The sequence below is a fragment of the Geotrypetes seraphini genome, chromosome 1 (assembly GCF_902459505.1).
Source record: "Geotrypetes seraphini chromosome 1, aGeoSer1.1, whole genome shotgun sequence".
NCBI lineage: Eukaryota > Metazoa > Chordata > Amphibia > Gymnophiona > Dermophiidae > Geotrypetes > Geotrypetes seraphini.
The window spans coordinates 39,767,379-40,699,563 of NC_047084.1; the positions used below are offsets into that span (position 1 = coordinate 39,767,379).

A 932,185-nucleotide genomic window follows, 5' to 3' on the forward strand; every position below is an offset into this window, starting at 1 on the left:
GGTGGGTTATGGTGATGTGATTACCAATTTCTTCATTGATTAATTTGTATATGAGTATGGTCAATACCATTACTTGGAATGTTTTAAGAAAGCAAAACCTTTGGAAAAATGTGTTGTCCAGTAATTACTGTGTTACTCAGTTTGTTAGCCTCCATTATTTATGATACCATTTCAGCAACTGTCGTTTATCCTGTTCAGGCAGACAGTAGTACACTCCTATCACTATCCCTTTCCTCTTACACACGGAATTTCTAAACTAAACTAAAACTTAATTTTATAGACTGGGTCTTCAACCAAAAGGTGCTCGACTTGGTTTACAATAATGTAAGTATAGTACATAAATATAGAAGAAGAATGTAATCTAGAATGGCTTAGTTTCCAAAGTGTTTAGTAAACAAGAAAGTTTTCAGAGCTTTCCGAAATAAAACAAAGGGACCTAGACTTCTAAGTGAAAGCAGTAACTCATTCCAGAGCTCAGTTAGTTTGAAAATGAAAGAGTGGCTGAATCTCTTGAAAGTTCTATTTTTACCCCTGTGGGAAGGAAATGTAAGTTTTAATTTATTTGAACTCCTAGTGAGATGAGATCTGTGTACATTCCAATCTAAAGGAACCAAAGTAATAAAAATGCCAGAGAGAATTTTAAATGCAATACAAACGCATTTAAATTGAACTCTAATGTACACTGGAAGCCAATGTACTTCTACCCATAGGGATTCCAAAGTGTATTTCTGATCCTGTAGAATTTTGAGTTCATTTGATTCAAGGCCCTCCTTAACATATAACACTAAACCTCCACTGATTCGATCCACCCTATCACTAAGATATAACTTGCATCTTGGTATGACAGTGTCCCATTGGTTATCTTCCTTCCACCAGGTTTCAGAGATGCATATTATATGCATCTTTTCATTTAGTGCAATATTTTCTAACTCTCCCATCTTATTTCTTGGGCTTCTAGCATTTGCATACAGACATTTCAAACAGTGTTTGTCATTATCTATTTACAATTTGCTCAGCAGTTGGCATAGATAATTTGCAATCTTTAAAATCAGCCTGCTCTAAATATAAGGAAACCTGGTCTACTGTGGCCTGTATTGCAATCTCACTATCAGAATGCTCTGTTTTCCCTTTTATTCCCTATAATGAAATCTACTTTGCAGTCCTTATGGTTAAACTCCAAGATTCAGATAGGCGGTGCTGGGATTGCTTGGAAGAACTGGATGCACAGGAATTCGGACATTAGATGATGTTATATCTAATAGAAATCTGCTTGATTTTTCACAACTGCAACAATCATTTGGAATTTTAAAATCTCAACAATATAGGTGGTTGCAGTTGAAGCAGGGCTATTCAGTGTGGGTTCCCTGAATGGAAAAACTTTAAAACTTATTTTAGCCTGCAGATCCTTTGCTACCAAACTGATTTAGTAGGACATCAGGCTGCCCAGTGGAACAAATTGATTTCTGGATTTTTAAACAATAAACCAAAAAACAGTCTTAGAGACAGCTGGAGCATCGAGATAAAACAGTATATTTCTGTGTCTTGTTGGCCACGAATTTGGACTTGGAGAATGAAATGTACAGCGTCAGCATCTATGAGGCAAACATGGTTATTTTTGTTGCATAGGATTTTTTGGACCCCGGTTCGCTTAAATAAAATAGATAGTTCTAAGTCTAATAGATGCTGGCATTGTCATATTGATATAGGGACTTTGGATCATCTGCTATATTTTTGTCCGTTTATAATTATATTTTGGAAGTCAATTTGGGGACAAATAAATTTAGTTTTAGATTCAAACATTCCACTATCCTAAGAGGTTATAATTTGTGGAACGACATCTATTTATGATCATGATGGGCATAGCCATGCAATTGATCACGAGTAATTGGAAAAACCATGACAGAATAAGCTACACTTTTTGGTGGGTGAATGTATGTACTACATACAAATATGAAAGAATAAATGCAGAATGTAGGGGATTTAGTGGTATATTTAATAAAGTTTGGAGCCCATTGACAAAATTTATGGAGGTATGATAATATTTCATTTATTCATTTCCTATACACATCCATGGGGGGAGGAGGGAAGGGAGGGAAATAAATAAATACTGATGGTGACATTTAGGTAATTTTATGAATTATTTAAATCATATATTATGTTAAAATATATTATTATTTAATATATGATATTTGAAAATCTTGAATGATATATAAGTTGCCTGTACAGATAATAGTGCATTGTATGTAATACCTTCTGTTCTTTATTTGTTTGGCACTGTTTTTAGTTTTAAAATCAATAAAGATTTTAAAAAAAAAATTGATATCTTTTAAAGATTCAGTACCTTGTCCTGTACCATGCTCTTTTGAGTGACTGCCGGCCTTCCCCCAGTTTAAAAGCTGCTCTATCTCCTTTTTAAATGTTGACACCGGCAGCCTGGTTACACCCTGGTTAAGATGGAGTTCATCTTTGTGAAATAGGCTCCCCCTTCCCCAGTATGTTGCCCAGTTCCTAACATATCTAAAACCTTCCTCCTTGTACCATTTCTCATCCAAGCATTGAGACTCCAGAGCTCTGCCTGTCCTTTGGAACCTGCGCGTGGAACAGGGAGCACTTCTGAAAATGCTACCCTGGAGGTTCTGGATTTTAAACTTCCTACCTAAGAGCCTAAATTTGGCTTCCGGAACTTCCCTACTGCATTTCCCTATGTCATTGGTACCCACATGTACCAAGACAGCAGGTTCATCCCCAGCACTGTCTAAAATCTTATCTAGGTGATGCATGAGGTCCGCCACCTTCACACCAGGCAGGCACCCAGCTATCTACATACCTAATGATCGAATCTCCCACTATAACCGTTGTCCTAACCCTTCCCTGGTGCCTAACTTGAGTGTTTTAATTGGTTTTAAGTGGCGTTAATTCATTACATTTTTGTAGTTGTTGGTATTTTGAAACTTGTTGTATAAATTACATTTTGGTTCTTTGGAAAGGCAATCTGGAAAGACCTCCATTAGTTCCCTCTAACTGTATCCATGGCATCCTATTTGTCTGTCTTGTCTGTTTAGATTGTAAGCTCCTTTGAGCAGGGACTGTCTCCTTCGTGACTCTGTACAGTGCTGCATATGTCTGGCAGTGCTATAGAAATAATTAATAGTAGTAGTAAAAACCAATTAAAAACTCATTAAAAAAAAATTAGGCACTACTAGGTGGCCTCCGGGACCGGTGCCTGGTGACACCGAAGTCCAGCACCGCCCCTAAACATGACAACTTCCAGGCTTTGGCGTCACTAGGTGCTACTACGCACCATGGATCGACGTGCTGGTCCTGGAGGCCATCTAGCAGTGTCTAATTTTTTTAAATTAGTTTTTAATTGGGTTTTAATGGTGTGATCAATTATTGCACCGCCTAAAACCAATTAAAACACTTAAGTTAGGCGCCAGTAGGGATGATCTAGCTGCCTACTGGTGCCTAAGTTTCGGCAACTTTTTTTCAGAATCTGGTCTCTCATGCCCAGGTTCATCAAGCCCGGTATCCTGTTTCCAACAATGGCCAGCCCAAGTCGCAAGTACCTGGCAAGATCCCAAGAAATAAAACAGATTTTATGCTGCTTATTCCAAGAATAAACAGTAGATTTTTCCAAACCATCTTAATAATAGTTTATGGACTTCTCTTTTAGGAAATTAGCCAAACCTTTTTTAAGCCCTGCTAAGCTAACTGCTTTCACTACATTCTCTAGCAACAAATTCCAGCATTTAATTACCCATTGAGTGAATAAATATTTTCTGTGGCTTGTTTTAAATCTATTACTTAGTAGTTTCATCGCATACCCCCTAGTCCTAGTATTTTTGGAAAGAGTAAACAAGCGATTCACATCTATTCGTTCCACTCCACTCAGTATTTTAAAGACCTCTATAATATCTCCCTTGAACCATCTCTTCTTCAGGATGAAGAGCCCTAGCCGCTTTAGCCTTTCCTCATATTGAAGTCATCCCATCCCTTTTGTCATTTTTCGCACCCTTCTCTGTAGATAGGTTCCTAAAGGATAAGGGGATTGAGGGGTACAGATAGAAGTAGAGGTAGGTTATAGGAATAGTCAGGGACCACTTCACAGGTCATAGGCCTGATGGGTCGCCGCGGGAGCAGACCGCTGGGCATGATGGACCTCTGGTCTGACCCAGTGGAGGCAACTTCTTATGTTCTTACCTTTTCTAATTCCGCCACAGTAAATGAATGAATAAACAGGTACATCTTCCTTAGTACAAAACATGCCTGGTATAACTATTTCAGAGAAAACAGTAGTTAATTGTCATATCTGTTCAAATGTTTCTGAAATGCAACCCACTTTTGAGAACATTTGTTTTCTTAGTTAATCATCTTGAAGACAACAGTCAAAAGTTCAGTTTCTATGGTTTTATCTCAAATGCCGCTGTTCATATTTGCAATTCATATTTGCAACCTGGTTTTTGTATCACATGAGATCTGCTCAGCCTTACTCACATAAATCAGACTCAAGAGGCCCTAAATCTTGCCCTGATCGTCATTATGTAAGATATTTTTGCCAAGCTCTCAAAAATCTATCTTCACAGACCTGATGCAGACCAGACTGCTGACACAGACAAGGAACTTTGACCCACGTTAAACACTTTGTTATGGTTCTCTGCACTGTCAGCTACAAAATATATCAACTATATAATCTTAGGAGTTTTATACAAGTGACTTGACAACCCAAGTTGCTCTCTATAGTAAGAAATTAATCCAACCATGCATTCTTCTTCAAGGGCAATGAAGTGTCTGGAAAACCACTTATATTTCTGTCATATATACATTCTTTATAAGATGGAATATTTTCTTTATAAATTTCTATAGGAAGGGAAGGTTCATGGATTTGATATACTGCTTTTCTGTGGGTACGACCAAAGTGGTTTACATATATTATATGCAGGCACTTTTCTCTGTTCCTACACTACATACCTTCATATGCTATTTTTAGTGTAATTATTTTTTAATAAAGCCATATAACTTAGCCATATAATCCGTTCTGTACTTGGGAGGAGAGTGTGGCATAGTGGTTAGAGCTACAGCCTCAGTACCCTGAGGTTGTAGGTTCAAACCCTGTGCTGCTCATTGGGACTCTGGGTACTTATTCTTCCACTGTTCCAGGTACATAGATTGTGAGTCCACCAGGATAGAGAGGCTACAGAAAGGCAGCATACAAGTCCCAATCCCTTTTTCTATACTGAGGGAGAATGATAAAAGCAGTTCAAATGTGCTTTGCCCACTGAGATAAAGCAGCATGAAATTATCACAGTGAGAGAACTTGTGCTACAACAATAGCAGAAAAGCGGTATGTGAAAAAGCAAGCACCCGTGCTGGTTTTGCACCTAAAACTGCCAAAAGGATCCTGTGCAGAAGAGCTGACCAGATCAGCTCTAGTGACCAACTTGAGTCTGACCTCCCTTGTCCATGTTATAAAAGCAGTGGTGATCTGGATCTGGAGCAGGCAGAATCACAGCATTTTCACCCTGTCAGTACATTAGCTAGGGCAGCTAAACCCAAAGTAGCTGTGCCTATGAGATTGAGGCAGAACAGACAGGGTAAGCTGGAGCTTAGACAGCCTGCTGAGAAACCAAAGCCCATCTCCCTCTACAGGCTGCAGGGGAGTGGCTTTGGGCTGGTTAAAAGCAGGCTGAAGCAAGCAGTAAGGGAAGTGGAGAGCAATGTGGCAGAAACACTCCAGCAGGATGAAGCAAGGCAGGAGCCTTGGAAAGAGAAGGCATCCTCTCCAAAGTAGGGAGAACGAGAGGGCACTCTCTAAAGTTGGAAGGGGATAGATTCCATACAAACGTAAGGAAGTTCTTCTTCAACCAGAGAATGGTGGAAAACTGGAATGCTCTTCCAGAGTCTGTCATAGGGGAAAACACCCTCCAAGGATTCAAGACAAAGTTAGACAAGTTCCTGCTGAACAAGGACGTACGCTGATAGGGATAGTCTCAGTCAGAGCGCTGGTCTTTGACCAGAGGGCCGCCGCGTTAGCAGACTGCTGGGCATGATGGTCTGGTTTGACCCAGTAGCGGCAGTTCATATGTTCTTATGACTCTGAGATATTCGATTGGCCAATGCAGGAAGTAGAAGAAAGTTGCTCTACTTTCAACTTTCATGGTCCAGAGGATTTTATGGAAGTGGAAATCCAGGGAACCTGCCCTACCTCAGAAGTTCCAGCAGAGCTCATGGAAATTAACTGAGGGCGTGAGTAGCTATGAGTCTGCTGGTGTTTTTTTCCTTTCAATATATGCTTTGTGTTTTGGTGGCCCTTATTTCTGACTAAGAAGTAATTACTTACCTGGATTTTCTAATTTGCTAACTTGTATGTTTAGCTGGTGCCAAAGAGCACTGAGGCAAAGTGAATGTTTTGAATACTGGATAAAACTCACTGTGTTTGCCGTTGCTGAGAAGCAATCGCAGAAACTCGTTCAGCTGTGCTGCCTGCCACTGAGTGTTACAGGGACTAGAGAGCCTTATGCTGAGCTTACCTACTACTATAGCTTGGTGCCTCAGGGATTGTTATGAAAACTGTCTGCTGCTGAATTATAAAACTCCTGTATACCTTTTTCTGTGAATATCGTTTTCCGTCTGGAAATTACTGCCATAGAGAAGGAGTTCTGTTTTAGTTAAAACAGCTTTAAATTGCATGCTATGCCAGAGTGTATGGACTCATGCAGGTCCAGTTCATTTGTTTTTTGGTTTTCTTCAAAATGCTTTTTGTTATAATTACTGCAAGACTGGACTGAAGCTAGTTAAAGCTCACAACAATATTGGTGCTGTTGACCAGAAGTATCTATGTTCTTTTGCCTTTATTTTTGAAAACTGGTTTTGCAGGCTGAATGTTATTTTTGCTATCCATTTGACCGCTGGGGTCAGAATAAAAGCCATTCTGATTCATGACTTGGTGTCTGCGCTTGCATTTTGTGACCAAAGCAAATATGTACCTGTGCTCCCCATGAGCCAGGCAGGCGCCTAGGGCCAAGTGGAAATCCCCTGGTTGTAGGGGACATGCCAGAACATAGTTTTTGTCACTTATCAACTCTGCTCTGAGGAGTGTTTGTGACAGGTAGTTTTGAACAATATAAAGGCCAAGCTATAATTCTGAACAAAAGGTATGTACAGAAACAGCCCTACCTACTTGAACAATCGACTAACTCATTCCACCTTAAACAGACACATGAGAACCCACACAATATTCACACACCCATCAACCAAAAATGTCAAAAGAAGAAAAATGTATGATAACCTACTGGCCACCAGAGCAGTGAAACTGGACCGACAGCTCACCAATCTGCTGACTTCGACCAAAGACTACAAAACCTTCAAAAAAGAAACAAAAACCCTACTCTTCAAAAAATACATAAAACCAATATAACACAACCAATAATGTTCCGAACTCCTCCTGCATTACCAACTACTCCTTAGCAAATTAGAAAATGTTCAAACTATTCCTTAAGTACTTCTTATCTTATCAATATGTACTTCTTAATATCATAACAATTCTTATGTAACCCACCTTGAACCGCAAGGTAAAGGTGGAATAGAAATCACTAATGTAATGTAATATTGCAGTTCATCAGCAATTAGGGTACAAAGAAATTGGCTAACTCACCTGATCCTTGGGGTGAAAAAGTCTAAGGAGATGGGGCAAATCTACAGATTAGTAAATAAATAATGGACATCAGTATGAGCCCTTCGTACATAAACGAACGTAAACCTCTGGCTCAGGCAATATCTCAAGAGGTGACCAGCACCAGACCGCAGTCTAATTGAGAATAGCCTCATACATCATATAGTCCATATGTGTCTAAAAATGCAAACTGCATTACACCACCTCCCAAGACTAAATAGACTTTTTTACACCAAGGAAAAGGGGTTTAGATGGGCAACACATACATACTGTCCCTGAATACACACCTTATGTATGGACCCCCATATCGCTACCTTTCGGGATTTGGTCCTCAAAGATCTTGCCAAGCTGGAATCCAAACATCCCAAAAAGACTTTTATCAACATGACTTCCATGGAATCTCGAGCTCTACAGGTTCTTAAACAAGATCATCGTTTGATCATCAAACCAGCAGATAAAGGGGGTTCCATTGTTATACAAAATAGACAGCAATATCAATCTGAGATTCTCCGTCAACTCAGTGACACTCAATGTTATGTTTTATTGCATCAAGACCCCATCAAAGACCTCCGAATCGAGATAGGCAAGTTGATCTCTGAAGCTTTCCAATCTGGCATTATCACCAAAGCAGAAAGCCGTTTTCTTCAGAATCCTCATCCCTGAACCCCTGTGTTCTACACGGTGCCTAAAATCCATAAATCCCTCATCAGTCCTCCAGGGAGACCTATCGTCTCCCTGAAAAACACTATATTGGAACCTTTATCCCAATTTTTGGACAACTTCCTCCAACCTCATGTATGCAATGCTAAGTCTTTCATTAAGGATACCACGGACTTCCTGTGTAAACTTCAGTCTTTGGAACTTACGGCATCTCAGATTTTTCTGGTTTCCCTGGATGTCGTGGCTCTTTACACCAGCATTCCCCAAGATCAGGCCCTGAATGTAGTCAAAAAGACTCTTGATTTACGTGAGGGCCCTTGCAGAGTTCCTACAACTTTTCTTATGAGCATGGCGTCCCTGGTTCTTACTAGAAACTATTTCAGGTTTGATAGCTTGTTTTACCAACAGATCCAGGGAGTTGCCATGGGCACCACTGCAGTTCCCAGCATCGCCAACCTTTTCATGAGTCAATTCGAGGAAGACTACTTATATTCCAGTCCCCCATTTTTAAATGTACAGGGGTGGATGTGTTTCATAGACGATATTTTTTTCGTCTGGACTAATTCTGAAGAACAACTTTTGGGATTTGTGGATTGGCTTAATTCTCTCACTCAATACTTACGTTTTACTTTGACCTATCATAAACAATCCATCAACTTTTTAGTTACGGTGGTTTCTCTTGAAAATGGTAGATTAGTGACCAAGGTTCATCACAAATCAACTGAGAGGAATAACTTTTTGTCTTTCTCCAGTTGCCATCCCAAGCGTTTAAAGGCAGCTATTCCCATTGGACAATTCTTACGCATCAGACGTATCTGCACTACTGAAGAGGACTTCAGGAAAGAAGCGTCTATCCTTAGAAAGAAATTTTTAGCGAGGGGTTATCCCACCAATGTCATCCATAAAGCTTACTTAAGAGCTAAACATGCAAACCGGGACCTTATGCTCAAGGGTAGTAGGAAGGAAAGTTCCTCTAACCAAATTTGCATTCTATCTCACTCCATGCAGTCTGCGGCTACAGCTGCCAGTATCAGATCCCATTGGCATGTTTTACAACTTCATAAGATCTTTCAAGAGAGCCCTTGCATAGCTTTTTCGAGGGGCAAAAATTTGGCTGAACATCTCGTGTCCTCGGATTTTCACCCTAGACCTCTATACAGTAGAGGTTTAGGGCATCATTCTCCCTGTGGCAAGTGCTCCGTTTGTAACATGTCTACGACTGGAAATCAATGGGTGCATCCTAGGACAAAGAAAGTTTATCATCTAACCTCGTGCACCACTTGTGATTCTAAATTCGTGGTCTATGTGATCACTTGTCCTTGCAGCCTTACTTATGTGGGTTGCACCTCTCGCAATTTAAGGACAAGGCTTATTGAACACCGTAGCTGCTTAAAAACTGGCAAAACTACTGCTCCCATGGTGCCCCATAACATGATGTATCAGCATGATTTTGCTCAGCTTCGTTGGTGTATTTTAGAACAGATTCCTGAAAATTTTGACGGGGATAAACAGTCTTACCTCTTCAAACGTGAACATTTCTGGATTTTTTATCTCAGATCCTATCCTCCAATGGGACTGAATGAAAACGTGGACAGATGTTTTATTGTGTGATGGTGCTGGTGACCAACGGGTACATGATCGTTTTCATTTGTTATTGGACATTTCCCTATATATTGAGTTTTTTCACATTTATCTTCCCCCCCTTTTTTGGTTTTTTCATTTATCTTTTTATTCGTTTTATTATACATTCTCCCCTTAGGATTTTTTTGTTTTCTCAACCTTTTGACGTCATTACGTCTTCACGTTGTTACGTGTTTGGGCGTCGGCCATGCAGGATCTTCAGGGCGTCTTTAAAGCCCGAAGCCGCCATGTTTCTTTTTCGGTCCCAGCGTTTTTGATTGCAACACGCTTGGGAACCGCAGGATTTTTTCCACCGACAAACGAAACAGTTTATGTTGGGCTCTTCATTTACTTTATATAGATATACTTATTTAAACCTGTCTCCGCTCCTGACGAAGTGGCGAAACGGAGCCCTGTCGAGTGGTGATATTCATGAGTGATTTCTTAAGTAGTGATACATTTGTTTGATTGGGCTCTATCTGAGCCGGTGTATGAGTAAGTGTACTTGTGTATTTGTGTGGCACATGTGTGAATGTTTAGCATTTGCCAGTTAAGTATCCATCATTTATTATTTTTGCTTGGTGCGTGTGTGTGTGTGTTTGTGGTGCTTATAACTTATAGTTAGTGAGAAACTGCACTTGCATTCTAAACGGTAGGATCTGTATTTGTACTTTATATTTAGATTCCTCTTCGTATGTATAAGTGTTTATTTGGTGCTATAGACTATATTTGCACTTTATGTTCCATTCTTGCCATATTATTTTTTGCACTTTATATATATTTTTGTGACATCTATTGACCAGGTATTTTTCATTATGGTGCTATAGGTTGCATTTGCACTTTATGTCTTATTCTAGCCACACACTTTGTACTTTATGAAGCACCTTGCACTTTGCATCATTATTTATTAATTATTTATTGAGTACTAGCTGATGCCCCGGCGTTGCACGGGTATTTAATTATAGCAATAACACTGTAAATGGATTCAAAAAAAGATACTTTATAGTGGTGAAATAAATTATTTTTTTACAGCTTTATAAAAAGTACAATATTCAAATAATAATGTGAAATATTACTAACACAAAACTTGATTATAAACAACATTTTTAGTTTCACCTCCAGGAGCAAGAACATATACATTCTTGGGTGAACCCACCCTTGAGCAAGCAACATAGAGTTGTCCATGGGAAAAACAGGGGGATCCTAAATCCACTCCACAGTATGTAATAGTCTGTCCTTGTGATTTGTTGATTGTGATAGAGAATGCAAGTCTCACTGGAATTTGCAATCTCTTAAACTGAAAAGGAAGATCTGTTGGAATAAGTGGTATCCGCGGGATAAATACGGTTTCACCTTGTCCCTTTCCGGTTAAGATAGTCGCTTCAATTACATTGGACAGTAACCTCTTTACACAAAGCCTTGTGCCATTGCAAAGTTTTGGTGGGTCAAGGTTGCTAAGTAAAATAACTGGCGATCCCACAGCTTTTTACATTTTTTCCATTGACATGAATGGGTGAAATATGATTTTATGTTTGTAGCTCCGCCCACATGTGCAGGTGGGCCGCGAGACCCCCAGAACATATCACCCCAGATAGTGAGGGATCTGCATATCAAGTTTCGTTCAAATCGGTCCCACAGCTTTTTACATTTTTTCTATTGACTTGAATGGGTGAAATCAGATTTTCTGTTTGTAGCTCCGCCCACATGTGCAGGTGGGCCGCGAGACCCCCAGAACATATCACCCCAGATAGTGAGGGATCTGCATATCAAGTTTCGTTCAAATCGGTCCCACAGCTTTTTACATTTTTTCCATTGACTTAAATGGGTGAAATCTGATTTTCTGTTTGTAGCTCCGCCCACGTGTGCAGGTGGGCAGTGAGACCCCCAGAACATATCACCCCAGGTAGTGAGGGATCTGCATACCAAGTTTCGTTCAAATCGGTCCCACAGCTTTTTACATTTTTTGCATTGACGTGAATGGGTGAAATCTGATTTTCTGTTTGTAGCTCTGCCCACGTGTGCAGGTGGGCCGCGAGACCCCCAGAACATATCACCCCAGGTAGTGAGGGATCTGCATACCAATTTGCGTTCAAATCGGTCCCACAGCTTTTTACATTTTTTGCATTGACTTGAATGGGTGAAATCTGATTTTCTGTTTGTAGCTCCGCCCACGTGTGCAGGTGGACTGCGAGACCCCCAGAACATATCATCCCAGGTAGTGAGGGATCTGCATACCAAGTTTCGTTCAAATCGGTCAAGCCGTTTTTGCGTGATCGCGGCACATACACACATACACACACACATACACACATACATACCTCCGATTTTATATATATAGATTTATGTATTTATCTTTCTCATTCGCACTTTACACACAGACACTGTTACATCTCTCATATATTCTTTTATATGAATATTTATAGTATTTATTATATTTATTGTTGTGTGTATATGCTTTTTCACAAGGTGTGTATTCAGGGACAGTATGTATGTGTTGCCCATCTAAACCCCTTTTCCTTGGTGTAAAAAAGTCTATTTAGTCTTGGGAGGTGGTGTAATGCAGTTTGCATTTTTAGACACATATGGACTATATGATGTATGAGGCTATTCTCAATTAGACTGCGGTCTGGTGCTGGTCACCTCTTGAGATATTGCCTGAGCCAGAGGTTTACGTTCGTTTATGTACGAAAGGCTCATACTGATGTCCATTATTTATTTACTAATCTGTAGATTTGCCCCATCTCCTTAGACTTTTTCACCCCAAGGATCAGGTGAGTTAGCCAATTTCTTTGTACCCTAATTACTTCTTGGATTTTATTGGCTACGATCCAGTTAGGGTTTCTTACTAGTGCTGTTCATCAGCAAGCCATGAATAGATGAACAAACAGCTCTTCTAAATGTAAGAGCCATTGACGCACTTTCATTACATTACATTACATTAGTGATTTCTATTCCGCCTGTGCCTTGCGGTTCTAAGCGGATTACAAATTAGTAGACTGGACATTTCCAGGAGCATTACAAAACAAAGAAGCATGCTTACAAATTAGTAGTCATTTGTAGAATACTGCCGGTCCACATGTAAGTGTACACTGATGCATATCAATGGCAGTAGCGTACCTAATCGCTATTCTGTATTTAAATGTTCAAATGGCTTAGTGTGTAAATGCAAGGTGGAATTTTTAGGGGCTGGGAATGGGCAAGGCCAACATTTGCTTGCTTACTGGGGCATTCAGTAAATAATACTGAAAGTTAGATGCTGGGTAGTGACCTGGATTGGTCACCATGAGAACAGGCTACTGGGCTTGATGAACCATTGGTCTGACCCAGTAAGTCTATTCTTATGTTCTTATGAATGACACTAGTTTTTTAGCCCGTTACATTAACGGGTGCTAGCAGCCCTTCTCCCTTACTTTTATATCCTCCCTGTCCAGCAGCACCCCCCATTCCCTGCTCCCCCTGTCCAGCAGTAGCCCTTCTCCCTTACTTGTACCTTCCCCACTGTCCATTAGGAGCCCTTCTCCCTTACCTGCAAACCATGCAACCTTGGGGCTTTTGGTAGGTCGGGTCACCTTACATTTTAGAAGTCCCCCACCCCATTCCCTGTGCAGCAGGGCAGCAGCATTTATTTTCTTTTCTGGCCGGCTCCCTTGCCAAATTTCAAAGCTGCGGGCAGCGGCGGCTCCTCAACCGATCCACGCTTACAATGGCCCCACACTCGTGGTCTGGCTGGCTCCCTTACTAAAACTTTTCACGGTGGCGGCTCCTCTTGCATCCGGTCCTGTGTCCTAAGCTTCTCCGAAGGCTGGCTCCCATGAAAATATTATTTTTCTGTTTAAAGCCATGGCGACAGCTTCTCTCAAGAGGCACACCAGCATCGTAAGCCTTGTCTCTGACATTGTGACATCAGAGACACGGAGATGTCAGAGATCACGGAACACGCAGGTAAGAGTGCGCATGCGTGGCTAGGGTTTTATTATAGTAGATGAGGACAAATTTTTCCCCCATCCCCCGCAGGAACTCAATTTCCCCATCCCGTCCTCACGAGTTTTATCACTGTTCCTGTTCCTGCCCCAGTCCTATAAGCTCTGCTTTAACTGCACAAGCCTCGAACACTTATGATTTTTAAGTGTTTGAGGCTTGTGCAGATGAGGACAGAGCTTGCAGGATGGGGCAGGGACAGGAAAAGAACTCACAGGGATGGGACAGGAAAATGAGTTCCCGCAGGGATGGGGAAAAATTTTTCCCCGTGTCATTCTCTAGTGCTGGGTCCTAGTATGGCAACTCATGTTCTTATAGGGTGTTGTAATATAATAAAACAATCCACATTCTTCAAATGTCTAAACTGTTCAAAATATCTAGCCAAGTACCTGATTTTCCATCCCCATCCTAATGCAGAGAAGAATTTGAGGCATTGCAATAGAAAACTTATTGGTTAAGGATGTGCACAAAGGTTTTCATTTATTTTCAGGTCAATTTTGAACTTTTTCCCTGATTTTCAGACTTTTATTTTCATTTGTTTTGCACAATCATTTTAATAAATGCATTTGAATGGAATGTAAAAACATTTTGTATTAATTAGCTTAAAATATTAATTTGTAGGTTAGCTTTAATAAATTGATTTAGCATACACTTAGGGCCTTTTTTACAAAGCTGTGCTAGCGGCTGCTGTGCGGTAATGGCCCCAAAGCCCATAGAGATTTAAAGGGCTTTGGGGCTGTTGCCACACGGCAGCCGCTAGCGCGGTTTTGTAAAACAGGCTGTAAAACTTTGAAGGCATGCTAGCTAACAAACACCCATCACTAATATTAGTAGCAAGGATGGCAAGGTCGGGGTCAGACCAAGGGTCCATCCTGTTCAGTATCCTGATTCTAACAGTGGCCAGTCCAGGTCACAAGAACCTGGCAGGGTCCCAAAAATTAGCAAGATTCTGTGTTACTTAACCCCAGTGGTAAACTGTGGCTTTCCCCAGGGCTATCTTAATCAGTTTATGGACTTATAATGTCCTTGTATTGCTCTATGATATGGCCGCAACTTGAATATTGTGTGCAATTCTGGTCTTCGTATCTCAAAAAAGATATAGCAGAATTAGAAAATGTACAGAGAAGGGCGACGAAAATAATAAAAGGCTTAGGATGACTTACCTTTGAGGAGAGGCTAAAATGGCTAGGGCTTTTCAGCTTGCAGAAGAGATGGCTCAGGGGTAATATGATAGAGGTCTATAAAATACTAAGTGGAGTGGAAAGGGTGGATGTGAATTGCTTGTTCACTCTCCAAAAATACTAGATCTAGGGGGCATGCGATGAAGCTACCAAACAGTAGATTTAAAACAAACCAGAGAAAATATTTCTTCACACAACATGTAATTAAACTCTGGAATTCGTTGCTGGAGAACATGATAAAATCAGTTAGCTTAGTGGGGTTTAAAAAAGAACACAAAAATTGCCGCTGCTGGGTCAGGCCAGCGGTTCATCCCGCGGCGGCCCCCTAGGTCAAAGACCAGTATTCTAACTGAGACCAGCCCTACCTGCGTACGTTCCTGTTCAGCAGGAACTTGTCTAACTTTGTCTTGAATCCCTGGAGGCTTGGATAATTTCCTAAAAGAGAAGTCCATAGGCCATTATTGAGATGGTTTAAGGAAATTCACTGTTTATTCCTAGGACAAGCAACATAAAATCTGTTTTACTACTTGGGATCTAGCTAGGTACTTGTGACTTGGGTTGGCCACTGCTGGAAACAGGATACTGGGCTTGATGGACCTTTGGTCTGCCCCAGTATGTCCAAACTTGTTTTAAATCCAGCTACGTTAACTGCTTTTATCACTTGTTCCAGCAATGAGTTACAGAGCTTAATTATAAGCTGAATGATAAAAAAATTTCCTATTTGTTTTAAATGCGCTACTATGTACTTTCATTGAGTGTGTCCCTTAGTCTTTGTACTGTTTGATTTACCTTTACCTGTTCTACTGCGTTCAGGATTTTATAGACTTCTATCATATCTCCCCTCACCCATCTCTTCTCTAAGCTGAAGAGCCCTAACTTCTTTAACCTTTCCTCATATGAGAATTGATCCATCCTCTTAATCATTAAATTGCACACAATATTTAAGGGGCTGTCTTACCATATACCGTAATACAGAGGCATTTATAATATTATTTGTTTTATTTTCTCTATTCCTTTCCTAACGTTATGGTTGCTGTGTAACTGAACTGAAGATTTCAACATATTGCCCACAATGACACCTAAATCCTTCTCTTCGGTGGTGTCTCCTGATGTTGTCACCCCTAGGAGCCAAACTCCTGTGGTTAGGGTGCTTTGGCTGTGACAAACACTCCCCAGTGTGACCTCTGTAGCCAGAGGACCCCTTCAGGACTTTAATCAGAACTAGGCAACTGCCTAGTTGTGCATCTACTGGTAAATATGGGTTTCCCCAAGCAATGACCAATTCACACATCAGAATGACTGAACAAAAATAAAGGTTTATTAAGGCCACTAGCCAAATCAGATTTTTCACACTGTATTAATGTTCCTGGCACACAGCACAGATAATTCTCCTGAGTATTGCCAAAACAGTTCAAAATGCAATACACGGTTCAGTCTCTAAAAAAATGAAAACTTGACAAAACTGTCCCAGTTGGCTTCACTGGGAAATCCAGATGAGAGTCCAAAAGTAACACAATAATGCAAAGTAAATGCTTTTACCAAAATTAATATGTTCTGGTTTGTAAATTCCAGCCTGAGATTGTTGCTGAGCTGGTTTACACAAAACATGCTCCAGGCAGTCTCTGCTAGCTCTTCTTATTGGCACCTCCCCCACACTAAGTCAGTGAAACGGGAGTGCTCAAGGCTTTTAGCCACAGTTCTTAATTTGCTGTCAAATGCAGGCAGTATAGTTCTCAGGAGTGTTATGATATCCTTATAGTTCTTAAGCAGCTCTAAACATCACATAGACTGGCTCATACAGAGAATGGCAGAAAACGTTAGCAGCAAGCAGGACAGTATACAGCTCACAGCCTGCAGATCTCAGTCTGCTCCAGGTCTCTGTGGCAACCTCACTGAGCAGCCACAGCTGAACGGAGCACATTCATCAGCACAGACAGGAGAAGCCAAACTGTTTCAAATATGAGTCACATTCAAAAACTCCCTCCCTTTTGTTAATAGCTTTACCCAAAACATTGCTATCTCAGAACACAAAACCCCTTCTCAATGAGCAGGTAAGTAGAGAAAGAGAGCGAAAACTCATAGATTCAATTCACTTGCATAGCTTCAGGGATTAAAGGCATGGCTTCCCCAATTTCCATGGCTTCTGGCAGTGAAGTAAACTCAGTAGCTGAGCTAGGAGGAATTTCACCTACCTCCTGCATATCCCATTCCAAAGGTTCAGCACTGGTAACCATGTCCAGCTGGCTCCTAGTTGGGCACTTGGTCTGTCTGCTTTCAGATCTACTCTTTCTGAAGCTCTCCTTCTCTCTGTAGGTTCGGTCCCTGCTCTGTAACCTGATCCTGTCTTTAAGGAGCTCTAAGCCATGCTCCCTAAGCCAGGGTAGGAAAACAGATCAGGCACTTCATACTGTGAAGCAGGCAACATGTCCCTGCCTCTAGAATCTGTCTCCCTCAAACATTCCATAGTGCAAATCCTGGCTATTCAAGGGAGAAAATCCTGAACTAGCCCTGAATTTGTCACAATGTGGAACCCAGTATCACGTAATTACTGTATAATGTGAGTTATTTTTCCCAATGTGCATCATTTTGCACTTGTTCACATTAAAGGGTCCTTTTATTAAGGTGTGCTAACTGATTTAGCGTGCGCTAATTGATTTAGCGTGCACTAAAGATTAGCATGTGCTAAATGATAAGACGCCCATAGAATATAATGGATGCCTTAGCATTTAGCATGCACTAAATCGGTTAGCGCGCCTTAATAAAAGGACCCTTATTTCTCATTTGCTATTTGGATGTCCAGTCTTTCAAGGTCCTCCTGCAGTTTCTCACAGTCTGCATATTATTTAACAACTTTGAATAGTTTTGTGTCATCTGCAAATTTCATCACCTCACTGTCTTACTTTCCTCTGTGAATAGGAACAGAAAATGTAGGTATTCAATCTGCCCAACAAGGTGGCCAGACTTTTATCTCACTCTGCACAGGCTCCACATCTTCATGATTAAACAGTGGCATACTAAAATCTTTCTCCCTGAAACATGAAGGCAGATAAAGGCCAAATGGCCTGTCATGTCTCTCCTCCTACTAGGCTGCACATTTTGAGCTGTGATAACCAGTTTTCCCATGCTGAATATTCACTTTTAGGGAGGAATTCATTATTCACGTTAGCGTCACTGATTGGTGCATGCTAAATGCTAAAGATTCCCATGGGAATATAATAGGCATCTTTATCTCTTAGCATATGCTAATTATTAGCGCCCATTGATGAATTCCCTCTTAAATGGTTAAATGCTATTTAACCATTCAACACCATTCTGGATGGTTAAATAGTGTTGAATATTTTTGGGTGCCACTCTCAGATCAAAAATGTTCAGATACATATTATTGTTGGAATAAAATTGACTTAAGAAATTTTCAGAAAGCATAGTAAGACATCATAAAAAACTATTCAACAAAGAGTAATTTGCTTCACTGAGCCAAAAAAATGTAGACTGTGGACAGGGAGGGTTTGATGTGTGGTCAAAATTAAGTGGATGACACATAACAGCAAAAGGCAAGTCTCACATGTGAAAGTTTGACAGACTCATAAATGAAGAGCAGAGGATCACTGAAAACATTACATTTGAACCCTGAAAACTTTGAAAGAATGACTGAGAAGAGTTTGGAAGCACAAGAAGGAAATTTTTTACATAGCAAAGTTAGGTCTTACACAGCATGAGACACTACAAAGGCAATTGTGAAGATGGATCTCACAGTCTTACCCCATCTGCCTTGGCACTATCAATTTCCATCTTTTTCCAAAATTAAAGGAATACTTTCAGGGTTATCTGTTCAACTTGAATAAAGAGGCAGAAAAGACTGTGAGTAAGTTGTTGAAGAGACAAGATATACAGTTCTTTTGTATTGGCAGAAATATGTGGTAAATTGTGGTGACTATGCAGAAAGTAAAAAAAAGAGCAGATTTCAAGCATATTTTTTATTCATTACAATATCTTCATTTGAATATATTTCATGAAGGTGGAGTTGTTACTTTTCATTTAATCCTTGTATAATGCAAATATCAGGATTTCAAAAGTGTTACTTTTATGTTTTAATGAAAGCAATTCTAAATTAGGTTACTTTATGAAGGGGTGCTGAAATGTTCTAGTCCAACCAACTTCCTAAATTCTGAGCTTTATTTTGCCACTGTAACTGAAAAGAGTGGTGTTTTAGTTTGCAAAGTGCCAATTTGCAGAATCATAATGCTATGTTTTTGACATTGTTTCAGATCATTGATTGAACCATGTCAATGAAAAGTGTGGAATTTTCAAGTGTGGAAGTCTGAGCCTTCATGAAGTTCCTATTCCTGCAGAAGAAAGCTCCAAAAGAAATCCATGAATATATCATGCAAACATTAAGTGACAAATGCCCATCATATAACCAACAATGAAGAAGTGGTGTACAAACTTTCAGAATAGAGATATTGAGACCGAAGATGCAGCAAGGTCTGGGAAGCTTCAAATGGTGTCAACTCCTGAAATTTTTGACCATGTCTATGACCTGAATTTGGCAGATCAGTAAATATCGGCTAAAACAATTTCTGAGACACTATAGATATCCAGGGAATGTGTTGGGTGTATAATCCATGAGCAGCTGTCAGCCAAGTGGATGCCCACATGTTTGAATGCTGATGAGAAACAACATCGAGTAGACACTTCCAAGTTGATTTTGCAGCATTTTCAATGAGCTGATGCCAACTTTTTGGAATGATTAGTTACTGTTGATGAAACGTGCCAGACTTTAAGAATAAATGGGATACCTATGTGGGATCCCTGCAAGGGTCAAGATAAGGAAACTGGGTCATTAGGGCTTAGACAGGGGATGGGTAAGCAGAGTGGGCAGACTTGATGGGCTGTAGCTTTTTTCTGCTGTCATCTTCTATGTTTCTATACTGAGACAAAACAACAGTCATAATAAATGATGGCAGTCTAAATGATCCATCCAGTCTGTCCTGTAATCACATGCATTACAATTTAATTTTTAAATTAAAATATATTTTTTCTTTGTTATTTCTGGGTCATAGACCTTAGGAATCTACCCAGTACTGTCCTTAGATTCCAACTACTGGAGTTGCCGCTGAAGCTCACTACAGCCCTCCAAATCATCTTCTTTGCTGGATTCAGACTGTGAAAGTTTGCTCAGTTATATTCTAATTAGCAATCCTCTGTGTTCATCGCACACTTTTTTGAATTCCATCACAGTTTTCCTCTCCACCATCTCCCTTGGGAGGGCGTTTCTTGCATCTACCACCCTCTCCATGAAAAAGAATTTCCTAACATTACTCCTAAGTCTGCCACCCCTCAACCTCAATGTATGTCCTCTAGTTTTACCAATTTCCCTTCTCTGGAAAAGATTTGGTCCTATATTAATACCTTTCAAATATTTAAATGTCTGTATCATATCACCCCTGTCCGTCCTCTCCTCTAGAGTATACATGTTGAGGTCTTCTAGTCTCTTCTTGTACTTCTTTTGGTGCAAACCTCTTACCATTTTAGTTGCTTTCCTCTGGACCACTTCAAGTCTTTTTATATCCTTGGCCATGTACAGCCTCCAAAACTGAACCCAATACTCTAAGTGGGGCTTCACCAATGACCTGTTCAGAGGCATCAACACCTCCTTTCTTCTGCTGTTTAAGCCTCTCTCTAGCATTCTCCTAGCTACAGCCATTCTCTTGTCACACTGCTTCGTCACTTTCTGATCCTCAGACACTATCACCTCAAGGTCCCTCTCCCTATCTGTGCATATCAGCCTTTTGCCTCGCAGCATATACATCTCCCTTGGATTTCTGCTCCCCAAATACATCACTCTGCACTTCTTTGCATTGAATTTTAGTCCATGCAATGGCAGTACTCAGGTTCGCTAAGACCATGGAAATTCAAGACCCAAAGGTCAGCAGGAAAGTTCATGGCCACAGTGTTTTGGGATCAGGAAGGTGTTGTAATGATTGACTATCTTTCAACGGGGTTAAACAGTTAATACACAATACTACTGTAGCTTGCTGTGCCAATTAAAGGGGGCATTGAAAGAAAAAAAGGAGAGGGAAGCTGCAGAAAGGAATTCTCTTTTTGCAAGACAATGCACCTGCTCACAAGGTTGGCAATATGATGAATGTTTTGACGCAGTTGGGGTTTCAGTGCATAGACCATCCACCCTACTCACCAGATCTTGCTCCATCTGACTATTTTCTGTTTCCAAACTTTAAAAAGAGTTTGAAAGGGTGACAATTCTCGAGTGATTCAGAGGTGATTGCAGCAGTGGAGCAATATTTCAGTAACCAGACGGAGCATTTTTTGGAAGGGTTACAGAAACTTCAGACACGATGTGCCAAGTGTTTGAACTTTGGGTTGAATATGTGGAATAATTTCATGGCTCCATGTCATTCCCTTCTTGGTTGAACATAAGAATAGCCTTACTGGGTCAGACCAATGCTCCATCAGACCAATAGTCCATCAAGTCCAGTAGCCCGTTCTCACGGTGGCCAATCCCTCGTAGCATATAAATATATATATATATATATATATATATATATATTTAAATAATTATGAACAAAATTAAATTTGTCATATAAAGGCAAACAAAATTAATATAATAAAGATAAATGGAACCAGTGATAACAAAATTTGGGAGTTATGATATATACTCAGTTGTCTTTTCAAGACCAAGTATGTAAAGTTGTGTAGTTTTGCTTTTATTACCTAAGGTTGATAGTGAAACTGAAATTGATATTGAAACCTTATGATTTTAACAAGGTAGTACAATGCCTGTTTGTGACAAAAATAGATTATTGTAATGTCAATTTAGGAAAAAAGTGCTGTAGTATACATGATTTATGGGATGGAAAAATTTGAGCATGTTTCATCAGTGTTAAAACAACTACATATGCTACCAGTAAAGTATCAAATTCAGTATAAGGTTTTAGTTTTGATGTTTCAAAGTCTATTTTGTAATGCTCCTATGTATTTTGAAAAATGCAAATGAAAGAAGGGAAGCAGAGATAACCAAGTGTAACAACATACATTATACCCAAGGAATCAAACACAGCATGACTGCCTGCATTATGGGTTCATCAAAATCTATAAAGTAAAAATTTAATAAGACTTTTTTTTAGCGCATAAAGGATAATGATGTCAATATGCAGTTTGCCATAGTTTTGGGTGGTAATATATGTTCAATTAGCTTGGCAAATCTTTACTTTTATCTTAAAACTTGTTAATTTTTGGAGTTATATTTTCATTTGACAGATCGTATAGTGGTTGCAATTTTAAGGTCTAGGATGGTTATGTACATTCTCACAATTCACTTGTGCATGGGAGGGCCTTAGGTACCTTCCCGGTATATCCTGGGATGTACTGGAAGGGGCCTTAGACCAATCAGGGACGTAGGCCCCTTCTAGTGTATCCTAGGATGTACCAGGAAGGGGAAGGCTCACATTTTGAAAAGGCGGGCCAGCCAGCAGGAGGGAATGGGCATCCCTCTTGCCAGTCTTCCAGTAAAGGTATGGGGGCTGTTGGGGGGGGGGGGGGTCGTTCAGGCAGAAGGAGCCTAAAGTTAGCTGTTTTTCTCTGCCCAATTAATATAAGCTGTTCAAATCTATTAGACCTATCAAGCTGATAACTTTTAACACACATCAGCATTTGCAAATGATCTTCTAACAATTCCATTTATTTTCTAAGGTATTCACAAGGTTAAATTCATGTTCATAGTCTATACCGGATGACATTAATGTTCTTCCCATGTTCATCAGCTGTGCAAGACCTTTAAACTGTTTTGAAGAGCAAATGCCACCATATCCTGAAAACAATCTGCGATTGTTATTGCATATCCTCTGGATTGAACCCAGGCAGCCAACTGAGCAGAGTGCCAGTTGAAGTTAAGTAGTTGTGCTCAGCTGCTAAGATCAGAGAGATGCAAACAGTTTGGTTTCTCTGTGCTGCAGTGCTATAGAACATTTAATTACAATCTGTCACAGTATTATATTTCTTCTGCGTGCTTTATTCTGCCATGTCTGCAAGGTTCACATGAGCACAGCTTAGAAGGAACACTGCCTGCTTCTCACCACCTTTTGCCACATGCTTTTGCACCTGCTGACATCGGCTTACTGCAGAGTATTTGTGGACCTGCATAAACCATGGGAGGTTGACTGGCACCATGAAATCACATCAAAAACATTAATGCTTTTGTACTGAATTTTCTGTTTCTTGAAGAGGTTCCAAAGCACTGAAAAAGAAATCTTGTCAGCATTTAAACCAGTTTAAACATTATGCCAGGCACAAGAAGGTTTTGTCCACTCTTGTCTTCTTTATTCTTATAGCTATGGTAAGACACAACAGATAAAATGCAGATTAAAGTTTTATACTGAGTTTTGATGACATCCAGGTTAATATTTTTTTTATTAAAACTGTTTATATCACTTCTCATGTTTTAGAAGAATACCATAACAAACTTTAAAAAACAAACACCTCAAACTAACAAACTTATTTAAAAATAAATAAATAAATATAATAAAATTACCAAGTAGCACAGCTACCCCTTTCTTATTCAGTTTAACAGTCTCCCCAAGCAAAATCAGAGCTACAGATCATTAACTTAGAACTAGAATAACCAGAACCATTATACTATTAATAGTCAAGCCTCAACAACTGAACCATAATAATGCAGAAGTGGGTGAGAATGCCCTTGGATGTACTGCTACTTTTGACAAGATTTGCAATTTGTGGATATATTTGCATTGTTAGCAGCTTACAAAGCATTACAATAATCACTGATAATGCTCACTACTAAAGGAGCATCATTAATTGTAATATCTGCTGATCCAAATATTGTCCTCAGCTTTTACCAGCCTGAATTTTACATTTGCCTATTGTAAAGTCAGAATAATAAGAATAAGAACCTAAGAATAGCCTTATTGGGTCAGACCAATAATCCATCTAGCCCGGTATCCCATTTTCACAATGGCCAATATAGGTCAGAAGTACCTGGCAAAAACCCAAAGAGCAGCAACATTCCTTGCTACCAATCCCAAAGCAAGCAGTGGTTTCCCCCATGTCTGTCTCAAGAGCAGCCTTCTCCCACCGGTGACTATGGACTTTTTCTCCAGGAACTTGTCCAAATCTTCTTAAAAACCAGCTATGTTAATTGCTCTCACCACATCCTTTAGCAATGTATTCCAGAGCTCAACTATTCTCAGAGTGAAAAAATATTTCCTCCTATTGGTTTTAAAAGTATTTCCCTGTAACTTCATTGAGTTGTCCCTTAGTCTTTGTAATTTTTGAGAGTGAAAAATCAGTCAACTTGTACCCGTTCTACATCACTCAGGATTTTGTAGTCTTCAATCATATCTCCTCTCAGCCATCTCTTTTCCAAGCTGAAGAGTCCTAACCTTTTTAGTCTTTCCTCATACGAGAGGAGTTCTATCCCTGTAATTATCTTGGTCACCATCCCCGCAAACCATCTGATCCCATCCCCACAAGCCTCAAATAGATTTATAATGAACTTATTTTATTAAAATATAAAAAGAAACAATATTCTGTATAATTGTCATTTTATAAATCAAAGTTCTGGCTGCTGAACTAGAGAAAGAGATCTTCAGCTGGCAGGGCTTTGTTTATAAATGTTTATCAACACAACTAATATACTACTTTATCCTAAAACAAAAAAAAAGAAAAGAAATAGAAATTTTTTTTTTCTACCTTTGTTGTCTGGTTTCTGCTTTGCTCATCTTCTCCTCATTCAATTCCTTCCATCCACTGTCTGCCTTCTCTCTGCCTCTTCCTTATGCTCTATTACTATGCTTCTCCCTTCCATCTCTCCCTCCACCCACACCCCTATTGGTTTGGCACCCATCTTCTTTCCTCCACTCCCCCCATAGTCTGGCATCTCTGTCTTCTTCCCTTCCATCTTTCCTTCCCCCCCCCCCAGGTGGTTTTTTAGCATTTCTCTCCTCCTTTCCTCCCCTCAGATCTGGTATCTGTCTCTCCAATCCAGAATGTGCTTTTTTTTTTTCTTTATCCCCTCCTTCCATCCAGTTCCCTTCAGTGTCTGTTCCACTCTCCTACCCACTTTCCTTCAGCGTCTTCTCCCCACTCTCTCTTCCCCATTTCCGTCTTCTCTCCACTCTCTCTTCCCCATTTCTCTTCAGCATCTTCTCCCCACTCTCTCTTCCCTATTTTCCTTCAGCGTCTGTTCCTCTCATCCCCACCTCCTCTCTCCACTTCCTTTCAGTACCCTTAGCATGGTCCAGAAGCCCTTTCCCGCTCTTCGTGGTCCGAGCATCTCCCTCCCTTCCTTCCCCTTACCTTCGCTGGCAATTTTTAATTTTCTCTCAACAAGCAACCAGAGCCTTGAAGTCGCATGCGGCTGCCGGAAACTTCTCCTCTGATGCAACTTCTTGTTTCTGGTTGCGTCAGAGGAGAACTTTACGGCAGCCACAAGCAACTTCAAGGCTCCGGCTGCTTGTTGAGAGAAAGTTAAAAATCGTCATGAAGGTGAGGGGAAGGGAGGGAGGGAGATATCCAGATGGCGGCGATCGTTAGGAAGGAGGGAGGGGGCTGCTGGACCGCATGATCGGTGACCGCATGCGTTCTCTCCCATAACTGCGGAGACAAGGCCATTCACCGCTCCAAGGGGCGATGAATAGCCTTGTCCCCGTACCCGTGGCGACCACTGTTTTATCCCACCGTTTTGGCAGGTTACCCGTGGCTAGCCGCGGATAACAGCCACCATGTCATTCTCTATAAGCCATCACTTTTAAATAATTCCTAGCATCTTATTTGCTTTTTAGGCTGCCTCCACATATTGGATAAGGTTTAATCATATTGTCTACAATGACACACAGATCTTTTTCTTGGGCGCTAACCTCCAAGGTAGACCCTAGCATTTGGTAACTGTGATTTGGGTTATTCTTCCCAATGTGCATCACTTTGCATTTGTCCACATTAAATTTCATCTGCCACTTGGACAACCAGTCTTCCAATTTTCTAAGGTCTGCCTGCAATTTTTCACAATCTACATGCATTTTAACAACTTTGAACAGTTTAGTGTCTTCTGCAAATTTAATAACCTCACTCATCGTTCCAGTTTCCAGATCATTTATAAATAAGTTAAATAACACCATTCCTAGTACAAATCCCTGCGATACTCCACTGTTTACTATCCTCCATTTAGAAAAATTACCATTTAACCCTACCCTCTATTTTCTATCCAATAACCAATTCCTAATCCACAACTGAACTATGCCACCTATTCCAAGACTCTTTAATTTTCTCAGGTGCCTCTCATGAGAACATAAGAATAGCCTTACTGGATCAGACCAATGGTCCAACAAGCCCAGCAGTCCATTCTCACAGTGGCCAATCCAGGTCCCTAGTACCTAGCCAAACCCAAGGAGCAGCAACATTCTATACCACTGATCCAGGGTAAGCAGTGGCTTCCCCATGTCTTTTTCAATAACAGACTATGGACTTTTCCTCCAGGAAATTGTCCAAACCTTTGTCAAAAACTTTCAGAAAATCTATATACACAAAATCAACTGGATCACCTTTATTCACATGCCACGGCAGAGGAGCACCCAGATGTGAGGACAGGCCGCGATGCAGCCTTTGCTGCTGACGCTGCCATTTGTTACCAGGTATTTTGGCTCGCGGTCGGGGTTCTTATGAGAGGGACAGATGAAAGGGTCAGTAGGGGGTGCAGGGTGTGCAACGGCGGGGAGGGGGATGGGAGGGATAGAAAGATGCTGCATAGGGGGTTGGGAGGAAGGGAGGGAAAGAAGCTTCAAGGGTTCTGCTGCACAAGGGGAGGGATAGAAGCTGCAAGGGTTCTGCTGCACAAGGGGAGGGATAGAAGCTGCAAGGGTTCTGCTGCACAAGGGGCGGGATAGAAGCTGCAAGGGTTTTGCTGCACAGGGGGATGGGACGGAGAGAGGAATAGAAAGATACTGCACAAGGGGATGGGGGAGAGGGAAGATGCTGCATATGTGAGGGATAGAAAGAGGAAGAATTGGGATGGAGGAGAGGAAGGGAGAGATGATTACTGCACATGAAAAAAATAAGACATTACCCGAAAATAAGCCCTAGTGTGTTTCTTGAACCTAAAATTAATATGACACTGTCTTATTTTTGGGGAAACATGGTATTATCTTGCAAGTGGTGCTCAGCCCAAAGCTTCCCCTCTGACGCAGCTTCCTGTTTCCTCCTTGGCGGCTCGCATCAGAGGGGAAGCTTTGGGCTGAGCACCGCTTCCAAGATAATATTTGCTGGCGATGCTGGGGCCCGTTTGACAAAGAAAACATTGGAAATGTGACCCGCGAAGGTGAGGGGGTGGGAGATGGGCCAACTAGGGGAAGAGGTTAAGTGGGTAGATGATGGAAGTGGGGAGAAGGGAGAGAGAGAGAGAAGAGGGCAGATGATGGGAGTGGGGATAAGGGAGAGAGAGAGAGAAGGGGCAGATGATGGAAGTGGGGAGAACTTGTGCCGTCAGCAACAGGAGCATGTGGGAAAGTAGTGGTAAGGGGGCAGTTTAACGCGATGGACTTGGGATGGAGGAAGGTAAGGAGGCAGATGATGGAAGCAGGGAGCAGGGAGAGAGAGAAGAGGGAAGATGGGTGTCAGTTGAGAGGGAAGAGCAGATGCTGAATGGAAGTGGAGAAAGAGAATATATACTTCACTGGATGGAAGGAGGGATAAAGGAAAAGCGGGATTTGCTAGATGTGGGGAAGAAGAGAGTTAGTGAGATAATGGAGGGGTGAAAGAAAGGGGTGGCAATCTGTGGACAGACACAGTGAAAAATGGGAAACTGAATAGTAAGAGAGAATTTAATTTAGACAGAAGCAGAAAATAGAGAAGAGAGAGATACCAGAGCATGGGGGGGGGGGGGGGGGGAAAGGAGGAAGGAAACAGAAATATCAGATCTGAGTGGTGGAAAGAAGAGAGAGGGGGAGGGCAGGAGAGAGATGCCAGACCATGAGGGGAACAGAGGGAAAAAGATGGATGCCAGACCAAGGGGGCAAGGGGAGAGCAGGAAGAGAAATGGAAAGATGGAAGGGGGTTAGCAGACAATTTTTGGAATGGGTAGAAAGTGGATGGAAGGAAGAAAATGACAAGATGAGGAAAGCAGAAACCGGGCAACAAAGGTTGTTAGGTGCCATCAACCCGTACTTGAGTCCTAGTCCAATTTTAGATGAATATTGGAGAAGAGCAATGAATACCAAAAACCCCTATACCTTTGCTTTATTGACTACAGCAAAGCTTTTGACTGTGTGGATTACAATAAACTAAGGAGAACTCTAGTGAAAATGGGAATACTCAAACACATAATTCAGCTGATAGAGAGCCAAAAATCAAGATGACAAAGATAGAAAAAAAAATTCTATTTTTTTAATTTTTTTTGCTTTAGGATAAAGTAGCTGTGCTGATAAATATTTATAAATAGAAAATGGAAATACAGTGATCATTTTATTGGGCTAATTTTAATACATTTTTGACTAACTTTCAGAGACCAAATTTTCCATTCTCAGGTCCGAACAGGATACTGTAACAGCAGTATACTTTACTGACCTAAGAGTGTTTGACCTCTGAAAGCTAATTAAAAACTGGTTTAGTCCAATAAAATGGTATTATCTTATTTTCCATTTTTTTGTTTTATTTTTATTTGTTAATTTGTAAAGTGATTTGTTATTTCTCTTTTTTCAAATTTACATCTGCTGTATTTATATTTTGTTTAGTTTTGGGAGATATTCACCACTGTTTCTTCACCCCTAAACTGTACTGTTCCTTCTGTGCACCTTGAGTAGAGGTTAAAATTCCTGTAGGAACTAGCTTTACTTTAGAAGATTGCTTTCAATAATTAACTCAATATGCTGATTTTCTAACAAGCCTATTTTCCACTATCACCTCTGTTTGTCTCTGCATTAAAACAGAATGGTCAAGCACATGACTATTTCCCAAGAAAGAACATTGCTTACTTCTAAATACGTGATGAGGAGAATTACAGGAATTAACTGTTCATTGCCAGTCCCTCCCCCTGACAACATCACAATTAATAGGAGAAAATTAAACAGGAACCAATGCATTTTCATGTTGAAAAGCTACTTATAGTAGTTAAGACATGTAAACTAATTAATTCTGAATAATATTGGAATTTTAAAATAAAAAGATAAAATCCTATACACTGTCAGATCTGTGTGGCATTGTTCTATCTCAAAATTGATAACTCTTTAATATAAGATATCCATAAAGTACCTCTTGGACACCAAACCAAGCTTCTCGTTGTAGCAGTCTAGAAGAGCCAGGCCCAATTCAGGCACACTTAAAAGGCCATGTAGCTCATAAGCAGGGACCTTAGCAGAAAGACCCACCTAGAGGGCAGCACTCTTGAGTCAGCTTTGCAGAGTGTCCAATGATGTGCCCTGTTTAGGGGGTAGAGCTCTGGATCTCTCAACATCAGTGCCTGTAAGTAACTTCTCATTGACAGCATCTTTGGAGCAGTAAGAGTGAACAAGGTGGTCAGTTCTAGCTCATGGGGAAACATGCGGTCCCTGAAGTTCTCCCTCAGTGGCAGATGGAACATAAGAACATGAGAATTGCCATTCTGGGTTACACCAATGGTCCATTTAGCCCGGTATACTGCTTCCAACAGTGGTTAATACCGACCCAGATCACTAGTACCTGGCAAAATCTGAGAGAGTAGCAATATTCCATGCTACCAATCTCAGGGACTTGCTCTGTAGGTCCTAGAGTACCGTCCCCTCATTGGATCAGCATAGGGTGGTGGTACAAGAGGGCAGAACTCTGACCCTTTAAACACTGGTGTCTATCAAGTCCCAAGTTAAACAGTTCCTTAGTAAAAAAGCCCTTAAGTATCTAAACTCTGGAAAATAAGGCATGCCTCAGGGCTTCCCTTTGTTTCTCTCTTTTTTTAATTTAATGTTTTTCTTAGTTCTTTTGGAGAAGGCTTACAGGACTTGTTTTTATTATTTTATGCTTATACTTGGGGTTACCCTATGGCTTCAGAAAAAAAAGAGGATGAATTGAGACATCCGGGTTTTACTTCTGGAGCCATATGGTAACCCTACTTATACTTATTGTTGCTTGTTCTGGCTCAGGATACACTGGAGCAAAGATATCTGGTTTTAAATGAGATTTTTATTAGTGCAAGTTTGGATATGGATTCATTGTCTTCAGTTACGTGGAGATAAGATCAATCTGTGGTTGGGAAGACTAGCTGATAATATGCCAAAGGAAAATCCTATGGTAGCAGGATTAATATTCCATTAGTTTCTTCTCTGAAACTCCTGGGGGTCGTACTACATTCTGTACCAAATATGGAATCTTAAGAATCACATATTGTGAGAAACATTTTCTTTAAATTATGTCGCATAAAGATTAAATCATGCCTTCAGGAGGAGCCACTGAGCTTAGTGATGCAGGCATTAGTTTACTGCAATATTTTACATATATTTAGGACTGTCAGTGAAGCAAAGATCTAGATTTCAACTGTTACAGAATACAGCTGCTAAGTTAATTCTAAGAAGAATAGAGATAGGGCAATTCCTATATTATACCAACTACATTGGCTGCCGGCTGCCTATTCAGGATATGGTTATTTTTAAATTGTTGTGTTTGGTCTTCAAAATTATTCCTGGTTATAACTCAGTCTAAAGGCTCCTTTTGCTAAGCTATGGCACAAGAGTATCCTTAGTGCACCCTTACTCGGATCTTTCCAATATGCTACAGCAATTTTTAGCACAGCTGTTAAATGGTCACTTTTCCATTTTCCAAATGATTAGCCATGCACTAATGTTGCCATTAGCATGAGGTCATTAAAAATTACTGACAACTGTTTTGTAGGCAACAAGATCTCATATGCTAATCCTGTGCTAACTTAATGCCCGGTGAAGTAGTTGCGCTGATTAGCGCACAAATGACCACTCTCCACCCCATAGACATGCCCCTTCTGCAGAAAAATATAAATTATTTTTTAGCAAGTGGTCTGTGTGCACATTGAAAAATTATTGTAGGACTCCTCAGTGTGTTCTGTGGCAAGCCCTTTTAAGCTGTCATAGGTACTGTATGCACTAATGCTTAGCACAGCTTAGTACAAGGAGCTCTATATGTTAAAGATCTTATAGTGTCAATAGAAAATTGTATTCTAGCGAATATTAAACAGTTTAGCCAATGGTAAAAGACAACTTTGTGTCATTGCTATGTTGTGTCCTTGCTGTCCTCAAAGACTAGGTAACACTTGATGAAGTTACAGGGAAATACTTTTAAAACCAATAGGAAGAAATATTTTTTCATTCAGAGAATAGTTAAGCTCTGGAATGCCAGAGGATATGGTAACAGCGATTAACATAGCTGGTTTTAAAAAAGGTTTGGAAAATCCATAGTCTGCTATTGAGACAGACAAGAGGGAAGCCACTGCTTGCCCTGGAATCGGTAGCATGGAATGTTGCTGTTTAGGTTTTTGCCAAATACTTGTGACCTGGATTGGCTATTTTTATGTTCTTATTATTATTGTAAACTATTTAGGTTCGACGCGGGTGAGAAATTTTAAAAATAAACAATTTTTTAAAAAAGATTTTGGATAATGATTCTGATACTCTGCTGCTACAAGATTGGAATTATGTGTTAGAAATTATTTGGAAATTTAAGCCCTGAGTCTATAAATGGTGCCTACCGGTAGGCCTAGATTGGGATACCTACCGATGTAGGCGCCTAACTTAATTTTTAAAATCAGCACTGCTAATTTTCGGGTAGGCGCCTAACATTATGACACCTACAAGTCAAGTTAAGTACCACTAGCTGTGATTCTACAAATGGCGCCTGGCAGTTGATTGACATATAGGCATCGGAACAGGGGAGGCCATCGGGGCCTGGCCTCCTCAAAAATTGGTAGTCATTAGATTCAGTTATAGCTCTACTCCCCCATCTACCGCCTCCCAGCCACTGTAATTATAAATCTTTGGGCAGCCACCGCTCAGCATCAATGAGTAGGCCTGCCCCCGGAACCCTTCATTCTGCAGTATCCCTATGCGGGAACAGGAAGTCACTGCAGAATGAAGACTTCCAGGGCAGGCCTCCTTGTTGATGCTGTGCGGCAGCTGCTTTAAGATTTAAAATTACAGCAACTTGGGAAGGTAGTTGGGGGAGTTGAGAGCTGGAGAGAGAGGTCATGCCACAGAATCCTGCTGGGGCTAGGACAGAGCTTTTGCTGCTGCCTATGGATTGACAACCACGCTGAGCAGCATCTAGCCGCTAGACATCATTTATAGAATTATGGTCTTAGTGCTTAATTAAAACTTTTGTTTTTAAAAAATGTTTAAATAATAAAGATTTTGAATTTGATAGGAATATTTATGGAAAACTTACTTGTGCATTGACTATTTAATGTAGTTTGTTTATGATGGCTGGGGGTGATATGACAGTGGGTTGTGTTTTTACAGAAATGAATGATTGATTAAGGGATAGAATGGATTAATTGTAGACATGTGATTGTTCTAATTTTATTATAATCTGCTCTGATATTATAAAGGCAAAAGTTGAATATATAAACCAATATTAAATTTAATCTCTGTGTATACACCATCGAAGCCAGCTGCTTTCATGACCTCTGTGGCTATAAGCCCTTTGGAATACTGAATTAAGATGCCATACCTCTTTCTAAGCATGTATTCATTTTAGAGTAGCAATTGAAAATTTTGGAGTTCTGTTCTTAAAGGCCTTGAAGATGAAAGAGAGTAAATCTTTAATTTATTCTCTGAGTTACCGGTAGACAATGTACTGTCTCCGATGTGGGAATAACATGATTCTTGATGAAACAACTTGACAAGCTGCATTCAAGCTAGAAGCTCCATACAGAGTTATAACACATCAAGACCTCCTAAAAGCATTGATGACCGAATACTCCTAAAATTTACAGGTTTCAGTCTATAAACTAACCTCCCCTATGAGCGTAGGGAGAAGCGCGGAGCATTCAGCGCGGCTCCGTGCGCTAATAACCGCTATCGCAGTTTAGTAAAATGGGGGGGGGCGGGAGGGAAGGGTGGAATGTAAGTTGTAGAAAACCATTGCCTGTGGTACATTCACTTGATATTTAAATGTTAGGATGCACATCCAAATGTAGGCCTACATGATATACTACAGGAGAGATTTGAGTTTCAGTAGTAGATATGGTTGGAGGCTCATTGACCTGCAGTTTATCTAACCCAAAACAATTTGTTTTCACATAAGTTTGTGTTATCCACCACAAGCCAGCCAATTATTAACTAGCTGAAGCCATTAAGATGGCCTTGGGAAAATCCACTACTTATTTCTAGGATAAGCAGCATAAAATCTGTTGTACTCTCAGAATTTTGCTAGGAACTTGTGACCTAGATTGATCGCTGTAGGAAACAGGATACTGGGCTGGATGGTCCTTCTGTCTGTCCCAGTATGGCAATGCTTATTATTTTATGACTTTGATCAAAGCATTGTGGGCCGGATTAGGTAAATGATGCTATCGGCATACACCAAAAAAAAAAATCCACCGATCACATGTCAATCACACAACAGCACCGTTTACAGAATCACAGCTTTTGCCAAAGGTAGGCACCGGAAATGTAGACCAGGTTTAAAGACCTACATTTCCGGCATCCACCTTTGATGAGAATTGCACCTATGGAGGCGCCTTAGAATGCCTAAAATTTGCAGTTACCAATTTTTTTTACATGAAAGTCTTGAGTTAATTTGTGATTGACTATTTCAAAAAGAATGCTAGATGTTGAATAGTATGTGAATGACAGGGCTGGACTCTGCGGAACTTGATACTTCCAAGATGACATCTGCAACCCAATGAGCAAACTTTTGGGAATGATGTGCCAAAATATTTTAAACCAATTAAGAACTTGTTCATTGATGCCTAGAGCCTGCAGCCACCATAGAAGAATGCTGTGCATGACCATGTTGAATATTGTTGATACATTAAATAAAATAAAAAGCAAAGTGCCACCATTGTCCAGATAGGTCCAAAGGGAATCAAGCACTGAAGTTAAAAAGTCTTGGGGCTCCTTTTACTAAGATGTGCTAGCGTTTGTAGCGCACGTTAACCCCGCGCTACATTGCTAGAACTAATGCCAGCTAAATGCTAGCATTAGCGTCTAGTGTGCGCGGCATTGTAGTGCACGCTATTTTCGTCGCGTTAATGCCCTAATGCAGCTTAGTAAAAGGAGCCCTTGGCGATATGACCTTTCCTACAATTGCAATAATAAAGGTCAAGAATAGACTGGAAATGTAACTGTAATTAACTGTTTCTAAAATTTGAAAAAGGTTTTTGAGAATTATTTTTCTTATAGCTTACTTCAGTACTGAACTTAAAGAAGCAGTAAAGATTTTAGTAATGATTAGAACAGTCACACTTGGCTTTGCACAAAAGAGGAATTGAGCAGGTATTGAGAGAAGATCTCTTAAATCTCATCTGAGATTAAAAAATGCAGGGTCATGCATTTGGGCTGCAACAGTATGAGGGAATGGTACAGTTTAGGTCAGGGGTCTCAAAATCCCTCCTTGAGGGCCACAATCCAGTCGGGTTTTCAGGATTTCCCCAATGAATATGCATGAGATCTATGTGCATGCACTGCTTTCAATGCATATTCATTGGGGAAATCCTGAAAACCCGACTGGATTGTGGCCCTTAAGGAGGGACTTTGAGATCCCTGGTTTAGGAGAAGAAGAACCTTTATGCATGAAAGAGGAGTGGACCTGGGTGTGATTGGTATATGATAATAATAATAATAACTTTATTCTTCTATACCGCCACAATCTTGCGACTTCTAGGCGGTTTACATTCAAGAGAGCTGGACATTCAGCGATTTACAATATGTAGAAGGAGTACAGAGTACAGAGACTTTAAGAAATCGAAATTACAAAATATACTGTTTGCTAAGAAAAAACAGCAAAAATTACAATATATAGTTTGTTTAGAGATTCAGACGTATTAGAAGAATGGTCCTGAAATTACAAATGCTGCTCGATTAGGATTTCAGAGGGCATTTTGAAAAGAAACAGAGTGTTTGGTGAGGTTCTGTTTAGGTGATATATCTGTCGAATAAGGTAGTTTTTATGAGTTTTCTAAAAGCATTGTAGGTCAGTTCAGCTTTATTAATGTAACTGTCTAGCCAATGTTGTTGTTTGTTTGCTTGGTGCATGAAAGTTCTGTCTAGAAAGGTTTTGTATTTACAATTGGTTATGCTTGGGTATGCAAAAAGATAGCTGTTTCTGGTTTGTCTTATTGGGCTGTAGAATACAAAGTGTGTTTGCAGGTACGTAGGAGCTTTTCCCCAAACCAGCTTGAAACATATGATGATCTTAAGGTGGACAAACAGGTAGAAAAAGCATTGATGAAAGCTAGGATGCTTGGATGTATAGGGAGAGGAATGACCAGTAGGGATAAGGAGGTGATGATGCCCCTGGATAAGACTCCAATGAGACCTCATTTAGAATATTGTGTAGAATTCTGGAGACCATACCTTCATAAAGAGATAAAACAGGATGGAGTTGGTCCAGAGCTGCTAAAATGGTTAGTGGTTTTTGAGATAAAGTGTATGCTTTGGAAGAAAGGCAGGAGAAGGGAGATATAATAGAGAAATTTAAATCCAATCTAAAAAAATATATCAATGTTATTAGCCTAGTGGTGAAGATATCCACTGAAGCACATTTACTAATAATGGAGAAAAAGCCTCAACTGCATTAAAAAAATGCTTTCAATATCAGATGGCAACCCAGCGGGTTATAAGCCAGTCAAATTCTGTCTCATAGGCAAAAAACTCCACCAAGTACAAAATGCTGTTTTTAGAAATGGGTTAACCCACACAACTGTGCACAAGAAAACGACAGAAGATGTATTGCATGTACCTTGATGAATGAAGGAGATCAGATATACATTGCGGGACGACCAGCGTGGATGGTGAAGTGTTCTGCCACCTGTGAAACTGTGGGCATTGTTTATGCCATAGTCTGTCCATGTAGGTTGTACTATATTGGACATACGGCGCGGAGTTTGAAGACTCGGCTGTTTGAACATCGCTTGAATATTGCTTACAAAAGACAGGTGGATGTGCTGATGCGGCACTGCGTGGGGCAGTGTCATGTGTTGGAAGAGTTCTGTTTTGTATTGGATCACATGCCTGTGACGCAACAGAGGGGTGATGTAAAAATCAGACTCTACCAGAGTGAGCAACGGTTCATTTTCTTTTGGTCACTATTTGGCCTAAAGGATTGAATCAAAGAATTGAATGGTGTGCATTTTATTAGAGCTTTTTTTCCTCTTTATTTGAGTGCAAATTTATCTAACCAGAAGTGATGTCAGGAGGACCTTAGCTGTAAATCCAGGCGTCAGCGTGGAGCCTTCAGTGCACGGAGCTGGAGGCAGAGAGAACATTGGATATTTCCCTGATGCAGCCACTAGATGGCGAAACAAGAGCCTTGTTGGAATAATTGCTGCTTTTCTTCACCAGTGTTGTGGATTAGTTGAAACATGATTTCAACATGAACAGCTGTGGGCCCAATTGCAATGGTCTGTGAGCAAGGATACCAGCTAGGGAAGATAAGTTAAGCATTTTTCCTGTTCTTTTTGCTGTTTTTCTAGGAGCATGAACTGAACATGCTTGGGCAGGGCAGGATTAATTCGTCGAGGGCCCCTAGGCACACAAGTACACTGGGCCCCCTGCCCCACCCCACCCCACCCCACCCTGCGCCCAGGCGAAAATAGGAAGCTGCGTCAGAGGGAAGCTTTGGGCAAGCAGCACCGCTTGCAAAATTACAGTTCCCGTTGCCTTTTTTGCCCGTGTTGCTTGCTTGTCTTACCTTCCGTCAATGGGGGGGGGGGGGGGGGGCACGCGTTGTCGATCGATGCTGGAGGGGCCCATCACCGTTTGGAAAAACCAATGTTGATGTTTTCCTTCATCGGGCCCCCCTAACCATTTCGGGCCCTAAGCACGTGCCTACTGGGCCTATTGGTTAATCCTGTCTAGAGAGTTGCGCGGGGACAGAAATCCCACCCGTCCCCACCCGTCCCCGCCAAAGTCCCACCCGTCCCCACCCGTCCCCGCGAGGAATCCCTCCGTCCCCACCCGTCCCCGCGAGGAATCCCCTCCGTCCCCACCCGTCCCCGCGAGGAATCCCCTACGTCCCCGCCTGTCCCTATAAACTACAGAAATAGTTATTTCATTTAATTATGCTACTGAATTAAAGGCTCTGGTAGAAACCCATTTAAAAATAAGCAAAAAGACTTTATTAATTTGGAAATATTAATTGGGAAGAATACATATTTTGTAAACGGGTTTCTACCAGAGCCTCTAATGTTTATAAATTTTTATCAACACAACTAATATACTACTTTATCCTTAAGCAAAAAAAAAAAAAAATAATAATTTTTTTCCTACCTTTATTGCCTGGTTTCTGCTTTCTTCATGTTCTCATTCAATTCCTTCCATCCACTGCCTCTCTTCTCTCTGTGTCTTCCATTTGCTCTGTTACTGTGCCTCTCCCTTTCTCCCCCCTCCCAAATTGGTCTGGCACCCATCTTTTTCCCTCCGCTCCCCCCATAGTCTGGCACCTCTGTCTTCTTCTCTGCCAGCGTCTTCTTCCCATTCCCTCTTCCCCATTTCCTTTCAGTGTCCTTCTCCCCCACCATCTTTCCCATGTCCTGTCAGGCAGCATCCTTCTCCCCTCTCTGCCTTCCCCATGTCCTTTCAGCGGCCTTCTCCCCTCTCTGCCTTCCCCATGTCCTTTCAGTGGCATTCTCCACCCCTTTGTCTTCCCCAGTGCTTTCAGGGTCCTTCCCCCCCCTTCCTCCCGTTTACCCCATGTCCTTTCAGCGGCCTTCTCCACCCCTGTTTTCCCCATGTCCTTTCAGCGGCCTTCTCCACCCCTGTTTTCCCCATGTCCTTTCAGCGGCCTTCTCCACCCCTGTTTTCCCCATGTCCTTTCAGTGGCATTCTCCACCCCTTTGTCTTCCCCAGTGCTTTCAGCGGCCTTCTCCCCCCTTAAGCGTCTTTTCTTCTCCACTCCACCTTTCCTCCCTCCCTGCCTCCACCTTTGTGGCGCTTTTGCACCCGACCGACAACAGAACAGGCCCGGTCGGACAAATCTCCCTGTCCTGTAGCCACGAATCTAAATTACCTTCTTACAGCAGCTGGAGTAGTGAAGCTGCTGTAAGAGGTAATTTAGATTCGCGGCTACAGGGCAGGGAGATTTGTCGGCCGGGCCTGTTGTCGGTCGATCGGGGGACCTGACCGGCTGTGCACATTCTCCGGGGCGGACCGCCCCATCCCCCCTCTTTCGTACGCCATTGCCTTCTTCCTACCTGCCCTGCCGCACACAGCAGACCGGAAGTCTTCCTGATGTCAGCGCTGACGTCGGAGGAAGGGAGGGCTTTGCTTAAGCCCTCCCTCCGACGTCAGCGCTGACATCGGGAAGATTTCCGTTCGGATGTGTGCTGCGACAAGGCAGGTAAGGAGAAGGAGACTACCCTCGCGGCTCGACCAACCCCGCTGCGATCCAACCCCGCAGGAACCCCGCGACCCTAGGGGGCGTCCCCACGGGATCCCCGTGACCCAAAGGGGGAACCCGCGGGATCCCCGCGGGATTCCCGTCATCCCCGTTCCCGTGCAGCTCTCTAATCCTGTCCTGTGCTTGGGGTGTTCAGGGAGTCTAGTCATATATGAAAATTCCCCTTCTGAAAAGGGAAATATACATGTAGATTTTGGTCTCACCCTAGTCATGCCCCTTTGCCATATACACATAGGGAGCAATTCGATGAGGGGGGGCTGAAAAGTTCTCAGCTCAACCAACTTCCTAAATTCTGAGTGTTATTTTGCCACTGTAGCTGAAGAGTATTATCCTATTTTGTTAAATGTCAATATGCAAAAATGAAATTCTATGTTTAGACATTGTTTCAGATCACTGATTGAACCATATTCACGTCATTCTCTTCTTGGTTGGGCTGAGATTTTTTCAGCATCCCTTCATATAAAGCCCCAATGCTCAAAGCTCTGACAACATGGTAATAAATACCATGCTGGGAGTGATTTTTTTTTTTTTAAATTGGGTGATGCTCAGCATAATAGCATGTAAATTGTATGCATGCTATTTGTGTGGAACAGCCCCGGTAAAAGAAGAGGAACAGTGCCTGGCACCTGCTCATAAGAGGACCGCTAGACATAACTCCTCCTTCTGACTGCAGCCACCATTCTCTACCTCTGCTCAGCTGATGGCAGTTCTGGAGCCATGATCAGCTGAGAGTTGGCAAAGGGAAGAGTGGTGGCTGCTGGCTCAGTTGATTCACGGCTTCCCCTGCTGGCTCCTTGTAATACATTTACATAAGGTTCTTGGTGGTTGCTACGAGGATTGGTAGTAGCTACAGAGAAACCTTTTGTGCATCAGAAGAAGAGCTTCTGTGCCAGTATGACTTCTTTAATGAATCTTACCAGCAAGGAAAGCTTTTGAGTACTGGGGCCTAAGTGGTTGCCTCTGCTTAGGACCAGATTCTCAAAATAGACCCTGTCTATTTAACCGTGCCTTTAACGAGGGTCACTAAACCGGTTCCAGCCGGTTTAGCATACCATCATTTTACTGGCCAATTATCAGAATGGTTCACCATGAGCTTCCTAGCAGAGTCTGACTCTGCCATGCAAATGTAGAACAACGAGGACATTAATATTAAAATGGTATTACAATGTTGTCATTAACATTAAAATAGCACTCTAGGTGATTCTCTAACCTTGTTGTACTATATTTGCAGGCAAAATTTTCCGGCAGAGTCTGAGCTACTGTACCCTTACTTTCTGGTCAGTGCCTAAGCACTGATTGAGTCAGGCACTGTCAGGAAAGTAAGGCTCGACAGCTCAGACCACACCACAAAAAATCCCCGCCTGCCCCTGGGCCAATCGGAGTCTTAGGCCTCCTTCCCGGTACATCCTGGGATGCAGTGGGTGTAGTCTACAAGTCCAATTGACCAGATACCTAAGGCACCTCCCTTGGATGCACCGGGAAGGAAGCTGGAATCCATTATTAGAATCACCGATGATGAAAGAGAGAGGATTCAATCTTCAGACCAAGCTGTGATGGGCCTTTGCTGACCAAGGAAGCTGCTGGTGCAATGGATCCCTCTGTGGGTACCATCGGGAAAGGAGCACCTCTGGAGCGGGCATAAGTGCGCCCTTACCCAGGGGACTACATCCACGGTTGCAACCATTGGCTCTAGAACCTGTAAGTACTGTCACACCTGTAAGTACTGTCAGAATGGGAAGCTCCGAAACTCCCGTATCTGATGTAGAAGCTTTATCCTGTGCACCTCTGGGAGGAATACTTTGCTCCCATTTTGAACTGGACTCCCAGGTATTCCAGGCTCTGCATCGGTTGAAGGTGGCTCCTCCAGAAGTTAACCACCCAGCTGAGATTCTGTAGCAATTGGATCACTCGGCAAACCACTAGTCTGCCCTCAGATTTGAACCAGGCTCTGATCAGCCAAACATCCAGGATGCCCATCCTGCGATCATCACTATCACCTCAGTGAAGATCTGAGGCGCTGTGGCCAGCCCAAAGGGCAAAGCTGCGAACTGGAAGTGTTGCTTCAACACATGGAACCGTAAATACTTCCTGTGTTCTGGAAAGATGGGCATGTGCAGATAGGCCTCCATCAAATTCAGGGAGGCAAGGAACTCCCCTGGTCCACTGAAACAATCACCAATCTCATCATCTCTAAGCGGAAACGCAGTATCTTGAGGGCCACATTCACCACCTTGAGGTCTAGTATCAGCCTCCGGTCTTTGGAGCCTCTTTTGTGCACAGTGAAATAAACTGAGTATCTGCCTGAGTCCGAGTCTTCCTCTGGCTTCTAAAGCCAGCAGTCTGTGCAGTGTCGCTCTGACTTTGCCCACTTTATCTGTCCTTCCTGCAGGGGAGTCTATAAAAAGATCCAGGAGGTATGTGATCGCAGTATTGTTATGCAGCTGGGATACAGGTTGGCTGCCAACCAATAGCATTTATTATATTGTAAAATTGATGTTGATCATTTCTTCCTTGGTATGTACATCCTCTGTATCTTGTTTGAGTTTCTTTTTTCTTTAAATTCTTTATTTATGCATTTTTAAACTTTTGACAATAACATCCGTCAAAAATAAGAAAATATACAATGAACAGAAAATATCTAAACAATAAGAACTAATGTTCTCAATTCATAGTTTTCCAAGAAACATATTAATTAAATCAGAGTATAATAAAGATGAACTGAACTACATTATTCCATAAAACTCTTAAGGAAATAAAGATGAAGCTTGATGACCCCCCAAATCTATTTCCCATTGAGCTGTTCTACTTGGGTACCTTTATAGATAGGTGGAAGTTACTTGGCCTTTAACAGAAATAAATTTAGATAGTTGCTGCGGCTCGTAAAAACATATCTATTTTCTTTATAAATCATATATTTACAGGGATATCTCAATGTGAAGGTTGCTTCCAACTGTAGGACCTGTGGTCTCAAAATTAAGAACTGTTTTCTTCTTTTCTGGTTGGCTCTAGATTAGAGAATGACACCAAAATGGGGGGAGGGAAGTGCTCACTGCGGGTACGGGGATAAGGCCATCCACCGCCCCATGGAGTGGTGAATGGCCTTGTCCCTGCAGTTAAGGGAGGGAACGCGTGCGGTTGCGTCTGTGGGTGGAAGCTTCTCCTCCGATGCAACTTCCGGTTGCGTCAGAGGAGAAGCTTCTGCCTACAGATGCCCGTGACTGCAGGCAGGCTCCGGCAGCTTGAGCAAGTTACTCTGTAAACTTAAAATGCGGCGCTAAGGTAAGGGAGAGGGAGTCGATAGCAAGGCAAACTAATAGTGTTGTGGGGATCTGAGCTTTTACATCTGACCTCTCAAGGAAATTAGTCAGGTCCAAACTATCAGCAGAGAGATTCTGCTGGTTAAGATTCTGATTTTACCTTAGTAGGCAGGTAATAAATTTTAGAGATAGGTGGATAAGATGACTCAGGTACCTTTAGAACCTCATTCAAATATTTTTAAAACATTCCCATTGGTGTAATAGGCAATACTTTTTGGAAAATTAATAATCCTAAGGTTACATTTTCTGGTAGCATTTTCTAACATTTCATATTTAAAATGTAAGCTCCCGCTATCTTTAACCTAGATCAGGGGTAGGCAATTCCAGTCCTTGAGAGCTGGAGCCAGGTCAGGTTTTCAGGATATCCACAATAAATATGCATGAGATCGATTTGCATCTCAAGGAGGCAGTGCATGCAAATCCATCTCATACAATTCTCGAGGACCAGAATTGCCTACCCCTGACCTAGATCAAAGCTTGTGTCGCCAAAGTTTTTTGTCTGGTTTCATAGTCCAAAGACTTGTTTTCCAGACTAGATATTCTGTTCTTTATCTTCACATGTTCTGATAGTACAGCTATACACCGATTAGAAAGTTGCTGGATTTGGCTACCCAAAGAGAACTGTAAGCTAGCTATTGTCTCCCATATAGTCTCCATATTGAACACCCTAAGTCTCTGCAAGGGTGCTAGATCCACACTGAATTCCCCTGTAATGCCAGTCCCTAGAGCTGCTGCTGCCAAAGAAATCTGCACACAGACCTCTTTCTCCTGACTTGCATTCAAGTCCTCCACTCAGATTCGGATTCCTGGCTCTGGCCATGAGTCAAGGGAGTGTCTCGGGTGTGCTCAGCATCCAACACTGATTCTGTAGCAACAGGACGCTTTGGTGGGCTCTGCTCATCCGAAAATAAGGTGGCACCCTCACTGGAGTGTTCGCACGCCTCAGTCTGCATGCCTCCTTCCGCCGAGGATTCATCAGGATTCTGCATTCGGGGGGGTATGTTGCACGAAAGCGTCCATCGGCCTGGTATGCAATACAAGTTCTTCCAGGAAAACCTGAACTTTAGATTTATGTTTCACCATGAGTTGGGAAAAGCAGAAAAGGATTTTCTCCCGGGGCAGCGTCTCCGTGCTCCCTTCAAGCCCCCATCTTAGATTAGCTCTGCCCGCACTCAATTAACTCCTCCCCACTCAATTAGCCCCGCCTACATGCTCTTGTTTGATTTTTCTATTGTTCAACTAACCAATTTCTGTATTGTATGCTTTCAATCATCATCAATAAAATAGTTTAAATCTAAAAAGATCCAGGAGGGGGATGAAAAAACTTGAGTTTGTACTCTTCCTGTATTATATACAGCAGCCAGTGTTCTGTGGTGATCTCCATCCAAGATCCCAAATAGGCCAATAACCTCCTCCTGATGCGAGGAAGCTGTTTCTTTGGGGCTGGGGTGGAGCAGGATCCAGAGGACTGAGGATGCCTGGCCCCTCTAAATCTGTGCCTAGAGGATTGAAATGCCCTTTGGTCCATAGGCCCCCCAGAGTACTTATGGTAACTCCTGGAGGTCTGAAAATGCCCAGTTCCCCTTGGGGCTCAAGGTCTGCTATCTGGCAAGGATTCTGGTTTAGGGTCTTGCTCGCTCGTCATAAGATCATCTGGGGCTTTCCAAAAAAGTAACTCTCCCTAGAATGGCAGTTTACTCAGGGTCGCCTTGGAGGAGGAATTTCTCACCCATTGTCTGATCCAGAACATTCTGCAGGCAGAAATAGAGTAGGCGGACATCTTGCTTACTACTCTGAAAGGTCATACAGGGCATCAGCCACATAATCCACCCCAGTCATTAAAAACTGGAGATCCTTGTCCACTATCATGTCCCGACCGTGACACAACTTGGAGTGACAAGCTTGGGCGACAAAAGATGCCACTGCTGCTTTCAATCCTGAGACCACGGTCTTAAAGAGCCTTTTGTGCACAAAATCCAATCTGTGCTCCTGAGTATCCTTTAATATCACACCGTCTTCATTGGGAAAGGAGGTACATTTGGTAACCTGTGCAACCAGTGAATCCACCTTTGGGGAAACAAAAAGCTGATTAAATGCAGCACCATTGGACAGAGCTTTGACATAGCTTAGGCCACCTGAAGGGGCCCAACATCCCAATGATCCGTAAGCATTTTTATAATGTCCTGATGTGAGGGAAAGCAAGAGGTCTGTGCCTTGGTGCTGCTCATAAGCGAACACTGCATGGTAGAGGACTGAGAAGCCTCTAATTTCAATTCTTGGATGGATTCAATGATCATCCCTATAAGTACTGAAGGTTTAAATGGCGAACCGTGGGTTTCTTGCTAAGATCTAAAGCATCCCTCAAATCTGGGTCTTGACCGTCCAGGGATGAAGGAGTATCACCTGCCACAGAGGACCCAGATTGGGAGAGTAAAGGCATGAAAATAGAGCCATTATCCTCCGAATCACCATCTGACCCAGCATCCCCGACCTGTGCATGGCACTGCTGTTGAGGAGTTGCACTGTTGGGGGAGACCTCCCTGGCATGATTAGGGCTGAAATTCCAGAGGGATCCATGTGGCCCTGTTTAATCACATAGACCTCAAACATCATATTAATAAATTCAGAGAGAAATCCCAGCCCTTGCTGTTCAGATGGCTCCTGTGGAGGCTGCTTAGCATCTTCCTTGGCTTTTCCCACCTTACTATGGCTGTGCTTTGCTGGGGATGAACTTGCGTTGCTTCCCAGGTCAAATTTGGACTTTTCCCTGCTCCTCGGAACAACTGGGCACTAATATCCCCCAAGGAGAGGAGGCTAAGCCAGTGACTCATGCCCCCTCCTCACATGCCTTGCGGCACGTGGAACATGGATGCTCCTTGGACTTCCATCCACCACAAATGGGGCATGAATCGAAGTAGTCCATGCCATTTTTAAGTGAAAACAAAGTGTTTTGAGGCTTTTAAATTCAAATCAGGAAATCCAAGATGGCCACTGTGGCAGTGATTTTAGCACCAAAAATGGCCCGGCGAGCTACACCAAAACTAATCCCCCCCCCAGCAATTTTAGCAGTGAAGAAACCTGGCTCTCTAACCCCAGAAACAAAGAAAAAAGTTTTAAAGACTCCCCCAATTTAGTTTACCAGGCTGTCATCCTATTACTCACTGTGCCGTGCTAGGAACTGCAAGTGTGGAAGCTATAAACAGCTTACAGGAAGAATCTCTGCCTCAACAAGCTTGGAACTCGGACTGCTTGTGTCTTTTGACTGTCTCTTGGGCCTGACTCACTGGCCAGAGAGCTCATCCCCTCCACTGACCTCATGCACGCCAATCGGGGGAAGAAAGCAATCATCCCCAATCCTGGAAAACCACCATGAAGCTTCACAGCCAGAGCTCAAACCAACTGCAAATGAACCTGGGGCGAGCAGTACTCCCATGGGAATGGTCCCTGAGGCTGTCCAAATGGGTGCACTGAAGAGCAGCCTGCCCCTTGGAAGAAGACTTTAGCCCTCAGAGTCTGCGCTCTCTTTCAGCCAGAGCTGTTTCACTAAGGGGATCCTCTGCAGCACCGAAAGTCTCGCAAATGAAGAGTGAAAAAAACTCAAATTTAGAGAAAATAAACAGGAGCAGAAAAGACAAGCTCCTACTGTCTTGCTTGTATGAAGACAATTGAGGAATTGAAGGACAGCACAGAGGTAAGAGAGGAGGAGCAAAAAGTATGCAAATGAAGTTTCCTAGAAATGTTCTGGCCAGAAGGAATTGACTACCTGAAGGTTCAGGAATGGAGTATCTGTGTACTAGTTCTTATCCGAATGGAGAAGTTGGAGTTGTTCTTAATTTCTAATAAGAAAAAGTGAACACCTGTACCCAATTTGTGAGTCAAGATATTGTGATGCAAGTAGTAAAGGGGGTAAAATTCATTTGTTTACTGTGTGGAGTTGAACTTTCTTTCCAGCCATATTTAACAATGTTCTATGTATCAGTGCCAAATATATACAAATATTTGTCACAGACTGGTGAGCCTTTTACCTTATTACTATTATTGGTGAATGGGAAGAAAACGATAAACATCAGCACTACATAAAACTGATCTTTATCCTTGCTTTCCCATTCGCTATCATAACACGCATTTCTATTACTTGTGTTAAAAAGTTCATATTAAGTGATATCATTTTTTCTAGCACCTGTAAAAATAATGACACTTTTACCAACCTCAAACGCAGGGTGGCGCTCTCTGAATAAGCAATTATAGTAAAAGGTAATCTTGCAAGATTACTGCTCCCAACAGTTATCTTCTGGAGTTTGCTGGATGGGGCTGCAAAGACTAATTTACGCTAATACAGTGAACATTCTAACATACCGTTCTACCCTGATCGTGACCCCAAATGCAGAGAAAATGGCGTTATTCAAGCTCCCATGCGAGAGACAACAAATGTAACTTACGCTTTAAATGTTTTACTTATTGATTAATCAGTCTTTGAAAGCCAAGCTAATGCAGTCGAAATCTAGAAGTCCACTTCTTTTATAATAGATATTTATGTTTTTAAAAAAATAGGATGTGCCTCAAACGTGTCTTTGCTGAGTTACAGCCATCTATTCCAAACACAAGCCGTATTTGTACATATGTAACGCGGCAGGAAGCCGAATTCTGATTAAGATCACGGCGAGGACCGGAGACTCTCTAGGCAGGTCGCTCGCTCTAAGAACTGGAGAAACTTTTCAGTTTCCAGGATCTCGATAAGTCTTTTTTTTTTTTTTTTTTTCTTCTTCTTCAGATTATCTGCCCCCATTCATGGATTCGGCAGAACTACACCTACTATCTCCGGCGTGGGACGGTTAAAAAAAAAAATGAAATGGGAAATAATGTTAGCAGAAAGAATGAAACCTTATAGCTTATACGTAGGAATCTTTCTTCTTCGGGCCATCGGAAATTGACTTAACTGTTGAGTAATTGTTGAAATTTTACCGTGCCAGTTTAAAAAAAATAAAAAAATCCCCATCATCGGCTCTGCGGATAAATGATGCAGCAGATTACAGTTTTTGGACTGCAATCCATTTAAACGTTTGCCAGAGGAATAAGAGCGCTTCTTACAGTTTCCAAAATCGGATCTCGCCGTGGTTTCCTCCGTGCATGCACAAGAAAGCGAAACAGGCCGCCGCGAGCACGCCGAGACACCTGCCAGGTGCCGTCTTGTGGACAATTACTCAACAGGGCTCCAGCACGAGGTAAAAGAACATTAAAAAAAAATAATAATAATGCAAACGAATCCAAACGTTTTGAGCTAAAGCAGTAGCATCCGGTGACTGATGACCTGACAGCAAAGCAAAAGTGTCTGCGGCGAAGGGGGGGTGGGGTCGGGGAGAAGCAGTGAGCGGATCTGCAAGCGTTTCACCCTTCAGAAGCTGGCTGCTAGTGAAAGATATATATATATATATATATATATATATATATATATATATATATATATATATATATATATATATATATACATATATATTTTTTATTTTTTTTTTAAACTGTTCTCCCACCCGGGGCTTCGTGAAAAGTTCGCTCTCCGATCCCGAGAGCAAGCCCGGCAAGAGGGCAACTTTCAGCCTCCTGTTCACCAGGCAAGAACAGCGCCGCGCTAGGGGCATCCGAGCCTGGCAGCGATAGCGCCAACAGCTCTCGTTACGTTATTGCACTCCACCCTTTCTTAATAGGGAGCAACAAACAAGCAAAAGGCTACACACGTGTGCAATCAATGTAAATCGTGTGCAAATGTTCTTTGCAACTATATGGCGGAGAAAGCAGGAAGGTAGAATTTTCTAGCCGTTTTCCAGGAAGTATGAAATGTTAACACACCTATATGTCTGCCTGTAGGTCCATATATAACCACACATATATAGAGATGTATACATACACGTGTGTATATACTATATATATATATAGAGAGAGAGAGAGAGATGGATGTATACATACACCGTGTATATATACATCTCTTTATATGTATGGTTATATATGGGCATATAGAGAGATTATATATATCTATATCTAGGCCGTGTGTATGTGTGTGCAGCTTTTCAAAGCTGTTCTGCCTCCGGGGCGAATCCCTGGCTGGGTTCTGCGTGTTACCCTGAAGGGACCCCTCAACGGCTCCCCATCCCCCTACACGTAAAGGGCGGCGCCTGCGCAGCTCGCGCGCCCTGGCACACACTGCCGTTTGACGTCAGAACTCTGTGCCTGCCCCTCTCCTTCCCCGCCCCCCTCCCCCTCGCTGCGAGTCTGCGGCGCTAAACTCTTGGCCGCGGGCCGGCGCTGAGATTTGAGGCTGCTGCTGCTGCCACTACGAAAAACTTTGCAGCGCTCCTCCTGCTCTCAGCTTGCTGTGAACATCCACATGCACTTGCATGCAAAAGGGCTGGCTGAGATGAGCTTGCACAAACCAAACCGAAATTAAATCCCTTTGTTTTTATTTCGGAAAGACAAAAAAAAAACCCTAAACCCACCCCAAAATTAAGATAGCATGTGTTGCTAGCTTGGTGAATTGATAGCAAGCTTTTCTTGCTGGCTTGGTGTGTTTTGCAGAGACCCCACAAATGAAAGGTTAGCAGTGTATCCATTGTGACTTCACGAACTGCTGGTGCAATCTCTATTGTTTGGAACTTACTGGTACTTTATGTCTGAAACTGAAGATGAACACGGTAAGGAAGACTTTGTGCTTCTCAATGAAACCCTTCTTTTTCCTTTTCTTGTCCTCCATAGAAAGCTTTTGAGCAGCGCTGTGTCTCTAAGCGTTTCTGGATTAAAAAAAAATCACTCTTACCTACATGTTGCAGTAGGAACTTTTGTCTCCAGTATATCCATCCTTGCAACAATGCTGAAAATAGAAAACTAGCACCTATAATTTGTATAATAAAAGAAGAATTTCTGTGATCAGGGTTGACCTGGTCTCTGTTACACTTACCTTTTGGTTCCAGGAAACAATTGTGGGGGAAATACAGGAAAGCTACTGAATCCAAAAGCAGTTGGAAAAGAAGCAGAGTTTTAAAAAAGCTGCAAGTGAAACTGCCTGTATTAGGAGTCAGACAAGTGCACATACAACGTCTGGGCTCAGACTGCTAGCAGTAACGGGATCTCTCAGTCTGATGCTCCTGGATATGTCAAGCTCTTAATGGGCTAATCAAAGAGATGCGAGCGTGTGTTTTTCATTTACTTGTGGCCACTTGGGATTCTCTAGACTCAGGGTTGAGAAACCTCATTTCTCGGTGTGTGTGTGTGTGTGTGGATGTGCAGTATAGGGTACAGAGAATCTCCCCTGCGTTCTTTGATTGAAGCTCGCTTTCTCCTGATGTGTGTAAAAATGTGCTCTTTGCTACTTTCTCTTATTATTGAAGGCTCACGGGAGAGAGAGAGAGAGAGAGAGACTTGTTTTTATTTGAGCTGCCGGTGCAACGCATTTGGGCCAGATGCCAAATGTCTGGGTCACACACTTGTTTTATCCAAATAGATGTAATGCTGATGTCTGGAAATGGATTGCTGAATGTTAACTTTAGGATCAACTGAGTCAGAGCTAGACACTGCTTCCCTTCCAGCTGTGACTTGCAAGGGTTTCTTTTTTATTATTAAATTCATTGAATGTTCTCTCTGTTCGCTATCTACCTGTCTTTATCTATATGGTATTTTTTCTCCTCTACCTTAACAGGAGAATATATTTTTTAGTCTTTACCGAGAAACATTTTAAGGTCATCCCAGCTTATTTTGATTGGTCTGGCTTTTGCTAATAAAACTGACAGCTCCTAGAAATCTGAGGAAGATAGGGGTAATAGTAAAAAAAAAAAAAAAAAAAATGGATCAGGAGATAAATTTTTTTTTTTTTTTCATGCAAAACAAAGTTGTATTTTTTTCGGGAGTATGGGGCAGATTTCTTTATGGTTTTCCCTATAGCAATATAGTTTTTGCTTCTGCTCAATATGTTAAAAGTTTAAGTGGAGAATCTCTTTTGTATGTAGACTTGTATAACGGAAGGGCTGCAACCACTCTTCCAAGCCCATGCTGTGAACTTCTAGGCTCCATATAAATTTTGGGGGCGGGGGAGGGGTTTACTCCTTGGCCCTTTTCATGTCTAGTCAGTACCTGTAATTGAATTTGTTTTGATGTATTTCCGTCTCCTTTCCTGGATCCTTCCTCTCTATTTCCTTAGCAACTCCTCATAACACTTGTCTCTAAAGTCTGAGCGAAGGGGAAGGCAAACTTGTGCTTCACTCCAGTGAGAAAGATGTGGGGGAGAGATTTTGTTCATTATATTTGAGCATGGATGATAGGAGATAGGAAAAAAGAAGAGATTTTCAAGTTTCAGTTTATGTTTAAAGGCATAGCTGACAGCCACCCTTGTGTGTCTAACCTGGTGATTGTTTCTATGGTCTATGGAAGACACCCGTGACAGGAAAATGTTTAACTGTGTTTTAAGTACCTTAGAATTGTGGATTATTGGGGTCTTTTTTTTAAAATTCTGAATTCTGATCTCCGCCTCTGAACAGTGGTTCTTCAGGTACCATGCATAATTTACAAGTTAGCATATCCACAGACAAGATCTAAGTATGCATTTGATCAATGATGTATGGGATATCCTGATGGCATGTCCTGACTTGCACACTCCTGGGGGTGGCAGCCTCACATAAAGTTTCAGTTAGTCTAATCACAGCTGCCCAGATAACACAAAGTTTAAAGATGAAATCCATTTAAAGGGAAATTCTATAACTGGGTGTCCACATTTACTTCGCCATTTACTAGTAAATGTACAGAGACACCCACAAAAGTGGCAGCAAAGTGACAGTGCTATTCTGTAAGGGTTCACTTTAGTGGTATAGGGCTAGATTCAGTAAATGGTGCCCAAAATGTAGGCAACAAAAAAAAATGCACACTGAGCACTAAGCTGTAAGTGGTGCTTCAAGTTGGTCACCATATATAGAACAGAACCAGGGCAGGATTAACCAATAGGCCAAGTAGGCACGTGCCCAGGGCCCGAAATGGTCAGGGGGGCCCGATGAAGGAGGGCATCAACATTGTTTTTTCCAAAAGGCGATGGCCCCTCCAGCATCGATCAGCAACGCGGGCCCCACCCCAGTTGGCAACGCAGCCCCCCCCCCCCCCCATCGACGGAAAGTAAGACAAGCAAGCAACGTGGATAAGAAAGGCAACGGGAACTGTAATTGTGCAAGCGGAGCTGCTTGCCCAAAGCTTCCCTCTGACGCAGCTTCCTGTTTCCGCCTGGGCGCATGGTGGGGCGGAGTGGGGCAGGGGGCCCAGTGTACTTGTGCGCCTAGGGGCCCTCGACTAATTAATCCTGCCCTGAACAGAACGTAACTCCGGGATCCTCTTCCTTGCTGGACATGAGGATTTACACCAACTCCCTGGTGTAAATTCTTGCACATAAGTTAGGCGTAGATCCCATAAATTTTATAATAACTGTGCACATGATCATCCTATGGCTATGCCCCCCTTTCAATTGCACGCTAAAAGATTTGCATGCACATTTTTATAGAATAGCGCAAGTAGGATGTTGCATGCACATCCAAATTGTTGCTAATTAACACCGATAATTGGTATCCAGTTATTGGCATTAATTGGCTCATTACTCAATTTGGGTGCATGTCCACATTTTCACATGCAGCTTTGAGCACCATATATGGAATCTTGGGGTAGGGTGTAAATGCAAGGGGCATTCACATGGGTGGAGAATAGAAGGCACATGGGCGAGGCTGCCACATATATACGCAATTTATAGAACACTGAAAGTTGCACACGCTATTGCCACATTTACAGAACTGCATTTATGTCCGGTCTTTGGCTGGTATAATTATAGGCATGTAAATGTTAGGTGCAGCCATGCAAGATTACACTAGTATTCTATAATGGAATCTAGGTGCCCATATAGCCTTTACAGAATAGGCTGTCACTGCACAGCATCGGAATGCCTAAAAAGGGGCACCCAATTATAGAACTGCCCAAACAGGTAGTAGGCTCTGAAAGTCAAACAATTATCTATTTTTCTTTAATAATTTATATTCTGCATAGCCTACAATTCTATGTGGTTTACAAATTATTCAGGCACTCAAGCATTTTTCCCTAACTGTCCCGGCGGGCTCCCACTCTATCTAATGTACCTGGAGCAATGGGGATTAAGTGACTTACCCAGGGTCACAAGGTGCAGTGCGGGATTTGAACCCACAACCTCAGGGTGCCAAGGCTATAGCTCTAACCACTGCACCACACACTCCCGTATGAGAAATAATTAAATTGTGGGGCCTACGAATTGCATGCATGCAGCTGTCACCTCTTCCGGTCCCCGCCCCCTTCAACATCAACTTCCTGTTCCAGGGCAGGGGATTGGTAGAGCTGACATTCACATATGCAGACTGTGGCCTTATGACTGCTCCAAGCAACCCTCTACTGTCTGGAGGAGGGGGTGCTCCATCCAAGGTAGCCAGCAAGCTGGTTTTGCCACTGATTTTAATGAAATTTCTTTCTTTTTCCCTGATAAATGGGATCTGTTGTTGAGCTGCTGTTTATTCCCAGTATAAAAAGAAAAAAAAAGGCACATTTGAAGGACCCAAGACTCAGCTTTTAAAACTCATTTCCCTCCTCCTAGCCCCCCACCTCCAATCTCCTTATCACCTGAATAATTTGTAATCCGCATAGAATTGTAGGATATGTGGAATATAAATTATTATTTTTTTTAAAAAAACACCACATCTTCCACATCATCCCCATCCTATCTCTCTTAGCACAATACCACTGTAAGATATTTTATGATTGGCTTGCATTTTCTGGTAACATCATAGCTCATTCCGTTCTGATCTGATGAAGGGAGCGTAACTCCTCTGAGCTAGCCTAATAGAAAGGTAACACCTTATAATATTTATCTTTGTTCATCAACTTTTATTTCTGGTCTGTTAGAAATGGGTTTTAAATGCTCCTGCTTTGTGCTGTCCCTTTTACTTAACAAAAGATACAAACAGGTTTTGATGATTATCAGCATAACCTCACCAAAGCTTGAATATGTTTTGAAACATGATATCAATGTGTTTGTGTGCTTTGACTCTACCCTAAGCATGAAAATGACTGGTTGGAAACACTAAAGTTTTATTACATCCCAGAAGCAGGGGTGTGTGATACAGTATCTGAAGCCTAACAGAGTCATATAAACAGTGTCCCCTTACATCATTTCAAAATACTTTGCAGTTGTTTTAAACATTCAGTTTGATCTTTGAAAATGCATTAGTCCAACCGTTTTATTAGGAAACTCCCTTAGTGAATTCTTTGCACAGTATCTTCTTTGCTAACTGACTTTTTGCTAAAATGAATCTTAATATTTATGATATTACATTAAAATAAATTTTTAGACCGCAAGACCTTCCAGATCAACACAGTTTACATAGTCAAGAAACTACATAACAGCGAATTACAAAAATATTGCACATTCCTTAATTTCCCAGAAATCTTACAAATAGTTTTCAAAAGTGCATACAGTGGTGCCTCACACAACGAACTTAATTCGTTCCAGGAGCAAGTTTGTTATGCGAAAAGTTCGTTATGTGAAACGCGTTTTCCCATAACAATACATGTAAAAAAAAATAATTCGTTCTGTAGCATAAAATATGCTAAGATGACATAAAAAAAGATAAATTTATCTTGTTAGAGCTGTTAGCATGATATAGAGGGGATATATGTGAAGGGGAGGGGAGACAGGGGTTTTGTTGATCCTTGCTGTGTATTATAATCACCCCCCACATACTCCCCAGTACCTTTTTTAATTCCTCCCATCTTTCCCAGCCAGTGGCGTACAGGCCAGAAGCGCAGAGATCAAGTGCAATTCCTCTGCACGCCTGTGTGGGCCCATGCCGATCTCCGAATGGCTGCAGTTAGTTCTTGTGAGTCCCGCGAGAGCTGGCTGCAGTTAGTTCTTGTGAGTCCCGCGAGAGCTGACTGCAGCCATTCAGAGATCAGCGCAGGCCCAGGCAGCGGGGGGAGGTTTAAAAATATGCGGTGGCGGCGGGGGAGGTTTAAAAATATGCGGTGGCGGCGGGGGGAGGTTTAAAAATATGCGGTGGCGGCGGGGGGAGGTTTAAAATATGTAGCGCCACTGCACAGGGAGCCAGGCGGAGAGAGGGCAGTTAAGCGATGCAGCTCGGGCGACTTCGTTGTGTGAAACGAAGTCCGTTGTACGAATCAAGACAAGAAGTTCGTTGTGCGCAGCGTTCGCTGTGCGAGGCGTCCGTTATGCGAGGCACCACTGTATATGAGACTGAGGAAACAAACAAAATATGCTGCTCTGTGTCCCAACTAGGAGCCTGGTTTGCAGTTGTTCGATGCAAAAATTTCTTATAATGACAGCCCCGCATGAAGGAAATGCAAACAAAAAAGTTATCCGTAGCGGACGATCTACCTTGAAAAGCGTAAATTGATCCAGTAAATATCTGGGTGCCTAGCCATGTAGGGCCTTATAACAAAGAGTCCCAAATTTAAACAACACCTAGGCCTCAAATGGTAACCAATGGAGCTGTCTGTAGTAGGGAGTAACGTGATTCATTTTTTTTTTAAGTAAAATATCAAACGTACAGCTGCATTCTGAATCTTATGCAATCTACTATAGTGATTGTGTAAAAAGAACCAGGAAATTTTAGATTGATTCACAGTTTATCATATCTGGATGGGAGCTCAGTTATCACTCTCCTATACATGGATGCTCACTCTGCCCATTGCACTTCTGATCTGACATTGAGTGACCTTTTCAATTAATCCTGGTCCATCCAAAGAGTAGTCGAAACCTACCTTAAGATTTTACAGTATGTCCTGGGGCATGTGCACAGATTATTATGTATTTGTGCTTATTATTATGTATTCATGCTTTATTACCTTTCTTTCCTGGGTACCATTCTGAGTCTCAGATAAGGACATTGTGCACCGCTTGGGTGATTCTTTCAAGTGTTTTAGCACCTGTCAGTCCCTTCTTCACCATTTCAGGTTTGTAGTAGGACACCTTCGGCATTCCAGTGGCCCATGATAAGATTGTTGGCCTCTCAACATGCTTGTTTTGACATTTAAGTATTGAAATTGATTCCAGTGAGATGGTATCTGGTTGACACAGGATAAATCTTGGCAGGTGCAGAGTTTTGTTGAGAGTGAACAACCCAGGCTCCCAGGAAGAACAAATTACATCAAGGGCAATGCAGTATTAATTGGCAACTTCTACTTTGTCTGTAGTGTGATCACCATGGGACAAAGCTTCCCTGCAGAATTGTCACCTGCGACAGATAATGCTCATATTTATTTATTATTTATTTAATCAAATTTCTAGCCCGTTCTCCCAGAACGGGTTACAAGTTTACATACACAGTAGAAGGTTTAGCAACAAGGTTACAACTTCACATACAACAGATATACAGAACAACAGATTAAGAGGATGAAGAGCAGTAGTAGAAATTCATATGTACAGTACATGTTTTAGGTACTGAGCATGGTAGCATGGCAAACAATGGGCAACAAGGATGAAATTCACATATAATATTCAGAACAACAGATTAAAGGAAAGAACAGCAGCAGAGGGATAATTCTTATGAACTGCATGGACAGCAATAGAGGGTTCTTGGAAAGTTTGATTTTATGTAATACTATATGTGTGTCTGTGTGTTTTAGAGTAGTAGAACTCCTCATGAAAATATTCTTAATGATTTTGTGTTCAATAGAGGCAATGAATGCCTCTAGTTTCTTAGCCAGATGAGCATCTCTTTTTACAATGTTCTGTTTCTTCTTTCATTGGAGAGGTGACATGGGGGATGTGGCTTTTGAGTTTTGCAGTGAAGGTGCTCATTATTTGTCAGAATATTGGTCATGTTCTCTCTCTTTGGAGGAGAGTATAGCATGTGCAGAGAATATTCATGATTATTCAACTTTTTATTTTGTTCTGTAGAGTATAATATCCTGAACCTAAACTGGGCTTTGTTGTATGACTTGTGATATGCAGAATTGCTGATTTTGGAAATAAGTGAAAACTGGGGACAGTCTCTCCTGTCTGAGAATGCAGCGCTCTGCATCATGGTGAAGGAGACTTGACTAGCTAAGCAAGATTCAGATATGCTGCCTAAAGGAGGAACACTAAGACCAAGTCTAAGAGGGAAATACCCATCCAGCCTTCCTGGCTAGGAAAGACACTTGGCACCAAGATATGTCATCTGAGATGTCATCTGAAATTGAACAAGCCCAAAACAAAAATGATTGTTTTTGGGAATGAGAACATGCGAGTAGGAGATGTAAAACTGGATATGGGAGAGGTTCTGAGGGTAGAGGACTCTTCAAAAATTTTGGACATTGACCTAGATTCTAAATTAGAATTTAATTATAATCTAAGAAGTCCTTTTTTCACCTCAGGCAGCTGAGATTTATTAGGTCAGATGTTAATACAATCTAGTATCAGAGTACTTTCTCAAGTTATACTGTTGCCATGTTTAGATTACTGCAACTCTATCTTCTATGGGGCTTCTGAAAAGTTGCTATCAAGATTACAGCCATTTCAAAATACTTCTGCCTGACTGATTTTTTTCCCCCAGCTAGATGCTAAGAGAGGGTGATACCATTGTTGCAGAGATTGCACTGGCTCCTGATAAAATTTTGAATCATGTTCAAAATTGTTTGCTTAGTTTATAAAGAATTATATGGAAATTCTTCTGAGCGGATGACATCTTTCTTGCGTATTCCTACTAAGGCTCGGATGCACTAAAAATGGTCGGTCAAGCCAAGTGGATCGCTGTGGGCAGAAACATTGTCCAATTTTAAAATGGCGATCGATTTTCTAATGACTTTGCATGCAAATTAGTTTTGCAGAGGTCTGCCTTAATCCTAGCCCTTCAGTCATTGATAAACTGACTTTGACACATGCGCAGAGATGATAGCGAAAGCCTGAACAGTTGAGCTGCAGGGAAAGACTTTTTATTAACGAGCAAAGATATTGTGCATGTGCTACACACGCATAATACCTGTCCCCATTAAAAATAAAGTTGTGCTAGCCTCCCTAACAATGTTTACACCCCTCCCAACAACAGCTCCTGAAAAAAAAGAGAGGCAGGAGGGATGCCTACTTCCTCCTGCCTTGGCCACCTATACCCCTCCACACTCCCAACCCTCCACCCGTAAAGATCGCAGGCCCTCCCTCCACCTGGACACATTCCACACTGCCGACTTTTCCCCCCACAAAAATCGCAGCCACCTGGACACCCTCCCCCCCATCGTGCATATCCTCAGCAGAAGGGATACCCACTCTTTCCTGCCTCTTCCACTCGGCTCCCCTTACGTCCCCCCCAACCTGCCCCCATACCTTATATGGGAGAAGAGAGCAGGAGGGATGCCCAGCCCCTCCTGCCTGCAGACCCACCTTCTAAAATGGCATCCCACACTGTGTTAACCAGTTATTAGTAACTAAAGGGGGGAAGATATAAAAGTGGGCTACCGTTAATAGGGTTATTTTACTGTTAACCGTAGCTATTAGTGAATAAGTCTCATTGCATAAAATGTGATCTTGTGCTAAAACAGTATGACTTGTGGTAAAATAACCCGTCTTAATAGTAGCCCACATTAATAATCCTTCCCCCTTAGGCATCTGTGGGGCTCATAATCAAAACTTAAACACTTCTAAAGACCTGCCCAAGTCGGCACTTGGACGACCTAAAAGACAGGTTGTCCAAGTACCAATAATCAAACCTATTTTTTGGACATTTCCAGGGACTTTTTAGGCCTCTGAATGCTGATGTATGCCCAGAGCTGAAAAGAGCGTATTTGGAGGAGTGGTGAGGGTGGGATGTGGGCAGACCTAGACTTAGTCATCCTGCAGGGATAATCAAATGTTTTACTAGACTTCCTGGATGGAACTTATACGTTGTGACTTAGACAATGTAAAAACAGGTATAAATGCCCAAAAAGTATTCAAAGTGACCAGATACCCACTGCAGAATCAAAGTAAAAACTCCCACACACTCCCCCAGTGTTTACTGATCCCCTCCCCCCCCCAAGATTGGAATAAAAACGTGCATACCTGTCTCCAGAACATCAACAACTAGTATAGGAAAGCTTAGTAGAGCTGCATAGAGGTCTCTTAAATAGCCTGGGGGTGGGGGGTGGGCAAGTGAACCATAGAGAGGAGGACCCAGGCCCATAAGCCACTCTAACCATAGGATGTGGGTGGAACATATGCACCCACCAAACCCCCCCCAACCCTACTGTACTGCCATATAGGTGGTACCTGCAAACATAAGAGCTACAGGGGGTTGTAGATAGGTGGGTATAGTGGGTTTTGGGGGGTTCACCATAACCTATAAGGGAGATCTGGTGAGATGTTTATGTGGCACCCTTTCTGTGAAGTTCACAGCATTGCCCTGTAAGGTACCCCACTGCTCTGTTGCCATGTCTGGGTAGCAGTCCATCACAATGCTGGCCCCTCCCACCTCTAAAAGATCTTGTTCTGGGTGTTTGGGACTGGGATGAAATTTTGGTTGAGAATGTGGTATAAAGATAGACCTGGCGGTCTGGATGAACAATAGCCTGGATGTCCAGATAGACGATTCTCCCCTCCCCCAAAAAAATTTTTAGACCTATTTTTCGAGAGAGGATATTTTCCCACTGCTAACTTTGGGCGTCTAGTACCATACATCTAAATCGGACTTATTTTTTGATTATGCCTCTCCATGTGTATAATTACCCATGAGAATGTCATTTGGAGGCTACAGTTAAGATATAATATTTTACCACTCGTACTATTTTAGCATAGGTTCAATTTTATACAATGAAACCTAGGTACTAGTAACGGATTAATAGGAAAATAACACTTCTTAATGTTAACCCATAAACGGTATACTACAAATGAGCACTCAAAAAATATGTGGTAGTGCGTTGTTAGTGTCTCTGCCATTTCTGCTGCTGCTTATACAGGCAATTCCCGGTTTAAGAACATTGAACTTGTGTCGGACTCATACTTACGAACCGGGATCCTGTTTCTCCCTTCATGTGCCAACGCGGCCCTCTTCCTCCCTTCCTGTCCCAATGTGCTACTCTTCCTCCCTTCCATGTACAGCAGGAAGGAAGGAGCCAGCCAGAGGAAGTAAAACCTCATGGGAGGGAGGCCAGTGAGAAGGAGGATGAGGGAGCTAATTGGGACACGGAAGGGAGGAAGAGGGGCGCATTGGGAGAGGAAGGGAAGGCTTCCGAGTCAGCAGTGGGCTGCATGTAGAGAACCATGGTTGCAGCTTTGAGAAGAGAAGTACTGTGGGGAGGAGGGAGCCAGCCACAAGAGGTAACACCCTTGGGAGGGAGGCTGGCAAGTTCGAAGGAAGACGAGGGTCGCTTTGGGACACAGAAGGAAGGGAGGAAACTTCAGACAAAGGATGGAAGGAAGGAGGGAAGGAGGGTGCATGAACTTGGGACACAGAAGGGAGGGGAGCGTGAACTTGGGACATAGGATAGAAGAATGGAGGGAGTGAGGGAAAGAGATGCTGAGGTGGGAGCAGGAATAGAAAAGGAGAATTGTTGGGTATGGGAGTCTGAGTGAGAGGGAAAGAGAGATGGTGCACATGGGGAAATGAAAGAGGAGAATTATTGGACATAGGGAGGGAGAGAGAAATATTGGGCTTGGTGGGAGATGCATGAGTTACAGATGCATGGAGAAGAGAGAGATGAGAGGGAGAAATGTTGGATGTGGTGGTGGAGAGGGAGCAGTGGGATGGATGAAAAACAAAAGCACGTGTAAACCTCCTGTCTTTTTTTTCTATTTAAACTTCAGTACTTTATTTTGAGGATTGTTTCTTTAATGTTTAATGTTCTTTAATGTTTTTGTAGACTGTGCACTATACAGGGTCCAAGTTATATACAAATTTAACTTAAGAACGGTTTAAAAAACGGAACCCATTCTTAACCCTGTATATGTTTATGAATAGTTCCATCAAAATTAGCTGAATCCTGAAGCAGGTGCTTTGCACCAAAACGCAGTTCTGCAGCAAGTCTTTTTTAGTGGATGCATAATAAACGTTACCCTCTTTTTCTCTTTTATTAGTTTCAAGTTTTATTAAAATTTTGATGTATCGCAATATCAAGTTTCAAGTTTATTGATTTTTGATATCCCGATCATAAAACAAATATCTGACCGGTTAACAATAAAAAAAAAAGAAAAAATTTAAAATAAGAGAGTAAGAACTAGTTATTGGTGTGTTGGAAAAATTAGCGAAAACATATTAGACATATAATAACAAACATGACTGTGAGGAAAAATGGGAAGGAGGGGAAAAGTTACATAAAAGTAGAAGAAATGAGATAGAGGGAAGGGATAGAACATGAAGGACAAGGGTGCATGGTATAAGAGATATGCGCAGAAATAAAGGAGAACTATTGAGACAAGGATGAGAAGAAAGTGGATATAAAAGATTAAGATTTATTAAAGGCATCCTTGAATAGGAAAGTTTTAAGATTAGTTTAATTCAAAGCGATTTACAATTAAAAACAGGGTCTTAATTATTAACTACAACTGACACACACAAACATGACATACCAATACATAAGGGAAGTAGGGAGAACTACAATAAGCATATCAAAGGACACATGAAAGGAAAGTACAGAAGGAGGGTAAGAAATTTTAAAAGTAATGATAAAGTGGAATAGAAAATTAAGAACTTTTTTCCCCCAATTTCTCGGAGCCTAAAGACAGAGTACATGTGAGTTTTAGCAACGAATGGGATCAAAAGAGACTGATGATTAGGATTCAAAAGCATCCTTGTAGAACCAGCATTTTAACAATCCTTTAAATTATTTAGTGATTTTTCTTCCTTAATAAATGCTGGTAAGGAGTTCCATATTCTGGGCGCTGTCACCGCAAAGATCGTATCTTGTCTTGTATTATTAGAAAGTTTTTATCCTCTGATCTCAAACTTCTAATTGGAATATATGGAATAATGTACCTTTCAAGGAATGATGGAGTTTAGTTGTTAATATTTTGAATGTTAATACTGTTAATTTGTAGGAGATTTTGTGAACAATTGGAAGCCAATGAGCTTCTTTAAGAAGAGGAGTCACATGATCAAATTTTTTCTTATTTGTTATAATCTTAATTGCGGTGTTTTGAATTAGTTGTAATCGATGGATTTCTTTAAGAGCTACTTCTTTGTAGAGTGAGTTGCAATAGTCTAACTTTGAAATGATCAGTGAGTGTATAAGGATATTCAGTGAAGATGAGTCCAGGAAGGAGGCGATTGATCTAATCATTTGAACCTCTGAAAACAGCCTCTTACTACTATCTGAAAAACCAGTATAGCCCATATCAATGGGAGAAAAAAGGAAAGAAAATCCATACAAAAGAAAACATACTGATACAAGCAAAAGTTGATCACTACTTGCTAAAGTTTCATGACAATAGATATTATATATTATATATCCACCTATGCTGGAATAACATTTGCTTCCCTTTCCTTAATTGTTTAATTATCGATTGATTCATCCAAGTGTATACCTATCTGTAAAATACATACTTTGTAAGATGTGTATGCATTTATGTGCACATACGAGTACATAGTTGCCAAAATCCAACCCCCTGAGTGTTTTTTACTTGTCCTCGGAAGTTTACCAGTTCTTATGGTGCTTACAACAGGATTCCTTCTTCCCCACCATGACTTGGATCTCAGTAAGCTTCAGTCATGTGGTGCCAGAAGTTTGGATTGATCTTGTGGTTTCAAGTTTCATGAGACTTGAAACTGCCAAGATCATCCGGAACTTCTGGCATCATGTGACTCAAACTTGCAGAGAGCTGTGTCACAATGGAGAAGCACCAATTATGCTTCTCCAGCCTTTTACTGTTGGGAGCCATATTTTATATTTTGTAATACTTGGAGGGCCAAAACACATACCCTCGTATTTTGCCACATGTTTCAACAGATAGTGGCAAAATATGATGGTGTGTTGTCCCCTCCCTGGCCTTCACCCAGTCTCCTTCTCTTTCATGTACCCCCTCCCCCACTCAGCTTTCATGCAGTCTGCTCTTGCTCTTTCATGGATACCACCCACCCAGCAGGATCCCTGCATAACCTTTCATGTGCACTTTATAGAAACCCCTTGTTACTTTGTGTTCCATTTTGGTTTATTTTATTTATAGACCAATTAAAGGTGGACCTTCTTTTTCTTTAATTTAGCTATGTTGATCCTAGATATGCAAATCAATTCAGAGAGGCTATTCTGCAATTTTAGCTCACTGTCCAGAAGACTGGTAATCTGCAGAGTTGAGCATGCTTACTTCACCCTCTAGTCAGCAGTTCTCAGCTTCTCTTAATTTCTTGGCATAATCCCCTTCCTCAGCCCCTTCCCCGCGTAATGAAAATATATACATATTTTCAGAAAATATCTTTCCTCTTTGTTCAGCCCCCCAAGGCTCACTGTTTAGTGAGTTTATTTCTCTCTAGCAAAATGAGGAGACGAGAAACAAGCTAATAAGTCTGCAGGGAATGTTACGTTTTATAAAAACAATTGGCTGTATATGGATTTCTGTTGGCTCTGGTAATCACTATTCGCTCAGCATCAACTCCTTTTGTAACTTGTCAGTGTAGACAGGCCTCTTAGCCTAGCTTTACCTTTGAGCTGTCTGGCTTCCTATCTCAACTACGCAGAAGCATTTTAGAAGAGTCTTTTGTGTTGGTGTATTGGATTATAAAATCCTACCTTCAGTGATTCTATCTGGGGGCAGTTGCTAAACCAAGTGAAGTAAGTGATTTTAAAAGTGCTTTATAGCAAAGGAATAGGAGTGGTTTTCATAAAGCAGTTTTTATTTGTGTTTGAGACTCATTCACTTCTTAATTGTGAGTACAGCTTAAACAAAAATTGTTTCTTTGGAGTGACTTTAAATAATTTCTAAAGGGGTCCTTTTTCTAAGCTGTATTGCACACCTAACACACCAAAAATGGCCTAATAGAGGACACATTAAACAAGCAGTCTCCAACCTTTTTCATATAAAGGGCTGCAGTGTGAAGATGAGAACTCTTTGAGAGCCACCAAAAAATTTCAAGCTTATACATATTACTAATTTTGTAAACTACCTTAATCTGCTTGTTTGGACTGGGTATTAAACATTAAAAATCAATACTAATATTGATTCTCCAACACTTTAGGGATATATTTTTAAAATTCGCTTTATTTTTGGATTTTCAACACAAGAGATGTTTGAAGTTACTATATTAAGTGGACAAGATTGAAATTTACGTATTGTGACATGTCATGTCAGGAGAAACCCTGCAGTGTTCTAAAACTGCCCTTAAACCTGCTCTTAGAAGCAAGCAGGTTAGGAAAACAGCTCTGCAGAGTAAACCCTAAGTGAAAGGTAGCACTGCCTTGATCCGATTATACATGCCTAGCTCTAGTTTAGGAATTGCTAAGGGCAAAAAACTACAAGTTCCATCAAGCACTGGGTAGGTGGTAGCAAAACCCAAAAGTGGATTATCTCCTGCATTCAGCCCAGCTGGGGGCAGGGCTAATCAGTAGGGAAGCTACGAAGGCTCAGCAGCAAAGTGCCAGAGAAGCTTAGCTGAACCTAGAGGCAATCAGCCCAAAGTTAGAGAAAAGGGTGTGGTCTCTAGGCAGTGGAGGCAGCCACAAACTTTCAGTCTTCCTGAATCCTTGGAAAGAGGCAGACCTGGGCAAGCCAGGATTCAGAAGCCAGGAGAAAACCTCAAGGCTGAAACCTCTAATCATTCGTCTGAAGGTAATGATGAATATATATAGAAATGCCAGAAGAAATGTTTGCAAATGATGTTGAAATGGAGCCTGAGGAGTCATGCTTGTTTGAAGGCATTATTACAGAGTAAAGTTTGGGGAAAGCGAAAATGCTGTTTCTGATAAGGTGATGTTGCCTCACAAAACTAATGATAACAGAAGGGTCAAGCAATACTAATTCTGATTGAATTAAAGAGAACAGAATAGTTGGAGTTACGAATTTGCATAATCGCAGGAGTACTGTGGGAGAACCTGGCTGAGCAGAGCAAGCCAGTTCTAGAACTTTAAAATTGAAAAGTTTGGTTTTTTGATTTAAAGACTGGCAGAGCATCGCTGGGTGAAAGCACCTTTTTGTGGAGTTTTGATTTGCCATCAATTGTTGGGATTGTTGGGCAGGGGATCTAAACAACCCCAGATCTAAACAACCCCAGATCTATTAAGGGTAGGAAGAATCCCATGCTCAGGGTGATAAAGCTGAGTGCACTCTGAGAATTGCTCCAGAGACAAGCTGTGGAAAAATTACCAGATTGTTTTGGAACTGTAAAGCTGATGAAGCCTGGTGGGCTAACAGGCTTTTTAACCACCAATGAGAATTTTTTGCTTGTATTTAAAGAAGAAATTAAAGAGAATAATTCACACTGAACACTTTTCCTTGATTTTTATTTGATGTAGACACCCCTCTATCCTCCAAACCTCGCTTTAACTGCTCAGCCGAGGTTTGGATGACCCAGGTCATGGCTCTGGTCTAGCCCAGTCCAGGCCTTATACGGTCACAATACTTACAGGATTTGAAGAACATTTCTATCAACTGTTTGAGGGCCGTAATGGAGGTCTTTGAGGGACACACGTTGGAGACCACTACATTAAGTGTTTTGTGTTAGTTTTAGCATCTTTACACACTAAGGGGCCAATTCTATAAATGGCGCCTAAATTGGTCAGTGCCCAGAAAAATGGTGCCAGTCACAAGTCAATCATACTTAGGCGCCGTTTACAGAATCACAGCTAGCGCACCTGAAATGTAAACCTAGGCACCTGAAAGGTAAGCCAGGGTTTTAAGAACCTACATTTCAGGTGCCTAAGGTTTTGGAGAATCATGCTTAGCGGTGCCTAAGTCATGCTCAACTCATAGAAATGCCCACTTAAGCATTAGGCGCCGCCAAGCATCATGCAATAGGCTCCTTCAATCGGATATGTGCCTGTTGCCCAATTAACCCCCTTTTTACAAAACTGTAGCACGGTTTTTAGCGCTGGTCATGGTGGTAACAGCTCTGATGCTGATAGGAATTCTATGAGTGTCGGAGCTGTTACCGCCGTGGCTGGTGCTTAAAACTGCACTACAGTTTTTGTAAAATGGGGGGAGGGTAAATATTTCCCCTCCCCCAATTATTGAGGCTATTAAAGATATTTTGCCAATTAAGTTAGGCACCCTTTATAGAATCAGCCCCTAAGCGTGAAGTATTTTTTTTTTTTTTGAGTTGTGTCAGAAGAGGAGAATGGTTGTGGATGTGCTGATCGGCTAGTGCATTGATATTATTGCTGCACTGTTTAGCATGAACCCTTTATTGGTAAATTCTATACAGTCTGCCTAAAGTTAGGCGCCTATATAGTTTTAATTTATTTAATACCGCAACCACTAAGATCACTGTGTTCCGAAAGTGCCGCATTGCTGAAAACAAAGTCTAACCCTAAATATGTGGAAACGAATGCCATGACTTTCACATGTGCAGCAGTCAAGCTATGGAATGGCCTTGTTGGCCAGATTCGAAAATGTGGAGAGAGGAACTCATTTAGGAAAATGTTAAAGGCTCAACTATTTGTGGATGCATTTCTTTGAGCAATTGATTTCATGTAAGATTGAATATGTCTGCTTTTGTTCTTATTTTGTATAGACTTTTAATATTTTATGTATGTAACTCCCTGTAAACCTTTTTGGAAAAACTGGTATAGAAATTTTAAAAATGAATAAAATAAATAAATATAAAAATTAAAAATCTAAGTGGTATACAATAAAAAGATATGAGGGGAAGGGAAATAAATAAATAGGACATAAACATAGACAACATTAAACAGACTGGAACATGAGGAAGAAATATAAGGATTGCTTACAATAATTCAAAGGTTGCAGGGGGAGGATGGTAGAAAACATGAGGAAAAGGGAATTAGTTCTGCCTAGAAGCCAACAGAGAAAAATAAAAATTAAATTAAACCATAAAGAAAAGAGTCTAGGTATTGAAAGCTTGAGAGAAATAATAAGCTTTTAACTGGGCTTTAAATCTTAAGAATGAAGTTTCTGTTCTGAGATAATAGGGAAGGGAATTCCATAAAATTGGTGTCATAACTGAAAAGGTTGAGTTTCTATAAGTATCAAGAAATAGTTGCCAAAAAGAAGGAACAGTTGCTTCTGAGATGAGTGAAGAGTTGTTGATGGGGCATATTGAACCAGAAAGTTAAATAAAAAAGAAGGAAGACCCAATAACTGGATCAGAAAATTATATTGTATTTGTAGGGAATTTGAAATGTGACTGGAAGAATATGCTCTGCTTTAAAGAGAGGGGTAACATGATCAAATTTTGAATGGTTGTACAAAGTTTCACTGCAGTGTTTTGCACAAGTTGTAATGTTTGAAGCTGATAATTTGGAAGACCTATAAGAATAGAATTATAATAATCAACTCTGGAAAATACCAAAGAATGGGGAAGAATAAGAAGGGAACCTCTATGAAGAAATTAACAAATAGAACGAATGTGATGGAGAGCAAAAAAATGAAGAAACCACTTTAGAAATATGGAAGTAAAAGGATAAAGTACTATCCAATGCCACTCCACAAATCTTAGTAGATGCAGTGAATTGAAACTTGGTGGATTTTGAAATGGCTTACCAAAAGAAAAAAGCATTACTGCTGTTTTTTGTGAATAGATTTTTAATTTATTTGCTGTCAGCCAGTTGGCCACACTATCTGTTGTTTTGGAGATAAGGGAATAACTGCTCCTACCCACCCCTAATATATGTCCTTGCTATCTGGACAAACTTCAATGTCAGGTTTTTTTCTTTTCCTTTCTGCCTTTACAAAATTGCTATTTGGACGTTTTTGGCACATGATCGTTTCTTGGGGTATTTTGAGATGTCTCTGTGCTTTTAAAATGAGCACCATGGCAAACAGGCCCCTTAGTCTGAACTGCAAACCCCAATACCAGTTTATTCTACCCAGAATTCTTAAGACAGGAAGTAGGTGCACATTTTCATACAAATGTTCTTATGTGTGTATGCAGTAGTGAAATTTTATAAAAGCTCTTTTCTGTATATAAAACATGCTTTGCACACAGATAAAGCTTTATAAATGTATAAATGATGGTATAAACCACATTAGATTGCTATACTTAGACGATGCAGGTGCAAGCAAGCTGTGCAGGACTCCAGGAAACCTGATGGTCCCTAGCAATTGAAAACACAATATTGTAACACCACCCTCACTGGCAGCAATGTAGTTGGAGGACTCCTGCTCAGTTTGGAGGGAACAGTGCAGCCAAGTGCTTCCATTCTGCTCTTCTGGGTGTTTGAGATCCTTGGGGTAACAGAAATCCTGCTGTGTAAGATAACTAAGAATCTTGTTTGCCAGCTGTTAAAAAGGATAAGAACATAACATAAGAATAGCCTTATTGGGTCAGGCTAATGGTCCATCTAGCCCAGTAGCTTGTCCTCATGGTGGCCAATCCAGTATTTCCATCTGGCTGGGGTACTCATTTCAAAGCACAGAGACTTACAAAGTTCTATAGTAACATATGGAACTTGTTAGTCAGTGTGTTTTTGAAAATTAGCCTCAATACCTGCATAGACTGCTGTGCACCTTAGTAGGTTTCAAGAACCTGTAACGAGAAGAGAACCCAATATTTCCACAGTAAGACAATAAACCAAAGCAAAAGAAACTATGAAAACCGATATTCCTGGTGCAGGCTTTTATTCAGTCTATAAAAAAATAGAACAACAATCCGCATGTGCATAAGATGAGGGGGACATAACATGGCCCGTGTTTCGACTAACATGTCTTCCTCAGGGGTCCTTTGGATATGAATGTAAGTGTAAATATAAGGAGCTAAAGATGATGAAATGCCAAGAATAAAAGTGTGAATAAAATACACAGTGACTTTAGTAGGTAGTAGATAAATAGTGTCATGTGGATATAAATTTGACTAAAATGAATGTGATAAATGGTGCTTAGGTAAAATGTGAAAGTACCAAACTAGAGTGAGAGGGCATTGGACCAGAAGAAAGAGATTCAGGCCAACAATGAAGCGAATGGAACAGTTGTATGAAGTTGACTAGAATGTGTCTTAGTGAAAAGGAGGAAATGTAATGTAATGTAATTTATTTCTTATATACCGCTACATCATACATACCCAATATTAGCTGTTATTTCAAAAGAACAGATGTGGATGTTGTAACATAAGCCCTTGGGAAAATAAAAATAAAACCAATATAAATAATTTTATTAATAATTGCAAATAGGAGATTTCAAATCACACCTGCGATGGAGGATGCCAAGAGGTGTTCTCAGAGCCCCATAAAAATGTGGCAGTACAAGTCTAATAAATATATGTAAACAACCATAGTGGAGACAGCACAAAAAAAACGTGGCCATCAAACCATGTTGGTATGGAAAAGAAATGATGCTTGCCTAGGGCATGCCGAAACATAATAAAACGGGCAGATATTTTAAAAGTTTAAAATATTTAAGATAGACTCCAAATACACGATGTGAAAACAAAAGTATAAAACATATATAAAATATATAAAACAGCCCCCATGTGGCTAGAGAATGTGTCACAATACAGTCTATAAGCTAAAGATATAAAGTAAAAATATGATCATGTGAGAGTACTGGAAGCAGCAGGGAAGAAACTACTCGAAACCAGAGCCAACACTAAAGAAAAAGCACAATGGACAAAAACTAATAAATTCAGTTCATGATGCCTGAGCGTATATGTGGCAAGATAATGTACACAAAATAGACATGTTAAACTAGACAACAGATACCAAAGGTTGACTGACTACATACCATTGTGCAATAAAAAAAAAACCCTCACAGGAAAACACAAGCTATAAATTTGTAAATATGATGAGTTAAAACGCTCTAGGAAAACAACCTGGAACGGAGCAAAACAGAGTAAACCACCAGCTTGAAAAATGTGTAAATAAACCTTCAAACTTACCAGATACTTGGATAGTGCTCAAAAGTCTGTGCTCCGATAAAACGCTGGTGTCACGCAACCTGAGCATGGACTTTATGTGGGTGGAAAAGTGACATGAGGCAACGGGCCCCTAATGTTCTTGTAAAAAGGAATAATGAATGGTGCTGTAAGAGCTGCATAGGAACAAGTTAGGACAAAACTTTTTATGAGAGAAGCACAAAATAAACAACGGATGTTAATGCTGGGGCATGTAAATTGGAAGCTTTATATAAATACTAATGTTTTAGCTCGTTACATTCGTTACAGTAACGGGTGCTAAAATAACCCCACCTATACCCTGACCCAGACCCCACCCAAGCCCCACCTCTACCATGCCTGGACCCTGCCACCACCTCACCTTTCACCATTTCCTTAGTCCTCTGTACCCTTTTGGCCCTCATCAATCCTCCACTGCATTTATCACCCTTTCAGTCCCAGCTCCATTCCTATCTATCCTTCCTTCCATTGCCTCCAAGGCCATTCTTCCTGTCCCTATATTCCATCCCCACCCAGCTTCTCTTCCTTTTTTACCCTTTCTCTTGTACCCCACCTCAGGACCAATTTCTCTGTCATCTCTCCCCTGACCCTTCCCATGGTACTGCAACTGTCCCCCTCCCCATTCCAACATCTGCCACTTTGACCCTCTTCACCCGAATGCACCCCAACACCAGAGCCTGCACCAATTCAAACCCCACCCCCCAATAGTATCCTCAGACCACTCTGTCCAGCTCCTGACTCCCCCACCTACCTTCTCTACGGCCACTGCACTGAATCTTTGGTCAGGCTTGCAGTGGCTTGCCCCAAAAGCTGCAAAAAAACCCCTTGAATATTCTCTAAATACAGTAGACTCTCAGTTATCTGGCATCCATGGGGATTGGTAGATACTGGATAACAGTTGCTTGAGAGTTACTATAAAAATAGTTTTGTCTCCTTTCCCACCTCAATCTCTTCTTCTTCCTCTCCTTATCACCCCCATCCCCGTTTGTAGGTTCAATATCTGTTCCTCCCTTCCCACCCTCATTTCTGGTCTAGGTCACATCTCAACCCTCACCCTCCACACTTATGGGTCTAACATCCATGCATCTCCTCTCCCCAGCCCTTAACCCTGATGGACCCTCCACACACACACACACACCTGGTCCACTGCCCCACAGGTATGCTCTCCCTCCCTCCATATGGGTCTGGCCTGGACCCCCATTACTTACCCGAGGCAGCAGCAGCGGTCCTGACCTACCAACCCCTCCTCCCTCTATGCCCCAAAGCAGAAGTGGTCCTGATCTGCCAACCTTCTTCCCTCGCTCCAGCCCCAAAGCAGTAGTAGCGGCAGCAGTCCTGACCCGCCAACTCCCTATTTCTTACCTAAAGTAGCAGTGGCAGTGCTGTAAACAGGTTGTTCGCGGCCAGCCCCAACAGGGCCTTTCCTCTACCTCATCCGAAGTGATTCGGCAGAGGAAAGGCCTGCCAGGGTTTGCCATGAGCAGCCTGTTTACAGCGCTGCCACTTCTGCTTTGGGTAAGGAATTGGGGGGAGGGGGGTTTGGCAGGTCAGGACTGCTGACACTGCACTGAGATGCTTCCCTGCTTGGCGGTGTACTGTGCATATGGAGGCACACAGGCATGGAGTTTATCATAGTGCACATGTGCTACTAAGGGTTTTATTATTATTGATTAATGTTGAAAGAGCCTGGGGTTACAATCATGGAGTGAAAAGGATTGAAAGCATAAAATGTGAACACTGTGAGATATTGATTTGAATAACAATGGATTAGATAAGTATTAATATAGGGGTCCTTTTATTAAGGTGCGCAAACTGATTTATCGCGCACTAAAGATTAGTGCATGTTAAATGCTAAGACATCCATTAGATTCCTATGAGCATCTTAGCATTTACCATGCACTAATCTTTAGTATTTATCAATCTTGACTTTCCGGATGTCAGTTGATGTGGAATAAAATTCTTATCATTAAGAACATAAGAATAGCCTTACTGGGTCAGACCAATGGTCCATCAAGCCCAGTAGCTTGTTCTCACGGTGACCAATCCAGGTCACTAGTACCTCTCCAAAACCTAAAGAGTAGCAACATTCCATGCTACCAATCCAAGGCAAGTAGTGGCTTCCCCTATGTCTTTCTCAATAACAGACTTTTAGATTTTTTTCCTTCAGGAAATTGTCCAAACCCTTCTTAAAACCAGCTACACTATCCGCTCTTACCACAACCTCTGACAATGCATTCCAGAGCTTAACTATTCTCTGAGTGAAAAAATATTTCCTCCTATTGATTTTAAAAGTATTTTTCATAACTTCATAGAGCTACTCTTGTGCTCTGACCTTCCAGCTAAATCTAAGGTGCTTCAGATTGTGCATTCATGTAGTGAGTTTTGAGATCTGATGAGCATTTCTCCCCGTAAGTAATTTACATCTCCATCAGCTACTTTTGAGCACACAGGCCTTGATTGAGGGAAGGAAATACTGGACTGTATGGCAATTCAACCCCGCATTTGAGACAATGACACATTTTCAATTCTCTGATTTCACCGACATCATATACTTTCACTGGTATTCAGTGTGGGTATGAAATGTTATCATTTTCACACATACACTGGGTGATGAAAGTGGCATGCCTAAAATTTAGATTAACACTGAAGGGTTTTAAGTTTCTTGCACTGCTGAGTTTCAGTTTTATCAGCTTGTGAGATCAGATTTCCTGCCTTCACAAGAGAAATGCCCAGCTAGGTTTCTTTTCTGGCTAGCACCAAAGCTGTCTTGTAGGATATATTATTTAGGTTTAGAATAGTATGTTTAGTCTTGTGAATATTTATTTAGGCTATGAAGAACAACACTTGTCTAATTGAGGTACTGGGTATTTACAATGTTCGTAATCCTGTCTCCTTACAGCTTGCTGAGTTTATCTTTTGCTCCAGAAAATTTGCTTTAATTTCCCAATTTGTTTCTTTCAGGTGAAAAGATGTCCATTGATTAGTGCATATCCCATTTAAAAAGCTGAGATGTGAAGGATTTTTTTTAAAGCTGCTATATTTTTTTTGTTGTTTTTTTTTGGATTGAGAAAATGAGTTCCAACTTGAAAGAAGGCACTGATTGTCAGAAGAGAGTACTTGTAAAAAGTAGCCCATTTAAATAACTATTTTGGAAGACACCAAAAATAAATGGACTTGTTATGCTGCGATTCTGGAGTAGAGTTAACTCTCTAGCTCAAAGGTAGCTCTCCAAAAAAAGTTTTCATTTTTAAATTATGGAAATTTTTTGGAAGACGTTGACCTGGATTTTGGGCCTAGTCATGGCTTCATCGGAATTTCACAGTGACAACAGACTGTCTTATAGTTCTCAAGGTAGGAATCCACTGTTTTAGCTGACAAGACATCTGCATTTCACCTATTACAGGACTGTTCCTAGGCATGCTTCATGGCTTTTGGTGGCTGAGTCCAGACTTTTTTGAGGGGGTGGTGAGAAAGAGAATTAGAGGAGGTGGAGGAGGAGTTTATTAGAATTATATCTTGAATCAGGTTAGCTGACAGTCAAAAGCAGTGTAGCGTTAATCACCAAATAATAGTTATGATAATAATTTGTATAACTTCTGTGTTAAACCCAGTTTTCATGTCCCTTTCCATTTTTTTTTTCATGGAGTGGTAAGAGTAGAGTTTTAAGATCAGTGGTTACCTTCTTCAGTTCATTGTAAATAATCTTTTATCTGGCTATAAAATCATTTGGTCCCCTTTTACTGAGCTGTGTTAAAAATATTGCTGGTACTTACCACACATATGGTCCCTTTTACTAAACTGTGCTAAGCAGCTAACAAAGCGTTTCCTGCTACTGTTTCCTATGGTAAAAAGTCATTTGCTGTGGGAAAATTTCTGCATTAGCTATTTAATGCAGGAGTAGGCAGGATCCGGGTGTGCATTGGACAGGCAGAGGTATCGTTGACCATGACAGTTAGCATATCGGTCATATCATTTAGACCAGAGCTTTCCAAACCTGTTGGATTTTTAGGATATCTATCGACAATAAATAGGCATGAAATCAGGGCTAAATTCTATATGTGAAACCCCCCAAAAACCACCAAAAGAAGTGCTATTCTACGCTTAAAGTTAGATATTGTTTATAGAATAGCATTTACACCTGGGAATCACGACTAAATTCAGATGCAGTCATTTGTCCTAAAGAAAACGTGGTGCAAATGTCTGGCTTGCACCTAAATTTAGGTGCTGATACCCGTATTCTATAATTTATGCATATAACTAAAAGTAACGCCCCCCCCAATCTGCCCATGACCCATCCGTTTCTATACCTCCTTTTTTGACTCGCATGCAAATTTAGGCATGCGACATGTAATTGATTTTGATTTACAGCAATATTTCCTTGTTAAGAAGCCAATTATTTAATTAAATTGCACATGCAATTTGGGTACATAACCAAACTTTTAGCACTTTTTATAGAATTTGGAGGATAGTGGGGCTTCCTTGCATGCAAGTTGATCTCATGCATATTCCTTGTGGATATCCTTAAAACACATCTGGATGTGGGTTCCCCAGAACAGTTTTAAAGAGCCTTCATTTAGGCACAATAGATTTGTTGGTTTTTTTTTATCTGGATACAAAATTTCTCATGTAGTTGGAACTGTTGGATTTGGTCATATACTGTATTATCTATATACTACAAGTGATTTTTCAAGGCCCCCATAAAGAACTCTGTCATATCTTGTGCCTGATTTGCTAAGCTTTTTCCATTGACATGAAATGAAAGAAAAACACAGTATCATAGTAAATGACAGCAGATAAGGACCTGCTTGTCCGATATTGCTGCTTGGATGTCTCACTGCCATCTAAAACTGAATATGGCTAAAACTGAACTCCTATCTTTTTGCCTAAACCCAACCCACCCCCTTCCTTCCAGTCTCTATTTCTGTCCTCCCTGTCTTGTCAGCTCACAACCTTGGGGGTAATCTTCTCTGCTCAGATCCAACAACCACTAAAACCTGTCACTTCCTCCTCCTATAATATTACCAAAATCCGACCTCTTCTCTCCAAGCACATTACAAGTACACTACCAAAACCCTTATCCATGCTCTCATCACCTCTTGCTTAGACTACTGCAACATACTTCTCTTAGGTCTTCTGCTTAACCGTCTCTCTCCCCTTCGATCCATTCAAAATGCCACTGCCAATCCAATCCAAACCTTAGTCTTATATACCAAGTCATCCTGACTATGGGCTCGATCTGGTTCACAAATTGGATGGACAAGGAAAGCGAATAATTGGACAAGAAAGTCATCAATTGCAATCCCTTATTTATCATTTAAAAATTTCTGAAATAGATAAGTCTTTAAAGTTTTACGAAAGAGTATCAGAGAAGGAAGGAGTCTAATTTCTGTAGAAAGATCATTCCAAATTTTTACAAGGGAAAATGCCAAAGAATGATGGATCCTACCTAAAGCTTTGATTCCCTTAATAGAAGGGAAGGCTAATTTAAATTTGTGAATTCCCCTAGAGCAGGGCTGCTCAAGTCCAGTCCTCGAGGTCTACTGGCAGGCCAGGTTTCTGGATATCCACAATGAATATGCATGAGAAAGATTTGCCTGCACTGCCTTCTTGGTATGCAAATTTCTCTCATGCATGTTCATTGTGGATATCCAGAAAACCTGGCCTGCCAGTAGATCTCGAGGACCGGATTTGGGCAGCTCTGCCCTAGAGGATAAAGGCTGTTGGGAGTTGAATGAAAAAATAATCAATGGGGAAAAAAAATCCCATATAGAATTTTGAATATAACACTGGCACATTTGAATTGGACTCTTCAAAAGACTGGAAGCCAATGCAAGGCTTTCAACAAAGGAGTAACATGATCGTATTTGCTCTTACCAAATATTAATTTGGCTGCCGTGTTTTGAATAAGTTGCAACCTCTTCAGGTTACAGTTACTTAAACTGATATAAACAGAGTTTACATAATCCAAATGAGCCAGTGTAATAGCCTTAACCAAAGTAGCAAGGTGTTGTTGATGGAAAAAGTGGCAAACCCTTGTCAACATCTGAAGGCCAAAAAAAACATACTCATACTCATAATTCATGAGAGCTGCCACGCTTACATAATCCCTCTCCTCATTTCACTTCATTGGTTCCACATCCATTTCTGAATACAGTTCAAACTCCTCCTGCTGACTTACAAGTGCGTTCACTTTGTAGCCCCTCAATATCTCTCCTCACTTATTTCCCCCTATGCTCCTCTCCATGAACTCTGTTCATTGGGTAAGTTCCTCTTATGTGTACCCTTCTCCACCACTAGCTACAGACTCCGTCCCTTCTTTCTTGCCACGCTGTATGCCTGGAACAGGCTGCCAGAGTCAGTACACCATGCTCCGTCTCTAGCAGTATTATATACTCATTTTTTTGAAGCTGCTTTCATCTTTTAACTCCCACTCACTGTCAGATACCTATACCCATTGTATCATTTCTTCTGCCAGAAACTCCCCAACCCTGAGATGTCCTGTCTGTCCAAATTAAATTGTAAACTCTGTCTGTCCAAATTAAATTGTAAACACTATAAATGTATAGTGCTGCATACACCTTTCAGTATTATAGAAATGATTAGTAGTAGTGAATGATCCATCCAGTCTGCCCATTAGGTACATGCTTTATAAATTCATGATTAAATTGTCTTTTTTTTTTCTTTGATATTTCTGGGTCATAGGCCGTAGAAGTCTGCCTGGTACTGTCCTTAGGTTCCAATTACAGGGTTGCTATTGAAGCTCTTTCCAGCCTATCTAAACCATCCCAAATTATTGGAGTTCCCAACTTCCCATCGAAGCCTTCTCCAGTACATCCTAAACCGAATAGTCATATATGGAACATAGACCGTGCAAGTCTGCCCAATTCTGGCCCTAGTTCTTCAATTTATACCCTTCATTTTCTAATTAGAGATCTTCTGTGTTCGTACCATGCTTTTATGAATTCCGTCACTGTTTTGCTCTCCAACACCTCTGTTGGAAAGGCATTCCAGGCACTAACCACCCTCTTTGTAAAAAAGAATTACCTAACGTTACTCCTAAGTCTACTACCCTGCAACCTCAATTTATGCCCTCTCGTTTTACCATTTACCATTCTCTGGAAAAGATTGGTTCTATACTAGCGATCCTTTTACTAAACTGCAGTGAAATGTTTTAGTTATTTTGCAGCATCTACAAAGCCTCTTCAGTAACTGTTGGGGGTGTTCCGAACATCTTCCCATGCATATAATACAGAGAACAGTATATCAAACTTGTTCCCCTTTTAGAAACTAGTCATAAAGAATGTCAGCTAGATCCTTAGATGCACCACTCCACGTTCAAACAGTTTTCATCACGTTAAGCTTGATGTGCATTATCTTCACCGGATCCACTATTATGAATAATCATTTTTAAATTCATTTATAATCAATAACTTAAGTATTTTATAAAAATATAAATATATTAACTTAGCTTTTAAATCATGGTCTCTCTCTCTCACTTAGGGACTTTCTTTTGCCAACATGTTTCGCTGCAGAAAGCTTTTTCAAGGCTGGGTCCCTAGTAATCATACGCCATCAATCTTGACCACGCTTCTCTGGTGGTCAAGCGTGGTCAAGATTGATGGCGTAGCATGGGGAGGAGCATGGGTGAATTGTATGCGTTAGGTGCACTGTTATGGAATATGCCTAATTCAAGCACAACTCAGGCACATGTGTTTAGGCCTGCTTCTTATTGGCCTAAATTGGTATGCCTAAATGTTAGTCACTCGTACAGGTGCCAAGCATGATTCTACCAGATATATTTAGTGGGTGCCTTTTATAGAATTGCGTTAAGCGCTATTTTGGTCAGCACTGATTTTTTTAGGAGCAATATCTAGAATTTGGGGGTGTACGTTAATCTGAAAGGTACATTTCCTACCCCTTTCCACACTATGAAATTAACAGATGAGTTAGTTTGTGCTAGTATCAAACCACTGCATTAATGTGAATTAATTCATGTGTTATCTGCTTAACACACTTTAGTAAAGGTTTCTCCCCCGTATTGAACAAGATCCTTTAGGCTTAGTCTTTGTTACGGTATTTAGGAAGAAGTTCTTGAAGCTGTTTCTTATAAATGATAGTCAATAATGTCACAGCACTGCATTTGATATACCAAAAAAATTTAGAGTAGTTAAATTCACAGCTACAAAATATAGTTTTTCTGCACACTTTAAATATTTTAGAATGTTAAAGAAATTGATATTGTTTTGCAATAATAAGTAAAAAAATGCAGTAAGTACTTTATATTTTAATTTTTTTCGGACCTGCAGTTTTCTCCAGTTCCTATGGGTTTCCTGCTTTATCAAAACCAGGTCAGGATCTGGCACCATAAGCCCTTCATTGGCAACTGCACAGTGGGTCCTTATCTCCCAACTTGCAGCCTAGCCCTTGTAACAGCAGTCCTCAGGGGGGGCACTCTATGCCAGGGCTCCTTCTAGAACTCTGCAGTCGTGAGCCCTAAATCTGGCCAAAAGTTTGCATAGTAGGTATTTCCCCAAAAAGCGACTCTGAGCACTGCCTCTCCAACCACTGAACACAGTTCCTTTGCATGGTACTACATACACACTATCAAACAACTGAGCCATCCCTTTTATTTTTAAATTTAAAAAATGCTAGAAATGTGCCCACAAACCAATAGACTAAAGTTTCAAAATATCTTGATGCAGGCTTTGTTTTAGGTCATCAAAGGTTTCTCATTGTTAATGGGACCGAGATTCAATTTAGCCGGGCTGACTCCCGTGATAGGCACTGAGCCCGAATAGTCAATTCCAAGCCGTTTTCGGTGATCAGTATTGAATATGTGATCTATTTTTGACCAGTATAAACTTAGCTGGTTAAGTTGGTATTCTGTGCTGGCCGGCTAAGTTTATAGTGGCCAAAGATAGACGTAGCTATTTAAGTGGCCCAATTTTGCAGCTAAACTTAGCCAGCTAGTCATTTAAATTTCATGGATAGCCAGTTTTCTGCTAAGGCCTGGATTCTCTAAACGGAGCTGTTGGAAAATGCCAAAACTCAGTAAAAGAAAATGCTGTTGAAATGACGTTCTTAACTGAGTTCAAGGCGCCTACTGGAAGTGTCATTAGATGGCCTGAAGCACCTACGGAGGGGCGATTCACATCATAGGTAGGCGTCAGAAATGTAGGCCAGGAAAACCCTGGCCTATATTTCCAGTGCTCACCTTTACTGAAGGTGCGATTCTGCACCCGGCACTGTCACGTGATTGACTTGCAATTGGCAGCCGCTTTTAAGGAAGCTGCTTACAACGGCGCTGGTTACAGAATCCGAGCCTAAGCGCTAATATTCAGCGGCCTTTTCATGCTGAATATCTCGTAGCACTTAGCCAACTTCACCCTATTCAACCTGCCAGAAGCTGTTCCTGGCCGCTTGAATAGCACTGAGTATCAGGCAGAATATCTCTAGCCAGACTGTTCTTTTTAAAACTTATAAATCTAAAGCGAAAGATAATTTTATTTATTGTAGATAAGACTGAGATGAGATGTTATGATTGAATAAGCATAAAGTTGGTGATTTACAAAAGACAAATTATTTTTGAGGGCAGCTTATATATTCTTTTACATCTATTGTGGGGCCATAAAGGTAGTCATGCATGAAGCATGAGCAATTTATTCCTTTGAAAACTTTTGGTAAGATAGGGAAAGACTGAATTGAACTACAAAGGATCTGACCTGTTGCTCATTGATGGCGCTGTTCATTAGCTGGGCCAGCCCTATGCTCTTTGTGGACCAGCCAGGTGTGGGATACGGTGAAGTCAGCCCGCTCAGGCACTGCTTAATGATGACAACTAACATCCAAACTCAAGGTTCATGCTACCATATTTCAGTGGGAGAAACACTTTGTGGCTCCTGGTCTTGAACTGTTGCTATATAAAATGGGGGAAAACAAGTCCAAGTAGTTGTGAATGAAGGCTTGAAACACCATAGCCCCATAGAAGCCAGTATTCATCTGAACTGGAAATCCAAAGGGGCAGGAGAAAACTGGCAGGCAAAAAACAAGGCACTGGAGTTTAGGAGATAAGAGAAAAGTGAATGTGTTTCTGGTCAAAAACATTACTGCGAACACTGAAAAGTCTTTTTATTAAGCCATGTCAAGGTTTTGCAGTTCAGGCAAGCTAACTGCAAAAGCGAAGTAACTGAAAGAGCTGTGCAATAACTGCTGGGGGCATTTCTGCCATTCAGAGGCATCTTGCTATTCACTGTGCATTCACATGGAGAGAGAAATAACTGAATGGAGTTATTGGTTAACACATGGAACTGTATGTTAATTGAAAAATGTAGGCTGTGCTCACTATCCCCTGATCCAAATTTTCAGATTATATGTTTATTTTTGCAATTAGTGCCTGCTGTTAATGCATAGTAAATTCCATGTTAAACATCTAATGCAGTTCAATATATACATAAACCTCTTTAACGATTAGATTCTTGTGATAGCTTAGTCAGGATAAGCCTCTTCTGGTGTTTGGGTAAAAATGTAAATAAGAGAAATAGTCCTGGAATCTCCATTTTCCCCTTTGTTTTATCTTTTCTTATTCCAGTCATAAACAAGTTAATGTAGATATATCTGCTAAAGCTGATTCAGATCTGATGGCCTCTATTTGTTATAATGATCAACATTATTTCTACTGGTTGGTCATGGAGATAAAGCAGAATTTGGATCCATTCAAAGGACAGTTCTCCAGTGGATCTATGATTTTTTTTGTTGTTAAATCTAACACTTATTTTTAGGTGGATCGGATTGTATTATTTTTCTTATGTAGACAATAAAAATTGACTATATAGAGGGTAATTAAACAGGGCACCTAGCAAACGAGGATAAGCAGGTGCCTATTTCAAGCCTATTCTATAAATAAAAATAGGTGCCTAGTTTTCTTTATAGAATACTAACACAAGTGGCAGAAATAGCACCCACATTTAAGGTGTGATTACTTATATTTGCCTTATGGTTGGGATAAATGCTCCCACCTACATATTATTGGGGGGAGGAGTGGGAGGGGTATGGGGTGTATATATACACTTGCAAACCGAGGTTTGACTGTACACATACACACACACATATATATATATGTGTATGTGTACAGTCAAACCTTGGTTTGCAAGTGTTTTGCAAGACGAGAATTTTGAAACAGAAGAGGGCAACTTTGAACTGAATTCTGAGAGAGAGAGAGAGAGAGAGAATGAAGTTCCATGAACATTGGAGTGATGTGATCCTTATTTTTGGAACAGGCAAGAAGTAAGCAGCAATATTGTGGCATACTGAAAGAGATTTAGGACTTGAAAAGGCTGTAGAAAAGAGAACTGCTATAATTTAAATCCTGGAGAAAAGAAAGCAAGAATGGATACAGGCATTATTGTTGGGCTGGAGTTAGGTACTCTGGAGTCTAGAACAGAAAGTAAGGATTGGACTTAGCTGATGCTAGGTACCCTGAAGCTGTGCCTCAGTGAAACAGTCAGCTTTGAGAAGGAGCCACCTTATAGAGCAATTTGATGCCCTCTAAAACTGATCTTGGAATCAAGGGTTTTGTGCAGAGAAGGGGGAGAATTAACCATATAAAAATCATTTTCAATAGATGGGCCTGAATGCTAAATTTGGTTAAAAATGGTTTTGTACTTTGTAAAATCAAATGTATAAGAACGTAAGCCATTCAAAATGTAGATGAGTAACAAAGCATGTCACTTTTGTCAAGAATTTGGTCATCTGTTCGTTATGTTCTATTTTCTTTTCTTTTTCACTCACTTTCTGGACTACCTACTGACCTACATACGAAGAGGAATTCCTATCTTATCTTAAACACTATCAACTGACAGTGCCAGTAAGGGTTGATCAACATGGAGCCTTCCTCAGCTTTACTGTGAAAAATGATCAGCACCCAAGGAGGAGGAGAAGGAGTACAGACCCCACTGATCAAGAACAGGCCACTTCTAAATTATTTTTTAAACTCTCTGCCTATGGCAAGCACTTTTATTTAAACCTCACTCTGAACACGGATTTGGTTTCCAAACACTTTACAGTAGAATACTGGGGGAGAGGTGGACCGGAATGGAAACACAATTTTATAAACAATTGTCATTACACAGGATACTTGCAGGACCAAGATAGGACGACTAGAGTGGCTTTGAGCAACTGTAATGGCTTGGTGAGTATACCTTCTGTTTTTATATTGTATGAGAATAAAATTATCTGGTGTTTTATGCCACATTCTCTGGAATTTTCCTCAGAGTGCCTCAAAACAAATTTTGTGTTGATTTGAGATCTACAGAAGGGATTGCAATATAAATACAAGTACAGTGGTGCCTCACACAACGAACTTAATTGGTTCCAGGAGCAAGTTTGTTATGCGAAAAGTTCGTTATGTGAAACGCGTTTTCCCATAACAATACATGTAAAAAAAAATAATTCGTTCTGTAGCATAAAATATGCTAAGATGACATAAAAAAAGATAAATTTTTTGTTATTATTTTTATTTAGATACATCTAAAAACATACATCTCCCTGTCCTTTTACTTCCACTATCTTCCTATCCCATCTCTATTCCCTTTTGTCCCTCTCCCCATGATCAATCATCTCACCACCTCTCTCTTCCCTCACCCTCAGGGTTCAAGATTGCTTCCACTCTTTTTCCTGTTGTTCTCTCTGCCTGTCACCCTATGATTTAGCATCCCTTCTGCCCTTGTCCAATATTTCCCCTTCTCTCCCTCCCTCTCATCCCCTGCTCCAACATACCGTATTTCGACTGCCCATCCATCCCCAGGCCTGCCAATGTCCACTCATTTACTGCTTTCTCCCACCTCTGCCAAAGCCCGCCCCCCCCCCCCGCAGTGATCGGCAACACCAGGCACCCCCCCTCAATCGGTGAAATAGGGCCCCCCCTCGATCGGTGAAACAGGGCCCCCCCTCGATCGGCGAAACAGGGCCCCCCCTCGATCGGCGAAACAGGGCCCCCCCTCGATCGGCGAAACAGGGCCCCCCCTCGATCGGCGAAACAGGGCCGGCGACTGCTTTCTCCCGCTGCTGTTGAAGTCTGTAAACAACTTTAACACAAGCCACGGGGCTCTAACAGTGCGTATGCTGCCAACGGCTTCCTTCCTCCTTCCTCTCCCCTCATGATGTAACTTCCCATTTGGTTGATGGAGGAGGAGGATGGTAGCCGGTAGCGTCACGCACACTGCGCGGAAGGATGCAGCTCGGGCGACTTCGTTGTGTGAAACGAAGTCCGTTGTACGAATCAAGACAAGAAGTTTGTTGTGCGCAGCGTTCGCTGTGCGAGGCGTCTGTTATGCGAGGCACCACTGTACTTGAAATATAATAAACTGTTAGATGGAAATTCTGTGAGCAGCTGTGGTGAACACCTATTTTGTAATGGCCTCTGGATGCTCAGAGACCATTACAGAAGAATAATATAACCCGGCATCAGTAAGGCCTTACAATTAGGCCTCTACAATTACACCAGCCATAGGAGGGGGGGAATGGAGGCTAGGAGGGGGGAAACCACAACACAGATATGCATAATTAACTAATTATCCCAGGACAAGCAGGCAGCATATTCTTAACACATGGGTGACGTCACCGACGGAGCCCTCGGTACGGACCTTTTAACTAGAAGTTTCTAGTTGGCCGCACCGCGCGTGCGCGAGTGCCTTCCCGCCCGACGGAGGAGTGCGTGGTCCCCAGTTTCTTCGTTTCCGCGGAGCGAAGAAGACGCGTGTGTTTTTTCAACGGCCGTTGAAACCACTTTTTTGCCTTCCCGCTCGCGCTTTTTTCCTTATTTTTTCTTCTTTACCTTCGGGTTTATTTTTTCTTTGATTTGCAAAAAAAAAAAAAAAAAAAAACTTTAAATTTTCCCTTTTTTCTTTCGTTTTGCCCCGGCGGGGCCTGTTGCCAGTATACAGGCCTCGGGCTTCGATTTTGCGGAGGCTGTCTTCCCCTTCATGCCCCCGCAGGTCGGTTTTAAGAAGTGCCAGCGGTGTGCACGCCCGATCTCCATTACTGACCCACACAATTGGTGTTTGCAGTGTCTGGGTCCGGAGCATCGGGCGGATTCCTGCACCCGCTGTGCCACTCTTAAAAAGAGAACTCTTAAAAACCGAAGAATTCAACAAACTCTTCTCTTCGGCACCGAGTCGGCGATGGACTCCTCACCTTCAACGGCGGTACCTCAAAAATCGGCACCGTCGTCCTCGACACCGACCGACCCCGCATCGGCGTCGCTAGCGCCAGGTAAGCCGGCTAAGAAGCCTTCCTCTTCCCTCGAGCGCCCTCCAGCTACGGTGGCGACACCGTCCTTACCGGCATCGAACCGGTCCCGCAAACGCTCCGCCCCGATCTCGGTGAGTGCCTCGTCATCGGCCTCCTCATCGCCGGGGCGTGGAGCGGCATCTAAGGAACCGAAGAAAAAGAAAGCGGTTCCGATGCCACCCCTCGATGACCGTATCTCGGCCATCTTAAAGGCTCAACTCCAGGAGCAGTTGAAGAAACAGCTTGAACAACTGCTGCCCACTATCCTGGCACCGCTCCTTCCGGTACCAGACCGGCCCGAGCCCCGTACCGAGCCCCCGGTGTCCACTCCTTCGGTACCGGTGAACACCTCCATGCCGATCCTTTCGGCCCAACAACTTCATAGCGATCCCGTGGTTCTTTCTCAAGCCACATTGGATCCTCCTCGGCACCAGGTGGTGCGGCACTCTTCTCGGGACCGAGATAGACGCCGATCCTCCTCCCCTGGTACCGTTTCGGTGCGCTCTGGAAAATCTTTGTCCAAGACTCGCCATACCGCGCCCTCCACCCCGGTGTCTCGACATGCACCAGAGGTCCGGGACCCTGACTTATGGGAGGAAACTCCTCTCGGTACCGAGGAGGATCCCTCCTCATCTGATGAGGAACCATCGGCACCCGATGCCACCTCCAAACCAGAGCAGTCCTCTTTTACAAAATTTCTGAGAGAAATGTCTGCTGCCCTGTCACTTCCTCTAGAATCTGACTCAAAAAAGTCTCAAGCCTTTCTAGAGGCCTTAGACTTTGAGCAACCTCCTAAGGAGTTCCTCAAGCTTCCCGTGCATGACATCCTACGGGAAACATTCTATAAAAACTTAGAAAATCCCCTCACGGTACCGGGAGCTCCCCGTAAACTGGACAACCTTTACCGTGTCATTCCTATCCCTGGATTCGACAAATCCCAATTGCCTCATGAGTCCCTTCTGGTGGAATCCACCTTGAAAAAGACTCAGGGCTCCAGTGTCTATGCCTCTACCCCTCCTGGCAGAGAAGGTAAAACCATGGACAAGTTTGGCAAGAGGCTTTACCAGAATGCCATGCTTGCCAACAGGGCAAACAACTATTCCTTCCATTTCTCTTTCTATCTGAAACATTTGGTCCAACAATTGTCTGCCCTCCAGAAGTACCTTCCTGAGCGCAAGGTCCCATTATTCCAACAACACATCTCTGGCCTTCTCCAGATGCGTAAATACATGGTCCGCTCAATATACGACTCCTTCGAGCTCACCTCTCGGGCCTCTGCCATGGCCGTAGCCATGCGTCGTTTAGCCTGGCTCAGAGTCTCCGACCTGGACATCAACCACCAGGATCGTTTGGCCAACGCCCCCTGTCTCGGGGATGAACTCTTTGGAGAGTCACTGGATTCCACCACCCAGAAACTCTCGGCCCATGAGACCAGATGGGACACCCTAATCAAGCCGAAGAAGAAGGCTCCGCCTACTCGACCCTATCGGCCTCAATCATCTTACCAGAGGAGGTTCTCAGCCAGGCCTCTCAATCCGCCTCCTCAACAATCTCGACGACCCCGTCAACAGCAGCACCATGCCCAGGCTCGATCTCAGGCCACTCAACCCTCCAAGCCTTCTCAGCCTGCTAAACAATCTCAGCCCTTTTGACTCTTCTCTCCAGGGCATAGCCAGTCATCCACCCTCGCTGCCTCTTCCACAGCCTATAGGGGGTCGTCTCACCATTTTCTCAAGCCGTTGGGAAGTCATCACGTCAGACCAGTGGGTCCTCAACATCATCCGCCACGGCTACTCTCTCAACTTCCAGACTCTTCCTCCGGACAACCTTCCCGTAGAGTCTGCTTCACACTCCTCTCAAACCCCCCTCCTCCTGAGGGAGGTTCAATCCCTCCTCCTTCTCAATGCCATCGAAGAAGTACCTCCAGATCAAAGGGGTCAGGGATTCTACTCCCGCTACTTCCTGGTTCCCAAAAAGACGGGAGACCTCCGTCCCATTCTCGATCTCAGGGACCTCAACAAGTGTCTGGTCAAGGAGAAGTTCAGAATGCTCTCCCTTGCCACGCTTTACCCTCTTCTTTCTCAACACGACTGGCTATGTTCCCTGGACCTCAAAGAGGCCTACACTCACATCCCCATCAATCAGAACTCTCGCCGCTATCTGCGGTTCCAGGTACTACACCACCACTACCAGTACAAAGTACTACCATTTGGCCTCGCTTCCTCCCCCAGAGTCTTCACCAAATGCCTGATAGTGGTGGCGGCCTTCCTCAGGTCTCACAACCTCCAGATGTTCCCCTACTTGGACGATTGGTTGGTGAAAGCACCTTCATCTCAACTCGTGCTACAAGCCACTCATCACACCATATCTCTCCTCCACCTCCTGGGGTTCGAGATCAACTACCCCAAGTCGCACTTGCTTCCCACCCAGCGACTTCAATTCATTGGAGCAGTTCTGGACACCACGCTAATGAGGGCCTTTCTCCCCTCCGATCGCAAGCAGACCCTGCTCCATCTCTGCCGTCAGGTACTCATGCATCCCTCCATTCCTGCCCGACAGATGATGGTCCTCCTAGGTCACATGGCCTCAACGGTGCATGTCCTTCCTCTGGCACGTCTCCACCTTCGTACACCTCAGTGGACTCTCGCCAACCAGTGGTCACAGACTACGGATCTTCTTTCTCATCCCATCTCTGTGACATCATCTCTTCAGCAATCTCTCCAATGGTGGTTGAACTCCTCAAATCTTTCCAGGGGTCTACTTTTTCATCTGCCCCCCCACTCTATGATCATCACCACGGATGCGTCCCCCTACGCGTGGGGAGCTCACCTGGGAGATCTACGCACCCAGGGACTTTGGACCCCACAGGAGCGTCGTCATCACATCAATTTCCTGGAACTCAGAGCCATGTTCTACGCCCTCAAGGCTTTCCAACATCTTCTCTGTCCTCAAGTCCTCCTCCTCTGCACAGACAATCAAGTCGCCATGTACTACATAAACAAGCAAGGCGGCACCGGATCTCGCCCCCTTTGTCTGGAAGCTCTGCGCATCTGGACCTGGGCCACGGACCGCAATCTCTTTCTCAGGGCGGTCTATATCCAGGGCGAACAGAACTCTCTGGCCGACAATCTCAGCCGCATCCTTCAACCTCACGAGTGGACGTTGGACCCTCCGACTCTGCTCTCCATCTTTGCTCGATGGGGCACTCCGCAGGTGGACCTCTTTGCAGCACCTCACAACCATCAGCTGCCCCAATTCTGTTCCAGACTCTTCTCTCCTCACCGTCTGGCTCCGGATGCATTCCTGCTCGACTGGAGGGATCGGTTCCTCTATGCCTTCCCTCCTCTTCCTCTGATGTTGCGGACCTTGTCCAAACTCCGCAAGGACAATGCCACCATGATCCTCATCGCCCCTCGGTGGCCTCGTCAACACTGGTTCTCCCTCCTGCTTCAACTCAGCTCCAGGGAGCCCATTCCTCTTCCTGTGTTTCCTACTCTACTTACACAGCAGAGTCAGTCTCTACTGCATCCCAATCTGTCTTCCCTCCACCTGACAGCTTGGTTTCTCTCGGGCTGACCTCTCCGGAGAATCTATCTCAACCGGTCCGCCTCATTTTGGACGCCTCCAGGAAACCGGCCACTCTCCAATGTTACCATCAGAAGTGGACCAGATTCTCCTCGTGGTGTCTCCGGCATCATCAAGAACCCACCTCTTTGGCGGTGGAAACTGTCTTGGAATATTTGCTCTCGCTGTCCAATGCTGGCCTCAAAACCACCTCCATCAGAGTCCACCTCAGTGCCATCACTGCGTTTCACGAGCCTATTCTCGGAAAACCCCTCACGGCTCATCCTCTAGTTTCCAGATTTATGAGAGGGCTCTTCAACATCAAACCGCCTCTCAAACCTCCTCCTGTCGTCTGGGACCTGAATGTGGTTCTCTCTGCTCTCATGAAACCTCCGTTTGAGCCTCTTGCCACAGCTTCACTCAGGCTTCTTACCTGGAAGGTGCTTTTCCTAATTGCCATCACCTCTGCCAGGAGGGTTAGCGAACTGCATGCACTGGTTGCCGACCCACCTTTCACTGTTTTTCACCATGACAAGGTTGTTCTGCGTACCCACCCTAAATTCCTTCCCAAGGTGGTCTCAGCTTTTCACCTCAACCAGTCCATTGTGCTTCCCGTCTTCTTCCCTAAGCCTCACTCGCATCCTGGGGAACAGGCGTTGCACACGCTGGATTGTAAGCGTGCCCTTGCTTACTATCTTGATCGTACCAGAGCTCACCGAACAGCCCCTCAGCTCTTTTTGTCTTTCGACCCCAACCGTTTGGGTCGTCCTGTCTCCAAACGGACACTTTCAAATTGGCTTGCTGCCTGTATTGCCTTCTGTTATGCTCGGGCCGGTCTCTCACTGGAAGGAGCTGTCACGGCCCACAGAGTCCGAGCTATGGCTGCTTCTGTAGCTTTCCTCCGTTCCACGCCCATCGAGGAAATCTGCAAGGCAGCCACTTGGTCCTCAGTTCACACGTTCACTACTCACTACTGTCTGGATGCGTTCTCCAGACGGGATGGACACTTCGGCCAATCTGTGTTACAAAATTTATTTTCCTAATGGCCAACCATCCCTCCTCCCTCTTTGTTAGCTTGGAGGTCACCCATGTGTTAAGAATATGCTGCCTGCTTGTCCTGGGATAAAGCACAGTTACTTACCGTAACAGGTGTTATCCAGGGACAGCAGGCAGATATTCTTAAGTCCCACCCACCTCCCCGGGTTGGCTTCTTAGCTGGCTTATCCTAACTGGGGACCACGCACTCCTCCGTCGGGCGGGAAGGCACTCGCGCACGCGCGGTGCGGCCAACTAGAAACTTCTAGTTAAAAGGTCCGTACCGAGGGCTCCGTCGGTGACGTCACCCATGTGTTAAGAATATCTGCCTGCTGTCCCTGGATAACACCTGTTACGGTAAGTAACTGTGCTTTCTTTGAATTATACATACGTAAATATTTTTGATACAGCAGTGTTTGCAATTATAGTTCAATCACACTTTCTTTGATGGATTATTGTAATATAGTATACTTGGGAAGTACAAAGGGGTTGTTGGACAGTACAGACAGTACAGAATACTGCAATTAAGGTGATCTTTTCAGTTTCTAAATACTTTATCAAATTATTTTGGTTGCCAATATACGTAAGGATAAATTTTAAGCTTTGTGTGATGGTTTTTAATATTTTATATGGCCAAGGATGAATGTATCTGCAGAAATTAGTCTATTAGCAGATAGATCAGGATATGTTTTGAGGAATCAGTTTTACCCTCAATTTCACTTCCCAAAACATAAGAGGTCACTTACTCAATGGAATGCATCTTTTTATTATCAGGCACCTCTAATCTGGAATGATTTGCCATTTTTAATTAGATCAGAAGTTAATTATATGTTTTTTAGGAAGCTTTTAAAAACATTTTTATTTAAGACATTTTTATCTTGAAATTTGATTATGATTTGTGTTTGTTGCATTTAAGGATTTCTTGCCATTGCACTATGTTTAACTAGGTCTGTTTCCAGTAGTTAATTTATTGTGATCCGCCTTGAACTCATAAGTGCTTTGGCGGAATACAGATGGAAATGTAATATAATGATTGTGCCTTTATTACTGTTTTAAGGGAATTTCTTTTTTTTGTAGTCTTTTTAATTTCATTATAAATCGCCCTTATCATTTATCGTTAAAGCAAAGCAAGCATAATTTACTGTATTCTGTAAGTTACATGCATCATTTGGAGTCCTGCCCAAGTTCCACCCATAATTTGCCCATATGTTCACATATCGATGTCAAATCTTTTTTTTTTATCTCTGGAAAAGAAAGTGATGTAATTGTAGGTAAACAACAAATATTTTCCTTCATTTCCTTCATTTATCTACAAAAAATGTGTTCTAACTGAGGAATAAATTAGGACACCCCCACATATCCTCCCACTGAGAATTCATGCTAAAGAGCAATTACCTGATGTAAAGGGCTAATTCTTCTGCATAGGTCATTTAATCCAGCCAAGGTATAAGGGATTGTTGTGCCACTGGGGCTTGTGCGCATCTGTGAAGCTGAAAGCTATGTCGTTGGTAGTTTCACTACCAGCAGGGCTTCTCAAGGTGGACAATTTTCAGTGGAGATGTCAGACTAATTCGCGGGAGCCAGTAAGGAAGCCACTCAGCACCGAGAAGCAGCGACAAACCGCGCTGCTGCTCGTGCCGCTCAGATGAAGAAATTGGATCCGCGCAGCAGGTTAGCAGCGGGGCAGGAGTTTGGAAAGCTTGCTCCTGCTCGCTGCACCTCCACCAGGGATCGGCAGAGATATGATAGGGCAGGGAGGAGGAGGGGGGACAGAGCCTGGCGGCAGCCTTAAAAAATTCTGGGAGGGGGCATTGACCTGAATATAAACCAGGACCCCCATTTTTTGGCCAATTTTTTGGCCCCCAAATCCCGGTTTATATTCAAGTATATAAGGTAGGTAAGAAAAGGGACTGCCAGATCTGGACATTCACAATTTGTAGAGAGTATATTACAAAAGCTTCATTGAACCAGGAATATTTGGTAAAATATGTAGAGCACTGGTTCTCAACCCAGCCCTCAGTGTACACTTAGCTAGTTGGGCTTTTAGGATCCCCCACAACGAATAGGTATGAGAGATCTCCATGCAGTGCAGGCAAACATTTTACAAAGAAACTGTTAAAAGAAAACAGCAGCATTCAGGGCACTGCGCATGTAATTTCTGGCACTTAGACGAGCACATGGCAGATTTTACGAATCTGCATGACTTGGAGGAGCCAGTTAAAATGTCAAGTTCTAGAATTCAAAACTTTTGGCTTTTGAGGTGGTTTTGAATACCAGACAGGTGAGTACAATTGCTAGCTAAACCATCTTTGCAAACCTCAGGTGCAGATGAATAGTTGGCTTATACTTATTCTTGCACGAGAGCAGGTATAAGTGGCAACATTTCAATTGTTTTAGGAAATACATATATATTTAGAAGGGTCATACAAACCATGGCTAGAACAGGTCCCCTTGAAATCGCTCTTTTCAACAGGTATATTTGTGTAAATAGTGACTTTTCTAAATTGCTATTTACTGTATATGTGTATGGCTATTTACATGTGTAAATCAGTTTCTTACAATGCAAAGATCACCCAGTCTTTAAGACCTCCAAAATGTGTCGCCCACAAATTATTTGTTGACCTTTATTTCTCTAGTATCACAGATAAACTAGAAGCCAACTCTAATGCCTTTTTGTTGCCTTCACATCAAAAATCTTTTCTTTTTCTTTTTCAACAAGCATGGTGTTATTGCTACAGAAGACGAGGAATATTTTATTGAGCCTTTAGACAACACAACTGACAATTCCAATTATTTCAGTAATGAAAATGGTCATCCTCATGTTATTTACAAAAAGTCCACAGTGCATCAAAGATACTCAACTAGTCTCTCCCATTGTGATGTTACAGGTAAATATGTTTTTACTCTTTTTAAATAGCATTACAAAGTTTTGCATCATTTTACATATATAATATGCAATTAAGGATGGGTCTGTATCAAGCATATGATATGACTGCTGGAACTCTTTTCAGATGATTTTTTTTTCTACATTTGTTTATTGCCATTTTGGGTGTTCTGAGATGCAATCTGATCAAACTTCTGATGTGTTCTATATCTAGAAAAGTTCAGAATTTTGCATAACTGCTAATGGATAATTAACTGAAAATTATTCATTAGTAAATGACTATGAAGCACAATTTTCTTTTTTAAATTATTATTTATTTATTGAATTTACAAATAATGTAAAAGATAATTCTTGCAAAAGAAATACCGAAGGAAAAATCAAAATGAGGTATATTTAAACAGGTAGCAAAAAGAAATATCTTCCTTAGACCACAATAAGTCCATCCAGAGAAAGGAATCGGAAAATGGTCAAGAGAACTCTCTAAAGCAAACATACAGGTATTGGCTTCACAGAAAATTCCAACCTTTTACATTGTTATAAACACTAAACTCCCCCTGTCGACAATTTCTTCATATCTATGAAAGCATGTAATTGTTCAGGTGAAAACACAATTTTCATATACGCACTGAGGCATCAAAAATGTGGGCATTAAGCTAGAGCTCTATAATGGCATATTTGTGCACCAAATCTGTTATAGAATACAACGAATGTAATTACCCAGTTACACCCCAAATTTTAGACGTAACCATTTATGCCAAATCTATGGCTGGTGTAAATGGTCACACCTAAATGTGGCAGTTGTATGCATAAATACAGGAATTCTATAAAATGTGGGCAAGAATAGTGGGAGCACCCGTGACCCCCCTCCCCCCCAGGTGAATGCCCCTTTGCAGTTATGTGGGAGAACACTTAAGTGCCCATTTATAGAAAAGCACTGAAGAGCATTTTCATGCCTACATGCTGTTTCACTTTCATTTTGGTGTTTTCATACCTAACTTATTATTACTCATTGGGATTTATTAACTGCCTTTTCATGATGAGATTCACCCCATGTGGTTTACAATACATTGAATAATAATTAGATACTCTTAAGTATTTTCCATATCTGTGGCAGGCTTACAATCTAACTGTGGTACCTGGAGCAATGGAGGGTTAAGTGACTTGCTCAGAGTCGCAAAGAGCAGGTCTTGGAATCAAATTCTAACCACTAGGCCACTCCTCCCCTGCTGTTGGGCAGTAATTCTGTACAGGTCACCTAAAGTTAGGCACCTGAAGTATGTGGGCTAAGTACAAATTCAATAAAAGCAATTATGCCATTATAGAATATTAGAATAAGGCTGCATTTAGGTGTTTAGCTTTAGATATACAAGGGTCATTTCATAAATAATGCACACTATTATTTTTTTATTTTTTTCCATTTATATGTTTTATTTTTTTTTTTCAAGTATTTCTTTACAATCCTTCAATATAGTCTCCCTACTTTGCAATGACCAAGTCCCAACGTCTGGGAAGCTTCATTATTCAATCCAAGACACCGTTTTTGTTCAGTTACTGAATGGCTTGGGTACCAGAGATGCAAAATGATATCCACGCATAGGTTGTTTCAACTTTGGAAAAAGGTCGAAGTCTGGTGGACTCATGTCTGGACTGTAGGGAGCATGAGGTAACACCTCCCAGCCGTATTTGCGTAGATTTTCATAGATGAGTGGAGAGCTCCATCTTCCCCACGGCCAAATAAATTTTGACGCGCTCAATCAAAAGTCAAACAAATGATGATGGCATCATCATTACAGATAAAGTTCCATGTGGAAGAAGTGTCACAGCAGTTTATTATCATGATTTTTTGCAAAAAATGCAAAGAAAAATGCACAAAACCCGACTTCGGTTGCTCTTGGCTGGGCCACTCATTCTTCACGACAATGCTCGCCCGCACATAGGGAATGTTGTCATTGCAGAACTACGCAAATACAGCTGGAAGGTGTTACCTCAAGCTCCCAGCAGTCCAGACATGAGTCCACCAGACTTTGACCTTTTTCCAAAGTTGAAACAACCTATACGTGGACATCGTTTTGCATCTCTGGAAGAGCTTCTTTCCACCGGTACCCAAGCTATTTGGCAACTGAACAAAAACAGTGTCTTAGATGGAATAATGAAGCTTCCCGATTGTTGGGACTCAGTCATTGCAAGGCAGGGAGACTGTATTGAAGGATTGCAAAGAAATACTTGAAAAAAAATAAAACATGTAAATTAAAAAAATAATGTGCATTATTTATGAAATGACCCTCGTATGATATGATCCTTACAACTTACCTCTTCGCACAAGTGTTTTTCATCTAATGCTATTAGTTCGAATTGTATGCCCCTTTCTATGATGAATATGGCATAATGTCTTTGAACTTCGCCCCACCTTTGTCCGTTTTATATTTTGTTTTAATTGTATACGATTAACCTATGCATGTAAATTGTGAGCCGCTTTGGTCGAAAGTGGATTATAAATGTTTTAAATAAATAAATGATGCCATATCAAAGACTGGTGTAAATAATCTTGCCTAAATGTTGACAGTTACTCTTGTACCTGGCCTGACAATATTCTATAAACTTACCGCCCAATATTCAACGATACTTAGCTGGCCAGGAATGGTTCTGGCTGTCAAAGTACCGCTAAGCTGGCTAGTCGCCAGTATTCAGTGGGAGACAGCTGGCTATCTTCCCTTGCATATCCTATTCAGTGGATTAGAACTTAAGAACATAAAGAGTTGCCGTATTGGGACAGGCCAAAGGTCCATCAAGGCCAGTATCCTATTTCCAACCTGGCAAAATACAGAGTGATAGATGTGTGGAATAGTCTCCCAGTAGAGGTGATGGAGACAAAGACTGTCTGAATTCAAGAAAGCATGGGACAGCCACTGTGGGATATCTTAGGGAGAGGAGGAAATAATGATTGATGTGAATGGGCAGACTGGATGGGCCACTTGGCCTTTATCTGCTGTCATATTTCTATGTTTCTGTCCCAAAGAATCACCACCAATACTTGTCAGCTTGCCAGCTAAGGTGCATGGCCAGTTAGACCCACTTAAAAGCAGGTCTGGTCTGTCTTTAGCTTCTAGGCCTTAGCTGGCCAGCTGATGAATATCGGCTTGGCTAAGTCTGTAGTGGCTATTTTTAACCTGGAAATTCACTGCTGGCCAGTTACAGCCCCAGCATTGAATATCCAGGATCACCACTGACCGCGGGAGGTAGCTGGGCTGCCTTCTGGGGTCTGAATATCGGGCCATTAGTGTGTAAGTTCTGGGCATGCCCCTGACCCATCAATGCCCCTCTGACATCTACACCCATTAGCACTTACACACCAAGATCATAGAAATACCACTAACTTTGATTCTGCATGTTAACTCCAGTTCTAGCTGTTATTGGTATTAAGTTACATGCTAAGTGGCACTATTCTGTAATCTTCGCAAGCAAGACAGCATGCTAACTGCAAAAATGTGAGCACAAGATTATAGAATGAAGGGGTTATAAGGGGTAGAATTACCAAGCTATATCAGGCTCAATTGGCCCATCTTCCCCCCCTTTGAAATATAGGAACCGTTGGGAAGTGATATTGGGTAAGAGGTATTCCGATCAGGAATGGGGACTTATTTTTCGCTCTCTGTTAGGGGCTTTGATTGCCAGTAATATGATTGAAAATGGGTATAAGCTTTATTATTGCTGGCATTATACCCCTGTGCACCTTTGGGTGATTTTTGGGTCTCGGTTAGAAGCATGTTGGCGTAACTGTGTGTGTGTGTGTGGGGGGGGTACTTTTGAACACATTTGCTGGTCCTGTCCTGTAGCTCTCTCTTATTGGGATACTGTGTGGCAATTTCTGGGGGCAGTGGTGGTTGGGATATCCCTAAATCCATTGAATGCTGTCTTTTGCATGTTGGGCCAGCAAGGTTGCCTGGCCGGCAGCGGAAATGGGTCCATTTGGTTTTGACAGCAGGAAGGCTGTTATTGGCTGCTTCTTGGAAACAATTGACCCTTCCTCCAGTTTGGACCTTGGTGGCCAAGGTGACTTATATACAGCAAATGTTGAAATTGACTGCTCTTTGGCGCAACCAGTTGCAGAATTATAGTAAAATTTGGTCAGCTTTTGATCAGTGGACACTTGCGCAGACTGCTGCTGGACACTTACTTACCTTCTTAAATGGACTTCTTGAAATGCTACTGTGAAGCGCTTATGACACACATCCTTCTTGGGGCGGGGTGGGGGTGGGGTTTGAAGGGGGAATTCGATGGGGGGGGCTTAGTCTTCTTGTGTTCCTTGAGTATGTACCTAAGATTCCAGGTATATCAGTGTTTGCTGTAATGGCACCTCCTGCTGAGTGGAGGAGTGGAGGGGGGGGGGGTTATTGCTCTGTTTTTTCTGGCTCTTATATGGCTTTTTTTTTTTGTTTGGTATGGTTTGCGATAACTGATTCTGATATTGTGCTTTTGCCTAAGCAAACTGGAAGAGTGGGCAAACAAATGGCAAATGTGCTTTAACATAGAAAAATGTAAGGTCATGCATATAGGGAAAAGGAACCCGAGGTACAGCTACAAAATGGGGGGAACATTGCTGGGGGAAAGTAATCTTGAAAAAGACTTGGGTGTGCTGGTAGATACAACCATGAAATCATCAGCGCAATGTGCAGCAGCCTCGAAGAAAGCTAACAGAATGCTGGGCATCATTAAGAAGGGAATTACAACCAGGACGAAGGAAGTCATCATGCCACTGTATCGTGCAATGGTGCGCCCGTATCTAGAGTACTGCGTCCAATATTCTGGACAAGCTGGGGCTCTTCTCCCTGGAAAAGAGGAGGCTTAGGGGAGACATGATAGAAACTTTCAAGATCATGAAGGGCATGGAGAAGGTAGACAAGGATAGATTCTTCAAACTACGGGGAACCACAGGCACAAGAGGGCACTCGGAGAAACTGGAAGGGGACAAGTTTAGAACCAATGCCAAGAGGTTCTTCTTCACACAGAGAGTTGTGGACACATGGAACATGCTCCCAGAGGAAGTGGTCGGGCAGAGTACGCTACGGGGATTCAAAGAGGGATTGGATAGATTCCTGAAGGTTAGGGGGATTGAGGAATACAGATAAGGGTAGATAAGAGTATGGAAAGAGTATAGATAAAAACAAGGGGGCTATAGGGCTAAATCAAGATAACATGACAGGTCATGGACCTGATGGGCCGTCGCGGGTGTGGACTGCTGGGCATGATGGTCTGACCCAGCGGAGGCAAATTCTTATGTTCTTATGTTCTGTTCTTGTTTTTGCATTTATTTTATAAACTATTTTGAAACTTAAAAAAAAAAAAGAATGAGGGGGTTAGGAGGTAATTTTACAAGGAAACTTTCATGTAAACGTCACTTTAAATGCAGAAATGACTTTTTTTCTGGATATAGGTGGTTAACCTTATCCACAGAAGTTTGCTAAACATGTTTGGAAGTCTAATCTAATCTAATCTTTGGTTTATATACTGGGTCATCTCCCAGTGTAGCTCGACTCGGTTCACATGTAATTAAGACTAGAGTACAAAGCAGAAAACATAGGAGAAGGAAGAACTAGTTAAAATCTAAAGTTTATAATAAAAGTATAAGAAAAATAACTATAATATTATCATTTCGTTGAGACTGTATTTAAACCATTTAAAAATTGTGAGAACAACAAAGTTTTCAGGAATTTACGAAATAATTGCAGCTGGCCTAAAAGCCTAATGGAATCAGGAAGTTCATTCCAGATCTCTACAAACTTGAAAACAAAAAGTCGACTGAGCTTCCCATCAGATTTAATTCCCTTAAAGGAAGAGAAGGCTAACTTATATCTTTGTGTGGTTCTCAAATGGCAAAGTCTAAGGGTATTCCAACATAAAGGAACAAAAGGATCAAATATTCCATAGAGAAGCTTGAAGATTATGCATGCGCATTTAAACTGGATCCTAAAGTGAACTGGGAGCCAGTGAAGCTTTATCAACAAAGGGGAAACATGATCATACTTTCGTTTCCCAAAAATGAGCTTAGCTGCAGTATTCTGTATTAACTGAAGTCGTTTTAGATTGCTCTGCTTAATGCCCAGATAAACTGAGTTACAATAATCTAGCTGAGAAAGCACAGTGGATTGTACCAACACTGAGAAATGTTCTTGATCGAATAGTGATCTGACCTTCCTCAACATGCGCAGACTAAAAAAACACTTGTCAAAGAATTTATCTGTTCATGAAATGTAAGTGATCTATATGTAGTGAGATACCTGTTTTCAATGTGACAGAGGAAGGGAGGTTTTCTAATCTTGGCACAATTCAAAGCAATTTGGTTTTGGCAGCGTTCAGTTTAATTTGAATAGACAAAGCCCACAGTTGAAGTTTAGAAATGCAGCAGTCTGGGTGGGTCAGGGTTAGTACTTCTGTCCATAAGGGCATAAAATAGAGCAGCAAATCTGTGCATTTTTGAGAGCAGGAGTAAATGTGTATGAATCCTTTCCACTGGATACTTTTGAAAAAGGAAAAGTATGAATTTATTTTCCCTTTTTATAACTGATGTAACTTATATGAATGCCTGCCTCTCAAGATAGGCAACCTGTTATAAAATCACCTTCTCGTGTATTACACATGCTTACCGGTAATTAACAGATATTGTGTAAGGGAGGTTTATCATTAATGCTGGTGAAAGCAACTAATAGAAATGAAAATATAGCTGTTGGGGGAGGAGCTAAAATGGTGGCATGAGAGAAGTGTTTGATTGAAACCTTATTTTTGTTTCTTTTTATTAACTACCATATTTTTTGCTCCATAAGATGCACTTTTTCCACCCCCAAAAAGGGGGTGCATCTTATGGAGTGAATACATCTCCCCCCACCCGGCGCTCTGCTGCTGCTTGTCACGCCCCCCTCGCCGCTGCTGGTGGAGAGAAGGTCCGGGCTAGCCAATCACTGGGTTCAGAAGCACAATTTGATTCAGAATATTTTTTTTCTTGTCTTTTCCTCCTCTAAATCTAGGGTGTGTCTTATGGAGAGAAAAATACGGTAAATTGCTTTTATATTGAAATGCAAGGGAAAACTTTGCAATGTTCCTCCCTGCCTGCTGGTGAATATTCCACCATCAAACTTCTATAGTGGAGTATTTGTTACGTTGCAGTTCTGTGAAGTCTGACCCGTTCTGAGCTCTCTAGGGAGGAGGGGATATAAAACCAAATAAATTAAAATGTATTCACTGGTCTAGCAGATGGACGCAGACCCTCCTGAACTGAGGTTGATGTTTTCTTGAGCCCAGATATGAGGATCAAGTTAATGGCAAGAATCTTGGTGCTCTCACTGACCATAGAGGGAACTGCTTTTGGCTCATCAAAGGAGGGAGAGTAGTATTGGAGAAGGCTTTCTAATAGCTGGTAGTGTGGTTGCTGGTTTGGTGCAGAAAGCTGCTGGGAATACAGGGTGGCAAATTTCTTGTGGTTCTGTAGTAAATACTCCTTTGGACATTAATAAACGTTTCTATAGTATCCTTTTGTTTGGAAAGTCCATTGTCTCATCCCACTGTCTTCTTTGTTCTACTTTGCCTGCCTGGGTCTGCTTTCCTGCTGGACTTTTTGTAATGTTTATAAGTACTCCTTTGACATTTCCGGCAGTTGCTACTTTAAAAGTTATTGTTGAGAAAGCCCCCATGGAATGTTCTTGCCAGACTTCATTTGGTCTGTGTTGGCCTCCCTTAAGAAATTGGTTATTTATTTGGTAGCAGTTTGCTTTGGAACATGTCAAAATTGCGCCTGCTTGATCCATAGGGAAATGCAAGAAGCAGATCAAGAATCTGAAACAGGGGTTACTATGATATCATTTGTCTAAGCGACTTTGATTCAAGATAAAGTGATTATACATAGAAAATTGAAAGAATGTGGATAATCAGTTGCATGCTTTAAAAATTTGCACGTGTTGAGTTCTCCCAAGGTTCCTTTGACTTCTCCACTTAAGATATTTAAATTTCAAGCTTATTCAGCTCTTGATATAATAACCATCATATGTACATCTAAACAGTTTACAAGTACTTAAAGTAAAATCAGTAAAAGAGAAAGATTATAAATTAGAAAAAGAGAGAGACAAAGGTATGTAATCTGATATAGGAGACTGGAAAAAGAAGAAACAAGTTTCCTGTAGCCACTGTTTCAATCCCAATCTCCCATCAGCACTAGTAGAATTTCTCTACCGTTTTTTTTTTTTTTTTTAAATCCAAAAAAGCCTTTATGGGTCCAGTGCTTTAGTAGAGGGAGACATTTTTAAGCCCAATTCAAGAAGGACATCGCCTTTCTTAGATGTATGGGCAAACGATTCAATAAAGTTGGGGTTGTTACACTAAAGATGGGTTTTCTTAGAGTCTAAATCAGGGGTGTCAAAGTCCCTCCTCGAGGGCCGTAATCCAGTCGGGTTTTCAGGATTTCCCCAATGAATATGCATTGAAAGCAGTGCATGCACATAGATCTCATGCATATTCATTGGGGAAATCCTGAAAACCCGACTGGATTCCGGCCCTCGAGGACCGACTTTGACACCTGTGGTCTAAATGGATGTTTCCAAATGAGGAATCCTTAATATGTTCTATTGAGTGGATGTAATGGTCAGAGAGTTTTATAGGGAATTATCAGCTAGGATAAAAATAATGGCAGTCTTGGGAATATATTTTATGTACTAACATCAAAATTTGGAATTTTTATTAATTATCAGTAAATAACAACAATATAAAAAGAACAATATCCATGCAACTGTAAACTCTACAGTCTCTTACATTTTTGTTCTTTTTTTAGTTTGATGACCCTACCCCCATCCCAACCTGAATCATTCCAAAAATCCCCCAGCCTTGATTGACTCTCTTATCCAAGTGGATCAAGAATCAATCAACAGTTTAAAATCCAACTGCAAGTAACCTCAGAATTTTATGTCAAATCATCTTTATTAAGAAAATGTTGACATCTACAATAATAACCAAAGATCAGAAAATCACTGACTGGTCACCTTGATGTGGGGACACTGTTTTATTGTCCCTTGATACTCAATTTCTGGAAATCAATATGGGGACAAATTAATATGATACTGGAAGCATCGATTCCATTGTCCTACGATGTGGTCATCTGTGGGACATTGTTGAAAGCTAAACTTCCATTAGATAGATATAAAAGCAATTCTTTATCATTATGACAGGGATTACCATGCAAATGATTACCAAAAATTGGAAAAACTGGGACTGGTTTAATTTTTCCTTTCGGTGGGAAACCTTATGTCTATGTTATAGATATGAAAAAATGAATTCAGAAATATTGGGTCATAATAAATTATTTAAACATAGGGTCCATTAACGAATTTTATTAACTCTGACTAGTTGTATAATGCCTTTATTTCCTATTTGATTTGCACACACATCCAGGTAGGGTGGGAGGGAGGGAAATAAATTTTGTATAATTCTTTGATTGAGTGTAGTGCTGTTCATGATATTAATTGTATGTAAAATTTATTGCACTTTGTACTCTAATTGAAAATCAATAAAGAATAAAAAGAAAAGAAAACAGACCAACATTTTAAACCAACTCCTCTCTCCGTTCCATAGCCACAATTCTGTTGATCTGAAGAGAATTTAAGAATGGACTGCTTAGTGCATAAATGTATGGTAAGAGAATTCAAAATGAGTTCACTGATGAACTTATAAATGGCCTTCTTTTGGCTTGACATGCAGTCAGACGTTCCGTCTGGGCATGCATTTGATTTCTCCATATGGTGTCTTCAGCATCTCTGCATGAACCCAATGTCAAGATCCATTTCTTAGCAATAAAACAAGTTGTGTGACCAAAAGCCACATGGGCTGCTGGATAGTACTAGTGCTGCCCGATTCAGGGAACATTTTTTTGATTCGATTTGGTCTATATTTCCCGCCCAATCAGGTATTTTTTCCAAATGGCCTGATGCGTTTATTTTTGTACTAAACACTTCACCTCGGGACCAGTGTCGGTAAACTCCACTATTCTACTCTAATCAGAACCCCATATGGAAACAGACACCCACTCTGCAATACTAAAAAGCCTTAATCACATACAACAATCATACAACACGAAACAGCAGGAAAACAAAAAGAAAAAAGAAGTGGAGAAAAAGCCTCAGTTCTGCTTCATCTGGCAAAAAACTCCACTTCTTCAAAATAAACACTCCTGCTCACCACCAAAAAAATATAGAAAAAAGCACTGTGATAGCCTGCAGAGTGATATCAAAACAGCACGCCGGGGCCCACAGCCCCAAATCGTGATAATGTGGACAAATGAGCACTACAGCAATATGGTCCAGGATCTTGCATAAGAGGCAGGTAAAGAAAGAAACAACTTAGCTGCTACTGGCATCCAGAAATTTCTCAGTCCAACGCTTCACCTCCTGGGCCTTGCAGCCACTAAACCCAACGGGGAACCCTCCGTTTCGCTTCATTCACTGCGTCAGGGGTATCCATTCCACTGCATCACATGCATACTTTCCAGACCCACCATGCTCCTCGGGCTCTCATTCCACTTCACAGATCACTACTGGCGCCGCAAGAGGCATGTCCTGTAGGCAGTCAGCTGGCGTGGATGACTCTCCTCCATTTGAAATCTCAGGGCAATACACTGCTCTATGGCATCAGAATCTCCCAGAAGCCACTTGATCCAATGCTAAGGGCCTGATTCTGCAAACAAGTGTCCCGATTGTAGGCAGCAGTAGGTGTCAAACCGCCAACTGGCAGCCAATTGGGACGTATGTTTATTTAAAAAAACAAAAACCTCCCTGAGGCAGGATGCCTACACTGAAGTCATTTGTTGTGGTTCTAGGGAGATGCGTAGGGACACTTAAGCTTGCTCAAAGCTGGGCATGGGCTTGGTTTGCCCGGAAGTGGTCTTGGGTGAGTCTAAGTGTCCCTGCATGTCTCCCTAGAGCCACTACAGAAGCCTGAAATGTAGGCAAGCAAAATGATGGCCTACATTTCAAGCCTAAAAGTAGATACCGCTGCCAGCTCAGCTGATCGCGGCAAGGGAATCCTTGATCACGGCTTCAGGCAGTCCTGCTGGCTCAGCTGATTGGGGGGGGGGGGCAAAATACCCATGCCACGATCAGCCAAGGTGGCAGTGGATCCTCCGACACCCACTTCCGCACAGCAGGAGGGATGCCCACTCCCTCCTGCCTGATACCTCCCAAACATGGACACTCCCCAGAGATCGCCCTATGGAGGGCCCTTAGGGATCTGGCCTGGTCAGGGCCTTAGGCCCCTCCCTGGTGCATTGGGGGGGGGGAATGGGGTAAGGCGTCTGTTTTTAAGAAAGATACGATTCTGTATAGAACGCCAGTGTGCGATTCTCAGCCACTTAAGCAGCGGCTGAGACTGGCATCCTATACAGAATCAGCTCCTAAGTGCTGTTTATAGAATAGCACTTAGCGCCAGGATGCATGCCCAGTTGCGGGCATGAGGATTTACACTAACTGAAATCTGGTATACTTTCTCAGGCCTAAATTAGGCACAGATTTCCCATACGCCATAACATTGTATGCAAATTTTAAGAATGCCACACCCCTTTTTCAGATCCACAAATAAAAATTTTTGTGCACATCTTTTTATAATATCAACTAAAAAGATGCACACATAAATTCAAATTATTGCAATTAGTCCCAGTAATTCATGCCCAATTATTGGTGCTAATTGACTTTCTAATCAATTAAATTGTGCATCCAAATTGGGTACCCCCAAATGTGTATACACAGTTTTGAGCACTGTAATCTGAGGACTGAGGACTATAATCAGTATTTATGTAATGATTAAGTTCTGTTATGGAAATTTTTAGTTGTATGTATTAGTTATAGTTTATTGAGATTTGATTGTTTTACTGTTTTATTATTAGAATTGTTATTATTGAGATATTGATTGTTATAGTATTTTATGAAAAAACCCCAAAACTTTTGCTTTTATTCTTTCCTTTCCTATTTTTAAATGGAGTTCTTTTCTTAATGAATGTGAACTATACATTGTAAACCGCTTGGATCCTTTTTAAGCTGTTATGCGGTTTATAAAGTTTTTAATATTGAGCAACATATGTAAAATTCAAAGCCTTATTCAAAAATCCAAAGCCTTATTCTTTCCATGGAAAAAAGACATAACTTTAAGTACCCCATTCATCTTAGATAACATTCATCTAAAGTTAGTAAAATCCTTAAAAATACTAAGCATTATAATTGATGATAAGCTTTCATATCACAAACACATCAGTAAAACTGTCAAATCCTGCTTCTATAAGTTGCGTATGATTCGTTCTATTTCTACATTTTTAGAGCCAAAATCTCTCAACATACTGATTCATTTACTAATTATTACAAAACTAGATTACTGCAATTCTTTATTAATAAATATCACCCAAAAAGAAAAGAGGCGTCTCCAGATAGTGCAAAATACTGCCATTAAACTAATACATAACCGAAAAAAATACGATCACGTTACACCACTTTTGATAGAATCTCATTGGCTCCCTGTCAGTCATCGCATTACCTTTAAAATCTTACTTTTAGTCTTTAAAACTCTATCTTCAAATGAACCTCAATTCATTAATAAACTACTTATTCCGCATAGGATATCTTGTTCCCTTAGGTCCATTAGCCAAAAACTTTTAGCAGTTCCCTCACTGAAAATTATTGGAACCCATTGTCATGACATTTTTTCTGTAATGGCTCCACAATTATGGAATGCCGTACCCCAATATCTTAGAAATGAAAATGACTTAAACCGTTTTAAAGGCAATCTGAAGAGCTTTCTTTTTAAAGACGCTTTTAACTTATAAATATATTTAACGTTCATTTTTCTTTTTAAAAAAAACCCCAACAAAAAAACCCTCTTTATTCCCCCTTCCCTATTGTTTTTACCGTTTATGTCTTCTTCTATACCTAATAATAATACTTGTAGTTCAGCCCTTCTTCTCCTTATGTATCTGTAAGTTTGTATGTCAGTCTGTTTAACCCATGTTATTTACTGATTAAATTGATATAAATTGATATTTTATTTGTTTTAATTTGTACATCACTTAGTAAAATTTAATAAGCGATTCATTAAGTTAAAAATAAACTTGAAAAAAATATAAAAAAATAAACTTAAAATTTACTCAGTAATGTCCACAGAGAGTACCACCTCGGGGAATTATTTGAATAACCACTGCTGTTACTTTTTAAATAGCTGCAAAGATACCAACAGCATAAACTTCAAAATAACACCCTACCCATACCTAGAGTTTTTATAGAACAATTGGGTAAAAAAACAAAATTATCCTTTACTAATTTTACTGTTTACTTGCTAGTAAATGCTGTAACTTTCTAACAAATTCTGACTTACTAACAAATCCAACTTGAATTTATAGATAAAGTTCTTTCAGTCACCATTTACATCGAATGTACGCATCAAACACATATTTAAACGGAGGGTGAGCATATCATAATGTAATAGGCAGTCAGTTCATAGGACCTCATATAACCTATTTTACCACCTTTTGACTAGCTGGCACTTTAGTTTTCCAAATGAAAAAGAGCTGCAAATGTTTGGATAAGCCACTAGCATATAGGGAGGTCAACTGGCCTTTGTTTGAGGGATAGCTCTTTGTTCTGAGTAAAAACAATTTTCAGGTGCTTTTACTGTCCTGTAAAATAAGAAATTACCCATTTATTCCAATGGGTCTTTAATACATGACCTTTCTCTTGACCTGTGTTCCAAACAGCATTTGAAAGTTGACCATCTTATTGACACAAGATCTGTTTTTGAAACACTTTCCAAACCTTGATTCCAAACTCTGATTTCTTCTTTCTTTATTTCCCCTCTTTATTGCTCTCTGTGCTCTGTTTTTCTGTTTATTCTGCTGTCATTCTATTTTATGGTTTGCTAATTCTTATTTTCTTCTCTCTGATCATCTCAACCTTCCTTTAACAATTTTTCTTTTGTGCTGTCCCTTTTGTTTGTCTCTTGTCTGTGTCCCATTTACTTTTCTTTGAAAATGTCTTTCTCTGCCCTTTAGTTTTTTTTTTTTTTTTTTTACTTCCTGCTTCCCTCCCTCTAGTCTCTCTGTATCCACATAATCTGTTTTTCTTCCTACAAATCCTTTTCTAGCCACAGTCATAGTAACATGGTAGATGTTGCCAGATAAGGACAATTTGGCTTATTCAGCCTGATGCTGCTCTGCTACTCTAGCTAAGGATATAATTCAGCTGTCAACAGTTCAGATTTGACTGCGTATGAGTTGTTATTTACTTGTACTAGTTATATTAGGAATATCTCTCTACTTGCATGGTATCATTCCTTTACCATGTTTCCTTAGCTGGGAAGTGTAGTAAAGTTAGCCTGTAGCCCATGCTGGGTAGAGTTGTCAGCTGAATCTAGGTTCACCTGATAAGGTTGATCCAGTCCTGGTTTTACCCCATTGCAAGCAGGGACTTGTAGTTCTGATTTCCTCATTATGTTTCTTAAGAAAAACAAGATTACAAGTCTCTGCTTACTGTAGAGCAAACATAGGACTGGATCAACCCTGTTAGACAAATCTGGATCCAGTTGAGAATTTTAATGATAGGAGAATTGTCACCTCCCCCTGATTTTATCCCTTTTCTACTATTTGGCCAGGCATTCTTAGTACATGACGGAACATGTGATGATATGGCTCATTGACAGAATTAGAGGAAAATATAGAAATTGATATAGTAATGAAAATCTGCTTGAAACCAAATAAAAATATTCCTAGAAGATCAGGCATAGTGAAGGTAAGTGTAAAAAGTTGAAAATGGTGCTGAACATAAAGACCCTGTTTTACTAAGCCACAGTAGAGGTTTTTACCTTGGCCCGGGGCACCATAGAATCTTCTACCGTGGCATAGTAAAAGGGGGAGAGGGGTGTTAGGTTAATTTTAGAGAACTTTTAGAGAAACATTTTTTTGTTATAAGTCTAGAATTGCTGAACTCCTTTTCTCCATACTTAGTGGACTCCAGATTTACCAATTATGCATTCTAGAAGGACAAATGACCTAGATCAGGGGTGGGCAAAATTAGTCCTTGAAAGCTACAAACTGGTTGCATTTTCAGGATATGCACAATGACTATATATGAAATCCCCTGTATGAAGATAGATCTTATCTCTCTATTCATTGTGGCAATGTATATACTATGAATCTCTTAAAAAATGGCATAAAAATATAAGAACCACCATACTGGGTCAGACTAAGGGTCCATCAAGCCTGGCATTCTGTTTCCAATAGTGGCCAATTATGTTGCATGTACTTGGCAGGATCCAAAAATGTAGCTTGATTCCATACTGCTTACCTCCAGGAATAAACAGTGGATTTCTCCAAGTCTATCTTTATTGTATTTGGACTTTTCCTTCAGAAACATGCCCAAATCTTTCTTAAACTCAGCTATTCTAACTGCTTTTACTATATCCTCTGGCAACTAATACCTGATCTTAATTATACGCTGAGTGAAAAAGTATTTTCTATTAGTAACGTCATAGCTTATTCCCTATTATTTGGGCATTTTGAAAGAGCAAAAAACAACTGATTTGCATTTACTCGTTTGACTCTATTCAAAATTTTAGACTTCCATCATAGGCTCCCTCAGTGTTCTCTTCTCCAAGCGGACAAGCCCTAACCTTTTTAATTATTTTCTCATAGTGTTTTCTGCCCTTTTTTCTTAATCTAAGGAAATACTTTTTTACAGAAAGGGTAATAGATGCATGGCACAGTCTCCTGGAAGAGGTGGTGGAGACAGAGACTGTGTCTGAATTCAAGAAAGCCTGGAATAGGCATGAAGGATCTCTTAGAGAGAGGAAGAGATAATGATTACTGCGGATGGGCAGACTAGATGGGCCGTTTGGCCTTTATCTGCCATCATGTTTCTATGTTTCTGTGTCATGATATCTTTTCTAATTCTGCTATGTCTATGTGCAGCTCTGGGGGGGTTTGAAGCAACAAGTTTATCACACAAGAGACACAGGGTGCTTCATACAGATTTGTCCACCTGCAGAGCCACTGAAAAATTATACAAGATCTAAGAAGTTCTGCTGGGGTACTGTAGTACCTAGTCAAATGTTATGCTCATAATTGAGAAAAATAATAAAAAAAATTAATTGTGTGATAGGCACCTGTCTTCCTAGGCGCAATTCTACAAAAGATAGGTGCCTATCACATGATGCCTAGTGGCGCCTAACACCAAAGTAGGCTTGGTTTTGCTGTGGAGAGCGACTTAAGCGCGGCTAGGAGCAATTCTCTAAAGGACTTAGGGCTACATTCACTAAGGGCACAGATCGGATCTGATCCGTGTCCGGGGAACTGATTCACGAATTGTCCTCATGCAAATGAGGGCGATCGGAATCACGCCCCCAACTGACTGTACGGATTGCTCTCCAGAGATCCCGACACATGCGCTGGCTCTCTGTGCCCGGCAGAGCTGAAAAGAAAACTTTTTTTTGTACTTTTGTTTTTTATTTTTTCACAAGCCTGTGGTTTTAACCTGCTTTAAACCCGTGGGTTAAAACTACGGGCTTGCAATGCGGGGAAGGGCAGGAGAGTCGGGGCAGAGGGCAGGAGAATTGCGGCAGGGTGGCCAGAGCAGGAGAATCAAGGCAGAGAGCAGGGTTTTTACACAACGACTGGTCCTCACCAGTCACTTGTTTTTGGATCGGCTAACTCAGTGCCTGCATTTGTTTAGTGAACCGCATACTTCCTACTTTGTATGCCGTTTCCCCTCAGTTGCATGCACGGATCGGATTGGATGGGAGGATGATTGGCCACGAAGTTAGTGAATCAGGTCAGAGGGAAATCGGGTCGCAAAGGGGTCACTAATTGGTTGGGACTTGATCGGTGGGCTTAGTGAATCTAGTCCTTAGGCACCTACTGGCCTATATTACATGCACCTGAGTTTTAAGTTAAGTGTGATTCTGTAAAAGGCGCTTAAGTGTGATTGACACGTGATAAGTGCCTATCTTTTTAGATTCTATTTACAGAGTTTCTCCTCATAGTTTATAGAATATATGTAAATTGAAATTATTGACATTTCTGAGGCACTGAAGAGTTACTATCCTAAAAAGCTATGCACAAACTTGGTGTTTAATAGTTGGCACCGGGTGAAAGAGCAATGGTGAGCGCTGGTGGGGCGGGATGGAGAGTACCACTGGGGTGGGGGGGCCTTGGGAACGGGTGTGTGTGTTTCGAACGGTTCTGGCACTTAGTCACAGGTATACTCTTTGGGGTTGAGTGGGGAGAGGGAGGTGGGGTTGTTTCTTCGGGGCTCATCAGAGTCCAGGGCCTTGGAGTGCCATTCCGTCGACTCTGGCCTCGCTTGCCATGAGTAAATTTGAGGGGGGGGGGGGGTTTGTTGCTAGGTTTTTTCCTGTTACTGCTTGATATAGTGTTGAATATGATGCATCATTGTTTGTGCTGTGAACCCTTTGTGTTCCATTGTTTTGTTTATTCTGTTGATTGCATCAATAAAAATTGTTCGAACCTAATAGTTGGCACCAAGTTATAGAGGGGCCATTTTACTAAGCTTACTGCAGGTTAAAATGCATTACCATGGGGTCGCACTCAAGCGTCCTGTGATAGTTTTTGCATTTACACATGCTACAGCACTGGGGGCGTGTTTGGGTCACAGAGTGGGCGTAGCTATGCTAATTGGTTAGCACATGGGCATTGCCACGTGCTAAGTGATTAGCATAGGATTAACACGTAAGCCTTTGCCGCCTACACAATAAGTGCCAGCATAAGTGCTCGCATGTAATGGTCACATGCTAATGAGAAAATTAGCATGTGGCCTTTATTGCAGAAATAGGAAAATCAGCCATTTACTGGTAGCACTTAGGTGCATGGAAAGACCTGCAGTGGGGATAGAGCAGGCGACTTTTTAGCACTGCTTAGTAAAAGGACCCCAGAATGAGGGGGTTAATGATTAAAATGCGAAAAGTTTTCAAGAATGTTCAATCATCTTTGTAATATAACCTTTATGTCGTAAGTACTTTAAGAGAATCCTGTCTACAAAGCAGCTGTATTTGAAGAAGATTAACTGGCAATCCATCTAAAGTGGTTAATTATTTTGATTCCTAGAAGACCTCACAAGAAGCAGGAGATTTTGGAAGCTGAACGATACACCTGCATCTCCAACGTCACTAGCAATTAATGAGACGCTTACTAGTCCCCACCGGCAGAAGAGATCAGTAAGCATTGAGCGATTTGTGGAGACGCTGGTAGTGGCAGACAAAATGATGGTGGGATACCATGGCCGTAAAGACATCGAGCATTACATTTTGAGCGTAATGAATATTGTAAGTTTGACACCTCATCCTAATGTTGAAATAAAGAGCTTTCCTCTTAGTGTAAACAATGAAAAACTCCTAGATATTTTTCAGTTAAGATAGCAACTTCACCTTGTTTTCTTTTGCACAGCCTGCAAAGTTGATGGTGCTGAAATGCAAATATTGATTAAATAGAAAAATGAAAAGTACCCAATGGGTTTTTTCAGAGTTAATGAATGTGTTATCACAATTTTAAACAGTGCATTAATTCTTTCTTTATTACTATGTTACATAGTCACTTCCGTCCCCTTTTTAGGATCACTAAGCATTTTTTTTACCTTAGTTTTTATTAAATGTTAATGCTGTTAAAAGTACATCAGCATTGCAAAGTAGCAGCATAGGATAACAGCATTTGGAACACCCATCTTTTGATGTTCAGACTTGCTCTCTGATATGAACAAAATAAAAGATTCTTCAGGAGATGGTTCACTGACTCACTGTAGACCATGGTCATTGCACAAGGATAATGCATTTAAAGAAGCATTGCCTTCTGCTTAGTCTATAATCGGGCATGGAGTGTGAGGCAATTGCCATATGATTGTGAAGTCACATTGGGCCTAGGCATGCATGCATAGTAAAGACCGTTTTTGTACAGTAAAAATACGATACTATACAAGAAAGCCTTATCTTATATGCTTTAGTGAATTAGTGACTACCTTCATGCAAATGGGGGAACATTCCATGCAGGGCCTTGAGAAATAATGTGGTATGCTCTCTATGCTCGCTATTTACATGGTTGTGATAATGGGTAAATATTTAACATTTGCCACCAACTAGTTGTAAAATTTTTATTATGTATAACATGGCCCAAAATTCCTTATGCTAAGCAGCCCTTTGACTTTTATCTGGTTACTCCAAGGGAATATCTCTTTACTTAAATGGTGGCACAGAGAAAAAGATTTTCTCCTGATCTCTCCTCCTGAACATAACCAGAGTTACTCACATCAAATGAAATCCCCCCAGCACTGCATCACCCACTTTTCTTGATAGCTTTATCAGAGCTGGTTTAACCAGTTATAGGGCCCTGGACAAACTTTTATGGGTTGTCGTCCCCCCTCTGGTCCAGGGCACTACTTCCTCAGTCCCCTGCCAGCCAAGCTACTTCCTGCCCAAATAAATGTGGCATAAGGCACAGAGCTACTAGGCCATACTATGGATAGCTTTGCTGGTTTTGCACCTCAAAAATAGGAAGTCCATGTCAGAAGGGGCGGGACTAGCAGAGCCATCAGCTGTGCAGCCCAGACAGCAACTCACATTTATCCTGTTTTTTTGGCTGACAGCAGTGGGTCTGGGGGGAGGGATGGGGGTGGGTTTAAAGCTCCTAGGTCAGAAGAATGGAGGAGAGGGAAAATGCTGGATCAGAGTATAAAAATGCTAAGAGTGAGATTTTTCTATTGGTGCAAATTTTGGTATAGTGATGAAGGGACTGTGGGTGGAGGCAGGGCTGATGGCTCTTTATTGATGCTTTCATGTGAACCTAAAATTTGCTTTCTGTGTCATGGCTTGTTACATATGTTTAAACTCAATCATTTCAAACACCTATATCAGCGCTAAACTACATTCACATCTATAGAATAATTTATATGTACAGTATTTAAATAACCCTCAAAAGGCAGTGTCAGTGTTTTGATGTAATCTCCATAAGGCCAACACTGCAAAACATCATGTACAAAACTAAGCAAAAACTCAGAAACTTACCATATCCTATCATCATCAGGACTCGGAGAAACAAAGTGATTCATGGAGAGGCCCTAAAATTTAAATACACCACCTAGTGAGAAAACAGGACTTGAGGTGGGATCAAGTGAGGTAGGGAGGGGAGGGAAGAGGCATGCAGGAAGAATCTGAATATGGAGAGAGATAAGGACATAGAGAAGAGATGCTGGATAGGGAGGGACAGGGACACTGGATGCTGGATAGGGAGGGTCCGTGGTGGACAGGGAGAGGGTAGGGATAAAATAAAATAGTTCTCCAAGCTACTTCAGCAAATATGGATTTAGATACCAAAGGTTCCTATAGGCTTTGTTAGAAAAGGTAGGATGTTAATAGGATTCATGAATGTGTTTGTATGGTTTTATATATGTTTGCTTGTATCCTTCTCAGGTGAAAAGTGGATTATAAATTTTCTAAATAAAATGTTGTAGGAGGTACTGTATATAGGAAAAGGACAAGGAAAAATGTAAAAAGAAGAGAGGCCAGTGAGGAGAGATACCAGCACACACTTATTTATTTAAAAAACTTTTATCCTACATGTCACACCAATCTATGCAGGTTACAGTATACACACAAACCTATCATAATAAAACCCTAAGCGTGCATGCGCCATGATCCCTGACTCCGTAATCCGTGCTTCTGTGGCACCACATGCGCAGTAGGACCCTGCGGCGGTTTCTCTATTGGCCTCCGTTCTCATGCGCATACGCGCCAGTGGCTTCCCCCCCCTCCTACACCCCAGCCAGCCTGTGCCTCGACAAACGGAGCACAGACAGGGACTAGCGGCATTTCTCCAGCCTGAGGCCGGACCAGCAGCACAAGCAGCTGCAGTTTCATCAAGCAGCCGCGGGCCATTTGCTAGGCCGGCCCACTTCGATAATGTGGGTTGGCCTAGCAAAAGCCCCAAGGCTGCCCAGGCTAGCGGATGCTGGACAGGGGGCAGGGGGAGCAGGTAAGGGAGAAGGGGTACTATTGGACATGGGGGAGGTAAAAGGGGAGCAGGGAAGGGATGCTGCTGGACAGGGGGGAAGGTAAAAGTAAGGGAGAAGGGCTGCTAGCACCAGTTAATGTAACGGGCTAAAAAACTAGTAAATTAATAAACAAGAAATACGTATCAAATCTAGACAGTAAAAATTACTTAGAAACATGATGGCAGATAAAGGCCAAATGGCCCATCTAGTTTGCCCATCTATAGTAATCATTATCTCTTTCTCTCTCCAAGAAATCCCATGTGCCTAGCCCAGACCCTTTTGTTTTTTTTATTTTTTATTTATTTATCAATTTTAAACATTATCATTTATACAACTAATAATACAAGGAACATAATAACACAATCTTTGAAAATAAAAGTTAATCTTACATTACTATCATTGTCCTCTAGTCCTCATTACGGGAGATTATCCTGATCTTAACTTCAACTATAAACTAAAAATATAATCAAGATCTTTAAACTAAGATCAATTTTACAGTGCACAATTCTACTGAACTCATATTACAATTAAATCAAGTGGCAATTACTTGTGTTTCATGAAGCTTTAGAAACTGTTCCAACTGTATAGAATCCCAAAATATATAATCACTTTCCTTAAATTTCACTAAACATTTGCATGGGAATTTTAAATAAAAAGTAGCTCCTAAGGCTAATAATCTTGATTTTAGATTAAAAAATGCCTTTCTTCTCAATTGTGTTGCCTGGGCTACATCTGGAAATATTAATACATTATATCCACAAAACTTTGCTTGCTTATTTTGAAAATAAGCTTTCATGATTAAAGATTTATCTAATTCCCTAGCACAAGTTATTAATAGAGTAGACCTAGTTTGGATTACATCTTGTGAGTCTTCCAAAAAACCTGTTAAATCAAATTCTATCTGTTCCAACTGGTCTACTCCCAATTCTGCCAAAACTTTCTTTCTCTGCGGGATATAATACATATTTGTTATGGGCAAGGAATCTGGATCTGACAACCCCAAAACTTCTTTAAAATATTTACGAATCAAAATTTCTGGGATCAATAAATGAGTTTTTGGAAAGTTGACCAGTCTCAGATTCTTTGCCCGAAGTATATTCTCCATCTTTTCAAATTTTGTATAGGTAATATGTGAATCTTTAAGGACAGAAGATGATAAAGTTTGTAATGTTGATATTTGGGATTCCATAGTCAAGGAACGTTTCTCAATAGTTTTCAAATTTAAATCAATATTTTCTAACTTAATGACTACTTCTTTTGAAAATTTCACATTTTGTGTTACCACTGATGTTAATAACTCCTCTACCCTAACATTTATTGACCATAAACCTTTAAGGGAAATTTCCTGTGGCTCATTCCGGGCTTCTAATGGAGCAAAAGCTTCTCTTTGAAAGGAGATAGCTTTAGGCATCTCCTCATAAAATAATGAGGAAGATACCTCCTGCTCCTTAAGAACCACAGTTTGAGAATTGGAACCTCTTTGGGAATCCAAACCAACAGCAATTTTTGGTAAAGGAGGGGGAGTTCTTTCTAGAAGGCTAAGCGATGCCCCCGATAAGGATTCAGCATCCTGATTACCTCCTCTAACCTCGGAAGACATAAAATGTCTATCTATAGGACCAACTACTACTGGAGTCGATACTTTGGGTTTAGCTTTCCTTTTCCCCATTTGATTTTAAATAACCAACTTACTAGCAGTCCAACAGTCCTTATTATCCAGTGTCTCCCAATGTTTCCAAAGGGGCTCCTAAGGGGCCTAACGTGCCCCTTAGGGCACGCCCCTTTGGCCACGCCCTGCGGCCGTGCCGCAGTAGCGGCGTCCTTTTCACTGTCTAGTGTAGGACCCGGCTGACGTCAGGGCTGTTGTCTCCGCGGGTGCCCGCCGAGATTCGGCACCCGAAGTCACCGGCTCTAGATGTAATCAGAGCGCTGCTGTTATCCGGGGCACGGGAACACCTCCAAAAACGCTGCACCTCTCACAGGTAACCTCCACAGATAGTCAGTAGCGGCGTCCTTTTCACTGTCTAGTGTAGGACCCGGCTGACGTCAGGGCTGTTGTCTCTGCGGGTGCCCGCCGAGATTCGGCACCCGAAGTCACCGGCTCTAGATGTAATCAGAGCGCTGCTGTTATCCGGGGCACGGGAACACCTCCAAAAACGCTGCACCTCTCACAGGTAACCTGCACAGATAGTCAGTAGCGGTGTCCTTTTCACTGTCTAGTGTAGGACCCGGCTGACGTCAGGGCTGTTGGAGATTCGGCACCCGAAGTCACCGGCTCTAGATGTAATCAGAGCGCTGCTGTTATCCGGGGCACGGGACCACCTCCAAAAACGCTGCACCTCTCACAGGTAACCTCCACAGATAGTCAGTAGCGGCGTCCTTTTCACTGTCTAGTGTAGGACCCGGCTGACGTCAGGGCTGTTGTCTCCGCGGGTGCCCGCTGAGATTCGGCACCCGAAGTCACCGGCTCTAGATGTAATCAGAGCACTGCTGTTATCCGGGGCATGGGAACACCTCCAAAAACGCTGCACCTCTCACAGGTAACCTCCCCCCAGACCCTTTTGAATTCAGACATATCATAGAAACATGATGGCAGATAAAACAATAACAAATGCAATACAAAATACTTAATGTAACCCCCTCCTTCTCAGACTGATGTAAAAGGTATCCCTCTTGAAATAAGATTTATTTTGTAGTCGTGAACACCGAGGGTTAAATTTTTACCTTTCCCCAGGAGAAGGAATGAATTACATAAAAAATAATAATATATAATACTAAAATTTAATGTAAACTGGAAATAAAAATGTTAATTAAACCATAAACAAAATAGATATAAAGAAGCACTAAGGATTCAAAATTTAAAATAGAAATAAAATTTAATAAACAAATGCTGTATATCAAATCTAGACAATGAAATTCTACTTCCCCTCTGTACAGTTCTTCTTTTTGCCAGATTAGGGTATTTGAGGCTTTCTGTCCTTTCTGTGTAGGGGTACCACGTTGGCGCGCTGTTGCTAGCAGACTCTCTCTTCCTGAAACCAACCCACTACTCTAACCAAATCAATAAGAAAAACCTTATCCTAAATCTAATAACCTCACAGTTGCCTAAAATACTTTCTAAGCTCGGAAAAAACCCCATATAATTGATGTTCCTTATACTATTTCCCTCCCCCAAATTTCCTGTATATAATCACAAAACTCATCCTTCCTCTAAACATTTCATGCATATAAATCTTTTCCCAAATTCCCAAAAATCTTTACAGAAATTATTCCCAGAAAAAGATTTCCAAGGCAGTTTCACAACTTTGCTTCACTAATAGTCTCCTACAACATTCCACAGAAATCTGTCACAGGACATCTCATAAAATCTTCTCCAAAAATCAGCACCACAGATTTGTCACTTAGAGAATCTCTCAAAACACTTCCCAGAAGATTCTCACAGACTATTTCTAGCATCAAATAGTTTCACAGATAAAATAATTCTTCACATCAGCCAGAAAGAAATGTTTTCACCCTTGGATAAATAACAGAATCTATATATCAAATGTGAACTTCAACCAAAATCTCCAATTCCTATTCAAAATTCAATAAAACCAGGCATAATTATGTTCTCACAAGGCACAGAAACCAAACTACCTGCACATAGATCCAAGTCACCTTCCCAACTGTCAAATCTGACAGAATGTTCAAGCAGCTGATGCTGATCTCTGCACTAGGACAGCAAACTTATGCAGGAGATCAGCAACAGAATACCAAAATTGCACCAATACAAAAAAAAAAAAATAAAAATAAAGTACACAAACCAAACTTCTCCAAATAGGAAAAAAACCACAGGTCTTACATTCCAGATTTTCTTTGCTTTAAAAACCCTTTAAAATCTTCTTTAAGCCCTGTTTTTCTCACTCAGGTAACTTTTAAACTTTTAACCCTGGTTACATTAATAACACATGAATATTTACTTACCAATGCCACATTTTGTTTTGACAAGGCAATATATTCTAAATCAAAGGTTTGTTTGTTTATTTCTCACCCACCCTCATCCAGGGCGAGTTACATATTAACATACACTGATGTTCACTGATGGCAGCTGTTTTTTGATATTCTTTTATACGGGTTATTGTGTAAGGCACAATATTTTAACTATTGCAAAGAATAGACCATTCCAAAAGTTCCAAATAGATGCCATGATTGGGCTGAAACACAGGCACAATATTTTAACTATTGCAAAGAATAGACCATCCCAAAAGTTCCAAATAGATGCCATGATTGGGCTGAAACACAGGCACAATATTTTAACTATTGCAAAGAATAGACCATCCCAAAAGTTCCAAATAGATGCCATGATTGGGCTGAAACACTACACTTAACATGTGTTCTATGTCTTTAAGGGTCTCAGGTGGTACAAACATTCTGCAAAGCTGATGTTGAAAGCAGGGGGCTTAACCACTAGGCAGACTTAGTCCTTTAGGACAGCAATTTCGGGGGAGAGAGGGGTAAGCAAGAGCAGCTGTAATTAAAGCAAAACAATAGCTTTTGACAGACCCACTCATTTTGTCCTTTTCCCCAAAACTTATTTACTCAGGTAAATGACTTTTGGAAATTGCCTTTGTTTAGTTTTTACAAGAATGCTTTCAAATTATGCATTTTTATAGGAGGTGGAAGTGATCATAACTGATGAGTTTCATTAGCAAAACCTCAAGGGGGAGGGGGAGGCTTATAGACATGAAATTTGATTGCGGGAGTAGAATGCAAGGCTGAAGTTCTACCTATGGTACCTGGGCTGCAGCAGTTGTAAGCTCCTCACAGAAGACATCAAATGGAATTAGAAGGCATACTCTCTGATATGGCAGCTTTAAGCCAAGTACCCCCTAAATCTAACAAATATCGATCGAGAACCCCTGCGCTGCCCCAGACCCACCCAGGTTCCACCCCAGACCTGCCTAGGCTCCGCCCCCCCACCCCCATAATAATAGTACTAATTGTAATGCAATTTCTTCCATCCATTTTTCATTTACACACAATATAATCTTAATACATAAGGCTTTCCTCTGATGTCGGCTCTGACTTTAGAGGGAAGCCTTGTGGGTTGACTTTGTGAAGGAGGAGGGGGTGGCGGGCAGGGATCCCAGGCAGTGGCTTCAGTGGCTAGGGCAGGCAGCAAGGAGGGATCCCTGGCTTCGACGGGCAGGCAGGGAATATTCTCTATGCCACGCACCACCAACAAGCAGCCTGCGTACCCCCAGAGGTACACATACCGCGTGTTGAGAAACACTGGTTTAGATTTAGGTGGACAATGCAGAAGAGAAGAGTAAGAAGTATTTGAAGAGGATTGGACACACAGCTGTGGTGTCATTCTTCTACATAGTAACATAGTAAATGACAGCAGATAAAAACCTGAATGGTCCATCCAGTCTACCTAATAGTTACATGCATTATAAATTAATGATTAAATTAAATTTTCTTGTTTTTTTGATATTTCTGGGCCATAGACCATGGAAGTCCGCTTGGTACTGTCCTTAAGTTCCAAATACTGGCATTTTCGTCAGAGCCCTCCCCAGCCCATCCTAAACCAAATTGCCATATATAGGATATAGACCATTCAGGTGTGCCCAGTACTGGACATAGTTCTTTCATTTATACAATTAATCTTTTAAGTCTGTGTTCATCCAATGCTTTTTTGACTTCCATCACCGTTTTCATATCCACCACCTTGTGGGTCAACGAGGTGCAATCGCTGGAGTTGCTGCAGCAGTGGTAATTTAAATGGAGTGGGCAAATGGCGGCGGGCGATCAGCCCATGTATCCCTTAGGGTACGGATACTGCAGGTTGAGAAACCTTGGCTTAGAGCACCTTCATAGAATAGTACCGAGTGCTGATTTTTATCAGTGCTGAATTGAAGCCTTTTGTGGCATGTGATAAAATATTTGATGCATTGCATTTGAATGTGCATATTAAATTTTCTAGTTCATATATACTAAAAATATTTTAGTGTGACTTTAGCACATAGGCCACTTAATGTAGTGGTTCTCAACTCACTCCTTGGGGTACACCCCACCAGGTGGATTTTCAGGATAACCATGATGAATATGCATGAGAGAGATTTGCATTTGAAGGAGTCAGTACATGCAAATCTATTTCATGGATATTCACTATGGATATCCTGAAAACTTAATTAGCTTCTTGTGCCCTAAGGACTGGGTTGAGAACCACTGCCTAGTGTATCTTTTATCTTTCCAGACTCCAGCCTAAGTGACTCCCCTCTCACCTTAGAAACAGCCTAAAGCCTTTGAACCCAAACCATTTAACAACTCTCCTACACTCATATAAATCTAGCTAATTCCACCTGGACTGCACCTCTCATCTCCTGCCATTTCTGGCTCTCTTCAGGGATACTTCTGAAAAATGCCCATAATTAAAGTATAAGCTACCTCTAGGAGATAGTCTACACAGCCACACCACTCACCCCAGCCTAGATCTACCCACCACCAATCATCCTCCACCTGTTGCCCAACCTAATCCAACCAATAGAATAAAAGTAACTATATATATAATTCAACAACCCAAGGACTCCTTACTTCAACAACACCAATTCCTCTTACTGCTACTGACCTTCCCCATCCCTTCTCCCTCTCCTAAACCACTTAACCTCCAACCACCACACCAATCACGCTCCAGCTTTACCATCTCACCCTCTCTCTTCTTCCCCACCCTTTTCTCAGCCTTATAGCTACTACACTCTCATACAGAGATCCCCACTCTGCTTATATGCATCTCCACCACAGTGTAGCCCCATGCCTCTCCCACACACTCTTGTATTCTCCTACTCCTTCTCTTGCTCTCTGCTGGGGACATCGATCTTAATCCCGGTCCTCCCAATCATCCCTAAGCCTACTCATGGGGATCACATCGCAATCTAACAAATCTTATTTCTGTCCCTCTCCTCCCTCGTTCCTCCCTGCCCTTCTCTTGTGCCCTGTGGAACGCCCGCTCTGTATCCAACAAACTTACATTCATCCATGACCTCTTTATCTCTAAAAAGCTCCACCTGCTAGCACTAACTGAAACATGGATCTGCCCTGAATACTCTTCTTCAGCTGCTGCCCTTTGTCATGGAGGGTACCCTTTCTCACACATGCCTCACCCAGATGGTCATGGAGGTGGTGTTAGACTTACTCTCACCATCTTATAAATATCAACCCCTTCTTCTGCTTCAATCTCGCTGTTCTCCTTCCTTTGAAGTTCATTCCATCTGTCTATTCGTCCCCCTGTCTCTCAGAGTAGCGGTCATTTACCGACCCCTCTGACAAATCCTTCTCCTCCTTCTTCACTAAATTTGATTCCTGGATCTCCTTTTTTGAACCCTCATCTCCCTCCCTTATCCTTGGCGACTTCTACATCTATGCCGATGACCCTTCCGATTCCTATACGTCCAGGTTTCTCACTCTAACGTCCTCATATGACCTCCAGCTTTGCTCCACCGCCCCTACTCAACAGAAAAGCCACTGCCTTGACCTTGTCCTCAACGCCAACTGCTCTATCACCAAATTCTGCACCTCGAATCTTACCATCTCCAACCATCAGCTGTTAACCTTCACAACTCATCACCCTCCTCCCCAACCCCGACCGATCACTACCCATACATTTAGGAACCTTCAGGCTATTGACCCTGACCCGCTCTCTACCACTGTCTCACCTCTCCTTTCTACTATTATGTCAAACAAGTCTACTGATGAAGCTGTCCTCTCCTATAACTCCATTCTCTCATCTTCTATCGATGTCCTTGCCCCTCTCATTTCCCGTCCTGTAATACGTGCCAAACCTCAGCCCTGGTTGACCCCAAAATCCATTACCTGCGCTCCTGTGCCTGAGCCGCTGAATGTCTTTGGCTTAAATCCCGTATGCTTGCTGACTTAGTTCATTGGAAATTCATGCTAATGTCCTTCCAATCTACCCTCTCGCTTGCCAAACCGGACTACTACAACCATTTAAATAACTCTCTTAATGCCAACCCTCGCCGTCTCTTTGCCACGCTCAACTCTCTACTCAAAGTGCCCCTGCCTCCCATCCCAGAGTTCTTCCATGACAAGATTCACAAGATCCACCTTGAATTCTCAACAATGTCACCTCCCCTTCCGATTATCCACTCTGTCAACCTCTCTTCAACAACCCTTACGACCCTTTCTTCCTTTTCTGAAGTTACGGAAGAGGAAACTGCTCACCTTTTCTCCTCCTCCAAACCCACCACCTGTTCCTCTGATCTGATTCCTACCTGTCAACTCAGATCCATTGCTCCCGCTGTAATCCTCCCATCTGTCACATCCTCAGCTTTTCGCTCTCCACTGCTACAGTTCCTGTTGTCTTCAAACATGCTATAGTTACATCCTTCCTTAAAAAGCCCTCACTAGACCCTACATTCCTCTCCAACTACTGCCCTATCTCCCTCCTCCCCTTCCTATCCAAACTACTCGAACATTCTGTTCACTGCCATTGCCTGGACTTCCTTTCTTCTCATAATATTCTTGACCTGTTTCAATTGGGCTTTCGCCCTCTCCACTCTACAGAAACTGTCCTTGCCAAAGTCTCTAACAACCTGTTCCTGGCCAGATCCAATGGACTCTACTCTATCCTCATTCTTCTTGATCTGTCTGCTGCCTTCGACACTGTTGATCACCACCTCCTTCTTGACATGTTGACCTCGCTGGGATTCCAGGGTTCTGCTCTCTCCTGGTTTTCTTCCTATCTCTCTCATTTTACCTTCAGCATATGTTGCGGTGGATTCTCCTCCGCTGCCATTCCGCTGTCTATTGGTGTATCCCAAGGCTCTGTCTTGGGCCCTCTCCTCTTTTCCATATATACCCGCTCTCTTGGTACACTGATCTCCTCTCATGGTTTTCAATATCACCTCTATGCTGACGACTCCCAGATCTGCCTCTCCACACCAGATATCTCTACAGTAGTTCAGGTCCGAATTTCAGCCTGTCTGTCCAACATTGCCGCTTGGATGTCTCACCGCCATCTCAAACTGAATATGGCTAAAACTTAACTCCTTATCTTTCCGCCTAAACTCATCTCCCTCCTCTAGCCATTCTCTATTTCTGTGAATAACACTATCCTCCTCCCTGTCTCGTCAGCTCACAACCTTGGGGTGATCTTTGACTCCTCTCTCTTGTTCTCTGCTCAAATTCAACAAACTGCAAATCCTGTTGCTTCCTCCTCTATAATATTACCAGAATCCGCCCTCTTCTCTCTAAACATACTACCAAACATACACCTTATCCATGCTCTCATCACCTCATGCTTAGACTACTGCAACACACTTCTCTCAGGCCTCCTGTGCACCCATCTCTCACCTCTTCAATCCGTTCAAAATTCTGCTGCACGACTCATATTCCATGAGAGCCTCTATTCTCACATTACCCCTCTCCTCAAGTCACTTCATTAGCTCCCCATCCATTTCCAAATATAGTTTGAACTCCTCTTGCTGACTTACAAGTACATTCACTCAAAAAACCCCAATATCTCTCCTCACTTATTTCCCCCTATGCTCCCCCCCTGTGATCTCCGCTCATCCGACAAGCCCCTCTTATCTGTACTCTTCTCTTCCACTGCCAACTCCAGACTCCGTCCCTTCTTTCTTGCGGCACCGTATGCCTGGAACAGGCTGCCTGAATCAGTATGTCATGCTCCATCCCTGGCAGTGTTCAAATCCAAGCTAAAGGCCCACTCTTTTGAAACTGCTTTCAACTCTTAACTCCCACTTACTGCTGTCAGATACCTATACCCACTGTATCATTTCCTCTACTATAATCTCTCTTGTAATGTCCTAACTGTAATGTCCTGTCTAAATTAGATTGTAAGCTCTTCTGAGCAGGGACTGTCTATGCTATGTTAAAATGTACAGTTCTGTGTACATCTTTTCATCGCTATAGAAATAATAAATAGTAGTAGTGTATGCCATTATGAATTGCAACGTGATGCCTTCCATGCCAGGTGCAATTTCCTATTTGAACCAGGAAGCATGGAGCATAATGGAATTTGCTTGTAAGACTATGTTGCCATGGACATCAGTATTCCTCAGTCCTATATAGTAATGTTACCGTTGTCTCCCTCCAGCACATGACTATAACTTGACTATGCTATAGCTAGGATCAATTCTGCTTTAAAAGAATACTGGAAGTGCACATACCTTTTTTGAAAACAATTTTAACAAACAGACCTAAACAGATCATGAAATGTTGACTTACAATGCTCAAAGCAAAGAATATAGGTGTCAAGAAAAGAAAGACTTTTAAGTTAGATTTTATTAATAAAATGGCCAAAGTTTGATGCTTCTTGTCTGACTTTGTGTCTTTTCTTATTTTCTGGAGGTCAGGTTGCCAAACTTTATCGTGATTCCAGTCTAGGAAACGTTGTGAATATCATAGTGACTCGTTTAATTGTTCTCACTGAAGATCAGGTAAGACCGAGCTGTAATGCAAGAATTCTTAAATTCTTAAAAATAATGTTATGCGCTGATTATAAAGCCCAACTAATTATTACTTGGAGGGACTGAATTTGAGTATATAACCTTTAACACCCCCTCCCCCCACACTTTTACTAAGCTGTGGTAGAGGTTTCTGCTGCAGCCCAGAGCACTAAGTGCTCCAACGCTGTTCCAACGCTCATAGGAATTCTATGATCATCAGAGCATTTAGCGCTCCGCGCCGCGTTAGAAACCTCTACCGTGGCTTAGTAAAAGGGTGGGGATTGGTGTAAATATTTTAGTATATCAAATAACATTAAACTAACCTAACAAATAATTTATATTATGGGTTCCTTTTACTAAGGTACGCTAGTGTTTTCAGCGCAGGCAGGAAATTACTGCGTGCTACACCGCATGCTACACTTCTAGAACTAACTCAATGCTGGCGTTAAGGTCTAGCGTGCACTATTCCGCGCATTAAAGCCCTAACGCGGCTTAGTAAAAGGAGCCCTATATGTCTTCTTGAAGATACACTTGTTTATATCTATATATGTCTAATACTGACTTGGTAATATCAGCATGATTTAGAAGATTTGTCATTTTACAATTATGGTTTTATTTCTGTTATTCTATGATGATAACCTAAAAATTGTTACATTGACATAATCATTATTTCAGTTGGAACAGAAATAATGTCTCTTAAGTAATATGCTGACTGAACTCTGGGTCAGATTTTATAGAGATAAAAATTGGCAAGAAGACATTATTCCTAGAAACCACTGCTTCTAATTATAGTCCCATTTTAGTCTTAAAAAAAACAACAACAAAGCTTAACAAACTGACCGTAGTAATTTCTTTGGAATATTTCTGGTATGCATGTTGTATTGCAGCCAAACTTGGAGATAAACCACCATGCAGACAAGTCCCTCGATAGCTTCTGTAAGTGGCAGAAATCCATTCTCTCCCACCAAAGTGATGGAAACAGCATTCCAGAAAATGGGATTGCCCACCATGATAACGCAGTACTTATTACTAGGTATGCTATGTGTCTATTCCCCTTTCCCCTTTGTTATATTTCCTTGCTTTTTCTCTTGTATCTTATTTGTTAAACTCATGGCTAAGGTGCTCTGGAGGGATAGTAGATCATTGGGGCTCAGCTATTTGTGCTCTGATGTGCTTGTGGGGTGTCTTTGTTATTTAATTTTGATAAATGTTAGTGAAGAATTTAAACTTAAAAATATGCCATATATAATAATAATACTTTATTTATAGACTGCTAAAGCTGTGAAGTTCTAAGTGTTTACAATAAGAAGACCAGCACATTAACTGGGATATTACACTGATTGAGATGTGACATTGGAAAGATGGAGAGAAACAATTAGATAAAAAGAAAGATGGAAAGTTGTAATCAGATGAAAGAAAGTCATTCGATTATAGGTTGTCGAGTTAACCACTTCTTTGAATAATCCATGTCCTGAATAAATATGTTTTTAGCTGATGTCTGAATGACAGGTGGGGTTTTGTATGAGTGCAGTGTCTGGAGACGTCCTTCCAGAGTGGCACTGCTTGGTAAGCCATTAATTTCCAGTGATAGTTGGAAAAGCAAAAAGTTTTGTGTTGCGGGTTTCTCGTTGTGGATTGGTGAGGGTGAATCTCTGAGTCAGATATAAAGGATCTAATCCAAGTAGCTTGATATTCAGAATAAATCACGTGTTGACCTCCAAGCCAATGCATAACTCCCCTAGCCGTAGATTTTTGGAAATTATGGGGCCCCCTTAATAAAGCTTGGCACATGATAATTTACGTTAGTAAATGCTGGGTGCTAAGAATCCCCTCGTATATCTGTAGGCTTCTTAGAATTTAGTGCACTCTGATTCTGTTAGCACATGCTAAGCTGAAATGAAAGTGCCCTTATATGAATAGTATCGGGCCAATTAGGGGCCTTTTTACTAAGTTGTGCTAAAAAGTGACCGAAATTGTTAGCAGTGTGGGGGTTTCTTGTGCGCTGAACCCATTTTTAGCATAGCTGTAAAATGGCCACAATTCCTATCTTTTTCGATAATTTCCAAATTAGCGTGTGGCCATTGCCACTTGAGCCCTTACTGCCACCTATTTTGTAGATAGTCATGGCTCCCATGCTAATCACGCACTAATCAGTTAGCATGTAGCAAAGAAGCAGCACTAACTGATTAGCGCTGGGCACGCCTACTCTCCGCCCCCAAACATGCTCCCAGATCTAAGATATAAAAAGTATTTTTTAGTGCATGGGAAGCGCATGCAGACCCAAAAAGTACTGCAGGATGCCTGAGTGCACCCCGCAGTAGTGGATTTTAACCTGTGGTAAGTACAGTCATGATGCATAGGCTTGTTGTGCCACTGGGGCTTACATGCATCTGTGAAGCTGAAAGCTATGCCGTGGGTAGTTTCACTACCAATAGGGCCTCCCAAGGTGGACAGGTTTCAGTGGAGATGTCAGACTAACGATGTACCACCCATCCGGGCAGCAGCAGATGGGCAGTGTTGGAGGCGGAGGATCGCCTTTGATGCGACAACGGTGACAACATCGAATTTACACTGCGCAGAATAAAGGCCTGGCAATCTACTTTTGTATTCTGCCATGAAAACTTTATTACATTACATTACATTAGTGATTTTTATTCTGCCATTACCTTGCGGTTCAAGGTGGATTACAGAAACACAAGTCAATGGCACCTAACCAAAATACACGCCACTGCTTACCACAGCTTAGTTAAATGCCCTGATTCTATCCTCAGAATTGTGGGTCAAGTTAGGGGAGAAGCAAAGACTATTCCATGCAACTACCACCCTTTCCGTAAAAAAGTGTTTCCTTAGATTACTCCTCGTAACTTACAAAATACTGAAAATTATTTACTTTTGTTCCACATTTAGACACTTGCAGTTACCCTAGATCTGTGTTTGGTGTAATTGAGGCACATAAATGTAAGGCATGTGGATTCCGGATTACACTAATGGTCTATAATGGGAATCCAGATACCATCATAGTATATAGACTCTCACTATGCACTCTAGAGCAGCGGTCTCAAACTCTCGGCCCTCCAGGTGCTATTTTGTGGCCTGCGGTCTGGACGCGATGATCAACTGCTCCCTTGCTGCAGTTGATTGTTCCGGTCAAAGCTGCGGCCGGTGGCGGCTCCTCGCACCATCCACACCAACATTTTTCTTCCCCCTTCCCTTCCTTGTGGAGCAGCAGCGTGTCTGGCCAGCTCCCTTGCTCAGTCGATCATTCTGTTCAAGGCTGCGGGTGGTGGCTCCTCGCGCTATCCACTCCTGCATCGGAAGCCTCTCTGACGTCACAACATCAGAGAGGCTTCTGATGCAGGCGCGGATCTCGCGAGGAGCCGCCACCCGCGGCTTTGAACGGAATGATCGACTGAGCAAGGGAGCCGGCCAGACATGCTGCTGCTCCACAAGGAAGGGAACGGATGGGGAGGGGAAAGAGAAATGCTTCTGCTGCATAGGAAAGGGGGACCTTAGGGAAATGCTGCTGCTGCTGCACAGGGAAAGGGAGAGGGAGGGAAGGGGGAAGAGAAATGCCTCTGCTGCACAGGAAAGGGGGAAGGGAAATGCTTCTGCTGCTGAGGGAAAGGGAGGGGGAGGGAAATGGGAAGAGAAATGCTTCTGCTGCGCTGGAAAGGAGGAAGAGAAATGCTGCTTCTGTTGCTGCTGCTCCCAATTGGGGAAAGAGAGGGAAGGAAGGAGAAGGAAGACAAGGGAGAGGAGAGGAACAAGAGATGCCAAATTCATGGGAGGGAGGGAAGGAAAGGAGATAACAGACCATGGAGGGGGAGGGAGAGATGCCAGGGCATGAGGGGGAGGGAAGGAGACAGATGCCAGACCAGGGGAAAGGAAGGAAAGAGATGTCAGACCATGGAAATAGGACTGAAGAAGAGAGAGATAGGAAGGGAAGGGAAGACATGGAAATGTAGATTTTGAAAAGAAAGCAGAAAAATTGAATATTAAGTTAAAGCTAAAGATGGATGCAAGGCAGAAAGTGAAGACGGAGAGAAAAACAGTCAAAGGACAAGAAGGCCCTGGAAACATAGTTAAAAGCACAGAAAAATAACCACCAACAAAGGTAGGGAAAATGATTTTATTTTCAATATAGTGATTGAAATGTGTCAGTTTTGAGAAAGAAAAGATATTAAACTTTAATTGTGAGGGCTGCAGAAAAAATAGAGTATTTGGAGGGCCGCAGAAAAAATAGTTAATGTCTTATTAAAGAAATGACAATTTTGCATGAGGTAAAACTCTTTATAGTTTATATATCTTTCTTTTTAACTGTTAAAAGAAAGTTTTATAAACTATAAAGAGTTTTACCTCATGCAAAATTGTCATTTCTTTAATAAGACATTAACTATTTTTTTCTGCGGCCCTCCAAGTACCTACAAATCCAAAATATGGCCCCACAAAGGGTTTGAGTTTGAGACCACTGCTCTAGAGGCACTTAAATGAAGGCATTCAGTTATAAACCTCATAAACCTCAGTGGATAGTGCTGGGGCAGCCATGTCAATCTTTATATTCAGTGCCTCCATCTATATGAAAATAGATCATTAACTTAATAAGGTGATTTGCTGGCTGAAAATCCAGCCCATATTTTCTTTCTGTGAAAGAAGAGCTGACATTTAGAGAACTTAGCAAGTGTGAAAGAACTATTCCATTTGGTTAATTTTTTCATTATTTTTTTTCTTGACTGGGTTAGGCAATCATCTTGATTGTTTATTTAAAGTGACCCTCTAGATATAAGGGATTTTTTTGGGAAATTGTGTTACCTATCTGAGCCTGTTGCATGTCTTACATTTCCACTCTGATCAACTCAGTGGTTTCCAAATTGTTTTTCACTGTTCTGTAAGAATGCATAGAAAGGCTCCGTTTGATAATTCCAGGAACCGCCATCATTAGACAGTACCCTTCCTATTGTCAGCTCATGCAGAGATTTGTTGGAGCTTGGCATTCATTGGGCAGCCACTTTGGTTAGCTCTGGAGAGCCTCCTTAATAAAACTAAACTTATTTTTTTCCACAAAGGCAATTTCCAGAAAAACCTTTGTTCAGAATAAGAAGTGTGGCCATCTAAATTAACAAGGAGCCACTTGATGAAATTGATATGTGCAAACTGCAACATGAGCAAGATGTAAAAACAGTAGAAGAAATGTGACATGTTTTGCTGTAGTATTTACTTAGCAGACTCTTGCCATTTTTCCTTTCTTTTTATTTTAATGTTAACTTTTATTTGGATGGTGCTTTTGAAGGTTTTTAAGATAGTGTGCTTTTGGATATCTAGCATTGATATAAGCCATTTGTTTATTAGTATTGATGCTTTAAGAGGGAGAATGGAAGTACCCCCACACTTATCTGTAATGTTTAGTGAGGACCTCATGAGCAATGGTGTAGCAATGGAAGGAAGCCCTGGGCGGTGCACTCCCGACCACACACACCTTTCCACGTGTGCTTCCCTCCCACATACCTCTTGAAATCTTGGCCAGAAGTGAGCAGCACCTCATTCCCGCTACTTATGCCAGCCTTGGCTCTCTCTCTCTCTCTGATGTCACTTCCTGGTCCCCTGACCAGGAAGTGACTTCAGAAGTAGAACCAATGCCGGCGCAAGCAGCAGGGAGGAGGTGCTGTTCAGAGTCGGAGAAGATTTCAGGAGGTGGTGGGCAGAGAGGATGAGAGGTGCCAGTGCTGGCGCCCCTGCCCAGACAGCACCCGGGGTGGTCCTCCCCATCCTTACTATACCACTGCTCATGAGAGCTAATATTTGTCTTAGGGGACCTCATCAATGCAAATATTCATCATATGGCTGTGAATCTGGGCCACTGTAGAAGGTAGCTTAGAGAGGAAGAGATCTTTATTGGTGCTGCATTCCCCTGTTCCTTGGCTCTGCATTTGTCTCTGATTACAGACTCTGTGGAATACTTCATCAATCAGAATTGCTTTCAGATAAGATTTGGCACCCACACTTGTAAACGAGTTTTCCAGCTTTTGCTGTTGGTGTTTTAAACAATGCTATCAGTGTGGCTCTTTTGACAAGATAAGGGTTGTTAAAACTCCAGGCTTAAACAACTGGAAGCTGTTTCCCCTCTCATTGCTTCTGCTGTGACATTTCTGTCTGAAACATTGTGCTCCACAAGGCCTCTGTCCCAGACTGAGGTCTGTTTGTGTGGCCACATGCTCCTGCGGATGAAAAGTTTGCAGTGCATCCCATTTGCTTCCAGCTTGCTGTTTTCCTTACCAGATGTACTGTTGAAAATATTGCAGTCTGAATTCTGTAGTTGAATGTTACCAAATGTCCGTCAAACCGCAAATTGCCTGTATTTGTAAATATTTGGAGCCTAGCGGCAGAGCAGAGTGCAAGCCAGACAGGCAATGTGTCTCTTCATAGGCTGACACTAGCCACCTAACAGAAAGTAAAATGTAACTTCACAACAATCCTGCGCCCTTGGGTGGTTCGCTCAGTCTCCATTCGCTAGTTGTCCTAGGCCAGTGTTTCTCAACTTGGTCCTGGAGTACCCTCTTGCCAGTCAGGCTTTCAGGATATCCACAGTGAACATGCATAAATTTCATTTGCATACATTGCCTCCTTTATGTTTAAATCATTTTTATTGATATTTCCAAATACAACAAATGCAACTCCAATATAAGCAATCTCAACTAATATAACATCAGCCAACCCCTCCATCCCACTCGACCACCCCACCCACCCACCCAAGGAACAGAAGCCAATTATACAAAGGATTCCAGCAGTTATGACGAACAACAGAAAAAGTACATCAATACAAAATTTTTTTCCTAAAGTAAGGAGTCAACGTTACACAAAATGGTGTCCAACATTGTTCAAACAAATGGCCCTCTCGAGTATCTAAATCAGGAATGTCCTGTCTCTCCAGTAATACTTGTTGTAACATTAGTGACCGCCAATGAGAGATTGTAGGCGGCTGAGCAGTGAGCCAGCAGGTCAGTATACTATTCCTGCCCAGCATAATAGTCTTCCTAAGAAAGGCTTTATAACCAAGTCAAATAGGATGCAAACAAGCATTCAGAGTAAAAAGAAAGCTAGGATGCAATCTCCATATGCATTCTCATAGGCCCGCCACATACGCCAAGAGTTGTGGTTCAGAACTGAGATATGTAAGGGCGTAGCCAAAACATGTGACCTACAGTAGCATGAGTCTGTAGACACTTAAGACAGTGATCGCCCTCACAAAGTCCCATTCTATAAGCCCTATTGGGAGCATAGTATGCTCTCAGCAAAAATTTGTAATTCCGTTCTTGTTCTGTAGCTTGTGAGATATGCTTATATCCTAGTCAGATACCGTTTTATCAGATTCGATGTGATGGAGATCTGCAGATGCTGTGTCCACTTTTGAGCCACTGCTGTATAATCCAATTCTCCCACCAATTCCTGCAAAAATTTACGATGGAAGCGCAATGGGATTTGGACTTGGGCTGTACGTCATATTGCTTCCGACATCTTTTCCTGGATCTTCTCATTCAACACAGTTGGCAATAATTCCTATAGGTAATGATGTAATTGCGGATAGGCATACCAATCAGCGAGGGAGAGTTGATGTGCTGTGCGTAAATCCTCAAAATCACGCGGGAGTCCCTCAGACGTCACCGCCTGTGATACGTAAATTAATCCTCGCTGGGCCTAGGAGGAGAAGGATGGTTGAAGGAGGCTTGGACAAAAATTCCCATTGCCTACCAGTAGCAAACACGGAGTCACCTGTGGCGATATTTTTAAAAGTTTGCATAATCGCCTCTAAGTCAGCCGCATAGCGGGCAAAAAGGGATCACTGTGTATCTGAGGTAAGTCAGGCAATTTTTTCAGCATGTAACAAATAACTAAAATGATACGGGCAATAAGATGTACACTCCACTTCAGGCACAGAGAAATATACAGTATTACAAAACCAGTCATTAATATGCCTAATTTGACATGCAAGTTTAAACCTTGTAATACTCAGCAGCCCCAGCCCTCCTTGATCTTTAGGTAAGAGCAATGTATACATTGGTATACGAGCTCACCCACCCTGCCATATAAAGGCTGACAGGGAAGCGGTATGGTGTGCAACATGTTGTTGTGTTAGCATGATCGGTAGCATCTGCAATACGTAGAGCCATTGAGGCACCACCATCATATTATATAGTGCTATACGTCCTAGCAAAGAAAGGGGGTAAGCACCCCATGCTTTCAATTTATTATCTGTACTATCAAGCAAAGGAATAATGTTGAGCTTATACAATGTAGTTAAGTCCTGTGGTATTTTAACCCCCAAGTAAACCAAATGTTCGGCTGCCCACTGTAAAGGAAAGGTGCCTACCCACCCATCTCGTATAGAGGAGTCTGTGGGAAGTACTAAGGATTTCTGTTTATTCAGAGTGAGGCCTGAGTAAATGTGGAATTCATCTAAAATGTCCAATGCCCTAGACAAAGAGGCTCCCCAGTGTAAGAAGATCATCAGCAAAAGCCAAAACATGAAGCTGGGAGTTCCCTTCCGGCAATCTCTCAAGCTTATCGTCTTGCAACATTGTATGAATAAGAGGGTCAAGGTATAATATAAATAAGAGTGGTAACACAGGGCACCCCTGCTGCATTCCCCGGCCAATGGGAAAACTAGCAGTGCGCACTCCATTAACCAATTCCGAGGCCTCAGGTGTTGTATACAAAGCCTGTAAGGCATTATAATACCACTCCTGGAACCCTAAATTTTGCAATAATTGAAATAAGTAATGCAAATTGACTTTGTCAAAGGCTTTAGCAGCATCAAGCCCCACTAATAAGCCTGGTTGTCATAGTCTCTGGGCATGAGAGAAGGCCAATAGCACCCTACACACATTGAGTACTGAGTGTCTGTCTCTAACAAACCCCACCTGCTCTGGTGTCACAATGGTGGGCAGAATTGGAGCCAGACAATCCGCCAGTATCCAAGCAAAAATTTTTAGTAGGGATATTGGCCGGTAGGACTCAACTTCATTTCTCGGTTTAGACCGTTTTGGGATCAAGGATATCAAAGCTTCATTGGCATAGCGTGGCAAAGCTTGCTGTGCTTGAATCTGTTCATAGCACGCCAAATGAGGACCACCAATGGAAAAAGATAACATCTTATAAAACTCAGGCGAGTATCCATCGGGCCCTGGAGCTGTGTGTGATCGCTGAGCCTTTATTGCCGTTAGCACCTCTTTTATGCGTAAAGGTCGATTCAAGTTAGCAATCTGTAAGTCCGACAATTTAGGCATTCCTGCATCTTCTAAATTGTCTGAGACTTCTGGGTCATTGTATGGGCCTGGGGCCGCATAAAAAGCCTCAAAATAATAGTAAAACAATCAGAAATTGCGGCTGAACTGGTCAAGATGTTACCCTGACCATCCTGCAAATTAGAAACATATCTAGTCCCTTGCCAATTTTTTGTGATAGTAGCAAGTAATTTCCCTGCCTAATTACCATATTTGTAATACTGATATTTATGGTAAAACAAAGACTTTTTTGTGCGTTCATGTATCAAAGAATTAAGGGCCGTTTGTGCCGTCAAATAAGCTTCGTGATGTAAATTAGTGAGGTGTAACATAACATAACATCATGCTTTTTAACCATGTAACCATAAGTTCTATATGGTTTACAAAAGATTATAAACTAGAGACAATTTAAGAATGACAGAAAGAAATTATTTAACTAGCAGCATAGACAATTGATAACCTAGAATCAGAACCTAGCAGCAATAACAAAGTGAGAAAAGGCGGAGAGAAGATTATAAACTAGAGACAATTTAAAAATGACAGAAATAAATTATTTAACCAAGTATTTTGAAAAGAGATAAGTTTTCAGTTGAGTGTTGCATATAAATACCCTTTAGGTGAGCACATTGTTGCTCTAGGTGAATAATACCCTGTGCCATTTTCTTTTTTTGAGTAGATACATAAGCGATTATATCTCCTCGAAGTATAGCCTTTGCTGCATCCCAAAATAATGTAGGATCAGTGGCGTACCAAGGGGGGGGCGGGAGGGGCGGTCCGCCCCGGGTGCCAGCCCTGAAGGAGTGCTCCCGGCCTTGCCGTTCAGTCCCCCCACACCCCGAAGGACCGCTCGCCCCACTGACCTTCCTGCACCACCTGTGAAGCAGCAAGCAGCAGGATCACGAGGTCAGCTATCCCTGAGCTGCTTGGGCGCTGCTTCCTGCGCTGCAGTCCCGCCCCTCCTCTGACGTCAGAGGAGGGGCGGGAATGCGGCGTAGGAAGCAGCGCCTAAGCAGCGCAGGGATAGCTGACGTCGCGATCCTGCTGCGGCTGCTTCATAGGTGGTGCAGGAAGGTCAGTGGGGTGAGCGGTCCTTCGGGGGTGGTGGTGGTGGTGGGGACTGAACGGCAAGGCCGGGAGCATAGGTAGTGCTGCTTCATAGGTGGTGCGGGGAGGCCAGGGGGGCGAGCGGTCCTTCGGGGTGGGGCGGGTGGGCAGGCAGGCAGGCATTCAAGGGGGAGGGGGGTGACAGGCAGGCAGGCCTTCAAGGGGGGGGGACAGGCCTTTGGGGGGGGTGCAGACCTTCAAGGGGGAGGGACAGGCCTTCAAGGGGGGGGCAGGCAGGCCTTCAAGGGGGGACAGGTCTACAAGGGGGGACAGGTCTACAAGGGGGTGGGCAGGCCTACAAGGGGGTGGGACAGGCCTTCAGGGGGGGGTGCAGGACTTCGGGGGGGTGCAGGCCTTCAAGGGGGGGACAGGCCTTCAAGGGGGGGACAGGCAGGCAGGCCTTCAAGGGGGGGACAGGCCTACAAGGGGGGGGACAAGCCTACAAGGGGTGGAACAGGCCTTCAAGGGGGGGACAGGCCTTCAGGGGGGTGCAGGCCTTCAGGGGGGTGCAGACCTTCAAGGGGGGGACAGGCCTTCAAGGGGGGGACAGGCAGGCAGGTCTTCAAGGTGGGGGGACAGGCCTACAAGGGGAGGGACAGGCCTTCAAGGGGGGTGCAGGCCTTCAAGGGGGGACAGGCAGACCTTTAAGGGGGGGCAGGCCTTTGGGGGGGACCCTGGTTTAGAAGTACACGGAGGGAAGGGGGTGTTCAAAGAGACATGCATATGCCAAACTTTGGGGGGGGGGGAAGAAATAATGGGTCTGAAAATAGAGGAGAGGGAGAGAGATGATGGACCATGGGATTTAGGGAGGGAAGGAACAGAAAGGGAGAGAAATTGGACACAAGGGATGGTGTGGAGGAGGGATAGAGATACTGGATAGGAGGGTAATTAGGAAAAGAAACGGAGAGATGGTGGACTCTGGGATGGTGGGGAAGGAGGGAGAGATGCCGGATGAAAGGGTATTTAAGAAAAGGTGGATCTGTGGAGGGAGATGAAAAAAAGGAAAGATACCAGACTTCCTGGGAAGGGAAGGGAAATGGAAAGGGAGGACAGAGTTGGCAGATGGATGGTTAGCATGCAGAAAGAAGGAGACCCTGGCAAGCAAGTTATCAGAAGAAAACCAGAGCCTTGGACCAACAAGATTTGAAATATAACCAGACAATAAAAGGTAGAAAAATTAATTTTATTTTCTGTTTTGTGATTATAATATGTCAGATTTGAAATGTGTATCCTGACAGAGCTGGTGTTGGACTGCAAACGTGAGCTAGGATTTAACAGAGAGAGGAAAAGTCCTTTTTGTTTCTTTATTTTATTTACACCACAGCGCCAGTGTGGTTAGGAGAAGCCAAAGGGGGTAAAAAAGCTATAAAACCCACCAGGAGTTTTGAAAAAAATCACCCAACTGGGCAGGAAAATCGAATTGAAAAACCAATTCAATAGGCTGAATCAAATCGAAATTTTTTTTCCTGAATCTGGCAGCATTAGTTTGCGCTACTGTCTTAGACTTTAGGACCTGGGATTGGGGAGAGATGGCATCCTCAGTACTTTATAATGCAAGTGAAATGAGGATTTGGTCAGACTTTTGAAGGGTCTGCAGAAAAAAAATATTGTATAGGCCGGGGACATGAAACAGCAGGAAATGGGAACTTTTCTTCCTTCTATTTTTGTGAATGGAAAGGCTGAGGATGTCAGAGAGTTCAGTTAAAATATGTGCTTTATAAGAAAATATAATAATGTGTTTTATAAAGTTTATAGCATAGCTGGCCTACCCAGTGAGGTGTTTCTAGTGGTGGTGGTGGCAGCGTGTCAATGTGTTGAGAGGAAGAGGTGGTCTGGGAAATTCTGCTTAGCAAACTCCGGGCCCATTTCCACCCCCCAGTTAGTCCACTCCACTCAACTGGTTCACACACTGAGTGGGTCTTTGGGTGTTGTGTTGGGATCTCTTCCAGTCCAAGGAAGGAAACTTTGTTATCCTTAGCATTGACCTACAGAATATGTTTGTAACAGTGCTGCTTGTGTGGCATTAGGCTATGTAGTGATCGAAAGAAAAAAAACAGACCTTTGCACATTTTTGCACTATATGGTGGGTGTATGAGGAGATTCACATTTCCTGCACAGCTAAGTCCATGTGAAGTTACCTTGTGCTGTATTTGACATCTAGCAAGGTCTCTGTTTGAAAGGAAAGATCTAAACTTAAAAATGAAGTGGCCAGAAGTTATGGTAAAAGCAGATAGTGTAGCTGGTTTTAAGAAAGAATTGGACAAATTCCTGGAGGAAAAGTTCATAATCTGTTATTAAGACATGGGGGAAGTGTCTGCTTGCTCTGGATCGGTAGCATGGAATGTTGCTACTCTTTGGGTTTTGACCAGGTATTAGTATCCTGGATTGGCTACCATGAGAATGGGCTACTGGGCATGATGGACCATTGGTCTGACCCAGTTAGGCTATTCTTATGTTATGTTCTCATCTGTAGGGGCCTTTGTTTTCACTTCTTATTTTAATGTATTTTTTTTATGGGAACTTATCAGTGTTTTTTTATAATGGGAACAAAAATGGAAGAGAATTAATGTGTGTGGGATGAGGGGGTAACTAATTTCTTCAGCTAAATAATTCAATCCACTTCAAACAGACATAGGAGAACTCACGCACCATTCACACACCCTCCAACCAAAAACGTCAAAAGAAAAAAACTGTTCGACAACCTCCTAGCCATTCGAGCTGCAACACTTGACCCCCAACCCTACAACCAATTGACATCGACCACATACTGCAAAACCTTCAAAAAGAAATAAAAACCCTTCTATTCAAAAAACACATAAAACCGAACTAACACAATCAGAACTGTCCCAAGCATCACCTGCAACTACTCCATATGTACTTCTGATGTCATGACAATTCAGACATAATTTATGTTATGTTATGTTTGGAATATAAGAAAATTTTTACTGCCTGTTTCTATTCTGACCATTTATTCCGTTTCATGGTCATTACAAAAAATATTTTTTTACATGGGGGGGTGTCAAAAAATGATGGGCCCCGGGTGCCACATACCCTAGGTACGCCACTGTGTAGGATCCTTCAAATTTTGAGAATTAAATTGAAGGTATTCCTCCCACTTAGTCGATAGGTATTTAACAAATCTGGTGTCATTCTTCAAATAAGCAGGAAACCTCCATCCAGTCCCCATCCCTGACAGTCCTCCTCATGAGAGATCTATCCAAATTAAATTGTGGTCAGAGGCATCTAAGGGCCCAATCTGTGCCCCTTCCACCTGTGAGAACAGAGACTGACACTAGTGTGAAGTCAATCCTTGAAAATGTACGATGGGCTTTGGATTGGTGAGTGTAATCCCGTTCTGATGAATATAAAAGCCACCATGGATCTACCAATCAATAAGCGATAAAAATAGGTGAGTCCCTTGGTTCTCTTCTGCGAGGGGACACCACTCAAATGAGACCTATCAGTAGCAGAGTCAAGAACTTGGTTAAAGTCCCCCGCTACCAGTAAAGGTAGCTCGGGGTCTTTTATACAAATGTTTACTAGATTCTGAAAAAAAAACATGAGAATAGGCATTGGGGCCTTATACAATAAGAAGTCAAAAATTTTTACCTCGAATCGTAATATAGGCCAGCAAAAATCTACCATTGGGTCTTTATGTTGTACAACAACCTCACAAGCCATTCCCTTACGAATAAGTAAAGTGGCCCCAGCTTTTTTCCCCGAAGCTGAAACATAAAATAACTCCCCCACCCAATTCCGCCGCAACTTTTTGTGTTCCGTGTCAGTGAGGCGAGTCTCTTGTAGACAAGCTAGGTCTACCCGATGGTGTTTGAGTCAAGATTTTTGTTTTCTTAACCGGGGACGTTATTCCAGAGATATTCCACGATATTATACGTAGAGGTCAATCAGTCAATGACTATCCCAATGTGTCCTGTAGGCCTTTTATCATTAATAAAAATAACCCAGGCACCCAGCCCCGCCTAGGGGAATGAACAGTGAGTAATAGGAAAAGGGAGCCCCCATCACTTTCCACACAATAATATGTTCCCCAACCAACAGTTATCCCCAAATCCCCAAATGCAATAAAATACATATCAATGCTGTTGTTCCCAAAGAAAAATGACATACCCCAACCTCGCACCAGTTTCCCCACAGATCCTCACCTCAGAGGATATCGAACAAGTCACGATCTGACGTGGAGAAAGTGGGGCATCCCCTGTCATTCACAAAATATCCCTCAGTGCAAACCCTCTAGAGCCATATCAAAGAGCCTAAGACAACAGCATGTTTATCTCAACCAGGAATCAGTGCAGCATAATCCCCTAACCGTCCATTGATCCAGGCAAACCAGACGTAGAGGCTCCCAGTGTGTTAATAAAGTCTCCAGCTGCCTCCGGTGTATCAAAGGTTTTCCAAACTCCCTAATATTGTATCGTCAATATTGTTGGATACAAAAATTTAAACCAATGCTTTAAATCAACCAATTTAGTGTAGAGTGAGTAATAAGGCTTCCGCTTTTCCGTCAGCATGACAGAAAAGTCTTGGCTGAGTTGAATAGGTGTTCCATCATACTTACTTTAACTCGTCTTTTGTTACCCGATATTGCCGGAGCAGTTCAACTTTGTGGCAGTAATTGAAGACTTTCACAATGACCACACGAGGATGGGTATCCCAGCCAGATTTAGGGCCAATACGATGGGCACACTCTAGACGAACCAGGCCCAATGAAGATGAGGATGGTAATGGTAGTTCATCTTCCAGCCAGCGCTATAAAAGCTCCAATAAAGTGTGCTCTGGGATGGTTTCCGGCAGGCCCAATATTCTCAGATTCCAGTGATGGGAGCGATTCTCAAGATCTTCTAATTTCTCTGTTTGCGCTTGAACCAAATTTTGCAAGGCACTCAGATCCATCGCATGAGAAGCTGCATTGCCTTCAATCGTAGACATCCGTTGCTCCAATTCCGCAGTGCGTGCCGCAGCTTCCAAATAAAATATGTTCCAGGTGAGTAATTTGTGAGGATAAATATTCAAGCTTCAGCTCAAGCACTTGAGCGACTACTACTTTTATATTGCACAAGGCTGCCTCAGTGAATTGAGCCACTGCTGCTGACGAGGCCTCTGCCATTTTGTTTTCTTTGACAGACATCGTATCTTGAGATCGGGTGATATATCTGTCCATATAATCTAGAGGCAAGCCCGGCAGAGCTCCACCAAAAAGAGGGTTAAATTGTCCAGTATATTTAGCAGTTAGGACAGGGTAGCCCCGGAACAGGCAAAGAACCTGTCCTTACTCGCTTATTGTGTCATGTGACCCCCCACATTGCCTCCTTTATATGCAAATTCCTTGTGAATATCCTGAAAATCTGAGTGGCAAGACGGTACTCCCGGACTGAGTTGAGAAACACTGTCCTAGGCAATCCAAGCGTCAGACTTGTCCATCACAAACAGTGCAAAATTACAATTCTCAAACTGATATACTCGCTGAAAAAATATGACCATCTTACCACCACTTTCTGAGACTCATACTGGCTCCCAGTACAAGCACGCATACAATACAAATTCTACTGTACCCTTTTTGAAGCCCTAAATGGAAACGGACCTAGCTACCTAACAACCACCTAATCGGGAAAAACACATCCAGACCAAGGAGCACACAGGCACTCTTCACCCACCCTCCAGTCAAATGCATACAAAGCAAAAAAATATATGGCAAACTAACTATCCACCAAAACAGTGAGATAGACCGCCACCTCTCCAACCTACTGACCACCATGACCAGCTACAAAACACATTCAGGAAAGAATAAAATTTAAAACATCATGCATCATTTACCAAATACTTCATGGAAACTCAGCAGCTCCACTCATCCAACTCTTCTCAAAGGTATAGTCTACTTCTCGCAGAACCCTCAACAGGACACTACTAAACCTCCCATCAACAAAGAACCTCTAATACAAACGTGTTTTTCACTCCATGCTAACCTTCCTAGGAGTGAAAACCTGGAATGACCTCACTGAAACAACCAGAACGGAATCCAGCTACACCACATTCTGGAAAAAATTGAAAACCATCTTCTTTGATACTCGAACACTCAGATTTTCCTCCTTCCACATTCCTGCCTAAATATCTCCCCTCTCTCTTCCCCTCCCTGCCCCTCTCCCTTTCCCTTTCCCTCTCTTCTCTATGTAAGTCGCCTTGAGCCTGCATAGGTATGTGCGACTCAGAAATAGAAGATTAGAATTGAAAACTATGCTTTTCAAGAAATTTGTCAAATGATCTAACTAAACCTTATCGACCCTTCCCCCAGATCCCAACGCTTATTCTTGTGTCAACCTTGTAAGTTTCCGGGAAAATCCCAGACCAATTCTTTTTGTAAACTGCCTAGAACTGAAAGGTATTGGTGGAATAGAAAACACTAATGTAATGGACAAGTAGGCTTTTCTGCTTGGTCTGCTATTATCAGTTGTCTGCACTTAACACACAGCTGTGTTAACTGCTAGTGCAAAAACACATTAAAAGGCTTTGCGATATATTTGCCTGTAACAGGCATTAACTGCACATTAAGTGCATTTGGTGTCAGAGGGCATGACCTGAGCAGAGAATGGATATGGAAAGCATTTGGCAGTTAAAAGTGCTTAGTGCAGAATTAGTGTGGGACCACGTACCACTTCCTAAATAGGAGGCAGTAAATACTCCTGTGTTAGCTCATGGCAGGTAGCACACATTGACAACATTAATGCATGACTTGCAATAAAATACTGGTGAAAAGTGCTGCATAAAATTTGCAGTTGGCGTGTGTTAAAAACCTGTATCAAGCTGCCATAACTGCAGATTTACTGCATTTTAATAGAAGGGTCATTAATTCCATTCTGTGTATAAATGACATACATTTTAAGATAAAATAATGTGGAGAAAAGACCTCAGGACTTCTCAAGCCAATCACTTAATAATAATAATAATAATAATAATAACAGCTTATATACCGCAATACCGTGAAGTTCTATGCGGTTTACAAAGATTAAGCAAAGGTACAAATTGATTGACTTTAAGAGGGGAGGAAGAAAGAGGGTTAATAGGACAGGAAATCCATTTTTGAGGAGAGAGTGATCAATAGAACAAGTTAATCGCTATAGAGGGGAGAGAGAAGAGAGGATCAGTTGTCTAGATACTTTAGGAACAGGTGTGTTTTCAATAGCTTATAGGATTGAAGATTATAATCGCCGGTCATAACAACTCCTCGTTAAAGCATCTAAACAGCAAAACTGCTTATCAGTTTATTCAGTTTTTCTTGACTATATTAAGTTACATCTATAGAAACCCAGCAAGGGTCTTATTTGGAAAACTCACTTGGGCTGCCTCCCAACTTAAAGTTGAGCAGGGAGAGAGATGAGAAGCCTGGGAGGATGACACACTTGGGCCACTGGAACATTTGTGAGGTAAAGGTGGGGGATGGGCAGTTAGGAGGGGGGGGAGGGGCTCACGGGCCACCAGGGATGGTTTCTGGGATTGGGGTTCAGGAGTCTGGGAGCCCAGTTGGACCACTAGAGATGTGAGTTTCAGGAATGTTGGGGGTGGGGGAGATTGGGCAGCATGTACTAGCATCAAATGGATGCTTTGGGAAAGACCTCTAGTTGACATTCATGCAGATGTGTGCGTGCGTCTGATGCACTTTCCCATGTTAGCACACATTTATTGCGTACTACTTGGTTACTACATTGGAGAGCTAAATTTTTTCAGTAAGAAGTTGTGTGCTAAGTGTTAGTATAACTCTAAAGCATACTGCATCAACCCCATAGATTGTAAGCCCTCCAGGGACAGAAAATTACCTAGTATACTTGAAAATAACTCACCTTGAGCTACAGCTGAAAAAAAAAGGTGTAAGCTACATCCCGAATTCCTTCCCATCCCCATTTAGGCAGTCATGGCGTTTGTTCTGTAAAGATGACATATGTACTCATGTGCCTCTCTAAAACTTCCTTCCTGAGAGCTCCGTTCAAAGTGATTCTGGTATGAGGCAGGAGTAGGTCTGTGTGTGCATGTGCCAGCAAGCATTGTCGCATAAACACACGTTTTATCAAATCTGAGCTTAGGTGCCAATCCCTTTCTTTCTCCTCTGCTCCAGGAATATCTTGAGGTATTGGAGAAAACGTAAGCACCTGTTAACACTTATAAAAATAGGATTTCCACATGTGAATTGTCATATACATGCAAGAAATGATAGAAGCGATACTACTTATGTGTATATATCAGTGGTCTCAAACTCAAACCCTTTGCAGGGCCACATTTTGGATTTGTAGGTACTTGGCCTCAGAAAAAAATAGTTAATGTCTTATTAAAGAAATGACAATTTTGCATGAGGTAAAACTCTTTATAGTTTATAAATCTTTCCTTTTGGCTAAGTCTTAATAATAATATTGTCATTTATAGCTAAAAAGTCATATGAGCAAGAAACTGTTTTATTTTACTTTTGTGATTGTGATAAACATACCGAGGGCCTCAAAATAGTACCTGGCAGGCTGCATGTGGCGGGTTTGAGACCACATGTCTATATGGTAACACACAGAAACTTACTGGAGGCATGTTCTGGATGTAGTTTCTGCTGTCTTTCGAGTATTTGTGTATTGTAGAATGGCAGGACCCATATCCAGTGGCTTAGTAAGGGGGGGTGGGTCTGCCTGGGCACTGTGGGGGGCACTGGCACCCTTCCTCCTCTTTCCCCACCCCTGTACCTCTAATTGTTCACTGTCACAAACAACAACTTCAACGTGCTCCTCACAACTGTGTTGTCTCTCCTGCTGACATCACTTCTGGGTGCCGCGCATAGGAAGTGACTTCAGAAGGAGAGCCGACAAGGGGGAGGGAGGAGTGATACCGCCCCGAGTGCTGTCACCCTCGCTATGCTATTGCCTGTATCCCTCTGAATACTTCCCTTTGGCATTTATACCTACTTAACCCCTGACTAGCTTCATGTTTGGATCTTGGGAGATCTTGAGGAGGCGGACTGTACTTACATCTCCACCTCACTGGACAGAAAGTTCAGAAAATGGTTCCCTCATTAGATAGTGCTGTATATGTGTGCTTATAAAATCCACTTATATGTGTAAGTGATGGCATATATAGGTATAAGGTAATTTTATAGAGGCATTTTATTTATTCATTTCAAAACTTATACCCCTCTTAAACCTAAGCGGTTCACAAGATACATACACAGTTTTTATATGACAGTATATACAGTACATGTAAAATGCATGCTTACATATACTGTGCGTACTTTATTAATGAATCTTAACACTTGTGCATCTGCAATTTCATGTTAGCTGCACTTTGTGCAGCTTTTCTGGAATAATTCTTTTTTTTTTTTTTTTAAGACAAATGGTACTTAAGTGTCGTTATATAAGAAAAAAAATAAGCACATGCTTGACTTTAAACATAGGCAACCTGTTATAAAATTACTTTCATAAGCAGTGCAGTTGTGTCTTACGTTTCAATCTTTTTTTATTGAACAAGAATTAGTCAAAGGCATATCCAACATAAAAGAATACAAACCAAAACACAGAGTAAACTGAAAAATCATATTACATATCAGTCTGATCATACCTCCCCACCCACCCTTCCCCCTCCCTTTCCAGAATAGTAGTCATGGATATCGGTGTACCAATAATCTAATCTAATCTAAGGCTTGGTTTTATATACTGAGTCATCATTCTAAGAAAGCTCAACTCGGTTTACAATAGTTAACTTAACAGAAAAAAACCATAAGGAATAATGACATAATTTCAAGAAAATTAATTTTCAAAATGTTTAGCAAATAAAGTGATTTTTAAAGATTTACAAAAAAATTGAAGTGAACCAGAACTCCTTAAAAGAAGTGGAAGATCATTCCAAAGTTGAGAAAATTTAAAAATCAAAGATTGATTAAAAATCTTGACTCCTTTAGTTCCTTTCCTGGAAGGAAGGGATAACTTAAATTGTTGGATGCCTCTTGCAAAAGAGAATCTGTAGACATTCCAAGATAAAGGAATAAGTTGAGTAAAGATACCATATAGGATCTTGAAAACAACACAAGCACATTTAAATTGAACTCTAAAATAAACCGGGAGCCAATGAAGACTCTGAAATGTTCAATTGTTGATTGCCTATTATGGGAGAAAGGATAATCCAAAATGGTTCCCAGGTCCATTGAAACAATTTTCCTTGCATCACGGAGAAATTGTGGATGTCTAGTCACCTCAGCTGCAGCAGTACAATCTTATGCAAGTGCTGCAGTTGAAAAGTGGGTCCTGCATGTGATATCCAGAACATCAGCATCAATCTTTGCGCTATCAACACTGCCTGTTTTAAAAATCATGCAAAACTACGAGGTGTAGGAGTAGTTAGCAAAAATTTATTGAACAATATCCTGGAGTCCAGAAGCACCCGACAAGACCACTAATTAGAAACAGCATAGAGCAACTGCTACTAAAAACATTGGATCACCGGGCATTGCCAGAATATATGACTGGGTGTGGCATCTGTAATCCAGTATTGCCCAAACCCACTATTTTGGCATGGTGTGGTGAAATGTATAATCTCGAAGTACATTTATATTGCAGTTCCCAGCAACAAGCATTAGTCGTCGTTTTGAGAAGGCCAGTAACAAAGGCTTGAATTGGGCTCTTGTGAGAGTTAACACCCAGCTCCTGACTCCATTGCGACGCAAATCTAGCAAAATCATATTTCCACTGTTGCCTCTTGAAAATAAACATGGTGAAATGCCTGGGGGACTCTCATTTGTGAAGAGAGTAAAAGTTTCACATAAGGCGTCCTGCACATCCTCACACAAGTCTTCCCACAGCTAACTAATGGCAAATGGCATAACTGCATATAAGCTGATTTAGCAGAGCCCAACAAGGAAAAATTGCTCCTTAAATCTGAAGAGGATTTCATTTTACCTTCCTCAATCATCACATACTATATAGTAAATATCAGATCCCTTTCTGAACCCATTGCCAAAACATTTTGTGATCTATACCAGGAGGAAATGCTGGATTATTGCAAATAGGTAGATAGGGTGTCACCTTAGTTGAAAAATGATGATGTCTGCATATCCATCTTGGCAGACAGGTAAAAGAAGAACATCTCGCCTTGGAATATAAACAGTCTAGCAGAAGGCAAGGGAGACGTCTTTTCAATCAATGATAAAGTCTTTATTCAAAACTGTGGTCCCAACAAGGATCCAAGTTTCGGCATGTACAAGACACCTCCCTCAGGGGACACTCGTGCAAGGAATGCACTGCAGTAAAAACACTCTTGAAGTGGCATGAAGCGACGCTCAAGAGTAACTCAAATGAAAGTAAAAAAAGTAGTATCCATCTCCAGACTGCTTTACCCGTTTTCAGCAGCATAGAATTTTGTAGCACGGTATGTGAGACACCAGCCACTGAATGAAGTATACAGCTAAAATAATCTTTGGTTTCGCTCCACAAATGATTTTTCTGTTATACGCATGGAGACGCACATAATTCCCAGTCAATGATATGATACATTGTGCAAGCAACAAGTCATGTGGAGGAACATTTTCATTGTCTAAATCCGATTTTTGTCATTTTGGGAAAAGCATCCAAAAATCCAGTTGAGAAAATGATCATTTTCAAACCAGAAAAACATTTTTTTTTAAAAATGGCCATTTCTTAGATGTGTTTATTTTCAGTAGTGCCTATCTCTTTGAACCATAAAAAAAAAAATAAAGTTCAAATGAAAACTGCACAAAAACCTACCATTGGGACATAGGAGAGGTTTCCCCGCGGTTATCTGCGGGGACGGGAACGGTGATGAATTTTGTCACCGTGTCATTCTCTAGCCAGCATTCTTAGCAGACTGGCCACACAGTCATCCCAACAGAGTAGTGGGGCACCCAGGGAGGAAAACTGGAGTGCAGTTCACATAAAAGGTTTCAGGTACATATCTCACCATAATCCTCTCTCATTGTATGATAAGCCCTCCAAAAACCACCCAAAAACTACGTTTTCCAACTGTATATCACTGTTGTACAGTAGGTTTTGGGTGGGTTTTGAAGGGCTCACAAGTGTGCTAGTTAAGAGTCTAGTGAAGATCCTCCTCTTCAACTAAAAATCCAGCTGCAATCAACACCCCTTCCCCCACTTAAATTTCCCCTTCCTTTCTGCACTTTCTTAACATGTACTTAAGTTTCTGTATAGTCATTGTACTGTCCAAATGTGTTCCACTGTGAATGCTGGCTTGTAACCTGTTCTGAGCTACTGGGAGGATGGATAAAAATCGAATTAAATAAATAAACTAAATAAATAAAGAGTCAGCTATAGACCTGGGTCTCCTCTGCAGCCCACTGCATCGACTACTATGCTATTCTAGAGACCTGCTTGCTGCTGTAATAGGACAGGCCCATAATATCTGAAGCTGTCATACAGGCTGGTATGTACTGTTTCATTCACATCTTTGGGGGGTGGAAGGGATTCATTGACTACTGGTGGAGTAAAGGGAGCCATTCCTTTATGCCCCCAGTGGTCATTTGTTCAATTTGGCCACATTTTTAGCACTTATTCATTTATTGAAACAGGTCAAGTATCGCTGGACACTTTCTGCAATGTTCCATTATTGGAGAAAAACACCTAAATCATAAGTCCACCCTAATCCTGCCCAAAACACACCTTCGAAACGCCCCATTGAGATTTAGATGCACTGCAAACAGCATAGAAAATTGTGTTTTAACATCCAAAGGCCATTTTATGCCATTTCATGGACATTTTTCTCTTTTGAAAATGAGCCCCCTAGCGTAACAAACCTAGCTCTCCCTGAGCAACAGGTGCCTGCAAAGTGGTAATGCTAATCTATGCTCGCTTCCCAGGCCATAAATACAGTTATAAAATTCATGGGGTATTATTAATATGCATTAACTTTGAAGTGAGGGTGCTGTTTTTCTGAATGTGTACATTTATAAAATTGCTTTCCTTTTGGCATGTATCTCTAAATACATGAGCTTCTTTGACAGTTTAATAAAAGGCCCAGCAAATATCTATTTTCTTGTTTCAGGTTTATTTAAAAATTTGGTATACCGCCTTATTAAAAATTCAAAGCAGTTTTACATAATATAAAAACAAAGTATAATAAGAACGTACATTAAAAACAAATTACAAACAATGCTACAAACAATCAAACACACTGACAAACATTAATTTTTCCGAATACAAGATGGAGAAGGGCAGAAATACAATTTGTATAAAGAGAAAGAGAGGGGAAGAGGGAACAAGACAAAAGGAAGGGGAACAAAGTATAAAAAGTCTAGAATAATGTAAAATAAGCTAAAATAATTAAAAGATGGCAAGGAACAGATTTCCATTACCGTCCTTAAAAGGAATATTATACACCATATGCGTCTTAAAAAAAAAAAGCCTTCAAGTTACTTTTAAATTTATCAAGGGATGTAATTTCTCTTATATAATTTGGTGCTGAATTCCAGATGGTAGGGCCGTGACAGAAAAAATGCTAGTGCGCATAGTGTTAATGTATCTTAAAGAGGGGATGGAAAGCAAGTTTTGATTAGATGAATGCAATGCACGATGGGGGGTACAGGGGATTAATAGCCTGTTAATGAAATCAGGTTGGCCGGATGTTTTGGTCTTGTAAGTTAGCAATATTATTTTATAGGAAATTCGATGATCTATAGGAAGCCAGTGAGCATTGATCAAAAGAGGTGTGACATGATCGTATTTACTTGCTTTTGGAATAATTTTAATGGCAGTCTTTTGAATAATTTGAAGATGTTTTATTTCTTTCTTAGTGATTCCTTTGTGTAGTGCATTACTGTAATCCAAGCATGAAATAACGAGCGAATGAATAAGAATATTTAATGATGATTGATCTAATAGGGTGGCAAGAGATCTAATCATTCAAAGACGATAGAAACATTTCTTAACTACTGAGCTTATTTGTTCGTGGAAAGAGAGATTTCCGTTGAAAGTAACACCGAGGAGTTTAATGGAAGTGACTGTCTGAACAGAGACTGATTTTATTGTTATGGGACAGGGAAGGGTAAGACCTTCCTTGACTAGGAAAATCATAACTTTGGTTTTGCTGATGTTGAGAGCTAGCATATTTGTGCTTAACCAATGGCTGATTTGTTCTAGTTTCAAGTTAATAGACGAGATATCTGCAGGGTTGGCCAGATCGACAGGGTGAGTGAGTTGAATATCATCTGCGTAGGCGAAGATAGAGAATCCAATGGATTGCCCTAATGTAATAAGAGGAGTGAGGAAGACATTAAACAGCATAGGAGAAAGAATGGAACCTTGTGGGATCCCATACTCGTTAGAGAAAGTGTCTGAGGTAGAACCACTGAACTGGAGTTTCGAAGAATGATCTTTAAAATATGATTTAAACTAGTCTAACACTTGATCAGAGATCCCTATGTCGCAAAGCCTATGGATTAACAATTGATGATCTATAGTATCGAAGGCTGATGAGAAATCCAATGAAATGTATTAATGTCTAATGTATTAATGACTAATAGTATTCTATGTGATGTATGTGGATTTTATTATTTTTATCTGATTTGTTATTTATTGTAAATCGCATTGAAATAAGATTTTGCGATCAAATCAAAGAATCTATTAAACTTGAAACTTGAAACTTGATGATCTAATTGATAAATGGTTAACTCTATCAAGGATAATTCAGTTGAATGGTGTTTACGGAAACCTGTCTGATTAGGGTGAAGAACATTTGTTTGTTCAATGAAAGAAAGTTGATTAAAGACAATTTTTTCTGTAAGTTTAGCCAGAAATGGAATATTGGAAATAGGACAGTAGTTAGAAATCTCTGCCGCACTGACTTTGTTGTCTTTAATAATGGGAAAGATGATTGCTTCTTTCCACTGTTTAGGAACGGTGCTCGTAGTGAGACTAGTTTTGATAAAATCGAGTATTTGAGGGCCAAATATTGAAAGTAATACTTGAGAATAAGAGGGGGAATGGTTTCAGCAAAGGAACCCTTACTATTCAGAGTATTGATGGTTTGTTGTATCTCTAATAATGAGGGAATCCTGAACCTAGAACATTTTGAACTCCATGTATTTGAAGTGAAATTTAAGGAAGATAAGCTGTCAAAATGTGAATAGGCTGAAGTCTGAATGGATGATCTAATTTTTAAAATTTTCCCTAAGAAAAACTCAGCCAAAGATTGGGCTGATGGTAACTGAGAGACATTGGGTTTGTCGTGTCGTTTTGTAGTCAGAAAACTGACAATCTTGAAGAGTGTTGCTGAGTTTTTAACCATGGATATTTTTTTAGAGTAATAATTGGATTTTGCCTCAATTATTTTAGTTTTATAGAAAATTGTATGCTCCTTGTAAAGATTGAAGTTATTTAAAGATTTGTCACGCCTCCATTGCCTTTCCAAAGACCGCAATTGTTTGTCTAGATGATCTACATAAAGTTAACCTCATATCCTAGAAAAGTTGATACTATGTTTTCTGAGTATTTATGTTATTTATTTGGATTTATTTATTTAAAACATTTATTATCTGTCTAAAAACTAGGCAGCTTATAATAAAAAAACATTCTCAATCACCAATGGACATATACAAAATTCTAAAACCATCAGTTACATAATAAAATTAACAGAGCATCTTTAAGACTGATCTACTACACAAGTTTTAGATTCAATCAACCCTTCAACGAAATGCCTGGACATAAAGATATGTCTTCAATAATTTCCTGAAACTAAGCACATTCTCACAGAAAGGCAAGTTTCCAGGAATACCATTCCATAAAATCGGACCAGCAATAGAGAAAGAAGATTTTGCTGTATTCACATAGGGCTCCTTTTACTAAGCTGTGATAGCAATTTTAGTGTGCGCTAAATTGCCGCGCACTAGACGCTAACGTCAGCATTGAGTTGGCATTAGTTCTAGTCGTGTAGCGCGGGTTTAGCACACGTTAAAATTCTGCGCGCGTTAAAAACGCTATCGCAGCTTAGTAAAAGGAGCCCATAGTGTGCAATACCCAATATTTAACACCCAATACAATACTTTTTTCAGATCTGTAAAATTTCACTAAAACACCTGGGGAATTTCCCATAAATACCCTGCTGAACCAATTTCAAAATCTTATAATGAATACAAAATTGCACTGGAAGCCAATACAATTTCTTCAATATAGGGGTAATATGATCAAAATGTGATACTCCTATAAACATATGAACAGCAGAATTTTGGACAATCTGCAATGCCTGTACCCGAGTAGCCGCTGTACCTAGGTACAAGCCATTGCAGTAGTCCAATGTCGATTTGTTAACTACCTTTATGAAGAGATTCACCCATCTACTTTCATGCATACACTGTATACCCAGTTCATAGTCAGTCGCGCGCGAGACACCAGCGCGCTGACAATTCGACGCAAGACACCAGCGCGCCGCGAAAAAACTTAGTTTTAAAGAGCTCACTCCCCCACCTTACTGCATAGTGTTCGCGCTGCTATGGGTGGAGTGGGTTTGGGGGGTTGGAACCCTCCATTATAGAGAAAACGGAACTTTTTCTGTAGTAAAGTGGGGGGGGTTCCCCTAACCCCCCCCCCTGTCGGAGCTCTTTAAAACTAAGTTTTCCCGTGGTGCGCTTGTGTCATGCGCCGAATTGTCAGCGCTCCGTTGTCGGCGCGCTGGTGTCTGGCACGCGATTGTCCCGTCACCGCATACCCAGGTCAATTTTATAAACAACTGCTGGAGCATGCAGAATACTGTTGCATCTGCTCAAATCGTTTATAAAATTACCCCATTAAGAACTGGATGTGATAAGTATGAAAAATAGGCAAATTATTACAAGTTTGAAAATAGAAAGCTGTGAACTTTTATTTATTGCAGTCTGCTTAACTCGCTGGTATTTGGGTTTGGAAGTGCTGACTGTGAAGGGTGAAGAGTGGTGAAAGACCATCAGCTGATAGCAACCAAGCTGAAAACCTGATGTGGCACAGCTGCATGCAGATGTCACAGCTGTGCTAATTCAGACACATTCTACAGCTTTAGACACATGTAAATGATTAGCAGTACAAAATGTTAGTCTGCCATTTACAATAAAGCAGAGGCACAAGAGGGAGAAATTACCATTCCAAGGAATAGCAAATATTACTCCTTTAAAAGAAATGGGGGAAAAAAAGTAGAATGCCATATCCCCTAAGCAGAACAACATCTTAAGCTTTACATAAACATTTTTAACTGAAAGGAAATCTACATTACAACTGTAGGAAGACAAAAGACACTCTGAAAACAGTCTTAGTGTTATAGCAGGAAAGCATTGTAGTTCTTTTGTCAGTGCTCACATGGATCATATGTTTTCACGAGTAGACTGAATATTTGTTAGTGTCTGGACACCAAATTTTGTGGAGCAGTTTCCAAACATCCAGCAATGATATGATTGTGCTTTGAATGCTTTTGTATACATCTGATGCTCTGTCTTGGTTTCTTATCTAAACTTTGAACTCCTCCAAATCTTCAAAGCTTCACAGATTTTCCATGATACCCTCAGGTTATTTACTCCCAGAGTAATGAAGCGCAGCACCAGAAGAAGGAGGGAAGAGGGTGCTTCCTTAAGTTCATACTAGCACCATAAACCTGCCAAACAGCAGAGGCTAGCCCTTAGTACCCATGAAGTTAAATATTTTCCATTCTGTTAGTAGTAGCCCAGCCCTAAATTTAATTACATAATTTGGCTTGTCTTTTCATGTACTGATCACTTTGCCACTGTTTTTGAAAGGGTTTCAGACTTTCTGTGATGAAGTGTGAATATTTGGGTTACATAGCGAAATTCTATTGGAAAGTTATTTATTTTAAAAATTTATATTCTGCATAGCCCTAAGCAGATTACATCATTACACACATAATAAAGGCGAGCTCTTTGATATAGTTTATCTTGATTTCCAGAAAGCTTTTGACAAAGTTCCACATGAGAGGCTCCTGAGAAAATTGAAGAGTCATGTGATAGAAGGCAAAGTTCAATTATGGATTAAGAATTGGTTATCAGACAGAAAACAAAGGGTAAGATTAAATGGCCATTTTTCTCAGTTGAGGAGGGTAAATACTGGTGTGCCACAGGGATCTGTAGTACTGGGACCAGTGCTATTTAACTTATTTATAAATGATCTGGAAATTGAAACTACGAGTGAGGTGATTCAATTTGTGGATGACACTAAAATGTTCAAAGTTGTTAAATCGAATGCGGACTGTGAAAAACTGCAGGAAGACCTTAGGAAATTGGAAGACTGGACGACCAAATGGCAGATGAAATTTAATGTGGACAAAGGCAAAGTGATGCAAATTGGAAAGAATAATCCAAATCATAGTTACTGGATTCTTGGGTCCACTTTGGGGGACAGCGCTCAAGAAAAAGATCTGGGTGTCATCATGGCCAATACACTGAAACCTTCCGCCCAATGTGCGGCAGCAGCCAAGAAAGCAAACAAGGGATGTGCATATCGGGGCCATCTCTCACCATAGAAGAGCTGTTGCGCTGGAATAATAATTAAATAGGAGTATATGGTGCCCCTCTTATTCTAGCGCTTCTGTTTTTCAATAGGTATGCAAGATCTGCTCTTTATCCCTCCAGTTCAAATATTGGGCAATAGCAGATCTGCTGCGCATATCTCCCTCTCTTTGCGGCCCAATGCGATGAGCGGTTTCACAGACAAAACTGGCAGACCCACCTGCTAGGCCCAGCTGTTCAGGGAACCAGGATTGGCAGAACCAGTATAAAGCATTGTCCTTCACTGATTCCAGTAATCCCACCACTCTCAGATTATTCCTCCTTTGACGGTTTTCTTGATCTTCCAGCTATTCTGTAAGGTGGGAAACCTGTTTCTGAAGTCCAAGCTGAGTGTGCACGTGTTTTTTGTCGTCTACCCGCTCCGATATTCTGTGTTCTACTTCTGTGAGTCTTTGAGATTGAGTCAAGTTTATCACTGATGCCCTCCACCATAGATTGCAGTTTATTTATCCGATCTTCCAACGCTGTGGACACCATGTGGGACACCTCCCGCGCCCAGGCGCTCATAGTTGCAGATTCTGGAAGAGGGCTCTCCGCCATTTTGGTAATAGAAAGTTTTCCCTTTTCACAAGTGGACTTCAGGGGTTTAGCAGACATTCCCGTCTCTCCGTTCTGCAGAAAAATGCTGTGGGATGCCCCTTGGATGCAAAATATCCAGGAATCAAGCAGAATTAACAGGGAAAACGAAGATTAATAGCAGAGAATCCATAGAGCCTAAGTGAAGCACATCTTACCAGGCAGTGTGCATCACGTGACCTCCCCCCTTTTAATTTTTAAATTATTTTTATATGGTAGAAATGCCATCAAGCAATAAAAAATATATTGAACTTATGTTTTTGATTTGAGACTAACAAGGAGTTTATGCCTTCCTGAATCATTAATTATAGGGACTTTAGAAGAGTACTTTTAGATAGGTTTATCTTTTCCTTCCACTAGTTTTGTCTCAGTGCAAAATCTCTTATTTCATGTTTACTACTACTAATTTCTATAGCCCTACTAGACTTAAGCTGTGCTGTACATCGAAACATAGAAGAGATAGTCTCCCTAAAAGAGCTTACAGTCTAGCCAAGACAGACAAACTGGACAAGAAGGTGCATCAATATACAGTGTTCAGGTGGGGGAATAATATGTTGAATGATAAGACATAGAAACATAGAAACATGATGGCAGATAAAGGCCAAATGGCCCATCTAGTCTGCCCATCCACAGTAACCATTATCTCTTTCTGATTACAGTGCATGCGAAGACCATGACATTGGTTATGTTTTGCAGATCCCTTTTGATGCTGTGGGCCCTGTTTACTACTAAAATGTGTTAACAGTATTGGCTTGTAAGCACAATAACACACTTTAGTAAATCTAGTCCTAAGGGTGTGCAGGGGCAAACTTTTCATTGATTTGTTTATTATTTTTTGTTTTGTAGTGACCCTTTTGGTTTTAGTGCATACTATTTCATTTTAACAATGCAAACAAAATAACGAGCAAAAGTAAAATAATGTATTCTAACACACAATAACAATGCATCGGAGGAAATCACTCTTCAAATCCACCTTCGAGTTTCAAGGCCCCAAAATTTTGGAACTGCCTCCCAACCTGCTTACGTCAGACCTCCTCCTATCTTCAATTTAGGAAGGTGCTAAAAATGCATCTGTTTTCATTATATTCTTGCTATGATTCATAATAGTAGAAACCTTGATATTCTTCAAAAGTGTCTACTAAAAATTAATAGATGATTGGACGTGAATAAACTTCCACTGAACAACAGTAAATGCCAAGCATGTTGGATAACAGGGTTGGGTCCAGATATAGATATACCGATATCTTATAAGGGTACATCTATTAATGTAGTAACAAAATTTAAATATTTAGGAGTTTGGGTCGATTCTCATCTTACTTTTAATGAACAAATATCAGAAATCATGAGGAGGGTTTTTATGCCCTTAGATCACTTTGTTAGGCATTTTTGTGAGAATAAGAATTTTTCATACATTGATTCATGCATTTATAATTTCTAAGATTGATTATTGCAATATAGCTTATGCTGGTTTATCAAAATTTAATATTAGGCACCTTCAAACGCTCCAAAATACAGCCCTGAAATTGTTGGCTCAAAAGGGTAAATTTGATCATGTAACACCATTATATCTTTTTTATTATTGGTTGACAATATCATATAGAATTCAGTTTAAAATTTTGATGTTAACACATAAATCATTACATTTGCAGCAACCAGTTTATCTAAATTCTCTTATTATCCCATATGCTCCATTAAGAATGTTGAGATTGTTACAGGATAATAGGTTTGTTACACCGTCAATTAAAAGAACAAAGTGGGAATTTACTAGATTTAGAGCTTTTTTTTTGTTTAGCGCCAAGTTTATGGAATCAATTGCCAAGACAGATCCGTTTGGAATTAATTTTAAATCCTTTAAGAAACTTTTGAAAACATATTTGTTTAATTTAGCATTTGGACACCAAGTTCCACAGAATGATCATATTTATTGAATTACCGGGAGATGATCAAAGATTGACTTGGAAAAACAGTAAAACAAAATTGTATTTTAAGATTGTTTAAATTTTAGATAGATCTGTTTCTATATATCATGGAGTTCTTTTCTATGCTGTATTTTATTGTAAACTGTTGTGAACAGTTGTTTGCTAGGGCGGTATATCACATTTTAATAAACGTGGAGGGGCATAATCGAAAGGGATGTCTAAGTCTGTTTACGTCCATCTCGCAAGTCGTCCAAAGTTAAAAAGAGCCTAAGGCACATTTTCGAAAGAGACGTCCAAGTTTTTTTTACTTTCGAAAATCGTCTAATTATACGTCCTGCCGATCTGATTGTCCAAGCCGCTAAATCGTCCATCTTTATACCACATTTCCGTCCAACTTTCCGTCCAAGTCCAAAACGCCTAGAACAAGCCCTGTTGGATGTGGGAGAGGTCTTCAAAGTGATGGATTGAACACCCAGACATGCCACCTAAATAGTGGGGTACCTTACAGGGCACTGCTGTGAACTTCACAAAAAGGGTGCCATGGGTTCTCCTCCCTACAGCTCCCTTAAAGGTCATGGTGAGCCCCCCAAACCACCTCCAGAATCTCCTAGACCCACTTATCTACCACCCCAATAGCCCTTATAGCTTCAGGAGCCACTTATATGCCAGTAAAAAAGAGTTTTGGGGGTGTATAGGGGAGTGCACATGTATAAGTATCAATGCAGTGATTACAGGGGCTTATGGGCATGGGTCCTCCTCTCTAAGGGTCCCTAACCCACTCCCAAGACGGCTTAAACTGCCTCTGGGCTGGACGACTAGGCTTTCCTATGCCAGGCGGCCAGGTGATGATGGTCTGGAGGCTGAAATTTAAAGTTGTGAATAAAATTTTTATGGGGGGGGAGGTTGGTGATCACAGGGGTAGTGTGTGGGGGTCTGTGTTATGTGTTTGAAGTGCTTATCTGGTGAGTTTAGGCGGATTTTTGTGACTTAGACCATGTTTTACATGGTCTAAGTCACAACGTCCAAGTTCCGTCTAAGCTCTGTTGTAAAACTTTCGGTTTTACATGCTATACAACTAAGTCTAAGCCGGTCCATGTCCCTCCCAACTCCCGCCTTCGACACACCTCCCGAAACGCCCCGTTTAGCTTTGGATGTTGAGCGGCACTATGAAGGCCTAGGTCGTTTTTAAATACGTCCAAAACCCGGTTTTATTATCGGCGCTTGGACGTTTTTGAGAAATGTTCGTCCAAGTGCTGACTTAGGCCGGTTTTTGGATGTTTTTCTCTTTCGATTATGAGCCCCATAAAAACATGATGGCAGATAAAGGCCAAATGACCCATCCAGTCTGCCCATCTGCAGTAACCATTATCTCTTCCTCTCTCTAAGAGATCCCATGTGACTATCCCAGGCTTTCTTGAATTCAGACACAGGGGCCCTTTTACTAAGGCGCGCTAGCTGTTTTAGTGCATGCTAGCGCGTCCATAGAGTATAATGGACGTGTTAGCGTTTAGCACGCTCTAAGATGGCTAGTGTGCCTTAATAAAAGGACCCCACAGTCTCCACCACCTCTTCCAGGAGACTGTTCCACGCATCTACCACCCTTTCTGTAAAAAAGTATTTCCTTAGATTACTCCTGAGCCTATCATTTGTTAACTTCATCCTTTGCCCTCTCATTCCAGAGCTTTCTTTCAAATGAAAGAGACTCGCCTCATGCGCATTTATGCCATATAGGTATTTAAACATCTCTATGATATCTCCCCTCTCCCACTTTTCCTCTAAAGTATACATTTTGAGATCTTTAAGTCAGTCCCCATATGCTTTATGACGAAGATCACGCACCATTTTAGTAGCTTTCCTCTGGACTGACTCCATCCTTTATATATCTTCTTGAAGATGCGGTCTCCAGAATTGTACACAATTTTCTAAATGAGGTCTCACCAGAGTCTTATACAGGGGCATAAATACCTCCTTTTTCCTACTGGCCATACCTCTTCCTATGCACCTGATTGACAATCTTAAGATCGTCACATACAATCACACCCAAGTCCTGCTAACCTTATTACTCTTATGTAGGCCGCAATGATTCCCAGTTGACATTTACGGGGTATAAGAAACAATATGGTATGGTATTTAGTATACCCTCAATGAAACTTGATAAGATGAAAATGCCCTTCTCTAGAAAACACCATTACAGTTTTTACATTCGAGCTGAACAGTAGCAAAATATGATAAATCTTTCCTCTTTGGTTTTTTTCTTTTCTTTCCAAAGGTTTGCAATTGTGTTTCCAAACTTCTAATCGCTAGACATTCTAATTTAATGTCACAGGAGAGTCTCCTTTTCTCTTCTGTAATGTGCCATTAGGGAGGTAATATTATAAAGAGAAATGTCTAGATCTCATTTTGGACGTTTTGAGAAAAAGTCTAAAAATCCAGGAGAGAGAAAGATAATTTTTAAACCAGAAAAATGTCTTATCACTTGTTTCTGAAAATGGCCTTTCCTAGATGTATTTGTCCTCAGTGTGTCTATCTTTTTGAACCCCCCCCCCCCAACATCCAAATGAAAAATGCACAAAACCCAATCATTGGCATTCTTAGCAGACTGGCTATACAGACATCCCAACAGAGTAGTGAGGCACCCTAGGGGGCACTGCAGTGAACTTCACATAAAAGGTCCTAGGTACACCTCTCACGATAACCCCCTTACATTGTATGGCTAGCCCTCAAAACTCACTGAAAGCCTACCATCCCAACAGCCCTTACAGCAGGTGTCACCTAAATGTTAGTACAGTAGGTTTTGGGTGGGTATTGGAGGGCTTACACTTTTCACCACAAGTGTACTAGTTAGAGTGGGATATGGGCCTGGTTTTCTTCTCTACAGTCCACTGCATTGACCACTAGGCTACTCCAGAGACCTGCTTGCTGCTCTAAGAGGATTAGCCATACAGGCTGGTATGAACTGTTTCATTTACATCTTTGGGAGTTGGAAGGGGGACAGTGATCACTAGGGGAGTAAGGGGGGGCTATGCCTTCATGCCTCCAATGGGTCATTTAATCATTTTGGTCACCATTTTGGCACTTACTTGTTGCTGAAACAGGTCTAGTCTCCAATGTTCAAGTTTTGTTCTGGACGTTTTCTACAATGCTCCATTATAAGTCTGCCCTAATCCCATAGGAATAAATTGGGCCCTGTTATATATAGATAACATGCACTAACCTTTTGTAAAGACCACCTTAGAGTGCAAATAAAGCTGACTTCCAGAGTAGAAGCAAAGAAAATATGACTGGTTTGCCATGCTTAGTCAATTAACTTTTATGACACTGCGAATCTCACAGATAGTCAGAAGAAGGATTGAAATATTAATTTTCCAGGAAATGTGTTTTCTAGTAGAATAACAGTTTAGGACAGGGGTGTCAAAGTCCCTCCTCGAGGGCCGGAATCCAGTCGGGTTTTCTGGATTTCCACAATGAATATGCATTGAAAGCAGTGCATGCAAATAGATCTCATGCAGATTCATTGGGGAAATCCTGAAAACCCGACTGGATTCTGGCCCTCGAGGACCGACTTTGACACCTGTGGTTTAGGATATCTGTGAAAACATTCACCTAAAACAAGGCCAAGTATCCAAAGGAGAACCGTTTAGTAGGGAAAAAATGCCATATTTTGCCTTATGCAAAATTCTTGCTGATGGCATATAATAAATGTCCTTGCTGTGTTTACTGTTTTTAATACCTTGCACAGATATTCTTCCTATACTCTGCATTTATCACATTCCATTTCTATTTTCCATCTGCCTTTGTTGGCCTGGTCTTTGCTGCCCCCTTTATCTCTCTTCACTGTTAAAAAGCCATGCATAAAGATGAACATGTCACCTGTTTCCAAAAAGCCCCTATCTCTTCTGCAATTTGCTATACCACCAGTTCTGCCTATCATATACCCCTTGCACTGTCCTTTTAAATTACAGGATCTTTGGAAGAAGAACCTTCCCTACATACTGTGGTCCACTGTGACATAGGCTTACCAGCCACTGTATTACTTACTGGGCTTATGTATTCATGCTTAAGTTATCCCCCACTACATATTCGATGCCAGAGGATGTGGTGACAGCAGTTAGTATAGCTGGGTTTAAAAGTTCCTAGAGGAAAAGTTCCTGGAGGAAAAGTCTATAGTCTGCTATTGAGACAGACATGTAGAAACCACTGCTTGCCCTGTGATTGGTAGCATGGAATGCTGCTACTATTTGAGTTTCTGACAGGTACTTGTGACCTTGATTGGCCATTGTGGAAACAGGATACTGGGCTAGATGGACCCAGTATGGCTATTAACTTAATATGTTCTACTTTTTGTCATTGGCTGTATATGGGGTTGCATTTTACAACCAGCCAGAAATCAAGTTCTAAAAACCTTGTGCCCTATAACATGGCACACCTAATCTTAAAAGTCATGTTGAAAATGCAAAACAGATTTCATATTTAATTTCCTGGTTCGTAAATAATAGAAGTAACATTTGTTTGTGAGTAATGTGGGCTTAATAGCTACCAGGTGGATTAAGGGACTCATGTCCACTTGTCCCAACCTATAAATGTTTACTGCTATATAAATGACCCATAAGCAACATTTTGGAAAACAGTAACTGACTATTAACAGTCTCCTTTTGCCTTTTCGGCTTAATAACTCAGTGCCTGAAAAATATTACCAAAATATAGACAAAGAAGTTGATTCATAAATTTGTACTTCATACATACAGATGATCCAAGTGTCTCAGCAGTAGAGGAGCAATGTACCAAGTTTGGCATCTATTTATTAAAAGTTAAATATCTGCTCAGAATACCAAACTTCTCTTTGTAATGACAGGGGTTGCCATACAACTTATTTTGAAGAATTGGAAGAACTGGGATAAGTTAAATTACTCTTTCTGGTGGGAATCCCTTTGTTATACTTTTAAAATAGAACGTCTGATGGCTATACAGCAGGGAAGGTACAGGAAATTTATGGATGTTTGGGAGCCGTTGACTAAATTTTGTAAGGAATGATAACTGACTTTATTTTACTGACCTTTAAACATACACATCTGGGGTGGGAGGGAGGGGGAGGGGTTTGTACTGGAATTATTTTTAGATAGTTTCTTGTGGGTATTTATTTTCTTGATTAATAGGTGGGAGGGTGGGGGAAAATAATTGCTTATTACTAAAAGTAAGTTTATTGTGCTTTTCTTGTAATATTATATGTATATGAATTATTTGTATGCACAATTGTAGTTGGAAAATTTAATAAAGATTATAAAAAAAAAAGACATATAATTCTATCAATGTAAGAGATTTCCTTCCTCTTTGAAGCCTAACAGTTGGACCCTAACAGTTGAATAAAGCATATCATGCTAATGCAGGTACGCCCTTGAACAAGAAAGATGGGGTTAATTTTCATTGATGCAGTTTTATAATTACAAAATGACTTGGCTGATAACTTGTCAGGTGGAGGCTCATAGAGGGCCACGTTAGCTGTATATTTACATTTAGACATGTAATGCTTGCAGCAGGTGGCAGCATAGTTTCTAAAAATTTCCCCAGACCATTTTTGCCTTCTTATATTTGGCAGCAAGATTCATAATGTCCAAACTTTTTATTCATGTTAGAGTCTACTATTATAGTTTAATTTGTGCTTACATTATGGGCCTGGTCTTAATGGTTTTTACCTGACATCAAGTAATATTCAAGATTACTTTTCTGATACACAGAATAACATCTGTAAAAGATATCATATTGTGAAACCAAAGGAAGGGATTTTGATTCCCAGTAAGAGATGTTTTGAGTTAGTTCTTCTCATTGAAAGAGTTCTATCTAGACATATAGTCAAAGGAAGTTGTAGATTCACCAGTCACCTGGGAGCATGTCACTTCCTTATCTGTTGGTTTTCGTCCATTGAATGGATAATATTGAGCCAAAAGTCCCTCTAATGGGCCATTATAATCCCAAAACAGGGGAAATCTAGCAGGCCATAAAACATTTCTGGATAATATTGATATTCAGCTACTGTCTGAATAATCTATGCATTTAGTTTAAGCTTGTTGAGTAGTAGGCCTTAACTAAATGGGATACCAGCCACATCAGTCACCACACAATCTCCCCTCATTCTATATACTTGTGAGCCCAACTCAAAGCTTAGCGTGAGATTTGCACATCCAAGTTATAGAATAAAGTCAGTTATGTGCGTAACTTAATTGAATATTTATATGCTAATTGGCTTTTATAACCAACTAGTCTTTAAGCCCGTTAAATTAACTGGTGCTAGAATAGATGTGTGTGTCTGTCTTTCTTTATTTCTTTCTCTCTCTCTCCTTGGCTGCTGTCTGTCTTTTTTTCTTTGCCTCTCTCTCCTTGGACGCTGTCTGTCTGTCTTCCTTTCTGTCTGTCTCTCTGGCTTCCTGTCTGTCATTCTGTCTGTGTCTTTCCTTAGCCCCCTGTCTGTCTGTTATTCCCCTTTCTCTCTCCTCCTGGCCCCCTGTTGTGCCATGCCTACCTGCTCCTTGGCCCCCTTCTGTTTCTCCCCCCTCCCAGAGCAAAGCATGATTGCTGTCTGGCCCACAGCACAGGGGTCCAGACTGCTCTATGCAACAGGAAGAACCATGTTTGTCTCATAGATGCAGACATTGTACTTCTTATCCTCTAAGACCAAATATGTGGCCATTGAGAAGCAGAAATTTGATGCTTAATCTCAATGCTCCAAATGTCTCTAAGACCTGTCTTTGGTTTTTTATTCATGAATCCAGATATTAATTTGTACCACTGCACAGCCTGGTGTCCCAGAAAGTCTGCTGCCAATGGAGCAGTGTTATCTTATTGTTTGGAATGCGTCCTGGAACAAAAAGGTTTTAAGATTGGTTTTCAGTTTGAGAAAATTTTCATGGCGGAGGTGGGATGGCATGGCATTCCAGAGTGTAGGAGCTGTGACAGAGAAATTTGTGTTTCTGGTATAATAGAGATCTTTAATTGAGGGAATGGTTAACAGGTTCTGGTCAGCAGATCTAAGGGTCCTGGATGAAGAGTAAGGAATGATGTATTTATTGAGGAAAACTGAAGAACGGGTAAGTTTGATTTTGAAAACAAGCAAAAGAATTTTATATATCGTACGGTGTGAGATTGGTAACCAGTGGACTTCTCAAAGGAGAGGGGTGACATGATCATACTTTCTGGTTTTTCTCCCAGATCTCCTGTCTTTAACTGACTGTTGCTTATATGATGGCTTCATAGTTTTTTGTTTTTGTTTTGGGGGGGTTTGCATTGATTTGGTAAAGGACAATTTATTGCTTTATTTTAGACTGAGATATGATGGGATAATTTCATTTTACTTTCCAAATCCTGACAGGTGGAAATCTGAAATATATCTCAATTACAAAAATAAAAAAAACATTCTCCTTTAACATGCCAGAACAATGTCAAAACTGACATTAGGTAGTTAATTTCTAAAAGACAGGCACCCCCCCTCATTATTAGGGTTAATAGATGTCCAGGAAAACCTGGACATGTCCTCTTTTTTGAGGATTGTCCAGGTATCCAGACAGTTTTTGAAAAATGGGGGTCTGTCCGGGTTTAGCTGGCTCTCCTGACTCCCCCACCTGTTTTTTTCAGCCTCCCTCCCTACCACCATGCTGTTTCTCCAGCCCCCCCCTCCCTCCCTTTTCTGACTTCTGATGCTTCTTCTCCTTGTGATCTCTCTATCTCCTGACTCCCTCTCTTACCTTCTTCCCGGCTGGCCACTTTAATTTAATCTTCGGACAGCTGGCGGCAGCAGTAATGAGGTGAGCCTGCTACTGCAGACCTGTCCCAGAAGCCGCCTCTGTTGCTGCATAGGCGGGACTTGCAGAAAGGTGGCTTTCAGGGCAAGCCAGTGGTAGCAGGCTCACCTCGTTACTGCTTCTGCTGCTGGCTGCCTGAAGATTAAGCTACAACGGCTAGCCAGGGAGAAAGGAGAGGGCGTTGGGGATAGAGAGATTACGAGGGTTAGCAGCATTGGAGAGGGAGAGGAGGCAGAGAAACAGCATGGAGGGAAGCTGGAGAAACAGCATAGTGAGAAGGAGGGAGAGGGGCTGGAAGAACAGGAGGGAGGTAACTGAAGAAACAGCATGGAGAGAGGGACCTGAAGAAACAGCATGGAGGGAGGAAGAGGGGCTGGAGAAATAGCATGGAGTGAGGGATGGTTAGAGAAACATTATAGAAAGGAGAGAGTGCAGGAGAAAAGAGCATAGAGTAGGGTAGTACTGGATGAGAGGGGAGAGACAAAGAGCAGGAGAGGAGTTTGGAAGGAGAGAGAGGTGCACCCATGGGGAGAGTAAGGAGAGAGAGAGAGAGAGAAAGAAAGAAATAAACATCCACAGGAGATAGGGGTTAGAAGGAGAGAGAGAGAGAAGTACCCTGTGGGGGAGGAGGGTTGGAGGAAGAGAGAGAGAGACAGAGAGAAGCACTTAAAGGGTACAGAGGATAGGAAGGGGGAAACAAGGAAAAGGGTGGAGTGTGGCGGGGCTGTGGGTAGAGTGTGGTCGAGGTAGCGTATGTCATCTTTTTTATCTTCACAAATATGGTAGCCCTACTCATTCTATAATCTTGCATGCACATTTTCATGCTTATGTAGCCCCGGGCAGAGGAGTGGGAAGAAGCGGAGAGAAGGAGGGGTGCTGGCATCCTCACCAAGATGGCGCCCAGGGTAGACCACCCCGCCACTGCCACTATGTGTGTATTTAGAGGGGGGCTGCCACTGCTTATCTCTGTGTGTTTCTATCTTATAGTATTTGTGTCCCTCTGTTTGTGTATGTGTGTGTGTGTCCCTATGGTGTAGCTGGTGATGGGTACTGGGTGTTGGTGGTGGGTGCTAGTTGCTGGGGGCAGGGGATAACAAGCGCGAGTGGAAGTGAGGTGTTGCTTTTGTAGGCACTGGTTCACAGAAGAAAGGCAAAAGAGAAGGAAGAGGCTTTACTCAGGAGAGACACTCAATATATTCTCCTCTACAAAAGTAGCAGCAACACCAAATTATGACCTCTTCCCACATAACCCTGGTCCTCACAAAGAAGCAGACCTGCAAATACCCATAGAAATGCTTAGTTCCCAACTTGTATTTATCCAGAATTCCATCTCCAAGGCCTTCTTAAACAACTGACCCAAACTAATCAAACTTTTAGCTTCCCAAAACCTTAAAATCTTCCTCACTAGCCTTTGTTGAAATTCTAAATTCCGAGTTGTATCTAATCAGAGTAAAGGTTATTGACAGTCTGCTAGCAGCAATTTCCTGTGCCTCCTTCAGACTTTGTTACTTGGAGAAATTCCAGAGGGGACCTTCAGGAAAATCCATAAAGATGCATCCTTTAATATTTTTCTTTAAAATATGTTCTCTTGATTTCCTGATTACTATTGTAATTTTATTATTGAAAATTATAATAAAAGAAGATAATCTGTTAAAAAAAGTTTTATTTGGAATAGAAGACTCTCAAGAGTAGCACAGGCAGTATTAACTTGGCCCGAGAAGGAGGGAGAAATAGTATTCCCAAACTTTGTTGATTCCGTTTTCTATACTGTTCTCCCAAGGGAGCTCAGAACGGTTTACATTAATTTATTCAGGCACTCAGGTGTCCCAGTGGACTCACAATATATCTAATGTACCTGGGGCAATGGGGGGATTAAGAGACTTGCCCAGGGTCACAAGGGTGCTGAGACTGTAGCGTTAACCAGTGCGCCACATACTCCCACACACTTCAGACAGTATTATGAGGTGGCTCAGTTAAAGAGGGTTCTAGACTGAATGGCCCACCTTCAAAACAGTAGATCACAAAGTACTGATAGGTGGATGGATGCCCCTAAAATTTGTGCCATGGGTACAACCTCCAAACTCTTTTTCAAGCTAACCATCAATGTATGCTCTCAAATCATGGTTCTCATCTGTAGCTGATCTTTAGAGACTTCATACCTACAATATTCTTAAGAACTCTGTGGGGAAATAGGTGCTGGATAGCTAATGGACCAGTTAAGGAGTCGATACCCACAATCGTTCGATGGTTATTTCCAATTCTGACTTTAATAAGTTCCATTCTCTAATATGTCCGCTTACATATAGAGAATGACACATGGACAAATTGTCCCCGCAGGACCTATCTCCATCTTTGTCCCGTCTCCACAAGTTCTGTCCCTGCCCCATCCCTGCAAGCTCTGTCATCATCTGCACATGCATAAGAACATAAGCAATGCCTCCGCTGGGTCAGACCTGAGGTCTATCGTGCCCAGCAGTCCGCTCACGCGGCGGCCCAACAGGTCCAGGACCTGTGCAGTAATCCTCTATCTATACCCCTCTATCTCCTTTTCCAACAGGAAATTGTCCAATCCTTTCTTGAACCCCAGTACCATACTCTGCCCTATTACGCCCTCTGGAAGCGCATTCCAGGTGTCCACCACACGTTGGGTGAAGAAAAACTTTCTAGCATTCGTTTTGAATCTGTCCCCTTTCAACTTTTCCGAATGCCCACTTGTTCTTTTATTTTCCAAAAGTTTGAAGAATCTGTCCCTCTCCACTCTCTCTGTGCCCTTCATGATCTTACATAGTAACATAGTAGATGACGGCAGATAAAGACCCGAATGGTCCATCCAGTCTGCCCAACCTGATTCAAATTAAATTTTTTAAATTTTTTCTTCTTAGCTATTTCTGGGCAAGAATCCAAAGCTCTGCCCAGTACTGTGCTTGGGTTCCAACTGCCAAAATCTCCGTTAAAACCTACTCCAGCCCATCTACACTCTCCCAGCCATTGAAGCCCTCTCCAACCCATCCTCCCCCAAACAGTCATATACAGACACAGGCCATGCAAGTCTGCCCTTGTAAGTCTCTATCATATCCCCTCTAAGTCTCCTCTTCTCCAGGGAAAAGAGTCCCAGTTTCTCCAATCTCTCAGCGTATGAAAGGTTTTCCATACTTTTTATCAAACGTGTCGCTCTCCTCTGAACCCTCTCGAGTATCGCCATATCCTTCTTAAGGTACGGCGACCAATATTGGATGCAGTACTCCAGATGCGGATGCACCCTCGCCCGATACAACGGCAAGATAACTTCTTTCGTTTTGGTTGTAATACCCTTCTTGATTATACCTAGCTTTCTATTCGCTCTTTTAGTGGCCGCTGTGCCGTCGGCTTCATTGTCATGTCCACCATTACCCCCAGGTCCCTTTCTTGGGTACTCTCATTCAATAACATCCCTCCCATCGTATAGCTGTACATCGGGTTTCTGTTTCCCACATGTAGTACTTTACATTTCTCAACGTTGAACTTCATCTGCCATCTCGTTGCCCATTCCCCAGTTTGTTCAAGTCCCATTGTAATTCTTCACGGTCCACTTTAGTCTGAGCTCCACTAAATAGTTTGGTGTCATCCGCGAATTTTATTATCTCGCACTTCGTCCCTGTTTCTAGATCATTTATAAATATATTAAATAGCAGCGGTCCGAGCATCGAGCCCTGTGGAACATCACTTGTAACCCTCCTCCAGTCTGAGTAGTGGCCCTTCACTCCTACCCTCTGTTTCCTACCCGCCAACCAATTCCTGATCCATCTATGTACGTCTCCTTCCACCCCATGGTTCTTCAGTTTCCAAAGTAGGCGTTCATGGGGTACCTTGTCAAAGGCTTTTTGGAAATCTAGATATATGATGTCTATGGGGTCTCCTCTGTCCATCCATCTGTTAATTCCTTCGAAGAAGTGCAATAAGTTCGTTAGGCACAATCTCCCCTTGCAGAATCCATATTGGCTGGTTATCAGAAGTTTGTTTCTTTCAAAATGTTCATCGATGTTGTCTTTTATAAGTACTTCCGCCATTTTCCCCGGAACTGAGGTCAGACTCTAGTTTCCCGGGTCACCTCTTGATCCCTTTTTAAAGATGGGCGTAACATTAACTATCTTCCAATCCTCTTGGATCTCGCCTGTTTTCAGGGATAGATTGCAAATTTGCTGAAGTAGTTCTGCTATTTTTTCCTTTAGTTCCTTCAGAACCTTGGGTGGATTCCGTCTGGACCTGGGGATTTGTCAGTTTTTAATTTTTCTATCTGCCTGCATTCGTCTTCAAGGCTCACTTCCATGGATGTTAATTTTCTGCTTGATCCCCATTGAAGATTTGCTCAGGTTCCAGTATGTTGGATGTGTCTTCATTTGTAAATACAGACAAGAAGAAAATGTTAAGTCTTTCTGCCACTTCTTTCTCCTCCTTCACCACTCCCTTCCTGTCTCCATCGTCCAGCGGTCCCACCTCCTCCCTAGCCGGCTGTTTCCCTTTAACATATCTAAAGAACAGTTTGAAATTTCGTGCTTCCCTGGCTAGCCTCTCTACATACTCTCTTTTGGCTTTTTGAACCACACGGTGACATTCTTTTTGATACTTCCTGTGCTCTTTCCAGTTCTCCTCAGTTTTGTCCTTTTTCCATTTCCTGAATGAAATTTTATTATTGCCTATCGCTTCCTTCACTACTTTAGTTATCCATGCCGGGTCTTTTGTTTGACTCTTTTTGCACTGCTTTCTGAATCTGAGGATATGCAGATTTTGCGCCTTGCTCACCGTGTCCCTCCCCCAGTATGATGATAAATTTTATATTTCAATTTCATGGCAGACCTTTTGGTAGTTTCGGGTCGTTAGAAGTCAGCGCTACATTTTGTGCATCGTGAAATGATGTTAGGGCATTGATCGGTGTGCTGGTTTTATAATATTAATGAGATCGTTTTAATACAAATTAGCTCATTATCCTACATTTTCATAGAGTAGGAGGTTGCAATGAACCGACAGACAAGCCCTCGGTGAGCTATTATGTGCATCGGTCGATAAATTACTTTGACACTAAACCGGTTCAAACTGGTTTAGCGACAGTAGTTAGATGCACAGTGAGTTTAATGCATCTGGGTATCACTCAAGTATAGACACTTTGGAGGAAATTATATAAACGGTGTCCTACCGCTGTTTCACCAGTCAATTGGGATGCACGTTTAAAAAAAAAACTCACCACGAGGCAGCCTAAATTGTAGGCATTTTTGCGAGCCTAGGGAGGTGTATAGGGCTCTCTAAGCTCGTCCTAGGCTAGGCGTGGGCATGGTTTCACCCAGAAATGGCCTTAGGCGAGCTTAGGCAGCCCTAGGTGTATCCCTAGGGCTGCGATAGGCGCATGAAATGTAGGCCAGCAAAATGCTGGTCTACATTTCAAATAGACACGGCTGCTGAACCATTTGTGGCAAGGGAATCTCCCTGTCGCGATCAGTTTAGCAGCCAAGACAGGGAACCCGTCCGTCCCCTCCATGATGACCGGCAGGAGGGATGCCCACTCGCTGCTGCCAGAACCCCCGAAGCCCCCCACTCCTGAATGTCTGCGGCAGGAGGAATGCTGAATTCCTCCTGCCACCACCTCCCTGATATATCCTCCGGTAGGAGGGATGCACTATCCCTCCTGCTGCCACCCCCCTGAGACATCCCCCGGCAGGAGTGATGCCCACTCCCTCTTGCCGGAACCCCCCACCCCCCCAAAGAACAACGGCAGGAAGGATGCCCAGTTCCTCCTGCTGGAAACACCCCCCCGAAGGTATGCCCTCACCCTGACCTCCCCCAAACCCACCTGGATCCCACCAGTACCTAGTTTTCATTGACCAGTCGGAGGGATGCTTAGTCCCTCCGGCCAGCAGGCCTTCCTCCACAGAATGGCGGGCCTCCCCCTTCGCATGATGTACCGGGGAGGGACCTAAGGCTCTGATTGGCCCAGGCAGCTAAGGCCCGTCCTATACCTCCCCCTCCTCCTGCTGGGGGAGGTATTAGAGTGGTAGCAGCAAGAGGAATTCAGCATTCTTCCCGCTGCAGGCATTTGGGGCTGGAGTTTTGGGGGTTCTGGTCCTGCTGGTCATCTTCGCGATCAGCTCAGCGGCAACGCGATTGTCTAATTGACGCCTGTGACATGGACGCTTGTCAGAGAATTGGGGTGACAGACAGATGCAATTCTATGTAGGACGCCCGTGTGCGATTCTCAAAATCCGCTTAGGTGGTTGCTGAGACCAGGAGTCCTATACAGAATCCGGCCCTTTCCATTTAAATTGTCCTGTACAGAGGATGACTAATTTTGTAAAAGCCCATTTCTATAAGTGAAGAACTATGAAAATGACCTTAAACATTATCCTCAGACGATGTAGCTTTTTGTCTTAACTAAATGAGTGTGTTTTGCCTCAGTACAACTGACTCTCTCACCTGTGGCTTCTCCCTTTGTTATTGTTCTTAGTGGTATAACATTAGTAAGCATACTTAGCACTCTGCAGACACACATGTAGACAGAAACTTACAACCTAATATAGAGTCAGACAAGAGGCACAGACAAAACATCTGTGCTCAGAGTGGGGGTGAGTTTGCCTGAGTTAAAACAGCAGGCACAGCTGCAAGGAATGAGGCCTCTGGAGGTATCTATATGAGGAAATAGCCCCTGGGTAAGTTAAAGAGACCATGTGCAGGAACAATTATATACTTTTTTTTTTTTTTTTAAAGAGAACTCAAATAGATATGTTCCTAAGCAGGATTTGAATCAGGCAATCACCAGGAAAATATTTGCTTTAGAAATCTGCATGAGAAATACAGAGCAGACAGTAGATGGGAGAGGGGAAAGCAGGGAATGAAGTGGGATAGATATAGATTTTCAAAATACTGTTTTAATTACTACTACTAGTACTACTGCTGCTAAATAGCCACACAGATCTACAAAGTGTCTGCAGTGCTGCACAGACACATACAAGCGAGTTGCCCTATTCCATAGAGCTCACCATCCAGATCAGACAGAGAGCACAAGTGTTTGAAGAATGAGGGAAGACATTTAAAACCTCAGGGTGGCTTAGTCATCTAACAGGAAGAATTTAGAAGCCATGCAGAGAGTTACTACGGGTAAAACTTTGTGGGGTTAATGTGAGATATGCACACACGTTATGAATTACACAGTGCAGAAAAACAGTGTGAAACTTAGCTCGTGTGGTAGATATTAGCACACTGAATATGAAGATCAGGCTATTAGCTATTCTGCTGTGATACAGAGATGGACCCTGCTTATTTTAAAGTGAACAGCCGAATACAAAAATTTTACTGCCAGGTCTGAGGCAGCACAGAAGGATTAACACCCTTCTATTTTGAGACAGAAAAGCTAATTCCCTTTCCCCCATGTCCCCCAGCTCCCTGGTTGCCTCCAAGATGACCTCTGACCCCCCCCATTTCTGTACCCTGATCCCCCTGAGATAATCCATTGACCCTCCCAAATACCCTCATAATTTTAGCACTGTTATCCCCCTAGGAGATGACCCCCATGACCTCCCCAAATATCCCTGCTGTTGTGGCACCCCACCTCCACCCAATCCCTTAGACTCCCTACATGTATCCTCTACCTAGGCTACCAAATAATTAAAAATGTCTCTTATTTGGCAGGCTGGGGCACATTGTGTGGTGTCAGGATGTACCATGTGAAGTCAGGTACTGCCATTTTACAAGAAGGCAGCATGGCGGCAGAATCGAGTGGGCATTACTCTTACCTTTTGAAGGAACATGTTGGGGAGAAGTCTTTGGGGGGACCAATGAGGTCATGGACAATGAGGAGTGCTGCTAAACACCAAGAATTTGAGGGTTGGAGATATCTTGCAGAAGTTGAATCAAGGTGCCAAAATTTTGGGAGGGAATTTGGGCATCATGGTGCTAAAATATTCTGGATGACTGGGGAGTAGGGTTGTCTCAGGTGCATGGATCGCAGTCCAAACTCACAAAAGATCTCCAGTTAAGTGTCTGTTAACGTGAATGTTAGTTGAACCTTAAATTCTCATACACTCAGAATTGTGTAATTCAGCCAAGGACCAAAGTCCCTTTAGCCAAACCCACCACCCAATCACTGTGTATGGAATATTTTATAATAGTTTATATCAAACTGTGAATTTTTCAAGTTATAAATATCATAACTTCATGTAGAAACTTAAAAAAAATCACTTTAAGACTTAGCTCATCGAGTCTTACAGGTCATTCTTCTTTTAAGAACATAAGAATTGCCACTGCTTGGTCAGACCAGTGGTCCATCGTGCCCAGCAGTCTGCTCACGCGATGGCCCTTAGGTCAAAGACTTGCATGGATCGTAATGCTAGAATTTTTGGGAGGGATCAGGTCAGGTCAGGGGGAATGCTAGACTACGAGAAATTTGAGGGCTGATGCAGGCCTGATGCTTTTTTTTTTTTTTTTTTTGCAATGTCCCCTATGTGATTTCTGCACGGGTACGAGTGTGAACCTCTTTTACAACAAAGTGTTCACTGAAAGTACATTCCTTCATCCAGTTCATTCTGAAGGTACCTGTTATTATTCCTACACCCTCAGATGCACTGGACTGACTAACGTTCCAGATGTTGCCTAGCTGGGCACATTTTTAAAAATTTTTTCTGATCCCTGGTTGGCCTTCCAGGCACACATGGAAAGGGGACCATCTAAATCCATTTTTAAATCATCTTTCTTTTAAAAGCCAAATTAATTTTGGGTAACCCTAACAAATTTTGTTAGAACCACAAGTTTATACTTGGACACTAGAATTGTTATAGGCACAGCAACGCTCACTGGACAGTCTTAACAACATAGGCTAAGGTAAATTACACAGCATTTCTTCCATTTGAAATGCATACAGACAGGATGGACAGTTATTCATAAATCACTCAACTTAGCATCATTAACTGTCAAATCACTGCTCCTGTTTGGTGCATAAACAAAGACTGGAGACATTTGGCTATGAGTTGCAAGAAATACAGCAGTAATTTGCATGCTCATTGATTACGGAATCGCCATGGTATTTTTTTTTTCCGATGATTTCTTGGTACAAGCTGTGCTTTAAGCCATCAGTGCTTGGCTCTACCTCATGACTTTCTGAATCAGCCCATAAATCTACCCCAGGAAACAATATCTGTGAGTGTGAGTATATGTGTGTGTGTGTATGTGTCTATCTATCTAGAGTGCTATACAGATTAATTTATTAGGCTTCATATTAGATAGAATAAACTGCAAAAAGGTGGTGTTAGAGGCTCAGTTTTGAAATCACTAGTAACTAGTAGCTAGTATGCTTGTGGTGAAAAGTGTAGATGGTATTTCTGCTGCCTTACCATCAAAGAGGGGAGTGTCACAGGGATCAGCACTTTCAGCTCTATTGTTTAATGTGTACATTGCATCACTGGGACAGGTCTTGAAGGAATTGGAAGTTCATTCTAGAATTTATGCAGATGATATTTGTTTCTTTTTTCCCTGCAGAAACAGGAATTGATTATGCATGGAAAAAACTGACAGATTGTATGGAGAAAATTAAGAAATGGATGGATGAAAATATGCTGAAGTTAAATTTACAGAAAATGGAATTTTTAAAAAAAATTCTTTATTCAATTTTTAAACTACAGAAGTTCATAATAATTAATACACTTACATAGAATATTAAAATTAAAGCACATTAAACTTACAAAAATTTATAAAGAGGAAAATTATTTCCCCCCACCCTTCCACCTATTAATCAATAAATAAATGCCTACAAGAACAATCAATACATACCCCTTAAACCAATTCCAAAACGTACCCCCCTCCCCCACTCTCCCACCCTGGATGTGTATGTTTAAAGGGACATCTGAAGAAATCAATCCTTACAGTATTTAGTTAATGGTTCCCAAACATCCATATATTTTCTGTAATTTCCCTGCTGAATGGCCATAAATCGCTTCATTTTAAAAATATAACAAAAGGATTCCCACCAGAATGTGTAATTTAGTCTAGCCCAATTTTTCAAAATAAGCTGCATGGCAACCCCTGTCATTATAAAGAGAAGTTTGTTATTTCTCACAGATAGTTGATTCTTCGCTCTCATAAATGTACCAAATAAAATGGTATCATATGATAGTGCCACTGGATTCTCCAATAAATTATTAACTTGAACCCAAATAGATCTCCAAAATTTCAGTATCAAGGGACAATAGTATAACAAAACGGAATTGATGTTTGCTGGTAATGAGTGTTTATTGTGAGTGAAAGTTGTGAAATACAAAATATAAAATGGACATTTACCTCATGTATGAGACTATTAGGTGTCTATTTAGATAGTCATCTATCAATGGAAAATCATATGCATGTTATCAAGGATGCATTTATGCAGATAAGGGTTCTTTCTAGAGTGAGACCAATGTTATCAGCATTAGATCTTCAAATTGTGGTCCAAAATCTTGTCATTAGCAAAATAGATTTCTGTAATGCACTGTTTCTAGGTAAGATTTGAGAAAATACATGCCAGATCGGGCTCTATGATCAGAATCTGCAATGAGACTAAGTATGGAAAATAATCATGATGTACACTACTGAAAAACGTGTATGGCAGCTGTTTCTGTGGCAGGTCCAAGGCTATGGAATAGAGAATGACACGGTGACAAAATTCATCACCGTTCCCGTTCCCGCGGATAACCGCGGGAAACCATTTTCATGTCATTCTTTAAGGAGAGAGGGAAGAATCAGAGTATGAATGGCCACAACCACTGACCCGCAAGCTTTGCTTTGAAGAATGCTGGTGTAGAAGGACTGAGGTTGAAACAGACACTACAGGATGACAGTCTCTGGTATCCAGAGCAGATATTGTGATGTCATAATGCCTCATTCCACCGGTGCCTAAGAGCTAATCACATCAGTGATGTCACAATGGCTTCATTATCCTTGGCTCACATAAGCACAGCCACTGACCCGCAAGCTTTGCTCTGAAGAATGCTGGTGTAGAAGGACTGAGGTTGAAATAGACACTAGAAAATGACATGGGATTATATCCGCGGGGACGGGAACGGTGCTGAATTTTGTCACCGTGTCATTTTCTACTATGGAACTCAATGAAAAGTTCACTAAGATTGTGCACAGCCTTTAAGGACTAGATTCACTAAATTTACCGATCTGGATCGTTGTTGGGCGATTCGCGGCCGATTTTTGCCAAGTGACCAATTCACTACAGATTCTTCATGCAAATGATCTGATCGGATGCACGCCCTACGGCGATCCCCCTGTTGGTTGTAGATGTAATTTGCGCTTGCACTTGCTCTTCACACAAGCGAGGTCAAAATAAAGGGGGAGGGATGGCTGCAGTTTACTGGCCCTTCGAGTGGACATTTCAATTTGTGCAGCCAGATTATGGAACAGAACACGCTTTAAACCCGTGGGTCAGAACCGTGGGTTAAAACCACGAGATCGCACTGCACTTTTTGTAGAATATATAAAAAGGGAGTTTGTATGCATATATACAGTTTTATTTTTTATTTTGATGGTTATTTTGTAACCTCGATACTGGGATTTCAGGGCAGCAGAGAGCAGGAGAGTCGGCAAGGACAGTAAGCGACTAGTCCTCAGCAGTCGCTTCATTTCGGATCGGTAAACCCAATCGGTGTTTCTTCTTCTGCTTAGTGAATCGATGGCTTCCTACTTATGCATAAAATAAACAAATGGCAAAAAACATTCACAGAACTCAATATCCAACAAGGCCTTTGTTTTGCGGGTCAGAACTGTAGCACCCGATGCATCAGGGAAGTGACTTAGGCAACGCTGCTTCAGCCCAGCCGCCTCCCGATTCTCCTGGCTGCCTCCGAAGCAAGCATGCCATTTCCCCTCATTTGCATGGGCGAATCGGATCGGCTAGGAGATTGATTGGGCAGAAGGTTAGTGAATCGAGTCAGGGTCAGGGAACGATCGCAAACTGATCGGGACACGATTGGTGAGTTTAGTGAATTTAGGCCTTAGTCTTTTAAAAAAAATCTTTAAAGAGACATCAGTTTGTAAGAGCATTCCAGATATGAGCGTTCTATAATTGAGCAGATATCATTACCTTTCCTATGAAGATTGAATCTGAGATGGTAGTTTGATGTAGTTTAGTGTGTAATATGTTTGTTTGACTTGTAGTCTGATAAATTTTATGGATTTGTTGTTTTTATTCTTATGTATGCGGATACTGTAACTCGCTTAGTATATAAGTGGGAGAGAAATTTTTTAAATAAATCCTTTTGATACTTTGTTCAAGAATTGTTGATTGTTTCTTTTGAACATTTGATTTTTATTTTTTTTTGCAAGATTCTGCTTGATAGATTAATACTTGTTTTTCCTGGAGTAGGGATGGCAACCTGTGGCCTGCCATTGCATTTTATGCGGCCCATGTGACCATGGGAATTATACATTCGATGTTCAAAGAGCAAGAACACTGCAAGAGCAATGCTTATTTGCTTCATAATGTACTGTACATGTAGACAGTAAATCTGGTTTGCATGAATGTAAATATGAGTCTCTGAAAAAAAGTAATTTACAACCAAAGCTAATTCCAATAAGCCTTGTGTTTTTACACCAAACAGATATTTTGGGATTGGCCTTTTTATGCCTCTTCATAGCCTAAATGTACTGTGTGCAGTTTACTCCACCCCATTTTACAAAACCGCAATAGCGTTTTTTAGCGCAGGCTGGCACGCTAAATGATCTGCGCTGCTCCTTACGCTCATAGGAACTCTATGAGTGTCGAGTGCAGCACAGAGCATTCAATGCGCCGGCCTAAGCTAAAAACCGCTATCACAGTTTTCTAGAAGGCAGGGGGGGGGGTTAATGATGTGATTCATAATGGTATTAGAAGATAGTTTGAATATTGTTGGAAACAAGATAAAGCTAAGTAACTCCCTTACTTCAAAACGCTCATTGGCTTCCTGTGTCTCATCATATTCTATATAAATTATATTTACTTACTTTTAAATCTCTATTATTTAAAACTCCAGCGTTTATTTATAAAGCACTGATACCTTATAATTCTTCTAAATTACTGAGATCAAATGACCAACATTTATTGGTCATCCCCTCGAAGGCAATTTATCTTTACTATTGCGGCGCCTCAGACTTGGAACTCACTCCCGCTATACTTAAGAGAGGAGAAGAACTTGGACAAGTTTAAGAGCAAACTTAAGAGTTTTCTTTTTAAAGATGCATTCAATATTTAATTGAATTGTCAACTGCTCTTTTGTTTATTTTTAACTTACCTATTTAGTTGTCTTTCCAATCCTGTTGTGCTTAACCTTTAATTGTTGACTCTTTCCTTTCTAAGATTGTATTTCTTTCCTGCCTTCCCTATTGTGTCAGGTATTGCGTTAATCAGTTTATTATTATTAAAAAAACCCCCAAAAAAACCAACTTATCTCTTTAATTATGTATGTTTATTTCATGTATATTTTAAATATGTATTTTGCTGATTTGTACATCGCTTAGAATTTGGAATAGGCGATTAATCAAATAATAAATAAACTTGAAACTTAAGTGAGAATTATCTGGCAAGATCCTAAAAAGTAGCTAGATTTTGTGCTCCTTACCCTTAGGGGTAAACAGTTAATTTCCTGAAATGTATCTTAACAGTCTATAGACTTAGGGCAGGATGCACAAATGTTCCGACATCACAGTAAAAAATACCATGGTGGGAGCAATTTGTTTTTTACCGGGTGATGCTCAGCACAATAGCATGCAAATTACATGCATGCTATTCTGCTGGAGCAGCATCGTTAAAAAGGGGGAGGAACTGTGTCTGGTGCTTGCTCAGAAGAGCAATTGCTAGGCACAGCTCTTTCCCCCAATCCCTCCTGTCAAATTTCTTCCACCCCGCTGCTGCTCTCCTGCTGGTTCAACCGATTGCGGCAGCTTCGGGGAGTCCTGTCGGCTCAGCTGATCGGGAATTCCACTGCTATGATCACTCAGCCGGCAGAAGAACAGGGAGTGATCCCCATCCCCCCTCCTGCCGAGCCCCCCACCGAAAAAAACACCTGGTGGAAATCTGATAGAGACGTTTAAATACCTATGTGGCATAAATATGCATGAGGCGAATCTCTTTCAAATGAAAGGAAACTCCAGAGAGAGAGGGCATAGAATGAGGTTAAGAGGTGACTCCAGACTCCAGCAGATACAGAATGCCGCGGCTAAACTTATTTTCGCAAAAAAGTAAAATTTGATCACGTCTCACCACTTCTGTCTAAGCTTCACTGGCTTCCAGTAATTTCCAGGGTCCACTTCAAGTGTACCTGCCTAACTTTCAAGATCCTTCACGGCATTCTTTCTCCCGTTATTCCACTATCTTGGAATTCCTCTAATCCTAATTCCACCAGATCCTCCACAAAATTAAAACTATCCTTCCCTTCTATAAAAGGTATATCCCATGTTGGAAAACTAGAGACATCCCTCCCCTTTAGAATCCCCTTTAGAGCTCTGGAACAACCTTACATCCGCTCTCCGAAACTCGAGCTCCCTCCAACTCTTCCGAAAACATCTGAAAACTTGGCTTTTCTCAAAAATGTAACATCCCCCCCCTCTCTGGTACCCTAACACCCCCTTTATCTTCCTTACACTTAATCCTATGACCCTCCTTTGGAGTTCCTTTTTATCTTAACCCTGTAAACCAGGGGTGCCCAACGCGTCGATCGCGATTGACAGGTCGTTCACTCAGGCGACCCCAGTCGATCGCACAGCAGGTTCCCTTCTCTTTTTTTTCCCTCCTGACTGGCCCGCCTCTTAAAGAACGCTGGCCAATCAGAGTGCTGGAAGGGCGGGGTGAAGGTCGGTGGGGGACGGAGTTCAGCGCATCACAAGAAATAGAAGCGCCTGTAATGATTGAGGTAAGAGCGAGGCCTAATGCTGCCCGATATACAATTTTAAAAACCCCAAAATCGGCCTCCCAATCAGTGGCGTACTGAGGTGGGGCGGTCCGTCCCCGCCCCGGGTGCATGGTTTGGAGGGATGCACAGCTGTCCGGGTCCTCCTGCCCTTCCTTTCCACCGGTCTGCGCACAGGGCTTGCACCCGCCGCCCAAATGGTGCTGTTGGTTATCGCGAGACTCACGGGAGTTGACGGCACCATTCGAGCGTCGGCGTGGGACCAGGCAGGCGCAAGCCCCGAGCGCGGACCGGGGGAAAAGAAAGGCAGGATGACCCGGACCTGGCCGGCTGTGTACCCCTCCAAGCCGTGCACCCGGGCGGATCGTCCCCCTTCTAAATCCATTGTACTTGTCTTTTATTCAGTTCCACTAATGAGCATTGTGACAGGCAGTTCTTGGAAGTATTTCTTTGTTTTTCTGTGCCTAAGTATTCTATTAATTTAACTTCCTTATTCCTGTGGGGATCTCCAAAGGGGACGAATGGGAGACGGCCAGTGGCAGGTGGTACTTTAGCAATTCTTACAGGTTGCCATAGGCCTCAGGAGCTGTCTTCCCTCTGCCGTGGTCCTGCCCCTCCTCTAAGTCAGAGACAGGCTTGGGGCAGAGGGAAGACAGCTCCTGAGGCCTATGGCAACCTGCAAGGATCGCTAAAGTACCAGTGATCCTCTCTGCAGACTGCTCCCTGCTGGAATTAGGTAAATGGATGTGGGGAGGGTAGGCCTTCGGGGGGGAGGGGGTCCTTCAAAGGGTAGTGCAGGCCTTCAGGGGGGGAGTCAACCTTTGAGGGGGAATGTGCAGACCTTCAGGGGGGGTCAGGCCTTCGGGGGAGGGGGGCTGTATAATAAAAAAATATTTGAACATAAATACAAAGTACACTCAGTGTGTATATATATATATATATATATATATATATATATATATAAATAAATAAATATATATATGTTTAGCATTTTTATTGTTGGTAGATCATTTTGACTTGGTCATTTTAAAAGTAGCTCGCAAGCCCAAAAAGTGTGGGCACCCCTGCTGTAAACCGTGCCGAGCTCTACGATTGTGGAGAAGATGCGGTATACAAACCTAAGGTTTAGTTTAGTTTAGTGATAGGCTCAGGAGTAATCTAAGGAAATACTTTTTTATAGAAAGGATGGTAGATGCATAGAATAGGCTCCCAGTAGAGGTAGTGGAGGCAAAGACTGTGTCTGAATTCAAAAAAGCATGGGACATACATGTAGAATCTATTTGGGAGATGAGGAGATAGTGGATGCTGCAGAAGGGCAGACTGGATGGGCCATTTGGCCTTTATTTGCTGTCATGCTTCTATGTTTCTAGGTCTGCAGTTTCATTTTTTTATTCTTTCAATATCTGAGTTGTAATCTACCAGTTAATTTACTGCTCTTTACATTTTGCACCCTGTTACATGCACCCTAATACAACTTCCCAGTTTGCTGAAATTTGTTCCAGCCCCTCTACATCATTACCATTGGCATTTCTTTTACATTTTTCTTATTAAAGATCAAAGATGAGAATTAATTTAGGGGGTCTTTTACTAAGGCGCGCTAGCGGGCTTAGCGTGCATTAAATGCTAACGCATCTATAGAATATGGTAATTTAAATGGTAATTTGATATATCGCCTATCATAATAGAAACGATATATCAAATTACTATTAAAATTACCATAGGGGGGTCTTTTACTAAGATGCACTAGCCAATTTAGTGCGGGCTAAATGCTAACGCATCCATAGAATATAATGGGTGCATTAGCATTTAGCATGCGCTAATATTTAGCGCGCATTAAATCAGCTAGTGCGCCTTTGTAAAAGACCCCCTTAGTCTCTCCGCTATGACTTTGAGTTCCCTGGGCGATCCTTTTGCCCCTTGATCAATTAATGGTCCAACTGATTTTCTTACAATATCAACATGATTCTTTTTTTTATCATTTTATCCCACTTTCAGGATTCAAAACAGTTCACAAAAGCAAAATAAAACATGACATTACACCACCAGCAAAAATATAACAACAATCTAGCCTGTCAAATTAATATATATCAAATAAAAAAACCACCTTTTTGAGATAGCTTTCAACTCATAATCCTAAACCCCACTGCCGTCTGCTCACCACCCTAGCCAGTAGTTTAACCATCCCCGCTAACTATAATCCCTACCCTCGCATCCTGTTTGTCTCTCTTGATTGATTAGATTGTAAGCTCATTTGAGCAGGGATTGTCTTCTTTGTGACTCTGTACCGCGCTGTATACACCTGGTAGCACTCTAGAAATAATTAGTAGTAGTAGAAACCTGCAACATTTGTAAACATGTGGCCCTCCCTTTAGGAAATTTGTATGTATGTTGCTGAAAAGTTTATGGAATATATATATTTATTTATTTTAAAAACTTATAGCCCACCTAAAATCTAAGCAGGTTACAAAATACATACATAAAATACAAAGTAAAATCAACTGCATAAAATAACAAACAGTAATAACAAAACATAAGAATTTCTTGACTCGGTTAACAAAATATTAATAAAGTTATACAGGAGATTAGAACAGAAACTATAACTTTTAGGCCAGAATTTTATCTTTTATGATTGATTATTTGAAAAAGAAGGATCATTAGTAAATTTCTGAAATAAATATGTCTTCAGTACTTTACGAAAAGTGAGTAGATGAGAGAGAACTCTAATTATAGAAGGAAGGTCATTCCAAAATTTTACGAATAAAAAAGAAAATGATCGACAAAAATTGGCCATAGTTTTTCCCCTTGCAGATCAATATGGAGGCAAAAAGGTCAGCCAGATTAACATAAGGAGTTGCATGGAAGAAGGCACCTCGTAAGGAAACATCCAGGACCCTCCCCTTTTTTTCTCAATATAGCTTCCACCATGAGTCTGAATTCCACAGACTAAGGAGTGAAAGACCTACCATTGTTTTAGAATCTATTTTTTACAATGTGGTGTAATCACATCTTAGCAACTGGGATAATCAACAATTGTTATGCTGTCATAGCTCATACTTTCTCCTCTGTGTTCTAGACCAATTCAGGATTTAAAATGAGTAACAGCTGCTTTTTTTCTTTGCATATTGTTTTGAATGGCTGCTAGAGTCATTCAGCCGTATTGTTAAAGTAAGACTGTTACATCCTGTTGCATGTAGGCAAGGCGTCATAGACATTTCTTTTTATTTTAATCGTAGCTGTTTTGGCTGTGTTACTGCAATACCTCATCAACCATGCCTTTCCTTTATGCTACTGTTTGGCTTCAAGTCTCTACCTTTATATTATGATTTCTAAGCGTTTTAGCTAGATTACACTCTTTTTACATGTGAATGCATTAAAGGTGTGGTGGGCTTTTATTTTAAGCTGTTGATAGAGCAGGAACTAGAAAGCCAAGATTTATTTCATTCAAGGAATTTAGCTGAGGTATGAAAATTCCTACAGTTACCTGCTGGTAAATATTAAAGGTCTCTCCCAAGCACTTTTCTGGCTCTCCTGGTTCCTTCGTTAAGGAATATATTCTATTGTGTCCAAAAACTCCAAGTTACCAGAATAAAGGTCGATATTACTTCCATTGTTGGAAAGAGGTGACTGGGCCAGGTAGACTTTTGGTCTGACCCATTTTTACAATTGTATTTCCTTTGCAGTCCAAATATCGCTGATCCTTTTCTGAATTTTAGAACTTTAAATAAATCAGTTATTTTATTCTATGTTAAAAGAGCATCTTTATTAGATTTTGCTAAGAAGTTTCTCCCAGAGGATTCATTTAGGAAACATCCTTACCCTATGGTAAGGTAAAGAGTATAGAGGAGAGGGTGTTTAAAAATGATTGGCCCTGGGTGTCAAATATGCTAGGTATGCCACTGATGGATGGACTCGGGGTTCCAGACCTGATGCTGCAGCAGTCAGCGCCAATGGTTATCATATATGCACAGCATGCACCAGTAGAGGTCAGCTCAGGTCACACCGTTCACCTTATCTTCTGGTGCGTGTTGTGTGGCAAGCAAAAAGAGCCTCCTTTCTCTTCTGATCTTTTGCACTGCACGTAGCTGACAGCCGCCAAGATCCGAGGAGAGGAAGAAAGATTCAAGAAGCCAGCCGGGACCCGGGAGAGACTTACTGCACGGACAGTGCAGGTGCACCAGTGTTCTGCTAAGTTAGCCTAATGTTGGGTCAAAATAAAATAAAGCTCTCTGTCTTAAGATTGGGGGCAACCAAAAGGAGGATGTATCAGGAAGTTCCTCCCAATTGTCTGTTCCTAGGGAAAGAGAAAAAGGAAAGGCTATAAGTAGAGGATTTCTTTTTTTTTGGGGGGGGGGGGGGGTGACAGTATGTAACTTGTGCACTGCATGTGTTACTGAGACATCTGGGGCTGTTTGCTATATGTGACCATTTGCTGAATGTTTTTAAAAAGTTGGGAGAGAGAGAGTTTCCCTGGTTAGGCATTGAAATAAAGCCCACAGAGCCTGATGTTTTGGTGTTTGGTTGGCGTTTTCAATTGCCCCTGATGTTTTGGATCTGTTGTAGCTGGAGTACTGCTTAATGTTGTTTCCACATTGTTATCAACTCAAGGGTTGGTTCAATCCACTCCAGTCAGTATTTTATAGTCTCACAATGGAAAGTCGGATATATCATGGGCACAGCACAAGAAAGGATGGGGGCGCCATGGAGGGCAAGTTGCATAGAATGCAATTATATTTTGCTATGACTCTGACTGTACACAGCAGGCAGCTATCTAGGTGAGGGGAGGAGCAAGGGGTGGTGCCATGTATCCTCTTTTTTGCCTTCACAAATATGGTAAACCTACCTAACACCCATGTACAGCGCATGTTATTTACATATGCTTTTATGTCGGAGTAATTGTGTTAAAAGCACTATTTTTACTTAATGCCACAGCTGGCAGGTGAGAACCTGATTTTTCCTGCTGACAAAGAATCTGGACATGTCTGGAGGTCTAAGAGTAATTTGGGGATGGGGAGCCAACTTTTTATTTGGAAGCTGAGTGAAGTGGAGGGGGGTTGAAGGTTGAATTATTGTTTTAGGAAAGCAGAGTTGTTGGCCAGAGTTTGGGTATTTTTGGGCTTGGAAATCCATCATTGTCTTTAAGGTGAGAAAGATTATGGGAAGGCCCGGAAGCCTGTCATTATTTGGATCTTGGCCAGATTTTTGTGTGTAGTGGTGATGGTGGAAGAGGGGAAAGTAGCTGGTAACTGACCAGGAAATTAAAATTTTGTTTAGGGTTAGGAAGGTACTCATAGGCCAGATTATTTTTGGGTTAGGAAGGGACTCGTAGGCCAGATTATTTTTGTGAGGGCAAGAGTGTTCTTCACATGGAGGCCTATGACTGTGAGGTGAAGGCCTGGAGGCCTATTATTTTCTGTGGAACATCAACGGAATTGTGAAGACTCATTTGAGTTTGGAAGCTTCCCTAATCAAATTAGAACTTTCACTACTGGCATTAAACTTTAAGGAAATGTTTATTATCATGTTATATTCAAGGCTATAAAATTTAATAGGGTTTTCTCACAAATTTTTCCTTTTAGACATCTAAATTATATATAGCTATGACAATGAATTATACTGTTTTTCGGTTTCTTAGTATGACAACTTTGTTTTAAAAATATGTATTGTCTAAATCATTGATTGTTATGATGTGTTTTTGGGCTATAGAAGATATATTTTTAAAATTGTTCTTAACTTCTTGATTGGTTGTAATTCCCAGATAGTTTAATTCTGGCTTCTTTTTTTGTAATCTGCCCTAAACTTTAATCAGTATGGTGCGGAAAAGAAATATCAGTTAATATAATGTAATGCTATTTTTAATTTGGTTGGCCTTTCCAACGGTCAGACAATTAAGGCTGAAAGTAACTAAAGAGAGAGCATTGTTTTCATGAATAGGCCCCTGAGAATGGAATGAAATCCCTTTGTATATATATCAGCAGGAAACTGAGTAATTTAAAAAGATTATTAAAAAGATTGCTATTTTGTAGGATTAGGATTACCAGATGTCCGAATTTCCCTGTGCGGCTTTTCAAAATCCGGTACTTTGTCTGGGATTTGAAAAGCTTCCTGTCAAAATCGCGTTGAGAAGGGGCATGCGTGGTACACGCACCTGTGACATCAGGACACGCGCACCTGTGACATGCAGGGCATGCGCACCTTTGACATCATTGTGTTGCGTCCGCGCATGTGCGGATGCCTTCTGGGGGCGGGGCTGAACAGGGTGTGACACAGACGGAACTGGGTGGGCCTGGGGGGTGGGCCATGGGTCCGTATTTTCCTTTGGGAAAATCTGGTAACCCTATATAGGATGACGTATGGGAACTGAGTGTCCTGCTGTTTAGTTGCGTGCTGGACGCTAACCTGTTTTGTTATTGGCTCTGGTTATTTTACTGTATATGTATTGCTGTTTTATTATGTATGTACTTGTTGTGACCCGCTTTTTATAAAGCAGGAAACAAATGAATAAACTATAAACTATTGAATGTGTGACTTGGTGTCATTTAAACATACAAAAGAATAAGGGCTGTAGTGAGCTATGTGTGGGCAGTCCGGCTGCACAGGACATAAGGAAGATGGGGGGCTCCAAAATTGTGTCCTGTACATTGCCTTCCCTGCTTGGCTGTGATGCAGTGCGCAGGATAGGAATTCTAAGGGGCATGTTGCCGAGGGTGCATTTCAGGCTCCGGACAGTCCTGAAAAGAATGTTTCATGGTTCCTTTTCAGTATGGCTTTGAAACAGTGGCACAGCCTTTCCGCCATGGAAGAAAGAGACAACATTCTCTACTGCTGTAAATAAAAACTGCCATGAGCTTAAAGCTTGCTAAGCCCTTCCATGCTTGAGCAAAAGACTTTACAGATTAAAGGGGCCAAAGAAGCAGGGTTTTGTTAAGACTCTGAAATGTGTATTTGTGCTCAAAGCAAACAGCTTGTTTAAGTTATGTTTAGATCACTGTAATTAGTTCCATTTTGATCCCTTTTCAGGAGAAACGCTCAGAACGAAAAGAGTGGAAGCCTTCCCCAACTGTTCAAACAAATAATGGGGCCCTTTTACTAAGCTGCACTAAAAAGTGGCCTGCAGTATTACACTTCCCCCTCAATATTCGCGGGGGTTAGGGGCAGAGCCGGCCCGCAAATATTAAAAAAACGCGAACAACTTTTAGGGCCGACTCTGACTCACCCCCGCCTCCCTCCTGCCTCCTGGACCTCTATACAGCTTAACTGGTGGTCTAGCGGTGAAGCGGGGCAGCAGCGCTCTTCCTACGCTCCTGTCCCATGCAGAGCCGTCCACAAAAATGGCTGCCATGAGTTCCCGCTGTAGTCTTGTGAGACCACGGGAACTCATAGCAGCCATTTTTGTGGACGGCTCTGCACGGTGCAGGAGCGTAGGAAGAGCGCTGCTGCCCCGCTTCACCGCTAGACCACCAGGTAAGCTGTATAGAGGTCAGGGAGGTGGTGGTGCTTCTGGGTTTACAAAAAAACTCATGAATAACCAAAGTTTCGAATCAGGAGGGTTAAGTGTAGTAGCGTGGGGCTTTTCTGCGCGCTGAGGCCACTTTAGTGCTGCTATAAAATGGGCGCATTTCCTATTTCTCCCATTAATGGCCATGTACTAATTTCCTAATTAGCAATAGGGTTTAGAGAAACTCCTGATTATGGGCTCCTTTTACGAAGGTGCACTAGCATTTTTAGCGCGCGCTGAAGATTAGTGCGCGCTAACCCTGCACTTCACAAAAAATACTAACACAAGCTCTATGGAGGTGTTAGCGTGTAGTGCACAGGGGAATGTAGCGCATGCTAAAAACGCTAACGCACCTTCGTAAAAGGAGCCCTATATGCCACATCTCGTTAAATTTTCTAATAATCCATCTTTGAACCTAAGAAACAATGATACTTTTCGGTATCCAGTTATTAGGGACATTAGATACAATAAACTTTTAACTTCACGTGGGCATATCAAGCAGCAAAACTATGGAAAGCATTACCAACTAATATTAACCAGCAATCTAATTTTAAATGTTTCAAGAAAAGACCTAAAGACCTATCTATTTCATGAATTTGTTACTAATAATTCTTAAATATTGTAACACTAGTTTTTAATTTGTATCACCATAATTACTTAAGTAAACCGCTGTGAACTTCTTGGCGGTATCGGCGGTATACAAATAAAAATTGTATTGTATTGAAGACAACTGCTCTCTCTCTGGGGGAGTGGGTATTGGGAGCTCAGGTCAATGTGGCGCTGGGGCAGTGGATGAAGGAATATCCGGATATGTGATTGCAAATGCATGCTTGCTAGGTTGACGTTTGGAAGGGTTCATCTTGCAGGAGTAGCAGTTGCTTGAGTGGTCAGTGAGTTCATGCCAAATTGCTGTGCGCAATACCATACCACACCTTAGTGAAAGGTTCCTTATGTTTACTCAGCTTGTAATCAATCTGGAATGTTCTGCAAAAAAGATACATTTCAAAATAGCAATGTTCTGGTCACAGAAGCAAAGTTAGAGGCTATTTTCTATATTTTTGTGGCACAGGCAATTAAAAAAGAACACATATTACCCAGGGGGAAAAAAAAGAATCAGGCACAGATTTTAAAGATATTTTTACTTTAAAAAGTTTTATTCTTTACTAGTTGATTCTTTAATATTCAACTGATAACTTGGCTCATTATGGAGTCCTTTTACAAAGGTGTGCTAACTCATTTAGTGTGTGCTAAATGCTAAGGCACTCATTATATTCTATGGGTGCTGTGGAGGGGCATAATCGAAAGGGAGGTCTAAGTCCATTTACATCCATCTCGTAAGTCGTCCAAAGTTAAAAAGAGCCTACGATACATTTTTGAAAGAGACGTCCAACTTTTTTTTACTTTTGAAAATCGTCTATTATACGTCCTGCTGATCTGATCGTCCAAGCCGCTAAATCATCCATCTTTGTACCACATTTCCGTCCAAGTCCAAAATGCCTAGAACAAGCCCTGTTGGACGTGGGAGGGGTCTGCAAAGTGATGGACTGCACACCCAGACATGCAACCTAAATAGTGGAGTACCTTACAGGGCACTGCTGTGAACTTCACAAAAAGGGTGCCATGGCTTCTCCTCACTATGTGTTGCTAAGAAGAAAAAATTTAAAAATTTAAATTGAATCAGGTTGGGCAGACTGGACATGTCTTTATCTGCCGTCATCTACTATGTTACTATGGCTCTTATGGGGAGTAGGATGGAGAGAAAGACTATGTTACTATGTCACTACCGCTCCCTTATAGGTGACGGGGAGTCCCCCAAACCACCTCCAGAATCCCCTAGACCCACTTATCTACCACCCCAATAGCCCTTATGGCTTCAGGAGCCACTTATATGCCAGTAAAAAAGGGTTTTGGGGGTGTATAGGGGAGTGCACATGTATAAGTAACAATGCAGTGATTATAGGGGCTTATGGGCATGGATCCTCTTCTCTATGGGTCCCTAATCCACCCCCAAGATGCCTCTGGGCTGGATGACTAGGCTTTCCTATGCCAGGTGGCCAGGTGATGATGGTCTGGAGGCTGAAATTTAAAGTTGTGAATAAAATTTTTATGGGGGGGGGGTTGCTGATCACTGGGCTAGTGTGTGGGGGTCTGTGTTATGTGTTTTCAGTGCTTATCTGGTGACTTTAGGTGGTTTTTTGTGACTTAGACCATGTTTTACATGGTCTAAGTCACAACGTCCAAGTTCCGTCTAAGCTGTGTTGTAAAACTTTCAATTTTACATGCTGTACGACTAAGTCTAAGCCGGCCCACGTCCCGCCCAACTCCCGCCTTCGACACGTCTCCCGAAACGCCCTGTTTAGCTTTGGATGTTGAGTGGCACTATGAAGGCCTAGGTCGTTTAGAAATACGTCCAAAACCCGGTTTTATTTTCGGCGCTTGGACATTTTTGAGAAATGTTCGTCCAAGTGCCGACTTAGGCCGGTTTTTGGATGTTTTTCTCTTTTGATTATGAGCCCCATAGCATTTAGTGTGCGCTAAATCAGTGCACACTAAATTGATTAGCGCGCCTTAGTAAAAGGACCCCTATATATAGACAAGGAGCGGAGGCATAGCCTAGTGGTTACTGCAGCAGGTTCAAATCCCATGGCAGTTCCTTGTAGCCTTGGGCAAGCCACTTAACCTTCCATACCCTGGGAGAAGGCACTCCTGTATCATGCCAAGAAAACCATAAAAAGAAGGGGGGAGGTGGGGCGCGGGTTCCTGACTGTGTGGTCACCAGGAGTCAGATTGACTCGAGATCACGTCTGGATATAGAAAAGAAGAGCAAGATGATGTGTCTACTGCATAAATGGTTGAAAAATGATCACAGACCCATTTACAGGGGAGAAATTTTTTAAAATTGAGTACCTTAGGACTCAGTTCTTTTAAAGGGTACTTTTCAAACCCATTTACATAGTTATATAAGATGAAATTATATTTATGTTTAAATCTATTTTATTAAGCAACAGTAAGTACAACTACAATAATAACCATGGTATGCATTTTCAGCAAACACCCGCGGAGGACTGGACTCATATGTCCTCCCTGGACCTACCTTACCCCCACCCCCAACAAAGAAAAACCCTACCCCCCACCCACCCCTCCCCATCCCCCCGTAGAGACAGAAAAACTCGTAAGCAGGGAACAGCAGAGACATCTAGAAACACAGTTTCAGAGGTGGAGTCTATTCAAGACCCGGCTACGACTCTCAGGAGGCAAAATGTTCAAATATGGAGTCCAAGTGTGAACAAAGTCTCTGCTCCGGCGTCGGGAAGAACGTGCCAAACAAACTAGTCCAGATAACCTAGATGATGAATGAAACTGCTTTTTTTATTCTTTGTCAAAACTTAATCCAGGTTTTCTATAGCATTACCTTCACCAGCTAATGAGTCATGCTTTTGAGTAACATATTTTTATGCTCAGCTTTGTGCCATTTTTTATACCTGTTTATATATATTTATATACAGTACATATATACTGCATATATATATATATATATATATATATATATATATATATGTATAACACATAGGGCTCCTTTTACTAAGGTGCGCTAGCGTTTTTAGCGCACGCTAGCTGAAAAATTACTGCCTGCTTAAAAGGAGGCGGAAGCAGCTAGTGCGCACGCTAAAACCGCAAACGCGCCTTTGTAAAAGGAGCCCATAGTTCAGGCTAATTCAAAATTTTTATGGAAAAACAAACCCCCGATGATTAGTTTAAAGAAATTAAGGGGTGATAAATGTTGGGGTGGGGCCAAGTTTCCCAGGTTTAATGAGTATCATTTGGCCTTTATACTTAGGCAAAGTTCAACATGGTTATTTTCTGACCAACTGTTATTGTTGCCAGCATGGTTCAGGTTTGAAGAATTTGTATCTGTTGGTGTGCCTTTATGGGCTATCCATTTCACTAATTCTAAGAATGAGCAAAATAATATCTTTTTGGCTACCAAAACTGCTTTTCAGGAATTTTATTAACGTATGAAGCCATTATATGTGGTACTATATTATCTGTTAAACCTCCATTAGATAAATATAAATGTCGTCTCTTTTTGATTTTTACTGGAATAGCTGTTCAAATGATAACAAAAAATTGGAAAAATTATGATAGGTTAAATTATACATTTTGGTGGTCATATGTTTGCAATACATATAAATTTGAAAAAATGAATGCTGAATGTTTGGGACATAGTGCATTTTTCAACAAAATTTGGGGTCCATTGGCTTTGTTGATTCACACTGAGAATTTTTTTGTTTTTTTTTGTTTATTGATTTTGTCACTACACATCCGGGAGGGTGGGAGATAATTGAAGATAATATATATGTATATCAAATTTTTCTTATTCAGTATATTACGGTAAGTTATTTTATATTGTTATTTATTGACAAGAAGGGTGGGTGGATAAAACAATATTTTTATTAATTAACTAGTCTTTAAGCCCGTTACATTAACGGGTGCTAGAACATATGTGTGTGTGTCTGTCTTTCTTTCTTTCTCTCTCTCTCCTTAGCCGCTGTCTTTCTTTCTGCCTTTCTTTTTCCTTGGCTGTCCATCACCACCCCTTGCCTGCTCCCCCTGTCCATTTTCCCTTCCTTTTACCTCCACTGTGTCCACCACCACCCCTTCACTGCTCTCCTTATGCAGCAGCAGCCCTTCTCCCTTTGTTTTACCTCCCCCCCTGTCCAGCAGCACCTCTTTCCTTCTCCCCCTGTCCAACATTAGTCCTCTGTTCCTTTTTCTTCACCTCCCCTGTCCATCAGCATCTCTTTCCTTCTCCCCCTGTCCAGCAGTAGGCATCCCTTCCTTTTTTATTCCCCCATCTCCTTCTTATCCCTATGATACTCTTACCTTGCTCTGCCCCTGATCAGAGGTTCCGGACAGCCGCCCAATTGCACCCATTGGAAAAGTTCCCATTGCCGCATCCCGTACCCCTCCTGACGCGGCTCCCGCTGTCCTTTCTGTCTGTCTCTGTCCCTGGCCCCCTTTGCCTGTCTGTCTTTCTGTGTATCTCCCTGGCCCTGTGTCTTTCTTCTTTTCTTTCTGTCTCCCTTCCTCCCTCTGTCTGTCTGTCCAAAGCAACATTCCATCCCCTGCCATTTCCCTTCCCCCACACCAGTTCCCTGTGCACCTGCCCCTGTGTCTTTCTTATTTTCTTTGTGTTTCCCTTCCTCTCTCTGTCTGTCTGTCCAAAGCAGCATTCCCTCCCCCTCCATTTCCCTCTCCCCCCACCAGTTCCCTGTGCAGCAGTATTAGCGTTTCCTCTACCCCCCTATCCCTTCTCGCGGTCCGGATTACAAAGGTGGTGATTCCAGCAGCGCTTGCATCAGTCTCCACACGCTGCTTCGGGCCCTTCTACTGCCCTAATTTACTCTGGCATGTCTCTGATGACATCATTAGAGAAGCGGCAGAGCAAATCAGGGCAGTAGAAGGGCCCGAAGCAGCATGTGAAGACTAATGCACACGCTGCTGGAATCGCCATTCGGGCCCGCGGGAAGAGAAGGGGGTGAGCGGCAAAGGAGGAACGGAGATTGGCGGCGGCAGAAGGAACAGAGATCGTCGTCTGGCTGCGGTCTGGCTTGTGGAGGCGATAGGCTGGTGACGTATTAGCGCGCATGCGCACTCCTTCGGCCACAGACCTACACGCACAGAACACGCAAATAGGAGTGCGCATGCACGGCTAGCTCTTTATTATATTAGATTGTATGAATTGGTGTATTCTATGAAAATAATTTTATAATATCTGTTTTGTAACAAATGTAATACACTTTTGTAGTTTATAAAATAATAAAATTTAGTAAACTAGAAAAGGGTGTTAATCATCAATGGAATGATACGTTTTGGGATCCCATTTGAAATAACCCTATTTTTAAAATACAAGGTATGACTATTGACTGGAAAATGTGGAAAAATGCTGGTAGGTTTACGAGCATAAATCGTTCCAGAAGCATGCTCGTAATCCAAAGTATTCATGTATCAAAGCAAAGTTCCGTATAGAAAAAAAATGGCAAAGCTGACTCATCGTTCTGCAACCCAAAAGGTGCTAAAAAACTGGGAGGAAGTGGCGAGGGGTGGCCCAGGGGTGTGTACCTGCCGGGTGCTGGGTGCTGCAGTTTGTAGGTGGCCAGACAAACGCAACCATCGGGGTCCCTGTACAGCTGCAGGCAGCGTCGCTTCAAGGAGATGCCTCTTCCGTCCGCCAGCCAGCTAATCAATTTAGTGCGCACTGATTTAGCGCACACTAAATGCTATGGGGGCTCATAATCAAAAGAGAAAAACATCCAAAAACCGGCCTAAGTCGGCACTTGGATGAACATTTCTCAAAAATGTCCAAGCGCCGAAAACAAAACCGGGTTTTGGATGTATTTCTAAACAACCTAGGCCTTCATAGTGCCGCTCAACGTCCAAAGCTAAACAGGGCATTTCGGGAGGCGTGTCAAAGGCGGGAATTGGGCACCGAGTGCCTTCCACACCATGTTGGAGAACCCCCGAGCCCATGTAGCTGAGCGCCATCCCACATGCGCATTATGTATAAACACGCACAACGTCGATGATCGACATAACGCGGAAGGCACTTGGTGCGGAAGGCTGGCTGGCGGATGGAAGAGGCACCTCCTTGAAATGGCGCTGCCTGCAGCTATAAGTGCTCATGTATCGGGGCGATGCTCAATTTGTGAGACAAAAAGTTTGCTGAGTATTTTGCTCGTCTTACAAAGCACTCGCAAACCGCGTTACTCGCAAACCAAGGTTTGACTATATTTGGCAGGTTAAACAATTAATAGAAAATAGGAATTGAATGGGCTTTGGACCATGGCTTTTTAAAAGGAGCCCTAAGTTAACATACGGTAACAATCTCTAATTAACTTTAAGGCATAGTCTCTATCCTTTCTTTGTTTGCATTTAACTTGGGCTGTACCAAATATTTGTATTGGATTTGATTTGATTCAGCCCCAAATACAATATTTGCATTCTGCTGAATACTACTGCTGCTACTTATCATTTCCTGTAGTGCAGTGGTCTCAAATTCGCAGCCTGCCAGGTACTATTTTAAGGCCCTCGGTATGTTACCATTGTTCTGGAACGTTGCCCGCCTCACACAAGTGCTTTACTGCATCTGTATGCAATTGTGATGTGGAGTGGAGAGGACAGTCGTGTACAGATGCAGGAATGCGCTTGCGTGAGGTTACAGCAGTGAGGCGGGCAACGTTCCAGAACATAAGATAACCATTGGAGGCAGTGCAGCTAGTGTGTGTGTATGTAATCTCGTGGACTCTCGCAAAGTTTGGCACCTCTCCTGGCGGTGATTGCTTGATGTAAGATGGCAGTTGTGTCCAGTGCTGGAGGAGGTGAGAGCTGAAGGCGGTTGCGGATCCGCCCACCGGGCACTTAAGGCACAAGTTTTCCAGGTACAAGTCAGATATTGATTCTCCCATCTACAAAAAAGCCTAGAGGACTACACCAAATCTTATCTCTTGCAGTTGATACTTTAGAATCTAAATTACAATTTTGCATGAGGTAAAAACTCTTTATGGTTTATAAATCTTTCCTTAATTGCTTCTGATAATTTCAGCTATACACAGCTGAAAGCAGTGTAACATACAGAAAGTGAAAAACTATCTAAACTTAACTTTCTGCATGTTGCACTGCTTTCAGCTTTGTATAGCTGAAATTATCAGAAGCAATTAAGGAAAGATTTATAAACTATAACGAGTTCTACCTCATGCAAAGTTGTCATTTCTTTAATAAGACATTAACTATTTTTTCTGCAGCCCTCCAAGTATCTACAAATCCAAAATATGGCCCTGGAAAGGGTTTGAGTTTGAGACCGCTGCTGTAGTGCTACCAGATGCACACAGCACTTTAAATTCAAGCCCAGACTAGATGTATTCCACATATCAGCAAAGATAGAAAGAAGAGGAAACGAGAGCCAGCATGGTTAAAAGGTGAAGTAAAAGAGGTTATTAGAGCCAAAAAAAATCCTTTAAAGAATGGAAAAAGGATTGAATAAAGAAAATAAAATGAGACACAAGCACTGGCAAATTAGATGCAAAGCATTGATAAAAAAGCCAAGAAAGAATATGAAGAGAAACTTGCAAAAACGCATAACAATTTTTATAGGTACACCAGAAGCAGAAAACCTGCTGGATGATCAAGGAGAAAAGGGACACTAAGGGAGGATAAAGGCCATAGCGGGGAGACTGAATGAATTCTTTGCTTTGGTCTTTAAGGAAGAAGATATAAGAGATCTACCTGAACCGGAAATGGTTTTCAAGGGTGATGATGCAGAGGAACTGAAAGAAACCTTGTGAATCTTGGAGATATATTAAGCCAAATCAACAAGTTAAAAAGTGATAAATCACCTGGATCAGATGGTATACATCCCAGGGTAGTAGAAGAATTCAAACATGAAATTGCTGACCTGCTGTTAGTGATCTGTAACCTGTTGCTAAAATTGTCTGTAATATCTGAAGATTGGAGGGTAGCCAATGCTATGCTGATTTTTTAAAAGGGTCCAAGAGAGTTCTGGGAAATTACAATTGCTGCCTGGCTGGCCCAGAACTTCCTCTCCAATATCAGAATTGACTTCGGAGGAGGGGGGAAGGCTTGTGGGCCCGGCACTTGTATGTGCCTCCCTGGCATTGGGGAAGCAGGGAGAAATCAGCGGCAGTGGCTTGGGGGGGGCATGGAGAGAGAAAGAAAGAAAGGGGGGCAGGGAGAGAGAAAGAAAGACAAAGAAAGAAAGGGGGCAGGAAGAGAGAAAGAAAGACAGACAGAAAGAAAGGGGGCAGAAAGAGAGAAAGAAAGACAGAAAGAAGAGCAGAGAGAGAGAAAGAGAGAAAGAAAGGGGAGGGGCAGGGAGAGAGGAAGAAAAACTTGGACTCATGGAGGGACAGAGAGATGTTGGTTGGGGAATGGAATGAAGTCTGGAGGAGAGGAAACATGCAGGAGGCAGAAAGAAAGAAATATTGGATTTACAGTCAGAAGAAGGAAGTGCAACCAGAGACTCATGAAATGACCAGACAGCAAAGGTAGGAAAAATGATTTTATTTTAAATTTAGTGATCAAAATGTGTCCAAATTTATATCTGCTGTCTATATTTTGCACTATGGCCCCCCTTTTACTACACTGCGATAGCGTTTTTTAGCACAGGGAGCTGTGCTGAATGCTCCGCGCTGCTCCTGATGCTCATATGCTCCCTGCATTTAAAAACGCTATCGTGGTTTACTAAAAGGGGAGGGGGTATATTTGTCTATTTTTGTATAGTTGTTACTGAGGTGACATTTCATATTTTAAAGTCATCTTCCTTGACCTCTTTGAAAAAACCCCAAACATAAATGATAATTAACATTTTCTCTGCGTACAGTGCGCTTTGTCATTTTAAAAGTAGCTTGCAAGCCAAAAAAGTGTGGGCACCCCTGATGTAGACAAACATGATTTAATGAGACAGAGTCAGCATGGGTTCAGCTGAGGGAGATCTTGCATGACTTCTTTAAAGGTGTGAATAAATGTGGATAAATGTGAGCTGGTTGATGTAGTGTATCTAGATTTTCAGAAAGCTTTTGACAATGTTCAGTTGTGGATTAAGAATTTGTTATTGGATAGAAAACAGAGGGTAGGGTTAAATGGTAATTTTTCTCAAAGGAAGAAAGTAAACAGTGAACTGGGTCCGGTGCTATTTAACTTATAAATGATCTGGAAATTGGAACGATGAGTGAGGTGATTAAATTTGCAGATGACCACATGTCTTTGTCATGATGTACTTTGTTATGCGGATCTTCTGCCCATGTTCATTGTTTTCAGTAACCTGTTGTTTTCCTCTGATTCTGCTGGTTTTTCATGTCAATAAAAATTGTTTACAATCTAAATTTGCAGATGACCCTAAACTGTTCAAAGTTGTTAAAACCCATGCAGATTGTGAAAAATTGCAGACAGACCTTAGGAAATTGGAAGACTGGGCGTCCAAGTGGCAGATGAAATTTAATGTGAACAAATGCAAAGTGATGCACATTTGGAAGAATAACCCGAATCACAGTTACCGGATGCTAGGGTCCACCTTGGAGGTTAGTGCCCAAGAAAAAGATCTGGGTGTCATCATAGACAATACGATGAAACCTTCTGCCCAATGTGTGGTGGCAGCCAAAAAATCAAACAGGATGCTAGGAATTATTAAAAAAGGGATGATTGGGGGCGCTAGCGAGCCGGTGAAGAGATGGCAGCATAACTTTTGAGCTCCAGCCACATCATTACAGAATCGAGCTTTAATCCTATTTCTACTAATAATTTTGAGGACCTCTTATTGCACGAATCCTTTATAAAGATATGGCAACTTCCAAAGTGGGAAAAAGGCACAAACCTGATCCACCATCTCCCAAAAAGTCGGCTGAAGAAGCCAAGGAAGAAGATAGCTCCCAGAACATCATGGCTGAGCTTATAGCACTGAGATCCATGCTTGCCGATGTTGGAGTTGATGTTACTGAAATAAAATCTGAGTTAGCCGACATGAGAGAGGATGTTACTCAATTCCAGCAACGCTTAAATGCTGTTGAGGATAAGCAAACAAATCAACAAACAGCCATTAAGGAACTCCAGGTACAAGTTAAAAAAATTGCCAATTTAGAGCGTGAGCTTGAGGATGCAAATCTCTGCTCTCGGCGTAATAACCTTAGAATTTTGGGAATACCAGAAGGGACTGAATCAACAGATATGGTTAAATATCTGGAAAGTTTCATTCCGAAAATATTGGATCTTAAATTTGACAAACCGCTAGAAATAGACAGGGCACACCGGGTCCCTTCGCACAAGTTAACCAATGCCCGTTACCCGCGCCCGATTGTGTTCCGTCTACTAAGATACAGTCAGATACCAGAAATAATGGCAAGAGCAAGGCTAAAATCGCCTTTGAAACTTGATGGATACACCATTTTATTTGTCCCGGATTTAAGCAAGAAAACGGCACAGCTTCGGAAACAACTGTTAGCCTACCGGCCTAAACTGAAAGAGTTAAACGCAAAATATGGGATGATGTATCCAGCGAGGATGTGTGTAATGCTTAATAATAACACCAAAGATTTTACGGAACCGGCTGCACTAGCGGATTACATCGAGGAAATGAGCCCTTCAACTATTGATGCAGTATGATTGAAGCAATTGAAGTTGTTTTCCCTTTATATGATTTCTGCTATTCAATGAATAAGTGTTCGGTTAAAGACAATGGTGGAACATGATATCCTGCTTACTATGATCAGTAAATGTGACAACAATCGGATAAAGACACAGTAAGTTCTTTTACAACGAGGAAGTAACCTCTCAATTTCATCAAAAGGAAACTTATTTAAAGTCATTTCAAGTTCTTAATTTAACAAATATGGCGCTACCTCCTTCTTCCTGAAGACGAACCATGTGACTATTGGCACGAAATTTTCACGCCATACAAAGATAACAGCGTCATTGCGTCATGAGAGTCTGCAGTACAACGCCATAACTTTTGTTGCCTAATCCTGCGATCAAAAAAATCTAGTGGCATAAGAGAATCCTGATAAGATCTCAAAAATTGCTTAATGCCTTTACTACCTTCTATTGCTGCCTGTATTTCCTTGTGCCTTCTGTTACAGCATTCGGATGGTTTGCACAGTCAATTCCGGGTTGACTCATTTGATGACAAACCGATCTTACGATGTTGTGTGGAAGGCTAACAAGAGTACAAATAATAGCTGATATTTAGTGATTTTTTTTATTATTTATTATTTTTTATTTATGATGCTTATGGTTTTTTTCTGATATTGTTTGCAATATATTATCAGATAGAAATCGTCAATATGCTTTTATGCATTCTTGGGTATTCTCAATAGATCTGATAAGGTGATGGAACTAGCTAGACTTGTCTATATCCATCTGCTTTTGGTTTATGCTCACTAATCTGCAATTTAGCCCTTACTGGTAATTAACAACATCCCCCTGGTTAAATTATTGTCATTCATACTACCATACGCAATTGCATTGAGCTGATGTTATAAGTTTATTCGGGTCATGCTTTACTGTTTTGTAAATTGACATATTTTATATTATCCATTACCTGCTTGATTAATTAGTACCATACATTTCATTTTACTTACTTATAGTGAACTGATGTTATTTGGTTTATTCGGTTCCTACTTCACTAACCTGTAACCTGTTTTAACCAGTAAGTATCATTACTCCCTTGGCTAAATTATTGACATACATGCACATAACACACCGACATTGAACTGATATCGTAAGTTTTGTTTGGTTTCTGTTCACTAATCTGCAAATTTGTCCCTGCTGGTTGTTATCATCACTCCCTTGGTTAAATCAATGCCATTCATACTACCACACACACTAGCATTGAACTGATGTCATAAGTTTATTCGGTTAATGCTTTACTGAATATAAATTGGCATATTCTATGCTATCCATAGCCTGCTTGATTAATCAATATCATACATCCCATCTTATACACTTACAGCGAACTGATGTTATTTGGTTTATTCGGTTCCTGCTTCAATAACCTATAATCTGTTCCTACCAGAATTTATCAACATTCCCCTGGTCGACTTAATGACAGACATGCCAACAAACACATTGACATTGAACTGATATTATAAGATTTTTTCTTTCTTGATTTTTGCTCACTAATCTGCAAATCTGTCCTTGATGGTAAATATCACCACTCCCTTGGTTAAGTCATTGTCATTCATACTATCACATACACTTGCATTGAACTGATGTTATAAGTTTATTCGGTTCATGCTCTGCTTCACTAACCTATAATTTGTTTTCACCAGTAATTATCATCATTCCTGTGGTTAAATTATTGACATTCACACATACAAGCACACTGACATAGATTTGTTTGGTTTCTGCTCATTACCGTATTTTCGCGGATATAACGCGCACCATTGTAAAACGCGCACAGGGGTATAGCGCGCAGAAATCACGATGATATGTACAAAAACTTTTCTATACCGCGCTCAGGCATATAACGCGCATGCTGCCCGACTCTCCTTTCGCCCGCCCTGACTTTCCGTGCGCTGTCCCGACTCTCCGTTCACCCCCCTGACTTCCGTGCACTGTCCTCCCTTGAAGTCCTGTCCCCCCTTGAAGGTCTGTCCCCATCCTGAAAGCCTGATGCCCCCCCCGACGTCCGATACATCCCCCCCCCCCCGGCAGGACCACTCGCACCCTCACCCCGAAGGACCGCCGACTCCCCAACAATATCGGGCCAGGAGGGAGCCCAAACCCTCCTGGCCACGGCGACCCCCTAACCCCACCCCGCACTACATTACGGGCAGGAGGGATCCCAGGCCCTCCTGCCCTCGACGCAAACCCCCTCCCCCCAACGACCGCCCCCCCCCCAAGAACCTCCGCCCGTCCCCCAGCCGACCCGCGACCCCCCTGGCCGACCCCCACGACACCCCCATCCGCCTTCCCCGTACCTTTGTGTAGTTGGGCCAGAAGGGAGCCCAAACCCTCCTGGCCACGGCGATCCCCTAACCCCACCCCGCACTACATTACGGGCAGGAGGGATCCCAGGCCCTCCTGCCCTCGACGCAAACCCCCCCCCCCCCCAGCCGACCCGCGACCCCCCTGGCCGACCCCCACGACCCCCCCACCCCCCTTCCCCGTACCTTTGGAAGTTGGCCGGACAGACGGGAGCCAAACCCGTCTGTCCGGCAGGCAGCCAACGAAGGAATGAGGCCGGATTGGCCCATCCGTCCTAAAGCTCCGCCTACTGGTGGGGCCTAAGGCGCGTGGGCCAATCAGAATAGGCCCTGGAGCCTTAGGTCCCACCTGGGGGCGCGGCCTGAGGCACATGGGCCAAACCCGACCATGTGTCTCAGGCCGCGCCCCCAGGTGGGACCTAAGGCTCCAGGGCCTATTCTGATTGGCCCACGCGCCTTAGGCCCCACCAGTAGGCGGAGCTTTAGGACGGATGGGCCAATCCGGCCTCATTCCTTCGTTGGCTGCCTGCCGGACAGGCGGGTTTGGCTCCCGTCTGTCCGGCCAACTTCCAAAGGTACGGGGAAGGGGGGTGGGGGGGTTGTGGGGGTCGGCCAGGGGGGTCGCGGGTCGGCTGGGTGGGAGGGGGGTTTGCGTCGAGGGCAGGAGGGCCTGGGATCCCTCCTGCCCGTAATGTAGTGCGGGGTGGGGTTAGGGGGTCGCCGTGGCCAGGAGGGTTTGGGCTCCCTTCTGGCCCAACTACACAAAGGTACGGGGAAGGCGGGTGGGGGTGTCGTGGGGGTCGGCCAGGGGGGTCGCGGGTCGGCTGGGGGACGGGCGGAGGTTCTTGGGGGGGGGGGCGGTCGTTGGAGGGAGGGGGGTTTGCGTCGAGGGCAGGAGGGCCTGGGATCCCTCCTGCCCGTAATGTAGTGCGGGGTGGGGTTAGGGGGTCGCCGTGGCCAGGAGGGTTTGGGCTCCCTCCTGGCCCGATATTGTTGGGGAGTCGGCGGTCCTTCGGGGTGAGGGTGCGAGTGGTCCTGCCGGGGGGGGGGGATGTATCGGACGTCGGGGAGTCGGCCGGGCAAGAGGGCTTGGGCTCCCTCTTGCTCCGATCGTGGATGCGGGTGCGGGTGGGAGCGCGTGCGAGCGGTCGTTCGGGGTGGGGGTGCGAGCGGTCCTGCTGGGGGGGTGAATCGGGCGTCGGGCGGGGTGGGAACTATGTTTAAAAACTTTTGTATACCGCGCTCAGGCATATAACGCGCGAGGGGTATGCGCGGTACGTAAAATCACGTATAACGCGCGCGTTATATCCGCGAAAATACGGTAATCTATTCATACTACCACACACACTTGCATTGAACTGATGTTATAAGTTTATTTGTTCAATGCTATACTGCTATGTAAATTGATATATCCTATGCTATCCATTACCTGCTTGATTAATCAGTACCATATATCTCATCTCATACACTTACAGAGAACTGATGCCATATCGGTTATTCGGTTCCTGCCTCACTAACCTGTAATTGGTTCTTACCAGTAATTATCATCATTCCCTTGGTTAAATTATTGTCATTCACATTACTATACACACTTGCACTGAACTGTTGTTATAAGTATATTTAGTTCATGTTTGGATGTTATGTAAAATGACATTTGATATATTATATATTACCTGCTTGGTTAATCAGTATCATACATTTCATTTCATACATTTACAGTGAACTGAATTTTATTTGGTTTATTTGGTTCCTGCTTCAATAACCTATAATCTGTTCCTACCAGAAATTATCATCATTCCCTGGGTCGACTTATTGACAGACATGCCAACAAACACACTGACATTGAACTGATATTATAAGATTTTTTTTCTTTTTTTCTTCCCTGATTTTTGCTCACTAATCTGCAAATCTGTCCTTGCTGGTAAATATCACCACTCCCTAGGTTAAGTCACTGTCATTCATACTACCACATACACTTGCATTGAACTGATGTTATAAGTTTATTCGGTTCATGCTCTGCTGTTATGCAAATTGACAATTTCCTATATTATAATTCATTACCTCCTTGATTAAATTATTACTGTACATGCTACCTTATATACATACAGTGAAATGTTACAATCCTATACGGCTCATGCTTCATTGATCTAAAATCAGTCAGTGTGTATATTACACATCACTCTCTAAATATAATCGTAGCTATATCTAAAAATACTTATGTTTAAGGGAAATAGATGTTATAAATCTATATGGCCCATGCTTTATTGGGCTGATATCTATCATTTATTATATTTTAAATCACTTATGTAAATAATTCGCTACTATTTATATAATCACACATGCTCGCACTGAACTAATAGTATAAATCTAATAGGGGCATATTGTATTATTTTGAATATTATCATTTTTCATATTACATGTCACTTCATTAACCAAATCATTCCAATATAATCAACCACATAAGATTATACTGAACTGTTGTTATGGACCTATACGGATTGTACTTCACTGTTCTAGAATGAGGTTTCTTATGTTACACATCTATTTGGGGATTAAATCATTAATATTCGTTCAAACATATACACTTGCATTGAACCGATGTTCTATGTTTATTCGGCTCCTGTTTTACTGACCTGTAAAGTATCACAGCTTATGGAATAATATTCCTGGATTATTAAGGGTTATTATAGAGTAATAGAACATGACATTTCACGTCATTCCATATAACATTATCTAGTGCTTTATTAGTTAAATCATTGATATATGTGGCACTATAGACTCTTAAAGAGTACAAAACACGAACCCAACAAATGTAAGGGAGGAAAAAATATCACAAAAGCAAAAACCTCCCCAACCCCAAGAAAAACAAACCGACAAGGGGGAGAGACAAGAGAACTCTGACCTTGACCTGAATAAACCTGCAATAGGTATAATGTGAAACAGGAGAACCCTCAGTAACACAGCCGCCCACTTGGGGAAAGGCTGTCACCGGCTAACACTCAGAAAGAGTGTAAACTGTGAAACATCCCCGGGTTCTTCCTGTTATATTGTGAGAATAAATCAAGTGCACCCCCAAGAAGTGCTATGTGTGAAAAAAGATATAAACGAATCAAAAAAACACACAAATATATATAGTCAAGAAAACTCTTGTCTCTACTCCTTGTCAGGGGGGCCAAACAAGGAAGGAAAGTGTCCAAATCTGTCCAAATCTGTACCAAGCCAATCAATGAAAGGAAGTACTTAGCTTCTCTGAACAATAGAACAGCCAGCCGATGTGAGACATCATCCGTCCAACGGGACTCCGTTTCGGGGGTGCACACCCCCTTCCTCAGGAACAACTGGACTGTATTGAGACTGGTGATTCCTCCGACGTAGCTTGGAAAGTAAGGCAGAAAATGGAGGAATCACCAGTCTCAATACAGTCCAGTTGTTCCTGAGGAAGGGGGTGTGCACCCCCGAAACGGAGTCCCGTTGGACGGATGATGTCTCACATCGGCTGGCTGTTCTATTGTTCAGAGAAGCTAAGTACTTCCTTTCATTGATTGGCTTGGTACAGATTTGGACAGATTTGGACACTTTCCTTCCTTGTTTGGCCCCCCTGACAAGGAGTAGAGACAAGAGTTTTCTTGACTATATATATTTGTGTGTTTTTTTGATTCGTTTATATCTTTTTTCACACATAGCACTTCTTGGGGGTGCACTTGATTTATTCTCACAATATAACAGGAAGAACCCGGGGATGTTTCACAGTTTACACTCTTTCTGAGTGTTAGCTGGTGACAGCCTTTCCCCAAGTGGGCGGCTGTGTTACTGAGGGTTCTCCTGTTTCACATTATACCTATTGCAGGTTTATTCAGGTCAAGGTCAGAGTTCTCTTGTCTCTCCCCCTTGTCGGTTTGTTTTTCTTGGGGTTGGGGAGGTTTTTGCTTTTGCACTATAGACTCTGGCATTGTACTGACAATATGGGTTTTTCTTATTCATACTGCCCTGAGTGGTAATATCAGCGATTATCACAACATATGAGAGAGAGTGGATAGGTAATGTTCTTCTATATTTTTTCTTCTGTTTTGATTCATGCTCCATACATATATACTTGAAGGACTTTAAAACATGTTATTGATCAGAGGGTACATGTTGGAGTTTATCTTCCATCATATGACTTTTTTGCTATCTATTATAATAACACTATTGTCTTTGTAATAGGTTTTCCTATAGAGGTTAGTGATAGGATTTTATAGGTTACATTTAGTGGCTGGGAAGAGTTGTGCTGCTTCTCACCTGTTCGCTTCCCATAGATATTTATACCATATTTTTGTCCATTCTTTAGTTATGTTGACGCAAGTATGGTATTTTGGTACAGACGTGTGGTACTTTAGTGATATACATTACATGGAGTTGGGACTTGGTCTGGCTCGCAGGGGCTACAGCAGCCTAAAACAACAGATACTTCCACCCTTATGTCATTGAGAATATTTTCTCTAAATGTAAAGGGTTTTAATAATCCAATTAAGAGAAAGAAGATACTTACATATGCTTCTCGCAAATCTCAGGATATACTATTATTTCAAGAAACACATTTAACAGATATTGAAAGTCAAAAATTAAAAGTTCCTTGGGCAAAAGATGTTTATTATTCACCAGCGGTAAACAAGAAAAATGGAACTGCAATGTTGATTAGGTCATGTCAAAATCTAAATATCCTCGCCCATAAAAATGATTTGGAGGGAAGATGGAATATGGTAAAGATTCAAGTGGTACAATACACTATTGCAATATTCAATATTTATGCCCCGAACATTGATGACCCGCTATTCTTTGATACTCTCGCTTCACTAGCCCTAGCAGAGCATGCCCAAGCTTACGTTATAGCTGGGGATTTTAATTTAGCTTTAGAACCATCACTTGATTGGAAATCCACTGTACCTTATAGAATTACAAAGGCTTGGCATAGTTTACACAATATGTTGTCTCAGTTAAATTTAATAGATTCTTGGAGATTTCTACATCAGATGGAGATGCAGTACTCTTTCTATTCTCCTCCCATAACTCCTACTCTCGAATAGATTATTTTCTCATCAGTAAGTGTTTAGCTCCATGTTTAATAAGTGCAGTGATTAATGAGATATCGATTTCAGATCACGCTGCTATAGAAATACACTTGGATAATCTATTACCTAGACAGACTTCATCTACATGGAGATTTAATAATGCATTGCTAGAAGACCCACAGTTCACCCCTTACATAAGGACTGCTTTAATTGAATATTTTGAGTTGAATGATACTGTACAAGTTGATAGAGTAACATTATGGGACGCATGTAAAGCATATATCAGAGGCTGTATAATTGCCTATCAAGCAAGAGTAAAAAAAACCACCCAAAAATCCCTTACTGATCAAACATCTGAGATTAGAAAATTAGAGATATTACACCAATTGAATCCAACAAATATGCAGCTGTTACAACAACTTCGGGAAAGTAGGTTAAAATATAATTTAACATTAAGTACTCATGCTGGGAATACGTTATTCATGCAATCCGCGTCTTATCATAGTTCAAACAACAGAAGCGGACATTTATTAGCTCAATATTTGAAGATGCGCGAGGAGAAATCCTATATTTATGCTATTTTAGATGAATACGGCACTAAATATACTGACCCCAAATTAATTATTCAGCACTTTAAATTATTTTACGAAGCTTTATACTCTACAGAAATGTCTCACTCTGACCTGAAAGAATTTTTGAAACCGTCACTTCAAAGACCACAATTAAACTCGGAACATAACAATCACTTAGAAGTTGAGATCACGGGTCACGACATTATAGCGTCTCTGTCTTCGATGGCTAAGAAAAAATCCCCAGGACCAGATGGGTACACAGTTCAATTTTATTCTACCTTTCAAGATATATTAGCACCCCAGCTATGTCAGCTGTTTAACTATTACTTTGACACGGAGGATATTAGGGGAACTTTTACTGAAGCGTCCATAATAGTCTTACCCAAGCCAGGGAAGGATCCGTTGAAAATACAGAATTATAGACCACTCTACCTAATTAATGTAGACGCAAAAATATATGCAAAAATTTTAGCTAATAGAATTCAAAAAGTATTACCTGTATTGATAAGTAAAGAACAGAATGGATTCATGCAAGGTAGACTTGCCAGTGATAATACCAGACTGTTCACCTCAATTATTCAAATTGCCCAGCATTCATCTCATCCCTTCCTGGCTTTGGCGCTAGATGCTGAAAAAGCATTTGATCGGGTTGAATGGGATTTCTTATTTCAAACAATGTCTTGGTTTGGGTTTTCTGATAAATTTATATCAATGGTATGGATATTATACACTAAACCCTCTACTACTGTTAGAATAAATGGATTAAATTCGGAAATGCTTTACCCCACACGTGGTACCCGACAAGGATGTCCATTATCCCCGTTACTATTTAATTTGGCGCTAGAGCCTTTACTCATTAGCATTCGTCAATCTCCTGAAATAATGGGTGTTCGTTGTGGATCAATTGAACTAAAACTTTCTGCGTACGCGGATGACGTGCTAATTTATACTGATCCTAACTCGATGTCAAGTTTGTTGCGCTTGATAAGTTCTTATTCCCAAAACTCAGGTTACAAACTCAACACTTCCAAGACAGAATTGCTTCTGCTAAATAAACATGTATTACAACATACTATTGCAGATCATAATTTTCAGTGGACTCAAGTAAAACTTAAATATTTAGGTATACATTTCGGACCTACGATAGAGGACACCATTAAGTTTGCAATGGAAGATATAATACATATGATTACTACGCTTACTGCTAGGTGGAGTCCCTTAAATTTGTCATGGTGGGGTCGAATGGAAACGATCAAGATGATGATAGCTCCAAAAATCCTATATCCCCTAAATATGTTACCAGTTTTATTTCCCCCATCATTTTATAAAAGAGTAGATCAATTACTAACTAAATTTCTGTGGAATAATAAGACACCCAGAATAGCACTAAGCAGATTAAAATTGCCCAAATCCGAGGGTGGTACTAATTTTCCTAATTTTTTGGATTACCACTATGCCTTCCTACTTAGGCAAGGGGCTAAATGGATTTTGCATGATACTAGTGGGATGTCTGATAGTACTTGGATAACATTTGATGTAGAAAAATATAAGTGGACTTCACTTCCATCATTGGCCTTTGTCTCATCTTCGGGATTTTTGACCCATAAAGATTTTGTGTTAGAGGCCACTACGGTTGCTATACATACAATGAATAAACTTTTACCTCATAAATGGGACAATTCATTACATATTCTGATTTGGAACAATCCCTCTATACAAATTCAGAACAACACAGTAAATTGGAAACACTGGAAATCTGCGGGTGTACAATCTTTGGGGCATTTATACGATGGTAGCAATTGGATACCTTATGACATCTTAAGAACTCGGTATTGTCTTCCCTCGTCTACATTTTTTCAGTGGCTACAACTTAAACACGCTTTTCGTGACCTTATACGTAATAAATCAGAACAATGGAAAGACCCTGACCTTTTGAAATATTGCACATTATTTGCTTTCAAAAAAAAGGAAGCTTCTAACTGGTATAAACTGATCCAATCGTACAGGACCACTTCCCAACATACTACACAATCAAAATGGAGAGAAGAATTAGGGATACCCATAGAGGAGGTAGATTGGACTCAAATGTGGAATGTGATCTATAAGATGACCAGTTCGGCAGCATTGTATCAGTCTTTTTTCTTTTTGATATATCGAGCTTTTTTGGACACCAAGTAAACTTTCGAAATTACAAACAGAAAAGATTGATGGAGTATGTTGGTCCTGTAAACTTTCAATAGGGACGTTACAACATATGCTTTATGATTGCCCCTTATTACATGATTATTGGCATTCAGTGTGGTCACAAATTTGCTCTTTCCTAGGGATTAAGGAGCAATTGTCATATCCAAAATTGCTTATTAGTTTAACTAGTTCACACATGACGATCCCATTAGATAAAGTTCCATTGCTTCAGTTTCTCTTATTAGTAGCATTGCGCATCATACTCACTAACTGGAAAGACTTCTCCAATGTATCCCACATTGAATGGTGGAACACTGTATGTCTTTATGCAAAATATGAGAGAGTGGCTGCTACTCGGAGGGGCTATATATCCAGATTTGAATCAATGTGGTCATCATTACTTACATTTACGGAGTATGTGTTGTGATTCACGTGCTGCTGTGGCCCCTGCGGACCTAGAGACCCTAACCATACTAATGGCACTAATGATTATATTGAAGGCAACGATAATACTGCTGTGACTACTGTGATGCTAGGACTATGAGGTTAATATGCTGAATATTACTCTTCACACTAGACTCTGAGATGACATATACAGCATTTTATGTAAAATATTATTATACATTCACCACCACGTCTGACCAGTACTTTTAGTTCTGGTTTTGTTAGTTGTTCCTGTTATATCATTATTACTATGATATCATATTGTAGCATGAATGTCAATGTATATGCTTTTTGTTGTCACTGTCAAAGATACTGTTATTCATGCTTTTGGATGTATACTTTAAAATATTAATAAACATGATTGAACTTAAAAAAAAAAAAAGGGATGGTTAACAAGACTAATAATGTTATAACGCCTCTTTATCGTTCCATGGTGCAACCTCACCTGGAGTATTACATTCAGTTCTGGTCTTCTTATCTCAACTAGTATCTCAACTTCTTATCTCAACTAGAAAAGGTTCAAGAAGAGCAACCAAGATGATAAAGGGGATGGAACTCCTCTCATATGAGGAAAGACTAAAAAGGTCAGGGCTCTTCAGTTTGGAAAAGAGATGGCTGAGTGGAGATATGACTGAAGTCTGCAAAACCCTGAGTAGAGTAGGATGGGTACAAGTGAATTGATTTTTCACTCCATCAAAAATTACAAAGACTAGTGAACACTCGAGGAAGTTACAGGGAAATACTTTAAAAACCAATAGGAGGAAATATTTTTTCACTCAGAGAATAGTTAAACTCTGGAGCATATTGCCAGAGGGTGTGGTATGAGCGTTTTAAGAGTTTGGACAATTTATTGGAGGAAAAGTCCATAGTCTGTTATTGAGAAAGACATGTGGGAAGCCACTGCTTGCCCTGGATCAGTAGCATGGAATGTTGCTACTCTTTGGGTTTTGGCCACCATGAGAACGGGCTACTGGACTTGATGGATCTTTGGTCTGACCCAGTAAGGCTATTCTTATGTTCTTATGTACTGTGCTAAATCATAGTGAACAATCATTTCATTTCTGATGTCACATTGCTTCTTATTAATTGTATTCCATTATTTGTATTCCATTATTTGTATTCCATATTCATATTTGGCCAAATAGTAAAATACGCTGTTTGGTACAGATCTACATTTAACATGGAATTACCACACACAAACTTTTAAAGCACTGCATTATCAATTAGTGTACAGTACCTAAACAACTAATACAGCTTAATAAATGCACCCCAGAATATATAATTTGCTTTGTACAGAAGCATAATGTTTGTTGCACAGCTATATTATGCTGCTATGGTACTATTCCAAATATATATTTTTTTAAGTCTATTGCCTGATTAAAAACACATTTCTCAGAAAGTTAATTGAAGAAACAAATACTGGTTTCTTTTTATGCCAAGCTCTTTTTTTAAAATTATGAACCACTGTGTTTATAATATTTTCTGTATTAGCACATGTGTACTTAATGGAACTGATTTACCAAAATATTTATTCACTCATGGCATTGACTATGCTCTGTGTTGAGAAGCTCCTCTGTGGTGAAGCTGGTGACTCAAACTGCCAGTGGGTCAGATGTAATTTTACTTTTTTCATGTTGGAAGTGAGAGCAAGAAACTAGACTGTAGAAACTGTGAAACGCGCTGTTTAAAAACTATGAGATCAATATTCAAAATCCTGAGTTGTGTAGAACGGGAAAAGTAGATCAATTTTTCACTGTCAAAAATTACGAAGACTAGGGGACACTCGAAGTTACAGGGAAATACTTTTAAAACCAATAGGAGGAAATTTTTTTTCACTCATGGAATAGTTAATTTCTGGAATGGATTGCCAAAGGTTGTGGTAAGAGCGGTTGACATCACTATTTTTAAGAAAGGTTTGGACAATTTCCTGGAGGAAAAGTCCATAGTCTGCTATTGAGTCAGACAGGGGAGAAGCCTCTGGTTGCCCTTGATCGGTAGCATGGAATGGTTCTACTATTTGGGTTTTTGCCAGGTACTAGTAACCTAGATTGGCCACTGTGAAGATGGGCTACTGGGCTATTTGGACCATTAGTCTGATCCAGTAAGACTATTCTTATGTTGTTATGATTTACTGTATATAGACTAAGAACCAGAATCCCCTTTTCTATAACTTTACCTAAATTTAAGCACCATTTATGCACTTAGTGGTCAATATTCAAAGCGATTTAACCTGCTAGAAATAGCCCTAAATAGAGGATTTAACTGGCCAGGAGCCAAGAGCTAATATTCAAAGGTACTTAACTAGTTAGTGCTGCTGAGCATAAACCAGCTAGTGCTGAACTGAAAACTGTCCATTTTGGGGGCATTCTAGGGGCGGAGCCAGCACTTAACTGGCCAGATTAACAGCATAAATAGGATCACATAAAAATCAGTCCTATCTTTAGGTGGTAACCCATAGCCAATTGAGTGCTGAATATTGCAAACCCACCACCCCGGACCCACTCCCACACTAACTTTTAACGTTGGCCGGCCGGGTTCCCGGTCCGTCTGGCTGGCAGGCCTGCCATCCTCGGAATGGCGGGCCTGCCTCTTCCCGGTGCATTGTGGGATGCACCAGGGAAGGGCCTGGGGCCTGATTGGCCCAGTCACTTAAGGCCTGCCCATAGGAGGGGGCCTTAGGCAACTGGAATTGGCCCAGTTGCCTTAGGCCCCTCCTATGGGCGGGTCCTTAGGCACATTGGCCAACCCATCCCACGTAATTCTGGAAGCGATGCCGGTCTGTGATTGACATGCAGCAAGCACCTTCTTTATAGATGCCTGCTATGGCAGATGCCACTTACAATATCAGCCCCTTAGTATGCCACTACATGTAGGCTGTACCTGTTGGCAGAGCATGAATGTGTCGAGGATGTGCCTAATGATGTTCACCTCTTATAGAATACTATGAGTTATATGTGCTTCAAGGTGCACATAAGTGCGGCATCATATGCCCACACCTACTATTGACATGACAAAAGCAGTCATGCCTAGATCTTGGTGTGCTAAGATAGCTTTATGTTAGTATTTTATATGGGATTACGCCTGCTTTAACTAGAGCGTCCCTTTGTGGTGCCTATATTATAGTCTCAGTTAGGGCGCTGGTCTTTGAGCAAGGGCCGCCGCTTGAGCAGACTGCTGGGCACGATGGACCACTGGTCTGACCCAACAGCGGCAATTCATATGTTCTTATGGTGCAACTTTATAGTGTTCAGGTATTGAGGGCAGTGATGATGAAGACAATTAATTTAGTTTTTCTACTGTTACCTTGTCTTACTTGAGAAATACTTTTATCCCTTGATTGTTTGGTGGTACTGCTGATTCTCTCATGTACCTTAGAAAGCTATTACATGTTTTTTCTTGTATGGCATTTTTGTCTATATATGGAAGCTGTGGTTTTATCACCAGAGGACTTGGTGGCTATTTTGACAGAACAAGGAGGGGCTGTGCATCCACCCCACTAGACTCTGTGACCCATGATAAGCCTAGAAAGTGGGTTGGGGATGGAAGTGTGCACCATGGGTGGCTGAATCTTGGCATCTTACACCCTAGGGTGGGCTAGGGTTTTGATAGGGGAGGAGGGAAGGAGGGTAACACGTGGTGGGTGGTTAGAAACATGACAGCAGCTACAGGCCAAATGGCCCATCCTGTCTATTCATATGTAGGGGGAGGTGGTATCAGAGGGAGTTGCTGCAAGGAGATTGGCATGGAGGGGAATTGCCATCAGGAAGATTTGTGAATGGGGGATGTCATTGTATGTGTAGTTGGGAAGAAGTTGTTGTCATGAGAGTAGTCTAGATTAGGGGTAGGCAATTCCGGTCCTCAAGAGCCACAGGCAGGTCAGGTTTTCAGGATATCCACAATGAATATGTATGAGATGGATTTGCATGAGCTGCCTCTTTCAGATTCAAATCTATCTCATGCATATTTATTGTGGATATCCTGAAAACCTGACCTGCCTGTGGCTCTCGAGAACCGGAATTGCCTACTCCTGGTCTAGATGCCTTGGGGCAACAGTGTGTGATTGTGGGAAGGGCAGCCATTGGGGGTATTGATGGAGAGGCTCAGACATAGATATTTGCAGCTGCCTCTTACATCAGGCACTTATACATGCTTTGGGGTAGTTGTAAATACCAACGTCTCTCTCAGGATTGTCCAACGTCTCTCTCAGGATTTCCCCAATGAATGTGCATGAGATCTATTTGCATGCACTGCTTCCATTGTATACAAATAGATCTCCAGCACATTCATTTGGAAAATCCTGAAAACCTGACCTGGCCGAGCTTGGACAACCCTAATTTATCTTTTCTGTTACAGACATGGATTCCCAATATGAATTGGGCAATCAACATCTGTATTGTAGGCCTGCCCAGGACACTCCCTCTCTCCACCCTACCAGTTCCACTTTGACTTCTCTACATGCTTCGCTTCTCCACCTATGAATGGCAGCTTTTCTGAAATGGCATTTATACCTCTGGACTATAGTAGACATTTAAATGCCGCCGTTTACACTTTGGAATGTTTCTAAAATAAGAATCTTAACCCTTTAATTGGCAGATGGTGAAACGACTGCTTTATGTAACTTGACGTTGAACAAGCGTGACAGTTCCAAGGTAACAGGCATTTGGAGAAGCAGATTTCCCATAAGAGCCATAAAAAACACATGTTGTTTCTGAGCAACAATGCCAAATAAAGGGTTAATTTTGTAGCATACACTGAATCAAAGTATTGTGCATTAAGTTATTTTAGCATACAATAAAAAAAGAATTAGTACAAGTTAAAAAGAATGACAGTCCCTGCTCCTTGAAACAAACCACAAAATGAAAAAATATGAACGCTTTTGGCAGCACACACCTAGAGAGGTTAGCCTTTTTCTGCCATCATCTATTATATTGTATTGATAGTAAATGTAAATTATGGCTAGCTCAATGAATTTTAACAGCCTGAGCAAACATTTGCTTTAGTGTCCCCATCTTGGGGCCTGTATCAGCTCTCTTCCAGCCAATTTCCTCCCCTGCCTGCTCACCTGCATCTGCTCACCTATAGCCAGCTCTTCCCTACCACTCACAGCCATCACCCTAGCATCCCACTTCCCTGAGCCCTGACTTGCCTCAGGTGTCTCAGGGTGTGAGCAATCCTTAGTCACTCCTGCCCCATCAGTTGCCTTCTTCAAAATGGTGCTTCTGACCACTAGTGGTAATCTTACTACTGCTAGGAAGTTCAAACTCAAAGCAACAGAATTCAAGCAAGCACAAAGCAAAACACATATACTTGTCCTCATATTATCAGTACTTTTTAGTAATTTATAGTTTATGGTCACAAAGATCATCTGGTTGTTTTACCTTTATTATTTGTTATCTTTTTACCTTCATTATCATTATATCTGTTTATAATATTGTATTTTTAATATTATGTTTTATGTTATATCTGTACCTAATAGGACCCCTGATGAAGGGTGTCCGAAACACGGACCGTGTTGGATCCCCTGTTTGGTAAAAAGGTTTTAATATATAGTTTGGTTGTCACAATAAATTTTGCCTACATCGTTGTACACATCTGCAGTTTTGGCTTGTTTTTTCCAGGAAGTTCAAACTGCCAGATAAGAGTTTATCACTTACGAGGCAGCTTGAAGTTCCTAGCATTAGTACTACAAGACTACTGGTAGGGATTAGCAGTGCTATTTGGCAGCCTCTGGGTCAGGAGTAAGTAGGAATTACTCCTACTGCTGTTGCTTATAAGAACCCTGGAGTGAGTCAGCTTCCAAGGGGATGTTAGGGTGATCCAGGGGGTGAGGTAGGGGAATAACCAGTCATTTGGTATGCAAATAGGTGAGGTTTTCAAAACAGAGGGGGTTTGGGGGTGGGATTATACTTTAGCCCAGGGTAGGCAATCACGGTCCTTGAGGGCTTCAACTCAGTCGGGTTTTCAAGAGCATGAGATTGATTTGCACACAATGGAAACAGTCCATGCAAATTAATCTTGTGCATGTTCATTGTGGAAATCTTGAAAATCTAAGTGGGGCTTACGGGGTCATATTGGTCTCAGTGGGCCATGAGAGATTTGATGTCCTCTAAGGACCTCCATTTCCTTGCATTGCCACTAGCACTGCTGCAGGATTACCATAGATGTATGAACAAGAAGTATCTGTTCTCACATTTAAATTTGTAATTTTGTTAGCAGTAGTGCAGAGAGGAGAGCACAATGACAAGAGCAGACTGCTGAGAAAGGTTAGCCAGCAAAGGAGGCTTGTGTTTTGGTGCCCTGAGCCAATGCCTCACATATCTCGAGCCTTAAGCTAGTAGCTCTGATGTAAATATTTATGTTAGAACTATTGAGTGAATATGATATTAATTTACCTTTTATAGCCTGTATTATAAGTGTTCTATAGCATGAATAGGGCTTAACTCAAATGCTTTACTTTGCATGATGTTGACATGATATGCTTTCTGTAGAAGAAATGGAGACAATTTCTTTCTTATACAAAAAGAACTGTTCCTGTGCCATTATACCAATATTTATAAAGCAATTGACTGCAATATTAGTCATTTTTTGCTTTTAGTAAATCATTGTAAATTTATTCATAATTTCATTATTTTGATCTTTATATTTCATTCTACAGTATAAATAGAATAAAATTATTATACTTAATTTATTTATAAGTTATAGACCATTTTACTGATGAAATTTCATCATTTGAAATGGTTCACAAAGGATGGTTTCTACTATAATTGGTAGTTTATATTAATACAATCCCAGTTTAAGATTTGATTTAAATGATTTAAAGTAGTTTAAGAATTAATTATAGGCAAGGCTTAGTGCTTTATCATGTCTTCATACTAACATCTGGTTTTATAAATGATTTGGGGATTTCTATTTCTTCATCTCTGTGGATTAGCACTGATTGCTTTCCCAGAAGAAACCAAGCACTACTTAGGTTTATTGTAAAGTGGGATTTGCAGCTGGGAGAGCAAATATTGGAAAGTAATTTGTGATGCTTTAATATGAAAGATATAGAAACATAGATGATAACTGCAGGGGTGGAAGAAGACAGCCGTTCTCAATAGTTGCCTGTAAACTTGATCTCAAAACAATCTGGAAGGAAAGAGGAGAGGAACTGAATCACTGACCCTACACATAAGGAACATCAGATCTGGGGTAGAAAGGCTTGTTTGCTGGGCACACAGGAAGTGACATAAAAAGATAAAAACAGAAGAGAGAGCGGAGAGGAACTGAAGTGCTGACCCGCACCCCTGGTCAACTCCAGATATGGAGTTTGGTGAGCATGAAGGAAGTGAAATTAGTTAGGCACACTGATCGGCTGATAAAAGCTGAAGGCTGCTATTGCGAGTGGCATTGAGTATATGTCCAAAGGGCACTGCTCTAGAGGTATGCCCCTGGGACACTCATGCCGTTGCTATGTTTTCCAAAGTGAGTTGATCTTGACTATATGTATTGTAAGAAGATCTATGCAGACCATTATAGGGAAGCATAAAACTAAGAAAATCATTGTTTCAATTCCTCAAGTAACTGGTCCAATGGCCAACCATGTACAACTAGTATTTTGTGGTCCAGGTGTATGTAACATGTTGCACTCTTTCTGGTCAGAGTCATGTCCTTCACTTAGCCCTGATGGAGAGCCCCTCTCTACAACCTCCGGAAGAAGGTTCTCTTTTGGGAGGGTTGGATGTCTGCTGTGTGTTAGCTACCTAGGAATACAAGTCAAGGAACCTAAAATAGTGAAGTGTCTCCCTGGATCCTCAGCTACCAGGAGTACCAAACAAATACTGTTAGAGAGGAAACTTAAGAATTCAAAAGCTGTTGTTGTCCACTTGAGAACAAATGACCTAGCCAGCAATAAGAACATAAGAATTGCTGCTGCTGGGTCAGACCATGTTCCATCGTGCCCAGCAGTCCGCTCCCGTGGCGGCCCTTAGGTCAAAAACCAGTGCCCTAACTGAGACTAGTCTTACCTGTGTACATTCTGGTTCAGCAGGAACTTATCTAATCCTTTCATGAATCCCTGGAGGGTGCTTTCCCCTATAACAGCCTCCGGAAGAGAGTTCTAGATTTCTACCACTCTCTGAGTGAAGAACTTTCTTACATTTGTACGGAGTCTATCCCCTTTTAACTTTAGAGAGGGTTTGTTATTCCTGGTTCTGCATATTGAAATCATTGAATCCAGAATGGATCAGGATGCAGCTGGCAGAAATCCAGGACTGGCCTCAAATCTCCCTTCTGTAACTGGATAACTTGGAAGCTCTGTATCCTCACCCCCAATACCCCACTTGCTGCATGGAAAGCTTTTTGGGAGTTGGGGAAGGGATTAAAACCTTTTGTAAAGACTGTAGCTTTTATGAAAGTACTGCCCACATATGGAAAAGGAGATGAAAGAGTACTAAATACTGAGATTTTCAACAGGTGGCTCAGAGCCTGGTGTCATCAAGAAGGCCTTAAGTACATAGGAGGATGGGGAAATACATGAACATAAGAATTGCCATACTGGTACAGACCGAAGGTCCATCAAGCCTAGTATCCTGTTTCCAACAGTGGCCAACCCAGGCCCCAAGTGCCTAGCTAGATCCTAAGTAGCAAAACAGATTCTATGCTGCTTAACCTTGGAATAAGCAGTGGATTTCCACAAGCTATCTCAATAATGGCCTATGGACTTCTATTATAGCAAATTATCTAAACCTTTTTTAAAACCTCATATGCTGGATTTCACCACATTCTCTGGCAATGAATTCCAAAGTTTAATTGTACACAATATTCTAAATGAGGTCTCATCAGAGTCTTATACAGGGGCATGAATACCTCCTTTTTCCAACTGGCCATACCTATTCCTAGCATCCTTCTAGCTTTTGCCGTCAGCTTTTCAACCTGTTTTGCCACCTTAAGATCATCATATACAATCACACCCAAATCCTGCTCTTTTGTCATGCACATAAGTTCTTCACCCCCTAAATTGTACCGTTCCTTTGGATTTTTCTAAATGCATGACCTTGCATTTCTTAGCATTAAATTTTAGCTGACAAATTTCAGACCATTCTTCAAGCTTCACCAAGTCTTTCTTCATGTTATTCACACCATCCAGTGTGTCTACTCTATTTAAGATTTTGGTATCATCCTCAAAGATGCAAATCTTATCTGACAACCCTTCGGCAATATCACTTATAAAATGTTAAAAAGAACAGGCCCTAGATCAGAACCTTGAGGCACACCACTGGCAACATCCCTTTCATCAGAGTGATCTCCTTTAACAACTACCCTCTGTCGTCTTCCACTCAACCAGTTCTTGACACACCTTGAGGCCCATCCCGAGGGCACTCAGTTTATTTATTAGACATCTGTGTGGAACACTGTCAAAGGCTTTCCTAAAATTTAAATACACTACATCTTCACACTCCCTCTATCCAGTTCTCTGGTCATCCAGTCAAAGAAATTGATCCGATTTGTTTGACAAAACCTACCTGTAATCTACTGGATTCCAGAAACTTGACCATTCTCTGTTTTAAAAGTGTTTCCATTAATTTGCTTACCACAGAAATCAGACTTATAGACCTGTAATTCCCTTCTTCTTCCTTACTTACACCTTTACTGTAGAGGGACCACATCTGCTCTTCTCCAGTCCTCCGGTACCGCTCCTGACTTTAAAGAAGCATTGAAAAGGTCAGTCAGCGAAGTCACCAGAAACATGAGTGGATGGGTGTACAGCCAGAGGCTGTCACCTGCACACGGTGATCTAGAAGCTGTAGCGACATGGCTCCAGATCCCGCCAAACTGCGCTCGCCACCCTGCTTCTGCTCCAGAGCGGCTGAACTAGGCATCCATCAAGCCCAGCACAGAAACCAAACCCCGAACCTCTCGGCTCTCTCTCTATCTATGCTGGAGCCTTGAAGTCTCATGCATCTGCGGGAAAGTCCTCCTCTAATGCAACCGGAAACAGGATGTTGCGTCAAAGGTGGATCTTCGGCAGCCGCACGTGACTTCAAGGCTCCAGCAGCTTGTTAAGATGAAAATTTAAGTAAGCCGGGGAAGGGAAGGAGGGAGGGGGATGCCTGGATTGCGATTGGGAGGAAGGAGGGAGGGGGCTGCTGGACCGCACAATCCTCAGTTAACTGTAGGGACTTGGCCATTCACCGCTCCACGGGGTGGTGAATGGCCTTCTCCCTGTCCCCGCAGCGACCAATTTTTTTTTTCATCACCATTTCGGCAGGTACCTGTGGCTACCCGCAGGTAACACCGTGTCATTCTCTATACTGAAGGAATGTCGCAGGCAAGTTCATCATGAACCCAAAGAACAAATTAAGAATTGTTCTTTTGGGTTTTGGAGTCGGCGAGGAGGGAGGTGGGTTATAAAGATTAATTTTGTTATCATTCTAAACCTAGGGTTGTGGCTAGAAATATTATCTGGGTTTAAGAAGGTTGAATAGATGTTTACACAAATATTTTTGGTTCTTGTTTACTAGTACTGCTTTTTCACTTTTCAAAGCTGTGTGCATCATAAATATCCAGAGAAAACAAAAAAAACTCTGTGGAGTGACGATGTTCCTAAATGGACTTTATTTGAAAGTGTCAAAGTTCCAAAAGTACACCAAAATCATCCACATAAAAATAAATTCATCCACATAAAAATAGGTTATCCACATAAAAGCCTTAAAGGGATCTAGGGATACAGGACCCAACATGCAAGCAGTGTCTCACTTCCGGCTCACCACACAATTGTTTTCCATGTATTCATCTTTATGGGACTCCTATGGACCCCTGAAGAAGACTTTTTGTTGAAACGCAGACTGTGTTGGGTCCTATATCCCTAGCGGACTAGGCCCTTTAAGGTTTTTATGTGGATAACCTATTTTTATGTGGATGAATTAATTTTTTATTATTATTATTATTTTTATGTAGATGAAATTATTTTATGTGGATGATTTTGATGTACCTTTGGAACTTTGACACTTTCAAATAAAGTCCATTTAGGAACATCTTCACTCCACAGAGTTTTTTTGGTTTTCTCTGGATTTTCTTCTCTGTGGATATCTTGGGGTCAATTCCTTTTGTTTTTTTGCATCATAAATATACCTAAATTATGATAGTTGTATTAATTTGTGCTAAGGGGCCCATAATAAAAAACATAGACGTCCAAAAAGCATCCTAAATCAGCACTTGGATGTCCTAATTGCCATGATATCCAAGTGTCGATAATCAAAATCATTTTTCTGTACATCTAGCAAGGTGTTCCAGTCTCTGTACATTCAGAGCATGATATGGGCGTGGTGGAGATGTGTTATGGGCAGGCTTTGGGCAGTCTCAAGGGAGGGTTAGACATGGACATCTTGCAGTAATAATCAAACCTTTTTCAAGATATCATGGACGGAACTTATGCGTTTGGAACTAGACCTGTTTTAGAAGGGTCTAAGTGCCACAAAGGTGCCCAAACTGACCAGATGACTACTGCATGCATCAAGGTAAGACATCCGCACACTCCCCCAGTGCTCATAAACCCTCTCACACCAAGGAAGATCAGAATGCAAACGTACATACCTGTCTCCAGAACATCATCATGTGGTATAAGAAAGCCTGGTAGAGTTGCATACAGGTGTCTTAAGTAGCCTGGTGGATGGGCTAGGAGAGGGGAGTAGCAAGCCCCATAAGCCAATCTAACCACTACATTTATGGTGGAAAATGTGAACCTACCAAAAACCAACTCTACTGTCATATAGGTGTCACTTGCAGCCTTAAGGACTATTCGGGTTGTAGATAGGTGGGTATAGTAGGTTTTGGGGGGCTCACCATAAACTATAAGGGCGTTCTGGTGAGATGTTTATGTGGCACCCTTTATGTGAACCTCTCAGCAGTACCCTCAGTGGGGCACCCACTGCTCTGTTGCCATGTTTGGGTGGCCAATCCATTACAGGACTGGCCCCTCTCATGTCCAAATGGTCTTGTTTTGGGCATTTGGGACTTGGACAAAATTTTGTTTGAAAATGTGATATAAAGATAAGCATCCTGGTGGTCTGGGTATCCCAATGGCCTTGGCATCCAGATAGAGGATTAAAAAAAGAATAAAATTTCTAGATGCATGGCGGTTTGCCTTTCAAAAATAGGCATTTTCTTACTGCTGACTTTGGAGTCTAGCACCATATGTCCAAATCGGACTTAGACATATGTTTTGGAAATGCCCTTCCACATGTTTAAAATAATTTTCTGATATCTGTATATATTGCTCAAGGCTAATAAATTTTTTGTGTGCCTTTTTAACAATGAAACCTAAGCTTCTTATTTAAATTTTAAAACATATAGGGCTCCTTTTACAAAGGTGTGTTAGGGTCTTAACACGCGGAATAGCGAATGCTAGCTGCTACCGCCTCCTCTTGAGCAGGCGGTAGTTTTTTGGGTGTGTGCGCTAAAAACACTAGCACACCTTTGTAAAAGGAGCCCATAGTTTATAAAGAAAAATCCCACGAAACTCATGAATTCAAAAAGTAGTTCAGCTAAAATATTCAGGTTAACAAGCACATATAAAATAAAAAAAGGTGAAGAATTGCTATTTGGCAAGCAAACACAATTTAATGAAGATTTTAGCTACAGTTCAGCAGTTTTACAGCAAAGGTAAAACAAGCTGTTTTAGAACAAAGGTTACGTGCTGTCTTCAGCTCAAGTGGTATGCCTCTCTTGGGCTGACAAACCTATAACTTGTGTTCTTAAATAGCTCTCATAGCTGATTCTACTACACATAGGAGACACAACTTCCCACTGAAAATAAATGAAGGCTCACAGATGTTGACATCAGCCAGTCTGGTAATTCTGCATGGCACCAAGACCCAAGAAGATTCATCGTCATGACTTTTGTGTCCAAACTGTCTGCGTTTACATACCATAGCTTGGTAATCAGTTAATTAACTGAGAACCTATGTTTTTATATAAAAGGGAATGACTTCAAACATCTTAAATGCTAGTTTATGAAACAGTAAATATGTTTGTATCATTATATAATAGGATTGGAAAAACTACATGAATGTGATTTTAGTGGATTGTTTAGCTGTAGTTATGTTGCAGCATCAACGTTGCAAGATTCAGCTACCGCTCGGTGTTTCTTAAGACATTGCGACAGTTTTGAGAATTTATATCTGCTGTGTATATTGTGTGTGTATATAAAAAATGAATGGAAAAAATTGCATTACAATTAGTAAAGGATGCGGGATCTGGGAAAGAGCTTGGGTGGGTCTAGGGTGGAGCTTGGGAGGTCTGTGGTTGGGGATACTTAGTTGATATTTGTTAGACTTCCCTGATGGCAGGCCCTAGTGGCATTTCAGGGCCTGTCTGGAGGGCCTCTGCGCATGCGTGGATGTTGATGTGATGATGTCACGCATGCACGTGATGTCATCCCGGCGACGTCGCGCAGTTCCGGGTGCCTCGAGCCATGGCCACTACCTTTAGTGTGCCCCTGCTTGAGAAAGTTTGAGAGACACTGCTGTAAATGTATTTTACTTTATTAGGGTAAACAATTTATAACTTTTGATCATTCTCATTTGGAGAAATTTCTATTCTAACATGAAAAAAGGGGTAATTAAAACAAAATGTGTATAGTTAGAATACTAACTGGATTTCCATCAGGAATTATTTATTTTGAGTTTATCCTTGCAAATCTCATCTTGAAGTGGACTTTAGAATTAATTTCTTTCTATTTGTAATATTTCTTGTAAAATATGTTTCACCAATGTTATTCTTTTCTTGTATATCTATACTAGATATGTATAATTGAAATTACTAAATAATAAAAAAGTGCCAGTTCTATAAAAGTAGCTTAGCACTAATCAACCTTTATAGAATGGCACTTAGCATAGACTCCCCTGTCAAACTGTGGAGACAAGGACTTAACGCTTGCTAAAACCTGGTATAAATCCTCCTTCCCAACTGCTGGCAGTTGGGTACTGTGATGGAGCCAGGTGTAAGCCTAGCACTGACAACCCGGCTCCCGCCCCAGGCGCAAGTATTAGCGCTCTTTTGAGGACCTCTCTGGAATAAGAACAGCAGAGGGAAAAAAAACAACTTTCCACCAATAATTTACAGTTCCAAGTTTTATTATCCAGTTCAGTTTGCACTGGTTCTTATACAGCTACACTGGCTGATGGTGCTTGGAGGAGAATTGTCACAAACAAAATTCTCCTTACAGCCACTTTTGTATCAATCAGAAAAAAGAAAAAAATCAAAACAAGTCTCTTTTAATCTGGGTTTCTTTCTCATAGTTCGACTGCCATACTTTGCACAGTTCTGGGAAGCATTCTGGTTTCAAGAACTTATATACAAGAACCCCTGTGAACCAGCCGGCCCTGGGCTTTAGATCCACTCTTTTTTAGGCTTGGCACAATTATTGTATTGAGCCCCCTGTTTCTTCAGGAAGTTCTACCCACCTGACTACCTGAAGTATAAATACCCCCTACTACCCTTCATATTTCTGGGCTGGGAGCTGGGAACCATCCATCCTTGGAGCGGATTTGCATGCCTCTCACTTCCATTATATGCAAATCTCTCTCATGCATATTCATTAGGTCTAGCCTGAAAACCCGACTGGCCTGGTGGTCCTCCAGGACAGGGTTAGGAACCATTGCTTTAGACCATTGTTATAGAACTAACTTTCATTCCCTTCCCCCACATAGTACCTTACTGACTCATGTTGCACTCAGACATATAGTCTAAGGCAGTGGTTCTTAACCTGGGTTCGACAGAACCCCAGGGGTTCGGTGAGTCAGTCTCGCGGGTTCGGCGGAGGTCAAAACACACCTCCGACTCATACAGCGCTTCGGTCACGTTCAATCATCTATCAGTTATTCAGTGATTTTGATCAAGACTGATCGTGTACTCTGTTTCTTGATCTATCAATCTGTAACTAACGCCTTATATACATCAATCAATTCCTGATCAAAATTTGTGATTTAACTGATAGATGATTGAACGTGACCGAAGCGCTTATGATTCGTGATGATACACCCCGCTTGTCCATAATTGGCTGCAGGTGATCACGCAACATCGCTTGGCCTATCTGCTGCAGGGGATTTGATGCGCACAGTAGTCGAATTGTAACTGTTGTGATGGTACGTCGTGTGATACCTATCTTAATATTTTAATCCCTTACTAACTATGTCGAGCAAAAAAGTGGTCGGACGAATATGTACAATATGGATTCACATGTATAATGGAACGTGATGGGAGTCAGCGTCCTAATTGCATGATTTGCAATGCCAAGTTGAGTAATTCTAGTCTAGCTCCGGCAAAACTAAGCGAATAAAAAGGGTTCAGTGAACACGCATATGAAACTGGTGGGGTTCAGTACCTCCAACAAGGTTAAGAACCACTGGTCTAAGGCTTCTGGGCTGCAGTCCATTTCATTCTCCTCAGAGATATAGCCCTCTTCTTCTTTAAGGGACTCATCACTCTGAAGCTGGGTACAAGCTATCCTCTGGAGCAGCATTGGGCCAGCCCTGCTCATGGAGCTTTTCCCTTCCAATTAGCCTCTACTTGGAAAGCAAAGTTTTTTTAGCATGGCAGTGCTGTGGGACAGGGAGTTTCTTAGCAGAAGACAGTAAGAAAGAGCTCATAGCCTTCAGTTCCTTGTTCTGTGAGGAACGTCCTTCCCTCCAGATTCCTGATTGCCTGCCTCTGTTCTCAGCTGGCCTTGATTTATTCTGCTGTGTAACTTTCACTGGTGCTCTAGCTACGTTCTGCCTGTCAGCTCCACCCCTTTCCTTAACCCTTGCTGTGTCAGATTGCCTGACCAGAGGTTTAGCTAGAGAATTAACAGATGATTTATAAAAGGGATTATAGTGACTTGGAACAGGTATTCTGTTCTTCTCTGCCATCCCTTCCCTGTTCTGCCCTGCCTGTCTGATCTTAGCCCTGGGAACAGAGTTAATGGGCAATTGCCTTGGCTTAAGAATAGGCACATTTGTTTTAGTGGCAGGGTTTAAAGCAGGTCTATTGTTAAGGAGAAGTAAAGTACTTAGGCCCTCTTTTACTAAGGTGCGCTAACTGATTAGCGCGCGCTAATCGATTTAGCATGCACTAAACACTAACACATGCATGTGTTAGAGTTTAGCGTGCGCTAATTTGATTAGCGCACGCTAATCGGTTAGTGCACCTTAGTAAAAGAGGGGGTTAGTTTTCTTAATTTATTTTGTAGAAAAATATTTTAGCACTTACCTGCTTCATGATATCGGTTGGGGACTAAGATCCAATATGTTTCATTATCTAGTTGCATCAAGGATGTCTCCTATAATACAAAAATATGTTCAGAATATTTCCATCTTCACATCTGAATCGAATGCTTTAAAAATCTAACCCGTGCTCTTTTTTCAATCCCAATATCCCTGTATACTCATTAAAAGAAACATAAATGTACCATATAGTCCCGCCGCCAATCTTTAACTGAACTCTTCCTTCTTGTTAAACTGCTGGCAGCATTTTTCTGTGTAACTTATATACTTCTTGCATGCATGTTATAGAATAATGCCTCATGCATATTCATTAGGGATATTTTGAAAACCCAACTGGCTGGGGGGTCCCCCTGGACAGGTTTAAGAACACTGAAATAGGATAATTCCTAACTACTGCCAATTAACTCCAATAATTGATTACTGGTGCCTAATTTGACTAATTAATGTCTGCATCTGGGATCCATGCCCAAATTTGGGTGACTTATAAAGAATCTAGGGATGAGATTCCGGATCTTGGCTGCAACAGAAATGACTGTGTAGCTGCTGAGCTCCTCCCTTGGGCACACAAACTGAATATTTATTACACTCTGTTTCCCTTCAGACTGACTTTTTTTTTTTTTTTTTTAAATCTCTGATGGCCTCAGGAAAACAACAAATCTTGAAATCTGCATTTGCTTCTCAGGGGAAAAGCAAAAGATTGAAACCAACTCCTCTGACTCCTTCAAAAGTGCCTTTACCAGGTGATTCTATGGAAGTACTTGAACAACTGGTGGAAGGAATGAAAAATATGCAAATGATGTTGCAGGATCTCTCAAAAGTTACAGGATAACTCTCTAAAGTTAACCTCACTTCAGAAATATCCAATTCTAGATTGAATAGTTGCGAGCAGCGAATTTCAGCCTGTGAGACACAGCTGGTCCAGTCTCAGCTGGATCATAAATCTATCATTACCTTAACAACAAAACTGGAAGATTTGGAAAATCGGGAAAGAGGAAATAATATCAGAATTCTGGGACTTCCTGAAAATATTGAGGGGCAAGATATGGTAGGTTTCCTGAAGTTTTCTCCATCTCTAGAATTTGAGAGGGCTCATAGAATCCCTTCCAAGAAAAATAACATTATTACTGGCCCCAGACCCGTGGAGGGGCATAATCAAAAAAAGCGTCTAAGTCCCCTTTTGGCCTAAGTCCCTAAACGTTCAACCCAGAAGCAGGGAAAGTGTCCATAACCAAAACAAATGTCCATGTTTTGATTATGGCCTTCCTCTGCCTAAACGCCCAGTTTCCACTACGTCTAAAAGTACCCCCACAGCACGTCTACACTTTTTAGCCATAATGAAACAAAAACACACCTAGGCCACAAACGTCCAACAAAAGGGCTTTTAGGCGAAGGAGGAGCCAGTCCTTCGCCTAAAAGCTGGATTCTGTAACCGGTGCCTGTCAAAAACAACACCGGTTACAGAATCCCCCCTCCCCAATGATCCAGGCAGGAGGGTGCCCAAGCCCTCCTGCCATGTCAAACCGCGACCCCCACCTCCCGACAATATCAGGGCAAGAGGGAGCTCAAGCCCTCTTGCCCCCCCGACTCACCGACACGATCGGGGCAAGAGGGAGCTCAAGCCCTCTTGCCCCAGCCAACCGTGGCACCCCCGACACGATCGGGGCAAGAGGGAGCTCAAGCCCTCTTGCCCCCCCGACTCCCCGACACGATCGGGCCAGGAGGGAGCCCAAGCCCTCCTGGCCCTGGCGACCCCCCCGCTAGTTGTTCGGGCCAGGAGGGAGCCCAAACCCTCCTGGCCCAGCCGATCCTGCCCCCCCGATAATATTGGGCCAGGAGGGAGCCCAAACCCTCCTGACCATGGCGACCCCCTACCCCCACCCCGCACTACATTACGGGCAGGAGAGATCCCAGGCCCTCCTGCCCTCAACGCAAACCCCCCTTCCCCCAACGATCGCCCCCCCAAGAACCTCCAACCGCCCCCCCAGCCAACCCGTGACCCCCCTGGCCGACCCCCACGATACCCCCACCCCCCTTCCCCGTACCTTTGGTTTAGTTGGCCGGACAGACGGGAGCCAAACCCGCCTGTCCGGTAGGCAACCAACGACGGAATGAGGCCGGATTGGCCCATCCGTCCCAAAGCCCCGCCTACTGGTGGGGCCTAAGGCGCCTGGGCCAATCAGAATAGGCCCGGGAGCCTTAGGCCCCTCCTGGGGGTGGGGCCTGAGGCACATGGGCCCAACCCGACCATGGGCCTAAGGCTCCCGGGCCTATTCTGATTGGTCCAGGCGCCTTAGGCCCCACCAGTAGGCGGGGATTTGGGACGGATGGGCCAATCCAGCTTCATTCCGTCGTTGGCTGCCTGCCGGATAGGCGGGTTTGGCTCCCGTCTGTCCGGCCAACTAAACCAAAGGTACGGGGAAGGGGGGTGGGGGTATCGTGGGGGTCGGCCAGGGGGGTCACGGGTTGGCTGGGGGGGCGGTTGGGGCCGCGGGTCGCAGCAGTTCGGGTAGAAGACTGATGGCATCGCGGTAGGGGAGATGAGGCATCTCTCCTGCCGCGATGGTTAGGTTGCCGGGCCGCTGAACTGATGGCGCCAGTGGCCATCAGCTCAGTGGCCCGTTTTTCGGCACTTAGACCTGGTTTTATTTCGTCTAAGTGAAAAAGGTCTAAGTGCCAACTAAACTGTTTTGGTTATAGGGGTTGTACGCCTAGTTGTAGGTCGGCCCACCTCCCGCCCACTGCCCGCCCTTTCCCCTCCTCTAAACACACCTCTTTTCTCTCTGTGCGTTTAGAGGCAGGGGAAAGGCCTAAGTTGGTTTTAGATACTTCTAAAAACCAGCTTTGGTTATGGGTACTTGGACGATCAGGCTTTTTGATCGTCCAAGTAGCCATTTAGGACACTTTTTAGACTTTTTTTTTTTAATTATTACCCCCATAATTTTTAAGTTACTGAGATTCACACAAGTGATGGAAATTTTAAAAGTAGCCAAGGAGGAAAAGAGCATAAAGTGGCATTATTCTAAACTGTTTTTTTTCCTGATTATGCCAAGGCCACGGCTTACAAAAGAAAACAATTTTTGGCATTTCGCTCCCAGCTGAAACAAATGGGGGCGTTGTATGGATTATTTTTACCTGCAAAGATGAAGGTCACTCACTGCAACAAAACAATATGCTACGAGGATCCATTAAGGTTACAAGAATACATTAGTCAACATGAAGATGGAATATCCTAAGAATAAGAATAGAGATGTGACTTTCAATAATTATTTATTTTCCTTCTTTTTTTTTATTTTAAGTTGGCAATATTTCTTTTAGATAAAGTTAGTTTTTGGTTGGGTTTTTTTTTTTTTTTTTTGCTGTTTTGGTCTTAAATGGCTTAGTCAGTTGCAACTTGAATTAAGTTCTTTTTACTCTGAACACTCTAAAGAACTGAACTGAACACTCTAAAGAACACTGAACACTCTAAAGAATGACTGATTATCAGAAAGAGGCTTGGAACACTGGGAGGCTATACCACTTACCTCTGCTATCTCAAACTGTTTTTGTCCTGCTGCTGGATCCGTTGGTGTTCTGCTCTCCTCTGCAGGAGATTTTCATGGATTTGGATTTTCCTGGCTCACAGAGATTTTGCCTCAGTGGTGCTTTTTTCTATATGCTGGGGCTCTCCTTCTTTAAGGGCTGAATTCTGAACACTGCGCAGACAAAACCCAGACTTAGCACAGATGATCGAGAACAATCCTCTCTTTCCTGGGATCAGTCAGCTCTAGGAGCAGCTTCAGCTACCAGCATTTCTGCAGCAGATGCAGAACCCGGAGGTTCTTTTGATACAAATCCAGCAGGGACTTCAGACGCAGCAAACAGGGCTGGTTCCCAGCCTCAGTTCATTTGGGTTGCCTGGAATGCCTCTCTCCACTGGAGGAAGCACAGACCCTGAGAGTCCACCATCTTCCACCTCCGTGCCAGAAGTGGGCAGCAGCTCTCAGCAGCAGCAACTCATGCAGCAGATAATTCTGATGCTGGCTAATAGTGATTCTCAGGTGCAGAATCCAAAAGTGCACTGGAGCAGCTGAACATGGACTTTATCAACCAGGAGGCCAACATGCAGGCCCTGATAGCCACCGGTGGCAACATCAATGCAGCCATCGAGAAACTGCTAGGCTCCCAGCTTTCCTAAAGCCATAATCTGCCTCACTGGATATGCACACAACCACCTCAATCCATCTGCCAGCAGCTATTACTCGTGTTTCAGGCTTCAGCCCTTGTTGCCAAATCTCTTAAGTTAAGACTGCAGTCCTGTGGGGCGTCAACAGGACCAGTGGTGCTGCTCATATCACAATGAGGAAGTGGAAGATTTGTTACATAATGCCTGTAAAACTTTGGCAGCCAAGATGAACGGAGTAGAGTTGGGAGGATTGTTGAAGAACACATTTGGTGGTCAAGTTTAACCAATATGGTGAAGTTGATGACTCATTGCTATTCACTCCCTGTAGCTGCATATTCAGATGTCTACCCCTGTATCTGACTTGGCTATGTTAAACAATTAATTTAGCGAGAGTAACTTAAGGAAGTATGAATGGGTGAAATGGGTGGTAGTGGTAATTGGAAGATTGGAAAATTGAATGAATAATAGGTGTACGGTCGATAGGGGCGAGTATGGATGAGAATTAACTGATTGAATGAGTAAGAGGGTTGATTATTCTGATTTTAATATTTTTAGTTTGCTGTACGTATATAAATTTGATAGGTTTCAATTAATTAATATCAGATTTGTTTGTACTGTCAATTTATATATTCAAGGAGGAAGGGGTGGAAAAGGATAGGGAAAAGAGATAAGAGAGAAAGGGAAGGAAAAAAACCAAAAAAGGATAAGGGGGGAAAAGTAAATTTTAGTAGTTCTAATTCTAATTTATTTATATAAAACTGACATAATTTACTAATCTATTGTTTTTAAGGAAGGAGAAATAGAGAGGAGAAAGAAGGGAAAGGAAAAAGGGAAGGGGAAAGGAAAATAAAAAAAGTATAGTTTTTGTAGTTCTTTATGTTATAGTGAGGTTCTACTTTTATGTATTCAATAAGTTTGACTTATTAATTAAGGTTGATATGGGGTTGCTTAGGAATATCCTTTTTTCATAGGGGCATTTTGAGCCTGTAAACATTTAGGGCTTCTTTTACTAAGGTGTGCTAAATACTAAGGTGCGTTAGTATTTTTCGTTTAGCGCATGGTTAGCACACATTAATCTTTAGCGCACATTAAAATGCTAGCGCACCTTAGTAAAAGGAGCCCATAGCTACTTAAGAAGTTAATTTACATGAAATATATATTGAATATGGTACTTACTATAAGATTACAATGGAATATTGTTAAACAAATCATTTTATTTATATTATATACTGTTCAGCTGGTTGGTTTAGGCTTAATAGTATTTTAAGTGTAATTCTGATAGATAATTATAATTGAATTAATTTTATGTGTCAAATGGGGGGATATCTAGGGGCAGACGGTGGTTGCTAGTTGCTATGGGTGCATCCAAATTTAAGCAATACTTATTGGGTTGGGGTTGGGGAGGATTTTGTTTGGGTTCCTGGATGTGGGGGAAAGGGAAATTTTCCCTTTCTGTGTTCAAAGGGAAATTAAAAGTTTATTTGGTAGTAGGTCACTATCACTTAACATGGCTTTAAAAATATTTTCACTGAATGTCAACGGGCTCAAACATCCAATTAAGAGGAAAAAAACACTCAATTTCTTAAAACAGCAGGAGGTGGATATATGTTTTATCCAGGAAACTCATTTATTTGCTAGTGAATTGGCCAAGTTAGAAGGGGGATGGGTCAAACATAGTTTTTTCACTCCTGCAGTGGGAAAGAAGGCTGGGGGTGGCTATCCTAGTGAATAAAAGATGCTCAGCTGCATTTAATGGGAAGGTGGATTCAGGTACACATGAGCTCGGGAAAAGATACTCTGAAGATTTTTAATATTTATGCCCCTAATTCAAATGAGGCTGAATTTTTCAAAACTCTTCAACAGTTGATTCTCCCACTGGCTTCTTCTAATTTGTTAGTAGCTGGAGACTTTAATGCTGTTATGGACCCATTGTTGGACAAACAACCCAATAAGCTAATAAAATCCATGGGTTTAGATAATTTAGTACAGTCCTGTGGTTTGAAAGATATTTGGTGAATTCATCATTTTAATGCTCGGGAATTTTCTTTTTGCTTCCATGTACATAAATGCTTTTCAGGAATAGATTACATTTTTATTTCAGACCCATTAATTCAACAGGTTACAAAAGCCAGCATAGACCCAATTATTTTATCAGATCATGCTGGAGTTCGGATTGAATTTAAATTTGCTGAACAAGATTGTAATAGACCTGTTTGGAGATTCAATAATACATTGCTTGCAGATTCAAATTTTTTTGAGGAATTTCAATTAAAAATGAATAAATATTTCCAACTTAATACCTCAGAGGAAATCTCTTTAGAAACATTGTGGGATGCTTTCAAAGCTACTATGAGAGGGCAAATCATTTCGTATTCGGCACATATTAGGAAACAGCTTAAAATGGAATTTTCTGCATTGGAACAAAATATTAAGGATTTGGAGTCACAATTGGCCTTGAAATGGGAACAAATTACTTTACAGGCCCTCTTAAAAGCTAAATATAAATTTAGTGAGATTTCCTCTCAACTGGCTAGGAAAGATTTGTTTTCTCAGCAGTCTCTGTATTATGGAAACTCGAATAAAGCGGGAAGATTATTGGCTAATTATTTCAGAGCCAAAAAAGAAAAGTAAAGATTGCTGCTATAAAAGATGAGAAAGGTGAAACTCATTCTCAAATTGGAAATATTTTAAAACAATTTTTGAAATATTATAAAGCTTTATATTCTTCTGAGCTTTATTCAAATAAAGAACTTGAGGGTTTAGAGTTTTTAAAGTTAATAAAGGGGCCAAAAATCCCTGAAAATATAAAGGGAGATCTTGAGGTGCCTATATCATTGAAAGAACTGAAGTTCAGACAGCATTGGAAGTCCCTTAGAGTTGGATCCGCTCTAGGTGGTGATGGGTTCACTGTAGAGTTTTACAAATCATTCCAAATTATATTATTACCTCATCTTTTAAATTTATATCAGGCTCAACTAACTACAGGTTGTATTTCGGGTACTATGGCAGAATCTTTAACTATTGTTTTACCGAAGCCAAATAAAGATCCCATGTTGGTTTCAAATTACAGGCCTATTAATGTAGATTAATGTAGATGGAAAACTTCTGGCTAAGTTATTGGCTTTACGCTTGGCCAAGGATCTCCCTTATATTATTGGTATGCACCAAATGGGTTTCGTTGCTCAAAGACATTCATCAAACAACACCAGACTGGCTTTTCATATGTTAAATTTAACAAAAGCTATAGAAGATTCGGCCTTCTCTGTATCTTTGGAAGCAGAGAAGGCCTTTGATCATGTGGCATGGACCTTTATGTATCAAGCAATGAATTGGTTTGGTATTGGTTTAGGATTTATACAAATGATTCAAACCTTGTATAGTCCCCCTTCTGCCAGATTATATATTAATAATACTTTTTTAGAATGTTTTCGACTAGAGAGGGGAGTTAGACAAGGATGTCCATTATCTCCTTTGCTTTTTGATATTGTTTTGGAACCCTTGTTATTAGCTATTCATCAGGCAAGGGAGATTCAGGGTATTCCTTATGCAGGTCGGGAATATAAGGTCTCTGCTTATGGAGATGACATTTTGCTTTATTTGAGGAATCCTGGATCTACCATCCCGCATTTACTGGATTTGATTGACCGATTAGTGAAATTTTTTGGATATAAAATAAATTGGAGTAAATCGGAGGTTCTTCTGCTAAATGTACACTTTCCGAAAGGATTATTTGACTCATTCCCTTTTCTTTGGAAAGATGGTATAAAATATTTAGGTATTTGGATTCAAAAAACATTGGAAGACACAATAAAAGTAAATAAAAAACTTTTATTGCTAAAGGTCTTAGAAATGTGTGAGCAATGGAACCCCTTACATCTATCTTGGTGGGGGAGAGTTCAAACAGTTAAAATGATGATTTTGCCTGTGGTTTGCTACTAAATGGGTATGTTGCCAGTTTATTTTCAGGGGTCCTTATATAAGAAATTCTCACTAAATTTATTTGATTGGGTAAAACTGCTTGAGTTGTTTTAGTATCTTTACAAAAACCAATTGCAGCAGATAGGTTAAATTTCCCAAACTTTTATAGGTACCATCAGGCCTATATACTGCATCAGGGTATATATTGGATCCTTCCTGAGCTCATGGAACATCTCCCTGGTTGGCTTTACTTAGAATGGCAACTCCTGTCTCCATTGAGATTATGTCATATTTTAAGTATCAAGTTACCTAGGATTTATAAAGACAATAGAATTTTAGTTTCCACATGGCAAACATTAAAATTTATTAATAACCTAATACTTATTCCGATTCATCAATCCACGTGTCAGTCCTTATGGTTGAACTCCAAGATTCAAATTGGCGGGTTTAAGATCATCTAGAAGCATTGGATGCAGGCAGGTATACGTACACTGGATGATGTGTTATCAAATGGGAGACTGCTTGAATTTTCACAACTGCAGCTATCATTTGGCATTGCAAAGTCTCAAAAATATAAATGGTTGCAGTTGAAGCAGGCCATTCAGAAGGGGTTCCCTGATTGGTGAAACTTGAAAACTCAGTATAGCTTGCCGGGCCTTTGCTTCCAGATAGATTTCTTAGGGCATTAGGCCACCAAGTGGTACAAATTAATATCAGAATATTTGAATAAGAAATAAAAAACGGGCTTAAAAGATATTTGGAGCATTGAGATTAAGCAGCAGATTTCTGCATCTCAATGGTCACAAATTTGGACTTGGAGGATGAGATGTACAGCATCAGCATCTATGAGACAAACATGGTTTTTTTTGTTGCATAGAAGTTTTTGGACCCTTGTTAGATTACAAAAATTAGATAGTTCTAAGTCAAATAGATGCTGGCACTGTCATCTCGATTTAGGGACACTGGATCATCTGCTTTTCTTTTGTCCCTTGATACTTAAATTTTGGCAATCCATTTGGAGTCAAATCAATAGAATACTGGAAAATCCAGTGGCATTGATATATGATACAGTGCTGTTTGGCACGTTAATTAGGACCAAGAGCAAAATAACTTCCCATAACAACAAATTACTTTTCATCATGATGGGAGTTGCTATATAACTTATTCTGAAAAACAAAAAATTTGGGTAGATTAAACTATATTTTTTGGTGGGAATCCTTGTACCAAACTTATAAATTTGAACATATGAGAACAATACAATTGGGACATTATAAAAAATTTAAGGATGTTTGGGACCCATTGACAAAATTTTGTAAAGATTGATTATTGGATTTAGCCCTTTGATTATATGCGTCCAGGATGGGTGGGTGGGAGGGGGGTATATAATTAATTTATTATTAGATTGCAAGGTTGTTTATCTTGTTCATTTGCATTATATTAAATGTTTTTACACTTTTAGGAAGGATGGATGGGGATGGGGATGGGGAAGGGGTTATGTATTTATTGTATCATTAGAAGGAATTGAGTGCTGTCTATTGAATTAATTGATTGATAATATGTTGCACTTTATGCTGGTTTTAAAATGAATAAAGAAGAATCTAGGGATGAGGGCTTAATGCTCTTTAGTAAAAGGGTCTGTAAATTAGTACATTTCTCAACTTGCTGTCAGGAATTAAAACACCTTTTTTGTCAGGTCTCAAAAATGTAATAAGCTGAAAATAATAATGCTAGAAATCCAAATGATTCATGAAGTATATTTCAACAGTAGTGTGAAGGGGACCTGATGCACTGTATAGTTCAGAAAATGAAAGGCAATAAGATTTTATACTTCACAGTGAATAAAAGGCCAAGTCTTGTTAAGTCCTTTTTTATCAGTTCCAAAGTGTCTGGTCATTGTAGCTTCAAATATCTTGTTTTTCCTGAATTAGTAATAAGGTCATTGTTGTGGTTTTGGTCCTGAAAAGTGTTCCTTCACATGAGTGTTGCAAGTGTTGCTTTGGTCTTTAGGCTGGATTCACTAAGCAAACCGATTGTGTACCGATCGGTTTGCGAGCCATTTGCGACAAGATTTCCTTCCAACCCCATTCACTAACGCCTGTAGCGATCCGATCCCGATCCTCCCATGCAAATTAGTAAAACCCCATGCAAAATAGCCAAGCAATTGATTCATAACAACTGCTTGGCTATTTTGACTCAGGTTTTACTATTGGCAAACCCAACTGCTGCAGACCTGTCAGTAACTGAGTTACCGACAGGTCTGCAGGTTTTTTGACAGGCTTGCCTGTCTTTTTTATTCATTTTTTTTCCATGGCACAGATATTTTGCGTGTGTTACATACGCAAAATATCTGCCCCATAAAAAAAAATAATGAAAAGACAGGCAGACCTGTCAAAAAACGGCCGAGGGCCCCCCCGACAAATGCGATCCCCTCACCCCCCCCCCGACCGGCAGGGCCTACCCCCACCGGCCCAAAAACTGCCTGTATCTAAAAGTTGGGAGCAGGAGAAGTGCTCAGTCCCTCCTGCTCCGTAGGCTTCCCACCCCTCCCCAACTGACCTGACCGGCACGGCATGGCCCACCCCCTGCATGGCACGGCCCATCTCAGTCCCTCCTGCTCCTCCCGATTCCAGCGACGCGTCTGCCTAGGCCTTAGGCCCCACCCTGGTGCATCATGTGATGCACAGGGAGGAGCCTAAGGCCTTGATTGGCTCAGGCGCCTCAGGCTCCTCCCCCCTTGGGAGGGGCATGAGGCGCCTGAGCCAATCGGGGACTTCCTTAGGCTCGAGTACCTGAAAAAATTCATGTAAACCATTCTGCGCTCCCCTGGGAGAACAGTACAGAAAATTGAATATATAAATAAAATTTTAAAAAGTTGTAATTTCTATTACCTATCTTTGACTTATTCTTACTTTATAATGCCTTGGGTTTATATTTTTTTCACAAAGGTGATAAATACATTTTAATAAATACAGAAATAAAATAAATACTAATTGACTTGAGTAATTAACTTGGTTTAAGTTGAATAAGTTATATTTTTAATTTCATGTTCCAAACTCCTACCCCTACCTCAAGGGAATCAACTGAATTGTTAATAATTGCAATACAGGGAGGTGATGTTTTATAACCTCTCCCACTGCTGGGAAAACTTCTTTTAGAAAGAGGGAGTACCAGATATAAATTGAAAAGTGGTTGCCAAGAGAGTTAAGGGAAACCTGACAACAGCTGATCGTCTGTGGGGGTCTGAGGCACTTATCCCTAACATTCATTTCTGCAGAGCACCTTGGAATTCTGCTGTGGTGTGGATTGTGAAGGAGACAGTTCTGGGCCATTGAAGACAGTAGATTTTAGTGGATTCCTCTGTTTGGATATGTTTGCATCCTGTGTGAAGCAGGCAGCAGCTCCTTTAATACTTGTACTTAGTGCCCTCTAAACTACCAACTCGGTTAGACTTCTTCAACTTTGGTGATCTTGTAATATTTTGGATGTATGTATTTATAATATTTCTACTCTGCTTGTCTGATACCATCCCAGGTGTTTTTACAACATATCATAAAACAATAACACAGAAATCCAATGAAAAGTCCAAGCAATCATAAATATCACATAGACCACATGCCATGAAGTACCTAATCATAAATACTAAACAGCTAAATCACATTTACAAAACAACAGATATTTTTAAAATCCAAACTGGGACTCAATTTACACATGTCACTTAATTGCAAATGGTAACAACAAACAAAGAATCCAATGAAACTGCAGTGAAATATTGAATCGAAGAACAAAACCAAAAACTGCAGTGATGCCAAGTCTTTAATGAACAATCATAAAAATAAAATCATGAAACAGTTTGTATCCAAAAGGACAGATAAGGCCGGACCAGACACAGTCAGTGTTTCGAAGAAACACTCCTTCCTCAGGGGTCCTAGAATGTGTCAATACAAGAAAACCTTTTGAAAGACAACTGGATAAAAACTGGAATCGGCCAGGGATAGCTGAGCAGACATGAAAGCTCCTACGTGGTGCATGAAGGCCTGTAATTTGAAACCAACGTGGGATCTTTATTTGGTTTTTGGAAAACAATTGTTAAAGATTTTGCCATAGTACCTGTAATGGAACCTTTAGACATTTGAGCTTGATATAAATTTAATAGATGAGGTAATAGGGTAATTTGAAATGATTTATAAAACTCTACAGTGAAACCATCACTACCCGGAGCGGATCCAACTCTAAGGGACTTCAATGCTGTTTGTAATTCTCCCATTGATAAAGGAGTTTCCAAATTTTCTTTTATAAACTCAGGAATTTTAGGACCCTTAATCAAGTTTAAAAATTCTAAACCTTCAAGTTCTTTAAAAATAAAGCTCAGAAGAATATAATGTTCTGTAAAAGTCCAAAAATTGTTTTATAATACTTCCAGTTTGAGAATGAGTATCATCTTTTTCATCTTTAATTGCACCAATCTTAACTTTTCTTTTTTTAGCTTTAAGATAATTTGCTAATATTCTTCTTGCTTTATTCGAGGTTCCATAATACAATGCTTGCTGAGAAAATAACTCTTTTCTAGCCATTTGAGAAGAAATCTCATATATATATATTTAGCTCTTAAAAGGGCCTGTAAAGAAGAATGCTCCCATTTCCTAACCAATTGCGACTCTAAATCTTTAATTTTCTGTTCAAAAGTAATAACACAAGATAAACTAGATCAGTGGTCTTAGATAAATTTTAAATGAGGGCCATTTTGGTTTCAAAAGGGCTGAAGGAGAACCGACAAATATTTTCCTATTTGGGGCTGTGACACCAATATTGCTTCTTGACATTCATTCCTACCACAAGATCAAGTTTATCAAGTTTATCAAGTTTATTATGATATTTGATTAAATGCTTTTCAGATTACAAAGCGTTTTACAAAGGCAATAAAATCACAAATACATTAAAATTAAAAATGACTACTTTAAAAAGTAAAAAACAAACTGGGGTGACATGCCACATGAAACGGTAGGAAAGAAAGAAAAAATACAATTTTAAAATAAAATAACCAAAATGGGGTAGTACATTAGGAAGGTGAGGGGAAAAAATTTAGAACAGAAGAAAAGTTAAAAGGGAAGGGGATGGGGATCTTAATTTGATGAAGGGTGATGAAAATAGGAAATAACCAGCAAAAAAAAAAAAAAAAAAAGCTTTTAGTTAAAGGCTTCTTTAAAAAGAAGACACTTTAAGCTATTCTTAAATTTTTGCAAGTCTGGTTCAAGTCTTAAATAAAGAGGGAGTGAGTTCCAAATTGTTGGAGCAGTAACCGAGAAAATCAAGTCACGGCGAGTACCAATGATTTTTAAAGAGGGAACGTATAGGGTAGATTGTGAGGATGATCTGAGAACTCTAGGCGAATTGTATGGAATCAGATGTCTATCTATAAATGCTGGAGTATTATTTTTTAATGTCTTAAAGACTAAAAGAGCTATTTTAAATGTTATCCTATATGAAATGGGAAGCCAATGGGCATGTTGGAGTAGAGGCGTGACGTGGTCGAATTTTTTAGAACCTGAAATTACCTTTATTGCGGTGTTTTGTAAAATTTGGAGGCGCCTAATATCCTTATGATAAGCCCCCTTTAATAAGGAGTTACAATAGTCTAATTTTGAGATCACTAGGGAGTGAATTAGAGTATTGAGAGATGGAGAATCAAGAAGGGGGACCAGCGAACGAATCATTCTTAGTCTATAGAAGCAATTTTTAACCAAAGAGCTAATGTGTGGTCGAAAGGTGAGATTATTGTCTATTATGACACCCAAGATTTTTGTATTAGTAGTGTGATTAAGGGGTTTGTTATCGATTATGATTGGATTAATGAGTTGAACGCCTTCTTTCCCTGAGAAAAGCACAGTTGTGGATTTATTGATACTTAAAGAAAGTTGATTAATATTCAACCACTTATGGATTTTAGCCAGTTTATGGTTAATTTCGAATATGTCCTGGGAACTAGAGGGATCAATGGGGTGCAAAAGTTGGAAATCATCAGCATAGGCGTACACAGTGAATCCTATGGATTGACATAGGGTTAAAAGAGGGGCCAAATAGATGTTAAACAGTAGAGGTGACAATATGGACCCTTGTGGTATTCCATAATTAGTATGATATGTTTTTGAAATAGAGTTGTTAAAATACACAGAAGAAGATCTATCTGTAAAATAAGAACGAAACCATTCTAATACATGATCTTTTATACCAATGGAAGAAAGGCGGTGGAGTAATAAATGATGATCAATTGTGTCAAAGGCTGCCGCTAAATCTAAGGAAATGAGAACAACAGGTTTATGTTGATCCAAATAGTAGTGGATAGTTGTGACAAGACCTAATAAGGAATGTTCTGTTGAATGATTCTTACGAAATCCTGCCTGGTGGGATGTAAGACCTGAGTTTTATCTACGAAATCTGATAACTGTTGAAATACTATCTTTTCAGTAATTTTTGCTAGAAATGGAAGACTCGCTATTGGACGATAATTTGCACAATCACGGAGACTAGTTTTGGAATCCTTGATAATTGGAAGAAGAGCAGAGTGTTTCCAATCTGTTGGGATTGATGATGTGGACAGACTTTTGTGAATAATTTGAAGAATGACTGGACCGAAAATTGAAAAATAGCGTTTTAGAAGAAAAGGAGGAAATGAGTCAGTTTTAGAACCTTTAAGTTTTATAGCTTGAAATAACTGTTTTAATTCAGTTAAAGTTGGAAGGGTAAAGCTAGAACAAGTAGCTTGTAATGATGTGTAGTTAATTTGATCTTCATCTGGGTTAGTAGAGGAGTTGTTAGATATATTTGCTCTGATTGATGTAATTTTTGTGTAGAAAAAATTTGCTAAACAGTTGGCAGTAGGAGAGTCTTCTGTAGCAATATCTGGTTTATGTTTAAAGATAGTTAGTTGTTTTAACATTTTGAAAAGAGATGAGGAATTCTTAGTCATAGAAATTTTTTTATTATAAAATTTCTTTTTAGTATCGTTGATCATTTGGCGATAATATTGAGAATGTTTTTTGTAATTGTCCAGATTGTCCATAAGATCTAGCCTTGGTCACACATGAAGAACACAGATAAACCCTATGCAAATGCAGGACCACAAACTAAAAGTACTAAAGTGCACAAATTAAACCCATAAGATGCCAGACTTTGCTTGCAGTATAACACCAAAGAAATAGAAAGAAATGCATTTCTTCCTGAATAGTACAAAATATAGACAGCAAATGTAAATTCTCAAAGCTGACATAGTTCAATCACTAAATTGAAAATCATTTTTCCTACCTTTGTTTTCTGGTGATTTTATTTTTCTAATCATCTTTTCCCAGTCTCTGTTTGTACTTTCTTCTGTCTGTGCTCTTAACTCTGTTTCCGGGGCTGCTTTATCCATTTGCTGTTTTTCTTTCCTTCTCCATTTTCTGCCCTACATCCATCTTTATAGAACAAAACACAAGAAACCCCCTCTCATCAATACTGGGCAAGTTTCTCAAATAGTGTCTTCATATAACATTTAAAGACTTTTAAATATTTAAATGTGCTCATAAGCTCTTCAGCAAGGCGCCACAGCAGGAAAGGTGCTTGAATTTTAATCATAACACATTGGATGAGCAAGGATACTTGCTTCTACTGGAGTGGCAAATGTTATGGCTCTACAAAAGTTGTTTAACAGTAGACCACTTATCTGAAAAGGTCAGTTCACGACTCTGTGAACTGACCTTTTCAGAAAAGTGGTCAACTTTTGTGGCACCTTGCTGAAGAGGTTATGAGTACATTTAAATATTTAAAAGCCTTTAAATGTTATATGAAGATACTATTTGAGAAACTTGCCCAGTATTGATGAGAGGGGGTTTCTTGTGTTTTGTTTTATTTTGAAAGTATTGCCCCCTCAAGTGGACTGTAATTTAAAATCCCCGGTCTGTTTGGATCAAACCTACATCCATCTTTGGCATTAACTTTTAACATTCAACCTTCTTCCATTTTTCTTCTTCCTTCTAAATTCTATGTACTTTTCCATGTCTTCCCTTCCCATCTATTCATGCATACTATCTCCTCCCTCTCTATTCCCCCCCTCCCGTGGTCTAACATCTGTCTTCCCCCCTCCTATGACCTAGTATCTTTCTCATCTCCTTCCCTTCCATTATCTTGTCTGGCATCTCTCTCTCCTTCCCTTCCTCCTTCACTCCTAGGTCTAGCGTCTTTCTCCTCTGCTTCCTACAGTTTGGCATCTCTCTCCCCTCCTTCCCTTCCCTCCCTTCTCCTCCCTTTCTGGTCTGGCATTTTTCTATCCTTCCCTTCCCTTCTCTTCTCCTCTCCCTCCCCTTACCTTAGCCTGGAATATCTCATCCTTCCCTTCTCTAGTCTGGTATCTCTGTCTACATCTCTCCTCCTTCCAGTAGTATGGTATCTCTCTTTCTCCATCCCTTCTCCCCTTTCCATGGTCTGGCATATCTTTCTCCTCTCCTTCCTGCAGTCTGGTAATACTCCCATTGTAGTGTGTGTATATATCTCTCCCCTCCATCCCTTTCATTACTTGTCTGTCATCTTTCCCTCCTTCTCTTCCCCCTCCCTCCCCCCATGGTCTGACATCTTTCTCCTTTCCTTCCCACAGTGTGGCATCTTCCTTCCTCCTCACTTTGTGGACTGGCATTTCTCTGTCCTTCCCTTCCCGCTTTCCCTATATTAGTCTGGAATCTCTCCAGACACTTTTGTCCCATAGACCACATTGTGCTCCCTTTAGGCCTTATGAAGTATTTTGCATTGCACTTCTTGCAGAACAGCTGATTTAGCCAATCCAAAGATATTAGTGAAGTCCTCTAGAAACCGAGGGTGGTCATAGTCAGTCCCCAATTCTCTGTTCCATTTACACCTGAGCTGATCTATGTTATTTAAGGGAGCATTCATATGCAGTATCTTATACCATGTGGATAGTTTATAAGATAATTATTTAGCTTTCTCCACTGTCAGACATTTCCACACTGACATGGTAGTGCACTCCAGTAATGTTTAGTGTATAGAAAACTGTGTGTGTTGGATAACTGCCACTTGTTTGTATCTCAACAAAAGAAGGAAACTGTATCCCCCCTAATTCCATCAAGTGACCCACATTTCTGCAACCCCTCACATCCCACTCTCTGAAAGAAGAAACTACAAAATCGAAGGGGAAATTCACATTACCCACCAACCATATGAAGGGGGAAGTCTCTGCCATCTTTTGGTATGTTTTACACCACCAGCTCCATACCAACCTCACTGGTCTCAAAAAGTGCAACTTATGAGCTGCGATTTTGATAGATTTCAAATGTAAGAGATTAATAAAGCCACAAAAAGGGAGGAATGGAAGGAAGTATAATACAAGATCATACTTATGTTCAGTGGTTTTTACCATTAATCATTCTTGGCTATTTTTTTGCTCCCACCTGCTAACTTTAAACTTGTGCGAAAGTTTTTTGCCTATAATGCTTGGGTGGAAGAGTGTGGGTACACCTCTCCGATTATCTGAGGCTTTTCTTTCGCTTAAGTAATAAGCTAGCTTTCTTGGCTTGTGTGGTGCTTTTGTTTTGGAGTGATATTTTTGAATTTTTGTAGAGCTTAATAAAGAATATAAAAATTGCCATACTGGGATAAACCAAAGGTCCCTCAAGCCCAGTATCCTGTTTCCAACAGTGGCTAACCCGGGCCCCAAGTATCTAAATGGTAAAACAAATTTTATGCTGCTTATCCTAGGACCAAGCCATCTCAATAAAGGCCTATGGAATTCTCTTTTAGGAAAGTATCCAAATCTTTTTTTTTAACCCTGCTAAGCTAAGCAAAGCTGAATTAAAATTTAAGAGTGCAATAAATTTTACCTTGCGCTTGAATTGTGTTATTGTGGTAAGAATTGGTTCTCATTTAGCCTAATACATTGTAGTGTAAGGAACCTGTGTCCTAGGTTTAGAGAAAATTTTAATTATTTTTGATGATGAAAAGTAATAGGGTTGGTACATTTTAGGGCGGTTTAATTAGAAAGTTTTGTTTCCAGGTCAAAACCCAAGCTTTATAGTAACTACAAGATAGAAGAACTGCAGAGACAAATTCTTGAACTGAAAAGACATTTTAAAGAGATGGGTCAGCAGCAGCAAGCACAGCTGCAATTTTTGGGGCCTCAGCATGCAGTCAGAACTGTGATGCGTTCGGGGAGAGAATCCTTCAAGATTTTTATGGGTTTCTGAGTAAGCTGGAGGAGCTAAGTATTAAAGAATGGATTGACAATACCTGTGCAACCCTGCAGATTCACCATGTGCCTCCTTAAGATCAGCTAGATATGGTAAAATGTTACATCAAAGGGGGAGCCAAAGAAACAATTATTCATTGCCACATTTTGGACATACTCTTGAGATGCTGTTTGACACTCTTCAGCAACCTGATGGTGATAGGGTACACTTCGAATTGTGCATAAAATAATTCTATGAGTGAAGACAAAAACTGGGTGAATTGGTTAATGAATATTCATACCAACTTCAGGACAAGTTATTTGCTATAAGAGACAGAAATCTTGAGAGGATAAATAATCCTGAGAGTACACTAAAGGAACAATTTGCCTTTGGTTTAAAGCAGGGGTGCCCAATACGTCGATCGCGATCGACCGGTAGCTCAGGAAGGCAACGTGAGTCGATCGCGAAGCCCATCCCGGGCTCCGGGATAGACTCGTGTTGCCGTCCTGATCTACCGGGCCGATCAGCCTTCCTCTCCAATGTTCTCCCTAGGGCCTATTAGCTGGGCGGTCCACCCAGCTGTCATCTGCTGCTGCTGAACATTAAAAAAAAACACAAAAAAACCCGGCTTGGAGATTTCAGCCCGCAGCGAACTTATGCTCCGGGCTCTAATGTGTGCGTGTCAGCTTCCCTTTTCGTCCCTCCAAAACCGGAAGTTATGTCCGGGGGTGGGGGGGAGAAGGGAAGCCGGCGCGCACATGTTGAGAGCCCTGAAGCAAGCGTTCGCTACGGGCTAAGGCGGGAGACAGGTTAGTGAGGCATTTGCTCTTCTTGCTGCCGGGTCCTGCCTACTTTCTGTTTCCGCGAAGGCAGGACCCGGCAGCATTTCCCCCAATAGGTCGATCGCGATCTTGGGCCGATCAGCCTTCCTCTCCCCGACGGCAGAATTGACGTCGGGGAGAGGAGTGCTGGTCGGCCGAAGCAGGGAGAGCTTGGGGTGGCGTCGGCTTTCGAGCCTGTTATTGGTGGTGGTTTGGGGCCTGTTATTGGTGGCGGTTTGGGTCCTGGTCCCCAATGGCAGTGGCAGTGGCTTGGGGGAGGGCAGGGAGAAAGAAAGAAAAAGGGCAGGCAGGGAGACAGAAGGAAGGAAGAGAAACAGAAAAAAAAAAGAAAGGGAGGCAGAGAGAAAGAAAGGGCAGGGAGAGAGGAAGGAAAAGTTGGGGGAGGGAATGAGGTCTGGAGGAGAGGAAGCATACAGGCTAAAAGAAGGGAAGAAAGATTGGATGCACAGTCAGAAGAAGAAAGTGCAACCAGAGACTCATGAAATCACCAGACAAGGTAGGAAAAATGATTTTATTTTAAATTTAGTGATCAAAATGTGTCTGAATTTATATCTGCTGCCTATATTTTACACTAAGGTCCCCTTTTACTAAACCGCAATAGAGGTTTTTAGCGCAGGGAGCCTATGAGCGTCGAGAGCAGCGCTGGGCATTCAGCGCAGCTCCCTGCGCTAAAAACTGCTATTATGGTTTAGTAAAAAGGGAGGGGGTGGGTATTTGTCTATTTTTGTACGGTTGTTACTGAGGTAACAGTGCATAGAATCATCTTTGAAAAAACCCCGGAATAGGAATGATAATTTTTTTAAAAAAAAATTATTTATTTATGCAATTTCAAATAAACATACAATATAAAAATGCATTAAGAAATAGAAAGCATATTGCTAATTACAAAACAAATCACTAAATATTATTAATAATAATAATAACTTTATTCTTATATACCGCCAGCAATCTTGCGACTTCTAGACGGTTTACATTAAATAGAAACTGTAAATACAATAAATAATAGCTGTAGATACAATGAATAGAGCTGTACATACAACGAATTGAAGAGAATAACAGTGTGCATCTGATAATGTCATCATTAATAATAGTACCAACAGTTTGTGTGTAGGGTTAGGGTTAACATTTTACAAGTTCTGGTATATGATGATGTTACAAGGGGGGTTGATGGCCTGGTTCGTTGTCTAGGTATTTCAGGAACAGGTAAGTTTTTAGGTGTTTCCTAAATTCTCCATAATTGTTCGTGTGTGCAATTAGTTTTTCTAGGTCTTTACCCCATGTTGCTGTTTGATACGATAGCAGTTGTTGATGATATCTTTTATATTTGCATCCTCTGGCCGGTGGGGAGACAAATTTCAGGTGTGTTTTTCTTTCGTGTCTGTTGGTTGGGAATGAGAAGAGGTCTGTGATGTATTTAGGGGTTAGCCCATTTAGTACTTTGAAGCAGAGACATCCTAGTTTGAACTTCGTGCGTGCCTCCATCGGCAGCCAGTGTAGGAGTCTGTAGGAAGGGGTTATGTGGTCGGATTTTTTTAGCCCGAAAATCATCCTGACTGCTGCATTTTGTATCAGTTGTAGTCTTTTCTTTTGCTTCTGGGGGATTGTCAGATGGGTGATGTTACAATAATCCAGATGGCTCAGTATTAGGGATTGTACTAGAATTCTGAAAGCTGAAGTGTGGAAGTACGCCTTGATGGACCTAAGTTTCCAGAGAGTGAAAAACCCTCTTTTGATTAGGGAGTTTATATGGTCTTTCATGGTTAGACTTTGGTCTAGTATTACTCCTAGGACCTTCATCGTTGATTGAATGGGGTAGTCAAGATTGTTAATGTGTAGAGATTTTGTCATGTTATGCGTTTGTGGCGAGGCTATAAAGAATTTAGTTTTATCCGAATTGAGCTTCAATTTGTAATCTGTGGTCCATTGTTCCATCATGTTTAGCGCTTCAGTTGCTTTGGGGGTGATTTCGGAGGGAGACGCAATGAATGGGATGATGATTGTGAAGTCATCTGCGTAACTGAATACTTTGATACCTCGTTGGGACAGCTGCGTACCTAGTGAAGCTATATAGACATTGAAGAGTAGTGGGGATTATTTCCCATTGAAATTCAAAAAGCAAATATATTATAGCAACTTTCTCTATAAGTCCTCAATTAAAGCTGGGGAGAGGATAAGGAAAAAGAGGCACATCTCAGAAAAAAGAAAATAACTTAATTAAATCAATAACATCAACAATGACAACGTCTCGCCAGTTAAACTACTACAATCTTCCACTTACTAATAATTATTATAATAATTATACTCTTCCCCCTGACCCGATACCTGTACCTGTATTTTACGCTTATTCTCAAGAAAAGCCTCCAATTGTTTAGGATCAAAGAAAAGATATCTATTTGACTCATATAATATTAAACATTTACAAGGAAAACGCAAAAAGAAATGAGCACCCAGGGCTATCACCTGAGATCGTAGAGCCAAAAATTGCTTCCTTTTCTCCTGAGTGTCTACACAGACATCAGGGAAAACCTAAATTTTACCTCCCAAAAACAATTTATCAGAGTTACGAAAAAACATTCTCATCACCAAGTCCTTGTCAGATTCAAAAACAAATGTAACTAGGAGTGTAGCTCTTATACACTCTTCTTCCAAAGATGTTTCTAATAGTTGTGTTACATTTAAACTGTCAATCGATAATTCTCCTTGGGAAGAAGATTGTCGTTTCTTCCCCGGCATAGAATAGACTTGAGAGAATGGAGGCACAGTTTCCTTTGGGACCCCCAGAACTTCCATCAGATATTTCTTAAGCAGTTCAATGGGGGCTACAGTCCTGGATTGAGGAAAATTGATAAAACGCAGATTCAACCTACGGATATAATTCTCCATTTTCTCCATTTTATTCCTCAGTCCAGTCATACCTTGTCCATATATCAAGATATTAGATTTTAAATCCTTAAGACTTTGTTGAACTTCCTCTACTTTTTTCTCAAGCTCAAAATTCTTTGCCTCCTGGATGACAATACGTGTTTTACAGTCTTGCAAGGAATTGTCCACCAAGACCTTATTTCCAATGAAAATCTTCTCTAAACGAGCTACAGCGTCCCAGATAGAGTCTAAAGTAACATGGGGAGGTTTAACCAGAGGTGTAATTTGCTGCTCACCAATATCCTGCCGCTGACCAAGATTCTCAGACCTGGAACTCTCTCCGTGCCTCTCCTCTACGCCTCCTACGGCACCTTCAGAAACCAGGTGGAGCTCAGAACTCGCTCCCATATTGTCTCCCAGCGAACTGGTTTCTCCTCTCATGCTCCGGATACCGCCCTCCTCCGTTGAGAAATCCACAGCGCCAATCATAGCCTGCGTGCTCAACGCTTGTTCCGGCAGCGTCACCATGCCTGGGTCAGAGGGTGGAAGTCGCTCCTGCGGGCTCAGCGTGACATTGAGCTCGGGTAAGGCCGCCCCTTCGCCAGCACCCGCTCCGGGGATATTCGCTGTTTGGACCACGAATCTCTCCATGGTGGAAAGGGGAAGAGGAGAGGACTCGGAGGGGTAAGTCCTTACTTTCCCCTTTCTCTTACCCATGTTGGTGTAATTCAAAACGCTTAAACAGCAGAAGAAAAGTAAACTCCAACAGTAGCCTTCCTCAGCGTGGTTACCGGCGAGACGCTATCTTAACTCCTCTCGCACAGGTATTCTATCAGCTAGGAATGATAATTAACAATTCTATGCATACAGTGTGCTTTGTGTTTTTTTAAAATTTTATTGTTGGTAGATCATTTTGACTTGGTCATTTTAAAAGTAGCTCGCAAGCCCAAAAAGTGTGGGCACCCCTGGTTTAAAGGATGATATTCTGCATAATATGATGAATCATAGAAGGAAGATGTCATTTGGAGAGTTACTTCAGGCAGCTTTCAGATGGTCTGAAGAGGAAAAGGAAATACCAAAATGAGAAGGAAATTTGAGATATCAGAGATCTAGAACTTATGATCTTGATAGTTCAAGGGGATCGCAAGGATTTATAGAAAATAAGATTCAAGGTACTGCAGGAAGCATATTATTAAGAGACATTTCTAGGAGATTAGCTTGCATGGAGCAGACTCAAGAAATATTTTTGGAATCAAGCAGAAGAGAATCAGAAGAGTTGCACACAGTATTCGAGGGAAAGCTTTGAGGTCTCATTTCAGAATTTGGGCATGGCTAAAACCCAAAGAGTAGCAACATTTTATGCTACATATCCAGGGCAAGCAGTGGCTTCCCCCATGTCTTTCTCAATAACAGACTATGGACTTTTCCTCCAGGAAATTGCTGAAACCTTTCTTAAAACTAGCTACGCTATCCGCTCTTACCACAACTTCTGGCAATGCGTTCTAGAGCTTAACTATTCTGAGTGAAAAAAATATTTCCTCCTATTGGATTGTGATATCTTTGATTGATTCTGAAAAACCTTCAAAACATTTCATACTTTCTGGTCTAAAGTGTGGCAACAAATACAATTGATAACTAGTATTAATATACCCCTGGAATATTCAAATGTTATTTTAAACAGATTTGATGCAAAAATATGTCTGTCACAAAAGCCTTGAGTTCCATACTTACTGCTATTGCCTTACGCAACTAGAAACATTTTCAAATGCTTAATTTTCAATTTTGGTGGCAATTGGTTTGTATCATTTATCAAGTTTCAAGTTTATTAGGATTTTATATACCGCCTATCAAGGTTATCTAAGCGGTTTTTACAATCAGGTACTCAAGCATTTTCCCTCTCTGTCCCGGTGGGCTCACAATCTATGTAATGTATTTATAAATATTAAGCCACTATAAATTCACAGTCTGTGCACAAATCCTGATTTAGTAAAATTTGGGAACCTATCAAACTCTGTGTTAATGCCTAATGTCTGAATTACCGTACGTGTCTTTCTTATTTATGCCATGGGATGGGTAGGTTTGATAGAATATTACTGTACTAAATTATGTTTATAGACAGTTTGTATTCTCCTATAGTTGGAGGGTTGGTTGTGTACTATGTTACATGAATGTGTATTGATTTATGTTTTTGTATTCTAAAAAATCAATATAAAATTGATGAACTTAAAACACACAAACAAAAAACCCCTGCCACTGCAGCACTTCCAGCCCTGGTTCCTAGAGGATCAGAAGCTCTGCTCTTGAATCAAATCCAGGTCTTCTGCATGGCTGATTCATTGCTCTGGCCTCTAAACCAAATTTTTTTTTAAATACAGAAAGATTCTGTAAAACACCATAATTAAGACAGTGGTTTCTATAATCTAGCATGGAACCAGATTTTTGTTGTTGGTAAGCTTCATAAGTCATGAGAGAACTAACAATAGAAAATGTTATTTCTATGTTGAAGAGATGCATAAAATGTACGATGTGTTTTTCCTTCTGTGATTGAAATAACTTCTCTAAGGTTTTTGAGGAAGAAAACAACAGTTTTATTTCAAGGCAAAGTGCTGTGTGGTGTACCACTCTGGTAAGAGGAAGCAGAGTACAGTTTTTGATAGTAAGCAGAGGTTTTTTTGATGTTGTGAAATGTATTGTATTACGAGTCTGAAGTATACTGTTATTAAAGTGTGGTGAAAAATTGTGGACTGTTTGTATGGGGCTTATAAAACCATCACTTGGCGTCCTGTCAGAAAACTAATGTGTATTCTAGTGCAATAGGTGAGACATTCTAGACAGATGGGTTGTGTCCCCATGGCTGCGTTCTGTCTGCAGAAGGAATCCACTACAGATTTTTTCTCTGTGCTTCTGCTGTACTTCACTATGTTCCTTAGCTCCACCTAAAGTTGTTCCCTTCTGCCTGTGTGCTAGCAGGAGTGTGTTTATTCTGTTCTCTCCATTTTATTATTTTATTTTGGTGTTTTTTCATCCCTTTTGTGGGGATTTCTTGTGCTCGGAGCAATTCTTCAGCTCTGCCTGCATTGAGATCACACAGACATTGATCTTCAGCTGACAGGCCAATCCCTTGTGGTACCTGTCAGCCAGCCTGCATTTGCTTCACAGGAGTCTGGGGCCATCCCCATCTTTCTCCTTCTGCCGAACAATGGTTCGAGCGCAGGCTATTGGGCATCCCTAGGAGACTTGGCAGTGTCTCCCAGGGTGCCGACTGTGTTTTCTCACCCCCACCCATCCCTGAGTATGTCCGTTGTTCCACAGGGGTGGAGGTGCAGTCAGAATTTATAAAACATTTGTGGAATGAGTTTCAAAGCTGGCGCTCTTCCGCTGCGCAGCCCTGCTTTGCCTCTGATACGTCTCTCAATGGCATTGCTTCTGTGAGCATGTCCTAATCTCAGTCAGCCACTGTTCTTTCGCTGCCTGATCCTGATCTAGGAGATCCTTATGATGATGACCAGCTTGCTGACCCCTTATTTACAGGTGCAGTGCTTCCCAGGATGGGGGTCCAGGGACTGACAGCCAAATCTTTGGATCCCTCTGGGGTTTTGGAACCTGGGGTCGATCCCACAGTTCTGCATTTATTTAAGTCTGCGGCTTTGCCAGATCTTATTTCAGAGTCTAAGCAGGAGTTGAATTTAGTCACTCAGCCTTCTTTCTCCTGATTTTGTGGTGTGTGCTCACAGTCTGTTACCTTCTCTGGCATCCTGATGTGAATGTTCTAATCTTGGAGCAATATGACTCTCCAGAAAGTACTCTTAAGATAGCAAGGGCCATGTCTCGCTCATATCCTCTGGCACAGGAGTGCCAGCAGCTTGGATGGATTCGTTGATCGTGCAGGTGATTAAGCACACCTCTCTATCCAATGAAAGTGGTGTAGTGCTTATAGATATGCAGGACCTCCATGTGGATGGGTGGTCCTCTCTACATATGTTTGCCAAGTTTTACAGAGTGGATGTGGCAGCGAGATAGAACTCTGCCTTTGGGTCCTTGGTCTTATGGGCCAGCGCAGCAAGCCTGCCCTAGCTTTTTGGAGACTGCTTTTGTATGTCCCATCTGTCTAGAATGTCTCACCTATTGCACTGGAAAAAGAGATTATGTATTTACCCTGGTAAGTTCTTTGTATTCACCAAATTTTAAAAAACAATGGAGAAACTGGAGTATCCATTGTCACCACCTGTGCTTCCGCCGAGCGCCTTAGGCAGCCTGGCAGTGACATATGCCTTAAATACTGGCGTGAGCCCCTTTGAAGTTGAGGAACCTTTCAAATGGAACACCCCTAGGTTATTACCTAGCACAGCCTGTGTGTGTTTCTTTATAGAAAATCCATTAGTCGGAATGGCTTCAGTGAAAATTATAAGCTTTATTAAGCCACTGGCCTCAGCAACACAATGCAATCCCGGTTCCACCGGTGGCATGAAATTTTACAAACTAGCAAAGAATTCTTCAAAACAAAATATAATTCAATCTGCTCTGGGCTTTATCAAATGCAACACAGTCCTAGCATTTCTCTTCACCAGAGTCTTATAATTGTGTAGGCTACCTGCCATCAGAGTCCAAAGTTCTTTCAGCTTTAATAATGTCCTGCTGAAAATGGCTAGCTGAAAAATACTCACTAAGCTTGATCTGTAGTTACCAAGCAAAAAATGAAGCAGTCTTCTAGTCAGAGTTTTAACTAAACTTTTAAGGCAGGCAGGACTAATTGCCTTTCACAGGTTGCTATAGCAAACAGATAACAGCTGTAAGCATGCACGCAGGTTTGGTAACAAGAAACCAGAGCATTTCCAGGCTGTCTTTCTGCTTAGTGTTTGATTCAGCTTAGCTAAGGTTTGTACAGTAAAATATATAGGCTCTTGTGCTTTACCCAGCTATGTCTTCAGGAAGCAAACTTGGCAGTTTCCAATATTACAACTTCTGCCATAACACTTTCCCCATTTATCAGCGAGACAGCAGTGAAACAGCAAGGTAAAAGAATCTTTCCCTTTGGACTCACAGTTCTTTTTTTTTTTTTTTTTAATCTTTATTTTCATTTTATAGTATTGACATAATATTAGTCAAAACAAGAAAATAATACAAGTCAGTTCAAAGATTAAAATGAGACAATAGGTAATAATAAACATTTACAATTGAAATAAAGGAATCAAGGCAAAATTTTCCCTTTCTCATACGGCATAACATTAAACACAAAATAAATTTTTACTGGTTTGTATCGTTAGACCTCAATCCATGGGGGAGAAAGCTTTAAAATTGCTGAAATCTTAATCAAATAGTACAAAGAAAAATGAAAATGGTAGCGGGAGAGAACATAACCAAAAACCTTATACTTGAGCAGGTTGAGATTAAACTTATCTCAAGAATTTAAGTTTGCTCTTTAGCAGAAATAAATTTTGTCAACTGCTGAGGTTCAAAGAAAATAAATCTGTTCCCTTGATAGGTCATTACACATTTACAGGGGAATCTGAGTATAAACGTCGCACCTAACTGCAGAACCCTTGGTCTCAAAATAAGAAATTGTTTTCTTCTCTTTTGGGTCATTCGTGACACGTCTGGATACATTCTCACTATTTTAGTCATAAATGGAACATCTTTAAACTTGAAAAACAATTTAAGCATCCATTCCCTGTCAGCATCTATAGCAAATTGTACAAATAGCGTAGCAGTTGCCGGTATCTCTTCACCTGACCTCTCCAGGAAATTTGTCAAATCCAAACTATCAGCAGACAAATTCTGCTGGTTTGGTTTTTGAACAGATGCTCTAGTTGGTAAATAATAAATTTTAGTGAGAGGCGGATAGGAGATTTCGGAAACTTTCAAAACTTCTTTCAAATATTTTTTAAATGTATCCTGCGCTGAAATAAGTGGTAATTTTGGGAAGTTAATAATCCGAAGATTACTTCTTCTAGTCATATTTTCCAACATTTCCACCTTAAAATTAAGGTTTCCACTGTCTTTTACCCAGACCGAAGCCTGGGACTCCACTGTTTTTAATCTAGTTTCATATCCATCCACTTTATTTTCAACGCTGGATATCCTATTTTTCATTTCCAAATTTTCAGACACAACAGAGGTATAACGTGTAGTAAGTTGCTGCATTTGAGTTCCCAAAGAGATTTGCAAAGTAGATATTGCTTCCCAAATTGTCTCTATATTGAAAACCTTGGGCCTCTGCATTGTGTCAGTGCAGCACCCAGAACCTCTGGTGTAAAAGTACCTGGAACTTTAGCAGGTGATGAAGTTAATGTAAGGAAATCCTGAGGAAGTTTCTGTCCCAGCTCCTCCGAATGCACAGATAATAGTGGCTTCACTCCTCCTCCTACTGAGCCGACTTCCGAACTCAACATGCCTGGAGAGCAAACACCCTGGTGCATTTCTTCCACCGTCGACTGGCCAAACGCCCCCGAGCAACTCGGAGGACTTGGAGGACTTTGATCTTCAGTCAATCGGACAAACGCCCCCGGGCGACTCGGAGGACTCCGCTCTTCCGGGGTCAGAGATGTTGCCTTGAGGGAGAGCTGCGACGCTTCAGCCAGCGTGTCTCTCCCAGCCGAGAAAGCCTCCGGCTGTGTTGGCGTCCCTCGCTGAAGGAAGGCGTCCATCGGGCCTGTTGCTGCTGGTAAGGATTCGTCAGGGAAAATCTGAATCTTGGATTTTCGTTTCACCATTTCTCCACTTTAGAAAAAGAAACAGCAGTCAGGGAACATCCGTGGCGTCTAGCTCCAGACTCCCGCAGCCATCTTCCTTAGGCCACTCCCCTTTGTTCTCATCAATCTGGACTCACAGTTCTTATGCTATCTCCATTTGTTCTGGCTGGCTTTCAAACGGAGCACTACTCTCCTCAATCACCATAGGCTCAGGAATATAGGATTCTGTAGGAGAGTTCACCATCTATTCCTCCTTCATGTCCCAATCGGACTCAGCAAGCTGCCCTGGCTGCTTCCAGGCAAGGACAGTCTCACGCTGGGCTCCCTGCCTCTGCACTGCTCCTGCCTCCAGAGCTCCCCTGGTTCCTTCCTCCCCCCCCAGCTCTCTACAGAGCCTCGCTTTAAGCTGAGGGAAGAAACCACTCCCCTGTAGCTGCAGAGGGGGGGGGGGGAAGGGTTTCCTTCCCTCTGCTTGTATCGTTTCTCTCAGGGAAAATTGCTTGTCTGCCTTCTGCTTCCCAGACACTGGATAATGAGAGAGCAGAGATTTCTGCTTTTGCTTAGACACTAACTTAGGTAAAGCAAAGCTTTCTTGGTCTTCTCCATGTCTTCCTCACTGCTTGAAGGGTAGTCAGCTGACTTACTCTATTGGGCACTGACTTGGTCAGCCCTTCTGCACCGGGGTTTGTATGTTTTATTATATTTCTCTGTGATAAACTTCGGGGATGCAGTAGGTTTGTCACAACATACACTATCAACAACAACTAACCTCCAGTATTATATACCGAGTGTCTCACCTTTAATTTATTTGTCTCTTATGAAACGTTTCTAAAAGGAGGAAAAAGGCCCCAGGAGCCACGGAGAGCAAATGCTACATTGCAGCTATGAAGGGAAGAGCCTTACACCTTTTACTGGCTCCCCTCCAACCTTCTATCATAGGCCATAAAATTGAAAACGTAAATTAGAAATGCAGATTGCATACGTAGTATCTGAGCATAGATTTTTATATATTTCTACTTCAAACAGGTAGGCAAAACAGCAGGTAAGCAAATAAAAATAATAAGTGCTTATCTTAACAGTTCCTGACAAAATGTGTCCTCACTCGCTGTCCTCGTAATTTCAAATTGGATTTCTACAAATCCAAATGTAGCTGTAGCCGATGGTGGCCATTGTTTCACAATCAAATCGCTGCTTCAGGACTCTATATGAGTTCTTGTCAGGAACCCTGGTAAGCTCTTTTGCAGTAGATAGGTGAGACATTCTAGACTCCTGCCCAAAAATCAGAGTTTATATTCGAGTGTATACGATACTGAGGTACTGAGGGCAAAAGCACTGGACATTCTTCAGTTCTCAACCCCCCTCAACCAGGAAGCTGTGACAGTGCCTGTTTATAGAATGTTTAAGAATGTAGAAAATCCTCCTCTCTGTACCTGTTATCAACAAGAAAGTTGACTCTACATATAGAGTCCAGAAGGCTCCCAGATTCAAAAAGTAGCAACTTCTTCACCATTCCATGGTGATCAAATCTGCTTTCGGAAGAACTTAGCCAGTGTTCTAGTATCCATGTTGGACAACTTAATGATAGAAGGTATGCTTATGTTTTTTGCAGTTAGGTTTAATCATTGTCCATTTAGGGTTATTGTCTGCATCTATTTGAAATACCACTGAATTGCCCCAAGAAAGCATCTTACTAAAGCTCTCAGGATCAGGCAATTTTAAGCCAATCAGGGCCCTCGGTCCCTCCTACTACATCCCAAAGTGCATTGGGAGGGGGAAGCCCCGTCATTTGCAGCACGTGGCCCTGTAGGCCTCCTGCCATTTTCTTATCCAAAGGTACATGGGGGTCCAGGGATGTGGGAGGGGAATGTTGGGAGGGATGTCGGGGAGGGGGGTGCAGAGATGTTGGGGGATGTCGTGGATGTCAGAGGGAGATCTGGAAATGACAGGGGAGGGGTGTAGGGCTCTGTGATTCAGCTGATCCTGGTAAGGGGAATCCCCAGCTGAGCCACCAGAAATCTCTGAAACCAGCTCAGCTGATGGAGATTCCTTCTGCCGCGATCAGACAAGGTAGTTGGTGGGTACGTCTATAAAACTTGCTTGTGAGCAAAGAAGGGTAGACATCCTAAGGACTAAACTTATACCTAGCTCATTTTCAAAAATAAAAAATAGAGGTTTGGCAGCTTTGAAAATGGACATTTTTCCTACTGGGTTTGTGAACATCTTGCATAAAACATCTAACCTAAGACTTAGGCATACTTTTGATTATGCCCCTCCATATGTGTAGGACCTCGCAGTCTCTTCTCATATGTCTTATGTTGGAAATCTCTTACCATTTTGGTCACTGTTCTTTTTATTAACTCTAATCTCTTTATGCAGTTAAGGTGATACAGCCTCCAAAACTGAACACAGTACAGTACTTCAAAGTGAGGCCTCACCAGTGTTCTCTATTGAGGTATTGATACCTCTTCCTTTTTGCTTGTTATATGTTGGAAGACTGTCAGAATGTGAAACTGGGCCATTTCTTATTGCATGATCCTAGGAGCCATATTCCTTGTGGGCACAGACAATATCCCAGCAGACAGGCTTTGTCATTTTCTTCAACCACATGAGTGGTCCCTGGATGTAAGAGTAATTCAGATGTTTTTTTAAGAATGGGGCATCCCTTCAGTAGATCTATTCGGTTCTTCTAAGAATAGCAAAGTACATAATTTCTGTTCCAGGAAAGGGGCAAATGGCAAACTTGCTTCAAATGTCTTCATCCTAGATTCAGGCTTGGGTTGCTTTTCTGTGCACTTCCAATATCCCTGATAGTAAAACCTCATCTGGAACTCATACAGTAATGTGGCGCATGGAAGACCCTGATGAGAGAAGGCCGCGAAGCAGCCTGTTTAGAGTGCTGCTGGCCTGATGCTGCTCTGGAGGGAGGCATGTAGGGCTCGCGGTCGGCGGGGTTCCGATGGGAGGGAAGGATGGAGGGTCAGTGGGGGTTCAGCTGCGCGGTGGGGGCATATGCTCAAGGGTTAAGCTGCACAAGTGATGGGAGGGAGGGATAGAAAGATGCTGAAGAGGGAAAGCACAAGGGGATGGGCGAGAAGGGAGGAAAGATACTGCACATGTTGGGGAGAGAAAGGAAAGAGGAAGAATTGGGGTGAAAGAGAGGAAGGGAGAGATGATCATGTACATTCGTTTTGTACAATAAGCCTTACGTTTTCATGCTTTGCTGCCTTTTAAAGACCAAAACCTTTTATGTTATGACATTTACATTTAATTTATAGTAGTTCACATAAACACTCCATCCATCTGCTCTTGGTTCAGCCCCTCTGTCAAATTTAAGAACCCATTGTGGCCCACAAGTCAAAAGGTTTGCCCACCCCTGAGCTAAACCCATCTCTTTATAGCCTTTAGTTATTCAATATAAGCAGGGTTTCTTCTTTTGAAACCTTTCATTAAGCTCCAGGGTTATGAGACTTTAGCATTGTCTTAACCCAGTAGAACAAACTGAAAATGAGGTGATATCTTTTTATTGGACTAAATAATTTTTTTTTTCAAAAGAAAAATGTCTTTATTTTTAGGATTACAATAATGTAAATACAAGTAACTTTCAATTTACTTAACAACTATGAACTGAAGTACTTGGCCTGGAAGGACCTGTTTTTGGTGACAGTAATTTCAGCACGTGAGTCAACTGCAGGCACTGATAACTGATCCACTTTGCACTAAATTTTACAATATAGAAACAGAGAAACATAGAATATGACGGCAGAAAAGGGCCATCTGCCCAACAAGTCTGCCCACTCAAGAACCCTCCCCCTTAAGCACTTCTTCGAAGTGAACCCACATTTTATCCCATCTTTTCTTAAAATCAAGCACGTTGCTGGCCTCAACTACCTGAAATGGAAGATCATTCCAATGATCAACCACCCTTTTAGTGAAGAAATACTTCCTAATATCACCATGAAATCTCCCACCCTTGATTTTTAACGGATGCCCTCTTGTTACCATAGGTCCTGTAAGGAAAAAGATGTCTTCTTCCACCTCACTACGGCCAGTAACATATTTGAACATCTCTATCATGTCTCCCCTCTCTCTGCGTTCCTCGAGAGAGTATAGCTGCAACTTACCTAGACGTTCTTCATAGGAGAGATCCTTGAGCCCTGAGACCATCCTAGTGGCCATTCGCTGAACCGACTCTATTCTCAGCTCATCCTTTTGATAATGTGGCCTCCAAAATTGAACACAATATTCCAGATGAGGTCTCACCATGGACCTGTACAACGGCATCACAACTTCAGGCTTTTGGCTGACAAAACTTCTCCGGATGCAACCCAGCATTTGTCTAGCCTTGGATGAAGCTTTCTCCACTTGATTAGCAGCCTTCATATCTTCACTAATGATTACTCCCAGGTCCCATTCTCTAACAGTTCTAGTTAAGGTGTCACTGTTCAGAGTGTAGGTTCTGCAAGGGTTTCCGCTACCAAGGTTCATAACTTTATATTTCTTGGCATTAAAGCTCAGCTGCCAAATAGTAGACCATTGCTCCAGTAAAAGTAGGTCCTGTGTCATAATGTCGGGTATGGTACCTCCGCCCACTACATTGCATAATTTAGCGTCATCGGCAAATAATGCAATTTTACCCTGAAGTCCCTGAGGCTGATCCCGTACGAAGATATTAGATAGGATTGGACCCAGGACCGAGCCCTGCGGTACTCCAGCAAACAGGAAAGTACCCTTCGAAAGCCCCTTACAAAAAACACCACCCAGGCTGGCACAGTCACAGCTCACCCACACAGGCAGGCACCCCCCACTCCCAGTGCAGTTCAGGTAGGTCCCGATGAGGTAGAGGCCACTGCTGGAGAGGGGGATCCACCTCCACCACGGCCCCCTCGAATACCACGCTCCACTCGCTGCCATCTAGAAGAGGCCAAAACCTGGCTGGGGCTGGTCCTGCTCCCTGGCTCCGGGCCCGAAGCCTCTGGCACCTCAATGCCTGCATTCAACAGCAGGGCACTGGCCTCCCGCACAGAGGTGACCCTCGTGTGTACTCCATTGATGGTGATAACCACTCCGAAAGGATAAGTCCAGCGGTAACGAAAATTGCTCCGCTGAAGAGCCTTAGTGACCTCCCGAAAGGAGCGCCTCTTCTGCAAAGTGCTGGCTGCCAGGTCTTGGTAGAATTCCAGGCGATTGCCCACACAGTTCACTGTGCTCAGATTCCTGGCCCTCTGCAAGGCCCACTCCTTGACCACAAAGCTCTACAAGCAAATCACCATTTCCTTCGGCTGGTCAAAGAGCCGAGGGCCCAAAGCTCGATGCGCCCATTCTATACTCAGATCCTAAGAGTCATCCTGGAGCAGCCATCGTAGCAGACGCAGTACATCATCTCTAACATCCCTGTACTCAGGCACCTCAGGAGCCCCCTCACCCGCAAATTATTCCTACGGGTGCGGTTCTCCAGATCCTCAACCTTGTCCAGCAGGAGTTGGTATTTAGCTCCGGCATCCTCCAATTTCCGCTGCACCCCAGTTACGGTCACCTCACACGTGTCCAGCCGGGTCTCTACAACATCCACTCAAGAGCCCACCTCAATGAGATCCAACCTCAATTCCTGCACCATCTCCCGAACCTGCACCGCCACAGCCGCGATTTCAGATTTCAACTCCTGAATCCAGCGCTGCATGTCAGTCTTGGTCAGCAGCTCCACAGACCCCATGTCAGATCCCGATGCAGCCGGGGAAGACGGGCCCACCGCTGATAACACAGCCCCGCCGCCGCCATATTCCATGGTTGAGCCACATTCCATGGCTGAGCCACCACGTGCACCTCTGCCAAGCGTCTGTTCTAAAGTGTGCTGCCCCACTTTTTCTCCGGGGAGCTGTTTGCGGGTCGCCATAACTGGAGCACTCTCCCGGAGCACTGCAGGAACCCGGCAAGAGAGAGTGCAGGCACAATTTCACTACCAACAAGGGGATTTTAGATTGGGCCCGAATGGAGCTCACCTAGCAAGTGTCCATTCATGCTGGTGACTTCACTTCCTCCTCAGCATTACATCTTAACCAGTCGATATTTTTCCTAGGCTTCATACCTACAAAGGTGAAAGCACACTGCAAATATTGGATTGCAAGAGATCGCTAACTTTCTACTTGAATTGGATTAACCTTTGGAAAGAGATGGGTTGGCATCCGCAAATGTACTCTATCTAATTAGCTAGTTAGTAGACTGCATTTCCTTTACTATGTCCAGGCAAGCTTGACTCTTGAGGGATATGTCAGAGCTATGGCACTGTTGGTAGCTTTCTTGAGGTCACCACCATCTAGGGCACATGCATTTGGTGATTCAGATGTTTTGGGAGGTTAAGGTGGCGTAGGGCCGGTGTGGGGCTAGTTGAAATCCTTAGGATGGGTGAAAACACCTATATCAGAAGTAAAGGGACAGTTAAGGTGCTTTTCAATACTGATGATATTTTGAACATACCAGGGAACTACAGTGTGTGCCAAAAAAGTCAAAATAATGCACATTAACATAATATGTTAAAATATTATTTGCAGTATTCTGGAAATATATGAAAGAACATTGACACTTGGCTCCCAGTTCATCCTAGCCCCAAGTTTTCCAAGTTTTATTTAATATTTGATAAAATGCTTAGAAACATTTCTAAGCGATTTACAATTAAAAGAACCAGGGTAAAAAAACACTTAAATCATACCAAACCAAAACAAGACAGTCACTAACAGGAACAAAAAAGAAGGAGGTGAGAACTACAAATATAATAGAAAGGTAACATTAAATAGGTAAACACGATTTGGCATCTTCTTGTGAACAGTGAATAATGTGAATGGAGTGTAATGGTTACTGGCAACCATGAACATATTTGTCTATCAGTTTTTTGGGTCGGTTGGCCATCAAGCTTGAGATGTGCTGACCTTTCGTTTACTGCTGAGTTACCAAACGTTTGAAATACGTGTTATTTGAATTAATTGTACCTACTGGCTAGAGCAATGAGGTGAAAACCAAGGAAGACAGGGCTCAAATCCCACTTCTGCTCCTTGAGATCTTGGACAAGCCACAACGCTCTATGATTATACAGTACCTACTGTACCAAAATGTAACATCTTGAGCTACTACTTAGAAAGGCTTGAGCTAAATCCAAAATCCAGTACCAGGCTATAAGATAAATTTGCAGTTCTTTCTCCATTCTAGACGTATATTAGCCTCAGCCCTAGTGGCATGTTATAAGTTTATACAACTAAAACTGTTTTCCATCTTTACATATGCGATGATTGGGCGGTGAGGTTATGGTACTGGGTGTTCTCTCCCCAGTTCCTGCCTCCATGATTCTGAGCGATAAATTTAGTAAAGTCTCATGAATTACTAATATAGTAAATCCACAAGTAATAGAAGAGTGATTTCTTGTATTTTTGCATATTCTTCTTCATCACTCGTTTTGTGATATATCTAAGGAATTTGCCCCTGCTTTTGTATACTATCTAAGTTTATGGCACGCCTTTTCCTTTTTAATGATTATGTTTTTAATGTAAACCACCTAAATCCGTGTTGATTTGACGGTATATCAAGTTTTAATAAACTGTAAACTGTAATACAAAATCCTTCAAAAGTCAACACCAGAGAAATAGAAACAATAAAGCACATCCCCCTGTACTGTGCAAAACAAGGAAAGCAGCTAAAAATCTTCAAAACAGATACATTCCAGTCACTACATAAAAAATGTACAAATAAAAATAAAGCAAAGGCAGAAAATAAGGTGATATCTTTTTATTGGACTAACAACACATTTTTCTTTCTTAAACATTTTTTTTTATGTAGAGGATTACAATAATGTAAATAGAAGCATAACACTTGAGCCCTGGATAACAAAGAATATATCATGTGGCACTCAGAAAAGTCTACAAAAAGAAGGGGGGGGAAAGAGTTTTTTATTAAGGAGAAAAATGCTGAAACCATCAAACGCTAATAATACTTGGACTGTACAAGGCTCAAGTTAGACATTCCAAAAAAAACAGACCTTCAAGATGGCTTTGAAACGAGGAGCAGAAATAGTTGTCTTCTTTTCTGAGTTACTTTTGCCACACCTGGGCAAACCCAAATCCGAGTGTCACAAAAGTGATGGGTTCTATGCCTGAAGTACAGTTTCAAAATGAAATCCCAATATGATTACAAAACAAATGAGACAAAGTATTTGACGACGCAAGCTCTCCTTCCACAGTAGAAATATTCAAACTGTCAGCTAGAACTGATGAATCTTTCAAGTGATTGCCTGGAAACAAAACAAGGAACATAATAAATCTCGTTAAATTGAGGAAGTGAATCGTCTGACAACTTAAATATCTTTGCCATATAAGTAATTAAGATGTCATTAGGAGAATATCCAATCAACTTTGGAAAATTTATGAAATGAAGTTATTTACTTCAAGAAACATTTTCTGGTGCTTCCAGTTTTATTTGTATAATTGAATTGGCCTTAACTAAAGCCAGTTCTGTTGATTCCACTTTAATCCCTCTTAAATCCATCATTTCTATTTTTTTCTCTCAAGATGTTAATTTGCCAGCATGATCTGAAACTATACCAGGAAGTTTAGCAACTTGATGGTTAGATTGCTTAAACTGCTGAGATGGGTTTAAAAAGGGTTTGGACAAGTTCCTCAATGAAAAGTCCTTAGTCTGCTGTTGAGACAGACATGGGGGAAGCCACTGCTTGCCATGGAATGCTGCTACTATTTGGGTTTTTTCCACATTAAACTTCATCTGCCATTTCTCTGCCCATCTCTCTAACTGGCTCAAATCTCTCTGTAGTTCCTCGCTGTCCTTTTGTGATCAGATTGCCTGACATAACTTCGTGTCGTCTGCAAACTTGATGATTTCACTGGACGTTCCTTCTTCTAGGTCGTTGATGAAAATATTAAATAAGATGGGCCCAAGAACCGAGCCCTGGGGCACACCGCTAGTCACTTTCTCCCAATCTGAGAGCTTCCCATTTATACCCACTCTCTGCATTCTGTTTTCCAGCCATTTGCCTATCCACCTTAGTATGTCTCCCTCTATTCCGTGGCTTTGTAATTTCCTGAGAAGTCTTTCGTGTATTATGTCCACTGGTTCCCCGTTATCGATTTGTTTGTTCACTGTTTCAAAGAATTGTAGTAAATTTGTCAAGCATGACTTCCCTTTCCTGAAGCCATGTTGACTGGCTCTCATCAGGTCGCGTGTATTCAAGTGCCGGACTATGCTATCTTTAATCAGTGCTTCAACCATCTTTCCAGGGACAGACGTAAGACTCACCAGTCTGTAGTTGCCCGGTTCTCCTCTGGATCCTTTTTTAAATATCGGCGTGACGTTCGCTATCTTCCAGTCATCTGGTATCTGTCCAGTTCTAATTGAGAGGTTAGCAAGGTTTTGCAGTAGTTCTCCGATTTCTACCTTCAGTTCCTTTAATACTCTCGGGTGAATTCCATCCGGTCCAGGGGATTTGTCACTTTTAAGTTTGTCAATCTGGTAGTATATCTGGTCTGAGAACTGAAATGATTATCCTGCCAGTGCTGGTGTTTGCATGGGTAGAGCCCAGGGCAGAAATTGGGGAGGGGTTCCTAAAGCCCACTAATAGCCTGTACCATCTTCAACTCAAAACAGGCTTAGGGGCTTTCTCTAGCCAGGGGGCAGTTGGCCTAACACCATCCCTGACATGTGTGATCGTTATATTTTGCACAGTATAGGAGGAAATGGATCTTTCTATTTCTTTGGTGGTGTACTATACGGAAGGTGTGGCTTTTTGGGATTTTGGTTTATGTTTATCATTTTTGGTCAGTTATTATGTATTCGGCATTTGTGTTCTTGTGTGTAACTGAAATATTCTGTTAGGATGAATTTTCTATGTAGCATTTGGTTTTAGTTTGACAAATTGCAACTTATTGGGTAATAAGTAGTGTCAGTTTCCAGACATAGGAGCCAACTTTTCAAAATGACTAGGGGTGCCAAACAGAATAGAAATTAGCCCTTCCTGGATGCAGTCAAGGAGTTTGCATAATATTGGGGTGCTCAAGTACCCTTAGCACTCAAAATTGGCTCCTTTATTTAGGGTTACCATATTTTTTCGTAGAAATCCCTGATGCCTGGCCCCGCCCCATTCTGCCCTCCAGCCACACCCCATTCCACCTTTGGTCCACCCCAAGCCTTGCCCCATTCTGCCCCAAGTCCCACCCCAAAAGTCTCATCTCTTTAGTTTTTACCTCCGGGCCATGTCTGGGGGCCTCTGAGCATGCGTGGACGCGTAATATCATCCGCACATGTTCAGAGGCCCTCCATACATGCCCAGCGCTTTCCAAAACCTAGACAACTGCTGGGTTTTGGAAAGTACGGGCATCCAGACAGTCCTCTATACATGAATGTCAGTTCTTTCCCTAACAGGCTGCAACATTGTGAAATATTGGAACTGGAAATGCACAGAGCTCCATCAACCTTTTGTGATAAGTAAAAATTTAACTAAAAACAATGGAAACAAACTGCTAGGATGGCTAGTCTGAAAATATTTATGAAATACTGTATTTAAGAACATAAGAATAGCCTTACTGGGTCAGACCAATGGTCCACCTAGCCCAGTAGCCTGTCCTCACGGTGGCCAACCCAGGTCTGTCTCTTGTTAATGAAATTTTCTATATATACTTCCTGTGGGCTCACAAGCCACAAGTTGTCCACCCCTGCTACAGAGAGCTATCAATCAGGTTTCTTCAACATTTATTTTCTTATAACCTGATTTTATACAAAGAGAAAGATCAAAGTCTACAATATTCTTAGCAGAGCTTGCTGGGTTTTACACCCCTCCTAAATTTCCTAGCAATCGTGTTTGTTAATAAAATTCTGTGAAGCTTTTTAAGGTAGACTTGTTTGCTTTCAGTTAATGTAAGATTAGTGCAGGCTGGCTTAACCATTCTGTCATCATAAGAATGCAACCTGCTTTATTTGTGTAGGGCTTTATAGGCCTCTCCAGCTGTTCTTTAGATGTTGGACTACTCAGCTTCATTTTGCAGTTCTTGCAGCTGAAGGATGCAGACAAGGCTGTATAGATATAAAACAATCTCCTTTAATTTCCTTTACTACTCAAGTTTATAATTATTTGCATGTGTTTCTGTAGTCATTGATCAGTGAATATAGTCAAGAAATGGGAGAAAAGGTAGGACAGTAAGTAGTTATAAGAATGGTTTGGAACAGTGGAAAAGGAAGAATACAGCAATGAATGACAATTCACAGATGAGGATTTTGGGAACTGTAACAGCCAGACACAAGCAGCAATGGGAACTGTGAACACACAAGCAGCAATAGTGCAAAAAAAGTTCTTTATTAACTCAAAACAAACTCCCTGAATTCTGTTACCTCATAGGTTCAGGCACACAGGAAAACAGTCTCTCAGGTTTGACAAAGTCCTGAACTGAGCCTGGAGCTGGTACTGTCATGCCCCAAACACAGACTTCAAAAAGTCTTCCTCAAAACAGGTAGTGAGATCTGGTCTTAGCCAAACCTTAGAACAAGGCTCATGTGTAATTATCACAAGAAATTTGGCTTGCCTCAGCCAAGCAGAATGCGAGTAGTTTGCTGGTGCCACTTCTCTGGGAAGTCTCTTGCTGTGGAACCTCTTCCACTGGGACCTACCGGAACGATACCATTTTGAAGCAGATATACTCCTCCCTGCCCGAACCTGCCCCTCTTGACTCAGCAGTGTTGTATTCTTTAATGTCTCTCAGCACTGAGCTGCAAAAACTCAGTGCATTGTGGGACTGGTAGTTTCCTCACATTCTTCTAGTGCCCCCTGCAACTCAGTGGCAGAACTGTAGCATTGGTGAGGAAAAATCCCTTAATCCCTCATAGGGACGTTTTATCAAACTGTGGTAAAAAGTGCTCTTAATGTGTCCTTATGCAGGTAATTCCCATGTGCTTAGGCCATTTTTACTGTTGGGGAAAATGGCCCATTTTTTAATATTCTCTACTAGCTGATGCCCCGGCGTTGCACGGGTATTTAATTATAGCAATAACACTGTAAATGGATTCAAATAAAGATACTTTATAGTGGTGAATGAAATTATTTTTTTACAGCTTTATAAAAAGTACAATATTCAAATTATAATGTGAAATATTTGACAAAATGAATACAATACAACTAACACAAAACTTGATTATAAACAACATTTTTAGTTTCACCTCCAGGAGCAAGAACATATAAATTCTTGGGTGAACCCACCCTTGAGCAAGCAACATAGAGTTGTCCATGGGAAAAACAGGGGGATCTTAAATTCATCCATAGTATGTAATAGTCTGTCCCTGTGATTTGTTGATTGTGATAGAGAATGCAAGTCTCACTGGAATTTGCAATCTCTTAAAGTGAAAAGGAAGATGTGTTGCAAGTTTCGTTCAAATTGGGCAAGCCGTTTTTGCGTTGGCAGCTTTTTACATTTTTTCCATTGACATGAATGGGTGAAATCTGATTTTCTGTTTGTAGCTCCGCCCATGTGTGCAGGTGGGCCGTGAGACCCCCAGAACATATCACCCCAGGTAGTGAGGGATCTGCATACAAAGTTTCGTTCAAATCGGGCAAGCCGTTTTTGCGTTGGCAGCTTTTTACATTTTTTCCATTGACATGAATGGGTGAAATCTGATTTTCAGTTTGCAGCTCCACCCACGTGTGCAGGTGGGCCGCGAGACCCCCAGAACATATCACCCCAGGTAGTGAGGGATCTGCATACCAAGTTTCGTTCAAATCGGTCAAGCCGGTTTTGAATTACAGTGAGAATGGCAGGTTTTTACATTTTTTCCATTGACATGAATGGGTGAAATCCGATTTTATGTTTGTAGCTCTGCCCACGTGTGCAGGTGGGCCGCGAGACCCCCAGAACATATCACCCCAGGTAGTGAGGGATCTGCATACCAAGTTTCGTTCAAATCGGTCAAGCCGTTTTTGAATTACTGTGAGAATGGCATCTTTTTACATTTTTTCCATTGACATGAATGGGTGAAATGTGAATTTCTGTTTGTAGCTCCGCCCACGTGTGCAAGTGGGCCGCGAGACCCCCAGAACATATCACCCCAGGTAGTGAGGGATCTGCATACCAAGTTCCGTTCAAATCGGTCAAGCCGTTTTTGAATTACTGTGAGAATGGCAGCTTTTTACATTTTTTCCATTGACATGAATGGGTGAAATGTGAATTTCTGTTTGTAGCTCCACCCACGTGTGCAGGTGGGCCGTGAGACCCCCAGAACATATCACCCCAGGTAGTGAGGGATCTGCATACCAAGTTCCGTTCAAATCGGTCAAGCCGTTTTTGAATTACTGTGAGAATGGCAGCTTTTTACATTTTTTCCATTGACATGAATGGGTGAAATGTGAATTTCTGTTTGTAGCTCCACCCACGTGTGCAGGTGGGCCGTGAGACCCCCAGAACATATCATCCCAGGTAGTGAGGGATCAGCATACCAAGTTTCGTTCAAATCGGTCAAGCCGTTTTTGCGTGATCGCGGCACATACACACACACATACATACATACATACACACATACATACCTCCGATTTTATATATATAGATTAATTAATGGCCATGCACTAATTTTCCCACTAGCACATGGCTATTATCAGTTGAGCCCCTAAAACCATCCATTATGTAGACAATAAGGGCACATGCTGATCAGCACATGGCAATGTAGCTGCACTGATTAGCGTAAAACACACCCACTCTCTGCCCTAAGACCCGCCCCAAGTGCTAAAAACTAAACTTTATTTGTTAGGGTTTGCACATGTAAAAATTACCATGGGACCACCCCATGGTAAGCCATCGTTTGCTGTGGTAAGCACACATTAGTGCTTACGGCAGCTTAGTAAAAGGGCCTTTTTATTTACTAAATGTACCTGTGTAACTGGCGCTTTTAGAAACCGATAATACTGATTTTGGCAGTACTGCATTTTAAAATAGTTTATTCTATCATACCTACAGATCCCTCTTTCCTCCACTGTTTGTTGTGAAGAAAAAAAAAATATCCCAACACAAGGAAAGGAAATCACGTTCTGTCTCCATTGAAAAGTTCTCCCATACTGATGTCTCTGTCTCTTGTGTCACAAAACAATTGGTCTTATTTAGAGACTTCAAACACTGGAATTTCTATCCTGGGGACTGGTATGGATTCTTCTTATTTTAGTGTTTTGAAAACCCAAAGTGAGCTTTTGATGTTTTTTCCATTAGGTATGAAAATAGCATTGATTCATGTATGAAGACAGTGACAGGAAGTCCCTTAGGTATCTGTGCATGCAATCATAGGATGACTCTTGAACCTGAAGATCACCACTGAAATGGAAATCTCTGACCTGCCTGAGCAAATATTGTTATAAAACTCTCATGGATAGTAGTATTTGCAAACCAATACCAGCTACTGTACTTCATAAGAACTTGAGTGACCAGAAGCCATGAATATATGAGAAATAGCTAAAATGTTATCAATTCCACTACCAGATAATGTTCACAAGGGTTCAGTCAGCAGTATCAATGGTCAAACAGCCAAATACATGAATGACATATTTCACTTCTTAGAGTTCTGAGATACATTTCATGTCTCACGTTTCCTTTGATTTCCCTTGATGATTAGACTTAGTTTTGATACTTTAGATCGGTGTCTCTCAAACTTTAAACAGAGCAAATGTTTTTCACAGCACATTATAATTGAAATTATAAAATTGCAAAACCAACAAAAAATTAAATTTGAGAGTTATTTATATAAAGTTATTTAAGCTATGTATGGGTAATTGTAACAACAGTGAAACTGAAAGTGGATAGAATAGAATTGCTAATCAATGCAATGGATGTGCTTGTTTTTGAGTGCAAATTAACTCAAAATGTGGCTCGATATTTGACAAGCAGACACGCATTTCATCATCCACCATCTGCAGTCAGTTTCTTTTTTTAAATTTAATTTCTGTCAGAGCTGAAAATCCAAGTTCATAAATATAACAAAGTTTTGATTGCATTTTTGCTTAATAATAAAACTAAAATTACTTGCTGTTAGTTTTCAAGGACCAATCACATCAAAGAATGATGCTTGCCTGGGCGGTTGAATCCTTACGCACACAGACGCTCATAACATTGACCGACTTTTATGTCATCTATTCTAGTATATACTTATGAAGGGAATAAAGTAAAATTATAGAATGTCTCACAGAATCTCTTCGGGGAACACCACTGTGCCCTGGCACGCAGTTTGAGAGACACTGCTTTTGATATTTCTCTCTGTATCTGTAATGAAAGTCACAATGAAAAAGGAATCCAATAAAGTCTGCAGTGAACGTCAAACAAACAGAAACCAAAAAGAAAACTGCAGAACGGATGCACTTTATTGAGTCAATAAAATGTTGTTTTAACAGTAGTCTGCCTTTGTTCTAGAGAGACGAGGACCCAACACGGTCCGTTTTGATTAAATCATCATCCTCAGGGGTCCAAGTTGTTTCTTTTTAGGAAGAAGAAGATGGAGCATAGAGATAGTCACCAGAGTGAAGATTGTCTCGGAACAGTGTCTTCAACGAAATGATGAAATCATTGTTTCTAGCATGATATCCACAGTAAGACATTTGAAGCAATTTATAATCTGACTTTAGACAGAGGAAATTAGATACAGATCGCAGAGAGTGCTGTTCCTTTCTCCCTCCCACTGCCTGCCATTCAATTCCCTTTCCTTCCCACCTCACCAACCCCCAACTAGCATATCAGTTTTGCCTCATAAGAACATAAGAATTGCCATACTGGGACAGACCAAAGGTCCATCAAGCCCAGTATCCTGTTTCCAACAGTGGCTAACCCAAGTTCCAAGTACCTAGCTAGATTCCAAGTAATAAAAACAGATTTTATGCTGCTTATCCTAAGAATAAGCAGTGGATTTCCCCAAGCCATCTCAATAATCAAGTTTCAAGTATTTCAGTACTTCAGTATTTTATAAACCTCTATCATATCACTCCCGAGCCGTCTCTTCTCCAAGTTGATTAGCCCTAGCCACTTCAGCCTTTCCTTATAGGGAAGTTGTCCTATTCCTTTTACACAACACAACATACCATAACTTTATTCTTCTATACCGCCATAATCAAATGACTTCTTGGCGGTTTCCAAGGAAGAAGACTGTACCTTTTCCAATTTTGCTATATCTTTTTTGAGATATGGTGACCAGAATTGCACACAGTATTTGAAGTGCAGCTGTACCATAGAGCATGATTACATTTTCATCTTTGTTTTCCATTCCTTTCCTGATAATTCCTAACATTGTATTTGCTTTTTTAGCCGCCGCCGCATATTGAGCTGAGGCTTTCAATATATCCTCAACAATGACACCTTGAAAATGAATAGCCTGAATGTTGCTTCTCCAAAGTTGTTTGAACGTCAATAGAAACATTAACCCCTGAAGAAGCCCTGTGTGAAATGGCAGAGCCTCCATTGGGTGTTCAAGCTAAGGGCTCCTTTTACTAAGGTGCGTTAGTGGTTTTTACAATGCCGTGTGTGCTAAACGCTAACATCTCCATAGAGCTTGCGTTAGTATTTTTTGTTTAGTGTGTGGTTTGTGCACACTAAAAATGCTAGTGCACCTTAGTAAAAGGAGCCCTAAGTGTTTCCTCTGTTCTAATTTGATTTATTATCCAAGTCCTTAGAAAAATACAAAAAATGTAAAAATATCTAGCATGAGGTTTTTCTGGACTAATGATATTATTCATTACCCCAGCAAAACTCGTAGTGTGATCTACAGTTTGGGTGTTTGAGGTCCTTTTCCTCAGGTTTCAATAGTGTTCAGATCTAGTTTAGATTTATATTGTTCTGCCTGTGTGTTACATGATTGTCATTTGATTACGGGCAGATATAGTTTCTATTTGCTGTTAAGATTTACCTATGTTGTTAATATCCACATGTACCAAGATAGCAGGTTCCTCCCCAGCACTATCTAAAATCTTATCTAGTGACGTGTCACCTTCGCACTAGGCAGGCAAATGACCAAGTGATCCTCATGTTCACCATCCACCCAGCTATCTACATGCCTAATGATTGAATCTTCCACTATAACAACTGTCCGTCCTAACCTTTCCCTCCTGGACAGAAGCCCTTGGAGATACATTCTTGGTGCAAGAGGACATTGCATAAATTAAACTAAACCTTAGGCTTATATACCACATCTTCTCTATAACAGTAGAGCTCTGCACGGTTTACAAGAAACTAGAAAAGAGAACAGATACAATGTGGATTTGGAATAGAATGGAGAGGAGCGGAATTTTCAACTTTGAAAATAGCAAAGTTTTCAGATGTTTTTGAAATGGTTGGAAAGAGCCCAGATCGCGCAGTTGAATAGGACAATTATTCCACAGCTCAATAATTTTGAAAAGTAGAGACTTCCCTAATTTGCCAATGTAGGTAACGCCTTTCAGCATAGGAAAGGACAATTTAAATTTTTGAGTAGATCTGGTAATGTCAGATCTTACAGAATTCCAAGACAGGGGAATTAAAGGTGGAAGGATTCCATGCAAGATCTTAAATGTTAAGCAGGCACATTTAAAATAAACCCTGGAAATTATTGGAAGCTAATTAAGTTTTTGCAGGAGCAGAGAGACGTGATCAAATTTACTTTTTGCAAAGATCAGCCTAGCAGCAGTATTATGGATCAGTTGAAGTCTTTGAAAGCTTTTCTTGGTCAAGCTTAAATAGACTGAATTACAATAATCCAGCCTCAAAAGGATGATTGATTGAACAAGGACAGCAAAGTATAGATGATGGAAACAGGATCTCACTTTCCTGAACATATGGAGACTAAAAAAAACATTTTTTTTTACCAGAGAATTAAGATGGTCATTGAATGAAAGTGTTGAATCTATAATGAGAATTCAATCTGTAGGGAGGATCCTGAAGGCAACAGAATGGATGAAGGAAGCTACTCTAATTTTGGGCCAAGCCAAAGTAACTTTGTTTTGGACTCGTTCGGTTTCATTTGTACAGTTAGGGCCCACGACTGAAGTTTCGTTATACATTCTATTATATTCTTAACGAGTTTAATGAGGTTCGAGTCTATCTCAAGGAGAACAAAGATGTCTGCATACGTAAATAGTGTTTTGCAGGGGGATAAATTGAAAAGTTTCAAAGTAGTCATGTAGATGTTGAAAAGAATAGGTGATAAAGGGACTCCGCATAAAGGCTTCCAAGAGGATGACATGGTACCATTTATATTAACAGTATATGAGCGAGATCGTAAGAATTTTGAAAATCAGTCTAAGACTGTGGAATCAATACCTATCTCAGAAAGTTGGTAAATCAAAATATCATGGTGAATGATGTCGAAGGCCGCCGATAGATCGAATTGTAGCAAAATTGCAAACTTATTGCACGCTTGCAATTGCTGAACCTTAGAGATTAGTGAGATCAGTAGAGATTCGGTAATGAGATTAGGTCTGAATCCATTTTGGCAAGATAAAAGAATGGAAAATCTCTCTAAATATGATGAAAGATGAGCAGATATAATGGACTCTACCATTTTGGTCAGTAGAGGAATATTCAATATAGGTCGATAGCTAGACGGTGAAGATGGATCTAAGTCAGCTTTCTTCAGTAGTGGGGATAGAACAATGTGACCCATCTCTGCAGAAAAAAGACCTGATGATAAGGCAGAATTAATAAGTTTGGCAAGAGATGAAATGACCTGAGTAGTAATTTTCTCATATAGATATGAAGGGAATGGATCCAGAGCACATTTGCAGGTGCTGGCTACAGAATTGCCTCCTACTTCATCAGGGTGATGCTCTCCTTTAAAAAGACCTCCCTCATCTGAGGCAGCACAAAGGCTGCCAGACTGGAGGTGGGACTTTTCTACAACATTCCTGGAGGTCTCCTCTAAATATTTCTTCTTCAGCTCCTCCAAGTCTGCTACTCTAGCCTCAAGAGATCAAACCCATTCTCTGAGTGCTAAGAGTTTTTTGCACTGAGCATACACAAAAGACCTCTCACCAACTGGGAGATAATCAAACATGTGACACTCAGGGGTCCTTTTTAGTAAAAGGACCCCTCAGTGCAAAAGACTGGATAGCTCTCATCTTGCTGCTGGACTGCTGCCTGCATCTTGGTAAGTTGCTACGGGAGTTGGAATATGTACTCTAAGTTCCCCTAAGATTGCTAGTTATATGTTAGGTTATGGTAATGTTTAATTTTTATAATTATTTTGTAATATAATTGGTAGGTTACTCTCTCCAAGGATTTCTTAGACAATTTCTTAAGGGCTAATTACTAGCTAATTAATTTTTTAGCCTTCTAATTGGTTCAATACATCAGAGAACTATACATCAGAGAAAAGACCAGGAATGGGAGGGAACTGGGGAGGGTGGGTAGGAGTTAAACACTAAACAAGACTTAACTACTATCTGTGCCCTAACTTGATTTTATCTTATGCTCTGAAATGCAACCTAAAATACTAATCTAGATTAAAACATGTTTTATATAAAAACCCTGAGACTCTATTTTCTAAACTGACTTTGCTGTAAAAGCAGAGTACTGAACTAAAAAATGTAAAAGAGAAGGACAATGAAATAACCTACTGAAGCCCAAGTTTTACCTTTTCCCAAGTTTGATTGCCAGCAGCGAAAATATTCCAATGGAGTTTTTCTTCCTCCTAGCAGATCCTCACTCAGCATCTCCTGCTGTTCTAATCTCTTCTATACCTTATATCTCCATGAACTTTCATGTCTTGTATATTTTTTATTTATTATTTTCCAGTTGTAACCTGCTTTGATCATTGGGAAATAGTAGACTATGGGGTTCATAATAAAAAAAAAAATAACCACGTCTAAAAAGTGGCCTAAATGGGTACTTGGATCAAAAAGCCTGATCGTCCAAGTACCCATAACTAAAGCTGGTTTTAGACATATCTAAAACCAGCTTAGCCTTTCCCCTGCCTCTAAACGCATAGAGCGAAAAGAGGTGTTTTTAGAGGAGGGGAAATGGCGGGAGGTGGGCCGACCTAGACACAGGCGTACAGCAGGTATAACCAAAACTTTAGGCAGGTTGCCTAGTCGACACTTATACGTTTTGACTTAGACTAAGTCAAAACAGGTATAAGTGCCGAAAAAGGGGCTGCTGAGTTGATTGCGCTGCCGCAATGAGCTCAGTGGCCCTGGCAACCTGCCTACCACCCCTGACAACGATTGGGGCAGGAGGGAGCCCAAGCCCTCCTGCCCTGCCAAAACCTTACCTGCCCGACACGACTGTGCCAAGCCCTCCTACCCGAAGAACCACCACTTTCCCCGACACGATCGGGGCAGGAGGGAGGCTAAGCCCTCCTGCCCTTGGCGCAGTTCCGCCCGAATCCCTGATCCGCCTCCCCCCGCCAACCCCGTGACCCCCCGTACTTGAAAACCAGTTGGCCGGTCGGACGGGTCCTAAGCCCGTCCGGCAGACCCGCCATCCGTCGAATGGCGGGCCTTAGGGCCTTATTGGCCCAGGTGCCTCAAACCCCGCCCACAGGTGGTGCCTGAGGTGCCTGGGCCAATTGGAATCGGCCCAGTAGCCTTAGGCCCCTCCTGTGGATGGGGCCTTAGGCACATGGGCTGGGTTGGGTGGGGGATAGGGGGTTTCGCTGGGACAGAAGGGCTTGGGCTCCCTTCTGCCCCAGTCGTGTCGGGGGGGGAGGGGGGGGTGATGGATTGTGGCAGGAGAGATTGGCTATCTCTCCTGCCGTGATAGCGATCTGAAGTGCCGCGGTTGACGGCACTTTGGGATCATTATCGCGGCAGGGGAGATGAGCCATTTCACCTGCTGCCATCTTTGCTGGGGTGGGGGTGGATTCTGTAACCGATGTTCTTTTTGACAGACACCAGTTACAGAATCCAGCTTTTAGGCGAAGGACTGGCTCCTCCTTCGCCTAAAAGCTCTTGTGTTGGGCGTTTGGGACTTAGGCTTTTTTGGGGTTCATTATATGTGGTAAGTGTAGACGTAGAAGTGGACTGGGCGTTTAAACAGCTGAACGTAGAGGCAGGCCATTATAAATAAAAAAAACCCTCCTTTTGGACGTTTTTTTGATAATGGTCATTTTCCCTGCTTCTACTTTCAACGTTTAGGGCCTTAGGCCAAAAGGAGACTTATACTTTTTTTTATTATTCCCCTCTATATGTTTTTGAAAATAAATTGCTTTATCTCACATTGGGAGGAGGGAAGAGCACTGACACTGGGGAGGGGAGATGGGGGAATGAGGGAGAGCTTAGGGGGAGTGGAGAGCAGCAGCTTGTGACAGAGTGGAGAGAGCATTTGTATAGAGAGGTAGACACCGAAGTTCTCGGGTATAGGGTGGAGTGAGGTAACTATAAAGAGAAAGAAAGTGTAGAGAGAATTGGCAGAAGATGAAACAGGTGGGGATTGCACCGATTCTTCGAGAAGGGGAATAGTTTTAGCATGATAGTGCAGAGGGAATATTTGTTTTATAATTTATATTCCGTATATTCTACAATTCTATGCGGATTACAAATTATTCAGATACTCAAGCATATCAATGGGAGGGGCCAAAAGCAAGAGATGCAGAGGAGTGCTTGCATCTGGGGAAGTGCTGACTGTCATTAGCAGGAGTCTCTATTCTGCAAATAATATTTGGCAAATACAATCTGAGGAACTTGCAGATTTTTCATAGGTTCATTTCATCAAGTGGTCTTTCTCTTTTAAAGAAGTTTACTCACTTCTAAGGGATAATACTTGTAGATCTTTCACATGCAAGTCAGGTGATTTGTCTACTCCTCTTTCTAAAAGGTTTGGAAGGGTCTCTACTTAGCCATACACATGATTTTTGAAGACGAGGGAATATCTTAGCAGCCTGTAAATGTAAAAACTGAGAGACAGTTTTGTTTTAGGCCAGTGTATCGCAAACTGTGTGGCGCGGCACTAGTGTGCTCTGGAGGATTCCAGGTGGGTCTCGAGATGTTGGCAAGGAGGAGAGGCACTGGCGCTGGCTGATTGCTTACAGAGGCACGTCCTGTAGTCAGTCAGCTGGCGCCTCTGTTCCTTCTCCTCACCTTTCCTTCTGTATCCCCCCCCCTGCAGTAATAGGAGGCTCAGGGCTGTGGCTGGAGGACATCCGTGCATACGTGGATGTTGACGTGATGATATGTGATGTCATCGCATCGACATCCATGCATTGCCGGGTGCCTTCCAGCTGCAGCCTCGAGATTAGCGTGCCAGCAGCTTCAAAAGTTTGTGACACACTGTTTTAGACTGTAGCTTTTATGCTGTGATGGTGCATTCAAGTTTAAAACATGGTTAGGATGAAATAAGAGGTTCAGTAAATAATACCTGCAGTTATAGATTAGTGTGTGTTCCAAAAAAAACAAAATCCAGCAAGTTCAGAAAACCACACCAAACTCCGTTTCCAAAACAGTAGCAACCTCCAGCTTTACATCCCAGCAGCACAAGGGACCATTTTATAGAGTCAGTGATTACAAAGATCCACTTGAACTTTTTTATGCTTTGGCAGGTGTCCTGCTAGCCCAGGGCCAGAGCCTTTGAGTGTTCTACTGCAGCTTGCTGGAAATGCTGGCAGCTCAAAATTACAATGACTGCGGTCTGACAACTTGAACCATGGTGCAGAACCATTGGGAGAGGGCATGGGGACGTGTATACTGCCTTTTTGTCGCTTTAGCATTTTAAAGCAGTGGGCAACAGAGGTTTAAGTGACTTGCGCAGGGTCACAATGAGCAGCATCAGAAGTTGATCTCAAAACCTCTGTGTGCAGAGGCAGCAGCTCAACCAGTGAGCCACAACCCTTACTCATTGGGACACATAACGACTAAATAATAATAGTTCTAGTAGTAGTAGTGATAATAATCTTAATGGTAATGATAAAGTCAACAATGGTATCCTCTGGTTAACTATCAAACAGACACACAAAAAAAAAGCACCAAGGGCCCTCCGGAATCTGGGAAAAACTTTATTCTCGGATCCGACACGGTCCGTGTTTCGGCGTGAAAATGCCTGCCTCAGGGGTCTGATATTATGCTTCATTATCAAGATGTATGACATACATTTGAGAGCATGAAACAACCTGTTGAAGATAAACCCAGCTTTAAAATATGTAGTGATGCTCCTAACGCAGCTGGTCTGTCACTAACTATTGCCTTCCTTTATTTCTTCACTAGGTATGATATCTGTACTTACAAGAACAAGCCCTGTGGAACTCTGGGTAAGTTTGCAAAGGAAGACTTTGTGGGTTGTATACGTCCTTTCTTGGGTACTGATCTAGTAGCCTTTTCCTGTGCCATGAGTAAGTCTTGACAAGAAAGAATATTTACATTTAAGCTTTTATGAACACCTATATTATTTCAGGTCACTGATTATTTAAAACAATGTAGGCCGTTGCTATTAGGTGTTTCCTTTCCGGAAGTTGACATTTCTGATAAAAACCTGCTGGAATGATTCAATGTTATTAAAACAATAAGGACAGGACAAAGCTTACTGCCTGATTCTCTACACCCTGTCTCTGTCTAACGTAAAGTCAGTATCCCAGGAGAGTGCTCTGCCACTCCTGGTTGACGTGTGACCTTGGCATACAGAGCAAGGAATCTCAACAGACTCTGGGAATCGCAGCAGTATGTATTCAGCATTGCTGTTGCTGTTGTGTTTGTGTGTGTGGGGGGGGGGGGGGGGGAGGGAGGGGGATACCGGCTTCTCTGGTCACAAGTAATTTTTTGAAAGCACAATGTAAAAGCTTTTAAGTTTTGCCATTGAGCACATTTGCAAATGGGACACAGTGGGGAGCAGCGATTGCGGTACTAATCTCTGCTGTAATCCAAGTATCTGTTTGTAGGTGAGTTTTATTAGTGTGAAGTTACTCATTTGATAATACAAATCAAGGGAACTGGGGGAAGAAAGGAGAAGTTGTCTCTATCATTTGGTGAACCTGTATACAAATCAGGGTCAAGGTTTAAACGCCCCCCCCAAAAAAAAACAAAGATTGTCGCAGTTGTCGGGGTCTCACCATGTCTGAGTAGGTAGAACCGATATTTCAGCCATCATACTGTGACTTTCTTCATGGTATGCTGGACAACTGCAACAATCATGATGCATGATGAAGGACACGGTACTACTCGAAAGAGTCCAGAGAAAAGCGACTAAGATGGTTAAGGGGCTGGAGGAGCTGGAGGAGCTGCCATACAGTGAAAGATTAGAGAAGCTGGGCCTCTTCTCCCTTGAACAGAGGGAGAGTGTGGCGCAGTGGTTGGATCTACAGCCTCAGCACCCTAGGGTTGTGGATTCAAACCCCGCGCTGCTCCTTTTGACCCTGGGCAAGTCACTTAATCCTCCATAGCCCCAGGTACGTTAGATAGATTGTGAGCCCACCGGGACAGATAGGGAAAATGCTTGAGTACCTGATTGTAAAAACCGCTTAGATAACCTTGATAGGCGGTATATAAAATCCTAATAAACTTCAAACTTTGAAACTTGAGATTGAGAGGGGACATGATTGAAACATTCAAGGTATTGAAGGGGATAGACTTGTAGATAAGGACAGGTTGTTCACCCTCTCCAAGGTAGGGAGAACAAGAGGGCATTCTCTAAAGTTGAAAGGGGATAGATTCCATACAAACTTAAGGAAGTTCTTCTTCACCCAGAGAGTGTTGGAAAACTGGAACGCTCTTTCGGAGTCTGTCATAGGGGAAAACACCCTCCAGGGATTCAAGGCAAAGTTAGACAAGTTCCTGCTGAACAAGGACGTACGCTGGTAGGGCTAGTCTCAGTTAGGGCGTGTGCGGACTGCTGAGCATGATGGACCACTGGTCTGACCCAGCAGTGGCAATTCTTATGTTCTTATGAAAATGCTCTGCAACAATGTAACTTAGAATCTGTCAGTCAACATTCATATGACAGACTTTCATATAGCAGAAAAACCACCGCAAGGCAATGATAAGAAAAAACTACTTAGCTCTAAGCTCAAAAAACATCACAACTCCTTCGTGAAACTCTGCGAGGGAGCAAAGCCATATCGAGTATTAATTCTGCTGCTGCTGTGTATACTGAGCATCCCAACGTGACCCGTTTCGCGAAAAAGCAGTCAGCCCTGATCCTGGCTAAAATCCTCTACAGAGCTACTCAGCCTGCATGCAAGCCCTCTGCAGACAAAACCTGGAGCGAGCCTTGCTCCCAAGGGAATGGTCCCTGAGCACCTGGACTGTTAATGCAGGCTGGCCAAGCAGGTGCCCTTCAAAGCAGACTGCTCCTTGGCTGCAGACGGGGTTGGACGGGTTCCTGATGAGCCGGAGCGTGCGCAGGTGGGGCTAGACTCATTTGGACCACTGGTCTCACCCAGCAGCGGCAATTCTTATGTTCTTATGTAAACTACATTGAATCCTAGTTGAAAATTGCAGCATTTAAGAAACAGTATGGGATGGTACATGAGTAAATGTTTTCAATTACATGTGTTAGTGGCAGATTTTATAGGGTTTATAGTAGAGAATGACATTGGGGGGGGGGGGGTCAAATTTTTCCCCATACCTGCAGGAACTCAATTTCCCCGTCCCTGCAAGTTTTGTTGCTGGTCCTGTCCCTTCCCCATTCCCGTGAGCTCTGCCTTAACTGCAAAAGCCTCGAACACTTATGATTTTAAAGTGTTTGAGACAAGTGTAGATGAGGACAAAGCTTACAGGGATGGAGTAGGGACAGGAGAAGAACTCACCGGGACGGGATGGGAAAATGTCCCGGTGAGGGGAGGGGGAAAAATTTGTCCCCCGTGTCATTCTCTAGGTCACAGGTGTCAAAGTCGGTCCTCGAGGGCCAGAATCCAGTCGGGTTTTCAGGATTTCCCCAATGAATCTGCATGAGATCTATTTGCATGCACTGCTTTCAATGCATATTCATTGGGGAAATCCTGAAAACCCGACTAGATTCCGGCCCTCGAGGAGGGACTTTGACACCCCTGCTCTAGGTTATAGGCTTATTAGCTAAGCAGGGTTGGGCCTGGCTAGTACCTGGATGGGTGACCACCTGGGAATATGCACAATTACCTCCTCAGTTTCTTGTGCCCCAGGTCCAAATGAGCTTTTAACTGACACTTATGCCTTCTTTGGGTCGGGTATAAATATAGACATCCAGCTTTTTAAAGTATGCTTGTATTGGTGTTCTAAAATAAGAAATATATGCACACTGTGCTGGTTGACCCAAACTGTGCCCATAACATGACCCCTTCCAAACTGTCCATGCTGTCCATTTCTAGTATTAATGGCGGCTTTCTAAAATCACTATTTACATATGCAGGGAATGCTAAGCCAGCCTTCTAAACTGACATTCTCAGAGGCTGGATGCACACTTTACCACTGTGTTTTTTTTTCAAGATTATCCTTCCTTTCAAAATAAATGATTACAAATTAGCTGGGGTGAACAATTGTCTGGCAGGACTCGCCATCCTTCTCCTTCCTCATGTGAGACATGAGACCTCTTCATGCTCCATCCCAGTTCTCCAGCACACAGGTTCCAACTGGGACAATTACAATTGTGAAGGTGGTTTATCTATCGCTTTAAAAACTAATAAATAAAAAGTGCACTTCAGGGGATTTTGATAGATAAATAAAGGAATGTATACTGTTAAATATATTCCATTCCCTTCAACATAGTGTTATAAAATGCTCCCCCCCCCCCTTCTACCACTTAGGGATTTTTTTTAAGCTGAATAAAATTCCTTGCTTATAAGGTTGTTGGTTGGGGTTTTTTTTTTTTAGAACCCACTAAATTTAAACAGATCTTTAAAAAAAAAAAAAATAATAATAATGTGGATACATTTTGCTTTCTGCAGCCTCAAGAATGTCAAAGTAGAAGTGCTTTCTTGAATTCCCTCTCCTGGCTCAAGTTACTAGGTGGTCCCAAGTTACCAGAAGTAAAATTTATAAATCTAACCCCTAGTCTAGACATTTTCCAGCACTGACTGCAGTTCAAAAAATATTAATGTCTAGCCGGCAGAGTGAAATTCCCCCCAGTGATTTTGCAAATGACTAGAAAGTTAACCTTTTGCCAACTGCTCCTTCTGTGCTTGGAGGTTATTAAAAAGAACCCAGTCATTTATAACTAAAGCTTTTAAGACTGAAACACCTTTGGCTTGACTCTTTGTGTCTCCTTCTGTTTATTCAGGCTTGGCCTCTGTGGCTGGAATGTGTGAGCCTGAAAGGAGCTGCAGTATTAATGAAGACATTGGCCTGGGCTCGGCTTTCACCATTGCACACGAGATCGGTCATAAGTGAGTAAGATTTAAAAAAATAATGCATTTTGTTATATAATGATTATTGAGTGACTAAAAAAAAATAAACGCAAACCAAAAGGAGTGCGATTGAAGTACTTCAGTGTAAAGCTCTGAAAGCGTATACAAAATCCTTCTTGCACAAAATCAGACACCAGCCTACCTTTCCCCTCTCGGAATATCACAAGTGTTATTGTGCCCGATATTCGGTGCTATTTAAATGGCCAGGAAAGACTCTTGGCTTGTTAAATAGTGTTTGACTGGCTAAGTGCTAATATTCAGCGAGAGATAGCTGGCTATCTTTGCTAAATGTTGGTGTTGAGCGGCTAAAACAGTTATTTATTTATTTATTCACTTTTCTATACTGTTCTCCCAGGGGAGCTCAGAATGGTTTACATGAATTTATTCAGGTACTCAAGCATTTTTCCCTGTCTGTCCCAGTGGGCTCACAATCTATCTAATGTATCTGGGGCAATGGGGGGATTAAGTGACTTGCCCAGGGTCACAAGGAGCAGCATGGGTTTGAACCCACAACCTCAGGGTTCTGAGGCTGTAGCTTTAACCACTGCGCCACACACTCCCCAGCTAGGTATATCATGTGATAGTCACTGATTGTAAACACCGACAGACCAAGTTTAGCAGCCAAAGTACTTAAAATGGACTTAGCCAGCTTAATTGGAGCTGGCCAAAATTAGACCGTATTAGAGAATGATATGGGGACAGAATTTGTCCCCATCCCTGCAGTTAACTATGGGAAATCCCCGTGTCATTCTTTAAGGAGAGAGGGAAGAATCAAAGCATGAATAGGCACAATCACTGACCCTCAAGCCTTGCATTGAAGTATGCTGGTGTAGAAGGACTGAGGTTGAGATAGACACTAAAGAATGACACGTGATGGTTTCCTGCAGTTATCCACAGGGACAGAGACAGATTCTGTCCCCGTGTCATTCTCCACCAGATATTCAATGCTGGTCACCAGAAACTGCCCGGTATTGAATAACTGGGCCCAGTGCCGACTGTGGGAGTTAGCTGGCTTTCCTCCCGTGGTCTCAATATCGGCCCCATTGTCTTTATTATCCGACACAAATGTTCTGACAAATATTACAAATTAAGGGCTCCTTTTTCAAAGCCATGGAAGAGGTTTCTACCGCAGGCTGGCAAGGTAAATGCGCCAATGCTCATAGGAATTTTATGAGCATCAGAGCATTTGTAAAAGACAACGTAAATCTCTTTAGAAAATAAAAACACATTGTGTTATGGAATATATTATTTATCAGACTAGCCATTGATACATAAAATGCCTTGGGCTGATATTCAGATCGCAGATATTCAGTGCCGGGCCATTTCCAGTGACCAGCATTGAATATCCTGGTTTAAATTTAACTGGCGAAGCTGATATTCAGTGCTGGCCAGTTGGGATTAAAACAGCACAGTGGTGTACCTGGCCAGGTGGGAACTTGGGGTGGAGCACCCCTTTCTGTGACCAGAGCACCCCTTCTGCCAGTCCCCTATCCTGAAACAGGAAGTTGACGTCAGAAGGGGTGGGGCTGGCGGAGATGACGGCCATGCGCAGGCTGACTGCAGACCCACGTCCTCTGCAGCACCCCAAGCTCCCTGCACCCATGGTGGACCACCCTTCTGGCCCGCCCTTGGTACATCACTGAACCAGCCTAATTGGCCGCTGAACTTAGCCAGTGAGGCACTGAATATCACCGAATAGCCAGTTATATCATGCTAAGTGCTAACCAGCAATATTCAGTGGAGGATAACTAGCTATTTCCCACTGAATATTGCTGGATAGTCGGTTAAGTACCATTTAACTGGCTAGGAGCTGTTCCTGGCCGAGTAAATGGTTTTAAATATCAGGTGGCTCTACTCATAGAGGTTTAGTCAATGTCTGTTTCAAGGGCAAAGAGATTTACCTAGAATACGTCTAATGAGCTTTCATGTTAGTGTCGGTGATCATGCCACTCAACTCCTGAACTGAGAGCCATGGCATTTTGAGATATTTTTATCACTGAGGCAGACATAAAAGTTAATTGAAGGAATGTGTTTCAGGTAAGTTTCATTTCCCTCGAAAATGTTAGATCTTATAGAAGTGTAACCCCATATACTGCCTTAAACAGACTTGGTATGTTTTGTTGAAACCTCTATGAGCTAAGAGTATTTTGTATACATATGGACAGTTTGCTAAATGTATTCCAAAACACAGTACAGTAAAACCTTGGATTGCAAGTAGCTTGGTTTGCAAGTGTTTTGCAAGACAAGCAAAACATTTTATTAAATTTTAACTTGATATGCAAGCAATGTCTTGCAATATAAGTACATACAGTTCTTCTCTCTCTGATGCTGCAGGAGTGTAGTAACTGTTCTAAATGAGCGAGGTCTTGCAATACAAGTACGTATAATATTTTGTATTAAAGTTTTTGGGTTGTAGAATGAATCGTCTGAGTTTCCATTATTTCCTATGGGGAATTTCGCTTTGATATACGAGTGCTTTGGATTACAAGCATGCTTCTGGAACGAATTATGCTCGCAAACCAAGGTTTGACTGTACTTCTGAGGGAAGATTAATATGTAATGTCTCTAAGGAAACATGTGTGTCAGATTTCAGAGACAATAGCATTTATGATCATCTGTTTATGCAGTGATTTTGTGTGAGAGTTCTTTTTGTAGATACATTTAGGGATTTGTCTTGAACCAATTTAGCTATAGGCCTTTTTGTTGTTGTTGTTGTTTCTGTGCTATGAGCCAGATGGTATTAACTGTTTACGGCTTTATTTATTAATTGTTTTTGACAAAACTAAAGGTTTGTTTGAAAGGATTTAATTTCTTAGCATCTTCTTTGAGTACATAGCCAAGGAATTAAATCGGTGGTAGGTTCTGAATGTGGTGTACTTGGATTTCGGCAATATATTTGATACTATCCCACATAAGAGGCTCATAAATAAACTAAAAAGTGTGGAGGCAGAATCTGGAGGGCAGTCTGGACTGAATTAGAAAATGGTTGATAGATAACAGAGAGTTGTAGTGAATGGGAGTTCACAATGAGGAAATAAAGGTGATTAGTAGAGTGACTTGTGGATTGGTGCTAGTGTGAATTCTGTTCAATATATTTGTGACTGATTTGGATGCTTTAAGAGGGAAAATTTCTCTAAGTGAGTAGACTGAATGGGAAGCAATCCAAGAAAGCTTGTATGGTGGAGTCACTATTCCTCTAAATCAGGGATCTCAAAGTCCCTCCTTGAGGGCAGCAATCCAGTCAGGTTTTCAGGATTTCCCCAATGAATATATATTGAAAGCAGTGTATGCACATAGATCTCATGCATATTCATTGGGGAAATCCTGAAAACCCGACTGGATAGCGGCCCTCAAGGAGGGACTTTGAGACCCCTGCTCTAAATTATGCTGGAATTCTCCACTTACAGTCCTGCCAGTGGGAGATGCTGTTTCATTAGCATACTTTCAATAGTGAAGGACAGGCAAGCTCTGATGGACTCCAGGCAACCTGCCTGTTCCTAACGATTGGATACACAATATTGAAGCACCAACCCCTACTGGAAGCAGGAAGAATCCTGCACAGCTTAGAGAGAATAGTGGGTAGAGTGTTTCACAATTATGCATCAATGCTAAGACATACAGATTTATGCATTTGAGTTCCATAAATCTGGGCCCGGCTCTAGTTATGACATTCAGGTTTTGAAAAGCTTCCTCCTTGGACTGCGTCTGGAGAGCATCTGCACGGATGTAATGTGCAGATGTAATGCAGTGATGCCCTTCTGCAATGCAGATGCCGTTCTGACGTGGTCCCGAGGATGAGAACAGGTTGAGGGGGGTGAGGCTGGGGCAGAATGGGGCATGAATTGGACATAAGAAGGTGGGGCTGGGTGGGCCTGGGGAGCAGAGCTATAGGTCCAGATTTTATGGGAGTACAATCTGGAAACCCTTTCTATGTTAAACTTGAGAGAGAGAATTCACCACATATGTGTGAGCACCTTCCCACCTGCTGCTGTCGCTATTTTTCCATGGAGCTTAGCCGTCACACTTTCTGATGCTCCCTTTCAGTTCAGTGGTCTCAAACTCAAACCCTTTACAGGGCCACATTTTGGATTTGTAGGTACTTGGAGGGGGCCTCAGAAAAAAATAGTTAATGTCTTATTAAAGAAATTACAATTTTGCATGAGGTAAAACTCTTTATAGTTTATAAATCTTTTCTTTTGGCTAAGTCTTAATAATAATATTGTAATTTATAGCTAAAGAGACATATGATCAAGAAACTGTATTATTTTCCTTTTGTGATTATGATAAACATACCGAGGGCCTCAAAATAGTACCTGGTGGGCTGCATGTAGGCCCTGGGCCACGGGTTTGAGACCACTGATGTATAGTGTTCAATGTAAGCATTTTTTTTCTTCAATATTCATGCTCTTTCATTAAGTTCTGTTACTGTTTATTTTTCGTGGTAGATCTCATTAGCTAGGTTTTTTGGTTGTTTCTTTCTTTTCTTGTCAGCTCAGTGGGCCTCAAGTATCCTGTTGAGTATCTTTGCTCTACACTGATGCTGTAGTTGATTGAATCCTTTCAATATAAGGACATTACATCCATAGGAATTTTAAAATATGTGTTGGGTCATTGACTGAATCCCTCCAACATAAGGACATTACTTCTATTTGAATTTTTATACATGTGTTTTTATTCACGTGCTCTTGTATTTATTTTGAATTTATAGAAATAAAAGTTTGTTTGTCCCAAGGTTGACGTGTTCTATCCCATTCCCCACTTTTTTCTTCCTGTATGGCAAACTTCTTAACAGCAACTTTAAATGCTAGTCTATTCTGTAAAACAGCTTTTATATGAAACTAACAGAGACTTTAAAAACTAAACTATTCCCTGCTTTTGCTAAATTAGCAAACTTAATAAACACTTAGGATTCCTTTTACTAAGGTGTGCCAACGTTTTTACCGTGCGCTGCATTGCTGCACGCACTAACCCCATGCTACGTGCCAAGAACTAACATCAGCTTAGTAAAAGGAACCCTTAGACTTAAATACATAATTTATTTACTTACTAGTCTTTAAGCCCGTTACATTAACAGGTGCTAGAATATATGTCTGTGTGTCTTTCTTTCTTTCTGTCTCTCTACCTCCTGCTGTATTTCTCTCTCCCTGGCCCATTTTCTCTCTTTCTGTCCCTCTTCCTGCCCCTGTCTTTCTTCCTTTCTTTCTGTCTCCCTCCCTCCCACTGTCTGTCTGTATTTCTTTCTATTTGTCTCTCTTCCTGCCCCCTATGTAGCATTCCCTCCCCTTCCATTTCTCTATGCAGCAGCATTTCCCTCCCCCCACCCCACTTCCCTGTGCAGCAGCAGCAGCAGTATTTCCCTTCCCCTCCAGGGGCCTGTGCAGCAGCAGCAGCATTTCCCCCAACCCCCCCCCCTTCCCTTCATGCGGTCTGGCATAGAAAAACAACAAAAAGCAACCAACAATGATGGTGGTGGTGCTGGGAGGGAGGGAGGGTTTGAAAAGGTGCAGCAGTGGCGTTGCTGGGGGGGGGATTTGAAAAGCTGCAGCGGCAGTGCTGAGAGGGGGGGGTTGAAAAGTTACAGCGGTGGTGCTGAGAGGTGGAGGGGAGAGGGCACAGTAGGAAAAACGGCACTACCAGTCGAAATTTATTTTTAAGTTTAAAGGTGCCGTGGCGGCTCCTCTCATGATTGCCGCCTGCGTCGGAAGCCTTCTCCGACGCAGGTGCGGCTCGTGAGAAGAGCCACCGCATCACTTTTAAACTTAAAAATAAACTTTGGCCAGTAGTGCCATTTTTCTGGATGGAGGTCTGCGCGAGGTGGAGAGCAGGAAGGCCATTTCCAATTTATCTGGCGGCCACTGGCAAAGCTAAACGCGCATGCGCACTCCTACCTGTCGGGGACCTACTGATCACGGAAAACGGAACACGCAGGTAAGAGTGTGCATGGGCGCTTAGGGTTTTATTATAGTAGATTTTTAGAATTTATATACCACTTATAGCCTAAGTGGTTTACATTCAGGTACTCAAGCATTTTTCCCTATCTGTCTAAAACCTATCTCTACCTCTATCTGTATCCCTCAATCCCCCTATCGTTCAGGAATTTATCCAATCCTTCTTTGAACCCCCGTAGTGTACTCTGTCCTATCACAACCTCCGGAAACTCATTCCAGGTGTCCACCACCCTCTGTGTAAAAAAGAACTTCCTAGCATTGGTTCTAAAATTGTCCCCTTTCAGCTTCTCTGAGTGCCCCCTTGTGCTTGTGGTTCCCAATAATCTGAAGAATCTGTCCCTTTCTACCTTCTCTATGCCTTTCATGATCTTGAAAGTCTCTATCATGTCTCCTCTGAGTCTCCTCTTTTCAAGGGAGAAGAGCCCCAGCCTTTCCAACCTGTCTGAGTATGAAAGGTTTTCCATACCTTTTATCATTTTCGTCGCTCTTCTCTAGACCCTTTCAAGTATCGCCATGTCCTTCTTGAGGTACGGTGACCAATACTGGACACAGTACTCCAGATGCGGGCGCACCATCGCACGATACAGCGGCATGATGACTTCCTTCGTCCTGGTTGTAATGCCCTTCTTAATAATACCCAACATTCTGTTTGCTTTCTTTGAGGCTGCTACACATTGTGCCGTTGATTTCATTGTAGTATCTACTAGCACACCCAAGTCTTTTTCAAGGTTACTATCCCCTAGCACTGATCCCCCCATTTTGTAGCTGAACATCATTTTTTTTTTTCCCTAAATGCATGACCTTGCATTTCTCTATATTAAAGCGCATTTGCCATTTACTTGTCCACTCTTCCAGTTTGTTTAGGCCCCTTTGTAGGTCTTCGCATTCTACCATGGTTCTAACCCTGCTGCAGAGTTTGGTGTCATCCGCAAATTTTACAACTTCATACTTCGTCCCCGCTTCTAGGTCATTTATAAATACATTAAACAGCAGCGGTCCGAGCACCGACCCCTGGGGAACACCACTCGTGACTTTCCGCCAGTCCGAGTAGTGGCCCTTCACTCCAACCCGTTGCTTTCTGCCTGCCAACCAGTGTTTAATCCACCTGTGTACGTCCCCTTCCACCCCGTGTTCCACAACTTCCTAAGAAGCCGCTCATGGGGTACCGTGTCAAAGGCTTTTTGGAAGTCGAGATAGATGATGTCTACGGGTTCTCCTTTGAGAACTCGTAGACACTTCTCAATTCTTATAAAGCAAAAAAGTATTTGGCTATTAGTACTTAGCTTTTATCCGGGGCCCAGGGCAACTGATGACTGTAAATGATGATAAATACAATCAACACTCGGCTATGATTAAACGCTCAACGGAGCGTCTCCGTTTCGCTCTAACTGTAGCTTCCTCGAGAGATGAAAGAGTAATGATGAGGTTGCATACAATCAGCAGGCCAACATTAAGCCAGAAAATCTGCCACAATATAGCTACGGGAAATCGTCTCTTCCTCACTGTATTTTAAAATGGGTTTTTTGGGGGGGAGTTTATCATTCTCCTCCTAAAATTATTAACTCATTGGAGTTGCTTCTGGAATTAATTATGCAATTCTGTTTAGAGTTTTGGAGGATTTTAATACTGGAGGATTTTAATTTCCATTTTGATGATTTCTCTGATGCTTGTATATGATATATAGATACATTATTTTGTCTTGGCTTTAGGTTGCAAAATTGTTTCCCCACCCATGAGGCTGGACACATTCCTGACGCATTTGATAAACAAACAAAAGTACGGTATGTTAGTGAAGTGAATGATGTTGCTTCCAGACTGATATGGTCTGATCATTATAAATTGGATTTCAATTTTCTTTCTGATGGTCAAAGCTCTGTGTTATAGAATTGGTGTTGAGTTTATACACATTCACAGATGGTACCAAACACACGTTCAAATAACACACAGTTTTTACTTATTTTCTAAATTGACAAAGCATGGTCAATTGATGCATTGAACCCAACAGGGACCCTGTACAGACAGCATAGATTTGCAATTGCCAGTAAGTTTCACAGTTGCTAAGGATGGACTTTTCAATCTCAAACTATCAGCAGATTGTAACTCACGGGAAGGAGCATGCCATCAGTAAAGCCAATGGACACCTGACGGACAATTACTGGATGCCTTAGGTATTCAGGGAACAATATGATTCTATTTCTAAAGAGCTATTTGCTTAGATTTAGTAGGGATGGAGTCATTTCAAGAACTTGGAGCCCTGGTTGTGGTCTTCCCCCAGGGTTCTTCTCTTTCCCCAGTCCTGTTTAATGTTTTTCTTGGCTCATTGGGAATAGAGATCTAGGCTTTGGGGTTTTCAGACTTTATTTATGCAGATGATGTACAGATTATTATTCCAGTTCAGTTGTCAATAATAGAGAATTGTGATTGTATGACTATATGCTTTAATAAGGCTTTGTGGTAGACAAATGATCGTTCTTTGAAATTAAATGTGGGAAAGATTATTTTGTTATGGGTTGGGAATAAAAGAATTCCAGTCATAGAAACAGGCCTGCTATTAATGGTGTAGTTTATCCACTAAAAACATTAATGCATGATTTGGGGGTTCTAATTGTACCATAGAAAATAATTCTATTTTTTTTTTTTTTTTTTTAAAGATAAGTAGTTGTTTTGTCATGTTTTGGAATTATTTTTCATCAGACAGCCTAAAATGATTTTCACAATTTATCAGACTGTCTTGTTTAGATTAGTATAATAATTTATATTTGGGACAACCAAAGAAGTCTTTAACCAGGCTTGAACTGCTTCAGAGTGTTGCTGCTAAGCTTATTTTATTCTAATCAAAAGAGGTCAAAGTTACTCTTTTAATTTTTTTAAAATTCTTTATTGATTTTCCACATATTAACAGTGCAATATACAAGTATAACAACATATAATAAATCAAGAAAAACACAATTATCTTATAAATATACATGAACAACCATTTTATCCCCCCATCCCCCATCCCCTCAATGACTAAACAAAAAAAAAACAAAAAAATCAAATATATAGTAATTTAATCCCACCCTGGATGTATATGCTCAAAGGACCCAAATTAAGATAGAAATATCCCCCCTTCCCTGGATGTGTATGGAAACAAACAAAAAAACAAAGATAACTACAACGAAGTAACAAAAGACATCAACGGTCCCCAAACCAGTATAAACAAATTACTATGCCCCAACATGTCAGCATTCATTTTTTCATAACTATAGCTGGAACAGAGATAGGCCGCCAAAAAGGAAAATTCAGGTGATCGTAATTTTTCCAATTACGAGTTGTCATCTGCATGGCTATCCCAGTCATAATTAGGAAAAGCCGGCATTTGATAAAGCAATTAACACTGACTCCCAATAGCAGCCAGAATAGAATTTAAAGTACCTTGTATATCTTTTAAAATTTTATATGGTCTTAGCCCTTGCTATTTGACTTTATTCTTAAAGTTAAAGACCATGATTTGTTCTTTTCAAAATGTCAGTCTGAACAAGGTTGTGCCCCCTTCTACTGTGTGGACTTCAATTTGATGAAAACAAGGAAGCGGCTGTTACAAAGGATCACCTGCTTCTTAGCCAAGAATAATATTGTATGGAATTCTGAAAACTTCTAAAACATTATATACCGAGTATTTGGGAGGGGGGGGGGCTTACTTTCCATGTAATTAGGGCACCTAAAAGGTGGTGTCCTATTATAGGTTTGCATCCTTACTGCCTACTATAGACTAATTAGGCCAACAAGAATGAGTAGGAGGAAAGTATCATCCCATTAGAGCTACCTCCATACGACATGCATAACAGTAATATCTGTGCACGTATTTCAGAAGAAAATCTTTCCACCCCTCTCCCATCATATACAAACAAATAAACAAAGCAATGTCCTCCCCAGCAACCCTGCTGTGAGAGGAATGTCCTATAGGCAGCCGGCCAGTGCCTCTCTTACTCTCTGCGCCTCTTCTCTTCCAGCATCCCTCCCACTAGTGGCTCAAGGCTCTGACTGGAGGGCTTTGCGCATTGCGCAGACATCAACCTGATGACAACACGCGTGCATGTGACATCATCGCGTTGATATCCGTGCATTTCTGGATGCCCTTTAGCCGCAGCCCCCAGTTTGCGAGACACTGGTCTATGAGGAGGACCGTCCAGCATGATCTGCCAGAAGTTGAGGCATGGTAACCGCAAAATCGAATGTACTTAGTAAAAAATACCCCTTAAACATTTAAAACATGGTGCAGGGACAGCTACATTAACTCTAGTTGCTGTGCTTGAGTTCAGTGATCAGCTCCTGCTTTGAGCTGCAAAGCCATCCTCTCCTCCTAGATTTGAATGAATATTCTTCTAAATACAGACAGCAAAAAAAAATGTAGCCTCCTAGAATTAGAATGCTGAACCTTGGCTGTAAAATTGTTGTTGGTGCTGCTTTAAGGAAAAAACCTAAAACAGGTTACATATTTCCTGTTATTTCATATCCCAGTTTGGACTTCATTCAGTCAAAGATTTTCCATAAGCAAAGAATGGTAAAATGTAATTTTTGCATAAGAACTCCCCATGGATTTGGTATTTAGCACGTATTTTCTTTGCTTCTGCCCCAGATCTAGCACATGTACCTGCTTTTGTGCAATAACATTTTTAAGTGTTGATTTATATTTTCTTTTCATTATTTGTAGTATGAATAAATAAAACTGGTCATTTTCTGATATTATTACTTAAATATTTCTGTTAGTACAGCTGTGGGCATCTTTTTTTCCAGCCACGAGGTCTGTGTGGTAATCAACATAGAAACATTTGTACTTTCAGCGCGCCAACACATATTTCATTTTAGAGGAAAGTGATGTTATGGGATGGCTGGAAAACTGGGAATCGTTGAAGGATGTGACATCGCTAATTTTTCAGGCATGATTTTTCAGTATGTTTTTTGATGGCTATATTTATTGTAGCATACTGGGAGTGTTTCTTTTCGATTCATTGCATTTCCTTCTGTATCTTATTTACTTGAGATGGTTATTGCTTGAGTTATGGCTCAGATGTGTTTTTTTTCCAGCCATTAACTATAAATGGTCCTATACAGAGTTGAACTTTGAAATGATCACTCTGTTCATCATCAGTTTCCAAGTACATGGTGAGTTCCAGCCCACCTGTCCTGCCTGGTCATCTCTGAACAAGTTATCCAAACAGGCACTTTAGAATAGCCTTTTATTTTAACCATTTAGTTTGAAGTGCTGAGATTTTGAGTCATTGGATAGATGAAAGCTATGAAGAAAAATAAAATGTGATCTCAGAACAGCATGAAGAGCATCATGCCAGAGTTGTCCCTCTATTTTCCTCCTTCCCAGGTCTTTGCTTTCCTGCTGGATCCTATTGGAGATCATCTATATCAGGGGTGCCCACACTTTTTTTGGCTTGCAAGCTACTTTTAAAATGACCAAGTCAAAATGATCTACCAACAATAAAATTTTAAAAACACAAAGCACATGATATGCAGAGAAAAATGTTAATTATCATTTGTATTCAGGGTTTTTTCCAGAGGTCAAGGCAGATGACTTTAAAATATGCAATGTCACCTCAGTAACAATTATACTAAACCGCAATATAGGTTTTTAGCGCAGGGAGCTGCGCTGAATGCCCCTCGCAGCTCCCGATGCTCATAGGCTCCCTGTGCTAGGGAGGAGGAGGAGGAGAGGAGATACCAGACCACAAGAAGGAAGAAAGGGAAGGAAGACATGTTGGGCTACTGGAGGGAGAAGGAAGGAAAGAGAGATGTCAGGCCAGGGAAGGAGGAGAAAGAGGTAGATGAGAGGGGGAAGAGGACAGGGAGATGCGAAACTACAAAGAGGAAGGAAGGAAGGAAGGAAGGAGGGGAGAGAGATGTCAAACTGTGGGAAGGAGAGAAGAAAGATATCAGACCACAGTAAAAAGATATGAGAAGGAAGATGAAAAATTGAAGAAAGTTGATATTAAAAGCTAATTCCAAAGATGGATGTAGTATAATTAGAAAACAACTGACCTCTAAAATAGCCTGTCTATAGAGGGTGATCAAAAAATATATATATGAAATGCTCAGAGATATGAAACTCTGAAGGGAAGGCTGAAAAACCTCCCTATGATAAGAGTTCAGCTTCCAGTCATTGCAACTTCATAAAAATTTTTGATCACACACTCGAAGACTGTAATAAATAGCTTAGTTTGATATTAAAGTCTTTCAATTGTTCAAAAAATAACAATAATATCTTCTCTCTCTTCTTATATCGATCATGCAAATGTCACTGCACTTCTAGGGTGATAATGCTTTCACTTAGCTTGTAAACAGGGTTTATGGGGTCCCAATGTGGCCCCGTTTCGATCCCTGCTTCAGGAGACCCGAATGGTGCTTGTTCAAAAGAGTTCCTGAGTGCAGTTCATTGTGATATTGTGTAACTTCATGACATGCAATCACATCTATAAATAAAACAAATTTTACATGTCAAGTATGAGTAAAAAATTCTAATACTCACACAAGAGCTCCTACCTTATAATCATTCACTCGGCTAACCATGAGTGGATTACGCGAAACACTTGATAAGAATACATACCGCTGCTGGGAAGTTAATAAAGTCAATTCTGAATGTTCCAACCGCCAGACAAACGTGGTCTACTAGCGTGCTTTTTCAAAAAAATACATCATGACGCAACATCATAATGATGTCAATATAAGGGTGTCTCCGAAGCAAAGCTGTCAAACTTAAAACAGTATGTTGAAACTCCTGCTTTATAATGTTTGTTCCAGGCTAAAGGGGTGAAAAATAAAGAATTAATTAAAGAAACGCCAATCACTCGATCTCATTGTTAAGACCATGCGGGTGTAGCGTGTTGAGAGTATAAATCCATTTCTGTTCTTTCTTCCATAAAATGTGAGCTACATCTCCGCCTCTGGTCACTGAAACTGTGTCTAAAATAGAGTATTGTAAGTCTACCAGATTGTGTTGTTTTTCTAACCAATGGGAGACTAAGGGGGCTTCTTTAACTCCCGATCGAATTCTACTGAAGTGTTCCCCTATTCTTACTTTGATGCTTCGGGTAATGCATCCTACATAATGAAGATGATATGGGCATTGAATGATATACACGACCTGCTGAGAATTGCACTCAGTAGCTGAGCAACGGAATCTATACTGGAAGTCAGACCTGAAGTGCATATCCTTCAGACTGACACTGTACTCACACATCCTACAATGTCCACAGGAACTATGTTCCCCTGGTGTCCTGATATGGGGATTTCTAAGGAACTGTGAATATACCAAGTGCTGCTTTAAATTCCGCTGTTTAGAAAAGGCAAATCTAGGAAAATCTTGGAACTCTTGGTGATATTTCATAATGCCCCAGTGCTGCTTAATGATACGTTTGATTTGAAACGCGTGGGTGGAATACGGGAGAACACAAACCAAAGCATGTTGATCTGATAGAGGGGAGGAATTTAGTAATAATGATCTGTTGGCATATAGCGCTCTTTTATATGCTCTATGAATCACTGTGGTAGGGTAAACCTTTTCTTGGAACCTGATCTTCATATCGTTGGCTTTATTTATATATTCATGAACTGTAGAGCACAACCTTCGGAGGCGTAAAAACTGTTCTATTGCAATGTTGTTTCTAAGGTGTTTGGGATAAAAACTGCTATACTGCAAAAGATTATTCCTGTCGGTGGGTTTCCGATAAATGCTGGTGTAAAACTGTCCCTGATCTAATGCAATGTTGACATCAAAAAAGCAATCTGACTTTGATCCGTATGCATAGTGAACTGAAGGTTATTATCACACAAATTTAACCAACCAAAAAAAGATTCAAGTTGTGCCGAACATCCAACCCACACCGCAAAAATGTCGTCTATATAACGTTTCAAAATTAAAATGTTATTCCATTGTTTTGAGAGATACAAGTGATCCTGTTCAAATTTGGATACATATATAGATGGTGCCATCTTGGCCCCCATGGCTGTGCCCTTAATTTGTTTGTAGTATGTCAAATCAAATTGAAAGTAATTCATACTGAGAGCTAATTGTGCCAATTGTGTCAAAAAAGCTATCCTGCTATCAGATAATTCTAATGCCCGTAACTCTTCTGCTATAACTTTGACAGCTGCTTTTTGAGGCACATTTGTATATAGCACTGTAATATCTAACGTAATGAGTGTTGCGTGGGGCGGTATATCGGGAAGATCTGCTAAAATTTTGATCATATCAGCTGAGTCTAGTACATATGACGGGGCTAGAGGAACTCTATCTTTAAGATACATATCCAAGATAGTCGAAAGTGGTTCCAATAACAATCCTATCCCAGAGTCTATAGGTCTCCTGGGAGGGATCAGATGAAGTATCTGTTAGTCTTAGATTCCACTCTATGGTAGCATGGGCGACACACTTATCAATGTCTGGACTGGTAGAGTATGTGGCTATAGTTAGAATGCCAACTTTGTCATCACTGTTCCCCTGCTCAGACATCTTATGTATGATTTGTGGGGTTAGGGGGATAGCACCTGGGAAGACAGTATATATAAGGATCAGGTCTTCTACCCAGTAGGTCTTATGGTTGTACCATAAGAAGATGACATTTTTATTGATTGCTAATTTCCTTTCTTTGAGTCCTGCTAGACCAGTCCAGGACCCCTTGGGAAAGAGGATAGTTTCTTGTTTCTCCTACCAGTTTGGCTTGGTCCCCAGCTTTCTCCCTGAAGAGTTTCTAGTGACATTTTCTCAGTCTTGTTGGAGTGAGGGTTATGGGAATTTGTTTAGTAATATGCTTAGGTTTTTCAAGTACGCTTTGACAATAGTAATACTGGCAAGTTCCATGGCTGCACCACTCCTTATACTGGTGGTGGTGTCACTAAATCTCAGTCTACTCTACCTCCACCTGCTGGTTGGGGATCATAATCTCACCTGGAATAGTCTAGCAGAACTCAAGAAAAGGAAATTATCAGGAACACTTTGGGGTGGTGGGGCATTTGGGGTAGTTTTGGGGGTTGGAGCAGTTTGAGGTGGGATGGGAAAACTACAGGGGTAATTAGGTTGTTCTAGTTGCCATATAGGGAAGATAAAGGAAAAATTTGATTACTAACATCAACTTACTAAAAGGTTGCTGACCCACAGAGTCTTTTAGACCTGTACTGCCACCTAGCAAAACTTGCTTAAGTAGCATCCAACAGCACATAAGCACATAAGCATTGCCTCTGCTGAGTCAGACCATAGGTCCATCACGCCCAGCAGTCTGCTTTCGCGGTGGCCCCCCAGGTCAATGACCTGTAGTGATCTATTACTCTACTACTCTATTACTTTACAGCCTTCTGTACTGTATAGTAACCCTCTAATTGTACCCCTGGATCCCCTTTTCCTTCATGAACTCGTCCAATCCCCTTTTGAACCCCAAAGTCGTACTCTGCTCCACCTCCTCTGGAAGCGTATTCCAGGTGTTCACCACCCTCTGCATGAAGAAGAACTTCCTAGCATTTGTTCTGAACCCATCTCCCTTCAATTTTTTTGAGTGCCCTCTAGTTTTTGTTACCCCTGCTATTCTGAAGGATCTGTCCCTCTCTACCTTCACTATACCCTTCATGATCTTATGAGTTTCTATCATATCCCTTCTAAGTCTCCGCTTTTCCAGGGAAAAGAGCCCCAGCTTCTCCAGCCTTTCAGCATATGAGAGGTTTTCCATGCCCTTTATCATTTTTGTCGCTCTCCTCTGGACCCTCTCTAGAATCGCCATATCCTTCTTAAGGTACGACGACCAGTACTGAACGCAGTACTCCAGATGCAGTCGCACCATCGCCCTATACAGCGGGAGGATAACTTCCTTGGTTCTGGTAGTGATACCTTTTTTGATAATGCCCAACATTCTGTTTGCCTTTTTTGAGGCCGCTGCGCACTGTGCCGCCGGTTTCATTGTTCTATCTACCAAAACCCCCAATTTCTTTTCTAGGTTGCCTTCCCCCAGTACCATCCCCCCCATTGTGTAGTTATACATCGGGTTCCCTTTCCCTATGTGCATAACTTTACATTTCTCTACATTGAAGCTCATCTGCCATTTATTTGTCCACTCACTCAGTTTGTTCAGGTCCCCTTGAAGTTCCTTACATTCCTCTACAGATCTAACCTTACTGGAGTTTCGTGTCATCTGCAAATTTAACAACTTCGCACTTTGTCCCTGTTTCCAGGTCATTAATAAATATATTGAATAGCAGTGGTCCCAGCACTGACCCCTGTGGGACCCCACTCATGACCCCTTTCCAGTCAGAATAGTGTCCCTTTACTCCTACCCTCTGCTTCCTGTTCGCCAGCCAGTTACTGATCCATCTGTGTATGTCTCCTTCCAGCCCGTGGTTCCACAGTTTCCTTAGTAGGCGCTTGTGAGGTACTTTGTCAAAGGCTTTCTGGAAGTCCAGGTATACTATGTCTATGGGGTCACCTTTGTCCAAATGTTCACTTATCCCTTCGAAGAAGTGCAGCAGGTTCGTTTGGCAAGATCTTCCAGTACAGAAACCATGCTGGCTTGGTCTCATCAGCTTATTTCTTTCTATATGCTCATTGATACTGTCCTTGATTAGCGCTTCGGCCATCTTCCCTGGAACTGAGGTTAAGCTGACCGGTCTATAATTCCCTGGGTCGCCTCTGGATCCCTTTGCTTAATAGTCTATCTCAGGGATTCCAGTGTTGTGCAGAAATGGAAACTATAATCCCAATATCAAAGAGAAGACAAAAGTGCAAGAGGTCAACACCTGCCTAAACAGTACCTCACTACCATACCAAAGCTAATTTTAGTACCCCTAGATCACCATTTGGAACAGCATCTAGACATTATAGGAATAACTGAAATCTAGTTAGAGAAAACTGAGGAATTACTATGTCTGAATAGGTTTTCAACATAGACCATCATCCAAGACCACAGAGACAGAGTGGAGAGAAATTAATTGTCACTTGGGACACAATCAAACTGCATAGAATCATCATCATCTAAGTGAATCAGAATCCCCTTTTTAAAAAAAATAATTTTTATTGGCAATCAACCAATTATAAAGCAATATACTGGAGTGACACAATGTACAAAACACAATGCACAATTGTGCCATACCAACTCAATTATAAACAATATACACTTCTCTCTCATGTATCCGTGGTTTCCGTATCTGCGGATATGCTTATTTGTGATTTTTCGGAAGCTGACTCTGCCCCCTCAAAATTACATCATCATTAAAATTATTTTTCCTTTTACTGTACTGATAAAAAAGTGTATCGCTTACCATTCACTCTGAAAATCGCTGCTATCATGCTTTCTCCCACAAATTCGCTGCTTCCATGCTTCCCAGTATGCACTGAGAAAAATGCTGCTTCCCAGCATCCATAGAGAGAAAGGCTTCTTCCCAGCATGCCTGCCCAGAAATCGCTAGTCGCCTGCCCAGAAATCGCTAGTCGCCTGCCCAGAAATCGCTAGTTGCCTGCCCTGAAATTGCTGCTTGCCTGCCCAGAAATCACTGTAGAAAAGTTATTCGTAGTTCCAATAATAAAATCGGAAGGCTTTTTCTAAAAACCGTGAATAACATTAAAAAAGTTATTTGTGGTTTTTCTGTATTCACACCTATGGTCCGCCCGCATCCCCTGCGAATACGGAGGGTGCTACTTGCATTGACCTGTAATTGACTTATTCATTCTGCACCATTTTTCATATTTTTTTCACCAACTTCAATCTCTCCCCCACTCTCATCCTGTAACTCTCTCCCACCCATAATTCATCAACCCTACTGGAATTAGAATTCCTTTTAATCACTAGGAGAAGAGAAACCAATCTGACTGCTCATGGTACACCGAGCACTCCTTAACAGCACATCATCTTGGCAAGAAGCAGAACTGTTTACAGAAGTGACCCTGAGTTTCCTTGGGTTAGGGATCCTGTGAAACTTTAAACTACATATCAAAACAACAGATACACCACACCTACTACTACTACCATTTATTATATCTATAGCACTGAAAGGCGTAAGCAGCGCTGTACATTCTAACACACAATAGACAGTCCCTACTCAGAAGAGCTTACCTGCCTTCATTTTCTTTTTTTTTTTGGGGGGGGGTTACATTTTTTATTATTTTCCAATATGAACAGTGCAATACAAATGTATACATTTGAAAGATAGCAACCATAAAAAACACACCTTTGAACAACAAATTTTAAAAGATTATCATTATCCCCCCCAACCCTTTACAAACCCGAAATATAGACATATTCCAATACATTGCTATGAAATACCCCCTCCCTCCCCGGATGTACGGAACTAAACCTAACTTAACTTGAAAAGAGATATAACTTAAATAGATGCAACAAAAGCTGCTAACGGGCCCCACACTAATTTAAATACCTTATTCTTCCCTAATAATTCTGCATTCATCTTTTCACATTTATACATAGAGCATAAACTTGCCCACCAGAAAGGGAAGCTGAGACTGTCAGAACTCTTCCAATTTCTCGTTATCATTTGGATGGCTATCCATGTCATTATCAATAAAAGCAGGCTTTTATAACGATCTAATGGGGGCTTAACATGCAATAAGGTACCGCATATGATCATTTCATATGTCAGCGGAAATGTTGAATCAAGAATTTCATTGATCTGTCCCCATATCGATTTCCAGAATCTGAGTATCAGAGGACAAAAAAACAGCAGATGATCCAATGTCCCAATGTCTATATGACAATGCCAGCATCTATTAGAACTAGAACTATCTATTTTTTGTAAACGCACAGGGGTCCAAAAGCTTCTATGTAACAGAAAAAAACAAAGACGAGTCTAAAGGACATTTGGAGCATTGAGATTAAACAGCATATTTCTGTAGCTCAATGGCCACGAATTTGGACTTGGAGGATGAAATGTACAATGTCTGCATCTACGAGACCTGCCTTCATTTTCATGATTGTCATAAAAAAATTCTCCACACAGGCATGCAGGGGTGGGGCAACCTTGGTTCTTGAGGACTGCAACCCAGTCGGATTTTCAGGATTTCTCCAGTGAATTTGCATAAGATCTATTTGCATGAACTGCCTCCATTGTATTTATGTATTTATTTAAAAATTTATATATATATATTTTTTTTAATTCAATTTTTTATACCATTCTCCCAGGAGAGCTCAGAATGGTTTACATGAATTTATTCAGGCACTCAAGCATTTTTCCCTATCTGTCCTGGCAGGCTCACAATCTATCTAATGTACCTGGGGCAATGGGGGGATTAAGTGACTTGCCCAGGGTCACAAGGAGCAGCGTGGGTTTGAACCTACAACCCCAGGGTGGTGAGGCTATAGCTTTAACCACTGCGCCACACTCTCCCACCGCATATTGACTCTGCAGTTTACAAATTACATACAAATCATCTTAAACTCCATTTATAAATAATAGAAACAGATAACAAGTGTAACACAGAAAGGCAGAAATAGTGAGACGCAGTTTTAGCATGTTTTTGGACTTCATCCTTCCCACACTGTATCACAAAATTGCAGGAAAGTATGAACAGACAATAGCAGGTCAAGTTTCAACAAGATTAAAATAAGAAGACATTAGTAGTCAGACGCATTTTCAAAATACGAAATTCCAGAAAAGCATTAACAACCGCAACGAGGTATTACCAGAGAAAGGCATTAACACAGGAAGGCATTAACAAATAGTTGCATTTTCAACATTTTTCTTGAAATTAATCCTCCCAGCACAGAATCGCAGAATACTAGGCAAGGCATTCCAGAGTTTAGTTGATCCCATGCATATCCATTGTCGAAATCTTGAACACCTGACTGGGTTGCGGCCCTCGAGAATTGAAGTTGCCCACCTCTGTATTAAAGAAATCCAATATACAAGTGGTGCCTCACACAACGAACTTAATCCGTTCCAGGAGCAAGTTTGTTATGTGAAACGTTCGTTGTGTGAAACGCGTTTTCCCATAAGAATACATGTAAAACAAAATAATTCGTTCTGCAGCATAAAATATGCTAAGATGACATAAAAAAAGATAAATTTTTGGTTATTATTTTTATTTAGATACATCTAAAAACATAATTGTTTTTTAAAACAACACACATTTTTTAAATTTAAAGACAGACTAAGTAGAGTCTAATTTTACAGTGAGAGGGCAGAGTCTCAGCGGCAAAAACTGGGACTTAACTGTTCATTTTTTTTTTTTTTTTCTACCGTGTTTCCCCGATGATAAGGCAGGGCCATCAAATAAGACAGCCCCCCCTTTTTAGAAAAAAATGTAAAATAAGGCACCCCCCCGCAAATAAGCCACCCACCGATACCTGCGCTTACCCGAATCGGGTGGTACGGTGGGTGACTCCGTGTGGTCCCTGGCACCCCCGACACGATCGGGGCAAGAGGGAGCTCAAGCCCTCTGGCCCCCCCGACTCCCCGACACGATCGAGGCAAGAGGGAGCTCAAGCCCTCTTGCCCCCCCCGACTCCCCGACACGATCGGGGCAAGAGGGAGCTCAAGCCCTCTGGCCCCCCCGACTCCCCGACACGATCGGGGCAAGAGGGAGCTCAAGCCCTCTTGCCCCCCCCGACTCCCCGACACGATCGGGGCAAGAGGGAGCTCAAGCCCTCTTGCCCCCCCGACTCCCCGACACGATCGGGGCAAGAGGGAGCTCAAGCCCTCTTGCCCCCCCGACTCCCCGACACGATCGGGGCAAAAGGGAGCTCAAGCCCTCTTGCCCCCCCGACTCCCCGACACGATCGGGGCAAAAGGGAGCCCAAGCCCTCTTGCCCCGCCGATTCCCCAACTCCCCGACAATATCGGGCCAGGAGGGAGCCCAAGTCCTCCTGGCCACGGCGACCCCCTAACCCCACCCTGCACTACATTACGGGCAGGAGGGATCCCAGGCCCTCCTGCCCCCGACGCAAACCCCCCTCCCCCCAACGACCGCCCCCCCCCCCAAGAACCTCCGACCGCCCCCCCAGCCGACCCGCGACCCCCCTGGCCGACCCCCACGACACCCCCAACCCCCTTCCCCGTACCTTTCTGTAGTTGGCCGGACAGACGGGAGCCAAACCCGCCTGTCCGGCAGGCAGCCATCGACGGAATGAGGCCGGATTGGCCCATCCGTCCCAAAGCTCCGCCTACTGGTGGGGCCTAAGGCGCCTGGGCCAATCAGAATAGGCCCGGGAGCCTTAGGTCCCTCCTGGGGGCAGGGCCTGAGGCACATGGTCGGGTTGGGCCCATGTGCCTCAGGCCCCGCCCCCAGGAGGAACCTAAGGCTCCCGGGCCTATTCTGATTGGCCCAGGCGCCTTAGGCCCCACCAGTAGGCGGAGCTATGGGACGGATGGGCCAATCCGGCCTCATTCCGTCGATGGCTGCCTGCCGGACAGGCGGGTTTGGCTCCCGTCTGTCCGGCCAACTACAGAAAGGTACGGGGAAGGGGGTTGGGGGTGTCGTGGGGGTCGGCCAGGGGGGTCGCGGGTCGGCTGGGGGGGCGGTCGGAGGTTCTTGGGGGGGGGGCGGTCGTTGGGGGGAGGGGGGTTTGCGTCGAGGGCAGGAGGGCCTGGGATCCCTCCTGCCCGTAATGTAGTGCAGGGTGGGGTTAGGGGGTCGCCGTGGCCAGGAGGACTTGGGCTCCCTCCTGGCCCGATATTGTCGGGGAGTTGGGGAATCGGCGGGGCAAGAGGGCTTGGGCTCCCTTTTGCCCCGATCGTGTCGGGGAGTCGGGGGGGCAAGAGGGCTTGAGCTCCCTTTTGCCCCGATCGTGTCGGGGAGTCGGGGGGGCAAGAGGGCTTGAGCTCCCTCTTGCCCCAATCGTGTCGGGGAGTCGGGGGGGCAAGAGGGAACCAGGCGGAGAGAGGGCAGTTAAGCGCAGTGCCTGCGCGGAAGGATGCAGCTCGGGCGACTTCGTTGTGTGAAACGAAGTTCGTTGTACGGATCAAGACATAAAGTTCGTTGTGCGCAGCGTTCGCTGTGCGAGGCGTCCGTTATGCGAGGCACCACTGTATTGTAATATGAAAAAAGGTTTTAAAGTGCTCATAATTAGTGAGAGGACACTAATGGTGTCAGAAAAATCCTTTCATAAGTTTTAGTCATTGCACTGATCCATTACAAATCTTTCAAAACAGTTTGTAAATTTAAAAAATTCAAACCAGAAAACCCCCACAGAGTTATAGTGAAAGCTTCCAAAGTGCACTAAATTTTCACAGACACCATTTGAAATAGAGAAAATATTTAGCAGAGAAGCAGTTATCTTGATTAAAGGTCTGAATGCTAAATCTTCAATAATTAAAACATGAAGCATCAGGTCCCCAACATGGACCAGTTTTTGAAAACTGCCTCAGAGAATCTAGCCATACCAAAATGTCCAGTTCAAACTCTTCACAGAAAACTCCATTCTTATGGCTTGCAAGTCCAGATTATAACTATAAGAACATAAGAAATTGCCATACTGGGACAGACTGAAGATCCATCAGGCCCAATATCCTGTTTCCAACAGTAGCCAACCCAGGTTATAAGTGCCTAGCTAGATCCCAAGTAATATAACAGATTTTATGCTGCAGTGGATTTCTCCAAGCCATCTCAATAATAGCCTACGGACTTCTCTTTTAGGAAATTATCCAAACCCTCCTTAAACCCTGCTAAGCTAACTGATTTCACCACATTCTCTGGCAACGAATTCCTGAATTTAATTACACATTGTGTGAAGAAATATCTTCTCTGGTTTGTTTTAAATCTACTACTTAGTAGCTTCATTGCATGCCCCCTAGTCCTAGTATTTTTGGAAAGAGTGAACAAGCGATTCACATCTACCCTTTCTATTCTGTTCAGTATTTTATAGACCTCTATCACATCACCCCTGAGCAGTCTCTTCTTTAAGTTGAAGAGCCCTAACCACTTTAGCTTTTCCTCATAGGGAAGTCATCCCATTCCTTTTATTATTTTTGTTGGCCTTCTTTGTACTTTTTCTAATTCTGCTATATCTTTTTTTGAGATATAGGTCTCGATAGAGTTCAAAACCATATTATACTGTATTTGATAGCTTTAATACCTGTCTGAGGGATTTTCTTTGATGAAAATTATTATTATTCCACGGTTTTTTGTGATTGCCAGACATAATGGTAACACTATGTTTCACACAGGTCATCAGTTCTCCAACTCATGAAAAAGGTAGAGGTGGTGGAGACAGACTGTGTCTGAGCTTAAGAAAGCATGGGACAGGCACCTGGGATCTCTTAGGGAGAGGAGCTGATAGTGGATGCTGTGGATGGGCCATTTGGCTTTTGTGTACCATTAAATGTATCTATATTTCTGTGTTTGATATTCTAGGGGATTGAAGTGTTGAAATGACACATTTATTATGGACAGACCATTTTCTAGTCATATTTTCTCTTGAGTGACCACCTGATGCAGTTAAAGCCTTCCAGAGTTTGGAAGAAGATCAGAGACAAGAAAAATCTGTCTGCTGAGAGTATTCTTAAAGGCTTTGAATCATCCCCATATGTTTGAAAAGACAATTGCAGAATCAGGTAGTTGGAAGAATACTACAGTGTTTCTCCAAAAATAAGACCTACCCCGAAATAAGCCCTAGCATCATTTTCGGGGCAGGTCTTATTATAAGCCCTACACCAAAAATAAGCTCTAGTCCCTGGATTTGCCGGCAATTCTTCAACCCAGCCCCCCCCACCGCGCAGCCGAACCCCTGCTGACCCTCCATACTTCCCTCCCCGCCGACCGCGAGTGAGCCCTACCTTCAACCGAAGCAGCGTCAGGCCGGCAGCACTCTAAACAGGCTGCTTGGCCTTGTCCTTCGGGGATTTCACTCTGCTGCGTTACTGATAACATCATCAGTAATGCAGCAGAGTGAAATTCCCGACAAACAAGGTAGGGCTCGCTCGTGGTCGACGGGGAGGGAAGGATGGAGGGTCAGCAGGGGTTTGGCTGTGCAGTGGGGGTGGGGGGTGTTCAAGGGTTCTGCTGTACAAGGGATGCTATACAAGAGATGGGAGGGAGGGAAGGATAGAAGCTGGGCAAGTGTTCGGCTACATAAGGGATGGGAGGGAGGGAAGGATAGAATCTAGGCAAACTTCTGCTGGTCAGGGGGGAGGGAGGGAGGGGAGGAAAGATGTTGCACATGTGGGGGAGAGAAAGGAAAGAGGAAGAATTGGGTTGAAGGAGAGGGAGGGAGAGATGTTTATGTGCATACCCCGAAAATAAGACCTAGTGCTTTTTTTGGGCCCCAAATGAATATGACACTGTTTTATTTTTGGGGAAACACTGTGCTACTATTACTATTTACTTATCATTTCTATAATGCTACTAGATGTAAACAGTATTGTATACAAACCCATAAGAGACAGTCCCCATTCTTAACTAAGGCCCTTGAGATAACTGTCTCGCTAAAAAGATCTTATACCCCAATCAGAAATGCTCACCTTAGTTCTCTTCAGAACTTCAGATTCTTAAGTGTGAAGGATGGAAACTAGAAATGAGATGGCATAAATCTCGCCTGTATGAGGTCAGGCTAAAACTATAGGAAAAATATGACAAAGTACTGCCAAGCCTTAGCAACAGCCAAAAGCAATCCACCCAATATTCAGAGTGATTTAAGTGGACAGGAGAGGCTTCTGTTCGCTTAAATTGGATAAGCTTTACATTACATTAGAGATTTCTGTTCCGCCATTGCCTTGTGGTTCAAGGCAAGCTGTATTGTAGAAAAGCATTAGCATTATATCTGTTATTTGAATGTTCTGATGTGTATTTATTAGTTGTTCCATAAGTATTATGTTGACATTGCATTATATCTCTCTTATTTGAATTTCAGTGCTGTTATATTTTCATAGTAGTCCTTTTATTTATTTATTTGGTTGTTTATCCCATCCTCCTAAAAGAGCCCAGAACGGGTTACAGGTCAACAGATACTTTTACATAAGGTGATGTAATTTCCTTTGGTAACAGTATTGTAGATACGTAGCAACAAGGTAGGCATATTCTCCATACAATAGTCAGGCAGTTATACGTAGCAACAAAGTAGGTGGCTTTATTGGTGGTAAATTAGGTAAAAAGATAGGTTTTTACTGCTTTCCTGAAATTTAATAGACCTGCCAGTGATCTAATAGTTGGTGGGATTTCGTTCCATAATCTGGGTAGGAAGTGTGAATAGGCATGTTTACGGGCATTATTCTAGTAGAAGGGTTCGGGCTGATGGAGTAGATAATCTTCTCTCGCCTTGTGATCACAGAGGTTGGTTAGGGATGTAGGTTGATAGTTTTCTCATCATGACATCTTTTGTAGATTTAATATAATTATACATTTGTTGTTAGAAGAATTGCACATTCAGGGAGGGAGGGTGGGAGGAATATATAGGTTATAATCAAATATTATTATGGATGGGGGCAGGGTGGTTTATAAGTTTAAAATATGTCTAAGTGGATAAATGTGTAATTTTATGTTTAAAATATGTAGTGAATTACAGAATTATGATAGATCTATAGATTCTTGAATGATAAAGAATAATTTAGGTGGGAGGGTTATTGGTCTGTAAGAATATTGTAATATTTTAAGTGATGTCTATAGTGTAAATGTTTTATTTATTGTTCTTCACTTATTGAAATTATTTTAAAATTAATAAAGATTATTTAAAAAAAAAGTTTTCTCACCATGTAGGGTGGGACCATTTTTTCAAAGAATTGAAAGCTAGTGTCAGAGCTTTAAAGATGCAGTGTTTCCGGATGGGCAGCCAGTGTACATCTGCCATAGTTGAGGCGACGGAGTTACATATAGTTAGGTTCTTCAGTAGGCAAACTGCTGCATTTTGTACGCTTTGTAACCTTTGTAGATTTATTATTTCCAACATCCACTCTACTAACTTGATTCCTATCAACAATTGTAAATGAGCCAATACTTGGTAGTACCAAATTTTTTAAGGATTTCTGTTCCTGTGATTGTTGCATTTATCAAACACTTATGAGACGATTCTAAAGCTTCTTGCCCATAATCACTTCAAAGCTTCAGCTGCCGGTCGTATTTGGACACCTTAATGACTTTCACCTGCGCCATTGCTGCCTCCAACCGCAAATAAACCTCTCCGCTTCTTTTCCACTGCACATTTACCTCAGCGACTATGGTGTCCTATTATTTCCAATTTGCTGACTTTGAGTTTACTTCACTCATTGTATTGTTTATATTTGGTCTTTTTACTACTGTTATGCTGTTAACAAAATTGTAAGTTTTATGTTGAATTGTACTTGCTGTACACCGCCTTGGACAGCTAATAAATCCAAAGAAATAAACTGCGCAGTGCTGATGAATATTGGCTCTGACCATCCATGTATAAAGTGGGTAGGTTAGGGGTAGTACAAGGGTGTAGATTTGGGAATAGTTGGCAGTCCTAAAGTCACCCGGTTAACTGTGCAGGTGCTGGCACTGAATACCTATTGGCACCCTCATGCCCTGCTGGTACTGGCCAACCTGCTGCAGTTTCCTTATCTCCCTCACTCCTGAGGAGAACAAACCCTCCTCCCAACCCTTTCCTCCCAGTATAGCCCCCCCTGGGCCTACCTAAAATTCCTGGTGGTCCAGCAAATGTGATGGAGGCAGGAGTGAACTCTGCCTCAACAAAATGGTTTCTGCGAGCTGAATTAGCAGTCTTGCGGTACTCAGCAGGGTGTGAAATTATGGGACAAGTTGGTAACCAAATCCGGAGGGATACTGGGCTGCACAAAAAGGGGCATAACTAGCAGAAAAGAGGAGGCCCCACTTCAAGCGTGTTACTCAGTTTTGGAGACTGTTACCTTGCTAAGGAAATAAAAAGACCTGAAGTGATCAAAACGATATGGGTCCTATGCTAAAATCTATATGAGAAAAGACCTGTAGAACTAAATGTGTATGTCCTAGAGGAGAGGAAGAACAAGATATAATATAGACATTTAAATACTTGAAAAGCTCCGGAGTAATCTAAGGAAATACTTTTTTTTACAGAAAGGGTGGTAGATGCATGGAACAGTCTCCCAGAAGAGGTGGAGGTGGAGACAGAGACTATGTCTGAATTCAAAAGGGCCTGGGATAGACCCGTGGGATCTCTCGGAGAGAGAAAGAGATAATGGTTACTGCGGATGGGCAGTTTAGATGGGCCATTTGGCCTTTATCTGCCATCATGTTTCTAAGTATTAATGAATTAATGAACCATTACCAAAGAAGGGGAAGCTATAAAACTAGAGGCTATGAAATAGGGAGGTAAATTTGAAAGCAACACCAGGAAAGACTTTTTCACAGAAAGGATGGTAGATGCCTAGAGCGCTTCCCAGTGGAAGTGATGGTGAACCAAAACAAAGTCAGAATTCAGGAAGGTGTGGGATAAAGAGGGGATCTCTATATCACAAGAGGATGGAATAAAAGAGCACTTCTGCTAAAGTAAAAATGTTTGGGGAGCAGTAACTTGCATGGAGCAGCAGTTTAAAAACCTTAGCCACATTCCTAGACAGACTAAAAGGGCATACTGGATTTTATGTTTCTACTGTTTTGTTTTTTTCCCACTATGTTACTGTGTTATCTGGAAGGGGGTGTGGGTGGAAGGCACACTAAATAAAACTGATCAAAATTTGATGGGCTATTCCAGGGGTAGGCAATTCCGGTCCTCGAGAGCGAGAGTCAGGTCAGGTTTTCAGGATATCCACAATGAATATGTATGAGATAGATTTGCATGCACTGCCTCCTTGAGATGCAAATCTATCTCATGCATATTTATTGTGGATATCCTGAAAACCTGACCTGGCTCCGGCTCTCGAGGACTGGAATTGCCTACCCCTGGGCTATTCAGTTGCACTTTTAACAAAGTAAAAGTTGAAGTTACAATGATCAGACACTTTGGAACATGCAAGAAAAGACTCAGCTCTGAATATAAGAATAGCCTTACTGGGTCAGACCAATGGTCCTTCAAGCCCAGTAGCCTGCTCTCATGGTTGCTAATCCAAAGTGACTTGGCCAGGGTCACAAGGGATAGTGTGAGATTTGAACCCACAGCGTCAGGGTGCTAAGGTTGTTGCTCTAACCTCTACATCACACTGAGATATACATTGTGGGTCTCTTAAAGTAGTGTGAAATGTCAGATGCTGAAACATATTGTTATAGCAAACACTTTCACTAGAAATATGAATAGGATGTCATAGAAAGTTAGTGCTGCTACAGTTCCAATTAAGGGAGTTTCAAATCACTGGAGGAAAAAGCCTCAGATTGGAACCCTTCCACCACCACAATGGTGGTCCAAGGTGGTCGGGCGAGCACCTCACTGGCAAAAAACCTCCAGACCAGCTCCCAACAATAGTGAACTCAAAGCAGGACTATGGTGTAAAGATAGAGGATAATTTCCACTTATCAATTGGTTGATCGGTACACCAATTGATAAGTGGAAATTATCCTCTATCTTTACACCATAGTCCTGCTTTGAGTTCACTATTGTTGGGAGCTGGTCTGGAGGTTTTTTGCCAGTGAGGTGCTCGCCCGACCACCTTGGACCACCATTGTGGTGGTGGAAGGGTTCCAATCTGAGGCTTTTTCCTCCAGTGATTTGAAACTCCCTTAATTGGAACTGTAGCAGCACTAACTTTCTATGACATCCTATTCATATTTCTAGTGAAAGTGTTTGCTATAACATTATTGATTTTTCACATTTCCGGGTTATTTTTTGCTAGATGCTGAAACATATCCATCTTCTTTAAAATCTTTTCTAACTTGGTTTCAATTTATTTCTATACTGTTCTCCCAGGGAAGCTCAGAATGGTTTACATGAATTTATTCAGGTACTCAAGAATTTCTCCCTGTCTATCCTGGCGGGCTCACAATCTATCTAATGTACCTTGGGCAATGGGGGGATAAAGTGACTTGCCCAGGGTCACAAGGAGAAGTGTAGGTTTGAACCCACAACCTCAGGGGGGTGAGGCTATAACTTTAACCACTGCACCACATGCTCCCCTATCATTTACGTCCTATCTGTTTGTTTTTCTCTCACCTCTTCTTGTTTCTTTCAAACCTTTTGCTATCTAGCATAAGGGAATAATCTGTTCCCACAATTGCTGATTTTCCTACTAGTGTATTTACCAAATGATACAGTGCAGTGGCATTAAAATAGTATACCTTTGTTGCCTTTATAATCATTTAGATTGGAAATTATCAAGGTGCAGTAAAGGGTGAGTTTTTACCTCATCTTTATTTACCATTGGAGTCAGCAGCCTGTGGTATAACTGTGGTTACTGACCACCCTGGCAAATGAATAATGCTGCTCACAAGCCACCTCTGCAAGTAAACTATTACTACTACTATTAATTATTTCTATAGCGCTACCAGATGCACACAGCACTGCACAGTCACAAAGAAGAAGAAAATAGTCCCTGCTCCAAAGAGCTTACAATCTAAACAGACAAGGCAGACAAACAGGATGTCATGGATACAGTTAAGGGGAACGGTTAATCAGCTGGCTGGGTTGGAGGGCAGAGAAGTAGGGTTAAGGATTGAAGGCTTTATCAAAAGGCGGGTTTTCAGTCTGCTTTTAAACAAGGGAAGAGGCTTGACGGACAAACTCGGGTAATTTGTTCCAGGCATAGGGAGAAACTAGATGAAAGGAACAAAGTAGAGGCAAATGTCTGTGGATACATTTCCCCCCTACAGTTCTCAAAGAGAAAGTATACTTGTATTTTCTCTTTGAAAATTACTGCAACACCTTCAAACTTTGCACCTGTACAGTTGCTTTTTAAAATTGTCCAAATGATAATGTTTGCCTGTATGAATTGGGATTCAAGAAATGATGAATTCTTTTATTGTGACTCTTGTCTGCTTCTATTTTTTTTTTTCAGTTGTAAAAACATACTACTTCTGTAAATGTAAAAAAAAATGCTTAATTGGAATTCTGACTTCAGTGATTTATTGCTCAGACAGACTGAAATGTCATAAATGTGGGGCTTAGAAAAACAGTCCTGGTTTTTGTGATGTGGTTGAGTTTGTTATATGCATTAAAGGGAAGTTATGTTTTATGTTGTATGGAAAATGTATTTCTTTGACTTAGCTTTACAAGATACCAAAATCATTAGTCTTATACTAAAATATGCTAATGAATTAAGGCAGTGCAGTAAATAGCGCATGCTTTTAATAAGAATCTTGAAAAAAGAAAGGTTGGATTCCTGTGAATGGTACAAGTGATACTCAGTGCTTAGTCCGCCTTAATTAAATGTAGACTTAACCTTATATTTCTTGCATTTCTATACTCAGTATGAGAAATCTAAGATTTGAGTTGGGTTTTATTTCAGTAGCAAATCAATTGTAACTATTCTTTATAAATTCATTGGGGAGGGTTCCCAAGATAGCATATAGGAGTGTGACAGAGTGTATGAAACCCTGCCACTTCCCCTGCTTGACACTGCTGCGCAGACTAAGAATAAACCTCAGGAAAACCTGGTACTCCCCTTTCTGGCTAAATTGTCTCAAAACCACAGCAGCAGTGAGAAAGAGGTTTCCTCAGGAAGGGGGAAGGGGAGAAAAGTAGGAAACCAGGAAGTGACTATTTTTTACTTGTGTTGTTTCTTTTATATATTTTGTTATCCACGTCTGACCAGTCTTTTTGTTCTCTGTTACTGTTTTGTAGGATGTTTTCCTACTGTTATATTTTTGAAGCATGATTGACAGATTGTATTATTGCTGATTTCATTGACCTAGATTGTTGGTCACTCATGCCTGATTGTTATATGCTTTAAAATGTCAATAAAAAGATTGAACTAAAAAAAAAAAAGGCTGAGACAGACCCAGGAGGAGAGGTGTGCTAGAGGGAACCTAGGAGCTGGAGAAGCTGCTTGGAAGGGCTTGTGACCATGGGCAAGTCACTCAGTCCTCCATAGCCCCAGGTACATTAGATAGATTGTAAGCCCTCCAGGACAGATAGGGAAAATGCTTGAGTACCTGATTGTAAAACCGCTTAGATAACCTTGATAGGCGGTATATAAAAACCTAATAAACTTGAAACTGACAGAGTTTGTAGGAGGTAAGATATTACTGCATTAAAAAAATCTGCATTTGCTGGACAGGAGTTTAGGGTTGATCCTGAGGGATGAAGTGAGACTATTGTTTTGCTCAGATCAGCATGGGAGATTGTTTTAAAGTGACTGAGGGTGCTGGCCACTAGATTGGTATCCAGTGGTACAGTGGTTGGAACATTTTGCAATGACTTGGTTTCCAAGGGTAGACTAGATCGGATTTTATGTATGTATAGGAAAAAAGGTGGATAAGATTTCACTGTCTAGTTTTGTTTGTAGGGATTGGTCATTCCCCTGGGAAGCGGTGAAGAAGTTTTTGTTGGTGCAAAGAGACTTCTGGATCTATTTGGGGCTTTTAGTATTAGGCTGGAGTAGTAGGCCTTTTTTACCTCAAGGGTAGCCAACTTGTAGTCTTCTAGCAAGTTTTTCTAGAGGGATTTCTCTTCGTGGTTTTTCGTTGTAGGCCATGCTTTTATCAGCTTTACTCACCTCTCTTTTTATCAACCTTAGGTTTTTAGTGTTGTTGATTTGGTTGTCTTTGCCAGTTTTTCATAACATCTTTGTACTCCTTTATGCCATGCTGAGGCTGCTTCTTCTAGGGAGTTTCTAATAGGTTCGGAATCTTTTGTCAATTTGGAGATCCCAAGAGAAAAGGACTCGAGGTTGACTGAATCAAGATTGGGAATTTGTTTTAGCTTGGGACTTGTCCCTACTCATGATTGGCTTAATTTTGACTAAGAAGTCAAATGTGATAAGGTAGTGGTCAGACCATGGTTCTTGGATATTAGAGCAGTTAGACGCTTCTAAATCAGGTCTAGCTCCGAACGTCTAAGTTCCATCCAGGATGTCTTGCAAAATATTTGATTATCGCTGCAAGACATCCAAGTCTAACCCACCCTTATACACACCCAAAGCCCACCCATAACAAGCCTCCACTATGCCCATCTCGCGTTCTGGATACACAGAGGCTGGGACACCTTGCTCAACTCGTGACTCGGGGGTTCGCCATAAGTCACAAGAGATTTTTCTTTATTCATGATACATCTCCCACTCTTAGTGTATGCTCTGATATAAGCACCACATGGACATTTTCACAGCAATCAGAGACTTGACAAAGGCAGGATTGCCGAAACACTGCCAGTGTCGAGTCCATTTGTTGATATTGTGCTGTTTCCCAATAAAGTACGTTATGGATAAATCCATTGCTGAGTGATTGGCATCATTTGCCTCATGACTCCTTCTTTTGGATTGCCTTATCTGTCATTGAGATTTATCACGGCTCTTCTCCAAGAAAGGCGGTTTTGATTATCGACACTTGGATGACCTGGTACTTAAGATATCCAAGTGCTGATTTAGGATCCTTTTTTGATTTAGGATGCTTTTTTTAAATTTTATTTAGGATGCTTTTATTTCTTATTTTTTCACTACTCCATATTCTTTTAACAACAGAACTGAGAATGCGTGGGAGGGCTGGCTTTAGCGGCCAAAGCTTACTTGCTGAATTAAATGCTTCTCATTCAGCATAGGCAGGACTCATGCAGGAGATATCTTCATCTTAAAAGGTTGACATCCCTGCTGGCTATGAAAGCAGAAGGGGTCTGAGACAAAGGTGAGGGAGCCCGAGCCTGGGCCCAGGCCCTCAAGGCCCCTCCATGGTTATGCCATGGATAAATACTACCTTGTTGCTTGCGTTTGTCTTCCAGCATCTTTGAGTGTATGAAAGTGTCTGTGGATTTTTTCTTGTCTACCATTTCTCTGTTTTTGTGTATTAGATGTGTAAGAGAAAAGCATATATTTGTTGTAGTAAGGAAGACAGAGTGTGTGAAGGACTTGTGCAAAAAAGTAGGCCTATGAGGGTAATTCTATAACAGGTTTATTGTATACTATGCCTATTCTATAAAGAAATGTAGCAAAAGTAGCAGAAAACATTTATTTATTGGTAATTTACCATTCTGCTTTATCTTACAAAGAAGAACTAAGTGGTTTATAAGTTAAAACATAAAAAGAAAGGAACTTCAGATAATTAACAGGACAGGGATTCCGTCAATCCAGATAACGGGAGGTAAAACTTACAATAAAACAAATTCAACGCAGATGGTGTAGACAGGATGTGATGTATTATGCAGCCATTCTCTACCATAAGCTGGGAGTCTAAGCTTGGTGGAAGAGCCAGATTTTTAGGGCAGATTTAAAATTCTGTAATGATATTCACCGCATATATATGAAGGTAAATATAAACATAAAAAATAGGCTAGCCACAATTAGAACTGGATAATCTGGATCAGAAACCTTGAAATGTACCATGCTTTTCACCCTTGAAATTACATTTACTGGCTACAGGCAGTTCCTGAGTTCCTTTAACAATACAACCTCCGAAAGTTTCTCGGCAACATATGGTATTCCCCAAGGGTCCATTCTCTTACCACTTTTGTTCATTTTTCTTGCACCCTTGATGACTCTCTTCCAATCCATTGGTTTTAATGTATTTGCTTACAAAGATGATATTCAGCTTTTACATCTGCTAGACTCCAACTTGAAACAATAGCAATCAATAAGAAACTCGAACAGATTCACCAGTGGCTTGATGCTAACCGATTAGCTCTCAACATGAATAAATCAAATGTTATGTTCTTTCCTCGGAAAGATGGTTCTAAGCTCATTTTTCCAATCACTATCAAGGGTACCATTTTACAGTCAATAAGTAGCCTTAAGATCCTAGGGCTTATCTTTGATTATAAATTAACCTATCACGACCACATTAGTAGTATTGTTAAATCAACTTTTTTCAGACGCCTTCAAATCCGTTCAGTTTCAAAATTTTTATGTCCAAAGTCACTTAACATATTAATTCATTCCTTGGTAATTTCAAAAATTGATTATTGTAATGCTCTATTCAAGGGAATAGCCCAAAATGAAATCAGACATTTACAGATTATCCAAAATGCTTCATTAAACTTGTAATGAAAGCTAAGAAATTTAATCACGGACATCTCTCCTTAAGAAAGCGCATTGGCTCCCAGTCGCTCACCGTACAATATATAAACTAAGTCTGCTAACTCTCAAATCTTTGCTATATAAAACTCCTGCTTTTATTCATAAATTACCGATTCCCTACACTTCAACAAGATTATTGAGGTCAAATGATCAACATCTACTAATAATTCCCTCACTTAAAATTATTAATACACGGCGGCAGTTCATTTTTTCTGTCACAGCCCCCGAAACATGGAATTCCCTCCCTATTTATTTAAGGGAAGAACGCAATTTAGACAGATTTAAGAGCAAATTAAAAAGCTTTCTTTTTAAGGATGCATTTGATAGTTAGAAAGCCTGATTAGGAGCCTCATTTCAATTTCACTTCATAACTTCTCTGAAGTACATTACTCTCTCCCTTCCTATTGTTTTATCCCATAAGTGTCTTATCTACTGTCAACAATTTGTATTTCTCTTCCCATCCTTTCCTTTTGTTTTAATATGTTTTTAAGGTTAGTCTTTAATATGTTTTGCCAAGTTGAGTTTTTACCGTTTGTTTTGTTGCCCCATAAAAATTTGTAATTTTATTGATGTTAGAATTTTGAATAAGCGATCAATCAAATTTATAATAAACTTGAAACTTAAGAACCATTTATTTTCAGTGGGGTTAACCAGTTAAGTGTCACTGAAAATGATCAGTTATCCCTCACAAGTCATTTCTGGCTAGTTAAATTGAGTTGAATATTGACCCCAATATTATTATTAGTTTTCAATCCACCTAACCCCCCTAAAAAAAAAATCAAAGCAGCTTCCAAGGTAAACATAAAAGAGCCAATATTCAGACTGTGGTTGATGCTGAGCCTGGGTATTCAATGCTGAGCTATTTCCAGCAACTAGCATTGAATATCCAGTTTTAGTTTTGGCTGTGACAACTTAACCAGTTGAGCCGATATTCAGCACTAACCAACTAAGGGCTAGATTCACTAACCCCCGATTCAGTGTCCGATCCGTTCCCGATTGCATGCAAGCCAACAAATTCACAAAAGGTCTGCATCCAACCACAGCACGGATCACTAGAGAATGATCCTTGAGCATGCGTAGACCCTGACTGTAGTGACAGGAGTAGCAGCCTCCTGTCACTGCTATTAGGGCTTCTGCCGGCTTCAAAAATTTTTTTTAAAAATCGAACAGATATTTTACATGTATTACACATGCAAAATAACTGCTTGGTTAAAAAATAAAAATGTTAAAGCCCTCCCCCCCGAAGTGCTTCCTCCCTCCCCAAACCCCTAAAAAATGCACCCCCCCCCCAATGCGGCCCGGGAAAGATGATAGAGGCGCTGATTAAGGACTGCATCATCAATCACCTTGACGGACACAAACTGATGAGGACCAGCCAACACGGCTTTAGCAAAGGAAGATCTTGCTTGACAAACTTACTGCACTTCTTTGAAGGAGTAAATGGGCAGATAGACAAGGGTGACCCGGTCAACATCATCTATCTAGATTTTCAGAAGGCGTTAGACAAGGTTCCGCGTGAACGTCTACTTCAAAAAATTGTGAGCCATGACATCGAGGGTGATATACTCATGTGGAATAAAAATTGTTTGGCGGTTAGGAAACAGAGAGTGGGGGTGAATGGACAATACTCGGACTGGAAAAGCGTCACCAGTGGAGTGTTGCAGAGTTCGGTGCTCAGGCCTGTGCTCTTCAACATATTTATAAACAACCTAGAAATTGGCACGACGAGTAAGGTGATTAAATTTGCGGATGATACAAAGTTATTCAGAGTAGTGAGGACACAGAAGGATTGCAAAGACCTACAGAGAGGCATAAATACGCTCGAGGAATGGGCCGCGAAATAGCAAATGAAGTTCAACGTGGATAAGTGCAAGGTGATGCATGTCGGTAACCAAAATTATATGCAGGAATACAGGATGTCCGGTGCTATACTCGGAGAGAACACCCAGGAAAGAGACTTGGGAGTTCTTGTGGACAAGTCAATGAAACTGTCCCCGCAGTGTGCGGCGGTGGCGAAAAGGGTGAACAGAATGCTAGGAATGATTAAGAAGGGGATCAGGAACAGATCTGAAAAGGTTATCAGACCATTATACCATGGTACGCCCCCACCTGGAATACTGGGTCCAACACTGGTCGCCGTACATGAAAAAGGGTCCAGTGAAGAGCGATAAAAATGGTTAAGGGGCTAGGGGAGTTGCCGTATAATGAGAGGCTAGAGAAACTGGGCCTCTTCTTCCTTGAAAAGAGAAGACTGAGAGGGGACATGATCGAAACATTCAAGATATTGAAGGGAATTGACTTAGTAGAGATAGAGAGATTGTTCACCCTCTCCAAGGTGAAGAGAACATGAGGGCATTCACTTAAGTTAGAAGGGAAAAGATTCCGTACAAATGTAAGGAAGTTCTTCTTCACCCAGAGAGTGGTGGAGGTCTGGAACGCTCACCCGGAGGCTGTTAAAGGGGAAAGCACCCTTCAGGGATTCAAGACAAGGTTGGATAAGTTCCTACTGGAACAGAATATACGCAAGTAAGGCTAGACTCAAATAGGGCACTGGTCTTTGACCTAAGGCCTGCCGTGTGAGCGGACTGCTGGGCACGATGGACCACTGGTCTGACCCAGCAGCGGCAAATCTTATGTTCTTACAAATTTTGCTGATGCAAATTGTCCTTAACATGGATTCATTAAAACTGGCCAAGGAAACTCGCATATAGTGGTTCCATACTCAGAGTTTATGGCCTGCACATGAATATCTTCATCAAATAAATTTCCTAAAGCTAAGAGTGATCTGGAACTCTAAAGGCTTTCGGAAATTGGTTGGTCAACAAAATTATCCAATTCTAAATTGATAATGAAGTAACAATGTATGTAAACAAGCAATGAGAAATGGGATTGCTCCTTCTGTGATTAGTTGGTGGTACTGGGCTATCTCTCTTGGGTTGACTTTTAGAGCTAATTACCGTGCAGGAATGAGTTACTGTATGTCTTGACTGGTAAACTGGCTTGAGGCCTGCATCTACACTAATGGTCACTGGTCATATTAGTAGTAGCAGAGGAGCTATTTTGCAAGTGGATCTGTTTGCATCTCCTTTTGTTCCAAGATAGGGACACAGACAAGCTAGTATCAAATGCCTTCTTCCTAGCTTGAGGAAAAGACCTAGTACCGTAAGTATAATCTCTGATACCCCTCATGGCAAAGACCTACTAAAAAATCAGGAGAGCCTGAGGAGCTATGATTATCATGCATGCAAATGTATCTCATGAATATTCATTGTGGATTTCTAAAAGCCTGTCTGGGTGTGTCCTGACCTAAAGAAATTTGTTTTTCACTTCTCTGGGAGTAGTCCTTTGAGGATCTGATCAAGCTGTAGGCTTCCCTATTTCTATTCATGCAGAATCAGGTAATTTTATTTTTACTTCATTTTACTTTAAATTATTTTGAATCTGGATACAGTAGAATCTCAGTTATCCGGCACCCATGGGTATTGGTGGAAACCAGATAACTGCAGTTTCTGGTTGCTTAAGGGTTACTATAAAAATAAGTTTGGTCTCCCTTCCCATCTCACTCTATCATCCCTCACCACCACTTGAAGGTCCAGCATCTGTTCTTCCCTTCTTTCTCTCCCACTTTCTCTTCCCCCGTCTACCCCCACTCCCTCCCTCCCTCCATTCCCAAAGCAATAGAGCCAGTCCTAACAACCCGCCCTCCTTCCCTCCCTCCCCTCGTTCCCAAATCAGCAGAGCATCTTCACAACCCTCTCTCCCTCCCTCACCCACCCAAAGCTTTAGTGGCAGCCAGCGAGCAGAGAAAGCGCTGGTAAACAGGCAGCTTCTAGCCAGCCCAAGGAGGTCCTTTCCTCTGCCGCATCAGAAGTTTGTCAGGATGCTCTGCTTTGGGAATGGAGGAAGAGAGGGGGTTGTCAGGACTGGCTCTGCAGCTCTGGGAATGGAGGGAGGGGGGTTATCAGGACTTGCTGTCTGTTGATTTGAAAACGGAGGGAGGGAGGGAGATTTGTGGTTGCCGCAATGCTTCAGCAGTTGAAGGGAGGGAAGGAGATTTGTGGCTGCCGCAATGCTTTAGGAGCTGGAAGGAGGGAGATTTGTGGCTGCTGCTGATGCCTCTGGGGCTGGAGGGAGGAGAGTTATTAGGTCAGGAGTACCACTTTGGACGTTGTCTGAGGAGTGTGGGAGACAAAATTATTTTTTTGCTCACAATTTTTTTGCTGGTTGGTTGAGCGTGCCAATTAATTGAATACCGGTTAACTGAGATTGTACTACATATTGCATTTTTCTTGATAAAGCTGTTTACAAAAATAAAAATAGAAACAGTAAAACAAATAATTGGTTGTGAAAAGCAGAAAAGAAAAGGGAGGTGAAGTAAGGTCAGTATGTGTTACAATTTCCCTGGTAGAAACTGAAGGGGTAAATTAAAGATAACAATGAGGGAAGTTTTCTTCACAGAATCAGCAGTCAGCCGTACCTGCTGCAAACTGCATTTGTGAATAGCCACGTTTTACTCCATGATGGGCAGACTAGATGAGCCATTTGGCCTTTATCTGCCATCATGTTTCTATGTTTAAACTTTGATAAAAAGCCTTCCTCTCTTAGAAAGGGGGTGGGGAAGAGTTAGACGTTCAAGAGGATTGGGGCTTGGCACCTAAAATAGATGTGGTAGGTGATCTCAAGTCTAATGCAGGATGGTGATGGGATGAAAAGGTGGTTCCCCTGTAATGATTTTAGAGAGTGAGTGAGACCATAAGGAATTTGCTATCAAGATAGGGAGGAAATCTTAATTTGAAGATAACAATACATAAGAATGAGAATCGTATATTGAACCCCATCACCAAGTCCCTGGTTCTTATACTCTGGATGTTGAGATTTTAATACTTGAATTGCCTGAAACTGTATCTCAGATTTTTCTAGCTTCAAGCAGGGTATTGATTAGATTAATCTTATAGTTGTAAATAAAAGAGGTTTGCAATGTGTATACGATGGAAAGACCAGAGTCGTACACATAATCTAAGCCAAAAGGCTAAGAAGCAATGAGAATAATACAAGAGCTGATTGAAAAGTAACGAGACTGCCTCTGTTTTTCTTTCCAAGAAGTAGAAACATAGAAAAATGACGCCATATAAAGGCTAAATGGCCCATCCAGTTTTCCCATCCACTATCTCCTCCTCTTCCTAAGAGATCCCACGTGCCTGTCACATGCTTTCTTTAATTCAGAAACAGTCTTTGTCCCTACCATCTCTACCTTAGGCAGGATGTGGCAGTGCTGTGCTGGTTCTTGTGAAGCTCACAAGCAAGCAAAAACAAAACAAAACTTTGGAATCGATGATCTTGATCTGAAAGTTTATTAAAAAGGGAGGGAGGGAGGCGGGGAGGGGGGATGGATCTCTCTTTGATTCGTTTTAATCTTTGATTGAATATATTGGAAGAGATAGGGGAGGATATATTCTTATGTATGGTTATTGAATGAACATAAGTGCTTACTTTATGATTCATATTTATATACTGTTCTGCACTTTTTGTTATCTTGGAAAATCAATAAAGAATTATAAAAAAAAAGTCTTCATAATTAAAAGTGATGCAGATCGATTAGTAAATCCATATAATGCACAGTGAGAGCTTTGTGGTATGGACCCGACATGGTCCGTGTTTCAGTTATGGACAACCTTCTTCTGGGGTCCAATCTGATGCTGCCGCAAAATTAAAATATGTTTAAAGGCATCCAAAGAACGGTGCAAATGTGAGCAATCTGAAAAGCTCACAAAAAAACAATAAGATTCCCTGGCCATACAATTTTTTTAGAAAGTCCACCCAACCTTTTGCTGCTTTTGACTCCAGTTTTCTCTAATTGGCTAACAGATTGTAGCTCTTTCACTTATATCCAGGAAGGCTTAACCCTGGAAGGGAATGTAAAGGCTCCCAATGTCAGTGTCTTTCTTACTTATCGTTGGTTGTGTGGTTACGTTAATATCCCTGTGATAAACAATTGGAGATCTTGTGAAGCTCATACTTTGATGTTTCTGAACCTGCAGTTGGACTACTGTAGTCTTCATTGTTGGGTCACAGTGAGAGGAAGAACTTCATACGTTTCGTCTTGGCAGATGAGGAAGATGTGTCTATGAGAGTATAGAAAGAGCAGTAATGAAACTCTTGAAATGATATGGTGATGAAATAATTAGCTGTGCTACAGTATTTCAGTAATGGAAGCACTTCAAAGATGGTAAAATATGAGTGCCTGACTGACATTGCCAAAGCTACAGAGATGTTGGTAAATGACAGAAGGCTTTTTGCACGTTTTGAATCATTTTTGAAACGCTGCAAAAAATGTATTGATTGTGAAGGATGCTACTTTGAAAAAGAATAGTGTTAAGATCCTGTGGGATAAAAACTGATCTTTTCCAGTAGTAGTTAAGATCCTGTGGAATCATCTTGATTCTGAATAAAAAAACAAACAGTTTCAATACTTTTCAATCAATTCTCATTTAAAAAAACAACAGCTTTAATATTAATCACAGTGCAATTGTGCATATCACCACCATGTAGAAGATAGACACATCTCTCCACAACCTTTTGTTGTTTGACTCATGTGGGTCTTGCTTCTACTGAAGCCTTCCATTAAACCTCCTGCTATGTCTTGGGATCTCAGCATGGTACTGAGTACTGACCCAGCTGATGAAAATGCTGTTTGAACTATTATACTTTTCTGAGCTGAATTCTCTGAAACAGAAGGTCTTTTTTTAATGGTAATCACTTTTGCACACAGTCAGCATCTGGCCATAATTTACTGATCCATCCTGTGCAAGGTTTTTCACTAATAGGGTGGTTTTGTGCACTCATCCTAATTTCCTGCCTAAGGTAGTGTTGGATTTCCTCCTTAACCAGTTATCTTCTTTCCAAGATTTTTCCCTAGGCCACATGGTTGATAGCTTAGATACCTTGCATACTGTAGATGATTTTGAAAGAGCATTAATCTTCTATTTGGAGCAGACTAAAACATTAGAAAGTCTACCCAACCTTTTGCTGCTTTTGACTCCAGTTTTCCATAATTGGCTAACAGATTGTAACTTTCACTTATATCCAAGATGGCTTAACCCTGGAAGGGAATGTTAAGGCTTACAATAGAAACATGATGTCAAATAAAGGCCAAATGGCCCATCTAGTCTGCCCATCTACAGTAACCATTATCTCTTTCTCTCTCAGAGAGATCCCATGTGCCTATCCCAGAATCAGTTGAGTAAACTTTCAATAATATCATATAGCACTGCTATTATTTATCACTATAATTTTATTGGCAGTGAATTGAATGAAGAGGTTATATATATCCCAGAATCAAGGCAGCATTGGTGGTCCACCTGAGTTTGGCCTCCTCAGAAAGAGTTCTGTAAGGCTGCAATGTGGACTTTAGTCCATATATTTGCATCTCATTTATGTTTGGAGATGTATTCCCAACTTAACAGTAGGTTTGAGTAGCTTGTTTTGAGGAATCTCTTTGAGGTTTAGAATTCAGCTCTGTCCCCTGAGTGCCTTTTTTGCATAATTTCCAGGTTGTTTTGGTAACAAAAAGAAAAAAAATCAAACATGGATCTGGTTGTCTTTTGACATTCTTTTCCATTTCCCCTTTTGGTTAAAGGCTGCCTCTAGTTAGGGTTTTCAACTGTAAGGACTGTGTATTCTTCTGTCCTTGGAGAAATTAGATTTACTTTGTAGCAGGTATTTGCCAAGGTCAGCAGGGTATGAATCCTTTGATACCTACCCATCTTCCTAGGAGTTAGCTTCTTGCAACATTTTTAGCTAGATGCTAACTGAGGTGGCCCTGTGTATTGCTGCCATTGCAGAAATTCATGCATATTTATAGTGGTCTAATCTAGAAAGTTCTAGAAAGTCAGAGGACTTTGTTTACCTTTCTTTGCCTGGGCCTCCATCTGATGGCATCACCATCTATGAAGGCATTTGTATCCTGCTGACCTGGGAGAACATCTGCTCAGGTAAGTAACTGTTTTTTTCTTAATACAGAAGGTAGTACTTCTGTCAGAGGAAGCACTATCCCTATTAAGGTAAAGAGATGAAAGATAGCAAAAGACCCACATAGCTGAATCTTCAGAGCAACAACTGCATGCCTTGCCTGTGGAAGGATGATTAAAGTCTGTCTCCAACATATGGGTTTATTCCATGAACCACTGGGTGCTGAGGATAATACCAAAGGATACAATTTGCAGTTCCTAACCATTCTGCCATATTATCTGCTGCCTTTAGCCTAATTAGAGAATTGCCAAGCGGATCTCGTATAAGAGGAATTGCAAGTCTGCCTTGGTTTCCAGGACAGTAGAAATGACCCCTTTCCCCCAAAGTAAACTTAGGTTTCTGTTCATGATAGTTCTTAATATCAAAGAAGTTGTGTGTGTGGGGGGGGGAGGGGGGTCCCATTGTAGATCTCAGAGATCTAGACAGATTCTCTTGGAAGAAAAAATTCAAGATGAATACCTTAGTGACTATTTTGCCTTTTTTTTTTTTTTTTAGGCAAAACAGATTGACTAAGCTTACTAGACCTGAACAAATGTGTGCATGCATATAGCCATTCATACAAACCACAAGAAATTTCTCTATTTTAGCCTGGCTACAATTCACTATCATTACTGAGCACTTCCTTTTGGCCTTTCAGCAACACCACAAGTGTTTTCAAAGTATCTAGCTGTAGCAGCTGAATACCCCTGCAGCTGGTTAGTGGCAGCCCATTCTGAATTAGAGGTTACCTATTCCACTGAAACCTCCACCCACACTCTGGAGAAGTTGGGATTTCTGTTAAATTACCCAACGTTTACTCTCTGCCCTATAACACATTGCTTTACATAGGATCACTGTTAGACACAGATGAAGCAAAGTCTTTTTTACTTGGACAGAAGAGTATCCATCTCATCAGAAATCACAATAAGGTAACAGCAAGGATTTATACAAGGATGCTAGGAAACATTTTATTTTATATATTTAATTTTCTATACCGTCTCCCAGGGGAACTCAGAACAGTTTACATGAATGTATTCAGGTACTCAAGCATTATTCCCTATCTGTCCCAGTGCAGCGTGGGTTTGAACCCATGACCTCAGGGTGCTTATTTATTTATTTATTCAATTTTCTACACCGTTCTCCCAGCAGAGCTCAGAATGGTTTACACGAGTTTATTCAGGTACTCAAGCATTTTCCCCTGTCTGTCCCAGTGGACTCACAATCTAATGCCCAGAGTCACAAGGAGCAGCGTGGGTTTGAACGTGCTTTAACCATTGTGCCACATGCTCCCTAGGAAACATAACATCATATTCTCCCCTTTCTTTGTCTCCATATGACAGCTCACTGGAAGCTGTAATTTCAGTAGAATCGGATCATGCATCTTCTCATGTACAAAATTATTCCTTTCCCTCTCTTAATAAAGGTGCATTAACTATTTTTTCTGCGGCCCTCCAAGTACCTACAAATCCAAAATGTGGCCCCACTAAGGGTTTGAGTTTGAGACCACTGCTCTACATCATTATCTTCTTGGTTGGGCTGAGAACTTTTCAGCAGCCTCTCATCTATTAAATAGAATTGGGGACAACGAGGAGCCCTGTGAGACTCCAGAAGGTGGTGTCCAGCTTGATGAAATTTGGGTGCCCATCTTAACTTTATAATGACGAAGTGTAAGACCAAAACATGACATGAAATATCAATTTTGTACAGCTTATATAACAATAGGTAATAATCAGCAGTATCAAATGCTGTCATTGGATTGAATTGCAACAAAATGGCAGTCTTTCCCTGTGCAATGATTTAATTTCTAAAATTAATGCTAAGACTGATTCTGTAGAATGAAATAGTCTAAATCCAAATTGTAGTTAATTAACAATTAAATTTTTCAAGGAAATCAGATAACCTTTCTGCAACAAAAGACTCAGCTAATTTGGACATTAATGGTACGCAGGCCACTGGTTTATAATTAGAAGGAAGATTTCTCTCTTAAGTATTTATTTTTAATTAGAGGTATCAGAATGATCTCACCCAAGATAGCTGGAAAACGACCCTCTCGAAACAAGTTGTTATAAATCAACATAAGCTATTTTTTTATAACAATTGGTGAATCAGCCATAAGATATGCCAGACAACTATCCAAGAAACAGTATGATTTTGATAATTTCTATAGTAAAGCTCTCATTTTAACAATTGTGAGAGGTGGAAGAGACCAGTATCTGTCATCAGAAACAGTTGCTGGAAAAAGTTACAACCTTTTCTAAATCAGGAAGAATATAATTCCTTATTTTATCAATCTTATCTAAAAAATATTGAACTATCTTTTTCACTGAAGGAAGATATTATATGTATATCACGTTGATCTAGAGTAATGTTTGGTAAAGAATAATTCCCCCCTCTTTATAAAAGCACAGAAGAGGTTTTTAGTGCCGGCCGGTGCATTGAATACTCTGCACTGCTCCGGTGCTCATAGATAACTCAATAACTGTTGGAGCAGGGCAGAGCATTCAGTGCGCCGGCCAGCACTAAAAATCTCTTTTGTGCTTTTGTAAAAGGGAGAGGGAAGGGTTAAATAGCTTTCTCTGATCTAGCTGCTTATCCTCAATCTGTAAAAAATAACTATGTCTAGCTGATTGAATTGCCAATATTAAGTTTTATAAGCTAATTTCTATAAGGCTTTGGTGTATGTCTATTTTTAATTCTATTTAAAGCTGGGGAAGGAAATCGATATGACCACCAGAGATCATAGAGGGCTTTCTATTTAGGCCACTGGAGGTCTTTAGTCTTTTCTTGCTGCAGCTGCAACTCTGGCCCAATCTTTGCCAGTTGGGAGCTGGGGACTGCTGCTTGTACTTCAGCCTAATTTAAATGGAATACATGTGCACAAATGGATGGACTGACCCTCCACAATAGGCGGTACTGCTTGATACAAAAAAATGCCTAGAAATGGAAAGCAGATCCAAATGAATAAAATAGGAGATAACAGAAACACTAGAATGTTAAATGCAAAGGTTTAATAAAGCAAGTCAAAAATAGATTCTGAAAAAGAGGTTGTCATTATGGGAAAAACACAAAACTTTTTAAAGTATATTCAAAGCAACAAATCCACAAAAAGAACAAGGGTAAAAACTTAAATTGTCACAGTTTTCCTGTTGGATCCTTCAGACAAATAGGATTTGGCCCTTCTGATCCACCTAGGTCTAAAGACTTCTCATATCAGTCGGGTGTTTTCAATTCACAGGTACAGTCCTAGGACTTTGGAGATGCTTACCGGGGGTTAGGCAACAGCCAACATTCTTTTCTCAGAGTCAGGAACTTCAAAAGTGGTTTTTGTCTTATTTCCAGAACCTGAGATTGGAAACTATGGGTTGGGTGGATTTTGGGAGTTCTTACGAGTACACTTGGGACTCTCCTTATCCTTTTCCTGTGGAGCTAGATCTTCCTTGTCACAATGTATAGCAGAAAAACTAAATGAATTATTTGCTTCAGTCTTTACTGTGGAAGATACCCAAGCTAGAATTATTATTTGGTGGCGATGCAGAAGAACTGAAACAATTCACAGTGAACCTAGAAGATGCAATAGAGCAAACTGAATATCTGAAGAGGGGTTAATTGTCATGTTATGTGCTCCAGTGTTCAGAAAGAACTACAAAATGAAATTGCATACCTTTTTAATAGTAATCTGTAATCAAGTGGTGTGTGGTAAGGACTTTCAGGGGCATCCATGGCTCTACACACTGCTTTTTTATTTTTTTGTTTGATACAGTTTGATTTGTTGAGTAGGCAGCCTGCTCAACCAGTCAAAACAGCATCAAACAAAAAGTAAACACACACAAAAAAGCAGGGCTCTTGGGTGGGGATTCTCCGAACCCCCTGAAGGCCCTGACAGTACTGATCTAAATTTTGATTGGCATCTGCCTGTTGCCTGCTTAACCGATCAAATTCAGAGCAGTGCTCTCAGGTCCTTTATGGGGTGAATCCTCTGAAGGCTCTGACCACATACCACTGCTTTAATGTAATGCATCACTAGTAAAACCAGCTACAGTGCCTGAAGATTAGAAGGTGACTATTGAAGCACCATTTTTTAAAAAGGGCTCTAGGGATGATCCTGGAAACTGCAGGTAAAATGGTAGAAGCTATTTTAAAAAAAACTAAACCAATCCATATTCAGCCCACAGCAGTCAGGGTTTTTAAAAATTTTGACCACTAACTTTGAATATTTAGTGCCAGGCCACATCCAGGCACCAGCATTGAACATCTGAGACTGATTTGGCATGTGTTGGCCATCAGAGCATATGCAGCTGGTGAATTCAGATATTCAACCGCACTGCCAAGTTAAGTTTCCCTAAATATCAGGCAATTGTTGTATTCATCTCTTTTTCCTTTTCACATTATATTACATTAAATATTTATGCATCACTAGTAGGAGTTCAATGTGATTTACAGGTTAAGAAGTTACTGGTCATTTCCAGGCATTACAATCTTGTGTTTGTAATTCCTGAATCTGATTCCAAACTGTGATCGTGTGATCGGGCTGAGCGGTCATTACCCGTCACCTCTCCACTCCCCAGTTGCTTCCAGTCTTCCTTCCTCAGGCTCTGCTGAAACAAACACAACACTATTAAAACCCATTTCATTCAAACTCTTCTAAAATCCATGGCCAGGTCCCTCAAGGCTCCTCCTGGTCATCACTGTGTCCTCACTGGACTCAGTTCTTCTCTAGGTCTTTCCAATTCCCTCTGACCTTCCGATTTTCCTCTCCCACTGCTTCAGTCCAGTTCTCCCCTCCCCTCCCCTCTGGCTGCTAAAGCGAGGTTTCAGGTTCAGGTTTATTAAAAATTTGATATAGCGTCTTATTAAATATCAAAGCAGTTTTGCATAGTATAAGAAGAAATTATTAAAAATATATTAAAAACAGATTTCAATACAATAACAGTCTGACGCGCTGACAAACAATGACTTACTGGAGGTTACTGGGCAGAAGTACAATATTTAGATAGGAAAAAATGGGAAGAGGGTAAAAACAGATGGAAGGGGAAACAGGCAAATTATCTAAAATACAAGGCTAATGGAAGGGAACAGACTTCCATTACTGTTCTTAAAAGGACTATCATATAGGCCCCTCTCAATCCCCCATCAAAGCTAGAACAACCTCCCATCCCACTTCCCAGTCAACAGAAGCCCATGCAGACCTACCTAAACATCCTGGTAGTTCAGCATGATGATGATGGCAAGTGCAAGCCCCTTAGTGACAGTGTTGTGATACTCTTTTAGTGCTGCAAGGCTACTGCAACAGATTGCAGTGGCCATTTTGTAGAGGCAGCCAATAGAGGCAAGAGTGAGTGAGGTTTGCTCTTGCTCCCTTGGGGGAGAAGATTAGGAGGTTGGAGTTCTGGCCTTATTGAGAGGTAGGAGGGGGCCTGGCCTTGGAGAAAGTGAGAGGAGAGTCTAGGGGTTGCTGGGGAGTAGGGAGGAGGGTCTGGATTTTTCTGGGAATGGGACACACTTCAGACATTCTGGCCAGTACCGGAGGTTAGCTGATTGCTGGCCACTAGTCAAAAGGAATGAATTCACATATCCTATGGACCATTGATATCAGATCTGCTTAAGATTGCAGCCTTAACTGTGTATTTAGTGAATTAATTAAAATATTTTAGCCCACACAATCTTAACAATAATAAACAAGAAAAATCTATAATTAGTAAATCAAGATGATAAAAGGATGTACAAATCTCCCCAGAGTCTAACAACAGTTGAGTTAAATTTTAGAAAAAGAAATCAATGAAGTAATAAAAAAAAACATGAAATATAAATAACAATCAATGTCTAAATATATGCATCAACAATCAGAAAATAAAGCACACACCTTAAATAATACAAAAGTAAAACCTCCATTATAGAATAAACAAAAAAAAATGAATCATGTTAACATAAATAAGAATGCAGACATGAAACAGGTATTACAGTAAAATAATACACTTAAGAAATAGCTGCAAAGACGTGCTTAAAAAATAAAGTTTTAAATTTCTTCCTGAAAGAGGAGATGTTAACCTCAGATCTCAAATCATCCAGCAGAACATTCCAAAGAACTGGACCAGCAACCATGAAATAATGGTTTCATGTCTCAGTTAGGTTTTAACTTATTACGAACAAATCAGTCAGCCACCATCTGTAAATAATCATTCATACAAGTTATTGCTGTGCATTGTCTGCAAACAATAAAGTCTAGCCCAAGCTTGTCTACTTCAAATGCAGGCTACAGCTAGACTTGATCTTTCGGGTGCCAAATGAAGGAGGGGATGAAAACTGGAAATTTATCTTTTCTAATAAACACATTGGGCTTGATTTTATGCACATATAAGGTTTGTAAATTTACCTCAAAGATGTGCCATACTGGATCAGATCAAAGGTTAATCATTCTGCTTTTGGCAGTGGTTAGTCTTAGTTACTAAAAAGTACTACTACTGTGTTCCCCCCAAAATAAGACCTAGCATGATTTTTAAAGGTGCTCCTAATATAAGATCTACCCCAAAAATAAACCCTAGTTAGAGTGACCCCCAAAGCCTCTCCCGAATGTCCCCAACACTCCCCAACTCCATTCTTGCCAATAGTGCTGCCTGATTTGCCTGCAGCAGCACTTTCTCCCCCCTCCCCATGTACAGCATCTTTCCTTCCCTCTCAGCCATCCCCTTGCACAGCATTTTTCCACCCCTCCCTCCCATCCCCCCGCATAGCAGAACCCCGCCAACCCTCCCACCACGAGACCGACATACCTCCGCTCCAAAGAGCAGCGGTGGCAGAACTCTGAACAGGCTGCTTTGCGGCCTTCCCCCTGCCGCATCACTGATGATGATTGTTCGAGGATTGTGCAGATGAGGACAGAGCTTGCAGGGATGGGGCAGGGACAGGAACAAAATTTGTGGGGATGGGGATGGTGATAGATCCCACAGGGATAGGGACAAATTTGTCCCCATGCCATTTTGGAGTTGACAGTGGAGGAGAAGTATACAGATAAGTGTACCTTTTGAATAGAGCTCATGGGGAGGAGTGTAGGGAGAGAGAAGAGAAGAGAGATACTAAGAAACTGCAGAATAAATGCACTTATAATTCAATAAGAGGAGTTACTATATGTGGAAACATATGTGAAGCCTATTATATGACTTGAAAGGATTATGAGAGTGTAGCAACACTGGTGGAAGTTAAGCTATATAGCAGGATTTTGAACAGATTGAAGGAGAGAGATATGGTTTATTTAATCTAATCTGGGATTTGTGCGTCACACTATGCCTACAAAGGTTCAAGGCGACTTACAGAACAGTATATGAAGAACTGGTTAGTGCAGTTCAGAGAAGCTTAAACATACATTACAATACAAGGATGCACTAAAGATACATTAAGACCTTTGGGATTTCTCGAGGAAGAGACCTATGAGAAGCAAGTTTAGTTTAGTTTGGTATTCTAAGCAAGAGGTGACGAGTATGGATAAGAGTTTTGTAGTGTGCTCAGAAATGAAGGGACAAATTGTGGTGATATCACAGAGGAAGAAATGAAAGTTTTACCAGTCTGTTGGATATGTGTAGAGAAAGAAAGAGAGAGGGAAGTCAAAGATTACCCCAAGGTTATGAACTGAAGAGACAGGGAAGATGAGAGCATTTTCCACAGAGATAGAGAATTGGAGGAAAGGTGGATTTAGGAGACAAGATAAGAAGCTCAGTCTTGGCTATGTTTAATTTCAGATGGTGATGGGACATCTAGGGAGCAATGTCAGATAAGCAATACCCAGAAGATCCTGAATATTAGATCCATTCATGCAGGTCACTTCCATAGAAAAGTACCGTAGTAGTTTTCTCAAGCCTTCTTGGCTAATAATTCTGTATGAACATTTTCCCCTAGGCACTTGTCCAGAACCATTTTAAACCATGCTGTACTAGATGCCTTGCCAATATCCTCCACCAACAAATATCATAGCTTGGCTGTTTTTCTGAGTGGAAGAATACATTCTTCAGTTTGTTTTGAATTTACTACCTGCCTATCTGTGACAACTCCCCACACATTGTCTGTTCAGGAAAAGTTTAAAGACATATCTCTTCCTCTAGTAGACTTAACTCTCCCCAGCCTTCTTCATTCCATAGACTGCTATCCTATAGCAGCAATATTAAACTTGTTTATCAATAAAACTGTATCAGAGATTTAACACATCTTGCTGTAAGCCGCAAATGATTCCCTGTTGAAAATTGAAGGATATAATAATAATAATAATAATCAGTTTATATACCGCAAGGCCGTAAAGTTCTATGCAGTTTACAATATTTTAAAAAGCCCATAATAAAAGAAGCTGAATAGAACTATAAAAGTTGAAAGTCAATAATTAGAGACACTAAAATGATCAAAACAGTGCATAATAAAATTTTTACGAATTAGCTGCTTAAATACTTCGAAAATAGATATGTTTTTAGATGTCTCCTAAATTCCCCATAAGTGTCAGTAAGCAAAAGCAATTGTTCTAAATCCTTACCCTATAACGCTGCTTGATATGAAAAGAGATTTTGATGATTTTTAAATTTACATCCTCTAACACAGTGTTTTTCAACCTTTTTACACCTATGGACCGGCAGAAATAAAATAATTATTCTGTGGACCGGCATCGGTGTGTGGACTGGCGGTTGAAGAACACTGGGCTAAGTCGTGGGCCAGACCCTGCCTATCTCTATCCAATCTCCACCCCAGACCCCTCCCCCATAATAGTACTAATTGTAACACAATTTTTCCATTTATTTTTCACAGATACACAATATAATCTTATTAACAACACATAATGATTAACCACAAAATTAAACTACACAAAGCACACTGACAGCAGATGTAAATTCTCATATTTGACATGATTCAATCACTAAATTCAAAAATAAAATCATTTCCCCCTACCTTTGTTGTCTCCCTCCCTTCATGCTATACCTTACCTTCTGGCCTGCTCCTGCCTGGCCATTTTATACCGCCCCCAGTATTATCTTCAGGCAGACTCCCTCTTCCTCACTAATGTAGTTCACAAAGCTGCGGGTAGCAGCTCCTTGCGCGTTCCGTGCCTCATCTGGAAGCCTTCTCTGACGTTGCAACGTCAGAGAGAAGGCTTCCGGTTCAGGCACAGGATGCGTGTAGGAGCTACTGCCTGTGGCTTTGTGCACTGAATCAGTGAGGAAGAGGGAGCTGGCTTGAAGATAACGCCGCATCGATCGCACTGTGGACCGGCAGTTGAAGAACGCTGTTTTGGGCCTGATGCACATGCTGGCCTGTGGACCGGCAGAAAATTTCTAAGGACCGGTGGTTGAAGAACACTGCTCTAACAAGTGGAAAAACAAAATTCAGATGTGAGTTTCTCTTATGTCTGTTGGTTGCAAAAGAAAAAAGCTCAATTATATATTTGGGAGCTAAACCAAACAAAGCCTTAAAACAGAAGCAACCAAACTTAAACTTCACCCGCGCCTCTATTGGCAGCCAATGCAATACTCGATATTAGGGTGTTATGTGATCATATTTCTTCAACCAAAAAATCAGCCTGACAGCCGCATTTTGTACTATTCGCTATTGTTACATATTCTTCTGGGAAATTGCCAAATAGGCAATGTTGCAGTAATCAAGCTGGCTTAGTATAAGAGACTGTACCAAAACTCTAAGGGCTCCTTTTACGAAGGTGCGCTAGGGCCTTAACGTGCGGAATAGCGTGCGCTAAATTGCTGCATGCACTAGCCACTACCGCCTCCTTTTGAGCAGGTGGTTGATTTTCAGCTAGTGTGCGCTAAAAACGCTAGCGCACCTTCGTAAAAGGAGCCCTAAATGATGAAACATCAAAATACGCCCTAACAGACCGAAGATTCCAAAGAGTAAAGACCAAAGAGTCTACCTGGTTCTTCATAGTCAAATCCTGGTCCAATATTATTCCCAAAACCTTAATAATGGTAGATTGAATAGGATAGCTGAATTTATTTATACGCAATGATGTTTTAGTATCAAACGGGCGCGGTGAAGCTATAAAAAACTTCATTTTTTCTGAGTTAAGCTTCAGTGTAAATTCAGTCATCCATTGCTCCATTAGACCTAATACTTCTGTTGCTTTAGGAATAATTTCAGAAAGAGAAATAGCAAATGAAATAAGATCGTAAAATCATCTGCATAACTAAACAGCTTTATCCCCAGCTGGGACAATTGCGCACCTAATGATGACATATAAACGTTAAAGAGCAATGGGTACAATGGTGAACCTTGTGGAACGCCAGATGAATTATTCCAAATACCTGAAAGATTATTATTGAAACGAACTTGATAGGTGCGAGGCATAAGAAAACCCCCAAACCATTCTAACCCATCTCCTTTAATACCAATAACATCCAAACATTGCAGCAATTTCACATTGTATTGTATTAGTTTGATAGTGTTCCTTAGTCCAACTACAAATTAAAGGAGTAAATAACCATTTCATATTAACCTGACGCACCCCACTCATGATTTTATAAAACTTTATCATATATTCTCTCATTCGTCCATTCTTCAGTCTGAAGAGCCCTAACCTGTTTAGATTTTCCTCATAAAAGTTGTTTCATCCTTTTTATTGGTGGGTTTTTTTTGGTCACTCCTTTCTGTACTTTTTTTTTCCATTTCCTCTATTTCTTTTTTGAGATGGGGTGACTAGAAAGATACTCAATACTCAAGCTGCAGTTGCAACATGGATCTGTACAGTGATTATATTTTCCATTTTTTCCAATTAATTCCTAGAACCGAGAGGAGTAGCCTAATGGTTAAGCATCTAATTCAGATCCAGGCTACTTGTAATCTGGACAAGCCACTTTAGCTTTCTATTGTCTCAATACCAACTAAAAGGCATTAAGTGAACACAGCGTTAACATGGGAAAACAGTTTTTTTAACCTGTTGTCATATGCTAAGTGCATGTTAATTATTTAAAAATATATATATTTTTGTAGAGGACAGGGCATTCCTGTGTTATCTGATTAGGGCATTATGATTAGCATGTGCCAGTTTTTCAAGTTTCAAGTTTTATTAAAATTTTGGTTCAAGTTCAATATCATAATTCAAAACGATGTACAATTAAAATGGAGGAAACCAACATATTCTGGATACACTTAAGACAAAGACATTAACAAACCTACACATGAGAGCAGAAGAAATTACAATAAGTATAGAAAAGAAAAACAAAGAAGATCAAAACAAAAAAGTAAAATTTTCAATAAGAGTGGAAAAGCCTCGTATAAATGTCGTCTCAAAAGCGTCTTTAAATAACCTTGATAATAATGACTTAAAGTGAGAGCACCTAGCACCTCCTAATTTGGAGGCGGTAAGTGCTCCCGCATTAATTTTTGTAAGTCTTGTGCACAAATGACAACCTGCAAATTAAAAAATAAATAAATAAAAAGCCCTAAAAAGTGCCATGTTAAACCTGAGTTTACCATAGTTTAGTAAAAGGGCCTCTTAGATTGTAAAGCTTCTGAGGGCAAGAAAATATTTACTGTTCCTGAATGTAACTTGTATTGAGCTACTACTGAAAAAGGTGAGCTAAATCTAAAGGACCAGATATTCAGTCCATGGGAGACAGCCTGTTTACCTCCCGTGGACTGCGGTAATGCTGAATATTCAATGCCGGGGCCATATCCAGCCACTAGCATTGAATATCCGGGTCAATGTTTGCTGCCTTAGACTTAGCTGGCCAAGCCAATATTGAATCAAAATGCCTTGTAGTAATGATGTCAAGTATCTTACGCACCATATAAATCACAGAGTCACAGCAATCTAGTTCATATACTCTTGAAGCATAATATTAATGAGGACCGTATGGGGTATCAGACAACCCGACAAACAACTTAGTTTGAAGGGAGAGATTCTTCAATTGCCCCACGGTACCTCCTCCTCCATACTTCTTATTTTTTACTATTTTTTCTGAATTATTTATTCTTTCAGTGATAATTATCTTATCATGTTGAACTTATTAATTAGAGTTACTTAGCTTTCAGCTTTTGAGCTTTGAAGTCATTCCCCTGAACGCCAACGTGGGGCAAATGAAGAATCTCTCCCTTCAAACTAACTTGTTTGTCGGGTTGTCCGATACCCCATACGGTCCTCATTAATATTATGCTTCAAGAGTATATGAACTAGATTGCTGTGACTCTGTGATTTATATGGTGTGCAAGCCAATATTGAGCAGCAGGCAGGCTAAGAAAAAGTTGCAAAAGATAGACCTGCTTTTTAGGCAGGTCCATCTAACTGCTAGCATTAGCCGGCCAGCCAAGGTTCCAAGTTTATTAATTTTTGATATACCGTCTATTGAGACATTGGCTAAATGATTCACAATAAGTTTTATAAAATATAACTTAAAATAAACATAAAATCAAAGGTATAGTATAATAATAAAATAAAGAAAAAGGGGATTTTTCGACAAACGAATCATACATGAAAAATAGGAAAGAACACCAGGGAGTTAAATTACATCAAGATGAAAATAAAATAAAGTGGGAGGAGGGGTAGAGGAGATTCATATAGGGGAGGGGGGTGTTGCTTCTTAGGAAGCATTTGTGGCTCTCTTCCAAATTGTTGATGCGTATTGGGGTAGATGATAGCTTTCAAGTGCTAAAGGCATCTTTGAAAAGAAAAGTTTTGACTTTTGAACAAAATTTGTCTATAGATTATTCTAATTTGATGTTTGAGGGAAGGGAGTTCCATAGTGAGGGAGCAGTAACTGAGAAGATAGCTTTTCAATTAAATGTCTGTGACCGGCAGTGTCGTGCAACATAGCCAGCCTCTGGCCAATCCAGTGAAACAGATATTCAGTGGGAGACAACCAAGGAATATTTTACATTAGGGTGACTGTCCACTGGATTGATAGTCTTTAGAGAGGAAGTCTGCTTGTATGGCCTTAAGACTGAAGGGTTCCCACATATTGGATGTTCTTGCATCAGTTCTTGAAGAATTCAAACAGTTTGCCATTAAATGAAAACTGTTAGAACAACAAAAAACAATGGTTCCAACTTTGTGGAATCCTTTTCTGTAATTGGCTGGCATGATGACGATAACAAGATGAAGATGCAAGTGCTAAATTAGACCATACTGCTTTAATGCAGATGATGACAATGATGACGATGACGTATTCTTCACTATACAGAAGAGTGTTTTAGAGAGGAATTCTCTTGATCAACAACTGCAGACCCAGTCAAGACATCAGTAATATTTCAGCTTGGTGTGATTTGAAGAACATTTTACTCAGGATAAGCAATCCACTTTCTGCCAATGAAGTTGTCAAATACCTTTTTATCTGTGCTGGTTTTATTAATGACTCAAAAGCACACTTGCAAGAGTGATAATCATTTTCAAATTGTTAGGATAAAAACATTACCAAGAGTTGTATTACAGTATTTTTTCTTTTTACTCAAAAAGTATTATATTAGGCAATATTTTTTAAGTTTTACTTAAGTAAATTTTTAGTGTGTTAAGTCACTGAACTTTTACTTAAGTATTAAAAAAAAATACATATACTCAAATATAAGATGATCCAAATACAAGTTGAGGTACCCTTTTACCAAAAATCTCATCTTATATTTGAGTATATATGATATTTTTATTTTTACTCAAGTACTTTGAACAACACTGTTGATATATTGGGTGTTTTTACCTGCTTTGAAACTGAATTGTTGGGATTTAGCAGGATACAAACCCTTAACACAACACAATGTATACGTTATTGGGTTAGTACCTTCTATGCCCTCTGGAATACCTGTACACTAATTGTTTCTTCTACCTCAATTATTTAAATCCTCTAAATTATGCTAAGCGACTGCGTTCACTGGTACTGCACATAGGTCAGTTCTACATTTAGCACATAAGAATTGCCATGCTGGGACTGACCGAAGGTCCATCAAGCCCAGTATCCTGTTTCCAACAGTGGCCAACCCAGGTCCCAAGTACCTAGCTAGAACCCAAGTAGTAAAACAGATTTTTTGTTGCTTATCCTAGGAATAAGCAGTGGATTTCCCTAAGCCATCTCAATAATGACCTATGGCTTTCTCTTTTAGGAAATTATCCAAAACTTTTAAAAACCCTGCTAAGCTAACTGATTTCACCACATTCTCCAGCAAAAAATTCCAGAGTTTAATTACACGTTGTGTGAAGAAATATTTTCTCTAGTTTGTTTTAAATTTACTACTTTGTAGCTTCATCGCATTTCCCTTAGTCCTAGTATTTTTGGAAAGAGGGAACAAGCGATTCACATCTACCCTTTCTACTCCACTCATTATTTTATAGACCTCTATCATATCACCCTGAGCCGTCTACAAGCTGAAGAGCCCTAGCTGCTTTAACATTTCCTCATAGGGAAGTATTCCTATCCCTTTAATCAATTTTGTCGCCCTTCTCTGTACTTTTTCTAATTCCACTATATATTTTTTGAGATATGTTGACCAGAACTGCACACAGTATTTGAGGTGCTGCCATACCATAGTGCGATATAAGGATGTTATAACATTTTCATCTTTGTTTTCCATTCATTTCCTCAGAATTCCTAACATTATATAGTATTTGCTTTCTTAGCAGCCACCGCACATTGAGCTGAGGGTTTCAACGTACCCTCAACAATGACACCTAGATCCTTTTCATGGGCAGTGACTCCTTACACAGAACCCAACATCACAAAGCTATAATTTTGGTTCCTCTTTCCAACATGCATTACTTTGCACTTGCTCACATTAACTGTCATTTGCCATTTTGACGCCCAGTCTCACAAGGTCCTCTTGCAATTTTTCACAATCCTCTTGCGATTTAACAACTTTGAACAACTTTATGTCATCAGTAAATTTAATTGTCAGCGGTCCCAGCACAGACCCCTGAGGAACTCCACAATTTACCCTTCTCCATTGGGAATATTGACCATTTAAACCCACTCGCTTTGTTTCCTTTTTTCACCAGTCTTTCATCGTGTTCAGATACTTTCACAAACTGACTTTTTAGTTTGCAAAGCTCTCCTTTTAACTCTGAGAGTGCATCTCGATTCTCCTACAACATGTTCTTCACCTATAGATGCTTATGCATAAGTGACTGCAAGATGATCGTCAACTCATTATTGGCTGCATTTTGTGGGGTGATATGGATCTTGTTTGAGCCTTATAACACCTGATTTACTGCATTAGCAAAGTCCAATTTGGTGGGGCATCAATAAGATATTTTCTGCTTCAATCTGTTATTAAAATTGTCAAGTTACATCAGGTCAAAAAGTAGCAAAACTGTATAGTATAGTCTGAGGAGTTTCTTTCCTATGCTGTCATCTTACAGCATGCTAACTAGTGCCCTTAGGGCTCCTTATACAAAACCGCACTAGGGCCTTAACACGTGGAATAGCGTGCGCTAATTTGCCATGTGCGCTAGCCGCTACGAGACGGTAGATTTTTGGCTAGCGCACGCTAATCCGGTGCGTGTGTTAAAACCGCTAGCACGGCTTAGTAAAAAGGAGCCCTTACTGTTTTTTCTTATGACTGCTGCCACACACTGAGCTGAGGATTTCAGTGAATTGTCTACAGTGTTTCAATATTCCTCTAGATATTCTCATAGTGTCCAACTGGTACATACTAAAAATACACACACAAACCACAGTGACCTTACATAAATAGCCTTTCTGGTAGACATTTATTAAACTATTTGTTTGCTGAGTCATGGTCATTCTATGAGCACAGCAGACACTTTAGACTCTACTCAAATGTCATTGTATTTTCTTCTTGCAAATGTACCATTTACATAGTAACATAGTAACATAGTAGATAACGGCTGATAAAGACCCGAATGGTCCATCCAGTCTGCCCAACCTGATTCAATTTAAATTTTTTCTTCTTAGCTATTTCTGGGCAAGAATCCAAAGCTTTACCCTGTACTGTGCTTGGGTTCCAACTGCCGAAATCTCTGTTAAGACTTACTCTAGCCCATCTACACCCTCCCAGCCATTGAAGCCCTCCCCAGCCCATCCTCCATCAAACGGCCATATACAGACACAGACCGTGCAAGTCTGCCCAGTACTGGCCTTAGTTCAATATTTAATCTTATTTTCTGATTCTAGATCCTTTGTGTTCATCCCACGCTTCTTTGAACTCAGTCACAGTTTTACTTTCTACCACCTCTCTCGGGAGCGCATTCCAGGCATCCACCACCCTCTCCGTAAAGTAGAATTTCCTAACGTTGCCTTTGAATCTACCACCCCTCAACCTCAAATTATGTCCTCTGATTTTACCATTTTCCTTTCTCTGAAAAAGATTTTGTTCTACGTTAATACCCTTCATGTATTTGAACGTCTGAATCATATCTCCCCTGTCTCTCCCTTCCTCTAGGGTATACATATTCAGGGCTTCCAGTCTCTCCTCATATGTCTTCTGGCGCAAGCCTCCTATCATTTTCGTCGCCCTCCTCTGGACCGCCTCAAGTCTTCTTACGTCCTTCGCCAGATACTTGAGGCGGTCCAGAGGAGGGCGATGAAAATTTTCCCCCTTCCTGTAAATTACCAAAACAAAGAAAAAGGCACTAATTGCATATATCTTCTCATTAAAGATTAAGGGTTCATTGGGCTCTAGAAGGTATCCTGGCAGTGGGCCTTCCAGAGGGTGTGTCATCTTACAAAGATTCTGTGGTGAGGGATATGGGCCCCATTCTTTCTGCCCTATGAGGGCTGCATGGGAAGAAGTTATGTCACTTAATACTGTTTTTCCATGCCCTTAATCTGACCTCTTGTAAAATTTATCTAGACATGCTTTGGTTACTGTCCCATCAGCCTGTTCCCTTCTCCCACCAACTTGAATCTGTCCCTGAGCTGAAACAAGGACTTTATGTAGAGAAATTATGGAGAAAATGCATTTGAATTGTTGGTATTTTAGAAGAATGATGAAGATTATCTGGAAAGGTTATAGCTCAAATGAAACAGTGCATGAGATTGTTTTGCACCAGTTGCATAGTAAGGTCTTCCCCGGGCGCCAGCATTCATCCTCCTCTCTGCCCCCCGTCCTTCTCCATCCCCTCCACTACTGTGTACACACACTGCTTCCCTTCCCCCGTACCTCTAACGTTCGCGGCATGAACGGCAAACCCAAACTTCTGCTCGCACCAGCGCTGGCTCTTCTTCTGATGTCACTTCCTGGACCTGCGCCTAGGAAGTGATGTCAGAGGAAGAGCTGACGCTGGAACGAGCAACAGACTGGGGTTGCTGCTCACACCACAAATGTTAGAGGTACGGAGGAAGGGAAGGGGAGTGCGTGACAGGAAGGGGTGGGGAAGGAGCGAGTGGTGGGCAGAGAAGAAGATGGGGGAGGGGCGCCACTATCCCGGGCACCTCTCAACCTCGCTATGCCACTGTTTTGCCCTTGATATGCAGTGTCGGGAGCTTGCTGTTCAACTCATCTAATCTAAACTATGCTGCAGATGAAACACCATCTTAACCTTAGCTTCTAAACCGCTAATCTCTTTCTGCAGGATTTCCATGTGCATAGCCTTCTCCTTGGAAGCATGATACTGGGCAAGGTGGATCATCAGTTTTGCCCCAGTATTGCCATTCTTATGTTCTTATCCTTCACAGACAGAAGAAGTGAACAGAGATTTAATAATAGACATTCAGAATATAACTGCAAAAGGGGAGAAATGTAAATGTATATTGGTACTAGATCCTAGGTATGTGTCACATTAGGAAAAAAACTTATATTGATAAATCTTGCAGTGTAACTATGGCAAAGTGTGACTAGTAAATTGTATACTATGTATACTGGTATTAGATCCCTAGTATGTGTCAAGTCCGGATAAAAATTTGTAAAAAAAAAACCCCCAAAACCCCTCACCAACCTTATACTGTAACTATGACAAATTGTAACCTGTTAACTATATATTACGAATGTTAATCTGTAACCCGTTCTGAGCTCTTTGAGGAGAACAGGATAGAAAATGAATCACATAAATAAATCATAGTAGGTGGAAGAATGCTGACAGAAGACCTGGGAAAAGGGAAAATAAATGTTGTTGATTATATACCTGGAGACTATGGGGCTCATTATCAAAACGAAAATATGTCAAAAAACCCGCCCAAGACAGCAATTGGACGACCTAAAAGACAGGTCGTCCAAGTGCCGATAATCGAAACGGCTTTTTACACGTATCCAGGGACATTTTAGGTCTCTGAATGCCGTTGTGTGCCTAGACCTGAAAGGGGTGTTTTTGGAGGAGTGGTGAGAGTGAGATTTGGGCAGGACGTGGGCCGACCTAGACTTAGTCGTACTGCAGGGCTAATCGAAAGTTTTACAAGGCTTGCTGGACAGAACTTATACATTGTGACTTAGGCGATCTAAAACCAGGTCTAAGTGCTCGGAAGGTATACAAAGTGACCAGATAACCACTGCAGACAAAGTACAGACCCCCCCTCCCCACACTCCCCCAGTGATCACTGACCCCCCTCACACTGCCATAAAAATCAGAAAAAAAACATACATAACTGTCTCCGGAACATCAGCACCTGCTATAGGAAAGCCTAGTAGAGCTTCACAGAGGCCTCTTAAGTTGCCTGGGTGGGGGGAAGCGGGGGGCTAGAGAACCATAGAGAGGAGGACCCAGGGCCATAAGCCACTCTAACCCCTACATTCATGGTGGAAAATGTGAGCCCATAAATAAACTTCAAAAATGGTTCTCAGGTTTGTATCACTTTGTGCTTATGTCCAACACTCACAAACCAAACCAAACAATTGCAGTTCAAGCCCAAATATGCCAAAATTACAAAAGCCTTATTCCAACAAAATGAAAGATTTTCTCTTGACGGGCAAAACTCCCTTGGGGCTAGGCTTAATGCCCCAAGAATGGGATCCTCTCCTATAATTTACCTCAGTGGATTAGCTTGGAAGATCCCCTCTCAAGATACCAACAAAATGGCTGCCTGTGGCTTGTATTTTAAAGTTTAAAACAAAACTTCAGCTTTATAATAATCTTGGGCAGACTTTACTTTCATCCAGCCCCCTTTATCATCAAAACCTTTCAGCTTATTCTGGGCACATCAGTTCCTTCTATTTCCATATCATAAGTACTTTCATTATCAGCCATTTCAGTATCTTGTACAAAAGCAGTTATCACTATCACTATCACTATCCTCTTCATTACAGACTTCTACCTGAGTTTGCTGCCATGAGCTAGACTGCCGCTTTCTGCCTCTCAGAGGCTGTAGTCTGCTGCTTGCCCATTGTTGTGTGGCTCTGGGCTGTTGGATCTCTTTGTGTGTGAGAGCTATACCCTTTTCTTTACATGCAGTGAGCTGATTAGCTCTCACTGCAGGTGAGTTAGAGTAACCTGCTCTCTGAGACCTTCTAATTTGGCTTAAACCAATCGCAGCAGGGTTGGGAGTTGCTTGTGTTCCAGCCCTGCTTTTCCCCTTCTCTAGCCCGGTGGTTGCTGGGACATGTAGTTTCTGTGACGGCTTCCTTACAGCTGGCTTCGGAGAAGCTAAACCAGTTCTAGTTGCTGGAGGAGGTTTTAATACAAGAAGACTTTGCTTTTGGATATTCCTGGGTGCTGCTTTGGAAGTTATACAAGCAGGCTTAGGAATACTTTTGCTGTCTTTAATCTTACATTCCTCCTCTGGCAAGGCTTCCTTGCTAGGAACAGGGGCAGCCCTGTGACAATACATATGTATATAGTGTACCTACTTTCACAAGATCTGGTGTATTAGGTTAGTCCAGTGATTGTGACAAATATTTCAAAAGAGAGGTTTCATTTCAGTTTTCTACTATCTGGAATTTTGAAAAAATAAGAAGGCATTCTTTTTTCTATTCAAATCCTTTAAGGTTTTCTGTTTTCTAGGCTTTCACATCTCTAGGTGTGACCCACTTTATTCTTTTCTGTTGTAAGAGCTTGATTGCAATTTTGCTTGAGTATCTGATTCTGAGCTCACTTATAAAGTACAGTAAGTTACTCAGTTCAAATGTGGTTATCTTAATATTCAAACTACATCTAAAGGGCTCTTTTACTAAGCTGCCTGCAGTATCAGTTGTGCAGGGCTTTTCCGCATGCATACTTTTAGTGTTGATGTAAAATGGCCACACATCCTATTTCCCTCATTAATGGCCACACACCAATTCCCAATTACCATGTGGCTATTAGCAGGGAGATCTTACTGACCCCTATTTACTAGGTGGTAAGGGCTCCTGCATTAATCAGCATACGGCGTTGCAGCTGTGCTAATCAATTAGAACATAAGAATAGCCTTACTGGGTCAGACCAATTGTCCATCAAGCCCAGTAGCCTGTTCTCACGGTAGCCAATCTAGGTCACTAGTACCTGGCCAAAACCCAAGGAGTAGCAGCATTCCATGCTACCAATCCAGGGCAAGCAGTGGCTTTCCCCATATCTTTCTCAATAACAGACTATGGACTTTTCCTCCAGGAACTTGTCCAAATCTTTCTTAAAACCAGTTACGCTATCCACTCTTACCACATCCTCTGGTAACGTGTTCCAGAGCTTAACTATTCTCTGGGCATACCTATCCAGGGCAAACTGATCCTCCAAACATGCCCCAGTGCTAAAAAACATTTTCCATATTTTATCATGTGGATAGCACAAGGTAAACACAAAATTACTGCAGTTTGGCTAAGCAGGATCATGGTAATGGATTTTAACCTGCTGTAAGCACAAATTAGTACTTGCTGCAGCTTAGTAAAAAGGCCCCTAAATGGGTTGCATTTTGAGGACAAATATATTCGGTTCTTTATTAATATCTGCCGTTTCTCTCTTTTTCCTATCACCTCTTCACCCCGTTTCCTGTTTTTTATTTTTGTTTCTATTTTTTGACAGTTTCGGCATGAATCATGACGGAATTGGAAACTCCTGTGGGACCAAAGGTCATGAAGCAGCAAAGCTCATGGCTGCGCATATTACAGCCAACACCAACCCCTTCTCCTGGTCCGCCTGCAGCAGAGACTATATTACCAGTTTTCTAGAGTAAGTATTTCTATAGGAACATGTGTCAAGTAGGAATGAGCTTCATCTTATTACCCCCCACCAAGTTTCCAAGTTTATGAAAAATTTGTTATACCGCAAAATCAAACGTCTTGGTGGTTTACAATATATTACAAGGCTATAGAAATAATTAATAGTAGTAGTATAACATAAAATGGTAATAACAAGGCTAAAAACATAAAGTAAAAACAGCAAATTAGTAACAAATCAAATAAAATTTCAAGACAAAGCTGGAACAAAAAGGAATTAAGGCAGAACTACATAATTAATAGGAAAGAACAGTGAAGGGAAATCACAATGGGGAGGCGAGACATAAATTCTTTCCAAAAGAAAAAGAATCAGAATTCTGTATTGAATGAGAAATAAAAAGAGCTCTTCCTTACAAGGATGGTTAGAGCCCGAAGGCATCTTTAAACAAGAATGTTTTTAAGTTGGATTTAAAAGAAATTAAAGAGGAAGCTTCTCTTAAATGACTTGGAATAGAGTTCCAGAGAGACAGGGCAGTAACCGAGAAAATAAACTTATGCCTTAAATTTGTATAAACACGTTCTTATGGTTACTCGCCCATCTTTCCAAGCCTGTCTTTCCAAGCCTCATTCCCAGAATTCAGATTGGGCAGGGACATTTCTATATCTGCTCTATATCATCGTACTTCAAAATTTTGCTATGACTTGCATAGCTACATAAGGACATAAGAATTGCCGCTGCTGGGAATTGCCCAGCAGTCCACTCACGTGGCGGCCCTTAGGTCAAAGACCAGTGCCCTAACTATAAAGTTGTTCCATTTATCTGGGTTTATGAGTCCACTGATTGAATGAAGTTAACAATTCACATGAGTGGAGCCTAAAATGAAAAGTTCCAAATCTGGCACTGAGAAATATTTATGACGATGGAACCAGTCATTTAGTTGATGTATCCCACAAGCAATAGTTATATACATATGTACATAGATGGATCAAAAATTGGCTGGCGGGTAGAAAGCAAAGGGTAGGAGTGAAGGGCCACTACTCGGACTGGAGGAGGGTCACAAGTGGTGTTCTGCAGTGGTTGGTATTCGGACCGCTGCTGTTCAATGTATTTATAAACGATCTAGAAGCAGGGACAAAGTGCGAAGTAATAAAATTTGCAGACGACACCAAACTATTTAGTGGAGTTGGGACAAGAGAGGATTGTGAAGACTTACAAAGGGACCTGAACAAACTAGAAGAGTGGGTGACGAGATGGCAGATGAAGTTTAATGTAGAGAAATGTAAAGTCTTGCATGTAGGAAACAGGAACCTGAAGTACAGCTATACGATGGGAGGGCTGGTAATGGGTGAAAGTACCCTAGAAAAGGACTTGGGGGTAATAGTGGACAAGGCAATAAAGCCGTTGGCACAGTGCGCAGCGGCCTCTAAGAAGGCAAATAGAATGCTAGGTATTATCAAGAAAGATATTACAACCAGAACGAAAGAAGTTATCCTGCCGTTGTATCGGGCAATGGTGCGCCCGCATCTGGAGTACTGCGTCCAATATCATACCTTAAGAAGGATATGGCGTTACTCGAGAGGGCAATAAAACAAAGGAGAAAGTCCAACTTTGTCTGCAGAAAAAACCAAGCAGGAGAAACAAACAAAACTGCAGACTGTGTACAAGATGCAGGCAAAAATTAAAATGCAAATAAGTAAAATAAAACCCTTTTACCAATCAAGGGACCTGACACGGTCCGTTTTTCGGACGAACCTTCGTCAGGGGTCCTAATAAATACAAATACAATACAGAAAACATTAAAAACTCTTGTAAACTCTTATAAAAAGCGAAAAATAACAAGATGGTGTTATTATGCCATGCTACTAAGGCTTGTGGTCAAGCGACGTGAATGACAAGAAAGAGAGTATGTGAAATAGTAAGGAAACATGCAAAGTAAGATAAACAACAAGGTAAGTTAAAAAAGAATATAAGGAAAATGATAACATTAAACAATAAAACACTATAAGAAATTAGTGACAAAAGAACGTGACACAAAATGGAAAAGTGAGAAATTAAAGGAATAAGTACCCATAGGAGTTTGGTAAAAAAGTAAAAAAGAGGCACCTATCATGGTGAAAAAGGTTGGGACATACCATAAAAAAATGAAGACGAGATTGATAAAAGGTATGAAAAACCTTTCATATGCTGAAAGATTAGAGAAACTGGGGCTCTTTTCCCTGGAAAAGCGGAGGCTTAGAGGGGACATGATAGAGACTTACAAGATCATGAAGGACATAGAGAAAGTGGAGAGGGACAGATTCTTCAAACTTTCGAAAACTAAAAGAACGAGAGGGCATTCGGAAAAATTAAGAGTGGACAGATTCAGAACCAATGCTAGGAAGATCTTCTTCACTCAAAGGGTGGTGGACACCAGGGATATGCTTCCAGAGGGTGTGGTATTGGGGTTCGAGAAGGGATTGGATGATTTCCTGAAAGAAAAGGGGATAGAAGGGTATAGATAGAGGATTACTATACAGGTCCTAGACCTGATGGGCCGCCGCGTGAGTGGACTGATGGGCGTGATGGACCTCTGGCCTGACACAGCAGAGGTACTACTTATGTTCTTACCTAAGATTTAGTAGGCCTAGGTCACATCTACTGGAATACGTAGCCTTTGAATTGCTAAATATGGATGATTGACATTCCACACATATAACTGAATACAGTTATTAATGTATCTCTCATCTACCCTTGTAAGATATAGCAGTAACATTTGGAAGACATAAACATGAGACAATTATCATATTATACAGATGAATCTTGCCAAACAGAGACAGGGGATAAGAGCATCACACGCAGAGTCTAGCACAGACATCCCCCATTAGTGGGTGAACATTGATCACATATAATTGAGATACACCCCTTTTGGACCCTGGGGATCAAGTAAGTTAAGGTGGTCGAAAAGAAAGGTGAAATGAAATGGACCCCCTCTACATCCCAACAAAATAAAAAAAAGAAACCAAAGTAAACCTCCACACCCTCTACTTCTCCTACTCCTGCTGTCAGGGGGGAAGAGGTGAATAGCTCCAGAGTGTGATACTTGATATAGAGCTGTGTTGACCAGATCCATAAGTTTACTTGCTATGCAATTATTCTGTGGAATGGCCTTTTTAAAGCAAAATGTGCCTTCCTTATCTTGCTAGACCAGTCCAGATAAGTGAACTGTACCCCCCTCCCCCGTGAACTGTACCAGTCCAGATACGTGAACTGTACCCCCCCTCTCCTCCTCCAGCTGATGGACTCATGAACACTGAAAATAAACAATGTCTTCATTACTCCTTAGTGTGCAACACTGGAACTCACCAGTAATCTCTGCCTGCAGCAGATGATGTAGATTGGACTTATTAAACAGGATTCTTCTTCAGAGGCTTTATTTTTATTTAAAATTAAATATAACCCGCTTATCTACAAGTCTAGGTGGGGACCAATGTGAACATACACAAACAGCAATTAACTCTCTGGGGCTCATTCTATGACTTGGCTATGGAAAGCTCTTGGGGATTAGCCAATGAACCTTTCCCCTAATTGGTCACTCCTTGCCCCAAGACTTGGGCCTTGTTTTGGTGAGGCTGGGCTGGCAGTGGGAGTGAGTTGTCATCTCCTTTCTCTCCTTCTCTGGAAATGGAAGCTTTCAGGGGCAAAATTAGGATTAATTGCTTAAAAAAAGGAATAGTAAAATGAAAGCAAGATGTTAAGCTATCTCTTCCTTGGGCAGTTGGGGAACCCTTTAGGGCATAGATGGGAGAAGGGTGAGGAGATCCCCTAAGCTGCAGGGTACTTTTTTCATGAAGGGGAGCAGGTCTGCAGCACAGGTTGGCAGTGCCATGCTGGGAGCATGACTGCAGAGTTTGCTGGAGTCAGTGTGTGGCCAACTCTGTGCTGCCACTGGGATTAGTCACCACTTTGGGAAGCTATTGTGGCAAGTTTCCATGCTGTGACAGGAATCAAGGGATATCACAGTCTCTCTGTTGCCATCTAGAGCCAGGCTGTTTGGTGGGAATGGTGGCTGTGTTGAATGCCACCCAGTTTTAGGTTCCTCCACTGTTTGGGAGGGGTCTTCTGCTCCTAGTCCATGGGGATGTCCTCCTTTAAGAACGGTTCCTCATTTTCTGCTGGCAAGAGCAACCAGCAGGTTTTTGAAGATTGTTTGGCAGTTCTTATCTAGCTAATCCCTGGATTCAAAAACATCCTTCTCCTCAAAGGGGTGATAGGGTATGGGAGGGAGAAACAACTGAATCACAAACATGGAGTGGAAGAGTAGTCTAATTGTTAGGGCAGTGGGCTGAGAACTAGGGGAGCCCAGTTCAGATCCCACTATGTCTCCTTGCGACCTTGATCAAGTCAGTTAAACCTCCTTTGCCTCAGTTACAAACTTAGATTGTGAGCCCACTAAGGATAGGAAAAAAAGCCCATTGTAGCTAGACATACTGTAATTCAGCTTGGAAAAAGGTATGAGCTAAATGCTTAATAAATACATGTAAGGGATAAAAGATAGTTCAGAAGATTTCATCCCCCTTTGCTTAAGGAAGTATTGGTCAGGATATCCTGTATACCCAGGGTGTGTGCTTTGTTTCTTGTTTGAGATAAATGCTATAGGGCAGTTGTCTCAAACTTGCGGCCCATGGGCCACATTTGGCCTACCAGTTACTATTTTGAGGCCCTCGATATGTTATCATTGTTCTGGAACATTCCCCGCCTCACTGCTGTAACCTCACACAAGCACTTTCCTGCATCTATACACGATTGATTGTGAGGTGGAGTGGAGAGGACAATCGCATACAGACGCAGGAAAGCGCTTGCGTGAGGTTACAGAAGTGAGGCGGGCAACATTCCAGAATGTAAGGTAACTATTGGAGGCAGTGCAGCTTGTGCGTGTATACATAATCTTGTGAACTATTGGTGACTGCTTGATGTAAGATGGCGGTTGTGTCCGGCGCTGGAGGAGGTAAGAGCTGAAGGCGGTTGTGGATGTGACCACCGGGCACTTAAGGCACAAGTTTTCCAGGCACAAGTCGGATATTGTTTCTTCCCTCTACAAAAAAGCCTACACCAAAATCTTGTCTCTTGCAGTTGATACTTTAGAATCTAAATCACAATTTTTTATGAGGTAAAAACTCTTTATGGTTTATAAATCTTTCCTTAATTGCTTCTGATAATTTCAGCTATACACAGCTGAAAGCAGTGCAACATGCAGAAAGTGAAAAACTATCTAAACTTCACTTTCTGCATGTTATAATGCTTTCAGCTGTGTATAGCTGAAATTATCAGAAGCAATTAAGCAAAGATTTATAAACTATAATGAGTTTTACCTCATGCAAACTTGTCATTTCTTTAATAAATAAACCAAACAACGGACTTGTTATATTTGATACAATCGATCAGTGTCGAATATGTTTTCGCTAATGAAACCCTCAGATTTCTGCGCTGGACAATGATCACATTGAAACAGCAAAAAGCAGGTTCACAGATTATCTTTCATCGGGCTTTCATATGTTTTTAGACTTTTGATTTTTTGAATTTTTTAAGACACTCATCTAACATTAATGCTTAAGCTTGTGCAAAAATTATATGTAAAACAGCGACACTTATCTTTTAGTTGGTCACTTGTTGAGCACGAACAAGTGGCCCAACGGTACCCGTTTCGTCAAATATGGCTTCTTCAGGGGTCTGTAAGTTTAGGCTGCAACAACAATTTTTGAACACAAAAATTACTAACAACTATCACAATTGCATAATATTGTAACAAAGTATATAAATAACTAACGGTGCTCACTGCGAACAGCTCGACCTGTCTTAAGCGGATCAAAAAATGGCGTCGGCAAACTGTTGAATGCGCACATGCGCTTTATTTTCAAATTTAATGACATCATCCGATGACCTAACACAACTACTATCATATTCAACAGTGTGTCAAACAGATATTGCTTTATTGTACACCTATTAAAAGAAAGCGTACCAATCAATAGAACTGTTTAAGCCAGCCGGCTTCACTGTGTCTAAAGAAAAAATCCAACGGCATTCCTTTTGGTGTAGCCTCCTTTGTCTGTCTCCTCCTCTCTGTTGGGGATCTACTCTGTCTATACAGAAACACTTTAAGTCAGTGAATTTGTGTTTCAATTGAACACAGTGTTCCACAAAGGGATCTGTTAATTTTTCATTCTTAAGATTGGACCTGTGCTCTGATAGTCTAACCCTGAATGGTCGTGTCGACATGCCCACATACCATTTATTGCATGGGCAGATTATCACATAAATGATATAGTCTGAGGTGTATGTCAAAAAATGTGGAATGGTAAATTTCTTCCCATTCTTAAGATTAATAAATTCTTTGGTAGGAACAGACACTTCTCAGAAACTACATTTTCCACATTTGAAAAACCCTTTGGGTAACAGATTTGAATCAGATGGATATCCAACAGAGAGGAGGAGACAGACAAAGGAGGCTACACCAAAAGAACATAAGAATTGCCATCTCCGGATCAGACCCTGGGTCCATTAAGTCCGGTGATCCGCACACGCGGATGCCCCGCCAGGTGTACCCTGGCATAGTTTTAGTCCCCATATCACTATATGCTTCTCAAGGGAGATGTGCATCTATTTTACCCTTACCCGTATCACTCTGTGCCACTCTTAAGGAGATGTGCATCTAGTTTACCCTTAAATCCTAGAGTGGTGGATTCTGCAATTGCTTCCTCTGGGAGAGCATTCCAGGTGTCCACCACTCGCTGCGTGAAACAGAACTTCCTGATATTCGTCCTGGACCTGTCCCCCATCAGCTTCAGTCTATGTCCTCTTGTCCGTGTCACTACTTTAGTGATGGTTCTGCTGCGCAATATAAAAACTTCAAGAATTTCATTAACCTCTGCAGCCAATGATACTGACTTTCAAATTACTGCTGAGTGGAACTTCTTTGGCACCAGCCATGGCAATCTCCATGTGATGGGATTGGGGAAACAGCTAAGCGTTTAGCTGCCCATGCCAGCATACAATGCCGTCTCAATAACTAAATTTTGACACCAAGGGATCTATTTGAATTCTGCGATTAATCTGTCTCGGGAATCAAAATGGAATGCCTTTGGATTTTTTCTTTAGACACAAGCGACCAACTAAAAGATAAGTGTCGCTGTTTTACATATAATTTTTGTACAACCATAAGCATTAATGTTAGATGAGTGTCTTAAAAATTCAAAAAAAATCAAAAGTCTAAAAACATATGAAAGCCCGATGAAAGATAATCTGTGAACCTGCTTTTTGCTGTTTCAATGTGATCATTGTCCAGCGCAGGAATCTGAGGGTTTCATTAGCGAAAACATATTCGACACTGATCGATTGTATCAAATATAACAAGTCCGTTGTTTGGTTTATTTGATATTGTTGGGACTTGATACCATTGTTATCTGAGTAGTGAGTCATTTCTTTAATAAAACATTAACTATTTTTTCTGTGGCTCTCCAAGAACCTACAAATCCAAAATGAGTGAGACTGCTACTCTAAGGGAACATAATTTTGCTCATTTAGAGGCTTCAGACTGCCTTGCACCAAGTTTAATGAATTGATCTTGGGACTCCCCCTCTTTTTTTCTTTTGAGGGTTACATAGAGGAGCAGATGAAGGCTACAGGGTTCATGTAAGCAAGGCAGCACAGGACAGCTCCTGGTTCCCCTAGCTATATCAGTAGGTCCCTCATAGGCATGGTGCTCCCTCAGTAGGATGTTAGGTCACATGGCACCAACAGAGCACATCACTCCCATGGCATGCCTCTATTTGAGGCATGTTCAATGGATGTTGTCTATCTAGTGGCTCAGTCTATAGAAAACCAATGTCCCTCTTTTATGGGGCTTCTGCGCAGGTGTACATGTGTGTGGGTAGCTTATGTGCACCATTAGGGCAGAAACTGGGAGCCTATTTTATAAAGGCACTTAGGTGCCTTGATTGACTTTATAACATAGAATTCAGATAGGCACCAGTTTGAACAGGACCCTGTTAGAAAATGAAGCCCTAAAGGGGCAATTTTCAAAGTGAATTACATAGGTAAAAAGTGTTTTATCTGAGTTAATCAACTGTTTGCAAATTACTGTTCCACAGTGCACAGATGTTTAGTAAAGCTTGTGGTTCATTTTTATAAGCAATTTCAAAAAGGAAAACCCACACCAAAGGTGTATCAATAAGAATAAACAAAAATATCCTCTGGATGTATATTAAGAACTCATAAGACCATTGAGATGGAACAAATGAATACATCGACAAATAACTACTATATAATTTAAAGTGATTATAAATAATATCATATAAAGTGTTTGTTAGAGTCCTCAGTTCCTAATATAGGTTCACCAGGACTGAACCAAACATAAAATGATTTTTAGGCACAACCCAGATGGGTACATTCAGTGAGAGCATCCCAGGACCAACAAATTTTTTGTTCATTTTTATGACATTTCTCCTTGGAAAACAGCATTCTGGACTAGATTCTATAAGTGTCAGTCAAATTTGGGTGCTGGTAAAAATGAGCACTAAGTACTATTCTCTAAATGGTGCTCAGAGAAGGGTGCTATTTATAGAACAGCATTTGGCACTGAAATCTGTGCCCAATTCTGGGTACGACAATTTACACCCTCTGAAATCTAATATAAACTTTCCTGCCTAAATTAGGCATGGATCTCCCTTATTCTGTAACTTGCATGCAAATTCAAGTAATGCCCCTGATACACACATGCCCTTTCCATGGCCATGCCCCTTTTCTGATCCATGTGTAATCCTGGTGACTAAATTTTAATTAATGCCAATTAGCACCCAAATTTGAGCTTGCAATTTTGAGCACCGGATATAGAATTAGGGTATATATGTTCAGAAATTGTCTTTATAATATTGTCTGGGGTATACAGTATGGGGCTCATATTAAAAAAAAAAAAGAAAAAGTCTAAAAAGTGACCTATGGGTACTTGGACGATCAAAAAGCCTGATTGTCCAAGTACCCATAACCAAAGCTGGTTTTAGACGTATCTAAAATCAGCTTAGGCCTTTCCCCTGCCTCTAAACGCATAGAGCGAAAAGAGGCGTTTTTAGAGAAGCGGAAAGGGCGGGAGGTGGGCGACCTACACCTAGGCGTACAGCAGGTATAACCAAACATTTTCACAGGTTGCCTAGTCGGCACTTATATGTTTTGACTTAGACCAGGTCAAAACAGGTATGAGTGCTGAAAAAGGGCCCGCTGAGCTGATACCCATCCCCCCACCGCAACCATCGCAACAGGAGAGATGGCTCATCTCCTCTGCCGCGATGCGATCACCCTTCTACCGGAACTGCCCAGGCGACCCCCCTACTCCCATCCCCACTAAGATGCAGGCAGGAGGGATCCCAGGCCCTCGACGCACCCCTGATCGGTCCCCAACCTGCCGACCCGTGAGACCCCCCCCTGCCGACCCCTCGATCCCCCTCACCCCAATCACCCCTCCCCGTACATGTAAGATTCGTTGGCCGGACGGACGGGTGCCAAGCCCATCCGTCCAGCAGGCCAGCCATCCCTCGAATGGCTGGCTTTAGGGCCTGATTGGCCCAGGCGGTTTAAACCCCGCCCACAGGTGGGGCCTAAGGCATCTGGGCCAACTGGAATAGGCCCAGTAGGCTTAGGCCCCTCCTGTGGGCAGGACCTAAGCTTCCTTGTCCCAAGGCTCTTGCTTTCGTCTGGGCTGCTGGAATGACTCAGCCTCGTCACTCTCTCCTCCCCCTGCTGTTTGCTGCTATGAGAGATTTCTTGACTTTATATAAATGCTGGTAATCTCTTTTTCCATGCCTCTAAAACAACTACTGTTGAGAAAAAGTTTTGCTTTTGGGAATACCAATATGATTTCATTGCTGAGCCAGAGTGAATGAACTCAGGCAAGACAAACTGTAGGTGTTTTCTTTTGTACCTTTATTTTTTTTTTTGAAGCTGGATTTGTTTTGGTGAAATGCTTCAGATATTTGCCTATTTGTTACACCTTTTGGACCGCTGAGGTCAGAATAAAACTATTATTAATTTTTGAAGAACTCTGTCTTGAGTGTTGGTGATTTGAAGCCAGTACTTACCCTTTCTCTCCCAGGCCTAGGCAGTTTCCTAGGGCCAATCAAAAGTCCTGAAGATACCCCTGGTCGTAGGGGACACGCCAGAGCATAAGGTTTGTCACAGTTTAGCTCCGCTCTGAGGAGTGTTTGTGACAACTTCAATAACTCAGTAACACAAATCCTCCAATGTATGACAGTTTGATAATAAGGGAGCTTCATCCATTCCACAGTAGATCTCACAAATGTTCACTGATCCTCTGCTGAATGTTTTGTGTGGCATGGCCAATATATAGTAATTTGCAAGGGCATGTATAAGATATGTCCAGAATGTTCCCTACAAGTTGATTACTGAGTCCCTTAAGAATTTGCAGATGACACCAACGTCCCATAGGTTCTGCCCCCATGGAGTAAAACACATGGATGCTCTTTCAACAATGGATGAAGGACCACTATCCCCATTATTCTATACCAGGGTACTTAAATGTAATCACCATTTGGGTGCTTAAGTTTATAGAGTACTAGCACTTGCACTTGTGAATGTCCACTTAGATATATGCTCAGTGCTATTCTATAATTTAAGAGTGCAAATTGCTTACTATGGAAATGCAAGGGGGTCACAGGTGAGGGGCATGGGCAGGTCTAACATTTACCTATGTAACTTATAAAATATTATAGATGTACCCATAGACCTGGTGTAAGTGGGCATGCCTAAATGTAAACATGTTGATTCTGGCTTATGCTAGTATTCTACAGTATAGGAGCACTTACAAAGGTAAATGTTTTTATAGAATAGGTGCTTAAATGTTTTTCTAAATTGTCCCCTATATGCCAGTATTTTAATGTAAATTTGGCACCAGGAAAACCAGAGGTTAAAAGTCAACCCAATTCAATCATACCTTTTACAATAATAAATATTCGCTGTGATAGGGGATTAACAGACCTGCGAATACAGAAAACCACAAATAACTTTTTCATATGTTATTTGCTGTTTTCTATTAAAAACCATCGTGAATATGGTGAAACCACGAATAACATGGTGGGAGACCTGGTCTTTTCTTGAAGGAGAGGCAAAACACGGTGAAGAAAGTGCTGGGAATCAGAGATTTTCTCTGTAAACGGTTAGAATCAGCGATTTCTCTATGTAAGCTGATGTAATTTTGGGGGGAGGAGCCAGCAAACTAAAAACTGCAAATAATCGAAACCGTGATTATTGAAACTGCGAATACGGAGGGAGACATATAGGGTCAAGGGGTTCTTCGCGGTGATTTTCAGGAATCACCAAAAACTGACTCTGAGTTACTTCACCTCAATAGTCATTGGCCCCAGACACTGAAATATTTTTATTTTTCATAAAATCTTATTTATAACTTCTAATTAGAACTAAAAAGTTCACTTATCTGAATGAAGAAAAAACTATCGGCAGAGGATACTTGTCTGACATGCATCTTATTTCACTATCGAGCTTTATCAAGGAACATCCCTTAAAACAACATAAAACTTAATAAAAACTATTTTATTATGTATTAATCATTCTGACAATGCTAAATAATAAAAACCTACCATTAAATATCCAACAATGCCAGTCTACTCACCATCATACTTTTAAACAAGATGGTGTTAGCATTTTTTGTTTATGCCATGTGATCTTAATGAGCTGATCTTCAATACCCAATTGCAAAGCTGGACTACACTAATATCATCCATTCAATTTCAACATTCAAGTCAGAAGGTTATAATATATTAAGATGATAAATCCATTTTTGATCTTTAAAATTTAATATCCTCTCATAAGAACCATTCTCCCACTCTACTAACTCTTTTAATGTAGATGCTTTGATCCAGTAAACCATGGTTGAAAAATACAATGCACATGCTAAACCTGGATCTCATCCTACAGTCTCAGAGTTGATAATAAATTGTAATCGACATACAATGGTTGTTGGTAGGGCATTGCAGAGTAATGCACAGATAACCTCTTAATAAACATATAGGAATGGAATACAGTAAACACACACATGCAGTCTAAGAGTTGGGATGGAGGTGCTGCCAGAGGCTAGCTCCGAGTCCCTTTTATTATGCTTCTAAGCTAATGACATCATAGTAACTCCCTTGTTTACACATCGAATGATTGGTGGGTACAAAGGTACATGCTTTTACACAGGTACATACTTTTACATCATGATCACCCTCCCTTTACCTCGTGCTTTGCCTCGTGATCATCCTCCAACTCACCACTTAGACAAGGGCCTGATTTTTCGATCTGTCTTGCCTGTAATCCAGTGAGTCTTTCCCTCTATCTTCTTGCACGGTATCCCGAACTATCGACTTTCTCAGTCGACTGTCGGCTTTCCCCTTCTTCCTAGTTTAAAAACTTGTCCACTTCTCTCTTGATGTTGCTTGCCTAAGTCTTTGCACATATGGAATGCTTGTCAGCTGATGTCCTTTCCAAATAAGGACAGCTCAAATAAGATAAAAGTTAATATGTGACAGGGGTCTTGTGACATGGGTCATGTGAGAAGAAAGGAAGGGGGAATGCCTCAGCATTCTGTCACAAGATGCTAGCACCTTTTCCTTGCTGTAGAATGTGTACGTGGCAGGAGGGGAGAGGGAATGAGAAAGGATTCATACTTCCACAGGGCCTCAGATCCTTACACAGGGCCTGAGATCAGTGAGCTGACCTTGCCTGACCTTGCCCTGGTTCAGAGCTGTATCCCTTCATAAACACTGTTTTCTCATATTAGTAGCCAAAGAACAATATTTCTGCACTGTTGTACATATACAGTATGTCACAATTGTAAAAATAACCTACATTGATATTGTTTTCAGAAAAAGGAGGATGGATTGAGAAAGCAATGGAAGTAAAACTTGGATGTCTCAATCGGTCTTCCTTTTTCTGGAGTCAAATGGTAACCCTTCCCAAAAAGTTTTTGCAATCTATGGGCTTCTGAAAAATTGAAGTGAACAATTAAACCTCATGGACCAATTGCTTGAAATTTCAACCCATTAAAGTCCCAGGGGCATGGCAAGATGGCAGATTGAGGCTGTAGACGCTCCGAGGGTGAGAAGCTGCTGAGCAGTATTTTCCTGTGACTTACCTGTATGCCTCATTCAAAGCGAAAGGGGATAGTGAAGGCGAATCTGCCGTTGACGCCTTAACAGACCTCATCCCCTGTTCAGCAGTCCTTGGACCGGTATACAGTTAAACTGTTGAGCCAAACACCGGCTGGAATTCCTGCTGGCGGTTTGGAAGAGGGAGCCTCCACCATATTGAGATTTGACGCATTGTTGTCCTCATCTGGAAGGCAATTCAAAAGCTTACTGACTCTGTTTCCAAATCAACCCAAGAGACAACACTACTCGTGAGTAAGGTTGAAAACTTATCTCAATCTTTGGATTTGAATAAGCAGGAAACCTCAAGGCATTTTATGCAAGTAGATAAAGATATTGAAGGTCTGAAGAATTCAACCTCAGCCATAATGAAAGATAATGTCATACATCAAAAAATTGAAAGAATTGAAAACTTTAACTGTAGATTAAATTTAAGAATCTTGAATTTTCCTAAAACGGCTGAGATGATACTGGTTGATACTGAGATGATACTGGTAGAAATTTTGAATTTTTCTTCTGTAAATATTCTTCCTTTAAATAAGGTTTTCTACCTACCTTTTTCCTCAAAAAAGACTCTGGTTCCTACTCCCAGGATATGGAGAACCAAGTTCAGATTAAAGACTTGTCAGCTATTCTTGAAGAATCATTTATAGAAATTGCTGAAAGATCTACACTACTGGTCTCATTTGTTTTTGAAAATGATTTCATTATTTTATGGACAAAAGATCTGGATATACCCCGATATTACAAAAACAATTAAAGACAAAAGGAAGTTGTTTCTTGCAGGAAGAGGTTAGATCCTTGGAAGCTTCATTTTTGCTGGTGTATCCCTGCAAGTGTGTGGTGAAATATTTTGGGTTGAAGTATATATTTTTAAAATCTCAACAGTTGAAGGCCTTCATAGATATGGAAAAGATCACGAGGGGAGTAAAGTCAACTAAAGAATGTCAACAATTCTTTTTCATTGACCTTTTCCTTAATATTTTCTTATGTCTTCTCCTTTTTGAGACATTAATTTACACCTCCCCCTGCTTTAATTTTGTGGTCTAAGAAGGATTAGGTATTTTTTCCTTGTTTTCATATTGTTGGAAATGTGAAAAAATTTCCTGATTTAATTTACTTCCGTGTTTCTGTATCAAGAGTGAATCTTGTTATTATATGTTTAAAATGATAAATAAAGAATTTTTTTTTTAAAAAGAAATTTCAACCCATTATCTATCCAAATCAAGATGATGTCAACTATGTATTATTTTAATAAGTGAAATTTAGCCAGTATGGGGATTTTTTCAAATATAGCTAGAGGCATGCTAATGAACGGGCATAAGTAAAGCCCATTTTTGTGCCTTTAGTCGGAGGAAACAACTGATCTTGAAATTAAAAAATAATTGTTACACTAAACAAATTGACACATTCAGGTGAGCTAGATATATTACCTTATAAGCTCATTTAGCCCTGTTTGTTTGTTTTTTTCTTTTTTTCAATGTGTCTTGAATGTTGATTGAACAATGTAGAGAGGTAAACGGGATTTGAACAACAGGACATTTTTAACTGAGCTTCTGTGTATCCCTTTTCTTTACATGAAAGATATAAGACTCCTTTTACAAAAGTGAGTTAGGGCTTTAACGCGCAGAATAGCATGCGCTAAATTGCCGCACGTGCTAGCCGCTACCGCCTCCTTATAAGCAGGTAGTAATTTTTCAGCTAGCATGCGCTAATCTTGTGCGCGCACTAAAAATGCTAGCGCACCTTAGTAAAAGGAGCCCATAGACTTGTGTCTAAGGTAACTCATTGCTTTTTCTCACAGTAAGAAGTTACATTGGTTAAGGGCAATTTGTGTGTGATAGAAATTCATGGCTTGAGTGGGTCACAATGGTCATCTGCCAATGTCCAGATGAACTATTGATCATTAGTATAAACATTTTTTCAGTGCCAGTCACTTTTTCTTTCATCTTCGTAAGATCTAATGAGGTCATTTAAATGTAGATCTTTAATAATCTACAGCAAATTGAGAAGTTGCTATTGATGATCAATAGATCCAGAAGGTGTTCTTAGAGGTTTATTTGCAGAAGCTGTATGCTTGTTATCTTTTGGAAATCATCATTTATGTACTGTATAAGACAGAACAACTAACTTTTCTGCATGATTTACCCAGGTAAAATTGAACTTGTTTTGGAATAGGTCTCTTAGCAGCATACGGTACCTTTCAAACAGTTGTGTATTGTATTTGAGATGGCAGTATATTTGCAGCCAATGGTTTTCCTAGCACATTTATAATAGCTACTTTGCAGTTCATTATTGGCTGCTAGATCATGAGACACACCTGACAATCATCTTACTTATGTATTCAGATGCATAATGTCCTCTGTAAATGATCTTCTTGGTTACTACCCCTCAGAACATTATGTGTGACTGTAACATGAGAAAGATACCATTGTTCTTCATTAGAAGGATAATTTTTGAATGAGATGAAGCCTGATAATGATTGTGGTATCTTGTCCCTATAGCAAACCTTTCTAAAGTTCATTCTTTTGAATAATTAGCTCTCTATTGTACAGTGTAGACATACGAGTACATATTATACTGTGTTGGAGATTGGAACCCTAGGGTAGAACTCAGAGATTTCTTTTGTGAAAGGAAGGGTTTTCCTTGATGTGCGGTGCAGCTGCTAAGGGAAAGAGGGCAAGGCAAAGTTTTTTGTTCTTTTTTCAGACTTCACCATAACATGTGATACTTCTGGAAGGTCCACTATAACTTTCTGTGTACTGCCTTGTGTGAGGGGGTCCTTTCCTGCAGAAGAGGCAGCCAAGGTACGGTCAATAACACACATGATGCAAGACTGCTGAAATACTGGTTTATTTACTAAACAGATAACAGTGGAGCAAGAAAAAGGTGACCACTGAGGTACCTCTGGAATAAAGCAGTTGAATTTACTGTACTGTGATTATTTTATAACTAAATTTAGGGCTCCTTTTATGAAGGTGCGCTAGCGTTTTTAGCGCATGCACCAGATTATCGTGCGCTATGGTGCACGCTAGCCGAAAAACTACCACGTACTCAAGAGGAGGCGGTAGCGGCTAGCGCGTACGGCATTTTAGTGTGTGCTATTCCGCGCGTTAAGGCCCTAACGCGCCTTCGTAAAAGGAGCCCTTAGTGTTAATTTATAATAAGTATATCTACAAAGACTGCCAAAAAATAAAATGTTTTCTTGCAATACTGAAGTAACTAGTTTAGATATTTATCTCTTAAGTGGAAGATTGTAACATCTGTGAAAGAATAACTCCTGGTAACTGGTGAAGTTTTACTAGGACAATTAAATATAGAATTTGTTTTAACTGTTGTGCTTAGTGTTTAAATCATTGAAAGTGTCAACCATCTTTCAAAGAAATTTGGTTTCATTATGTTAGGGCTTTTAATTGCATAATGCCAAAGTATTGGAACAATCTTCTCTTGGAATTTGCTCACTTGATGATTTATTGTTCTTTTGAAGGGGCTACACATTTTGCTACTCAATCTAATCTGGGATTTAATAATAATAATAACTTTATTCTTATATACCGCCAACAATCTTGCGACTTCTAGGCGGTTTACAATGAAGAGAAACTGTACAGACAGCGAATTACAGAGTATAGCATTGAACATCTAGTGATAGTAACAGGAGAGTTACAGGGCTGTGTATTACATGGTTTCACAATGAGTAGCATTATACAGTCGACGATATTCAGAGCATAAGTAGGAGAAGAGAAAGGAGATTGCGCTTTGAGTTACAAAGGTGCAAGGCTGCGAAGGTGAAAAAGATAACATAAGATGTTGATGAGAAGTAAGTTGTTAAGTTGGTACATTTGAACGAAGGACGGGCACCAGTGGGAAAAACTGGTAACAATTAAAGATAGAAATTTTGGCAGAAGAGGGTAGATGGACTCCTTGGGATGGGAGGAGGCTCCGATTTTAGGGGAGAAGTCTGGTTAGGTTATAAATTTCTTAAACAATGTGGTTTTTAGTTCTTTCCTAAAGATACTATATGATTCTCTGGCGGCATAAGTGAAGTAGCCTGTCCAAGTTTGCAGTCTACCTGCTTGGAATTTGAATGTTCTATCAAAGAAGGTGCGATATCTACAGCCTATGATATTTGGGTAGGTAAAGAGGTTACGGTTTCTGGTAGGCCTAATAGAGGAGTGGAATTCGAAGTGAGGTAGTAGGTAGCTGGGGGCCAGTCCCCAGATTAGTTTATAGCAGAGGCAGGAGAATTTGAATAGAATTCGTGCTTCAATTGGTAACCAATGAAGGAGTTTGTAGAATGGACTAACATGATCACTCTTCTTTAGTCCGAATATTAGACGGATGGCCGTATTTTGAACTATTCTCAGTTTTCTCACATTTTTTTTAGATATTCCCAAGTAGACAATGTTACAGTAGTCCAGGGTGGATAAAATCAGTGATTGTACCAATATTCTGAAGGATAGCGGGTCGAAGTATTTTTTTATGGTTTTCAGTTTCCAAAGGATGAAGAAGCATTTTTTAGTCACTGAGTTTATGTGCTCGGTCAGGGACAGGTGGGTATCCAGGGTGACTCCCAGTATTTTTATGGTTTTTAGTATTGGGTGATCATGGCTGTTTACATATATTGTAGTTGCAGAGATTTTCTCGTTTGGGCTAGCAAGGAAAATCTTTGTCTTTTCTGAGTTTAATTTCAGTTTGAAGTTTAAAGTCCATTTTTCTATTTCGAGCATGATGGAGGAGATATGTTTTGAGTTGGTTGAGGTCAAATTTGTTATTGGTATTAATATGGAGATGTCGTCTGCGTATATATAATAAGTTAGGTTAAGCTTTTGTAAAAGGTGGCCTAGAGAAGAGATGTATATATTGAACAAGGTGGGAGATAGGGGGGATCCTTGTGGGACTCCCGAGGGGCTTTTCCAGGGTTCAGAGTAATTTCCTTCATGGACCACTTGATAAGATCGTTTGGTTAGGAAACCTTGGAACCAGGTCCACACTCTTCCTGATATTCCCATTTCGTCGAGGCACCTAAGCATAGTTTCATGGTCCACGAGATCAAAGGCACTGCTGAAGTCTAACTGTAGGATCAAGGCGCTGGAACCTTGATTGAAAAGGTCGTATAGGTGGTTAAGGAGAGAGCCTAGGACTGTCTCGGTGCTGAATCCTTTTCTGAATCCAGATTGGTGGTCATTTAGGAGAGAGTACTTATCTAAGTGATTTGCTAATTCCAAGTTGACCAGCCCTTCCAGCATTTTGGTGAAAAAGGGGGTGCTCGCTATGGGTCTGTAGTTGGACGCCAGTGTGAGCGAGATCTTCTGGTCTTTGGGTATGGGTGTGATTAGGATGTGTCCCATATTTTCCAGGTAGGTTCCATTTTTGAGAGAGTAAGTTGCCCAGTTAAATAGGTCCCTCTTAAATTCTGGTATTGCATCTTGCATGATCTTAGATGGACATTCATCTAGTAGACAATTTGATTTGGAGTATTTGTTGAAGAGTGCAAGGAAGTTATTCCAATCTGGGGGATCGAAGTGGTTCCAGCTCATATCGCCTTTGGATTCACTACTCTGCGTTTTGAGGTTGAATTCAAGATTGGGTGGAGGAGGGGGTATTGAGGCTCTGAGGTCGGTGATTTTTTTCCTAAAGTGGTTGGCTAGGGTGGAGACCTCTGGGATTTGATTGTGATGGTTCTGTAGTATCTGTGTGGTGTCTGTTATTTTGCTTACTAGTTTGAATAGTTCTCTACTGTTTGTATTGGTTGTTCCTATTTTCTGTGCATAACAGTTATAACGCTTTTCTTTGATCCGATTCTTGTAATTTTTCATTTTTTGTTTCCATTTAATTTTATCTTCCACTTTGTCTGTTTTTTGCCATACTCTTTCCAGTTTTCTGAGATCTTGTTTGAGGGCTAATAATTCGGCGTCATACCATCATTTTGATGCCCTTGTGTTCATTTTGTATGATTGAACAGGAGCTATTTGATTTAGTGTGTCTTTTGTGAATTTGTCCCATCTAGTGGGGAAGTCTTGCTCTTCCTCTATTTTGGGGTGTAGTTCATAATGGGTCCAGAATTCTGTTGGATTGGTGATGTTTCTGCAGGTGACTGTTTTTTTCAAACTGGTTTTGTTTATATGTTTTGCTGTTGAGTGTTTCTTTTGCCAACATAATTCAAAATTGAAAGTATAGTGATCTGACCATATGTTCTTAACCCATTTTCCTGCATGGTATTGTATTTTTTTTGTGTCGGGGTCTTTGTGGGAAAAAGTGACGATGTCCAGTTGGTGTCCCTTTTCATGTGTTTCCTCTTTGTCAGGAATTTCAAAGCCCAGGGTATTTAGGAACAAGTCGATTTCTGTCACTTCCGGTTTTTCCTTTTTCTCTAGGTGAACATTTATGTCTCCCAGAAGTAAGTTGTATGGGCCTTTTATGGTATTGGATGAAAGGTATTCAAAGAATTCTTCTTTTGCACTTGACCATTTATTGGGGGGGATGTAGAATAGTGTGGCTATTAGAGATTCTTCCAGTTCGGGGTTGGTGATCTTGCAGGTGATGATTTCCAGATCTTCTGTGATTTTTGAGTCCATTCTGGTGAGGTCAAAGTAGCATTTAAGGATTATCGCTAGGCCCCCTCCTCTTTTCCAGCTTCTAGTTATTGGGACGATTTTATAGCCCTGCGGTAACATTTCCTTCATAATGACATATGTGTCTGAGATCATCCATGTTTCGGTTAGGAATATGATGTCCGGGTTTTTGTGTTCTATCCAGTCATGTATGATGTGTGCCTTATTTCTCACCGACCGGGCGTTGAGATAGTATCCTTTGAAGTTCCTGTATTGTTTGGGGGTGGGGGTTTCAATATGTTTCAGTTGTTTTAAGTTTTTTTTGTTTTTGGTCTTGTTTCTGTGTTGTTTGGATGCTTTATATTTAGGGTTTACTGCGGGTATTTGAAAAGGACCGAGTTCTGAGCAGTTAAAAAGGGTTTGAGGAGAGGAAGTTGGTTTTGTCTGTTTGAGTGTTTTGTCTGTTTATGTGTTTTGTCTGTTTATGAGTCATGCTATGCCTTAAGAGGTGAAACCAGGTCCTGGACTTTCAAGAGTTAAAATATCAACATTTATTGGTAAAACAAATAAAAAAATGTTTATTGGTAAATCAACGTTTATTGGTAAAACAAATAAAAAAAGTTTGTTTTACCAATGTTGATATTTTAACTCCTGAAAGTCCAGGACCTTGTTCCACTTTTTGCTTTCTTCATCCACTGACTTTTGTGGTACCAAGGTCCTTTTTTGTGGGGAACAGGACTGCCACCTGGGCATAGACCACCCCACAGCATCTTTTGTTTTTTTCAATGCCTAAAGAAGTTCAAGGCAGTTTTGACAACAAAGTAGAAGAGCTGCATTATAGAACCTATGTGATTCTATGAAGGAGAGATTATTATATCATGCGGTCAATGAGATAATTTGGGAGAAGAGCTATTACAGTTGATGCAAGATGTCAAGAGGTAGAAAGAGTCTGCTAAAGTTACAAGCTGGCAGTTGATAGTGTACTTGGTGCCATTGTGGTGATGGGGTGAAGAATGGGGTATTCCAGGAAGCTTTTAGCTCCTTTTTTCACTAAATCTAATTAAGAAATTTATAGTTTGATTTTTTTTTTTTTATTGTTGGGCGCATACAGTTTCTGGCACTGTAGGATACTTTATAGATATTATTTTTCATTCAGTATTGATGATCATTGTATGAACTAGTGAGCTATTTTTAGTTATTTCCACAAGTATAGAAAAATTACTTTTTATTTTGTTGTCTTGGATCTAATCTAGTTTTGGTAGTATTTGTCTTTGCATTCTTCTGAAAAGTTATTGTTCATTTTTACTTCTTTCACATTATCTACTTCCAGCCCCTGTCTTGAGTATTGCTAGATACAGTAGTATTGGGAATATTTAGAAGCTGATTATTTTCAACTTCATGAATAAAAGTTTCAGACACTTCTCCTCACACCCTGGCAGTCATTTATTTCAGGAGAGCATATAACACTTTCTGTAATGCCAAATTCTTTATATAGCATCTGTGTCAATCTCTTTTAAAATGACAAGCCTGGACTGCTTTCCAAAATTCTTCACAGCACTTACAAGGGCTAATTTGGACACTTGCTATTCAAGTTGATTTCAGAGAAGTCTTATCTATCACTTAAGTGTTCTTATAAAAAAAAAGTTAAAACACTCACATTTTTGAGCCATAATTTATGTTAATTGCTTCAGATAGGAATTAGAAAATTTAAAAACCTTGTCTTGCATGCTTCTCTCAGGTTTCCAATAGATTCTGGTCATTAATTTGTACACCAAAATAAAGTTAAATGACTTAGCCTTTAAAGCTTCAGTATAGTCTATAAATAACTTTAGAACATGTTTGAAAAAAGAAAGCTCAATACAAAGCAGTGATAGTGAGTCCCAGCGTGGCAAATGCAACACAACCTATAGGAATTCAGTGGGCTGTGTTGCATTTGCCATGCAGGAATCTCTACCAAGACTTAGAAAAAGGGGCCTTTAGTTTATTGGTATTTCTGTTATTGATGAAGTACTTTTCACAGTATTTTGGAGGCTCATCCTTGCCTAATCTCTAACAGAGATACCAGAGCTTTCTGGCATTTCAGCAACTACTCAGTAGGTAGAAGCAGAAAAACCCATCTAGTCCCAACAGGACCCAATAGATTATGGGGCTCATTTTCAAAACATAAAAACATCCCAAAATGGCATAAAGTGGAAGATGGATTTTTTCCCCCTCAAACATCCAAAATGTTTTTCTCCACAGTTTGTCTAAATCTCAAGAGGGCATGTTTTGAGTGGGACTAGGGCAAATTTATGATTTGAGTGTTTTTTTGCAATAACGGAACATTGTTTTTAAACATCCAGGGCCCAAAATAGGACGTTTTAGTTAGATCTATTTCATTAACAACTAAAGGGCAAATTCTATAAGAAGCACCCAAAAGTTTGGTGCCGATATAGGCACTGTTTAGCACGATTCAAGTAAAAATGGGTTCTGTTTAGTGAATCACGCTGAGCGGTACCTATTTTGGATGCACCCATTAAATAGGCCAGCTCTAGGCACAATTAATAGTTAGGCACCCATGCGAGCGCTTAAGCATACTCAAGAGCAATGATTCTGTAAGAAGGTGCCTAACACGTAGCCATGCCCACGCCTAACATGCATAGCACCTATTTTTTTTGAAGACCGCCTATATTTTTAAAGGCGCATTATTAAAGAAGAGTGGTTTCTTGAAAGGCGCCTAGGTTTCAGTCATGCTGATTAAAAAGCTTAATTGAGCTTGTTATTCAATTTAGATAGGTGCCTATCTAGATGGGCGCCTCCGAAATAGGTGCCTAACTTTTGGCGCTAGTTACAGAATTTGGGCCTAAGTGCTTGACCACTGGAGGAATTAGGCATGAGCTTCCCCTTAATTTTCCAGTGGTTACTGACCCCCCTCATACCCCTTAAGAGGTGAAAGTGAGAGCTGTTACATAGAAACATAGAAACATAGAAATAGACGGCAGATAAGGGCCCACGGCCCATCTAGTCTGCCCACCTTAATGTCCCTCCCCTACCTTTGCCCTGTGAATAGATCTCATGTGCCGATCCCATTTGGCCTTAAAATCAGGCACGCTGCTGGCCTCAATCACCTGTAGTGGAAGACTATTCCAGCGATCAACCACTCTTTCAGTGAAAAAGAATTTCCTGGTGTCACCTCGTAGTTTCCCGCCCCTGATTTTCAACGGATGCCCTCTTGTTGTCGTGGGACCCTTAAAAAAGAAGATATCTTCCTCCGCCTCAATGCGGCCCGTAAGATACTTGAACGTCTCGATCATGTCCCCCCTCTCTCTGCGCTCCTCGAGCGAGTATAGCTGTAATTTGTCAAGCCGTTTTTCGTATGGTAGATCCTTGAGTCCCGAGACCATCCGGGTGGCCATTCTTTGCACCGACTCCAGTCTCAGCACATCCTTGCGATAATGCGGCCTCCAGAATTGCACACAGTATTCCAGGTGGGGCCTCACCATGGATCTATACAATGGCATAATGACTTCCGCCTTACGACTGACGAAACCCCTTCGTATGCAGCCCATGATTTGTCTTGCCTTGGACGAAGCCTGCTCCACTTGATTGGCAGACTTCATGTCCTCACTGACGATTACCCCCAAGTCTCGTTCTGCTACCGTTTTTGCTAGGATCTCGCCATTAAGGGTATAAGACTTGCATGGATTCTGGCTGCCCAGGTGCATAACTTTGCATTTTTTGGCATTGAAGTTGAGTTGCCATGTCCTAGACCATCGCTCCAGTAGGAGTAGGTCGTGCATCATGTTGTCGGGCACTGAATCTTTGTCTGTTGTGCATTTGCCCACTATATTACTCAGTTTGGCGTCATCGGCGAATAATGTTATTTTACCTCGAAGCCCTTCTGCCAAGTCTCTTATAAAGATGTTGAATAGGATTGGGCCCAAGACTGAGCCCTGTGGTACTCCACTAATCACCTCCGTCATTTCGGAGGGGGTGCCGTTCACCACCACCCTTTGGAGCCTACCTCCAAGCCAGCTCCCAACCCATTTCGTCAATGTGTTACCTAATCCTATAGAACTCATCTTGCTCAGTAACCTGCGGTGTGGTACGCTATCGAATGCTTTGCTAAAGTCCAGGTACACGATGTCCAGGGACTCCCCAATATCCAGCTTCCCCGTTACCCAGTCAAAGAAGCTGATCAAGTTGGATTGGCAGGATCTCCCCTTAGTAAATCCATGTTGTCGGGGATCCCGTAGATTCTCCTCATCCAGGATCTTATCTAATTGGTGTTTGATTAGAGTTTCCATTAGTTTGCTCACTATCGATGTTAGACTCACTGGTCTGTAGTTTGCTGTCTCCATCTTTGAGCCTTTCTTGTGGAGTGGAATGACGTTAGCCGTCCTCCAGTCTAACGGGACGCTGCCTGTACTAAGGGAGAGGTTGAAGAGCGCGGACAGTGACTCCGCCAAGACATCACTCAGCTCCCTAAGCACCCTGGGGTGCAGGTTGTCCGGCCCCATTGCTTTGTTAACCTTGAGCTTTGACAGCTCACCGTAGACACTGCTGGGCGTAAACTCAAAGTTACTAAACGGGTCAACTGAGCCAACCCTTGTCTGTAGCTGAGGGTCGAGCCCTGGCGCTTCTCGGGTGAAGACTGAGCAGAAGTATTCATTTAATAGTTGGGCTTTTTCCGAATCCTTTTCCACATAGTCTCCGTCTGGTTTCCTAAGACGTACAATCCCGCCTGAGTTTTTTCTTCTATCACTGATATACCTGAAGAAGGATTTATCTCCCTTCTGGATGTTCTGTGCTAGAGACTCCTCCATGAGGAATTTAGCCTCCCTGACTGCTGTTTTGACGGCTTTTGATTTGGCCAGGTAGTCTGCTCTAGAGTCCTGCTTCCCTGATTGTTTGTAAGAGATGAATGCTTTTTTCTTCTCCTTGATCAGGTCTAAGATCTCCGCAGTAAACCACTGTGGCTTATTGTTCCTTCGCCGTTTACTTACTGATTTTACAAAGCGGTTTGTTGCTTCTTGTATGGTTGCTTTCAAAGTCGACCACATGTCTTCCACGTTATCGGTTTCTTCTTGGCTTTGTAGCGCCTGGTGAACGAAGTCTCCCATTTCTTTGAAATTTGTGTCCTTGAATTTGAGGACATTGGTTAGTGTAGTAGATTTAGTGAAACCTTTCCTGATATTGAACCATACCATGTTGTGGTCACTGGAGGCCAATGTGTCGCCCACCGAGACCTCTGTGATACTTTCTCCATTGGTAAGTATCAGGTCCAGTATTGCCTGATCCCTTGTCGGTTCCAACACCAGTTGCCTGAGGCTTGCTCCTTTCATAGAGTTTAATAGCCTCCTGCTGCTGCCGGAAGCAGAGGTAAGTGTAACCCAATCCACATCAGGCATGTTGAAGTCACCTAGCAATACTGTGTCCCCACGCAAGGTGATATTTTCTATATCTTCGATTATTTCCATATCCAGGTCATCCTGTTGTCTTGGGGGTCTGTAAATTATGCCAAGATACAAGCATTTGTCCTTCCCTCTGGCCAAATTAACCCAAAGGGATTCCCCAGTATACTGGACATCTGAGATTCTCGTGACCTTAATGTCATCTTTAGTATATAATGCTACACCCCCTCCCTTCCTACCCTCTCTGTCCCGGCGAAGCAAGTTGTAACCCGGTATGACCATGTCCCACCCGTGGGAGTCTGTGAGCCAGGTTTCGGATATCGCCACCACATCCAGGTCGGCATTCCTTATTTCTGTTTCCAGTTCCAGGATCTTGTTTCCTAAACTGTGTGCGTTGACGTACATAGCCCTCCATGTTATATTTTTGTTATGTTCCTCTTAGAACTGCAAGCAAGTCTCTTGAGTAGCCTTGTAGTTGGTGCAGTGGACTGTAGAGAAGGGGACCCAGGCCCATATCCTACCCTAACTAGTTCACTTGTGGTATAAGGTGTGAGTGCCCCCCCAAACTACAATATACATACTGAACGTACGTATCATCAATAAAGTCTCTAATCCCTTAAATATTGTCAATTCCAATACATCCTCAGATATTGTCAATTCCGAGACAAAAGATACAGATTCAATCAGGAATATGTCATTAAACGACACATGTTCTAAATTTATACTTCCTTCTTTAAAAGATATTGAACATATATTTCACTCTATCAATATCAATTTCTTCTTTAAACGTTATTTTTCTATATTTGGACATCCTTCAAATTATCCACAAAAGTTTGTCTACTGCAAGTCTTCCAGTAGATTGGAAACATTCAGCTCTTTTCCTGATTATAAAAGACCCAAAAAATAATCTTAATGACATTTCAAACTATTGTCCAATAGCTAATCTTCCATTTTTAGCCAAAATAACAGAAAAAATAGTATTTCAGCAACTGTCAGATTTCATTGATAAAACACAGGCTTTGCATCCTAATCAATCTGGATTTCGTAAAAATCATTCCACAGAACACTCTCTACTAGGACTAACCATAAATATTCATTATTATCTTGACCAACACAAATCTGTTTTACTTATCTCCTTAGATCTTGCAGCCGCGTTCGATACAATTAATCACCATCTGCTACTTCAACAACTTTCTTCTATTGGTATACATGACCAAGTTCACGAATGCTTTAGATCTTACTTTTCTGATAGATTTTCAACAGTATACTTTAAAAACTCACTTTCAGAACCCTTTCATACTAAGTTCGGTATTCCACAAGGCTCCATATTATCTCCTTTATTGTTCAACATTTACTTGGCTCCACTTTTAACTCTTTGCCAATCTATCGGGTTTACTGTAGATGCCTATGCAGACGACCTTCAACTTTTATACCCTATTGATCCTACAAGTCTACTTGACATCTCTAACATTAATCAAAAATTAGCCAAAATTCATGATTGGCTAAATATCAATATGCTCTCTTTAAGCATTCTTAAATCTAACACTGTGCTTTTCCCATGGAAAGAAGGGCTACAGCTTGAAGCCCCAGTTTCCATTGATAATACTCTTCTCAAACTAACTACTACTATCAAAATCCTAGGTGTGTTCATTGACAATAAACTTACATGTCGTCCACAAATTAGTGCGCTGGTTAAAAATTGCTTTTATAAGCTGAGGATGATTCGATCATTGGTTCCCCTTCTTGATGCTAGTTCCCTTAATGTATTAATGCATTCTTTAGTAATATCTAAAATGGATTACTGTAATTCTTTATTAAAAGGGGTATGCCTAAAAGATATAAAACTTATCCAACTTATCCAAAATACAGCTCCAACTTATCCAAAATAAGTCTCCAACTTATCCAAAATACAGCTATTAAGATAATCTCAGGCGCCAAAAAATTTGACCACGTCACGCAATTGCTACAAAAAGCTCACTGGTTACCTGTCACACATAGGATAACATATAAAATCGCTCTTCTTACTTTTAAGACTATACAAACCAACGCCCAAGCATTCATAGACAGACTTTTGATTCCATATGACCCCCGAGAGCTCTCAGATCTATTTCACAGCACACTCTTAACATTCCATCTTCTCAGTAACAGCCAATGACTTGGAACTCTCTCCCTTTATATCTAAGAACTGAACGAAATCTGCAGAAATTTAAAAGCAGTTTAAAGTGCTTTCTTTTTAAAGATGCCTTTAACTGAAAATACAATCCACTTTAACTTTAACAGTCTCCATTATTGACACTTATCTTCCCCAGCAATTCTTTCCCTTCTAATCCTTTATGTATTTACCTTTGTGTACTTTTTCTTAAAAAATTGTAGTTCTCCCCTTTCTTCCCATTGTTTCTCATGGGTTAAATCAGTTAGTTTACCTAAGTATGTCTCACAATTTAATTTTGCATGTATAATTTGTTAAGATATTACTCTCCTTGTCAACTTTTAAAAAATTTTTGTTATGTACAACGCTTTGTACCTTTGGATAAGCGTTTAATCAAAAACCTGAATAAACTTGAAACTTGTGACACCTATAGGCATAAAGGCTATTGTAGTGGTGTACAGTTGGGTACAGTACTTTTGTCTGTTCCTGGAGGGCTCCCCATAAAATATTTATTTATTTATTTAAAAATTTATATACCACATAAAAACTATGCAGTTTACAAAATTACATGCATACATATTAAAAATACTAAACATGTTTTGACAAAACAAACACAATAAAACATAAGGGGTTATGATGTGATGCGAACCTGGTAACTTTTAGAGTGCCCCCAAGGCTACCCAGCTGCTCTGTTGGAATGTCTTTGTGGCCGGTCTAATAAGACTGGCAGCCCCCAGACATTCCAATAGCTTGTTTCTGTGCGTTTTTCCCTTGGATGTTTTTGGTTTGAAAATGGCCCTAAAAGAACAATGCACTGTGCAGAAAAATAATTAAAATAGGGCTATTTTCTACCCAAAAAGTAGACATTTTTGTGGTTCAAAAATAGCTATATTTAACTGGATTTTTTTAAATGTTCTTTGCAAAATGTGCACTATAAACAAAAAAGGAGTGGGAAAGGGATACCAATTATAAGGATAACCAATTTATTGAAAATATATAAATGGCTAAAAAATATATATAGCAAGCCTAACAGAGAGTCCTTAAATCCTCACAGTCCATGTTTCGGTTTGAACAGTCTTCCTCAGGGGTATATGACTGAAGCCCAGTAGATGGCGCCAAAGTACGGGTTATAAAACCAAAAACGAATGCTCTTAATACACGCTGTGAACTTCCGCCATCAGGTTTGGACCTCACATTGAAATGCCCCTCTATGTCTCTGCTTCAGCAAAGTTACAAAACTTCAACTGGGTTATTTTTTTTCACTGAAATTAGTGTACTATATACTTGTGAAAGATATTTTATACATCAACTGAGCTGTTGTAAAACATTAACCAGACAGGTGGATGCACCAGTGTTTGAATGGTTTTAGTGTTTAGTATACTGTTGTTTTTTTTGTAGTTAACACGTGCATTGACAAAAGTATAGAAGTAATGTTATTGAAAGGGAAAGGGATTGTGATTTAATATGAGGGGTGTTCAACAATTTATCTACTTCATTAGGAAAGAAAAGAGTTTTCAAAAAAATTTTGTTTTATTTTTCAATATAGTTCCCTGTTGGCTCCATATATTTCATCCACTTTTCCTGCAATGACGTTAACTCCTTTGAAAATAATTCTTCTGTTTGACCTTTAAACCAGGACGTCACATCTTTCTTGACATCTTCATCACTTGAAAACCACTGTCTAAGGAGAGATTTATTTTCAAAATTTGGAACAGAAAATAATCCGCGGGAGCCAGGTCAGGACTGAGATGGCACCCTATGATTGGCGTGACATGTGTATTGGTGCATTGTCGTGAAGAAGTATCACGTCTGCTGTGAGTTTTCCTTATATTTTTTCATTGATTCCCGCAAAGCGATTAGCGTAATTCTCCCCCGGTTATGGTTGTCTTGTGTGGCATGAAATCCAAAAACAAAAGTCCTTCATCAACCCAGAAAACAGATGCCATGACTTTGCCTGCAGATTTTTCTGCCTTGAACTTTTTTGGGATGGGGGATGACTTGTGTTTCTATTGCATTGATTCCATTTTGGACTCAGGATATCTGTAATAGACCCAAGTCTCATCTACAGTCACCAAACGATGAAAAAAATTCACTTGGTCTTCACAGAGCATCTCCATGTTCTCCTGACAGCACTGGAGCCTCATGGCCTTCTGACATGGCGTCAGCATTCTTGGAATCCATCTTGCACTAGCCTTGGACATGCCCCGCTTTTCATGAATTATTTTCCAAACTGTACCTGCTAAGATGCCCATTTCTTCAGCTATTCAGGAAACCTTAATTTGTCTGTCTGACAAAATTAAATCCTTGATTTTCTTGCACTCCTAAAAGTCTTTTCAGAATTTTCAACTCATTCACAGATACTAAAGACAATCAATAACTCCAGCATACAGCAACCTAACGCAGCAGAACTGCCACACTACTTTCAAGAGAAAATTAGAATAGTAAGGAAAACATTCAGTCACTCCCCTGAGGACAGCATGGAGGTATCCAGTAATGATACAGACAGTAACTGGATAGAATGCAATCTCCATCAGAGAAACTAAAACATGGATAATAAAACTCATCCTAAAGCAGTGTCAACTAGACTTCTGCCCTGCACACCTTCTGGAACAGACCTTACCAAAGTTTATGCAATGGCTGACAGGACTTCTAAACAAATGCCTGAGCAAAATTCCCAACATCAATATCCAACATAACTCTAACCCCAATACCAAAAGCTCCTGGACTAGACTTACCAAGATCTTGCCTCACCAATTTACTTGACTTCTTTGAAGGTGTGAATAAACATATGGATAAAGGTGAGCCAGTTGACATAGGGTGCCTAGAATTTCAGAAAGCTTTTGACAGAGTTCCTCATGAGAGGCTCCTTGCAAAGTTCAGTTGTGGATTAGGAATTGGTTATTGGATAGAAAACAGAGGGTAGGGTTAAATGGTTATTTTTCTCAATGGAGGAAAGAACATTGGAGTACTGGGACCAGTGCTATTTAACTTGTTTATAAATGATATGGAAATTGGAACGACGAGTGAGGTGATTAAATTTGCAGATGACACTTAACTGTTCAAAGTTGTCAAAACGCATGAGATTGTGAAAAATTGCAGGCAAACCTTAGGAAATTGGAAGACTGGGTGTCCAAGTGGTAGATGAAATTTAATGTGGACAAATGCAAAGTGATGTACATTGGGAAGAATAACCCAAATCACAGTTACCATATTCTAGGGTCCACCTTGGGGGTTAATGCCCAAGAAAAGGATCCAGGTGTAATTGTAGACAATATGATGAAACCTTCCACCCAATGTGTGGCGGTGGCCAAAAAAGTAAACAAGAAGCTAGGAATTAGTTAAAAAGGGATGGTTAACAAGACTAAGCATGTTATAATGCCTCTGTATTGCTCCATGGTGCGACCTCACCTGGAGTATTGCGTTCAGTTCTGGTCTCCTTATCTCAAGAACGATATAGCGGCACTAGAAAAAGTTCAAAGAAGAGCGACCAAGATGATAAAGGGGATGGAAGTCCTCTTGTATGAGGAAAGACTAAAGAGGTTAGGGCTCTTCAGTTTGGAAAAACTGAGGGGAGATATGATTGAAATCTACAAAATCCTGAATAGACTAGATCGATTTTTTACTCTTGTCAAAAATTACAAAAACTAGGGGATACTCGATGAAGTTACAGGGAAATACTTTTAAAACCAATAGGAAGAAATATTTTTTCACTCAGAGAATAGTTAAGCTCTGGAACGCATTGCCAGAGGTTTTGGTAAGAGCGGATAGCGTAGCTGGTTTTAAGGAAGTTTTAGACAATTTCCTGAAGGAAAGGTCCATAGTCTGTTATTGAGAAAGACATGGGAGAAGCCAATGCTTGTCCTAGTTCAGTGGTAGCATGGAATGTTGCTACTCTTTGGGCTTTGGTCAGGTACTAGTGACCTGGATTGGTCACCATGAGAACAGGCTACTGGGCTTGATGGACAATTGGTCTGACCCAATAAGGTTATTCTTATGTTCTTATGAGCAGCGGGGTTTGAACCCGAACTTCAGGGTGCTGAGGCTGTAGCTCTAATCACTAAGCCACACCTTTTTACCTGCAGAAGAAAACTTTTATAAAATGACTCCATGGATGATGCAAGAGAGATGTCTTAAATAGCCTGTATGTGACCTTTACTATTAAAAGGTCACATACAGGTTGTTTAAGACATCTGCCTTGCCTTTTTTTTGTTCTCCTTTTGTTGTTCTCCTATGAGGCAAGTACTCTCTGTTTGCTCTGTTCCATGGATGATGCACAACACTCTGATATTCTGTAATGCATTCTGGGTACACAGATGCTGTTATAGAAGTGCTCAGCATGCAACATCAGCGCCCCTAAACTGTGACACCCAGTTATAAAATTGTCCCATATTTTTCTACAGTATTATCATTTTTTTTTGTTGCATGACAGCTCTAAACTGGGGAATCCCACTTTTGTGGTTGCATCATCCTTGGACTTCTATTTAGCGGTAAGCTGTGAGGGTCTCTACATGGCGGCAACGTAAAAGGAAATCCTGTGCATGCCCTGAAAATACTTGTAGACTTTCTTTTGAATTTCCAGGAATGATACTCATATTACAAATGTTGGAAGACATATGATACAGGAAAGCAAATCTGTTACATTGGAAGCTAACACCTGCTCTTGCTTCCTGCGCTACATGTGGAGAAGAAAGAGGAACTGAATTCAACTGAAGGGGAAAAGATGATTATCGAATAGTTTAATGTGTTGTATCATGTAGTACTTAATTCCTCTATGATTTCTCTGCCTGTTCTGTTCTTTGACTTTTGGTATCCTTTTATTTCTCTGTTAATTTCAGTTTTTCTCATAGTTTAGTTGTTAGCAGTTTTATAGTCCGTCTTTTCCAAATTGGTTTATAGCAAGAACATCCACATCAGAAATAAAGAGTATGCAGAGGGAAAAGGGTCTGGGTGCATAAGTTTGCTTGGAGTATGATTGTTAAGAGTATGCTTAGGAGGTTGGGGACTATAGAGGCATCCTGCACCACCTTTTGGAGGCCTTGCTTGGCCATGAACCATTTTTTATGAACAAAGACATCATGGATCCTGCCTGCTTCTTGTAAACAAGCTGTTTGCTCATAGCTAAGGTCAGCCACCTGCAGTGGGCCCCAGGCTAGCTCCTGGGAAACTGTGTAGGAGTGAGCTTCACAATCATTGCAATGAAGTCCGTCTCATTTTGTTATCATCTTGGCGGGGGACATTCTGTACCAGCCCTGATAAAGAGGGTCCATCTAGAAGCCCATGCACCCTCCTTATGTAGCCATAATCTGTTGGATGAGTCCTGATTGGCCCATTTTGTCACCTGGGCATGACTGGAGAGAATCTGTACGAGGCTGAACTCAGTTTGGGTTTTGTTTTAGGAGAAGGATGAAAAGAAGAAAAGAGAAGATTTTCTGGTTGGTATGGACATCTTTGAGAAGATAAGGACAAAATTGTCTGTGATGCTTATGAACTTTGTCTTTATGTGCTATGGCCAGCACAGGAAAGAATTCTGCAAGTGAGTATTCACTGACTGTTATCAGACTGAGAAACCTACTGCTGTGGCAGTGCAAGGACTTGGATCTTACTTGTACCAGAATCAAGATCGTTTCATCACCATCAGATGCTGACCGAGCTGATCTAAAGGGTGAGAATGTGATACCTTGTAGAGTTCCAGGGCCTAGTTAGTCACATGTCCTTTGCTGGCTAAGGGTTGTTTATTCTGGGACACTTGGTAATTAGCCTAACATAGTTGCTGCTTTGTATTATCTTCTCAGGAAATTTCTTTAGTGTAACAAGATATGTTTTGTAGTGTTACTTTATATATCGCAGTCAGTGGCTAGCCTGGTTATTGGCTTTGTTGTACAATATAGCTGGTCAGCACTTCCAAAAATATATAAACAGGATGGAGTCGATCCAGAGAAAGACAACTAAAATGATTGATGGTCTACATCATAAGGCATATGGAGACAGACTTAAAGATCTCAATATGTATACTTTGGAGGGAAGGCGGGAGGGGTGAGATACGATAGATGTTTAAATACCTATGTTTCATAAAAACACATGAGGAGAGTCTCTTTCAATTGACCGGAAACTCCCGAGAGGACTTAGGATGAAGTTAAGAGATTATAGGCTCTGGAGTAATCTAAGGAAATACTTTTTTCCAAAAGGGTGGTAGATGCATAGAATAGTTACCCAGTAGAGGTGGTAGAAAACATAAGAACATAAGAAGTGCCATCTCCAGATCAGACCCTAGATCCATCAAGTCCGGTGATCCGCACACGTGGAGGCCCCGCCAGGTGTACCCTGGCTTAGTTTTAGTCCCCATATCACTCTAAGCTTCTCGTAAAGAGAAGTGCATCTAGCTTACCCTTACCCATGTCACTCTATGCCACTCATAAGGAGATGTACATCTAACTTACTCTTAAATCCTAGAACGGTGGATTCCGCAATTCTTCTTCTGGGAGAGCATTCCAGGTGTCCACCACTCGTTGCGTGAAGCAGAACTTCCTGATATTTGTCCTGAACTTGTCCCCCCTTAGCTTCAGTCCATGTCCTCTTGTCCGTGTCATATTGGACATTGTAAATAATGTTTTTTCCTGCTCTATTTTGTCGATTCCTTTCAGTATTTTGAAAGTCTCGATCATATCCCCTCGCAGTCTCCTTTTCTCAAGGGAGAACAACCCCAGTCTCTTAAGTTGTTCCTTGTAATCCAGGTTCTCCATACCTTTCACCAGCTTTGTTGCTCGTCTCTGCACCCTCTCCAGTAGTTTTATATCCTTCTTTAGATATGGAGATCAATGCTGGACGCAGTATTCCAAGTGTGGTCTGACCATTGCTCTATAAAGTGGCATTATAACTTTCTCTGATCTACTCGTGATTCCCTTCTTTATCATGCCTAGCATTCTATTTGTGTTCTTCGCTGCTGCTGCACATTGCGCCGACGGCTTCAGAGTCCTATCGATTAATACTCCCAGGTCTTTTTCCTGTTCGGTTTTTCCCAGAGTTGCACCTGACATACTATACTTGTGTTCCTTATTTTTTTGCCTAAGTGCATCACTTTGCATTTTTCCACATTAAACTTCATCTGCCATTTATCTGCCCAATTCTCCAATCGGCTCAAGTCACTCTGGACTTCCTCACTGTCCTTCTGCGATTTGATGGCCCGGCATAGCTTTGTGTCATCTGCAAACATGATGATCTCACTGGATGTTCCATCCTCTAGGTCGTTGATGAAAATATTAAATAAGATGGGCCCAAGTACCGAGCCCTGGGGCACACCGCTAGTCATATTTTCCCAGTCTGAGAACTTCCCATTTATGCCCACTCTCTGCCTTCTGTTCTCCAGCCATTTGCCTATCCATCTAGTATGTCTCCTTCTATTCCATGGCCCTGCAGTTTCCTGAGGAGTCTTACATGTGGAACTTTATCGAACGCTTTCTGAAAATCCAAGTATGTAATATCCACCGGTTCTCCATTATCAATTTGTCTGTTAACTGTCTCAAAAAATTGAAGTAGGTTCATCAAACATGACTTCCCTTTCCTGAATCCATGTTGGCTGGCTCTCATCAGGTCGTGTGCATCTAAGTGCCGGGTTATGCTATCCTTGATCAGCGCCTCAACCATCTTCCCAGGTACCAACGTGAGACTCACAGGTCTATAGTTGCCTGGTACTCCTCTTGATCCTTTTTTAAATATCGGCGTGACGTTCGCTATCTTCCAGTCGTCTGGTATCTGTCCTGTTTTGATTGACAGTTTTGCAAGTTTTTGCAATAGTTCACTGATTTCCACTTTTAGCTCTTTCAAGACTCTCGGATGAATTCCGTCCGGTCCAGGAGATTTGTCACTTTTGAGTTTGTCGATCTGGCGGTAGATCTGGTCCAAATCCACTTCTAATGTGGTAAGGCTGTCCTCTATTACTCCTTTGAATACTTTCACTGCTTCTGGAATTGTTGCAGTGTCTTCCTTTGTAAAGAGAGACACAAAGAAGGAATTTAGTCTGTCTGCGGTTTGTTTGTCTTCCTTGACGCACCCTTTCCTTCCCTGGTCGTCCAGCGGTCCCACCGCCTCTTTTGTGGGTTTTTTCCCTTTCACGTACCTGAAGAAGGGCTTTAAGTTTTTGGCCTCCTGCGCTATTTTCTCCTCAAAGCCCTTTTTGGCATCCCTCACCGTCCTATGACACTTCTTCTGATCATCCTTGTGTTTGTTTCAAGTTTCGGTTGTTTTCATGCGTTTCCATGCTTTAAAGGAGTCCTTCTTTTCCTTTATGGCTTCCTTCACCTCTTTAGTAAGCCACGCCGGCTCTCTTTTGCCTTTGGTTTTCTTTGCTTTGGACATCCGCGGAATGTAGAGGCTTTGTGCTTCCATGATAGTATTTTTCAGAAGGGACCATGCCTGTTCTACTGTTTTGACTTTGTCCATTTTATCCGTTGTTTCACCATGGCTCTCATGCTATCATATTTCCTCCTTTTAAAGTTTAAAGTCTTGGTTGAGGTTTTGGTACTTTTCCCCTTCCCGACATCGAGTTTGAAGTTGATCATGTTGTGATTGCTCGTCCCCAGTGGGACCATGACTTCTACTTCTTTTGCCGGCCCCGTAATGCCATTTAGGACCAAATCCAAGGTGACGTTTCCTCTTGTCGGCTCTCCCACCAATTGTCCCAAGAAGCAGTCCACTAGCACCTCCAGGAACATTGCCTCCTTGCCACAATGTGAAGTTCCCAAGTTGCAGTCTATTCCTGAAAAATTGAAATCCCCCAAGATTATGACATTACCTGTTTTACATTCATGTTTAATTTCCTCTATCATTTCCAAGTCTGTTTCTTCCACTTGTCCTGGCGGTCGGTAGTAAAGGCCAATCTTTGTGTCAGCACTGTTGTGTCTGGGAATCTTTATCCAGAGGGATTCCAGCTTCTCTTTCTCTTCTGTCATAGTCTCTCTCACAGATTCTATTCCTTCACGAACATATAGGGCAATACCTCCACCTTTCTGCCCCACTCTATCTCTTCTGTACAGTTTGTATCCCATTTGTTTTCGTCATTCCACCAGGTTTCTGTTATGCCAATGATTTCCAGTTCGTTGTTCTAGTTCTAGTTCGTTGTTCCAGTTCTATTGCTTCTAATTCTCCCATTTTGTTTCTCAAACTTCTAGTGTTCGTATACATACATTTGAGTTCCCTTTGTGTTGCTTTCTTGGACTCTTTAAGCTTAGCAGTCTCCCCTGATTCCTTCACGGTATCCTTTTTTGCTCCTGTATTGAATTCTGAATTCAAGAATGTGTGGAACAAGCATATGGAATCTCTTAGGTAGAGGAGGGGATAGTGGATGCTGTGGATAGACAGACTAGATGGGCCATTTGGCCTTAATCTGCCATCATGTTTCTATGTTTCTATTCATTGACTGACCGGCTAAATCTAGTGGCCAGATAGGCTTGCCAAAATAGCAAGTCTACCTTTGGCTGTTACAATTTAGCCAATCAGCCGATGAATATCAGTTTGGATGGCTATGTCTACTGCAGCAGAAAATAGACTGGAAATTCAATGCTGGTGGCCAGATATGGCCCTGGCATTGAATTTCCAGGTTTGTCACTGACCACAGGAGGTAGCCAGGTTGCCTCCCATAGTCTGAATGTTGGCCCTGTTCAATAAAAGATCCAGTCATTCTAACCAGTAGTCCTACTTTGAAAAGCAAAGAACCTAATCAGAATTTGAATGTATGCAAATGCATCATCCTCACAGAGGAGTGGAAGAATAGAATATTTAGAGAAGTAGGATGAGAACCAGGAAAACCAGGACTTAAATCCCAGTAATGGTCCTTATGAACTGGCTCAAGTTCTTTACCCTCCATTGCCTCAGGCATACACTAATAGCCTCATTTACAAATCAGTAATAGCACACTTTATTTAAACAGAAACCCTCAATGGGATGGATTTACTAACTAAGCACATAACTCTTAATTAATGCATGTTAGAAACATTAATGCCAGTTGGTAAATGAGGCCCTTGGATGGTAAACCCATTCCAGATACAGGGAAATACCTACAGTAATTAAATGTAATTTGCCCTGTGCTGCTCATGAAAAGGCATGCACTAAACCTAAAATAAAACCGGTCCTTTGGTTACATTAGTGAGACCAAATAGAATTGTTTTTTCTGGGGATTACCCATTTATAGAGGTCTGCTAAGGACATGAAGCTTCTATAGAAGGACTTGGTGAAGCACATGATAATGAGGCAGCAGAGTTTCTCCAGATGTGCTGAAGTAGCCTTACTCTGATTTATGTGATGTATTGTGAATTTAAAGTGTGAGCTTTATTTCTTCCATGCTATGCCTTCTGGAGCCTTTAGAACTTTCGTTACAAAACTGAGATGATGATACTGGTAGTTCCGCCATCTACTGATTGTTTATGACACCAGTGCTGATTTGTTTGTGCTACTATGAAACGTGTTTAAATAAAACATTGTAGAATGGCATGACCTACTCTTAAATATGCTCTAAGAAGCCTGAAACAGAATGTGGTATTTTAAGCCACTCAATTGCACCCCATAAAGAGGAAAACTAAACACAGAGGGGTTGATATTCCGACTGCAGGAGGCAGCGAAACCAGAAATTCAATACTGCACTGATCGACTATGTCATGCTAGCCAGTGACTGAGATATTCAGAGGGAGATAGCTGGCAATCTCCTGCTCAATATCGGCGATTAGCCATATTAGCACTATTTAACTGGCCAGGAGCTTTTCCCAGCTGACTAAATAGTGCTGAATATTGGGTGGAAAGAACATGTTTCCAGAAGAGGACTGAAGAAAAGTAAGTAAAAACTAACCAAAAAATTAACCAAAAAATAAAAAAGATGAGGATTAAAGCAGCAAGTAACTTTCCATCCTCCCTTGCACTATTGGGGTGATCTGACTGAAAACTGGCTGTTTTTCAGGTTACAATGGGAAGACTGAGGCTGCAACTGGACTGAACTGGGAAGAACCCAAGGTGAAGATGACCTATCTGCTCTCTGTAATGGGAAGGAACTGTTTGTGCAATTATTAGCACCTCACACGTTCTGAGGAAGCCAAACAGAAAGTTAAAAAACAAAGTACTTGGTGTACTCTGAAGCTGTGTCTAGCCCTTCTACAACTGGTTGAGTGGAAGGTGACAGAGGGTAGTGGTCAATGGAGATTGCTCTGAGGAAAGGGCTGTTACCAGTTGTGTGCCTCAAGGTTCGGATCTTGGGCCTGTTCTCTTTAACATTTTTGTAAGTGATATTGCTGAAGGACTGAAGGGTAAGATTTGCCTCTTTGTGGATGATACCATACTCTACAATAGAGTATGGTATAGATAATATGAGGAAGGACCTAATGAAGCTTGAGGAATGGTGTGAAATTTGGCAGCTAAGATTAATACTAAGAAATGCAAGGTCATGCATTTGGATGCAAAATCTTGAGGGAACGGAGCAGTTTAGCGGGTGAAGAACTTTTGTGCATGAAAGAGGAGCAGGACTTGGGTGTGATAGTATGTGATGATCTTAAGATAATAATAATAACTTTATTTTTTCTATACCGTCACAATCTTACGACATCTAGACAGTTTACAGTGGACATTCAGCGAATTACAGAATATAAATAGCGAAGATGTCATTGATATTATTAGTAAAAATACACATATTTCTCAAAATTTATCAGCATGGAGTTAATAGTTTTAAAAAGGTATCTGATTAGGAGATAAATCTATCGAACAATGCTGTCTTAATTTCTTTCCGAAAAGCGCCGTAGGTCAACCTGGCTCTGTTGATGTAATTGCTTAACCAGGTCTGTTGTTTACTAGCTTGAAACTTAAAAGTTCTGTACAGAAAGGACCTGTATTTGCAATCAGTGATCCCTGGATAGGCAAAAAGATTGGCATTTCTAGTTGTCCTAGTGGGGATGTGTAGCTCGAAATGCGGTAAGAGATAGGTAGGGGCCATTCCCCATACCAGTTTAAAGCAAAAACAAGAGAACTTGAACATATTTCATGCCTCAATTGGCAACCAGATGGCCAAACAGGTTGAAAAAGTGACGGTGAAAGCTAGACGGATGCTTGGATGCATAGGGAGAGGAATGACCAGTAGGAAAAAGGAGGTATTGATGCTCCTGTTTAAGACTCTGGTGAAACCTCATTTAGAATATTGTATACAATTCTGACCACACCTTAAAAAAGATATAAACAAGATGGAGTTGATCCAGAGGAAGGCTGCTAAAATGGTCAGTGGTCTGTGTTATAAGGTGTACAGGGACAGACTCATAGATCTCAATATGTATATGTTGGAGGAGAGCTGGGGAAGGGAGATATGATAGAGACATTTAAATACCTATGTGGCATAAATATGCACAAATATAATATATAGAACCACCAAAATGATGCTGGAGGTAATTCCTTTTTCTCTCTTTTTTTCTCTCTATAGATAGGAACAAGCCTCAGAATATTGAGTATTAGATTTTCACCCATTCGGGGGTTTTTCAAAGAGAAAGACACTTCTTTTCTTTTGCTCACTGCTTTTCATTAAGATTGCTACTTAATACTCTTCACTACTATTTAATACTAGAAAGACTGTATACTTCATTCATACTAAAAGCTAATTAAACCTCACAGTTCATTTCAGAAACTCTGGACTAAAGTGTACTAGTGCTTAAAGTGCCATTCCAAAAAGTGCATATGTGCTGTAAACTTTTAAATCACATAGAGCTTAAAGTACTTAGCTTTGTTCTTATGCTCTTTAAGAACCAGGACCGTTGCTTGCTATTCTCAGTCTACTTTTAAGCACTGGTACACTTTAGCACTAGTTCATTTTCTGTCGGTCCAGAGTTTCTAAAATGAACTGTGAGGTTTAATTAGCTTTTAATATGAATGAAGTATACAGTCTCTCTAGTATTAAATAGTAGTGAAGAGAATTATTAAGTAGAAATCTTAATGAAAAGCAGTGAAGAAATAAAATTATATTTAATGTTTGAAAGATGGTAGGGGGGATGGGTTCAAGCCAGTGATGTGAATGTGAGTAAGAGAAAAGAAGTGTCTTTCTCTTTGAAAGAACCCTGAATGGGTGAAAATCTAATACTCAATATTCTGAGGCTTGTTCCTGTCTATAAATAGAGAGAAAAAAAGAGAGAGAAAAAGGAATTACCTCCAGCATCATTTTGGTAGTTCTATATATTATATTCAAGTGATAGGTAACCATCAGGTTTTTTCTATTTTTGATAAATATGCACGAAGCATTTCTCTTTCAACTGAAAGGAATCTCCAGCGTGAAAAGGCATGGGGATGAGTTAGGTGATAAGTTCAGGAGTAATTTAAGGAAATACTTTTTTACAGAAAAGGTAGTAGATGTGTGGAATAGTCTCCCGGTAGAGGTGGTGGAGACAAAGACTGTGTTTCAATTCAAGAAAGTGTGGGACAGGCATGTACAATCTCTTAGGGAGAGGAGGCGATAGTGGATGCTGTGGATGGACAGACTAGAGGGGCCATTTGGCCTTTATTTGCCATCATGTTTCTATGTATAAATAATATACATTTAATACAGCAGACCAAGACCAGTCTCAAACTATTGACCAATATATCATCAAGCTGTGGTAACTGGTAGCAATAGGTCTACTTGATGAGCTTATTCATTATTGGATAGTACTTGGGGCTAAAGATACTGTACATGAGAATACTCAGAGAATCCCAACTCAGTTTCCAACAACCTATTCATATGTGCAGGAATAATGAGGCTGTGGATGAAAATCTATACATATTGTGTATAGAAAGAAATGGCGAACTTCAAAGCAGAGAGACAACAGGCAAAGTAAAGAACACAATCAAGGCAAACAGTAACTCAAACATACTCCAGAGGAGAAAAACAGCAGATGCCAACACTGGCATATGGCAGGGCAGGATTAATTCTTCAAGGGCCCCTAGGCACACAAGTACACAGTTTTTCTTCTATGCAACCCCCCAAACATCTTTGAACAAATCCCCCTTCCTTCCCTTCCCACCTCCTTACCCATGACTTTAACTCTGAACCCTTTTCATATGTATATAAAAGTGTTCAAATATATTGTAAAGCAGTAATACTATCCGAAATCTATATTAATAACCAAATTTGCAACGCCTCTCAACTGTCTCACTCTATGTCGACCAACTGTAACCCACATGTATATATAAACAACCAAATCTGTAACTCCTCTAGTACGTTCCACTCCATATATGTTAACTTGTAACGATACAATAAGGCAAGCAGTCCACCAAAGAATCCAACATGAAACAAAAGAAGATCGGCAGAAAATAAGGAGGTTCAAATCAGGTTTATTCAAGGTGCTCCCAAGAACCATGCCCGATGCATTTCGCCAAACAAGGCTAGTCAACGCTAACAGAAAACCATGTCTTTCATACACACAGAACACAGATACACCCTACCCAGTATGGAATAAGTAATCACAAACTAAAAATAGAAATATGTAGATAAAGGTAACTGAACCGTCAAGAAGCCAAATTGCATACAATGAAACACCACAGAAATGGCGAACTTCAAAGCAGAGAGACAACAGGCAAAGTAAAGAACACAATCAAGGCAAACAGTAACTCAAACATACTCCAGAGGAGAAAAACAGCAGATGCCAACACTGGCATATGGCAGGGCAGGATTAATTCTTCAAGGGCCCCTAGGCACACAAGTACACAGTTTTTCTTCTATGCAACCCCCCAAACATCTTTGAACAAATCCCCCTTCCTTCCCTTCCCACCTCCTTACCCAGGACTTTAACTCTGAACCATATATGTTACAAGTTAACATATATGGAGTGACACGTTAACCCCCTAATACTCTGCAAAATATAAATATAGCAGATGTAAATTTGAAAAAAATTGACAATTACCACTTTACAAATTAGCAAATATAAATAAAACAAAAATTGAAAATGAGAATATACCATTTTATGGGACTAATCCATTTTTCAATTAACTTTCAAAGGCCATAACCTCCTTCAGTTCAGTATAGTATACTGCTGTTACATTATACTGTCCTGACCTGAGAAAGGGGGTTTTGGTCTCTGAAAGTTAGTAAAAAATGTATTAAAATTAGTCCAGTAAAAAGATTACCTTATTTTCTGTTTATAAAAGTTTTATCAATACAACTACATTACTATTTTATTATAAAGCAACAACAAAAAAAATTCTTTTTTCTACCTTTTGTCGTTTCTGCTTTAATCAAGGGATATAAACCCTACTCACTGACGGCCTTTTCCCACAAGACCTCAGTGAAATCATCATCACTCCAATCCTGAAAGACCCCAAAGGAGAAATAGACCAACCATCCAACTACAGACCCATAGCCTCAATTCCACTTTATGTCAAGCTAATGGAAGGCCTCGTAGCCAAAGTCCTAAACTCATACCTAGAAAACCACAACCTACTCCACCCAACACAATCAGGCTTCAGAACCAACCACAGCACTGAGACCCTACTAGGCTCACTCATGGACACCGCCAGACAACACCTCAGCACTGGCAAAAAAAAAAAGCTAATTATCCAACTAGAGCTCTCTGCAGCCTTTGACCTGGTAGACCATAACATCCTTCTACAGATACTGGACTCAATAGGAATCAGTGGTAAGGTGCTATCATGGTTTAAAGGATTCCTACAATCCAGAACATACAGAGTTAAAACAAACAAAGAAAAATCTGAGCCATGGTCTAACCCCTGCAGAGTACCCCAAGTATCACCTCTTTCTTCCACACTCTTCAACCTATACATTGCCTCCCTCGGCTCCTACCTAGACAAACAAGGTCCAGCCTCCTACAGCTTTGCAGACAACATCACCATTCTCCTTCCTTTCGATCAACCAGCACCATCCATGGCAGACACGATACACAGAACACTTGAAACAATAACAACATGGATGAAAGACCACAAACTAAAACTAAATTTGGACAAAACAAACTTCATCCTACTCGAAAATAACAAAACCCCAACCGTAACAAACCTTGGCATAAACTCTACAACATACCACATCCAACCCACTTTAAAACTCCTGGGAGTGCTAATAGACAGAGGCTGTACAATGCAGCCACAAATCAACAAAACAATAAAAAAAAATCATTCGCAGTCATGAGAAACCTGAGACAAGTCAGAAAATTCTTTGACAGAAAACAATTCCAACTCCTGGTACAATCCCTAATCCTAGATCTAATAAACTACTGCAACATACTATGTCTCCCCTGCACAGCAACCATGATAAAACAACTACAAACATTACAAAACACAGCTAAGACTGGTCTACTCACTGAAGAAATTCGACCACATCACAGAGGCATAAGAACATAAGAAGTTGCCTCCGCTGAAGCAGACCAGAGGTCCATCTTGCCCAGCGGTCCACACCCGCGGCGGCCCATCAGGCCTAATTGCCTGAACAGTGCCCCTGTCTAATTTTTCTATTGGCTCTAATCCTCTCCCTATAACTTACCTCTACGACTCACACTGGCTCCCAATACAAGCGAGAATACACTTCAAATTTTACTGCCTACTATTCAAAGCAATAAACAGAGACAGCCCAGCCTATTGGAACAATCGACTAATTCAATCCACCTCAACCAGACATAGGAGAATCCACGAACCATTCACACCCCCTCCAACCAAAAACGTCAAAAGAAAAAAACTGTATGACAACCTCCTAGCCACTCGAGCTGCAACCCTCGACCTCCAACTCTACAACCTATTGACCTCGACCACAGACTACAAAACCTTCAAAAAATAAATAAAAACCCTTCTATTCAAAAAACACATAAAACCGAACTAACACAATCAGAAATGTCCCAAGTATCACCTACAACTATTACATATGTACTTCTAATATCATGACAATTCAGATGTAATCCTTAGCAACTCAAAGAAATGTACAAACTACTCCCTAAATACTTCTAATGTCCTGACATTCCATTTGTAATCTCCCTTGAACCGCAAGGTAATGGCGGAATAGAAATCCCTAATGTAATGTAATCTTGTCTTCACTCTCTTCTTTCTAGCCAGCATCTGTCCTCTCTCTCTCTCTTCCATGCAGCATCTGGCCCTTTCATCCAACCTCTGCCCTCTCTCTCTCTCTCTGCCCCTTCCATCCACTGTCCACCCTCTACCAGTTCCATATTGCATCTTCCCTCTTTCTATGCTCCTTCCATAAACTGTCTATCCTGTGCTCCTCCTCTCCTTTGTGCATGATTCATTTCAGCTCTGCCACCTCTCCATTTTTCTCTGACTGTCACCACTCCCTCCCCTATGCTCTGGCATCTCTCTCTTCTTCTTTCTTTCCTTCCTACCCGACGGTCTGGCATCTCTGTCTCCTTCCTTTCCCTGATTCCCTGGCATCTCTCTCCTTTCCTTTACTTCCATCTCTTCCTCCCCCTCCATGCTCTGACATCTCCTCCTTCCTTTCCCCCTTCCTTTTCCCTTGGTCTGGCATACCTTCCTCCTCTTCATGCCTTGGAATCTCTTCCTCCCTCCCTCCCTCTCTTCCTTCCATGCCCTGGCATCTCCTTTCATTTTTTCCTTTCTCCTTCCTTCATCATCTTCCTTCTCCCTCTCTCTCTCCCTCCAGTTGGGTGCAGCAATTCTCTCCCCCTCTGCTCCCTTTCCTTCTTCTGTCACCCCGTATCTGGTCGGCAGTGCAGCCCCAAAGCGGGTTCTCCAAAACCTGGCATCATGAACTTCTTCGTGCAGCAGCAGCATTCACAATTTGCTGCTGTTGCTGGCTTCAGGCCTTCTTCTCTGTCGGGTCCTGACTTTGCGGAATCAGGAAGTAGGCAGAATCCGGGCAAGAGGAAAGCCTGAAGCCGGCACAGCAGTGAATTGTAAATGCTGCTGCTGCCTGAAGAAGTTCATGATGCTAGGTCTTGAAGCACCCGGGGCAGACCACATCTCCCCCGCCCTCCGGTAGCCAAAATGTTCCTTTTCAGAGGAGCCCCGACATGGCAGCTGTTCTTACAAGCTGCTGATGGCTGCCCTGAAGTTTTCCCTCTGACTTGTTGAAGAAAATTGCCAAGCTAACTAAATAGATCAGCAAAACTGCAGTCAGGAAACTAGGAAAGGTGTGAATCTGTATTGATCTCAAAGATGTGAATACAGCATTGAAATACTCACATTGAACACAGAGGATTTAGAATCAGAAAATAATATTAAATATTGAACTGAGGCCAGTACTGGGCAGACTTGCACGGTCTGTGTCTGTATATGGCCGTTTGGTGGAGGATGGGCTGGGGAGGACTTCAATGGCTGGGAGGGTGTAGATGGGCTGGAGTAAGTCTTAACAGAGATTTCGGCAGTTGGAACCCAAGCACAGTACCGGGTAAAGCTTTGGATTCTTGCCCAGAAATAGCTAAGAAGAAAAAATTTAAAAATTTAAATTGAATCAGGTTGGGCAGACTGGATGGACCATTCGGGTCTTTATCTGCCGTCATCTACTATGTTACTATGTTACATTCTCCAGCACTCACTACAAAAGAGAACCCGCCAAGACTAGCAAAGATATTTTCTGTCCTGTACTCTAAACAGGCTGTGGCAAGTTGTAAGCAGCTACCTTACAATTTTTTGAACTCCCATTAATTTTTTTATTTGGATTTATTAACTGCTTTTATGAAGAGATTCACCCAAGATTGTGTACAGCAGGTATAATTCAACATGAAACTTACAAATTGTTAACAGCATAACAGTAGTGAAGAGACGAAATGTAGACATAAACACAATGAATGCGATAAAGTTTAAAATCGATGAATTGAAACTTAATAATAGGTTGGGATCTGTGCGTTCGAACTTCAATTTTCTTTATTCAAAAACTTTTCTTTTTTCTTATCATTCTTGCTCCAATGCTCAAATGCCCGACGGGACCCGTTTCACCAAACTGGCTTTATCAAGGGTTCCAGCAAGGAGCACTTAATTTAGCTTCCTCTTACAGCCGGGGCAGGAGCAATGTTGGTCTGTTCTGTTTTGAATGGTTTATCCTGCTGAGTGAGGATTGCACACCGTTTGAGTTGTTCAACTTACCTCACTTCCTATCTTCAAGAACCTCTTCTGTTCGTTCGACCCAAGTTTCTTCCTAAGATAGTGTTGGATTTCCATCTTAATCAGTCTGTTGTCTTGCCAACATTTTTTTCTCAGGCCTCATATGTTTTGTTAAAGCTAAACAAAAAAGGCAATCAACTAATGATTAAGTCTTTATTCAAAGCAAAATAACAAGGATCCCTCTTTCGGTGTATGAAGAAAGCCTTCTTCAGGGGACATTTTGCTGGTAGGCGCTGAAGTCAAAACACACTTTGTGAGAAAACAGCAGCACTTCTGAGCAGCACCCCGGACACATTGGTCTGTAAGAGAGCTGTGGCAATCTAGAGTGGATTAAATCCCTTAGAAAGTCTACTTAACCTTTGGTTCCTTATGACCCAGAGTAGGGGCTGCTATCAACTGTTTAATTGGCTAGCAACCCACATTTCCTTTGCTTATATCCAGGCAAAGTTTGACTCTTTGAGAGTTATGTCACACCTCATAATGTCAGAGCTCAGGTGGCATCAGTAGCCCACTTGAGATCAACCTCCATGAAGGAAATTTGCAAGGCTAGAAGATGGACATCTGTTTATACATTTACATCCCACTACTGTTTGGAAAATGACTTCCAATGCAACAGTAAGTTTGGCAATCCTGAGAACTGTGTGCAAATAATTTAATTGATAAGCCATTAACAATCAGTAATTGGCTGCTAACAATCAATTATCAATGTCAGTTAGTACCAATTTGTTTTTGTGTGTGGATCTGGCTGCATGCAATTCTGTAATGATTTGTGCCCAAATTCTCTCATGCATGACCCAAAAGGGGCATAGCCATGTGAGGAGCATGGGCAGGTCGGGGACATTCCCTCCCAATTTGCACAATGTTATAGAATTTGGGGGCTGTGCACTCAAGTTATGCACCAGGATTTAAACCATGTTTAAGCTGATGTAAGTCCTTACAACCAAAATAGGATGTGAAAATCTTTGCTAGGTACTATTCTGTAAAGGACGCTCATCTCGGAGTGCTCTTTACAGAATAGCGCGGAGCACTGATTATTTTTCCCAGCACCTATTTTCGCTGCCATTTACTGAATCCAGCCCATAACCTGCTGAGTTTTTCACACTAAAGAAACTTGAATATTATAGTCTTACACTTCTCCTTCCGTATCCAAGGGGGTTAGTGGCAGAGCCGGCCTGCGAATAATATTCGGGCTGGCTCTGACCCATCACACGCTTCCCCCCAGCATCCCTTAAGCCTTACCTGGTGATCTAGTGGGTTTTCAGGGCAGGAGTGATCTTCCTTTGCTCCAGCCACGTGCAGATCACACATAGGAAATGGCTGCCGTGAGCTCCCGTTGTAGATTGCTCCTGCCCCATAAATCCGCTAGACCACCAGGAAAGGCTTAGTGGGGAGGGGTGTCTAAGAGGGCTTAAAAATAACCCGATAAATGAAAATGGATCTAAAAAAAAAAAAATTGTGAATAACCGAATCTGCGGATGCTGAAACCGCGGATTCGGAGGGAGAAGTGTATATCGCAAACAAGGCTAATCCTTATTTCCCCTCAAAACTAGAACATGCTGTTCATGAGACAGGTTGATTAGTCAGTGTAACATCTGGAACTACTAGAAATAAAATTGTTCAAAAGGAGGATTGGGTTTCATGTCTAAGCACAAAATACACAAGATGTCAGCAAACACAGACCACTTAGAAGACAGACAGTAAATAAACAATATAGGCCTGCTTCTTAGCTAGAAGCATAATTCAGTTTTTTTGAAACCATAGTTGTTTTTATCTACTCTCTGATTCTCCCTCCCCAAAAACTTGATTTAATAAAGTGCTCTTTTAATTAACATATTTTAAACAGTTAATGTATGAATTAAGCTAACTACCGTATTTTCACGCAAATAACGCGCACCCGTATAAAACGCGCACACGGGTATAGCGCGCAGAAATCACGATGATATGTACAAAAACTTTGGTATACCGCGCTCACGGGTATACCGCGCATGCTGCCCGACGCTCCTTTCGCCCGCCCTGACTTTCCGACTCTCCGTTCACCCCCCCTGACTTCCGTGCACTGTCCCCCCTTGAAGGTCTGTCCCCATCCTGAAAGCCTGATGCCCCCCCCCGACGTCCGATACATCCCTCCCCCCGAAGGACCGCCGACTCCCCAACAATATCGGGCCAGGAGGGAGCCCAAATCCTCCTGGCCACGGCGACCCCCTAACCCCACCCCGCACTACATTACGGGCAGGAGGGATCCCAGGCCCTCCTGCCCTCGACGCAAACCCCCCTCCCCCCAACGACTGCCCCCCCCCAAGAACCTCCGACCGCCCCCCCAGCCGACCCGCGACCCCCCCTGGCGACCCCCACGACCCCCCCACCCCCCTTCCCCGTACCTTTGGTAGTTGGGCCAGAAGGGAGCCCAAACCCTCCTGGCCACGGCGACCCCCTAACCCCACCCCGCACTACATTACGGGCAGGAGGGATCCCAGGCCCTCCTGCCCTCGACGCAAACCCCCCTCCCCCCCAACGACCGCCCCCCCCAAGAACCTCCGACCGCTCCCCCAGCCGACCCGCGACCCCCCTGGCGACCCCCACGACCCCCCCACCCCCCTTCCCCGTACCTTTGGTAGTTGGCCGGACAGACGGGAGCCAAACCCGCCTGTCCGGCAGGCAGCCAACGAAGGAATGAGGCCGGATTGGCCCATCCATCCTAAAGCTCCGCCTACTGGTGGGGCCTAAGGCGCGTGGGCCAATCAGAATAGGCCCTGGAGCCTTAGGTCCCACCTGGGGGCGCGGCCTGAGGCACATGGTCGGGTTGGGCCCATGTGCCTCAGGCCGCGCCCCAAGGTGGGACCTAAGGCTCCAGGGCCTATTCTGATTGGCCCACGCGCCTTAGGCCCCACCAGTAGGCGGAGCTTTAGGATGGATGGGCCAATCCGGCCTCATTCCTTCGTTGGCTGCCTGCCGGACAGGCGGGTTTGGCTCCCGTCTGTCCGGCCAACTACCAAAGGTACGGGGAAGGGGGGTGGGGGGGTCGTGGGGGTCGCCAGGGGGATCGCGGGTCGGCTGGGGGGCGGTCGGAGGTTCTTGGGGGAGGCCGGTCGTTGGGGGGGAGGGGGGTTTGCGTCGAGGGCAGGAGGGCCTGGGATCCCTCCTGCCCGTAATGTAGTGCGGGGTGGGGTTAGGGGGTCGCCGTGGCCAGGAGGGTTTGGGCTCCCTTCTGGCCCGATATTGTCGGGAAGTCGGCGGTCCTTCGGGGTGGGGGTGCGAGTGGTCCTGCCGGGGGGGGGATGTATCGGACGTCGGGGAGTCGGCCGGGCAAGAGGGCTTGGGCTCCCTCTTGCTCCGATCGTGGATGCGGGTGCGGGTGGGAGCGCGTGCGAGCGGTCGTTCGGGGTGGGGGTGCGAGTGGTCCTGCCGGGGGGGGGGATGTATCGGACGTCGGGGAGTCGGCCGGGCAAGAGGGCTTGGGCTCCCTCTTGCTCCGATCGTGGATGCGGGTGCGGGTGGGAGCGCGTGCGAGCGGTCGTTCGGGGTGGGGGTGCGAGTGGTCCTGCCGGGGGGGGGGGGGGATGTATCGGACGTCGGGGAGTCGGCCGGGCAAGAGGGCTTGGGCTCCCTCTTGCTCCGATCGTGGATGCGGGTGCGGGTGGGAGCGCGTGCGAGCGGTCGTTCGGGGTGGGGGTGCGAGCGGTCCTGCTGGGGGGGGTGAATTGGGCGTCGGGCGGGGTGAGAACTATGTTTTAAAACTTTTGTATACCGCGCTCACGCATATAACGCGCGAGGGGTATGCGCGGTAGGTAAAAACGCGTATAACGCGCGCGTTATATGCGTGAAAATACGGTAGTAGCTCACAGTCACTAACTGTTATCATGCTGGCATGAGAGTGCACGCTAATTGGCAAATTAACTGCTTGCCTTGTTAGAGGCAGGAACTAAGTATGAGAATGAGCATATAGCAGTAGTGCATAGTATTTACTGTATGCTAACTCTTGTATAGTTAGTGTAGTAAAGGCCTGATTCTGTAAACACCGCTGTAAGATAGGCAGCAGCTACCACTGCCTAACTTAATTGTTTTAATTGACTTTAATCAGCCTAGTAATTGAGCGCACTGTTAAAAAAAAAACCCCAGTTAAAAACTCAATAAAAAAATCACATCTACAGCAAGCTGCCTAACAGTGCTTAAGGTCAAAGTGGGCGTGGTTAGGAACAGAGATGACCTTAGGCGCTATTGGACATGATTCTCAAAAGAACTTAGGTGTCTGCAATATAAAACCAGTAAAACCCTGGCCTACATTACCGGCCACGATTCTTTTAACAGTGCCTAAGCATGATTAACACGTAGCTGGTGCCTTTATTGTAGGTGGCTGCCAATTTAGGTGCCGTTTACAGAATCTGGCTCAAGTGCATTTGCATTAAATTCAAATAATCATAATTCCATGGATTCTATAAATCGCACACAAATTTATTGTTGCATCTATGATAATGTATGTGTCATTTCTATCGCATGTTCTCATTATGTAATTTTTTATGTTAAAATTTAAATAAAAAGATTTTAAAAATGAAAATGAAAATCATGTGCTATCCCTCAAATGTGCGTGCAACTAAATTGGCTAACCAACCAATTGGTACCAGTGATTGAGGTGCTAAGAATTAATTATTGGTGTTAATTGGCAACAATTTGGATTTCTGTGTGCATCTTGCTAAGTGCTATTCTATAAAGATTCATGTGCAAATCTTAGTGTGCAACTCAAAAGGGGCGTGGCCATGAGAGGTACACAGGCGAGTCAGGGACATTCACTAAAGATGCAAGCAGCATTACTGAATACCAGAAATCCATGCCTAAGTTACAGACCAGGATTTACACCAAGTTTCAATTGGTGTAAGTCCTAGTGCCCTTACTCACCCCCCCCCCCTTTTACAAAGCCGCATTAGGCTTTTTTATCGCCGACTGCAACAGTATTAGTTAATACCGCCATGGCTGGTGATGAAAAAGTCTAATGCAGCTTCGTAAAAGAGGGGGATAGTTTGGTGCTGAAATCAACTCTAAGTACTATTCTATAAACGGCGTCAAACTCTGAGAGCTGTTTATAGAATAGCGTGCTCCATTCTTTGAATGCCATTTACTGAATTTAGTCCAATGTGTGGTAAAGAACTTTTCTGTGTATAACCCAGTCTCACAAGGTCCTCCTGCAATTTTTCACAATCCTCTTGTGATTTAACAACTTTGAACAACTTTGTGTCATCAGCAAATTTAATGATCTCACTAGTTATTCCCATCTCTAGGTCATTAAGAAATATGTTAAAAAGCAGCAATTCCAGCACAGACCCCCTAGGGAACACCACTATTTACCCTTCTCTATTTTCCTTCAGAATATGAATCATTTAAACCTACTCTCTGTTTTCTGTCTTTCAACCAGTTTTTAATCCATAATAGGACATTACCTCCTAAATCATGACTTTCTAATTTCCACAGAAGTCTTTAATGAGGCACTTTGTCAAATGCCTTTTGGAAATCTAAATGTACATTATCAACCGGCTCACTTTTATCCACATGTTCATTCACCCCTTCAAAGAAATAGAGTAGATTGGTGAGGCAAGATTTCCCTTAACTAAATCCATGTTGGCTTTTTCTCATTAATCCATGCTCAGTTGTTGTAGTTTTCTTCTTTGGTTTTCTGCCACTTTGGATAGATGAGCATAAACCTAGCCACCTACTTTTAACAAGGATTGGCCACTTAATCACAAGGAGGCTAGATATCTAGGACATGAAAATTGTCACAAAAGTATGGAATAACTTGTAAGTTTCATGGCTGCACATCATTCTCTTGGTTGGGCTGAGAAATTTTCAGCAGCTCCTCGCATGGTTTGGACGCACTTGATTCCATCTTCTGTCATACTGGCAAATAGAGTTAGCTTCGGTACTGAAAAATCATCTAAGGTCTTGGGAGTCACCTTTGCTCTCTGAAATTTGAAAATCATGTCAACAACCAAATCCGAAAGTCTTTTTTTACACTGCAACAGCTAAGAAGGGTTAAACCATATTTTCTCCATCAACACTACAGGATATGGTCCAATCGACTATTCTATCACTACTGGACTACTGTAATACACTGCTATCAAGAATTTTGGTGAAACAAATGAAAAAACTCCAGCTGATACAGAACACCACAGCGAACTCATCTTCTACAAATCAAGATGTGATCACATTACTCCAATGATTATGAAGTTAACATTGGCTCCCAGTAGAAAAGTGGGTCAAATTCAAGTTATACTGTTTAACATTTAAGAGGCTCCTGATAGTTTCCCTAGATTCACTGAATTTCTAGGCAATTCTGTTGAATGTTAAAACTCTGATCGCTTGATATTATCATTCCCATCTCTTAAAGATAGAAAATACAAGATGATTTACTGTAATTCATTTAACTATCAAACTACAAAAGTCTGGAACCTTCTACCCATGGAGATTCATATGCCTACAATGTACACTCTGTTTCAAAAAATTCTGAAAACATGGCTTTTTTAGAAATCCTTGGTTAGGGTTTAGTCTGACCATGATTTTGCACTGTATGATTATCTCTGTGAAGTGAAAATGTTATTTGTAACCCACTTTATCAGAACTGTATGTTAGGAGCTTAAACTGACTTTAACTTTGAATTGTATGCTTATTTTTATCTAATGAAATGCGATTGTAACCCACCTCGAACTCCACTCCAAAGGATTTGGCAAGATATAACATCACACATAACATAACATATATCTCCATCCATTCAAATGAAGAGTTGCCAGAATACTTAGCAGAAGAGTCCTTCTGATCCTTCACCTTCTCCTCCACAATGTACTCTTACATCTTCACCTGAGAGCATCTCTTTTACTCGCTTCATAAGACGGATGGGGCAGGCAGGCATTGCTCATCAAAATGGAAACAGAGGAGGAACCTTGATCAGAACTCTTTGAGTGCCTTAACTTTGCAACAATACCAAATTTTTTCTATACCATTCTCCCAAGGGAGCTCAGAACGGTTTACATGCATTTATTCAGGTACTCAAGCAGTTTTCCTCTCTGTCCCGGCGGGCTCACAATCTATCTAACGTTCCTGGAGCAATGGGGGGATTAAGTGACTTGCCCAGGGTCACAAGGAGCAGTGTGGGTTTGAACCCACAACCTCAGGGTGCTGAGGCTGTAGCTTTAACCACTGTGCCACACTCTCCTCAAATGAGGTTGCCACAGGAACTCACGGCATCCACTTTTTTTTTTTTTTAACTATGGAGGCTTAGAAGGATGGGACTAGAATATAAATTGAGAACCCCATTTGTGGGCCTGTTTTGGCCCCAAAATCTGTTTTTGTTTGAGTATATATGATATATCCATTCTACTTGCTCATAGACAATATCTTCGCTTTCCCATTGGATCTCAACATTTCCAATAAAAAGTCCTATCCTTCGATCTGGCTTCAGCTGCTCGTGTTTTCACATAATGCCTAGTGGTAATGGTGAAGGTGGTAGAAGTTCTTCATTCATTGGGGTTTCATGTATTTCCATGATTAGATAATTGATTAATCAAGGCTTCATCATCATTACTAGCTCAGCATGCCATCAATGCAACAGTTCATCTCCTAGAGCTGCTAGAGTTTGCCATAAACTACCAAAAATCACATCTGCACCCGACAAAGATGTTGGAGTCCATAGGAGCTCTCTTGGACACTGCTCAAGGTCCAGCTTTCCTGCCACAGCAGAAATCTCCTTCATCTGTGCCTTACAGTTTCCACCCTATCCACTCATAAAAGCACTTCAAATGCTATACCTTCTAGACCACGTGGCCTCCACAGTACACATCACTTTATTTGCTCGTCTCCTTTTCAGAATTCCACAATGAACTCTGTTGACTCAATGATCTCAGGCCACAGGATCTTTTCCAAGTCACCTCAGACTTCTGTCACTCCTGCCAATAATGGATGGTTCCTTCCAACCTCATTCAAGGTCTTCACTATCAAACCCTTCAATATCAAAAACTTCTCACCACAGATGCTTCAATATTAGGCTGGCACCATGATTCTCATAGCACCTTGTTGGCCATGTTTTCCTTGGTCTCCCCTCCTTCTAGAGCTCTCAAACCAAGAACCCAGCCACTTGCAGTCATTCCCAATGTTAATCACACAGAACGACAGCTCTCTCCTTCATCTGAACTCTTGCTCATTAGCATTCAAGCATAGTATCTTTCACCAAGTAGGTAGATTCCTTCAGTCTCTCTGCTGCAGATTTTTCTGAGCCATATAAGCATCCAGAAAATCTTTCACGCAGTGATGTTATCGCTTCAAATGAACCAGATTTTCTGCCTGGTGTGTACTACATTCTCTGTAGCCTGTTACATATCCAATCCCATCCTTTCTGGACCACCTTCTCCTTCTCTCTAATTCTGGCTTAAAGACCAACTCTGACCAACTGATGGTACTGGATGGTAAGCTCCACGAGGGGGATTCATTCCCCATAGAGCTTCATGTCTCTAGCGTATGGAATCAGTAAATATAAATGCATAAATATGATATAGAGTGAGTTTTTGACATTTTTTTATTCATTTGGTATGCAAGATATACCGTTTCTCCCTCTCATTTTTTGAAATTTCAGTACCCTGTTATTTTTAGTTGACTACATCTATTGAAGACATTTGCAAAGCAGCTACTTGGTCTTCAATTCATACTTTTACATCTTACTACTAAAGCAAAATTCCAGAGACATTTGGTTTGGGCAAGCAGTTCTATAGAATCTTTTTACTTCCTGAGTGCCAACTTTTCCTCCAGCCCTCTGGGGTTTTGTCAGGGTTATATTGATATATCCATTATATTGATCCAGAGTCATGATCCTGGCAGCTTGGGAGACCCACATGTGAGAATGTTATGCTTCCTTATCCTCAGAGAAAGCAAAGTTACTTACCTGTATCAGGTGTTCTCCAAAAACAGCAGGCACACATTCTCACAAACAACTCATTTTTGCTCATATCAAAACACTTAACACAGAATAATCACTAATTTTTTAAACAAATATAACTAGGAGGAAACAAACAAGCAACCTACCTGAGTGCAACTTGCACTGACACTCCTGGAGCTCTGAATGATACTCCTTGATCCCTTCATGATAGTAATAGTCTTCTCTATCCTGGATCTTGCTGGATAGAAACAAGATATCTTGCAATCATGCATGTCTGAGACGGAAAGCAGGCTAAAGAACATCTGACAGGGAGGCTTCAAGAATGATGTGCCATTTACTAGAAAGAAGTTTATCAAGGTAAGTATATAATCTTTCCTTCTAGTGCAATAAGCACATCATTCTTGGACACTTGAGACGTGTCAAAACAGTCCCTGGAATCTAGGGCAGGACAGATGAGTCTTCTGAAAGTATGGAAGACCCAAACGTGGAATCTAATTTTGCTGCTAGGTCCACCCTTATAAAACTTTATGAAAGTATAAAGCGAGGACTGTGTGGCCGCTCTGCAAATTTCTTTAGGGAAAACTGCTCTAGCCTCTGCCCAAAAGGATGCTACTCCCCTAGTGGAATGCACCTTTAAGGATATAAGAGGTTGCTTTCCGTACCCAATATAGGCTGAAGAAATGACCATATGAATCCATCTGGGTCACTTTTGAAGCCAGGTGGCCCTGACGGGTAGATCCTGCTAGCACAAAGAGATGATTCAACAGACAAAACTTATTGGTGACAAAACTTATTGGTGCCTTCCAGATACTGAAGCAATACTCTGCCAACATCCAGCAATTTCAGGACTTAGTCATTGTTCTTGGATCCTGAGGGCATGAAGGCAGGTAGCCATATTTCATGGTTGACCTGGAAACTCAAGACTACCTTGGGAAAGAAAGAGGGGACTATACATAGTACTATCTCATTCTCCAAAATCCCGAGGAAGGGTTCTCTGCAGGATAATGCATGCAGTTCCAACACTCATCATGCTGCATGTGACCACCACCAGAAACACCATCTTAATTGTCAGGTCCATCAAAGATGCCTTCTCCAGAGGCTCAAATGGAGCTTTAGTGAGGTCTCACAGGAAACATCGGAAACAGTTGATGTACACTTCTCCCTCCGTATTCGTGGTGGATGTGGGCGGCCAATGGGTACTAATATGGAAAAACCATGAATAACTTTTCAGCTGTTATTCGCAGTTTGGGGAAAGCGCCGTCGGTTTTACTGAGGAGTCTATCTTTAATTCATGAAGAGACTCCATAATTAATTCCAACAATGCTGCCAGCTTAAACAGCTGGTGCTTAGTCAGGTCCTCTCTGAGATCCAGGACTGCCACCTGCTCGGGGTCTGAGCCTTCCAGGCAAAAAACAGAATCCCTGACTACTGAGCACCCAGACTGGGACAGTAAAGGCATACACTTTATCACAGTCCTCTGATTTAACCCCCACCTCTTGTGTATGGCTCTGCTGAAAGGAAAAATGCTCTTGGGGGGATCCCTGGCGCAACCAGCGCCGCAACTCCCGAGGAGTCACTGTGGCTGCTGTAATTCAAGTACGCTTCGTACATCATACTGATAAATTCTCCAATCTAATCTAGTGTTTCTGAGTCACACTATGCCTAAACAGGTTCAAGGCAACTTATAATATAAGGAATTACAGCATGTATATGCTACATGTACATTATAACAGTTTGAGGAGGGTAGAATTCTGAATAGAGAAACAGGGAAGAGAGAATGGAGGTTCTATGACTATACTGCTATAGCACTTGAGTAGAGTATGGAGTTTAGTAACTTTAGGTATTTTGAGCTAGTTGTCTATGGTGTGTATGCTTTCAAAGAAGAGAGTTTTTAAATTTTTTTTTTGAATCTGTTGTAGAATGTTTCCTTCCTGATGTCAGTTGGGAGGTTGTTCCAGGTCTTGGTGCCAAGATATGTGAAGAGTGAGTCAAATATGGGTTTGTATTTAACCCCTTTGGGAGGTGAGAGGAGCAGTTGAAGTGATTTCAGTTTTCTGGTTCATATAGACCAGGAATTGAAGAATAAGTATATGAGTGGTTCAGCGGTTTTTGCTTATAAGATTTGGAACATTATGCATGATAGTTTGAAGGTGATACGAGTTTCGACAGGCATCCAGTGTAAGTTCTTATAGTAAAGTGAGACAGAGTCAATTTTTAAAAAATTTGAATATTAGTATGACTGTCCTGTTTTGAAATCATCAATAGTTTATTTAAGAAAGTAGAGTTTAGACCTGCATAGAGGGAGTTACAATAATCCAGCTGGGATAGTATAAGCATTTGCATCAGTATGGCAAAGCACTCTTGAAAAAAGGGTCTGATAAGTCTTAGTCTTCTCATATTGTAGAAGGTTTTCTTCCTTAGGTTGAATACTTGAGATTCGTACGATAGGGTGGAGTCGAGTATGACTCCAAGAACCTTGGATGTCTTGTTGATATCCAGCTTGGATCCTGAGGTTAGAGTTACAGTGGGAGGAACCATGTGTGCAGCGTTATGAAACCATAGAACTTTGGTTTTGTCCGCATTTAGTTTGAAGCAGAAAACTAAAGTTTGAGTTTGTTGGATGCGGCCCATCTCTGTATTTTGTCTATTCCATTTGATATTTTCAGCATTTTGTCGTTAGGGTCCTGATTAATTGGGATGAGTAGAAGAATGTCATCTGCATATGAAAATATGCATTCATTGTTGTCGAATTTGATATGGCCTAGTGAGCTCATGAAAAGGTTATAAAGAATTGGTGATAACGGTGATCCTTGTGGTATGTCACAGAACGCTTGCCAGTTTTTTAAAAACACTTCATCTTTGTAGACAAGCTATTGTCTGTTTTGTAGGAAGTCTTTAAACCAGTTCAGGATGGTTCCATCAATGCCTATTTCATTGAGTTTGGCTGGAAATAGATGGTGGTCGACTGAGTCGAATGCTGTTGATATATCAAATTGAAGGAGAATAGCCTGGCAGCTGATGCTCAAGTATTGCTTGATTTTGGTAGTTAATGTCAATAACAGGATCTCTGTGCTGTGATTTGAGTGGAATCCAAATTGAGTAGGATGTAGGTGGAGAGTTATTGCTGATGTGCATTTCAAGAAGTTTGGTTAGTATTAGGATTCCTGCTATGGGTCTGTAATTTGAGGGGTTAGAGAGGTCTACATTCTGGGCTTTGAGGCATGAGAGCAATTTGCCCCATTTGAGATGGTAGTTGGCCATGGTGAAGAAGATTGTTTAAGAGTTTTGTTAGCCATTCTATGATATGGTCAGCCTTCTGCAAGTAGACAGGGCATCAGTCAAGTATACTGCTGAAAGTGAATAGTTTTTTCAAGAGAGTAACTGTAGTTGTTTTGGATAAAGGCTGTTATTGAGAAAGACATGGGGGAAGCCACTGCTTGCCCTGGATCGGTAGTATGGTATGTTGTTACTCTTTGGGTTTTGGTCAGGTACTAGTGACCTGGATTGGCCACTGTGAGTACAGGCTAGTGGGCTTGATGGACCATTGGTCTGATCCAGTAAGGCTATTATGTTCTTAAAATACTTCAGATTTGGTTTGCTGGGTTCGATTCTTGAGGTGTATTGCTTGGTTGGAAAGATATAGGGGCAGCGACAGTAGCTTTTTAAACTTCTGATTGAACTTTTTAAATCTTGTTTTGAAAGAAGTCCACTAGGATCTGTGCATTAGGTTGGGAGTCAATGGCTGACCTAGGATTGGGAGTGAAGTCGTGATAACTCATTAGATGGAATAACTTTTTTATGTCAAAGTTATTGCTCTCAATTTCTAGAGTGTAGTGGAATTTTTTTGGCCTCAGCAATATGGAATTTGTATTTGTTGATAGCCAATCTCCATATTGACATGTTCTGGGTGATTGCTCTTTTGCCTGTCTCTTCTACAAGAGTGTTTTCTGCTTTTAGGGCATCCATGAACCAAGGTTGATATTTTACCTTTTCGACGTAATGGTGCAACTGAGTTGAGGATTTGCTCTATTGTTTTGTTCCAAGTGTTGAGTGAGGCTATGAGGCTGGTTGAAGTGATATCTAACATTTCAAAGGCCTTGTTCCAGAATTCATTGGCGTCAATCTTGCCTCTTGTTAGAGGTTTCCCAGTGGTGGTTTTGATGGTGTGTTTTTCCTTCTGGAGGTTGAGGCTGAAAGATAATAAGTAGTGACCAAGGGACTGTTGTCCAGTTATTTCTGTTATGAGTTTAGGGTAGTTTGAAGGTATGAAGTCCAGGGTGTGACTTTTTTTTTCATGTATAGGTCCTGATGCCTTCAAGTCTAGTTGGCTGTCCAGTAAGAACCTGTAGAAGTTTCTGTAGAGATTGTGTTGTCCTGGGACTCAAGTGGGATGTTTATATCTCCTATGACTATCAGTTTGGTATATTGACAAGTTATATTTGAGATAATTTTCTGTATTTTTGTGGCACTGATGGAACAGGGTCCTGGGAGTTGATATATTGGTAACAATTCAATGCTGCTGGAGTGTATTCTTGATTTATCTTCTAACTTACAGATCATGTATTCTAATACCAGTTGTATTGCAGAGTCAGATAGTGAGATGTGGAAGGAACTTTTGTAGATCAGAGTGAAGCCACCTCCCCATTTGTTTGGTCATGGTGTATAGATAATGCTGTATCCCAGTGGACATAGGTGAGGGAGTTCTGGACTTGCAAACTCTTTTAGCCAGTTTCTGTGAAGAAGGTGAGTCCGGTGTTTGGGAAATCAAATCATTTATTAGTAGGAGTTTGTGGCTACTGACTTGGCATTGGGATAAATGCATGGGACTGGGATGGTTGTTCTTTCTTTAGGGGGTTATAGGTCTAAGGGGATTCTTCACAAGTTGGTAGCGGTTCTGTATGGTGGGGTTTTGGGTTTCCTTTTATTAGCTGGGTGGTTTCCGGTGATTGTGGGGATTGTTTTATGAGTTGAATTTGGATTATTCATGGTGTATTAGTTGATAGGTGGAGAGGGTCTATGTGAGTGGTGGTTGTGATATGTGGGATGCCACATTGGATGAGAGGAGTTAGTTGGTTGGTTGGTGATCAGTAGCTAGGTTGAATAGTCCAAGAAGGAAAATGGGTAACATATGAGACCATTTCATGATGGTGGTTTAGGCACTAGTAGGTGAGAGAGATATGAAGAGCTAGGAGATTGATATCTGTTTTGCTATAGAGAGATGTAAACCATCTAGTTGTGGTGTGTGCGTGTTGATTGTTGTGTTCTGTTTGCTGAAATCAGAGGTAAGTGACAGATCTTGAAAGTCTGAGGGGAATGGGTTTGAAGTAATGATTAGGTTATTCCAGACCTGTTCAGATTTGTATAGGAGAGTGTTGAAAAGGGTGCCTTTGATTGCGTGATGGGTCATGAAATAGGAGAGGAAATTGATATCTGGGTGAGGTTGTTCTAGATAGGTTAGTGTACACAAGGTTTATATCGGTAGTGGAATCAGTTGGTGGATGTGATGTCTTTAAGGTGGGGTGGGTGATTATGATTGAAGGTTGATTTGAATAGGAAGTAAGTGTGGAGGAGGAGATGGGGGTTTGAGTTTGTGTTGTTTATTTGAGTGGTACACAGGTGGAGTGAGTGAATATATGGAATCGCTGGGGCAGTGCTGAAGTATGAGCTCTTAGTTTTAGATTATAGCAAAACAACCACACTAGTGCAGTGTCTTTGTGGTTGGTTTAGTTATTTTCAGGTGTGAGCAGTGGGTAGGGACCAAAACCCTGTCCAGGTCGCTGTGTAGGACCCCTGTACTTGTGGTCCCTTCTGGGGTTTGCCAACAGATGTGTAGCTGTGCTTCACTGGGGACACAAGTTCTCCATTTGCCCGCTCACACTGGGATTTCAGACTTAGCCCTTGCCCCCAGAGGAACTGGGGGAGGCTAAGCCAGTGGCTCCCATTCCATCTCACATGCTGCTTGGCACATGGGACACAGCAGGTCCTTGGGCAGCCGTCCAGTACAAAACTGGCATGAATCCAAGGTATCCTTGCCTGAGGAGTCCATTTAGTATAATTTTGTGTCAATTTAAGTTGATTTGAGGCAGACAGAGGCTTTTATTTCAAAATCAGGAAATCTAAGATGACCACTATGGCAGTAATTTTGGTGCTAAAAACAGCCTGTGGGAGTTAATGGGGATCAAAAAAATTCTGAAATTAAGATTTTAGGGGTGGGGGACCCTTTCCTTACCCATAGAAACCATCAAAATCAGTTTTAGAGACCCCCCTTTCCCACCCCGATTTTGTCTAATAGGCTCTTCAGCCTGTATTCACTGTGCCATGCTATTTTTCTGGTTATTCCTATTCCTAGGATGGTTACTCCATTTCCACCATCCAGGTCTGCATTTTGATTCTTCAGCTCGAGGAATGGTAGAGCTAGGGTGTAGAGTAGTGGTTACCAACCCTGTCCTGGAGTACCACCAGTTAGTCGGGTTTTCGGAATAGCCCTAATATGCATGGGAGAGATTGGCATATAATAGAGGTGACAGGCATGCAAATCTTCCTCATGCATATTTATTAGGGCTATCCTGAAAACCTGACTGGCTGGTGGTCCTCCAGGACAGGGTTGGGAACCACTGGTGTAGAGTGTACTGGATGTAATACTTTAAGTGTAGGTATTGTCATTGGTCCAGTTTTCCTTTCTTCTCTATTAGAATTTTCTCTTAGATACCATGGATGTAGTTCTTATTGTCATGGATGCTTCTGAGCCTTATAACTTCCCTTTCATTTCCAGCACTTGTTTCTTGAGGAAATTGAATAAAGAGGGCTAGGATTCAGCTGTGCATCAGTTGTTCCTACCGCCATCTGATGAGGTGGGATAAAAGCAATATTTTATCAACAAAATGATAACAAAATCTTTGAAAGCAAATAGAATAATGCCTAAAATAATTATTTAATGTGAATTTATCTGTTGAGAAAAACTGGAATTATGATGTCCAAAGCAATACTAATAAAATAATTTTCTTCTGGCAAAGAGAATGGAAAGGATACGGAGAGGGAGCCCCACAAGTTTTGGCATATTTTAAAGGAATGTTGGTAGAAGAAAATTGTTAAATATTGGCATAGAAATTCCTTAAAAAGTCAAATGTTTTCACATGTGAAATAAAAATTAAAAAGAGAGAGAAGGGCAAAAAAAGAAAAACATCTGTCCTGTTTTATACAGACTGTCTGACGCTAAGACATATTTATTCCTTTTTATTTCCATACAAGAGAACCCAGTTAGTCTCCTGGCTTGCTTTGCATTTCTGGTTCTGCCACATGGAATTGTATTATAAGGTCAAGGTTTACTTTGAAAAACAGAAATTGTAAAACAGGAGCCTATATAGGACCTGTTTGCTAAACCAGTTAGGGCATGAATTGGCATATGCTGTTAGCACAAGAGCACAGTAATCTGTACTGCACTAGCATGACATGTACCATCTCACATGCGAACTGCATAGCTTGTTATTGGTTATGGAATGGGCATGGACTACTTAGTACATAGAGAAGAGTGTGGTATGGTGGTTAGAAGTACTGCCTCAGCACCCTGAAATTGTGGGTTCAAACTCTGCGCTGCTCCTTGTGACCCTGGGCAAGTCACTTAATCCTCCACTGCCCCAGGTACATTAGATAGATTGTGAGCCCACCAGGACAGATAATGAAAATGCTTGAAGTACCTGTATGTAAACCGCTTTGAATGTGGTTGTAAAACTACAAAAAGACAGTATACAAGTCCCAATCCCTTTATTTAATTCATTTTCTATCCCATTGTCCCCAAAGAGCTCAAAACGGGTTATAGGTTAAACATACAGTACAAGTTTTTATCCTAACTCAATATCTACTAGGGGTCTAATGCCAATATACATAGAGGGACATAATAAAAAATGTGCTTCAGGTTTCAGGTTTATTAAAAATTTGATATACCGCCTTATCAGATATCAAAGTGGTTTTACATAGTATAAAAATAAATTATAAAAAATATATTAAAAATAAATTTCAATACAATAGCACTAACAGTCTGACGCACTGACAAATAATGACTTACTGATATGAGAGGTAACTGGGCAGAAGTACAATATTTAGATAGAAAAAAGATGGGAAGAGGATAAAAACAAATGGAAGGGGAAACAGGCACATTTTCTAAAATACGAGGCTAATGGAAGGGAACAGACTTCCACATTTACCCGTGAAAGCATCGGTGTTTTATATAGCTATGTGCACAAGCAGTGAGTAAATGCAGGTACCGAGTTATAGAATTGCCTTTTTAGAACTAGTAGGACTAGGTTCAGTAAATCGCATCCAAATTTGGGCACCAGAAAAAAAATCAGCACCCAATGTTATTTATAGACAATAGACTATTTATAGCGCCAATTCGGATGCACATCTCGGTATTCTATAATACTGCATTCAAATTTTTGGAATGCCCTTGATGTGTTCATACCCATTCCATAGCCATGTCCCTTGTTGGGTTGTGTGCAAATCTGAATTAACATCAATTTTTCATTATCTGTTTTGCAAAATGAAATATTGGTGGAGAATGAAGGACTATGGTTCTGGCTATGTGAAGACATGCTTTGAATATTGATGCTTAATTGCTGCTAGCCGTTTTTATCATTATGTTTTTTAGATTGTACTTCTGTATGGTTTTACGTTTTGTAATGACATTTATTAAGTTTGTTAATTTGTACTTAGCTTTATAAAATAATAATAATAATAATCATATAACAGTTTATATACCACAGGATCATGAAGTTCTATGCGGTTTACAATAATTAGAAGATGTTACAGTTTGAATGGATTTAGCAATGTTCTGCTGGTTAACATTGATTGAAAGATGCTACAAGTTGAGTGGAATTAGCAAAGTTAGAAACTAGTGATTAACAACTCTAGGGATCAGTTATTGTGGGATGAGGTTAGTTGCCTAAGTACTTTAGGAACAGATATGTTTTTAGGCGTTTCCTAAATTCCCCATAAGTAGTAAATGTAAGCAATTGTTCTAGATCTTTACTCCATAATGCTGCCTGGTGTGAGAGGAGATGTTGATGATGTCTTTTGAATTTACATCCTCTAACCATAAGGGAGACAAAATTTGAGTGTGAACTTCTCTTATGTCTGTTGGCTGAGAAAGAGAAAAGGTCAGTTATGTATTTAGGGACTAAACTGAATAGTACCTTGTAACAGAAACAACCAAACTTGAACTTCGCACGTGCCTCCATTGGCAGCCAATGCAGAAGTCGGTAGGAAGGTGTGACATGGTCGAACTTCTTCAACCCGAGGATCAGTGTGATCGCTGTATTTTGCACTAATTGTAGTCGCCGTGTATTCTTTAGGGAAATTGCCAAGTAGGCGATGTTACAGTAATCAAGTTGGCTCAGTATGAGGGATTGTACCAGAATTCTGAATGATGACACATCAAAATATGCTCTAATGGACCGAAGCTTCCAGAGAGTGAAGAAACCCTTTCTGATTATGGAGTCCACCTGGTCTTTCATAGTTAGGCTCTGGTCCAGTGTTACACCCAGTATAATGTGAATAATAAATAAAACCACAATACAGTTGATTGTTAGTGCCTATTAATGTGTTGTTAACTGGCTCATTAATCAGTTAAGTTGCACACACATCTCAGTATTACGCCCACATTTTGGTGCCCAGTTTTATGAGATAGCCCCATATCTATCTACCACTTTTTTTTTTTTTTTTTCCAAAAATGAAGTCCTGAGCTAAAACATTTTTATTCCATGAGAGACAACATACTACTAATGACTTAAGGACTCTTTTGTATAACCACAGCTAAGGTAGTTAAACCTACTTATAAACTGAATTTTGAAACATATGCTTTATCCCAGGACAAGCAGGCAGCATATTCTTAACACATGGGTGACGTCACCGACGGAGCCCTCGGTACGGACCTTTTAACTAGAAGTTTCTAGTTGGCCGCACCGCGCGTGCGCGAGTGCCTTCCCGCCCGACGGAGGAGTGCGTGGTCCCCAGTTTCTTCGTTTCCGCGGAGCGAAGAAGACGCGTGTGTTTTTTCAACGGCTGTTGAAACCACTTTTTTGCCTTCCCGCTCGCGCTTTTTTCCTTATTTTTTCTTTCTTTACCTTCGGGTTTATTTTTTCTTTGATTTGCAAAAAAAAAAAAAAAAACTTTGCTTTTTCCCTTTTTTCTTTCGTTTTGCCCCGGCGGGGCCTGTTGCCAGTATACAGGCCTCGGGCTTCGATTTTGCGGAGGCTGTCTTCCCCTTCATGCCCCCGCAGGTCGGTTTTAAGAAGTGCCAGCGGTGTGCACGCCCGATCTCCATTACTGACCCACACAATTGGTGTTTGCAGTGTCTGGGTCCGGAGCATCGGGCGGATTCCTGCACCCGCTGTGCCACTCTTAAAAAGAGAACTCTTAAAAACCGAAGAATTCAACAAACTCTTCTCTTCGGCACCGAGTCGGCGATGGACTCCTCACCTTCAACGGCGGTACCTCAAAAATCGGCACCGTCGTCCTCGACACCGACCGACCCCGCATCGGCGTCGCTGGCGCCAGGTAAGCCGGCTAAGAAGCCTTCCTCTTCCCTCGAGCGCCCTCCAGCTACGGTGGCGACACCGTCCTTACCGGCATCGAACCGGTCCCGCAAACGCTCCGCCCCGATCTCGGTGAGTGCCTCGTCATCGGCCTCCTCATCGCCGGGGCGTGGAGCGGCATCTAAGGAACCGAAGAAAAAGAAAGCGGTTCCGATGCCACCCCTCGATGACCGTATCTCGGCCATCTTAAAGGCTCAACTCCAGGAGCAGTTGAAGAAACAGCTTGAACAACTGCTGCCCACTATCCTGGCACCGCTCCTTCCGGTACCAGACCGGCCCGAGCCCCGTACCGAGCCCCCGGTGTCCACTCCTTCGGTACCGGTGAACACCTCCATGCCGATCCTTTCGGCCCAACAACTTCATAGCGATCCCGTGGTTCTTTCTCAGGCCACATTGGATCCTCCTCGGCACCAGGCGGTGCGGCACTCTTCTCGGGACCGAGATAGACGCCGATCCTCCTCCCCTGGTACCGTTTCGGTGCGCTCTGGAAAATCTTTGTCCAAGACTCGCCATACCGCGCCCTCCACCCCGGTGTCTCGACATGCACCAGAGGTCCGGGACCCTGACTTATGGGAGGACACTCCTCTCGGTACCGAGGAGGATCCCTCCTCGTCTGATGAGGAACCATCGGCACCCGATGCCACCTCCAAACCAGAGCAGTCCTCTTTTTCTAAATTTCTGAGAGAAATGTCTGCTGCCCTGTCACTTCCTCTAGAATCTGACTCAAAAAAGTCCCAAGCCTTTCTAGAGGCCTTAGACTTTGAGCAACCTCCTAAGGAGTTCCTCAAGCTTCCCGTGCATGACATCCTACGGGAAACATTCTATAAAAACTTAGAAAATCCCCTCACGGTACCGGGAGCCCCCCGTAAACTGGACAACCTTTACCGTGTCATTCCTATTCCTGGATTCGACAAATCCCAATTGCCTCATGAGTCCCTTCTGGTGGAATCCACCTTGAAAAAGACTCAGGGCTCCAGTGTCTATGCCTCTACCCCTCCTGGCAGAGAAGGTAAGACCATGGACAAGTTTGGCAAGAGGCTTTACCAGAATGCCATGCTCGCCAACAGGGCAAACAACTATTCCTTCCATTTCTCTTTCTATCTGAAACATTTGGTCCAACAACTGTCTGCCCTCCAGAAGTACCTTCCTGAGCGCAAGGTCCCATTATTCCAACAACACATCTCTGGCCTTCTCCAGATGCGTAAATACATGGTCCGCTCAATATACGACTCCTTCGAGCTCACCTCTCGGGCCTCTGCCATGGCCGTAGCCATGCGTCGTTTAGCCTGGCTCAGAGTCTCCGACCTGGACATCAACCACCAGGATCGTTTGGCCAACGCCCCCTGTCTCGGGGATGAACTCTTTGGAGAGTCACTGGATTCCACCACCCAGAAACTCTCGGCCCATGAGACCAGATGGGACACCCTAATCAAGCCGAAGAAGAAGGCTCCGCCTACTCGACCCTATCGGCCTCAATCATCTTACCAGAGGAGGTTCTCCGCCAGGCCTCTCAATCCGCCTCCTCAACAATCTCGACGACCCCGTCAACAGCAGCACCATGCCCAGGCTCGATCTCAGGCCACTCAACCCTCTAAGCCTTCTCAGCCTGCGAAACAATCTCAGCCCTTTTGACTCTTCTCTCCAGGGCATAGCCAGTCATCCACCCTCGCTGCCTCTTCCACAGCCTATAGGGGGTCGTCTCACCATTTTCTCAAGCCGTTGGGAAGTCATCACGTCAGACCAGTGGGTCCTCAACATCATCCGCCACGGCTACTCTCTCAACTTCCAGACTCTTCCTCCGGACAATCTTCCCGTAGAGTCTGCTTCACACTCCTCTCAAACCCCCCTCCTCCTGAGGGAGGTTCAATCCCTCCTCCTTCTCAATGCCATCGAAGAAGTACCTCCAGATCAAAGGGGTCAGGGATTCTACTCCCGCTACTTCCTGGTTCCCAAAAAGACGGGAGACCTCCGTCCCATTCTCGATCTCAGGGACCTCAACAAGTGTCTGGTCAAGGAGAAGTTCAGAATGCTCTCCCTTGCCACGCTTTACCCTCTTCTTTCTCAACACGACTGGCTATGTTCCCTGGACCTCAAAGAGGCCTACACTCACATCTCCATCAATCAGAGTTCCCGCCGCTACCTGCGGTTCCAGGTACTGCACCACCACTATCAGTACAAAGTGCTACCGTTCGGCCTCGCTTCCTCGCCCAGGGTCTTCACCAAGTGCCTTATAGTGGTAGCGGCCTTCCTCAGGTCTCACAACCTCCAGGTGTTCCCCTACTTGGACGATTGGTTGGTGAAAGCACCTTCATCTCAACTCGTGCTACAAGCCACTCATCACACCATCTCTCTCCTCCACCTCCTGGGGTTCGAGATCAACTACCCCAAGTCGCACTTGCTTCCCACCCAGCGACTTCAATTCATTGGAGCAGTTCTGGACACCACGCTAATGAGGGCCTTTCTCCCCTCCGATCGCAAGCAGACCCTGCTCCATCTCTGCCGCCAGGTACTCATGCATCCCTCCATTCCTGCCCGACAGATGATGGTCCTCCTAGGTCACATGGCCTCGACGGTGCATGTCCTTCCTCTGGCACGTCTCCACCTTCGTACACCTCAGTGGACTCTCGCCAACCAGTGGTCACAGACTACGGATCTTCTTTCTCATCCCATCTCTGTGACATCATCTCTTCAGCAATCTCTCCAATGGTGGTTGAACTCCTCAAATCTTTCCAGGGGTCTACTTTTTCATCTGCCCCCCCACTCTATGATCATCACCACAGATGCGTCCCCCTACGCGTGGGGAGCTCACCTGGGAGATCTACGCACCCAGGGACTTTGGACCCCACAGGAGCGTCGTCATCACATCAATTTCCTGGAACTCAGAGCCATGTTCTACGCCCTCAAGGCTTTCCAACATCTTCTCTGTCCTCAAGTCCTCCTCCTATGCACAGACAATCAAGTCGCCATGTACTACATAAACAAACAAGGCGGCACCGGATCTCGCCCCCTTTGTCTGGAAGCTCTGCGCATCTGGACCTGGGCCACGGACCGCAATCTCTTTCTCAGGGCGGTCTATATCCAGGGCGAACAGAACTCTCTGGCCGACAATCTCAGCCGCATCCTTCAACCTCACGAGTGGACGTTGGACCCTCCGACTCTGCTCTCCATCTTTGCTCGATGGGGCACTCCGCAGGTGGACCTCTTTGCAGCACCTCACAACCATCAGCTGCCCCAATTCTGTTCCAGACTCTTCTCTCCTCACCGTCTGGCTCCGGATGCATTCCTGCTCGACTGGAGGGATCGGTTCCTCTATGCATTCCCTCCACTTCCTCTGATGTTGCGGACCTTGTCCAAACTCCGCAAGGACAATGCCACCATGATCCTCATCGCCCCTCGGTGGCCTCGCCAACACTGGTTCTCCCTCCTGCTTCAACTCAGCTCCAGGGAGCCCATTCCTCTTCCTGTGTTTCCTACTCTACTTACACAGCAGAATCAGTCTCTACTGCATCCCAATCTGTCTTCCCTCCACCTGACAGCTTGGTTTCTCTCGGGCTGACCTCTCCGGAGAATCTATCTCAACCGGTCCGCCTCATTTTGGCCGCCTCCAGGAAACCGGCCACTCTCCAATGTTACCATCAGAAGTGGACCAGATTCTCCTCGTGGTGTCTCCGGCATCATCAAGAACCCACCTCTTTGGCGGTGGAAACTGTCTTGGAATATTTGCTCTCGCTGTCCAACGCTGGCCTCAAAACCACCTCCATCAGAGTCCACCTCAGTGCCATCACTGCGTTTCACGAGCCTATTCTCGGAAAACCCCTCACGGCTCATCCTCTGGTTTCCAGATTTATGAGGGGGCTCTTCAACATCAAACCGCCTCTCAAGCCTCCTCCTGTCGTCTGGGACCTGAATGTGGTTCTCTCTGCTCTCATGAAACCTCCGTTTGAGCCTCTTGCCACAGCTTCACTCAGGCTTCTTACCTGGAAGGTGCTTTTCCTAATTGCCATCACCTCTGCCAGGAGGGTTAGCGAACTGCATGCACTGGTTGCCGACCCACCGTTCACTGTTTTTCACCATGACAAGGTTGTTCTGCGTACCCACCCTAAATTCCTTCCCAAGGTGGTCTCAGCTTTTCACCTCAACCAGTCCATTGTGCTGCCCGTTTTCTTCCCTAAGCCTCACTCGCATCCTGGAGAACAGGCGTTGCACACGCTGGATTGTAAGCGTGCCCTTGCTTACTACCTTGATCGTACCAGAGCTCACCGAACATCCCCTCAGCTCTTTTTGTCTTTCGATCCCAACCGTTTGGGCCGTCCTGTCTCCAAACGGACACTTTCAAATTGGCTTGCTGCCTGTATTGCCTTCTGTTATGCTCGGGCCGGTCTCTCACTGGAAGGAACTGTCACGGCCCACAGAGTCCGAGCTATGGCTGCTTCCGTAGCTTTCCTCCGTTCCACGCCCATCGAGGAAATCTGCAAGGCGGCCACTTGGTCCTCAGTTCACACGTTCACCACTCACTACTGTCTGGATGCGTTCTCCAGACGGGATGGACACTTCGGCCAATCTGTGTTACAAAATTTATTTTCCTAATGGCCAACCATCCCACCTCCCTCTTTGTTAGCTTGGAGGTCACCCATGTGTTAAGAATATGCTGCCTGCTTGTCCTGGGATAAAGCACAGTTACTTACCGTAACAGGTGTTATCCAGGGACAGCAGGCAGATATTCTTAAGTCCCACCCACCTCCCCGGGTTGGCTTCTTAGCTGGCTTATCCTAACTGGGGACCACGCACTCCTCCGTCGGGCGGGAAGGCACTCGCGCACGCGCGGTGCGGCCAACTAGAAACTTCTAGTTAAAAGGTCCGTACCGAGGGCTCCGTCGGTGACGTCACCCATGTGTTAAGAATATCTGCCTGCTGTCCCTGGATAACACCTGTTACGGTAAGTAACTGTGCTTTATAACGCTATTTGTTTCCTTGTCAAAGGCATTGAATTTGGACTGATCTGCACAGAGAGGCTTGAGTAGAGGGTCCACAAGACATATTTGGGAAAGCCATCTCTCTGGTACTTATAAGAGAAGGAGATGGGGACTAAATAATAGTAGAAATAATGCAAATAATTATTTATTTATTCAATTTCTATACTTTTCTCCCAGGGGAGCTCAGAGTAGTTTATATTGATTTATTCAGGTACTCAAGCATTTTCCCTGTCTGTCCTGGTGGGCTCACAATCTATCTAATGTTCCTGGGGCAATGGGGGGGATTAAGGGCTCCTTTTACTAAGCCGCGTTAGTGATTTTAGTGCACGCATCATTTTAGCGTGCCCTAAACCCGTGCTACGGGGCTAGAACTAACACCAGCTCAATGCTGGCGTTAAGGTCTAGTGCAGGCGGCAATGTAGCGCACGTTAAAGCCCTAACACAGCTTAGTAAAAGGAGCCGTAAGTGACTTGTGCAGAGTCACAAGGAGCAGCATGGGTTTGAACCCACAACCTCAGAGTGCTGAGGCTGTAGCTTTAACCACTGCGCCACACTCTCCCCTTATTTTGCCTTTTCTATTCCTAATACAATGGTACAATTCAGAAAAGGTGTATCGTGTTACTGGTTTCCTTTGGTATTTTCTTTTACATATCACAGTGTTGAAGCTTGACTCGATATTAGTGATCATTCCAAATGCTCCTTAGAGAAGTCAACAGAATTTCCTAATTTGTTTTGTCCTTTACATTGAACAGCTCAGGCCGTGGTACATGCTTGGATAATGAACCTCCCAAGCGGGACTTTGTTTATCCTGTTGTGGCACCAGGTCAGGTGTATGATGCCGATGAACAGTGTCGCTTCCAGTATGGAGCTACATCCCGTCAGTGTAAATACGGGGTAAGACGTTGGAATCTTTGTTGCGTATTTTCTCTAGTGAACTGTATATGTTATTGCTGTGGGCATAAATATTTGAGATGAAACAGGAGATTTGTCTATAGAAATCTGTCATGTAACTGTACTGCAAAGGACGAGGTAGAAAGCCTTAATACTGCTGTCTGTAAGACTTTTGTTTCTGCATCACAGTGAAATCTATGAGAAGAAAAATTCAGAATTAGATAGACCATTTTGGTTTGTTTCTGTCATCTTTTATTATGCTCATATGTTATAAAAAATTTGGATCTTCCCTAATGATGTTTGGATTTCTTTGTAGCCATTAGAGCTGAAGCACTGCTGTTCACGTGCTTCAAACTTGTGCTAATTTAGCCACTTTAAGATACGTGCATTATCTTCTGTCCAGTATGTGCACTTAAATTCTCTGGGTTTTGACTAAATAGCTGTTTCTCTGTTGCTTTGCTGAAAGAAAATGGTGCTTCCCAATCTTTTTGTGCTTGTGACCCCACAATTGCAGCCAAATAAGATTGTGTGACCCACTTGGAGGTGCAGAATAGTGATATGGAGAGCCCACCTAGACATAACCCCCAAAGCAGTTGTTATGATCCCATTTGGAGTCCCAACCTACATTTTGGGAAGGTCTGCAGTAGAGGCTACATCCTGCAAAAATTGGGAGGTGTGCAAAAATAATTAACCACAAGTCATAAAATTATGACCGAAGATAAAGGCTAAATGGCCCATCCAGTCAGTCCATCTGTAGCACCCACTATCTTTTCCTCTACCCTAAGAGATCCAATGTGCCTGCCCATGCCTGTCTCCGCCACCTCTACCAGGAGGTCCATGCATCTATTCCATGCATCTACCACCCTTTCTGTAAGAAAGTATTTCCTTGGATTACTCCTGAGCCTATCACTTCCTAACTTTATCCTGTGCACTCTCATTCTGGGCATCTTTTAAAATAAAAGAGACTCGCTTCATGTACATTTATGCTACACAGGTATTTAAACGTCTCTATCATATCTCCCCTTTTACTGCCTTTTCTCCAAAGTATATGTATTGAGATCTTTAAGTCTGTTACCAGCAGACTTAGAGGAGAATTCTATAACTTTCTCCAATATGTAGATGCCACAGTGGGGTGTGCTTAGCACTAGTTATATAATGGCTTCATGGTGGGCCTAAGCTGTGATAGAATACTAGCTCAAAGTTGAAATTTAGCCGGTTTAGTGCGCTGCAGCTCGTAAAGTTTGCGAGACACTGGCTTAGAGGGAACAGTGATTCCTATATCATAACATGGCATACAAGTAGCATGTGAATAAATTCATGTAGATCACTCTGAGCTCTTCTGGGAGAATGGTATAGATAAGGGATCTCAAAGACCCTCCTTGAGGGCCGCAATCCAGTTGGGTTTTCAGGATTTCCCCAATGAATATGCATGAGATCTATGTGCATGCATTGCTTTCAATGCATATTCATTGGGGAAATCCTGAAAACCCGACTGGATTGCGGCCCTCAAGGAGGGACTTTGAGATCCCTGGTATAGATGAATGAATGAATAAATATTTTAATAGAAAAGAATAAAAAGGTAAAACATAAAGGGAGAGGGAATGTATTTAATATTGTCCAATCTTTGTCTAAGTTTGAGTTAAAATAGTCCCGTTCTTATTTGGTAGTTGTATGCATTAAAATCAATAACAGCACTGCAGTTAATGGTAATCGAATGCACAAGGTTATTTATGGGTTTTGTGTGTTGGAGGTTTTGGATTATTCAAAATATTTTTTCCCTCCGAAGGCACAAAAGGAGAAAACGGTCTTTTCTGGGCAGCAGACAATTTTTTTTTTTTTTAAATAAAGCTACTGCTATTTCATTGTTATTGTACTTCACACACATTTTTTCCCTTTGCTGCTGAATTGATTTCAGATGTAGTTTGTTCTTTTGTCGTGCCCCCTTCCCCTGTAGACATAACTGCTGGGCAGTCAGAAGAAAGTTAGATTTGATGAATTTCTGAGCTTCCTCTAGCTTACCCAACTATGTAACCACACAATGTTTGGTTGATATTGCTGCGGCAATATATTGCATAACATTACATTTTTTTAGTGTAAGAATTTTACAGTATTGAAAAGGTTTTTTAGGTAATACGTATTCTTATTCTGCTGCCTTATATTTTTGGGCTTTTCCACAAATAAGCAGCTAGAGATCTTTGCATAGAGCCAAACTAAGGCTATGTAAGGAGAGCTAAGTAATATTTTCAACACAAATATTCACAGAGGTGGACCCACCCATGCCACCCACCACATGCCAAGTGGGGTATGTTGCCAATGTAGGAGGAAAAGTGTGTGCCCTCAAACAGCCAGAGAATGGAGTGGCCCTCAGGCTGAGGTTGTTGAAGTACTCATAGGGGGAATGCCAATTGATTGCTTGATTGACTCTGGATCTGAAGTGTCTACCATTATTGCAAGCTATTTTCATAACAAACTCAAGAGTAAGCTGCCGCTGCAAAGTGTCACCTGGATTAGAGAATGACACGGTGAAAAAATTGGTCCCCGTCACCGCCCCGTCCCCGTCTCACCATCCTCTGCACCGCCCCGTCACCGCCATTCCCTTCACCGCCCCGTCACCGCCACTGCCACCCCATTCACCGCCCCGTCACCGCCACTGCAACCCCATTCACCGCCCCATCACCGTCACCGCTGCATACATAAAAGCCTCAAACGGGTACGATTTTATATACTTTTCTTTATTTACGTATAAAGGAAACATTCTTTAAAACTTTAAAACTTAGTTAAATATTAGTTAATAACTATACAAAAACAAACACGACATGTACTTTTAATGCTTACAATGTTAGCCTACATGGTAAGTAGACGCGGCCGCTGTACCTAATCGCGGCAAAGATCTCCCTGCCGTGATTAGCATAGTGACCGCGGCTACGGCTGCAAGTCTCCCCTCCCCCCAGCGATCACGGCAGGAGGGCACCCAACCCCTCCTGTAGACCCCCCCCAACGGCCCTCCCGACAATCGCAGCAGAAGGGTACCCAACCCCTCCTGCCGGTCCTCCCAATGGCCTCCCATAAGATCGCCGGCAGGAGGGTACCCAACCCCTCCTGCTGGACCCCCCCCCAACGAACCCTCCCACCCCGGAACCCCCTTAGTCTTACTTTCCAAGTTGGACCGGACGGCTCCTCACACGTATGGCCAGCAGGCTTGCCTCCGTCCAAATGAGGCGGGCCCGCCCCTACCCTGCCCAACCCACAGGATCCTAGGGCCTGATTGGTCTAGGCACCTAAAGCCACTCCCGCTATAGGAGGGGCCTTAGGTGCTTGGGCCAATCAGGCCCTAGGATCCTGTGGGTTAGGCAGGGGAGGGGAGGGGCGGGCCCGCCTCATTTGGACGGAGGCAGGCCTGCTGGCCAGACGAGCGAGGAGCTGTCCGGTCCAACTTGGAAAGTAAGACTAAGGGTGGTGTTTAGGGATGGCGGGGTTTGTTGGGGGAGGGTCCGACAGGAGGGGTTGGGCACCCTCCTATTGGCGATATAGGGGGCCGTTGGGGGGGCCGGCAGGAGGGGTTGGGCACCCTCCTACCAGTGATCATAGGGGGGCTGTTGGGGAGCTGACAGGAGGGGTTGGATATCCTCCTGCTGCGATCGTCGGGGGGGCTGTTGGGGTAGGCAGGAGGGGATGGGTACCCTCCTGCCGCGATCGTTGGGGAGGGCTGGTTCTGTCGGCATGAAGGGCTGAGCACCTTCCTGCCGGCGATCGTCGGGGGGGGGGGCGGGTTCTATTGGCAGGAAGGGTTGATCTGACAAATGAGGAGCACGGTGAAACTGGTAAATAGCGGTTCCTAGAAGGGTGTACATTGGCCTGTGGGGACAAATCTTTTCACCGTTTTTGCGGGCGGTGAAAACTTTTGTCCCCGTGTCTGCGGCGATTTGGCTTTGGAGTCTCCATAACCCGCAGCCAAACCGCAGCCACACCGCAGCTCCCTGCGGGGATCGCTCCCCGTGTCATTCTCTAACCTGGATGAAGTTAACAGCAGCAAATGGACTGGAAATTCCAGTAATCGGATATCTAGTGACTGATGTAACCTGGTTTGGCCATGTAATTCCTGACCAGTGCATATTTGTCACCAAAGATGATAACTGGAGCGAGGACGTCCCCGGGTTGCTTGGCACCAACATTCTGAAGGATGTTGAGGATCTTTCACTTGGTGCCTCTCTCTTTAAGAAGACCCACAACACAAAGTGAGTTTGCAAGATCTCCGCTCAGATCCAACAAAACTACCAACACCTGGAACGAGGAGAGCTGACTGGCCCTGTAGGAGAGCAAAAGAGTAACCTTTCCTCCATTGACAGAGGCAGATGGGGGGTGGGGGTGAGGGGAATGGTGTTGAATCTTGGACTATAGGGACAAACGAAGTTCAACAACGGATTCAGGCCTAGAGCAAAAGTATCCGTGCAGGAACAATGGTTCCTCCCATGGAAAAGCAAAAGTTCAAATTGTTGTACCTCTCTGATCACACTATGAGAGAACTACAGAGGGCAGATAAAACACTATCCATAATTGAGTTCTAAAACAGAACACTTTGAGGTTTGGATAGAGGACAGTAAAAAGTTCTGGAAGATGCAAAAAAGACTAAAGCTGAAAAATGGCCTCTTGTACAGAGTAATCAAGAACTCCAGAAATCAAAAGGTGATTTATCAATTTTTCCAAATACTTGAAAGCCGAAATCCTGTTAGGCTACCACAATGGGTTATGGCACAGAGCTGTGGAGGCTGCAACTCAAGTCATTCATAGAAAGAATTATTGGCTACGAATATACGGAGATATTCGAGAGTAGAGAAGAGATCTGTGATTGTTCTAGGATATTTATGCCAGAGGGGAACAGGGCATTACCACCACCTTAGATGCCTGGGTCATACAACACCGTGATAAAATGGCCTTGTCCTGGGAGATAGCCAAACAAGTGGCTGAAAAGAAGAGACAGATCCGTAAGAAGTATTATGACAGAAGAGCGAAAGGAGCCCACTTGAAGAAGAGAGACAGGGTGTTGTGGGTTCAGAGGTACACCAGTCACCACAAGATACAGGACATATGGCAGGACAGCGTATACGTGGCTAATCAGGTGAATGACAACAAAGAAAAATGAGGAGACCCAATGATCCACAGTGAAAACAATCCACCGATGAAAATAAAAACAAAAAACTGTGGATACAGATGTTCTGGAGATAATTTATTGTACACTGACATATAAAAACATGAAAATTAAATGAAAAAAGTACAATGATAAAAAATACAGTGGTAAAAATCCAACTGGACCCTACACGGTCCATGTTTCGGTGAACATGCCTTCCTCAGGGGGGTCCTAAAAGGAAGAGGTAATAATGATAAAGAAAAAGATGAAAAGATAATAAGTGACTGTGATGCCAATCTGGAGCATGCATATTAGCGTCTATACTCGACTGCAGGATAAAACGAGTGAATGAACCTGGTGGTAGCAGTCTCAGAATTATCCCTGAAAATGGGGGACCTGCCAAAGTACTGTACAGGGACCATGTGAAAGTATTGCCTAACATATTATGTGACCCAGAGTTTAACCACAGAATTGTCTGAAATATCAGATGTTGAAGACTGTGGAAGTAATGATGGGAATGATGATGTTCTGTACTCGTTGGAGGGACCTGGTATTTTTTTTGCAAAGGAAAATAGGATTCCCACTCCTGGGGTAGCAGGAATGGGAATGGAGACCGAAACAGAGATGGTAGCAGTTGCAGAAGGGGGCCTGAATTAGGAGAGATAACCGAGGTAGAAGTAGAGTCTAAGACGTGTGAGGAAAAAATTGCCGATGCCCCTGAAGACCTGTTTCTCCCCAGGAAGTCCTCCAGAGCAAATATATGGCACCCTCCAAGGCGCTTCTCAGGCTATTAAATGTACCAGTGAATAGGAACTTGTGAGACCTCAAAGAAAATTTGCAGAAAATATTAATGTCATGTGTATTAGGGTGCAGATCTCTTAGGACTGAAAAAGAGGATATGGAGATATTGTTGTAATGGGTATAAACTAATTTGTGAATGTAATGTGATAGAGTGTAATATGAGGGAGTGGGGTGCTTATAGAGAAATGTTGGGTTTGAGATTTGCATCCCTGGGGTGAAGTGTAAATAGGGTATAGTTACCTTTTAACCCCCGCCGGGGGGCGGGGCGCTCACTGTCATCATCGGGAGCCCCAGAGTTGCAGGCTGTTGGTTCAGGAGAGAGCTGGCAGTGGGGAGGGGAGAGACACAGGCTGTCACCATGTACTAACCAGTTAGCACGTGGTTAGCATGTGAGCCCTTAACGCCCTAAAATAGGTGTAATTAAGGACTCATGCACTAATGGCCATATGCTAATGGGATGTATCTTTAGGACCTTATTTCTGACCAAAGCAAAGCTGTGTCCAAGATGAAACAGGGATGGACCCACGAAAAAAATGCTCTTTCAAATGACATAAAAAGAAAAAAAAAAATTAGAAACAATATATTAGAGCTATTTGTTTAAAAAAAAAAAAAAAAAAGGAAAATTTGCATAAAATAGTGACATCAGGTCTTTATGTCTTCATATCTTTGGTTCCAATTGGCTGAAAAGCCTCCTAATGCAAATCCTGGACATATGTAAAGGGCCATGGCTACTGATCCAGTTATGGCCTGAATCAAAGTATGCAAGTAGGTCAGGAGTAGGGTTACAATATTTTAGTCCGGAACCCCGTACACATGACCCCGGCCTGTTTTGCCTCCAGCCCCACCCTGTTCAGCCTCAGTCCTACCCAGTTCATCTCCAGACCCGCCCCATTCTGCCCCCGACCACGCCCCCTGCCCTCCATTCTGCCCCCTACCCCACAAAGCCTCCTTTCTTCCCTGATGAGCTCTGGCCTCGTCTGGAGGACCTGGAGCATGCGCGGATGTATGTGACGTCATCCACACATGCTTAGAGGCCCTCCAGATGTGGCCGGAGCGTGTCAGGTTTTTCAAACAAATGCTGGATTTTGGAAACTCCATCCGGGAGCTTGGATTGTCCTTTAAAAAGGACATGCCTGGGTTTTTCCGGAACTTCTGGTAACCCTAGTTGGGAGCAATGAAGAGTCAAAGTAGGCCTTACAATTTTTGTTGTAACATTTTTCACAAAGTTTGCTGGCCCATAGAAAGGGAGGCAACTCATGTTAGGTTGTACTAATCCCAAAAATTTCAGTCCCCTGACAGATTTTATTTGGCTGCAGCACCTGGACAAAGTGGCTGTTTTGTGTTTTGTGTTATGCGGAGCATGGCATTTTGAAAGTGGCCTCCATTCAGCTGCCTGTAAGTCTCGAATCAATAAAGATCTAGCCAAAAAATTTTGCATGGTTTTGTTTGAGACCCTGGGAATATCAACATAAAATTTTGTTTAATTTGGAGGAGGTCGAGCATGGATCCCTGGTCCACTTGATATGGAATGACCACAAAATGTCTAAACTTGGATTTAGATATCATATTGAAAATGGCCCTCCACATCTATTGATTCACTTTTACCCTTGTGTTTATTCACACCTTGAAAAAAATGTATCAAATTGGTGAGGCAAGACTTCCCCTTGCGTAATTTATATTGACCTTGTCCCATTAAACCACACTTTATGTATTCAGTAATTTTTCTTTACAATAGTTCTACTATTTTGCACTGACATAAGACTTACCGGATTGTAATTTCCTGGATCACTCTACAACTCTTTTAAAAATTGGCATTCCTTGTCATTGGTAACAGATGAATCCAGAGTCAAATGGGTTATGATTAGGGTTACAGGATTTTCCCAAAGGAAAATCCGGACCCATGGTCTGCTCCCAGGTCTACTCAGTTCCATCTGCATCTCACTCTACCCCTTAACCTGTATGTGTGTCGGGACGGCATGCAGAGATGTGACGCAATGACATTGCACACATGTGACACGATGACATTGTGAGTGTGGGTATGATGTCACTGCATTGCATTCATGCGTTTGTGGATGCTGACCCAACGTCAGAAGCTTTTCTAAACCTGCCAAAGTATAGTCTTATTCTTCACAGCGTAGTATCTCCTATCTGTATGTCTGTACTGCAAATTACTTTCTATCTTGGCCTGGTTCCTTGGCCGTAGGAGCCAGCTCTGTGGATGCTTTAGCACCTCTGATATTGAGCAAATATGTTCAGTTTGTCCAAGTATGGTTAATTATGATGGTTTCAGCACCCTCAATCATTATGAACAGTTGTCTGCTATCAATGTTCCCTCTAATTTTTGCTGGCATGTGTGTGCAAGTTGCTTAACATGTGAGGTATAGCTAATGTGACCATTTATTTTTTCATCAAAACGGGACTTCTATTAATATTCAGTCCCGCTCCCAATCCCGCCCTAGCCCCACCCACAGCCCTGCCCCCCAATTTCTTCTATTCATTTTCATGTACACACAATATCCTATTAATTCATAATGGTAAACATAAAATATAATAATAAAACCACAAAGCACACTGTTTGCAGAGAAAATGTTAATTATCATTTACGAGTTTCAGGGTTTTTTCAAAGATGTCAAGGCAGATTACTTTAAAATATGCAATGTCACCTCAGTAACTATAGAAAAATAGACAAATATAGTGCAAACTATAGACAGCAGATATAAATTCTCAAAACAGACACATTTTGATCACTAAATTGATAATAAAATCATTTTTCCTACCTTTGTTGTCTGGTGACTTCATGAGCCTCTGGTTGCACTTCCTTCTGACTGTGCATCCAATCTTTCTTTCTATCTTTTGCATTCAACATTTCTTTCACAATCCAGCCCCATCCCCTTTGGGTCCAGGTCTCTCTCTCTTTTCCCTCTGTTACCCTCCCCAGATTCAGTGTCAGTTCTCCTTTCTACCTTTGTTCCAGGTCTCCCTCTCTCTCCCCCTCTGTTTGAACCTCCAATAGTCCTGCATCTGCCTCCTGTCTTTCCACTTTCTTCCAAGCCTTTTTCTCTGTAGTCTTTCTAATGTGCTTACAACCCCCCCTTCTCTGCCTCTTTCTCTCCTTCTTTCCTTCCTCCCTACTTCCCTCCCAGCAGATTTTAGCGTATCTCTCTCCTTTTTTTCCCTCAGATCTAGTATCTGTCTCCTTCCTCTTTTCCTCCTCCCAGGTCTGGTATCTGTCTCCTCTCTTTCCCCTCCTGCTCTGGCATCTCTCTCTCTGCTCCCTTCCTCTTGTTCTTCCCTGGTCTTCCTCTGCCTAAATTCTTTTTTACTATTCAGTCCTCAGTTTTCCTCTTTCACTGTGTCTACCTATAGCTTGCCACCTCTTTCTCTCACCCCTTCCAGTAACTAACGCTATCCTCTTCCCTCAATCCTGCATGTGCCCTTTTTTTCTTTCTCTTCCCTACTTCCTTCCAGCGTCCGCTCCCCCTGTCCCTCACACTTCCATTCTGCGGCTGTCCGTTCTCTCCCCAACAATTCCATTCAGTGTCTGTTTCCCTCTCTCTACCCTTTCCATCTACTGTTCACCCTCTATCTCGCCCCTTCCATTCACTGCCCTCTGTGCTCTTTCCATCCAGTGTCCGCCCTCTCTCTCTCTTCCATATGGCATCTTCCCTCTTTCTATGCTCCCGTGTCCCTTCTCTCATTTGTACATGATTGATTTCAGCTCTGTAACCTCTCCGTTTTTCTCTCTCTGTTACCACCCCTCCCTTATGTTCTGGCATCTCTCTCTTCTCCTTTCTTTCTTTCCTTCCCACCCCACAGTCTGGCATTATCCCTTCCCTGATTCCTGGCATCTCTCTCCTTTCCTTATCTTCCATCTCTCCCTCCCCCTCCATGCTCTGACATCTCCTCCTTCCTTTCCCCCTTCCTTTTCCCTTGGTCTGGCATACCTTCCTCCTTCCCTCCATGCCCTGGCATCTCTTCTTCCCTCCAAGCCCTGGCATCTCCTTTCATTCCCTCCAGTTGGGTACAGCAACACTCTCCCCCTCTGCTCCCTTTCCTCCTGTCACCCAAGGCCTGGTGTCCTGAACTTCATCGGGCAGCAGCAGCATTCACAATTCACTGCTGTTGCCGGCTTCATGCCTTCCTCTCTGTCAGGTCCTGTCTTCATGAAAACAGGAAGTAGGCAGGACCCGGCAGAGAGGAAGGCCTAAAGCCGGCAACAGCAGCGAATTGTAAATGCTGCTGCTGCCCGAAGAAGGTAATGGCACCAGGCCTTGGAGCACCGAGGCAGACCGCTTCTCCCCCCTCCCAGCCAAACCCTTGCTGACCCTCCTATCTCTCCCCCCCAAGCAAACCCTTCCGACCCTCCCAGCACGATGACTGAGCAGCAACCCTCCCTCCAGTAGCATCGGCAGCTGCAGCATGCTAAACAGGCTGCTTGGCGGCTTTCTCCTGCCAGTGAAGCGTCACTGATGGCGTCATCAGTGACATGGCAGAGGGACTCACCGGCAGGAGAAAGTCACGAAGCAGCCTGTTTAGCATGCTGTGGCTGCCGACGTTACTGGGGGGAGATTTGCTGCTCGGTCATCTCGCTGGTAGGGTTGGAAGGGTTCGCTTGGGGGGAGAGAGATAGGAGGGTCAGCGGGGCCCGAGTGATGATGTTGCCACTGCCGAATCCAGGCTGTGATTCCCTGTCCCGTTGTCCCCACTCACAGCTTCGGGATGCCCTCTCTGAAAACGGGACATTTTGGCATCCCTAAGCTGTGAGTGAGGACAACGGGACAGGGGATCTGAAAAAGGGACCGTCCTGTTCAAAACGGGACGTATGGTCACCTTAGGTATAGCCTGTTTTCACACACAAAAAAAATCATGCATACAGTTGCTAGTCATATGCGCTTCCTTTCTGACCTGTATGTGCACATTCACACGCATGGCTTAGAGGGAACACAGGCACGTCTGCTGTATTTCATAGTACATAGTAAATGATGGCAGATAAAGACCTCAATGGTCCATTCAGTCTGCCCATAAGTTATACACATTAAAAAATACATGATTAAATTTCATACAAGAATCCTTTGTACGTATGTTTCCTGATATTATGTGGTTATCTGTTGTCTGAATTTTAGCTGTGGGTTAGACTGTCAGATCCAGTTTGCAAGTCCAGTCCTAGCTTCCACATTCCATATTGGTGGTTATAATACTCAGACCGCATCTGGTGGCCCATGGCAGTGTTTTTAAGCATTCGTCTAGCTTTTGTGCCACCTTCCTCAGTTTACACTTTTCTCTGCCTTTACCAGGTTGGATTCAGGGGATCAGCTGACTTCCCAGAAAATCCCAGCTTCTGGGGTTTAACCTTGCTTGCTGTATCTTGTCTCCAGAAGCAGAATGAACTGTCTGTGTCATCAAAGCATTTTTCTTAAACCACAATGTAAATATGCATTCAGACTCTAGAATTCAGTAGCATAAATTCCTTTTTGCCTCTGTTCTGTGTTGCTTGTGTTGGTTTGCAGGTCCAGCTCATGGCTGCTTGGTCGTGTCAAATTCTGTATGGTGGTGCTCTGTGGCTCTTGCTTGGGTTCCCTGCACCCCAGTCTCTCTCCATTGGTCCTTTGAGAGGATCAACTGTGTTTAGGTGCTGATGTCCTCTGGGGGTTGGGGTGGGGGCTGAGGTTGAGCACAACATCCTTTTGTGGGGGTCATGGGCAGTTTCTTTTTCTTTACATATTGTAGTTACTCCCACTACCTTGTTTGTCTATTGTTAAGTCTTTTGTCTACCAAAACATATTGTTTTGTCATATTCTATTTTATATTTTTATTTATACATTGTTTTGAAATCTTTTGATAATGAGATAAAATCAAGCTTTTAATAAGTAAACTTGGAAACTTGGCAATTCCATTTCTGGGAGTGGCTCCATTGTGGGTTGAGGGGAATGTTGATCCCTACCTAGCTGTGGAATGCAATTTCATCTTTGGGACTGAGCATCGCCCCATTTCAGTCTGAATGACACTCTTCTGTCTTTGTCTCTTGGACTTAGCTGTCCTTGTAGGAATGGACCACAACTTTCTCTTTGGTTCTCTCAGGTAGCTCCATTATTGGAGGTAGAGTGAATTTTCATCTGGGGCTTGATCATAGCTTCAACTCTGAAAATTGGGTGCTCCTTCTCTTTTTATCTAAACCTTTTTAAAACCCTGCTAAGTTAACTGCTTTCATCACATTCTCTGCCAACAAATTCCAGTTTTATTACATGTTAAATGAAGAAATATTTTTTCCTGTTTGTTTTAAATCTACTACTTAGTAGCTTCATTACAGGTCCCCTAGTCTTAGTATTTTCAGAAAGAGAAAGCAAGTGACTCTTGTCTACTCGCTTCACTCCACTCAGTATTTTATGTTTAAATTTATTTTTTGAGAGACAAGGCACAGTCAAAAAAACTCAATGCAAAAATCTTCATAAAGCAGTGAAGTGCATCTAGAACAAGAACAAATATAACAAGTCACTAATAACATCCCTCCCCCACCAAACCCTTCCACCCCCTTATTCCTTTCTCATCTTCCTTCCCCCGCCCTCACCTTTCCATTTTCCTTCCCCCTATTAATACCAAACATGAGCACTAAACAAAGATATAAGAAAAGGAAAACAATAGCGTGAGATCAAATCATTGAAAGTTAAGTATTCTGCTGTGTGCTGCTGATGTCAAGGTAAGTCAAAAAGGTTCCTAAATTGCACAAAAGTTCTGCAAGGCAAAGATTTCAAGTCTTGAACAGTGTAACATTGCATTGTAAGCAAAGTAATCATTTGCAAATGTCAAAGGGACAACGCTGGTGCCTCTGGGGATATCCACTGTAGCAGTATATCTTTTTTCCCCATTAACATCCCTGGATGTAGGGCGAGTGCACTGCCCATTTTTGGCCCTAGAACATGGCTCCATCTCTTGATGTAGAGCAAGTGCGCTGATATCTCTAGCCCTCAAGCATGGTTCCATCTCTGGCTTTCGAACATGGCTCCTTTGCTAACTGTGGAGCAAGTTCCCTTGGATGTAGGGTGCATCTTTTGCTGGTGGTGCAGCTCAGTTTCATCACTGCATGTGGAGCATGACTTCACCTGACTATAAAAAATGTCCCCATCTCTGTACATGCAATGTGGCTCTGCTTAACCGTGTTGCAGGTCTCCATCTTTGGATGTAGAGCTCGACTTCTCCTGGATGTGCTGCAGGGTTCCACATCTAGACGTGGTGCTTGGCTCCACCTGCCAGTTTAGCTCGATTCTATTTCTGGCTCTGGAGTGCGGCTGCACCCGGCAGTACAGCTTTATTCCATCTCTGGATGTAGATCATGGCGCCACTTGTCCATTCGGCATTGCTCCAACTCTGAATGTAGAACACAACTCTACCTAGCAGTATAGCATAGCTCTGTTTCTGAATGTAGAGCATGGCTTCACCTGGCTATTCAGTATAGCTCCAGCTCAAGATATAGAGTATGACCTCACCTGGCTGTTCCTTATTGATTCACTTCTGGATGTAGGGAGTGGCTCTTCCTGGCAGTTCAATATAAATCCTTCTCTAGAGGCGAAATGCAGCATGGTTCCCTCTCTGTATGTTGGACATAGCTCCTCCTGCCATTCACTATGGCTCCAACTGCCTGAATGGCATGACTCCATTGTTGGATGTTGACTGTGGCTCCACCGGGCTAGTCAACATGGTTCCATCACTGGATGTAGAATGTGGATCCATTGGGCGGTGGCTCTGCTGCTGCTTGCCGTGCAAGGCTCCCATGCTATATGTCACATGCTGATCCATCACTTGAGGCTGTGAGCGGCTCCATCACAGAGCACATCTTAGTCGTTGGCTGTCAAGGGCAGCCCTGTTTCGGGCTTCTGTGCACAGCTCTATTTCCAGTATTGAGCCCTTGTTAGGCTGTTGGGCATAGCTCCATCTCTCAGGTTCACATTCTTTACTAGCTGCTGAGTGAGAAGCCTTCCTTTGCTGTCGAGTGTGTATCCTTGGCACTGCTCCATTCCTAGGGAAACGTGCATGTCTTCTTTTATCTCTTTGTCTAGGGACATTGGGTAGTTTAAATGTTACAATTTAGTGTAGTCAGGCAGTTCTCTAATATTATAGAAAACAGATTACAGAAGAAGGAAAATTTCCATTATATCGTTTATTTGGATGATGATTTATTTGTACTTGGTTATGTCTATCCTTGAAATCATTGTTTGTTTCAGAAGAATACTGTATATCATGTTGAAGCTTGTAGCTGAGTGGTTAGCTGGCAAATGCAGTGGCTGGGAGGCTTTCCCAGTTTACCCTGCATACTGTAATGACAACTTTGTTTATATTTTTAAATTGGTTTTGGAGCATTCTAGAGTGTTATCATTACTTCTTCTGGCATTTCATTTATTATGATTTTACAGCAGTGGGATAAATCCAAGTGAACATGACACGTGGCTGACACAGTCATGCCAGACACATTTTTCGAAGCAGAAAATAATTAGCTGTTGGAGGGTGCTAGACAGTAATTTTAAAGATTTCTATTATGATTTCTATTAGAGGATGACGGTAGAAAATGTGAGTGAAAACTGCTAATAATGACTCTCATGAAAAACAAGTAGTGACCAGAAATGGTTGTAGTTCTGCTGAAAAAGATGAACTGTCCTTTTTAGTTAAGTAATTCCAACTGTCTCTATAAATTGACCAGCAATCATTATGCATTAAAAAGATGCTGTGTAGGTATTAATGCAAAACTGTCAGTCCATAAGTGTTATGCAATGGGAAATCAGCCTCTTAATGTGACACCCAAGATTGCTGTACTGCATTAAAATAACTAGATTAAATTTTCTTTCCAGACTTGCAAAACTTACATTTCCAAAGCCCAACAGCTGTTTTATGTCACCTACAGTAAATTTCCTTAATCAATGACCACAGATGCAATTAATGTTTTTTTAACATATATGTGTAATATTTATGTTTATATTTTTCCAATGTTAAGATATCATGTACACAAAATGTACTAATCTCGTTATAAGCTCCTTGGTAAAGTCCACTGCTTTGTGTTATATACCCTTCTCTGTCTAATTAATGGCTTCTTTTTTTTTTGTAAATCTTTATTAATTTTCAAGCTAAAACAGTGCATTACAAACAAACAAAAGAAAGAACAATAATTACTACATACATTGCACTATTAACTATTTATGTAACACATATGTCATTCAATTCATCCCATCCTTTCTTCATTTATTAATAATATAACATAACATAGGACATAATATATAATAATAGAATTAAGTTACCCAAGTGTATCCATCAAGATACCGAAGTGTATCCATCCAACCCCCTACCCTGGATGTGTAAAGGTAAATAAGAAAAATAAAAATAAAGATAAATAACATTATTATAAATTCATAAATTTAGTCAATGGGCTCCATACTTTATTAAACGAACTACTAAATCCTCCACATTCCGCATTTATTCTTTCATATCTGTATGTTGTATACACATTCATCCACCAATAAGTGTAACTTAGTCTGTCATAGTTTTTCCAGTTACATGTGATCATTTGGATAGCTATACCTGTCATGATCATAAAAAGACAATTTTTATATTTGTCCAAAGCGGGTTTAACATGTAATATCGTTCCACATATTATGGCCTCATATGTTAATGGAATATCCACTTCAAGAACAAGATTTATTTGCCCCCCAAATTGACTTCCAAAGTACAAATATCAAAGGACAAAAATATAACAGATGATCCAAAGTCCCTACATTAATATGACAGTGCCAGTTTTAGAATTATCTATTTTATTTAAACGAACTGGGGTCCAGAAAATCCTATGCAATATAAATAACCATGTTTGTCTCATAGATGCTGACGCTGTTCATTTCAACCAAATGTCTCTAAGATTATTTTTTGGCTTTTTATTTAAAAATCCAGAAATCAATTTGTACCACTGGCCAGCCTGATGTCCTATTAGATTTGTTTGGTAGCAAAGGATCTGCAAACTAAAGTAAGTTTTTAAATTTTTCCATTCAGGGAACCCACTCTGAATAGCCTGCTTCAACTGCAACCACCTATATTGTTGAGATTTTAAGATACCAAATGATTGTTGCAGTTATGAAAAATCATGCAGTTTTTCATTAGACATAACGTCATCTAATGTCCTAATATTTGCTTGCATCCAATTCTTCCAAGCAATCCCAGCACCGCCTATTTGAGCCTTGGAGTTTAACCATAAGGACCTTTTTTAAAATTAGCTACATTAACTGCTCTTACCACTTCCTCTGGCAACATGTTCCAGAGCTTAACTATTCCCTGAGTGAAAAAATATTTCCTCCTACTGGTTTTAAAAATATTACTCTTTAACTTCATCGAGTCGCCCTAATCTTTGTAAATCTTGATGCAGAAGAATATCGATCTACCATCTCTTTTCCAAGCTGAAGGTCCTAACCTTTTTAGTCTTTCCTCATACGAGAGGAGTTTCATCCCCTTTATCATCTTGGTTGCTCTTCTTTGAACCTTTTCTAGTGCCGCTATATCTTTTTTGAGATAAGGAGACCAGAACTGAATGCAATACTCACACCATTGAGCAATACACTGGCATTATAGCATTCCTAGTCTTATGTACCATCCCTTTTTTAATAATTCCTAGCATCATGTTTCCTTTTTTTGGCTGCCACTACACATTGGGCAGAAGGTTTCAGCATACTGTCTACGATGACTTCCAGATGTTTTTCTCTGGCGCTGACCCCCAAGGTGGACCCTAGCATCCGGTAACTATGATTTGGATTATTCTTCCCAATGTGCATCACTTTGCATTTGTCCACATAAAATTTCATCTTCCAATTTCCTAAGGTCTTCCTGCAGTTTTTCATAGTCCGCATGCGATTTAACAACTTTGAATAGTTTAGTGTCATCTACAAATTTAATCACCTCACTCATTGTTCCAATTTCTGAGGGCTGGTTTTAGACATGTTGGGGCCCAGGAAGAAATTAAGGAGGGGGCCCCTCACCAATTTTCCATACCCACCATTACTAGCATATATGTATAAAACAATTTTAAACGTTCTTCACCAAGAACACACAGACTTCACCAAATACAGAACAATGGATCACAAATTAAAAATAGAAATATGAATACCAAAGCTGAACTGGAAACCCCCAAACAAACTCATAAGTACTTCATTTTGTACTAAACACAATTGGTGGCATAACCATGAGAGGGGGCTTGGCCTCCCACTTTAAGCTTAGGCCCCCCTCAAAATGAACATCTCTCTTGCTGTAGCTGGTAGGAATCCCCAATCCTCACCAGCTGATGACCAGCTCCTCAGGTCCAGAGACCAGAACTTTCCAAGTTCTGCAGCTTGCAATAGTATTTCAGAGCTGCTGCTGTTGCCTCCCCACCACCTTGGCTTTCATGCATGCATGAAATCAGTTGCAGCTTGAGGATACGACCATTAACTGCAAAGCTTATAGATTTCTGGTTGCTAGTCTGGAAGTGGAAATCTTTAGTTGGCAGGGTTGGGGATCCCCACCAGCTGAAGTATTTATATTTTGCATTCAGGTGGGGAGAAAATTTGATGCCCATCCACCCATTTTGGGCTCTAGCCCCCCTCCCACCCAAGAAAATTTAGTTGTGTGGCTATGCCACTGAATAGAATACAAGTATATTTGTGATGCACATGTCCCAAAGCCAACATATTCCAGTCAATAAGTTCAAAATAAAACACTTTTTTCTACCTTGTCTGGATATTCTGTTTTTCCATCATCTTGGTCCCAGTTTATGTTTCTGTTTTTGTCTATCTTCTATTAATTCTCTTTCCAGTGTCTACTGTGTATTTTTTTCTCCTCTTCCTTCTTGCTCCATTCCCTCACTATGCCTATCTCCAACATATTGATTTTGCCCTTTCAGCTTTCCTCCCTTTATTCTTTACTGCCTCTGCCCACTCAAATCTCACCTTCTTTTTACATTTTCAGCTACTTATGAATTTTCCACTTCCTCTCATTCTGTAACGCTTCCATTTCCCATCCTCCGATTTCCCTCAATCTACTCCCCATTACCACATTTCTACCATTGTACTTAGTGTTCTCATTCATCTTATCCACTTTTTGACCTCTTCCTTGTGGCTCACCACTTCCAGAATCACCATCCCTCTCTCGACAGGCTATATCTCTCTGTCCCTTTCTCTCCTTTCCTTACCATCTTCTTAACCCACCTCTCTTCCCTCCTATGGATCCATCTTTCATCCTGTCTCCCCATGATCCATCTCTCCCTCTGTTTTCTGTTCTTCTCTCCCTCCTTGAAAGAGGAAGGGAGAGAGGAATAAAAAGATGCTGCATCTGGTTTCCCTTTCACCCCCAGACATAACATTTCTCCCTCCCTCTCTCCTTACCCTCCTTCCATCCCCAAGTCCAATTCTCTCATAAGAACATAAGAATTGCCGCTTCTGGGTCAGACCAGTGGTCAATCGTGTCCAGCAGTCCGCTCCCATGGCAGCCCCTAGGCCAAAGACCAGTGCCCTAACTGAGACCAGCCCTACCTGTGTACCTTTCTCTTCCCAACTGCCCTCCCATGTCATATCTCTTCCTTTCCAACTGTTCTATCCTCCTATTCTATACATCTCCCTCCCTCTATACCACCCCCAGGTCCACCATCTCTGCCTTTCTCCTTCCGTCTTCCCTTCAAGTATCTCATTCCCCTTTCCTTCATAGCACCCCACTTCCAACTACTCTCCTTTTCTATCCATTGCCTACCATCTCTAACTCTAGTTCCCCCATGTTTCTGGATAATGAACATTTTGATTTCCAAGAATTCTATTCAATCTTTTTTTTCACTTAATATATATCTTACAAATAAGTGCCTTTTAATGCAAAGGTCACACATCTTAGGGCCATCTACAAAGTCAGATTATTACAAAGCCTAAGTACATAAAAAAAAAGCTTATACTGGAAACAAAGCTCAATTACTGCTGCTCTTGAGTTGTGCATACACCAATTTCCTTCATGCTATACTAATCTTTTCTTTTTCATTCTGTACAATATTTTAGCCCTTCATATACTATAAGTCCTTCCCCTTCACTCCCCACCTTGCACGTCTTTGAAACCCTATTCTACTGGAAAAAAACACAGAAAACAGCCTGGGGGCTTCCTGGCCTGGAATGTCCTCCCCCTTCACCTTTGCTCGCATTTTTGTTACAGGGGAATGCCGACTGCGGCAGCAACTCTAAAATGCAGCTTGCAGCCTTCCTCCCCATGTTCCTTGTGCTGCGCGGTCTGTCCAGGCTGAAAAAGGAAGTTGCGTCATTGGGGGCAGAACGGAGCATGGGGAGGGAGGCTGCAGGCACCACATTCCCCTGTAACAAAAATGTGAGTGGTGGTGAAGGCGACGTTGGACCGGCATGCTTAGAAGGAATGAGGATATGCCAGCTCACGGGAGCCCCCCATAGCCTTGGGGCCCAGGGTAATTGCCCTGTTTGCACCCCCCTAACACCAGTCCAAGTACAGAGTCCTGTGACACACCACTATTTACCCTCCTCCTTTGAGAAAAAATACGTCATTTAACCCTACCCTCTGTTTTGTGTGTATGTAAATGCCAGCTCAAAAGATTCATCGACAAAACCTTCGCCTTCCAGGCGGCCAAGCTGAACCCTTGGCTAGCCCAAATGATGCTAGAGGCCCCGACCTACCTAGACTTCAGAAAACTTCTCAAAACACACCTCTTCCGCGAACAAGACCCTTAATCCTCACCCCCCGCATACACTCCAACCCCCCCACCCCCACCTCCCTCTCCCCCCCCCCTCCTCTGATTTCCCACACCCTCCATTTTATCTTCTCACCCAACTACGATAAACCTGTGCTAAAACTACTTTGCTTCCTTCCACGCTACCTGCAATTCCGACAAAATTTTTGTAAATCCGGGTCCAGACCGGATCCTAATGTAATGGATGTAAACCGCCTAGAACTCTTTGGGTATGGCGGGATATAAGAACATAATAATAATAATAATAATAATAATAATATTCTAAACATGAGTGTCTACTTTATAGAATTGCCTTTAATATGAGTATGAATAGCAGAAACATTTAGGGCTTGACTTTAATACCTCTTCATTGGATGAATCTCTAAATCATTGGTCTACCAATACTCTTTTATTATTAGATTCTCTAGCTCCTTTACAAACCAAAATTATCTCATCAAAGAAATCTACAAATCCCTGGTTCAATTCAGAACTTTCTCTTATTAAAAAACAATTAAGATCACTTGAACGTAAATGGAGGAAAAATAGATCACCAGTTAATACTGAATCATTTAAAGAACACTCTAAATTCTATAAATTAAAAATTAATGATGCCAAAACTAAGTATTATTCGAATAAAATTTTGAAAGCTAATAATTCCTCAGTACTCTATCGAATTTTGAATTCAATTACTTATTCAAGCAAACGGAAAAATCATGAAGAACAATCCACCCTTACTGCCCAAGATCTTTCTACGTATTTTATTAACAAAATTACTAACATTAGGGCAACTTTTAACGCACATCAATCACTCTTATCCACTCATGAACAAACAGATCCCAGCCCATTTTCGTCGAAATGCTCCCATTTCAAAATTCCAAATTTAACTGAGATCGAAACACTCTTTAATTCTATTAATATTAAAGGCTCCTCAGCTGACTCAATACCACCGTTTATTCTCAAGCGTTATTTCAGGATATTTGGTCCAGCAATTCTTACACTTATCAGCGAAAGCTTAAAACAAAGCTATATGCCAAAACTCTGGAAAAACTCAACTATTCGCCCCATCATTAAAGATCAAAAAACTAGTATTAATGACATGTCAAACTATAGACCAATAGCTAACATTTCTTTTCTATCAAAATTAACTGAGAAGATAGTTTTTAATCAGTTATCAGATTTCATCGAAAAAACCAATATTTTACACTCAAATCAGACAGGCTTTAGGCAACACCACTCAACAGAATATTCATTACTAGGTATGACCACATCCATACATTATTTCTTAGATCACCACCAGTCAGTTCTATTAATTTCACTAGACCTTTCAGCCGCTTTCGACACTATTGAACACGAGCTTCTATTAAACAGGCTTCAATCTATTGGTGTTTCGGACCAGGTTTTTTCCTGGTTTCAATCTTACTTTTCCGATCGTACATCTTCCGTGTTATTCAATAATGAAATTTCTAATAATGTCTCTCTAACATACGGTGTTCCGCAAGGTTCAATATTATCTCCACTACTATTCAATATTTTTCTTGCACCACTTCTTACCCTATGTCAGTCCATCGGTTTTAACGTCTTTGCTTATGCCGATGACATCCAATTATTACATCCCATCGATACTAATAACCCTTTGGATATTTCAACAATAACCACGAAACTAGAAAAAATATCAGATTGGTTAAATTTCAATCGGCTTGCGTTGAACATAAATAAATCAAATATAATGCTCTTTCCCTGGAAAGATAATTTAAGTATTAATTCCTCAATCACTATCAAGGGCATCCCGTTACAAGAAGTCAAAAAAATAAAAATCTTAGGGATTATATTTGATAATAAACTCACTTTTCACGATCATATCAGCAGTGTCGTCAAGTTATCTTTTTTTAGGCTCAGACAAATTCGTTCTATTTCCCAATTTCTTTGTGAAAAATCTCTTAAAATTCTTATCCATTCTTTCGTTTTATCCAGAATAGATTATTGTAATTCTCTGTATAATGGTATTGCTCAAAAGGAACTTAAACGCCTTCAGATTATTCAAAACACTTCTATAAAATTGATTACAAAAGCAAGGAAATTTGACCATGTGACACCTCTTCTTAGGGAAGCACATTGGTTACCAGTCATCCACCGAGTATCTTATAAAATATGCCTGCTTACATACAAAACTCTTCTTTTCAAAACCCCAGCATTCATTCACAAATATTTGATTCCATATACTACTAATCGAACATTAAGATCCACAGAACAACATCTGCTATCGGTCCCCTCTCTTAAATTCATAAATACTCGACGACAAGTTATCTTTTCTGTTTCAGCACCCCAAATCTGGAATTCTCTCCCTATCTATCTAAGGGAAGAAACAAACATAGAAAAGTTCAAAGGTAACCTGAAGAGTTTTCTCTTTAAAGATGCCTTTTCTATTTAATCCTCTCTACACAAATTAACAACAATTCTTTTACCTCTAATCTTTTACTGAAATACTCAGTTTTTTCCCTTCCTCATGTATTTTCCTTACTTGTTTTTTTTCTATCTTTAACATATATTGTAACTTTTACCCCCCCTTTTCCTTATGTATCATGTTTTGTCTCGTTTTGTATTTTTTCTGTCAATAATGTGTTCAGTCTTATTTAGTATATGATTCCCCTTTTTTATTGTAATTTTAATAACATGTACATCGCTTAGAATGTAGATTAAGCGATTAATCAAACTTTTAATAAACTTGAAACTTGATAGGATGCTAATCTCAGTGGACGCCTAAGAGGTGGCTGCCAATCACATATCAATCATACATCAGCATCCTAATGAGTATTGTGTCTATATTGCTGAACAGACATCTTAAATGTAGGCCAGCATTTTGCAGGCCTACATTTAAGGTGTATGTCTCACACCTACAGCGATGCATAGGGATGCATAAACACGCCCAAGGCCACTTCAGGGTGAAACCACGCCCATGCCCTGCCTTGATGTGCTACAGATGCTTACAATGTAGGAGTCCATCCTTGCTCAATTTTTTTCTAAAAGCATTCATCACAATTGGCTGCCAGATGACACTAGGACACCTACTGCTGGCTGCAATCAGAACGCATGTTTTGAGAATCATGTCCTAATAGACTTCCTTTTTCATTGGTTTAATATTGACTGAAATTTGGTACAGTTCTAGCAGTGGTGTACCAAGGGCGGAGCGGGTGAATGTGACCTCCCCAGGTGCCAGCCCAAGGGGGTTACACAGCCGGAACCTCCCGCGCTGCCCTAAATGGCACCTCAGCGTGGTTGCCATACTTACTCCGGAGCAGAGTCGGCAGCCGCGTTGAAGTGCAGGAAGGTCCCGCGATGCCTGCTTCTACCGCCTCTGCTCCGGAAGAGGTAAGTGACATTGGAGGGGGTGGACCGGCAGCTGCAGTCATCGCGGGACCTTGCCACAACTCCCTGTGTTTACCGGCCCACCCCCTCCGACTTCACTTACCTCTTCCAGAGTAGAGGTGGCAGAAGCAGTCATTGCAGAACCTTGCTGATTTGGATGGAGAGAGAAAGCATTGCAAGATGGTGGAAGGAGAAAAAGGAGGTCAGGGTGGTATGGAAGGGTGGTGAAGGGAGAGAAAGGGGGTCAGGGTGGTATGGAAGCATGGTGAAGGGTGATAAAGCATGTCAGGGTGGTGGAGGGAGAGAAAGGGCATCAGGGTGGTATGGAAGGGTGGTGAAGGGTGAGAAAGGGGGTCAGGGTGGTATGTAAGGGTAGTGAAGGGTGAGAAAAGGGGATCAGGGTGGTATGGAAAGGTGGTGAAGGGTGAAAAAGGGGTCAGGGTGGTATGGAAGGGTGGTGGAAGGAGAGAAAGGGGCAAATGCTGATGGAATTGGTGTGCAGGGAAAGGGGGAAGACATAAGGGGGAAGGATACTGGATGGAATTGGGTTGGAGGGAAAGAAAGGGGGCAGATACTGATGGAAGTGGGTGGAAGGGAGAGGAGAGAGTGAAATGCTAGACCATGGGGGTGTGGAAGAGGGAAGGAGAGGAGAGAGATGCCAGACCATTAGAGGAGGGAAGGGAAGAAGATGGATCCAGACCAATGGGGGTGAAGGGAGAGATGGAAAGGGGGGGGGCATAAAGTTTCTGGAAGGGGAATAGAAGGAGAGAAGATGCCATATAGAAGGGTCAGAGAGAGGGTAGACAGTGGATGAAAGGAAGAGAGTGACAAGAAGATGAGGAAAGCAGAAAGGTAGAACAAAATTCTATTTATTTATTTATTTGCTTTAGGGGAGATGCATCGCTGTTTCTGCGGTGTTGCATTGTATGCAGAGTCCAGCTTCTTGGTGCTTCAGTTTAACCTTTGTCTATATATTTCTGTTTTCTCTCCCCTTTTACAAAACTGTAGAGCGTTTTTTAGTGTCTGAGCTGTTACCACCGTGGATAAAAATCACACTACAGTTTTGCAAAAGAATCATTTTCTGTGTTCTTTTCCAATGTTTTAACTAAAAAGGTGAGTTCTTTGGAATGTTGACAAGGGAAGACACTTTGAAAATTGCATATAGTTTTGCAGACATGCTTAAGATAAAACAGTAAAATCCTTCTGCAGTGGTGGTTTTTTTAAAACTGTAAAAATAACCCTATGCATGAAAAATAAGAAATTGATTTTTTAAAGTTTCATTATAATCAGTAAGGTCCCAGTGGATGTCATAGAAACAACTCTGTACATCTGGCAGTTTATTTTGCTGTAATTAATCATTTTTCCCTATCCTAGCTGGTTATTTATAGTAACAAGGTGAAGGGTATGTTTAAGCTTCAATGTTTGCTTAATTCTAGCTAGAAGTGCACAGTGGAAACATTTTCTTTGCTAATTACTATTTCTGCTTGTTACCATATATAAACAATTTGAAACTAATAAGAACCTCCTTTCTTGTTAACAGGATAGGCATGTATCTTAGACCTGAGAGTTAATTGCATGCTTGCTTAACCTCTTGCTTTGCCTGCTGAAATCAGCAGAAGCTGGATGCAGGCATCAAACCTATTTATCCCACATAACAGGCAGAACAAAGCTTATGTACAAAAACATACTAGTAACTCCTCAGAGCATTCAAATGAAGAAGAAAAAAAAAAAAAGAAAAGTAGTGTTCGGTACATAAATATTTATAGCATATTAACTTTTCCATCACATCTGATTTAAAACATTTATGACTTTGGGCAAAAAAATCCTATTAACCCTTAGGCTGCCCTCTTCCAAATTCCAAGTTTGTTTAGTTAGGTATTTTCAATTTCATTTCTTTGTTGTTCTGTATTGCTGGTTGATTTGATTCTGAATGTGTTTGACACTAAACTGTGCAGATTGCCTAATTTTTTTTAAATCTTGCTTTACTCCTGAAAATATGGAGCAGAGTAAGCAGGTGCTCCTAAACATTTGGTTTAGGAGCATAGGCACTAACATTTGAAAATGTTTGGGATGTTGAACTCACAAACTCAAGCCACCCCTCTTCATTAGAAAAAAAGGAAAAACAAAGAATGGTTGGGAGTGTAAGTAATCAGCCCATAATTAAATGTCAAGAGTAGGAAAGGGTAGGAAAGTCAGACATGACTACCCTCAACTCAATTAAACTAGATCATAAGTTCCCAACCTTTTTTGAATCAGAGCCCACATTTTCAGTGAATGATTCAATAGCGAGGACAAATTTCTTAAATTATGTTATTAGAAGATAACAATATTGATGTATTGCTCAAAGTGGAGGAGTGTGTGGCGCAGTGGTTGGATCTACAGCCTCAGCACCCTGGGGTTGTGGGTTCAAACCCCGCGCTGCTCCTTGTGACCCTGGGCAAGTCACTTAATCCTCCATAGCCCCAGGTACGTTAGCTAGATTGTGAGCCCACCGGGACAGAGAGGGAAAATGCTTGAGTACCTGATTGTAAAACCGCTTAGATAACCTTGATAGGCGGTATATAAAATCCTTATAATAATAATAATAATAATAATAAAAGTATGATTTTAAAAAATTATGTCATTAAAAAAAAAATGAATATATTATTAGTGAGAGAGCTGAGCTTGATGTGATGAAACTTCCTTCCAGTGTCTGCTCCTTCCTCTCTCTCCACTTCCCTTCAGCGTATGCTAACCTCTCTCTCCCCTCCTCACTTCCCTTCAGCATCTGTTACCATTCCCCCCTCTCCGTCCACTTCCCTTCAGCGCCACTCTTCCTCTTCCCCTCATTGAGCTACCTTCCTCCCTTTCCCTCACCTTCACGGACATTATTCATAGTTTTCTCTTTCCGAGGTGTCTGGACACGGCAAAGTTCTCATCAAGTCAAGCGCGACTGCCCTAAAGCTTCTCCTCTGATAGACTTCCTGTTTGGGGCAGTTGCACAGGACTTGGTGAGAAAGTTGCCATAGCGGCAAAAAGTTGAAGCGTCAAAAGTTGAAGAATCAAAAAAAAGACGACAGTGCTGCCATCAGTGGCCACTGGATTTGCCAATTGCTCAAGGGGGCGGTGGCTGGTCCTCAATGCCCCCTCAATATGACTTAGACACAAAATGCCCCCCTTAGACTTCTCAGCTCCCACCTACAAATCTGAACCCAACTAACCTAATCACCAACGTAACCCTAGCCATAAATAAAGTACAAGAAAGGGCAACAAAACGCCATCTTAAACTAGATGTCAAAAAACTAAGCTACTATGGTTCAGGCTGAAGGCACACCAAATCCCTAACTCCATCCCACTGACAAATGGAGTTAACCTTAATATCGAGAAATCTACCAGGGTTCCGGGAATCACCCTAGATAACTCACTGACATTTGAAAACCACATCAACAAGATAGTCCGTAAGTTATACACCACTATTTAAAAGCTGAGGATTAGATCCAATTTTCCCTGCCAGCACTAGAGAATACTCATCCAATCAATAAGTCTAGAGTACAGTAATGCACTTCTCTCAGGACTACCGAAGAAGCAAATGAAAAACCTTATCAATTACAGTCCATTCTCATTATTCATGCGTTCATGATGCACGATTTTGCCTATCCACAGTTGCATCAATTGCAACAATATGCCCCATTTCATGTGTTTGCGGGCCATGCTTAAAAAAACAGCTTTTTTGCTTTCACTTTCACCTTGTGGTCAGAGTTTGCTGCCAATATGGCCCCCAAGTGTCATATGGCCCCCAAGCTGCCAATATGGCCCCCAAGGTACTTCAAGTGCTGTCCCATGCAGGAACCTAACCCTATTTTCCCAATAGGACCCACTGTTCACTTTCCGTGGTTTTGAGACGGAACGTGTACTGCTGGAACCTAACCTCTATTTTCCCATAGGCTCAACATTTCATTAATCACGACTTTGCAATTCACAAACATTTTCAAAAACTGTACTAACATGAATAACGAGAATGGGCTGTAATACAGAACACATTAGCAAGCTCATATGCTCCAAATTGAGATTTGATCATGTCACACCACTACTGATTGAACTACATTGGCTCCCTGTTGACAAACAAATTGAATTCAAGATATGCTGCTTAGCTTTCAAGATCCTATATGGAGAGTCCTCTGAAAGATTCCCCAGTTATCTAGAACTACTGGGAAGACAGATCGAATGGTGTAACATTAACCGCTTGATACTATCCTTTCCATCTCTGAAAGGGATAAAGTACAAGAGACAGCATAACTCCTTTGGTTACCAAGTTGCAAAAAACCTGGAACACATTATCTGCAGAGATCCATACTACTCCCACATATGCACTGTTCTGCAAATCCCTAAAAAACATGGCTCTTCCCAAAAATCCTGGCCAGGAGCCTAGTCCGACCCAAATCTGAATAAGTACAATGTGAACATACCACACTGGTAAAAAAATACGGTATGACTCATATTGCACTGATTGCTGTTATTACCATATTGATTGCCTGCAGGTATAGGTGTACTGACCACTGTTGTTATATTGATTGATGTACTGTAAGTACTACATTGACAGCCGTAACTGCATTGGCTACTGTTATATCAAAAATTATATTGCTTTGATTACTTGCTGTAACCCGTCCTGAACTCCACTTAGGAGGATTTAGTGGGATATAAGACCACAAATAACATAATATAACATAACATGGGGAAAACTGATGTATTAGGATTCAGTCACCAAATTTCAAAAAAGGCAAGATTTGCTCAGTCTATAGAAGGCTGTTTCTTTATAATTCAATAATCAACAGTTAGTCCATCATTATTTACTTATCCTTTATTGCAGTATAAATTGCTTGCCCCAACAATTGTATGCCCGACAGAACCCGTTTCGCCTAAACAGGCTTTCTCAAGGGTTCCAACAGGGAGCACTGCACAATATAAATACAAAATTATTTTATTATCACATAATTACCCTAAAACTGCATTTTAGCTCATAAATTAATCTAATCATTGTTATTAAAATATAATTGAACACATAAATCTAAAATTATTTTGAAATTTACATATATTCGTAAACCCTCTCCATGCCAAAATTAATTTAAATATCATAAATTATTAAATTAATGCATTTAATCGCATATTTATCAAATTGAATTCATAGGATATACTTCACATTGACAACAAAAAACATCTAACATCAAATGGATAATGGATAAAAAGACCACTATATAAAACCTCATAAATAAATTAGTCTGAAAATGCCTCCATAATGAGGATCACCTAATTGCTTATTAAAATATGTTTTATCAAAAAATCTTTAACCACATCAAAAATAAACCAGTGTACTATATAACATCATAAATATTTAAATATTTAAACTCATGATTTAATAAACTAATAATATAAACCTAGATAGTTTCAATTAATTCATAAACATACCTAAATATATTATTATGTTACAATTAATATCTTCATATTAAGTACTGATCACTCCTTATATTAAATAGTGAAGTATCTGAGCCACAGGATTCTATGACTACAACAATTCATGAATTAACAAACTAATTAAATATAATTAAATCTAAACCCAAGTACTATTAATAAATTCATTAAATATTTACAATATATAAATAGTTTTAAAAAACCACTGAAAATTTAAAATGAATAAATAAATAGAAAGGCTCATAATTAATTAAATCTAAACACAAGTGCTATTAATAAATAGAATTGATTAAATCTAAATCCAGGTGCTTTTAATGACTACATCAAATGTTTAAAATAAATAAATAGTGGGACTGCTCTTAAGCTAACAATAAACTCTATCAATTCATGATGAATTTTGAAAAGGCTCTGTCTAAGCCTCTTAGAATAAAATAACACTGAAAGCACTGTGCTTAAAACAGTGTATTGTTGATGACGAGTTCTAATGCGGCTCTATCTGTAACTCATACAGGAATCCATAAATAATAAATAATACGGGCACTAAGGCCCTACGTTTAAACCAGAGCCTTATTCTTGATACAATCACTCGATGAACGTTTAAACCAGAGCTTTATTCTTAATAAGTTCTAATACAACTCGGTAAATGATTCATATAAAATGCCGCTGGTGAAATAAATACATATACTTTCTAACACACCACCTAACTACAACAATTCATTTAAAAACCATACCACTATTACTCAAGCAACAAAGACTTCAAACATCCTTATTTAAACAACTTATTCAAATGTACCGACCTGATTTTTGGTGTCCTCTCATTTAAGGGGCAGGAGCAGCTCTGCGTGAAGGCACTATAGCCTGGCGCCATTTATAATGTAAAGCGCATGCGTATTGAAAGGGTCACGACGTGACCCAAACGTGCTTACTGAAGCCTAATTAATCAGTGCGTAACAATGCATCTGCCTCTGCTAGCACATGCGCCACTCACCATCACATACAAACGCCATTTATAATGCAAAGCGCATGCGTATTGAAGGGGTCGGGGGTCACGACGTGACCCAAACATGCTTACTGAAGCCTAATTAATCAGTGCGTAACAACGCATCTGCCTCTGCTAGCACATGCGCCACTCACCATCACATACAAACACCATTTATAAAGCGCATGCGTATTGAAGGGGTCCAAACGTGACCCAAACGTGCTTACTGAAGCCTAATTAATCAGTGCGTAACAACGCATCTGCCTCTGCTAGCACATGCGCTACTCATCAACACATATAAACGCATTCACCTCCCATACGGCAAAAGATGCCACGAACCTTCCAACATAGGTGTCTGTTGCATCTGGAGTACTGTGTCCGCATCTGGAGTACTGTGTCCACATCTGAAGTACTGTGTCCGCATCTGGAGTACTGTGTCCAGTACTGGTCGCCGTACCTCAAGAAGGACATGGCAGTACTTGAGGGAGTACAGAGAAGAGCAACTAAACTGATAAAGGGAATGGAAAATCTCCCATATACCGACAGGTTGAAGCGGTTGGGACTTTTCTCACTGGAAAAGCGGAGACTTAGAGGAGACATGATAGAAACCTTCAAGATCCTGAAGGGCATAGAAAAAGTAGACAGGGACAGATTTTTCAAATTAAGGACCACCACATGTACAAGGGGGCACTCGGAGAAATTGAAAGGGGACAGGTTTAGAACAAACGCTAGGAAGTTCTTTTTCACTCAGAGGGTGGTGGATACATGGAACGTGCTTCCAGAGGCTGTTGTAGACAAGAAAACATTAAATGGTTTCAAAGAAAGTTTGGATAGATTCCTAGAAGAAAAAGGGATTGAAGGGTATAGATAGGTATAGACCACTACTCAGGCGATGGGCCTGATGGGCCGCCGCGGGAGCGGACCGCTGGGCAGGATGGACCTATGGTCTGCCTCAGCGGAGGCAACTTCTTATGTTCTTATGTTCTTATAGGCTTTCCGTAACAGTCTCAAAGCCATGCACAGATCTCATTTGCCCTCCAAAAAACAGGACCACTTCAATCCATAACAATCTCAATCCCAAGTATAATCCTTGATTGCACTTCACAAATATATAGCACTCTAAAAATTATACAAGACCCTCTCAACCATACAAAATAATACAAAATCCGACCAAACCACACTCTCAATCCAAACAACCCTCACACATCCAACCCTCCCAGCCATACAAAAACTCCAATGTTCAATTTAAGTTAACCTCAATTACTAAACACTCTCCCTCATATAATGCAAACAACTAAATAACTACTAAAAAATACATTGGAATAATACAAAGAAGTGCCATACTAACCATAATAAGTAAATAAATATATATATACATACATTACGCTACAATCATGTATATACCCATTACAGTGCATTAACATATAAAACTTATATAAAAGGTTTCCAATCAATATATCCGTTTAATCCATTGGGTTCTACTGAATTCAATAAATTCTTTTTGTAATAACTTTCTTCTCCTGTCACCTCCTCTTTTTTCTGATTTAACATGATCCACTGCTAAGCATTTCAAATTTTCAAACTTGTGTTGGTATTGAATACAATGTTCCACCATGGGTTCTGAGATTTTGGAACATTTGATGTTGGACTTATGTTCCAACATCCTTATCCTGAAAGCTCTGGTAGTCATTCCCACATACAGTTTGTTACAAGGACAGATGATGACATAAATAATATAGGTAGATTTACAATTCAGGAAATGATTTATTCTGTATTCTTTGTTATCACTTGGATTCCGGAAGAATTTGGTTGGCACGCATATATTGCAAATATTGCATGTGAGGCATTTAAAAAAGCCAATTGGTAAATTACTGTTCTTCTCTAGACACAAATTCTCACCAGACTTTAAAATTTCTTTTAGATTCCTACCCCTCGAGTAAGCTATTCTCAAATTAAGATGTTTCATAGCTGGGTGTATGGTGATAATAACCCAAAATTTGTGTAATGTACTGGAAATTACACCACTCAAATCATTATGTCTGATGACACATGTTACAGTTGTCCTCACTAGTGTTTTTAGTTGTTTTCAATAGCAACCACTCTCTATTACAATATTTGTCTCTTTTAAAAGCTTTCTTCACTATCATCTTAGGATACCCTCTGGCTAATAATTTCCTCTCTAGAATTTTCCCTTGTCTCATAAATCTGTCATCATCTGAACAATTTCTTTTTAATCTAATAAATTGTGAATAGGGAAGACTATTTTTCAATTTACCAGGATGATTACTGTCATAAGATAAAAGAGTGTTTCTATCCGTGACTTTAATATGAACATCAGTTTTAAAGATGTTGTGTTGTTGTTGGATTTCCAAATCTAAAAAATTTAATTTCATAGTAGATGACGGCAGATAAAGACCCGAATGGTCCATCCAGTCTGCCCAACCTGATTCAATTTAAATTTTTTTTTTTTCTTCTTAGCTATTTCTGGGCGAGAATCCAAAGCTTTACCCGGTACTGTGCTTGGGTTCCAACTGCCGAAATCTCTGTTAAGACTTACTCCAGCCCATCTACACCCTCCCAGCCATTGAAGCCCTCCCCTGCCCATCCTCCTCCAAACGGCCATACACAGACACAGACCGTACAAGTCTGCCCAGTAACTGGCCTAGTTCAATCTTTAATATTATTTTCTGATTCTAAATCTTCTGATAGTAACATGTAGAGTAAGTCATTACAAAAACCAGATTTTCATGACAGGAATTTAACCAGTCTAAAAAGCTCTTCAAAGCATTTTCTGGACCCTTCCACAACATAATAACATCATCTATAAATCTGCGCCACAGATAAATATATTGTGAGAAAGGTGACTTATTAACCCATTCTGTTTCAAACTTCGTCATGTATAAATTTGCTATTGAAGAAGCAAAAGTAGCTCCCATCGCTATTCCTTTTTTTTTAATGTAGTATTTATTTTCAAATATAAAATAATTCTCTTTCTTTGCTATTGATGTTAATTGCACCAAAAAATCTGTAGGAATGAGATGAGGTCTTTCTCTCTTTTCCAAAAATTCTTTCACCACCTCAATCGCCTCATTCTGCGGTATTGAGGTATAGAGAGATGCCACATCGAAGGTGACCATAATAAAAGGGAAATCATCCTCTGGTATTTCAGCTAGCAAATTTAATACATGGCTAGTATCTCTAATGTAAGAGGGACTGTTCTCTACCATCAGGTTCAAAAAATGATTCACAAAACAAGATAGAGGTTCCAGCACAGATCCTTTAGAGGACATAATAGGACGTCCCGGGGGATTTTCCTTATTCTTATGGATTTTAGGTAAAGTATAGAAAATCGGTGTAATTGGATGTTCATTTACTAAATATCTATGGTCTCTTTCTGTAAGGAAACCCATCTTTTCTCCTTCTAATATGATTTTATTGATCTTACTCATTAAACATTTAGTGGGGTCCAGACTAGTGACATGATAAACTCATGTATCCAAATCAAAGTGGATGATATTCGGGGTGGGGGGTTGGGAGGGGGGGTCCTATGAAGAGGCAGCATCAAAAAGTTGAGATGGATTTGAATAGTTATGTTAGTGAAGTGAATGTTTGTGTGGCTGATCATGAGTTGCAATTGAATGTTAGTAAGACTGAGATAAAGATTTGGAGTGGTGAAGATCATGAGAAACTTCCTGATAGGTTTAACGATGCTCTACCTTGGTTTGAATAAGACATAGGTGGAGGTATGGCCAGTAGGAGAAAGGAGGGATTGATGCCCCTGTATAAGTTTCTAGTGAAACTTCATTTAGAATATTGTATATAATTCTAGAGATTGCACCTTCAAAGAGATATAAACAGGATGGAGTTAGTCCAGAGGAAGGCTGCTAAAATGGTCTTCATCATAAGGTGTATGGGGACAGACTTAAAGATCTCAATATGTAATCTTTGGAGAAAAGGCGAGAGAAGGGAGATATGATACACTTTTAAATATCTACATGGCATAAATGCACATAAGGCAAATCTCATTTGAAAGGAAGCTCTGGAATGAGAGGACATAAGATGAAGTTAAGAGGTTATAAGCTCAGGAGTAATCTAAGGAAATTCTTTTTTACAGAAAGGGTGGTAGATGTGTGGTATAGTCTCCCAGTACTGATGGAGGAGACAAATACTGCGTTTGAATTCGAGAAAGTGTGGGACAGGCATGTGGGATCTCTAAGGGAGAGGAGGAACATAAGAATTGTCATAGTGAGACAGACTGAAAGTCCATTAAGCCCAGTATCCTGTTTCCAACAGTGGCTAACCCAGATCCCAAGTATCTAGCTAGATCATAAGTAGTAAAACAGATTTTATGCTGCTTATCCTATAAATAAGCAGTGGATTTCCCCAAGCCATCTCAATAATGGCCTATATACTTTTCTTTTAGAAAATTAACCAAAACATTTTAAAACCCTGCTAAGCTAACTGATTTTACCACATTCTTCGGCAATGAATTAGCCCTGGAAAAGAACAGACACTCTCAAAAAAATGACAATTTTAGGGGTGGGGGTGGGGCTAGGTCACACTTTCAAAACAACTTAAACACCCTTTTGAAGACCCCCCCCAAATTGCTGTTTCAGTCTGTCAGCCTTATACTCACTGTGCAAAGTGGTGCCTGGAATTGCATAGAGAGAAGTTGAAACTGCTTCAGGGAGATCTTCTGCCTCAACAAGCAAGCAAACTGGACTGTTGATCTTTTGACTGCCCCCCTCCCACCGTCCTGACACCCACAGCCGGGGCCTCCACATTCTGGGACACCTCACAGACATGCATGGCAGAGTAAACGCAGTCGGCCCTGATCCTGTTGCCGTGGAGCCACACAGTTTGTGCTTGAACCACTAGTGGATGAACCTGGGGTAAGCAAGCTCCCAAGGAAACAGTCCCTGAGCCCCGACCTGAAGTGCCTGCTGTCCAGAGGGGGTACTGCCCTTAAACCAACCCCCTGGAAGCAGATTTAGCATCACGTCTACGATCTCCCGCAGTCAGAGCTGTCCCCATTGGAAACCTCTGCAGCACAAGGGCCGAAAATGCGATGGAAAGGACTAAATTAAAAAAAAGAAACCAACAACAAAAGCATGAGCAAAAAAGATGAGCTCCTACAGTCTGGCTTGTAGGAAAGAAACTGATTTCCTGGGGAGCCAGTGCTGAAGTAAGATGGGAGGAGCTCAAGACTCTGTGTTATGAGGCTTCCTACAAGCTCTGGTGAGTATGGGAAAATAACCCAGTCCAGGAATAGAGTGGGATTGTAGAAGAATCCAGATATTCAATACTGGTGCCTGAATTAGGCCTGACGAATATCTGGGTGTAATTCAGCCTACAATTGTCAGTGACTTTAACACTACTGACCACCATAGGCTGAATATCAGGGGGCTGTTGCTTGATAAGCTAAAGGGTTTTTTTCCCCTCCATTTTATTACTGTCATAGCTAATATAAACTCAGGGCTAGATGTAACCTGTGTTAACATGGGTAGGAGAAAGAGGTGCTTTTGGATAATTATAACATTTTATTGGTTTCTGTCAGTGGCATAGTAAGGGGGGATGCGGGTGGTGGTCTGCCCTGGGTGCCATGTTGGTGGGGTGCTGGCACCCCTTCTCCTCTCCGCCCCCACCTCTTCCCACACCTCCCCTTGCCACCTGCATGCCTCCTTTCCTTCCCCTATACCTATAGTTTGCCACGAGCAACAACTTCAACGTGCTCCTTGCGACGGTGTTGTCTTTCCTGCTGATGTACCTTCCGTGTGCCACACATAGGAAGTGATGTCATAGGGGTTGCGATGGGCCAATGGGGTTGTGAGGAGCACATTAAAGTTCTTGTTGCTTGCGGAGGGAAGGGAAATGAGGTGGGATAAAGGAAGGAGCGGTTGGGGTGGGGGGGGGGCCCTTCACCCGCACTATGCCACTGGTTTCTATGATCAGATAGATTTATAAAAGGACTTGCAGTTGTTGAAAAGTAATTCTGATCAACTTGCTTATTTCTGCCTTCTTTCCTAGGAAGTGTGTAGAGAGCTCTGGTGCCTCAGTAAAAGTAACCGCTGTGTTACCAACAGCATTCCTGCAGCCGAGGGAACACTTTGCCAGACCGGGAACATTGAAAAGGGGGCAAGTTCAGCTCTTTATTATGATACAAAATAAATTCATGACCAGACCAATAAAAGTCTGTCCGAAACTAGGATTGTGCACTTGTTTCATTCCATTTGTATCCTGAACTTTTTTTTTTTTGGGGGGGGGGTTTCCTCCTGTGTTGTTAATGGTTCATAGTCAGATGTGCGCAAGACAAAAGCGCGCGGACAAATGCGCGAAGACAAGTGAGCGCAATACATCTGAGCACGAAGACAAGTGAGTGCAAAGTCAAGTGAGCGCAAGATAAGTAAGTTCTAGCAAAACCAGACCTTTACCTATAATGGACACAGTCAGGCAGCGAAAGGAAGGCAGGCTGTTCTGAGCACATATATAAGGAGGAAACGTAACCATAGTAACGAAAATGCATTCACGTGACTTATATTCAAAAATGCATTCACACAGGTTTACGTGAACATGGTGAACGTGCGCGTGATCGCGCTCCGCCATTTTGTGTTGCGTGTGCTCAATTTTCATTGCACTCAGTTGTCTTTGCGCTCAATTGTCCTTGCACGCAATTGACCTTGCGCTCATTTGTCGTTGAGCTGAATTGTCCTGCGTGGAGTTGTCCTTATGCGCAATTGTCTTACGCTGATTTGTCTTCGCGCATTTGTCCGCTCGCTTTTGTCTTGCGCACATTTGACTTGCCACCGTTGTTAATAGTGTATACTTATCGCAAAGAGTGTACACTCTTCATGACAAAGCCTTCTGAAATGAAAATGACTAAAAAGTTAAACAAACTGAAAACAGCACAGGAAACAAAACAAAAAGAATTGTTTTGTATGGACTTATCTTTTCAAAATGAGATACAAAACAGCCAGTGAGCCAAAAGATCATCTACATATCCTTAAGAAACAAAAAGTTTAATGTCAACAAGGAAGGCTAACAACTTTTGTTTCTTTTCTTGAAAAGATTTGTGACAGAGAAAAGTGTTTTATAACTCAGGACCAGAGACAGAATCCATTGAGAAATGTGTTCATGGGAAGAGGGATGATAAGGCAAAGTAATTATAATGTACATTTCCTAATGGCTCTTGGGAGACTGGCAAACAGAGCCTCAATAAATGCTAAATCAGCCCCTTGAAGTGACTGCTGCTAGCTGGATTAAAGCTAACAATGATTCCTGTCATTTATCCTCAGTTCTAACTCCTGCCCTGTTAGCTGGACTAGTATCTGGAGAGATTAAACTGCATTTTAACATGCAATTTGATGTTTAAATAAAGAGAATGAAAGCTTTTAGGCAGCTGTCACAGTTTATTAATCCTTGCTGATGGTTTCATTCAGGGCCTACTGTCATGTAGATAGCGTTTCCATGCTGAGATGGAAATGTTGGTAAACCATGTTAAATAAATTAATTGAAGGGATTATTTTGAATGAATAAAAGGATTTTTCATGGTCGGAGGGCACAAGAATACTACTTTTTAGTTGACGAGAGAAAAAGTTGCAGGTATTAATCTTCTATGTAAAATACTGCCATATTTTATTAGCATATTAGAAAATGCTAGAGCAGTGGTTCTTACCCTATCCTGTGGGATCCTCAGCTAGACAGGTTTTTAAGATATTCTTATTGAATATACATGAAAGAAATTTGTGTATAATGGGGGAGACAGGCGTGCAAATATGTCTCATGCATACTCATTAGGGATATGCTGAAAACCCGATTGGCCCCCAGGACCATTGCGCTAGAGGCTTCTTGCTTAAAACGACAATATAGGTTTATTTTAGAAGCTTGGTTAGTCATTGAAGAGTGGAAATGTACATTAATATGCCTTGAAATATACTATATTCCTTGAAAATCAGAGTTTACTATAAAGAAATGTTTTAGCTTTTTTTCTTTACACTGGACTGTTAGTCTGTAAGCAGGCTATAAATGTTGTTTTTGTTTTAAACTTTATTTAAAGCAATGTAGACCAAACCAAATATATAGCACAGAGTAATACAGGAACGAGGTACTTGTGTTTTGTATGGATTTGTTCTTCTATACATGTTTTAAATATATAAATAGTCTTTCCTAGAAAAAAAATTATTTTGGTGATTAGTGTTATATTTGCATTTTATGAAATAGGCAAAATTGAATACGAGCACCTTACTTGTAAACAAATCTGTTCACTCACTGAAACAGAATACCATAGGTGTCAGCTCTGAAAGTCTGTAAATTCAAGGCAGCAAACTGCATGATGCAGAGCTACAGCAAAACACAGGGAAGAAGTACTTCTGTATTTTAACTACTGCTCTCAGCAACCTGCAGCCTGTCGAAATAAATACAGGAGAGGGAATTGTAGCCTACAGCTGCCAGTGAGGAAGGCAAGTGCAGCAAACTGACATTGACAAAAGGAAAAGACAGCTTCAGAAAACTATTGGCGTGACAAGTTGACCTTAGAGTGTTGCCAAAGTAATCGCAGTTAAGAAGAAAAAAAAAGACATATTGGGAGAGGAATAAATGGAACAAAGGAAGGAGTGAAGGGAATGGAAAGGGGTCAATGGTTAGGAGAGACAATGCTCTTCTGAAATACTGGAAGAGGCAGAAAGGAACTGTAAAGGGAAGAGAGGCTGGGTGATGGGGACAGGGACTGATAGTGGAGCTGTGAGGGAGGAGTAGAGGGTGAAAGGAATTCAGGAAGAGAGCATGGACTATGGGGGGGAAGGTTGCTAGCAAAAGGAGACATAACCTGGAAGAGATGGGCAGGCAAAGGGGATATAAGGTGCAAACCCAAGAGATAGAGAGTAGCTATGTGAGACTGGGAAAAAAGCAGCCTAAGGGAATGAGGGAGTCATAGTGGAAAGGACATGAAAGCGAGGAAGGAGTAAGACTAGAAAAAAGTGAGATAATAACTCATTCTAGATTTTTTTTTATTTTATTTTAAAATTTTTATACCACATATTACCTATGTGGTTTACAAAATGACAAACAAATCATCATAAACTCCATACACAAACAGTACCAATTCCCTTTATCTCCTTTTCTGTTGCTTTTATCAAATTGTTTAAAAAAAAAAATCTCAAGGAAGGCCTGTTTTGGCTTTTTATATGACAAAGAAGGTTATTTTTGAAGGGTTGTACAGCATAAATTTGTACACATAAATAATGGGTTTAAATTAAGGATGGGCGTCAAAAAACAAAATTTAATCGCAATTAATTGTGTGATGAAAAATTTTAATTGAATGATTAATCATGCTTAATCACAACATGTGAAGGTGAAATATGAAATTGTGTTGGGAAGGGGCAGGACACAGCAGGCAGCAGCTGCAGACAGCTTGTGGGAATTGCAGCCTCTGCTGGTAACCCTATTGAGGTAAATGTGAGGAGGTAGGAGAAGAGATGCTGGACTGCAGGATAAACAAAGGGAGAGAAAGAAATGATGGACAATAGAATGGAGTTAAAAATTTTGATCAGAGTTAACAAATTTTATCAGAGTTAAAATTTTAACAAATTAATTGAGTTTATAGTACACTAAGGGGAAAATTCTAGAAATGTTACCTAGGCACTCTACTGGTACCTAAGTTAATTGACAAATGCCATTTAAGAACATAAGAACATGAGAAACGCCCTCACCGGATCAGACCGAGGTCCATCTAGTCCGGCGATCCGCACATGCGGCGGCCCATTTAGGTACTCCTTTTTGGAGACCCGGATTTACCGTATCCCTCAGTATGATATGCAAGAAGGTGTGCATCCAACTTGCGCTTGAATCCCAGTACAGTAGTCTCCTCCACAACCTCCTCCGGGAGTGCATTCCAAGCACCCACCATGTGCTGTGTGAAACAGAATTTCCTGACATTTGTCCTAAAACTGCTGCCACTCAGTTTCAGTCTATGTCCTCTTGTCCTCGTCACATCAGAATATTTCAGTAATGCTTCTTTTTGGTCTATTTTATCAAATCCTTTTAATATTTTAAAAGTCTCTATCAAATCTCCTCTTAGTCTTCTCTTCTCGAGGGTAAACAGCCCCAGCTTCCTGAGTCGATCCTTGTAAGTCAAATTTTCCATTCCTTTGATAAGTTTCGTGGCTCGCCTCTGCACTTTTTCCAGCAGAGTAATGGCAAAAAACAACAAAGTTAAATCGCCTACTGGCACCTAAAGGATAAGCGCTGGAATCGTGCATATGTAGGTGCTTATCGCCACTAAGGGCATGGCTAACACTGGAAGTAGCAGTAGGTGCCATAAAGCGCCTATGTAGTCGTGATTCGTGACAAATATAGACACCGGAAATGTTGGCCTGGAAAACCCTGGCCTGCATTTCCGTGCCTACACTTTACTTGTCTCTGGCCTGGCTCCCCAGAATTACCAATGTAGTCTCTAACAGTTATAAAACAAAAGCAGAAATAAGGAAACAAAATCCCACAATCAATATGGAAACGCTGCAATTGCTTTTGTGCTAGAGAGACGCTGTCTTTGCATTTTAAGATTTATTTTACCTACTGTGTTCCTAGATTGTTATCTACAGGGCCGCCATCAGAAATTTCTGGGCCCCTTACTGAGCAATCCTATTGGGCCCCCCCCCACACACCCCTCCCCCCCCCACTTTTGTCCGGGGGGGGTGCTATCAGGAAATCGGCAGGGGACAAAAAAAAGTATGACAGCAGTGTTTATTGTTGTGCACAGCAGAAGAATAATACAGGAATTTGTGCTATGGTGGCCTAGGACCAATGTTCCCTCTAAGGATTGATGAGGTGTGTGCAAAAAAAAATATGCATGAGCAACAAGTTACATATTCCACAAATTTATGAGCAGGCGCGGAGGACGCATTTTTAAACAAATGTAGTTTATCCTTGTACTCCTTATGTAATTTTAATCATCTATGGATATTTTTGTATGTTTATTGTTCAAATGGTTTTATTTATTTCCCCAAATTTATTTTTGTTATACGCATTGAAAATATTTGATATTGCGTTTAAATCAAAATCTCAATAAACTTGAAACTTGAAACGAGTGCCCGTGAGATTGTGGGAGGGTTAAATACTCAAAACTTAGAAGAATAACAATTTACTTAAAGTTTTTGCTTCGCCAGCTTTCTGGTATCTTTACATACAGTGGCGTACCTAGCATATGTAACACCCGGGACCCATCATTTTTTGGCACCCCCCCATCTGTAAGAAAATCATGATTTTTAGTAACAAACCACACGTCACACATGAGTACCTAGGAAAAGGCAGCATCTTACAGTGAGCAGTGAGCAGTACATCAATACACCCATTGTAAAACTAAACAAGCCAGACCAGCACAGATCAATCCTACATCGTCAATCCTAACAGAAAACCATGTCTTCCAAACACACAGAACACAGAAAACACCTTCGCCTAGTATGGAATATGTCATCACAAACTAACCCATCCCCCTTTTACAAAACTGTAGTGTGGATTTTAGCCACTGTGGTAACAGCCCTGACGCTCATAGAATTCTGAGCATCAGAGCTGCTACCACCACGGCTCGTGCTAAAAAACGCTCCACAGTTTTGTAAAAGGGGGGATAAAATATTAATACACAGTTTCAACGCTCTAGCTCAGAGATGCCCAAACTTTTTGGGCTTGCAAGCTACTTTAAAATGACCAAGTCAAAATGATCTACCAAAAATAAAATTAAAAAACACAAAGCACACTATACGCTGAGAAAATGTTAATTATCATTCCTATTCTGGGTTTTTTTCAAAGAGAGGACTAATAATAACAAGAATTCTTGCTATTCTATACCGCTCTCAGAACCCTGTAATGTTCAAAACACATAAGTGTCCAGACATCACTCGTACAGGTACATGGTATCTTTCATTGAGCCGGTATTTTTATGTGCAAAGCTACAAATGTGCAAGAAGCTGTATTAAAGTGCTACGTGAAATAAATAACTTTAAAAGGTATCAAAAATTCGCACTTAGCTTTTGTATGAGCTTGATTTGTAGTAGATCATTGTAGTTAACAAAAAATGGCTAAACGCCCATTAGCCATTTTTTGTTAACTACAATGATCTACTACAAATCAAGCTCATACAAAAGCTAAGTGCGAATTTTTGATACCTTTTAAAGTTATTTATTTCACGTAGCACTTTAATACAGCTTCTTGCACATTTGTAGCTTTGCACATAAAAATACCGGCTCAATGAAAGATACCATGTACCTGTACGAGTGATGTCTGGACACTTATGTGTTTTGAACATTACAGGGTTCTGAGAGCGGTATAGAATAGCAAGAATTCTTGTTATTATTAGTCCTCTATTTGTTTGTTTGTTTATTTTGATTTGCTCAAGAGGACTTAGTCCATTTTTTTTCAAAGAGGTCAAGGCAGATGACTCTATGCATTGTCACCTCAGTAACAACCATACAAAAATAGACAAATATACCCCCCATCCTTTTTATTAAACCACAATAGCAGTTTTTAGCGCAGGGAACTGCGCTAAATGCCCAGCGCTGCTCTCGACGCTCATAGGCTCCCTACACTAAAAAACACTATTGCGATTTAGTAAAAGGGGGCCATAGTGCAAAATATAGACAGCATATATAAATTCAGACACATTTTGATCACTAAATTGAAAATAAAATCATTTTCCTACCTTTGTTTGGTAATTTCATCTGGTTGCACTTTATTCTTTTGACTGTGCATCCAATATTTCTTCCCTTCTTTCAGCCTCCTGTATGCTTCCTCTCCTCCAGACCTCATTCCCTTCCTCAACTTTTTCTTTCTTTCTCTATGTCTGTGCCCCATTTTTTGCTTTGTTTCTGGTTCCCTGTCCCCCCCCCTTCTTTCTTTCTTCCTTCCTTCCTCCGTGCCCCATTTTTTGCTTTTTTTTCCTGGCTCTCTGTCCCCCCCCTTCTTTCTTTCTTCCTTCCTGCCTCCCCCATGCCACCACCGCTGCGGAATAGGCTGCTGCCGCTGCCGCAATCTTCTGCACGGGGCCGATCAATTCTCGCCGCCCGACGTCAATTCTAACGTCGGAAAGGACATTCCGGGCAGCCAGGCAGCGATTGGCTAGCCAGAACGTCCTCTCGACGTCAGAATTGACGTCGGGCCGCCGCGAGAGTTGGTCGGCCCCGCAGGGAAGAGAAGCAGGGAGATCAAAGACACGGTGCCGGCCTGATCCCGATGGCAGCAGTGAGAAGGGAAGGGAAGCAGGTTGGGCACCACTGCTCTAGACGAGCTGCGAGCCGCACGCTAAGGAGAACAGTTGACCGCCCCCCCCCTTGGTACGCCACTGGAGCAGCAGCGTGTCTGGCCGGCTCATTCGTTCAAAGCCGCGGGTGGCGGCTCCTTGCGAGATCCGCGCCTGCGTCTGAAGCCTCTCTGATGGTGTGACATCAGAAAGGCTTCCGATGCAGGAGTGGATAGCGCAAGGAGCCGCCAACCCGCGGCTTTGAACGAACGAGCCGGCTGCTGCTCCAAAAGAAAGAAAATGATCGCCTCCAGACTGCGGGCCGCAAATAAAACCTGGAGAGCCACACGTGGGCTGCGTGTTTGAGACCGCTGCCTTAGAGGGAACACTGCCTAGGACCTTGGGGGAGCCCGGGCCCCCTGTCACCTCCGGGCCCCTGAATGCAGGACTGGTAGTACTGCCCTGATGGTGGCCCTGGTTATCTACTGGATGTATATTGTACCCCTGAAGCTGGCTTTTACAACTGAAACATGGACCATGTCGGGTCTGCAAGATAGACTGGTTTCAACATACTGATTCAACACAACATAGATAGTTTCCATCTATTTTTTTCAACACAGATTGATTGTACTCAATACATTTTAGATTATCTCTGATTGATGTGCACAGTTCCTTCTCCACTTTTTCATTGCCTCTAACAGTTACTCAGGTCAAAACATCTGAGTTGAACTTTGCCTGCCTAACTGTAGCAGCTGCAGTGGTAGAGGCAAATGCATTTGGGCATCACTGCTTCACTTTAGACCTCCTCAACCTAGTTGGGCTTATGACTTTTATACAGTACTTCCTAGCCATCCTTGCTTCATCTTCCTGTATCACTTTCCCCTTTGGGAGAGACTATGAGTTTTAAAGTGGTTCTGACATTACATGGAAGTATCCTTAATGGAATGTGATAGCATCCTATAGACTTCCTCAAAGTCTTGCTACAGTTTCTCTGCATCAGGAGAAATTTCAGCCTCCAATCAGAGCTTGGAGGGGGAGGGGGGGCTTGGAGGCCTTGGAGGCCATGAGCTCTGACTGGCTACAGCAAGTGGTCCTGTTTGTTAAACAGATGCCAGCACTTGAAGTGCTTTTCTAGGATCTGGGAAGTTATGTGGGGAGCTCCATGACTGGGGTCTAAAGGCACAAAGGTGACCACATGCCAGCAAAAGGCTCTTCAATCTCTGGGAGTGGCCATGATGAGGTGGAAGACCTCTCAGTCACTCAGTGACACTGGCTCAGAGGCAGAGACCCCATTTCCAGAGAGGAAGAGGAACATGCTGCAGTCATATGACTGTTTCAGCAGGAATAACTTTCCTGCCTTATTGATTTGGTGTCCGAGACCCTTTCCTCAGCCTCTGTAACCTAAAGGTGGGACCCAAAGCACTTAGTCCTTCAGAAGACACTCTTCCATATGATATGGAAGGCTCTAGATGGAATCCTATGAGGGTCTAAGGTACTGGATGAGGTGGAAAGGTAGAGGTGGAGAAGTGGATACTTTGGTTATGGCTGTGACCAAGAAGACAAAAGTCTCCATGGAAAGGGGCTTAGCTCTTAAGGAGATGCATAGGAAGAAGGTGGAAGAGCATTTCAAACTAGCCTTCTCTTCCACTACAGTGGGCATACAGGTTGCTAGATCCATGTTGCTAGATCCATGTTGGTCTGGTGACAATAGCTACCAGAATCCCCAAAATTGACCTAGTTGAAATCAGCAGATGTCCCCTACAATTTGGTGTGAGTAACCTCCCATTCAGTGGTCTCACTTGTGGTGACTTGAAAGTGACTTTGTGTCACAGAGTGGCAGAAGTAGGCTCCAAGAAATGTTAGAGTCAACTTACCTTCAAGGGTCATATTCTTTTGGGGGAGGATCTAGAGAAGTTTGTCCTCCCTCATTTCATGGAAAGCTCAGATCTGGGAGGCTTGACCTTTCTGGCTCCTCAGTTATACCAAAAAGGGTACCAGCATATCTCCTCATTTAAGCCCCATCTTAGGGGAGGAGGCCAGGTTTGGGAAGATAGGTGTCACTCTGGGCCTTCTATGACCCCCCCCCCCCCAAGTAGATCCATAAAGCTGGGACCCTTTCATGGCTCTAAGATGTCAAGAGATTCAGGGACCTCTGGTTCTGCTAGAGGCTCTAGAAGTACAAAATAAGTGTGTACTGGGTCCCTCACTGGATTTGGTAGATTGGCCCTTTTCAGCCATGGATGGGCTCATGTCACCTTGGATTAATGGGTCTTTGAGGTGATTAGTTGAGGTTGTGCCCTGAGGTTTGCTCATCCAGTCCTGATGTCTTCATAGTTTGCCCTGTGGCTCAACTGCAAAACCCCAGATCACCTTGTCACTCTCTAGCATCTGCTAGATCTGGGCACAGTAGAACTTGTCAGACCAAGGTCAAGGTCACTAATCCATTTATTTAGTGATTCCAAAGAAAAATGGCTCCTTCCGGCCCATCCTTATCCTGAAATGGGCAATGCCTGCCTCAGGGTCCTATGCTTTTGAATGGAGACATTAAGATCTGTGATTGCCTGTGTCCAACCAGGTGAGTTTCTGACCTTCCTGGATCTTACCTGCATTTTCCCATCAGGGCAAACCACAAGCATGTCCTGTGTTTGTGTTCTAGGCCGATATTTTCAGTTTTGAATTCTAAGATTGGATTGGAAACAGCCTCTTTTACCTTCTTTGGTGGTAGTACACTTGCACTGCAGAGCATTTGAGTCCATCCCTACCTGGATGATTGCCTCGCCCAGTCTGACTCCAAAATGGATTCCAAAGCCATCATGTCACAGATCATCTTGCTCATGGAACAATTGAGCTGGGTAGTGAATTGGGCAAAGAGCCAGTTCTTTCTCTTTCAGAATTTAGAATACCCGAGGGTCTAGTTTGGTAAGCCCAGGGATGGTATTTTTCATGGACATATGGGAAGACTGGAATCCCCAAGGTACAACCTATGCAGCGTGGAAACCCCACAGGTCTGGGACTACCTCCAGCTTCTTGGATCCATTTACTTTCTGAAAATCTATGCAGAATCAGTTACTCCCATCTGGCTTTGGCACAAACATAGTGGGGGAAGACCAGTTACTCGTCGACTCCTCAGTAACACCTAGCTTCAGCATGTCAGATACATCTTTTGCCGTGGCCTCCTGGAGAGTTTCTGGGATCCAATAGGGCCTTTGTCTGACCACTGCTCCTGGCTCAGTGATAATGTCATGGGTTGCAAGGTGAATCTAGCCTTGCTTCTCTACAAACACATCTTGATTATGCCTTACCAAATGTTCCAGGTCAGCTCTCAGGGAAGAAGAGAGCTGATCATTAAAGGGAACTTGTAGGGGCACAAGTTCAGTCATGACCTCTGGGCCAAAGCCATCCTTCTGGACTAATGCTGCGGTTGGTGTTGAATTGGTTTGAGTCATTTTGGGGTAATCGTTCTTTCTGCGTAGAAGTGAATGAAGTAAAATCAAATTGGGCGTCTTTGGTTTGTGGGTTCCACAGGGATCTGCCTTGTCCTGTTTAACATTTACCTCCTTCCGCTCTGTAAGGTGCTGCATATGTTAGTTGTTAAGTTTCACCTTTACGCTGATGACATTCAATTTCTTATTCCTATTCAAGGATCACAAGATGAAGCTTTATCACACCTGAATGATTGTTTTGGTGTTATTCAGGACTGGATGTTTCAAAATCAATTAAAGTTAAATGTCACTAAGATCAAAGTGTTATATATCGGTTGCGGGAAGAACCTGGTATCGTGTCCATCTGAGATTTCCCTTGCAGGTGAGGTTGTCCCAGTGCGAAGGCAGTTAAGGTATTTGGGAGTTATATTTGATTCTACTTTGTCTTTTAATGCCCAAATTAAGGCAGTAATATCTGGTGTGTTTTTCAAGCTACATCTATTGCAGAGGTTGCATGATTATCTTTCTTACAATAATTTTCAAAATGTTATCACGATAACACCTCTACTGGACTATTGTAATTCCATTTATTTAGGTTTACCTAAATGTGTCTTGTGTGTATTGCAGCTGGCACAAAACACTACTGCACGCCTTATTGAACATACTTTGAAATTCAATCACTTTACTCATACTTTGAGAGCTTCATTGAATACCTGTTGGTATGCGGGTCGAGTTTTAGGTCTTTTGCATGATGTTTAAGGTGCTTCATCATAACTGCCTTTCAAGTGTCTGTTCTCTTTTACTGTAATATTGTCCCCTTCATTCCCCCCTCCCGTGAGCTACAGTCTTCAGACAGTTTGAAACTAGAAATTCCGTCACTAATGGCAGGGCCCGGTGCTTTGGAATGCCTTACCTCTGGTGCTGCGCCAATCGAACATTCTTTGGCATTTTAGAAAGGGGGTGAAAACTGTTTTATTTGACGTGCTTTTTGGTGCTAGTCATGTGACAGTGTGAGTTAGTGCTGCTTGTTTACTGTTTTCTGCTGTTTTGTAATTGTATTTTTTAATGATTTTGTATGTGTTTATTGTATCCCGCTTAGATTTGTGGATAGGCAGGTTATAAATAATTTAAACAAACTCAATAAACATATGCCGTTTCTTTTAAGAAAACACTCGCTCAAATAGTTTTTACCATTTTCCTGAACTGCAAAATACTCAGTGACTTTTTTTATCTCAATGGGTAGTGTATTCCATAATACCAGATCTGCATGGTCAACATGACATGGCGAGAACCTGAAAGTCTAACCATATTCAAGGCAGAAACTTCAAGAAGCATCTTATTCACAAACTATAATGACTGTGATAGTTTATAGGAATGCAAAAGAGAACTCAACACCACCGAACTCTTATTGTTCAAAAGTTTAGAAATCAAATGTAGAACTTTAAATTTAATACGTGATCCAATTGGTAACCAATGCCTTCTCCAGGCAGTTTGGCTACTTCCCCGGCTTTCTTTAGTCTGTCCTGCATGGTGAGTATGTACTCAGCCAAATTCATCCCTTAACTGGGGTCTTCCTCCCAGGCTTCTCGAATACCATCCAGGATTTCTCTTGTTCTCTGCCCATACAATAATTCAAAAGGAGAAACCCCCATTGAACTCTGGGAGGGGACTTAGGCACCTGAGCCAATCAGCCTCTCTCTTCCAGTGCATTCCTGGGTACACTGGGAAGAGGCCTAAGGCCCCGATTAGCCCAGGCACCTAAGCTCCCTCCCATAGGATGCACCGGGAAGGGGAAGGCCTGCCATTTTGAAAAGAAATGGGCCTGCTGGCGGAAGGGAGAGAGCATTCCTCCTGCTGGTCTTCTAAACAAGGTACAAAGGGGGTTGGGGGTTGGAGGGAGGACTGCCCACTAGACCACCAGGATTGGTGTGGTGGAGGGCTGTTGGGGGGGAGCTGATGTCAGAGGGGTACTAGGAGGATCGTGGGGGGTGGTGGCACAGTAGACCACCAGGTTTGGTGTGGTGGGAGGTTGTCACAGAAAAGCTTGCTGTCAGGGGGTCTCCGACCCTGAAGCAGGAGGGAGTGGGTATCCCTCCCGCCGATATTCCACATAGGGTGGGGCTAGGGGTGGGGCATCAGCAGGGGGCGGCAATGGCAGGGGGGCACTAAACCACCAGGCTTTTTTGGACTCCATTTAGGAGGAATCGGGTCCATTCATAGTGGTAGGTCTGAGCTACTTTATTTTCCTGTCAGTGCCCGAGCCAGGCACTGACAGGAAAATAAGGCTATAACAGCTCAGACCCTTCCAGTAAATATCGACCCCAATTCCTTGTAAATAGAGGGGTGTTCTTTTTGAGAATCACCCAGAGAGATCATTTAAAATATCAATGACCCCGTTATACTACATTTTTTTTTTTTATATATTAACTTTGCTCTTTTGCAGAAATAAATTTTATCAACTGCTGAGGTTCAAAATAAACATGTCTATTCCCCTGATAGACCATCACACATTTACAGGGGTATCTGAGTACGAACGTAGCACCCAACTGTATGACCCTCGGTCTCAAAATGAGAAACTGTTTTCTTCTCTTTTGGGTCAGTCTTGACACATCAGGATACATTCTCACAGTTTTTGTCATAAATGGTATATCCTTAAACTTAAAAAACATCTTAAGCATCCATTCTCTATCAGAGTCTATAGCAAACTGTACTAGCAGCGTCGCAGTTGCCAGTGATTCATTATCCGACCTCTCAAGGAAACTACAGTTTTAATATTATTGACCTCTTTGTACTACATTTGCATAGTATAATTGTATCCTGCTAGAAAACATGGAAAGGACCACTGTGAGCCGTTTTAATAAAGGCCATCGTTAAAAGCACGGTGACTTTAGAGAATCCGGCTCTCAGTTACAATGAGGTTGCAGTAGACACAAACAAGTATGGAACCCTCCAAGTTGTAGTTTGGAAATTGCTTCCAAATACCCAAACACAATTTTTTGCATATTGCAAGATTTTAATTAGTTGTGATTTTTCATTATTCTTAGCACCTAGATGGTTACTCAGATATCAGATAATAATAGTCCTTTATTATGCTGCCGTCCTTTCATCTCCTTCAGGCTGTAACACCTCTACTAGATTATCAGGATATGTTTACAGCATAATATTCAAACTCCTCCACAGATTTCTGCTCTTTCAGACTTCTCTCAGATGTAGCCTCTACAGCAAACCTCTGAAAACCAATTCTTACTATTCAGTGAGGTTTTGTTTTGCCAACATTTCCTGAGCCTTTCAGGAAATTCCTGAAGAGCACCTCGTACTCCTCGCCATCTAAAGGGAATTCCTTTGTACCATTTAATTCTATTTACTTGCAGAAAGCGTGCTACAAGCCATTGCTTTCAGAACAATGGTTCTCAAACCTCCTCATCTAATCTGTTTTTCTGAATGACTCAATCAGTATACATGAGATATATGCTTACAGTAAAGATGGCACGTGCAAATATATATTAGACAAGAAAACTGTAAATCTGAATAAATGAAAGTCCTCTTGTAAGGAAATAGAGAAGAGAACTCAGTGACCTGTATAAAAAGAGGTGGTCAAACTCTACAGCAAAAATCGCCCTCACTAGTCAGAAAAACTCCATTTCTAATCAAAACTCTCCAAAATAGTGATGAATAATGCAAACCATTTGAAAAATACAAAGCTCTTAAATATTTATTTATTTAAAGCATTTTTAATCCGCTTTTGACCAAGGTGGCTCAGAATTTTCATACATAATAAAATAAGCATTGTAAAAAGAGACATACGGTACATCAATTAGAGGAAAATACAAAGTTACAGTATTCTTTCTTCATATCCTCAACATAACTGCACCCAAACTAATTATCAAGTACCACAATTGTTCAATTTAATACAGCATTTTTCAGTAAAAACATTACTCAACAGCTGTTATATATTCATTTTTTAAAAAGGCTTGAATAAACAGATGGGTTTTAAGCAACTTCCTGAATTGCAGGATATTTCTACAAAGACGTAACGTTCCTGACAAGGCATTCCACATCAGTGGTCCGGCTGAAGAGAAACAAGAGCTCTTGGTTCGTACATACCGGATATTGTTCTCTCTCTTTGTGTCCAGCAACAAATGATTCTCTAATCTCAGCTTCCTTGGTGGAATATAAAACGTCAAAACATTTTTCCAAATAATGTGGCAGGAAATCATAAACACCCTGAGGAAGTGATCAGGCAGAGTACGGTACAGGGATTCAAACAGGGATTGGACGGATTCCTGAGGGATAGGGGGATCGTGGGATACTGAGAGAGGTGCTGGGATGTAACACAGGTATAGAAAGCAAACCAAGTAATAAGTATAGAAATCCAACCAGGTCGTGCATGTGCAAGACCAGAGGGTTAAGACTTCGATGGGAAGATAAGACTCAATGGGAAACCAAGGTGGCAAGGGGGCCCCTTCTGGTGACTCAGACAGGCCGTGACCTGTTCGGGCCGCCGCGGGAGCGGACTACTGGGCAAGATGGACCTGTGGTCTGACCCAGCGGAGGCACTGCTTATGTTCTTATGTTCTTATGATGTATAAGTTTCAAAACTTTAAATTTAATACGAAATGCTCTGGGCAGCCAATGCAGACTCTTCAAAATAGGAGAGATATGCAAGATAGACTCACTGAATTGTATAGAAGGAGCCAATATTCAGACTGTGGGGAAACAATTTGACTAATTACTGCGATCAGCGCTGACCACAGATAGTCACTGCCCGGCATTGAATATCCAAAGCCACATTAGGCTTTTTATCGCTGGCTGAACTGGTTCCATGGCTTCCTTATATCCCGCACTTATCAGGTACGTTTTAATTATGAGCTTTCAAACACCTGGAGCAACCCATCCGGTGTGCCACAAGGGTCTCCACTATCTCCATTGCTCTTCAACGTCTATATGTCCTCACTGGGCACGCAGCTAACCCAGCTGGGAATAAAATGATTTAGTTATGCAGATGACTTTACGATTATCATCCCATTCGCTAATTCTGTCTCTGAAACTATTCCCAAAGCTTCAGAAGCCATAAACATGATGGAGCACTGGATGACAAACTTTAGGCTCAAACTTAATTCAGAAAAAACAACTTTCTTCGTTGCTTCGCCACATCCGCTTGACACCAGATCACCACTATGTATCAATAAACTTAGTTACCCTATCCAGCCCCCCATTAAGATACTAGGTGTAACTTTGGATCAATGCCTAACCATGAAAGACCAGGTAGACTCCTTAATCAGAAAGGGATTCTTTACTATCTGGAAACTCAGATCCATTAAAGCTTACTTCAATACATCGGCATTCAGAACCCTAGTCCAATCCCTTGTATTAAGTCTACTTGACTACTGTAACATCGCTTATTTAGCAATTTCCCAAAAGAATATGCAACGTTTACAATTGATGCAAAATGCAGCAGTCAGACTGATCTTTGGGCTGAGGAAGTTTGACCACGTGACACCCTACTACCGGCAGCTGCATTGGCTGCCAATGGCGGCGCGCGTAAAGTTTAAATTTGCCTGCTTCTGCTTTAAAGCACTAAACGGACTTGCCCCTAAATACATAACTGACCTTTTCTTCTTCTCAGCCAACAGACACAAGAGAAGCTCACATTCCAATTTCGTTTCCCCCCCAGTTCGAGGTTGTAAACTGAAAAAACACCATGAACACCTTCTCTCACACCAAGCAGCATCATGGGGTAAAGACCTAGAACAATTGCTTTCACCCACTACTTATGGGGAATTTAGGAAATGTCTAAAAACACACTTGTTCCTAAAGCATCTAGACAACTGATCCTCTCTTCTCTCTCCCCTCTATAGCGATTAACTTGTCCTTATGATCACTCTCTCCTCAAAAATGAATTTCCTGTCCTATTAATTCTCTTTCTTCCTCCCCTCTTAAACATAGAAACATAGAAAATGGTGGCAGAAAAGGGCCATAGCCCATCGAGTCTGCCCATTCCAAGTACCCGCCCCCCTGAATTTACTCCCTTAAAGATCCCACGTGAGCATCCCATTTTCTCTTAAAATCCGTCACGTTGCTTGCCTCAATCACCTGCAGTGGGAGTCTGTTCCAATGATCTACCACTCTTTCGGTGAAGAAGTACTTTCTGGAGTCGCTGTGAAACTTCCCTCCCCTGATTTTCAGTGGGTGCCCTCTGGTGGTCGAGGGTCCCACGAGACAGAAGATATCATCTTCCGACTCATTGCGACCCGTGATGTACTTGAACATTTCAATCATGTCTCCCCTCTCTCTTCGTTCCTCAAGTGAGTACAGCCGCAATTTTTTTAGTCTTTCTTCGTATGTCAGATCCTTGAGTCCCAAGACCATCCTGGTGGCCATTCGCTGAATTGACTCGATCCTCAATATGTCTTTATGGTAGTGTGGTCTCCAGAATTGGACACAGTACTCCAAGTGAGGCCGCACCATGGATCTGTACAATGGCATGATGACTTCAGGTCTCCTGCTGACAAAACCTCTACGGATACAACCCATCATTTGTCTTGCCTTGGAGGAAGCCTTCTCCACCTGATTGGCAGCTTTCAAGTCGTCACTAATGATCACCCCTAGATCACGCTCTGTTGTGGTCGCAGCTAAGGTCTCACCATTTAGTGCATAAGTTCTGCGCGGATTTCTCTTGCCCAGGTGCATTACCTTGCATTTTTTAGCATTGAAGCCCAGCTGCCAAGTCGTTGACCATCTTTCCAGCAGCAGTAGGTCCTGTGTCATATTATCAGGTAACAAGCTTTTGCCTACTATGTTGCAGATTTTGGCGTCGTCGGCGAACAGTGATACCTTTCCTCTAAGTCCATGCGTCATATCACTTATGAATAAGTTGAATAGAATCGGGCCCAAGACCGAGCCCTGTGGCACTCCACTGAGCACGTCCGCCGCTTCTGATGGGGTACCATTCACCACCACCCTCTGTAGTCTACCACTTAGCCAATCTCCAACCCATGTAGTTAGAATGTCCCCCAATCCTGTCGATTTCAGCTTGTTCAATAACCTTCGGTGTGGGACGCTATCAAATGCTTTGCTGAAGTCCAAATATACCACGTCCAGTGACTCTCCGGCATCCAGTTGTCTAGTAACCCAGTCAAAAAAACTAATAAGATTGGACTGGCAGGATCTACCCTTGGTGAACCCGTGTTGGTGGGGATCACGTAGGTTTCCTTCATCCAGGATTATGTCAATTCAATTTGTTACCTTTGCTTAATCTTCTGTAAACCGCATAGAACTTCATGGTATTGCGGTATATAAGCTGTTATTATTATTATTATTAGCTCCGTCGCTCATAGGAATTCTATGAGTGTCGGAGCTAATATCATCATGGCCTGCGATAAAAAAAAGCCTAACGTGGCTTTGTAAAAAGAGCCCTTAACCGGCTAAGTCAATATTCAGTGCTGTTCAATTAAGTTTATAGAGCCAGAGATAGGACTGTTATTTACATGGCTTGATTTGTCTTCTAAACTTAGCTGCTCAGCGCTGAAAATTGTCGGTTATTGCACAATATAGCTGGTTAAAATTTAGTGACTGCATGTGAATATTCAGCAGAGATAACCAATTATCTTGCGCTGAATATTCACATTTAATTGTTTAAGTGCTATTTAACCGGTTGGCACTGTTTCAGGCCGGTTAAATAGCATTGAATATCAGCTGGAAAGTAGCTCAAGTACTTAGCTTAATGTAGAGAGTGATTTATTTATTTTAGGTATTTATATACTTATTGTCAATGTTATTTAAGTGGTTTACAATCAGGTACTCCAGCATTTTCCCTATCTGTCCTGGTGGGCTCACAATCTATCTAATGTTCCTGGAGTAATGGAGGATTGAGTGCCCAGAGTCACAAGAAGCAGCATGGGATTTAACCCACAGCCTCAGGGTGCTGAGGCTATAGCTCTAACCGCTAGGCCACGCCTTCCTCTAATGTGCTGTAGGAGTCTTTAGCAATTGCAGCAGCTGAAAGAATCTTATGAATGAGCATCTGCTGACAAGGATCACTGTTTTACTCAGGCTGTATCAGGGGAGTTCTGCTCTAAAAGGATGAGGAAATTAAAAAAAAAAAAAGTAATCAAAACCCAGTATAGAAAATACTCATATAATCTTAAAACTATTAGTGCTTACCAGCAGCAAATAGAGGCTAAGAATGTCTCTTTTTTTTATAAGTCACTGAGATCTTATGTCCATTTCTTTACTAATGGCTCGGTGTAGAGTTGCCTCAGGATGGAGGTGTGTCCCTAATACACTGGTTATACCGGTATGTCCAGTTCTTGAATTTCTTTGTTCTTTTTAAAAATCCAGTCTAAATGTTATTACCAGAAATGGTTCCCCATCTCTCTAACAAAACACTGAGGCCCAGATACATAAAGCTCTGACACCGTGGTAAAAAAATAGCATGGTGGGAGTGATTTTTTTTTTTTTTTTTTACTAGTGATGCTCAGCTTCTTAAATATGGACAATGATGCCTTTGAGTCACTTAACCCTCCATTGCCCCATGCACAAAATAAGCACCTGAATATACAGTAATATGTAACTGCTTTGATTGTAACCACAGAAAGGTGGTATATCAAATTCCATCCCCTTTCTCTTTTCCCTTTTTTTTTTTTGTACCGGGCTGGGTGGAGGGGGGAGTCCTTCAATCAGGAGGGAGTGGGCATCCCTCCTGCCTACTTGTAAAAAAGAGGTACAGGAATATAAGGGGAGTTTAGGGTCTCGAGCTGGTAGGGGAGCTCGGCAGGAAGGGGTCAGACAGGGGCATGGATGAGATAGATCAATGGCCAGGAGGGAAGGATGAGGGTGTCTTATATTTTTTTGTATCAGGTTCTGCTGTCATAGCCTTACTTTCCTGTCATTGCCTGAGCCAATCAGTGCTCAGGCATATACAGGCAAGTTAGGCTAGGACATCTCAGACCCTGCCTTAAAGTTTGCACGGAGAAACAATGGGTTTCCCTGCTGTGCGTTACATGGAATGCTCATTAGAATACTAATGAGCTCCTTGTAATGCATTAGCATTGGATTCTCAGTGGCTGCTACGATGATCGGTAGCAGCCACGGAGAATCCTTTTGTGCATCAGCAGGACAGCTTTCTATGCCAGTAGGAGTGCTTTAACAACTCTTACTGATATGGAAAGCTTTTGAGCATCAGGGCCTGAACCACTAAAGGCATGTAGAGCAAACAGTATGGAGCGACAGGTGGCTTCTTACAATTCACGCCCCATTAATAAGGCAATTAGAAATGAACAGATGCTTCCATATAGAAGTAAGACTGTCCAGTTATTCCACAAATAGCAATGAGGAATTAGTGCAGCCCAACAACCTTCAAATCTTACCCAGTGGGGCACACTGATTGAAGATTTTCATAGTATAGTATGACTGTCAAGCTTGTATACCAGTAACGATTTTTAAAGGTAGATAACCCCAACTCCCTTTCTTCCCTGTTAATCAATATGTCATATTTCATTTGTTCCCTGTTTCCCTTCCAAATACTGCAAATTTCAGCAACTATTGTCTTAAGACAGCAAAAAAAAAAAAAAAAAGAGAGAGAGAGAGAGAGGATACCAAAATAGGGAGCTTTGTGTGAAGTAATATGAGCATTTTAATGGGTTTATAACCGTGTAGAGAAATTCAGAAGAAAAAATTTCCACAGAAGCAAAACATAGCAGCAACAGCAGAGAATATGGAACTCCAAATGGCACATGAGAGATTGGTGAAGTATGGATGAAGAATCAATAAGTCATAAGACCCTTCATCCATACTTGGGAAAGGGGGGATAAGGGGTAGGGCAGGGGTAAGCAATTCCGGTCCTCGAGAGCCAGAGCCAGGTCAGGTTTTCAGGATATCCACAATGAATATGTATGAGATGGATTTGCATGCAGTGCCTCCTTGGGATGCAAATCGATCTCATGCATATTTTTTGTGGCTATCCTGAAAACCTGACCTGGCTCCGGCTCTCGAGGACTGGCATTGCCTACCCCTGGGGTAGGGAATAGGAGGATTATGGTTGGAGGGATTGTTTATCTAAAAATATATTATTTAAACTGCTGTTATTACAAACATTATTTGGTTTTGTGCTAATAAAAATATTTTAAATTTAAAAAATTGTGTTAAAACTTATGGCAAAAATGTCTAGTCTTTGTAGTCTGGTTCATCAGGATCACCCAAATTTCTAATCTCATTTAAGTTCGCGTCTACCTTTTTTTCTTCCTTTTATGGGGGGAGAAAAGTCACCTTGGTTTATATTCGGATAGGTTTATATTCGAGTATATACGGTACACTATTAGAAACATCCAGCAACCATATTGGTGCTTCCTTCCTTGTGTTATTTTGGTTATTTTTATTTAGGATTTAAGTTGCTTAGATGTGGTAACAACCTTGTAACAGTGCTGAGCTTAGCACACAGCAGGATTTTATAGGGGCACATGCAAAAGTCCTTTGTACAAGTTAGTATGTGAATTGTAGTTTATTAACGTGGCTATAGCAAGAGGCAATGCAGGAGAAAGAAACACAAGGAAAATTCTTTAAACATTTTCAAATTCCTTATGTAAGGAAATCAATTATCAAGAAAGAAATGGAAAGCAAATATGAAAATGTTATAAGACCCTTGTATTGGTCTATGGTACAGCCACATCTTGAATACTGTGTGCAGTTCTGGTCACCATATCTCAAAAAAGATATAGCAGAATTAGAAAAGGTACAGAGAAGGGCATGAAAATGATAAAAGCGATGGGACAACTTCCCTATGAGGAAAGGTTAAAGCAGCTAGGGTTCTTCAGCTTGGAGAAGAGATGGCTCAGGGGTAATATGATACAGGTCTATAAAATACTGAGTAGAGTGGAAAAGAAAGATGTGAATCGCTTGTTCACTCTTTCAAAAATACTAGGACTAGGGGGCATGTGATGAAGCTACTAATTAGTAGATTTAAAACAAACTGGAGAAAATATTTCTTCACACAACATATAATTAAACTCTGGCATTCATTGCCAAAGAATGTGGTGAAATCAGTCAGCTTAGTGGGGTTTAAAAAAGGTTTTGGATAATTTCCTAAAAGCGAAGTCCTTAGGCCTTATTGAAATGGCTTGTTGAAATCCACTGCTTATTCCTAGGATAAGCAGCATAAAATTTGTGTTACTACTTGGGATCTAGCTAGTTACTTGGGACCTGGGTTGGCCACTGTTGGAAACAGGATACTGGGCTAGATGGACCTTCAATCTGTCCCAGTATGGCAATTCTTATGTTCTTAATTTTATCAGACCTATGGTGCAGAGCAGTATTGGAAAAACACAGCACAGTTCAAAACTACATTTTGGATTATTCCAATATTGATTTATCACTGAAATCAGTTTTGGAGAGGAAATCTTTCTGAGCACCTTAGCACTGCCCTTTTTTGCCCTCAGGATCCACTTCTACACCTGTGGTCACTATCTCTCCCACCCAGAGCACCCAGGTTTTACTGACCTTTCTGGGCTGGAAATCGAACTCAGAATTTCTGCACACTGCATCACGTTTTCCATGACCAGCCCAGACCATATACAGTAACTCTTTCACAAATAGGTTGAACTCTTATTTTAAATTGAGAGGTGGGGAGGGGGGTTGTTTGCAACTTACAGTATAGTATGAAAAGAAACAGGATCATATTGGAACGATCAGATAAGGCATTTATTCTAACTTGTTATAGTTATTGCTAGAAATTCACAGTGGTTTTATATTTCTGTACAGCGTGTGTGCAGGTCCATATATAAACACAGGCACGGATATCCAGTGTATAAGTCCTCCAAGGAAAAGCTAATCAGTGTACAGTATAATGGTTTTCAGTACCCTCTCCCGGTGTCTTGGCTTCGCTTTTATTATGTCTGCACTGTTAGCGTAGACAAACTATTGAAAACAAATTCTCCTGCTATTGCAGCTTCAACCAGACAAAAGAAAAGGAATTACCGTCATAAAGACGGCAAACTTTCCATGTTCCATTTTCATGAGTTAACACGGGCTTTTTCTTAAATAAAAAAAATGTTAAAATGGACAGAATTGTCTAAGAAATGGGCTGAATCTTGTAAGTCCCCCCTCCCCCATCTAAGTTCCCAAAGGATGTTTGTGAAGAAGATTCTTTTAGCTTGCTGAATATCCATTAAAGATTTTATAAGTTAGCAGATTGCTACAAGTAGTTAACAAATGCCACATGCCCTAACCCTCTGTCCAAAGAAAGTAAAATAACTGCTGTCTGCTATCTCTGCGGAGTGTGCTCATGCCTAAAATTGGTCATTGTTTGACCTTATAATTTGCTGTCCTGATAACTCTTATCAGCCTGGAAGCTAATATCTGTGTTTTCTGTGGAATCTTTCAGTGGTGCTATCAGGGGGAATGCGTTCCCTTTGGCACCTGGCCCCAGAACGTGGACGGGGACTGGGGTCCATGGTCAATCTGGGGAGAATGCAGCCGGACCTGTGGGGGAGGAGTCTCCTCATCTCTGAGACACTGTGACAGTCCAGCGTAAGTAGCTAAAGTAAGCCGGAGCCAACAAAAAGACACATTTGGAAACAATTCTCAAATATGGTTTCACATGTTATCTGTAAAAATATTCCACATCCATGCCAATACTTGTCTGGAAAATAGAAGACAGAAATAGCTATGCAGGAGAGGGTTACTAGGTCTGCTTTAATATTTCTAAAGCTCACAGTATGTTTTATGCATGATATAGTAAAATGAGCTGTCTTTTATGGTTTAATTATAATGAAATCTGCTTTCCTTCTCAATAGCCATAATTTTAAATTGTGGTGAGTCTTGTATGGAGTTCAACATTATTATCTTAATGATGATAACCATACTTTAAAAAAGCATTTTGCAGTGGCATATCTGCATGGAAATATCAAAATTTTAGGCTTGAGCTTAGGATTTTAGCAGCGCCTGTGCATTGTTACCTTATTAGGCAAAGTTTTAGCCCGGAAATGAAAGTCTTTCGAAGGCAGTTTCTGCACAGGTTCTCATTTATATTTAGAGACTTTTATTTTATGTCTGCTGGGCTTTTCACCCATGCGCTTTGACATTTGCTGAAGTTCCATGCTTCTGATTTGTAAAGGGTCACAGCCTTTAATATTAAGCCCTTGGCATTATGATTTACCATTAACTAACGTAAAATAATTTTTAAAATACCAATATTTGGACATATCTCATTGCTTTTTTTTCTTAATTCTAGAAACTATGACAGTATGTTGAATCAGTTTAGAATAAAGTTAATTAAGAAATGCAAAGCCGGGATTTATGTCACTCCTCTGTCCAGCTCTGCTGCTGATCTTCATCCATCATTTCTCTCAGCAAAGAGCCTTGGGGTTCTTTTTGTGTCAGCCTTCTCCTCCGATCTTATCACTGCTGACAACAAATCTCACTATCCTCAGCTTCTCCTTATCTTCTCTATTCACCTTTTCTTACCATCAATTCTGTTTTTGTTAGTATAGTGAACCTATGTGTTCAGAGGCCTTCCTGCCGACTCCGGTAGGCTCCGAATGTAGCTGCTCAAGTTGCTTACTATCTCTTCTCTCGAAATTCACTCATATTACCTTTTTTTTTTTTTTTTAACTCTTTGTTGTTCAGCACTTACAATGCAACACAGTGGTTCTAAATTTCTTTTGCCTTCAGGACCATTTTAGGCCAACTTTTCAAAATGAATGGAGGTTCAAAACCCAATGAAAGTTAACCTTCCTTGAACGCAATCAAGGAGTTTGCTTAATATTAGTCAAGCACCCACAGCACATTAACAGTACATTTAGGGGTCCTTTAACCAAATCATATGATGTGCTAATGCACATTTAAAGTGGGGAAAATGTTTAGTACAAAATGCATAAAGCATTTTGAGGTAATTTGCCTGTCAGCACGCACTAATCGCACACAATTTTTTTTAAATTTTTTTTCAGGAGGGGGCATGTCTTGGGTGGGAAAGGGGTGTAGAAGTGTTATCCGGCTAGTGTGTTTGCATTAGTATACACTAACTGGATAATTCCGACTTAATGTGGGGGAGGGGGGGGGGTAAGTGCTCCTGTGTTAATATTTTTGCAGGTCTCACACACTAATGGAAAAATTAACCACAGGACCTGCAAAAAGAAAAAAATGAAAAAAAGACCAGTTTTGGGTGCTGTATTAAAACTTGGCTTAGCCCATGGGGAAAGTCTTGAGTTAAAACATACTAAGCTCATTCAGTGGCATAGTGAAGGAGGTTTGCGCTGGGGGTGAAGGCGCCTGACACCACTGCACTGTGTGCCTTCCATGCAATCTTACTCACCTCCCAACATTGCTGCACCATGTGCCACTCCATACCTCTTCAAATCTTCACCAGAGCATCTACTAACTGCTGTTTGTGCCAGCCTCAGCCTTCCCTCTGATGTCATTTCCTGGTCCCATGAACAGGAAGCAACATCACAGAGAAGACCTAAGCTGGCACCAGCAGCAGGAAGAAGATGTTGGTCACTGCCGGCAAAGATTTGAAGAAATAAGTGGGGAGGTGCTGGCGCCAGGGCGTTCTCCCCCCTCCCCACTCGCCCCTACTTTACTGTGCCATTGAGCCCATTTCTTAATTCATTTTAGTAAAAGGGCCCCTTAATTAGTATCTGTGAATTTTAACAGAAAAACTATGCTAACAATGCAACAAGGTGGAAAACTATGTAAAGTAGCTCATTATAGAAAAATAACCCACGTTAACTGTGCAAACATGAACCTAGAACTTCAAAGCAGGGACACTGGAACACCTTTTGTGTTGGAAAAGGCAAACAAACCAATCTCCAGCTGATGCTATGTTGGCCAAAATATTGATTGGGCTTCAGTCCCACTTCTCATCCTAGTTGCCCATCTCATTCCACTTCTTATGCCAGAAGGTGTCGTTAAGAGTTTGTGGCAACATCCACTGACTTCAACACTAGCAAATATATACAGAACTCGTTTCCATGTAATTAACATGGTCCATAAAGAGCAAGCTGATTAATGCTCATTAATAATTAATATTGATGCCTATTATGAGATTTCTCTATGCTCGCTCTCATAGCTTCAGTACCTATCACTGTTATCTGTCACCTATTTCGGACTCTGGTGGCAGCTTTTGTCCAGTAAATTTCATAGATAAATTTATATCCTTAAGAAACTGTATCTTTGTAGTTGCATAATTTATTTATTTAACCGACTTAAATACCACCAATTGCACAAAAGTACTCAATGCGTGTACTATGTAAACAAATTACATACAAAAATTGAACTAAAACCCTAGAAATTTTTAGTAGGTTGAAATCCAGCACATATGTGTTCATATTTGGCAGTTTAGAATTATAAATATATACTTTTCTGATTCTGTTACAGAGACTGGTATCCCTTGCAAGTTTGGCTTTTTTTTTTGCGGGGGGGTTGGGGGTGGTCGGGTGCTGCTCAGTTACAGCAGTTTGACAAAACCTAAATGTGCTTGGAAGCAGGTGTAAATCCTGATGTTGCTAAATTAAAACATTGATGTTTATTCCCCTTCTGAAATGGGGAATAAATGTGTATCATCTGAGCCTGCCCTAGGCCTGCCCAAAACACACCCAGATCATACCTCCTTGCCATTTGCATATTCTTGAGTTTTTTGACATACATATCTCAGCTTTGTAAAATGGGAACTTTAAACGTTTGGGCATAAACGTTTAAGTACTGGCAAAGGTAGTCAGTGACTCCTGTTTAGTGATGCTATAGAGCAGGGGTCTCAAAATCCCTCCTTGAGGGCCGCAATCCAGTCGAGTTTTCAGGATTTCCCCAATGAATATGCATGAGATCTATGTGCATACACTGCTTTCAATGCACATTCATTGGGGAAATCCTGAAAACCCGACTGGATTGCGGCCCTCAAGGAGGGACTTTGAGACCCCTGCTATAGAGGGATGGGGCTGGGCTAGGATGGGGTGGCTGGGAGATGTTGGGGCAAATTAAAATTCTTTGTGTGGGGAGGGCGACACCTGAGTCGGCAGCAAATGGACAGTGGGTCACTTTTAAACACAGCAGGGAAGGATACTCTAAGGCAGGGGTGTCCAACCTGTGGCCCTTTGAAGTATTTTGTGCGGCCCCAGTCGAGGGCGACTGCACTGTTTACCTCTGCTGCCCCCGGGTGTTTACAGTCTTGCCGGCTCCCTCCTTTGTCTTGGTGTTTCAAGTTTTTTCAAGTTTCAAGTTTATTAGAAATTTGATGAATCGCTTATTCATAATTTACTAAGCGAATTACAGTAAAATCCAAAGTAAACATACAACATACAATTTAAAAATTTAGCTAAAAAAAGGGGTTGGACGAACAGACAAACAGACAAGACTGAATACGAAGGGAGTAAAGGGGTAAAGTTACAAAATTAATAATTTTGAAGAAAGAAAAGAACTATAGAGGGAAAAAACATAAGGAGGGGTATCCATTTTTTCTTTCTTTTGTTTTTTAATTTTTGGTAGGGAGTCTACTGCACTGTATATATTCCATTCAGAGGTTGAAAGCATCTTTAAACAAAAAAGGTTTTAAATTATTTTTAAAACGGCTAATGTCTTTTTCATCTCTTATGTATTGGGGTAGGGAGTTCCAGACCTGGGGGGGGGGGGCCACTATTGAAAACATATCCTGACGTCTAGTGCGTTTGCACATTTGTGCGGCCCCAGAAACATTTTTTTCGGCCAATGCGGCCCAGGGAAGCCAAAAGGTTGGACACCCCTGCTCTAAGGGTGTCTAGAACATAATGGGCGCCTTAGCATTTAGTGCGCACTAAATCAATTAGCGTGCTAAATCGGGTAGTGTGCCTTAGTAAAGGACCCCTTAACTGTGTTGCTCTGGTGCACCTACACTAGCTGCCTCCCCCTCCCCCAGTACCTCTGTTTTTGATAGCAATAATCATATTGAATACACTCCATAGAATCATATATCACTTGGAGTAAGAGGAATATATGAGCTATATGCAATTCCAAGTTAGAGTGCTATTGAAGAAATAACCATCCTAGTGGGACTCAAGAAATCAAAACAATGCATCAAAATAATGCAGCATGTCAAACGGTATAGTATTTGCAGTATTAAGTGCAGGTACAGTAACTCTTGGCTCGTAGTCAGCCCTAGCTCCTCCCCCATCCCCCCCCTGGTCCAGTTATGATTGCCATGTGAACAGTGATGTTCAGTACCACATTAACAATCCTATGGTTATTAATAACCATAAATTGAGATTTGTCCATCAGTGTTTTTGTCCATCAGGTTGACAAATTGCTACCATGCTTCAGATGTACTGGCTTTTAGTTTAATATTGAGCTACCAAAACTGTTTAGAATAGCTATACTAGCTGTACCTAATGGTTAGAGCAGCAGGAGAAGAACCTAGGAAGCCGGGGTTCAAATTCTACAGCCATTTAGATAAGTCACTTAGGGCCCCTATTATAAAGCCTCAGTTTGATTCTTCTGTGGCAAATGCACCGAAACCCATATGAATTGAATGGGCTTTGGTGCATTTGCTGTGGCAGAATCGCTACCACAGCTTTGTAAAAGGGGCACTTAACTCTCTTTTCTCAGGTACAAACTTGGGCTTTAAGCCTTCCAGGGGCAGGAAAATACCTACTGTGCCCAAATGCAACTCACCTTGACCTGCTAATAAGAAAGGCATGAGCTACATCCAAATCTAAAATCTATTGCCAGGCATATTGTGAATCAATCCAAAATCCTTCAAAAGTCACTCAAAACCTATAACGCAATTCTACGATGCCGTGTAACACTAACTTTCAGGATTTACACAAGGGCCTACCTAGGAAAAAGTAGCATAGTAAACATTGCAGAGAGCATAAGAACATAAGAATAGCCCCACTGGGTCAGACCAATGGTTCATCAAGCCCAGTAGCCTGTTCTCCAGGGGCAGGAAAATACCTACTATACCCAAATGTAACTCACTTTGACCTGCTAATAAGAAAGGCATGAGCAGTAGAAACATGAGCATACCAATTGGGAAGCGGTTTGCATAGATTCAATGCATTTTCCACATATGCAGAATACAGATAGACCCCCATTAAGTACAAAATAAGTAATCACAAACTAAAAATAAAAATAAGTAGACAAAAATTAAACTGAATTCCCAAGAACCTGGACTCCGTGGATAGTGCAACACCAGAGAAACAGTGATGCATATCCGTCTGTACTGTGCAAATACAAAAGACAACAGATGCAACTTTCAAAAATTGACACATTCCAATCACATTCTGATTACAAATTAACAAATGGAAATAAGACAAAAAAATAGAAAATAAGATCGGTTCAGGTTTTGGCCTCTGAAATATTTTAAATTATTCCATTTAAATGGCATCACTTTATTTTCTGTTTTTTGTTTTGTTTTATTTTATTATCCTTTAAACTGAACTTAGGACTCCCTTTACTAGTTTTTAGTGCACGCAGGATTTTAGTACATGCTAAACCTGCGCTACGCTTCTTGAACTAATGCCAGATCAATGCTGGCATTAAGGTCTAGTGTGCGCTATTCCACGCGTTAAAGCCCTAACGCACCTTTGTAAAAGGATCCCTAAGTGCTATAACAATATTTCACCCTAAATTAAACATAAAATTATTTTCTCCACCTTTCTTGTCTGACTCTTTTAATTTTTCTAATTGTGTAGGTCTCAGTCTTTGTTTGCTGCTTTCTCTGTTTGTTATTCTTCTCTCTCACCTCCTGTCTTCACATCCTCCTATTAAATCCATCTTTGACACTGATCTTTAATTTCACTTTTCTTCTATTTTATGCCTCTCTGTCCATCCAGATACCACTCAGTCTCCCTTTTTTTTCACTGGAGGAGCATCCTAATGGTTATTACAGTGGGCTGAGAACCTGGGGAACTGGATTTGATTCTCAGTCCTTGCGATCCTGGGCAAGTAATGTTACCCTCCATTGCACTAGGTACAAAAATTGTACCTAGATTGTGAGCCCATTAGGATCTGTGAAGTATAATAATAAATGTAAATCATTTGGGTTGTATCAAAGAAAGGCAGAATATAAAATTCATGGCCCTTTACTTTTCCAGCTTTCCATATCTTTCTCTTATCCAGGTCCTCTAATTCCCCCCTGCTGTGTAGCATCTCCTTTATGTCTCTCTTGCTCTCTTCACCTGCCCTGCAGCATCTTCTCTTTTCTTCCCCATCCAGCCTTACCCCATCTCTCTCTCTCCTTATGTTTCTTCTCCTTAATCAAGCATTATCCCACCTCTCCGTGACTCTTTATCTTTCCCCTCCTCATCCAGCATTACCTGCTTTCTCTCTTTCCCCTCCCTCTCTCCTTTCCATCCACTCATATTCTTGCTGTCTTCCCTGGTCGGCGGCAGGCCAGAAGTGGTCAGCAATAAAACCCATGAGAAGACGTGAAGAACCAGGTTTCTGCACACACTGCCACTGGGCCTTTTGATCACACCTCTTTGACACAGTAAGTTTACATCAGAAGGGGTGTGACTGATGCTAATGGCAGCACGTGCAGGAACAGAGCTAATGGCAGCACGTGCAGGAACTGGTTCTGTACATTTTCATATGGTTTTTACCACTGCTGCTGATCGGAGAAAACAACAGGTCCTGCTGCAGTCATATCAGGAGAGAAGGGAAAGTCACAGGTGGAGCTCAGGAAGCTAACTTCCTCAGTCCGCATGTGAGTATTGGTTTATGTACATTTCAAACGCTAATAACCCTTGTAAAAATGACTGATATTACGAATAATGTCCTTTTGAATACAATACTAGTCAATAACTGTTGTTATATAAAAGCAATGGAATTAAAATTTTAAATTTAATATTATCCATGCATACTGTATAAACTTCTGCATTTATATGATACACACAGAAATATAATAAAATATTTTTCCAGTCCCTCAGGTGGTGGAAAATATTGCCTTGGAGAGAGGAAACGTTATCGCTCCTGTAACACCGATGTAAGTAAAATTAAACTGACATTTAGAATGCTCTTGACATTTTAGTTTCCAGGAAGCAGCACTTGCTATTTTGTAGACAGCCTTCTGCTTAGGGTAGAGATAGACAAACCATAAAATGTGATGGTCGTTTGAAAAAATCTTATCTGACCATAGGAGACTGCCACTGCCAGAGACATGTGAAAGGACAGGAATATCCGTCAAAATATAATTATAGCTCTCACCAAAAGTAAACCACAGTTTTACTTTGTACTTTTCAGTCAATTTTGGTTTTTCTGCCCTGTCTCTGTTTTTTGTTTCTGTTTAACTGTGCACTGTATATCTCAGTCATGATTTTTCTTTCTCTTCTGTATTTGCTCTTGTCATTTTTCTTCTTTCATTTTTTTATCACCTCTGCTTTCATTTCCTTTCTGCCCTACTATGGGTAAATCTTTCCCTGGAATACTTACTTTTTCTGTTTGCTAAATTCTTTTCTTTCAGCTCCTGCCTTTCTCCCTCAATATTCTCTCTTTTGCCTTTCAGTTCTTCCCTCTTTTCCCATCCATTTTCTTTTTGTCCACTTCTGTCTCTTCCTCTAGATGCGTGAAATAGTCTCCCAGTAGAGGTGATGGAGACAAGGACTGTGTCTGAGTTCAAGAGCGTGTGGGAGAGGAGGAGATAGTGGATGCTGCAGATGGGCAAACTGGATGGGCCATTTGGCTTTATCTGCCACATTGTTTCTAAGTTTCAGCGTTTCTGTCTCTTCTCCCTTATAAATGGACTCTTATCTCTCCTGCAATCCTCTTATTGAAAAGATAGGAGTAGCAAACAATACCATTGGATCATCTCTTATTCCTTTACCTCCAACTCCTCAGCATGTTATAAGATTTTACTGGCATCCTCTGGATTTCTCTGCTGAGCCTTACATTTTCACAGCAGCTGCCTATATCAAAGCTAACCCCTAGCAAATGCTAGCCCCTAGCAAAGCTAACCCCTAGCAAATGCTAGCCCCTAGCAAAGCTAACCCCTAGCAATTTCTTCTTCATAGCGAATGTTTTTGAATGGGTTAACTTTGAGCATACTATGACAAGAATGAATCTCACCCCTATGCCGGAGAATTTTGAAGATAATCTCAATCTCTCAGATTCACTGCTAGTATTTGTCTTGGCTCTTGCATTATTCCAAAGAGAGTTCATAAGGTGTAGTATAAACAGGCAACATAGCAAGATATAGTCAGAAATTTGTTTTTTAATCTGGCTGGTGGTGGCCCGGTAAAATTGGCATGATTTTTGTATCTTTGTCCCACATTTGTTGGTACTGAAGGATCTTCTCTTTCTTTGCACATAGTACAGAACAGTGACTGTACTTGGTACTGACGGTTTTATTTGTACTGCTGTTCTTGTTCTTTTCTCCTTTGTCACAAAGTCCAGTTTTCTTGCATCGATCCTTTTCTCTGTGATCACAGCTTTCTTATTCTCCACAGTTCTATGCAAGTTGTGGTTTCCATGTTTTCTGGTATAGCAGTGTTTGTGTAGTTTCCACTGTATGACATGTATGTACCTTATTGTACCTTTCTCTGTAGTTTTTCTGATATCAGCACACCCAGCTCAGTTCTGTAATATTTGCATTTATCTGCTTTATCATTTTTTGTTCTATGCTGGATGTGAACCATCATTCATAGTCCACTATCTTATGCTGCAATTCACTCTCATCTTTGGGTTTAAATTCACTTTTTAAACTGTTTGTCAAGTTTTGATCTGTTTTTGTTTTCCAAAATTACAGGGAAATACTTTTAAAACCAATAGGAGGACATTTTTTTCACTCAGAGAATAGATAAGCTCTGGAACGCGTTGCCAGAGGTAAGAGCAGATAGCATAGCCAGTTTTAAGAAAGGTTTGAACAAGTTCCTGGAGGAAAAGTCCATAGTCTGTTATTGAGAAAGACATGGGGGAAGCTACTGCTTGCCCTGGATCAGTAGCATGGAATATTGCAACTCCTTGGGTTTTGGCCAGGTACTAGTGACCTGGATTGGCCACCATGAGAACGGGCTACTGGACTTGATGGACCATTGGCTGAGCCAGTAAGGCTATTCTTATGTTCTCTGTATTTCCTGCTGTATTTGTGCTTTAATCAGTTGCTTTTCCTAATTTGTTGGTCTATTTCTTTAAAGGAGTTTTCTTCTCTTGTTTTGCATATTTTATTGCCCCCTCCCCCCTTGCTTGCTCGGCAAACTCCTCCACCCTCTGCATGTTCATCATGGCCCTTACTCCTGGTGTCAGGTGTTTATTAGGGTCTAGATATGTGTTTCATAATGAAAAATCAAAGCATGCAGAAGAGAACTTTGAGCCTGAAACACTTTGGAACAGAAATCAAATTGTTTGACTACACCCTTTCAAGATATATTTGGAGTAAATAACATCTGGCATTATCTAGAGCAGTGTTTTTCAACCTTTTTTGGGCAAAGGCACACTTGTTTCATGAAAAAAATCACGAGGCACACCACCATTAGAAAATGTTAAAAAATTTAACTCTGTGCCTATATTGACTATATATAAAGTAATTCTCTTGAATAGGAATCAAATAAACACAAAGAAAGTATTTTATAATTACTTTATTATGAAATATTAAGTAAACAGAATAGTGAAAAATTATAAAATACTTTATTCAGTGCGAAACCTGGGCCTGTTTGGCTGAACACAAAACTGATATTCTGGCTGGAATCGAAGAAAGACACACACGTAGCTCTTCGTCAACAGCCGTTCCCTTCACCGCCCCGTCACCGTCACCGCCATCCCTTTCACCGCCCCGTCACCGCCACTGCCACTGCCATCCCATTCACCGCCCCGTCACCGTCCCCGCTGCATCCATATAAGCCTTAGTACTGTAATATTTAGCTTATTCCTTTCTTATAAATCAAAGTTCCTGCTGCTGAACTAGAGAAAGAGATGTTCAGCTGGCAGGGCTTTGTTTATAAATTTTTATCAACACAACTAATATACTATTTTATCCTAAAGCAAAAAATAAATAAATAAATATAATTTTTTTTTTCTACCTTTGTTGTCTGGTTTCTGCTTTCCACATCTTCTCATTCAATTCTTTCCATCCACTGTGTGTCTTCTCTCTACGTCTTCCATTTGCTGTTACTGTGCCTCTCCCTTCACCCCCCCCCAATTGGTCTAGCCCCCATCTTCTTCCCTCCGCTCCCCCATAGTCTAGCATCTGTCTTCTTCCCACTCTGTCTTCCACATTCCCCTTCGGGGTCTGTTCCTCTCCACCCTCCTTCAATGTCTGTCCTATTCCTTTCCACCACCACCCTTCCCTCCCTCCTTTACCATCTGTTCCTTTCTACTACCCTTCAGCTCCTCTCATGTGGCTTATCTATCTACCTTCCTCCCTCTTATTTTCATGGCACGTTACAATGTAATTTGTGCAAGCCACTGGAGCCTGCGAGCTCGGTCCCTGTCCCATCCCCACAAACCATCTCGCTTCTGTGCTCCTATTTTCTCCATTTCTAATATCTCCCCTATGTATCTGTCATTGCCCCACCCCCTGTGTCCATATACCATCCCCATGGCATGTCCCCTTTATGTCTCTGTCCCTATGCCCCATGCACATAATTTCCCCTCTTTCTGTTACCTTCCTGTGTCCAGATTTCCCCTATCTTCCTCTTCCATACCAGTGTGTCTCTTCTTTTCAACCCCATCTAGCTTTTTTCCCTCTTTCTTTCTCCCCCCCCCTGCTTCTAGCATCTGGCTCACCTGCCTGTCCTTCCCTTTCTTTCCTGCTGTGGGTTTTTCTTTCCGTCTTCATCCCCTTGGCCCAGAATCCTTTTCCCTTTCACTCCCTCCTTCCAATTTGAGCCGGGAACACGAGCGATCACACGGTCCCCGCAGCCACCACTCGCCTGCCCAATCGATCCAACTGTTTAGCCAGCTCTCTCCCTTCGCCTCACCTTAGTTTGTAGGTTTTGTTTTTCGGCGATATGCACGCTTTCCCAAAGAGCCGCGCACGCGCGGCTGCTCAGTGTTCAATCTTCTGCTCTGCTGCAACTTCCTGTTTCCGGTTGCGTCAGAGCAGAAGATCGAAACTGAACAGCAGCGGGGACCGGGGGAGTCTCATGGGAGCGCGTGCGGGACCCGGCCTGAGGCCTAATCAGTGTCTGCACCGTATGGCACACCAGGCAACATCTCGCGGCACACTAGTGTGCTGCGGAACAGCGGTTGAAAAACACTGATCTAGAGAGAACAACTCCCTGCCAAGAAGTAAAGGTTAAATTGGAGGCGCTTTTTCCCTTTGTGCCTAATTCTTTTCATGGGCATGGGCAAGAAAGGGGCATGGGCAGATCATGGGTGTTCCCAGGATTTAGGAATGAAGTTATAGAATACTTTCATTTCTGTGCCTGAGAGAAGTTAGGCATGAGAATTTACATACCTTTGGCAGGCACAGATGCTTCTGCCTAAAGTTAGGTCCCAAAATAACTGCTGCTTAACTATCACATTTTCAATAATGAGAGACGAGCAAGGTCTACAGGACTCCAGGAGCCTGCCAGTCCCTAGTGATGGCAGCAATGCAGCTGGAGGACTCCTGCTCAGCTTAAAGGGAACAGTACAAAAGAGTAAAACATATTTTATGTTGCTTATCCTAGAAATAAGCAGTGGATTTTCCCATTTTAAAAAAAATGGCTTATGGACTTTTCTTTAAGAAAATTATCAAAACCATTTTTAAACCCTTTTACCACATTCTCTGGCAATGGATTCCAGAGTTTAATTACACATTAATTGAATAAATGTTTTTTCTGGTTTGTTTTAAATTTATTACTTAGTAGGGTCATTGCATTTCTTTTAGGCCTACTGGAAACAGTAAACAAATGATTCATGTCTACCCGTTCCACCCCAATGCTCTTTTGGGATCTTGCCAGGTACTTGTGACCTGGATTGGCCACTGTTGAAACAGCATACTGGATTGATTGGCCTTTGGTCTGTCCCAGTAAGGGTCATTGCATGTCCCCTAGTAAACAAATGATTCATATCTATCCGTTCCACCTCACTCAGTATTTTGTAATTTTCTTCTAGTCTTTAAAAAGACTCTTTTCACTTACCTGATTGCAAAAGAAGGATGATATTATTGACAACAGTTGTTCAAGAGTGCTTTTGCCAGCTTTATGACCCACACAGAGCTGCAAACACTTTAGAAAATGAAACCCACATAGGTGTTTGCAGCTCTGCCTACAACTATGTGTGGGTCATAAAGCTGGCAAAAGCATTGGCAAAAAGCTGGCCAAAAAAAGCATTGACATAAAGCTGGCAAAAGCGGGTCATAAAGCTTTTTAAAAATTAGAGGAAAATTTTCACAAGTCTGTGCACCATCAAGTATATATCTCTTCTCAGTTCAAATAATCAGACTCCTGAGGCAGGCCCTTTTGGGCCAAAATTCGATAGTGTCGAATCAGTGTCATATTATCTAATAAAGGAGAGTGAGCACCAACCAGTCACCTTCTGGGGGGTGGGGGGTTTCATACTTTCCAAGAAACCCAAATAGTAACATTTATGCTACCTATCCCAGGACAAGCAGTAGCTTCCCCAATGTTTGTCTCTATAGCAGACTATGGACTTTTTGTCCAAGAACTTATCCAAACTCTTTTTAAACCCAGCTACAACATCCAATGAGTTCCAGAGTTTTAACTATTTGTTGAGTGAAAACATATTTTCTTCTGTTTGTTTTAAAGGTATTTCCATGTAACTTTATTGAGTGTCTCAATTCACTTTTACCCATTCTGAACCACTCAGGATGTTGTAGACCTCAATTATATTCCGCCCCCCCCCCCCAGCCATTTCTTTCCAAAGCTGAAGAGCCCTAACCTTTTAAGCCTTTCCTCATATGAGAGGCGTTCCATCCCCTTTATCGTTTTAGTGACTTTTCATAGACCCTTTTCTAATTCTGTTATATCTTTTTTGAGATATGGCAACCAGAATTGAATGCAGTACTCCAGGTGAAGTCTCACCATGGAGAAATTTAGAGGCATTATAATATTCTAGGTCTTATTTATTTTTATTTTTGTTATTTATATACCATCTATTAATTGTCTAAACAGTTTATATTCAGACACTCAGTCATTTATCCCTTTCTGTCCCGGTGGGCTCACAATTTATCTAATGTACCTGGAGCAATGGAGGATTCAGTGACTTGCCCAGGGTCACAAGGAGCAGCACAGGGCTTGAACCCACCTCAGGGTGCTGAGGCTGTAGCTCCAGCCTCTAGGCTACTCCTTTCCTAATAATTCCTAGCATTCTGTTTGCTTTTTTGGCCGCTGCCACACATTGGGCAGAAGATTTTAGCATATTGTCTATAATGACACCTAGATCTTTTTCTTGGGGGTTGACTGTCAAGGTGGACCCTAGCATCTGATAACTATGATTTGATTCATCCTATTGTGCATCACTTTACATTTCTCCACATTGAACTTCATCTGCCATTTGGATGCCCAGTCTTCCAATTTCCTAAGGTCATCTTGCACTTTTTCACAGTCTGCATGGGTTTTAATCACTTTGAATAGTCTCATATCATTGGCAGATTTAATCACCTCACTCGTTGCTACAATTTCCAGATCATTTATAAATATGTTAAATAGCACCGGTTCCAGTACAGATCCCAGCAGCACTCCGGTATTCATCCTCCTCTATTAAGAGAAATGGCCATTTAACCCTAATCTCTGTTTTCTGTCCAATAACCAATTTCTAATCCACAACATAACATTGCCTTGACTTTTTCATTTTCTCAGGAGTCTTTCATGAGGAGCTTTGTCAAAAGCTTTCTGGAAATCTACCTTTATCCACATATTGATTCACAGTTTCACACATTCAAAGAAATGAAGCAAATTGGTGAGGCAAAACTTCTCTTAGCTGAGGATATTATGTGGGCCTTTTCTGCACGCTAACACATCTACTTTTGCTGTATCTAAAAAATAGCTGATTTTCCCATTTTCTAAATTAATGGCCATGCGCTCATTTTGCTATTAGTGTGCAGCCATTACAAAAACTTACTGTATGAGCCCCTATTGCCACCTATTTTGTAGGCAGTGAGGGGCTGATTCTATAAACAGTGTCTAAATTGGCTGGCACCTACAAAAATGGTGATGGCTGCATGCCAATCACACTTAGGCGCCATTTACAGAATCGTGGCTAGCGGCACCTATATAAAAACTAAAATGTAGGCGAGGGTTTTAAAGGCCTACATTTCAGGTACCTAAGCTTTTGGAGAATCACGCTTAGCGGTGCCTAGGCCACACTTTGCCCATAGAAATGCCCATGTAGGATCGATGACGATTTCAGCAGCTTTTCCATTAAAAAAAAAAAAGTAAAGGATTACTGCTTTAAATTCCGATGATCCACGAAGTTGTTATATGAACAGTTAAATGATTTATGAAAATCACACATAATTGTGGTACCTAGTTGGAATAATTGTGCGATCATTAACTATAGTAGCCATAGAGAAGGACTTAACAAACAATAAGAGTCTTGAATAATTCTCATTTATTTATTTATTTATTTAGAGTATTTATATACCACTTATAGCCTAAGGCCCTCTTTTACTAAGGTGCACTAAACACTAACGCATGCATGTTAGTCTATGGACGTGTTAGCGTTTAGTGCGCTAATTCGATTAGCGCACCTTAGTAAAAGAGGGAGTCAGTGGTTTACATTCAGGTACTCAAGTATTTTTCCCTATCTGTCCTGGAGGACTCACACTGTACCTAATGTACTTGGGGCATTATATGACTTGCCCAGGGACACAAGGAGCAGAATGGGATTTGAACCCACAACCTCAGGGTGATGAGGCTGTAGCTCTAATTACTGCACCACCGCAATCTTGCATTTTTCATATTTTAAATTTTAGAACTGTAACAGAATTTAGAGCAAACCATAGAACCTACCGACAACAGTTGGAATCTGTCGGTTGCAATGTACTTTAAACTTATAACCAACCTACTACAGAAGATGCTGAGATTTGCTGTTTTCAGTTTAGGCTTTATGATAGGACCAAATTGCTGGTCAGATTCTGGAGAGAGAAACATGTTTGATTAATGGAGGCATTAAGGGGTTGCAGACTTGTCAGCGTGCATATGAAAAATCTGTTGCTCCTAACCACTGTTTTCTGTAAAGGTTTCTGTGCAGTGTCAACATTCATTATCCCTCCTGTAATTTAAAGAACACTACTCCTTTGAGGTTTTGCATTTCATAAATGAAACACTTCTCTATTTCATTTTTCATCAGATGATGAGCTCCTATACTTGTTCTTTTCTTTGACCACTCACATTCCAGCAACCTAGTGTACCCAACTCCTTCTGAAACATATATTTCAAACACTTTTCAATGAAATATCATTTTGAACAACAGTTGGAATTGCTGAGATTGAAATAATTAATTATATTTCTTTATTGTACAAGTAAAATGTAAATAAATAATTAATTAGCAATAACTACTGTATCCTCAAAACAATTGGGTAGAAGTAGGAAGGGTATTATCTTGGATCCTGTGGTGTAGCTGGGATCTAGTGGACCTTAGGTGAAGAAATTAAGATGGGTCCCTATAATATCCTTTTGCCTAAGAAAGGCGGGGCCTGCTGGGTCCACATTGGAACTCTGATCAGGAATTGGGAGAGATTTATGCGAGTATACATATTAACTGAGGGGATGCTTGCAGTAGGTGTGTGTGGGCAGATATTGCCTGCATGGATGGTAGTTGAGTGGGTGCCTGGCAAAGGAACATGCATGTGGGGAGTAGGGGTATCCTTTCTAGGGTAAGATGCACATGTGGGATTTATAGGGAATATCTGGGACAGTAGGCGTGCATGTAGGTTATCTGATGTTTGTGTGTAGGTGTGATATGTGGTCATGTATGTACTTTGGGGATAAAACAACAAGGAAAGACAAGGGGGATGTCTTGAACAACCAAAACGGATCTTTATTCAAAACAGTAAATTCCTTATTCAAAACAATAAGTCCCAACAAGGATCCTAGTTTCGGCGTTTAGAAGATGCCTTCTTCAGGGGATACTTTGCTGAAGACGATGCGAATGCAGATTGACTGCATGAGCAGAAAAATCGTGCTGAGCTGATTGCTGTGAAAATGAAAGTCTGTTCCCATACGCTTATCACGAAGACCACACACCATTTTAGTAGCCTTCCTCTGAATTGACTCCATCCTTTTGATATCTTTTTGAAGGTGCGGCCTCCAGAATTGTACACAATATTCTAAATGAGGTCTCACCAGAGTCTTATAAAGTCTTATACTGGTCATACCTCTCCCTATGCAACCTAGCATCCTTCTAGCTTTCGCCGTCACCTTTTCAACCTGTTTGGCCACCTTAAGATCATCACATACAATCACATACACATACAATCACACCCAAGTGTGTTTTGCCTACTTGTACTTGGAGGATGCCAGATATAGATATCTGAGGTAGGATGTGTGTCATGGATTAAGAAGAAAGATGGCAGGTGTACAGTGGGGATGTGTGATCTGGAAGGAACTGGGGTAGTGGTGCAAAGGGGGCTGAGGTATTTATGTTACTGTTGGAATGTTCAAGGACAGTGTTGGGGTACAGTGGAAGGTTCATAGGAAAAAGAAGAAGAATGGCAGGTGCCCAGCAGGAGTGCGAGTGAGGAGGTATGCTCTAGGGAAGTGAGAATGGGACAGTGGGAGGTCTGAGGTGGGTGCTCAAGAAGAGTGTTGAATACAGAGAGGAAAGAAGCATTTACCATTAGGTGATATTTGTTGGATTACGTCTTCTAGTTTTACAGCCCCTGATTCAGTCCTTGTATGGGGGAAACATGTCTTTGTCGGGCTTTTAACTATTTTTGTAATTAGGGCCCGATTTTATATAAGTCACCTAAAAAACTGGTGCTGACTAGTGCAGTGTTAAGTACAATTATATAAAGGTTAGGCACACGGGTTAGAACCACGATTAGCACCGTCATTAACTGTCACTGGGCATCTGAACTATAGGCACACCACTTTGTAACCCGTTCTGGGCTCCTTTGGGAGGATGGGCTAAATAAATAAATATTTATGCCAGGGTTTTCTTCGCCTAAATACTTGCAGTTAAGTTAGGTGCCTGACAGTGCCTAATTCAAAAAGAGGTGCCTAACTCAAAAACACACCCACACTATGCCCCTAATCATGTCCACCATGCTTTGGACCATGCGCCTACTTTTTTATAGAATTTAATTTTTTGAGTTCGATGTCTAATTTTCAATAAAATCTAATTAATAATAATAATAACAACTTTATTTTTGTATACCGCAGTACCAGAATAGTTCAGAGTGGTTTACATGACAAGAGACTGTACATCTACAGCGAAATTTACATATAAGTCAATCAATCAATATAACTTAGCAAGTTGGGAGCAGGCAAGAAGGAGATAGAGAGGTTATAAACAAGTCAATCGGCATGGCTTAGAAAGTCGGGTGCAGGTAGGTAGGAGGTGCAGGTAGGGAGGAGGCAGGTAGGTGGGAGGTGCAGGAAGGTGGGAGGTACAAGGCATAGTTAAAAGTAGAGTTACAAGGAGGGCGGGAGTCAGAGATATTTGTCAAAGAGATAGGTTTTGATTGACTTCCTGAAAGTTTGGTAGGAGGGAGAATTAGAGATGAGAGTGGATAGACATTTGTTCCATTTGCATGCCTGGAACGCCAGGGATCTGTCAAGAAATCTCTTGTAGATGCAGCACTTTAGGAACAGGAAGGCAAACAAGTGGGCGTTATGTGTGCGGGTGGGGCCAGGATGGACAAAGTGATCTGATAGGTAGATTGGAGACGAGCCTGTTAGGGTTTTGAAGCAGAGGCAAGCAAATTTGAAGATAATCCTCGCCTCCATAGGCAGCCAGTGCAGTTTTTTGTAGAAGGGGCTTATATGGTCAGATTTTTTGAGAGTATAGATGAGTCGAACGGCTGCATTCTGAACAAGTCTTAAGCATTTGATGGTTTTTTTAAATGAACCTAGGTAGATGATATTACAGTAGTCTAGGATGCTCAGGATTAGTAATTGGACCAGTAATCGGAAGGAGAAGAAGTCAAAGTAGTGTTTGATGGTGCGGAGTTTCCAGAGGGTACCAAAACATTTTTTAATCTGAGCATTGGTGTGGACTTCGAAAGTAAGGCAGCGGTCCAGGATGACTCCAAGGATTTTGATTGTGGGGTTGATTGGGTAGTCAAACCTGTTAAGTTTCAGGGAGGTGTTTGTTAGCTTGTTGTTGGGACTGGCCAGGAAAATTTTGGTTTTTTCTGGGTTCAGCTTTAATTTGAATTGAGTGACCCATTGTTCTATCTTGGTGAGGCTGGATGAGGTGAATTGTTCAATCTCTTGGGAAAGCGAGGTAATGGGAATGATAATAGTGATGTCTGCGTAGATATATGATTTTAGTTTTAGGTTGGATAGCATATGACCTAGCGAGGCCATGTAGACATTGAATAGAGAGGATGAGCCCTGAGGAACTCCGCAGGGATTGTGCCAGGGTTGGGAGAAGGTCCCATTGACGTGTACTTGGTAAGAGCAGTTTTTTAGCAATCCTGTGAACCAGTTTAGGACCTGACCGGAGATGCCGATGGAGTCAAGGCATCTGAGTAGAATGTCATGGTCAACCAGGTCGAAGGCACTGCTCAGGTCGAACTGGAGTATCAAGGCACTTTTTCCTAGAGAGAATAAGTGGAGGAGGTAATTTGTCAGAGAGGCTAAGACAGTTTCTGTGCTGTGATTTGGGCGGAAGCCAGACTGGGAATCATGGAGAATGTTGAACTTCTCAAGATGGTTCATGAGTTCGTGATTGACTAGGCCTTCCGTAATTTTTTTGAATAGCGGTATGTTGGCGATGGGTCTATAATTGGAAGCCGAGGAGGTAGAATCCTTGGGGTTTTTTATAATCGGGGATACAAGGATGTGGCCAAGTTCTTTTGGGAAATGGCAATTATGAGGTGTGGCAATTATCACTGCTGATTAAGCGTGTTAATGAATTAAGTTAGGCGCCTACACCAGCTAGACATGCCAATGTAGGCGCTTAACTGTAGGCTGATAGGTGGTTTTGTGTGGAATAGACCTTTCGTGAAACAGGCTACTAAGGGATGTACAGAAAGCGGTTTGTTGTCCAGGTGGGAATGAACTCTGATAGCACTGATAGCACTGAGATGAACTCTAACTGAATTGGTTTTTAGACTAGAATTAGAGAGGTATAGAAAGATAGTCAAGGATAGTTTGAGGTTGAGGGGTGGTAGATTCAGGGGCAATGTTAGGAAATTCTACTTTACGGAGAGGGTGGTGGATGCCTGGAATGCGCTCCCGGGAGAGGTGGTGGAGAGTAAAACTGTGACTGAGTTCAAAGAAGCGTGGGATGAACACAGAAGATTTAGAATCAGAAAATAATATTAAAGATTGAACTAGGCCAGTTACTGGGCAGACTTGTACGGTCTGTGTCTGTGTATGGCCGTTTGGAGGAGGATGGGCAGGGGAGGGCTTCAATGGCTGGGAGGGTGTAGATGGGCTGGAGTAAGTCTTAACAGAGATTTCGGCAGTTGGAACCCAAGCACAGTACCGGGTAAAGCTTTGGATTCTCGCCCAGAAATAGCTAAGAAGAAAAAAAAAAAAAAAAAAAAAAATTTTTTTAAATTGAATCAGGTTGGGCAGACTGGATGGACCATTCGGGTCTTTATCTGCCGTCATCTACTATGTTACTATGATAGAACAAAATAGACATGAGATGGGTTCCAGAGAATGAATGCCCACCAGGAAGAGAAGCGTGTCTACTTGAAACGATAACTGTGCTGAGTAGAAAGTTTCCTAGACACTTCAATGACAGTGGATACTGCAGCTAAGAGGCAGAAAGTATTTACCTATTTGGTGAAATAAACCATGTTGTTACTGCTAATGAGCAGGGGTTGGAATGAAGTAGGGACCCTTCATTTTGATTTAGCGATGCTAGAAATGTTTGCAATTTCTATGGTTTCCTGATCGAAAGTACTAGGAACATTGGAAACCAAACCTGGCATGACCAAAGGTGTTTTATGAGAATCATGGTGCCCCAATCTTGGTGAAGTTTGAGTAGAGTTTTCCTTATGAGGGACTAGAGGAAATGCACAGTGAAGATTCTGGAACAGAAATGTGGAAGTTTGTTGTTCTGAGGGGAATCGAAGAAATCTATGCCTGGCATTCCCCATTGAGAGAAAATTGGACGCAAGACTCTTGTACTGAGAGACCATTCATGAGACTGAAGAAGCCTGCTCAATTTGTCTGCCAACACATTCTGCTTCTCCAGCAAGTAAACTGCCTTGAGAAGTATCCCACGAGCAATAGCTCAATTCCAAATCTCAATTGCCTCCAGACAAAGGGGATAAGACTTGTGTCACCTTGTTTGTTCAAATAGAACATGGCAACCTGGTTGTCCATACTAACTGTTGAAGGAGGCAGATCTGGAATGTTTGGAAAATGTTCCCTATTTCTCACAGTGATAAAAAAATTGATATGGAAGGTCTGTTCATGATGAGATCACACTCCCTGATGTGCTCCCCAGCCTAGCATTGAAGCATTTGTGGTTAGATGTTTTTGATGGGGAGGGGGCTAGAAAAGGAGACCCTGGGGTAAGATTTTGTGCTACCATCTACCCCTTAGACAGAGTGCCAAAGATCTGGGGTGACTTAAACTGAAGCAGGGAGGGATCCTGTGTCTTGGGATCATTGTGTTGATAAGGTCTACTGTGGAATTCTGAAGTGAAGATGTGCAAATGGGGTCACATGAACCATTGATGCTATGTGACTTAGCAGGCATAACATCTGGTGCAAAGAAGTGTACTTGAAGGTGGAGGTTGTTTGACACAAGTGAATGAAATTGTCAACTGTCTGCTTGGGTAGCAAAGCCCAACCTTGAGTGGTGTTCAAGAGTGCTCCTATGAACTCTTGACTAGATTGTAAGCTCTTTTGAGCAAGGACTATGTTTTAGTGTACAGCATTGTGCATGTCTAGTAGCACTATAGAAATGATTTATAGTAGTAGTAGTAACTCCAAGGTTTGAGACAGCTATAGATGTGACTTTTGGTAATTGATGGCAAACCCTAGAAGCTCAACCCTAGAAGATCAAGCCTTGATCACTATATTATTCAGGAAAAGTATGCCTTCACTCTAAGTCAATATACAAAAATGAAAAGGATGCACCACCCAGAAATCTTACTCAACCCCCTCATAAGTGGTTTAATTGTACAAAGCACAACATTTTATTATGTGAAGGAAAAGACCTCAATATAAATGCTTGCTTGGTTAAATTAGCATACGAGCTTATATCATCACTGGTCGTAAAAAAAATCCACACTTAGTTTTGACACAGCTCAAAAGACGAGGAATGAGAATCATCAGTCCTGTTAACATTGTTCAGTATGTAAGATTATGATTAGTACTTCGGTATTTATAGATTACAGTTAAAATAAAAGTTACATGCTATATTCAAACACAACATGTCAATTATGTAATGTAATATATGTGTTAGTTTGCCCTTGTGGGTTGCTCTCCTCTCTATGTTTCACTAGCTCACATACCAGGCTACTTAAAACACCTGTGTGATGCTCTACTAGGATTTTCCATAGCAGATGCTGCTATTCTAGAGACAGGTATGTACTATTTCATTCAGATTTTATGAGGATGGGAGGAGGTTAGTGACCACTGGTGAAGTGTGCAGTGTGTTGTTGGTTTTTTTTTTTGGGGGGGGGTCATAATGTAATCCCTCAATTGGTCATCTGGTCAGTTTGGGTATCTTTATGGCACTTAGATGCTTTTAAAACAGGTCTAGCTCAGAACGTCTAAGTTCCATCTAGGACATCTGGGGAAAGGTTCAATTATTACACAAGACGTCCAAGACTAAGAGGGGCATAATAAAAAAAAAAGTCTAAGTCCCCTTTTGGCCTAAGGCCTTAAACGTTGAAAGTAGAAGCAAGGAAAATGTCCATTCTCAAAAAAAACATCCAAAAGGAGTTTTTTTTTAATAATGTCCTGCCTCTACGTTCAGCTGTTTAAACTCCAAGACCACCACTACTTCTAAACTTACACCATATAATCAACCTAAAAAAGCCTAAGTCCCAAATGCCCAAAACAAGGGCTTTTAGGTGAAGGAGGGGCCAGTCCTTTGCCTAAAAGCTGAATTCTGTAACCGGTGTCTGTCAAAAAGAACACCGGTTACAGATTCACCCCCCTCAGCAATGATCGGGGCAGGAGTGAGCCCAAGCCCTCCTGCCCTGGCGAAGACTGACACCCCCAAAAGCGATCGGGGCAGGAGGGGCCTAAGGCTACTGGAGGGGCTTAAGGCTACTGGGCCAATTCCGGTTGGCCCAGGCACCTCAGGCCCCACTTGTGGGCGGGGCTTGAGGCACCTGGGCCAATCAGGCCCTAGGGTCCGCCATTCGACGGATGGCGGGCCTGCTGAATGGGTTCGGCCAACTTTCTGAAGGTAAGGGAGGGAGTGGGATGTGTGGGGGGTCGAGGGTTTGGCAGGGGGTCATGAGGTCGGTGGGTGGGGGATGATCGGGGGTTTGGGGGGGCAGTTGGGGGGGTGCACCGAGGGCAAGAGGGCTTGTGCTCCCTCCTGCTCTGATCGCTGTCGGGGGTGGGGGTTAGGGGGTTTCGCCGGGGCAGGAGGGATTGGGCTCCCTCCTGCTCCGATCGTTAGTGGTGGTGGTAGAAAGGTTGCCGGGGTTGCTGAACTTATCGCGGCAGCACGATCAGCTCAGCAGCCCCTTTTTTGGCACTTATACCTGTTTTGACTTGGTCTAAGTCAAAACGTATAAGTGCCGACTAGGCAACCTGCCTAAATCTTTGGTTATACCTGCTGTACGCCTATGTCTAGGTCAGCCCACCTCCCGCCCTTTCCCCTTCTCTAAAAATAACTCTTTTCGCTCTAAGCGTTTAGAGGCAGGGGAAAGGCCTAAGCTGGTTTTAGATACGTCTAAAACCAGCTTTGGTTATGGGTACTTGGACGATCAGGCTTTTTGATTGTGCAAGTACCCATTTAGGCCACTTTTTAGATGTTTTTTTGTTTTGATTATGAGTCCCTAAGCCTGCCCAAAGCCTGCCCAGAAAATGCCTCAATGTGGGTGGAGAGAGGGTGTGTTCTACACTAATCAGTTAGTGCAGCTATATTGCTGTGCACTAACCAATTAGCATCTGGTTAGTATGTGAGCTACAAAATTGGTGGCGATAGGAGCTCATGCGCTAACAGCCACATGCTAGTGGGAAAATTTAGTGTGTGGCCATTAATACAGAAAAGAGAAAAAAATGGTTATTTTACCCCCTGCAGTAAACATGACTTTAGTGTGCAGGAATGATCTACATAAGGATGCATACTGAGGCTACTTTTTACCGGAGTTTGGTGAAAGGGCCAAATTGGCAACCCAGACTAGGTGGTCTATGCAGATCTTTTATCTGTTGTCATTTACTGTTCTACTATCTAATGTGGTTCAGTTAGATCTATTATAAAAATTATTATTATCATCTCTTGATGGAGGATGGGGAAAGGGGAGGGGGTATATAGTGAAAAGAATAAGTCTATATGATTGGGGTGTCTAGGCTGAAGATTTTGTCTGTAAGCAGGTTGAACTACACTTCCCCCTCCCCATTCGCGGTTCCTGCACTCACGGTTTCATATAATCGCGATTTTTTTCTGGGGAGGGGGAAAATTTTAAAAAGTCTTAATGTACATAAAAATCCATCGTTTTTTCCTCCCTGCCACCTTCCCGGCCTTACCTGGTGGTCTAGAGGGTTTTCGGGGCAGGAGCGATCTTCCTACACTCCTGCCCCGTGCAGATCGCCATGAGGAAATGGCTGCTGGGAGTTCCTGTAGTCTCTCGAGACTACGTCGGGAACTCCCTACAGCCATTTCCTGATGGCGATTTGCACAGGGCAGGAGCGTAGGAAGATCGCTCTTGCTCCGCAAACCCTCTAGACCACCAGGTAAGGCTGGGAAGGCGGCAGGGGGGTGGGTCAGAGCCGGATAATCACGATTTTTCGGCATTTGCGGTCCGGCTCTGCCCATATCCCCCGCGAATGATGAGGGAGAAGTGTATATAGAACATATAAACCACTGTACTTAAAAATGTTTGTGGTCTTTAGAAATTATAAAAAGAACATTGCATGGGGGAGGGGGGGCGGTTTATATGTGTAAAAGTAGATGGACAAAACATAGTATTTTACTGCAGGAGTAAAATAACTGATTTTTTCTATTTTCTGTATTAAGTAATTAATTAATTAAAATTTATATCTCGTCCTCCCCAAAGACCTCAGAACAGGTTACAGTTTACATTCACAGCATTACAATTATAGGGTTTACATACAGTGTATTGCAATATATCTTCATATAGGATTACATACTGATGTTTTGGAAGGGTTGAGGGAGCGATTAGGGAAAAAGGTTTTTACAGCTTTTCTAAAGTTAAGAAGTCCTTTAAGGGCTCTGACATCAGGAGGTAGGCTGTTCCAGAGGTTTGGTAAGAAATGGGAATAGGATCGTTTCCAGGCTGTCTGGAGCTGGAGGGAGTGTCCTGATGGTGTATGTAGGCGTATTTCATCTTGAGAGTGTTTCGTTCTCTTTGGGGTGTAGAGAGGAAATTTGTCTGCGAAGAATTTGGGTGTCATGTTATAGAGGGGGGTAATTTGGGTGGAGCAGGAGCAGAGTTGTGATGTTCTTGCATATTTTATAGAATATGCTATTATGCATAAAGGGCTGGATTTAGTAAATTGTCCCCAAATTTGGGAGCTGGAAAGAAATGAGCTCTGAGTTAAGGGCTGTTTATAGAAGAGTGTTCAGTGCTGGGATCCGCATCCATAACTGAAACTTGGTATAAATTCTCATGCCTAAATTAGGTGAGGATCTCCTGTGTTCTATAATACTACGCATATCTTAAGCGAACGCCCCTGACACACCCATGCCTCTCCTACGACCAAGCCCCTTTTCAGTTATTCGCTAAAAAATGTACATGCGCCTCTTTCTAGAACATCATCTAGCAAGATACTTGCATAAATTTGAATTGTTGCCATATAAGTGGCTCCTGCATCCATAAGGGCTATTGGGGTGGTAGATAAGTGGGTCTAGGGGATTCTGGAGGTGGTTTGGGGGGCTCACCATCACGTATAAGGGAGCTGTAGTGAAGAGAAGCCATGGCACCCTTTTTGTGAAGTTCATAGCAGTGCCCTGTAAGGTACCCCACTATTTAGATGGCATGTCTGGGTGTTCAATCCATCACTTTGCAGACCCCTCCCATGTCGAACAGGGCTTGTTCTAGGCGTTTTGGACTTGGACGGAAAGTTGGACGGAAATGTGGTATAAAGATGAACGATTTAGCGGCTTGGATTATGAGATTGGACGTATAATTAGACGATTTTCGAAAGTAAAAAAAAGTTGGACGTCTCTTTCGAAAATGTGTCTTAGGCTCTTTTTAACTTTGGACGACTTGCGAGATGGACATAAACGGACTTAAACGTCCCTTTCGATTATGCCCGTCAAATTGTTTTGTGCAGTTTTGAGCACCATTTATAGAATTTGGGGGAATTTATACCTCAGATCAGGTATAAATTTGTACTTAGGTACCTATGGGCTCCTTTTACAAAGGTGCGTTAGGGCCTTAACGCATGGAATAGCGCGCGCTAAATTGCAGTGTGTGCTAGACCTTAATGCCAGCATTGAGCTGGCGTTAGTTCTAGAAGCGTAGCGCGCGCTTAAATCCTGTGTGCGCTAAAAATGCTAGCGCACCATAGTAAAAGGAGCCCTATGTTGCCTTTATAAATGTGTTTTTTGGAAATTTTATAATCTCCCTGCTATAATTACCTTCGATTGTTTATATTTGATTCCTGAGGAAAATAGTTACATTGAATGTTCCTAGGTTCATCTTACTCACTTTTTGTGAATCTAAAACAATATTTTAAAACAGAAATAAAGAGACAGAGAAAAAAAAAGGTGGCCTCAGAATAAAACCTGAGAAAATGAGTAAGAGAGTCTGGAAAGTGTAAGTTGGTAATTTGAGAATCTTAGCGGCTCTTTTACTAAACTGTGGTAAGCGGTAGCATGTGTTTATCACAGCTTAAAATGGTATACTGTGGGGCATGCTCAGCTGTTACAAATTGGCATGAGCTAACTGCCCGCTATAAAGTTTTAAAAAAATTTTGGTGATATTTTAATTACCCTTTTTTTCATGTTCCAATAGAAATTTCTCCAAATGAGAATGCTTAAAAAATATATAAATTGTGTACCCTGATAATGTAAAATACATCTATAGGGAAAATGCAGGAAAAAAAAGTTGCTCCAATAGCCAAAACCCTGGATTTCAGGGCCAAGAACTGTTTCCTACGTTCCTGAATAGCTCTAGTTACATCTGGAAAAATTTGAATTGGTGCCCGCAAAAATACAACTTTTTTTAATATTTAAAGCAATTCTTTAAAATTAGCAATTTATCTCTTTCTGACAAGAGAGATACCAACAAAGTTGAATGAGGGTAATTAAAACCGAAAATGGATCTCAATGTTTATAGTTAGAATGCTAATTAGATTTCCATCAGGAATTATTTACTTTTAGTTTATCTTCACAAATCTCTCCTTGAAGTGGACTTTAGAATTATACTTCCCCCTCTGTATTCGCGGTTTCCTTATCTACGGTTTTGATTATTTGCGATTTTCTGCCAAAAAAATCATTTTCATTTTTTGGGCTATTTTAAGCCCTGTGAACCCCTCCTTAAGCCTTACCTGGTGGTCTAGCGGGTTTTCGGGCAGGAGCGATCTTCCCACGCTCCTGCCCCGTGCAGATCGCTCACAGGAATTGGCTGCCTTGAGCTCCCGTTATAATCTTGAGAGACGACAGGAGCTCAAGGCAACCATTTCCTGTGAGCGATCTGCACGGGGCAGGAGCGTGGGCAGATTGCTCCTGCCCGAAAACCCGCTAGACCACCAGGTAAGGCTTACAGGGCTTAAAATAACCGGGGGGGAAGCAGGGGTTAGGGGCAGAACCGGCCCAAATATTATTCGTGGTTTTTTAATATTCGCGGGCCGGCTCTGCCCCTAACCACCATGAATACGGAGGGGGAGTGTAGTTTCTTTCTATTTGTATTATTTCTTGTAAAATATGTTTCACAAATGTTATTCTTTTCTTGTATATCTACCCTTGATATGTATAATTGAAATTACTAAATTAAAAAAAAAAAAAAAAAATGGTTGCATGGGGCTCTCCAAGACTATTAAGCACAGCTACATTACCTCATTAATTGGTTAGTACAGGATTAGTGCATGAGCTCTTAGGTCCTGATGCTATAAATGGTGCCTTAGTTAAGCATCACTAGGTGCCATAAATGAGGCTGCCCAGCGCTGCCTAACCTAAATTAAATCAATGAGCTGAAATGGTGTGGTAGTTGGCTGCACCACTGAAGTTCCCTCACAATCAAGTTTGTCTAGTCTATGTCTTAACATACACTACTTGTACCTCTAAATGTAGAATATTTTAACTCCCCTTCCCTATTTAATTTATATTTTTATTGTAATGTACACCGGCCAGATATTTATTTGATGGTCGGTATAGTAAAACCAAATAAACTTGAAACTTGAAACTTAATTAAATAATTAATTTTAAAAATTTACAATTAAAAGTTAGGTGTGGAATTCTGCACTGCACCTAATGATGCCTAAGTGAACGCCTGGCACCTACCTGAAAAGTAGGTGTCCAACACTCAACACCTACCTGAACAGTAGGTGTGGTTAGGGACGGGGAATAGGCATGGTTGAGTTAGGCGTTGCTAGGCCTCCAAGAAAGGTGCTGGTACATTAGGCCAGTGAAACCCTGGACTAAACGCCTACCTTTAGGATGCCTATCGTCACCTAAGTCCCCTTAGGCGCTTGTGATTCAATAAATGGCATCTAGTGGTTGATTGACAACTGTGCCGAGTGGTGCTGCAAGGATCTGTGTATAGAATCAGGCCCTTAATGCCTTTAAGATAGGTGTCAGTAAGTGCACGTGTGTTCGTTTTTTTCAATAGCCGCACACACAAATAGCAACATTAGTTCACAGCTATTAATGCAAAAATTGGAAAATTGGCCATTTTACTTCCGTGGTAAAAATGGTCTTACTGTGTGGTAAAAACCCGTGCAAGGATGTGCTAAGGCCTCTTTTTATTGCAGTTTAGTATAAGGGCCCCCTAGTGATTCTCTATTTAGTATTACGTAGATTTGTGTTATTCACCTTTATCCCAGGACTTCAGATAAGGGCCTTGTCAGTAGTAGACAGCAAACAGTTACAGTGAGCGGAAGTTTCCAAACCACAATTAAGAGTGTGGAATGTAATGTTACAGATCTGTCTCTTGATATCTTAAATGTGAAGCTTAAGACAGCTTTAGCAACTGAGTTTAGATCCATGTTTCCAAGGAAGATATTGTGTTTTAGTTTCCTCATCTGGTTTTTAATGTCTGTTTATAGGGAGATACCTGATGGATTGATTGCAAAGCAAGCTGTGATGTGTCTGAGTGTAATGTTATATGGAAACCGCTGTAACACTTAACACTGTTTACATTACTTGGGTAACTTCATGCCTGTCTAAGATTACAAAACAGACGCTTTAGTCTGAATGCCGGTTGTAGAGCCATAAAACAATTTTCAGTATTGGGAAATGGAATGTGTGTCATTTATTTTTTATTTATTTTTTAAACATTTTTTTATTTATTTTACAACTTGCATGAATACTGCATGTCCTACCATATTCATTATAAGTTAATGAGTGGTTTCTTTTTCTGTTCTCTAGTCATGTCCTCCGGGATCCCGTGATTTCAGAGAAAAACAGTGCGCAGACTTTGACGACATGCCGTTCCGGGGAAAGTATTATAACTGGAAGCCCTATACTGGAGGTACTTTATGTACTAATACAGAACATCAGTGCTTTGCTGGAAAATCAATAAGAGTTGTATTTTGGAAAGAATTTTTCCCAGTCTTTTTCCGTAATTTAGAATAGGACCATGAAAGAATATTGGGTTGTTACGGTGTCTGTTTGGTTTAGAAATGATTCACTTAATTGACACTGAAGCTTAAGGAAGCTGGTGGACAAGAAGCCACTGCATTAAGAAGTAAGCACTTTGCCAAAACCACATAAATCTTTTAGCACTGTGCAAGAATAAGTTCTCTTTCTTGGGGAAACTTGCAGGAACTAAATCTAGCATATATGTTAAGACTTTCACTCCTTTATTCCTGAAAAATAATGCTGTGTACAAATGCTGCAGTTGTTTATATAGGACAGGGGTGTCCAACCTGCGGCCCCGTGAAGTATTTTGTGCGGCCCCGGTCGAGGGCGATGCAGTGTTTTCCTCTGCTGCCTCCAGGTGTTTACCATCTTGCCGGCTCCCTCCTCTGTCTTGCTGCAGCATTTGTGCGGCCCCTGATATAGGAGGAGGTTGTGATATTTGAGGCAAATAGTTATTTGTTTTTTTTACAATTCAGATATTTTTTCATGTTTAGAAATGTGCTTCTGAGCTACTGGTACTTTCCCTGTATATCACTGCATTGCTGCAATTGCATCACAAATCATGTTGCACGCATTTGATGTAAAGCAAAAAAACCCCACAAAAAACCCCCAACAAAACCTGCAATGAAGATGCAAAGCAAAAACCAAAACAAAACTGCAGGGATATGTATAAGGTGCAGGAATTTATTAAAATGACACAAATCTTAAAAACATATATGACATATATAAAACAAATACATAAGTTACAATGATGATATCCCTAAAACTGGTCCTAATATCCGTGTGGACTGGACCCGACATGGTCTGTGTTTCGAAGAAACACTTCTTCCCCAGGGGTCCTACGGAGAATGGTATTTTGAGCAAGAATAAACAACACAGTACAAATGGCATACTAGGCCAAAATATGTTATACTGTGGTTAAAGGAAAATGGTTTTTGCACTCATTTGATGTGGCTGCATGCAATGCATAGTTATCCCAGGACAAGCAGGCAGGTATTCTCACTAATGGGTGACGTGAATCAACGGAGCCCCGATGCGGACGCTTCTTTGAAGAAAAACTCGAAGTTTCGAGTCGCCCGCACCACGGATGGGCGAGTGCCTTCCCGCCCAGACCAGGGCGCGTCTCCTCAGTTCTTACTTTTCCACGGAACCGAGAAGTCCGTCTTCGACTCTCTGTGAGAAGTTTTCTTCTCTTGTGCCTTCTAAGTCCGTGGTTTTGGTTTTATTTGATCTTAATCGCTGATTTTCGTTCCGTTCGACTGGGCAGGCCACGTGGCCACAGCCCCGCGGCTTTGATCTTGCGGCGGACCTTTTCCGGCCTATGTCCCGGCCTATCACCGATTTTAAAAAGTGTGACAAGTGCCAGTGCGCGATTTCGCTAACGGACCCTCATCGACACTGTGTTCGGTGTCTCGGGCCTGAACATCTTCCGAAATCGTGCCGGCCTTGCTCCACACTCACCGCATGTGCTTTCAAGCGCCGTTGCGTCTTGTGGGAATCACTGTTCATGGAGTCCTTGACGGAGCCATCAACCACGAAGGGACCTTCACCTTCGACATCATCCGCAACTCCACAGCCTACCGCCTCTGCGGCGCCGAGTCTCATCAAGCCCGCCTCGTTTGTCCCGGCTCAGACTCTGGCGCCTGCTGCGATGCCTTCTTCAACCTCCTCAGGTCAGGTAGCCCAGCAGCCCATTCCCCCAGTAGTGTTAAAAGTACCCAAGGTGAAGTCCAAGCACTCACACACTGCTCCAAGGGAGTGCGAGGCCCGCGCAGGTGGTCCCATTTCAGATGCGGATCCATCCTTGCCGGCCTCATTCCAGACCATGCTACAGAAGCAATTCATCGAGCTCTTTACCACGAATGGGGCCTCAGCTTCTTTCCCAAATCCAGCCTGGGCACGTGGAGGCCTCCCGCGAGGTCGAGCCCCCTCCAGTGCCTCAGCGGGGAACACACTCTCAACAGGGAGCAGAGTCTCTGCGAGTATCTGGTCTGGCAACAATGCATGCATCGCAAGGAGCAGAGTCTTTGCCCATGCCTCCATTGGAACCAATGCACTCGATGCAAGGAGCAGAGTCTTTGCGAGTGCCGCCGTTGGAACCAGTTCAATCGATTCAAGGAGCAGAGTCTTTGCGAGTGTCTCCATTGGAGCCGATTCACTCGATGCAAGGAGCAGAGTCTTTGCGAGTGCCTCCATTGGAAATGATCACCCCGACGGGGTTCGAGCCTCTACGGCAACCATCCCTGCTTCGATCGACCGCTTCCAGCCCCATCCACTACCTGGGGGCCTCAGCGAAGACTAAATCCACAACGAGTAGAAGATAGAAAGTGAGGTCATAGGAAAACTCCTCAATATGAAAAGACCCTCACTTATTAGGGTTAGATTATCAAAATATTGCTTGATCAGTCAGTGTAAGGAAATTCTTCTTCAAATTCAAAAACTGACAAAAACTCATGATACATCAATGAATAGTTCTTTATTACTTGCCCCAACATCAATGTGCCCGACAGGACCCGTTTTGCCCACACAGGCTTTTTCAAGGGTTTATAACATGGAACACTCTATAATATAAATATAAAAAACATATGTAAAAAACATTTTGGTGCAATAAGTGAAATATGTAATATAATATAACCCTAAAACTGTATCTTAACTTGTGAATTTCTCCAAACATTTAATTTTGTGTGTAACTAAAAATTCTTATAAATTTTATATAAAATTTAGAACTCAAAATATACCCTCAGCTTTATCCATTATTCCTTACCTAATTACCTCCAATGATACATTCAAATACTATTTTAAACTTAACAGATGAATCCATCTTTATCCATTATTCTTTACCAAAATATCTCAAATGTTATATTCAAATACTATTTTAAACATAACAGATAAATTCATATTGAGCAATATATTATAATGAGATGACACACAAAGATAATCAAAACAATAAGTTCATATCAAAACATCTGTAAACCCATCAAAATGTAACATAGTGAATAATCATAACACTTAATCCTTATTAAATTTAAAATTTGATTGAAATTAATTGTAATACAGACTTAACTTAAATGGACATTCAATATAAACATAAGATACAAAAGAAACATCTCATTAATCACTATAAAATTATCCACTATAAAGTTAAAATATAAATACTCAATTAAATAATTTCACCAATTTATAGCACTATATCAAAATTTCATAAATATCCAATTAAATATCTCCAAACAAATCTCAAAATAAACCTAAACCTCATTAAAGACAATACTATAAATAGATTCACAATCTATCAATTAATATTAAATAAAAAAACCTCACAATGATTAAAATATTAAGTTAATTAAATAACAGCGAAGACCTACTCATCTCGCCCATCGAGGCCGACCTCTCGATACAGTCCGCATCACTGATCAAGGCACTCTTCGAGGCACTCGTCCAGACAGGCCTCGCCTCATCGGAAGCAAGCATACCTGGAGTATTCGCCACCGACTACTACTCCTCCACCGATGCCAGAGCTCGAGGACACGGTGAGATCTCTCTCACCTTCTCGATCCCTGTCCCTAATGGATCCGGAGGCCTCAACCTCATCGAGCCCGTCCCGGGGCCCTGCAACAGCCGACCAATTGTCCTTCTCCTCGTTCCTTCAACAGATGGCTGATGACATGGACATCCCCCTGGATACGGGGTCCAAATTCTAGAAAGAATACCTCAAGACTATGCGCCTCCCTCAACCACCTGCGGAGTCCCTCAAGCTTCCCTTACACAAACTGCTGGACCAAACCTTCGCACGGTGCCTCGAGACACCTTATTCGATCCCCGCAGTGCCGAGTAAATTGGACACCAGATACCGTACTGTCCATCGTAAGGGGTTCGACGGCTCGCAGCTCTCCCACCAATCCCTTTTGGTTGAGTCCTCACTGAAGCGGTCCCATCCCTCCCGGGTCTATGCCTCCGTCCCACCTGGTAGAGAGGGAAAGACCATGGACCGGTTCGGCAGGAGAGTTTACCAGAACTCCATGATGGCCTCGAGAGTTCTGAATTACAACTTCCACTTCACAACATATTTGGAGTTTTTTTGTCCGTACTCCAGAAGTTTATGCCCTATGTGGATCCTAGGGCTCAGTTCGAGTACCAGGAGGCGCTGGCCTCGTTATCCCAACTCCGGGTACAGCTTATGCAATCCTCCTACGACGCCTTGGAGCTTGCGGCTCGGGCCGCAGCATGTTCGGTGGCTATGCGCCGGCTGGCGTGGCTGCGGACCATCGACATGGACCCCAACCTCCAGGACAGGCTTGCCAATGTTCCATGCGCCGGCTCCGACCTCTTTGATGAGTCCATCGAGGCGGTAACCAAGAAGCTCTCGGACCATGAGAAGTCCTTCCAGTCCATCCTGCGTTCGAAGCCCAGGCCTGCTCCTCCTCGTCAATCACTCCCACCGTTGATCTACCAGCGACGTTACCCCCTAAAACAGAATCCCCCCATCCGACAGCCTGTGAAGAGGCAGTACCCGCAGAAACATCAGCAAAAGCCTCAACCATCTGCTGTCCCTAAGGCTCCTCAGCCCTTTTGACTGCCTCAAAGAGGGCATAACCTCTGTTGTTCTGCCATTTTCAGTGATTCCACCTATCGGAGGTCGCATCCATCATTTTTTCCATCGATGGACGACTATCACCACCGACCTCTGGGTCCTCTCCATCATCAAGGAGGGATACTCCTTTCAATTCCACCAGGTTCCTCCGGAACATCCTCCAAGAGAGTATCCTTCCAACTTGACACAGACCGCCCTTCTTCTTCAGGAAGCCCAGGCCTTGCTGCAGCTTGGGGCTGTCGAGCCGGTCCCTCGGGACCAACAGAACAAGGGGTTTTACTCCCGGTACTTCCTTGTGCCGAAGAAGACGGCGATCTGAGACCCATCTTGGACCTCAGGGTGCTCAATAATTTTCTGGTCAAAGAAAAGTTTCGCATGTTGACCCTGGCATCCCTGTACCCCCTCATCGAGCAGAACGATTGGTTATGCTCTCTGGATCTGAAGGAGGCCTACACTCACATCCCCATTCATCCGGCCTCCCGCCAATTTCTCAGATTCCGGGTGGGAAATCTTCATCTGCAATACCGAGTGCTTCCCTTCAGTCTGGCCTCATGCCCCAGAGTCTTCACCAAGTGCCTGGTAGTGGTAGCCGCTGCACTCAGGAACCATGGCCTCCAGGTGTTTCCTTACCTGGACTACTGGCTCATCAAGGATTCCACATCTCAAGGTGTTGCCCTCGTGACTCAGAAGACAATTTGGTTACTACAACTCTGGGATTTGAGATAAACTTCCCAAAATCCCATCTACAGCCTTCCCAGACTCTCCCCTTCATAGGAGCGATTCTGGATATTACCAAGCTCCGAGCATTCCTCCCTTCCCCACGCATGGAGGCTCTGCTTCATCTCTGCCAGTCAGTGTCCTCTCGCCCGTCCATCCCAGCAAGACAGATGATGGTCCTGCTAGGCCACATGGCCTCTACAGTACATGTGATTCTGTTTGCCAGACTTCACCTCAGGACTCTTCAGTGGACCTTGGCGTCTCAGTGGTCCCAGACGTCCAACCCTCTGACTCAACACATCCAGGTCACTCCTGCTCTGCAACAGTCTCTTCGCTGGTGGAGGCTATCCTCCAATCTCTCCAGAGGTTTGTTGTTCCAAACCCCCTGCCATCAGAAAGTCCTCACGACCAACTCGTCGACTTATACCTGGGGGGCTTATCTGGACGGCCTCCGCACCCAAGGTTATTGGACCAGCACGGACCGCCAGTTCCACATCAATCTCCTGGAACTCAGGGCGATCTCCAACGCTCTCCAGACCTTTCAACATCTCTTTCGCGACCAGGTTGTCCTCATTCGCACAGACAACCAGGTCGCCATGTACTATGTGAACAAGCAGGGGGGCACAGGATTGGCCTCCTTCTGCCAGGATGCTCTGAAGGTGTGGTATTGGGTGACTTGCAACAACACCTTCCTCAGAGTGGTCTACATTCAGGGGGTGGACAATGCCTTAGCAGACAGCTTGAGCCGTCTCCTGCAACCTCACGAGTGGACTCTCAACCCCACGCCCCTTCATCACATCTTCTCCCTGTGGGGAACGCCTCAGATAGACCTCTTTGCAGCCCCCCACAACTTCAAACTGCCTCACTTCTTCTCCAGGATCTACACCCCTCAGCGCCTCGAGGCAGATCCATTCCTCCTGGACTGGACGAATCGCTTTCTATATGCATTTCCCCCATTTCCTCTCATTCAAAAGATTCTGGTCATGCTGAAGTCAGACTATGCCACCATGATCCTGATTGCTCTACGGTGGCCCAGGCAACCTTGGTACTCCCTTCTACTCCAACTCAGCAGCAGGGAGCCATACCTTCTGCCAGTTTTTCCATCTCTGCTTACACAGCATCAGGGATCTCTGCTTCACCCCAACCTGCAATCTCTACACCTGACAGCTTGGTTCCTCTCAACGTAACCACTCTACAGTTTTTCCAACCAGTGAGGGATGTCCTGGAAGCTTCACGGAAGCCCGCTACTAGACAATGCTACCACCAGAAATGGACTAGATTCTCTCTTTGGTGTGTCTCTCAGTGCCAGGAGCCTCAACACTCCTCCTTGTCTTCGGTTTTGGACTATCTTTTGCACCTGTCTCATTCTGGCCTCAAGTCTTCCTCGATACGAGTCCATCTCAGTGCAATTGCTGATTTCCATCAGCCTCTTCAAGGGAAACCTCTTTATGCTCATCCTGTGGTTTCCAGATTCATGAAAGGACTGTTCCATGTCAATCCTCCCCTCAAACCGCCTCCAGTGGTTTGGGACCTCAATGTTGTTCTTTCACAACTTATGAAGCCTCCATTTGAACCTCCATTTGAACCTCACCTGAAGTATCTCACTTGGAAAGTGGTGTTTCTCATTGGCCTCACTTCTGCCCGAAGAGTCAGTGAGCTACAAGCCTTGGTTGTGAACCCACCTTTTACAGTATTCCATCATGACAAGGTGGTTCTCCGCATGCACCCGAAATTCCTTCCTAAAGTTGTCTCAGAATTTCATCTCAAACAATCCATTGTGCTTCCAGTGTTCTTTCCAAAGCCACATTCTCACCCTGGAGAATCTGCCCTGCATACTCTGGACTGTAAGCGTGCTTTAGCCTTCTACCTAGAACGCACCAAGCCTCACAGAACTGCTCCTCAACTTTTCATCTCCTTTGATCCGAACAAGTTGGGACGTCCTGTTTCTAAGCGCACCATCTCTAACTGGATGGTGGCTTGCATCTCATTCTACTATGCCCAGGCTGGATTGCCCCTTGACAGAAAAATCACAGCCCATAAGGTCAGAGCGATGGCAGCTTCTGTAGCTTTCCTCAGATCAACGCCGATTGAGGAGATTGTAAAGCTGCCACTTGGTCCTCGGTTCATACCTTCACTTCACACTACTGTCTGGATACTTTCTCCAGATGGGATGGACAGTTTGGCCAAACTGTATTGCAAAATTTATTCTCCTAAGTTGCCAACTCTTCCACCATCCCATTCTGGTTAGCTTGGAGGTCACCCATTAATAAGAATACCTGCCTGCTTGTCCTGGGATAAAGCAATGTTATTTACCATAACAGTTGTTATCCAGGGACAGCAGGCAGCTATTCTCACGTCCCACCCACCTTCTCTGCTAGCTATCTGAACTGAGGAGATGCGCCCTGGTCTGGGCGGGAAGGCACTCGAGCATGCGCGGTGCTGGCGACTCAAAACTTTGAGTTTTTCTTCAAAGAAGCGTCCGCATCAGGGCTCCGTTGGATCACGTCACCCATTAGTGAGAATAGCTGCCTGCTGTCCCTGGATAACAACTGTTACGGTAATTAACATTGCTTTACAAGAAGAAGAGAAGATCCAGATTTTCACAGGAGAAAAGGACAATCCAAAAGAAACAAAACTGTGGAAATCCAATGTTCTTGACGCTTCTTTTATTATTCAGTTAATGCTTTAAAAAACAATGTCCACATTTGTCATGGAGGACCCAGCACAGGCTGTGTTTCGGCAAAATATGCCTTCCTCAGGGATACTATAGTACTGATTTTGAGAAAATATGATATGAGTATTTTTATGCTCAAAGCGGAAAGCAAATGGTGCCCAGTGAAGTTTGTGTGCAGATCAGAGTTTGTTGAAAAGGTGTTCAGATGAAAGTGTTGCACTGCGATTGTGCTGGTGAAGTGGAGAAGGGAAAAATTTGGATTTTCATGTATGTGTGCAAGATGCTGACTTATGAGTATCTACTACAAAATAAACAATATATTAGATTGCCACTATGCCCTTTTTTACTAAGGTACGCTAACCAATTAGTGCGCCCTAATCGATTTAGCGTGCGGCTAAACGCTAATGCGTGCATGTTAGTCTATAGACACGTGAATCTGGTGGAGTGTGTGTGCATTTTGGGGTGGAGTGGGGTGTGTTGAAGTGTGTGAATAAATGTGTGGATGCTTTCTCCATTCTTCCCCTTGCTTTCTTAGGCGTCAAAACCAATGAATAGGGGCATTAACACCTCCTTTCTCTTGCTGGTTATACCTCCTCAATGCAGCCTAACATCCTTCTGGCTACTTTCTTACCATAGTCCCAGAAAGTCCTCCCAAAGGACTGCCCTAAGGAGCTCCTTTATCGTCACTCCTTTGTCAGCGTGAGAAGGAGGCAACAAATGCCTCCAGCGCATCGCATCTCAAGTTCTAAAATGGCCTTTTTCACCTCCCTCCCCAAGTGAATTCACTCAGAGGGCATGGCTAAGATTGTCCGGGTCAACAGTGTAACAAAGGCTTCCCTCCAAAGTTCTCCCGGGGAGCAAGTACAGAGGAACAATTAGAAGCAGGTAACATAACAAGTCAAGTCATTAGTATACGTTCTTTATCATTAAGATCTGTTTTATATGGGCCTAGCTTTTGAGTCCCACTTTCCAAAGCTCTTAGTTATTTCCAAAGCTCTTAGTTTTGCAAACAATTTAATAGCCCTGCATTTAATGCATGCCTCAGAAATATGCTTTATTCTAAATTTCATCACTGTTCTCATGCTCCTTTGGAAACTATGTTTTCATTCATTGTTTTATTAAACACATGCATTTCATTTGTTAGGTACAATACATGTACTAACAATGCCATTATTTATTTATTATATGTCTTATAACTTTAGCACAAATGTCATCTCATATTTTATATGTATTTTTTGCTTGTGTTTTATATGTTCATTTAGTGTCCCCTGAGGAAGGTGTTGTCTGTACGCCAAAACTAGGATCCTTGTTTGGAACCATTTATTTTAATAAAGACGCTTCCCTTGCCTTTCTGTTGTACTGTTGATATTTCAAGGCAAGGAGTTTTTTCTTTGTTCGTCCGATTCGTATTGGACAGAATTTCTCAGCAGCTTTAACAGACAAGTGGAAAGCATTTCTTCCCATCTGTGCAAAATTGGTAGAACAGAAATGCAGATTTATGTTTCTTTACCCCACAATTTTAAAAATATATAGTGATGGGAAATGGCAAGTGTTTGATTCTGCTGACTAGGCTGGTAACTTCCTAAATAAGTTTTGTACTCTCGTGATTCAACTTCTTGAAAATGCTTTTAAGGAAGCCTGAGTTACTGTCTTTACAGTTATTTCTGGTAGTAGAAGTTGCTCTTTGTGATTAACATTGCTCAAGCTTTTACTCTGTATTTATGTAATTCTTGTTGTTTAGAGGGAGAGGCTTTGAAAGCACCAGTATCGTAATCTGCTTTCTACCTTACCCTGCAGGAGGTTATAGAGCCTTTAGCTAATGAAAGCTTGGGATAAAGGGAAGGTGGGTATTGTTAGGAGGGAAATACTAGTAGGTTTGGTATATTTTTTTATAATGCACTTACTCCACTGGTTATTGTTGATTTGTATATACAGGTCGATTTTGCAGCGAGTGTTTTGTTGTGTTTGCGAGGAAGTTTGGGTTGGAGTTATCCCCCGGGTGAAGGCTGGGCACCTGGGGGAACTCTTCCTTTGTATAATGTCTGTTTGTACCTTTTCTTAAGGAATGAGTGATAAATTATTTCGACTACTATCCTGGAATGTTTCCGGTATAATGTCCCCCAGTTAAACGTACAAACATTCTTTCTAGACTTAAGCACCATAGGGCAAACCTGGCATGCTTGCAGGAAACGAGATTAACGGAAGAGGAGCATGCTAAGTTAAAAAGAGGTTGGGTAGTTCAGCTTTTCTCAGCCTCCTTCTCTCAGAAGTGAGCCGGGGTTGCCCTGTTGATCCGTAAGGGGTTTCCAGGTAAAATTGACTTTCTTTTTAAAGACCCTTTCAGCCAAACTTTGTATTGCTATGTTACGATGCTGGGTCTCACCTTTTATTTGTTGATATCTTATGCCTCTAACCAATATGATCATCAATACTTTCAATCCCTGGTGCGTTTGAGTCTGCAAGATCTTACTCAACCTTTAGTAGTTTTGGGTGACTTCAATCAAGTCATGGACCCAGGGATGGATAGGACAGGTGTTGGGCAGTCACTTCAATCAAACCAGCGTAAGGGTTTTTCATACTTGTATGATACGTTGGGCCTGATAAATCCCTGGAGCCTTCTCCACTCAGAAGAGAAGGATTATACCTTTCAATCCAGGGTGCATCACACTTTTTCTAGAATAGACTTTATTCTAATTTCCCAAGCCCTCTTTCCCTAGATTCAGGATGCAGTTATTGGTTCAATCGCAGTCTCTGATCATTGCCCGATATGGATTGATTTCACTTTGGAGGAGATGGCCACACCTGGAAGGGGGTGGCATTTTCCAACCTACTTAGCTGATGATCAGGACTTTGTTAAATAGCTTACCCAGAAATGGGAAGATTCCATTACTCTTAATGCACAGCATAGAGGAACTCCCCTGCTTTTTTGGGACACGGCAAAAGCAGTTATCGAGGAGATGTTATCTTATATGTAGTAGCCCAAAAGAAACATATAGCACAGTGCATCATAAAGTTGAAAAAATTAATTTGAAACATAAATATATAGTTCATCCTAATAATACCCTGCAGGAAGAACTTACAACTACACAAGTTGTGTTAAATATGCTCATACATGAGCAAACAAAAAAAATTTCGTGTACTATAGAAAATATCAATACTATACTATAAATATGGGAATAAACCTGGCAGGTGTGTTTTGCGTCTGGAGCATGAGAATGGTAGAAATTTGATACAAACTTCTTAAATAGCTAAGTGCTTTTTTTTAGCATTTTTCAAAATTTTGTTCATTGGTTGAACATTCCCGAGGTTTGGATGTGATGGATTATCTTGAGGATGCTGGTATGCCTTGGTTATCATCTTCCATGAGACAACAATTAAACAGACCAATCCAGGGAAAGGAATTGGCTATCAAATCACTCAAAAGTCATATGGCCCTCGGCCCTGATGGGTATTCCAGAGTTTTATAAATCGATGTTTCCTCATATGGGCTGTTGGAGGCATATTATACATCTGCTTTGGATACAGGTAAATTCCCGGTGGGTACAAATATGGTCCTTATTACCAAAGCCAGGTAAACCAGGGACAGATATTGAATCTTTTAGACTTATCTCACTATTAAATGTTGATATAAAATTGTTTGATAAGATTTTGGCCAACTGCTTGGCTTTGGTTCTTCCCCATCTTATAGTGCCTAAACAGGTGGATTTTGTGTAGCAGCGACACTTTGTCCTCAATGTTCATAGACTTTTAACAGCAATTGTTAGAATGAAAGCCCAGGACACCCAAGGGATCTTGGTAGGTTTAGATCAGTGGTCTCAAACTCAAACCCTTTGCGGGGCCACATTTTGGATTTGTAGGTACTTGGAGGGCCGCAGAAAAAATAGTTAATGTCTTATTAAAGAAATGACAATTTTGCATGAGGTAAAACTCTTTATAGTTTATAAAACTTTCCTTTAACAGTTAAAAGGAAAGATATATAAACTATAAAGAGTTTTATCTCATGCAAAATTGTCATTTCTTTAATAAGACATTAACTATTTTTTCTGCGGCCCTCCAAGTACTCTATTTTTTTCTGCAGCACTCACATTTAAAGTTCAATATCTTTTCTTTCTCAAAATTGGCACATTTCAATCACTAAATTGAAAATAAAATCATTTTCCTACCTTTGTTTGGTAATTTCATCAGTCTCTGGTTGCACTTTATTCTTCTGACTGTGCATCCAATACTTCTTCCCTTCTTTCAGCCTCCTGTATGCTTCCTCTCCTCCAGACCTCATTCTCTCCCCCAACATTTTCTTTCTTTCTCTGTCTGTCTTTCTCTGATTCCGTGACCCATTTTTTTGCTTTGTTTCTGGTTCCCTGTCCCCCCTCCTTCTTTCTTCCTTCCTCCGTGCCCCATTTTTTGCTTTTTTTTCTGGCTCCCTGTCCCCACCCCACCTTCTTTCTTTCTTCCTTCCTTCCTGCCCTCCCCCATGCCACCGCGGAATAGGCTGCTGCCGCTGCCACTATTGGGAACAGGCAGAGATCTCCCTGCTTCTCTTCTGCACCGGGCCGACCAACTCTCGCCGCCCGACATCAATTCTAAAGTCGGAAAGGACATTCCGGGCAGCCAGGCAGCGATTGGCTAGCCAGAACGTCCTCTCGACGTCAGAATTGACGTCGGGCCGCGAGAGTTGGTCGGCCCCGCAGGGAAGAGAAGCAGGGAGATCAAAGAACACGGTGCCGGCCTGATCCCCGATGGCAGCAGTGAGAAGGGAAGGGAAGCAGGTTCGGCACCACTGCTCTAGACAAGCAGCGAGCCACACTCTAGGGAGAACAGTGGACCACCCCCCCCTTGGTACGCCACTGGAGCAGCAGCGTGTCTGGCCGGCTCGTTTGTTCAAAGCCGTGGGTGGCGGCTCCTTGCAAGATCCGTGCCTGCGTCTGAAGCCTCTCTGATGTTGTGACATCAGAGAGGCTTCCAATGCAGGAGTGGATAGCGCAAGGAGCCGCCAACCCGTGGCTTTGAACGAACGAGCCGGCTGCTGCTCCAAAAGGAAGAGAATGATGCCTCCAGACTGCGGGCTGCAAATAAAACCTGGAGAGCCACATGCGGCCCGCGGGCCGCGTGTTTGAGACTGCTGGTTTAGATGCTGCTAAAGCATTTGACCAGGTGAACTGGAATGATCTCTTTAAAGTGCTTACATATATAGGTATCACTGGACACATATAGGTACACATATAGGTATCACTGGATGGTTCCATAAAGCTGTACAATTGCTTTATACTGGTCCCACAGCTTGTGTCCTGGTAAATGGGGTACTCACGTTGGTGTTCTCGGCAGTGAGGGGAATGAGGCAGAGTCGTCCGTTTTCCCCTCTCTTATTTCTACTGTATTTGGAATCCCTCCTGAGAATGATAATGAGAGATGAGTAAGAGGGTCTACCAGAATGCAATACATAGTTACGGGTCCTTGCATTCGCAGATGTCATCTTATTAATATTAGTTAACCCACAAAGCTCTCTAATTAGAGCACTGGAGCTACTTGATGAATTTAGCCTTTATTCTGGTATGGTACTTAATAAGCAGAAATCCTTAGTGTTACCTCTATCATCAGATATTCCATCTCAATGGAAGGGGTGTTTTCCTTTACACTAGACAACCAGCTATCTTATTTGGGGGTTAAGATCCCATCTGATCTCACTTTAATGTATTCTCTTAATATAGACCCTTTATTGAGAATTACATTACAGAAGTTGCATAATTGGAAGGTATATTCCCTTTCTCTCTTTTGGGCAAAATAACACTGTGTAATATGGTATTGGTATTACAATGGCTCTATATTTTTCAAACTGTTCCTCTATTATTTGCTAAACATGAAAGCGTGCTATGTAGATATTTTGTGAATTATCTATGGAATGGTTAAAAAAAGCTCATATTGCTTTGTCTGCCCTCATGAGACCGAGAGCTCAGAGAGGCTTGAGCTTGCTTAGTCTCAAATTATTCTCTCAAGCATGTCAAATGAGGCATATTAATGATTGGTTTAGAGACATTATACACTTACCAGCTACACCACATGAACTTTTCCTGTATAATCCATATCACTTTAGTTACTTATTGCATATTAAGAGATTGCCATCGGGTTTATTATCCAGAGGAGAACCCTTTTTAAAACCGTTAAGGAGAATATGGAAGAGAATTTGTAATCTCAAAATATCGTTTACATTACTTGCTGCTTCTGGAAAATGGAGATTTTGTTCCTGAACTGCAATCTTCCTTGTACAGCACCTGGCAAGTAACTGGATTGAAGTATGTGTTTCAAATAGTTACTCCATCGGGAACCATGTGGTCTCATGCAGAATTAGTCACAGAGTTTAATATGAGTAACAAGGATTGATTCACCTATAACCAATTATGCCACTATATATGTACTATACCATCTGATTGCCTAATGGATGCAAGACAGAATTCTTTGTCGGATGCCTTATGCTTCTCAGCTCAAACTCAAATTCCATTAAGATTTCACCATAAATATCTCCAGGAACATATGAGATATTTGCCTTTTGGGAAGTGAGCACAACAGTGGTCCCAGGGCTTACACTGTCCTGTGGATGACACAGCAATTAAGACGTGCATGTTTTGTTATAGTAAACGAACTCCACAAGTGACCATGTTTGAAATGAATTATAAATTCCTATTGCGCCTTTACAGGTCTCCCGTACATCTTTATAGAACTAAACAAAGCACTACAGATAACTGTCTTAAATGTAAACAGTCTCAAACAACCTTGGATCATCAATTCTGGGACTGCCCTTATGTCTATTCTTTTTGGACACAGTTACGTACTCATATTTCATCTATATGGAACTGCACTTATGCTTTGCAACCCACAATACTATTTTCTCTCATTCATCCACAGCGACCTACTCCAAAAGGACTTAAAGGATTTTTGGAGCATGCAGTTCTTATGGGCAAAAAAAAAGTGTTTTGCATTATTGGATAAAGGCTGACTCACCTACTGTATCACATTGGCATACACTAATGATTCAGCAGGCCTCTATGGAACATTTATCATTCAAAAATTTAGATACCAATCTGAGGAAAACCTTTTGTTTGATCTGGGAGCCCTTTTGGCTAACTGACTCCATCAGCTAGAAGTCACTTGCTAAACACATAAACTGCTGTTAGATTTCACTGGAGTACATGTGCAGTAGTGCTGCCTGATTCACCAGTTCTAATTGATTTTCGATTTGTTGTCCAAGAAAATCAGACTCACCGATTCAGCGACCTACACCCCCCACCCACACTACCCCGGTGAGACCCGATATACCTTGAGGCCTCCTAAAGCAGATAATGTCATCAGTGATGCAGCAGAAGGAGGCCCCAGCGGGCAGGCCATGAAGCAGCCCATTCAGAGTGCTGCTGCTGCTGTAGGAGGCCTTGGAGGTATGTTAGGTCTCGTCGTGGGAGGATCGGTGAGGTGCTGCTGCACAGGGGGATGGGAGGGGAGGAAAGATGCTGCACATGGGGGAAAGAGGAAGAATTGGGGTGGAGGAGAAGAAGGGAGAGATGAAACAAAGAGGTAGAAAAGGGTGAGAGGGAGAAATCCTGCATATGGTGGAGGGGAGGGATACATGATTGGAGAAGAGAGAGAGGGAGAAATGTTGGACAAAGGGTGGAGGGCATGAAGAGATGGTACTAAGGGAGACAGAAAGAAATGTTGCACATGATAATGAAGGGGAGGAAAGGAGAGATGCTGCATGGAGGGGAATAGAGAGGTTTGACCGAGGGCACAAGGCAGGGGGAGAGAGTGAGATGATAAACAGTGGGAAAGAAACAAATGTTGGATATGGCAGTGGAAGGTTGAAAAAATTAATTTGATTTTCTATTTTGTGATTACAATATATCAGATTTGAAATGTGTATCCTGGCAGTGCTGGTGTTAGACAGTGAGCGTGAGTTAGGACCTAACAGAGAGAGGAAAAGTATTTTTTGTTTATTTTGTTTACACCACAGCACCGGTGTGGGATTGGAGAGAACAAAGGGGGGGGGGGGGGGTGTGTGTGGAAAGACTACAAGATAAACCTGCTAGGATGTTTGAAAAAAAAATGGCCCGTTTGGGTGGGAAAAGCAAATCAAATTGAAAAATCAATTCAATAGGCCAAATTGAATCGAATCAAAAATATTTCCCTGAATCGGGCAGCACTAGTGTGCAGATTGTTGGTAGGGTTTTGCTTTTTGGGTTCCAGGGAGGGGGTTGGGGTTATGTTTTCCTACTAAATTGCTCTTACTACCTTTATGTTTGTATCTTGTGTGACTTTAATAAAAATATTCAAACATAAAAGGGTATGGACAATGGAGTAATCTAAGGAAATAGTTTTTTACAGGAGAGGGCGATAGATACATGGAATGGCTTCTCAGTGGAGGTGAGATTCAAGATTGTATTTGATTTCAAGATTGCATTTGATTTCAAGATTGTATTTGATTTTAAGATTGTATTTGATTTCAAGAAAGCATGGGACATGTGAGATCTCTTAGGGAGAGGATAGGCAGACATGATGGACCATGGTCTGGCCTTTATCTGCCATCATGTTTCTCTGTTTCTAATAAATTTTGGTAGCAATTTCCATATAGTCTGAGTATTCTAGCAGTTCTGGTATGCCTCTTATGTGTAAATTGTTGTGTCTTTGTCTGTTTTTGATATTTTCTAATTTTCCTGATAGCTAGCTTACCCCTTGTTTTACTAAGGTGTGCTAAGTGTTTTAGCGCTTGCTAACTGCTAACGCGTCCATAGACTAACATGCACGCGTTAGCATTTAGCATGTGGTTAGCATGCGCTAAAATGATTAGCGTACCTTAGTAAAAGGAGCACTAAGCCTCTTCTAGGTTGGTTAAATGTCATGATTAGTGTTTGAAGTCAATGCTGACTGTTGTTTTAAATGTTGTGGGATTTGTGTTTAGGATATGTGAAGGAAACTTCTATAGATTTTTTCTATACACCTGGTGCCATAAAGAAGAACTATATTAATTTTCTTAAAGGAGAATTATCATAGCTTTTGCTTTGAATAAATATTTCTTTCTTACTTCCTTTCTCTGCAAAGAGGGAATGTGAAACCATGGGCCCAATATTCAAAATGATTTAGCTGGGCAGGAGAGGCTCATGCTAGGTTAAGCCCAGCTGCTAATATTCAGTGGCACTTATCTGGTTTGTGATGCTGAATATTAGCACTGTCTGCTGTGGTGCTATCTGGTTAGTGCCAGAATGGTCTGGGAGCACAGTCGGGAAAGACCGAGAAATTATGTGGGCACCTCATATTCAGTGTTGGTGCCCAGATAACTAAATAAGCATGTTGGACCACAAGTAAAACAGTCTTAACTGTGCTAGGTAAAATGTCTGAGTATGGCTCTGAATTAGGGATGGACAGTCAGAACATTTTTTTTCAGGTTGTGTCCAGTGTCATTTCTAGGAATGTTTTGTTTTATTCATTTTCATTTGACCAATTTTTCTCATGGGAGCAGAGTTGTTGGGCCCGATATTCAGACCGCGGGAGTTAGTGTTGAGCTTGGATATTCAGTGCCGGGCCGTTTCCGGTGACTAGCATTCAATATTCAACATTTTTGGTTACTAAAAACTGAGCTGGCTAAGTCGGTATTCAGTGTCGGCTGGCTAAGTTTATGGTGGCCCTAGACCAGCTATTTATGCTGATTTGGCCGCTGAACTTATCTGGCTAATGGTCTGAATTTCGCAGATAGCTGCCTGAGTCACAATATTGCCAGCTATTTGCTAAATGCTATTATTCAGCAATCATCATACGCTGAATATTAGAGATTAGCCAGCTATGTGCTATTTAGCCAGTCAGGCCATTCATGGCTAACTAAATAGCGCTGAATATCAGGCAGATTGTGTGCACCCTCTTTGCAAATAGTGCACATTGTCTCAAAAGAATGTGCACTATTATCGGCAAATGATAAAACATGAATTTTCATGTTTTTTTTCCTGCTCCTTTTCATTTGATAATGACAATGGAATATGTTATTGACATTTCCCATATTGTTGCAAATGAATACCCATCCCTATTCTGAATATCGGTTGTAGTTAAATAACCTCCTGAATCATATCTTCATCCCACCTTTGCCATTGCTTTTAAAAATCAAAACAAAACCTACTTCCTCAGCCTTCCCCCTCTACTATCAAAAAGTCAGTTTGCAAATTTATGAGCAAGTCCTGGTCCTAATTCTCTTGCCATACAGATTTCAGCTGGGTATGGCAAACACCCAGATATTCAGCGACATTACCTGGTTAAGTGCAGCCACCGAATATCCAAATATCTGAGCCAAATTCTGCCTGCAGCAGTCAGCGGTGTCAAAAAATATTCCACTGCGAGGAATGTTTATTGTAAATCAATGTTGAAATATTATTTTTCTTTTCGGGGTTCTAAAATATGGAATAGCATTCCTATTCAAATTAGACAAATTATTCAATCCTACGAAGGCCGATTGAAAAGTAATGAGATTGCTGTTTTTCTTTCCAAGAAGTAGACGTGGCAATGCATAGTCTTCATTGTTGGGCACGGCGAGAGGCAGAACTTTGTACATTTCATCATGACAGATGAGAAAGACGTGTCTGTGAGAGTATGTCAGAGATGTGTGATTGAATTTTGTGTTAAACTTGGAAAGAGCAGTAACGAAACTCTTGAAATGTTTTGGCAAGCATACGGTAGTGAAACAATTAGCCGTGCTGCAGTATTTCAGCGGTGGAAGCACTTCAAGGAGGGTAACACGTGTGTGACTGATGAAGCGCGTTCTGGGAGAACAGACAGTTAAATCTTTATTGTTTTCAAGACTAATACAAAGTGCATGAAATTATACAAACATTAATAATCAAAATAAGCCCTTATATTCAATCAATAACAATGCAGAAAAAAATACCCCCTTTCCAATACATTCAATCAAGGAATAAACAAGAGAGATATCCCACCCTCCAACCCTGTCCTGGATGTGCATGGAAATAAACAAAAATTAAAGACAAAAGACAACTATAATGAAGTAATAAAAGATGTCAACAGGCCACAAACCAGTTTAAATAAATTGCTATGCCCCAACCTATCAACATTCATTTTCTCCTACCTATAATTTGAGCATAAACTCACCCACCAAAAAGGAAAATTAAAGTGATCGTAATTTTTCCAATTGCAAATTATCATTTACATGGCTATCCCTGTCATAATTAGGAAAAGCCGGCATTTATAGCGGTCCATGGGGGCTTAATATGCAGTAATATTCCACATATGACTACCTCATATGTCAATGGAATTGTTGATTCCAGTATAATATTAATCTGTCCCCGTATTGACTTCCAAAAGTTGAGTATCAGCGGACAATAGAACAACAGATGATCCAATGTCTAGATGACAGTGCCAGCATCTATTAGATTTAGAATGTCTAACTTTTGCAAACAAACTGGGGTCCAAAAAATCCTATGCAACAAGAAAAACCAGGTTTGTCTCATAGATGCTGACACTGTACATCTCATCCTCCAAGTCCAAATTCGTGGCCATTGAGATGCAGAAATATACTGCTTTATCTCAATGCCCCAAATGTCTCTAAGACTAGTTTTTGTTTTTTATTCAAGAATTCAGATACTAATTTATATCACCGGGTGGCCTGATGCCCTAATAAATCTGTATGGAAGCATAGGACCTGCAAGCTGTAATGATTTTTTAGATTTCGCAAATCAGGGAACCCACTCTGAATGGCCTGCTTAAGCTGCAACAACCTATAATTTTGAGACTTTGAAATACCAAATGATTGTTGCAGTCGTGAAAAATCAAGCTTTTTCCCATTTGATTGAACATTATACCTGCCTGCATCCAGTTCTTCCAGAAGATCCCAGACTCGCCAATTTGAAACTTGGAGTATAGCAATAAGGATTGATAAGTAGATTTCTCTATTGGAATATCTGTTAATTTATTAATAAATTTCAAGATCTTCCAGGTATCAAATAAAATACTATTGTCCTTAACATATCTGGGTAACTTGATACTCAACACATGAAACAATCGTAATGGGGACATAATTTGCCACTCTAAGTGCAGCCAATCAGGAAGGTGTTCCATGAGCTCAGGAAGGATCCAATACATACCCTGACGGAGTGTATAGGTCTGGTGGTACCTATAAAAGTTGGAAAAATTTACCCCACACGCCGCAATTGGTTTTTGTAAAGATACTAAAGCAATACAAGCAGTTAATACAAACAGTTAATGGTGGCTACTATGCAAAAGTTCTGAAACCCCATTTGTGTGGAGCCATGAGGAAGAAAAGGCCACATTTGTTAAAGAAACAGTGTTTTTTGCTCCAAGACAACGCCCGTCTGCATGTTGTAGCTGTTGCATTGGCAGCACTGACTGAAATTAATGGAACAACACTGGAACACTGTCCATATAGCACAGAGGGAAGGTGATTTCTGGGCATTCCAATCCTGAAAAATACAACTGCACAGAAAGAGGTTCTTTTCAGACGAGGAAGTGAAAAATGTCACAGCGCTAAAAGTGATGCTGCAAAACAGTGTATTGCACGTCTTTGAATCGTTTTTGAAATGCTGCAAAAAATGTATTGAATGTGAAGGATGCTACTTTGAAAAAAAAAAAAAAAAGTTTAGATCCTGTGGAGCCATCTGATCCAATTTCTGAATGAAAAATATAGTCTCATTACTTTTCAATCAGTCCTCATATTTAAATTTTATTTCTTATTTGTATTTATTTCTTATGATTTATTTACCACCTTTTTGAAAGCATTCACTCAGGGCGGTGTACAGCAAGAATTAGTCAAACATAAGTAATAGACAATTACAACAGTATAAAAAAAAGGATTCAGATTACATTATAAAGCATGATATAGTATGTTACATTACAATGTCAACAAAATATACGATAAAATATTTTAATCCTGCAATACTCAGCCGACGGCAGTCAGTGTTTAGCTCACCACTGACAGCGCTGCCCCTGAATATTTAAAGCTGGGACCTGTGCGATATTCATCAGTTAAGCGGCCATAGGTTACTACGTAAAGATAGGACATACATTAATGCAGTCCTATTTATGCACTAACCCTGGCTGCTTAAGTGCTGTATATTGGTACTTAAGCAGCCAGGTACTGACTCCACCCTTGTAATGCACCCAAGATAGCTGGCTTTGTGTTTGGTACTAACTGCAACGTTCAGTAGCACTTAGCCGGTTAGCGTGCCACTGAATATTAGCAGCCTTCCCTACCCCCCTGTGCCTTTAACTCTTTGCCGGTGCGAGCAGCATCTCCAACCTGCTGCCTGCGTTGGCCTTAGCGTTCTCCCTCTGTCACTTCCTGTTCCCGCAACCAGGAAGTGACTTCCATTAGAGAGCCAATACTGATGCGAGCAGCAGGTTGGAAATGCTGATTGCATTGGTGAAGAGTTAGAGGTATGGGGTGGGGAGGGGGGGGAAGTTGCATGCGGCAAGAAGAGGGCAGGGAGAGGACAGGTGCAGGTGCCCCCACCAAGATGGCACCCGGGGTGGTCTGCTACTACACCATAGCCTATATGGACACTTATGTACTGTTCTATAGGGTAGCATGTAAGTGCTTTAGCACTTTAAGTACATCTGCACATAGGGCATACATGTGGGCGGGTCATGGGCATGTCCATCATCACTGCATGCATCTTATAAAATACTAGCAGATGTGAGTGTTGAGTGGTGTTTTTAGGCACTCCCGCTTACTCTTGCCATTGACTTGGGATAAACGGGCACATCGATGTGGGTTTTTGCTACTAGTATTCTGTAATGGAATCAGGCACCCTTAGAGTTAAAGTCAAAATATAAGACAAACAATACAATACTGTGAATTCTGTGAACTTAAGAATTTCATCTGCAATACTTTGATCCATACATAGGTTATTTACTTTTCTCTGTAAAAAAAAAAAAGCCTCTGTAACAAACTTTTTTTTTGTTCCCGGGTAATAGGTGTTCTTAATTGCCTATTCCACAAAAGTATAGGATGTCTCTCTTAGTCCATGTCCTTGATGCTCATCTTGAGACATTCAAGGAGAACATGGGAGCATACTCAGAGGAACAAGTTGAGCACTTCCACCAGGATATACTAGACTTTGAACACCACTATCAAGGACAATATATTGAGAACATGATGGGAGACAAAATCTGGGGGTAGATTCGTGAAATTGCATCCTTAAGAGCCCAACATCTATGTCCCTTTCCCCCCCCCCCCCCCATACACACACATCAAAAGCCTTCTCATAAGGACATTAACATCTATTCTTATTAATCTAAAAACAAAAAAGTTAACATTGATTTAAAAATAAGTAAATTTTGAGTGCTTTTTGGAAAAGAATATAAGATGGAATTTGACAAATTTGATAAGAGTATTCCAAACTTTAGCACTCAGATATATATATAAGAACATAAGACTAGCCATACTGGGTCAGAACAATGGTCCATTAGCCCAGTATCATGTTTCCACACTGGCCAATCCAGGTCACAAGTACATGGCAAAAGCCCAAATAGTAGCAACATTCCATTCTACCGATCCCAGGGCAAGCTTTGGCTTCCCCTATGTCTGCCTCATTAGCAGATTATAGACTTTTCCTCCAGGAACTTGCCCAAAGCTTTTTTAAACTTCTGACGCAGTCGAGGAAAGGCTCTTCTGAGGCTGGCCACAAGCAGTCTGTTTACTGTGCTGCCTCTGCTGACCAGCTGCCACTGCTGCTTCAGGAGCTGGAGGGAGGGGGGTTGCTAGGTTAGGATCGTCTTCTGCTGCTGCTGCTGCTTCAGGGGCTGAAAGGAAGGAAGGGGGTTGTTGGATCAGGACCAGCTGCTGCTGCTGCTTTGGGGGCTGGAGGGAGAGAGGGGTGGGGGTTGTTGGGTCAGGACTGGCTGCCACTGCTGCTTCGGGGGGCTGGAGGGAGGATGATTTATATTTTTTTTTTTGCTAGCATTTTTCTTTTCTCCAGTTAGTTGAGAGTACCAGTTAACAGAGATTCTACTGTATTTTGAACCAGTATAATTTGTTTTAAAGTAGAGTTGCTTCATGAAATTTCCCCACAGAAAAGATCAGCTGAGCAGATGGATATTTTACTGGTGTCATCATTAACTTGCTTATGTCTTAAAGATCTTGGATTTGGTTTGACTTTAATGTTCAGCAGGAAAGTAGACATAGCTAGAATTCCTCATGGTACACTTCCCCCTCCCCATTTGCGGTTTCTGCACTCGCAATTTCACATAATCGTGATTTTTTTCTGGGGAGGGGGAAAATTTTTTAAAAACATATTTTTTACCTCCCTGCCACCTTCCCGGCCTTACCTGGTGGTCTAGAGGGCTTTTGGGGCAGGAGCGATCTTCCTACGCTCCTGCCCCGTGCAGATTGCCATGAGGAAATGGCTGTAGGGAGTTCCCGTCATAGACTCGAGAGACTACGGGAACTCACAGAAGCCATTTCCTCATGGCGATCTGCATGGGGCAGGAGCGTAGGAAGATCGCTCCTGCCCCGAAAGCTCTCTAGACCAGTGTTCTTCAACCACCGGTCCATGGACCAGTGCCGGTCCACAGAAATTTCCTGCCGGTCCACAGGGCCAGCACGTGCATCAGGCCCAAAACAGTGTTCTTCAACCGCCGGTCCACGGTCCGATTGATGTGGCGTTATCTTCGAGCCAGCTCCCTCTTCCTCACTGATTCAGTGCACAAAGCCATGGGCAGTGGCTCCTACAGGCATCCTGCGCCTCAACCGGAAGCCTTCTCTCTGATGTTGCAACGTCAGAGGGAAGGCTTCCAGATGAGGCACGGGACATGCAAGGTGCAATTAGTACTATTATGGGGGCGGGGTCTGGGGTGGAGATTGGGTAGAGATGGGCGGGTCCGGCCAACGACTTAGCCCAGTGTTCTTCAACCGCTGGTCCACGAACCCATGCCGGTCCACAGAATAATTCTTTTATTTTTGCTGGTCCATAGGTGTAAAAAGGTTGAAAAACACTGCTCTAGAGCACCAGGTAAGGTCGGGAAGGCGGTAGGGAGGTGGGGGTGGGTCAGAGCCGGATAATCGTGGTTTTTCGCCATTCGCAGTCCGGCTCTGCCCCTATCCCCCGCGAATAACGAGGAAGAAGTAATTGCTGTTGTTAAATATTTGCATCAGATGAGCTACTTCATGAGTTTTAGCCCCTCTGAAACACCAAACGAAGGTATGTCTGAATTGCAGGCTGCTTGGCCTCCCATAACTTAGCATACGAGGTCTAAACTGTAGTTAACCTTAGAGATCGCCTGTCATTAGGAGCCAAGGTAAGATATAGGCAGATAAATGTATTGTATAGTTTAGCATTCATAAAAGAGGGAGAGCACCATGACTCAGGGATGTCTTGGAATCCAGAGTTTACATGCCATCCTTCTACTAGACATTGTGATTGATGGCACTAGTCAGATCAAACACTGAAGTTTGTAGATAAGATGATATGTGTTATGTCTTTGCTGGCATGTGTTTTGTATAGAAGACGTGTCTTAAAAGAAATATACAAGGAGTAAGCAGAACTGGTAAAGGGATTTGAGATCAGTAAGTTGCAGGTAAAAGCATTTGTCCATTGAGATTGGGAAATTATAGCACTATAGCGGTTGCAAATGATAGCAGTTACTGTTAGTTTAGATAGTTAAAAAAAATATTGTAACCACCAGATTTCCTTACATCCTACAGAATATCTGATTTTGTTCTATTTATTTATTTTTACAATTCCCAGGCAGGTTACAAGAGTAAAAGACCCATAATACAATCAGCACACAACATTAAGCACTGACATTAGTTTTCAGTGTACCTGGTGAATTTGTAAGTCGTAGTTTTGTTGAATTATTTTTAGGAGTGTGTCAAGAGAAAAATTCATGATACATTTTTGATATGTTCACACATTCTACTGAATCAATTGTTTTAATGTACATTAAAGGACTTTATGCATGATAATTTCTAGATTAGTCCACATTAAGGCCCCTGTTTTAGAAGGTTTACAGTATTTGCAATTTATGTGTGCAAGTACCAGCATTTACTTGTGAATATTGCATACAAGTGTAAATCCCAATTTGAGATAGCCGATATTTACATATTGTGCAAATCCACAGTGTATAGAGATGACAATATGGTATGCTGTGGGTGGGGCTGGGAAATACAGAATACATGTGTATTCTGGAAATACATGTGTATTCTGTATTTCCCAAAGGAAATACGGATGTGAGAAAATTTGCAGGTTGGGAAATGTATTTGTAGGGTTTTAAAAGGTGCTTGCTTTGCCCATGTGTCAGTTTGCAGTATTTCAACATATATCTTTGTAAAATGAATGTTCCTGTTGTACATACCAACAAATACAAGTGCGCTCCTCCTGTTTACGGCACTGCCTCTGCTCACCGGCTGCTGCTACTGCTTCAGACAGCACAGCATTGCATTTACGGATTTTTACCACATACTCGGATCCATTTTATATATTACCAAGCTCGTGGTTTTCTAATCCTGGGCTCCCGAGGAAGGCGATCATAGCCGAAACACAGACCGGTTCGGGTGTGCATAATTTTTTTTACTGTGTTTTATTGTCCTTTGATTTTATATTATGTGCATCACTTGGATAAGCTTTCAAACTTGTTGGGGATTATTTTACTCCATAGTAATTTAGCAGCAGTTATATGTGTCAGTTTGCAGTGTTTCAATGTATATCTTTGTAAAATGAATGCTCTTAGCAAATACAAGTGCGTTCCTAGCAAATACAAGTGGCAGATTCTTTTCTAAAATACTATCAAAATTGTACATGACCCAGCCTAGACATCTCAGTTTCAATGTCTGTTCTATCTAAAATGGGCCTTCACATCTGTTTGGTATTCACTAAACAAATGAACATCCTTATTTTTAGACAACAATAAAATGTAGCCATCCAAAATAAAACATAGTAACATAGTAGATGACGGCAGATAAAGACCCGAATAGTCCATCCAGTCTGCCCAACCTGATTCAATTTAAATTTTTTTTTATTTTTTCTTCTTAGCTATTTCTGGGCAACAATCCAAAGCTCTACCCGGTACTGTGCTTGGGTTCCTACTGCCGAAATCTCTGTTAAAACCTACTCCAGCCCATCTACACCCTCCCAGCCATTGAAGCCCTCCCCAGCCCATCCTCCACCAAATGGCCATATACAGACACAGACCGTGCAAGTCTGCCCAGTACTGGCCTTAGTTCAATTTTTAATATTATTTTCTGATTCTAGATCCTCTGTGTTCATCCCATGCTTCTTTGAACTCAGTCACAGTTTTACTCTCCACCACCTCTCTCGGGAGCGCATTCCAGGCATCCACCACCCTCTCCGTAAAGTAGAATTTCCTAACATTGCCTTTGAATCTACCATCCCTCAACCTCAAATTATGTCCTCTGGTTTTACCATTTTCCTTTCTCTGGAAAAGATTATGTTCTACGTTAATACCCTTCAAGTATTTGAACGTCTGAATCATATCTCCCCTGTCTCTCCTTTCCTCTAGGGTATACATATTCAGGGCTTCCAGTCTTTCCTCATACGTCTTCTGGCGCAAGCCTCCTATCATTTTCGTTGCCCTCCTCTGGACCGCCTCAAGTCTTCTTACGTCCTTCGCCAAATAATGTCTCCAAAATTGAGCACAATACTCCAAGTGGGGCCTTACCAATGACCTGTACAGGGGCATCAACACCTTCTTCCTTCTACTGGCTACGCCTCTCTTTGTACAGCCCAGCATCCTTCTGGCAGCAGCCACCACCTTGTCACACTGTTTTTTTTGCCTTTAGATCTTCAGACACTATCACCCCAAGGTCTCTCTCCCCGTCCGTGCATATCAGCTTCTCACCTCCCAGCATATACGGTTCCTTCTGATTATTAATCCCCAAATGCATTACTCTGCATTTCTTTGCATTGAATTTTAATTGCCAGGCATTAGACCATTCCTCTAACTTTTGCAGATCCTTTTTCATATTTTCTACTCCCTCTTCGATCTCTACTCTGTTACAAATCTTGGTATCATCTGCAAAAAGGCACACTTTTCCTTCTAACCCTTCAGCAATGTCACTCACAAACATATTGAACAGGATCAGCCCCAGCACCATATAAAATTTGGAGGAGTCAAAAACCAGTGTGATACCAAAAAGACCTGTTCCAATATCTCAAGGAATTCTTTACACTCAACACCCTGGACACACTGTATCGTGTGCCAGTGCCTAAATAGATTATTATTTTATTTTACTCGGGTAGCAGGTCAGTCTGTGGGAATCTCCATTAATGTCTAGGAGATTCACCTGGGGTTGTCCACAATATATGTGCACCCTACAGCGCCCTGCCGGGTCGCCCCACAAACATCATTCAACGCTAACCCGAATGTGGGTTGTTTTCTACAGCGCCCTGCCGGGTCTCCCCACAAACATCATTCAACGCTAACCCGAATGTGGGTTGTTTTTTATATCCAATTTTTTGTGTAAATATATAATCAAAGTCCAGGCGTGAAGAGTGAAGATATAAAAAGAGATATGTGTATCAAGAGTTCATATAAAACCTATCAATCCCTGAACCCGTGCTTCATAATTTCAAGCGAAAAGTTCCCAACTATGCATAATTAATGAGTCAATTTAAAATGGAACTTATCTCAAAAAGTCTCGGACTTCACACTTATGTATGCGAATGTGAGTGTGCTACTGTAACAGCCTGTTCCTTAGATTTTGTGTTTGAAAGAGGTGCTACCTTGTGGGGAGTTTGGGCATCATAATACAGGGGGTAATTTTCAGCAGTGCTGGCCACTCTATTAAAGGCACAGCGACCACTGCTATCCTTTTAGTTTAGGCCTGATGTTCAGCAGACCTACAAAAAATTTATAGCTTACGCTTTTTCGGACCCTGATAAATAAAGCATGCTTATGCAATGTTTATCAGACAATTTAAAACACGCACATCTTGTTAGGTGTATTCTATAAAGAGGCGCAAGTAAATTGTAGTGTGGAAACAAAAAGGGGTGAGGCCATGGGAGGGGCATGGTTACTTTGGAAAATTTGACCACTCTGTTATAGAATTCGCCCTTTCTGTACCTAAGGTAGATATGGGGATTCACACCAGGTTTTAGTTGGTGTAAATGGTCATGCCTAAATTTCCTGCACCAATTTTTTGGGCACCTTATGTAGAATTTCCCCACTGTGCATTAATTTTTATTGTTAAAACCTTATTGCACTTTAGTAAAAGGGCCCCATACTTTTGTATTTCCAAAAATATATCTGTATTTTTCCTCCAAAATTGCTTCCTAGGTAAAAATGTATGAAGACAATTTTCCTGAAGCCATTTTTAAAGTATGAGCACACTTTTCCTTTGAAAATAAGAGAAAGGTCTGTGGTTAAAACCTAATAGACTTTATATAGTCTTCAGATTATATGCTTTAATGTGTGTCTGTATTAAGAGCTGTATCTTACACAGAACTAGATGTATATTTAAGTAAACTAAAAATATAGCATTTCAAAAAATGAAACAGAAAAGTTGTTCCAAATGGTGGAGCTGCAGTGAATTATTGCCATTGTTATTGAGCTATTTGAATATAGCAGAGGCCATCAGTGCAGACATTCATTTTAAAAGGAGTGTGAAATTGTTGTCTTAGAAGGCCACCAACCAGTAATATATTCAAGCTGTTCCTAATGAATATATATTTGTATGCAGATATATTATATGCATATATATATAACGATATTCTATATTCTATATATTATATGCATATATATATATATAATGATATTCTAGACTTCTGGTGGAGCTGCCATGCTGTATGGACATGAATAATTTCGTTCTATATCCACCCTCATTCAGCCCTTGGATAGAGTGCTGCAATTTGTATCTAAAATGGTCCAAAGTGATCATAGCGTGCTCAGAAACTATTATATTTTGGTTATAATGCATATGTTGAAGAAAAAGAGCACACAATTATAAAAAATAAAATTGTGGAACACGTAGACAAACATGATTTAACGAGACAGAGTCAGCATGAGTTCAGCCGAGGGAGATCTTACCTCACCAATTTGCTTGACTTCTTTGAAGGGGTTAATAAACATGTGGATAAAGGTGAGCTGGTTGATGTAGTGTATCTAGATTTTCAGAAAGCTTTTGACAAAGATCCTCATGAGAGGCTCCTGAAAAAATTAGTCATGAGATAGGTAGCAAAGTTCAATTGTGGATTAGAAATTGGTTATCGGATCGAAAGCAGAGGGTAGGGTTAAATGGTCATTTTTCTCAATGGAGGAGAGTAAACAGTGGAGTGCCGCAGGGATCTGTACTGGGACCGGTGCTATTTAACTTATTTATAAATGGTCTGGAAATTGGAACAGTGAGTGAGATGATTAAATTTGCAAATGACACTAAACTATTCAAAATTGTTAAAATACATGCAGATTGTGAAAAATTGCAGGCAGACCTTAGGAAACTGGAAGACTGGGCGTCCAAGTGGCAGATGAAATTTAATGTGGACAAATGTAAAGTGATGCACTTTGAGAAGAATAACCCAAATCACAGTTACCAGATTAAGGAGTGGGCCCCTGATCCCCTCTCCTCTGCACACTTCATGGTCCACCTTGGGGGTTAGCGCCCATGAAAAGGATGTGGGTGTCATTGTAGACAATATGATGAAACCTTTCGCCCAATGCGCGGCAGTAGTCAAAAAAGCAAACAAGATTGTAGGAATTATTTTAAAAGGGATTGTTAAGAAGACTATGAATGTTATAATGCCTCTGTATAGCTCACCTGGAGTATTGCATTCAGTTCTGGTCTCCTTATCTCAAGAAAGATATAGCAGCACTAGAAAAGGTTCAAAGAAGAGCAACCAAGATATAAAGGGGATGGAACTCCTCTCTGATGATGTCATCAGGGATGCAGCAGAGCAAATCAGGGCAGTAGAAGGGCGCGAAGCACCGTGTGTAGAGTGCTGCGGCTGCTGCTAGAGGCTAGAGGCGGGAAGGGGGGGCGGCAAGGGACTAAGGTAAGCGAACAGACCGCATGAAGGGAGGGTCAGATGGGGGTTCGGGTACACCGGAGGGGGGGGGGAAAGGGAGCAACAACAACGATCTGCCTTACACGGAAAGAAACCTATGCACACACGCGCGCACCTGAAACCGACTCTTCCTGGAAGCTGCCGCTCCATACCGCCGTGCGGGCCTGAAACCGACAGCCAAGGGCGTCCTGGAGTCCTTTGTAGTGCATGCGCACTCTTGCTGCCACAGCCCGACAGATCAGGGATCAGGGAACACGCGGCAAGAGTGCGCATGCGCGCTTAGCGTTTTATTATTATAGATAATGATGATGAGTCCTAAAAATGCTAAAACAAAGTTCTGACTAGGATCCAAGTTTTGTGGACTCTGTCGCCTTCCTCAGGGGACAAAAGTAAACAAAACAAAAAAAAAATACATAAACAAGTGAACATTTTAACAAGTAAATGTTATGACAACTAATCCATTAAAAAAATTATACTTAAAGTGAAAGGAAAAAGTAAAGAATATTATGATAAGAACAAGAAAACATTGTGATATGATGAAAAAGATATGTACTTCAATTAATGTAGATTGCTCTTTGTAAGGAGTATTTTACGACTAAAGGAAACAATCGAAACAGCAAACCAATTAATATGAGAAAATTGTTTATAATGAAATTTTTTAAATGGTTATGATAATGAATTAGTGTTATTAATAATTGATTACAGTAACGCCTCAAAAAAACCTCTGAATGTGATCCAAATATCAACTCGTGCTTCTCTAAACAGATATGATTATTGTATCTTTGAGCGCTAAATCAGTATATTAAAAGATAGCTTAAAGACAGACCAAAATGAATATATTAAAAAATTGATCAGTTAAGAATTTTGTAATATAAATAATTGGTAAAATCATGATTTATAATAAAAATATTTGTATGTGCATCAAATATAATGATGCAAATACTAAATATGGGCTGATAGATGATAAACACAGATTAAAAGAATCATCAGAGTGCACATCTATAAAATAAAAATGTATATTAAGAAAGAGCATTGTCCATAAATTGAACCAATTAGCTGGTGCATAAGTCATAATTGATCTTAAAAGCTAAATACATTTTTATAAAAACATATATATTAAAGGCTCCTTTTACTAAGCTGCATTTTTAGCGCGCGCTAACCCCGGGCTCCACAAAAAATACTAACGCAAGCTCTATGGAGGCGTTGGCGTATAGCGCATGGTGCAATGCAGCGTGTGCTAAGCGCGTGCTAAAACCGCTAGCGCAGCTTAGTAAAAAGAGCCCTAAAAAGCAGTGTTTTAATGTGCTAGTTAAATACTCATGATTAAGGAACCATGTTAATGACACAGAATGCATTGGGGCAAAACTGGTATGCTAGAGTCTTAATGCTCTTTTATTTATGTGCATTCATATAACAGGGATGATTAAAAGCATCCAAGATCATATTGGGAAATCCATAATGGTGAGATAGGTTAATTACACTTAACCTAATCACTAAATGAGTGGAGTAGAACGGATACAAGTGGATCGATTTTTCACTCCATCAAAAATTACAAAGACTAGGGGACACTCAGTGAAGTTACAGGGAAATATTTTTAAAACCAATAGGAGGAAATATTTTTTTACTCAGAGAATAGTTAAGCTCTGGAACGCATTGCCAAAGGTTGTGGTAAGAGCAGATAGCGTAGCTGGCTTTAAGAAAGGTTTGGACAATTTCCTGGAGGAAAAGCCTATAGTCTGTTATTGAGACGGATATGAGGGAAGCCAATGCTTGCCCTGGATCAGTAGCATGGAATGTTGCTACTGTTTGGATTGTTGCCAGGTACTAGTGACCTGGATTGGTCACTGTGAGAAAGGGCTACTGGGCTTGATGGACCATTGGTCTGACCTAGTAAGGCTATTCTTATATTCTTACTTTGACTGAGCACTGTATTGCAAAGTTCATAAGGTTCATAGACAACGGCGCGAAAGACAAAAGCGCGTGCCAACAATTGAGCGCAGCGCGGAGGCACGCGCCGCACAAAATTACAGTTTTTAGGGGCTCCGATGGGGGGTTTTGTTGGGGAACCCCCCAGTTTACTTAATAGACATCGCGCCTGCGTTATGGGGGGTTTGGGGGGTTGCAACCCTCCACATTTTACTGTAAACTGAACTTTTTCCCTAAAAACAGGGAAAAAGTTAAGTTTTCAGTAAAATGTGGGGGGTTACAACCCCCACGCCCCCACAACGCGGCGCGATGTCTATTAAGTAAAGTGGGGGGGTTCCCCCCCACACACCCCCGTCGGAGCCCTAAAAACAGTAATTTAGAGCGGTGCGCGCCTCCGCGCTGCGCTCAATTGTCTGGGCGCACCTTTGTCCCGGCGCGCTTTTGACCTGACACCGTTCATAAGGTTCACTTTTTAGTCATGACTGGTATTCTAGACATAGTAAAATAAAGGTGACTTAAATTGTGAAGTTTGACAATGTACATTTAAACAACACCTTGATGTTAGTTGACATATAGACATTGATTTTATGCATGCTGTTGCATTTGTGTTGCATTCCTGGATAATTCTAGTTCTAGTTATTTAAGTATATCTATTCAGGCAAGCTAGCTAATAGGCTAAGGATTAGATCCTGTAAATGGTGTCCAAATTTGGGTGCCGACAACAATGAGTGCTGAGCGCTATTGTAGAAATGGCGCTCCAAGTTGGGTGCCGTTTATAGCATGGTGCTTAGAACCAGGATCCGTGCCCAGTGTAAATTCTTTTGTCTAAATTTGGCGCAGATCTACCTTTATTCTATAACACTGAGCACAAAATCTAGGAATGCCCGTGATCCACCCATGCCCCTCTCATGGCCACATTCCCCGTTCGAATCCTTGTGGAAAATTTACATGTGCAACTTTATAAAATACCGACTACAAAGATGCACATGTAAATTCTAATTGTTGCCAATTAGTGCCAATAATTTGTATTAAATTAGAAGTGCAATTTGGGTATGCGCTCAAATTTGCGTGCACAATTTTGAGCACTATATCTAGAATTTTCAGAATGTGTTACAAATTGGATGTATTGTTTGACTTTCACACTAGTTGTCTCTTTCCTAGTTATTTAATTCATAAAAACACTTTTTTTTTCTGTACATGTAGGTGGGGTTAAGCCTTGTGCTTTGAACTGCTTGGCTGAAGGTTACAATTTTTACACCGAGCGCGCCCCTGCTGTGATAGATGGAACCCGCTGCAATGCTGATTCACTGGACATCTGCATCAATGGAGAATGCAAGGTTACAAAGATTTCATTTTAGTAGTATTGGCTATCTTACAGTAATATACTTCTTGTACAGGATGACTGAACATTGGAGAGAAGCACTATTGACTCTGTAGATATTTTCCATGAAAGCACAAGGATTTGTTTGCTATTACTGTGAAATTCTTATTGAACTACTGAAATTTAAAAGCTTTGGGGGACCCTTTTACAAAGCTGCGGTAAGCACTAACGTCCCATTGTATTTTCAGGATGTGTGCATGGTACCAATTTGCAAAAATAAATGTATTTTTTGGCATTGGGGTTTGTCTGATGGTGGAGAGTGGGCATGTTCTGTGCTAATTGGTTTACACAGCTATTTTGCCATGCAGTAATTAAAGTAGGAATTTTGGCCATTTTAGTCCTGTGGTAAAAATGGCCTTGGCATATGGGAAAGACCCACATAAGGGCACACTAAGGCTACTTTTTACCGCTGTTTGGTAAAAGGCCCTCTTTATCTTTTATTGTTACTTCTATATTTTTAAGGAAAACTGTGTGAATGAATGCTGACCAAAGCTGAACCCAAAAAAACATTCCTAAATTGCATCCATAGGCAGCAGAACGTTTTTGTCTGGGGGGGGGGGGAGGGGTGTGGATTCCAAAGGCTCTGCCCTAGCCTAGCAGAATCCTGTGACATGACCTCTCTCTCCAGCTCCCAACTCCCCCCTTTCCCAGTCACCGTAATTTTAAATCTTCCGGCAGTCGCAGTGCAGTGTCAACGAACAGGCCTGCCCTGGAAGTCTTCATTCTGCAGTGACGCTGCCCGAAGATTTAAAATTACAGCAGCCAGGAGGAGATGGGTGGGGAGAGTAGAGCCATAACTGACTCTTTTGACCGTCAATTTTTGGGAGGCCACGGCCCCTGTGGCCTCCCCCGTTACGACACCTATGCTTGCATCTGACTATCATCTGTCAAATATTATGTACTTTCAGCCACGAGCTTGTGAAATTTGCAGTATTTCACAAAATTTGCACAATTTACTGCAGGTTTTTCAGCAGTAATTTCTTTAACAAATATTTGTAGCGTTCATGAAGTTTGTTGAATCAGTGAAGTTGAAATGTATCCCTTCCTTCAATCTGCCACATTAATCACTCACAAAATTATAAAAAAAGAGAAAAGAGGAGGCTAGGGGAGGAAATTAATGCTAAAGTAGCCACGCTTATATGCTCATCAGATGTTGGTATAGGAGAGGCTCCTGTCCGGTTAAACCCCACTAATTGACCTGGCACACGATGTGGTGATATTCAGTGACATTTAACTGGTTTAAGCCACTGAATATCACTGCTAACTGATCATTTCCCAACCAGCCAAGATAGGGGTGGGTTGGGGGCAGAACATGGGCAGATGTTCAGTCTGCTGACTGGCTAAGTATCTGGCTGTTCTAACTTTGGGATCCTTTTACCAAGCTGCAGTAGAAAGTGGCATTAGTACACTTTTATGTGTGTTTCTCCCACACGCTAAGGACATTTTTACTGCAGCAATAAAATGGCTGATTTTCCCTTTTTTTTCCAATTTATGGGCATGTGCTAAAGTTTCTATTAGCACACGACCATTATAAAAATGATTGTGTGGGCACTTACTGAAACCTATTTTGTAAGCGGTAAGGGCTTATGTGCCACTCCTACTCTAATCCTCTAATTCAGTGGTTCCCAACCCTGTCCTGGAGGACCACCAGGCCAATCAGGTTTTCAGGCTAGCCCTAATGAATATGCATGGAGCAGATTTGCATGCCTCTCACTTCCATTATATGCAAATCTCTCTCATGCATTTTCATTAGGGCTAGCCTGAAAACCCGATTGGCCTGGTGGTCCTCCAGGACAAGGTTGGGAACCAGTGCTCTAATTGATGCACAGTAATGTAGCTATGCTAACTGATCAACATAGAAACGCCCACTCTCCACCCCTGCCCAATCCGTAGAAAAACTAAAAATATTTTTTAGTGTTGTGGTTTGATCACGCAGATCTCAGACTTACTGCAGGATGCTTGAGTGTGTCTCACAATGTCATTTTAAGCTGCACTAGTGCTTACTGCAACTTAATAAAAGAACCCCTTTATGTGCTAAAGTTAACCAGGTGCTGATCTTAATATTGGTTAGTGTCCAGTTAACTTCCAGTAACCACTGATGGCCGGCTATTGAATGCCAGGAGCCACTTATGCCCTGGTATTTAAACTCCAGGGATCTGATGGCTGTGAACTGCTCAGATGCTGTGTTCTGCTACAGGCTGAGTATCGAGTGGACAATTTCTCAACACATAAGAATAGAAGCCCTAAATATATGCATATATTATATATATATAATGCATTTTTACAGTAGTATTTTATTTCATTGTAATATCTCAAGTCTGTAGGACAACTGCAAAGTTTAAAGTCTCAAGGCAAATTTTAATGATGAAGAATAGTTTGCAAGTTTCATGAATTCTCATATTTGAATTAAGAAATGATACCTTTAAGTTACCTTGGATATTTTAGAATGCACATGCTAGTCTGAGGTTTATACCCTCTTTGGATCCTTTACTGATAGATGCAAAGGAAACCTGTGAATTGCAGCTTGCTAAACACTGCAAATAACAAAAGGCTAATGCTTCTTCTCATAGCCTTGAGGCATGGCACTGCTTGGAGAATAAAACAATAAATAAAGGCAATGTTGAAATAAATGTTCCAAAAAGAAGAAAAAAAATATCAGCAGCTACTGATATATGACCCCCAGTAACATGGGAGCCTGAGCCTGTCAAGTCTTGGAAGTTAAGCAGGGTCAGCTCTGGCCTCAAAAGGAGACCACCAGGGAAGACCAGGTGCTCTGGGCTGCAGAAGGCAAAGGTGAACCATTGCAGTATCCTGCCAAGAATGTCAGTCACACAGAAGGCTCTGATTGCCTCTGTCTTTGAAAAAAACCGATAAGGTATTTACCACGACCAGCACTTACATGAAAAGGAACTACTGTTAATCCTTTAACCACACTGCATCAAGCAAATAATTTTATAGGACTATAGCTACAGCTTGAAATAGAAAGGCTTTTCTTCTGATCTGTGCTGTCAGTGTCAGGAGTGAGCCTGCATTAATATGGCAGTAACTGTACACCCCAGTGTTTTATGCCACCATCAGCTTTGAGGAAGGTTTAAATGAATCTAAAATGATGGTACATACAGTATTTGTTGTCATCAGTCAAAGAGATATTTTAGCAATTAACCAGATATCCAAAAGTAAGGTTCTATTTTTGTGATAGTCTGCATGGATTTAAATATTCCAAGCTTTAACCAAACCTTAAGTAAGGCCATGAAGGACTTAGAGTGCATAACCTTAACTTACATTCAGAACTGTGCTCTGAAAGTAAATAATCATTTAAAAAAACTATTATAGTCCTTATTCAAGTCTTTTCTTTTGTCAGTATTACCATAAGATCCTTTACATGTTTTTTCAGCATGTAGGTTGTGATAATATTTTGGGCTCTGATGCAAAGGAAGACAGGTGTCGGGTATGCGGAGGAGATGGGAGTACTTGTGAAGCCACTGAAGGTTTCTTCAATGATTCACTGCCCAGAGGAGGCAAGTACAATATACAGGAGATTTTGTAGCGTCTCTTTTCAACATCAGGTGTTTATAAATTTTCTTCAGTTTTATACTAAAATACACATACAATTAAATCAATTTTATCAACGTAATCAAATTGTTGAAGGTCATAAAGAATTGTGCTCCCCCTCCCCCATTTAGTAAAATTCAGATAATTAACCTCAAGGTAGACTTCCAGCAGCAAAAGATTTCACAACACAGTTTTCAAGCCTTGTGATTGTGGCATAGAACTTTTTTCCTGCTGGACACTTGTCTTAAGGCTGTTTGAATTTTAGAAAATGTGCCAAAACATGGCTTTTCCAATAGGATTTTACTTAAGTGAGAGTGTTATACTGGTAGCAAATTTAGGTCTTTAAACTGTGCTTTGGGAATGGACTTTTACTGTTAGCCATTAGTAACTAGAAGAGCAAAAAAATTTTTTTTTTGTGCTTCATTCACATGGCTTTGGGTATTGGCCTGTTTCCTATCAACAATCTATTGCAACAGGAAAGAGGGAATCACAAGCACAGTGAATGAAGCACAGCAGAAAAAAATACATTGGGCCTCAAAAACTGGTATATAAAAACAAGGCTTTATTAAAGGACCCAACATGGGCCATGTTTCAGCAGTGTACCTGCTTCAGGGGTCAGTTAGATACGTATTTCAACACCGTAGATACTATTCATCTTAATCATAAAGTAATCTCACATGTGTACAGTTTGTGCTACAGGTTTGCTCTGCTCATTTACAGGACAAAAAACACTGCATACACATACATGTAGAGTAAAAAACACCAGTGTGTCAAAAAATTTAAACTGCCTTTAGTGCTGTAAGTCTGTCAAGTTCATTTGTAGTCTGAAAAAAGCTGCACATGTGTACACACTGAATAAAAAGGCACCAAACAGATCTTGAATCAGCTTGACAAGTTCTCAGCACTAAAAAACAATTTAAACTTCTTGATTGTAGGGATGAAACACACACAGCACATGCAGGATACGAGTTGGGCGGAGTTGTTGCCTGAAGCTAGCTCTGAGCCCTTTTAGTATGCATCTATGCTCATGACATCACAGTAACTCCCTTGATTACATGTCTAATGATTGGTGGATACAAAGTCACATGCATTTACATTGTGTCACCCTCAACTCAGCACTTAGACAATACCTGTGTTTTTACACGTAATCAATACCTGTGTTTTTACACGTAATCAATGCCTGTCAGCTGATGTCCTTTTCCAAATAAGGACTACTTAAATAAGATAAGGGTTAATTTGTGACAAGTAAGGGGGAGAGAGGGAATGATTCAGCATTCTTTCACAGGGCTTGTAATGTCAGTGTGCTGAACATTATCCTGTTTCAGAATGACGTTTCTTCACTTGATGCACTGGTGTTTTGGGTTTTTTTTACTCTGCACGTGTGTGCAGTGTTTTTTGCCTTGTAGCACAATGTTCACATGCTGGATTACTGTACTTTATTGATTAACCTGAACAATGTCTATGGTGTTGGAATACTTATCTAGCTGACCCTTAACATAGGCACACTTGCTATAGGCCCATATTGGGTCCTTTAATATTGTAATTCGCTGATTGTCCCGCTCTCTTTGGTGTGAACCGCCTAGAAGTCGTCTGATTATGGCGGTATAGAAGAATAAAGTTATTATTATTATTATTATTAATAATAAAGCCTGTTTCTCCACACCAGTTCTTGGGGCCCATTCTGTTTTTTTCTGCTGTGCTGTGAACAGCATATTTTAACACTTTGGCTCCTTTGCTGTTGATTATTAGAAGTATGTCTTGGTTTTAAAAGTCTGATAATTTTAAACACTGATCTTGGTATATCACTTTAGTGGTTGTGATATGAAATAAGAATCTGATATTCAAAGGGATTATTACCCTAATTTTAGAGTACATCTAGTAAAATGCATAAATGTTTGGACTTACAGCGGCGTCTTTTACAAAGCCGCGCTAGCGGCTGCTGTGCGGCAACAGCACCGAAACCCTTTAAATCTCTATGGGATTTTGGGCTGTTAGTGCAGCGCAGCCGCTAGCACGACTTTGTAAAAGAGGCCTAGTGTACTGTTGCATGAATTTAACTTGTGGCAAGCCCAAAACTAATCAAGAAGGGGCATTCCCACAAATTTTTTTTTATTGCAGATTGTACTGTAGGTTAATATACAGATTAACACAGAAGCACTTAGAAACATTTAGGAAGCGGTAAGTAATTCCATGTTAGACATTTGGTATGTGGTAATTTTAACACACTAGCTGGCTAATGTTCCATGCCCACTATCTGCTCATGCCATACCTCTGAAAAAAATCCTTAAAAGTTCAGTAAGGCACAGTTTAACATGTAAAAACAGGTAAACTACCGCAAAACCCCTAAACATGGTTGTGCAGTAACTTGTTTTCACGTGTTAGTGTTTAACACCCTTTAGTAAAATGGTCCCTTTGACAGGTAAGATCCTAAATGAACCTTTTTGAAAATTTGCTAGGGCTAAGTACCTGAATTTATGCTGAGAATTTCACTAAGGGGCCCTTTTACTAAGCTGCATTAGTCAGCAGCTTAAAATGGCATGTCATGGGATGCGCTCAGGTGTCCTGTGGTAACTGCCAAATGTGTGCATGCTAACTGTGCTAAAAAAGTTTTTGAGTGGGCATATCAAAGGGCAGAGAATGGGCATTCCTGCACTAATCATTTAGCGCATCTATATTGGTGCATGTCAATTGGTTAGCGCAGGAATACCACGTGAGACCTTACCGTCTACAAAATGGGTGATGGAAAGAGCTCATGCGTAATTTTTTTTTAATGGCCCTGTGCTAAAGCGGTTTACAAAAAATGGAAAATTGATCATTTTAGCACCACCGCAAAAATGGCCTTAGCACGCAGGAAAAACCTGTATAAGAACATGCTAAGGTCATGGCAGCTTAGTTAAAAAAAGGCCCCTCTATTCATAAATGAAGAAGCCTTAAAAGTGTGTGGTAGCAGGGAGTGAATTTAGGGTAGTAGACAACAAAAGAACTTGGCACGAGTTTTCAGCACTAGGCATCTAAATTATGCTTATAAATCTAAGCAAATAAATTACAGACAGAACTAAAGGAGCATATCTTTTAAGTTCTTAAATTTATGTACGAGTAAAATTTCAGCAGGAAACAGGCTTTTATGTTTGAATGAAACTGGGAAAAACCTAGGAGTGAATTCTGGAGCTCTGCTTTTTTTTTAATATTGGGCCCCATGATGCTATTATTGGATGCTTTCATTTTGCTCTATAGCAGTGGTTCTCAAACCTGGTCCTGGAGGCACCCCAGCTAGTCAGGATTTCAGGATATCCATAATGATTATTCATGAGAGAGATTTGCATACACTGCCTCCACTGCATGCAGATCTCTAACTAATATTCATCCCTCCTTCCCCACAATATTCAGCCTGCGCAGATCAGTGTTTTTTTTAAGCGCTGATCGCCACCGGCAAAATTGTCCTGATATTCAGTGCCGGACCATGTCCAGGCACCAACACTGAATATGGGGCTGATACAGTACCTGACTGAATATCAGGCTGGGGCCCTGCATAAGTATTTTGTCTTTGTTAAAAAAAATACACCCTGTGCCCCCTAACAATGTTCCTCTGTCCTCTCCCCTCGCTTGCATAAAAGCACCCTCCCCTACCTGGCCACCCCCTCCCATGTGCAGGTAGGCCACCCTCAGGCCTAGCTACATACCTGGTGATCCACCGGGAGGTCTTTGGGGGCAGGAGCGCTGCTCCCTAGCTCCTGCCTCGTAAAATGGCTGCCACAAGTAGGATGCACTCCTACCTTCGAAGGCCCACCCTGCTGGACTACCACATGAGAGGGAGTGGTCAGGTGGGGGGCACTTCAATGCTGATGGAGGAAGGGGGGGGAAGGAGAGAGAAGCATTATTGCGGGGGCAGGAGGGGGTACGGGAAATTTTAAAAAACCAAACAAACAAAGGAAAAAATACATACGTGGACCTTGCTGGCCCACTTAGATCACTCTCAATATCAGCCTCTTTGAAGATGACCTGAAAACCTGACTGGCTGGGGTACCTTCAGGACCAGGTTCGGGAATCGCTGCTATAGAGCATAGTGCACTAAAATGCTACGGCTAATGGTGTCTTATATACCATTATATCTCCAACTGGTTTCAAAGCGGTGTACAAAAAATTACAAAAAGCTTACAAAGAGTAAAATTATAATATGATATCTAATTGATAAGTTGTTAGATTTATAAATGATAGCCAAAGTGTCTGAATTAATGTCCACCCAAAAGATAATCAATCATGATTTCCAAATGGTATGAGAAATGACTTATTGATATTAGCAGTGCCCAAAGTGAGAACATTAAGGGCAATTTTATAAAGGATGCCTAAAAGTTAGGTGCTAGCTGATAGAATAAGCACACTAATATGAATGAATGATGTCCCAAATTGGCATTTACGTATGTATGTGCTAGGTGCTATTTAATAAAATTGGCACAAAAGTCACATAATGTGTAACAACAAATGCACAGTATCAGTGGGCAGCATATGGGTGCTTCTTGGGTGTTCCACCGAGGTAAAATTGTATCAGATTGTGCCAGCTTGTATCGGTCATTAACCTGGCTTAAGCTGATGTGCCTAAGGGCTCCTTTTACAAAGCCGCGGTAGCGGTTTTAATGCACGCACCAGATTAGCGCGTGCTATAGCGCATACTAGCCAGAAATCTACCACCTGCTCCAAAGGAGGCGGTAGAGGCTAGCGCGTGCGACAATTTAGCGCGCGCTATTCCGCGTGTTAAAAGCCCTAGCGTGGCTTTGTAAAAGGAGCCCTAAGTTTCTACATGCCAAACTGGGTTAGGTATACCTTAGCATGGTTATAGAACAGTGGTTAAAGCCACAGCCTCAGCACCCTGGTGTTGTGGGTTCAAACCCACGCTGCTCCTTGTGACCCTGGGCAAGTCACTTAATCGCCCCATTGCCCCAGATACATTAGATAGATTGTGAGCCTGCCGGGATAGACAGGGAAAAATGCTTGAGTACCTGAATAAACTCATGTAAACCGTTCTGAGCTCTCCTGGGAGACTGGTATAGAAAAATTGAATAAATAAACATAGCATGCTTATTTCTCACACCTATATTTAGGCATCACTCTATAGAATTGCCCCATTGCAATTTCTAGCAGTTTTTTGCAGCAGCGGAAAGTGGTAAGTAGAAATGCTATGTAGTTTAATGGTTAGTGTAGTGGGCTGAGAAGCTGGAGAACTGGGTTCGATTCCTATTGTAGATCCTTGTGACCCTGGCAAGTCACTTTGGGCTAGCATTACTCATAGGAGCCAACTTTTCAAAATGATAGGGAGCGCTCAATTTGGCACAAATTACCAAGTCCGTACAAAGGATCTTAAAGCATGGTGGGCTGTGAACACAACTGGTCAGGCTGTCCCTAAATGAAGAGCACAGAGGTAGGGTCATCACACAGGGAGGACTTGTGGCTAAAAGAAATACTAGCTTTCAAGTCGTACCATTCTCTCTTCCTTCCCAACCCCCACTCATTCCCACAGTTTACCATCCTACTCCCAGCCCATTTACACCACATTCATGCTATGCCTTCCAGTCCACTCTGGCCCATCTATACTACCTACATGCTTCCCCTCCCAGCCAGTCCTTAATAGTCCCCTTTCCCTACCTAACGTATGCACACCATACACTTTCCTTCCTTTCAGACCATCCCCACTTCTTTCTCAGTCCTTCCCCACCTTAATGTTGTTGTTTGCCTCCTCCTCTCATTTTCTTATTCTGTTTTTCTCTTACTAATTTTTCCCAGCCCTAAGAGCATCTCTACCACCTGGCATACACAAAACTTGGAAGCTTAGCAGTCAGTTGATCCACAGCCCTCAGGGCCACATTCGCATGTGGTACTTCCTGCCCTTAGATTGGAAATTCAAAAGATCACATGCTGAGCAGGAAATTGGTGAACCCAAAGACATACATTTATGTCACCCCACCTTATCAGTCACAGAGTAAGACATTGACTTGGAGAGCTAAGTTAGCACTGACTTTAATGCCTTTTGTAAAAATGGAAACTAGCCCTCATGATGTGGAAGGATATGGGGGTGTCACACCCTTATATCAATACCCCCTTATTCATGGTGCCTCTCACAGCCACACAGGTCACAGACCCCAAAAGCTAGCCTGTAACAGATCTGTGCTGGAAGTCAGAATGGAAAGCCAGGGTTTAGTAGCTGAGCCAAGATTAAAACCAAACTAAGAACACCTGAAAGTGACAGGTAAGATCTGTTTGGAAGTGAAGGTGATGAAACAGTGTGACAAGGAGGCTGTAGACAGAAGGATGCTAGACGGTATAGAGAGAGGCATAACCAACAGAAGAAAGTAGGTGTTGATGCCCCTGTACAAGTCATTGGTGAGGCCCCACTTGGTGTATTGTGTTCAGTTTTGGAGGCCGTATCTGGCTAAGGATGTAAAAAACACTTGAACTGGTCCAGAGGAGGAGGATGAAAATAGTATGGGGCTTGCTCCAAAAGTTGTATGTGAAAAGACTGGAATACCTGAATAATTATATTGTAGAGGAGAGGAGTGATGGGGGAGATGTTTAAATACTTGAAAGGCATTAATATAGAAACAACTCTTTTTCAGAGAAGGGAAAATGATAAAACTAGAGGATATACATTGAGATTGCAGGGTGGTATATTTAAAGTAATATTAGGAAATTATTTTTCATGGAGAGAGTGGTTGATGCCAGAAATGCTCTCCCAAGGGAGATGGTGGAGATGAAAATGGTGATGGAATTCAAAAAAGTGTGGGATGAACAGAGAGAATCTCTAATTAATGGTATAAAATGAAAACCTAAAGCCAGTACTGGACAGACTTGCATGGTCTGTGCCCCTTATTTGGCAATTCGGTTTAGGATGGGCTGGGGAGGCCTTCGATGGAAACGCCTGTAATTTGGAACATGAGGACAGTGCTGGGAAAGCTTTTATGGTCTGTATCCTGGAAATGACAAGATGGTTTGGATAGGCTTGAGTGAGCATGGACGGCAACTCCAGTAGTTAGAACTTGAGGACAGTACCGGGTGGACTTTTACAGTCTAGTATCAGAAAATATTAAAGAAAAAGACAATTTAATCATGAATTTATAATGTGTGTGACTACGGTACTGGGCAGACTGGATAGACTGTTCAGGTCTTTATCTGCTGTCATTTACTATGTTACCCCCTTCCAAACTCCACCCATCTCACCTGTAACTCTTCCTTCTGCTGCCTTGTTATTTCTTTATAATGATACACATAATGAACCCATGGTCTGACACCACTGTCTCCCATAAGATCTAACAAGGGAATGACTTTTTATTTTTGTGAAAAAGGGAGATGGTGTTACTCTCTATTCCCTTCTCAATTTGACACTCAATCATAGGTCTCTGCATTTCAGAGCTGCCAAAGAGAAGTAATTTTAAAGATATTTTTTACACTATGGCACCAAATACTGCCACAGTCCCCCCTTCTGTTCCCCCATGTCCTTCCAGTAAATTAACATTAATTTTGGAAACTACCGGGCTAAGGGAGAAGGGCGAAATATAGCTATTGCTTATTCTTGATCCAGCCTAGTTTAACTTTAGTCCTCCGTCGCTGCTTCATCTAGGGTTTCTTTCTGTTCTCAAATTCCTTCTTTTAAGCATCTTCTTCCTGGCTTCCTTCCATGTCATCATAATTTGTCTTTCCTCAATCGTTTCTTTCTACATCTTCTCTCACCTCACTTTCTTCTAGTTTTACTCCCTTCTCCATTTCTCCCCTCTTACTTTCTTTTCGTCTTACTCCCTTCTCACCTTTTTTCTCCTTCATATCTTTCCATCAGGATCACCTTTTCCCTCAGCCCCTCTTTTACAGCTACTCTCCATCTCTTTCAGCTCCTCTTCTCTCCCAGATCATGTCTTCTTCCAGCAACCTTTCCCCTCACAGATCATGTTCTCTTTGAATTCTTCTCACCCTCCCAGCCTGTTTCTACTTCTCCCCCACAGATCCACTATCAATTCACATCCTAGGGTTACCAGATTTTATTCCTGTAAAATCCGGGCCCATAGCCCTGCCCTGAGCCCGCCCAGATCCACCCAACCCTGCCCAGTTCCACCCAAGTCACACCCCATTCTGCCCCAGTCTCACCCCCCTCAACTTGTTCTCATCCTCGGGATCATGTTGGAAGAGCAACTGTGCGTGCGTAGATGCAACGTGATGGCATCATATGCATGCATATGACATCACCACGTTGTATCCATGCATGCAAAGATACCCTCCCGCCATGGTCCTGAGGTGGAAGCTTTTCAAAACCTGGACATAGTGCCGGGTTTTGAAAAGACGTCCAGATGCCTGGACATGTCCTTCTAAAAAAAGGATATGTCCGGATAAATCTGGACGTTTGGTAACCCTACTATGTCCCTATCACACAAATCCCTTTACAGCTCCTTTCTGTCTCTTCCACCATTTCAGAGCAGCATTCTCTCTCCTAACCAGTGACCCCTTTCCATTCCCCTCACTTGTTTCTTGCTCCCATCATTCCTCTCCCAGTACCGCTTTGTCATTTTTTTTTTTAACTTAATTGCTGTAAATATTATTTTGGCAACAAAGGTAAATTGTTATGCCAATAAACTTATCTGAATCTGTCTGTTCCTTTTGTCAGTGTCAGCCTGCTATACTTGTTTTCCATTATGGCAACTGCTAAGTTATGGAAATTCCCTCCTCCCCTGTATTCTATTGGATAGGCTGCAGGGGGAGGTGGGAGCAGTAACTAGGATACAGAAGAACATAAGAACATATGAATTGCCGCTGCTGGGTCAGACCAGTGGTCCATCGAGCCCAAAAGTCCGCTCATGTGGCAGCCCTTAGGTCAAAGACCAGTGCCCTAACTGAGACTAGCCTTACCTGCGTACGTTCCAGTTCCGCAGGAACTTGTCCAACTTTGTCTTGAATCCCTTGAGGGTGTTTTCCCCTATAACAGCCTTCGAAAGAGCATTCTAGTTTTCTACCAATCTCTGGGAGAAGAAGAACTTCCTTACGTTTGTACAGAATCTATCCCCTTTTAACTTTAGAGAGTGCCCTCTCATTCTCTCTACCTTGGAGAGGATGAATAATCTGTCTTTATCTACTAAGTCTATTCCCTTCATTATATTGAATGTTTCGATCATGTCCCCTCTTTTCAAGGGAGAAGAGGCCCAGTTTCTCTAATCTCTCATTGTACGGCAACTCCTCCAGCTCCTTAACCATTTTAGTCACTCTTCTGTGGACCCTTTCGAGTAATACTGTATCCTTCTTCATGTACTGCGACCAGTGCTGGATGCAGTATTCCAGGTGAGGGCGTACCATGGCCCAGTACAGCAGCATGATAACCTTCTCTGATCTGTTCGTGATCCCCTTCTTAATCATTCCTAGCATTCTATTCGCCCTTTTGGCCGTCGCCGCGCTTTGCGCGGACAGCTTCATTGACTTGTCGACCAGTACTCCCACTTCTCTTTCCTGGGGGGTCTCTCCAAGTACCGTATTTTCTCGCATATAACGCGCGCGTTATACGTGGTTTTTACATACCGCGCATACCCTCGCACGTTATACGTGTGAGCGCGTTGTACAAAATTTTTTTTACATAGTTCCCCCCCGACGTCCGATTCACCCCCCGCAGGACCGCTCGCACCCCCACCCCGAAGGACCGCTCGCACGCACTCGCACCCGCACCCCCACCCCGAAGGACCGCTCGCACACACTCCCACCCGCACCCGCACCCCCACAGCCTCCCGACCCCCCCCCCCCATCATGTAGAAGCTCCTACCGGTGTCCTGCTGCTTCCTTTTGGCGGTCCCGACACCCGACACGATCGGGGCAAGAGGGAGCTCAAGCCCTCTTGCCCCAGCCAACCGCGGCACCCCCGACACGATCGGGGCAAGAGGGAGCTCAAGCACTCTTGCCCCCCCCCCCCGACTCCCCGACACGATCGGGGCAAAAGGGAGCCCAAGCCCTCTTGCCCCGCCGACTCCCCAACTCACCGACAATATCGGGCCAGAAGGGAGCCCAAGTCCTCCTGGCCCTTAGGACCCCCCCCCCGCTAGTTGTTCGGGCCAGGAGGGAGCCCAAACCCTCCTGGCCACGGCGACCCCCTACCCCCACCCCGCACTACATTACGGGCAGGAGGGATCCCAGGCCCTCCTGCCCTCGACGCAAAACCCCCTCCCCCCAACGACCGTCCCCCCAAGAACCTCTGACTGCCCCCCCCAGCCGACCCGCGACCCCCCTGGTCGACCCCCACGACACCCCCACCCCCCTTCCCCGTACCTTTGTGTAGTTGGCCGGACAGACGGGAGTCAAACTCGCCTGTCCGGCAGGCAGCCAACGACGGAATGAGGCCGGATTGGCCCATATGTCCCAAAGCTCCGCCTACTGGTGGGGCCTAAGGCGCCTGGGCCAATCAGAATAGGCCCGGGAGCCTTAGGTCCCACCTGGGGGCGGGGCCTGAGGCACATGGGCCCAACCTGACCATGTGCCCAAGGTCCCGCCCCCAGGACCTGATTGGTCGGGGAGTCGGGACCGCCAAGAGGAAGCAGCAGGACACCGGTAGGAGCTTCTACATGATGGGGGGGGGGGTCGGGAGCCTGTGGGGGTGCGAGCGGTCCTTCAGGGTGGGGGTGCGGGTGGGAGTGCGTGCAAGTGGTCCTTCGGGGTGCGGGTGCGTGCGAGCGGTCCTTCACGGTGGGGGTGCGAGCGGTCCTGCGGGGGGGGGTGAATCGGACGTCGGGGGGGCATCAGGCTTTCAGGGTGGGGAGAGGACTTCAAGGGGGAGAGGAGAGTCGGGGCGGGCGAAAGGAGAGTCGGGGTGGCCAGAGGAGAGTCGGGGCGGGCGAAAGGAGAGTCGGGCGGCATGGGAGAGTCGGGCAGCATGCGCGGTATACGGGTGTGCGCGGTATATAAAAATTTCTGTACATAGATTTGTGTTTTTCGCGCACTATACCCATGTGCGCGTTTTACACGGGTGCGCGTTATCTACGTGAAAATATGGTACTGCACCGGACATCCTGTATTCGTGTATAAGATTTTTGTTACCAACATGCATCCCCTTACACTTATCCACGTTAAACCTCATTTGCCATTTCGTGGCCCATTTCTCAAGCGTGTTTATGTCATGTTGCAGGTCTTCGCAATCCTCCTGCATCTTCACTACTCTGAATAACTTCGTATCGTCTGAAAATTTAATCACCTCACTCGTCGTACTAATTTCCAGGTTGTTTATAAATATGTTGAAGAGCACGGGTCCAAGTGCCAAGCCCTGCAGTCCGAGCATTGTCCTTTTACCCCCACTCTCTGTTTCCTATCTGCCAGACAGTTTTTAATCCACATGAGTATTTCACCCTTGATTCCATGGCTTGCAATTTTTCAAAGTAGTCGTTCATGCGGAACCTTGTCAAACGCTTTCTGAAAATCAAGATATACGATGTCGACTGGGCCACCCTTGTCTATCTGCCTGCTTACTCCCTCGAAGAAATGCAGCAAGTTAGTCAAGCAAGATCTTCCCTTGCTGAAGCCGTGCTGGCTGGTCCTTATCAGATTGTGTCCATCAAGGTGATCAATGATGTGGTCCTTTACCAGCGCCTCTACCATCTTTCCTTGTACTGAGGTCAGACTTACCGGTTTGTAGATTCCCGGATTTTTGCTTGAACCTTTCTTGAAGATCGGCGTAACATTTGCCACTTTCCAGTCTTCTGGAATCCTTCCTGATTTGATCGACAGATTGGCTATTAGTTGAAGCAGTTCAGCTATAGCCCCTTTCAGTTCTTTGATTACCCTTGGAAGGATGCCATCTGGTCCCGGGGATTTATCATTTTTAAGCCTATCAGTCTGCGTGCATACCTCTTTTCAACTGACCGTCAACCCTGTGAGTTTCCCGTCTTTGTTTCCTATGTTGTATATCCTCTTCGGTACAGATGCAAAAAAAATGTGTTCAGTTTGTCGGCGATAGCTTTGTCCTCCTTTAGCACTCCCTTTATTCCATGGTCATCCAGCGGCCCCACCACTTCCTTCCTTTTTTTCTTTTAGCTCTGGAGCTAGCTGCTACAGATCTCCAGCTTTAAAGGGAAAAGTATTAGGGGTGCTCAGACACCCACAACATCCACAGATCTGGTGCCTATGCCTTTACTAAGGTGTGCTAACAGATTTAGAGGGCCATTTTTGATAGTGTGTCTAAGGCTAATTAGGACATCTTGAGAAATGTGTCCAAAAATTGGGAGACAAAAATGTCCATTTTCAAAACCGCTAGACATCTTATAATTTTTTGTTTTGAAAATCGCCTATCTGGACGGCTTTATCCTTAGGACATTCAACTTTTTCGCCATTTTCAAAAAAGAAAAAAATCCAAATTCAAGAACATAAGAATAGCCTTACTGGGTCAGACCAATGGTCCATCAAGCCCAGTAGCCCATTCTCACAGTGGCCAATCCAGGTCACTAGTACCTGGCCAAAGCCCAAAGAGTAGCAACATTCCATGCTACCGATCCAGAGCAAGCATTGGCTTCACTCATATCTGTCTCAATAACAGACTATGGACTTTTCCTCCAGGAAATTGTCCAAACCTTTCTTAAAACCAGCTATGCTATCCGCTCTTACCACAACCTCTGGCAATGCGTTCCAGAGCTTAACTATTCTCTGAGTGAAAAGATATTTCCTACTACTGGTTTTAAAAGTATTTCCCTGTAACTTCATTGAGTGTCCCCTAGTCTTTGTAATTTTTGACGGAGTGAAAATAATAATAATAATAATTTTTTATTTTTATACTGCAGTACCTTTCAGTTCTATGCAGTTAACAATAATGAAAAGCTACAGCGATAGTACAGCAATAGCATAAAAAAATTTCATAATAACAGCCGGCAAATATATCAACTTGTACCCATTCTTCTCCACTTGAGATTTTGTAGACTTCAATCATATCTCCCCTCAGCTGTCTCTTTTCCAAACTGAAGAGCCCTCACCTTTTTAGTCTTTCCTCATATGAGAGGAATTCCATTCCCTTTATCATCTTGGTTTCTCTTCTTTGAACCTTTTCTAGTGCCGCTATATCTTTCTTGAGATAAGGAGACCAGAATTGAACATAATACTCCAGGTGAGGTCGTACCATGGAGCGATACAGATGCATTATAACATTCTTAGTCTTGTTAACCATCCCTTTTAAAATAATTCCTAGCATCTTGTTTGCTTTTTGGGCCGCAGCCACTCATAGGGTGGTAGGTTTCATCATATTGTCTACAATGACACCCAGATCCTTTTCTAACCCCCAAGGTGGATCCTAGCATCCGGTAACTGTGATTTGGGTTATTCTTCCCAATGTACATCACTTTCCATTTGTCCACATTAAATTTCATCTGCCACTTGGATACCCAGTCTTCCAATTTCCTAAGGTCTGCCTGCAACGTTTCACAAACTGCATCCATTTTAATAATTTTTAACAGTTTAGTGTCATCATCAGATTTAATCACCTCACTCATCGATCCAATTTCCAGATCATTTATAAATAAAACATCCAAAACCAAGCCATTTGGATGTAGGCGGGGCCACAGTTTATACTAACCTGGCCACACAGACATGCCAGTAGAGCAGTGGGGCACCTTAGGGGGCACTGCTGTGAACTTCACATAAAGGGTATGAGGCATAAATCTCACCAGAACCCCCTTATAATGTATGATGAGCTCTCCAAAACTCTCCCCACCTGTCTATGACCCCAATAACCTTTATGGCTGCAGGTGTCACCTATATGGCAGTATACAGGTAGTAGGTTTTTGGTAAGCTCACACTTTCCACCATAAATATATTAGGTAGGGTGGGATATGGACCTGGGTCCCCCCTCTCTGTGGTTGACTACAGATATAGCTTGGGATGTCTAAAAGGCATCCTGGACTCCTTGGAAAATGTTTATCGCTGCAAGACATCTAAGTGCTAAGCATGCCTAAATCCCACCCATAACACGCATCCAACATGCCCCCTTGAACTTTGGACGCACTGTGAACAAGAAGCCTAGCAGGATGTCTAGGATGTCAGTTTCAAAAATTGTCACTTGAACGTTTTGGCAATTAGAATGTCCCAAGTGCCGGTTTATGCTGTTTTTTTATGTCTTTTTTGAAAATGAGCCCTTTAGTGCACTTTAATGAATTAGTGTGCATTAAGTGCCATGCAGCCCATAGGTATGTAATGAGCTGTGCAGCATTTGGTGCACTCTAATCATTAGATGCACCATAGGGCTCCTTTTACGAAGGTGCGCTAGCGGTTTTAGTGCACGCACCGGATTAGCGCACGCTATAGGGTGCGCTAGCTGAAAATCTACCACCTGCTCAAAAGGAGGCGGTAGCGGCTAGCGTGCATGGCAATTTAGCGCGCGCTATTCCACGTGTTAAGGCCCTAGCACGCCTTTGTAAAAAGAGCCCTTAGTTAAAGAACCCTTTTTTGTATTTATGAAACTTTTATCCCATACAAGATATTCAGAGAAATGCGTGAGCAGTAATATGAAATAAGATCAAGTATATTGAAGATGAAAAGAAAATATTAAACATCATGCTTTAACCCACAATTGGAGAGTCAAAATTACACAAGAATAAAGGGAAAAAATATAGCCTTTATAAAGAGTTGCACAATGATTTAGAACAACTGGTTAAGGGCCTATGTTTAAGCATTAGAAACTACTGGACTTTCTTAGCAATCAAACATTCCAGAAATTGTTTCAGCTTCAGAAACAAATATGAATTATACTCAAAACAATGTGAAGGAAATTTCAAAATAAATGTCCCAGGTAGAGCCAAAACCCTTGGCCTTAAGGCCAAAAAGCTTTTTCTAAATTCAGAGTGGTAGAGAACTGGAATGCTCTGCCGGAGTCTTTTATAAGGGAAAAACACCCTCCAGGAATTCAAGACAAGGTTGGACAAGTTCCTGCTGAACCAGAACAAACGCAGGTAGGGTGGTCTCGGTTAGGGCATTGGTCTTTGATCTGGGGGCTGCTGCGTGAGCGGACTGCTGGGCGCGATTGTCCACTGGTCTGACCCAGCAGCGGCAATTCTTATGTTCTTATGAGTTACACATAACAAGTCAGAAAAAATTCTTATAAGAACATAAGAGTTGCCTCCGCTGGGTCAGACCAGAGGTCCATCGCACCCAGCAGTCCGCTCTCGTGGCGGCCCATCAGGTCTATGACCTCTGAAGTGGTTTCTTTACCATCTCTATAACCTACCTCTGCTTTTATCTGTACCCCTCAATCCCCTTATCCTTTAGGAATCTATCTAAACCTTCCTTGAACCCCTGTACTGTGCTCTGGCTTATCACAACCTCCGGAAGCGCGTTCCATGTGTCCACCACCCTCTGGGTAAAAAAGAACTTCCTAGCATTTGTTCTAAACCTGTCCCCTTTCAATTTCGCCGAGTGACCCCTAGTATTTGTGGTTCCCCACAATCTGAAGAATCTGTCCCTGTCTACCTTCTCTATGCGCTTCAGGATTTTGAAGGTTTCTATCATGTCTCCTCTAAGTCTCCTCTTCTCCAGGGAGAACAGCCCCAGCATTTTCAACCTGTCAGCGTATGAAAAGTTTTCCAAACCTTTTATCAGTTTAGTCGCTCTCCTCTGGACCCCCTCAAGAACCGCCATGTACTTCTTGAGGTACGGCGACCAGTACTGGACACAGTACTCCAGGTGCGGTCGCACCATTGCACGATACAGCGGCATGATGACTTCCTTCGTCCTGGTTGTGATACCCTTTTTAATGATACCTAACATCCTGTTTGCTTTCTTTGAGGCTGTCGCACACTGTGCCGATGGTTTCAATGTTGTGTCCACCATCACCCCCAGGTCTCTTTCAAGATTGCTCACCCCTAGCAGTGATCCCCCCATTTTGTAGCTGAACATTGGGTTCTTTTTCCCTACATGCATGACCTTGCATTTCTCTATATTAAAACTCATCTGCCACTTTTTTGCCCACTCTTCCAGTTTTGTTAGGTCCCTTTGTAGGTCTTCGCAGTCTTCCGTGGTTCTAACCCTGCCGCAGAGTTTGGTGTCATCAGCAAATTTAACAACCTCACATTTCGTCCCCGTCTCCAGGTCATTAATAAATATATTGAACAGGAGCGGTCCCAGCACCGATCCCTGCGGGACTCCGCTCGTGACCCATTGCCAGTCTGAGTAATGGCCCTTTACTCCAACCCTCTGTTTCCTGCCTGCCAGCCAATGTTTGATCCATCGGTGGACATCTCCTTGCACCCCATGGTTCCACAGCTTCTTGAGTAGTCGTTCGTGAGGTACCTTGTCAAAGGCTTTTTGGAAGTCAAGGTAAATGATGTCTATGGGTTCCCCTTTATCCATCTGGCTGTTTATTCCCTCAAAGAAGTACAGGAGGTTCGTGAGGCATGACTTCCCCTTGCAGAAACCGTGCTGGCTCGCCTTCAGTTGTCCATTGTTTTTTATGTGTTTGCAGATTGTGTCCTTAACCAGCGCTTCCATCATCTTTCCCAGGACCGAGGTCAAGATCACCGGCCTGTAGTTTCCCGGGTCACCCCTTGATCCCTTCTTAAAGATGGGCGTGACGTTTGCTATTTTCCAGTCCTCTGGGATCTCCCCAGTTTTTAAGGATAGGTTACATATTTGGCGAATTGTTTCCGCTATTTCGTTTCTCAGTTCTTTTAGTATCCTTGGGTGGATGCCGTCTGGACCAGGTGATTTGTCGCTTTTCAGTCTATCCACCTGTCGGAGGACATCCTCTCGGCTTACCTCTAGTTGGACCAGCTTTTCATCTTGGTCTCTGTTTATGATCTCCTCAGGTTCTGGGATATTGGATGTGTCCTCTCTCGTGAAGACTGACGAGAAGAAGTTGTTTAACCTGTCAGCTATCTCTCTTTCCTCCTTTACCACTCCCTTCCTGTCTCCATCGTCCAATAGTCCCACTTCCTCCCTGGCTGGTTGTTTCCCCTTCACATACCGGAAGAATGGTTTAAAGTTTCTTGCTTCCCCCACCAGTCTCTCCTCATATTCTCTTTTCGCTTTCCTAACCACTCGCTGACAGTCTTTTTGTTGCCTTTTGTGCTCCTTCTGATTGTCCTTTGTTGGGTCCTTTTTCCATTTTCTGAACGATGTTTTCTTGTCAGTTATTGCCTTTTTCACTTCATTTGTTATCCACGCCGGGTTTTTTGTCCGATTTGTTTTGCACCCTTTCCTAAAACTGGGGATGTACAGGTTTTGTGCTTCGTGAACCGTGCCCTTGAGTAGGGCCCAGGCTTCTTTTACGGTCGCCATCTTCCCTGAGCTGTTGCTGAGTTTCTTCCCCACCATTTTCCTCATGGCCTCATAATTTCCTTTTCTAAAATTGAGCGCTGTCGTTGTAGTTCTTTTCACCTTTGATGTTCCCGTTTCTAGCTTGCATTGGATCATGTTGTGATCGCTGTTTCCTAGTGGCTCTAGTACTACTACCTCCTTTGAGGGTCCCTCTAGCCCATTGAGGATTAGGTCAAGAGTGGCATCTCCTCATGTTGGTTCCGTGACCAGCTGTTCCATGAAACAGTCCCTCACCGCCTCCAGGAATTTTGTTTCTCTCTTGCAATTTGAGTGTCCAATGCTCCAGTCTATTCCAGGGTAGTTGAAATCCCCCATTACCACCACACTTCCGCTTTTGCTTACCTGCCTCATTTCAGCCTCCAGGTCCTGGTCGTTTGCCTCCGGTTGTCCTGGCGGGCGATAGTACAGTCCCAATTTTATATCTGCTCCATTTCTTCCTGTCAGCTTAACCCATAGCGATTCCAAGCCGTCCGCCCTTACTGTTGTTTCCATCCTGTTCGAAGGTATGGAGTCCTTTATATATAGCGCTATTCCTCCACCCTTCTTGTGTGTCCTGTCCCTCCTATAGAGTTTGTACCTGGTAGGACCACATCCCATTTGTTGTCCTCGGACCACCATGTTTCTGTGACTCCAATTATGTCTAGGTCCTCCTTACTGGCTATAAGTTCTAGCTCTCCCATTTTGGTTCTTAGGCTCCTAGCATTTGTGTATAGGCAAATTAATTCCCGGCTGTTTACCTTCTTTGATGTTTTTCCTCGTGGTGTGGTGCTCCTGTTGACCCCCTCAAGGGCTACCAGTGCCAATCCCCTCTCCCCAAAAAAATCTGGTTCATTTGCCTAAAGTATTATTTCTACACCAAGATATAGATAGGCTCCAACACAAAAGTGACAAGAGTTGACTTCCCTGATATCAGTTCCATAGATGACTCGAGAAACTCAGTTAAATTCATATGGAAGCATGCAAGCTCTGGGTCTGAACCTGAGTCTAAGTTGGGTAGAAAAATCTGCATTGCATTTAGAAAATTGAGAAGACAATGCCTAACAACACCTGTCCAGGCTCTAAAATGCTTCCCATATTAACTTCATTGTTACTTCTGCCAATAATCCAACATTGGGGTTCTTCCAGAAGGCATTGTAGATAACTTATCTGCTCTGGAGGCCACAGCAGAAGCTCTCCGAATAGCTGCCTCAACCAATCTACTTGGCAAGGAATGGCAGCAGGAGTCTCTCCAGCAGAGACAGCTAAATCAGAGGCAGACACCTCCCACTGCACCATGCTTCCTGATGCCGTTACACTTCCGGACCACTGGGGTGGGAGATAAATCTCAGGGCTTAATGAACCCGCCCAAAGTTCCAGCCAGTGTGCCCGGATGTCGGAGGCTTTAAACTTCCAACATTGACTGCCTCAGATGGGGAGTGGAAGCCCGAACCAGAGGGTATGTTCCAATCTTTCACCTTCTCTTCCCCATCTTAGTTAGTGCCATTGGCGCATCATCTTGCTCTCCTCTTCAAATCACCATATCTTGACTCTTGCAAATTTGAGACACTCTTAATCTGGTTTCTCCTCAAAGGCCTGTCTGATAAGGGTGACCCTACAGCATAGCCCTCCAATTCATTTAAACACAAAAGCCCCTCCACCACTACAAGCTGGTGTTCTTTCAGAGAGGAGGACCCCTTAATCCTGCATTGCCCCAAGTATTACTACTATTAATAATCATTCCTATAATGCTACTAAACATATGCAGTGCTATATACATGTATATACAGGTACTTTCTCTGTCCCAAGTGGACTCATAATCTAAGATTTTTTATTCATTTATTTTTTGTACCTGGGGCAATGGAGAGAGCTGCAGTAGGACTTGAAGCCAGTTCCCCAGGATTGTAGTCCACTGCACTAACCATTAAGCTATTCCTCCCTTAAATTGTGAGTAGGGTTACCATATGGCTCTAGAAAAAGGAGAACGGATTGAGACATCCAGGTTTTACTTCCATTTAAAGCGTTGGAATTAAGGAGGATAGATAGAGACATCTAGGTTTTATTTCCATTGAAAGCAATGGAAGTAAAATCCGGATATCTCAATCTGTCCTCCTTTTTCTGGAGCCATATGGTAACCCTAATTGTGAGCACTCTAGTGACAGAGAAAGTACCTGTATCTAATAAATGCAAACTGCTTTGATTGTACCATAGAAAGGTATACCATGAATCTTAATTCCTCCTGTAGTGTATAGCTTCTTTGTGGCAAATTGCAATTTGAAAATGGCAAAAGATATTTTCTCCCAAATTATGTCTGACTCTTTTTAAAAAAGAAGGAAAGACTTCAGACACCCCGCTCAACAGTACCATGAGATGCTTATGGCTGTATTTTCGAATCATTGGTCAGAAAAATCTGCTTAATCTCATAAAATAAGTTAATGAGGTAAACTTCTTTTTATAGTAAATTATTGAATTCCATCCAAATTCTTTTTATGATAAATTATTAAATTCTGTTAGTGGTTTATATAAATATATATACTGTAATATAGCATGCAAAATACTCTGCTGTCCTCATTTGAACAAGTTCTGAAATTGGAATTTTTACATGGTATTTGATTATTTATTCATTCAATTTTCCCCAGGGGAACTCAGAACGGTTTACATTAATTTATTCAGGTACTCAGGCATTTTCCCCTGTCTGTCCTGGTGGGCTCATAATCTATCTAATGTATCTAGGGCAATTTTGGGGAGGGGGTTAAGTGACTTGCCCAGGGTCACAAGGGGCAGTGTAGGTTTGAACCCACAACCTTAGAGTGCTGAGGCTGTAGCTTTAACCACTGCGCCACACTCTGGTTACCAAATGGCTCCTGCTCATTAAAAAGAGACTGTGACAATCTTGGGCTTACCCCCCCACTATATGCATGACTGGAAGCCATTTGGTAATCCTATATTAACTAAATAAGGATGATAATGGAGGGGGTGACTTTGAGTCTAAGGGATAGTTGATGAAGCAGCCTTATAGATTGCTTGTAGCCCCAGGACTCAATTTTGCAATACTTTGTTTCTTTGCAGTCATTGCCTCAGGCTAGTTAGTGTTTCTGTGGCATGAAAGGAGACAGAACCCACACATGAGTGCCTGCCAGCAGATATTCAGAATCAAGAGATGAGATACTGTCACTATCTGTCCTGTCCCAAATACTCAGACACCTGGTTTACAGTTTACAGGAAGGTTTCCTTTTCAGATTTCAAGATTATTTTATCACTGTAGCAAAAAAAAAAAAAAAAGTACATTCTGGTGATATCAGTGGAATCCCACTTTTAAGAAGTGTTCATGTATCTGCCTAATTTATTGATGACTTGTTTCCTGCCTGAAATTCCAAACATTGGTAATAACAGGCTGCCTATTTTGCCTTCTAGGCTACATGGAAGTAGTTCAAATTCCAAGAGGTTCAGTTCACATTGAAATAAAAGAAGTTGCAATGTCAAAGAACTATATAGGTAAGTTTTATTTCTTCCCCTAAGGAAAGTGTGGAATGTAAACATGAATTATGTCCAGTATGATCTTGAAATGAAAATGCTTTAGTTTAGATTGAAGAAATCTTTCTCATAATGATTTTAGCTATATAATGCGGGGCTTGTTTGTTTTTACCACTTTGAGAAAGTTCATATCAGGTTTTCAGTCATCTTGGAAGGAACTTACTGGAGAGGGGTGAGGGAGTCAGAGAGAACAATTTTACAAAAAAAAGTTACATCAGAGTTATATCAGAGACTTGGGAAAAATTGGAGAGGAAATTAAACTTTATCTTAAAAAAATATTTGTTTTTCTTCTTTCCTCACATAACCATATGTTCAGTTTTCATCTGCTCTTTAGGAGCCAACAAACTTCAATTGACATACTAAAACATGTGGATAGCTACTGGCGTTATAGTTTGATTTTCTTCATTGGTTTTTATATTTCCAAACAAAAATCCAATATATTTACCTAACCCCCTTATTGGACAGAATAGATAGGCCATTTTAGTTTTAATCTGCCATCATCTTCTGCATCATTGTTTGGGAGGATTGGTTGTTTGGTATTTTTGGGGGGGTTTTATCAGTAGGATGATGTTTCTGAGGACAAGCTAGATATGTCCCAAAGAAAGGCAATGTCATCACTTGGAATTTGGGTCAGAGAGAAAATAAACAAAGCTTTGTAAACTGCATGGGTTTCTTAGAGCAGTGTGCCACACATGTTCAGAGCTACCAACTGTGCATCATTGTGCAGGACCACCTAAGTTGTTTTGTGCTGTGGAGCCCAATGGTCATCTTTTTTTACAGGTGCTTAAAATATATCTTTTGTTGTATTTAAGAGGTAATTTTATATAGTCATTTTCACACCCCTTACGCGCATAAATGACTTCCGGGAGAGGGGAGATATGATAGAGACGTTTAAATACCTATGCAATATAAATGTGCATGAGTTGAGTCTCTTTCATTTTAAAGGAAACTACAATGAGAAGGCATAGGATGAAGTTAGGTGATAGGCTCTGGAGTAATCTAAAGAAATACTTTTTTTACAGAAAGGGTGGTAGATGCGCGGAACAGTCTCCCGGAAGAGGTGGTGGAGACAGAGACTGTGTCTGAATTCAAAAGGGCCTGGGTTAGGCATGTGGGATCTCTCGGAGAGAAAAAGAGATAATGGTTACTGCGCATGGGCAGACTAGATGGGCCATTTGGCCTTTATCTGCCATCATGTTTCTACGTTTATAAGTAGCATAAGAGCATGCACCAAAGCACAAAGGTGATTACTTTGCCAGTGGGTATGTTCAGGGGTGGAGCTTGGGTGAAGCATAAGCAGCATTTGTAAGTATGCCCAAAGTTAGTAAAATATGGAGGGGGGGGGGTCCTTTTATTAAGGTGTGCTAACTGAGTTAGCGAGCACTAAATGCTAAGGAGCCCATAGAATATAATGGATGCCTTAGCATTTAGTGCGCACTAAATCGGTTAGCGCGCCTTAATTAAAGGACCCCTATGTTAATTTGTGTGGATAATTAAAAATTATAGATGTGGGTATAAACATTTGTTCCAGGGCAGATGTAAATGTCTGTGCCATAATACTAGATGAAATTTTTGCCACTTAGGCTATTATTTTATAAAGACATGTATTCTAGTGCAGTAGGACATTCTGGACAAATGGGTAATATCCCAGTGCTCGTGAGCCATGCAAAAGGAATCCATTCCAGCTTTTGAATCCCTCCTCCTTCACTAGAGGGCTCTGCTGCCCCCTTCAGTTTTCCTTCTGCACATGATAAACTCCCAATATACCACTATCAATGGCCCTTCCGTTCACAACGGGAACTCAGACTTTCCAACCCTCCAGCAAACAGCCTCCACCAGGAGACAGCCCGAAAGTGATCATATTTCTATAGCATACCTAAATTATGGAATCAACTCCCTCCTGCCATGAGGGCAATTAATAACCTACTGCCCTTCCGGAAAGCAATAAAGATGCTTCTTTTCATGGACTGGATTAATTCTGGTCTCAAACTTTAACAGACCTTGCTTCGACGTACCTTACCTCACAACATCTGTGCCTGCTAACCAGTTCTTCTACCGTTCACTGCAGATATGTTAATACCCATTTGTGACTCTGTGGTTTCATTTTCTTAGATTCTGCAAAGCATGTGTTCTTATTCACATTCTCTATAAATTATGTTATAGCTTTGTTTCTTGATCCTGTAGCATGTTATTGACTCTGTAGTGTACATATCTAATCTAATCTAACCTTCCATTTGTGACTCACACAAACCTTTGCAAACTCTAGGCGACTGATTGGTGATCAAGAGGAAGAGGGGGAGGAATGGAAGGGGACTGGGAAGATAAGGGGTGGTGCCTAGGTGGCGGGAAGGAGGATGGAAAGTAGCCAAAATAGAAGCTAAGACATTTAATTGTCAAATAGATGAGTCTTCAGGTTTTTCCTGAATGAGGTATAGTTTGCCTCCTTCCTGATTTCATCTGGGAGGTCATTCCAGGTTTTTACTCCTAGGTATGTTAGCATGGAGTGGAAGATTCGCTTGTCGTGGAGGTTCTTTGTGGATGGCAGGTTTAGTTGAAGTCTGTTAAGGATTCTTCTGGATATTGACCAGGCCGTTGAGAATAGCTGGATGAGGGGAGCAGCTGAGTTTCCGTTCAGTATATGGTGTAAGATGCATGAAATTTTGAAGTTTATCTGGGATGATATTGGAAGCCAGTGTAGTTGTTTGATGAAAGCTTTGTGTATGTATCTTTGTAACCCGTTCTGGGCTCCTGGGGAGGGCAGGCTATAAAAATGAATAAATAAATAAGTGAATTTTTTTTAACAGACAATTGCTATATAATATATTAAGTGTACATGAGTTTTTTTGAATAGATATTTGCTATATAATGCATTAACACTGGCAGTAGAGGTTTTTACTATGGACTGGCATGGTAAATGCACCAACGCTCCTAGAATTCCTTGGAGTATCAGAGCATTTAACTCACTGGTCTGCGGTAAAAAGCTCTACTATGGTTCAGTAAAAGCCAGTGTTAAATAATTGCATAATGAATAATCCACCTTGCAGAGTAAATCTGATTTTGGGCATCTGGTCCTATATTTTATTTATTTCCAGGAATTTACTGTACCACCGATCAAGCAAGACAGCTCACCTAAGTGTTTTTCAAAACTAAATGCAATACAAACAGTATGGGGCTCATAATCGAATCAGAGAAACATCTAAAAACCAGCCTAAATTGGCACTTGGATGATCAGTGAGACAAGTCGTCCAAGTACCGATAATCGAACCGGGTTTTAGATGTATTTAAAAATGACCCAGGCCTTCACAGTGCTGCTGAACGACCAGAGCTAAAAGAGGTGTTTCAGGAGGAGTTTTGAGGGCGGGATTTGGGCGGGACGTGGGTTGTCCTAGACTTAATCGTACTGCATGTATAACCAAAAATTTTACAACACTGCCAATACAGAACTTGGACGTTGTGACTTAGGCCATCTAAAACCAGGTCTAAGTCCCCAGAAGGTATCCAAAGTGACCAGATAAGTACACAAAGTGCAGACCCCCACACATTGCCCCAGTGATCACTGACCCCCCCCATAAAAATCTTAATAACAACTGTACATATCTTCCCAAAGGACATCTGCACCTGGCAGCCTAGCATAGGAAAGCCTAGTAGAGCTGCACAGAGATGGCTTAAGTTGTCTTGGGGGTGGGTTAGTGAACCATGGAGAGGAGGACCCAGGCCCATAAGACACTCTAATCACTGCATTCATGGTGAAAAATGTTAACCCCCCTCAAAAAAAAACCCCAAATCCTTTTGTACTGCCATATAAGTGGCTCCTGCAGCCATAAGGGGGGGGGGGGTGAAAATATAAGAACATTTATATTCTAATACTTCTGATTACTGTTCATTGTCTTTGAACTTTGTGTTCTAGTATTAATAGTGGTAGTAGTATTCTGCGTTGTAATTTCTATTGCTAGCTTAATAAAAAAAAATATATATTTTAAAAAGTATTACTCTGTAACTTCATCGAGTGTCCCCCTAGTCTTTGTAAATCTTGATGCAGTAAAAAAAATCGATCCATTTGTGCTCGTTCTACAGCACACAGGATTTTATAGACTTCAATCATATCTCTCATCAGCTATCTCTTTTTCAAGCTGAAGAGCCCTAATCTTTTTAGTCTTTCATGAGAGGAGTTCCATCCCCTTTATCATCTTGGTCACTCTTTATTGAACTTTTTCTAGTGCCGCTATATCATTTTTGAGAAAAGGAGGCCAGAACCGAACACAATACTCAAGGTGAAGTCACACCATTGAGCGATACAGAGGCATAATAACATTATTAGTCTTGTTAACCATCCCTTTTCTAATAATTCTTAGCATCCTGTTTACCTTCTTGACTGCTTCCGCACATTGGTCGGAAGGCTTCAGCGTATTGTTTACGATGACATCCAGATCCTTTTCTTGAGTGCTGATTCCTAAGATGGTCTCTAGCATCCGATAACTATGATTTGAATTATTCTTCCCAATGTGCATCACTTTGCATTTGTCCACATTAAATTTAATCTGCCATTTGGATGCCCAGTCTTCCAATTTCCTAAGGTCTTCCTGCAGTTTTCACAGTCCACATGCGTTTTAACAACTTTGAACAGTTTAGTGTCATCTGCAAATTTGCTCACCTCGCTCGTAATTCCAATTTCTAGACCATTTATAAATTAGTTAAATAGCACTAGTCCCAGCATAGATACTTGTGGCACATCACTGAGAAAAATGGCCATTCAACCCTACTCTCTGTTTTCAGTCTGATAACCAGTTCTTAATTCACAATTGAACATTGCCTCCTATCCCATGGCTCTTTAATTTTCTTAGAAGCCTCCCATGAGGAACTTTGTCAAAAGCCTTCTGGAAATCTAAAACAGCTTGCCTTTATCCACATGTTTATTCACACCTTCAAAGAAGTGAAGCAAATTGATGAAGCAAGACATCCCTCGGCTGAACCCATGCTGACTCTGTCTCATTAAATCATGTTTGTCTACATGTTCCACAATTTTATTTATAATTGTTTCCACTATTTTGCCTGGCACTGAGGTCAGGCTTACTGGTCTATAATTGCCCAGGTCTCCCCTGGAACACTTTAAAAAAATCTAGCCACCCTCCAATCTTCAGATACTAGAGACGATTTTAACTACAGGTCAGCAGATCAGCAATTTCATGTTTGAGATTTTTCAGTACCCTGGGATGTATACCATCTGGTCCAGGTGATTTATCACTCTTTAACTTGTTAATTTGGCTTAGTACGTCTTCCAGGTTCACCGAGATTTCTTTCAATTCCTCTGCCTTATCACCCTTGAAAATCATTTCCGGTTCAGGTAGATTTCTTTTTTTAAAATTCTTTATTGATTTTCCAAACATCAAAAGTGCAAAACACAAATATGTATCCATATAATAAGTCACTAAAAGCACATCCATCTGTTGTCTTCCATAAAACCAAAGCAAAGAAATCATTCAGTCTCTCCGCTATGGCTTTATCCTCCCTGAGCACCTCTTTTACTCCTTGATCATTCAAACGTCCCATGAATTTCCTCATAGGTTTTTTGCTTTTGATGTACCTAAAAAAATTGTTACTGCGAGTTTTTGTCTCTTTGGCAAGTTGTTCTTCATATTCTTGTTTAGCTTTCTTTATTGCATGTGTATCTAAAAGAGGTATCACCACTTTAGATCTGGGGAAACATGGTAGCAGTGCATCCATAGAAAACCATTCATTTGGTCAAATCATAAAGCAAAGCAGTGGTGCATCAATGCTACAAGTTTCAGGTTTTATTAATATTTGGTTTACCTTTCTTTAGAGGCCTTTCAAAGCAGTTCATAGTATTATTGGATAAAAATGACCTACAAGATTCCTTCACTAGGGGTAATTACACATTAGGCAAGGATTTGACCCCAGTGTGGAATGCAGACTAGTGACGCCCATAGGCAAACTGTTATCTTACCTTATCAACTCAGACATCAGCATCTTCATCATAGTGAGGAATCATAGGGGTCACAAGTATACAGGGGTAGTATGATGTAGGGTTCAGATGGAGGGCAAAGAGGGATGGGCCAGGGGGCCTGCTTCCTAAAACACAGGAAACTCTGACATACTTGGTTTTTGGATAAAAATGAAGCCTTAGTCAAAATTCTTTTCTGCTAAATAGCTGTGTTATATTGCTAACTAAGTAAATGTAAATAGGCACTGTACTTAAGTAAAAGTTTTGTCATTTTTACTTGTAAAGAAGTACAGGAAACATACTTTACTTTTACTGAAGTAATAATTTTAGCATTTTTCTTGTACTACTTTTACTCAGTTACATCTGATTCTTGCAGTAAAAAGTAAAAAAGCTGATGCAAGACATAAATGACAATTCCCCAGTAAACCAAATGAAACAGCAAAACCTGGAACAGGATTTTGCTATTGCAAACTTCATTATGCAAATAGTGCATCATCTCATCTTAAATTTTGCTATTCAGTGAATTTAGCCTATGAGAACAGTGGAGTTGCCCGTGTTTGTTGATTGCTTACTGGTCTCCAGCCAAACAGAAGAGTGATGAGTTGGGACATTTTGAAGCAGAGGTGAAACAAACTGGTTGCAGTTCTTGGAGAGCAGACATATATGTCTCTACCTCAACAGACTGCTGGTCATCCCATGGACAATTTTATATTGGGGTGAGTGTCTGCTTGTCTGGCCTCAAGACCGCAGGGTTCCCATACATTTGACATTCTTGCATCGGTTCTTAAAGATACTTAAACAGAGTTTGCCATCAGACAAAAAATTGTTAAAACAACAGTCAGTGATTCCAACTTTGTGAAAACCTCTGTATTTGGACAGCATAACAGTGATAACAAAGAGAAAAATGCAAGGGATGACTAGGACAGCGATATTTCTGATGCATATGATGACGGTGATGGTGATAAAGTCGTCTTTGTTATTTCAGACAGAGATTCCCTTGATCAATACCCAGTGGCGTACCTAGGGTATGTGGCACCCGGGGCCCATCATTTTTTGACACACCCCCTCCCATGTAAAAAAAATATTTTTTGTAATGACCATGAAATGGAATAAATGGTCAGAATAGAAACAGGCAGTGAAAATTTTCTTATATTCCAAACATAACATAACGTAAATTATGTCTGAATTGTCATGACATCAGAAGTACATATGGAGTAGTTGCAGGTGATGCTTGGGACAGTTCTGATTGTGTTAGTTCGGTTTTATGTGTTTTTTGAATAGAAGGGTTTTTATTTCTTTTTGAAGGTTTTGCAGTATGTGGTCGATGTCAATTGGTTGTAGGGTTGGGGGTCGAGTGTTGCAGCTCGAATGGCTAGGAGGTTGTCGAACAGTTTTTTTCTTTTGACGTTTTTGGTTGGAGGGTGTGTGAATGGTGCGTGAGTTCTCCTATGTCTGTTTGAAGTGGATTGAATTATTTAGCTGAAGAAATTAGTTACCCCCTCATCCCACACACATTAATTCTCTTCCATTTTTGTTCCCATTATAAAAAACACTGATAAGTTCCCAGAAAAAAAATACATTAAAATAAGAAGTGAAAACAAAGGCCCCTACAGATGAGAACATAACATAAGAATAGCCTAACTGGGTCAGACCAATGGTCCATCATGCCCAGTAGCCCATTCTCATGGTAGCCAATCCAGGACACTAATACCTGGTCAAAACCCAAAGAGTAGCAACATTCCATGCTACCGATCCAGGGCAAGCAGACACTTCCCCCATGTCTTAATAACAGATTATGGACTTTTCCTCCAGGAATTTGTCCAAATCTTTCTTAAAACCAGCTACACTATCTGCTTTTACCATAACTTCTGGCCACTTCATTTTTAAGTTTAGATCTTTCCTTTCAAACAGAGACCTTGCTAGATGTCAAATACAGCACAAGGTAACTTCACATGGACTTAGCTGTGTAGGAAATGTGAATCTCCTCATACACCCACCATATAGTGCAAAAATGTGCAAAGGTCTGTTTTTTTCTTTCGATCACTACATAGCCTAATGCCACACAAGCAGCGCTGTTACAAACATATTCTGTAGGTCAATGCTAAGGATAACAAAGTTTCCTTCCTTGGACCAGAAGGAGATACTGATAAACCACTGGAAGAGATCCCAACACAACACCCAAAGACCCACTCAGTGTGTGAACCAATTGAGTGGAGTGGACTAACTGGGGGGTGGAAATGGGCCCGGAGTTTGCTCAGCAAAATTTCCCAGACCACCTCTTCCTCTCAACACATTGACACGCTGCCACCACCACCACTAGAAACACCTCACTGGGTAGGCCAGCTATGCTATAAACTTTATAAAACACATTATTATATTTTCTTATAAAGCACATATTTTAACTGAACTCTCTGACATCCTCAGCCTTTCCATTCACAAAAATAGAAGGAAGAAAAGTTCCCATTTCCTGCTGTTTCATGTCCCCGGCCTATACAATATTTTTTTTCTGCAGACCCTTCAAAAGTCTGTCCAAATCCTCGTTTCACTTGCATTATAAAGTACTGAGGATGCCATCTCTCCCCAATCCCAGGTCCTAAAGTCTAAGACAGTAGCGCAAACTAATGCTGCCAGATTCAGGAAAAAAAATTTCGATTCGATTCAGCCTATTGAATTGGTTTTTCAATTCGATTTTCCTGCCCAGTTGGGTGATTTTTTTCAAAACTCCTGGTGGGTTTTATAGCTTTTTCACCCCCTTTGGCTTCTCCTAACCACACTGGCGCTGTGGTGTAAATAAAATAAAGAAACAAAAAGGACTTTTCCTCTCTCTGTTAAATCCTAGCTCACGTTTGCAGTCCAACACCAGCTCTGTCAGGATACACATTTCAAATCTGACATATTATAATCACAAAACAGAAAATAAAATTAATTTTTCTACCTTTTGTTGTCTGGTTATATTTCAAATCACAAAACAGAAAATAAAATTAATTTTTCTACCTTTTGTTGTCTGGTTATATTTCAAATCTTGTTGGTCCAAGGCTCTGGTTTTCTTCTGATAACTTGCTTGCCAGGGTCTCCATCTTTCTTCTTTCTGCGTGCTAACCATCCATCTGCCAACTCTGTCCTCCCTTTCCATTTCCCTTCCCTCCCCAGGAAGTCTGGTATCTTTCCTTTTTTTCATCTCCCTCCACAGATCCACCTTTTCTTAACTACCCTTTCATCCGGCATCTCTCCCTCCTTCCCCACCACCCCAGAGTCCACCATCTCTTCCTTTCTTTTCCCAATTACCCTCCTATCCAGTATCTCTATCCCTCCTCCACACCATCCCTTGTGTCCAATTTCTCTCCCTTTCAGTTCCTTCCCTCCCTAAATCTCATGGTCCATCATTTCTCTCCCTCTCCTCTATTTTCAGACCCATTATTTCTTCATCCCCCCCCCAAAGTTTGGCATATGCACGTCTCTTTGAACACCCCCTTCCCTCCGTGTACTTCTAAACCAGGGTCCCCCCCAAAGGCCTGTCCCCCCTTAAAGGTCTGCCTGTCCCCCCTTGAAGGCCTGCACCCCCCTTGAAGGCCTGTCCCACCCCCTTGTAGGCCTGTCCCCCCCTTGAAGGCCTGTCCCTCCCCCTTGTAGGCCTGTCCCCCCACCTTGAAGACCTGCCTGCCTGTCCCCCCCTTGAAGGCCTGTCCCCCCCTTGAAGGTCTGCACCCCCCCCAAAGGCCTGCACCCCCCTGAAGGCCTGTTCCCCCTCTTGTAAGCCTGTCCCCCCCCCTTGTAGGCCTGCCTGCCTGTCCCCCCCTTGAAGGCCTGTCCCCCCCTTGAAGGCCTGCAGCCCCCTGAAGTCCTGCACCCCCCCTGAAGGCCTACACCCCCCCTGAAGGCCTGTCCCACCCCCTTGTAGGCCTGCCCACCCCCTTGTAGACCTGTCCCCCCTTGTAGACCTGTCCCCCCTTGAAGGCCTGCCTGCCCCCCTCTTGAAGGCCTGTCCCTTCCCCTTGAAGGTCTGCACACCCCCCCGAAGGCCTGTCCCCCCCCCTTGAAGGCCTGCCTGCCTATCACCCCCCTCCCCCTTGAATGCCTGCCTGCCTGCCCACCCGCCCCACCCTGAAGGACCGCTCGCCCCCCTGGCCTCCCCGCACCACCTATGAAGCAGCACTACCTATGCTCCCGGCCTTGCCGTTCAGTCCCCACCACCCCCGAAGGACCGCTCGCCCCACTGACCTTCCTGCATCACCTATGAAGCAGCCGCAGCAGGATCGCGACGTCAGCTATCCCTGTGCTGCTTAGGCACTGCTTCCTGCGCCGCGTTCCCGCCCCTCCTCTGACGTCAGAGGAGGGGCGGGACCGCGGCGCAGGAAGCAGCGCCCAAGCAGCTCAGGGATAGCTGACCTCGCGATCCTGCTGCTTGCTGCTTTACAGGTGGTGCAGGAAGGTCAGTGGGGCGAGCGGTCCTTCGGAGGTGTGGGGGGACTGAACGGCAAGGCCGGGAGCACCCCTTCAGGGCTGGCACCCGGGGCGGACCGCCCCTCCCGCCCCCCCCCCCTTGGTACGCCACTGTCAATACCTGCAGACCCAGTCAGAAAACACCAGTAATATTGCAGCCTGGTCTGATCTGAAGGAACTTCCAATTGCTAGTGCAGTTGTTGAACACCTATGTAGCTGTGCTGCATTACCCTCCCCCCCTTACAAAAGCACAGAAGAAGTTTTTAACGCTGGCCGGCATGCTGAATGCTCTGTGATGCTCATAGGAACACTGAAAACCTCTTCCGCGCTTATGTTAAAAAAAAGTGTGTGTGTGTGGGGGGGGGGGGCTAATAACTCACACGCACACTCATATGAGTTTTCAAGATGTAGTTTTACTAAAAGCAAAGTGAATGGAATTGTAGAGCAATAAATTTGTTGGGATAAAAATTTTAACAATAGTTGTAGTTGTGATACTTTCACTTTTTACTCAAAAATATTATATCAGATAATAATATTTTACTTAAGTAAAAATTTTAATGTGTTCTTGCTGCATCATGTGCCTGGAACAGATTGCCCAAGTCAGTATGTCAAGCTCTGTCTCTGGTTGTGTTCAAATCCCTCTGGTAGGTTAAAAGCCCACTTTTTAAGGCTGCTTTTAACTCCTAACTCTTACCAATGTCTCTTTTATCATTCCCTCTGTGAGAAATTCCAAACCCCTATTTATCCTGTATTAGATTGTAAGCTCTATCAAGCAGGGATTTTCTCTTACATGTTTAATGTATAGTGCTGTGTACATCTGGCAGTGCTATAGAAATGATAAGTAGTAGTAATAAGTATTAAAATACAGGGTACCTCGGTTTACGAATGCACCGGTTTGCAAGTGTTATGCAAGATGAGCAAAACACTCAGTAAACTTTTGTCTCGTAAACCGAGCACTGCCTCAATAAACGAGCACTCAGCAATGGTGGCCCAGGGGTGAGTACCTGTCTGTGGGTGCTGCAGCGATTCCAAAGTGGTGCCTTCCTTCCCTCGGGGTCCCCATGCGGCTACCCTCCCGCTTCGGCCGATGCCTTTGCCGTCGGTCAGCGCCTCCCGGCTCCCATCTAAGCCTGCCGCCATCCTAAGTCAGCCACTGCCTCGACAACACGCTCATCACATATAAGCATGCAGGTACAACTATATGATGGGAGGGATGTTATTGAATGAGAGTACCCAAGAAAGGGACTTGGGGGTAATGGTGGACATGACAATGAAGCTGACGGCACAGTGCGTAGCGGCCGCTAAGAAGGCAAACAGAATGCTAGGAATACCAAGAAGGGTATTACAACCAGAATGAAAGAAGTTATCCTGCCGTTGTATCGGGCGATGGTGCGTCCACATCTGGAGTACTGCGTCCAGTATTGGTCGCAGTACCTTAAGAAGGATATGGCGATACTCAAGAGGGTTCAGAGGAGAGCGACACGTCTGATAAAAGGTTTGGAAAACCTTTCTTATGCTGAGAGATTGGGAAAACTGGGACTTTTCCATGGAGAAGAGGAGACTTAAAGGGGATATGATAGAGACTTACAAGATCATGAAGGGCATTCAGAAAAGTTGAAAGGGGACAGATTCAAAACGAATGCTAGGAAGTTCTTCTTTACTCAACATTTGGTGGACACCTGGAATGCGCTTCCAGAGGGCGTAATAGGGCAGAGTACAGTACTGGGGTTCAAGAAAGGATTGGACAATTTCCTGCTGGAAAAGGGGATAGAGGGGTATATATAGAGGATTACTGCACAGGTCCTTGACCTGTTGGGCCGCCACGTGAATGGACTGCTGGGCACGATGGACCTCAGGTCTGACCCAGCAGAGGCATTGCTTATGTTCTTATGTTCTTAATTTGGTTCAGAATGTTTTTTTTCTTGTTTTCCTCCTCTAATCTTATGGTCAGGTGCGTCTAATGGAGTAAAAAATACGGTATGGCTGTGACCTAGTACTTTGAATAACACTACTAAATAAGACTTCAGTAAGATATGCATAATACAATTGAATAGAATTGTGTAAATCCCACAATGTAGTTTTCCAATAATGCATTTCTCATATGCTTTTCATTCTTTATGGCCAGCAATGTTCTTTCTCCACCTGAAGAATTTAGGAATATTCAAAGAGCAACCTGATCCAAAGCTAGACAAGAATTATTTGGAATTTTTTCTGTGGTCAGTCATATTTACAAAATGCTTAAACTTGTAGGAAAATAATATTATTAATCTGTGATGACACTATAAGGTTCATCTCAAAATCACAGCTCTATGTACTCTATATTTAAACGATTATATCAAAATATATTTGTAAAGTGCTCAGACCCATAACCTATTTAGTCTGTGGTTTCAAGTTTCAAGTTTATTTATTATTTTGATTACCTCGCATAGTCCAAATCCAATGCGAATTACACAAGTTCCAAAATTATATAAAAAAAACAAAACATTATAAAACTTACAAATATAATATTCATTACCAATACAATATTATATGTAAGGGAGGGAAGGGGTAAAAACAATAAACGTAAATACAATTTTTTTTTAAAAATTAAGAGTAAAGGTAAAACCAGGGAAGGGTTAAGACACAAAAGGTAAGGGAACAAATACCCGCTTTAATCTATTAAATCGTCTACCTGAATCAATTGTAGAGTATGACCAATCTATTGGAAAGCATCTTTGAATAGCCAGCTCTTTAGAAGACTTTTGAACTTACTAAGAGATTTTTCTTCTCTTATATTAAGTGGAAGTGAATTCCAAATTTGTGGAGCTGTAACAGAAAAAATCATATCTCTTTTAGAGTATAAAACTTTTAAGGAAGGTACTACCAACAGGGCTTTATCTAAAGATCTTAAGAATTTTATGGGGGAGTATGGAATTAGATATCTTTCTAAAAATATGGGAGCTTTATTTATAAGTGTTTTATGTGTGAGTAGAGCTATTTTATAAGTGATTCTATAATTTACTGGAAGCCAATGTTCTTCCTTTAGAAGCGGTGTAACATGATCGAATTTTTTCTTTTTCTTAATTAATTTTATAGCAGTGTTTTGAATAATTTGTATTCTGCGTATCTCTTTTAACGCAACCCCTTTATAGAGTGCATTGGTAACACAAGACTATGATTAGTATGGGACCATCATTGCTCTTTATGGTCCCATTTCCCATATTTACAGCCATTTTAAAGTGGTTTTGAAATAATTTATATAGGTGTTGTTTTTTTTTTTTTTAATTTTAGCTTTGAAATCTGAGGGGGATGACTACTACATCAATGGAGCATGGACTATTGACTGGCCAAGAAAGTTTGATGTTGCTGGAACTGCTTTCCATTACAAGAGACCAACAGATGAACCAGAATCTTTGGACGCTTTGGGCCCCACAACTGAAAATCTCATTGTCATGGTAAAGTGATACTATTACTTATCATTTCTTTAGTGCTACTAGAATTACACAGTAATGTACATATGCACATGAGATGGTCCGTCAAATAAAAGAATTAGGGCATTTTATTTATTACATAAAATTGTTAAAAACAACCCAGTCAACTTTCAACTGGCAGCAGTCAGCCTTTTTTTTTTAAAACACCAATAGCCATGGACTTAATTAATCCTGTATATTCAAATGCTAGCACTGAATATCCAGAAGGATAGGAGGAAGGAGTGGCCTAGCAGTTAGAGCTACAGCCTCAGCACCCTGAGGTTCTGGGTTCAAGACCAATGTTGCTCCTGGGCAAGTCGCTCAATCCTCCATTATCCCAGGTATGTTAGATAGATTGTAAACCCACCGGGATTGATGGGGATAAATGACTGAGTACCTGCATGTAAACTGCTTAGACAATTAATAGTGAGTAAGGCTATTGTAGCCTATGGGGAAAATAAGGGGCGGGGGAGTGGGAAACTAAATTTTGAAGGTTTATGCAACCAGAATAAAGGTCTCCCATTTTTAAAACCCTTCTTCAAGGATTTTTTTTTACTTCAGGAAATCCCCATGAGCCGTCGTGGATTTTAAGCAATCTTTTTTTCTAAATCCTCCATCTGCCTTAAAACCCCTCGATTTTACTTAAAATCGAGAGGGATGGACAGGCCTTCCTACTATATCATGCCAGGTTTGCACTGGATGGCTGGCTGAAGGGCGTCCATGTCTCACGTGCAACAGAGTGTTTGCGGGAGGGGCAGAAGCCTTGGGCTTAGCCTCCTCTGAGTCCTCCAGGTCTGAAGATTTGCAGGAGGTGCATTCCCAAGGGATGAGACCATTTCCAGAGCCCTCCATAGGTACATTGGCTAAGCGCAGACATGCGGTGGCCACTGAGGCCAGGAAGGCCTGCAGAGGGAACTTGCCGAGGTCCTCGAGACCCCCAGTACAAGGCTTCACTCCAGATTTTGTGAGCATTATTTGGAATGCCTATTTGAACTGCCAAGGGTCCTCAGTGTCTGCGTTCAGCGCGACAAAGGCAATGGCGCAGAGGATCTCCCCTCAGCATGAGTCTTGACCAGATGAGGACACAGAGCTGGACCAGGAGGTTCAATCTGACATACACTGGGAGGATAGAAAGTCTAATTCCATACCACAATTGTCCCAGGATGCAGTTTCTCTGGCAGAGTCTGGTTCTCTGTAGGAGAGCAGCGGTCAAGAAGCAGTAATGGCCCTGGACCCAGCGGTCAAGAAGCGGTAGTGGCCTCATAGTGCGCCAGCAGTTCAAAGCCTTTACGTTTTTTGGCATAATTTCTACCTTGCTACGAGAATTGAAGCTGGAAGTTCCTCCAGCCCCCTCGTCACAGTGCTCAATTATGAGTGGCTCACTTGCTCCAATCGCGTTCTTTCCCTCATATCTGGACATTACAAGATGGATCTGATAGCCTCAACTGTAAACACAAAGGCGAACCACTTTTACAGCCTTAAATATGAGCCTGGAAGTGTGGGATTGCACCTGCTAGTCTAACTGTGGCTGGAGAAAGGGCTCTTGTACATGTTTCTCCCATGGCCCATGCTAGAGTGCACCTCTTCATCACATTTTTGATAGTCATCTCCACACTCTTCGAGACGTTCACAGTGACGTTCTCCACAACGTTCTCCATCCACAAGACCTGATGTTGAAGACTATGGTTTAGACTTATCTCATCAATCTTCTGATTATCCAGACTTATCTGCAGAGGAGTCCTATGGCGTACCTTCAGATCCATCTCCTCTACCTCCTCGCAGAAGGTCCCCACCAGAAAGTCTGTTTTTTTTAATTAAATGTATCAGACAGATGGGGCAAGCACTTCCAATATATATGGAATTAGAAACAGAACCTTGAGCACAGCTAATGGAAGCTTTGGACTAGAAGGAGTGACCTAATGACTGGATAAAGGTGCCGCTCCATAACTTAATGAAAGAGGCTTTATTTAAAAACTTGAAAGCACAACTCTCTGTCCAAGTAACTCCACGGAAGCTCAATACTTTGTATAGAATCTAGTCTTGCCCAGGCTTTGATAGGCCACAATTACAACACTAAACCTTAGTTATGGAGTCTGCTTTGAAAAAGGCACACAGTTCCAGAACTTATGCAAGTTGAGGGAGAGGGCAGAACACTCAATAAGTTTGGATGCAGAGTGTTCCAGAGTTCCATGCTAACCAGCAGAATATTGAACTACAAATTTTATATGACATTTTAGATGAAGTTCCTATCAATATCTCTCAAATGACCTACTAGAAACAAGAAAATACATGGTGCATTCCACCTTTGATGTTGTTTCTCATACACCAGCAGTGTCTACTGCCATGTGTAGGCAAGAATGGCTCAGAATCTTCAATCTTGATGTTGATGTACAAGATCGCCTTTCAAATGTTCCCTGCATAGGAGATGATTTATTTGGAGATCATATAGAGGAAGCAACACAAGAGATCAAGAAACTTGAGGATTGTATCTTCCTCCAAGTAAACCCAGTCTCAACTGCCAAGAAAATATTCCAATAATTATAGGTGTTCTACTTATTATTATTATTATTTTATTTCTTATATACCGCCAAAGCCGTAGTAATTCGAGGCGGTTTACAATAAAGAAGGGCTGGACAATCAGCGAATAGTTACAATCAGTGAATACAGATACAGATACAGATAAGCGAATAGTTACTATCAGTCCAATTGTAGATATAGCCAACCTTTCTCATCCTCTCAGAGGCATCCCAGGCAGCAAAAATGCAACAGTGTCAGTCACAGCCTCTGTCCAAGCAACAACAGTCTTTTTGACTCCATACTAAAGAACACTGTCATCATTTCTCAACCCTTACCTCAGACTATTCCTATAGGAGGTTGACTCACCCACTATTTTCATCGATGGTCCCTGATAGCATCAGATCATTGGGTCCTCCAAGTGGTGAGTTAGGGCTGTGCCTTTCGTTTACAGAAAATGCCTCCAAATCATCCTCCAAGACAGTTGAGTTTCAACTCCTATCAGAAAACCCTCCTTTACCAGGAGCTCTCAGCCCTCCTCCAGCTCAATGCCATAGAACAAGCACCTCTGCAGGAAAGGGGCCAAGGGTTCTAATCAAAATATTTTCTCGTACAAAAGAAGTCTGGAGATCTACACCCAATTCTAGACCTCTGTGCTGTCCACAAATAATTTAGTGAAGGAGAAATTTTGCATGGTCTCTTTGGCTCTACTCTCTAGACCTCAAGGAAGCCTTTGCACATATTTCTATCCTGCCAGACCACAAAAAATATCTTTGCTTTCAAGGGGCACACCCAGAGTATTCACAAAATGCATTGTGGTAGTAGTTGCACTTCTACATTCGTCCAGCTTTCATGTGTTCCCTTACCTGGATGACTGGTTAATCAAGGCCCCAAAGCCTCAACAAGCTTACCAGGCCATGAATTTAACAGTACATCTACTAGAACTTCTCGGATTTGCAGTGAATTATAAGAAATCTCATCTCCAACCCACTCAGACTCAGAAGTTATATGGAGTGGTTCTAGACTAGAAGTCTGCACGGGAACGGGGATTGCGGGAATCCCACGGGTCCCGCGGGGGTCCTGTGGGAATCCTCCCTAACCCACGGGACTCCCACGGGGACCCCCTTCTAGCCAATGGGACTCCCACGGGGATGGAAGGCTTTGGAAGCAGGGTTCATCCATATAATATAATGGACACGTCAGTCTTAGTAAAAGAGAGGGTTTATAAGTTAATTACCTTAACAAAAAACAAAAAAAGGGTTCCACCAAAGAGATTCCACAAGGAAAACAGTAGCGCAAACACAAAAGAAACTGTGGAATTGATGATCCTGTTAGAAGTAATTGCTGCTTTTTATGGGGACGGGAGGGAATGGAGGTAATTCCTTGCAGGGATGGGTGGGGACGGAGAGGATCCTGGCGGGGACGGGTGAGGATGGAGAGGATCCTGGCAGGGATGGGCAGGGATGGGTGGGATTTCTGTCCCCGCGCAACTCTATATTCTAGACACAACTCAATCCCGTGCTTTGTATCTCAACAAAGACTCAACAACCTCATACAGATCTGCCAAAAACGGCCTCTTTTACAAAGCTGCGCTAGCGGCTGCCGCACGGCAACAGCCCCAAAGCCCTTTAAATCTCTATGGGCTTCGAGGCCATTAGCGCTAGTGCGGCTTTGTAAAAGAGGCTAAAAGTCTCCTTGCTCCAATGCATCATTGCAAATTTATTTATTTATTTATTTATTCAATTTTCTATACCGTTCTCCCAGAGGAGCTCAGAACGGTTTACATTAATTTATTCAGGTACTCAAGCATTTTTCCCTCTCTGTCCTGATAGGCTCACAATCTATCTAATGTACTTGGGGCAATGGGGGGATTAAGTGACTTTCCCAGGGTCACAAGGAGCAGCGTGGGTTTGAACCCACAACCTCAGGGTGCTGAGGCTGTAGCTTTTAATCACTGTGCCACACTCTCCTGGGCCACATGGCCATCTACATCTCAGGAAGCCTCAATGGTCACTCTTGACCCAATAGTCTCAAGTCACTGGAACTCTATCTCAACACATCCAGGTGACATCAGCCCTTCTTTGGTGGTTATCACCCACCAATCTTTCCAGGGGCCTTCTTCTCCATACTTCTCTGCATCAGAAAAGATTAACAATGGATGCTTCCATGTTCAATTAGAGAGCTTATCTCAATGGCCTCCACACTCGAGACATCTGGTCCACTCAAGAAAAATCTCTACATATCAATCTCCTAGAGCTTCGAGCAATTTGCAGTGCCTTCCACACATAGTAACATAGTAGATGATGGCAGATAAAGAACCTTATGGTCCATCCAGTCTGCCCAACCTTACCCACTCTTTAAATTACTGATTTAATTTAAAATTTCCTTCTTTTTTAATTTATTAATTTATTCATTATAGCAATAAATTTACAAGTATCCACTTGTTCTGGAAATACAGAGAATAAAGTATTAAACAAAGAAAAGGGAATTTAACAATATCCCAACATAAAGGCAAATTATTATCTCTTCCTCAGACCACAAATAGTACTGGGGGGAAAACAGAGTAATAAACAGATCAACAAAGTGTATTTAGTAATAAGGTGTAAGCTTAGCGGGTAACATCATCTAAATTTAAATCATCCCTGAATTTCCTGGACCAGCTTCTTAGTATCTAAAAAGGCATTAAGCTACTCTGGAGCAAAGAAAGTATATTTTGTCCCAGCATATTTAATTAAACATTTACATGGGTAACTTAGCAAAAAGGTAGCCCCCAATGCCTTGACTTCTTGTCTCATATTTAGGAATAATTTCCTGCGTTCTTGAGTAGACTTACCCCCTCTTCTACAAAACTGCAATAGCAGTTTCTAGCATGGGGAACCGTGCTGAATGACCCGCACTGCTCCTGACGCTCATAGGAACTCAATGAGCGTCGGGAGCAGCGCAGGCCATTCAGCACGGCTCTCTGCGCTAGAAATTGCTATTGCAGTTTTGTAGAAGGGTAAGGCACGGCAGGGAAGACCCAAATTCTTTGTCCAAGGAATAAGGCTTGAGAAAAATGAAAAACATACGTATTACAGAATTTAGCTCTTGTTCAAATACAAATGAGACAAGAAGAGTAGGTCGAGATTGAATTTCTTAGGATTTTTCCAGCAAAACATATAGGTTATTTAAATCATCAATTTGTAAATTCTCAGCTTCAGGAGTATTTTCCAACTTCTTTTTTTCCAGGAAGATATTAGACACGATTTATGGGTGGCATAGCATCAGATGGAAATGTTAAAATTTCAGACAAATATTTTTTTAATATATCGCCCAGCGTCGCCCCTATAGCTTTAGGAAACTTAAGAAACCTAAGATTTAACCTTCTGTTAAAGTTTTCAATCTGTTCGATTTTTCTTTGAATGAAAAGTTTGTCCTTAACCAAGTTCCCAGTTAAATGTTGGAGAGAAGATACTTCTTTGCTCATCTGATCAAGTCTATCGGTTGTTTCCTTTTTAATAAAATCTACTGACTTTGTTAACTCGTCAATTTTAATCACAACCATGGAAAATTCCAAAGATGATTTGGTTACTGCAGTTTCCAGTTTTTGTAGCATACTCCAGATGCCATCCAGAGTAACCACTGCGAGGGAGCTCAAATCTCTCACTCCCTGGTTGACCCGAACTTCGGTGACAAGCAATAGCTCGGCTCTCTCTTTGTGCATCTGCAACAATCCTCCCTGGGTTGTAGATGCGGCTGTGTTCTGATGTCGGACGCGGTGGAGGCAGGGTGAACGGAGAAGATAGAGATGTCTCGAGCCCAAAAACTTTGGAGGCTTCTTCCTCCGAAGCAAAAGCTGGTAGCTCAACTCCGAATGTAGATGGGGAGCTTGCCATAAAGTGGTCCATCTTCGTCTGTCCAGTCATAAAGAGATTCAGCTGGACAGAGCCCTTCCTTTTTATATGGGGCGTTATGCAAACCACTGATATAGAACACTGAACACCATCAGGCAGCTCTGTATAGAGGTAAAATGGCCAGGTAAGGATGGAGCGCTCAAACTGGCTGCAGACCCACTGCCATCTTGATTCCCCTAAATTTTCCTTCTACTTAGCTATTTCTGACCCATAACCCAAAGCTCTACCCTGTACTGTGCTTAGGTTCCATCTACTAAAGTCTCCATCAATCAGATAGTACTCATTTGAACAGACAATTAGATAGCCATGTATCACATAAACAAACAAGGAGGCACAGGGTCTCACCCACTATGCCAAGAAGCACTCCAAATCTGGTCCTAGGCATTTCTTTGCAACATATTTATAACAGCAGTCTACCTAGTAGGGAAGCAAAACATCTTAGTGGACAAATTGAGCAGACTCCTACAACCACATGAATGGTTACTCATCTATACTGTGTCAGATATTTTTAGACTGGAGGTCCATGGAAGTGGACCTTTTTGCATCTCACCTCAAAAATAAACTTCAAACTTTCTGTTCCAGAATCTACACTCAAGATTAACTGGAGTCAGATGCCTTCTTTCTCAACTGGAGGAACAAGATTCCTTATGCTTTCCCTCCAATTCCAGTAATAGGGAAAACTCTACTCAAACTTCACCAGGAACGATGCTACCATGATTCTTAAAGCACCTTGGTGGCCACGTCAACTGTGGTTCCCTCTCCTCCTACAACTCAGCATAAAGGGACTCATCACACTCCAAAGCTTTCCAACATTTCTGACACAGAACAAGGATTCTGTCCTCCATTCCAATCTAGGTTCATCAGCACTCACAACATGGTATCTCCCAACAAGTAGATGCTTTCACAGTGTCAGCTATCATTGAAACTTCTAGAAAACATTCTACACAGCACTGCTGTCATTTCAAGTGGACTTGTTTCACAGTCTGGTGTAATCTCCACTCACTAGACCCGATCACATATTCTTTCCCATCAGTTCTGGACTACCTTTCCAACTCTGGTCTCAAGACTACTTCAGTCAGAGTTCATCTCAGTGCTATTAGTGGTTTCATACAGAAATGGACAAATAGACATTGTCTGTACATCCTTTGGTATCCAGATTCATGAAAGTCCTTCACCATACCAAACCACCACTCAAGCCTCCTCCGGTGACTTAGGATCTTAATGTTGTAGTATCTATTCTGATAAAGCCTCCATTTGAACTACTCTCAACTTCATCCTTCAAGCATCTCACTTGGAAAGTAGCATTCCTCATATCTCTCACATCTGCTCGCTGAGTCGTAAACTTCAAGCACTTGTGTCAGTTCTACCTTATACAATATTCTATCATGATATGGTGGTTCTTCAAACTCATCCCAAGTTCCTCCCAAAATTCATCTCAATTTCATCTGAATCAGTCTATAGTTCTTCCTGTCTTCTTTCCAATACCACATTTTTACCCTGGTGAACCTGCACTCTACACACTGGACTATAAATGTGTTCTTCTTATTACTTAAATCGGACCAAACCTCATAGGACTTCCACTCAGCTGTTCCTGTCTTTTGATCCAAACAGGCTAGGAGCTTCTGCCATCAAGAGAATCATCTCCACATGGCTGGTGGATCACTTTTTGCTATGCTCAGGCTGTGCTTATGCTTGAAGGCTATGTCACTGCACATACAATTTGAGCAATGGTGACTTCAGTAGCTCATCTACATTCCACTCCCATCAAGGACATCTGAAAAGCAGCCACCTGGTCCTCAATTAATACCTAAAACTAGTTACCCCAGCAGCATATAATATAATCAGGAAAATAGTATATAATACTGCTCATACTGGATAATACATATCTGTATTAGAGGCCCAACATACTTGAAGGGCTCTGGCCTCAGAATCGGAGCCTACGCACAGCAGTGAATCACAAACTGAGAAGATCCGCGTAGTTAATACAGCTCCTGCTCCAATCATTGGCCAGTAATTTAATCTTTTTTTTGAAAAAATTTTTTATAAAGCAATTTAATGAAGCTAAAACCCTTTCAACTTTAAAGGGGTATTATATATATGTAGTAGCCAGGATTTGAAAAAATGTGAGACCAAAAAGACTTATCTCAGAACTTGACTTGTCTTTATACCATGTTCAATCACCAGTGTCTAATTTGCCGACGCGGCCACGTTTCGCAGGAATTTTTATCATCCGCTGCGTCAGGGCCACCAGGACACTCAAAATCACAGGCTCACTAAAAAATCAGAAAAAGAATTAGAGCATGCACACTTTCAAAACCCACCAAAACACATAACAGTAAACTAACACTCACATCCATTCACTCGATCACAGATTTTCAAACCGTATCAAGATGGCAGCAACCACAATTTTATAGCGTACTCGTGACGTCATAACGTCACATCACGCACCCACATCATCATTCATTCATCACAATATACTCTAATAGAAATGTTGCCATTCAAACGATCTATTAAGGCCCATTGGCCACAATGTATCCAGCCTGTTAATCCAGTGCTGTTCTCTTTGAGCCAGATATCTCCTAAAGTCCCCCCCTCTCCTACCCGGAACAACCAACTCCAAAATTAAAGCCCGTAAGGAACCAAAATCATGATCTTTATCGATACAATGTCTCGCTAATGGAGCCCCAATTACCTTATTCTTGATGTTACTTTTGTGCTCTGTAAGTCGTGTAGTAAATTTTCTGGATGTCTGCCCCACATAGATTAACTCACAGGGACATTTTATAATATATACTACACCACAGGATTTACAGTCAGACGTGTGTCTTAAGGTGTACTCTTTATTGTCTTTAGGATTACAGAACTTATTAGTGCACATCATAAGACCACACATCTGACACGTTCCACAGGCCCTGTGACCCAACCATACAGTATCACACTCAGCACTAGAAAGCATAGAGGGACACAGAATCTCTTTCAAGTTTCTAGTTCTCCGAAAAGCTATCCTTAGATCGTAAGCTTTAAAAGTGCCAGAAGTTTGTAAAATCGCCCAATGTCTTTTTAGCGAGCGCACCATACGGTGACACTGGCTCGAGTACGTTACAACACACGTCATGACCTGCTCCCCTGGTTTCTGGATGTTCAAGCCCTTCGGAGCAAACAGGGCCTCCCTATCACAATACAATGCTCTTTTATAAGCTGAAGACACAACTTTAAGGGGGTAGCCCCGGGTCAGAAATCTTTGTTTAAGGACATCAGCCTGACGTTTGAAGTCTGTTTTTGAGGAACAGATCCTACGCATACGTAAAAACTGGGAATAAGGTAGACTCTTTTTCAATGAACTAGAGTGGGCACTGGAATAGTGGAGGGTAGAATTACAATCAGTAGGTTTAGTAAATACTGTAGTGTGAAAATCACCCTCCCTAATCTCAACAGACACATCCAGAAAGGAAATATGGTTCGTACTATAAGCATGGGTAAAACGTACGTTGGGATGACAGGTATCAAGATAAGTAAAAAATCGTTCCAACTCAACTTGACTCCCATTTCAGATTAAAAAGATGTCATCAATGTATCTGGTCCAGAAGGCCATATATTTGAAAAGTTCACAGTCATACACCCAGTCACACTCAAACCTATCCATAAACAGGTTCGCAACAGCGGGGGCCATCGTTATCCCCATAGCAATACCAGATTTCTGATGAAAGAGCTGGCCCTCAAACATAAAAAAGCTCTCACATAACACTATTTTAGCTAAAGAACAAATAAACTTAGTTGGAACTGCAAAATCTAATCTTTTTTCTAAAGTGTCATGAATGATTTGAAGTGCTTCAGTTTGGGGTATGATTGTATAGAGAGAGCAGACATCTATAGTTACAAGGATAGAGTCAGGAGCAGGTTTAATTACATCCAATTTTTTTAAAAACTGGGTAGTGTCCTGAGTGAAGGCAAAAGTTTGACACACAAACTTCTGGAGAAATTTATCAATATAGATGGGCGTGGCTTCAAGTAAAGCACCACGATTTGACACAATTGGTCTACCTGGGGGAGAGGTGGAAGACTTGTGAATCTTTGGGAGTAGATAGAAAATAGGAATCTTGGGGTGGCGTACATTCAAAAATCTAAATTCTCTTTTGGTCAGATATCCATCATCCATCGCTTTCTTAGTTAACGCATTGATTTTCAATTGAAGCTGTTCAGTCGGATCATTAGAGAGAACATCATAGTCGGAGCTGAACAGTTGTCTATGAGCCTCGTTCAGATAAGACTCTTTACTCAACAGAACAATTGTCCCGCCCTTATCCACTTTTCTTATAATCAGATTTTCATCAGCAGTCAACGATTTAATAGCATTTTTCTCAGCCTTGCTGATATTATAGTAAGGTCTTTCATCAAAGTTACTCTTATTCTTTAGAATGTCTGCTTCAACCAGGAGGAACCCAGGTGGATTTAGGGGTCACCAAAGAATTAGTGTCCGGCTGTTCAGAAACAGTTTCAGTAGAAAAAAATGATTTAATCCTCAGAGTCCGATAGAATTTCTCCAAATCGATCCTATTTTGAAAAACATCCACAGGAGTGGTGGGAACAAATGATAAACCTTTCGCCAATAAACTATATTCCTCAGGAGTTATTTGATGCTTTGATAGATTCACGATTTTAATATCCAAAGACGCCCTCTTCAGGGAAATCGCTGTCCTCTTTGGGACCGTGTTTGCGGATGCAGGTTTTGATATTGAGTTTGATTCTGATATGGGTATTGAGCTTGATTCTGATACGGGTATTGAGCTTGACCCCGACCGGTTCCTCTCCGCCATCTTCCTCGTCGTGGGGGTCGTGGTTTTGGATCTAAATAATCCTCATCTGAATTAGAACCAGAGTTGGAGGATTCAGAGGTATGATCAAACGCAACTCTTCTTTCGGCGACCCGATCCACAGAATCCGATGGTTTCACCCACGCGTAGACTTTATGTTGGAGATAGTCTTGTTCATCCCGTTTAAATTTTCTGAATTTATCTCTCTGTATATCAGCTCTAAAAATATCCACTTTTATTTTCAGATCATCTTGATATTGCTTGAATTCGTTCTCATTGGAATTCTGTTTTAAACATGCTTGAACATCCAGAAACAAGGGGAGCAGGTCATGACGTGTGTTGTAACGTACTCGAGCCAGTGTCATCGTATGGTGCGCTCGCTAAAAAGACATTGTGCGATTTTACAAACTTCCGGCACTTTTAAAGCTTACGATCTAAGGATAGCTTTTCGGAGAACTAGAAACTTGAAAGAGATTCTGTGTCCCTCTATGCTTTCTAGTGCTGAGTGTGATACTGTATGGATGGGTCACAGGGCCTGTGGAACGTGTCAGATGTGTGGTCTTATGATGTGCACTAATAAGTTCTGTAATCCTAAAGACAATAAAGAGTACACCTTAAGACACACGTCTGACTGTAAATCCTGTGGTGTAGTATATATTATAAAATGTCCCTGTGAGTTAATCTATGTGGGGCAGACATCCAGAAAATTTACTACACGACTTACAGAGCACAAAAGTAACATCAAGAATAAGGTAATTGGGGCTCCATTAGCAAGATATTGTATCGATAAAGATCATGATTTTGGTTCCTTACGGGCTTTAATTTTGGAGTTGGTTGTTCCGGGTAGGAGAGGGGGGACTTTAGGAGATATCTGGCTCAAAGAGAACAGCGCTGGATTAACAGGCTGGATACATTGTGGCCAATGGGCCTTAATAGATCATTTGAATGGCAACATTTCTATTAGAGTATATTGTGATGAATGAATGATGATGTGGGTGCGTGATGTGACGTTATGACGTCACGAGTACGCTATAAAATTGTGGTTGCTGCCATCTTGATACGGTTTGAAAATCTGTGATCGAGTGAATGGATGTGAGTGTTAGTTTACTGTTATGTGTTTTGGTGGGTTTTGAAAGTGTGCATGCTCTAATTCTTTTTCTGATTTTTTAGTGAGCCTGTGATTTTGAGTGTCCTGGTGGCCCTGACGCAGCGGATGATAAAAATTCCTGCGAAACGTGGCCGCGTCGGCAAATTAGACACTGGTGATTGAACATGGTATAAAGACAAGTCAAGTTCTGAGATAAGTCTTTTTGGTCTCACATTTTTTCAAATCCTGGCTACTACATATATATAATACCCCTTTAAAGTTGAAAGGGTTTTAGCTTCATTAAATTGCTTTATAAAAAATTTTTTCAAAAAAAAGATTAAATTACTGGCCAATGATTGGAGCAGGAGCTGTATTAACTACGCGGATCTTCTCAGTTTGTGATTCACTGCTGTGCGTAGGCTCCGATTCTGAGGCCAGAGCCCTTCAAGTATGTTGGGCCTCTAATACAGATATGTATTATCCAGTATGAGCAGTATTATACCTCAATTAATACCTTCATATCCCACTGTTGTTTGGAGAATCATTGTAGATGGGATAATCTTTTCGGTCAAACAGTTCTACAAAATGTATTCTGCACTTAGAGAATATGAGGAAAGACTGGCAGGAGAAGCAAGAAACTTCAAACCCTTCTTCAGGTATGTGAAAGGGAGACAACCAGCCAGAGAGGAAGTGGGACCACTGGATGACGGAGACAGGAAAGGAGCGATACAGGAGGAAAAAGAGATAGCTGACAGGTTAAACAAATTCTTCTCGTCAGTCTTCACCAGAGAGGACACAACCAATATTCCGGAACCCGAGGAGATTATAAACGGAGAACAAGATGAAAGGTTGGTAAAACTAGAGGTGAGCAAAGAGGATGTCCTCAGACAGATAGACAGACTAAAGAGCGACAAATCACCAGGCCCGGACGGCATCCACCCAAGGGTACTAAAAGAACTGAGAAACGAAATAGCAGAGACACTTCGCCAAATATGTAACCTCTCCCTAAAAACAGGGGAGATCCCAGAGGACTGGAAAATAGCAAATGTCACGCCCATCTTTAAGAAGGGATCAAGGGGTAACCCGGGAAACTACAGGCCTGTGAGCTTGACCTCGGTTCCAGGGAAGATGATGGAAGCAATGGTAAAGGACACAATATGCGAATACATAGAAAACCATGGACAACTGAAGGCGAGCCAACATGGCTTCTGCAAGGGAAGGTCATGCCTCACGAACTTGCTGTACTTCTTTGAGGGAATAAACAGCCAGATGGATAAGGGGGAATCCATAGACATCATTTACCTTGACTTCCAAAAAGCCTTCGACAAGGTACCTCATGAACGGCTACTTAAAAAGCTGTGGTACCACGGGGTGCAAGGGGATATCTACCGATGGATCAAACACTGGTTGGCTGGCAGGAAGCAGAGGGTTGGAGTAAAAGGCCAATACTCTGACTGGCAATGGGTCACGAGCGGAGTTCCACAGGGGTCAGTGCTGGGACCTCTACTGTTCAACATATTTATTAATGATCTGGAGGCAGGGACAAAATGTGAGGTTATCAAATTTGCTGATGACACCAAACTCTGCAGCAGGGTTAGAAACACGGAAGACTGTGAAGACCTGCAAAGGGACCTAACGAAACTGGAAGACTGGGCAAAAAAGTGGCAAATGAGTTTTAACGTAGAAAAATGCAAGGTCATGCATGTAGGGAAAAAGAACCTGATGTTCAGCTACAAAATGGGGGGAACACTGCTAGGGGTGAGTAACCTTGAAAGGGACCTGGGGGTGATGGTCGACACATCACTGAAACCATCGGCGCAATGTGCGACAGCCTCAAAGAAAGCAAACAGAATGCTGGGCATCATCAAAAAAGGTATTACAACCAGGACGAAGGAAGTCATCATGCCGCTGTATCGCGCAATGGTGCGCCCGCACCTGGAGTACTGTGTTCAATACTGGTCGCCGTACCTCAAGAAGGACATGGCGATACTCGAGGGAGTGCAGAGGAGGGCGACTAAACTAATAAATGGTATGGAAAATTTTTCATACGCTGACAGGTTAAAAATGCTGGGGCTGTTCTCCCTGGAGAAGAGGAGACTTAGAGGGGACATGATAGAAACCTTCAAAATCCTTAAGGGCATAGAGAAAGTGAATAAGGACAGATTTTTCAAACTGTGGGGAGCCACAAGCACTAGGGGTCACTCAGAGAAACTGAAAGGGGACAGGTTTAAAACAAATGCTAGGAAGTTCTTTTTTACCCAGAGGGTGGTGGACACATGGAACGCGCTTCCAGAGAATGTGATAGGCCAGAACTCTGTACAGGGGTTCAAGGAGGGTTTGGATAGGTTCCTGGAGGATAAGGAGATAGAGGGGTACAGATATAACTAGAGGTAGTTTATAGAAATAGGCAGAAACCACTTCACAGGTCACGGACCTGATGGGCCGCCGCGGGAGCGGACCGCTGGGCGAGATGGACCTCGGTCTGACCCAGTGGAGGCAACTTCTTATGTTCTTATGTTCTTATGTTCCCTCCAACACTTTTGGTTTCGCCAGGCTCATGATAGTTGTCAATAACCCTCTTCTCAGAGGCTCGCAGCTAGGGAGTCCCACATATGAGAAAATACTGTCTGCTTGTCTTCAAATAAGCATAGTTACTCACCTGTAGCATGTGTTATCCGAGGACAGTAGGCGGATATTCTTGGTCCTCAGTCCATATGTTTACTTCTCACAATTGTTTAAAATACAACTTCAGAAGAGACAGACAATTTGAGCAAGCAATTCTGCAAAATCTATTCTCTACTTAAAGCCAACTTTCCTTCCAACTCTATAGGGTTTAATCATGCTCCTGTATATTCAGGGCTAGATGCACAAAATACAGTCATTAAGACCATGCGAGTCGCTCTTGGCTGATTTTATGGCTGACTCTGGTTAAAAAATATAGACAAGAAGGAAAAGTATTTAGAGGCAAGACTTCACAAATGCTTTCTAATATGGATTTTTTAAAGAGGGTTCTGTGCATCAGTATGGGTTTCCACTTGTTGAAACATGTCCAAATCTTAGTACAATGATTATAAAGAAAAGAAAATCTGGAAAATAAACCAGATTATTTCAGAATAAAAATTTCATTTAAGACTGTTTTTGTGTCTGTACGCATTGTCTAATACATCATAATGGCATAACTTTTGTAGCTTTCTTCAGATACCAAGTTTATTTAATATACCGCAATAAAACTATAAAAGTAGTAATTAAAATAATATAATATAAAATAATATTATATAACAATAAAATAAAATAATATAAAAAAAGTTGAACTACAATGTCACTAGTAAAGGAAAGAAAATAAAGAATTAAAAGCTGATTTTGTGCTGTCTGTTTCAGATTGATCTCTGCTGGGGTCCTTGTTTCATCTTGTAAATTGTTAACCCAATGCATTTATAAACAGGAAAGTTTTTAGTAATGTTTTAAAACATTCAAGGTTAGATTCTATTTGGATATAAACCAAGCCAACAAAAGAGATCCCTCATTTCCAGGATATTTATGTATATGGATTTCTACTTTAAGTGGATTGATACGGGATACAGTGAGGTTTTGACCTTTCTTTTCAGATTCAGGTAGAATTCTAGGTTTGTACCCTGATATTGGCCAATTGTTTGAGCTAACAGTGCAGAGATTTCATATAAAACATGGCTTTCGCTGGCTTTCTCAAAGCTGCGGTAGATGTGTTTATTATGAGCCAGTGAGGAAAATGCTCATACTTTTAATCATGCAATTACAATTTTAATCAAAATGCAGCCCTAAAAAAACCTGAAAGAATAAAAGGTAATGAAAAGATAAGAAATACACAATACAGATTGAAAAAATACAAATTAAAAAAATGTAAAACAGCATGCAGAATAGTCATAAACAGCCTTACAGTTTTCACAGCCTACTTCAGAAAAGCAAGTCTACTTGTAGCTATTGGCAAAATGTACCATAGTTTTATCATGCTTTGAATAAAAAATGCCCTTCCTTTGAAGATGCTGAATATTACTTTGAAAACTTTAGAGCGGTGATAGTGGCTCTCAATCATCAAGTAATGCCAAAAGATCAGGTTTTCAGGCTGTCTCTAATGAATATGCATGAGAGAGATTTGCCTCATGAATATTTAGTAAGATTATCTTGCAAATTGGCCTATTAGTGGCTCCCAAAGACTGGGAGTGAAAATCATTGTCTTAGAGCAATGTTCTTCAATGCAAGGCCCAGGGGCCAATGATGACTCCAGAGACCAGAGAGTGGCTTCCACTGCCACTCTGCATCTCTATGCAGGCTCAGGACAGAAAGGGGGAAGAGGATGAGGAGGAAAAAAGGGGAAAATGGATGGGGAGAACAGATGCATGCTTGAAGGACAAGGCATATCTCAATAGACAAAAGACATTTGGAAAGTCTCACAACCTTTTTCACAACTGATTAAGTTTAAAGGTGGGCTAATGGAGATGGATGCCATTGACATACACTGGTCAGCAGTGTCTTGGCCCTGCATGGGAAAATATTTGGCGGCTCTCCATTAGCTTGTTAAAATCCAAAGAGGCCCCAGCTTAAACATTAATGAAGACCACTGTCTTAGAGGATGTCAGCATGTTCTGTAGCTATTTCAGCAAAAATACTGACTCTAAGACCTCTATTCTTAACACATTTATAATATGTAGTGTAATTAGATCTACTCTGAAGTGTCTTTCTCTAAAAGTAAATAAGTATTAACTTTCATCTGTAGCTTTTATTTGTTTTGTGGCCATTTTTTGAGCTGTTTCTAATATTGGACACCCTTTTTAAGGATGGATAATCCAAACGAAACAAAGTGATTTGACTATTACCTTATGTAGTAGTAGGATAGCATTCTTTGCTTCTATTCTACCCCATTTAATAGATACTCCTAATTTTGGCTGCTATGATTTGGCTTTAAATGCTCACTTCCATTTTTATCAGTCAATAAATATATCTAGTTTTTTGTCTGGTTGATGTTTGCAAATATTGCTCTGTACAAAGTACAGTTGATTCTCCACATCTACGGAACATGGAATGTTGCGACTTTTTGGGGTTTTGCCAGGTACTGGATTAGCCACCGTGAAGACGGGCTACTGGACTAGATGGACTATTTATCTGACCTAGTAAGGCTATTCATATGTTCTTATTCAACCAACCACGCCTCTCTCTCAGGTCCCCTGCAGCTGGTGTACCTTTGCATGCAATCTTTGACCTTACTACAATAGCAAGGACTACAGCCTGCACCAGGCTTTTTCCTCTGACCTGGCCTACTCTTTCTGATGCAACTTCCTGGGTGGGCCAGATCAGAGGGAAACATAAGAACATAAGAAGTCCTCTGCTGGGTCAGACCAGAGATCCATCGTGCCCAGCAGTCCGCTTGCACGGTGGCCCAACAGGTCCAGGACCTGTGTAGTAGTCCTCTATCTATGCCCCTCTATCCCCTTTTCCTTCAGAAAATTGTCCAATCCCTTCTTGAACCCTAATACCGTATTCTGTCCACTCATGCCCTCTGGAAGCGCATTCCAGGTGTCCACCACCCGTTGGGTGAAGAAAAACTTCCTAGCATTGGTTTTGAATCTGTCCCCTTTCAACTTTTCCGAATGCCTTCTCGTTCTTGTAGTTTTCGAAAGTTTGAAGAATCTGTCCCTCTCTAATTTCTCTATGCCCTTCATGATCTTGTAAGTCTCTATCATATCCCCTCTAATTCTCCTCTTCTCTGGGGAAAAGAGCCCCAGTTTCTCCAGTCTCTCAGTGTATGAAAGGTTTTCCATACCCTTTATCAAACATGTCGCTCTCCTCTGAACCCTCTCGAGTATCGCCATATCCTTCTTAAGGTACGGCGACCAATATTGGACACAGTGCTCCAAATGCAGACGCACCATCACCCGATACAACTGCAGGATAATTTCTTTCGTTCTGGTTGTAATACCCTTCTTGATTATACCTAGCATTCTATTCGCTCTCTTAGCGGTCGCTGCACACTGTGCCGTCGGCTTCATTGTTTTGTCCACAATTACCCCCAAGTCCCTTTCTTGGGTACTCTCACTCAGTAACATCCCTTCCATCGTTTAGCTGTACCTCGGGTTTCTGCCTCCTACATGCAGTACTTTACATTTCTCTACATTGAACTTCATCTGCCATCTCATCGCCCACTCCTTTAGTTTGTTCAGGTCCCTTTGTAATTCTTTGCAGTCCTCTTTAGTCCGAGCACCACTAAATAGTTTGGTGTCGTCTGCAAATTTTATTATTTCGCACTTCGTCCCTGTTTCTCTATCATTTATAAATATATTGAATAGCAGCGGTCCGAGCACTGACCCTTGCGGAACACCACTTGACACTGTTCCCTCTAAGCTGAGCAGGAGTCCTCCACCCACAGTCTCACCAATAGAGGGTGCTGTTTTACTGTCACATTTTTCAATTGTGAGGGACAGGCAAGTTCTGCAGGACTCCAGGGAACATACCTGTCCTTAGCGACTGAAAATATTCCACCCCCTAGTGGTAGCAATGCAGCTGGAGGACACCTGCTCAGCTTAGAGGGAACACCCTCCTCCAGTCCAAGTAGTGGCCCTTTACTCCTACCCTCTGCTTCCTATCCGCCAACCAATTCTTGATCCATCTATGCATGTATGTCTTCTTCCACCCCATAGTTCTTCAGTTTCCGAAGTAGGCGTTCATGGGGTACCTTGTCAAAGGCTTTTTGGAAAGGCTGGGTGCAGGCCACGGGCAGCCTTTGAGTATGGTTTCTGCTGTTGCTGCAGGGTTGAAGGCTGCATACATTGGGTGCGTGAGACCTGAGAGAGCGAACTGCGAGATGCCAGGCCATTTGGGGGGTGGAGGAGGGGGGGAGGAAAAGGAAGGGAATTAAGAGACTCGAGCATCCACAGATTTTGATATCCACAGGGGGATCCTGGAGCCAATTCCTTGTGGATACAGAGAGCCAACCTCTCTCTTATTCTCAAAATGTATCACCTAATGCCTGGTTTTCTGGCTAAAGTATCTTAGCTTTTCTTTGTCTTTAAAGTGTGATGAAATTTAGTGTTATCTGCAAAATGTGCCACATTTTCAAGTCTATGGAAGAGATTTGGGAAGGAAGCAGATTTCACAAATTCTGTCATATTGTAAAGAAAATGAAGGATTGAGATACTATAGACAAAAGGAAAACAAGTATTGTAATCTGAATAAATATTAGGTATTGGCTTATGGAGGAGATTGTTTCTCAACTAGAAAGACTCCTGCTCTTCAGGGCAATGAATTCTGTGAAAGCAAAAAAACTTTTGTTCCAACTGTTAGTCCATCTGTGCTCTTGAAACAAACAAAAAAAAAATCATCTCACAGTACTCCAGGTGCATCTGTTGCCTGATGATTATATAATTCAGATCCAAAGAAGCTTTGGTGACCACTCTGGGGGTTGAATTAAGGGTGAATATAAGAGCCTCATTATTGAAAAGGCTATTCTAAGATAAATTCCAGATCTTTCTGACAATAATTAAAAATCTGAATGGTAGGAACACTTTCTACAGATTGAGTGTACAGGAAATTTGAATTAAAGAACAGAGGGATTCCATTCTAAATTGTTTAAGCCCCTTAAACCTGCTCAACTTAGGCTTAGATCCAGAACTGGCTCTCTGTTTTCCTCTCTCCTTCTTCTCAAATTAAATGAACTTGGAGTCAGGATGTAGTACTACAATGGTTTTCACAATTCCTAAAAAAAAACAAAACAGAACTTACAAAGTCTCGAAAGAAAAGAGAACACAAAAATGGAAGGCCAACTGCGGAGTCTCACAAGGCTCACCAATATCTCCTGCACTATTTAACATTTATTTAAAATCACTGGGGAATAACCTTCCCATGACTAAGGATAACATCTTCTCTTATGCAGATATCATCCTCATTTTCCGAATAGTCAAAGAATCCTTCAGTAACACCATAACATACCTGAAAAATACCATCGATGACCTAAGTACCTGGATGTTGAGAAATTTCCTCAAATTGAACAAATCTAAGACAAGAATATTATGGTTCGGAGGCTACAACTCGCTACTGAGCACAGAACTAAAACTGTCCACTGGCGAGAGTCTAAAGATAGAGAATACTTCCAAAGTCCTGGGAGTTACACTAGACTCAAAATTAACCTTCAACACACTCTGGTGAAAAAATTATTTAAGTTGGGACAACTGAGGACAATAAGACCAGTTCTGACTGAAACCAGCTTCAGGACAGTTGCACACCTGGACCATTGCAACTGGTGGCATTGCAGAATAAGAATGCAAGAGAACTGAATTACTACAAAACACAGCTGCAAGGCTAATTCTAAAAAGGAACTGATACGAGAGGACAAGTCCACTATTAGAGCATATAGTTTTTTCTGATGTTTAAATTGTATACATTATAAAGTTTGAAATATCAATAAAGATTTATGGAAAAAAAAAAGAAAGAAAATATTCAAAACTAGCTTCAAATATCAAGGACCTCTCATTTGGAACAAAATGCCAATACACCTAAGACAACCCATCAACTACCTTGAATTCCGGGAGAAACTGAAGATATACCTCTTTTCACTATAGTCACTTTCTTACCCTTCACCCCCTCCTTCCTAATCCAATGCTCCTGCAAACAATGTCATTTAAGAACTTAATCAAAATTTTATTGTAAACTGCATAGATTTCTTGCAGAAAATTGTGGTATATAAGACACTGTATTGTATTTAAAAGGCCTTAGTTTGATCATTTGAGGATAACTCCCAAGAAGTGATGGATAAAGTCAGATCTTGTCTGGAAATCACAATGCCCTTAGATTTTATAGCAGGATCCTTAGGTGAGAAGGTCAAACAGGCACCTATTATAAACTTCTGTTATAAAGGCAGCATGGTTACCTAAATGCCTTTATACTGTGAAATAGGCTCTCAGATCTAGCCCCAATAGCGCACAAATGCCCAACACACAACTTTACACATGGCCCAATAAATATGCATGTGCATAAAAACTCTGTCTCCATTCCACCCAAAATACTCCCCCAAGAAAGCCTCTGCACATATTATATAGAAACAGGTGCACTCTTTCCATCTGCATACTTTTTATATAGTCATAAGCCTTTTTTCATGTGTAAAATAAGATTTACACACAGATAAAGCTTTATAAAATTACTCCTTACATGGGAAATTAGAGTTACTGCCTGAGTCTGGATTCATCCAGTAGCAGAACTTTCTTTTCTTTGCTCCTCTCCTAAACAATATTAAGTTCAGGACCAAAAGATTTGCATCTTCAAAATAGATTACAGGCAAGTGGCTCTTAGAAGATATGTCCACAGGCCAGATTTCCAGAACAGGCTTCACCTGTGTGCTGTTTCTCAGTTCATATTATTGAAGGGGAAAGGTGAAGTTTTAGGTTGCATCAAAAGAACATTGTCACCAGAGTTGTTGCTTTTAAGGATAGGAAAAGGTTGGTGATAGCCATCCCAGATTTACTAATAACCTCCTGCAGATTGGGATACCATTTGATCATAGTCTTACCTTTATATGCTAAATAGAGAGTGAATTGAATTAAGAGGTCAGTAGTCACATAATTTTTTTTTTAGGGCTGCCTACATTCTCTCTCTACAGAAATAATGTAATCCACGATGAGGACCATCACCTATAATTTTATCATATCGTTAGGTATCCTGTTCAGGTTGGTTAAGGCTTTGGGTAGATTTATTTATTTGGTTACATAAGAACAGCCTTATTGGGTCAGACCATATTATGGGGGCCCTTTTACTAAGCTGTGTTAGGCATTAATGTGAGCCTAACGCAGTTTAAAATGGTGTACCATGGGATGTGCTCTTGACATCCTGTGACAAATGCCAAATATTCATGTGCTAACTGCACACTAAAAAAATCAATTTTTTTGAGGGGGCAGAGAGTGGGCATTTCTGTTCTAATCAATTTACATAGCTACATTATCATATGATGATTAATTAGTACAAAAATAGCACATGAGTCCTTACCACCTACAAAATAGGTAGTCCTTTTACTAAGGTATGCTAACTGATTTAGAGCGTGCTAAATGCTAAGATGCCCCTAGGAATGTAATGGATGTCTTAGCATTTAGCTTGTTCTAAATTGGTTAGCGCACCTTAATGAAAGGACCCCTAGGTGATGGTAAGTGCTCACACTCTTTTTTTTTTTTTAATGGCCACATGCTAATGGAAATTTCAGCTCATGGTCATTAATACAAGAAATAGAAAAAGGCTATTTTTATGGCTGCATTAAAAATAGCCTTAGCATGTGGGGAAACCCGTATAATGATGTGCTAAGGCCACTTTTTATTGCATCTTATTAAAAAGACCTCATATTTTGTTTCAAGACATTGCTTAACCTTCATAAAACAATACTTATATAAAAATCTCACGGTTTTGCTAATTTTTATCAATTATATAACCAGTTGTTTTTGACCACAGGTTTTGCTGCAAGAACAAAATATGGGGATTAGGTATAAGTTTAATGTTCCCATCATGCGCACAGGCAGTGGAGACAATGACGTTGGATTTGCATGGAATCACCTGCCCTGGTCACAATGTTCTACCACTTGTGCTGGAGGTAAGAGTTGGGGGGGGGGGAATCTTGTGGCTGTGCCATAATGTATTTTGCACTTCAGATTTCTTTTGGTGATTAATTGAAAACATTTCCTATTGATTTCATTTGATACACAATTCATTTGAAGAGTATCATTTCATTAGAAAAACATGACAGTGTTCTTTGTTTTTAGCTTCTTATAACTGTGCAAACTGTAGAATAACTTTTGGCATGTGGCAGATCTGGCTGTTTAGGTCTCTTCCAAGATTGACATTTGATATTTGCCTTTTCACAGGCACATTCCTCATGAAGGCAATTGAGAAATGTAAGGAAGAAAATCATTTGAACATCAGAAGACTTGGGGAAATCTACTGCTTATTTCTAGGATAAGCAGCATAAAATCAGTTTTACTACTTGGGATCTAGCTAGGTACTTGGGACCTGGGTTGTCCATTGTTGGAAATAAGATACTGGACTTGATGGACCTTTGGTCTGTCCCAGTATAGCAATTCTTAAGTTTTTAAGTACCGTATATACTCGAATATAGGGCGAGATTTTTGGGCCAAAAAAATGGCCCAAAAATGGGGGGACTCGTCTTATTTTCGGGTCATCACCCAGTGACTACCCGAACCCCTTCTGGACCTGCTGCAGGCCTTTGCCAGCCTGCCTTATGACCTGGTAGGGATCCCTCCTGTCTCGCATCCTGGCCGATTCTAACAATTTTTTATCCCTGTGTACCTTTTTTTGCATCCCTGGTGGTCCAGTGGTGTATGGGCAGGAGCGAGCTTTCCGTGCTCCTGCCCCACGCTGAGCCCCTCCCTCAGATCTTGTGGCAAGCGATGCACCCGGCACGCTGGAGTGAACTTTTCAAGCTCCTGCCCGGCCCTGTGCCGCTCCCTGAATGGCTGCCGCCAGTTCTCGCGAGTCCCGTGAGAACTGGTGGCAGCCATTCAGGGAGAAGCGCAGGGCCGGGCGGGAACTCAAAAAGCTCACTCCTACGTGCCGGGTGCACCACTTACCACTGGCTGCAAGATCTGAAGGGCTCAGCATGGGACTCCAAGCTCGCTCCTGCTCATAAACTAGGGATGCGTAAAAAGGTATGCGGGGGAGGGGGGGCTGTAAAAAATAGTTAGAATTGGTCAGGATGGGAGAGGGGAGGGATCCCTCCTGTCCCAGCCTACCACTAGACCATCAGAGGGGAAAGAGGGTACAGTGTAGGAAGGTGGGACAGGGTGCAAAGCCTGGAATGGAGGAAGGACAGAGTTCAGAGCTTGGCATGAAGGGGGCTGGCTGCATAGCCTAGTAGGGCAGGGAGGGAAGGGGGCTGGGTGCAGAGCCTGGTAGGGATGGGGGCTGGATGCAGAGCCTGTTAGGGATGGGGGCTGAATTCAGAGCCTTTTCAGGGCAGTGATGGAAGGGGGCTGGGGCAGAGTCTGGCAGTTAGGGGGGCTGAGTGCAGAGTCTGGCAGGGCATGGCACTTGAATATTAAGCACCCATTTTATATTCGAGTCAACCATTTTTCTTCCTTTTGGGGGGGGAAACATGGGGGTCTCGACTTATATTCGAATCGACTTATATTCAAGTATATACAGTAGATGTATTTGTGCATATTGATCTTTCCTTAGATGCCTTAAATCGGCAAATTGTAGACTCATTCAGCATCATGGACATGACTTCCTTTTTTCATCTGGACAGGGATTTGTTTTTGAATTTCAATTGTGTATATCTCATTCAGATTTTTACTAGTTGTAAAACCCTCTTGATTATTTCTCAGTTTTCCCATACAGGGGCTAATTTTATAAGAAGCCACTTAAAGAAATGTTTTTAATTTAAAAGCCTATTCACCTGTTCTATGCCTATTTTATAAAGGCTTCAAAGAAACATCTCCAAAATAAAATTAAAATATTTAGATGGTGGGATCATCATAACAGACATGTACAGTTACCCAAATATGCTCCATAACAGAACCATCTTCAGGAAATAGAGTATAATCATCAATCCAGTTTTTAGAAAAACATAACTTCAAATGCAGATACTTTAAATTCTTTTTCTTAAAAAAAAACCCCAATTGTCAGTGTTGGCATGCATCAGACTTGAAGTATGATGTGCAAGAGAAACTAGCTGATATGCCATGCTAGAGAGAGAATCTTTTTATAGTTAAGTTTAAGATGGCTGCTTTTCTAATAAAAGAGTGCAATGATAGTCTTATATCCCCTTCCTGTCCCACTTCCAACTCAGCCTCCTCCTCTTCTAGGAGGTATCGGAGTATAGTGCAAAGGAAATCCATTACTCTTTTAGCAGCCAATATAGTGAGAGCAAGGAAATGGAAATCAAGGGGTGCACCAAGATTAGATGAATGGGTTAGAACCTAGGGGTAGACACTGGAATATGATAAATTAACATGGACTATTAGAGGGAAGACACACAGATTTCAGGAAATTTAAACTCCCATTGTATCTTTACCTTCATATGAATCATAAGAACATAAGAATTGCCATACTGGTTGGGGGTTCGCCTTCTGGTAGGAGGGATTGGGCTCCCTCCTGCTGGTATTTTTGGGGTAGGGGTTCGTAGGGGATAAGCCTTCCGGCAGGAGGGGTTGGGCTCCTTCCTGCTGGTATTTGAGGGATTCGGGGGGGGTTTGGGGGCTCACGCCTCAGCAGGAGGGATTGAGCTCCCTCCTGCCGGTATTTGAGGGAGGGTTGGGGTGCTGACAGGAGAGATTGGGCATCTCTCCTGTTGTGGTTCGCTGCATTTGGGGAGGATCGCGATCACAATGGCGATCACGGCAGGAGAGATTAGGCATCTCTCCTGCCGCGATCGATGCAGCGGGGAGAGGGAGGGGGGAATCTGTAACCTGTAATCTGTTGTTTTTGACAGATGCCGGTTACAGAATCCAGCTTTTAGATGAAGGACTGACCCCTCCTTCGCCTAAAAGGTCTTGTTTTGGGCGTTGGGGACTTGGGCAATTTTTTGGGTTGATAATGTGTTCTAAGGTCAGATGTAGTGGTGGTCTGGGCGATTAAACTGCTGAACGTAGAGGTAGGCCATTCTAAAAAAAAAACAAAAACTCATTTTGAACTTTTTTTTTTTTTTTTAGAAATGACATTTTCCCAGCTGCTACTTTCAGCGTTTAGGGCCTTAGGCCAAAAAGGGACTTAGACATTTTTTATTTTTTTTATTTTGCCCCTCTAATCTCTTTTCTAGTGCTTTTAAATTATACTTTTTCTTTCTTTTATGTTTTCATATGAGAGAACACTGCAATAATTTCTATATTGTGAGTTTAAGTTCCTGTTCTCTAAATTGTATTGGGACTATGAAAACCTGAGTTTTGAAGAATTTATGTAGAGAGCATATGCAATTTAAATGCAAAATATACCACTGCATTTTTTTTATTAAATATTTTGTTGAACGTGAATGTATGCATACTGTTATGCAAACAAGAAGTGGATTTGAGCATCTCCCAACCTGGATGCCTCACTTCCAATCTCAACCAAATAAAACAGAAGAAACAATCCTCCACAGGTAAGTCACAAGAGCAAACAACAGCGGGGTTGATGAAAACAGCAGCCAACAGTAGTATTCCTTCAAAATCCTTTATTAAAAGAATAAAGGCTGAGTGAACATGAGCCATCTTTTGGCTGTAGAACCTGCTTCAGAAGTCTCTAAACAAATAAAAATGCACAGAATAAATATCAATACAATATATGCAGAATAGATTACTGAAACATAAAAAGGGGGACTAAAATACAACCCCACCCCTTTTACAAAACCTTAGCACGGGTTTTAGCGCCGGCCGTGGCGGTAACAGCTATGACACTCATAGGAATTCTATGAGTTCTTAACGCTACAACATTAAGAGCTTTGGGTAAATCATAGTACATAAAACAAGAATTATATAATACAAAAATTGGTGTATATAGAATTATAAAATAATATACAGTAAATAAGACAATTTTATACATTTCAAAAGATAAATACCAAGAACAGATAGGAAGGGCCAAAGGAACAAAATCACTATTGTGTTATAAACAAATTATATAGGAAATGTCGCTTATTGAAGAAGGATAGCATAAGAATTTGTAACGCAAATAATTATTATTTGTGGCTTACAAGGCAAGGCAGATCTCAATGAAAGAAATTAATGGAACAATCATGTAAGACTAGAGCCAATTGGAACGCCAAAAAATCTGTAATCGAGATAGCAATTATGAAAAGTATACTAGAGTCAGTATCAAAAGAAAAACTATATGGGGTGGAGGGGGGGGAGATCATGGGGGGAGTAAATAATAACTGATATGTTAAAAGTAGTACAGGGGTCTTTTCTTTTTAAGATATCCATGCAAATGTGTTGTTAGATATTGTTCTTTAAAATATGTGTTTGTAGACCCGTCTCATTTGATAAGTTTTCTCTCAATGAAGCGTCTTGAGAATGAAGGAACAACAGCGCCTAATAATTGATTAGTTCCCTGTTCAGCAGTAGTTAATGTGCTCTTTGATGAATATTTGGATTTAACTACCGTATTTTCACGCATATAACGCGCGCGTTATACACGGTTTTTACAAACCGTGCATAACCTTGCGCGTTATAAGCGTGAGCGAATTGTACAAAATTTTTTTTACATAGTTCCCCCCCGACGTCCGATCCACCTCCCCGCAGGACCGCTCGCACCCCCACCCTGAAGGACCGCTCGCACGCACCCGCACCCCCACCCCGAAGGACCGCACGCACGCACTCACACCCGCACCCGCACCCCAACCCTGAAGGACCGCTCACTCCCCCACAGCCTCCCGACCCCCCCATCATGTAGAAGCTCCTACTGGTGTCCTGCTGCTTCCTCTTGGCGGTCCCGGCCCTTCTGTGAACCCTGCGCCTGCGCTGCTTCTTCAGGCGGTCCCGCCCTTTCTCTGACGTCAAGCCCTCTTGCCCCGCCGACTCCCCGACTCCCTGACACGATTGGGGCAAGAGGGAGCTCAAGCCCTCTTGCCCCCCCCGACTCCCCGACACGATCGGGGCAAAAGGGAGCCCAAGCCCTCTTGCCCCGCCGACTCCCCAACACCCCGACAATATCAGGCCAGGAGGGAGCCCAAGTCCTCCTGGCTCTGGCGACTTCCCCCCCCCCGCTAGTTGTTCGGGCCAGGAGGGAGCCCAAGTCCTCCTGGCCCTGGCAACCCCCACCCCGCTAGTTGTTTGGGCCAGGAGGGAGCCCAAACCCTCCTGGCCACGGCGACCCCCTACCCCCACCCCACACTACATTATGGGCAGGAGGGATCCCAGGACCTCCTGCCCTCGACGCAAAACCCCTTCCCCCCAATGACCGCCCCCCCCCCAAGAACCTCCGACCACCCCCCCAGCCGACCGCGACCCCCGTGACCGACCCCCACGACACCCCCCTTCCCCGTACCTTTGTGTAGTTGGCCGGACAGACGGGAGCCAAACCCGCCTGTCCGGCAGGCAGCCAACGACGGAATGAGGCCGGATTAGCCCATCCGTCCCAAAGCTCCGCCTACTGGTGGGGCCTAAGGCGCCTGGGCCAATCAGAATAGGCCCGGGAGCCTTAGGTCCCACCTGGGGGCGGGGCCTGAGGCACATGGGCCCAACCCGACCATGTGCCCAAGGCCCCGCCCCCAGGAGGGACCTAAGGCTCCCGGGCCTATTCTGATTGGCCCAGGCGCCTTAGGCCCCACCAGTAGGCGGAGCTTTGGGATGGATGGGCTAATCCGGCCTCATTCCGTCGTTGGCTGCCTGCCAGACAGGCGGGTTTGGCTCCCGTCTGTCCGGCCAACTACACAAAGGTACGGGGAAGGGGGTGGGGGTGTCGTGAGGGTTGGCCAGGGGGGGTCGCGGGTCGGCTGGGGGGGCGGTCGGAGGTTCTTGGGGGGGGGGGGGTTTGCGTCGAGGGCAGGAGGGCCTGGGATCCCTCCTGTCCGTAATGTAGTGCGGGGTGTGGGTAGGGGGTCGCCGTGGCCAGGAGAGTTTGGGCTCCCTCCTGGCCCAAACAACTAGCGGGGGTGGGGGTCGCCAGGGCCAGGAGGACTTGGGCTCCCTCCTGGCCCGAACAACTAGCGGGGGGGGAGGGTCGCCAGAGCCAGGAGGGCTTGGGCTCCTTCCTGGCCCGATATTGTCGGGGAGTTGGGGAGTCGGCGGGGCAAGAGGGCTTGGGCTCCCTTTTGCCCCGATCGTGTCGGGGAGTCGGGGGGGGGGGGGAAGAGGGCTTGAGCTCCCTCTTGCCCCGATCGTGTCGGGGAGTCAGCGGGGCAAGAGGGCTTGACGTCAGAGAAAGGGCGGAACCGCCGGAAGAAGCAGCGCAGGCGCAGGGCTCACAGAAGGGCCGGGACCGCCAAGAGGAAGAAGCAGGACACCGGTAGGAGCTTCTACATGATGGCGGGGGTCGGGTGGCTGTGGGGGTGTGAGCGGTCCTTCAGGGTGGGGGTGCGGGTGCGGGTGGGAGTGTGTACGAGCGGTCCTTCGGGGTGGGGGTGCAGGTATGTGCGAGCGGTCCTTCGGGGTGGGGGTGCGAGCGGTCCTGCGGGGGGTGAATCGGACGTCTGGGGGGGGGCATCAGGCTTTCAGGGTGGGGACAGGACTTCAAGGGGGAGAGGAGAGTCGAGGTGGGCGAAAGGAGAGTCGGGGTGGCCAGAGGAGAGTCGGGGCGGGCGAAAGGAGAGTCGGGCGGCGACGGGAGAGTCGGGCAGCATGCGCGGTATACGGTGTACGCGGTATACAAAATTTTTTTTACATATATTTCGGTTTCCCGTGTGCTATACCCGTGTGCGCGTTTTACACGGGTGCGCGTTATCTACGTGAAAATACGGTATTCTACTCTTTAAGTCTTAGATCTAAAACTAGAGGACTGGTGTATGATTAAGTGAAGTTGATTTTTCTTTTTAATAATCGGAGTGATTTATCTTTCAAGTTTGAAAGTAAACTTAATTTAGGATGTCTTGCTCACACTTTTCTGTACAAGATGTTATGCTTGGAATAATTTTTTGAAAAATTGCATAAATAAAAGAAAAAAGGTAGTACAAATGTATTATATTGCATCATTGTAAATAAATAGAAGGATGTATTCCCTAAAACTTTGTGCCTTAAAATGAACAAACACTAGAAGAGTAGTGCCTCATATAAAATCATTTTACTAATCCAATAAGAATAATCTACACAAAGAATAAAGAGAAAGGACAAGAGCAAAATGAAAACAGAAGGAGGCCAACTAGAAAAACATCAAAATAAGAAGGAGAGACATTAAAATAGGGTGCTTATGGCAAAAAGGTCTGTAAAATGAAACTATGAGATCAATCAATGAACGCTCATCGGTTAATCTTATGGCACATATGTATTTTTGGTGCCTTTTTTTGACCACGTTTTTAAAACTTTATTGCTCCTAATAAGATATTGCTCACAATAACACAATTTGTTCTTTTAAATTTGATTTCCATGTTTTCTTTCTCTATTTTACTCCCAGGCCCGTTTGTGAGTCATAGGGCTCCTTTTACTAAGCCGCGTTAGGGCTTTAACACGCGGAATAGTGCGTGTTACATTGCCATGCGCGCTTAGACCTTAATGCCAGCATTGAGCTGGCGTTAGTTCTAGAAGCGTAGCACGCGGTAATTTCCTGCGTGCGCTAAAAACGCTAGGGCACCTTAGTAAAAGGAGCCCATAACCACACTCGGCATTTCTTTGATGAGCTGTCATTTTTATTTTTACATTTATCGGTTGATCTCATGGTTTCATTTTACACATTTTCTTTTGCCATAAGTACCCTATTTTAGTGTCTCTCTTTCTTAATTTGATGTATTTCCTGTTGATCTCCTCCCGTTTTAATCTTGCTTTTGTCCTTTTTCTTTCTTCTATTTTTTTCTAGATTATTCCTATTGGATTAATAAGACATTTTCATATGAGGTACTGCTCTTCTAGGGTTCACTCGTTTCAAGGTGCAAAGGTTTAGGTAATACATCCTTTTATTTATTTACAATGATGCAGTATAATATATTTGTACTATTATAATATATCAATTATTATTTAATTCCTTTTATATATGGTTTTTCTTTTTATATTGATTCTATTTTACTTTTTATAATTGCCATCTCTATTACAGTTTTTTGGGCATCACGATGGCTCTACTACATTCTTTCATTGAAACCTGTTTTGCCTTGTAATCTGCAAATAATAATTTTCCATTTTCTTATGCTATCCTTCTTTGACAAGTAACTTTCCATATATAATTTGTTTATAACATAATAATGGCTTTTCCTTCCTGTACTCAGTATTCATCTTTTGAAATGTTTAAATTGCCTTACTCTATATTATTTTTGTAATTTTATATACATGGATATTTTATAATGATTAATTCTTGTTTTATGAACTATGGGCTCCTTTTACAAAGGTGCGCTAGCTTTTTTAGCGCACGCAGCGGATTAGCACGCGCTATAGCGCACGCTACCCGAAAAACTTCCGCCCGCTCAAGAGGAGGCAGTAGCGGCAAGCACACGCAGCATTTTAGCCCTAACGTACCTTTGTAAAAGGAGCCCTATGTTTTATTATTTTGTTCTCTTTTTATGTTTCAATAATGTATTCTTCATGTTTTGCATGTATATTTATTCTGTATGGAATCCTTTTATTAAGGTGCACTAACCAGTTTAGTGTATGCTAAAGATTAGCACGCGCTAAATGCTAAGGCATCCATTACAAGCAGCAGAACAGTTATATTTATTAAACACTGACATATAAAACCATGAAAATTCAATTTAAAAAGTACAATGATAAAAAACACGGTCCGTGTTTCAGCGAACACGACTTCCTCAGGGGTCCAATGGTTTGCAATCTCACATATAAAGAATTGGACTGAAAACAGTCTATTGTCTTTAAACATGTGAGCAAAGAACACCGCAGACAAGCTGAAGTAGCAAAACAATTTTCATGGTTGTATATGTCAGTGTTTAATAAATTATCTCCAGAACATCTGTATCCACAGTTTTTGTTTTTGTTTTCATCGATGGATTGTTTTCACTGTGGATCATTGGGTCTCCTCATTTTTCTTTGTTGAACAGTTATATTTTTCTTCAGGAACCTTACATCCCCAACCATGAGTCCTCAAAAACCTTTTTTTCTAAACAAAAAAGTTTTTTCAACAGTATCTTAAATATTCTGTAAAAGATTTCAGATTGGGAGCTGATTCCAAAGGACCAGGACAGACAAAAAAAGAGCACCAGATTATAAGAGTAAGAAGATGATGGGGAGTTTGGAGAGAAATTGTGGGCGAGGAGATCACTGAGCAGGAAAGAAGAGGGAGCAAAAAGAGAGAATGAGAGATCACAGGGCCTAGGTAGATGAATGGAGAGAACAAAACGAGATTGCAAGGAAGGAGGGGAACAGGCAAGCAAGTGCCCCTTACCACGAACCACAGGATGTCAGACTATTTTCTACCCTGCCTTTGTTTCGTTCAGTTTATGATACAATATGTGTCAAAGTGGTTTTGTTGATGAATTATAATCCACTTTTGTATAAGCATATGTCTGAAAAGGCAGAATACAAGTTATTAAATTAGAGTTATTATATAAATTCAGTGGAAGAACAAATTGCTGCATTATGTAACATGTTTGGTTGTTCTTTGTAAACAGCCAAAAAAATTGCTTTCTCAGCAACAGAGATTAATTTGTTGAGCTTTTTTATCTTTTCTATGCCTATGGGATAAGGTTCATTAAATTAGACAGATATTTAGTTTTCCTTTGGATAGCAGTGCTAAAAATGAAGGTGTTAACCCCGGATTCTGTGTATGGCACTCAAAATTGCACATGGAAATTTAGGCATGTACCCAAATTCCAAGCACAATTTAATACCAAACCACTTAGGGCTCCTTTTACGACGGTGCGCTAGCATTTTTAACACACGCACCGGATTAGCGTGCGCTAGCTGAAAAACTACCGCCTGCTCAAGAGGAGGCGTTAGTGGCTAGGGCGCGCTATTCCGCGCGTTAAGGCCCTAACGCGCCTTCGTAGAAGGAGCCCTTAGTCCCAATCATTGGGTGCTAATAATTATAGTCACTAATTGGCAACAATTAGAAAAGTGGGTGTGCCCATGAGGGGATAATGGGCATTTCAAGAATTTGTGTGTGCTGTTACAGAATATGCCAGATCCATGCCTAATTTGATTCATAAGTCATGGCAAATATTTTATTCTCTCAAAAATGTACTAACACTGGAAATCTAATATATTTATTTAAAAGTGAAACCTAATATATTTGAAAGTGAAATCTAATATATTTGTTTATAGCAGTGTTTTTCAACCTTTTTACACCTATGGACCGGCAGAAATAAAAAAAATTATTCTGTGGACTGGCATCGGTCCATGAACCGGTGGTTGAAGAACACATAGCTAAATCGTGGGCCAGACCCCGCCCATCTCTACCCAATCTCCACCCCAGACCCCGCCCCCATAATAGTACTAATTGCACATTGCACGTCCCTTGCTTCATCTGGAAGCCTTCCCTCTGACGTTGCTTCCGGTTCAGGCGCAGGACGCACGTAGAGTCACTGCCCATGGCTTTGTGCACTGAATCAGTTAGGAAGAGGGAGCTGGCTCGAAGATAACGCCGCATCGATCGCACCGTGGACCGGCGGTTGAAGAGCACTGTTTTGGGCCTGATGCACGTGCTGGCCCTGTGGACCGGCAGGAAATTTCTGTGGACCGGCACTGGTCCATGGACCGGTGGTTGAAGAACACTAGTTTATAGCATTAGGGATGGAAGATCTTGCAACACCCTACCTATTATTTTTGCTCATGTTGTATACTTGTTATATACTGTATGCCATAATAAAATGATGATTTCAGATGTCATTTTTTTTGCTTCTCCCCTACCAGAGACTCCTGCACTTATCTCTTATCTGGGGGCAACATTAAAAAATACTGTACATGTTACACACTTTCGTATTGGCGCATTTTCAAGAGAAAAAAATAGTTGCCATGAGTTATGAATCAACCCTCGGTATTAAGCACTTTTTGGAATAAAAATGTGCATTATTCATCCTGTAGCTTGACTACAGTTCATTGTGCTATAGTTGAATATTTGCAGAGCTGGTAGAATTGGGACATGTTGTGGAGGTGATATGCTACTGCTACTGCTATTCCTTTATATCAGTGCTGAAGTGTCCAGTGTCAGAGGAGAACATAAAAATAGCCATACTGGGTCAGACCAGTGGTTCGTCTAGCCCAGTATCTTTTTCCAACAGTGGCCAATCCAGGTCATAAGTATCTAGGAGAAACCCAACTAGTGGCAACATTCCATGCTACCGATCCCAGGTCAAGCAGTAGTTTCACCCATGTCTGTCTCAATAGCAGACTATGGACTTTTTCTCCAGGAACTTGTCCAAACCTTAAACCAGCTATGTTAACCGCTATTACCATATACTCTGGCAATGCGTTCCAGAACTTAACTATTCTCTGAGTGAAAAAAATTTCCTCCTATTGGTTTTAACAGTATTTCCTGGTATCTTAATCGAATGTCCTCTAGTCTTTGTAAGTTTTGATGGAGAAAAAAGTTGATCCACTTGTAGACTTCAATCATATCTTTCCTGAGCCGTCTCGTTTCCAAGCTCAAGAGCTCTAACCTTTTCAGCCTTTCCTCATATGAGAGGCGCTGCATCCCCTTTAGCATCTTGATTGATCTTCTTTGAACCTTTTCTAATTCTGCTATATCTTTCTTGAGATACGGTGACCAGAATTGAACAGAGGCATTACAATATTCTTAGTCTTATTTACCATACCTTTTCTAATAATTCCTAGCATCTTGTTTGCTTTTTTGGCTACCGCCACACATTGGGCAGAAGGAGGCTTGATCATGACAGAGACCCTTTTTTTTTTTTTACTAATCAGCCAGTCTTTTGGAAGATGGAAGGGAAAAAATGGCATACCTCTCTCCTTTTTTAGACAGAGAAAATAAGGATAACTATATTTGGATCAATACTAATCAGTGGATATCACTCGTAAGAACAGCCAGAACTTTGACCCTTCTCTACATTCTTCATTTGTAGAAGCAGCATCAGCTTTCTTTCCCTCTGCAGCTCACTCAGCACCAGAAGAACAAAAGCCAAGTCTTTCTGGAACGTCCTCACAACAGTGTGCCGTACTTATTCTAGGTGATCTGACCAGCGCGCAAACGCTTAACTCTCATATTTTGCAAAAAAAAAAAAAAAAAAGGTTGACATGTCCTCTTCTTAAAAAAACAATTTTAATATTAGATTAGGCTCTACGCTCTGCGCAACTCAAAAATTTACAAAGCTGCAAAGATACTCTAGTAGGCATTCAACTGACCCACAGTGCTTTTACCTGCTGAGATGAGAAAATGATTAGGCCACTTCTGCAAATCTTGCAGTGGTATGTTTTTCAAAACAGCTGGAATGGTATATGCAGTTAGCAACCAGAAATTATTTTACTTTTTTTATGTGTCTGCAATTAACTTTCCAGGCTAACTTGTAGAATATGCTCTGCAAATATCAACCCACAAAATATTCTAGCAAATAAGTTACAGATGTAGGAACTGGGGATGATTTTTGCAAGCATTGTATTAGTTTGCTCTTACTTTGCAATTGTGCTGCACAGCTCTTTTCAATTCCTTGTGCGGAGTGTCTTGCCGAGTATAAACCACAAAGAACTTTGCAATAATAAATAAATAAATATACATATATGCACACACACATACATTTATTTATATACTGTTTATATCCTAAGTGATTTACATTAAACCAGAGGTGTCAAAGTCCCTCCTTGAGGGCCACAATCCAGTCGGGTTTTCAGGATTTCCCCAATGAATATGTATGAGATCTATTAGCATACAATGAAAGCAGTGCATGCAAATAGATCTCATGCATATTCATTGGGGGAAATCCTGAAAACCCGACTGGATTGCGGCCCTCGAGGAGGGACTTTGACACCCCTGCATTAAACAGTATCAGGTACGTTAAGCATTTTCCCTATCAATCCCGGAAGACTCACAATCTATCTATCTTATCTTAAATGATGGCAGATAAAGATCAAGTGTGGGGATGTGATAGAGACTTACAAGATCATGAAGGGCATAGAGAGAGTGGAGAGGGACAGATTCTTCAAACTTTCGAAAAATAAAAGAACAAGAGGGCATTCGGAAAAGTTGAAAGGGGACAGATTCAAAACGAATGCCAGGAAGTTCTTCTTTACCTAACGTGTGGTGGACACCTGGAATGTGCTTCCAGAGGGCATAATAGGGCAGAGTACAGTACTGGGGTTCAAGAAAGGATTGGACAATTTCCTGCTGGAAAAGGGGATAGAGGGGTATAGATAGAGGATTACTGTACAGGTCCTGGACCTGTTGGGCCGCCGCGTGAGCGGACTGCTGGGCACGATGGACCTCAGGTCTGACCCAGCGGAGGCATTGCTTATGTTCTTAGTCTGTCTGGTAAGATGATACAGTTGCTCCTACTCCTGCTGATTTAAGCTTCACAATGGTTCTAGTAACTCAGTGTATCTCAAACTGTTTGCCAAAGCACACTAGTGTGCCTCCTGAGATTTCAGGTGTGCCGTGGTACACTGGGGGGGAGGAGGAAGAGAGGCGCTGGCGCCAGCTGACTGCCTACAGGACGTGCCTCTCATGGCAAGAGGCACGTCCTGTAGGCAATCAGTGGGCATCAGCACCTATCCTTCTCTCTGGCCCTCTTCCCTTCTGCCCTCTCCCCCCCCCCCCCCCCCCACTGGTGACTCAGGGCCCGCCTGGAAGGCCTTCACACACACGCGGACATCGACATGATGATGTCAAGCATGCGCATGATGTCATCACGGCAATATCCGTGCACTTACAGGTGCCTCGAGCCACGGTCACTACCTTTAGTGTGCCGCGGCTAGAGAAAGTTTCCGGGACACTGTAGTAACCCCTAGTGACAGATTTATAGTATTACAAGGAGTCAAGCGGCCGTATAAGGTGATAGCTACTGCTGTGAAACCTCCTAGACATCTAGAGATTGCAACAGGTAGGATGGGAGTCTTTTGAGGGGGCTGAATTTCTCTGTTGGCTGTAACGTATTAGAATAAATGTGCCTTCGCCTTGCTTTAAGATTCCTGTGGCTTATGTGAGGCTAGGTTATGCTTCTTTATCTTTTACTATATATATAGCAAACAGATCAATCACTTTTAACTTAGGTGATATTTTCCTGTCCACTTATTTTATCAAGATACGTTAGCTATACTGTACATGAGTTTAACTTCTTGACTGGAAAGTATCAGTGCAATAAGTTAAAAGGAAATGACTTTTACAGTGGGAGCTCTCTCAGTACAAAGAAGCTAAGGATTAAAATGTTAAAAAGAAATCACACATCATTATTTCTTTATTTGGTTTTATATCTGGTCCTCCCCAAAGAGCTCAGAACTGGTTACAGTTTATAGTCATACTATTACAATATAAGTTACATTCGTGGCGTCACAACCTCATCTTACAGAGTTATTTCCTAGACATTGCATAGATTTAGAGGCATCTTGGAAAGGGTCACAAAGAGTCAGGAGCGGTATGGGCAAGGTGGAAGAAGAGGATACACAAGGTGCCACCTAATCACATAATTTCAGCAAGTAAAAATGGCATTAAGCATGTGTGGGTCATGAGATTTGAGCATCATATTGATCAGTGCACAGGAATAAGTGATATACAAAAGATCAGTCACATCGCAAGTCTAATTATTTAGCCACAGTCTATGCAAAATTACACTGGGTAGTAACGATAGATAGAGTGGGGTGGTAGAGTGTAGCGGGAAAGGTTAGATGAAGAGATAGGTGATTGTGGCTTTTCTAAAGTTTAGAAGGCCTTCAAGAGATCTGATGTGGGGAGGAAGGCTGTTCTAGAGATTTGGTGGGAAGTGGGAGTAGGATCGTTTCCACGCTGTCTGGAGCTGGAGGGCATGTCCTCAGGGTGTATGACGGCGTATTTCATCCTGGGAATGTAGCACTTTTTTTTTGGGCATATAGAGAGGAAGTTTGTCTGAGAAGTATCCAGGTACCATGTTGTGAAGGGATTTATAAGCTAGCACTAGGCCTTTGAAGCTTTGTATCATCTGCATAGCGCAGGTTGTTTAGATTTTAGCCACCAACTTTGAAACTAACACTCTTTTCTTCCAAATTTGCTTTTCTGAAGATGGCTTCACCATAAAATTTGAGCAGGTAAGGCGACAAGCTGTATCCTTGCCTGATGCCACGTTTTATTGGAAACCAGCCAGTGTTGCAATATTCTGTTCTCACTGCAGATTTTAGTAGAGGCTCTTTATCAGCTGAGTTATGTGTTTGGGCATTCCCATTTGTTCTAGAGTTCTCCCTAGTTTATCGTGATCCACACAGTCAGAAGCTTTGTTGTAGTCAATGAAGCAAAAGTATAGGGGCTTTTGGTATTCTTTGCTCTTCTCCAATATTCATCTAACATTGGCAATAATGTCTCTTGTTCCTTGACCTTTTCTAAAACCAACCTGAACTTCAGGTAGTTCTTGCTCAACATATGATTGCAGCCTTTGTTATATTATTTTCACCAATATTTTGCTGGTGTGTGGAATTAATGCAATCTGACTGTGTAGTTCTAACAGTCCTTGGTATAGGTATGAACAATGATCTTCTCCAATCGGTTGGTTATGTTTTTTTTCCTTCCAAATCTGTTCACACAGTCAAGTGAGGGCCATGATAGCACTTTCTAAGCCTTTGATTAATTCAGTTGGAATACCATCAATATCAGGTGACTTGTTTCTCCATAAAGCTTTAATTGTTGTTAAAATATCTGGTTCTTCTTCAGCGTCAGTTTTCTGTTCAATTTCCCCAATGTTATCCTTATTACCTTTTTTGTTTACATTTTCCATATATTCTTTCTATCTCTTTTTATTGGCGTCTTTAAGCATCCCCAGTCGAGGCTGGAATTTCTGCCATAATCTCTTAACCTCCTGATATGCTAATCTGTTTACATTTTCTGATTCAATTTTCTGACAAATATCCTTTATATACTGTATTGTTCTTTGTCTTGCCAAACTTGATGTTGAAACACTTGGTTCATTTGTGATATTTTTTCTCTATCACTGGAAAGTTTTGCTTGTCTTCTTTGTTCTGCTACTTTACTGGTTTCTTCTGAGATCCAAGGCAATTTCTTGGCTTTCTTTCTCTTCTGGAGTGTTGGGGTTTTGGGTTTTTTTTTTTGCTTCATCACTAATTATGATTTTGATGTCTCTATCTCCTGTATCAAAGACAGGCAAATCTGTTATCTAGTTTTATCCAATAGTCTGATGGAATATTTTCAATGTCATATTTTGGGAGGTCTCTAATGATCTTCTTCTTGCAAAGCATTGTTCTTACATGTCAAAAGCTCGTGGTCACTTCCACAATCAGCTCCTGGTTGACTCCTTGCAGTCAAAATTGCAGATTTCCATTTCTGTCCTATGCAGATGTAGTCAATTTGATTTCAATACATTCTATTTGGAGAGGTCCGCGTGTACTGGCAACATTTGTGATCCTGGAAATGCGTATTAATGATTGACAGTTGGTTCGTTTTGTAAAACTGTACTAAATTATCACCAGCTTCATTTCTTTATCCTATGCCATGCTTTCCAACCACTGCATCTTCAGGTGTACTTCTTACTTTTGCATTGAAATCCCCCATAATGATCAGTAGATCTTGTTTTCGCATTTGATCTATTTCATTTTGAAGTTGTTAAAAGAACAACTCTATATCCTTATCTTCCATGTGTGTAGGAGCATATACTTGGATCAAGGTGACATTGATCAGCTTTCCCTGTAGACGGAGTGACATGACTATCACTGATAACATTGTACTTTAGTACTGTCTTTGAAAGCTTATTGTTGAGGATGAATGCAACACCATTTTTCCTGTGTGTTTCATGACCAGAGTAGCAGATCCAATGCTTGTTTGATTGCAAATGGCACTGTCCTGTACATTTGAGTTCACTGATCCCTATCAAATCAATTTTGTTTTTTTTTCCATTTGATCTTTAACAATTTCCAATTTTCCTTGGTTTGTGCTTTGTACATTCCATGTTCCGATGTTAAGAATATCTTTACAGCTTCTAATCTCCCTTTTCTGTCCAGCAACATCAGCATCAGGACATCCTGTAGGCTTTCGTCTGTCAGCTTCACAAACATTGGGCATACTCTGGGTGATGATCAGATCTTCCCTAGTAACATGGTGAGTGCCTTCCGACCTAGGGGACCATTTTCCAGTACTATATGTCAATTCTTTGTCTCATCATCAACAAGTTTTCTTGGCAGAATACAGAATTAGATTGCTGGGCCTTCTGCGCAGTTTAAATTTGATGTCGTACCAAATGCAATCCTCCACCTCCAACACTGTCCATCTGTGGCTGCCCAGATGGGCGGTACATCGTTAGTCTAGCATCTCCACTGAAACCTGTGTGTCTTGGGAGACCTACTGGTAGTGAAACTACCTATGGCATAGCTTTCAGCTTTTCAGATGCCAGCAAGCCCCAGTGGCACGACAAGCCCATGTACAGTAGAATGTGCCTATTTTCAGGAAATCTGTACATAGGCATGACTAAGAGTATAGCTTGAGTTATGATGTATGCGTGCATTTTATAATTTTTTTAAAAAAAAGGAAAAAAAGAAGGAACAACCCTCAAGAGGATCTCCACAGTAAGCAGCATAGCGAAGGAAAAAAAATATACAACAAACAGAATCTTATGAAAATGTCTTTTAGCAGTTTCAATAACAAACAACAATGCATTCATTACAAACCCTGGGTAATATAATTAAAGATTTTGGCTAAATATTATCACGTCCTTTTAGGCTTCCAGTACTGGCATCGATATTGTTACAGTCTTCTGGTTCTTGCCATGTCAGACATGGGAAGTCCTGGACAGCTGCAACAATCGAATATGGCCACATTTGACATACGGGCTGAAATATCTAAAGAAATCTGGTTATGTATTTTGTTACTGATCAACCTGTTTTTATTTACTATAAATAGGTATAAAATATCTGTGTAGCTCAATCTGCTTTTAAGCAGATAAATTCTATAGGCTCGGCCTAGTTTCCATGAGCAACTAATGGACCAATGTGCAAAACTGCTGGCATTAACATGCAGTTAATGCTGGACTTGCATGAATGTTATGTAGCACCCTGAATGCTCAGAGGGTTTGAGAGCCGGTATTAGTATGTGCGCCAAAAATGGCTACAAATTGCATTTAAATGGGTGTAAATGAGGGTAGCAGAGGCATAGCGAGGGTAAGAGGCGCCCAGAGCAGTGACGCCTCCTAGTGCCCTCTTCTACGCCCCCTGCTCCTTCTGCACCCCCCTACACCACACTCACGCCCTCCCTTTCCCTGGTACCTCTTTAAATCTTCACCAGTGCGGGCAGCTTCTCCGGCCTGCTGCTCATGCCAGCATTGGCTTTCCCTCCGATGTCTCTTCCTGGCCCTGTGACCAGGAAGTGATTTCAGAGGGGAGCCATGCTCGCACGAACAGCAAGTTATTCATTTACCTCTCTGCCGACCATCCTCTGATCCATGCATGCAAATGAGGGGAACGGCATGCAAAGGTAGGCAGGGACGCGATTCACAAACCGAAACCCTGCAACACCAACTGGGCTAGCCGATCACAAACAAGCAACTGCTGAGGTCCAGTCGCTCAAGTCCTTTCCGACTGCCCTGCCTTCTGCCGCCCTGCTCTCTTCCCTGTCAGCCCCGATCTCCTGCCTGCCCCAAACTCCTGCAGCCCTGAATCTCCTGCCTGCCCCGAACTCCTGCCTGCTCCAATCTCTCCTGCTGCCCTGACTCTCTCACCCTTCCCAGCAGTGCAAGCCCATAGTTTTAACCCAGAGGCTTAAAGCGGGTTAAAACCACATTTTTGGGAAGAAAAAAAATGCTCTCTAAAGCAACAGCAAAGGCTTGTCTGGGTTGAAACCCACTATGGGGGGCTATTTGGGGTAATATCCCAAGAGCCGCTAGCCCTGGCATCTGTTCCCTAGTGCTCACTTTCCTTCACTGTCTCCCCAAGTAACTTGTTGTTTTCAAGGGGGAGGGGGGTGTTACAGAATAAGAGAATCGGGAACAAACGTTGAAATTAAAATGACAATCAAATCTTCCTTTTTCCTCCAAATATAAGCACTGCCCCAAAGGCTCTTTTAGATGGCTGCCTCCCTCCCTCTGCTCACATCCAGCACTCAGAGCAAGCGCCTTACTGGGCTGGGAGAGATCTGCAGACTTTTCCCTGCTCTGCCGAGCACAGATGGTCTGCGCATGCTCAAGGATCGCTGTTCAGCGATCCGATTGAGTCTCTTGGGAGCGTGATTCCGATCACCCTCATTTGCATCAGGGCGATTTGTGAATCAGTCCCCCAGACATAGATCGAATCGGATCCCTCATGATCCCTCTAGCCCTTTGTAACTATTTCTTTAACTGAGAAAATCACTTGCAAAACAGCAGAAGATAACTAAACCAGTAGGGTTGTGTGCAGGATTAATCAAAGGAGAGGAACCTTTAACTGAATAATGGAATTGACAGTCCACATAATTGGTGAATCAGTCAAAATAAAATGTTTTCGCCAAAAGCAAAACCAGAACAATGAAGAGGATGGGTAGGCGGCCAGACCTAAATACCTCTTCCTTTACCCTTTTGTCTTAATAGAAATGTGGTTACTCTCTTAACACTGTGCCATCTCACTTTATAATCACAGCAAACAGACAGAATTAACATTTTAATTAGGTCTTCCTTTCAATAGATCTCGGGCATATTGCCTTTGAGGTAATGCCTGGTAACTTTTCTACTCTGTAAAATACTTCCATTTCTTTGGAGAGTGATATTCATGAGATAAGTCTTTGAGCAATTCACTCATCTAACCCCCTACAGCTGGCAAAAGAAGAAACAGCCTTATGAAGTCCACAGTGTAATTCTGCCTTACTTTCGTTTCCCCACTGCTGCAACAGGCTGTTTGTAGGCTTTTTATTAACTGAAAGTCCCAGTAGAAATATAGATGCTTATAAGCATCTATATATGTATCCAGGTCTGTTTGGCAGGTTACACAGGGAAACTAGAAGGCCAAATGTCTGGGCAGCAACCATGTTTAATACTCACAGCTATTTATATAGATTGTTGCAAAGCTATGTGGTTAGATATGGAAAGGGAGAGCAGGGGTGTAGCCAGAACTCACTTTTTGGAGGGGCCCAGGGGACCAAGTATTTCCTCTCATTTGCCTCAAATGACTCAGATCCTCCTCCAGCCACTACTGTATCTGACTGAAGTCCAGATGCTCAAAACTTAAGACCGATGCTAGGAGCAATTACCACTAGAACTGTGCACATATTAATGTGTGTAACATTTACAAAACCCTCCAGCATACATGCTCATCTGTGCACTGAAGATTAGCACAAATTGTATTTAAATGCAATGAAATGGATTCAAATCAGGGTGATTGTATATTTACTCCAATGCTCAGGGGATCACGAACAGATCAGAGAAGGTTATCATGCCACTGTACCGGGCCATGGTACGCCCTCACCTGGAGTACTGCATCCAGCACTGGTCGCCGTACATGAAGAAGGACACGGTACTACTCGAAAGGGTCCAGAGAAGAGTGACTAAGATGGTTAAGGGGCTGGAGGAGCTGCCATACAGTGAAAGATTAGAGAAACTGGGCCTCTTCTCCCTCGAACAGAGGAGAGAGGGGACATGATCGAAACATTCAAGGTACTGAAGGGGATAGACTTAGTAGATATGGACAAGTTGTTCACCCTCTCCAAGGTAGGGAGAACAAGAGGGCACTCTCTAAAGTTGAAAGGGGATAGATTCCGTACAAACGTAAGGAAGTTCTTCTTCACCCAGAGAGTGGTAGAAAGCTGGAACGCTCTTCCAGAGGCTGTTATAGGGGAAAACACCCTCCAAAGATTCAAGACAAAGTTAGACAAGTTTCTGCTGAACAAGAACGTGCGCTGGTAGGGCTAGTCTCAGTTAGGGTGCTGGTCTTAGACTAGAGGGCCGCCGCGTGAGCGGACTGCTGGGCATGATGGACCACTGGTCTGACTCAGCAGTGGCAATTCTTATGTTCTAACAGAAACTAACACTGGCCTTAACACTGAAAGCATACCACTGTGTTGGGGGGGAAGGCATTTGGGTTTTGAGGTGATATTGCCAGTTTGTCTTCTTTTGAAAAGAGAAAGAAGCCCATGCAGACTCAGTGCTGATAGTGAGGAAAAACCTGTCTGTGAGTCTGAGCAAAGCTGGGGGAAAGGGCGGGCATTGTCGCCTATTTTCTTGCACTTTGGTGTGAGCCTTTTAGGGGATTTAAACTGCAAAAATTTGGGGGCGATCTTATATTTCATGGCATGGGGGGAAGGGTGCCGATGTGCTCTTGTACTTCCTGTTTTGCCTGGCACATGCACACAGAGGTTTCTCAGTAAGCGCAGATGTGCCAAACCAGTCAACATTCTTCCCTCTTTCTTTTGCTTTACTAGTGTGCATAAAATTTGCATCTCATTGGCTTTGGATAATGGAGGACTTGTTTTCTGTACCATTTTTGTGCTATGGGTAGGGTTACCAGACGTCCGGGAAAACTCGGACATGTCCTCTTTTTGGAGGACTGTCCGGGGTCCTGGATGGACTTTCTAAAACCCAGCAGTTTGTCTGAGTTTGGAAAACCTTGATGAGCTCCGGCCGCATCTGGAGGGCATCTGCGGATGACATAGTACACATCCATGCATGCTCCAGGCTCTAAAGACCTTGTTGGGGGAAGAAGAGAGGAGGTTTGTGGGATCAGAGCTGTAGACTGAACTGGGAGGTTCTGGGGCAGAATGGGGCAGAGCCGAAGGCGGAACTGGGTGGGGTTGGAAGTAAAACAAGACGGGGAGATGTGTCCAGATTTTTGCAGCCCGAAAAATGGTATCCCTAGCTATGGGATATATGGTCTTACCTCTAGCACTGATGATCTGAGCATCGGGCTCTGAGAATGGCCCCACACACTACCATCTAGTGGAGGATTAGCCTAATGTTTAGCAAAGTGTCATGAGAATCAGGTTCAATTCCTACTGAAACTCCTTGATCCTAGGCAAGTCAGTTAACCCACCATTGCTTCAGGTACGAAAGCTTAGGACCTAATGCAGAAAGTCTCACAGTAGAACTATAGTCATTCTACTGCAGAATCACTAATTTATTGCTTTGAGTTTTTTTTTTTTTATTAAGAATTTTTATTTATAATATACTCCATAATTATAATCATAATGCTAATTGGGAATAATACATACTTTGTAAATGGATCTCTGCCCGAGCCTCTAGCCTACTTCAGTAGCGTAATTAAATGAAATAATTACTTCTGAAAGTTATGGCTGCAGGTGGGGATGGAATGGATCTTTGCAGGGACGGGTGGAGATGGGTTTGATGCTAGCGGGGACTGGCGGGAACGGGTGAGATTCCAAAGGGGGGTGGGTTTGATTTCTGTCCCTGTGCAGCTCTCTATTCTGTGGGAGATTAAAGGTCTATCCCCCAGGTGGTCCATCGCTCTATCCTGTCAATCGCTCCGCCTCTGGCACAGCCAATTGACGGCTAGAAACAAAAGGATTTGTCTTGTGCTGTGGCAGTAGGAAAGGCCTTCATAAAATGTCATTTCCTGCTGCCCTGGGATTAGCAACAACAGGAAATTACTTTTTATGAAGGCCTTAGGTGCTGTGACACAGGGAGGCAACTCAGCGGGAGATTGAAGGTTATCGGCAGAAGACTTGGCAAGTCTACATTAAGGTATGGAGGATGAGTCTGGGGGGAGGATTTAGGATGGGAGGATGTCACTAAACCCCAGGGGGTAGATAGCTGGCAGTGGTCAGTGTTTTTTAAATGCTGATTGTTGCTGGCTAAGTTAGCCTCAAATATTCAGTGCTGGGCCTTATATGGGCCCTGGCACTGAATATTTGAAGCTACATTTTGCGGTATTGGCCGCTGGAACTTATGCAGGTTCTGGCTGATATTCAGCCAGGGCCTGCATAAGACTGTTATGGCTGGGACCAGCATAAATTTTATAAAAATTCTTCCCTTTCCAAGCCTCCTGAAGCAGCTTTCCTCCTTCCCTTCTCCCTCCTCCATCCCATGCCAGTATGCGTTTCTTTGCCCCATAGAACATACCCCAAATCCCTAGGTCCAGATAGCCCCCCAAGGGGTACCATAAGCGTACACTTTTTCTGAAGGCAGCCTCAAGAGGCAGGAGTGAGTGGGCTTTGCTCCTGCCCTTATTGCCCCCACTGGACCACTAGTGATAAAGGTAGGTCCAGGATGGGACCATCTAGACCTGCAGGGGGAAGGGGGGTCTGGGGATTGGGGAGACATTACAGGTGGAGGGGATTGCTTACTGATGTGGGATGCAGAAAGAGGGAAAGGGATTGGAACTTGTATACTGCCTTTTTGTTGTTATACAAACATACTCAAAGTGATTTACATACAGGTACTTCAAGCATTTTCCCCATCTGTCCCGGTGGGCTCACAATCTGTCTAATGTACCTGGGGCAGTGGAGGATTAAGTGGCATGCCCAGGGTCACCTTAGGGTGCTGAGGCTGTAGCTCTGACCATTGCAGAAGGAGGAAGAAAAGGATGTGGGCTGCTTCAGGGGGCTTACGAAGGAAGGCAATTTTTTTTTTTAAATTTTAAGTCTTGGCTGATATTCAAAGTCAGGACCCACATAGCTACACTGCTGAAGTTAAGATAGCTTTTGAGCTGTTCAATTTAGCTGGGTTAGCACTGTAGGTCCCAGAACTGAATATTGCCGTCACATGCATAACTGCTAGCTCCTCTCCAGTACCACTCCCTGTACTGCCACTGACCTGCCCACAGTTTGTTGGGCCAGTCAGAGCTGATCTTTGGTGAAACTGAGGATTGCTGTAATGGTTTGTGCAGTGGCCTGAGGACCAGGGGAACAGGGTTCAGTTCCTACTGCAGCTCCTTCTGACTCTGGGTAAGTCACTTAACCCTCTACTCCCCAGGTACAAAATGAGTACATGTATATTGAAATATGTGAATCACTTTGATACAGAAAGGCAATATTTCTTTATTAGGATTTATTTTACGGCCTTTTTGAAGGGATTCAGTCATCCCTTTTTCCTTTATTTAACAGTACTTCTCAGTTAAGTGCCATTGAATACTGAAAGTTAGGTGACCCCCACGCAATTAAAATTGGTTCAAGCTTCTACCTACATGTTTGAATCACCTTGAAAATCAGTCAGCAGGAATTTAATTATTTTATGTAGGGGGTTTGGGGGAGGAGATGGGGAGGGCAAGCCACTAGACTAATAGAGAAAATATTTGAATTGTAGGAGTATGTGTGGGGAGTTATGTGGGTTGGGGTGGGGGGGTCACCAGATGGCAATTATAGCTTGCTGCAACCCTGACTGCACACAGCAGGCAACTGCCTAGGGGATGGGCAAGGCCATGTATCCTCTTTTTTGGTTTCACAAATATGGTAACCCGATGTGCACTGGGACAGAGAGAGGGACAGACTGACTGACTGTATGTGTGTGTAGTGGTGGGTGCAGCAGAAAGACACACTGTTTATGTGTATGTATGGTGTGCAGAGAGAGAGAGACAAGTTGGTGTGTGTGTGTGGGGGGGGGGGGACAGAGAGAGAAAGTTGCTGAATAACTATTTTTTTAACTGTTTTAAGTATTTATAGCAATATATTAAACTCAATAAGTGAAATACAAGCTTAGATATAATTGATAATATTTGGAATTGGATATTATCCATTTTAGTCTAAAGTACATTTTCTGACATTTTACTGTCAAAAGGCCAGTAGCCAATAACTAGTAAATACAGTGACTATGCAAAATTTGGTTGAAAGTGTGCCCTGAAGTATAAAAGGTTGAGGAGTATTGTTGCAAGCTCCTCTGCCCAATACATCAAAGTAGAAATAAAGGAGATGACAAACACAGTCTTGAATAAAAAGAAACCTTATGAGCAGTTATGCTGTATTGATGGCTGCTGCGATGGATCCATGCAGTATGGACAGAATAACTGGTCAAACTAGATGAGGCAATTAATTTATTTTCTGCCATCATTTATGAATTAGTTACTGATAAAGCTGGATACTTTTTGGTGTACCTTTTCCCATATATGTTCAGGTGGTAGTGTTAAGCGATTTTGAATCGCTAGTTGTCACCAGCTAGATTAGCCTCCAATATTCAGTGCTAGGCCATGTCTGGGCACTGACACTGAATACTAGGGGGCTAATTTTAGAGGGGAGGGGTGCTGGGTATCAGAGCTTATGCAGGCCTGGACAATCATCAGTCGGGACCCACATAAAAATTATGTGACCATGTCTAAATATTGGGCTGGGGCCCAAATACATTTTTTTTAAGCAGCCCTAGAGCTCCATCCCTCTCCCTCCCTCCCTTCTCTTCCCAGCCTGTGAAAAGAACCCCCATCCTGAAAGGCCTTCCTGCCTCTTTAGCTGTCCAGTTAGCCCCCCCTCGACTCCCTCCTACGTACCTAGTGGTCCAGCAGGGTTACTGGGGACAGGAGCACAGCTCTCTTGCTCCTGCCCCTTGCAGCGGCAGCCTCTCCTGCCCACTTAAATTGCTTCCTGCCACCTAAGTGGGATATTCAGGGACACTCTCCAGTTAAGTGCCACTGAATATCCCCACTTAGGCAGCGGGAAGCAATTTAAGTGAAAAGAGAGGCTCTTGTCCATTTAAATCGCTTTGACTATCGGCCCCAAGGAAAATAGTGGCTCCTCTACATTTCCTAGAGCAGTAGCTTGGAAATTTGAGGGCAAAAAATGAATGGACTTTTCAGATAACAGCTAATATATGAGTATTATTCATCTATCTGAAATATGAGGGTTCCTAAAAACATTTCCATACTTTCATATTTTCGCGGGAAATGGTTGGAGCAGGAGAAGTGGTTTGTTAGTTGGATGCTGTGAAAATGTGATTATGTAGAAAAGTGATGTAATTTGCTTTTGAGATATTTAATAAAAGTGCTAACACTTTATGAAGATCCCTCTTATATACCTGATTGTGATTTTAATATTTTAGGATTTTATGGTGAGCTCAGAAAGTATTTATAGGTTGCATAGGCCCTCTTTTACTAAGCTGTAGTAGAGGTTTCTACCGCGGCCCGGGGTGCTAAATGCTCCAATGCTGCTCCAATGCTCATAGGAATTCTATGAGCTTTGAGGCATTTAGCCTTCCAGGCCATAGTAGAAACTTCTACCACGGCTTAGTAAAGGGGAGGAGGGAAAATAGTTTGCACTAATTTTACTAATGTAAAATTCAGCAGTTGTTGGCAACTATATAATTTACCTCAAACTGTAATTTTTAAAATATGATATAAAATGGATCTAGAAGGCATTTACACGCTTGCAAGATTAGATTTTCAGTTTTAGAGAAAAGTGTCTCATGTAAATTAGAATTTGGCCATTTTCAACCTCCCACCCCCTTTTACATAGTTGTGAGCTAAATGCCGAGCCACCCATAGCACTAGAATGGGCAGAACAACATTTAACTCATGCAGCGCAGCAGTGTATTAAAAATGGAATTCAACAGAACATCTGCAAATCTCTAGACTCTAGAGCATAAGTGGTTAATAAACCACTGGAGATTTGTTTTCTATTAGACTTGCAGTGACCGGTCATAAGGACATTTTTTATGTCTTTTATTGTCAACTATAAATCTGTAGAATTTAGAAGCACTGGGTTTCTGTGTAGCTGGTTGTAATTATTCCCTTCAGAGTTTAAAACAACTTGCATAGAAATGTTTTTCAGATTATCTTAAAGTACGGCTTATACTCAGACAAGGAGGGGAGGGAGAGAGAGAAGGTGGAGAATTTATGGAGCTTTTTCAAAGTCCTCAGGCCAAAACAAACCTTTTCTCTTATTACTCAAAAAATATTTTGTAAGATAACATTTATACCTTAATCAATTTAGACCTGCATTACAATTATTTAATTTGATGAAAGTGTTGGGAGTTTTTTTTTCCTGTTCATATATTTAAAAGCTAAGAATGCAGTAAATTGGAAAGACTGGTTTTAGTTTCAGGAGTTGCTGTCATGGAAGGGCACCTTTACAAGAGAGTTCTCAAGTGATTTGAATCCATCTCTCAAAACTTGTAAATCCTTAATCTTCAAAGAAGAGGGAGGGGGAATACCAGTCCTAATGAGCTGAACCTTTAAGCCTTTTTATAGGGGGTGGTGATCTTTGTTTTCATGAACAAAAAGAGGCTAAAATATACAGCTGCATAGACAAACATGAAGAGGGGGGGAACCTCAAAAGCTCATTATCTTTGGATTATTCTTACTCTGGTTCAATAAAAGGTTTTATAACCTGCAACGAGTTCAGTTTTCTTCAGGACCAATATGGCTGCTAGAACTTATATAGTTCCAGAGAACAATGGTGACTTTCATCCTATTGGTATCTCTCTAATTTGTGGAATTTGTTCTCACTCTGTTTTAGGTTTACTTCTTTGTGATCACTGTGTGCAAATCTACAGCGTCTCAAACACACTCATTATAAATATCCTGAAAAATAGATCAGTTAGGTGTACCTCCCAGACAGGGTTGAGAAACACTGCGTAAGATCACGAAACCATGACAAATCTTGGGATATGTACTTGAATTCCCAGTTGTCAAAATGACCTTGATTAAACAGCTTTAGTTTTCCGTACTCTTGTTTAACTGACCATAATTATCCATAAATATACACAAAAAAAATAATTATGGGGCCTTAGCAAAAAGATGGCCATAGCAAAAAAAAAAAGGTGTTTAGTGTGTCCTATCGTGAGACTTTCCTGTATACTAAGCACATTTTTACCACGGCAGTAAAATAGGGCACGTTCTATTTTTAGTTTTACAGGTCCCACGCTAATGTTTCAATTAGTATACAGGACTTACAAAAAATAGCACTTACCATGTTATCCAGTTAGCTAATAAGTACACACTAGCTGGATAATGCTTCCATGCCACACTCTCACTAAAAAATAAATACAAAAGAATAAAAAATGCGTGTAAACAGGAGCATTACTGGACATTTTAGCACATCATGTGGTAAGCCTTTTTCAGCAGGGTAAGGCTGCATTAGGGCTTAGTGCACCTTAGTAAAAAGACCCTCCCCCCCATGTTTACTATTGAAAAATAATTGTGATGTTCTACTTATTAGTTCAGTGATTAGAAAATGCATTGCTGCATGTTAAGTAATCAATGTCCATATTCAGTGAAGATTAATTGACAATAAAAGCCCCATGAATCTTGCAGTGGACAGTGTCATTCGAAAAATAGTTTGTATTAGCTATGGGGCCTATTAGCACACATTATCTGTGAAACTGAACCTGCAGTAGCTGCAGAACCCACTGCAGTAAATGTTGGGGGAGTTCTCAGAACTTGAAGGAAGGCAGCCTTGCCATTAACATGGGGCAGTGGTCTCTAATGCACTTCAGCAGTTCAGCTGCTAACACAGAATGCAGTTAACTACTATATACCCCAGATTTACACTAGCCAATGCTCATTTTGGTGCCTCAAATGTTAGACCCGGTTTCTGGGTATACTTGATCTGCTGATTCCCAAAATGGCACCAGTTTTCTCCTATCAGCCCTAGTTAACATAAACATAAGAACATAAGAATTACCACTGCTGAGTCAGACCAGTGGTCCATCATGCCCAGCAGTCCGCTCACGCGGCGGCCCTCTGGTCTAAGACCAGCACCCTAGTTTTTGAGATACAGAACATATACTATAGCATATACCACGCTTCACTCTGCTTGCCCATTAAAAAATCAGAATATTTGAATGTAGTGTTTAATATCTTTTAAGCATGAAGAAAACATATTAAAAATTAAAAGAAAAGTGTACAACAGAAAATCTATTTATTTCATACTAAAAGCACAAGTTTATGATACAAACTTTCCAGTCATTCAATACATAAGAAGTTCCTTTTGTAAGACTTCTGAGAGTGGGATCTGCCAGGACAATCTAGCATAAGATTCCAACAATAGTCTGCCATCATATGTACATCTCATCTTCCTTGGTATCTGGCTTCCATTGTTTTTATGTCTTGGTGAAATCTTTCATCTTGCTCTTCACTTAAGTCACCAAGGTTCTCTGGAAATCAAGCTAAGTGACTGTGCAGATAATGGACTTTTAACACTCATGTTACAGCCAAGCCTGTTGAAATGAAAGAGCATATCCTCTACTAATTGTGTGTAGTTGTCTGCCTTCTTGTTGCCAAGAATGTTTTTCACAAGAACAAATGAAGACCAAGCACATGATTTGATTTCATTCATTGATGCTATGAAATGTGGGTCATTTATAAGCTGTCTGATCCACTGGCCCGGAGTCATCTCCTGAACAGTTGATGTTGTCTCTCTGTATTTTTCATTTTCTTTTCTTGTACTTGGTCCCCTCTTGGTCTGCTTTGCTGTCTCTTGGATTGAGGACTGGGGTAGGGTGGGTCGAGGGGGGGGGGGAGAGAGAGGGGTTGTATTGTTGGGGATTCTTTTTGCTTCTTTCTGAAAATCTGAGCTTTGGATTATCAGTTTATATCTTCTGTATCTTTGCTATATTTGGCTCAGTAAAAATTATTTGACATAAGTTGTCTGACCTGTGGACCATCAGAAATTCCAGTCTTCAATCTGTCCATGGTAAGTCCAGGTAACATATGTGCTATGGGGCTCATAATCGAAAGAGTAAAACATCCAGAAACCGGCCTAAGTCGACACTTGGACGATCATCAGTCAAAAACGTCCAAGTTCCGATAATAAAACCGGGTTTTGGACGTATTTAAAATTGGCCTAGGCTTTCACAGTGCCGCTGAACGACCATAGCTAAACGGGGTGCTTCAGGAGGAGTGTCGAGGGCGGGATTTGGGCGGAACGTGGGCAGGCTTAGACTTAGTTGTACTACATGTATAACCGAAAGTTATACAGCACAGGATCGACGGAACTTGGACATTGTGACTTAGACCATTTAAAACATGGTCTAAGTCACAAAAACCCACCTAAAGTGACCATATAAGCACTGCAAACACATAATACAGACCCCCACACACTACCCCAGTGATCACCAAACCCCCCCCCATAAAAATATTAATCACAACTTGAAAATTGTGCCTAGTTGTGCTGCACAGAGGCCTCTTAAGCCGTTTTAGGGATGGGTTAGGGACCCATGGAATCACTGCATTGATATTGAAACACATGCACTCCCCTATACACCCCCCAAAACCCTTTTGTACTGGCATATAAGTGGTTCCTGCAGCCATAAGGGCTATTGGGGTGGTAGATAAGTGGGTCTAGGGGATTCTGGAAGTGATTTGGGGGGGCTCACCATGACCTGCAAGGGAGCTGTAGTGAGATGATGACATGGCACCTTTTTGTGATGTTCACAGCAGTTCCCTGTAAGGTACCCCCCTATTTAGGTGCCATGTCTGGGTGTTCAGTCCATCACTTTGCAGACCCCTCCCATTTCCAACAGGTCTTGTTCTAGGCGTTTTTGACTTGGATGAAAGGTTGGATGAAAATGTGGTATAAATATGGACAATTTAGCAGCTTGGACAATCAGATCGGCAGGACGTATACTTAGACGATTTTTGAAACCAAAAAAATTTGGATGTATTTTTGAAAATGTGTCCTAGGCTGTTTTTTTTACTTTGGACAACTTACGACTTAAATGAAATCGGACTTAGACATTCCTTTCAATTATGCCCCTCCACGTATTCAATGCATGAACCATCTTTATTCAAAGCCTTTCCAAATTGTTTCATCAAAGCTATATATGTGGTGACAGTAAGATTCTGTCTCGTGTTACCAGTCACCAAACGATGAAAAAAATTCACTCAGTCTTCATGGAGCATCTCCAGGTTCTCCTGACAGCTTCCTGGGGCCTCGTGGCCTTCTGACATATGTCAGCATTCTTGGAATCCATCTTGCATTAACCTTGGACATGCCCAACTTTCATGAATTATTTTCCAAACTGTACCTGCCATGATGCCCATTTCTACAGCTATTCAGGAAACCTTAATTCATCTGTCCGACAAAATTAAATCTGTAACTTTCTTGCACATTTCTGTGGAAGTTGCTTCCACAAGCTGCCCATTGTGAGGGACATCCTCAGTGGACTTTTTACCCCACTTAAATCTAATCTAATAATTAATTTCTATACTGCATAACCAAGAAGTTCAATGCGTTTTACATAAATTTTATGTTTAAATATATTTATTAAAGTTTTGCAATAAAGTGCCAGAAAAACAAACAGAAAATGCAAACAGCGTTCTCACTTATGTGCACAAAACAATCACCACCCACCCTCAGCCCTCCATGCATCCCCCTCAAGTCCATAGAATGATAATGGTCCAAGAGAGTTTACATAAGTTTTAAAAATACCATACAAAGGTATTTGATCAGTCTGATTAAATGCTAAACAGATGAATTTTCAAATCATAATAAAACTTAGAACAAAGTAGCAGAGGTTTTAGTTCCCTGTCCCAAAGAGCCGCTTGGTAAGCAAGCAGACAATGCTGAATTTTTTTTTATACCAACATCCTTTAGTTGAAGGAAAGCTAAACAAGCCATGAGTACTTTGCTGATGGTTGGATCCAACAATGGAGAATGAATCGAGAAGATAAGTCATGTGTTCATGGAACTCCTTTGGCTTTTTCCCTTCTTTTGTGAGAAATTTTATCATTAAACGGTGCTCCAAATCTAGCAGTTTCTTACTTGATTCGCGCAAGGATTCTCCTGACATCCTGTCTCTTGGAATGTTAGACTCGTACTGAGCCACAACTGTGTATGAGTAACCTTGAGACATGTCACAACATGCACAGACTTGCTATTTTCATTTATACTCAGGTAGATAAATTATTGAACACCCTTCAAATATGACACGTACATTACATCTCACACTATTGGTGACTGGAGATAAGACTTGGGTCTAACACAGAGATCCTGAGTCCAAAATAGAGTCAATGCAGTGAAAGCACAAGTCACCTCCCACTATGTACAGGGTTGGGAACTGATGTTACCATGGGCGTTCAGGAGTTGGTGGGAGTCCTCTCTGGCATTGTCATCATGAATGGAGTGTGTGGAGCTTCCATGAGGGGCGGTCATCACCATTACCACCAGGCACTGTGAAGACACCTTCTTGACTTAATCAGGAGCTTTATTGTTTTCTACAAGAGGCCAATGTCCATAGAGTATTGCTGAAGGGGGCATTCCCTGCCCCTTGGGAGCTACTTAGAATACTTAGGAGAAGAGAGGGGCAAGGTAGCTAGATATATTACTCCCTTTTTATCTTCTAATTTTGGAAGATGGAGAAATGTAAAGCCAAGTTTAAGGTGTCAACTCCAGGCCTGATGGATAGACATGTGTTGCAGGAGTAATTGAAAATCAGGCCCTGTTCCCAATTGCTGCTTCTCTTAGCCCCTCTGAACATACTCCACCACCTCCTCTTCCTCCATTAAGGCCTTGCGATTTAGGGACACATATAATAAGCTCTTTGTCCTATGACTTCAGTTTTGGTTTGTGTTTTAAAGATTCCTGAAATTGTCCAAACTGTGTCTCAGCCTATTTCCAGTTTGAAAGGGGACTTGCAAGAGATTACATTATAAGACTTGTAGGATTTAAATCAGCGTATGGAGAAGATGTAGAAATTGGTTGACTCTTGGAGCTCTGCAATTTCCAAAGTTGTTGATGAATTTGTGAAGGTGTATTCAAATATTTTAGTTTTGGATAAATGTTTACAGGGCGTGGAAACACAAGTAGCTAATCTGCAAGCAATATTGGTTTCAGCAATTAAAGACTCTCTTAGTCTTCATGTGAAATTAGAAATGATTGAGAATTCTGACAGAGCAAGGAACTTGCGCTTCCCTAGTTTTTCTCCTGTATATTTGCTTTCACCTAAGTCCTTATAGAGAAAATGTCAAAGATACCTTGGGTTTAGCAAATGTTGCATCAATATTTCTTTTTAATTGTTATGTACTAGTGCTGCCTGATTCACGATTCGAATCGGATCACCGATTCACTTCGGGTGAATCAATTTGAATAGATTAAAAAAAAAAAAATAAATCAGCCTTCCGATTCGGTAACCAACCCTCCCCCCTCGCCCCCTAAAGCAGAAGCAGCAGCGCTGCCTCTTGCTGACCGACCACTGCCGCACCTGCTTTAGAGGGCGATGGGGAAGGGTCAGATAGGAAGTGCTGATGTCTGATTTCCCCCCTGGTCTCCCGCTGGTGTCCGACTTCTCCACTGGCCTCCCGAGCGCCAGTTACCTAATATCAGCAGCCTGCAGAGAAAATTGCCGGTGCTAGCGATCTTTGCAAGCTGTCATAGGTCTTCGGAGCTGTTTCCTCTGCCGCGGTCCCACCCCTCCTCTGAAGACCTATGGCAGCTTGCAAAGTTCGCTAGCACCGGCGATCTTCTCTGCAGGCTGCTGATATTAGGTAAATGGTGCACGGGAGGCCAGGGGGAACATGCAGGCCTTCCGGGGAGGAGGGGTGTGCAGTCCTTCGGGAGGAACAGACCTTCAGGGGAGAGGGGCCCCTGGTGTAGAAGTACACAGAGGGAAGGGGGGGTTCAAAGAAACGTGCATATGATGGAATTTGGGGGAGAAGAAATAATGAGTCTAAAAACAGAGGAGAGAGAGAGAGATGATGGACAATGGGATTTAGGGAGGGAAGGAACAGAAAGGGAGAGAAGTTGGCACAAGGGTTGGTGTGGAGGGGGGATAGAGATACTGGAGAGGAGGGTAGTTGGGAAAAGAAAGGGAGATATGGTGGATACTGGGGTGGTGGGGGAAGGAGGGAGAGATGCTGGATGAAAGGGTAGTTGAGAAAAGGTGGATCTGTGGATGGAGACAAAAAAAGGAAAGATGCCAGACCTCCGGGGGAGGGAAGGGAATGGAAGGGGATGACAGAGATAGAAGATGGATGGTTAGCATGGAGAAAGAAGGAGACCCTGGAAAGCAAGTTATCAGAAGACAACCAGAGCCTGGGACCAACAAGATTTGAATAATGACCAGCCAACAAAAGGTAGAAAAACTAATTTTATTTTCTGTTTTGTGATTACAATATGTCAGATTTGAAATGCGTATCCTGCCAGAGCTGGTGTTAGACCGCAAATGTAAGCTAGGATTTAACAGAGAGGAAAAGTCTTTTTTGTTTGTTTACATCACAGCACCAGTGTGGTTAGGAGAAGGCAAAGGGGGTGAAGAGGCTATAAAATAAACCCACCAGGATGTTTGAAAAAAACCCAAAACAAAACACCCAATTGGGCAGGAAAATTGAATTGAATTTTTTTTTCCTGAATCAGGCAGCACTATTATGTACTTAATAAGAAGACAGTTTCTACAGAACAGGGGGTGAATTAGTTAGTGTAATCTGAGGTTGATTTGACTGCTTAGTAACTTTTTACAAATGAGAGTGATAAGACATTGGTTATAAAACTTACTTTGAGAAGAATGATGATCATTTTTGTGGGGCTAAAATTAAACCATATATACTCGAATATAAACCGAGATTTTTAGCCCAAAATTGGGAGTCTCGGTTTATATTCCAGTCTCCTCCTCCCAAATCCAGTGCTGGCATCTCCCCAGGTCCACTTTAAATCCTGGTGTTCCAGTGGTGAGTTGAGCTGCGACAAGAGCGATCTCTTCCTCCCCCAAGGGAGGTGTCAGGTCTTGTCCCGGCTGATAGCTGTCTGTGCAATCACCATGCACCCCCTTCCTCGGGGAGCCAGGGTAGGCCTCCCCTCGGGACTACCTTAGACTCTGGTGGTCCAGCAGGGTTAGTCAGGGCAGAATTGATCCCCTTATTGCTCCTGCCTGTACAGCCTGTCGAATGCCCCAGGCTTGGCGGTCGCCTAGTCACGCCCCTACAGCATCCTGCTGGGGTTGGGCGGCAATATCAGAGAGTCTCTCAGTCAGCTGTTCTCAAAACAATACTTCTTTATTTAATCCCAGGTAACAGAAAGCAACAGGGAATTCTTATCACCAAAATACTTGAACCCCCCCAAACCCCTCCCCCCCGCAGAAAATCCTATTTTGCCCCTTAAATTCAGCTTTTCTGAGCCACAACGTAATCAAAGTCTGTCGGGCAGATTTGACACCATCTCCAAACAGTTTCTCATACTATACGTTTCTTTTCTCTAGTAGGATATAGCACTGCTATGGGCTTCAGTTCAGTACAGCACTGCTGATTTATTTCCTTTCTCTCCTAGGGAACATTCAGTAAAGTTCAGGTTAAAAAAAACAAACAAACCAAAAACAAATATCTTAGCAAAAACTGAAATGGGGAATGGGAAGAACACCACCTTAAACTCCTGTGTTAGTCAGGTCCTCCCAAGTTCTTCCTTGGCAGCCAAACTTTCAGTTTTGAAACTGTAAAACAAACAAATAAACAACAAAAAAGTATATAGCGCTCCTGCTCAACCACTGCTTTATAAAACACTATATGCTGCTTGTATTTTCTTCCAACATTACCTCCAGGCTGTTCATTAAAGTTATTCAATGTCCATAGGAAGTTTTTGGCTCATCTCCATCAGGCTATATATTTCAGCTTCTTGTTCCCCCTCTGGCTCATATATTTCCATCGGTTCATCTTCATACATTTCTGGCTCTGCCTTTCTCCTCTCTGGGATGTTTCTCCTAACAGCTCTCTCTGCTTTCTCCACCCATTCCCCACCCACTTCCATGGGTTAATCTTCTACTATTGGTGGATTCTGTAGCATTTCATTTTGTTCCATAAATGGAATTGGCTCAACTTCACCCTATGGAATTGGCTCAACTTCACCCTCAGGAGATTGCTTAGGGTTCACAGGGAATGAATTTCCTTCTCTCCTTTTACTATAGGATTTAGGTCTGCCTGCTCCTTGGTTTCCCCAGGGTCCTAGAGTCTCTCTAGTACCAACTGGTACTGCCTTTACCCCTTTTTGTGGTTTTGGGTCACAATCCCCACTGAGGTCTTCCTTTGATTGGGGTTGAAAGGGGCTGGCTTTTAAGGCTGGAGGAATACCGTATTTTTCGCTCCATAAGACGCACCTGACCATAAGATGCACCCTAGATTTAGAGAAGGAAAATAAGAAAAAAAACCATTCTAAACTAAATTCTTTCTGCCAGGCTCTGCACCCAACCCCACACTCCTTGCCAGGCTCTGCACCCTGTCCCCCTCTCCCTGCCAGACTCTGTACCCTGTCCTTCCTATGGTGGTCTAGTGGTAGGCCAGGACAGGGCAGGCTGGAACAGGGCAGACCAGGACAGGGCACAGGGTAAGCCGGGGCAGGGCACAGGGCTGGCTGGGATAGGGCACAGGGCAGGGGCAGGGCACAGGTCAGGCAGGAACAGGGCAGGCAGGCTTAGTAGCAGGCAGGCAGGCCTAGTGGTCTGGTGACAGGCAGGCAGGCAGGCCTAGTGGCCTGGTGTTAGGCAGGCAGGCCTAGTGGTCTGGTGGATGGCAGGCAGGGCCCCTCCGGCAGGGTCCCCCCCACACAGAGCCCTAACACCTGGACAGGCAGGCAGGGCCCCCCCCCCCCCCTTTACCTCAATTCCTTGCACAGTTCAGGGCTGTAGGGCAGGAGCTTTCAGCCTCCTACCCTTTCCTCCAGCTGATTGCCGCGGCGCAGGACAAGGCAGGAAGCAAAAGGCTCGCACCTGCCTTCTGCACCGCTTTGACTCTGATGCTGCCTTGTCCTGCACCATGGGAGTCAGCTGGAAGAAAGGGCAGGAGGGAGTCAGCCAGAGGAAGGGCCCTGAAGAGAGATGTTGCTGCTTCGCTGGCTCTTTCCCAGTTCTAATGTCCGGGGGAGTCCTCACGTTTGAAGCAGGGCAGTGGCGGTATTTAACCTCTGCACCGTCAGAGGTCCTTCTCCTTTTTTTTATAGCACCGCTGGAGCTGAAAACTTTTTTATGCTGCCTTCCCCCGCTGGTGCTAAAAACAGGAAGCTGAAGAGATGTGCTTCAGCAACTCTTCCTCCATGGAGCGTCGCCGAGTGTAAGCATGTAGACAGCTGTGGAGGAAAGCCGGAGGAAAGGACAGGAGGCTGAAAGCTCATGCCCTACAGTGCTGGACCATCGAAGGAATTAATGTCGGGGGGGTGGGGGGGGTGTATAAGATACCCTTATTTCCAACCAATTTTTATGGGGAAAAAAGTGTGCCTTTTAGAGCGAAAAATACGGTAATTCTCTACTTCTCTCCCCCTCTCCCAGCTAGGTACTTCTTCAGCCCTTTCCTTTTTTTGGAGACAGGGTCACTAGCTCACAAATCTCACTGAAAAAAATGGCCACTATGAGTTTCCACAGTAACCTCAGGAAAGTAGGGATCTCTCCCGTCTCGGCTCACCAGTGGACAACCAGGATTTAAGGTGGACCCAGGGTAGAGTATTTTCTTCTTTCTATGTAACACCAGTTTTCGTGAAGTGGACTAAATGGATTGCTTATGTGATTTACTGAAATGAGTTTGTAATTCCATTTTCTGCAACCTCTTTTTGATGGATATGCATTATTTTGTAAAGCAATAAAAATATCTACAGCTGGGTTTGAACAATACTTGCTTTGTAAGCAAAACAGTGATGCAATTGGAATGTGATATTGCATTATATGTGATTATGAATTGCATTGTATTATTCGTAGAAGTCATGGATGATGCAACTACAACTCAGTTTCTATCATTCTGCTGAGCAAATTTCCTTATATGAGCTCCAGAGACCATATAGTGTTGTGCTTTCTTATCTGTCAGTGTTTCTGTTTAGCCAAAGGGATATTGTGTACTTGTTTGAACAATGCAAATAACTTTGGCTATGTTTGTGATGAAGTGATTTTTGCATCAAAAGTAGAGTATAACTGCTGTGTTAAGAAAGCCTACCACTTTTATTTTGATTGCAGAATTGGCTATCAGGATAAGAGCTGGACCCTGCACATATGCTGCAATTCTTGTGTAACAATCTTCACCAGTGGCTGAACAGGAAAAGGAAATTTATTTATTAAAAAAATGTATACCCCACCTAAAATTTAGGCGGTTTCCAAAGCAACATACATAGTCCTTGTACAGTCTGTTACCTTCTCATTCCCTCACTCCCTCACATAAAAGTACTTGTAAACAACTGTGTATTTAATATTTTCTTTAACTGCTCTATCAGCAAGCACATAAGCTTATTTGCCCCGGTAAGGCATTCCAGAATTTTACTCCGGCTGTTGAAAACATGGAATCGCTTATCTTTGCATGAAGTATCCTTACTAGTTTGTCTTCTGACAATCTCATCCTACCTTCAGATCTTAATACCCTTCTTGGATGATATACTGCCAACAAATCATGAAAACAGGCAGGAGCTACACGATACACAGTCTGATGGATTTTTGATAATACTGTGTATTGTATCCTCTGTTGAATCAGAAGCCAATGCAGTTGTCTCAAAACAGGTGTAATATGGGCTGTCCAGAGATCAATCTTGCTGCTGAGTTCATCAAAAGTTGTAAAGCTTTTACACTTTTGTTTTGACACCCCTAAATACATTACATTATCATTTATGGTAAACTTAATATACCGGTACTGCCTTGTTGTAAAACAAGTTAAAGCAGTTTACAACATAGAACTACAGAATCAGAATAAAAGGAGAAAAACTCCACTAAACCATAGAAAGACACAATCATACAAAGAGTCCATTCAAGATCTGACAATAACAACACAGTATCCTGTCCAATAGTTTACTCGGTTGTAATACGAGCAACAGTAAGGTCTACCTGTCTAGGATACTAGTGATCTCCTAAAAGCAATATTTTAAAAATGTGTTTTCAGGGTCACTCTGAAGTTTAGCATAAGAAAATTCAAATCACAACAGAAAATTATTCCAAATGGAGGGAGTTAAATGGAAAAAGGCACTATTTCTTGTGATTTCCCAACCAGTTCTGCCTCGTAGAAGGGTCAGGAAGAACCAATCTATGGTCATTAATAGGTCTCAGAAAATGAGCTGGGACATAAGGAATAATGAGAGAAGCCAAATAATCAGGAATGCCTGTATGAAGTCCTTTATGAGCATCTTATACTTAATTCTGAATACAATGGGTAACAAGTAGAAGCGCTGGAATAAGGGGGAGACATGATCACTTCTTTTAGTTCTACATAGCAAATACTATGTTTTGGAAAGATTGTAGATGATTTAAGTTAGTTTGCATTATACCTGTGTAAACGACACCTTAATAGTCAAGACACAAAGTTCTAAAAGCAAAGCTCAAGGTATGTAATACTTCAAAAATTAAGGTATTTCTTATGGACCAGATTTGATAGAGAGTAAAGAAAGCTGGTATTTAATGCAGAGAGAAGGATTGTTCTGAATCTAAGGTAACCTCCAGATATATAGAGCCGGGCAGACCAAATAGAACAATGGTAAGAGATGGAAAAGGGTTGTGGCCAGTAATCCAACATATAGTGGTCTTTGACAGGTTAAAACAAGTTGATGGTCATAAAATCAGATGGATACATCTTCTAGACAGGTTTGAAGGGGTTGAAGTTCTAAATCTAAACTGTCAGATGTTGCATAGTGAACCAGGAGAATAGTTATAAGCGCTTATGCCATGGTCTTGAATAAGTAGGGCTAGGGGTCTAAGGAACAAGTTAAACAAAGTAGGTGATAAAATAGAGCCTTGTGAAATCCCACAGGAAAGAGAGTTGGAAGCTGATAGAGATGATGACACCTTAAAGGAACAATCATGCAGAAAAGAGGAAAATCAGGCAAGAAGAACACCAGTTATGCTGAGAGATAATAACTTCTGTAGTAGAAGTGTGTGGTGGACCAGATCAAAGGCAGAACTAAAATCTAGAGACACAATTGGAGCAATGTAGCCACTGTTTAATCTCCATGCATCTCACTTAACAGTGAAATAAATTCTGCTTCCGTTCTGAACTCTATCCTAAAACCTGACTGTCCTGTTATAGTGCCGATAATTTGGAGAGAGCCAACAGATCATATCAACAATTATCACTTCTGCATGGTGCCTCCAGTTGGAAAATGTGCAGTATCATAACATCCCACCAACCCCAGAGAAAATGACTACTGGTTTCTCATGCACTAGAATCATTCTCACTTGAGTTCAACAAAAAGAGGAAGAGGATGAACGTTCTAGTCCTGAGCCATTAATGTCACATGATCCAGATTTACTCCCATCCTCCTGATTTGAACCACACCACATAACACAAGGTTAAATGAATGGCCTTGTCAGGGATTTGGAACTACCTAAGAGTAAAACAGAGCTGTTGAGCTCCAGATTACAGTAGTGAAATCCCTTGGAAGATGATGTTAGGGTTCATGTGTTCTATGCTCATCATAAAGATCTTCATGTAATGTGAACTTATAGTCTGCAACAATATTGATGGTCTAATGGCAGCATCAGATGAATGGATACTATTCTTTGATTCATCGAAAATGAGACATGAAGCTGTTTTGCACCATTAAGGTAATGTTGTGCCATCAATTCCAGTTGGTCAGGTACTTCATATGAAGGAAACCTAAGACAACATGAAACAACTTTTGAGGTGCATAAACTCTGACCAGGATCAGTGACAACTTTATGGTGACATGAAGGTTGTTGCTCTCTTGCTTTGTCTGAAGACTGGATAATACAAAGTACTTCTGTTTCCTCTGTCAAAGGGATAGTTGTGCAAGAGATTCCCACTACATCAAGAGATACTGGCCACCTACACAATCATTGGAGACTTAGAGGACAAGTGTTCAGCATCCACCACTTGTTGAATCAAAGAAGATTTTGTTACCACATTCATATATCAAGCTGGGTCCAATGAACAACTTTGTCAAAGCCATGGACAAGACAAACGCAGTTTTTAAGTGCCTCCATGGCAAATGTCAATGTCCTTGAATCTAAGATAAAGAAAGGTGTCTTTCTGGGTCCTCAGATTTGTCAGCTTTTATAAGATAATACATGTGATTGTGCACTGCATGGCAAAGAAAAGACAGCATGGAAAGCCTTCCAGTTAGTGGCAACAAATTTTCTTGGAAATAACAAGGTAGACAACTATAAGCAGTTGGTAGAATTTTTTGCACTCTCGTCTACATTTTTTTCCACTCAGCTATGAAGCAGTGGGTGAGAAACATGGTGAACAATTTCACAATGACATTGCAGAAATGGAGCCATATTATAAGGGCAAATGGGCTGGACTTTAAGAAGAAATGCTCCATTTCATGAATATAAGAGGCAAGCCAAGAAGTGCAAAATAGGCACTAAATAAGAATTAAAGTATAAGGTACATGTATACATAATACATATGTGTCTTTTCTACATAATAAGTTTTGGTCCCGATATTCAGACCATGGGAGGCAGGCTGTGTAACTCCCGTGGTTGGCGCTGACTCCAGATATCCAATGTCAGGCCATTTTCAGTGACCAGTATTGAATATTCAGAGTTTTTTTTGGCCGGCATTAACTTTACTGACCAAGTCAATATTCAGCGCTGACTAGTTAAGTTAATAATAGCCAAAGATAGGCCTGCTATTTACCCACCTGGCTTGGCTGCTAAACTTGGCCAGTCAGTGCCTAATATTGCTGGTTATCACACAATATAGCCAGATAACTTTTAGCCACTAACTATGAATATTCAATGAAGATAACCAGTTATCTTGTACTGAATATTTGTGGTTGGCTGGTTACATGCTATTTAACCGGTCAGCGTCCGTTTCTGGCCAGATAAATAGCCTTGAATATCGGGTGGTTTATATATTTAATCTTTTGGCTGATTTTTAAAGATATAAATAAAGAGGACAAGTCAAATATTATCATGTAAACAAAGCATCCATACACAGATGAAAAGACTGGGTTTATATTTTTTTATTGAAACTATACTATCTAAACCAGGGGTGTCCAACCTTTTGGCTTCCCTGGGCCGCATTGGCTGAAAAAAAATTTTCTGGGGCCGCACAAACACGCAAACGCTGCAGCAAGACAGAGGAGGGAGCCAGCAAGATGGTAAATACCCAGGGGCAGCAGAGGAAAACACTGCATCATCTTCAACCATACTTCACGGGGCCGCATGCGGCCCTCGGGCCACAGGTTGGACACCCCTGATCTAAACAGTATACAGATACATAAAATGAAAAACTAATGCTGGCTTTTACAAAGTTGTGGTAGAGATGTCTGCCGTGGGCCTGCAAGGTAGGTGCTCCAATGCTCATAGGAATTCTATTAGTGCTAGATCATTTACCTCACTGGCCCATGGTAGAAACCTCTACCACAGCTTTTTAAAAGGAGCCCTAAATTTATCGGAAACAGCAACAGCTGTTTTGATTATCATATTTGAATTCAGCACATCAAAATCCATAATAAATAGCACATTTTATTTCTGAAGCAGATGACTTTTATCATTTATACCCCCCCAAAAAAACAAACAATCAAACATGGCCTGGTATCTCTCTCTTCCTTATCTCCCTGCGTCCTACACTGCAGTCCACCAAACGTCTAGCAGTGCCAGTGATCAGGTCAGTCTTCTTCCTGTTGGCCCCAGAAGCCTTCCCTCTGCTGCAGCTTCCTGTTCCTGTGTAAATGGGATGCAGAAAGGTGAAGGCTTCTGTGATTGGCTGGAAGCAGGCTGTCTTGATCGCTAATGCATCCTTAAGGTTGGAGGATTGCCACATGTGTGGGATGGGATGGAAGGGAGAAAGAGATACTGGAATATGTGGTGTTGGGGAAGCTGGACAAGTACACAAGTTAGGGATTTGCATTCCTCTTCAAGTGAAGAAAAGTTTAAACTTTTTCATTGTTTACAGTATTACTAAGGATTCATTCCTCCTACTCATTAAACAACATCAAATCTCTATTGCCACTGTCCTTCCCATTGCTCTGCTGATAAGGGCCAAAATTTCAGAGAAATTCCTTCCCATTTTCCTTCTCACCAATGCTTTTTTTGTGGGGAAGAGGGAGGTTCTCTGTTGGCAGGAGGGAGTGGTCATACCTCCTGCCAATTTTCTTTTGCGGGAGGGGGCGCCGGCGTGGTAGGAGGAAGTGGGCATTCATACTGCTGTTTTCGCTGCAGCGTGGGGGCGGGTCAGTTCGCAGTGCCGGGTATTCAGAGAGGGCCGTCATCGGCGGGGGTATGTGTGCTTTTTTTCTAATGGGACAGATATTGTGGATGCCTTTCTCTAACCCTGTGGTTATTATTTGTTTTAAATTTAAAGCATTCTGTATTAAGGAAATTTGTGAGGAAGATTGTCTTATTTGTTTATTGCATTTTATAATGTTTGTTTGTTCTTGAAATTGTGGATGTAAATGTTTTGTACTTCGCTTAGATTTAAGCGATTCATAAATTTTTAAACTAAAGAAATAAATAAATTGTGCAAGTGTAACATACACAGCATCTGTGCCCATTAAAAAAAAAGGGCTAAACTGGTAAGCGACTGGTCTTGACCAGTTGCTTCTTTTGGATCGCTAAAAGCGATCACTTTTTTTAGTGCATCAGGAAGCCATGCTAGAGCATCAATCACTCTACTAGTTTACATGGCATTTTTAATATTAATGAGCTTATTTGCATGGTGGGATTTGGGAATGAGCGATCATGCAGAAAACCACGCAGTGAGCCGTTTTCAGCATCAGGTGGGCAAATGCGATCGCTGGCTTTATTACATCTGGACCTTGGTTCACCCACCTACAGCTGGAGTTGAAAAGCCAGTTTTCCCAGGTAATAGAGGACTGAGTAGAAGTAGGAAATGGGAGTGTATAATCTTGTGCCCATAATTTAATAAAACAGTTAATCATTTAAAATTGATGTGCACGTTAAACATTTTTCTGTCAGCCTGTGAAGAAGCCAGAGAGGGGTGGGAACTTGGCAGAAGATGTAGTTAACGTTTTTCATAGCATCAGCAAGCTAATGCACTTGCATCCCTAGAAAGGACCATCCACAAGGCAAAGTAAGTCTCCCTTCCCCAGCCCCCAGTAAGCACAGCTCTCTCCAGAATGAGCACATGCCCAGATTAGAGAGTCCCCAGAAGTTTCATGGCATGCATCAGGTCAATTGGCACTATTTGACACCTTGCAAGAAGCAGGGCAGGAGCAAGTAGAAATTGCCACTTTAACCATTAGCATTGAGATAGCTGGGTGTTGCAAGAGGGAGGGATGTTTGGGAGCTTGGGAACCCCTCTAAATGCTCAGGCAGGAAAGGATGAAGGACAGTAGGGCTGAGGACCTGTTGATACTTCTGTTATCGATTTCCAGTTAGAGGCAGGTGTCTGCTTTACGGGTGGGGAAAAATATTCTTTCTTAGGGGGAGTTACTTCAGGCCACAAATGGCTTTTTCTAAGGGGGAGGTTGGCCTCAGTAGAGCTGTTAATTTAGGATTTGCTAAAGGCTTAACATCCTTTAATAAATATTGAAATAAATGGCCCGCAGTAGCATACATTTTGGGTGTGCTTTAGTAAATGGTCCCCTTCATCTTTATTCTCACTGCTACACAAAGGGAAGAATAAAAGAAGAGAAAGCTATCACTCCAGGACATAATCTAATTTTCAGACTTCTCCTGAGCTGGTAAATCTGAATTAGTAGCATCCTAGAAATCTGAGGTGTGTTTTTATGTCATTAATTTTTGGATGTTTTTACTGAAGTTAAAAAATCCATAGTTCTTATGGATAGCCTTGTAGAGTAATGTATCTGACTTTAATCTGAGAAGGTTTAAATTAATGAATCACTTAGGGATATCACACAGCTAAATTGCCTGTGGTTATTTAAAGCTTCTAACAACTAGTAGAAAGACTTTACATAAATCCTTTTAAAATTAGCCGGAAGCCCCTTGGGTCTTTGCAGACCATAAAATGCTTTCTTCTGCTGATCCCTATGACTAGCCTGAGGGCCTTCTGGAGCTGGCAATCCTGATGAGCTTGATAGCTCTCCCTCCCTCCCTTAGCTTCCTAAGGCTAATATAGAATATAAGTAAGGGGTCTGTCCAAGACTCAGCAGTAGTGTTATAGTCATGAGGTGGAAATGTAAAAAGAAAACTGGCTGATGTGACAGAAACAAGAGAAAACATTTGACATGCATCATCTAATTTTATGAACTTGTGTTCACAGTTCTACATTTAGCATGCCGCAGTGCAGCTCCGCTTTAAATCCACAGGCTCACACTGAAGGGAAGAGGTTGCCACCACATGGAAGCAGGAGAGTCAGTCTAGTACAGCGGCATGATAACCCTCTCCGATCTGTCCGTGATCCCCTTCTTAATCATTCCTAGCATTTTTTTACCCTTTTCGCCGCCGCTGCCACACATTGCATGGATGGCTTCATCGACTTGTCAACTAGTACTCCCAAGTCTCTTTCCTGGGGGGGTCTCTCCGAGTACTACACTGGACATCCTGTATTCGTATATATGATTTTTGCTACCAACATGCATCACCTTACACTTATCCACATTAAACCTCATTTGCCATGTCGCGGCCCATTTCTCGAGTGTGTTTAGTTCCCGTTGCAGGTCTTCGCAATCCTTCTGTGTCTTCACTACTCTGAATAACTTCTATCATCTGTAAATTTTATCACCTCACTCGTCGTACCAATTTCCAGGTCATTTATAAATATGTTGAAGAGCACAAGTCCAAGCACCGAACCCTGTGGCACTCCACTGGTGACACTTTTCCAATTTAAGTATTGTCCATTTACCCCCACTCTCTGTTTCCTATCCGCCAACTAGTCTTTAATCCATATGAGTATTTCACCCTTGATTCCATGGCTTGCAATTTTTCGAAGTAGTCGTTAATGCGGGAGATTGTCGAGCACCTTCTGAAAATCCAGATATACAATGTCGAATGGGTCGCCCTTGTCTATCTGCCTGTTTACTCCCTCGAAGAAGTGCAGCGAGTTCAAGCAAGATCTTCCCTTGCTGAAGCCGTGCTGACTGGTCCTCATCAGATCGTGTCCATCAAGGTGATCAATGATGTGGTCCTTTATCAGTGCCTCTACCATCTTTCCCGGTACTGAGGTCAGACTCACCAGTCTGTAGTTTCCCGGATCTCTCCTCGAACCTTTCTCGAAGATCGGCATAACATTCGCCACTTTTCAGTCTTCGGGAATCCTTCCCGATTTGATCGATAGATTGGCTGTTAGTTGAAGCAGTTCAGCTATAGCCCCTTTCAGTTCCTTGATTACCTTCGGGTGGATACCATCCAGTCCTGGGGATTTATCATTTTTAAGCCTATCAATCTGCCAGCATACCTCTTCCAGACTGACCGTCAACCCCATCAGTTTTCTGCGTATAGCCTATCGGCTTCCGGTATGTTGCATATATCCTCTTTGATAAACACAGACGCAAAAAACGTGTTCAGTTTGTCAGCGATGGCTTTGTCCTCCTTTAGCACTCCCTTTATTCATGGTCATTCAACGGCCCCACCGTTTCCTTTACGGGTCGTTTCCCCTTAATATATCGAAAGAACGGCTTGAAGTTTTTTGCCTCCTTGGCTATTTTTTCCTCGTAGTCTCTTTTGGCTCCTCTTACTGCCTTGTGCTTTTTCCAGTTTTTGTCCATTTTTGACCTTTTCCATTCCTTTGTGTAGAGGGACTACATCCACCCTTCTCCAGTCCTCCAGTTTCACTCCTGCATCTAGAGAAGCATTGAAGAAGTTAGCCAGCAGAGCTACCAGAATTCCCCTCAGTATCCTTGTATGTATGTAATCTGGCCCCGTGAGGTACAAAAAATGCACATTAAAAACATAGTCACAAAAACAACAAATAGAAGCGTCAAAGTCCAAAGTGCTGTGACTTACTAACATTTGACTGCGTAAATAAATGCTGCTTCAACAAACACTTAAATGCTGATAAATTCTTCTGCTGGCAGAAAACCATAGGCAGTCTGTTCCATTCAATTCTGCCTACTCTGGTGTAGCTCCTTTTTTGCATTTGTTCCAGCCGAGTGATTCTAAAACTTGGCACAACCAACATAAGAGATTCTTACAAGTGAAGTGACCACCTTGGTACATTCCAGTGAATATTTTCAGAGAGATAATGACATGATTCTTGATACATGCTCTTATTCACCATCAATAACAATTTAAATGTAAACCTTTGTGCAGCAGACAGCTGTTGCAATTTCTTAATAAAAGGTGTCGCATGTTTGTACAAGCACTTTTGTAATCCATACAGTAATCATATTGTTGAGCTTTGTACAACTTGTAGAGAATGAATCAGTGTTGCTGGGAGACCCACATATCTTACATTATGTGGTATATGATTATATGATTTTCAGTGGCATTATCTAAAAATGCCACTGAAAATCATATGCCACTGAAAAGCAGTGGCTGGACCTTGAGCACTAATTTTCTGAGTATCAGGAGTTGCCTCCTGGATGACTAGTTCTTATGAATATTGGGTCCAGTATGTTTAGATTTTGGAGGCTCTTCTGATATTTCTGTAGGTAGAGGATGAAAACACCCCCTAGCTGAAAAATCACAGCCATCCCGAGGAAGCTAATATTGCTAACTAATACAGCAACATTTTTCTGTTTTTAATTTTTAATTTTTTTTTTTTTAATTAAATTACCTCGTTGGACAGTCCTAACAAAGCTACTTCAGAGTACAGTGAACAACTTGTGAGAATAAGTGTTACATACTGGGCTGCACGGGGGTTGTTCTTTGCATAAATATTAGATAGGTTTGCAGGTGTGTTTGATCATCTTAATCACAAATAGCACCGCCTCCTGGACTTTCTCAAATCCCCCCTCCCCTTATAGACATAATTTTAGGCATATGGCACCCAAAGTTATCCATTCAAACCAGGGATTTTTTTTTTTGTAAAGAGAAGTCCTTACATGGTAGCACCACTACCAAAAGCAGAAGCGTTCTTGAATATTGAAAATTCTGTTTAAGTATGCTAATTTTAGGTGGCTAAAGGAGTGTCCTTTTGAGAAATAGACAAACTCATAGAATATAGTTTCTTCTCTGACCTGATAAAAGCAGCACACACTATAAATGTGTCAAGTTAGTCACAACTTGTTTTTTCACCTTACTTCTACAGAAACTCATGTATTGTAACACCATTACAGAAGCTCATATAAACCACTCAGAATTGACTCCCCCAATCATTAGCAGAAGTATAGAAACTTTCAGTAAACAATAATATTCAAGTAGAGTAACATGGCAACCATAATACTTTCCTAAGGTGTTGTCATGACACCTTTTGTAGAGTGTTTCATTGGCAATAAATCACTGAGGCCAGGGGGCTTGGCAGAAAGGGTTATATGATTTTAGAGTGCACAAGGGGGAGAGCTAGACATGAACCATTAGCCTACCATAGATTAGGCCCCCAGACAACCTGTTGCCATTTGATCTTTTTAAATATAGTCCAGCTGTGTGAATGAGAGCTCCAGGATTAGGAAGGTAAGCATAACTACAACTCAGTGACATATAGCTATCTTTTTTGCACATCCATTTCTAGAAAATTCATTATTTATTTATTTATTTTATTTAAAATTATATATAACCTACAGCTGTAAAAATTGCTTAAGGACATGCTCCTGCCACCCAGATAAATCCTTCTGACCAGGGCTATGTATACATCATCTGGATAATGCTGCTGAAAATCACTATACATCTCCCATGTACTGATGGTCCAAGCTTAGAGCTGGGATTTATCTGGAGACCAGTGATAAGACTCCAGATAAGTTAAGACATCAAAATGGTTAGCTATCCTTAGAAAAGTACTTGCCAAAATCGTGTTAGAAGCTACCTCTTATCTTGATTTTAGAAAACAGATAAAGACACAACTATTTAATAGGCTTGTATCTTAATATATCTTACCTTTTAATTCAATATTTTTTTTATTTTATTTTAAATTGTTTGTATTTTCTCTATATAACTTCGCCAAATTTTTCAGATGCATTTTAATTTGATGTATTCATTTGCATTGCTTGTATTAAGCTTGACTGTTATGAACCGCCTAGAATTCTTGGGTATGGCAGTATATAAAAATAAATTATTATTATTATTAAGTACTGAATATTGCCGTTATCCAGATTAGAGTGGCAGATTTTCAGCACCAATATCCAGATATCAACTGGTGCTAAATGGGTGAGTATAACCTATGACAAACTCCATCTCTGGCAGTGTTTAAGGCCCAGTTAAAAGCCCACCTCTTCGAGAGTGCTTTCAACTCCTGACTCCTCTCACCTCATCCATCCCCAACCCCTATGTCATGTCTGTCTGTTCAAGTAAGATGGTTAGCTCTTCCGAGCAGGGATCATCTATGAAATGTGAAAATGTACAGTGCTGCGTACGCCTTTGAGCACTATATAAGTGATAAATAGTAGTAGTATTATGTCAAACACCATGGCCAGTGTTTAAACGAAACACTGACCTTGGAGTGCTGACCCTAAAAGCTGCCATATTAGCCTCTCTGCAATTCATTAATATTAGATTTAAATAAATCTTCATACATAGTCGTTTACACATAAATATTTGCTTACAACACTCTTGCGGCTTCAATTTTTGTTTTCATAGAGAGGATACTACAAGAAAAATGCAACATGCCATTGGCATTTTTTTTTTTTTAAATGATTATGGCTAGTTTCCCCACAGCGAAAATGAAAAAAAAAAAGGAACCTGTATCATATGTTAGTAACTCTAGCTGTAGTGTCTTATATCAGTTATCACTGAAAGCATTCAAAATGAAAGATGTATTGTCAGGTGTCTGATGTTGTAGAGCAGTGGTCTCAAACTCGCAGCCCGGGGGGCCACATGTGGCCCGCCATGTATTATGAGGCCCTCGGTATGTTTATCATAATCACAAAAGTTTCTTGCTCATATGTCCCTTTAACTATAAATGACAATATTATTATTAAGACTTAGGCTAAAGGAAAGATTTATAAACTATAAAGAGTTTTACCTCATGCAGAATTGTCATTTCTTTAATAAGATATTAACTATTTTTTTTCTGAGACCCTCCAAGTGCCTACAAATCCAAAATGTGGCCTGCAAAGGGTTTGAGTTTGAGACCACTGTTGTAGAGTATGCTAGGCTTTGTGTATAGGTTAGTTCAACTTATGCACACAATTTTGTGTGCCCTGAGTAGAAAGGAGTTTGCACTGAATAAAGCTTTAGTTAGACATTAGTACATACAGTAGCTCATACTAATGAGCAAACCACAGTATCAGGATAAAGCAATAAGATTTATTGTAAAAACAATCCCCAAATATGGAGGATAATTTTCTTCAGTGCAGGATCCAACATGGTCTGCATTTCAGCATTACAGTGCCTTCCTCAGGAGTCCTCAAAAGAGACAATGAAAATAAAAAGAATTAAAAATATACATGAATAAATTGACATGCAAAGATATGATTATGTGTATATTTTATCCAAGTGCTTGAAAGGTAATAAAATCTACACTGAGAGTAGATTAAACAGAAAATTGTTTTTACAGTAAACCTAATTGTTTTATCCTGATACTGTGGTTTGTTCCCACTTTGGTTGTTTTGATTTTGTGTATGGGAAGAATGTTCTAAAATCTTACGTGGCATTAGACACATGTCACTTATGATAGGAGGACAATAAAACATTAATCTATTTATAATGTGATGTGATTTTATTTTTTGTTTGATGCTGATTGTACATGTAGGATCAGAATGTCAATCAGTAGAACTGAATATACAGTCAAATAATAGCAATATTTTTTTTTCAAGGTATACAGAGACAAGAAGTGGTATGTAAAAGACTGGATGACAATTCCCTTGTGCAGAACAATTACTGTGACCCTGACAGTAAACCACCAGAAAACCAAAGAGCCTGTAATACTGAGCCTTGCCCACCAGAGTAAGTACCTGTTCAAGAACTGTTATTATAGTCCACATATGCCAAGGTAGTTCAGTTTACAAACAAGCTTCAGGATTTATTTTTTTTTTTAAGGTTTATAGTGTGTTCATTTAGGGCCGTTTATGAAAGGAGAATCCTGTTAATGTGATGTTCTTCATGTGTTACAACTATAATAGAAATTATAAGTCTTATAACTTCAGGACATATATGGAAACATCTGTGAGAGAGTTTGCTTGAGAGTACATCTCTGGAATCTGTACTACTAGTAGTAATACAGTTACTAGATCTAGTGTGTTATTTGGAAGAAAAGAAGCATTAAGGGGTGAAGTTATCAGCATGGGCTACCATTGAGATCAGTGGCGTAGTAAGTGAGGGGGTTTGGACTGCCCCAGGCGCCATCTTGATAGAGGTGCTGGCACCTCTCTGCCCCACCCTGCCCCACCACGTTCGCGCCATCCCTCACCCCCACCCCGTACCTCTGTAGATCTTTGCCAGCGCAAGCAAGGTCTCCTGCCTGTTGCTCATGCCAGCCTGGTTCCCCTCTGAATCACTTCTGGGTCACAGGGCCAGGAAGTAACGTCAGGGGAAAACCCAGTGCTGGTGCGAACGGCATGCTGGGATAGCCACTTGCGCTGGCGAAGATTTACAGAGGTACGTGGTGGGAAGGGAGAGCGAGAGTGGGGAGCGTGGAAGGAGCGGTAGGGAGAGAGGAGGGCGCAGAGGGGTGCCACAGTTCTGGGCGTCTCCCAGCCTCGCTACACCACTGATTAAGATGTGTTACTTTACTGCTAACCCTAACTAATACTAACTAGATTGCATTACATAAAATGGGACATATTTTAAAATAGCAGACATTAGTGATAAAACAACATGGCTTAATGGTAACCCTTGTTGATAACTATTGTTATAGTTTTAGGGGGTGATTTATTAATGGCTGGCACACGCTAATGATGTTTGCACACACTGACTGTTAGTCGCCGAGAGAAATAAGGTGAATTGTACAAAGCGACACAGATAGTTACTAGCACATGGGGTTTTGTACATCCTGGGAAACCATTTCTGCTGAGTTTTTTGTACTGAACATAAGAATACCTATACTGGGTCTGACCAATGGCCAATCTAGCCTAGTACCCTTTTTCCAACAGTGGCCAATCCAGGCTCACAAGTACCTGGCAGAAACCAAATATTAATAATACTAGTCTTTAAGCCTGTTACATTAGATGTGTGTGTCTGTCTTTCTTTCTTTCTCTCCTTGGCCACTGTCTGTTTGTCTTTCTTTCTTTCTGTCTCTCTCTTTTCACGGCTGTTCACTACCACCCCTTGCCTGCTCCCCCTGTCCAGAAGTAGTCCTTCTCCCTTCCTTTTACTTCTCTCGTGTCCAGCAGCATCTCTTCCCTGCTCCCCCTGACCATCAATACCTGTCCAGCAGCACTCCTTCCCTGCTCTTCCTGTCCAGCAGTAGCCCTTCTACCTTCCTTTAACCTCCCCCCTGTCCAGCAGCACCCCTTCGCTGCTCCCCCTGTCCAGCAGCAGCCCTTCTCCCTTCGTTTAACCTCCCCCTGTCCAGCAGCACCTCTTCCCTGCTCCCCCTGTCCATCAATACCTGTCCAGCAGCACCCCTTCACTGATCCCCCTGTCCAGCAGCAGCCCTTCTCCCTTCGTTTAACCTCCCCCCTGTCCAGCAGCATACCTTCTCCCTTCCTTTTACCTCCCCCCCTGTCCAGCAGAACCCCTTCCCTGCTCCCCCTGTCCAGTGGTACCCCTTCTCCTTTCCCTGCTCAACCTGTCCAGCATCCGCTAGCCCAGGCAGTTTCAGGGCTTTTGTTAGGCCGGCCCACCTCACATTATTGAAGTGGGCCGACCTAGCAAATGCCCCCCGGCTGCAAGATGAAACTGCAGCTGTTGCGTTTCCTGGTCCGGGGGTGAGAAGAGGCGTCCCGGCAGTGCGGGAAGCCAGCAGGCATCAGACATCACGGCGGCAGGGATCATGACATCGTAAGTGCACATGCGTGCTTAGGGTTTTATTATAGAGGATTCCATGCTACCGATCCCAGGGCAAGCAGTGGCTTCCCCATGTCTGTTCCTAAATGGTGATTGTATGGGATTTCAGAAAGAACACACAGGGCTGGAAGCACAGCGAAGATGAGGTGATGAGCTAGTGCTGGGGTGATTGAAGCAGAAAGGACAAGGGACAGATTGTGACCTGTATCAAAATAGAGGTAGTGAAGAGATGAGTACAAGTGCAAGAGATAAGAGAGGAAGAGAAGATAAACAAATGGAAGGGTGATTCAGAAAGGAGAGAAAAAGAAGGGGTAAAAGAGTGAGAGTGGGCTGATGATGGGATATTTTCCTTTCAAAATAATTGAAGAGTTCAGTAAATATCTAAGATCCTCTTTTCAACTTACTAAAATGGCCCAGTGGTAGATAATGCATGGTAAAAGTCTTAGCAAGCATTGTTAGTAAATTTATTTATTTATTCAATTTTTCTATACTGTTCTCCCAGGGGAGCTCAGAACGGTTTACATGAATTTATTCAGGTACTCAAGCATTTTTCTCTGTCTGTCCTGGTGGGCTCTCAGTCTATCTAATGTACCTGGGGCAATGGGGGGGGGGATTAAGTGACTTGCCCAGGGCCACAAGGAGTAGTGTGGGTTTGAATCCACAACCTCAGGGTGCTGAGGCTGTAACTTTAACCACTGCACCACACTCTCCCCCCTGTTTTTAAAATAATATCAGCTACCATTCAAATAAAAGATATTAATACACTCCTTTAATTAGTAGCATCCACTATAATAATACCCTTAGCGTGCATGTGCACTTCAAACTCCATGGGTCCATGCCTTGGTGGTGCCGTGCCCGCGCATGTGCAGTGCCTGCCTCAGCTGATTTCCTGCCCTGATCTCCGGGGATGGCTGAGCCCTGATTACATTGGAAAATTCAGTGGCAGGTAACTAAGTGCCAGAAGGCAGGGAGGGCTCTCTGCCTTAAGCTGGGGAATGATTAGGAGGGAGAGGCTGAAAGGGAGAGGAAATCAGAGCAGGAGGCAGCCCCTGAGTTGCCAGTGTGGCTACTGGACATGTAAGATTCTTCGCGGACACGATGAAACATCCCTCACCCTTAGACCAGCAGCGGCAGCAGTCGTGGCTTCATCAAACAGCCACGGAGCATTTGCTAGGCCGTCCCACTTTGATAATGTAGGGCGAGCTGGCCTAACAAAAGCCCCCAGGCTGCCAGGGCTAGCAGATGCTGGACAGGGAGAGCAGGGAAGGGAGAAGAGGTACTACTGGACAGGGGGGAGGTAAAAGTAAGGGAGAAAGGTTACTGCTAGACAGGGGGAGCAGGGAAGGGGTGCTGCTGGACAGGGGGGAGGTATAAGGAAGTTAGAAGAGCTACTGCTGGACAGGGGGAGCAAGGAATGGGTGCTGCTGGACAGGGGGAGAGACAGAAAGAAAGCCAGATAGACAAAGGGCAGGGAGACAGAAAGAAAGACATACAGAAAGAAAGACATACAGACAAGGGGCCAGGGAGAGAAACAGAAATAAAGACAGAAAGAAAAAAAGAAAGGGGGCAGGGAGAGATAAAGAAAGACAGACAGAAAAAAAGAGAAAGAAATGCCTAAGTCTACACATCTATTCTAGCACCCGTTAATGTAACGGGCTAAAAATCTAGTCATATTAATAATATGGTATGTTGGAATAGGTGTCTTAGTAGCTGTGGAGTTTGATTTACTGATTTAGTACTGGTGCCTTGTATACTGTATTGTTCACCAGTCAAGTATGTGCAAGTATTAGATATATTTTATTCTTGTTATGCTTGTGTTTCTGGTCTTTTTCTTTTTGTTTGACTTTTCTTTTTAACTTGTTCCCATTATGTCTGTAAATTCTATATATTAGCATAAGCTTCTGGTGTTGATGCCTGCTAATAAATTGCAAATTGCTATAGTAAAAATAAACAAAAGATGACCTTTTGGTTGCTGTTGACCCATTTACAATTATGTAATGGATGCCAAATGACTTTAGGAGGAAAGGTCATGCTTTTACTTCCTGAATTTCCTTTAGCATTGTCTTCATTTTAATGGATTTTCAGTTGGTTAATATAATTTATTTGCACGCCTCAGTGGCAGACTGTTCAGAGAGGTGGATAAATAATGTTTCACTGAGGCCGCATGAATTTAGAACATTTGGTTCAAGGCCAGTTTTGCAGGCTGTTACTCATTCCGTTGGTTTTAGAGGAATCAGCTTGGTAAACCACTGAAAAGCAGTTCACATACCAGTCCCTTACCCATAGAGTTCAGCTGGTTTGGGTACACTTGGAAATCTATGCCGCAGGAGAAGCTTGGCATATCACCCACTGCAGAAAGCATTCACTTAGCTGTATGATCAGAAATACCACAGGGAAAAATATGACCAAGGATAGATTATGAGTCTTCTAGCTGTTTCTCAATTCAATGTAAGATTAAATGTAATCCTCCAGATTTTTAAAAGAAGATATCTAGTTTAACTGAGGTGAACAGTGGCAGAATAATGTTGTGATAGTATGAGCAGGGTGTTTTTTTTTTTTTTTTTCTTGTTTGTAGATATTTTCTTGCCAGAGAAAATTCATGCAAGCAACACAGTTAAAACCTGATAATTTAATATAAGTCCATGGTGTGATAATACATTGTAGTGTAACTTGGCCTGACCCTTCAAAAGAAGAAACTGTTTTTTTAAACTATATCATATAAAGAGCAACTCTATAACTGTGTGCCTGCATTTAAGTGCTACTTGAGTGTGTAAATGTATAGACTACTAATACTTTCATGGGTATGTGTACACTTAAATGTATAAGTTGCAACAGGGTGACTAAGAGCTATTAGAACAAAAACGCAACGGGGCATTTGCATGAGTAGAGCATGGGAGGGGTATGGGTGGGCATAATTTACAGAATTATGTCAGTTAATTACGTGCTTGATGCACATATGTGATTACAGTTACACCATGTCAATGACTTATGCAACTACAGGTGCTTACATATAGGTGCACCAATGCCAGGTTGTGATAGTATTCTATAAGGGAATCTGGGTACCCAGATGCTATAATAAAATAGGTTTTCACGGCATGGCATGGGGGTGCCTAAAAGAAGGTTCCCACTTATAGAATTGCCCCCATATTGTCTTCCAGACTGAGTATTAAAAAAAAAAAAAAAGTAGCGTATACTGTGTTATAAACAAAATGGTGGACAATTTTTACTGTGGCCACTCTTAGGGCTCCTTTTACTAAGCTGCGATAGCATTTTTATTGCATGCAGCATTTTAGTGCGCGCTAAACCCACGCTATGCATCTAGAACTAACGCCAGCTCAATGCTGGAGTTAGCGTCTAGCGCACGCGCTAAAACCGCCTTCGCAGCTTTGTAAAAGGAGCCCTTAGTTTTTCTTTGGACTGTGTTGAATATACTGTATTATGAACTGGAATGCACGTTAAAGTTGGTATAAATTTGTGCATATTCTCTGTGCTTATTTTACAACAGCACAAAGACATCTATAAAATAAGCATAAAACAGACATACTGTTCATTGTTTTAGGCATACTTTTATAAAACTCTCCACTGACTTTAGTAACTGATTGCATTTAGACAACCACTGAAACGTCTAGCATTTATACCTTTATCCCAGACCAACACAGCTATAGATGATTCAGTTCCATTCTATAACTGGATCTTGCTTACTAGGCTCACCTGCTTATTGAACTGCTATTCTCAGCTACGGCCTCCAGAATGTTTGGACGTGACCATTTCAGAAAGACTTATTATATGTTAGCACTATATGTTAGCACGGAAACAGTCACTCCATACCTAATACCATATTTTTCACTCCATAAGACACACCTGACCATAAGACGCACCCATCTCTAGAGGAGGAAAAACCAAGAAAAAATTCTGAACCAAATGGTGGTCTAGTGGTAGGCTGGGACAGGGTACGGAGCACATCTAGTGGTGGGCACGTCTAATGGTAGGCAGCCCCAAGCTAGCCTGCCCCCAGCCAGCTTGCCCCAAACCAGCCAGCCAGCCAGCCCCAAACCAGCCAGCCAGCCAGCCCCAAACCAGCCAGCCAGCCAGCTCCAGGCCAGCCAGCCAGCCCCAGGCCAGCCAGCTAGCCAGCCCCAAACCAGCCAGCCAGCCAGCTCCAGGCCAGCCACCAGCCCCAGGCCAGCCAGCCAGCCAGCCAGCCCCAGGCCAGCCAGCCAGCCAGCCCCAGGCAAGCCCTCCCATACCTTTTAAAATTTTGCCACCATCATTTGCAGCTGTTTTCGCTCTCTCCCTGCCTGCCGCGGCAGCCTTCACTCTTCTGGACTCCTCATTTCCTGGCCAGCGGCGAAACAAATCAGCAGCGTGGCCATCAGGAGCAAGCTTTATGCTCTCCCGCTTGGCCCTGTGCTGCTTTCCAATTGGCTGCCGTAAGTTCTCACGAGTCCCGCGAGAACCTATGGCAACCATTTGGAAAGCAGCTCAGGGCCGAGCGGGAGAGCGTAAAGCTTGCTCCTGATGGCCGTGCTGCTGATTTGTTTCGCCACTGGGACCCAACACAACCTATACATCTTTTTTCCCCCTAAGGACTCCTGATGAAGGTAAAGGCTGCTGAATCATGGTCCGTGTTGGGTCCTTAGTACATCCATTCATCTGGACTTTGCTGCTTCATTTTTTGTAGAGAGTTTTTAATAAAGTGATTTTATTTTGGACTCCTGCTCTCATCCTGGTTATTTGTGGCATTTCCACTCCTTGCATTTTTTATTTGACTTTTGTGGTTAGCCACCCCTTTTGTTTCTCTGGTCTTTATCTGCCGACATTTGCTATGTTACTATATTCAGTTTCTAATAAGAATGGTACAAGAAAAAGTACTGAATTTAGTTTTGGGTTTTGCTTCTATGTGCTATGACTCTTTTAGAAACAGAATTGCTCTTTTTCAGTTTGAGGAGGAGTTATCAAGCTGTGTTAAACCTATAGTGCACATTATTTGCCTTTCAATGAATCTTAAAGGGTGCTAATGCAAGTTGTGTTGCTGTAACACAGAATTAGGTAAGGCACTTGGGTTACATACCGAGATGCAAATGCATGTAAAATAAATCATTAATATGTAAGTATAATAGAGAGGTTTGGCCATATTATCAGAAAAATAATGCCAAAAGAAAGCTGGAATTATTTTAGCATCCTAGAGCCGCTTGTTGGGGGTACGCACTGCCAAGGATATTGCCTGCCCGCCCGCCTAAACCACCTCCACTGCCAGGGATTCCTACGTCCTGCCCGCCCCCTCTCCGTCAAAGCTCATCAGCTTCTTTGACTGGGTAACAAAACAGCTAGACTTGGGAGAATCCGTGGACGTCGTATACGTAGACTAAAGCAAAGCTTTCGATAGTGTCCCGCATCGCAGGCTGTTGAGCAAGATGAAATCAATGGGGCTGGGAGAAACACTAACTACATGGGTCAATGACTGGCTGAGTGGCAGACTTCAGAGGGTGGTAGTTAACGGTACCCTCTCTAAAACATCGGAGGTGACTAGTGGAGTACCACAGGGCTCAGTCTTGGGCCCGCTCCTTTTCAACATATTAATAGGGGACCTAACTCAGGGGCTTCAAGATAAGGTAACATTATTTGCTGACGACACCAAACTATGCAATATAGTGAGAGACGGCAATTCACCCGATAGTATGACACAGGACCTACATTTGTTGGAGCTTTGGTCCTCGACCTGGCAGCTGGGCTTCAACGCTAAGAAATGCAAGATCATGTACCTCGGCAGCAGAAATCCGTGCAGAACTTACACCTTGAATGGTGAGACCTTAGCTAGAACTTCAACAGAACGAGACTTGGGAGTGATCATCAGCGCAGACATGAAAACTGCTGAACATGTGGAGAAGGCTTCATCTAAGGCAAGACAGTTGTTAGGTTGCATCCGCAGGAGTTTCATCAGCCAGAAGCCTGAAGTCATAATGCCATTATACAGAACTATGGTGAGGCCTCATTTGGAATACTGTGTGCAATTCTGGAGGCCACACTACCGAAAAGATGTGCTGAGAGTAGAGTCGGTGCAACGGATGGCCACCAGGATGGTCTCGGGGCTCAAGGATCTATCGTACGAGGAAAGGCTGAAAAATTTGCGGCTATACTCACTCGAGGAACGTAGGGAGAGAGGAGACATGATCGAGACGTTTAAGTATATTACCGGCCGTATCGAGATGGAAGAAGAGATTCTCTTTCTCAAAGGACCCTCAGCCGCAAGAGGGCATCCACTCAAACTCAGGGGCGGGAAATTTCATGGCGACACCAGGAAATATGTCTTCACTGAGAGAGTGGTTGATCCTTGGAACGAGCTCCCGGTGCAGGTGATCGAGGCAAACAGCGTGCAAGAATTTAAGAGCAAATGGGATGCCCATGTGGGATCCCTTAGAGGGTTAAGCCAAGGGAAACTGTCACCAGGAGTGGGATCCCTAGGATAGTAGACTTGGGGTGGGTCAGTAGAGTGGGCAGACCTGATGGGCTATGGCCCTTATCTGCCATCATCTTCTATGTTTCTATGTTTCTAAAGCCAACCCCAGCCCCTACTCCTCTCAGCTGGATCCAACCTCTCCCCAGAATACTGCAGAAAGAATACTTCCGAGGCAGGCAGGCAGACGGCGAGGGCTGGCTTCATTGCGCCTCCAGTTGCCTGAAGATTTTAAAATACAGTGGCAGGGAGCTGGTAGGTGGGGGAATTGGGAACTGGGGAGAGGTTGGATCCAGCTGAGAGGAATGGGGGCTGGCATTGGGAATAAGGGAAGCACAGATGCTGCACGGGCTGGGGGTTAGAAAGGGAGGGAAAGAGATGTTGCCGATGGGTGGAACAGGAAAAGAGAATTGTTGGATGTAGGTGTGGAGTGAGAGGGAAAGACATGGTGCACATGGGGAAAGGAAGCTAGAGGAAAATTGGCCTTGTATACATATATATATTGTAACCGGGACTGTGGTCCGTCCGGGACTCCACAGCACCCCTCAGTGGTTACACAAATAATAGCACTTGTGTGTGACCCAGACTGGAGTCACCCTGCAGGCCTGAACTGACACCAATAAATACACAAAATCAAAAATTCTTCCAAATAGGTTGAAATGAAAAATGCTTCACTTTTATTCTGGGTAAAGCATAAAAGTCAGGTATTGTATGTCAAAACAAAGCAGGTAAGTAGCAAACAAAAAAACTTCCATAAGTTCAAAAAAAGAAAATGCAACAAACAGTTCCAAAGAATAAAGTTCACACTGCTTTTCTTCTTATTTCTTCACCTCTGAGGTTTGGGCTCACCTCAGAGTTTAATACAGCCTGCTCCCAAGCAGATTATTCAATTCAAAATTACAATAGGGTTCAAGGCACTGGCTACCCTATATTCAGTGCTACTAAAATGAAGCCTCTGGCAGTCATGCACTAAACTGCCAGGCAAAGGAGAGTGCCTCAGGTTTGCTTTAATTTAGCTATTAAATAGCCTACAAAATTCCCTCCCAGGTAACAGCAAACCTCTCCCAAAGTAACAGACACTTATCAGCTTCACAGCAAAAATGCAAAACAGTAAAGAAAAACCAAAAGATCCTTAAAGGTTCAGCTTCAACAAAATAGTCTTTCTCAAACAAAGCAAGCTGAAAAACACTCACTGTTTTTTCCAGTTAGCAGTTGCAGCTGGTGGAAAAACCAACTTCCATGGCTTCCTCACCAAGGCTCATTTCCTCTGGAAGGTTGTCAAGTTCCATCGGGAGATCAGGATCTAACACGGCTCCATCCAGCATATCTCCCACCTCCTGCACCTCCATAGGTGAGGCTGGTTCGCTCCTGCTTGGCCCGAGGAGACTCTCAGGGAGGAAAAGTCTCAACCTTCTCCCTAGCCTGCCTGTCTGCTTGCTCTCAGCTGCTGGCTTTTGTATGTTTGGGACACGCCCTAACCTGGCTGATTCAGCAGTCCTCAAGGCAGCTCTAGAGCTCCTCTTGTGGTGACCTGAATACTGCTGGTCTAGTGGATTATTGAGAATTTCAGGCTCCCTTTGGTGGTCAGCCTGAGAATCAGCTAAATCCACACTAGGACAGCCTTTACACTCTCCCTTCTGGGTTTTACTTGGGGGTCCTCACAGGAGCTTTAGCTGGAACCAGGGCAGGCACGATGCCTGTCTGGTTACATACCCACTCACTAAAAGCATGCTTATCCCTATAAGCATGGGGTCTATCAGCCTAGCAGAAAAGGTTATTTGCGTCTCCTATTTCTATATCTCTTTTCCTCCGGACGTGGATTGGGACACAAATTTTCAAAATCTTCGGGCCAATGCAAGACCCGAGGTTCCGGGGATTTAGCCTTGTTCCCTTCAGTCTGGGGCTCAGCCTCCTCCAACTCTTCTATCCTATTGGAAATTGCCGTCATGACTTGAGCTATTTCCTCAAAATGTTCTTGTACTTGGTCTTGTAGGTGTGTGACACTACCCCCTACATGTTTTACCGAGTCTTTAATGGTTCCCAATTGTAAGGCTTGTTGCTCTAACTGGGCTTTGTTACTCTGGCTTTGTTTGACCAGAGTGGTTGGTTCCACTCCTTGTCTAGCCCTGAGCTCTTGTGTAGTCTGTAAATTTTTCAACTGAGATAGCAACTCCTGTTGTTGAACTTGACTATTGGACACTCTAGACTCTATTTCACTAACCTGGCTCTTCATTTGGTCTAGAAGTTTCTCAAGAGTGCTAGCCTGCTGCTGTCCCTGTATACAGTGGCGTACCTAGGGTATGTGGCACCCGGGGCCCATCATTTTTTGACACCCCCCCCCCCCCCATGTAAAAATTTTTTTTTTTTTTTTTTTTTTGCAATAACCATGAAATGGAATAAATGGTCAGAATAGAAACAGGCAGTGAAAATTTTCTTTTATTGAACCTCATATATGTAACCATTATTCCAAACATAACATAACATAAATTATGTCTAAATTGTCATGACATTAGAAGTACATATGGAGTAGTTGCAGGTGATGCTTGGGACAGTTCTGATTGTGTTAGTTCGGTTTTATGTGTTTTTTGAATAGAAGGGTTTTTATTTCTTTTTGAAGGTTTTGCAGTCTGTGGTTGATATCAATTGGTTGTAGAGTTGGGGGTCAAGTGTTGCAGCTCGAATGGCTAGGAGGTTGTCGAACAGTTTTTTTCTTTTGACGTTTTTGGTTGGAAGGTGTGTGAATGGTGCACAAGTTCTCCTATGTCTGTTTGAAGTGGATTGAATTATTTAGCTGAAGAAATTAGTTACCCCCCCATTCCACACACATTAATTCTCTTCCATTTTTGTTCCCATTATAAAAAAACACTGATAAGTTCCCAGGAAAAAAATACATTAAAATAAGAAGTGAAAACAAAGGCCCCTACAGATGAGAACATAACATAAGAATAGCCTAACTGGGTCACACCAATGGTCCATCATGCCCAGTAGCCCATTCTCATGGTGCTGTCCGATTCAGAGAAAAATATTTCATTCGATTCGATTCACCCTGTTGAATCGATTTTTCGATTTGATTCACTGTTAATGACACCGCTTTTTAAGTTTAAACAAAGTACAACAATAAATTTCACAACAACAATAAATTTCACAAAGTACTTAAAAAAAAAAATCACATTTTTCCATTAAAGCAGTTCTGGAGACATTTGCTTGAACAGTCTTTTTTCCCAGTCCATAAGCAAGCAATATGAAAAAGATTTCCTTAATTATCTACTCAAACATTTTTGCTATTTACTTTCATTGTACCTAGACTATTATTCAGTAGAAAAAATTTAGTTTGTTCAATCAAGCAGAACATTCACTCATAGAAGTCCAATGTCCACACAGGATTTGATTGAACAAACCAAATTTTTTCTACTGAATAATAGTTTAGGTATACTGAATAGCAAAAATGTTAAAGCCACACAGAAAAGCAGTAAAAGTCAATAGGTTCTCCAAGTGGGAACAACCTGATGTCTCAGCACTTGAGGAAAAGACCACGTAATAATGTTTATAAGATAAATCATATAAATGATTATACTGAAGCAGGGTGTCCTCAGCGTGAGAGGTAAGCGAGAGGAGAGAATTCTCCAGCGCTTTACACAATAAGGCACAGGTTAATCACACTCTGCCTGCAGTGCACACCATCATAGGACACCTCAGGTGTGCTCAAATTAATCAATGTGATAAATTAAACAGTAATAAACAATTGGTCAATCACAAGAGTGCAAGATCAAACAGGTTGTTCCCACTCAGAGAACCTATTGACTTTACTGCTTTTCTATGTGAGTAGATAATTAAGCAAATTTCTGATAGCCTACAGAACTGATTCTCACCTTCCATCCCCAGCCCCCAAGACTTACCAGACCCCCCCCCTGCCGATGTATTTACTTACTGCCTGAACTGGATATTAAATCGTGGGGAAGAGAGGAGAAATGCGGGGAAAGAGCCAGCCAAAACTAGTATTTGTTGCTGCTGAGTGCACCAATCCAGGGCAAGCAGACGCTTCCCCCATGTCTTAATAACAGACAATGGACTTTTCCTCCAGGAATTTGTCCAAACCTTTCTTAAAACCAGCTACGCTATCTACTTTTAACATAACTTCTGGCCACTTCATTTTTAAGCTTATATCTTTCCTTCCAAACAGAGACCTTGCTAGATGTCAAATACAGAACAAGGTAACTTCACACGGACTTAACTGTGCAGGAAATGAATATCCTCATACACCCACCATATAGTGCAAAAATGTGCAAAGGTCTGTTTTTTTCTTTCGATCACTACATAGCCTAATGCCACACAAGCAGCGCTGTTACAAACATATTCTGAAGGTCAATGCTAAGGTTGACAAAGTTTCCTTCCTTGGACCAGAAGGAGATACTGACAAACCACTGGAAGAGATTCTAAAACAACTACCCAGAAATAACACCCAAAGACCCACTCAGTGTGTGAACCAGTTGAGTGGAGTGGACTAACTGGGGGTGGAAATGGGCCCAGAGTTTGCTCAGCAGAATTTCCCAGACTACCTCTTCCTCTAAACACACTGACATGCTACCACCACCACCAACACTAGGAACACCTCACCGAGTATGCCAGCAATGCTTATAAACTTTATAAAACACATTATTATATTTTCTTATAAAGCATATATTTTAACTGAACTCAGCCTTGCCATTCACAAAAATAGAAAAGTTCCCATTTCAAGCTGTCTCATGTACACTTTTCAAATCTAACATATTGTAATCACAAAACAGAAAATAAAATTATTTTTTCTACCTTTTGTTCTCTGGTCAATATTCAAATCTTGTTGGTCCCAGGCTCTTGTTGTCTTGCTTGCCAGGGTCTCCTTTCTCCGTGCTAACCATCCGTCTGCCATCTCTGTCCTCCCCTTCCGTTTCCCTTCCCTCTCCCGGAGATCTGGCATCTTTCCTTTTTTTGTCTCGATCCACAGATTCACCTTTTCTCAACTCCCCACCACCCCAGGATCCACCATCTCTCCCTTTCTGTTCCCAACTATCCTCCTATCCAGTATCTCTATCCCCCCTCCACACCATCCCCTGTTTCCAAGTTCTCTCCCTTTCTGTTCCTTCCCTCCCTAAATCCCATTATGCACCATCTCTCTCCCACTCCTCTGTTTTTAGACCCATTATTTCTAACCCCCAAAGTCTGGCATATGCACGTATCTTTGAACCCCCCCTTCCCTCTCTCCCTCTGTGTACTTTTACACCAGGACCCCCCTCCCCCGAAGGTCTGTCCCCCCTCCGAAGGGCTACACCCCAACCCTGAAGGCCTGCACCCCCCCGAAGGACTTTACCTCCCACCCAAAGGTCTGTCCCCCTCTGAAGGCCTAAACCCCACCCCTGAAGGCCTGCACCCTCCCTGAAGGATTGTACCCCCCACCCGAAGGTCTTTCCCCCCCTGAAGGCCTGCACCCATCCCGAAGGCCTGCACCCACCCCGAAGGCCTGCACCCACCCCAAAGGCCTGCACCCACCCCAAAGGCCTGCACCCACCCCAAAGGCCTGCACCCCCCCCGAAGGTCTGTACCTCCTGAAGGCCTGCACCCCCCTGAAGGCCTGCACCCCCCCCTCGAAGGCCTGCACTCCCTTGAAGGTCTGCACCCCCCCCCCGAAGGCCTGTCCCCCACTTGAAGGCCTGTCCCACCCCCTTGTAGGCCTGTCCCCCCTTTAAGGCCTGCCTGCCTGCCTTTCCCCCCCTTGAAGGCCTGTCTCCCCCTTGAAGGCCTGCACCCCCCCTTGAAGGCCTGTCCCACCCCATTGTAGGCCTGTCCCCCCCTTGAAGGCCTGCCTGCCTTTCCCCCCTTGAAGGCCTGTTCCCCCCCTTGAAGGCCTGCACCCCCTTGAAGGTCTGCACCCCTCCAAAGGCCTACACCCCCCCGAAAGCCTGCACCCCCCCTGAAGGCCTGCCTGCCCCCCTTGAAGGCCTGCACCCCTTGAAGGTCTGCACCCCCCCCGAAGGCCTGTCCCCCCTTGAAGGCCTGCCTGCCTGCCTGTCACCCCCTCCCCCTTGAAAGCCTGCTTGCCTGCCCGCCCGCCCCACCCTGAAGGCCTGATGCCCCGACCCACCCCGAAGGACCGCTCGCCCCCCTGGCCTCCCCGCACCACCTATGAAGCAGCCGCAGCAGGATCGCGAAGTCAGCGTCAGCGATCCCTGCGCTGCTTCCTGCGCCACGGTCCTGCCCCTCCTCTGACGTCAGAGGAGGGGCGGGATCGCGGCGCAGGAAGCAGCACAGGGATCGCTGACGCTGACTTCGCGATCCTGCTGCGGGCTGCTTCACAGGTGGTGCAGGAAGGTCAGTGGGGCGAGCGGTCCTTCGGGGGTGGCGGGGGACTGAACGGCAAGGCCGGGAACACCCCCTTAGGGCTGGCACCCGGGGCGGACCGCCCCCCCCGGCCCCCCCTTGGTACGCCACTGCCTGTATAATCATCTCCTGTTTCAATACTTCCTTTAATTCCGGCATGAAACTATTAGATATAGGTTCTTCCTTTACTGGCTGCTTAGGGAACGCCTCCAAACATGCCTGCCGGACTGCTTCTAGTTCCTCTTTCCGGTTGGCCACCTAGGTGTTTGCTATCTCTTGCAATTCCTTTTTAAGAGACACTACCTCCTGTTGAAGGTGGGCAATACTTTCATCTGCCTGAGTTCTCCTGTCCTCACTAGAGCAATGAGAATATCTTTCTTCACCGACATCCTTTTCCCTGTCCTGTGAAGAGTTTAGTTCAGGCCTTTGCATATTGTCCGGGCTGGCTATCCCTGTAGAACCAAACCCTTTTGACCCTCTATCGGTGTCCCTGAGTTGTACCCACCGCTCTAGCTTAGGTAACCATATTCGCTCACAAATCAGCTGTGCTATCTTATCTCCAGGCTGAACCTGGTATTCTGTATCACCATGGTTAACCAATAGCACCGTAATGTTTCCCCTGAAATCAGGGTCTATTATACCCGCTGCTACATCTATTGAGTGCTCGGCTGCCAAACCCGACCTAGGGCCTATTCTTATATAAGAGCCCGGTGGAGGGGCCACCTGTAGATCGGTTTGCACTCTGGCTCTACCTTTAGCAGGCACCACCTGCTCATAAGCTGCATAGATGTCATAACCTGCAGCTTTAGCATAGGCTTGTGTAGGAGCCTGTGCTTTATTAGACAAAGGAACCCACCTCAACGTAGGACGCCACTGTTTACTGTAAACTTTGCTATGTTTCTGCTTGTTAAAAGTTCTTTTACCTTCAACCCGAGCGCCAAATACTTGCTTAGGGGGCTGGCAAAAATCTTTCTGTATTCCCCTCGGTTTCTGGACATCTTGAGTAACCACCTTCCTCCAACCCGGCCAGTCTCTTCCCAGGATTAACGAACAGGGAGAAGAGTCTAATATGGCTTCTTGAATCCTATACTTCCTCCACCTATGCTCTACAGTCACGCTCCCTAATGGATACAACTTCGTATCTCCATACACACACCTAACAGAGACCTTGCTAGCTTTCCCCTTCCTTAAGGGAGTATTCCCCACCTGCTCCCACAACCGGTGGGACATCACCGACTGTTCAGCACCCGTGTCAACCAAGGCCCACACCTTTCTGCCTGATACCCAAACTGGGACCTGACATTCCTTCACATCAGGACTATTAACCTCCCGGGCTATCATAAAGTCCTTTTTGACCCTACAGAATTTTTGTGTGTGGCCTATCTTCCCACAGAGGTAACATTTTCTGTCCACACCTTGAGTGTTGGATCTAGGTGTTGGGGTAAATGTCTCTTTGGTTATGGGTTTTTTATTCCACCCCTTACTGGTCTCACCCGGGCCTGCCTTAGGGTTAAATGTGTGTGTCTGCCCTACGCTTTCGCCTAAGGGTTCCTGGGCATCTAAGTAGGCTTCTGCCACTTCCAATACTTGGCTTAGGGTCTTGCAATTTTGTCTCTTAATCCAGGCCCTTAAGTTTTTGGGCACAGCTTCTAACAGCTGTTCTTTTACTATTTCCATAAATAGCACCTTAGCATCGTTCAGCACTGGCTGCAACCATTTCTCGGCAAGTTTAGTTATACGCTGTAATAATGCTTTAGGTCTTTCTGTATTCAGCATCAGCATGGCTCTAAACTTTTGCCGATAATGTTCAGTGGTGTACCCTAGGTAATCTAAGATATGAGCTTTGACTACAGGGTAACTATTTGCATGCTCAGGTCCTAAGGTTTGGAATGCTGCTAGAGTCTCCCCGGCCAAACAGGGCAGTAGCCTGAACACCCACTGCTCCGGAGGCCACCCAGCAGCAACCGCAATCCGCTCAAAAGAGCTCAAAAAATCATCAAGTGAGTCTCCGGGTGCTATTTTGCACAAATTTACATGTGTCAGTGTGTTTAGTCCTACCGGAGCTGGCGCTGCTATGCTCGGTAGCGATTGTCCTCCGGGCTGCATAGTAGCCTTTTGTAGGATCTGCTGAAACACTTGCGCTTGGTCTTTCATAGACGCCATCAGCTCTCCATGCTGCCTCATCATGGCCTCTTGATTCATCTGCCAACGCCTCTCGCTGGACTCTATTAGGGCCTTGAGGTCCTCGCATTGACGTTGGCGCTCCCCGGCCAACGTGGCTAACACCTGGGCCTGCTCCATCACGACCACCTACAAATAAACAACAAGAAAGAGAACCCAAGTGTGGCCGCTTCAAAAAGGTATTTCCCTTTCCTTAGCCTCCCCCAATCCCCAACCAGCACCACCTTATCCTCACCAGCTACCCCCTAGGGGTACTGGACTCACCAGAGGCACTGGTGAGTCTTCGCATTCGTGCTGATTGGGTACACCGCCCGTGCTGTCTCCGGTCTAGAACTGGGTTTCTGGCTCGGTTCTCGGGTCCCTCTGGAACTCTCGTCCTGCTTGCTCCACCTCCGAACTCGAACTGAGGTCCACTCGCTGCACTCCTCCACAGGATATGCTGCAGTCTTTATCCCTGCTTCCGCCTTCCGGTTGGAAACTCCTCCTCCGAGTAGGTTACAGGAAACTCCAGATAAAGTACTCCCAAAAAATATAATTCTCCAAACAATACAATTGGTAAATAGTCCAACAATCGCAATACCAACATCAAGGATAAGCAAGTCCAAAAATGGCAAAGCAAAAGAAAAACTTTTTTTTTTTTTTCAATTGCAGTTCCCTGGTGTCGCCTGCAGGAGGTGCAATATCCCACTCCTGATACCAAATTAATGTAACTGGGACTGTGGTCCGTCCGGGACTCCACAGCACCCCTCAGTGGTTACACAAATAATAGCACTTGCGTGTGACCCGGACTGGAGTCACCCTGCAGGCCTGAACTGACACCAATAAATACACAAAATCAAAAATTCTTCCAAATAGGTTGAAATGAAAAATGCTTCACTTTTATTCTGGGTAAAGCATAAAAGTCAGGTATTGTATGTCAAAACAAAGCAGGTAAGTAGCAAACAAAAAAACTTCCATAAGTTCAAAAAAAGAAAATGCAACAAACAGTTCCAAAGAATAAAGTTCACACTGCTTTTCTTCTTATTTCTTCACCTCTGAGGTTTGGGCTCACCTCAGAGTTTAATACAGCCTGCTCCCAAGCAGATTATTCAATTCAAAATTACAATAGGGTTCAAGGCACTGGCTACCCTATATTCAGTGCTACTAAAATGAAGCCTCTGGCAGTCATGCACTAAACTGCCAGGCAAAGGAGAGTGCCTCAGGTTTGCTTTAATTTAGCTATTAAATAGCCTACAAAATTCCCTCCCAGGTAACAGCAAACCTCTCCCAAAGTAACAGACACTTATCAGCTTCACAGCAAAAATGCAAAACAGTAAAGAAAAACCAAAAGATCCTTAAAGGTTCAGCTTCAACAAAATAGTCTTTCTCAAACAAAGCAAGCTGAAAAACACTCACTGTTTTTTCCAGTTAGCAGTTGCAGCTGGTGGAAAAACCAACTTCCATGGCTTCCTCACCAAGGCTCATTTCCTCTGGAAGGTTGTCAAGTTCCATCGGGAGATCAGGATCTAACACGGCTCCATCCAGTATATCTCCTGCCTCCTGCACCTCCATAGGTGAGGCTGGTTCGCTCCTGCTTGGCCCGAGGAGACTCAGGGAGGAAAGGTCTCAACCTTCTCCGTAGTCTGCCTGTCTGCTTGCTCTCAGCTGCTGGCTTTTGTATGTTTGGGACACGCCCTAACCTGGCTGATTCAGCAGTCCTCAAGGCAGCTCTAGAGCTCCTCTTGTGGTGACCTGAATACTGCTGGTCTAGTGGATTATTGAGAATTTCAGGCTCCCTCTGGTGATCAGCTTGAGAATCAGCTAAATCCACACTAGGACAGCCTTTACACACTCCCTTCCGGGTTTTACTAGGGGGTCCTCGCAGGAGCTTTAGCTGGAACCAGGGCAGGCACGATGCCTGTCTGGTTACAATATATATAGAGAGAGAGAGGAGAGAGGTAGAGATGCATGGAGGAGAGAAGGATGAGAGGGAGAAATGTTGGATATGGCAGTGGAAATGGAACAGAGGGACAGATTGAAGGGGATGCAACGTGGAGGAATATTGGACATAGTGATGGAGTGAGAGATGTGGCATGGTGCTGGAGAAATGGGCATGGGGCTGTTGGGCAGGGGTGAAAAATGCTGCACATGCTCCAAGGGATGAGAGAGGGAGAAATGTTAGATGTGGCAGTAGAGGGGATGGGAGAGATGCCTGGATCTCTCAACCCAGATGGACAGTGAGAGAGAGAGAGGGAGACATGTTGCCAATAGGAGTGGAGGAGAGTGGAAGAAAAGTTGGAGTCATGGAGGGACAGACAGAGATGTTGGTTGGGGAAGGGAATGAGGTCCGGAGGAGATGAAGCATGCAGGAGGCAGAAAGAAAGAAATATTGGATGCACAGTCAGAAGGAAGTGTAACCAGAGACTTATGAAATCACCAGACAAAAAAGGTAGTGTAACCAGTGGGTTACAAAATAAATATATGTAATAGCTGACCCAGGACAGGAGAGACCTGACAGAAGGTTTTTTCTCTAATATTTTAAAGTTAAAAGTTTTTTTGTTGTTGTCCAGCAAAGATAATGCTGTAGATGTGCAGGGTGCAGGGTGCAGGCATTCCCTTAGAATGTCAGTGCATGATGGTGATTGGCTGGAACAAGCCAGGAAACTGGTTGAGTGTGGCAGTTAGGAAAAGAAAATAAACCAACTGAAGATCTTGAAGAGAGAGGAGAGTTTGTGATTGTGTGCTCTGTGCGAGAAAGAAATATAGTTAAAGTGTATGCTTATATAATATAGTTGTATGAGAGAGAGTGAAGCTTAAGTTCTTTAGACAGGGAAATATATATATATAACGGGCTTAAAACTAGTATGTATATATCTATATATATATAAAATCGGAGGTATGTATGTGTGTATGTATGTGTGTGTGTATGTGTGTATGTGCCGCGATCACGCAAAAACGGCTTGACCAATTTGAACGAAACTTGGTATGCAGATCCCTCACTACCTGGGATGATATGTTCTGGGGGTCTCGCGGCCCACCTGCATACATGGGCGGAGCTACAAACAGAAAATCAGATTTCACCCATTCATGTCAATGGAAAAAATGTAAAAAGCTGCCATTCTCACATTAATTCAAAAACGGCTTGACCGATTTGAACAAAACTTGGTATGCAGATCCCTCACTACCTGGGGTGATATGTTCTGGGGGTATCGCGGCCCACCTGAACACGTGGACGGAGCTACAAACATAAAATCAGATTTCACCCATTCATGTCAATGGAAGAAATGTAAAAAGCTGCCATTCTCACAGTAATTCAAAAACGGCTTGACCGATTTGAACGAAACTTGGTATGCAGATCCCTCACTACCTGGGGTGGTATGTTCTGGGGGTCTCGTGGCCCACCTGCACACGTGGGCGGAGCTACAAACAGAAAATCAGATTTCACCCATTCATGTCAATGGAAAAAATGTAAAAAGCTGCCATTCTCACACTAATCGGTTTAACAACATCAATACTATATCATTTAGATCACCATACTTCTGTCATACTGATTTCTCTCGATTTATCGTCCGCTTTTGACACTATTGACCATGACCTCTTAATAAATAGAATTCAATCAATTGGGATAGTAGACCAAGTCTTACTCTGGTTCCAGTCATATTTCGATCATCGCACATCTAGCGTCTCTTTCAATGATACTACTTCCAATAGTTTTTCCCTTCCATATGGAATCCCACAAGGTTCAATATTTTCGCCGATTTTGTTTAACATTTTCCTAGCACCGCTGTTGACACTCTGCCAATCTATTGGATTTACAGTATATGCGTATGCGGACGATATTCAATTATTACATCCTGTTAACACCAAAAACCCACAAGAAATAATATCAATAAATGAGAAATTACTTCAAATTTATGACTGGCTTGAAACTAATAGACTCGCTTTAAACATTCAAAAATCAAATCTTATGTTCTTTCCCTGGAAAGATGGTGAAACACTTTCTTCTGCTATAACTATTAAAGGCATTTCGTTAAAAATGACTAATAATGTTAGAATACTTGGCGTTACCTTTGACAATAAACTGTCTTTTCACGATCATATAAGTCAAGTCGTAAGATCTACTTTTTATAGACTTCGTCAGATCCGATCGATATCTAAATTTTTATGTTCAAAATCATTGAATATCTTAATTCATTCACTCGTAGTGTCTAAATTAGACTACTGTAATGCACTATTTACTGGCTTGTCACAGAAAGAAATTAAACGATTACAAATAATCCAGAACGCCGCTATTAAATTAATCTATAAGGCTAAAAAATTCGATCATGTCACACCCCTACTTAAGAAAGCCCACTGGCTCCCAGTAGCACATAGAATAGTATTTAAACAATGTTTACTCATTTTCAAAGCTTTAGAACACAAAACTCCTGCCTTTATATTTAGACTTTTAATACCCTATACTACCTCTAGATCTCTTAGATCTCAAGACCAGCAACTTTTAGTTATTCCCTCACTAAAAGTTATTAACACAAGGCGTAACACTATTTTTTCCATAACAGCCCCTCAATCTTGGAACAATCTTCCATTGTACCTAAGACAGGAAAAAAACTTAACAAAATTTAAGTCAGAACTTAAAAGTTTTCTATATATTGACGCCTTTAATAACTAATTCTTCCTTTTTCTTTCCACATCCATAACTTAAAAGGTCAATTGTCTTTGTCCCCCTTCCTATTGTTTTTTCCCTGAATTTAATTAAATATTTTAAGTTCGAATTAGTGATTGTATTATCGAATGTAACCATTAAATAATTTTTCCTTATGTTTCACTTTAAACCTATCTAAATTACCTTTAAATGTAATGTTATATGTATTATTTGTATTTTAGATAATTGTTTGTTTAATTTAATAATTGCAAGTGTGTTACCAACTATTTTATTTGTATATCGCCTTGAATTTTGAATAGGCGATAAATCAAAAATACCTAATAAACTTGGAAACTTGGAAACTTAATTCAAAAACGGCTTGACCGATTTGAACGAAACTTGGTATGCAGATCCCTCACTACCTGGGGTGATATGTTCTGGGGGTCTCACGGCCCACAACTCTATGTTGCTTGCTCAAGGGTGGGTTCACCCAAGAATTTATATGTTCTTGCTCCTGGAGGTGAAACTAAAAATGTTGTTTATAATCAAGTTTTGCGTTAGTTGTATTGTATTCATTTTGTCAAATATTTCACATTATAATTTGAATATATGTGTGTGTGTGTATGTATGTATGTTCCAGCATAACTCTTCAATGCATTGACAGATTTCAACCAAACTTGACATACACATTACTTACTATCTGAGGACAAACACTGTGGGGGTGGGAAGGGGGGATATGTAAAAATGATTGAAAATGACAGATTTTAGTATCTACCCCATAGTGTTTTCGGGCTTACAGATGAATACTCAGCATAACTCTGAAACGCATGGAGAGATTTCAACCAAACTTGGTACACATATGACTTACTATCTGGGGAAAAATATTGTGCAGGTGGGACGGGGTAAAATACTGTGGGGGTGGGAAGGGGGTGATATGTTAAAATTATCAAAAGCAACAGATATTAATGTCCAACTCATAGTTTTCGGGCTCGCAGAGATGAATACCGACACTCCCGATGCCGTTTAAGTCTAAGTTCAGCCCCATAGAGAGGGACATTCCTTTGGGACATGTGGAGGGTAGGGGGTTGGGACATGGGGGTGGGGCATATGGGACATGTGGGGGGTGGGACATGTGAGACATAGGGGGGGTGGGACATGTAGGGGGTTTGACATTTTGGGATAAATAAATATCCGGGCAACGGCAGGTAATCAGCTAGTATATATATATATATATATATATATATATATATATATATATATATATACATACTAGTTTTAAGCCCGTTACATTAACGGGTGCAAGAATAGATGTGTAAACTTTTAGCACAATGGGGCGCTGAGGCCTTTCTTTCTTTCTGTCTTTCTTTCTTTCTTTGCTTCCTGCTCCCTTTGTCCAACAGTGGCCCTTCTCCCTTCCTTTTTACCTCACACATGTCCAGCAGCACCCCTTCCCTGCTCCCCCTGTCCAGAAGTAGCCCTTCCCTGCTCCCACCTATCCAGCAGTAGCGCTTCCCCCTTCCTTTTACCTCTCCCCTGTCCAGCAGCACCCCTTCCTTGCTCCCCCTGTCCAGCAGTAGCCCTTCTCCTTCGTTTTATCTCCCCCGGTCCAGCAGCACCCCTTCCCTGCCCCCCCTGTCCTGCAGTAGCCCTTCTCCCTTCCTTTTACCTCCCCCATGTTCAGTAGTACCCCTTCTCCCTTCCCTGCTCTCCCTGTCCAGCATCCGCTAGCCCGGGCAGCCTCGAGGCTTTTGCTATGCTGGCCCGCCTCGCATTATCGAAGTGGGCCGACCTAGCAAATGCCCTGCATCTGCTTGATGAAACCTTGGCTGCTGCTGCTGCTGGTCTGGGGGTGAGAAGAAGAGGCGTCCCCGCAGTGGCAGCGAAGTCAGAAGGCAGGAAGTCAGCTGGTGTCGGAGATCGGGGCAGGAAATCAGCTGAGGCAGGCACTGCGCATGAGCGACACGCCACCATGGAGGTACGGAGCACAGAGTTTGAAGTGCGCAAGCGCGCTAAGGGTTTTATTATAATGGATATTTTAGGTTCCTGTGGTTAGGCAGGCATATTCCATAGCTGCACACACTATTAGGGAGATAGTTTCTCTCCTTTTTATTTATTTCAGTATAAGTTTAGGAAGAGGAACAAGTGAAAGTATACAAGAAAGAAGGAGGAACGGAAAATAAAGCTGAAAGAAAAGCTAAGTGCATGAAGATTAAAGAGAGACTTTTTACAAAGACATTATATTTACCTGGGTAAAATACCTGTAACGCCCCAATCCAATTAATTGTGAACATACAGTACTTTTAATACTGGTGATAAGCTTATTGAAATTCTTACCTCAGAATTGTAATTGGAAATAGGAATACTGGATCCAGTTAGTTGGGTAAATAGGAGACAAATGTATCCAGATTTTTTTTTTTTTTAATCTTTATTCATTTTCAAAAGCCAACATTAAGTGCAACAGATTAACAATCATATATTACAATAATCAGTACTCAATACAATCAAATGATATAATAAATATATAACACCCCCCTCCAACTCACCTTCCTGGATGTGCATAACAGAAATCAAAGGGAAATACGTATATTCATTTCATACAAAATTTTGTTAATGAAACATAGAAACATAGAAGATGACGGCAGAAAAGGGCTACAGCCCATCAAGTCTGCCCACTCTGCTTACCCACCCCCTGTCTATGCCCTAATGACCCAATTTCTTTATCTTGACCCTCGTAGGGATCCCACATGGGTATCCCATTTATTCTTAAAGTCTGGCACGCTGTCTGCCTCGATCACCTGCACTGGAAGCTTGTTCCAATGATCAACCACTCTCTCTGTGAAGAAATACTTTCTGGTGTCGCCATGAAATTTTCCACCCCTGAGTTTGAGCGGGTGCCCTCTTGTGGCCGAGGGTCCCTTGAGAAAGAAAATATCATCTTCCACTTCGACACGTCCCGTGAGGTACTTAAATGTTTCGATCATGTCTCCCCTCTTCCTACGTTTCTCAAGAATGTAGAGCTGCAATTTGTTCAGTCTCTCTTCGTATGAGAGACCTTGAGCCCCGAGATCATCCTGGTGGCCGTCCGCTGAACCGATTCAATTCTGCGCACATCTTTACTGTAATGTGGCCTCCAGAATTGCACACAGTACTCCGGATGAGGTCTCACCATGGCCCTGTACAACGGCATTATGACTTCAGGCTTTTGGCTGACAAAACTTCTATTGATACAACCCAATATCTGCCTTGCCTTAGATGAAGCCTTCTCCACTTGATTGGCAGTTTTCATGTCTGCACTAATGATTACTCCTAAATCTCGTTCTGCTGAAGTCCTAGTTAAAGTTTCTTCGTTCAAGAAGTACGTCTTGCATGGATTTCCGCTTCGAGGTACATGACCTTACATTTCTTAGCATTGAAGCCTAGCTGCCAGGTTGAGGACCAACTTTCCAATGTAAGCAGGTCCTGCGCCATATAATTCTGTAAACTGCATTCACTTACTATATTACATAGTTTGGCGTCATCGGCGAATAGTGTTATTTTACCTTGAAGCCCTTGAGTCAGATCCCCTATGAATATGTTGAAAAGGAGTGGATTTAACTTGTTGAAATTCTTAAATTAGTTTTAAAGGGTTTTAAAGTATTTTATTTGAGCAAACTGCAATTAAAGAATCTTTTGCAATTTAGAAAGAAAAAAAACATTTGTGCTATTTGTAACGTTGAGTCGGATTCTTAATTAATTTCAAATTTCACCCCAGTCAGATTCTTCTTGACAAATAACTCAGTCAAGATTTGATTGGTATATTTCTCTGTTCAGACCTCATTTGTACACTGTACATCTAGCCTGAGGTAACTTGGCTATATGACTACATTAAAGATAAAGTAAGGCTGGTGTTACAGAATTACAGACTGAGGCTGGTTACAGTAGGAAAAATGATTTTATTTTCAATATAATGATCAAAATGTGTCCATTTTGAGAATTTATATCTGCTGTCTATATTTTGAACTATATTTGTTGATTTTTCTATAGTTGTTACTGAGGTGAAATTGCATATTTTAAAGTCATTTGCATTGATCTCTTTGGAAAAAGAAATGAATATAAATGATAATTAAGATTTTCTCTATGTACCATGTGCTTTGTGTAATTTTGTGGTTACTATTATGTATTAATAAGATTATATTGTGTGTATATGAAAAATGGATGGAAGAAATTGCATTACAATTAGTACTATGGGAGTGGGGTCTGGGGCGGAGCCTGGGTGGGGTACTTGGTTGATATTTGTTAGACTTAGGGGGTATTTGACTTGAAGAAGTTGAGAAACACTGTCCTAGAGCATCAGGTTGTGAAGTCTTAGCCTGATGCTACCAGGTGGTATTTTAAAGGATCTGCTTGTGCTGGTGCTGTACCTGTCCCCTGATCAAGACCTCCTAACTCCACCCCCCCCCCCTCAAGAACAAAGAACACCCACTGAATTACATTAAAAAATGTACTCATTGTTTTCAAGACACAGATATATCATTCACCCCCCACCTATCTCGAACAACTTGTAATATTTTACATACCTCCGCATACTTTTCGTTCTCAACAACACAACTTTCTCACAATCCCTTCTTTCAGACATGTTGTATATGATTTCATTCGCTCCTCCATCTTCTCAGTTACTGGTCCCTCATTATGGAACTCACTACCACTCCAACTCAGGTTAGAAACCTCTCTTGATAAATTCATATCTAATCTGAAAACTTTTTTTTATTTAATGATCCTTGATTTTTTATTAATTCTCATTTAGAGATCAAGACTCTGAATTCAGGATACAGATATACCATATATGAGCTTTTTTTTTTTCTCCTTTCCTATCTTACATTGTAGTTCCTTCTACCATTTCTTTTTTTATGTTTCACTTATTTTCATCCTTTCCTCGCTTCTCCTTTCTTTATTATTGTAACAGTATTGTGCACTGCATTGATATCCCTCTGAAATGTGGCATATCAAGTAAGAATATAGCTTGGAAACAGTCTGGACAACCACAATTCTACCTTTATTTAGTGCAGTTGTCTCAGAGCTCAATGTTCTGAAGAACTCAGACCTAGATGCACGAAAGAGGATCAGAAAGACTACGTGGGTCTCTCTGATCCGATGTTTTGGCCGATTCAAAAAGAGCTATTGATGCACTAAAAAGTTTGCAAGCAAATGATTTAGAACATAAGAATAGCCTTACTGGGTCAGACCAATGGTCCATCAAGCACAGTAGCCTGTTCTCACTGCCTCCACCTAAATGTTGTGAGAGCGACTCACACATGCGCAGAGCTGGTAAGGAATGCCTGAACAGCTGAGAGACAGGGGAAGCCTCAAAAGCAACCTCCTGCCACTCAGTTGTTCGGTAGAACTATGGCACTAGTTTCAGTAGTCCTTATTCCAGTATAAGTCCAGAACTACTATTCATTTATCCACTTTTTCATTTATCCACTCGTGAGTCTGCAAAGTTAAGATTCTTTTATAATAACTCAGTTGTTCGGGGCAGGAAACCTATTTTTTAATGGGAACAGATGCTGTGCTTGTTACACATGCACAATATCTGTTCTATTTTTTTAAATTTTTTTTTTAAGAAAAAGCTCTTCCCTCCCCGCTGATGACAGTGTCCCTATTGACCGCAACCGCAAAATGCCCCCCCCCCCTGTAGCCATGAAAACGGCAGGAGTAATGCCTGCTTCCTCCTGCCATGTCAACCTCACCCCACACAAAAGAAAATTGGCAGGATGGAAGCCCACTACCTCTTGCTAACAGAGGCCCTCTTCGCCCAAAAAAAGGCAGGAGGGATGCCCACTCCCTCCTGCCACCAGATGCTCCCTCAAACCCCCCTCCTATACCTTTTTGTATTGGAAGGAGGAGGGAAGCATGGTCCCTTCTGCTTCATGAGCCTTCCCTCCTTGGTGCATCATGTGATGCACAGGGAGGGGCCTAAAGCCCTGATTGGCTCAGACACCAATGGCCCCTCCCAAGTGGAAGGACCTTAGGCATCTGTGCCGATCAGGGCCTTAGGCTTATCCCTGTGCATCCGGTCAGTAAAAGCGATCGTCCCTAAAGCTGTTAAAACAGGTTTAGCGATGATCGCTGGCTTTAGTGCATCTGGGCCCTAGAAATCAGACCCTCCCCCAGATTAAGGCACTCCCCAATTAGGTGCCATATTATAGATTTACCTCCAAGAGACTTTTTGTCTTTTTAAAAGAGTAGGTGGCTGTGTGATTTCATAATAGGTATCTTTATGAAATGTCTGAAATATTTTATAGGCAGTGTAGGTACTTCTCTTACAAAAAGCATATGGGACCTGAAAGTAGGTGAATATCCCATACTCACGAGTTGGCTGCAGGAGGATAAAATTGATATTCTTCAGCTCCGCCGACTCCTCCAGTGCTGTGGAGCCCCCTTCAGTTTTTTCCTTCTGCAAGTGAGTTGAAAGGTGTTTCTGATCTGCTTCGATCATTTATTATTTTGGGGTTTTGTTTTTTTTTGCTTCTCCAAGTACAAAGCTTATGGTCCTAGAGAGGACCCCTGGTGACCCTAGGTGCCTACCTTTAGGTGCCTCTTATAGAATTTCTCCCTGACCGGTTATCATTAGCAGTACTAGCCAGTTAAGTGCTACTGAAAATTAACAGCCCCTAACAGGCGATTTAATTGGCCAGGTGCCATTTCTAGCCAGTTAAATTGCTTTAAATATGATGAACCCCTTGAGATTTTTAAATGTAATACATACAGTATATATTTTCTGCCATTTTCCACTTGTAAAGCAAGTAGGCTTCTCCAAAGAAATCACATGAAACCAACTTAACTGGTGCAAATTCATAAGCACATTATTATATTAAAATAAAACTATCTAAATACAAACTGCTCCTGTATAAAAAAATGAATCAAACAAAGAAATACATTGAGTTGTACATATGGGTCAGATACTTCGTAACCCACAAAAATAAGCTTTTCCCTTCTAATAATAATGTGTGCTGAATAACTATTTAAAGAATGTTTATTTGCCTTTATATGTGTTTGGCAGACTGCACTTGGAACTAATCAAGTTCAAATACCTTTGCAGAACCCTACCTTGGTGAACGAGATTTCTTGAATATGAAATAGAATATAGCATTCGAGATCTATTTGAGATAGCAACAATATTTTGTTTGCCAGATAGAGAAAATTTAAAAACCTATAAGTTTAAATATTAGAAAACCACAATAGGAAAAAGCAAACGGTATCTAAAGTTACTCAAATTTCTTGGAACATTTTAAATTACAGAGGAAAGTGAATAGATAGATGGTGAGGAAAATGGAAACATTGTGCTAAAAGCAGGAAAATATTTCTTTCATTCTTTCTTTGGATTTATGTATTGCCTTTTTGAAGAAATTCACCCAGCTGGTATACAGCAAGAATAATTATGATTGTGAGCCTACTAGGGGCAAAATAATTGCATATAATATATGTAAACCATTTTGGTTATACCCACAGAAAGGTGATATATCAAATTTGTGACACTTTACCTCTTTGCTTTAAATTGTAGACCTGCCGGTCATTGCCTATATTCATGAGCCTAATGTAGGAGCTAAGATTCAGAGTCTCAAAATGGCGCTATTCGGAAGGCGCCTAAGTTAAGTATTTTAATTGGCCATTAACAGTGCAGTAATTGACCGCACCGTTAAAAACTAATTAAGAAAAAAAAAGTAAGAAAAAGCACCTGAATTGTGCCTACGCAGTTGCTACAGGCACTGAACGTCAAAAGAAGAATAGTTATGGGCGGGGTTGATGTTCGGTGCCGCCAAGCCTGATTCTATATCGAAGATAGGTGCCGGAAATATAGGCCATAGACAATAACAGCCTGTACATAGGCAATAGACAATAACAGCAGTAAAAATATTGAAATAACAGTACATATTATGGCATAATATGCTACTTAACTTAAGGAAAAATTGCATATGAAATCAGAAAAGTTGCGTCAGAGTAATCTCAGCTACAGTAGGATGGATAAGCAATAGAAAGCTCTCTAAGTACAGCTACTCCTCAACGACCAAATTCCATTCTTATGACTTGGTCGATAAGCGAATTGGTTAAGCGAGGAGTGTCTAAGTCCCGCTCTCTCCCTCCTCCTGGACTCCTCCACATCTTACATTAAAGCCCTGGTGGTCTAGCAGTGAAGCGATGCAGGAAAGTTCTTCCTACACACCTGCCTTGGAAAAAATGCGATCAAACATAGCTACCGCGAGTTCCCACGGTAGTCTCACGAGACTGCAGGAACTCACAAGACCGCCATTTTTGATTGCAGCTTTCACAGGGCAGGAGCGTAGGAAGACTGTTCCTGCCCCACTTCACTGCTAGGACGCCATGCTGCCATTTCCACCAACTGGTTAGAGAGCTGATTGTAAGTCCGGACAGTCGTTAACCAGGTAGGTCAGTACCAGCGCACCCCCTCCCTCCCCAGAACTCTGAGCATCGGGAGCAGTGTAGAGCATTCAGTGTGCCAGCCTGTGCTAAAATCCACTTCTGCTGTTTTGTAAAAGGGAGTAGCTGTATAGCAAAAATGGATGCCTAGTTTTAGGCACCAAGGTAGCACCTGTTTTTATTTATTTATGCTGGCTTTTAAATAACTGCTGTAGAGGTTTCTACCATGGACCAGCGAGGCCAATGCTCCAACGCTCATAGAATTTCTATGAATGTCAGAGCATGTACCTCACCAGTCTGCAGTATAAACCTCTACCGTGGCTTTGTGAAAGGAGCCCTTAATTTCTCATTTGTTGCCAAGAACTAAACTAAACTAAACCTTAAGTTTGTATACCGCATCATCTCCATAAAGATAGAACTTGACACGTAAATGAAGGAAGGACATAATAAGAAATTTGAGGTTCTGAAGAGGATTTACATTTTAAATAGATAGCTTTACTTTTTGGAGAAAAGCCAGGTTTTCAGATGCTTTTGGAATAATTGGAATAAGCCTAGGTTCCGCAGCGGGGCAGGGAGGTTATTCCAAAGCTCAGTGAATTTGAAGAAAAGGGATTTCCCTAATTTACCTGCATACATGACACCTTTTAACAAAGGGAAAGATAGTTTGAGTATGTGAGCGGATCTGGTAGTGTCAGGTCTCGAAGAATTCCAGGATAGTGGGATTAGGGAAGGAAGAAGCAGGAAATCTATCAGCATGTAGATAACTGGGTGGCTGCTGGCCATGAGGATCTCTTGGTCAGTCCATCCAATAATATTTTAGTCATAAAGTCATAAGCCAATCTCCTATTTTTACTCCACTTATTTCTTAAAGGGTGGGGCAATGAATGGGGCCAAAACATGACCCATCACTGAATATGGGTGGCTAATTCAGCTAATGATGTTTAAAAAAAATGCTGACCGCCACCAGAAAATTCTTTGAAGAGACAAATTAACCAGGTGAATTATATAATACAGTGCCATACAGTAATGATATCATATTTAACTGTATGAACCATTTAGGTCTTTATCTGCATCATTTACTTTGTTACCATGTGTACAATATGAAAGAAAAATATGTATTATGAAATGAATTAGTGAAGTTTCCTTTTTCTATCTAGGTGGTTTATAGGTGACTGGTCAGAATGCAGCAAGACCTGTGATGGAGGCATGCGAACACGGACAGTTCTTTGTATTAGGAAGATTGGACCTTCTGAAGAGGAATCATTGGATGACAGCAATTGTCTAACGCACCGCCCTATAGAAAAAGAATCCTGTAAAAATCAGTCCTGTCCACCTCAGTGGGTTGCCTTGGATTGGTCAGAAGTAAGGAAACTTTTGTTGCTCTTTACTGCTTGTCTTAACACTGATTTTAGCTCCCTTCTCACTGGCATATCTAGTGTTGTTGCTGCCCTGTGCATAAATCAGTATATATGAGGACCAAGCTGCTCTAATAGAAATACTATATTCTACAACAAAAAAGAAAGCACAACCCCACATATGGCAATGCAAGACAAACAGAGTGGGGAAGGGACAACACACATCGGCCTCAAGGACAATCAATTTATTAAGAACATATAAATGGTAAAAACATATACAGAATTAATGAATTCATGTTTGAATCTTCTTGTTTCTCCATTTCTTACTATCAGTTTCAAAAAGATCTTAAAACCCATATACATTATTGATTTTCATATTATGTAGTTACAATGTACTTTTAATCTTTTAATATATACTTATTTTAGTTTAAATTGTGTTTTCCTTATTCATTAGTTTTAATGCTTGTATTAGTTACTTAGAATTTTATTATGTATGATGTTATATATTATATTGTATGCTGAGTATCTATTGTGTAAACCGTTATGAACTGCTAGTTAGGCGGTATATAAAAATAAATTATTATTATTATTATAATACATATAAATAGCTAGAACATAAGGAAAGCTTTACAGAGAGTCTTTAGTCCTTTTTGTACTGGACCCCAACACGGTCCGTGTTTCGGCTTGAAAAGCCTTCCTCAGGGTGTATAGATAAAATCCAGTAGATGGCGCTAGTATACTTGTAAAAAACCCAAAAAGGAATGCTCTCATTCCATAAATAAAAGTTTGCAAGACAATGTATTGCCCAGACCAAAGGAACGCTGTCTCTTCCCCACTCTTTTTGTCTTGCTCTAATAGAAATAGTCATTCCTTGTATCCAATTCTTTAAGAAAATCTAGTTTGGGGAAAGGACCTGAGAAGATGAACAAAGTATGAAAACAACAGAACCACTAAAACTATTTTCAATCAATTCAAAAGGGATGTGCATTCATTAACATGCTGTTGGTCCCAGTGGCATAGCTAGGATCAAATGGGTCAAAAAAATTAAGATAGGCCCTAAAAACATCATTGCTTCCTAAGTAGTGAGGGAAGGGGGAAGTCTCTTTCTAAGCTCTAGTCATGGAGCTAGGAGTGGGCCTATATACAGAAATTGAGGGTTATCTTGAGCAGAGTGTGAACAGATGGATATCGGAGGTAGAAGTATTTGAGGGGGAGGGCAAAGTTTTGGTGTGTTAGGCAGGGGTTTACATGAGAGGACCCAAGGCAACATGGATTCACTAGAGGCAGGTCTTGTTAGACAAATCTGATCAATTTCTTTGATTGGGTGACCAGAGAATTGGATAGAGGGAGTGCGCTAGATGTGGTGTATTTAGATTTTAGCAAAGCCTTTGACAGCGTTGCAACTACTGACAGGCAAGGAAAATTGATTTCACACAAATACTAACTAGTATTTTATATTAACTTTTTTTTAAAGTTAAAGTCTTTTCTAAAGTTAAACTTTTTTCTAAAGTTAAAGTGCCTTCTTTCAATAAGATCTGACGATCTTGGCAGTTTCCCAGATCACTGCCTTGTCTAAATGAACTCAGAAGCAGATACAGAAAACTGTTAGATCTTTCAGTCTGATTAGTACCTGACAGCAAACAACCATTTGCAGCTGCAGCAGTGACTCTCTGTCAGTTCTCTGTTTCTATTTAACAAAAAAAAAAAAAGTTCTCGGCAACTGTAACTTCTTCACTGCTTGCAGGTGATGTTACTGTGTTAGAACTTCAGGAGTCAACCTCTTCAATTCAGGCAGCCTGTGATAGCAGGATGCAGCACTATAACACTGCCACCTACTGGTTAGTTTAACATTTATTTGAACAGGGTATATTTGCTGGAAGAGAGAAAACTCTCAAGTAAACAAGTAGCAGTATGCCCCTTGGTATGTGGCACTATTTAACCGGGCAGGAATGCCTCCTGTTTGGTTAAAAAGCATTTAGCTGGTTAGCTGGCTGGTTAAGTTTAGTGTGCAAATCAGACCACATAAGTAGCATTCCTATTTTTGCCTGCTATTAACCTGCTAGTGCTGAATATTTGCTTAGGCCCGATTTCAATGCCAGTCACCAAAAAAGACCCACTATTGAATATCCAGGTTGAGTGCTAGCATCAGTCAGCCCACGCTATGCCATGCTGGCAGCTGCCCATGCCAGCTGAAAATTGCCCAGTTTTGCCACAATGATGATATTAGATGTCCTAGTCCATCATTTTTCATAATGGCATGATTCATATTCTGGGAGAGCCGTTTTACTCACGTTACCCCTCTCCTAAAGTCACTTCATTGGCTTCCGATTCGTTTCTTAATATAATTCAAACTCCTCTTACTTACCTACAAATGCACTCACTCAGCTGCCCCTCACTGTCTCTCTTCACTTATCTCCCCCTATGATCCACCCCCCCCCTCCACACTCCGTGAGCTCTGCTCAGCAGGTAAGTTTCTCCTTTCTGTGCCCTTTTCTTCGACTGCCAACTCTAGACTCCATCCCTTCTGCCTTGCTGCGCTGTATGCTTGGAACAAGCTGCCTGAATCCTTACAGCAGGCTCCGTCTCTGGCAGTGTTCAAGGCTCAGTTAAAAGGCCATCTCTTTGCGAGTGCTTTTGACTCCTAACTCCTCTCACCTTGGGCTCTGCCTCCCCAACCCTATATGTCATGTCTGTCTGTCCAAGTTAGATTGTAAGCTCTTCCAAGTAGGAACCGTCTATAAATGTCACAGCGCTGCATATGTCTTTCAGCGCTATATAAGTGATTAGTTCTAGTAATGGTATCAAAGCAAACAGACTGCTACATTATTGCAAAAGTGCAAAATACTGGCCTGTTGGGTCACTATTTTGCACTGTTTTCTCAGTTGGAGAGAAATATCTTTCACTGATAAAAAATAAAGTCCTATATATAGATTCATATTTTTTCTCTAATATGTAATCATGCATTTGTCATTTTTTCCAGTGTACTCCTAAGTGTGGTCCAGGATTCAAGCACAGAATTGTTCAGTGCAAGAGCAGTGACCTTTCCAAAACCTTTCCTGCCACACACTGCTCAGAGGAAAGCAAACCTCCCGTTCGTATTCGCTGCAGCTTGGGTCGCTGTCCTCCTCCTCGCTGGGCCACGGGGGACTGGGGACAGGTAGGGTGACTACACTTTAACTCCCTCCATTTTAAACTGCAAAACCATTATGAAAAGAATGCTGTAATGAGACGCTTATTTGCAGCCTATTCTAAAAAGGAAAGTAGGTGCCTAACTTCCATTATAGAATTCTGATATAACTGGACATGTAAACAATGAAGCAGGTATATATTTAGGCACAAGCACTTACTGTATATAAGCCATATTACTATTGTAAATGTTTGCACTTACACTTACAGTATTTAAAAGGATTTTACAAGCCAGAAATGGCACCAATTAAATTATGTGTTTGCAACTATCTGATCATTTTTAGCAGCACTTAACTGGTTATTTCCATTAAGAGGGTAAATATGTACAGTCATGTGAAAAAATTAGGACACCACATGAAATATTCAGTTCTTTCTTAAGAAATGTTCACATATCGATGTCGAATCATTTTTTTATTTATCTCTGGAAAAGAAAGTGATGTAATTGCAGGTAAACAACAAAATGTTTCCTTGATTTACTCATGAAACAAAAGATATCCACAAAAATGTGTATTCTAAATGAGGAATAAATCAGGACACCCCCACATATCCTTCCACTTAAAGTGGCTCAGATCAAACACAGGTGTATCACATCAGGTGCACATGATCAGAACATTATTACTCAGCATTTTGAAGTAGGTTTGCCCTACTTAAACCTCAGACATTTAGTTTGGTGTGCTCATGATTGCTGCGTTGAGAGTGAACACCATGGTGAGATCAAAAGAGCTGTCTGAGGCCTTCAGAAAGAAGATTGTAGCAGCTTATAAGCCTGGTAAGGGATTTAAAAAGATCTCAAAAGAATTTGACATTAGTCATTCCACGGTCCGGAAAATAATATACAAGTGGAAGACTTTTCAGACAACTACCAACATGCCCAGGACTGGCCATCCAAGCAAGTTGACCCCCAGAGCAGACCACGAGATGCTAAAAGAAGTCTCTAAAAACCCTAAAATGTCATCACAGGACCTACAGCATGCTCTTGCTACTGTTGATGTGAAAATGCATGCCTCTATAATCAGAAAGAGACTGCACAAATTTAACTTGCATGGGAGGTGTGCAAGGAAGAAACCTTTGCACTCTAAGAGAAACATCAAGGTCAGACTGAAGTTTGCCAGAGAGAACGTAGACAAACACCAGGACTCCTAGAATAGTGTTCTATGGACAGATTAGCCTAAAATGGAATTATTTGGACACCAGAAAAGAGGACATGTTTGGCATACACCAAATAAAGCATTCCAGGAAAAGAAGGTTGAGATGTTCCAGTAGGGTTCCTTATTGTCAGTAACATAAAAACATTTAGTGACTCAGTGGTGCATGCATTTCGGTACTCAGGGTACCTTCCTCAGGAGTCTTGAAATTTGTTATTTAAGAACCAAACGGTTGTGTTTTAAAGGTATGTTTTGAAAAAAATGTTACCTCTCTTATAAAGAAGATTTAGACTTGCTCTCAATAAACCAGTAGAATGAAATTCTCTGGCTCACTGTTGCAAAGGGCTTCACTGAATTTGATCCTTGGCAGTCCAAATCTTCTTTATAAGAGGTAACATTTTTTCAAAACGTACCTTTAAAATATAACCGTTTGGTTCTTAAACAATAATAAAGACCCCCTACTGGAACATCTCACCCTTCCCACTTTGTTATGTTTATTTGATTTCAACTACCCCGATATTGACTGGGTAAATGTATCATCAGGGCATGCTAGAGAGATAAAATTCCTTCATGAAATCAACAATTGCTTTATGGAGCACCTGATTTAGGAACCGACAAGAGGTCAAGCAATTCTAGATCTAGTTCATAGTGGAGCACATGAATTGTTGAGGGAGGTAATAGTGCTGGGGTCGCTTGATAACAGTGATCATAACATGATCAGATTTGATATAATCCCTGGAATAAGTTTACACAGGAAATCTAATACAGCAGCACTTAACTTTAAAAAAGGAGATTGTGATAACATGAGGAGAATAGTAAAAAAGAAAGTTAAAGGTGCAGCTGCAAAAGTCAAAAATATATATTAGGCATGGCTGTTATTTAAAAATACGTCTCAAAAATAGAGAGTTATTTCTTATATCGCTGGATATAAATTCAAATACTTCTTAAAATCACAGCTTTATTAATCTTCCTTTAAAAAAAACAATACAAAAATTTATTTGTTTATAAATTAGTAAAGTGCTCAGTCCATTAAACCATTAGAGGGGCAAAATAAAAAAAAACATCTAAGTCCCCTTTTGGCCTAAGTCCCTAATCATTCAACCCAGAAGCAGGGAAAGTGTCCATAACCAAAACATACGTCCATGTTTTGATTATGGCCTTCCTCTGCCTAAACGCCCAATCTCCACTACGTCTAAAAGTACCCCCACAGCACGTCTACACTTTTTAACCATAATGAAACAAAAACACGCCTAAGCCAAAAACGTCCAACAGGAGGGCTTTTAGGCGAAGGAGGAGCCAGTCCTTTGCCTAAAAGCTGGATTCTGTAACCGGTGTCTGTCAAAAACAACATCGGTTACAGAATCCTCCCCCACCCCCCCAACAACGATCCAGGCAGGAGGGTGCCCAAGCCCTCGTGCCATGTCAAACCGCGACCCCCCCCCTCCCGACGATATCGGGGCAAGAGGGAGTCCAAGCCCTCTTGCCCCGTTGAAGCCGCGACCCCCCCCCCCGATAACATCGGGGCAAGAGGGAGTCCAAGCCCTCTTGCTCCGTTGAAGCCGCGACCCCCCCGATAACATCAGGCTTTTTGATCGTCCAAGTAGCCACTTAGGACACTTTTTAGACTTTTTTTTTTATTATTATGAACCCCTTAGTGCATAGATGACATACACAGTGGTTAATCTGGGGCCATCATGAACTTTACCGCCCCTTTACAAACCTCCTACCAGATAGTGAAAAATATATTTGAAAACTACTTATCTGGAGTCTCCTTTTAGGTTGGATTTCGATCATAACCACTGGTTTAATGGACTGAGCACTTTACTAATTTATAAACAAATAAATTTTTGTATTGTTTTTTTTAAAGGAAGATTAATAAAGCTGTGATTTTAAGAAGTATTTAAAAATACGTACCATACTGGAAGCCCAGACTATCTATATTCCATGTTTTAAAAAAAGAGGAAGAAAGACCAAATGGTAGCCAATGTGGTTAACGAGTAAGGTGAAGGAAGCTATTAAAGCTAAAAGAGCATCCTTCAGAAAGTGGAAGAAGGATCCGATTGAAAATAATTGTAAACAGCACAAAGAATGTCAAGTGAAATGCTGGGCACTAATAAGGAAGGCGAAGAGAGACCTTGTAAAGAAGATTGCGCTGGAAACAAAATCACACAGTAAAAACTTTTTTTAGGTATATTAAAAGCAAGAAGCTGTGAAGAGAATTGGTTGGACTGCTAGATGACTGAGGGATAAAAGGGGCTCTCAGGGAATGCAAGGCCATAGCAGAGAGATTAAATGAACTGTTTGCTTCAGCCTTCACTGAGGAAGATGTGGGGGAGTTACCAGTGCCAGAAAAGGTATTCAATTCTGATGAATCAGAGAAACTCAAACAAATCTCTGTAACCTTGGATGATGTAATGGGTCAATTTGACAAACTGAACAGCAGCAAATCACCTGGACTGGATGGTATAAATCCCAGAGTGCTGATAGAATTAGAAAATGAACTTGCAGAGCTATTGTTAGTAATTTGTAATTTTTCTTTAAAAACCAGCATAGTACCAGAAGACTGGAGGGTGGCCAATGTGATGCCGATTTTTTTTTTTTCAAATTCTTTATTCATTTTTCTATCTTACATCAAGAACACAATATTACATCATTTAAACCTTGTAAACATCACTTGTATTTCTTCTAACATCATCTTAAAAACATAAATTTATACCCTCCCCACCCACCCTTCCCACAAATATTTTAATCAAAAACATCATATAAATATTATATTCTTATCTATTGATCAAACCTTTAATATAACTTTATACCCTCCCCCCAACCCCCTATGCACTTTCAGTGGATAATGGCGTCTAATCAATGCAATAATTTGTCAATGGCCCCCACATCTTTTTAAAATTATTATAGTTCCCTTTTTGTATGGCAATTGTTCTTTCCATTTTATAAATATGACATAGCGAATTCCACCAAAATGTATAGTTAAGCCTATTGTAATTTTTCCAATTACTGGTGATATGTTGTATGGCGACTTCTGTCAAAATCAATAAAAGTTTATTATTACTTGATGAAATTTGACTTTTTGCTCTCATTGACATCCCAAACAGAATTGTATCATATGATAATGCTACATGATTTTCTAGTAAACAATTAATTTGGAACCAGATTGGTTTCCAAAAGACCATGATACAGGGACAATAGAATATTAAATGGTCCAGAGTCCCTGCTTCCAGATTACAATGCCAGCATTTAACTTTTGTAATCGAACAGGGGTCCCAAAAGCTCTATGTAACAAAAAAAACCAAGTTTGTCTCATAGATGCAGACATTGTACATTTCATTCTCCAAGACCAAATTCGAAGCCATTGAGACGCAGAAATTTGATGCTTAATCTCAATGCTCCAAATGTCTCTAAGACCATTCTTTGGTTTTTTATTTATATATCCAGAAGCACTGGATTATTGCTGGTATACGGATTTTAGATGATGTTATTTCAAATGGTAAACTGCTTGATTTTTCACAGTTGCAACATAAATTTGATCTTAATAAATCACAAAGCTTTAAATGGTTGCAACTGAAGCAGACTATTCAGGAGGGGTTCCCTGAATGGAAAAATCTTAATAATCAGTATAGTCTGGAATTCTTATGCTTTCAGGCGGATTTCTTGGGACACCAAGCCGCACAGTGGTATAAATTGATATCTGGATATATAGGTGATGCCGATTTTTAAAAAGGGTTCCAGAGGTGATCCGGGAAATTATAGACCGGTGAGTCTGACGCTGGTACCTGGCAAAATGGCAGAGACTATTATAAAGAACAAAATGACAGAACATATATGTAAGCATGGATTAATGAGAGAAAGCCAACATGGTTTCAGTCAAGGGAAACCTTGTCCCACCAATCTATTGCATTACTTTGAAGGGATGAATGAACATGTGGATAAAGATGAACCAGTTGATTTTGTGTATTGGGATTTTCAAAAGGCATTTGACAAAGTACCTCATGAAAGACTACTGAGGAAATTAGAAAGTCATGGGATAGGAAATAATGTCCTCTTATGGATTAAGAACTGGTTGAAAGACAAATAGAAAACAGAGAGTGGGTTTAAATGTCAATATTCTCAATGGAGAAGGGTAGGTAGTGGGCTTCCCCAGAGGTCTATGCCGGGACCACTGCTTTTTAACATATTTATCAATAATCTAGAAATGGGAATAACTAGTGAGATAATTAAATTTTGCTGATGACACAAAGTTGTTAAATCGTAAAAGTAGGCATTCCTCCTGCTGAGGGATTTCATGGGGAGGGTCCCTGCCGCAGTGGCTCAGCTGATTGCTGCAGAGGTATTTTCCCCCTGATCAGCAGAGCTTGCATGACTCCCTGAAGCTGCGGATCAGCTAATTGGGGATTCCCTTGCTGTGATCAGGTGATGGCAAGGGATCAGGCAGGTGTGATTCTGTGACCAGCGCCTGGGACAGTGGCACTGATTAGAGAATCGGGGGATGGGGGGGTAGTTGTCTGTCTTTTAGGGCAGACACAATTCTGTAATGGATGCTGGTGTGCGATTCTCAGCTGCTTCATAGGTGGCTGCTGAGACTGGCATCCTATACAGAATTTCTCCCTTAAAGTTGATGTTTAATTAGTTGTTTTGTTTTTATTGCATAATTCTGGGAGAGTTGGTGCTGGGAATGTCATCATTGTTCAGTTTGATTTGCAGACTCTTGGTGAGTCCAAAGGGCCTGAAATTTAATTAAGGAAAGAGATGAAAGTTTGCCTAGGGTGCCTAATTCCTTGCACCAGGCATGTGAACCTGTCAGTAATTTATAAGATCAATGACAGCAGTGGGTAGTGTCAAGATTTTCGTCTAAAGAGGCCTAATTCAAGGTATTGCTATGTAACACCTGGCCCCAATATTCCACAGATTCAGCGGCACCTTTGAATCCTGGGGGTGGGGTAGGGTGTCACACTCATGGGATCCCAGACCCTTTCAGACAGGAGAGAAAGGCAAGCCTTTAATGCCCTCATAATCTTGGAAGCTAAAGTACACAGCCACAATACATTGGGGTTGTTTAAAAAAAAAAAGTTTCCTAACGTGCTTGAGCAATACCAAGTGTGCATTTTCTTCTCCTGACATTCATCTGGAAAAAGGAAGATAAATCGTAAACACAGCTGAGGCAGTTCATATTCAATTAACAGCAATGTAAAAGGGCTTCTCACCTTTCATTCCTCCTAACAGAATACTCTTTTGAGATCTTCCTTACTAGGGGCTAGGTGTACAAAACACGGTCGTTAAAACGTGCGAGTCACTGTTGCCCAATTTTATTGGGCCGATTTCTAAACAGCGATCAATGTTCAAACATCTGCCTATGCAAATGAGTTTTGCAGTGGGCAGTAGTATTCCCATCCCATCGCCCACTTAGAAACCGGCTCTCACACATACACAGAGCCGGTTTGGGGAAGCCCCAAAGCAGCCTCCTGCCACTCAGCTGTTGGGGATTTTTTTTTATTTTTATTCTTTTTTAATGGCATAGATGTGTGTGTGTTGCACATGCACAATATCTGCCCCATTAAAAAAAGAAATGTGAGGTGCCTCCCCCCCTTAATGATAGTCTCCCGATGACCCCTTGAACCAAAATAGAGGCAGGAAGAATGCCTACTCCCTCCTGCCACTGCAAAAACAACCCCACCAAACTGACCCCTCTCCTTCCCCACTTTACAAAAATTGGCAAGAGGATATGCCCACTCCTTCCTGCCACTATGAAACCACCCCTGCCAAACTGACCCCTTCCTTCGCCTTCCACACTTTACAAAAATTGGCAGGAGGGATGCCCACTCCATCCTGCTGCCGCGAACGCCCCATGATGACCCCCTGTGAAGACTCCCCCGAACCAACCCCCTCCCCTTCCCCACTTTACAAAAAATTGGATCCCCCCATCCCCCACCCCCAAACCTCTCTAATGGTGCTCCCAAACCCTCTGGGACAGGAACTCCAGAAGTGATTTTCCATGACTAGCAGCAGCAACAGCAGTCCTTTTGACTCCTTTCTAGAGAGCATTGCCAGTATTTCTCTGCCTTTTTCTCAAAATCTACCCATAGGAGATAGACTTCTCCATTTTCACCAGCATTAGACTCTCATTACTGTACACTAGACCAATAGATTTGTCAGGTAATGGCTCAAGGCTACACTCTGTGCTTGCTAAGAGCACCTCCAAACCACCCAGAAAAAGAATCTTGTTTCAACTCTCTTCTGAAGAACCGTCCTTCTCGAAGAACTCACAACTCTACTCCAACTAAATGCAATAGAACCTGTTCTTCTGCAGGAGAGGGACCGGGAGTTCTATTCTAAATATTTCCTGATTCCAAAGAAAATTGGAGGCCTCTGTATAATTCTAAACCTTTGGGGCCTCAACAAATAATTGATGAAAGAGAAGCTTTTAATGGTCTCTCTGGGAACCTTTCTGCCTTTCTTAAACAAGGACAACTGGCTTTGCTCTCTAGATCTCAAGGAGGACAAACCCTCTCTAGATCTCAAGGAGGCCTAACCCTATACGCACATATCCATCCTACCTCTCCACAGAAAATATCTTCGATTCTGCATTGGCTTTCAACACTTACAGTACAAAGTCCTACCATTTGGAGTGGCTTCAGCTCCTTGATTCTTCATGAAATGCCTTGTGGTAGTGGCAGAAGCCCTTTGCTCATGGGGACTTCAGGTATTTCCTTATTTGAATGATTGGTTGATCAAGGCTTCTCACTCAAAATGCCATCAACTCCACAGTTCGTCTTCTAGAGCTACTGGGATTTGCCGTAAACTACCAAAAATCCTATCTGCATCCATCCCAGATGCTGGAGTTCATCAGAGCTCTCTTGGACACAACTAAAGCTCTTCTACTGTACCAGAGAGTCAACAATCTTATTCACCTGTGCCAGAAAGCTTCTACCCTGTCACACATAATGGCACGACAAATGCGACATCTTCTAGGCCACAGTACATCACTCTGTTTGCATATCTCCATCTCAGAATATTACTCTCTATCAATACTGTGGTCTCTATCAATACTGTGATCTCAAGCTATAGGACTCTTCTCTGTTTCAATCCAGCATTCCCTCCAGCAGTGGATGATTCTTCCAACCTTACCCGGGAAATTCCCTTTTAGCCTCTTCCCTATCAAAAGCTCCTCACCCATGTGTCAATGGGTGTTCATCTAGACAGACCTCCATTCTCAAGGAATATGATCCCCTCATGAGCAAACACTGCTCTTATGAAGTCTTCCTTTGAGCTGCTCTCAACCTGCTCTCTCAAACTTCTAGTTTTCCTCATAGCCCTCACATCTAGCTACCGGGTTAGTGAGCTTCAGGCACTAGTATCAGATTCACCCTATACAAAACTCTACCACGACAGAGAATCCCTTCAGACTTATCCAAAATTCCTGCTTAAGGTAGTCTCAGAATTCCATCTCAACCAATTGGTAATTCTATTTGTGTTCTTCCTAAAACCACAATCCCATCCAGGAGACCTAGACCAAAGTAAACCATATAGAGGTTCCTCCCAGCTTTTTCTAGCTTTTGATCCTAACAGACTTTGAGTTCCAGTTACCAAAAGAACCATCTCAACTTTGCTAACAGTCTGTATTTCCTTCTTGTATACTCATGCTGGGTTGATGCTGCAGGACCATGTAACAGCCCACAATGTCCGAGCTATGGCTGCTTCAGTAGCTCATTTCCACTATATAGCTATTGAGGACAGCTGCAAGGCAGCCAATTGGCTCTCAATCCATACATTTACCTTTCACTACTATTTAGATTAAAATTCCAGAAGACACAGTCTGTTTCGGTAAGTAGTTCTGCAAAAATTGATTTATTTCCTACATACCAACTTTAGCTTCAGACCTTTTCATTCTCACCAGGCTTGTGTTATATATAAATTCTTCTTCTCCAGCCTCATGATCCTGGCAGCTTGGGAGTCCCACGTGAGAATATAAACCTGCTTATCCTAGGAGAAAGCAAAATTAGCTTACCTGTAGCAGGTGCTCTCAGAGGACAGCAGGTATATATTCTCACAACCTGCCCATCTCCCCTAGTTTTCTTCTTAGCTTTTTTACTGAATTGATAGTCCCATGAACCAATGTCAGGTGGGAAGGCACCGACACACACACAGTATGGACACTGCTTAAAAAATGTAAAGTGACAGTGCACTTGGTAGTGTCCTTACTGGGATTTGTGGATGATATCATCCACATGTGAGAATATATACCTGCTGTCCTCAGAGAGCATCTGCTACAGGTAAATAACTTTGCTATCCAGGAAGAGCAATAGCACAGGGCATACAACTTTAACCTTATCAAAACCCTGAACAACGCCCAATGAGTCAGCTGAAATTTCAAAAGAAGTTTGTGGAAGTGGAGAACTTCTGGTGCAGCTAAATGAAACTCCTTCTTAAGACAACCCCATCCTGCTAGAGCCCAACTTAATAGGTAATAGCTGGAGTAGAGGCTGACACCATTTTGGATTGTTTTTCCATGAACCCAGAGCTGCCCACTGGTATCCTGTATACTCCACTATCAAGTTCCACAGTACTCTTAGGAGTATAAAGGCCCAAGAGTGGTACCCAGTGATGACTTGCCAGGGTAACTTCTCTTTGCCCACATAGAAAACGTGCAGGGTCGATGATGATCCAGGGCTTAGAATAGCAAAGTAGGTCAAGCCTCAGACAAGCTGATGCAGCTACCAGAGCCTCTTGTTCTCCCTTGCTACTCCAAGTTTATTTTTCATTTGATATACCGTCTATCGATAATTTACCTAGACGGTTTACAATTATTAAGAAATTTACTGTAAAGGGGGGGAGGGTTACAGGACCTGTAAAACAGACTAGACAGAAAGGGAAGAACAATGGGTAGTAAAAATGCATCAAGATAAAAACAAAAACAAAATGTGAGAGGAGGAAGGATAATACATGAAGGGAAAGAGAGATCGCTTCAAGAGAAGCGTTTGGTTAAGAGAGTCAGAGGAAAGTCTCTGATAGGGGAATCAATGGATCAAGTACTGAAGGCATCCTTAAAAAGGAAAGTTTTTATTTTAGACCGAAATTGTTCTTGAAAGGGCTGTAGTTTAATGTAAAGGGGAAGGGCATTCCAAAGTGAAGGTGCTGTCACGGAGAAGTTTATTATAATTATTAAATACCCAGATAGACTTTCTGGTAGAATCATAGAATATTTCATGGGTGGACAGGACCACTAGCAGGTCTGGATTATTGGAACATAATGTTCTGGTTGTGGTATAGGGGATCAGGAGTTTGTCAATAAAGGATGGTACATTGGAGGGTTTAGTTTTGAAAGTGAGAAAAAGAATTTTGAATGTAATGCGGTGGGAAATAGGAAGCCAGTGTGTGTTGCACAGTAGAGGGGTTACGTGGTCAAATTTTTTTGCAGGGTAGATGAGTTTAACTGCTGTATTTTGCAGAATTTGTAGTCAAATTTCTGAGTAATGCCCTGGACAGTGAGTTGCAATAGTCAATGTGAGATTATATTATGGAATGGATAAGAATGTTAATTGATTGGGGAATCGAGAGGTGATGTGATTGATCATATGAGTTTTAATTTATAGAAGCATTTTTTAATGACAAAACTGATTCGGTCATGAAAGGTTAGGTTTTGGTCCAAGACTGTCCCTAGTATTTTTTACCTTTGTGTCCATTTGAACTGTAGTGGAATCTATGTTAATGGGTAAAGACAAAACGTCTTTATCTGAGGACGGACATAGTATGCTTTTTGTTTTTGTAATATTCAGCGCAAGCATATTCTGATGCAGCTATGTGCTAATTTTGGTCAGCTTTGAATTTATTTCTACAATGTCACCTTTGTTGTTTGGGTTGAGAGGATGGAGCAGTTGAATGTTGTCCGCATAAGCAAAGATGGTGAACCCTATAGATTGTGCGAGTGTGAGTAAAGGAGCTAAGAAAACGTTGAATAGAAGCGGAGAGAGAATAGAACCTTGAGGAATGCTGTACATTTGAGATATGCTAGTTGATGTAGAATTATTGAAGATTACTTTATTTTCACTCAGTTCTGGTCCTTGAGGGCCACAGGCAGGCCAGATTTTCAGGATATCCACAATTACATATTGTGACCAGCCAGGCTCTGTGCCTGTCCTGGTAAAGCGGGGAGAAAAGGTGGCAAGAAGCCCAAAAAGGGGATAGCCAAGGCCAGCTCCCAGTTCTGATCTAATCCACCTGAGGATGCCTCTGACCCAGAAAGGAGGGGACGAGGAAAACAGACACAGTCACTATCATCCACACATCAGGGTTAGGGACATAGATTTTAAACCTATTCCTAGGAATAGGGAGGAAGGCTATTGCCCTAGTGTCCACCGGGGGAGCCAGAGAGAAGCCCAGGTAAGAGCAGGCTCAGTCAGAGCAGGGCGTGGCTTCCCTTATGAAAAACCTGTGGATTTTAGTAAGCTGTTAGGGAAGCTAGGGAGAAGGCACAGGTCTCTTCCTCAGAAAGAGGTTACTGGCTCCAGTGAGGGTAATGCCTGTGACCCAATGGAAGTGGAGGAATCTGGATCCACTCCAGAGTGTGTAGCTCCAGACCAAGAGGTGCCAATTGAACTTCAAGGAGAGCTGGCTCCTGAAGATGTGTTTGCAGCACCTGAACAGATGGCTTAGCTGCCATTTGCAAAGACTGAGTAGAAACTGTGTTCGTTTGGAGCAGTGGTTCCCAACCCTGTCCTGGAGGAACACCAGGCCAATTGGGTTTTCAGGCTAGCCCTAATGAATATGCATGAAGCAAATTTGCATGCCTATCACTTCCATCATATGCAAATCTCTCTCATGCATATTCATTAGGGCTAGCCTGAAAACCGGATTGGCCTGGTGGTCCTCCAGGACAGGGTTGGGAATCACTGGTTTGGAGAACTGTGAGTTTTTGTTTTGCTTTTTGGCTGAGGTTGGGTTTTTTCCCAGCCTGTTTCATTGACTGCCAGAACTGTGGGGATTTTGCTTTACTGTTTTGTTCTCAGCTCATTTTGGTAGGAAGCTGATAGTGCCTTTTTGTAGGGAGAAGTTTGTCACCAACTGGGAGGGATTTTGAAAGCTGTTTTGTTTTTTTTTCTTTTCTGAAGGCAAACTTTAGGCACTTCTCCTAAGCTCAACAGTGCTGTATGATAGCTGGAGGCTTTCTTATTTGAGACTGTTTGAATGTTGGATTATTGCAGCAGTGGAACTGAACTTACCTGAGACCTGCTGTGTACAGGCTTAGGGAAAAGCTTTATTGAAAAGAAGCTGTTTGGAGGGTAAAACCACAGTGAAGATTAAGTGGTTTGTGTGGAAAAATCCTGATCTATACACAGGGTTTTCCTCTGAAGTTTTGTTTTGCAGATTACCTTGAGTTTTTTTCCTTGGCCATTTTGTTTTGCAAATTACCTTGTGTTTTTTTGCTTGGCCACTTTGAGTTTTTTTTTTTAAACATTCTGACATTAAATTATCTTTGGGAATTGAAACCTGGAACTTTGTGGATTGGTTTTTTTTATGTATATTATTGTAGTCCCTACAGGGTGACTCCTTTCTGGGTCACACGCCCATGCAATATTGGCTGTAGCCACTAGGGGCACTGATGAGTCCTGCTTGGTGGCTCTAGTGGTGGCTGCAGTGTGCATATTGAATATGCATATGAGGCAGTGCATGCAAATCTCTCTCATGTACATTCATTGTGAATATCCTGAAAACCTGGTCTGCCTTTGGACCCTGAGGACTGGAATTGAGTAGCCCTATAGTACTTTATGATAATCTTTTTAACACAAAATTATCTTTAAACATAGACTTTATATTTGAAATTCTGATTCCTAAACTGATGGTAGAGTTATCCATGTGCTGCTTCAGAACCAATTTTGAGCATTGTGTAATGAATTAACATTTCATTATATTGTACTGCTTTTCAAAATGTATTAAGTCATCTTCCTTTACTCATTTTATCTGTTTCTCTTCCTCACAGTGTTCTGCACAGTGTGGTCTTGGACAGCAAATGCGAACAGTGCAGTGTCTTTCATATACTGGGCAGGCATCCAGTGATTGCCCAGAAACAACTCGACCTTCATCAATGCAGCAGTGTGAAAGCAAATGTGAAAGTTCTCCTATTTCTAATGTGGATGGTAAGTTGTGATCTGGAGGAGCTTGATTATGCAGTAATGACGAAATTAGAAACCTTTAATTACTTTTCCATTGACAGTTTTGTTACTTTTGGTTCTACACATGTTGGAGTAGCAATTCAAAAAGGATTTAGCAGGGTAGAAAGCTTCCTATTCAGATAAATCCTACCCCAGAGCACATGTTTAGCAGCAATTAACTGTGTAGTGCTTCTGAATATATGCTCTGACTACCCTGGCACAATGCAGTTAGTGCTGGTGTGATTTCGAAGTTTATTTAAGTTTTGATATACTGCCCATCATGGTATGTCTGAGTGGTTTACTAATAATAGCAAAAGAAGAAAGTTGAGAGGGATGTAAAAGGGTCATTAGGTTGGAAGAGGAACTACAATGCAGGATAGGATAGTGGGTTGGGGGAGGGGAAGAATGGGGGAGCTATCCGATTGGTGTAACAGGCTACTTACTCTCCAATCATCTCAGAACAGTGCTGATAAGAAGAAAGGGATAAAGAATAAAAGAAGGGCATTGACTGAATGTGTCGCTGTAAAAGGAAGGTTTTTAGTTGGGCTCTGAATTTGTCAAGGGAGGGTTCAAGTCTGAGGTAAAAAGGGAGACTGCTCAAAAGGGAGGGCCCCATTACAAAGAAGATATAGTGACGGGTACTTTTGTAAGTTATATGATGAGTGTTCAGGATAACCAAAAGATTTTGTTGAGAGGAGCAAAGTATGCAGGAAGGAATATAGGGGATAAGGTAATGTCAAGAAAAAAGGGAATGTGGGTCTGTCTGATCATAAATACTAGAAGAATTGTCTTATATACTAATCCGTGTGTGATAGAGAGTCAGTGTGATGATTTTAACACTGGAGTAACATAATCTAATTTTTGAGCTCCCTTGATCAATTTGATGGAAGTGTTTTGTATTAGTTGATTTTCTTTGTGTGTTAGATTGTGATAGAGAGAGTTACAGTAGTCTAGGTGTGTTATAACCAAGGAATGAATTAATATATTGAAGACATGAGGTTTGAGTAAGGTTTTAATAGAGTAGATCATCCGAAGCTTGTAAAAGCAGCATTGTATTATTGTGGAGATCTGTTGATGAAAGCTGAGTTTGTTGTCTGGTGTAATCCTGAGGACTTTCATGAAGGAAATCGATGGGAACTACAGTATTCTGAAGAAGAACGGGGGTTGCTAGTTGCTGAGTTTCAGAGTGCATGAATAGAAGTACTTTTGACCTGGAAAGGTTATAAAATAACCTGTTGTCTCTGAGCCAAGATGTTATGTTAATGATAGAGTGATTGATATTAAGGATTTCTGAGGTATCAGTAGGGTTGATGGGGCAGAAATGTTTTTTTTATCTTTAGCATATAAGAAGGGGGATGAATCCTAGAGACTGAGAAAAAATCAGAAGAGGTACTAGGAAGAAGTTCAATAGCATTGGGGCTAGGATGGAGCATTGCAGTACCCAACCTAGACGTGGTAGCAATAACCGAAACATGGTTTACGGACTCACATGGGTGGGATATGGCTATACCGGGGTACAATCTTCTTCGTCGTGACAGAGAGGGCAGGTTAGGTGGTGGGGTAGCACTATACATTAAAGAAGCCATCAAAACCACCAGGATCACTGATGTCAAATACACCGGGGAGTCCCTCTGGGTTAACCTGGCAAGAGGTGGCAATAAATGCCTGTATCTTGGTGTGGTATACAGACCCCCAAGACAACTGGAAGACATGGACACGGAATTAATTGAAGACATAGAGAATATCACTCTACGGGGCGACACTGTACTGGTAGGGGACTTCAACATGCCTGATGCAGACTGGAACACATTTTCAGCAACCACCAGTAGCAGCAAGAGGCTTTTGACCTCCATAAATGGTGCACAACTAAAACAGATGGTAACGGAGCCCACTAGAGCCCAGGCGATCCTTGACCTGGTACTCACCAACGGGGAAAGCGTCTCAGAGGTCTCGGTAGGGGACACACTAGCCTCCAGCAACTATAACATGGTATGGTTCAACCTTAGGAAAGGATTCCCTAAATCAATCACAAAAACAAAGGTACTTAATTTCCGGGGCACCGACTTCACACGCATGGGAGATTTCGTCCATCAGACGCTGCAGGACCAAGCAGAGACCGGTAATGTGCAAGCTATGTGGTCGTACCTGAAATCATCAATACACGAAGCTACTAATCGCTACATAAAATCGGTAGACAAACGGCAAAGAAACAATAAACCCCAATGGTTCACTGAGGAGATCTCGCACCTCATTAAGGAGAAGAAAACAGCATTTCTTTCCTACAAACGTACGCAGAGAAGGGAAACTAAAGTAGAATATAAAACCAGATCTGCAGCGGTCAAAACAGCAGTTAGGGAGGCCAAACTTCGAGTGGAAGAAACTTTGGCAAAAAACATTAAAAGAGGGGACAAGTCTTTCTTCAGGTATATTAGTGATAGGAAAAGGAACACAGACGGCATAGTACGCCTTAGAAGACCGGACGGAAACTACGCGGTGGCGGATTCCGAAAAAGCTGAAATACTAAATGAATATTTCTGCTCAGTCTTCACCTGTGAGGCACCGGGACACGGACCACAGTTGAAGGCAAAACAAATTGCGGTAGACCCGTTTCAGAATTTTGAGTTCACACCTGAAGACGTCTACAGCGAGCTGACAAGGCTCAAGGAGAACAAGGCCATGGGACCGGACAATTTACACCCAAGAGTGCTTAGAGAATTGAGAGATGTTCTGGCGGAACAGTTGGCCGTGCTCTTCAATCTCTCACTAAGCACGGGGAAAGTTCCATTAGACTGGAAAACAGCCAACGTCGTTCCTCTGCATAAAAAGGAATGCAAGGCTGAGGCTGCGAACTATAGACCGGTGAGTCTCACTTCAATAGTATGTAAACTCATGGAAACACTAATTAAGCATAAATTAGATACGATCTTGAATGAGGGGAATCTCCGGGACCCCAGTCAACATGGATTCACCGAGGGTAGGTCCTGCCAGTCCAATCTTATCAGCTTCTTTGACTGGGTAACAAGAAGGCTGGACTCGGGAGAGTCCTTGGACATCGTATACCTTGACTTCAGCAAAGCTTTTGACAGCGTCCCACACCGCAGACTGCTGAACAAGATGGAATCGATGGGGTTAGGAGCAGTGTTCCCTCTAAGCGGGCGGGTGTTGTGAGCAAACTTTTTTCACTGTGAGCTAAAAATATCGGGCGCCAGCAAGTTATGAGCCAAATAAATATGTTGCTTTCTACCACAGAACTTCCTTACGTTTGTATGGAATCTATCCCCTTTCAACTTTAGAGAGTGCCCTCTCGTTCTCCCTGCCTTAGCTACTAAGTCTATTCCCTTCAGTACCTTGAATGTTTCTATCATGTCCCCTCTCAATCTCCTCTGCTCAAGGGAGAAGAGGCCCAGTTTCTCTAATCTTTCGCTGTACGGCAACTCCTCCAGCCCCTTAACCATTTTAGTTGCTCTTCTCTGGATCCTTTCGAGTAGTACCGTGTCCTTCTTAAAGTACCAGTGCTGGACGCAGTACTCCAGGTGAGGGCGTATCATGGCCCGGTACAGCAGCATGATAACCTTCTCTGTCTCTTCAGTCCAGCATCTGCCCCTTCCATTCACTGTCTGTCTTTCCCTGCCATCTCTCCTCCTGCCCCCCCCCCCACCCCCCAATTTGGTCTAGCATCCATCATCTTCCTTCTGTTCCCCTCATGGTCTGGCATCTCTATCCTTCCCTCCCCCCTGTGGTTTTTAGCATATCTCTCTTCTCATTTCCTCCACTCAGATCTGATCATTCTCTGCTCTCTCTTCCCTTTTCTTCTCTGGTCTTCCTTCTCTATTTTCTGCCTCCATCTAAATTAAATTCTTTCTTACTATTTAGTCCCGTTTCCCTCTTTTCACTGTGTCTACACACAGCTTGTCACCCCTTTCCCTCACCCCTCCATTATCTTACTATTTTCTTCCCCCTTTATTTATCTCCTCCTTCCATCCAGTATGTGTTCTTTCCCCACTTCCATTCAGCATCTGCTCTCCCTTCTCAACTGACATCCATCTGCCTTCTGCTCTCTCTCCCTTCTTCTCACTTCCATCATCTGTCCCCTTCTCTCTCTCTCTCATCTCCTCCATTCCATCATCTGCCCCTTCTCTCTCTCTCTCTCTCTCCCCCCCCCAACTTCCATCATCTGCCCCCCTTCCCCTCACCTTTGTGGGTCACTTTCTTTCCCCTGAGGGTGGCTCATGTCACAGGGGAAGCTTTGGCCGAGCAGAACCGCTTGATTGACAGTGGAACTTACTTGATTGATGTCGATGCTGGGGCCCGTTGCCGTTTGAAGGAAAAAAAAAAAAGGTGGAAAAAAGGAACCTGTAAAGGCGAGAGGAAGGGAAACCTCCAGGACAGCTGCTTTTTGCCCTCCTTCAGCGGCCCAAGAGTTCAGACCAGCAGCGGCAGCTCTGTATGCTTTTAACTTCGGCACAGAGCTGCCCCTAATCAATAGTTTAGCGCGGTTTCATGAGGCAGCCTCGGGGCCTTTGATAGCCGGCCCGCTTCGATGATGCGATGTGGGCCGGCCTAGCAAAGGCCCCGAGGCTGCCTTATGAAACCGCGCTAAACTATTGATTAGGGGCAGCTCTGTGCCGAAGTTAAAAGCATATACAGCTGCCGCTGCTGGTCTGGAGGTGCGGAGACAAGGCAGGAGGCAAACGCGGTGGAAGGCAGGAGTCCCGGCGAAGGCAGGAGTCCCGGCACAGCGACTGCAACAGGAAGTTGCAAGTCAGCTGACGCCGGCCTTTCGTTGCGGCGGGGACCGAATCCTTCGCGGACCGGCAAGATTTTGTTTGCGGACCGGCGGTTGAAGAACTGTGCTCTACACTGTGTGCGCTGTGACGAGAAACTTGTGCGCTGCGAGGTAATATTTTGTGCGTCAGCGCACCCCAGTGCAGCTTAGCGGGAACACTGTAACAGTAACTACATGGGTTAAAGATTGGCTAAGTGGCAGACTTCAGAGGGTGATGGTTAACGGTACCCTCTCTAAAACGTTGGAAGTGACCAGCGGAGTGCCGCAGGGCTCGGTCCTGGGTCCACTTCTCTTCAACATATTCATTAGGGATTTGACTCAAGGGCTTCAAGGTAAGGTAACCTTATTCGCTGATGACGCCAAACTATGCAATATCGTAAACGGCTACAATCTACAGGATACTATGGAACAGGACCTCCGTACTTTAGAAAGTTGGTCCTCTATCTGGCAGCTGGGCTTCAACGCCAAGAAATGTAAGGTCATGCATCTTGGAAATGGAAATCCATGCAGAAATTACACCTTGAATGGAGAAACTTTGACCAAGACTATGGCAGAACGAGACTTGGGAGTGTTCATCAGTGCAGACATGAAGACTGCCAATCAAGTGGAGAAGGCTTCATCTAAGGCACAGCAGATGATGGGTTGTTTCAAGAGAAGTTTCGTCAACAGGAAGCCTGAGGTCATGATGCCATTGTACAGAGCCATGGTGAGACCTCATCTAGAATACTGTGTGCAATTCTGGAGGCCACATTACCGTAAAGATGTGCTCAGAATTGAGTCGGTTCAGCGGATGGCCACCAGGATGGTCTCGGGGCTAAAAGGTCTCTCATACGAAGAAAGACTGAACAAATTGCAGCTCTATACTCTCGAGGAGCATAGGGAGAGGGGAGACATGATTGAGACATTTAAGTATATCATTGGACAGGTCAAGGTGGAAGATGATATCTTTCTTCTCAAAGGACCCTCGAACACAAGAGGACATCCGCTCAAACTCAGGGGAGGGAAGTTTCGTGGAGACGTCAGGAAGTACTTCTTCATGGAACGAGTGATAGAGCATTGGAACAAGCTTCCAGTACAGGTGATCGAGGCCCGCAGTATCCCAGACTTCAAGAATAAATGGGATACCTATGTGGGATCACTGCGAGGGTCATACCAATGAATAGGGTCGCTAGGATATTGACTTAATAGAGCAGGTCAGTAGAGTTAAGGGGGCCAGTAGACTTATAAGGGTGGGTCAATGGTGTGGGCAGACTTGATGGGCTGTAGCCCTTATCTGCCGTCATCTTTCTATGTTTCTACCCCACATGGGAGAGAGAGAAAGCGTCAGAGGTACATTTGCTGAAGAAGAAAACAAACCAATTTTAGAATGTATCAGAAACACCAATATGTTTGAGTCATTGAAGCATTAGTGCATTATCACCGGTGCTGAAGGCAGCTGTGAGGTCTAATGATAGAAGAGAGGAATGAAGATGATCAAGATGTTAATATATATATGTAACCAAACCTATTAGGGAGAGTTCTGTTGAATAGTGGTGTTTTTAACCTAGTTTGATGGGGTGAAGAGTGTTTGTTTTGTTGAGAAAATCTGCAAGATGGGAAAAGACTATCTTTTCAGCAATTTTAATTTGAAAGCTAAGGTTGCTGTGCGGTGGTAGCTAGTACAAACAGTGACTGATTGTTCAGGGTTTTTGATTTTGGGTTGTATGATTGTGTCTTTGCAGGTTGCCAGGATTTCACTGGTAGTGGGACTGTTGACTATCACAGAGTGGATGTAAGGGCCAAAAATTATAAGAAAACATTTAATAGACGTTGGATGGAATATGAGGGGCAATGGCATGGTAGATACTACTCTAGTGACTTCACGAAGGGAGGGCTTATTGAAGGCAGTTAGAGTGTTACCAAGTGAGGAGGGCTCACTGGTAAAAGAAGGGGATTGGATGGAATGGCTTGAGGAGGACAATGTAGATCTCATAGTGTAGCCTTGTCTGTGAAGGCTGTGGCGAGAGCCTGAGCTGAGGGAGGAGAAGTTGCATTGACTGGGATGTGTGGTGAGAGAACATAGAATGGAACATAGAGTGGATGAGTTGAGGGCTTTTGCTATGTGGGCAGAAAGGTGTTTCCTTTTTGCTATTTGAATTGCAAATATATATTGGGAGGCACATGTTTTTATAGAGATCAAAGGAGGCAGGATACTGGTGATTCCTCCATCGACGCTCGGTTGCTCTAAGATGGCGTTTGAGCAAAATTAGATCAGGCCAAACCATTAATCCTTTTGATTAAGATGAGATAGTGTAGGAGCTGATAGAGGGGCCATAGTACTGAGTAGTTAACAAAGTGCTGAATCCCAGAAAGCAGTCTGTTCCTCAAGTGGAAGTTTGATTTTTAGGCAGGTCTGTCTGGTCACTAGACTTAGCTGGTCAGCCAATGATAATTGGCACTGACTGACTGGCTGTGTCCCATGATATAGCTGGTGACTAGCCAATCCACTGACCAGCATATTCAGCAGAAGATAGCTAGCTATCTCCCACTGAATATCAGTTAGCTGGCTCCTGGTAGATACAGTTACACATATGGGTCAATTTTATAAAGGTAATCAAAATTTGGGTGTAAAAATACAGCCCACTGACTGAATTTTATAATATCATATGGGCACCCATATGCCTTTATAGAAGGTCATCATTTAAGCACTAACATTTAGGTGCACTCCATTATGCTATGTCTATAGCATGTATAAATCTACACACCTAAATGTAGCACTGTAGCAGAGTTTCATCTTCAGGCGCTATCAGCAGCGCATGTCGTAGGTGTGAACAATGTTCAAGCTAGCTTCCTTAGCAGACAGACCTTGGATCCAGGCAAGTGGATGCTGTCGACAGCAGTGTTTCAGGCCATTTTTCAATGCTGTGATCGTCCACGCGTCAATCTTATGGCAACGGCAAAGAACGAGAAAGTGAACAGGTTCTTCAGTTGAAGATTCGAGCCCGAAATCAAGGGTCTAGGCGCTCTAGTCCAGCCGTAGCCTCAAATCGTCCCATTGTATGTCTTTCCTCCATGGTTCATGATGGCTGTGTCCTTCAATGGATCGCAACTCTTCAGGGAAGACTTATTCTAGTGGCTCCAGATTGGCCTTGCAGGCCGTGGTACACAGATCTAATGTGCCATCGAGCAGGCCACGGCCTGTGGTTGCAGGTGGATCCACACCTTCTTTCATAGGGTCTGGTATGCATGGAGGATCCGGATCACTTTGCTTTTACAACAAGGCTGTTGAGCACAAAGCATTAGAGCACAAAGGGGTATTCAGAGTTGGTCATTGCCACTTTGCTCAAGTCTAAGAAATCCACTACAGTCTCTGCCTACACTACAACGTGGAAGACTTTCCAGCATTGGTGTTCCCAAGCAGGCCTTGACAAGGGCCTCATCATGGCTTCACTTCGAGTTCAAGTCTCTGGGCTTTCTTGTTTCAGGGCCCAAGACCATAGACCTATGCTGGCGTCTTATCCATATATCGCCAGATTTCTTAAGGATGCTTTCCACATCAGATCACCAGTCAAGCTACCATTCCTTTGTGGGATCTTAACGTGATTCTACAAGGTCTCACCAAAGCTTCATTTGAGCCACTGGAAGAAGCTTCCCTCTTGGTCTTGACACTGAAGGTGGTTTTTCTGGTAGTGATAACCTCAGCTCAATGAATTATGGAGCTCCAGGCTTTTTCTTCTAGAAAGCCTTTCTTTAAACTCTTGGAATTCTGGGGTCTCCCTGTGCACTGTCCCTTCTTTTCTGCTGACAGTGGTTTTAGCGTTTCATGTTAATCAGGAAGTCTACTTACTTGTATTCTAACTTACAGCTTCTAAGAACTACCTGTAGGACCACATTTTGAGGACGTTTGTTTTCAGAAGAGTGCTTCTTTGTTATCTGGAAGTCACCTATGACTTTGTCTCTCTGCCCATCTGTTTGTGCTGACTCATTCGACTAAGCGAGGCACGCCCGCTTCCAAGGCCACGATTTCCAGATGGGTCCATAAGGCCATTCATCAGCCTACACTATCTTTGGGAAACAGTCCCCTGTTTCTGTTAAGGTGCATATGACCAGAAATGTAGCCTCCTCATGGGCAGAGGCCAGGGCAGTCTCTCCAGTGGACATTTGTAGTCCTGCAATTTGGTCCACTCTACGCATATTTGTAAAGTTTTCAAGGGTGGATGTTGCAGCAAAAAATGATTCTTCTTTTGAGACCTGAGTATTAAGCGCCGGCGCAGTCAGATCACCCTAGATTTCTGGGACTGCTTTTCTACATCCTGCTTGTCCAGAATGACACACCTATTGCACTGGAAAAAGAGATTGTCTTTACATTGATAATATCTTTTCCAGTAGATAGGTGTGTCATTCTGGACCCCTACTCTGTCCTTCCTGTTTCTGCCTACTGTTTCATTCTGTTCATTCTTCTCCAAGTTTGAACTTGGATGCCAGTCAGCCCTTTGGGTTCTGATGAATTCTGTATAAGGTGTTTATAGTCTCTACAGGAGTACTACTTGAGCTCCTTTGTTGCTTCTATTGGCTGTTCCTTGTTCACTGAGTGTTCAAGTGTTTTTATGTTTGAGCAGAACATTTGATTTATTTAGAAAATTTCCCATTGTTGTCTTTATTTCACATGAATTCTATGGAGCTCTTGCATGCTTGGACACTAATTGCAGGTGGCAGTAGAGCTCCCAACTTCGTCCCAGCCCCACCCTGTACTGCCCCTAGCACCACTCCCAAATGAACTTCATCTCTTCTTTCCTGAGCATGGAGCCATATCTGAAGGGCCTCCGAGCATGCACAATGTGGTGCAGGCGGAGTGGAGTAGGGCTGGGACAGAATGGGGTGGGGCCAAGTGTCCTCTTTTTTTTTTTTTTTACAGACAAAATCTGGTAACCCTAGGAGAATGGTAGAAAACTGGAACGCTCTTCCGGAGGCTGTTCTAGGGGAAAACACCCTCCAGGGATTCAAGACAAAGTTAGACAAGTTCCTACTGAACCAGAACGTATGCAGGTAAGGCTAGTCTCAGTTAGGGCACTGGTCTTTGACTTAAGGGCCACCGCGTGAGCGGACTGCTGGGCACGATGGACCACTGGTCTGACCCAGCAGCGACAATTCTTATGTTCTTATGGAAGACAGTCAACGTCAACTGATGGTGATCATGTTGATTAAGTGAGGGTTCTTGTGTGCACTAATTGGCGATTAACTGTTAGAGAATTGGCAGAGGAATGCATCATCTCCATTAGTTCATGCCACAACATTCTAACAGATAAATTGGGGATGTCTCACGTTGCAGCAAAGTTTGTTCCACGGTTGATGACTGACGACCAGAAGAACTGCAAAAAATGTGATGACAGTTCTTCTCCAGCCACCTTATTCTCCTGACTTGACTCATGCTGACTTCTTTTTTGTTTCCTAAACTTAAATCCACACTGAAAGGAAAGCAATTCGATACCATTGAAGACATAAAGCAAAATTCAACGCAGCAACTTATGGTGATTCCTGAAGATGTGTTTAAGGACTGTTTCCAGAAGTGGAAACAATGTTGGGAAAAGTATATATGTAGGGAAGGGGAGTACTTTGAAGGAAACCCAATGGAATAAGTTGTAAGATGTTTAATACATTTTTATAAAATCAGTCCTGGAATTTTTTGAACAGACCTCGTATTGTGCTTTACAATGCTTCACTTTCTTGTTTAGCATCTTAGCTTCTGGTGGTAATATTTTTTTATAAAAATCATACACTACATACCACAGCACAGAATAATAGAAAGCTACACACCAAACTTCTGATCCTCTGAAGCTGGTATGAATAGTTGCAGTGGATAGTTTATATGTCTTTTAATCTAAGAAAAAATACCAAGTCTTAATGCACACTTACTTTAGAAACGAAGCAAGAATGTCAGTTGGGTTCTATTTATCTGATACAACAATTTGTTAATTGAGACAGTATATCTCTGGCAAATGAAATGATAGGAAGATGTGGTTTGTTGCATTTGAATCAGCATCTTCTTGATTACTTAGCCAACTGAATAACTCAATTTCTAAGACTTGATCCCTTTTCTTGGATTATGACACATATAGGCTTGTTCTGCTCACAGATCTGCTGCTGAAGGATGTCTCTCATTGCTCTCTGTTTGGAACCAAGCAACACAATTTATCTTCCTCTGACACCAATATAGTCATGCAGCTCCTCTTCTTAAATCATTACATTGCCTCTCTGTCCATTTTCATAAAAAATTAAAACAGTTTACTTTTGCCTGCAAGTACATTCACTCTGCTATGTCTCATTATCTGTCCTGTATATCCTTCTGCACTGCCCTGTATATTCACTGCTAAATCTCAACTTCATGCTTTCAAGCTTGCTGTACCAAATGCCTGGAATAACTTTCCTAAAGTCACATGGCATGCACCCTCTATTTCTAGATTTTAAATCTTGGCCTCTTTTTCTAGCCCATGAACTGCTCTCCTAGAGGATAAGGCATAAGCATAAGGCATAGCACCTTGCAATTGACCCCCACAGTTTTAACTTAAATTATGCTTTACTGGGGATTTTTATCCATCATTCTGTCTGTTAAGAATAGCTCAGAATCCTGTTTCCACAATGGCCAATCCAGATCACATATACCAGGCAAAAACCCAAATAGTAACAACATTCCATGCTACTGATCCCAGGGCAAGCAGTGGCTTTCCCCAGGTCTGCCTCAATAACAGTCTATGAACTTTTCCTCCAGGAACTTCTCCAAACGTTTCTTAAATCCAGCTTTGCTAACCGTTGTTACCACATCCTCTGGCAACAAGTTCCAGCACTTGACTATTCTTTAAGTGAAAAAAAAAATACCTCCTCCTATTTGTTTCAAATGTATTTCCATGTAATTTCAGAGTGTCCCCTGGTCTTTGTACTTTTTGAAACCTGAAAAATCGATTCACTTGTACCCGCTTTACACCACTCAGAATTTTGTAGAACTCTTTCATATCCCCCATAGCCATCTTATTTTGAAGAGCCTTAACCTCTTTATCCTTTCCTCATGTAGGAGGTAGCCCATCCCCTTTATCATTTTGGTTGCTCTTCTTTGACCCTTTTCTAATTCTACTATATCTTTTTTGAGATGACAGCGACCAGAACTGAGCACAATACTCAAGGTGAGGTTGCACCATGTAGTGATACAGAGATATTATAATATTGTTTGTATTATTTACCATTCCTTTCCTAATAATTCCTAGCATTTGTTTGCTTTTTTGGCTACCGCCATACACTGGGCAAAAAGATTTCAGTGTAATCAAGATCTTTTTCTTGGATGCTGACTCCTGAGGTGGACTCTTGCATCAGGTAGTTCAAATAGTGAGTTTGAAGAAACAGGAATTGTCCATTATAGATATCTGCAATCTAATCTAATCTATGCCTTATGTTCCACCAACTCCCTTAGGGGAAAATTACAACCGGCACCTAAGTTAATTGAAGAACGCCATTAGAAACGGCAAAATAGGAGAACTCTGTAAGACTCTGCAGTGAGGGTTCCACTGAATGAAACTCTATTGTTCATTTCAGCAGTATATTGTCTTATCGCCAGAAAAGCCCTGAACCCAATTCAAAACAATCCCCAATATTCCTAACATACTTAATTTTGAGTAATAAACTTGGTAATATTTTATAAAGTATGATAATGATAATAATATATAAGTACAGGTCTGGTAAGGATGCCCTCCGTCGTTGAATCCTACATTGAAGTTATAGCAATAATGGTGCACTTTTATCAGGAAGATAAGATTTTCTTCCACTTTCTATCCCGGGTTGCTGAGAGCTGTAGAAGGACTGAAGGTTGAATTTTATGAGCGAGGAAAATGTATCTTAGCAAATAGAAAAACCTGCTTCCAAAGAGAGAAAATAGATGGCTGAATTCAGACCAGAGTTTATAATTCATCTGCTGCATACTAGCTAGGCCAGGGCTGAAAAACAGCTAGCAGAATGTAGCTGGCTTTCTTGAAGGCACCCTATTAATCAGGAAAAGCTTAGGAAGCCTGACTTGCTTACATTAGCTATAGCTTTTGCAAACTGGCATTGAGCAAGATAGCTTTACTGCTCTGGTAATCATCGTTTTCCATTTACTTTGAGGAAACTGAAGATAAGCTGTAATGTTGTGTCCCTACTGTACTTCTGTTGGCAAATCCCTGGTTAGACTGTGAAATAGTCTGTACTTTTTTAACCTGTACCTAGATCCCACTGCTTCTTTTCCAGTTTGAACAAGTAAGCAAAAGAACTGTTCAGCTATTAAGGAGAGCAGATTTCATTAATTGAAAAAGCTGTTGTTTTCTTTTTTTTTTTTTAAACTTTAGATCTCCGCAACTGCAGTACAGATGCATTGTGAGATATGGTAAAGAAGATGATTTCTGTGTGTTTGCTTTTTCCCCAGTTATGGAGCAGAGGGGTGTTAACATTGCAGAGCATGTTTAAATGAGGCCTAGTAGTGACTAAAGTGTGATAAACACATTTTAGCTTATCACTCTTCATTCATTACACCATGAGATTGCTTTACGAGTTTCTTCTGACCTAGTTCATATATTGCTGACCTCATGAAAGCATGGGCCTGTAAGTATTTATTGCTAGTTTAAGTTTTTACTTATTTGTGTCTAATTGCCATTTTGTGCCTTATTTCATCAGAGTGCAAAGATGTGAACAAAGTGGCTTATTGTCCCCTGGTGCTGAAGTTCAAGTTCTGCAGCCGAGCCTACTTCAGACAGATGTGTTGCAAGACCTGCCAAGGACATTGACCGAACCAACTGAGAAAGAACCTTATTATTCCATTGTGGAAATGTATATGTCGAAGAGAGGCGTACTAAAGAATGGGTCAGATACCCTTGCAAATGCATTACCCTGTGGAAAACTTAACCACTGGTCAGCCTCTGCTGACAGGATTTCAATAGTTTAACTTCTGTGAAGTGGGATTTATTCTTTCAAAATGCTGGACACAGCATGAGGAGGGAAAGCCAAATTGGAATGATCAGAACAACTTGCATAGCTGATTTCTATGGGACATTGTGCTCTTTTGAGTAAATCCATTAGTCTACCTACAGTACCTCCATTGACCATTAAGATGATATTTTATTATGGACAAACAATGACACTGAATCCATTTATATTTAAAACTCTTTAAAATATAGCTACCGTGACGGGCTACCGTGGATATAAAGAGTCAAAATTCTTCTAAGTCAAAGCTAAAACTAATATTAACTATTTAATCTCTCACTAAGTAGCACCACAATTTAAGTTATAAAACGGGCTTTGAAATGTTATTTAAGGAGCAATTATAAATCAGAAGTAAAGAAAATTAGTACTTCTTCTTCATTCCAACTGATTTCCATAGGATTTATTCATCATTTCTGAAATAATGCTGTGAGCCTCATTAAGCTGTAGCTATCTGAACACCAGCAGAGGATTAGCAAAGTGCACCTGGTGTTCACTGCAAGTCATGGAGTTTTACATAGTGATGGGCTGCTTTACAAGCATTTGTATATTTTGCATCTCATTGCTGTGTAACCTAGTGATGATCTAAATATTACTGAATTAGGGCCAGACAACCTAAATTGCATTAAGGAGCTAACAACGTCAGTTGTTGCCTTAATATAGCTTGATATCTTCCCCCCTAAATTCTTACCAACATCATGCAATTAAAACTGAAATCTAAAGGCACTTTTGAAACAAAAAGAAAACGTTCTGTAAAACAATTACAGTATTTTTCGCACTATAAGACGTACCTGACCATAAGACGCACCCTAGGTTTAGAGGAGGAAAACAAGAAAAAAAAAACAATTCTGAACCAAATTGTGTACTAATATATATCAGGCTTTGCACCCCACACTCCCTGCCAGGCTCTGCACCCTGTCCCCCCATCCCTGCTCTGCACCCTGTACCCCCTCTGGTGGTCCAGCGGTGTATCGGCAGGCGCTGCCTCATTATCTTGGGCCAGTGGCACACAAAGCAGAAGCGAGCTTTTCGCGCTGCAGCCTGGCCCCACATTGCTTCCTAAATGGCTGCCATCAGTTCTCATGAGTCCCATGAGAACTGATGACAGCCATTCAGGTAGCGGTGCGGGCCCAGGCTGGAGCGCGAAAAGCTCGCTCCTGCCTTGTGTGCCCCGAGATAATGAGGCAGCCATTCAGCGAGGGAGGGGCAGGAGTGCAGAAAGCTCACTCTTGCCAATACACCGCTGGACCATCAGAATTTAAAGGTACCGGGGGCAGGGGGTTTAAAAATTGTTATATTCGCTCTATAAGATGCACAAACATTTCCACCCACTTTTTGGGGAGGGAAAAGTGCATCTTATGGAGCGAAAAACATGGTAAGTTATAAATTGTACAACCAGATCAACATGTGTCAATTTATTTAAAATGGTGGCAAGCCAAATGTGCTATTTACTATTGTGAATTAGAAAGAGAATTAGAGTGATATGATGAGTCTGCTGTTCAAAACAAAAATTCTTTTGACAATCTATACAGATGTTGTTCAGTGTACAGTACTTAGAAATTCTGTCACCTGCTACCTCTTAATAGTTTGTTTAAAAGTAACCAACTACTCTTTGATAAAGACATCTATTGAGTTTGATATTACCTTGAAAATTTACAGAAGGGTGTGACTTGATATTTCAGCCCTAGAGTAAACGCTTATATCTGTAGCAAATCTTTTGTGTGGGACCTAGAAGTTACCTAATTACAGAGGTGCATGAAGATATGGATATGAGAAAAAAAAACAAATTATCTCCTCTCTTTGGTAAAAAGTCTCATGAAATGTTGTGATTTATTTTTATGCCCCAAAACATTTATTAGGTGCTATTGATGTACACATAGTTCCAAGGTACCTTTCTCGGAAACTTGGAATGAGTTCATTTGAGACAGTGGAAAAACACACATTTTGTTATGCTTAAGTAATTCAACTCAAGAAAAATAGAAAACCAGATATTACATAAAAAAAACAAAAACACTTCTATGTATAAACAATAAAGCACTTGTTTGTGGCTTTTTGAAGAATTCACACTCACGCCCACGGAGTAGATACGGAGGCGAAAAACGCTGGCCATTGTTGGTATTTTGATGAAATGAATGAGATAAGTATTATGACTTCTGATTATTTCATTCTGTGGATTTGGACATTGCATTGTATAAAGCCATTATGCATGTAGCATATTGGAGGGTTTTTTTTTATGCCGATGAGGTCCCTGGCTCCATTTTATCCATCACCTGCTCTCTGTAGTGTAGGGACAGATATCTGAGGCTTTCTCCTTCAACACTGCTCATGTTTTCATATGGTCTGTTATACATAATTCAACATAAGAATAGCCTTACTGGGTCAGCCGAATGGTCCATCAAGCCCAGTAGCCTGTTCTCACGTTGACCAATCCAGGTCACTAGTACCTGGCCAAAACCTAAAGAGTAGCAGCATTCCATGCTATCAATCCAGGGCAAGCAGTGGCTTCCCCCATGTCTTTCTCAATAACAAACTATGGATTTTTCCTCCAGGAAATTGTCCAAACCTTTCTTAAAACCAGCTACGCTATCTGCTCTTACCACAACCTCTGACAATGTGTTCCAGAGCACTATTCTCTGAGTGAAAAAATATTTCCTCCTATTGGTTTTAAAAGTATTTCCCTGTAACTTCATCGAGTGTCTCCTCGTCTTTGTAATTGTTGACACATCTTTAGTACTTTATCAAGACCCAAGTACTTTATTGCTTATACATAGAAGTGTGTTTGGTTTTGATGTAGCATATAAAGAACATCATTCAATGCTCTCCACAATATTCAACCTTCAGCTGTTGGCGTTATTTTTAATCACCAGCCACTACAGGCAATTTGGTGGCTACTGCTGAATATCTAGATATTGTGGTCAGTGCCCGGCACTGTCTGAGTAGCAATGATATTCAGTTGTTAGTCAGATATATTATCTGGATACACTTAGGACAGCTTTTTAGTTATGTGGGTTGTGGTGCTAAAAATTGCCGCTACCAGACAATGTTGGTCTCTGCCCAATTCTGCCCATGGTTCATCCCAGTACTGTTCAGATAGTGCTACGGAGATTTTAAAAAATATTCAGCAGTACTGTTTGGATAGTGCAACTGAAGATCTCTCACAGTGGTAGTTTGGGTGTAGCAGATGCTGTTATGTAAATAAATGCTTCAGAATATTGACGACCCCCCCCCCCCTTTTAGTAAACAATGCCAAAGTTGATAAGCAGAGCAAACATAAGTGGCATTGAACTACTACTGGAAGGGTGTGAGCTAAATCTGAAAAAATATCAGTAAATAGTTTTGCAGATTCAGCTGAACAACCTGGAGAAGCAGTATAGTTAAGTAAAATATTAGTTATGAGGGGCCACTGAAAAGTTCTCAGCCCAACCAACAAAGTTGGGCAGTCTCCATCGCGGGCTATACACTTTGTCCAGCGATTTTCCACTTTTTTCATTATATAATTTTCTGACAGCACGAAAATAGTGGAAAAAATCACTGGACTACTTGTATAGCCCTCGATGGAGACTTCTCCAACTTTGTTGGTTAGCCTGAGAACTTTTCAGTGGTCCCTCGTATTATAAAGCCACAGCAAAGATTTCTAATATGTCCCAGCAGGAGTGAAGAAGGTCAACCTGCAGCCCATACCTTTCATTTCTGCTTTGCATGCCTGTGCTGCTCATTCGTATTGTGTGCCTATGATCCATTAGTCTATTTCCACACAGAGAAAATGTGTGAGATGGTGACTCCCAAACAAAGAGAAGAAAAATCACTTAAGATTTGATAATGGCAACCCTGATAAAAATCATTGTCTATAAGGTAATATGTAACAATGTATGACCCTTTATAAAAAGAATTCCTGCATGCTTCAGCTTCCTCGTATTCATAATCAGGTGTATACATTTTCAATAGGATTTATTTCCCAGATAGATTAATTGATACTAAATGTTAAAATGTAATGTTTAAAAAATAGCTTCTTGGTGCGAGTCTGTTTTAGCTGCAACTTAAATATCAGAAAGGGAAAAGTGTTGATATGCTATTTGCCATGTCTGAGACCTTATACCAATGTCTAATTGTTTCTACAGAATGATTGTGTTGATTAGCTAGTATTTTACTTCAACAACAGGGTTTTTAAAGTTAAAAAAAATTTTTTTTTAAGATTACCTCATACTTAAACATTGCAAAGTCTGTTTCCACAGCCATTTTTTGTTCTCTCACTGGTGCTACAAGACTAGGGAGTGAGATATTTATCCTGCAATGTAAAACAGCCCTGAGGCTGGAATTTGAAGAACTCCCTGGAGCAACACTGAGTTGCATTGTTAAAGGGAACAGAATACAAAAGGTGCTTGGATTTTCTTAAAATTAAAATGTATTTAGAGAAAGCTCAGAACGTAGAACTTTCTTCTTTCCCCTCCAGCTTTCCTGTTTCCAATACAAGATGCTGCTGCTGCTACTACTTTGTAGCCACATGCTGTAGGCAATCTAAGCTAAAAATATATTCATAAATAAAAATAATAGGACCATTTTATTTGAATGAGATGGGCAATTTTGATGGTCTGCCATGTTTAGAATGAAGTAGAATGGCAGCAAATGCAAGCCTTGGAATTCAGCTCCGCTGTGCATTTGGTAATATCACTAATTGGTTAGTAGGTTAAACAAAAAATTTAAAAGAACAATATACCCCTGAGGATGGCTACATCCTTCACATTATGGACTTTATTTATCCAGTGAACATCACATCGGTATCCTATACAATACAGAATGAAATAACTTTTGTATTATTGTGAGTAGTTGCTTATTATTTTATACTCAGTATTCATGTGGTACACTGTTACTAAACTTTCTTGGCTTTTGTAAATTATATTCTAATTTATTGCCATGTTTTTGGACACTTGTTCTACATTTGTTTTTCTGTTTGTAATGAAAACAAGAATTGTAATACTTCATACAATGAAATTCCACACCAGACACAAAGTTGTTGTTTTTTGTTGTTGTTGTTTGTTTGTTTTTTTAACATAGATAACCTTAATGAAATAAAACTGCAGCTTTCAAGAATGGTGCCAAGTGTTTAATTGTCTGTTTTATGTGATAAAGATAGTAGAGTCTGGCAAGCATAATTTTTTTTCTTGGTCAAACATCTTGAAAATTGAGGCTTTATTTTTGTGAGATATCATGCAGTGTGTTCCAGAATAAAATGTATTCCATGCTTGTTCTTTGTTCAATCACATCAGTAATTAGACTTGTCTCTGTTAGTTTGCTATGAAAGAAAGATAGGATCTCTATGAGATAGGGGGAATGCAAAGTGGAAGAGATATGGTTATGTGATTTTCCAGCAACAGGATCTTACCTATGACTGACTGCATACTGTTCAAACAAGCCACAAGCCTTTAGAGCAGGGGTTTTCAACCTAGTGCTCAGGACACACCTAGCCAATCAGGTGTTCAAGATATCCTTAATGAATATGCATGAGATGATTTGCATGCCATACCTCCAGTGTATGCAAATATATCTCATGCATATTCATTATGGGTATCCTGAAAACCTGTCTGCCTAGGGGTGTCACAAGGATTTAGAGCGACCAAGTCAGAATTCCAACTAAAGATATTTAGTATAAGATTATTAGCAACTTACAGTGCTAAAAATATGTTTTTAGCACTGTGCTTTTAACTGTCCTAGATATGCAACTGAGTTATTGGATCAGAGGTATCCACTGAGAGTCCTTGAAGATCGCAAAGAGATTGGGTTTCTCCAAGGATAAGCAGGATATTAAGTTTTCATAGCATGGGTGATGCCACTGATGGGACCCACGCAGGGGAAGTTATCAAACTGAACTCCGAGGACTTTAAGAGATCAGACTCCAGTAAGCCTGGTTCTAAGAGAGAGGTTGTAAAGGATCAGCATTAAAGACAGTTTCTGCCAGGCCCACCCCTAGCTCATTTCTTTACTTATAGCAACCTGTGAACTACTGTCTGCCTCAGGAACAGGGCATTAATTTGGTAGGATTTTTCTGCCCTATTCTTTTTTTTTTTTTTCTTCTTCTTCTAGGTGTAAGTTCTTCTGCACCACAGTATGGCTGGGACACATCGTATCACCAAAGCTGCTGCTCAGGTTACAACTTCTGTCTCTGTGCAGATAGAAAATGTTACCCAGGCAGAGGGAGTAGTTCCTTGCACAAGCTGTCTTCAGCTTGAATCCCTCATGAAGAAAGTAAAAGAACTGAGAGAGGAGGTGGCAAGATCGAGAAACATCCGTGAGAATGAGATGTACATCGATGAAATGGTTCATGAGTGTCAAAGATGTTCAGTAGTGGGGAAGAAGAGGCTGTGCTGAGGGAAGACAGCTGGTCTCCAATTACGGAACACTGCAAGATTGGTACTGTGACTACCCCCGCCCTGGAAGTGGACCACAGCTTGAAATCCCAAAAAGTACTGGATCCATCCCACTAGGAGGCGTAAGGTAGTGGTAGTTGGCGATTCCCTTCTGAAGGGTACAGAAGCATCCATCTGCAGACCAGCCATGATATTATGAGAGGTATGCTGTCTGCCTGGAGCCAAATTCCAAGATGTTACGGAGAGCTTGCCGAGACTCATCAAGCCTGATGACTACTATCCGATGCTGCTCATCCACATTGGCACTAACGATACTGCCAGGTACCCCTGTGAACGTGTCAATAGTGACTTTGTAGCTCTGGGAGAGAAGGTGAAGCAGTCAGGTGCACAAGTGGTATTCTCGTCTATCCTGTTGAGGGTAAAGGCCAGGGCAGAGAAGCTTGCATCCTGGAGATGAATGCTTGGCTATGTGGATGGTGTCGAGAGCATTTTGGCTTCCTAGACTATGGGATGATCTTCCAAGGGCTGCTGAGCAGGGATGTTGTGCATCTATCGAAGAAGTGTCTTTGCCAGCAGGCTGGCTAATCTACTAAAGAGGGCTTTAAACTAGAAGTGATGGAGCAGGGTGATCAAAGCTCCCAGGTGAGTATAAGCCCTCAGGTATGTAAATCACTTAATACCTCTACAAGGATGGGAAAAGGGGACAATGTCTGGAAAGCAGTATATACTAATGCTCGAAGTATGGGAAACAAGATTCTGGATCTAGAGCTTTGATGGAAGAAGAGGAGTTGGATATAGTGGCGATCACAGAGACATGGTTCATAGAGAACCATGACTAGGATGTAGTTATAACTGGGCTATAATCTGTTCAGGAAAGACAGGGTAGGAAGAAAAGGAGGAGGAGTAGCGTTATATGTTAAACAACATATTAAAGCTACACAATTGCAGGATCTGCAGGGCAAAGAAGAGGCACTGTGGATCAATTTGGAAAGAGGGAACGGTGAATATATTTACATTGGTGTGATATACAGGCCTCCTTCACAGACGGAAGAAGTAGATAGAGATTTAATAGTAGACATTCAGAATATCTCTAAAAAAGGGGAAGTCTTGCTAATAGGTGATGAGTATAGAGAGGGCTCATTCAAAAGCAAAGGTTCTAGACTTTAAAAAAACTAACTTTGTTCGGATGGGGGTTTACGTCAAAGAATTATTGGCTGGATCGGAACGTCTGGAAGGAGTGGAAATGTGGGCAAACTGAAAGGAGCGATTGTAAGGGCGACAAACCTTTTTGTGAAGCAGGTAAGTAAATGTTAATGGAAAAGAAGGCCACTTTGGTTCTCAAAAGTAGTAGCTGAGAAGGTAAGGAATAAGAGGTTAGTTTTCATAAACCACAAAAGATCGCAGAAAGAGGAAGACAGGCAAAAATATCTGGAAAAGTTAAGAGAAGCTGGTCTTGTTGTCAGGAAAGCAAAGATGCAAATGGAAGAAAAAATAGCTGACATGGTAAAACAGGGCAGCAAGACATATTTTAGATATATTAGTGATAGGAAGAAGTGCAAAAGTGGCATTGTGAGACGCAAAGGTGAAGGGGAGGAATATGTAGAAGCTGATAAAGAAAAGGCCGAAATTGCTTAACAAATATTTCTGTTCTGGGAGCAGGACTGCAGAAGACAAACATGAATAGGGATGGAGGAATAATAGACCCTGATTGATTTTCAGAGGGTTGTGTTCATAGGGAATTACAGGCCAGTATGGCTGACTTCTGTGGTAAGCAAATTAATGGAAACACTTTTAAAATAGAGAATGGTGAAGTTTTTATAATCCTGTGGATTACAGGACCGGAGGCAACATGGATTGCCTAGACCTAGAGGTAGGTCTTGTCAGACAAATCTGATCAATTTCTTTGACTGGGTGACCAGAGAATTGGATAGAGGATGTGCAGTAGATGTGGTGTATTTAGATTTTAGTAAAGCCTTTGACAGTGTTACACACAGACGTCTAATAAATAAACTGAATGCCCTCTGGATGGGTCCCAAAGTGACGGGTTGGGTAAAGAACTGGTTGAGTGGATCAATGGAGATCACTCTGAAGAAAGGGAGGTTACCAGTAGTGTGCCTCAAGGTTCTGTTTTTGGGCCTGTTCTTTTTAACATTTTTATAGACGATATTGCTGAAGGGTTGTCGAGTAAGATTTGCCTCTTTGCGGATGATACCAAAATCTGCAATAGAATAGACACGCCGGATGGTGTGAATAACATGAAGAAAGACCTGATGAAGCTTGAAAAATGGTCTGAAATTTGGCAGCTAAAATTTAATGCTAAGAAATGCAAGGTCATGCATTTAGGCTGCAAAACCCCGAGAGAACGGTACAGATTAGGGAGTGAAGAGCTTATGTACACGACAGAAGAGCAGGACTTGGGTGTGATTGTATGTGATGATCTTAAGGTGGCCAAACAGGTTGAAAAAGTGACGGCGAAAGCTAGAAGGGTGCTAGGTTGCATAGGGAGAGGTATGGCTAGTAGGAAAAAGGAGGTATTGATGCCCCTGTATAAGACTTTGTGGAGACCTCATTTAGAATATTGTGTACAATTCTGGAGGCCGCACCTTCAAAAAGATATAAACAAGATGGAGTCGGTCCAAGGGAAGGCTACTAAAATGGTATGTGGTCTTCATCATAAGGTGTATGGGGACAGACTTAAAGATCTCAATCTGTATACTTTAGAGGAGAGGAGAGATATGATAGAGACGTTTAAATACCTCTGTAATGTAAATGCGCATGAGTTGAATCTCTTGCAATCCCAGTCAGCAGGAAAATCTCTGGTAGGGCACTCACGCTGGACTTTAGCTGGGCTCCTGAACTGTCTCTGCTCAGACCAGTTCTCCTTGCTCTGCCCCCAGCTTCCATCCCGGTCTGCAGCTTCCTGGCTCTGGTAGCTTTGCTATGACAGCTGCAGATATTATGACCAATCCTACTAGAGCTAAAAGCAGGTCTCTGGAGTAGCCTATTGGACAGTGCAGTGGACTGCAGAGAAGGGGACCTAGGCTCTTATGCCACCCTAATTAGTACACTTTTGGTGTATAGATAGAGGGCTAGTATACAGATCCTGGACCTGATGGGCCGCTGTGTGAGCGGACTGCTGGGCATGATGGACCTCAGATCTGACCCAGCAGAGGCACGGCTTATGTTCTTATGTACTTCCGTATAGGTCACATCTGCAGGCATAAGGGCTGTTGGGGTGGTAGATATGTAAGTACAGTAGGTTTTGGTGGAATTTTGAAGGGCTCACCATATAATGTACGGAGGTTCTGGTGAGATGTGTACCTGGCACCCTTAATGTGAAGTTCTTAGCAGAGCCCCACTGCTCTGCTGGCATGTCTGTGTGGCCAGTCCATTAAAATGCTGGTCCCTCCTACATTCAAATGGATTGTTTCGGATGTTTTTAATTTGGATTTTATTTTTTATAATGGCAAAAAAACAAAAAAGTAGATATCTAACTGGATAAAATGTCTAGTTGGACCATTTTCGAAGTAAAAAAAAGAAGAAGGCGTTTTGTAGGTTTGAAAATGGATATTTTCTCTACCTGACTTTTAGACTTATCCTCAAAAAGTCCAAAGTCGGTCTTAGATATCCTGTTGAAAATGTCCCTCCATAGCTTTAAAAAGTGCACCCAGTGGACCATATCTGTTATAGATACACATAACTGGTGCCTGTAATGCCTGAAGCTTGATCATTAACCCTCTCATTTTAAATTATGTTCATAGATGTCCAAGAGAGGTCAACATGATCATGAAAAGCAGCATGAATGAATTTTTTTATGTTGATAGACCTAGTCCATGAACTTCAACATTTGAATTATCAATCCCCTCTGTGAGAAATTCCCTAACCCTTATATGTCCTGTTTGTCTATTTTTATATCAAGTAGGGGATTGTCTCTTATAGGTTTAACTAGTGTTTAAGCCCTTTACATTAACGGGTGCTAGAGTAAATGTCAGTCTGGGTTTTTCTTTGTCTCTCTCTCCTTGGACGCTGTCTGTCTGTCATTCTTTCTGTCTGTGTCTCTCCCTGTCCCCTATCTGTTCGTCTTTCTTTTTGTCTGTCATTCTTTCTTTCTCTCTCCTTGGCCGCTGTTCGTCTGTTTTAGGGTTTTTTCTTTCTCGGTCTCTCCTTGGACACTGGCTGTCTGTCTGTCTGCCTCCCAACACACCCCTCTCCCCAAAGCAGCCCCCTTTCACCTGCAGTACCGGCATGACACCCTCCAGCCATTCCTAAACCACCACTGAAATTCCTCCACGCGCCGACAGCCGTTCAAGCTGGCGCACGCACCTCAAGCCACTGTGCACTGCCAGCCGTTGTAAGCCACCCCACCTGCCTCAAGCCGCCGCACACCTCAAGCCGTCGCACGCGCTTCATCAAGCCGCCCCACGTGCTTCATCAAGCCGCTGAATATGGCCACGAAGAGGCACAGCACGAATCAGGTAGCACAACCTCCTAAGTGCGCATGCACGCTTGGAGGATTATTATAGAGGATGTACAGCACTGCATATGTCTAGCAGCATTATAAAAATGATAACTAGTATTTTTAGAGCTGCATCAAACAAGGGATGGATTGATTTGAGAGCACAACAATCACCCTCATCATCAATCATTTATAGAAACCATCAGGTAGGGTCATCTTCTGAATCCTGCCCTAAAAAAGAGGAGGAGTTTGTCCTTGATTTCATTGATGCTAGAGCTTATGATTTCAAACCATTGAAGCACAAAGATCACTGGTGTCCTCAAAGTACCCTCAACATGAGAACCATTCATCATTGATAGTGTTTGGAGTGCAACAGTCTTCAAGAACCCTAAATACAGCGCTTGATATTTCTCAGGTGACTAAAGAGGACATGGCTATTTCTACTATATTCTCCATATCTTTGTTAATGGCAGCCTCAAGGAGCAGTTTATGGGAAAATTCAATGAATGGATGGAATACATTGTCAATGTTGACACAGAGAGAGATCCGGCAAGTCCTCAAATCTCATATTTTGTCTGTAGAGCAGTCATCAACATCAAGACTTTAAAGGGCTTCAGGGACAATGTTGGTTGCACCATTGTTGATATCCAGTTATCAGGAAGGAAACTACCAAGGTCTCAGAGATTCTCAGTGTCTTCATACCCTTTCCCAAGGCCTCTCATTACTATCAGTAGGTGGAGACTGGCAAAGCCCCAGATTTCTCTTCTGGAATACTTCTCGGGGTTGGCTCTGAGTGCTACTGGGATTCTGATTAAAAGCTAGAGGTATTCTCGGAAAAGGATTCAACTGGCTTACCATCAAACCCTTCCCCACCTCAGGCAAGAAGGAAGTCCACATTAGAGGAACTCTAATTCATTGATTTTTTTTTTTTCTTCAGGAAATGGCTGATGCTGTTCAATTTAAGTTGGAAATGGAAAAGGAGACCAGGGCAGAAGCTTTGGACATCAACCAATTCCCCTTCCCCAAAGAAATTGACATTGTCCAATCACATATTACTAAAGGACATGCAAATGAGAATGCAGAATACCTCTCTGTATATATCTCATATCGATAAGAAGATTGAATCTATTCATAGAGTCTAGGAGGCTCCTGGAGTTGAGAAGCAGAAACTTCCTTACTTTCTCATAGTGGTTGACTCCACTCTCAAAAGAGCAAAATGCTGCAAGAATACAGTACAGTCTTCTAGGAGTGCTCCTGGGGAGAGGAAGCCTTGCAATCAGAACACTATGCTCACTTCATAAATAGCTTCTTACCAGCTCATCATAGGTATATATATGTAAACCACTGTGGCCCATATTCTATAAACGGCACCCTACTGATACCTAACTTAAGTGGTAAAAGCCATTTAAATATGATTAAAATATTATTCTAAAAATGTAGGCACCTACCTCTGATGAAAGCTGTGATCCTGTAAACAGCGCTGTTGTGTGGTTGACACATGATTTACCGCCATTTTATAGGCGGCCATAAAAAACAGCGCCATTTACAGAATCCAGCCCTGTATGTGGTATTGGTGAGTTTGGAAAAACACTCTCCCTTGGGAGAATGCTAAGCATCTCCATATGTTAGTGGGCAAAATGAAGGTGAGCTAAAAATATGTGATTCTAGTAACATGATATTTTTGATATAGCATTGAGAACTTCTGCAGTGGGTGTTGGTTCTTAGAGACTTGCGTAAATTGAGGACTTCAGTCCTATGATCTGATATCCAAGAAACATTTGCTGAAGTGTGGTGCCATGGAGAGAATCTCTAGAAAGATGAGATTCAGGACAAAGTTCCTCATGAGAGACTTATGAGAAAATTAAGCAGTTATGGGATTGGAGGCAATGCTCCATGGTGTGATCTCACCTTGAGTATTGCATTCAGCTCTTGTTGTATCTCCAAAAAGATATAGCGGAATTCAAAGAGGTTAAAAAAAGAGTTTAACGTTTCAAGTTTATTTAAAAATTCTTATACCGCCTAATCAAACCTTCTAGGCGGTGTACAAAAATGTTAAACCGTCTATTAACTAAAATACAGTTTAAAAACACACAACAGCACTAGGGAAAATACTAACTTTAAAAGACAAAAAAAAAAAAAAATTACAAACAGAGACAAGAGGGAAAGAAGGGCTAGAACTACAATATGTAAAAAAAAAGAAAACATGTAAGGGAAAAAATAATAGAGAGGGGAGCAGGTATTAAGAATCCTCCTAGGTACTAGGTCGTCATTAAAAGGACAGTTAGGTTTCAAAAACGTCAAGAAGAGAAATGTTTTTAATTTCAACTTAAAGTCTGTTAGAGCAGTGTTCTTCAACCTTTTTACACCCGTGGACCGGCAGAAATAAAAGAATTATTTTGTGGACCGGCAAACTACTAGGACTAAAATTTAAAAACCCTGTTTACGCCCCATCTCCGCAAGCTCGGTCCCCGCAAACCATCTGATCCCATCTGCACAAGCCGCAATTATGTTATTGAACATATTTTATTAAAGTATAAAAAGAAACAATATTCTCAACAATTGTGATTTTATAAATACAAATATACAGAGCACGGACCAACAAAACCCCTGTCTCCCCTCCCCTTCACATATATCCCCTCTACTATCAAGAAAACTGAACAAGCCAAGTTCATAGAAATATCATACTAACAGAATACTGCAGTCCCCAGTTATGTCTCTAGCAGGATATATATTTCAAATCTGATATATTCTAATCACAAAATAGAAATAAAATTATTTGTTTCTACCTTTTGTTGTCTCTGGTTTCTGCTTTCATCTTCTTTTCACTCTCTTCCTTCCAGTGTCTGCCCTCTCTGTCTCTTCAATCCAGCATCTGCCCCTTCCATCTACTTTCTGACCTCTCCCCCTTCCATATAGTATTTGTCTTCTTTCTATGCCCCTCTCCCCTTTCCATCCAGCCTATGCCCCTCTCTCCTTTTTACACGATTCACTCCAGCTTCACTGCTCTCTTCATTTTTATCTCTCCTACACCAGATCTAGCATCTTTGTCCCTCTCAATTTCTCTGCTGACTACCCTTCCCATCTCATTCCTGTCTCTCCACTTCCCCTTCTCTAATCTCCCTGCAAGCTGTTTCCTTCCTTTTTTCTTTTCCCTTCCCTCCTCCCCCTGTCCAGCAGTAACTCTCTTCCCTTTCCTTTCCCTCCTCCCCTCCCAGCAGCATCTCTCCTTCTCCCTATCCAGATCCAGTAGCAGCTGTCCCTTTTCCCCCCTTACCCAGCAGCTTCCCAGACTCCTTTCTCTCCTCCCCTCCCAGCAGCATCTCTCCTTCTCCCTATCCAGATCCAGTAGCAGCTGTCCCTTTTTCCCCCTTACCCAGCAGCTTCCCAGACTCCTTTCCCTCCTCACCTCCCAGCAGCATCTCTCCTTCTCCCTATCCAGGTCCAGTAGCAGCTGTCCCTTTTTTTTTTTTTTCACCATGCCCAGCAGCTTTCTCCCCTCCCAGCAACTCTCCTTACTTGCCAGCGCTGCGATTCAGTAAGGCAGCCTCGGGTCCTTTGTTGGGTCGCACCACCTCTGAGGAAAGCGGAAGTTGCATCATCAGAGGCGGCCCAACTCAGCAAAAGCTCCAAGGCTTCCTTTTTGAATCGCTGCGTATGTAAGGAGAGCCGCTGGGAGGGAAGAAAGCACAGTGTGAGGCTCTCTATTATCTCTCCGGCCCTGCGCGAGTGACAGCTCCTCGATCTTGCCAGTCCTGCGCGGACCGGCAGGAACTTGAAGAAATTGATCTCGCCGGTCTTGCGCGGACCGGCAGGAATTTTCTGCGGACTGGCACCGGTCCGCGGACCGGCGGTTGAAGAACTGTGTGTTAGAGTAAGTTTTTCACATAGGTAGTTTGTAGACCAAAGTTATAAAGGTGATGGAACTTCTCTCATATGAGACAGCTGATTGGGGATATGATTGACATCTACAAAGTTCTGAGTGGTGTAGAACAGGTAAAAGTGAATCAATTTTTTACTATTTCAAAAATTACAAAGACTAAGAGACACTCATTAAAGTTACATGGAAATACCTTTAAAATAAATAGGAGGAAATATTTTTTGGACTCAATGAATAGTTAAGCTCTGGAACTCATTGCTAGAGGCCACAGCACAGAGTCAGTACTCCTGGATATCATTGATGACAGCTGGTCAATACTCAACAAAGGCAGCGATGCCCTACTAGTCCTACTTGACCTCAGCGCTGCCTTTGACACTGTCGACAACCACCTCCTCTTATCTAGACTCTATGACCTTGGAATCAAGGACTCTGCCTTCCAGTGGTTCACCTCCTTCCTTCACCAAATAACCCAAACAGTCCTACTAGGGATGCACAAATGTAACCCCAAGCCTATCAAATACGGCGATCCCCAAGGCGCCCTTCTATCCCCCCTCCTATTTAACCTCTACATCAGACCTGTCATTGATATAGCACAGAAATACAACATTAAAATCCACTCCTACGCCAATGACATCCAGCTGCTCCTCCCACTAGGCGAAAACCGATCATCCCAAATTGCCAACCTCCAACACTGCCTCTCTGATATGAAAACGTGGATGAGAAACAACAAACTACAGCTGAACGCCTCCAAGACCGAACTTTTATGGATCAGGAAAAAAAGTACCAAATACACAAGCCCAGCACTATCATGGGACTCCACCTTACTAACTGCAGCAGATCAAGTACGCAGCCTAGGAGTAACATTAGACGGCCACCTGTCCCTGTCCACCCACATATCTCAAGTAATCTCTACTACCTCCGCCAACTGAGAAGGATCAAACCATACATCTCTACACCTGACCTAGCCCAACTCCTCTACGACCTCTCCAGGATGGATTACTGCAACTCCCTATTTAATGGAGTAGCCAAAAAAGATCTCAAGCGCCTCCAGCGGGTACAAAATGCAGCAATATGCCTCCTACACAGCCTCAACTACCACGATCCCATCTCCCCAGCCCTCCACGCTGAACACTGGCTTCCAATTAATCAATGCTGCGCATTCAAGGCCCTGATAATAGCGCATGCCACCACCCCTACCTACATAAAATCCAAGCTAACCCTGTACGCCCCCACCCGCCCCCTCTGCTAGGAAATGAAGAAACGCCTATGCATCCCCCCAGGAAGGTCCCTCCTGTCAGAAACCACCCGAAAATGCTCCTACAGCCACTTCATCCCCCAACTCTGGAACCAACTCCCCCCCACAAATTAGATTACAGAACTCATTGATGACCTTCCGGAAAGCGGTAAAGACCCTCCTCTTCAACTAAAATTCAATCACAGTCTACGCCTCACCCCCCTTAAGCCCCCTTCCCTTCTACCCTCTCTTCGCCATTCTAAACTTCTACTTAAATTGCTGTATAGTCCATTCTTAACCTGTACTTAAATTGTTATATAGTCCTTGTATTTAAACTACTGTATAGTCTTTGTATTGTCCAAATGTATTTCACTGTGAATGTTTGCTTGTAGGCCGTTCTGAGCTACTGGGAGGACGGGATAAAAATCTAAATAAATAAATGTGTTAACAGTAGTTGGCATAGCTGGGTTTAAAAAAGGTTTGCACAAGTTTCTGGAGGAAAAGTTTATTTATTCAATTTTCTATACTGTTCTCCCAAGGGAGCTCAGAGCAGTTTACATTGATTTATTCAGGTACTCAAGCATTTTTCCCTGTCTGTCCTGATGGGCTCACAATCTATCTAATGTACCTGGGGCAATGGGGAGATTATATGACTTGGTCAGGGTCACAAGGAGCAGTGTGGGGTTGAACCCACAAACCCAGGGTGCTCAGGCTGTAGCTTTAACCACTGCCTCATACTCTCCCCACTTTAGCTTTAAGCACTGCGCCACACTCTCCCCAAGTTCATAATTAAGACAGACATGGGGGAAGTCCCTTGGATTGGTAGCATGGAATGTTGCTACTATTTGGGTTTCTGCCAGGTACTTGTGACCTGGATTGGACACTATTGGAAACAGGATACTGGGCTAAATGAAACATTGGTCTGACCCAGTATAGCTATTCTTATGTTTTTAAAGCCAAAAAAACAAGGGAGTAAACCCTACACCAAAATGCACACAAAAGTTCTTCAGAGTAGAAATGGACCAGAACCTTTCCACAAGCAAAAGATGCACTAGAGATAGCAATGCCAAATCCTTTAATCAATAACACATACACAAAAAGATGTACTCATAAAATCAAGCAATGTTAACCAGATGATAACAAGGATGGGCCCAAGATAGGATCTGTGTTTTGGCAGACATTCCTGTTTCAGGAGCCATAATTTCTAAACATAACAAAAAGAAATATTAAATTAAGTAAACAAAATAATTGTTTATATAAAAACTAATATAACCCATAAAAGTCACTGAAATATGCATAAAAATTACAATTTACAGAGATTTCTTGTTTCACAATATAAAATTGGTATATATTAAAATACAAACAATAATACTCAATATACACATTCAATTGTAAATTTTATGGGGCTCATAATTGAAAAGAAAATACATCTAAAAACCCACCTAAATCGGCACTTGGATGATCAAAAAAACAGGTCGTCCAAAGTACCGATAATCGAAACAGATTTTAGACATATTTAAAAGCAGCTTAGGTCTTTTAACTACTGCTGTGCGCCCAGAGCAAAAAGGGGCATTTTTCAAGGAGTGGTTAGGGCTGAAGATAAGTGGGATCTGGGCTGACCTATATTTAGTCTCTCTGCCAACCCGACTATTGAGTGGTGTCTTCTGAGACAATGTCTGCTCACACAACAGGAATTGTGTGTCAACATAGGGTCCACCCAGAAGTTCCTGGATCCAGACCCACTCGAACTCTTCAACCACTCCTATCTCTCCAGGCTCGAGGGGTAGAAGCAGCACGACATGAGGAACAGATTAATCCGAGGGCATGAGCACCAAACTAGCAATCAATCAAACATTGCAAATCAGCCATTCACCATCCCGGTCTTGCTCCTCTAATGTCCCATCCGTCTCAGCGCCATCTCTACTTAGGCCGCATACAGTTGTGCGCCGCGGCGGTGTATCCATTCCAAGCCGCGTAGTCAACCCCAGGGATCAAGGCACTTTCAAATGCACCTTCACTCTTCGCCGACAAGAGGGAGCCTCCTGAAATGCGACTTACTCCATTGCCATCTCTCCCCTCCAGCCTTTCTTTTTTTGTTTATTTTGAGGAAAATGTATGAGTAACATATTATTATTTTATGATGTTTATTATGTATTGTTAGGGTTACCATATTTTATGAAAAGAAAATCCAGACACATGACACCGTCCTGTTCTGCCCCCATCCCCATCCAGCCCCGCCCTATTCTGCCCCTAGTCCCACCCCCAGAAAGCCTCAACTCTTCTTCCTCGACCTCCGGGCTATATCTGGAGGGCCTCGAGCATGTGCGGATGTGTGTGATGTCACATGCTCAGAGGCCCTCCAGATGCGGCTGGAGCTTGTCGGGGCTTTCCAAAACCTGGACAAACTGCCGGGTTTTGGAAAGTTCGTCCAGCACCTGGACAGTCCTCTAATAAGAGGACATGTCTGGGTTTTCCCAGATGTCTGACAACCTAAGTATTGTATATGTTATCTGTATTTTATGTATGTGATTTTGTAACCCATGTAGGATTTAAGTGGGCTAGAAGCTTTTTTAATAAATAATAAATAAATGTCACATCATTTATGGATGACCTTACTTTTGCATTGTGTTTTAAATTTTGGTGCCTATGCCAGTGTTAACAAGTGCCTCCAGCTAATCAGAAATTTGCTGGGATGGGGATTATAATAAATATAATTTGGTGAGGCCAGTATGCTTTGTTCTGAAATTTATTTTAAAATATGTGATAAACTAAGGGATCCTTGTACTAAGCTGTGGTAAATGCAAGCATGCTCTGGCGTCCTGTGGTAAGTTTTGGATCTCTGCCATGCATGCTAAAAAATATTTTAAATTTTTCTGGGAGGGCTGTGCCTGGGGGGTAGATATTACGCATTTCTGTGCTAATCAGTTAACGTGTTACCAGGCACACTAAGGCTACCTTTTACCATTGCTTGGTAAAAGGACCCCTAAGGGTTCAATTCTCTTTGCTTCATGAATTGCTGGCTGGTATCATTCTATTAATATGAGAACACTTGGAAGCAGCATATTCTCCTTTTTGTAAAACAAATTGTGGCCCAATAAGGCTAATGTCCATCATGCCATTTTATTCATATACTGGACCCTCATTCCACAGCACCATGAAGATATCCTCATTTTTTGACACAGGAGTGAACTCAGTTCATGTAAGTATATCTTTAAAATATATTTTCATCATGTAAATGAAAAGGGACTTCTAGAATATTAAACTACTTATTGATATAACTCACCTATTCAACAGTTTAGTAAATGTTTTTCTTTCTTTCAAGCTATGATTTTTTTTTGGGGGGGGAGGTTTAGCAAACAAGGTTGCTTTTTCTTTTTTAACAAGCTGTGGTAGTGCTAGATCTATTTAGAAATTTTGTTGCTGCTAGCCTCACTTCTAGACTGAGGGGAGAGGGAGGGGAGCCATGACTAGAGTTTGTAGAAGCAGCATTTAAATAAGAAACAGCTGCCACAGCTCTGTGTTTAGTCTCCGATTATGGAATTTCCTGCAACTTTTAGCATGCCATATGGGGACGGCAGAGAATTAGAGGCGAGTGGCTGTGGTTGATTCACCTAGCATGTCGATGCCTGCCAGAGCACTGGTTGCTTTTCCTTAGTCCACCATATATTAAAATATCACCTGATTTACTATGGAAACTGGAAGAATAGTAGACCTAATAATAGCAGGGGACCTTGGAATATTCTACAGACACTGCATTATTGTTGCTTCATCAGTGGATTTCCAGACATCTGTCAGCATAAATTTTAATGGCCTTAGAAGGCTTAAAACCTCATGAAGACCCAGAGCCTCTAGACTAGTGACTGTCAACCCAGTGCTCAAGCCACATCCAATTTGGATTTCAAGATATCCACAATGAACAGGCATGAAAAAGAGTTGCATATCATGGGGGCACTACACGAAACGATCTCAAACATATTTATAATAGATATCCTGAAAACTACACTGGTTGATATGTATCAAGAACTCAACTGAGAGCTACAGATTTAAAACATGGGTTCTCAACACATGGTACATGTACCGTGAGATATCTGCAAGGGGCATATAGCATTGCTCAAAAATCCCAATGCTCAAGGGCACTCTGTATGAAAGATTTGTGGCAGCTTAGCCTCTCCAGCCTCAACCATGCCTTTCCCCTCTCACTTTCACTGCTGTTAGGACTGCTGTCTTCCCTGCTCTGTGGTGGTGATGGCAGCAGTAAAATGCACAGGATCATTTTCTTGATACATGCTGCTGCTAGCTTTGCTGGTCTTACCCCTCCGAAGCAGGAAGTTTGCATCAGATGGGAAAGGACCAGCAAGGTCAGTAGAAGTGCACATTGGGAAATGAACCTGGCCAAACCCAGAAGGAAGCAAGGGGGTGAGTGGAGGAGTGGGAGAAGTGAAAGAACTCTCACTGCAAGCTGGTATGGGTCCTGTCTGTTTAGAGCAGGCTCATCGTGTAGGCCGTGTGAGAGGGGACTGCCAGAGGTGGAGACCAGTCATCATCAAACTACGCAATTATAGCAAAACATAGCATTAGCCTTTCAGTTCAAGGCAGTGTACAGGGTAGTAAAAAAACATCAGCAACAGTAATTTTTAACAAATTAGAATAATACAGTTTTACAAACGCATAAAAACAATAGATGAAAAACTGAGGTTTGTGATGGGGGTAAGATGATGAATGAAAGTTGTCTAGTCTTGGGTCAACAAAGGTTAATTTAAAACTGGGTCATCAGTTTGGGGAAGAGGTGTGTTTTCAGGAGCTTCCTAAAATGCATGTATGATGTACAAGAATGGACCAGATGACTCCATTCTGGATCTTTAGAAGCTTTTTGGTAGGATAAGAATGTATTGATGAATCTCTTATGCGAGAAACCTCTAACTGATGGGAAGGAAAAAAGAGACTGGGATCGAGAGGTCTGGGTCTGAAAAATAAGAAATGATTGGTGAGGTAATCAGGCAATAAATCATAAGGGCCTTATAGAAGAGATAGCCGAATTTAAAAATACCTGATTCTCAATTTTTAACTGGTGGGTTAAGTGAAAGGGGTTAAGTGATTGAATTTTTTCAAGTTAAATATCAGCCTTACTGTGGTGTTTAGAATTATGCATAATTTCTGGAAATGTCTGCAAAGTCCAGATAGGTAGATGATGTTGCAGTAGTCCACGATACTGAGAACTGACGATTGGACCAGGAGTGTAAAAGGCGCTTTTGCTCAGTTATTGCCTCAAGAGGGACTCACTAGCTTTTGATGGAAATCCTATAAAAATACTTCAAGATTATTCACCAGCACTCCAAGAGCATCATTGTCAATTCCATCTGCTCTGTGCAGCATTAGCTAAACAGAAGACATATTTCTTATTTCTCTTTCCGGCAGTACTTAAGGTTTATGGGGATGGGATCCGGAAAATACAATACAATACAATTTTTATTTGTATACCACCAATACCTCCATGAAGTTCACAGCAGTTTACATGAGTAATTAAGATGATACAAATTTAAAACTCTGGACAAAGTTGAAGATGACTAATATCAAGAGACCTCAGTTGATTCTTGAGAGTTAATGGCAATTAATGGGGTAGTGTGGTTATTCTCTTTATATCTGTCCAGTGGAAGTACTGCAAATTTCATATTATATTTGCCAGTATGAGAAATAAGTTAATTTAAAAGTGTTATTCTCTCAGCTGATATTTCACTAATTGGTGCAGGGTCCCCTGCATCACAAAATTCTCGCTTTCCTGCATATGGGTACAGGGAAGGTTGATGGGTTTTATGGATTCAAATGAATTTGGGCATCAGGAGGGTTCTTGGGAGAATGAGGGGGAGGGGAGAGGGGAGGGGAGGTATGAGTGATGGAAGGGTCGGGGGGGAGGGAGACAGATTGGATGGTGAGTTTTGACAGAATTCTATCCATTTCCTTTTATGATTATTGAAAGTCTAAATTGTCCTTGCTTTCTAGAGCAAAATATAGTGTCCTATTTTAATTAAGTAAGGTTATAGAGGTGGGAGTGAGGACTGGGCACTCACGCCTTGGTTCTATCTTATACAATCTGAGAGGCCTTGGTGAAGATGGGGTGACCTGAGGGGTTCCAGTGATTGTATTATCTCCTGGAATGTGGGAGAATTGTCATCCCCCATAAAGTACCAAGATTATGGAAGCCCTACAGAGACACAATGTGGCTATTGTCTGTTTGCAAGAGACTTGGCTATCAGATGCAGAACACAAGAAGCTGATGAAAAATTGGGTTGGAGACTTAATGTATTATTCTTCTTCAGGACAATTTCCTGGAGGAAAAGTCAATAGTCTGTTATTGAGAAAGACATGGAGGAAGCCACTGCTTGCCCTGAATCGGTAGCTTGGAATGTTGCTACTATTTGTGTTTTTGCCAGGTACTATTGACTTGGATTGGCCACTATGAGAATGGGCTATTGGGGTCGGTAGCATGGAATGTTGCTATTTTTTGAGATTTTGCCAGATTCTAGTGATCTAGATTAGCTACCATGAGGAGGGGCTAGATGGACCATTGGGGCTAGATGGACCATTGGTCTGACTCAGTAAGGCTATTCTTATGTTCAGGTAGTAGAAGAGGGGCAGTCACGGTTCTGATTCACAAGGCACCACAGTGTAGAACTGAACTATAAGCTAAGGACGAAGCAGGGAGTTATCTATTGCTCAAACTCTGGTTGAAGCAGGTAGAGTTAATTTTATTGGTGGTATACAGCCCTAATCAACTGGATCTGAATTTTTACAAGAATGCCATCCCTATCATAACAAGAATCTTATTGTAGCAGGGGATATGAATTTGGTAATGGAACCAATGCAAATTCATTCTAGACAGGGACTGGACAGGGTCAGATGTGGTTCAACGGTACTAGACTCCTTTGGCTCAGCTCTACAGTTAGTGGATGTATGGAGAGTGCTTCACCCCAGGAAGAGAGACTACACCCACCACTTTTGGGCTCATGGCACCTATTCTAGATTAGATTACGTTTTTATTAGCCAAACATTACACAGGCCAACAAAAAACATTTTTGTTCTTGTTGCCTTGACCTGTTCCCGGGGTTATTTGGGGCACTGATTCATAAAATTGCATTGGATAGACTGCATCAGCTCTAGTTTCCTAGATATGGTTGAATTTATTAATTTTTTACCACTATTTAAAAGATCTCTTTGGGATGTCATAACAAGCTTCCTTTTTTTTTTTTTTTCTCTATAATGACCTTTGGTAACATGAGATAGAATATCCACCTGAGGATTCCCTCTGAACTAAAGCCTCCACCTGCTACCTCCTGGGCCTGATTAAGCATCCTTTAAAGGGCTGCGTGTCAGGCAGGCCTGCACCTTTGGTGGGCCCTGCTGAAGGGCCATGCCAAAGGGCTCACTGTATGGTCCTTTGTGCGGACCAAGTAGGACCAAGCTAAAACCTCTGCCCTACTTCACCTATAAGTAGCAACAGTCCACAAAGCTCTTTACACTTTTCACTCGTTATTCGCGGGGGATAGGGGCAGAGCCGGACCGCGAATGGTGAAAAACCGCGAATATCCGGCTCTGGCCCATCCCCGCCTCCCTTCCGCCTTCCCCTGGCATCCTGGCCTTACCTGGTGGTCTAGCTGGTTTTTGGGGCTGGAGCGATCTTCCTACGCTCCTGCCCCGTGCAGATAGCCATTAGGAAATGGCTGTGGGTTCCCGTAGACTAAGGGAACTCCCCACAGCCATTTCTTAATGACTATCTGCACAGGGCAGGAGCGTAGGAAGATCGCTCCTGCCCCGAAAACCAGCTAGACCACCAGGTAAGGCCGGGATGCCGGGGGGAAGACAAAAATATGGGGGTTTTTTCCCCTCCTCCCCAAAAAATCACGATTATGTGAAATCGCAAGTAGGGAAACCGCGAATGGGGAGGGGGAAGTGTAATTGAGGACCAATGTATCGGAGGAAATCATTCTTCGAATCCACCTTCGAGTTTCAAGCCCCAACATTTAGAACTGCTTACGTCAGACCTCCTCCTATCTTCATTTTAGGAAGGTGCTAAAAACACATCTGTTTTCATTATAGTCTTGCTATGATTCATAATGTCTATGTTGCTAACCTTATTAATCTTATGTAAGCTACAATGATTCCCAGTTGACATTTGCAGGGTATAAGAAACAATATGGTATGGTATGGTATACTGCCACCACTACATATAAAGCTAGGCCCGATGAAACAATTTGTGAAGTCTTTCAATAAAGACAGTTTGTTCATTGAATACATAGCGCATATGGTACCTAGACTTACCATGGAAAAACTAAAGCAGGGATTTTCGATGGTTCACAGATCAGACAACTTACGTATAAATGACCCACATTTCATAGCATCAATGAATTAAATTGAATCGTGCCTGGTTTTCATTTGTTCATGTTGTGAAAAACTTTCTTGGCAACAAGAAGGCAGACAACTACAAACAATTAGTAGAGGATATGCTCTTTCTTTTCAACAGGCTTGGCTGTAATATGAGTGTTAAAATCCGTTATCTGCACAGTCACGTAGATCGCTTTCCAGAGAACCTGCATAGAGTGGCAGGTGCAGCTTTGTCTTTGTTGGACAGACTGGATGGACCATGTGAGTCTTTATCTGCCATCATTTATTGTGTTACTGTGTGTTACATGGATGGATCTTGGACAGGACAAAGAAAACAAAGTTTTAAAAAATAATTTATATTCTGCATAGCCTACAATTCTATACAGATTACAAATTATTCAGATACTCAAGCATTTTTCCCTATCTATCCCGGTGGACTCCCACTCTATCTAATGTACCTGGGGCAATGGGGATTAAGTGACTTGCCCAGGGTCTTAAGAAGCAGTGCGGGATTTGAACCCACAATCTCAGGATGCCAAGGGTGTAGCTCTAACCACAGCACTACACACTCCCACGAAGTTACACACATCCCTGTTGTATTTAGACACCCACATTTATGGCAAACCAACAGGGTTACTTGAGTATTCTATGATTGAAACTAGGCACTTAGGATTCAATTCTACATATGGCACAGAAAAATATACTCATACTTAAAGTTAGGCATCTATATATATAAAATCGGAGGTATGTATGTGTGTATGTATGTATGTGCCGCGATCACGCAAAAACGGCTTGACCGATTTGAATGAAACTTGGTATGCAGATCCCTCACTACCTGGGGTGATATGTTCTGGGGGTCTCGCGGCCCACCTGCACACGTGGGCGGAGCTACAAACAGAAAATCAGCTTTCACCCATTCATGTCAATGGAAAGGATGTAAAAAGCTGCCATTCTCACAGTAATTCCAACTATAAAACACTTTCTATGACACTATAACCACTAGGGACATCGTTTCTATTCTACCACGGACACCATACATATAGAGTTTGTATGTTCTAACTTTGTTTGTAACTGTTTCCTTCATGCACCCCAGTTCATAATGTTATTACATTACATGAGTACTCACATATGCTGAACTAGGAACACAGGTTCCATTCTGAACCGGGAAAAAACTGCATGGAGTTTCTTTTCAACCTGAGTTTCCACATATTGAGTTGTTTAAATCAATACTGAAACTTTTGGATGCCACTTATTCCAACATATCTTCCTTTTCAGTTTAAGAGATTGCAAATTCCAGTGAGACTTGCATTCTCTATCACAATCAACAAATCACAGGGACAGACTATTACATACTGTGGAGTGAATTTAAGATCCCCCTGTTTTTCCCATGGACAACTCTATGTTGCTTGCTCAAGGGTGGGTTCACCCAAGAATTTATATGTTATTGCTCCTGGAGGTGAAACTAAAAATGTTGTTTATAATCAAGTTTTGTGTTAGTTGTATTGTATTCATTTTGTCAAATATTTCACATTATAATTTGAATATTGTACTTTTTATGAAGCTGTTAAAAAATAATTTCATTCACCACTATAAAGTATCTTTATTTGAATCCATTTACAATGTTATTGCTATAATTAAATACCCGTGCAACGCCGGGGCATCAGCTAGTAGTTTATAGAATAGCGCTTATGTCCGGAACCAACACCTAACTTTAGGATGGCCATTTGCACCAACTGAACCATGATGCATATCTTCATGCTTAAGGCCCCTTTTAATGAAGCTGCGTTAGGCTTTTTTTGTTGCCGGTCAAGGCAGTATTAGCTCGATGTTCAATGGAATTCTATGAGCGTCGGAAATAATACTGCTGCAGCTGATGATAAAAAAGCCTAATGTGGCTTTGTAAAAGAGGGAGTAAATTAGGTGCGGATCCCTCATTATACTATAACTATACTTGTAAATCCAAGAAGTGCCTCCAATCCACCCCTGACTCTCCCATTTGTGTGCCCACTTTTTTGCCTCGTGTGTAAAATTTAGGCACAGATCCTGTGTCTAAATTTACACACATAGAGGGCCATTTGCGAAAAGGACATCTAAGTGTGATTTAGATGTTTCCCACAAGATGTCCAAATTCAGAGGCTCAGAAATGTTCATTTTCGAAAGGCGAACCAATAGACATCCCAAAATTTCTTTTTTTTTTAAATCACCTACTTGGACGTCTTGGCTGACAGGACGTCCAAAGGACATCCAGCCTTAGGACATCTAACTTTATATCACATTTTCAACCACAGAAATGTCCACGTCCAAAATGTCCAAACCCAGACCATTTGGACATAGGAGGGGCCACCATTGTAATGGACTGTCCACATAGACATAGCAACAGAGCAGTAAGACACCTTAGAGGGCGCTGCTGTGAACTTCACATAAAGGGTGCCAGATATACATCTCATGTAACTCCCTTATAATTTCTGGTGAGCCCTCCAAATCTCCCCCCCAAACCTACTATACTAAACTGTTTATGGCTACAGGTGGCACACTTTCCACCATAAATATAGTGGTTAGAGTGGCTTATGGGCCTGGCTCTTCCTCTCTGTGGTTCACTAGCCCACCCACCAGGCTACTTAAGACACTTGAGTGATACTCCCATATCAAGTGGTACTGTTTGAGAGACAGGTATGTACTGTTTCATTGAGATCTTTGTGGGTTGGGAGGGGATTAGTGACTGTCAGGTTTGTTAGTGGCCCCCACAATATATGGTTGGTGGGGGTCACTTGAGAGGCGCCCTGACAAACGCCAGGTCCCAGGTTCAGTTCCCTCACAGATGACTCACCAGGAAGTAGAATCAAAGAGGCACAGCCAGAGGTGATTGCATAAAGAATATATTATAGAAATAGTCTTACAGAAAAGCAGTATTCATAGGCATTACAACAATTAAGCATTACAATTAATGAGAGAGCAAAGCAGTTTCCCTGCCTTACAGAGTTCAGAGACAAAAAAGACAGAGAGTCTGAAGTTCAAGGGAGAGCCAGAGAGAGAGAGAGAGCGAGAGCCAAGACCCCTCTCCTCCAGAGATAGGTAGATAGATTGATAGATAGATGTGTTTTGCAGAGAGGAGGCTTTTATAGATTGGAATCTTATTCTGAATATAGAAACTATTGTATGTCCCAGTATCTTTAGAATTTGTAAACTGTTTGAAACAATGGTTAATTTAATTGATAAAGGAGGGTGTGATACTTGCAAGCATGGTAGATGGGATTAGTCTCTGGCTTCTTTGTCCCATTCAAGCAGCCTATCTTCTTGATCTGTGCACCTGGACCCATTGTCCCAAGCACCCTCTTAAATAGACATTAACACCTTTTAGCTAGTCATGATTCAATCAGGGCTACTTGAAACATATCAAGGATACTTAAAACATATCAATCAGGGCTACTTAAAACCGTCTCCCTGCCCTCAGGGTCTATCTGCATTCCCATGCCAGAGTCAGATTGATATAATTTCCCATAGGCCTTCGCTGACATAAGTAATGGCAACTAAAAATGCTGAATAATAGCGATAGCTAGGCTGACAGTGACCACTAAGGCAATGTGTGTGTGGGTCATTACTTATTCCCTCCAGTGGTCATCTGGTAAGTGTGGTTACCTTCTTGGCATTTAGATGCTTCTAAAACAGGTCTAGCCAAAAATATCTAAGTTTTGTCTAGGGAAAGGTTTGATTATTGCCACAAGACATCCAAACATGCCAAAGCCCGCCCCTATCATGCCTCCATACATGCCCCATGGAACTCTGGACACACAGTGGCCAAAATGCCTTGCAAGATGTCCAGAAAGTCAGCTTTGAAAATCAGCACTTGAACTGTCCAGTGATTAGGAAGTCCAAGTGCCAACTTATGGACTTTTGGACGTTTTCATTTTTTTTTTTATTATGAGCCCCATAACTTTTAATTAACATAAGAACATAAGAATTGCCGCTGCTGGGTCAGACCATTGGTCCATTGTGCCCAGCAGTCCGCTCACGCGGCGGCACTTAGGTCAAGACCAGTTCCCTAACTGAGATTAGCCTTACCTGCATACGTTTCAGTTCAGCAGGAACTTGTCAAACTTTGTCTTGAATCCCTGGAGGGTGTTTTTCCCTCTAACAGCTTCTGGAAGAGCATACCAGTTTTCCACCACTCTCTGGGTGAAGAAGAACTTCCTTACAGTTGTATGGAATCTATCCCCTTTTAGCTAGAAAGTGCCCTCTCATTCTCTCTACCTTAGAAAGGGTGAATAACCTGTCTTTATCTATTAAGTCTATTCCCTTCAATATCTTGAATGTTTTGATCATGTCCCCTCTCAGTCTCCTCTTTTCAAGGGAGAAGAGGCCCAGTTTCTCTAATCTCTCACTGTACAGCAACTCCTCCAGCCCCTTAACCATTTTTGTCGCTCTTCTCTGGACCCTTTCGAGTAGTACTGTGTCCTTCTTCATGTAAGACGACCAGTGCTGGATGTAGTATTCCAGGTGAGGGTGTACCATGGCCCTGTACAGCGGCATGCTAACCTTCTCCGATCTGTTTGTGATCCCCTTCTTAATCATTCCTAGCATTCTTTTCACCCTTTTCACTGCTGCCATGCATTGCGCAGACAGCTTCATCGACTTGTCAACCAGTACTCCCAAGTCTAGTCATGTGCCCAAATTTGCATGTGCGCTTTTTAGCATTATTTTATAAAATTAAAGAATAGGTTCCTACTGCCTGCCCTTGGGGTGCCTAAATGAAAGAGCCCAGTTATAGAATTGGCTCCTAGAGAGGTTGTTCCACATATTCATCACCCTTTCTGTAAAGAAGTATTTCTGTACTTCTTAGTCTACCTCTTTACAACTTTCATCTTATGCCCCCTCATTACAGAGATTCCTTTTGGTTGAAAGAGACTCACTTGCATATTAATGCCACAGACAGGGCCAGTGTTAAGTGTGTGTGTGTGTGGGGGGGGGTGGGTTGGAGGGGTAAACAAAGCAAATTTCCTGAGCCCCAAAACTCTAGGGGGTCCTCCATGGATGGCATGATTTTCTTCTTTCCAAAAGTGCCATCCGACTTCGCCCTCACCTTCAATCTTGCCAACAAATCCATTTTTGTTGTAGGGGACTGCCAGCTAAGGCAATAATTCTGAACTGCTGCCTGCAGTCTCCTGTGTGCTTTCCTTCTGCCACGGTCCACCTGGGTGGAATCAAGAAGTTGTGTCATTGGGGATGGACCGTGATAGAAGGAAAGCATGGAGGGGGGGGGGCTGTAGGCAGCACTTCAGAATTGCTGCTGTGGCTGGCAGCCCCCTGCAACAAAAAAGGATTTGTTAGCAAGACTGAAGGTCTGGATTTGTTAGCAAGACATCAGACTGGCATAGATAGAATGAAAACTCCTGGATCAGCTGTTTTTATAAAAGTAGAACAGGTGAGGGGGTTCAAAGAAGTGCCAGACTGGGCGTGGAGGGAGGTGAAGGGGAAGAACTTATGGGGCCAAAAACAGATAGAAGAGAAAGGGAGAGAAGCTGGACATAGGGTGGTATGGAGTAAAGGGGAAAGTAGTACTTGATGGGAGGACAGTTGGAAATAAAAAGGGAGTGATGATGGATCTGGGGGCAAGGGAGGAAAGGAGAACTATGGGATGGAAGGGCAGTTGGAAAGAGAAAGGGAGAGAAGTTGGACCTGAGGATGGAAGAAAGGGAGGGAGGTAGAAATATTAGGTCTGGTGATGGAAAGGAAAGAGAGATGCAGCATCTCTTTATCCCTCCCTCCCATTGTTCAGCATCAAAGGAGGAGAGAAACAGAACAACAGAAAAGAGAGGGAGAGATGTTGGGCCATGGGGGAGAAAGGATGAAAAATGGACCTATGGGAGGGCAGGAGGGCAGAGAAGTGGGATAAGAAGATGTAGTGAACGGAGAGAAAGAGACATGGAGATATAGCCTGACAAGAGTGGAGGAGATAGGGAGAGGGATTCTGGAAGTGGTAATCCATGAGGAAGAGATCAAAAGGAGGATGACAAGAAGTTGAGTGAGAGGACAGTGAATATAGTGGTAGAAATGTGGTAATGGAGAGTAGATAGAAGGAACTAGCTGGGAAAGAAGTGAGATGGGAAATGGGGGAGCTAGGGACTGATAGGAGATGGAAAATTGATAGGTAGCTGAAAATTTTAAAAAAGAGATGGGTGAGAAAGAGAGCGAGATTTGAGTGGACAGAGGCATAAAAGAAAAAAGGGAGGAAAGTTGAAAGGGAAAAATCAATATGTTGGAGACAGGCATAGTGAGGGAATGGAGCAAGAAAGGAGAAAAAAATGTACAGCAGACACTGGAAAGGGAATTAATAGAAGATAGACAAAAAGCATAAAGAGAAATTAGAATCATGTTGGAAAAACAAAATGTCCAGACAACAAGATAGAAAAAAAGTGTTTCATTTTTAATTTATTAACTCATATGTTAGCTTTGGGATATGCCATCACTCATCAAAACAAAAAAAGGAACACTTATGGTTTAACAACCCTTAAACTGACAGGCGGAGCTCAGAATCAATAGTTGGTACAGAAATCACAGACAGGGACAAGATGTGCTTTCGTGGAATCTATCATTGCTCCGTCTTTAGTCAGTAGGAAGTTTTTTTTTCTGTATATATATATATTTGTGAAAAACAGTTCAATTTCTAAAATATCCACTTCAAAAAGTGAAATTTGAAAGTTATTTAACTTTAGCTGGTGAAAAAAAACATATCAGTAGTTGTCTCACTGCAGCGGGTTCTGAAGTGTTTCACCAGAATGGCTTCCTCAGAGAACTCACTCTCGCTGGCTGGCAATCAGGAGAAAAATTTCTTCCTAACAAAAATACAGATGAGAGAGCTATTCACAATGTTAAACAACACCTTATAACACAAACTTCTGACGCTGCTGGTGAATACCTTACATGTATCTCTTGACTACGTCTCTTCTGGTTTAGATGACGTTGCCCACAGCTGATGCCCCGGAATATCTGTCAGTATAGCTGTCTCTCATTTATGAAGGAATGCCCACCACTCAACCTTGCGGTTCAGCTCGTTAGGGGCTACCATCTGCCAGTGATATATATATATAACTGCTCTTTCTTCCATAGAAGATCTGTCATGTTTCCACCTCTTTTTAACCTTGGAGCCTCCAAAACCACAAACTTAAGATCATCTAGAGTGTGTAACTGTGCCTGCCAGTGCTGAGTAAGAAGGGCTCCCATGTCACCCCATCGGATTTTACTCAGATGTTCAATGACCCGCACCCGAATGGATCTGGTAGTATGACCCATGTAAAACAGTTGACAAGGACAGGTGATCATGTAAACAACCCCCTCTGTGCTGCAGTCTGTATAATGCTTTAAAGTGTGGCTTTTCTGCAAACATGAATGAATAATCTCCTGGGTTTCAATGGCATGGGAGCATGTACTGCACTGGCCACATTGATGGTGACCCCTAAGGGTCAATTGTTGACTTTGATCAGGATGTAAAAATTGGATGAAACAAACACAAAAAGTCGAGTGCTATAAAACAGTTTTTTAGCGCTCAACTTTTTGTGTTTGTTTCATCCAGGCTTGTACTGACAATGGACTTGTTGTTTGTGGATTACAATATCACAGTGACCCCCTGATGCAGATGTTTTGATTTGCCAAAACACAGTGCTGTGTCAGGTTCATAGTTTTTATCTGTCCTTTTATTGGAATGAACAAGACTCTTTTACACCAGTACCCCTACGTGGAGTGTTCATTGTTTGTTCCCACTGTTTCTTGTGTGATTTTGTATCTGTGGGTTTTTTGTCCTGTTGAACTTTTTTTAGTTGACTGCTTTTGTAGGGTCATGAAATGGTTAACTGTTGTTTGAAATACTGCTCTGGCCTATATAGCTGGAAACAGTGTACAATCTGCTGACATCATCTGCTTGAAATGTATGTCCCTGCCTTACCACATTGTAAGCTAAATAGATAAGAGTTTGAGCCATGATGTATACTGCCCTCCTAAACATGTAACAGTTAGAACTGCAAGGCTTAGATAAATAGGTAAATGAACTAGCTTCCTATAGAACTACAAGTTGTACCCCTGAACCTATCGCAAGTGCTGGCTTAGGACCAAAAATAATTGTAGAAAAGTTATAGAAGTAACAAATGAGAAGTTACAGATTTTGCATATATTAGTTTGTGAAAAGGGCATAAAAGTCTGTGCATTTCCTGTTTCTGGCACTCTTGTAAGCAGGCTGCTCACTGCACAAGAGTCCGGCATGCTGTAAATAAAACTCTTGTACTTTCTTCACGCCTCTGACTTTGTGTGTCCAAGTGACCTTTCACTTTCATGCTTCAATGAAAAACAAGTGTGTGTGTGTGTGGGGTGGGGGGGGGGGCAATAGCAGCAGCTCTGACATACTGCTGCCAACTGCATAACTTGAAAAGTTCTGGTCATTGAACCTGAGGAGGGGGAGAAGGTGGTCATCAGCTACAGCTACTTTCTGAGGGATCCTAAGCTCAAAGTGGGAGGCCCAGTCCCCCTCTCATGATTATACCAGTGACTGTGTTCAGTACAAAATGAAGTACTTGCCGAGTTTAACATTTTGGGGTTTGCAGTTCAGTTTTGGTATTCATATTATTATTTATAATTTGTGATCCATTGTTTTGTATTTGGTGAAGGTCTGTCTGTATTTTGTTTGTGTGAAGAAATAATTTAAAGTTGTTTTATATGTGGTAGTAATGGTGGGTGGGTAAATTGAGAGAGGGGCAGGTAGAAGAGGGATAAACATAAGAACATAAGAATTGCAGCTGCAGGGTCAGACCAGTGGTCCATCATGCCCAGCAGTCCGCTCACGTGGCAGCCCTTTTGGTCAAAGACCACCACCTTAACTGAGACTAGCACTACCAGCGTACATCCTTGTTCAGTAGGAACTTGTCTAACATAGTCTTGAATCCCTGGAGGGTGTTTTCCCCTATGACAGCCTCCGGGAGAGCGTTCCAGTTTTCCACCACTCTCTGGGTGAAGAACTTCCTTACGTTTGTAAGGAATCTATCCCCTTTCAACTTTAAAGAGTGCCCTCTCGTTCTCCCTACCTTGGAGAGGGTGAACAACCTGTCCTTATCTATTAAGTCTGTTCCCTTCAGTACCTTGAATGTTTCGATCATGTCCCCTCTCAATCTCCTCTGTTTGAGGGAGAAGAGGCCCAGTTTCTCTAATCTTTTGCTGTACAGCAGCTCCTCCAACCCCTTAACCATCTTAGTTGCTCTTCTCTGGACCCTCTCAAGTAGTACTGTGTCTTTCTTCATGTACGGCGACCAGTGCAGTACGCAGTACTCCAGGTGAGGACGCACTATGGCCTGGTACAGTGGCATGATAACCTTCTCCGATCTGTTCGTGATCCCCTTCTTTATCATTCCTAGCATTCTGTTCGCCCTTTTTGCTGTTGCCGCCGCACATTGTGTAGACAGCTTCATCGACTTGTCTATCAGAACTCCGAAGTCCCTTTCCTGGGAGGTCTCTCTAAGTAACACCCCGGACATCCTGTACTTGTGCTTGAGATTTTTTTTTTTTTAAATTCTTTATTCATTTTCAAATTTACAATAAGTGTATTGTAAATATGTATACAAACATATTAACAATAAATATAACACTTAATAATTATCAATGGTGTTTGAGATTTTTGATACCAACATGTATCACTTTACACTTATCCATGTTGAACCTCATCTGCCATGTCGATGCCCATTCCTCAAGCCAGATTATGTCATGTTCTAGATCAGGGGTGCCCACACTTTTTGGGCTTGCGAGCTACTTTTAAAATGACCAAGTCAAAATGATCTACCAACAATAAAATTTTAAAAAAACACAAAGCACACTGTACGCTGAGAAAATGTTAATTATCATTCCTATTCCGGGGGGTTTTCAAAGAGGTCACCTCAGTAACAACCATACAGAAATAGACAAATATACCCCCTCCCTTTTTACTAAACCACAATAGCAGTTTTTAGTGCAGGGAGCTGCGCTGAATGCCCAGCGCTGCTCTCGACGCTCTTAAGCTCCCTGCGCTAAAAAACGCTATTGTGGTTTAGTAAAAGGGGGGCAATAATGCAAAATATAGACAGCAGATATGAATTCAGACACATTTTGATCACTAAATTTAAAATAAAATCATTTTTCTACCTTTGTTGTTTGGTGATTTCATGAGTCTCTGGTTGCACTTTCTTCTTCTGACTGTGCATCCAATTTTTCTTCCCTCCTTTCAGTCTGTATGCTTCCTCTCCTCCAGACCTCGTTCCCTCCCCCAACTTTCTTTCTCCCTGCCTCCCTTTCTTTTTTTCTGTTTCCCTTCTTTCCTTCTGTCTCCCTGCCTGCCCCCTTTCTTTCTTTCTTTCTTTCTTTCTTTCTCCCTGCCCTCCACCAAGCCACTGCTGCTACCATCGGGGAACAGGCCTCCAAGCTGCTGCCGCTATCGTTTAACAGGTCCCAAAGCTGCGGCTGCTGCCCCAAGCTCTCCCTGCTTCCCTGTGTTGGGGTCGACCAGCATTCCTCTCCCCAACGTCAATTCTGCTGTCGGAGAGGAAGTTCCGACCTAGCCAGGCAGCGATTGGCTGGCCTGAACTTCCTCTCCGACGGCAGAATTGACGTCGGGGAGAGAAAGGCTGATCGGCCCGGTAGATTGCCAAGGCAAAGTGAGTCTATCACGGAGGCCGGGATGTTCTCCACGATCGACTCACTTTACCTTGGCGATCTACTGGTCGATCGCGATCGACCTATTGGGCTCCCCTGTTCTAGATCTTCGCAATCCCCCTGCATCTTCACTACTCTGAATAACTTCGTATCGTCCACAAATTTAATCACCTTGCTCGTCGTACCTATGTCCAGATCATTTATAAAGATGTTGAAGAGTATAGGTCCAAGCACCGAGCCCTGCGGGACCCCACTGGTGACGCTCTTCCAGTCCGAGTATTACCCATTTACTCCCACTCTCTGTTTCCTATGCTCCAGCCAGTTTTTAATCCATGTGAGTATTTCTCCCTCGATTCCATGGCTCGCAATTTTCCAAAGTAGTCGTTCATGCAGAACCTTGTCGAATGCCTTCTGAAAGTCCTGATATACAATGTTCACCAGGTCACCCTTGTCTATCTGCTTATTTACTGCCTCAAAGAAGCGCAGCAAGTTTGTCAAACAAGATCTGCCTTTGCTGAAACCATGCTGGCTGGTCCTCATCAGACCGTGTCCGTCGAGGTTTTCAATGATGCGTTCCTTTATCAGCACCTCTATCATCTTTCCCGGTACCGAGGTCAGACTCACTGGTCTGTAGTTTCCCGGGTCTCCCCTCGAACCTTTTTTTAAGATCGGTGTAACATTTGCCACCTTCCAGTCCTCTGGAATCTTTCCTGTTTTAATTGACAGATCGGCTATTAGTTGAAGCAGTTCAGCTATGGTCCCTTTCATTCTTTGATGACTCTTGGATGGATGGCATCCGGTCCCGGGGATTTATCGCTCTTTAGCCTCTCGATCTGCCTGTATACCTCTTCTAGACTGACCGTAGACCCTGTCAGTTTCCCGTTTTCGCTTCCAGCATATAGCCTGATGGGTTCCGGTATGCTGTGTATATCCTCTTTGGTAAATACAGACGCAAAAAAATGTGTTCAGTCTATCGGCGATTGCTTTGTCCTCCTTTAGCGCTCCCTTTATTCCTTGGTCATCCAACGGTCCCACCGCTTCCTTCGCGGGTCGTTTCCCTTTAAAATATCGAAAGAACAGCTTGAAGTTTTTTGTCTCCTTGGCAATTTTTTCCTCGTAGTCTCTTTTTGCTATTTTTACCGCCTTATGGCACCTGTGTTGATGTTGTTTATGCTTATTCCAGTCTTCATCTGTTTTTGATCTTTTCCATTCCTTAAACAAAGTTTTTTTGTCTTTAATCGCTTCCTTAACTTCTACAGTGAGCCACGCCGGTTCTTTATTCTTTTTCCTCTTTGATCCGTTGTTGATATGTGGTATATATAGATTTTGCACCTCGGTGACCGTATCCACAAAAAGAAACCAAGCTTGCTCCAGTGTCTTTATAGTGTTTATCCTCTTCTTAATTTTCTTCCCCACCATGCGTCTCATCCCTTTGTAATTTCCTTTTCGGAAGTTTAGGGCCGTGGCTGTCGTTCTGGACTGACGTTTTGCCCCTGTTTCCAGATTGAAGCCTATCATATTGTGATCGCTGTTTCCCAGTGTCCCTTCTACTTCTACATCCTGTGCCGGTCCTCGCAGCTCATTTAGAATTAAGTCCAGAATTGCTCTTGTGTTTTCTTTGACAAGTTGTTCCAGGAAGCAATCGCCTACAGTTTCCAGGAACTTGGTGTCTCTAGCACAGCCGGAGGTGCCTAGGTTCCAATCTATCCCTGGATAGTTGAAGTCGCCCATGATAACTGCGTTGTCTCCCTTCATTAATTTCTTCGGACTGCCCTGGGGGTCGGTAGTAGATGCCTATCCTCATTTCTGGACCATTTGTTCCTGGAATTTTGACCCATAGAGACTATAATTTATCTGTCCGTTGTGGCATGTTCTCTCCAGTAGATTCAATTCCTTCTTTGATTTATATGGCAATGCCTCCTCATTTTTGAGCCACTCTGTCTCTGCGGTATAGTTTGTATCCCGGTAGCACCATGTCCCAGACATTTTCATCAGTTCATCATGTTTCCGTGATGCCAATGATGTCGATGCTGTGTCCATTTCCTCCTGATGGCTGTCTGTCTGCTGGTCTACAATCTCTGTAGGCATATCCCAGCCATTCCACTGTAGCTGGTGCTTTTCCACGGCCTCCCTGTATGCCTCTTCTATGAAGTTCTCCAGCTCCTTGACTTCTTCCTCGATTGTGTCCGCTGTCTTGATGATCTCTGCATCTCTGTCTTCTTCCTCTACTGTTTGAAGTGCCTCCAGTTCCAGTATTCTGCTGTCCAGGAGTCTGACTTGCTTCTTCAGGATTTTGAGTTCTCCACATCGAGCGCATACGTAAGACTGCCTCCCAGAAGGGAGGTAGTCATACATATGGCAGACGGTGCAGAAAACTGGGTAGCTCAACATCCTGCTTCTGTCTGTTGCTTCCATTACTGCTCGCTTGCCAGTCTCCTGTGGATGTCTTCTGTGTCTGCTGTGGATGTCTACTGTGCCTGCTGTGTCTTCTGAATTTGCCTGGTTATGTCCTTAGTGTCCGCCTGGTTGAATGTCCTCTGCGTCTGTTGTGGTTTCTCTCTGCTCTTCTTTAGCGGCGGCTCATTCCTTCTCAAGGCCCTTCGCAAAGGCGCTCTAGCTAAGGCGAGCGCCTTTAACGCTCGCCCTTGATGAATGCCGAATGGCTGAGCGCCGTTGGCCCCTCCCCTTTTAAGGAGGAGCTTCGTTGGTCGATGTTGGGGGTGGGCGGAGCTAACTCTCGCCAATTCCCCCTGTAGTCTCCTGCCTCTGCTTACCTCTTTCACTTTTTTTTTTCTTTGCTTTTTGTTTCCCTCTCCCTCTGCTGCATTCTCCTACTTTCCCCTCTCTCCTGCTTGCCTATCCAAGCTCTCGATCCACTCTTTAATTTCTGCCCTGGGCCCCAGCATGTCAAAAACTGGCCCTGGCCACATAGGTATTTAAGGGCTCCTTTTACTAAGGTACACTAACGCTTTTAGCACACGCAGGATATTACTGTGCGCTACACCTCATGCTATGCAGCTAGCACTAATGCCAGCTCAATGCACCATGCACGGCAATGTAGCACGCGGTATTCCGCGCATTAATGCCCTAATGCAGCTTCGTAAAAGGAACCCTAAATGTTTTTATCATATTTCCTCTTTCCCATTTTTCTTCTAGTGTATACCTATTGACATCTTTATTCAGTCCCCATATTCTTTATGACAAAGACACTGGACAGACTCCATCCTTTTTATATCTTTTCGAAAATGCGGTCTCCAAAGCTGCACACAGAGCTCTAAATTTTGTAGCTCTTTTGTGCATGTAAAACAAGCTTTACATACAGAAAAAGCTTTATTAAATCACCCCCTTTAAGTGATATACAGTTGTATGAAAATTTATGTAAATATGTCAAAAACAAACATCCATGCAAAGTGCCAATATTTATAGATCCTATATGAGTTGTGTCATTTTAAAAAATTGTGAACTTTCCAGGGACAGGAAAATAACTAGTGTATCTGAATGTAACTCACCTTGAGCTACTACTGAAAAAGGAATGAGTAAATCCAAATACTGTATATAAATAACCCCCCTGTTTTACAAAGCCTTGTTAGGTTTTTCTATTGCCAGCTCCGATGCTCATAGGAATTCTATGGGCATCGGAGCTAATACCGCCAAGGCCAGTGATAAAAAAAAAAAGCCTAACATGGTTTCGTAAAAGGGTGTGTGCATGTATGTGTTAAAAGAGGAGGAAAAGACCGCAATCATTTATAATTGGCTGTAAACACCAACAAAACAAAATGCCCTCATTGTCAAAAAGGTTCAGTTGCACACATTGCAAGTATAGAAATTATTTTTGAAAAAGGTTACTCTCATAGGGTCCTTTTACAAAGTTGCACGTCCAAGCAGCACATGCTATTTGCCAAAGTGCCCATTCTATTCTTATGGGTGGCTCGACCTTTAGTATTTGCTGCTCGGCAGCACACCTTTGTAAAAACCTGCCACTGTCGGTTATAGTGAATTCGTGTAATTATGTTATAATCTCAAAATCTACCCTGCATAATTCTCCGGCTACAGAAAACCAGGGCCTTTAGATATTGGGATCCTAGAGAATGGTTTTAATCCGAAAATATGAGGGCACTTATTTGCAGTGGCAACCAACGCAATGGTTTTATGTTTGTCTTTTCCACATTCATATTTTCAGATTAAAACCATTATCTAGGATCCCTGAGGAAGGCATGTTTGCCGAAACATGGACCGTGTTGGGTCCTTTGCACCCAAGATACATGTGGATTGTTATTGATCTATATTTTGACAAATAAAGTCTGCATTAAGAACATCATTTTCCACAGTCTCTTTGGGTTTTGATTTTGACTATAAGTAGTATACAAATTCATGGAAATAATGGGACTAACACGGCATATATTGAGTGGTGTTTTGCAAGTTAGTACTAGTAGCAATAGGTACATTATTCTTGCAGAAATATTGATATGTGTGGTAGGATTAGGTAGCTAGGTTAATAGGTGCATCTAAAAAAGCTGTTAGGCAGTCTGGAAAAAACAACTGAACTCAGTAGATCTGTTCTTCTTTTAACCTAAACCAACTTTCTTACTAACTATGCAACACTGACAATGATTTGTTGGAAGCAAAAAGTAGCCACCTTATGGCATGTAATAAATATATTCATTAATAATTAATTATGGCATGCCTGTCTTTTTTGTTTCCACTGCATTGAATTTTAACATCATGAAAAGAGGAGAAAAAAATGTGTAATATGGGAACTATGTCTACCGCATAAGAAGTCTTTGGACACCAGGTTTGAATTATATAGCCAGATACACTTGTCATTACCCAGTATGGAAGGAAAAATGTTAAGAGCAGAAGCATTCTAAAAAAAAAAGTGTAGAATAAAGTCTGGTATAGACAGTTTGCTACTTCTGAATGGAAACAAGACTGGATTTAAATATTGTACCCCCCTAGAAATCTTGGAAAGGAATGTTAGGGGCTGAGGTCTGCTTTTTTTTCCTACTATTATAGTTAGAATATAATTATTTGAGTTGGGTTACGTTGGTGAATTTTAGTGCTCATAAAAGTGAGGGATTGATGGTGCTGGCAAGGTTCAGGTATGGCTATATAAATATACCATAGACTCCCTACGAAGCTCTTTAACCCTGCCCAGCATCCAACTCTGAACCTCTAGTCATGAAAGCCTGCCAACTATATTGATTGCTTCCATATTACATGGTGGTTTTGTAATTAGAGCAAAAAAAAGTAAAAAAAGAACTAGACTAAGACCATCATATTTTCATTGTGATCTGATCCAAAATTTAAAAACATAGAGCTCTTGAGGTAAAAGACCATTTATATGCCTTTATTCTCCAAAGTACAATTTATCTTCAGTAATATAGAGCCATTTTACATCTTAATATTAAATCTCAATTCAGCATTTAAAGGGTTAATTTCATTAGCTCTAAATGGGTCCAAAATGGAAACTGTCGTTTTTTGGTTGTAGTTGTTTTTGACTAACAAGACAATCAATGACTCACCTCCAAAAGCTTATTTTCTTTGTTATTCACAAATTTTTAAAATCACTTTAAATGACTCCTCCAGCCTCAAAAATGTCTCATGGAGTTTTTGAATGAAGAAACACCACAATTCCTTTCTCCAAAGAGAATATTTGGGGCCAGATGTATAAAGTATTTTTCTCAGACATACAATGGGAAAAGCCCTTTAGTACATCTGGCCCAAATTGTGTCATTTAGAAACGGAAAATGCAGAAAATGTTCCAAACAACTATTAACATAAATGAAGTCAAAACATTTAGGGTTTGGTTCATTTCAACCTCTATGTTTTCTGAACTTTAGGGGGCAAATGTCTTAGAATATTTGGGTTTTGCTGAATAGCAGTTGTTGTAAAAAGAAATATTTAAGATGGTCAATAAGATACTTGGTACAGCTCTACAAATGATATCAAGAGCTTGTAAGAGGACAACTCAACATAGATAATACTTTAACACCTTGTTTTGCTCTCAGATCAAATCATAAAGAATCAGTCACCCACACCTATACACATACCTCTTGTTTGTCTTCTGGAACCCCTTCCTTCTTCATCCCTTCTCTTCTTTCCATTGGGTATTAAAGAAAGGTGTAAGGCATAGTTTTAAGCTTTTGATGGTTCTTTTTCACTGTCTATTTGATGTAGGTTTAATTTGTTCGTAGATGCTATTTAAATGAACGTGGAGAGGAATTTTAGAAAGGATATCCAACTTAGAATATGGATGTCCAAGTCTGCATGTCAGATATGGGTGTCTTTATTTCATGTATTTTGGAGCAGGATCTGTGAAAATTTGGGGGAAATTCTATAAACTTACTGGCGCCTAAGTTAATTGAGAAATGTTGTTTTAAATGGCAAAAATCGTTAAAGCGTCTACCGGCACCAGAATCGCACCTATGTAGGCACTTTATGGCACTTAACGCCATTAGGGGTGTGGCTAATGGCAGTAGTGGCATTAGACATCCCCAAACACTACTAATATCCCCACACACACCCCTGTTCTTTCGATATAAAAATCGGCAGAAGGGATATCCACTCATTCCTGCCACTGGGTCCCATCAAACCTCGATACCCCATCCCAAACCGTGACACCTCCCGAACCCATGGCACTCAACTGCAGCACTGCTAAACCCCTGGCATCCCACCCCAATAGCCCCTGAATCCATGGCACTCCACTGCGACATCCCCTGGCACCCTACCCCGATACCTCCCGAACCTGTGGCATTCAACCATCACACTCATCTGTGGCACCCTGAACCCCTGGCACCTCATCCTGACACCCCACTACATCCTCATACCTTCAAAGACAATCCAGCAGGAGGGATGCTCATACCCTCCTGCCGGCAGGCCCACCTCTTCATAATGACGGGCCTTCCCCTTCTCAGTGCAGAGTCAGCTGGGACAGGAGATAGGAGAGATCCTTCCTGTCTCAGCCCACCTCACCAGGCCATACAGCAGGCCCAGTGGAGACCTGCAACATGTCCGGAAGGGGGGCGGGTGGGCGATGACCTGAATATAAGCGGAGACCCCCATTTTTGGGACATTTTTTTGGCCTGAAATCTTGGTTTATATTCTAGTATGTACAATAACGTGAAATAAGAGATTATTTTCAACACAGATCAGATCTGTGAACCAATAAAGAGTTGTTTTTGTACCTTTAAAGTGTGTATGTCTGTGTGTGCATAGGCTTAAAAACTGCTCAGTATCTAACACAGGGGAACTGGGCTCAATTCCCCCTGCTGCTCTTTGTGACCTTGGGAAAATCACATAACCCTCGGTGTGTAGATATAAGCAGTATATCAAAGATCTCAAAAATAAAACTAACTTTATGCTGAATCTGAAGTTTAACTGCCTGAATCATTAGTAAAATGGGGCTTTGTGGTTGTACTCACCCATAAACCTCAGATTTTCTGGAATGCACATTCAATTTATTCATGAACATTCAGGATGTGACCTTTATCCTAGAAATAGCTACAAACAAATAAAGTAATTCTCAAATGGTAACCACAACTGAAAGTCATCTTGTAACTTACACTGTGATGTGTGAGCAATTCCCCTAGAGGTTTTAAACACTACAAAGCAATGGAAAAGCAAGACCTCTGTGGAGCATCATATTCTATTAAATTCAACTTAGCATATGAATCATTAAATAAAGCATTCTTATACATATGAGTCAAACAAGATCTAAAGCATTGTCTAGCGATATCCTCAATTCTCACCTTGGCTAATCTTTCCCATAAAGTCTGATGATCAAGAGCATCACATGCTGATGACACATCAAGAAATAAACAGGACTTACCCTAAACCAAGCTATAATGAATTTTTCTGGGAGAGGGGCATTTTGGAGACTCTGGTCACACCACTTCCCCTTAGATCTCCTGGGAATAGTCTTCAAATATCTTGGGGGGGGGGGAGGATTCCTTTATACAGGATGGGGTAGACTGGATGGGCCATTTGGCCTTTATCTGCCATCATATTTCTATGTTTCTAGGATGCTACTGGCATTAATATTAGCCTTGTAAACCTTTCCACCACTCCTCTTTTAATATTGGCCCTAGGAACCTAAGAAAGGTTATGACGCTGAAAGAACTGTAGAAATCACAATGCATTAAGATTTTCTTATATTACCAGGAGAGTTTATGGAACTGGATAGCAAGTAGATCCACTTGTACCTTGATAAAATGAGTTTGTTAATGAAATATGATGCTGCAGATATTAAATTTAGCACACCTACAGGTTTACGCAACCTTCCTACAATCTGAGATCTTGTGCCATTGAACCTGAGGACTTTGAAAGATAACAAAAGAACATTAAAGCTTTTTTTTGTTTAGCTCCGGGTTATCTAACCTCCCAATGTAAATTTTATAGATCATCTAAAAATACCCGTAATAATTTTATGTTTCTGTACCCTTCAGTTAAGGCCTGTCATTATAAGAGATTTTTGAATAGGACACTTGCTTTTCAATTAGGGAAAATGAACTCTTGGTTAAGCCCGCTGATCTGTCAAATGGATTCTTATTGTGTTTTTAGAAAGTTTTTAAAAAATTATTTGTTTGATAAGTTTGTCAAATAATCATGCATTTTTATCTTATTACTAGCTGATGACCCGACGTTGCACGGGTATTTAATTATAGCAATAACACTGTAAATGGATTCAAATAAAGATACTTTATAGTGGTGAATGAAATTATTTTTTAACAGCTTTATAAAAAGTACAATATTCAAATTATAATGTGAAATATTTGACAAAATGAATACAATACAACTAACACAAAACTTGATTATAAACAACATTTTTAGTTTCACCTCCAGGAGCAAGAACATATAAATTCTTGGGTGAACCCACCCTTGAGCAAGCAACATAGAGTTGTCCATGGGAAAAACAGGGGGATCCTAAATCCACTCCACAGTATGTAATAGTCTGTCCCTGTGATTTGTTGATTGTGATAGAGAATGCAAGTCTCACTGGAATTTGCAATCTCTTAAACTGAAAAGGAAGATCTGTTGGAATAAGTGGCATCCAAAAGTTTCAGTATTGATTTAAACAACTCAATATGTGGAAACTCAGGTTGAAAAGAAACTCCATGCAGTTTTTTCCCGGTTCAGAATGGAACCAGTGTTCCTAGTTCAGCATATGTGAGTACTCATATAATGTAATAACATTATGAACTGTGGTGCATGAAGGAAACAGTTACAAACAAAGTTAGAACATACAAACTCTATATGTATGGTGTCCGTGGTAGAATAGAAATGATGTCCCTAGTGGTTATAGTGTCATAGAAAGTGTTTTATAGTTGGAATTACTGTGAGAATGGCAGCTTTTTACATCCTTTCCATTGACATGAATGGGTGAAAGCTGATTTTCTGTTTGTAGCTCCGCCCACGTGTGCAGGTGGGCCGCGAGATCCCCAGAACATATCACCCCAGGTAGTTGGAATTACTGTGAGAATGGCAGCTTTTTACATTTTTTCCATTGACATGAATGGGTGAAATCTGATTTTATGTTTGTAGCTCCGCCCATGTGTGCAGGTGGGCTGCGAGACCCCCAGAACATATCACCCCAGGTAGTGAGGGATCTGCATACCAAGTTTCGTTCAAATCGGTCAAGCCGTTTTTGATTTACTGTGAGAATGGCAGCTGTTTACATTTTTTCCATTGACATGAATGGGTGAAATCAGATTTTCTGTTTGTAGCTCCGCCCACGTGTGCAGGTGGGCCGCGAGACCCCCAGAACATATCACCCCAGGTAGTGAGGGATCTGCATACCAAGTTTAGTTCAAATCGGTCAAGCCATTTTTGATTTACTGTGAGAATGGCAGCTGTTTACATTTTTTCCATTGACATGAATGGGTGAAATCTGATTTTCTGTTTGTAGCTCCGCCCACGTGTGCAGGTGGGCCACGAGACCCCCAGAACATATCACCCCAGGTAGTGAGGGATCAGCATACCAAGTTTCGTTCAAAGCGGTCAAGCCATTTTTGAATTACAGTGAGAATGGTAGCTTTTTACATTTTTTCCATTGACATGAATGGGTAAAATCTGAATTTCTGTTTGTTGCTCCGCCCACGTGTGCAGGTGGGTCACAAGACCCCCAGAACATATCACCCCAGGTAGTGAGGGATCAGCATACCAAGTTTCGTTCAAAGCGGTCAAGCCGTTTTTGAATTACAGTGAGAATGGCAGCTTTTTACATTTTTTTCCATTGACATGAATGGGTGAAATCTGATGTTCTGTTTGTAGCTCCGCCCACATGTGCAGGTGGGTCGCGAGACCCCCAGAACATATCCCCCCAGGTAGTGAGGGATCGGCATACCAAGTTTCGTTCAAAGCGGTCAAGCCATTTTTGAATTACAGTGAGAATGGCAGCTTTTTACATTTTTTCCATTGACATGAATGGGTGAAATCTGATGTTCTGTTTGTAGCTCCGCCCACGTGTGCAGGTGGGTCGCGAGACCCCCAGAACATATCACCCCAGGTAGTGAGGGATCTGCATACCAAGTTTCGTTCAAATCGATCAAGCCGTTTTTGCGTGATCGCGGCACATACACACACACACACACATACATACATACATACATACATACACACATACATACCTCCGATTTTATATATATAGATTATGTTTGACTAAATTTTATGTATATGTCACTGACTGTACAGTTCTTCTTCTCTGTTAACTGCCCAGAACCTCACGGATGGGCGGTATACAAGAATAAACTTATTATTATTATTACTCCAGCTAATCAGGGTTTTCAGGATAACCACAATGAATGTGCATGAGATAGATTTCCATACATTAACCCAGTGGCGTAGTAAAGGGGGGATGGTCTGCCCCGGGCACTATTATAGTGAGGGGGAAGGCACCCATCCTTCTCTCCATCCCCTCGCTCCTTCCCCATTCCCATTCCACTGCTGTGCATGCGTGCCACTTCCCTTCCCCCGTACTTCTGTAACATTCTTGGCGTGAGCAGCAACCCTTAACCTGTTGTCGCAGAAATAGAGAAGGGGATAGGGTTAGGTGGAAAGATGAGGAGCTTAGTCTTTGCCATATTCATTTTAATTAGATATCAGCACCCGGATAATGTCTGTCTTGTATTATTTCCCATGTTTCCAGGAATATTCATTTTGTTTTTGCTTTGTTTTTTTTCTTGAGCATTTGTTCATTATGGCTGCCTTGTGCCAAATTATTTTGTTGATTATTTTAAATGTCAGATAGAAAACCATCTTTGCGTAAACTTACCATATTTACATTTCCTACTGCAAAAGGTTGTATTTACAAGCGATATTCTCAAAGAATCCTAGACTATCAAATAACGTTGTGGGACAAGAGTTTTAGTAAGTTGATATTAGGTTCCAGTTCTTATCAGGTTTTTAGAAAGATGCTGAAGACTTGCTTATTTCATACATTTTATAAATGAGCATATAATCGACTGTATTTGTACGTTTTTCTTTACTCCTTTGTAAACCGCTTAGAATTGAGAGGCGTTGCAGTATATAAATTGAGTTTTATGTTTTTTTTTATTATGGAAGTTATGTCATCGATAGCATGAACCCTTTTGCAAAGAGCTTCCAAAGGCTCAGGCATGCGGGCACTATCCAGAAAACAGAATACACTCTTCAGGAAGAGGGTGCCCGCTTTGCCATCAGAGCACACTGTTTCCAGAGAGTGAGCACTATTATTAGCGCATGAAAACCCCCCACAAAACTGTTGCATATGAAAATGATGATGCTTCTGTGGCATTTCCATGTTGTTCACAATGACAGCCTGTCCCTAATTTTAAGTATTATGCAAATAGTTTAGCAGCCTAAAATTTTGAGAGAAAGTTCACATGAAATGATAAAATTTGACAGCTGCTGTTAGGTTTCAACACAAAATTTAGCTCTTGTGACATTTTACTATTGCAGAATCGCTGTAAAGTGGGTTAGTGGTTTTGCAGTTAACGGATGTTAAGTGCAAAAGTTAAGACTTGCTAGGTGCAAAACCTCTGCTGTAACTGTTGGGGGCATTTCCTGCATTTTTGAGAGAGTAGCAGTACAGTTGACATAAAAGAAAAGTTTGACAGTATGTATTAATGCATGGCAGATAAGGCAAATTGCATTGAACACTTTTGTGTTAACTGTAAATCAGTCCTCACACATTCTCCCCTGGATTCTATGGGCTAGATTCACTAAGCACACCGATTAACTTCCTTTCTTTTTTTGTAAACTTTTATTCATTTTCAAAACTTATACAAAGCGCAAACAAAGTATACAATCAGAAGAATAACATATAAACAGCATTTGTTTTCAAACAGATAATAAATAAAATATTTTACTCCTCCCTCCCGCCCTCCCTGGATGTGTATAAAGATCATCAAGGAATTAAAAGGTTCATCAATTAGTCAGTCTTAAAGTTAACAAATGTCTCTAGTGGACCCCGTATTTTTTAAAAATTTATATTATTTCCTATTTGCTTTGCAATCATTCTTTTGTATCTGTAATACAAACAGAGTGTTTCCCACCAAAAAGAATAGTTTAGCTTAGTCTATCCCAGTTTTTCCAGTTTCTGGTTATCATCTGTATGGCCACCCCTGTCATGATCAGAAGAAGTCTGCTTTTGTATATGTTTATTGGATTCTTAGCAGTCAACAATGTCCCAAATAGGACCACATCGTAAGATAACGGTATCGATACCTCAAGTACCATATTAATTTTTACCCATATTGATTTCCAAAAATTGAGTATCAAGGGACAATAAAACAACAAATGATCCAGTGTCCCTACTTCAAGATGATAGTGTCAGCATCTATTAGACTTTGAACTATCCAACTTTTGTAAACAAACTGGGGTCCAAAAAATTCTATATAACAGAAAAAACCAAGTTTGTCTCATGGATGCTGACGCTGTACATCTCATTCTCCAAGTCTAAATCTGTGGTCACTGAATTGCAGAAATCTGCTGCTTTATCTCAATATTCCAAATATCTTTTAAGCTTGTTTTAGGTTTTTTATTCAAATATTCAGATATTAATTTATACCACTTGGTGGCCTGATGCCCTTGCAAATCTGTCTGAAAACACAGGCCCGGCAAGCTATACTTTAAGTTACGCCAATCAGGGAACTTTTTCTAAATGGCCTGTTTCAACTCCAACCATTTATAACCTTGAGATTTTGAGATGTCAAATTATTATTGCAATTGTAATAAATTTACCATTTTCCCATTCTGAATTACATCATCTATAGTATGTATGCCTACCTGCAACCAATGTTTCCAGAGAATTTTAGACTCGCCAATTTTTTTTCTTGGAGTTTATCCATAGGGATTGACACGTGGATTGTTGTACTGAAACCGAAGTTAAGGCATCAATAAATTTTAATGTCTTCCAGGTAGATTGAAGAATAATATTGTCCTCGTATATTCGAGGAAGCTTGATATTCAAAATATGATTAAGACGCAATGGGGCAAAAAGATGACTTTCCAGTACCAACTGGCAGATTCTCCATGAGTTCAAGAAGGATCCTTTACATATCCTGACGCAATATAAAGGCTTGATGATACCTGAGTGGCTTGCAGATTAATCTGCGGGCTTATAACGCTGGATGAGCTAGCGAAGATTGGGTTGGGGGGGAAAAAGGGTTAATTAATATTAGCAGGAAGTTAGGAGAATAGGTAGTGGGTTGTTAGGCAAGTTAGAAAAAGGGAGGAGTATGGAAGAAAGAGATGCAAGGATAGGGTAGAGAGAGAAAGTGTGGATTGGCTGAGGAAGGGGCTCTGGGATTGGAGGGTTTTTTGTGAGGAGAATTGGCGGGCAAGGGAGAATTAAAGTGGGAGGGAGTATAGGAAGGTTAGAGTTGTGAGGGAAATTTGTGTCCACGACGAGGTTTATAAAAAAAAAAAAAAAAAAGGATACCATAATAACCAGTTTAAAGTGGGAACTATTAGTGATTTAGGTGGAGTGGGGGGGGTGTAGTTTGGGGAGAGTTGGTGGGAGCTGGGTTTTACCTTATTTGTGTTTAGCTGCAGCGTTCGGGTCGGGGCCTTCTTCGGCGTCGGGTAGAGCTCAGAGGTGCTTTGGCTCCAGCAGCGCTGATTTTTCAGCGTGTCGGGCGTGGCCTGTCTTCGGCGGCGTGCTGAGCCGCTTTGCGCTTCTGCTGCACTGTGCAGCGTGTCGGGAAGGGCCTTTATTCGGCGGCGGCTAGAGCCGCTTTGCGCTCCTGCAGCACTGTTCAGCGTGTCGGGCGGTACCTCTCTTCGGCGACGTGCTGGGCTGCTTTGCGCTCCTGCGGCGCTGTTCTGCAGGTCGGGCGGGGCCTTTTTTCAGCGGCGTGTACAAGCCGCTTTGCGTGCCGCTGGGATTTTGCTGCCTCCTGGACTGTGGGGCAGTGTCAGCGGGAGCCTTGTGAAGCAGCTCAGGTAAGCGGGTAGGTTTGTGGGGGTCCCTGGATCCGGTTGTGTTAAGTTTTCAGTGACTGTGGCAGGAATTTGGTTTTTCTGCTGGGGGGGGGAACGGGTGTGTGGGAGCCTGGTTGGGGGTGTGAGCTCACAAGGGGTGAGGGTTGGGCTTCTGGTGGGGATTATTGGTGGGTTTTAAGTTTTGGGTATTGTTTGGGTTTGTTTACAAATGGCACCAGCTAACACGTCTGGTGGTTTCAGGAGAGGGAGGGGCTCTGGGGCTCGGAGGGGCCGTGCTGTGGTTAGGACTCGAGCGGTTGGTCCGGTAGCTGCGTCCCAGCCTGTTTGTGCTGCGTCCAGGGGTTTGCGACGTGGACTGGGTGCTGCTGGTTGTTGTGGGGCAGTCTCACGTCAGCGTGTGGGCCCAGAGTCTGCGGCTGGTCGGGCACGTTGGCGTCCTTCTGCAGTTGCTGTTCCTGACCCTTTACCTGGACCTTCAGGCATTGCTCCGGCAGCTATTTCGGGTGAGTCTTTGGGGGTTTTGTATGATTTGTTAATGGGAAATGGTGGGGTACTGGGTGGGGGTCTTGAATGTTCTGGGTCCGGTCGGGTGGTTTCGAGTGGTCGGAAGTCAGTTAGTAAGAGGTTGCGTGACCGCAACTTTTTTAAAAATTTGCGACATGTGGTCCGGCGTTTGGATAGAGAGAAGAGGCAGAGGCGAGAGGTTCTGGGGGACCCGATGGCAGCTTGGCAGTCCTCGGATTCTTATGATTCTTCAGAGCCTTCTTCTGTTTCTTCTTCTTCTGAGGATGAGTGTGTGTCTGGTATGGACAGGCAGTCTCGGCCGGTCGGTCAGGCTCTAGTGGCCGGATCAGTGCCGAGTACCTCTGGAGTTGCTGCAGTAGGAGTGACTCGTAATGGTCATACCATGTGTGAGATTGCGCCGCTTGATTGTGGTATTTCTAAAAAATTGCGGCACAAAATTTTGCGAGGGAAATTTGTGGACGTGTTTAGTTTGTTAGAAAAGGAACATGATAAGAGTGATAAGAAAAAAGAGGAGGGTAAGGCTGAAGGCTATCGTAAGAGGTCTCGTGTGCCGCGTACTATCATGAACTGGTTGTTGGGATTTAATATTTATGCGGCGGTAGTTGGTGCGGCTAGGCCTGTTTTGTATGCGGGTTTGTTACGATATGCTGATATGATATTGAGGGCATATTGGACCTATGGAGGCTGGTCGTGGTTAAATTACGATGAGCAGTTTCGTAAAAGTTTGGCAGCAGATAAATCTTGGGCATGGGGTTATAGGGATGTGGATTTATGGCTGGGGGAGATGACACAAGCCAGGTCTTGGTCCTTTCGTCCCACCAGTTCCTTTGGGTCTGGGTTTTCTGGGGGAGCATCTACAAGTGGAGTCTCTGCTCCCGCAGTACAGCGTTACTCCTCGGGGTTTCTGGGCAGGGGGGGAGGTACGGGACAGACGGCTGCTCGAGGAGGACCCAGTACCTTTTGTTTCCAGTTCAATGCTGGGAGATGTGAGAGGGCATCCTGTAAATATCGCCATCTTTGCAGTCAATGTGCCGGTTCCCACCCAGCCTTTCGGTGTGTCAGTAGTGGTGGGGGAGGCCGGGGTGCGGGAATGCGGCCTGCAGGATCCGTCCCGGGGAGCATACATGGCTAAAGCCCCTTCGCCTATTAATTTGGAAGTGTTGGATGTATGGATACAGATTTATCCGGTGGAGGATGCTGCACAATTGTTGTGGGAAGGTTTTCACTTGGGTTTTGTTATTCCTTTTGCTGGCCCCCCCCCCCCTTTTACATATGTGTCATAATGCGTCTTCGGTACAGTTGCAGGTGGAGGTGGTACGGGATAAATTGAAAAAGGAGTTAGATTTGGGTCGGATTGCTGGTCCTTTTTCGGTCCCTCCCTTACCTGATTTTGTGGTGTCTCCTTTGGGGGTGATACCAAAGAAGGAGTTTGGAAAGTATAGGCTGATTCATAATTTGTCTTTTCCCCCGGGGTACAGTGTTAATTTGTTTATTGATCCTTTGTTTTGTTCTGTGCAGTATACTTCTTTTGATGTCGCAGTGTCCATGCTGCGCAGTTTGGGTCCGGGGGCCTTATTTGCGAAAGCTGATATAGAGTCTGCATTTCGTTTACTTCCTGTGCATCCTGATTCCTTTCATTTGTTAGGTTTTCAGTTCCAGGATGGTTATTATTTTGACAAGTGCATGCCGATGGGGTGCTCTGTGTCCTGTTCTTATTTTGAAGCCTTTTCCTCTTTTCTGCATTGGGTCACTGAGCAGGTGTCCGGTTGTGGCTGTATTGTTCATTATTTGGATGACTTTTTGTTCGGGGGTCCTGTGGGTTCTCCTCAGTGTGCGGAGATGGTGGCAGCGTTTGAGGCAGTGACTAAGAGTTTGGGTGTGCCTTTGGCGTCAGATAAATCTGAAGGGCCGGCTACATCCTTAGTTTTTCTGGGTGTGGAACTTGATTCTGTTCGGATGGAATCTCGGCTGCCTGTGGCTAAGGTGCAGGCTTTGTGTCTGGCTATTGGGGAGGCTTTAGGGAAATCTAAGTTGACTTTGCAAGAGATTCAGTCTTTGGTGGGTCACTTTAATTTTGCGTCTCGCGTGATTCCAATGGGTCGGGTTTTCTCTCGCCGTTTGGCCATTCTTTCCAGAGGTCTTCTTAAAAAGCATTTTCGGGTGCGGCTGACGGCAGGTGTTAAGGCTGATCTTAGGCTATGGTATCAGTTTTTACAGAGCTTTAATGGTGTTTGTGTGTGGCAGCAAGAAGTGGTCTCCTCAGTAGATTTACGCCTGTTCACTGATGCGGCTGCAAGTTTTGGTTTCGGTGCCTATTTCGGAGGAGCTTGGTGCACTCACCCTTGGCCAGTCTGGTGGCATGAGCGGGGGTGGGGTGCTAACATTGCTTTTTTGGAATTATTTCCTGTTTGGGTAGCAACTATGATTTGGGGTGACCGTTTGCAGCATAGGAAGGTGATGCTTTTCTCGGATAATATAGCGGTGGTGCAGGCTGTTAATGCACAATCTGCTCATTGTCCGTTGTTGGTGGACTTACTGCGTTTGATTGTGTTACGATGTTTGCAATTGAATATTACTCTGACTGCTCAGCATGTTCCAGGCTTGTTTAATGAGATTGCCGATGCATTATCTCGTTTTCAGTGGGCTCGTTTTTGGGCTTTGGCCCCCCATGGCGGACCTGGAACCTACTGTGATGCCGGTGGAGCTCTGGAGCAGAGTGCTGGATTCTTAACGGAGCTGCTGCGGAATAGTCTGGCTGTAAATACTTGGAAGTCCTATCGTGCTGGCTGGCGCCATTTTCTGTTTTTTCTGGCGGATCCAGTTTCTCGTGGTAGTTTGCCTTTTTCAGTGCCCTTAATGGTGCAGTTTTTAGTTTTTGCCCGGCAGCAGGAGTGGTCGGTAGGTATTGTGTGCTCTTCCTTAGCGAGCGTGGCATTTCTGTCCCAATTATTGGGTTATACTAATCCTTGTGCTGCGTTTTTGGTGAGGAAGTTATTTCAAGGCTTTCAGCGTTCCAGCAGTGCTCAGGGTTTGAGGCCTTTGCGTTTGCCTCTTTCTCCGGCAGTGTTGTTGCAGTTTTGGGATGCTTTGCCTAATGTTTGTACTGATGCCTTTGAAGTGTGTCTGTTCAAAGTGGCATTTAGTGTTGCCTTTTTTGCAGCTATGAGGATTAGTGAGCTCGTTGCCCCTGCCGCTTCTGCTGCTGGGGAGACTGGATTGTTGGTCTCCGATGTGGTTTTGCAAGACCGTTGTTTGCGTTTGCGCATTCGTAAATCCAAAACTGACCAACGGGGTGCTGGAATTTGGGTAGAGTTACGGGCATTGGGGGCTGGGGTGGTGTGTCCTGTTATTTGTGCTAGAATGTATGAGGCGGTGCGACCTGTTGGGGGCTTATTTTGGCTCATGCATGCCAATGGTGCACCGTTAACGCGTTATCAGTTTGGTGCTGTTTTCAAATTGTGTTTAATAGCGGTTGGTTGTGATCCAACACAATTTGGAACACATTCTTTTAGAATTGGGGCGGCGTCTTATGCTGCAAGGCGTGGAGCTTCTGCATCTTTGTTGTGCAGGATTGGGCGATGGCGTTCGGCTTGTTATCAGCGCTATGTGCGCCCTCTACCAGACAGTGTGCATGCTTAATCAGTTTTTTGCTTCAGTTTTTCCTACAGATGCCTTGCTGCCTGATAATTGTGTTTGGTTCTGTGGCCATTCATATGTCTTTTGGGCACAGCGCCGAGCTAAGGAGTCTCGTTGGGGACTGAACCTTGGACTGGTGCATTTGGGAGTCCGCATCAGATGGCTCGGCTTGAGAGGCATGCTGTGGGAACAGTTTCTTCCGACTTTGCTACAAGCTCAACGTTTTTCTTCACCTCAAGTGATTGTTTTCCATGTTGGGGGTAATGATTTATGTTATACTAGAGGAGTGGACCTTATCCGGAGAACGAAGCAAGATTTGTTGTCTGCCTCGTTTTATTTTCCAGGCACTCGTTTTGTCTGGTCTTGCATCATTCCCCGGTTGGTCTGGCGGGATGCTCGTAAGGTGGAAGGTATTGAGCGTCTACGGAAACGTGTTAATTCTGAAGTTTCCAGATTTTTGGGTATGATGGGTGGTTTAGTTCTGTGCCATGATTTGCTCACTGTTGACTGCCCTGGGTTGTATAGGGCAGATGGGGTGCATTTGTCAGATATTGGGCTTGATATTTTTTTGAGTGCAGTGCAGGATTTGTTGGAGGCTTGTTATGCGGGCCCCCGGGGCCGCAGCTTTTGTGGGGGGGGGGGGGGGTGCGGTGACTAGCTAAGCTGTCTCCACACGTGGCGGAAAATTTCTATGTTGGGGAAACAATTTTGGATCAGTGTAGCTATGCAACAGATTGGGTGATTAAATTTTGTTAACTGCTCATGTGCGATACCGCCATGGGTGGCGGCTGGACTCTGCGCCACCGCGTGTCTTGCCGAAAGGGAAGTGGGGAATGGGGGTGAATTTTGAAAGAGGAGCTAGTTCGCCACCGAGTAGCTCCAGAATTTTGAGAATAAGCTACACTGTATTGGAAAGTTCTAAGTTTTTGTTAAAGTCTGATTTTATGACAATAAAGCTGCGGCCCATTTTTTGCCACTTTATATGTGTTGTGTATTTTATGATCAATCTGAGCGAGATGCGAATTCCAGTGTTAAGTGGCTTGCAGATTAATCTGCGGGCTTATAACGCTGGATGAGCTAGCGAAGATTGGGTTGGGGGGGAAAAAGGGTTAATTAATATTAGCAGGAAGTTAGGAGAATAGGTAGTGGGTTGTTAGGCAAGTTAGAAAAAGGGAGGAGTATGGAAGTAAGAGATGCAAGGATAGGGTAGAGAGAGAAAGTGTGGATTGGCTGAGGAAGGGGCTCTGGGATTGGAGGGTTTTTTGTGAGGAGAATTGGCGGGCAAGGGAGAATTAAAGTGGGAGGGAGTGTAGGAAGGTTAGAGTTGTGAGGGAAATTTGTCCCGCCCTTCCCTTCCCTCTTTATGGGTCCTCTCTGGGTGGTTTGGTTTTTTTGGCGGGTGGGGAGGGGAGGGTTGGTTTGTCGCAGTTTTGTTGGCGGAAAATTTCTATGTTGGGGAAACAATTTTGGATCAGTGTAGCTATGCAACAGATTGGGTGATTAAATTTTGTTAACTGCTCATGCGCGATACCGCCATGGGTGGCGGCTGGACTCTGCGCCACCGCGTGTCTTGCCGAAAGGGAAGTGGGGAATGGGGGTGAATTTTGGAAGAGGAGCTAGTTCGCCACCGAGTAGCTCTAGAATTTTGAGAATAAGCTACACTGTATTGGAAAGTTCTAAGTTTTTGTTAAAGTCTGATTTTATGACAATAAAGCTGCGGCCCATTTTTTGCCACTTTATATGTGTTGTGTATTTTATGATCAATCTGAGCGAGATGCGAATTCCAGTGTTATAAAAATTTGGAAAATTTACCCCTCCCGCCGATTGTGATTTTTGCAAAGATACTAAGGCTATTCTAGCAGTTTTACCCAGCCAAAGAAATTTTGTAAGAACCCCTCTAATTTTTTATAAAATGAACTTTGGAAATAAACTGTTAACATACTTATTTGGTAACAAACCACAGGCAAAATCATAATTTTGATGATTTGGACTCTCCCCCACCAAGAAAGATGTAATGGATTCTAATGCTCACACACTTCTTTAATTTTTAGTAATAAGGATTTTTCATTTACTGTCGTATCTTCCAATATTTTTTGAATCATTATAACCAAATATTTTATTCCCTCTTCCTTCCAAAGGAAGGGAAATGGATTAAATAAAGCTTTTACACAATGTACATTCAATAGAAGAACCTCAGATTTACTCCAATTTATCTTATAACCTGAAAATTTTCCAAAACAGTCAATCAATTCCAGTAAACAAGGGATGGTTAATTCAGGATTCTTCAAATGATTTTTGTGTTACTCAGAATTGTGCCTGCTGATGTGTTCCTCAATTGAAAAGACACATTTCAATTGCCAGCATTACTTTATATAAGCCTTACTTTCACTTTGAAAATTGCTGAATAAAAAAGTACCTGCAGACACTACACCTCCTTTTCTATGTGTGCTTTTGCTGACTAAAACCATGTGTAGTTTGTAGAAATAGAGCCAAATGTGTTGTTGGAAAATCTGCTCCCAAGGTCTGCTCCCAAGGAGCACTTCTGTTCAACTTAGGGTGGGAACATTTCCTGTCTCACAGAGTTACTGAAGAGATGTTAATTTATATAGTCTTCTTACTGTGTCATAAAGTCTGACTTCACCTTCTGTTCTTATTTTTTCTGTTTTAACCTCAGTCTTTTCAGGGCCAATCAACAAATTTGTGAACAGCTTTGCAAATGTAATTTCCTGTGTTACAAAAAAAGAAAACAGCAAGTGGAAACATATTTGTGAAATTTTGCACATACTGTTTGACACTATGCAAAAGTTTTATACCTGTGAGGCAATTCACAAAGCTTATACAAACTCACTGAGGACTCCTTTTACTAAAGTTTAGTGTGCACTAAATGCTAAGAAAGCAAATAGAATGTTAGGAATTATCAGGAAAGAAATGGAAAACAAAGATGAAAATGTTATAATGCCCTTGTATTGCTCTATGGTACGGCCGCACCTCGAATACTGTGTGCAGTTCTGGTCGCTGAATCTCAAAAAGATAAAGTGGAATTAGAAAAGATACAGAGAAGGGTGCTGAAAATGATAAAATTAATGGGATGACTTCTCTATGAGGAAAGGCTAAAGCAGTTAGAGCTCTTCAGCTTGGAGAAGAGATGGCTCAGGGGTGATATGACAGAGGTCTATAAAATACTGAGTACAGTAGAAAGAGTAGATGTGAATTGCTCGTTCACTCTTTCCAAAAATACTAGGACTAAGGGGCATGTGATGAAGCTACTACGTAGTAAATTTAAAACAAACTAGAGAAAATATTTCTTCACACAACATGTAATTAAACTCTGGAATTCATTGCTGGAGAATGTGGTGAAATCAGCTTAGCGGGGTTTAAAAAATATTTGGATAATTTCCTAAAAGAGAAGGCCATAGGCCATTATTGATGTGGCTTGGGAAAACTGACGCACTCAAACCGACAGAGTCGTGCTGTCAGTTTGAGTGCATCTGAGTTACATAGGAAATCTTGCTTTAATCCACAAGGTTACTTTTAGGACCAGAAGGGACCCCTGAAGAAGGCAATTGTGTCAAAACACGGACCATGTAGGGTCCATATGTTTCTAGAGGTTCCGGCCTTGGACATCTACTCTCCACAATTTTTTGTTTTCTTCATTTAAGTCCTTTGAACATTGTATATGTGTAAACCAACATTTTATTGTACACCCTTAGAAACACTGTATAGGCAGTTTAACAAATTTTTAAATAAACTTGGAAGTGCCAGGTATGTCAACAACAGTAGTTTATACTTAATATGAAAAAACACAGGTAGCCATCAGAGTTCTTGTAAACAACCAGTGACATAATGGTTGTATGTTGGTGTTCTAAATATTTACTTGCATAAAAGGCATGTTAATAATAATAATAATAACAGTTTATATACCGCAGGACCGTGAAGTTCTATGCGGTTTACAATGATTAGAAAGATGCTACAAATTGAGTGGAACTTACATAGTTGGAGATTAGTGGCTAACAGTTTAAGAGATCAGTGGTTATGGGAGAGATTGTGATGGGAGAGATTGTGCAGTACCTGGCTACCTAGGTACTTCAAGAACAGGTATGTTTTTAGGTGTTTCCGAAATTCACCATAGTTATTTGTGTGTATAATTAGTTTTACCAGGTCTTTGCCCCATAAGGCTGCTTGATAAGAGAGAAGATGTTGATGGTGCCTTAAATTTACATCCTCTAACCGATGGGGAGACGAACTTCAGGTGTGTACTTCTCTTATGTCTATTGGTTGAGAAGGAGAAGAGGTCAGTTATATATTTAGGGGCCTACTTCAGTTATATATTTAGGGGCCTACTTCAGTTATATATTTAGCGCCTACTTCATAACATTTTTTTTTATTTAAAAAAAATGTATACCCTGCCTATCCCTAGGAGTCTAATTTGATCAAAACATACATAGTTCAAAAAACAAACACATGTTACAGTGCCAGCATTAAGTGACAAACTACTGTACTAAAACTCAGGAACTAGAAAAATCCTGCACATATAAATGCATTTAGTCACTTTTCTAAACTGCTGTGAGGAGGAACAAAATCAGAGATGGTCTGCTAGCACGTTCCACAGTTTTGGGCCAACTATAGAAAAAGCACAAGCCACTGTTTCAGCCCAGCAAAAAGTAATAACTGATGGTTACATTACCCCCTACGTGCCTTCAGATATTCAATATTTCAAATTTTCTTGTAAAAAAATACATAAATAAAATAGTTTTACTTGCCTCTCAAAATAGTCAAAACATTTTACTGACATGCACAAATTTGATTTACTGTCTGTCTGAAAATATTTATGTTTTTTTTTTAATGGTTTCCATCATTGTCAAAGCCAATAACCTGCTGTGCTTGACTCTTTCAGGCCAGTAATAGTCATTGTTTGTTATAGTTGTTTTGGAAAATACTGAGCTTTGTGGCATTTTCTGGACTCCTGGAATGCAATTACTAGAGTTGTATACATAATCCAAGAGAGTTTCTGGCTTCTGAGGCTTAAAAGCATAGACACAAAAAGTTTCTAATAACAGCAAAAAGCTTGTTTAAATTTTCTTCCATAGTTGGTCAGTGGTTTCCTAGTCAAAGCTTTGACTAGTTTAATCATTCCTTATAAGCACATGCCTAGGTTTCACAAAAAATACACAGAATAGCACTTCCAGATGGGTATTATGATAACCCAATTTCCAGAGCTAGACATCCTATTTTTCCAGAGTTTTTCACTAACATTGCTTCTCCTTCACTAAAATCCCTTTTCCTCCACTGCCAGTTCCAGATTTCATTCCTTTCATCTAGCTGCCCCCTATGCCTGGAATAAATTACCCGATTACCCGAGTTTGTCCGTCAATCCCCTTCCCGTGTTTAAAAGACTGAAAACCCACCTTTTTGATATAGCCTTCAATCCTTAACTCTACTCCTCTGCCCTCCAACCCAGCCAGCTGCTTAACCCCCTTGGCTGTTTAGATTGTAAGCTCTTTTGAGCAGGGACTGTATTCTTCTTCTTTGTGACTCTGTGCAGCACTGCGTGCATCTGGTAACTCTATAGAAATAATGAATAGTAAGTAGTAAGAACATAAGAATAGCCTTACTGGGTCAGACCAATGGTCCATCAAGCCCAGTAGCCCGTTCTCACGATGGCCAATCCAGGTCACTAATACCTGGCCAAAACCCAAGGAGTAGCAATATTCCATGCTACCAACCCAGGGCAAGCAGTAGCTTCCTTCATGTCTTTCTCAATAACAGACTATGGATTATCAGTAATATAACACATCTTAATGGTATCCCATGTTGATAACTTTGGGCTCCTTTTACTAAGGTGCGCTAGCGTTTTTAACGCACGCACAAGATTAGCGTGTGCTATGGTGCGCTAGCCAAAAAATTACCACCTGCTTAAAAGGAGGCGGTAGCAGCTAGCACGTGCGGCATTTCAGCGCACGCTATTCTACGCGTTAAGGCCCTAACGCACCTTTCTAAAAGTTGCTCTATGCACCTTAATAGGAAAATCTGAACAATGAATCCCCAGATGCAATGGTAGTTGTATTGCTTCTATGGGATGTCAATTTTGAAAAACAGTTTTAAACAATAGGGTTCTATAAATTGGTTCATCAAGCACATCCCAGGTAAAATAAAATTAAGTATTAAAACATAAACATATTTTTGCATTTTGGGGGGAGAGTGAAAATAATTCTTTTGCAAAAGTATCACATTTTGTAAGCTGTGCATTGAATTTCTGTATAGTGAGTACTCTACCAGAGGCAGATCCTGCCAAATAAATCTGATTGATTTCATTGTTTGGGTTAGTAGAAAATTAGATCAAGGACTTGAACTGGATGTGGTTTACTCGGATTTCAGCAAAATGTTTGATACTCGTGCCTAGGAAGCCCAGTATAAACTGAGAAGTCTGGTGGTGGATTCAGAGGTAGAGGACTTGATTAAGAGATACTTGAGCGATAGACGATGGAGGGTGCTGGTAACTGGAATTCGTTTTGAGGACTGAGCATGATTAATGGAGTGCCAGGGGTTGAAATTAAAAGTTTTTTTTGTTTTACTTTTTTTATTTGAACTTTTTTTGTTATTTTTACATTTGTCTTTTTCAGATGACACTCAGATTGGTAACAGAACAGACAAGGAAATAGGAAGAATCAGAAGTGACTTAAAAATATTGAGGAGTGGTAAAGTCCTTGGCAATTGAAATATAGCACAATAAAGTGCTAATTTTTGCATTTGGGAATGGAAATTTAAAGAAGTGATACCTGAAAGGGAGGAGGTGCAAAGGTAACGTTGGGGTGATACTGTCTGGTGATCTCAAGGTAGCTATGGTTGTTAACTAACTACAAATCTGCCTAATGGATTGATCCAATCCTGGGTTTACCTCATTGTATATATCGTTTTACTTTTCTTAGGTAATTAAGGGGCGTAGTTATCAAGGTGAGCTACTGTTAAGACATGTTATTTGATCCCTAACTTGTGCTATTTTACCACAGGTCCTATTTTATGCAGTGAGACATAAGAACATAAGAAACGCCTTCACCGGATCAGACTGAGGTCCATCTAGTCCAGCGATCCGCACCCGCGGCGGCCCATTTAAGTACTCCTTTGTGGAGACCCAGAACATAAGAATAGCCTTACTGGGTCAGACCAGTGGTTCATCAAGCGAAGTAGCCTATTCTCTCGGTGGCCAATCCAGGTCACTAGTACTGGCCAAAACCCAAGGAATAGCAATATTCCATGCTACCGATCCAGGGCAAGCAGTGACTTCCCTCATGTCTTTCTCAATAACACACTATGGATTATCAGTAAAATAACACATCTTAATGGTATCCCATGTTGATAACTATGCACCTTAATAGGAAAATCTGAACGATGAATCCCCACATGCAATGGGAGAAATCCAGGACCATGTCAACCTGTCAATCAAATATGAAGCCAGTTGGCAACCCTAGGCTAGAACCAGAGGAATGCTGGGATGCAAAGGGAGGGGCATAACCAGCGGGGAAAAAAAGAACTGACCATGCCATTGGTTCATTGGTCATTGGTTAGACCTCACTTTGATTAATTTTGGAGCCAGTATCTCAGAAAAGATCAAGGTAGGTTAGAGATGTGCAGAGAAAAATAACTTGAATTGTGCGGGGGTTGCATTGGAAGTCATATGATATTTGAGGATTTAATGTGTATATCTCTAAACATGAGAGACAGGTAAAACAAAGATTTTTAACCTGTAACCCATTCTGAACTCTTTGGGGAGAACAGGATAGAAAACAAATTAAAGAAATAAATAGTTGAAATATAATAATGAGTCAAATTTCAGCAAATAACAATAAACTTTTGTTAATACTCACAGGGGTTGCCATTCAACATATTACTGGAAATTGGAAGGACTATACTAAACTTAATTATACCTTTTGGTGGAATTCAGTTTGTCATATTTATAAAATGGAGAGAGTGTTTGCTATACAGCAAGGAAATTATAATAGTTTCAAAAAGATTTGGGGGCCATTGATTGCATATTCTAATGATAAGACACCTTGGACACCTTTTTATTACATAGGACTATATTTAATGTGGGGATGGGGAGGCATGTTATGTGATTTAATGGGTTTATTCCTGATGAATGGGATGGGTGGGGGAGGAGTCTTTTTTATATGCATTTGTTAATAATTGTTAGAATGTCAAGTGATTTGTACGAATTATCTGATTGAATATTGTACACTTGTTGCAAGAGTTAAAACTGAATAAAGAATAAAAAAAAAAAAAATAATGAGGAAGAAGAAGAAATATTTTTTAATGGAAAGTTCTAGAATTGTGGGTCATAATCCGAAGTTCTAAGAGTAACCTCACTGTTTAAAAATAACCACCTCTTTAATGAAGTATGATAGTACAGGCCGATGCGGTAAGTGATCAAACACCCATAATGATTGAATGGGTGTCAAAGAATTTGCTGCATGGCACTCGCTCATGTGGCTTTGTAAAAGATGCTCTAAATTTTGTTACAGGTAATATGTAGAAATAAATCAAAAACATAAAGGCCAGTAAGTCTGACTTCTGGGGTAAACAAATTAATGGAAACACGTTTAAAACAGAGAATGGTGAAGTTTCTGGAATCTGGTGGATTACAGGACCGGAGGCAACATGGATTCACTAGAGGTAGGTCTTGTCAGACAAATCTGATCAATTTATTTGACTGGGTGACCAGAGAATTGGGTAGAGGGAATGCTATAGATATGGTGTATTTAGATTTTAGCAAAGCCTTTTGACAGTGAGGGGCATAATCAAAACTTTAAAACATCCAAAATCCTGCCTAAGTCGACACTTGGACATCCTAATAACAGGGACATTCAAGTGCTGATAATTAAAACAAACTTTCTGGATGTTTAGCAGCATTTCCCAGCTGCTGTGTGTCCAGAGCTCAAAGGGGCGGGTTGGGAGGTGTGTTATGGTCAGGAATTGAGCAGGCTTCCACCCGTACATCCTAAAGCAATAACTGAAGCTTTTCTAGGACATCCTAGCGGAACTTACACACCATGACTTAGGCCAAAGTAAAACAGGTCTAAGTGCCCCAAAGGTGACCAAACTGACAAGATGACCACTGGAGGGTTTAAGGCATTACTTTCCCTTACTACCCCAGTGGTCACGACCCCTTTCTACCATCCAGAGATGGAGGAGGGAGGGGGGAGGGGGAAACAGCACATTGAGGGATTGCCATCAGCTGATCGTGGTAGAGGAATCCCCATCAGCTGAGCCAGTTTCAGTGATTCCTGCCGGCTCAGATGATGGGGATTCTCCCTGCCAGGATCAGCTGAACCACGGAGCCCTCCCCCCTCCCCCGACAACCCCCAATATCCCCCCTTAAATCTCTGGATCCCCCCCCCCCACATCCCCCCACATCATCCAACAGTTTGAAAGTTATGTTATATGTTATGTCATTAAGGTTGCTTTTATTTCCACCAACTCCCTAATATAAAGTTCAAAGCAGATGACAGAAAAAAAAGAAAAGAATCAGTATATTCTTTAGTAATAACACACTCTCTCTTTATAAGTCAATCCTGTTTTGGAACTCTTTACCTAATAGTCTGAGAACTTTGAATTCCTATACTGTACTATCTTCAGTAAGGCCCCTTTTAGGCTTTTTTTTAGGACGGTTGTGACGGTATTAGCTCCAGCACTCATAGGAATGATGTGAGTGCTGGAACTTTTACCGCCACAGCTGGGAGGGGTGTGTGGTGGTGGTGGTAAATCTCTTAACATTTATTTGTTTAGAAAACATCTTCTAAGTTGATGACATTTGTAACAGTGATTCTTCTACTTTTCTTTTCTCTCTGATCCACTTTAAACCTTTTATTAGGGAGCTGGCGGAAAACAAGCACCCTTACGATATAACATACTAGCTGATTACCCGGCGTTGCCCGGATATTTATTTATCCCAAAATGTCCAACCCCCTACATGTCCCACCCCACTATGTCCCACATGTCCCACCCCCCATGTTACCCCCCCCCCCCACATGCCCCATATGCCCCACCCCCATGTCCCAACCCCCTACCCTCCACATGTCCCAAAGGAATGTCCCTCTCTATGGGGCTGAACTTAGACTTAAACGGCATCGGGAGTGTCGGTATTCATCTCTGCGAGCCCGAAAACTATGGGTTGGACATAAATATCTGTCGCTTTTGATAATTTTAACATATCACCCCCTTCCCACCCCCAAAGTATTTTACCCCGTCCCACCTGCACAATATTTTTCCCCAGATAGTAAGTCATATGTGTACCAAGTTTGGTTGAAATCTCTCCATGCGTTTCAGAGTTATGCTGAGTATTCATCTGTGAGCCCGAAAACACTATGGGGTAGATACTAAAATCTGTCATTTTCAATCATTTTTACATATCCCCCCCCCTTCCCACCCCCACAGTGTTTGTCCTCAGATAGTAAGTAATGTGTATGTCAAGTTTGGTTGAAATCTGTCCATGCATTGAAGAGTTATGCTGGAACATACATACATACACACACACACATATATTCAAATTATAATGTGAAATATTTGACAAAATGAATACAATACAACTAACGCAAAACTTGATTATAAACAACATTTTTAGTTTCACCTCCAGGAGCAAGAACTTATAAATTCTTGGGTGAACCCACCCTTGAGCAAGCAACATAGAGTTGTGGGCCGCGAGACCCCCAGAACATATCACCCCAGGTAGTGAGGGATCTGCATACCAAGTTTCGTTCAAATCGGTCAAGCCGTTTTTGAATTACTGTGAGAATGGCAGCTTTTTACATTTTTTCCATTGACATGAATGGGTGAAATCTGATTTTCTGTTTGTAGCTCCGCCCACGTGTGCAGATGGGCCGCGAGACCCCCAGAACATATCACCCCAGGTAGTGAGGGATCTGCATACCAAGTTTCGTTCAAATCGGTCAAGCCGTTTTTGCGTGATCGCGGCACATACACATACACATACATACATACACACATGCATACCTCCGATTTTATATATATAGATAACATAAATAAAAATAATCAGGGCCTCTTCTATTAAACTGCGCTAGCACTTTCTAGCATGGGGAGCCATGCTGAATGCCCTGCGCTGCTCCCAACGCTCATACCCCCTCTTTTACTAAGGTGCGCTAATCGAATTAGCACACGCTAAACGCTAATGCATCCATAGACTAACATGCACTTGTTAGCGTTCAGCATGCACTAAATTGATTAGCATGCACTAATCGGTTAGTGCACCTTAGTAAAAGAGGGCCATAGAGTTCCTATGACCATCGGGAGCAGCGCGGCTCTCTGCGCTAAAAACTGCTAGCGCAGTTTAATAGAAGAGGGGGTAAATGTTTGAAAGTTATCTTCAAAGTGGAAATCTTCCAATCCAGCATATCAGTTTCAAGTGCTGCAGTAGATTAGAAAAAAAATACTTATAAACTGTCTATGAAACTCTTCTGCAATGCTGCAAAACATTTAGTGGCAAAGTTTATAGACTGTGATTAAATTATAAATACAAATTAAAAATTTGACAAGTTGGTGAAGGATTTTTTTTAGGACCAATGATGGTGATGATGTTTCTCCGCTTCTAGGTGAATAATAAATCTTCACCGTGTCACTGGCAATTGCTCTGCGCGCTAAATAGACTCACTATTCTGGATGCAGATTGGTTTTGTTTCTACAATTCAACTATATGAATAGTGAACGCATCTATATCTGATTACAGTGAACTGCTGACTCCTGAGTCAGGCGTTTCTGCGCCAGAACACAGATCAGCATTTTGGAATTTTTCTGATCTAAACTCTTCTTTTTTTCCCGTTTTTACATCCGACCCATGTTTGAAAAAGGTTTAGGATTGACACTGAGGTTCTTTTTATCTGTTATGTATTATTTTTTTAGTGAAATCTTGAATTAGTTTCTAGTATTCTGGGGAAGGTTCGAGTGTTAGTTTAAGTGATTTTCCTTGTCTACTACAGTATAACATATTTTATCTATAAGTCTTTAAAAATGATTTTTTTTTCAATTAAAAAGGATGGTTTTTTGGGGGGGGGAAACACATTTGAGAAATAGCAAATTGAAAACTCATATCTATTCCCTTCTTCTACAAAACTGCGCTAGCAGTTTCTAGTGCAGAGAGCCGCGCTGAATGACCTGCGCTGCTCCTAACGCTCATAGGAACTCTATGAGCATCGAGAGCAGCACGGGCTATTCAGCGTGGCTCCCCGCGCTAGAAACTGCTAGCGCAGTATCGTAGAAGAGGGGGTATATCTCTGTAATCCAAAATTGCATAGTTCCTTTCTAGTGACCCTATAGTACACAAACTTTCAAAAATGAAAGTTGCCCAAATTTATCCCTCCAAACTTTAAAGTCTTTAGCTTTGTTATCTGTAACCCCACTTTTGGTACATTTTCATTCCGCGGGTCACAGGAGTAGAGAGTTGCACGGGGACAGAAATCCCCACCCGTCCCCACCAGGATCCTCTCCGTCCCCACCCATCCCCGCAAGGAATTACCTCCATCCCCGCCCGTCCCCTTATAAAGCAGCAATTATTTCTGACAGGATCATCAATTCCACAGTTTCTTTTGTGTTTACGCTGTTGTATTCCTTGTGGAATCTCTTTGGTGGAACCCTTTTTTTGTTTTCTGTTCAGGTAATTAACTTATAAACCCCCTCTTTTACTAAGGCTGACGTGTCCATTATATTATATAGACGAACCCTGCTTCCAAAGCCTTCCCATGGGCCAGAGGGGGGTCCCTGTGGGAGTCCCTTGGGTTAGGGGGGATTCCCGCAGGACCCCCGCGGGACCCACGGGATTCCCGCGATCCCCGTTCCCATGCAGACCTCTAGTTGTAAGTCTGGGTGAGAGAAAAGGAGAAAAGGGGAAACAGGTATGAATGTACATGTACTGTCTGTCTGGAAGACACTCTTCCGTTGTGCAGCAGGAGAAATGTTTCACCACTGAAACTAGATATATTTTAATTAAATATTTTAGTTTCAGTTTGAAAACAAGGTTTGGATTTAAACATAGGGAACTACCTAGATTGCCAAATTTCAGAGGGTATAAAAATATCTAGCCAAAAAGGAGTTTTGAAAGAGTAACCACCATAGCTATTTGACCTAACGCTCCTAGCCCACATTTCCAAGTTCTGGAAATTAAGTTCCTTGATCTCCAAGCTCTAAGGCGGTTGTTCCCAAACTTGGTCCTGGGGGCACCCAACCTGTCAGGTTTTCAGGATATCCACAAATTCTGTATATGGCGCCTAAGATTGTGTGAACACATCAGTGCGCATAGCCAATGGCACAACTTAATTAATTAATTGTGGGGAGTGTGTGGTGCAGTAGTTAGAGCCACAGCCTCAGCACCCTGAGGTTGTGGGTTCAAATCCCACACTGCTCCTTGTGACCCTGAGCAAGTCACTTAATCCTCCATTGCACCAGGTACATTAGATAGAGTGTGAACCCACCAAGACAGGGAAAAATGCTTGAGTACCTGATTGTAAACCACTTGGGCTCTAAGTGGTATATAAATAAATAATAAATAATTGACTTAGCACTGATAATAGCCAATTAACACTTGTTAATTGATGCTAATTGGCATCAGTTAGAAGTTACACGCACAACTTGGTAGGCATATTGCACAGTGTTATATGCCATGTCCAGAGTACGAATCTAAAGGGGCGTGGCCAGGGGGTGGATCATGGGTGTTCCTAAAAATTCTGCACTGACCAAATGTTCAGTGCATAACTTAGGTGCAGGCATTTAGGCCTGGTTATAGCTGGCCTAAATGGGTGTGTCTAAAAGTTATGACATACACTGGCACTAAGCGTGATTCTATAAGGTGCACAAAACTTTTAAAAAATTGCATTTAGCAGCATACTAGTCAGCACTGATTTTTTAGGCACCATATATAGAATCAGACCCTAAGAGATCCTTTAACTAAGGTGCGCTAGGGCTTTAATGCGCGGATTAGCGCGTGCTAGACCTTAATGTCAGCATTGAGCTGGCATTAGTTCTAGAAGCATAGCGCACAGTAATTTCCTGCGTGCGCTAAAAATGCTAGCGCACCTTAGTAAAAAGAGCCCTAAGTGTGTCAAAATCCTATCTACAGCCCTCATGTGAAAAATACAGTGCACCAAATATTTCCAAATATCTATTCTTTCATAGCTCAGAAATTAAGCAGAATTAACCCCTCTCCCCCCCCCCCCTTTTTTACAAAACCGCAGAAGCGTTTTTTAGCGCAGGCCGGTGCACTGAATGCTCTGTGCTGCTCCTGACACTCATAGGAACTCTTTGAGCAGGGTGACAGCGAGTGTTAAAAACCACTTTTGCAGTTTTGTAAAAGGAGGAGGGGGGTAAGTCTCTAATACTGTATTTTGTAAAACTCTTTATGCACTTGTAAAATTCTCACAATCTGTTGTCTGAAAAAATACATGCACATCAAAATGTATGAAAGTAGGCGCTTATGTCACTGATCTACACAGCATATTCTACCAAAATAAAAATATAATAACAGAAATAGTTAAAAAGAAACAAGAATAAGAATTGAAATTCTCCTTGCGTAAGTTTACATACCCCTTAACTCAATACTTGGTTATAGCCCAAAGTAATTTGTACTTGTAACTATGTATTTGTAACTACAACCTAATTGTATTAGTAGTTTACTGATCTACCTGTACTAGCAACCATCTTGAATGTCCGTGTCAAACTGTCCTTTATATCTTCCTGGGTAACTGACCCAACCTCTTGTAATGTAATCCAGCCTTGAACTGAATAGGTAAAGGCGGAATAGAAAACCTGATTAATATAACATAACAACCATGAGTCATTTAAGATAAATGTCTATCATCATTGCACAGAGGGATGGTGCAGTTTCTGCCTGTTTTTCTTGGCAGAATAGCTAAACCTCTTTTATCTCCCCCCTCCCCTTTTTTTTAATGAAGCTGCGTTAGAGTTTTTACCGCTACAGCTGGTGATAAAAAAGACTGATGCTCCTACATTTCCTATGAGCTTCTGAGTTTTTACTGCTGCAGCCTGTGATAAAAAAAAAAAGTCTAACATAGCTTCATAAAGGTGGTGGTGGGGGGGTTAGTTTGGCTAAGATCATCTTTAGATTGCAATCTTCACATCTTGCTTCACATTTTCTATTTGATTCAGGTCTGGGCTTTGACCAAGTCACTCAAGGAGTTTCAGGTTTCAGGTTTATTTAAAATTTGATAATATCGCCTATAAAACTTCTAAGCCATGCACTTTCTTCTTGCTAATCCACACCACTACTGTTTTTGGTTTGTGCTTGGGATCATTGCCCTGTTGAAAGGTAAATTTTATCCCCAATCTATGATAGACTGGAACAGGTTTTCTTCAGGCGTCTCTTTATACTTTACACATAATATCTTTTCCCTGATCTTTGTAAGCCTCCCCACTCTTCCTGTTGGAAAGTATCCCAACCACATAATGCCATTACAGCCATGTTTTTCTGTAGGGATATTGTTCATTATTTGATTTCTAAGATAAATAGCCTGAAAATCAAAATCTTCTTAGCAGATAGTAACATAGCATTTGAAATAATCATAAAACACACACACACACACACAGTTACACGCACACACACACACACACACACACACACAGTTTGTCATCAGAAACCCTTCATATCTATTGAAGAAAATTGGTTCAACACAATTATTTTATTTATTTATTCTCTATCTAATGCTTTCCATTCTCTAATGGAGTTCCTTTCATATGTTATTTGTATTATAATGTAAACTGCTTAGGTCTGTAATATGCTGAAGCAGTTTAACAAATGCTAATAAAACATTAACATAAACACACAACATATAGAGAGGAATGTTTTCTTTCCATTACATCAAACATACCATTTAATAAAGACCAAAAAAAACTTCTTCTCAAACTGTTTGCCACGGCACAGTGGTGTGCCCTGAAGAGGTTCCAGGTGTGTCCGAGAGATTCCAGAATTGTACTTAATTTTTAAACATTCCCTTCATAAATATACAGTACACTAGAAGAGATGAAATGTACATCGCGTACACAAGAGTCTGTCAATGTTATGAACATCTGTGTGCGCAAGGATATAACCACCTAGACAAGCATCATTCTTTGACATAATTGGTCCTTGAAAACTAACAACAAGTAATTTTTTTTTATTGCAGTAGTTATTCTAACATGAGCAACAAAGCAATTATGACTTTTGTTTACATTTGGATCTTTTTCATCTTTTCAAACTTGGATTTTCATCTCCGACAGAAATTAAATAGAAAAAAAGAGAATGACTGCAGATGGTGGAGGATGAAATGTGTGTTTGCTTGTCGATTATCGAGCTGAGTTTTGAGTTAGTTTGCACTCAAAAAACATGCATATTCATCACACTAATTAGCAATTCTATTCTATCTACTTTAGTTTCACTATTGATACAATTACCTATACATAGCTTAAAGAACTTTAAATAAATAACTCTCAAATTTAATTTTTTGTTGGTTTTGCAATTTTATAATTTCAATTATAACGTGCCATGAAAAATATTTGCTCCGTTTACTGTGCTGGAGTTAACATAGTAACATAGTAGATGACGGCAGATAAAGACCCGAATGATCCATCCAGTCTGCCCAACCTGATTCAATTTAAATTTTTTAATTTTTACTTCTTAGCTTTACCCAGTACTGTGCTTGGGTTCCAACTGCCGAAATCTCTGTTAAGACTTACTTCAGCCCATCTACACCCTCCCAGCAAATTGAAGTCCTCCCCAGCCCATCCTCCAACAAACGGCCCTATACAGACACAGACCATGCAAGTCTGCCCAGTACTGGCTTTAGTTCAATATTTAATATTATTTTCTCTGATTCTAAATCCTCTGTGTTCATCCCATGCTTCTTTGAACTCAGTCACAGTTTTACTCTCCACCACCTCTCTCGGGAGCGCATTCCAGGCATCCACTACCCTCTCCGTAAAGTAGAATTTCCTAACATTGCCCCTAAATCTACCACCCCTCAACCTCAAATTATGTCCTCTGGTTTTACCATTTTCCTTTCTCTGAAAAAGATTTTGTTCTACGTTAATACCCTTCAAGTATTTGAACGTCTGAATCATATCTCCCCTGTCTCTCCTTTCCTCTAGGGTATACATATTCAGGGCTTCCAGTCTCTCCTCATACGTCTTCTGGCGCAAGCCTCCTATCATTTTCGTCGCCCTCCTCTGGACCGCCTCAAGTCTTCTTACGTCCTTCGCCAGATACGGTCTCCAAAATTGAACACAATACTCCAAGTGGGGCCTTACCAATGACCTGAACAGGGGCATCAACACCTTCTTCCTTCTACTGACTACGCCTCTCTTTATACAGCCCAGCATCCTTCTGGCAGCAGCCACTACCTTGTCACACTGTTTTTTCACCTTTAGATCTTCGGACACTATCACCCCAAGGTCCCTCTCCCCGTCTGTGAGCTACATTGCCCTAAGGGTTTTGTTGTTTTGTTTTGGGGTGTTTTTTTTTTTTTTTTTTTTTTTGCAAATGCTATGTGGCACATGGCATATTGTATAGCATTCTTCAGCAATTGCTTTTTTCTTGCAACACTCTTATAAATCTTCTTTGTGGCGACATCTTGACATTGTTGGCTGTTCAACAATTTTTCTAATCTCAGCCATAGACTTCTGTAGTTCTTTTAAAGTAATATTAGGTCTCACAGTATCCTTCCACAGCAGTCTGCTTAGCTCATGTCTTCTTTTTTTTTTTTTTTTTTTTAATTCTTTATTCATTTTCAAACTTATAATAAGTGTGATAAAATGTCCAAACAAATTAACAATATCTATATCACTTAATAATCATCAATAGTAACAGTGATAAATACTTAATTCCCACCCTTCCCCCCTTAACTATCAAATAATCAATACTTATACAATACATAACTATAAAATTCTCCCCCTTCCCTCACAATTGAACTTGTAAATTTAAGGGAAAAGAAAATTTCATCTCATGTCTTCTGATTTTGTAGGGATAACTGCTCTTCCAGCCCTTTAACCATTTTAATCACTCTTCTCTGGACCCTTTCGAGTAGTACCGTGTCCTTCTTCATGTACGGCGACCAGTGCTGGACTCAGTATTCCAGGTGGGGGCGTACCATGGCCCTGTACAGCGGCATGATAACCTTTTCCGATCTGCTCGTGATCCCCTTTTAATCATTCCTAGCATTATGTTCACCCTTTTTGCCACCGCTGCCAGTTTCCAGGTCATTTATAAATATGTTGAAGAGCACGGGACCAAGCACCGAACACTGCGGCACTCCACTCATGACGCATTTCCAGTCCGAGTATTGTCCATTTACCCCCACTCTCCATTTCCTGTCCGCCAATCAGTTTTTAATCCACATGAGGATTTTGCCCTCGATTCCATGGCTCACAATCTTTCGAAGTAGTTGTTCATGCAGGACCTTGTCAAATGCCTTCTGAAAATCCAGATATACAATGTCGACTGGCTCGCACTTGTCTATCTGCCTGTTTACTCCCTCAAAGAAGTGCAGCAAGTTCGTCAAGCGAGATCTTCCCTTGCTGAAGCTGTGCTGGCTGGTCCTCATCAGCTCATGTCTGTCAAGGTGATCAATGATGCGGTTCTTTATCAGCATCTCTGCCATCTTTCCCGTTACCTAGGTCAGATTCACCAATCTCTAGTTTCCCGGATCTCCCTGCGAACCTTTCTTGAAGATCGGCGTGACATTCACCACTTTCCAGTCTTCTGGAATCCTTCCCGATTTGATCAACAGATTGGCTATTAGTTATAGCAGTTCAGCTATAGCCCCTTTTAGTTCCTTGATCACCCTTGGATGGATGCCATCCGGTCCTGGGGATTTATCGTTTTTAAGCCTATCAATCTGCCTGCATACCTCTTCTAGAAAAAAAGAAGAAAATAACAAAAAATATTTTTAGTTTAATGCTGATGATGATTTTAGGAAGGTGTTTTTTAAATTACATTATATTACACTAGCTGATCACCCGGCGTTGCCCGGATATTTATTTATCCCAAAATGTCCAACCCCCTACATGTCCCACCCCACTATGTCCCATATGTCCCACCCCCCACATTACCCCCCCCCACATGTCCCATATGCCCCACCCCCATGTCCCAACCCCCTACCCTCCACATGTCCCAAAGGCATGTCCCTCTCTATGGGGCTGAACTTAGACTTAAACGGCATCGGGAGTGTCGGTATTCATCTCTGCGAGCCCGAAAACTATGGGTTGGACATAAATATCTGTCGCTTTTGATAATTTTAACATATCACCCCCTTCCCACCCCCAAAGTATTTTACCCCGTCCCACCTGCACAATATTTTCCCCCAGATAGTAAGTCATATGTGTACCAAGTTTGGTTGAAATCTCTCCATGCGTTTCAGAGTTATGCTGAGTATTCATCTGTGAGCCCGAAAACACTATGGGGTAGATACTAAAATCTGTCATTTTCAATCATTTTTACATATCCCCCCTTCCCACCCCCACAGTGTTTGTCCTCAGATAGTAAGTAATGTGTATGTCAAGTTTGGTTGAAATCTGTCCATGCATTGAAGAGTTATGCTGGAACATACATACATACACACACACACATATATTCAAATTATAATGTGAAATATTTGACAAAATGAATACAATACAACTAACGCAAAACTTGATTATAAACAACATTTTTAGTTTCACCTCCAGGAGCAAGAACATATAAATTCTTGGGTGAACCCACCCTTGAGCAAGCAACATAGAGTTGTGGGCCGCGAGACCCCCAGAACATATCACCCCAGGTAGTGAGGGATCTGCATACCAAGTTTCGTTCAAATCGGTCAAGCCGTTTTTGAATTACTGTGAGAATGGCAGCTTTTTACATTTTTTCCATTGACATGAATGGGTGAAATCTGATTTTCTGTTTGTAGCTCCGCCCACGTGTGCAGGTGGGCCGCGAGACCCCCAGAACATATCACCCCAGGTAGTGAGGGATCTGCATACCAAGTTTCGTTCAAATCGGGCAAGCCGTTTTTGAATTACTGTGAGAATGGCAGCTTTTTACATTTTTTCCATTGACATGAATGGGTGAAATCTGATTTTATGTTTGTAGCTCCGCCCACGTGTGCAGGTGGGCCGCGAGACCCCCAGAACATATCATCCCAGGTAGTGAGGGATCTGCATACCAAGTTTCGTTCAAATCGGTCAAGCCGTTTTTGCGTGATCGCGGCACATACACACACACATACATACATACACACATACATACCTCCGATTTTATATATATATAGATTACAATACATTAGAGATTTCTATTCCGCCATTACCGTTGGAGTGTTGTGGTAATACCATACTTTGACACCGGCTGGAGCTGTGCTCCATTTCTGAGGCATTTTCCACTTCTTAGAGCGAGGGAAAATTTATTTATTTTAAACATTTATATTCTGCTTTTGACCAAAGCAATTCACAAATTAACATATACAATCTCTGAACACACACAAAGTCTTAAAATCCACATAGCGGACAAGATCAAATGAAGGCAGAGGTCTCAAAGTAAACATATCATACTCATTCTAGAAAAGAGTAGCATATTCAATGTTAAATAAGATACTGCTAGAAGAAAAATGCTTGTGCAAAAAGATAGGTTTTCAACAGTTTTCAAAAATGTTACAGATTACCACAAAATCTGTTCCAGAGAACAGGCCCAGCAGTTGAAAAACAAGATTTCTGTGTTCGCACATAACGTACTCTATTTATTGTGCCTGTATCGAGTACCAAACAGTTCTCAGTCCTCAGTGTTCTGGACGATTTGTACACTAGCAGGCATTTTGTCAGATAGTCAGGCAAGGTACCATAAATGCCCTGCTGGACAATTTTCAAAATTTTAAACTGAATTTGAAAATGAATCGGTATCCAATGTAGTTGTTTTTTTAGATCGGAGATATGTGTTCTTAGCGAAACACTCCCATCAACATCCAAGCTGCTGAGTTCTGGACTGTTTGTAATGCCTTAGTGTGGACAGAAGGTATGCCTAAATATATACCATTACAATAGTCTAACTGAGATAATCCGTGTCAGTTTGCAAGTGGTAGTGTTTTTGCAGAGTGAATTATGTGATGCTTAACTGATCATTGGATGTTTTTTTGACTCATACGCAGACCTGTGAGACTCCTGAGGCAGGCCATTTGGGCCGAAACATACACATGTCGAGTCGATGTATGTTGTATTGAAGGAATAAAGGATTTTGTGGAATACTTAGAGTTCATCAGTCGTTTTTTGGACTTATCCACTCCTTCATGTCTAAGTGAGATAATACCATTGTTTGTAACACCTGTCTGAAGTCCCAGTTAGTTAACACGTTCTTCAACTGGGATAATTTCCGATAGGCAAAATAAGCAAGCTGCACTACTCTTGATATCTGTGATTTAAATGACAATTTTGCATCCAGGAGCACAGCAAGTACCCTAATCTCTTTGCTGATCTTTTTCACATGGTCATACAGGTGGATCTCTCTAGGTCAAAGGTTTTCATCTCCTTCTCCAATAATCATAATTTCAGTTTTTCCTAAATTCAATGTAAACCATTTGCTTTGCATCTACTCATTAGTCTTATTCATACAATCATTGATCTCCTGAAACAGCTCATCACCCCATTTACAGATCTTAAAGAAGAACTGAACCTCATCAGCATAAATCCTATAAGAAACGCCCATTTTATCTAACAACTAACCCAAGGGCGAGAGGTAGACATTAAATAGGGAAGCTGAGAGGGCAGAACCCTGCGGCACTCTGCATGGCAAAGCAACCTCTGATGACACCTCACCGTTACTGTGTAGACATATCCTTCTATTAGTCAAAAATGATTGAAACTAGTCACATACTTTCCCTCTGACTTCTATCTATCTTAGCCTTTCCAGTAAGCAACCATGACTTAGAGAGTCAAACGCTGCCGAGATATCTAAAGGGACAATGCAGAAACAGTGTCCTTCATCAATACCTAAACGCTATTCATCAATGGTGGCAAGCAGTAGGGTTTCAACACTATGGTTCTTATATAAACATTTGGCTTCCTCCATAAATCTTTCCAGCTGAAGTAAGACAATTTTCTCTATGACCATAGCTAAAAAGGGTAAAATCAATATTGGCTTGTAATCTGACATTTTTTCTCTGTCAAGGTCTGGCTTTTTCAAAACAGGTCTCACTGTGCTGATCTTACAACTATTTGGGAACTATTCTAATTTCAGTGGGTTTAATATAATAGTGATGATGATTGCATCAAAAAACTTAAGGTGAAAAAGGAGGCCGGGGGGGGGGGGGGACTTTCCTAGCTTTATGGAATACCACTGTATTTATTATTAAGCTGGCCTCTAGATGTTTTTAAGAAACAAAAATCTCATCAAACCTTCCCAGTTGGCTGGATGCCATTGCTTATAAATGGAATAATTATCCCCTTTATTATCTGCTGTTGTTTAGTGACAAGGTGCAAGGCTATAAGGATAAACTACTTTGCAGTGCTTCACAAGCAATTAAATTAATTGACTGTTCTTCCTGTGTGCTGGGCTAGTACAACATTTATGCCAATTTGGAATAATGCCTTTTTTAAAATCGGAAACAAAGTTATAAATTGGAAAATGTGTCAAGTAGCTGATATTTGGACTCTTCAGCACCTAAGGTCTGATGTTGGCTGGCTATCTTTCTCAGAAATTCAAGAAAAATATAGTTTACCAAATAATCAATTATTTAAATGGATTCAGTTACAACACTGTATACAGGCCTATACTAAAGTTTTGCAGCCCACTAATGTGTTCGTTTTGAGAATTTATATATGCTGTCTATATTTTGCACTATGGCCCCCTTTTACTAAACTGCAATAGTGTTTTTTAGCGCAGGGAGCCTATGAGCGTCGAGAGCTGCATGGGGCATTCAGTGCAGCTCCCTGCGCTAAAAAATGCTATCACGGTTTAGTAAAAAGGGAGGGGGTATATTTGTCTATTTTTGTATAGTTGTTACTGAGGTGACATTGCATAAAGTCATCTGCCTTGACCTCTTTGAAAACCCGCAGAATATAAATGATAATTAACATTTTCTTTGCATACAGTGTGCTTTGTGTTTTTAAAATTTTATTGTTGGTAGATCATTTTGACTTGGCCACGAAGGTAAGGGGGAGGGAGGGAGGGGAGCTGCTGAAAGACATCTAGTAATCCTTGCAGGCTTGACTGTGCAGGGAATTATTTTTGTAAAATTATGTTTTGTTATGTGACTGGCATTATTTAGACTTTAATTTCTATGAATGAATAGAATTAAAATGATATAAAATTACTTGCTTGTTTTTATGTGCGTGCGCTGAAGGAAAGTGGAGAGAGAGTGGGCTGAGGACGCCGAAGGGAAATGGGGAAGAGAGAGTGGGGAGAAGACGCTGATTTATAAATTGACAATTGTACAGAATATTGTTTCTTTTTATACTTTAATATAATAATTTCAATATAAAACAATTCAAGGCTTGTGTGGATGGAATCAGGTGGTTTGTGGGGATGAGGACCGAGCTTATGGGGATTAGACCAATAAAATGGTATTTTCTTATTTCTCATTATTTGTTTTATTTTTATTTGTTAATTTGTAAAGTGGTGATTGTTATGTATCAGTTTTTTCAAATTTACATCTACTGTCTTTATATTTTGCACAGTATTAGAGGACATGCATTACTGTTTTTGTGGTGTTGTGGTGTTGCATTGTATGCAGAGTCTGTTCAGCTGAAGAGGTGGGTCTTCAGTGTTTTCCAGAAGGTCATCAATGAGTCTTGTGATCTTATTTGTGCAGGCAGCTGGTTCCAGAGATGGGGGATGAAGTGGCTGTATGAGTGTTTGTGTCACCCTCCTAATGTGTCCATTAGGAGGGATCTTCCTGCAGGGATGTAAAGTCACTTCTCGGTTTCAGAGCGGAGTGAATGGGCATGAGTGTACTGAAGGAGTTTGGATATGATGTAGGCCGGGATGATTAGGTAGAGTCTCTTATAGGCCATATTGTAAATAATGTGAGAGTGCCATAGTAATCAGAGTAGATATTCAGCGGTGATCTCTAGTTAAATGCTCATGGCTTCTTACCCTGACAGTGTGGCTTAACTGAGTCATCAGGGTCCTTTCCCCTTCCTCTCAAGAGACGCTGCAGCTGCCTTCCCCTGTGGAGAACACTAATTACCTGCCTGGTGAACGAGACCGAGAGATTGTTTCCTGCCCTTCGGGGACGCAGCGTGTTATGCCTATGCTGCAACACCTCCTTGCTTATCTGACATCCTGACTTCCTTGACCTGGGTGTTGCCAAGACAACATCAAAAGGACAGTAAAACCAGATGGGAAACTGGTTTAACACCTCCTTGACCTGAGTGCTGTCCAAACGACATCAAAAGGACAGGACCGGGTGTGCCTGAATCGTAAATAAAGAACGCTGGTTACTGCAGAACCAGCTGTTTTTACTATGAACTCAGCAGTTTTTCATCCTATATAAGAACGGAATTCTACCCCTAACATTAGAATCCAAGACGTCTAAAGGGATAGTCTCCCGTGTCCACCCACCTATCAATTGCAGGGATTCCCAATTGTGAAGGCTGGTCGTTGCTGGTCGTGCCTGGGATTACGGTGATGTTTTTTTATTCTTATATTCATATTTATATATATATAATAAAGGGTTATTGTTTATGCTCTTATATTGTCTGTGTGCTTTTCTGAGTGTCACTGATCATCCCATCTAGCAGAAATAAGTGGCGGAACACAGCGCCTTACTAAATTTGTCTACTGGTGACTCTTGGAGTCGACTCTCATGCAGGCATCTGCGGGGACGCCAGGACTGCATCATCAGGGTCCTTTCCCCTTCCTCTCAAGAGACGCTGTGGCTGCCTTCCCCTTTGGAGAACACTAATTACCTGCCTGGTGAACGAGACTGAGGGATTGTTTCCTGCCCTTCGGGGATGCAGCGCCTTACTGAATTTGTCTACTGGTGACTCTTGGAGCCAACTCTCGTGCAGGCATCTGCGGGGACGCTGGGACCGCATCATCAGGGTCCTTTCCCCATCCTCTCAAGATAAAGATTACATTTTTTAAGATCCTCTACAATTAGAGTAGTTTTTACTAGTTCAAGAAACTCATAAATCATCTTAAATTAAAATTGATAGACTTCCGGCGGAAACATGGAGCTGTAGACCGCGAGTAGCTACAGCTCCGCACCACCCGACCGCGGCTCGGCAAATTCGCCGCATTTTGATCTTCGGACTCGGTCCCCCCACGGAGGTGGTGTGTTCCCAGGAGGTGTGCGAGCAGATTGCACGGGTCGGCACGCTGAGATGGCCACGAAGACGGTCCGTAAGGAGCGGGAGAGATGCAAGCCGCCTGACTCCAAAATGGCGGACCACGTGGCTCCCCCGTCGCCGGAGGCTCCTAACTCCTCCTGGGTGTCGGCGGTGTCTGCGGAGGTCCAGGCGGCGCTTGAAAGTTCCCTAGGAGACAAGCTGCAGCACATACTAGACAAGTTGGACAGTTTAGATCAGCGTTTTGCTTCCCTTTCCTCAGAGGTGAAAGAGACCCAGCAAAGAGTGAGTGCTACCGAGGATACTGTCCAGCAGCTTACTCAGGAGCAGTCTGCCCAGGCTGCCTCTATGGCTGCATTGAGAGCCAAGGTGGATGACCTCGAGAACCGGTCCCGCAGGAATAACCTCCGTTTTGTGGGTTTGCCAGAGTCGGTGCGAGATGTGGAGCTGGGAGCGCTGTTGGAACGCTGGCTGCCGGAGACCTTATCTTTATCTTCCTCCTCGGGCCCCCTGCGGGTGGAGAGGGCGCATCGTTTGGGGCAGCGGCGAGAGAATGCTGACCGGCCACGAGTGGTTATCTGCCGTATCCTGAATTATCATCATAAGATGGAGATTTTGCGTGCGTTGCGGCAGGGCAAGAAACTCTTGTATGACAACAGGCCCGTTCTTTGCTTTCAGGACTACTCAGCGGAAGTCTCTCAGGCACGGCGCCGGTTTTCACCTTTGTGCACCCGTCTCATCCAACGCCACATTGCCTTTTCTCTGCAGTATCCGGCTCGCTTGCGGTTGACCCACCTGGGAAGGGTACATCACTTTGACACGCTGGAGGCAGCGCAGCAGTTCCTGACGGAGATGATGCCAGAAGAACAGGCGCAGAGAGCTGTCGGGGATTGAGGAACCCTATCTTCGGTGGACTGTCCTGTAGTTTATGTATGGACTGGTGGCCTGTTTTTCCTTTCCTTTCTTTTAACGCTTTGTATGCTTGGAACCTATGGGTCCCTCTAAGCGTGGATGAGGCTGGTGGGAGTGTGGTTGGAGGGGAGACTGACACGTTGGTCCTGCTGGTGTCCGGCGATGGGGTCTCTTGGTTTGTGTGTTTCTTAGTTTTTTGTTTTGTTTTTTTTTTCAGATCCCGGAGGTTTCCCAGTGGTGTTTGGCCTGTTCAATATTGTGCTGTATCCATTGGGGTCTTTGCTGGAAGAGTGTGACCGCAGGTGGGAGATGTGGTGGTAGGGAGCGGGGAGGGGTGGGGTGTGTTTGAGTGCTCGGGGTAGCTTTGGTTCCTGGGGTTGCATTTTGGTCTTTTTATGGTGGGGGTCTGAGGCCCGGGGGTTCTTGGTCAGTGATCCCGTGGGAGGGTGGTCAAGGTTTTCTGGAAGTGATGCCCTTTTTGGGGTGTCTGGGATGTGAGTTGGGTGAGGGTTGGTTGTGGCAGGGGGAGGGAGGGGAGGGGAGGGGAGGGGAGGGGTTGGGGGGTGGGGGGAGGTTGAGCAGGGGTTTGGGGATTCAGTGGTTGGGGTAATTGTAGATTCTAGTGGGAGTGGGGTGGGGGGGCTGATTGATCTGGGTCTGGATTGGCGGCGGGGGTATGGCTCGCCTTTTGGGGCAGGCGGCTGCTTGATACTGGAGAAGTGGTGGCTGGGACGCTTCTCTGGTGCATTACTGGTTTCTTCTCTATGTTCTCTTTTTCCACTAAGTGAGCAACTCTGGAATATACTTTAACTTCTTGGAACGTTGGGGGGATTCATTCCCCTATTAAACGCTCAAAAATTTTGCAGCGTTTGAATCGCTCTAAAACCTCCATAGCCTTTTTACAGGAGACACGTTTATCCTCAGTGGAACATGCTAAGCTCTGTACCTGGTGGGTGGGTTCCCATTTGGAGGCGCCCGCAGTGGGGGGAAAGGGAGGTGTTATTATTTTGATCCGAAAGGGTCTTCGTCTTCAAACCCAGAGAGTGCTCTGTGATCCGCGTGGGCGTTACATCGTTGCCTTAGTGTTACTGGATAATAGGCCCCTTTTGTTATGTAATATCTATGCTCCTAACAATCCATCGGGCAGGTTCTTTCGGGGGCTTCGCAATCAGCTTTTGCAGTTTGGTGATGTTCCCATGCTGGTGGGCGGGGATTTTAACGAGGTGCCGGATCCTAAGTTAGATCGCTCTGCTTCTTCGGGCAGAGAGACCTCTAAACTTTTCACTGGGGCCCAGCTCTTGGAATCTACCCTGGGGGTGTTGGATGTGTGGCGGGTGCTCCATCCATTGGAGAGGGATTACTCCCACATATCCAGGGCGCACGGGACGCTTTCTCGAATTGATTTTATTCTTATTTCCCGCGACCTGCTTCCCCGGGTGTTGGGGGTGGATCTGGGGCCCATTGAAGTTTCTGACCATGCATGGGTGGGATTGCGGTGGACCTGGGGCGACTCTGCATGCCCTAGAGGGCCCTGGCGGTTTCCGTGTTATTTGTTTAGGGAGGCTCGGTTTCAGGAATACCTGGTGAAGCGTTGGCAAGATTTCCACCACACTAATCAGCAGCATCGCGAGGAGCCCATTCTCTATTGGGAAACGGCTAAGGCTGTATTAAGGGGGGATATCATTGCTTATGTGGCCCGAGAGTCGAAGCTTAGGTTCAGGACGGTTTTGGCTTTGGAACGAAAGGCGACTGCGCTGAGGAGGCAGTACAGCGGGGCACCCTCCTTTCTGCTTCGTACGCAGCTTTTGGAGGTCCAGCAGGAATTGAACGAATTGTTGCACCTCCGGGCTCTGCGGACGCGGGCGTACTTTAAGTTTCGATTATTTCGGTTTGCGAATAAGAGTAGCAGACTGTTGGCCCGCATGGCGCGCCCGCGGGGCGGACGGGAGGGTGTCTCCGCACTTCGGGACTCCTGTGGGTTGCTGCATCATCGGCCGGTGGAGATTTGTGAGTTGATGCGGGAGTTTTTTGCTGAGGTGTATGCGGATCCTGGCTCAGAGATTTTGGATGGGCAACTTTATCTAGATAGCCTCGATTTGCCCTGTATCTCTCGGCGAGATGCTGCCGCTTTGGATCTTCCCATTGCAGTTGAGGAGGTTGAATGGGCGATAGGGGTCAGTCCATTGGGAAAGGCGCCGGGCCCGGATGGGTACAGGAGTGAGTTCTACAAATTGTTGGTGACGGAGATAGCGCCTGTGTTGGCTGAAGTTTATAATCTGAGTGTTGCTAAGGGCTTTTTACCACGTTACGTGAATTTGGCGACTATTATAGTTCTCCCGAAACCCGGCAAGGACCCTCTTTTACCTGAATCGTACCGTCCTATTTCACTGTTAAATTACGAGGCGAAGCTTTTAGCTAAAATTCTAGCTACCCGCCTGGCGCGCGTCCTGCCCTCAGTGATCTCGGACTCGCAGGTGGGGTTTGTGCGGGATCGCCCTGTAGCTAAGAATATCCGGCGTATCTTGTTGGCTCTGGAAAGAGCGGGACAGGGGGGTGGCCCCTCCATGCTTATTAGTTTTGACGCTGAGAAGGCTTTTGACAAGGTGCGGTGGGGTTACCTTTTCGCGGTACTTCGGACGTACGGTTTGGGCCCTTTCTTTTATGGGGCCATACAGGCGTTATACAGTGATCCAGCTGCGCGGATTTCGGTCAATGGGACTCTCTCGGGCTTTTTTGATATTCACCGGGGGACTCGCCAGGGCTGCCCCCTGTCGCCGCTATTGTTCGTGCTTTCTTTGGATCCATTACTCCGGGAGATTCAGGCTAATGTGGATATTAGGGGAATGGTATTGGGAGATTCCCATTTTAAACTTGCGGCGTTTGCGGATGATCTCTTGGTCTTTTTAACGGACCCGCAGCGTTCCTTGCCCATATTGCTGGAGAGTTTGCGGGAATACGGGGATTTCTCCGGCTTCGTTCTGAACTTTGCAAAATCTGAGGCTTTGGCCTCCTCAACCCATCTTCAGCGGTTTTGGGGGGATCGCTTTCCGTTGCGCTGGGCCAATTCCTCGTTTCGGTACTTGGGGATCCGGCTGACTTTGGAGGTAGCCCACTTGTATCGCCTTAACATAGATAAACTCCTTGTCGACACTAAATTGTTACTGGCCAAATGGCAGGCGCTGCCGCTGTCTTTGTTGGGTAGAATTCATTTATTTCGTATGGTTGTGTTCCCGAGGTGGCTTTACGTTCTCCAGACTCTTCCTCTTTCCTTGTTACAGAGGGATATTCGATCCCTCTACTCCATGTTGTCCCGGTTTTGTTGGGGAGGGCGGAGACCTAAAATGAAATGGTCCTTGTTGGTGGGGCCCGCTTCTAGGGGTGGTATGGGGGTGCCGGACATCAGGGTTTATAACCAGGCTTGTTTGCTACGTCATGTGGGTGATTGGGTGATGGGCACCTCGTTTTATACGGATCTTTCAATGGAGAGGGATCATTTCTATCCTCTTCATCTGTTGTATCTCCTTCATGCCCCATTGTCCAAACTGCCGAGATCTTGTAAGTGTAGCCTTCTGTTCCGATCTTTGTGGACAGTGTGGCATCAACTCCTTGGGTTATGGAATCAGGATTCCCATACTAGTACCCTGTTGCCATTGGTGGGGAACCTGGCTTTTCCTCCGGGGGTTGGCCCCTCAGTTTTTGGACGCTGGAGGGCTCGGGGGGTGGAGCAGTTGAGGCATGTTCTGCAGGATGATGGGTCTCTCCTCTCATGTGCTGAGTTAGTGGGACGGGGGGTTCCCGAGCTTGGTCTCCCCTTTGCCTATTGTCAACTTAGCCATTACGTGGCGTCTCTCCCGGGGAGTTCCCTGCAAGGGGATTTTGGGACCCAGCTTAGTGCTTTTTTGACTGCTGACTCTGATACTAGGGTCTCTATCTCTTTTTTTCACGGTCAGATAATGGCTCTTCGCCCACCGAGGGTTTTTCCTGGTGTTTTGGCTGCCTGGCAGCGGGACCTGGGCAGGGATTTGGGGGACCATTTCTTGTTGAACGTCCTGAAACGTACTTCGGGTTTAATACATAGTGCGGACTTACGAGAATGTCATTATCGCACTGTCTTGCGGGCCTATGCTTCCCAAAGTCAGGCTTACTATATGGGGTGTGTTGGTACTCAATTTTGCACCCGCTGCTCGGGGGAGGTTAACACTTATTTTCATGGTATTTGGAGCTGCGAGGGGACTCAGGCTTTTTGGAAGGCGCTGGCCTCCTTTTTGCAGGGCTTGTTGAAAACACCTGTGCCTGTCTCCGTGAATTCTATGTTGTTTGCCCAATTCTCTTTCCTGTCTATGTATACTTCTTCTGACAAATTGTTTCTCAGTAAATGTTTTATTTTGGGGAAGAAATGTATTTTATGTTGTTGGCTTTCTCTTGAGCCCCCCTCCTTTTGGCACTGGAGGAATCGGCTTCACGAACTTATGGGCTGGGAGGCCCGTTTGGCCTGTTCTTCTCGTCGCCGGAGCAGAGACTTTGTTCAAACTTGGACTCCATATTTGAACATTTTGACCCCTGAAAGTCGTAGCCGCGTATTGAATAGGCTCCATTTGTGAGTCCGTTCCTCTCGACACCATTGCTGTACCCTACTTGAGAGTTGTATGTTCATTGGAGGGGTGGGGTGGGATGGGGGGAGCTGGGGGGGGGTTTCTTCTGTGAGGGGGGGTGGTGTTCACTCGCGGGGGACATCAGAGTCCAGTCCTCCGCGGCTGTTGTTGGGTAACATTGTATACCATGTTTTACTATTGCAGTTGTGCTTTCTGTTGTTTTGCATAATAAAACAGATTTGAACATAAAAAATTGATAATTACTGTCATAGGAGTTAATTAAAAATACCAGTACGAATTGAGAATTTTGATTTCTTGGAGTATTATTTACCTTGATTACATTACTATAAATCTCTTAATTATGATTGTAATTTCTTTTGATCTAGAAATAGTAATCTCCCTAAATGTGGGCTTGATGGAAAATGTTGGTTGTTTTAATATTACTACAGATGTAGTTTATTTCTTTTTCTTCTTGTTTTGTATTGAAAATTCCATTCTTATACTTTGTGTAATGTATAATTTTGAAAATTACAAATAAAAAAAAAAGAGAGACCGGTAAGCCTCACTTCGGTGCCAGGCAGAATGGTAGAAACGATTATAAAAAATAAAATTATGGAACAAGTAGACAAATATGATTTAATGAGATGGAGTCAGCATGGGTTCAGCCAAGGGAGATCTTGCCTCACAAATTTGCTTGACTTCTTTGAAGGTGTGAATAAACATGTGGATAAAGATGAGCCGGTTAATATAGTGTATCTAGATTTTCAGAAAGCTTTTGATAAAGTTCCTCACGAGAGACTCCAGAGAAAATTAAAGAGTCATGGGATAGGTGGCAATGTTCTGTTGTGGATTAGGAATTGGTTATCGGATAGAAAACAGAGGGTAGGGTTAAATGGTCATTTTTCTCAATGGAGGAGAGTAAACAGTGGAGTGATGCAGGAGTCTATACTGGGACCGGTGCTATTTAACTTATTTATAAATGATCTGGAAATTGGAACGACGAATGAGGTGATTAAATTTGCAGATGAAACTAATCTGTTCAAAGTTGTTAAAACGCATGCAGATTATGAAAAATTGCAGGCGGACCTTAGGAAATTGGAAGACTGGGCAGCCAAGTGGCAGATGAAATTTAATGTGGACAAATGCAAAGTGATGCACATTAAGAAGAATAACCTGAATCACAGTTACCGGATGCTAGGGTCCACCTTGGGGGTTAGCGCCTAAGAAAAGGATCTGGGTGTCATTGTAGACAATACGATGAAACCTTTCACCCAATGTGTGGTGGCAGCCAAAAAAGCAAACAGGATGCTGGGAATTATTAAAAAGGGATGGTTACCAAAACTAAGAATATCAGAATGCCCCTGTATCGCTCCATGGTGCGACCTCATTTGGAGTATTGCATTCAATTCTGGTCTCCTTATCTTAGGAAAGATATAATGGTGCTAGAAAAGGTTCAAAGAAGAGCGAGCAAGATGGTAATGGGGATGGAACTCCTCTGATATGAGGAAAGACTAAAACAGTTAGGGCTCTTCAGCTTGGAAAAGATGGCTGAGGGGAGATGTGATTGAAGTCTACAAAATCCTGAGTGGAGTAGAACGGGTACAAGTGGATTAATTTTTCACACTGTCAAAAATTACAAAGACTAGGGGATACTCAATGAAGTTACAGGGGAAATACTTTTAAAGCCAATAGGAGGAAATATTTTTTCACTCAGAGAATAGTTAAGCTCTGGAATGCGTTGTTAGAGGATGTGGTAAGAGCGGATATCATAGCTGCTTTTAGGAAAGGTTTGGACAAGTTCCTGGAGGATATGGCCATAGTCTATTATTGAGAAAGACATGGGAAAAGCCACTGCTTGCCCTGGATTGGTAGCATGGAATATTGCTACACCTTGGGTTTTGGCCAGATACTAGTGACCTGGATTGGCCACCATGAGAACGGGCTACTGGGCTTGATGGACTATTGGTCTGACCCAGTAAGGCTATTCTTATGTTCTTATGTGTGCCGTATACCAGTGGTTCCATAGTCAGCCAGTCTGGTTTTCAGAATAGCCAGATATGTGTATGAGACAGATTTGCATGCACTGCCTTAGATGTATATACAAATATAGGTCATGCATAGTCATTGTAGATATCCCCCCAAATTATACATCTCCAAGACTGGGTTGGGAAACAAAATTCTACACTTGAGGTATTTACTCACAGTTTTTGAGGGTTGCTGACAGGTCAGGGGTTCAGCTTTAAGATTCATATGCTCAATTTCAAAATATTAAAAACTTAGAACCCCCTTTTATCAAGCCACGTTAGGGTTTTTTCTTGCAGGTCGCTGCGGTAAAAGTTCCAACATAGGAATTCTATGAGCATCAGAGCTTTTACCGTAGAAGCTGAAGATAAAAAAAAAAAAAAAATCCTTACACAACTTGATAAAAGGGGGCCTTAGATTGTGAGCCCACTAGAGACAGAGAAAGTACCTGCATTTAATGTGTACAGTGCTGTGTATATCTAGTAGCGCCATAGGAATGATTAGAAGTAGTAGTTCATTCTTATTTTCTTCAGGACCATATTAGGTTGATGGTGCAGATGGTGATATTGTCTTTTCTAGATTATTGCAACTGTTTATATTGGAAATCCCATTTAAACTGCAAAGAAGACCATGCTTAATTCAGAACACAGCTGCAAAACTTACTAACTTGTCATTTTCAGCAGCGCTTAATTGGTTAGTACTCTGAAAGTTACCAGTTAGCACTTAAAGCAAAACCAGCTATTTTGGGTGTGGAGTTGGCACTTAGCTAGTTACTTACGTCCTTTCCCTTTCCTCTCCACACCATAAGTCGCATTATCCTTCTTTTCCTATCCCCTCACCAGCCATCTTGTCATCTACCTTATCCTGCAGTGTTACCTCTCCCCCTTGCAATCTGTGCAAAACTTTGCTGCACGACTCATCATCTACCAACCTTGCTATGCTCATGTCATAGCACTCCTTAAGTCACTTCACTGGCTCCCTATCTGCCATCGTATACAGTTCAAGATCTTATTACTGACCTCATAGGGGTCAGAACGGGAGGGAACATAGGGGTTGTGGCCTCCCCCAAAATTGCCACTTACTCACTTACTTTTAACCCTGGTGGGAGCCAGTCAAAAAAGCTGCTGAGCGCCGAGCAGGAGCGCCAAAACACGCTCCCGCTCATTGCTGCTCAGCAGCAGAAGAAACCAGCCGTGATCGGCTGGGTTAGCCTGCACCTTTGAACCACTAGGCCAGAGGAGGTAGGATGACGGAGCAGGTTGCAGAGCAAGCGCACGAGGAAAGAGGACTGGGAGCAGAGTCTGACAGGGGTGGTGGTGGCTGGGTGCAGAGTCTGACAGGGGGAGGGAGGGAAGGAAGGAAGGGGGCTGGGTGCAGAGTCTTGGAGGGAGGGAGGCCTGTGTGCTGGGTGCAGAGTCTGACAGGGGAGGGGAGCAGAGTCTGACAGGGGGTGGCTGGGTGCAGGGGAGGGGTGGCTATGGCTGGGTACAGAGTTAGGGAGGGGAGGGGGCTAGATGCAGAGTATGGGGTAAAGAGGGAGGGGAATGGGTGCAGAGCCTGGCAGGGAGAGGCTGGGTGCAGGGGGTAGGAAGTTGGGAAGGCAGGGAGGTCAGATGCTCGGGGGGTTGGGAAAGACAGATACTGTACATACTGGGAGAGGGTTGGGAAGGACAAATGCCTGGGCTGGGGGGGGGTTAGAAAGGGAGGAAAAGAGGGATGCTGTACAGGTGGAGTAGTGGGAAAGGAGAGAAAGAAATGCTGCTGGTGGGGGGGGGGGAAGGAATGGAGAATTGTTGGACATAGGTGTGTGGCGTGAGAGGGAAAGAGAGATGATGTATATGGGGAAAGGAAGAAAGAGGGAGAATTGTTGGACATGGTAATGGCGGAGAAGAGGGAGGTAGAAATGTTACACTGGGAGAGAGAAGGGATGTCAGACCACTGGAATGGGAAGGAGAGAGAGAGAGAGAGAGAGAGATGCCAGACCACAGAATGGAAGGAAAGGAGGGGAAAGAGAGATGCCAGACTGCAGATAGGAGAGGAGAGAGATGTTAGACCTCGAGAAGAGGGAGGGAAGGAGAGAGAGATGCCAGACGATGAGAGAGGAGAGAGATTCCAGGCTATGGGATGGAGAGGAGAAAGATGCCAGACCATATGAGGGGGGAAGGGGGAAGAAAGAGATGTCTGACCATGGGAGATGGATGAGATGGTGCATAGGGATGGAGGGGAAGGGGAGACAGAGGGAGGAGATGGTGCACAGCGATGGGTGTGACAGAGAAGAGATAAGAAGAAATTTTTTTCTTATGGATAGATGGGAGTAGGGGAGAAGAAAGAGGGAGGAGATGGTACACATGGATAGATGGGAAGGCATGGAAAAGTAGTTTTTGAGAAAAATGGAAGAAAGTTGAATGTTAAAAGTTAATGCTAAAGATGGATGTATGACAGAAAGTAAGGAGAGAAAACAGCAAATGGATAAGGTGCCCTGGATACACAGTTAAGAGCACAGACAGAAGGAAGTGTAGCCAGAGACTGGGAAAGATGGTTTGAAAACCAAAATCGCCAGGCAACAAAGGTAGGGGAAAATATTTTATTTTCAATTTAGTGATTGAATTGTGTCAGTTTTGAGAAATTACATCTGCTGTCTATATATTGCACTGTTCTGGAAGAAATGCATTTGTTTCTATTTCTCTGGGGGTTGTACTGCATGCAGAATCTAGCATCTTAGGGTTTTGTTTGTATATATTACTACTTTTAGTTTGTGGTCCTGTATTTGCATAGGGGTTATCTGTGTTCTGCATGTGTGACCAAGGCCAGGTGTTACATTACATTAGTGACTTGTATTCCACCATTACCTTGCGGTTCAAGGCGGATTACATAAGAGGTTATCTGGACATTTCCAGAAGAGTTACAGAGTTGAACGGGTTACTTCGGGGGACTGAAGTGCTTCCTGCGGTGTTAGTTTGTTTTGATGGATTTCTTGAATAGCAGGGTTTTTATTTCTTTTCTGAAAGTTTTGTAGTCTGGTGTCATGGTCTAGTTTCGCTGTCTGCGTGGCCAGTAGGCCATCGTACATTTTTTTGCGTTTCAAAGTTCAAAGTTTCAAAGTTTATTATTTTTCTTGATTAATCGCTTTATCAAATTCAAAGCGATGTACATAGTAAAATATAATTAAAAGAGAACATACAGAACAAACTTTAAATACTTACAAAGAATAATAAAAACTGCATTACATTAGGTAAAAGGGGTTTTTGAAATACATTTGTCAAATAAAAAAGATACATAGGAACAACACAAAGGGGAAACATTAAAACAAATGGTACAAAAATATTGGAATTAGTCTGAGTATTGTTAAATTAAGTATTAAAAGCATCATTAAATAAAAATGTTTTTAATTGTATTTTAAATTTTACCAAGTCTTGTTCATTACGTAAAAAAATTGGAAGAGCATTCCAGGTTTGTGGGGCTGTTACAGAAAATATATATTGTCGTCTCGTGTTTATAATTTTTAATGAGGGGACGGTTAATAAATTTTGATCAATAGATCTTAATGTTCTAATTGGTTGGTACGGTATTAGTAGTTTATAAATGAAAGCAGGTGTCTTATATAGTAATGTCTTGAATGTAAGAAAACAAAGTTTATACGATATTCGGTGGATGACAGGAAGCCAATGAGCGTTTTTTAACAGAGGGGTAACGTGATCGAATTTTTTAGATTTAGTTATGAGTTTTATGGAGACATTCTGGATAATTTGCAAACGTTTTAGTTCAGTTAGTGTTATACCTTTAAAGAGGGCATTACAGTAATCAAGTTTGGCTATCACTAAGGAATGGATGAGAATATTTAATGATTTGACACCTCTGATTGAGGGGTTCATGAATAGTGTCTGGGTTCTCTTTTGCCTGGTTGTGGTAGTTTGGATAAGGCGGTTGTTCATATAAGCTGGGCTGTCTCTATTCATGGCTTTAAATAGTAGACAGTAAAATTTGCTTGTATTGGGAGCCATTGTGAGTCGAGGTATGCGGCGGTGATATGGTCGTATTTCTTCAGCAAATAGATCAGTCTCAGGGCTGTGTTTTGTATTGTTTGTAGTTGTTTTATCATGATTGCAGGGCAGGAGAGATAGAGGATGTTGCAGTCATCTAGAACAGTGGTTCCCAACCCTGTCCTGGAGGAACACCAGGCCAATTGGGTTTTCAGGCTAGCCCTAATGAATATGCATGAAGCAAATTTGCATGCCTATCACTTCCATCATATGCAAATCTCTCTCATGCATATTCATTAGGGCTAGCCTGAAAACCCGATTGGCCTGGTGTTCCTCCAGGACAGGGTTGGGAATCACTGATCTAGAAGTCCAAGGACTAGGGATTGGACCATGAGCTGGAATTGTTTTCTCTCGAAGAATTTTCAGATTTGCCTTAAGTTTCGCATGACCGCGAATGATGTCTGTATTGTTTTGTTGATTTGTGGTTGCATGGTACAGCCTCTGTCTCATAATTCCCAGAAGTCTTAGGGTGGGTTGAATGGGGTATGTGATTGAGTTTATTACTTAATTTGTTATGGTTGGGTTTTTTTTCGAGAAGTATAAATTTTGTTTTGTCTTGGTTCAGTTTTAGTTTGAGGTCTTTCATCCATGTTGCCACTGTTTCTAGAGTTCTGTGTAGTGTGTCTGTCATGGAGGGTGTTGGTTGATCAAAAGGAAGGAGGATGGTGATGTCGTCTGCATAGCTATAAGAAGTTAAGCCTAATTTATCTAGGCAGGTGCCGAGGGATGCAATGTAGAGATTGAAGAGTGTTGGGGATAAAGGCCACCCTCGGGGTACGCCGCAGGGGTTGGACCAAGGTTCTGATTTTTCTTTGTTTGTCTTTACTCTGTAAGTCCTGGATTGTAGGAATCCTTGAAACCATGTGTGCACCTTTCCTGTGATTCCTATTGTTTCTAGTATTCCTATTGTTTCTAGTATTCTGGTAGGAATGAATGTTGAGTAGTTTAATTTTGTGGTTAACCATTATGTATTGTTAATAAGATTATATTGTGTGTATGTATGAGAAATGGTATTACAATTAGTACTATTATGGGGGCAGGGTCTGGGGCGGAGCTTGGGCGGGTCTTGGGTGGAGCTTGCGGGTCCCCCCCAACCAAAAAAAACATTCCACTGCCTATGACTGACCTACAAGTATGTTCATTCTGCTGCCCCTCAATATCTCTCCTCGCTTCTCTCTCCTTATACACCTCCCAGAGAACTCCATTCTTCAGATAAGTCACTCTTAGCATTACCCTTCTCCTCCACTGCCAATTCTAGACTTCGTTCCTTTCAACTAGCTGCCCCCTTTGCCTGGAATAAATTACCTGAGTTTGTCCATCAAGCCCCTTCCCTTCTTTAAAAGCAGACTGAAAACCCACCTTTTTAATATAGCTTTCAATCCTTAACCCTACTCTTCTGCCCTCCAATCCAGCCTGCTGATTACCGTTCCCCTTAACTGTATCCATGACATCCTGTTTGTCTGTCTTGCCTGTTTAGATTGCAAGCTCTTTGAGCAGGGACTGTTTTCTTATTCTTTGTGACTGTGCAGCGCTGCATGCATCTGGTAGCACTATAGAAATAATTAATAGTAGTTGATATTCAGCACTAATCAGCCAAGATCATTGCGAAAATAGGAACGCAGAAAAGCCAGTCCAATCTTCAGTGGTGTAGGGTGGGCGGGAACAGGGGGGGCCATCTGCCTCAGGCGCCATCGGGTGAGGGCACAGGGACCCATCCTCCTCTCTGCCCCCCCCCCTCCCCAGCCGCGTGTGCAAGCCACTTCCCTTCCCCCATACCTCTGTAATGTTCCTGGTGCGAGCAGTGACCCCCAATCTGCTGTCTCACCAGCACTGGCTCTTCCTCTGACATCACTTCCTGGACCCGCACCTAAAAAGTGACATCGTAGGAAGAACCGACGCTGGTGCAACAGCAGCTTGGGGGTTGCAGTTCATGCCAGGAATGTTACAGAGGTACGGGGAAAGGTAAACGGCGTGTGTGCGGCAGGAGGGGGTGGGGAAGGAGAATATGGAGGTGGGGGGGGCGGAGAAGAGGGCAGGTAAGGAGCAACACCGCCCCGGGTGCCTCTCTCCGTCGCTATGCCATTGCCTATCTTATGTGGTGCTTCATAGCCAGTTAACCTCCCCTTTTACTAAGCACAGTAGAGGTTTCTATGGTGGCCTGGAGTGCTAAATGCTCCAGTGCTGCTCTGACATTCATAGAATTCCTATGAGCGTTGGCGCAGCGTCAGAGCATATAGCGCTCCAGGCTGTGGTAGAAACCTCTCCTGTGGCTTAGTAAAAGAGGGCCTAAGTGATGAATATTGCACGTATCTGTGGAAGTCCAGGATTGAATTCCCAGGCATAACACTGATGGCGGTCAGCATAACATTGAGTGCCGTTGGCTGAATATTAACCCCCCTCCATTGATCCACACAGATCGATAAGTCTATTTTTCAGAATATGTATGCATCTATATGTGCTTTTTAAATCTAGATCTAGAAAACTCCACGGTACCTGCCGTTTAGTGGCCATACCTCCCAACAAGTTCTGAATATTTGGTGTGAATTGGATGCAAAAACCTAGAAATTTTGGAATTAAATAATTGCATGTGCATCTTGGACTACATGGAACCAAAACCTATCTCCCTAATTCTATAAACAGTGCTAAAAATTGGTCACCTACCAATGTAGTGTGTGCAATCTAATTGAATGACAAGCTAATTAGCACCAATAATTGGCACTTTAACAAGCAATTATTGGTGCTAATTAGAATCAATTACAAGTTATGTGCATAAATTTAAGTATGGGATTCACAACGAAATTTTACATGAGTCATAAAGGGGATACAGAAATGGGCAGATCAAGGGTGCTACTTTAAGTTGCGCACCTAATCATAAAATGAGGGCATCTGCGCCTAAATTTTGGCACAGGCATTTGCACCATGTTTCTGTTGGTGCAAACAGCTGTGCTTAAATTTAGTCACAGTTCCTAGGCATAATCATTGTTCTATAAACTCGGCCTAACTTTAAATCCTGGTTTATAGAATAGCGGTTTTTTTTCGGTGCGACTTTTGTCGAATATATAGAATTCAGTCCTATGCCCCTGTCAGAATCCTCATTTACTCCTTGACACGGACTGTATTGGATGGAAAATCAAAAATGATTAGGTCTTACAGTGGCAACAGTGTTATTAGGGTAAAAACTACATATATACTCATGGACCCCCCCCCCCCATCCCAAAACACCTCTGTTATGATTTTTACATGAAATGTGGTGTCATTTGGATGCATAATGGATAGAAATAAAAAAAGGTTATTAGAGGATAACAATTGTATGCATATACTGTATTTCAGAAAACAAAATGTATCTGAGTCCTCTTGGCTCTCCTAACATGTTCTGAAAATGTTATGTTGGCAGGACAGGGAATGGGAAAGCCAGGGTAGTTGCTGGTCAGAACTGCACCCAAAGGAAAGATTGATTTAAACAGCTGCTTTTTGGGGGCTTGAATTGCAGATTCACAGACTGACTGAAAAAGGTGATGTGGCTTTCTCTTGGTTTGGCATCCAGAGAGGCCATCTTTCTTGATTACCCTTTGCAATGACCTTAAATAAATTTTATTAATGAGGGTTAGACACACAAAAACATGCATAAGGGTGACTGCATAAGCCTTCCTCCTATTAAAACATGGACTAAAAATAGAGTTTACAATATAAAATTGAAAAGTATGCTGTAAGACTTTATTATTATTTTTTTAAATATGTTTATTGAGGAATAATGCACAGAAGCAGTACAGAAAGGTCATACAAGAAGGTACAAGGAACAAAGCATCCAAACCGCAGGAGGCATCAAAAACTCGCCCTGAAATTAGGAAAAGAAGCCTCTAAGCAAGTTCCATTATAGGGTTTCACTTTCTGTATATGCCTTGGATGTGCCATATCCTCATGGGAGCGGTGAAAATTGCTAGCTTTAACATTGTTGTAAGACTTTAACCACCATAGGTAAATGGCACATCCTACAGAAAATTAGACATACAGTCATGTGAAAAAATTAGGACACCCGATGAAATATTCAGTTCTTTCTTAAGAAATGTTCACATATCGATGTCAAATCTTTTCTTATTTATCTTTGGAAAAAAAGTGATGTAATTGCAGGTAAACAACAACAAATATCCTTGATTTACTCATGAATCAAAAAGATATTTACACAAATGTGTATTCTAACTGAGGAATAAATTAGGACACCCTACACCCTAATAGCTAGTGTTACCCCTTTGGCTGAAATAACTGCAGTGAGACACTTCTTGTAGCCATCTACCAGTCTCTGACATCGGTCTGAGGAAAATTTGGCCCACTCCTCAATGCAGAATTCTTTCAGCTGTGAGATGTTTGAGGGGTTTCTTGCATGTACAGCCTGTTTCAAATCACCCCACAGCATCGCAATGGGATTTAGATCAGGGCTTTGACATGGCCACTCAAGGACTCTCCATTTCTTTGTTTTCCTTGGTGGACTTACAGGTATGTTTTGGGTCATTGTCGTGTTGCAGGGTCTAGTTCCACTTCAGCTTTAATTTTCTTACAGATGGTCTCACATGTTCCTCAAGCACCCTTTGATGGTGAGCTGGCCAGATCCTGCTGCAGCAAAGCATCCCCCAAACCATAACACTTCCACCTCCATGCTTCACAGATGGTATGAGGTTCTTTTCTTGAAATGCTGTATTTGGTGTACAAACATGTCCTCTTTTCTGGTATCCATATAATTCAATTTTAGGCTCATCTGTCCATAGAACAGTATTCCAGAAGTCCTGATGTTTGTCCACATTCTTTCTGGCAAACTTCAGCCTGGTCTTGATGTTTCTCTTAGAGTGCAAAGGTTTCCTCCTTGCACTCCTCCCATGCAAGTTAAATTTGTGCAGTTTCTTTCTGAATGTAGAGGCATACACTTTTCACATCAACAGTAGCAAGAGTCTGATGTAGGTCCCATGATGACATTTTAGGGTTTTTGGAGACTTCTTTTAGCATCTTGCGGTCTGCTCTGGGGGTCAACTTGCTTGGACGGCCAGACCTGGACATGTTGGCAGTTGTTTGGAAAGTCCTCCACTTGTACACTATTTTCTGAACCTTGGAATGGCTAATGTCAAATTCTATCAAGATCTTTTTAAATCCCTTACCAGACTTATAAGCTGCTACAACCTTCTTTCCGAAGCACCTAAGTTTTTGGAACATCATGCATAGTGGCACCTAACTCATGCTCCATCCATAGAAATGCCCACTTAAGCATTAGGCACCGCTAAGTGCATTGTGATAGGTGCCTATCACCCAATTAAATTAAGTTTTTAACCAATTATTGAGGCTGTTAAGGGTATTTTGCCAATTAAGTTAGGCACCTTAGAGATGCTTAACTTTAGGCACCCTTTATAGAATCAGCCCCTAAGTGTATACTTAAGAGATGCCATACTGGGGCAGGCCGAAGGTCCATCAAGCTCATTATCCTGTTTCCAACAGTAGCTAACTCAGGTCCCAAGTACCTAGCTAGATCCCAAATAGTACAACAGATTTTAGGGGTCATTTTCAATCATAAACTATCTTTCCACGTGCATATTAGCAGTGTAATCAAATCCACGTTTTTTAGATTACGACAAATCCACTCAGTTTCAAAATGGTTAGAACCCAAATCTCTTAACATATTAATCCACTCATTGGTCATTTCTAGAATTGACTACTGTAAAGCTTTGTTCACAGGAATCCCCCTTAAAGAAATTAGGCACCTGCAACTTATCCAAAATGCCTCTATCAGCCTCATATGGAAAGCAAAGAAAATTGACCATGTTTTATCACTTCTCAAAAAATCTCATTGGCTTCTGGTGGCACATCGAATAACCTACAAGATATGTCTACTAACCCTTAAATTGATACTTTACAAATCTCCTTCCTTTATTGACAGAGTCTTAATACCCTATGCCCCCACCCGATCAGTTAGCTCTAATGATCAACATTTGCTGGTTGTTCCCTTTCTCAAATCCATTAACACAAGGAGACAATATATTTTTTTCAGTTGTTGCTCCACAATTGTGGAACTCCCTTCCAATACACATAAGAGAAGAACATATCATTGATAGGTTTAAAAGCAAGTTAAAATGCTTTATTTTTAAAGATGCTTTTGAGTGCTAGCCTTTTATAGTTAGGTCACACTTTTTAACTCCAACCTCTGATCTTTTTTTTTTTAATCCATCCCTATTGTTATATCCGTTACCCGTCTCACTTACTATCATAAATTGTATTTCTTTCCCCTCTTCCCTTTTGGTCCTGTTTATGTTAAATGTTGTGTCTATGTTATTTGTATTGAAGCCTTGTATTTGTATTTGTTGATGTATTCTTTAAAATTTTTAGACTTGTTCATCGCTTTGTATTATGATTAAGCAATTCATCAAATTTTAAATAAACTTGAAACTTATCCTAGGAATAAGCAATGGATTTCCCTAAGTCATCTCAATAATGGCCGATGGACGTATCTTTTAGGAAATTAGCCAAGCCTTTTTTAAACCCCGCTAAGCTAACTGATTTCACCACATTCTCTGGCAACCAATTCCAGAGTTTAATCACACCTTACCCATGAAAATGCTGGTATCTTGTATATATGACCTGCTGAGTGAAAAGTTATCAAAAGTGGGGTTACAAATAGCAGAGATAAAGGCTATAAAGTTTGAAGGGGTAAATTTGGGCAACTTTCATTTTACAAATTTTTGTATACTATAAGGTCAGTAGAAAAGGACTTTTGCAATTTTTTTCACAACTTTGGATTACAGAGATTTAGAGGGGTATTTTCGATATGACATCTAAATATGAGTTTAGCTGTTTTGCGAAATACGGATAAAAATCCAGTAGCAAACATGACTATTTTCAAAACAAGAAAATGTCCATCTCGTGTTTCTAAAATGGCCACTTGTCAGATGTGTTTGTCTTCAGTGAATTTATATTTTTGAACCATCTTTAAAAAAAAAAAAATCATAAAGAGAAAATTACACAAAACAAGCCATTGGGATGTAGAACGGGCCAGCATTTTTTGAAGACTGGCTACTTAGATTGTATGATGAACCCTCCAAAACCCACCCAAAACCTTCTGAACCCAAATGTATACCACACCAATAGCCCTTTTGCCTGCAGGTGTCACTTATATGTAGGTACAGTGAGGTTAGGGTGGAGTTTGGAAGGTTCACATATTTCACCCTAAGTAAAGAAGTTAGAGTGGGATATAGGCCTGAGTCCCACCTCTATGGTTCACTATAACACTTACCAGGCCAGGAACCTGCTTGATACTGTACTAGGACTGGCTGTAACATCTGAAGTTGTCATATAGACAGTATACGTACTATTTCATTCACATCTTTCGGCAGTCAGAGGGGGGTCACTGACCATTGGGGGAGTAAGATGGGAGTCATGCCTTCATCCCTCCAGAGGTCATCTGGTCAGTTTGGGCACCCTTTTGGCACTTATTCATTATGAAAACAGGTCTAGTATCAATTGTCTGAATTGTGCCCTGGACGTACTCTACATTATTGCAGAAAAATGTCCAAATCATAAGCCCACCCTAGTACCGCAAAAGCACGCCTCTAATATGTCCCCTTGAGATTTAGGGCTCCTTTTACAAAGGCACGCTAGGGCTTTAATGCACAGAATAGCGTGCACTAAATTGCCACGCGAGCTAGATGCTACCGCCTCCTTTTGAGCAGGCGGTAGATTTTTGGTTAGTGCACACTATAATGCGTGCTAATCTGGTGCGTGAGTTAAAAACGCTAGCACACCTTTGTAAAAGGAGCCCCTAGACACACTACCGATAAACAACATAGAAATCTGTCTACAAAATGGGTCTTAAAAATAGCGATTTGAAAGGTTTGTCGAGAAAAAATCTGCCCCTTTATGCCAATTTTTGGATGGTTTTTTTTTTTTTTTTTGAAAATGAGCCCCATAGATGTTTTCAGTGTGCTAGTTTTCAAATGTGTTTTCACAAAAAAGGTACTTTTTAAAATTGATAAACAGTTCTCATTTTTTAAAAGATGTAATTAGACAATATTTGAGGCTGAAATTTTTCAGGGCTATCATATCCGTCTATCTCAGGGTCTCCTAAACTATGTGCCACGGCACAGAAGTGTGCCCCGAAGAGATTCAGGGTGTGTCACGAGAGATGCCAGAATTTTACTTTATTTTTTAAAATTTCCTTATAATTACACGTATATACCAGAATAGATGACATGTATGTCACTCACACAAGAATCTGTCAGTGTTATGAATGTCTGTATGTGTAAGGATATAACCACCCAGACAAGCATCATTCTATGATGTGACTGGTCCTTAAAACTAACGGCAAATAATTTTAGTTTAATTTTTATTTTTTATGCAGTAGTTATCCTAATTTGAGCAACAAAGCAATCAAGGTTTTGTTACTTTTTGGATCTTCTTATCTTTGCTAATTTGGATTTTCAGCTCTGACCAAAATTAAATTGAAAAAAAAAAAAAAAAAGAGAACGACTGCAGATGGTGGTTGATGAAATGCGTGTTTGCTTATCGAGCCGTGTTTTGAGCTAATTTTCACTCAAAAACAAGCACATCCATCTCATTGATTATTCTATCTACTTTAGTTTCACTGTTGTTACAATTACCCATTCATACAGTAGCATACCGGTAGTAAGGTTGGGGGTGGGGCGGTCCTCCATGAGTGCCATCTTGGTGGGTCGCCAGCACTTCTCCACCCCCCCCCCCCCCAATGCCATGCTTGCATCCTCCCTTCCCCGCCTCTCTGGTACTTCTTTAAATTTTTGCCAGTGCAACAACTCTAGCCTGCTGTTCGCACCGGCCTAGTTCCCTCTGAAATAACTTCTGGGTCGTGGGGCCTGGTAGTGATGTCAGAGGGAAAGCTAATGCTTGTGCGAGCAGCAGGCCAGAGAAGCTGCTTGTACTGGTGAAGATTTAAAGAGGTACGGGGGTGGGAAGTGAGAGCACAAGTGTGGCATGGGGGGCGCAGAAGGAGCGGGGTGTGGTGCAGAAGGAGCAGGGGGAGGAGAGGAGCGTGTTAGGGGCATCACCGATAGCTTAAAAAACTTTAAATAAATAACTTTCAAATTTAATTTTTTGTTGGTGTTGCAATTTTATAATTTCAATTTTAATGTGCTGTGAAAAACATTTGCTCCATTTGGTGCGCTGGAACTAAAAATGTTTGAGAAACACTGCTCTATCTTGTGGTATAAATAAGTCGCATGCTCCACTTTTGGTACGTTTTTGCTCATAGGGTCAAATATTACACAAACAAGTGATACGTGAATGCAGATGTCCAGTTATAGAATTGCCTTTTAGATGCCTAACTCAACACTAGATGGGTGCCTTGAGTTTTTGAAAACCAACCCCTAAATTCCTAAAAGCTTTTTAAGAGGGCAATATACTGTATTTTTTGGGAGCTACAAGGGTCAGCAGTTTATTCTCACAAAACCACTTGCCTTTCTTAACTTGTCTCACCCATTCTTATATTAAGAGGAGAGTGTGGTGTCGTGGTTAGAGCTACAGCCTCAGTCCCCTGAGGTTGTAGGTTCACACCCCACATGGCTCCTTGTAACACTGGGCAAATCACTTCATCCTCCACTGCTCCAGGTACATTAGATATATTGTGAGTCCTCCAGGACAGATAGGGAAAATGCTTGAAGCAGCTGTATGTAAACCATTTTGAGTGTGGTTGTAAAACTACAAAAAGGCAGTATACAAATCCCAATCCCTTTTATAAATAGATTAACTTATTCATGACTACAATATTGATAACTAGATTTCTATTATTCTCTGGTTCTGAAGAGAGCTGTTTGCCAATGGGCTCCATATTTTCAGGAGAGGTTTCCTAGGCCTGGTTTTATCTCATTTGCCTGACATAGATTATGTTCCCATTTCTCAATGAAAAGCAGGCCCAAGCCTAGTATGCAGTGGGCTAAAACAAGGTCTAGATCAACATATCCTAAAAGAATGGACCAAGCTGGCAGATGTAAGAATACCAATCTGTTATAACAATTTTGATACCTCTATAAAGGCAATAAAATAAGCATTATTTATCTGTTTTCAAATGTTGCTTGCTTTGTCTTTGCTCTACTTCTCCGTATTAGCTCACTGTTTTCATAGCTGTCAGCCATTACAGTCAGGGCTTCAAGGCTAAGCATGAAACTGAACAAATTACAAATATCCTGTGTTAGAAAGTTTTATTGCCTTGTCAGTAGAACCCAGCAACAATGTGAGACATTGGAAAGCAGTTGTTTTATATAAAAAGACAGATATTGCACCAATGACAGGATGTGGTAGCAAAGAGGTCATGCTTCCTTTCAGAAAACCATGTGTTTAGATGTCAGTGAAGGCTGACACAGATACCCACCTGAGGCTTTTGTTCAGTGTCTTGGGAGGAAATAATAGCAAAGATGAACATTCTTTTTGCTTGGATAGGGAAGGTTTGCTAACATTAGATCCATGAAGCAGCAAGCCTAGAAAGTCACTGACTTGGCTTGTTTGCTAAACTGGCTGGACCTGCAGGCTATGGGTAGAATTTTTTAAAAAAAATCAAACTAGGAGAAAATAAAATACTTAAATAATAAAAAACAGATCTTAAGATGATTCTTGGCCTGTAAAAACTTTCCACTCCTGGGCACTGATTGAATCCCCCCCCCCTCCCAATATATTTGGTGCTTCTGCTGAATTGCTTCAATGACCAGATTTGGTTGGAAACCTCATTTAGAAAACTGACTACAGAGTTTGATATTCACATTCGGACATTATACATGAATAGTTTAATAAACAACAGCTGTGGTTTTGTTTGCAGTCCAAGATTGGGGAAAGGCTTTTCAAGTTAGAAAATATGTATATACTCTGGCCCAGAAAGCATGCATGTTGCTAGTTTAGAGAGCCCTTTGATTCCCCACTAAATTAATGCATAGGCTTAGCAAAGGGCATCTTTTGATATAGTAAGGAGTTGGTATGACCCATTTGCAAGAACACCCCTTTGGCAGATTGCCAGAATGCCAAAGTGAATTATGCTATAAAGATCAGAGAGACTATTTTGGAGTTAGAAATACAGACACACTAAATGCAGCTGTATGCAGGATCAATGTTGTATTACAACTAAAGGGTAAAGGTGACAACCAGAAAATAGATCAACAGTGAGATATGACAATGAGCCACTAGGTGGCATCAGCATAGATTAACATCTGCAACAGAGACCCCTAGGGCAAAAACAGGGGTTAAGAACCTTTTGCATGCAAGGAGTCACTGCAGACTCCTTCCTCCCTTCAAAAGAAAACAAAAACAGGGGTCTATAGGCTTCTCTCTTTCACCCAATAATTTTATTGAGGGGAAAGCATGCCTGAAGCTCTTGATTCTCATTTCAATTCCTAAGGTTCCAGAACAGGAACACAAGAGTTTCTCAAGAGTGGATGATAGCTCTCACTCATAGGATTTTCTTAGCAAAGCAGAGTCCTATCTTTAAACTCAAGTTAACTCTGTTTTTGTATTGTCAGAAAGGACTCGTGAACCCACACAACTGTCTATTGTAATTTTATTTTATTTTTTGAAAGAAGAGGGGTTTCTATGCTTACTTGTCCAATCAATGTATATGCTGCCAAAGTACTATAATGTGAATGAAAAGATAAAGGGCAGAGCAGAGATGAATCATTGGAATTCAGCTACCAGCTGAATTATCCTAAGAATCCTAAGAATCATAGAAGCTTCCAGTTCATTCCTATAAGCATATCCCACTATAAACATACAAGGGTGGATGGATGGATAGAAGAAACAGATTTATCATCAAGTGTCAGGCCATAGGTGATAGACAATGCTGGCCCTTGGTAGGACAGGAGTCACACTTGAATTATCAAGGCAGGGTATCAATAGGAGCAGTCAAGTCCAGGTAAAGGTCAACAACCATTAGAACAATCCAGGTGTAGGCAGGCAGGGACACTGAAACAGAGAGAAACTGGGCTGAAAACTAGGAAGGCAAGGATAGGTACAGGAAGCAGGAGTACAGTATATTCCAGTAGGCAGAAAAGAAGGAACAGAAACAGATCAGGTGAAGAATCAGGAAGGGTAGCAGGAACAAAGAATGAGGCTTCAGGAACAGATTGTTGCACCATCATGGAAAAAGGGCAGCTGGGAAAGGGTGTAATCATTGAAGGCTAGCCCCTGCAGGGCCAATGGGATGGCAGCATTGCATCAGGGAGAATATGGATGACTTAGTGGCAGTCTGTTACATCCCTTATTACTTGTTCCAGGGATGCTCTTAAACTATCGTTTTCTGCAACACTTATTAACAAATTACAAAACAATACAGAAATCTTTTGCAGTTATGAGAAACCTTAGACAAGTCCGAAAATTCTTCGAAAAAACACAATTTCAGCTCCTAGTACAATCTCTAATCCTAAGTATCCTAGACTATTGCAACATCCTCTACCTCCCCTGCCCTGCAATAATGATTAAACAACTACAGACAATTCAGAATACAGCTCTGAGACTCGTCTATTCATTGAAAAAACATGATCACATTACTGAGGCATTCATCAATTCTCATTGGCTTCCAATCCAGGAAAGAATACAATTTAAATTCTACTGTATACTATTTAAAACTATAAATGGAGACAGCCCAACCTACCTAAATGACCGCCTCATCCAAACCACCTCTACCAGGCATAGAAAAACACACACCCCATTCACTTACCCCCCAATCAAAGAAGTAAAACAGAAAAAACTATACAACGGACTACTGGCCACTCTGGCAGCGAAGATAGACAACCAAGTCTCCAACCTATTGACAACAACCCCAGACTACAAGATATTCAGAAAGGAAATAAAAACTATACTCTTCAAGAAATCCCTTAATAAAGCTTAATACCATGATAAAGCTTAACCCCCCTCTTACCATCCCCTCCCTAACCCCAGATCCTACTTTTCCCTCTCTTGGAAACCTTCTCTGATCTAACGTTGTAACCCTTCTTCCATAACTCTTTTTGTAATCCGCTGTGAACCGAAAGGTAATGGCGGTTAGAAATCTGTAATGTAATGTAATGTAATGTAAAAGTGATGGTATATAAAGTATAATAAGAAGGTTCTGATGTAACGTAAAATAAATTAAATATACCAAATATCAATGGTCTTCTGGTTGATACAATGAGAATTAACTAAAGGGATAATACAACCCAATAAAAATTATGTCACTTTTAGGGCTCCTTTTACGAAGCCCCGTTCAAGTTTTATTGTTTTTAATATACTGACTATCAACATATATTTGGCCAGTTTACAATGCTAAAATTTAAAATAAAAAGTAAAATAATAATTATATATATATATATAGGGGAGGAGTGAACATTAAAAAGATGATTGACAAGTACTTACATGAATTTGAGGATAATAAGGAGAAGAACATTATTAATAAGTACATTATTAAAAACAAAATTTAAAAGAAAAGGGATGAGGGGGGATATGACATCAGGACTGGGGATCACTTTGCAGAAGCAGTTGAGATAATTTTGCTGGCATTTGGAAAGGAGGTATTTAGAGGTTATGGTATGCATCTTGAAATAAGAATGTTTTTAGTTTAGTCTTGAATTTGTCAAGAAGATTTTCATGACGGAGTTGAGGTGGCATGGCATTCCATAAGGATAGAGCAACTATGGAGAAGTTAGTTTTCCTAGTATAGTAGAATTCTTTGATGGAAGGAACGGCTAGTAAGTTCCGATCTGCTGATCTCAGGGTCCGAGAAGGTCAGAGAGGGATGATAAGTTTGTCGAGAAAAGATGGAAGACGTGAGAGTTTGATTTTAATAAACAGCATTAAGGTTTTATAAGTGATACGGTGCGTGACAGGTAGCCAGTGGGCTTCTTTCAGGAGGGGAGTAACGTGATCATATTTCCCTACTTTATGTATAAGTTTAATTGCTGTATTTTGTATGAGCTGCAAATGACGTAGTTCTTTTTGTGGAAGTCCATTATATAGGGAGTTACAGTAGTCTAGATGGGAGATGATCAGTGAGTGGACAAGGGTTATGATTGCTTTTGTTTCGAGGATTGAAGTTAAGGAACGGATAAGCCGAAGTTTGTAAAAACAAGTTTTTACAACGGAGTTTATCTGGTCGTGGAATGTTAAATCTTTGTCTATAGTTACTCCAAGAAGTTTTATTTTTGGTTTGATTTTTACTGAGCAGGATTTAATGAAGATTTTTCCGGTTATTGTTTTGTTGATGTTAAGGGAAAGTTTATTTATTTGGAGCCAATCACTGATCTTGTCAAGTTTATTATTAATTTCTTGTATTTCGTTTATTTTTGTAGAATCAACAGGGTGGAGTAGTTGTATGTCATCTGCGTATGCAAAAATTGTAAAGACGATGGACTGAGCTAGAGTGAGAAGAGGAGAAATAAAGATATTAAATAGTAATGGAGAGAGGAAAGAACCTTGGGGGACGCCATAAGTTTGAAAAATAGAGGGTGAGGTTTTCTCTTTTGAGTGAACTTTAAAGTTTCGCTCATTAAAATAAGAGATGAACCATAAGAGAGCTGAACCTGTGATGCCGCAGTTCCTGAGATGATCAATAAGAAGGTAGTGATCGATAGGTCGAAGGCAGCGGACAAGTCAAGAGAGATAAGAAGAACAGATTTTCGGTGATCAAGAAAGTAGTGTGCGTCAGCGGCTTTAGCACGTGTGACTTTTAATCACGCGCTACCCCCATGCTAGCCGAAAAACTACTGCCTGCTCAAGAGGAGTCGGTAGTGGCTAGTGCATCCGGCGGTTTAGCGTGCACTATTACGCGCGTTAAACCACCACCGCGGCTTCGTAAAAGGAGCCCTTGGGGTTCACAATGCACTTTGGTTCCTATTTTCCTTGGAGCTTGTTTTTAAGTATGAAACATATGTATTTTTCACTTCTTATCTAAGAACATAACATAAGAACATAAGCAGTGCCTCCGCCGGGTCAGACCATAGGTCCATCCGGCCCAGCAGTCCACTCCCGCGGCGGCCCAAACAGGTCACAACCTGTCTGAATCCCAGAAGGGGCCCCCTTACCACCTTGGTTTCCCATTGAGTCCTATCTTCCCATCAAAGTCCTAACCCTCCGGTCTTGCACATGCACGACCTGGTTGGGTTTCTATACTTATTACCTGGTTAGCTTTCTATACCTGTGTTACATCCCAGCACCTCTCTCAGTATCCCACGATCCCTTTATCCCTCAGGAATCCGTCCAATCCCTGTTTGAATCCTTGTACCGTACTCTGCCTGATCACTTCCTCCGGTTGCGCATTCCAAGTGTCCACGACCCTTTGTGTGAAAAAAAACTTCCTTGCATTTGTTTTGAACCTATCTCCCTTCAGTTTCTCCGAATGCCCCCTCGTACCTGTTGTCCCCTTCAGCCTGAAGAATCTGTCCCTATCCATCCTCTCTATGCCCCTCATGATCCTGAAGGTCTCTATCATATCTCCCCTGAGCCTCCTTTTTTCCAGAGAGAAGAGCCCCAGCCTATCCAACCTCTCGGTGTATGGGCAGTGTTCCAGCCCTCTTACCAGTTTCGTTGCTCTCCTTTGGACTCTCTCAAGTACCGCCATGTCCTTCTTGAGGTACGGCAACCAATATTGAACGCAGTATTCCAGACGCACCATCGCTCGATACAATGGCATGATGACTTCCTGTGTCCTGGTTGTTATGCCCCTCTTTATGATGCCCAGCATCCTGTTGGCTTTTTTCGAGGCTGCTGCGCACTGTGCAGATGGCTTCAGTGATGCATCCACCAGCACACCCAAGTCTCTCTCTAGACTGCTGTCTCCCAACAATGCCTCCCCCAATTTGTAGTTGAACAACGGGTTCTTTTTCCCTATATGCATGACCTTGCATTTTTCCACGTTAAAGCGCTTTTGCCATTTGTTTGCCCAGTCTTCCAGCTTGTCCAGGTCCCTTTGCAAGTCCTCACACTCCTCCCTGGACCTAACTCTGCCACACAGTTTGGTATAGTCTGCAAATTTTATAACCTCGCACTTTGCCTCCTTTTCCAGGTCATTGATAAATATGTTGAAGAGTTATAGTTTTAATTTGAAGTATTCATTATTCACCTCTTATTATAAAGTTTTAAGTCACATGTTTTTATGGTTTTTACTTTATACAGTATATCATTTAGTTTTATTGTTTTCTAAATGCTTTCGCTTTAGGCTTTTTCAATGTTGTTTCATGCTGTTGAGCTGAATTTTAAAATGTGTTGTGTTTTGTTTTTATCTTTTGTACATGTATATACTTGGTTTTACCTTGTGCATGATTATTTATGGTTTTGCTAGACTCTTGATAAAGGCAATTCCTGCCGAAACACTGCCAGTGACGAGTCAGCTATTACAACTATCTAGAAAGTTTCTCCAGATTGACCCACGCTTGAACTGGTGACATCTCTCCCTCCTGACTCCTATGTTTGTGTTGCTGCTTTTGTTGTAGAGGTCTCTCGGGCTTCTCTCCAGTATCTACAGTATAGCAAAGTGTGATGCTAATTCATCTCTTCAGATGTAGATAACTGGTCATGAATGGAAGGAAAGAAATCAACTTGTTTCAAAAGTATAGAAAACCTAACATAACAATAAATGCATTTAAAATAATTTACAAAATATTTCAAATATAAGAATTAAAATGTAATGACATTATGAGAATCACTTATTACCTCTGGCAGTCTAAAAGGAAGTGTATGCTTTTTTTTTTTTTTTTCCCAAAAACAGCCTTCTCCAATATGTCATTAGAGGCTCAGTGCTGTCAAAAGAGTTTGTTGAACACTTCCCAGCAGCAATAAATAGCCATAGAATGTGCAAGCTTTCAGGGCTGATCTTCATTTCTATGACAGGGCATAGTAGAGATGATCTCAGTCTCTCAGATTTACTAATAATCCTCACCTCAATACGTGCATTGTACCAAAGAAAACTTGCTTCTGGGCTTCTTAAGATGTGTTGGTTCTCTTCCTCCCTGTGCCTGCCTCCTTTGCTGGTTTCAGTCTAACAAGGAGCCAGCAAGACTACAGGGCCCTGAATATTCAGATGCCAAACTCAAGTTGGCAAGACAAGGCAGATGTGTTTAAGTAGCCCCCCTCCCATAATACAGCCAGCACATTCCTCTCTCTACCCCCTGTCATTCATCGGAAAATTTCCTCTATCTGCATCTCTTTCTTTTTGTCCCTTTCCAGCCAGTACTTTCTTCTCTGATTCCCCCGAACACACACAGAGGCTGGCACCTACCATACTGCATGCACAGCCAGGACTTATTTCCTTTCACCGTCCACCCTGCCAGCCCTTTTCTTCCTTTGTCTACATATAAGCACTTTTCTCTCTCACCTCTTCTGGCTCTGACTTGATCTACAGCAGCAAGGTGGTCTCATTGGTAAAGGCTCTTCTTTGGTGGTGGCTGTAGTAATGTATTTCCTCAGTAGTGGTGCCAGAGTGTTGGCAGAGGACGGCCCCTCTGGCAAGGCTCTTCTTTGGTGGCCGTTGAAGCAGGGTGGATGGAGGGGGGGACTTCTTTGGTATAGCTCTACTTTGTCCTTGGATGTAATGCCTATGTTTATTAAAATTCCTTATATACCACTTAAACTACAAATAAGATCAAAGCAATTTAGAAAATAATTCAATAACAGCAATAAAAGAACTCCATTAAAAATAGAAAAGATAAATCAAACACATCAAATTAAACATATATTCACAATGCAGAAAATATAAGGCTAGGGTTACTAGATGTACGGATTTCCCCGGATATCTCCTCTTATTGAGGTATCTGTAGGGTGTCAGGGTGGCTTTTCTATTTTGCTATTTTTATCCGGGGAAACCGGACATCTAGAGACCCTACAGCAGTCATTTCAAAGCCTGCACACCTATCCAGAGTCCCCTGCCCCGTCTTTGTTGCAAGATCTGCGTTCCTATCCAGAGACCCCTGCCGCCCCCCCCCCCACCTCTCCCCCAGCGAGATCCGGTGCTTGTTCACCGTTCTACCAGTGGTGCTGCTCTAAATCTTCGGCTGTAGGCAGCATGAGTGAAGTAAACACACCTATGGCGACCCAGAAGCTTTTCCTCTGATACTGCTTTCTGACCCCGCATCCTTCTATTTAGTATGACCCCCCTCTCCCCCCCATCTTTCCATCCAGCATCTCCCTACTTTTTGATCCAGTTTTTCTCAACACCCCCTTTCTCCTTCCCCTTTCTATGCTACCTCCTAGGCTTCTATTCCCTCCTACTACTGCTTCTGACGTGGGACCTCTCTGCTGAGGCTCACGCTGATGGCTGTGCCAGTCCTCTTCCCTCTCTGATGTCAATTCTTGTTCCAGGGCAGAGGACCGGCACAGCCAACAGTCATAGCACGTGCTTCAGCAGATTGTCCCCCGTGTGTATTTCTTCTTGCTATCGCTGAACTCCAGACAAAAGCGGAAAAATTAAAAGTTGCCCAGACGCTCAATGGAACCCTTACAAAGAGGACATGACCAGGGAAACCCGGACATCTGGTAGCCCTACTCAGACAGTACTATTTTTATAGAGAGCCAGTGGCGTACTAAAGGAGGGGGTGGGGGGGCGGTCCACCCCGGGCGCCATCTTGGTGAGGGTGCAGTCACCCATCCTCCTCTCCACTCTCCCCTGCTCCTTCTCCGCCCCCCACTGCTGCGCATGCACGCTGCTTTCCTTCCCCCATACCTCTGTAACATTCCTGGTGCAAGCAGCAACCCCCAACCTTTTGTCACACCAGCATTGGCTCTTCCTCTGATGTCACTTCCTGGACCCATGCATAGGAAGTGATGTCGGAGGAAGAGCCGACACTGATGTGACAGCAGCTAGGGGGTTGCTGCTCACGCCAGAAATGTTACAGAGGTATGGGGAATGGGAAGTGAGATGCGCATGGTAGGAAGGGGTGGGGAAGGAGCTTGTGGAGGGGGGACGAGGAAGATGGCAGGGGAGAGGCACCACCGCCTGGGCTCCTCTCACCCTCGCAACGCCACTATAGGCAGCTTCTCCCCCACCCAGTCAGCTTCTCTCCCACAGCTTTCTCAAACTTTTTTTTAGCTCTGGCACACTAAACGGAGCAAATGTTTTTCATGGCTTTTTAAAAAAAAATTTTTAAGGTCAGTCGTGTTTATTGATGTAATAGAAAACAGAACAAAAAACAAAACATTGTCAAATAAGGTCTATATGTCCCAATACGGTACAATCATACGCATGTAGCAACAAAACTAGTGATAAGTAAACAAACAAGTGAGCAATATCTCAAAGGAAGCCAATGATCAATAAGCTATAAGGATATTAAATACCGCAGTAACTGTATCTGTAACATTTCGTTCACAGGGCATTATCCATAGCAATATGAAGTTAGTGGTGTCCATATCTTTTGGAAAGTATATTTTGTTCGTTGATGCTCTGCAATCTGGAGTTCATACTGATAAATATTAAGCAGCATATTACACCATTGAGAAATAGATAGGTGAGACTTCTACTTCTAATGCAAAAAAAACAATTTTAATAGCAATAGTGGAATGATGTTTAGAAAGGGATGGTACTAGGGTGACTGAGCGTAACACTACCATAGCGTATTGTAAAGAACCATTTAGTAATAGCACAGAGCATATAATGTCCCACACTTCAGTCCAAAAACCGGACACAAATGGACAGTCAAAAAGCAAATGTTGATAAGTACCTGTAGATGGATGACACCTCCAACAAAGAGCAGAAGAATGTGGTCGAGCCCTCTGCTGTTTGATAGGAGTCCAAAGAGATTTATGGAGAACAAAATACAGAGATTGTAGAATGGAAGCTGATTTCAAAGGCCAATTGCCAAAGTGCCATTGCTGAGATTATTGTTTCTTCGATATGATACAGGAAAGATCTTGAGACCAAATCAACTGAATAGGAATTGGTTTGTTAGCTGTGGAGCAAGTAATAATGTAATAAACAATAGATATTGGTTTTGGAACTCAGTTGATATAGAAATGACTCATAAGAGTCCTGAGCATGCTTCAAAGTAGACATGGTGGTTCCAAAAGCAGCAATAATACTATGGGAAAGTTGCAAGTAATGAAAGGCCTGATGACTTGTTAAACCATTTGTAGATTGAAATGAGGTAAACGGAACTAGTCTAGAATCCTGGATAATATCATGTAGAGACCAAATGTCTTGTTGAGCCCACAAAGACCAAAAGAATGTACGATGTCCAATGAGTATTTGAGAATTACCCCATATAGGGGAATATAATCAGTCATAAATGGGAATAGTAAGGAGTTTACCTAATCTGGAAATCACTTGTTGAGTGGTAGAAAAAACCCATTTCATCAGAAAAAGCAAGTCCCTAAAGTGAAATACATTAGTTAATAAATAGGGTGCAACAAGCTGTTTATAAATCTTTAATGCAAATATGTTGACTTGTTGTTTATTAAAAATTTTTGAATAAAAATAAAATTTAAGAAAGGTGAGGGTGAAAGCTAGAAGGATGTTAGGATGCAAAGGAAGAGGTAGGGTCAGTAGGAAAAAGGAGGTATTGATGCCCCTGTATAAGACCTCATTTAGAATATTGTGTACAATTCTGGAGACCGCACCTTCAAAAAGATATAAAAAGGATGAAGTTGATACAGAGGAAGGCTACTATAATGGTTCATGGTCATCGTCATAAGGCGTATGGGGACAGACTTAAAGATCTTAGCTGTGTCTCTCAAACTCTGTACCATGGCATGGTGGTGTGTCCTGAAGAGATTCCAGAATTTTACTTTATTTTTTAAAAGTCATAGAAACATTGAAACATGATGGCAGATAAAGTCCAAATGACCCATCTAATCTGCCCATCCGTAGTAACAATTTTCTCTTCCTCTTTCTAAGAGATCTCACATGCCTATCCCATGCTTTCTTCAATTCAGACACAGTCTCTATCTCCACCAGTTCCACACATCTTCCACCCTTTCTGTAAAAAAGTATTTACTTAGATTACTCCTGAGCCTATCACCTCAACTTCATCCTATGTCCTCTAATTCCAGAGCTTCATTTCAAATGAAAGAGGCTTGACTCATGCACATTTATGCCACATACTGTAGGTATTTAAAGATATCTATCGTATTTCCCCTCTCCTGCTTTTCTTCTAAAGCAGTGTCTCTCAAATGTTTTTTTAGCTCCGGCACACTAAATGGAACAAATGTTTTTCGTGGCACATTATAATTGAAATTATAAAATTACAAAATCAACAAAAAATTAAATTTGAGAGTTATTTATTTAAGGTTCTTTAAGCTCTGTATGGGTAATTGTAACAATGGTGAAACTAAAGTAGATAGAATAGAATTGCTAATCAATACAATGGATGTGCATGTTTTTGAGTGCAAATTAACTCAAAATGCAACTCGATGGTCGACAAGCAAACAAGCATTTCATCATCCACCATCTGCAGTCGTTCTTTTTTATTTGATTTAATTTCTGTCAGAGCTGAAAATCCAAGTTCGCAAAGATAAGAAGATCCAAATGGTTAATAAAGTCTTGATTGCTTTATTGCTCAAGTAAGAAAATAACAATAAACCTAAAATTACTTACCGTTAGTTTTCAAGGACGAATAATGTCAAAGAATGATGCTTGTTTGGGCGGTTGTATCTTTACACATACAGACGCTCATAACATTGACAGACTCTTGTGTACGTGGCATACATGTCATCTATTCTAGTGTATATTTATGAAAGGAATTTTTAAAAATAAAGTAAAATTCTGGAATCTCTCATGGCACATCCGGAATCTCTTCAGGACACATGACTGTGCCATGGCACATAGTTTGAAAGACACTGTCTTAAGGAGAGGAAGAGATAGTGGATGATGCAGAAGGGCCATTTGACCTTTAGCTGCAATCATGTTTCTTGTTTCTTGGATCAATCCCAACCCTCATTTTATTTTTTGCATTTAGTTCACACTTTTTTCTAGAGTACCTTGAAACAGTTTTCTCCCTCCACCCCTTTCTTGTGTGCGTGTGTGTTTTATTGCTTTGACACAAAAATATTTTTCCCTACTCTCTGGAATGCTATGCCATCTGACCTCCGCCAAGAAAATTCTCTTGATAAATTGAAAACCAAACTCAAAACCTTCATATTCCAAGAAGCATCCCATAGCGCTTGACAAAAACCCTCTTCAACTGCAACACACTTCACAAAAGAACCGCTTCTATGAAGCTACACCCATTCCCTGATGTTTTTCACCCTCCCCTCATATCTCCATTTACTTTTATGATGTAATTATAAACTTTCCTTTCCCCCCTCCCTCAAATCCTTCAAAACCGTCTCCGTCTACTTAATGTTCCACTTTTTCCTTTATACCCTGTTTTTACATTTACTTTTATGCCAGATACATAAAAGTATATATGGTCGGTATATTAAAATGTAAATAAACTTGGAAACTCCCTATTTATTTAGTTTGATTTATATCCCATCCTCCCCAAGAAACCCAGAATGGTTACATGGCAACATACATAAGAGTTACCAACAAGGAACAGAAGACTAAGGGCTCCTTTTACGAAGCTGCGATAGCGGCTTTAACGCGCGTGACGTTTAATCATGCAATAGCTGAAAAACTACCGCCTGCTCAAGAGGAGGCGGTAGCAGCTAGCACGTCCAGTGGATTAGCGCGCGCTATTACGCGCGTTAAACCGCTAATGCGCCTTCGTAAAAGGAGCCCTAAGGTGATAGGGTACAGTGAGATGAGTCTAGTTCAGTTTTTCTGGATTAGCAGACATGGTAGTCTTACGGTAAAGGTGGTGGAGACAAAGATTGTGCCAAACACTGAGTCTGAATTCAAGAAAGCATGGGACAGGCATGTAGATCTCTTAGGGAGAAGAGGAAATGGTTGATGCTGTGAATGAGCAGACTGGATGAGCCATTTGGTCTTTATCTGCGCTGTCATGTTCCCTATACAACCTTACAAGTTGCCTTGCCTTAATGAGGGCAGATGCAAAGTTTAAATGAGTTCTACTGCTTTATTCAGTTGTTTGCTTCCTGACTTCACATATAGATAAATACGTGTACTTGAAGAGGGGTGAGGGAGAGGTCATTCCTCTTAACCAGGTGTTGGCCTACGTGCTGTCAAGTAACAGTTGTTGATAGAATATAATCCAGTTTCACAAATAGGGCATTTAGACCAATCACAAACCTTGTAAGCAAATAACCTGTGCTTTCAGGTGGCAAATCAAATTTGTTTTTACATTCCAGTTAAATGACATGAAGCAAATAGTAATTCACCAGCACATAGTAAAGCAAGAATTTGACAGCCCTCATAAACTCTGTGTGAAAGTATATGAGGAGGGCACACCTGATGTAAGCATTAAGGTCATGTTTAAAGCATATCCCCCATCAAGAGAATGCGCTTACTAGCTTTAGAAATTCACTCATGATGCTTTATGGTAATCACCCTTTCAGTACGCTAAAGCACTTTATAATGTGGCAGCATTTTTGCTTAGTTTGTAAAGTGTCATGAATATGTGATGTCTGAGTGTCTTATAATAAGCTTATTTGGGCTTCTCTATTTGGAGTACATCTTATCTGCTAAGATTGTTGCTTTATATAAATTTTGCTCACTCCAAACTTCACAAATTTCTTATGTTACAATGTTCAGGATCACACTTGCACAGGATACAATTCATATTTTAAAAAGTGCCTCCTGAGAATGAATATTAACATATTCGAATATGAATAAGAATGCCTCTGGTGTTCTTCGGTTATATGAAGAAACATCAGGGCCAGTTTAAGGGGCACTGGCTCATGGCAGCCAAGCTTAAGCCTGCATGTTTAAGCCTTGTTGTTTTGATCCCTATTTTGTGTTGTGGTCTGCTTCAAAGACAAAAACAGGGAACAAGCTCCTGCCACTGTGTAAAGCAGTGTCTCTCAAACTTTTTTAGTTCTGGCACACTAAACGGAGCATATGTTTTTTTGTGGCACATTATAATTGAAATTATAAAATTGCAAAACCAACAAAAAATTAAATTTAATTCTTTACACAAAAAATTAAAGTTCTTTAAGCTATATGTGAGGTAATTGTAAAAATGGTTAAACTAAAGTACTGTAAATAGAATAGAATTGCTAATCAATGCAATGGATGTGCTTGTTTTTGAGTGCACATTAACTCAAAATGTGGCTCAATAGTCAAAAAGCAAACACGCATTCCATCATCTACCATCTGCAGTCGTTTCAAGTTTATTTAAAAATTTTATTTGATCGCAAAATTATAATCCGATGCGATTTACAAGTAACTATAAAATCGGGGTAAAAAAGAAAAACACATTAATTAAACCAAACGGTTAATACAACTTTTGACCAACCAAACACAAAATGGGGCAGGGGGAAAGGATTAAATACAATTTGTAAACAAATAAAAAGGGCAAAGGTAATGAAACAATAGGATGGGTAAAGGTTACCCGCTCAATTTTCACTTAACAGCACTTTTAGTTTGCTAATGAGTATCCTAATTATATAGAATTCAAATAACTCAGTTAAAGGCGTCCTTAAAAAGCCAGCTTTTCAGGAGACTTTTAAACTTACTAAGTCATTTTTCTTCCCATATATTGATTGGGAGCGAATTCCAGATTTGAGGGGCCGTGACAGAAAAGATCATGGCCCTCCTTGAATAAATGAGTCTTAGTGAAGGGACTAAGAGGAGAGAGCTGAAATTCCAACTTTGCAAAAATAAGATCCAAACAGTAACAGCCTTGATTGCTTTGTTGCTCAAGTTAGGAAAACTACTGCATAAAAACTAAAAATAAAATTACTTGCCATTTCCAGAACCAATCATGTTAAAGAATGATGCTTGTCTGGGCAGTTGTATCCTTAAGCGCACACTCATAACATTGACAGACACTTGCTTATGTACTTATGAAGGGAATTTTTAAAATTAAAGTTAAATTCTGGAAAATCTTGAGGCACACCAGAATCTTTTCAGGGCACACCACTGTGCCTTGGCACACAGTTTGGGATGGTTAATGTGAGGATGGGGGCTGGGACTGGAAGGAAGCTTGTTGCTGGGGCAGGCACTAGAAGGGTGCTGATCCTGGAAGGGAGAGCTTGGAGGCAACAAGGGGTGCAACCATTTTTTAAATGACATTTTAATTAGTTTTTAATCGGCCTAGCTAATTACTGCGCCGTTTGAACCAATTAAACAATTAAGTTAGACGACAGTAGGGGCGCCTACTCCTACTGCCGCCTAACTTACAGTGCTGTTATTAGAATCAGGGCCTATTTGCCTAAATATTTTTTGTCAGCCTCTGTGTCTGCATATCAGTGTGGGCAGTTAGGACTTGAGGTTGGGAAATAGGTTTCTGAGTTACCCCGAACATTCCTGAGTCATGGTTATACAGGCTATCTTGCCCACAGAACTCTACTTATGAAAAGGCAACTTTGCAAACATTATACTGGTTCCTTAAGAACATATGGGCTGCCATACTGGGACAGATCAAAGGTCCATCAAGCCCAGTATCCTGTTTCCAACAGAGGTCAACCCAGGTCCCAAGTACCTGACAAGATCCCAGATTTTATGCTGCTTATCCTAGCAATAAGCAGTGGATTTCTCAAAGCCAACTTAATAATTGCCTTATGGACTTCTTTTTTAGGAATTATCCAACTCTTTTTTAAACACTGCTAATCTAACTGCTTTCACCACATTCTCTGGCAACAAATTACAGAGTTTAATTACAAGTTGAGTGAAGAAATATTTTCTCTGGTTTGTGTTAGTAGCTTCATCGCATGCCCCCTAGTCCTAGTATTTTGGAAAGAGTAAACAAGCGATTCACATCCACTCAGTAATTCAAACTTGTTCTCTTTGAACTGGGAGAATTTAGCTATGGAGTCCGGCATGGTCCGAATATCATCCACTTCAACCGCACTATTCAAACAGATGATGTTTGAACTGCGTAGAACCAGAACCTGCTGCAGCTCCGGTGCTGGCAACAGCAGCTCCTTGTTACACAGAATGGGCCATGTACATGATTCAATCTTGTTCTTTTTGAACTGCAAGGCTCTGTGTCTGTGGAGTCATGGTTCAATCATCATCTGTTTCAACCAGGCAGATAATGTTTGAACTGTGCAATGCTCTATAGAGTCGGAACTCTATGATTCAGAGAGTGCTGAACTGAATCATGTGGCTGAGACCCTGTAAGAGGAGAAAAAAAAAATGCAGTTATGAATAAATACTCCTGGTGCTGTAACTGTAGTCAGGTCATATTCAACATGAAATGGAAGTCCTTAAAAGTAGGATGAAGTTGCTGGGACAAAAAGAAATCGATATTGCTTCTATGTTAAATGAGGTAGACCATATGTTGGATCAGCTTTGTATATCCTTTGGCTAGCCAAGAAATAGCTACACTGGATGGATTAGCTGTGTTTGGACAATTTAGAGTCTCCCAGTTACATGATACAGTGACTGAATCCAACCTGTTTCAGATCTGGAGATTTTTTTTAAGTGTTTCTTTTCATACAGGCTGCAACTGAGCTAAAATATACTAATGCAGGCATGTGCTGATTGAAGTTTAACCTATGTAAACAGGTAAAGCTCTCTCTTTCAGTCATTCTTGGTTGTAACATTTGGGGATATCTTTCAACCTTTTAATTCATGGCATTTTATACTATTGGTATTACTGTATATACAGTATATATACATATGGGCTATGAACTTCAAAGAAGATCATTCATTTTCCTTCTTAAATCTTTAATATTGCCATTAGTATGAAGAAAGGATCATAGTGTCAGTTACTGAAGAAGAAGAAAAAAAAGATTCAGATGAATATTTTGTCATTTTACTGTAATTTATTTGTATGAAATGTACTGCCGCAATGAACTTTCCTGGAACTGTGGCTAATAAATTTATTTATTTAAAACATTTATATCCCGCATATCTAACAATCTATGCGGGTTACAAAACTACATGCAAAGCTTAAAACAAACATAACATAGATTTCTTCAGTAAAAACACCGTAAAATCATAACATAACCCCCCCCCCCAAAAAAAACAAAAAAAAACACAACCCAAAACAATCCTACAACTAGTATCCCAAAGCCTTAAGTGGTCAATCTATCATTTCCAAAAGCTTCTTGAAAAAAATGAGCCTTCAACATCTTACAAAAAGAGAGTTGAGATAAGAGGTTATTTACCTGAAAGCCACACACCTTGAGCTACTAGTGATAAAGGTGTGAGCTAAATCCCAAATAAATAAGATTTCATTTTGACTTATTCATTTTATAACTTGCTTAGATCTAATCTAATCTTCCATTTGTGAGTCGCACAACCCTATACATGCTCAAGGCGACAACCAGGGTTTACAAGAAAATATTTGAATAAAATGGTATAGTAGCTTTGTTAGTGTACTTTTAAAGGTAATACAAAACAAAACATAAATAAAAATAGGTTGATACCTTTTTTATTGGGCTAACTTAGGGCCCCTTTTACAAAGCTGCAGTAGTGATTTCTGGCGTGGCAGCTGTGACAAAGCCCATAGGAACCGAATGGGCTGTGTCGCATTTGTAAAGAGTAAAGGGTCATTGATTTGATATACTGTCTTTCTGTGGGAACAATCAAAGCGGTTTACATATACTACATATCATGTGGGAATCGCTATCGCGGCTTTGTAAAAGAGGCCAATGCATTTTTTTATTAGCTTTCGAAGGTAAGCCTTCTTCAGATCAGAACCTTTGAATGCTAATCAATAAATGCATTGGTAGTCCAATGAAAAGGTATCAACCTATTTTCAATAAAACATATATAACACCATAGAAGCAACAATTAAGACAGAAAATAGTTGCCAACAGAGTAAATATTACACCATGAACTCAGCCTAGACAGTTTCATTATGCTGTAATACACTTTCCTGCTGAAGTAACACAGGACTTTGAGATTGCTCTCTGTGCTCCGGCTTTAGGACTGATTCTGATCCCCATAGTTTGATAATTGTATTTTGCTCAATGGCCGATCCCTGATGCAGGCATTGTACATCAAAACACGGCTTTGTGATTTTTTTTTTTTTTGCTGCATACAAATAATTAAGGAACAATCCATAACTTTTCTCAAAAAGCCAGGTCTTTAAAGATTTATGGATACTGAGTAGGAGGAAATGCTGCTAATTTCCACCAGTGGCGTAGCCAGACAGCCAATTTTGGGTAGCTCTAAGCCCAAAGTGGGTGGGCATATCTCTCTCTTTCCCTCCCCCCCCCCCTGCCTGTGCAGCAGCCTCTCTCTTTCCTTTTCTTCCCACCCCCCAGCCCATGCAGCCTCTCTATTTCCCTCCCTTCCCACACCCCAGACTGTACAGCCTCTCTATTTACCTTCTTTCTCACCCTCAGCCTGTGCAGGATTTCTTTTTCTTTTCAGGTCGCTGGCAGCATGTTGGAACCACTGCTGATGGCTGGCCCGGAAGCCTTATCTCTGATGCAAAAAGCAAACACATCAGAGGGAAGGGTTTCGGGTCAGCTGTTGGCAGCATGTGGAAATTATGCCTACCACGTGTCTAGGCCCCTGATTTATACTGGCAACAAATTCCACACTGACAATCCAGCACAGCAAAAAAAACCCTCTATTTCTAGTAGTAGTCAGCTTAATTGAGCTTAGAGAAGGAAGCTGAATGAGACGTGTCTTGATAGAGCGTAATGTTTGTTGTGACACGTATTTTTACAGCTTATCTGAAAGAGATTTTGGAGACCCAAGGTGAAAAGTTTTATAAACTAGACATTACAGGATCAATATTCAGTTAGTAGTGATCAGTGTTTTGCTGATCGCCACTGGCGCTACTCGAAAATTCAGTGCTGGGCTATGCCCAGACAATTAAAGCAAGCAGTTAAAGGGTCTTTTTTTCACTAAGATTACTAGGGTGCACTAAATGCTAAGAGACTCATTTTATCTCTATGGGCTTCTTAGCATTTAACACATTTTAGTAAAAGGATCCCCAAATCAACATTCATATCATACTCCTTAAAACATAAGAACATAAGAATTACCGTTGCTGGGTCAGACCAGTGGTCCATTATGCCCAGCAGTCCGCTCACGCAGCGGCCCTCTGGTCAAAGACCAGCGCCTTAACTGAGACTAACCCTACCAGCGCAGGTTCTTGTTCAGCAGGAACTTGTCTAACTTTGTCTAGAAGGTTAAATTTACCGATCTAATATGATTAGAATTCTGAGCATTCCCTCTGGTGTACTATAGACAGTAACTCCATTGGTAATATTTGACTCCTGAGAACAGGTATAGCTCATAGAAGAGAGCAGAATGGCCTGAAGAAACGAGATAGAATTTAAATATTTCTTCTAGAAATTTATGAACAAAGTAAGGATCAATATTTTTAGGATCAAAGACCAAACTAGAGGTTTGTTCATATTATTAAGAAAAATATATTTTTCTTTTTTTTTCTGTTTTCCCTAGTTTTTACATTTGAACAAGTTTATCTTGAAAATTTTCCCAGTGCTTCCATGTATGAACACAGTTATATGCACAGAGATGTTATTACACACGTGGAGGGGCATAATAAAAAAAAACGTCTAAGTCCCCTTTTAGCCTAAGGCCTTAAACGTTGAAAGTAGAAGCAGGGAAAATGTCTATAATCAAAAAAAACGTCTAAATGGAGGTTTTTTTTGATAATGGCCTGCCTCTACATTCAGCTGTTTAAACGCCCAGACCACCACTACGTCTTCATTTATACCCCATAATGAACCAAAAAATTACCTAAGCCCAAAACGTCCAACACAAGGGCTTTTAGGCGAAGGAGGAGCCAGTCCTTCGCCTAAAAGCTGGATTCTGTAACCGGTGTCTATCAAAAACAACACCGGTTACAGAATCCACACCAACCCCCCCTCTGACATCGGGGCAAGAAGGAGCCCAAGCCCTCTTGCCCCGCAGCACCCCGACGTTCCCCGATGACATCGGGGCAAGAGGGAGCCCAAGCACCCGCAGCACCCCCGAGCTCAAGCCCTCCTGGTTTCTTGCCCCCACCCCCCTACATGATCGGACAGGAGGGAGCCCAATCCCTCCTGCTCAGGCGGACCCCCTACCCCCCCACCCCCCCACTACAATATGGGCAGGAGGGATCCCAGGCCCTCCTGCCCTCAACACAACCCCCCCAACGACCGCCCCCCCAAACCCCCGATTGGCCGACCCACCAACCCGCGACCCCCCGCCGACCCCCCGACCCCCTCTACCCCCAACCCACCCCCCATACCTGTAAAATGTTGGCCGGATGGACGGTTGCCAAACCCGCCCATCCGGCAGGCCAGCCTGCTGCAGAATGGGGCCGGATTGGCCCAGGCGTCTGAAACCCCGCCCACAGGTGGGGCCTAAGGCGCCTGGGCCAACCAGAATAGGCCCGGGAGTCTTAGGCCCATCCTGTGGGCGGGGCCTTAGGCATATGGGCCGGGTTGGGCCTAAGGGCCTATTCTGATTGGCCCAGGCGCCTTAGGCCCCACCTGTGGGTGGGGTTTCAGACGCCTGGGCCAATCTGGCCACATTCTGCAGCCGGCTGGCCTGCTGGACGGGCGGGTTTGGCACTCCCTCCTGGCCTGATCGTAATCGGGGGGGTTCCGTGGGTGCCCGGAGCAAGAGGGCTTGGGCTCCCTCTTGCCCCAAATGTAATCGGGGGGGTCGGTGCCGTGGGGCAAGAGGGCTTGGGCTCCCTCTTGCCCTGATGTTGTGTGTGGGGGGGGTGATGTATCGTGGTAGGAGAGATGCCTCATCTTCCCTACCGCGATGCCATTACTCCTCTACCCAAATTGCCGCGACCCGCAGCAGGAGAGATAGGGCATTTCTCCTGCAGCAGGCCGCAGCAGTTCAGGTAGGAGTGATAGCATCACGGTAGGGGAGATGAGGCATCTCTCCTGCCGCGATCATTGCTGTAGGGGGTAGGCAGGTTGCTGGGGCCGCTGAGCTGATTGCAGCAGCCATGATCAGCTCAGCGGCCCCTTTTTCGGCTCTTAGACCTGTTTTGACCTGTTTTGACTTAGTCTAAGTCAAAACGTATAAGTGCCGACTAGGCAACCTGCCTAAGGTTTTGGTTATACCTGCTGCACGCCTAGGTGTAGGTCGGCCCACCTCCCGCCCACCGCCCGCCCTTTCCCCTCCTCTAAACACGCCTCTTTTCTTTCTTTGCGTTTAGTAGCAGGGGAAAGGCCTAAGCTGGTTTTAGATACATCTAAAACCAGCTTTGATTATGGGTACTTGGACGACCAGGCTTTTTGATCATCCAAGTAGCCATTTAGGCCACTTTTTAGACTTTTTTTTAATTATTATTATGAACCCCATAATATGCACAAAGTACCAGTAAGTCTTTTTTTTAAAAAAAATAAATCTTTATTGATTTTCCAAACCAACAACAGTGCAAAAAACAATGAAATGTACATATAGTGAACAAGACAAAGCACCTTTATCTTTCATAAAAACATTAACAATCACTTTTAACCTCCCCCACCCACCCACCCACCCAATTTACTGAACAAGAAAAAATAAATATTTATACAAAGATCCCTTTAATATTCATCCCCAATTTAACATTTATGAAAATACCCAGCCCACCCATCCACCCCTTGGATGTGTAAGTCTTGATTCTTTTCTGGTTCTTCCTTTGTATTATCATGTTCATGGACTTAAAGCAAAACTCACTTAATTATGGAATTCATTGAGAAGTAAGATCATGAGATGTCAGATCGAAATCCTGGAGAGAAGCGTCAATATCCTCAGAGCAGGTATAACTTTGTGCAGCAGCTTTTGAGAATGCAGTTCTCTAAAAGCTCATAACTCATAGGTTTGTATGTTGCCTTTCTAAGATGAACACAGCATACACAAACATATACCTTCATAGCCTATGTACTGTGTTATAAAACCCTTTTCAGAACTTACTGATCATAAGTTGCCTAATGTTGGAAATACGCACTGAGCATCTAACTTGATTCCCCTGATCTGACCCAACCTCTAACTCCACCTGCTTTTAGATGCCTAAATTTGGGTACCCATTAAACTAAGCTCCTAAGCTAAAATACATGGATAAGGTGGTTCTTCAGATCTAGGTGCCTAGATTTATTGTGAATATTCCTGTGTTTATTCTTAATCCCATTATCTGTAAGGTAACAAGAATCACAGATACCTTAACAAAACACAAAGTCAAACAAACAAATAGCCCTCCTATGCTATAACCTATACTGTGTCCTAAACCATGTGCCTCTGTGGGCAGGATTGGTTGTCTAGGTTCCCTTGGCATCACCAAAGCTCAGCGAGGACCATAGAGACCAACTCTCCCACGAAAGGTGAGATACAAAATAGAGAATGACACGGTGACAAAATTCATCACCGTTCCCGTCCCCGCGGATAACCATGGGAAATAATCCCATGTCATTTTCTAGTGTCTATTTCAACCTCACTCCTTTTATACCAGCATTCTTCAAAGCAAAGCTTGTGGGTCAGTGGTTGTGGCCATTCATACTCTGATTCTTCCCTCTCTTTTTAAAGAATGACATGAAGATGGTTTCCCGCGGTTATCCGCGGGGACGGGAACGGTGATGAATTTTGTCACCGTGTCATTCTCTAATATAAAAGACACCACCTCATGGGGACCCATTATTCTACGCTGATGCTCACTTCTCTCTCTCTCCTTGCTTAAGTACTACACTGCTTCTTTAGCTCCACTCTCATTTTCACTCCTTGACTATGCTTCTTCTGAGGAAGGAGGGATGAGGAGTGTGTTATCTCTTTCTGCACTGCTTGTCCTCTACTCTACCTGCTTTCTACTCTTTCACCTGAAGCTCTGTGATGTGCTGGCACGTGCTTTCCATTAGCACCTGTAGTAGGGTGCCACATTGTGCCTTCCTTAAATCACAGGAGGAACATTCTGAGTCCCTACTCTAGAGTAGAGTCATTCAGAGTAATGAAATGGTGAAAGCCCCAGTACTAAGTGTTCCTTAGAAAGTGGAGGGAAGTGTAAATTTTACCGTTCTCCCAGGGGAGCTCAGAATGGTTTACATGAATTTATTCAGGTACTCAAGCATTTTTCCTTGTCTGTCCCAGTGGGCTCACAATCTATCTAATATACTTGGGGCAATGGGGGGGGGACCAAGTGACTTGCCCAGGGTCAGAAGAAGCAAGTTGCTGAGGCTGTAGTTCTAAATCTGCGCCACACTCTCGGATATACGAGGGTCATTTCATAAATAATGTACAGGTTGGCAACATTGGGGAGTGGATGATGCAATTGCAGTAAACCTTGTTTCACTTTCACTTCAGTGCTTCAAGCAGCAGGACGTGTGCTTAGGAGCTCTGTAGTGAACATAGTGTGGTTGTGACAAGTGTGGGAAAAAGAGGCTGCAGGTGTCTCGGCTACTGTGTCTGATGACGATCAGAGGTCGTACATTAAGATTGAAACTCTACGTGGCAAAAACCTGACAGAAATCCACAGTGCGTTATGTGAAGTTTGTGGTGAGTTAACAGTGGACCGTAGTACAGTTTCTCGGTGGGCAATTCATTTTCGGAGCGGTTGTGTGAGTATAGATGATGATAAAAGACCAGGAAGGCCAAAATCAACAACCGTTGAACGATGTGTGAAACTCGTGGCTGATGCTCTTGAACAAGATTGTCGTGCGACATGCGAGGAACTTTCTAAAACCACAGGGATTTCTACCAACATCAGTATACCGAATTTTGACAAATGATTTAAAAAAGAGAAAAATTTATGCGTGATGGGTCCCCCACGTCTTGACTGCTGAACAGCAGCAGAGATGCCTGGACAATGCAACTGTGCTGAAACAAAGATTTGACATTGAAGGTCAAGCATTCTTGAATCGCATTGTTACTATTGATGAAACATGGATCAGAGACTTTGAGTCGGAGCTGAAATCACAGTCCAATGAGTGGAGAGTTCCACCTTCCCTACGACCCAAAAAAATTTGATGAGCTCAATCAAAAGTCAAACAAATGATGATTTTTGCTTATGATCATGAAGGTATCCATCACAGACAAAGTTCCATGTGGAAGTGTCACAGCAGTGTATTATCATGATTTTTTTGCAAAAAATGCACAGAAAAATGCACAAAACCCGACCTCAGTTGCTCTTGGCTAGGCCACTCATTCTTCATGACAACGCTCGCCCGCACATAGGGAATGTCGTAATTGAAAAACTACGCGAATACGGCTAGGTGGTGTTACCTCATGCTTCCTACAGTCCAGACATGAGTCCACCAGACTTCAACCTTTTTCAAAAGTTAAAATAACCTATGCATGGACATCATTATGCATCTCTGGAAGAGCATTCTTCCACCATTATCCGAGCCATTCGGTAACTGAACAAAAACGGTGTCTTGGATGGAATAATAAAGCTTCCTGGACATTGGGACTCAGTCATTGCAAAGCAGGGAAACTATATTGAAGGATTGTAAAGAAATACTTGAAAAAAATAAAACATGTAAATAAAAAAAAAAATAGTGTGCATTATTTATGAAATGACCCTCGAAATATGATAGAAGATAACAAGGCAAAACATAGTTAACAAAACATGGTAAAACAGAATATGACAAACATGGTATGGTGAGCATAGCATGGCAAAACAGCACGGCAAACATAGAAAATCCTTGAATAAATTTTTATGTGCATAAAGTGCTCAGACCTTACCCAAGGGCTCAAAAGGTCTGAGCACAGATAGCAACGGGACCATCGTAGCACTTTATAAGTCCTGTACTGCCAGACAGATGACAAAGTACCAAAGAAAATGTTTTGTACTTAGCTTAATGTGGTACCCTGTTTCCCTGAAAATAAAACCTTTTCCAAAAATAAGCACTAGTTAAGATTGACCCCCGAAGTCCCCCCTCAATGTTCCCGACACCCCTTGACTCTATCACTGACACTAGTGCTGCCTGATTTGCTGAAAAAATTGGAGTCGTCGATTCAGCAACCCCCACCCCTACTGCTATAGGAGGCCTTGGAGCAAAGGTATGTCAGTTTCACGGTGGGAGGGTCAGTGGGGTTCTGCTGCACAGGGGAATGGGAGGGATAGAAAGATACTGCACAAGGGGATGGGCGAGAGGAAAGAGGAAGAATTGAGGCAGAGGAGAGGAAGGGAGAGATGATTATTGTACATGGAAAAAAATAAGACATCCCCAAAATAAGCTCTAGTACGTTTTTTGGACCCCAAATTAATATAAGACACTGTCTAATTTTCAGGGAAACACGGTAGAAGCTGAAGGCTGAAACTTTGTAACATTCAACTGTCTCAACCCCAGTTATTGCTACTTTATAACGAACCCTTGTGATATCAACCCCACTTTATGCACATAAAAATTTATTCAAGAATTTTCATTATTTCTGATTTGGTTTAGATATTTTTGTTTATTGTCTCGGTGATTTAGAACATAATTCTAATAATATTTTTGGACACAAAGGTATCTGATTATTTGTACTCTCTAATCTGAGAAATCTTATTTTTATAGTTATAAACTTCATCTTTTCCTAAATCCATTATTCTATCTCTCTTGGTCTGCAGTCCCAAATAACTCACCAATATACTTCATCTGCAAGTCCACTAAATGCTTGTTTTCAAGCCATGCAATGCCTCTGCTTTTGACTCCTACTTCATTCCCACATTAACCAATCCATGACTAAGATGAATAACAATGGTGATCTTTACTAACAAAAATCTTATTTATCTCTATGATTCATTTTGGAACTAAAGTTTTTGGATGCTGAAAAAAACATGCCCCAAACTTTGTGTGCGGAAACCTGAGTGCTTTTTTTTTTTTTTTTTTTTAAATTTCTTTATTGATATTTTGAACTTGACAATGTATACATTTGAAAAATCAAAAAAACTATATGAAAATACACTATTAACATCAGAATTATTACAATAAAGATTTTAAATCCCTTCTTAACCTATAACAGTAATGATATTATATTATACTCTCAATATTATAAAATATTATGAAATTTATACCTCTAAATAAATAATACACCCCCCCCCACCCACCCTGGATGTGCAAAGGAATCTAACATAAAGAAAAAGGAATCACTTTGATTATAATGTGACAAAATTAGTTAATGGACCCCAAATCCCCTTAAAGGATTTAACAAACCCTAAACGATCTGCCATAATCTTTTCATATTTATATGTTGCACATACAGTTGCCCACCAAAAACTAAAATTAATCCTTTAATGATTTTTCCAATTAGATGTGATCATTTGAACCCCTATTCCTGATAAGATCATGAAAAGGCGACTATTATTTCTATCCAAAGTGGGTTTATCATGAAGAATCGTTCCAGAAATTATTGCTTCATATGTCAAAGGAATAGAGGATTGAAGAATATTGTTAATTTGCCCCCAAATCGACTTCCAAAAGCCAAGTATCAATGGACAAAAAAACAAAAGATGATCCAAAGTCCCAATATCAATATGACAATGCCAACATCTATTAGATTTAGAACTATTTACTTTATTCAACCGAACTGGAGTCCAAAAAATTATATGTAATAAAAACAACCATGTTTGTCTCATAGATGCTGACATTGTACATCTTAATCTCCAAGTCCAGATTCGTGGCCAACGAGAAACAGAAATATGCTGTTTTAACTCGATACTCCAAATGTCTCTAAGACTATTTTTTGTTTTTTTATTTAAAAATCCAGAAATCAATTTATACCACTGGGCAGCCTGATGTCCTATTAAATCTGTTTGGTAGCAAAGGATTTGCAAGCTAAAATAAGTTTTCAAATCTTTCCATTCAGGGAACCCCATCTGAATAGCCTGCTTCAACTGCAAACACCTATATTGTTGAGTGTTCGAAATACCAAATGAATGCTGCAGTTGTGAAAACTCAAGCAGATTACCATTAGAAATAAGATCATCTAATGTCCTAATATTTGCCTGCATCCAATCTTCCAAGCAATCCCAGCACCGCCTATTTGAATCTTGGAGTTTAACCATAAGGACTGTAAAGTTGAGTTCATTATTGGTACCTCTATTAATTTATCAATAAAATTAATAGTTTTCCAAGTATCCAATAAAATTATATTGTCCTTAGCATATTTATGAAATCTGATACTTAATACATGTGGAAGTCTCATAGGGGACACCAAATTCCATTCCAAATATAACCAATCTGGTTGATGATCAATAAGCTCAGGGAGGATCCAATACATACCATGACGCAATATATAGGCTTGATGGTACCTATAAAAGTTTGGAAAATTTACCCCACCCTCCACAATTGGTTTTTGCAACGATACTAAAGCAATTCTTGGTTTTTTCCCAAGCCAAACAAATTTTGTCAAAATATTATTTAATTTTTTGTAGAAGGACTCTTGAAAATAAACTGGTAACATACTCATTTGGTAATAAACTATAGGCAAAATCATCATCTTTACTGTTTGAACTCTCCCCCACCAAGAAATATGCAAAGGATTCCATTGCTCACACAATTCTGTAACTTTTAGTAATAAGGATTTTTCATTTACCTTCATTGTTTCTTCCAATGTACTTTTTATCCAAATTCCTAAATATTTTATTCCATCTTTCTTCCAACTAAACTGAAACGAATCAAAAACCTTTTATACAATGTACATTTAGTGGAAGAATTTCTGATTTATTCCAATTTATTTTATAACCTGAGAATTTTCCAAATTTATCAATCAAATCCAGTAAATGCGGAATGGTTGACTCCGGATTTCTCAAATGATTTATTGCTGTTAAGGTGTGTCTTAAACTGTAGTTATTTAATTGCATTCATTGCTATTAATTTGCAGGGGGGTTCTCAATTACACTGTTAAGTAAAGTTTGACTTTTCTGATCTCGTATGCTATATTTGCTCTCTAGATTCAGATGGGATGATTTGATGGGCCTAGGCTTTTTGTTTGGTTATTTTCTTTTTTGGATATTTTTACAGTTATGCATCTCTCTAGTGATGTCTGGAGTGGGCCCAATATTGAGTAGAAGAATTTGGAGCATCATAGCAGTGTATGAAGCAGGGCCTCTTCAAAGGCACCCTCATCTTCCTCTTGAGGTGAAAGAAACTGAAAGATTCTGAGGGAACATAAGAACATAAGCATTGCCTCTGTCGGGTCAGACCAGGGGTCCATTGTGCCCAGCAGTCCGCTCCTGCGGCGGCCCCCCAGGTCCATGACCTGTAAGTGATCCTTTACCTAAATCGTGTATTCCCTATTCGTTTAGTGTCCTGTATAGTTACCCTCTATCTGTATCCTTCAATCCCCTTCACCTTCAGGAAATCATCCAATCCCTTTTTGAAGCCCAATATTGTACTCTGTCCTATCACCTCTTCTGGGAGCGCATTCCAGGTGTCCACCGTCCTCTGAGTGAAGAAGAACTTCCTAGCATTCGTTTTGAAACTGTCACCTTTCAATTTTTCTGAATGCCCTCTTGTTTTTGTTGTCCCCTGCTAGTCTGAAGAATCTGTCCCTCTCCACCTTCCCTATGCCTTTCATGATTTTATAAGTCTCTATCATGTCCCCTCTAAGTCTCCGCTTTTCCAGGGTAAAGAGCCCCAGCTTCTCCAGCCTTTCAGCATACGAAAGGTTTTCCATGCCCCTTATCATCCTAGTCGCTCTTCTCTGGACTCTCTCGAGTAGCGTCATATCCTTTTTAAGGTACGGTGACCAGTATTGGACGCAGTACTCCAGATGAGGGCGCACCATCGCTCGATATAGTGGTAGAATGACTTCCTTCATTCTGGTAGTGATACCCTTTTTGATAACGCCCAACATTCTGTTCGCCTTCTTTGAGGCCGCTGCACATTGTGCCGCTGGCTTCATTGTTTTGTCCACCAATACCCCCAAGTCTTTTTCCAGGTTGCCTTTCCCCAGTTATCAAGCTGCTTTACAGATTTAAGTCACACTATTTGCCCTTTAATATGACTTAAAGGGCCCTTACACAGTTTGACCAAATTTACCGACGTAATATTTGCCTTAGTCCATCCCTCCCCTCCCCCAGTTTAAGACCTCCACCCTCCATAAGGCTCATACCCAACACTCCCCTGAGTTCTATAAAGGTCTGGGTAATTTTTTATAAGACAGTTCTATATAAAAATTATTAGCTAAATTTGTGTGCCTACATTTTATACTTCTGGGAGTCAGCAGTAGGGAATGGGACTTCCAAATAGCGTCTGCTGGCTTCTGTCAGGGCTACCTTATGAAACACTGGTGGAGAGTATTCAAGTATAGGGATGCCCCGACACTCCTGCTGTCTGGAAAATGGTGCCCCAATCAGTATTTATTTAAAACATTTATAGACCGCTTAATATCTAAGTGGTTTCCAGCAGCAAACACATAAAATAAAAGACCAATATCTCTAATATCTCATCTTATATGGTGGCAACATGTCAAGGCAGTTAGAATGAAATTAGCCTCATTACAAATAGGCATCAACAAAGAGAGCTTCTTAAAGTTAGTACAATTTGTATACAATCTTTGATGTCCAGGCAAATTAGTAGTCTTGTGCATCAAACATTAGGGGTGCCATTTTCAGGATGGTGCCAGATTGACAAGAAACAACTAGGCATCATTCTGCTGGAAGAGCCCCTAGACCCCCATTGTTTCATAGTACCTTTTAGGCCCCAGTGAGAATAGGGGGTGGGGTGGGGACAACATGGGCCCTAGTGGCGATGGGAGATGGACTGGTACCAGGGAATGACTAAGGCTTTTAAAAGGTAGGGCACATGCTTGGGGGAGGGGGGCTTGCTTTGCAGGCCTAGCAGCATCAGGTCACAGCTTTGCTGTACAGTGTTCCCAGGCCACTAGAATAATGCAGTTTGCATGGTGGCATTATTCTTTTATATGGGATTCAGCAACCTGTGGGACTGAGATACCTCAAGTTGCTGAATCCGAAGGTAAAACAGGGTGCTTTACAAGATCTCCTTTTATTGCACCTTGATAACTTTCCCCCCTTTATTGTGCTTATAATGAATGTGCTTGCTTTCTATTATGATCCTTCGTTCTTGATATAAAAAATATACAGAGAGGGTATTATACCTGAAAGAAGCCAGCAGATACTATTTGGATACTATTCCCTATTACTCACTTCCAGAAGTATAAAATATAGACACACAAACTTGGCTAATAAGATTTTATAGACCTGTCTTGTAGAAAGTTGACCAGACATTTTTTAAAACGCCTATAATTGTAGCCTTGGCTGGCACAGCTTAACTGAAAATATATTAATATTATTTATTTATTTTATAAATTTATAACCTCTAGGTTCTGCATTGTGAGGATAGTAGAAACCTCTTCTGGCAGTACTAAAATATTGGACTTCTTTGATTTTAAATGTTCTCACAGTTTCCAGAACAAAGGAATGCTCTGTTGGAACAGTAACATAATGCTAGGAAGAGGCCCTTTTTGGAGGGAAATCGTGACATATAAAATTCCAGTTCAGAACAAAAGGAAGGAAGAGATGATTTCCAAAACAAATGCAAAAAACCAGTGGCGATAGCCAATGTATTAGAATGACATAAAAACAGCGGACATGCCTAAGTCCTTAAAAAGGGGTCTTTATTCAAATGATGTTATCCAATGGAAGGAACTCAATAAAGACAGTGTTTTGGCAATACTGCCTACTTCAGGAGTCCAAACAAGTCTGTAGCATCTATAATAGAAGAAATAAAACTTCTATCCCAAAAGCGAAATAAAAGTTACACATTCAAAGAGCTCTCTCTTTTGGAATAGAAGTTTTAGTTCTCTTTTGGGAATAAAAGTTTGCCCACCATGTTGCTCCTTCTCCCAACTCCACCTCTCCGCTGACATCATTCAAGTGAGACTCTGTCAGCCCTTTATTTTCTGCGTTTTTAGCTTTCTCAGTATGTGCCAAAGGAGCACAACAAAGAAGCATGTCATGCTCCTTTGTGTGTCTGTTATTTTGAATCTGATTATTATTTTTTAATATTTTATTCACTACTGTACTCTAGCATCTTAGAATCTATTCCGGTGCTCTGGCGAAGGTGCTATCCTACAGCAATATGTCAAACCCACTCAAAAGTAAGTTCAAAAGTTCTTTCTATTTCTGCTATCCTCCCTCCTCTTTTATCCTCTTCATCTGTCAGGATTGGTCTCACCTTTATTCATGACCTTGTTTTAGATCACTGACTGGATCTTCTTTGTTTAATTGAAACTTGGCTAACTGATATGGATCTTCTTTTCCTGGGGCAAGCCAGTCCGCCTGGTTCTTGGTTTATTTACTCTAACACAGGGGAAGGGGAACTCCGGTCCTCGAGAGCCGTATTCCAGTTGGGTTTTCAGGATTTCCCCAATGAATATGCATGAGATCTATTTGCATGCACTGCTTTCAATGCATATTCATTGTGTAAAGCCTAAAAACCCGACTGGAATACGGCTCTCGAGGACCGGAGTTCCCTACCCCTGCTCTAACAGAATTAACAAACATGGTGATGGTTCAGCTGCCGTAGCTCTGATACTCATATTGTAAGTTTGCATAATTAACTCATCTCCTCTATTAAATGGAATCTCATTTAGGGGTCTTTTTACTAACGTGTGCTAGCTGTTTTAGCGCATGCTAAAAATTAGTGCACAAATGTGTGACAACACGTCCATTATATTCTATGGATGCGTTGGCATGTGTTAGCATTTAGCACACGCTAATTTATAGCATGCGCTAAAACGGCTACCGCACCTTAGTAAAAGGACTACTTACCCCCTCTTTTACTAAGGTGCGCTAGAGTGTTTAGTGCACGCTGTATTGCCGCACACACTAGCCCCATACTACACGCCAAGAACTAACGCCAACTCAATGCTGGCATTAGCGTCTAGCGCGCATGGCAATGCAGCGTGAGCTGAAACCGCTAGCGCAGCTTAGTAAAAGGAGTCCTTAATTTCCAATCTTCCATTTCTCTCACTTTTCTTTTGATATAGTTTCCTCCTCCTTTTACAGTAACCTAAAAATTGCAAAACCAGCAAAAAATTAAATATGAGAGTTATTTATTTAAAGCTCTTTAAGCTATGTAAGGGTAATTGCAACAATGGTGTGCCACTAGAGATTACAGAATTTTAATTTATTTTTTAAAATTCCCTTCTTAAGTATACTGTACACTAGAAGAGATGACATGTACGTCATGTACACAAGAGTCTGTCAATGTTATGAGAATCTGTGTGCATAAGGATACAACTGCCCAGACATGCATTATTCTTTGATGTGATTGGTCCTTGAAATCTAATGGCAAGTAATTTTATTTTTATTTTATATGTAGTAGTTATCCTAACTTGAACAAAGCAATCAAGGCTTTGTTACCGTTTGGATCTTCTTATCTTTGCGCACCTGGATTTTCAACTCTGACAGAAATTAAATTAAAAAAAGAGAATGACAGCAGATAGAAGATGATGAAATGTGTGTTTGCTTGTCAACTATTGAGGCGAATTTTGAATTAATTTGCACTCAAAAACAAGTACATCCATCGCATTGATTAGCGATTCAATTGTATGTACTTTAGCTTCACCATTGTCACAATTACCCATACATAGCTTAAAGCAATGGTTCCCAACCCTGTCCTGGAGGACCAGCAGCCAGTCAGGATTTTGAGATAGCCCTAATGAATATTCATGAGAGAGATTTGTATACAATGGAGGTGAAAGGCATGCAAATCTGCTCCATGCATATTCATTAGGGCTATCTTGAAAACCTAACTGGCTGGTAGTCCTCCAGGACAGGGTTGGAAACTAGTGTCTTAAAGTACTTTAAATAAATAACTCTCAAATTTAATTTTTTGTTGGTGATGCAATTTTATAATTTCAATTATAATGTGCTGTGAAAAACATTTGCTTCATTTAGTGTGCTGGATCTAAAAATGTTTGAGAGACACTGATCTACAACATGTAAAAACATCTACCCACTCAGCTTATTAGATCCTGGATCTTGTACTTACAACAGAACTCCCTAATTCTATACATATTTCTAGTAATCATGTTCCTCAGTCAGACCATCACTTGCTGATCTTTTTCATATCCTCTGAGAAACCCAGTAGAAAAGGGTGATCAACCTCATTTAAAATCTGTTAGAAATTAAAGTATAAGTTGGGTTGGAACAGTACGCCATCAACCAGAGATAAAACCAATGAATAAATATTTATTAAGAACCAATAAAACAATCTTAGTCATAAACAGTCTCTTATCAAACAGATTAAACAGTCTCTTATCAAAATTTGTCTCTTATCACAATTTGTGATAAGAGACTGTTTAATCCTATGTATGACTAAGATTGTTTTATTGGTTCTTAATAAATATTTATTCATTGGTTTTATCTCTGGTTGATGGCGTACTGTTCCAACCCAACTTATACTTTAATTTCTAACAGATTTTAAATGAGGTTGATCATCCTTTTCTACTGGGTTTCTCAGAGGATATGAAAAAGATCAGCAAGTGATGGTCTGACTGAGGAACATGATTACTAGAAATTGTGATAAGAGACTGTTTAATCCTATATTTGACTAAGATTGTTTTATTGGTTCATAATAAAAATTTATTCATTGGTTTTATCTCTGGTTGATACGTACTGTTCCAACCCCACTTTGGTATCTTCTGTTTATATCCCATGAGGTCAATTTCCTTGTTCCTTCTTCAGAAATTAAAGTATCACACTCCTGATCATTTCATTTCCTGCTGCAACAGTTTTCTGCAGAAATTTCCTATCCTTCCCTTGGATGAGTAAGTTCAAGTCTGGAATTCACATTTAACTCATGCTTTAGATAAGGTTGCCCCTATTGAAACAATAAAGATACACTTTTGACAGATGTATCCTTGGTATCATCATGGCCTCAGGCTTTTGAAGCAACAGATTTGTCACTACCCCACCCCCTTTTTTACAAACCCACACAAGATCTTTTTAGTGCTGGCCACCGCGCTGAATGCTCTGCGTTGCTCCGATGCCCATAGGAACTCTATGATGGTCAGAGCCATAGGTGTCGGAACGGGGGTGGCCAAAGGGACCATGGCCTCCCTAAAAATTGCCACTTTCATTATCCCTGGTAGTCCAGAAGTGTAGCAGGCAGGAGCAAGCTTTCCGGCTCCTATCCCGCTGCTAACCTGGCCGGTTGCAACTGGTTTCTTTGGCCACTGAGCAGCAATGAGCGGGAACATGCTTTGGCACCCCTGCTTGGTGCTCAGTGGCGTCTTTGACGGGCTCCCGTGAATTCTCATGAATCGCGAGAATTTGCGGGAGCCAGTCAAAGAAGCCTCTGAGTGCCAAGCAGGAACGTCAAAGCGCTCTCCCACTCTTTTCCGCTCAGCGGACAAAGAAACTAGCTGTGACTAGCCCGGTTAGCAGCGGGACAGGAGCCGGAAAGCTCGCTTCTGCCCGTTGTACCTCTGGACCACCAGGCCAGAGGAGGAAGGAGGATGAGGCAAAGTGAACGAGGGAAGGGGGCTGAGTGCAGAGTCTGGGGCGATGGGGGTGCAGAGTCTGACAGGGGGAGGGGGGAGAGAGGGAATGTGCAGAGTCTGACAGGAGGCTTGTGCAGAGCTTGACAGGGGGAGGGAGGGAAGGTGCAGAGTCTGACGGGAGGCTGTGTGCAGAGTCTGACAGGGGGAAGCTGGGTGCAGAGTCTGACAGGGGAGGGAGGGAAGGGGGCTGGGTACAGAACCTGACAGGGAGAGGCTGGGTGCAGAACCTGACAGGGAGAGGCTTCGTGCAGGGGGTAGGGAGTTGGGAAGGCAGGGAGGACAGATGCTCAGGGGGTTGGAAAAGACAGATACTGCATGTATTGGGAGACAGTTGGAAGGACAAATGCATGTGCTGGGGGGGGTTAGGAAAGGAGGAAAAGAGAGATGCTGCAAAGGTGGAGTAGTAGGAAGGGAGAGAAAGAAATGCTGCCGGTGGGGGAGGGAAAAGGAAAGGAGAATTGTTGGACATAGGTGTGTGGCGTGAGAGGGAAAGAGAGATGATGTATATGGGGAAAGAAGAAAGAGAGATAATTGTTGGACATGATAGTGGTGGAGAGGAAGGAGGGAGAAATGTTACACTGGGAGGGAGGAGAGATGACCCAAAGAAGGGAGAGATGTTGGACCACTGGAATGGGAAGGAGAGAGAGAGAGATGCCAGACCACAAAATGGAAGGGAAGGAGGGGGGAGAGAGATGCCAGACCACAGAAAGGAGAGGAAAGAGATGTTAGACCTCAGGAAGAGGGAGGGAAGGAGAGCGAGATGCCAGACCATGGAAGAGGAAAGAGATTCCAGGCTATTGGAAGGAGATGAGAAAGATGTCAGACCATATGAGGGGGGAAGGGGGAAGACAGTGATAACTGACCATGGGAGAGGGATGAGATGGTTCATAGGAATGGAGGGGAAGGAGAGACAGAGGGAGGAGATGATGCACAGCAGTGGGTGCGACAGGGAAGAGGTAAGAAGAAATACTCCTTATGGATAGATGTAGAATGCACAGAATTATTTCAACCAACGGCAGGGCGGAAGTTAAATGAGGATGCAGCACCACATTTTAAAAAGAAAAAAAACATAGTAATACCTAATTTAGAAACTTGCAGAAATGCAGTGCTATATTTGCATTTTTGTATAGATTGGACAGCAGAGAGTGTCGAGTTAGTAATAGAGCTTGCTTGCGCCATCAAACACAAGATGCTGGCAATTCTCCAGTTCAGCAACTTAAGTTCAAAGTTATTTGTTATGTCATACTTTTGATTCTTGCAATCTAAAAGTGACTGTGTAGTTTTCAACAGAAATGCTGACATAAAGCAGGAAATGTCTGAAGCTATTTTCTGCAGCAAGCTAAGCAGAATTTATTATGAAATAATTTTTCTGGTATGGTTATGTTTTAAAAAATGGCTGCTAGTTCTGATTGTGTATATAATGATTATGAACTGATTTTAAAAAAATGGGAAAACTTGTCTGAATGAAATTAATATGAGCAAACATTCTTCTTATCAACCGTCTTAGAGACTGCGGCATCACAGTTCCAGCTCTTTCATGGTTTACCTCATATGTCACTGAACGTAGTTTCAAAGTTCACTCAAATAAGGAAACCTCACCACCTACAGTCCAAACTTATGGCGTCCCACAGGGCTCTATTCTATCTCCTCTGCTATTTAATATCTTTATGTCCCCTCTCCTCACTCTAGCCCAGTCAATTGGTTTCACAATCTTCGTTTACGCGGATGACATTCAATTACTCCACTCTGTTGATACTACAAACCACCCTGAAATACAAGAAATCAATACTAAACTAGATAAAATAAGTGACTGACTTCATGCAAATAAACTTTCCCTTAATATCAACAAATCATGCGGTCTACTTTTTTCAACAAAAAACAACAAAACAATAACAGGAAAGATTCTCATTAAATCTCACCCTATAAAAATGGAAACAAAAACAAAATTACTTGGGGTAATCATAGATAAAGATTTAACTTTTCATGACCAAATCAGTTCAGTGGTAAAAACTTGTTTTTACAAACTGTGGCTTATACGGTCCCTAACTTCTATTCTTGAAACAGAAGCAATTGCAACCCTAGTCCATTCTTTAGTTATCTCCCATCTTGACTATTGCAATTCTCTTTATCAAGGATTCCCCCAAAAAGAACTACGACGTCTACAGCTTATACAAAACACGGCAATAAAACTTATTTATAAGTTAGGGAAATATGATCATGTCACTCCTCTCCTGAAAGAAGCCCATTGGCTCCTTATTACTCACTGTATTACCTACAAAACGCTCATGTTGGTCTTCAAAATCAAATCTTCCCGTCAACCACCTTTCCTAGACAAACTTCTTATCCCTTTTTGCCCTTCTCGGACTCTCAGATCCACTGATCAGAATCTACTATCCATCCTTTCAATCAAGGAATTCTTATATACCAGGAAATCTAACTTCTCTGTAGTCGCTCCAACTCTATGGAATGCTCTGCCCTCCCAACTTCGTCATGAAAACTTATCTATAAATTCAAGACAAAACTAAAAACATTCCTATTTCAAGATGCATTTCATTGCTCTTGAACCCTTCATCATCAAGTTAGCCAACCGCTTTTAAGAAGCAATCCCATCCCTAATGTTTTTCCCCTTTTTCTTTCCTTTTCCCTTCAACCCTTCACCACTACTCTTACTTCCCTTCCCTCTTTTCTAACCTCAACATCATGTTTGTTATTGTTAAATGTCTTCTATGTACACATCCCCTCTTTCTTATAAGTATTACTATTCATAAGCATTTCTTCTACTCTTATTTTATCATTTTATTGTAAACCGGCTAGATACCAGTTGATGGTCGGTATATTAAAAATTAATAAACTTGAAACTTGAATTCAATAAGAATAAAACAAACTTAGAAAGTCCTACTAAAATATTTAAATTGGAGGATATTTTTGGACTCCTTTGCTCCCTAGAAGCATCTTTTTATATCAAATAACTGAACTGAAATGTAAATATTCTTAATTATGCAGTACCTATGGACCCAACCTACCCCACCCCATCCCAATGTGAGATTTTTTTTGTGGCTTGTTCTTCCAGGGCTTTTCTCTTTCATGTCATCAGTGATGTAATCAGTGGCATGGCAGAAGGAAGGCCTCAGCAGGCTATAAGAAGCCTGTTCAGAACGTTCTCTCATTGTCGGCAGCCTTAACTTGCCACTCTGCTGGCATTGGACCTACTTCCTGCTTCTGCAAAAGCAGGACCCAGCAGAGAGGAAGGCCTGATGCCGGCAGAGCAGTGAAGTTCCTGGAGCATGATGCCGAACCCGGGAGCACCCCCTATGGTCTGCACCTGGGGTGGATAGCCCCACCTCATCCCTCCTTGGTACTCCACCGATGCTAAGAGAAAAAAAATCAGTAAAAGAATATTATAGAAAACTAAAACTGATATAGGCTATTAATCAACTGGCATTTCCTGAACTCTCATAAAGCTTTGATATTGTAAACTGGCCTCTTAAAGACATTGACAATCTAGATTTGCAAACAAAAAACTCCTCAATGCCCATGAGGTCATGTATGCTTTATAATAAATATGTACAATCGTTTCGTGTTTTAGATTACTCATCAAAAATAATGAAAAATGCTCCTTTATTTTTCAAACTAGAGCTATTTAATTGGTTGTCGTACTTTTGGTCAATGAGATTTGCTCACAATCAGGAGGTCACATAATTATTACTCCTATTGTCAAAAATTCTAAAGAATTCTTCTCACCGGTCTCAAATTATAGACCTATCACCTCCATTCCATTCTTTATTAAAATATTGGAGGGATTTGTTCAATTACAACTTTCAAATTATCTTGAGTTTCATGTTCTATTACATGATTCTCAATCTGGAATTCATCCTTTGAACAGAACAGAAACAGTATTCGCAGCTATATTGGACTATCTTCACAAACTACTCAGTAGGGGCAGTAATGCCTGTATGCTACAGTTTAACTTAAGCAGTGCTTTTGATTTGGTGGATCACACTAAATTGTTAGAAACTTTTGGATTCGATTCAGTGGCGTACCAAGGAGGGGGGCGGTCCGCCCCGGGTGCACGGCTTGGGGGGGGTGCACAGCCAGCCAGGTCCGGGTCCTCCTGCCCTTCCTATCCCCCAGCCCACGCCACTGCAATCTTACCTCCCCCCGCCGACAAGAAGTCTTTCCGACGTCAATTCTGACGTCGGAGAGGACGTTCCGGGCCAGCCAGGCAGTGATTGGCTGGCCTGGAATGTACTCTCCAACGTCAGAATTGACGTCGGAAAGACTTCTTGTCGGCGTGGGGAGGTAAGATTGCAGGCGCGGACTGGGGGAAAGGAAGGGGAGAGGTGCTTTTTTTTTCTTTTTTCCGCGGCAGGGAGGGCAGGATGTATGCAGGCAAGCTGGCTGGCTTTAGCGCAGCAGGGAGTGAGGGAGATAGATAGGCAGACAGGCAGGCTGGCTTTGGGGGTGGACAAAACCTGGAAGGCAGTGGGGGGGACATAAGGAGGCACTGGAAGCACTAAGGACACGGGAAGGAGGCACTGGGGGCACTAAGGACACGGGAAGGAGGCACTGGGGGCACCATGGACACGGAAAGGAGGCACTGGGGGCACTATGGACACAGGAAGGATGCACTGGAGGCACCATGGACACGAGAAGGAGGCACTGGGGGCACTAAGGACACGGGAAGGAGGCACTGGGGGCACCATGGACACGGAAAGGAGGCACTGGGGGCACTATGGACACAGGAAGGATGCACTGGAGGCACCATGGACACGGGAAGGAGGCACTGGGGGCACCAAGGGCACAGGAAGGAGGCACTGGGGGCACTAAGGACACGGGAAGGAGGCACTGGGGGCACCATGGACACGGAAAGGAGGCACTGGGGGCACTATGGACACAGGAAGGATGCACTGGAGGCACCATGGACACGGGAAGGAGGCACTGGGGGCACCAAGGACACAGGAAGGAGGCACTGGGGGCACCATAGACACGGGAAGGAGGCACTGGGGGCACCATGGACACGGGAAGGAGGCACTGGGGGCACCAAGGACACAGGAAGGAGGCACTGGGGGCACTATGGACACGGGAAGGAGGCACTGGGGGCACCATGGACACAGGAAGGAGGTACTGGGGGCACCATGGACACGGGAAAGAGGCACTGGGGGCACCATGGACAAGGGAAGGAGGCACTGGTGGCACTAAGGACATGGGAAGGAGGCACTGGCGGCACTAAGGACATGGGAAGGAAGGAGGGAGGGAATAGAAAGGGACAATTGTTGGGCCTGAGTGCAGAAAGAAAGAAATGAAAGAAAGGATACACAGTCAATTAATAGATGTCCCCTTTTGATGAAAAAAATAAATGGTCACGTTACCTCTGACTTACTTTCTCTGCAGCAGAGTCGGTAGCCACGCTGAGGTGCAGGAAGGTCCTGCAATGACTTATCTGCTGGCTCTGCTCTGGAAGAAGTAAGTTACGTCGGAGGGGGTGGACCCGGAAGACGCAGTCATTGTGAGACTTTGCCACAACTCCCTGCGTCTGCCGGAGAAGAGCCAGCATTGCGGGACCTTCCAGCATGCGGCTGCTGAGTCTGCTCTAGAGCAAGTACGTCGGAGTGGGGTGGACGGGCAGCCGGCAGCTACAGTCATCGTGGGACCTTCCCTCCCCCCGGTGTAACATTTCTCTTTCCCTTCCTCCTTTCTGCCCCCTGCAGTCCATCTCCCTTCCCTTCCTACTTTCTGGCCCCCCTCCCAGTCCAAAATTTCTCCCTCCTTTTCACCAGTCCAACATTTTTTTCTCTCTTCCTCCTGCATGCTTCTCCTTTGGTCCTCCTTCCCTCAACCAAACAATCTCTCTCTCTCTCTCTCTCCCTCCATGAGTCCACTTTTCACTCTCTGCCCTCTCCCCTTTCCCCAGTGTAACATTTCACCTTCCCACCTTTCTGTCCTCCCCATCCATCTTGCCCTCTCCATGAGTCCACCACTTTCTGCCTCTTGCACGCTTTCTCTCTCTGTCCTTGCCTCTTCCCTCAGTGTCATCCCTCCTTCCCACCCCCAACCCAACATGCTTTCTCCCCATGCACCATCTCACCCTCCCCTCCAGTGTGTAGCACCTTTCCTTTCCCTCCCTTTCTGCCAGGTCCAGCAGTACCCCTTCTCCCTTCCCTGCTCCTCTTGTCCAACAGTACCCCTTCTCCCTTCCCTGTTCCCACTGTCTAGCACAGGGATAGGGAACTCCGGTCCTCGAGAGCCATATTCTAGTCGGGTTTTCAGGATTTCCCCAATGAATATGTATGAGATCTATTTTCATACACTGCTTTCAATGCATATTCATTGGGGAAATCATGAAAACCCGATTGGAATACAGCTCTCGAGGACTGGAGTTCCCTACCCCTGGTCTAGCAGTATCCTTTCTCCCTTCCTTCCTCCCCTCCCCAGCAATACCTCTATTTTGAGGCCTGCAGTCTATACGTGATCTTGCACACTGGGCAGGAAGAGAGGCCCCAGCGCCAACTGACTTGAAACTTCCTGCTGCCGCCGCATATGCAGGGACTTCTGCCTTTGCATATCTGCTGGGACTCCTGCTTTCGTCTTGTCTCCACACCCCCGGACCAGCAGTGGCAAGCTAGAGAAAGGAGGTAATAAGTCCTGGCAGATATGTGAAGGCAGGAGTCCCAGCATACACGATGGCAGCAAGAAGTTTCAAGTCAGCTGACACCGACGCTGGAGCCTCTCTTCCTGCCCAGTGTGCGAGATCGCGTACAGACCGCGGGCCGCAAAATAGGACCTGGGGGGGCCGCGAGTTTGAGACTGCTGCTTTATAATGATAAAATAGGTACCTATCAACTTGACAACCACCACAACAGTACACTGTACCATCCTCTCATAAACTGCCAAATATTTTATTAGGCAAAAAGATATACAGTCACTGAAACAAATATGCCTTGACCTGTTTCCTGAAATTCCCTATCTGCATGATAGACCAAAGTACTAAGGGTAGCACATTCCAAAGAACTGGACCAGTGACTTTAAAAAAACACTAGAGTGATAAGAAATTCCTATCTGATGAAAAGCTGGAATGTCAAGAAGTATTGTATCTGCAGATCGTAATGATTTTAAAGGCCTGTAAGTTTTCAAGGCACAAGTAATATACCAGGGAGGGGGGCTCATTATTTATGTTTAAATTTTTTTATTGGCATTTAGAAACACACATAAAAATGGTCAACAGTTGTGCATTACAGATGTGAGCCTCAACTCACTGTGCCCCTCCTTTCCCCCCATACCTCCCTCCCAGTGAACAACAGTAGTGTGAAAGAAAAGAAGCAAAGTGTGAGATTGTCAAAACCATTCAGTCAATAGTCTTTCTTCTAACAAGAGGAGTCAGAGTGTTACAAAATGGTGACGAACATTGGCGATACATGTTTCTTTCTTATGAGTCGAAGCTGGATATAGCTTTTCTTTCTATCTATTGCAACAAATAGTTCATAGATTGTAGGTAGACAAGTTATTGGTCTGTAAATTTTAGGAATATTACTTGGATCTCTCTTTGGAAGATATGTTCTTTCTGTTATTACACAAATATATTGGGCACTTGAATATATCTTTATAAGGCCAAAAAATCTAAGAAGCATCAAAAACTAAGCCTCAATTAGAGTTAATATATTCGTTTATGACCTCAGCAGTACAAACTGTGAGAAAGACTTCATTCACAGTATAACTTGCACTAAAGTCTTCATCGGTCAGATTTTTTATCTCAAATCTTATTAGTTTATTTATTTTTATTTAATTTTCAAAATAACTTAAGAGATAATACTCATCTCATTATCAGAGCATAGCAGGGGTTCTTCACCGACATAGGCTATGTTTCGCCATACAAGGCTTTGTCAAGGTAATCCCCTTTCTTATGCCGATTCCACATTCGCTGCCATCATTGTTGAACTAAACTACAATGATGGCAGCGAATGTGGAATCGGCATAAGAAAGGGGATTACCTTGACAAAGCCTTGTATGGCGAAACATAGCCTATGTCGGTGAAGAACCCCTGCTATGCTCTGATAATGAGATGAGTATTATCTCTTAAGTTATTTTGAAAATTAAATAAAAATAAATAAACTAATAAGATTTGAGATAAAAAATCTGACCGATGAAGACTTTAGTGCAAGTTATACTGTGAATGAAGTCTTTCTCACAGTTTGTACTGCTGAGGTCATAAACGAATATATTAACTCTAATTGAGGCTTAGTTTTTGATGCTTCTTTCTGTTATTAGCCACTAAGCTAAGTCTGGCTAATTAAGGTACCCAGTGGGGCTTTACATTAAAGTCAGGTTAGTAAAATTTGGATAGGTTGCAATTTTTGAGACCATCTAATTTCTAGAAGGCCACTTTTGTCTCTAGAGGCTCACTTTAAACTAAGCCAATTTACTGTAACTCTGTATGGGATGGGAGCCAGGAATAAAAGACAACTTATCCCTCTCTGTGCCATGCTTTTAACTTAAAGTTCAGAAAAAGCTATTTTCGCTCATAGCAAGGTTTTTTTCCATCACTGCTGTAATAGTATCTGTGTATATTTTTCTGTCTGCGTTTTCCTTTGGAAGTAAAAAAACAGAGAATGTGTTCCTCCTTGACTAAGGGCCCTGTCCAGAAAGGATTTCTCCCATTCTATATATTTGCCAAGAATCCTTGGGGCTTTGTGTTTTTTAAGACTTAAGCAGATTTTGTCTATATACAGAGAGTATAACTGTGGCTTAGATTTCCTTTAGCTGTATTCTGTATTTTATCACAGCTGAAGTACTTCTCTGAGCTCTGTTACACAACTTGGGAAAGGATGTCCATAAAAGGTCAATAGCTTAATTACATACCTTAATACTTATAACACACAGAAGTTTTGACTTGCTCTGGAATGGCCTTGTATTCTTGCTGACTGTACAAATCATTCAAGTACAAAAAATGGAGATAATATTTTAAAAATTGACTCAATTTTAAAGGTAGCCCCTTCCTGATTCATTTTAAGCATATTTTTAAGATCAATTTTTAAAGAAAAGTAGGAGAAATATTTCATGTTATGCTGGAAAGAAAGCAGATGGGGAAACTTTCTGCTCTACAAATCGTTCTTTTTCTTATTACACCACATTGTGGTTCCTTGAGATTAAGGGCTCCTTTTATGAAGGTGCGTTAAGGGGCTCATAATCGAAAGAGAAAAACGTCCAAAAACCGGCCTAAGTCGGCACTTGGACGAACATTTCCGAAATACGTCCAAGTGCCGATAAAAAAAACGGGTTTTTTTACATATTTCTAAACAACCTAGGCCTACATAGTGCCACTGAACAACCAAAGCTAAACGGGGCATTTCGGTTGGAGTGTCAAGGGCGGAAGTTGGGCGGGACGTGGGCCGGCTTAGACTTAGTCGTACAGCATGTATAACCAAAAGTTATACAGGCTGGGATCGACGGAACTTGGATGTTGTGCATAACATGCAAAACATGGTCTAAGTCACAGAAACCCACCTAAACTCACCAGATAAGCATGAAAACACATAAAACAGACCCCCCACACACTACCCCAGTGATCACCGATCCCCTCCACCCCCATAAAAATATTAATCACACTTTTAAAATTCAGCCTCCAGACCATCATCACCTGGCAGCCTGGCATAGGAAAGCCTAGTCGTCCAGCACAGAGGCGGCTTAAGCTGTCTTGAGGGTGGGTTAGGGACCCATAGAGAGGAAGACCCATGCCCATAAGCCCCTGTAATCACTGCATTGATACTGAAACATGTGCACTCCCCTATACACCCCCAAAGTCCTTTTGTACTGGCATATAAGTGGCTCCTGCAGCCATAAAGGCTATTGGGGTGGTAGATAAGTGGGTCTAGGGGATTCTGGAGGTGGTTTGGGGGGCTCACCGTGACCTAAAAGGGAGCTGTAATGAGGAGAAGACATGGCATCCTTTTTGTGAAGTTCGCAGCGGTGCCCTGTAAGGTACTTCATTATTTAGGTGGAATATCTGGGTGTTCAGTCCATCATTTTGCAGACCCCTCCCACGTCCAACAGGGCTTGTTCTAGGCATTTTTGACTTAGACGAAAAGTTAGACGAAAATGTGGTATAAAGATGGACGCTTTAGCAACTTGGACGATCAGACCAGCAGGACGTATAGTTAGACGATTTTCGAAACAAAAAAAATTTTGGACGTATTTTTCGAAAATGTGTCCTAGGCTGTTTCTTCTTTGGACGACTTGTGACTTAAACAAAAACGGACTTTCGATTATGCCCCTCTACACAGTTTAGCGCACGCTATAGTGCGCGCTAGCTGAAAATCTACAGCCTGTCAAAAGGAGGCGGTAGCGGCTAGCGCATGCGGTAATTTCCGTGCGTGCATACCGCACATTAAGGCCCTAATGCGCCTTCGTAAAAGGAGCCCTAAAACAATAAAAGTGAACAAAAATATATGAATTTATTATGATTTTTGTTTTAATACTTTCAAGAACTAAACTGAGCTCATTGGAGAATGCAATTACCTTCAGGGCACAAATCTAAAACATTTTTGTCTAAGTCCTAAAAGCTAGAAGTCCAGCAAAATATTGACAGTTAAAGATCAATCAGGAAAACTGCTTTAGCTTCTTCATTTTCTATTTCATTTCTAAGGCTATGTGTTTCCAGGTATTGCAAGCTACATTCACTATCCTGAATCTTAGGGGTGCTTTTATTTAATCTGTGGTAAAAAGTGGGGGTTTCCCACACGCTAAGACCATTTTTACCACAGCTGGAAAATGGTCAGTTTTCGATTTTTCTGTTAATGGCCAAGGAATATTTTAGGGGCAGAGAACAGATATTCCTGTGCTGAACAGCTCATCCCCATTAGCAAATGCTACCGAATGGGGGCTGATAAGTACTTACACAGTAATTTTGTTTAATGGCTGCATAATAATGCAGGGCCATTAATACTAAAAAAAAAAAAAAAAGAAAATCAGTCATTTTATAGCTGCAGCAAAAATGGCCTTAGTGTGCAGGAAAACTTGCTTAAGAGTGCACTAAGGCCATTTTTATCACAGCTTAGTACAAAGACTCCTTTAATCCCTGATCTAATTGGCACCAGTCTGAATACTGGCCAGTACCCAGTTAACGTCTCGGTGGCCACACATACCTGGATATTCAATGCCAGAGCCTGGCATGGAAAATCCTGACTCAGTTCTGCCTGCAGTGGTTACCAGCTTAAAGTGATGACAATTGCAGGCAGAATATATTGTTTGAAGGAAAAATGTAGGCTAGCATTACAGCCATATAAAAATACAGCCCAATCTTACAGAATAACTTTTTGTTTTTCCATATGAATCCATGTCCCTTTGCATCTAAAACCTTCTTGTTGACTCTAGAGTTTGCATCTATTGAAGTTCTTCGTACAATAGGCTTTCCTCTCCCTTTAAATAGACGATCCTGCCCCCAGCAGCCACGAGCCTTTATAGCATAGCTCTTTCAACTCTTAACTCACTCACTTTCAGTTACCCTTACCCACTGTTATCATCCTTCTGCTAGAAATACCTCAACCCTGAGATGTCCTGTCTGTTTGTCCAACATAGATTATAAGCTCCTCTGAGCAGGGACCATCTACTGAATGTTAAATGTAGAGCAATGAGTATGCCTTTTAGTGCCATAAAAATGATAAATAGCAGTAGCTCTAAAAAAATGTGTTTAATGCTATTCTCACTTCTTAGAATTTTAATGCTGCAGTCACTTCCTGCCATGATGTCAGCAATGCATTTTGTGTAATGTAGTCTCATATATACTGCAGTCACCTCTGCTTACCTGTATAAGCTTTACTTCTAATGGTCTTATCTATTGCAAAGATGACCTCTTTCTCTCATCTGAGCTTGATTCCTTTGTCTACCTGTTGTTATTTCCTGATTACCTCTAATATATTTGCTTGGATACATCAGCAAGGGTATGATCTCTCTCATTACCGGTAATTAAGGACTAATCTCTATGATCAACTCTGTAACATGTTTTCATGCTCTATCTTTATTGGTCCCTCCACCCTTCCCTCTGGCCTAGTGGGTGTTCTTGAATCCTCTGTCCCTACAAGATCAGACCTTTCCATCTTGTCTCAAAACCACATATCTCTCTGCTCTCCTAAGGTGAACTTGTATAATATTGTGTGTGTGTGGTACAATGACAGCTCAGCATCTCACCTCTGGAACTGCCTTTATCTACCTGACCACACTCCCACCTCTGCCATAAAACCTCTCTCTTCAAAAATCCCACATCCACCTATTGCTGCAGCATTCAGAACTACGAAGTCTCTTGCTTTAGGGCTGTGAGTAAATTAGCTACATTTATTCAATAAAGTAAATTTCAGAAAAGAACAGAGACTTCTTGTGTGCGCTGGTGTGCAAAAGGTTATACTGTCTGGGTATTATATCACGTGTCTGCTTTAAGGACATTACACTTTAAGAGCCCAGAAGCATAGGCATACAGTACTTCAGCAAAAGCTACCGTCTATATCATAAATTTTAGCCCTTCCCCTACCTTCTAGAAAGGTATCTGAGCTGCATGTGTACTATTTATGGCCAGGTGGATTAAAGCAACAAGCAAAAATCAAAAGGAATATCCACAAAGAAGAAAATCCAGAGAAAACCAAAAAAACTCTGTGGAGTGACGATGTTCCTAAATGGACTTTATTTGAAAGTGTCAAAGTTCCAAAGGTACACTGAAATCATCCACATAAAATAATTTCATTCACATAAAAATAAATCATCCACATAAAAGCCTTAAAGGACCTAGTCTGCTAGGGATACAGGACCCAACACGGTTTTAAAAGGGTAGGTGCATTTTCATAAGCTTGCATCAGAGGTAAATCCCTTAAAAGGTTCTGTAATCGTTCCTCTGGGAAGCTGAGTATGTGGTCCCAAGCTTGGAAGGTCATAGTGGGTCAATATAAAACAAATGCAAGCAGTGTCTCACTTCCGGCTCACCACACAATTGTTTCCCATGTATTCACCTTTATAGAACCCTCAGGGACCCCTGAAGAAGACTTTTTGTCGCAACGCGAACCGTGTTGGGTCCTGTATCCCTAGCAGACTAGGTCCTTTAAGGCTTTTATGTGGATGAAATTATTTTATGTGGATGATTTCAGTGTACCTTTGGAACTCTGACACTTTCAAATAAAGTCCATTTAGGAACATCGTCACTCCTCAGAGTTTTTTTGGTTTTTTCATAGAAACATAGAAAGATGACGGCAGAAAAGGGCTACAGCCCATCAAGTCTGCCCACTCCACTGTCCCACCCCATTAAGTCAGAGTGCTGCTCGACCCACATAGAGATCCCAGGTGGATTAAAGCAACAACTTTAGAATCCTTACTTACTTCTCTGATCATACTGAGTATTTTAAACATAGAAACATGATGGCAGATAAAGACCAAATGGCCCATCCAGTCTGCACATCCACTATTTTCTACTCTCCCTAAAAGACCCCACATACCTGTCCTATGCTTGCTTGAATTTTCCACCATCTCTACTGGGAGATTATTCCATGCATCAACTACCCTTTCTGTAAAAAATGATTTCCTTAAATTACTCCTGTGTCTATCACCTCTTAACTCTATCCTATGCCCTCTCATTCCAGAGCTTCCTTTCAAGTGAAATACACTCACCTCATGTGCATTTATGCCACGTAGGTACTTAAATGTCTCTCACAGAATAATAAATAGTAACAACTCAAATTCCAAAAATATTAGAAAATGTTACCAGCCAGCGGTAGAATCACCCAGGAGAGGCTCATTAATCAAAAATGTGTGGAGAGAAAGCCAATTTGGCAGCAATCTATAATGATTTTAAACTGCTCTTATGCCCAGTGAGCGATTACCTGACAGCACTTTAGCAATACCGCTTACAAAAATGTTAAAAAGAACAGGCCCAAGAACCAAGGCTTGAGGCATACCACTGGTAGCATCCCTTTGGTTTTTATTCCCTCTAGCCAAGGCTCCTTGAAGGCACTTCACTCTGTTGGGACCCACGGACTGTCTTCCCAATTAATACCTCTGACAATGAAGACCACTAGCAGCAAGAACTTTCCGTTCTGAGATGTATTGTCAGTGTTTCAGAGATGTCTTTTTGCACTGTCTTTTTCTCTGCCTGCACCTCAGTTCTTATTTCTTGAGCATAATAAAGCTTCAACACACCAAAATAATGTTTTTAGAAGCACAAACGGTAAGGGTAGATGCTTCTGTGTTTCAAGACATAATCTAATTTCTCTTACTCTGTATCCTGAATACGTATAATTCTGTCCTATTGGAGTTCCTGTCCTTTTTTAAAATTTTTCTAGTTCTGCTTTGCCAATTGGAGCAGTAAAGAAAGTTATAAATAAACTATAAATTAAATTATAAAGCTAATACACTGGTCGCGCAAGGGATAACAAGACTCACCATCTCTTTTAAGATGGTGCCCCTAAATTTGAACATCTTTCTTTACATACACTTCTCCTGAAGATGGTGCAGGTAAAATATTTACCTCTCCTCCTCCCCCCCCCCCTTTTTTACAAAGCCACACAAGCAGCTGCTATGTTACATTGGCTCCAAAGCCCTTTAAATCCCTATGGGCATCAGGACAGTTACCTCAAAGCCTTTATATTCCTACGGGCTTCAGTTTGCGCTAAACAGCTTCGTAAAAGAGGCCCTTAATTAAGGAAAATAAAGACTCACTTACTGATCTTAAGACTGAGGACAAGATTCTCAAAACTTTAACACGGTCGCTAAACTGTTTTCCAGCAGTTTAGCCTGCAAACATTTTAGCGATGGATCATCAAAACAAATTATCTCTGTCTTTAGCGAGGTTTATAGCAGTCTCTGACAATGGCATGCAAATGTGTTCTTTGATATTGAAATGAGCCCTCCGGTGGAGTCATAAAAATCGTCGAGGCATTTTCGAAGAATGGAATCGGTTTTTTGGCGACAAAAAGCAGCAACTGGTCCGGGGATACTGTTACAGTGCCAGCACTTGTGTTTTGTCTGTGGCTAATGAAAAAAAAATATGTGTAGCTATATATTTTGTATGTGGAGGGTATTAAAATCACGCTTCTTTTGAGTTTATGAGAGAGACAGGCATGTTTCATGTGAGCTTGTTAAAAGCCGTTTCTTCTTGAGCGCATGTATGATACCCTTGTCTTGTGTGTTTCTGGCTGTGGGTCTTGATTAAATTTTATATTAAAAACAAATTACAAGATTTACCTAAATTATAGTAGTTTTTTGGAGAGAAAAGCATGTTTTATGCACGATTGATAACAGTCGATGTTGCTTCTCCCCTCCTTTCTCCTCCATTCGTCCAATAGTGCAGCAGGAGAGTGTGTGTTTGTTTTTTATGGCGTTTTTTTGCACATGTGCCTATCAGTGATGGGCACATGCAAATGTAGGAAATCTTTGCTGCTGTCCACCGATCTTATTTGCATACGTGATTTTTTAAAGAATGTCTCGGGTTTTTAGATTCAGTATCAAAGCGGCTGTGTTAGCAGACCATCGCTTTTTAACGCGGGTTTTTGAAAATCCTGCTCTGAATTTTCTATTATGCAATAACATTTGTTATCCCTTGCAACATTCATCAAAGTCTTAGAACAATAGTTTAATAGTTTAAAACAATTTGATATTCTACCCTTCATAATATGTCAGAGTGAATTACAATTAAAAAAAATCAAATAAAACAACTTTAAGAAGCTGCAATATAATTTTTAAATAAAAATAAGGGGAATAAAGAAAGAAAGAAGACCTTGTGTTACCTTAGCAAACTCCTCAAAGATAAGTGAGTGAGGGATGGGCTGAAGAAAGAGACAGAGATAAGGACAGGGAGAGGAACCGTGTGAAGTTCAAAAAGTAGGGAGCTGGAGAAAAAGGTTCTGACAAAAGAGAGGGTCCAGTTGGAGAAATGGAAGTGGCAGGAGAGGTGAAACCAGGAAGAAAAAAAATAAAGAACAAGCAAAGAAAAGATAATTTTCAGACTTGGGGGGACGGTTCAAATCTATCAGCTGCACCTCAAAACTGAGCAAACCCAAAATGACTGGCTAAGAATGTATCATATTGCTAATTGAGCTGGGTCAGTTTTGGGCATCTGCTCTTTTTTTTTTTTTCAACCTTCTAGTGATAGGGATAAATAAGATATTTCATTAGAAGGACTAGGAAAGGGAATGATGTGGAAGCACGAAATTCCATGAACTGGAAATCTTTCTTCTACAATTTACTTTCTCTTGGCTACTCTAGTATTGAGAGGGGCTATGGTCAGGGATCGAACTGAGGGGAAATGGAAAATGGCACTGTTTCAATTCCTCACAATAATTTAAAAAATATATTATTCCCTATTATATCCCACAGGAGGTAGAAATGGGTACTGGGCTATGTGAGCCTAAATTAGTAGCACTGTTTTAGCAGCAGCAGTAGGAAGAAGTGTCAGGAAATCATTGACAAAGTTGGAGGGGGGGAAGGGACATATTGTCTCATAAACTCTGTGTGTTTCTTGGTTTGGCTCCCTGGCGCTCCTCATGTTTAATTGCTAAATCCTTCTTGGCTCTTAGTAAAACTCCACAGCCATCTCCTAGATCTCAACTAGACGAGCTGGATGCTTGTTCCTTGGCCACTGAAGCCATTTATTTATATTCTGCCTACAACTAACCAGCTTACACTAGTCTACTTCAGACTACAAAGTTAATTGGGAAAAGATTAACTAGACAATATTCAGCATTATTTGGCCAGCCAAATAGCTCATGGCAAGCTATCCACTGATATTCAGTGGGAGATGGCTGGCTATGTCCCGGTGAATATTCTTTTCCCCAGATTGGCTGATGACTGGCTATATTGTATGACATATCCGGTCACTGCCAATTTTTAGTGACTAATTGACTAAGGCTAGCAGCTAGACAGATTTTTCTAAAAAGCTGTCTATCTTTGGCCGCTAGGTCTTATCCAGCCAGCTGCTGAATACTGACTTGGTTGTCTATGTCTGTGGCAGCAAACTTTGACTTATATATTCAATGCTGATGGCTGGATACAGCTCTGCCACTGAATATCCAGGAACACCATGGACCACAGGAGGTAGTCAGGCTGCCTTCTATGGTTTCAATATCTAAAGACCTGACTCTATAAATGATGCCTAGAATGGAAGACGCCTAGTAAAATGGTGTCTGCCACACGTCAATCAAATCTAGGTGCCATTTATAGAATCATGCCTACCAGGGTCTAAATGCAGTTAGGCGCCAGTAGATGCAAGTACTGCAGGGGCCTGCAATGTAAGCGTGGGTTTTCATTGCATGCATTGTAGGCACCTAAGCCTTTCCCTGCCTGCACTCCAACCCTAACCACTACTTAGGTGTTAGGTGCCTACATGTGGGCGCAGGTAGACATCCTATTGCGCCCCACATAGAACTCTAATTTTAATTTAGTTTTAATGAGCTTTTAATGGCATGATCCAATAATCATACCAATTAAGCTCGTTAAAATATTAAGCTCCACGTGAAACTTAACGGGCACTGCCTTTTTCTAGGTGCCTACCAGCGCCTAACCTAGGCACCATAAGCAGAATCTAGCCCTGTCTCCTTCTTAATGAGTATACCCATTCAGATGGCAATCACCTTTTGTAATATACAGTACTTGGAAATTTGGTTCAGATGAATATAAGACAATAAATAAGAACACTGCAGTCTTCCTTAACACTGGAAATGACCATATTTTCTAGGGGTAACCATTACACCTGATTTATTGGGTAGACGTATTAAAATGGTTATAGCCCCCCAAATTAACTTTGTTCTGAACACACTCCCTTTAAACATTCTAGGATTAGTATTTAAAGTGCTAGAATGAATTATAATCAAGTTCTGGTGGAAGAACAGATTCTCTTCTGTAGCTGCATGGAAGTTGAGGCAATCAATGGAGTGGAGTCAGTTTTCCAGATTTCACCAGTTTGTATGTGATTTTGTTAAGATGCAGGGAGCTGTGGTTTCACCCTTTTCCAGAGTCAGAGAAACCCACCTGGCTTACATTTGAGCAAATCATTCTTCTCCCTCTTCCTAGGAATATCCCATCAAAAAGTAAATTACTATCATTTTTCACTGCTATTCTTTCTGGTTTTAGAACACTAGAGAGCATGACTGATGAAGAGCTGTGCTGTTCGCATAAAATGTCAATTTGGAATAATCCAAAAATTAGAAAACTCAAAAATCTGATTAATTGGAAACGTTAACAACATAAAATAATTCTGATTATTTGACACTTGGTACAAGGGCATCATTTCATACTTTGAGTTTTCAGGACTTCTATCAGTGTACATTTTCTTGCAGTCTTTGAGACCAAGGCTGTTATATTGCTATGTTTGTTCAATAAAAAATCTCAAATCCTTTCAAACATTTCCACAAGAATTTGATCTTTGTAGCCAATCAATTTTATAAACTTGGCTTCAGCTCCAAAAAAACAGTTTATATCAGAATTTTCAGATCTATCTGAAGATGGTTTATGGCTTATTTATTTATAGCCCGTCCTTACACCAAATAATACAATGCAATACACACTACTTACAACAAACTAGGTGGACGACCATACATGTTTAAAAATCATGCTCCATATTTCATCTGACAAAAAAGATGCCGTTTAAGTAATCGCTTAAAACTTTCCAAATTCTGCTGTTGACGTATGTATAAGGGTAGCTTATTCCATTCTCTCGGGCCCATATAACAAAATATACTATCCCTGGACACTGTCAGTCTAAGGTCTTTAACAGATGGAATATGTGATTCTACCAACCCAGCAGACCGTAGTTGATGAGACGGAACCTGTGGCAAAAGACTCTCAATTAAACATTTTGGGGGCCAAATTGTGCAAGCACATATAAACTATTAATAACAACTTATAACAGATCCTATAGGAGAACTTTAACCAATACAGACTCATGTTGTACTCTGATCTTATACATACCATTAAGGCCACTTTGGTCACAATCTCAAAAACTTTTAGTGATTCCAAATAAATCACGCCAAATAAATTATGATTTTACCCGATCTTCTATATTCTCTGTAACTGCCCCCTCACTCTGGAATGCTATCCCAATCTATATTAGAGAAGAACCCTACTCGATCATTTCAAATCATAATGGAAATCCTTTCTATTTAAAGACACCTCTGAAACTTAAAACTCTTCTCTATTAGACTATTTCAGACAGGATTCTCATTTCCTATTATTCTACCCTTAATTGTCTTACCATCCTATTAATTCAATGGAGTCTTCCCCCTACCCTCTTGTTTGTTGTACGTCATACGTACTCTGTTTATAATTGTATATATAACCCCTTTTTTAGGATACCTGTACACCACTTAGAATCATGATAAGCGGTATAATAAATTTTTTAATAAACTTGGATCTCACCTCTCCATGGGTCATGGAAACTAAGAACCTATCATTGATTTTCTAAACCATAGAGCTTTTATGCACAATAGGAAAGCAAATGCAAAGCAGAACTGGAGCTAGTAAGCTGTACTGGAGAAGCAATCAAGATGTTGAAATGCTCTCATTTGCTTTACTACTGTCCAACCCTGCAGGCATTATGGCTTGACATTTGGCAGAAAACGCCAGATGTATGACAACTAGATATCCAACTTTCTTTTTTAAATTAGTAATTTGGAAGTACCTTGCAGTATCAAATAAGATTTCTCTAGCTGATTCATTTTTATTAGATTTTTTTTTTATCATCCACATTACAGTTATAATTAATCATTGGAAGGATAGTCCAAAATTATATTTTGGGGCATGGTGGAATTGGATCTTTCTCTTGCAGAAGTATGAAGACATTACAGCTGTTAAGGGGTAAAGGTAATACATTTGATATACATCTTTCTGTGGTACAACCAAAACAGTTTACATTTTATGAATATTTTAACAAAACATTCACAAATTTCCACTTACTTAAGTAATACAGATGGAAAGCCAAAAAGCATCATAATAAGAAACAAATTTAACAAGGAAGTGATTCAATCTTCCTTAGGCCACTATTAATACTAAAGTGGCAGCAAAAGAAAGATATGGAGATCACAATGAAATGATAGTTAAGTAAAAATATTAGTGTAACTAACCCACAGCCCATAAACTATATTCATCCAATCAGGGCTGGCGTTGAGTGCAAACAGGGCAGTTGCCCTGGGCCCCCAGGGCTGTGGGGGACCCCTGTGGGCTGGCTTATCTTCCCCCTTTTAAGTGTGCCAGTCTGTCGCCTTCACCACCGCTCACATTTTTGTTACACGGGAATGCCAGCTGCAACAGTGACTCTGAAATACAGCCTGCGGCCACCCTCCTGCGTTCCTTGGGCCACGTTCTGCTCCCAATGATGCAACTTCCTTTTTCACCTTGGATGGATCATGGCACAAGGAATACAGGATGCATTTCAGAGTCATTGCCGCAGCCAGCATTCCCCTGTAATAAAAATACGAGCGGAGGTGAAGGGGGAGGACATGCCAGGAAGCCCCCTGGACTGTTTTTTTAAAAGTAGAATGGGTGGTGGGTTTCAAAGGTGTGCCAGGTGGGGAGCGAAGAGGAAGGACTCATAGGGCCAGAAACATGGGGGAACTAGAGATAGAGATGGTGGGCAATGGTTTGGAGGGATAGAAAAGGAGAGTAGTTGGACGTGGGGTGCTGTGAAAGAAAGGGGAATGAGATACTTCAACGGAAGATGGAAAGAGAAAGGCAGAGATGGTGGACCTAGGGGTGGTAGACGGAGGGAGGGAGATGTATAGAATAGGAGGATAGGATAGTTGGAAAGGGAGAGATATGGCATGAGAGGGCAGTTGGGAAGAGAAAGGGAGATAATTCGACCTGTGAATGGAAGGAGGGTAAAGAGGGAGTGACAAATGTTAGGTCTGGGGATGAAGGGAAACAGATGCAGAATCTTTTTTCCCTCCCTCCCTCAACAGAGTCTTAATATTGCCTTGAATTTGCTGGATTTGACTTGAATGTTCTTTTTTTTTAATCCCCTCTACTGTTCCAGTCAGTAAGTAACCTTTAGAAATCAATGAAGTTACCTCTTGCATTGATTTGCAAACAGTAGCTTTAAAGTGTTGGAGCAGCTTCCAAAGATAATCCATCATCACAACCATGAGAGGTTCCTGTAATGCATCCATTGCTTCCATGCTATTCTCTACACGGGATGCATCTCTCGGCACCTCACCCATGCTTGGGTTCTGATATGCCGTGACTTCCGGTACTCCAACCCCAACTGAACATGCCACCAGGCACAGTGGGTGATTGGATTCCGGAGGAGATGATGTTACATCAAGTCTCAAGGATAGATAAGACTGTGGGCTAGATTCACTAAGCCCACCGATCGTGTTTGTGATCGTATACTGACCTGATTTTCTTCAGACCCGATTCACTAAACTCTGTGCCGATCATCTCAAGGAGGCAGCTGCTCTTTCATGCTGCCCCACAGCAGGACCTCTAACCTTGCAACTAGTCGTGGACAATGCTCCCTTTAAGGATTGGCCAGGTGTGCGCAAATTTTTTCTCATGTAAGTTTAGTTTTAGTTTAGGATGAATGGGCCTGCATGGGACCAGCCTTAACCGTCCCCTTTCTTTTCATTTGCAGCATCGGAACTTCAGGTAACGAAGAAAAGGACTCACTAAGATAGCTGCTCCACCAGTCTTACCACTCAGGAGTCATGCTACCATCTTGGCCACTCTGTCCTCCGAGGAAGATTCTTGCAGATTACATATTATATACAGGTATTGTGCTTGTTAGATATAAATGTGTAGCAAAATAGGAAAAGATGGATTGCTTTATTACCACTTCATTTTACTAACTGAACTTGATTTTTCTGCTGTGTACTTGTGGCAACTTGATTATGCTTTGCAAGGTAATGTTTTAAATAAAGTACAAAAACTGAAATAAAAAAGGGTGGTGAATTCATGTAACAACTTCACAATGGAGGTGGTAGAGATAAGAGAATATGGGATAACATAGAGGGCGTCTAAGGGAGAGAAAAGGATGGTAGAGCTTATTAGTTAGTATGGATGGGAAGGTTGGATTGGACATATGGTTTTTATCTGCTGTAATTTTCTATATTTCTCTGGGTTTTTTTTTTTAAAATTATGGGCCCCTTTTACAAAGCCGCAGTAGTGATTCTCCCTTGGCAAATGCTTTGGTATGGCATTGGAAAAGAGTTTTATATTAATAAGAGAACATAAGAATTGCCATCTCCGGATCAGACCCTGGGTTCATCAAGTCCGGTGATCCGCACACACGGATGCCCCGCCAGGTGTACCCTGGCATAGTTTTAGTCCCCATATCACTGTATGCTTCTCAAGGGAAATGTGCATCTAATTTACCCTTACCCGTATCACTCTATGCCACTCTTAAGGAGATGTGCATCTAGTTTACCCTTAAATCCTAGAATGGTGGATTCTGCAATTAATTCCTCTGGGAGAGCATTCCAGGTGTCCACCACTCGCTGCGTGAAACAGAACTTCCTGATATTCGTCCTGGACCTGTCCCCCCTCAGCTTCAGTCTATGTCCTCTTGTCCGTGTCACATTGGACATTGTAAATAACTGCTTTCCCTGCTCCATTTTGTCGAATCCTTTCAGTATTTTGAAAGTCTCGATCAGATCCCCTCGCAGTCTCCTCTTCTCAAGGGAGAACAACCCCAGTCTCCTAAGTTGTTCCTCATAGTCCAAATATCCAAATAATGGAATAGATAAGCATCTGGAACTAAATATTAAACCATTCCATTTAAGAGAAAATAGTAAAAAAGGATCTTGAAGCCCACATCATTCTATATTTCTGTTTATACATATATATATATATATATATATATATATATATATATATATATGTATATATATATATATATATATATATATATTACTAGAGTTATTAATGTAAATATATACCCCTGAGGGTTGTAGTAAACTCACTGATAATTTATACCAAGTTATGATTTAAGTAAATATAAAGTTACATATTTATATTTTCCTCATGGCAGAATATTACTAAAAACACATATGCATTTTGGATAGCTGTGTATACATGACTATGGTTAACCTCTTAGTTTCTCTGCTTCTGGATTAATAAAAATTCTGTTTTGTCTTGATGTGTTCATTAACTCACAGTTTAAAGGGGCTGGGTGCATTACCAAAATATTTATTTCAGGGACAGCACCCCTCAAAAATCTACTCAAGAGTAGGAATCCAGGCAGCCACTTTTCAATATCGTACAGTTTATTGAGGATCTCCTCAAGGGAACTAGTATTTTCACTTTCCTTGCCAGCCACAGCAGCTGCAGCAAATCATACATGACTTTTGCCAAATTGCTGGCTTCCTTTCAGTTTTGGGAGCTACAGACTGTACTTGTACAGCTCTCGGGCCACCTGTCAAGGAAGAGAGGCGCTATAAGACTAGGAAATCTTTTCCACTCACTCAATATGCAGATTACTTGTACTGCCAAAAATGTTATCATAGGCAATTGTACAAACTGCCTTGGTTCTTGCCATGACCTCTTCATCCTGGTATAATCGACTATGTCTAGTAAAATGTGAATGTACCTTTAGTCCTAGGCCAGTTTAATGTGATTGTACCCTTATTCGTATACCTTATATTCATATGCCTAAGTCCTTTGGCAATATAATGTGATTATACCCTAGGGCAATGTATTGTGAATGTACCACTATTCGTATGCCTTGAAAACTTTGTGCATGCATTCCTGTAATCCATTCTGGGCTCCTGGGGAGCACAGGCTAGAAAATTAACTAAATAAATAAACATCTGGGCATAGTTATCTGGACCTCAGTGAGCTCCTTGATAATGGCGAAATAACAAGAGGATAGCTGCTTGGTATATACAAGCCTTTCACACTCTGCCCATCTTTTAATAACCTGCAACTCCATTTGCAAGGCCCCTCACACATCAATGGGCTCCATGGGACTGCAAGGCTATCACTCACATGGCTAGATTCACTAAGCCTACCGATCCTACCCGATCCATGGGCGATCCGAGGCAGGCCGACTGATCCACAACGTGCCCTCATGCAAATGGGAACGATCGGAGGTACGCCCCTCACCGACGACATGGATCACTGGAGAGCGATCCCGATGCATGCACAGACCATATACTTTGCCTCTAGATGGTCTGCGCATGCGTTTGCTGTCCGTGCTTTTTTTTTAAAAAAAAAACCTTTCTACTCGCAAGCCTGTGGTTTTAACCCGCAGGTTTAAAGCAGGTTAAAACCACAGGCTCGCGCTGCAGGGAAAGGTGGCAAACAGGAGATTTGGGACAGTGATCGGGGTGGAAAGCAGTAGAGTCAGGGCAGAGAGCGGGGCAGCAAGCAGTAGAGTCGGGGCAGAAAGCAGGGTTTTTGCTCAAACGACTGGTCCTCACCAGTCACTTATTTTTGGGTGGGCCAGCCCAGTCGGTGTGCCTTCTTTAGTTTAGTGAATTGCGTCCTTCCTACTTTGCATGCCATTTCCCCTCCTTCTCTTCAAAATCACAGGTCTTTGGAACGACCTCACCACCCCGCTGCGGAACCTGAGCTCCCTTCAGTTATTCCGCAAACAACTGAAAACCTGGCTATTGTAGCTCTATCCTTCCCCCCTTTCACACATAAGTTCATGTAATCCTTTTTCTTCTTCTCTACCCACTATTTTAAGTTCTTGTAAACCGTGTTGAGCTCCATTCTCATGGAGATGATGCGGTATATAAACTTAAGGATTAGATTAGATCTGCATGTGCGGATCGGAGGATGATCGGCACAGAATTTAGTGAATCGGGTATGAAGAAAATCAGGTCAGTATACGATCACAAACACGATCGGTGAACTTAGTGAATCTAGCCCAGTCTTATCTATACAGCTGATCCACCTTCATACTATTCTGTCAGCCTCCTCTAACCTTCAGAAATGATTGGAAATGTCTTCTTAAGACCTGGGTCTTCACTCCTTTCTCATAGCCAGAGACGCCAGCTAGAGCAACGTTACAATGAAATTCAACATTTGGCGTTTTGGCAGCATGCTTCAGATGCCTGGTTGCTGTGGTGGCCACTTACTATACCAGCCAAAGGCTGCCAAATCGTTGTAGCATGTTGTTTCCTACACACCAAGCAATGCAACTTGAATGCCAGCTCTGAGTCTAATAATCCTGAAGCAGACTCAGAGGAAAACCAATGTATGAAACAGCAGCAGCATCGCAATGTTGCTGTACAGAATATGAAAGAAACAGAATAGTCAGCACATATTGTATTTCCAATATACTTTTTATTTGTACATATATCAACCTTACCTTCCAGAAGCTCTAATCACCCTTTGCCAAACGCTGAGGGCCCCTGGTGAGAACCATCCTGGCCAGCTGCTCACAATGTCCAGGAAAAGAAAAATCCTATTAAAACACCTTTATACAGTCAGGGTGAGCAGTATGTCTTACACCCTCTTCTTTTTGTATTTTTGGATCCCTAAGCTAGAGGCCCTAGAAGTAGAAACCCATGGGAATAAGGACTGGGAGTCAGGGATAAGGTATCTCAGAGTCATAGTAGAGGACTGCCAGAGATGACGGTATTTGAGTTTTTTAGGAGGCAAAAAGGAGCTGGTAATACATAGGCTAAGGCAAGGTTATTCATAGTATTTGATAAACCAGTATTCCAAGAAAAAAATCACATTAGTGAACAATCCAATAATAAAATCGCTATCACTATAAATAAAAAATCAAAACCCTATACATATTCCTCACCACCATACCCCTCCACATTCATTCTAAAGAAAATATTCCATCCAGAAGGTAATATACAAACTCATATTTAAAATTAAAAAACCCTAGTAAATTAAGCAGCCAGGTAAGAAGAAAGGAGGGTATACTAAGGATTTATCCACAGATTGAGGCCCCCTCATCCCACTTTTGCCTGGCATTCAAACACTACCCAAATGCCTGGGAAAAGAGCTAGGCCTGTCAGCCTTCCAAAAGACCAGAAAATTTTGCTTCAACAGGATACCTGGGGATGGGGGAGATTTGAGTAGGGAAGCCTTTCTGTTGGATTGGGGGCTTGGAGGAAGAAGAGGTCTGTGTGTGTGGTGGGGGGGGGGGGGGGAGAAGGTCAGAGGATCCATCACATGATTACTTTAAGATGCCTCATGTGACAGTCCTCTTTATCTGAGTTCTGGGTTGGCTAATATTCAGCTGAGCCAAATAAATATGTCTTACCTAGCCCATTGAATATTGGCCAGGACGCAGATAAGTACCAGCAGCCAAGCATGCCTGGATATGCATGTCCAGATATTCTATGTTGCTTTCTAGACATGGCCTGTTATTGAACTTTCAGGCTTAATTAAGCCTGTGGCTGTTTGCATTTAAAAGTGAGTCCCATCTTTATGCAGCTCGCCATAGCTACAGGCATTGTCTTGCAATACAAGTACATACAGTATACATACATCACAACATCAGAACTGAACTGATGGTTCTTCTCTCTCTGACACTGCAAGAGTGTAGTGACTTCTAAACAAGCAATGTCTTGCAATATGAGTACATACAGTATACACGTGCCACATCACCACAACTGAGCTGTCCCTCTCTGACGCTGCAGGAGTGTAGTGACTGTTCTAAATGAGCAAATCTTGCAATACAAGTACATACAGTATACACGTGTTACATCACCACTGAGCTGATGGTTCTTCCTTCTCTGATGATGCAGGAGTGTAATGACTGTTCTAAAAGAGCGAGGTCTTGCATACATGTACATACAGTATTTTGTATTAAAGTTTTTGAGTTGTGGAACGAATCATCTGAATTTCCATTATTTCCTATGGGGAAATTCACTTTGATATACAAGTGCTTTGGATTACAAGCATGCTTCTGGAATGAATTATGCTCGCAAACCAAGGTCATACTGTATAACACTATCAGCAGTCAGCAAAATGCTGAGCTCTACCAGATGAATATCAACTCTTCTGTCACACATCTCATAAAGCTTCAAAAGGGATGAGCTATTTGGGACCAGGCTGACTCTCTTTGCTCTCTGCCACTCTGTTCTCTTCCTTGGGTGCCAAGACTATGAGCAGATTTGAAACATAAAGGCATGCACTTTCTGTATCTCATGATTCAAATGTGTTTGCAGTTCTGGCACCTAATGAACAAAACAGAATACAGGGAAATGAAGAAATAATCTTTCTTTTGTGGAATCAGGTGCCAGATGCATGGGCAGGCAGGAAGGAAGGGAAGGGCAGGGCTATTACTGATGCTGAGGACAGATGTGAGCAGGAGGCTGATACTGGCAGATGCTGGTGAGTGGGTAGAAGAAGAAAGCTTATGTTAGAGTTTAGGAATAGACAGGGGGCCTATACTGACAGATGTTTGTGGATGGAGAAAGGAGAGAAGAGAGTATTGTAGGAGGGAAGGGGAATGTGGAGGGTTGGCAGAGGAATGGAAGCTGAAGGAAGGAGGAGGAAAGACAGGGTAAATGAATAGTACAGAAGATTTGTAGGTGGCTGAGGAGAAGACAGAAGTTGGTATTCGGACAGAGAAAGGATGCTGATGCTGGGGACAGGGCAAAGGCAGAGGGAATGAATGCTAGGAATGTAGCTAAGGGGAATGCTGGGGAAAGCAGCCTCGAAACAGTGAGCTTTTAGCTTACAGTATTCAAATCCAAGCTAAAAGCTCACTTGTCAAAGCTGCTTTTAACTCCTAACTCCCATTCACCATATGATACCTATGTCCATCTTACCATTCTCTCTCGGAGAAACTCTCCAGCCTCTATATCTCCTGTTTGTCTAAATTAGATTGTAAGCTCTTCTTAGTGGGGGCCATCTATTATATGCTAAATGCACATGTACAGTGCAGCGTATGCCTTTCACTACTAAGAACATAAGAATTTCCGCTGCTGGGTCAGACCAGTGGTCCATCATGCCCAACAGTCTGCTCACGCGGCGGCCCTCTGGTCAAAGACCAGTGCCCTAACTTAAGACTAGCCCTACCAGCGTACGCTCTTGTTCACCAGGAACTTGTCTAACTTTGTCTTGAATCTCTGGAGGGTGTTTTCCCCTATGACAGACTCCGGAAGAGTGTTCCAGTTTTCTACCACTCTCTGGGTAAAGAAGAACTTCCTTATGTTCGTACGGAATCTATCCCCTTTCAACTTTAGAGAGTGCCCTCTCGTTCTCCCCACCTTGGAGAGGGTGAACAACCTCTCCTTATCTACTAAGTACTTCAGTACCTTGAATGTTTCGATCATGTCCCCTCTCAATCTCCTCTGTTCGAGGGAGAAGAGGCCCAGTTTTGCTCCTCCAACCCCTTAACCATCTTAGTTGCTCTTCTCTGGACCCTTTTGAGTAGCACCATGTCCTTCTTCATGTATGGCGACCAGTGCTGTACGCTGTACTCCAGGTGAGGGCGCATCATGGCCCGGTACAGCGGCATGATAACCTTCTCCGATCTGTTCGTGATCCCCTTCTTTATCATTCCTAGCATTCTGTTCACCCTTTTCGCTGCCGCCACACATTTCGTGGATGGCTTCATTGACTTGTCGATCAGAACTCCCAAGTCCCTTTCCTGGGAGGTCTCTCCAAGTACCGCCCCGGACATCCTGTATTCACGCAGGAGATTTTTGTTACCGACATGCATCACTTTGCATTTATTACATTACATTACGGATTTCTATTCCGCCTATACCTTGCAGTTCAAGGTGGATTACAAAAGAATTGACTGGACATTTCCAGAGATGTAAACATTTCAGAGGAGATTACTGGACATTTTCCAGTGAGGATGCAATTTTTTTTTTTTTTTTTGGGTAACTGGAATTTTCTGGATGAAGGTGAGAGGTTGGTGAAGTGAGCTGGTGGTAGGTAAGGGGGTTAGGATTTTTGGATGAATTTTTTGAAGAGCAGGGTTTTGATTTCTTTGCGGAACGTTTTGAAGTCGTCCGATGTTGTCAGCAGGTTGGTGACGGATTGGTTGAGTTTTGCTGCTTGAGTTGCCAGAAGGTTGTCGAACATTTTCTTGCGATGTGTGCCCTTGAAAGGGGGGAAGGTGAAAGGGTTAGGGGTTCTTCTGTGTCTTTTTGAGGAGATCTGGTTTAAGCGGTTGGTTAGGTAGGATGGGGAAGAGCCGTGTAATGCTTTGAATAATAGGCAGTAGAATTTGAATTGAATTCGTGCTTGTATGGGTAGCCAGTGGGAGTCTAAGAAGGCAGCTGTTATGTGATCATATTTTCTAAGTGAGTAGATTAGTCTGAGGGTGGTGTTTTGTATGGTCTGGAGTTGCTTTATCATAAAGGCTGGACAAGGGAGATATAGGGAGTTGCAATAGTCCAGTAGACCTAGTACTAAGGATTGTACTATTAGTCTGAATTGTGTTTGGTTGAAGAATTTTCTGATTTTGCGTAGGTTTCTCATGGTTAGGAAGGCTTTCTGTGTCGTCTTGTTGATTTGGGAGTGCATTGTGCAACATCTGTCTATGGTAACTCCTAGTAGTTTTAGTTCGAGTTGTATTGGGTATTTGGTGTTTTTGATTATCAGTTCTGTGATGGTAGGGGTTTTGGCCTTTTCAAGCAGGAGGAATTTTGTTTTTTCTGGGTTTAGTTTTAGTTTGTGATCCATCATCCATTTTTCTACTGTATCTAAGGTTGTTTCCAGCTTTTCTGTGGTGGTGGGCTCTAAAGGGTCGAAAGGGAGGAGTATGGTGATGTCGTCTGCGTAGCTGAAGGATGTGACGTTTAGTTTATCTAAGGTGGCTCCTAAGGAGGAGATAAAGAGGTTGAAGAGTGTAGGTGAGAGAGGTGATCCTTGTGGTACTCCGCAGGGGTTTGCCCATGGCTCTGATTTGGTATCGTTGTATTTTACCCTATAGGTTCTTGATTTGAGGAACCCTTGTAACCAATTGTAGACCTTGCCTGAGATCCCTATGGCGTCGAGTATCTGTAGTAATAAGGTGTGGTCAACTAGGTCAAATGCTGCAGAGAGGTCAAGTTGTATTAGTATCATCTTTTTTCCTTTACTGATGTGTTGCCGGGCTATATCTAGGAGTGAGATTAGAAGTGTTTCTGTGCTATGGTTGGTTCGAAAACCTGATTGTGAGTGGTGAAGTAGGTTATGTTTTTCCAGGTAGTTTGTGAGGTGTTGTGTAACAAGGCCTTCTATTATTTTGACATACATTGGAATAGAAGCGATAGGCCTGTAGTTGGAGGGGCAATCTTGTGATCTTTTATGATAGGGGTGATTATAATCTCTCCTAAATCCTGTGGGAATTGGCCTTCTGTTAGTGTGGTTTGAATCCATAGCATCAAGTTGGTTTTGAATGTGGTGGAGGTGTTTGATAACAGGTAGGTGGGGCAATTATTGAGTTCGCTGGATGCATGGCTGTATTTATTGTAGAGTCGGTTCATATCCGACCAAAGTAGGATTGGGAAGTTGGACCAGCATCTGTCTGCTACGATGGCTTCATCAGTTGTTGGGTTTGTTATTATTTTTTCGAGATGGGTGGGTGTGTTTATGAATGCAGCTCTGATATTTGTGATCTTATTTTTGAAGTGATCTGCTAGGTGGATGGCTGTCGGTGGGTGGATACCTTGAGTGGCCAGGTATGGTTTGGTGTCAGTGAGGTTCTTTACTAGGTTGAATAGTTTTTTTGTGTCTGGGATTTTTGTGCCTATCACTTTGGAGTAGTAGGCTTTCCGTTTTTCCTTGAGTTTGATTTTGTATTGGTTTATTTGATTTCTCCATGCTGTTTTAGTGTGTTCTGAGCTCTTATTTTTTTTCCAGTCTCTCTCTAGTTGTCTGCAGAGCTTTTTTGCTTGGAGGAGTTCGGAATCGAACCATTTATCAGAAGGTCTACTTATTTTAAATTTTAGTTTTTCTGGGGCTAGTTCATTCAGGATGGTTTCGCTTATGGTTCGCCAATGGGATATGAATTCGTTGGGGGTTGTGTTGTGATGGCTTGGTCTGCTTTATCCCAAAATGTGAGGGGTTCGATTTTTTGGCGTATTTTGAAGGAGGTTTTTTTTGGAGATTGTTTGATAATGTTTTGAGGCCAGTTGATGTTAAAGGTGTATTTGTAGTGGTCTGACCAGAGTGAGGGGCACCAGGCCCCATTTGAGATAAGGATTTCGGGTTTGTGAAGGTGTTGGGTCATGTAATTTATCCACATTGAACCTCATCTGCCATGTCGATGTCCATTCCTCGAGCCTGATTATGTCACGTTGCAGATCTTCGCAATCCCCCTGCTTCTTCACTACTCTGAATGGCTTCGTATCGCCTGCAAATTTAATCACCTCGCTCGTTGTACCTATGTCCAGATCGTTTATAAAGATGTTGAAGAGCACAGGTCCAAGGAGCAAAGAAGAAGGGGGAAAACTGTAAGGTAGATGCTGTAGGAGGGAAGAGGAGGAGGCAGAACAGATAATGCAAACATGGAATATTTGGAGGTGCAGCATTTAGGCAATGACTACAGAATTGGGTGAGAGACAAGAATACAGACTCAAAGGTTGGTTGGGAATTTGGTTAAAAATATGAGTGAAGACTTGGGGATTGGATATGTGGGAGAGTGGGGGTTAGGGATTAGATAAGGGGGTAGTGGGAGGTAAGAAACTGAGCAGGAATTATAAAGGCAATGGGGACTAGGTGACTGGGTAAGATGTACGAGTAGGGATTTCAGACTGAATGCAAAAAGATGGGGAGAGCTTGGTGAGGGATCAGGAGGTAGTGTGTGAGAAGTGTGTAATACTTTTTTTGTAATACTCTGGTGTCAATTGTTGCAGATACATGCAGGAACAGCAAAAGAGAGGGAGAGGGGGAGGGGGAGGCGGAAAGAACTGACAGGCTGCTTGAGAAAGAAGGGATAACACATTCTTTGCAGCTGCTTGAGATCACGCTGTCTCAGCAACTACAGAACACAGACTCTGCCAGGATAGATAGTAGCAAACTGAAGGACATGAAACCATACAGTATATGGGTAAAAGTAAATAAGGTTAGGATTGCCCAGAGGAAGGGAAGAGCAAGAGTAGTGAAAGAATTAACAGAGGCAGGGAAAAAGGAAGTACAGTAAGTAACAGTTGATAGGTTGTCAGCTACTTCTACCCTGACCAATGGGTATGTAGGAGGGGCCAGAATTAGAGAACAAACTACAGTATATAATGTAAAATTGCAGTCAGCTTTGTATGCCTACTCTGTGTGTATAGAAGTAAAAAAATAATCACACAATAGGTGCAATAGTGAAATTAATACTTCTAGAACAAAACTTAGAATTCAAAAATATGCTCAGAGACACGAAGGTTTTCCCCATATATATTTGGACTTACTCTATGTGTATGACACCTTTTCTTGCAAGAGTCAAATAAAATTAGTTGCTGTTTCACATCGCAGTCCGTCCTGAGTTCATCCAGGGAGAGATTGTTGTTTCTTGCAAGTGAAAGAACAAAGATGAGGGATAAAATAAAGGGATAGATTTTTGAAGAGGGCGAGAGAAGGTGGATATGGAAGAGATAAAAAGAGAAATGGGAGCCTGGTTAAAGGTTAAGAATTAGGGAAGTCTTGATAGAGGGAAAGAAAACTGAAGAGGTAAAAAAATACAGAGGATAACAATGAGCCGGAAACTTGGTAAAAAACAGAGAATAGGAGACTGAGGAAGGAATGAGAAACAAAATGGGATGGTAAGCTGATAAGAAAGTAAAAGATGAAAAAAGGAAGACTCAGGACTAGAGGGGAAGAAAGGGCAATAAAATAAAGGTGTATATAAAAAGACCAATGAGAAAAATGAAGAAAAAATATGAAATAAAAGGATCAATGTCAGGGGCACCAAGCTCTGGCCCAACCAAATTATCTGTCTGTTCCTCATTTCAAATCCGCCAACAGCAAATTTTAAAACCATAATGATGCCACCTGTCTTTATTATTGCATGTACTTTGACCTAATTTTATAAAAAAAATTTTATGTACAAAAAATCCTTTATAAAATTGTCCCCACCGGGGGCAATTCTATGCACCAAAAGTTAGGTGCCAAAATGTTGGGCAATAGGTTCCGGAAATATAGGCCAGGGCTTTCCAGGCCTACATTTCCAGCACCTATCTTTGTCATGAATTGCACCTACGTTGGCGCTTTTGGCCGCCTATTGCCACTTCCAATGATAGCCATGCCCACAGTGGCATTAGGTGGCCTAAAGCATATTTGGAAGCCTGATTCCGATGTAGATTTTTTTATAGGTACCGACAGGTTCTTTAATGTTTTCCACCATTTTAAACAGTATTTTTTAATTAACTCAGACGCTGTTTGTAGAATTTCCTCCAAATTTTATAACAGGATCTGAGTGCCCATAGTCCATTATAGAAAACTAGCATGTCAACATTTACACACCGACGTGAAGACACTGGAGAAAAGCCCAAGAAACCTCTATGACGAAAGCAGCAGAACAAACACAAGAGTCGTGAGGGAGAGATGTCACCAACTCAAGTGTGGGCCAAACAGGAAAAACTTTATTGATAATTGCAATAGTTGACTCACCAACATTTAGGCATACCCACTTTAACGCCATGTTTATGAAAGGCATAAATGCAGCATTTAGTTTATAAATGATTCTATTCTATAATTTATACAGCTTGTATACCACACTATTTTCCCGAATTTGAACTGAATAGGTAAAGGCAGGATAGAAACTCTGATTAGCATATTATATAACATAACTATCTTGTACTCTAGATGGTGAACAATTAAAATATTCACAATAAAATTACAATAACAAATACAAATCACAGCACAACTCATATCATCAGTACATCTCTGACTACATCCTTACCATGTATATTAATGCCTAAGCACTGTCATAGGAACGCCTCACCTAGATTTTTAAGCTATGTAAGTTGCATGCTAAGATTTGAGAATACTGCTTTGCACTCAACTAGCACTTACATATGAATCTAACATTCACACACGCAAGTTTTTGTATACTATAATCTGAACATGCCATTTAGGTGCTCATGATACAGAATAAGGGAGGAAGTTCACTGCTATCCTAACATAAGTATGATCTATGAGCTCCTTCCAATCCTCTCATATGAGGAAAGACTAAAGAGGTTAGGGTTCTTCAGCTTGGAAAAGAGACGGCTGAGGGGAGATATAATTGAAGTCTACAAAATCCTGAGTGGTGTAGAATGGGTACAAGTGGATCAATTTTTTACTCCACCAAAAATTACAAAGACTAGGGAACACTCAAAGTTACAGGGAAATACTTTTAAAACCAATAGGAGGAAATATTTTTTCACTTAGAGAATAGTTAAGCTCTGGAACACGTTACCAGAGATTGTGGTAAGAGCAGTTAAAATAACTGGTTTTACAAAACGTTTGGACAAATTACTGGAGGAAAAGTCTATAATCTGCTATTGAGACAAACATAGGGGAAGCCACTGCTTGCTCTAGAATTGGTAACATGGAATGTTGCTACTATTTGGGATTCTGTCGGGTACTTGTGACTTGGATGGATCACTACTCATTTTTGTGCATAAATGGGCTCTTATAAAATAATCTTATACTTAAGGGGCTAATAATTAAAAAATAAAAACATCTAAAAACCCGCCTAAATTGGTACTTGGATGATCAAAAAAACAGGATGTCCAAGTGCTGATAATTGAAACAGGTTTTAGTCGTATCTAAAAACAGCTTAGGCCTTTTCATTGCTGCTGTACGCTCAGAGTGAAAAGGAGCGTTTTTGAAGGAGTGGTTAAGGCGGGATGTGGGCTGACCTAGACTTAGTCATACTACAAGAATAACCAAAAGTTTAATGAAACTGTCTAGATGGAATTCATATGTAGTGACTTAGGCAATCTAAAAACAGGTCTAAATGCCCCTAAGGTATCCAAAGTGATCAGATAACCACTGCAGACACAAACTACAGCCCTCCACACACACTGCCATAAAAATCAGAATAAAATGTACATACCTGCCTGCAGAACATCAGCACCTGGCATAGGAACGCCTAGTACAGCTGCACAGTGGTGGCTTAAATAGTCTGGGGGGTGGGCTAGTGAACCATAGTGAGGAGGACCCAGGCCCATAAGCCACTCTAACCACTGTATTCATGGTGAAAGATGTGCACCCCCAAAACCCTATTGTACTGCCATATAGGTGCCACCTGCAGCCATAAGGGCTATTGGGGTGGTAGACAGGTAGGTATAGTAGGTTTTGGGGGTGTTATTGGGGGCTCACCATGACCTTTAAGGGAGTTGTGGTGAGATGTTTATGTGGCATCCTTGTGAAGTTCACAGCAGTGTCCTGTAACCCAGGACACTGCTGGGTTACAGGACACTTGTTATGTCTGGGTGGCCAGTTCATCACTTTGCTGGCCCTTCCCACGTCCAAAAGGTCTTGTTATAGGTGTTTTTGACTTGGACAAATTTTTGGACGAGAATGGGGTATAAAGATAGGCGACTTAGCAGTCTGGACGATCAAACAGCTGAACGTATAAGTAGACGATTCTCAAAAAAATATATTTTGGATGTATTTTTCAAGAATGGACTTTGGACATTTCAGATTTTGGGCGACTAGCGATAGGCCCAAAATAGACTTAGAGGTATTTTTTGATTATGACCCTCCACACGTATTGCTCAAGTATGGATGGAACATGGGTAGAGTTGTGATTTACGTAAGAACATAAATATTGCTATACTGGGACAAACCAAAGATCCATTATTATTATGGATTCTTTTCCCTGGAGTTATTTTACTACAGTGCCTTATCTAGTTCATAGTTTCAGTGACCCTCAGAAGCTTGCATCAGTCTAAATGTTCAGGCCATTATGTTTGAATCTCTTAATGTGGTCTCATATGTGGTGATGGTACTGACTGGTATACAAAAGAAAGGCTACAAACAAATTCACATCACTGATTCAGATTTTTTTAAAAAAGAGAAACACATGAATACATCAGATAATCCTGTTAATTCTAGCAATTCCACTGAACCAAGCCAGCAAGCCTTCAGGAACCACAGGGCTGTTAGAAAACCTATGATTGACAGCTTTTCAAGATCACCCATGTGTATCGCCTGGAGCAGATCATTCATCACACATTCCAAAGCCAATTCTAGTCATTCCATGACATTTAACTAGATTGGAGAACACAGAACCTTAGTCCTGCTGAAGAGAGAGGATGTAAAATAAAAACAGAGGTAGCAGAAGACAATTACTGCACTCTATAGCAGAGGATCAATGACTTGATTCCTGACAGGGTTACCAAATGGCTCCAGGTAAAGGTGGACGGATTGAGACATCCAAGTTTTACTTGCATTGCTTTCAATGGAAGTAAAACCCAGCTGTCTCAAATCCATCCTCCTTTTTTCTGGAACCATATGGCAACCCTAAGGGTATCAATGAACATAGGAGGAGGGCAGGGAAGAGGAATATAAGGAGGGGAGCATAAAATTTTAAAAAAGGATTGTTTTAATAATGTATTTTTAGATGTCATGTTTATGTGTTATGCTGACTATGAATGATATTTATGCACTTACAGTATTTACAGGCATTTGATATACCACCAGTTACACTATTTACAGATATTGTGATGATAGCATATCTACTATAATAAAATGCGCATGCGCACTCCTACATGTGTGTTCCGTGATCCGTATGTCCGTGGCAGGCAGGAGAGCGCAAGTGCGCTTACAACGGGCCCACAGTCGCCGACCCCAAGGTAATGTTGAGCGCTGTGGACGACTCACTTACTCTTCACACCCGAAGCCGCACCTGTGTCTTCCTTGAATTGGTTAAGAGCAGCGGCAGCTCCTCCTAAGAGCCGCACCAGACGGGGATCGTGAGAGGAGCCGACGCGGCAAGTGCTGCACAAGGGACATGGAGGGGGAGGGAAATACCGCTGCTGCTGCACATACCCGCACTCACTTAATTCACTTAATTCTCACCGCCACGGCATGTACTGCACAGAGACGTAGAGGGGGAGGGAAATACTGCTGCTGCACATACCCGGGCCCGACCTCGGTAATCGAGATAACCTGCTATCACTGACGCCTACACCCATTGTCCATGGCGGTTGTGTTCTGCGTGTGGTGTTTTACAGATCTGAACAAAATAGCCTGTGCCGAGCCCTGCAAGAGCTGCTTCAGATTACAAGCTAAACTTCTCAAATAAGCCAGTTTGGAGAAGGGAAATGTTTTGCTTTAATTTGCCTGAAGTGTGTATGCTGGGGAATCAGTGAACGATCTTATATTACTAAAGGTAAAGGGGGAGGGGGGTGTTGGGAAGGGGGGGGAGGGAACAATCTTGCTTCCATTTGGGGAGAGGGGTGTGATTTGTTGGGGACAGGAAACGATCTTGGTTTGATGTGGGGGGAGGGTTTTAATTGGTTGAAAACAATAAACTATCTTGGTTTTCTTTGGGGGAGGGGAGTGATTGTTTGGGATCAGGGTGCAATCTTGCTTTGCTTTGGGGAGAGGGGTGTGAATATTTTGCTTAAATTTGGGAGAAGTGTGTGTGTGCTGAGGAACAGTACTCCTGAAGGAACTGACAAGGGGGATGTAAAAGGAAGGGAGAAGGGCTACTGCTGGACAGGGGAAGCAAAAGGAAGGGAGAAGATACAGAAAGAAAGACTGACAGACAGCAGGGAGAGAGACAGTAAGACGGGGGGCCAGAGAAGAGACAGACAGAGACACATAGGGGGACAGAGACAGAAAGAAAGAAAGGGGGGCAGGGAGAGAGAAAAAAAAACATAAAGAAAGAAAGAAACGCCTCAGCGACCCATTGTGCTAAAAGTCTACACATCTGTTCTAGCACCCGTTAATGTAATGGGCTTATACACTAGTATATTAATAAAATGATAAAAAGAAATTAATTGAAAATAAATCTTTCAAAGGCCAGTTGACTGAGCATGTAGTAAGAACATGAGAATTGCCGCTGCTGGGTCAGACCAGTGGTCCATCGTGCCCAGCAGTCCGCTCACGTGGCGGCCCTCTGGTCAAAGACCAGTGCCCTAACTGAGACTAGCCCTATCTGCTTACGTTCTGGTTCAGCAGGAACTTGTCTAACTTTGTCTTGAATCCCTGGAGGGTGTTTTTCCCTATGACAGACTCCGGAAGAGTGTTCCAGTTTTCTACCACTCTCTGGGTGAAGAAGAACTTCCTTATGTTCGTACGGAATCTATCCCCTTTCAATTTTAGAGAGTGCCCTCTCGTTCTCCCTACCTTGGAGAGGGTGAACAACCTGTCCTTATCTACTAAGTCTATTCCCTTCAGTATCCTGAATGTTTCGATCATATCCCCTCTCAGTCTCCTCTTTTCAAGGGAGAAGAGGCCCAGTTTCTCTAATCTCTCACTGTACGGCAACTCCTCCAGCCCCTTAACCATTTTAGTCGCTCTTCTCTGAACCCTTTCGAGTAGTACCGTTTCCTTCTTCATGTACGGCGACCAGTGCTGTGCGCAGTACTCTAGGTGAGAACGCACAATGGCCCGGTACAATGGCATGATAACCCTCTCCGATCTGTCGTGATCCCCTTCTTTATCATTCCTAGCATTCTGTTTGCCCTTTTCGCCGCTGCTGCATATTGCATGGACGGCTTCATCGACTTGTTGATCAGAACTCCCAAGTCTCTTTCCTGGGAGGTCTCTCCAAGTACCACCGCGGACATCCTGTATTCGTGCATGAGATTTTTGTTACCTACATGCATCATTTTACACTTATCCACATTGAATCTCATCTGCCATGTTGATGTCCATTCCTCGAGCTTGATTATGTCGTGTTCACTACTCTGAATAACTTCATATCGTCAGCAAATTTAATCACCTCACTCTTCGTACTTAACATAGTAACATAGTAGATGACGGCAGATAAAGACCCGAATGGTCCATCCAGTCTGCCCAACCTGATTCAATTTAAATTTTTTTTTTCTTCTTAGCTATTTCTGGGCGAGAATCCAAAGCTTTACCCGGTACTATGCTTGGGTTCCAACTGCCGAAATCTCTGTTAAGACTTACTCCAGCCCATCTACACCCTCCCAGCCATTGAAGCCCTCCCCTGCCCATCCTCCACCAAACGGCCATACACCGTACACAGACCGTACTTGTTGCAGCTACACATGGATGCCTATATTTCCTGGTTTGGCTCAACAAGACTGGCGAGTTGAATCCGGATTCCTGAACAACTGCTTAATTTCCTGTGATGGTTAGTCAAATAAAATATATTTTGAGGTCCTTTTACTGAGCTGTGCACGTGCTTACTGCAAATTTCTTTGTTTGAAGCCATTGGGAGAGAAGCTGAGCCCTGCACCGAGTCAGGGAAGGAGAATGGTTGCAGGCCTTTCTGCTCAGCAGTTTCAGGTGCCGGTGATGTTTGAGGATATCACTTTCTGCTTCTCCCAGGAGCAGTGGGAGTATTTGGATGAAGGGCAGAAGGAGCTTTACAAGGAGGTGATAAAGGAGAATTATGAAACCTTGATCTCACAAGGCACTGAACATGAAGGCATGAATCCTGCAGTATTAGCAAGGATTAATCAAGAACAGCTGGATGTCCAGGATCTTCAGGAGTCAGGAGAGAGAGAAGTTACTCATTCATACACAGTGGACAACTTAGAAAAGTTGTATTATATGAGGACAAGCAGGATGCAATTATTCTTACTGCTGGGTAATAATATCTGCATGGAGTTCACGGGGGAACACTCTGCATAGTCAGTTCTAGAAGCCTTTGAAAGCGATACACCATGTGGTTAAAGCTACAGCCTCAGCACTCTGAGGTTGTAGGTTCAAACCAATGGTGCTCCTTGCGACCCTGGGCAAGTCACTTAATCCCCCCCCATTGTCCCAGGTACATTAGATAGATTGTGAGCCCCCCGGGACAGACAGGGAAAAATGCTTGAGCACTATCTGAATAAATTCATGTAAACTGTTCTGAGCTCCTCTGGGAGAACGGTATAGAAAATTGAATAAATAAATAAATAAGTTAAAAAGGCACTTGCACAGGAAACACTCGAGTGTCCTGTGGAAGTTTCGGGATCAGCATGTGCTAATAAACATGTCTGGAGGCAGAAAGTAGGCATGCTCTGTGCTAATTGGTTAGCACCTGGCCATTGCCATGCTCTAACTGATTAGTGTAGGAACCCGTGCTGTCTACAAAATAGTTGGTGGTAAGAGCTCAAGTGTTAATCTCAAAATTAGTGTGTGGCCAATAATAGGAAAACAGAAATTGCAACCATTTTAGAGCAGTGCTAAAAGTGGCCTCAGCGTATGTTTATTATTCAACTGCATGCTCATAGGCCTTGCAGATATAAGTATGATATTGTTATTCTGCTGTGAATGGATTCCTTTCAAAACATCTACAAAAACATAACTTTTTACTTTCAGTTTAATTTTCGTGGTAACTTTAGTTCTCCAAAAGTTCAACTATAATCACTTTATATACTTTGCAGGAATGGCGGGAGAGGGGAGATATGATAGAGATGAGAGGGCATAGGATGAAGTTAAAAGGTGATAGGCTAGAAAACGGTCTAGAAAAAAATGAGAGACCAGATCCAAGATGGCCACGAAGGAATGACTGTGGGTGAGACGCTCTCAGAACAGTTTCCCCAAGTCTTACCTTTAAGCAATGAAATAACGAAGAGAAGGGGTAGGGGCGCTGCTGGAGCCTCGCGGCGCTCAGATACCCCTCCTCTGGTGACTATTTATGCGTTTCTGAGGCGCTTACAGCAGGAGTGAGTTTCGTTGGGGAATCTCCCGCTGGAGGTTCTGGCTGTGAGTGAGGCTGCAATGAACCTCCCTGGGCTTGAGGCAACGCTGAGCCCCTGACACTAGGTCCCCGCCTCCACAGCCGCAGGGAGCCAGCTCACCACGGGACAACAGCCTATCCAAGGAGGCAATTCAGAGGTCGGCTTTGGAAGAACTTGACCCTGGGGCAGAAACAGCGATGGAGCAGCTAGATGAACAACGCAGAAAGGAGAGAAACTCTGTGACTAAGGAAATCCAATCAATACAACTAGGTACATTTGCCTCTTTAAAAATACCAATGTTATTCTGGATTCCATTTGGGACCTAGTTGCAAGTCTGGGTCAGACTATCTCCACAAATACAAGAATTGGTAAAAAAAGGTTTTGGAACAAAAGGAAGAATTTAAAGTTGTTAAACAAGATACTTCTTTACTGAAAACTAAAGTGGACAATATTGAAAAAGAATTATTAGAAGTAAAACAGATGCAGGGTACTTTAATTAGAGACAACACTAATTTAAGAAGGAAAGTTGAAAGTTTAGAAAATCTCTCTCGCTTAAATAACCTTAGAACAATAAACTTTCCTAAAACTTCTATGATATCCACAAAAGAGATGATGAAAAAAATATTTAACCGAAATAGTTAATATTCCTTAAGATATGCTTCCTCCTTTTCTACAAGTATTTTACCTTCCGATGAAAGTATGAGAAGAATCTTCTCCGTTGGCACAAAATCAGGATTCTCAAATGGATGTGACAACACTCCTGGAAACATCTCTTAAGGAAATAGTAAAACCCGCTACTCTTCTACTTACAGTGGTATTAACACCTGAAGAAAATTGGTTATTGAAATTGGTTTTTAAAAACAGATAAAGAATTTCTTGTACATAAGATACAGATGTTCCCAGATGTGACGAAGGAAATCCAAAAACGTCGGCGTCAGTTCTTGCTCCTTAAACCAGGGGTAGCAGCGGTGGGGGGAGTTTTATCTTGTGATATCCATGTAAATGTATTGTCAAATATAGATCTAATACATATATATTTTGTGATATCTTGTGATATCCATGTAAATGTATTGTCAAATATAGATCTAATACATATATATTTTTTGAACCAACACAGCTGACAGGATTTATCACTACAAAACGCCTTGAAGGGGATCCAATAACATCAAGTTAAATAGTTAAGGATATTCTTGAATAGTTAAGGATATTCCTGTAACCACAGTCAGGAAATTGCTATTTTGTTGTTTAAACTGGATGTGATTCCATTTTCCTTACTTTTTCACTCATTAAGATTCTTGGATCTAGGGGGCGCTAGCGAGCCCGATGGGATAAGTCGTGGTCGGCACTCGCTCCGGCGCTGATCCTGATAAAACAATCAAATAGAGCTTCATATCCTTAGCGATTTCGCCGGCGGGGACCGGGCTGAGAAGGGGAACACAGCGGGGTACCATGGCGACGAGCAAACCGTCGAAACGAAAAAGCGCTGAGCCGGCTTCCCCGTGCAAAACACCTCTCCCTAAGCCTGAGGACGCGGCTTCCGCCGCCATCTTAGAAGAACTGCGCTCAATACGTGAGCTTTTGGTGGACACGAGGCAGGACATCAACGACTTAAGGTCGGATTTTGCCTCCATGAAAGAGGATTTTGCATCTACCCAGGCGAAAGTAGGTGAGCTAGAATCAAAATTTATGGGAGCAGAAGCATCCATCAAATCTTTACAAAAACAAACTGCTAGGATCCCAGCACTTGAAAGGGCTCTTGAGGCTGCTGAGAACCGAGCAAGACAGAACTGCTTCCGTTTGCTGGGGCTACCGGATGGCAGGGAAGCCTGTGATCTTACAGAATTTTTGGCAGTATTGTTACCTCAGCTGCTGAAGATGAATGATGACTTTAAAATTGAATTTGATAATGCCATCCGGCTTCCACAACCAAATGTTGTCCACAAGAAATATCCTCGTCCCATATTGGTCTCTCTGTTAAAACACCAACAAGTTCTCAAAATCATGCAACAAGCCAAACTGCATGCACCTCTTACCTTTGAAGGTAACAAAATCCTTATCTTGCCTGACTTAGCTAAGGAAACTGCTAAAAGACGGAAGCTGCTATTATCATACCGTCCACAGCTCAAGTCCATGGGGGCTAAATTTGGAATGTTTTATCCTGCACGCCTGCGGGTGACCCACAACAATGTGACTAAAGACTACCACTCTCCCTCAGCCCTAGCTGACTTCATTGAATCGGTGAATCCTACCCTGATTGACAAAACCTGATGTTTTGTATGCCACACAGACTTGTGATGTATGGTTTTTACATATGTTGCTCAGTATTTCTCAGTGTTTGCGCCAGGAGTGTTGCTGTACCTGTGACTTTTCTCTCACTGTTTGCTGACCCACAGTATGTTAGTTGTCTGTTTGAAGTTTATATATGTTATTGCAGTGCTCATTATACATGCATTTACAAGATCTGAACTGATGATATTAGCTAATGAGAGGTTAACTATGTATATTATTATCTACCTAAAATATATTGCAATTCGTGAGATGTATCATGATATATTGACCTCATGTCTTTAACCCTTTTTTCCTTAAATGTGAAAGGACTTAACAATCCGATCAAAAGACTCAAAATCTTAAAATACACTGAATCTCACCAACCGGATGTGGTTTTTTTCCAGGAGACCCATCTAAATGTTCTGGAAGCCTCCAAGATTGCACCGAAGTGGGCATATCCACCTCTTTTCTCCCCTTCTTTGGGTCGTAAAAATGGTGTCCTTACTTTAATACGTAAGAGACCGGACCTCAAAATTGTTTCCTCTGCCCATGATATGGAGGGCAGATGGCTTCAAGTTCAGCTGCTGATAAACAGTGCTCGTTTTTACCTCTATAACATCTATGCACCCAATCAAGACTGCCCAGACTTTTTCGACACCCTCATATCTGTAGTTGGAGCCTCTTCAGACGGTCCATGTATTCTAGGTGGTGACTTTAATCTCATTTTAAGTCCAGAGAAAGATAGGAAATCAAGAACGCCTTATAAAAAACCCAAAGCCTGGCATCATCTTCAGGATTTGCTTTTCCAACTGAAACTACTGGACCCTTGGCGCCTACTACACAAAGATGATTCTACTTTCACATTTTTTTCACCACCACACACATCTTATTCCAGACTAGACTTTTTTCTCATCAGCTACTCCTTGGTGGAGAAATTGAGCAATTCGGACATACTGACATTATCAGTCTCAGATCACTCTGCTATCACATTGTCTTTACATAGTCTCCTTCCATCTAAACCTCGCGGAATGTGGAGATTCAATGCCTCCTTACTGTCTGATCAGATGTTTATAGATCATGTTAATCTTCACATCAGAGAGTTCTTCGAGCTCAATCCTGTAGGTGATACTTCTTGGCAAGTCACCTGGGACGCTTTTAAAGCCTATATAAGAGGCCAGATCATCGCTTATGCATCAAAAAAGAAGAAAGAAGATAGACAACACCTTTTAACCTTGGAAAATAGAATTTCCACTATGGAAAAAGCTCATATTGCAGATATTACCAATCCTGACATATCTGTCCAACTTAGTAAACTCAGGTATGACTACAATTTACATCTTAGCTCTAAGGCTTCAGCTGAAGTATTCTTCCAATCTGCAACTTACTATGCTACCAATAATAAAGCAGGGCATCAATTAGCTAATTATCTGAAGATACTTACAGAGAAGACTCAGATACCAGCTATATGTACAGATACTGCTTCCACCTTGACTGATAGTACGGACATATGCAACTACTTTAAGGATTATTACAAGCAACTTTACACCTCGGATAAGCCAGATGTATCATGTGTCAAAGCATATCTCGATCAAATATTGGGTCCTAAACTGGACGAGCATGATAATGTCTCTATCACGCAACCCATACAGCTATCTCAACTCTCTGAATCCTTACAATCGATGGCCAAACGGAAGGCTCCAGGCCCAGACGGTTTAACGGTTGAATTTTATTTGGCGTTCCAAACACTTCTGTTACCACTAATGTTGAAATATTTCCACTTTCTCATTGATACAGGATACGCTAAAGGCTCCTTTACTGAAGCTGTGATCATCGTCCTACCAAAACCTGATAAAGATCCGCTGAAGGTGCAAAACTACAGACCTTTATCACTCATCAATATAGACGCTAAACTATTTGCAAAAATTCTGGCGTTAAGACTACAAACGGTACTCCCAAAATTGATCAGTATGGAACAGACTGGTTTCCTGAAAGGCAGACTCTCCAGTGACAACACAAGACTCTTTGCTCACGTACTCTCACTGGCTCCAACATACTTACCTGATGGAATCACAATGTCTCTCGACGCTGAAAAGGCTTTTGACAGAGTGGAGTGGCCTTTTTTATTTCAAACACTACTGTGGTTCGGCTTTTCCAAGGACTCCATCAAAATGATCAAGGTCCTATACTCTAATCCCTCCACTCGACTTCGCATCAACAATGTCTTCTCAGAATCATTCATGCCAACTAGAGGAACAAGACAGGGCTGCCCATTATCGCCCCTGCTATTCAACTTAGCGCTGGAACCTCTACTTATTACTCTGAGGTCTGACCCATTGATTCAGGGACTATGCATTGATGATATACATGTTAAAATGACGGCATACGCAGATGACGTTCAACTATATGCCTCTATATCTTCCTTGCCATCTATTATCAATAATATAGATGCCTACTCGAAGGTATCTGGATACAAGCTGAATAGAACCAAGACAGAAGTCATGCCACTAACGGGTAAGCCATGTGGAGATATTATCAAGCAGTTGAATCTAAAATATGCTCCGGACAAACTCAAATACTTAGGGATATATTTTGGTGACTCAATGGAAGAAACCTTGGTTTTGAATACATCTTTGATACTCCAGATCATCAACTCTACTACCTCTAGATGGTCACCACTAAAATTATCATGGTGGGGTCGGTTGGACTCTCTAAAAATGATACTGATTCCGAAAATTACCTACATATTATCAATGATACCTGCTCTTCTTCCGGCGGCATCCTATAAAAAATTCGAATCACTTTTGTCCCAATATCTATGGAACAAGAAGACACCACGTATAGCTTTGAAAAAGCTAAAATGCCACAAGGACGGAGGTGGTGTTAACTTCCCTGACCTCTATTATTATCACTTGGCTTTCATTTGTAGACAGGGCTCCCAGTGGTTGTCTACCAACATAGAAGAACATCCTTCAATTTGGCTTATCCTGGAACGCAAACTTTTTGGTGAACAACATCTAAAATACCTACCATTCCTACAACCGGATCATAAGACTAAAGGAAACCTTGTCATTAATGCTACTAGGATTGCATTACAAACAGTGGACGATCAAGCTCCCCTTTCTTGGAGTGAAACCATGGCTTCACCTATTTGGCGAAACCCACACTTGAAGATTCAGGGCCAATATATAGAATGGCAGTCCTGGCGCAAGCTGGGAATATGGTCCATTCAACATTTGAGAGACAATGATGGATTCGCACCCTTCAACCAATTGATCCAGAAATTCGGTTTGTCCTCAACTCATTACTTTCAGTGGCTACAGTTAATGCATTGTCTAAATACATATCTTAAGCACAAAGAACTTTCCATTGATCAGCCTACTATATTACAATGGGTGACCCAATTACAATCTCTCCCAGGCCAAGCATCGCGTTGGTATAAAATCTTACATAATAAGAAATTTACATCACCAAAGGTACTTTATGAGATCTGGGCTAGTGATGTTCAACATCCAGACCTAGTCCCGGAATGGGAGGATATATGGAGGATATCTTTTAAAGCGATGAAATCTTCAGCTATGTCTCAGCTAACTCTTTTTCTATACCATAGAGTGTACTGGACACCTGTTAAACTGCACAAAATTAATGTATCTATATCTGATAAATGTTGGTCTTGTACTACACATACTGGCACTTATGCTCATATGATATTCCATTGTTCCTTTCTACAACATTTCTGGAACATGATATGGCTCACCATATGTAAGATCCTACACATTTCTGAACCCATATCTTATAAGGTTATTATATACGGTGCCCCTGCTCTCACATCTCAGTTAGACAAATTTGAAACTAGATTGTTTGCCTGTCTGATTCTCATTGCTTTTAAATCTATATTATCCTCCTGGAAAGACTTCTCACTTCTCTCCTATGCCCACTGGTGAAACTCAGTGTGCTTATATACCAAGTTTGAAAAAGTTGCTGCGGAAAAAACTAACTCTCTACCGACTTTCTTGAAAGTATGGACTCCTGTTATAGACTATTGCTCGATATAGAGTCATAAATTAGCTCGACTAAGCCTTCACAGCCTTACATATTGTGTATACTTACCTTTTTGACCTCTCACCGATGATAGTAAATGTGTGAACTTGTTCATAATTTTGATATTCACTGCTAGTTAAATTCAGACGGTTTCAACTGTAATTTTTGCTATTGATGTTTACATTTGTTCATGTTATGGTTTTATTTCTGTTTTTGAAATATACAATAAAAAGATGGAACTTAAAAAAAAAAAAGATTCTTGGATCTATGATTTTGGACTAAAGTATTGATTAAGAAATGTATTTCTTTATTTTTACATATGTTTATTACATATTGTAATGTCTTTCTCAATATTCTCTACAAGAAGTTATTTCTTGATTTGTTTAGTGTTAAATATAAATAAAGAATTTTTTTTAAAAAAGGTGATAGGCTCAGGAGTAATCTAAGGAAATACTTTTTTTACAGAAAGGGTGGTAGATGCGTGGAACAGTCTCCCAGAAAAGGTGGTGGAGACAGAGACTATGTCTGAATTCAAGAAGGCGTGGGATCTCTTAGAGAGAGGAAGAGATAATGGCTACTATGGATGGGCAGACTGGACGGGCCATTTGGCCTTTATCTGCCATTATGTTTCTATGTATATATTCTTATGTATTTAATGTAACTGTAGTCTTTTTACTAAGGCGCGCCAGCCATTTTAACGCGTGCTAAACGCTAACGCGTCCATAGACTATAATGGACACGTTAGCATACGCTAATATTTAGCACGCGCTAAAACGGCTAGCGCGCCTTAGTAAAAGAACCCCTGTATGTAGGAATAATTAGTAGAAAAGGTTGGACTTTGGGAGAAGTGAGAAGACATAATGTGCTTTTATTGCCTTAGGCTTGTAACGTCTGCGTATAGTTGTGGTTCACAGATTCATGCCACAACATGGTCCGGTCATCTTTCACGGGGTAGCTAAAATAGTTTACTATGGGCTCATTAATCATGGTTTTTAGTCATAGGCTCAGAATCAGTCTACAAAGCTCTGTAAAACCTCAGGACTTTTACTAGGAAAGAATATAGCCTGGCTTAAAGCGTCATACTGCCTTTAGTTGCTCTTCTGCCTCTGATCTTGAAGAAGTGAAATATAGATTGTTTGAAACAATACAGCTTTCCAACCTTATTCCTGCCACTGTTTTCTGTGTCTGTCCCAAGCATTCTTGAATTCAATCACAGTACTGCTGTTGGGTTACAGTATATATCTGTATCAATCTACCTGATTTTAATATAATCACGATGTGGCAGATGTATTTGAATGATGTCTGTTTTTTTAGTTGGATTATTAAATATCCTGAACACAATTGTGAAATAGCATATGCCAAGACTGCTCTGCGGTAAAACAGTGAAAACAGCACTGATAATTCATATAAATAATAGGGAGAGTTATCAAATGTTTAGCATTGTAACTACAGATAATTAAATGCTGTCTTATATGGTACCTTTTATCATTCATTTGCTTCCATGTGAGTTCATAAAGTAAAGTGAGTATAATAATCCTTTTTTTTTTTTTTTCTGTATGTGTATATTTACAACAGTGAGTCCTAAAACAAAAACATGAAGCCAAAACTGTTGCAGCAAATACTATAAAATAAATATTTATCTTCAAAATACATCTGAGATGCATTATCTCACAATTTGTTAGGACAAAGTGCCACTGACTTCCCTCTAATAAATTTACATGAATTACACTGGCCAACACTCATTTTGGTGCCTTAAATATTAAACCTGTTTCTGGGTATATCTGACCTGCTGATTCCTAAAATGGCATCAGTTTTCTCCTATCAGCCCTAGTTTTTGAGATACAGAACAAGTGCCATATACCACTCTTCACTCTGCTCGCCCATTAAAAATTCAGAATATTTTAATGTAGTGTTTACTATCATTTAAGCATGAAGAAAACATATTAAAAATTAAAAGAAAAGTGTACAACATGGAAATCTACATAATTCAAACCAAAAGCACAAGTTTATGATACAAATTTTCCAGTCATTTGACACACAAGAAGTTCCTTTTGCAAGACTTCCAAGAGTAGATCTAAAAGGACAATCCTGCATAAGATTCCAACAATAGTCTGCCATCATGTGTGCATCCCATCTTCCTTGGTATCTGGCTTTCATTGTTTTTATGTCTTGGTTAAATTTTTCACCTTGCTTTTTGATCAAGTCACCAAGGTTCTCTGGAAAGCGATCTAAGTGACTGTGCAGACTTTAACACTCACATTACAGCCAAGTCTGTTGAAATGAAAGAACATATCCTCTACTAATTGCGTGTAGTTGTCTGCCTTCTTGTTGCCAAGAAAGATTTTCATAAGCACATGATTCGATTTCATTCACTGATGCTTTGAAATATGGGTCATTTATAAGTTGTCTGATCTGTGGACCATCGAAAATTCCTGCCTTCAGTTTTTCCATGTTAAGTCCAGGTAACATATGTGCTATGGGGCTCATAATCGAAAGAGAAAAACGTCCAAAAACCAGCCTAAGTCGGCACTTGGACAAACATTTCTCAAAAACATCCAAGTGCCGATAATAAAAATGGGTTTTGGACGTCCTAGTTATTCATAGTGCCGCTGAACGACCAAAGCTAAACGGGGCGTTTCAGGATGTGTGTCGAGGGCGGGAGTTGGGCGGGACGTGTGCTGGCTTAGACTTAGTCATATAGCATGTATAACCGAAAGTTTTACAACAGAGCCTATACGGAATTTGGCCGTTGTAAAACATGGTCTAAGTCACAAAAAACACAAAAAACACATAAAACAGGCACTGCAAACACATAAAACAGACCCCACACACACTACCCCAGTGATCACCAATCCCTCCACACCCATAAAAATTTTAATCATAACTTTAAAATTCTTCCTCCAGACCATCATCACCTGGCTGCCTGGCATAGGAAAGCCTAGTCGTCCAGCACAGAGGAGGCTTAAGTCATCTTGGGGGTGGGTTAGGGACCCATAGAGAGGAGGACCCATGGCCATAAGCCCCTGTAATCACTGCATTGATAATGAAACATGTGCACTCCCCTATACACCCCCAAAACCCTTTTGTACTAGCATATAAGTGGCTCCTGCAGCCATAAGGGATATTGGGGTGGTAGATAAGTGGGTCTAGGGGATTCTGGAGGTGGTTTGGGGGGGCTCACCGTAACCTATAAGGGAACTGTAGGGAGGAGAAGCCATGGCACCCTTTTTGTGAAGTTCACAGCAGTGCCCTGTAAGGTACCCCACTCTTTAGGTGGCATGTCTGGGTGTGCAGTCCATCACTTTGCAGACCCCTCCCACATCCAACAGGGCTTGTTCTAGACGTTTTGGGCTTGGATGGAAAGTTGGACGAAAATATGGTATAAAGATGGACGATTTAGTAGCTTGGACGATCAGATCGGCAGGACGTATAATTCGAAACGAAAAAAAAGTTGGACGTATCTTTCGAAAATGTGTCTTAAGCTCTTTTTAACTTTGGACGACTTGTGAGATGGACGTTAATGGACTTAGACGTCCCTTTCGATTATGCCCCTCTATGTATTCAGTGCACGAACCGTCTTTATTCAAAGCCTTACCAATTGTTTCATCAGGCTTAGCTTTACATGTAGTGGTGGTAGTAGTATGATTTTATCTCATGCTACCAAAGGTTCATTGATTACATTTTGTCCTCCAACCACCACATAATTCTTTCAGAAGCTAATCTTTTTTTGCCCAATGTTCATATTTGGCTCTACTATCCCAAAGGCATAAAAGGCAAGGATACTTTGTGTAGCCACCATATCTAAGAAACTAGAGCTAATGCGGTCTGTCCAATTCAATTTTCTGAATCAGCACCTCAAAAAAACCCAAGGCACAAAGAAAACCTTTTTTTGTTGGCCTGTGTCATCAGTGCTGTTTTTATACAAAGTGGCATTTTATTTGGATGACATCAAATGAAGACTTCTTGCAGTTTGAAAGGTGGCAGAACCAGTGAGGGTGGGATAGGGATAAACAATTGAATTATAAAAACAATTTTGGAATTTTACAGTCAGGTTGGTTGAATTTGCAGAAATGAAAGTAGAATAGACTACAATATATGAGGGGGCGCTGAAAAGTTCTCAGTTCAACCAAGAAGAAAATGATGTGGAGCCATGAAACTTACAAGTCATGTCACACTTTTCTTGATACTTTTCATTTCATATCATTGAAGTCCATGCTGTTGTGAACAAAATAACAGCCTATTGACAAAGTTTGTAGAAGTCCTTCAGAATTTGTTCGGTTTCTAGAATCCAACTCCATCCCCCCAGGCCCATATTTTATTTTGTTCCAGGCTGCACCTTCATATTAGCAAGTTTTGTTTCTCAGGCTAATTGTTGTAGAGGCCTTGACATTTTGAGTCTCTATTCTTCTAGCCTTGTTAATTTCGGTGAGCCTGGGAGCTAGGGATTCCCAGTTGTGAGAATCTGAATGTCTGCTTGAAGAAAGCATAAGAACATAAGAACATAAGCAGTGCCTCCGCCGGGTCAGACCATAGGTCCATCCTGCCCAGCAGTTCGCTCCCGCGGCGGCCCAAACAGGTCACGACCTGTCTGAATAACCAGAAGGGGCCCCCTTGCCACCTTGGTTTCCCATTGAAATCCTATCTTCCCATCGAAGTCCTAACCCTCCGGTCTTGCACATTCACGACTTGGTAGGATTTCCATACTTATTACCTGGTTAGCTTTCTATACTTGTATTACATCCCAGCACCTCTCTCAGTATCCCACGATCCCTTTATCCCTCAGGAATCCGTCCAATCCCTGTTTGAATCCCTGTACTGTACTCTGCCTGATCACTTCCTTCGGTAGCGCATTCCAAGTGTCCACGACCCTTTGGGTGAAAAAAAAACTTCCTTGCATTTGTTTTGAACCTATCTCCCTTCAGTTTCTCCGAATGCCCCCTCGTACCTGTTGTCCCCTTCAGTCTGAAGAATCTGTCCCTATCCACCTTCTCTATGCCCCTCATGATCTTGAAGGTCTCTATCATATCTCCCCTGAGCCTCCTCTTTTCCAGAGAGAAGAGCCCCAGCCTATCCAACCTCTCGGCGTATGGGCAGTGTTCCAGCCCTTTTACCAGTTTCGTTGCTCTCCTTTGGACTCTCTCAAGTACCACCATGTCCTTCTTGAGGTGTGGCGACCAATACTGAACGCAGTATTCCAGATGTGGACGCACCATCGCTCGATACAATGGCATGATGACTTCCCGCGTCCTGGTTGTTATGCCCCTCTTTATGATGCCCAGCATCCTGTTGGCTTTTTTCGAGGCTGCTGCACACTGCGCAGATGGCTTCAGTGATGCATCCACCAGCACACCCAAGTCTCTCTCTAGACTGCTGTCTCCCAGCAATGCCCCCCCCAATTTGTAGTTGAACAACGGGTTCTTTTTCCCTATATGCATGACCTTGCATTTTTCCACATTAAAGCGCATTTGCCATTTGTTTGCTCAGTCTTCCAGCTTGTCCAGGTCCCTTTGCAGGACCTCACACTCCTCCCTGGATCTAACTCTGCCGCACAGTTTGGTATCGTCTGCAAATTTTATAACCTAGCACTTTGCCTCCTTTTCCAGGTCATTCAAAGTTACTTGCCTGTAGCAAGTGTTCTCCAAGGACAGCAAGTGAAATATTCTCACATACCCTCCCACCTCCTCTTGACTAAGGGACCAGCGCTTGCATGTCAAGCAGGAAGGCACCCATGCATGTATGGTGCTGTGCTGCTAGAAACATCTTGCTAGTAAGCATCCATGCTAGGCTCCATCTGATGATGTCACCTAGCTATAAGATTATTTGGCCTACTGTTCTCAGAGAACACATGCAACAGATAACTAACTTCACTTTATATAAGTCAGGACGTAATGCATTCCATAATGAGGGAAGGGTACAAAAAAAAAAAAAAAGGCAGAGTGTTGTATAAATTGAAACTGAGAATGGAATAATGAAGGGATAGAAAATAAATATTCAAAAGCAGAAACCAAAGAGCGAACTGGGCAGTAAGGAATAACACGAGAATGCAAGTAACCTGGGCACAGCTGAAAAGAATTTTGTCAATCAAAATCAAAATATTAAATTGGTCTTTAAACTGAACAGGAAGCCAGTAATTTTGGAATTTGGAGAGTCATCATATGATTGAATTTCTCTGCATGAGAACAGAGAATGACAGGGGGGGGAAATTTTGTTCCTGTCCCTGCGAGCTCAGTCCCTGTCCCCACCCCATCTCTGCAAACCGGCTGATCCCATCCATACAAGCTTCGAATAGTTATGATTTTATATTGAACTTAAAGTATAAAAAGAAACAATATTCTGTACAATTGTCATTTTATAAACACAAATAATTCAGAGCAAGGATCAACAAAATCCCTGTCTCCCTTCTTCTCCCCTTCACAAATATCCCCTCCACTATTGAGAAAACTGAACAAGCCAAATTCGTACAGAAGCTACATGGCAGGAAAAGTGTTAGGGGAGTGCAACTAAGGCAACTGCCCCCTAGTCAGGGAAAGCCCTAAGCCACTTGGAATCTAAAGAAGCATGGCCTGGGCTTTGCGGTCCCCAGTTATGTCTAACACCAGCTTCTAGCAGGATACATATTTCAAATCTGATATATTCTAATCACAAAATAGAAAATTTTTTTTTGGTACTTTTGTTGTCTCTTATTTTTCAGATTATGTTGGTCTCAAGCGTAGGTCTCTCTTTTCTCTTGCCTTCTCTTAACTCACTTCTTTGGGTCTCCTGATAATTTAACATTTCTTCTTTCTCCATGCTCACCAGCCATCTTCTATCTCTGTGTATGTATTGTTCCCTATGTTTAGAATCTCTCTTCTCTCCTATACGTACCTTTCTAGTATTTCCCTTGTGCCCATCTCCCTGCCTTCATCATCTCACCATTCTATGATCCCCCTCCCCCTGTGTATAGCATCATAAGCCATAATAAAACCCTTAGCGCGCATGCGCACATCAAACTCTGTGCTCCGTGGTGCCGTGCTGTCGCATGCGCAGTAGAAGGAGCCTATGGCGATTTGTGATGTTTGTGGCGGTTTCCCCAGTGACGGTGGTGGTTTGCGAAGAGTGCGGCGGTTTCCCCAGCTATAAAAGGAGCCAGCTGAATAAGGAGCCTGCGGCAGTTTGTGTGCGGCGGTTTCCCTATCGCTACAAGGAGCCTGCGGAGGGTCCTGGCAGAGCTGCTTCAGAAAACACAAGAGACTTATCAGATAAGAGCAGGGAAGGGGTGCTGCTGGACAGGGAGGATGTAAAAGTAAGGGAGAAGGGCTACTGCTGGACAGAGGGAGCAGGAAAGGAGTTCTGCTGGATGGGGAGGTAAAAGGAAGGGATAAGGGCTACTGCTGGACAGGGGGAGCAAGGAAGGGGTGCTGCTGGACAGGGGGCAGGTAAAAGGCAACTGCTGGACAGGAGGAGCAGGGAAGAGGTGCTGCTGGACGGGGGGGGGAGGTAAAAGAAAGGAATAAGGGCTACTGCTAGACAGGGGGGAGGTAAAAGGAAGGGAGAAGGGCTACTGCAGGATAGGGGGAGCAAGGAAGGGGTGCTGCTGGACAGGGGGGTAGAGACAGAAAGAAAGAAAGAAAGACAGACAGCGGGAAGGGAGACAGAAAGAAAGACAGATAGGGGGAGAGAGACAGAAAGAAAAACAGACAGACAGGGGGGCATGGAGATAGAAAGAAAGATAGGGGCCAGGGCGAGAGAAAGACAGACAGACAGAAAGAAAGGAGGCAGGGAGAGAGAAAGAAAGACAGATATACAGAAAGAAAGAAAGAAATGCCTAAGTCTGTACATCTATTCTAGCACCTGTTAATGTAGTGGGCAAAAAAAACTAATTCCTCTATATTCCTATACTCCCTCCCCAAGTCCAGCATATTCCTTCAGCATTCTTATTCTCCCCAATGTTTAGCTATCTTCTCTCTGGGTCCATTTACCCTCCCATGTCTCGCATTACCCCTCTGTGTCTATATGCCACCCCCATGCAGCATTTCCCTTTTTTGTCCCTGCACCTATGCTCCCATCCATACCCATCTCCCCTCCTTTTTTTATATCTCCCTGTGTCCAGCTTCTCCCCTCTCTTATTCCCTTACACCAATATGTCTCTCACACTCTCTCTTTCCTCCCTCCACTATGCTCAATATTTCATTCACTCTTCTTTCATCCCCTTGGTTCAAATTTTCTCTTTCCCTTCCCTTTTCTCTCCTCCTACCTGCAGGTCCTGCACCTCTCTCCTTTCCCTCTAGCCCCCTTCCCATGGGTCAAACACCTCTATCCCCTTCCTTCAGGTGTGGGTCTGGCACCTATCCCTTCCTTCCAGCTCAAGTCCCCCACCACATGGGCCCAGCACCTCTTTCCCTTCCCCCAATCCCCAGATTAGATCCAGCACCTGTCTCCCTTCCCTTCAGCTCCAGCCAGATCAGCAGCCCAAGCAACCCCCTCCCCCTTTGTGGGTGCAGCAGCCACCCCTATGATCAAAGGTCCAGCAGCCCCTCTCTCCCCCCTTCTGATCATATGTCAAATGTCCCTCCATGCATCTCCCCTACCGAGTCATCCCCTTTGTGCCTCTCGCCCCGGGCCTACCAGCCTCTTAGAAGCTTAATCGACAAAGAGGCAATTTCGCAGGCCTGCTCCAGGACCTTCTTACAGCTGAGTCCCTCCTTCCAATGTAACTTACAGTTTTACCAGAAGTTACATTGGAAGGAAGGACTCAGCTGGAGAAAAGTCCCATAGCAGGCCTGTGACATTGCCTTTTCTTCTAAGAGGCTGGCAGGCCTGGCGTGAGAGGTGCAAAGGGGCCAACCCGGTAGGGGAGTTGCAGGGTTGTTTTTTTTGCCGTCTGACCCGTAATAAGGAGGGAGGGGGTTGTTGGACCCGTAATTAGGAGGGAGGGAGCAGGGCAGGATTAATTTGTCGAGGGCCCCTAGGCACACAAGTACACTGGGCCCCCTGCCCCGCCCCACCCCACCATGTGCCCAGGCGGAAATAGGAAGCTGCGTCAGAGGGAAGCTTTGGGCAAGCAGCAACGCTTGCACAATTACAGTTCCCGTTGCCTTTCTTACCCGCGTTGCTTGCTTGTCTTACTTTCCATCGATGGGGGGACCGCATTGCCGATCGGGATGGGACATGCGTTGCCGATCGGGGAGCCTGCGATGCTGATCGATGCTGAAGGGGCCCATCGCCGTTTGGAAAAAACAATGTTGATGCCCTTCTTCATCGGGTCCCCCCTGACCATTTTGGGCCCTAGGTACCTGCCTACTTGGCCTATTGGTTAATCCTGCCCTGGGAGGGAGAGGAGGTGGGGAGGGAGGTGATTTGCAGCAGTCACCCTTTACTGCAGGAACAAGGCCCTTTACCACTTCTGAGGGGTGGTGAAAAGCCTTGTTCCTGAACCTGCGGCATATGGCCAAATATTTTCCCCGTTCCTGCAGGTTTGCCATGGCTTATCATGGGAAACGGTCACAGTGTTATTCTCTACATGAGAATAAATATGGATTGCTGTATTCTGGAATGACTGAGGGTGCCTCAACAAACTGGAATTGAGACCAGCAATAGCCTAGGTATGATACAATAGCCTAGGTATGATACAATAGCCTAGGTATGATATAGTAGCATATCCTATAAAGCAAGCAATAATTGTATGTTTGTAGGTATTGTCGCACACCCGGTACAGGCTGGTCAGAATGGCTACCGGGACGTGCGCAAGACTCCAAAATCCAGACGTGCCTTTCTCAGGTGAAAAGCCCTGCTGGTGATTCAATGTCAGCTAATATATAAAGAAAACCAGTTAGCTAAATGTTCAATGAAAAATAGAACTGCTTTATTTGACAGTAGCGTGGAAACCAACACTGTAGCTACTGTTCTCAAAGTCCACATTCAAAGAATAGCGAATTCAAAACAAAAACCACAATACAGCTCAAAGGAAATGGCTAAAAAGTCAGCCAAGGTCTGAGCAGCCCTTTTCTTCAGGGTATATCACTGTTAGTCTTAATTAGCTCTTAGTCCCAGACAAGGAAACCCATAATTGAAAAGGTAAGTCAATTTACTTCTTTCAGCATACTGAGGTAGCCTGGTAGGCTTTTCCCTGCCAGTTCAGGTAAGCTGGCGGGGGTGGGGAGTTGCTGAATCCACTTTGAAAAAAACTTGCCAGAAAATGGCCCCACAATCCCAACCCAGGATCTTTTGTGGATTCAATCCCTTAACTCCCATTAACCTCAATCAGTAGCAAAATCTTCTTTTCACATGAGAGAAAAACAAAATCCCCATATTCAAAAACACAGTTCACAGTCCTTCCCTAATTGAAGAGAGTTCTTCAGGAGTAAAGCCTTGAACAATGCTTCCCACTCACGAGCAGTTAGCACAAGTCCCAAACAAAATGCAGTGCCAAAAAGAAAAACCCAGGAGAAACTTAGCTTTGTTCCATAGGAATTTCCTCAGGCTCCCAGGTAAGGTCCATAGGTTCCTCAGTCTGTAGACCATCAAGCAGATGGCAGAGACGGCTCATCCAGGTCTCTCATCTCAACTTCATTTTCAGCCTGGAACCTAGAAGCACCTGGCCACGAGTCTCCTTCCAGAGCTGGATCCAGACTGACTTTACTCAGCCTGCTCTGCTCTATTTGGCCAGCCTTCAGAGAGCCATGCCCTACTCTGAATGGGGGTTGGGCAGCCTGGTTCTGAGCTTTCAGCTGTTTTTCTATTAGCCTAAGCAGATGGGGGCTGGGCTGGATAGGAGCTCGTCTCCTATGGGAAGTTTTAACAGGAGCAACTCTAGGTTTAGAGAACCTTATGTTCTCCTCTGGTTTCCCCTCCTCCCAGACCTCTTGCTCTAGGGCGCCCTTGACACTGACAGAGCTCTGGGAACTGTTAGAAGGAGGGCTGCTGTACTGGTCTGCTCTCCTAACAGTCAGGAGTTTTTGTCCCTTCTCTGGCACAAACCTAACTCTGGTGCCGGGTTTGTGACAGTATGTAGGTAAATTTTATCTTAAGAATTGCCCTAAGGATTTTCATGAAATGGGGTGAATCTAGGGTTTTTGGGTACGAGAAAGTAATTTAGCTGTTTGGAGTTCATCAAAATTCAAGTGGGGGGGGGGGAGGGTCATTTGGATGTTCCTTCCTGTCCCTGAAGTCCATTGGTCAGACATTCCTAACAAAGCTTAGAAGCTAGCCAGCCAATAGGCTGCATGGAAAAGCAGGACTGAAGGTTGCTAAGGCACTGTCTTTGTACCTACTGCTCCTGCCACCCCTGAAGCTCATTGGTCACATATTCCTAAGGAAGCTATGACTCTGAACAGGCTGTAGGGAAAACTAGGACTAATGGTTATCTCATAACCTATTGGTTCTGGACATAAGAACATAAGAATTGCCGCTGCTGGATCAGACTAGTGGTCCATTGTACCCAGCAGTTTGCTCACGTGACGGCCCTTACGTCAAAGACCAGAGCTCTAAATGAGTCCAGCCTCACCTGCGTACGTTCCAGTTTAGCAGGAACTTGTCCAACTTTGTCTTGAATTCCTAGAGGGTGTTTTCCCCTAAAACAGACTCTGGAAGAGCGTTCCAGTTTTCTACCACAGATGCTCAAGGCCCAGGCAAGAGACAGGAACTTCTTTCATCGGCACCGGCACTTCCTGTGGGCTGTGTGCCGGTGCCAGATGGGATAAGGCTGAATGCTGTTTGGGGGGGGGGGGATGCAGGTTCTTGGGGGGGCTTGCAAATCGAGTCAACGCTTGGTTTGCAAGACAAGATTTCCGAGAATGCTTTGCTCGTCTTGCAAAACACTCACAAACCAAAGTTTGACTGTACGAGTGTGGCAGGAGGGCAGGTAAAGAGCAGGGGGGCCACTGTCCCAGGCATCTCCTACCCTCACTATGTCATTGATACAGAGCTATCCCAAAGATTAGCTTGCTCATCAAGAGAAAGCTACAACAAACTGTCTGGGAAAGACTGAAAAAGGGGTAGAAATAGTCTGGGTCGGACTCATGAAAAGACCCAGTAGGAAAACCTGAAGAAAGTTGGGAGCTGACAGTCAGAGAAGGAAAGTATAAAAGAAACGATAAGACTAAGAAACAGGCTTGGGGAAAAGGAAGGCAGAAAAAACATAGGTACTGTAGCTGTGAAGTAAGGACTACGTCCAAAATGTGTCTGGCACAATTAGTGGCCAAAGAGATATGTTGAATCAGAGATAAATCAGAAAGGAGCTGGAAGAAATGCTGTTCCTGACATCTTGTAGGAAAATCAATATGGATAGCAAACTGTAACTTCAGAGAGCAAACCAGTAAGTGAATCCCAGACAACAGTGTCAGCAGAGGGTGGGGATAATAAAGCAAAAGAAAATATAGTTCCAGAAACTAAGCAAACAAGGAGAGCTTCAGGAAAGAAAAAGAATCATGGTGAAGCTCAGTAAAAATCATGAACAATAAGATGACTGGGAAACAGCAAAGGCAACGTAACCAGGATTCACTATCTTTGCCTATGCGGATGACATACAATTACTTCACCCTGTCAATACCTCAAATATCTCAGAAATAAAAGATATCAACAATAAATTAGACGCAATAAATGATTGGCTTTACACAAACAAACTCTCCCTCAACATCGATAAATCCTGCGGCCTTCTATTTCCTATTAAAAACAGTGAGTCTTTATCAGGAAAGATCTTCATCAAATCCACTCCTATAAAAATTGAAACAAAAATAAAACTACTGGGAGTTATCATTGATAAGGACCTTACTTTCCACGATCACATCAGTTCGGTAGTAAAAATCTGCTTCTTTAAACTTCGCCTTATTCGTTCTCTAACTTCTATTCTAGATACAGATGCAATCAAAATTCTGGTTCATTCCCTAGTTATCTCCCACCTCGATTACTGTAATTCTCTTTACAGCGGACTCCCCCAAAAAGAAATCCGACGCTTACAATTAATCCAAAATACGGCAATAAAACTCATACACAAAATTGGTAAATACAACCATGTTACCCCCTCTTTTGAAAGAAGCACATTGGCTTCCTGTCATACATCGTATTACTTATAAAACTATCCTGCTGACTTTTAAAATAAAACTCTCTCACCAGCCTTCATATCGTGATAGGCTTCTCATTCCTCAATGCCCAACACGTACACTGAGATCAGCAGATCAGAAACTCCTTTCAATTCCCTCTATAAAAGACTTCTTTTATACTAGGAAAACAAATTTTGCAGTAGTCGCCCCAACACTGTGGAACGCTCTACCACATCAACTTCAATTCGAACAACAACTCGATAAATTCAAGATAAGCCTGAAGACTTTTTTATTTCGTGATGCTTTCACCTGCCCTTAGAACTTCTCTTTCTTACTCAACCAACCGCTTCTATGAAGCGACCCCACCCTACATGTTTTATCCTATCCCCCTCACTATCTCCAACCCCCCTTTTTTTTTTTTCTCTCCCCATTTTTTCCTTTTTTCTTCTAATTATGTAACTTTCCCCTCCCTTCCCTCTTACCCTCACTTTCAAGTCCGTCCAGTTAATGTCCTTAATGTACACCTTTATTATTTTCTCTAAATATTTATTATCTTAACCTCTATTTTAAATATTTTATTGTAAACCGGCCAGATACTTGTTGATGGTCGGTATATTAAAAGTCAATAAACTTGAAACTAGCAGATATTATAAAAGTACTATCTGTTCTCCATTACAAAGTTATGTCTCTGTGAGATAACAAATAGAAGGAGGGGAAGAGAAAAGAAGGTCTAAGAAAGCCTGAGGGTTTATTATTATTATTTAAGGGACCTACAGTTTTTTAGGTAAACTGGGACTCGAGATGAGATAAAAGGCAAAGAGGAGAAGAGACAAGAGGAAGGGAGAGGGATGAAGATGTACAAGCAAAAGGGTATGAAATTGAGGAAAATAAAGAATAGAAAGAAAGGACAGGCAATGAAAGCATAATGAAAAGATAAAACAAAAAAAAGGAGAGATAAAAGACAGTGAACAAACCTTAGCATCAAAGCAACTGAAAGAAGACCAGAAAAATTCAAGAATGACAGCATGATAATGGGAGTATAACAAGAGTTACCCATGGAGCTCACTCAAGGAAAACTGTTCCTTGGGTATATTCCTCTGAAGCATGAATGACGCTTTGATGGAACTAAAATATGTGGTGTGTAATATCACCTGCACAACAAGCTGAGCAGGGACAGATGTGTGGAGTCTTGATCACAAATATGGATAGCAATGCAAATGTGTGAGTGGAATGGCTGTCTGGAGAAGAAAATAGGTAAGGCACAGTCTAAAAGACAGCTATGAAAGCATTAACAGACATTACAGATAGATTATTTCTGGAGCTTGACTAACCCGGACCATAAGTTCAGCTATTATATGATACGATTGCATAACTGAGGCTCCTTCTGGGGACTCAGCATTCCAAGCCTTACTGATCTTTGGAACGCAAGTTCTAACCTGGGAATCAAACCCAGGTTCCTCTGTGAGGCAATGTCACTGGAAATAATATTTGCCACTGGAAATTTTGCTCCCCTGTTTCCCATTTTCCCAACGTCATTATTATAAACCTTGGCTGTCTGAATCCAGTCATATGTCTCAGTTTCGAATAGCAAAGAAATATTAAGTGTCTTGTTTACATTATATAGAGCCATGAAAATTTGTCTTCTGAATGACATTACATTTTTTAACTTCAGGTGATTTGCAGCCAAATAGAAGTATTCTAACAGAGTTGGTCAGTTTTACAGAGTGAGCCAGATCTTCTGCTAACAGCTCATTGCTTTTGAAAACTAGACCACTATAAGAAAGAACTTTTATTGCTGCTGAAGAGAGACATAGAACTGAATATTAAACATGCTGAACCATGGTCTCCTTTGTTTGCCAAGGACTCTGAACTCCCAGATACTCCTATTCTGTTCATTCTAGACTGACGCATAATATTTTTATATCCTACCACTTTATCTACCGCCAGGACACAAACTACCATATCCACATTCTTTTTAGACATGACTCCTACTCAGTGCTTGTAAGTCAGTCAGATTTAAAGTTTCTCTTTTCTACGTGAAATAAACAGAAACAGAGAAAAATGAAGACAGATAAAGACCACATGGCCTATCCAGTCTGCCTATCCATACCATCTACTATTCCTTCCTCTCCCTTAGAGATCCAGTGTACCTGTCCCAAGCTTTATTGAATTCAGATACACTATTTAAATTTGACCACACACTGTCATGTGGGAAACAGGGGTTCTTTTCCTGACTCTGGCTTCTGTCTTATGAATTGGCAAGGAGTAGTGGGAGAATGCAGCAGACAGAGCATTTACAGACCCTGATGGGACAGAGGAATTGTCAGGAGTTGTAGAACATAAGTTAGCTTAGAAGGGTTTTAAAACGTTTAGATAATTTTCTAAAAGAAAAATCCATAAGCTATTATTAAGTTGGACTTGGGAAAATCCACTACTTATTTCAAAGGTAAGTAGCATAAAATCTATTTTTACTTTTTTGGGGATCTTGTCAGGTAACCGTTCTTACCACATCCTCTGGCAACACATTCCAGAGCTTAACTATTCTCTGAGTAAAAAAATATTTCCTCCTATTGGTTTTAAAAGTATTTCCCTGTAACTTCATTCAGTAATCCCTACTCAATCTCCCTGAATGGCCAAGTCTTTCCCTTAACAAACTCCTTAAAAATACTCGGAGTGACTCTCGACCGCAACCTTACCTTCGAAGCTCACACCGACCTTCTGGTCAAAAAAGGCTTCGCCACCTTATGGAAGCTAAGATCCATCAGAAAATACTTTGATGCCCCCTCATTCCGCCTACTTGTGCAATCCTCCATCTTAAGTCTAGTCGACTACTGCAACATCATCTACCTGGGATTTTTCAAAAAAACCAAAGATTGCGAATTATTCAAAACACGGCAATCCGACTGATCTTCGGACTAAAAAAATGGGAACACATAACTCCCTATTACCACAAATTTCACTGGCTATCCCTAGAAGCAAGAGTGCTATTCAAGTTCGCCTGTTTCTGCTACAAATCCATCCTTGGCTCGGCCCCCCTTTACTTAGTACCCCATTTTATCCTAGACCGCCCATCCAAACTCACACATAGAACCCACCTGTTTAGCTACCCTACCCTAAGGACCTGCCGTTACAAAAGATATCTAAATAGAACTCTTGCCTTCCAAGCAGGTCATCACAATAACTGGCTGGCCCACATCATCTCACGCACTTCATCCTACTTAAACTTCAGGAAACTACTAAAAACTAATCTTTTCACCCGATTCATACCCTAAGACCCTATGCTCACCCTGGCCCCTTCTATCTCTCTATGTCCTTTACGTAGATTGTCTTGACCTTCTTCCCTGTACCATTTCATTGCCATAATTGTACCCATCTTTCTGTTTGTACCATTTTTTCTCTCTGTTGTACCATTTTTTTCTCTGCCACCTATTTTTCTCTGATTGTAACATTGTACCATTTTCGCTGATTGTCCAGCCTTTCTTCGTTGTAAACCGCCTTGAACTACTATGGCTTTGGCAGTATATCTAATATAATAAAATGATAGGCCGCGCATGCGCACTAAAAAAAACGTGTTCCCTGATCCGTCGCGAAAACACGATTGCGCATGCGCAGGTTTTACGTCACCACTTGCTCGCGGCGGCTTTCAAATTAAAAAAAAAAATTACACAGCTGCGGCGGCCTTCCTCACCCCCGCCTCTCACTGTGAATGGTACCGGCTCCTCTCTCGAACTGCACCAGGATCGAGAGAGGAGCTGCAGCGCCGGCTTTCAACTTAAAACAGACAAACAAAAAACCCCAACTGGAGATCGCCGCTCTCACCCGGCTCCCACTGTGCAAACTCCCCCCCCCCCATGCACAGGTACTGGAGGGGGAGAGCCATATCACTTCTGCATCGGTACAAACATCCCTCCAGCGTTGGCAGTCGCTGCACGTTAAACAGGCTGCTTTGCGACTTTCTCCTGCAGTTGAGTCCCTCTGCCGCGTCACTAATGATGTCATCAATGACGCGACAGAGAGACTCAACGGCAGAAGAAAGCCGAAGCAGCCTGTTTAGCGTGCTGCGGCTGCCAACGCTGGAGGGAGGTTTGATATTAAAGTCATCTTGCTGGGAGGGTCGCAGAGTCAGCGGGGGTTGGGCTGGGAGGGCAGAGAAGCGTCTGCTTCGGGTGCTTCAGGCAGCAGCAGCGTTTACAATTCGCTGCTGTTGCTGGCTTCAGGCCTTCCTCTCTGGCCGGTCCTGCCTACTTCCTGTTTTCATGAAGACAGGACCGGCCAGAGAGAAAGACCTGAAGCCAGCAACAGCAATGAATTGTGAATGCTGCTGCTGACCAATGAAGTAGTTAAATGAGGAAAGGGAGCAGAGGGGGAGAGAATGGCTTGGAGGGAAGGAGGAAGGTATGCCAGACCAAGGCAAAAGGAAGGAGGAGATGGAGAGAGGCCATATGGGAGAGAGAGAGAGAGAGAGAAGAGATGGAAAGAGAAGAGAGGGCAGTGAATGGAAGGGGCAACGTAGAGGGTGAACAGTATTCTAGCACCCGTTAATGTAACGGGCTTAAAGACTAGTAAGAAATAAAATTATTATTATTACTCTGTAATTTTTGATGGAGTAAAAAAATTGTTTAACTTGTACCCATTCTACAATTCCACATTCCATAAAACGCTAAATAATAAAGATTCTTTCAAAAGGCAGAGACTGTGAACATGAGTGAGAACAGTGTAAAAATAAAAAACATGTTCACAACACCATGAAACACACTAGGTGAAATAAAAAGAATCCCTGTAAGTAAAGAGTTGTAGGTTGTACTCAACCCATATGGTACTTCTCTATGAAAACATCCCAGGACCTCTCAATTTTGTGATAAATTAAAAACAGTGTGCAAGTGAAAAAATTTATCACTCAACTCACTTAATTCACAGTCTCTATGATGTAATAACCATGAAAAAAGTCCAACATTCACAATAAAATCCAAATGGACAGTGTCCCGTAAATTCATAAATCTGGTGCAGAGTACTTATCTTGTGATATCTTCAGTGCTAATTCAAAGCAAACTTTCAAGCGTGCTGTTATCAAGATCATATCAAGATCGTTCAACAGAACTCCGTTTTGGAGGTCTCAATTATAAGCCACTTCAAATCAGCAAAAAACATGCCGTGATTCATGTTTCTGCTGATTTGAAGTGGCTTATAATTGAAAAAGTTCCAGGTAATAAAATGGAACGACTACATCTTGGTGAACAATTTGGATCTTTGAACTTCAAACCGTCCAATCTCAGGGGTTGAATGAATTTATTGAGTGGTATTCCACTATCTGACATGACTGATCCTTTGCAAGACTTGTTCTTTGATAAAATTTGCTTTTTGATATGTATGCATGTTTGGTTTTTCAATATTTTCTTCTGTAAGCTATCAAGCATACGCTGCTTCACATCTCTTTTGATGTCATTTAATTATTTTTTGGAAGCACATTTTTCTATACCATCCCCAGAGTGGTATTAGGAGTGTTCATCACTATTCATACCAATTTTTCTTAGTTTGGAGTACATTTTTTAGCCAGCACCATTATTTCATTGACGTCATCACGTTTCTTCTTTTTCTGCAGGTGGCTCTGGAGGCGTTTCCACGCCAGAGCACCATTTTTCATTTTGTTATCCTTCTTGCACAGATTCAGTGTGAATGAGCAGTGCATATGCTCCTGAAGAAGGAGGCTGAGACCTCCAAAATGGAGCTCTGTTGAGCAATCTTGATATGATCTTGATAACAGCACGCTTGAATGTTTGCTTTGAATTAGCACTGAAGGCATCACAAGATAAGTATTCTGCACCAGATTTATGAATTAACGGGACACTTTGTCCATTTGGATTTCATTGTGAATGTTAGACTTTTTTCATGATTATTACATCATAGAGACTGTGAATTAAGTGAGTTGAGTGATATATTTATTTTTTCACTTGCATACTGTTTTTGATTTTCACAAAATTGAGAGGTCCTGGGATGTTTTCACAGAGAAGTACCCATAAGGGTGGAGTACAACCTACAACTCATTACTTACAGGGATTCCCTGCAAGAGTTGTGATAACTGATCACACATTTAAAAAAAAAAAAAAATTCTTTAAAGGATTTTTCACCTAGTGTGTTTCATGGTGTTATGAATGTGTTGTTTTTGACACTGTTCTCACTATCACAGTCTCTGCCTTTTGAAAGCATTTTTATTATGTAGTGTTTTGCTTATTCTTTCTTTCTGGGTTTGTTTGTTGAAATTACATTCCATAAAAGACATGGAGCATTTGCTAGATTTTATGTGGTCATTTATTTTTTGTTACAGTGCTGAAGTCTCTGCATGGTTTGATAAAATTGGTAGGAAACGTTGCCTAAAGAGTTCATCTCTTTATTGACAGCTAATTAATGAGTCTCAAGCAGTGCTGCTTGAGGTTGCACCAGCCATTTTGTGACCAGATCCGGCACGGGGAGGAGCACCTGGAGTTCGCTTCTGTACAGCTTACCTCCTAGACCAGTGTTTCTCAACTCAGTCACGAAGAACCCCATGCCAGTCAGGTTTTCAGGATGTCCTTAATGAATATGAATAAACTTGATTTTCATATACTGCCTCCATTATATGCAAATTGCTTTCATGCATAGTCATTGTGGATATCCTGAAAACCTGACTGGCAAGGGGGTACTCCCAGGACCAAGTTGAGAAGCACTGCCCTAGACCACTAAATATACTAAGGTGGGCCCTACAGGTAGTGGGGAGGCATGTTGAGGGATTCCTTGTGGGGGAACTGCTCGGGGAGGGAGGGGGGCGCGTGTTAGGAATGGGCACATGCTTGGATGGGGTCAGGAAAGGGTTTAGTACTATTCAAGGCAAGAAGGGAGGGGAGACAAGAGGAGGAATCACCTGAAAGTTATGCAAGTATCAGCTGATATTCACTGCTGGCATCCACATATCTAAATGACTAAAGTTAGTACAGACTTTTGTGTGGTCTTATCTACTCAGCTCTGCGGGCACTGGCACAGAATTTCACCAGTACTCACATACCTTCTGTTCTCCCTGATACCCCTCTACTACCCAGATTTGCTTTGTTTATCTTTATTAAAAGAACTTGATCTACCACCACTTTTTATCAAATCTAGGCAGTATACAATAAAAATATAATAAAACAGTTAAAGAAAATAAATGAAAAGAACATGGATGACTGAACATGGAAAAGAACATGGATGATTGAACACAAACTAAAACTCAAACCTGACAAAACAAATTTCATCCTCCTAGAAAACAGCAAAACTCCTACCTTAACAAACATAGCAATAAACTCTATCTCATACCCCATTCAACCACACTAAAACTTCTTGGAGTACTGATTGACAGAGGCTGTACCATGCAACCTCAAATCAACAAAGTAATAAAAGCATCATTCATGACTATGAAAAACTTAAGACAAATCTGAAAATTCTTCGACAAGAAACAATTCCAACTTTTGGTACAATCTCTTATCCTTGGACTAATTGACTACTGCAACATACTATACCTCCCTTGCCCAGCGACCATGAGAAAGCAATTACAAACAATACAAAGTACAGCCTTAAGACTCATCTACTCATTGAAAAAATATGACCACATCATAGAAGCATACCACGACTCACACTGGCTCCCAATACAAGCAAGAATACACTTCAAATTCTACTGCCTACTTTTCAAAGCTATTAATGGAGAAAGCCCATCCTACTGGAACAACCGACTAATTCAATGTACCTCAACTAGACACAGGAGAACCCACTCACTATTCACACACCCACCAACCAAAAATGTCAAACGAAGAAAACTATATGACAATCTAATGGCCTCCAAAGCAGCAAAACTAGACAGATAAATCACCAATCTGCTGTCCTCGACCACAGACTACAAAACCTTCAAAAAAGAAACTAAAACCCTACTCTTCAAAAAATACATAAAACCTATTTAACACAACCAGTTCCTTCCCAATCTCTACCTATCACACCCACTACCCTTTTCAAATCTAAAATGTTTCTAATTTACCCAACATGTATCGCCTCAAGTTCCCGACAATTCTTATATAACTCCTATGTAATTCCTATGACAATTCTTATGTAAAGTTACAATTCTTGTAACTCCTGATAAATCTTATGTAATCCGCCTTGAACCACAAGGTATTGGCGGAATAGAAATCACTAATGTAATGTAACTCATTTTTCTAAAAGGAAAGATAAAATCCATTCAATAAAAGCAATCACTCAAACACTATGCTCCTTATGTTTTCTCAAGAGACCCCAAACCCCGTTCCCGTTATTAACAAATTCACACTCTACCCCTCCATGTCTGTAAAGGCTCTAGAAGACATACTAACTTCCATACATGTCTAAACTTCAAAGGCTTGCTTAAATAAATGGCATTTCAGCATTGATTTACATTTCTTATAATTCAGTTCACTACAAATTTCTCAGGGCAATTTATTTCAGAGAGCCTATGCTAACCAAATATATGCTCTTTCCTTGGTTGTACTCCAGTGAGCCATTGATAGACGTGGCGTAGACAGCCTATAAGCCTAGAGATCTCAAGCATCTAATAGGGGTATAAAGAATATTCCATCCCTTTAGATAAGAAGGTTAGTGTTCCCCATAAGGCTTATGAACTAGGCATAAGATCTTAAATATCAATAATAATAAAATGCGAGAGCGCGCATGCGATCTTGACAATTCGTGAGGTGTGGTGCCGTGAGGTGTGCTTCTGTGGCAACATTCTAACCTCACGACGCATGCGGGGGCTGAAGGCGCGCGACTGTGCTCTCTCCCTGTTCTCGGCGCGTCACCGCCCGCCCTCACTCGCCGCTGCCTGCCCGCGTCCTCGCCGTGTCACCTCACTCGCCGCCGCTGATCCTCCTCTTCAGAGCAGCCTGCGATCGTGGGCCGGCTTTAAAGAACCTCGCAGGCCGCTCTCCAACCTCAGTAGCACACTCCCTCTGATCACGGGATCGCGTCAGAGAGAATGTGCTACTGAGTTGGAGAGCGGCCTGCTATGTTCGCTAAAGCCGGCCACCAAGATCGCACACTGCTTTGAAGAGGAGCAGGCCAGAAGACGCCAGGATGGACGGGGAGGGTAAGAAGGGATCAATATAGGGAGCCAGGGGTAAAGGGAAAGGGGGCTGCTTTGGGGGGAGGGGTGTGCTGGGGGGAGACAGAAGGGGCCATGGAGAGGGAAAGGGGGCTGCTTTGGGGGGGAGGTGTGCTGGGGCCAGCTTTGCTCTGGGAGGAGACAGAAGGGGCCATGGAGAGATAGGGAGAGGGAAAGGGGGCTACTTTGGGGGGAGGTGTGCTGGGGACAGACAGCTTTGCTCTGGGGGGGAAGACAGAAGGGGCCATGGAGAGACAGGGAGAGGGAGAGGGAAAGGGGGCTGCTTTGGGGGGGAGGGGTGTGCTGGGGACAGACAGCTTTGCTCAGGGGGGAAGACAGAAGAGGGCCAAGGAGAGACAGTTAGGGAGAGGGAAAGGGGGCTGCTTTGGGGGGGAGGTGTGTCCTGGGGGCAGACAGCTGTGCTCGGGGGAGGGGGGGGGAGACAGAAGGATACAGACAGCGGCCAAGGAGAGATAAAGAAACACAGACAGACAGACAGACACATCTATTCTAGCACCCGTTAATGTAACGGGCTTAAAGACTAGTTGGTTGATATTTAGCTTCCTCCACGCTTTTTATGAACCCACATTAGACTTTAGCGCTGGCTGCGGCAGTATTAGTTTCAATGCTCAAAGAATTCCTATGAGCATCGGAGCTAATACTGCAGTGGCTGGCGATAAAAAAGCCTAATGCAGCTTCGTAAAAGGGGGAATTAATTGGTAACCAATGGAATTGCTTTAATGGGGGGGGGGGTAACATGGTCATATAGTCTAGCAAAACCTAACATTCTTATAGCCACATTCTGTAAAATTTGTAGTCTTTTTTGTTGTTTCACCAGCAGGCCTGCTAATATCACATTACCAGTGCCCCCTTCAATCCAGTGCCTGATCTTCTCTCTCCTCCCTTCCATTCAGCATTTGCTTCCTCACCCCCTTCTATCCAGCATCTACCCTTCTATCCAGCGCTTGACCTCCTCTTCCCCTTCCATCCAGCATCTAACCCCTTCTCTCTCCTCCCTTCCATCCAGTGCCTGACTCCTCTTTCCCCCTTTCATCCAGCATCTGCCCCCCACACTCTCTTCCTTCGATCCAGCATCTACCCCTTCTATCCAGCGCCTGACCTCTTCGCCTTCCATCCAACATCAAACCCCTTCTAAACTGTTTACTCTCCTCCATTGAGAAAAATGACCATTCAACCCTACCCTCTGCTTTCTATCTGATAACCAATTCCTAATCCTCAACTGGACTTTGCCACCTATCCCATGACTCTTTCATTTTCTCAGGAGCCTCTCATGAGGAACTTTTTCAAAAGCTTTCTAGAAAGCTAGATACACTACAACAATCGGCTCACCTTTATCCACATGTTTATTCACACCTTCAAAGAAGTCAAGCAAATTGGTGAGGCAAGATCTTCCTTGATTGAACCCATACTGACTCTGTCACATTAAATCATGTTTGTCTATGTGTTCCACAATTTTATTTTTTATAATTGTTTCCACCATTTTGCCCAGCACTGGACCCCTTTTTAAAAATCAGCGTAACATTAGCCACCCTCCAATCTTCAGGTATTACAGATGATTTTAGTGACAGTAATCTTTAACCTAACAGCAGATCAGCAATTTCATATCCGAGTTCTTTTAGTACCTGGGATGTATACCATCCAGTCCAGATGATTTATTACTTTTTAACTTGTCCAATTTGGCTTAGTACATCGTCCAGATTCACCAAGGTTTCTTTCAGTTCTTCTGCATCATCACCCTTGAAAACCATTTCTGGTTCCAGAAAGACTGAAGCAAAGAATTCATTCAGTCTCTCTGCTATGGCCTTATCCTCCCTGAGTGCCCCTTTTGCTCCTTGATTATCCAACAGTTCCACGAATTTCCTCACAGGTTTTCTGCTTCTGATGTACCTAAAAAAATTATGAGTTTTTGCCTCTCTGATAAAGAAAGCTAAGAAAGATTATGAAGAGAAACTTGTCAATGCTTTGCATCTAACTTGCCAGTGCTTGCGTCTCTTCTTATTTTCTTCATTCAGATCCTTTTTTAAAAAATATCTTTATTCATTTTGAAGCCAAAAATAAGTGCAACAATATTATATAATCATATTACACTATAATAGCACCAGTGGTTTTTTTGCTCTAATAGCCTCTTTCACTTCACCTTTTAACCATGCCTGCTCTCATTTCCTCTTCTTTCCACCTTTGTTAATACATGGAATACATCTGGTCTGGGCTTCCCAATGGTATTTTTAAACAGCATCCATGCCTGGTTTACAGTCCTAACCTTTACAACTGATCCTTTTATCTTCTTTTTAGCCATTTTCCTCATTTTATCATAGTTGCCCTTTCGAAAATTAAATGCCTCTACAGTAGAATTCTTATACAATGTCACTTCAGGTATCAGCTCAAATTTGATCATGTTATGATCACTGTTTCCCAGCGGCTCCAACACAGCTTACTCCTGTACAATGCCTTGCATTCCATTAAGGACCAAATCTAAAATAGTTCCCCCTGTTGCTGGTTCCTGGACCAGTTGCTCCAAGAAGCAGTCATTTATGACATCTAGAAATTTTACCTCCCTAATACACCCTGATGTAACATTTAACCAGTCTATGTTGGGGTAATTGAAATCACCCATTATTATACTGTTGCCCAAATTGCTAGTTTTCCTAATCTCTGAAAACATTTCTTCATCTGTCTGCTCCAAATGACATATGGAGCATCTAAGATAGCTTATATTCCAAAATAGTTATAATATTAAGGAAAGGACACCTTTGTATAGGCACTTTAAGACTGCCCAGTAGAAGCCTATTCTATAACTGAACATAGATACCTAGGTTCCAATATAGAATACTAGCACAACTAACATCTAGGTGCTCAAACTTAGGTCAGCTGTAGAAATGGTGTAATTTTGGGCACCTAAATGTAGCAGAGATATATGTAGCTTGTAGTTACCTGCATAAGTGGGAGCCCCACACTAGATCCTGCCCATGCATCACCCCTTTGCAACACCTGCTGTGCTAATTATATTTTATGTGTGTACTTATGTCAGTATTCTAAACATTTATATGCATGAAATATGATAATCTAGTTTATAGGGTTGCTCTTCTAATTTCTGAAGCACATTCTAATATATAGAAGCCAGATGTCAACAGGTTTAATAAACATTTATTCCTTGCCTATCATACATACTTCTAGGTGAGCCATGTTAGAACTCAGTGTTAGTACGGAATACCATGTCTTGAGAATTATTATACATTCCATTCTCTCTAACCATTTAGTTATATAATAATGAAACACCGCCATATATAATCATAGACACATGTACAGCTTTTTACTGCATGGTTACTAGCAAAGTCTGGCACAGGGAAAAAAAGATCAGATGCTGTGAGCAAACTCAAGCTATGAGAAATCTTGTAGGCATATTCTTTTATTCATGATAGTGTTTGAGAATGCAGCCTTCTTAACAGTCACATTTCTGCACATGTACATTACTCATACCAAGTTGAAGACAGTGACAGGTTTCTACAGCAATTCATTTCACACCTTCATTTTCTTGTTATCTTGGAGATTATACCACACATTTAGTCAGTCGTTTCTCTTACTTTGAACTGTATCATGTGGACAACATTCAAAGAGCAAGACAGGTTTATGTACCTCACACGTCAGACCCTATCAAGAAAGTTGGTAGAGGCAGTCTGATAAGGACACCATACCTTATTGAACTTGTTCTAAAAACAACTTCTGCCAACAATGCATCCTCTGAAACTATTCAATGACCTTGCTTTATTTTGCTCCCTTTTTGAGTTGCATTGAAAGTTTCTTTGTTGAGTGTAAAGTGAACATTTCTATATCAATGTAGATAGAACTGAAAAATATGCACCTATGGCAACTCGTCATTAAGAAGCATATGTAATTTAAGATTTCTCTAGACTACTACTACTTGCCTGCTAATTTGCCATGCAAGTCTGCCCAGTACCAGCCTTAGTTCTTCATAGTAGAAGCTGCCATCTAAACACCAATTGATACATCATATACATATGCAACCATTTTTGTTTTTTATACCATTCATTTTCTAATTAGAGATCCTCTGTGTTCATCCTATGCCTTTTTGAATGCCATCAGTTTTCACCTTAGCATTCCAGGCATTAACTACCCTCTCCATGAAAAAGAATTTTCTGACATTACTCCTAAGTATACCAGCCCACAACCTCAATTTATGTTCCCTAGTTTTACGAGAGAAATTTGCATGCCTACTACCTACGTTATAGGCAAATCTCACTCATGCATATTCATTAGAGATATCTTGAAAACCCAACTAGCTGGGGGTCCCACAGGACAGGTTTAAGAACCACTGCTCTAGAGGGTACATGGGCTGACCGCCACCCGCTGCTCATTGCCGCTGGCCTGCTCCATTTATTTACCCCTCCTCCCCGCTGCTGCTGCAACTCCAGGAAGGGAAGGGTCAGGCGCGTGCAGCGATTACACACTGCTGGCTCACAAGCCTTCCCCGTCAATTCTGACGTCAGAGAGAAGGTCCGGGCTAGCCAAAGCAGCGATTGGCTGACTCGGACCTTTCTCTGACATCAGAATTGACGTCAGCGGACGGCTTGTGGGCCGGTGACACGCAATCACTGCACACGCCTGGTCCATCCCAGGGTTGCAGCAGGAGGGGGAGGTAATTAAATGGAGCGAGCGAGCCGCGGGCCAGGGGGGAGGAGGAATCAGCAGCAGTAGGCAGGCAGCAGGAATTCGGTAGCAGGCTGCAGTGGCAGGCAGGAATTGGCTTGGGGGCAGGCAGCCTTCGGGGAGGGAAGGAAGGAGGGAGGAAGGGGGTGGGATAAAGGCTGGAAGGCAGTGAGGGGGACATAAATAGGAACTCAGGACATAGGAAGGAGGGAGGGATGGTGGAAGGGGGCACTAACTTGGGACAGGAAGGAGGGAGGGAGGAAATAAAAAGGGACAATTGTTGGGCCTTAGTGTGCGAGTGAGAGGGAAAGAGATGGTGCACATGGGGAAAGGAAGAGGAAAATTGGGCATAGAGAGGAGTGAAGTAGAGATGCATGGGGAATAGGATGAGAGGGAAAAATGTTTGTGGTGGAGAGGGAATAGAGGGATAGATTGAAGGGGATGCAAGGGGGAGGAATATTGGGCCTAGTGATGGAGGGAGAGATGTTGCATGGTGTTGGAGAGGGGTGGTGACTGTCTGGATTCCTGTTTCATCGCGCCTGTTGTTATTTTTTCAAGAGGAAGCAGCCTCGTCCTTCAAGCTAAGTTTAAACTCAAGTCTTTTTTGGGAGTTGACTGGGGGTTCTCAGAGTTTTCCATGTGATTTCACTAGTGTGACAGTCTAATGATTATTTAATGACTGTTCACATATTTTTCACTGTTATCTTCACTGTATTATTTATGCACACTTGAGGTATCTGATGATGGTGTGCGGGTAGGGGTTTGCTTCCCCTGCCCAGTTGCTTTCTGCGCTGGAGGTTTTTCCTCCGTTCGCGGACCCCTCACACTGAGGATACCCCATTTCATTTAGTATATTCATTGAGTATTTGTTTTGCTCCCGAGTGATCTCTCTTGGAGTCCTCTCTGGGAACCTATTGACTGCTATTGCCTTTTGTGTTGTGTCTTTTAAGTTGTTTTGGCAGCCTTCTCTGGAGTTTTTTTGTGTATTTATATTAATTTTGGGCACAAAAAATGCACTAGGTCTTATTTTTGGGGTATGTACATGATCATCTCTCCTTTCCTCTCCTTCACATCAATTCTTCCTCTTTCCTTTCTCTCTACCTCATGTGCAGCATCTTTCCTCCCCTCCCATCCCCCTGTATAGCAAAACCCTTGCCCAGCTTCTATTCTTCCCTCCCATCCCCCTGTGCAGCAGAACACTTGCCAAGTTTCTATTCTTCCTTCCCTCCCTTGTGTAACAGAATCCTTGCCCAGCTTCTATCCTTCCCTCCCTCCCATCCCTTGTGCAGCAGAACCCTTGAGCACCCACCCCCACCGCCGAACCCCCGCTGACCCTCCATCCTTCCCTTCCATCTAAACCCCACCGACCGCGAGCGAGCCCTACATACCATCATCAAAAGCAGTGTTGGGCCGGCAGCACTCTACACAGGCTGCTTCGGCCTTGTCCACCAAGGAATTCCCTCTGCCGCGTTACTGGGAGTGGCAGTGGAGGGTGAGTTGAAGAGTTGCTGTCAACAAATCCCGGGACTTTGGCTTACATTAAGACCTACCCTGAAAATCATGCTAGGGCTTATTTTCAGGGTAGGTCTTATTTTCGGGGAAACACGGTAGAAGGAGAAATGGGCATGGGGCTGGTGGACAGTGGTAAAAAATGATCTGTGGGATGAAACAGGAAGAAAAGTTGGACTCGTGGAAGGACAGAGAGAGGGAAACAAAGAAAGAAAGAAAGAAGTGCAACCAGAGACTCATGAAATTACCAGACAACAAAGGTAGGAAAAATGATTTTATTTTCAATTTAGTGATCAAAATGTGTCAGTTTGGAGAATTTATATCTGCTGTCTATATTTTGCATTATATTTGTCTATTTTTCTATTGCTGTTATTGAGGTGACATTGCATATTTTAAAGTCACCTGTCTTGAAAACCCCCCGAATATAAATGATATTTAACATTTTCTCTGCGTAGTGTGCTTTGTGTTTTTTTTTAATTTTGTAGTTATCATTATGTATTAATAAGATTATATTGTATGTATATGAAAAATGGATGGAAAAAATTGCACAATTAGTATTATTTTTATGGGGGTGGAGTCAGGGGTGGAGTTTGGATGGGTCTGGGGCGGAGTTTAGCTGGGGGTACTCGGTTGGTATTTGTTAGGCTTAGAGGGTACTTGGCTTGAAAAGGTTGAGAAACACTGCTCTAGAGTATACATATTCATGTCTTCCAGTCTCTTCTTGTACATCTTTTGTTGCAAGCTCTATACAATTTTCGTTGCCTTTGGACTGTTTCAAATCTTTTTAAATCCTTAAGCCAGATACAGCCTCCAAAACCAAACACAATACTCCACACTACTTGTCTGCTAATTTGCTGTTCTTTTGTTTTTAATTACATTGTCAGATACAGACTATAGCATTTTAGGAGGTAAGAGGCTTGTTCATATTGCTTTGCTAATTATGAGGCTTTTTCACTAAGCTGCGGAAAATACTAGTTTCAGCACTGCCTTCTGCCAGTTTTTCCTTTGCACCAAGGCCATTCTTGTGGCAGCTGTAAAATGTCTGGTTTTCCATTTTTTGTATTAAGGGCCATGCACTAATGTTACCATTAGGGCAGTCATTATAATAAATTACTGCATGAGCACTTACCACCACCCAATTTGTAAGCGATAAGGTCTCATATCTCCAGTCATGGTACATGGACTTGTCATGCCACTTGGGCTTGCACGCATCTGTGAAGCTGAAAGCTATGCCATTGGTAGTGTCACTACCAGCAGAGCCTCTCAAGGCGGACAGGTTTCAGTGGAGATGTCAGACTAACAATGTATCACCCATCTGGGCAGCAGCAGATAGGCAGTGTTGGAGGCGGAAGATCACATTTGATGCAACATCAAATTTATACTGCACAAAAGAAAGGCCCGGCAATCTATTTCCGTATTCTGCAATGAAAACGTGATGATTTTCATCAAGTCAATAGCACCTAACAAGGTCTCATATGATAATCCTGTGCTAACCAGCTAGCATATGCTAATGTGGATGCATTGTTTAGCGCAGGAATAGCCACTCTATGTCCTCCAATAATATTTAAAATAATTATTAGTGTGTGGATTAGTGTGTGCTAGCTTGACAGTTATCACAGTAAAATCGAGTGCATCCTATGGTATACCATTTTAAGCAAAAATCACTAATGCTGGCTTCTACTATGTGGCGTTAGAGCATTTTACTGCAGGCTGGCGAGGTAAATGCTCTGATACTCATAGGAATTCAATGAGCGTTGGAGCATTTACCTCACTGGCTCACTGTAAAGTGCTCTAACGTCGTTCAAAATATAACTATAAAAGGGGAAGTACTACCAATAGGTGATTTTAATATGTCAGATGTTGTTTGGGGTATCCCTACAGTGGAGTCTCCTAGAAGTAAGGAGATCTACAAAGAGGATTTTCTACAAAGAGAACTGTTTCAGTATTTGGTAATGGAAGCCATGCGAGAGGGGGGCCATATTGGACATAGTGCTTACAAGTTTCAAGTTTATTAAAAGTTTGTTGTACACGCAATATCAAATAGTTCAATGTGTATGACAATTTAAAATTGGGAAACAAAATAAAACAATTTGTAAACATAAACATACAATGTATGTACACAAGTAATTAGCGATACAAAAGAGAAGAGGGGTGAACTACAATCTTTAAGGAAAGTAAAAGTACATTTAAGTAAAAACCACATCAGGAGGGTAATGAAGAATGTTTTAAAAATATAGCTAAGCCTAAAAAGAGGATAGGGGAGGTTGTGACCTATACATAAGGTCTAGTTAAAATTAGTTATTTGAGCCTGGGATTAATGATAGATGAATTATCCTATCTATGACTCAAATGCATCTTTGTACAGGTAGCATTTTAATGTGCTTTTAAATTTTTCTAATGAGGTTTCTCCACGTAGATAGATTGGTAAATTGTTCCAAAGCTGGGGTGCTATGACTGAAACTTACAAACAGTGAAAGTGTTTCTGATGTTATAATGGATGATCACCACATGGTGTGGTTTAATATTAAGACAGGTGTAGAGAAGGCTCATTCGAAAGTGGAAATTATAGACAAAAAAACACAAACCTAACATTGTTAATTAATTAAGTATGTCAAGGAGTTGCTGCCTAGAAGGGAACACCTGGAAGAAGCAAGAAAGCAGTGGGCAAAACTGAAAGGAGCTATTCTAAGGTAAACAAACCATTTGGTAAGGAAAGTAAGTAAAAGTATGTTATGCTATGTTAATCAGGTGTTCTATTCTACCTTTAACTATTGAGTTCAAGGTCAGATTATATTACAAGAGGTTGGGTCAGTTACCCAGGAAATTACAACAGACAGTTTGAAATGGATATTCAATATGGTTGCTAGTACAGGTAGATCAGTACAATTATTAATATAATTAGGTTGTAGTTTCAGATACATAGTTACAAGTACAAGTAGGTCATTGTTGGTAAGAGGAAAAGAAGATCACTTTAGTTCTCAAAAGTAGTAGCTGGGAAGGTAAGGAAAAAGAGGTTAGCTTACATAAACTACAAAAGATTGCAGAAAGGCAAAAATATCTGGAAAAGTTAAGAGACTAGTCAAGTAGTCAGAAAAGCAAAGATGGAAATAGAAGATAAAATAGTCGACATGGTAAGGGGGACAAGACATTTTTTTAGATATGTTAGTGATAGGAGGAAGTGCTAAAGTAGCTTTGTGAAACTCAAGGTGAAGGGGAGGAATATTTAAGAAGCTGATAAAAGATGTCTGAAAATGCTTAACAAATATTTCTGTTCTGTGTTCGCAGCTGAAGCGCCAGCAGCAGGATCACATAAAACAAATGCAAATAGGGATGGGGGTGTAATAGACACCGAACAATTTTCAGAGCACTGTGTTCATAAGGAGCTAGTTAAACTAAAGGTGGACAAAGCGATGGGGCTGGATGGCATATATACGAGGGTACTGAAAGAATTTAGGGAAGTTCAGGCAGCTCTGCTGGCTGACCTTTTCAATACTTCTCTAGAGTCGGGAGTTGAACCAGAGGACTGGTCCCTCTCCACAAAAGTGAAGATAAACAAGAAGTAGGGAATTACAGGTTGGCAAGTCTGACTTCTGCGGTAAGTAAATTAATGGAAACACTCTTAAAACAGAGAATAGAGAAGTTTCTGGAATCCAGTGGATTACAAGAGCCAAGGCAACATGGATTCACTAGAGGTATGTCTTGTCAGACAAATATGATCAATTTCTTTGACTGGGTGACCAGAGAATTGTGCACTAGATGTGGTGTATTTAGATTTTAGCAAAACCTTTGACACTGTTCCATACAGACATCTAATAAACAAACTGAGTGCCCTCAGTATGGGTATCAAAGTGATGGACTAAGTCAAAAACTGGTTGAGTGGAAGGTGACAAAGGATAGTGGTCAAAGTGGATTGCTTTGAGGAAAAGGATGTTACCAGTTGTGTGTCGCAAGGCTTGGTTCTTATGCCTGGTTTTTAAAAAAATTTCTTTATTTATACATTTACAAGAAAACAAACTTCTTGTTAAAGAAATATAGCAGAATAAAATAAATATATACCGTCAAAATTTTTACTAAGTAGAATAATTATATAGCCTTCCTTAGACCCCAATATCATGAGGGGAGTTACCGCCAGTATAAAGAGAACATTTCTTAATTTAAAAAAAAAAGGAAGTAAAAATTAACAAAGTAAGGCTATAACGCAAGTTTGCTATCATTTAATTCCAATGCACTGTATCTATTCCATCAGGCTATCTTTTTTTAGCTCCAGAAAAGATTTTAACTGGTCTGGCTGGAAAAGTACATATTTAACTTGTACATATTTCACAACACAGTACAAGGGTAAGCTAGCAGGAAAGTTGCTCCCAACGATATAACTTCCTGTCTTAAAGACAAAAACTGTTTCCTTCTTTCCTGAGTGGACTTTGTTATATCCAGATATGCCCAAATTCTTTTACCGTAGAAAAATTTTAAGTATAACTTCATGAAGGAATCCAAGGCTTGTAGAAAGACGAAGGATATTAGTAATATTGTTCTTGTGGTTAACTCGGAAATAGATTCTTCAAGGATAGCAGATATGTGTTTTACATTAACCTGTGAAGACTGAATATTTTCTCCTTCTCCAATCTCCTGGTCATTTTTCACAGAAAGTGGCAGATAATAAATTTTATTTAAAGGAAGTATATACTCAGAAGAATATTTCAATACCTCCACTAAATATTTTTTGAACATATTGTACGGTGAAATACCAGGTGTCTTGGGAAAGTTCAAAACTCTCTCATTCAGACGTCGGTTATAATTTTCAGTATTTTCTATCTTGCGTTGTAGCATCATGCTATCTTTTATCGCAAGTTTTAAATGCTTGCAATGATTGTACCTCAGTTTGCAATTTTGTAATCGAGTTTTTAGTTTCAATATTCGCCAGTTCAAAAGTTTTAGTAATAGTATCTAACTTGGTACCAAGAGCCTTTACCTCCTGCACCATTTTTGTTGTAGTCAAATTCAATTTCTGGAGCATCCTATGAATCGCCAATAGAGTGTCCTCCTTTGTGGAGAGAGAGTACCTGAAGCTGGTCCGTATCGGCAGAAGCTCATCTGCCATGGATCCCCCCCTCTATGGTAGGGTCGGGTGCATCTTTGGCTTCCCTTCCTTCCATTTTCAGGGCAGCTGCGTCAGCCGGACAAGGAGGCGGAACAACCGGTGCGGGCGAGAGCAAGATCTCATGCCTCTGCGAGGTCAAGTTTTCTCCCCTCGTTCTCACTTCGGGGCTAAACTCGCCCAATTCAAAGCAAACTATTGGCAGGCATTGCTCCAAAGTTCGCTGAACTGAGGCAGACGAGCGTGTTGAGGAGGTAGGCGCCCTCACACTACCTTTTCTTTTAGTATGAGGCATTTTGGTTGTGAAGATTAAATAAACAGCAATGGGAACGTTCTCAGCACTACCAGGTTAGCGCCATCTTGGCCATCCTCCCCCCCCATCTTTCTGGGCCTATTCTTTTTAACATTTTTGTAAGCAATATTGCTGAGAGTGCCTGGTAAGATTCGCCTCTTTGTGGATGATACCAAAATCTGCAATAGAAGAGATACTCCTGATGGTGTGAATAACATGAGGAAGGACTTAGTGAAGCTTGAGGAAGTGCCCAGAATTTGGCAGCTAAGATTTAATGCTAAGAAATGCAAGGTCATGTATTTGAACTGCAAAAACCCAAGGGAACAGTACAGTATAGTGGTGAAAAACTTTTGTGCATGAAAGAGGAATGGGACTTGGATGTGATAGTATCTGATGACCTTACAGTGGCCAAACAGGTTGAAAACCCTGGCCTACATTTCTGGTGCCTACCTTTGCTGGAGGCACAAATCTCTAACCAGCGCCATCTTGTAACTGATTGGTGGCTGTTTTTACAGAATTCAGGCTTTAGGGGGAGTTTATCAATACAGGCTACTGTTAAAACAAGTTATTTTATCACAAGTTGTGCTATTTTAACACGAGGTTCCATTTTATGTAATGAGATTCTGTGCTAAAATAGCCGTGGTACAACAACCCATATTAACAGTAACCCACATTGATAGCTTCCCTCTTATTCAGTACAGGGAGACCAATGAAAGGTTAATTGAGTGAAGAATGACTGCTAAAATGCAGCATTATGATTAATATATATTTTGAAATACACCACATGGTTTACAAGGTGTGGTTTACCTTTCTGATGGTGTACATATTTAATGCATTCAATATTGAAAGCAATTTAACTGGCCAGAAATGAAATGAAATATGGGACTTGATTTAAAGTTTTTTGATGCAAGGCACTGGTAGCCTCTTTGTAATTTTTAGGAGGCTTTACATTATTATTATTATTATGTTATATTGATGTTTGATTTCTTGTATTTTATTTGATTCTGTTTGTGTATGTACTTTACTGTGACCCGCCTTGGGAAAAGCGGGGTATAAATAAAGAAATACAAATATAAATTGCTTGTGCAGGGCTATCCACTGATATTCAGTGGCATTTAACTAGTCAGTGTTGCTGAGTATCACCACTAGCTGGTAAAACCGAGAGCCAGCTATTTTGTGGGTGGTCTGGGAGCAGACACAGCATTTAACCACCTAAGTGGCCAAACTGGACTGCATTAAACCGAGTCCTATCTTTCTGTGGTGCTGAATATTGCACTTAACCACATAAGATAGCCAGCTACTTAAACCTGAATATTCAATGACATAGCCTGGCATTGAATATGGGGATATAATGCTGCTGCTGGCTTTAAAAAAAAATGCTCACTGCAACTAGCTGAACATCTAATCTAATATGTTTAAGTTTTACAGCAAGATATATTTTAATATTTCTGTGCTTTTACACTTTTCCACTGCTATATTACACAGAGTGCTTTATATAGTATAAAATGAAAGACAAACATTAGGGTTTACTTAAGATAATCTTTATTAAATCTCCAAACTCAGTTTACACAATGAAATTTTGTTCTTTTTTTCCAGCAAATTAACATGTAGCATTTCTGCATATTTTTCTTGTATACGATGTTCAAAAACAATACAGACATTTATTGTAGTCTCTGGCCCCATGCTATTTTTGTGTTCTTTCATTCTGTTCCTAAATTCAGATTGTCATAAATGTTTCTTCTGTGCTAGAGTGGTAAAAATAATGTACTGTAGAAACAGTTATTATGGTTGATATAGTCACTTAGGGGCCCTTTTAATAAAGCTTGGTGCATGCTAATAGAATTAGCATGTGTTAAATGCTGCGTGTCCTATTTGATACTTATGGGCCATGTGGCACTTAAACACACTAATTCCATTAGCGTGTGCCAAGCTTTAGTAAAAGGACCCCTTAGATATGTAAAAATAATGGCTAATAAACAAGTGATGTGTTTTATTTACTGGATTAATAACCTTAGACTAATATCTAATTTAAAATAAGGTCAAAAGCGCGCCGGGACAAAGGCGCGCCCAGACAATTGAGCGCAGCGCGGAGGCGCGCGCCGCTCAAACTTACTGTTTTTAGGGCTCTGACGGGGGGGTATGGGGGGGGAACCCCCCCACTTTACTTAATAGACATCGCGCCGCGTTGTGGGGGGTTTGGGGGGTTGTAACCCCCCACGTTTTACTGAAAACTTTACTTTTTCCCTGTTTCTAGGGAAAAAGTTAAGTTTACAGTAAAATGTGGAGGGTTACAACCCCCCAAGCCCCCCATAACGCCGGCACGATGTCTATTAAGTAAAGTGGGGGGGTTCCCCAACAAAACCCCCCATCGGAGCCCCTAAAAACAGTAAGTTTGAGCGGCGCGCGCCTCCGCGCTGCGCTCAATTGTCTGGGCGCGCCTTTGTCTTTCGCGCCGTTGTCTATGAACCATAATTGTTACATGCTTTCAGAAGCTCTATTTCCCTTATCAGGTCACTGCAAAATGAAATGATGATATTACCTAAAAGCACAAGTAAATGTAGGCTGAATTGCAGCATACGTATTTGTATTCAAGCCTGCAAAACACTGTAAAGTAAATAATTTAAAATATTTTACTGTCCTACATAGTTCTGACATTCCCTTTTAGTAACCTGATCATAAGGTTATTAGCGATGCCTTCCTTCACTGCCATATCGCCACATTCTTTTCTGTGATTTATCATCTTGCATTTATGAATGTTTCTTCTTGTCTAACTTCTCACTCATTTCATCAAGGAAGCATCCCTTTTCACTGCTTTGCTTTGGATAATGTATCCTACATTTTTTAAATACCATAAGAAGGTCCTCTTATGATGAATATTTTTCCATATGAGTTGCAAGTTTCTTTGTTGTGCTCTTTCATTCATGTTGCAATTACCTAAAGTATCAATTTTTAAGAGGAAGGGAAGATTAGGCTCTTACCTCAATAATCTTCTTTCTAGTAGAAAGGTATACAAATCTTGAACCACTGGGTTATTCTTCTTTACTTGAGAGTTTTTAGAAGGCCTCATCTACCTTTTTCTTTGGACTCCACCTCCTGCATCTCTGGGCTGTGCCCCATCTCCTCAGTTCATTTCAAAGCAGTTGACAATTCCTATAAGAGGAGAGATAAGGAGTAGAGAATGACACGGTGGCGGTTTACCCGCGGCCACCGCATTTTAGCCGCGGGTCACCCGCCGAAAACGGGGAAGAAAACTAGCAGTCGCTGTGGCGACGGGGACAAGGCCATTCACCGCCCGCGGGGCGGTGAATGGTCTTGTCCCCGCAGTGAGGCATGAAGGATCGCGCGGTCCCCGCAGCTCACACCCGCCTGCCCAATCGATTCTAGTGTTTAGCCAGCTCTCTCCCTTCTCCTCACCTTAGTTTGTAGATTTTCTTTTTCGGCGACCCGCACGCTATCAGAGAGCCACGCACCCGCTGATGCTCAGTTTCGATCTTCTGCTCTGACGCAACCGGAAACAGGAAGTTGCAGCAGAGCAGAAGATTGAACACTGAGCAGCCGCGCGTGCGCGGCTCTTTGGGAAAGCGTGCAGGTCGCCGAAAAAGAAAACCTATAAACTAAGGTGAGGAGAAGGGAGAGAGCTGGCTAAACACTAGGATCGATTGGGCAGGCAGGTAGTGGCTGCGGGGACCGTGCGATCGCTAGTGTTCCCGGCTCAAATTGGAAGGAGGGAGTGAAAGGGAAAAGGATTCTGGGCCAAGGGGATGAAGTCGGAAAGAAAAACCCACAGCAGGAAAGAAAGGGAAGGACTGGCAGGTGAGCCAGATGCTAGAAGCAGGGGGAGGGGGGGAAGAAAGAGGGAAAAAAGCTAGATGGGGTTGAAAAGAAGAGACACACTGGTATGGAAGAGGAAGATAGGGGAAATCTGGACACAGGAAGGTAACAGAAAGAGGGGAAATTATGTGCATGGGGCATAGGGACAGAGACATAAAGGGGACATGCCATGGGGATGGTATATGGACACAGGGGGGGCAATGACAGATACATAGGGGAGATATTAGAAATGGAGAAAATAGGAGCACAGAAGCGAGATGGTTTGTGGGGATGGGACAGGGACCGAGCTTGCAGGCTCCAGTGGCTTGCACAAATTACATTGTAACGTGCCATGAAAATAAGAGGAAGGAAGGTAGATAGGCCACGCGAGAGGAGCTGAAGGGTAGTAGAAAGGAACAGATGGTAAAGGAGGGAGGGAAGGGTGGTGGTGGAAAGGAATAGAACAGACATTGAAGGAGGGTGGAGAGGAACAGACCCCCAAGGGAAATGTGGAAGACAGAGTGGGAAGAAGACAGATGCCAGACTATGCGGGAGCGGAGGGAAGAAGATGGGTGCTAGACCAATTGGGGGGTGGGGGTTAAGGGAGAGGCACAGTAACAGCAAATGGAAGACGCAGAGAGAAGACACACAGTGGATGGAAGGAATTCAATGAGAAGATGTGGAAAGCAGAAACCAGACAACAAAGGTAGAAAAAAAAATTATATTTATTTATTTATTTTTTTGCTTTAGGATAAAATAGTATATTAGTTGTGTTGATAAAAATTTATAAACAAAGCCCTGCCAGCTGAACATCTCTTTCTCTAGTTCAGCAGCAGGAACTTTGATTTATAAGAAAGGAATAAGCTAAATATTACAGTACTAAGGCTTATATGGATGCAACGGGGACGGTGACGGGGCGGTGAATGGGATGGCAGTGGTGGTGACGGGGCGGTGAAAGGGATGGCGGTGACGGTGACGGGGCGGTGAAGGGAATGGCGGTGACGGGGCGGTGCAGAGGATGGTGGGCCGGTGACGGGGACAGATTTTTTCCCCGTGTCATTCTCTAATAAGGAGGCAGGAAACGGGGTACTCCCCAACTAGCCAATTCTGTTCTGATCTTCAACAAGTCAAAGGCAACAAATCAATGCCAATATAATTATATCCGAGTACAAGGTGGAAATGAACAAACCAAGTTCAAGTTCAATTTATTTGATATTCTGCAAATATAAAACTGTAGTTATAATCTAAGTAGTTTACAATATAAAAAAATAAAATAAAAGGGGAGGGAACAAGCACAAACAAATTAACAAATACAACATCCGGAAATACATACATGTCTGAGCCCGCAGGCAGGTTAATTGAAATCTGACAGAGTGGACCTTCAAGACTTATATGCCTTTCTACTAGAAAGAAGATCATAGAAACATAGAAATAGACGGCAGATAAGGGCCACGGCCCATCTAGTCTGCCCACCCCAATGACCCTCCCTACCTATCTCTGCGAATAGATCCCACATGTCTATCCCATTTGGCTTTAAAATCAGGCACGCTGCTGGCCTCAATGACCTGAAGTGGTAAGAACCTAATCTTCCTTTCTAGTTGCAAAACACATATGAATCTTGAATCAGTGTGATGTCCTAAAGCAGTCCCCTGAGTTTAGGGCGGGGAAGATGAGCCTGCTGTGGGCACCAAGAATCCACTCTGTAAAAGTTCATAAAAGTATGAAGGGTGGACCATGTAGCCGCCCTACAAATTTCTTTGGATGCTACTGCCTGGGACTCTGCCCATGCAGAAGCAACAACCCTCATACAGTGTGCTCTTAAAGCAAATGGTGGTAGTTTACTACACCTAATATATGCTGAAGCAATAGCTGTACAAATCCACCTGGAACTAGAAGCCTTAGAGGCTGTCATTCCCAGGCAGTTAGTCTCATTGACACAAAAAGATAATCTGAGATGTGAAAATCATTCGCTACCTCTAGCTAAGAATTCTCCTAACATCCAGCAATGCTAAAGCTTTATCTTCTTGCTTTTTTAATTTTTTTATTATGCAAACCTGTGGGAAAGAACGCCGGCAGTCAGACTTCCTGATTTATGTGGAAGTCCAAGACCACTTTGGCAGAAGGATGGGACCTTGTGGAGGGAGACCCCCCCTGCCTCCTTAAACCTAAGGAAAGGCTCTCTGCATGATAGAGCTTGTAGCTCCAAAACTCTTCTTGCTGGAGCAATAGCTACTAGAAAACTGTCTTAATGGTAAAATCCATCAGAGACACCTCTCATGAAGACTCACATAGAGCCTTGCTGAGGACCTGCAAAATTGAGTTAAGATTTCACATCGGGAATGGCTGTCACAGAGGAGGATGCGGTTGCGATGCTCCTTTCAAAAACCCGGTGACAACTGAATATTTTCTACTCGAGCCCTAAAACATGAGTCTTACCATTTGTACTTTGAGGGAGCCATCGGCTAAACCTCTCTAAGGACCATCCTGGAGAAATGCTAGGACCACCGACATTGGAGCCATCACTGGCTCTACATTCTCTTTAGCAAACCAATGCTGAAACATCTTTTAAGCCACGACAGTCGCTGATTTCTTAGATCTGAGGAGGGTAGCAATAACCACCTCCGAGAAGCTCTTCTGTGCTAAGACTGCGCCCTCAAGAGCCATGACAGAAGCCTATAGTGTTCCAGTTCCTCCAGGCAACTGGACCCTTCAAGAGCAGAATCGGAAGCAGTGGCAGTTTGAAAGACTTGTCCCTCTACAGATGAACCAGATCTGCATTTGTAGAAGGAAAAACTGAGGAGATGGGGCACAGGTCAGAGATGCAGGAGGCAGAGCTGAGAGGAAAGGTAGATGATGCCTTCTACAAATTGGTGAGTAAATAAGAATAACCCAGTGGTTAAAGACTCGCATGCCTTTTGCACTAGAAAAATATGTTTTCACAAATGAAAGATAACAGAGGGAAAAACAAGGTAACATTCTGGAGAGATAGAGGAAGGAAGGAATAATATTTCCAGTCTTGACTATTTCAGCACTGACCTAATAAGAATACTAAAAGAAAATATCAAATTAGCCAAGATTGAGAGATATTTGAAATAAAATACTTTAAAACAAATATACTGGGTCTTTGATACTAGGTTCCTCACTCATTACAAGTCTTCATTTAGTTATAAATATTGGCATTACATTCCTGAATATTCTCTTTAACATTTTCCCTCCTCCCATATCCACTACTTTTTTCACTTTACAATTCTTAACAACTTAGAAACAAACATTAATCCAACTTTCAATTTAACTTGCATATTCAGGTGACAATCGTTTGTTCATTTTGTATTGATCTGATGAAAAATGCATATAAGCTATTGAAGGTTTGTCGCAAATGAGTTATGTCCGTTCAAGGAAAAGGTAGCACCTACATATGTTGAACCTTATTTCTTTGTAAATTGGTTAACAATTTAAGAAGGAAAATTATAACTCCAGTGTTAAACATTTTGCCATAAAAAAATATGAGGACTTAGTTGCAGAAATTACTGTATGCTAAGAAATAGCACAGTATTTTTATGCATGCTAATTCACAAATTTAGAGCCATGGAATGACCCTTACAGTTAATGTAGGCATCATTGTGTGTTAACTGGTAATGCAATATAGACATCGGGGTAAAATATTTTCTTCCTATAAACCAGGGAAAATTTAATTAACCTACATGATCAACAAGTAATCTGCACGCATCTCTCAGAAAGCAATACTTTAATATTTATGAAGTGTGTTCATATATAGAGATGACAATACAACAAAACCCTTGTAGGAGGGTACCCTTCTGCAGGCCTACAAAGGTTTTGTTGTTTGTGTTTTATGTTTTACCTGGTAGTTCTGTCCTTTTTAGATTCTTCAGTTGATGGTTCAGCACTTACATTCTTCCGCTGATGGTCTGGGTTTCCTGAAGCAGCTTTTCCAAAACATGGCTATGTCGAGATCTGGACTTATTTGACATCTTATTTTGCCAATCAGCAATGTGAAGATAAGATATATTTTTCTGGAAAAGTACTTATTTTAATAATTTGAAATTTTTTTTGAACATCTGAACATTTGTTTTTTGAGTTTGCTTCATTGTTACACATAGCAATGCCATACAAATATATAATAATGATTAACTAATTATGGTGTACTATGTTTATACTAGTTTAGAGACACAGTAGTGATGGGATCACTTGAGCATCCATGTTTGTCTCCTCTATATATGAGCACACTTCATAAATATTAAAATGTACCTTTATGAGAGACACTTGAGGGCTGTTTGTTGATCATATAGCTTAACTGGCAATGCTGTAGAAACACAGCACCAGGAATATCAAGTCAAATACAAGGTGCTAATAAGGAAGATGAAGAGAGATTTTGAAAAGAAGATTGCACTGTAAGCAAAAAAACACAGTAAAAACCTTTTTAGTTATATTAAAAGCAAGAAGCCGGGAAGAGAATTGGTAGGACTGCTGGACAACTGAGGGATTAAAGGGGCTCTCAGGGAAGACAAGGTCATAGCGAAAGATTAAATGAATTCTTTGCTTCGGTCTTCATTGACGAACACATGGGGGAATTACCAGTGCCAGAAATGGTATTCAATTCTGATGAATCAGAGAAACTTAAACAAATCTCTGTAACACTGGATGATGTAATAGGTCAATTTGACAAAATAAAATGTAGCAAATCGTCTGGACCGGATGGTATACATCCTAGAGTGCTGATAGAATTGAAAAATGTACTTGTTGAGCTATTGTTAGTAATTTTTCTTTAAATCCAGTGTAGGACTGGAAGACTGGAGGGAGGCAAACGTGATGCAAATTTTAAAAAAGGGCTCCGGGTGATCTGGGAAATTATACACCAGTGAGTCTGATGTTGATGCCGGGCAAATAGTAGAGACTGTTATACAGAACAAAATGACAGAACATATACATGATGCATGTGGGAAAGAGGAACCCAAACTATAGCTACATGATGCTGGGCTGTATGTTAGGAGTAATTGCCCAGAAAAAGGACTTAGTTGTCATTGTTGAGAATATGTTGAAGCCCTCAGCTCAATGTACGGCGGCGGCTAAGAAAGCAAATAGAATGTTAGGAATTATCAGGAAAGGAATGGAAAACAAAGATGAAAATGTTATAATGCCCTTGTATCGCTCTATGGTACGGCCACAACTTGAATACTGTGTGCAGTTCTGGTTACCATATCTCAGAAAGATAAAGCGGAATTAGAAAAGGTACAGAGAAGGGTGACAAAAATGATAAAAGGTTTGGGATGACTCCCCTATGAGGAGAGGCTAAAGTGGATCTGGCTCTTTAGCCTGGAGAAGAGATGGCTCAGGGGTGATATGATAAAGGTCTATAAAATTCTGAATGAGTGGAAAGGGTAGATGTGAATCGCTTGTCCACTCTTTCCAAAAATACTAGTTCTAGGGGGACATGCGATGAAGCTACTAAGTAGTAGATTTAAAACAAACCAGAGAAAATATTTCTTCAAACAACGTGTAATTAAACTCTGGAATTCATTGTTGGAGAATGTAGTAAAATCAGTTAGCTAAGTGGGGTTTAAAAAAGGCTTGGATAATTTCCTAAAAGAGAAGTCCATAGGCCTTTATTGAGATGGCTTAGGGAAATCCACTGCTTATTCCTAGGATAAGTAGCATAAAATCTGTTTTACTACTTTGGATCTAGTTATGTACTTGGGACCTGGGTAGACCACTGTTGGAAACAGGATATTGGAC

The 932,185-nt window shown here is 41.9% G+C and overlaps 1 protein-coding gene across 5 annotated transcripts; it reads left to right on the forward strand.

Moving 5' to 3' along the window:
• Window positions 1–47,125: 47,125 nt before the first annotated feature.
• ADAMTS6 (ADAM metallopeptidase with thrombospondin type 1 motif 6) lies at window positions 47,126–709,161 on the forward strand. Of its 5 annotated transcripts, none has more exons than XM_033930281.1 (25): window positions 47,126–47,227; window positions 71,954–72,343; window positions 80,812–81,179; window positions 90,597–90,765; window positions 108,886–109,103; window positions 122,191–122,274; window positions 123,171–123,316; window positions 273,693–273,736; window positions 277,672–277,777; window positions 340,604–340,750; window positions 412,300–412,441; window positions 447,905–448,012; window positions 470,901–471,046; window positions 478,406–478,469; window positions 500,236–500,338; window positions 533,567–533,700; window positions 537,139–537,262; window positions 557,979–558,059; window positions 571,768–571,931; window positions 594,707–594,845; window positions 645,422–645,551; window positions 676,732–676,936; window positions 679,910–680,086; window positions 693,244–693,400; window positions 706,872–709,161. In XM_033930281.1, the coding sequence occupies exons 2-25, from the start codon at window positions 72,247–72,249 to the stop codon at window positions 706,979–706,981; spliced, it is 3,363 nt and encodes a 1,120-aa protein (XP_033786172.1). In that variant the 5' UTR covers window positions 47,126–47,227; window positions 71,954–72,246; the 3' UTR covers window positions 706,982–709,161. The 5 variants fall into 5 exon arrangements, with proteins under 5 accessions (XP_033786172.1, XP_033786163.1, XP_033786158.1 ...); XM_033930272.1 differs by lacking the exon at window positions 47,126–47,227 and adding an exon at window positions 48,338–48,685; XM_033930267.1 differs by lacking the exon at window positions 47,126–47,227 and adding an exon at window positions 63,598–63,759.
• Window positions 709,162–932,185: the final 223,024 nt, after the last annotated feature.

Bases quoted from the DNA above. Each gene is read 5' to 3' on its own strand.
- ADAMTS6 (XM_033930281.1), top strand. From the start codon at position 72,247: ATGGAAATTTTTTGGAAGACGTTGACCTGGATTTTGGGCCTAGTCATG. The intron at 109,104-122,190 runs GTAAGTTTGACA...TCTGGAGGTCAG, and splicing joins TTTTGAGCGTAATGAATATT to GTTGCCAAACTTTATCGTGA. The intron at 412,442-447,904 runs GTAAGACGTTGG...CTTCTTTCCTAG, and splicing joins CCCGTCAGTGTAAATACGGG to GAAGTGTGTAGAGAGCTCTG.